Source organism: Lonchura striata, chromosome 3 (assembly GCF_050655825.1).
Source record: "Lonchura striata isolate lonStrDom1 chromosome 3, ASM5065582v1, whole genome shotgun sequence".
In the NCBI taxonomy this organism is placed as follows: Eukaryota; Metazoa; Chordata; class Aves; order Passeriformes; family Estrildidae; genus Lonchura; species Lonchura striata.
This window is the reverse complement of record NC_140705.1, coordinates 65,519,463-66,595,497: the sequence shown is the minus strand read 5'-3', so window position 1 is coordinate 66,595,497 and position 1,076,035 is coordinate 65,519,463. Positions and strand designations below refer to the sequence as shown.

General features: G+C 38.6%; 8 protein-coding genes and 1 long non-coding RNA gene across 32 annotated transcripts; 2 read left to right on the top strand and 7 right to left on the bottom strand.

Annotated features, from left to right (window-relative positions):
• Positions 1-12,499: 12,499 nt before the first annotated feature.
• On the bottom strand, positions 12,500-14,538 carry MAP1LC3C (microtubule associated protein 1 light chain 3 gamma). The gene is given in 5 exon segments (XM_021527182.4): positions 12,500-12,846; positions 12,849-13,038; positions 14,037-14,143; positions 14,263-14,318; positions 14,401-14,538. Coding segments are annotated over 5 exon segments (522 nt in total). The 5' UTR covers positions 14,459-14,538; the 3' UTR covers positions 12,500-12,735.
• Positions 14,539-27,154: 12,616 nt separating this feature from the next.
• On the bottom strand, positions 27,155-33,344 carry LOC146767927 (ligand-dependent nuclear receptor-interacting factor 1-like). Of its 3 annotated transcripts, none has more exons than XM_085575390.1 (3): positions 33,064-33,344; positions 29,475-30,854; positions 27,155-28,843 (listed from the first exon to the last, which is right to left on the bottom strand). In XM_085575390.1, exons 2-3 carry the CDS (start codon positions 30,597-30,599, stop codon positions 28,649-28,651), a joined length of 1,320 nt encoding a protein of 439 aa, XP_085431516.1. In that variant the 5' UTR covers positions 30,600-30,854; positions 33,064-33,344; the 3' UTR covers positions 27,155-28,648. The 3 variants fall into 3 exon arrangements, with proteins under 3 accessions (XP_085431516.1, XP_085431518.1, XP_085431517.1); XM_085575392.1 differs by having other exon boundaries at positions 29,475-30,689; positions 33,064-33,200; XM_085575391.1 differs by lacking the exon at positions 33,064-33,344 and adding an exon at positions 32,670-32,803.
• A 4,321-nt stretch (positions 33,345-37,665) lies between these two features.
• PPIL4 (peptidylprolyl isomerase like 4) lies at positions 37,666-59,441 on the top strand. The gene is made up of 13 exons (XM_021527037.4): positions 37,666-37,755; positions 38,255-38,322; positions 38,408-38,472; positions 39,946-40,063; positions 41,945-42,087; positions 42,420-42,516; positions 43,947-44,063; positions 44,969-45,093; positions 47,215-47,281; positions 48,124-48,235; positions 49,744-49,840; positions 50,460-50,598; positions 55,728-59,441. Exons 1-13 carry the CDS (start codon positions 37,686-37,688, stop codon positions 55,947-55,949), a joined length of 1,440 nt encoding a protein of 479 aa, XP_021382712.2. The 5' UTR covers positions 37,666-37,685; the 3' UTR covers positions 55,950-59,441.
• Positions 59,442-60,117: 676 nt separating this feature from the next.
• On the top strand, positions 60,118-75,849 carry ZC3H12D (zinc finger CCCH-type containing 12D). The gene is made up of 6 exons (XM_085575388.1): positions 60,118-62,637; positions 66,493-66,932; positions 69,519-69,658; positions 70,669-70,903; positions 71,544-71,650; positions 72,323-75,849. Exons 2-6 carry the CDS (start codon positions 66,562-66,564, stop codon positions 73,285-73,287), a joined length of 1,818 nt encoding a protein of 605 aa, XP_085431514.1. The 5' UTR covers positions 60,118-62,637; positions 66,493-66,561; the 3' UTR covers positions 73,288-75,849.
• A 12,203-nt stretch (positions 75,850-88,052) lies between these two features.
• Positions 88,053-148,355, bottom strand: TAB2 (TGF-beta activated kinase 1 (MAP3K7) binding protein 2). 4 transcript variants are annotated; one of them, XM_021527034.4, is made up of 8 exons: positions 148,106-148,355; positions 146,466-146,595; positions 107,937-108,126; positions 101,119-102,631; positions 94,370-94,530; positions 93,651-93,744; positions 92,308-92,388; positions 88,053-90,098 (listed from the first exon to the last, which is right to left on the bottom strand). In XM_021527034.4, exons 3-8 carry the CDS (start codon positions 108,036-108,038, stop codon positions 89,953-89,955), a joined length of 2,097 nt encoding a protein of 698 aa, XP_021382709.3. In that variant the 5' UTR covers positions 108,039-108,126; positions 146,466-146,595; positions 148,106-148,355; the 3' UTR covers positions 88,053-89,952. The 4 variants fall into 4 exon arrangements, with proteins under 4 accessions (XP_021382709.3, XP_021382711.3, XP_077638253.2 ...); XM_021527036.4 differs by lacking the exon at positions 146,466-146,595 and having other exon boundaries at positions 148,106-148,354; XM_077782127.2 differs by lacking the exon at positions 148,106-148,355 and having other exon boundaries at positions 146,466-147,872.
• Positions 148,356-212,437: 64,082 nt separating this feature from the next.
• On the bottom strand, positions 212,438-361,709 carry UST (uronyl 2-sulfotransferase). 2 transcript variants are annotated; one of them, XM_021527031.4, is made up of 9 exons: positions 361,068-361,709; positions 306,454-306,497; positions 289,839-289,994; positions 283,138-283,217; positions 271,070-271,150; positions 267,663-267,816; positions 244,687-244,784; positions 242,409-242,566; positions 212,438-216,551 (listed from the first exon to the last, which is right to left on the bottom strand). In XM_021527031.4, the coding sequence occupies exons 1-9, from the start codon at positions 361,321-361,323 to the stop codon at positions 216,268-216,270; spliced, it is 1,311 nt and encodes a 436-aa protein (XP_021382706.1). In that variant the 5' UTR covers positions 361,324-361,709; the 3' UTR covers positions 212,438-216,267. The 2 variants fall into 2 exon arrangements, with proteins under 2 accessions (XP_021382706.1, XP_021382708.1); XM_021527033.4 differs by lacking the exon at positions 271,070-271,150 and having other exon boundaries at positions 361,068-361,705.
• A 37,970-nt stretch (positions 361,710-399,679) lies between these two features.
• Positions 399,680-926,073, bottom strand: LOC110468846 (SAM and SH3 domain-containing protein 1). 7 transcript variants are annotated; one of them, XM_021527027.4, is made up of 20 exons: positions 925,393-926,073; positions 497,763-497,891; positions 461,280-461,330; positions 461,111-461,160; positions 449,587-449,627; positions 448,240-448,326; positions 446,877-446,989; positions 445,198-445,299; positions 431,125-431,257; positions 426,279-427,114; positions 422,687-422,758; positions 420,145-420,288; positions 417,869-418,004; positions 416,814-416,983; positions 415,525-415,734; positions 414,700-414,850; positions 412,158-412,271; positions 405,391-406,529; positions 404,708-404,839; positions 399,680-403,898 (listed from the first exon to the last, which is right to left on the bottom strand). In XM_021527027.4, the coding sequence occupies exons 1-20, from the start codon at positions 925,840-925,842 to the stop codon at positions 403,638-403,640; spliced, it is 4,521 nt and encodes a 1,506-aa protein (XP_021382702.2). In that variant the 5' UTR covers positions 925,843-926,073; the 3' UTR covers positions 399,680-403,637. The 7 variants fall into 7 exon arrangements, with proteins under 7 accessions (XP_021382702.2, XP_021382705.2, XP_085431508.1 ...); XM_021527030.4 differs by having other exon boundaries at positions 426,768-427,114; positions 925,393-925,982; XM_085575382.1 differs by having other exon boundaries at positions 426,768-427,114; positions 448,240-448,317; positions 925,393-925,982.
• On the bottom strand, positions 771,383-901,415 carry LOC146767926 (uncharacterized). Its single transcript, XR_014953811.1, has 2 exons — positions 810,406-901,415; positions 771,383-810,369 (listed from the first exon to the last, which is right to left on the bottom strand). It is a non-coding gene; the product is annotated as an uncharacterized LOC146767926 (long non-coding RNA).
• A 31,814-nt stretch (positions 926,074-957,887) lies between the features above and the next one.
• On the bottom strand, positions 957,888-1,065,076 carry STXBP5 (syntaxin binding protein 5). Of its 12 annotated transcripts, XM_085575381.1 has the most exons (29): positions 1,064,719-1,065,076; positions 1,062,834-1,062,931; positions 1,037,076-1,037,157; positions 1,036,191-1,036,291; positions 1,024,330-1,024,464; positions 1,023,180-1,023,243; positions 1,020,720-1,020,803; positions 1,011,745-1,011,868; positions 1,010,610-1,010,688; positions 1,004,602-1,004,756; positions 1,003,504-1,003,576; positions 1,001,251-1,001,398; positions 1,000,947-1,001,014; positions 999,882-999,922; positions 998,813-999,033; positions 997,106-997,284; positions 995,192-995,317; positions 994,559-994,710; positions 993,064-993,147; positions 987,295-987,360; positions 983,848-983,907; positions 983,704-983,751; positions 976,863-976,913; positions 972,482-972,721; positions 970,134-970,497; positions 967,581-967,746; positions 966,706-966,817; positions 964,374-964,594; positions 957,888-963,681 (listed from the first exon to the last, which is right to left on the bottom strand). In XM_085575381.1, the coding sequence occupies exons 1-29, from the start codon at positions 1,064,869-1,064,871 to the stop codon at positions 963,640-963,642; spliced, it is 3,537 nt and encodes a 1,178-aa protein (XP_085431507.1). In that variant the 5' UTR covers positions 1,064,872-1,065,076; the 3' UTR covers positions 957,888-963,639. The 12 variants fall into 12 exon arrangements, with proteins under 12 accessions (XP_085431507.1, XP_021382701.1, XP_085431500.1 ...); XM_021527026.3 differs by lacking the exon at positions 993,064-993,147 and having other exon boundaries at positions 1,064,719-1,065,074; XM_085575374.1 differs by lacking the exon at positions 993,064-993,147 and having other exon boundaries at positions 987,295-987,357; positions 1,064,719-1,065,073.
• Positions 1,065,077-1,076,035: the final 10,959 nt, after the last annotated feature.

The window sequence follows — 1,076,035 nt, the reverse complement described above, 5'->3', positions numbered from 1 at the left end:
AGGCCAATTCAGAAGCCTTGACAATAAACTTTCTAGGATGTCTGGAAGATTTTTATATTAAACAAGTGCCTGCAGTAAGTTGTGTCCACTTAACATGAGAGGATACTAGTTTTGCTGAATGCAACCAAGTTGAACATAATTAGTGCAAAGTTTATAAGTAGTAGGACTTTATTTTCATTTGGGTTTTTATTTCATTTTTCAGACCAGCAAGAAAATCTCCTGGGGTGGAAGGGGTTCCATCCCAATTTTTACTTGAATTATTTTCTTTTTGTGGGCCACTGAACAGAGGTATTAGTTTTGCTAACAGTTGTAGTAGTTAATTTTGTGTAAGATCTGACCCTCTTTCTATTCTGAGTCTATAATGTCTCCAGAATTGAAAAGGGCTTTAGAAACTTCTAAACCAGCTGTTTTGAATTTTTTTGTCCTTAATGAGGAAACTGGTTTTCCCTTTTTGTATCAATATTCTTTAATTCTGAATGTTTTGGACCTCAGTTTTCAGCCGTGTCTTCTTGCTTCATTCCTACTTCTTTCTAGGGGTCTAAACAATAAATATATATAAGTAAACCAGAACATTGCATTTAGATATACACATTGGAAAATCATAAATGTTAAAGGACATTTTGGGCTCATATCCTTCTGAATTGAAACATGGAACTTTATACTTTCTGTGCAAGGAGGAGTATTTATATCACTCATATTTACTTTATTTGTACTTCTAGAGACCTGATAACTTAGAAGAGACCATTTACTAGTCAGAAAAGAGGATCAACCTGGGCTCCCTTTCCCACAGGGCTACTAGAAATCATCAGATATGGCAGGTAGAAGTTACTCCATCACAACTGTATTTTACTTAATATATATTGTGCCATACCTTCTTAACTCCTTAAGGATGCAAGTTTTCTGGAGTACTTACCTGCTTGATAGAGTGCTATCACATACAAGTGTAGTGAGAGTAAATTCTGAGTTGCAGTCATTTAGCTTTTATAGGTCTCAATAACAGATCTCAGTGCAACAAGGATCAACGGTACAGTCCTCATCTTTTTTTAAATAGAAACTCTAATTGGTCTGGCTTGGAGGATTAGCCACTGTTTTCTAAACCAGTGAGAGAGTAAAAAATAGCACATAGATACTGTGAATCACAGTTCTGCACTGTAACAAGGAGACATCATTCCTGAAAGCACCTTGAAAATTACATCAACAATGAAACTTGATTATAGGACTACTAATGTGCCCTTCTGCGGTGGGTCACAGGTGCTCAGAAAGGAATAGTATAAACATACAAGCCCAGAAATGTCAATTCAATAAGGTTGACTGTAAACATAAAATCAGCTTTTAGGAGATCAAGGAACACCACTGCTTCTTGATTTATTTTAGATTCTGCACCAAAAAAGCTAAACAAGGGGAGTTGAATAATAGAGATGTGCAAAAAGAAAAGGAGCAATGTCCAGCCAATTAGAACTCGCCCTAATCCCAAGAAAAAAATATTCATCTCATTGCCCTTCCTAACTGGCCCAGCTTGCATATAAACAGGTGATAAAACAATATTCTTTGAGAACAGTTACATTTCAGCTGGAGGGCAAAGATGCACATTTGTTCTGTACAGTACTAAATGAATAGACGACACAAGAATGCATCAGTCCAGTGAGTTACATGTCTACACCTCCATTGTCTGGAGCATAACTTATAAAGCTGCTTCTGCACTTGAGACATGTGCCTAATATAGCTGTGGGTGAGAGCATCTGAACATTCCTCAGCTGTGCCTGCAGGAGGAATAGTGCAAAAATGTTCAATCTCCCACATTTATAGCTGTTGTGAAATGCTGGTATGCTCTAGCAATCAGCATTAATACTTGAGTTTGTTTTGTGGATTTTTTATTTAAATGACACTAATTTAAGTTTGAAGAACTTAAATCTATATGTGATGTGGATTTAGATATGAGTGTGCCTTGTGTCTATATGAATGTTGGAGATCAAGAGGTTGAAATAGGAGTTTTCTACCACTCTTAAATACATGTGGGTCAACTTTAAATATTGTATATGTGTAATTAACTTCTGTGGTGGTGCCTTCCTGGGCAGCTGCAGGCTGTAGAAATGTAGGTTATATGTAGGTACAAAAACAGGTGATATACAATGGTTTCTATGATGCCACTGAATTCATAAATTTTGGAGTTTAATCATGAAGATAAACACTGTAACTTAATAAAAATGAAAACAAAGATGACTTCTAAAGTGAGGCAATGCAGTGTATTTTCATATATGTGATAAACTATTTTGAAGAAATCACTAGCCAGTGAAATCACTCAACTGGCTCAATTTGTCCTTTTACAAAAATAGATTTGGTGTCGTGCAGTTGTGCTGCATGAGAATCCATTATTTATAATGGACTTTTAGGGGAAGTTTTTTTCAGGACAGATTAAATATTTGGACTTCAGGACTGTGGGAAGCCACACATTACTTAGAATGAATGTCTGTTGTTTAATTCAGGTATTGGCCTGTATTCTGGGGAGTTGTAGCACTTGAGGACTTTGAATGTCATTCAAACTTACCTTAGCTCCTACCCATCAGCGTTGCCTAGAACCTGACTTGACTGGACCAGAGATTCTGGCTCACAAAGTGTCTGTGCAGTGGAAGGCAAAATAATCCCTGAAAAGCATGGTAGAAAAGATAATTGGTGGAGTCTTATTTTTATCTATACATGTGGCCCACTGAAGGTGAATGCCATTTGCTGGAAAATGGTAACATCTGGTAGATTTATTTTCAGTTAGAAACGTATCTTATTTTACTTTGTGACTGCATTTTTGTCAAACAAAACCTTACTGTTTTCAATTGTTAAGTGTTTGAAATTCTGCTTTGAATCGGTCACGGTAAAGCTGGACATATCAGAAAATATTTAGGAAAGGTGATATATACTGGGTAACAAGGGAGGATAAATGCTCAAACTAATGCATTCTATCAATGTTATTTAGCACTGCTATGGAGGAGAACTCTAGAAAATGACCTTTTGCCTCAGTTTGACCAGATTGTAAATGCCTGGCCTCATTAATCCAGAATGCTAGGTTAGCCTTTGTTCTAAATTCCCTCTGATGCATTACAAGATATCCTAGGCCATTGTTATGTGGTTACTTTAATCTCCCAGATGCCTGCACTGCTGCCAGAAAAGATTGGCCTTGTTTTTTCTTCTCTCCAATAACCCATTGCCTTTTGCCTGCTGGTTTTCATGTCCTACCTCTAGTATGCAAGAAAACTAGTATCAATGAAACAAAAAAATCAGTGTGCTGACACACAAAGGTCATACGTTCATCTGCTAGACTGAAGAACCCACTATCAATTCTTCCTGCCTAAACTATTAAGGAAAGAAAACTATTTGAAAAGAGTAATTTAGCCATCTCTTATCCATAGGTAAAGTAGGTGGGTTTTTTTCCCAACACCTGAATCATTCTTTTGACAATTATTTGAACTCTCTCCAAGTTGTAGCATTAAGCTTGAATTGTACTCACTAGACTGTCAATAGGAACAGTCATTCCATTGCCAGGTGCAGAAGTAAAGTTAAAATTCTTCTCCCTGTACACTAATCAAAAGGATTGTATTAACCTTTTTTTTAATGACTGGCAACACGTGGTGGCCGCTGTATGATTATTCTCATATTCTTCTACAAGGCCCAGCAGCATCTCCTGTAGTTACAGCTATAGCTGGATTTTATACATGGCTGTTGTGTTTTAACTGTATGTGCTCACCTTCACAGCACCACTAGCAGTGATCTGACCTTCACTTTTTATCACTGTCTGTTGCCCTGTAAAATATTTATGGTGAGATACTCCTCAATCACTGTTACTCTAATTGCAATTGTGCCATTGTGTTTCTTTCTGAATACTACTAGAATCCAGATAGAGAGCTTCCATGTTTCAAATGGGAAGGTGGACAGGGTCTAAAAAGCTCCTCTCTAATATGTAAGTAATCCATGGCACATGGGCATTGACATTCTTCCCCTTCCTTTTCAAAGACCCTTTCATTTGTGAGGAATGTCATGTCCCTTTCTGAGCATTTTCTTCTTGAGGCTAAACCACCTCAGTTTGTGCAACTTTTGTCATACTAAATTTGTTCTTATCATTAATAATCTTTGAATTCTCAAGTGGTTCATATTCTTCTTGGTGTGCAGTACACTATACACAGTATTTCAGGCAAAGCCCTACAATTGTTGAGTACAGCACAGAACAGGAATATTTTACCCATCTTGCAGGCTCTACTCTTGGTTAGATATCTCAGTATTGTGTTTGCTTTTCTCAAAACAGCATGATAGTGTTGACTTCTGCTTAGCTTGTGGTTCAGTACATTCCATGGGCTCTTTTAAGAAGAAATGCCACCAGCCACTTGTTTTCCATCCTATATTTATGTAGCTGACTATTCTTGTCTTAATGTAGGGTGTTACATTTATCCCTCTTGAATAGTACCCAGGCAGTGATGACAGCCCTCTTCATCTCTTCATTCTTCCTGTAAGATCTTTGCCAATATTTTTGTGTTTCTTATTTCAAAACCCACAAGATACACAGGACTAGCTAGTCTATGGATTTTTATTTTTTTTTTGCCTTTGGATTCATATCTTTATTTGTTTTGAAGGCATAGTGAGTAAGGGTGTTAGATAAGCACCAGCTCTATTAGCAAGTACTTTGTATGTGGATAAGGGGACTAGAGAAGAAACTTCTCAATTTGTGGGGTAAACTCCATAAATTCTGATTTGTTTAACCAGAGATTAAATCCCAACGTGAAGCAAACAGCATTAACAAGAAAAAGGCAGGAGCTGACATTGGTTAAACCTTTGTAAAATTCCATGACGTCAAGCAGATGATTAGACTTTCAGTCAGGAGAAAGACCTCCAGCATACATAGACTTCCTTTGTGTTTCCTTGCAGTGCAATCATGACTTCTCGTGCAAAGTAATCAAGGAATTAGATATAAAGAAAGCATCTCTTCTCAGTATTTTATAGAAATAGATCTTCTCACAGTGTTTAGCTCACACTTCATAGGCAAAAATAAATCACTCTTCAGCAATTTATGCTGGAGCCAAAACTGGTTCTGAGCACACCTGAGAATATGGCAGAAATAAGAAAATTTGTTTAAATAAAGGTATCATTAGAGTGAGTCTAAGCACTGTTTTTATATCACAAAAACTTCTACTGGTAAATGGAAGTATTTGGGTTTAGTAGCTGATTAAATTTAGCATATTTGCTTCAAAATACAAAAAGCACCAGGATTTGTTTTGACCTCACTTCTACAGTTTTGGAATCACTGTTCAAACACTCTTTATTTAAATTTAGTAAAACCAAAACTGGGATAAAATGGAAAAGAGCACTGAAATCAGTCTGAGCCTTGAATTTTGGCCTGCTCTAGATGCTGGAGTTTTGTTAACCTCTGATTCAATACCTCTAGTAACCCAGAAGCAGGCCAAGAATAACTTTGAAGCACCTATTTTTTTATTGTTTGTTTAATATACCATTGCTCAAAAAAAATCACAGTTATTGATTAAGGTTATGTAGCAGACTGCAGTGTGGCATTGACTTTGATAATTACAGAAATATAAGAAACAGTATTCATGGGCCTAGTCACAGGGTCAGAAAATACAAATATAGAGAAAAATTCTGTCCTCTCCAAAGGATTTTATTTTCAAATTTCCTGATATTCACCCTGCAATCTGGACTCTCTATAGCATTAATCTCACAAAAAGTGAGGGTTTGTTAACAGATTTCCAAAAGTGTAGGCCTTACATCAAAGTGAGAAGATAATGTGCACACAGCCCTGAAGGATTCAGTTTGTAGTATGACTCTCTTCTTTAAATTCAATTTGACTATATCATCTTCCAAAGAGTTTGCCAGCAGTAATCTACTGGGCTTCACATTCCATGGATAAGCAGGGTGATGCTGTACTCTTGCTCTAGTATTTGCTAACATACTGAAGGCAGCCTTGATTTAGTGTTTTCTTACTTCAGAAAGATCAGAAAACATAGTCTAACCAGAAGTGTGTGTGCCTTGGTTATATGTAACCAAAACACATCCAAAAACCCCACAGAACACAAAAAATTCTGTGCTGAGAATAAGCAGAAAGTTCCACCTGATTTTAAAATGAGACATCAAAAATGGAATAACCTCTCTTTTGGCTTTTCAGTGTTACCTGAGTGCCTCTTGGCACACTTAGTGCAAATTTTTATTACAGTTATACAGGTTTTTCTCCCATATAATGTAAATTGAGATTTGGATTTTTCTTTTTTGACAAACCAGTTTAAGTAAAATTAACTTGATGAGGGGAAAAATAGTTTTGTTTGAATCAGGAAATAAGATACTTGGCAAAACTGTATTTTGAAGAAAAACTTCCCAAAAACTTAAACCTAAAATCCTTTGTGTCTGCTAGAGTGCTTGACCTTTCCTACTTTTCTCCACTTGCTATGGATAAGTGCTTCCTCCTATGAATTGTAACATGGTAGCTTTAGCTCTGCAGCCTTTATGGCTCCTGACACTAATTTCAGTGCCTGTCCCAGCTTCTACTGGAATTGCTTCATTTATTTTATAGAGTTTTGCCTAAATTTTCCACTAGTAAAACTATTGGATCTCACAGATCCTGCAGTTGCATAGTTTATTTTCAGAAGGAGAAGGTAGGCTGGTAGTTTAATTTGGGAGCTGGGTTCAAGCCCTGTAACCACATACCTGTCACTCCTGGCTTTACCTACAAAAGCCCTAACTTCTGGCAGCAGAAGTTAATTTGTTGTGCTGGGTCCAGGGAGACAGGAGCTATTGGGAATGCACTGTATGGAATTTGTGGCTCAATATCTTCAGGGAGAAAAAGGAATCATAGCAGGGTCTCCCCCGTTCTTTATCCATTGAGTTATAAGTATGCTTCTCTGTGAAGGACATGACAATAATCTTGCTCAACACTTGCCTAGTGGACCAACTGTCTTGGATGTCAGAAACAAAGGAAATCTTCCTTAAAGGAAGATTTATGTAAGAAGTCCTGACAAGGACTAGCCTGCAGACCCATATAATCAAGGTCTACCTATACCAACAGCAGTTCCACCCCTCAGTTTCTTGTGACAACCCTCCTCTGCACCAAACCTCTCCTGAAAGTTGTCACCTCTCACCAGCCTGCACTGCATGGCATCCTGCTTCTTTGCCAAAATCATCTGGATGAGCTGAGACATGAAATTAAGCTGTTCATTCACCTATCTTCTTGTACCGCTAGAAAAATGGTTCCCATTGGTGAGCAAGGCTAACCCACGCAGCTGTTCTTCAGCTAATTCAAGAAATTTTGTCTCAACAAAATTCACTGGAAGCAGGGGGGTTACTCAAATAGCAGTAATGTATACAGCCATCTCATTTAAACTGCTGCTCCAGCCCTGACAGAGGCGTAGAAAGTTGAGTGACTGAGGCACAGCCAAATTTTGTGGGTTCAACATAGACTGAATTACCATAGCAGAACAGTTATGAATTATTGTACAAGTTTGTCACATGGCAACTAAGGTCATATTATTTATAATTTTCAGCAGTCTTGGAACCTGTAGCCAGGCTCTGCAAACACAGAAGGCCTGGTCCCTTTCCAAAAAAGGAATGGGAACAAAGTCAGAGTGCAAGAGGATGGCTGAAAGAACTGAGGTTTAAACCAAAGCCAGCTGCCTCCTAGGAAAATGCAGTTTCTCCTGAGTCCTCTCTTGACAGTTTTGACAGGTTTATAGCAGAACCAATATAATTTCCAATAGCAAAATTACCTTCATAACCCCTGCAATTCTTGGATTACCCTGACAGTCTAGACAGCACAGATGTGTCTGCACTAAGCTGGTGATTCTTCTCTCACCTGCAGCACAGCAGCTGTTTTTTCTGTTGATGGCTCTTTCATTTTGTAGGTGACTAATGCATCAAGCTGCTGGAAAATGAGCCAGTCAGCATTCAAATATGCAGCTCAAATCTCTATCCGATTTTTAATTTTTGAGCACAGATGCAGCATTTCTGAGGAGAAAGGTCAGACAGAGACCATACTACTATCCATCACTTGACATGAAGTTTTTACGTTTTCTCAGTAAGGGCCAAATTGCCTTGTGAAGTAGTGCCAGCACCAAGAATAGAATTTCTTTATTTGCCATGTCTGCCTTTCAGCACCATTCTGTGTGGTTTTTTCCATTGACAGAGTTCACGTTTTGTTCAGGAAAAGTCTGTGTCTACCCTCTATCTGTGAGCATGTGTTTTCTTTTTCATAAGTTCTATTTGTAAGCTAATGGGTGTTATAGTTGCCTTAATGAGATCACACTGAGGCTCAGGCTTTCCAGGCAGTCACAGGCAGGCTTGTGAGGAGTACATGGTTGCAGCTGCTTTGGGTGGGAGCACTGATATGCATGCTTAACCCTCTGGCTCACTTCTTCTCCTTTCCTCACCCACTGATTAGCTGACCTAAAGATTTCCCTGGAAATCCATTTGTCAGGCTGTAAAGTCTTGGCTCTGTTTTTGAGAATAAGAAATAAATTGTAGGTCTACTTAGTAGGCGTGTCTTGCTCAACAGCATCAAGGACCATGCAATCAATTGCATTTCTGACATAAAACAGGTTTGAGCTGAAGGTTTGATTAAGATCCAGACCATGCTGTTATATATAGAAATAAAGTAAATGCAGGGTCCTGAAATATTTGCAAAAATAAACACCAGCAACCAAGCCCACCCTGCAACAAATCATAGGCAGCCTCATAAAGGCCCTTTACAGTCCCTGACAGACATGATGTAAGTGCTGAGTGGCCTGGGCAGCCCCTCCTCAGTCCCTGCCTGCTCTGGAAGCTCTATGTATATCCAGGCAGGCACACTCCCTCCCTCCTGAGGGTCTGCCACTGCACGGGAAAGGACAGAGCTGCTTTTTGAACTGGCCTTGAGACTTTCCCTGTGTTCTTCAAAACCCACCTGGACTCCACTGTTACAGTTGTAAGAGAGGCACCCACATGAAATACAGGAGGCAGGGAGTGGTATGACTTTCTGGGGAGAAGCTTTAAGGGCATTATTAATTTCATTCAAGTTATATTCATGTCCCACTAAACTAGGGCCAGACTGTGATTTATTGTAGGACCTAACTGCCCTTGCATGTTGTGGGCTGTACAGGAACAAGTAGTAGCGAACTTAAACTCCTAAGAAACAATCTAAAATCATAAGGGGAGAGAATTGGGTAGAGCTAACACTATAAAACAACAAAGCACCTTAGGAAAGCTAAAGAAACTAAGCACATATTTATAGGCAGAAGTCTGGTTTTGGGTTGGTTTGTTTGTGCGTTTTTTGTTTTGTTTTTGTTGCTCTTGGTTTTTTATTCTCTGTCTCTTATGGGTTGATTCAAAACTATGACAAAAAGGGGCTATTTTAAGATTCAGGAGATTTGTCTCAAAATATTTCTGGAACAGTTGTTCTTGAGGGAAGTATGTATGCCATTACTAGTTTTGCATATTGGAACTGTAACATAGGGAATCACATTTCTCAGTCACCTTCAGGGATCCCTTGGAGGTTTTCCATAGAAACCCTTCCACTCTTCCCACTTCCACTTCATAGTGCGTAAGTTAAAACGCTGGCTTTCAAAAAAAATGTTTCTCTCCTGTTTAGGTTCTATTTTCTCCCTATAATTTCTCTACAGGCTTTCTTGAAAGAAGAATATAGCAGGGTAATTTGATGCTGAAGATAAAATATTCTGTCCTATTATCTCATTTTACCTTCTTAATTACTGTATCTTACCTAAACAAAGCAACTTATTTGCAGCAGGGGACACCATCTGTCACTTACTGTGTGTTAAATATTGAAATATTTTTATCCTGAAACAACCACCATCTGGAAATAGTTAGCATAGGAAAACAATAAAAAGCCCATCTAAGTTCACAAGTGTTACTGCCTTGAACAAGAAGATTAGCATTCCCATTCATTTATTTATTCTACCAATATAAACACAACATTAAGTAATTTTTAAATCCAGTTTGGAAAGCTCCTGATGTTGCTTATGTGTGCTAAAGCCCAAGCTGAGGTTATCATGTTTGCCTTGCAGCAACAAATGTTCAATTTGCACTCCATAAAGCATTGTGCACAGGTTGTAGATGGCTGTAGGACATACTTCCCTTAAGGATCACTGTTCCAGAAAGGCCCTCATATCACTCTAATATTCCATATCCTTCAGATTGATTTGGTTTATATTTGAAGCCAGAGCACTGAGCATCTTCTGGCATTGAGCTGGTAGGCTATGGAAGAAACAGAAGTATCCTCAGAATGTTTTCTGTTCTCTGGTGGATATCTTTGATATTAATGAATACAACTCCATATCATGAAGATAAAACTTTTAAAAACAAATGGCACCTCTGCCATCTCTTTTTACATTAGTGGCACATTGAAAAGAAGTATAAAATCTGCTTAACACAACATTGTGTCCTCCATTGGAAAAAATATACCTCTTTCTAATCAGTAATTATTTGCTTGAGTAAATATTAGCTCTTCAAACAACAGCTACATTGGAAGTAGCTGCAGCTATCTCAGTTGCATATGTCAGTCTGAGCAGTTTTTCTGTTTGCTTCTTTTCTAATCCTTGTTCTTTGCACTTCAAGAGAGAATAAGCTAAATTCAAATCTTCTAATCATACCAAGGCAATTCCACAAGCAAGACAACATATTTATTTGGGCATGTAACTCCTAGTTTATTATTTTAAGATTTTGTGAAAACTGTCTTTGATAGTTAATATCCTAACTTCAACATCTGATAGAAAAGCAGGTCTATTACTATTACCCAATGATCCTTTCCCAGTTCACAGGACTTATTTCTAGGTTCATCAGGCCAGTTTAAACAAGTTTATAATGATGCTCTTTACCTGCAAGTGACCTTCTTCTTGTGCAACTTTTTGGGCTAGATCTGTGACTCCGCCTGTAGACACCATACCCTAATGTTAATAAATGCTGGAGGGATCAACACTTACACCTCAGCCACTGCATTACAAACCAAAGAAAGTTGGCTGTCAGACAAAATTGTTCCAGCCAAGAAACTGTAGTGCTTCTCTCTTCATATACCAAGTATTAGACAAGACAGGAAGACAGAGGAGCCATTGAAGCAAAATATTAGCCCAACTCTGGCTGGCAAGAGAGCTTCAACACAGGAAGTCTCCCCTTGCTCCTCCCACCCCAAGGTTCCCACAGCTGTTCAGCATTTCTTTGTGGTGCTCCTGCCAAGCAGGTGTCTCTGCTTCCCTGAAGGGCTGGTGACAAATGACTATTGGACTTCAATTTCTGCAGTGGAAACTGTTTCCATTACAAGGGTAAGTGAAATATATCCAAGGGACTGATTCTGGCATCCCAAAGCTCGCATGTTTTTATAACCTATACCAACACAGCCTTATCCTTTCCACAGGTCAGTTCAATGATTTCTTTGTTCCTCAGCTCATGAAACACGAGTTGGCAAACATCACCTCCACTACAGCAGGTACTCCTCTAAAACCCCTGGTTTAGAGGCTCAAACCCAGATCTGCTCAGAACTTCATATTCAAGAGATTATTAATGCAAGAGAACCACTGCAAAAAGCTTACACACACATTCCTTCCTTAAGCATAACTTAAATACTGTCAACACTTCTTTCTTTGCAGTCTAGTTATTCCTACATTAATAATTCTGCAGTTTAGTGCTGAACAGAAGAATTGCATCATATTGTAACAATTTGACCAACCCTAAACTGAGTCTGCCAGAGGTTGATTAACAAACTGCAAACTGTGACAGATATTTAAATTACTTGGTGTTTTTAGTTGATCATGCATGATCAGAGCATTTCCAGCTTTCTAATACATTCCTCACATACAAGGAAGGCAGCTTGAGCTATACTTCAGAATAAGGCTCATGTCAAGTGTTCCTTTAATACATGTTTATAGGAACCAAGCCTGTACATTAAGATGAATCAACATTTTACTACATGTTTTTTTTTATATTTTCAACATTTTCCAGAAACACTGGAATATCTCTTAATCACAAAGTACATGATTTGTCTCTGTTTTTGAGAGAAGGCTCACCAAAGTCCTTCAGGATATGCCTGTAGGGGAATGGATATGACAGTATCTAGAGTAACCATGCTAGCAAAATTCAGTAGCAAGAAAATAACTCTTGAAACTTTATTACCATTCAAATCCTGCTATCTGCATTTCAGTTATGCTAATTAGCAATCAGGTTGCTTATTTAAATAGTTATCTATACCACAGAGAGTGTTTTCTGTAACAGCTGACAGTTTATTCGGGTGTTAAACTCTACACTGCTCTGGCACTACTACTTAATCTCACAGCCCAGATACCTATCTTAATGAACTTTTCATGCTATGGCTTTGCTCATGGGTGACACAACTTAAAACTGATACTTTGTTCAAAAGTTCAGAGTAGCTGTGCAAGCAGTGTTTCATTTAAAAAGCATTGATTCCCAAAATTATTATAGGAGCTTCTCCTAGACAAATTTTTACAGTCTTTCCCCAGATTAAAAATAATATTCAACTCAATACTTAAAAGGTTCTTTATTTTTCTCTTAGGCTTTCAGGAAACCTTAAAAATCAGTTTGACAACAAAGACTGATATTGCAAAGCAGTGGAGGTGCAGTTCAAAAGAAAAAAACCTAACCCATAGTGTCTTCAAATATAAAAATATATATCCAAATTATTACCTAAGGAAAGTGTACCACCATTTCTGTCTTAAGCTGGTCCTGCCAGCTTTTGGATCATAACTCCCACTACAGAGCTCAAGAGCTCACACTGGAAGGAGTATCTCCGAGGTTCATGTCACAGGCATGATTCAGAGCAAACTGCTTTGCTGCAGCATATGAACCCAATCTTAGATTTTCTGAAAGCATTCCATGGTTTTCCCTTGGGCAGTGGGTAATAAGCATCCAAACATCTCCTGGGAAGCATAGGTCATATACACAAAGCCATCTTCATCTTTGTAGTCCCTGTACACTTCTGCCATTGTCAAGGACATACTGGCTAGGCTTTTGTTGTTCACCAGCAGGTAGAAAGCTTGTGTAGCTGTAAGAGCCATCCTACTTCTAATTGAAAAAGAGAGGAGAAAAAGAGGATTAAACATTAGCAAGCTGAATATGATTTCAACTTCAGTCTATGACATGCATTAAGCAGAGCAGTTGCATGAAGTAGGTACAAGAAATGCTGTGTAAAGTTATTGTTACATTCTTCCATCAGCAGGAACTTAACTGGAAGCTCAAAGGCCTGTGCTCTGAGGAAAGGCTTACATGGCTACACCAAAGGTGCTACCGAGCATGAGCTTGGAGATCCCAGTTACCAGGAAAAAGTGTGAGTAACCAAAGAAGAAACCAAAAGCTTCCATAGTGCAGATTTTGTAAAGGAGTCCAGCTCCAGTCTGTTACATTTCCTATAAAGTCTACCTTCAAAAAACAAGTCTTTTTCAGAGACATTACATGCAAGGATTACAATCTAAGTTGACCAAGAGCCAAAAGCATCTTTTACAGAAGTTACAATCTAGAAAGATCTTTTTCTATACTTCAAAAAGTATGCTGAAAAACATAGCTTTCACATTTTGTCAGAAAATACCACTGAGTATTTTGGGCGACTTTGTTTCACAAAGAATAATTTAGAACATTTCATTTTGCTCACATTCAAGAGCTGCTTTGAACTTGAGCTAATTCAGCTAGGTGCACTAAGAGAGCAAGGCAGTGGGAGTCATAAGCAGAACAAGATCACAGAGCCCCAGTATCAAGTCCATGAGGCAGGAAAAGAGCAGAACAAGAGTCTTACATAGTCTTTTTTCACTACAATTACAGAGAAGGGAGGGGACTATGAACCCAAAAAAGACCACATTTTTCACACAAATGCACCTATGAAAACATCTGTTTATTATCTTCAAACACTTGCAAGAGAAGGAAGCCATTACACTACTAACACCTTTAGTGTTATCCTCCCACCCACCAAAGGAAGCAAGATGCCCCCAGCAGCACACTAGGAAATACCTTCCCTGGGAACAGCAGCCAAGTCCAGGTGCAAATCCAAACAAGTAGTATGCACTACCCACCTGATGATGGTTATGAACTGTGCCATGGTCAGCTCCTCGGGAACCAGAAACTTGGTTTTGTCCAAGAGAGGAAGGTATTTCTCTTTATGGTATCTCTCAACAATTACCTGTTTTAATTAGAATCACACTTAGCAAAACCTAAAATATCCATATCCTTTTCCCTCCCCTCACACGCTTCTTTCCTTAAACAGCGGCAACAAGCTCCGATAACAAACCAGAGATTTACCGGGATTTTGGTCGGGAACTTGGCTCGGATCCCTGCTACTTCTTCCCGCCGGGTGGCTGCGGGGCAGAGAAGAGAAGCGTTACATGTGCGCACAGCCCCTGCGACCCGCGCAGCCCTCCGCGCCCCCGGCGCCCCTACCGAGACTCTTCCTGAGCTTGAAGGGCCGGTCCGGCTGCGCGCCGGGCGCCGCCCGCATCCTCCCGCCTCGGGGCCGCCGCTGCGCCCGCCGGCCCGCGCCTCGCACGGAGCGGCACCGCCCGGCCCGGGACCGCCCGGCCCCGCCCCGCCCGGCCCGGGACCGCCCGGCCCCGCCCCGCCCCGCCCGGGGGAGGCGCGGCCGCCGAGCCCGCCCCTCCCGGCCGCCCCGCAGCGCGCTGTTCTGGCTCCGGGACGCTGCCGTGCTTCGTGAGAGGGCTTGGTCTAGCCTGCCCAGTGGTTCAGGGGTGCAGCTCACGGCTGGAGTGGCCCCCAGCTGTCTTCCCTTTCCACGTGAGCAGCCTTCTTCATACCGACAAACAGCTTTCAAGCGATGTCTTTGGTTTGAAAAGAGAACGAGACAATCTACCCCACGTACACAAAAAACTCCAAAAACAAACAAAAAAAACTACCTCCACCCAAAAACCCAACCACCCGCCCCTGTCATTTTTCATCTCCTCAGGCTACCAGACTGCTTATTTTCTGAATGACTCGAGAGCTGAGTTTTAGCTCTGGTTTTGTCTCTGAGGCACAGTTGTGATTTTAAGGGGTTTCAAGAATACTTCAAGTCCATCTATTTGGTAAGTATGATTCCTTGCCTTTTGGATTGCTGGTTCACCTGAGTTTGCTTCAGCTGTCAAGACGGCTTTGCAGATGAAGATGGCTCAGCAAGGGCTAAAGTTGACTCCAGTCTGGTGGTTGTGTTTATAAATCATCTCAGTGGGGGTCTGGAACTGATCCCTATTACTTGTTTGCTTTACTTATCCCTTTAAAATATAGGAATTTTCATTTTATTTTATCTATCATTCTGATCATGATCTAGTTGATATGGTGCTTAGGGACGTGATTTAGTGATGGATTTGACAGTGCTAGTTAATGGATCAACTCAAGGATCTTACAGGTATTTTCCAGTCTAAACTCTATTATTTTACCAGGTTAAGGGCAACTAGAATTTGCAAATTTTTACAACTTACAGTTTACAAGCTATGGCAAAGTCAATTACTGTCACCCAAGATAATTTTGAAAAGGAACGTCTTTATTAAAGTGTCTGTGTACTATCTACACGTGTCAGGTTTTTCAAACAGCCTCTCCAGAACAGAGTTTGCAGCGGCTGCAGTCCTTAAGGCTGCCGAGCTGTCCTTTTCTCTTGATCTGGAAGCGATGAGCATCAGCCACAGCACAAGCTCCCCCACGTGGCAGCACAAATGTTATTTTGCAGAGTAGATACTTGGCTTTGAGGGACTCATAGGCAAGAGCTCTGAACTTTGAGAAAGGCCTTGAGCCTATGCTAGAATGGTTTGAGTCCAGCTCATCCCTATGATTTGATCTTTGCATGAGGGCAGGTAAGCCCAGGGATTGGCTTAGAGTAGCTGGGTCTAGCTTAAGGGCTTTTGAATAGAGGTGAGGTGAGAGACTGAGGAAGACTAAGTGAAGGAGGATGTGTGCCAGAGAATTGACATAGTGCCTTAACTCAGTATGGTGAGTTGTATCTAAGAAGATGAAGGAAAATAGGAATAATTTGAAGAGTAAAGAAACTGCATGGACAGCACAGGAACAAAGCCTGTAGGAGACAGGAGGATGTGTGGAGATCACAGAGTGTTTCTTTGGAACTGTGGTCAAGCATGGGGCTTTCCAAAGCTGTTCGGGAAGTGTATCGGTTTTCCCACACCCTCGTTCTGGTTCTACCTAGTAGAAAGAGCTGTGATCCACCTTGTGTAGAGAAGAGGGAACCTGCTATCTATACCCATGCTCTGCTTCCTGTGTCACCTCTCACTGCAGGTGAAGTACAAAAGTGTGGCTCCACACAGGTATCAGCTGCCTTGTTTGCAGGGAGAGGTGGTTTCTTTTCATGTTCATAAACTCCTATGGCAGCATCTGGAAAGGAAAGTGAAAACCTGGTAAGAAGGTGAGCCAAAAAGATGATTTCCCAGCAAGCCTGGTGATCAGTTATGGCTCTAATGTCTGTGAGAGTTAAGAGTGAGCATAAACCCAGGCTTTAATTAGCATGTGCTAATTAATAATTTTCTGGAGGTAGAGAGAATGGGATGTCTAATGTGCCTGCATAGCACCTATACTTGCTTCTGCAGTGAAATACTCAGTTTCAGACCTAAATGTGGAATCTATTCCTTCTTACATCCTTTCCTTTGGAAGTTTTTCTTACACGCACATAATTAATGAGCTGATAGAGCAATTTTGTGTAGAGAATGGAATACTCAGAGGATACTATTGATACAGAAATGGAAGGACAAAAGTTTCTACCTGCTCGAATGTCCAAAGCCAGCACTTACAGGCATCCTTAAGTCCCCAAACATTAAAGGACAAAGTCAGAGTTCTGTATCTTATCTAGTTGTTTCATTGCCACATCCATAGCCTCTTCCAAAGCCCAAGGTCTGCAGCTGTGTGATTGAGTTCTCATGTGTCCACTGTCTCCATATTGAAATGATCTGCTCTGCAAGTGCTCTCAAACACTCCAATGTGTCCCAGGGACTCAACAATTTAGCCAAAAGCAGCCATCTACTTTTTGCAAATGCTGTGAGACTTGCACTGCTTTCATCTGGATCTGTGAGATACTGTGGATGTAAGGCTCAAGTTATCTGTAGACTAATAATTTAAATATGAATGATACAGTGCTATAAAGACTGAGATTATTTAAGCAACCTAACTGAATAGCAAGAGAAACTGCAGCATGATGTTCTTAGGGGAAAAATGTGACTTGGAAAAATGAGGGCTTATTTGTCGCTCTGCAAAAGCCTGTGAAGTTCTACAGTATTATGCATAGTTATCTTAAATACATGTTTCCATGGGGGTTGTAAGTGAACCATGAGGATGAAAGTGAAAATAATCAGGAGGTTTTGAAGAGCCCTCAAGCAGTCAGGCTCAGCCAACCAATTTAATGGGTTTTCAAAGAGCCATCCTAAATATTTGCATGTTTCCTGAACACAGGTAGTTACAGATATGGAATCCTTTACTTATTTCTTTCTTCTGCAACTCTGAATCTGTCTGTACGTCCTCCTGTGACACAGAAGCAAGCCCACTCTTATGGATAAGCCTGAAGTTATTGTGTGCCAGTAACTAAATTTGTGAATTCATAAGTCTTTATACCAAAAAAGTTAGCTGGAGTTTTATTATGTTTAAGGCGATGCTTAGTACTGTAGTATGATTTTGGTCCAAGCTCACCCACTAATAAGACTCAGATTATAAACTTGTCTCAAAATGCTGAGATAAATTTCAAGGTCAGCAGTGGTATTTCTCACTTGATTGGCTAGGGTTTATATGTACTTTTGGCTCTTTTTCTTCATCTCTTGATTTTTTAACTCTTATATTGAACCTACATCATAACTGATGATCTCTTGGTGTAGCCACAAGGATTAGAAATTATTTATGATACTTTTAAACCAGAGATTACATTACTGTTTTGTACCAGATCTTGAGATTTTGATCTTAAAATGTCTCTTCCACAGAAGAAACTTCAGTTAGACTCAATAGTTCTCTCTTATCTTTACCTGTATGCCTGGTATTCAGCTCATTGTGATGGAATAGTTTCTTTAAACTAGTATTTGGATTAAAGTGCACCAGTTGTACTTTTCTCTTCATTGTGCTCTGTCATTTCAAGATTTTTAAAATTGCTCTCAATATTAATTAGCTGAATTTTCAACCATATTGAAAGAGCTGAGCTCTAGTGGTGTATCCTCAGTAGTGTTTTAAGTTCTTTCACACGTAAGTGCTCATAGTTTAGCATTTTAAATTTTACAAGAATTTGAGACCTAAATTTTCAGTATTTTTCAGCAAGGGTTACTCAAATTGGTGATTCTGACTAGACATAAAGCCAAAAATAAATCAGTTACTCTCTTTGAGAAAAGCTGGTGTGAGCTGGCAACCTGTTGGTCACAGCCCCTGCAAGTACATCTTTGACTTTCTGTTTCCTGCTGTAGCAGTGGTTCACTGGCTTTTTGCCCTACAGGTGTGGGAGGATGGATTGTGAGAGAATGGATTGTGAGAGAATAGAGACAGTGCTGAAGGCAATCTTGCCCCTGATGAGTTGCAGCTGTACTAATTACCAAAGAGTAGGAACAGCCTTGCCTTTAATAGGACACAGCTGTGTCCAGTAAGGATGGGTGTTATAAACGAGTGGGTCAGCTGGTTGAGAGAGAGTTGGAGTCAGTTAGCTGTGATGCTGCGAGGAGCAAGGGTCAGGCAGCTGTGTGGAAGGAAGAGAAAAGGAGTCAGTGTTGTGAGAACTGCCCATGAGAACTCACAGGGAGAAGGTATGAAAGTTTTACAGTAAGATAATAAACTAACAGTGGCAGTCAGTTACCATCTACCATTGGTTACTGCCAAGCACCAATGCTGACAATTGGTGGCCCGTACAGCGATGGATCCTGACATACAGGGGCTGAACTCAAGGTCTAGGCAAATGTTAAAGAGGAAAAAGCATTATTGGATCTTCCTTTCCTATCATCTGTTCTCTTATTACCACTAATAAAATGCAATGTGTTATGTTTTCTGTCTACAGAAAAAACAGAACTGATATTGTTGCTACTAGGCAATTTCCTTGAGAAACTAAAGCAGTGTTCTTCTTGTGGACTGGAATTATGGGCACAATTTCTTTCTTATCTTGCTGTGTCTGCTGTTTGACTTGGTAGAACATTTGCACTCTGGTTTGCTGGTTTTAGTAATGCTCCTACTATGAGTACAGCTCTTGATGCTGGTGCCTTGGTGAGAAGCAACAGCATCACTTGCTCTGCAAATATGGATATAAAACTTACTCTTTGTCCAAATATGATCATAATAATGTTTGAAGTGTTTTTTTCTTCCATGCAGGGCTTTAAAGTATTTTGTCCAATGTAGTTCAGTTCTTTTCAGATAGGATGTCTTTGGCTTTATTGCAGACTTTTCCTGTCCTCCCTGTTGAGGTTCCAAAGAATGCGTCAGACAATGCCAAAAGTATCCATTGGGTTTTGGTTTGTATATACTGGAAACTGGCTTCTACTTTAGCCTTCAAAAAGGCTGTTTGTTACTGTCTGTTTGACACATAGTAGAGGGTTTTAAAAATAGCTTCAACATGTCACTGTGAAGCTGGCAACTTTGTTGTTTGATCCTTCTGACAGAAGGGGCAAGAGAGTCAAGCTCTCTGTCAGGGTTGAGAGCCTCATCAGGAGAGCAGTGCCAGAGTTTCCAGGAGTGACTGGGACTCCTTGGATACCTCTTCTCTCAGGTGGATATGTAAGAGGCCTGATCCCTACTGGGAAATTGTTCTGTCCTTAATGAAAATCTGGACTCTTAAGGTACCCCCATTTAGGTACTTAGCAACTGTGGCTCTCAGGACTTGAAGTCCTTTTTAAATTATTTCAGCAGAAATGTCTAAGGCTTAGGTCCAAATCCAAAGAATAAAAATCTAAGTATAAAGGAAAAATTAGATTCCTTCTTTACACTGTCAAGACTGTTTACTTTGTTTCAAAAATCTGTTTTTAGGGAATTTTTTTAAGTTGTTAGGCAAAATGTCAAGATTCATGTATGCAAAAGAGTGGGATGTTGCTCAGCTATTTTCAGAGAGGGACCCCCAGATAACTATTCTTGGTGGCTCTACTGAGCCACCTATTCTACTTCTGTGATTTTAAACAAGTGCTGGGACCTGGCCAAGCCCCTGAACCATATCATGTACTTGGCTGCATAACAAATACATTGCAGAGCTCAGGTCATACTCATGTGCTATGAATGAGGCTCTGGAGAAATGCAAACAATTATTGGATATAAAAATGCTGACAAGTGCTATGGACTGATATGGGATTACTGCAAATTGTAACCCAAACATTAGCAGATACTCAAAATTGTCTACTTCAGGAGTCTAACTAGGGATGATGAGGTCCAGAGCCCTGTTTTCTTATAGCCAGCGGACAGAGGAAGAGAAACTCTTGTGTTTGGAAAGCAGGTGACTTTCACTACCTGTATGCTTTCAGGTTCCCTATGCTCTTTTGAACAGTGTCTTGAGAAGCAATGCAACGCCAGTTTCATAGTGCACCCAACAAGAGCTGAGGTCAGGAATAGATAGGCAATTGTTACTGTTGGTGACTCTAACCATACCGTGGCGACCAGCACCAGAAAATGGCCTTTTTCCTGACACCTCAGTGTCTGTAAGGGAGACTCTTAGAACAAGAAGAATCCTGCATGGAAAATATTGCTGAAGAGGATTTTTTTTTTTTCATGATTTAAATTAACGATTAGGTAAAGCAGGTCTGAGATCTGATGAAACTCTCACCCTATAAAAAGACAGATTAACAGGGTAGATGTGGTTGCTGGCAGTAAAAAGCTCCTGTTGGTAACTTCAGGGAGCCCATATGTAAGGACCAAATGACTCAGAGTGGTATCTGGGTCACTCAATGTTAGGCTTCTGATATGGATCCTTCATATTGTCAATACTTCGTATCAGTTTGTCTGTGATGAAGACCTTTGGAGCAAATGCATGGGATAGTGTCATTTTAGTTTCTACTGGGCCCAAGTAGCATCCTTTTAAATAGAGGACAAGTGTAAATTTTCCTCTAGTTTTAAAGAGGACCTCTCAAACACAAGGTTGAACCACACTTAGAAAATAATGGTCCAGAGGAAGCAACTGGAGTGTTAGATCCATGGACCCTTCTGACAAATAGAAATCTTCTCCCTGCACATGCACACTTGGCTGTTTGCACCAGCATGATGGATGTTGTATGCTGCTACTTAAGTCTCTTGGGCTCAGCAGTAAGATGTGTTCCTGTCTGAAACAGTCTCTGCTTGCAGGCTGGGGGTTTTCATTCAAACCAAACGACTCCAAGAAGGCTGCGATCAGACTGCAGAAGGACACATTAAGCTTTTAGACAGCAAATCAAGAGCTGTCCCCATTCAGTTTCAATACATCTTTAAATACTTAATCAGGTGCTTTTCTGAGTTTATAGTATTCTCTCCTTCAAACAACTTTTCCTTTTTCCATTAGTTCTTCATATGCTGCTTTTTTACATCTATCCATGTGAACTGTGTCTTCCTACACGGAATTATGTTGAATATTATGCTGAAATATAAATAGTGAAGTGTATTTCCATGTATCACTAAGAGTTTATTGGGAAATCAAGTTAGCTTCACAACAGCTGAGGCATTCATTTCCATCACTTTTTACTGTGGAAAGTCAAACCAAATTACTCAGACTCACTCTTGTCCCTGTCCCTTATGTAGCATTGACTCCATGTAACTGTTAAGTGCAAAACTGGAAAATAAATATTTTATTAACGTAAGAACTTTTCTTGCCCTTAAAATTTCAGTATTCCCCTATGACTTAATTCTGGTCTTGTATTTTCTTTATTGTAAGATGAGAAGCTCTAATCACATCAGGCATTGTGGATTTTTTTGTGTGCATACTTGTATATATAAATATGTACTATTATGTATAATTCTAAGAACATACTTATACATACAGATATATATATGTGTGTGTATATATATGTATGTATGTTATTTCTTCTTTTCGACTGATGATATGAAGTCAGATACACTCAGTGGATTAAATAAGTTGCTATTGAAGTAAATAATACTAAATGATTAAACAGCCCAGCTGTCTGTGGTCAAATGCAGCTTCTCACAAAACACTTCTCCAAAATAAAAATTCTTCCATGGAATGATTTATAATTTAGACCAGTAAAAAGGTTTCCTGGATAGCATTTTTTTTCCCATGCGTAATGTGGTTTTAAATCTACTTTCTGATCCAACTTTCTGCAGTTGTCTCCAAAATGGGCTTGGTGACAGATGGTGGCAAACTGCCTAAATACAAGTAGACATTTGACTCTCTAGCATACATCTCCATGGTGGTGAATTAGCATCTATCATGGTAATGTCACAAAGAGGAAGTGGGGTGAGAGAATTGCTAATCAAGAATGACTTGCATTGGACTCACAGAAGAAAAACTAGATAGCCAACTGCCTAGACTGATTCCTCTTATCCCATGAAGATTTAAATGTCTTTCTGGGAGAGATTTTATTCAAGCAGAACATCTTTTGTAGATTGTTTTTTACCTGAACAGGAGTAGAATCCATGTCCTATACACATTAAGTCCCACTTAAGTCCCACTGGTGAGGATACCGATACATGAAACTGCCTTCCCTTCTCTTGGGCCAACACAACCTCCAATGCAGTGCAGTTTGGCAACTGGTGAAGATATTCTTACCATCCATTAAACTCCATTGACCTGGCCATCTTGACACTTTTATATGGCTCTTTTTTTTCCTTCTTCTTTTTTTTTTTTTTTTTTTTTTTCCCCCCGTTTCCCATAACTGCAAGCACAGGAAACTAACCTGGGTCGGTTCCAGCCTACTGTCAGCTGGCTAATAGCATTCTGGCATCAGAATCCTTATAAAGTGATACTTTTGTCTACCAGTGAAGAATTACCACAAGAAGGGCTTGCCCTTATGTGAAAACTGAACTCTGAGATGCTGGATTCCTAGCTGTGTCGCAATCAACCTGGGTGCCTTTGGAGCCTCATTCACTTCTGATGGGATATTCAACAATATCTACAAAAAAGTGGTGCAAAATTTCTCATCTGTACTTAGTGCAGTGATTAGCACAGTTCTACTTTGTCCTCATTTGGAGTACACTTAATATCTTGAAATCCAAAGAGAAAGAAGTGGATGTTATTAGTTACTATGCTTAGAACTGGGGATATCCTATGAATATTCTTTCTAGAAGAATGATCTTGAGAAGATAATTTCTCCATTAAAAGATATAGTCGTATGTTACAATTTGTGCATGTACTTTTACATTATGGACTAGATGATTTTTGTCTGATTGCTTTGAATAATGAATAAATTCAAGGAGACTGAGATCTGTTCAGACACCTAGTAATGATACAAGAATAAAATTCATCAAGGCAAAGGTTTACCGTGTGTTATTTTTTGTGTTTCTGAGAACTGTGTAAATTGCACACACCAAGAAGTCTCCTGGTTGACCTACAGTCCCTTCAGTGCAGATGCCATGTTGGTGTCTCTCTCCCTCCTCTGCCTCAGGTCTCTTGCTGGTGCCAGCAGTGATCTTCATGCAGCATCACTGACATCTCAGTCCAGTTGCCTTCCAGTTTGTGGCTGTGGCAGTATCAGTGACTACCTGTAGCCAGAACTGCCTTTCAACTGTGCCTTTACTACCATCCTAAGATGAGAACACACTATGGAGCTAAATAGACCTTTGGTCTGACCCAAACTTTTTTGTCTTAACACTACTAAAATATCTAAGGGAGTGTATGAGAACATGAAATTATACTCGTCCATCCTCTGCCATTTGAAGTGCAATAATTTCCTGAGCCAGGGATAGCAGTTAATACCCTGGGATATCTTTTTATGGCTCTGTTAAATAGCATTTTTAATTATGCTATTATAATTAAAAATAGAATTTTTAATTATACTTCAGTATAAACTTAAGTATTTGCAAAAGCCTGCAAGCAGTGATTCCTACAACTTAGCTACACGTAGCATGAGGAACCACCTCCACTTATTTATTCTGAACCTTCCTATTAGTAGCTTAATCCAATGACCCTTCATTCTGGTACTTAAGAAAAGGACAGTCATCCATTGTTCACGCAGTCTGACATACTACTCATCTTTGTAAATGTTCCTACAGTATGAAAACAAAACATTGATTTTATTCTCAGTTGAAACCAAATATTTTTTCCATGGATGATCAAATTAAGCAACAAGAAGCCTTTATGCAGCTTGCACCTGCTCTCTTGCAGCTTCCAGATAAGACTGTTGATTTAGGTACATGTTGTTCCTGTTTTCTAAATTAAAGTGTCCAAGTTATAAGAGTTTTGCATACTGTTTGATTGGCCTTTCAGGGTTATTAAAAAAAAAAAGAAAATGGGAGGTTGTGGTTTCCACAATCAGCGCTGAGTCAGGCACATGAGAAGCAAGTCTGAAGAGAGAGAAGGTGGAGTTTTTCATAGAAGATGTTTTCTTGCTTTAACCACGCTGTGACAGATCATAATGAAAAATTAAAAAACTTCAGTCAGCCTCTGGGTCTGTGCAAACCTACAGGGGACGTTTGTTTTTGCCTGATAGGCAAAAAACAATTTAGAGGCTGGGAGCTTATTCCCCGGGGTCACTGAACTTATAGAAAGAGATGAAGAAAATGTGTGTTCCAGAATGATTTGGGCTTTAAGCATGCAGTGAGTGATATTTTTTCCTACCAGAGGGCAGTAGAAAGCAGGGCTGTAGGAGGTCTTCCTGTATTAAGGTCTTTAAGAGATACAGAACATTTTTTGCAAAATACAGAATATCAGATGCAAGTTCAAACAATCCAGGATATATGTGCAACCCAAGTTCAGTTATGGTTTATTTAGGACAACTGCCCTACTCTGCCCTGCAGGGTAGTTGCACCTTTCTGGAGTGCACTGGAAAATCTACAAGTACTAGTATATCATCTTGTACATAATTTCTTAGTACCTCTGTCAAGATTAGAAATACCTTAAATTTTCCCTAGCTTCATAGTATAGACCTCAATCTCATACCTATGAGTAATACTCTTACCCCAGAGGTGGACTGCTAATTAAACAAAAAAATCCCTTCTATCTCCAAACTAACATAACTGAGTGACAACCTGTTACAGAATTATTATACTGATAATGGTTTTAATTTGTGGGGGGAGGTATTACATGTATTTTCTTCTTGTTAGTGTCAGCTGAGTGCTAAAGAACCCTCCCGTGCTGGGTGCAAAACATACTCTGTACAAAAGGAACATCTTGCCATGGCTTCCACCCTGAGGAGTGGAGAAGTTTTTGTGTTCATAAGGGGCAAATAAATCAGTAAGATGTGCTTGGGCACTGTCTCATATGGGACAGTGGCTTTGGCGAACAGCCAGCTGAAGCTCAGCCACTCTCAAAACATCACACTTGAAGAGAGACCAGAAAAAATTCCTGACACTCAAGTATGTTGCGGGAGTTTCCACAAATTGAAACTTCAATTCCCATTGTTCTTGGTGATAACACAAATGGTTCTGCACCCACTGCCTTTCTCCTTTGTGTTGTGAAAATCAGTGCCTTACACACAGCTTCCAGATGAAAAGATTAGATTTAAAATTTCCTCATGGAACTAATTTTATTTGATAGAGTCCATGTTTTTGAGTCTAAAATTTCTTGCACTTAGTGAAGTTTTGCTGAATGTCCAGAACCCTGAAGTAACCCCACAGCTATTGCCTGGGAGGCTGGCCAGGGAGTCTGGGAAGCCCCAGCCTTCAGTGATGCTGATACCTGGCTTTGCTGTTAGTAATAGAGGGAGCTTAGCTGAGCCATTCCATGAGCAGCTTCCTGCTGCCTGGAAAACTGGGAAGAATAAGAAGATTTCATCTAATTCAGACTAAAACCAAATTCTGCAGAAATTAAGTTTTCATGTAGCAGGAAACTGCCTTTCCTGGCTGTCATCTGTTGTAACTTGGATGAGTTCATCCTCTTATCTAAACTCAGGACACTTGTGCTTCTTGACTTTGGAGTTTCTGTACACAAAGGAAATATATTAAGGTAGTGGATTATAATGATTGTTCTAATGAGAAGCACAGAAAGGAATTACCTACATTTAAATTCCTAATGTGTTTCCTAACACTGCTTCTCCCTAAATAACTGGATAAATCAGACTGAAAACAGATGGTGTTACATATAGCTCCAGAAACAATCTGACTACTGTAGTTGGAAGGGAATTTACTCTGTCAAAGTCTAGATAGGTTTTTTAATCAACAAATTCATAGTTAAAAATCAAAAAAATATGTAGGCCAGGAGCAAAGGTTAAGTCTATCCCTCACATGTAACACAGGCAATAGCTTTTTCCCACATTTATAGCAGCCATTCTTAGAGCAGGAGGCTCCTGCAAAGTGGTGAGGGAGCTCTTGTGGGAGAGGACAAGAGGCCTTCCACACAGCAAGGGAGGAGGAACTGTAGAAGGTGGAAGGAGCTTGGCCCCTGGCCAAAAGGCTGAACTCAGAAGCTGCAATGGTTGGCAAGTTCAGCAGCTTTATCATCATGTGATTGAGAGTGAAGGACTCTTCCCTCAGGATGCCTATTAGAGCTCCCAACAAAGGTACGTGCTCCTTAGTATTTTGGTAATGGGACTGAGCCAAAGTATTTTGATGAAGCACACTAACATCCACTAGAATTAATAATCATACAGAATACCAAAATCAGGTAAATAATTTAGGCATTGTTTGTGTTACATTGTAATACCCAATAATAATTTGTGCTTTTACAATACTTTGTAATTCTTACTTCCCTATCTCCAAGTTCCACAATTTTTTTGGTATCTGTAATTCTCTTGCTCTCTGGATGTAACCTTCTCTTACTCCATCAACCTCTTCCCTCTTTGCATACTAACTATTGTTTATGTATTGAATAGTAGATGTATTATGTATTTAATTATATCCTTACTAATTATTCTGCCATTTCATTCCATGTTGGAATATGATGCTTTTTTTCCTGGATATTCCAGTTTCTTTGATAATTGCTATTATTATTCTTGTAAATCATGTCTTGCACATAAAACAAAACATTTTTTACTGGTGTTGCCTTTAGCCACGGGTACTTGGATTTGAAAGGTTCTCCATCAAGACTCAACAGATGTAGGTTAATCCCACTGTCACAACCTCTACATGAGCTCAGTTTTCATGAGAGAAACAAGAGCAAGATAGAAATGAGGAGCAACTACTTGGAGAGGATGTAACATCTTTTTATTACTTGAATGACTACATGCAAAGTACACAGTCTGCGTGAAATGACAGAACGTAATAACATGAATGTAATCTGCAAAGGAAAAGACATGGCAGCAGAAAATATTGAAAAACAGTCACAATAACACTTCAGGTTAATGAGAATTACTAATAACACTGTAATTAGTAGTTCTCAGGTGTAACTGAAACTTCTCAAAACCAAGTGGGAGCATTTGTATAAAACAGCCAAAAATTAAACCTTTTGCTAGGTACTTGATCTTATTTGATCTCTGAATGCATGTTGAGAAATTATAATATGTATAAATGGAGAAACACCATAAAATTTTTATTATCCTAAGGGTCTGCCTTGGCATATTTACTGGAAAGGAAATTTTAGGAGAAATGACTGCCAATATTAATTTTATTATGTTCATTTGAGTACTAGCACAAAGGAAAAAATAAACCTTAATCCAGGAGTTGTACCTGTGGTTTAACACATTCTTTTGAGAGTTTTGCTCTACCTGACCTCGAAATATTTCACAAGAAGGCACAGTATATTTTCAAGAATGCTGACAGCACAACAATGATGCTTCCATTTAGAGACAACAAAACCAGACAATTCTCAAAGATCTTGGAAAGACTGGGTGATGATGGCTTAAAATCCAGTTGACAGAAATGGAAGGTAAGTGCTGGATATGAGATAATAAGCAGATTTAAGAGAAATGCTGATTTATTACTTATCACTTGAAAAAAAGTATATTGAAATTATAAAGGATTCTGGAAATTTATGCCCAGTCTACCTGCTGAAAAAATCTTAAGAGCTTTGTTGTAGAAAAATACAAAATGGACACAAAAGGTGAATATGAACTGGGAGTTTTAAAATGTCAGGGATTAGAGAAAGCAAACACCCAGAGGTTCTAATGATACCAGGCAAAACTGCCGAATAGTAGTTCTAAGCAAAGCCATAGGGCAAGACTTTCTCAAAAGCAGGTCAATGACTATAAACACGTGGCTTGGGCCTCTGGCACCTTCACTTGAAATGAAGAGCAATGCTCAAACCAGGAAGAGTCCAGCACAGGCATGAAGAGCTTCCTGTTTCTGCCCACAAGACACACATTGTCACGCAAACTGCAAACCATTACTATCAGTAAGAGATCAGCAGGCACTTTTTCTACTTTCCATTGCAGCTGTATGAATTCCAAAGAGAAGGCAGAGTCAGAAAAGACTTCAGCAGTAGCTGGCATTTTATCTGCAGTTTTTGGAGAAAGTCCTGGACGGGGGCGGGTGGGGGAGGGGAAGCACCAGATCCTGACATTTTAGAAGTAGCTGTAGTAAAGTTCTATAACAAAAAATGTTTTATGTTAGGGGTTAAATGCTCAAAAATTTTGAAATTTATACTAATGCTGTGTAATAAATACTTCAAGGTGAAGTATACTCCATATTAGTGTACAGAGAGGTATGTACATGTGGCACTTCCCTTAGTTCTCTGCCATAATGGTTACCATATTTTTTCAAGTGCAGATGGTTTGGCAGTCAACTTCCTAAGCTCTGAGACACTTAGCCTGTTGAGAACAACTCTTACACCTTTAAGACCAAATCTCTTTCTTATTATCTTGTCTTTATCCCAACGTGCTTTTTCATCATTTCTTTTCTGCAAGTCTTCTTTGGATGGGAATGCAGTCTTGTCGAGGAACTGAAATGGGAAAGAGTAGAACTTGACTATCAGGAAGTGAGTGTGGAGTGGGCATTTTCTTCTGACCCCAGTTTATTTTCACAGCTTTTTTCCTACAGTGTCACATACCTTGGGCATGTGGCTTTGCAAGAAGAATTTAATTCAGGAGGGATCTTGCATGCCAGCCCTTCTCTATTCTTCCACTGTTACTTTAAAAAATGATCATGATGGCACTCATCACCCGTTTTCAGAAACCCAACCTTCTCCCTTGGGAAATATCTTTCTATTATATTAAATTTTGCCCTACTGTTCTCTAAATAACAATGGACCGTGATGCTTCTGTTCAAATACTAGAAAAATCTTGGCATAACTCAAATTGTACTTTTTTCTCAGCATTATGTAATTATATTTTTTAAAAACAGTGAAGTCCTACAGGCCTGCAAACCTTAATTTGATTTCCTCTACAGTGATCGTATACACTGGACTTCTGTTAAGCTTCCCCAGAAGCTAAAACTGATATCTGAAAAAAAGAACACTGAAAAAAACTCGGGTCACTCATCTTGCACGGCCTGTTATCAATATTCTGAATACTGCACTTTGCATTCAGCTATGTATAACAAGAGAGCAATTTACTGTTCATACAGATGCTCACCTGAACATCATGGGTTACCACCTGCTGCCTTTTCCCAGCAAGAGGGGAGCAGTTCTCAGGCTGAGAGATTGCAGTCCTCTTGTGTGAAGAGAAATGTATTTCATTTGATGTTTTCTTTTGGGCTGTGTGGGTAGCACAGGCTGTAAGACATTTTATGTCGTGTTTCACAGCATCCTTTCTCAACAGCAGTGGATGTGCATCTTGGAATGTTAGTTTACGAACAGAGCGACATGTAACAAGCCAAACAACAGTCTTCATAAACAACATATGGTGGCCAGATACTTTCATTTCTGCTGCCAGTTCTTCATGCCTCATTACATATAGAATGTAGACTTGATGATTATAGATCATTAAAGCATTTCCCTCAAAGAGAGGGATTTCCAATTGCTCTCCAATAGGACTAATACATGAAAGTGTTGACATATTCTTATAATCCTTATTCGTGATATTGGTGAGTGACTGTAAAATTTCTGAAACAGCACTGTTACATGACTTTACAATAAGAGGATAGAATTTTGACGTCTTTCTATCTGGCTCCTCTTGTGCAAGCTCTTTCACTGGGGTTATTTGGAAACATTTCTCATCTTCAGTTACTTCAGGACTAGAACAGTGTCTTGTTAAGTCTGGGCTGCTTGGTATTAAAGACTTTGAAAAATTGTGCCAGAAGGATATGGAACTCTCTTGCACCTTTATTACTGGCCATATGTAAATTACAGACTGTGTTTCTGTAGCTTGCCTTGCTTCAGAGGCACTTCTTGATGCAGCTACAAGGAGTTGCTGTAGTTCAGATGGGAAAAAAGATAGTGGTATTGATGTGGCTTTGGCTTGATGTGGTATCTCTAGATCAGGTTTTAAGAACTGTGCCTGAGGTTCTTCAGTAACTTTAAGAGGATCAGAGATTTCAGAAGCAAGTACTTTGTCTTCTTGTTTAGTATGACTTAGCGAGGAAACTCTTTGCAGAGAGTGCTTCGCAGCTACATTTTCATCACTTTGAGCCTTAGAATTGGTTGAGAACTTTCCTCTGCCAGCAGAGGTCATGACACTATTTTCTAGTATGATGACACCTTTGTTGCTGTTCCTTTGCTGATCCTCTCCCAGCAGGGCAGATGCAGCCCTGGCATCCATCTCCTAATGAGTGCTGTGGTTTGACTCAATGGGTTCTGTGTAGACAGATAAGCTTTTGTGAAGGGGCAGTTGTACACCTTGGAAAGGCTTCTGGAGGAAAGAGAATGCAAAAGGAGTTTCATCAGGTCTCATCTATTTTCACCTCTTTCCTGAAGGGCTTCACTTGTGCAGCCTGACATGCTCACAATAAAAGTGGACAGAAGTTAACATGTGATTACATGCTTGCAAATGCACATGGAGATTTTTCTTCATTACCTCAAAAAAAAAAAAAAAAAAACAGAAACATATTTGTCATGTAAGTATTAACTACAGCTCATCTAGCCAGAATTTTTCTGCAATAGCAATTTGTTGTCAGATACTTCCAATCTTAAGTTGGCAGTGAGTTTCTGCTTGCTTCTGTAGGAATATACCCAATACTGCAAGCTGCTGGTGGACAGGATCTATTTTGTTTAGATGTAGCACTCCCTCGTGTCTGAAGATACAATCTTCTTAGACACAACACCATTGAAATCAATGCACATTTTTAATAAAAATGGTCTTAACAAAGGCCTTTACAATCAGTTTTGTACTTTGCTTGCAGAATGCTTTGACTTCAGCAGTCAGCCCCAGCCTACACTACTCTCTGCTGTAGCAGAATCAGACACAGTAGCTTTGTCATGGCTTTTAATAAAGATGTAAAAAATTTTTTTTAAAAGTTCAGATGTTTACCTGATACATACTACAATCTTCTAAGCACCAGTGAAATTGTAAAATGCTAAACAGTAATAAAAACACAGTCGAATGTACAAGAGAAGAAAACGTGAAATTTAAATTCCTTTGTAAATTTGAGATAAATTACTTTGAATTAACTGCTGCTTCTCCAGTGTTTATATTCTCCTAGGAATAACCTACTCATCACTACAGAGTTGATTTTTGTAGAAGGGAAACACATTATTTGCGTGTCAATCACACAACTCTAAGGTGTTTTTTAGCCTTCCTAAACATTAAAAACCACAGTGAGTTTCACCTCCATAACTGAAGAGGTTCCACTACTTAACTTACAAAAAGAAATGAAACAAAGACAAGGTCAGTGAGCTTCTGTTTAGGACCATAAAAATTAAATTTTCTGAGTCCTTTTATCTAGCAAAAATGAATAAACTGAAAAATAAAATGACTTTTCATCCTCATCTAGGCCATATCTCCTGCATTTATGATGCATACATCAAGATGTAACCACCCAGTTCCAGGACTTTAATAAAGAATAATTAGAAATAATTATATCTATTGTCAGCAAGGTATTTGAATAATCACTTGTACATAGAGGAGTGAGGCCTTCTGTAGAAGCAGACTCTAAATCAACTTTTTTTTCTTTTGCTTTATCTGATGAGCAGCGTAGTTTTTTTTTGTTCTGCTTTTTAACTTCTGATGTTAGGGGTTTTTTACTACATCTAGCACTGCAGTGTGATAAAGGTAGGGCCAATCTTCTGATCTAGAAAGCCTTTTAGCATCTTAAGAACTTGAAAGTCTCAGAAACCTAGAGACACAGCAATTAAACTAAATTTTTTTTTTAAAAGTATATTTTTGAGCTAGAGAAATCTGGTTAATCGTGAAGTCAGCTGAAAAAGAGGCAAATTATCACTGCAGAAGAGAAAGTCTCTGATTCTCAGAAGTCATAGCTCGACTGTGTAAGCTCTGTACTGATTGATGTCGTGATAGAACTCATCTAGTATAGACTCCAGCTTTGATGATTAATGTACTGTACCTTACAGTGCACAGTAGTGACCTTGGTTGTGTCATTTTGTCAGTCCTTGAGTTAAAGACATTAACCCTTGTATCATGGGTCTCAAGGTTCCAAATAAAACTGAAGAAAGAATGACTATATTTACATGCCTTAAAATGTCCTTATCTACACACAAAAAAATATCTGAACAAAGCCTTTCTTTCTTCTTCCACCTTAAAACTTGCACACTACCAAGAATATCACACTTAGCAGCTGAGCAGCACAGATTTCCCAATTACTTTGATTTTATGGCTATAACTATTTTCCATCTGAAGTGGTCTCACAATCTCATTTTTACGGCTGTGACTCACCATTGCCCTATCTTCACCAGAGATGATGACAGCCAAGAATCTTAAGAATAAATGAGTAAAATTCGTATTTCACGTTTCCCTGTTTTTGACAAAAACGTGCCACGCACACGCAAGGGCTCCTCCTAGCCCAGTCCGTGCCTCTGACGGTGGCGACAGCAGAAGCGCCGCACTACTGCGGGCAGCGGCCGCGCACACGGCGACAATCTCCTGGCTGTCCCCAGGCCCGGCGCGGGGGCACGGGGCCCTCCGAGCCTGCAGGGCTCCCCCGGGTTTCCTGCTGGCACCCGGCCCGCCGTGAACACCCCAGGGTTCCCCACACCACCCACCGCGGTGCCCGCGGGGCTGTTTGGGCCAAGCCCGGGTCCCAGCAGAACAAGGGGTGAGGTTTAGTTACCACCAGATCCAGCGCAGCCCCGGGGGGGCGGGGAGCCTTCCGGAACCTTCCCCAGGCCGCGCCCGCCTCGCCTCAGCGCCGGGGGAAGGGGCTCCGCACCAAGAACCCGCCTACCCACACCTCCACGTGCCGGCGGGCAGAGCGTCTCCCCCAGCCCTTCCCAATGAAGGCACCGGGGACGTGCACATGCTCCTCGGCCGGCTCCCCGCGCCCCCGCGCCCCGGCCGGTGCAGCGAGCGGCCGGGGCAGCTGAGACGGGGCGCGGGCGCTGCCGCCCAGCCCCGGGGCTGGCGGGGCACGCCGGGCTTGCGCTGCGCTGCGTGGCGATGTCTCGCTCTTCTGCCTTTGTAACATTTGTCATCCGCTCTGTCACCCCCCCGCAAGGACCCTTTGCTAAGGGGTGACGGGAGACAGCGTGTGTCTGATTTGCACTGGAGCTGCAGCACTCGCATCCAGGATCTGCCCGGCAAGAGCTCAGGGTAGCGCTGGTCACAGGCTTAATGTTATAGGTTGCAACTTATCTCCAAATCCAAGAAACTGCTTAACTTTCAAACCATTCATCCCGTAGAGAAAAACCCAACTACTAGAAAAAACAATCTGTAAACAGAAAAACAGTTTGTAAATAGGAAACATAATTTGTAAAGAAATCAAGTCCTTATATGAACTGACGGTTCAAGAGTCCTGGATTTTTCTATGGGATTGGTCCTTGTGATGTTTGTTGAGGGGACGTCAGGATAAGCAGACATATCCAGCATGTTCCAGTGTCCATTGGAACATATTTCTCATGTTTAGCCAGCTGAACATCATAGGATTATTGTGCTGTTATATGACTGGCTGGAAGACATGAGAACATGATATTACTTAAGACTTAAAAGGGGGGGGGGGAGGTGCACATTCACCCCAACCTTTTTCACCTTTTTTTTCTTTGCATTAATATCTAAAAATAGGAACAAAACATGGACTTTGAACAGTGTTAATAAGGTAGGGTGTTGCTGAGGGGATATATTTTTTTACTATGAGGACTTGAAGGAACCTCTTCAGGATGAGGCTTTCTTGTTTATCTCAAAGGAAAAAGGGTTTAACTTTTGTAAAGTTCGTATACTAATATACATTTCTTATAGGTTTCTGTATTTTATATTTTTTTTTAAAAAAAAGGCTTGTATTAATACCTTGTGCAAAACAAGTTTTTAACACAATTTAGGAATTATTAAAGAAATACAGATATTTAAATTTTCTAGTTAATATGGTAACAGTGCAAGCAATATTAACAGATTACTTTTATGTTTGGGGGTTTTTTTTAATGATGACAGGTGACAAATTCTCAGTTAAAAATAATTTTGCACCTGAAATTTGCTTATGATATTTCTAAATTAATGTTCTATGTATGCTTTAGAGGATCTAGAATGTGAGGATGATTGTATTCTTCAAATCTTCCAGGCTGATCTGGATATATCACAAGTAGAAACACAATGAGAAAACTTACTAAAATAAATTCTAGGGTCTCTTTAATGCACAGTTGCCCATGTCTGAGACAGAAGCGTAATATTTTCTTAGTAACTGTCACATACTGTTATCAGAGGCTTATTAATTTTTGTTTTAGCTAGCATAAACAACAATAAATATTGTACTGTGACTTCTAGGACATACTTCTGAGACTGTTACACAATTTTGTAATTCTTGTGTGACACTCCTACAATATTTTTACCCTTAGTACATTTTATTAGTTTATTAGAGTCTGTGGAATATGAGAACCTTTCAGAGGGCAGGGTGGCTGTGAAGTTTCGTTGAGGTTTGAGGGATAGAAACTTGGTCTTTGCTTTTTCACTGTCCATATGCAGGGAGGTGTGCTGGTTTCCTGCTGGACTTTGTGAGAGAGTGGCCCACTCTTAGCTGCTGTGGAACGGCTGTGCCATCTTTTTGGGATGGCTTGGTTGCTGTTATTCCCACGGCACCACACCCCTGCACTTTTCTTTCTACTGCTTTTTGCTGGGTGGGCCCCCGCAGGGGCTTTTCCCAGGCTCTGCTTCTGGGTTTGGTGTCTGCAGCTTTTCTCAGGGGCCAGGGATGGCAGCTCTCCCTGTGGCTCACCAAGCATGCCCCCACCTTTCCTGGGGGAGCCCTGGAGGCTCTGTCTGAGTCCTCCCTATTGCACAGCCTGACCACAGGTTCTTGCATGGTCCACAGGTCCTTCAGATGTCCTTGTTCTTGTCCTCCAGCCAGGGCCTTGGTGGCTCTGGAAGGGAAGGCATCAGCAGGCCCAAGCTTCCCTCCTGGCCTTTCCTGAGCACTGTTTCCCTTGCTTTGCCTGGCAGTGCTCAGGAATGGGGCAGAAACAAGCCCTGTGGCCAAGGTGAGCAAGGAGGACTCTGCCCCTGGCACACCTGTGCTGGCCCATCCCAGGGCATGCCACTATTCCCTGCTCAGCCCAGCCCTCCAGGAGCCTGGCTGACAGCCCACTGCTTGCTCTGCAGGCAAGGAGGTGCAAACGAGGTGTTCCTTACCTGCTCACAGCTTGGAGAGGGGAGAGAGGTTTCAATATGAACTCTCTACCTGGCTTTTTCACACTGATTTGGGAATGTGCACAGCATGTCAGACAATAAATAGATGTTAGACTTCATATTGATTTTTTTTTTTTTTTTTTTTTTTTTGCCTGAACAAGAGTTTTATTTAAATGCCTAGTGAAAAAATATCAAATTTATTTCAGTGGGTTCTGGACCAAGTCCTAGCATATCAAGCACTTGCACATAATACACTGTGTTTATTTATCTGTTTCAGATGTTGAGCTTGACATATAAATATGATATATACTGATTTTGAAAAGAGGTGGCTTCCTTCAGCTTGTGACAAATTCTGTTTGGAAACAATGCATAGCCTCCAAGGGGAAACTTGAAGAATAGAAGGCAAGCACCCCTGTACAGTCTGAGAGAGTAAGCTATGAGAGAGTAAGTCTGAGAGAGTATGCAGCACCAGAGCAAAGAGTACCAAATAGATATGCCTGTGGGCCTGCAAGGCACCAGCCAAAGTCTGCACATGCCTCAGAAAAATATGAGTTTTTAGTGTTATAAGTGAAAATTGATCCAGCCAAATTAAAAATAAAAATGAAAAAAATTATTTTGCAATCAAATTCTATCTAGCCAGCTACAAGGAAAGAACAGTGCTGAGGCTGGGATCAGCGCTGGGTGTGCAACAAAGAAGTCAGCCTCAGCAGAGGTTTTCCTCTATGCCTACACACCTCCATCCTGGCACGAGTGGTTTTTATAGGGAAAATTCCGCCTGAGGCCAGGATTTCGGCAATCAGTCCTTTCTTCTATTCAGAGTCCCATAGTTTGATGAGATTTCTTTTTTTGGCAATGTCCAGAGTTGGTGAATCCCTTAAGGAAACCCTGCATTCACATGTATCTGTCTGGAGGATTTCCATTATATCCCTCTCGGGTCATTCATGCGATGATCAGTGCCTGGGCGTCCATCCTCAGGCGAGCCACATCCCTTTACTTGTAAATCGGGTTTCAACATACACCAGGTTTCCCCTGTGAGGGTCAGGGGGGACTCCTAATACAAACATATATACTGCAACAAATATTCAATATCACATATATCATACTAGAAATTATATCTACTACACATAACAGTAGTGTTTCCTACAAGCAGCTGTGCCCTGCCAGCATGATTCTACAGCACAGTGAAGGCACTGGGATGCGTCAGCTGTGCCAGATGGGAGCTCTGTGGATGTGAGGTGCCCTGCACAGCTCATCAGTGTGCCAGCACATCCTCCTGTGCCTCTGTTGTCAGGGTTCTTCCACCACGCTGGGCACCCGAGCACCTGAGGTGCTCAGTTCAGCTACAAGCTGGCAGTGTCCTTGTTCTTGTAATGTGTGGCTCTTACTAGCACGTGGCACAAAAGACTGAGTGGACTGCCTGCACTCCTTGAGCAAGATCTTTGAGGCCTTACAGCAACCTTGAAGGGCACTAAGTAAAGCAGATGCTTTACGTACTTTAGAGGGAAGCTCTATCTAGTGAACAAGAATTAACCTAATATCATTATTTCTATGCACCTTCCATAATTGAACAGATGGATTACATTCAAATATCTTCCTTTTTAAATGATTCCACTTATTGCAGTCCTTAGCTGGTGCCTGCTCCTCATTGATTTTAGAGTCACTAACTAGATGCTTCATGGTCGCCAGCTGTGTGAGGAAGAGGGGGGAATTACGTCTCTCAGTGGTAAACGCTTGGGTCTGTCAGGTTTCCATAATTGTAAGTCCAGCTTCCTGTGCTTGGGCACAACATTTCAGAATGACTCAGTAGCTTACAAGAGCGTGGACTGGGCTAAGGGCTGCCAGGGGCACGGTGCATTCACCACCCCTGGCGGTGTTCAAGGTACGACTGTGTATGCCAGTTATCTCTCAGCGTGGGCTCGATCTCAGAGGAAGGTCTTTTCCAACCGAATTGTTCTGTCTGAAAGTATACAAGGAGCTTGCATATCAAAGAACATCCTGCCTTAATGTTGAGACATTCCACGTTTTCCACGGCGCGCGCCCGCAGCGCTGCGGGGCCGGCCCGCGGGGTCCTCCGCGCCGCCAGGGGGCGCGCCGCGCGCGGGGCGGGCTGCGGCGAGCGCGGCCATGGCGGTGCTGCTGGAGACCACGGTGGGCGACCTGGTCATCGACCTGTACACGGAGGAGCGGCCCCGCGGTACGAGCCGGGCCCGCCGGCACCGGGCTGGCCCCTGACCCCCCGGGCTGGCCCCTGGCCCCCCGGGCTGGCCCCTGATCCCCCGGGCTCGCCCCTGACCCCCCGGCACCGGCCCGCCCCGCACCGGCTTTCCCCTCGCTCGGGCCGGGGCCAGGGGATGCAGGCAGCGCTTGCGGCCACAGGTGTAATATCTGCTAAATCCAGGGGCCGCCGTGAACTTCTTTATCAAGTGTTTGCAAAGAAACGGAGAGGGGGGGGGTGTTTCTGTATAACGGGCCGTGTTTAGGGTTCTTCGAATCGCTAGAAAAGATTTGTAGGAAGGGATGAAATGTTACGTGTCCTCCGAGCATTTCTCTTAGCGCTTAGAGGCTGTACCCTGAGAGGTCTCGACGCAGTCTGCTCCAGAACCACTTTTCTGCGCGTTAGACTACGACTCTGTTATATCTGTTATTACTGTAACTGGAATTTCCTTTGTAAATGTTGGTATGATTTCTTGCAGCTTGTCTGAATTTCCTGAAGCTCTGCAAAGTCAAGTATTACAACTATTGTCTTATTTATAATGTACAGGTGAGTATTCTCAGTTCCTTTTTTTTCAGTTGGTTTAAAATCACAAACATGAAAGCAATACCGTATGTATTCTCTTTTGTGACAGAGGGATTTTATTATACAAACTGGTGACCCCATGGGAACTGGTCGTGGAGGAGAATCCATATTTTGGTAAGTGTTTATGTATAAAAATTATACATATCTATGTATATATCTATATATGTATCTCAACAGAGAATTTTTGTAAGGGAGTAGGAGTTCCAGTTAGATTGCCTTCAGCTTTCTTGGGGCAGAATTGCAGGTGAGAAATAAAAATGTTGATGAATAAGCTTCTTTGGTTTTCATACTTAGATACCTTTTTAATTTCTATGCTGCCTTTGGCCATTCACTATATTTTGCCTGGACATGATTCTGTCTCTGACCTTAGAAGTGAAGTTATAGGTAACAGCTTGTACATACATTTTTGTCTGTTTAAAAGCTGGTAAATAACTATATGTTTGGTAAGAAAAGTATAATGACTAAATGCTCTGTAGAAGACAGAATCTATTAGCATTGTGAATATATTTATTATTCAGTGCTATATATATCTAGGTTTATTTGAAGGCCTGATGTAAATGTGAAATGTAAAAAAATTGTGAGATTCGTTTAGAGTTTTACAATGTTTGGTTTCCTCACTTTTAAAAATTCCTTTTTCTTGTAACATATTTGTTATATGTGTGCTAAGAAGATGCAAGTCTGGGTAGGTAAACTCGCCAGACTTGCCTATCTCTGCACACAAGTAAATTAAGTTTATTTTGATACGGTCAAGTCTTCTAAGACTTTCTGATATGGCAAATTGTGAAGTACAGTGTGATGAGAGAGTGGCAGATCCTGTCTGGCAGTAGCATGGAGAAGGTCAGTTCATCTTTTGTACCTGTTTGTTTCTGCTGCAGTCCATGAAACTGGAGTTTCTGTTCTTCCAGGCAAAGTTTAATTTTAATCGTCTGTTCATAGAGGCTATCTCCTGCTTAGCAGAATGAGTTTAAACATAGTACTATCCTTACATTTGGGCAAATATGGTTATTGATCATGCATCCATCAGTTTATGGAGTGAGACAAAATAAGTGATAGCAGGGTTAGACATAAAAAAATTTAAAAGAATGCAACAATTTGCTATATCCTGCATATACTAAATTACTGTATGTAGTCCTGTCTGTATGATGAACTCATTTTGCACATAGATGTACTGCTTTTCTGTTTTTCTTGGGAGATAAATCTTTGATGTAAATAACTGCATTTTTACAGTGTGGAGTAACTTACTTTCGTAGAACCTACTTAAAATGTGTAGCTCCTTCATGCCTCAGAAAAATGTTTCATACTGTACTTAAAAATATATAAGTGTACCCTTCCCACCCCACAAAAGGCCTCTTGAAGTGAAATGTCCAGAGAAATATTTGTTGTTCCTTGTAATATAAACTGTGGAAGTGTACAGGTCTGTAAATATGTTCATGGGTGCAATGTAAAATCTAGGTTTATTTGAAGGCCCGATGTAAATGTGAAATGTAAAAATTTTTTGAGATTCATTTAGAGTTTTACAATGTGTGGTTAGCTCACTTTTAAAAATTCCATTTTCTTGTAATGTATTTGTTATATATGTTTTTTTAGTCAACTGTATGGTGATCAAGCCAGATTTTTTGAGGCAGAAAAAGTGCCAAGAATCAAGCACAAGAAGAAGGGAACTGTGTCAATGGTGAACAATGGCAGTGATCAGCATGGATCACAGGTCAGCACATGGTGTTGTTACATTTCTAAAAAACTAAAATAAAAGTTACAGGAGTTGACAAAAGCTGTAGAACATTGACACTGTCATGTCAATAGCATCTTCTTGTAGAACAGTCAAAAGGCATGTTACAAAACCCACCATAGCTAACTATTTTGCATAGTTTTCCAGGTGCATATGGGTATTTGGTTACAAATAGAGGAATTAAAATGCTCATATTCAAATCCTGTCTTAAATTAATTTTATTTGCTAGTACTCAGTCCTGTATTTTTCCCTTTATTTATTTCTCTCTGTTAATACTTTGATGTGATTTTGCTAATGTATAAAATGGTCAGGAAAAAAATTCTGTAGTTAAATGGAAGTGAAAATTAAGGAAACTGAGTTTTGAAATAATGTTGACATATTCTGGTTATGACTCTGTGTTAGTTTTGAAACTGAAATCATAGCACAGTTTCTCCTGTATAGTTGCTTGAAAGTTCATTCATAATGTAAGTTTGCACTTTTACCACAGTGCTGGTACAAAACAGTTTTTGAAAGTGGTCTTGTTCTCTTTGCTGTTCACACACACAGTTTTTGCTGTAGGTAGTTATTTTTACTTATTTTGTAAGGTTTTTTTAATATTTAAAGCTCATAGAACACTATTATTAATTAATTATTTTAGGTGCATTGCCACTTCTATGAATTAAAACACCTTACTTGTAATAGCCATGTATTTTAATAAGAGTGATTTTTAATAATCAAATAATATTTTTTTAAAAAGGTAGGGTTTTATTTGAGCTAGAGCTTGTAATATATACAAGTAATTATGCTGCTTCCCTGCATTGTATGCATAAAATGGCATGGTTGGGGTATTTAGGAAAAAGAGATTACATTTTTATTTATATTTGAGATCCAGCCTGTTAGTGTATATGTAGGCATGTGGGAATGATGCTGATCCCAAGAACATTATTGCAGCTTCTTCCTTGGGCAAGAAAAATTCCAGAAAGGAGCTACATGGAGTTGCCTTACAAGTATAGTGTAGCTTAGTGTAACCTATACCAAATACTAACCAGTCTTAAATGTGTTGTAGAGAGAATGAGGTGTGGGATGTTACCAGTCAGACTGTAAAGTGTGGGTGCAGCAGTTGTGTCCTGTTATTTGTGCATATCTGCCTCTTCCTCCCTCCTCCATTATGAAGTGCCCTCTACAATTCGTTACTAAATTCTCAGCTGGTATCAATTTTCGTAGTTTCAGATTTGTGATAGGATACTTTCCAGTGCCAGTTTGAGTTGATCTAAGTCAGTGTGTTAGTTCTTCTCTCAATGCTACTGAATCCTGTTTTTCATAAGAAAAGGGTTTGTGGGACAAAAGGAAAAACGTGGATATAATAGGCAAAGATAGTAGTTAAAGATAGTACTATGGGAGTTAGGTAAAGATAGTACTAGGGAGTTTTTGCCAAATTTATGAAAAAGTACCTGCTGAATGCTGCTTGGTGAACAGGTGATTTGAGCTGAGCTCACACAGGGTAGCCTTGCTCTTTCAGTCCTCTCCCTTTCATCAGCTATGATGCCAGTCACAACCCTTGCTGCTCTTGCTTGCCAAACCTCCCCAGCAGAGAGCTCTCTGCTCCTCCAATGCCCTTGTGCCTGATTACCAATTCAAACCAGTTCACAGAAGAGTCCTGTGAGCTGCTCCTGCAGAGAGAGATTTTCTCAGGTTGTGACTGTGAGCTGTACATTGGCTCACCATGTTCTCTGAGGTAAGAGAACACGGTAAGCCAACGTACATGGGAAAATGGCAAGAGGTTTTCCTCCCCCCACTGAATTCAGTGACAGTGTGTTAAGGTAGAAAAATTCAGGTTGTATTTTTTTTTATTTACTGTTCCTAGTTTTGTATCTTTTGTAGTTCCTCATTACCACAGGAGAAAACCTGGATTACCTTGATGGTGTACATACAGTATTTGGAGAAGTGACAGAAGGCATGGATGTATTGAAGACAATTAATGAAACCTTTGTAGATAAGGATTTTATCCCATATCAAGATATCAGGTGTGACTGCTTTTAACTTTACTTTTTGAGGAATACATTATTATTAAATGAATTTACTTCTTTTTGAAAACTAGATGAATATCATGTCAGGTGACCTGTATGTGCTATCTTAAATAGTGGTTAAGTAAACAAGTACTAAATAAACAAGTATGTACAGAAATCTTTAGCATGTTGCCCTTCCAAAAGAATCAGTTCTAGAATTTATAAGCACACAGGATATTTGGCTGTTTGTGATACAACTGAAATTTAGTGGGGCTGGCTTGCTGTTAGTTGGGTAAACCAAGTTTTACTTGCCTGTAACCAGTGCTGATCTTGATTTTGTTTTCTGTAAGGATAAATCATACAGTAATTTTAGATGATCCCTTTGATGATCCACCTGGCTTGTGCGTTCCTGACCGCTCACCAGAACCTACAAAGGAACAGCTCGACGTGAGTGTTCACAACAGGGGAAAGTTGGAAGAAATCATTAAATAAGTTTATCTCAATTAGTGTCCAGCACAGATTTGGCCAAAATAAGAAATCAGTCTTCAAAATTTTGTGTCTCAAATCTGTGTCCTAAAAGAGCTATGCAATTTTTCATGTAAAAGGTGTTCTTCTACTGTGCCAGCTTGAGTTCTGATATATCAAATGCTTGTCAGTTATTTGGAGCTGTTGCTGTGTTTAATCAAATACAGCTGCTTAACCTTTCAATAGAAGGATAAAAACGTGACTTGGGTGCTCTCCCCTATGGGTTTGGTGGAGTTGTGTTTGAAAGCTGTATTTCAGTTTTCTATTTACAGTGTAGATAAGCAGAACATTCGGAATATTTAGTGCTGGTATTACTGGTTTTCTGTATACTCTAGTAGAAGTCAAAATATAACTAACATTTATTAATATTGAAATAGTTACTGCTGCTTTCCTTTTAAATGTGAATAGGCTATGTTTCAGTGGAAGTAATCTTTGTCATTCTTAGAGTTATATGTGAAGGCACACATACTGCTGTAGGCTATTTGTTCAAACACAAGGAATTTCCTAAAAACTAACTGCAAGCATGCAGTTACATACTTGTATGTGAGAAATAGTATATGTGAGATTATTCCCTTGTATGGAAACAGTTGTTTCAAGTAATGAGTTAATTAACAAGAGAGAATATTGATAATTTTTAAGCTTTATAGATACTATTACAAGATTGAAATTAGGGTTTCATAATATGTGTGTACAGTGGTTAATCTCTGATGTGCCTTCAGATATGTTAAGAATAAGGTCTTTAGTAGCTCACTGCCAGCAGCATAGAGATGTGAAGACTTGTACTGAGTTTTTTCCCTTATAGCCTGTCTGAGGATACCCCTTTTAGCATAGAAATATCTATAAGAAAGGCATTCAGAGATGCTGGTGAGGAGAAAAAAAAACAACTCAAGTCCTGCATAGGTATAGATGTATAAAACCAAAATTATTATTGTACTATATGCTCTGTTTAATGTCTTGCTAGACACAACATGTATTTGCAGTCTTCCTTACCTTCATTGTGGCAGGAGTTACCTGGAGTAGAAAAGAGTTGACACTTGTGGTGAGATGTTGAGTAGGTGGGTATATATAAAAGGATTCAGAGTACCTCACTGAATATCGTTCACATTAGTCACAGAAGTTCAGAAACAGTTAACAGTGCCTGAAATGTGAGGATAACATCTTCTCTTTTTTTCTTTTCTTCTAATCTAAGTGGGAAGAACAGAATAAAAGCCCAGTTCTGCAGACATACAGTGCTTAAGCATTTTTTGTGTCTTGAGGGATGATGGGAAAGGTCATCCAAGTAATAGTTGGAAAGTGAGAAAGAATTTTTGGCCATGGCTTGGTAATAAATAGGCTTTTCCTTCACTTTTCAGAGTGGCAGAATAGGAGCAGATGAAGAAATTGATGACATGAAAGGACGGTCTGCAGAAGAAATAGAAGAAGTTCAGGCAGAAAAAGAAGCAAAAACTCGTGCTATTCTTCTGGAAATGGTGAACATCTTTCTGTATTATCTTTTAGATCTTATTCCAGTGTGTGTGCATGTTAAGTCTAGGAGGATTCGTACTATTTGTCTTGAAATTACATATCTGGTGATGATGTCATGTTTCAGAATCTGCTGTTAAATATCTGTTGTACAATGAAAGGATTGAGCATGACCGCTCATGTTGTGGTTTTCTGATAAAACCGGTGATACTTCATTGTCAGAGTGGGCTGGTGGAGGCTTTCTAAAAACTTACTAGAAATGCATCCAATTAAAAAATGTAACAGACATAGTATGCTGCTGGTATACCTCCAGTCCTGGAAAACTTTTAGCATGTGTGGGAGAGAGCTGAGTTAATTTGTGACAAACTCCTCCCACTATGTACAATGGTAAACTCCATAGTAACAAAAATTGTGAACAGAAGTCCTTTTTTTTTTCTTAAAGAAAAAAGAAAAGTAAATAAAGAATAAAGAATTGAAGGACGAGTGAATCCATCTCACTTGCTTACAACTACCAAATTCAAATTTATGGTGAATAGTTTGCAGCAGAGACTAATTCCAAGATCAAGCCAGATCTGGCCACAGTGTTGCAGAAGATTTGAAGATTTGTAGGGACAAAAAGGGTGCACTTCTACCTTTTAGAACTGTCTGTTTGTTATGCTAAGACTAGAAAAAGCAAAGTAGAACGTATTTGTGAACTTTCATGAATTCTAGCAGTGGAATTGCAAATAAAAAATACATTTTAGGTACTATAGAAAACACTTTCTTTTGTGACACTGAGTAGGAAAAATACTTTATTAAGTTTGATTTTGTGATAGGAATGTGAGAGCACACAGAAGATGTGTTCCCACTGTGCTATGTTGCCTGTAGAGAGCTTTAGGCAGAAGGTGATGAACGTCTTCTTTCTGTATCCCAGGTGGGAGACTTGCCAGATGCAGACATCAAGCCACCAGAAAATGTACTTTTTGTTTGTAAACTGAATCCTGTGACCACAGGTGAAGACCTGGAGATAATATTTTCACGATTTGGTCCCATTAAAAGGTAATTATGATAAAAGAGAAAACCTTCTTTCTTGAAATTGAACTTGTTTCCTCCCAGTCTGTTTGAGTTTGGCTGTAAAGGAGTAGTCTGGTGTCTCAGGAGATTTTTGCTCTGTCTGGATAGAGACCACACCAATGGGGATACGAAGGCAGATCTAGCTAGAGGAGTATTCTGTCCCCAGCAGTGGTTTTAAGGAAAGCCTAAGGAAGTGTAGGAATCAAGAAAGCATATGACACTCCTCACTGCCCCCCATCCTGTCACTCAGCAGTTTTTAAGTCAGATGCTCAAATGAGCTGGGTAGAGACTCTGGGTTTTCCTTTCCTGTGGGAGTATGTGTGGTTTGGGATAAAACACCAAACATCTGATACACTTCTTGTAAGGTGTTCCTCATTCCTGCTGCCCTTCTCAGTTTTGGCCTTGGCTTTTAGTAGTTTCAGCTGATTCCTCCTAGTACTGGTATCAAAAGATCAGATAGACAATGAAATCTGCTTTCCTACACTCCCCTATCCTACACTCTAAAGTTATTTTTTTTTCTTTGCTAAGAGTACTAACCTACATATACATGCTTCTTCATAGTAGAGCTATAATTTTGTTTCATTTTTCTTGTTCTTTTCCTGTTCTTTCGTTTTCATCTCAAGATGAGAGAACCAGAACTGCACACAGTTTTGAAGAAATTACAGATTTATAGTGGAACAGTTTTGTTCTCTCTTTTACTCTCAACTCCTTTTCTAGTGAATTCTAAAGCTGTTTTTAACATTGGGTTTGTTTTTTTGTTTTTTTTTTTGGGATTTTGGGTTTTTTTACAATATACAGTTATGGTTCAACCCATGCTTATCTTGTTGCGTGTTTATCAATTCAAAGATGTTCCTTACGCCCTTGCGCTTACTTTCCCCAAAAGCCTGTGGTGCAGGAGTTCATTAGAATTTGCAGAGGGATTTCAAAAGGCTTAATGGAACAGATCATCATCATCACCACACATGAGCCTATTGAGTCTGTTAGAGCATTTCACTTAAGTTTATTCAGATGGTCCAGAGTAGGTGCTGTATATTCAGCTGGATGCTAACTTTGTTCTGCTTGAAATTTCTAGCAATTTGTGCAGCACTGGCACACAGGCCTGCAGGCTCCCAGATCCTAAACTACACTGTCTCTGTCTGTGGGTGAAATTGGCGTTGTGTGCCACTCTTACAGCTCCAACATGATTTCTCTATGCCCTAAGGATTTCTAATTTTTCGTTCCTCTGTCAGAGCTGTCACTCTTCTGCAGTCTTTCCACTTTTAGATAGGTTCTCTGAATGATCCATGGGGGAGGGTTCTTGCACAAAACCATTCTGCCTTCTGCTGCAAGGAATTCCTATAGCTTGTCTGAATAGCCTTATGGTCTACTATTTTTTATTTCTCCCCAGCTTTTTTTTTTTCTTTCAGCCTTGATCATCTTTTGATTGTAGATCCTGATTTGTCACTTCCTCGCTACATGTGGGGGAGGTCTCACATTTATTCTTACCTTAATGCCACATATCCTGTCCTTGTTGCCTTTGTGCCCTCCTTCAGCATCCTGCAGTCAGAATTTACGTCGAGTGCAAGAGTTTTGTAATACTGATACAATAATATATTGTTCCCATTTTACACTCCTTACTCAATACTTTCAGGCTTTTTACTTTTGCCCAGTGGCCTGTGTGATAAAAAGCTGGGCTGCTGAAGAGGTGCGTGCTAAGAAGAGAAAGTTTGTCACAGGATGTTGTGTAAACTTTTGCTTAAAATGAGAGAGAAAACAGAATATGAAATTTCTGGTCTTGCATTAGTGAAATGCAAAAAATTAAAAACAAAGAGTAATGTTGGAAAATATATTTTGTTTCACTGATTAGAAATTAATCTCTAGTTTTGTGCTTCATGGTAACCACGTGTGAGTTCAGTGTAATTGTTCAAAGCAATGTCTCATGCATTTTTTCTTGCAGTAGGGGGTCTCAGAATCAGGTGTTTTAATACCTTCAAGGTGTTTAGGTTTTGTGGGTAGGGGTTTTTGGTTATTTTTTTAACTCTTACTCTCCCTTTTAAATAGTACTTCCTACCCTACAGTTTTTTGCTCTAACAGTGTTGACATTTTAATTTCGTATCATTTTTTCAGCTGTGAAGTGATCCGAGACTGGAAGACTGGTGAATCTCTTTGTTATGCTTTCATTGAGTTTGAAAAGGTATGGGTTTTAGGTATGAACTCTATGTAGATCCCCCTTGTAAAAGCCCCTTTTGGCATACTTCCATTTAGGAAAAACACTGACATCTTCAAGTGTGGAATAGCTAATATTTTCTCTTACTGAGAGAAACTATAACTTAGTTATAGAAGTTGTAGGTCCTAAATGAGGCAAGCATGTAAGTCTGTCTCTGTTTGAGCAGCCAGTACAAAAATATACTTAGACTGTGTTGAAACCAGTGTGGGGGGATCGGGCCCTTTTTTCCCCTGAGTGCATTAAATCTTCAAAGAGTTGAAGAAAGGAATGCTAGGAGCATGCAGCATGAAGAAAGGATGGTGTATGGAATAAGATGGATCCATGTATGCAGTAGTTTTTTCTTCTGGGCTTGTAAATGATGCCTGCTGTATCAACGCTGCTAGTCTTACTGTGAGATGGATGGCAATAGTTCTCTTGGTGGTGCATAACTTTATGTGTGCTGGTATCTTTCATCTGTGAGGATAACACTGGAAAGTCTTCTCACTTTTATTTAGCCTACTTACATAGTTAAAATGGAACTTTATCAGTTCTAGTTTTTTTTTTCTGAATGCGTTACATGTGCCAGACGTGTAGCTGGATTAGCAAATTTTTTAAATAGTGAAATGAACTGAAGAATTGGGAATTGAAATGCTGATATTCAGGCAAAGCATAACTATTTCTTTTGAAAAGGTGCAATTTAAGAACTGTGGTGCTTTAGGCAATTTCAGAAAGAATTGTATGCCACTAAGCAGTTGAATTTGTGTTTGAGCTTTTCTGTGAATATTCCTGTGAAATAATCATGACTCAAGATTTTTCCTGGTTAATATCAGGAGGAAGACTGTGAGAAAGCCTACTTCAAGATGGACAATGTGCTGATAGATGACAGACGGATACATGTGGATTTTAGCCAATCTGTTGCAAAGATTAAATGGAAGGGAAAAGGTAAGTATATTTGCAATTCTTCAATCCTCATAACTTAATAAACTGTGACTTCTAAACTAAGTATTATATAAAGAGTTAGGAGTTTAAATCATCTCATCTTCAGGCATATAGATGTTCCTGGTACTGGAATAAATAGAGCAAACACAGTTGTTAGTTCTTCCCTTCATTTGTTTCATAAGAAAAAGTAGAAGGGTTTCCTACTGTTAAATGAACATTGCATTGCCACTGATTAACATTTTAGTCAATGTAATTTTGCCACCAAAACATTTTTTTCATCTCAAACTTTGGAAATTATTTTTTCTTATATATTACTTACTAGCAAAATAATATGCCAATATATTGTTATTTTCTAGTTTCCTTATTCACTGTATGCCAGTCAGGTGTATACAAGAAAAGGTCAGTATTCAGGCCAGGGATTTCTGCTCTTCATCTCCTGTAGGTCAAACATACTGCATGGCAGACTGTATGTTACAAAAACCCGGTTTCAGATGTTTGAGGATGTTTTGGGAGGAAAAGGGTGGTGGAAGAGGTGGATGCAGTGGTTATTTGAATACTGTGGCATGAGCAAAACACTGGACTTGGAGAGGTGTCTGTGCATTGCATTGGTGACGTTCTTGTGTGTGGTCTTCTAAAGATGCAGTCAGCCCTCAGTTGTTGGCGTGCAGTTTCTCCGGTAGGGTTGTGGCCATGAACACTGAGATACTGGGACTTGTTCTGCACAGAGCTGAGATGACTCTGTATTCTATCTATACTAGGTGCTCTGGTGCATCCTGTATTGACTGCCTACTTGGGAAACTTTATCTGAGGTCTAAATTGTCCAAAATATTGGAAAGCTAACTATATTGTCGTTTTGTGCTTATATGGTACCCAAAAAATGACCTTTCCTCCTCGGTGATGTTTCCTGGCCCGTGAGTGTTGCAGTTCTAAGCGTGGCCGTGAGAGGGCAGCACGTTGCTGTAGTCCGTTGATCCCTGCATTGGTGCTTCAGGGAGTGGGACTGAAATCCATCGTGTCCCTCTTTAAATCCAGACTAGAACATTTTTTGTCATAGTCTTCCATTTGAATTCTTGAGCTGTAGCTGTCTCAGAGGTCTCCCTCAGTGCGTACGAGAGCAAAAAGTCATTTAATAATGAGAACAGTCTGTGGGCTTTCATGGTAACAGAATTTTAAGTAGTGTGATATAGGACCTCTAATAGAAATGAGACTAAGCTAGCTGCTGAATCCTACTTTGTGATCCTCTTTATGTGTTGTCTCCACTGGACATGAATGAGCAGAAAGCTGGGTATTGTTTAAAGGAATTTGCAAGCAAGAGAAGGACAGAACATCACAACTTGTACTGCTCTCTTCTACTCTGTTATGCAGATATCAGAACTTCTGGAACTGTATCCTGCTCTGGAGCTCTCTATGGTTATAAAGAGCCCCTAAATCATCACCAGAACTTAATGATGGTTGCGGGTCTTGGTTGTGTTTGTGGTTAGAGTGAAATTAACATCTTTTTTTGTGGACAGGTGGGCGGTATACCAAGGAAGATTTCAAGGACTATGAGAAGGAACGTGACAAACCTTCAAAATTTGCTCTGAAAGAAAAGGTCAAACCAAAGCAAGAGTATCCTTTTGTTTTCAAAGGTACTTTTTGAATTAAGTAGAATTTATGAAAACAACCTGGAAAAAAACTTATTTTTAAAGCCTGTCAATTGGATGTTTGCCTTCTAGCTCATGTAACCATTTGGTATTTGAGATGGAATTTAATATTTTGTGGTTTTCACTTTGATCAATTTAGTCAAATCAAAATGTGCTGTTTCACTTCCATGTTGTGTGCAGGTAAATAATGTCCCTGGAATGACATATGACATAACAGAGTTCGTAAGTAGTTTCAGAGGGGACCTTCTGCATCCAAAATGAGACCTCTCTAGTAATTAAATAATACTCTAAGATTATACTTTGCTTGTGGTAAGCATGAGAGAAAACACCATAGCTTGTTCAGATATCCACAGGTAGAAAGGAGAGGAGAATGCAGCCTGGCTGTATTGTTCGACAGGACAGACTTCAGTCATTTTAGCACAGCTGATTTTTTTTTTTCCAATGTGTACAACTGTGTTCTAACTGAAATAAGTTTTAAGTCCTGGTAAACTCTTGTCAGATAAACAGAGATTGGTTTGGTTCCTGGGCTGTTCTGCTCTTTATTGATATTGAGAAACAGATCTGTCCTTAACCAGCACCATCAGTGCCAAGTATGACCTTGTGCTGGATGAGGATGTAGAAGAGTCTCACACAAGTCAGTCGCACTTGGCTAAAAAACAGAAGAAGAAAAAGCACCACCACTCCGAAGATGAGGATGATGACAAGAGGACCAAAAAATCTAAGGTACTTGACTCTTCATGCATTAACTTTATATCTGTTCATTGTTTTCCTCACAGAAGAAGCCAGGAAAAAAGTGTGAAATTGAATAAGGACATGGCCGTGCAAAGTCCTGTGTAACATACAGCAGTTGTAAACCTACAGAAGGCTGATGTTAATATTTGATTATGAAAGAGGGCTTCCTCATGGACTTCTGAAGCTTGGCGTGTCTAGATGGTTTTTTGCCAAAACATCCTGAAGAGGCAATGTAGCCTCTCATAAAGTAGGGGATCTTCAGCACTTTGAACCTGCTGTTCACATATTCCTAGCCATAAAGTAGTAGGTAATCATATTTCATGACTGTAGACTAGGTCTCATTTTCTTGCCCAACCATCATACATTGGGTTTTTCCTACATGGAGTTGGGAACACAATCTCTCCACATTATCTTTTTGTATTTGTTCTTAACTGTTTTGGAAGTGTTTGTGTAAAATCTGCACGTGGGTTTGCTTGCATCTAGAATGTGTAAGCCTATGTGCTGTGAGGCTGGGGCTGTGGAGGACAGCACCAGGAGACAGTAATTCTGTCATTCATTAGTTCCACTGCAGCCTGTCAGGACAGCACTCCCACATTTCTGTGAACTTGGGATATTGAAGACACAGTGTTTTGTGGAAACAAAGTCTGCAGTGAGAAATGGAGGGTTAACCACCACTGAAGTGAGTGTTAGGAAGAATTGAGCTAAGCTGGAAAAGAAAAAAAAACAAACCCCAGTATTTTAACAGTACCAGTTTTATGAGTGAGAACAAAGCTGTCTTCTAGCAATTTTGCAGAAAGTGAAAAAGTTTCAGTCACAGCAAATAGGGCTATTGTCCCATCCTGAGTTTTCAGTACTGCTGAAAGTTTTGGGAACACAAAGCTTACATGATTCCATTCTTATAGATCACTTCTTGCTGTGATGCTTGAAAATTATTTATCTCATGAACACCAGCAATTAAAATCTTTCAGTGCCAGCAGTGAGCCCTATTGCTCATTCATGGACCCGGTTTTTTTTTTACTTTACCAATTCAGTCAGTGGAATTCAGTGAGTGGAGGGGAGGGGTTTGTTCAGGTAAGTAAAGCCCTGACTGCAGCGTGTGCATAGAAGAGGTGTGGGCTAATGTTGGTTTAGACTTTTTCCTGTCTGGCCGATAGAAACTGTTGCTTTAGACTCCTTGAAGAAGTATGGAAAGGTATTTTTGGTGACAGTCTTCGTTCCTGATGGTTCAGAAATTACACCCATGGAACTGGCTGGTCATGCATAGCAGAGAACATTTTAAAATCACTTAGAAGTCTTCACCCCTGCAGGTGGCACAAGTGCTGGCAGCAGAAGGTTTTTAACATCTGTTCTAATAATTGCAAATGGATTGTGGGATTTCATAGCACACAAGCATGAATGAGAACAGAGGGATTCCTGGTGCTGTTTTCAGGTTCTGGAATAGAACATATTCTAATATTTGTCTGTGTGATCTCCTCTGTGTTTATATGTATCTTTTTTGTGATTTAGTCACCTGCTCCTGATGTGGTTTGTTCTTATAGTCTGCTGCTGCTGTGTTCTGATATCTTCTTCCCCACAGCTTTCTTCTCTCTTAGTCACCTTTACTCATTTTGCTGTAAGTAGTTTAGCTTTCTTATGCCCAAAATTACAGATGGAGGCTTACTTCTATTCTCTGATGGCAAGCATCATAGTTCCCCCTTGGAGCTGTGCAAATTAATTTCTGGGAAGAATTTTTCTTTCTGGATTTGAATATCCTCATTAGTGTGTACTGTACAGTGGGCATATACTGAGCAGTATGTACTCAGTCTCACACAGACTCATTATTTTGGGCATCACCTCTCTAGTGAAATCTGCAGCTAGCTTAGGTGACAAATCCTGTTTAGCATATACAAAATTTTGCTTTATTTTTTTACTATTCATACTTTTGGCATACTATGTGAAACTAAGGGGAAGTAGGCATGTTCCTGAGGTGGAATATATTCAGTGGGAATATTGAGTCCAACACAAAGCATAACAGCATGAAAACTTTGTAGTGAATGGTAGCATTTTTAGTACAGGCAAACAAAGCATTCTGCCTTTACCCTATTTTGTAAATCTCTGAATGTATTTGAGGTAAGAACAAGAAAACAAAACAACAGCAGACCTTCTACAACTCATCAGCCAAAGACCACAGCAGCCATGCTTCATACAGAAACTTCCACCATGAGTCCATAGTGTGGCAGAGATTTTAATTAAGAGAGATATGGGGCTTATAATGGGAAGTTCTGGCAACTCGAGCTGCAGTTGGTGCTATCAACTCTAGCTATGACTTGAAGGAGTTTTATTTTCTCAATAGTTTCCATGATGTTGAGTTGTTTTTCTGTTCTCTTGCTGGTGTTACTTTTTTCTTCAGTATATTTTGAGTCATCCTTTTCTTAGTCTGACACCCACTTCCTGAATCTTCAGCTTCTGTGTTGATGTTTCAAGAATATATTTTTGAGTCTTGTGCTGTTTGACTTCATTCCAGTGGGTAGAAGAGGTAGGATGCTGTGACTCGCTTTTAGTAAGTAACAGGATGTGGGTCTGGGGCAGAAGGGTGGACTGCCATGTGGTCTTGTGAATAGGATTTGCTGAGTTTCTTTGAATACAGGACATGCTTCCACCTGAGATCTATATTATGACTTTGTTTGCCTTCCAGTTTTCTCTGTGTATTTTCACTTGGATTTTATTTTTTAAGAGAACTGAATCTGTGAAGTAGTACGGCTTGTCCAACAGACTTTTGTGAGACATAGGGACTTTCCAATTTCAGATTTCTGTAGTATGGTTTTGGGAGAGGTTCTGATTTTTCTGGTTTTGGTTTCCTGCTTTTACTGCTTATTGGACACTGTTCCCTTCATATTCAGGGCCACGTTTTATCAATTTCTCCCCATAGAAAAGTCTCTCTATATTTGTTTGCTCCTTTTAACCTTTAACTACTGTATTTAATGTATGTAAGAGGTGGCATGTGTATTTTACTTCTGTGGCCTTGATATTTCTAGCTATTTCACCTGTGACTGCTGTTTAGCAAGTTCCTACTTTTGGCAAAATCGGCCATGAACTTCCAGAGAAGCATCTTTCCTTATTTCCTTCCTTGTGTGTTCCAACACAATGCTGGATTAAGAATTGGGGTGATCATCATTTACTCATTGACCAATGAGAGGCTGTGATCGTAAATTTGAGAAATCCAGATTTCAGCAGTAAGAGAGACCCTGTTTTAAAGTATGAATTTTTTTCTTCTTCTTCCAAAACAGTGTGGTTTTTTTACTTTTGAGCATAAAAATTTGGTTTCAAAATACCATTATTTTTAGTAATTTAGTGTGTTTTTAAAATAGACCATTTTCCATGCCAAAGACTTTAAAATGAAAAATCTTATAAAAGGGGAAATGTAACTTATGCTGGCAAGAAATAAAGATGCAATTCATTATATTAATTTAAATTACAGTTTTCTTCCTTTACATTGTGATCATATTAGCAAATGTGGTGACTTAGTTGTGTCACTTTCAGATTTGTCCTGTACACCTGTACCTTAAATGCTTTTGTGAAGGTTACTGTTGTCATTTAACACAATGCTTGTATGAGTTCTAATCCTTTCAGCAAGTTGTCCTTTTTTGAGGTATTCAACATGGCCTATTTGTCTGTAGTTTGAAATGTTCACTAAGCTGTTCCCTGCCCCCACTTGACCAGTAGCCTTGTCTCCAGTGTTTACTTGGTAGATTGTTCAACTGAGTGTTGCCCTGCTTTTCTCCTGTTTCTTCATGGGAGGAAGCTCCAGCAGCAAACCAGTTAGAAGGCAGCCATACACCAAGCTCTCCATTTGGTTTTCTGGCCAATATTTTTTGTCTTGTTCCTGTCTACCTCTCCACTAACATGTCCATTATCTGATATTTACTTAGGCCTTGTCACATAGGGGCTTGAAACCTATTGGCTTTTTCAGACATACGGAGAGTGATGCTTTTGGGTACCAGACTAGTAATATGGCTGTGCATCATTTTGAGAATGGATGGACAAATCTCTTACAAGTAGCTGGAAGCATCACTGAGACTTTTTGGTGGATCCAGATTTTAAAATCTGTACTGAAATAAAGTCTGTCAGTAAAGATGTGGAATAGGCATTTGGCCACCAGTGAGATTACTGTAACCCAGCAGTAGCAGAATGTTTTTGTTATAGATCAAACCTGTGATTATTCATGTGTCTGTTTATCCAGAGGGTTTGTGTTGCTTATTGTAACCCTAATACTTTCAGCATTATCAATGTAATTCTAAAGGTGGTGTTTGCTCTGGGAACCACCCCAGTCACTGGCTTTCTGCATAAAATCTCTGTTCACTGTTTTTCACTGTTCTTCCAAATAAATGAAGTTTGCTTGTTAGTACATGGAGTATAGGTTTTGACCATACAGTTGTGAAGGCTGCTGTCATGGTACATCCTTAGAAAAATAATATCTGAAATGAGGAAAGAAATACTGTGTGATTCAATGCAGGCATACTTCTTAAGTCATATTGATCTATGCTTAACACTGTTGTTTCAAAAACCCCATAAAATTCTATCTCTCTGTTAGCACATACAGTGATATTAAACTGTTAGGTTGTACATTTTGTTGAAGCCTAGAATTTAGGCCATTAAGAATTATTACAGGTAGGCCTTAAAATACAGTATGCATCTGCATAGTACTGGAATGCCTTATAGGGCTTAAACCAAAAGTTATGGAAATATTTGCATTGCTGAGGTAAAAAAATGTGAAATCCAAATGTAGCTTACAGACCTGTTTGATGCTCGTGAAGAGTTTGATAATACCCACCTGAATGGAATCCCTGATAGAACCAATTTTTGCTACAGCTCCTTAGGCAGTACAAGAAACATGCCTGACAGCCATTCTTTTTTCCGTAAACACCAACAGAAACTTACTTGTAAACTTACCTTCTTCAGATAGTTTCAGTAGGGTATTTTTATGTTAACATTTCAAATCATTGTGGATGTGAATGTCTTTAAGGTCATACCAGCTGTAGCTAAGGAACCAGCCATGCTCAACTTGTCTCTAGTTCTCTTTGTGCCTCTGTGTGTTCTCCCCTCTTGTTTGTAACTGCATTTCTGTCCAATTCCTTTGCCAGGATTCTGACCGGAAGCACGAAGAGCGCTGCAGGGAGAGGAGCAAGAGTGAGAAGAAAGACAGGCATCGGAGCCGCAGCCGCTCTCAGGAGAGAGATTACACTTACAGCAGGCAAAAAGACAAATACAGAGAAGACAGCCGAGTAAGAGACTGGGATAAAAAAGCAGACAGAAGCAGAAGTCCTAAGAAATCAAAAGACAAAGAGAGATCCAAATACAGATGAAAGACAAGGAAAATACAGAGGGGCACTAAAATAATAAATTTAATTTTTTTCTTTTGTGATAGTGTTTTTTCTATAATACTTACTGTAGTGTCTGACTGCAGTATGCAGTAAGATATTACAGCTTGAGATACCCTTTATTGGAACATGGTCTGCTAATTCTGAAATTCAAGATGAATTGCTGCAAATTGCTCTGCCATGGAGTGCTTGTGCCTGGATAGAGTATTTCAATGGAATATGAAGAAAAATAACTTCTTACTGATTCTATGGGAAGGCAGACATTTAAGGAACATAATCACTGAAACTATCCCGTGGCAGAAAATTCTGACTAGGCAGGCCTAGCGATAGCTGTAATCTCCGGACCTAAGCTGAGCAGGGATACTGAAGGTATATAATACAGAAACGTACTTTTCAGCAGCGTCTGCCCTGTCTTTGTTTTGTTAAAAACAAAGCTGGAGTCTAACATCTTTGGCGCTTGTGGTAATTAGAAAACAGAACAAAAAAACCCCACCTTCCTGTAATGCTGAAAATAACATAGAAAATGCTGTTGCAGAAGCATTGGTTTCTACACTTTGACATAGCTGAGGCCTGTTTGAAGGGGAATGCCTCATGCTTTGAGTCTCTTTGTTCCTTCCTTAGTTAGAAACCAGCTTAGAAACCAGCTCCTCAGAATTTTCTGTTGGATTCCTATACTTGCAACAGCTTAAAAGTGTGATGTAGACTCTAAATTGTTTTATTCTATGGATTTGAGTAAGTTTGAGACCTATTTTGATGTCACACATTATAGTTCCTTTAGTTCTTTGTAGTCTTGAGCTTGAGTCCAAGATTTAAAGTGAGCTTGACCAAATACAGGAAATGTACTTGCCTAAGAAGCTGCCTTTTGATGGATCTCTTACTTTTGTGTCCTTCAAAGCATAGAACCAGAAATCTTTTGTGCCCTTCAACGCATGAAACTAGGGCTTTCACAGCTGTCTCCTGGCAAAAAATTTCTTGCTGCCTGAGACCCTACAGAGGCTGGGGCCATTCTTGCAGTCTGAGTGAGAGCCCTCTGTCCCAGAGGAGAGGTAAACAGGAAACCTGTTCCTGGAAGTCTCCTGGGGAATCTGGGGCTGAGGACTGCTCACTTTTCCTGTCAAGAAAATTTCTGCCTTCTGTCTGAGCATAAGAAGATTCCAAGGAACTGTATTAAGTCAGGTTATGGTGCCTTTGGAGTAGTGCTATAGAAGCAGTAGGTTGTCTCAAGCTCTTCCTGCTCTTGGCCTGCTCTGTTAAAGAAACAAGGATTGTGCTGTTGTCCTGTTCTCAGTCCTGCTGTCCTTCTCCACACAACATTTTTTAACTTGGAAGAAGCACTGGCCAGATTTGACAAGGGTGTGGAGATAGTGAGGCACTTGTATTCTTGCTTTCTTTAGGAAATGGCAGTCAGAGAAACAAACTAAAGCTTCCAGCTGAGGAGAATGCTGGATTCTTGCTGAACATCACAGGTCCTCTTGTTGGAGAATTGTGACTTAACATCTCAGAGTTTCAGCAGCCATTCCTAGGCTTCAGCTAGCCCTCAACCACCTGTGAGACATAAAAAACTTACCAATGTTTAGAAACAAACACCCTATTTCTGGTGAATGTGCTTGCTTTTCTGCAGCAGAAATGACTTTTCTTTGCAGCAGGTAAATGCTTAAGAGGTGAAAATTTAAATAAGTAGTATATGGGAGTAAATAGTCCATTTTCATTGTTGGGCAAAGAGTCTTCAGAATTAAGGGTTAAAAAGTCAGGACATCCAAAATGTTTCAAGTTTCTGATTTTCAATATGCCTTGGTGCTGTTAAAAATACACAGTATCTTCAGATTAGTGAAATTACCTGTTTATATTTTTTAAGAGGAAGCTTTGTAGGTGTTCAAAAATAAAGTGATATTAATAGGTGATTAAATGACAGTATAAAAGCTCCCAATTTGGGGGCAAGTACTTAATTTTAGGGCTGCATTTCTAGTCTGGTCTGCTGACACTGGAAGGATCGCAGTTCACCTGGCACATAGATGGCAGAGCACTTGGGTTAGATGGGATTTACTCCTCCTGTCATTGGAAATTATGGTTGTGTACATGTGGTTCTTCTGGAAATGACACAAACTGAAACCACAGATATTTCCTGCTGTTCCTGTCCAGCCAGAGGTATTGGAGTGGACAAGAGTTTTTTTTTGCGAGTTCAAGAGTTGACTTGCTTTAGCCTAATGAGAAGTCATACTTTCCTCTCATTTCCTTTTTGTCAATACTATCTCCAAACTCAGTTTCACTATTGTCCTTTGGTGCTTATGGTAGTTGAAAAACAGAACCAAAAAATACAGCTTCTTCTATAATGTTGAAAATATAATTTTCAAGAAATGATATTTTCAACATTATAGGAAGTGTAGCAGAATCATCAACTTCTTCACTTTGACTTAGCTGATGCTTGTTTGAAGGGGAATACCTCATGCTTTTGGGCTCTTTGTTCAGTGGTTAAAGTCTTAAAAACCAGCTCCTCAAAGTTTTCTACTGGATTCCTTTACCTACAACAGCAAAAATGTGATGTCAACTCTAAACTGTTTCATTCTATGGATTTGAGTAAGTTTGTGACTATCTGGCTGTCATGTGTTGTAGTTTCTTTAGTTCTCCGTAGATCTCTTGAGTTTGAGTCCAAGACTTTGAGTGGATTTGGCCAAAACCGTGTTATGAATAGGACCTGGTGGCAGAGTACTAAAGGCAAGTGGGAGGAGGGTAGGTTGCAACAGATCTCTCTCTAATCCCATGGACATCACACAAGTCAGTGGAAGTAGCATAAATGTTGTATCCAAGTAGTTGGCATTGCAGGATGGGAGTTAACCCAAACCCAGTCGTGGTAACCCTGTATTCTCTGGAGATAAAGCTCTACCTGCTTGCTTCCACTTGTCAAAACCACACCCAACCCTAACAACCACACAAACAAACCAAACCAAATTCCCCCCCACTCCCCTCATCATCTATTAGTTATTTGGACAAACATTTTAAAATTTCCAAGAAGTTTAGAATAATTTCTGATTCTGTTGCTGCTGTTATCGTTGTCCATCTCACCCTCCTGTAGCCTGATTTTTATCATGTAAAACTTGGATTTGTTAGTGACAGGATTGCAGGTTTTGCTTGTAAGCTTTCTGGAGCATGGGTAACGTCTCTTCTGTCAGTCACCTGCTGCACACAGAAGATGTACAAGCAATTTGAAAAATGTTAAATTACAGTCAGATTTATGTAAATACTTGCTACAGGGCAGTAATTTTTTGTAAAATGCTTGGTCTGACCACTGATGGAATGTGCTTTTTCTCTGAACAAGCCAGTGTCACCTTGGTTAAATGTGGTAGCTGTGTTAAAAGGTACAAGCAAACTCTATGTTGGTTTAGGTCTTACGTGTTTACAATGAATCATTGATGCTGAAAGACAGTTCCAAGAGCCTTCTGAAATCTTAACCTGAACGGCAGTAAACTTTTGAACTTGAAACTTGTTTGGGACTTTCTGACTCTGTAAAAGGTACTTTTTTATTTGAAGCCCAGTGGAAAACAACTTGAGTCATAGCAGTATCTTGTTATATAAAAGGGGGAAAAATAGATATTTTAGGCCAACCAAGTAGGGATTCTGCTACATCAGACATTATGGATGGGGTTGCAATTTTCCAAGAATTTCCATTGTTTGCATGATTGAAATTGATTTTCTTATTATTTGTTCTTTCTGTTCTGTGATCAGATGCAGTGCTTGCTACAGTGGCATAGTTTTGGGGAGGTAGGAAAGGTGGTCATTTTGGCAAGCATGTAGAAATACCTCTTCTAAAGATAGTGGCTTTCTGCCAGTCTGAATACTGGATTGCCTGTCCGTAACTGAGCTGGTACTCTAGTAGGACCTGCTAAGTTAGTGATGTATGCTTTTGGGGTGAACTTCTGTCTCCAAGTCAAAATTTTCAGTGTCTCCAACAGGGAAAGAATTTCACTGGCAGAAATTCATCCAAATTTTCCCTAATAGTAAAAAACTGTAATTAAAATCAGGAGCATAGCTTATACTGTTGGGAGAGCTTGGCCTGAGGGTCTGACCTGAGCCTTCCTGAAGGGAGTAGGGGAATACTCTCACTTGAGTTAGGATGGAGAATGTATTAGTTCCACAACTATTAAAAATATTCCTGGCAATAGACCTACATTTGATTTAGCACTTGCTTTATTCTCACTGTGTTCTGCTGGTTAGGGACTAAAGAATTTTCACTGTGTTGCTATGGCCATGTGCTTGTTTGGCACACAGCAGGTGAATTTTTCAGATGAGGAAGAGAGTGATGATGCTTTTCTCTTGTGCTGATGCAATAGTGACTGTTTCCCTTAGCAAAGCAAATACCTCATGAGGTGTGTAGACCAAAACACCTGAGGTGTTCCAAGTTTCAAGAGATTGGTTTTTCCATGCAGGATCTAACACCATCAGGAAAGTGCTTTTGTACAAGGGGCCTTCTTCAAAGTCGTGCTTGGTCATCTCTGTAGCCTCCAGGAGCTGCTGCAGCAAGGCTGCCTGACTTTGAGGTTGGCAGTGATTCTTTCTGGTGAGTGTCTAGTTGTTTCACAAACCAGTAAATCCTCAGTCCTCAGCACTGAAACATCCATTAGTGGGGTGATCTTCCCCTCTGAAAACTTCTCCTACTGCAGCTGTTTCCTTCTTGAACACAACAGTGGCCTTGAGCAGCAATAAATCTGTGCTGGGAAAAACTCAGCATGTTTGTCAGCACAATGGAGCACAGCAGAGAAAGGAAATGTCTATGAAACCACAGTCTTTGGTGCTCAAACATGAGTCTAGGCCCTCACAAAAGGGTGTGAAGCCATCGGAAAAGTTAAATATGCTCCTTTATTTCTCATGGTCTTCTCTGTGGTAGCTGGTGATCACCTAGGTAAACATTTCAGGAACTGGCTAAAGGTCTTCCTGGCTGCCTATGATTTGAGTGATGTTGAAGTCTTTTTTGCTCATGGCTTTTTACAGTAGATGGACATGGTCACTTCAATAGAAATGAGATTTATTTTATCTAATTGGCTTTTTATAGTCTCTGATTTGTTCCTATTTAGGTAGTAAAACCCCAATTTTACTGAGTAGGGGTTAACACCACACAATGTAGGTGCTTTCTTCTGTTGCTTGCTTGGGTTATAAATCATGCAGCAACTTTCTTTCCAGTAGTACTGCTACTTGGTGGTCTTGTGATGAGATGTGTGGCATTGTGAAAGCTTAAATGGAGCAGAGAAGATCCCTCCTCTCCAGGGATGTTTGGTTGGACTTGATCTCAAAGGTCTTTTCCATCCTGTGATTCTGAGTCCAAGGAGTGAGGAGTCAAAGGTTCTGCTCTCACAGCTGTTCTGGGCAGCAGGGAGCTGACACATTTCTTTAGTTGTGACCCTACAAACACCTCCCTGTTTCTGCAGCCTTAACCTGCCCAGCCCTTTGTGGCTTAGAGGAAGCATTGTGCCAGAGGTAGGATGGAGGAAGCTGTGTCCTGCCCCTTTATCCTGTCCCTGCCTGAGCACTGCTTTACACAGCAGCAAGGCATCCTGGTTCCCAAAGAGTTTCCAGGAGCCTTGGTGTGATGTAAAGGTGTAACCATGACTTGGAAAAAGTGAGGCTTGTAGCAACCAGCAAACACTCTGGGTTAAACAGGATACCACTACAAAGGGGTTGACCACCCTGCTTACTCCCACAAAGTATGCAGGTAGTATGATTTCTAACTGGAAAAGGTCAACCCTGCTCTGGTGTGTTGCCTTGTGACAAGTGGCAGAGGTTCTCTCCTTCCGCAGCACAGCACGCCAGTTGTCCCTCAGGGCAGAGGGCACTGCACATGCAAGAGATGTCTGAAGCATCCAAAAGGTCCCAGAGGTTGACTCCTCTTAGTCTCCAACCCTTCCTGCTGCCTAAAATTGGATTTGGGATGTATTTCTTTGCAGTGAGCTAAGGAAAAAGCAGAGGGAAACCTCAGGATTCCATGAAGTGCCTGTCAGACTTTGCTGTGGACAGGTTGAGCATCTCTGAAGCAGTCTTTCCAATTGAGGCACCAGCAGGCTAGAGGGGGTTGTTTGGATTTTGATGTTTCATTGTGGTGTAACATTTTGATGGTTCATTGTAGTGTCCCAGAGCAGGTTCCTTCAGACAGGGAAGTGTTTGAATGAGGCTTTGCAGTATCAGGTGCTAAGCAAAATGTTGATTTAAAAAGTACTTTTCCCACATTTCCCCGGAGGTCAGGAATTTGCTGGATGCATGGGAATGAGTCTGTGTTAACTTGGTACAGCAGCCCTGGTGGAAAACATTTCACTTGACCCAGAATTCATGTGCTATGTTCTCATTGCCCAGTGTTCTGCATCCCTGCTGGAGTGAGTTTGACTAATTTTTGCCTGTGATTCAGAACAGACGTGTGTCGGGAACCTCTTTTATTTTTTTTCCTTTTTAAATATGAAGTGAAAGTTTATCAGCCTATGGTTATACGAGACCATGGCCTGCCAAATGAGGAAGTAAAACCTTCCTATAAAATGAGTTCTGCCCACTGCACTTGCTTGCCTCAGTTGACATCAGCCCTACCTCTAAATACAAGCTGGTGACTTCCTTGTGAGCCTGGTACTGCTCTGAATCCAGCTTCTGGCTGGGGGATGGTGGGACAGCGCTGCTGGGCCACAGAGAGAACAGCTGCCAGGTAGGTACAGAGCAAGAGGGGCTACCTGTGGGCACAGCTCACTCCCTGGGGAGTTTGGCTTTATTATTTTTAGCAAATGGAGCAGGGAAGGTGGGGAAGAAAAAGGCAAATCTTTTCTTAGTCATCAAGACAACAAATGTCTGGTGTTGCTGTGAAGAGTTTATGAAGAGTTATGTGCATCTTCCATTTGTGAAAATAAGAATTCTTAGTTTTCTAAAGGTAGAGCAGCCCCACCACATGGCAGGGCTCAAATGGGCTGTCAGTCTTAGGTGGTTTGCAGTGTTATTGCCAGGGGTGAAGGAGGAAGAGGGGTGAAGTGATCCAGCCCTGAGGTGTGAGGAGCAACTCTGCGGTGGCAGGGAGCTGTAGCTGTGCTCCTTGTGCTGCTTGGCATGCACATGAACTTCAGAGAAGAACTTACCCTGCTCTGCCTTGACCAATGCCAGCCCTGGGGTTGTGTCCCCTCTGCCTCTGCTTGGGCAGAACAGGCCTCCGAGGGGGCTTTGAAGAGCCCTAATTCCCTGTGAGTCAAATTTCTCCTTGTGGTTCTGTGGCCTGGGGCTGCTGGAGGGGCTGCTCTGACTGGTCGGAAGAGAAGCAAACACCTGGTGGAAGGAAAAATTATTCTTTAAAGTCATTCAAGGTGTAGTAGTTGCCACCACTTCTCTGGAAAAGTGTTGTCAATTATAATTTTCTAATCTGAAAAATCTGTCGAAATATGCCAAAGGCAGAAAACCATAAGAGGTTTTTTGATATTTTTTTGTCAAAAGTTCTCATTGAAACATTAACCTTCTAAAATGTTAATATTGAAATAGAATTTTGGAAATCTGACTGAAGCCATTTCTTCTGTGTGTGTGTGTGTGTGTGTGTGTGTGTGTGTGTGTGTGTGTGTGTGTGTCTGTCTGTAAGAGGAGTCACAACAACACGGAGAGAGTGCTTTTTAAGATAGAACATAGGATGGGCACACTATTATCTGTGGATAAATTATTCTATAAAATCAGAAGACTTTGGCTTTCAGTGGAGAGAAAACAAAACCAGATTCCAGTGGGATCAGCTGAGATGAAGGGAAGGAAAGTGGCAGGAGGAAATCTAAGCAGTTTGCAAATGAAGGTCATAAAGTTTATAAACGGGATTTCATAGCCTGTTTGTGATAGCAGAAGCTGGACTCTGTGATACACAATTTCTCCTCTTGCCATGTTTTTTGTGCTGGTTATAAGCAGCCTGCTGACCTGCTGGACTTGGGCACACTCCTGAATGTTTATTAATGTGTAAGCCAGGGCTTTTATTGCATTTTAATTCCCCCTTGAGATGGGTGACCTCAGTGTTTTCTGTGACCAAGGCTTCCATCTCAGTTTTTCCAGATTATTCTCACTGTGGTGAAAACCCTGCAGTGACTGTATCACCCATTTATGGTGTTTGGCCACATGCAGCAGAAATCCAGTGGTTAACTTTGCAGAATTACCACATTGCTGGTGATGGCTGCTGCTGCATCACATCAACCCCAGGCAGCCATCCCATCCCATGCTCAGTTCAGTGCTTCCCATGCTTACCAGGCCAAAGGGATTCACTGCTTGCACGCAGGGACCAAGTCTTGCAAAAAGCAGCAGAATGTGCAGACATGGACCACGGGCTTGCTGCCTGGGATGGAGCTAGGAAAGTGTTGTGGTGAACAACTTTCATCCAGCACCTGCTCATGGGTGCTGGAGGCTGCAAGGTGGATGTGGCTTCTGTCCCCTCTGCAGCTGGTAAAATTCTAAAGAATTGAACTGAACCTAATTTCAGGTGAAATCCAGGACAAACATCCATGCAACAAAATGTGATGCTAACAGAGGAAATTGTTCTGATAGTAAAAGGAGGGGGGGAAAGAAAAATAAGAAAAAGCATCAAAGTAGACAGAAGTACAGGTTTGAAAACAAAAGTAATGGCAGTTAAAATATGTGGTAGATATTTTATTTTCAACCTGAAGACATACTAAGAAAAGTTTTGATTAACAGTAATTTATTTTTAAAAATCTCAGCATTTAAAAAAGGTCAAGTAGTACACTTCGGGTGCTTGGAGCCACTACTTGCATACATAGATGCAGGTTTTACTGTGGTGCTAGCCCAGAAGTGACTGCTTCTGCTTTATTTGGTTACATCAGTGTATTTCAGCTCAGACAGTAGCTGTTTCAAAGATGAGAAAACATTTCAATAACGAAAAAGCATTTTCATTTTCATCTTTTGTCAATGAATTAAAAACAAGGATTAGGTATAAAAATGGTTACAGAGTGCTCTGTGAGGAAAACAGTCACTGACTTAAATAAGCAATGCTTTAGTTTAGATGGAAAAATACACATGGTAACTGTTTTCCCCTTACAGTTATGACTTCAAGTATGTATTATTTTATTGATGCTGTTTGTAATTTTTATCTGAGTGCCAGATTTCTCCCAGAGAATACTTGAAATGTATAAAGCTACATAGAAAAGCAAAGATCAAAGTTTCAGGAGATGAGGTTATAATTATCATGTTTTCCTGCTGAACTAATCAGTTTTAAATTAACTGAACCCAGCGCGGAATTCTTCCCCAGAGCCTGAGAGGGCTCTTATGCCTTGGGGAGGAGCTTCACTCTGAATCCTCTCCCAGCTGCTTGTTTCCAGTACCTCCATGCCTTCTTCCATATGGTTTCAGCTTCTGGCTCCTGGAGTGGCCCACTGCTGGGCAGAGATTGTCTGGCGGGCTGGGAAGGGGAGCTGGTGGTGGAATATTCTGGCTCTGGGCACAGAGGGGTTTGTTTGGCCAGTTAGTTCTGCATCTGACCACAGTCAGCAAAGGGAAGACATCCCTTACATCCCTCGTGTGGGTAGAAGAGCCAGCCACAGCTTTCAACCAGGTAGCATCAATAACTGCAGTGATGTGGCAAGAGATGCTTCAGTGCAAGCAAGCTAACAGTGACTGAAGGTGTTTGGCTTGACAGATGAGTGCTCACCCACTGTGTGTGTTCTCCCATGTCACGCTTGTTGGGCTTGGGCAGCTCTGGGTATCCCTGACTGTGCTGCCCATCCCCTTCATTCACTGGGTAGACCAGAAATCTATGTGGTGCAGTTCTGGAGAATATGAAGTAGCTTTTTGCTACTTTTGCACACTCATTTCTGAATTACCTTGACAATAAACATAAGTGAAATTGAAACCGCTTTCTGGATCACCTGCTTCAAGGCACTGTCCTGACGGCTTTCAAAAAAAATAAGCTTCTTCTCTGAAAATAAAAAGTCCTCACTGAAATAGCAAGTAACGGGAAAAGAGTAGCCAGGCATCATTAGAACTGATGAGTGACATAATTTCAGAAATTATGTCTGTGTACACACAGACAGATACATAGTAGGAAAGAGAAAACTATAAAAAAAATCTGTTTCCAGATACTTTGCAAACAATATGTTTCCTTAAATCACTGGATGAAATTTGCTATACATCTTAAGTTGCTATGGCATCTGAGCCTGTCCAGTAAAGCTTGACATATTTATCTCAGGCTGAGAAACCACACAGCAAATTGAAAATCCCCTTTGTGTCATTTCCTGTGAGATAAGTCTGCAGAACCAACTCACGCATGCAGCCTGTCTGCGTACAGACACCCTGACACAGCTCACCAAGTAAAGTGACACCTGTCTGACATAATGTTTGGAGAGTGACGAACATTGCATGGGACACTCTGGTGCTTTTATAATTGAGAGCGGACCAGAATGCTGAGAGAAGACTGGACAGTGTCCTCAGAGAGAAGACAGCTAATCTGGTCCCTGCTGTGCACTAGGCAAAGAATTTAGATGATTGCATCTTCTTCCTTAATGCTTTTGTTTTGTTGTTGCTGATTTTTCCCTCCCTGAAGCTGATGCCTGTTCAACACAGCTGGGAAGACAGGATCATCAGGTTTAAAGGAACATAAAAGCCTGCTAAAATGGCACTGGCCAGTTCAATTTCTAGCAAAGAACCACCACCACACTCCAGAAAAGTTTCTGCAGCAGGGGTGGAAGTGCACCAGAGCAAGATGGATTTCTTCTGCAAGTTGGGCTATGGTAAGCAGGACATCTGCAAAGTGCTGGAGAACCTGGGCCAAGAGGCCCTGGAGGATGATGTGCTGAAAGAGCTGATTCGGTTGGGGAGCAAACCTCAGGCTCTGGAGAACCAGGCTCAGCCTTCCCAGCTAAAGCTGGTTGCCCGTGGATCGTGTAGCACCACCCCGGGGCTGAAGTGGCTGGGAGAAGAGGAAAGTGATTCTTCCGACTCCTTGAGGCCCATTGTGATCGATGGCAGCAACGTTGCAATGAGGTAAGCTCCGTTTCTTGAAGGCTTCTCTCTTCCTCTGAAGCTTTTGACTTTTAAAACTGATGGCTTGAAGTGAGTTTTTCCTTCAGGTGAGAGGGGCATTGATGCATTTGATGTATGAATAATTGCTTATTCCTGTTCTTTGGCTTTTGCTGTCGTGGTGCCCATGAATATGCACATCACATGCAATTATTGGCTCACTCTGCATTCTGCCCCTCTATAAGGCAACCTCTGTCCACTGTTTATGGCAGTGTCTCTCCCTTGGAGCTCACCAGTAAACTACCCCCCATTTCCAAATAGGCACCTAAGATTTCCAAACCTGAGATGTTTCCAGGGAAAATCTGGTGAACAGATAGACAGACCACCCAACCAATCTAAGGAGAGGGGAAATAGTCAGTCGGGTGACTGTGGTTTCTAACAATACCACCGTTTTACTGCTTTGTCGTGCAAGTAAACTCGAAAAGTAAATGAAAGTCAAAAATCAACAAAAATTATGCAAGCTAGGAACATTTCCTGGTTTATATAATTTTAGTTGGTTTTCTATTTGGCTTCCATTTTAGGTAAATATCAGGGAATTGATTGTTGACTTGTATTGAATAGATTCATTTCCTCCTTAGTCATTCTGTTTCTGGGAAATGTCGCATCAACCCGTGCTGGCCAATTACATTTCCTGAGCAATGCCCTGGCACTGTGAAAACGCTCTTACAGATGGGGAGCCTGGCCCATCCCTGTGGATGGGATGTCCAAGATGGCAGTGAGTTGGCCTCTGTTTATCCAAGCAGTACGGAGCCAAGAGTCCAGGATTCACTGGCTATCCATCTGTTTTCTCCAGTAACTTCCCTGTCCATTCAGCAGGGCCAAGCTCATCCCTGCAGGCTGAGGGGGGCAAAGGAAGGCTTCCTCCTTGTGTTAGCCATCCTTTGAGATGAGATGAGACCATATCCCCTCTGGCTGGAGAGAAAAGTGGCCAAGCACATCCAGAGCAACCGGAGACCAAGCAAATTATGCCATCTTGTGGGTGAAGGGAGAAATCCCAGAAAAAACCAAGTTGTTCCCTGCTCACGGCAGCTCACTAGGAGTGGGAAATACACAACAGGGCAAAATTATTTGGCCTTGTCTGGGCCATGAGCTTGGTAGCCAGGTGTTAGGATCTCCTGCCCTGCTTTGCCTCTTCACCCAAGCCCCTCCTCAGGGTGTCTTTCTTGTCTCTGCAAAAAAACTGAGCACCCACTCGGGCAGTGTGGCTGAGCTGATCGCCCACCCTGCATTGTGCCGGGGTCAGTGTTACCCATGGTGGGCCATGGGCTCTGTTCTCAGCTCTCCAGGCACAGCAGATTTAAGTTTCAGAAAGGCAAAGGTTTTACAGCTCTTTTCAGACATCTCGACCTCTGTCTTGGTAATGAGCCTGTGGATGGTGGAGGAGACCATTGATCTCGTCATTTCAGTAGGTACTGAAAGGGCACAGCTGCTTTCCTCTCCTGGATGCCTTTCTAAGTGGTGCTGAATGGCATTTGCTTTGGCTAATGGGGTAGGCCTGGTCAGTGCTTTCAGTATCCTTATTTAATTTTTCTTGTTTGTGACTGTCTGAGTGAGATTGGCTTTATTATGCAGAAAGGTCAAAGTACAAGGATGAGCATTCTGTAGATATTGTGAAGGCATTTATCCACTTAGGACTTTGGGTGCAGTTTATTTGGTTTCCCTGTGCAGGGGTAGTTAACAAACTACCTTCCTTGACACATACACTGCACTGTAGTCAAAGTTTAGATAAGTGAATGCCAAGCAGCAGGAACTTTGAGGGAAGGTGGAACATTTAGAAGGATTGTTTCCCTTGAGGTTATTTTCTGTCTTATGCTGCATATTGAATTCTTCAGAATCCCCCTTGCTGGCACTTCTAGAACACTTGTCTTGGGGCTTTGTACCTCTGTGCAATGAAGAAAATATCCATCAACTAGAGCAGGATAAAATTGGGCCTGAGGCACCTGTGGCCATCTCCATCATGTCTTGTCCCTTTTTTGGTTCTCTGTTATTTCCTATCCTGCCTCTTACAGTTTTTCTTCCCCTATACTTTGTCTCATGTTTCCAAAAAAGATCACCAGTGGAGTGCACTGTGATCACACCTGCAGCCACTTCAGCCATTAAAATCTCTAATGGCCCTGTTACCACAGAAGAAAATTCCCACATTTTGTTTCTCACAGGAGCCTCATGGGTTTCTGCTTGTGCAGAAAGAAACTCTCACCCCTCAAACGTTTTTCAGACAAGGCACATGAAGGGTTTGACAAGGCCTAACATCTTCTTGGTACTTTAGAACTTAAGTCCATCCAGATACAGATGGAAGGATTAGGCTTGGGTCACATAAATGGGGGACAGGATACCTTTGTTTTTAAGTATCCAAACTGTTTCAGATAAATCTTTGGCCTGCTGGAGGAGGTGTTTGGGTCTGTCCGATCAGGACACCCTGCTGGTTGTTTTCTTGGAAACTGGTGAATGACACAAAAGCTGTTTATTTTGCCTTTTGATTACTGGCTCAGTTAAAGAGAGCTCTGAGCTTCATGAAAGCTTTGCCTCATCATCCTCTCTCTTTCTTTATAGTCATGGAAACAAGGAGGTGTTCTCCTGCTGGGGGATCCAGCTGGCAGTGGATTGGTTTCGAGAGAGGGGGCACACTTACATCAAGGTTTTTGTCCCACTCTGGAGAAAGGAACCCCCTCGACAAGACAGCCCCATTGCAGGTAGGTCACCATCCTGGCTGTAATTTGGCAGCCATTAGGTGCAGTTTGGAGACATAGGGGGTGTGAAGAACCCAGTACAGGTTTTTTTCCTGTAAAGACAAGCACAGTGCAAGTTGTGTATCACGCTTCCCTCACTTAAATGAGTCATTAATTCATTGCCCCATTCAGTGCTCCTGGCTAGCAGCTAAAACTGCTTACAAGGCTTTGTTACACTGCTTTAAACCTTCTGCTCAACAAGCACAAGGTGCTGCCAAGCTGAGTTAAAGGATTTTGTCAGCTTGCAATGAGTCTGTGGAGCCTTTGAGGACTGCCAGGAGACAGTGATGTTCATTACTGCATGACTATTTTCTGTCAGCCTGCTGCCCAACACAGAGGGTGCATGGGTTCCCCTTCCAGGAGAAGAAAATGCATCAGCAGAAGTCTGTGGAGAGAAGTGAGACTCAGTTTGTCGGGAAATACTTTGTCTGGAAATCAGCCAGGTTTGTGCCAGAAGCTTGGTGTCTGCAGATGAGGTGGATCTGTCTACCTGCAGAGAAGGAATGGCAAGAGGTCAGAGTGTCCTCAACAGCAGCAAAAGAAGTTTATTTATGGATTTTATCACACACGTTTTATCTCCATGCAAAGCTTACATCAGGGCTGGTTGTGAGCCTTCTGGCATCTAGCAGGGCAAAAAGGGCACTGCAGGGATTTAGTATCAGACTCTGGTGTAGAATTCAAGGCATTCTTTTACAGATAAGACTTAAAAATCAAAAAAGGGTAATGGGTTTTTTTAGTAAAAAAAAAAAAAAATTACTGGTTAGGTAAAACCTCTTTGTAAAAGACCTAATTTTCAAGTTGCCAAATAACCACCAAATATCACTGCATCTGAAAATTGCACCATGCCTTTCCTAAAGTGCTGAAATACCTTTAGATTCCTCTAGGTTTCTAGCAGACATTTGTGACATGGTTATAATTAATTAATTTGTGTCTCTTTTATTTTTGCTTCCCTCATCTGCCAATTCCCCCGCCAGATCAGCACATCCTTGAGGAGCTGGAAAAGCAATCCATCCTGGTCTACACACCCTCCCGGAAGGTGAAAGGCAAGCGGGTGGTTTGCTACGACGATCGCTACATAGTGAAAGTTGCTTATGAGAAAGACGGAGTCATTGTGTCCAATGACCACTACCGGGATCTCCAAAATGAAAACCCCGAGTGGAAATGGTTCATTGAGCAGCGACTACTCATGTACTCTTTTGTCAGCAACAGGTAAGAGATGACAGTGTTACAGAGCCTAGAATTTAAATGTTATGGGCCAAGTCACCTCCAGCATCAGAGTACCTCCCATCAGTTGCAGAACACGTGAGCCTTTTTATGAAAGGAATTTACTGCAGCTTTTCTTGTCTCGTTTCTTGATTGTCCTACTCCCTCAGCTTTGGTCTTAAAACCTTCCGTGCCACTCTTCTATGAACTTTACTACTTGAATGGCAGCATTAGTGACCAGCTTTGCTTCTTTCCAATCCAAGCTGCGATGTTGAACCGAGGGCTGGTATCTTTTAATTTCTATTTCCTGTAAGAAGCAGAATTAAATCCATGAGAGGAGGCTGGCTGGCAGTATTTTTAATTTCTCTACATGAGAAAATAGGACTTTTCCCTGTGTTTCTGCAGTTGTAGCTTGCTAAAAGAGACAAGAATCTGGTCTCTCTGGCCCTTCACCATCCCTGCTGAGAGAAGGTTTTCATTCTGGCACTTGCACCAAGCCCGTGAGGCTGAGCTGAGTGCTCCTGTGTTCATACTCTTCTCTCCTGAGTTTCCTAATAGCTGAGCTGTCCAGGGGAAATGCACTTCCCTGAGACATCCAGTGTGCACAGACATGTGCTTACATCCATGGCTTCTTTTACTTTTCCAGGTTTATGCCTCCCGATGATCCATTAGGCCGGCATGGACCCACCTTGACTAACTTCCTCAGCAAAAAGCCAGTGTTTCCTGAAAAAAAATGGCAGCCTTGTCCTTATGGTGGGTTTCTCCCCATGCTGTGAACTGCCCCCTGCTTCCCAGCAGTGCTCTCCCTCGGCTAGGGGCCGCTGCCATGTGCTGTCCTGCTCCGTGTGGCAGGCACTTGGCTTGGGGTTGCTCAAAGGTGTGATGCTTTTCCCCTTCTGCTTGAGTGGCTTCAGCCTCAGCAAAGGCAGCAGATGTTTTTTGGGCCCCTCCACCCTTGCCTGCACACAGCACCCACGGGCGCTGTGGCTGTGCTGGCTGTCCTGCCCACACACACTTCTCACTTGGTGGAGTGGATTTAGCTGCAGCACTAGGGAATGGCCATCCAAACACCTTCCTTCTCTCCCCTCCCACCAGCCCCCCTAGCAATGTGCAGGTTTCTCAGAGGTCAATCATTATGCCATTTTTTAAAGCAACCTTTTGTAGCAGCAAGCCTCCCAGCCCACCGAGTGCAGGAACTGAAACATGAATATCAGACACTTCCAAAATAGCGAAGACTTCCTTTCGCTGCTGCTTCACCCTGCTATTTATATCAGCAATATTTAAATCTGGAGTCAACAGTACTGAGTTTGAAAACAGTACTTCCTCTTTTCTGTGTCCACCCAGTGCTCGGGAGAAGCGATGTGTGCATTAATTGATGTCGGTGCTAGCGACAACTTCCTGTCTGATTTGTTTTTATCCTTTCAGGTAAAAAATGCACCTATGGCAATAAATGCAAATTTTACCACCCAGAGAAACAACGTCACGCTCAGCTTTCAGTTGCTGATGAGCTCAGGGCCAAAACAAAGGTCCCGTTTGCGCTGGGGAAAGAGGAGGAGAGGCGCCAGTGCTCCCCGTGCGATGCCTGCACAGGAACTCTGCGGGAAGCCAGAGGCTGCTCTGGGCCTTGCTGCTGCCCAGGCAGGGCCCCGGGGAGCTGCCCTGAGCACTCCTTCCGTGCCTGGGCCAGCAGTCCCGGCTCCGACCTGCGGCTGGACCAGCGCTTGCCGCAGCCGGAGCCGCTCCTGGAGAAGATGTCAGCGGTGTCCATCAGCGAGGACACCTACGGCTGCAGCTGGTCCCTGTGCGCCTCTGGGGACAGGGGGGTCACGGCCGGCCCTCAGCGCTGCTCTGGCCTCAGGCACGAACTGCTCTCGCTCCATCAGCGCCGGGGCTTGGAGCGCAGCGGCTGTCCCGGCTGTCCCTTCCCGCGGACGGGGCTCCCGCGGGCGCACGGCGGGACGTGCCCGCGGCACGGCTGGGCTCGGCAGCGCCCGGCTGTGCCCGGAACAGGCCGGGGGAGCTCCTTCCCCGGCGGTGCTCAGCACGAACAGGCCCTGGAGACGCCGCAGCCCCTTCTGCTGCAGCCCACAGCCCCGTCCCCGGCCGGGCTCCCCCCGCACAGCGAGCCCCGGCTGCAGCGGCGGCAGCGCTGCTTCCCCGGCCCGGCCCCGGGGCAGCCCGCGCCCTCCGAGCCCAGCATCGGAACCGCCTTATTCCAGAAAGCCCACGCCTACCCCAGTGCCTCTTACAGGGACTACTGGCCCAGCCCTGCCCAGCAAATGAACATCCACAGGGAGCTGTGCTCCCCTTATCCTTACAGCGGGATGAGCCAGGTCATGACTTTGTACCCCAGGATCCAGGATAAGGGGACTGGAGCACCGCCCCTATGAAGACAGGCTCGGGAAGTTGGGGCTGTTCAGCCTGGAGACCTCATAGAAGTTGCATGGAGACCTCATAGAAACCTTCCAGTATCTGAAGAGAGCCTACAAGGAAGCCAGAGAGGGACACTTAATCAGGAACTATAATGATAGTACACAGGGGATTGGCTTCAAACTGAGACGGGGTAGATTTAGATTACATTTTAGGATGAAATTCTTAATTGTGTGGGTGGTGAGACACTAGAACAGGTTGCTCAGAGAAGTTGTGGATGCCCCATCCCTGGAAGTGTTTAAGGCCAGGTTGGGTGGGGCTCTGAGCAATCTGGTGTAGTAAAAGATGTCCCTGCCCATGCATGGCAGCAGGGGTTTTGGAACTGCATGATCTTTTGGGTTCCTCCTGACTCAAACCTGTGATTCTATGATATTGCCTGTTGGACTTTAATGATTCAAAGACACAGAAACCTGTGAAACCTCCAGAGCAAACCATTCCAAATAATCACAAGTCCCAGAGCCAAGAAGATGCTATTCTGAGGCTTAACTAAGTGTTTTTGCTATGGCGAGGATTACAGCTGCTCCAGGAATACAAGTACAAGCATCAAATCAAGGCAAAGGCTGTCATCCATGGCAGTGGGATTGCATTCCACCTCCCCTGAAAGAGAGCAGGAGGGCTCAGGGTTATTGGGCTGTTGGCATTTGAACCTCACTGGTGCCTGGACCAAGGATGGCACAATTTTCATTAACACCCTGAAACACTAGATGTGTTTTTAGAGTTCTAACCTATGGTTCAGCTTCTGTAAAACAACCGTGCTCCCCAGTCCCCAGTGAAGGGCTCTCCCATGGCCTGTCACTGTCATTTGGCCTCTTCCCCTAGCACAGGGCCTTGTTCTCTGCTAGAAGGCAGTTTTGGATTCCTGTCATTGCCTGATTCAAGCCCAATCCACTGTCAGTGAGCTTTCAGAGCTACATCTCCTGCTTCTAAAGCAATGCTGGGAGCACACAGAACCCCTAGCAGAGGGGCTGGAGGTGCACCAGAGCACCTGAAGGAGGACACAGGTACATTTCTCAGAAAAGAGATGCACACAGCATAAATAAAATCAGGGAAGTAATCTTCAGTGTAAGTCCTGGTGTGGACTGAGGGGTCAGGGCTGGTAATTAAAAAAAATCCAGAACTCCAGATTGAGAAGAGGAAAAAGAGGGGGGAAAAAAAGCTCAAAAGTGTCTCCTGTATGGAACAAGAAATCTATTGTTGACTTACCTCTTAATTACCAAATGTGGCCCCATAATGCAATTATACAGTAAACTATGTTCTGTTAGGACATGTTTGATTTTCGGTAAGCTGTAAAGCTGCTAATCTTTGCATTATTCCACCAAATGCTTCAGGTTATAATTCAAATAGTAACGTTGATCCTGAAGGGTTTTTTTGGCATTATACCAAAGTTTAAGTATGTCAGTATGACATGTTTTAAAAATGTTTTAACATATTATAAAATGTTTATCTATAACACTTTGTTCTCAATAATGTCTTCTTTATTTTCTGGATTTTACTTAGGTGGTGGGATTTTTGTTGTTATTTTGTACAGTTTTTGGTTTCGATTGTTTTTTTCCTGTAGTCCTCTTAGAACAGATGCTTCAACATTCAGGTGGGATTTTCAAGCTCTTTGACCCTGCAGTATCTCATTTCTCTGAAGTGCAATGTTGTTAGTTCCAGGAAGGAATTAAGCATGGTCCTCAATGAGAAATTGGAATTCTGTTGCTTGCACAAGGTGGCAGTAATTTACCCTTAGTGACATTATCGCATGATGAATTTTTTGAAAGTGGTGACAGTTGGACCTGTTTCCCTCTGGAAACCACCACCATTTTTTTTCCTTTTTTTGGTGATGGTGTTCGAAGAATCTGCAGAAACAAAGTATACTGTATCTGTTCAGTTTCTTATGCCCCTGTGGTTGGCTCCAAAAAACAGCAATTTGGATTTTGGAGATATGACTTACGCTCACAGAACACGACAGTTTTTTTCCATAAGTCCTATGGATTGCTGGAATGGCTTATAAATTTATCCACAACATATTACATAAGGATTAGAAGTTGTCTTACAACAAAACTATGGAAAAAAATTCTCTGTGATATGCCTCAAAAAATACTGGAGACGAAGTGTGATGCTGAGTGGAAAAATACCTTCCACTCACTCAAACAAAGTGAGTCCCAAATGGCAGCAGCCAGAAAACACACACACAGCAATGGAGCAGGATGTAACTGTACATGCCAACATTAATTTTCATGTCTGGCATGCAGGTTACATGTTTCAATACACAAAGCATTTAAAAATCCATAGGAAAATTGGCACACTGCCTTTATATGGTGTCCTCGGCTTGCTGGAGATGTGCATGAACTTTTCTCCCTTTCCTTTGAGGATGCACAGGAATTTGGTGGTTGTTCAAAACTCTCTCAATGTTTTTAACTTTTTTTTTCCCTTTTAATTTCTGTCATATTTACTGAGGAATCTTTTTGTAAAATACATAGAATGTGCACTCTGCTGAGAGTGTCTGAGAAAATAAATCAGACTTTGGTGCTAAACAGAACTTGATTTCTCTTGGCTCTTGTGCTCACCAGAGGGTTTTTTCTCATGGGGATTTTGTTGGAAGGGCAGCTCAGCAGCGCTGTGTCACTGCCTGAGAAGAACTCTGCTGCTGGCCAGGAGACCACAGAAAGCAGGGAGTGTTTCCCTGTTCCACACAGCCCAGGCACATGGGGCTCAGGGGCTCCTGCTGCAGGGCCTTTTGCCCTTCCAAAGCAGGGATTTCTATTTGCCTTAGTCAGCCCCTGGAGCAAGGGAAAGGGCTGTGAGCACAAAGGAGGCGGCAGCTTTTGGACAGAGGGGTAAGAGGCTGTTGCTATTTGGTATCTCTGCTGAGATGCATTTGAGGCCAGTTCTCGCTGCCAAGTTGCAAATGAACCCATAAATCTTAACAGGCTCAGAAAGCCCTTGATGTTCTTTGCTTTTTGGTTGTCAAGACTCTTTTAGAAGAAGCTGGAAGCACTGAGAGCAATCTTCCAGGAGATGGGCTGCTTTCCCAAGGGAGATTTACAGAGTTGCCAAGTTCATTAAAAAAAAAAAAAAAAAAAGGAAAAAAAGAGTCAGGAAAAAAAAAAATCCTCTTTCTTTCTCTATACTCTGCCCTTTCCAAAAAGGCAGAAAGCCAGAGACACCCTCCCTTGCAAGGGGCTAGGGAAACTAAACACAAATATTTCACTGAGAAGCTTTGGGTCAGCCCTGCAATAGCTCCTCAGTGTAAGAAGGGGGAAGGAGGGTGCTCTTTGCAGTCCTGGGCACCTCAACACACCTCCCACCACATCTTCTAAAACACAGCAATCTCTCCTTTGCAGAACATGGATGACAGACCTACTAATGTGGTGTGCTGAGGTACCATAAGAATTAATGCCATAAAACAGTCTATAGAGTAGATAATCTTGCTGCGTATATCAAACACTTGTATTTGCCAATTATTCTGAGAAGTTTTGATAATATTTTAACTCGGTTCCCACAGGAGCTGGCACAATTTATGAGCAAATATTTGAACTAATCACAAAAACTAAGTAGAACACGACTTCTCTCTGCCTTAAAAAATGTTGGGAAGAACAAGTCCTGTACTTCACCAAGTGTGACAGACCTTTGCACTCCCTCATGTATACACACGACTGCTGTAGGATCTATCTCCCATGCACTGGTGGGACTGGATGCTTTGAACTCTTGAGAAGAGTTTAATATTACAGCACCACTACCATTATTTAAAAAGTGCTATGACTTGCTATTGATAACAATGGGATTTTTATAGTATTTTAGCCACATCCCTTCTCCACCCCCAGCTGGGCTCACTGCCTTGAAGTGTTGCAGCAGGCTCAAAGGAACTCCTTAGTGAGATGTGCTGACTTTGCAAATGCAGCCCAAGCAGACGTGCATGTGGAGCAGAGCAGTGAGTGCACACAGCCATGCGTGGGGACAGCACATGGGAGGCAGTGAGCCAGAGAGCCAGGACAGCCGCTGCAGGGCTTTGAGTGCAGGAAATGGGATGATGTGCATCAGGGTGGCACCAGGATTGCTCACCCTAACCACACTGCCAGCTCCTCCCCTTTCCCTGAGTCAAACTGATTCCTCACCTTCCCTTTCTTCTTCCATCCTTGTTGGACTCAGGATTTCCATTGCACCTACAATTCCCTAGTTTTGGCATTGAAGGGAATTACTAACACTGCTGGTTCCACACAGAAGACAAATGGGCATCAGCAAACTTTTTGGCAGAATTAAACTAGGAGCAGGCAACAAAATATGGATGGCATAAAAAAAAAAGCCACATTGGACAACAAGTAGATTTTCTCAAGTAAACAACAAAAATAAATTAAATACAATTAATGAACAGTAGAGTTTGAAGGAGCAAGCAATGTCACACATGGTAGGATGAACCTTGGAAAGGAACTGCTGTGCAAAGTAAGACTGTAAAAGGTGTCTGCCACCCATCTGCACATTTGCAAGACTGAGCAAAGTAGGCCCAGCTCTCCTGTGGCTCTTGGCTTGCTGAATTTAGAATCTGTAATTTAATATCTGCAGAGACTCTAAACAACTGAGAAAACTGCTAAATAAGAAGCAGATCAGCTGTAGTAACCAAATGAGCTACAACACTGAACACAAAGTCAAGACAAAGATAACTTCACTGTCTGGTGATTCAGTTTCCAGATTAGACTTCATTTTACTACAGGAATTAAAGTCCTCCTGGCATGATCAGGAGAAGAGCTGTGCAGAGACCAGAACTGTCTACAAGGACTAAAGAACAACCAAGGCTTGCCAAGGGGGGCAGCAGGAGAAGCCCAGAGGAATGTGATGGCTTTTACCACTTGAACTGGTAAGCAACAAAATCCACTTCATTAAATAATACCCCATTCGCCAGGTCAGGGAAATCTAAATCCTAAGAACTGCCATGATGCCCTGGCAAAGGTTACAGTCCACCCCTTGCCACTCCAAAAGTGGTGCTAAGGAAAACTTAGCAGGGAAGATTTGTTATTGCCAAAATATACACAGCCACTGGCAGACAATTATAAGTGTTACTCAAAACCATCATCAGAATGAGAAATACTGAGTTCTCTCCACAGGAGGTCCTGTTAGGGAGAGGTTGAAGTGAATACAGAAGCTTGTAAAAATGTTATTTCCAGCAGGGAAACATTCTCGGAGAACTTCAGCATCTGCATATCCTTTTGTTCGTAACGTAATGTATGACATGTGGTGGATTTGGAGCCCTGGCTTCACTTAAGGAAGCAGATGGAAGATCTTTAAATTTTCAGAACATCTTCCCTAGGTCATATTTAAGCCTTTGCAGAAGGTGAAAAAAAGTGAACACCAGTTTAAATTGAAGCCAAATAAACAATATTATGGAAAACAGGGCAGAGAATCAGATTTTCTACATCAGTAGAAAAAAATAATCAACAGTTATTTCTGTTATTTCTGTTCATCTTGATATTCATGATATTGATAGGCTACTGGGGATGGTATTTGCGAGACACTGGTTTAGATCAGCCTCTGCACTTTGCTCCTTGATGCTCTAATGTTTGAATTTGCCCACAGCCAAATGGAAACCCCTAGGGAATGTCCCACAATTGACATCCCTAAGACACGCACCAATACCGCATTTCTAGAAAAGACGATGGCTAAGTCCACCACCAGGTGTCGACGTGGTAGCACTAGAAGCGGATTTGCTGCTCCGAGGGCGGCTCTGACCGCCGGGCCGGGCACCCGGGCAAATCCCGGCAGCAGACCGCGCTCGGGAGCGGCACAAGGGCCGGGACCGACGGGGCTGCGCGGCACAGGCTCAGCTCCGCTCGGCACGGACGCTGCTCCGCCGGGAGCCGCCCTGAGAGGCTGAAAGAAACCCCGAACCCGCGGGCGAGGCTCGGCCACACCGGCCGAACCGGCCCTGCTGCTTCTGCCGCCCGAGCGCGGCGCCTGCTGGCCATTCATCCCCCGCGTCCGGCTGCAGCCGCGGTCCGCGCTTCAGCGCCCTGCAAGGGCACCCAGCCGCTCAGACGGACTCGGAGCCTACAGCAGCGCCAGGCTGTGCAGCAGGGAGAGACAAATGCAGGATAACAGCATTTTACAAACTCTACCCTTTATTCCATCTCTTTATTCTCCCCTCACCTGCAGTTCAAGCTGCGGCTGCCCTGCCATGGGCGGCTCAGGATTTATCTTGGCTGGGGCCCAGGCGCTGCTGCCAGGCTTTCCTTTCGGGGCAGCAGCCCTGGGAAAGTCACTCGGGGTTAAGTTTAGAGTTCCAGGTTGGCACATTCTTAACGCAAGCCAAAAATAAGTGTGAATGGGGATCAATTTTATGAATTTGCTGAGCTGCCAATTATATTTTAAAGCTGAAATCTGAAACTGGGTTTGCCAGCGGATAAGTATCACAGCCAATCCCTAGGCAGAAATTAATTGAAAAAATACTCTGCAAGCCCAGATAGCCTTGCCTTACAAATGTTATCTCCCATGTCTTTCCAGATGGACTTTGGACATTGGCAGTCAATCAGAACACAGGGGATTTTAACTAATTAAGTTTATTGTCTTGTATGTGTCAATCAGCAGTTAGGTGGATATACAACAAATATTCCCGGCATGCGACTGTAAGGGGGGGCGGTGGGGACGACAGGGGGAACTTTCTCCCAAAACAAACCAGCACAAGCTCCTACTGCATTCCTTTTACACCTTCTTTCCTTGCATTTTTGGGGAGCAGGCTCACCACAGCTGTACAGCTGCCCAAAGCCAGGCAGTTGAGTTGTGCATCTACATCTCAACAGAACTGAAAATAAAAATCTCCACTTGCCAGGCAGAGGCTGGATGTGCAACTCAGCACTTACAGCTATCTCGAGCTCACAGCTATCTGAAACCTGCCTGCAGCCTTGTTTCTAAGCTTCTTGCCAGAGGCACAAATAACCCTGTGGATCCAGCTATCACATCACCAGCAGAGCAGCAAAACTGCCTTGAAGGCAGGATTTCCTGATGGAGCCTGTATTTGTCCACAAGCCAGCAGATGATTCCCAGTGCTGTGCCATACTTGATTTCATTTATTCAGGCCTGCTTAAAATGCTGCATTTGTGGTGCCCAGCTCTTGGTTTCAGGGCTTAATACAGTTCTGAATGCACTTCATCTCATTTCAAAGCAGATTTACATCAAAGCCATTAGCACTGATATTACAAAATTATACACGCTTTCTAAACTCTGCAATATGTAAAAGAATCTGTGAAAAACAGAAGACATCCCCATCCTTCTTGAACAACTGTTAAAGCAAATCTTCCAGAGGACACAGACAAATTTATGACATGCAAAATGTAACGTCTTCTTCATAAAAAATGTATTTCACATATTTTAATAATATAATTTTACTATGTATATATATATATATATATATATATATATATATATATATATATATATATATATATATATAACGTATAAACATTTTGTTACGTTGTATTGACACTGAGCTGCAATCCAAAAGGACTCACCTCAAGTGCTACGTGCAGTTTTGGTCACAGCAATATAAAATAGATATAGAGCTGTGAGAAATCATCCACAGAAGGGCCATGAGGATGGTGAAGAGTCTGAGAGGAAGCTGTATAAGAAGCAACTGAGGTCATTGGGTCTGTTCAGCCTGGAGGAGAGGAGACCTTGCTGTGATCTTCAACATCCTCAGAAGGCAAAGCAGAGGGGCAGACAGTGAAATCTTCACTCTTGAGACCAGTGACAGGACCTGAGAAGATGGCCTGAAGCTGTGTCAGGGGAGGCTCAGATTGGATATCAGGAAAAGGTTCATCACCCAGAGGGTGGCTGGGCACTGGAACAGGCTCCCCAGGGAAGTGGTCACAGCACCAAGCCTGACAGAGTTCAAGAAGTGTTTGGACAATGCTGTCAGGCACAAGGTATGTCCTGTGCAGGGCCAGGAGTTGACTAGATTCTGATGTATCCGTTCCAACTCAGCATATTTATGATTCTAAACACTGAAGCTTTTTCTGGAGCATTCCCAGGGTGCTGCCATGGCCCAGCCTGGAAACACTGCCCTACAGTACCTGGCCTCTGAAGTGCAGGGTAACCTGCCCTAAGAGCAAAGGCTCCCCCAGGCTGGCCTTGACACGATTCGGAAGGAAGCAAGAAGCACCAGCTTTGCTCCTGCCTGCCTAGGGACCAAACACTCAATATTGGGTTAAGAGTACAATAAAACCTTGCCAGCTCAGGGGTGATTCAGCAGCTCATGTGCATTACATCAAGCCCTGCATGATCAAACACACTAGCAAGGGAAGTCAAGAGAAAATAAGGAAACACTTGGTTTGGGAGCTACTCGTGGCAATAATGTGGTATAACTCCTCGCAGCACTGCAGCAGGCTTATCTCTTCCTGACTGGAAAGTGCTAAAAGGGCAGGGAAAGCAAACCCCATTGACCCAGGTACTGGAGGCTTGTGAAAAAACATCTGGAAAAGGTCAGCAAGCATGCTGGCTCACGTTACTGCTAAAGGACATGCAGAGAGAGCTAACTGTGCCTGTGTCCTGACAGCTGGCAGGCACCCTCTCAAAATACCACATGAAAACCAACCAGAGGCAGCCAACAAAGCCTGCAGGTATGAAGCATTTTGTAGTTAAACATACGACAGGAGGGCTTGGAGGGGGGGAGGGGGGGAATCCCACACAAAGCAGGCCCTGTCAAATATGAGTGACAGCTGATGCTTTAGAGGATCACACAGGAGTTGCTAACAGATGAATAATGACTGACAAAACAAGCCTCTGAGCAATCTGATTTATGCCACCTACCTCAAGCCCTCAGCCACAGCCTTTTCACTGGTGTGTTTTATTCATTGGCCTTTATAAGGTTGGGTTTAAATGCTTTTACTCTTAAAATGAAAATAAAAACAATTAGGTCATGGCAGTAACAGCAGGAGCCAATTGTGATGTGAAATGAGCTGTGTTACCTTCCTGAGACTCATCTGGAGTCATAAAACCAAAATTCAGAAAAAAGCATTAATCACCACTGCCAACATCTTCCTCTTGGCCACAGAAGTGAAAGCCCTTTCTACACTAGGCAGGAAACAGCAGCTGTGACCAAATTGATGGCAATGCCAAGATCAGCCATTCCCTGTCAGCCCTAGGAGTGTGCCATTCCAGTGCCAGAAGACAGGATTCATAGCCCATTAACAGATCCACAGAGAATGGGAGCATCCTGGAGTGTAGCCCTGTAAACCAGTAACAAGGACACCTCCAGCTGGGGGTGATGCAATCCCTGCTCTGAAGCATTACTAATGCATTTTGTCTCAGTCTCATGAGATGAATTTCACATATGAAATGAAAAGACACTGAGCTGAAATCACCACATGGCAGCCCACCACATTCTGGGCCAGTACTATGACTAATATAACCATTTAAAAATCTAAGAGAAAAGCATGGTTGCCATGGGGTGGCAGACTGATGAACAAGTGAGACCTAGATGCTGACTCAAGCCTTGAACTCAAGCACTGTGTGCAGTCAAGCTATCAAGAGGTTCAACCCTGCTACCAAATACAGGGATTGGTCCAGGAAAAGAACAAGATGAAAAGACAGGAAATTGAATGTAAAAGATGAAGATCAATATGAAGCAATAGATCAGGAGATGGATGACACTTTTCTATGCAGCTATGTAAGACATACATTTGCATGCTGCTTACCTCATGTCCACTTTGAACTTGGCTGGGCTCTCAAAGCTGGAATGCAAGTTTCCAAGCATGGCAGCACATGGTACAGCCATGCCTCACAGTTGTGTTGGGGGCAAATAGTAAATAATGTCAACAGTGAAGTATTTCTCTCCATCACTCAACACTGTTTTTTTTCAAGAAGCATTGAGAACTGGGAACAGGGAAGGTACAGAGTCATGAAAAAAACCAAAAGATAAATCATACTTCTAATCCAAACCTTCACTGTAGCTACTGGATAGTTGCAGTAAAACATAGGAAACTTGGCCTGAATGGTTGTTCAAGTCTCTAATTGGAGACAGAGAAAAGGAAAACTGAAAAGACAGAGGCAGAGATGAAGGCATAGGGAATAGCAAAATCCTGGGGTCGCATTCTGCACACTGCCATGGTACAGCAACAGAGAATCTTTTAGAAGCTGAGCAGGTGACAGAGCAATTGCCGAGATGGACAGACCAAGGGCCAGGCTGGATTGAGCTTTGAGCATCCTGGACTAGTGGAAGTTGTCCCCACCCATGGCAGAGGGAGCTGGAACTAGATGAACTTTAAGGTCCCTTCCAACCCAAACCATTCAAATATTCTCCAATTCCTTTGGCCATATGCCTTTAAGGCCTAAGAGGTATTTCACACTTTTTCGCTATTGTCCACAGGCTCACAGTCAGCACCAGCCCTAGAGCAGTGGGATGGGACACAATGCGCCCAAACATGTCCTTCTTCCAAACAGCAGCTCCCTAGATGGAACAACAGTAGCTCTTCATGACAACAAAATAAGTACACACAAGAGCAAAGCTGCAAAAGGATTCTGTAAAAAACCCATCCATCCATCCATCCATCCATCCATCCATCCATCCATCCATCCATCCATCCATCCAATTTTGTTCTACACAGGAAATACCTGTGAAATAGTAAATATTAAAAATAAATTAAAAAGCCAAAATAACAATCAAAAAAGGGCACCCAACTCACCATTTACAGCTAACTATGAAGTACAGAGCTACTACCATGAATAAGTAGATTGTAAATTAAATGCTTTTTTATATCACCTGATAAGAGACATTATGCATGTGCAAACATTGCTTTGCTTGTAATCTTTGATCAACAAAAAAATACTATAAAACAAATTCTTTAAATAAAGTTTTTGGGAAGATAATTTTTGTAATCAAGTTTTCATTACAAACACATATTCATTCTCTCATCTGAATCATGTTTCCTGTCACCTCAGAAGAGCTATCAATATTCGTTAGCCTCTTTAAAACTCACTTCTAGATTAACCACCTGAATTAGGGAACACCACTTTTATGGTTTTACTGTTGCAGTACCATGGTACAAAGCTAATCCAGAATTAATGATGCACAGGCTGTTCTTTCGAGAATACAAAGTATCTCTTTTAAGGAATCAGTGTCCAACCTCCAAAACCATGGAGGCAGGCACCTCTTCCCTGTTGTGGGCAAGCAGCTGTGTACCAGCCAGATGAGGAACTCCAGGAATTCACTTCCCACTGTCCTTTCCTCAGGAAAACCTTGTGAACTTTTTGTCAGCACGTAATGAAATGTGGCAAGTGCAAAACCTCAGCAGACAACAGAGATGTGGCTGTCCTGTCAGCAGATGCACAGTGGTGACACCAGCATTTCTCTCACACAATGTCCCAACTTCCTGACTCCAACACACCCTGTCCAGCCCTGAGGCCTTCTGCTTGCCACATTTTATTTTGCATGTTACAGCAGGGTACAAGGAAAGCAACACCCCCTGCTTCTGTATACAGAGAACAAAGGGCACAGCATTCCTTAAGCCTTGGACCTTCAATCACTTGCAAGGGGAACCTGAATTTAGGGGTATCAGTCACAGGCTAATAAGGTCTGCTGATATCTCCCAAGACAAAAAGCACATTAAAATGCTGAATTTGCAGCATCGCCATTTGTTACCATATCAGCTACACCAAAGCACCACATTCCTGTAAACGGTGTGAAAAAAATCACAGTCACAGAATTCAAAGTCCTAACAATCTGAACAATGTGCCCCCTTAAAAAGTGGAACTGGTTTATAAAGCGACTTTGAATGCTTTGAAGTACTGCATAGTACCTGAATTAAGATGCTACTTTTTGCTTTTAAAATCTGCACTAGTGTGATATGATAGAGTTTTATTATTTTAAATTAACTCTCACATCATAGGCAGTTTGAACCCCTGCAGATAATTTTGGCTCAAAGTCCTCTGTAAGTACACATGGATATCTGCTAATCAAATCAATGAAGAGAACGACATTGGGAAAAATAATCAGTGAAATTCATGCCTGCAGCAGCACTGCACTGGCTGAAGATTGTTATATTTTGATTAAATATTAAAAAGTATTTGAATTTATGATAGAAGCATAATTATATGCACTGCTGGAAATTAACAAGTGTGAAGTCTTGACTGAAGCAAAAATTTCTGTACTTAGTTACTCAGTGCTGCCTCTGAAGGTGGCACTGTTTGAGTTCTACTGTAGATGCCATTCATACAGAACTGCTCAAAGAGAAAAATTAAAACTAAAGAATCACATCAAAAAGTCAAATTGAATCTGATCATATAATTTTCAATGTTCAACACCACTCCCAATTGCTCCTACAGCACTTAAGCTTATTATAGAGCCTGGAGCCCCCAAACATTTCATACTAACTAACTAACATACTAACTCTCTCAGTATACTCTCTCAGTACTTTTAAAGTAGTTTTCATACTGTTCTCTCTCAGTACTTTTAAAGTAGTTTACACAAAATATGGACCTCACAAAGCATTCTGGACTACATAAAATCAAAGATTCTTCCTCAAAATTAGCAATAAAAGAGCTATTCAAGCAGTCAGGCTTGAAAAAGGAATGCACTGTAATTATTCCACTCTGTGGCAATGAAAGTAATCTAAAGTTTAATTTGTATTTGCTGTTCAACTTATCTGGGCATAACAAATATGAGATAAAATATCAAATTATTTTCTTGCTAAAGTTAGAATTAAACTTAAATAATAAGTCATTATTATTTATGCTGTGCATTCACAAGCTACACTACATATTCTGCTAACTGCACTGAAAAGTTTCTGCCACTGCTCTGTAGCATTACTCCCATTTTAGAATATCAAAGGAGTATTGAAAAGAGTAAACAGCAGATTTCAATAGATGGCTCTTTTCTAATATTCCTTCTACATCTTTAATCAAGTCTTCCTTTGTGTCCAGGCTCCAATATACATTCAAGTGAGAGGAATTTGATTGAAAAAATATAGTACTGATAAGGACACTTTTCCCCCAGGCATCTACAAAACAAGCTGGAGGTAGGTGTTTCAAGACCACAAAACCGATTATTTTCACATAAATAAAGGAAACACACAGACAGGCATGAATACTGACCACACAGTTTTAAAGCAAATTTATCATTAGCTTGAGACTAAAGATTCTGAATCTCATTATTAAACTGAATTTCATGGGTGCCACACCTGGCCACACAGAATATCTTGACTGCTTGGAGACTTGGAGACAAACGTTTTTCTAATACATCTAGGAAGTAGCAAGGTGAACTGAAGTCAGTTCCACTGAGCTGATGTCACACAGAAGCCCAGTTGGTACTAGCTCTGCTTTGTTTCTACATTTCTAAAGTTATCCCAATTCTGAAACTTGACCAAGTGATAATCTTAAGCATTCACAAAAAATAAAGAGGAGCATCTCTGAAAGCCAAGAAGGGTACTCCCTTCCTGCCCACAGTTTTTTTTTTTTACAGTGATCCCTGACAAAGACAGTACAGAAGAGTAAAAAGTCATAAATCAGCATCCAATATAAAGTACTGATGTTCACAACACAAAGTTTAACCTTCCTGCAAGTATTTTTTTAATGTTCTGAGGAAAAAAATCCAGCAGTGAAATGTAGCTCTAGTTCATCCTTCAAACTGAAGGCCATAGCAACACAGTACATTGATATGCCACTGTCTGATGATATATGTGACCTGAAGTATGCTAAGGACATAAAACTCTTGAAGGGGAAGGTAAAAGTCTGGAATAGACACTGGAGACTTCATGTCTCTTATCCCACTGTTTCAGGATCAGTTACTGAAAATGTTGTCCAATACACACTCATGTTGAACAGGTGGCTCTGCACAGCTAGCTGGAAGAAGGATGTATTTTTTTCCCCCTTCAGAAAATAAACAGTCAATTTCATGGAAAAAAATCAATTACACATTTCATAGAATGAGCAGGATTCCATCTCACCTATTTCTCCAAATATGCTCTTTCCACCCCTCAGCTGACTGGAGTTTCCTTTATAAATTCAGTTGCCCCCCTCACTCCAACCACTATTTCTCATATTGCAGATTACAGCACACTAGTTGAATGCTATGCATTAAGGATTTTTTTTCTGGATCGGTAGTTAATTTTTTTTTTTTTTTTTGCAAAATCAGTTTATAGATGTCTCCCAAAGGCCATTTATACAGCATCAATATGCCTCGGGAAAGCCCAACTCCACATAACAAATACCTGCTTCAACAGGGTCCATGTGGGAAAGACATGTCAAGGAACACTCCACGTCTCACAGCATTTATATCCATAGTACCAAGATACTGTTTAGCTATATTCATCCTTAAACTGTGCTTATATCAACATAAGTTTGTCATCTGTTACCACAAAACAGTAGCCCTAAAATCTTGATTGACTTTTAGAAAAACATTTAAAAAATTGATTTAAAAATTGAATAAATTGATTTAGAAAAACATTTTAAAAATCATGAACCCCAGAAGCAGGAAGTAAAAAGGGCCTGTGTCTAGCTTATTATTTTATGAATAAGTGAGCAGATCTTTGGTCAGAAAACTCTCATCAATCCAACTTTATGAAATACATTCCTTATGCTCACTGAACTGGAATTAAACAGAGTAATGCATGCCAGGAGAGACAAGGTTCAACAAACAAACAAATAAAAACTCTGGTCATAAGAAATCAGCCTACTTTTAATACTATTAATGCTTATTGTTCTGTTGAGTATTCTGTTGCTCCACAGCATGGAAAAAGCAAACAAATCACAAAAGAAAACATTAGAATATATTTTTTTTTAATTTTTATAAATAACTTATCTGTTACAAAGGCAGTTTACCCAGCTAAATCACAAAACCATCAACTCAAGATATCCAAATTAGGTTTTATTAATAAACAGGTAAAAACTGATTTGTCAATCTTCACATAGAATTGCAGATGAAGCTGAAAAACAAGGCCTCATTTTATAAACAAAATGCATTGAATGCAAGTGCTTTGGGTCTACTGCCTAATTACCTGGGATTGACATTTTCTTCCCACATAAAAAAAATGCAAAGCCTTCAAAACAAAGGCCTCTGTGCATTCACATAGATCACTTGTAAAACTTCTAATAAAAGTGTCCACTGGCAGATGTTTACAGTGGGTGACAGTCTACTTTGTCTCTTGCTACATGGTTAGCACTCCCTCCAGCCTCACGCTAAGTGCTGCTGCTACATAATTCTTCGCGTGCTGTCTTTCATGCATATTGTACTGGAATTCCATTTTCTTGATCTCGGTTACATACATCCCCGATCATGTGAGTATTTTCCTTAAAAAAATAGATCATCAAAATAAAAGAGATGCTTGAGGTTGCTTCAGTGTTCAAGTCTGTTTGATTTCTCTTTTCCAGCCTTTATTTCAGTTGTCCTAAATATTGCTATCCTTGTTTTCTATAAATATGAGACTTCACCACAAAGTCAGGTTTAGAAACTGGCTGCCAAAACAGGAAAGCATTTAAAGTCCTTGAACAAAGCTGTACGATGCTGCTGCTGTTGATTTTGGCACTTTATGTACTTCCCCAATGGACCTCTCTTCAGGAGTCTGCAAGACACCCAGCAGATGAAGCAAGCTGAACTCAGATGCTGATCTGTTGGCGGGTTGAAAGTTTCCTAGTATAAGGTTTCCTCACACCAGACAAAATGCTCCCTTTGTGTCACCCACCGTAAAACTCAGTGTACAGAGTGAACTATATGCATAACTCTTCCAACTTTTCCTGCACTTTTACCACGCTGCATCTGCAGGTCTTCACAGATCATCAGCATTTACAAGAGCAATGTACAGAATGAGCAGAGGAAAGCTATTTTGTGCATAGTTTCTTACTAATGCTCTTATTTTAAGGCATTGCTTCTCTCAGATAAAAGCTTAAAAAAAGGGACATGATCGTGCTTAATCACTTAAAGGGAAAAAAAGAAAGTTAACAAAAAGACTATTACACTATACATACAGAAGTACAAGAAAATAATAAAGGTGAGGAAAAGAAATCACTTAAAGCAGGCTCTAGAGCTATGTACAGTAGGAAAAGCTTTGGGGTATTTCACTGTGTGTATTGTACAGACAACGCATGCAGTTTTTCCTTTTCATCTTTAGATGTGATTGTACTGATTTCTGGCTTCACAGAGATGTTTTCAGGGAAGACAAGGCAAAGAGTACCACTGATTTGTGAAGTTCTTCCCTTTATCAAAGGCACTATGTGGCAGCAAACAGTTTAAATATTTAAACCTTGTTCCTTTTTAAGATCTCCTTTGTGCATGTAGTGTTCCGTTGAAAGCTCTGAAAACAAAAACACTAGCACTCTATTCCTTTCCCCTGTCAAAATTCAGTAGTGACATCGGGGGCAGAGAAGAGGATGGGCAACACCCGGGCACTGAACACGGTGTGTGTTACTGGTAATACTGTACATGGTTCAGGCAGCTGGCAAATCTCTCAGCAGACTGCCCTTCAGCCAACCAGCGTCAACTGCCTGTGACACAACTCTGAGGTATTGCTTGCTCTGTGGGCTGACATTTAACAATAGCAAAACACCATCTCGTCACACCTTCCATTTTACAAAATCCTATGCATAAATGCTTTTTTTTCCCCCAATGCCTGAACAATTCCTTGTATGTTTGCTATGGTTTTACGGAAGGTAACGGGCCCATTGGCTCAGAAATGCCTGGGCATTTCACACTGTTCACAGCGATTTAAGGCCGGATGGTTTAAAAAAGTACAGGCGGTACAACTCCACTGAGCTCCCTCATCTTCATCTGTGTCTGGAACAGTCTTTGGTGTTTTCACAATGGACCTCTGATCTGTGACATGGAAGAGATAAGATAAGCAGTTACTAACTGAAAGCATTGAAAGAATTTTGAGATTTTTTTTTTATGCAACTGAGAACTATCTTGTTCCTCTGAGAACAGCATAGTTATTAAAAGTGACAAAAGCAGCTTTTTACCACCCCCTTGACTACAGCTTGATTGTAGATCAGCCGAAAGGCTCAAGGTAAAACTACAAAAATCAAGTTTCCCATCCCTTAACTCTGCTTTCTTCCCTCAGTTGAAAGCTACTGCATAGAAAGAAGATAAAATGTTCAAATTAATCAGCACAGGAAACATGTACAAGATTTAGATCTGAGATCTACAGAGTAGTCTAAAATTCGTTACAACAAGAAGTATATGCTTTTGTAACCCTTTGATATATTAAACTTTTTGATTCTAGAAAGAAGGCAGCAGTTCTTCAAGCTAGCTCAGCAGGCAGATGTACTAAAGAAAAACCATTGCCGGGCTCTGTCATTCTAGAGTAATCATCCCAGCCATACCAACACATGATGTGTGTGTTAGACAGCATGTGTGTTTTTGCATGATGTGTTAGCCAGCAATCTTCAACTATTTTAAAAGAGAAAAGAAGAAGAGATAAAAGAAATGAAAAGAGAGATGAGTGACTTCTCAAGTTAAGGGTTCCCTGGTTTAGGCAACTGCAAAATCCTTTCAGCCCATTAATTCATTTGGAATACATCTCATCATCAACTAATCAATGGCAATTGCTGCAAAATGACAGCAAGTGCTCCAGAAGTACAATGGTACTGATCACAGTTGCAAGAAGAATTATTTTTGTTCTTTTGTGATCAGCAGTAATTCTGTTATATGTCAAAGCCTACATGATAGCTAAATTGAAGCTTCAAATTAAATTAAAATTAAAGTTAATGAAGAACTAAAATACAGCAGAGATACTTTTTTAAAAAGAAAGAAGAAAGATAATTGATAGAGGGACTTCAGAGCTTTATAAACCAGTCATGGTTAATTTTGCATTTTTAAGATGGATTGAATTAAACACTCAAATTTGTGAGCTCCTACAAGATAAGCCAACAGAAATGTTGACAACTAGTCAAAGAAAATTAATTTTTCTTCTCTGATAGATTAGTTTATATTTATTGTAAAAGAAAGTACATAATTGAAAGAACTTACAAGTTCTTCATGGTTCAGTTGTAAAATGTGTCTAATGGGAACGTGTATGGATTTAACTTTACTTGGAATTTTCACTATCAGCTCAGGTAATGAAGGATAAAAAGTGCTTTAAAGAGCATGAAAACCGGTATCAGTTTGGAAGTGTTACAAAAGATCTGCAGGACAAAAAGTTCAATTTATCTAAACCATTTTACAATTTAGAACTGTCAGAAATCTCTAGGATGAGATTCTGTAATAACAGTTACTTCACATTCTAAGGAGAATTTAACACACACATATCTGTATTATGTGAACTTCCAGGACAGAAAGACTGCACAGAAACACCTGTGGATTATCTCCATGTTTCATGAGGTGGTCTGTCTAAAGTCACAGTATTTGTTACTGATGTTCCAAACAAGTTGAATTCATTCTCTGCTTTATGTAGAACACAAGAGATAATTGTTCTGCTTTGTTTGACATCCTGAGTGGGAAAAAAGCAAGTAATGTGCACACTAATGACTAGTAAAATGTTTAAGGGTAGCTAATATTCAGCAATACTGACTGCCCTACTGCTCTGCATTACTTTCAAATACCTAGAACTATATTTACCAAAAGTCAGAAGAGGCTTTCATGTAACTTGTTAATACAAATTCTACAGTAGCCACAAATTCCAGTGAGGGTAACCAACCTGAGTTGTTAGTACATGTAAGTAAATCTACTCTTCTTTATGGATAATGGTGAAGTCATCTAAATGAGTTTCACTGATTCCTAAGCAATGTACCTCATGCTCATTTTTAGAGAAAGATGGCTGCTTCCATTACATAAACTGTCTTACAATATATTACCCATCTTTAACATAACCCATTTAATATACTTCTCTTTCCTGAATGTATGAATAAAGAGAAAACAAGAGAAAACAGAAACATACTTACTGCCAATACAAATAAAATGCAAGGTTTGTATGCTTTTGAAGTAATCTATTTCATAATCAACACTTAAACAAGATTTGTAAATTAGAATTTGATATTGGATACAAACCAGGTATTTGTATCAAAACCAAATTTTATTAATACAATACCTTTGGGTTTTGGTGGCACGGGACCAAGAAATCCAATATTATCGTAAAAATTATGAATAGCACTGGGATTAAAATGTGGTCCTAAAAATAAAAAAAAAAGTGCAGCAGTTTAAAAAAATAAACTTGAGTAGGGAGTCATATCAGTTTTTTCTGGTAGTAATTCTGTAACAATACTATTATTCACTTTTCACCTTTTATATCAAGGTGTCAATACCTAACTGAGATATTAGTGATTTCAACAATACACTTTAACAAACTTATAAAGTCAGAGACAAAATCTAGCAAATTAAACTCCTTTAGAGGTATCTTTTTCTGCTACACTTTAAGATCATTTTGTTAGTTCACCTTAGCTGACTTTTTCTAAATTGAAACTATACTCAGAGATAGCTTACCTACTATGCAGTGTATTATACATGCTTAGAATTAAAAGTCAAGAGGAAGTTCTAAATGCAATTTACCGTAACAAGAAAAAAAAACAACTCACTATTCACTCTATTTAAGGTCAGGTTTTTAGTGTAGCATTACACTCAGCACACCTGTCCTGAACTGCAGGTACACTGTCTGAAGCAGAATTTGGTGGCTCATGTCCCAGCTGATCTAACAGCTCACTGCTTCTGAAAGTGGGAAGTATCAATTCCTTCCCTCTCACTATCTCAGTTCTCCCTTCCTGTGCCTCTCCCTCACATCAGCTTTAGCAAGCTTTTCCAGTAATGCAAGTTTTAGCTTGGCTTGTGAACAGAATCAGCTCTGCAAAGTGTCTAAAAAACTGATACAGAGTCAGAGCTCAGTAAGTGGCAAGAGAGAGAAGCAGGAAGAGAGAGGCTTTCTTGTTGGCAGTTCCTGAACTGGCTCAGCTGTCTCATAATTTCACCCCCATCAGCAAAAGCTGCGTCCCTGCAGACAAGGAAAGCAGAGAGCACACTGGAAGTTACAACCACACTTTATTTGCTAACTTGAGAGGCTAAATACAGACAGAGGTGTAAGACAAAAAAGAGAGATGAACACATATGTATAGATGTATCATTCAAAAAACTTACTCTCTTTGATACTCAGATAATCAGATTTTTTCACCCTACTACTTAATAAATAAATGGCATCACAAACTTCTCTCTTCTGAGAGAAGTATGAAATAGGAATGACCATGAAATTAGGAAAATCATATGGCAAATATAAACAACAGGCTTTAAAGACAGTTACTACCATGATTTTACCCAAAGTAATGCAATGATTTTTCAAAAAGTGTGTATATCCATTATGTATGACACAGAATTTTTTGAAACATGTGGACAGTGAAAAAAAAAAATCAACATTTACAGTTACTGATGTACTAAGACATACTGTACCTCTTGCTTGAAAAAGATCAATCTCTTTGGTTAGGCAATCTATGTCTATCTGCAGTTGTCTGTTACAACTTCTTAACTGTTGCATTTCTTCCAGCTGAAAAAATAAATCTGCCTGTTAGACTAATTTTCCCAGTTTATGAACAGTTATCACTCAGGCACAGGTAGACATTTAATTATTTCAGAAGTGATGATAAAAGAATCTTCCCTAATGACCACCTTTCTTTTAATCTAAGCATAATCTTATAAAAAGCTTCCTGACCTACTAAATTGTTCTCTCTCATCAGACTTCAGAGCTAACGGAACAACTCCAATCTGCCGTCAGGGCACAGCCAGTGGTCTGGTCCACCAGATCAATGGATGATCATCCAGCACTGAAAGCTGGTGCATTAATCTGTTTCTTTGGGCTCAGTATATGCACCAAGACCAAAAAGTACTTGGTGTGATAGCAGTATGAGTATTAACTTGTAAGGACTATCACGTCAAACCTTTTGTGACTGCCTTTAAAAACAATACTTCACAAAGAAATTAGCAATCTTCAAGGCTGTGGTTAAATGACACATTTTTAGTCCTTACTCTAAACTCCATTGTTTATCAGCTTAATTCTAGCTATACTGCCTGTCCCCAGTATATTGTCAATATCTGAACAAGTCTTCCTTCAATTTATTGTGACAGACCACACTTGTGGTTTAGGTTCATACCCTATGGATGCTTCAACTTACTGATGGAATTTGGGAAACAGAATTCGATCTTTTCAGGCGCCTTCGTGTTAGATTATTCTCCATTTCATTGACCTCTGATTTTAGTTTATCCAACTTTTTCTTTTGAACCTCAAGTTCTCGTTGAAGTCGCTCCATCCTGGCCTTCTGGTGTACCAGTAAAGCTGCAATACATAAAGTCCCATTTTATCTACTTTATTATCCTTCACATGGCAACATCAGATTAAGATGCAAGTTAGTACTCTTTTGAGAAAAAAAGGAAAAAAACACTGCTACAGACTGCTTTTCCAATTTTCTCACAAGAAAATCTCTGCCATAAAACAGAAAGTGCTGTATTTTTGAAAACAGCATAAGCTAACTACAGACAAACAAATATGAGAAAGCCATACAACATAATAAATGGCCATGCAAAATTTAACTGTAATCTGTAAAAACCTACAAGACTAACTACCCAAAGGCAGAACAAACATTTCTTCATGTATTCATCTTAACACTGTAAAACAGGTAGCATGAAAAGGATTTCAGACAACTGAAATATGGAGCACTACATATCCTTATTACAATTAGGATTGGATCCAGTGTTCATCATAGTATGAACCATCAAACAAAACCAGACAAGAAATAAGCACACCACTAGCAACCTGTGATATTTGTCAAAAGCTGAACAGTATGTCACTTTACCCCTAAACTATGGTGCTGAATCATTAGCTCAGCTTCTAATTTCTAACACTGGTTACTATTTGTAAAACAAAAGGCACAAGGAGACCTAATCAAGAAACAATGAAGTTAGCAAAACTGCACAGTTTTAAACCACAGTTTTTTAAAGGTATAAAGAATCTAAGTAGCAGATGACACAAATTCATGCAATCTAATGAGTTTATTTCATTGAAAGCAGGCTTACTATTAAATATCATCACAAAAGCAGGTATCACAGATCAAAGTAATAATCACCTTCTATAAAAATGTATTTCATTAGATCAAACAAAGAATCATTTTAACTTCTGCACAGCCATTCATTCATCCATTAAACTAGTAATTCATATAAACTGTGATAATTTTCACAGACTATGAATACTTTTCTATCACCCTGGAAATTATAAACAAGTAGCAATAACAAGGTATTTTATAAAGATTGCATTTGCTTCACAAAATCTTTCAACCAAATTCTAGCTGGAACATGATGTTTAATTCCTTATAATTTCTTCCTTCAAGTACCAAAAAATTAGAAGCATTCAAATCTGGTTGCCTAGGTTTCCCAAATAGCAGCAGAGGAAAAAAAAAAACCCACATCAAAAAGAAGGAACACTTCACATCTCTGGCAAGCAGAACTGTCTTCTCTTGCAGATCCTGCCTACTCATTCATTCATTCACACATTGCATTTTGTCTTCCAGAGGTTCTTTAAAAGGAGGAACCATGCCAAACTATTTTTGAACAGCGTTACAGACTGTACTGAGATCCAGCCTAGGCTTTTAAGCCACAAATGTTCACAAGACACTGAAATGACACCTAGATTCTGCTATGCTTTGTTCAAATTGGTGAAATTTTCATAAACAGACACCTTTACTTTGGGTCACAGTAATTGCACTACAGTAAATATTGCAGCTGTGCTCATATGTGAAATAAAAATGTAATAACTGAAATCTCAGTATAAAGATTTTTGTTGAAGACTTGGAATTATCAGGTAAGTAATCTCAACAGCCTCTCCTCTTGAAAAGTCTTTTACAAACAGTAAATGAAGCTGCAAATCTAAAGAAAGGAAATTGAAGACTACTTTGCCTCTACTCCTGCAGAGAGTGTACAAGCCCATTATCTTTTTACAGTTTATTTCCAGTTCTAGACAGTCTCTTCTGTTTTCATTACCTTGGTAAGACTGCTGAAGCAACACAGCCATGCTCTACTGCCTAGACCTCTTCAGACCTGTCAAACTGTGGACGCAAGCAGCTGGTGAGTAGCCAGTGATGCTGGATGGGGTAGGCGAGGAGCACTGTTACCAGAATATCAGGTTGTAAGGCATGGCATGGCCTCAAGAGTTCAACTATGACCGAGACCTGACCTGCGCATCCCTCATTCCCTTTTTTAAGGTACTCTTGAAAAAAACACAATATCTCATTTTGATGTTCTCCTACTTGTGAGGTTTAGAAGTTCAGCTGTCAGTATGGAACTGTACAGGGAGGAGAAGGCACTGATGGAAGGTTACAGCACTACTACATGCTTTTCATTTTTATGTCATATCTGGAAAGTTATACAATTTATTCTCCTAGGAACTTTGTGACTTAACATCTGACAATTTCAAATCCCAATAGGTTTTAAAAGCACACATTAAAAATTACCATTGTGATTAAAGAAGAATCATTTGATACTACTGTGCTATCCTTCTACTATTAAAAGCAACTTTGATAAAGAACTTGAAAGAGATTGGTTTAAGTGGAGACTTTCATATACAATTTGGTAATTTTGCTTTAATAACAATTTGGTAGCTGCAGGAAAACAATGGTGGGAGGAAGACAAAACCCTTCCTGTATTTCAGTGTCATATTTATGAATGGAAACCAGCAATTTAAGTGTTCAGCTCCCTCTAGTGTTGCTCAGAGCAACTGAAAACGTTCAGAAAAACACTGCAGTTCAACTTCTTAATTAAGTGCAAACAGGGTATTTGGCACATTTAGTTTTTTACACTTCTGCGTGCTTCCATTCAGCAGAGTAAAGTATATTTCAATGCTCTGGCAGATGCCACTGTTTCCTCTGACATTCAAAGTGCACATTTTTCACATAAAAGCTGTGTATCATTATAATTACAGGAAGAAGCATAAAAGTCTGGGGGACAAAAGTTCACTCTTCCTCTCCCAGAAACCTTGTCAGTCAGGCACTAAATATACCTTTAAATTTGTAAATCTATGCATAATTGTTTTTCCAAAGACTCAGTGAATATTAATTTAGTGTTTTCTGCTATTTTAAGTGTTTCTAAAGATTTCACCCTATCCTATAGACTATGTATTTCTTGAATCTCTTAGTTTGTCAGATATGGAGGGGATTTCTGGCAATGCTGTTACACTGTGGCAGGAGGTTCATGAGAGTTTCAAAACACACTTATGCTTGTGCATGTTTTCAAAATTATTTGAATCTGCAAAGAAGTCAGTCATCTGATGTGCAACTTCAATAGTTCAACTGATTTTTTATTATCTCTTTACCTATTTTTTTAAAAAGAGCCTCACTGAAGAGTGGGGATAAGGATATACAGAGCCAAATATAAAGTGGTGTTTTTCTTAGACCACATGAGGCAACGGACTCAGAGCCTCTTGGCACATAGGCCACAGCTGTATCTTAAAGTCTTTTTTCTTAAACATCTACAAGGACTGGCTAAGAATTAAAAAAAATTGTTTCCTGCAGCTTTATTTTTTTAAGTTTTAAAGAGCTCCAAAGCAAGAGCTGTGTAAAATGTTAATTTACTAATCTAGTTTATCAATTCATTTATTTACATTAAAAACAAAGTGGCGAGAAGTACTAATCAAACATGCATCCACATATATAACTATATATTACTCACTCAACTTTGCACACCATCCTCTTTCAAGTTTAAGAAAATAGTATGAAAATATCACAGTCAAAGCCATGTAATATTTAAACAAGGGACTTAAGTTCCCTAGTAAGAAAACATCTACCTAGTGATGTTATTACACAATTATGTATTTTCTTGATGGGATGCCTTTCCATTACACAGATGGAAAGCTATACGCAGAATGAGCAACTATTAAAATAACTGTTCAGCCTCACTACTCATCACATGATAAGCATAAAGAGCATATATCACAAAAATGTACCTGAGTACAGAATTTTCAATTTCTAACAAGATTCCAATTTTTCATCCATATGACATTTTATACTAAACTAAATTATATATTGAAATCCCACTTAACTACATCATATTACTAAAAGTAATTATAAATTGTAATCTCTGCTAAATGATGGGAATACTCCTGCACACTGACAGAAATTATACTGAACACATAAAAATGCATCCTCTTTTGGCTGTCCTTCTGGGCATGCATCTAACATTACCCTTCTCAAAGCACCGTGAATTTTTACTGACTTCAACAGCAGACACATGCACTCAACACTTCCACAAGTGAGTCCTCAGTATCTCAAACTAGAATCCTAGAAAATGAGAAACATCCCTCAGCAACCACTTCTCAATAGTCTGGTGACTCTGAGTCTCCTAGGATCACAGAGTCAGTGCCAGAGATATAACCAAGCATTCCAGGGAAATGACACTGATCTTATCTGAGCAGTACCCACTCCTTTACACATTATGTAACCTCCAAGTTTGGCAGCAAATAAGACAGAGACCTGGGGCAGTCTTCTACTACCCGCTGTGACTTTCTTGGGAGGGAAACCAGAAATATCATGGAAGGAGACTGAGGTGCCTACACACACTGCAATTAAGTAAAGTTTTTTTGATGGCAAGCAGCAGTACCTACAAAGACATCCAATACATCTTCTGCTCTCCTGGGCTGGACCATGCATATAAAAGAAAAATAAATAAAAAGAGCAAAGGAAATTTCATTTGACATCAAAGCAACTCCCTCTTCCACCCCAAAGTTTCTTTCCCCCAAAGCCAGTTTCAATTCTTCCTGCCAAGATAAGAAGCATTCTGTCAGAAATGGAAAAGCTGATGAAAATACATTTTTCTCTAATCATGGCCAGAGAAAATACTCATCTTCTCTAGTTAAAATTAAAATGAAACAAGCACCTTGCATGGAAAGATTCTGGCAGTCTGGCTAAATCATTAGCAGTTTAGAACACAGAAAACATCAAGTAACTCAAATCCCTTTTTGTATGCAAGACTAAAAAAAACCACTGCTAAGTGTAAGAAACATGTTTAAAAGCAACAGTTAGGACTTCCAGATATCAATATGATACAAGTAAGTCTATCAGATTTCTCAACTTTCCAAATATTAATTAATAACAAAAATGTAAGAAACACTGCACTTATTGCAGCAGAAATGGAATACACATGCCAAAAATGCAAAACTTCTCTACATGTAAAGAACTTCAGAAGTATAAGCGCATTTTCTAGTGTAGGACACAGAAGGATGGTGATTTCCTGAGGTTCCTAAAGTTTTACCAGCCCACATCATCGATCTACACATCACCTAAGAGCTGCAACTTGGCTTCAGGAAGAGCTGGGCTCCACAGCAAGTATGAGGTCAACACTTCTGGAACTCTAGTATCAAACTTGCCTCATCTTGTTAAACTGCTGGTACCTGCAGCTTGTAGAGATTTTGCTGGAGGTTACTGTGGCCATCACTACCAAGGGTACAAGAGATAAAAAGGTAGACCTGGTAGAAGTGAGCACTCTGAGAAAGGAAAAACAGAAGAACGGGACAACTCCCCAAAATGTACCCAAAGTGCTATTTTGCAACCCCCTAAAAAGTACCCAACTTGCTTGGGAAGCAAGTTCATGACCTAAAAGACTTAAAGCCTAAGGACAAGATTTCAATTGCTTAATTTCTGGTATATGAAGTTTTCCAGGACTAAGACTAAAACATACAGCTAAGTCTCCCTCCAAAGTAAGAAAAGGAAATATGATCTTGGGGGCAATTGTTTTGCTTACCTACAGATGAATTTTCTGAAGTTCTTTATGCACTGAACATAAGAGAATGTAAGGATGATTAGCTTTTTTGTTTTGACACATAACCTTTAGAAACTTTTGAGTTAGGATTGACTATTCCTCACCAAAGATAATTATATCCAGAAGTAGTGCACAAGCTAGAATAACTTTTTGATTTACTTCATTAACACAGTACTCCAGATGCAGGCCTGTCTTTCAGTGTCCTGATCACTGTACTTACTTACACAAAATAAAATGTCTAAATTAATCTGAAGAATGTTTATATTGGCCGTGGAACAAGACAGTTTTTGAAATTCTGAATTGTTTGCTGAGTCCAGAGAGGACCAGTGAGGTCAAAGACAAATTATTTTGATAACCTATTGTGAATACTGCTTAAATATCCTAAGACTCATTCAACATTTTTAAATGCTTACAGGAGGGTTAATAAACCATGAGTTGGTAATAAAAGCATGCAGACCCATGAAAACACAAGAAAAAGATTAACAGGTTATCTCACTGTATCACATATTCTAAGTTTTACCCCTCCATTACCACTGATCCCTTAAAACAGATTCCTTTGGTTTGGCGTTCTTTTTCACATTTTAAAATGTAACAGAAGTAAGTATCAAGACTTTGAGCATTTTATTGTAGGAACATAGTAGGAAACATGGAGGCCAGGCCAACACTTTGTGCCATTAATTGCTTTTGAAGTCTGCTTTTCTTTCCTCTTAAATAACACTCAAAAAAAAAAAAAAAAAAAAAAAAGGAATATAATCCAATGTAAACAGTATCTCACTGATTTAAAAATCTGACAATGGAATTGTAGCTTTTAGTAGAACAAATGTAGATGTTTCTTCCAGAACAACATAAAAATGAAGATGGTATGACTCCACTTCATTAAACAGATAACATGTCTGCTTAAGACAAACAGAATAATATCTCCAAGTATTCAGCTATGTGTCTTTACCATAAAAAGAAATCTATGATTTGCTTATAAAATGCTTTTATTTATTCAGGAAACACAAATGCTAAAATTAAAGACACTTTAACATCATAGAGGTTACTAACTGTTTCCTGTTCTGCAGTCTACACACTGAATTGACAACCTGGTCAAAATCTCTACAATTTATATTAAGAATATTACCTTGCGTGTAGGCAGCATCATCAGATCCCATACTCAATTTCCGTGCATCACTGATCCTATCCACATGTGCTAAAACAGGGTCAGTAAGATGCTGGATACCCTCTGTTTCAACATAGTGATCAGGAAGGTTTAGAAGGTTTGTAGGTTCAAAAGTTGGGGATACTACCCCTGGGGAAACTGCAGGGGGCTTATTTGGAGAAACTGTAATTTTAAAAGTATATTTTGTGTTAGGCTGCGTAACAACCACTCGAGGAGAAGTTGCAGCGGTGCTGTTGCCCACTGCTCGGCTCTTGGGTGGATGGTGATGAATAAACGCAGGACCCATGCTTACTTGACCAGACATATTCCTAGCAGTAGTAGATACTCCAGGATTTGTCGATATGAAAAGCGTGGGCTGGTTCCGCACAAGTTGATCATCTCCTGTTGTGGCATTTGCTGAAATGTAGACCTTGGGCTGACCACGTGTGATCACTTCATCAGTATTTGGAGGACTGGCCGATATGTAAACAGTGGGTTGACTTCTACTTAATGTCTGGCTGTTGAGGGAAGAGGGAACAGTGGAGGTGCGAGGGCCAGTTGAACGTAACTTAGAAGAACTGTTTCTTTGTGGCGGTTCAAGTTTGATTTCAATTTGATTTTTGCGAGGTCCTGTGGATATATTCTGAATGTTGTATTGGCTATGAGCAGAAGATTGTGAGCTACCAGATGAATGAATCATAGGTGCTTGTGGAGTAGTAGGAGAACTGATAGGCATGTACACATGAGAAGTCTGGTGGCCTTGCTGGTTTGGCTGTGTTGAGTGTTGCGATGAGGTATGTGGCGTAGTACTGGATGTAGGAATAGTAGTCCAGGGACTTGGCTGTGACGGCTGGTAGACTTGCTGAGGGTGTATGGGATTAAACTGAGATGCCCAGCCTGGCTGCTGCTGTGTTTGCCGAGCGGTACCACTAGGAGCTGTGATGTAAGGCCTAATATAGATAGAATTTCCCTGGGGACTGTTAAGTACAGGAGGAGGTACACCATGTATGTGCAAAGACGTTGGGGTATTGCGACCAGGCTGAATGTTTGGGGCTAAAGTTACCATAATGGGGTTGAATCTGGGTGTTTGTTGAGACAAGTTAGATACTCCTTTGCTGCCTAGGTGAAATCCAAGATGCTGCCCTGGATTAGAAGCACTAACTGTATTAGCCATCCCAAAGACATTAAATCCTTGTGGAACCTGCGCAGGTGCTGTCTGTGGCTCCTGCTGAAACAGTTCATTGCTGGACTGACTGGTTTGAAGGTGTCCATCACTAACGCTGTGAGCTAGAGTCCTACTTCCATTCATTCTACTTCCTTCTCTTCCATGGTGATAGACGTTCTGTGACTGCAAATCCAAATTAAGAGATGTCATGTGATTTCGTAGTCCAGGAATCCCAGAATCATCCGAAAAACTCAGGTCTCCTTCACCGTAGAGATATTTTGTGCTCTCCTGAGAGAGAACTGCACAACAGGCATCCAAATTATTGTTATTCTAAAAAAGACAGATGAAAGTTTGACATTACTGATAAAATACTGTCACAGTTATGTATGAATACATCAAATCACAACTGAAAAATGAACAATATAGCATCAGATGAAAGCCTTAGCTGGGTGGCTAGCATAGCTGCTCTATACACACAAAGGGCTTGCCTGTGAAGCTCACTGCTCTGGGAACAGTGACTTAGCCAGTGGCATCCAGGGCAGTGGTCTGCATTGCCTCTGAAGCAGTGACAGGGAGATCCTGCACCTTGGAAAGCTAGCTTTATACAATATGATACACCTTGGATGAATACTCCCCCTATTCCTTCTCAGTTTCAGAACCATCTTCAGCAGAGACCAAAGCTCTGCCTTTAGGGAGGAAAATGACAGCAGGAATGGATTCACAGCATCTGCATAGTAATGATTAATAATGTAAAAACAAAAGTTCGTTATAAATGTTTTCCCAAACACTTCAATACCAGCTATGCATTACCTCCTGCTGAAAACAGAAAGTGAATCTTATGAAGAGAAGAAATACTCTGACTCAAGAAACTGTACATGACTTCAAAAGAAATGCAAAAATTCAGTTCATACAAATATATCAGGATTATTCTTTTGTAAGATTAAAACTATTAATTGAAAACCCAGAGGACATTTGTGTTTTAATTTTAAATAATTGCTTGTAAAGCTTTTAATAATTATATTTGTACCTTTAAAAACCTGTAATAGGATGACTTAGAACAGAAACCACAACCTAGCTAGCTCTTTTTTAAAAGAACATTTCAGAAGCAAACTGCTAATCTCTCTTCTCCTTATCCACATTGTTTAATAATATTGTACTCTAATCTTCCCAATTTAGTTTCCTACATAAGGATTTGTAGAAAGAGTGAACATACATCAGTGACCTAATTTCTTTATACTGTGCTCCATCTTTATCACTTTTCACACAGAACCTCCCACTCCCCAAGAAATTAAGGTTAATACTTTCAGCCAGAAGAGCACCTGTTCAGGCCCATGTTATGAATGCTAAATAGGTGGCAAATCCATCCTGCACATAGAAACAGTTACTTGAAAAAAATGCACGTGATCAAGGAAAAAAAATTGCATGTGCCAAATAGCAACATTATCAGTTAGTTAAAGAGTAATACAACCAGATAAACTGATCCATGCTACATGCTTTCTATTTTGTCATTTTTGTTAAACTAGCAGACATTTCTCATTCTTCAACCACGATGGTGACAGTGTTGTGCAGACATAGCAAGACTGTCTATACTTTACAGATTTACCAAATTAAAAAAACCTAAAAAAACCCCCAACAACAAAAACCCCAGAAGTGAGAGAGGGATGACAAAGCTAAACTTCACCCACAAAACCAAAAATATTTGTTCATACAGACCAGTTACAGTTCTGAATTCTTCCAAATTAAAGCAGAAAAAAAAAATTCCCCAAAAAATCCCAGCCACAAAACTTAAAATGACAGGATTCCCTAAAGGCTGTCTATCCAGCCAGCTCTAGATAAGGATTGCTGCAAAAAAATATTCACAGATATGAAAATGGATCAAATTGATGATAAGCATATTGCCTCTAGTTTGGAATAATCACCAGAAGATGAAGTAATCAAAGGAAGTTAGTAGTGAAGAAAGGAAACACGCAGACAGAACAGTGGGTAAGATAAGAACAACAGCCTGGTATTTGTTGCAAAGGAGAAAAGGGAACCAGAAAAGAAAAAAAGATAGGATGCTACATAAAAACAAGCTAGAAAGATCTCAAAGGCAGATTTTGCATGAAGTGAATTAAAATCATTAACAGAAAGGCCAAAAATACCAAGCCAAAAAGGAACAGGCCAAGCTCGCAAGGCCCTTACATTCAGCTTGAATGCATTTCTTTGGACAATTTTTTTTTCTTTTTTAAGACCGCATCCAATCAATTCCAAAATTTCAGTGACGTCAATGAGAAAATTGGAGAACTCAAAGGGGAAACGGGGGCATATGGAACCCCTGGCATCTTCTGTCTGGCAGAGGCAGAGTTTCAACCGCTTCTAGCTCTTTACAGATCAGAGAACCGGTTGATGGCAGAACTGAGCATATTCCAGCAAAACAATACCCCTCATCTTATCTCTGCCCATGTCCCATTTGAGTTTAAAATGTTGGCACCCTGAAAGAGAAAGAAAAAAAAAAGAAAGAATAAGAATGTTGGAGGGAAATGACGAAGTAAGGAGAGGACGTAGACTTGAGGAGCAGGTATAGAATGCTCCAGACACAAAAAATAGAATAACAGGGGACAAAGTCCACTGACTGTGGACACTGCAGTGATTGCTTTAAATCAGGAGAATGGGAGAGCTGAATGCAGAAGGCTTGTTGGGACGAACAGAGGGATACAAAACTTTTTAGGAATATTCAGTGCTGTCAGCCCAAGACTTTTTACTCCCTAGACTAAGCATGTCTAGGTTTTCTCCTATTAGCTCTTTAGCTCCATTGTTAGCATGCTATTTATTGTTTATGCATTTCAACAGTAGGCTATTTATCTTGAGGTCCTTGCATACTCTCTTTATCCTTAATTTTTTCATTATAAGCATATAATGCTATTTATAAACCTTCCTTTAGGAACAGCTGTAAGCATTTGGTTACAAAGAATTAATGGAAGATGACTGAAGTATCTACATTTTTTTCTGCTCAATTCACAGTGATTCAAAGAAATTTTCTTTGTTATGGTATTATTGATGAGGCTTTTATAAACTACTTAATTGCTTATATTCTTCTAGATTCTCACCTGGGGTATCTTATAACCTCTAGCTTAAAAATAACTTCACCTTGACAGATGATGGCTGAACATAAGGTACTGTGGGGACAAGGCATTTCTTATACCAAATGTCCTCAAGTACTTGTCTTTGACCTGAACTACACTTACTACCTTTACTGGAAATTCCTTCCACTGCGTCCAACTACAAGGCAGCAGAATTCAAGATTTCAGACACTGTTCCACAGCAGCATTGAAAACATGTGCACAAGTCCTCTCAAATTCTGCTTTTAAATCTTTCCCATCAGTCCAAGTACAAAATTTGTTGGTTTGAAGAGGTTAGGCAGCTTTTATAAAAATCAACCCCAAACAAACCAAAACACACACAAACAAACAAGACCCCAAGCCAGAGAGTAGCAAAGCTAGAAGGTGCATCAGAGAAACCAGAGCTCATGAAATTTCAAAAAACCACCAACATGACAGGATTTTCTTGGTAAGTCTTAGTTTACATAAAAGGTAGCTTTCCAGTGTGACAAATTAGTTTAGCAATACTGCACACACGGAACATTAACTGGAACATTAATTACTCTAGACTTTAAAGATCATCTTATGAAAGCTGACTTAGAACATTTCCTCAAAATATAAAACCTTCCCCATAAATCTGTCATAATATGGGATGTACAGTATCTTTTCTTCACAGTTCTAAGGCTCTTTTTATTTAAAGAAATCCACTGTATTCAATGTTACAAAGGCTGCTGACTCTATTAAAGACAAGCATTCGTTTTTAAATTTATTAAGAATTACATTCAGAAGATGATTATTGATGCATTCACTCCATCAAGTCCACAGACCTTGCTGAACAAGCAGCTGTCATGTTTGAAGAACAAAACTGTACTTGTAGTATAAAGCCTTACAGAGCACTAACAAAAATAGCAGTGTACAATCCTGAGAATAAGTACAGGGAATCTATACTCTGGTTCAGTTTCCTTTTCAGCTAAATAATGAGAAAGAAAGGACTGGAGAAAGCTTGAAATCTCATGCGCCCCAAGCAGAATTTTGCCATCTTGCAAAACAAAGCCAATTCTGTTGAAACACACTTTTCACAACTTCTTACTCTAGAAAGACTGGAGAGTCATGATAGTCTGGGCAGTATGAGTGTTAAATTGTTACAGATACTTTTCCCAACAGTACCAACACTTTATTTGGAGGTAGGTGTGTGTGAGTACATATGCATATGTAAGTCTAGAAATACATGTATTTCATACATAAAAATACATATAAATATCATGACAAAAAATTAGGATATAAAGAATGTTGAATCATAACCCCAGTTGCCCTAGCCACAGTCCAGAAACAGTTAGCTTCTGGGAAGCTGTAACCCATAATTTTTCCTGTCAGTGTATACTGATGATCAGTATGACTATTTGGATAATTCTCTTATTAACCAGAATAAATCAAATTATGAATATCCTAAAATGAAAAAGAAAATCAACCACTATGGATGCTTTGAATTGATGGAAAATGCAAAGTGAACATGTTTAAACAACATAGTTAAATAAGTCAAGTCTACCAGCATTTGTTAATGTGAGCCATTTAGGTGTCCCTGTTGATCTTTGGAGGGACATTAATTTATCCTCTGAAGTAGTTAACATGATATTACAGAACAAGAAGCTGATACAAAATATGGTATGTGTTCCGATAGTGGCAGCACTGAAAACAGACAGCTACATGTAGAAGTTGAGATATGCAGCATTAGCATTAACTACAAATACACTGGTCAAAAATTATTTTTTACTATCAAGTCCAACAGAAATCCATTAATTAACCACACAGACTCCAAAGGTACAGCAAAAAAATGAAGTCCATCTGGCAGCCAAAGCCTTGGGCAGATGCACACCAGTGCCTCACCCCCGACTCAGGTCTAACACTGGAGGGGGAAAGCTACAAGCACCTTGTCCTGCCTGAGACAGCCCGACTTGGAGCACCTAGCTGTGCCCACATCACGCTCCAGGCTTCCTGCTGGAGAGGGTACCTAAGGCAAACAGTGCTGGCTCTGCAGGCCAAGGGAGCTGGGAACGGAAAGCATTGGCACCAATCTGTATGCAGGCAAAGGCCCACCTTTAAAACTGATGGAGATCAGGTAGCAAAATTGCTTCTGGACCCACTTCAACACTCAAATAAAAATCAAAATAAAATTCTAAATGCCCCACATTGTAGAATTGCTTTAAATTGTCCCTGCTGGGCTCAAGTTGGCTTTGCATACCTCCTTTTGCCACAGTTAATTCTGGCTCTTGAGATGGCCAAAAGGCATGAGCATGCTGATTGGTGAGACAGCAGTCTCCATACACACACTGATTACTGATTTACAGGCTGATGTACTCTGAACCATCTCTGATTAGGCATGGAAAAAGAGAGGCCAATTTAACACTTTGCTATGCAATATCAAGAAATTGGCTGCATATATTTTCCTCTTTTATAGAGAAAAACAAAAATAAAAACATCTGCTTTCAAAGGGGACGCCCATACAGAAAGCTCGAATTAGCAATGCTGCTTACTCACACAGCCATGAACAGAGCACTGACCTGTAACATGCATCTGGATACAACACCTTCAGGTACCTCAGGAAACTTCTGTCGCAGGTCATGTAAAACCTGAATATCAATTTGCTGGCTTCCTTGGGCCATTCGTATGTTGCCTGGTCAGGATTTTTTTTCAACAGGCAGTTTTAGGCCTTAGTAAAGGGAGTATTCATCTCTTCTGTCCCAGCATTTTCTGGAAGAGAAAGGAAAGCCTTGAGACACCAAAAGCAGGCATTTCTGTTGTAACAAAAGAACACCCCACAAACTGAAACACACATACAAAATCCCTTTTCAATTACGCAGCCAAAATCTGTACTTCATGTTGATGTTTTCCCATGTGACATTTTTAAGTAATTGTCCTTTACACACTCATAACCTTGAAAATTGTAATTTATAGACACAACTGGTGGTCAGTTTCCTTCTGTCTTTGGTTTTATACTGACATGATAAAATACATTAAGAAAAAAAACCCAAAAAACCTTGATTTATCAAAGTATTACTATTATTTGGTTTAAGAACAGCACATTATTTTAAATAAGCACACTTATTTTAAACACAACTGAACACAAAGTAGTCCACATCAAATTAAATTAGCAAATCTTATTCAAGCATCTCCATGAATTTTACTCACTTTCTCTGTGGCAGCAGTAGAGCAATTAAAAAAGTTACTCTATGTCTCACTAGAAGGACATGCATGTTACTTCAACAGTTTACGGTGCTAGACAAATTTAAGCAGTGACAAGACTACTGAACTTGCACTTTCTTTAAAGAAATAAGGAAAAACACTCTTCAAATGAAAAAACTAAACAATTACATTGTTTATCAAAAAATTTACTGCAATACTTCTCTAATTAAACTTCAAATCCAACAAGACCACAGCAAATCCACAGAACCAGAAGATTCTATTAACAAAAAGAAAACTGGTTTACCCTAGTTCAGTATCAAATGCCATTTTTCCACCCCTCTTTTACTGAGCAGTCCATAAAACTTCCAGCTAAATAGTTAACTCTCCTCAATCCTCCTAAGATGGCTTAATTTTTTTTTCCAATTTCTCTAACCTACATTAAAGCAAACCACTTTGCAATATGCTCTATTTCAGAATAGCAAATTCTATTATATCCATCTCAAGTTCCCTGGACAGTACTAAAATTTTGTATTTACTCTTTATTTAAATTATACCAGCAAAAAAGCACCTTCACAGCTGTCACAGCAAAAACTCCATGGAAAGAGATCAATCTATGCAGTCTTTTTAAAAAACCACAGAGAATAAATTAAAAAACCAGTACTTAAAACAAATGTTCCACATTGTCACCCCAGTGCTTCATTTCAATAAAGTATTTTGTATTCTAACTCATTTTTCAATGTCTGAAGTCTTGATAAAACACACAACAACCACAATTTCCATTTATTACTCCAAAGCAGCAAAGCATTATAACAATTACCTTAAAATTCAAAAGTGCTACAGAAAAACTTGTCTGCATCTTCATGATGCATAAAATGATTTATGGGTCATCATTCAATGCTTGCAAAGTTCAATTATTTGTTGGTAGCATGCAGAACTCTGGAGATTGCTTATTTTTATTTTTTCTACTGTACTTTTAAGTTTTGGTGGCTTAGCACCAAGCAGATGCCTGCGAGCAGTATCACTTTACTAAATTTCCTGATAAATTTTTGCACATGTGCATCAAATGTGTCAACATAGCAAAATATTATTTTTACTGTAATATGGGAGGAAGTAAACCAAAGAGGCTCTGCCCCACTATCTTAATTCAGAGAAATATACTTCAACACAAAAAGAAAGACTTTTTTCCCCTTAGTTTCAATTATAATAGGTAACTGATAAGGCTTCACTGACAATTTAACATATGAAAAATGTATCATATGAATATGATGGTCTCATTCCAATCATCCATGAGGTCTTTTGAGGTCTCTCTAGGTAAAGACAGATGAAAAGATTTTTTTTCCCCAGTTCTTGATGTCACAAGAAACTACAAATAGTATTTGGGATGCATCTCCAGAGGCAAACTTAAAGACCTGAAAGTTACTTTGACAGATGGAAGCCTAAGGAACAGACACACAACACTGCTGTCAGCCATGGAACTCAGGATCATGCAGAATATTGTTAGAAATATTCTTAGACTATTGTCAGAAAGTTACATATGCAAATGGAAAATAAAAGGCATGAATGCAAGAGTGAATAGCCAAGACTGCCAGTGATTAAGACTGGAGAAGACAAGGGTATCAACAGGAGGCAAAGGAAACTGCTGACAGCAATATTTTTGTTTCATTCCAAGACTCTGGCATAAAAATCAAGGCAATACAGCATTACAGAAGTAATCAGAAAAAAACTATTCAAAAATTAATTATTGAAGAAGGAAAATTTAACACTGGTGACTCAGAAAAATAATTCTTCCTAAAATCATTAATATCAGAGTTCAATTACAAAGGAAAACTTCTAATACTGGAGTGCAGTACTACATAAAGTTATTCTTGTAGTAATGCCCATTTCCAAACTAATCGTTTTACATACTGCTTTTAGCTATTAAAGAAAAAAAACCAAACCAAACAAACCAAAAAAACCCACCAAAACAACGCTTTCAATGTGACTTTATAACGTTGAAGAGAGACAGAGATCCCAGTGCTCATTTATGCCAGAAATACTAAGTAACCGGAAGAATTAATTAGCTGTGTTCCTTTTCAAAGAGTATTGGCATGATCCCCAGACAACTTAAAAGGCCTGGCAATTGTATCATGATGGAGCTCCTGTTGAAGCTTTATTCTGTGAAAACTATTGAAACCAAAGTAAACAATGTGTCATCTCCCAAAGACTACTCAGAACCATGAGTATAAGACACAAAATACACTGCCTCTCTTGTTTATGAAAATATTCAAAGACAACTTAATGTGAAATTTAATTCAGATGCCAAATACTAGGCCGTTATAGTGCTGGACCAGTGCTAGATAAATACATAATTTTTCAAGTCTCCTTTCTTCTGACAGAGCACATGTTTAACATATCACGGACAATTCTTCAATACAAAACTTAACCTAGTATATCACATTGACTTTCCACAAAACACTTATAAAGCAAGTGCTCTTCAGAGTAGATTCTGCCAAAATGGATTTTATTAAATAATTAAACGTGACACAATCTAAACAAAGAAGCTGACAGACTAGAATGTTATCTGCACTTCTTGTTCATTACTAATTTTTTCCTACTGCAACTTCACATGCAGTCCATGTCACAATAAATATCAAAGGTAATTGTACAGATTTTAACATAACTTCTGTATTTAATAATTCCAGTTGGAGTTATGATACACTCAGTATGACTGAAGTCCCATTTATGGTCAGCTACCATTCGCGAAACAGCCTTTGTGTGCTCAAGAGAGCAGCTTTTGGAAATATGCAGAACACTGCCACAGTAACCAGCATGCCCTTCACCTTCTCCAAACGCAAATCAATGCAGCCTTTATAATCTCCCTTGTTAGTTCAGCTACATCCAGTAAGCAAATTGTTCACATTTTTCTGTGCTTTTAATCTGATCGCATCTGATCTGTGTTTTACTCAACTGGCTAAAATGCTGTAAAAGCAATATATCTAAAAGCTTATTTTAGAAATCAGGCTGTAAATACTTCTTAATAGAGTGAATGCAGAAACAAGAGAACATTTTCTTGTAGCATTAATGCTGCAGGGTACAGACACTGTGCATAAAAGACTGCTGTAATGACAGGAAATCAGATGCAGCAAGTTGCAATGCAAGCCTGGTAGAGGTTGCTAAACCAACAGCAGAAACACATAAGCAATTAAAAAGATTACTGAAAAAACCCAAAACCCAACAAAACCCCAAAAATTAAGCACCCAATCTCTCTATACTTATCTCAGGCTCCTACATAAGGACTAAGACATGTATCTGTGTCTACACTAAGACTATGTATCTGTGCATTTGGTAACTCCAAAAAGTAAAATTATCTTCACCCATTCTCACTCCATGCTTTCATGAGCAATACCTTCTACCTTTCCCCATATATTTAGCTAATTTTTTCTGTTACCTTAACCAAACACCTATTCAGGCATGAAGCCAATAAATATTAAGAAACTTCTATGGGTCTTTTTTCAGCCAGACCTCAATTCTGATGTCTCACTGCAATAATTCAACTAAAGACTAACCTTAGTTCACTTTCCATTGAGGGATTCTTTACACTGAATTGCTTGAACAACAAAGTATAGCAGATATTATTACTGCTACCATTTCTTTCAGCTTTCTTAAAAAAAATTTTCCTCTCCAGTCTACAAGTCTGGAAATCACATTATAAATGTATGAATTTCTATCCACAGAAGACCCCTTCTAAGCAGGATCTCCATTCCTCTGACTGTAACAAGCATTCCAAGTTTAATGTTAGTTTGTACTTCTGTGTTAACACTCCCCTTATGATTAGAAGTATGTTTTTGTATCCCTATTGCTTAGGAAAAAAAAAAAAAAAAAAAAAAGAACATCGGACAATAAATGCCATGTTGTTATCTTGCAACCTCCTTCTTCAACCTCTTACATGCCAACTTCCACACCTATTCTTCCTTTTCTTCCTCACTTATAACTGCACATTCTTGTTAAACATGAGACTAGAAACTTTCACTGTATGTGTGCCTAGCAAATGGAGGGGGGAGAAATTAAAGAGTTACCACTGCATGTAAGGTCAACTTTCCCTAAAGAAATTGGCTCCTAGCTACATGCAGGACAGCACACTTTTAACTCTTGTCAATGACACCTTGCAGGCAGGAAAAAAGAAAAACCCAAGAAAAACAAAACCAAAAGTTTATGGTTCTCTGAGAAATTACAATTAATAAAATTAGAAAATAAACAGCACGGAACAATGAAATTCTTTTCTCCCCATTTAGCACTAATAAACTTTTTCTGAAAGCCTAGATGAAGCCAAATATCAGGCAGCCTGAACACACACTAGTTTTCTTAAAATTGAAATTTAGAGTAATTTTGTAAGAGCAAAAATATAGAAACAAGAGCATTCTACCCCAGAGTCTCATATTCTTTCTGCAAAACAGATTAAGAAATGACAGGACAAAATCTAAAAGCTTACACTAAAATCACTAACCCTTTAAATGCATATTTAAAAAAAAAAAATCTGTGAGAACTGGATGATGGAAAGAGGTTTATTAAATATTCCTAGTATAATTTAATTGTCCTAATATATTATTCAGCTTTTCCATTGCCAATTTGAACCATTTCAGCAGTTCTTCACCAGTATCTCTGCTTAAGAATAGTATTATCAAATCCAGATGTTATACTTCAATCATTGCCATCCATCTCTTAAATAAATAGAGCATGAATAAATTTAGCCCATCACAGTTAGTTTCCCATTGCATCCTCAATCTACAATACAGTGATACTTGTAACTGCCAGATTTCTACTCTGCACTGCTCTGAATCCAAACACGAACATGAAGGATATAAACCTGATTTCATTGCATGACCTTAAAACTGAAAAAAAATCAGAATACCAAATAAGCATCACTATGAGGTTTTCCCAAGCACATTATTGAATTGGATCAAACCAAAAGACATCTATCAAATAATTAATGATGAGCAAGGTCAGAGGAAAATGGCAAACTCTGGAACAGTTCAAAGAAGTAATCTGTTCCTATGGAAAATTTATTTTAAGTGATCCTACCTGGAAGCAATTCCTACCTAGAAGCACAACCTGGTATTTTTTCTTCCTCCAAATTAATGACAAAGAGTAATTTCCAGAAATAAATTTTATTTAACACATTTCAAAATGCCTTTTAAACTCCTGGCAGGAATGACAATGTACTTTAATTAGTCCCACAGCAAAAGTGCACACATGAAACATTTAAAGAGGCATAATCTGTCAGGTATTCCTTGGAAACGATGAGCAGTTACACAATTTCTTTTTCAAGGGAAATTAGTTGGGGATTGTACTTTTTTATGTTGAGCAAACAAACAACAACAACAAAAAAGTTTGGTTTTGTTTGATTGTGAAATTTTAATTCTTGCTAGTTCAGTAATGCTAATGCACACATTAAAGGATTCTACTAATGGATTTTACCTAAGTTTGGTTTGGATTTTTCTTGCCTTTTCCTTAAGAAAATTAATTAAAAACAAAGCCACCTTCCTTTACTACCGGTCATTCTGTCAATTCCATCAAAGCATAGCTGACCTTTTCAGAGCTCAGCACTATCTCATACAAAAGCACATTAAAAACTAGGTTTCTCAGATCACTGTAAAAATTTCCCCAGGAATATGGTTTCGTTAGAGAAAAATCTATCACAACAGTTGAGCTCGCCCTAAGCTACTGTTAGGAGTTGGCAGCTTGAAATTTGGCCCCTATTCTTTGCACAGTATGGTAACAATAGAAATTCAGATCTGAAAGTTGTGAAATTTGTAAAAAGGGTTTAATTCATTCTTAGTGGAGATGAACTAATGGTGAGGAAAGCAAAACACCTTTAAGATAGCTGAAAAGGCATTTTCAATTCTTCCTCCACTTATTCACCTAGGCATACCCAACCGTTTAAGAGCAACACTTCTCATGTGTTCTCCTGTCCATACCGTTCTCACAAGACCCCTAAAAGCTCTACATCACTACCCATTAAGTTATACTGGAAATGTATGTGAAGATATAAAAATCAGATTTCTGAATTACATGTGTATCATAAATACAGTATTTGATGAAACTCAGAATTAAAAGTCCAGTGTTACAAATCTATCCTTATGAACCATTTTTTTCATCTTAGAAGTAACCGTACGTTTTGTATGTGTCTTGTAAAACTCGTTTCATGGCAATTGCAGGATGTCATATGGAAATGAAATACACAAAGCTAAAATCGCATTGCATAATCCAGTCAGGTTTTTTTTTTTAAATTATACTAATGAACTCCACAGTAACTCTAAATTCTGCCTGCATTGGGATTCCAGTCCTAACATTCTTCATGTCAATTTTATCTAGATAATCAAAACTCTCAACCTTTAAGTAGACTTATTCCCTTTTTTATTATGCAGTTATTATTGCTTCCTTTTGTCAGCTTCCCAATGAATGAAAAACCCATTATTAATTTACAGGAAGGTCAAGTAGCAAGTATTAATCTTCACATCCCCACCTGTGATTGTATCAGGTTTCTTTCACAGATTAACAATATGAGAAAGCTGTCAAGTATTTTTTTTTTCCTTCTGCATACCTAATTTCTATGTTGCTGCAGTGTAAAGCTTTCATAAAGATAATCCTCTATGAACACTCTGAAGTCAAAAGCAGGTGTGGCTATTTTGAAGCGTATGCACTATTTCCACTACAGCTGTTCTAAGAGTTGAAGGAAGAGGAAAAAAAACCTTAAAACAATAAAAATGCCAATCAAAGAAAGAGGCAGGAAAAACACACCTCTATGACTAGCCCTTATTAAAAAAATTTGAAAAAATAACGGAAAATAATGACAGTCTACATAGAAATATGATTAAACATTTTTTACTTTAATTCATTTGACTATATCTCCTTTAAAATCTGCTTTTGATTTATGACTAACAAAAAGATACAAGAGCTTCCTAAAATGAAGCTATGATTTTAAACAACCAGCTGAAATCTAAATAGATGCTATAATCTCTCACATATTCTCTGATCACAAAGTGCACTAATGTAAGAACATAAATATCCTACTGAGTCAAAAAAGGGTCATTTTAACTCAGTGTTGTTTGCAAGTGACAACAAAAAGCAATATTCAGGAAGAACATGTAAGTCTAAGCCTTTTTTGAGCACATTCCTTTCATTCTCTCTGTATGTATATGTACAACTGTGTGATTGAGGAAACTTGAGAGCAATGCCCTGCCTGTTCTCTTTACAGACTTGTTGACGATGTATTCATCAAATTCCTTTTCTTAACCTACTGAAATTATCTGCCTCTCCAATACACTGTGGGAAAGAATTCCAGAAGTTTACTACTCTGTGCATTTTAATCTTAGACTCTTTTCAGGCTTCTTGTCCTACAGGTCCTGAGTGGTACACAGTTCCAAGTTGCAGGATTCTGTAACAGTTCTGCATTCACCACCTGCATTCATTTTCAGGCTTTGCTCATAAACCCTCCTACAATCTTCACCTCTCAAAAATGGTAAGTCTGTTGTCCACATGCCTCCTGGAAGACAAGAGCTGTTGCCATAATTAAAAATAAAATAACATCCTCTCACTACCTTCTCTAACACCAACATATGCTCCCTGAAATACAGGGACTGTAGCCCTTGGTTCTCAAGGGGAGGGTTTACCAGGGCTTCACATAGCAATGACACCATTTCTCATGTCCTCAGTATCTTTCTGATGATGACCAATAGCTTTGCTGGCTTTTCCATCTGCTCCTGAACACTGGCACCAAAAGTTGTACACAACTCCTCAAAAATCCAAGACTGCTCTTCTCAGAAAAAATCAGTTATGAATGTAGTATCTATACTAGTCCAAACCAGATCGAAATCTTCCTTGAACAAACTGCCCCCAAAAAGCTGTGGATGTTCAAGGAATTTGCCAGTAACCCACTGCCAACAGCAGCAAGAAAATACGTATTAATTACAAGTTCTTTGAGTAGCTTCAGGAACCTCTACAACAGCTGACTCCAGACCAAAGGGGACTACCTTGCAGCCTATGTCCAGAGAAGCCCATCTCAAAACCTCTTGGCTCCAAACACCCTATAGTATGAAACCACATTCCAACTAGACCTGGATCTGCAGAGCTTGCAGGCTTCTGGCTCTACCTCTGAAAACCACAGTCCTGCACGACTGACTGCTTCAGAGCTGTCAATCTGAATTCTAGAATCATCAGCCCCATGACAGCTTCACTGAACCCAGGGAAGATTCAGCTTACACTTACTAAGCTCATATTTCATTTAAAAATCTGTACATAAATGAAGTAGACATCTCATGAAATGAGAATTACGACTCATAGCAGGCTACATATTTAGCAGTAGTTTTTGACAACGACTTCCCAATTAAAAATTAAAACAAGACAGCACACACACCAGGCAGCAAACCTTTCAGTAACAGATGTACAATTACTACTGAAGAGCCATCATGGGACATCAATGTATAGAACTGGGCACATAAGAAGGACGTGATGCTTTTTGTTCTTCAATGAACACATGATCAGGAATATCTCTGGCTTTCTCAATGTAAAGCTCTATTCAAAATTATACATGAACAATTTATTGTTTGAAAACAAGAATATGACATAGAGAAATAAATTTAGATCGAAACAACTTGAAATTTAATCAAGCACAAAGGGACTCAAATCTGTGTTGAAATAGCGAAGTACAAAAGCACTGGTGAGTTTCATACTGAAATTCCACACATCCCGGTTTTCATTTTAAAGAGAACAGCAAGAAGAGTCATTACCTCAATTCAGAACTAAGTACGAGTGCAGCTAACACTACACCCTTCCCTGTGACTCAGAAGACTGTATCAGAGAAACACTTCAAACCCAGATGGTCTCAGATTCATCCATAAAAAAAATCTTCAATTTCATTATTGTATTGCCAATCCAAAGATGATAGAACCCAAAAGGCTAAAGAAATGATAAGTTACCTGATATATGATTTTATAGTGACTTACACTTGTTGCATGTAAAATTATCCTGTTTGTCATGTTTCCACAGTGGAAAGTCTGAGAGTGAACTTTGTGCCCTTTTAGTATGTTCCCAAGGACAATATTACCGTATTTTGTTAGAATTCATATGAGAACATAAACATGTGCCATGTTTTAGCAGCTTGCCAGATAGTTGAATTTCTGATATGTATTTTGGTTATTCAGTCCACAGCAGGAAGCTCTGGAAAGCCTCTATATCCAGGCAAATAGCTGAATTTCAGCAGTTCAATGCAGAAGCCAACAACAGCATTACAAATCTCAGAGCTTGCATTATGCAACCAAATCTTCCAGTGGTTTTGCTGATGACTAGATTGGTATTTGAAGGACTTACTTCAGTGTTTCATACTTTACTAAAGCAAGTACCCCTAAAAATGCTGAAGTTTGATGAACCCCTAAATGAATCCCTAAAGTTCCATTATCCTACAACAGTAAGCCAGAAATGAAGCTAATCGGAGATCAAGGGATATGACCGCATTTTAGGGAAAACATTACAGAATCAAAGTATCTCAATAATTGCCCCTAGCCACAATCAAAAATTCCTGAAGATGAGATAGCAATTTTAAACTAGAAGAGCATATATTTAGATTGGATATAAAAAAGAAATTATGTGTGTTGAGGGTGGCAAGACACTGGAACAGGTTGCCCAGGGAAGTTGTGGGTTCACCCCTCATTGGTGGTGAACAGGTTAGGTGGAGCTTTGAGCAACGTGAGCATCTGAAAGGTCTTCCTGATGTTTCAAGCCCATTCAGACTTAAAACATTCTGTATCAGTGGTGTCCAAACCAAGGATAATTAACTGGATTTTGATGCAGTTAAGTAATGCCTTTAGAAATTTTTTTCCTACAATTATATGACGTTGCTGAAGTCAGGCTGTATAGCAAATTAAATGCACAGAATTACATTAAGAAAAACATACAGAAATCCCAGCAGTAACAAGGCATGACAATTGTCTTATTCACATTAAATGATGTGTCCCATTTTCTAGCATTTGCATTACATTTTTCCCTAGAGAAAAAAAAAAAAGGCTCATGTGTGTTGATAGCACACCTAGAGTATAAAGAGTGAGAAACAAAAAAAGCTTGTCCAAATAATTTCTAAATTATGGTGAATCTTTCTTATTGCTTTGACTGAAAACATTAATTTATGGGAAAAACTCCTAAGACATTTGTATCTCTCTTTCCTTCTTAGGTACACATAATGTACAGGCTGTTTCCTGATCTTACAAGGAAGATTTTCTAAGTATTGGCCTGATTTCATGGAACCATTCTCCATTCTTTACTTTTGAAATTCAATTTCTACATTCTTAGTTGTGCAAGCCCTCTCTATACAGTGTCTCATACTGGCACAACCTGGGCACTGCAGCACAGCCCAGCAAGAGTAGTGTCCACTGTCAGAAAGCAAAGATACAGGAAGCAAAGATCTGCAAGTCATACGTCAAGAAAATCTGGTTCTCAAATGTTTGCATGACTCTAAAAAGAAACAAAGCACACATTTCAAGTTCAGGTCCAGCTGCACCTTTGACACTCTCTCCAGTTGTTCGAAATTCAAATGAAAACATACATGTCCTTATTTGGAAGATGTTTACATTTGGCAAGTACGGTCTTTCTATTATTTTTTCCCCTGTTCCCTTTATGTCTCTTGAATGTGACTAAATGAGGTAAGTAGGTAACTGAACTTCCTTTAGACAAAGAGATGGAACAAATTCAAAAGGTGTCAATATAGAGCCACCTGAATGACCAATAAAGTGGCCAGAAGCTATCTAAAAGTTGACAGCCCAGTCCATCCTTTTACTGAGGTCACAAGTATAAGGTTAACTATAAGGATCTAATGGAACATAAAGGATTTAAGGCTAACTCTAGCCCTAAGCAGGAGCTGGGGAAAAATAATTCAGGTCTGGAAAAATGATTTGGAGGAAACTACCATCTCTGCACTAAGACTTAAATTAATCTTGTTTTCTTAGTAATTCCCAGAATAGAGCCAACCAGCCAAGAGATTTTTCCATCCTTAATTTATTCTATTGCTCTGAAAGGTTGTTACTACTGCAGCAAGAGCATCACTACTGGCAATGCTTCTGAATGCAGCTATGGCACTGAGCAGAAACCAAAGGCCATGGAGGGAAACAAATTTTACTAAGTTTCGAACTCAGCCAATGTGTTAGAAATGTTACAATAACATTTCACGCAGCAAGACAGGCCTCTAGCTTGAGGAATTCTCATTACGAAATTTTAAAATGGAGCTTCTGACAGTAGGTATATTAGACTAGCAACAATAATTTTTAAAAAAGTATTTAAAATTCTCATTTCCTGCTATAATAAGGCTACTATGGACAATAACATTCTTATGAATATTGCTGCTGGGTCCTTGCTCTTGTAGCCATGTTATATACTGTTCATCATATTCTACAAATGAAAAACCCAATGCAGTTACTGAATAAAAGGCCTCAAAAAGCATGACTGTACCAAAGGCAAATTAATAGCTGTGATACTCTGAGTTACACGTAATTGTAATGCCAGTGCAGTCACATAATGACAGCCAAACTCTAGTAGTAGTACCTTCTTTAAATATATCTTGTTTTCCATTAATTATTTTTCATTTGTATCTAAAACCAGTGTGTATTGTTCAACAGTTGATATACTGACTACAGAGCAGCCTATATTAATGGTGTCTGAGGAAGGGCTTTAAATACATATAAAATAGCATGACTTTTGCAGAAAAAAAAATATAAAGCACTGGGAAGTTAAGAGTAAAAATATTAGTAGCATCACAGCTAAGCCTGATGTGCTTTCACACAAACATTGCTCAAATCCTGCCTAAAATCCTGCAAGAACTACACAGGACTGCCAGGAAGAGAATTGCACACTCTGAATGTAACATACTGGAATGCAACCAAAGAGACAATTTCTCTCTTCTTATCATACTCCAGCTCATTCATCATCTTTCTCTTGTATTGCAGTAGGCAAAACACTCTATTTCTGAATTGTATCACCTCTTATCAATGCAGCCTCCTTGCTGATCTCATTTTAAAACATAGCAGGAATTCTAACTTGTTGAAACAGGAATTTTTCCAGATCAAAGTCTCTGATTCCCCATATGCTAAGCAGGCACTTTAAGAAAAATACTAACATTTTGCAAAAATTTACAGCAAGGGCTTTGTCAGCACTTGTATACAATATGCACCACAAATTCAGCTTGCTGAAGCCACATTCACACAGCATTTCACTGTGATTCACTGACTACTTTGAGAATGCCTGATTTATACAAAACATCACTCAAAAGAAAAGAGAAAAACTCCTGAGCAGTAAACTGGCTTTAGGGAGATTATCTGCTTAGAGAAAAGCAAGGATACCAAGGATAACTTGAGCAATAATATTTTGAGCAAGTCTGTAAGCTACTACAAGTTACAAACCATATGATTTAAGAGCAAAACAACTTCATTGCCTTCCATCTTCAGTGCTCTTTCCTGGACAGTACAAACAGTTACCTGTACATCAAAGTGTACCTTTGACACCACACATAAATGTAGCTGGACGCTTGGTGGTGGAATTTGCGATCCAATTTCCATGAAAGACATAGCACAAAGCATTTAATGGATCAGCAGCAACCCCTAGTGTGTGCACTGCATTAGAAGTGGAAGAAACAAGCTGGTTTACTTCTCCCTAGCTGTCATGTACAGCCATGAGACCACATAGCTTCCTCCTAGGAGGTATGTGTTAAAATACACCATTTACAGAAAAACTGGAAGTAGCTTTGAACTGTTCAAGAAAGCACCAAGAAACAGAACAAAAAAAAAAATCTATTTCATATATACCAGACTTAAGTATTTGAACAGTTGCTAAGCAGCAGCACATTGTGAGCATCACAAGACTTTAATGTTTCACTGATATGTTAGAGACAGTTTTGCAAAATCATCTATCAAAAGTTTTTAACTATTTAGCCATAGTTCATCAAAAGCGCAGTCTGAAACCTTATTAACCAAGCACTACAGCAACTAGCACAAACAGAGATGCCGTCATGTCACAAGTAATGCACATCTGTATTTTAGTCCTCTGGAGCAAAATAACAGACAAGCAAATAACAGAGAAAGTTCTTAGATTTTTGGCAGGGACCTTTTCCCCTATGGATAGAACAGGCTGTCCCCACAAAACTGGTATTTACCAAACGTGGCTCGATGATCAAATTACACTTTCTCTGGTATTCACCAAGAAGTGAATGCATGTGTCACAAAAAAGCCACAAGAAATCCACAAAGTTGAAGAGTAAACTTCAAATATTCCCTTTACTTTCCAGATATCCTTTCAGAAAGCAGTCTCAATTCCATGACTGATATGCAAAAGCCCCTTATTTTTTATATTCATATTTAAGGAATAAAATTTCACCCACATCAATTAAAATCACCTAAAAATATTCAAGTAACACAAATAATTGGTCCAGGATACTAATGATACTGATTCTAATGTCTCAAAAGCAGGACCTTTCTTATAATTGAGACTGCCAAACTAAGAGCACCATTTATGGCAAAATCTTATATGCATGCAAAAAACAAAAAAAGTAGTTGCTAAAGAGAGAATTGGGTTCATTCAGATTAAGGATTCCACAAGTAGCATTCATTTCACTTTTCTTCTCTGCTCTTTCTTAAATAAAGAACAAATAAATACTAACACAAAACAGTTAACGTTTTATCAAAACAAAATATTTATGGCCTTCCATTATGTGCCCTAAGCAAATGATACTTCTGAATATTTAGACAAAAATCTACTGGCTTGAATACAAATGAAAGCTGGCTATTCAGCCAACTAAATGTCTTCTGTCTTTCAACTCTTCAAAGTAATTCCAGAATTAACACTCTGGCCTAATTTCTTTTGGAAAAAAAAGTAGAAAAAAAATAATTTCAATATATATCTGAAATCTCTATAAGCCTTTTCAAATCAGGGTAAAGGCCACTAATATTTCCAGATGCAAACACTGAAGCTCCAAAACTCAGATTATCAGATCTATCAGCTGCCTCCTGTGGCACAAGGCCAGCAAAGAAGCCGCCTTAAAAAAGCACAGAACCAGCTCCTTTAGCTTCCCTGAAGTTCAAAAGTCCACAATCACTATTCTCACTCACTGTGAGGATAAGATTATCACATTAATCTTCATCTATGAGAAGACTACAATATGCAAGTTAACTGTGTGGCAGTAAGTCACCCTTGCATGCTCCTTTCCTAATGAAGCACTTACAGATTAAGGGTGAGAAAGCTGAACAGACCGAAATCTTCAGTATACCTTGCCTTTCTCGCCACTCTGCTCTTTGACCCTGCAATTCTGACCTCTTTCTTGCTCTGGCCACGATATTTTCCACCTCTTCTCCAACATAAATTCAAGAGATCAAGTTATTAGGAGATAATACCTTTCCTTTTTGTTGGATTTCTCTTTGCATTTCAGCAGCGATGAGCTGCCGTGTAAACTCAAACCATGTTAGAAACATTCAACTGTACCACATCCAGCAGACTGGAAGATCCCATCAAGTGGAAAGCCTGCAAATGCATTCTTCTGAAATCAAAGACTTTACTGTGAGCCTGAAAGAAATAAAGAACTAGGCTGATATAAATTACACCTGCTTCCCAAGAACTGTAATTAAGAATTTGAATTACAGACCCTGTAAGCATGGCTAGACCAAAAGCTGAATTGGGGCAGTGAGTTATGGGCCATGTGTTGTTATTTCAATAGCCAGCATTGGATCAGTGCTATGATTGGATAATTTTTATATCCCATTCCTATTATAATCCTATGGGACTACATATTAAACCAATTCTACACCTAGAACAGGTGCAGAAGAGCAGTGACTGCCTAAAAAAAACAAAACAAAAGCATTTCCAAAAAACATGCAAAAGCAGGTTTTAGGAAGCAGTAATCTCAATTCATGGAGCCTCAAAAAAGCTGTAACTATATAATCTAAGGCTGCTCTGTCTCAAAGCACTTCCAACAGCACTTCCACATAAAACAGTATTGATCTAGAATGTTTTCTAAATTTGGGCCTATAATTCTTGAATACTCTGTAATAAGAAACAACTCTATCTTCACAAAATTACTGATAAACTCAGGTTGAAAGGTACTGACAGAGGTCAACAGTTCCAAACACTATTGAAAACAGGACTCTACTTCAGGTTTAAACCAGGTGCATGAGGCCCTGGGCAATCAAATTCTCAAAATTCCCAAGGATGGAGATTTCACTAGGTTTCTGGAAAATCTCTTGCACTGATTAATCACACTCACTAAGAGCAACTAATTCTTTATATCCAACTGGGATTTCTGTTGTTGCAGTCTATTACTTGAAATTTTGTTTGCTACCTGAGAAAGACATTCCTGCCCCATCTTGCCTCTAATTCTGCACAATAGTCCATCTTTAGAACTCTGTTCCCCACATTAAACATGCTGAGGTTCCTCAGCCTCTCTGCTTATGTGGCTAACCATCTTATTTCCCTCAGCTGAAGTTGCTCCCATTTGTCAGCATTTCTTGCAATGCCTGGCTCAAGGCGGTCAGATGCACCCTCACAAGCGCTGAAGAGAAAGAATAATCACTTCCTACAGCATGCTGCCTATTCTATTTCTTATGTTCATTTTGAAAAGCCCTTTGGCTTATCCTTTGACAAGTTCATTTACTGAGAAGTACATACTGAGAAGCCCATTCACAGCTGCTGTTTGAAAGATGCTTTTTTAAAGACAATGTTAATTAGCTTGATTCTTTTCCAGTGCTTTTGCACCAGTAATTGTATTATAAATCAAATAAAGCTAGGTATCTAAGCAAATACAATAACTGGTATAGCAATACTTTTTCTCTACTTTTACATGTATAATACACACATCTCCCACATCTTCCTCTTCCACAGAAGATAGAGAAAACCATTCAGATTTGACACCTGCCTATGTAAGAATTGAAGTGGGGAAAAATACACAGAGAAATTAAACTTAAGGGTCTGAATAAGCTAGGAGGAAGAACAACTGGAAAAATTATAGACTTCAGTGCAATTTGTGACAGAGTCCAAATTAAATTCAAACATCTGCACCAAGGTATTTGTCTGTTACTGTTGGGCTCTATGCAAATCCATAATCAGTAGCTTCTGTGAGTCCTAACATTTTTTTTCCAGACCTTTAGATCCCTCTCCATTAACTAGATGCTTACATACCTCAGTGGAATTTGGTTCCATTTGAATAAGACATTTCTTTTTAGCCCAGACACATGTCCTCTCTAGACATCACAGAGAACACATTTAAATATTTGAAAGTGAAATTTTAAAATGCCAAACTTCTTAATGCCAAAAATCAAAGCCACTGCTAACGTTATTTGCACAGCAGGAAAGTTTTCATGCCAGTATAGACAGTGGAAAAGCTTTTTCAATATCATATACTGAAGTTCAGAAAAAAACTGTCAAGCTCCAAATCTTCCCATGTCATCACAGCTGGCAGATCTTGCTCTGTCTTTTTGAATAAATGCAGGATGCCCATCTATTGGTTACGAGAACAGTAAGCCTGGCAAATGGAAAAGCATATAGGTATCAAAACGAGCTACTATGAGTTGCTACTGGTATCAGTCATTATGAAACTAAGGAAAAAATAAAAATCCAAACCAAAACCAAATGCTTTCAGATGGACTTCTAAACTTCATTTTCCCCTTACTGCCCTGCTTCTCACCAACAAGGAATGGAAACTGACACACTTTCCATAAAACAGAAGTTACCACCATGTTGCAGATAAATGGTTAGTTATTTTAAATGAGATGGTATAGTTAATTCCTTATGTGGAAATAAAAAAGAATTAAAATAAAAAAGAATTAAAATATTTAAAATGCTCTGGCTTCCTCTTACCCTACAGATCTTCCAGAGGGTCTACTGATTAGTCTAAAGACTGATATAAAATCCCTTTTGGTAATTACACATGAAGTCCTCAGAAAAAAAAAGCCTGAATGTCCTTCTATTTTACCCTAAAAGCTATGTTCAAGCTGTCAAAAATGTCAGTGATCTGTCACTGGAAATGTTGTATCCTCATTTTGACACTGTCAGGGTACTCTTTTGCATGTCTTAAAAAAAGCAGTTCCCTCAGTGACTGAACCACTGAGGAGGCCTCACCCACAGGATTATTATGCAGTAGTTTTAATGACACTCGTCAAGTCATCTTAACCCTTTCACTGGGAGGCACAGAGGACAGATACAGCACTATAGGTGTGACAGTAACCAACTAAATCACACTGGGAATTTTCACATCACAGCAAGAATTTTGACCATACCATGTTCTTTTGTAGCAGTGAGAGTTAGATACATTTAGAATGCATGACTGATTTCATTCTTCCAAAGAATGCACTGAATTTGTCATAATACAACACAGCTTATAATAAACAAATTAATAATTCTAGAGCTATTTAATTTCAGGATACTAAAATATATTCTGAAATATTTTCACTTCCTTCATTGTTTCAGCTATAGTAAAATCAATCCCTTTCTATCAGCAGTGAGTCCTAACAGGATTGATAGCTCAGTCAAAAGAACCCTAAATGCCACCAATACCACCAACCTAAGAGGCCTTGTATCTTTCAGGAACAAAATAAAACAACATATTCTAGAACAATAAAACCTTCTGTGAACACAGTTCAGTCAAATGAATTTAGAATGAGGAATCATTAAATGCTCCTATGCATGGGTCACTAGTAAAATTAGTGTGTGCAATAGTAGAATAAAACACATTCTACCCACTATAACATTTCATAGCAAAAACTGATCTAACAATTAATTACTTAAACCTCTACAATATACGTAACTTGCCTTTTAAGAAAAGTATTCCTTGTATCCCAATTTATAAGAGACAAAAAATAGCTGTTCGTGTAACTTAAAATTCCATAAAGAAAATTCCATTACCAACAATACTGGACATTAGAAATGTATTTATTCTAGATTCAGCAAAGGAAACCACTATTAATTACAGTGAAATGCTTTGCCCATATTCATTTTTCCAATGTCAGAGGAAATTCTGCATGAGTTGTCTTTACAGCTTCCCAACTACTGCATAATTTTCTCAAATGTTAGTGACTGGAACAATTTCACTCTTGCATTGATCAGTAAGCTTACCCTTATATTAAAATTTCTCTTCAGTGCATAGGAAAGCTACAAATAGTCAGCAAAAAAAAAAAAAACTGTCTACAAAGAACAGATTTGTGCTTCCTTTCCAAGCCACAAAATATAAAAGTTTAGGAGCTGCTTTTCCCCCCCGCTCCACTTTGATGAAACCTTAAACTTTGCATAATTAGAAAAACCCCTTGCAGTTGTTGCCATAGGGATAGTGAACTCTTAAAGGAATACCCAAAGCACAAATTTCTATGGTAATATTACTTTTCATTTCTCAATTGATTTGTAATTTTTCCACTATAACATTACATTATAAGTAATGCTGAACAAAAGCATTCTGAATATTAGTTTGTTTCAAAACCTAAGAATTCTCATTGTGTATGTGTATTAGTCCACTCTAGATAGATACTTGTAAATGGAATTGGGTAGAAAGCATTCCAAAGACTCATTACCAAATGATATAAATGAAACTGTTTCATGGCCACACAAGAGCTTAGATTATTTGCCAACTTAGAGAGTAAAAACCATGAAATTTTTTTTTAAATCCTAGAAATATTCTGTTAGGCACACATGACTGAAGGAAGATCACCTTAGCAAAATGATACCTGTATACAAAGAAATGCAGTATCAGCTCTTTTATTCTACTTATTATTGTATACCAATATGCCAAAATACAAAATTTAAAAGTAAATCATCACAAAATTCTAACTAACTAATCCGAGTAAGGGAAAATACTTGCCTTCCCTCCACCCATTTATAACATGAGACTGAGAACTGAAGCTGACATCTAAAATGATTAAAAAATCCAATTAGAAAAGAAATTAAAGAATTGAATTGTCTGTGTACAGGACATTTGACAAGCAACAGGAGAGCCAAAGTTTCAGGACAAAGAATGAAAGCATTGTTATGCCTTCTTTCCCAAGAGGACCCATAGCTACAAAGATTCAGCAAAGACCCACAGCTACATAAGAAGGAATTCTTAACAAATTGCATATTATCTTTATGTTTATTATCATAGCTACTAAAAAACTGTGAATTTCATTTCTCCTAAGACTTTCTGTTGCTCTCATCTTCAAAAATAAAGGTTGAATGAACTTCAGGAACACTAGTGTTGTTGAACATGGAAACAACTATCTCAGCATTACATATATTCCAAGCCGACAGCATAAAAAGGGGAGGATGTCTTGATTCTACAGTTCTTTAATTTTCTAATGATTCATATTGTTTAAATCAGTTTATGTAAAGAATAGTAAATTTTACACAGAACTGTCAAGACTTGTTTTATAGACATATTTTGACAACATAAATATATCAGAGCAAAACCCACAATCATCCTTTTCTCCATTCCACAGTCAAACTGTGGTAATAAAAGCTGTACCTATGTGAAGAATATTTTGCCAGCACAGTACAACTGTACCTAGAATACACAGATTAAGCTATAGTTTCACAACACTTTTTCCACTACAGTACCAGCTTAAGCAGTCCTCATTCCTCAGCTGTGCTGGCACAACTGTTTGTGCAGCTGAGCAGTGAGGCCGGTCAGGGAATCGATCCAGGTTAAAAATAATATTTTTCTGATGGTAAATTCCACAATCTGCTTTGCTGCAAAGCCACCTGGCACATTAACTAGTTACACCAGCACAACTGAGGGGCAAGGCAGGAATAAGAAGCTAAGGTCAGGGCAGCCCATACCAGTGCTGACATGGAAAGAAATGCTCATGAAACTACACTCTTGGTCTTTAAATGGTTTGGCATTCCCTGATTAAGTGCATTATCCAACTACCACAGAATAAAAGGGAATACTAACTACTACCTCAAAAGCATGTTGAGCACTCAGCTGGCTATCGTATTTGTGTAAGGGCTACACCCAAGCTCCTTGGTAAGATTTTAAGCTTCAGTAGCAATAGAGCAAGACATTCCTTTTGTCAGTGATCTACTTTACACCAAGTTTATTCAAAAAGATGTCTACAAGGCCATGAAAAGGGATGAACCCTTGTTGGCTGTGTTCTATTGATATAAGCACTTTCAATCTTGGGCACAAGCTATTGGCATACAAATACTCAGGTTTATGACTACATGGATAATGCTTCCCAACAGAAGCTGGTTTAAATCATGTTAGCATGGCATGGAGCACACAGAGAACACACGTGTCAAAGAAGCATCCCCGGCACACAACCTCCAACTTCCTGCTGGTTACAGCACCATTTTTGAGAGTATTGCAGTTAATATTGAAAGAAAATATGCTTTTACTTTTTCTTAAAAGAAAAAAACCCCACTAATTCTGGGAACATTCTATTATTTCATTTTGTATCTGATTCATACATACATACTTCACATTTAGGCAAGGCTCTGAACATATTATCAGAAAAGTCAATAAATTGAATGTATCATTCCAAACATTAAAATTTAAAATATATCCAACAGCTATGTCCAACTTTTGTAGCTTCTTTCTATGAAATTGCTTCATGAGAAATTTTTAACACTAATAACTTAGAGAATAAACAATATTTTTTTTACCCACCACCTGTTAACTTCAGTTTATAATCAGATTTAATTCAAGGTACAGTTCAGAATTTTTGTTAAGAAATACTGTAATTGAAGAATAAGTCTTATAATACTGATTTGGAAGAATTTTTAACACCAAGTACACACTGTACTCTATCCAGCCATGGCTGGACAGGGTACTTCTTAAAGATGGGTCATGAGGAACAGGCCTTGTTTAGTATTTTGATTCTTTATTTACCTCCCAACAGATACTACAATATGGCAATACAGCAGTAGCAATAATACATGAAAACCTGCTGACTCTGGACTAATTTTCTGAAAAAAAAACCCAAAACCAAACCTGAAGCAGGAACAACTGTACTGTCAAACACTGACACAGGCTTAATTAAGTTTAAGATGGAATTCCCCTCTCACCTGAATACAACTTAGCACAGAAAGAGTCATATTGGAAGGGATCACAGGGGGTCATCTTGTCCAACCTCCCTGCTCAAGCAGGATCATCCTAGAGCACAAGGCACAGGATTACATCCAGATGGTTTTTGAATATCATCAGGAGGGAGACTCCACAGCCTCTCTGGGCAATCGATTCCAGTGCTCAGTCACCCTCACAGTGAAGTTCTTCCTCATGTTCAGGTGGAACTTCTACATCAGTTTCTGCCCTTTGCCTCTTGCTCTGTTACTTATCCCCTCCCAGGAGTTAAGGTTGTGCACTTCCAAATCTATTAAAATAAAAACTAGCCAGAAGCATGTACTTCTTCAGCAATTAAGAGACACAAAAGAATGATAAGCAGTGCATTTGTTAGACATCACCCAAATGACCCCAAACTACTTGTCATCCTATGGTATATAACTACAGTAGCCCATATCATGAGAGAAACACTACACCGAAGTTTTGAGACAGCAGTCTGGCTTCTCATCTGGTCTGAACACACCTCTTCAGGGGTCAAGTTTCACTGTATTACTGTTACAGTGTAAGTTCTGAAAAAATCATGGTCAAACTATAGCCTGTGGGAGCCCACAAACATACTTTATTTAGGTACTTGTTCTAGCACCTTACCTAGTCTTGTTTTACTTTGATAAAGAGTCATAAATTTTGATGTTACCAAATATGTGACTCAACACACATACTACCTGTTCACCTTGCACAAAAAGTTTATTTAAAAATGCACATTTCCTCTTACATATGTCTCACTGTACCATTACGGTAACAGAGATGGGCCTAAACCAATCTACCTTCTCAGAAGGTCCTACAATGAGTAGCTGAGCAACAGCAGCCAGCTGTCACTCAGAGGGGCTCCTTTCTGAACACCACTCCAGAGCCCTTTTGATAAATGTCCTGCAACAAATCTTGTTGTGCAAAGGTCTGAGAAAAGTTGTAGAATAGGACATTATCTATTAAAAGCTATCAAGCTACCTTCAGTGAAGTTTCTTCATCTATTTATAATTTACCAACCATTTTTCCATGCCCTCACACCTCCAAGTCAGCCCAGCTCAACAGGTTGCTGCTGCCCCTTGCCAAAAGAGCTTTAATCTCCTTTCTCCATCACAAAAACTTCCCTGGATCTTCTGCTCATTGGATACTTGAAAAGAGGAAGTCCCTTTGCTAGGTGATCAGAAAGGGATTATCTGGCAGCCTGAATTTGTCTGTAGCAAATGGAGCTGGTTAGAAAGAGGTACCTGAAAAGTGCCAGTTAAAGCCCACGTGCAGGGGAAGATACACTTGTTAACAGGAGAGAATTCTTTGACTGGCACTGTATTATTTCCAGTGACAGGAACAAGCAGCACCACTGCTGAACTTTCAAAGCCAACTAGCATGATGCTTGTTGTAAATAAAGCCACCTACTGTTATTATCAACAAAACTAACCATGTCAATATTGCTCACAGAAACTATAGAAGTTGGTTTCTGAAGTCCACCATTTTCACACAAACATTTAAAGACACTCGGGCCTTTGAAAATAAAATTCTTAGCTGACTTTAGAGACCTTTAGAATACTTAGTCTTGCATCCCTTTGCAATGAAAATATAGTCTGAAGTACTGAATTAATATCAAGATCACACATATTTGATTTCAAGCTTTCAATGAATCTCCAAGGAGTTGAAAGAAACTACTCCATTGGAGAGTAGTCAGCAACTGCACTAATACCCATCAGTCTGGTGAAAGAGCAGAAAACCAACTCATCTATCCATTAAATACCTTCAAATTTGAATTAAGTATCTTGAAGCTGCAAGTGAAGTAAGGCATGAAGCATGAAGAAAGCAACTGAGTTGCCAGTCTCTGATAATTCATAAAGATAACAGCTTCCACCAGGGTGCCATGGTGATGCATTACCTTAGATTGGTACTTCATCACTCAATTGTAAAAACCCTTCAGAACACCAAACATTCAGTTGGGTAGTTTTACATTATTAATTTCATGACAAATGCCATTTTAGATTAATTGTAGTCATCAGCAACATGAAGCTGACTGGAAGTCCTTGGAATTTCAGTTTTAAAAGTAAAAAGCAGTCATCAATATGATGACCATAAATAAATGGGCTCTGGTTTTCTGGAAGACTTCAGAAGAAAGTCTGAAAGAAGAAAGAAACAAATTGCTATCAGTACCATTTTTTTTTTCTCCTTTCTTTCACTTTGTTTCCTTAAAATAATCAGAAGTTATGTCAGCTATGTTTATCAGCCTTGAAAGACAGCAGGTTATGTTTTAAGAATACTGAAATTCTAACTTTAGTACTGGACAGCACCATGCAGCTCATTGCAAAACCACTGGAGTTGGCAGCACATTTCCTCTATTACTTATTCTTGTCATTTCTTCATGCACATTCTACCAGTGAACAATAACATATATGCAGAAACCAAAACTTTAATTACCCTATATCCCTTTTTGTCTAATCTCTCATCTGTTAAAGAGCAATCCTGCCACAGTCAGCAAGACCAAACCAGGTAAAGATGTAGTGTGAAACAGGTCAGGCATGGTAGGCTGGAAGAAAATGGTAAAAACAGGTATAGAAAGAGCACAGTGCAGATTCCCTTGTAGAACACTGAGGTAAATAAAGAAAGGACAAGAAAGGTCCTGAGAAACAACCCACTAAGGATAAAAAAAACCTTGCATAGCAGATACCCAGTTTAAACAACAGATCTTTGGAGAGGGATAGATGAGTCAATAATGCCTACTAGAAACAGGCTTTGACTATCCTCTGTTGAATTTCTTTAAATTATACTGCTACAAATCCTACCATATATCGTATAAAACTACAATATTCTCAATATAAAAGTCCATGTGCATGGACTACAATGACTTGCTAATCCAGTTCTTGACAATTTCATTCTGCTCTTGAAAGGTAAATTTTACTGGCTGCTCTGATAAAACTTTTATCTACCTCAAAACATAAGTCCCCAGCATAGTAAGACTCAAAATTCTGGCTCTCCCTCCTCTAATTCCAGTAATTTTCAACATCTTAAATTTCATTCTTTAAGTCCAAGCTACCAAGAGAAAACTGCTACCTACACGAAGCTGTATGATGCATTTTGCATGTCAGTGATAATAAAAACACGAAAATCCCTTTTTCTGTTAAGGAAATAAGTAATCAGATATGATCCTAACAAAGAAAAGAGGAGCAAAAAATTCAGAAAGGATTATCAGAGAACACTTCCCCATGAACACAAAGACTCATGTTCCTCACTCGCTATTTGCTAAAAAAAAAAAAAAAAGGCAAAAAGCAAATGCTTGCTTTTTATGCATGACATGAAAGGTAAAAACTTCTTCTTTATGAACATCTGTGCAAATCTGGCTTCTTAAAAAAAAAAAAGTTAAAATATTGGTGTCAAGAAACTATCAATTTCTTTGACTAGTTTAAAAAGTGAAGAAATTAAATGAATTATTTAAGCCTAATTGAAAACCAGTTTGTTCAGAATATCCAGGCAGAAAATTAGGTTCTCAAACTTTTCAAATAAAATAGTCTCTTGTTTGTCTTAACACAATTCACACAGACCATATTTCTTTTTGCTCAAAAGCATCTTCAATTAAAATGTTTCATTACAGATAATAACCATTTCAAAACACTTGTAACTACACTTTAATCCAGAAAACAAAGTCAGTATACTAAACTGTATACATGTCACAGTGTAAATTTTTATCAAACTGAAAGGCAGAAGTTAAAAAAAATCATGTTTTTTGCTAAGGCAAAAATTTTGATTGCAAAGAAAATGATTGGATAATACAATCAGTCATATGCTTCTCTCATTTTAATGAAATATAAAGCAGATTTGTTCCAACAGAGGCAAACAGTTTTGGTTATTTTAGGGATCTGGGGACATCTCCACCTAAGAGTTTATTCATACCGGTCATCTTTTGAGAACAGCAAGCTCAAAGATATAGTAATAAACAAACATTAAAAATATGCCTGATGATCGAATAGAACAGCTCTTCAGTTTTGCGCATATCTGCACTTCATTTCATCCATATTTTCCTGAGAAAATGACTACAATTATCAAAGAAAATTCCATGAATTTTTCTTGCTAGGCTTCTAATCCAAAATAAACTCTCCTTTTTTTAATTTTGGCATGCTTTAAAGTTTTTGCAATTACATGTGAAACTGGGACAGTAGGACAAGCCTCAAGGAACCACCAAATGCAACTCTTTCAGTCTCCTCTGGCATGACCACTAACACCTTGTCCTGCACACTCCAAAATGGTGAAATCTCTTATGGTTAATTCCCATTCAATAGAGGTGGGTAGGTGGAAAGAGGCTAATGGGCAAAGAAAAATATCCACCCACTCTTCGGAAGCACACAAATAATTTTGAAAACACTTGCACTTTTCATAGTATAATGACATCACCTATCACTACCAAACAATTGAAACAGTAAAATGTGTGCCCACTATCAGACACTTGGGTATTGCTTAGAAAGCCCCATGGTCCTAATGCCCACAGAAACTGATGCAAGCAGAATGAAAGGTCTGAAGCAGCTGGGCCAGGGAATATGTAGTTAGATAACTAAGCAGCCAAGTACCACAAGCTCCAACTTCCCTCCTGTTCCCTAAAGATAAACCAAGTAACTAAAGGGCAACTTCTACTTCCTTCTCATTTATGCTGCGTGACTCTCCTTGAGAAAAATCTCCATTTATTTAATGAACTTTGAGATTTGATTTAATTTCCCAGCAACCCTCATGGTACCCTCTCCTGATCAAAGAACACAGAGGATTGTGTCTCACACACGGTTTTACTTCTGGGCTGATTGAATAATTTCCTTTACTTCTGGGCTGGCTCAATATTTTCTTTTCCATTCTTTCACCCTTTACAAAATTCATACAATTTCTTTAATTGATGGGAGAGGTGCCACTGGTAAATCCAATGTTTGCACAAATACCTACTGGAAGCCAGACTGGCAAAAAAATAAATTCCTTTTTCATCTTAATCAAGGACTTCACTTGTTTACCAATACATCCTTTATTAATAATATTTTAATGACAGTAAAGCTGGGTATTTCAGCCACTCCTTAATATCCTGTTCCAAAACAATTCAATACTGCCACTGTCACGCCTCCTGTTCCCAGGCATGCATTCCCCCTCTCCCTCCCCTCCTGTGAGTGCCCAATTTTGGCACTGATCTGATTCTCCAGTAAGCCAGTTCATGGAGCAAAATCAGAACAGGGAATAATGTCATGTTAATTTTCTGCTAGTTTAGCTTCGAGTCAGATGAATGTCAGAGCGAACAGAGGGAAAGAAGCATAGCCAACTTACACTGATCTAAAAATCACACCCTTAGCATTTCCTAAGGACAACCTTGGAGGGGAGAGAAAAATCAAGGTTCTACTCAACACTACATCAGACTTTTCTGATTTTACATTACCTTAGCACTAGAATAAACATTGAAAAAATTAAAAACCTAGCCCAATCACACAAAGCTGCTTCTGGAAGCTGTTACAAACAAGCAACAATGTAGGCCTGTAGGACAAGAGGAAGGAGGAAACATACAAGTTCTAGAGAAGCTATACAAAGGGTAAATAACAGCAAACCACTTCCTTCAATTGACAGCAGCTATAATTGGAAACAACTCTGTCAAAACACAGCACCTGAACTGAAAGGCAGTGGAGAAGCTTCAGAAAGGTTGGTAGGAAAACACCAAGAGAGAACCTCCCACCAAGGGTTAGGAAAGAAAAGACTTTCAGCTATTTAACACAGTACTATAAGCAAAAAAATGGTCACAGAACTCCCTTTTTCCGACAATCCTCTCCTCTAGAAGGGCAATTGAGATCCTTAGATATAAAGAGTGTCCATATTAGGAAGAGACTCACAGCTGGGCTGCCATAGTTTTAGGCTAACAAAGCTTTACTTTGTATCTGCAATTATCTTCACCTGTGAAACCACACTGGCAGAAATCCCTGGGGTAATAGTGGAGGACTTTTGACAGCTGCCAGGAAAAAGGGGGAAAAGGAAGGGTGAAGTGTGATCATGGAAAACTAGTTGTTGCTTTCTCTTTCTTCTCCATTAGTTCCCAAACCAACACATATAAGGACAAACCCAAGAGCACCACTGCAAGATTTGGGAGGAAGCCTCTAGCTCCCACTTATTTTCTGCCAAATTCGTAGTAGTAAAAAATAAACAAAAATCCATCCAATAACCCACACCAATACTAAGATGAGATAACAGACACTGATAGGCATGAGTCAAATAGAGATACTCATGATGGTGCCCATACAACTTGGTTTTCCTGTTGCTTTTCTTCCAAGGCCCTATGTGATGCCCAAGTAGGGAAAAGCAACAGAGAGATCTCTAAGCAGCTATTCCTCTAGCTCCCAGTTAGCTTCCCTTATCTTCTTCTCGAATAAAATACAGATTTCCCATCAAGAAACTGATAATACATAATTTTAAAAATTGCTATTTTTGTAGGTTCCCCATGTTTCACTATGAACTGTCTTCAATGAAGACAAGAGTGCTAGTGTTAGCGTTCAGGAACACACATAATCATGGGATATGATTATATGCAGGTCTTTTATTGAAAGCTCTGGGAATCAGGAGTACAGACCCAAATCTGACTCTGACATGGCTTTCAAGCTGAATGTGTTTTATATTCTGTTGTTATATAACTTACATATTAATTATTAAACTTATATTATTCTATTGTATACATTGACTTTATTCTAGCACAAGTTTCTCGTGATCTTTCTTAGGCCCCTGACCACAGTTTCTCATGATTATTCTTATGATTAAACAGTAATTATATTTAATTACTAAACAATCATTACATCTAACAATTATATCATTTATCATGTACTAGCTACACAGGTGCAACTCTAGCAAGATACAAGGCCTTCATGTACCTAGAGTATTTATTTTTTTCAGGGCCTACTAAGCTTAATTTTCCTTTTAACCCTAAATCCCCATGATTTTAAAACCCTTTTACTATCACTAGTTGTCCTCCATCCTTTCAGTAAGGAAAGGAAAATGTGATCACTGCATTTGCTGTTATGTAAGGGACTAATACCACTGATCATTTTTTCTGCATTTTACTCCACACAAGATTCAGGGGAAGGGGATTAACAAGGAAAGGGGAGAGGAAAGCCAGGAAGAGCTGAAATGTCTCCAGCACTCACAGCTTCTCAGTACATATTGTTTCCTGCTGTAACAACCATTAAAAGACGATCACTAACCCTTTTACAAAAATAACTTATCATCTACTTTTTTCCTACTTTAAACTAAAATACCTTACGAGAACCCTGACAACAGATACATACTAACAAAAAAACTAGCTACTCAAAAGGAAAAAAATAACTAAGTAACCTGCTCTGAAAAAGGTGGACAAGGAAAAGTAATAGGAAAGCTGAGGAGGAATAGAAAAGATGCCTCATGGCACCAGCTGAGTAAAGAGCTTCTAGCCTTGTAAGGTCTTCCACTTTTTCACGTCACTTGGGAAGAAAAAAAGAGTCCCACAGCAGCAGTAAGTTTTACACAAGACTAAAATTCACATAAAAAATCCAGAGGACTTGCAACTAAGATTTTGTCCTTGCGTGATCCCTATTCCAAGCCGTCTTTGTAAAATGTGGGCAGAGAAGCAGAAAAGAAGTGCAGAAATAAACAATTTCTACTCAGATTTTGACTTCCCACTGTGTTTTCTGGATATCTTCTGAATATATTTTCTGGATATTGATATCAGCTGATAGCCTTTTACTAAGAAAAAAAGAGGAAAATATAAAAAGTACATACAATTAAGAAGAAGAATAGTTAAACCTTAATGTTTATCTTCGAACCAGAGATATAGCCAGAGATTGTGTATTTTCAGGAAACTAAAGAAAGCAGACAACCCATTTTATGAAAATAAATATTAAACAAGAGCACAGTGAAAAAGTAACTCTGCTAGTCTGGATATCTCTTCACAGCTTTGACATCCTAATACATTTCTTGCATTTGCAACAAAGATAAGAGGCCTGTTAATAGAAGTAGACCGACTTTTGAAAGATAAAATTAACAGTGTCACACAGATAAAGCACCAAAGGATTCATAACTATTTAGCTCTGTATTTCACAAGAATTCAATTTTTATTCATCCCAATCTTCTAATGCTTGTCCTGCAAAAATAATAAGCCATAGGTTACAGACAGGCATAATTAAAAAATGCAGATGGGGACTTAACAGAGGAACTGGCAAGATCCAAGATATATTAAAAAAACATACCTCATGCTTTAATTTTGTGATATCACCACTGTTCCCCGCATAAATAAATAGCCAATTAACTACTATTCCTTCCAATTACATTCTAACAAGAGATTCAGAAAGGATGGTAAAGGAATGACAACAAATTCTTAAGTTCACAAGGCAAAAAAATCTGCACTGCTAGGCTTCTCCTAAATCAATTTAAAATCCCAGTCTATCCGTATATACCAGAAAACAAAGCTACAACAGCCAGAGAAGGTAGCAATAGTCAAACATAAAATGAGAAAGGGCTTTTGAAACCAGTGAATTTTGACAGTCTGCAGTCACTGCAGGCATTCTGCAGCATTCATTGAGAGGACAGTGTAAGGTGATGATTTGCCCTTATCACAAACAGGCAGCAGCTTGAAGTCACACAGACAATGCTGAAATACTGTTTTGTCCAAGACTCTTAAAAACTTCAAACATAAAGACAAATTTCTTTTAACTAACAAGATCCCATGCTAGTATAACTCTAAATATTTTTCTAGATTAAGTATTCCTCTCAAACTATATTATGTTGAGGCAAGTTGCAGGTCTTAATCTCATTTGTGTTGGCAAGAATTTCCCCACTCATTGATGGGGAGTGGAAAAAACCTTCCAGAGGGTTGCCCCTGGCTCTGCCCTGAAGAAACATAAGCTTCAGTTTAGCCTGTTATTTTGGCTGGTTTCAACAGGAAGGAAGCCTGTAGCTTCATCAACTCTGTTAACTCCATTAAGTGGTACTTCAAGATACTCTCTTGTCACAGCAATACTACTGGCAACCAAAACCCCTAAGAAAAGAAACAAAATCAATATAATAAACACAACCAAGAAAACATGAAAGAAATCACAGCCTAAGCTTTTGCTTGAAGAAGTTATTGGTATCTACCAGCCCAGAATCTAAACATGCAGGCCAGATTAGCAACTACTGCTGAGTTCCAAAGTCCAGTCAACATCTGCAACTTGAAGAAAGTTGTTTCTTCCTGAAAGAAAGAGAACACCTACAGACTAGTTTTAACTTACTCATCTTTAAATGAAGCTTTGTCTTCATTAATATGTTTGAATAGCAGATTATAATTTAAGAGATTCACTAATTTTGTCTTTTAACTATTAAAGGTTATAAAAGGCTCCAACTCTAGGCCACAAATAATGCTCCCTTGTAGTACACAAGTCAAACATTAATATTATTACAAAACATCTGTTTTGCCATCCTAATTTAGCCACATTTTTCCTCAAGAGTCAACAAGTGCTGCACCTTTTTTCTCAATCTTTCTCTTGCCATAGTTTACATAACTCATTGCACTTACACTTACCTATTAGCCACACTTTGACTAGTCTCAGTGGGACCTGAATTTCCTACTGCATTGCAAAACTGCACTACAGCATTTAAAGATCAGAAAACCTTAGAAAAAACTCTTTCTTGATGACAAAGAGAAGACTGCTAGGGTTCTTGCAGGCACCATCACTTAAAGCTAATTAAAATACAGCTGTTGAAAGCATTTAAGAGCCTTTGATTATGTCCACGCAAGAGGAGAAAAATTACTGTTACCACCTTTCGTCCAGGTAGGTCACTAGTGAAGATTTTAGTGGTAGAATCCACATACATGGGTTCTGTGGTGAAATTAATTCAACTAATTAAATTAGTTCTCCTTTTTGAAGGGCTAGCTTTTAATTTACACCATTTCGGTATTTCAGTTGGGGACTCTGTGAACAGCTGCAGTGCCACAGTGCGTAGGGATGAATCCTTGAGCTGGTCTTGATGCTTCTCTGTCACAGGACTACTCTCAGGTCTATAGTTTCATGAGGGGTTTTCATCATCCACAATACCAGCTTAATTAACTCTTATTTCTTCTATCTATCTATTCTTCTGGTTTTTTGACCATAATTCAGTTTTGCAGAAAAATCTGTTTGTGGGCTTATACTAAAACCACACCAGTGAACTCAGAGGAAAGGATGACAAGTCCATGCCTTGTCGCTGAGGTAGCACAAAACAACCCCCTCAGTGTGAAGTTACAGGAGGCTTTCAGACTGATCCAGCAGCTCCTCAGCACCCAGGGCTGTCTCAGCCCACAAGATCACCTAAGTTTAATAGCAATCTGGTTAATTTTCTAAACACCCATACAGAAACTGCCCTGGCTCACAAATAGATAAGACCAGAACAAGGGACCACCTGCTTGTGTCAGTGAAAGCAATCTTCCCTGTTCAGTCACAGCAAAATATCAATGGTCCCTGATACTCACAAACACTTGTTTTCCTCCATTTTTTGCTCTGAACCTCCTATCTCAAAGCCATTTTTAATATTACTTCAAGAGTAATTAATGCATGCACAATACTGACAAAATAGCGAAAGCATTCCTTTAATGACAGCTAAGCCCTGTTTTTGTATCAACAAAGCAAAACTACTCACTCAACTTTGCAGCTCTTCCAGAAAAATAACACCATTCTGCACATGTAACTGCACTACACCAGCAATCTCTGTATACAATCTGTGTATGCATCCATCCTTATGGAAGGATGACACTCTTTCATCCATCCAAAACCGTGCAGCCATGCTGGTACCTTTCCCAGCTTTGACAAAACCAGTATCATCAGAGCAGTCAAGATACCGCATTGTCAAACTGGTATTTTTCCTCCACAGCATGTGTATGAAAGCACTACTGGCAGAAATTGTATTTTCCTTTTGATCTGGAAACCACAGGGGTTTTCAGCCCCATGCAGGGGAAAAGAAGAAACAAATAATGGGTATTTTCTCTGAACCTTGCTGCTTCACACCAGAGACTGGAAAGAACAGGAATTTCCACAATTCAAATGACAGCTTTCACCTGCTGCTTACAATTTATTTTATACTCCTTCACCAAGTATTATGGAAGAGGAACAAAAAAGATGAGTTGCACTTTATGCATGGAAAAGAAAGATCAACATGTGCTTCTTGTAGAGGCACAAAAAGTGATCCTTTAGCAACGTTTTTTTACACATACATTCATATTAAGTTTTAACTCAGACACAGAACAAAAACAAATATACATTTTTAAGAAATTGCTTGTGCTTAGATTTTCCTTGTATTCAACTCATTTTCTGAAGAAATAAGAAGTTCTCATTCAGAGTGAAGCCCCAAGTGTGTCACTCTGATAAACTTCAGCTCTCAGCTTTGATACACCGACCTCTACCCTAAGCAGCTACCAATGAACACAAGCTAGTGAGGGTCTAACTCAAGTAATTTCATACCTCTTCTATGAATTTTCCAGGCAAATATTAAAAGTAATGTCAAAACATCACTGAATGAATTACAGCTATCAAAGACAGTTCTAATTAATTTTTAAAGACTGGAACAATTTTAAAATTACTGGAGAACTAACAGGCCTAATAAAGAAAAATACTTTGCTAAATGTCTTTGCCTAATCCAACATAGGTACCTAGGTAAACAAACATATTATTCATGGGACTGCAAACTCTTTTAGGACTGGCTTATTTAATAAATATTTGTACACTGCCTTGCACAAAAGGGCCTAATACACATTAAACTCTAGTCAATACAATATAATAATCTCGTATTGGCAGTCATTACAGTAATGACAGTTTTAAATACACAACTTTTTGCATACAAAATAATCTTATCCCCATTTACCAAAGAGTAGTACTTAAAAAAAAAAGAGAGCAAGACACCAGAATTTTTACTGCTTTGTACTTCTCAATCTGAAATGCCTTTTTAAGCATATTTTTGCTGAGCTCCTGAAGATAGTCTGTTCCCAGGCTCAAGGCTGTTAAACTTAAGAAGGATCGTTAAGAAAGATAACCTACTATTCCCTTTGAAAAACAAATGCTTGTTCAACAAATGGAAAGTTACAGTTTGAACCAGTTGAATGAATAGAAAGAAATCCAAGTACAGAACTCAAGATCTTTTTTTTTTCTATCATTCTCTCAGGAAAGCCTAAATGAAGCAGTGGCAAACTTAGTAATGATACTCTGAAGAAGAGACAAAATGGGAATGAAGTGACAAGTGCTGAATCAGTCTCTTCAGAAAGGTTAGAACAAAAAGAATGGCATAGTCAAGTATAAACAAGAGGGCACTAATGCTTCAGCTATAAAGTACAGATCAGCATGCCCAGGCAAGGTAAATGGAGAGGATATGAATGACCAGATTTCCTCTTTTCTAGCCTGCCTACAAAAATAATAGGATGTTAGTGAAGTGGCTGGAGGAGATAAATTCTGCATGGCACAGATTTCTCAAAGAGTAAAGAAAAAAAAATAGAAAACCCAAAAAACTATTAATGCTGTAAAACACAGGAGAGTATTGCAAATAGATGTATAGCACAGCAGGGATGCAAGGAGGGGAGACTTCAGTTCTTAAGAGTTTATACACAATATAAATTGACAAAAGATACAATTACAGACCACAGTGTACAACTTAAATGTTCATTTAATTGTGTGCTTTTTTCCCCCCTGTATATAGATGAAACAGTTAATTTTTTTCTACCTGAGGAAATCAGGCTTAGGACTTACATGTGTAAAGACTTTTCTGCATTTCTAGCCTTCAGTACGAAATAGAAATCAATTTCCAGAACCCAAATAGCTTCAAGAAAAGACATAATTTATCTGAATGTACATGTCACTCACAGCTTCTGAGGCATCAGATCAGTAGCTAATGTGTGGCATAGTTAAATTTTGAAATTTACTGTATTTTTTTAGTTACTTTACTAAACTTGTCTCACTTACCCTGTTAAAAAAGACATTCTGAGAACACACTGATAAACTGATGGATCAGCAAGAGATTTTTACACACAGAGCAATTTCCTTTGAAAAACGCATTCTAAAGCCCCAGCTTTGAGTCTGTAAGAGTTACTCCCTAAACATTTATACTCAATCTTTCTACAAATCAACTATAAAAACACCTGATAACAGGAAAGCATATTATTGAAAAATAAAGACAGGCTGCAGCAAATAAAACTAAATGGTTGCTGTTAAAGAGCATTTCCCATCTGCCAGTGATTTCTTATCCACTTCTACTAGCACTGTGGACAAAACAGAGGTGCACCAGGCAAATAATTATTTCTAGGCTCAAGAAACTACATAAAAAATTTTAGTCTGTAACAAATCTATATTAAAAAGCAAATAATTTCAGGCTTACTAAAACAATTTGATAATACCATGGCTCAAAAAATCAGTTAGACGTGGGAGTACATCTCATGTACCATTGGCCACACAGACAATGACTGAATAATACTACCAGCATGCAACCAACATGTAAGTCACATTATGTAAAGAAGCTGTAACTATACATGATATAACAATAAAATAATGCTTTTGATGGTGTATTTTGAGACAAACATGTATGTCTTACACACTTACGTAGCTCCTCCCTTACTCATGCACATTCTTGCCGCACGTTGCTTCACACTCTGTGCCAGTCTGGGCACTCCTGTTGAATCAGACCCACACAAACACAAGCGCAGGACAGCTCAAGAGGCTCTGTAACGCGTGGAAGCAACTGTATCACCAAAACTTTTTTTTTTAATCTTCATCTTCTTAAGAACCTATTTTAATGTGATTTTTGTTCAGAGTGCTGTCCCAGAAACAGCAAAATATAATCCCATTTCCCACAGATTTTCTCTGTGTCTCAGCCATGCCCTTGTGCTCCAGTTAGTCACGTTCCACCTCTATCCCAGATGCCTATTATCTTACCACTCTCTTCCAAGCACTGGCCACAGTATACTTAACCTCTCACGTCCTCTAACTACTGACTGGAGAAAAGAGTACAGCACTTCATACCTGGTTCTTACCCCACAGACAACTGGCAGCTAAGTACAGGTAACTGCTAAATTAATGCCAAATTTTCCCCTAAAGAGATGATCTTAATGAAGCCATTAACTTTAACAAATTTAACTTTTGTTCAACATTATTATAACACCTTTCACACCTTGACTCTTGGCTAATTTCTCTGCTGAAATTTTGATGAGTTCAAATTTTACTGACACACAAGATTAAATGAAATATGACTACTCAAGATTTGTGACTTTAGAAAAGCAAATGAAAGACAGTTTATACACTACACAAATATATAAAACCAGCAAATATTTCTTTAAAAAACCCCACAGAACATAGGTGCATATCAACATTTTATCCACAAGAGAAGAGCTAAATCTGAACTCCCAAAGTGCAAAAATTTATTTCCTACCATGTCCAGTTAACAAAGGCAACTTAAAGAAATTGCACATACCTGTTTCGTCTGTCCTTTTAATAATTACTTGCATCGTCTGATAATTTTCAAGTGCATTTTAAAGGACATATAAAATCTCACAGATAAAAAGGGTTCTACAAATTTCATGAAAACTGGCAGCTCCACAGAAAAAAGTAACTTGAATTCGTGCTTTCAATGAGAGTAAAAGCAGGTTGAATTCTGCCTTCTCCATTGGCAGCCCCAGAAGACCAGCCAGCCAGCACCACATAGTACCAGATTTGATTAATTCTGGAACAAGTATAAGATCCTTTCCATTTAAGTGGTAATCTACCTTAAGTTAATCATCAAAGCAGTGAGCATATAAAGTGGCTTTGTCCCATTTTTGGCAAATTCTAGCAAACCTAACAATATCATGACTAATAGGTGTACAGCCCTAGTTGCTTGGGTGATTATTTTGTAAAAACTCATACATACAACCAACACTTTTCTCCTGCCACTGAGTATTCCGAAGTTAATGCTTTTTTAAACGCTAAAGGGAGCACAAGGTTTAAATCCATGCTGAAACACAGATTCTCAAATAATGGAAAAATTAAATTCTGTTCATAGTACAAGCAGGATCTGAATGAGTTTTAAACCACTCATTATTAAAGACAGCGAAATCTGATCTTCATCTGTGCTTAGAATAGAAAAGAGCTACACATTTTGCACATTGCTACAAAAATTGATTCCACATAGCATTTTTCTAAGAGTAGAATGCATATTTCAAACAAGAAAAAATGTATTTTTCTGGTAAAATTTTCTGACTAGGTATTAAATTACAATTTATTTAGCACATTATCAAATTACGCTTGACTTCTTGCAACCAACAAAAAAAATCTAATGCATTCTAAAAATATTAAGTATTTAACTATACCTTAAGTATAGTTGCCTATGGCAACAGGAATATACCAAGCGATGCCGTTCAGTCAGCAATGGTCATGGTCCAAGAATATTGGGATACTACACACAAACCCCACAGATCTTTTAACTTTACTTATGTCAAGCTATTTCACTTGGTTTCACTAGAATCCAATTGCTACCAATCAAGGAACACCACCTAAAGCAATGTAACAGAAACCAGAAAACTCAGTAAATGTCTGTATAGCATCTGCAGTAATTTCTTGATTGAGAGTTTTACTTGATGATCAGTTCAATAAAAACAAATCCCTAACTTTATTACAATTAGGATAAATGTCTACAAAAACTTCTGTCAGGGAAAGCATCAATATTATGTCAATGATTTTTTGGTAAGCATTCTCGAGAGAGGGTGAAACTGAAACAACTATTATACCAAAAAACTCCTGATGACATTGAAAAGTTGATAAAAAAATATTTTCCAATTGTACATCTGACAGCTTTCTTGCTTTCATAGTTGCATTTAAAAATGTGAAATCCAAACCAGACCAGGTTGCTAAGAAGGGTTCAAGATGTCTTAGGGCATCTAGCAGCATTTCTCCTCCTTGAAACAGAAAGCACACACTTGGCCCAATTGAGATAACCTACTACAGCAATGAAGTGAGAAAAACCCAACTTGAATCACTGTATACAGTCGTGGTAAAAAAGTTACCTTTCATGTCAAACATATAAATGTTCGAATTTTGAATATAGCTTTTAAAAAATCCAGTTCTGAATCACTGGAATTTCTGTTCTGTTTTCTGTAAAAGCACCAACAGTAACATTGTTCAGCATTCCGCTTGCAGCAGCTCAGAAAAGATCAGCCTGATCCCGCAGTCCTAAATTTACAGTCATTTTATAAACTTGAGGTCATATCTGACCAACTTATTTCTTCCAGTGTTTCCAACCATGGAGATCATGATAAGGAGGCAGCACTTGTAACAGGATGAACAGTAACAGTTTTATGTTTCAAAATACATTCTCACAAAGAAATAATTTGCTAATAGCCCTTTAAGCTACATAGCAAAAAAAAGTTGTGGGTTTGGTTGGTTTTTTTTTTTTTCCCTGAGAATAATCTCTTCAACAGATGACAGGTTTAATTCTACAAGACTCAAAAAACATACCAGCTACCTGTAAAACCAAAAACCACTACAAAATAACACAAGACCTTGGCCTTCAAAGCAATGCCATGGTGCAGAAAAACACTATTTCTGTACTGTCACTGTTGGGAAAGAGAAGTTTCTACCAGGACGCTATCATAGGAAGAGTGCCCATTTTCAAGAATTCTATGATTGTATTAACAGACATAAAGGAACAGAGTAGAATCATTTGACTTCTCTTATGTTGAGAAAGATAATGGTTTGCATTTCACAAAGTCTTGAAAAGCTGGCATAAGCAAAGGTAGCATAGCAAGATAGCACTGCCCTCACATGTAATGATAGGGATGATGCTTTATCAAGTATCTCTTAAACACAAAATTGAGACAACCCAAACTGAGTACCTCTCCCAACCACCTTCCTTACCTCTTCCCCTTTGGAGGCTCTCTCCCCTGTGAAGCAACATGAGAAAAACCACCCAGGTCTTCTCCGTTTTTACAAGAATTTGAGACTCAATTGAGGGTTCATTCTGGTGCAGCACAAATCAAGGTACTATCTGCAGTTAAGAATACCCAAGTTAAACATGTGGATCACAGTCACAACTGACTGAAATTTCAATTTAAAACAGAGAGCAGGACTCACTGAAGCTGATGACATGTCTCTCCTAACCTGTCAGTGGAACTTCCCTCTTGCCAAAAGCAGGTATCGGAATACAGTTACAACAGTATAGGCAAAGAATAAATAACTGAAATGTGTATGTGAAACACAAATGCCTAATTATCTGGCAAATCTACAGCTAAGCTGAAAATTATTCTTGATTTCAGTAAATTGTGGCCAACAGTGAATATAACGCTATTGCTGCAGCATCATTATCCCTCCTTATAAAGTAGTGCATGAACAGTACCATTTTGGTGGGTAGAATCATGACATGAATTAATGTGAACAGTCTAAGACTCTATCTGACTTATGCTGATGTTTAGAAGGCATATGTTAGAGTTGAAAATTATATGCAGCACCATTTTCAGAGTTCTACAGGTGAAGTCCAGAAACTGCTTTATCAAGTCTGTATCAGAGATCCTAAACTTACTACTGGAAAACCACACCTGAAACCCACTCCTTAAGAAGCATCCCTTTGGAATTCCTTTTTTATGTATGTGCTTACCATCATTAATACAGAAATACCCACAGGTGTTGGGAACAAATCAGGCCCTGCCAGCCACCAGGCACAGCACAAAGAACACCACCAGGTTTCTTCCCTGAAGGCCTTGCCTACATCAAACAGGACTGAGCATTCAGACTTTTCATACGAGCCTTCCAATGAATGAAACAGAGTACTACACACCTCCGCAGAGCGTTCCCACGTCTCTCAGAGGGACAAAACAGAAGAAGGGAAGAAAATGAGAAACGCTATGCATCTCCTCCCTGCAAAACAGCTCTTATCAGAGCCATTTCAAGAATTTCTACTCGACAACTAAATTGACTGGAATAATGGAAACCAACGTCCCAAATATACTATATATGGAATCGAGCCCAGCCAGCCCCCGCAAAGGCACGGGGCACCAAAACCTCACACCTCAGACACTCGGGTACTCATCCTCAAATGGCGGAGTCTCGCCCGCCGCACTCACACCTGTCACCTGCCAGGCGCCGGGCCAGCCCCTCCCTCTCTCTCCCCCTCCCTCCAGCAACCAGGCGAGCCCGCTGGCAGCTCCCGCCCCTCCCCGGGCAGCCGCAGCCCCCCGATCCCTCCCCGCGTCGGGAAGCTCCAGCGACTCGCGGAGGAAAATAAGTTTCCATCTCTGCCTGAACGCCCCGCTGCGCGGAGGCTTCCCGTGCCGTCCCTTCGCTCCCAGCACGCCGGCAGAGCGGGGTGCCGGGCTGCTCCCTCCCCGCGCACAGGCCTTCCCCGTCCCCCTCACCCTGGCGCAGCCCGGGGCGCGCTGAGCGCCCGCGGGAGCCCGGCCCCCGCCCTGCCAGCCCCCGCGCCTCTCCCTGCAGCACCCGGGATGGGACCGCGAGCCCGGCCCGGGGAGTCGCCAAGGCCCGCTCGGCGGGGTCAGCCTTACCCTGCTGCCGCTTCTCCTCCTCCTCCTCCTCCTCCTCCTCCGCCGCCCCCACAACCAGGGCAGCAGCCGCCGCCACTACCGCCGCCACTACCGCCACCAGCGCCGCCGCCGCCTCCGCCCGGCAGGGGGGACCCCGCCGACCCGACCCTCTCCGCAGCCTCCCGCCGCCGCCGTTCCGCTCCGCGGGGGGAGGAGGCGGAGGAAGGAGGAGCAGGAGGAAGGAGGGCAGGGGGGTCCGTGCTGCCGCGGCGGCGGGCGGGGCGGGGTGGGGGTGTGCGGGGTGTGCGTGCGGTGGCTGTGGCGGCGCCGCTCCCGCTCAGCCGGAGCCGCCGCTGGGGCCGCGCGCCGCTCCCGGCCCCCTCCCCCCGCGCTCTCTGCGCTCCGAATCAAAATAGAGCGACAATATGGCGGCGGCGGCCCCAGCATCGCGAGACCGCGCCGCGAGCGCTAACGGGGATGCGCCGCGCGCCAATGGGCGCCGGGGCGGGCGGGGGCGTGGGCGGGGGGGAGAGCGCGGGCGGCGCCTCCGCCGGCTCCGCCCTCAGGGCGGGGCGCGGGCGGGAGCGCGGCCGCCGCCTCAGCGCTGCCGCCGCACCGGGACGGCCGCGGCACCTCACCGCGGAACAGCGCCGAGCTCGCCGCGGCACCTCACCGCGGAACAGCGCCGAGCTCACCGCGGCTGCTCACCACGGGACAGCGCCGAGCTCGCCGCGGCTCCGTCCTGCCCTGCCGCCACCGCTCCGCCTGCCCCCCGACACAGGAGGGAGCGGGGCAGGCGGTGGCGCGTAGCCGGGCTGCCCGCCTGGAAAGCAAGCCGGGTCTGAATGGGCTGGGGAAGGAAGGGCAGCATCTGCACTGGAAAAAAAAAAAAAAAAAAAAAAAAAAAAATTAAGAAAATTAATTCAGCCCTCCCTCCCCCCGCCCTCCAGTTTATAACGAAAACGGTTATTTCGAGGGAATTGCCAGACGCTTTCTATCAGAAATAGGAGCGCTTGCTCCACATTACTCAGAGTTCGTGATTTCCATCATCCCTCTGAGGCAGAGCTCTGACTAATCATCTCCCAAAAATGTCGCCGGCTGACATGGCCCGGTATTCTGGTGAATCCCTCTTCCCCTGTCAGCTCCACCAACACCCTGGCCCAGTTCACGACAGACATCCTTAATTTTAGTGGGGAGTCCAAGTAGGTCTTTGTATTTCTGTAATTTGGGAAGTTTCAGCTTCAATGAAAAGACAACTTTCTCATGACATTGTAAAATCATCCAGTAAATCAGCTGAGTTTCAGGGTTGTGATACCTTACAATATCTACTCCTTATTCTTCCTATACTTGCTTTCTTCCTGCATCTCTTGAATCTTCCTCCTTCCTCCCTGCAATGAGCAGGTGCTGCCCATGTTGTCTAACAGTAGTCCATCTATCCATCCTTATGTCATCTTACTCTGAAAAGTACTGTCAGACACAAATAATTTTAATGCAATCTTTATCATCTACAGCAGAGGGAAATTGCCAGAAACCTTGCAACCTAGAATGGGACCTGCCAAGGAAAGGGATGTGCTGAAGCTTTCAGCTTTTCCCATACAGTGGGGCTGGAACCAATAGAGAGAAAGGTTTTCTCCACCACTTTAACTCTCAGAGGCACCAGTGATTTCCGGCATGTGCCAGTGTGTGTGAAAGGTGCTACAAAAGGGCCAGGCCATAATCATCTCAAACATTAAAACTATCCCTTGCACTATCCATTTCAGGGGTGTGACAAGAGAGAGCTGCACTTTCTTTGCAAGACCTCAGCTGTTAGACCGGCCAGTTAACAATTGCAACACTTAATGACAGAAATTAATAAAAAATCTAGCATGCTGTAGGCAGGAACTAAATTACTCATGACAATTTAGGCTAAGTGTTCTGTTACAAGAAATAAAGACAACCTTGCCATTGAAACAATGGGTATTTACAGAAATTATTGGAAATGCATTTTCCAAATGAAAGCATTAACACATGAAAAAATCCCTCTCAACTACATTTAGTTAAAGCTGTCAGAATCCTGAGGGAAGCAACTGCAAGGATTGACTGCTTGGAGTAGGCAGGGAGAGAGAAAATACCAAGGAGTCTAATAGTGAGTTGTTATGCTGTGATGGGGAAAAAATAGAAAAAAGGGGAAGAGGAAGACAGCTTTTTTCCCCTCATAAAATGTGGAAATATGGGGGGGGGGGGGGGGGGGGGAGGGTGTATGTATGTACATTCCGGTAAGAATCAGTTGCTTTCATAAGCTGCAACAGAGAAGTCTGCAGTTCTTTTGTACATCAGCAGCATGGAGCGGGAAATGCCCATGTCCAAACCTTTTTACTGAGCCTGTCTTGTGTCAAGCTTATACAGTGTTGAGAGTCACTGAGATTTGTTTGTTCATTGTAAACAAAATAGTATTTCCCTAAACAAACAGAAATTATTACAGTCCATTACAAAAATGGGGCACCTAGAAAGAAGGTGCAGTGGGAACATCTGGTTACAGCTGCACTGGATCTTGCCCCATTCCAAATGTTCAAGTACATTAATCAAACCTTTCTCTTTTTCTACCTGTGCTGTATACAATTCCTGGTCTGCCTGGTCATTGCTCAAGCACCCTGCTCTTCAGGTCTTCCAGCACAACTGTTTCACACTTTGTTAAGCCATTCCTGACCTTTCAGACAGATAGGACAATAAACTTACATGAATGTGTTTTGTGTGCAAGAAACTCAGTTTATTTTTCTAAATTTAATACCAAGTTAAATATTTGACCCTTCTGCCTACAGATGCTAAAACAGGGATTTACCACAGGAAAGTGAGACCATTTCTCACTGTGCTATCAGCAGAATTTACTGCAATGCTTAAGCACTGGGATCATGTGAGTGAGCCGCACAGTCCCTCCCCTCTTTTTCCAGGTTCCCCACACCACATCTATGTCTGAGTCCATTGCTAAGTAGCTCTTCTCCTACAGCAGCTAATTTTGAATCAGTTTTTAGCACCTTTCCAAAATCAAAGAACAATTATTTAGGAAATCAGGTTTTTGTAGTGCAATTCAGAAATTAACTGTTTTCCTGTGTATCTGAAACAAGAACTAGGCAGATCTATCTAATAATACATTCTGTGTGTAACTTACCATCAAAGCTCTGTCACCAGTGAGGCACAGGCCTTACTTCTTTCCCTTAAAATTTTAGAGATTACCCCCCCCTTTTGCCATATAAGGTATGAGTTCTTCTTTTTTAAATCTTCATCAGACTGTTTATATTTTTCCCTGCTAGAAAATGTAATTTTCAATAGGTTTGGGGAATTATTCTAAACATATTGTACAGAAAAGTTATTTCTACAAAGTACAATCCATTTCATCAGCTTGCTACTGACAATTCTGATGCTCAAATTTCTTGAGAATGCTCTTTAGAAAAGGGAAGAGGAGGAGTCCAGTTAAAATCCACAACTGGCATAATTATTTCCAAAATCGAGTTTAAAAGTCATCTTCCACAGCAAAAGAAGCACTGACAGCATTGGCAGCTTTAAAGACACTTTTCCATTGAACATTCAACTGGCAACTTATTTTTTGTTCTTCTAGATAGGAGGTCTGTCAGTCCTCCTATTGGAAGGGTGACAAAAACAGGAGTAGCATTCACTGGCCAAGGACAGTCCTTGCAAGCTCCTAGCCTGAGGTTGCAACCACAGCGTCTCCTACAAAAACAATTAGAATTTGAAGTAATAACACGACAAGGAAATACAGAAATTTACCTTATTTCACAAGAAACTTCAGGCACTGTACTTCTCCCATTCCATGTGGAAATTACCAGCTGTGTGCAGTTACAAAAAGCTGTTGTGCCCTGATGTTTTTCTTTGCGATCTGCAGAACACAAACAGCTCCTGTTATTAATGTTGAGACTCCCTTCTTTTCCAGGTTGCTGCCGGCCTTTCTTCAAGATAGCACCAGCCTTTTCACTTCCTAACAGCTCATCTGTTTGGGAGTGGAGCGCAAACATGACATTTGCGATAAGGATGTGATTAAGAGGTGCCTCAGTGGTTCATGAGTTCTAGCAGCTTCACAAGATTTGGATAAGGCCTTCACTGAAGGCAAATCCACTGAGATTTTGAGGGCTCATTTTAGTCCTCAAAAGCCTGAACCTACCCAGGCTTTTCAGTTGTAAAAGCATAGGGATCTGTGTTACAGCAGAGCATTATTGTAGTCTATGTATTAAAATGACATACAGCATGTTTTGAGACTTGGTAAGGCTTCTTTTAATGCATTAGAAAACCCACACTTGTTTATATTGATCACGAGCATCATAGGAAAATATTTACACTTGAAGAAAAATATATTTGTCTACCCAAAGCAATTCTGAATTTTTTTTCAATAATTGTTTTAAAAAGTGGGAAAGATGGTCATATTAAATCAATCTTTCAAGTAAGTAGGGAAATGTGCATCCTTGACATATCTTTCAGTGCTCTGAATAAGAGAATTAAAAATGTGTGAATAAAAGCTCAAATGACACACAGTTGGGTCAATAGCTACTAGGGAGACAAATATAGTATTACTTAATGCTACCATAAATCTTTTTTTAAAAGCATTTTTTGATAATTCAATGACAAAATATAAAAAGCCAACACCATTTGAGGCTTCAAAATACTTCAGGAGAAACAATGATTATGTTTCATCCCAAATCCAGTGTTTCCTATGCTTTGTGGGAAATGGAGTAGAAAGTAATGATAACAATTTATTCCCCTTTTCTTAAGATTTATGTAATACTGGTATAGAGTTCCTACATGTCTCTAGGGTCTTTATCAGCAAGACACCTTTAGTCTCTTGCTAAAGTCCATCTTTATTCAAATACCTTTCAATCACTTGCTTAAACTTTATGCTGTGTTGAAACCTGAGACAAAGAATGGGTTTAAGTCTTTCTGGACAGGTATAACTTGCTGAGTTGAGACAGGAAACCTACCTTGAAGTCCAAACAAATGACTTGCCTGTTCCAGATACAAATCAGGCATGAATGTTTTCATAGTAAAAACCCTTGCAGAATGTCTTACAGCCCTTTCTTTCTCTAGCTACTGATTTTAACCTCTTCTGTCTCAGTGACTTCAGCCAAATCCCTTCCCTTTACACATTTGTAAATGTGAGAAGTGAGAGTGAAAACTGCAAGATATTTAATCTTACTATATATGTTAACACACAAGGTGCAATAATTATATTATGTTTAAATTTCCCTAAATGTGAAGGAGGCTGTTTGTAGCTGGCTAGTATATTTTTAAAAATAACCCAAAGTACTCTCTAAGCCTAAATGTTTCATGGTATTAGATTTCTCTGTCTTCTTCTGGCCTTCTGCCCCACCGCTGTAATTACCTTAACTTATCACCCAATAATAAAACTCTCTGAACAAATCCTGTGCCTACTATTAAGGAAAATTAAAGCTTAGCACAAATTCTCTGCATTCTTTCTTCTCTTCATCTGCAGTACTTGACAGTTTGCATGGTACAAATGAAACACGCAAAGCCTTTAAGCCATCCCACATAAAAAAAAAAAGGCAACTCAGAGTTTTGTAATGCTGATAGGTATTAGACCAAGTCAGTTTTTAAGAAGAGGGTACTGGGTCTCCTTTTGAGCGGAAAACTCATTGGCGTAACAAAACAATCAATCATGTGAGCTTATATACGCACTGTACTGTTTTGTTTCCTTCTGGGTCTTATGCAAGCCCTTGTAAGGAGAAGGCAGATTATTCCAGGTCCACTGTGTCCCAAGTCTGTCCGAGATTGCCAGCAGAAGTGAAAATTGTGGGAATACATTTCTCTATGTAACCAGTTGTCCCCTAGCTACTGCATCAGAATCCTCAAGTTCCTGTTATACTTGTGTGACTTTTGAGTTCCAAACTGAGCTGCATTTCAGTCATAATCTCCTGTGCTTTCAACCTTTCTGTGGGAAAAGATCACTTGTGTGCATCCACAATTAAAAGTATTTCAGTATCACAGAACAAAATATTAAGAAATACTAAACTTCCAAATCATCAGCTTACCAGCATGAAGAAAGATCACCTCTTTTCCAAGGTAAAATTCTTAATACAACTAGGAAAACCAATACAGAAAATACAGTAATCATTTGTGAAAACAATCAGCTACCACTGTACCTGTTTTCAGCTACTACATTGTCATGTATTGGAGGAAGATGAAATTGTGGGAAGTTTGTTAGGAGATGCGTGACATACATATTTAAAGAAGTGCATTAATCTCCAAAAATTTTAATGTTCACTTGTTGGCGCTTTTTTCATCTCAAGATCTTCTGATAAATAAAAAAAAATCTTAAAACTACACAAAAATCTGCTCTTCCGTCACGAGGGCATCCATTCTGAAAAACGCACAAAGCCTTCTAGACCATAACCCAGAAACTACAACCCCAGCTAAGCCAAACACAAATTTGTACTTAGATTTAGGCATAGGAAAGTTTTGTTGGCTTTATTCAACTCGCTTAAAATTAAGCATATGTTTTAACACTTTACTGGATTAGAGCCTATGTCAGCAAAATAAATTTCTTGGGAAGAAGTAATAAAAATGTAGCTTGCAGTGAGGGACAGCAGAGCCATTCACAGTTACAGAAGCTTTAAAACACTAGCTGGTATTTATACATTTAGAAAAGAAATCAGGTGTGAAACAAAACATTTTAAATAGCAAACTAATTAGTCTGCTACACAATCACTTTTAAAAAAATTTCATTTGAAGAAAAACACTTTTTTCATCCTTGCGCCCCCAAAAACAAATTGATTTGCACATCAAGGAAAAACGTTTTTTGCAAGCACAAGTTTCAAAAGCAATTTCCCCACTGTTTAGTAACAGCTTGGTTGTTCCAGATATACCATTTCATTCCCTGGAGAAGAGGACTGACAGGAGGCCAAGCTTTTTAAACACAGTTTCATTACACACATGCACTTGAATTTGCTCATTCAACTTCACATAATTGTATATATACTATAAACATCAGCTAACTAATTCTCTTGTATGCATTGTGCACTGGTGTGTATTTATTCGTTATGCTAAGAACCTCTCTGAATATTTGATGTTGTAGGTCTATCCTTTAAAGAGAGCTTACATCATTCTCAAAACCAGAAGGAGTACAATTCTACCAGACTGTGTCCATGCTAATTTTAATTTTTCCAGCAAAACCTTTCTGTTGCTAACAACACAGTGGGGCAAAGTATGAATTCTAGTGTAGCCATTTGCTTCTTTGGCATTTAAGGCACAGGGCTATCTGTTGTTCTTCAGGGCTGCTCTATCTTGCGTGAAAGGACCACACACCCTTCAGGAAATCTAGACCTGGGAGGGGCAGAGCTGGAGTTGCCCTCTGTGTGACAAGGCAACACTTGGATTGAATTGAGCTCTGTCGTAGGTGGATGATGAGCAAGTCAGGGACTTATAGGCTGAATTTAAAGAGCAGACTGGTAAGGGTGGGACTGTGTGGTGTTTGCTGCAGGCCATCTGATCACAGGGAGGAAGTAGGTGAGGCCTTTAACAGACAGCTGGAAGCAGTCACAAAGGCATTGCTACTTGTGGGGGACTTCAACCACCCTGACATCTGCTGGAGGAACAACATGGCAAAGCACAAACAGGAGGTTTCTGGAAATTGTTGGCCACAACTTCCTGACACAGGTGGTGGAGGAAAAAACGAGTAATGGTAAGCTGTTCGACTGTGTATACTGACAGGGAAGGCTTTGTTGCAGATGTGAGGGCTGGGGGCAGCCTTGGCTACAGCCACCATGAGATTCAGTATCATGCATGGCAAAGGTAAGGGCAGCAAGTAAGAATGCAACCCTGAAGTTCAGAAGAGCTAACTTTCAGCAACCTTCTTGGAAGAATCCCACAGGAACTGGCCCTGCAGAGAACGTGGCTAGTCAATATTCAAGGACTACTTCCTCCAAGCTCAAGAACAGTTCATCCCTAAGAGCAAGGATTATAGAATCGTACAGGTTGGAAAAGACCTCTTTTGCAACCTGGATAACGGAGTCCAGTTGTTAACTATCACTTGCAAATCCAGCATTAAACTTTGTCCATAAGCAGCAGATCTACACATTTTTTTGAACTTCAAGGGGCAGTGATTCTGTCACTTCTATGAGCAGCCTGTTCAAATCCTTGACCACATTTTCACTGAAGAAATCTTTCCTAATATCCAATTTAAACCTCCACTGGTGCAATTGAAGCCATTTCCTCTTATGCTATCACTTGTTAGCAGGGAGAAGAGATCAATCCCCCACCTATCTACAGCCTCATTCAAGATAGTTGTAAAGTGTGGTAAACCTCCATTTCTCCAGACTAAATAAATGCTGCTCCTTATTGGACTTGTGCTCCAAATCCTTCACCAGTTTTATTTGCAGAAGTTGGTGTGTGAGAAGTTTCACCTGAACATGAGGAAGAACATCTATACTATGCGGGTGACTGACCACTGAAACAGCTTGCCCTGAGAGGTTGTGAAGTCTCCCTCCTGGTGGTATTCAAGAAGGGTCTAGACACAATCCTGTGCCATGTGCTCTAGGATGACTCTGCTTGAGCAGGGAGGTTTGACCGGATGAGCCTCCGTGGTCCCTTCCAACCTGACCCACAGAGTGATTTTGTGATTCTGTATATTGAGGCACCAGCGGTCACAGCAGGACTCTGCATTAACTCTTAGGCACTTCCCAGCAGCAGTTGAGCTCTACCAGCAGCTCTGTCACTAATATCCTTGCATAGAAAATGTATTAGGCTTCCACAATAAGTGTCATCTACTCCTTTAGCATTGCTTCACACTTGAATCACCAAGCAATGCTTGTGCATTGTATTTTCTGCCTTTTCAAAGGGATAAACCTTCATTCAGAAGATATCATAATTTGTTTTCAAATTAGGTCCTTTACTGATCTTTAGTAGCTCTGTCCTTATAGCCAGTCTTCCAAAGGTGCGAGATTGCTGAGTAGACAGCCTGCAGGTGTTTGTGCTCATTCTGCATTGCCAGCTACAGCCCCAGAGCCCATTGAACAGTTTCAGATAGACAGGTTTCTAGTTTGGAACTTTTTCAGAAAATAAGTATCTGGGTTGAAAGTAGTATCCTTACAAAAAGGGAAGAATGAAGATGGATCTCATCTCACCCTTACGACACATGAGGGAAGTCACTGGAAACACCAGCCTTGAGACACATGAAAAGCAGGTTTCACCACTCCACTGCTAATAAATTCCTGATCTGACTGGATTTTACCACTCAGGATCTGCAGTCCTCTTTTCATGTCTTATTCACAAGGCCCACTGCTCAGTGAAGAATTGGTCATGGTCCCAATGCCCTACAGAGCAAACAAACATTAAACAGTAATGAAATTGGACAGTAATGAAACTTATGAGATCACAGATGGTAAGAAAAATAGCTCCAAAGGAATGTTTTCTCCAGTAATCCTTACAGACAGTTATGGGACTCTAAATAGTAGAGTTTGTTTAAAACAAAAATCCATTCTTTCTACCACTTATGTCAGACATAGCTTTTTCTTCAAAATAAACCTCTTCACCAACTCTTCTGAGGTCCTGTGTTGATTTCTGCACTGTTTTATACAGATACCATTAATCAGGTTAAAACTTTTAATAGTTTTTAAAATTACACACTTCTAGCAAACCCCAGTGCCGCCTGTTCAGCTGGACGTAAGCACTGTGCAATCCATAATATCATGGGGAATAATGACACATATGAGTTACGTCTCAGTTCTGCTGTATGGCTGGCATCTGCTACTGATGGGCAGGAGACCAGAATGCAAATTGGAATTGTGCAGTTTTTGTGTTGAGACAGGACTGCAAAGGAGCCTTAGCACTCAGCTGCACATTGACTGAGAGTGTGGGAGAAAGGAAAGTTTCATTTAGTGGCAACAGCAGCAATGCTGGGGCTTAGTCAAGTTGAGCAGCCAAGCTAAGATGTGCTGACCTGCAAAAGAAACCAGCCGTAGGGAGCGGGCTAAGGTACAACATGGCTGGAATGACAGTTCAGGTTCACCAACAGTTAACTCAGCATTGTGTGTTTAAAAGAGCTGTAGTAATGGAACCATAAAAACTCCCACCAGTTTGGGAGCTTCCTAATGCATTACATATTTTAAAGTTTAATCATCAGCCCTTCTCCAAGCAAAACTCCTACTCATTACAGTTAATCTTTGTCAGAATTAGTCCCAGTAGTAGGCAACACTCCGCAGTAAAGCAAAAATAAGTTTCTAATCACAGAAATTAAGTTCTGAAATAGTCTTCCAACAGTAATGGTGAGTGAAAACTAATTTAAAAATGTAATAAACATGTGCAGAATCATAGAACTATGTGCAATGAACTATAGAGGTCTTATCTGGTTCAATTTCCTAACTACCAAAATCCAATACCTAGTAGTAATCTGAAATTTGTAAATGCATTGAACTGTTATTGATTAAAATATTTGTTACTAAATAATTATTTTAGTGAGACCATCATCCTGAGGAAATAAAAAAAAAAAAGAAAAAGAGAAGATTTAAATTACTGTTAGTAACTTTTAGAAGCAATTTTTCAGCTTGTTTATAAATACTTGATGCCCAACAGCATAAACAGACTATGTTTCTTATTTAGAAAGTATCAGTTTAATTTTTAGGAACAGCATTTCTATCCAGAAATCTTGCTACAGTACTCTGCAGAAATTTTTGTTCTGAATAAACAAGGTCTACAAAAGCAATGCTTGTATTAAATTGTCAAAAAACCTGTGCGTTTTTGAGGCAAGAAATATTCAAGTAATTAGTGTGTTTCAAGTAGGATTTGTACTCATAGAAACATAGGGATTTTAAAAATCAGTTTTATATCTAAACTGGCTTTTATGCATCAGCTTATATAGGAGAGAAGACTCTTCAAAATAAAATAAAATACTCAGAAAAGAAAGTAGGTTTTAGTTATTATTTTGATTATGATTATCCTAACCCTGAAAAAAAACCCAAAGGAAGATCACAACAAAATAAAAACAGGTGTGGAAAACAGTTAAGAGATGGTTTTACAATGCTGCAGCTGAGACTCATAAGGTACCTGTATAAAGTAACACATGTGCTGCACAAGAGGCAAGTTTTAAAATGTGTAAGTCAAGATGTCCTAAATAATTGGCTGCCTTTTGATTGTTCACCTGTGATAAAATATTAATTTAATTTATCCAACTTTTAGTTTAAGAATGTATAAGTCATTAATTTTGAGTTGTGATTTCATCTAATTTAATCTACAGCCTTTCTCATAACCGCAGTTTAGATAATGCAGCTTCAAAAAAAGAATTATATAGCCCACATGGCTGTGTAACTGGGCAATTTAATTACAAATGCTCTCTGTTTCTTTGAGGTATGATAAATTACCAAAGAAAATTATATATACGCAGTCACCCTGAAACAATGTAGTGATGAAAAAAAAAAACCTGGTATAATTTCAGAGTGGAATCCAATAGAAATTTTGTAAAAGGGAGGAGAAAAAATTGTAGCACAATACGTAATTTTTTTGTTGAAATGAAAGAACATGCAATTGTCAATGATGCAATAAAATAATAGTGTGCAGCATTAAAATGCCATGCATTGCAATAAAGGAGTTGGCTTGCAAATAGTACACCTACGTTTCCTGTAAGGTGTTTTGTATTGCAGCTGTTTCTCTCAGATCAAGAACAGTGAGAAACAGTGCCTTTTATTCATATAGTTTTGTAAGAATGCCTAGAGAAACATTAAAAAGTAGATAACTTTTAAATGGCAATAATTTGATAAAATCTTTAAGAAAAAATGTGTGCATCCCATTGGAAAGTACTTTTAGCAGTATTGTGGTGGCACGACTTCTAGGCACTTAAATTAGGCTGAAAATCACTATTGAAATAGAGTTGCAGTATCAGTTTACCTCTTATTCGGATAATCCAGTGCCCTGTCTCTAAATATGCAGATCAGATAATTACTGTGCTCAAATGCACTCTTAAAACATTTTGCTGAACAGAGCTCCAGTGTAATCACTGTAATGTAGCTAGGAGAGATGCCTTCTGTTCTGGTTACCTGGCTACGTATTAAGTTCATACAACTTTTAGGCTTGGTACTTAAAAGGAAGTATCAGTAGTTAAAAAACTCGCCTTATTTGAGAAACTAGTTATTCATATTAAGAGGCCTCATTACTGTGTGTTTTAAGTGAATAATAAACTTTACAAACTCCACAAAAGTCAGCAGTGCTGTAAGCACTAATTCCTGGTTTAGTGCCAGGTAGGAGAGCATTTCAAATGTAAATCTGAAGTGAGGTCTTGTGTTCATGGCTTTACTCCAGGCATTACTGGGCAAAACTGTTCAGAACATCATCCCAGCTGCAATACTATTCCACATCACCCTTTGCAAGCAGCAACTCTTCCATCTGCCTTATGACAACCTGTGCAGAAGATGATGGAGGAACAGAAAGCTGCAGGAAGTACCAAGCAGCAGTTTGTGGTGCACAGCTACAACCACAGCTGGCTCTGCAGCCCTTCTCAAAATAGAGCCCTCATTAATCAAGATAATTTTATGAGCAGAGTTCTTTCATGTCTATACTCAACACACAGTACCAGGACTAAGGTGGTAACAGGTGCCTTAAAGATACCTCTCTTAAGAGTGATCAACAGATACTGAAAGCTGTACCATGTGTCTTTTAATCACATTGCACAATGCACAGCAGTTACTTGCATGTGATCTAAAGCAAGTACTGTTTATAATTTCTTCCCTGGCAAGGTAAAGGCAGCATTGTTGTATCTTTATGATAAAAACAGATTAGAAATAATCAAGAGGTTTCTGTCAGGCATAGTGCCTGAAATACTGTTAATAAAGTAATTTATTGAGGACTGTAATTCCTATATTTTAACTCTGTAGAAAGATGCCTACAGAGTTAGGTAAGAAAAGTACGTGCCAAGTGTGCCTAACTTAGAGACATTGGAAATGCCTTAATTAAAAGGCAGGCACATAGGACAGAACAAACAGATTTGTTACAGGCAGATCTACATGTAGGAAAACCTCCCCAAAACCCCAAACAGCAGCAGAATTAACCTGGGCAAAGGCTGGGTCGTTCCCCCTGCTGCAAAATGGGTTCTTTGGAACGCATGAAGAAAACCTGGTCTGAATGTAAGCACAGGGAGCATGGCGCTATTGGCTTTGTCATGCATACAACACAAAACAAACTGAAAACACAGAACCCCCTAACTTCAACATAAGCAAAAGCTGGGAAGTAGGTCAAATGCACCACTGCATTATTTCAAATTACATAACAGTTCAATTACATGAACACTTTTTCTCTTCCATGATACTCTCAATGTAACATTTCTACCTTCTACTAGAAAAAATTACAACTATTACTAGAATTCCTTTAGTTTCCAATACATGGAACACAAAATAGATTAAATATTCTCCTAATGCTTATTGGCTTATTTCTACCAGGGTACTCTTCCTTGACTAAGTTCCAGAAATTGGAGATTGAAATTTATCAACCAACAACAGTCCTTGTCATTTGTGCTTCTGTGTTTCCCTTTAAAACTCAAAACCTCTGCCTCTTAATTGTGTGAAGTTTTCCTTCTTTTTAACAGATTCTTTAAAACATTTCTGCTAAGGACCAGTTCTTGCTCATCACTCACATTCGTTTGTTTCAGTTCTTTGTTTCGAAAATGCCTGGCTGATCCATGCTCTCATCTTCGTGAAATGATCCCTTTCTAAAACAGGAAGAACTGCAGAGTAAGCAGTCTCATATTAGGCTTTACAGAAAAAAGTCAGCAAAATACAGAAAAGTCAACAAAATACAGAAAGTAATCTTGCCCTGCTCAGCAGTGGCTTAAGTGAACCTTTCTAAAACAGTGAGTGCAACAAAAGCATTGCAAAAGCTGGAGTAGCTCACACAGATCTACCTTTGGAGATACCTACAAAAAACTTACAGTACAAACATGTTGGGAATGCTGTAGGGTATAGCTCATCCCTTAGGAAATAAATTAAATTGCTTCTCTAAGTCCCTCTCCAGGCCTATTTCTATTACATGTGATTCTGGTTATACAATAAAAATGTGTACTTAAAATGCAAATATTTGAATTAGTTTATCTCTGTAAAACACTACCATGTTAGATATATGCAAAAAACACTGTCCAATGTAAACAGGGAAAAAAAGTGCATTCTTATGGAGTCCTGTGGTTCACAAAAGGTTATACTGCTCTTCTCTACATCTTCCTTCAGAGTAACAGGTGATAAAGGAAAAAGTACCTTCATTTTGTAGTATTATTTGATATTAGAAATGATCATCTGAGGCATTATCAGTAAGAAGACTGGTCAAAAAGTATTCCAGTCCATTAAAAGAGGATTGTAAAGGATCCCCTGGGTCACCAAGACTGTGTCCCTATTATCAGAGTAAGCCTTTCAGTTTACAGTTTATCAGTCTTCAATATGTTTGCAAAGTTCTGTTTAAATGCTACTTCCATTATACTGACTGGGCAGCTGTTCTCCTTTCCTCTGATGTTTCAAAATTTCTGAACTTTTCAAAGTATATTTGTTTAGGACAGTTTGTGCTACTTCATTCTTGTGCCAGCATTGACTTTTATGTTAAATATCAACTTTCTGTCCACCAGAGAGGGAGATAGCAATTCTAACCTGTCTTTGGTTTAAGGTTAATTTTATTTTTGCCTCTTCTTTAGCTGGTCTGTTAGCCACATTTTGTTTTTTCCTGTTAATTTTCATCTTTAATAGATTAATTTCTTTTTCCTTTATGCATTTTTTCGACATCCAAAGCACTTCAGTCTAATGCTTTCCTTGTCAGCAAGAAATTCTCATGTAGCGCCTCCTGCATCCCAACTGGTAGCTGAGTTACTGCATAGTTCAGATAAAAAACCCCCTCCTTCTTGGCACCCAAAGTGGAAGGAGGAATAAAGAGTTTGTGTTTAAAGCCCAGTGACAGGGGTTTCAGCAGAGGTGATGCCTGAGCTGTAGTCTCCAGGCTGGCAGTGCATTTCACCCTGAGGCAGAGCAGTGCCACTGGAGCTGGCTGGCTGTATCAGCTCCTTGTGGATCAGATGCACAGAAGTGGATGTTCCAAAATGAGATTCACAGCAAACCCTGAATGAATGGTAAATCTCAATCCCATTCACAGTTCAGTGCCAACATATGGTGGGAGAGAGAGAAAGAAGCTTACAAAAATACTTATTTAGCAACAATTTGCTGATAAAACTTGACTCCAGCCAAACTTTAGGAGAAGCTTTATGGCTGTGGACAAACTGACTTTTCTAACCACTTCAAACTCCCTAACCTCTTCAGCTTGCTTGTCTGTAAAGGAGCAGTAAAACCCTAGCAGAGTTTATGTAACTGCTACTCAGTATTGCATTAAGCTTCCTCCATCTGACATGTAAAACTTCCACCTGCTCAGTCACCCAAGTCCTGACTTGAACTAATGACTTTTGATACTACTGGGCTATATTTGCTTCTAGCAGGCTGATAACAAAGTGTACAGAGGATTGCCTGATCCAACTTATGCTATAGGCTGAGATAGTCTGGCTGTGATCACCTGGCAGCAGAATCAGTTTAAGTTTGTTGCTCTCTAGAGAAGAAGGAAAATGCAAATGCAGTGAGAAGTCTATGTGCTGTGGTATTTTAAAATGTCAGAGAACCACTACTGTATCATTAGCTATAATTTTAAGCTTTGAAAATGCTGTCAATGAGCCTTGGTATTTTGTCATCACTGCACTATTTGAAAAAAATCTGTTTCTCTCCATTAGCTTTTTTTTTAATCTCTGTTTGTCAGTGTTGTCATTTGTTTTTCTCTCTAATGGAAATTCTAGAACTACTGTCAGTAAAAAGAGTATTGCTATGAAAAATACATGATTCTTCCTCCTTAAAGACATCTCTCTTTCTCTGTGTAAAAATTAAGACTATATGTAAATGAACACTGCTTCCCCCTCTCCCAATTTGTTCCAAAGGCAACAGGAGCTTTTAAAATCTGTTTCTTCCTAGACTTATCACTGATATAATTCTGAGTCACTGTGAAAAGTTTGTTTCTGTCCACTCCCTTCTTTTTTGCACAGAGATGTCTTCCCAAATCTCCTGTTATCAGGCAGTGCTGAGAGTAGAGCAACTATGGAGTCTAAAAATGCCAGCAAAGATGATCAAGTTTGCAGTGGTAAAGTACAGGAATAAACAAAACATTGTAGCATGCTTTAAAGATTCAATATGCATTTGTGCATTTTCTGTGCCTGATCCATACAAAATAAGTATAAAATAGGCCAACAAGTACAAAATAAGTCTGTGTATTCCACTAGAGCAGAATAAAGCAGCTCACAGGCTGTTTAAGCCACTGTAACACCCTGGTTACCAGGGTAGCTCCAAAGCTTCTGAATCTGGCATTTTTTGTTACTACTGTTATGCTTATTTAATCTTGCATTATTTTACTTAATCTTTAATCTACGATCTAATCTCCCTTGCCACTCCCTTAATGCATGTCCTGATTCTTCTACTGTAGGCAGAATCATCTTCCTGGATGCTCCCTCAAAACATACAACACAGCTCACCTTGCCATGTGTGGATAGTTTTATCTGCACCAAAACAACTTGTATCTAACGGGAAATGAAGAGGGAAGGAGGTCCATTCACCTTGCTAGAAGATGGTTACTGGAAATCCATACCAGCAGATCCACAGATGAGAAAATCCTTGAGAAAAGTGGATCTGGCACTGCTGTGCTGAATTCAGTGTATCCATGTGAAATCAAACCTCTCAAATGACCAGGGATACCCACATGGTGAATTCAGGTTGAGGTTAGGAGGAAGTGTCAGTGTAGAACCTCAGCTGGTAGCCATCCTGAGCAGGTGACTAGAAAATTAGCAGAACTAGAAAATCAGAAATTGCCAGGCCTCCTCATGTATGTTTTGTGGATGGCTCATTAAATTCCTCTTCAGTTAAGTTTTACACTTTTCCTTTTCAATGTGGCACTGTATCAAAGGAGCTGCATTTTTTACTCGGTGTAGGGACTGCAGAAGAGAGGTGGGGTAGAATGTGGCAGTATCACCTTGGATTCTCCTGTCCCCCAGGTCATTTACTGATGTGCACTCAGCAGGGATTTTAGCTACAGGTGGTGCCACAAAGTGCAGGGTCCAGTCCCCAGTGGACTCAGTTCTGCCAAGGAGCAAATAGATAGTTCAGGTCTGATCCACAGCTAAATGAATAACCAAAAGAATAAGCATAAATCTTGCAGGTGGCTTTAAGCCTATCCTTGGGATTTTGACTGGGATGTGAAAATTTCCAAGAAAATGCAGAAGACAGAAGTTCAGGAAAAATAAGAAGGCCTCATGCAGAAAATGACACAGAGTCACATACCTGAATGCTAGATTTCATCATCAGGCCTCCAATTTAGATCACAAGTTTGGTGCTACTTTAGGTAATCTCACAATCTACTATTCCCAAAGTTCTCCTACCCCAGTTTTCAGAAAGCATATGAGCAACAGGTAGATAGGATTAAAACAAGGAGTGTGTAATGAAATGACAACTTATTCTGTTGGTATTAATAAGGACTTCATAAGGAAATATTTTATCTTGTCAGAAGAAGAGTCCTGTGCCCCAGATTACTTCTAAACTGTAGCATATATCTATGCCCCATACAGAATGGTGTGTCTGTAAGCAAAGGTCAGAAAGAGTATCTAAGAGAGAAAAACAGAAATGTATCCATGTGAAAGAAAAGGACTATGGAAAAAGAAAGATAGTTTGCTTTCCATTTCTAAAGTGCTTTGCATTAATTACTCTGTCAATAGCTTAAAAAGATTAGGAGCAAGGCATTCTTTTTGTGCACACGACCTTTTCAGCAGCTTGGCAAATAAAATTAAGAGACTAGGCCAGCTCCAGAGGTGGGTTTATATTTAAACACAAAGTTTACATTCAAGTTTCTAGAAGAAGACTTGGAACAATGTGATGTAAGCTTGGATTCTCTAATTAAGATCAAATTGCATAGTATTTTTAGACTTTAAAACAACATGTTTTGACCCAAAATGCAGTTTTCTTTTCTCTTGGATCTATTGTGAATTATTAGCATTTGACATTCTGTAAACCAGGTCTGGCACAGACTTCAACAGACAAAAACCCAAAGTCAGAGGGGGGTTGCTGGGTTGGGTTTTCTCTCTTTTCAGTAAACACAAATTTATAATGTGCCAAAAATTCTACAGATCCCTTCAGTCCAAAGACAAGGGGGAGGCTTTCAAAACATTCTAGGCTTTTTAATTTGACCACCTCATAGCTTTTTGTGTAGGCATTCTTTCCCAGCAAATAGCACAAGAGCTAGCATGCTGAACAAATAAATACAAAAAGGTTACTGAGTGCATAACACTTTCCCTCAGAGCAGCCTCCCTTTACCTTGCATGTACACACTGCAGGTTTGAATTGCAAGTGTAATTTAATTCTCACAAAACCAAACAAGGATTCAGGAAAATAAAGAAAATAATATTGAGTCGGGGCAGCTTGTTTCATGTGTGAGATTACTGAAAATATAAAAGCTCCAGAAATAGCTTCTGCTTATTGGAACCTTCATTTAAACCTTGCCTTAACGTTCACAGGGTGTTCCTGTGCATCTTGACCCCTCCACACGGAAAGATTAAAAGGTTACTCATGGAAAGATTAAGTTCATCTTCCTGTGAGATGTTCTGACTTGCAGTAAGTTTCTAATAAATGTACCTAGCCCTAGTGGCATCTTGTTCAGTGCTCTGGTTTTAAACCTGAGGCAAATGTGACTTAATAAGGCAAATAGTCCTGTGCAGTAAGGTATTGTAAGGTTTTCCCCTAATCTTAAATATGTAAGGCAGACTTTGCAGATTTAAAAGTGAAAAAGTCAAACAGTTATCACAAAAAAAAAAAAAGCAAACTTGCTTTGCACGTGCTTTTTGTAAGTATACATCATCCTTCACTTACACAGTGTTTCAAAACCTCACCTCTCTGTCTCAGAAACCAACCTCACTTTCTCATAACTTGCCATTGCTTAAGCAGGTAACACATCCAAGGCGTTAAAGCTACTTGCCACTTACCCTAAGTGGACTGGTTCACTGTAGTAGAAATATGAACCCTTATGCCATAAAAGTGATATACTTTTGGGCTCCTAAGGACTACACCAGCAGTCTTCAGCTTAAAAAAAAAAAGAGAGAAATAGAAGCATCATTACTACAGTGTTTCACAGCACCATATCCATGCACAAGGTTCTCAGCCAGTCCATGTCAAATGATAAGTGATGATCCTGACCATGCTATGCATTGTCATGCAGCAAAAGCCAATTCCTTGTGTACATGTCCAGAACCCTGTCCCAGCTTGCACAGGAAAAGAGGTGAATGGGTTAAACCTCTATCTCCACTGCTCCTTGACACGGTTGTATGAAGGCTGAAGGTCTTAATGAAGCTTTTCTAAGACTTTATGTCAGATTTTGGCTATTTTTTTTTTTTTATCTTGTTCACAAATAGAATTCAATCTTTGGAAAATATATTTTTACAGAGCTTAAAACCTATATGGTTAGAAGAATCTGACCTAGATTTGAAGGTTTCATGTGGAACTGATAAAAGCAGACTCATATTGAATTTGTTCCCTCTATGAAAGTGGCATTAGGGATTCACTGGATGTGAAGACGTGTCAAAGATTCTTTATCTACTACTTAAAGCACATTCTCCATCTCCTCTTTCTCCATGAGACCGTTGTCTCCTCATGTCTACTTGTTTGGATGGGGGACATCATTGACAGGGCAGGCATGACTGGCAGAGGAAATTCCCTATTGCAGCAGTCACAATGTGATAGACCCAGTGACTGCCTGGGAGAGAGTGGCTAGATACACAGGAAATCCTTAGTGTTTAGGGTTTGTTGTTACATTTTCCCATGAAACCAGAACTGAAAGAAGACACAGTTTGAAAGAACCTTTTTAACTTGGCCTTTTGATCTTGAAATTCAGTATTACTCCGGTACTTGGAAAGAATTAGTAATATGTCAGATGATACAGGTATATAAAAATGTCATACTCCTTTAATTATCTCTGTATTCACTCCTATACTGTGGATTTTCAGAATAAAGAGTGGTAGGGTGTGGCAGGCACATTCTTCTCTCTCTCAGGATTTTTTCATAGAGGAGCACAGAGAGAAGAAAGAGAAAACAATTTCTATTTCTGCTCCTTGTTTTTCCCATGTGGAATGTGTTTAGAGAATTGTTTACCTGGAGTGATTGCTTGATTGGATTCTGGTGAGGATTGTTTGAGCCTGACAGCAAATTCAACCCACCTGTGTCTGGACTCTCGCAAGAGGGTCACGAGCTCTGAGTTAGATATGGTAGTTAAAAAAAGTAGGTATGTAGTTTTAGTATCTCTTTAAAATAGTATATTAATGTATTATCATACAGTCATAATAAAGAAATCATTCAGCCTTCTGATCTGGAGTCAAACATGATCATTTCTTTCCACCAGGTTCAGCTGCACTTACAATAGTAGGGACCTATCACAGTGCAGCACAGGCATTTAGAAAAAGTGGTACTATTGCTTAGGGGATAAGGATGTATGTTAATGATGTGAGATCGAACCCATTTTTTGCCTGTCATTAAATGCAAATACTGCCACTAGTGTCTTGGGATAGATTTCTCATCTCCTTTGCCAAGTTAGTGTTGTTCAGTGATATCTCACACTACTTTCTCTACACTGGTTTTCAGTTTCATTTATTATCTGACCTTGTGCATTTCCCAAGGCTCGAGCTGCTAGTCTTCCTTTAAACAACAAAAATACGAATTTTATTTTCATTTTCCACTCTCCATTTGTCTTCTATTCTCAAATTCATTTCTTCCGACTGTGTTTTCTACTTCCCATTTCTCTGTCTCAGTTCCTGGCCTTTGTTTCCATCTCATCCCAGTCTGTAATCTTGGTTTCTGTTCCTTCTCTCTTCCCTTGCTTTCGCAGCCTCTCTTCTTGATTTTAACTCAGTAGTGTGTCATTTCAGCTAGCTTGCTAAGCTTTCCGAGGATATGTATATATATATATATATGTATATATGCACACACATTTTGCTGCCTAAGTAATTGCCATGGGCTATCTTGGGTTTCCCCCCATTCTTCATGACAATTTCAACTCACCAGTAACTTTGGGACTCAGAAATGTGCTAAGGAGCTGGTTTTGAAAGTGCCCATAATAAATAAATTCTTCCAACTTTTCCCCTTTCCACAGACTGCTGCTGTTGCTTGTCAGAGCTGTCTTTCAACCCATGAATCTGCAGATAACCTGCTCCCTGATCTGCTGTACTGTGCTGGTAGAAGTCCCTCCTCATGTGGTACCTGTACATGATAACCACATTCAAAGAAATATGTGAGAAACACATACTTTCTCCCCAACTGAGATGTTCTGGACTTTCTGATCTGTACAAATTCAGCACTAGCTATGGGATAATTTGGTCCATAGTTCACATCAGTTCTTGTTGTCTCTCTAAAATGATCCAAGTAATCTATTTGGGTGTGTCCTCTTGCTGCCTCACTGTGTCTTCAAGCTCTGGACTCCCTGGAAAGGCTCTATCGTGCCTGGCTGTAGTGGGAATGTCCTTATTGCCTATTGCTATGACTACAAATGCCCATTGCTATCTTGTCCCCATGTTCATCTCGGCTATTCAGAAATGAAGGCCCCAAAAAGAATTAGTAGGCCTCAAATCAATTCTTTGAGCTCAGTGTAAATACAGCCTGATGGGAGAGAGAGCTGGATCTAGTCCTTAATCAGGCAGTGAGCACAGTAGTGTGGCTAAGTATAGAAGCCACTTAGTTTACAGTACAGTGACCCAATAATTATGCAAGATGTATGCACTTAGCTCGCCTGTACCATTCAGAGCACTTGCCAATAATACACAAGCATATTTCATTATCTCCTTCCCCAGCTCAGGGCTCTCTATAAACAGTTTGTTTTCTCCCAAGATTGCTGGAGCTATGGCACAGAGCACTGTCTAGGTATATTTAACCCCACGGCTCATTCCAACATGCTTCTTTAAAAGAAGATCATATTGTTTTTCCTGCTTTCCATTTTTGTAAGCCTAGGCTTTGGCCAGAGGGTACTCTACATATCTGGCTGTAAATAGACTGCTTGGAGCCAAGCAATGCGGTGCCTTGACTAATTTCAGCATTCACTTAAGCTAAATTATTTATGATACTCTCTGCACAGGCTTTTCTCTGTTGTTGTTGTTTTAATGTCGTAATCTCAGTCAGAATAAAGGGATAATTTGCATGCATTTTCAGCTACTGCAGTAGCTAACACATGGCTCTGAAAACTGAAGCCAACTACAATATATTCAAAGTCTGAACTGAGTGTCCAGAAAAAGGAAATCTTGACGTGCCACTAAATCATGTTCCTAATGGTGAGAAAGCTTAACGTTTTTACTTAAGCAGCTGAAACAACATCAGAAACATTTTCCAATGATACAGTTATTCACTTGTATCAAGAGCTCATCACCTTTGCTGCAAGAATGTAAATCAGGAGGATGTTAAGCTGTGAATGGTCTATTTTCACCTCTATGCTGATATTATGAGTCCAAGTTCATTGCCAGCAGAGCATGTCTCCATCGTCATGAGAATGTAAAACACCACACAGGCAGAGGGAAGAAATACAACTGTGCTTTTAAGGAGCCTCTGAGTTTCCAGCAGGCACAAGGCATAAGAGATAAGAAAGAGAATAAAAATTAGAAGGGAGTGCAGGGCAGAGAGGTACCTCCTCCACCACCTGATGGCTTGCCAAAGAAAACAACAGAATGGGGATTAGAGTTTGCAAGGTTGCACATTAGAGGAGGACTACCTATTCCCTGCCTTTTCTCCTTCTAAAAGCTGCCATATGAGGAGAAACATTCCTTTTATTATTTATGGGGACAGCCACTCTTGTTTATTATACTCATGTTACTATGCTACATGCCAAGTACAGGCACTCTTTTTCACAGAGAGGTTTTTCTTTGTACAGAGGGGGAAAAAAAAGGAAACATAACACACACCCCCCCCCCACACCCCCCCCTTCATTCCCTGTTTGTAGGATTGGTGAGGAAATTAAAGTCAGGGTAGTTAAAGAAGGCCTTTCTACAGAGTTGTGATTTTGCTTAGAAAGGTGGCAGCAGCAGAGCATTGCAGTGGCCTGACACCATCGTGCTCTAGGGGATTAGCAGATCTGCTTCGAGGGCATTTCTGTTCGCCCCAGCACTGCTCAGGCAATCACATCCCTTAACAGCCCAAGGAGTGGAGAACTCGCAGCAGAAGAAAGATTAAACAACCTATAATCTGAACATCAGTATTTGCACAGCTTGTAGGAGGTGGATATTTCCCCCACTCTGGGTTTGGAAAATTGTTGATAGGAAAGAAAGAAAAACAAGTTTATTCCTCACCCCCTTTACATTTTTTTTCAAGGCAGCTGAAGGGTAGCTGACCTATTTTCTGAGTTGAGCAACAGAGCAGGCTCCCCAGCACCTGATCACTTCTTTGTGCCTGTCCCCTGAAGCATGTTTAATACTGAAAGGCCTGGCCCTGGTCAGTGATTGCAAAGGAGGAAACCCTCGGCTGCGCTTGGATTGCAGCCTTCATGCTGAATGCAGGCAAGGATTTGAAACAATCCACTGAATGCAAAGTAAATCCCAAGGCAAAGGGAAGGGAAACTAGGCAACAGTATTTTCTGTGGTAGATGGCAGTGGATTTATTGCCTGGCAGTTCACAAACTGCCTACAGCTGGGGGAAATTGCTAGTTCAATTATCCTATGTTTAATGTGATTACTGGTACTGGTTCATAGGCTTAATTTCATTCCTTTGAATTCCTCTCCACTAACAAAAACAAAACGATCAAACAGAAAAAAGGTGCAATAAAATCTCTTCAAAAATACAGACTATAAAATGTATTTTTCAAACCAGGAAACTTCATTCTCTGTCTTCAGGGTTTTTCTTATTTTTAACCAAATTATACACAGAAGGATCTTATTCTGAAGAATAAATCTGCCATGTTGTAAGAAAGGAGGAGAGCTCTTTCTCCTTTCCCAAAGGGGTTTTTTAACAGGGCACTGACAGATGCTCCTTGAGTTTAGAATCTAGGAATTAAATATTTAGATATGGGAAACAGCAGCAAGATAACATATTTGCAGTGGCCATGTAAAAGCCTTAGTTGGATGGTGAAAGGGTACAACCCTCCCCAGATAGAAGACAGTGCTAAGAATGAAGCTCCAGACTTCAACATTGCAGCTCCCACACAGAAGCTTGTTTCTGCCAGGAAGGGATAACAGAGCAAACACAATAAAAGAACAAAGACTCCTCTCTCACACATATTTTTACATATTTTAGCGTTAAAATACAGGATATGGCCACTTAGTTCTGTTTCAGAAACTGTGTATTGCTTCACAATGGCCATAGAATAAGGTGCTGATCAAACATTGTCCTGTTTACCAGCAACATAAATACCAACAGCAATACTTCAGGTGGAGCCTTTTTCTTGATTGGGCATGATCTGATTCACAGGACATTTCCCAAGAGCCAAAAGAAACATAGCATAAAGAAATGCATTCCAAAAAATCACATTTTTAATGCTACAAGGCCACTATATAACCACTGTAAACAAACTGTAAGTTTAACATGCCAATTTACCCTTGTTTGCAATAGGCTGCTGAGCTTATTTGGATTTCGTCCTTAATATAGCATCAATAATTGCTGTAAACAATGTATTTTATGCCTTCTCAAGGCAGGTTATTGAATCAAAAAGCATGATAACTTTACATGCTATTTCAGACTTGATGTGGTGAATTTTGCAGATATGGTGTCTTTCAAAGAAAGAACATGGATGTTCTATTTTTTGATTTTCTCATGAAGTAGTAGAAATCATTGCATTTTTAGAAACGAAACAACTGATATATGACAATACAACACTGCTCTCCTAGTGCCTGTACTGACCTCCCAAGCCCACTGCAGAATGCTGTTTTCCCATGTTTTTATTACCTGATAAATATCTTTTTTGTCACTGAGACTGTCCATTTGACTTAATTTACATCTCACTCTGCAACTACTGCATTATTTAAACATTTATAATTTTTTTTGCCAATGACTGTCTCCATGTTTCTAACATGTTAATTAACATTTATAACATACCTGTCTATATTTTACTTATTGTTTACTTAATTTACATCAAATGAACCATAAACAGTTCTTACCAGTTATCAGTTTAGCCCATTACAAGAATCATGTTATGCCGTTTTTGACATAAACTACAGTTAATAACTCACTTCATTCCCTCCACTTCACCACCAGCAGGCATGGAACTATTCTGCTCCTGTTGGTATCCCTGACTGCACAGGCCTACCCAAGCCAGATATTATCCAACAGGTTTAAAGATGAATTATGTTCCAGAGATCTTTTTTGCATCATCAGCCTATTCTTTCATTCCCTCTCTGTCCTCACCTAATAAACATCACACCAAGTCCCTTAGCTTCCAGGGAATTATTTTTATTTACATTGGGAGATGTCTGGGCTCTGTGATCTCTACCCTTCTGCATCCCAACATCCTTGTCTCACTCCAGTGCCCCAGTAGCCTTAGTTCCTTTACTCCATCATTTTCTCTAACTTCAGACTTCTGGCTTTCTCCACTTGTACCAGCTGAGCCCTCACAGTCCTGCCCAGCACTTCTTTTACTGCAAAACCACCAATCCCTGTGTTACTTAGTCCTGACATTTATACCTGCATTCCTTCTACTCAGCCGCTTTATAACATTTGTAGTTACTGTATTCTAATAGAGGGTGTCTACAGCCTCTTAAAACCTTCCTCCCGATCTCTATGTATTTAAAAAAAATCACAGGTTTCATTTCTTATGTACTGAGATTATCTTCTCTCTGAGTAACTAGGCTGCCTCACAGAAGTGAGTAGGTGCGGAAATCTCTTCCCAGTCTCAGTGGACCTAGTATCTTTCTTCCTTCCATTAAATTTCATCACTCCTCTCTCAATCCCTCCACACTCCCAAAATAGTGCAAGTCTACACACTTCTCTCCTTCTCAAAGTCCTCCCAAACTTTATCCACTGGTATAACTGGTTATCTGACTTACCTTATTTTTGGCTTAAGCTTCAAATCTACACAAGTTCTTGCCTTTGCAAACTCTCTCCCTTATTGAGAGCCCATGTTGGCAACTCCTACTGAAGCCCTCATAAGGGAAGAGATATACCCAGGCTCCCAGAACAGTGGCTGGACCTTGCCTTTCCAGCCTAGGTCCTTCCTGTCCCTGTGGAGGAGGTGACACACTGTGGGGTGGCCATCAAACTCAGCACCTACTGATGCCAACCTCCAAATTTCACGCCCAGTTGGGCTGCTGGGGCACTGCTTACACCCCCCAGACCCACAGCCTAAAGATACGCAACACACCTTCTCCAGAACCACTGGCCACTTCTGCAGGATAACTACAAGCCTTTATTTTGTCTGAGAAATGCCCCTCTATATTCCTAGGAGAAGGGAAAAAATGGTGCCCCCACAGCATGCAGACCTGAGTCTTTGCCAGTAGTTTTTCCAAACCCTCCCTGGTTATGTTTGCTCATAAATGTACCCCAAAGCCTGGATGTGATTTTATTGTGTTGCACTTCCTGGCTCCAGGTCGGCTGACTGTGTGCTGGGAATCTTCATGGAAGAAATGGTATCAGCTCCTCTGTTTACGAGACTTGTACGTGCGCTTACGATCGTCATGGGGAAGATCTGGGCACCACTACAGTACTAATAAATGGTCACTAATAATAAAAATAAAGGAATAAACTATAAACAAATAGCAGCAGCAGGAGCTGGCAACAGTCAAGAGACTTGAATGTTTTCTTTGCTTTGACTTTTTATTAAAGTTAGTAAAAAAATTGTATATGAGGAATCTTTTCCAAGAGAAAATGCTTTTTTTTTTTTTTTTTTTTTCTTTTCCCAGAGTGAGGGAAAAGAGAGTTTCTCATTCCTCAGCAAAATGAAACATAAATGCTCCTACACCACCATATACAAACTTATTCAATTCACAGGTATTTTCATTTACTGAAGCAAACCATTCTAGGCAAATGCAAGCATTTAATGGGATTTTAAAGGTGGTCCTTTAAAAGTGTTTAAAAAAATTATAAAAATGAAGAAACCTTAAAACTTAATTTTATTTACTGTCATACAGACCCAGTTGCACAACCTCTGCTAAAAATTTGCAACCTCTTTTAATATATTGAATACATAAGCTTGTGTGCATGTGTACAAAAATATACATCTACTTAACTGTTTAATGCCTTAAAAAATGTCATTAACCTCTCAGATGCCAGCATTCACTGCACTTGTCCTGAAGCAAAGTCTCTGGAAAGACAGCACCTATCAAGCACTCACACTCTGGCTATCACGGAATATATAGAGCCCAAAAGGGTTGTTATCTGTCAAAAATTCATCTGTCTTGAAATGGAAATGACAAATGCTTTGCTACACTGAAACAAGAGCTGCAGGTTTTCACTCCATTTTGCAAAGTGCCTCAGTTTGCAGCTTCTCTTGCAGAACCTTGTGAGTGCCACCCATCAGGCAGGGTCTGTTCTGTGAGTGGTGCCTTTTCTCCAGAAGAACGGTAATCATTTATTCAATGACCAACTGAACTAGTCTATCTGACATGGACCTCACCCCATTTGAAAACTTCCCCACAGGCTATCATCAGCATATCTGTCTTAAAACAGCCTTCAGTGACTTCTTCATCTTATGTCTGAGTCTTGTTAGGAAGGGCTTTGCCAGCAAAATCCCACATAACCAATTTTCTGTTATCAGGCACACAATGTCAGAGACATTCTATGTTTTCTACTGAAGCACTCTTCCTAATTTTATTCTTTCCTTTCTTTCCTAAGTGTGTCCCTATGGGATAATTTAACTCTTTCTCAGAACTCTGGACATCAAAGAAAAAGTCACAGAAGTGAAGTATTTTACATTTGCAACATAAGGACATAGACCAAGTCAGTAAACTCAAAACCCAACCAAAATTAAGAGTAGAATTCAAGCAAACTGCTTCCTAGTTAGTCTTTTATTAGAACACAAACACAACAGTTCTTCACATGTGAGGCATCTCTGGGAAGTCCTGTGGCTGAAGGCCTTTACTGCCACAAATTTGTATCTCTGTGCTCGGTACCTTACCTCTCTGGCTCCTTCACCATATGCCCCCTAAAAGCTGGGCTTCTTCCCTGTTTGCAGCAATTGATTTCTGCACAGATACAGTGAAATGACATTTCACCCCTCACCTGCACCTCTTGGTTCACATCTACTTTTTGGTCCTTGTAGAGAGCAAGGCAGCTGTGATAAAAATATGATCATGGCAGCCACTACTTAAGAATCTGGGAGACAAATAATTATCTGAAAAATTAATTTCAAAACCCACCTCCTCTTGGTTACACATTATGAAATTGCTAATAAAATATTTAAAAACTTTATCCTAAACATAGTGGCTATGGATACCTGCAAGCTGAGATGAGCTGGGGCAACCCCCAAAGCCAGAGGTGTTTGAATAATCCATAGGACAAAGTGTCAGTGTCTGAGGGCTGGGATCCCCAGGTGCTGAGTTTTAGGGAAATCCCTCCTGTGAGTAGAGAACAGCTTCTCCTTAGCAGTCAGAAAGCAGCAGTCTTTTGCCTGGAGAAGCCAGGTTTCTACATATTCTAAACATATATTAAAAAGGGCTTTTGTAAGGCTATACCCTCATTTTTGAATAGTTAAAGCATAAGACTAAGGGATAAGATCTCATTATCATAATTATTATGTGAAGATACATGACTTAGTTTCTTGTAACTATTTCTTCAAAAAGGAGCCTCTGAGACTATTTTTGAAAGATCTTTTAAAAGTAAGTTGAGTAATTTAACAGGAGACCTGCTCATTTTGAAAGCTTTGAACCCAAAAACTACCCTGAAAGAAAAGCTAGTTTTCACAGCTGCAATTATGCTACATAGATCCTAGAGGAAACCAAGGCAAAAAGCAGCAGCACAGCATCAATGCAGCCACCCCATTCCAGGGCAGACAAACTCATCCAGTGTGAATTTGAGCTCATGTTTACCACTTGGCTCTGGAATAATAATTTCAAATTGAGGTTCTTATACTATTTGCACATAACAAGAAAATACTTCAGGAAAGACTCTTAAGGCAATTTGTGAATGCTGAGCTTCCAGGAAGCCCAGTGAAATTCCTGTTAAGAGTTTTGGAGATAATGAAGCAAGGTGCTGTAAGTTTAAATTACTCATTCATCATCACATAAGTTATTTAGCAGCAGAAGCCCAAAACCCAGAACCCTTTCTGATACTTGGTAAGCCTGTAATAAATGTTATGAGATGACAGAGGGCTCCTGAGGCAGGGGCCAGGAGCTGATAAGGCAAGAGTTGCATTCCAGCCCCCTATCTTGTGTTTACTTCAATCTGACCACTGGGCAGCATTCTTTCTAGTGGAAGGAACAAAGTACAAATCTCCTTTCCTTCATTATTGAGGGCCAGGCTCCATTTCTGAGCAGAACATGAAGGTTTACCTTATCAGGAGAAATTCCCGTGTGGCACAGCCAGACAAACAGCTCAGCCATGTGCAACACACAGTCATGTGCTGCAGTGAAAGGAAGAGCTGGTGGAAGGTGCACTACTCTGCAATATCTCAGGGACAGATAATACTGTAATGACAACAAAATCGACTCTGAATGGTCTGGGAGCATTAATGAATTGTAGCAGAGCTCTCCATTTGGGATAATGTGGTGACAGAGCTTGCATGCTCTTCATAGTTCAGAGCATTCCCCAGTGCCTCAGCCTGTGCCAGGCAAACAATGCAAGTCTTTAACTCTCTAGAAAGCACTTTCCATGCCAAAGTCACTGGCCAGGGTTTCCCACTTTTTTTTTAATGCAGGAAGGGATGGCATCTCCTACTGATAGCAGAAGTAAGTCTTGGCCTTATGAAGAATTGTTTTTCACAGAGCTGTCAGGAAATCTGAGCAAAAGCATTGGCACATTGGAAAGGTCTGAGGCAAAGGCCATGCTGCTGTTAATGTGTTGAGACAGGCAGTGCCAGCCCCTCGCAGAGCAGGAGGTGCCGAGTGTCTCAGGACATCAGTTAGAGGACATGAAGGCTCTCACCAGCCCAGAGGCCTGGGATACACTCTGTGCAGTGGATCCAGCTGGTCTGGTTGATCTCACTGTAGCCATAGTGTATAAAAGCTTTTGCTCAGCTGGGAGGAAATTCTCCTACCTAAAGTCCTGTTCTGGCTCCTTTTCAGGATCAGCACTGGAAGAGCCCCTGCCTGCATCACAGCATGCTGCAGAGTCACTTTACACCTGCCCATCCTCTACCTAGGTTAAGTCCCCAGATCAGCTACTGTGTCCCCGCCAGAGAGGAATGCTGCTTTGGTTTAATGAATGTGGTACTTGGGTTTTGCTACTCTTTGTGGATTTTTGTCAGTTTATGAGAGGAAAGAACTAACTTTTCATCTGTATTTGACTCTGTAGAGATGGGAATCAATTTCAGCAGGAGTCTGTGGGTTTGTGCAACACTGACACATAATCAGGCACATTGGAAAGTGTAAATAACAGCAACGTATCCTTTCAGATTGTACGGTGGTATCTGTCAGGCTTTTCCAAATGTGGAGTCAAGGTGCGATGATCTAAAAACAATGGCAACTGCATATTCCTAATACCCTTTGAAAAAGTCTACAACATCATCTGTTAAAAAGATCTGGAAAATCCACCTTAAAAAAGCCACACCAATGAAATGGCCTGCCAAGCTGCAGCTTCCCAATCCTTCCATTATAAAGAAATTTGCTTATGGTGCAATTCATGTAGGCTCCATTTTCCAGCAAAAATACATCAAGCGGTATCAGGTTACTAGAATCAATCCTAAAGCAACTGTTTTCTAGAAGGGGAGGATAAAAAAAATGAAGCAGCAGCTTGCAGTGAGTCGTTGTGACACAGGTCTACCAGGAAAGCAACAGGAACATGAGAAATGATGATGGGTTTTTGGTTGGGGTTTTTTTCTGTTTGTTGCCTTATGAAAGCCTAATGTGGTGGCTAAAAGCAGATTAAAAACATCCACTTTTCAAAACTGAACTGTTACCAGTTTTTCAGCAAGGATGATGTCTTAGGCCAGGAGTCTACCTGCCACAACAAAACAATGGAAATAATAATACCTTTCCTCTTCTTTGAGAAATTTATTGGAAAAAAAGCTTTGTTTTATCTTAATCTTCAAACCCCCTGGTTTGAGAGCTTTGATGACCCAAATGTTTTGACCCTCTGTTTGGAGTCAAAGAAGCTTCCTGAAAGAAGATCTAACACTTCAACTTCCCACTCACCATGGATAAAACTTTGTTTTTTATCTTTCAGCAGAAACTCATTCTTTCAAAGTCACGATCTGACATAAAAGTAAAGAAAAGGTTTATATCTTTTGCTAAACTGCTTAGGTTTTACTGTAAAGGAAGCAAATATTAGCAGAAGCCAATGCAGCTGCTACAGAGGGTTGGTAAGGTTTTTGCGGGTTTTTTTGTTGTTGTTGTTAAGAAGCTACATAGATGCACAAAATGAAACTGAACCACATGTTCAATTAGTGGGAGTTAAAATAGTTTCACTAGAATCCACAGTCATATATTCATCAGCTGAAAGCACCAATTTTTATTCAGGGAATTTTTCCTTACTTTTCCTACTTTTCTGGAGCAGAAACAGCAAGCTCAGATGAAAACTTGGGCCCAGACAGTTCCTTGTTTCAGAGATTAACTGGAATACCAGAAGAGCACTGTTACACAAAGTGGAAGTGACCTACTTAATGGCTGTGACTCATTTCCCTCTTTCTTTAGGCTGGTAGTTAGCTGCCATGCCCCCATTCCCCACACCCCCCAAGGAAGGGATCTGGTTTTGCTGAGCATATGTATATAGCTTTAAATATGAAGCATTGCAAAAAATGCTCTGGAGACAAGGGCGAGCCTGAGATACCTGGAGTTACATAAAACTTCAGCTTCACAGGAGTCTCATTTTGGCAGGCAGCAATTTTGCAGTTACACAGATGGGTATTACATTGTCTTCCAGAGTAAATCTAGGCAGGCATGTGCTTGTTCAGAACATTTTAAAACATTAGATCTGCAGAAGGTACTGGCTCATCTACTTTCTCAGCAGATGTGATCACCTGCTCCCATTACTTGACTTCTTGAGCAGTAGGAACAAGGTGATCCTGAAGAGGTGACACCCATGTGAGGTATTTCATTTACATACTGGTAACAGCAGTTGAATTTTTACGGCAGATGTTGCATTATGAGTTAGGATAAATGTGAGTAGGAGTGTGACACTGAGCAGAAAACATGAACAAGGCTGCAGCCTGCTTGCACTATTCAAACTTGCCTGTCACTTTCATTCCTGTAGCCGTGAAATCCTAAACATGCCTTTTAGTTTCAGGATACTTCACTGTAATCCTCTCATAAATAGTCACTATGCATGCAGAGGAAGAGATTAAAAACCAAATGGTTGACTCACATCAATTTAAGGCCTGGCACATTGCAAACTCATTAAAGAATAGCTCTGCAAGCTTCCCACACGAATACTTGCCATGTGTGACTCTGCCCTTTCTGAGACTCCTAACCTGCCACTGTGATTTGCAGTTGAGTACCCTGTTCTTCTCTCACACCCAAACTTTCCACTCCCCCATAGAGACTCTCAGGAACCCACCTCATCCTTGGCCTGACCTGTTCTCTGTTTTGCCACCACAACCACTGGTGGAACATCATCTATTCTGCTGAGCCACACAGCCACGGATCTGTCATTGCTGGCAGAGCCAGGGATGGGCCTGGGTTTCCCTTTGCACAGCTGCCTGTGGTTCACAGTGGAATGACCAAAACCTCTGCACTATTTGCTATGCACACAGTCCTTTCGAATCAAAAGGAAAAGAAAGGTGTTCGTATAGTTCTCTTTCTTTCCATCTGGAGACACTGCTTTAAGTAAGTCCCGAGAGATTCTTTAGTACTTTTCGGTACTAAACTCTTTCAGTACTTTTAGGTAAAAGCCACGATGGGGTGCCAGAGCAGCCTTACAACAACCAGTGGCAGGACATGGCACTAAATTGAATGAACTAAGAATTTGAAAAAAAACTGTATGTCTCTTGAAGGTTTTCAGTAAAAAAGTGCCTGTGAGCAAAGTTACCTTCTTTTGTTAATGTATATTTACCAGCTGATCTCCTACATGCAATTTACCTTTTTAGAAGTCAATGTACAAGATTGAAATATCTTGCAGTATGGTAAAATCATCTCTCCATTTCAGTTTATCTTTCTGCCAGTGCTTTGCGATTCTTCACCTTATCTCCAGCAACACTTTCTGAAGAACTTAATTACTCTGTCCTCCTCTGACAACCACAGCAATCTCCTCTATCCAATCATGCCATGTGCAAATTTTAAGGTATTAAACATTAAATCTAAATAAAAACAACATAAAAAGGAAACAAACCCTAAAAATACAGATACTTCTCTTTACATGGTACTCTTTCACCACATATGTTCAGCACCAAGCTGGTCTTAAAATATACTTCCCTTAATGGTTTTATCCTCCACCCCCTGCCAGATAGCTCCCCTCTAATCAGCCTCTTTCATTCTCCAGGTGAGTTTTTTAGATATCATGTAATATAGGAATCTAGTTAAAAAGTAATCAAATTAAAATACTTGAACACTGAATAAAATTGAAAGAGCCTATGCTGAGGGTGTGAGAACTCAGACTGGCAAAGTGCTAAGAAAAGCAGATACAGAACCAAGCCTCAGTGATGGGCTTAGTGATATTTTCAGAGTGATAGTTTCAAAGACCTTCTCAGAGGAGATTTTGTTGCAGTACAGAAAGTTCCTGAGTTGCTAAACTAAGAGAAAGCCTAAAAAAAAGACCTTTTCTGCCAGGACATAGAAGGCAAGAAGGAATTTGGTTTCCAAATGCTTTCATTTCTGTTTTGTCTCACTCTAAGTTTTATCTCTTTTTCAAGCTATGGGATCTAGTTTCTGTTAAAATAAAACTTTGGTTTGTATTTAAAAGCTCTTTTACTGTTTAGAGAACAGCCAGCTTAAGATTTACTCAGATCTGCCTGATATTCCAGCCAGCTTGAAGTCCCATCACACCATCTTAGATTGTGAAGAACACACCCATTTTCAGTGGAAAGTAACAAGAAATAAGCATTTCTAAATGCCACACTTTGTCAAAGTGCCTTGCAGCTCACGGGAGACATCTGTGTCCTGCCTTTAAAGGGCTGCAGTATTTTTGCTTGGGGAAGAGACACTTGCTTCCTCTGGTGAAACACAACACAGATTTTGACTCAAAACTTTCAGAATATGCAAGATACAACACTGTACAAAGCACACATCAACCTCTTTGTCTGCATTTACTTGCATGACTTTCACTGATCTTTGCTATCCCATGAAGTCTGTATCTTGTATTAGAGCGGGGAATCAGAATAAACAGCATAGGAAAAAGATCATTGGAAGAATGAACAAATTAATCAAACGGCTTATTCAGCCAGTTAAAGACAATGGGTCCAGGTCTTAAATTCCCATTTTTGCACAGAAAGGCAAAATGATGACTCCTGTTGCCTGATACATTACACAATTCCTCAATTTGCAAACATGAAGTCATTTGTACTGGACTCATCACCATTATATTTGACTATCAGAAACTTTTTTTTATTTGGCAGCAGCATATCCAGTTCAAAGGATGGCTGGGAGTCTCCCATTTGTTAAATGAAAAGAATATGCCTTTTTCAGATACACCCATTTATGGCACAACATAAACATAAAATTCCTTCAGGTTGGAAGGGACCTTTGTACCATCCCACCATTGCTGCACAAAGCAAGGATAACTTTTAAGGTTCTTAAAGCTTCATCCAGTCAAGTCTGGAAAACCTCAAAGGATGCTTTTCATTTCAGTCAGGATTTCCCCATTCCAAAGCCAGTCCCTTGCCAGGGCTAGTAATTTCCGAGTACTTCTACACCAAAGAGATTCTTGAAGATCAAATAAATGTAAAGCTTCTTCACAGTGCTCTATAACATGGTACCCTGAAGAAGATGAACTCCACTCTCCTAAAGAGCAATATTATCACCCTGACTTCTTTTCTTTCCTCATGGGCTTGCAATTTATCATCTCATGGTCACAGTAATGTCAAATTGCAATGTAAAGCAGGTTGCCAGGTAAACAGTAGAACAGTCACAATATCAGCTTATTTTATAGTTTCAAGACAATCCTTTATAATGCAAATATCAAGCTCATAAAAACATTACCATGATTATATATCTACATATTACTTGTCAGTCCAGTTCTACCCAGCAATGACATAGTTAACAACATTAAAATGTACAGTGCTGCATAATTTAAGTAATAACATGCCATTAAGATGAAAAGTAAAAGTTCAGATCTCTTCAGATCTTGCTCTGCCTGCCTGTGGACACCTTTGCATTGCGTATCCTTGGCTTGCACTTTCACAACCATCCTTGCAGCCATTTGAGGGCCAGCAGGATGTTTGTGAAACATTAAAGCCAGAGGGTAGAGCACAAAGTAGCATCCTCTGTGGGACAGATTTATCTGGGGCTGCCTGTGAGCCGGCTCAAACTGCCCACACAGGATGTGTCCACATGATTTATTCTCTTCTCTTGGGTCATACCCTTGTTCCTCCCTTCATCTCCTGTAGTTTCTCATAATTGCTTTAAGAGCCATTTGTACAGATAGAACAGCAGAAAAACTACACTTAAAATAGACATGGCATTATCTCACTTGTGGAAATAAACACATATGCTTCCATATGTATGCACATTCAAGTTTAATTTAGTGATTCTTGTTTTTCTGCCTTCCCACTCCTGCCTCATTGACATCCATAAAGATATTGCCATTAACAATAGTTTGGAAACTAGCGAGCATGACTGTATGAATAGAATTTCATTGCTGTGCTATTTTGTCAGTACTTCATTTTACATGCCATCCATAACATCTCCAAACCAGAATCTGATTGACTGAATGTTTCAGCTTTAGCTAATAATAACTTATTCAGTTTTAGAGACACAGAGCATTGCTGCTAAAGTGTGGTCCTGACAAGGAGTTTGAGGATATCAAAGTCTTGATTTGATCATACAGGCCGAAAAAATCTAGAATATCAAGTTACTTCCAGTGTATATACCATATGTAAACCAAAATACAAACATTATGAAATAGTAAATAAAACTGGGAGAAATTCCCAATAACATCCTGAAAAATACTGACACATCAGCCTTTCATGCTTCCTCTCAAACTGGAAGAAAAGCAGTCTGTTTAGAAGTAGCTTAGTAGACTGTCAGCTCTTTTTCTCTCTCTCCAGAGAGAGATCTCAAAAATTATTCAGGCACATGACTCTCATTGGAAAGGCCTGGGTTGTGGTTTCTTCTGTAAGGGTCATGCAGACCTCTTTTGAGTTCCTTTTACTTGGGCTCCCCTTTTCTATCTATCTTCATAATTTGCTATTTGAGTTAATTATTGTTATATTTATCACAGCAGCATTTGTATTAGCCAGTGCAGAGCTCTAATGAATATACAGACACAGGCTCTCTTTGCCTCATCCATCAGTGTGACTGAGTGGTGTCCCTGGAGCCTTCCCAAGTCCCTTGGTAGCCATGGATGGATTGAAAGCCCCAGCTTTAAAGAGGTGTTAGCTGACCCCACAAACCACCTCTGTCAATGCGATAATCATGATCGGTTTTGCTCCCAGAAGCCCACTAAATGCTTCATCTCCATCTTCAGCTCTCGTCCACTGCATCGTTCACAGCTTTCAAATCTATTATTGTAACATGATCCTCTGAGCAATTGCTATTGCTTTTAAAACCAATTTATTCCATGCTCAAAGGCCTCTAAACTCCCATAATATTCAGATTGGTGCCTGAACATTAAACTCTGGTTGCTAACAAAGATTTCAGAAAACTAGCTGGTTACACATTCAAGCTAGTGCACAAACAGTAAAAAGAGAAAAGGAGAGAGACACATTCAAACTACACTTACTAATCTCTCTTCCCAATTTGAAAAAATCCCACTGTTCTAATTTAAAGACAAGCAGCTCCCCATACAGATGTGAAGAATAAAGGCTGTTCAAAAGCTCTTTCTTATCATTATCTGGTGAAAAGTGGGTGATTCAGGAGGCAATGGGAACCCAGACCCATCGGGACCCACCTCCCCAAACAGGCCCCGAATGGGGCAAGCGGCACAAACCTGGAGATGATAGCTGGACCCAGCCAAAAGCCCAGCTCATGAGGCAGCATCATGGGCACGAAACAGGTCTGAGGCCAAGCTGGAAATTTAGTCCATAGGTCAGGGGCCATGTTTAATGATGGCCAGGAAGGTCCACAACAACCAGGCTGGATTAAGCCAGGACACCAATCTACTGGTGGCCCACAGCAAATAAAAGGTACAGCAGCAGACACAGGTAAGAGAGCAGCAGCCCTTGGTTACTGCTCAGCCAGGGCATCCCAACCCCGGGCTGGGCTGAAATGGGGCTTCTTGGCCGAGTGGGCGTGGCTGTGGCTGGAAGCTCCAGCTGAGGCTGGTCAAAGCTTATTACTGCACTCAGGGGCCCAGCATATGCAAACTTGATAAAGAAGATGGGACATGGATCAAAAGGGGCATGGGACATTTGAATCTATTCAGCAGTTACAAATAACCAGTGACAATACCCCACAAACAACAAATACAAACTTTGCTCTGGCCCAGAGGCTTGTGTGGCCAGGCTGAAAATGTGCATGGAGGATGCCTTGCTGCAGGAGGGGGGGTTGCATTCTTCTGCTCACACTGTTGTCTTTGCATTTCCCCTGTGAAAACACACTGGGAAAAGCAGGGCTAGTGTTTTGTTAGCTTTAAGACTTCCTCAGACCTATCTGAGTCTTACTTGAGAAAGGATTTTAAAGCCAAGAAGCCCACTTCAAAGTGCTGAAAACACACACATACAGCACACACATGCGCCAATGGGTTATTGAACTTGAGTCTACAAATGTAGATCCTATGTGAGGCAAAGGTGTCTTCTTGGGACTTTTTTTCTACTGCAATTAATATTGACGTCTACTGAAAGGATATCAATACATTAAAGATATCTACTGAAAGGATATCAATTATATCAATATTGTGAGAGGGATTATGTCAGCCAGTTTATTATATGAAAGCGACTATGTTATAAAGCTTTTGCTTTCCTTGTGCAAGCTGCAGAAATGTGAGAAAATTCAGGCTTGAGCTGAATTGCTGATTCTGTTATTAAAAGTCCCATGTCTCAGAGTCAGCCAACTCAGGGCTCAGCAGAGTGTTCACTATCTGCCCCCTATGCAATACTCATAAGTGTTGCAATCAATATAAAATGTGGGATGTGTGGGCAATGCTGGAAGGTAAAAATATTCTTTCTTTGCCAGATATATGTTAATTGGTTGTTTCGTTTTACACATATGAGACAGTAAAATGTATTTGTTTTCTTGCCAATAAAGGAACATTTTCCTAACTCCTTAGTCACAAGGTATCTACAAAAGGTGAAGGCTCTGATGTTTCCTGTTGGGTTTATGGCTTGCATTACAATTCATACACAAATGCTTTTTGGCATCTAAATCTTGAGCTAGAAGTATTTTTAAAATTATGTCCTGAAATAGGAACTTCAGAACACTGTGTCGGCATCTGGCAGATATCTCAAGAGTGTCATGAACTATTACTACTTGAGGAATTTGGCAGGCACTCCATGAGTCTTGTGTACCTTACAAGTGTGTAGGAGTCCAGCTTAATCACTGAGCATCTGTATAGCTGGGCTCTGTAATGGGCATATGTCCACCCACCAACCTCAAAAACACACAGTGGTGTGTCTGGATTTCACAGGATACATCTGAGCCCCTGAGCAATGAAGGCTGCTCAAACACGAGTGACAGCAGACCACTATTTTATAAAAGCAAGTATTTCCTCAGGACAAACCTTAAGCCACTGATCAGCTTCATTGCTCAAAGAATTTGGCACGTGTGTTTCCATCCCCATGTGTTTTACAAAGTGCTGATACATATGCTAAGGCTGAAAGCCCTTTATAAAGTGTTTGAGATCTCACATACAAGATTTTTTCCAGGTAGGAGAGCACAGGAAGCATTTAGGGCCCTTGGTGAGGCACTGGCGAAGCCAGTGGGCCCCTGGTGGTGGCCACCATTCTTGTTCCTGGATGGAAGAGGCACCCACTCCTGCTGAGGAAGTGGCGCTGTGGTGGGACTTTGCCCCAGTCTAATTGACATTGTAGTCATGCTTCATGACTGCTCAAGGGCAGTAGCAGCTGTGTTTGTAGAACAAAATTTGCCTGTAAAGCAGGTTTATATGTGTCTGCTTAGTGAGGCTTTCACAGAGGTATTTTGGTAGGAGTTTTATAAGCGATGTCCTTCGGAACATCTCCAGTCTGCAAACATGCTCTTTCTGGACAAATATTTGCTGCTTTCAGAAGGCACCCATGGACCATAAGCTTCTGTACAGTTCTGTCATTACAAGACAAAACTTTTGCCATTTTTGAGGGTCTTCATGGAAAAAGTTGCATAAGTCTACACAAAAATGTTAATATTTTTTCATGGTTTACTCATAATTCCAGCACAGAAACCACATAGCTCCAGCACAGAAAACAATGGCTTTGGCACTGCCTGAGCCAAGGAGCTAAGGGCTGGAAACCCAGGAGCCCCACTGGGGTAAGCAGTCGCACCAGAGACCCAGAAGGGTACTCGAGGCAGATCACCAGTTTCAGCCCAGGCATGCATGCCATGACAAAGCTTAAGACAGACAGCTTTTACCAAATGCCTCAGTGATATTTGATTCCTGTGCCTTCTGCTTTTTCAACAGAGCATAGAAATCGCCCAAACCAGAAAGACTTCTGAAGAGAAGTGCAAAGGACAAAGTATCAGTCCCAGAGCCCACCTCTCAGACAGAGCAGGAGTGCGGGACCACTCCTGAGTTTGGGAAAACCAGAGTTTGGGAAAGGCAGGGCCTGAGGTGAAAGCCGAGTGCTCCTCTCAGTGCCGTGTCACATGCACTTATTTAAGACACCATCTTTGCTGAAGCTGAGCGCCTTATCTGACCCAGCCTCTCCAACAGGCGCCTGTCTCTGTCCTGTGCCTGTCTAATTTTTGCAGAAGTTGAAATGAACCACAGTGTTCCTGGTGTCTGTCTCTGGGCCTGAGCTTCTGGGACCAGGCAGGAGGACTTGTTCCCCGCAAGCCCTTGGCTCTGGCATTTATTGCTTCTTGACACACAGTTTGAACAGTTGTAGAATGTGTTGCAAGACAAAACTTTTAACTCTGGCCTTTATTTAATTTGACACTGGGTGAGGCCTTTATTCTACATCTTTCTTTAGCAGATAGAAATGTGTTTGGTCTATATTAATTTTTTGTTCTGTACCAATGGTTGGCATTGATTGGTTTCATTTTATTCACTATAAATGTTAAAATAAACAAACCAAGGTCCCAAGTGGTGGTCAGGGATTTTGCCAGACCATGGGAAGTAGTGGGCCTCAAGAGGCTCTGAAAACCACCCAGAGAAAGATCTGCACCAAGCAGGGATATTAATCTGTTCCAGAAGCTAGAAAATATTTTCCAGGAGACTTGGCAATTGTGGCTTAAGATGGAGAAAAAGATGGATAGAGAGAAACTGCCCTTTTTCCAGGAAAAATGAAGAAGTCTGAGAAAATAAAAGCCCTGGCTATTGCAGGGTACTTAGCCACAAGGACAGATTGCCTTTGAATCTCTAGAGATGCAGAGACAGTTCTTTTCCCACCTGTGGAGTCCAAAAGCTGGAGAAAGTATTTGTTTATAAGACAGATGACACATAAAACTGGTAGAGAAGAAAGAACTTAAATTAACCTGTACCAGTCTCTAAGACACACAGAATGATGTGTGTCATCATTTTGACACACATCAGGTTTGTAAATCATCTGGTCTGAATTTCCTGAAGCCAGCTGAGTTTCAGTCCTTGGGATGGGCCATTAGGTTTGGACAGTCTTGCCCATTAGGAGCCAAATTACTTGTTTAGCAGAAATTCATCATTTAGTAATGCCTGGAGATTTGATGTGATGATAGCTTGATATGAAGAAGCAGCTACTTTCTTTGGCAAGTTCTTTTAATGCTTACTCTCATTGTTAAATATTTCTGATCATTTTCTCATTTGAAGGTGCCAGGCTTCCATTTCCAGCTATTGGCATTTGTTGCACATTTCTCTGCTAGATTAAGAGCTCCTTCATCCATGACATTTCCTGCCAGGAAACATTCTCCGTAATCAAATAATTTCTCATTTTTTTATAAGTCTTGATTAACTCAACAGACTGTGCTCTCCAAGTCTCTGCTATGGCCTTTTTCTCTAGATCCTGAACAGTGTTTTGGCTGTTTTCCACACCCATGCCAATATTTCAACAACCTCCTAAAACCGTGGGTGTTGAAAGAGTATCCCTAACACTGTACACAGATAAAAGCACATCCCGGCTCAGACTGGATTGGGGTAGTAAATGCTTCTGTTCTGTGAGTTTTTTGGTTGCTGACAGAAGCTGCCCTGGATTCCATTTACCAAGGAGGTCCCACTCTTTTAGGTGCTTTGATGGTGTCTCTTGTTCAGTATGCTTCAAGTCATACTGATCACCTGACTTGGTTTCTAAGGTCAAATCATCAAGGACATCTGTGAAGTTTTTATCTTTTTTTTACAGCAGAGATCAGTCGTGCGCCTCTCACCTAAAGAGTTTCTTACCAATGTGGCAAGATTGATTCTGCCTCGGTCTTGCCTGTGACCTACAGCTGATGATGGAGTCGCTCATGTCAAACCACAATTTAACTGCTTGTTGGTTCAGCCTGGTTACACCTCAGCAGCACGGAATAACCTGCTGCATACAGATGGCTGCCTGAAGGGAGCCAGCAAGCGAGATCTTTGGAGCAGCTTCAAGCCCTGTGCTAATCCCTTTGGAACAAAGCACACAGATATTGTGTATCATTAGTTTCTTGCAAGAATGCTATCTTGTAAACCAGCGTTGACTTCTAGTGACTGAGTTCCCATTTAATTTCATTAACAATTCATTCTTTTGCTGCCTAGGATCCCTTGTCAGGCAGACCAAGCTGCAGTGCTGTCAAGTATGCTGGTGACCTACTGTGATGTTGGCTGAACACTTTGCATTGTTCTAGTGTCCTTCTGGTGTTTTGGGATTCACTAAAAAATGAATATTTCTAGGTCAGAATCTGTTCTTTCGTCTCTGTAAGTCTCTTGACTGCAAGTTTTCTAGACCTGTTGATTTCCAGAAAAATTAATTCTGAGTCAGTGTGTTTTAATATAGTCCTGCTTTATGAGTGGAAGGAAGGCATCCATGCTCATTGGCTTTCTGACTTCCAAATACAGATAAGAATGAAATAAGTCTGTCTTTTCTACATGACCATTACTCATATTATAATTTTTATCTATCAAAGGGCCACTTACATCTTGCAGTATGCCTTGCATCCTTGCACAGTGATCATATTGTTGCTTATTATACAAATATTGCTTCCCCACTCTTGCCTGTCTTCAGCTGCTTTTTACATCTTCCATGTTACCAAACCTCCAAATCTTTCTCTTTCTCTTATTAATGCATAGTTAATTTCACTTGAGAATTGCTCCTGATGGTGGAACAAAATTTACTGACAGACACTAAAATATTCATACAGTCTGAAGTTTTGGCATCTGGGTCATGCTCTGAAGTATCAGTGTTTTTCAGTAGAGAATTCAGGCTCTGCTTTTTGTGATGTGCTCTGCTTTTCACCACATTCTGAAAACCTAAATAAGAGTGAGTGTTGCAACTGTATGGATTGCGGTAGATCAGCTTTTGGTCCTAGTTTATTTTCTTTCAACTCAAGATTTCTTTCTCTCTTTAGTTTTATATGAGCATGTATACATTTGTCTTTAAGTTAATAATCATTATTCTTCTGACTATTTTTTTCTCCCAATTCTTCTTAGTTCCAGGAAATGTTTTTTTATGAAAATATACCTGCAACTCATCAGCAGTGTCTTCCATTTGCCCCTACTGAGTATCATGCTTCTATAGGCAGGCTACTATCAAGTTTCATCCATCTAATTATCTTTCTCTAGTATAAAGAAACCAAATTATTTACCTCTTTGGACACAATACCCTTTTGTTAGAAATTCTTTTCAGACAAAGATTATCTTGTAAGGAAATCTTACCTCTTCAGAACATTTTTTAAAAATTAGCAGTGAATTTACCTTATGAACACTCTTCTCAACCCTAATCTATTACTTGTATTTACCCCAAGCCCTGTGTGCTTGACACTGTTATTAAAAACTCAAAGCAGTATTGCTTAGACTATTTTCAGTGTTGACAGTATCTTCTTCAGTGCACAAGTCTCTGACACTGTTGCAATTAATAGTATTCTGATCATAACTCCCCTCATTGCCTTATGTGTAGGATTTTTGGTTTTGTGGTTCCTGTAACAAAGTATTCTTATCAGAATGAGGAGTACTTAAACAAAAACCCAGTTGTTGTTTACTTGTGTCTGAGTTTTTAGCCCCCATACTGGAAAGCAGAAGAAATAGAAAATGTAATGTAGCTCATCCAAATTTTTGTGTAAATAGACATAGCTCTTCTGTGATGCCTCCAGCGAAATAGTTTCCTTAGTTGCTGTTGAAATTGAACATAAAATTGTCTCCTTTACCCTGCATATCAATATTTTTTCTACCATGGTGATGATAGTTAGGGAGTCATTAAATTCAAAAACAGGAACGTAACTGGATAAATAAACCCACGGGATCCCAGCCCATAGAGAATTGGTATCCAGGTATTCAGCCAACTCAAACTGCAAATGTTTGTGTAAGAAAAGGACTTGTATTTCTTGTTCTGTGCCAGGCCCCACAGTAATTATGTTCCAATACAGAACTCTTCATTCACCAATGCTGTGCACATGTCATGTGGAGCTCTTGCAAAACCCTTGAGCAGTCCTGAGCCCAGCAACAAGCATAAGCTTGAGTTTATGCAGGTTTAATGGAGCCAGAAGAAGCAGAAGTGGGTAGGTGCGAGGAAAGAGAAGGGAGACAGGACAAAAGGTACAATTCAGGTACGAGACAGCTTAGACTAAAGAACTTGTGGCAAAAACAAAGCAGAAAATAACCTTAAATCCCAGCACAGGGTCATCTCCAAAGGAGGGGACTGAATCCCACATAATTGCTGACTAATAATTCACACTGACACAGCCAGAGAACACTCAAACACTCACATCCGGAGAACTATCTGGTTGACAGGACTCCACAGAGGAATCAAAGCTAGGAATCCCACTGCCAGTTGCAGATGGATGATTGCAGTCTTCTTCCTGCCTCTTTTCTAGATCCTGAAGGCAGCAGGATGGGCAGGTGATACCAGAGAGTGCCATCTGATATGATTGTTTTATTGCTGAAAAACTAAACAATATTTTGAAGCAAAGATTTGGGTAGCCAAAATTGAAGGTACTGATACTTGTCAAAGCCAATTAAACCCTGTCACAATCCCCTACACCAAGTATTTTGCACTTCCAAAATAATCACAGAGCTGCATCTGTAAACACACATAGAGTGTCTGCAGGGACGTGTCGCGGGAATAAGGAAGGAAGGAAAGTCACTTACTGTGAGACCAACAGTCTTTGCTGTCTGGCAGATATGGTCTAAAACAAGCCTGGAATTGAGAAATTTATCTCTTGTGCCTGTTTTGTTTGTTTTAAGAAGCATTTGCCAAAGAAGATGCCATGTTACCAGGAAATGGCTGCTTGACACGAAACCGTATTTTCTGCTGAGTTGTTCTGGAAAAGTGGCTGGACTGAATGCCTAGCTCCATGAAAATGATCAAGATCAGGCCTCCTGATACAAGGGAGCTATTTTCCATAGACACAGGCTGCTTTAAAGAAATATTTAGGAAAGCACAGTAAGCATAAGTGACAGTAGAAAGACTGGTGCCACAAATGTTTCTAACAGCTCTTGTTAAGCTTTTCTCAACATAAGCCTCTTCATTGTACCCCAATGTAATGCCAATGTGGGAATAGCCACTTTCTCTCCTTGTTCCACATGAAGCTGCTCTCTGAGCTAGACCCCTGGCACAGGGTTGTCCTTGGAATATCCCAGTGAGAAGATCTCTCTGTGCTGCACTGGGGTCCCATTTATTTGTCCCATCCAATAGCAGGGTAGAAAGAGGAGCAGGCACACAGGCACATTTTTGCTTGGTGTTTTAATTTGGCTGGTTCCTCAATGAATGTAAACAGTTTCTGGTCAAGATAAGCATGGAGAGAAGAAGCCTGCTGATGGACATGTGGATGTACCTGGGCTGCCTATAAAGGGCATCAGCGTGGCTTGTTCACTTCCACCTTGTGTGGGTGAGCTGTTGAGTCCCGGCTGAGCTTGCAGAGACAGTCCTGCACTGGGCAGGTGGATGGGACCTACACTGTGCTCCTTGTGGAGTGACTGCCTTACAGGTTCCACATCAGCTTCCTCCCCTATCTGCTGAAGCTGAATCCCCAAGAGCCTACCAGAGCCAAAATGGGCCAAATCCAGCCATTCCTATGGGAACCACCAGCAAACTACTATCCACATCCACAAGGAAGAAAAGATCTTGTACTAGAAAGGAGTAGGAAAGACCTTTGTCTGCCCTTTAGGGATAAAATACAGACTCTTATTATCAAAGAATGGGTAGAAAGATTATATTTTCATTACAGCAAGGCTCACTGCTTTGCAAAACATGAACTAAGTTTCTCTTGCTAACAATTCTCATAGGATCCGTTTGGGACATATCTAACACATTTTCAGTAAGTTGCTAAAGATGTACCAATCCACCACAGAGGCCAGTTCTGACACAGTTTCCTTCTCACAGCTCAGTCATCCCTAAAAAATTAATAAACCTAAAAATCTATTTTCAAGATTACTGCACTCTTGATGTCCAAGGAGCGACAAGACTTAATTGGCATACACTAAGAATGAATATGGTGGTATATTTTATGTATCTTTAACATCTGGTTTGCAGTGAAAGAAGAATTATTTGTGTGCTTTCCTGTGTTTCACAATAACTTCAAGTAGAAGGAGATAGTTAGATTTGACCTGCTTCATCAGGAGTCAGCTATTTCTGAAACTGTTGTTTGGCTAGTTTGCTCCAGTGACTTATTTGGCTCGCTATAAAAAATGATCATTTACACATAAACTTGGCAAATGTCAATTGCTTCCATTCTAGTCTGGGAGGTTTTATTGCACTCTTGAGAAGAGTGACACTTGGGTGAATAAGGCCTTTTAAGTCCCACTGGCAGCACAGAAGGCCCTCTAACAAAGAGCAGCAATTTTCATGATTCTTAGAGGCTGACTTGTCACTCGGTCTTGCAGGCAAGTCCAAGAAGCCCTGCTGGTTTGTTATTTGCAGATTCTGAGAAAACAGCTTTGAGGGACAGCAAGTGTCTGCTGGTATGGAGCATCAGTCAGGGTCTTGTGGTGGGAGCAGCGTAGGTTGGGCAGGTAGAGCAGGCCATGTGAAATGCAGATTCCAGAGACGTGGAGGTGCAGGCTCTGGAGCATGAGTGACAGAAGGGTCACGCAGCACTACCCATGCTGAGAGAGACACACAGCTCCATTCGCTCAGCAGAGACATCAGCTGCATAAGACCATGGGCCCATCTCCCCTGCTAATTGGGTCTTTCTGAGCTAAACACAGCACTGGCAGGCAAGTGGAGTCCCTGGAACAACAGAGGGAAAAATTCCACTGGGCTTTAGAAGTTGGCTTTCAAGCATTATGCACAGTGAGATTTCTTCCTGATACTAATTTAACAACTCAGCAAACATAAAGCAAATGAGCAGATGAAATATGGATAATTTCCAAGATTAGCTAGAAATGAAATGTGAGCAGTGGTGTCTGTGGGGGAGGAAGCAGCCCTCTCTTGTAGCAGCTCCTGCAATTCAGTAGCATTTGGAGGGCTCCAGTCCAATCCCTGCTCTGTCACACCAGGGTTTACTGGTATGCCTGAGATGTCAGCGAAGAGCTCACAGGCCAGATCCCAGCCCTAGGACGGCTTCTAACTCCCAGCAGTTTCTTGTTATTGGTGGAAGTAAAGGGAATAGGAGCCAGAGCAGCAATATGAGACATTGTGACTCTGAGAAGGAGGAAACTGTTCACACAACAGTGGTAGAAAAATATTTTGATGCCAGCATCAACTATAAGAATAAAAGTTTTCTTGGGGCACAAATTTGTTAGTCCTCTAGGATGAGTATGCTACATTAAAATACAGTGATAAGAAATTCCTGACTGCATTGCTTGAGATGGCACATGGAAAAGGGGGAAGGCAAGAGAGGTAATGTTAATAAATCATTGTCCTGTCCAGTCCTCTCCATTATTCATAGAGAAGGGCAATTACGAAGGCATACCACTGTCCCGCTTCCAAAGTTTAACATTCCTGTTTGATATCTGATCTAGCAAACAGTGTTAGGAGGTATCCAAGCAGCATGCACAGCACTTTAAATGATTAAGGGAGCAAAGTGCTTGGGCACGTTGGCATTCTAGGCCATAGCTCCCTGGCAATTAAAGACATACATACATACATGTCTCCTTAGGTATTTATCGATACAACCCAAACTTCTTTTCACTGAGAAGGGAAAACCACATTCCAGACCCAGCATTATCAGTATGAAGTCTGTGGCTGCTGTATCCCTGAAAGAAGGTAGGTTTATGCTGCTGAAATCAGAAGCTGCCTCCACTTCTTTCATTTCTGAAGTGGTGATGGTGCTCCCACTGGACTCCAGCTCTCCACATCTAGGGAAAGGTCACTGAAGTATTGGCAAGATCGAGTGGACAGTTCAGACACAGTCACCTCCTCACCCTCCACAAATAACAGGCTGGTTGGCTCCAAGTCCAGGACTCTAATCCTACAGGACAGATTCCAGCCTAGAGATACTTTGTGCCCAATTCAATGAGTGTAATGCCTACCCCTGAAAATAAACCACAAAGCTACAAGCTTACTTCAGCACAAAATTTCAAGTACTTCAATTTCTGCATTAGGATGTGTCTCCTCCTGTTTCCCGCGACCATTGGAGAGCTGACCATGAATTAAGAAATAAAAATACTCTATGTGATTGCATGTTTGCCCATCATGACCTCACTGATGCTTTCTGCAATGGTTCCAGTAACCTCTGACAAGTTGAAGAATGCTGTGCTATGGGTCAGAGCATTAACACTTACCTGGGATGCTTCTCATGGATCTTGGGAATGAGCTTGGCTCTGAAGCCCAGCTACAAAATAGGGACATAAAGACTGATCTGACTCACTCAAGTGTGCCTTTCTCTGTGTGACAATGCAAAACACAGCACCAACACTGGAGATAACATCTTCTAGTGTTGTATGCTGGCAAGTGAGAAAGGAGTTAGACTTATTGAGACATATTTTTATAAACATGTACTGGAGCCCAACTGTCTGTAGAGCCCAGTAGGAACTGGGAGCTGAAACATCACATTGGCTTGCCTGACCTTTAGACTTGCATTTTTATTTATGGTTTGAATCACCTTTTCCTCCCTGCAGTGTGGTCAGGGTTTAATCACTTGAAAGAAGAGGACACTCAGAGTAGCTCTAACAGTGACTAGGTAAATATAAAAGACAGGCAAGATTTGCAGGGAGAGGTACTTATTGTCTGTAATTTCCTTCTGGTTTTGAATGTTTCAACTTTCCATGACACTTCTGGGTCACTTACCAAACCTCCTGTGGGTTCAAAACTAATTTCCAGAACAGAGTTTCCAGGAGCCAGCATCTCTGTAGTGCAGGTCAAATGCTCTGTTGTTCATTTGATCAGTAGCATGGCCCTTCCCTTTCTGCTGTGCTCTGCAAGGGAACTTGGAGTGGAAATACACAACATGGACACAGAGGGTTTCAGCCTGCTAACTCTGAGCTAGGAAAAGCTGATTAATGCCTTTCATAATACCTCACATCAGCTGAGCCTATGTTAAATGCATAGGCTAAGGTTGTCATTGATTCTCTCACCAAGACATCCATTTCATCCAGCTGCTACATCTTTCCTGTGGCTTTTGAGGAGAACCCATAGAAAAGCCTCCTTCCTGTGGAAAGACCCACTGATCTTCCTGCCCTGTGTTGATTCCCCTTAATCTATCTGTTGCAGATATCCTTTCTCACTATTTTTGCAAAAGAAAGCACAGGGCTGACTCTGCTCAGAGGGACAAGGTCTGGGCCATATCAGTGAAAACCAAAGGTGGAGATCAGTGGAAGCAGATGCCAATAGAGCCTTCATCTCCTTGGCATCCACAGCCACTGATGACTCGCCAGTGTGAGCTGGAACTTTTGGCTGAGCTCTCACAGAGAAATACTGACAGGCAGCACCTGAATGGAAAGCTTTCATGATTCTAGAGACAAAGCTGTGGGTGAAGCATCTGATATCCAAATAGGATATGCAGTCCAACACAAAGCAACCTCAAATATTGACTGTCCAGGTCAAGCCTTTATGTTCACTAGACACATTCATGCATGCAGATGTGCACTGCTAATAAAACAATTAGTTTTCATACAAAACACTAAATTGAAGAAGAACCCTTTCATTATTCTTATGCTCAAAAAAATCTCCCTGAAATTCTTAATTGTGGCTGACCAGCTGTTCAAGATCAAATTACCCTGTCATTGGCTATTTATTTCCCTGTTGTATAGTGGTACCACTGCTTCCACTTTGAGGTGTACAGTGCAATCAAAAGATGAAGACCTCTTCTATGCTGCTGTGAATTGTGGATATTCTGTGCTTGATAGCACAGGGCACACTGCTGAGCCTTGTCCACTGAAACCCCTACCCCTAACACAACTGCCTGTATTTTAATGCAAGGCAAACTATTTTGAGTTATCCTCACTCTTTCATGCCTGAGGAAGAGGTGCTGGTTTATACCTCATTTTCTCCAGTCAAACAGCTTGTTCTGCAAACTAGCCTCTGAGCACTTCTGTTTTAACTATTGCTGACCTCCAAACTCTGCTTTCACTCAACAGACATTGGGAATGCCTGGGTGAAATGTACCTAGGACAAATGCAGGTATGAGAACTTCATTCCAGGATGCAGTTTCTGGGATGGTTAAATGGTTTTACCTAGCTGACAGTGGCAATTTGGTTTTCATCACTCAACCTCTTTGCCTCAGAAGAACAAATGCATAAATTGAATTTTGGCAATGATGCACCAGAGCCCCATTCCAGAAGATGTTTATTAGCTGTCTTACCAGCCAAAGAGTAGAAAGAGGCTTTTCAGAGAGATTGTCCTCTTGAGCAATCCTTGAGTCATTATCTCAATATCTTATATTTAAAATACTGTAATAAATTAACTTATGCACCAGGAAATGGACAGTCAGTCCACTGTCACCTTCTGGTATCTGTGACAGTGTTCTTAGAGGGGCAGGCTCAGTCAGTCTCTGATTTGAATATAGGAACCTTTTCCTTTTTATACAGCTGAAATAGATCCATTGTGACAGTGAAAATCTCTCTGGACTGACTGTATTTTCTGTGAGGTATAGGCTCAATATTTTCCTCACAGCAGTGAAGAATTCTCTGATAAATATTTGGATGGTCATCTCTGTCCACCACCCTGGAGACTGGACTCCTTTAATGCACCTTTACCTCGGATAGGCTTTCCACAGTCTGGTGATGTGCCACCATCTGACCAGAATTTCCCAGGCAGGGATGAAAGTTCCACTACCAGGCACCAACTCCCCAGCTGGGCATTCATCAAATTACTCTTGATGTCTTTTGGAAGAAAACATGGCAAGATAAGGAAGATCAGCAGAAGCTGACATTCTGGCTCCTGGTTTACCTAGAGGGTGCAGCTTGGTGCAAGGAAGAACTTTGTGTCTTCTATGTCTCAAGGCAGGAAAGAGCCTTTTCTGAATGGAGGGTTATGGATTGCTTCAGTGAGGCCAGAATTTTACCCTTCTGCTTATGGAAGCACCCTGTGAAAGAAGCAGCAGCCTGAGAAGTGCTCAGGTAAGAGACAAAGCTGCTCCACTACTGCTCCTACACCAGGCATAGCAGTGGGCTGAAGGCACAATGGGAGCTGCCAGCCTTCCTGCTCATTGAGCTCCATGTTTCCAGACTGGTTCAGAAGTCTTCATATTTTCTTCAGCAGTAACTTCCATAAGGAAAGGACTTTATGGAAAAACCCCATGTAATTGACTTAAAGACTGATGCTAACAACACCTGACATTCCTATTTATGTCTTATTTTAATATCTCTATATACAATGCTTAAATAGTACAGTCTCTATTCTACAATATCTTTCCTGAAAGCTGAACTTTGACAAGAAATTTCATGCAACCACATGTAGAAATAACCAGATAAATCTCCAGTAGAAAGAGATTAGCTTTTCTTTGTACCTTTTGATGGCTTGAAAAGTTCTTTCTGACCTTAACATCCAGGGTGGTGACAGCATCTTATGAAGAGAGAGGGAAGTCCTCAACAAGCTTGCTGCCCTTGGGCACACTATAATACATGAAGTACAGCCAAGCCTCTGATCATTGCAGCTCCTCACATTAATTCCCATTAGGGAATGACAGCTCTACCTGCTTGGGAACGTGTTGAATTTCTCTGTACTGATCAATTACATCCCACCAGTTCTGAATGGCTGACCCCCTGAGCCAGTAGGTGCATAACAGCACTGTTTTCCTGCAAGGGTCAACACTATTTTTCTCAAACCAAATTCCAAATCTTGGCTCCTAGCTTACACTAATTTATAGTGACCAAAATAGCAGGACTCACAAGAGTGTTACTTTTAAATTTAAATGAAACAACGTGTACTTGAACTACAGTGATATCAACTAATAAATGCTACATGAATGAGAACAATGCAAGCAAGAAATTTGCCTCCTTCTTCCTGATAAAGCAGCTTTTACATGTTCTTCTGTTTAAGTGTTTGTTGAAGATGAGACTTAAAAAAACCTCAAGAGCTATTCAGATCATCTGCCTCAGTACATCTGAGCTATGTGATCCCCCTTTCCTTGTCCTGACAAAAAAATTTCTTTTGCTTGTTACCCTCACTTTGTAGCTGTTGGATATCAGCTACAGAAAATATGCCAGCTTTTCCAAAGTAGGTTTTGTTGGTAGCTTGTCACAATTCAGTGGTGACACGAAACTCAGTTTCAGTCCTGTATCTTGGTGCAAGTTAGTTGGTAGCTTGTCACAATTCAGTGGTGACACGAAACTCAGTTTCAGTCCTGTATCTTGGTGCAAGTTAAAGTGCTACGTGATATTTAAGGAGCCTTTGTCCTTTAACTGAAATCTGTTTGCCATTGTGTTTTGTCAGCTTTTTTAGATACCAGCACAAAAGGATGGTTTCTCTGGGAGTCCTGAAGTCCTGAATTCCTGCTGCTTGTTTCTGCTTTGCTGTGATGGAAGAAGCTGTGGAAGAAGGGCTCTTGTCTTGCCCTTGTGAGCCTGACATTTGCTGATAGCTTTGGCTTTCTAGCTGCTGCATGCATCTGTGCCTTCTTTCCACAGTTCTTTCCATTCTGTTTCCCCCTGTGCTTCGGGCCCATATTCAGACTCTGTCTTATATTGCCTGTGTCCAAGATCACTTCTTAAGCAGCATCCAGGTGACCCAGGTGCCCAGCTCCCTCTAAGGTCTGTAGAGAGGCTGTTGTGACAGCACTACACCTCTGGTAACAGTGGCTTCTCTATCCCACCTTCAAAATCCAAACAATCCTGCTTGCCTCTCTCTTTCTTGTGGTCCCCTATCTCTACCTCAGGCACGTGGTGCTATTTCCATGCTGCTCCCTAGCTCATGGCCTGGGAAGGACTGGCAGAGGAAGGAGGCAGCAGAAGGGCATTACAGGGTGTGCTCCTCCCCAGCAAACAGGAGACCTGATCCCAGGGGCACGCCTTCTACATGGAATAGATGACAAGAAAGGAAAAAAAAAAATCCCTTTAAGACCTGCACCCTACAGAAACAGGTCTTCCCTTCTGTCATCCCTGCAGGTCTGGAAACAGGCTCCAACACAGAGAAGCTGGAGATCGAGGCTAACGGACATCCAAGAAGAGAACCAAAGCCCTTTTACCCTGTTCTGTTTATCCCAGAGGCCATGAAATATGTGCCTTTCAAAGACAGATATTGCTAACACATACCTCCACTAATATAAATTAGTGTAGGCTCCACACTTGATCCTTCTGGTAAATTCAGTGTATTGTCTCAGCTTCTACTTCAGTAGGACTCTTTGAGGACTCTCTGAGGTTGCTTTCAGCACTCAGTGCCTTTGCTGCATGGTGGGTGAGAGGAGCAGCTGCTTTACTCAGATCCCACCTCACTACAGAATCCCCATTGTCATTTCAGAAAAACTACAAACAAACCAAAACACCTTTAAGCACAAATTCCTTTTGTTATCAGGCAACTGTATTTGCTGAAATGTCCGAGAGCTTGGGTGTTGCCTCTGGAATTTTGGAAGGATGAAATCACCACACATCCCACCACCCTGCTCTCTTTGAGACATTTCTGACTAGGCTCACATGATGTGGCTGCCTTCAATTAGGAGGGACTGGGATCAGTGATTCAGGAGGTCACTTCTAGTCCTGCAGCCCTTAAATAGTATGGAAAGAGTTAGTCTGAGCTTGCCAGTAGAAAGCAATGGTAATTGTTAAAAATGGCTCAGGGCCTGGAAGCGTGTGACTAGGGCAGGAGAGGGGAGAGTCTGGTCCCAGCTGCTGCTTAACTCAAATCATTATGTTTGGTGGATCTTTAATACTGCTGTCCTTTATGATCTGAGGAATTTTGTCCCCTGAGAGCAATGGCTCTTCCCAGCCTCTGCAAGGCCCTGTGATCTCTGTGTGTATTGACTCATGCTGGCTACTGGCAGTCAGTCTGGGTCAGCAGCAGCACACAGACTGACAGAGTGACTCAGTGCCATTACAAGTGGCCAGTTTCCAGAGTTGTATCAATTGCTCTCCTATGTCAAGATGGATGTACTTTTGGTGCACGTAATTTTCTCTTTCCTGCACTCCGATTCTGTCCTGGGAACATCTTATAGGATGCAATAGGCACCATGCATCTTTGGGAAGGCTGCTTTAGGAGCCGTTACTTCTTCAAAACAAACACAAAAGCCAAGCAGTCTAATTGACTACCACAAAAAAAGCCCATCCCTTCTTTCCCACATGCGTAGCCAATATTAAATTACATCCTCTTGTCCAAACTGGGACAGATCCCTGTTCACCTTGGGCACGTGGAGCTTTGAAGGAACTTTCTTACACAGGATATTAGACCAAAAGTACTTATGCAGAAACATGTTTATATGGATGTGTTTATATTCTCACGTAATTATGCAGCAGTGAGGCATTTTATGGTCTTGTCCTCTCTCTGTCTCCAACAAAGACTGCCTTTAATGTCTCAGTGATGTGCCAATTCAATGTTTACATCCCCCTTTATTGTGAAAGCAACTGTGTGATGTCTGACAGCAGTATTTCCTTTCTAAGCAGCACCAACTGATTTTCATTTCCTTATAGAAGAAACCCATATTTGTGCTCTCCAAAGGCAGAAAAAAGTTGTATAAAAAGTGTTTCCCGAGGAGTAATTTCTGGGCATGATATGATGCCAGCCTTGAGTCCTGATGCTGAAAATTGTTCTGTAAGTTATTTCTGCAAGTTCCTCCTTTAGCCTGCAGCTGAGAGTGCACGTACTAATAACTCAGCAGAATAATACATGTGGTAAGATATTCAGTAATATTCAGCTTTACCCATGCATTCCTTCTCCTCTGTTTTTGTACAGCATTCCCTTTCTTCTTACAGTTAAGCTTGGACATATTTTTTCTATTTTAAATTTTCCAATGATTTGTACAAGAGAGTATTAAATTGCTAAAGGGCATATTAAGTATTACTGGTCTGTTAAACTTGAATGAAGCAATGCAAGTCTGGAACACATTTAATAAATCTGCAGCCTGATAAGGAAACTCTCTTTGCCGAAGCTGACATTCCTTTGCACTAATCACCTTTGTGAACGAACTGCCTCTAATTCTTTTATTCTTTCAACTTTCTCACCTCAGAACTAAAACCAGCTGCAGGCTTTCCCTTCTCTTGGCACCATATAATTTAAAACCCTTTCCACAGCCTTCAGAGGAAGGTGTGCAGGAGTGGGGTGCTGTAGAAGCTGCAGATCTGTCTACATGGTCTCACTGGAGCACCCCTTGCTTACATTTTTCCAGGGTTTTTTAGTAGGAAAATGAGCACATAGCACAGTCAGCTCTGAGGAGGGCTCGTGGTGAGTATGTGGAAGCTGTACCAAGAAAAGACCTACAGCAGTGAATGCAGGGGGAGGAGACCAAACCAGGCCATCCAAAATTGCCTGGGAAAACTTGGAGATTTAATACTGAATATTTTTCTTTAACCCATTTTTTAAAAAATTGCTCTTTCACTTGAAAAGCTTACAGGTCATCTCCAGGGTGATTGACCTCCTTAATTTAACCCACAGGGGGAGTGGCCATTGAATTAGGCTCCATGAGGAAAGAGTTTGTGAAATGTGAAACCATTACAGTGGCGATATATGGTGACAAATCAGTTTTGATGGATGACAACTCTTCTAGATGGCTTTGCTTTGCATTTCAGTTTCTTTTGGTAGTGTATTCCTTCACTGCATCTGTCCTCACTCGCTTCACCTTCTCGCCTGACGGAGCTGTTCTGGCCTGCCTGCTGCATGCTGCACTTATATTTAGCATATTAAATTAATTAAGTCAGGAAGATTATGAAATCCACTTCAACAGAGATTTCAACTCTTTTGAGAAGCCTGTATAAACTCTCAGACCTGTTGATAAAAGAGCAAAGAGAAAACATCCAGGTCTCTACGATGAAAGCTTCAGCTTTCTCATATCATATGATAAATAACCTTGTTACAGTCAACACTTCTTGCCCATGATAGCCTCTTGCACAGTGCTGGACTCACTCTTGATCCTCACTTGGAGAGAAAGGCTGAAAATGGCAGGGCATGTACACAGCTACACTGTACCTGCTGCTGTGTTCCTAGAACTGCCCCTAACAACTGCTCATCTACTTGACAGCCTGCCCACCTATGTGCCACTGTACCCAGGTACCACCTGGGCACTCAGCCTCATGCCCAGGAGAAGCTGGGGAACAAGAGAGGAGGGTTAAGAGGCATAGGAGATGATGGGGTGTCTGCCAGGTAGGAGGAAGATAGGACACCACCTTTTATTCAGGAGAGAAGGACAGATGGTGAAGGCAAAATAGTAGCTACAGGATTGATGATTGAGTCCTGGAGCCGAGTGAGAGGAAATTGTGTGTCCTTCTCCTTTAAAGTGAATGTACAGTAAAGGGTACCCATGCTGTGTGCCAGACTGGCAGGACAGAAAAGGAAAGCCGGTCCGTGTGAAGAGGGCAAGTACTGTATTGACAGCGAGAGCACAAGGCTCCTCATACTTTTCTGATGACACGTTTCAACCCAGATCAAGCTCTTTAGGAGTGAGCTGCCTCATGTGTCACAACCCTCAAATCCTTGGCCTCTGCACTGAGACTACCAACGAGAATGCCAGCTATGATGGTGGGTTTATTTTCACTGGACTGAATGGACTTCCCTCTCATTCCACAGAGAGCACGAGACAGCTGTAAGTTAGCAACAGCTTTTCCTTGGAGAGGGGCCCGAGGCATAAGATTTAAACCACCTAATCTCTCTCTGTGCCCATATCCCAGAATCTATGTTCTGTCCGGACGAAAATAGCTAACAAGGAACCACAGGCAAGTTTACCTAACGAAAACTGCACATACCCCTTGAAGTGCTGCTGAAGGAGAGGTAATGGGAAACAGGGATGAAAGGGGAAGGCTTCTGCCTCAAGTGAAGGAAGAGATCCGGGTTCCCACTCCTGAAGTGAAGACTGGGTATGTCAAGTGCCCAGTAAAATCTGGATTATCATAGTGAATGATCTCTCAAGAGAGCAATAAGGTTTAGACTATTCATCTTTTTTTGGGCTTTGATGTCGCCAGAAGAAAGGTACCATCTGTGTGGAAGTTTAATTTGTTCTTCCCACAGCCAAGAGTCAATGGGAATATGTTTTTGCAGGTTTGATATTTGTTCACAAAAGGTTGTTACAGCCCCAGCTTGAAAACGACTTTTCACAGGCTCGGCTTTTTTGGTTGGCTGTAGAAAGCAAGCTGTGTATTATCATTTCACTACTCAGCAATACGCTTCCTCCCTCCAGCACTCCCTGGTTTTCATCTTCTGATATCCCGCCACATCTCACACCACCTCCCGCCCGGAATCTCTTGCATTCCTCGGTGCCCGAGCGCTCTGTGCCAGCCAGGAGCGCTCGCTCGGCCGCGGGGCTCCGTCCCGGCTCTCCCGGCAGCTCCGTTCCTGTGTCCGCAGGTGCCCGCGGGAGCGGGGCCGGCGCCGGCAGCGAGCCCCGGGCGCTTCCCGGGAGCCGGGGCCGCTCCCGGCGCCGCTCCCCCTGCCCGAGCCGGGCCGGGCGGGATGGCCGCGGCCGCGGCTCCCTCTAGTGCCCGGCTCCAGCGTGCCCCAGGCAGCATCGCCCCGCCGGCCGCGCCTCCCGGGGCAGCGCGCCTCTGCCCGGAGAGCCCGGCTGGGGACGCCGGCTCTTTCCTCCAAGGCAGGAATTCCGGGGAAAGAGCACGGTCCGCCCCAAAAGTGCCGGGGGAAAGGAAGACCTTCACTTCTCGGCGTGGAGAATCATTTGTTCTCTTCCCACTGCTTCTCATTATAAATGCTATTTTTCCCAAAACAGGATGTTGGGCCAGGGGAGGTAATATAAACAGATGCATTCTTTGAAAGCTTGCGGTGCATATTTGCGGAGCACGGGCTCTGCGCTGGAAACGCAGAGACCCACGAGGTATGGGAACAAGGGACCACAGCAGCAGCAGGAAATATGCTTCCACTAACAAAAGCGGGTCAGCCCAGAACCTCCCTTGACTTTGGTACTTTTTGTTGAGAAGCAGAGGGCACAAAGTTGAGACTGAGAGGCGAAGAAAACCTCCAAACAAAGCTGATATTGGCAGCTTACTGGAAGAAAGCTTGAAACTATTATACACAGCCTTTCTTCCTTTTAAAAAATGTGCAGCATTAGTTAATTTACACCAGCACTCACCTTTGATGACCAGAACAAAAAAGGACAAACAAATTCCATCTCTGCTCATTTCCCCTCAGACTGGCTCCAGCACCTGAAAGCCAGTGACTGCCAGGGTTATTGAGCAGTTTCACCTGGACACATCACTTTCATCTGCGCACAGATTGAATCTTTTACCCATTGCTCTGTGCTCCTGTTTTTTATCAGGTGTGGGCTTTTCACAAAGTGTGCCCTCACGATCGGGGGCAGGGAAAGTGGAGCCAGAGAGGCAGTGACTGGCCTTTTTGCCAGCTCCCTTATGGATATCAAGCTGCATGGAGAATGCCCAATACCTGTACCAGTAGCTTTCCTCAACCCCTCTTGTACAGGGTTCTGCTCCTTACAGCCCACCCTGTTCATCAACTCTATTTTGATTTCTCTGCTCTGGTCTCTAACATCTCTTTAATCTTCCAGAAGCGAAATTCTTCTCTCTTTTGTTCTACCCCCCCTGCAGAGTTCCAGAGGGCCACAGTGTTTTGAGCTATGCACATATACTTGCCTGTGTTCCCATACAGTGACCACACCAAACACACGCTGACTGTGTCACTGCAGCACTAGGGTGGGAACTTGTCATTGCTGCATGTGCCAGCCTGCTGCTGCTCCCCTTGGTTGTTTCAGACTGTGATCCCCTTTATGGTGGCACTTTCAGGCAGGCTCCACTGGCCCTGAACAAAATCACCATTTAGACAGTCTCCAAGCCCTACAGTTAATGCAGTGCTTCCCCAAGAATGAGCTACCAAGTACTGTGCAAGGTTCTGGGCTTGTCCACACCATTTCTCTGCCAGATCTCTCCTTGAGCAGTGCAAATGGGAATGATGAGTAAGGGAGTAATACCTTTTGACTCACTGGACTAAAGCAAACTACTTTTGGATGGACAGGCTAGGAAAAAAAATGGACACTTAGGTTTGGTTTGGCTCGGTTTTTTTCTCTTCCATCTAAACTGAAATGACTGGCATGCACTGGAGAGGAAGGAAGAAGGGGAAAGCTGGCTATTCCCAGGCACTGAGCACTGCAGTCTAGGCCTCCTCAGCAAGAGGCTCCCACAGTTTAAACTGCACTCATCCCTTTCCTGCATAAGGCTTCCTCTGCAGGCAAAGCATCTTTTTTTTCCAGAATCTACTGTTTCACTTGAACATCACTGTGAGGTAAACACAACATTATTATCATTCCTATTTGTAATTACTGTCACAATTTTATCTTAAATATTGCCAGTAAGAGGAGTCTTCAAGGATATGACATCTGACTGCTGGCTTCACAGTACATAAGGGCTGGCCAAAACCTGAAGGACTATTTTGAAGAAGGTAGATTACCTGTCCTGTTTAAAATTACTTTTTCTAGCTCACTATCTGGTAGGAAAGCAAGGAAGTTTTTCCCATGGAAAATTTCCCCAGGGAAGCTCTCAGGACCTCCTTATTATTTCTGGAGGAAGACAAACAAGTGCAAAGTCCCAAAGTAGTTTAGAGAGCTACATTCAGCTGTCTTCCAATGGTGCCCATGCTCTTTGCTGAGCCTGGGACTGAAAAAGGAGGGAGGTGGAGGGCAAAGCTCTGTAGGCACTGAGCAGTTGCACCTCAGCTGGATTGTAAGGGGTCTGGGGCACTTTTCACAGACACTGCTGGGAGGCAGAGGAGCACTACTCCTCCCTGCAGAGACTGTGTAAATAAGGCCAACAGTGCAAACATTTGGGTTTGCATAGTCTGGCTCCACTGCAGCTATTGTGATCCCTGTTATTCAGGAATTCTACTAAACCTTACCAATTCTCATAAAAGTTTTGCAGAGGAGATAAATACTACACCCCAGCGTTCGTGGTGAGGGGAGAAGGAAAGCTTTAAGCAATTAGCTGGGCCACACAGCGATTCGGCAGCAGGCGGGGCCGCCAGCTGCGCAGGGCTCCCACGGCATCCTCATCTGCCGCCTGTCACAGCACCGACACGGCCCCATGGCCTGGGCAGCTCTGCCGGGGGCCAGGGAGGGGACACTGTGGCACCACATCCATCCGTCAAGGGAAGAAGGGGTCTGTACTTATGTTAGCAGGAGCAGCAGCTTTTGGAAAAGATGCTGACCTGCAGCTAGATGCGTTTTCCCTGGATTGCCCCAGTGAGCTTTGTTATCTATTTTGCACTTCTGTGTTTTGTAGAGGAGTAAGAAGCTCTTAACTTTGGTCAGAACTGTTTTTGGCCAAGGTTTTTACGATGCCTCTGTTCCCTTTCCTGTGGTGAAAACAGAGAAATGGGCTGGGTCTCATCTTGCCTTCCTGCTGGAGCTGGCTGCCATAGTGCTCTGCCTACAAGAGAGGAAAACACTTTAGGCTCCTTTGGGTTGACCAGGCCATGTCCATAAGGATTTAGAGTAAGTTTGAGAAGAAGCCCCAGTCCCAGGGCAAAAAGAGGACATTGTATTTTCTTTTTGAGAAGCAAAAAGCTTTTTTAACTCAGAAGATATTGTTTTGGAAAATCAGAGCTGACTGTACTAATACCATCCCCTTTTCCCCATTTTGGAGTGATAATGCATGCATGATGCTACTTGACACTGATATTTGTAAGACAAAGTAGAGGTCAAATTTGCTGAATGTTTTCCAAATTCCAGTGAGGTTTATCACAAAGAGCCCCATGCACAGACCCAAGTGGCGTGACTGACAAGGGCTGGATTGTGGAGTCACTAGAAAACTCAGTTTCCAGCCAGTGCTGATGGGCCAAACCATGTTCTTTGGGGCAAAACCTGATAGAAAGCTACAACAGTGCAGAGAGGCTCCAAGGAGCTTTCATGGCTAAGTTTTGACACGAAACTCCATTGTGAGGAGCTGGGTTTTCATGCTTCAAGGAAAAAGTGTTTTCATGCAGAGTGTCCTCTACTGGCACCATCCTGCCTAGGTCTGATAAGAAAGAGCTTGGAACTCAGCCCCTGTGGGGCAGGCAGAAGGCTGCTGCTTTCCCTCCCCTGCACCCTGACATCTCCCCCGGATCTCTGCAGCCTCTGTGGAAGAGAAGCACTGCTGAGTTTTCTTTGCCAGCTTCCTCCCCAAATAAGTGCAGGAAAAAAGTTTCTTTTCCACAGCAAGTGCTGACAGGACTAGCAGAAACTTGTCCAAGGGAGATTGGCAGAAGTGCCCACCAGTACGCCCTGAGTGAGAAACAGCTTGGTTTCCCCCACCCCACTCAGACACCAATCCCCAGGGCTGCTGCTGGCACTCAGTGCCTCTTCTCACATCGGAGGATTGGCACTATGGAGGCTTCTTTGCAACCTGATGGGCTTACCTGCCAGTGCATTTCAGCCTCCTGGCCCAAAGCCAGAGGGGAAAGACTTGGTATTGCTAAGCCTAAGTTATTTCAACAGAGACAGGCCAGCACCTGTCCCAATGCTCAGAACAGAACTGATCTGGAGCAGGAATAAAGCTGACACCTGCAAGGTGGGCTTAAGATGCTCCTGAGAATATATAGGCAAAATCTTTACTCATGTGTGCTGTTCAGGTGAAGGACAGGGAAAAGATCAAAGCACCAGCTCTCTCAGGTGAGAGGCATATGGCATATGCCCCTGCCTGGTAAGTAGAAGTTATCAGAAATTCGGGTTTATCAGTACATCAGACAAAACTGATGACCTGGTGAGCTGTGTGAGAACTCTTTTAACTCTGTGGTGGTTGCTGAACAGTGTGGCATTGCTTCTTTTTCGTGGTTTTTAAGCACTGTGGAAAACCAAATGAAAACACAAATTAGACCACAGGTCTGATGACTTCTCAGGTAGGCTACAAGTGCCATATATTGCAGGAGAAAATGTGACCGTATTCTTGCAAATGGCTAAATTTACAAGATGTGACTTCAGCCACCTATCTGCTTATCTCCTCCTAACTGCTACAGGAGCACCATTCCCAAACACAGTGACATCTTACAACCGTACCATTTCTGCAGGTGTTTACTATGCAACTGAACAGATAAAACTTGGAACTAATCTTTGTCCCAAAAGGAAATAAATGGTCTGGAGAAAGGCTAAAACATCATTCATGTTTAGGTTTTCCCACTTCTAAGGAAAAACTCCAAGTAACTAAAATTTTCCATAGTAGCTGTTTTGCCTTCTAAGATCTAGGGCTGATCTTACAGCAGAAAACAAAGTTCAAGGATTGAGACACTTGGCTAAGTTATCATCAGTTCTTTTTCACAACCTTTCTGTGTGACATTTGGAATATCACTTAGACACTTGCTGTATCCATTCTCAATGTATGAAATGGGGATAACAGCACTCCTTTACCTCCACTGTGGATCAAAAGGATAAGCATATTAATAATTTTCCAAGATGCTTAGACAATGTGTTTAGTGAAGAAATAACCCTACACAGACTGACCCCAGAAAATACAGCAAATACAACCAAACAGAGAAAGTGAAAATGGAAAAGTCTCACAGCTCTTCTATGCAGCACAGGTGCCTCATTGCTACTTCTTTTAGCATGTTTATCCAGCATGATCCTGAGAATCTTGTCTCCTTTGAGGAGAGTCAGAGACTAATAACTGCAGCTGACTTCCTCTCCCTGAGCTTCCCACCACACCAACTAGACAGGAAGCTTCAAGAAGAGAAACTCCTGTGTACTGTGGGAAACCATAGCCTGGACTGCCACTCTTGTGTCTGGTATGAACTGTAACCACCTCTGTTTCTTTCCTGCACCTAACCTGGAGATGACCATGAGTTAAACGCTGTGACATGCAATTGGCTTTTGCTACCTGACAATGATCCCATGACCCTTGAGTTTATCCAAATTCTCCTGTAGTAAACTGGAGAACTGCAGGAATACTTTCCCTTGTGGCACAGTAACTAAATATTACTCTGCCTGTTAGCAGCAACACTGTGCCAAAGATTTGTTTCACTCTGCTCGTCACTTGCGCTTGGAGAGAGGTTTGCTGAAGGATCAAATCCGTGTCCTGCTCATCAGATACATCACATAAAGGAATAGGCAGTGTGCTTATGCTCTGCCAAGTTTGTGAGGTGAAGTGGCAATTTGAAAGGAAAAAGTAAAAAATCCAGTACTGTCCTTCTTAACAGTACAAATCACAAATTTGAAGCAGCATTTAATTTTGAAGCACGTTATCAAGTTTTCTAGATAAGACAAAGCCACAGAGTGAGCAGCTTGTGTGCCACTGCTGCTGGCTACTCTACATCATCCTTGCATTTAGGATAATCCTATCTCTGAACAGCATCACCTCCATGTATTCCTGTCAACCTCTACTTTTCACAGCACCAATTTCCCTGCAGTATAGCTGAATTCTTTAGCTTTTGTTTTTTTTCCCATTTGGTGCCCAAAGAAGGGAACAGAGAGGTGACAAAATTTTGCATAAAGCACACTCCAATGTGCCTGCCTGACAGCAGTTTTATTAACTTACCATTCCAGCCACAACCAGTTAAATACAAAACCAACTCACATTCCTCTTTTACACACTCAGAAAAGGAAATCCACATGTTTATATTCAAAATCTGCATTTAAATAAACCAGTGGTCAGATCTTGCCATCTTACAGTGTCTGCAAGGCCAAATTTGTATTTGCAGAAAACATTTCCCTTCCCCCATCCCACAGCCCCCACAACCTTACTGCAGGCTCTTCCAAGATGACAGGGTCAGCCATGGGTGCTGAGACACAACCTGGAAGTATCACAGTGTGCTGATACTTCCATTACACACACACTGATCTTCTGAAGCTTACAAATGAGATTAGACCTTCACTGCATACTGCAGCTTGGCATACAACACCATTTCCAGACAAACCAAAGAGCACTTAGTACTGTTTCTCAGCTGTGAGACATCAGGAGTTGATTTATGCTGGTTGCAATTTAACTTTTAACCTTCAAACTAAGATCCCTTCCCATACACATTAAATATTCTGCAGTGAAGATTTTTTACCCTCCAGTGGCCATTTCTCATGGAGTTGCCTTCAGGCACCTTCCTGCCATGCCTGTGGGTACTTAAGCAGAGCCTAACTTTGCAAACCCTCCCTTGGGACAGATCCTGCAAAGGTGGTTCTGGTGATTCCCTTGCCAGGAGGCAGGCACTTCCAAGGCTCGGTAACACCCTTGTTTTTCCCATGGAATCTGTGTGTGGAGGTCTATATGTAGCAACACTCAGTTCTTTACTCTGGTCTTGGCTCGTGCAAGCAGACTGATCAACAGTGTTTTATGCGTTAGTTGAACTCCTTGCAAAAAAGGCCGAGTCCTTAAAAATAAAACAGAAGGAATGTTGTGGTACTGTATTACGGTATTTTAGCTCTCAAAAATGTTGCTGAGTTGTTTTAGGCTAATGTTCTAACATCACAGATGTTCCCTTTCTTAAAATGGAGGGAAAGATCAGAGCACCATTACTGGGAACTGAGAATTTATTATCAGGTCTTTATTTTTTAAAAGAATGCAGAATTTCGTTCTTTGGCAGACAATGTTTTTTCATTTGATGAGGATAAAAGCCAGCATGCAGTGTGGTTTCATTTGCTAGTCAAAAAATGTACCTGTACATTCAATTTTACTGTATCACATACTGAAAGGAGGAAAAATTCCATGGCTTGAATTCACAGATGTGTTCTCCAATATTTAAAATTTGTGGCTTTGCTCGTGTGTTTATGTTACAATGTACCATTCTACATACTAACACTCAAATGATTCATCAAAGATCTGCGATAAAAGAATTGCAAAGAAACTGGAATGCTTTAAATACACCATCAGCTTCATGTACTTTCAGTTCTGCCAAGCTACTTCGTTACACACAAGTAGAAAACATTTGAGATACTTGGACTTAGCTCTGCATCACCAACAAAATTCATGTGGAGAAGAAGTAAATTGAATACAAACAAAAAATGGTACAATTTGTCATTGTCACTTGAAACTTAAGACTAAAATTTATTTTTTTTTCCAGAATGCTGCATTTCAATAACAGTTGATTCTCTCTTTAGTGTGAAAGCACTGATACTTCACCTATATTGCAACATCACTCTGACTATTGAAGCTTTTATGCCTGGCCATCAAACACTGTATCTAGTAAAAATGCAGTATATGGAGACTAAGTTGTTCCTCTCCTGGATAAAACTTCTACTTGGCAGCCACGGAACACTGGACAATGTACTTCAGTGTACTGATCTCACATCTCAGGTGAGTAAAACAATTGAGACCTCAGCTCACACCTCCAGATAGCTTGGGAGATGGAATAACCCAGGAGAAACCAGCTCCAGTCTTACTGCTCAGAGGATGCCCTATGCCGTGTCCAACCCTGCTCTGTTGGATGCAACTCCAATGTCCTTACCCACAGCCACTGCATCCAGGAGGGAAAACTAGTGTAAGCAAGAGGACTATGGCACCAGGAAGAAATGTGCAAGTTTTATTTTTAAACAACATTGGATTGAAAAATAAAGCATCATATGGCTTACTGATATTTCAGGAGATAGAAGTGAATAAGTTAGAGAAGATTTAATTCCAAAACATATGTTGCTTCATTTATAGATAAACTAATGTAGACATATATTTTCTTATTTTTGTAAGTGTTGAACAGCCACCTTTTTCCCCTCACAATGATCTCCAAGTTGGCACTTTCTACAAAGCTGTTGTGGACTAAAGGCTTACAAATAGTGATTTTTTTTTAAAAAGAATACTCATCAGACCCAAATATAATTATTTAAATCAGCTTCTTCCTGAGCAACTTAGAATTTGGAATGTGCTGAAAAGTTTCAATAAATAAGTCAAAGATTTACCAGTTTATAACGTACCTTTTAAAAGTTAAGCAAATATATATTTAATGACTGAGGAATAGGCCATAGGACCAGGAATATTAGATGCTATGTGCCAGATAAATTTAAGAACTACCATTTGAGGAGGAGAGGCCAGGTTGATTGTTACAAAAATACAACAGTATTAAAACCTAGCGAGCAAATCACAAAGCAGCTTCTGTATTTAGATTATAAGTAGTGATGGCTGAAGATACCATTAAATAAACAAACAGATAGAAACAGACTTTACTGTAAATGGCAGTGAACTCTCAGGAAGGTGAATGTGTTAAGTGACTATATTCTGTTAAAATTATGGCAGAAAAAGGATTCAAACAGAATTACAGAAACATGAGAATACTAGTTCTTTCCAAAATATAACAACTCCACAATGTGTAAACTAATCATTACTCTTTCAATGTAATTTCATAGAAACCACTTAAAATATACAATGCAGCAGATTCATATTGTAGCTAATATGTTAGTGACTATCTGTGCCATTTTCAGCTTTCTTTAATGTGCTCCTCCACAGTAGTGCATTGCTACCACCAACCTCGGATGTTAATAATGATAACAGAATCTTCTTCCTAGTATTTTCTGTAAGTTAGCATCTTGTCTTAACTCTCCTTTATTTTCATTCTCTGTGTATAGGTAACGACTAAGGGGTGAAGAAGATCGACCATAATTTCTATTGGCTCTCAGCAGGCTCATGGAAGAGGAAACCCTTGGAAAGCCCACCTGAGCTGATCCCGAGTTTATATGCTTCATCCATCACAAAATAACTTTTGCTTGATGTAGCAAACTGAAGTATGACCTTGCAGATGGCAGCTGTGGAATAGGAACCAAAATTTTTCTGGTACATGTTTGAGAAAGGATATAAGATAGACAGAGGTGGATTGTCCTTATCCTGGCAAGCAGCTGCAACATCTTGTACCTGCTTCTTTCCTGTCCTCTGGGGACAGGAATTTATTGCTCTTATTCTCTATTAGTCCAGCTTTCTCTAGCAATAATGGTGCATAAGAGGCCAAGGCCTCATCAAGACCCCAGACTCTCCCCTATTCTGCTGTGCAGCAGAAGGCCAAAGAGCTCTGCCCAGGGCTGCCTGTGGGTCTGTCACTACTGCACCTCCAGGGCTGGCAGGCTGGCCAGCAGCCAGCACACCAACACATCACAGGGAATCCCACTCCTGGGACACCCACCTGAACAACAGCAGCACCTCACATAATGGTGCTACTTCTCTTTCACCAGCTTCCACCGATCCCTTTTCTAGCAGTGGCAGATAATATTTGTAGTGATTAACAAGGGCAACTTTCACAGTGACTCTCTTAATAACCTATCACTGAATCAGCTTTGGTTTCAGAGAGCACATCTTCTTGTACTTGTTTGATGATTCTGAACTATTTCAACTAGAGAAGCTGTGTATGTTCATATTTTTTAATTTTCCTTCTAGCCACACTAAAAGCAGGAGTTTGGTGTTTGTGCTGGTGGGGAAGCTGTGCTCAGATTCAAATGTGAACAATTAAATTCTGCAGTTGCAGAAATACAGGTCGTACTTAATAGAAGCTCCAGATCACCTAAGCTTTTTAATGGGTAGCTTTTTCCACCTCTCTTTGGATTTGTGACCCAAAAGAATAATAAAAATCTAAAATACCATTCTTGAACATAAACCCCATATATTACACCTTTGCCTTTAGAGTCTAATAGAAACATGCTCAACTGCTGAAATAAAGCTCTGCCTAGCATTTTAAATTTGTTGCCATTCACTGACCTGGTAATTTTTCCCACTCTGTGAACTTGAAGGTTTTACCAAAAATATCTGGTTCCTGTAGCTTGCCTTACACTCACTAGTACTGATTTGGCAGAACAGCAGCCTTGCTCCTCCAGCACAGGTAATTCAAAGAGCTGTTACTTAGCCTCCTTCTGAGCTTGGTATCTTTGGACTGAAGACAAAGCAATGGCTCTGACCATACCACTGGGATATCAGTGTGCTTTGGACAGAAAGAGGCACTCCTCCCAAACGGCTCACTGTTTGTAGTTAATTTGCTGGTAGTTCATGCCACAGTGTTATGCCATGAAGACTTTTTTCTGGTCAAAGAGAGAGACAAGAATCGGTAAGATTTGCTTTTCAAGAATGCCTAATCTATTCTTTTGTATTTTGCAGTTCATGAAGGACTTCTGTGTATTCCAAAAGTTATTTTGTGACAGATGGTCGGTACTTCTCTCTATGCTATAGCAAGGATGCTATAGAGCCAACACTGTATAATGAATCAAACCTGCAAAATCAGGTATCTCCCAATGGCTCCAGCATGTGGGAATGGTCTCTTCTGTTCCATTTCAAATCCGCTGCGTATTAACTCAGTTCCTTAAGGAATTACTTTTAATAATAATTAAAAAAAAAATCTTAAGAAAGCTGGAGGGATCACCAGAGGAGAAAGGATAGCTCTTCCATCCATCACCTTTTATAGATATCCTCTAGCCACTTTTCATCATCTTCTTCCTCATCATTTATTGGTTCTTCTGTTTCCAGGGGAGAAGGAATGAAGAACTCAGGTCTGGGACTTGGTTTCCTGATATGAGACTTCAGTCCAAACTTGCGCTTTAGCAGGTGGAATTGTTCTTTGACATAGTAATAAAACTCATATTCATATCTCATGCGTTGATAGAGGATCTGTATTGCTTCTGGAGAGGGGACGGTCTTTTTCACGGTCACAGTCAGATTGCCAAGTTTCCTATGTTCTGTAAAGAAAGAACAACAAGCAATATGGTGGGTGCTGACTACTGAGACCAGATGTAAACTTTTTAATTTAAACATTAAGGCATGGCCCTACTACATTACCAATACAAATGAGTTCAAGTTGTCTCTAACAGTGGATTTACTTTTAACAAGATAAGAAAAAAGATAGATGTTTGAAGTCAGACTTGCATGTTAAGATATGGCTAGTTCATACATGTCTTGTCTGCAGTCACCAAAGACCCTAATTGTCAATGGTTATCTGAAAATGCAAATGATGTCACATGAACTAAGAGCCTGAGCTACACGTAGAGAAACCCACAATCTTGCCTAGCTTTGGAAATTTGACATCAGGCATGCCACCGAGCTTAAGTAATCAATTATTTCCTATGTGGCACATGGTGACCTGTCTCAGTTGTGCTTTATTATAGTTCATCTCTAAACAGATACTTGTCACCCTGAATCCATCTCAGGTTAGCACTGAAGGATTGTTGGCATCACCAAATGACACCTTAGGATCAACTGTGCCTGTTAACTTTCTCATCCTGTTATACCTGTTAATGGAACTAGACTCATCTTCCGGTCATGCCCTGGAAGATTTCACTACTTTTTTGCTCACCTGACAACTTTTGCTTTGGTAAACTGAAATACAAACCTTTTATTGTTGATAAAGAATTAGAGTTACTAACAAAAATACTGAATTGTCTCTTTGCCTTCTCTCGCAATCGATGACTCTATCACTGGAGATAAATGTATTTGAATGAGGTGTAAAGCAAACTCTGAAGGCAATAATTATGCTCTTTTCTAGATGGCAATTGGCTGCCAGAGCATCCTAAGTATATAGCATGGGAACCTAATTCTTATTGTAACAGCAATTCTTCAAGTCAGAAGTATTCAAAAGGGTCAGGCTATGAAGGACAGCAAACAAAAAGCTTACGTGGAGGAAGCAAACACCAAAGAACATTTCATGTTTCCAACTGGGTTCCAGTGGCAGCAATCACCCTCACTTCCAGAGGGAGTCCCTGAATCAAAATTTTACCATGGGCAGAGTTTTGCTCATGTGAGCAGAACAAATGGAGGTCTTCTGAAGCACCTGCCAGCAAAGCTTAACAAATGCTTAGCATCTCTACAGAGAAACAGATTTTTGCAATTGCCTACACAAAAAGCTAAGGGAGGCAATGCTGGTTCTAGCAGGAAAAGTAAGTTGTTCTTGGGATCCCACAAGCTATATATTTATCCAAGAGAAGTTGTCAAGAATAGGTTTTTAGGGAAGAGAGGAACTTTAAACAAAGACAAACCCTTTTATCCCAAGAGGTAATAACTTACTAAGAAGTCCATCTAGCAAGCACAACAGCAATGATTTTATAGGAAAAAGTTGGTACAAGATTTTAAATCTTGAAAAGTACAATAGATGGGCACAGTATTGAACGTGAACTGCTCTCTTTAAATTTTAAAATATTAATATTCATATAGCTTAAGGTATCCACACTTGTAAAAAAATTCTACTTTCAGTTGATGAACACACATTTTCTTCCTTTAGAGTAAAAGAATTAAGAGAAAAACAACTCAGAACATTTTAATAATACTACATGAGACAAGTGCTGCTGGGGTGGACATTCTTGTAATCACTGGACTTCACTGTGTCACACCCATCTGGTGCAGAAGAAAAAAGTTATATCTGAAATAGTTTTTCTTATCAACTGCAGCAGAGTAAGCTGAAATGTAGGAAGAATGATACAAAGAGAAGATATGTTGACTAGCCTACCCAATGCAACACTGTTCTAAATCACAAAAAAAATATTTAAAGCATTAATTCTATTTTGCATCTATACTTTTAATTCCTTCTCAAAAGGAAGAATAGTTTTTACTAGTTGGTAACTGTTAAAACATACTACTATGTAATTAAATTGAACTTTTACACCAAACTTAGTTCTACACTGAAATCTCTCTGTAAGTAATTAAGCAACTGAGTACACAGAGTTCTCTGTTCTTTAATTACAGTAATGTACAGTGAAATATGCTCTATATTTACTGACTGCTTATCAATTTGCTTAGTTTTATTTAGATAGTAATGAAATTATTAAAATATAAAAAAAAAAGCAGGAAGAGAGATGCAATATTTAACATGCTATTTAGCTAAGAAAATGTGTAGAGGAAGGATCAGGAAATGTTTGCATTTCAAACAGACATTGGCATAGGAAGCAAGACCTGTGGTTAGTAAATAGTGTGAAGTATTTTTGGTGAAAATATCTGGGTTCCCCAAGACCTTATTTTCTTCTGCACCACCTTCACACATAGACCGGGACAAACAAGTATCTCATCTTGTTAAATTTTTAGTCAAGTTTTTCAAGTTACCTTCAAATTGCCATTGATGGGTATGAGATGACTACATTCCAGAAAGGCCAATGTACTCAGTCTGTCCTTGGGTGAGAAAACTTTCTTATGATTATTGAGTGCTTCAAGACATTCCTCCTTATTGTGCTTAACTGGTCGCTGCTGCCAGCTTTGCAGTCTGGTTTTCTTTACAAATTCAGCAGCAAATATACCCTACTAAATATTGCATTTATTAGCTTAAGCCTTTATACTGCCTGCCAACTTTGTTTTTATTTTACGTAAGTTATTTCTGCTACAGAAAACTCCATTTAGCTCACTGGAAAAAGCTCTTTACTTATATGGTCCCTCCAGGACTGTAAGTGGGGAAAGCCACTTTCACAGCTCCAGCCCCCTTCGGTGGCTGCTCTCCCAGCAGAGAGAGGCACTTGTGCTAAGCCCAGGAGTGCTGCCAAAGATGACAAGGTGAAAAGTACGAGACTGTTTTCTTCAGGGGCAGTCTGTGGGGGCAGGAGCAGCCAAAGGCAATGTCCTGCTGGTGTTCCAGGTGCCACCCTCGCAGCACAATACACTCCTCTGAATCTGCTGTTGCAGCGGCACAGGGGTTTCAGTCTGTGCCCAATTCTCTGCTCTGTGCACTCACCCATGACTACAGAAGTACACATCCGAACAGACAGAAACAGCCACACTCTGGAAGGCTGCAGGGGCTGTGTAAATCTTCTGGCTCCTGTGTGTTTGCCTCGCAGCAAACAGCATCGGAACTGCAGAGCACGAAGAGCTGTGAGGTGTGGGTTGCTGGATGGAGTGGGTTGGGCCTGTGCCTGGCAGCAAGCTCAGCCTTTTGATAAAACAAGTGAACCCTGCTATTTTGTGCTTGAACTTTATTTAGACTTCGTTTTAATCTTAAATACTCTTAAAAGGCTCTCTAATACAAATATGGATCAAATCACAAAACTGCCCCTTGAAGTCAACTCAACCACCTCATCACAGAAGCAAAATGGAAAATTAGGTAGATCTGGCTTAAAGCCAAAATACCAATCTGAATATGCTCCATAAATGCAGCTGCCCCACCAAAGGACCTCCATTTTATGACCTTTGAGACAGCTAGCCAGATGCAGGGCAACAAACTATACCATTTACTTCTTAGGCTTATTTTTTAAAAATGTGTTTGCTTTGGCATTATTTTAAGAAAAGTACTACAGTAATGTACTACACAGAAATGCACCTCCCAGTGCAGCCTGCTCATACCTTAAATTAAGACTAAACTGGTATGCAGATAGGAATGAAGAAAATTAAATTCTTTTGGGTTACCAGTTGATGAGTGTTTACTGTTACTTTCCACACTCTCACTTTTTTTTTTTTTTAAACTAATAAATGGACATTACTCACTGCAGCAATCCAAACCATAGGGAAAAGTGAGTTTTATAACTTGCGGCTCCAAAAACCCTGAATTGCCATATTTAGACAAAATGATCCTAAAGGCATTCTCCACCTCTTAAGAAAATTTAAGAATGATGTGCTCTCCAGTGTCCTGCTGTTTTGGGGGGTGCCACGCAGAGGCCTCCTCAGCGCCACTCCTGGATGAAGCCACATACCTGCTTCTCTAGAGTTTTAAATGGAAATAAATATATGTCACTGTGGTTAGATGTGACATATGAAGGAGCGAGGGTCTCTGCTTGATCTGCCTCTCATTGCTGTGGTGCTAACCAGGGCTCTGATGGCTATGCTAGAAATGATCTCCCCTGCAATGTTCAACTGCATCTTAGCAAAAAATTTTCTGGCACAATTGATTTGTTTCACAATCTTGAAATTTTTAGCCTGGCTCTTGCAGGATATCTGGAAAAGGGCAGTTCGGGGAGAATGGATCAGGCACCCATTTGCTGGGCTTGCATATCTTTCCACTGGCCACTGGGCTATTGCTGCTCAGGAGTCTCAGCCCAGGGCAGGTCCCTGGATCTGAGCCAGAAGAAGGATGGTGTGCTGCAGCCACACTACACGATGGAGCACCTTGCTTAGGCTCACGTTTGTTAATGGAAAGCAGGGATGGTAGAGAAAATCTAACAGACACACTGACCAGGCAGAAATATATTAAAAATCAAAACTGATGGAAAAACAAAGTAGCAGTTTGTTCCACAGTATCTACCAATTTCATCTGAAATATCATGAATCCCGGTTATTAACCTCTTTACCACTAGTTTACTCAGTTTATTCACACCAACAAAATATGGTGCAAGTTTTAACAACATGTAGATAAAGACTAGACCCTCACATGTTTACTGGGGACAGTTATGCCAGGCTCACAGCAATGTTTGCTTGTTTTTAGCCCTTCTGTCCTGAATTATTGTGGTGCTTTGCTGACACAGAACAACTCCGAACTCAAGGGGATTAGGAGAACTCTTGCACACTGGCACACAGCCATTTCCTATCTCCTAAAGGTCACGTATGGATCTCTCTGAAAGAGCAGATCTCCGGAAGTCATGGAAACTCCCAGAACTTCAGGGATCTGCAATCCTAGGAAATGGAACATTCTATTATTTATCAAACAAGGATCTTGGGAACAAATACACTAGCCTGTAATTGCCCTGAATACTGTAAAATGATGGAAGTAGGCGAGACAGCAATGTCTTTTCTTCTTCCTTACAACTACCATGAATAAAGAAACCGGAGGAAAGAATAGTCTCCCTGTTAACTTTATAGAATTTCATTATTTACATTAAGATAGAAAAATGCAGAAAGCTCTGATAATGACAAGATGGCACAGAAAAATGGAGGGATGCCAAAACAGAGATTAGCCTGGAAGAGCTGAAAGAGATAATCTGAAAAACATGTAATCAAACAACTACTGATGTTCAAGGATGTAAACACCAAGGAAGCATGATATAAAATCACAGCAAGGAAGAAAGAGGAAGAAAAAAGAAAATAAAAGTCAGTGGTAAGTGATAAATATAAGGAATACCTTGGGATGATAAAGCCACAAATAGCAAACATCTTCCTATGCCATGCAAGTAACAAAGCAACATATATTTGAAAAATATTGCAGAGGCCAGCACTGCATTATTCTGACTGTCAACTGGTCAATGCAACAGCAATATGAATTCAACAGCGCTTTTACATACTACTTGAGCTGCTAAAGGCATTATATCATTATTATGAAACATTTGCCATACAACACACTCAGCAATGCAAATATAAAACTTTCTCCAGCTACTACACTCTGAAGTTTCTTCTCCAACCAGTAAGTATTATAACAAAATCTTGAAACCCTCCTCCTGGAAATGTCACAGTGCTATGCTTTTGCTCCTACCAGTTTAGAGCTGTGGATCCAACAACATGGATTTCCAGCTGCATGGGACACTTCAGCCAAACCTCCTGTACCACACACTATCTCCGATGCAGTCCTCAGCCTGGAAATGTGCTGTATCTCACATAAGATCAGATAAAAAAAAAATCTCAGCAGGATCTTCTAAGTGACTCCTTTATTTGGTGCATTTTAATGTTGCATTCCCAGTTCAGGTAGATTAACACAGAAGAAAAAGGAAAGTTGAAAAATAACCCACACTGGTAGAATGAACAGGCAGATTCTTATGAGAATGTGGTCAGGTACTTTTATGGCCATTAAACAACTTTTAAGTTGAACTAGACAGAGTTGGAGGTGCCAAAACCAAAGTCATCTGCAGAGGAAATGCCAGCATTGTCTAGTTTGAGTTGCCGAAAGAACTGCTACGGTTGCAGCTCATACGCTGCAATTTCTAATGTATCTTTTACAGCTGTTTAAGAATTATTGAATGAATCCAGTCAAATCTGGATCTGACAAAACCACAGTTTAAAAATAGGTTCTTACAGATGGCTTGTGAACAGTACTGCATAGTAAGTTAATCAGATACTAACATTATCACTTTTCTACAGACAGAAGAGAGAGTTGCAATGACTGAGACAAGTTTCAGCAGCTTACGAGCAGGAAAAGCTTCACCACAGCTATGCAATGCAGAAAGCCTGCAGAAATACAGCCCAGGACTTGAGAATCTAGAGCAGGCATCTTGCCTTTGTGTTTCAAGTCATGGTAGGCTGCTATCTGTGATTTTTGTCCACAAAACAGAAATCATGAAGAGGCTGTGCAAGCTGAGATGTCCAAAAGTGATGGAGAGAGGTGGAGATATCTTTATTTCCATATATAGTATTGGTAATAGAAAAACTGGCATATAGCATCCAGTTTGTAACCACATCCTAAATCAGAAAAAGTATGAAAACAGCCTCAGAATGAACACTGGGGTTGAAAGGGACACTTTGGAGAAAGGTAATAAATTTGTTCTGGTCAGCTTACCAAAAAAAGATGATTGAGAGGTGACTTGTTTACAGCATCTGCATACTTTCATGGTGAGAAAACCACAGGTACTGAAGGGTTGGAAGCAGGAACCAGACAAATATGGACTGGAAGTATGGCACTGCTTTCTTGAAGTGGTGAAGGTGCTGAATTGTTAGTACAAAATGAACACAATTGGTTGGCTATCACTTGATAGTCCTGCATCAATGATGGATAACTTAAAGAACTCCAGATACTGTCTCTATGCAGAAGAGAGACTGTGTGGCCTGTAGCACACAGGAAGCCAAGCTCAATGATCCAATGATCCATTTAAGTCTTTTGCAGATTCAAGTAGCAAACATCTTGCTTGTGTCAGCTTTCAAGTCAGAAGCACCACATACAAAAGCCTTCTTGTCACTGCATTTCAGATACCTTCGTGTGAATGTCTTTTTGGGAGATGTCTGAACACCCAGTTTACTATGTTTTCCACTTCCTGACTGTTCAAACCTAGTGGTCACCACCCTGTAGTATCAGGCCTTGCAGGAATGGGAAATAATCCTATATTTTTTCAAAAAAATGTTGAGACTATACACTTAAAAACTGTTGATTCTAAATGCTACCTCTTATACTCTTAGCATCTTAGACTTAAGCCTAAGTCTTCCAAGAGTATACATATGACTGCTTATTTCTTTATATAACTACTGAAAAGAAAAATTAATGCAAATATACTAACTAGGATACAAGTAATGTCCAGTAATAAAACTTATGCACTGCCAAGCTAAAATCACAACTTATAGGAGATGCAGGACTGGAAGATGGATGTTACAGTATGAAGGCTGCTCTTAAAGTGGGGGAAAAAAAGGTACTATTGGTTCTTTTCTCTCTTGTGAGAAAGTTGCCTGTTCCAAGAAGATTTTCTCCAACCATGTCTGCACACACACAACTGAAAGCCTCAAAATGGTTTAATTTCTTATTATTTCAAGTTACAGGCAGTCAAGAGAAAATTGTCTCTTTTGCCCTTAGGTTCTTCTGTGTATAATGAATGACTGTAGGCAGCCAGGGGCCGAGTCACTGCTGAAGAAGGAAGAATGCTACCAGAGCAGAAACAACACACTGTTCCTTTCAAGTTCACCCCCTCCTGGCCCACATCCCAACTGCCTTGGCCAGCTGCCAGGAGATCCGGACAAAGGCTTCCTCCTCTGGCCAAAACCGAGGAAAAGGGTCTGTTGTTTAACACAGGCAGACTTGTTTCAGCAAGAGAAAAAAAAATAAAAAGAAGGGAATTATATTAACTAGAATCCCTGGGAGAGGAGAGTAATCTCATAGTGTGGCTAATGCAATTCTCACCCTGTGCTTTTCCTGGAGAGGGAACATCTTGATTTTGTCCTGTTCAGTCTAGAAAGCAAAGTATAATGTCCCAACAGGACTAAGGCCTAAGGCTGCCAGGGTCTTCATGTCCCCTGAAGTCACTATGAACCAGAAACAAGAATCCATCTTGCCTCCTTCCAGGAGGCTCCAGGCAACCCACTCTGCCCTCCATGCCTGCACTAGTAGGCTCACATGAAGGGCAAGTGTCCTCACTCACAAAAAGACAGTAATTCCTATGCACCTAGGAGACATCCAAGAGTCTGACAGATAAGCCCAACATTTAGCTATCTCAGGACTTCACAGTGACCAAAGCTCCTGCTGGATTTCCACAAATACAACCCAAGTCAAGGTGAATTTATGCTTGTGTTATTCACTGCCTGTTACAGAGCCTGCAGCCATGTCTGCAATGAGAAACCTAGAACATTTGGGATTTGCTGTGATTTGAGAGTTTGAGTCTCTCCTGGAAATCTTGGAGGCAGATGCTGTTGCAGAAATTATAGTGATAAACTGGCTCTTCATGCCAACCTCAACACTTCTTTAGCAGTGCAGCCACAGGTGAGGGATGGGGGCTTGAGAAAAGCAGAAGAAATTCTCTAGGTCTGGTGTGACCTGTTTGGTCCCAGGTGCCAAAGCACTCCCTCAGAGGCTGTATCACAGGATGTAGTGTCTCAGCGACCTGCGACAGGATGCTTCCCCTGGCAATTTCTTATAGGTATGAGAGCTTTTGGAAGCAGGCCCCAGTTCAAGGATAAGTATGATCTTAATCTCTTTGGGCTACTATAAATTAATACAAAACATTTTTAGGTGCTTAGAAGCTGTTCAAACACCATCAAGATTTACACATGCATGTACTTGCTCTATATTCCAAGCAATATATTTTCTTACAGAAGGAGTGTGAAAACAGCATTTCTGACATACTTACGAGACTAAGATCTTGGAAGATAAAGGCTTCCCTGTTCATTCCATGCATCTGTACCAGCCAGTAGCAAAGATAGCTGACTCTGTAGTAACTCTCATCTGTCTTCTTGGACACAATCAGCTCCAGCACACCTTTACCATTCTTGCTTGTGTATCAGCACCAAGAACAATATATTAGGGGAACAGGGCTTGCTCAATGATCTTTTTTAATTCAACTCCCATTTAACATTAATGCACAGACAGGGAAGAGATACATGGGTGCATCATTTTGCCATCTATCACCTCGTTTACAGGAAGTATATTCACAGTAGCTTTAACTCTATTGCTTGTTAAAGGACTTAGATGAACACTCTGAAAGCACACATGAATCAGAATTAGAGACTTAGGGGGCATGAAAAGCCATTGCTTCTGCACTTAATCCTGTAAATTGTCTTATGTCTGCAGTATTTCAACCGGTAGTTTCATGCCAGTGTTAGAGAGACTGGCTAGTATCAAAGTTTCCAGGAGAGTCTGCACGTTAGCTTAAAGACAATATTAGACCTAACATAATGACTACTGTGCTTCAAAGTTATACTGCACAAACCTTTCCCTTGTGATTAACAAAACAGGAGATAAAATGATCTGCTGTCTTTTTCCATTTCAGTATTTACGAGAACTCGTAAACGTTAATACCTCTGAATAAGAATAAAATGAGATAGAAACCAGGCAATGTGACAGCAATTAGGAAAAACTCTACAAGGTAAATGAATTTTGGGAAGGAATGAAGTTACTAAAAGGAACACTATGCGTGCAACAGCCTAGGCTTTTGTTGAAGAACATTGCAATTTTCTACAATGCAATCTTCAGGAGTGGTGGAATAAAGACATTCAACATTACTCACAACATGTGCAATGTTAGAAGTTATATCAAGATAAAGAGAGGAACCTGCTGAGGAAGGCTGGACATAGTCAGCAGTCAAGCACCCATGCGGCCACCTGCTCTCTCCTGCTGCTCCCACAGTGGGAGGATGGAGAGAACAGGAGGAATACAAGCAAGAAAACTCATGGCTAGAGACAAGAACAGTTTAATCTGGAGGAGGCAGGGAAGGATGGAGTGATGCAAATGACATCCCTTCCCCACTCCCCAGTCAGTGCAAAAGCAATGGCCATCCCAGAAACCAAAGATCCCACTCCTTCCTCCACCTCTACTTTTGTTAATTACTGAACATGTTGTTGTGTGATATGAACTATCTCTTTGATCCATCTGGGTCAGTTGTCCCAGTTGTGTCCGCTCTCAACCTCTTGCTCATCCCCAGCCTCCTGACCAATGGGCAAAGTCACAAGAAGAGAAGGCAGTGATGCTGTGTGAATTCTGTAAGTTAATTTAACTTGATAACACAAAACAGAAAATACCATTAAGAACCCAAAGTCAATACTTCAGGACCATATTTTAATACCTATTCCTCTAAAAAATAAATCCGAGCCTGAATCTACAAAATCCTATTCAATTTGCTAAGCTTACTAGAAGAATATTTTTTTTCAATAGAGAATATTTTAATGAAGTTCTGTGGAAAACATAATGAAAAAGTTATCTGAGAGAACAGTACATTCAGTGTTTCCAAAGTAAGAAATACAATGAAAAAATAAACAATTAAGCCAACTTTAGAAAAAAAAAATCACCTCTGGCTCAGTATACATTTGTGTAGAAGGGACATTGACCATGCTGATGTGTGTGTGCACTAATGCTGTGTCTGAGACAGTCCAGGATGTCTTTGGCCTTCTTGCCTACCTGGGCACATGCTGGCTCATGTTAAGCTGGCTGTCAACAGCACTCAAAGGTCCTTCTCTGCTGGGCCACTTTCCAGCCAAAAAAAATCTATTGGGGAGGTTGCCCTCTACAGCTGGGTGTACAGCTTTGGGAGGGACAATACACATGGAGCCATTGAGGGAGGAAGGGTACATCCAGCCTAGGCAGTCAAAGCAGCAGAATCAACCCTGGCAGTTAATGGGGGGACAGATGCTGCAGCTAGATTGCCTTCACAGCCAGTCTTAGTGCTGAGCATGCAGGTCCTAGAACAAAACTCAATGCCTGGATGGGGCCAAGTTTGTCAGTAAATCCCTAGGTGCTGGGAGTACAAAACTGTGACTCTGAGCTCTTTAAAAATACATTCCTCACAGGCTACTCTAGTATGTCCAGTGACTGCGGTCATCAACTTCTAAATAAACAAAGTAACCTGGGCACATCATGTTCAGCTGAAACTTCATCCCTCTGCTTGCCATAGTGGCTGACAGCATTTCTGGCATATTCCCAGAGCATTTAATTTTATTAAGTACATTTACTGAAGAAATGAAAACACTTAAACTGAGTAAATATAGCGTCCTCATAAATATAACTAGGTTTTTTTCATTTTGTTTGAGTAACAGTGGGAAATGAAAAACAGCAAGGCTAAAGGAAGTGAAGGGACCATTTATGTAGCATGGGAAAAATTAAACTGAGATTCAACACTTCAAAGTGGGTGACATTTGTTTATCAAAATACTTTTGTTGTATCTTTTGCTTTTCGTCTTTTCCTGCTAAGACTCAGAAACAGGGATGTAGTGCTAGATTTGACCTTTGATTTTAGCAGCAATCTGGGAAAGTTCTGCCACTATTTCAAAAGCAAAATATTGGTCTGGCAGTGCCAATTGCTAATAAATATACTTATGTATCATGTGCTATTTCTTCACTAAATTACTCACACATGTACACAGTATGAAAAGATGTGTTGGACAAGCAGTTTTCCCCTTTTTTCACATGAGATACAAAGTGGCTATATGCTTTACTTTTCATTACTTCTGAAGAGTGGGATGCACACCAAGATGTGGTATGAAAGGGTAACAGAAGCAGTCTGTGAACTGAACAGATGAATTAAGCAGAAACTCAAACCACTGATTTCTACAAGTAGCTTGCAAAAACATTCACCAAGGAAAATAATTTTCAATGATTCAAAGTAGAACCTTTGGCTAAGTGGTAAGTCAGCCTTTAAACTAGGCTAAATAAGGTGTTTTGCAAATGCACAATGTACTGGGGCTTGCCAGGGACCCAATACCATATTCAGCAGCAGAAGGCAGTGCTGAGAAAATCCTGAAATTTAATATACAGACAGACATGCTTTGCAGTTTCACTGATTTTCTCTTAGTAAAAGCTCAAGATGAACTGGGCTGACACCTTTGGTAAGACAAAAGACTGAGTTTTCTCACTATCAACCACTTGCACTGGCATGTCTACACCAAAAGGCAAAGTTGTGCAAGATGCAATTTGTTATTGTTATTTTCAAGTAATAAGAGCTAAAAATGGCTGACTATAAAAAGGGCTTACTGTTCTCCAGGAGCTGTTTTTGGTACATCTGGATGAATACATATGTATATCAGGATATGTGTATATGTATGCCCATAATTATGTGTTTCTTTCAAGGGCTTAGACTAAGAGCATTCATCTCACCCTTTTCACTGTGTTGAATGGAAAGAACAATTTGCCATTTGCAAACAAAACAAAATCTTAACAGACGAAATCCATTTCATTGTGCTTAAAAAGAATACATCCTTAGCATCTCACCTAGTCATTACAGAAAATCAGTGAGTTGGCTTTGCACAGAAAGTCATGAACTAGACAAAGTTCCGAAATTCTAAAAAGAATATGAACTCGTCAAAATGCTATTTTGTATCCAGGATTCCCAGCTGACGTCCTGACTCTAATAGCTCTTAATTGCCATCACAGACACTCACAAATTACCACTGAGTTTACCACTTACTGAATTAAATCAAGAATGGAAATAGATAGGATAATAATCTAGAGTGGAAGAAAACCCTAGTCTCTATGAACGAGGATTCAGTGCAGAAAAATACATTGAGGACTTCTTGAACACTGAAACATTAGCTGTGGGCAGTGAGCAGCCAGAGACGTTGCTAATCCAAAAATCTTGGAGATAATATGGAGGAAGCAACTGGTGAAATTACCTCACTGCCAAATACCAGGTTGGTTTAACCACCATCCCTCACCCCAGCTGGTCCTTACATGCTTCACCCTTTTCAAGATCTCTTTAGAGTTTACTGGCCAAAATCCTTCCCCAGGTTCCCCATCCTCTGCAGTTCATTCACTCTCTAGCAGTTGCTTTGGTCACCATGCAGGGGTTTCTTGAGACTTTACTGGAATAGATCTTCCTCTTCATTCACCTCCTTTGCTCTTGGTAAGGGAGTCCTGGGCTTCTGCTGTGTTTTCGTGCCCCACAGGGGAACTAAGCCTAAACATAGACTTTGTTCCTGGAATCTCTGCAGAAAAATATAGTGGAGTGCTAAAAAAACCCCAAGTGAAGCCCACAAAAAAACCTCAAACAATTCCACCAAAACTTAAATCAAATAGCACTCGATGCATAGATCTGTCTATTGGATGGGCAAGGAAAGCACTAAGGAGGATGACATAAAATTTGGTTTTGTATGCATTCTTCATCTTTGCTCCTACAAGCACTGTTGCATGCCAAGTCCTAGCCAGCATCCCTGTCTACCCTACTATGTACCAGTGTACAGCATGAGCCAGGAGTATTCCTGCCAATGAACTCCAGACAGCCACTCAGGGCACCAAACAGCCCCCAGAGAGGGAAACAGCCATTTACCTCTCTTCACTGGCCATGCAGAGAGTTCAGTTTCCCCAATACATAATTTAAGCACTGACATTAAATAATGTCAATACCGAGTGAAGTAAGGTAGGTTTGTCAGCTGGCTGAAGACCCTTCAAGGATGAGTCATGGTTATTGTGAAATTGGCAGAGCACTCATGGAACAGTAGAGAGTGGAAGAAAACTTAAAAGATAAAAATAAGGCTTCAATGCCCAGAAAATATTTAGCAGTATTTAGGATAAAACAGAGTTTTTGGTGAATATTTTCATTCAGTGTTTTAAATAAATTTGCTTTGGCTATGCTGTCACATCTGTCATGTCCAATTTCCACTAGCTTTTGGAAGATGTATATTATATATCAGCCACCCATTAATTCCACACTCTCATTTTGTGTAACAGAAAAAGCATGTGTTCGTGCCCAAGCAGAAAACCACCAAACTTGGTAACATCCTAAAAGCCACAGGAGCACAGCTCTGCAAAGCACTGTGGGCTTTGGCCAACTGTGCACACCCATGGCTCCCTGCATGCACCAAACTCTGCTGCAGCAACACCCATGTGCTCCCTGTCCCTGTCTTCCCTCCACAAAGGCCCAGCACAACTGCTGGGCTCTCCCAGTAGCTTGTGCTGCACTTCCTTCTAGTAAGAAAGAAGCAAAACCTGAAAGTGCCCATCCCTTTTGTTACCTTTTCTTTGCTAAATCCAACAGCACTCTTTATCAGTCTCCTTTTCCCCCTCCCACTCCACAAATACCAAGAAATAAAATAATGTAGGTGATGGCTTGGAAATGAATCCAAGCAGTCAAGAAGCAGGAGAAGCAGAGACAAGACAAGCACACAGTTTTTGTTCTAAGCCCTACATTTCCATGCTCTGCTACACTGAAGACTTAAGAGGTACACATGTACCCCAAGAACAGCAATACATCACACAGCAACACAACTTCATAGGCCCTTCAAAATTCAATTTGAAAGAAACAAAATGGAAGAAGACAATCCTTATTCAAAACTTGCATTACACAAAAGGTATTAGATAGAATCATACTGCAAAAGGCACAACAATAAGCTATATTATTTTATCATTAATCTGTCGGAACATGAAAAATTAGTTTCTTTCCTATGCTGGATGGATAGAGCTGAAAAATTTCACAATTACATGGAAGTCAGCTCAGAAAAAACAATCACGAGGAAAGCAATCTGGTTGTGAGGAGAGTATTTCAGGGCCTGAGAACAGAGCAGGAGTGTTTGCGTGGGCAGACAACAGATGCTGCTCCAGCAAACAGCAGAGCAGGGAGGGATGGGTAAATGCTGGCATTTACTTGCTGTTTTAACTCTTAGCAATTGGAGGAAGATAACAATTTAAGACACTGCCTCCTGAATAGCTTTTGTATTTCTCCTGAGTCTCCAATTATTATATTTTTCTCTCTGTTCACTATCCTCATTTCCCCTGAGTATGCACTGACAAGCAACTTGCATTCTCTAGAAATCCTCCCACTAGCTATCTGGAAAGAAATTTATGCTAGAGGGCATAACCCTCTTCTAACATGTAGATGCCTTTAAAACCACAAGTCATCTTCAGAAAGCAAATTGCACAGAGATGCATAAAGAATTCCTCCAAGACCTATTTTGGAGGCAAGTGAATGCAGCCAACTCACAAACATCAGCAGTAATTTCAATTCAGTAAGCACGACTGGCATTCTCAAAACCTTTGCCCAAACCACACAACCTCCTTGCACGTGCACTTCTTCTAAAAATATTTTTTCTTGTTCTGTTTTTGTGCTCACATTTTGCCCTCAGCCTTTATGATAAAAATTTTCTGGGTGAGCCCTGGAGAACTGAGCAGACCAAACACTAATTCTCATATGGAATTTATTTAGAGGGGAAGAAAAAACCCCTTAAGTTGACTAGTTACGTTATTTTGAACTGGTTTTATATTTTATGTGTACATAGTGGAGCTGGAATTTCAGGGCTGGCTTTTGTTTGCATTCATCAAGAAACATTTGTTATATGAGCTGCTGCTACTGCTACCAAAACAGCTGCTGCTCACTGCTAGAAAACCAGAGGCCAACTCAACAGTTTCTTTCTTTCTCTGGTGAGTATAGCTGGAAAATGAGGCCTGGTATGTATGCAGAAAATTACCTTTCTTTGGCTTTGCTGTCATCCTTGCCACCTTTCGCTTACCCAGAATGCAAACTTGAAAGAGAATGGATAAATCAGAACAAGAGCAGGCACGTTCTGATGCTCCTGAATCACCTACCATTAAACACAAATCAGAGCTACAGCTGTGTGAACTCCCTGCTTTGCAGCTAGGGCAGCACCTCCAATGTGAATGCCTTTCCTTCAGCTGCTCTTGCAATTCAGCCGGGATTTAACCCTTCTGTCCTGCATCATCATTTTCTGCCATCTGGAAAAACTGAGTCACCACTTAATCTAGCTTCACATAAAGATTTCTTCTATAGGAGACTGCTTCACCGTGCAGAGAAAAATACCCACCCATCTGATAATCTCTGCACTTTCCTACCATGGATCAGGACTCAGAGCATCTGTGGACTGCAGCTCTGAGTGCCAAGGACAGACCTTCTCAACTGCACACAAGCTGAATTTTAATGTTTTGCTTTGTTATGATTAGTAAACCACTTCAGTCTTGTTTTTGTTGCTCCCTGGTAACATCATATCAGCATTGACCTCTCTTACCTCAGACATAACTTTTTAAGAGAACATTTATCCCAGGCTGGAGCACAGTCCCTGCAAGACTTCCCTGTTTTTTTAAAGTAAGAGGGCACTACCAAACAATGAATGCCTACCTCTTTCACCAGCTTTTTCCTGCAGGAGACCATTCTTTCTCCAATTCTGACAACTAGTTTGCTTAAAGAGCTTTTGGACAGAGATGTTGCTGAAAATCACACCTGTACCATCTTATATCCCTGTGCTTGCTGAGTCCTTAAAGATTTTACAAATGCCATACTGGCTTTTCCCAACTGTCTATTAATCACATCCTCTATTATAGTTCCTCCCAGTATATCAATTTGATTCTTTCATCTGTTGGTGTCTAAGTGATAATTGCAGCCTTCTAAAAGCTTGAGAGTGATCTTACCTATTCTTCCAAAATAGCTGCTGATTGAATCAGAAGACACACCACAGAGTTGGCAATTTCAGTTTCAAATAAATCCTTGATGAATACTAGCTCTCACAGCAGCATCCCTAACACTGCCAAGGAGTAAAGACAACTGTGGAGTAAAAACCACACGCTAACACTTACCTGCATTATACATGGCATCTGGAAGTAACCGAGAAGATATTCAGAGTGCAAATAGTACAACTCAAAAGATAAGATTTATGAAGGGCAGTAACAATGGTGCAAATGTTGGAGATAGACAAAGAAAACTGGAGAGAAGATAGTAATAAAAGAACACAATGGGAAGGCAGTTTGGAAGGAGAGGAAACTGCAAAGATGAGCCTAGACAAAAACGGAGGGGAAGGTGCTCTTTCATGCTACGTTTGAAAATTTGTGATTCAGCTCCAGGAACAGAGAAAAAGAAGAAAACCAGAATCTTCATAGCTATATTTAGTAAAACCCTCTTTTCTCACTATAGCTTCCAGGAGAGCAAGTTTTCAAGAGGGACAGATGAAAAAGGCTGGGAAATTCCAACAAGGAAAGGAAATAGGGAACATAACTCCAAGAACAACTTTTGGAAGAGCAAGCGGTCAGCTCTCCAGCACCATAAACTGCCTGCAGGGCAGGTAAAACAAAGGGGTTCACAGGAAGGAGCACAGGCACAGTGTGAAGCTGTGTTCAAGTGAGGAGTGATGGCTGGGGATATTCCAGCTGAGAGTACCAGCTGTGCAGCAGCTGAGAGCTACACTGCTAACATACTTACTTCATTTTAATTCTTACAATTTTGTCATCAAGGGCTGACCCTTGCACTTTGCTGAAATTCGTGTTACTAATTTTTTCCCTTCTTTTTTAATGGTAGCAACAGTGTCCTTAAGATGATTTTAGAGCACAATACACTGTGTACTCTGGGAGCAAGTGGTCCCTTTACAGATGTACCCTGTAGGTACACCCTTAGGAATGTCTCTTCCCTAAGCCTGTCTTCCTGCACTTCTACCATGCTATTTTTAAAGCAGAAAATGCTTTAAAAATGCTATTTTTAAAGCAGAAGCAGTAACGGAGGTTTAGCTGAAATGCTACTGATTAAAATAGCTATATGATTTTATTTACTAAGTTACTTAAGAAGGAAAGAACTGTCATTTCAGGCTTGACCTGCCTGTCATTAAAATGTCTGTGGTATATTGTCATCAGTAACCCTGGATTATTTATGAAATATCACTAATGCTATATCTGAATGCAGATTTCCTTCCATGCTGGAGCTTTAACAAAGCTGGATATCCATGGGTTTTCCATTTTGTGATACTAGGAACAGGAAGTAATCAAAAGATGCATCAGGGAATCAACCTCAGATGAACAGCAGGAACACACTTAAAACCATAACATCTTTAGTGACTGGTATGCTCATTAGATAAACACGACTGTTGCTTGGAAGATATCAGCACCAAGCCTTCAAAATGATCTCCTGACATACACAAAAAACCCCAAAACCACATGGATTCTTGATGTGTGAGATGTAACAGCTTGTTTGACTGGTCCCTTGGGATTTAGAACATAAATAATTTTTGGTTTTACTGCAACATAGTATGAAATTACATCTTTGAGTGTTTAATCCAAAATCAGACAGCCCATTGATAGATCTGATGAAAGGAAACTGAATGCAAGTGACAGAAATAGGTGGGATAAAGTGAAAAATCTGTAGGCTGAAATCTTGGAATTGCACTAAAAGATGAAGATAATGCATTAGGTGGTCTCAGTCCTCATAATCCTACAGACATACACAAACTTTAGAGAGGGGAATCTCTGTTAATGATAAAGAGGTTCAGATGAGCATGCAAAAAAAAAAATTGTTTGGCTTCAGGTAAAGACCTTGCCATTTTACAGGAAAGAGAAATACGAAAAAGATTGAGGAGAGGAATAGGAAAAAGGTAGCAGATTGCAGAACACAAGCTGGGTATAGCTCACAGAAAGAGAAGATTAAGTAATTCTACACAACACACTCAGCCTATCTCTACAATACATTGCTGTTTGTCAGAGCCAGTCTATGAGCTCATGTGTCCAGAAACTGTACTAGAAGAGAAATATTAAATCCAGGTTTTTCAAACAATGATTTAAGGGACCTTGGACTTCACTTTCCAATTCAACTGATTCTGAGCAGAGCCTTTACAAATTCAACGTCCATGAAAATTCAAGCCTAAAATAAGGATTTAAAAATCAGTACTGTAATTAGCAAGAAGAAAAACTATATCATTCTTTGCCATAATCAGTGGTAAGATCTGGATGGCAGCCAATATTCTTGGATGCCAGAAGTGCTGGGAAAGAGAACTATGGATCGACAGCAGCCTCATTCCTCATTTCACCAGTTCATGAATCATGCCCACAATCCTGACCTGCCAACAGGAAATATGTAAATTTCTCACCTGATCTAAGTGATTGTTGCTGGTGCTGCTGTACTTACCAAGTCAACCACTGCCCTTGACTCCAGGAGAAAGCAGAGTCATAGCAATGCGTTTGGCAAATGGACAAGTAAATCCCACTTCCCTGCACTGTAGGCCCAGGGAGCAGATTCACCCAGACTGAGCACAAACGTTGTGTCAGGCTGTCAGCTGCCTCACTTTTCATCTCAAAATGCCATTCATTTAGGGCCACAAGATAAATTTATAGGCAACTGCTCTGCTGTGTAACTATGCACATATGAGCTAACTCAATCTAACGAGTACACACTAGCAAGGAAGAGTAAATAGTTAGGACTTGAGCCTGGATGTACACAAGCTCCATGTGGGTTGGAAAGTGATAGAAACTTGCTTGCCACACTTTTACTCCTGATCACATTTTAGCATTGAGATTGATACTATCTTGAATAAATCTTTTGTTGCCACAGTTATGGTTTTCATGCCGCACACATATTGTCTGGTGTGGCTTCACCTTCCTCAGCAGAACAAGAACCTCAGCTGTTATATGCTGTTATAAGCTTCAGAACTCACCAAAGAAATTTTGCTTCTGAGACAAATTTTTCCAAGATCTAGTGGCTGTTTTGAAAAACACAGTCATGAGAAAGCCCAGAAGTGCTCATATCCTTCCAAGAGCTCCTATTCTTAAAACTGCTTAGCTTATTCATAAAAGGATTTCAAACCTCTGGAAGACAAAACAACATCTTTTTCTTTTATAGGACTGGAAAAGAAAGGATATTGTCACTGACTACCCTTATCACTCACTGGTGTATCCACTAACTTCAAGGCATCCTGGATCAGGCAGTCTGGTTTTGTCCCTGCTCTCCAAACCTTGTATCTTCATGGCTGAAAAGCTAGATAATGTATCTACAGCTTTTGATAGTACCTTCAGTTTTATAAAACAAACCAAGGAACAGATTAGTAGTGCAGAATGTCCTAGATGCTATCAACCTAATAAAAAAGAAATGTCCTCAGGGATATGCACTGTGACTCTTCCTCTTTCCCTGCCCATCTTGCACATAGAGAACAGGGAATTTGTTTTACTAGCAACAAAAGTACTATTAAACACTTTTCTTAGATCTTAAGCTGCATGCTTTAGCATTCATATTGTTTTACAGCACTCCTCTATGCAATACTGAAAGTTGAGACTTCAAAGCGGGAAGAAAAGAGCTTTCTATTTGCAGAGCAGGATGCCGGGCGATAAGGAAACGCCATCCAGGCGGAATGGGAATGCCGCACACGCGGGCAGACCGCTCCACCTGCTGGGCACAGCGGCCCCGCTCACACGCACAGCGCGCCACATCAGACGTGGGAACGTGCTACCCACGTGTTAATTCCCAAGTACAAACTCGTATTTTACCTCCATGTGAAATTTAGAATTTTCCTCCTCTGTAGAAAATTTTAATAGTCAGTGATTCCCGTTCAAAATCACAAAATCCTTCTAGAGTGCAAGGTGAAATAAAAGACAGTCTATTTGGAGTTTCCAAAGCTTTTAAACATTTGAACGTGTTTGAAATTTTAGAAGTGATGCAAAAAAAAACCCACAAAAAACCCCACCCAAAAAGCAAACTGAACAAAAAAACCTCACCACAAAACCCCCTTAGTATTTAAATTAAGACGAATCCACGCTGATTTTATTCTCTCATCAAGAGTGCAGGTGTAGGAGAGACAAGGGTTGGGAACTTCAGCACAGGAGATGAGCAAGTGTATTCCTTTCCCATTTACCATCACAACCCTCTCAGGAAAGTACAGCTCACAAGAAGCCAGCAGACTAAGAAGCCTCATGTAACTTGTTCTAATTTCTTCTTTCATTTTGGGCTAAACAAAAGTAGAATACAAGGTGATAATATGATCTCCATTTAAAGACACTGCACAAAAAGCACTGCCTCCTTCCACTAGAGTCCTATGATTATTGCTTGCTCAAAGTTTTTGCTCTTGGTGGTGGTGCCTGTAAACACATTCACTACAATTTCTCAGAGGGAAAACCTCCTTGTTTCTGAACTTTACCAAATGCATATCATCTGAACCATCTGGAGGCACATCCCACCTTTAGTGCTGGCCTGGCACAGGAGTGAACTTCAGCACAGCACAAAGACTGCTGAGCTTGATTTCACCCTTTTCCTGACTCCATCAAAAATGCTCTGCTTCTCAGGACCTCAGCTCTGCAATAAAGACAAATGGCAGCATCTCTCTCCTTAATGGGTTTAAAGAGAAGGGGAAACTCATTAATAGAAAATGTCAAGACTGTATCATTAATATTCATGAACATAGCAGATTAAAAAAAACAAGAGGGTTTATATTACGTGTGATAATATTACTACTACAGTTGAAAACATTCCCTGTAAATGCAATTCTTATGGGAATCACATTTTCATTGCATTAAAAAAAAAATCACAGTTTGCCTAAACAATATCTTTTCTTTCAGCTGACAGTGTGAGTTATTTCATTGCACTCAATAAAATTCACTGTCTGAAAAGCTTAAAGTCAGTCTTCTTGTTGTAGCATAAGACCTATACATTCTCCATTCTAAATGAACCTTTCAGGAAACAAAGGGTTTTTTCCTGGTATTGGGAAGAAGTGTTTTTATAGGGCTTCTGGTGCCAAAGAAAATTTATGAACTCCTGAGGTGTGAGGATATGGCTCATTTCTGAGGTGATAAAAAACCATTTCATTGCCTATTGTTTTACAGTGGATGCTGTTAACTTTTACCCCATGCCACAGAAATTGACAAGACAGAAGAAAACTCTGTTTTGCTGAGAATAGTATGTATTTTTTGTCTCTTAAAAACACCGAAGATATGAAACCGACATGTGCCCATTTCAAATGAAACTGTGTAAATATTCTCTGAATTCTGGCTACCAGCCAGGCTACAGAAGAGAGCTACAGCCAGCAAAAGTGAACAGGACTGACCAATTCTTTTTTTCTTTTAGCCCCTAAGACTGAGGAAAGATTTTACACATCAAGTTTTGCTATAACTATTTCAAGCCTTTCAAAGAGTAAAGAGTACTTTAAATTTTTCAATAAATCTAATCTACAATTGGATCTTACCTACTTCAATGCTGGTGAAAACAGGACAAAATTTTGAGCAGATTTTACTATGTTAGCAAAGAAATGTCTTTTAAAAATTTATTCTACCCATCTATTAATCTATCTATTGATTTCACAATCTGTCTGCTGCCCTCATTCCTGCCCTTTTAATCTCTTGTCAAAGCCAGTTTTGTCTACCAAGACAAGTTTGTAACTTTGGACAAGATAGGTATCAAAAAAAAGAGTCCTTTTGCAATTCTTGACTTGGTATTAACATTAAGATAATGCTTCATTTCAAGGAGAATGTGGAGGCACAGAAAAACAGGAAGCCCACAGCTTTAAAGTACTGTACAAGATAAAACCACATTGGTTCCAATGAAAACTTAGCATCACAAAGAGCTTTCACATTTTGTTACATGTAGTTATAAAACACACAAGTCAAAATATTTGGCATGTGGAATAGCTGAATGCAACGTTTTTGTTAATGCAATGAAGAAAGTTACCCTCCTAGTGTCCTCTGACATAAAAATTTTCTATCATGCTGAACTGCCAAGTTTTCTTAAAACTTTACCTTTCTTCACAGTTTCCTTCTGCCAGCTTATATCAGACAAGTCATTAGCATCAAAAGAAAAGCACTCAACTAATACTGCTTTAAGCAGTTACCTGTGTCATCAGATACACAGACAGTAGCTCTCTGATGAAAATGTCACACTATCTTATCAGAGAGCCACAGTTTTAATGATCTACTTCAGAACAACAGCAGAAAAATATTTTTGAATATTACTACAGGCTTTGTTTTCTCCTAAGACAACACTAAGAGTTTCTTGATAAATGTTATTATAGTACTTCAGATGAGAAATTTTGCTACAGAAACAAAAGAAACCGAAAGCTTTAAATATGGCCTGCACAGTTCAAAGGAACAGAGATGAAAAAAGGTTTCTAGATTTCCTGATTTCTGTATTATCAACCTATACTGAAGGTTTCCAATATTAAAAAGTTTGCTTAGATGGGACCTACGGTGATCTGGTGGCAAACCAAAGCACCTGTAATGAGTGAGGAAAGTCACAACTTCAGGAGGAAGAGGTTTAATTCCCAACTCCTGCAGATGTATCTCAAATGCACATGTGATTTTGTGCATTTGATACCATCAGGCATTTTGCTTCCTATGGCAGGAAGGCGCTTTTAATACGGTTTAGATTATGATGTCAGTGGGACAGCAATTGCTTGTTTCCTACTGTGATTTCTAATCTGTGTAATCCACTAAAGCAACACGGAATTGAAAATGTCTTCAGCTACTTTTTGATTCAAGGCAGCCCTACAAATCCTGTTTCTGAATTGCCTCTAATTCAGAACTGCTTGTTGCAGTGGACTCTGGAAGTGAATCACCTTTCTCTACACATCCTTCTCTGTGTTTTCCTCATCTTGTTATATTCAGCTGACAAAAGATAAGTTCCAAGAAAACTTTCCTTCTTTATGTGGAAAGAGAAAAGATTGCCATAAGAGAATCTCAAGTGGAGCAGCAGGCCAGCAGTTTACAGGACTGTAAACTCTATAGATTTAATCTGCAAGTGTTAGTTGCAACAAAAGGTCAGTTTTGCCCAGGTTATCTGCTGCTTTGTGGGACCACCACACAGCTGGCAGAACAAAATATCTTTTTCCAAGCACTTCATGATGCAACAGCAGAGGGTGTTGCAGATCAGGTCTAAGATGCCCTGAGGAGAACAATGTAGGATTTCTTACACACCACGTAATTATTTTTTATTTTTCTGGCTGATTCTGTTAAGGGTGTTTTTTTGTAAGCATTAGCATCAACTCAGAAATAACCACAAAATAATTATGATAGGAAAAAACTCCTCAAATATATGCATGTATGAAAAGAGGAGAGAGTTAACACAAGGAAACTGTTTTCTTACTATTATGCCCAGTCAATAAGTGAATGGGAAAGATAAAATAAAGATTTAATCTACCTAGGGAATACTGACAGAAAGTGGTGAATCTTTAGATTCAAGACCCATCTTTCAAATGAAATCCCAGAGGAAATTACTGTCCTGTAACAAGTGATCAAATTTCCTCCAGATACCGGAAAATATAAAGACATGAGAAAGATTACCCAGCACTTAATGATTCTGGTGGATTGCTTATTTCCCACCTGACAATTTCTAGGGCACCCTGATGAAAATCAAAACCCTGCATGCTGTTTATTCGCATCCCCCATTGTAAAAGAAATGAAAATTTGTGGTGCACAGAGCAACTGAAGAAGTCATATAAACTCAAGGAAAACTCTCATGGCAGAGACCACATATCCTTCTATTGATCCCCCTGCCTTCCTTTTGTCTAACATCCCTAAGGAGAATCCTTCGAGACCAAATTGTGCAACCCTTTAGGATGACTTCAACATAGTACAAACATAGTTATTTTTATTTTTTAATTTGTAAAAACAAGGGAAGTACCTGATCCCAAATTGGGCATTGCCCTTATGTCAGTACAATACTCTCTTTATGTCTATTATTAAGCAAAATCGCTCTATGGCTGGACGTGGCACCGCAAAGTTACACTCCCACCTTCCAAAGAGCTGCCTTAACTGCCTGCTTGCAAGCAGACAATGACCCACTGCAAACATGTTCAGAGAAGGAATGCCATACTTTCCCTAGTACCTGTATCACAGCTAAATACAGAATTTCCAAAGATGCATCCCAGAAGAAGGGTTTGACAGATAGCCATGCCTAAATTCTGGCTATGGACAGAAGCCCCTAATTTCTCCAGAGTGACTCTCTACTGCAATATTGTTCTCAGTCAGAAGCCAGCCATCAGCTGCATGCATTGCAAATGAAATTCAATCCTTGTTGCATGTGCTTTGAATATACAGCTTGGTACAAAACACACATAATAATGGCTGTAGAAATTTCACATTGACAAAAATGTAACAGAGTCACAAAGGAAGAAGGGAAGTTTTACCCCTGCTTAGTGCACACAGTGTTGATGGGCCAGTCAAATGTAAACAAGAAATCAATTCTGCTGGAATGACATGCACAGACCTCCCAAAGCATCATATTTATTTTTAGGCATAGGACACAATACCGCCTTTTAAAGAAGTCAGCAATAAATCAATATTGCAGGGATGGATTGATGCAGAGAACCCTTTCAGATTGACCATGGGGTGCAAATTAAGGGGTAGGCTGAGTGCTCTCCATTTTCATTTCTCTACTCCAGACTTCTAAGTCTTTTCACTTAGCATGCTTTTCATTCTAACTGCTGTAAATGCACATTCTTATTTGTGTTTTACCTAAACTCAGCTCAGCTGAAGGTTTATTTCATTTCCACTCATGGTCAAGGCTGAGGGAAAATAAATAACCTGGTCCAGGAGAATCTCAAAAATGTCCAGCTCCCCAAACCATTTCTTGAAGGTTTATTTAAGTACATATTGCTGACACCATTTTGACAATATTATTTGAGAACTGAGTATGACACAATTAAAAGAAAGAAAAGCCACTCCAGGGGAAAATGGGAAGACTTCTGGCATGTGGAAAGATCACTGAGCAACAAGTGCAGGCAAGGAAAGAAAACTGAACATCAACATTAAAGATAAAAGTGGAACATGTTACCTTCCCCAACATCAAATCTGCTTCCTAAAAGGGAGATGAACTTCACTGACTGAACAAGAAAGAAATGTACCCTTCAGCAGCTATGCATATTTAGCTGAAGTCTCTGTAAGAATAGCTTTCTAATGGTAAAAGTTACCTGGATTTTTGTAGATGCTAAGCACATCCTTAAAATAATGAGGTAAGAATCTTTCTAATAAAAGCAGCACATCCTCCAACTCCTCCAGAATGCCCACAAGCAGAAAATTTTCATTAACGTTCAGCTTTGCTCTTTCAAGGGCCCATTCACCAGGCTCCCTGTATGAAATTGTTGGGGGAAGACAAAGAAGGGAAAAGAAAAAAATAAATATGCATTTATTTCTCAAATTCCAGCCAAGAACACAAGTGAATAAAAAAATATTCAGTGCTATACTTAGAACAATGAAAGACCCCCCCACCAAACCCGAGTAGCTAACTGAGCTTTTCCATGCAACATCTAAAATTGAATTGGCATGTAAAAACAGGATCACATTAAAAGGAGGCTAATCACTGTGTGAAGGTACTCCATTCTGAAGATATCTTTTGCCAAGTTGTTTAGAAGCTCAAACTTTGAAATTTGGTATTCCAACTTGGAAGTACAACCTGTCTGATCAGAGGGATGACTGCCCTTGGTGCTGGAAGGTGCTAAGGGGTAGTGGTGTTCCTGAACTACATCAGGAGAATTGTTGGGACCAAGCATTGCCTGCTGTTACTTGGTGAATCCTACACAGGACACTACCATTTTCCACCTTGTCCTTCATTTTAACTTTTGCCAAAATCTCCAGGAGCTTCCCTTTCCCTGTCATTACCCCTTGTTGCCCTGCAGCTTTGCTACAGCACTTTTTTTTGCCGTGACTGATACTGATTTTGAAGTTTAGGGTTTTTCTATCTTTTCTCCCAGCGAGAAAAGCTGGCAGGACTTCACTACATCTTTATGCTTCTCTGCTTCCCAAAAGCACAATGTAATTAGACAACCACATGAATCCTAAATCCCTTATAATAACTCGATTTGCTATGTTCTGGGAGCAGCAGCCATCATTCATACTGACATGGGATATAATGTCAGTGTCCCAGGCTAAAGGAATCAGCTGCCCACACTGCCTGGGAGTGGCTGTAAATCACACCTCTTCTGTGACTTCATTAGGTTATTGTGGATTCTATGCAACAGTGAATTTAACATTTGTCTGAAGCTCTTTCTGTGTCATGTGGAAAAGTTGACTACTTTCCACTCCTACTAGAGCAGACTTGTAGCAGGTTTCTCATGCTCTTCTGGGCACTGATCTATTTTCTGGAAGAGCAAAGTGTCCTAATAAACTCTATGAGCCTCCTGTTTGTAGCTCCTTATCGGACTAAGAAGTAGCTGAAGTGAGTGCAAGGGCATGGCAGGAGCAAAACCTACAAGGTACCAAACAAGGTACAAAGCAGTACTTCAATATGCTGCTTGGGAGCCTCAGAGAGATATTTTGTGAAAGTATTCAGAAATGTGACTGTTGTTAATGGGATTGCTCGCACATGCAAGTTAAATGTGCAACCAGAAGCATTTGCAAATAAGGCCAAAATGTGTTTAAAAAATGTGCAATGAAAATGAAGTCATTAACCTGTTTTGTTTCTTACACATAACTTCAGTTAAGCAAAAAAAAAAAAAAAAAAAAGCAGGATTTTGCAACATACTTAGAAATTAATACAGAAGAAACAACACATTTTCACTTGTTATTACTGCTACAAGAAGTATGGCTTTTGAAAGAAATTCTGGAAAATGTTCTGTTGTTTCATTATGGAGAAGCCTGAATAATACAGAAACAGAATAATTTGAAGTTGAATACACCTAATAAAGAACATTTGTTACCAACAATACTAAAGTGTTTAAAGCCAAGAAAGAATTTAAAATAATTCATATATTATTGCATAAAAATTTACTATGGTATCAGTAATACAGCAATATTAGAATGGCATACACAGATGTTAAATATGAGGTAGCTCAATTAAAGCAGTAGAAGGCTGCATTTTACATAGTTTTAAGCATGAATAGGGTTTCTTACATGGGCACAGAAACCTGTATTCCACATATAGACCTCAAACAAGCATCTGAGCAAATCAGAAAAATATATTACAAAATTACTGTGCAGATAAAATTAGGAACCCAGAAAAAAATTTCACATAAATACATTCATATTTGATGAATTATTGAATTATAAATCAAGAAAGAAGAATGGTGCTACATTTGCAATGGCCCCTTACTTCAAAATATATGCATGCAGTTACTACATGCAGTGCTACACTCCTTGTACTTTCATTTTTCTCTTGTACTTCAAATAATGTCTCCTCTTTATTACCAATTTCTGACAAAATGTTGGCAATAGCTATTGCTGAACAAATTGAAATACCTTGCATACATTTACCTGCATCTTGGATGCTGTCCACAGAAATACGGTATGATGTAAAATAACCTGGGATTAGAACATTCAGGGTAGTTTTCAAGGATACATACATTAATGTCCTGTGGGAGAGGAAAGAAAAAAAATATTGTATTTTCCTTTCTCTATTAGCAACTGTTTTCTTTATCTCATACTTTTTATAGTCATATCAGGGTCAAAGAACTGTGCCAAGGCTATAGCAAATATCTTAAAAGTCATCTATTGGTTTGTTCATCTACTTCTAAATATCAGCAGGGGAAAAAAAAAGTTATTTTGTCCTAGAATGCACAAAGCAATTTTTTCTTCCTTGCTGCAAACCCCACAATTATTATACTGAGATTACTGTATGAGCCAAAGTGGGACACATTAATCAACTTTCATACTGAGTAACATTTAAAATATTGAGAAGATTATTTTCAGGCTCTTCTTTCTTCTAAATACACTCTGGAGAAAACCTGAAGTAGTCAAAATAAATAAAATCGAGACAACAATTATTACTTGTCCCACCCCCCTCCTTTTTTTTTTTTAATTCTGCTGCATGCAATGATTGGAATAAACAAATATAAGATGTATTTTGTACATCTCACTCATTATAACATACCTCACTTCTGGTTACAATTCTGTAAACTCAGATTTTCAGAACTGAACTGTGCAAAGCCTCCTGAGAAAAGGGGTTATTAGAAACTGTTTATCATTTTCATGAAATATCATTCATCTAATTAGAAGCTATTTATCATTTTTCAAAGACTAGGCATAGCCACTGAACCCTGAAGAACTGCATTCCATTTATAGCTTTACTTCAGCTCAATAATAAACATGTTGGACTAAATTCCATTATCCTTTTCTAATCTAATAGAACCTTACTCTGCAAGCAGACACACCCTCTCCAGAGACATACAGGGCAAAAAAATGGGTAAGACAACTAAAGGAAGGATGGAAGGATCTCACCTGTGTAGAATGAATTTTGATTGTTATTTAGATATGTGCTTTCACAATGCTATAGATGCTATACACATCAATATCGAACCAACAACTAAACAAATCCATATTTTATCACGTAAATAAAATGTGATCAAGAACATTCCACAAGGCAGATATGCTTGGCATCATGGAAGACATGGACAGCATCCCCTGCTCTCCCCAGAGGAGGGCAGGGCACAGGCCTCCAGCCACAGCATCTGCATCCGAAGCCTCATCAGAGAAAAGCTCTTCTCAGAACTTCAGTGCTCTCACCTAACTTCATTAGATCCCTGTTTCGGTCTGTAAGCCTTCAAAGCACATTTCTGATTCCTACTCTGTTTCACAGTCATGTGAATCCAACTTTATAAGGACACCAGTAGACCCCTGGGCTAGGAAGTAAATCACATTGTGAGGAACCATTAAAGGAAACAACATAGAAATTGCCAACTGGGATACAAACAATCCATTTTCCCTGTTCCCCACAGTATATTCAGGGCTTGCCTTAAATACAGGCCAGAAGATTTATGGTCAAGACCTGAATTTTGACATTAAAGGCTCTGAGCTGAAGTTAACCAGCCCCCCATTCTCCATGCTATGATTACTAAGAAATTTTACTGTGCATGTTTAGATTGCACAGGCAATGTGTCTCTCCTGTCATCCCAATAGGGTTTTTGAACATGAATTACAAATTCCACTTCTTCAAAGGCTTATTGTGCTTTTACTATGTACACCACCAGAGATGTTCTCAGTTACATACATTTTTTGCTTTCATGAGAACCTAAAGACCTGCAATGAATTAATAAATCACTTGAATTTAAAAAAATCTGAAATATTGCCCTGACAATACTTTAAATTTTGTCCAAGCTGGCTTGCGCTTGGTAGACAGATTAGATGGAAGGTGGGTAGAACACCTACATAAGACTTAAAAATCTCTAGCAACACCCAGCTAAGAAGATTTTCTCTTTTCCCACTCTCATACAAAGGCAAAAGGACATTAGCTCCCAACAAAGAAACTCACCATTTCTTTGCAAGAATAATGAATATTATGAGTCAGAAAATATTCCCCGAGATGAGTATCGATACCCAACACAAAAGTGTAACCGGGACCTTCTTGTAATTGTGAAAAGAGTATTTGATTCATATGGCCAGAGAAACATCTGTACAATAAAAGCAATGTAAATTCATGTGGAAAATCCTGCAGCTTTAGCAAGTAGACAGCTGATACTTACTCAAAAAGAGATTTCTAGTGTCCTTTTTAAGGTAAACTGACATAGAATTATTGAAATAACCAGGCTGACTCTAATCTAATCTTCCCCATTCCTTGTGGATAACTCAAGGTTTAAGATAAAGGCCAGGTGAGCTTCCATACAAGTCTCCAATCTTTTGCCACACAAGGACATGCCCTTCCCCTTCCTGACATCAGAAGCACCAGGCTTTCTCCGCAGTAGAAGCACTGCCTCTTCCCAGGCTTTGTTTACCACCACTGCTACGATCTGAATTCCAGCTTCTGGAGTGTTCTTGTGCACTTGCAGCCCCTGCTCACTCCATGAGATATGAAATCAGTTTTCAACCAAAAAAGTGGGTGAAAGAAAGGTCAGCCTGAGGTGTGCTAGTCATTACAAAACTTAAACACACCTACAGGAAGATGCTTTTTTTTGTGCCAGCGGCACTCAGGGATTTCTGATTTTTTTCCCAGCATGGAAAGCCAAGGTGAAACGACATTATTCTAGGCAGTATCACTCTGCTATACTAAGCAACATTAATTAAGCTATATCTCCCAGTAAGAACATGCTTTCTCAGCAGAACACAGATCTTTCAGGGCAGAAATGTTTCTATGTAAGACAAAAATTCACAAGGTGACAGCTGACAGCCTTGCTCATTTAAATCACTGGAGGAGCCTTGTAAAAAATATTTTAACAGTCAGGAAAGATACAGAAGGAAACACACAGAGCTACTTTGATCATAACCTTTCACAATAAACAAAGCAGTATTTTACTTTATTCCTCAGCTCCTGGCTACAATTCATATCACTGACATCCCATGGGGCTTGTCTCTTTAACGGGGTAGTGGCAGGCCTGGGAATCAGCCCTGTGGCTCCAAGTCACAACAGAAAGTGTCTTTCTTTTAAACAGTACTATATTTTCCTACTCATGTAACAATTTTCTCTGAAAAGTTCAACCGACAATTTCTGTTTCCTTCTTCTTTAAAATTGTCTTTGAAATGAAAATCACAACTTGCCTTAATCCTTTAATCTGTCAATGAGTCAGACTACCAATCAGAAATATATCAAAGGTGCATTATTAATATGTTTTTTGAGATCAGTAATAAACTATTTCATTTGCCATAGTGAGCTCATATGTGCTATAAGAGGAAGTCAGCACCCGATTGAAAATATTTCATAGAATCATTGAATCATCAGGTTTGGAAGAGACCTTCAAGATCATCTAGTTCAATGGCTAACCCAGTACCCACCATAATCACTCCTAAACCATATCCCCAAGTGCCACATCCAAATGCCTCTTGAACAATTTCAAAGATGGTGACTCTGTAATTTCCCTGGGCAACTTATTCCAATGTCTAACATCTCTTTCAGTTAAGTTTTTTTTCCTCAAATATCTAATTTGAACTTCCCTGATTTAAGGATATTTCCAATCATCCTTTCATTTCCTCCTCACTAAAACTCCTTTCAGGTAGTTGTAGAGAGTGAAGGGCTACAAAATTCCTTTGGGAATTTTAATTCCGTCAAAAAAAGAGCAAATTTTAAGGTGTTCTTTTGTAGAACAATAAGCAATTTACTGAAGTTAATGTCTTATGACAAATACTGTACCATATACAAAAAGATGTGAGAAGATATGAAAACTTTTTTTTCTCCTAATAAAAAATCCTAAGAATACTGACAGAAATAATAACTTGTTTTTTAACCAGGAGAAAAAAACATTCCCCCCCCCACCCCACAAAAAAAAAAAAAAAACAAAACCAAAACCAAATCATCTTGAGTTGTAAGGCATTCCCTTTTTTTGGATTATCAATGTCTCAGCCAAAAATTACAGAAACACCACATTCTGCCCTGGATGCATTACAATTATTAGTAGCCCTGACAATTTAAAATAAGGAATCATAACTCAAATACCTACATGCCTTGCAAATAATTTCCATTCCATTTCCATCTGTTCATCTATGGAAAAACACAAAAATATCCCTTCTCTCACAATCAAAATAAAAATTACACATCCTCTTTCTATGCCCTGCCCCTGTGAGATACCACAACTTCTGTGAAACCAGGAGACCTTGCTCACAGCCTAGGAGCCGTGCGTGCTCCTTCAGTCTGAAGCGTAAAGATGTGCAGGTGTGTCAGCAGCAACCTAAATTTCATAAAAGAAAATGAAATAAAAAGATGTGGAAAACCAGTGACTGAGCCCAGTCTACACTGACCTCTCCTGCTTACAAGGCTGTTCTTCACACACCACTAAAGTCAGCAGCGCAGCCTAGTCCTCACTGCTGCCAGCCAAGGAAAATTCTTCCACTCTCCCAAGAGCCACCAAGAATCCTCTCACAGATTGCGAAGTGTTTTCTCACATAGTTGGTGTTTGTAAAGAGGTCAAACCGACCATTACATCCTGAGGACAATGTCACATCATATGAACTAAACACAACCACACGAAAAAACCCCATCATAATTCCCCACCTCCTCTGGCCCCAGCTGGGGAGTTCTGGGTGGCTTTAGATTGGAAAGAAAATATAAACATGATGTCTCAGAAAAGGGCTTGTGAGTACAAATACGACATGAAAGAAGGAAAAGCACAACTTCCTACTTTGGAAGGCTGCAGAAAGACACTGAAAAGTCAAGATTTAGTTGGCATGAAGGTTTCCAAGTATAAAGGTAACATAATTTACTAAATCTTATTTAGGAGCACGAATTATTTACACATTTTAATGAAACATAAGATACAATGCAACACATTTTTAACCCTAATTAGAGAGAGTTTTACTTCACTAGCTGATGTTTAAAGTTTCTATTCAATCTCAATCAAGTATTTGGATAACTAGAGCCACACAGCAGCAAAATCACATCTTTCTTTCAAATATATTTGGTATCTGTTTGTGCATCTATGCCAACAGCACTGGCAGCAGATTACTGTGAGGTGGGCAGATGCTGGGCATTGCTTCCCAAATCAGCACTGCCAACATAGACAAAACAAATGTTTCCCATCCTGTACTGATGTGGCACTGAGGCCCTCCAAGGTGGGTTGCCAGGTGGAGTGGTGGGGTGGACTGTGCCAAACTGTGTGGGATGATTGTCTCTGGAGATGACAGCAAGTTGGACAAGTTTATTGGGACACCAGCGGCAGGCTGCAGAGTGACCAATGGGCATCCTGGGGAGAAGCTCCACAAGATGGCAGAGCAGATCCAGCTAACCCTAGAATGCAGTGTTTCTGTCCCCAAATGCCCCCCTGTACCAGCTGCGATTGCTCCTTCACTTCTGTGAGGCTCAGCAACTCAAAAAGCAACAGAAACCCTTTTCTGTTCCTCCTCCACTGCCTTCTGGTCTTCTACCAGAAGAGTGAACAACATGGGGCTTGCTCACATTAATGCCACCACAGCACTCCAGCTGCACAGGGCAACACAGGTCACCGTGGATGACTTCAGTCACTGCATTAATTTCTTTTATAGCCTCCCTTGGGCATCCACCCTCTATAGTCTGGGCTCCTCCATGGACTGCAGGTGGATCTCTGCTTCACCGTGGACCACCATGGGCTGCAGGGGGACATCTGTCTCAACGTGGCCCACACCATGGGCTGCAGGGGAATCTCAGTTCTGCTGCTGTAACACCTCCTCCCTCTCCTTCTGCATCGACCTTGGTGCCTGCAGAGCTGCTCCTCTCATATACTGTCACTCCTCTCTTCTCCAGCTGCAATTGCTCCTGTGCAGTAACTTCTTTCCCTATTAAATAGATTATCCCAGAGGTGCTACCACCATCACTGAAGGGCTCACCCTTGGCCAGCAGTGGACCCATCATGGAGCTGGCTGGCATTGGCTTCACTGGACATGGGGGAAGCTTCTGGCAGCTTCTCACAGAAGCCACCACTGTAGCCCCTCTGCCTCTCAATCCCCCACCACTGCCACCAAAAGTCTGCTGTGCAAGCTCAATACATTTTTGTAGAGGATAATTCTGGGGTTTCTTTGAATTGACTTTCCAATTTCTCCTGGCAAAATGCATGTTTTTACTTTCCTTCCCCCACCACCACATAAGTAAACAGGCTGCCAAGTTTAACTCCCACTGGGAATTAGCTGGGCTAATATGCCTGGACTCCTCTGCCTGGACTAATTTGCTTGACTTTTCAGCCAACAATGTATTAAGCTCTTCTTTCTGGCATCTTAACAAGTGAAGCAGCAACTAACAAAACAGGATCTTCTGCTAACCATCTACATTTTCATTAAGTGAAGACAAGTTATTCATTCATATACAAATTTTTGCTGGCATTGATATAGCAAAAGTGATGAACTATGCCCACAATGTTACTATTTAGAGGTGACAAACACAAAACACATTTGTACATCACTATTTTCTAACTTAAAATCATGTACAACATCAGGAAAATATATAGGTGGATATATTTCTCTCTATTCTGTTATCAGAATGTTAGCAATTTGTCAAAAGGAAGTTTTAACCATTAAAAATGGAATTGCTTCATAGTTGTAAGTAGGCACCTTATCTTTCTTTTCCATTGCGTTTGTATTTTTCACCTCAAACCATCTTAGTACGGGAAATATATAAAAAAAATAGAAAGAAATTGCCAAAAAAAGGATGAGTGGCTGCCAGCTGGAAGCAGTGTGTAAGCATTAAATAACCATCCTGTTACAGAGGGCACAGATCCAGGGAAGACCAAAAATGAAGATCATTATACTGTAATCAAGAATGAATCCCACTGGCAACTAACAGGAGGGAGACAATACATCTGCTAATTCTGTTTACTAACATTTCTTCATAAAAGAACCTGGAAAATTTGTCTGCTTGGATAACAAGCTTTAATAAAATCAATTAGGAATGGCATATATTCAATTCTGCAAATGCCAAGCCGGAAATACCCACCATCTCAAGGACTTTTCAGCCCTCCCTAATGAAGGGCACATGGACTCCAGCAAATTGATGCCTATGAGAAAAGCAGCAAGTCATACAATGGTTTGGGCTGGAAGGGAGCTTAAGATCACCTAGTTCCAAACCCCCTGGCAAGGCAGGGACACCTTCCACTAGGTCCAGTGTATCAAAGCCTTACCCAGCCTGGCCTCCTGAACACTTCCAGGGATGAGGCATCTACAACTTCTGTGGAAACCTGTTCCAACAACCATCACAGTAAAGAATTTCTTCCCAACCTCTAAACCTGCCATATTTCAGTTTAAAGCCATTGCTCCTTGTCCTGTCACTACATTCAGTTTTTTAAAAGCTCCTCTCCAGCTTTCTTGTAGGCCCCCTTCAGGTACTGGAAGGCTGCTCTAGGATCTCCCCTTCCCTTCCCCAGGCTGAACAACCCCAATGCTCTCAGCCTGTTTTCATAAGAGAGGTGCTCCAGCCCTCTGATCATCTTCACGGACATCCTCTGGACTCGCTTCAACAGATCCATGTCCTTCTATTGAGGGCCCCAGAGCTGGACTCAGCACTCCAGGTGGAGTCATAAATGATGGAGTCTCACTTCCCTTGGCCTGCTGGCCATGCTGCTTTTGTTGCAGTACAGGATACAATTAGCTTTCAGGGCTGTAGGTGCGTATTTCTGCTCATGTTTAGCCTCTGATCTACCACCACCCCCACATCCTGCTCCCATCTATTCACCCTCCAGACTGTACTGATACAGAGGGATTGTTTTGACTCAGGTGCAGGACCTTGTACTTGGCCTTGTTGAACTTCATGAAGTTCACAAGGGTCCACTTCTGGAGCCTGTCTAGGTGCCTCTGAATAGCGTCCCTTCCCTGCAGCATGTCAACCACACCACACAGCTCGGCATCATCAGCAAACTTGCTGAGGCTGTGCTCAATCCCACTGTCAGCGTCATCAACAAACGTGTCAAACAGTGACAGTCCCAATACTGACCCCAAGGAATGCCACTTGCCACTGGTCTCCACTTGGACTTTGAGCCACTGACCTCAATTCTTTGAGTGTGACCATCCAGCCAATTCCTTAATGACCAACGAATCCATCCATCAAATCTACACCTCTCCAGTTTAGAGACAAGAATGTTGTGCGGGAGTGTCAAATGCTTTGCACAAGTCAACAGATAAAGCCAGCAATTTATGCTCACAAATGATAGTTCCAAAGCACAAAGTTAATTTCTGACAGGCAACAGCCTCAGCCTGGAGCTGACTGTGAGGCTGAAGTCAGGGGGCCAAAAGTGGACAGAGATGTCACTGGTGGGTGAGGGTGATCTTCGTAGGGTGGTCTCACCACACCTGGCAGTGCAGTGCAGCCTTGGCTGCTCCTGTCCCAGCAAGAAAGGCTGCTACAGAAGACTCAGGTTTTTGAGAAGAATTTTAGCCCAACCTTTGCTGAAGGAGAAGCAAGTTTATCCATACCAGGTTACCATTTGTCCAATCTGTTAAAAAAAAAAAAAGTTCATATTCACTCCAATTCATAGCAATGCTTTACTGCTCTTACTGTCAGGAAACCTTTGCTAGTATGTGAAACAAAACCACCCTAATATAATTCAGAAAACTGCTTTGTCTTGATCTCAATAAACTCAAGGAAAACTGCAGGATATCGGCTTCACAGCACATTTTTATTCACCTGAAGATATATATTTCCCTACAGCAATTCATTTTTAAGACCATCTCCTGGACTCTCTTCAATTTTTCAGAAATCCTAAAACAGAACAATTATAAACTTAGGCTTTTTCAGTAAAACCAGAAAAGACCATACCAGTGCTCTCGTAAGTTCTCCCTGAAGAAGGTAGTTCATGAAGGGAATTAAGGAATCATTTCACATCTCTGGCTCCTGGAACCCAGCACCTTTTGTTTAGCTTGAAATGCTGTATCCCAGAAACCACTTGTGCTAAAACATTTTTAAAAAAATAGATTGGAGGAGATACAGATGAAATCGTGTAACACTGTGGATCATCACCTCGCTACCACCACTCTTTTACTGTTAAAAGCATCAATGTTCAGCCAAGTATATTGTAAAACTAAGACTCCGTGACTTGTATTAACAGCAAGTCCTGGCCACAACTGAGCAGTAATATGCATGACCAGATTACTCAGAATGAAAAATCATGTAATGACAAAAGCCACAGGAAGTCACAGAATAATAGAATAGATTGGATCGGAAGGGAAGTTAAAGAGCGCCTCGTTCCAACCACCCTGCTATGGGCAGGGACACCTTCCACTTTACCAAGTTGCTCACATACAGAAAAGGGCTCTCTAGAAAGAGCATAAATCACGAAAAACAGTCTGGAAATGAAGTGACAGTATAAGACACTTTAGAAAAAATGCATAAAATAAACAGAAGATTGTCAGAACCTAGATAGCATTAGACAGCACTGTAATGAAGAACAAAGTCAGCAAGGGGAAGAACCAGCAGCAGCAGAAAAGCCTCTCTATCTTGCAGCAGGTCTTTAATCCAGTCACTGAAGATGTGATAAACATCCTTTGTTCCCAGTACAAAAAAAAAAGGGAAACAAAAAAGAAAGGATAAGATGATTAAGAACAGGAAGGTAAAGACAGGAATAAAATAGCTGGTTTTCTTAGTGAAATGAGACACCGAGTAAGGTTGCACAGCACCTGTTCTGAGACAATTCTTGACAATAACAAAGAAGGGTTAATAGCTAAGTAGCAAATTTTTCAGGGAATATTAATGGGAGCAGATAAGAAATCTTAAGTATTTGTATCAAGGAGATACAAAAGGACTCTATAATGCTGAAAGACATTCAGCATTAAAAAACATAGATCCTTACAACAGGATACTCTGGATGACAAGGATGTAACTGGATTTAAAAAGAAAAACCCAAATCACCAAAAGAATAATAACAATAAAATAGAAATTATATATTTATAGAACAGAGGTCTGTCAAGGGCTATTAAACAATGTCTGTTGGTGAGCTGAAGGATGTCAGAACCTGGGAGGACACTCAAGGGGAAGCACTTTTTTACCCTGCCTCAGTTTGTTCTGGTTTCCCTCTGCTGGGCTGGATGGTGCTCATGTCTGAAGAAGGGCCTAATGCAGAAAGTTCATGCCTCTACACATGACACAATATCATTTGCACAGTTACCAAGGAATTAAAATGTTTCAAAATATCCCATTTCCTACAATATAGAAAAGCCCATTTAAATAATGAGATATTTCTGTAGTTCACATTTTTCTCCCATTTTCTTTCCCAGGTCAAACATTCCCATTCCTTTAAAAGCTGACTGGATACACAGAAATTATACTCAGCAGATTTTAGCCCAAACCTCAAAAATGCTTATATTAACAGAAACACATTTAAGTTCCATGAATGCCTCAGCATCTCGAAGCCAGCATTACACATTGTTTTTAGCAGAGGTCCACAAAAATAGTTTAAACAATATAAAAATTTAAAAGAGACTTATTAGAACAATTGTCAGAGTTCTGTATACTAAATATATCACTGGAGAAAATAAATCCATAAGCCAAAAAGAAAATCAGTTTAATTACCAATGAGCATTAGATATTATTGCTTTCATACATCTCAACAGGACAAAGGTAAAACAAACAAGAAATCATTCCATTTGCTTTTTTTTTTTCTTTAATAGAACTTCATGTGACAAGAGTTGGGGAGGAAAAAGCTTACTTTCTGCAATATAAATCTTCAAAATAAGAGTGAAGGAGAAGAAAATATATGCTCCACAAATTAAAAAAAAAATATTTCAGGCATCAGGAAAGAAAGAATGTTAAAAAATTATTAAGCTTCTCCTAATCTGCAGAGGTAGCAAAATTATCATTTGAGAAAATAACCACTTGCTAGCTAATGCATGTTTCATTTCAACACACTGCTCAGTTATAGCTTGGACTATCTGCTGTCACAAATTCCAGCGATACAACTCTCTTTTGCTGAAGTTGGAGAAGTTGTATCCAACAGCTCTTCATATGTCCCTGAAATAATCCAGTCACATCAAATACATTGTCTAGCAAAAAAAGGAGAAGAAACCTGCTGCTGATCTCAGAATTTAAAAAGAGAAAATATATGATTCATCATACAGTACATGTTATAATTTTCTTTGGGTTTGACTATTCTTTAAGTCAGATGGTAAATCTCAAAAACCACAGTACTAACTTTTAAGAAAAAAGTTCCTCATTGTACCAAGGTTTAAATGTCTTTTATGTCCCCTTGACCTACAACATTTGTGTTGGCACTTTAACACAAACCTGTTGAATGGTAAGAAAACAGCTAGAAGTTTGAGTTGTGGGCTAATTTTACCTTCTTATCAGACTTCTGCCTAGTGTTGACTGAGTTGGAATCTCTCCCTTCATCTCTCAGAGCTGAAATGCAAAAGAAGCTGCAGAACAGAGAAGAAAATCATACTACTTCTGCATGTGGCTTCCCTGCTGCTACAACTGGAGATGGTTTCTGCTCTGTTGCCCCTATATAATTTCCTTAGTTAAAATCTTCCCCTTGCTGAACAGTTCTAATGCTTTTCTGGAAAATTACTAATACCTTGCATTATTCATAGCACTGCCATCCTGAATACCAGGCACAAAATGGAACATATCGATTCCACTTTTCAGTTTGACAAGACTATCACCATACTGACAAGATCAATATTAAAAACCTCCTAAAATAACAAGCTTCAGAGGCACAAATAATGCTCCTATTTGCGTTTTTTTAAAAACTTTTAAACTCTTCAATCATTTGCGTAAGTTCTTTTCTACGACTATTAAAAAAACCCCCATACTTCCCTCCCTACACAGAAACTCAGAAATCTCCCAATGCCTTCATCTCAAGTACAATGGCTTCAAAAACCTCAGAAAGCAACAAGATCAAGTATAAAATCATGAAGGTTAAAAAATCTGGAAGAAAAAAAGTGTAAAATATACGTCCCCCCCACCCCCCTTTCTTTTTATCAAAGAAATAATCTCTTTGATAAATTCAGAATATTTTTTTTTCCCTTCAGCCATTGATGAACACTTTAGTTTTCTTTTTTCTTTTCAAAGAGAACAGAAAATTAATTTTGAAGAGAATAATCTTATTTAATAATCCATGTACACCATGGAAAGTTTCCTATTTGCCACTAGTTAGTGGATTTTTCCCAAAGAAAAAGGAAATTACTCTTGACAAGCTCAGTTATGAATAGTGGCTGGCTTTGCTTGGATCAGAGTTCATAGGAAAAAGTTGTGTTCAAGGTAGCCTGACTAGACTGTGTTTCAATAACTCACTGAGCAGTAGCCAGGTTTGCTGAAACAATGGCAGTCCGTTTTCCAGAGTCAGAACAACAGTCAGCTTGACACCCTTTGTTGGGAGCTTTGGACATTTTGATTTTATATAAAGCAACTACATTACAAGGGACAGAGGTATTTTGAAAATTCTAGCAAACAAGAAAAAAAAAAAAACAAAAACAACATAGTAATGCTTGGAATAATAGCCAGAAAAAATGAACACTTCTTGTACTTCAAAGGAGAATTTCACTACCTTGTTACACAGGGAATGTATTTCTCAGCTGACACAGCAGGTCTATTGCTTATCCTGAAAGATGGAGTTACTATTTCATTCAAGACATGTACCCACTGTGATAACTCACAACCATAGTATCATCAGCAAACTGGTCAGACACACGTATGTTTGAAAAAGGTAATTCAACCTTAAAACCACATTTGAAACCGATGATGCCTGTTTCTTGAGGTTTTTTTTTTGTCCTCCACATTTCTTTCTTTAAACACTGTGGAATTACAAGAAAGACAATAAAAAATTACTTCCTGGCATCAGTACCCTTCTTAACTTGACTGATTATTAATGAAAAATTGGCTGGAGTGGAGAGGGGAGAGAGGAGAGAGGAGATGGGGGAGGAGCAACTGTAGCAATACCTTTTATTCCAAGAAGGAAAATCTGATTTCTGGAATACTGAAGAGCACTCCTGAGGGAAAACATAGCAGCCCTTGCCAGGCAGGGCCAAGCAACCAGAGAGAACACTACAATCCATTTGCCAACACAAACCTATGGCATTTGCTTGTTTTTGGAAAAACACAAACACTCATCTCTTCCATCACAGAAGCATACTGAAGCAAACAAAGCAAGAATAGACAGACAGCACCAGAGTTTTAGGCAGACTATTACCCAGTTCAGATCTATTCATTCTGTAATGAGACAGAAACAAAACCTAAATTTGCACCTCTGTCCTTCATCTTCACTGTACTAAGGGTTCTTTCCCTGCTGGGAAGAACATGCCACCTCCCTAGGGGGGCAAGCGCCCAGGTGTATCCAATAGGATATTCAGGCACCCCACGTGTGCCCCATCTCCACAAACATGAGCCTTGGTGCCACTCAGAAAGGAGGAAGCACACAGTACTCCAGCAGGCCCTGGGGTCCCTGTGAGTTGGGACCAGGATAAGGCACAGGATTTTACTATGCAGGAATTAATAAACCTTAAAAACTTCAGAAAAACTAGAATAAACTAAGTCTTGAGTAAGTCTGAGCACCGATGTCCCTTTTTTCCACAAAATGTCACCTTTGCTTCCATATGGTTTCAACATAAACTACTTCAGTCTTAAAAATACACAATTGACAAGTGTGACCCAGCCATCCTGCAGTCAACAGAAGAGTCCACACCACCACCAAAAAATTACACTATAGGAAAATATTTTGTTGTCAACAAACACCTAAGGCTCAGGACAGCTTTGGATGCCCGTATAAAGACATGTCTATCCCTCACCACGTCAGCCACGCACCATGGGCGGGCAGCTCTCCTAATTCTACTGCCTGCACTCTCCTTGCCATCCACCACCTCAAAGCTTCAGCTTTGTTTTAGCTAAGAAGTTCTAGAGTTTAGGATCTCTGCTTATTTCACTTTGCTGGCAGCTCTGACAGCCAGAAGACTTAGGTATAAACCACAAAAAGGAAAGAGGAAGGGGAATGACAGACAAGGAATAAAACAGGCTAATAAATTCAGTTTTATTTTCATGGGTTGTCAGTTCCTGCAGGTTTTGACACCTACAGGGTGAAGTGAGTATCTGACTGCCTGAAATTACATTATCATGCCACAGCCTGAACACATTCAATATGCTGGCAGTATGAGGAGGGCTGTCTCTCTCTGTCCTTCCTCTGTCAGGAGGAGTAAAAGGCTCTGCAGTTTCCTTTCCCATCCTACTGCCAATAAAAGAGTTTTCTTTTAAGGTGGTTAAAGCATAATGCAACAAGGAAAAGAAAACAGGCAAGGCAAATTCCTAGCAAGGAGTTATTACAGTATGGAGTATAAAACCTTCCTACTTAGGAGGTTTTATAGTATGGTTTTCCAGGGACAGCTACCATGATTTCATTAGACAAGTCTTCAAAAAATTGTTAATTAAACATAATTTCAAAAAAAAGTCTTACTCCTAAGCACACACACGCACACATATATACATTCTTACATCATATTTTTAAAACACACTATTTGCTGGTCAATGTCCCATCTCCATTATTTATGCCATGTACAAAATGTAACCTTTAAAAATATTTTTTTTAAAATTTTCATTAACAGAAATTGGAAGCATTCTTTTTTTCCAGATGATAAAACATTCCAGTTTTAAAAACCATTGTATTCCAACTTAAGATAAAATATCAATCAATAATTAGTTTTACTTAAACACTGCTTTTGGGTTCATAATGCCCAAAACGCTAGACTATGCACTGAAGATAACATTCTTATTACACACAGATCCTCTTGTTTTCATTAACCTGAAATAGTTATTTGTCAGCTAATTATAATTGTTAAGTCATCCCTTTCTGGGAATCATGCAAGTGTTTTCTGCTTAGATGCGTGTTCCTGTTACTTTCACATTAACAAAGTACGTGAGAACTGAAAACGCAAATACTCAAGTCGAGGCTTACAAAAATTATCAAACACTTGAAATTCACCCGTACTGAAACATCAAACCAAGGAGACTTCACATTTCTGAACAGCATGCACTGAAACAAATGTTTTATCCCTCTCTTTAAAAGATTTTTATATCTTCTCTTCTGGTACCTTTATTATTTCAGTGCACAATCTAAAATTGTGGATGCAGTTAATACTTTAAATGTATTTGTATCTTAGCTTTTAACAATGAATTTTAGAATAGTCATGACAGTGTTAACAATTATTAGCTTCAGCATCAGTTTGGGATTTACAAAAATTAATTTGATTGGCAGAGATGTAAGACAACAGTCTTAGCCACTATGGCATGTACCCAAGAACACTCAACTATTTTAATGCAAAGAAACAACACATTCAACTGGAGATGTCTATAACTGCAACTACCTTATATAAATCACCTAGTAGTAAAATTCATTTGTAAGCATATAATTTTAAAGTTTGCTTTTGAGTTACCCAGAGCAGAACCAATTTCAAAAAATCACTACTGGTTATGAGGAACATTTACTATACACACAGGACCTTTTTCTGGGTACCCCTGAGGCTTTAGATTTTTACCAAGCAGATATTTTCTGCTGAAGAGGTGTTGCTTTGGTAATTAAAAGCCCTTGGGGACTACATAGCTGCACTTTTAAAAATAGAATAGAATATTTAAATTGGAAGGGACATACAAGGATCATCTAGTCCAACTGTCTAACCTATTTAGGGCTGACTGAAAGTTAAAGTGTGTCGTTAAGGGCATTGTACAAATCACTCTTAAACGTTGACATGCCCTGGGAATCGACCACCTCTCTAAGCAACTTGTTCCAGTGCCTGACCACTCCCCTCTGTAAAGCAATGTATTCTAAAATATTTCCTTTTTGAATACATCAGAACTTATTCACAACAATGACCAGAAAGGACTTCCACAGCTTCATTACATGCTGTCCAAACCACTGCATTTTCTATTTTTTACTGGATCCAGCAATTACCCATTCCAATTGTAAACTTATATTAGTTTTACACTGAAACAGCTCAAAAGCAATCATCCTTGAGGCCATTTTTTCTTGCCTCCCAAAAATCTGTCTTCTCATATCCTTTCCCTTGTTTACTTGTTCCTCTAGAGTCCTAATCTTTGCCATTCCTCATATGGAAATTATTTAATAATTTCTCCCACCCATTTATGAGTGTTTTCCGGTTCTTTGAATCCCATTTTGGGAACGGGAGGTGTCCTGGTTTAGGGCAAATTTAGGAGGAAATAGCCTAGGACAGAAGTCACAAATGTCAAATGAAAGTAGTTAAGTGCAGATACACTGGAGATTTATATACAGTGAATACTCTGTATTGCTCTCTATTGCTTTTGGTGTGCCGTTTTTGACTGCTACTGAGAAACAAGCAGATGCTATGGTAGAACCAACCTAGACATACAGAAGATCTCACTCCTAACCCTGCAAAAGGCTTGTCAGAGTCCATCAGTTTCTAAGTGAGATAAGGTTTAACCCCTCAAACTGAAGGCAAGGCTGGCTTTTGTCCCTGGGCTGCACAAGAATGCTCTTTTCTGTTCTTGTTTAATGATCAAAAATATATATCTCCTGAAAATATGACACAGACATATACAGTTTACATGGCCTTAAAAAGCTGGCATCAATATATTAGAATCTTTGTTCTGTGGTTGGGATTTTCCACTCTACAAACAGGATCTTCCTATAGGGAAGCTAAGGAAAACTATTTCCCCAAGCTACCACAACACATAAAACCTAAAAAGCAGCACAAGAGAGAACATCAAGAGTATTGAGTATTATACTGTATTCATGGTCAGAAGGCAAAAATAAAAAACTTGACAAAATCACCATAAAAATGAAGATTCATAATTTTAAACTTAATACAGCAAGGTCCTTTAATAAAAGATCATAAGTTCTCATGTATATAAATGTCTTAAAAGCACTGTTGAAACACAGTATATGGTAAGACCCTGTAATAACGTTACATTTAAATAAGATTGTTGGTACCGAGTTCTGGGACCTCTTCTGCTGCTTGGTTTTTGGTTTTATGTGCAGTTGCTTAAAATCTACAACAGCCAGAAATTTTCAGACCACTACAATACTGCGAGAAAAAAACCCTCATCTTTTTACTTTCTGAAGCAATATATTGTTGCTATCCTGTATCCTGTCTCCACAAAATGGAGAATAGCAATACAGAATGGTATCATTAAAATAAAAGCATGGTATTAATCTTAAATTTTCTATGAATATAAGTATGCATTGTGAATTACATGGAAATTTTTAGAGTTGCAATCTTAGCCAATGCTATATTGCATATTTACTATGTGCAAATGACTCAGACTACTGCATGAAAACAGATTAGGAAGGCGCATTTTCTTGCTTTTGTATAAATGCATAATGTTGCAATGTTTGGAATGCAAACTCCACAGGGGAACATTAAGAAAGTATTGGTTTGTAAATTAAAATCACTGAAAAGTAAATGTCAGCCATGAAAATATTTCCTTTAATATTATAAGTTGTTCAATTAGTCCCTCCTCCAGCTGAGGTCTGAATTACCATTAACTTTGCGTTTCAATAAATTATTAATACAAAATGGGAGAATCTAAGGGGGAAAATGGTGCTTTAGAGCACACACAATAGATGAAGAGCTGCAAAAATGGGCCAGAAATTTTGCTGTGAAGAGGTAATGCAGCAAAAGGGAACAGCTGGAGACTATTAAAAGCACTCATTAGAGGGAAGAAGCAGCAAACTGTTCTAATTGGGTCAGCTGACAGGTGGCTGTGCTTCTGCAGTGCCCTCCCGGCAGCCCTGTCCAGGGATGGGTGCTACTGTGTGATCCCCAAACCAGACCTGCAGCTGCAAAGCTGTGCTGCAGCACACCCAGTGACCAGTTCGAACCACCTCAGCACCAGTGCATAACAGAGGCAGTAAAATAACTACTGTGTGTATGGGGCTATGTCAGGGAAAACACTGAGAGTGCACAAAATGTTTGGTCTCTCAATGACAGCTCAGAACACAGTAAGTGAAAAATGTTCTTTTTAATTTATATATTTAATCCCCAATATCTAGTATGCACTGCACAGAGAAAGGCATATAATTTTAACCTCTGCATGCCTTGGATTTCCAGTCTGAACAATGTTAACCAAGTTATCAAAGCCTCCCCAGAATTTCCCAGGTTCAATCACCAGACACTGGTAGCCCCTTTTGTGAGGTCATCAACAGGAAAATCAGTGTCATGAACCCTCCACTCCCTCACTGCACCAAATCTGCAAGCAGGCAACTCTCTCTCAGCCTTTTTTTAATAGAGAAACACACTCATGAGAGTGACAGTCAGAAGATGAAGGTACGGGCTCCATACCCTGGTCTTGCCTCAAGGCCACGTGTCTGGCAACTGAAAAGCTTGAAGAAACTTATCTGAAGTCACAAAGGAGAAAGCTCAGTGATGACAGCTGATGACAATTCATAATATAATTACCCATGACATTATGCAGATAAACACAGGGAATAAGACAGCCAGCTGCTGTACGAAAACCGGTGTAATTGATAAATGAATATTTTTCATTCTAGATAGAAATTTGAGGATATAAATAATAAAACTAGTTAAATGTATTTAGTGAATATTCTTATATCAATGAAAACCATGAAAATCACAAAAGGAAATTCTCATGATTCAGGACTAAAAAAAAATGTTCTATGGAGTTTGCCCATTCACCTTTTCTTATTATTTTGCTTGAAATTTATCAATTAACCTAAAAAACATTAGTTTACGTATTTAGCCATAAAAGCTGGCATTACAAAAGGAATGGTTTTTTCCTTATTATAAGAAATTTTACGTGAAATTTCCCTGCCTTCACTTGAATTTTACTTCTCTCCTTTAAAGTAATCCTAATACATTTTTAACAATTATTTTAACATTTCATTTAGAGGACAAAAGGACAGATGCTCCTTTATGGGATCACTTGCACTAGTAATCTTTAACATAAATGAGGCTGAACATTGTTCGGGTATTTTTAATTTTTGCTGAGAGAAGCATATTTATTTTCAGAGATGAAGCTGAAAAACTATGCAGAGCCATACAGAGATGCCGTGCAAATGTAACTGCTAATTAAAATGAAAATTTGAAACATCCTATAGGAAGGTGACAAGTTCTTATCTTACAGAATGATTTTTTAAATACAAAACTTCTCACTTCTGATACATTAGCTCAGAAATCTTTTACTGGAGTGAGCTCATGGTATTCATGAGCCTAACAGATCAGAATCCCATGTAACCAGATTTCCTGCAATTCAGGCAACAATACACAGCCCATGCTGCTTCACACTCTCATTTAGCCTTAGTAGCCTCAGATCAAAGGTTTACCAAGTATTAAGAAAAGATGAAAAAAAAAAAAGATGCCTTTTTTTATATTTGATGTCTCAAACCGAAGCTGTAATAAATACTAGATAATTACAAACAAGCCTCCTGGAAGGAACAATTTTAATATAAAGCTTTAAAATATTAATAGTAGTTTCTCTTCATCAGGGGTGCTTCCTACCTTCTGCACTTCCAAACTCTGAACTATATCGCATCTCAGGCATATTTTTTTTTTTTTTGCTTGATACCTGCAGCACTCATAACTGCACTCATAATGGTTTGCTTGCCTTACTGAAGCAGATTTACTCTAAGAACTCTAGTTCGATCTGAAACATTCACTACAAAGAATTTAAATTAACTTTTGTGCATTTATCTCATTTTACAGGACCATAATGTAGGGCTGACAGTCACATCAGTGTGCTTGTGACTTGACTCAAGGTGCTCACCATTAATTACCTGTCATACTCCATACTACCACTATTTTTCTGGGGGAAGCTTGGAAGTGATTTCCTCAGGTGACTAACAATAATTCACTCCAGCAGTGAAAGTGCCAAGTCAGGGCAAAGAGCTGGCAGATCTGGGTAAAAAGTCTCACATCACAGCAGCTGCCTCTGTTGTATCTGACTCATGAATAAGAGGCTTGTTTCCTATCCTGACTTTCAATTAAATTTTGGTAAACACAGACATTTACCAAAATGCTTAGAACAATTTATCTGACTCCTGAATGAATGGTTGTGCATCCTGGAACAAAGTCAAAGCCTGAAGATCTATTCAGAGAAAATTTCCAATGATCAGTGAATGGCAGAAATTTCTGTCTCTGTTTCTGACCTTTGCAATATCAGCAGTTCAGATTTTCCATATTAACAAACCAGCATGCAAAGTACTACAAGACTTCAAGACAGTTTTGGTTTCTTCTCAACTCTTTCTTTCTTAAGGATCAGAATTGAGGGGAGGGAATGCTTCCATCAAGGGCATCACAACCTGGAGTTCATCAGACACAAAACCTGATCTTTAAATGCTTTTCCACCCTTAAGAGCCTGCTTTCTAGGGCAGCTGAGCTCCCACACCTTCACACTGCAGTTTGAGGGAACATGGATGCTGCCCTCAGCTTTTCAATGGAGATGGCCAGCGTTGGCGACTGTTGATGAAGATGCCAAGATGGCCTGGAAAGGTGCCCAGTTGCCCACACCACCTTCCAAGATATAGGAAGCCAAGAACATCTTAGCCTCTAAGTTTCCAGATATGTATCTTTTGACTGCAAAGACATCTCTTCTGGTCAAATAGAAAAATAATATTTAAAGCTTCTCCAGTCCATTCTGTAAGTCTGTAACTGCTGTCAACACAAAGCTTCCAGCAATTGTCATGGATCAATTAGCAATTATGTGTTTTCCTGACTGTTGATCTGAGGCATGATGGGAGAAGAAAATTAAAAGTTCATATCCTCCCCCTGCTTTCATGTATATGCTCATGGTCAGGCACACCTCATCCCAAACAACTTACGTTTAATATTGTGATCAATGTTGAAAATATTTAATATGCTAAATCTAATTTTATCCTTAAATAGTCCCCTATAAAAAAAGAATAATGTTTCATGGTGAGTTTTGCATTTTAAAGAATATTAGGGAAGAACTGCAAAAGTTATGAGACCTGCAATGAGGCCACCCATCAGTCCTGTGCTAAAGGCTCATGCTCAGAGATCAAACCAGCTGCTTACTTTCTTTACAGCTAGATCTGACAATTGATTTTGCAGATTTCTGAAGCTATGATTCCAAAATCCCCAATACCTGAATTTAAGAAATGTGCCAGCTGATTTTCTTGCACCACTGAGGAAAATATTAAAATGAAGGTATGCAATATACAATGTGGTTGGATAGATCAAGTGTTAAAAATGCATATACATATAAATAATTAACTTCTTAACGAACATACCAATGTCAATGACAATTTAAGGTAATTTCTATTAGCTTTTAAACCAAGACAATATTAATTCGATCTATTTGTTTCAGTTCTGCTTAAAGTAAAATTTCATTGGCTATTTATAACATGTCTTAAACTTCACAGTCAGTACTGAAATAACACCAGGTTTTACAGAGTCAGTTGTAAGAGATGCCAATCATTGCACTCCAAATGAGAAGAAGATCAAAGTAAAGTGCAGGCTCTACCACTCACTTTTAACATTTCCAAAACAGAAAATGTAGTAGTGTTATAAAGTCGTAGTAAAAACCCCCACCAATCAATAATTTCCTCAACCCTCTTGTCCCATTCAGAGATGATGAAGCAGAAGTTCATGCACACACAACATGAAAAACCTTCCAGCTTTGCACACCAGGAGGTCAAGATCCACTCAGCTGACAGAGGGACCTCTTTGGGATCTATAGGCACATAGCAAATAAGAAACCCTTCACAGTTTATGCCTGTATAGGACATGTCATTAAATTTAAGGCTATTAGACAGTTACACTGATACCTCCCCCTTCAATTACGCATAATGTACAAGCTTGTCTGTTCACAGGGCTCTGCAAAACCAGAAGACAAATGAAATTTAAACAGCTTTATAACATGGGAAAAAACCAGCCCTCCTGGCATTCATCTAACTTCAGCTAGGGCTGAAAGGTGTTGTGTGGCAGTTGTTCAGAGCTGTGTTTTCTATGGCTCATCACACATCTTGTACTCTACTGCCTCTTTGAAACCTCAGAAAAACATCCTCTCTTTCTTCTCCAAAAGCCACAGACATATCTTGTTTTGACATTATGTCTGGCCTGCAACATCTCATAGCAGACCATCAAGCTGTTCTGTCACTGCTGTTTCACTGAGCTCTCTGCAGTTCAAGTATGCCTGAAGGCTGAGTCCAATCCAACTGGATCTCCATTAGACAGAGAGCAAGAAGAAATTCCACCATTTTGCCTTTTTTGAGAGATGTCTGTGTACACGCAAAGTGATCAATATAAACCAAACTAGCCACCTCCCTAGCTTCTCAGTTTCTCATTTAACATTCATTCAACACCTACTGCTATGGGACCTTGGTATGCAACAAAAGCTGGCAGGTGTTACGACAGTTCAGCAGTTGTAAAAATTTAAAATTTGTTATGGATAGCTTAGTCAGCATTATTCCCATTATCTTAACCCAAAAAAAGACAAAAAACAACAAAACAAAATCAAGAACTTGAGATGAGTGAGATTAGAAGCCTGGTGTAAAGAACATTACAAGTAACTTAGCAGCAAGAACATTAGAGCTCCCTGAATTGCTCTGTTTCTCAATTTTCTTCTGAGGCTGAAGAGTTACAGACATAGTCTGAACCTAAAAATCTGTCTGAACATTCACAGTGATAAACATAGGCAGAATTATTACATTACTACGCAGTGCAAATCCAACTCAGTGTAAGGACCGTAATTCAGTGGTGGAAATCTGGAACTTGCAGTCAGCTTATTCAAGATTGAACTGAATTAATTGGCGACACTCTACACAGTAAAGCTGAGCAAACTAAGGACCAGGCAAGAAAAGACAGAGGAAAAACACAAGATGGAAGATGCCTCAGTCTCCCACCTTTCACACATCCAGTTTGAATAACAGCACTACATAGCAATGATGGGAAATTGGTAACCAAATCCTTTTATTTAAACATACCAGGTATCTTTCCTCCTGCCTCATGTTGGGGGTACGGATCATGTGATTCTGTTCTCCTCGCCAGTCTCCGAAACGTCGAAAAAAATAATTGGATAGGAATCGGTTGACAGGATCTCTAATAATATTGATGTACACGGGCTGGTCTCCTCCAAACCTGGTGGGAAGACAAACGGGTGAATCTCATCACAAGTTTCCACACAGACATGTATCTATTATCTCTCATCTGAATGCTTTTGAATTACTTCCTACAGAAATTCAGACCTTTAACAAGGTGAGGAATGAAACTGAGAATCTTACAACTAGTTTCTAAGCCTTTGTAAACGCATGTAAGATCTTTTTAGGATGAACAGTAAATATGGAATCACATTAAGCTATATGTGTACTACAAACATTTTAGTTGAAAACCATTTTTTACACTGTATCAACAGTTTTGCTTCTTGAGTCTTCTCCTTGCTGTTTTCAGATTAAGAACCTTCTGCAGACGAATCAGAGAATGAGCATTTCTTCTTCTCAACACACTTCTTATCTGGGCAGTCATGTTAGAACAGGCACCACCCAACAGTAGCTGCTCTAAGGCAGCCTTGGATCACCTTTGCCTGTACAGTAATGTAGTAATGTGCAAAGGATTCTCAGCTTACTTTGAAACCTTTTTTATAAAAGCTTTCTCTGGATGAACTGATAGATATGAATGGGATTTCCAAATTTTTATTTGCTGGAACTTGTGCAGAACCTCATCCCCTCATCCCCAGTCTGCACCACTGGCTGGTTTTGAGGTTATTTCATGGTTATGCAATACCTTATCCATGTATTGAACTTTTTTTTGAAAATCAATATGAAAATTCTTGCTTCAAAAAAGAAATTAAGTATCAATGTCAAATACATGCAAGTCCAAGGAAAAGGAAAGGGTAATACAAGCTGTGACCAGGCTTGCTCATAAGCAAACTGTGGTATAGATATCTGCAACTTAGAGATGAGAATATAAACCAGAGCAGCTTCACCACCTTGCATTTACCCTCTTGTACGCCTCTTCCTGGTGCCAAGTGACAAACATCTTGAGGTCAATAGTTGGGATACCAAAAGAGAAAAGGAAGAAAAAGAAGCTTGGGAATGTTTGAGACTATACTTTATTTTCAGAATGTTAAAATACTGATTGCATATTTTAGATCAACATACAGCATCAGGAGGGCAAGACTAACTGGAAAAAAAAGGGCAAGTTGCTTATACTATTCCATGGTCAAAATTTAAAAATGGACATTCATGGAACAGACTTATGGACTAGAAATTCTGTGAGACAAAGAATAAAATAAAACCCTCCTGGACTGAGAAGTTCACAGGATAAATTCAACTTGGAATTTTCCTCATCTAAGAACATCGATTATACTTCTTTCTCCTGTTTCCCCAGTTTAAGTGAACAATTCTCACTTAAGCACTAGCTTATACTTTATTTTTGGGAGCTTGAGAACATAGCCATATTGAAGCACTTAAAAACTATCCTGATGATTTTCTGAGTCACAATTTATACAATTTCTTCTAAAGTGTAAAATACTAGATTAAAGAGAGAAAACTGAAAAAATCCTTTAAATTAAAAAAAATTCTCAGTTTCTCCTCATCTTTTGAGGCAATGAATAATTGAATTTGTATAATAATTGAATTTGTATAATAAAAGATCAGGGCTTCTCATAAATATTGAAGAGGCAGCAAAATTGTTTAAAATTACGAATTCTAGTAAAACACAAGAAAAAAATCTCATAGAGTTTAAACCTGATTTTTCTCCTGCATAATTCCCCAGACTCCTAAATACAGCCTACAAAGGCTTATCTCATGAGTAACTATGCCTATCAGTAATCTCATTTACCTTAGTGTTGCAGGATTACTGCCATAATTTGAAACTGCAGACAGCATAAAATTTTAAAACAATCTCATTAAAAAGAAGGCATATGCTCCTTGCTTCCTGATTAGTGCACAACCCAGTTTGGACATGGATGTGCAAGTGAAATATTCTGAATTTAGTACCCTGGATTCTTCTCTAAGCTTATCTTTGCTGCTTTTTATCTCTATACCTTTATACAGAAATAAAACCTACATTTCAAAAAAAAAAAAAAAAAAAAAAAAAAAAAAAAAAAAAAAAAAAAGCATTCCTGCAAATACTACAGGACAATGTGGGCATAAAGCTTCAAGAATATTTACTCAAATAGAAAGCTTTGAGTGGATGCTTTGGCCTGGTAGTTTTGAAAACTAAACTCTTCAAGTGAAATTGCTGGAAAGAACGGATTGGATCTAAATTACTGAATACATTATCTTCCTGCTACTTGATGCAGATAACAATAATCAAAAGACAGAGGTGAGTGGAGGAGGGCAAAGAAAAGGGGAAGCAGTAGGGAGTAAGAAGTGATGACAGGAGCGAGTTGTCTTAAGATAAAGACAAAAAAGCACAAGATTTATAGAAGCAAGACTGCAGAGATGTCCTTCTCCAGGCTCCATAGAGGATGTTAAACCTAAATCACTCATCAGAAGACTGAAAAATGAAAGTCAGACAGCTAAGAGCTGTCTTGATAGAAATTTTCAATACTTATTGTCTTTTCTGAAGTAAAAGGAGGGGTGAGATTGCATAACCAACCCCAGACCATAACCCCCAACCATATTCCCAGAGCCCATCCTCTTGCTGGTAAGGTCATGTTTCTGAACATGAGAAAATTCAGGGCCAAAAGCCCTGAGAAAAGAGGCTCACACAAGCTCAATCATCCCAAGAGGACAGCTGAGACAGGAGGTCACTCTTTCACAAATGCTACAGAGGAACTTCCATTTCCAAAATGCAGATTGTGTGTGCTCCCCACCTCCCCAAACACAGGACAGCTCAAATTTCTGATTTTCTGCATAATGTAACCAGCTGCTATACATCCAGCTGCAGGTTGCTCCACCAGGCAACAAGCAAGGAATTATTAGGAAAAAAAAAAAAAAATCAAGTCTGTTCTGGTCCTTATTCAAATATGCATTTTTTTAAAAAAACACAGTTTATAATATTTCAAATTCCAACCATTTGTTTCTATGAACTCTACTCAGAGTCATTTATGGAAGTTAAGCAGCACTCATATAGCATAAAAAATCCTAATGGTTAAAAAAAAAATCAAGTACCTTAAGCTGTTTAAAGAAGAAAAGGGCAAATCAATGCTCCACTTGTTCAAGTATGTTCAGAACATATTTTTAGATACTTATCAATCACAACATATTAAATGCTCTCCCGAGTGAAACTTTTCAGATTAACAACACCCACATGAAAGTGCTCTTGGAAAAAAATAGATATATGCTCTCATTATACATGACATCACCTTATTTGCACTCAAACCCCTATTTTGAAAGATTCAAAATGGGACACGATCATATTTTCTAGGCCTGAGTAGCAGACTTACCTTCTCTGAGTGGGATCATGACTGGATCCTGCATGATGAAGTTGCACAAATATTCTCATCTCCAGCAGCACATCGGCACAACTGGGAAGAGTGGGCCAGGATACCATCACTCCACCAGAACATTGCACATGGATACAGAAACCCCCACAACATTCTTCCTGGAATTAATGTCTCCTGATTTATTTTATATGTACTAGTACATCCCATTAGTTTTAAGTGATCTGTTGTTGAAGGTATATTTTTGGAGTCCTCATAAAAAAAAAAACATTTGCAAGCTCCATCAATGATATTTATCTTCATCAATAATATATTCCCCTATGACTTTTTTAATAAAAACAAAATAAATTTTAAAAAAGCCTGAGAAGTATGTGAGCTTGCCCCTTCGCATTTCTGATGAATTCTAATTTTACTATTTACATGATGAGTTTCTTCATTTAAAACCATTTACAAACCTCTTGCAAGCTAGGGGGAAAAAAAAATCAGCCAAAGTGATTTTCTTGACTTTAAAATGGAGGCTCTCTTAGCTCCTATTATTTTTCATTTCACTTCAGGAGGCTGCTGCTTTGCATTTAGTATAAAACTTCACAAAAGCAGAAGATGGTTTCTTCATCCTTGCAGGCAAAGCACAACTCCTCAAGGAAAAGATGACTCCCAACCTGTTCTCTGTAAAAACTTTGTCTGCCTCTTACTCTTTTAGCATACACTGTTTCCCCTTAAACAAAAAGGGTGGTTGCTAGAAATTCAATATAATGGAAGAAAACAAGAATTAACAGCCATATTAATAGGAACAGGCATAATATTAATAGGAACAGGCATATTGTGTCCTTCTTATAAAGGCAGTACAATTTCCTTTTCCAGTGCCATACAACTGAGAATCACACACTGAGAGTACAACTGCCCAGCCATGTTTACTCATCAGTTATGTTAGAGCCCTATTACCTGCCCTGCAGCACAGCTTCACAGGGAGGTCACATAAAAGCACTAAGATAGAACTTTCACCTTTTTAGGATTTACATAAGATGCAGTTATCTCAACATTTATCTTCTGAAAAAGTTATTTTGAATTATTAGTTTTTATAACATCTTACATCAGCATGAACCTGTGGCAAAGCAATCCCCTGCACGCAAGGCACCAGGCACTTCTGGGATGCTCCAGTGATCCTCCTCAAGGATGAGATGCAAAAAGGAACAGGCTGAGGTACTGCCTGCCTGGGAGTACATGGTACTTCCAGCCTCCATAATCAAGAGTTTGTTTAAATTCCTGCTCTTGCCTGTAAGTGCTTCTCTTGCAGCCTTCACCCTCATGCTGTGGTCATGTTTTTAACCTTTTCTTTAGAATTGGGGGCGTTAATAAAGGGCATTCCACTACTGATGCACCTATGTCACCTACATGGTTATTTCAGTCTTAGTAGTACTGGCATAGCTGAACTGGTACAAGGACTATATAGAGCAGACTTCAGTTAAAAACTTTGGCTTCATGAGGTCTTTTTCCTTTCTTGCAGAGTACTAACTAGGCTGCCTCTCCCCAGCAAACTGAACTAAAAGTTATGCCAGTCTGCTTTTTTGTTATCTCTCTCTAGTTTATCCTAGACACAAAACAAGTATGGCAGAGAGGTGATATAATTATCATCCCTGGAAGCATTCAAAAAACATGTAGATGCAGCACTTAGAGACATGGTTTAGTGGTGGACTGGCAGTGTAGGCTAACAGTCAGACTTGATGACCTTAGCAGTCGTTTCCAACCTTAACAGACCTATGACGCTATGAAATAAGCATTTTCATTTCAAAACTTTATCTTTGATTGACGTGCCCTTCAATAAGAGGTATGTGCAGGGATACAAAATGCCCAGTGGTTCAAGGTTAACAGTAAAACAGTGCACACTCCTCATCAATCACCCTTTCTGGACCTGAGATTTCAATAGTAGAAATTTCAGTTTCTGAAATGATGTGTCTGGGTCACATCACAGTAAAATTACAACCAAGTCCTCTAGGAATTGTTTAGTAAGCTGCCCCAGACCACTGAATGGCTAAAAGCCTTATATTTCTCTATCCTGTAAATCTACCAGAATATTTTAGGCTGTATTTTGTCAGTCATTTATGTGTGCTAAACAATTAAGGTCTTTTTTCTACTCTATACTTTTCATTCTCCTGAGGATATCAAAGAAGTTTAATATATAAATTCACAATGAACAGCACCAACATGGATAAGTATTCTGCACAGGTCCCAAGTAAAGGAAATACTAATTATGTTTTCATTTATGTAATGCAAAGTTACAGCTAGAATCAAGTAAGAGAGTAAAAACTAACTCTCCATAAAAGACTAACAGCAGCTAAACTCTGCATTAATTAAAATCACCTAATTCCAGATACTCTGTATTTAAGACTTTCTTCCAAAGGTCTGGCTCAGGATCTCTCTGGACTCTGATTAATGTTTCACTGTAATTCAGAGATGCAAATGTTGTGCATTATGTAGAAGAATAGGAAAAGTAATTACAAAGTATTACAATAAATTTCCTGCAAGTAGTAGAATAGCTGATACAGCTCTTTGGAAAATATTAAATCAACAAACATGATAGATAGAAAAGATGTATTTTCAAAATTGAATGAGACCACAGATTTGGCTGAAGTAGTTACATTAGCATAAAATCTTAGGGCTCAACTTCTTAGGAAGGTTATTATGCAAAGGATGCTGCAATGTACTCAGCATTGCATATTCAACTTTCTGTATGAATACATTTATCAAAGAGAGTATGGGAGACTCCAGCCATCGTGTGGAAATGGCTGTTGCAGAGAGCAAGTCAATGTTAGGAATGTCCACACGGGAACTGAAATACAGTGAACTGTGTGTAACAAAAAAATAAACCATTGTAACTCAGCAGTATATATCATGTGTACAATCTACAAAATATAAAAATCAATGTAAGTGGAAATTATAACATGGCTGCCCTGTCGCAGATACGAAAATCTGTCGTCAGAGAGGGAATGTAGACATCACTTTGCTTGAGGCTATGAACCTACACAGTTTAATGTGATTATCTGTGATTAGAAGCTATGTGCAAAGTGGTAATATTTCCAGAAAACAAAGCTGCAAAAAGAGGGAATAATGAAGGGAGTGGTTTGTTGATAAAGAGCCGCTTGAGCTACCAGGCAAGAAAGACATAAGGAAGCATTTTGGATGTAGTATAGCAAATGAAACCCAAAGCATCTAGAACCTGAAGCAGAGCATTTTCACAGAGAAGGAGTAGTTCTGGCAAGGACATGCATACTTCCACATATTATCAGCAGTGTGGGAAACCTTACAGTTCAGAATAATAATCCTAGTTTCCCTTTTTCTGAGAAGCAGGAGGAAAGAGGAGCAAAGGCCTGACACAGCACTCATGTGACCATTCACAGAGTCCAATTTCAGAAAAACATGAACAAAGTACAGTGCAGCATCACAAAAATGATGAAAAAAAAATTAAAGCCTCCAGCTTGCAAAAAGAATGAGAAGGAAAAAACACAGAGAAGGCTGAGAGTTGACTGCATGACAGTGTGTAAGAAATTATACATGAAAGTACACCGGTGAAAAATTTGACGAGTCTTTACATAGTGGACAAATGCCCTCTTGAGATCTAAGGAAAAGGAGTCAATTGGATTTCTCTGAAAAATTAGGAATGAAAATAACTCATAATTTACTGTCTGGGAGAACAATTCTCTATTGAAAGAATTTATCAAGTGCAGCAGATTCTCTGGTACTGGTGATTTAGAATCAAGACTTACATTTCCTTCCTGAAAGATGCAAGTTTCAGGTTTAAACTTATTTATCAAGGATAAAAAAGCTTCAAAATTACTCAGAACTGTCACTGTCAATCTTTTTGTCTGAAGGCAAGATCAGCTATGCAACTGCCACTGCCACCTTCAAAATCCTGAAGTACAATCTAGTCTGTATTTGCTTTGCTGTCCTTGTTGTTCTAACCTTTTCCTAAATGTCTGATCTAGGACTCGATACAATTCCAGTCCACCACTTGTGTTATCATTATTCATTAAGAACTGCATAGTGTTATAACAGTCCCCCCTTTCCCTGTCTTCTCTAATTGCTTTTCTTTTCCTGTGATTTTAGGTAAATTTTTAAAATTTCTTATTCTTCTTATTCTCTTTTGGATCCCTCTGGACTAATAATCATCCTTCTTAAATCAAGTTACTCTCAAATTGGTAATCTGAAGTGATTGTGAGCATGGAAGCTGAACAACAGTAAAAACTGGATAATTATGGAGTTATGCCTGGCCTCACCATCAGTAACTAGATTTCAAGCAACAATCTCTATTCTGAGAATATCATGTTATTAGCTCAACAAAAGATAAAAATTCCATTATGCAAAGAGCACAGGAAAACTCAGGGAATAAAATCTAAACTAAATGATCTTAAAATGTGTGGAAAAACTCACCAGAAAGCAATGCCTTTTAAAAAAATAAACACCAAAAAAACTCTGCTTAGATCACATAAAGGTCAAACAGCACATTAGATTTGTGTTTAGCCTTCCATCAAGTCACAGTTAAAAAGCATCATTACACACTCACATAATTAAAAAAAGGTAGTATAAAAAAGGAAAAAAATATGTAGGAGGGATTACAGCACCATGTGGCCATTCATGAAATGTGTACTTTACAAGGCAGACCTCCCATGATGGTAGAAAGTATTTCATGATGTGTTAGCAAAAAGTACAGATTATAATGAACACACATAAAGACACAGTGTTAAGGCCATGCACATGAGTTTAGCTGACATTTCCCTACTTTTAACAGCTTACCCAGAGAGTAATTTTGTTTTTTGCTACCATATTATTAATGACATTTCCCTAAGTGCGTAATTTTTTTCAAAAGGAGAAGAAAATCCCACAACACAAAATTAGTTTAATAGATAATCTTGGGCTGCAATCATTGTTTCAAGGAGGCATTCAAAGAACCTAATCCCTCCCACAGCTGAACTGTATAGTCAGTGCAAGCTGACCCAACTACTTTGCTCTTTGTACGAAGTATACCTGAGTTTGCATTCAAAGGGTCCTGGACATTTAGCATCTTGCTATGCCAGCTCCATGCATTTGCCCAACACACTCTTTTCAAATGCTAGTGCAGCATGGTTAACAGACATAATAGACATGTTCCATAAAACATGAACACACTGTGTGGCATTACTTGTTCTACAGAAAAAAAGAAACAATAATCCTCAAATTACTAAAAAATCTGGGTGTTGTGACAAAAATTGCACGACTCTAAGACAATGAAAACAGCATCACAGAATCACTCTGGTTTTACTGACCTCCAGTCAGTCTATAAAAAAAGTGAAATTCTATTTCCAAATCAATGGACCAAAGATATACATACATAGGTTAAGTCATTGCAAAGCAATATGTTTATTTGCCAAGAAAAGATTGTAAATGTATCATCCAGCTCTTCCAAATTATCAACAAACTAACATGCAAGGCTTCCAAACACAAGCTGCCAGCACAGTGTGTTTCAGCTTTCAGACACGAAGCTTATTCACATGACAAAGTTAATTAATCCAGATTTACCTCCTTTTTGTTTGTTAGCTATAGATACATTTTGCAAGAATAAGGGAATGGTGTAACATCGAAGTGCTGTGTTAAACCACAATTTTTAGAGCTGCTTCTGCATGAGAAAAAACATAGAACCAACAGCTAACAAAAAAAGCTCAGCAGCATTCAGAAATCAAGTTTCCTTTTGGGCATATCCAGACCAATTTTCTCTGTTCATCCCTGCCTTCACATAGCATGTGATTTATTGCTATCCAGCAGGTCAGAGTTGAAGGAAAACTGCCAACCTGATCATCACTGCTGCATGTGACACTGTCTGCCACTAAAGCAGCTCAATTTATTCATTTTTATTAGTTGGTGTTGGCCATTTTATCTGTGAAAAAAAGTAACAAACAAAAAATCAGCAATGCTGATACAGACTGTCTACCAAAAAAAGGCTTGTTTCAAGAAAAACAAGAACTTTACACATGAACTCTGCTAATGAAAAGCAGAAAACTGGAAATATTTCTTATGTTGATTCTAGGGACTAAAGGCAAGCTCCTTCCCAAGCAGAAGACCCAACAGACCTTTCTCTCCTCTCCTAAACCTGTCTCCCCACACCTCTCACATTGAGCAAGGACACAACAGAGCAGGGGCTGGCATCCAAGCAGGGCACAGGAGGTGCCTGCTGGCTGTGGCCTAGCAGAAGTCCACCAGCTCTCTTTTGCATGGCTTTCACTTCAGCAGATGTATCTGCAGTGTGGCTGTCTCAGAAGTCTAGTGACCTACTCCATGTGGTTTCAAAGTGGCCAACATGTTCAGAAATTATTTAGCAATTCAGGAGAGAGAGGATAGAAGGAGAGGCAGAACACCTGAAACTGCTGCATGGCTCTCATTTCTTTAGAAACTCATGCCAAAAGTGAAGTATTGTCCCCTCCCTCAAGCAATGCACATATGTTAAATACACACTTAAGATATTAAAAACTGCAGCTGAAAGGAATAAGGGGGCACCAACCTGACAGCACAGAAAGGATGGCTCCTGACACAGCAGTGCTGGGTGATAATTCATCCTGACTAAACAAGTAAGATATACTGAACTGAATTATAAGGGCTAATTAAGTTGTAAAATTAAGTAGAATTAGTGCTTTATCTCTGCATCTTCTTAGCACATTATAGGAAATTTTAAAGGAATTAATTCCTCAGTGGCCTATAGCTACTGCAGAAAGTAAAGAATTCTCTGCTCCAGTGAGATGTAAAAAAGCGTGTTTCACTTTCTAGGTGGTTGTATTAATGCTTCACCCTTCTCTGACTTAACCCTGCCCTGATCAGCTAGTCTTCAAACAGGCAAAACTCACCAGTCACTGAGAGAGGCATGTCATTAGATTTTTACAGTGACCTGCACCACTCACCCCAAGACAGGAAGCTCCCTGCTCTGCCCGAACTGGGGTATGTAAGTGCATGCCTGGAAGATAACAGTTTGATGTTGGAGAGAGACATGCTTCTTTTCCTGTGGCCAAAACAGATATTGTGCAATTCTCCACATCTCTGACTCACCCTTACCCAAAACCATGGCCTTGCCACTCGCCTCTGCATTCCTGCAAACGTTCTTCCCACTTCTCTGAAATCTGTGACACTTGGAGCACTCACCCAAGTGTCTTGATTCACTGCCCAGTGACTGTTACAGTTAATTCGGCAGATTACTGAGAAATCAAGGGGGGCTTTTCCACAAATTTGAAGCTTCTTCCTGATTAATTTTTTCTTGGACTAAGTAGATGACAGCAGGCACTTATGGTAATGCACAGTGAACAAATTGCAGCTATTCTGAAATAGCTTTTTATCTCTCTTCAGGTTATTCTGCTTCTTCAAAGCTTCTGCACTCCAACACCGGACTGCCTGATCTACCAGCAATGCCTGGAATCTCAGCAAATACATCAACATATAAATCTTTACCTGCTTAGAGACATTATTGAATATTTGCTTCTGATTAACACTTCAGATGTTTTTCCCAGAAACATTAGTATATAAACTTCAAATTAGAAAAAGAGAATGAAAATCCAAAAAAAAAAAAAAAAAAAAAAAAGCCAGCACAAACTAGCACTTTCTACAACAGAAATAGTCTTGAAATGGACTGGAAGGAATAGCCACCCTCCAGAAGCATGGGGTTATCTCCTAAAGCTAACCATCACTGCATTGGATAGACTGGGAACAGAAGCTGCAAAACACTTTGAATAAAAGCTTTCTCTGTGACAAGGGCTATGTAGAAATTCACTAACATGAAAGAAGAACAAGACAGTTCAACAATTTTTTATCTTCTGTTTGAAGCTGGAACTACGTAGAGTTATGTCTGCAAAAATTCACATAAGATTTGCTTTCATGTCTCCTTTTAATATCTATCTTTCTGTCTGCCTTCTTTGTACTACTTTGGATTGAGAAAAGATAGTACTAAATCAAAAGATGAAGGTGCAGTAAAGGGGGATTAATTTACTAGGCTGAACCTACAGGCGCTCTTAAAAAACTGTTCAAGAATGAGGGGGAAATGGCCTTGGCAAGCATTCAGGCCAGGATGAGATTTTCAAGGTTTTAGAACTTTGTTCAGCAAAACTAATGGTGCTTCAGAAACATGCATGTACTCAAACTCACCACTGAAGGCTTAGCTCACTTCCACTGGAGATTTATTCTGGAAAGAAGATATAGCCTTTTTTTTGTTTTCACTTGGAAACAATCATAAGTAAATACTTTTCTGAATAATCAGAGAGCTTTAAGTGCTGACAGGTTTATAAGCAGGTACAGGGCACAAAGGCAGAAAATACGACTGATTTGTCACTGCTGTTATTCACATCAGCAATGTTAAAAAAACCCAACAAGTTTATTGTTTTGTACTACTGTTTGGGAAACTGAGAAGCTCCAAAAAGGATGAGGAAAAGGCTAAGGTGTTTAATGCCTTCTTTGCCTCAGGCTTTAATAAAAGATTAGTTGTTTTTGGGGTACCCTGCCCCAAGTTGGAAGACAGAGACAGGGAGCAGAAAGAAGTCCCCTTAATTCAAGAGGAAATGGTCAGTGAGCAGCTACACCAGTTAGCTACACACAGGTCTATTGGGCCAGAGGGGTTCCACCCATGGGTACAGAAGGAGATGGCAGAAATGCTCAGGGAGCCTCCTTCCATCACTTACCAACTGTAAGTACTGGCTAAGGGGGAGGTCCCTGTTATTGGAAGTTAGCAAACGTGAGGCCCGCCTACAAGAAGGGCTGGAAGGAGACTCCAGGGAAGCACAGGCCTGTCAGCCGGCTTGACACTGGGGCCAGGGAAGGCTGTAGAACACATGACCCCGTGTGCCATCACAGGGCACACACACAACAACCAGGGCACCAGCCCCAGCCACCTTGGGTTTGTGAAAGGCAGGTCCCACTCAGCCAACTCAACCTACTCCTTCGACAAGATGAGCTGCTCAGTGGATGAGGGCAAGGCTGTGGATGTTGTCTAAAGCCTGTGACAGTTTCCTCCAGCATTCTCCCAGACAAACTGGCTGCTCATGGCTTGGATGGGTGCAGAGTTTGATACCCAGGGCTCAGTATGGGGCCAGTTCTGTTTAACAGCTTTAATAATGATCTGGATGAGGGGATCAAGTGCACCCTCAGACAACACCAAGTTAGCAGGAGAGTTGATCTGCGGAAAGGTAGGAAGGCTCTGCAGAGGGCTCTGGGCAGGCTGGATTAATGGGCAAATGTATAAGGTTCAGCAAAGCCTGTTGCTGGGTCCTGCACTTGTGCCAGAACACCCCCAAGCAGCACTACAGGCTGGGGGCAGAGTGGCTGGAAAGCTGCTTGGTAGAAAAGGACCTGGGGCTGCTCGTCAACAGCTGCCAAACATGAGCCAGTGTGTGCCCAGGTGGCCAAGGCCAGTAACATCCTGGCCTGTATCAGCAATAGTGTGGCCAGCTAGACAGGCACTGTGACCCTCCTCTCTATTCGGCACAGGTGAGGCCACACCTCAGTTCAGTTTTGGGTCCCTCACTACAAGAAGGACACCGAGGTGCTGGAGTGCGTCCAGTGAAGGACAACAGAGCTGGTGAAGGGTCTAGGCAATAAGCCATGTGGCTGAGAGAGCTGGGGTTCTTTAGCCTGGAGAAAAGGAGGTTCATGGAAAATCTTACTGCTCTCTACAACCATCTGAAAGGAGGTTTGTAGCCAGGTGGGGGTTGGTTACTACTGCCAAGTAACAAATGACCAGGCAGAGGGAAACAGCCTCAAGTTGCACCAGGGAGGTTTAGATTGCATGTTCAGAAATTTTTTTTTTCATGGAAAAGGTTGTCAGGTATTGGAACAGGCTGTCTAGGAGAGTGATTGTGTCCACATCCCCAGAGGTGTTTAAAAGACGTGTAGCTGTGGCACTCAGGGACATGGTTTAGTGGCAGATGTGGCAGTGCTGTGTTAACAGCTGGACTTGATGATCTTAAGGATCTTTTCCACCCCAAATGACTTTACATCTCTATTTTAAGCCAAAGCAAATCAGATTCACATTTTTCATGGCTCTGCTTACATTTTCTCTCCTCCTCTGGTACCTTGGTGATATGCTCTAAATGGCTTAATGCAAACGCTACACATCTTGAAAACACTAAAGCACAGGCAATCTGTGTCCAGTCAACCACTGCAGATAAGAAGGTAAAAATAAATTGCTTAAAGAAATCAAGCAAAACTAGAACACTTTCATAATATTATAATGTTTATAATGTGTATTTTAATCACATCCTGAAATTTCTGTAAATGCAATATTTGACAATTTCCTAATGGAAATCCCAGAATTAAATTTAAAAAACCCTAGAATTAAATAATCAAGAAAATATAAAACATGCTACTTCACTGTTAAGTATAACACTGCTAATAAATTTTGAAACAAAAAATGTTTAATTTATCAAAAAGCACAAAGAAATGCTGAACACTACGATGCAATGTTGCTGCAATTCAATGCTGTCTGATCTAGAAGATTCATCAGCCTTTTCACTATTTGACACCTACTAGTTAAGCCAAGGATACTCTCACTAAAACAAAAGGTATGTTTTCAGGTTTGCAACGAAGAGCCAAAAGAGAAGACACAAATAATTCTATACCTCTTATGTAACTGTTCTGTATTTTCACAGATTTGTACAGTAAGGTAACTACATTGTATATACATAATGTATACACTACAGAAGAAACATGATACCTTAGTGGAAAGGATGTACCATAGGTACAGAAAATGGAATCCACAGGGAGGAGCAAGAGGTCAAGACTGTTGATCTTTTTCTCTCATACCTAATGTTGAGTGCCATCTCTGTAAAATCAGTTTAATTAGGAAACATCCCTTTGACCCTCACATGAGGCTACTCTTCTGATTTACCAGTTTGGAAGACAAAAAAAGATAATTTACCAAAAATGTTAAAGTCATAATGATTTTTATTTTTTAATGCTAATACAAATGGAACTCTCAAGGAATCAGAAGAGAGAACACAGAAGATCAAAATTTTAACTCCTCTTGTTTCCATATAAAAAATCATGGCCATAGTTAAGTTCTATATCAAGTGAATTTCCAATTGCTCAAAATATTTTCTTCTCCAAGAAAAAGAAATAAACACACCCTGCCCCCGTTTTATAATTTCTTACTACATTGTCTACAGAAGCCTGAAACCATGCACTCACATTACCATGCAAACAAAATGTACCATGCTGTGTATTTAGGCAAGTTTTGGCAAAGATCTGCAGCACGATCATAATTTTACAGAATTTTTTAAAATCTAAATGCAAAGAATCCAATCTGGTGGCACAGATAACATGATTCTTGAATATAATTTCCAGATTAAATTTACAGCCTGGGCAATAACCATTTGCAGTCAGCTTTAACCTCTGCATCCTGGCTAAATGCTAACTGGCATTACTCATTCAAGTCCTTCCAAAAATTCTTTAGAAGTTTCATCCAAATTCAATTTTCTTCACATTCTGTGCTATAAAAGTCCCTAGAGTCTTGCTGCATACTTTTAAAATATCTGCCAGAAAAAACAGCACTCCCATGATACAGAATGTAATCTGTTTGCATGGTTTAAAAATACTTCCATAGCCTGTGGAATGGGGACTATTTTGTCAGAACAAAATTAAATTGGTTATATTGGTGAAGAGTCATTCCAGGCACAAAATTAATGAACTCAGTGCAGTCTTGAATCTCCTTTTAGTGTCTGCCTATACACAGATGAAATGCTAACAGAAGTGTTCTGTCACTTTTAAAACACAAGTCCTCATTTTAAAGACCTACCATATCTTGCATGTTGACTGGAAACACTGTAAATCACAATCATTTCAAGAGGTAAAAGCATATAATAGTATCCTGGCTTTTCACAAACATGTGCATAATTATTCTACAGAAAAGTGAGTGTGGGGGGGAAAAAACCAACAACTTTGGAATGCGAATTCTAGTGCCAGAAGGAAGGGAAAAAAAGGGCATTGTATTGTTTATGAGTAAAAGAGAAAAAGTTTTATGTATTACAATAAATAGAAATAAATTCAAAATATTTTTGACCAAAAAAATGCCTTACCTTGAAAAGTTGAGGAAATGAACATGTCTAGTGAATAAATAGGGCTGCTCAGCAGTGCTTATGTTTTTAATCAATTCCATCTAAAAAGAATTAACAAATCAAATTTTCCACATTACACCAATGCACAATTTGAGACAAATATAAAACTTTAAATTGCAGATGATGATATAATTTTCAAGCCTGGAATTACTCAGGACCTCCTTCCCCACTATCCCTCCGAAACACTGTCATCAAGATAGCATGATGAATATTTTATGTCTAACCAAGAATGGTGTCTGCAGTTCAACCTTTTTGCTACCATGGAGCTTATGTACTTCCAAAATGCTTTCAGAAGTGGGTTTAAAGAAAGACATAAACTAAAGGAAAAATCTAAACTCTTTCTAAATCTGCAAGAGCCTTCCAAATGGCAGGTACCTTCTGAAGATACTAGATCTTTTCACCCCACTGCCAAAAATGCATAATGTCTAAAACTGTAACAGAAAGCGGGAGCTGAACCAATGGTCATTTTTGTGTAACAATAAACACTGTCAACACAGTCAAGACACCAACTGATTTGCTTGCTTAAATCTAGAAATCAGAACTTGCAATTCCTTTTCCTATTACCATAAATGAGGAGTATAAACTAAATGGGCACTTTTAGAAAGATGATGCTAAATTCTAGTTCAGGGCCATTCACATAATGTTAATTTTTTAAAAAAATAACTAAATAGTTTGAGTTTTCATACCATTAAGATAGAAAAATGTAAACAGCACAATAGATATGACCATATATTTTATGTAAGCTGAGCTCTAGCTATGATTTACAGGAAACTGGAAGTGTCTAATGAAGTATCATGCTAGAAATTCAATGTTTCAGTTAATTTTACTTCCTTTTTAATAATTTCCTAAGATTTATTTTCCAATTTTCTGTTCTATGCTCAAATGCAGGCTATGCTATGGAACCGAACACAAATACACTTGAAATGACAGGTTTCTTGATTTTACAAACTGGGTAGTAGAAAGCAATTCATACACTGGAAAAAAAAAAAAAGGTAAGTCTATGAACTACATGTTCTGATTTAAATCATATTAATCGATGTGACGACACAGTAATCAAATAAAATGTAATAAAAATGTATTTCCTAAAACTTGAATGCTATAGTTGACATAGATAAAATAAGCAAAACCTGTAGTCCAGCCTGTTTTGTGGTCAAAATAAAGTAACTGGCATGTGTGGAGTTACTAGCAACAAAAAGAGCATGGTAAAAAATTCTGCCCATACCATAGCAAATACCAAACCACATTTAAGAGACAGCGGTTGCCACATTTTTTCCCCTTCTAATGCCCAGTTTCAATAGACTGATATTTAGCCATGATTTTTATAATTTGTGTCACATCTTACTGCTTCTTATCCATCTTGCATCCTCCACTTTTTCCCAGTACACATACCCTGACTTCTTCCTTCAGCCAACATAAACTACAGCCAGAAAGTGCACACACTTACCAATTTTCTCTTCTTTCCCTCTGTCTTCAACAATTCTAGACACATACATGTATGATGGCTACTGAAGCAAACAGTTCAGCTTGTCCATCTGCTCAGGATGGACTTTTTTCTGTCTAACTAGTTTGAGTACACCAAGGTATATTAGGTACAGACCTTATACATAACAACATATTAGATTTGAGAAAGTATAGCAAGGTATTTTACATCTAAAAAAGGCTGAAAACCCAAAGAAATGGAATGTAAAACAAGATCACCAAAAGAAAGACAATATAAAGGGAAAAGGGAAACAAGAAAATATGGAGAGAACGTGTGCAATAAAAAAAAATAACACAAGGAATTTAAAGAAATAGTCAGGAAGGGAATAGCATCCCTTCCTTAGCTATTCATATATGGAGTCTGGACTGCTTGATTCAAGCATAAGCTGGACTTTGCACAGCTTCTTCAGTACATTATAAATGCATTGGGTAAGAAATTCATAAACCTGAAAAGCAAAGCTTGTCCGGATCAGAATTAGAAAGCCTAGGAAGCTTTGCAATATTTAGCACAAATGAACTGAGTATTGTTGCTTCGTGCTCTGAAGGCATTTCAGCCTCAGGAGCAAAGGGAAGCTGGAAAGATGCTCACAGTGCGGGACAGCGTCTGGCTCCTGGGGTTTTTTTTATGTCTTGCTACCAAATTCAGTCTCTTGAGCTACGACAACAGCTTGCTCCAAAGCAGAAACAGAATTTTGTTTTGACTTAGAGTACCTTCATATTTAGACACTTAATGATCAACTGGACTTGTAAGCAGATGTGGATGAAGCTACAATGTGCATAAGAACAAACAAGCAAAATCCATTCTTCTAAAAACCCTGCCAAAAGGGTAAGTAAGGCTTAACTGAAACAACACACAGATGTCAGGAGGGAAAAATAAGTAACTGTAATGGCTCATGGCCACATGGAAATTGTGGCCGTCTTTCCCATGGGCCTCTCCCTCTCTCATCATGCTGTCCTGAACTGTTTTCAGGCTAACAACTCAAATGTATTGCTCAGAAAAACATATTGATCTTGCCCATCTTCTAAGACTATGCTAATAAAAGAAAAAAAAAAAAACAACCAAAAAAAACCCCAAACAAACAAACAAAAAAACCAACAACAAAAAGAAAAATCTCCAGTGTCTCTCAGTAGAATAAGTTTGGTTGGTTGTTTCTAGTTGTTAGATTTTTTTTTTGTTTGTATGTTTGTTTATGTAAGATAAAACAAGAAAGAAAGAAAATAAGATGTAGTGGACCCACAGAGAGCTACAGTGAGAAGAGAATGAGGGCTGAAGAAAACAAGTGCTTTTGGATGAAATCAGTGATGAAGGAGAATGACACACAAGTACAGATGGTCATATCACCCTAAATTCGAAAAGAAATAAAAAGATACAAGCAGCAGAAGATAAGCAGCCCTGGCAAACCTGTTAGGGAAGAGGTAAGTCAGAACACATCTATGGTTGGAGGGAGACTCTGTAGAAATATTTGGAGAAATACAAAAGGCACATGTACCTCCTAGGATTACGGCCCATAAGGAACTATTCTCTCACTGCTGCCCAGAGCTCTCCTGAAGGAATTAGGCAGCTTCAGTGAAACATTACTGAAAAATATACTAATTTGAAATGTTTAAAAATAATAATTAAAAAAAATACTAATAAAAACTTAACTAATTTTAAAAACCCCAAATTTGCAAGTTAATTTCAATTAACTTGCAAAGTGCTGCTGCATTGCAAATGCTCCAGCAGATGGCACCGTGGAGTGACTCCAGGAGGGCTGGAGATGGATGGGGATGGATTTTCCCTAGCCACAGCCTTGTTCCTGCACAAAAACTCAACTCTGGCCTTTGAGACAGGACACCTTTCTCTCTGCTGGAGATGGCTAGTCCAGTCCCTGTGCTAACCACTCAGAGAATCCCCACTTTGAGGTTTGCACTAAGTAAATTCTACTGGGAACAAAAGGAAATAATCAGATAACAATCCCACAAAAACAACAGCCAAAATGTTACTATTTTCTTTTTTTAATGCTGTATTTCAGTGTGAGAATTTGGGATTTTCTAATGTGGTCTTCTGTATTACACTACAGTCTCCGCTAATATTGACAAAAAATGGACAAAAAATTATATCTTCCCTGTGAGCTCTTTATGTTCTTTCACTGCTTTCACTCTCTACTAAAGGCATGTAGGGCTCAGGAGGTACAAGTACCTACAAGAATTTTGGTATATCACTTTCATCTCAGTACTCATTTCCATAAACAACTCACAACACCCAGGAATGAGACTAGATCTTCATTTTCAGCTCTCAAAAGCTTGGAATGGTTTCAAGAATTTCTTTACCTCCCCAAGCTGGTATGACCAATTTTCTGTCTTTAAAAGCATTTAAGAAAAATTAGTGATGGAGTTTTAGTGCATTGAACTGGAGTTGCATATAAAGTTGGCTGCACAGCCATAATGAGTGGTAGAAGGAAACAATTTGAGGATAAACTACCAACTACTCTTTTATGTGACTGACATTTCTATACCTATAAGGATACTCATTCTTACTTCCCTGAATGCAATAAAATGGAAGTAAAGGACAAAGGGCAGGGGAAGACTTCATTTTGCAACAGTTTGAGTGACATAAAGCCACATCAATTATATTAATATTATGTGTTATTTCCTGGATTTAATTCACTTGAAAATATTATAGTAAATGGCAAGCCATATATTAATACATCTGTTTCCAGAACTCACTCCCTTATGCCCACAGATGTTCAAAGGCTGCACTTCTAATTGCTGGCAGACACACATAATTTGGGAAAATTTCTTAGTAGGAAGCAGACTGGAAAAGGCAATGAGAATATGGATTCCAATTATGTGCAATCCCCACAGTCATTAAAAACACCTACATGCTTAACTTTATTTAACAACAGCAGACTGCAGAAGCTAAATATTTACAGAAAAGTCTTGGCTGGATCAGGGCTTTAACCAAACACAGGACAGAGAACTGACAGAAGGAAGAGAGACATATCATCTCAAGTGAGAAGCCCATACTCATACTGGAAGCCTACAGCCCAGCCCAGCTCTCTTTTTTCTTGTTCCAATGCCTGGAGCCTGAGATCATTCACTGCCTTAACTTCCTCCTGTTACACCACATTAAAGGTGGAAAACATAATTTATTTTTTCATAATCTGCTCTTAAAAAATGAGAAGACAACTAAAAATGCCCTGAACAACAGAATAGTTACTGTCTCCAAGCATGTTCTCTGGTGATCAAAGGCACTTTTCAGGAAAAGTACTCATGAAATTATGAGCCTATTGTAACTATGGAAATAAACCATAAATAAAAATAAAGAGATTCAAATTATGGCAGGGCAATCTATAGAGTAAATAATCAGCTCTTTAGCAATACTTTGAGCACATTTGCTGTTTAGTAACTTAACCACTTAGAGAGTGCAAAAGGTAATGCAAAGACAATTTTCTGTCAGTGTATTGCATCAAAAGTAAGTCTTGGCCTCTCTGGAGCCTCCACATACTGGACTAAAGCACCAAAAAGTTTGAAGAAGTAATCTTGTATCATGTTTTAACAAAGGAAAATCCACATACCAGAGAAGGACAGAACAGAACTGAAAGGAAGAAGCTGATCATGATGAAAGCTGATGATTACTAGCACCTGAAAAATTTTGGGGATTTATGGTACGTCCCCCAATCAGCAATGAAAACTGATGAAAGATAGAAACGAAACCCAAACTGCCCAAAACACAAAAGCATTTCTACCCACAGAAATCCCATATCCCAGCAAAAAAACTGAGCAGACAGGCTCTGTAGCACGGGATAGTTTGACTCCTTTCTGATGGGACCATAGTGCAACCTTCGCAGGCTGCGCGGTGCTGCCGGTAGGAAACACACGAGGATGCTGCAGCAGATGCAGAGCAGGCGTTTCCTGTGCCACAAGCAGGGGCAGTGAGGGGACTCTGCCCCCCTCCGCAGCCTGTCACTGGTGTGCCACACCCAACCATGCATAGCAGCCACATTTGGGCTGGCATGGCAGCCCTGCCCAGCTGGAGCCCACCTCTGGCTGAACTTGAGTTATGGAGTGTTAGGTCAGCCAGCTGCGGTGGGATCCCAATGGACACCCTGAAGGGGAGGAAGGTGGGAACTGCAGGAGCAATATCTGCTCCTAAATTTCCATTTTGAATGAACTGCTGCATCTAAAATAACAAACCTGTGCTCATGAACAGGCTGCAAGTAAATGATCCCCAATCACATCACAATGTCACTGGCAGGCCCACATCTGTATCTTGATCACTGCACACATCCTTTTGTGCTTTGCAGGCTGCAGATTCTAGAAGTGACACGGGCAGCAATTGCAGCCTTTACCTGACCAGCAGCTCAAAACAGCAGCAGTGGGCACCGTGTGCAGCATCCGACCACAGACGTGGGCTTTGAGTCTGAGGTTTTCCTGCACTGCTTGTATCAATCTGCTAACAGAGGAGATACTTACAGTGGGTACATACGTACCCATAAAGAGAATAATATTGAAATAACTGGATCTGTCATAGAAACAAAGCTGCAAAAGTAGTCCTTCTACAACTCTAAGGGAATGTGCAAAAGAGTGTCTGCGTAAAGAGGTTTCATGTATTTCCACTTCCCTCAGTGAGGATTGTGCAATAAACATGAAAAAGATAGATAAGCAAGAAACTGAGATAGGATCAAGGACATGTCATAGTATAGAAACATGGGTTAACATGACCCTGGGAAACAACTTTTTGAAGCAACTGATTACTAGAAGTGAATTAAGAAAGTTATCAGAAAGGACCTTTTTGGCAATTACTTACTCCCACTCTGTTTAAGACCCAAGCTAGGTCTGAATAAGGTTATAGGATAAATGGCTGCAGATACATTAATACATGTCCCAGATCTGTTAGCACTTCACTGTACTATCCTTTCTTGCCTCACTGGTAGTCTAACTGCTATGCTGACTAAATTCAAGAGCTGTCTCACTGGAAGTTAGTTTTTCTGGTTAGCTGCCACATCATGTTGTTCTTGGCTCTGCCACCCATTTCTCTTATTAAATGAAGTCACTTAGAGAATGATGAATTCCGTATGATTGCTCAGGACAAAGTAGCAATACATCTTTTCAATAGGATCGTCTGCTAGTATATGCCTTTGTTTCTCAGTTTCATACATGTAATAATTAAACAGGACCTAAGACAAACAGGACTAACTTACCTGCTCATTTTTGGTCAGTCTTGTTTTGTTATGAATGTCAGATGTAACCAGGTTGAATCCATGTTTCTCTGATAAAATTCTTAAAAGCAAAACCACAGTTCGACTTCCACACTTTCCAACTCTGTTGTAGACCACTTGACTGGGGAAAGGAAGTACCTAATGAAAGATTGAAAAAAATTGGAGTCAGTACATTGATATTTTGTTTCTGTGTACCTCTCAATCACATGTTTTTATCTGAAGCCAACAGACACATAGAAGAGAATTTCTAGGTCCCAGGTCAGAAGCATTCACTTCCTCTAGCAAGGTAGAAGCTCTTCAGAAGAGAAACAGCAAGGCTCAGGGAGGTGGCAAGGTAAGATTTCCCCCTTGAGATGCAGTTATATGTAACAGATTGGCAACTACTCCAGAAACACTATGTTGGTAATTATTGTTACGTTGGTAATGATCTTGATCTTACTGATTGTAATCTCAATGCAAATACTCATCTTTATTGACTATCTCCCATAAAAAGAATTTAAAAGAGTGAATTTGCACTACAGTTTGGCAACTTGAAGTCAAGCTGACATAATGCAGGAGGAATGAATGCTTGGATTGCAAAACTTCAGCTTGAAAAGAAACAAAAGAAACCAAATAACAACCAGTTGCACAGATCTAAAATTAATCAACCCTTTTAATTTCAAATATAAACATGAATCTTTCAAATAGACTCAGAGAACAAATCATGCCACTAATCAAGAATCTATGTGCAGAATAATCAACATAGGGCCACAGGGGGCCTGAAGCCAACTGGCACAGTCTGATCACCTCTGTACAGGTAATGTTCATTAAATCTCAAAATAGATCAGCAACATCCAACCTGGCCACTGAGAATGGTGTCCCACCTACACTAACTCTTTCACCCTGCTCTCCTCCCCAGGAAACCAGAACAAGTAAAAAGTAACTCAGTGTCTCACAGTATGTCAGATGCAGCCTTATTTTCTTCCTGGATCACATCTATGGGCTATTGTTTCAGTAAAAGGCATTCTGGAGTCACACTATTGCACTACACAAATATTTGCTGCATAGCATATATATATATATATAATTTGCTGCTATAGCATATAGCAGCATGTGATAACATAGGCCCAGAGGAAACTGTTTCCAAGCCTTTAAGTTGGCTAACAGTTAGGAGCTCACAGTTTCACCCACAGTGTTGTATACACAGCACTCAAGGAAAGATGATTTTTCTATTACGACAATGGCACAAAACATTTCTTAACATAGAATCTGCACCTGTGTTCCAGGCAACCTGTGTTCAGCACAAGAAAAGGCAAAAGTGATGGTGTGTCTCAATGTATAGTTACTCCTGCTCTTTATGCAATCATGTTTTTCTAGCAGAAGGAATTCTAACATAAAAGCAGTCAGATGAGGCATATGGCAGTTTTCAGTGCAGAGTACTTCTTCACTGCATTTGAACTGCTAATACATCTTCATCAGGGAAGCAAAAAGATTTGTCAGGCAACTGTTCAGACTACTTTCAAAGAGAACTGCCAAATAGAAAGTAAAAAAAAGGAAAAAAATCTGTATTCCTTTATATTTAATGGGAACCTACTGGCACTTTGTACTCAGTGTTGTATTTCATGACCAAATGAACATTACTGCTGTTACTGGTTGCAATGTTTAGGATATCCTGCACTGCAACATAAATGCGGAGGCCATTACCCTGGGAAGGAGTAAGTATTGGGTGATCATGGCCTCGGTTAAACTTTCCAAGTTGCAGGACATCGCATCTGCTGATTCAGCAAGCAAAGGGGCTCTCAAGGCCTGTACAATCCACACACAATGCACTAAGTCTTACTATTTTGTAACATTTTTCTGGGAGAAACAGAGTCCCCATATTTCTTTATCATTCTTTCCTTCAGAAGTCTTGCTTCCTATGAAATGCAAAACCTCAGCCTCAATTATTAGAGAACTCCAGAGGTGATGAATTTAACATCTCTGAGCTAACCTTTCCCAAAACTACTGTTAATGGTGTCTGAAAGGTTAACATTGGAACACATTTTATTATGCTGATTATCACACCATAATGAAAGATAACATGAGCCCTATTCTGGATTGTCCCCTTTCTGGTTCACTTTTTGCATAACAAACACTAGCATCACTACTTGTCACAGTCCTGCAGCACCATCCGCACATCACTGCAACTTGTGGATTGGGAATTGCTCCTCTTCTTAGACATATGCTTTTGGAATACTCTGCCTGTGTAAGTAAGTGAAACCCTTCAAGAGAGATGATAAGTAGATGCTGACAAGTGTCAGTGAAGGAGCAAAAGTACATACACTATATGTTTGCCTAGCATCCCAGAAATTAGATGAATTAACAGAAATATTTTTAAATGCTTCCTAATTATTAACTGCTTTGATTTTCCTAGCAGTTTGGACTAGGCACAACAGTGAGCAATTTTTTTCTTTACTGGTGCTTCAGTCAAGTACAATTTTACTGCATACAATTATACTCAAGTTATTATTAAATCCTTGACAGGATTATCCAGTAACTTTGGGTGAATCTTATAAAAGTAATTCTTTAAAAACTAGATAAAATTAAAGGAGGCCTTTGTAAATTCTCTATTCTAAGTGCAAACTATTTTTTCAGCTTGGAAAAATGACATTGGTTACCAAATTTGGCCAATTATAACATTTGTTTCTCAAAGTCACCTTCCTAGGTAGCACAATTCTGTTCTGCACACAAGCAATAACCATGGTAACCCCCCAAAAGACACCACAGCAAATACTCACTGCAGATAAAGGAACCTGAAATAAAGGGCTATTATTTTCAGACACTTGTTTAGCTTAAAGGAGACCAATTTTGGTATTTTGGTATGACAATGCCTCGTTTCAGTACACAGTGAATGCACCTAGGTCTAACTGGACAAGATTCAAGATAAGTGCTGCAGCTCAAAGCTCACTTCCAAAGAACAATCACGAGTGGTAATCAAAACTTCCCTTGTAGCACTGCTGAGTGTGGTTGGCTTTTGGGATGTGCTCCTGAGACTCTGCTCATGTTTCATCCATTTACGTCACCATTGCACTCATCACACCCTAATGTCCCAAAGGTGTGTCCAGTGCTCAAAGCCATGCAGTACACAGGCTTTTGGTGTACAAGCAAGTATTTGTTTAACATGACCAGTTCCCTCAGGATGCTGCAAATCTGCTTTCTGTATTTATGTTGAAATGTTGAAGTTATTCCTGAGGAGCAAAAATACCACTTCCAAAGCCATGAGTTTGTATCAGGCAAAACTAAAAATGCAATAAATTGAAAACTTCTCCAGAGAGGAATTTTCTTTTCCCCCTCATGATACTCACAAGACACTCAGACAATATAGGAGATGGTGGCAGAGAAGGCATTTGGAAAGAAGACTCATAGTGTATTAGTAGAAACAAGGTGAAAAACAGCAGTTGGACATTTACAAAATGCTAATGGAATTACATTTTATTATTACTTACTACCTAAGAGTAGGTATCATGTAGACTGACTAACTGCTGAGATGATGCTCTGGCAACTTGATATTCATGTAACAATATAGACAAGTGCAAAATAATTGCAGAGTGACTCTACTGAGCACTGCAAGAAAGCCCAGAGGTAATATAAACAATTCAAACATATAATTCACTTTGGAGTTACACAAATTAGCACTTACAGCCATAAAAAAGTAAAACCCACAGTATAATTACAACAGCTCTCTCCAAAGGTTTGTAAAGTCATATGACAATTTACATGTCAGTTCAAACGTTTTTTTTTTCTTTTGTTTCATAGTTAAAGAAGATGCAAAGAACCGTTGTGAGATGAAATCAAGAAGAAAAAACAAGTTTAGTCCCAAACAAACTTGCACTGCAGAAAATGACTGTCAAGTACCTCTGCAGAGAAGTCTGCCAGTCTCAGAAAGGGAGCCATTCAACAGATAACCTGATAAAAGCCCAGCCTTTCACCTTCAGTGGGGGCCTTGTCTACAGATAAATCTTTGCACCATTAAAAAAAAAAAAATTAGGCTGAAAAATTACTTGTAGTGTCAATGATGTAGAGATTCATTCGTAGGCCTAAATCTCCACTTTTACTGAGAAAAATCCAGTACAATTTTGCCCATTTGCCAAAAATCTGCCAATCCAGGTACAAGCTGCACAGGCATCAGTGTCTGACTCACTTCAAGAAGCAGTGTAGTGGATGCTATATTCACACCTTCTGGAAGTAAGTGACCTGTGTCCTTCCACACAAATGGGGCCAGAAACGGATGCCAGAACTGACTTCTCCTTTCTGAGCTGACACTACCCTGTGGTCAGGCAGTGCTCCATGTTTATCAGGTGAATAAGGCCAACCAACGCCAGAAGTACTGATAAGATTGTGGAAACAAACATTTGCTGGCATATCTTTATACAGCATTACACCTTCCCAGTCCAGCCTCTTCATTTACTTTTCCTGTCTAACTAAAACAGAACTATAAAAATTTTAAAAGTGGCTTAATTGGTCAAAGGAATGACACTTTTGACTCATGAGAGGAGGTAACTACAATTACATAAGGTAACTACAAACCTGAGAGCAGTCAGCAGTCCGTTTCTCTCCAGTGCCTCTCTTTCTCCACTGTCCCCAAAAATTACATATGGCATTAGAAGGCACATCCTTCCATGCTGCCTGAAAAATTTCTCACACAACTTGTTCCAGAATTTTGTTACCCACCATGCATTAAATTTTTAGTTAATCTTCTATGATTTTCATAAATATCTGTTTTCACATTGTGGATTTCATGAAGACAGATCAGATAATTCAGTCATCAGCTTTAAGATCTTCTTAGATACACTGGATATTCTCTTTAACTGAAGATTTTCACAAGTCTGCCATGGTCTTTAAAGACAAACTCAAAGGCCACTAAGAGGCAGCCTTCCAAAATTAAGTTCAGGAATTGCTGCTCAGAAATCTCATTTCAAACAAGTATCAACTTGTTCACTTTTAAAGCACTCACAGTGAAAAGTTGCTAACACAAAGTTATGTCAGCAGAAAACATGACTGAAGAATGAACAAGGGAGTAAACAAAATATATTACTAGCTAGAATCTAGAATCCTGCATCCCTATCTAAACCACACAGTTCCAGTTACATAAGCATTCACCTGTGGAGTGTAGGAAAGCTAGACAGAGACAAGCTTTTTGAATTAATCAACTCTAAAGCAGACCAGACAGCATCGTCATCTTTATGGGTCACTGAAAATACACCAGAAACCACAAGAAAAGGCAAAAATTAAATTTGTTTGTTTTCAAAGTTTAAATGCCGTATAGCTGCAGCGGAGCATTGAAAATAAGGCAGAAGAAGAAACAGAATATTCATCTGTTGAATTCTCATTAAGAAACTAATTTAATTGAAAAAGGGTGACTTCCTCCCCCACCACCACAAACAATGCATTTCATCTGTTAGACAGATGACATATTTGGAAGACTAAGTTAAAATGTGTTCTCTAATGGCTCAACATCCCTAAGTACCAAGCTAAATTGAAAACATAAGCACGGAGCACCAGCAGCAAAAGGAAACTTGGTTGTAGACAGTCCTCAAATTTATTAAGACTAAAGAAAAGCATTACTATGAAGTGTCTGCCAAAGCCTATGGTCCCTGATGTGTCCCACAAGAGAGATTCCTGTAGCCAAGATCAAAACTTGCAGTAATTTTCCTGTGAAGAAGCACTGCACACTTACAAATCTAAAAAGACCCGAGTTCAAGGCATAGTAAAGTATCCCCATTAAGTCTCCAATCAGGTCCTATTACAAGATCCTGTGGCTACAGAAACAATAATAATATTAATAACAACCTGAGAAAGTTAAAAAAAAAGGTCAAAGATCCTGTTTCTAATGTTCAAAGTTTTGGATTCATCTTGTCACCACATTTGGCTTTTGCTCATCTTATACCTTACACCTGATTCAATTTGTCTACAACAACAGGTTTCAGAAGAGCAAAACCCCTGCACCTCCAATCTGCTGCACAAGACTCCCCACACCACAGGAGTGCAGAACCAGGTTCATTTCAGGCATGTGAAGCTACAGCAACATAGCAACATTCAAACCCGGCGCATGTGTATGAAGTCAAACAGGCTGGTAGAGAGCCCACGCTCTGGTCACTCAGCACTTGTAGGTACTCACTGATATTCGTCAGCCTCTGGAGGTGCGAGTGGCACTCCTGGCTTTCATCACTCAGCAGCACTCACTTAAGTGATAGCAGCTCAGTTCCAGCTCCTTTTAGGGATGAAGCAGGTGACAGGGACTCACCCTATGAAATGGATAATTGCTTTGGGATAGGGTACAACCATCACCTCTAGATTAATAAGAACTTTTCCTTTTGGTCCTTCTTAACATAGCATACCTTTCAACCTCCTTCTTTCCTCTGCAGTTTGCAACTTTTTGGGGCCAAAATCAGATACAGTGCTATATCTTGTCTCCCTGGGGCCAAGGAGAACTAAACAGTTTTTGTTCATGTCTTGGAGACATCTCTTTTTAATACATCTCAGGATAGAATTTAGAAGAATCAAAGAATATGGCATTGTCACTATTATAGATGCAGAGGGATGCAGAACAAAGCTATTGCTCTTTTTCTTTACCCTACATGAGTGAATGCAGATTACAAAAGAAGAACTGGAAGACCTTCATTAGCTTTCTTATGAAAAGTGGTATATTTATCTCTTTTTTAAGTTAATCACATTGTGGAAGTTATCTAATTTTAAGTTAATCACATTGTGGAAGTTATCTTTCTGGTAGGCACCTCCTCATAAAAAGATAAAGGAGACAAATTAGCTAAGAATATGATACTGGTATTTGTTGAGAGAACTAGCATGAGTTCAAGTAGGTTAAGAATTTTGGTGTCACTTTAATTACCCCATTTTCCACTGGAAGGTTTAACACATAAAAAATCCCTTAAGCTGCAAAATTTGTGCAAGACTGATTTTAACTTCAGAGCAGCATCACATATGTATCTTGGAATTGTAAAGCTTAAAACTGCTTTTTTTTCCCTCAGAGCCAAGGGTTTTGTACATTCTGTGATGTGCTCAGAACACACTAGCACAGTTACTCTCTGTTTAAGAAGTAAATCCTATCATATCCAACACACATGTTTATACTGGATATTTGCAAAATGAGAGATATTAAGTAACTAAACCTGGTTTTAAAACTTTTTGTAACACTTCACAGCATTGGGGCATTCCTTTAAGTAACCTCACTACCTTATGCTTGTTTCTATCCTTCCAATGCAATATTCATAAATTCACCCTGGGAGCCAATAATACTGGATTTGAATGTGGCAACTGGTAGATTGAATAATTTATTCCTCTGTATGCACTTGTCTTTCTTCACATTAAGGTTTAACTCTTTGGTACCTATTATGGTTGACTATTGATTGGGCTGCAGCTAGTGCAGCAACTCAGCTTCACCATTACAAGGATGTATCATGCTGCGTTTCAGTTTGCCCTTTACTTTAGGCTCCCTTTCAGTAACTCCACACTCAGTTTTATAGTCTCTAGCATGCTTGTCTTTTCCACTGTACTTTGCACAGATATTTCATCAACCAATCACAGTATGAAAGAAAGGCCGTTTATAGCCATAATTGGATTTTAATTTTGTAAAACAGGTCAGTTCTGCTGGACTGTAACCCACACGCTCATTACCAGTGAGCTGTCTCTGAGGTGCTCTTGCTCTGCATGCTTGCAGGAACTCAAGGAGAGTTCCTTCACAGCTCGTGCAGGTAACAGATTCAAATCTAGTTCATGGCATGATCTCTTTACCTGGAAGTAACACCAAGAAGCACCTACAGGAAGGACAACATGCTGCTAGCCAACTCTTCCAGCAGAAAACACTAAAATTACTCAAATGCCCAAATTACTTTCCCTTACAGACCACAAGCCATATCCTGCATCACAAATGGATCTTGTGGTGCTGAAAATGGAACAACAGAATCAGGACTAGAGGAGGCCCAGCATCCAGTGCTCCCATTTCACTTTTCTGCACTTTGAAATTATTAATCTGACTTGATCAGAGGAAAACCAAACCTCATTCCTGCTGACCTTTACATTTTAACAGATGGAGGCTGGCTCTCCTTGCAGATACTGAAAATCCCCAGTAGGGCCAGCCACAAAGGCCTTCACACTCCCCCAGGACATCAGGATGCTGTAGGTGCTGTCCTGAGAACTACCTGGCCCAAACTATTCCTTCACCTTTATCACCCTGATACTGCCACTCTCACAGTGACTTCTTCAGCCCACTCATGAAGCCCTGTCTTCTTTGCCTGATGTTTTGACTCTGCTTTTGACCACGTGTAGGCATGTTCACAATCTCATATCTGATTAAAGCTCATGGCCCTTATCAGAATGCTTCACTGCTATTCGCAGTTTCCTGAACTAAACTTTATCTTTTCTTAAAGCCTGAGTAGAAGACTCACAGGACCTACCAGCTCATCTTCAAAATCAAAAGGCTTTCAAAATTATACTAGAATTCTTAGTTGGTGGTTGTTTTTTCAGTTTTGTAAGACTCTCCAGTATCCCAAGTTTCAGAGTATTTTTTCCTTCAAACATCAGAGCTAGGAAAATAATTTTAGTTCAGGATTTAAGAATACCATTAACAAATATAAGACTGGTGGTAGAAACCTGAGTGATACTTAATGGAGTCTCAAGGCTCAGCAAGATTAACCAAATTAATTTGTCACTCAGAAGATCAAACTGTCACTGAAAAGATGCAGCATGGCAGATTTTTGTTTTTCCACTGAAGGTTTAGGTCATCCAAACCCAGCTGCAATTGGACTTTGGTATTATAATCCAGCACTTCGTAATAAAAAAGATAATGAATGTGGTTATGATTGAGTTGCCATGACCTTCTCATATGTTATGCTACTTTATGAATACCTTCCTATCATGGAAAGAAGGAAAAGAAGAGAGGAATGTACTAGACAGATGGAAATCTAAAACTGTAATCTCAGAGATATTCATGTGCTGTGTAACAATCTGCAGGTGAACAAAGATGATTTCAGAATGGATTATGTTCTAAATTTCAGTGAAAGCACAGAACTTTACTAGCTTCAGAAATGGTAATTATGCCTTGTGTACTTTTTTAGGTACAGTGTGTGACAAAGAACAAAACCTATAGGTTGCAAATTTGGTGATATTAGAATTTTTCTATTTTGGGTAACACTGGGTAGGCTGCTGCGTTAATACCAGAGATAAGCAAGATTCACCTTTAAACATACACACAGCATGACAATTAAAGTACCAACCAAAATGCAAACTATTTTCCAAGCATCTTTGAAATTAGATGAAAACTACAGACTACTGCAGTAGTCACAAAACCGACATACCTGCTGTCTAAGCCTTTCAAAATTTAAAGGCTGCAAATGTCAGGTTTAGTAAAAACCCAGATCACTACTGTTTAAATTTTTGCAGGACATCAGCATGCACAGTAACCCTCACAGATTTATCTTCTTGTGACAGGCAATCTGGTTTTAATTTCCCAAGTCTCTCTGTACTTCCATTTATGATCAGACAGCCTCCCCATATCAACAACTTTCTGATATGCTATAAACTGAAGATGTATTAGAAAGTAAGTAATCATCTCTATTTTGATAAATCATGTCATCAAGTAATTGTTTTATCCTTAAGATTCTTGAGCAATAAATTAAATTGAACAAAACAAACAAATTAGTGCTCCAGTATAATTCATGTATTTTTACGATCTAATTCATGCTTAATAGTAGAGATTCAATTCCAGCTTTTGAATATATCTCCATACTATTATAGTACTATATCATTCACCACCTGCTTCAGCAGGACTGCTGAAGAATTATGAATAATAGACAATGGGAAAAATACCAGATTTTTCTTCCCTTGAGATACTGTCATTTAGAAGGAATGAAAACAGTTTAAAAATAACATAAACCAATTATTCAACAAATATTTTATACTGTGTGCTAGTTTTAGCTAGGGTAGAGTTAATTTTCTTTACAGTGGCTATTTTTGGATTTGTGCTGAATACAGAACAAATATAGAGGTATTCTAATATAGAGACTTTTTGTTATTGCTGACCAGGCCTCACACAGAGCCAAGGTCTTTTGTGCTTTTCTTTGGGCAAGTATATTGGGGGTGCCTGGGAATTGGAAGGAGATACAGCTGGATAGCTGAGCCAAACTGGGATATCCAAAGGGATGTTCCAGACCATGTGACATCATGTTCAATATATAAAGTGGGGAAAAGAAGGAGGAAGAGGGTGAAGGGAAGAAGGTGTTTGGAGTGACAGGATTTGGCTTCCTAAGTTGCTGTTACATGTGATGGGGCCCCGCTCTCCTGTAGGTGGCTGAACACCTGCCTGCCCGTGGGAAGAAGTGAATTAATCCCTTGCTTTCCTTTGCTTGTGTGTGTGGCTTTTGATTTCCCTATTAAACTGTTTTTATCTCAGCTCATGAATTTTCTACCTTTTATCCTTCCCATTTTCTCCCCAGTCCCACTGGTGGGAGAGTGAGTGGCTGTGTTGGGCTTGGTTGCTGGCTGGGTTAAACCACAACACACTGCTTCTAGTAAACTGAGGGAAGTGGAGAAATGCTTTATGGGTTTTTAAAATCACAGTATTTTATTGACTGTACTAGGCTCAAAAGCTCAGTTTTACTGTAAAACTGCTTCAAACTATAAAGGGGATCTTTGTGGTTAAGGCACTTAGTGAATTCTCTCTTCGTATTTTATCAGCCAGGTACTAAGTCTGGTAACCACAGGAAATTACTTACTCTATTTTAGTGTTGCTAAGTTCTGATGATTTTTGCTAGCTGAAAATTTGTACATTGCACAATAATATCAACTCTTTATTTATAAGCAGGGTAGAATATTTTTTATCTAAAATCTTTCCCAACCTGCCCTGGAAGGATTACTTTAAATATTATCCATGCATTTTTCAATTCAAGCTAAACACAACAGTTTCAACTCTATCAGAAACAATACACTACTATTCAGGCTCTTAAAATCTCTAGTAAGCATATACATAAAAGAAAACAAATCTTGCTTGCTTCTAAGTGTTGTGGAGTTTGTTGTTTTATTGCTGGCTTTTTTTTTTTAATTATTGATTCTTTGTTTCTTTGGTTTGCTTTAAATCAAGCACTTTATCCCTAACAAATCAATCACTTAAGACTGTAGAGGGCTGAAGCGTTAAAGCCATGTTCTCATAAGGGATGGCTAGAACTAAAACACTAGTTCAAATAAAACACGAAGTATCCACTAAAAATACATAATCAAAACAAAACAAAAAAAATACACAGCTCTTGGCCATTATCTTAATGCTGCTATAAAAATACTAGGAAAAAAATAAAACTGGCATAAACCTGATGAACACTAAATTCAGTGTAAAGCAGCCAATGCTGAAATAATCTTTTGGTAAGATTTAAAGTCAAAAAAGAATAAATAATCTAGTTGACAATGGAGAGTAACTAGGACTGGGTATAGTATGACACACCAAAGACCAGGCACGGATTCTGCTACCTTTTCCCATAGTGGTGAACATGGTGTTGGCTAAGTTAACAATTGGACTTGAAGATCTTAAAGGCCTTTTCCAAATGATTCTATTATGCTATGGTATATGGTTTATTCTATCATGCTCTGATAGCCTTGCTACATAAGAAAAACAAGAACAATTAGCACATAATTACTAGCTAAGAACTGAAAGAATGGTGAAAAGAGTACTTATCCACTTTCCACCTTTAAACCAATAAAATCAGATACAATTTATTTTGAGTATGCCTCTTAGATTCATTTTGACCTGATCCTGATCCCCCATCCATTTTTGTATTCATTTAAAGCTTTGAAGCACTGTCACACATGCTAAGCATAGTGTCTTGCTGACATCTAAACAGATGCCAAAAGATACACTGGGTCTACGACAGGCATCCCAAGGGAAAACCATCAAGAAAAGGAGAATAGACTACTTCAGTTTATTTATCTGTAAGCTATGTGCACAGCTCCCCCACAAATATATGTCATCTCTACTGAAAGATGGACATATCTTGATGCTCTTGCCAAGTTCTCAGGGAAAAGTTTTCAATCAAGAACAACTGTAGGTTCGATAAAGTTCGTATCATTTGTCCTCCAAGGCAAGTTTCACCATCTTGGATGGAACAAAAAAAATCTTGAGAGGATTTGATAAGGAAATAGCTGGTCTAAATACGGGAAAAAAATACACCCACTTTACATGCAGAAATGCTCAGACATGAAATATATCCAGTGAACACCATCAGCCATTAATGAACATCTATGTTAAAAAAGCTAGCATCATCTTAAAGGCATCAATTAAACACCAATCTACAGAAAAAGGATAAACAAATTATCTCTTTGCAAACCTTTTAAAATTTACATTTTTCAGGCACTTACCTAAAAAAAAAAGCCAGGAGGAAGTGATATAGAGATTTGAAATAGGAAAGAGACAACTTTCACTGGCAATGTAGGACCACCAGCAGTGACTGTTTTGCTCAACTGCATTTCTTTTTTATCTGTCACATACTTACACCAGAAACACCAGAGGTGTGTTAGGGCTACTGGAGGTTGCATCTACCTGCAGAGAAGCACACATAAATCTGTCTCAGAACTCTTGAAAAGTCTAGGATTAGTCAATCTTCTGAAGTCTTTGGTGGCTAAGGACCAAAGAAGAGCAGCCTATGTTTGTGTACTAGGTGTACAACGCAAAGTTCTGCTACTGCTAAGGGGACTACGGGGATGGCTTCTGTGAGAAGCTGCCAGACATTTCCCCCATGTCCAATGAATCCAACACCAGCTGACTCCTAGACAGGCCCACTGCTGGCCAAGGCCAAGCCAACCAGGAATGGTAGTACTGTCTCTGATATAACATATTTTTAAGAAGGAAAAAATGTTATTGCACAGAAATAATTTGTGGCCAGAGAAAAGAGGCATGAGAATGTGTGAGAGGAACAGCCCTGCAGTCACCAAAGTGTGTGAAGAAAGAGGGGGAGGCAGTTCTCCAGGTGCCCAAGATGAGATTCCCCTGCAGCCCATTGTGAAGACCATGGTGAAGCAGCTGTGCTCCTGGAGCCCATAGAAGTCCACAGAGGAGCACAGGTCCACCTGTAGCCCATGGAGGTTCCTGGAAGGACACTTTTACTCATGGAGAGAAGAGCAGGACTTAGTGACTCAATGGGGGTCCCATGCTGACTGGATCAGTTTGCTCCTGAAGAACTGAAGCCTGTGGCAAAGACTCATGTTGGAGAAGTTCATGGAGAACTGTCTCCCATGGGAGGGATTGTGCACTGGAGAGGGGGAAGGCCTCCTCTCCCTGAGGAGGAAGCAGAGGCAGAAACAACATGTTTCTAATCCCCATTCCCTGCTTCCCTGTGCTGCTGGTGGGGAAGAAGTAGGGACCTGGGAATAAAGTTAAGCTTGGAAGGGAGGAGAGATGAGGGAAAGGTGTTTTAAAATTTGTTTTACTTCTCATTATCCTACTCTGATTTTGATTGGCAGTAAATTCAATTATTAATTTCTCCAATTTGAATCTGTTTTTCCCTGTGACTATAACTGGTGAGTGATCTCTGTTAGCTCATAAGCCTTCTGCTATATTTTCTCTCTCCTGTCTAGTTGAAGATGGGAGAGACAGAGAGGCTTTGGTAGGTGCCTGCCTCCAGCCAGGATCAAACCACGACACCTAGACACATTACCTTCCTATCACTGGCAAAGGTAACCACTGCTAATCTTCAACAGTCAAGTAAACCTTTACTGAGGGAATACCTTAAAAGCTGGCTCACCTGGTCTTCAAGGAAGAATCAGAACCACACCAGCAATGCTTAGGTACAGATGTGAGCCAGGCTTTCATTCTTTGCTTGCACTGAGAAAATTGCTGCTGCTACCTTTGAAAAAAACAGTACCCTGTTCTCCTGAAATGTGATGATGCTAATTCCTTATTCAGAGAATAAATGCTATTTTCAGTTCTTCCACTGAAAAAAAAAAAAAACCAACCCACACGGGTATTTAAAAAAATCCAAAGCTCTGGCACCTAGCCATGACAAAGAGCCAAAACTAATATGATTTCCTACAAACACTGGAATGTACTCTGCAAAACAGCTACGGTCCAGTGCGTATCAACTGCTGGTGGCCTTCCCCTACAGCTAACTACACACTGCCTGTATTAGCTACCAGTCCTTTCAACCTCAGGCAATGCATTGTTGTTCATTATCTCCACTTCTAGCTTTTACGCATTTCGTAAGAAATATTTTAAATTTTGAAGTCAGGATTGATTTTTGCTGATGCATTTTTGCATGTTAAATTAGAGCATGCATAGACCTTAACCATGTTAGTTTAAACAAAGGCAGCTATCAAGTCATGTGCATGGAGGCTACTTGAAAGATAATGACAATTACAGTGAATTTCGCTCACACCCGCAGAGTTCACAGTTCAGCTATGAAGCTGTAAGAGGGTAAATAACTGCACACAGCCAAAAATGCAATGCATGAGATTTACAAAGCAAGAGCATCTTAGCTCAAAACATGACCCCAAGCAAATACCAGGATTTATCTGGAGATCTATCAATCCCCACCCATATTTTGATCAGAGGAATAAAAAAACCAAAAAAAATCCAAACCAGTAAGGAATAAGCAGGTTTGTCCAAGGGATGATCAAAATGATCCATATTTTATCAATGTTTTTGAAACACAGGCAAATACTTCAAAAAACAAAATACTCTTAGCTTACACAAGCCTGTATTGCCTGTTACTCTGTTTGTTGAGCCTCTCACCAAGTTTCCAGGAGTGAGGATGATTACAGAGGAAGCCCACAAACTTTACAGACTGCAGGTAGCTAATCAAAGAGTATCTACCCAACCAATCAATTGTGTAGATACCTATTCAGCTGGCCTTTCTACAGACAACTGAGCTGCAGCTGGATGAGGCTATGTGAACAAAGCCCAGAATTACATGTTTAGACAAGCAAAAGATATTTTCAGAATGTAAACAGAAAAGTGCCTGGGTTGGATAAATCTGTCCAATTGCTGCTGCCCACTGGAGTATGGATCCCATCCACGGCACTATTAATTGGTAAAGCAAAATTCCTGAAGAAAAAGTACCAAAATCTGAATAAAGTTTTCAAGGTTAAAAACTCTCATACAGATGGAAGCCTTTCCTTACTAGAACAGCTTGGCATTTCTGAATGCTAATAAAAGCATGAGAAATATAGGTTTGGAATAAGCACTGCTTTATTCTTCAAAGCAGAGTGCCCACTGTGGAGACACAACAAACATAATTCTTTACTTCATGCAGCCTGCTGTACTCCTGGACAAGAGAAACAGCTGGTACTAAATTAAAAAAAAAAAAAAAAAAAAAGTATTTTAAAAGAACCAGAGAGTACTAAACAGATTTTAGTGTGAAATATTTGTTTAGCCTTAGAATACCTGTGTCCTATGTTTGCAATGATAAACATAACAGGTTGGTTTTGTCACTTCTGTCTACATCCATTTGCTTTTGCAATTGAGTAATTTGTCTTGACAGAAAGAAAATCAAATGTACATCATTCCTCCAAGTGAGCCATCTGAACTTTAACAATGTACAAATACTGACATATCAGCTGATAATTGCAGATTTTGGTGCCCAGAAAAAAGTGAAGAAACCCAGATTCCTGTCTGTTTTCACTAATAACTAAGCTAAGTGGAATTGCTTTCCACATTATCCTTCTCCTGCTGACCAGAAGCCAACTGTTCCACCACACAGGTGCACATCTGTGATTGATCACTTCAACTCAAGGCCTGCAGCTCAGGATGTGACTTCATGGTCAGCTGAACAGAGATGAGGGGGGGCTACCACCAGAGGCAGTGGCTATTCACACCTACCCCCTCTCTAACTACTCATTGTCACCTGCTGCACTAGCATCCATGGTGAGCCACGTTGGTGAAATAATCTGCCCTTTTAGGCACACATCTGCACATGTCTGCACTGTGCAAAAGGAACTAACAGGCTGGAAAGACAGGCACAATATAGTACAAAATTGTGTTTAGAGAACAAACCAACACAGGGTAAAACAAACAAAAACAAGAGACCCTAAATGCCTACTCCCACCTTTTTCCTCTTAAAGAAACTATCATGATGCCCTTCCTAACCCAAAGTGTCATGAGCTGCCATGATGACAGAAGTAAAACAAAGGAAAAGCTTATGCAGGACAGTCCCATATGATAGGAACAGTGAACTTTATTCCTAAACAAGGGGTTACAATACACATTCATTAAATTTATCCTACTGACCTGCTTCAGGTATTGTTTTTGCAGCAGAATACATGTTCCAGAAAATGCTGCCAGCCAAAGGCCATCTTCACTTGCTGGATTAGTTCCAACTGCAGTGTCTTGGTTTTTTACATGAAAGTGCTGACAAACAAAACCACTAAATCCCTGCCTCCCATTGACTCAATGAGAAAAATTCCATTAGCTTAATGCATTTTAACCCAAGTTACAAACTTCTGAAAGCAACTGCGGTGGAAAAAAGTCAGAAAGGCCACATGCTGTTGATGTAAACTCAGCAGAGGTGCTTGGCACACAAGTAAACACACAATGAGTTAAAAACAAAAGCCAAAGAAGTAAGGATAATACAAAATAACAGCAGCTTACCTTTTGAGGTGGTGGTCCGTGGTCATCCAGATAAGTGGAATTTCCTACAAAAATAAGAAGGATGGAGATAAACAAAAGCCATCCAATGCAACTTCCAAACTTTCCAATTCATGGAACCAGTGCATCTCTATCCCACTAGTTTTGTGGTGTCAAATAATTAAAGGAAAATAAATTCCCTCTGCTTTAATTTTTGATTAACAAATAATTTATTGTGACTACATTTGTACCACAAGATTAGATGCACATTGTCATTTTAACAAAAAAATCACATGGCCTAAGGCAGTTTTAATAAATCAATCAGTATTCAACCATTTGTATGACAAAAAATTGCCAGCTGCATCCTTCTACATTTTAAGCAAGTGACCATGGTTAACTTCAGAAAGATTTCTTAAATAATCAAGTATCAAAGGCCTTTATCAAATTTTGGTCTGATGGAACTGACAAGTATTCACTTCTCTCCCTTCCAACTGTATTTTCCCCAACCTCCAAGCTACTTCTTTGTTCCTAAACAGAACTGATTTAATGGGAGTTATATTCTGATGTAATTGCACCTGCCTTTTCAAGATGTTCATTAAATTCATACAAAAAGCTTCAGAAAAAATAAAAGCTTCTAAACAAGTTCACCCTTCTTAGCTACAATAAAAAAAGAACAATTGCAGACTTTTTACCTCTTCTTTACAAACACACACTGATACATAAAACACACACTCCCTACCACACATAGGCTGTCTTCCATAACTGCTCTTCCCAAATCCGTCTCCAAAAGTATTAATCGTTTGCTTTCCCAACACCTTCCAGCAGATGATAAAACCTTGCAGCAAGCCTAAAATTTCCCTTTGGGCCACACATGCCTCTTCTCTCAATCATCCTCCTACCAAAGACAAAAAAAAGTACCTCTGCTCTAACCTTACATCAGTAGGAGGTATGAGAATTATTTCTACAGGTATCTACTAGACATCCTAAAGGCACATGGAAGATGACTTTTAAAAGCTTGTCTTGCTCATGAGCTCCAAGCGTGTTGAATAGGCAACAGAAACACAGGCTGGTGGGATAAAGCATAATTCAGAACCAAAGGGCTTTTCTCTCTACAATCTGGCCAAACCTCTCATTATTCCAAGTGCCAAAACTTGCTTCCCAGAGGTTTCTGGATCCAGGAGGCAAGAAAAAGGTGTTTGTGTCTGAGTATTATGGCTACAGGACAAGGAGGTGAAGCTTTAGTGTGGAATATTCAGTAGCACCCACACCAATGCTGGGGGCTGGTTTCAGCAGGAAGAGCAGGGGGCTCTAAGTGGAAGGGCCACAATTCCCCTGCTGGACTCTTGGGAGAGGCAGCTGCCACCCGGACCACATCAGGGAGAGAGAGAGAGCTTTGCAGACCACCTCTGCTGCTGCAGCATGATGAATTTCTATGTACAACAAGAAGCTGGGATTGCTTCTCAGGAGTATTTTGCTTTCTGCTTTTCCTCTGTTTTTCCAGCACGTTACAAAGCCATGAAAATTTCAGTCAAAAGGCTTCCAACTCATCTAAAGGGAAGTCCCAATACCCATGCATATTTTTACAGATCTTGGAAGAATTTGTGCAACTAAAAAAGTCTGAAGAGTAACTTTTTTTATGGTCATCTGAAACTACAAATCATCTTCTGAAGCATATAAGAAACTCATCTCTCCATACATTTGACACAAATACCCACCCTTTGAACAATCCAGTGACTTAATTTAATGCCATAGATAATGTGGCTAATTGCCCTACATTGAGGATAATTTCTTTATCTATCCCTCTGATATTATTCTAATTGCCAGGGAAGAAATTCAGCTCCCAGACTGCTAGAAGAGTTGGCAGTCTGGGTTTCTGTTAGAGTAGCTACTCCACACACAGTGACACAGACTTGAAAAAAAGCATTTTCAAGCATTTCTCCTCCCACCTAATCTGGGGTGAGAGCAAGGAAAACTTCTCATTCAGAATTTACCTGTTACTAGTTCATAGCAGCTTTCTACTCTTTGCAATTTGGCAAGCAGAAAGATTGGCATTTATTGATAAAAACATTCCTTACAGTTTTCTCATTGTGTCAGGAAAATATTTTCATTTTGATACACCACTAAAAAGTGATGTTTGTTGTCTAGACAAGCTAACACACTAGAAAAGTCAAACACTAGATGAAAACTACTAATTTTTTTAAAAATTAGTAAAACTTAAGTTTCAAAATCAGTGTTAAGGTGGTTACAAGAGTAACAGGTGCTTTTTTTTTTGTCTCCTCAAAACAAATGCAATTCATGCTTAGCTAAATAAAGTGTATCAATTACGTATGTATTAACTATATTTACCAATCACCTATCACAGCCAATTTCACAGTAGAGAAGGACTTGAATTACTAGTCAAGAGTTTACACAGCATCTTATAGTGCAGCATCAAGAGTGTCACTGTTATATCACAGAAAAATTTTTGAGATATTCCTTAAAATTAAAGAACTTATAACTATGTTCAGCTCTCTGTATCAGTAATGGACACTCTCAGTATGGAGACTGCATTCTCCTTCCTTGGAAATTTTTAAATTATCAAAACAACATGGAAATATCTCTAGTTTTGAACATATGCCTTGTAGATTTGTCTTCAGTAATCAATTTTTTTTTTCACAGCACAGTCTAGTGTATCCACTTAAAAGACAATTGTAGAATTATGGGCCATTTTAGAAAAGTTTTCAATGCAGTAGCTTACTCAAATTCAGAAGCTACAAACTGACAGAAACTAATTGCCCAGGCAACACAAGTGAGGAAGGAAACAGAGTATCCAGATTTCAAACAGATTTGAAACCTGGTCAGAATTACAAAGAGCAGAGGATGGAAAGCTGCAGACAGCCCCCACACCCCTACACCGCCCCACACTCCATGGGCAGCGCTGGCTCCTGTCTCATGCCACAGCTCCTCCTTCTGCTCCTCAGGCACATGAGCCACAAACAATCTCAGTGTCCACAGGTTGCCACAACAACATTCTGAATAATTTTGGGTTCAAGTTTTAATTGAGAAATGTTTTTCAGTAATAAAAGCAAAACTCTCTGCTGCATGATTCAAACCATACACTAAGTAAAATACACTAAAATAACTCCACAAATCCAGCTGCAATGGAGTGCAGCAGCAGCCTGTGAGGTACACCAGCCAGCTCCTTAACCCCATGAAGCCCAGCAGTGCCCTCATTGTTCACTGCATTCTAGATCTCAGCTTGATTCCCCTCTGTCTGTAAAACAGGGGTCACACTACAGGAGCCTCAAGGAATGCAGAAATGTCAAGAAAAATGTGAACCCATGCAAAAGGTCTGAAGGAAAGAGGATGACTTTCTAACACAAGAGGCCATGAAAATCTTATTAATCGTATTAATATTAACTTGGGAGTAATCTTATTACTCCCAAGATGGGTACTTGCAAGTTTTAAAAACTTAAAACAGGGTGACAATTTTACACATAGGGCAACTTTTCAGACAATATATATCAAATTAGGTTAGTTTAAAAACAAAAGAAAAATTCAGCATTATAGAAATTGCAACCATTGGAAAGTACAAGGTAAAGCCAATCCATGAAGTACCAGCTGCTAACAGCTGACACAATAGGTGAGTTGCACAGTAAAAATCAGAGATTTAGGAATGGATACCAAAAGTACTGTAGTTAACCTCAATTGTTCATTGCAATTGCATTAACAAGCCTATCTAAACCAGAGAACATTATTTTACAGCTTTTATATGCTATGGCACAGACAACAAGAGCTTGACGTCACTAATGCCACAAGAAAAGAAGAAGCTTTCTGTGGTAGAAATGACAAAGTGGTAGAAGAGAAAGTAAATTTTCCTCATGAAGAACCTTGTCCATTGACCCAAAGCAACCTATGGCATTTAAGTACTAGTATGACTTCTCACAACTCCTTTAATAAAGCTTTAATAAAGATAGCATTGCTCTTGTCTGCTAATAACAATATTATTTTAGTTGGTTTGTTTCTTGGGTTTTTTTCTCCACTGGAGAATAATATTTACTCTTCAAAAAGGAAATCTTCTGCCTTCCTGTAATAGCGTGAAAAGTCTAAGGCATTAGAAACAAGTCAGACAAAATAATCAAGTCTCAAAACAAGTGATATTAAGCATTCCACAAACATGCTCAACAGCACACTTGGGCTGGCTGAACATGTCTCCTCCATACTCTGTCAGAGATGATTAAAAAAGGAGTCGGCTATATTATAGTAAATGGTGAATAGATGGAGGCAGTCCAATTTTTTCCATATTTCATTATCTTTGAGGTTGAGTTAATCAGTTGTATGCAAAATCTTTGGGGAAACTTTGTGGTTATGTTCCTTTTTTCTTGGAATCACTGAAGTATGGGGGTTTTGCTTGAAGTAAGCCAAGTTTAAACAGAGAAAGATGGTCAGTCAACCAGGATGAAGAACAAATACTGCTGTGTACAGTTCAGAACCACAGATAATGAAAGTAACTGCAATTCTGGAAAAAGAACCTTTTCAAAAAATACTGCAGAGTACAGGAATAGGAAGTAAATGGACTTGTGCATGAACTGAAGACTCTTTGATAGCAACTGAAACAGTGTGACTCTACTTGAACAACTCCAATATCCCACGGAAAGAGTTGTGTAAAGACAGGGAGAGAAAGCCAACACTGAAAACATGAAGCTTGGATGATTTTTCTGGACCAGGGTTTTCCTTTGTAGGGAATCACAAGCAGCAGCCTAAAAGAGCTGGGATCCAGCTAAGGCCAAATTTAATTTGTCATGTGAAAATCCTTTGTTCTTTTCACTCAGTCACCATCTCAAACTTCCAGGTGCCAATGCACCTCTACTGGCAAACAACCCCTTAGACCCTCTGACGTCTAAAGGAAAAGAAAATTTTAATAGCCTGAGGAGTCTTCTGGTCTGGAAATCAGACTTTGCAGAACAATTTTCCCACCAAGCCCCTCTAATCATTAAGAGCTGCACCTTCAAAATAAACTGAAGTGCCAGTGAGTTATCAGAAGACTATAAATTCTGCTGTGCTTCCTTCTTTATTCTTTTTCCCTCCCAATTAAGCAGCAGACACCCTTAGAAATTTCATAGATATTTCTACATCTGAAATAATATGATTTTCTTAGTCATCATGTCTTGGAGCCCTTTGTGGTCCAAAGGCAGGAAGGGGGTTAGGAATTACAACTTAAAAAACAGCAGATGAGCAGAGTGATGTTGCCCACAGCTCAAATCAAACCTAAGAGGAAAAACACTACTATTGCTGAGGTCAGCACAGCCACATCAGCTTTCACAGAGGAAAGTTTTCATAGAGGTGTAAAAAACCCTACTGACCAGTCTGCACTAGAATACAAAGTGTCTTATTGCCATTTCTTTCATCATATGTAAAAAGCTGCATACCTATAATTGGTTTCCTCTGTGCAAGACTAACATCCTATAAACATTTTTATTTTTAACCACAAAAAAAATAGACATTATTTTTCAAAGCATTCTACAACACATTTTTTTTCTTCGTCTCTTGCCTTTAAAAGAATTTTGTTTATTTCTAGTTTTTAAAATCATAAATGCAATAAAACAAACCACAACAACAAAAAACCAACCTACAGCCAAAAGCCCAAAACCAAACCAGCACCACACCCACATTCAATGCACTCTACATGACTGCCCACAATGAAGGAAAAAAGCTGGAACATGGCAAAAATACCTATTTTGCTTTATTACCCAATGACCTGACCCCTAGAAACTTCATCATTATATAATTCAGATTTGATTACACACAAGTTTCATACTTTAACACAATTAGAAGAGAAACTGGCACATTTAAGGAGAGTTTTTGAAAACTTACTGACAATTTTGCATACGTATTATATATGAAAGTACCACTGGAATACAACCATAGATATGAAGGGTTTGAATAACAGAAGGTTCTATACCAGTGTAGGATATAATATACATGGCCCTCCTCTTGCAAAGAGAGAAGAATGCAGAAGGCAAAGCTACTCCAAAATCACAGAGCCTCACTGAATTGTGAGCATACAAAAATGTACAGACAGGTGTTTCATTTCATTGTTTTGTCAATAAACTGCTTTATTAATAGCAAGGGGGAAGGGAGGGGGGAAAAATTAACATTTAATCAAGAAATAAAACAGCCCCACCATGTACTTTCCTACATGCAAAGGAAAAGCACATATTCAGCTCTACTGAGATACTGCAGAGAAAACCTAATGACAAAAAAAAAGTGCCATTAAGCCAAACTACTGAAATTTTATTTTAATTCATTTTGCTATGTAAACAAAGACTGTGATCTATTTTTGTGGCCTGGCCGCTCCTTACTAAATGCACTTCAAAGATCCATTAACCTCTTGTTAACTTCAGTCTGCTTTTCAGATGGTTCTTAAATTCAGCATTCTGGTATCACACAGCAAGTGGGCACAGATTAAACACAGTGTCCTTTTTTTTTCTCCTCAAAGATTTTTATTTTACCGTTTGTCAAAAAGTGTGCCAAATATTTTGTAATGACTTCTATTATTTTCTTAATTTCCTCAACAAGGCTTAACAAAATGCAGTCAGTTCTATAAATATACACAGGTGTTCCTGAGGAAAAAAAAAACCTCTCAAGATGTGTGGTCAAGTAATACCTACAGCTACGCAGCTACCAACAAACCTGTTCTAAATTGAAAGGCATAAGTTAGGAGAATCTCAACAGCTGAATTGGCATCCACTGAAACAACACAGACAAACAAACACTGGTCTTCACTTCTTAACTGAATAATGTGAGAATAATAATTGACACTGTATCAAATTGTTATGACTGAGTGCAAAAATAAGCAGAGTAGCACAGAAACCAGCAAGTTAGAGAGTAGTTAAAAATATCTGACAGTTGTAAATAAGCTTGACACTACGACATCCAGGTAGCATACTTGGGAATCTGCAGTACTTGGAAGGCTGCAGTAGAACTGTATCTGTGAATTAACAGGGATTGAATAAGTCAAAATATGGCTCAAAGAAAATTCTCTCCAACTAGCTATCAAAACCTAATACTTTTAAATGGGAAACAGAAAAGTGTTAAAACAATCAGGGGATGAAGACTGGACAGCACTGAAGATACCCAAGAGGAAATTAGTCAAGCATCTGCCAGGAATGACCCAGATGTTATCATGCTGCTTTAGAACCAACAGGCAAATTAAACCAGGTCCTATTCAAGCAATATTTCTTTTTAATGATTATCTCCTTATTTTAAGTCAGGCAAACATCCCTTGGGTGTTGTTCTGGATCCTATTACTCAATATTCTCATTCATTACTTGAAAGATGCATTAAAGAGCACCGGTATCAAATTTGATAACAATACCAAATGAAGGGACTTAAAATCTGCTGAAACTCTGAGGAGAACAGAAACATACTGATCTGTTACAGCAATGGTCTAAAAAGACAAGATATGATCCAGTAAAAACAAGCATAAGAATGTCAACTTGGAAAAGGGCAACATCTTCATAAAAGCAGAATGGAAACAAAGTGGAAACTACAGAAAAGATCCATGATGGGAGGTGAAAATCAGTTCCTTTCCTTTGGATCTCTTTGAGTACTCTTAGAAAGCTTTTCAAGATCATTCCACTCCAGCTGAATGTATAAAGATAGTTTCACTAGTTTGGTAAAATGTTCATTTTGACTGTCATATGAAGAAACTTTGTAAGACTTGGGATTACTCCATTTTCCCCTTTTCCTCCTAAATGGGAAATAACTGCAAGAATATTTGAATTCTTCAGAGAAAAATTTTTTCCCCTCTGCTGTGCAGAATGCATGACACAGAGGAAGAAACTCTATGGGAGTGATGGGGGCACAGCCGTAGTACTTCCCCTTTCAGTGCACACACTCTGCCACACAGGGAACAGCACAGCCAACACAGGAGACCTCCCTCTCTCTGCACAGCTGAGGTACAGGACTGCAACTCCACAGATGAACCTTGTCTTTACAAGGCTCCCCTTACCAAAGTGATGACATTGAGGCTGAGGGATGGACAAAGTACATAATGATGAAGCTTCAATGAAGACCTTGTCAAGTGCAAGGCCTCTTAGTCTCACTTCACTCTGCCATTCAGGCTACAAACTCCAGGGAATCTGTATCTGACCAGACACCTTCTCAGATGATACCAGTCTCAAGAGTTTCCTCTTACATCAGTGCCAGACATCAGCTCTGCTCTTTCACATGATGCTTTTCCAGAGACAAGAGTTTTATTATTTAAACTTACCCCAACTTGCAAGCTTTATTCCTGTCCGCTGCATTTATGCAGATATAGTTCTGTCCTTTCCCCCTGCACAGGCAATCCTGGCAAACAGCAAGTCAATGAATTTTGGAAAACACCCAGCTGGCAAGTCACCAGTTATTCAAGGAAGACTTTTATTACTATTATTAGTATTATTAAGTACTACACTGCAAATGCTATCCAGAAGGAGTGGTTTGTTGGGTGTTTGGTTTGAAGTTCCTGCCCCTGGAGGCACATTTCCGAGAAGCCGCCTAGGTCTGTGGTCTGACCCCAGTGGCACCTTCCTAGCAGAGAAAAAATGAACATGCTTCACAGAAAATTGGTCACATAGATCTCTAAAGAATTATATTTGTATTGTGCTGAAGCTAAATGAGTTTTCCTTGCATGTGCTTTTCACAACATCTGAGTCATATGGTTGCTATGATTTTGTCACACGTCTTTACAGAGACAGCTGCATTTAGGAAAATGGACCCCCTATGTGAGGTAGCCTGACAAGATCGAGCTCTATGTCTGTTTTTCACTTCCTCCATATTTCAGGTTCTTTTAGTATCTGATTTTAAAAAGTACAAATGAAAATTGTAAAAAAGAGCCTTTTTACAAGTCTGTCTCCTTTTCCTCCTAACCAGTTTTTTGTGCCACAGGAGAACCACTGTAGAACTCTTCCATATACTTATATACATATAGCCTCCTGAAAAGCAAGAGCACTCTATGTAAGAAGCAGCTATCTTTGTATTGCTTTCTTTCTGAATATAGAATTTAAAAAAAAATTACAAATTGTTTAACCATTATTAACTTCCCATCCTCCAAGGTCTTAACACACAAAAAATTAAAAGCAGCATTTCTTGCCAAGTCTGTTAGCCACTTCTAACTGCAAAATGGAGCATATAAATAGGTCAGATAAGGAACATAATGTACCTAAATGAGTTATTTCTTCTTTATGACATATTAGCATAAAATTTTATTAATCTCTACTATTAAAAATACTACAGTTTGGGATGACTTTCAAGACTTCAACATGATTTAATAGAAATGTTTTCCATTACTATAAATTCTTTGGCCAAGCTACTCATTTTTCACACTATCCAACTTCCATTCATGAAGACATTTTAACTCCTCTCTACCCCAGTCCCAAACAGATGCATTTGAGCGACATAAAGACTTCTCCATGCAGATTTTTGTATTTTAAGAATTTCTGTATACAAACTGCATGTTCAAAAACAAGGGATGAGATTTAGCAAACATAAAGCATTGCATTAGACTTAGACCTGGCTTTCTATTTCAGCACCCTTTCATCTCCTGCTATTGTAAAAGTACAGTATTAACCCTGTCCCTGTCATTCCAAACCCTTACAATACATAACTTCTACTTTGGAATTCAGTCTTTACTGAGAAGAATCATTTTGGTCAGTATTTCTGGAAGTATTTTCTTCCTCTACAAAGCATTTCAAGTATCCAGCACAAACCTTATGATTTCTAGAAGCATTACATTTTCAGCCTTTAGCCTCATTTCTCATGTTCTTAAATAAGATTTCTACCCATTTTTGTATGAGTGCATGATTTGTCAGATTGATTAGTAAACATTTGGTAGGATGCTCTATGAAAAGAAAAATAATGCATTGTTTTGCTCTTCATAATATAATGCTGTCATCATTACTGCAGCTGAGAACCCACTATGCATAAACCAGGCTTACCTGTGTCAAAGACACTACACAGCCCTCATGAGTTTCATCAACTCAGGCATATCCAGCAGTAAATACAAACATGTACCAATTTGAAACAGCAAAAATTTGTCTAATTTTTTTTGATAAGCATTTTGTATGCTTTTAATTTTCAAAACTTTGAGTGAAATCTTTAGAAGACAAGTTTTCAGATGTATTGATTAATTCTGGCTGCCTTAAGCTCTCCACTGACTAAAACAGCATTGTAAAAGTCTCAGCAATGGAAGGTTCTGCATTAACATTGTTATGTGGAAAAGGTAACTACGCTTGTAGCACTGCCATAAAACTAGAGAAGTAGACCAAGTATCATCAGCCTCAGCAGAAGCCTTTAAATCAGTATTATTTCTCTTGTGCTCTCTAGCTATCCTGGAAAGATTTGCACTTTATATATCTACTCCTAACCTAACTGGGAAGAGTTCAAACTTGAAGGCGACTAAGAGGTCTAAAATGCATTTGAACTCACTGGGATAAGTGTTTACTTAGGACTGCTCTTGGATGCTTTGACTGCACTCATCAACTCTGAGTTGCAAACATTCACTACTGGTAACAATTACCTAGGCGTGCTCTTTCTTTTTATATCATTTTCCTGTGTTTTATTTAGCCTGGAGAACCACATCAGGATGTCACCACTAAGATGTGGCACTTTAATAGATCTCTAACTGCCACTCACCAGGCCTCCTGCAGACAATGTTTCTTACATGAGACATCTTAAAATATATGAAAAACATCTGTGCCATGTAGACTATGATAACATAGTAGTCATTATCTAAATTCAACTTCTCAATGTACATAGGGATTAAAGTAATTTTTTTACTATATCTACATATAACTAGCTAAATATATAAATATATATATAAGCAACAACCTCTGCTTTGCTTCAGTGGTTCAGAAATTTATATACAACATGAAATTAGTTGTTTCAAAAGTTACAGCAAAGGTACTAGCAATGTCACATCCTACAGACCAGTATAAATTAGATGTACTATTATGTATGATGGTGTAACATTTTAAGGACATGCTTGCCAACCTTCTGTTTAAGAGCAAAAAGTATTTTCTAATGCCAGAACTTTATGACAATGCTTTTTAAATTTTGCTGAAAGGTGAGAATAGGCTTCTTGTTCTAATCATACAGCAGGCAGAGTGGTGTTATTCTACATTTCATAGGGTAATTTCAGCAAGAGTATTTAATTTCTACAATTTTCCATTGAGTTTGGCTGAACTAGAGAGTAAAGAAATTGCAGCACACTGAAATCAATGTTCAGATACATGAGAAATGCAAACCTTCATCCTTTATTCTACATTTCTCTGAAAGATGACATTATCAAAAAAGATAGGGAAATCTTCCTAGATAAATCTAATCTAAAGAGTTGTTTATATTGTTTTACATAAAAAAACCCCAACAACAACAAAACCCCCCCCCAAAAAAAAAAAAAAACCCAAAAAAAAAAAAAACAACCACTTCAAGACCCTCTACAGCTAAGCCAGGCCACTGTTTGATGCTATCCTACTGTCAACAGCAACTGGGTGCTAGGAAAAGGTTATTCTTAACTATTATTTGTATAGTATATATTTAAAATATTAATCACTAAACATGTCCTTCTGTTTTATCCCCAAGGATGCAAGAAGAATACAAAAAAATCATATGCAAATGTAACATAAGAAGCATCCTCTCCCCTATTACCAAGTTAGAGTTGTGATTTTCTGTGCATTACAAGCTTAAATACAAACTTACATACAATTACAGATCAGTTCACAATTGCAAGTTATGTATTTCCTTAAGTAAAAGCATTCTTACATGGCAAGAACATCCATTATCTTATTGATTAATTTTCTTATGGCTTTGTCTTTCTTCACATGGGATTTCTGTCCCTTTACAGATGAGGTTCTCTAAGTATTCCTCTAATTGGTAGCAAGTAACTCTGAAGTTAAATTATTGAGTTCCCCAGGCAACAACAGATTGCAAAACTGACTTCTAAGCAAGCCCCATCTAGGATGCAGTCATCAATCAGGAAATGTGTTCATACAAGCTCTGCAGAAACAAAGTCAAATCTCATTCCATGTATTCAAGCGTTCACTGCTCACAGGTTTTGTTTGGTGCGCTTTTTAAAATATTTTACTGGGTTCTTTGTTGGGCTGGGTTTTTTTAACTCTTATGGTTTAAAGCCAGGTGCTTGAAAATTAAGGAACCTGACATAGAAACTGCAGTGTAAAAATCATCAGGCACACAAGCAGCTATGGAGATAGTGCCTGCAGTTCTGATATTAGTTATTCATAGAGAATTTAACACTTCTTTAAATTATCCTGACCTCTGATTCAAAGATGGAACTCTGCCCTTGGAATGGACTCCTATGGGAAAGAGATCCTTTTAAAAAAAGACACTAAAAATCATTATAATGCCAGCACCAAATTTGTTTAAATCTGATCACAGCCTGTGCATTTGAAAAGGGCACATTCAATAGACTGCACTGCCATGGCAATTTACTACCCTGATATAAACGTGAAATAACCTCTGAGCAAAGTTGCAGCAGCTTCCTCTGGGCTTCTGTGTCTTTTGGCCTGACAACACTCCAGGCTTTGGGACACGTGTCAGGACTTTTGTGGCATTACTTTCCTCTTTAGACCTCAAAAATTCATCTCAGACTTCCTACCACAAGTTATTTTGTTCCAAGTCTTGACATCCTTATGGATCCGCTATCGGCAGCTCTCATGCTATGGTCAGCCAGTGTCAGCTCCTCAGCTCCCCTAACTCCAAAAAAAATACAGCTGTGAAAATACCTCCTCTCTGCTGCCACTGCAGCTTCACACAAGCTGTTTAAGAGGTCTCCACTGTTTTCTTCTCGTTTCCCACAGCATTTAACAATCAAGAGTCCTTCTGAATTTATTTTTGTCAAACTGTAAGAAACAATGTAATTCCCCTAGCTGTCTTGTCAAAAACAGTACATTATTTTTTAATAAAATTGGAACAAACAGATAAAGAAAACCCAGCCCTAGACATTTTTCTGATGTGGAAAATATACTAGTCTAAATTATTGAAAATTAGAAAGCTGAAAATGGGACCTTAAGAAGGTAAAAACTGAGGTAGAAGACTTGACAAAACGCCACAGCACTGGGATTACCAATACTTGTATTTCAGAAGACACCAGTGTATTTACTCAGGCTGAGATTTGAATTTGCAGCCAAGGCACAAGCAATAAAGTACTTCAAATGACTTGACTGGGCCCAGAGCTCCTACTCCCTTGCCAGGCAGCTTTCCTCCCTTCTTTGCAGTCCTCCATTAAATAAGACAAAACAGTGTCATCACTTCAAATATCTTTAATATCAATTTTGTCTTCAGCCAGCCTTAACTACAAATCATTGTTGACATATTTTGCAAGAGTAATAGAAGTGAACCATTATAAAAGCCCTGTGAGGGGTTACTTTAATACAATAGTTTCTGAAAAGACATGAGAGGAGTTGATATTTTAAAATAAGGTCTGCACCAGCAGTGCTTGCAGGACTGAGCCTTAAGATTAGCACCTCTTTGGAAAGAGGATACAGCCTTCTGACACACTCATGTAGGGCCCAATACTCAACTAATTCTTCACTATTAACTAAAACACATCAAGTTTCCAACAGCCCTAAAAGTTTACTATTCATTTATTTTAGCCCAAGACTTCATAAACTCATACACTTTTGACTCTTTCATTGGCACGTAAACAAGCAATGCATTTAGCTCCAAAGAAACCCTGCAATATACTGCCATTTTAGATCATGGAAACTTCAAGAAAAAAGCATAAATAGAGTGCCATCAGCTAGAACATGAATTGAGTGTGCACAAACAAGATTTTGATAGGCAGCTATATGAGGCATATATAAAATGACAGAATTTTACAGCAAGACAGAGAATCCTACACATCACCCCAAGTTGAAACCAGGGTGGTTGTGTCACTTTTGCTTTCTTTTTAAAACAAATGGCCTGGTACATGAATCACAGCATGAAACACACATACCATCATCTCACCCCTCTCAATAAAATCAAAAACTCTAGAGCTTGAAAGCGAAACTAGGAAGACCAGTTTTGTGCTCATATATCCTTTCAGGGTTTGGTTTGTTCATTGTTTCTCTCCTTCTAACTCACCTGCTATTTCAGAAGTGTGTCTTTATTATAATGTAATCATATTCTACATACAACCTTGACTGGAAGAAAAGCAACTTTGCATTGATTCATCATGTCATATTAAGCTACTACATTTCTGCTTGGCCTGGGAAGGATGCCAACAAGGTAAGCATACTCCTGCCACTTTCAGTTAAGGAAAAAAATTCAGAGCCTTATGCTTCTTTCTGCACTCAACAAACCACAGCTTTGATGATATTCTCCCTTTTTATAAAGCAGCTGAATGACAGGATCCATTTTCACCATGTATTCTCATGGCACTTTCTGAATGCTTTGTCAAATTTTAAGTACCATGTCTGAAAGCTTTAACTAACAGAGGTAATCTCTCATGAATTTGCCAAGAAAAGAAAAAAACAAAGAAGCAGAAACATGGATATCAGCACCTTGTCACTGACATTGTAAAGTCTCAGTCTTATGCCACATCCTCCTGGGCTACTGCAGGTACATAGATCCCAGGAAAAGCCCAGACTCCATGCAAAATGCCAGCCTTGTTCAAGGGATCAGGCCATATCCTCAACCTCTTCCACCATCATTGCTGAATCTGTGAGTGCTACCAGCAACAGCAGCACCATTTCCTTTAAGTTAAACTTCTACAGAGTCTGGAGACAGTGTTCACAGCTGCCAATGTTCACAGCTCCCAGGAGTTGCAAGCCTTGGTTTCGACTGCAGAATCATAGAATCATTTTGGTTGGAAAAGACCTCTCAGATCATTAAGTCTAGCCATTAACTCAGTACTGCCAAGTACATCACTAAACCATGTCCCTAGACACCACATCTACACATCTTCTAAATACTGCCAGGAATGGTGACTCAACCACTCCCCTGGGCAGTCTGTTCCAATACTACTGTTTCAGTGGAGAGATTTTTTTCTAACATGCAATCTAAACCTCCCCTGGCACAATTTAAGGCCACTTTCTCTTGTCCTATTGCTTGTTACTTAAAAGAGTTATAACACCCCCAGCTTGCTACAACCTTCTTTAGCTTCAGGTAAAAAGTGATAGAGTCACCAAGCTAAACATCCAGTTTCCTTAGATGCTCCTCATAGAACTTTTTCTCTAGGCCTTTCACCAGGTTTGTTCATCTTTTCTGGGTGTATAATTTGGATACATTTAAATGTAAATACATTCAAAGTTACTGTGGCAGCCAACAAAGGAAAAGGGCAGCGCACATCAGGGTAAAGAAACAGAGTAAAACATTCCAGCATCAGGTGGACCCCTTTCCTCTTTCAACACAAATTAACAAGAAAACAAATATTAAGATGAACAGTGTCTAAAAAGTTTTTGGACTTCCATAGCTGTTTCTCCAAGTTGTGTATTCAACAGAGCCAGCCCTATTTTTTGGCCAACACTGGTACGGGGCTAAGGCAGATGATGCACCAGAAGCAAACTGGATCATCACATTAGATAACGATGTTCTAACCACAGATCACAAAAAAACCCAAAAAACAACACCCACAGCCCAGAAAGAGAAAACTAATGAAAGCCACCATTTACCTAGGTACTTATTTCTGATGCTAGTTTCTCAGCTGTTCTGCAGAACAGATTCTCAAATTATCAGAACCCACATGAACATTCAGAATAATTTCTGCTGGAAGACAGTCCTGAAATCACTGGAAACTTTCAGCACCACAAGATTTGGTTATGCAGAATAGTTTCTCCTCTGAAAGAAAGAGGGATCTCCTGCAGAAACCTGAGCTGTTACAAAGTAGTCTTTTCTGACACTTTACTTTTCGTACAATATTCTGACAATATTAACACAAAAATACCAGGCAATCAAGGCACCCTTTCCAAAGCATGCATACACCTGTAAGTGTACAACACAAATAAAAGACAGCTCTGAAGTTTCAAGAACTTTAATGTGTTTGTATTACTTTATACTACATTGCTAGTCAGCACTTCACCCAGACAGGACAGCAATGTATGTTAGTAGTAGTTATGGAAGGCTGGGAAATGTGATTTCACAGTACAGCTAAAATCTAGGAACAATTTAGTCACTGCAAGATCATGAAGGGGAGAGCACATTTACTCCTCCCAGTTGCTGAGCAATATCCTGGATGAACTACGGTTTCTGTTAAAATGATCACAGAGAAAACGGCATTTTACAATCTCAAAAATTGTTTTCAGTACAGAAGTAAGTGAAGGCAGTTCACACTTTTCAGGAAACTCATAAAGGCAGTACAAGAGTATTAGAAACTGAGCTATGATGATAACTGAGCAGTGATTAGAAGACTTTTTGTTATGGAAGAGTATCTTCACATTTAACATAACACTGTTTTCACACAGTTAAAATTACAGTCTTTTTTACTTCCTTGCAATCTGGCATACAATCTGTTTTTTCAACTTGACTTCCGTTCTTAGTATACCATTTAGGACCCAGAACATTATGCAATGTCGGCATTTTAACTATTTTTCTGCAAGGATGACAGTCCCATATTTTTTTCCACAACTGACCTGTTATTTACTGTCAATGTATTATTTCTACATTATTCTGAAATGTGTCTTTGCCCTTTCTGGTATCCTTACAGTATCTTTGCTTCAGCATCATCTGCAAATATAATCAAACTGTTACATCTCCCCTTGCTAAGTACTAGAACAGATATTGCTCAAAACTAGAGTACTGATCCTTAATAGACATCTTCCCTAACATGCACATATGTCATAACAGCTGTAGCACCACAGTATATGAAAAATATTATACTCATTTCTAGTATTGTTGTCAATAAAGAATATCTCCTAATGGAGACTGTGGGTTAAACACAGTAACGAAAACTTACTTCTATAAAATACTACTAGGTTTCTGATTATAATGGCATTATTGCACTCTAGCACACCCTGAAAGAAATACTACCCAGCAACCAGATCCTATTTCAAACTATCATCACCCGCAGCATCCCAAGAGACCATCGCAACCAGAATGCGACCATCCCTCTGCCCTGAGCTGTGCCTGGGTGCAAACATGGCACCTGTATCACTGGGCTGCCAGTGCCACTCTGCAGCCCTGGTGACACCCTGGCAGCAGCCTCCAGCCACCTCGCCCAGGCACAGTGACCAGACCAGAGAGGCACCTCAGCAGTGCCACCTTCCACTCTTGAGCAGCTCCAGGAGTGCCACATCTCGCACTGCATGGGTGGCTTTCACCACGACCTCTTGAACACCAACGCATCATCTGAGTGCTGAACAGATACATCAAATCCACTATTCCCAGCAGGCAGCGTTCATCTTCTGGCTTCTCCACACTTTGTGTAAAGCACTTGAACAGCAATGTTTTTATGGCTGATAGCAAACTGTGGGATGCTAGAAACAACGGTGTTTTTAAACTTGAATTAATGATCAAATCAGCAAATGCATCTTTGGATAGTCCAAAACTGAAATGTATGAATATATGAAAAAATTTCACCGAGATACAGTTCCTGACTACATTTTCATTTCTAGCAGCTCTGAATTGAAACAACGCATTTTGAAAGTAAGAATCCTGAGAAGCTGCTTACTTCAGAAACTTCTGTTTAAATCTTGCAGTGTGAAGGAGGCACAGGGATTACAAGCTGCTTTGAGATTTTCTTTTTGCTTGCACTGAAACCCATTTGCTTTCTCTTCCTACTGCTGCTTTTAGAAAAGCTCAAATTCACATTTATTTAAACTCCTGCCCTCACTTTAGATGAAACCCCTACTCTGCAAAATACTTTAAAAAATAATACTTTTTGACTCATAAGAGCATCCTGTGCCATACAGTGGGAGACCTGTGCTAGTGCTGCTGATGTGCTTCTTCCCAAAGGCCTTTTGATTCAGTCATTCGTCTGACCAGCAACAAGAAAGGAAAGAACAGTACAGGGAGAGAGAACATTCAAATCCAAAGTTGGACAACCCACTACTAAATAGCATTTGATATTTCGCCAAATTAAACAGAAGGTCTGCTAACTTGATCTCTCAATATACTCCATCCTCCAGATTAGATTTCCAGTGAACACTTGAACTGTGACAATTTTGCACCTTTTTCAACTGATAGGAATGGTATTTTAATGAAATAACAACAAAGAAAAGCCCCAAACTACCAAAAACCATGCAATATCTAAGACTGAGAGCCTTCTGCTGCAATACAAACCAAACCTAAACCTCCAAACAGCCTCAGGCTGCTCATCATGGCAAGTGAACAACCTGTGGCACGTGGGCATCAATTCCTCCTTACAGCCCCATCAGCACCTTACCTGCCTTCCTATTTCACGCAAGAAGTGGAGTCCCCAGCTGAGTATCACACTCTCCTCCAAAGGGCCTGCATGAGCCAAACCCCACAGAGCCCTGGCTGACAGTCCCACAGCAGCATTTTGCAAGCCTGGCCACGAGGGACCCTTGTGCAAGGCCACCATGGAAAACAATGTTCCCCATGCTCACAGATGCCTGCAGGGATTTCCATGTCACACAGCGGCACCGTGGTCCTGCAGTAACTCTCAGACTTGTTGCTGCCCCGTAATTGCAGCAACCACATGGGCAGTTACAGTAGCAACTATTCTGAGGAAGATCCTTCAGGACAAGCCAAGGTAGAGATGCATCAGGAAGCAAGCAATCCATGCACACAGTGGCTGCTGGGGTTATGGAACAGTCAATAAAACAATCTTCCAACAATTCAAGGCAAATAAACACCCTGCCTGAACTACAGCTTGGTGCTAATTGTGCACCTAAAGCTTCCAGAAAACTGACAGAAACATCCTCCCTTCCAGGTCCAGAAGACAGGGAACATTCAGTCTGGAATCACCTACAAAAATGCTGACAAAAGCAAGCTGCCCAGAAGAGTACCCACTGCAAAGGCAAGAAGAATGCCAGCCTCCAGTGGGGCACTGGGGCTGCCAGTGGGAGGCCTTCCTCTCCCACCCTCCTGCTCTCTGCCTCTCCTGGGACTGGTCTCACACTGGCACCTGATGAAGCCGAGGGCAGCCTGGCTCCCTGCATCACTGATGCAACAGAGTCCTGCACCCATTCTCCAGCTTCTCTACTGATTTTACTTCCTTAGTCCTTGGCAGCAGTCCTGATGGCATATCAGACTGCCCAGTCACTGCCCAGGTGGTCACAGGAGACTCCCTGCTCTCAGTGATCTTCCCAGGCTGACAACAGAACAGCTAATTATGAAGAGTGACTACTTTTCACGAAAACAGTGAGGGAAACATCACCAATATTTCAACTACTGTGCATCTGCAGCTTCACATGGCACTATTACAAATAAACACTCACTTCTAATCACCTTCACCTAAACCATTATTTTTATAATGCCAATACTATTTCCAGCATCGAGTAATGTTAAAAACAAAGTGAATTTTTAGAGATGACATTATTTTCTGCAATCTAAAGACACAATTGAATGTTTTCCTTTTAAAATCTCAAATTTATGAAGACTTGTAAAAACAAAAGACCTATTTTGAAATTGACTCTGAAGCTAGACATGGAAATTAGAGCTGGAAACATAACCTAGCTTTTGACTAAGCAGAAAAAAAGTAAAGTAAGAAACTACAAACAAAATCTTGATACTGTGATACCAAGACAGTTTTCAGGACACATAAGAAACACAATTATACAACAAGAAATAAACAAATTAAAACTTAACAACTCATCTTTTCACTAAACTAAAATTTATCCTTCTTGTGCTTAATTGAATGTTCTCCAAACAAGACATCTGAATTCAATTAACAGAAGTTTTGGCTTGAGGATTGCATTTTTTTTTTTAGTGGCTTTGTTTTGTTATTTTAAGTACTGAAAATTTAACTATGTGAAGTCATCATTGTTGAATGTCAGAATCACGGGATGGTAAAAGTATAATCCAAGTTTTGAATAAGTCCTTAGGAAAATTTGTGTGCAAATTAAAAGTGGAATGTGATCACATGGATATACTGCAGTGAGATGCAAGAATCATGCTGTTACTATTTCATGTATTCTGAATTTAGGTAGTTGTTTATTCTCAAAGTCTTGAGCACACAGATGATATGCTAATTTGTTCCAAATTTAATGACTTTACTTCAGAAGATAGATAAATGTTCTAGTTGTCCTTAGTAATATAAAGACCACTCAAGTAAATCTATTAGCTTGAAAAATGCATGCAATTAAGAGCTCTTTTTTGCCTAATATTTCCAGATACTGTTTTGTACCTGACATGAGGATATTGATACACAAAGTTCTGGTGCAACAATACAGAGATAGTCTGAAGTTTCTTTCTGGTAACACTCATGACAACTTGGGTTTCTCTGTAAGCCCAGTTGTTGTGTCAACTTTCCAATATTTATTTGATATATGTCTTGGAGACAACTTACAGGCTGAAGTTGATCTACAGGAGGCTTCCTTTAAGAGGTGTGGATTTTAGCTGCTGGTGCAGTCAAGTCACTCAATACAGAAGAGACCTTCATGATCAATTGTTTCCATCACAAAGGCCTCATGACCTTCATGATCAACTAGTTCAATTGTGATAAAATATCCATTTCAGACATTTTCTACACTGATTATTTTATTAACAGATCATAACAGACTTTTTAGGTGTGCTACTCTGGATGACACTTGCTATGTAATAACCTACATCATTATATCCTTGCTCTTCCAGAGGTTGTACTCACAGAGATGTCTCAGGCTGTTCTGTGCACAAGGAGCATAGGAACCATGCCTATTTTTTCTTAGGAAAAAAAAAAAGATCATTCTCCTTTCTAATGTCTGACAAAAATATACTAAAAGATATTTACACCAGAGATGCATGCTTTCCCAGAAGTATTTGTTCACAAACAAAAGCTGAGACAGAGGTACAGATCTCATCAAGAAGAGGCTGCAAACAATAAGCCTTCCAGCACTGTCCATGTAAATACTTCCCTTGCACAGCCTGAGGCCATTAGCTTCTTTTGTTGTCTCTACACTGTCCAATAAAAGTAACTAAATCCAGCCTCATTTGTGATATTCCATTATTTAAATGAAGGCATTTATGCCTTTCTTTCCTCTAGCTTTTTTTGCAAATTTTCTTGGGCTAATAAACTGGTGATCCTATTAGATCTCCAGCTTTATGGAAATAAAAGGTTGGGTTGTGAGAGTGAGGATTTGCATTTTTTTGATCTGTGACTGCTCTGTAAATACCTCACAAAGCGCACAACAAAATATGCAGACACAACATCACAATATCTAACAGTTGTGATAAACCCAACCTCAATTTTAAGGGATTATTTCTTTTCCAAAGTTGCAAACATCAGTTTCAAAATAAACAGATTCAAAATTTGAAAAGCTGGTTCATGCTCACTGTAACTAGAGCACACATATTCAAATGAGATGAGCAAGCACTACAGAACATCATTAACTTCCATATAAAGCTGGAAAGAAACAGTGTATCATTTCTTTTGGGGTGTCTTTATGAAAAATAACTATTGCCTTTAAATTTGGGAAAATAATTTCCCTGCCTTGTTACACACAGTATCAAATGGCAAAATATTTCTTTCCAAATTTGTTACCTCTCACATCTGACTGAACAGTACTTTCACATGAACACATATGTTTGTTTTTCTAAAACCACTCTATATATAGAAAATTAGCTTGTTTGGTGACCCTAAGCTAAAGCAAAACAGCTATCTCCAGGCACATTACACTGGTAATGCTAGGCATACATGTTACTCCTAAAGCATGCAGCCCTAGAATTAACTGAAATACTGAGAAAAAGAAGCTGGGATCACTTAGTTGTGAAAGAAGGCTACTTCCCTACATCTCCCAATATCTTAGACTAAGGAATATAGAAGGAAAGAATCATTAATCAGTAATTTTAGTCCTGTTGTTCAAGGCACTAAGAACAGAAGTGTAAAAGACACAGCTACCATTATGAGAAAAGACTGAGTGCAGACCATCTGAAGAGAACTCCAGTAATGGAAGGCACTAACTAATGGAGGACACTAACTCTGACGTGTATTTTGTACTAGTTTAGATTTGGTTGGAAATATGTAGTGCTTTGGGGATTTATATTATATTTAACTGGACATCTGCTCTTAAACCACAAGAATTCACATGCTTTGCTTTTGGATTTTCAACTCTCCTTTTTCAGGAGGTCAAACTCCCAATTCAATGCAATGACAACTCTCTTGGTGTTCTCTATGAGAAGCTCAAGACAGATATCCAAGAAAAGCAGAAGCAAAACTTGGCCCTGGCATGTACAAGAATTTCCCAGGAGCAGCTGTGGTTGTTTCACTGTTCACTTGGCTCCACTTCTGGGACAGTCCTGCTCCACTGCTGCTGTCTGCTGCAAGACCTGGCTGGCTGGTGCAACCAAAGACAACCCTCATACGCTGGTTGTGCTCTGCAGCACCTCTGCCAGCCTCCCTGGCTCTTGCTGCCTCCTCCCCAGCCCTCTTCCCCTCTCTGCCCTTATCTGCAAAGTCCAACGCAGCTCCATCAGCTTCAGACTTGGAGAATCACCATTCCTTGCCCACATTTCTAACCAGACATGTTCTGCCTGCAATATTTCTTCCTCCCTTGTAGTCAAAAGGGATGAATATTTTTAAAGAAGGAACAGATAGGAAACCATTCTCATTAAAAAAAAAAACTTTCTCAGTGAATACTTGCACAGCTTTTTCAGAGCTCTCTTGAGGAACTCTTCTGTGACATCTCTGTAGATCTTATGGTAACAATGTTTGCCAGAGCCCATGAGCTCTTCTCTGACTCCCACACAAGCTACTTCTTTAAGGCTGTTTCATGAAAGCTATCATCCCCAATTGCTCATTATACCAAGCTCCACAGAACCCTTATTTTCGTAAAGGGATGAGCATACAGCTCAAGCACACAGAGTATAAATAGCCCTTGGGCAAAATACATAGAGTGAACAAACAAGGCCAAAAATATAACATAAAGTTCAGATTCTTTCCTGAAATCAGACTTCTCTCCCCTCCCAAAGGCCAGAAAGTTATTCTCATATCATAGTCATGTACAACAAGCTAGGAAATTTTACCTCCAAATTACTGCCTTGCTCTCCCACGTGTAGAGTCTTCCAAAGCATTTACAGAGTACTCCTCCTTTCATGAAAGTTGCCATTTTTGAAGGCAAAAGCAAAGCCATTGATCCTTCTCAAACAGCTTAAGACTATTTTGACAAAGATAATTAAGATTTATTTCAAAACTAAAGTGCCACAATGAGGTTGCATTAAAATGACTGATTTTTAGAGCACCGAGTATTAGAACTCTAGCATTTGCCAAAACATTTGCATGTTATTTTTTAGAGAAGATGTATCTTTGAGCCTTTGCCACAAGAAATGTTTTTGTCCTGCATTTTTGATAACCTCCCAGAACATTTTCTCCTCCCTTAATTAAAAAATGTAGGTTTTTTTCCATAGCTTCTACACAAACAGGATATGAAGGCTGAAATATTTCTTGTAACTTTTTATAAAGAACATGCTACTCATAATGACCTTGTTATGGGCAGATTCTCCACAACAGATTTTTCTTGTCACATATCTTATGATTGTCCCCAGTTCTCCACGTAATCTCATTATCATTGCTATTTCCAATTCAATTTTAACTGACTGCAGCTTCCAGCTATTGCTTCCTGTTATTACTTTCTCATACTGTAATTTCCTTGGAATTTTCATTCTGCAAAGGTACTTGAACACTGTAAGCCAGTTATGTCCCAGTCTTCTTTATGCAAAATCAATACCAAGTTTCACATTTCAAAGCATTTTTTCCAGCCTTCAAATAATTTTTATGCTTTTCCCCTCCCACTACTGTATCACTTTTTTTACCCTCCTAAAAACGTGGCTTTCAAAACTGTACCTCCTTTACACAGAGGTGTCATTTCACTATTGAGAGGTATCTCACATATATTAGAAGAAAAGCATTCCTCTATTACCACAGCATCAGTCTGAGGGGCATGGTGATATACAGGAAAAAGACAGTTACATATAACACAAGCTTTATCTTGAATATTGACCTACCCAATTGCATAATTTTATATATTTAAGTATTTGCAAGTATTCTAAATCTGAATGGCACAAACATACTAGTGAAATAGTGACTGCTGCTTAGGCCAAAATTGTTAAACAGGTATTTAAATATATAAAATATCAATTTATCTCTGCATGACTGAGATGATTCTTCAGGTTTAAACAACCAAATCAAGTTGTACTCCTTACATGGCTATACTTGATACCAGCAATGATTTACAAGTAGTAGCAAAGAAGAGCTTAACAGGACTATGCTGTATATTACTCTACAAGTCATACTTGAGTCCTTAAATGTTCTGCTTTGGACTAATTTCCATTTGGCTACTGACTCAACACTTAGTATCAAATATTTTAGTAAAATACATGGTAGGTACTGACTGATTCCAACTAGACACCTCTATGTAGCAAGTTAATAGCTGTAAGTTACAACTGCTATCTTGCCGATAGCCATATTGACATGTAAGGCACTGTAATTAAGCATTTTTGAAGTGAAACAGAACATCTACATTCAAAGAATGAAGTCTATAGTAGCAGAAGTCAAAGCATGATTTCAAATTAAATCTTATCTTTGATCATCATACAGGCATGACCCTTTGTATGGAAAAAAAAATGTTTTACAGAAGAACAGCATATGTCTTCCTCACACACAGATATATGTATTTTCACAGAACTTATCTTCATGATTTATGGAAAGTCTTCCTTTCTTATGGAGGAAATATTTGACCAGATATAGCCAAAAAGGATACATAGTCTTAAACACCAAATAACTTTATTTGTTGTATTTAGTTACTTTACTATTCTGCAGATTCATTTCCCCCTTCTTCCTTCCCAGATTTACATTTCACCCATCATCCTCATTAAAAAGAAACTGAAAATCCTTGACTTATTCTAAGCATTACTTACCACAATAAAACGTCAGTGTGTTTAGTATTCTTATACTAAATCAAAACACACAGCACTATTATCAACTACCAGGAAAAAACTAACTCTATCCCAGCCCAAACCAGGACACACAAATAGTAGTAGCCATGAGACAACCACCATCGCAGTTCTCAGGGTAAGTCTGTCAGAGTGAGTAAAATCACTTGTGTAAACAAAGACTGCACACAGAATGTGGGAAGGGACAGAAGGTATCACACCTCCTGAAAAGACCTGCCACAATGGCAAGTGTCACATTCTCTGCAGCTTGATCTCCTAACAACTCCTCTTGCATCTATGTGAGCTCTCTCCTGCAACAGCTAATTCAACCACCTCCTGAGTACAAGAGTGTGACAGCATTTTATTGAAATAAGTATTCCCTAAATAAAGGATTTAAATTTTTATTCTTGCTGGGAAACATTAACTGAAGTAGTAGCTTTCATTATTATACAGTCCCTATGTTGTAGGCAAATTATTTGTATCTACAGTAAGACCCTTAGGCACATGCATGAATGCCACAGCCTATGGACTCCAGCAAGCCGTCCAGTTTATTGTCTTTTGTTGCTATTGTTACTCTCTTACCTAATCCCTTAACTATGAAAAACCCAGCATGTGTGTCTCATTTTTTGTGTATCTTCAGGCCCCTTTGACCTACTACATAAGCAACTGCAATGAGCACACTAATAGCAGAAGAGTTTTCTGCTGGCTTCACACAGTAGTCATTTTCCAGAGAACCACCAGTACCGGTAACTGCACTCCAAAGTCCCCCCCATTTTCTGCCACACCATACTAGAAAAACTAATAACAAAGAAATATCAACTTGCAAAGAGTAAAAATCTTGTTTCAAGAGAGGAGACCTTCAACTGTTTGACAAAAGCATCACTGCTGATCCAGATTCACTGCTGTTTAAATCTTTCTCACCACATGCAAGTAAGCAAGAGAAGTGCATAACCATGCAAAAGCCAAAGCTGCATATGCTAAAACACTTTAAGGATTGTTACAACAAATCTTACTGTACCCTACCTACTGGAGCACAAAATTCTCTGCATCAGATAAGCTGCTCTAATTCCCTGTTCAGAATGAAAGCAAGAGTACCTGATGGGACAAACCTGCAGCTCAGTTTCAGAAGTACTGAGCAGACTGTTCACATCTTTCAGAAAATTTAGTGCACTTCCCACCATCTGACAGTGTTTTTATCATTTAGCAGATAGAAACAACTGCTGTAAGAAAGCAAACCAAATACACTTCAGGCATTTTAGAAAGTTTTCTAATAGCAGATGTTATTTTCCAGCAGCCAACTGCCATGTTATCATTGCTTACTTCAACAGGCGGAACAAGAGCTGATACAGCCATTCCAGGGCTATATCCTAATTAGGGTGATTTAGGCCAATCTTGCACAAAACATACTTGCAAGTTTCTTTAACATGGCTTTCTTGCCCCAGAATGAAACTCATCCTAGTTCTCCCTCTACCTTTAAATTCAGGGACAAACACTTCCTATTTTCAGCACAAGAAAACATCATAAAGCTTTCCTTTGCAATAAAACACTCAGGTACTTTGGCAACCTTGGAAAACTCCAGGAGGGAAACCAGACCACCCACATGTTAAAGTTCTACGCAAAGTTTCCCTGCACATGTGCAGTCCTTTTCCATAACAGATCAGATCTCATAGGTTTTATGAGGTAGAAACATTGATCCTCATCATGCAGAGTTCATTTGATTCCAAAGACATACAAAAATAGGAGGAGACAAAGTATCTTTCTTTTCATCATTAAAAAATGTGATATACTTCTAACCATTGACCTCTGATATCTCACATAAATGACTCCATATGTTCCTCAGAAAGTCTTTTGAAGGCAACCAATAATAACTAGAGTCAGATGCATTATATTTCGTACATGGAAAGGGAAAGATGAGCAGTTTACACCTAACACACTAATAATTTACTTGTGGTATTTATTCATAAATGAAATCAGCAGATTCAGAGAGATCTTATAGCAAGTGTTGAAATGGCTTCATACCACCAAGAAGACTTTTCAGAACACTAAGGCAAAAAACATTTCAATCCCTTCCCTAAATCCAAAGAACAGACAAAGAAACTGCCATGCCAGGTAAGTATTGCTCACATTTAGTTCAGGTATCCTACTCTTCATCACGATCTTCTAAAATGGTAGATTACAAAACTAATCTTCCTTTATGAGCTTTATAAAAAATATCACTGCAATATTTTAAAATTAATTAGAAAAAATATTAAATACCTCTAGTTCAGTGATGTACTAGCTTTAAAAAATAACAGTGATTCATGTTTTTGCTTGAGAAATAAATAACTAATGTTTTGACGAGTCTTTCAAGATCCAGTCAGAGCAATCAGCCATGCACAAATGTCATCCTTTGAACTTAAGTTTGGTCTTCTGTGAGCTCTGCCAGGGTTGTGGAAGGAACGCACTGGACACAAAAGCTGCAACAGAGCATCTTCAAGTATAGGGCGGAAAACACACATGAAACCAGGGGAAAAAATCAATGGCAGCACTTAACCTAGTTCAAATTAGTAATCTTAAGAGTGTTCCCTGCTGTCATTCATCTCAGACTTACACGATTTCCATTTGCGTGTTCATATATTACAAATACATTTGCAGTTATAAATAATTGGAATAGCATATTGAAAGGGAAGAACTCGTTTGATCTTAGTCTGACACTCAAAGGAATACAAAATTGTTACAGTTTCCTATATTTACTGTAAATCAATACCAAACCAAAACACAACAGAATTTGGCCCTCCACCCTCTCCTAGGAAAGAGAGAAAATAAGTTTGTAATTGTGTAAGAACCAAAAGTTGCATCACCTTAGTTTGGATATGTTGCACTCTATAATCAAAATGGCATCATTTTGGTAACTACTTTGGAACAAAGGTTAGGAGAGCCATAATGATGCTCCCTGGTAACACAAGTTGGAAGGAACTGTCATCAGAGGTGGATTACAACTTGATCTATGGAGAACTGTGACAATGCTGAGGATTAGACTACCAGAAATGAGAAGCAACTAACTACAAAACTTCATACTGAGAAATCCTCCCTAACAGGACAAGAGCTTTCCACCTGGGAACAGACAGATCAACAAGCCCATATCTAGATGAAAATGAATGTTAAAAAAGCAAATAGGAACATAGTGTGCTTCAGGAAAGTTAAGTCCAAGTGCAAAAAGGAAGGAGTAACACCACTTAACCTTTGTGTGAGGTTACAGATAAAGTACTGTGCAACACTACTGTCCATTTTTCCAGAAAGTAACTCATGCTGTAATGGGTGTGTGCAAGAGGTGTTACCAGCACCATCAGAGGAAAGGAGGAAGTCCTGCCAGAAACTAAAAGTGTTGTTTTGGGGGTTTTTATGAGAAAGGGCTACATTAGCTTTTACAGGCTCATAGAAACAAGAGTTATTTAAATTACAAAAAGACTGTGGCACAAAACCAAAGATAAAGAAGCCAGAGCAAAAAGTTTCAGTTGGGTATGAGAGGAATTTTCTAAACATAAGAGCAGTGTTGTTTGGTGATAAGTTTTCAGTAAGAATGCAGAAGTAAACAAATCTACCTCATTTTAAAGTAGTTATTGAATTGATTGTAGGAGACAATTGCTTTCAGTAGTAGAGAATTGGATTGTAGGGTCTTACCCTCCTGTATTCCTAGCTTTGATTTCTGTATTACATCCCTCACATCTCTAGCTCTAGTCAGGAGAAATATTAAAATAGCATTCTACAATTTTGTCCTTGCTGTTTGGCAGCTGGACAACCTACCTGATATTATTAGTTAATTTTTTCCCCAGTAAGCCGATCTCCATAAAAGCATCCTCAAACAGAGCATTTAGGAATAAGCCTATAAGGTTTATTTCACAGAATGTGCTGAGTTGGAAGGGACCCATCAGGATCATAGAGTCCAACTCTTGGCCCTACACAGCACCATCCCCAAGAGTCACACCCTGTGCCTGAGAGCATTGTCTGAATGATTCTTGAACTCAGACAGGCTGGTGCTGTGATCTCTTCCCTGGGTAGCCTCTTCCAGTGCCCAACCACCCTCTGGGTGGAGAACCTTTTCCTGATACCTCAAACTTTAGCCCCCCTGACTCAGCTTCAGGCTTCCCTCAGGGCACCACAAAAGAAAGGTCAGCGTCTGTCCCTTTCCTCCAAGGAAGTTGTAGACTTCAATGAGATCTCCCCACAGTCTCCTCCATGCTGAAGAGACCAAGTGACCACAGCCACTTCTACCATGTGACTTCCCCTCAAGGCCCTTGGCTTATCTGCATTGTCCTCTGGATGCTCTCTGACAGTGTAATATCTTCTTACAATGTAGTGATTTCTTTATGGATCATGAGTATTAGAAGAAAATACAAGGGCAGAGATTTCAGCTGCTGGGCTACACCCACCCCATCCAACTCCCTGCATAATCTCATGCTGTTGTTCAGGTAACACCAGGAGTTAAAAGACCTGCCCCAAAAGGTTTTACCACTATTACTGTTGCTACTAGTGTTCACAGCTTACTGCTCCACCTATACCTAAACAGATAGAGAGAGACTCAAAACATCACACACCCAAATTCAGTCCTTCACCTTACAGCTCAATCAACAGAGAGGCATCAATTGGTACAAAATGCACCAAAAGAGCCACAGCTGCCTCAGAGATACAGACATTAATCTCCATTTCAATAAAACCCACTTCAGATACTTCCAAAATATTTATCACAAGGTTTTTTTTAACTTTTGTTCTCTCCATTATATTCAATCTGTAAATAATGTATGGTGATCAGCAATTAAAAAAAAAAAGAAAAAAGTCATTCGTATCAAGAAAACATGACAAGCTTGCAGACTTCTGATGAACAGTGGATTCCATACGTGCTGATGGCCACTATCCCTATGAGAGGGGTGAAAAATCTCCTCAAACAAAAACCTTGTTTATGCCATTGAAAATACTAATCAAACTTGGTGTTGGTTCAGCACTGGATTTTTCTTTTACTTATTTCTAACTTTCTACTCTTGACAACACAAGAACTAACAAACAGAAAAAACTCAGAAAATTATGCCATATCATCTTGAAGCTCCAGCTGAATTTTAAAATTCAAGTGCAAGAAGACAAAGTCAACAACTTCTGAACAGGCAGGTTTGCTGATATGTGCTATTAAAAGCTGCTTATTTCAGTCCAATGCAGGCAATGCCAAAAGAGTAGGTTTGATTGTGTTCAGAGCCTTTCCAGTAATTACAGATCTAGAACCACCACTGTGTGGCTTACTACTCAGAAACAAACAGTTTAGCCCATATGCTTATCGAAAGGGAAAATAAAGGTAAGTTATTTTAAACAGCATACCAAATATATCCAGTAGTAGAGGTATATATAGGACGTGGGTTGTCTCCCCCATCCCAAGCCTCTAATCATATTTTCCTCCACTGAACTGTTGCCACAAAAATTCCTAAAATGTCAACAGCCCTAACACACAGGAAAAAAAATTGAAAGAAAATATCTTAACTACAGTATTGCAAAGGTTTTTGGTGTCTGGGCAGATGCACATGACAGAACACTGCTTTCACTCTTAGCTTTATGCTACAAATGCTTCCATAATACTACCATTTGATGCACATATTTTCAATGCTTCCATGTAATGCACCAAAAGAATCTGACATCTATAAAGTTCGAAAGACAAAGACAGCCTTCCAAGGGAACTTGGCAGTTCTCAAATCAAGAAGACTGCTGTAATCAGGTTTCACCAACCTAAAATGAATCTCCAAACTAAATTCAGTCTATCATCTCCAGTTTTTGCAAATGCCATTTTCAAGGTTTGCAAAATGGGCTCAGTCATTGAATGTAACAGATTTCTTGAATTTTAAATTCCCAGTTTTATTATCATCGCAAAAAGAAACCCCAAACCCTAGCAAACATTTAATTTTGCATTCAAGTATTAACACAATTTGAAGCAACACAATGAAACCAGCTAGGACACATGGGATCTGGTATCATAATCAAGGCCAATCTCTTGGCTTTTGACAAGGAAGAGATTTTTTGTTTAGAAAATTCATGAGTGCAGGCTCCCAACATCTGCATCTATCCAAAGTTAAATGTAAGTAAATACAGTTTACATATTCTATATTTAGCCAGCACATGGCTTATTCCACATCTCACAAAGTGACCCAGCGAGTCTGTTCAGTTGCTTGTTAGTCTGCCACTGGTAACTCCACGACTTCAGATAGGAAGGAAGAACATATGCCTGGTGTGTTTCAGGACTGGTGCAGGCATCCAAGTGTTGCATGACACAGCATCCTCCTCAGCCCCCAAACCCAAAGACCTTGTCAACAGCTTCAAAACTCACTGCAATATACAACAACTTATTGTCACACACCCTAAAAAAAGCTGATGTAGAGCTAGGGGTACTGGTGCAAATGCAGTCGGTGCCATTGTGAGAGGCACTGGCCGGCTGTCCAGACTCTCAGTCAGAGCCCAGAACAGACAGGGAACCTCGCACAAGAGGCATGAGCTGTTTTGGAGGAAAGCCAGAATTCTGCATGTAGCTTAGGTCTACTGTTGGCAAGGCTGAACAAACACCTTCTGCTCAATAACCCACAAAGTCCTTGTGTGTTTCCTCTCACAGCCCTCAAGACATTTCCAGTGTTCATGGTAGCATTCAACAGTGGAAGAACTGCACACAGCCTACTATGGCATCTTCTGTTACTCTGCAATAGCCAGCAAAAATTATTCAGCACCCAGACAATTAGTATTACTCAGCTAACATAACTCAATATTTTAACAGATAATACTGATTACACTATTCTTAAGCAAGTCATTGTCACCACCAGAAAAATCATAGCTCTGACAGGCAACCTCAGCCCAACACACACCACAGGTATACTCCAAGGGAAGTTGGCTTTCCTTAGCAACCATCATTCTTCTTCAGCTCTACAGGAGATGTTTACCAGCCACCATAACAAGGACATGACACAATTACAAGAAGACATGGCACAGCAGGTCCAAAACAATATTCTGCTCAATATTTTGCTCTGTATAAACAGTTTTAAAAGATTCGTAATTTTTTTCCAGCTGTTCAGTATTACTGAAAGCTTTACTACAAAAATCTGTATTATGTTATTAATATCATTTCACAAAACTTGAGTTTTTGAATTTGTCCAAGATGTACCTAGCCCAGGAGCCATCCAGCTTCCAGAATGCTAGAAGACAACAACTGAGTGCACGCTAAAACTCAAGAACAAATTTCCCAAGTCACTACAATTCCAGAACACCGAATTAACAAAAAACAAAGAATCTGAACTAAAATTTCTGAAAAACCTTCAAAGCTTTATCTTGCTACTGTCAACCTTCTCTTTTGCTTTTCTTCAACTTTGCTTTAGTGGAACTTCTATGATTACACCTGCCATTATAACATTTTAAAATACTTTTCACAGAAAACTAGACGTGGACAGTAATCAGGTTCTTTTCTTTCCCTATGAATAGAATTCAAAGAAAAATACTTATTTTCTTTCTTCAGAGAATACCATCTGTATTCATATAAGAAATACAGATTTTCTATGAGGCATAACACTAAAAACAAATTACTAGTTTTGAGTCTTTTGCCATTGCTTTTTCGCCCCTCTTCCTAAACTATCAAATGTTACAAGTCCAATGTTACTGCAAGTACAAACAATAGTGCTAATTAAAAGTAAGTTTATCTTAAGTATTCATTTTGTCCCAAACTACCATAATTGTGATCTCAGAAAATTTATTTAGGGCCACTGTCAATTGAAATACACTATCAGTTAAGTTTACAATGCATTGCAATGTTCACAGAAGCCATTACTAAACCCTGATGCCTATTTTTTACATATCCCTTGAAAGATTCACTACCAACAACCAAGTTAACACTGCTTGTTCATCTACAGAGGAACTTAAATGTCTTAGGTCAGACAAATTGTCCTTAAAACTACACTCCATGATGAGGTCCACTGTTCTGACCACAGGGTGCCCCACAACCAGGTGAGGTGAAGGACCCAATGCAGCAAGGCTGGGGACAGACTTTGACTGCCACCTTCCCAGCAAGGAAAGACTTCCCAGAAACAACATGTCAGGGAAGGAGCAGACAGATTCTGGCTCCATGTTACTGTCCCCATGAAAAACCAATGTACAACATTACTCTGTATGCTTAGCAACAACACCCAAGTTTCTAAAAACAGCAAACAAGTTGCAATTGTCTTGCCCTTGAAAATTACCCGGTTTTATGCAGAAAACACACCATATGCTCCCTAGGAAGAGTAAAGCCTACTCTCTCAGTAAACCAGAATTTTGTAAACACAAACCCAGAAACACGTTACCTCTTAAGAAATCAAAACAATACACTTTCTTTCCTAAGCAAAAAATTAGTCATACTACCTAGAAAATACAAGTGTTACACCCTTTCTAAAATACAGTCCACAGGCTAAACCACAACAAACAGGAAATAAAGGCTCTTTTGGCTTGAAGCAAACAAAGCATTAAAGCTTATTTTTATGGTGTTCAAAAATAAGATACTGTATAGTTTTCTCTGGAGCAAAACACACAAAAGCAATAGAGACAAAAGAGTAATAACTCAAGGACATTTTACTACACAAAAATCTAGAGCCACTTAAAGAGTCACTGGAGTTTGATTTTATGGCAATATTGAATTTACATTTACTAGAACAGTTTGTCAGAAATTTCTAGTGTCTAACAAATTTCCTTCTCTATAAAAAGCTCCATGTGTGTTTCAGTGAGATATAGAATGATATTTGGTACACCACAATGCACACAAAAAGCTGCATGAATGCACACCTTTATACTTGCCACTCTTCATACTCACCACTTTAATTTTTTTTCTCTTAGTGTACTTGACGTTATTTTAGCCACCACTTGCTCTCTTTATATCTGCCACATGCAGACTCAGCTCCAGTCCCACATGAAACATGATACACACTATTTCTTCTCTAATGAGGGGGTCCCACTTCCCACAGCATAGAAGCTCACCAAGCAGAAATATTTTATTAGGTACCTGCCACCTATTTCTAGATAGCATTCCTCAAGATCCAGGTGAACCAGGCATAGGACTCTTTTGGCCAACATGCACTCACCAAGTAGGTTCAGAGATGCTGTCTGCATAATACTCAACATACAAACCCTATTCAACAAACACTGACTGCTACAGAAATTTGTAAGGAATGTTAAAGTACAAAGGTAAGAAAAAAATGGGATTAAGCTACTTTTAAAATCAACATGCTGCTACTCTTTTTTTCTTCCCTTTTTGAGAAGCCCATAATCCTACAGATCCCTTAGAAAAGCTTACTTACATATATAAAGTACCCCAAAATATATAATTCTAGCCTGAAACCAAATACCAGAGGAGTTGAGGCGGGTGCTGCTGCCTTTGAGCTATGCTGTTTTTCAGAGCGCAGCTGTTCCCTCTCTCGGTTCTGTTTGTACATTAGCTGGCAGCTACAGTCAGCTGCATTTTTGAGAGAGAGAGAAGGATTTTGATGAGAGTCCAACAGTAAGCAGTAGTTATTTGTTCTCTTCAGATCATGGGGTTTTCTTAACTGTTAGTAGTCTCTGTCAACTACGTGATGACAATTTCAATATATTTAAAAATTAACAGACCATATTGATATTTACTTACAGAAATCCAGATTCAAGCAAAGATCCAAGATTCAAATTATTTCTTTAACAGAGTAGCAAAAGAGATATCCAAAAATTCCTACAATTTCAAACATTCTTCCTTGGAGCTTTAAACACCACTAACATTTTGGAATACCATTTGATTCATAGTTGTTTCTCTAGGTACTTGTTCATGTGGCACAGAGAACAGCATACTGTCAGAAATAAGCTTAAAACTCCAGTAGTTCCTCATTCTCCCCTATAGCTATAAAATGTACATTCTTTGTAAATTCTTTTCTATCTAAAACAAAAGTTTGCATTTAATGATCTTTTTATTTAATAAATATGAACACTATCTCGAGACGCTTTCCTCTTTCTGGTCTCAAACATTCTTTTTAGGATATTTGTGCTATGTTTTTAGCATTAGTTCTCATACACACTGCTTATCACAACATTGCTCTGATTATTTAGATTTTCAACTTCAACCTTCTCCCTTCAGTTTGTAAGGAAATTACAATCCAACTATGGCGCAACTAATTAGAAAAAAAAATTCTCCCATATGTAACAACAAGAAGTCTGATCAGTATTTTTTGAAATAGTAAAACTAAGTCACAGTGTAAGGTACTGTATGTGTATTAAGCAGACCAATATTTAATTTGCAGAGCAACTTCAGAAGAAATTCTTCTCCTTTTGTTTATACTTCTGCCTTCCCAAGAAGGGATAGAATAGAAAAGCAAACACAGCGGTTAAGGGAATGTTCATTGCAAGTGTATCAAAAGTTGCCATCTCAAAATGCTGAGAAACTACTTTTGTCAAAATGTTACTCGAGGAAAATTTTCTGTGACTTGCTAAAGTCTGTATAGTTCCACAGGGCAACAAAGCACAGCCCTGTAAAAACAGCATATAAGTCTACAATATAAAGCAGGATTTAATATTCACTTTACAGTATCAATGTTTATATTTATTCTCAAACTCTCTTTATTGCCACAGCTTACTTTTAGAGAAAAGAATAATCAGCTTCAAATGGCTGTTGGGCAGAGGTGCAGTACCACAGTTCCCCCCCTCCTTCTCAAGAAGACCCCCTTGGCCTGGTTTGTGCTTGCAGACTGGGTGCTATCACCCACTAATGTAACTGAGGTTTGCATTAAAGGGAGTGCAAAAACCAGAAAAACTTCTAATTCCATTTTTAAGTAGGACATTGCACCCCACTAAAGGAAATGCACATTTTTTATGGCCTGCAGCTAAGAGGTGGTCCCCACTCCCAGGTGTGGCAAAATGTTTTAAAGTAAAATTACACAGGCCCCTTATCTCAGAATCGCTACCCTCTTGTTTAATCTACTTGATTAAAATGTTACCAGACAGGTATCCTTCTACTAAAGTCACCAGACATCTTGTAAGTATTCAATCCTTTTTATTTTCCTTTGTTTCCTAGTTTTGGGCTGTTGATTATTTTTTCAGAATTCCTTCACCTCTCATCCAGTGCTGATTCAGACACCATGTTAAAGGGTGAGATGTGACACCGTTGGTTTGTCTTTTTCCTACTACTCAGTTTTTTCAGAGGTTTAGGCAATCAGTAGGCAACCCAGTGGGGAGAGGTGCAGAGAGTAGAAACCCTAGGTTTTTACCTTTTAAAAGTATTTGGTATCTGTTTACATGGAGACTATCACAAGTAAGACTTCTATAATCCATTTAGATACTTGAGGAAAAGAGAGTGGGCAAAATTAAGAAAAAAATCAATTAAATGCAATTACATACCTCAAATCTATGTCTTAAATTATTCAAATGAATTCTTTGTCAACTTGCAACATCACTGTATCCATTAAAGATCTACAAAGATATCAGAGCCTGCACTGATACTTTCAGTCTCGACCCTTGTAAAGGTGTCCTTTAAAACTTCTTCAGCATCTCTTTGCCAGTTGACAAGATCTAGTTAACACACACAGTTACAGGGGGATTGTAGGAAAAGGAATGCACAAGTATTCAAATTCCTCTTCCTTCACTCCAGCAAACAGAAGTGCTGCAAAAAACAAGAAAATTTCCTTTAGATAGGAATGCTTACCAGTGCCAAATATGAATGTCATTTGAGTGAAGGAAAATCTCAGAATATTGCTGGGCATCTTAGTAAATAAATTAACATAATAGCTCTCAATTCACATGTAATTTTAAGCTCAGTTTGCTCTATTTTTTAAGAAGTTAAGCTTTAATTTAAAAAATTCTTTGTTTTCCTTTGTCTCCCTAAGCTTCAGGACTTCCATCCTTGGCACAGCCATCTGAATTAGATCCAACTTGCCAGAGGTATCAATTTCATTGAAACAAATCTGCTTCAACATTTTTCACTTGAAAGAATTAGACCATGCCTTTGCAAGATAAAATCACATTGCAGTAAGAAGGGAAAAAACCCAACAAACAAGCAGGCTAGCTTATGTCTATCTTACACTAGGAGACTGAGACATCATATCTTTTGAAGTTAATACATCCTAGAGGCACAATAGATTTACTGTTCTACTTCCCTGTTCTAAGAAACTGCTCTCCTACTGACCCAAGATGGAAAACATACCACGAAGGGGCGAAAAGGAATTGTGCTAAAAGTAGTAAATGATAACCAGCATTGCTAAAGAACATTCTCTTCCCAGCACAACCATATGCATTCTCTCTTTGATTAGCTATCCATTCTTTCTCTCCCTCACATTCAGACAACATCCAAGACTCTTTTTGGAAAAACTTCTTTCTGTAGAATACATACAGAAGCTAATAACCATTTCTAAATGTTTTCAACTACCGTATGTTAGAAGCATACATTCTCCTGATTCCTAGGCTCAAATCCAACAGGATATTTAATTGTGCATAAAGCAAACTCGTGTTTTTACCAAAGTCGTTACTTATTTTTCTCTTTAGCCACTCACTGTATATCCTTCCTTGAGAATGACATGATGCAAGACAAGAGGCAGATTTCAAACTGCCACTAAAAGAAACCTATACAAAGGACACCATGATCAAGAAACGTTTGCAACAGCATATTCCGCCTTTTAGCTTACTACTTAGCAAGTAAAATTTGTAGTGTCTGAAGTTATACAGTTAGCAGCCAGGTAGTTTACCTTTCCTTTTGCAACACAAAAATTATGTTCTTGCATAATTAATCAGTTCCTAGAAAATAATTTTCCAGAGTCCTGGAAAATATTCAAGTCTTACAAGTGATTCATAAATGTGACGTGCAATTTTGACATATCAATCTCCTTCATACTGAGACTGACATTACGACCCAACCTCTGCTCCCAGAACTGGCACTAATCACCAACATATTTATCATGTTCCACACTTTACACTAGAGTTGACTTTTTACTCCTACACCTAATCAAGTTTCAAAAAGGACAGCATATGCCACGAAATCCCAGGCACACAATTCCACTGCAATGGGGCAGAAAGGCACCTCAGCAGAGGTCCACTCCAATCCCCTGTGCAGAGTGAGGCCAGCCAGACCAGGGTGATCAGGAATTGTTTTGCATATCCTGGGGAAAGTTGTGCTGGTGTTCAATTACCCCTATATGAAAAGGGTTTTCTGATGTTTCAGTGAATTTCCTGTATTTCAACCTGTCACTACTGTTTCCTGTCCTATCACTCTGGATAGTAATGGGAACAATCTGGCCCTAGCAATGGGTCTTCCTTGCCTGGGGTTTCTGAAGGCAAATCTCACCATTAAAGCTGAGTTGGAGGTGGCTTTAAGTAACTCAGAGTTTTCTGAGGCCATGTTCAGCAGCAGACTCTCATTCTCCTTGCTCTTGCTGCTGATACAGTTGTAGGAGCCCTTCCTGTTCTCCTTTGCATCCTTCGCTAGATTCAACTGCAGGTGACCTTTGCCTGTCCTAAGCCCATCCTTGCACACTCAAACAATGTCTCTATACTCCTCCCAGGGTGAATTCAATTGAGAGCTTATCAGAAAGCCATTAGTGAGTTCACTGGCAATAAATAATGAAAATACTTAAGCAGTTGGAAGCACAAAGCACATTCATTGCTGCCCGAGCTCCCAAATTCCAAGGGGAGGGCACCCAGAGAAATCAAAGTTACTTTCAACAGCACATCATATCAATTTCTTCATAGGTACATTGGTATCTACATTCAAGCTGGCCATTTCCACCTTGAGAAGAACTTGTATGAAATACATAGAAAGTATTTTGGCTCAATCTACTGGGTTATTTAACTCTTCTTATCTATAGAACTTATTAACTACTCCAATCCTTGCTCAATAATAGCTATCTATTACCACAGACACAGGAGAAACATCAGAACTGTCTCATCTGAACCTCACGAATAAAGGGGATCCATTGGTAAGTGTTTTAAGTCTTTATATCCATTCCTTATTCATTTTTACTTTACCAGGAGGATACAAATTCTTACAAGCAAGGTAAGGAAGAAAGCTGAAAAGTTTTAAACAATTTATTACATGTGCTTCAGCTTCATGTCAGTCACGCATGAAAACTGGCATCCTTACCATGTTGATAAAACTATGTGTAAGCTGGAATATTACTTTTATATTCTCACACATCTATTACTGATCTTGTTTTCTCCAGAAGGGGACTATATCTTATTTCTCAGACAGAACAAATCCTATAGTAACACAATATTTAAGGTCTGAACTACCTCTACACTAAAACACATGCAGGAAAAATATTACTATTAATGAAACAAATCTAACGTGCCCTCCTCCTATGAAAGAAAATATTGCACTACAGACTGATCTCCAAATAAAACAAACATTAGACAGAGTTACATAAATAAAATATTAAATAATGAAATGCAAATTCTAAGAAATTTCAAGATATGCCAGTATAATAACCCTACTTTGGTCACACACTATTATTTCTAGTAGAAGAAAATAAATATCAGGCTCTACTGAACCGTAATTCTTAGTAGGAGACTAACTTTCATGTCACTGAAGTTGGTAAGACTAACATAAGAACCATCAGTGCAAACTCTGACTTCCGTGACCAGCTACAAACTTTCCCAGTTCTATTTTTCTTTCCAGGATTAAGGCAGTAAAGCAATTCTTTTTATTTCTCAAAGAAATTACAATACACACGAGAGGACAGAAAAGAACATTCCATGAGTTTATACTTCCTCTAAATTGTTTTTTGTGGTTCGCTAATAAGTGCGGCTTCAGGAGTTTGAACACATTAGTGCTACCACCACTTTGTTCTAAGTGTCCATAAACACAGTGAAGGAAGGAAAGTGAAAGAATGCTTGCTATTCTCTTCTTCCTTGCTCTTGCCTCCCACCTCCTTTCCCAGCTGAGAAGGAGCATTTGCCAACCCACAGCTATGACTGGCACAGTATTGCAGGGCTCCGTGCAATAGGACCAAATGCAACATACAGGCTTGCACTTAGAAATCCCACTGCTCGTGTGGCATCAGGAACTAAAGGCTCCCCATTCTGCAATGCATGAACCATTCACTGGCCACTAAAGCTAGTAAAAGAGATTCACTGAAAATATGAGATGCCACACCAGACCCAGTGCAGTCAGAGATAAGGCATGCAAACACTCTACAACAGAAGTGAAAAATGGGGGTTTGGAGAAAGTATAAACCATACTTATTTATAGAGTATGACTAAGGAAATATTTATTTTTAGCCAGGGCCACATTACATATTATATTTAGCTGAATAGCTAAACCTGTCATTTTTATCTCAGACTTAACTATATATTTAATCAGTGTGGGTTTCTTATTTTCTTTGATGCTGACCATATTCACAAAGCAATTGCCTGAGACCAGCACATTTATTTCTCACAACAATTAGATTTCAAGCTTGGATGTGGATCCAGAGTAGTCTGTATGAAAATCTTCTGTTTTCAGGCTTTGCAAGCCAAAACAATCATGTTGCAAGAGCAGCAGCCATTCAACTAATCTGCCTTCATTTTCATAATTATTTTCTGCTTGTGGCATGGTAATGATTCTGTTAGAGTGCAAGAACAGGTTCTCTGGTCATTCTTCTCATACAATGCAACCATTACTTCCTAATGAAGTAAAAATGTAGATGTAAAATTTCAGTTAAAATAATCAGAGCTTAACAGATGAATAAAATTTACTTGAGCAAATCAACTCCCTTGCATTATGAGCTCCATTGTATTAAAAATATTTTTGTCTTGAGACTAAGTAAGTTAAGGAAACATTTCTGAAGCTGACTATACAGCTTTCAAGCTGTGCTGTCTGTATAGAGCAGCTGTTTTAACATCTACTCGTGTCACAAATACAATTTTTTCCACTCACAGTAGAGGCTTTGGTGAGCATATTCCACAAAGGTGTTGAAGACAGCTGCAGAAAGGAGCAAGAAATACTTTTCAATAGGTATAGGTTCTTTAATATGCCACTTATCACTTGTCTGCTCCCCCAGTACTATTCCTGTCTCTCACAAGCTCATTTTAGGCAGAATACATTAAAAGATATGCTATTCTAGCTTAAATCAGGAAAGTTTTGCCCAGCAACCTCTGCTTCTCTCACCCCACTTTTTCTTTTCCCAGCTATCACTCCCTCCCACATGCTTCCCTGTCATTTTGAGAGTCAAGCCCAACACACAGTTCTGCAGGAGCAGGCTTCCCTGCTGAGGGGAAACAGGGTGAAGAAAAACTAAAATGCTGCTCCTCAAAGACAGGAAAATATGAGTTTCTATGCCTGGGCTGGATGGAGGCTCTGCTGGGCAAAAGCTGCATACAGTTTGATAGACTTGTTTCCATACTTCCCTGAACTACTTTATGCCTCAGAAGTCCCCTCAGAAAAATAACTTCATTACTTTTCAGGGACACTGTAGAGATAAAAGCCCACAAACTGAACAAACTCAAACCTCTCCAACCAGGAGAGGCAGGCAAGTACTGAAGTAAGGGCAAGTAGAAGTATTTCTGTGTTGCCGAGTACGAGTGTTTTGTTGGACATGATGCACAGGTTTCTGGGAAAATCCCTGCCCTTCTAAGAGTGCAGAGAATCATAACCCTGTTCCTGATACCACTATTAATCAGGCAAATGACACCAAAGACTTATCACCTCTCTGTGCCCTCTAAATGATATAAAAAGTGTTAATAATTTTCTTCCTCTTTGACATGCTAGATGAAAACTGGGGCACGAGGATAAAAAAAAAAGAGTTGTACTCTCCAGTCAGTTGTGACTGAGTGAAGAGGAAGCAAGAAGGACACTCTTACAGATGATGGAAAAATTTCTTTGTTTAGGACACTTGAGAATAAAATTTCAGGCTTGCCTTTTTTTATAAATAATAAATTTATCATTGATACAATAGCTCCAAACAAACAGGCCTAACTATGCAGCAGAGTAGTACAAAGAAATTCAGCATACAGGCACAGCTCTTATCTTGAGGACAGTTGGGTCCATGCCTCCCCTCCCACCCCCAAGCCTTGTAACCCTCATTAAAATCTTTCTGAATCTCAAGTCCTCTTGCACGAAGCATGAGCAGCATATACACCATCACACAGCACATTTAGAAAGAGGGTGAAAACTGCATCAGCCCATTGGGATCCCTACCACATAAAAGCCATTGGATCCTCCACTGGCACACTCTCACACTGGCATGACATGCAGTATCCTTGAGCCAGCAGAGCCAAGAGGGGAGTGGCAGTGTCACAGCCACATCCATGAACCTACTGCACACAGCTAACTGAACACCTCAGACTGTAATAATAAGATCCAGTTACTGCCAGCCTCAGCTGTATTTGAGCCGGGGTCAGAAGGTGAAAGATACTATATTCTACTTAAAAGCCTTTCAGCTTCTAAAATTCATAACCAAAGAGTTGCAGAGGAAAAAGAACTGAAGCTGTCAGCTGTTTCCATATAGCACAGTGCAAAAAACAGACAAGTGCTGAGCTATAAAGAATCGCAGAGCTTTGCCAGAATTTGCTTCATTGATTAGATGAGGCAAGTATCAGATTCAAAACTAGACAGGGAAAATGCAACAGGCCTAATGAAGTAAGGCTGCTCATCAGAAAACTAAATAACTCATGGTGAATTTGACTGACTCCCCATAAAAATATCATTGAATGGATATTAAGCGATAGGTTTTGCTCATTAAGGCAAGGTAGAGAGCTCACAGTTAGACAATGAAGCATTTTCTATTTCAGCTTTCATTTAATCACACTTCTGAAAATAGCTACTTCATAAAAACAATCCTCCCCCTCAAAAAAAAAAAAGCCCCAAACCAAACCAACCCCCCCTTACACAAAAACGCTCAGATAAACGAAAAAAGCCTCAGATAAACAGGTGATAAGGTTTAGGCTCTGCTGTTTTGTTATTCACCCTAATTTTCTTATTGTGCTATCTCCCAACAGGCAACACAAAAGAAATCTGCACATTTGTATGGGGAGTTCTGCTAGGAAAAGAACAATCAGCTGCAGACATGAAAGGAACTGAGAAGTCAGCAATTTCACAGCCTTTGCTTTACAATATCTGCTGCAACATTTCAGATCATATCAAAGCTGTTGTCACACACCATTTCCATGGAACTGCAAGATTTAGGGAGAAACAAACATGGTACCAAATCCACCCATCAAGCAGGGACAGATACACCCACGGTGCTGTTTTTCCCGTGCCTTATGTAGTCATTATTTTATGTATCCTAAGCACTCAGCTTTCAATGACCCGCTGACATGAAGTGATGACCTTTCTATTTAAAAATCTTTCTAGTGTAACTTCCCAGCTCCTCTCTCCCCTCCCCATCCTTCTCCCCCTTCTCTTTGGAAGCCTACCACTGGTCATCAATGAGTCTTTCTCAGAATAAGTACCATGACAACTCACATCCTTCCCACCAAACTTCAAGCATTTCTTTGTGCTTAAGTTAGGGGTTCTGCCACCATAGACACATAAGAAGCCTGAGTTAGTCTTTGGAGATACCACTGTCTGTCCCTGCTGACTTCAGAGAGAACCTCTGAAACAAGGTGTAAAGGTCTTACAGACAAGCCATGCGCAGTTTAAATCTTATATAACATTTTCTAATCAAGACACTTGTCTGTCCCCTGCTCCCCCTATAGTTCTCTCCTATTTAACGATTTCTTCTTGACACTGTATTGTCCACTCTCAATGCAATTTCTACCTGTAATCTCATAAAATTTGTACAGAGGAGGTCTACCAACATCACTTCTCCAAGATGTTTCTGTGTATTTTACAGCACCCCAGTAGCCTTTTTCCTTACATTTTAAGAATGCAAAAGCATGGTCTGCATATGGGACACTTCTCAGACCCCATTTTTTTTCTGCTTTTCAATGCAGAGATTCAGGTGGTTCTTCTCTAGATGCAGGCCAGCAAAAAAGGCAAGAGTATTTGCTCTATGATGCAAGCCACTGAAGAAAGAACACCTAGTTGAAGGAAATATGATCACCAGCAATTCATTATTGGGGAATCATCATCTGCTAAACAAGGTTTGGTGTTATAAAGGAATAGTTTCCCATTCCTTTTGTTACACTATCTGTAAATACAAGGACAGCAGAAGGCAAAAGAGGTTCTTAAGAAGGTAATAGAGAACAAAAATAAGACTGAACAAAAAGACAGCATTAGGTATGGCAAATATTGATGTAATCTCCTCCTAACTGCCATGAGATAATCAGAGGCATAAATATTAATAATTTACTGTAAACATTCACAAAATTACTGTCTTCCAAAATTCAATCCAGAATTGTATATTGTGAGATAATTCTCAAACTCTTTCTGAAACAATGTCATAAGACTTCTCATGCCTCAACCTCTTCAGGACTCATGCCCATTTCAACACAAGACACTGCCATGAAGGAAAAGCGTAAAACTTTATAATCTAGATAGAATTTAAAAAAAAAACCCAAAAAACCAAAAAAAAAAACCCACAGAACATCCAGAGAAACAATTCAAGCTTTAATCTGAACAAGAATTCCCAAATCTTAGGGCATTTTAGAAGGTAAAAAGACATGCAACTGGAATTTGGATTTCAAAAGCAAGCTTTGAAATCTGGCCTAAAACACCATATAAAGATCTTTGAGAAAAATCAAAGTATCATCCAAAGAAATCTGCCATTACATTCAAAGGCCAAGCAATGACAGAACCCTCACAATAGTTTCCAGCAGTAATTAAGCCAATGCTAAGAAACATTCACTTATTCTAACAACTCTGTTCTATTTCAGAAACATCTATTAGTAAACTACAAGAAGAGTTATTAGGAGCAAGTCCTCTCCCAGAAATACTCTGGATATTCCACATTAGGAAAACAAAACAACAACAAAAACAAACAAACAATAATAACAAAAAAAAAAAAAAAGTCGAAATAATAAATCAAATCTCCTCAACTAGCAACTACTAATCCAGGCACCAGCACCTCATCTCTCAGAATTGTCACTTGCTAGCAGCTAGCAATCTTGTAAGATACAATGTTGTGCTGGCATCCTCTCTCTGAGGCAGCTACATTAAACTGAACCAACCATCCGCTTGATCAGCAGAGGTTTTTAAAATAAACACTCTCAGGGGTGCTGAAACATGCAATTTACTTATGGCAGAGACGTAATGCTTCCCCACTCAAACAGGCACAGGCACTATGATCTCCATCCAGTCTCCTGATGACTTCTACTCTGAAGCATTAAGTATGATAAGTAGCAAGCCTTGGCAAGCATCCAAATGTCTATTTCTAAAGCATTAGTACTCAGAAACCGTAACACAAACCTAATCACTGTGCTCCCATGCTTACAAACAAAGCCGAACACCCATTTTCAACACAAAGGGTCTGCTTCCCTCAGTGCAGCTCTAAAGAGCAAGAGAGTAAAATAAATTTCAGTCAAATAATTGCTCTCCACTTCCTATCCACCCCTCCAGTCTCCAAACATCCTCTAACCCAGATTCTAAAACAAGGAAAAACAAATGCCTCATTATATAAACACAAGTTATGTTTGAAAATCTACTTGTCTGCTCACCAACAATGATGAGGAAACATTTCTTGGTGGAAAAGAAAAAAAATCATGTCATCACTTTCCACAGCTTTCACTTGAAAATTATAAAAAAAGCCAAAAACATAAGCTAAAATCTTGAGGAGCCACTGCTATACCAGAAAGATCAGGTCCTGCTGCCCAGGGAAAGGCCGTGGCAGCCTATCCCAGCTTGGTGTTTCCTTCTAACTTAACATTAACAGGTTATAGACAACCGACATCTCCAAAAAGGGCTGGTGCTACTTGTATCATGTCTATAATAAACTGTAATGGCCTGGAAATGGTTCTCTCCCCTCACTGATGAGACAAGAAAAGCAGATAAATAGCTGAGAGGACCATGAATCTTACAGCAATATTCAAAGAGGAACTTAATTCTTGCCAACTTCAAAAGGATTCTGGCCTTCCCTGCCCCCATGGTATGAATGAGCAGCACCCAGACCCTTGCAAGCCCTAACTTCAAAACTTATTGGTCCAAAAAAAAAAAAAAAAAAAAAAAAACAAACCCAAACCCCCCCCCCCCAAAAAAACCAAAAAAAAAAAAACACAAACCAAACCAAAAAACCAAACCCCAGCAGCACAAGTACAGAAGGGGGATAGGAGGGCCTTCCCCCGCTCCCCAGTCCTTCAGGAAAGACAACTCAAATACAAATATTCTCAGAAGTTATCTGCCCCACATAACAATGCAGTAGCTGATTTTTACAGTGTGTTTCACTCACACTCATGTGAGCACAGAGTGGTTATTGACCCCCTTGGCTGTACCTGTAACAGCAAACACAAGGCTTCCTTTCACACCACTGCAATTTAAAACAGCTCACAGGGACTCAGCAGCAGGTGCAAAGTCGCAACTTAAAAAAAACCCCATATAACAGCCTTGTTTGCCCAGTCCAAGATGACAACAAACTCTAACATCTTACCTGAAAACCTGTCTTTGCAGAGAGGGACAGCTATGAAAACAAAACATCCAGTTCCTCTTGAACGGGTTACAGGAGCCAGAAGCTACAATGGGCAAATACTTGCACATGAAACTAAGAAAACAACCTTGAAAGAAGAGCTTCTTCATGTGCTCAAAATTTATGTGCAAAAAATGTAGTGATTATCATATAAAATACACTTGAGCAACTTTAGTAACCCCAGATTTTTCCTAGACACAACAGACAGCAGACACACTTTTTATTAACATATGAATTTAAATGATGGGAGAGAAAGGACCAATTACCATCTGGAAGCTGAGTGAAAAAAGGATACCTGCTCAACCATTTTACAGAATGTTCCCACCTAAAATCATATAAAATCCAATTCCTTCCATTATACCTTTATCATACGTTCTACAAACTTTGCTAAAAGAGCCCTGTGCTTAAATAATGAACTAAGAACTTCCACTTACTATCACAGGTGATTTTGACACCACTGATTTCAAGAGTTTTTATCAGGCATCAGCCATTAGAGCTAGCACAGAGGTTAATTAATCTCAAATCTCTTATTAGTGGCAAGAGGGGGGAAATAGCCTTTATTTTCCCCAGAGAGCATGAAGTGTTGTAGCTTCTGTAGGAGTTACTTTTGCTACAGTCTCTCATTCTAGCACCTTGAATGTTTATCAGTCTTTGTAAAACCCCAAGTAAGCAACCTTCCTTCTCCCTAATTTGGTATGAAAATATGAGAATCACTGCAACAACCATTTTTTTCCTCCTAATAGTCAATCCCTTTTGACTGACTACTCTCCAATAGAGAACTTGCCATTCACTTAGGATGAACAAGGCTTCAAGAAACTGCATTTTCACAAATCAAGTCTAAACAGCACCACGGGAAACAAGAAATAAATTATTTGGTAACTTCTGTGGATGTGAAGTCTTCTAGATAAGGACATCTAAAAATTTAAACCCTTTGATGAGGCTCTGGAAACCAAATATAATAACTCCTGAAGTAAAATTGAACAGAGACTGTGATAGCCAGCAGTGGTGACACCCTTGAAAGAAAAGCAGCTGGACCACTGACTTTGCCTGAGTCTGTGCAGGAGCTCCCTTCCAACACTATCTGCCTTATCTCTTTGACGCAGCCAAAGCCTGTACACAACAAAAGGGTTTATCAAAAGCATCTTTTTCCTCTCAGTATTTCTGTGGCTATGACCACCACATTATCTCAGACTATCCTACTCTGTCACACATTAATCTTCAAAATGTCAATTGGACAAAAGGGGGTTAGAGAGAATTTCTACACGATTTGTTCAATGGCACATGAAGTCTGTCAGGGCAGAGAACTGAAGCCTCTCTCATCTCCTCAGGCCCAAGTCAAACATCCCGTTTAATCAGCAGACTTTTCTCACACGTGTATATACCACACTGCCATATAACCTGAAAGTAAACCAAATAAACAAAGTTTTTGAAAAAGCTGTAGTACTATTCCCTCTCATCTGGGACTGAATGAATTATTTAAATCCCTTGTCAAATGACAAAGTGAACAATATGAAAAATAAACATGTACACAGACACCTAATATGCAATTCCTGATTGACAGACTGGAGTCTGACTTTGAAAGCAGAAAATACATTACTGAATAAATGCTATCCAATTTTCCAAACATATTTAGTATGTTATCACAACACATCTGCACAAGCACTTTTTGCTATGACTTTACTGTACAGAGTGTTTCAGCCAGCCAGCACAATGTAGACCAGAGACAGCTCAATCCTTTTGAAAGGAAAAGGCTTGTGTTTTATGACCTTTGTCGTAAAAGTAGATGCATTGTGGTTCTCCATAGAGTATTTCCTGACATCACCTTGTGTTAGGCAAAGCTTTGTTAATCTTACCATCAGACAAGCTGTGAGTGATGAGCAGTCTTTTAACAAAAGCTACTTGGAGATGAGGCTCCTCTTTTGTCTTCCAAAGAAGCTCATTTATAATTGGAGAGTTTACTACCCTAAATGGAAGTCCAGATACATTTTATCTAAAAGATAAAACAGGGTTTTCACAATAACAAAATGAGGAAGTTCAAAGAGGACAGAAAAGCTAATTAAGAAAGATACAGTTACATATAGTGATTTAGGTCAGACGATCTCTTTTCATGGCTTTTAGGAAGTAGCTTCCAAACTGACCTTTCAGTTCCCTACAATGTTAATAAATTTTGAAATGTAATTAATTCCACGTGTATGGCAATTAAATAATCCTCTGAGAAGTCAGACCAAAATCAAAATGCTTTAGAGTACAGAAGAGCTGTCTCTTTTGAGAACAATAAGAAAAACAAAATTGTGAATAAGTACATAACCCAGGCCTTTTTAAAAGCTTAGGCATCTCAGAAATTGATATTGTGACACCACAGTCAGTCTCACCTAGAGACCTGACTGTCTTCCCTTGAGTGTGTTTCCCCTACTCACACACCTGAAGGGCCCTCAAAAATGTAAAGGATTCCTGATCCATGCATGTGCAAAACAAAACTGCATGACACAACCCTTTTTGGCCATATAAACGCAGCATGCTGTCTACCTGCAAAAACAAAGCATAGTAGGTGCTTCTATTTTTCAGAAAACCTTGCCCTGAAGAGTTCTGCACTTTACATCATTCTATATATAAATGCATTATTACCAAAATAAAAAACCCAATCAATTCCTCTGAAAAAATCCCTACTCTTGTCTCTCTCTTCTACAGCTTATAAAAAAATTTGCATACAAAACACTGACACTTACTTTATCTGTTTTCTTTGGATAGTCGGGTTTTCTTTTTTCTCCCTCTCTTAATAGGTTAACAGGAAAAAAACCAGATAGGTCAGAAAAAAAAAAAAAAAGGAATTCAAACCAAACAAACAGGAAAATCCAACCACAACACCCTACCAAAATTAAGCCAATTCATACTAACTCAATTTCAATAAGAACTTTCACTTGGTGTTTCATTTTAAATATTTTGAAGATTTTTTTTGTGACCACCTCCCCAAATACTCAGATTTCTTTCTGCATCTTTTATGCTTACATTCCCTGATGTGCCCAAAATAAACACAACTTTAAAGCTACCAGGCCCATCTTGGCCAAAATACCTGAGAACTTCCAGTGTCATGACAAGGGAGAGAAACACAGAAATTGTTTGAGGTACACAAGTGGACACTTAAGACTTTTGCCTTGCAAAACCACAGGACAAGGCAACTGTCACATGCAACCAAACCAGTATACTTGTTGTACAGGCTCCTGGCAAGTTCAACAGGGGAAATATTTTAATTGACATGAACAAGTTTGCACAGCAAATACTGAAGATACAAAGGCTTTACGTTTTTATTAGCCATTAGAGGGTTGCTACCAGCCCTTAGAAATTCTCATTTCTGCAATCACAAGTTAAAGCAGAAGAGAACAAAGCAATGTAAAACCACTGCAGGGGAGTGGAGTCCCTAGCACATTCCCCAAAAGCCACTGGGCCATCCAAGATTTACGATTTGTGTCTTACTCATCTAAGGGAAGACTCTTCTCACTTCCTTCCACTGCTGGAGTTGGTTTTCAATTAGTGAGCCAGGATTACTTTGGCAGATTCAACAAGCAAGACCTCATTTATGCAAATCCCAATACTGCAGTTCATTACAGGAAAACCTGTCAGTATTTAAACCTTCCTGGTTTTTGAAGTTCATTTTTGGTCCAGGACTGGTATGCACCCCCATATAGCAAATTTAAGCCTACTGGCAACAGATCCATTTTTAAGTATCCTCCACAGGTTCTTCAGAAATAACTCACATATGTCTATGCCCTCTCCAATAATTTCATGCTGAAAAACAGGGCTCTAGATCCCCTCCTGATGTGATGACTGCAGTGTGAAACTTGGAACTCTCACTGTGAACCACATCCAGAACAGACAGCAGAAAACACCACCTTTCCACAGACCTTCTAAACTCTGAATTACTGTGAGCTTGAAGTCAGAATAGGATAAATAACAAAACACAGCCTCATATCTACTACTCTCCTCTCATTTGCTCAGGATGACTCTGCTACAAAATAGAAGAAATGACGATGTCAAGTGGAAATACTGACTACAGCTATTGTCTACCCTACAAACTGCCATAATGTTTTTCCAAGATTCTCTCCAATCAGTATGGCAACCAAACAAAAAGAGGTATATATGGACAAGACATGAGAGAAGCTGGTCTGGGAGAGAAAAAAAATTACTAATAGTCTGAATATTCTGAAAACACATTAATCTTCCCCACCTCCAAAGGAAAGTTAATAGAAATAGCAAACGTTCACACATCATTCCTTTGAAAATAAATGTATACCTCCTCCACAGCATATGATGCAGGCCTAATAAAAAAAAATGAAAAAAGTTTTTCAAACCAAGTGTTTTCACACTGTCATGATTTTCTTTTATGCACACACCTGTCTGATGCAGGTGTGATTTCTGTCCAGATCACTACTGAAGTTTTGTGTTGTTGCTCAAGAACTTCCTTTCAAGTTCTCAGGTAAAAAAAATCCAAGCATTCCCCTCACAATAACATAACTAAACATGAGCAATGCACTGAAACTTGCAAATGCAAACAAAAACTCTGAAGTCAGACAAGACACCTTCACACTATGGAGGGCACAAAATAGAGAAATCAATATTCTCTTTAGGCAAATCCTTGGTTTCTGTAGATTTAAATACAGTGAAGGAAACTTCAACATTCACATTGCAAACATGGTCTACAAACTAACTGCTCATTTTTGTTTGGAGAGGCGAATTTTAACACCATAAATTGTGGGTTGGAAGGAGTACAAGGAAAGAGTTGCTTATACATATATACTGAATCTGTGGCTTCAGGGGGGGAAAACAGTTTATTTTTTTTTAATGTCATGACACTTGCCGGTGCTGTAGAAGACACACGTTTACATGTACAGCTTTAGTAGTTCGCAAGACGGGATGCCCAATACCTATTCCTTGAAGCAGTTCTGTTAGCTCCCTGGAAGACAATAAGCCTTCTATTTACAAAAAATAATTGTTCTAAATTTGAAAGCCTTCTCAGCTGGATACCTCAAAGAGCACATACCACTCTAAAAAATTTTTAAAATAAAATGTTCAGCAATATCACCCATGTGGATCAACTCTGACAACTGAAATGAAACTGCCGACCAAGGAAGTATAAAGTAATTTCATAAAGTTGCATGCAAAAAGACACCTCAGTATCCAAAGTATATCCCACTTGTCTGCAGAGGCAGCAGCACCACTTGCTTAGTGGGTACTAGGACTCCAGCCAGCCATGAGGACTCTGCTTCTCTCTCAGCCTGGTGCAGGATGTTAGCCAAGTCTGCATCTCCTTAACATCCCTGATCACTCAGGCACAGAAAGGAAATTCCTACACTAATTCATGTAACAAGTGCAGAAGTTCATTAGCAGAGATTAATAGATCTATCTACTTTCTTTTGCAAGAATCCTACACTTCAAAAGAACCCCAAAACATTTTCAGTAAGATTGCACTCCATCCCCAGGGGCTCATCACATTCAGGCACACACAACAAAGGCTTTTCTGCACTTGCTGAGCACCTCACAAAAATTATTATGACTGCATCTCCAAGATGCAGTGGTTTTCAAGCCTTTCATCTGCAAGCCTCAGAAGATTTTCCAGCAGACATGCAACTACTGGCTAGAGCGATTAGGGTAGTAGATCCTAGTTTAATTTCCCCCATTCCACAAAAGCAGTCAAAAGGCCACAAAGTCAAAAACTGAGTAACCCTGTGTTTCTTTCAGTCTATTTTCACCCAAGTTAAGCAATATTTATTCCTGAAGATGAAAATTTTAAAAATTGACAAAAACTTTCCTCTGAAACCAGAGATTGTGTTTAATCCCACTAAAGTACCAATCAATTGCAAACAAAATATTCTACAAGTGTGAGCTGTGCCTCTTTAGTCCAGAAAAGAGAAGACTGAGAGGGGATCTCATTAACGCATACAAATATCTCAAAGGTGGGTGCCAAGAAGATGGTGCCAGACTCTTTTCCATGATGCCCAGGGACAGGATGAGGAGCAATGGCCATAAGCTACAACACAAGAAGTGGCAGAGCACTGGAACAGGTTGCCCATGGAGACTGTGGAGTCTCCTTGTCTGCAGACATTCAAAACCCACCTGGATGCGTTCCTGTGTTGACCTGCTCTACGTGACCCTGCCTTGGGATGGGAGGTAGACGAGATGATCTCCAGAGATGCCTTCCAACCCTAGCAATTCTGTGATTCTATGGCAGAAAATTTGTCAGTTTCCTCTTCAGTGGAGGAATTTCTTCCTAATTGTAATATTAAAGGGAAAAAAGTAATTAAAACTCAAGTCAAAATTGCTGTTGTGTTCATGAAGCAATATCCAAATCATTTTTCTTCTCCTGTTTTCACTTGAATTTTCACTGACTTCATACAGAAGAATCACAGAGTAACATTATCTGGAAGTAACTTCTGTTCTCTTGGTCCTATTTCCCCAACAAAACAAGAAAAATTGACTTGGGCTGCTCAGAGGCTTGTCCAGCTGAGTTCTGAATATCTGCAAGGACATCACAATCTCCCTGGGTAGCCTGTTCCAACACCTGACTCCTTACAAATTGAAATTTCTTTCCCAGATATCTCATTGGAATTTACCTTGTTGCAACTTGTGTTTGTTGTGTCTTGTCCTACTGCCTCTCCATACTTTGTCACTAGTTAACTGGAGACATGGAATAGTTTTCCCATAAGGAAAAGCAACATCTACACATAGGATTGTATTCTTAAAATGTTCACAAAATATGGACACATGGAACAGGATCTGCAGCTAATTTTTCTGAAATACATGAACTGCGTTTTTGTTTGTAACCTAACATTCTCTCCTATGGCTTGTACTTCTGCAGCATGAACCACCAAAGCCTCACCTTCACATGCAAGTAACGCAGTGCAGCCAATGTGGCAAAAACTGGCACCACAAATTATTCTGTAGTAATCCTCCTATACTGAGAAACACTCGGTTTTTGCTCCTTATTTCATATCACAGAATGGAACTATATGGTCTTTAAGGTCCCTTCCAATCGAAACCCATCCCCCTGCTATGGGCAGGGAACACCTTCTACTAGAACAGGTTGATCAAAGCCCCATCCAGCCTGGCCTTGAACAATACCAAGGATGGGGCACCCACAGCTTCTCTGGGCAACCTGTTCTGGTACCTCACCACTCTCATAGTGAACAATTTCTTTCTAACACCTAAACGAAATCTGCTCTCTTTCAGTTTAAAGTCATTCCCCCTTGTCCTACCACCACCTGAATTAGTCTTGCCAGCCTAAGGTACTTACTCAATCTTACAATAAACTCCTTTTCACACAACTTTTTTGCTGAGCAGGGAAGCAACGTTCAGCGATGTGGGCACTGGCTACAAAGAAAAACCACGTGAAAACCTGCGGTCAACATGAGGGTGAGAACTACAGGCCACAGCGAAGGCTTACACCCGCTCCACCGGGGCATCTCCTTCGGGGTTACGCGGGCAACCGGGGTGGCAAAGCACCAGAGCGAGCTCGAGTGTTTGAGCGCTGCTGCGCTGACCGTCCTAAGCACACCCTTCTCTCCAGCCTCCAACCTCCTGCACCAGGATGCATGCGTGGTTCACAAAGTGCATCTCGGATTATTTTTTTTTTTTTTTTAATCAGCATCTTCTACTGTGGGCCATCCGTAACCCTGCTTCGGCCCTCCGGGCACAGCACGGGGCGGGGAGGCGCTGACAGCTCAGGCCGGCTGCGCCCGAGCTCCCCCGGTGCGCGACCCGCGGGCAGCGAGCGCTGCCTCCGCTCCGCTCCGCCTCGGACCGACCCGGCGGCCAGAGGAGCCGGCACACCGCGCTCTGCCGCGGCCACCGGGCACGCAAAGAGCCGCCCGCGGGTGCGGAGCGGTCCCGGGGCTGAGAAAGTCTCGAGGGGACTCTGCTTTGGCCACATGAACTTGTGGCGGGGCGCGCCCCACGCTCGGCTCCCGGGGCGCCGCCGGCCGGTCCCACTCGGGGGTCGGCGCTCACGGCGCCGCGTCCCGCCTGGCACCCGCCCCGCAGCCCCGGCCTCCGGCCGCCCCAGCCCCGCCGCCGTGTCCCCGGTGCGGAGGGAGGCCCCAGCCCAGCAGCCACGGGGGTGAGGGAGAGCCGCAACAAGTCCCCGCCGCCGCCGGCTGCCCTTACCCAGACAGTGCCGCAGGGCCAGCAGAAAGTGCGGGGGGCCCCCGTTGAGCTGGTAGAAGAGGGAGCCCAAACAGAAGAGCAGCAGGGTGGCCATGCAGAAGACATAGTCGCGCAGCGAGAGGAAGGGCAGCAGCGAGAGGGGCCGCCGCCTCAGGAAGCCCCCGCCCTGGCCCGGGCCCCCTCCCGCCGCCGCCGCTGCCGCGGGGGGCCAGGGCGCTGGGCATTCCCCGCCGCCGTGCTGCTGCTTCTTCTTCATCCTCCCCTTCGCCGCCGCCGGCTCACGCAGCCCGCCGGGGGAAGCGCATCCTCCATCCGCCTGTCCGGCTCCAGCTGCCCGCGGCCGGGAAAGTTCCCGGGAGCTCAGGGGATCCGTCCCGTCCCCATCGCCGTCTGCCCCCGGCTCCGCGGCAGGCGAGAGTCCCCGGCGCTCCTGCGGCGGCGGCTGCTGCTGCTGCTACGGAGCGCCGCTAAGGGGAGGGGAAGGAGGTGGTCACCATCCCGCTCCCTGGGGCTCCTCTCCTCCTCCTCCGCCGCCACTCTCGCTCCCTCTCTCCGCTCGGCCTCTCGCCCCGGTGTCAAGTTACAGCCAGCGCTCCGCCACCGGCCGCCCGCAACTCGCGGCCGACTTATGCGCGCCGCCCGGCCCCGCCGCCCCCCGCCCGGCCCGGCCCGGCCCCGGGCCCTCCCACCCCGGCCGGCCCCGGCCCGCCCGCCTCCGGTCCCGCCATGCGCCCGCCGCCTCCGCGCCAGCGACCCCTGCGGGCGCCGGCCCCGCCGGCACAGCGCACCTGCCCGGCCGCCGGCGCGGACACTGCGCCGTGCCGAGCGAAGTCTAGAGCGGCTCTAAGGTCTGCTGCCTTTACAGTCGTGTAACGTCGTTCGGGAGGGACGAAGGGGAACACTCTTCTCCTTGCAGCCTTGCTGGGGTGATTAAAGCAGAGCTGCTGTCTGCTGGAGACAAGGCTTTAGACCAGTATACAGAAACGACAAAATTAAGATTGCACACGCAGCCTTAATTTGACCCCCTTGTATACATATGGTTTATGATACAGTCTCTAATTACTCGATCATGCTATTTTTCCTAGACAGCCACTTCCAGCCATGTGACTGGTGGGTGAATGGCATTTCGCTCAGCGCTGAGCTGTGTAATAGCTTCATCCTATTTATACAACATATGTCCCCAATGTGTCCTGATGGCTTATTCGGAGCTATTCTTGTTCTTGGGCATTGTCTGATGTAGAAATGTATTTCATTCCCCTTGTAGTTGTGTTGCCAGCTCAGCAGTGGAGGGAGGAGAGATCGGGGTGGTAAATTATGTTCACCATTTTTTTTATGGACCTGGCTGGAATCAGGGATTTCCCAAGATCCTGCTCATGGTGTCATATGAGACTCTTCATTTCTAAGAAAGAGAGAAATTCTATTTGCTGTAGTTTGTAAGAAAAATTGAAAATCAGAAGCCAAGTATAACTCGCCACGTTTCCTTTTAAGGCTTAAAAAATAAGTACTCCGGTTTAGGGCACCTGACTCTTAATCTTTTCACACTTACAGCTGGAAATTTTGCTCAGGAGACTGCATTCAGATGTTTTTGCCACTTGAAAGGCTTCGGTAAATGCTTCCATGCTACTGACTTTGATTTTTTGTTGGCAACAAGCAGCAAAGGTAAAATAGGGAAATTAATCTTGCTGATGTGGATAAGAGGATGACAAGAGAGTCTAACAATAAAGAACCATTCCCATTTGCATTCCTTGATAAAAAAATTATTTATGATAAATAAACTCTCATATTGCCTGAAAAAACAGGCCTTAATTTGGAGAGGAATCTCTTGGTTTTTGTTACACAATTTTACGACATCAATGCACAGATGCTCCACAGTCATATGAAACCTGTAGCAAAAGCAAAGTGAGGTATGACATATCATTTCTGAAAAAGAGAAAGTAACAGCTCTTACACTGAATGTTTGAGAAAAATGGATGCTTTGATGAGAAGACAGACAACACCTGTAAGGCGAATCAATAAATCTTTATTTTTCTGGTTGCAAAGAATGTCTTTGATCTCTAGGCAGAGATTAAAAAAAAAAAAAAAAGAATGGAAAAAGAGACCAATCAATTGAGCAAAATTTAAGTGGGAAGGCCATATTGTGGAGAGTTCTTGCCATATTTCTAAGCATCAACAGATGCTTAAGCATCAACCTATCTCTTGGGAGGAAGAAGAAATAAAAATCTTTGTTGTTGAAACATATGCTTAAACATGTAAATTAGCTGTAAAATTATTTACTTTCATATATGTGAACTATCACACCTATTATTACAATTCCTAGTTAGGGCAATGTTCAGGAAAATAAATACAATTTATTTTGTGCTACAGATTGATACAATGCAACTGTTTTCCTATTTTTGTTTTTCCCTTATAACTAATCCTTATAACTCATCCGCTTTAAAAAAGCCAGTATGAATTTGCATGCACAGTGTAAAGCAATTTATTTATATATATATATTTCCTTAAATTATTACATTCTATATATATTACATTCCCCTAAGAATTCAAAACACAAGCCACACATGAAAGGAATATTATGATTTAAAAGTCAAGTATTGACACTTAAGGGTAGGCCAAAGGTAAGAGTTTTCAGAACAAGCTTGTTTTGACTTGTAGAGGGTATGACTTAGAATTTAGCCTTTAATTGTGTGATGTCACTGTTTTGTTCAGAGGACCACTGCCTTGTAGAGTGCATGGAGCAGACACTGTGCAGCCTTTCAGTTTACATTTAATCTCTTTGTTCAGCATGTGTCCTCAGGCTTTGTTTAAAGCTGTTTAATCCTGTTTATAATGTGGAATTATTTACATTGTAGCAGGCTTTCCTACAGCATTTATTGTTACAGTACCTTGAGCATACAATGAATGCTTATGAATTATATTCATGATATGTAGGGAATATCAATATTTTACTTATTGGGAAATGAGACAGAGAGATTAAGGTTAAATATGCCTATTAATTTTGGTTGCCAGCCTTGAGTGACTGGGGTTTGCCTTGAGTTAGCATGACTCAGTGCTTTGTACATTTGAAGCATAGCTCCCTTTGACTTCAGATGCAGCTGTGAATGCTAAGTACTACATATCGGACCCCAGGCTCTCAAACCTAACACCAAGTGTAAAAAGAGCACTTGGTGGCCACCTGTAGTTCAAGAAATGCACCTGATATCATGTAGGAGTGCTCTGGTGCTAGCAGACACAGAATCAATCATTTTCAGAGTGGTATTCTCTGCAGCAGTCCCCATCCTCTGCTTGTCTTGACCTTGTGTTGCTGTTTTTCCTCCCCTTCTAGATCTGGTCTCAGCTCCGAGATCTTTGTCCAAATCTGTTTTTTCTTCCATGACCTCATCCAGACTAGGTCCAGCTTTTGCTCAGACTGAATCCCCCTCCTGGCTGCAATAGTTGCAGCAAGGAGGACATAGTGAGCACAGAGGCACTTTCCCCAGGGCTGGGAGAGGATGCTTCTCTCTACAAAGGAACAGAGAGCATAGCTGCCTAAAATTTCTAAGTGAGTCCACATTCAAACTGTGCTAGATATTCCTGTACTGAATCATAATTCCAAATGCATGGATTCAGAAACAAGTTCAAGGAGCGAGAATAAAGACTACAATAAGGTTGTGTGTCTGGCAATTCTTTGCAGAGAGACTCATTTGGACAGATCAGGATGGGTTATCTACTAGCTGGTGAGATCTGCTAGGCAAAACATATTTTTCTTATTCCTAGGAACATCTGAACACCTTTTTTTAAATTATTATTTTCTAAGTCAATTTTTGAAGTAAATTCTCATTAAGGAAAATTTCTCAGCTGTTATATTTCAGAGTTGACAGTTTGCAAAGGTATAAATAACTAGAAATGAATAAGATACAGACTGGGCCCTAGTTTTCACAAGACAGCGAAGATAGAAGAAATCTAGATATAAGGCTTCACTGTGTAAAGGTTCACTGGTATAACAGAATGACATAATGCAATGTCATCTGGAAAGCACCCATGAAAGACTTCAAATTTCAATTCCTCCAGGACTCTGTGATTCAGAAAGGGTTCAGAGTATAACAGAGTAATTGATGGCAACTGTGAAAGCTTTATTTTGCTTTATTCAGCAACAGTTGATAATTTGATGAAGATGAAATAAAGATACACCATGCTCTTTCATTTAATTCATATAGAATTCTTTCAAGTTTAATCTGCCTCGGCTGAACTGGAATTGAAGCTCTGTGCTGGTGGTATTAATTTCTGTCCTTTGTGGAAGGTTCAGGAATATATATGCCTATGAAAAATATGATAGCAAATATCTGAAGACAGGGAAATGAGCTTGTGTGCCAGATTGATACAATTTAGTGACACTCTGATGGAGCAGGTCACTGCAGAAGAAAAATTTATAATTTGTAATTGAAATGGTACTTGGAATTACCTTAGCATGTTCTATCAATATCGCTTGGAGTATGATGGATTTGACACAAGGAATTTATATTAATCCCTTGGCACGGCTGGCTATCTCCAGCAATGTGCTGCTTACAGGGCCATCTGAAGTCCTGATACCACTGTTTTTATTTGTTTGGTTAATTTTCTCAGAAAATGGGTAACAAGAGAATTCAGCCAGATTGATTTCCTTTTTAGTCAGCATGCATATCATTCAGAAGGGGCAATCAAAGCTAGATAGAAAAGAGGATGCTCTATAACATATAGTCTTGATGATCAATCCTTTCCCCTCATAAATATCCACTCAGAACACCCAGACTGTGTTCCCTTTGTCTTTGTGTCTTCTTTGTATTGATTTTCAAAGAGCAGTCTAATTCCTGCATTTGTCTGCAAAAACTACTAATAGAAAGGCAGCGGTTTCAGTGTGTAAACATGACTTTTCACACAACAGACCCATTAAAAGCTACATTTGTTTAGACAGTTAACAGAGTAACACCATACGATGGACTGGACAGATTTAGACATGCAAAAATGGAGTAGGTCACATGGGGAAAGCACAGTACTGGTGCTAATTAGGCACCAATTAAAGTAGATAGGCAGGAATATCTAAATCCAGGAAATGCAAAATATATTGGAAACACACAGCTACCTCCAAAATAGTTGGTGCATGTATGCAACCTCATGCAGTGTTACAGCACTGCAACACCAGAGAGCAGCAGTGACAGGTTAGCTAGGGGCTCTCAGCACTACTAGACAGAGTGGGCAGGGGGCCATCCTGGCACTGATTTACCTCAGCCAATTTGTAAGACATTTTACAGCTTCCTGTACAGCACCATATTCTGTAGCATAGGAAAAACTTCAGGGAGAATTAAGCTAATATACTGAGAGGTGTGTTGGTGTTGGAGCTGGGAACATGGTGGGAAGATGAAGAAGCTTACCTAGTCTGTAAGGAACCCCAATCCAGATGTCTAAAACTACTCCTAAAATTAATACTCTAACTTCTGATATTATACTAAGAGTAGTGCCACCACTGTGGTCTTATAAAATAAGGCAGACCTGAAGACACACTCTCTGTCACAGTGTGAGATGACTCTCCCACTTGTTCAGCTTTAAGGTTTTGGGGTAAGGGTCAGGGAGTGTAAGGAGAAGGAAAGTGAAAATCCAAAGTGCAGTTAAAAAAGAAGTGGGAAGCAAGTTCCTATGAGGGACTGGAATAGAGTGGTCCACCAAAGATCCTACACCTAGTGTGGTGTGCAAGGTGGAGGGGTGATTTGTATTTACAGCAAAGAAGGAAATTCATTCCTATTGGGATGGGAAAACAACAGCTGATATGGCTTTAGTGCTTAGCAGTCTCAGACTCCAGATAGGATTTTAAAGGCAGGTGTCCAAACAACAGGCATAAATCCCTCAGTAAATTTGGTCCTGTTTTTTTCAGCTCATCTCAGACCTTATGTATGAAAAATATTACAAGCTGAAAGTTATTTTACTGAATTATTCATAGACAGATTGGATGTAATCAAAGTATTTCAGAAAAATGTTCACATATCAAGAAGTCATCTAATGTCAAGTTCCGTAACATGGATCCCTCGCTTGGAAAACTGGTATTAACCAAAAATAGAATTATGCGTTGGCTGCTTTTGTATAATCTGCCACAGGGATCTTATTACATACATCACATCAAATTTTGGAAAAAAACAGTGTACAGAAAAGGACTCACACAGAAGATGGAGTTTATTGTGAAACCTGTGAACCAGGCTAATTCACCTCCTAACCTCCGACAAGAGTGGTGGCCATTCCGTGCACGTGTTGTGTGAAACTGCCTTTGCTCCTCCTTTGGCTGCCCAGGTCCTGTTGCTCCCAGCCCCAAACCAGAAGCACACCATTTTTCAGTGGATACAAGCTTCCCTCCTAAGCCACAGTGGAGGACGTGTTCCTCAGAACTGTTTGCATTTGCTGCATAGGTAACTTGGTTGGCTGGGCACTCTGTTCTATCAGCAAGCTTTTGACTGCAGAGTGGTGATGCACAGCTGAGAACTGAAATGGAAGGTCAAAATTTAAAAACAGCAAGCCAGCAATTAGATGACCATACCAACTGCATACCAATAGCTGATAATTTCCCCCTCCCTCACATGAGGTAAACAGTGCAGCTTTGAAGATGAAAACACTGTCCTGTATATAAGTATGCAGACACATATATGAGGTACCTATAGGTGCAAAATGCTGACTTAGACTGGTTCAAGCATCTTATTGCAACAGCTCAGAGATTTCTTTTTCTAACTTGGTTTTTTTGACTAATTTCCCAGATGCTTATATATAGAATCTTGGGCTCCCATCCCCTTCTTTCACATACACACATATAGACCTGAAGGTTTTGAAGTTGTATATAAAGTTTCATTTTGATTCTATACAGTCAGATTAAGAGTTTTATTTAGTATCAGCTTACAGAATAACTGTGGGAAATATGGAATTTATTATTTTTTTTAATTCAGTGAGAATAGCTCTCAAGTAATTAATTCTTGCTACTCTTGCAGTTTCATGTTGTTGTTAAAATGTGAAATATGCAAAGCAGAAAGTAGATCTGCATATCATAAAGTATTTCCAAGTTTAAATTAGATTCTTTGGCAACAGTACTTCTGGAATGTGGTATGCATTTCTTTTGAAACTATACAAAGTACATCTGGAAGATAATGCTTATGAAAATGCCTGTTGAAAAAGTATACTATATAAATCAAATATTTAGGATCTCTAAAGTAGAGCAATAAAATCTATAAAATGACTATAAAAAGATACGATGTAATTAACATAGTTAACAATGAATGTTTACACAAAAATAGCAGCCAAGCATTTGCAAGAGAAGAAAGAATGTAATTAATTTATAATGAATAAAGGCAAATAAATCAAAGTCTCCTTGCTCAATTTATTGAGTCCTATTCAACATTGGGACTTCCTCTGAACCAGTTTGATTTTTGTTCAGTCTTTGTCTAGAGCCACATGACTGGAGCAAAACTACGAATTGCTTTAAGCACTCCCAGATGCTGGAGTTGTCAGTCTTAGATCATACCACCTCCAATCCTTGTGGAAAAAGAAAGCATATATTCTCATTATACTGGGGTTTCAGCTGAATAATCTCCTGATTTAGAGACTTAAGTTTAAAAAAATAGTAACAATTATGATAAACTGGTCTGATTTCTGTTGTTTGATGAAATAAAATAATTCTGTTGTTGCTGCTGGTATTTTGTTGGCAATAGGTTTTACTTCCCTGTCTCTTGCTGCAGCACCCTTAGCAGCTTCAGTGGGACTGCACGTGTGCTGCTGATTGAGCTAAGCCAGACTTCAACATCACACCTTGTAAAGGCAGCTCCGACTGCCCTAATGGGAGGCTCTTTCAAAAGATGCCCCCTTTTTTTTCCCTTTCTTTTTATGTCCAATTAACACAAGCAGGCTCAACCATATGTCGTTTATATTATAAGAACAGTACATTGATCTTTTGAAGATTTGCTTAAATTGTGTTTTTCCATATTCACAGCATAAATCAAAAAGAGTATATATGTTTGTAACTTTAATGTTAATGTTAAAAATGTTAATTTACCACAAAAGAATGATCATTTTGCCTTCTCCTCAGCCTTGCCCTTTATTTCATGATATTTATCCGTGGAAAGCAGGGTGTTTCAAAGACTCTGTGTGACAGTCCCTGCTTACACCCTCAGAACTCTCACATTTGTAGTCTTATGCTGGTTTAAGGATGGGAGATGACAGATGTGCATCTGGTTGGTAAATCTCACCCTGAATTGCATAATGGAAATCCCCAAATACATATGGAGATTATATGGTATGTAAATTCCCCTTTCCTTCAGATCAGATAACCAGAAAAGGGTGGCAGGACAAGGCTATTGCTCCAAAATCTTCACATTGCACCATTTGCATCTCCACTTTTCTGGATTTCAGCCTGTGTTCCTTGTGCCAAGCACAATGTGATTAAGTATTATTCTTGCTGCAATCATCTGTGTCTGATCCCAGGTCAGGAAAAAACTACAACACTGAGCTGCATGTGTATGAAATGCAAGTGCTATGGAAGAAATTATGATACAGGATCAAAAGTGTGATTCTCCCATTGAATTAAAATACTTGATTGGCTTGCTTGTCTCTGTAAGAGTAAAAATCTTCCTCAAAATTACATTTGAATAGTTACATTAATTATTATTGGCTTGAGTGTTCCAGCATAAGCATCCATACACATGTGGATCCTATAGCAATTATCGGATAAACTGCACCTTTTATCTTCATTCGAGCTCCCCCTCCAAATGACAGCTTTGTGCCTCTAAATGTTCTCAAGATGGAAAGCTAAAATTGTCCTACTCTGCATAACTGCATGTACTGCTCACATAAGTGACCAAAATGTCTGTCTTTAACATATAAATGTGGTAAGTTTGTTCAAGCCAGGGGAGGTAGGTGCAAAGCCAAACACTGATGTCTTGAAAATCCTTCTCCTTTTAACCGAAACATAAATATTAGGTGGAAATATATAATGATTAGACCAAGCTCTCACACAAAATCAAAGAAGAATGTTTATTGTAGGGATGAGATGCAATTTTAGAAAAAAAGAGCAGTCAGAAGTTGGGTTGGGTTGTTTTGTTTCTAAATTCCTGATGTTCTAAGCTTCAGAACTGTAGAAATAGCTTTATTTTTAGCCTTTGGACTTACCCCAGACATGATCCCTCACAAGGACAAGTGACTGTGTATTGTATATGTACACAATGGACCAACTGTTAGACTAATGGGGGGCTGCAGGAGGCTTCTGTGGCCCCTTCATTAAACTAATGACAAACATTCATCTCTTATTACAGAGAATACATTCTCTTCCATTTTCCTTTTGCAACTAACTGTATTTTCTATTTTTTGCAAAGGTTTTTCAGATGTGTTCTCTGAATTCTTAAGGGAGTATATGATGAAGACTCTTAATACCTATTAATTACAAAGCACATTTTCTAATACTAATAAGCAGCTGAAGTTCATGTAACTGCACCTCATCCTGTACTATAGCTGAGACATTTCAACTTCTCTAAGCTTGTGGACATGGAAGTCTAAATCCATTTACATATGACAGGTGAGTTGGGGTAGAGACATACTCACCTAAAGACAGTCACATACCTTTATCTCAACTGGATGGATACAGCTTCCATTAGGATGCCTCTACTTCTCACCCTCTAGCTCTGTTTTAAAGGTCTCTTCCATTGAATAGATGGAATGTATGTAAAAAACCAAAGATAGAAGTGGGTGATGATAGTAATTTTACAGAAGTTTCACAGCTGGGAAAATTCTGAGAAGCAAAAAAAATCAATATAGTTTCAGAAGACTTGGGATAACATGGTGGAAGTTATTAAATGGAGAATGGTGAAGGCACATGAGTACCCCATGTGCTGTTTTTGTGCACAGCTCAAGACCTTTGTATATTAAAGCAGGGCTGGAAGATCACAAAAAAGTTTGGCAGGATGACTGTGAAACATTTTATAACATTTACATCATTGTTTTATGTTTTTCAAGGGAAATTACTCATAGTGTGATTTCTACAGTGGGTAGAAATATACTCTCTCCTGCAGCACTGCACGCTAACTTAGGGAAAGATCAGCTGATGAGAGCAAAGTGAGAATTCTCAAAGTTTGTCCAGTGTCTCCAAAGTCAAACTCTAACTGCCCTTTACTGAGTGAATATGCAAACGTGTTAATGCTTTGGGGATGTCTGTGGTGAGAAGTTGAGATGAGACACTGAACTTTAACTGTCTGTAACTCAGTTCTTTGCTTCAGAGAAGCTGACAGATGTTTGCACTCTGAGCAGGCTTTGTAGCAGCCTCCATCTTGAAAGGAGTAATCATGTACCCACTTTGGAATTTTTAAAGAAGTTGCTTCAGGGGCTGCAGTGCTTTAAAGAAAAGTTTTTGAGAAAGTATCAGAAGTCTTGAAGTATGCAGAAAACAGCCATAATAATAACCAAAAGGGATGAGCTGTATTCTTGCAAGCAGATAGAGTGCTAGTTGAATGAAAGCAAAAAGAAGGAGATACTAAATGGGAGAAGAATGTAAAAAAAGTTACAGTAGGAAAATTTCCAAATTCTGAGCCCCCAAAACTTTCCATTGCCACTATTTTCCAACAGTCTTCATTTTGATAAATATGAAATACACATAGTATCATTTCATCTTTTAAAGAAGACACTGACTATCAAATAAACTAAACTGTCACTGCAAAGTTCACTTTTGAGCTGTCAGCACTGGGTGATGCAATACATTCCTTGCACACTTGAAAATAGTAATACAAGACTTATCAGGAAGAAAGGACTGGATCTTATATTGAAAGCAAGTGGTACTTTAAGAGGTAAAGTAAACCCTGCAGGAATTCTGCAGTGGTTTATGTTATGCCATAGAAAGTGAGAAGAAACTGCTGTCATTGAAACTGTCAAGTCCTGTTGGGATTTGGCTGGATGGTAATTGAAAAATGCAAATAACTGAGGACTGAAGAGTATTTTAAGAAATTGCAAATGCACCATGTTCAGAAGGTGTGCAATTTTTGCAAAAGCTGGGCACAGAAAATCTGACACAGTCCCCAAACACAGGTTCTCTGTCTGGCAGAGTGGTGAACATGCTGCAATGGCAGCTGCAGAGTATGTACTGATTAAACAAGGGCCTCATGTGGAGACCACCTTCCTGGAACTTAGTGCTTCTTTTTTAAATTTTCAGTTTAAATCACTCTTTTAAATAACTTGAAATTTGTATTTGTTATTATGTGGAATTTCCAAGCATGTAATTGTTACAGTCTATTATTAGATTGGTAGAATCTGCAGCAGTCCCTCATGTTGACACTTTAATCACTAGTACTTACTGTTGTGAAACTTCTCACAGGCTGAGCTGATTTGTAAAATCAAATCTTACATCCTTTATGGGATTTGACATCTTACATAATTAACTAATCTACTGTACACCATAGTTCATTGATTTTGCCATGGAAAAAAACAGAAGTTAGACCAAAATTTGCATCTATTATCTTATTCCAATGGATCATTCTGCCCACTGTAAATGTTTCTCTGTTTTTTGTCATTTCCATGAAAGAAGTTTTATTACTGAGATAAATGTGTCATGGTCATTCTGTTTATTTCTTGATGTATTTTTCTTTTTAGAAGTGCAGTTCTTGTTTCTGAATGTGGTTGAAGTAGTTAGCTCCCAAAGCCTATCTGACAAAAGGATGCTTTATGTCTTCTCATTTCAGCCTTTTCATAAAAATCAATGTTGTCTTTCTATATGAATTATGACTAGCTTACTGAATAACTTACCTTGCTGTCGTGGTTTGACATAGCTTGGTTTTTAGTTTTTCTAACAGGTTTTTCTTACTTCTTACTGCTATTATTAATAGAAGCAAAAGAGAAAAGAAAGTAGTGTTTTCTGTCATCTATGTATCACATTAAAGTAGCTGAATGATTGGATGATTTTTTCTAACTCAAGATGCAAGGTTAATGTTTTCTTCCCAAAACTTCCAGTTTCTTCCAGTTTTATGCATTATGGAAATATAAATATTATGCATTGCATTTTAATGCCCTTTCCACCACAAAAACGTAGCTTGTTTATCACGTTTTAGTGATAAATTCTCTCTTTAAGATAATGCATATTTGGTGAATATAATCTATCTGATTAAAGAAGTAAGAGTTTACAGGACTACAGTTCCTTTGGTCTTTTGATATTACAGATAAATCTACAATGGAAGTGGTTTCCAAACATAGAAAGAATGAATAAATTAATAGGTGATAAGCAAAACTTATTTGTACATTAGTGGTGCAGATCAAACTGTAATATTCAGCTCTGACACAGGGGCCTTTCCTGTGGGAGTCAGAAGTGATTTAGAAACACAAAATGTTCCTTAAAAAGTTTAGAAAGGTTCCTGCTTACAGAACAGGCAGGTTGCTGTTGTCAGGTTTTCATATGCCCATCTCCTTAATCCAATGCTGGGTGCAGAACTTCTCAGTGCCCAGCCAGATGTTGTGGACACTGCTGACTCTGCCCGAAGCCAGGCACTCTCCAGCTTTCACAACAGGCTTTGCTGTGAAACAAAACCTCTCCCTCCTCTGTCCTCCTCAGCTTTCTGTGGACACTGTTTCCTGCCTCTGCTCCTCATTTCTGGGCAATGTGAGCTATGATCACAAATGCAGTTACTGGGGTCTTGCAGATTCACTTCAGATGAGTCTCCTGTCCAAGCTGCAGCCCATCTCCCTTGTACTTCATAGATCTTCAGCTGTTAATACAGTAGGAAAAGTATTCAGTCATCCTCTATTTTATATAACTTTTTTATATATCTATTTTATATATCTTTTCCTATTTTGATCTTCATGCATATTGCCACCCTGCCAGTCTCTCAGACCTAATATCTGGTGCTATTTCTGAGTTGCACCTCTTTCACATTCTACAGCGTAGGCTGTTCCTAAACATTCCCAATTCTGTAAGCTGCTCTGCCTAGCCATTCATTCTGTTAAAATAACTCCTGGCACTTATTTTCTATCTCAGTTTTGGTAATTTTTATTTCTCTGTCTTTCTCTGATCACAGCTTAAGCAGAACTTGAGAGGAGGCATTAACTGTGGAGTTAAATCCATTTTTGTCCCTTTGAAAAGATATGATAATGGAAGAAAAGGAAAAGAACTGTTGGAGAGAAGACCAGAAATTTATTCTGTTGAAACAAAACACTGATTTTTGAACACCAGAAATTTATTCTGTTGAAACAAAACACTGATTTTTGAACTTTTACATTTAATCAAAGGGCAAGCAGGACTCTGCCCCAAGTGGTTTTGTGTGGGCTGGGGCTCCATATGAAGACACAGGGTCCCATCAGCACTCAGCAGTCCTAATGAAGTGCTCAGGTGGAGTAGAGTGGCTTAATCACTTCATGGCCTAATTATTGTTTTTTACTCTGGTCAGAGCTCTTGTGCATAATGCTGTATAACTTACAGGCATAGCATTTGGGTGATATTTGTCTTGTGGTGGCCAAGATCTGAGTTGTAAGTGTCCTCCTGCCCCTGTTGTAGAGTTTCTGATCCTAATGAATCCTCAAATTTAAAACCCTAGGGTATATAACAGTATGATGAAGTGACTGAATCTATATTAATAACTTGAACAGCAAAAGGTAAAAGTGAAAACCAGCAATGATAAGAAAAGTAGAAAGGCTGTCTGTCTGTGCATGTAGTTGGGAATAGACATTTCAAGGGACAGAAGCAAGGTGTTGATGATGAGATAGATTAAGATAGAGAGGACACTGAAAAGCTTTGATCTTAATCTAAGGTGATCTGAAATGAGAAGGAATCATAGAACTAAAGAGAACTATGAAGGACACTGAAATTAAGATGGGGACAGTATGGCAGAAGCTGTGATGAATGGTGAACTGAAAGTCAACAGTGTTAAGACATCTTCCTAACATGAATGACTAAGGCATATAAGTAGACTGGAAGAAAATAAAGTTTCTGCTCTCTGTACCTAGCATTTTCATGGTATTTTCTACACTTAGGAGGCATTCAGGTTTTTCCAGGGAGCACTGTCCTTCCCAGCACCAAAACTATGAACCAGCGAAGGCCAACAGCATTGTAGTTGTGATCCAGCAAGGCTCCCACCTCAATATGTCCAGGTATCAAGAACTAAATTAATTCCAAAAGACATGTATACACATTTTGCTGAACACATAACCATCTCATTATCTAAAAAAAATCTACCTCCTATAGACTTTAACAGGAAAGGCCAAGAGGATTTAATTACAGAGTTAGGACAAGTTTTCACTGCTTTGAATAAAATTGAATGTGTATGGACTGACTCCAAGAACAAGCCCAACCAATTATGGAATCTGGAGGGCATAATAGAAAAAAGCTCTGCTATAGTTGTGATTTCTGCTGTTACCTTCAGTGAAAATCCCTATATTCAATTGGTACAGCTATATATCACTAACTCTTCTTCTGCAGTCAAGCCCATATGCATAAAAAACACTTTCGAAAAAGAAGGACATGTTTTTGACCATATAAAACATCTCTCCTTCCAAGTTACTGTGGTGAGGGTGGAGCATTCATGCAATTTTTTCTCTCCCCTCAAATGTCCTCAAATATAAAGCAATTTTCTATTACTCTGCAGAGGATGGAGAGGCACAGGAACAGACAACAATGATCAGAAACCTGAGAATCCATCCCTACCTTCCCTGTAATCGCCAGACACACAATTCCCAGTCCTTTGCTATCCTGACTTGAGTTGTCTCATCTACATCTCACTTAATACAGTTTGAGATCAATACTTTTTCCCCTATTCACATAGGTGACAGAAAAGCAGTTTAATCTTTTTTTGTTGTTATTGTTGTTTGGTCTTGTTTTTCTGGTGGTCTGTTGCATTCCCGGGGATTGTTATTACCGTATTTCTAAGTCACCTTTTCTCTGTGCTAAACTATGGATACTCTCTGTTCAGACAGAGAGAAAAGGAGAGAGATTTTGCTAGGCTAAGCCTGGCAAAAAGTCTGAGAGGAATGTAGACCATTTATTATCTCTCTTTCTGTTCATATTGTTTATAGATATGTTCTACTACCATGTGCTATTCATAGTGCACCAATGGTGTAAGATGTTTTCACTTTGAGACCAATCATATTTCACATTTTGCGATCCTGTTTATAAAAGAAGAACGCTGCTTGTTAATAAAGATTTTTCATTCTTTTCTTTCTGATCTTGGAGTCTCATTATTCCCATCCCTGCTTCAACAGTGACACTAAACAAACCAAATTCTGGTGACTTTTGTCACTAGTCCTGTATTTCTTCCAGCTCTACTCACTGCTTTGCTGCCCATGACTCTTCAGTTGTTTAAGATCCATTTTATATGAACCCTGTTTATATGGTTTAATGATCTTGAGCATTAAAGCCATAGTAAAGGTCCATATTTTAAAAAAATTGCAAGTCATGTCTGTTTTTCTTTTCCCAAGCCATTAGCACCTATGGCTCAAATAAGCAGCCATTAATGTAAGCTAGGGGGAAAAAAAATCCTTCTATTTTCCCTCATTGCAGCAATAGAAATACTGAGATTTCTCCCCAAAAGCTACCTGTTGCCTCCTGAGACCTGAGTGCAGCAGGCCCCAAGGAGATGCAGGGCAGAATCCTATGCAGAACATTCTGCTCAGAGGGAATCTGGGCAGCAGGAGGACTATGACAGGATGCATCTTGCATTGCTTTCTTCCACAATTATTAAGCAGTACAGACATAACCAGTGAGACTTGCCCAGAAGCAGCTCAGAAGAGTTATTAAAGTGTAAATACAATTCCTCATGCATAATCCTTTCAGTACTTCTTGGAAGAAGTAAGTAATGGTATGCACAGTTTGTGGGTGTAGCAGTTTGTATGCACCGTTTGGGTGTGTAACAAATCCCCAGTTTTTCGACACAAAAGTAGATTGACAATATCTTCCTCAGAGCTCTCCACTGGCAGACAGACAGATGTGCAAAGAGGTTTTGTTTCTACTGGTGATTCCTATCAGGCTGCCCAGTGCACACAGAAAACTGAACATGAGAGCTCAGATCCCTTCTCCCCCATGGTGACATTCCCACCCTGACCCTCTTTACAGGTGCTCCACTTTGCATAAAGACTCAAAGATCCCTGGGCCCAGGGGCAGGGACCAGCAGGCTCTGAATGAAGAAGCTTTGCAGAAAAATGGTAAATCCAAGTTTAAATTGTTTGAGGCAAGAGGAAGGCTCAACACTCATCTCCTACAACTTGCACAGGTGGGAAATGCTCCCCTGTAAATCAAGTACTGCAGTGTTACGATCACTATATACTTCTGTAATTTTAATATAAAGTGACAAATTATTGGACAGCAGCTTTAAGGACAGGCAAACAGATTTGAATCTGGCAAAGCTTCTACCAAATGACTAATCTGTATCTACACCTTGTTATAGGCAAGGGTACAGAATTGTAGATCATGTCAAAAGAAAAAATATGCTAAATACATTTATTACTGCAGGAAAATAAACTTCTCTTCTTAGTTAATAGTCCCAAAATGACACATTTTCTCTTTCTATGTATATAAAACTTTCTGTTTGACCAGAAAGACAGGCCTTTGCTTAAAAAATACCAGCAGCTGTAATTAACACCTGAGAAACCCAAGCAGGAGCATGCCTGTAAGGCTTGAGCAAACACATCCTACTACTTACTTCTGTTACGATGTAAACAAAAGCCATATGCCTCAGGATAAAAGAGTGTAAGAAACAGCAACAAATATTTCACAGAGATGGAAATAAACAGGCAGGAGGAGTTGCGAAATGATAGCTGGAGCTAGCTTACTGCATAAACAAATGCCAGTCTGAACTTAAGTATGACAGGGAGAAAACAAGGTGGAAGGAAGAAGGGCATGTTCAGTTGAATTCTTAAATTTCTTGTGCTGCATTCACACAGTATTTTATGTTGTTACTAAATTTGGTGTAAAGTCAGTGCTCTGAATTCTCACATCCCGCTTAAAATAAAATTATGTTTCTCAGGGTCATGGCTGTGAAGAAATCATTGAAGACATCAAACAGGATGGATGTAGACTTATGTTTGAGACACCAAAGGCAATCAAAAGAATAATTTTCAATCTATATGACCTGTTCATCCCGTTACAGTACTGACTGAAATCTGAAGATGACAGATAGAATGTGAACACTGTTAACTGTCCAACTGCTGATCATTTTAGTGAAGTTAGCTATTAAAGAAAATGTAACTAAAGACAATAATATGTATACGTTCCACTAAGAGCACTGAATCATCCTGATTATACAATCAAACTGATTTTACGTGGTATTTCTGAATATAAAAAATTTACCAAAAGTATGTTCATAAGTTATTATTTTCTGTATATTTGTGATGAGCTCAACAATTTTTCAAGGGCATCTAGAAAAATATTCTAGAGTTGGGGGATGTAAATGGCTTCACTTATCCCAAAATGAAAAGTGGTTTCTTTTTGAAGGTTTATTATTATTTAGTCAGTGCTCTCATGTGAATCAGCTGGTCATTGGATTCTAACAGAGTTAGTATGTATCAAAATAACTCCTAACCCACTGATGTCCTTCGGCTGGGCTGGGCATCTGCATCCCAGATTATTGAGGCATGAACAGAAGACAGGAAGTGACCTTTGCCCATGAAAACAGCAGCAAGACCCCACCAAACCAAACCCCACACGCAGAGTACTTCAGTCTTCACATCAACAGTCTAGGCAGATGACTGGAAGCATTACATCTTGTTGTCATTGTCTCAGAAATACAAATGTGGAATGCTAGGTAGATGTTTAGGGTTTATATGAAAAAAAACATTGGTAGAAGAGAGGACCAGATGGGAGATTCAGGAGAGAGTGCAGAAGGAAAAAGTTTCCACTTGGAATTTTAAGCCAGCACCCAGAGCTGGAGCTGATGAAACCAGTACCTAAAGACCTGGTAAGGCAGTCACAAGAGCTCTTCTCAGATCTTTACTTTACAAGGTAGGAATGCTTTACATATCTGGAACATTTGAGGCCAGCAATCCCTCCTTCTTGACTGCCAGAGGCTCCTAACAATCCCACAGCAGTCACAGAACCACATGTGGTTTTCCCCAGAGAGGGCATCGAGATCCTGAAGGAGTTGGAGCCAGGACTTCTGTAGTACCTCCATTTTCCTCTTCAACTCAAGAAATTTCAGTACCAACATTTACTATATTATTGTTTTTGAAACTTCTAAGGCATTCTGTCCTCCTGGAAAAGTAAGAGTTAAAAAAAAAAAAAGAAGAAGAAAAAGGCTGAATGGAAATCACTACTTTTAGTTATGCAAAACTGTCAGTAATCTCCCCTGAATGGATGTGGAGGTCAGCAGCTCAGTTTTACTGCTTCACTCTGAAAATAGCACCTTTCAGCACTGAGACAGTGGGAAATTAAATCTACTGAGTGACTGGGGAAAATGTGGTGCTTCCATGTTTTTCTGATGCCTCCTACCCAGTTCTGCAGTTCCTTGGCTGATGAGGGTTGACATTATCACTTCTAAAAGGCTGGCAATCTCCACCTGCTGAAGACAGTTTCTGAAGACAGTTTTTCACTGTGTGATTTTGACCATCTGGAGACAGCATTTTTTTTTTTTTTTGGAAATACCTACTTTCATGCAATCCCAGGAAATTGGGTTTTACTCTACTGCTTGATTCAAGCTGACAAAATCATCTGTTGTCTTCTTCCAATAAGCTTTTTCCTTCAAAGTCTTTTGGCTTTGGCACAGATCATTCATTCCAGATTTTACTGTGTTTCTCCTCAATCATCTATAACCTGCCTTTGAAATAAGTTTCCAAAGTTTCTCTGCAGGCTGCCTCCTTCCTGTATAGAAGGTTTGATAAAAATGAGTGGAAAAGTGTTTCTTCGTTACCTAATTTGTCACGTTCTTTCTGAAGAGAATGCACTGCCCTACATTTTACAATGCCAAAAGTAATTGTAAATGAATTTAGCACTAGTGCTTGAGCCTTAAAACCCCAATTCTATCACTAAAAACACCATGAGGAACATTGCTGCTCTTGGCAATGGATGTAGCTTGTAGTGTTCACTACAAGCTTCAGTGATGAAGAAAATCTAAAGATATACCAAGAAGCAGTGAGGCATACATGCAAGGTGGAGTTTAGACAAGATGATTAGGTCATTAATTGAAAATTATCCAAATTTAAATGCCAAACTACATGTAGGAATGTATGTGTACAGTATGCATATAGTATATATGTATTCTATATTGGACTATGCTACTTCCTTTCTAATGAAAAAAATTGCTAGTTACAAAAATGTGCTAGACTCCTACATCACCTTTTTATTTGCATGCTATTACTTATTAACTGTTTTTCAATCCTTTTCTTTTTTTGTGGGGTCTCTCTCATGTTTTAAATGGGGATAGGAGAAACATTCAGATGCAATAAAAGAGATTATTTTGAGAAAGAGATCTAAACATAAAAAAGCCCAAGAGGTAGTGCTCATAGAAACTCTATTTGTCATTGCCCCTCATAGATTTTCCTGCATTATTTGCCTAAAGTTAGCATGCTGCTAGATATCCTCAACCCTTATCTGCTTTTTCAATGGGAGAAAAATAAATCCAACAATCGAGCTTTTTCTTGGTTTCATTGAATGCCTCCTTAACCTGGCTTTACTCCTGTGCCATGTACAAAACACTGCAACCTCCATGGTATTCAGCATGATTTGATAGAAAAGGAACATACTTTGCAGTTTTCTCCAGAGCACATTTAATAAATAATATATCTGAGTAGGTTCATGCAGGACCTTCTCCCAGAAGCTTTTAAGGTGTTTTTGGAGTCCATCTCTGCACCTCTTCTTTCACATTTCCTAACTTAAGGGGAAGAGAAGAGTGCCCACTAGCTAATGCTCTATCATGTGGGAGCCCTCAGGGAATTCTTGTAGCATTTAAACGTAGAACAGGTAGTCAAGAAAGGTCAAGATGGACACTTGCAAACATCAATCTGAAAATATCATGGTTGGCATTTCACTCTTTCCATGTAGATTCAGGAGCTTGGGGACACCACATGACACAGGTCACGGATGAAATCTCCTGCTCAGTTTGCTGTACTATGTGGTCTCTTGGATTTGTCATTAATTTGTGAATAATGTTCCTCAAACTCTTATATCCAGCACACAACTAGAAGCATTACAGAAAATGGGTCAAGACAACATCATTTGGTCCATATGTATGTTGATCTACATATTCAAAAATTAATAAATTCCCAGAGGGCTTCAGTCTGGTATCAAGAAGAAAAGTCAGTATGATCATAACAAACAGTTCAATATCTCCAGAAGTGTAGCAGACAACACCCTTATGACCGAATTCCTGTGGTTTTGCATATTTAAATTATGGGGTGGGATCATTCCCTTCAACTGCCCCGCTAATACAGCACTGCCCAGCTTTGGGGAGGCTCTGGGCAGGAGTCCTGGGCTAAAAAGTTACCAGCACAGCAGAGACTTGGGAGCCCAGCAGCTCGGGTCAGAACCCACCCAGGAGCTCTTACACCCAGTGTGTGCTGTCACTGGACACCTTTGCTGTGCTCTGCTCAGCTGCCCAGCTCTGCAGAGGCTCCTGCTGTGGTGCAGAACATGGTGTGACTCTCTGGAGCCTGTCTCAGGGTAGGATGCTGAGTGCTGCAGCAGGAGAGCTCTCCGGGGATGCCACAGCTGTGAAGCACAGAGCAACCTGAGCAGCTGTGTGCTTTAGCCATGGAGCCAGGGTAAGCACCAGTGTGCCCACTTGTATGGTGGGCCCACTCACACTTCAGCACCAGCCATATCACAAATGGGACTCCTGCATTTCTGCCTGCACAAAATGTTAATCAGTGTTTTGCATCACAGAAGTCTTTCTTGGGGTAGGGTAGAGGCAGCTGTGTTCTGAAATCACAGACATAGCATACGTAGCATGATGGTGCACAAGCACAGCCTCTTAACTTTTCTGTCAGGCCCTAGTAGAAGTGGAGGGCCATGAATTTCACTAGCAAAGATGTAGCTATTCACATGGATACCCGCTAGCTCCTAGACATTACCATAGTCTGTCCTCCCTGATGTTAGGCCCTTTTTTACTAATGTGTCCACTTAAAAAAATAAGAACAGAAAAACCTCAACCCCAACCTCGAAACACTGCCAATGAGTTCTGTGGTAAGATTCAACAAACTCCAAGCCAAGATATACATGTTTCATATCTTAATACTAGAAGAATGTTGCATGCCTTCTGTATTCCAATGAAAGCAGGTTTTCCCCACAATACAGAAGATAAATAAAATACTCTTCTATAGAATTAACTAAACAAAAGCTGTTGTTTGTTGGCTTACTGTGGGTGTGTCTCAAATCTTCAGTGAGTTATACAGAAAACTCACTATGTCAAGAGAGGTGCTTGAAATGTGCTTAAGTCCATGAACTAATATGACAAGCAACAGACGCATGATCTTGTTGTCATCTGAAGACTGCAATTTTGTGAGGTGGGAAAGAAACCTTTGCTACTTCTGGCTTTTTTTGACCAGTCTGGAATCAAAAGATGTCTGTTAGAGTTGAAAGCAAGGGGAGAAGACAGCATAATTTTTACAGTTCTTTACTCAACATGCTTATTTGAGACACTTGGGGGGGAAAAAATAAAAGTAAAGACACCTGTTCTCTATTTTTAAAGAACTCTCTTCTTAAACCATGTTAAGTATGTTCGCAACACTCAAGCTGTTGAGCATATCCCAAAGAAGGCTGGCAGGCAGGATGGGGGTGTGTGGTGCTACATGAGGGGGTGTCAGTGGAGCAGCTGAGGTGTTGTCTAGCCAGGTGGTTGGCAGCACAAGCAAGGATTGCCTGTTGGTGGGGAGAGCATCTGTGAGTGCTGGCAGAAGTTGAAACTGGATGCAGTTCCATCCCTGAAAACCTGTATTCATCTCCAGAGAGAGATGGATACAGGTTCTGGCTCTACCAGCCTGATCCTTTGAAATTCTAGACTGGGTCTTGACACGCAGTATGAGTGAGTGTGCAGTGCTGATACCTCTGCGTGGGAGAAAGCTACAGTTGTCTCCCTTGTCTTCTTACATCCCAGCCTCTTGTTCCAGGAGATGTGGTGTTTAAGCATTATCACTGTATGGGCAATTCAAACAGCATGTTTTCTCTACTAGTCCCACAGCTATCCACCAAAAGTGAAGCTGTTGCAGGGCATGAAGAGTGGAATTTTAGTCCCTCTGCTCTCACTGGATTTCTGCAGCTGCCAGCTACCTGGCAGTTATTACCTTCCAACAGCACTACATACAGGAGAAGTAATTCCCACAAGTAATCCATCATCATCTGCTTACAAGAGTTGTCATTTCAAGAAATGATGCTCTGGTAAATTTCCCTAAAGTAAGGGATGGTATAAATTACAGCCACCAATAGCTCGGGTCAGGCTGAAGTCAATAGTATGTGCTCCCTGGAGCTATGACAATAATAAAACAAAACCAACAAGGACTGTAGTCTTCATCCATCTTGTGACATGCATTTCCCCCCCTCTTTTGAAAAAACCTTTCTCTAATTTCCACAGCACATAGTGCAGCAGCAGCTGGTGGGAACTCAACTTCTTCTTTGTGCCATTGGTGAGGCTAAATGGGAGGCTGGTCCCATGCACCTCACAGTCACACACTTTATCCTAATTAGAAGGCATTATCCTTTCCTTTGTGCTGTGAACTATCCTACTTAGTCTCTCTTGCCTTCTACTACAGCTGCCAAAATTATTTTTGTTGTTTTAAGCATAAAGTTTACTGAGATTTAAGTGAATTAGAAACAATATACATGTATGTGTATTCCTAGGACCCATGATAAAGGTTCAGGTGCCTCTTAACCTCAAAATAAAACAGAAATAACTCCTTCCTAGTTCAGCGTTGTGCAAAATGTGTGCTTACAGTGCCAGAGACCATCTTAAACTTTTGTATGTTGAAAATGTGGTGGTTTATAAATTATATCTTCCTTCCAAAGAGGTAGGAGATGGTTTAGTTCTTATAGCTTAAAGATGACAATATATTTAGTAGTCGCATAGCAATTCTTTACCATGGTTTTGGCACTTAAAAATGATTTGTGATGACTTTTATGGCCTAAAACTAGGCAGATATTGTTCCCTCCAACAAAAGACTTCACTCATTTAAAAGCATAATTGCACTGACATTGATTTAATAAAATAAGAAGTTACCAAATTTTTTCCTCTCCAAAGTGGACTGCTTGAAAATATATGGGCAGTTATTCAGCAAAAGAGTTTATTTTCAGCCTGCTGAGTGAGAGCACAGATGAAAACAGTTCAGAATACCTAATTTATGAACATTTTTAATGCAAGGAAAATTACTTTGTGTGGCAAAGCACTGAACCCTATTATTAATTGTAGGCAAAGTCACACATACATAGATGAGAGAGAAAAATTGCCATGTTCCTGAAGGGGCAAAGCAGATATGAAAGGTAAAACCTTGTAGGAGAGTGCATAAACAAGAAAAATAATTCAAAAAATAACAAAAAATAAATACAACACATTGAAAAGGAAAACAGGCTAAGAGACTTCCCCAATGCTTGGGCAACCAGAAAGAGTTAAACTGCAATGAAAGCTTACAACTAAAGCTAAAAGACCTTACAACCTGCTCACCTTCCCCAGAGCAGAGACCCCACTGCAGAGTACCTTAACATCAGCACAGAGCTTACCTCAACAAAACCAGCTCAGAGCTGGCTGTCTGCCTCTGACCAAGCCCCCAAACTTGCTGCAAACAAGAGCCAATTAGCAATAATCACACAAGCCATCCCTGCCCTTTTTCCCCCACCTTGTTTTTTTCTTTTTTTAATTCAGCCCAGCCCACCTACAGGTGCTGCTGTGCCTGTGTTCTCAGCTTGGCTCCTGGAACCTGCTTCAGTTTTTGTTGTTCTGCTCTATGCTCCCCTCTGCACCCAGCATGGGCTTGGCATTCCCCATATATATTTTAGTGTCTCCCAGCCTCTCCAGCAGCAGGGCCCAAGCATTTCCTGCAGATAGACCTAGTGGTTGGTAGCATTAGGGTCAGGCTGATGGTACCCTGGATGGCACATCCTCCTTATGGCTGTGGCCACAGGCTCAGCTCCTTCCCTGGGAGTGTCCTTGCCTTTCCCTGGTGTGCTAGAAAGCTGTGAGAGATCTGTCTTCTGAGATGACTGCCCATTATAAGTTCATGAAACCACATTTAAAAAAAGTAAATAGTGTCACTTAAGTTACCTACCATGGAGAGGTTTCTTCCCTCTAGCAGGACTTTGTGGTTCATGTAACATAAGTGCACTGTCTCTGCTGAGAGGCATGTTGGAGAGAAAGCCAGAGGTGTTGTGAGGGAGGTGGCCCAGCTTATTAAAGGGAGAATAGTGACCTTTTCCATTAACTACCTGATGAACACGTGCCACCACTCACCTCTGCTCTTGGGGTATTTGGCACAACCTCATGTGAATTCCAGAATGTTTCAGCTGACCAGCAGATTGAATGCATTCAGCTCATGACTAAAAAAAGCTGTTTTATAGGCTTGCTAGCCCTGCAGACTCTCTCAGGGCTGTGAAAGACAGGCTGTGTTCCTCCTGGCACTGATGCCTCATCCATAATCCCGTCCCACTGAGCTGCCTCACAGGCACAGTGAAGGTACAGCTGAAGCCTGTGAGAGATGATTTGTGAGTCAGGTGCAGTTTAAGCACCACCATCTAGAAAAAACTTTTTTTTTTCTTTTAAAGTGAGCAGATCTGAGGTTTGAGTGACTTAGAACCAATAAATATGGATGTATTTTTTTTTTACAGAGTAACATTTCAGAGTAGAGCTGGAGTTTGAGCTCTTAACCTCAGAAGCTGGGACACAGCCATGCCATATATTTTTATGTGGCAGTACAGGAAGAAAGGTTATCATGTTTTAGTTAGCTAAAAGAAGTCTGAAAAGTTACCTTTCTGCTAAAATCTAACCTCAGCACCTTCCCCTCCCCTAAGACTGTGAAGCAATTTCACACTATAAAAATGTGAACTTTGAAAACACAGCTGCTTGCCCTGACTCCCTGGTTAGAGTAAAACTGAGCAAAAACAAATCTAGACGAATTTAAATGTTATCTTTCTTCCTATTACAGATTTCACTGGATAGTCTGCCAGAGTAACTGACCTCCAGAACCAGGGTCTGCATGTGACAGTCTGTTTGTCCCTCTGGCTCCCATCATTTTCACAGCCATCTCCTTTGGTTCACAGGGATCACTTAGTGATGCTGCTCTGGGAACTGCACATCTCCGAGAGCAAATCCACAAATGTCTTTTATCTGAGCACAGATGTTTTCCTCCCCAGCTATTTACAGAATCCCTAGAAGCGTTAATCAGGAAGTTTCAAACAGTAAAGTATTTCCAGCTAAAAGCAGCCTTAACCCAAGGGGTAACTGGTCCTACTTCAGAAGCATCAACCTACGAGCTTGTTGAAGTAAGAACAAATATCCCACTAGTACATTTAGATCATCATTGTTATCCTCAAAACTCAGTGGTGCGGGATCTTTTAAAAATAATAAATTGTCAGAATTTACCAAGATATTGTGAGAAAAAGATTATGTAAACAGAGATCTGATTCTTGTAGTAGCCTGTTTTGGGCTATCAGATTTATGGATTTTCTGGTGGTCTTTCAAACGCCATAGGGTATGGAGTTGCATAATATCAGGTATAATTTAATACATTTTATCTATTTTATACTTATTTCTATATGACTTATGTGTTAGTATCACAGTTTTATAGATCATTTGGTGTGAATTTCTTCTAGTTTTGCCTTAATTTTGAACCTGCCATGTGGCAGTAACCCACTGGATGAGAGAAGTAAATCTTCCCAAATTAAAGCAAGTTGTGTTATGGCTCCTTCATGTACAAATTCTTGTGTCAGCTCAGCTCTGACAAGTGCTCTCTTGGAAGTTGAGCACAGGACTCCAGGACGAGTGTACTGTTCAGACAGCAATGAATGAGAAATCACTGCTATGCATCTAAGTTTGTCTGGCATCTGTCTTGACATTGGCAGTTTGAGCAATAATTTCCTCCCCAGATGCTCTGCAGAATGAGAGAGTTTGGCTTAAGAGGTTAAAAAAATAATGGTCTGGCAGTAAACAGCTTTTTAGAAGTACTTTTTGGAGACTAACTTAAAATTGTGCAATGCTTTGTCTACAGTGTTAGGAATCACAGCAAGTAAAATATTAGATATACAATATGTACAATATGTATCTTTGAAGGATCTACCTGAAAGAGACTGATACCTGCTGGACTTCCAAACCTTTCTTCCAGGATACAACTTTTTCAGCTTCTTTCTTTATATCGTGCTTAAATTAGTTGATAACATGAATTGAAAACTCACAGACTTTGGGAAAACTTGAATCTGGCTCTAAATGTCAGGTTTTGGTTCTGTTCTGCAGATCTGTGAATTTATTTGCCTATAAAGAAATCTCACAGCTAATAAACAAAATAAAGAAATGTTTAATGATCCTCAGAACAATAAACATTAGCTAGCTCCATTTCCTTCTTTCCTATCAAATTCAATCACTATGCTAAAACTAGTTTCTTTAAAGTCAGTCAGGAAGAGGCAAATTTTCCCCTTGTGAAGATGAACCATTACTCAGCCTGTGCATTTTGATATTTAGCCTAACACTTGGCCCTGGCTGCGCTGCGTTTCAGAGGCAGCAGCAGGGAACGAAGCATTCTTTAGCTCCTCGAGGGGTCTGGACCACTTGAAAGGTCAAGCAAACAAAGTTAAAATAACCATGAGGCTTGCTGGCCAGCCAGCACTCTGGGTCCAAGATCAGCGGTGCTGCTGGTGGTGACTAATGCAATGAAATCAGCTCTGGGTCCTGTGCTGCGGGAGCGATCTTATAGCAGTGCGTGCTGCTGCCAGATGGATTGCTCAAGCTTGGAAACCTCCCTCGTGCGCACATACTTAATCACAACAGGCGCTTTCCGTGGAAAAACGTGGCACCGAAGGAGGGAATGTTAGCCACTTCCCTGTAGGAAACAACAGCAGGGTGTGCAGGAGTCTATGGGTGGTGAACGTGGGCTTTTTGGGCTGCAAAGAGCCATTTATTTGTTGGGAAGTGTGGCAAAGCAGAGCCTGGAGCAACATGTACCAGGAGAAGTTGCTGGAGAAGAGGTCAGTGAGCACCGTGGGCTGGCTGCCAGTGCTGAGGATACTCCATCAGGCTTCCTCCTCCAAGCTGTGGCAACCCCCAGCCTCTCCCAGAGAGGAGTTAGATGTCTGGCCATGTCTGCTGTGGTTGTTTCTCAATTGTTTCTACCCTGAAAAATTAGTAATTGGAATAAGAGTGAGAAAGTAGATATCTGAAATTTGTCTGGACTAAGTGGCACGGATAGTTTCTCTGTTTCCCACTTTGTGAGGCATTAGTGGAAAGCTGCAAGGAAAGGGTGGAAGGTCAAAGACAACATCTGAGCCCCATTTATGTCACCCACTGTGCAGGTGCTTAATTCACCAAAGTCTCCCTGTGGTGTGGTGACCCTTACAATGAAAACACTTCTGCTTCCTTTCCTTCTCATCAGGTACTCCTGGTTTTGTCACAAGCTTCATTATCACATGCAAGGAGAAAAGCAGAATCTGTTTATGGCCATATATTAACACTAAGCACCATAAATTGTGTATGGAGTGTCAGCCAGGAGAGATCATTCTTCAGCTGCTGCTGTTGGCAACTGTTGAAGTTTGAGATGTCCTGTAGGGTAACACAGTAATGAACTGCTCAATTTTAATGGAAAGGCCCTTTCCTGTTCAATTTCAATTCTTACAGGGCTCTAGACAGTTTAACTGGGATTTGAGGTACTACAGATTGCTCTTAGGTAAAAGAAAAGTGAGCTCATATTTGACCACTGTGGCTAGATCCGTGTCATTACCATTGGTCCTAACTATGAAAGAAATGAGATACAAGGAAGGAAGCACAAGCTGCACCTTCCAGTCTTCCAGTAAGTCTCCTAAATTCATTAACATCAGAACAGTTGTGTTAGGTCAGACTAAGGGTTTATTTTTCGCAGTATCTTTCCTTCAGATGCATCTTAGCTATGTTTGTGGAATGGGTATGAAACCTTTTCCCCTGTACATTCTTCCAGATCTCTGTAGTTTGAGTATATCCTGATGTAAAGCCTGTACTCACACCGCAATCTTTTTAGCAGCCATAAACAAAGCTTAATTCCACAATCTCCTCAATTTATTAATTCTTGTGGCCTCTGAAGAAACCACCACAATATAAATACACAGTCATGAACCAGTATTTCCTTTTGCTGATTTGATATCAGTTTTTCACGGCATTGTGAAGACCCTGAGCAAACTATTCTCCCTTCTTATTTTCCCTTGCCATTATCACTTCACTGCTCTTCATCCCATTCTGCATCAGTCTCTCCATTCAGACATCAGGGCTGTTTAGGCTCTCTTTATAGGAAAGATGTGCTGCACTGACCATCCTTGCCCTCATCCTGTATTGTATCCAATTAAAACACAAGGTTTTCTGGGATAGCAGTGACCTTACTGACATGCAGTAGGTAAGATAAACAAGCAAACTCCACAAACTTTTAAGTTAGGAAGGAAGTTACTCAATTAAATATTAACTCAGACAACTGAAAGAACAATGTCCTCACTGCTTTTCTGGGACTCACATTTGCCTTACAGCAAGCTCAGAAATGTCCTTTTGGGCTCTTCCAGTTGTGCCAAGTCCTACATTTGCCCTAGCACAGAGCAAGGTTTGCCCAAAGCACATTTCCTCTGTGAAAGGCAGCCCTCCAAAGGCACAAGGAAGGCAGATATGCCTGCATGGTAGTGCTATGAGTGGGGAAGAAAAGGGGTAGATGTAACTTCATGGGGTTAATTTTTAAGACAGTTGAGGCTAAAATAAGATTAATACTTTGGAGGGAAAGTACTGAGTGAAGGGTTAATGACAGTAGCCATAATAGCCAAAAAGAAAGTGGGTAGGGTCATTGGAGCCCCTGGAAGATTTAGAGAAGGATAGCTACAGAGAAGCACTATTTGTGCATAAAGAAGGCTGAATATTTTAGGTGGAAAAAGTCTGTCTTCATGTCCTCAAGAAGGCAAAGTATGCACAGAATAAACAAACAAGCAAATCCACAAACCCATAATTAGGTAATTTTATCAAGATATATGCTAGGTCTCATTATGACACTGGTGCCAGCAATAGGTTAGTTAATAATTTTTATGGATCAGGACAGGAGAAATAAGTGCCTTAGTTTCAAAATAGTGCCTTAGGGCATCCCATGGAAGTATGTAGATTATCAGAATATTTTGTTGCTGCAAAGAGAAAGTAACAAAACTTAAAGGAATGACATGTAGGCTGGGCTGCAGTCTCTGAATAAAGCAATTAAAAGGTTTTGCAAAAATTAGTTCACAGCCTTATGTGTGCTTCTGTAAGATACTTCAGCTTCTGCAAGGCACAGCTGGCTATCCAGGTGAATTGCTCTGCCACCACAGAGGGATGTATGAGCTGACTCAGGATGAGGCAAGGCCAACATAAACACTCCTTTTCAGACAAATATAAAGTAACCCAGCAGCAAGACACAAAGTCAAGACAGTGATAATTTGCTGTTAAGCCCAGATTCTAGACCTGAGGACAGGGAAGTGCTCTAGCAGACATGGGACATGGGACTTTCCTCAGTTTTGCACCTTCCTATCAAACCTGGTGGTTAATGGAGCTCTGACTGAGCTGCCAGCTGTGCCAGCCCTGGCCTGCACATCTGGGCTGGAGGCAGACACTCAGGCGGGCACAGGTGGTGGCACAGTGGGCATACATGGCTGGCTAACATGTTCCTGGTTCTTGTAGGAGCCACAAGAAGCAAATAAAAGGGCTTGGGACAGACCTATATGAAATGTTATTGAATGACATAGCAATGAATTACAGATCTTTTTTTGTTTTGTTGTTTTGATGCCACTCAGAAATTTTATTGGAAAAAGGAAATACACTATTATTTACAGAATTTCTGTGTCTTCCATGCTGTCTCTCAGAGCTGCTTGGAAACCTCCCCAGCTCCCCACCCTGTTTGGCTTTTTGTCTCTGTTTTCAAGAAATACAGTCTCATCAAAATGGAAAAATATCCAAACTGCTGCACAGAAAATTGAGCCAATAGACTGGTCACCTGACTTGGAGATTGGAGGATAGCTGCACTAATAGCAAACTGATTTGGCTTTTTTTTTCCCTTTCAGTCATACATTGCTCAACACTGAGATTTACGCCTGTCTTAAGGGTTGCTGCAAAAGTCAGATGGTGTTGCAGATTTTCCTCAGAGAGGCTCAGCACACCAGTATGAGATGCAGAGACTAAAACATGCTTTGTTTTCAAGGGAAGGAGGAGAGATGTACTTACTTTTTAAAGAGAAATCTCCAAACTAATGGGATAAACACCATTCTAATATGTATTAGTGTCCAGTCCTGGGAGGCTGGTCTTCCCTGGTTAATCTGCAGACTGATCTGTTTCTTCCCGAAAGAAAATTCGTTCAACCATTTCAAGAAAAAAAAAAATAGGGAAAATTATACAATAGCAACAATAACAATAATCCCCCAACTGTACTTACTCCTGCCACTGAGAACTTGCTGCCTCATTTCTTTAGGATCACAGCTATTGGCAAAACCTGGGTCTCATCCTTTCTGTTTGCTTACTCACTAAAATGTAACAGCTAAATGATGAAAAGATTTAATTTATTTTGCACTGAAAATGGTCCAGCTCAAAGCGAGTCTTAATGGTGGCTGCAGCCACTGTGCACCATATGAATCTGTTCAACAGATTTGCCATTATGCTGCAGGATCTGGATGGGATGTTCTCCAAAATGGGTTTCCCCTGCTGCACCAGCTGAGCCTCAGCAGCAATGAGTGAGTGACAACACTCAGGGCTGTGGTGTTCACCAGAGAGGAGCAGACTGGAACAAGCACCTCAACAGATGATCCAAGGACAAGGTAAGCAAGGAGAGGCCATGAGGAGAAAAGGGGGAGTGAAAACACAGGATCATCAAAGAACAAGCATAGGAAAGATGGGCAGGAGGCAGGCATGTGGGCGTGCAGGACTCACAAGAGCTGTGGTAGCTGGAGCTTGTTCTTCTTGAAATACAGCCCACTTTTCAATAATCTTCATCTGTGTTTTTAAACAAAGTATCTGGGTTTTTTCCTATTTTCTGTTACAAGCATGACTCAGACTAGCCTCAACTGACACAGCCGTGAAACCATTCTTTTCTCTTACTGTACTTACATGTCTCATTTAATATCTGCCCCAAGCATCCTCAGTGATGTAGTCCACAGTCCTACATATTCATTTTCCCACCTTCTTTTAAATCTGCCACCTGGTCAGCATCAAGATCTGCAATGAATGAGAGAAACATCCTCTAGGAAGAAGATTCAGATCATCAAGGCAGTTGTAGTGCACTAGGTAGGGTGAATCAAGGCTGCACCACAAACTGTAATTGTTCTTCTCTCTACCTTCTAAGAGCACTGGGCTTCATAGTCTTTAAAAAAAATAAATGGAAGACAGCAAGAGATTACTGTATATTAATAGGTTTAAACACACAGATTCATTTCACAGACAAAAGGAGATAGAGGGAGAAAGCTTTAAATGTTTCACTTTGATTTGCCTTTGGCATAAATTCTGCCAGCAGTGGTTTTATCTCCCAGTAGTAATACTATTTAGCTGTCCAATAACCATTCTTACAACTGTAAGAACAAAAAGGCCACACAAATACAGTAGATCAGAACTAAGAAAACTTTAATCTTTAGCAACATTTTTACTTGCTACTTATCCAGTAATTACAGCTTTAAATGGACCATATATGCTCATTTTGAAGAAACCTTTTTAAAAACTTTTAAAGTGCCTCATTCTAAAAGTAATATTTATGCAGTCTAACTTTGGAGATAGTGAAGACCAGAAGCTGCTTACCATAACAGAGAAACAACTTTATAGGCCATCACAGACTTGTATTAATTGTACAGAAGCAGGGAAAGTTAAAGCAAAAAATGCAGACAACATAGTTCCCTCACTATGAAATAGCTGTTTATTGTATTTCATTTCTTTACTCTCCAGTAGATGGCAATCCAGCACTTGGCCAATAAAACAGTCATGTGGAGACCCTTCTCTGTGTACAAGTCTGTGGGGGCTTCAGTTATATATTCTAAGTCCAGCTTGGACTGAAAACTTTATCAAAGTGAATAATTCAAGTAGTGTTTCATTATATTTCTGGCCAATGTGAGAAAACACATGTGAGACAGAACAAATAAGACTTGAGAAGTGAATGTGGAAATGGCCTTTCAGATCAGGGCAAGATTTTATTGACTTTAATGGCTGCTTGTTTCTGGGGTTGTCACTGGAAGATCAAAGCCACAGAATATGTTAGATTTGGCACAGACCCTGCCTCAGCTGCCAGCCTGCCTACTCACCTGTCCCACATGCCCAGGTCACCAGAGCCTTCTCTAGGGGTTGGGGTGGGTGCAAGTGGTGGTGTTTCCCTTCAGAGCAGGGAGCTAGGGAAGGTATGGATTTAGGAACACCAGAAGGGAGATCAAAGGGGTTGGCACCAGCTCTGCATTGCATTACACAGGAATGGCTGAAGTGCTCCTCATCATCCAATGGCTGTGTCCCAGCTCAGGGCTGCACAAGCAGGGAGACTCATATTCCAGTGAGGTTACCTGAGAGAGGTAGGACACACCCTTCTGTGAAAAAGAGTGACAAGTCAGTAAGCACCTTTGTCAAATATTTGACCCTTGTGTTGCAGACATGAAAGCAGCAGCCCTGCAGAACAGTTTACATTTTCAGAACCTTGTACCAGCCATCAATTACTATTTGCACTCCATCTTGAATCAAGCCGGAGCTTGAAGGAAATCGCAGGTTTCCATGGGATGGAGATAATGGCTGCAAGTGGCAGAGTTCCTGTACAAATGGGGCTCAGAGAGGCTTACACTGTTTTTTTGCTAGTTGGCTCACTAGCAACAAGTGTGGGGTTGCTTATTTGGTCTGCTGTCATTTGGCTTTTGCTTGGTTGGTTTTTAGAAAGGCCTTGAGTTTCAGACATAATTGATGCAAAGGTGGTGCCAAACCTTGTAGTGGCTGCTTCCTTTATAGATTAAGCCAGTGAGCAGAAACTGAATATCTGGGAAAACTAACAATCTGTTTTGTGTTCCCACTGCTATGTGTGAGGGAGGATGAATTGGACGTTGAGATTCAGAGTTAGCCATAGCCTGCTCAGAACAGCACAGAAACATAAAATAATGGCCCATGGTGAGAGCCGGATGTCTCACCTTGTCCAGTGGTAATTGTTCTGAGCTAAGAGATGCCTCTTCTGTGGGAGAACAGCATGTGGCTCTCACAAGTGTAAGTAAAGGAGAATTTTCATCTTGTCCTTAAATTCTTCATATATTTTTAAGGAGTTTCTCCTTTAAAAAAAAATATATGCTCAAACTACCTTATTAAATGCATAATAAGGCAAGACACAACCTCACCTAATTCACACCAAATAAATGCCTGAGAATGTCAGATCTCTGTATTTCTAGAAGGTAAGAAATGCTGCTCTTGTTTTTAAGACATTCATTGGCTTTCCCCTAATTTCTTCATGCAGCCTTTCCTTCTTTCCCTCTTGTCTCTCCCAGTAAGCCTCACTACTACCTCAGCTGTTCCATGAGCTGGCTGATCCCTTTTCCTTTCTCCTATGCCCTTAATGCAGCTAGAGCAAACACGTGCCAGGAATGCTAGAGAGACGGATTTTCCCTTTGGCTGCTTGGAGGCACTGCAATGCTCGGGCTGTTCAGGCACACCTTGAGAGGGAATGAAGGAAGAAGACAGGCACAGCCTGTAAATGTTATTCCCACAGCACACACAGGATTAAACAGAGGTAAGGAACCCTTTGGGGCTGATACTGGAAATAACTGAAAACAAGTAAGAGAAATCAAATATTTCCTATTCTGGCACTGTGAAAACCTTGCACAAGCTTCAGGGTGCAACCTGACAGATCTTTGCAGTTTTCTCTAAATAGGATTTATATAGATTTACTTCACTTACATCAAGAAGACAACATCTGTAGGATTTCACTATTGCCACTAAAGCTTCCTGCTTTCCTGGGCCTTTCACTGCTTGTGCTTCAGGACTCAGTGCTCCCAGTAAAAGCAGTATTTTTCAGAATTAAAGAGTGCATCTGCTATGGATGCTTTCTCAATTACCTGATTGAATTGAGTTTCTCTTCTCCAAATAACATCTTGAATTCACAGAACTTTACTAAAGTAGATATGCCTGGAAAAAGGAGCAGAAATAGTCACCAGCAGGGAGGGTCTCCACTCACTAGTTTGTTTTCCTGCCTCCCTTTCCATGATGAACCTGGGATCTTTGTGAGGCCCTGAGGAGGTATTCACCAGATCAGTGTCTTGTTAACTGTGTTTTCCCCAGGCCACTTATACCTCTTGGGCTGCTTGCACAAGGCATCACGAGTCACTTTTGCTTGTGCACACTCCTAAGTGAGCACCAGACAATGACCAGAACTTGACGAAACCTTGGCTTTGGTCTTCTCAGAGGCCAAACATGTAAAAGGACAGAGAAGGCAGTAGGATGCAGCCCACAAGGATGCAAGGAGTGAGGCTGAATCTTGGTCTACTGTATATGCAAATAAGCATAGAGAAATTTGTGTATTTGTTCCTTGGTATGAAACAACTCTGAAGCTTTGCCTGCAAAGTTAAACACTGTGTTGCAGACACCTGTCAGCTTCAGGGGAGACATATCTACACACAGACAGGCACTGTGTGGAACCTTGGGCTATTGCTTGTGATGTGAATTTCCATGAATATTCACAGACTCAGGTGGAAGCCTCCAATATTCCTGAATCAAAATACAACTGATGAAACTGCTAAAATAGACACAAAAGAAAAAAGAAAACAAACAAGTCTTCAAATGCCTTCCAGAGTCTTCCTATGGGCCAAAAAGCAAATTTTTGACTCAGGATCACATGTGTATTAGAAAGCAGCCTGAAACCTTTCCTTACTTTGTCATCAGGATGAGGAGAAAAAATCTGAGAAGGCAGCAGTTGGTCCCAAGGCATGCTCTAAATACAAAAAAAGTTTCTTTCAAAAGGAAATGGTTTAATGAATTGAGAGAGCCTCTCATCTCTCATTTCATTAGATGTCTTTATGAAGCACATGAGCACTTTCTTCTGTAATTGAATTGATCTGAGCCATTCTTCTGCTCTCCAGAAATTGCACTGCTCCAAATCCAAAACACATTCTATGCTTCTATGATGCTCATGCTTCGATGTTCATAAGGAAGTGCAGCCTGTGCTGCTCTGTAACAGCAGCAGATCTGATCACCGTGGAGGCACAAGGTGGGCAATCCTGCTTCTCACTATCAGCAAATGTGAGCAGCTCAGCAGCTCCTCTGGATGGCAGACAATTCAGTGCTGCTAAAAACCAAAAAGGTATGTAGTATGTAGTGCTGTAGTCTCAGAGTCCTCAGTAGTGTCACTAATCCTGCTTTCAGATAGCTAATGCCAGCTATAAAATTGCTCCCACCTCAGGGTATAGTAGGTGGTCGGCAGGATTGCAATACTTTTTTTTTTTTCTTTGGCTTTTTAGGACTGCTAGGACCTGAACACACCTTAGCTCTCACTACCAAGCTCGTTCCAGTGGGGACTCAAGACAACAGAATGAAAGGCAAGCTACTGTCACACTGCTAGTGATGTAAGGAACAACTCACCACAAGGTTGAGGTGGCACTGCATGGGGTTTTTACTCAACACTGAATTTGCCAGAGAGACAATCCAGTTCCATCCTTTGAGGCAGAGAAATGGTGGTGTTTTTTTGGGTTTTTTTGTTTTTTTTTTTTTTTGGTTTGGCTAAGTGCAAATGGAACCACTCAAATCAGAATTTTAAAAGTGAGTGCCAGTATTAGGTAACAGCTTAATCATGCTTCAGAAACATAAAAAAAAAAGTAAAAAATTGTAACTTCCATTTTTAGTACCCAGTGAGTATACATTCATTACTATAGGAGTCAGTGGAGCCTAAGAGACAAAAAAAAACCAACAAAAACCCAGTAGATTGATAGTCTAATTCACAAGGGTGTCCCCTTAAGACAGGATTTGTGGACATAAACACCAGCCTTGTTGTCACAAACTTGCAAATCTCTGTATGTAATTTGTGGCAAAATTAAAAAACGCAACTTGTGGGAATTTCAGAAAAGCATATGCATAGTAGCATAAGGAATGTAGAACTTATCAGGGGTGCAAAGGGAATGGATCCACCTTGGGAGAGTCAAGTCCAGAACCTCCAAAGCTATGCAGGATTTATCTCAGAGATGGTGAACTTAACCAAATTCAATAACAACAAGGTTGTTTGGAGTATGAAACTGTAATTCCAATTTACCTTTATCTCCCACTCAAATTTGTCTAGTCTTGGAAGAAGCTAATCCCACCAGGTATCTTTCTGTTTGACCATAGGCACCTATATTTTCCATGGACTTCAACTGCAGCAGGCCAAGAAACAGTATTTCTTTGAAATAAGACCTATGGCTTTGCTCTCATCTGACTATTTTTGTAAGAATACTAATTCAATAAATGTCCTGAAAAGTTTTTAAAGAGGGCTTGGGGTCTTTTTGGTATAGAATATTAATAAATCCATTTACATGTGCAAAAATTCTGCTTGGAGAGAGGCCCAAGCCCACTGGAAATGACAGAATCTCAGTAATGTCAGAGCTTTGAGGTCAGGACTTGAACAGTACCAGTATACCTGCAGTCACAAGCTCAGCACAGACTTCAGAATTGAAGGAAACAAATAATCATGTCCATTCATGCTGTGAAAGACCGCAGTGCCTGAAAAAGAGCAAGGCTAAGAACTAGTAAGAATCATAGAATCACAGGCCATGCTGAGTTGGAAGGGATGCACAAGGATTATTGAGTCAAACTCCTGTCCCTGCACAGTGCCATCCCCAAGAGTCACACCATTTGTTTTCTACTCTTCCTGAATGTTAAAGGATCATCCTTTAGTGGACTCCTGAGGCAGCTCTGGTGGTACATGGCACATTACGTTGATGGCTTTTAAGTCTCTCTGGGCTTACACATGAAACCTCTGCTCAGGCATAAAGTTTCTAAGTATTAGCAGCAAGAATTTTTAGCATGTTTCTCCCACATCTCGTTTTCTGGTGCAAACCCATGCGGAAAGAGAACTTTTAGAATAAGGATAGGTATGTATGTGTTGGGGGGTGGTGCTGTTTGGCTTTGGCAGCAGCTACTGTGGTTAGCACACGTTTGGATCACACACAGCAGCAAAACGCTGAGAGCAATAGATGGGGGCTTTGTGCTTCAGCTGCTCCCAACGCGATCCTGGACCACAGCAATCTTGGAAGGGAAGCAATACTCCTTCCAGCTGCAGAAATGGCAAGCGCCCTGGCTTTTCATGTTGTGCGGCGTTTGTTTTGTTTTTATTTCTGTTTTGTTACTTGAGAGACCCCTGGAAACGGCGGCTCCCGGCGGCGCGGCGCCCTCTGCCGCCCGCGCAGAGCCCCCGGGGAGCGCAGAGCCCCCGGGGAGCGCAGAGCCCCCGGGGAGCGCAGAGCCCCCGGGGAGCGCAGAGCCCCCGGGGAGCGCAGAGCCCTCGGGGAGGGCAGAGCCCTCGGGGAGGGCAGAGCCCCCGGGCAGCGCAGAGCCCGCGGGGAGGGCAGAGCCCCCGGGCAGCGCAGAGCCCCCAGGGCTCTCAGCCCCTCATGGCTGCCGGGTGCCCGCCGACGTCCCGCAGCTCCGCGGGAAGCGCTGCCCAGGGAGGACGAGGATTCATTCAGCTGTCTGCATCCAGCCCAAAAGATTCTTTTGTTTTCCTCTGTGTGTCGTTTCCCGAGTTCAGCTTCTAGTTAAGGACAACCCGTGCAGACACAGGCCCCCCTCGTTCCTTGGGGCTAAATCCACACAGGATTAAGTTCAAGCTGTTGCTATGAGGACCTGCCAGCGCGCTGTTGGGCAGCTAAGCACATCCATTAATTACACAGCAAATTTACCCAGATCAACAAATGCAAAATAGTCAGCAAGAAGTTACTCAAGTGAGCTGGAAGGAAACGCCAAGAGTCACATCCTCTGCCCCAAACCCTGGGCATTGGCATCTTATTCCAGACTGGAGTCTTTACCTGATTGCTCAGGAGTCACAGCACCTCACCAAACGAAGCAGAGCTGCATTTGCAAAGCAGGCTTGAAATCCCTTCTTGCAGGCAAGAACTGTAACTACAGCTCCACAGCATTGTACTCATGGGCCCTTCCCTTCCTCTGGGTTCACCAATTATGAATTATTCCACTGTAATGTGGTAAAGCTCCCAAGGGGAGACCTGGGAGGCTCCTCACACATATCTCACTGGGCCCGGCAGCTGGACATTCACAGGATAAAACAGACAAAGTTTGGACAGTGCTGATTCACATAATATAATTTAACAGCTGCTTCTAATCCTGAATTATCAGGGCTTTTAATATTTTAAAATTTTTAAAACTTTTTCCTCCTGCTGTAGATGTGTTGAGAGTGCTTACAAGGAGAGGAACTAGAAGCTTGATAAGCTACAGGGTGAGGGCCAAAGGAATAAGCAAAAAAAAATACATCACTGGACACCACTACCCAAGCACTAAAAGAGAGAAAAATTAAAAACAACAACCAAAAAAAAAAAAAAAAGAAAAAAAAAAGAAAAAAGAGAGAGACCATGGAAATTTATTTACTTTTTATCTATGAACAATATGACATAATTATAGACAAGTTTTGATACACAGGAAAACCCTTTTGTCAACCATTTTTTTTTGCTAAATGAAACAGCACAATAATCTTTACACATTCATATTTTTTGTTGTTTTGTTTTGTTTTTCTTTACAATACACAGCTTTCTTGGGTTGAAGCAAACTGCAGGACATATTGAGTACTGGTATATTACAGCTACTTACATCATTTAAGAACAGCAAATGGAGAAAAATAAGTTATTTAAATATTGATTTCATATACAGAAAGTGCAACTTTGTTAGTTGTTACATAACTTGCTTGACAGTTTTGATTCCCCAAAGGGTGTCAATTAATGCTAAAAGTATCTTGGACTGAAAGTATTATTTATTCTAAAAATAATACAGTACAACTGCACAGCTATGACTTGGTGAATCGACCACTACTGCTGCTCTTAGACATGATGACCTGTTTGAATAATGCAATGTTTAATGCTTCTGATCATGCTCCCAGTCTGCATCCACAGCCAGGCTCATAGAAGAGCACAGGGAATTGCCACCTGGGCAGCAATAGCAGGTTATTGATCAAAGTATATGATTATGATGGTATTTGGTAATATTTTGGGCTTGCTGCTTCTACTGTTAAATAGCTGTTTGAGTTACTAAGATACAATGGATAGATACTTAACAAGGTGAACCTGAGCAGAGCAGATGAGGATTCCAGCAGCAGGTTTCTTCTGTGCTTTCCAAGAGTTAATGAGTGAACTTTTGCTTAGAGCACTGAAGGTTGCAAAAAGATGCAGGAGGTTATGGCTCTTGCAATGCGCCACCTCACCTGCTTGGGGAATGCCACAGGTCACTGAAACCACAGCAGGGAAGCTCAAACACTGAGAAGCTTAAGGCTTTTTTTTTTTATTAGAACATAAACTAGAATTGTAATTCAAGTAAGATTACAAAGCACTGTCTATAAAAGGAAACAAAACAAATATTAAAACTCATAAATCTCAAACTGCTCACTCCAGTCCTGATGGGTGTGATTTGGTTTCCCTGGGTCAATCACTTAAAAAGAATGGATTTACAAAGAGAGTTTGGCAAACAGGTTCAGCTTATTCCCATAATTCTCCTTCTGTTATTAAGAGAGGGGGAAGTGATTAATATGAGAGAGCTTTATTATATGACTTCTCTTCCCTGCAACACAAGGAAATTTGTTTCCTTTTTTATTGCTATAGTCAGCTTGGATTTTTCCCTCGCTCCAATATAACTGCTGTCCACTTAACTTCTACTCTGTTCTGGTCCCTGTTAGGAATCCCAGAAGTCTCAATATTCTTTCCATCTCCTGCTTACTGATAGTCACCATGTAGGCCTCAGAGAGGAACAAGAAAAAAATAATAATTATTAAAAAAACACTTAATTTTAATTTTTTTTCTTTTTTTTTACAATCATAGAATCTACTGAGCTACAAAACAGGACCCATCGAGTTCAACTCCTGGTCCTGCACAGCACCATCCCCAAGAGTCACACCATGTACCTGACAGCATTGTCCAAACATCTTTTGAACAGGCTTGGAGCAGTGACCACTTCCCTGGGGAGCCTGTTCCAGTGCCCAACCACCCTCTGGGTGATGAACCTTTTCCTGATATCCAACCTAAACCTCCCCTGAGACTCAGCTTCAGGCTGTTCCCTTGGGTCATGTCCCTGGTCACCAGAGTGAAGAGATCCATACCCCTCTGCTTCCTGTTGTGAGGATGTGCAATGAGGTCTCCCCTCAGTTTCCTCGAGGCTGAACAGACTCAGCTGCTCCTCACAAAGCTTCCTCTCCAGACCCTTCACCATCCTCCTGGCCCTCCTTTGGATGCTCCCCAATAGCTTAATGTAATTTTTATATTCTGGTGCCCAAAACTGCACACAGGACTTGAGGCGAGGCTGCACAGATTTTCACCAGCTGTACACAGCATGTCTGCTGTATCTCTCCTGTTTCTGTCATATCAGAATATGCTGTTTATCAGACAACAAAGAGAATATTAAAGAGCTTTGCTTGAGAACAATTTCAAGTTGCATCAGTGACTTAGCTGCCTTCATATGATGGTGTGTGGGAGACACTGGTGAAATACAAACTGTGGGAAATAATCCTAACAGCTATCAATTCTACCATAAGGCAAATTAGCTATCATCTGTAGTAAAATGCATATTCATCCACATAAGACATGACCGTGAAAGAGCCAGATATAGTAAGGAGTCATGGAGTAACCACAATCTTTCATTCATCAGTCTGACAGCATTTTATCAGAAGTCATTAGCTCAGTATGAGACGGGGATAATTGGGGCACCAAACAGTGAAGTGCCTTGTCTGGTTTTATACAGTAAATTGACGTCAGAACTGGAAACAGCCACACATCCTGGCCTGTGCCCAGGTTTCTATTCTATCTCCCTTTACCTGCCTGACTAAGCTTGATCTGTCTTCCACACAGCATTTGCCCTACACAAAGCTGAAGGACACACCACATTTAGACTCCAAAGAAAAAGCTGGTTATATGCTATTCATGATAATTTGAATTTGGTATGTAAAACATGTACCCAATATAGAAAAATAAAATCTGTCATTAGTCACATATGCAACTGGAATGTTTCACATGGAGTTAGGCAGAAAAATATCATTGCATCATGAATAATGGCTCATCACATTTGCCAGAACAATGCTGTTTTCCTGTGAGAGGTAATATTAACGCAGTGGTGAGGGATATTAACTGTTCTAAAAATCACAGTGTTATTCACAAGACTATCCAGGAATTTTCTTGGCCCTGCAATGGAATTACTGGATCTAATGATTTCTATGGGACACAATTTGCTTTTTCAATGCAAGTGAATTTTCATTTGCAGAAACCCACTGTTTGGAACCAATATGGTCAGGATACCAAGTCAAAGCTGCAGTATAATGATTGACAATATAACACAGTACACAGAATATGATTAAAATGAAAAGCAGTTACATATATACAAGGCAGTATATCTTGGAAAGTTTAGTAACAACAGTAAATGCAAACTGTAGTGAACAAGGAGTTAACCTGACAACCAAAACCTAGCATAACCCTGCATTTGTAAAAGCACCTCTGCAACACAGGAGATTTTATGATGAGGCATTTTATAGAAGCTACTTCAGCTGGAAGTCACTCTAAATGCAACTTAAATGTGACAGGTTGAAACAAGGCTTGGGAATGTGAAAACAGGTAAAGTGAACACTAGGTAACTGCTTAAAAGCTTATTTTAAGGCAAATAAAAAGCTGATTGCTAGAAAGCAGTTATAAAAATGACCGCAGCTCTGTACAAATAAAAAGAAGCTTTCTGACTCTCTGTGGGTTAGTTGCATTGAAGTGACAGAGATGGACCACACTGAAAACTAATTCCAGGCATCAACTTCAGCCTAGCTAAAGGCTTTGTGGCAACTGGGACCTACACCAAGCAACAGCAAAGATGACTAGGGAGGACTCTGTGTTTAGCTAGAGACTGCCAAAATAAACAAAAGACATTTGCCAAACGGCTTCTACTGGAATTTGCACCTTGATTTGTACCTGGTCTTTAGGACTGATTTCAGGTATCTGGAACCTAGAGGTACAAAAGACCTGTTACTAGTATCACTATCATAAACTCGTGGAAAATGTGCAAGGGTCTGTGAAGCTGTCTGATTCTCAGGCCAACCCTGTGCAGTTTATGAAATAGGAATACTTCAGATGGGAGTGAGGGGGGAGGGAAGTACCACATCTATGTTACATGGTGGTTTCCTCTCTTCTTCAGTGGCCAAAGACTTTCATATCCTTTGAAGAAGATATTTGCCTGTCCTGGGGAGCCACTTCCTTGATCCCTTTAGCTACGTGAAGTAATTAGAGTGATACTGGTGCAGGAAGAAGCAGTAGATTCTCAACCAGGCAATGTCACACTATGGAGCATGTTAAATTGCCTCTGGATCAAGAGGTTTGAAGAGTCTTGCTGCTGCCAGGAGCTTGCTTATGTGCCTTTCCTCTGTGATGCCAGCTTTTTGAAGGAAAGTTTGTGACAGAGAAGGCACTTTGCTCAGTGTGTTGAATCCTGCTTCTGTGAGCAGGCTGGAATACATAGGCAGACCAATGGAAATCAGCCAGTCAGATACAGAGGTGATGAGTCCTGGGGATACAGGTTTACGGCAAATTTCTGTGAGTCCTCCACTTGGAATCTGGGGAGTTAAAAAAGAAAGAACAGAGAACCCTTAATGTTAAACACATCTGCTTGTTTTACAAGTCTTTTTTTGTTTGTTTGTTTGTTTTCTCTTCCAAAATGGTAGAATTTCATAGCAGATGTTCTAATTTATCTCATGTCACATTCATCAGTATGAGAGTGGTGTGGGCTGAAAGGCTCAGATCCCTTGGCCAGAAGCACTGACAACAATTTTGGCAGTATAGACACAGTGGGCAGCATTCAACTGCTTGGCTGACTTTCATGTACCATTCTGAATTATTTTGAGATCAGCAAAGAATACCCAGTAATAAGACTTTCCAGAGTGATCCATTTAATTTATCAGTAAGGCAAGAGAATACCAATTTTGCCTATTACCTCCTCAGATAGACCAGGCTCTCTCAGAAAAAAACATTAAAGTTTTTGGTGGTTTCTCCCTTCTGCTTTTGCTAAGGAGAAGTGGACACTAGTATAGTTTAAGAAAGGAAAAAGGAAATTTTAATAGAGAAGCATTTAAAACATGCCACCCTTAGTGAGGAAGTCTCTGTTACCATTGCTTGCAGTCTGCTTTTAAGATCATTATTTGGTCAAGAGAGAACTATCTGCTCTCCTTTCAACTACTGACTGTCCTCCTTTTGGACTGGGGAGGTACCTTCTGCCCCTGCAGTACCTCTACCTATCTTGTATCTGCTGGATCAATGTAAGGAGTATTTCTGTAGCAGGACTTCTCAAGTATCTCCCGTTACTACTAGCCAGTCCTTTTAAAAGTCTGCTCACAAGGAAGAAAATCTGCTTTATAGAAATACTCACTGCCATGCGATGCTGCTTCCTCAGCTGCTTTACCCGGATTTGGTCCATGTTTGTAGCCACCTCCTTTTCAGGCTGCTCTAAGTCTTCAGAGTACCTCTGTACCAAAGCCTCAGGAATGCCACAGCGACCATGCTGAATGTCCCCAGCCAGACACAAAGGAGAGAGGACAGATTAAAGAAATGTAGCCATACAGACCAATCAATGCAACAGAAAGAGAAGTGCAGGATGGGCCCAAGTAGGAGCTTCCCTCAAGGTTCCAGGAAAACTAAAAAGGCAATCCCTGAAAGACTCCTTTCTTCCCCCCACCCACAAAAAGCTGTACTAATTGATGCTACCAATTCAGAGTTTCTTGGAAATCTAATCATTACTTCCTTTTTCAGCTCTATTCCCCCACATTAGCAGAGAAAGACACATTCCCATGCCCAGTGCCACCAAGGCACCAGCTGTCTGAAAAGATGAAGGTTCAGAATAAGTCTGGGATTTCTGAGTCCCCCGCAACACAAGAATTACTTCAGTTGTAAAGTTTGATAGCAAAGACAAACAAGAGCTGTAGAATGTCTATTTCCCAATGATTGTTGGTTTATCTTGGTCAGTTACCCACAAAAAAATGACAGATACAAAGAATTACAGACTGTCCCTTGGAATGCTAGTGGAATAAAACCACTGCAGTGATTACCACTTACCTTGTCGGAATACGGTTCTTCAGTAAGATCAATGTCTTCAGCTTGCAGCTTGCTCTCTATCACCATTTCCAGGTCCATTCCTCTGCTGCAAGAGACTTTCCTTGCTGATGCAGGACCAAGCTTTACCACATGCTGCTGAACACTAGCAGTCTCTGGGAGCTCTGATAGCCAGGGTGGTAGTGGGCTAGGAGGGCTACTGGGCTCCAGTTCAGAAGATGTCCTATGGACAGGTACTCCATGACAATCAATGGGAATGGATGAACTGGTCTTTTTTACTGGCAAACATGGTGCTTCTAAACTTGAGTGGTTTCCACTTGTGGTCGTGGGAGGATGATATAATCCATTAGAAAGGCGTTCTCGGCATTTTTTGGCAGGGACAGGTGGTGGCTGAGAAGGATTTTTTGGTTGCATTCTTGCCTCATTTGTGCTTTTTTGCTCAGCTTCTAGACCTCCCTTGAGGACTGGAGCATAATCAGCCCGTGCAAGGTCATGAAAACCTTTACTCTGCATTTCCAGAGGTGTCCTTGTTGCATGATGCATCACTAAGGCAGGCTGAGCTTCACAGTTTTTCAGGGGGAATGGAGCAGGCTTTCCACCTGCAGTCTCCATTACGGAGCAGTTCAATTCCTTAGCTTTTCCCTTCTGAGAATTAGCAGCTCCTTTGCCCTGCTTAGCCATGACATCATCTACCTTACAGCTGCCTCCATGACACTGAGGCGGTAAGGCAGAGCCAATTGCCTTTTTAGCAACATCCAGTGAATCCTGAGGAAAAGAATCTACTTTCTTGTTAGCGCCCTGTAAGTTAGTATTGGGTTCTCCCTGGAGATCATCCAGTGACTGGGATCTTGGCCATGTATCTACACCCTGGGGGCCATCCAGAGTTTCATAGCTTCGACACACAGCAACTGGTAAACTTCTGCGGTTCTTCTTCAGAGCCATGACAGCCAGAGGCTTGACAGAGCTCTTCAGAGCATGGTGTCCACAACCCAGCCGGCTTTCTTTTTCCCCTGGCTGCAGAGTTTCTATTGACTTGGTCAGTGGAAGGGTGGGATAATTTGATAGCTGGTTTCTGCTGAAATCCCTAAAGCTATGCTCAATTGCTGATTTTGAGGGCGGAAGACAGGTCCTTCGAGTTTTACCTAGGAACAAATAAATCCACCATTAAAAATAAAATCTGCAGCATAAATAACAGGTCCCTTTCAAATGCTTCTGAAACACAATGATATATTCCCTTTTTGTTAATTTTAAGCGTAGAAGAATTCAATGCCTTTTCAAGCATAAACATTTGATTTGAACTTCAGCTTTATTATTAACTGTTATCTGTTATGTAAAATACATCCAAAATACTTAATATCCTTTGTACTCTCCAATTGGCACAGATTTGAGGTTTAGCTCATATAAACTTTGTTCAGTGTAGAAGTACTGTATCCTACAGTTAGAACTGATACCCTATACTCATTGTATGAAGTAGTTTGACAGGTTTTCCTGAAACACCTCAAAAGACATACATTTTTTAATTTTGTCTCTAATCTTATTATATAAATAATAATGTTCATATTTTTAAAAAGTTTACTAGTTCACATAGGATTTTTTAAAAACATCCTGTTTATGATTTTTTTAAATTATATGCCAGTAGTGTAATTTATTCTTTTAAATGAGCAGCAAACTATCTGTGATGGCAATACAGAGAGGAAGAAAGTGCATGAAGACTGGTTTCGCATCAGCCCCTTTGGAAAACTACTTGCAGGACAGCAGCATTTTACAGATAAAGATCTTATGAGATGGAAAAGTGTTTCAAAAAGGAGATTCAAGTGTGACTAATGTTAGTATTAGTCACAAGTCATAGTGGTAACTTTTAAGCAATGGATGCTTTCTTCTTGTATTGTTTGCCTTCAGAGCTTTATCCTGATAGAAATTCAGTGCTTGGCTTTTGAATAATAAACACTGTTCACCTTGCATATGAATGAAAGGACACATTTAACCTAAAACAATAAATACCTTGCTTTCTCTTGCCTCTTACTCTGCTTAAGGAGTTTAAAAACCAAGTATCCGGGAAACTAGCAAAGAAAATGGTCACACTCAAGGAGATAAAAGGAAAACAGTCCCATCCAAAACAGTTTAAATCAAGGTGAGCCCATAAGGACGAATGCAGGCACACAGCAACTCCTTTCTCAGAAGCTCACACTTCAACTGCAGCTGAATATCACCATTTCCACAAAATGCTAACAGAGACACATCCCACACTGAAGTTGTTGCTGTTGGTGCTACCTTGAGTTCAGGTAACTCAGAAAAGCAGCAGAAAGAACCTCTCTGTCTGCACTCTTCCTGGAGATAGGCCATCGCCTTCTGAAAATAACTTGAAATCACATTAGAAAGATGTGTAAGAAAAGTTACATTCATTTTTTAGTGCCTCCAGGCACTAATGACAATATTTAATGAGCATGGAAAGGAGTGTTTTCTTTCCATGATTCATAATTGCTAGCACATGCCTGACCTGTGCAGTAATTTACCCTGTTGTCTGAGACTTTCTGTCACAGCTCATTATACAAAATCCATATACCTTCTTTTCAATCTGATATATTGATCAGGGGTTACACTGATTTTAGTAAAGCCCATTCAGGAACCTCAGCACTAGAAGAAAAGTTGTGGAAAACCCTACTGCTGTGCAATATAAACTCTTACTGAAACCAGAAGAGTATCTAGTAAGCAGCATTTAATTTCTTTAAAAATGGGGTATGTCTGTGTAAAGCCAGTAGCCTGAGAACAGAAAAAAAAAAAAAAAGAAAAAAAAAGAGAAACAGAAAATGAAGAACAAAAGAAAGGAAAGAGAAATTTTGTGAAAGTAAAATCAAATCTTTAGTTCATTCCAACCCTGTTAGGCATACATACAAAAATGAGGCGAGAATGGGAGGAAGTTCAAAATATATAGGCCTGTAACATATATAACAAAACATGCAATCTTTAAACTCTCAGCTCCAACATGGTTTAATAGATAGTTCTGGGGGTTCAATGCTACTGCTTTGAACAAAGGACAGTAGCTGAGAATGTAATTTCTTTTAATGTTATTTAAGTGAAGAGCAGTATCGGGAGGGGAGCTATGATTTATTTCTCTTTTTGCATCTATTCCTTCCCTCATCCTGACTGTCAGGTGTAATTTCATTATGCTTCTGAGACACTAAAACAGGAAGGTAATCTTTCCTGAAACTAGATTTTGAAATATATTTTAAAGTTGTTTTCACAGAATGGAGAGTTACAGAAATAATGTCCACAAATGCAACATTCCCTACCTTAAGAAAAAAAAATAAGAAAACAACCTGAAAGGGTTAAAGTGCATAGCTAGTAAAGTTTAAATGACATTTTAAATGTTATGTTTTTTTAATAATAACTCTAGTGATTTTTGATAATTTGGTATTTTGGGAATAAGTCTTTTGAGCCCTGGTACAGTTATGCAGACTATTGCCTTTCATAGGGCTGTAAACCATAGAGGTATCTCTGATTCAAATGTGTGCAGAATGACACAGATGTGTGGGTAAAAAGTAAGACTACAAAAGTGGTCCTTGCACAAAATGAATGCAAAGCTTATATTATTTCCAGGTTCAGTTCAAGCTACAGGCAATACTTCAACTCTTCTGTTGGATGTTATAGTGCAATTCTTGCTAAACAAAGCACTGTCCACCTCTTATGATACTTGCTATTACCATACAGGGAAGGAACTTTTCCTTTCCTTGTCATCATCTGCCTCAGAACAGAGGGGACTATCTTGGGGAATCTTTCTGGAGGTACCATAGCATTTCTCACAGTATTTTTTTTTCCTCACAGTCCTCAGAAATTTAAGTATGCAAAACCAGACACAGAATGCAGTGTCCAAGTCCCAGATTTTACTAACTTCATTTTGGTATTGCTTTCTGTGGGTATATTTTGGGTGCATTTCAAACTGCTCTGTTGACACAACAAAGATGATGGTATCTTAGATATACTGGCCTCATTGCTTTTGCTATTGATTACAAACTAGTAGAAATACACATGACATTAAGCAATGTAGGCAACATGTTCTTTTGCTTCCTTTTTTGATTAATCAGGACTGAATGCTGAACTGCTTAGGTTGTTGAACTGCCTGGTACTACGGGAATCTGGGCATCTGTTTCTGAACAAATCAGAGAACACCCTTATCTCACTCAGCCTGATAAAGGCCTGGTTTGTCTGCTCATTCAAGACTGCACATTGCAGGTGCAATTCTTATCTCTTCACATCCCCCTGAAAAAGCTACACAACATAAAAAATGAAGGTTCAAAAAAGCCAGTCATGAACAGTGATGGGAATGACCTACAGGGAATAATTAACAGGCCTTCTCAGAATAGCAAAGAGATGACTTGGGAGGGAATATGACAGAGGTCTATATAAGATACTGTTAGGTATGGAGGTTCTGCGGAAGACCAGAGACATTCATAAAAAGTTTCAAGAAAATTGATGAATGCCAGGAAACAGCTTCCATATTTTTAAGTCCTTAAATGAGTCATTCCCCAAGACTGTCCTGGGAAGCATCAGATATACATGCTCTGTACTTATACTATTCTGTACTATCTGCTTTTGGCCAGTCCTGTGAGAACCAGATTTCTGATATGACTTCCAAATGCACCTCAGTCTGTTGACACCTGCATGCAAAACAAGCCCAGAAACTGCACCATTGTCACAAGTCTAAGGGACAGCTTGCTCTCTTTGCCCTGGTGCTATGTGGACTAATTGCCTAATCAAGGATGGTTACTTCCTCCTCTGAGGTTTTTTCTAACACTGGATAGATCACAGACTACACACCTTGCTCTCTGTGAATTGAAATAAAATGACAATGCTGCTGCAAGTACACTGTAGATACCTAAAAGAATATCCCAGTATTTCTGCAGTGGGACCCAGAAAAGTACTTAACAAAGATACTCTGCTATAGTACACTGCAAACCATTTTCTAGCCAGAATATAAGAGCAGCTCTAAAATCTTGAACTGATGCCAAAGGATCTAATATCAACCCCAAACTGGACACTGTAGTAGTAATAAAAATATTATGTATAACAATTCCCCAGAAAATCTGAAGATTGGCATCTTCTCAGAATGCACTTGCTCTTCATGAAGTACAGATCTGCACGTTATATTTATACCAGACAAGTGACTATCCTAAATGAGACCATACTGTGCTTTGAAAAAAATATGCATATAAACAACTATGGACCATGAACTTTGCAAAGAAGGTGGAGTACTTTTCAGATTAAATAGCCTTGACAAAATCTCAGAGTGAATAAAATGTTCTTTTTGTAGTAGTTTTCAAAACAAGCAGTAAATGCATTTGTGAGCAAAAATGATGCAGAAATGCAGCAAGTCATACATAAAAAACAATATAAAAATCATCAGCATTTCACATTCTGAAAAACTCATACAGAAATATTAGTTTAAACATAAGTATCTAACCAGACAGGCAATGCCAATTACTTTCTAAAGGTTTTATTATATTGTTAAAATAAGGAAAATGTACAGGCAGCACTTTAACTTCAGAGTTACAGATATCACTATGATTGTACTTAAAGATAAAAAGAGAAGAAAATTGTCACACATGCCATATATTTAGCTATGATTCTATTCCAGAATGCTTAGTGAATGTGGATTCCTATTCAAGGAAAAAGCCTCCCCTCCACACTTTCAAGAATTATATACTGTATACTGTCAAATTCAGTCATTCAGCTTCAAAGCAAATTGCCATTTTCCTCAATGAATGGTTATTTTTCAGTGGCAGACTAACATGCACATACTAAGAGTAGGATTCTTAGCTCTTATTTTCAATAGGAAAAATGGCCACTCTAAGGGGTGTACAGAATACATCTATATTGTTCTTGATTTCCTATTTATGGTGAATCTTAGCAATGAATCCAGGCAGTCTGAGGCCAAGATAGCTCAAATTTTTGGAGTGAAAATGCCCAACTCAAACCCATTTCAACTCTTTTAATAGATCATCCCTAATGACAAGTTTAGACCATCCCTAAAGTAAAACATGCTCAATCAGCACAATAACTTGTTTCTTCAGATCAGAGACAGTAATCTCTATTAACAGCATCTGTCTTGGTAATTTTTCAGTGCATCACTTTTCACTGATGCAGGATAAGGCAATGGGAACTCATATCATCAGCATTTTTTTTATCGTTTATTTTCCTTCTCAGTAATTTAACTTTCTAGTGTTCATACACTAAAAAGTCCTACATCTCTTCAGCTGCATTCTGAGGAGATGGCAACGCAACATGCAAACCAAAGCAAACAGAAAAATATGGCCTAAAATAAAGAACATTTTTTCTTAACAGCTTTTGTATGGGCTCAAAAGAAATCCTTCTAATCTCAGTAAAGTTCAAAGACTTCTCCACTGGTGGTCTCTTAGACTTGGGCCATCACTGTGTAACCCGTGCAAGCCTCATGCGCCACTGTGGCATGAAAATATGACTGGGAGCGAAGAAGGCAGGGGAATGGCAGAGAGAAAGACTTGCTTTAGGGACATGAAACAATGACTCTTTGTGAAAGGGGATTTGTTTCCTACTAATGCAAATAAATTAGTAACAGTAGCAGTGAAAACCAATGGCTCAAGCCAAGAGGGAAAGAGGAAATCAGAGCAAAGGACAAAGTCAAGTAAGAAGCAGTTTGTGTTAACTAGGAACAGGAGCAAAAGTATATGAAGATATCCACTGAAAAAAAAAAAAATGCCTGCAGGAACTATTAGGTTCATTGCTGTCACCATTACCATTCTCCAGGTTTTCACTGCTTTCGTAGCAGCCAGAATCCCGAGGAGAGCATCCGCTTAGGCCTTGGCCTTCAATGAGAAGTTTCTCCTGAGATCCTGACTGGTCGCTGTTACCTAGAGGATGTGAGAATACAGTGAAAAACAGGCAACAGAAAATGCAGCTGAACTTCTCAACCTTCCATTTCAAACACCCTTATCTTGTGTGTCCAGAGAAGGGCAACACAACTGATGAAGGGAATGGAGCACAAGCCTTATGAAGAGTGGTCAAGGGAGCTGAGGGTGTTGAACCTGGAGAAAAGGAGGCTCAGGGGAGACCTAAATGCCCTCTAGAATTGCACTGTTGTAGCCAGGTGGGGGTCGGCCTATTCTGCCAAGCACCAAACAACGAGACTAAAGGAAACAGCCTCAAGTTGTGCCAGGGGAGGCTTAGTTTGTGAATTAAGAAAAATTTCTTCACTGAAAAGGTGGTCAGGTGCTGGAACAAGTTGCCCAAGGCAGTGATTTAGTCACCATCACTGGAGGTATTTCAAAGATATGTAGATGTGGCCCTTAGGCACAGGTTTAGTGGTGGACTCTGTTGGACTTGCTGTTGTGGCCCTTAGGGACAGGTTTAGTGGTGGACTCTGTGGGAAACATTCATCCTGTTTGGTAAATGATTAACAACAGCCTCAGCGGGAGTGTGAGGGAGCAGTGTGGTACACAATGAAAGCAGAATGGAATTCCTGTGCTCCTCAGCTGTTTTGGGACCAAGTTCTGCAACTTACCACCACAGAAATTTATTTAAATTGATTGTATCAAAGTTCTTTCTAAGATTTAAAAAAATCCTCCAACACCCAAACCAGAAGAAAAGAGCTGAAATGAATGTAGTGGAAAAAAAAAAAAATCCTAATTTTGAATTACCTTCCAGAAGACCCAAAGGAAGGATTGGGACTGAGTCTGGCACATTAGATGCTGTCCCCTAACAAAGGATGAAGGGACATGAAGGAGACTAATGGTGCCAGTTCCCTCCTTCCCTGGTCTGTGTAAAAAGCCAACACTCAAGTGTGGTCCATTCAGCTTGCGTACACTGGATTCCAGGAATTTACCCAGAATTTTTGTCAGGAATCGTATTTTGTAAAGAAGCTAAATCTGGAGCTGAAGATACAGAAAATCAGTGTCATGATCCAAGAATACAATTTATGCTGTGATATTTTTCCCCTTGCAATAAAATGTCAGAAATGGCTACTCCAATTCCTACTCTCAGCACATGACAGGTAATTATGGTGTGGAACTATGTGCTGCCCATCCCAGATTCCATCTGGTCTGGTCCCCATTTCTCTTTCTCCTCATCATCCTGACTTGGAGCTGGAATTTGTACTTTCCAACCACCAAATCTTCAAGTTTGCAAACCAAAATTGAAGGGTCCTGAAAAAAATATTACTTCAGGGAAGTTTAGCATCCAAAATAGGTCTCCAAATAATGAAGAGAAGCTCATCTTAGGTGACAAAAAGCTACTCTAAGTGAAAAGAAAGTCATTATGTAACTGCAACTTTATTAGTAGCTAAAGAAGGGCAAGGAAAGAGTGGATGCCTCTTTGGGAAATGAACAAGAAAACTACACAGGCCACACAGCACTGTCAAAAGATATTCACCACACATATTGCTGTAATTGAATTAAGCTTTTCCCACTTAATAACAGCTGTTTAAATTGCTGCTATGGAAGTTTAAGCTAAAACATAGGAATTTGCACAGAAGCAGCTGAGAATGCCCTCACACAATCCATTACACTGACTCTGCTTGGTGGATACCAACCTTCTACTGACACTTGGGCATGTAGGGTAAATTCAGTACTGTCTTAGGTTGCTGCAGCTAGGCTCTGCTTATGCCTGTGCAGCAAAGACACCCTTACCTGCCATAGCTTATTCCACTTTTCCTTGTCTTTGCAACCACCCACCCAAGACCATGTGGTTCAGTGAACAAAACTGCACTGTTGTACATAGGTAGGTTGGTTGCTGTTTTTCATTCTTTGCACTTGACTAATATATTTGCTCCCTTTGAAAATTTCTGTGTTGTCATGTACACAACCTGAAGCTACCTTTACAATCCTGCAATTAAGAGTCCAAGAACCAAAAGCATGTGCAGATGAAATTAATTCATATTACATTTTCTCCACAACCTTCTAGGCTTTGATTTTTTTAACCCTTGATAATCTCTCCCTTCTAATCTGGAAATGTCTTCTTTCCTTATCCTCTATGTGTCAACCTCCTATTTTAGAGCAGGTTATCTCAGGATTTCTTCTTGAACAGTATTCTAAATTGTTATGTGTTGTTGATATTAATTAAATAAGTTGGGTGGTAAAACTTACACAAACAGAGTAATTCCAGCAGAACAAAAGAAGTCTTATGTCACCCCTCAAAAATCTAATGTTACACAGGATTACCCTGGAAATAACTATATTAGGAAAAAAGAGATCAAAATCTTGGAACAAGTTTCCTGGTTTAAGGGGTTCACAAGGTTCTTGGCAGAGCTCTAGTAAAACAGAAAACCTCAAACATCCCACGTACTATCATATTCCTGAAGAAGTTCCACTGCTGTGAGGAGAACAGCTCTGTGCTCAGGATCTCGGATGTTCAGTTCATCCAAATCTTCTTCTTCTAAAAGCTTAAAGGTATCCAGATCTTCATAACCATTGAACAGAAAAGTGGGCATGTGCTCCTGCACAAAGGGAAAACAATGAGTGGTAAGACAACATATTTCTTCAACTTTTTTTGTCAATAAAGATACTAAGATTTTTGCAATAAGCAAGAAAATTAAGAAGTTAAATAAGTGCAAACCATTGCACAAAAACAAAACGATAGCATTGTAGTTTGCCTAAACACTGGTCTGATTTCAGGGAGGTAGCTGGGCCAGAACTAGAATGCTGCACGTACTGTTGTGTTTGGAATGCAGGGTATTTGATGGCCTGGGTATCCTGCTACCTGAAGGCACAACGAGGCATGGCTGAGGGGAAAGTATGAGGGGTGAATGACACCCCACCAATTAATCCCAAGCACTTCTGAATAGAAACATGGGGAAAAAATATTCCACTTTAAAGACAGGATAGCTGTTGTTATTTTATACTTTTTGCTTGCCTCTGGAGTATGCTAGCCTGTGGTCATACTGTGCAACGATTTACGGTGTCTGAGTGCACTCGACTCACAGCCTGTGGCACTTCATCAAGCCTGACAGGCAGTTCTGCACTTCATTTATTTTCACTCTGCAGCTAAGACCTGATTCTGCTAAGCGGTGTGACAATCTGGTGTGCAGGTTCCAAAACTAACAACTTCAGAGGTCCCTTTCCCTGCAAGAAGAAGTGAAAGGGTAAGCAGAGAGAGAGAGAGAATTTGGACCTTCAAATTGATGCGATCCAAAAGATCCTCAACAGACTTGGGCTGGGGTGGTCTACTTTTTCTACGTCTCCTGGTGGGCCGCTTCGGCTTCTCTTCTTCTTCATTTAACACATCCACATAGATAAATTTGAAGGTGCCAACTTTGTTGTTCAACAGACCCATCCAAGTGCCCATGGGGGGTTTGCTGATTATATCAATGATGTCACCTTTCTGCAGACCAAAGAAGCAAGAAAGCCATTTAGTTTTCTGCTGGATATTTAAGCAAACACACCCACTTAGATTTCCAGATACATGGGATGGACAACACACTTCAGTTTTCAAAGGTTAACCATAGCTTTTGCAAAGATGTCTGATTATATATGTTTTACAAATGGAAGAAAAAGGAATTAATTAGGTGACATGTCTCTGAACAAGTCAACAACAGACTCCAACTGTCCAGATTCATGAATCTGCTGACATCTCTGTAGGAGCATCAGTGCCATTTGGTACAAAAGTCTCTTTGCTTGCAACTACCTGAAATTTGTGCAAACAAGAACAGGCTCAGTGTATATGAGCAGAATTTCAAATTAGATCTCCTGACCAAAGGAAGCCAATGCAGAGGGAACCAATAATATTGCTTTTCCTAATGTGCTCCTGACCATAATAAAGAAATGGAGACACGACTGCTTTTGCATGCCTCAAGAGCTTACCTTACATACATCTGGTTTAATAGGAATTAGCTGCCCTTGCAATTTTAAGTAATGAATGTAAGGAGTCAGATAGTTTGAGTTGAATATAGCATAACTAAAAACAATCAGAAAAATTAAAGGGGGATGATCACTCAGTTATCAAAATATTTCAATATTAATTCAAACCAAGTTATATTAACTGAAATACTTTTAAGAGACACTGTGTGCAGGTGCATGCACATTTCTTCCAAGAGTTCTGAAAATTTTTCCATTGAGGATTATTTCATTGTGGCAGACAAAGTATTTTTCCAATCTTTCAAGCAAAACCCTTGCAAAATGGAAATGAGTTCATGGCACATCTTTAGTTTTCCAGAAACTAAAGACAGAAGTGTCTTTCCATGGATGCAGAGAAACACTAGTAGTTACTTATGTTCTATAACATTTTGTTATCCTATAATTGCCATAGAAGGAAATCTTAAATGTCAAAGACAGGTTAAAGGGCTTCAAAAACATACAAATTCATTAAAAGATTAAGAATTCTACAGTTATTGTAAAAAGGTCTTAGTTTTGAATTTTAGCAAAATAAATGTTTGACTCCTTAAAAACAGATATAGCTGGTACCTTGAGCTTCAGAGAATCTGTATCATAAGGACTCGGAGTAAAATCAGTGTGAACCCTGGCTCTTCCACAAAAAGGTCCTCTGTAAGGAGGCTCTTCATCATCACCATCTTCCGATTTCACACTCTCCCTGTTGCTGGTTGAGGAATCTGTTGTACTCACTGTCTGACCACCTGTGTGAGAGACATAGTATCAGTTCACAAAAAAGTTTCTTTCTGAAGAAGTTCAGAAACAGAGGCAAGACAGAAAATGAGTCTTCTTTCCACAAAACATGGTAATTAAAGTCAAAAGCCCTCGAATGCTGCTATTTCTTATACACATGTGGATGGGAGAGTTATCTACTCTACATTCGTGCTTTCCTGAATTCACCCTCTCAATATTTAACCAAGAAGCTGTTTAACAAGTGTCTCATCTATGGCACGTCACAAGAGATTGACAACATCTTTCTGGGAAGTTTTGCTCACAAAATGTTTGTGAGGAAAACAAGCTCTGAAACGTGCAAGGGGGGTTCCAGAATCCCTCTCAAGCCCAGAAATTTGGTGAATAGTGTAGCAAGTTCACATTATGTGTGTTTCATTTTGGCTGTTTCTTGTAGAGACAGTCAAAACCAGAGAGGTTTTAAATACTACTCTTCCTTTAGCCAGATAATGAGAGAAACTCAAGGTTTCTCTCGAGGGAGGGTAGAAAGCCCATCTCAGGATGACCCAGTGCTCAGGAGAAATCCAGAGTAAAGATGAGTCTGTTTACTACTTGAACAGTAGTAAACAGGTTCATTATTACATAACATTTATATTAGAATATTTATATTGTAATAGGCAGAACCCACTAGAAAGAAAGCAGACTTTCACTTTTCCAGGGTACTGTATAAACAAAGCAAAAAACCCCATCTTTGCACCAAAGAGCTTAAAATTCTTTGTAAACACCTAATGACTAACCCCTAAGCATTTCCATGTTTTAACCACTGCTTCTGCTTTGACTTTCTCTGATTCTGCTTATGGTGGAGATCTCTGCTCCCTGAAGCCACAAAAATGGAGCAACACAATTACAACTGAACTTACTCATTGAGCTCTGACCGCTTAAGGAACTCCTCAGGCTCTCCACTGAGCCACCAGCTTTCAGCTTGGGTTTGTCCAGGGAGTCAGTGTCTGGTGGTGGCGACTGTGGGGAACCTGGCACGATCCCAGGGCTGCACTCCTGAAAGGGATTGGACCATTAAGGTTTGATAAATGAACACAGGCACTGATGGGAGTTGCTTGTCCACCTCCAAGGAAAAAGATTCTGTTTTCCTGCTCTTTACCAGACAGCCTGCAAACTTCTGTCTACTTACTGAGCAGTACCCAGCTGTGGTAGAAACTCCACTTTATTATGCATGATAATGGTGATGGGAGCACACAGACCAGTCTAAAAAAGCTAGCATTGTAAGTATACAAAACTCTCAATTCAAGGATTTTCACAACACATTATATTTTGGCCAGCAGCACTTGCAAAATAGCTAGTGCCAAATTTAGGTCTCTGAATCAGAATTTTGTACAAAGATGAACACAAACTAATCAAACAATACAAGTGAGACACAAAGCAATGTTTTTGGGGTTTTTTTTCTGTTAATTTTTTATATCATTGCTCATTTAACTATAAGAACCAAAAAAGACTTAGCTAGAAAATGCAGCCTGTGCATAGTACAAATACTTATAAATGCATAAATATAAAAAGATTTTGCTACGTGTATGTTCTAGTTGCTACAGTGTGCAATAGTTGAGACAATTTCTCTTTTCATTCAGTCAAGCATTACAGAAAATCAAAAGGGTTTTCCTAAACTGAAATTCTGTCAGACTTTGTGAAGCACAGTTAAAACAAAGCAGAACATGTGGCCAGCATAGCTTTTGCTTGTTTAATGCATGCAGAAAGAGATGATGGAACATATTTTGAATCATGATGCCTGAAAATTATAAATATTCTAAAACAACTGTGCCAAAAACTTTGAAAACAAAAGAACTGTAGCTCACATACAAGAGTGTTTTGTGGAGATGTATGTCCACAAAACTTTCAGATGAACGCTATTATTTGCATGCTGCAGAATCATTAGGAAAATCTCATCCCAGCATTATGACTTCAGAGGAAAAGCGAATCTTAAGAGAGACAGAGAGCAGAAGTATTGCTAAACCACTGTAAAGCAATTTCTCAAAAGATCCCTTTTCTTTGGCAGACTTTGCAGAGACACACTGGAAAGCCAATCAGACACCAAACTATCTTCTTATAAATATTAAATCATGTTACACCTTAAAATATTTTAATTTTAAGTTTAAATTAAATAACCATAAGTGTAGCACTGCTCTGGTTATAAATAAGTATGACTAATGAACAGTTCTGCAGGAGGAGATATTGCAATCACAAAGCATGGCATAACACTGGCCATATTTTGGCCTCTCTTAGTGCATTTTGATTCTTCAGTTTGGGGTTGTTACTATGAATGTTATGAACTGCTCCTTTTACAGGCACTAAGGCTTTGCATTAAGAGCAAAACTTCCACTCCCCATTTCTCATAACTGCGAGCATCCCTCGCGACCGGACCGAGCCCACTGGGGGGCGGTGTTAACCAGGAAGAGCTTTGCTTTTCCAGCGGCTTCCGACCTATTCCTTACACAATCCAAGTGGCAAGCCCAGTTTTAAACAAATGCCGAAGATTTTTGACACTCCACTAAAGGAAAAGGGAAAAAAACAGCGATTGTTTCTAGGCCACTGAAATTCAAAGTCTAATTTAGAACTAATGTACTTCAGGTTTGAAGTACAAAAAAGTTCTTGCCTTTAAGAATAGACTATAAAAATCTGTAATGAAAGAATTATAGGAAAATCTTCTGTCAGATGCCCCTTTCTGACTAGACTGGGCTTTGTTTTAATGGGCTGCTGCACAGGGCAAGCTATGATGGAGAAAAGACCTGAAATAGCAGAGAAGAGCTGCATATATGTGAAGTTATGCTGGGAATTTAAACTAGGGTGTAAATTGCAGATTAAATATATTACTATGACCCTGTGTCACAGACTTGGTTCCCCTAATAAATTATTATAGAAAAGAAATGGAAATAGAGAGTGAAGTGTGTAATGCCATCTATGACAGACTTTTGATGAGCTACTTAAATGAAAATCTGAAAATGCATTTTCCATGGGACTGGCATCTATAGGAAGCCATTTCACAGTGAGGGATTTTATAAGAACATAGGAGTAAGTCACACCATATAATCTTGTTAGAAATTTCATCAGAGATGCCTTGATGCATAGGAATCAATATTGATTATCACCTCTACATTATTAAGTGGATTCCACTGCAGACCTTACATACCTGCTCAGACAAAGAGCTGCTGTATTTTTTTGACATCCTTTTCTTCATGGTTTCTTTTACAGACTTCACCTTTTTGCCCAGAGATATACGCGAGGCAGAGGGTGATTTGATCACTTCTTTATAAACAAAGTCTCCTTCTTTGCCCTGCAAAATAAAACAGGGCTTAAGCCTTTAAAACAGAAGAGCCATTTTCTCCCTCAGCCAGCAGTTATTGCAGAGATGTCCAGGCAGACGCAGGACAGCACAGTGTCCTGTTGCCTGCTCCAAATTCACTGTTGAGACTTTGGGCAAACCACTGTAGCAGTTCACTGTTGCTTACTCTTAAGGCCTGATCTGTCAAAGTATTGTGTGTAGATATGCTGGGGACTGTTAGGATGTCTTTATCCTTTGAATTTCAATAAGTATTTGATCTGATAGAAAGCCCTATGTTTCAGGCTAAGCCTTTCTAACAGGACACACGACAGAAGTTGTGGCTCCTGTTGTTCAATACTACAAAGACTTTAGCAGGAATAAAGGTATCTCTGAGATACTAGCCAAATATATATCTCTATGTGTGTGTATATATATATATATATGTGGATATCTACATTTGGCCACCTAAATTTACTTTTTATTTTCAGACAGGATTCTGCTAACCTCTGTGGTTTTACTATTCACCCTAAAAAAAAAAATACAACAAAAACCAAACACCACAAAAAATGTACTAAATCCATCAACCATGGTAGGTTAAATTAGCACTGTTTTTTTTAAGGCACACAGCAGGGTACTGATGAACTAAATTAGCTAGTCCCTATATAGTGGATGACAGAGACCAGCTGCTTTGAATTCATTTAACCATTTCTAAACCTGCTTAAGGTACTGAGCTGTGTACTTATATCACAAGTACACAGTTAATATGGATCAGCTGACATTTCACCAAACTTGTATGATTCAGCCCTTATACAGATTGTCCAGGCAGGACATTAAACTTGGCCTTATGTTCTACTCTGTTTCAGGAACCACTGAGCAATGCAGCTCTACTAGATGTACTCCAGCACCCTCCATTGGCAAGGGTGCACCACAAATCCCAGGACAAAAAAGGACCAAAATCCATCTGGCCCAACAGACTGACTACTGAGTTTGGTCTCTGATCTGGTTAAATTTAGCTACAAGAAGACAGCAAACCCTAAAATAAATGCACTATATTGTACATGAACTAATGTACTATATTGTGCATTAAAGATTTATCTTTTTTTTCTACATTTATGTATGTTTTCTACTTCATCTTTGTTCTTACAAAAAGTTTCTCTGAAATTGAACTGATACTTCATTTCTGACAATCCATTGGTTTTCCCCTTAAAAGTTGTTAATAATCACAACTTCATTGGTAATTTTGGTCTTCAAACAGAAATTAAGGACAGCATTTTTTTTTTTTTGTGCCTAATCTTTTTTGAAAAAAATGGACTTTAATGGACTTACATGTTTTCAAGAAAAAAACCTGCTTTGATACACACGTGTTGATCTAGTGCACTGCATCTCTCCCACTACTAATGCTCCCAGGGACGAATATAAAATCTAGACTTCACACTTCCTTATATTAAAACCAATCTGATCAAAACAAGTACCAATGTTTAAAGATAAACACTATAGGTTCAGAAGTTAATTTGTTTGCTGAGTTGAAAATTGATGACGAAAATAACCACCCACAGATTTAGCAAATTTAGGGGTAATTTATGATGACTTAAAAAAAAAAGCAACCAAAAAACATGCCCAAAAACCCCAACTGACATAAAAAATAATATAATGCTGACATATAAAATGGTTGACCATTTAGACTTAAGTGGACAGGAAGGTTATCAAATGCAATGTGAAACAGAAAAGAAAAGCATATATGGGCAAAAGGAAAAAATATGTTTGCAATTTCATTTGATATAATGTTCTGGCTCATTTCTGTTCTGTTATTTTTGGCCACAGACCAACCAACAGTAACAGTGGGATCAACATGACTAACATAAAATGGAATTAATTCTCAGGGGAAATGTGGTTTTTCTTAAACACAAGAATGCTCTAAGATCAGTTGTGCAGCACCCAGCACAATGGGATCTTGGTCTACTCCAGAACTCTGAGATACAATTAAAAAACTAATAATGAACTTCTTACATAATGACTTCCATGCAAATAATTTGCAGATCTTCAGTGAAGTTAGCCTCATCATTCCAAATAGTAAATATTTTTACCAAGAAGTATAGCAAGCACATGTTTTACATTGGGTGATGCTCTGAGGAAGTCAGATACCAGAATAGCCCACAGATGTGCCCCCATATCTGTGCTTTGATCACTTGTTGCTACCTCTTTACACATACTGTATATAAATACCTATACACACATGGATCTGGGTGGGTATGTTATTCTCAAAGCTAAGGAAGTTTGAGGTTAACAAAGATGCTCTGTTTTCTTGGATCCCCAAACTATTCTTACAGACCTAAATTACACTTCAGTCTATTATAACTCTACTGTGCATTTCATTTTATGCTATTTCCAGTCTGCACCTTCTCAAACTCACCATTTGGTCAGAACTGTTTCCAATATGAAGGGAACGATTTGTCAAATCAAAGCCTCCAAAGCTACAGGTTCTCTGCAAAAAACAAAGGATAGATAGTTTTATCACCATGATTAGCTCACTTAGAACATCTGCAGTTTGGAGAACACCAATTAAAATACAAATGTCTGCAAAAATGGAAAGAAACAAACAAACAAAGGGATGAGAGATTATAAATCAGGAAATCTGTTGCACGGCAGTATGAGTCTCTCTTTTCCAGAGGCAACTCCTTGGCCTAAGGTCTGCTGCTGTTGAGTCATCTACTGCCTACTCCTCTTTTTAAAAAGAAAAAAAGACTTTTTGGTCTGAGGAAACTGCTGATCTTATGCATCAAGTTTTCCAAGGTGCTGGCAACTCCATCTCTTCACTCCCCTAACTAAGTCCATAGCAGCACTGAAACAGAGAACCACCAATCTTCTAAATCTTTCAAAGCATTGAATAACCTACCTTCTGAATAGCTGCATAGGCTGCATTTCCACTGAAATACAGGGAATCACTGGAAGCCTAGTAGGGCAAGCCCTTGGCAAGAGCAGGGAAAACCCAGCCCAGCTATCCATAAGCATTGTGTTCCCAGATACTCAGCAGGCCCTGATTCCAGATTAGTCACTGCCAGCTTTTTCTAACCAATGAACAACCAGCTGCACTCAAGTAACTGGACTTGGCAGAAGTCTCCATGGGGCAATGCTGGGAAATGAAGGTATGGCCATTACAATTAACTTGCACAACTTCAACTCGGGGCTCTGAGTATGGTTTTTGGAAGACAGGCAGATGCCTACTGTAAGTATTCTTTTCAGAGTCAGAGCTGAGGTAAACAGCAGGAAGAAGATCAACGCTTGTGAACTAAAAGTTCTTAAGGTCTGAACTACCCAACAGAGTAACTTGAAAGATACTTTAAGAATAAATTAGGTATTGGCTCAGACCTACAAAGGATTGTGAGTCAGTGAAAACCCACCAGCTGAAAACTACCAGCCCGCTTTGTCTATTAGGAAGAAGCAAGCTGTATAAACTGTGACACTTAATAAACAATTATAAGAGTTCATTCTTTTAAAATAATCCACTTATAAGCATACATATTAATAGCTTTTAAAAGGTTTTATTTATAGCTTCTTGCTGCTTACACCCAAAAAACTTGGATGACAGTTTTTGTACCCACTACAACTCTAGTGGAACTCAAAGCCAGTTTTGTCTAGGCCCCACACACATTAAAGAGAATGCTGCGATGTAGAATTTTTCTAAGTGATTTTTTTTTCCAGAAGGCAATGTGACTATGGCAGAGGTTTTAAAAATTGTTTTTATAAAACATTTGAGACCAACCACAAGTAATAAGATCAGTTTCTAAAGCACAGCATGTTTAGCTAGAAGTAATTTGGTCTTTCTGTGAACAACCATTATAATTTATCCTACAGCATATGATAATCCCAGATGATGAAGAGAGGACAACTGGAACTGCTCTGAGCAAACTTGTCTGTCAAACCAGCCAGAGCTCCTCCGAAGGAAGTTTTCTTGGAGAGCAAGACAACTGTTGGTTAAAAGCTTCTGAGTAAATGCACCTTATTAAGGATGCTTGTTGTTTCACTATGGACCTCCCCATATATTTAAAATTTAACCTCCAGATTCCAGTAGGGACCCTGGCAATCCTGCAGCAAACAAAAGGTCTGTGGATGAGGAGAGGGATATTCAATGGAATGGCCAAGCAATCAACAGTATTATTCTTCTGGGAGAAAAGAAAAACTGATGCCATTGGAAAATTTCATGCATGTCCAGGCCACTGAAACAAATATAAATGACAAAAATGAATGGCAAGGCAAGACAGAGTGACCAATTCCACTGAATACAGAGGCATTGCAATTTCCCTGAGGTTGCAGCAAACAAACATTAAGCGTTTCTAGGAAGGAGCAGCATTAGTTGAAGCTTGTCAGCTATTTGTGGTTTCAGGAAGTGCATTGAAAAAGTTAGTAAGGGCAGCAGGTCTCCAACATTTATCCCATTCACACAAGGCTGGAGAAGCAGCTGACTGAGAAGCTCCTCAACAACAACAAAACACTGTCCATTTCTTTAACTGTATTTCTGTGATTAAGCAAAGGTCAGTGCAGATAGTTTTCATAATGAAATTATTATGGCAAGACAAGACTAACTTATCTTAGAACTGAAGAGTTTGTTTCTGTCATCTGTATTTACCAAGACAGTTTCAGAGGGTATTTTTAATTATGGAGCACCTCTAGAAAATCTGAAGTATGCTTTTTGGTTCCAGATAACCTTATTATTCAACCCACAGAAGTATGGGTAAGGTTTCTCCTATCAGTGCAATATCCTTACAGGAAAATAACATCTTCTGAGTACAATGTCTGTAGCAATAAACAGTATGCTGTGAGGGGCAGGGTAAGCAGTCAATGCAGAAGAAACAGTAAAGTTGCCAAGAGGAAATATTCATGGTATTGGGTAGAAAAGAACCCCAGTATTTTGTGGCCAAAGAGCAAAAAGTGAATCATGAAGACTTGGTCATCTCCAACAGGCTATTCAAGGAGACCACAGCTGTCACTATTGTACCTTATATCAGAAGAAATTAAGCAGAGACCTCTCCAAAAAAAACCCAAAAAACCTGTTATTTAAGAGGAAAAGCTGTTTCTACTGTATTGTTCACTGGAATATCTTGCTTAATGTTACGGGTGCGCTGCTGTTTCCATCCATTAAAGTAGGGAACATTGTCAACTAGGCAACAGACTAGCTGGCTTAGCTTTGGAGATCTGGCACCAAAGGCAAGTTCCTAGGAAACTCAGAATCATGGTTAACGGAACCGTTCAAAACTGGGTCATATAATCAGAAAACAGTTTTGGATCCCTATGGAGTGTTCAAATCGCTTAAATTTCTCACTGTAAGCACAATTTCCTCTTTTGGCCACTTCTTGTTCCTTTTCTGTAACACTCTGAGGGAAGGTGCCACCTTCATTCCCTCCTAGAAAGAAGGAGCAGTAGTGACAATAGTGGTGGTGAGCACCCAGCAGGAGAGCAGTGATACCTAATGCAAATCTCTCTTTCTGCAGCTATGTATGTAAGGGAGAATACTGATTGGGTGAGTGAACTGGTGAGATGCAATCTGAGAAGCGAAGGGCCAATTTAAGGCAATGACAGCTGAAAAGAAATAGAGCACAGCTGAGTAACAATACTCTATTACTCTGAAAATCTTGTTCATCTCTTGGTACCCCTTGAAGAGAATAGTGACTCCCAAAGCATCACCAAGAACATATTTGTAGCATCTCAAACCTTCTTTGTTCACTGGTGATCTCTGCTTCTGCACTAGGTGAATTAAAAAAGCAGAATTTTATATTTGCTCTCTCTCACTGAGTCATTCTGTACACACAGAAACGTCAGACTCAAAAAAACTTCTCTGACAAGATTTTATCAAGCTCTTCCCTTATACCTGCATTACAGTGCTTAAGAGTTTCTAATGGCAAAGAAAGGAGAAGCACTGCATTTTAGTTAAAAGTACAAAGCAGAAAGTGTTCACTGCAACCTCACAGAAACTGGAAGACCACCTTCATGGCAACTCTTTGACTCACAGACTTTTGGTGGATTCTCAAGAGAACCCTTTTAGTACAGCGATCCACTGTGGCAGCCCACTTCCTCTTGGCCTCCTCATCCTCCTCCAGCAGGCATCTCCTCAGGTCCTGCTTGTCGGCCTTGCTCAGGGTCCTGTCAGTAACGGGACGCACCAGCTGTGAGAGGTTGAGGTGACTGTACAGGCTTCTCTCCACCACATAGGTGATATTGAACTCGCTGACAGAGGTGCGCCCTCGTAGCCTTCTGTTTGGGAAGCCACAACCTCCACCCCCTTTTGTTTTGTGCCGCAGTAATTGTAGGTCGCAAGCTGTGGGGGATGCTCCTTTCCTAGCAGGGCGCTGGCAAAGAAAAGCTCTGGAACAGGAATAGTTAGTATCCATTTTCTTCAATCGGATCTGCTTCCTTACACTCTGAATCTCCTCCAGGGACACCAGAAGATGGTGCTTGTGCCTGTTGCTGTCATATAAGCAAATGCTTTCTGTACTTACCCCATGGCTCAGTGAGCCGAGGCTCTTCTTCATTTCCCCATCTGTCAAGGAGCGGCAAACTTTCTGGGACTTCTCCTCTTCTGGGTAAGAGAAAAATGTCCCAAGTTTCTTGGGAGGCTTGATTAGGCCACGGCTATCAGTTTTGCTGAAGGTCTTTACCAGCTTCCGGTTAGCTCCCCACATATCAAGACTGTTGGATGAAGGAGAAGTAGTAAGTGAGTCCGAGTCGTCCTCTGGCTGCTTTTCACAGGAGCTGTCAAAGTAGAATTGCTTCTTGTGAACTCCAGAGTAAAGTGCTGATCTGTCATCCAGTATAGGAGAGTTGTCAAGTGAGTGCTCTTCCACACCTACAGGGGACAAAAGCAGCACAACACTTGTCAGTGTTCGTAATTCTCTAAGATGTTTCCCTGTAGACTCTTGCTGTATTTATTCAAGATATCAGCCATTTAAATTGGAAGAAAACTATTTTTGATGTAAATTGCTCAGAAGCTACTTTTGAGTGGATAAACCTGAAGCAGTTCCTTCCATTTGTGAAGTGAGAATGCTGGGATTAGTTAACAGAAGACAACATCCTGAAAGTAAACTCATCATTATTTTAAGTTTCTCTCTTTCATCTGCAGCTAAGACCACAGATGTTCCCACTAAAAATCCCTTAAAAGCTGGAGCTGGGATCTATTTCTCATGTTTTTCTTCTGATACCTGCATATGATGCTCAGCTCTAGTGAGCTTACAATAGATCAGAAGTACACCCAGGTATTAAAACCCAAACAAGTACCTCTCAGGTCCAGTTTTCCAACACCTGCCACTCCTGTGGCTGCAGAAAGTTATGGAGCTGAACTCCAGGATGAAATTTAAAGTTCTGGGGTTTTGATGGGGGAAGAGACACCAGTTTTAATCACACAGAACTTATTTAGCAGATGCAAAAACAAAGAAGTAGGTCAAACTGCAGATGTGCCAATTTCAACAGTGTCCTGGTAATGAAATAAACACTTAGTTTTAACCAAATTTTTCCAGAAAATATTTCACAGGAATATTTTGCAACATAAGTACTGGACATGGGCAGATAGCCAGGTTTCCTTTTTGGAGTGGAGAGAAGGGAATAAAGAACTTGAAACTGCAATCCCTTTTAGCATTTATCATATAAGAAACTTTTCTCTGGTGCTTTCTTTTGAGCAAAGTATAGGCACAGGTTTTAGATGCAGGAACAAGGTTAGAGTAAAAAAAAAAGTACACATCCTCCTCGGTCTCCCTAACAAATTTCACAGCATTCCCAGCTATGTATCAGACAAACGCACACACACACACAAATACGACTCTAATTATTTCTTGCCAAAATAAATGTCTTTATGACCTAACTTTGCCTTCATCTTTGATTGCTTCCACAGTCTTACAGCAGAGTAAAATTTGAACTGTTACCAAAATACCGACCATGTACTGAACTGGCTCATTCAATAACAAGGGACTCCTTTCACAATGACAGATTAGCAGCCCTGTAGGATTCCTGCCTCACCTTCAGTTCACTCTGTTGGCAAAACATATTTGACATACATTTGTTGAAGCCTAAGATGCTATTTTACTATGATAAAGCTCATCATGACATTGATGGGATCACATCTAACATACAACTTTCACTCTTTATAAATTTATTGGGGTAGGTCTGTAGACTGGGGTCTTGTTTTGACACCACTTTCTCTGGACTGTCCAGCTTGTGCTTCTCCCCCTTTGCATCTTAATTTGAACAGAAAATAGACATTCTCCTGGGACTGAGTATGTACTGATAAACAATTTTAGTCCACTAAGTAAATATGTTTTTAAACAGCTTGTAAAATATGCATTGTGTGTCAATGCTGTAACAGATGTTATTTGGAGCGAGTCCATGACACAAAGCCATAATGACACAGATGTAGATGTGATGCATTTTTAAGTGCTATGTAAGAATGGTGCCCAGGAATTAGGAAGTTTCAGTTATTTGGCTCACTTAGGAGCAGATTAAGACAAAATACATATGGATTCAGATATTGGCAAATTCTAGTGAGTATCAGCTCGGCCAAATGTACATTCATTGTGATAACAGAGTCAGTAATAGAAATATGGGAGAAGAATCTGAGACTAGTGTGCTTTTCTTTAAAACCTACAGGAACACGTAAGGGAAATTCATCAAAGCTGTTCTTTGTGAAGAAATTTTTGAGTAGGATTATGCAGGATCTTTCTTCTAGGAAACTGTCAGTTTTCAAATAAGTCTACTCTTATACTATACTAAAGGCTGTTGAACATTAATGAATTTATTTAAATGTTACTGATGTTACTCAATCAAATATTATAGCCAACTCCCCAAAATCTAGTCACCTATGATTCCACATTACTTCATATTCATAACACAGATTCAAGGAACCATAGCAAACAGCTCAAAAACCAATCCAGTCAATTGCAGGTAACTTGGAAGGTCAGACAGGAATCCCAAGTCTGAACACCCTATTCTTTGTGATCTTGCACAGCCCTCTGACATATCCAATTGGGAATACAGACCTGCATTATAAGAGATTGAGATGGACAACATTTATGAAGCACTTTTAATTTGCCATATGAAAATCTGGGTATCGGATTTCCTGAAAGAAAAGTCATAGATATCTACTGCTAAGGTAGACCTGGCTACTTAGGGGGCTTTCCAGTTATACAGAAGTTATGCAGAATTAATCCATGTCATTATTTAGCAATAATTTGTTTCCAAGAGTCAATCTACAAAGAAACTCCAGAGTGACAGATAAAGTACAAACTCAGAGTTGTAGATAATTAAATCAGAGAAGCCTATAGCTAGAGAAGACAGACAGCAGAGGGGAAAAGAAGGAAGGTGAACAAACTCTTCTTTTAATACAGTTCTTAGTTCAGTGCTTTTTCTGCAGGGGGCAGGGGTGGAAAAACTCTAAGGAAATAAAAACCCTGGAAGGAGTGGCACACTTAAGTGAAAGACTGAGGTAGAAAGGAAATAAGGAGGTAAAATCCTGTAAGAAAGGATACAGAGGGCAAGACAGATACGTAGCATGCTGAAGAGAAAGTCTGGTTCAACTGCAGCAAGGCATCTGCATTCCCAGCAGCCCCTGAGCTGCCATCTCCTCTGCTCCCATCCCTGGAGCCTCCCCCTGATTACTCCTTGCAGCTTTTCCTAGACCCCTGGGGAGAGAAGGAGGAGGGTAGGACAGACTTCTCTGAGGGCCAACTTTCCCCAGAGCAGTGGAAAAATAGTCCTATTTTGTTTGTCCCATCTCAAAATCCACATCTTTGTTTCCAAGGTATCCAAGCTTTATGCTCACCATATGAGGTGATAAAACCTTTCCAGACTGAGACAGCTGCCCGTTCCAGAGCTCTAGACAGGCTGTGCCTTTCACTCCAGCCAGTTATACCAACCATAATGTAGAAGAGACAGGCTAGATCGCAGATCTGCCAGCAGCTTCCTGCCACATACGCAAGACGCACGTGTTCTCCTTAAATGCACTGGGAAAAATCATCACACCGCTCAGCTCACTGCAGAGCTGAGGGGAATTGACATATGATGCCGGGAAGGCCACCAACATAGAGTGGTGCCCACGATTCCAGTGAGGACTCAAGCATAGCTGTGCAGAGAGGCTCCTGAGAATCAGGCTCCATTAATCTGAGTGCTCACACATGCATACAGGTCATCCAGAGTTAATTCTGCAGCATCGTGTTCCCAGGGCCTGAACTGTACTTCCCTTTCCCCACCCTTCTCCTCCTCCTCCCTTCTCTCCCCCTTTCTGTAGGGAACAGGGCTCATTCAGAAGCCAAACTGCAGACAGGAACCCCTGGAAGTAGAAGCCACGATGCAGCCTCTATCCCACAAAAATGTCTGATAGAGGCTCTGTATTTTTGTCACAGGGTGATGCCATATGGTTCAACTGCACCACCAGCCAGCTGCTACCCTCCCAAAATGAGCAGGAGCTTCACCTGTGTGCCACCCAGGGCCTAGGAGGAGGGAGCAGTTGGTAATAGCTCCACTTACCTCCTTGGTGAGCTTGTGGGGCAGCTGGCTGGGATTGCTCCCAGGCTTGTTCCCTCCCCAGCATGGGTCATAAAACATAAGCCAACTTCTAATCTCTTAATGAGGGGCTCTCCAGCACTGCTCTGAGAATACCAGATCAGCAGTAACCACATTCTAGGCTGTCACTTTCCTCATTCTAGAGCCTAAAAATTCAATAACTTAAGGCATGCACAATTAGACAAGGCAGTTGTTCCTACCATCCCTTATGAATACTCCACCCCTCCCTCCCCCAACCCTCCACTTTCTGTCCCCTGTCAACAGAAACATGCATTCACACAAACAGTTTTAACCATGTTGCTTTTTTACCTTCTGTGCTGGGTTTTTTCATTTCTTCAACTCTTACGAGTTTCTTCCTGACTCTGCGAGTAGAATTCACCAGCTTGTGCAACCTCTTAAACTTCACTGACTCCTCTGTTTCATCATCAGATTGTTCTCTTGACTGGCAAAGAAACAAAAGGAATATTAATAAAGCAGCAATTCCATGGCTTGCTCCTTCAAGTCAAGTTAACCCAGCTCATCTGCTGCGTTGTGTCAATGCAGCTCTGTAATTGGTGTTATATTTTCAGCTCGGGTCAGACAGAAACATTTAAATTACTGAGGGTTTTCTTGTTTTCTTTTTTTTTTCTTTTTCTTTTCCTGAAAGCATGACATACCATTTTGATTTCTAAATCTGTGCAACGTAAGATCCTAGGCACCGAAATGCATTCCTGCCCGTGTCTTTCTTCATATGCATTGTGTAATAACTACTTCCACGTCCTCTTCCAGTATGTTTCAGGCAGGGCTCTTTTCCAGGGTTCTTCTTACCATACCAGTTATGCCTCCGTGGTTTAGTCAGTCCCTGGTCTGTCTGGCATCTCAGAACTTGCTATTTAAACCTGGTTATAAACAGCTTTTCCAAACTGAATCTGTCACTGACGACTTCTCTTTTTCCCCCCGCCAGTCTTCCCAGAAAATCAAAAACAGCAGCACAAGAAAGGGATGGGAAGGAAAGGAAGGAGGAGACCTCATCTGCCTCACTCACAGCCTGCCACAGCTACAGAATCTTCCCTTCCTCCTCCCTGATCCTTTCACTCCTCCTTAAGGCTCTTGAGGCTCGAATTAAGATGGACAGAGCATTCCTCCAGCACTGACCAAGGGAAAACTCTGACCTTTTCAGATATACAGTGCAGTCCATATTCCCCAGCATCCCGTTTCGTTTTGCATCTGATCCAGTATGCTCAGTTCCAGCTGTTTTCCCTCAAGTATCAAACATTACAGAGACAAAAAAACATTCCCTTCTCTCCAGCAGCAGTGACACAACAAGCTGAAACAATCCATTCCTTGTGAACGAGAAGACAACTTCGATTTTCGAGCCAGATCCAATGTTCAACGTGCTACTTCCTCTGTTTTAATCAGTTCAGAATGTGGAAGGCGGCGGGGGGAAGGGCAGGGAAGGGGAGAGGAGAGGAGGCCAGCAGGGCTCTCCGCCTTGGCCAGGACAGCCCTGGCATCCTGCGCCGCTGCACATTCCTGCGCACAGCACAGGCTCCAGCTGGAGTGCGGTATGGATCGTATACCTTACTGTGCACTCATAGTCCCGGCCAATTCACAGCATTCCTAATGGTCAGCTCTAAAAACCCTCATGCAACTTCCTGTCAGTGCAGCTATCTGGGTTTCTACAATGTGCTCATCCTTTTTTCTCCTTCTCCTTAATTAAACTTTTAAAAATAAAGATCCCCAAGAGATGCAAGCTGAGTAAAAACAAACAAACCAAAAAAAGCCATCCCCTTCTCTTCCCAGTAAAAATGCTGTCTGCTTATCTGGAGGATGAATAAGAGAGGCCAAATATACAAATGCTTTCTACTTTTGTAGTGCACTTAAGTACCAGGATGAGGTATCCAACGCAGATGCCATGGAGCAGGACACCAATTAGCAGCTGCACTGGAATGATTCCAAAGGCACACACAGTGCCTGACAGAGCCAGGGCAGCTCCGAAAGCCTACCTCCCAGGCATGCACCTCACAAGGGCCCCAGAACCACACCAGAGCACACTTCAACAAATTTCTGCAAGGGCACTGTCCAATACCAGTTTCCCAAAAACTTTGCATTACTCCAAAATAAAGAAGAATACCAAACTGACCACACATGGCAGTAGGAATTGTCAATCTATCATCCAAGAATTGCACAAATGCCTTTACTGTGGTTAAAGACAGGCTAGGTAATTAATAAACTTCCTTTGGGAAAAACAGGACTGAAAAGAGTACCAGGGTTGTTTACATGAAGTAAATTAAACAACAACATGAGCATTAATTCAGAGATTATGCCTAGGACAACTTAGTGATATGTCAAACAAGAGAGACACATTTAGATAACATGATGAATGGATTATTGACTGTAATCAAGAAGTGCAGTCAAGACTTCTTGGGCCATTAAGTGCATCCTGGCAAGCAACCATCATGTATATTCTGCACTCAATATATTTTTATTTTAAATGCAATGAGGGGATTGCTTTCCATCATTACTTTTTGTACACCCTCAGTTTGCAAGACTACTGTTTTTGAAACCGTGAGCTATGTAAAGGAACTGTACCCCCTCAGGGTTATGAAGACTCAACAACGACAAATAAAGAGCTTTTACATCTGACATTTGCATTCACAAGTACCATAGCAAGAGCAAGTGTCAAAACAGCCTCAGCACAAGGTGCTGAGGTCGGTACAGAAGGTGCTCAGCATACTTAAAAATAAATAAAGCCCAATCACAATTAAGTGCCAGCTGCTTTTCCCCAATTCTTCAGGACTCCTGGTACCCTTCTGAACCGGGGTCCTCCACTAGCAGCAAAAGATCCTTTCTATCACCCGAGCTTCGCAGGTACGCGAGAACAGGTCATGCTTTATGGGTAGATGAAAGACAGAATCCCTCCCTCCCTCCAGAATCCTACTTCCTATCATACCAGGTAGCATATGACAGAGAAATCTACAGTTAAAAAGGAAGGACAGTAAGTTTATGCAAAAAGGCCTAAAAATTGTGACTACACCAGTGGTGCTGCTCAGGAAACTTTATTGTCAAATAATACTAATTCCTTGAAAATGAATGCATTTTCAGAAAGGGTTACCATTCACTTACTTCCTGCTTTTGAATCAACTTTTTAATAAAAGTCTTAGAATTATCAAAAGTTTCCACTCTGGCACATGGGAAACAAAACTTAATTTTACAGCTCAAGCAACACTTTCTTTTACAGCTAATATTAAAGAGAAAACAGAAATGTAAAGCATTCAGGCCATTACCAAGATATCTGGAAATCACTGAACTTGCATGCTTTGACTTCTCCAACCCAATCTACCCTCCCCTTCTTTCATGGTGACCAAATTGCTTTTTTTGGTAGCTGTCCCTGACTTCAGATGGGAATATTACCCCCACGTCCCCAGAGTACGGCAGGTTGGGCAAATGGCTTCCTAGACAGCTCTAGCAGTGAGGCCTTGGCACAGGGCTTGGAAGTAGCCAGCTGCCAGCTCCCTCTTGCTCTCTTCCCCCTTTACAGGCACTGCAGTGTGCTGCAGCCCTGCAGAAGGGTAAACATGGTCTGTTATGGAGTGGCTGAGTCTGCAAGATGCTCAGCCACAGGCTCTCTGGCACTGGAGGAATCCATGCTGCACCCTGTCCACCAATGCCTCCTGGCCCCTGGCACATGGCTCTTCCACCAGGCCAAACCTCGGTGTCCTTCATGTGCTGATAAAACAGCCAGAGCCCCTCCAGATCCCTGTCCCCCTGAGCACAGCCAAGGCAGGCCTCTCCCTGTGCCCTCAAGGGGACAACAAACAGATTTGCAGTACTGCAAATAGGAACAGCTTCACTTCCATCTCCTCTGCTCCAAATTTTTCCATCCGAAAGCCCATATGGCTCAACTTTTAATTACTTTGGCTAATGCTGTATGTAGTAATTCTGTGGTGAATGCTTCAGTGTTTCATTTCTGGTTACCAGGGCAACATTACATCAGATTGCAGACAGCTGGCTCCACAGCCCCAAACCATAGCAAATTGGCCAAAGCCGAGGCACAAAACTCGCGCTGGTCGAAAACGAGCGCAGGGCTCGGCCGGGCTGCCGCGGATCCGGCGCAGCCCGCGGGCCCCTTGGCGGGGCCGGCTGGCGGAGCCGCCCTTCCCCGCGCCTTGGAGCAAGTGCATCCCGCATCTGCGATGCTCTCACGGGGAGGAAACCCGCCAGCTCCGAGAGCTTGGCTGCACAGCCGCTCGAAGGACTGCAGGGAAACAGGGAATATATTAACAGCATCTGGAAATACCAAGAACTGCATGCAGAGGACTGCAGCCACGTACCACACGGCTGGAAAACTACAGAGAGGCAAGGCCCATACCCACTGCCCAGCTTTTCGCTGCAAACAAATGTGGTCACAAACAATGAAGATGCTCTCAAATCCAGAAGAAATAAATCCCCTCTGCCACCTCTTGCCTCCCTTTACCTTGGAAAACTCCTACTTCTGCACCTCCAAAGGCCACGCTTTGCATCACCTCATATGTAAGATCAAAGTAAAGAGCTTTATGTTCTGGAACAAATAGGAAATTAGCACATGTACTCTGACATTCTAGGAGCTCTTTGCAGTCCTGCTTCTGGCACCCTTCTTGCTTTCTCTCTTGCTTTTCTCACGCAGGCTTTTTGCTACTACTTGCTCGGGAGGGAGGGAGGGCACACGCCTTGCTTTGCTGCTCTTTATCATCCAACCCATTTCACACGCCACAGAAATAACAATCTTAACCTTCCTCCTTGAATTAGTGCTTCACAGAGAGAAAGGGAGAGTGAGAGAGAACTAACATTTATTAGTGTTCTTGGAATTAATTGGTAAAATGTAAACCAGAAGTGGGTGGCTTTCGACAGAACTATGTTTGGAAACACTTCATGGTTATATCAGCAGCCCTTAAAAACAGGCAAAGCTGGGTAGCCATGTCCCAATAAAAATGTGTAAGAAACACTAGGACAACATCCAGTTAAAGCTATCATAACGGATTAATTTGCTTCAGCTCCAGAAAAAAACCCAAACATATATGACTTTTACATGAGCTGTGTGAAGCCATTTCAAGATATGTTAAAATTTTACAGTTTGCTTTATGCCCAGTAATAGTTCAGCCCAAACTGAAATCTCTAGGAAACCTTCTGTCTAAGAAAAAAGGAAATATTTTAATACCTTATTAAAGTTAAGCTGCTATTCTTTTTTGCTATCAGACAATTCTTGTTCAGCAAAGTGGGGCAAAAAACCACGTTTACATTCATAGACACATCACATCACATCCCCCACCCCTGGCTAGCTCACCTCAGAACTACAAGCTCTATAGTAAATGTGGTTTTAAAAGAGACTTTGCTGTTCCCTTTAGGAGATGTGGCTACACGTGTCCTTTCTTCTTTCTAACAGGGTTTCCATCTGCCAAAAATCCCAACCATTCTAACTTTAAAAAGTTTTTTATTAAAGATGCCTGGATAAAGTCAGAGACAGGAAAATAGAACAGAAAAGAACTTAAAAGCCCAAGGAAAGGAAAAGGAAAGCTGAGAAAAGCTATACATGCTGTGCTGTGCCTAAGAATAACTACAAAAGCCTTTTCTCTTTCTCCCTCTCTGAAACAGGAGGCACATCCTCTCCCCATCATGCTACATGCACAGTGACTTACCAGCTTCGGCATTTATAGGCCTAAAGCTCAGTTTCAAATATTTTCCACCGAGTCCTCAACCGCTGTCAGCTGTGTAACCCTAAAATTTAGGAGCAGACACTTCTTCTTAAGTATTCAATTTGCTCTGAATCCTGCACAAAATGCCTCTTCTCTCGAGTTACATTATCAGACACCAAACTGGCCCCGATTCCAGTGCTGAATATGTAAAGAAGAAAAAAGCGTGATGCTGGACTCAATTAGCTGTTTTCTGCTCACTGATTGATTCCCCCAGTTACTTGCTAGCTGCATAACTTGCAAGAAAGGCATAAGTCATCAGCTCTAAGCAAATCTTCTATTCACCACAAGGAAAAAAGGGAGTGTTGTACATGGCAAACAATCCCTGTTTTCACTGACGAAGACTTTCTGACCTCTTGCTGGCCTCCAGTTCCTTAATTACTGTCTATGGAATTTCAGTGAAAGAAAAAAATACAGAGAATCTCTGCAAAGCCAGGACGAAGAGTGACCCTCAAACACCACCACTAGAGTGGAGGCTGTGTCTATAGGAAATGTAACTTAAACCCACTACCAGGCTTTTTTTTTTTTTTTTTTTTTTAATTTTCTCATTTTTAATTCTTTTAACAAAAATCCCTGGATAATTTCCCTTTATAAAGGGCTAATTTGAAGGGAAAATAAATTTGTTAAAATGTTTTTTGGTGAACTTAGATACTTTTTTTGATCTTGCCCCTCAGTTTCAGTACTAGAAAAAAACATAAATAAAAAATGGAAAGAGAAATGCTGGCCCAGAAGTGGTGGCTTTATGAAGTTTACAAGTTCTCTGCTTAGGCTGGGCTCTGATCTCCCTTCCTAAGAAACAGATTCTGAGATGCTCAAGTAAATTGGCATTCCTTTTACCAGCCACACCTTATCCCAAGCCTCATAAAATATCCAGAATTTGGACATTTCTTCTCAGAGCACATGAAAACAAGAACCAAGGTTGCTGCTTATTTGCAACACTGCTATCCAGGGGTGGAAAGCAGTAGCATATGCATCCTATTTAAACCATGGAAGACTCTCCTTTATCAGGACCACACTATAAGTGGCCTGTTAATCTGGATTCACTGCAAATCAATCACATTGTGAAATTACAGCTGGACAAAACATCTATTTCCTTTGATGGCTGGCTAACTTTAATGAGCCTCCCAGTCAAAAAGCCTTTTTCAACTTCTGAAATCTCATTTTTAGTAGTGACTGCACACAGCTTTTCTACTCCCAAGTGGTCATGTAAACTAGATTGACTAGTGTGCTGTAGCTGGGTCCTTACCCTTGAGTTACTTCAGCCCCAAAACTCTGATGTAAAGCCCTACAGAAAATTCTAAGCTTCAGATAAAACCAGCTAGTGTTCTCCAATTTCAATAACATACAAGCCCACATCAAGTGAAACATGACAGCAACTTCCTTGAAATGCATCCCAGATTCCCTTAAAAGTTCATGGCCATGAGTGAAACTGATCTAAGTTTGGGGCTTTGCAACTTGAGTTTTAAAGGTTTTAGGTTTCATTAGGAAAGCTTCACAGACCTCTAATTCTTGCACAGGCTGTTTAAGAAAACTGCATGAAACTAAGATGTGATAATCTACATCATACCCTGAACTTACAAACAATGGCCTCCAAAATTTTAAAGAAAATTAACAGGGGTCATCAATATAGTTGTTTCCAAGAACGTGAATTGCACGGGTTGTGCAAGTCTAAAATGTGCAGTGTCAGACCCTGTAGGTAACCACAGGGTCTGACACTGGATTTGTTTGGTCTGTGATTACTTATAAGAAAATCAAAGGAGCATCCAACGGCTACTTTAGTGAGAGATATATTATACACTAACTGGTGACGACACTGCTTGCTGAAATTAGTGGGAAATATTTGTCATAAGTAACGAAGCATAAAAGTTTAATTCTCCCAGGAGGTCTGTCTTGATACAAGAATAGCTGCTTAGGCAAATTCCTAGCTGTTAACTGTTTCCAGGTTTTAGTTTAATTTTGAGAAGCACATTGCTGACATTTGTATCTGCAAGCCAGACACACTTCCTCATGGCAAAGTGCTTCTCTCACTGATTAGCATAATTAATTTTATTGACATTACAACTGTATTCATGTACCACTTGTGATAGGTATAGGTAGCAGAATGAAGCTGTGTTACATTATGTTGTATGTGCTACAATGCAACATTCTTTTCCAATTCTCCCACAGACTCCTCTATACATGAAATCAAAAGTCTTTAACAAGTCTCTCTCAACTGAATCTTATGTTTTGGCAAAGCTAAGAAATTCTAGGGAGAATTCCTATACTTTGGCATAGGCTGTACTGTTAACTAATGGAATACTCTACTGGTGTAAATCCAACTCTTGACTTCTTGAAAAACCAAGGGTGAAACAGCAATATGTGAAGCACAGCAAAATTCTTATCAGAGAAACAAAGGAAGAATGAGAACTATTCAGTGAAGGCTGTAGTAACTTAGATTACATTCTTATAGTACCTTCAAGCAACCAGGCTGTTAATGTTACCATCCAAAGCGTAAGGAAGGAAACACCAGCATCGGGGAAGGGGCACAAGTGGCAACCAATGAGAGGGCAATTAAAATTTTCTGTTGTACCACAAGGAAAGTTTATTCAGCCTATGTCTGCCAAATAGGGCAGTGAAACACATGGCTTTTGAAATTCCTAATTCTTGAACTGAGCAAAGCTTTGTTCTAATTTAATAGGCTTGGGGGCAGGGAAACCACATTATGGATTATAGCATCTCCTGCTGGCTGATACATGGAGAACAGGAAAAAGCTGGTACTATCCCCCCACCCTCAAGGTAATAAACAGAAAAAATAGGCACCTGCTAAAAGGCAAGAAGGGTATAAAAAAGTTAACTGCTATCTTAGAATAAATATTAATTTGCCTTCCAACCTCCCATCCTCTTCAAACATATGGCCAAACATTTTGCAATAAAGCAATAGGGCTTGTCTGAATGCAGGCAAACAGAAGCAGTTATGAACACGCCTAACTGCAGCCACTGCTTGGGTGTTACTGTAAGCTCTGAGTCATGACAGAAGAAAGATTTTTCTCAGAGACTTTACAACAGACTAACTACAGGAGAAACTCCTGCTGGCAGCAAGCAGGAGATTTACTTGGGCTACATGACTTCCAGCTGCTCAGTACAATCCTGTGGTGACAATGTTTAATCCTGCTAGGGACACATACCTAGCCAGGCTGTATCTGATAACAACATGGGTGGCTCTTGCATGGTAAATAAAACTTAAAGATGTGACACACTTTTATTCTGAATAATTTGCAGCAGTTTTTCCTGCAAATTCTGATGTGTTCTGGAAAATTTCAGGAAAAAAAAAATAGGTAAGAAGCTCCATAAGAGTGTTCTACAAAACCAAATACAAACACATTAATGGTCTCATGCTTTGCTATCATCACTCCCCAGCACTGACCTTACTTTGGGTTGTGTCATGGGAACTGTATTAACAATTTGCACTTCTCTTATGAATGTTTTTGTATTCTTGTACCCATAGGAATTCCTGCTCTTATGCATAGATAGAGGGGAAAGATCATAACAAAATATACTGCAATTCTTCTGCTACCAGCTTTCCACCCAGAGGTGCTGGACACCATCCCTGTGATCAGTGGAAAAGGAAGGCAGCCAATGCCTCCCAGGACAGGTCTCTGTGACAGGCACATAGTGTGGGAATTCACCACTACCATTTTGAAGCATGTCTTCTTATAGATTCTTTTTCCTCATAACTGTTACTAAGCACTAACAGTACTACAGGAACTTGAGTAGTAATAATAAATATGCCACCCAATACAACAAGGCACATCAGTGCCTTCCAGGAAATCTTAAGAGAAATTGGGTCACAAGATTCTTTGGAGCAAAGATGAAAGCTCTGCATTCATTCACAGCCATACTCAGCAGCAGCTCCCCTCTGCTACTTGAAAGAGCATGCAGGGCCTGTAGGCAGCAACAAGTTCTCCAAGGAGAACTAAAACACAGAAAAATCTTCTTCTACCCTTTAGCCTTTCATGGAAACCTTACCAAAAATGGTAAGTCCTGGGATAACAGCAAAACCAGGGATAAGATTTCAAAATATTCACATTGATTCAAATAAAATGCTATGGTTTGAAGTAAAACAAACCTCATCATACGCACTCGCTATGGATGCTCAATGCTGCTTCCCAATATACATTGACTCTGAGCTGATTTCAAACAAATTAAACTGAATATACCAAAAGAAAGACTTTTTTCTGTTTATGCTAACAGTTCTGTTTTATGAGCAATAATAATGTCAACCAATGGTTAAAACTTTTAAGAATCCATCAGTAGTATGAATAAAAATCAATTTAAAAATAGCTGCATTTAGAAGGCATCCACATACTGAAATACAGTATAACCCTGAATAATGTGGATTTTCTGTAATTATGCTTAGATTTACTCTTGAGGTAATTGTTGCTACAGAAGTTACACTTTCATTATTTCTTTTCTTACTATTCTTCATACTTACCAAACACAGTAATGACTGTCATGAGTCAGAGATAATTATATCAGCCTTATTTTTCAGAGTCAGGTTTGTACCATGTGTAACATAATCCTGATTCAACAGCTTCAGCATATCTGGGACTGAAATGAATACAGCTCAAAGTTCATTCTCACCTGTTACTCTGCCTTTGATGCCTGCAGCAGATACAAACCCAATTCAGCACAGCATTTCAACTTTTATCCCTATTTAACCACTTGTTAAAAAAAAAAAGAAATAATAGTAAGTACAGGAGCAACAAATTATTATCTCAGTCCAGCTAGAGCTATTGGTGTGTGGATTCAATGGACTGCCATCTGTTAAAAAAGGGATCTATAGAAGACAGAAAACAGGTGGGAATTGTACCCAGCATCAGCCTCACAGCAGATGCAGACGTACACAGCACACTTACAGGTCTACACCACTTCTGCCACTCTCCTCAGAGAAAACAAATGGGGTGCCAGTTTCCTACTGGTAATGTAATGATCCTGGGAAAACAAGTGCTGGGAGGGCAGGATGTAAAACAGCACTGCAGGCCCCCCCCACTGCCCGTGTGTGGGCCATATTGTTGGAGGGAAATAATGCTTTTGTTCTCTCCACTCAAATATTATGGCCTTTCTCCTGAGGCTCCTAAGGCACATCTGGTAGGGGGGGTGATGTCAGACAAGCATGGTACAGCTCACTGTGGCACCTTTCAAATGAAGGCCAGCTACACTACCTTGAAGTTTCCTGGATGGGTGAGCATTACCTGCTGATGAAAACCAAAATACAGAAGATGAGACCAACAAACCAGTTTAGTCTAGAGATAATTACAACTTCATTTAACTTGCATCTACAGCAACTGTCAGTGAAATTAATTACTGGTTTTTGTCAGTGTCAGCACACATATGATACACACTTCTGTCAAGCTCTCTGTGCTTCCTCTTCCATTTCCCCGCTCTGGCATGAAACATGGCAAGTGGTACAATTATCGCTCTTTAGCAGAGGGCAAAGGAAAGAAACTGATTGACACACTGAACATACTGACTTCTCCTTGTGCTGGTTCTCCAGGCTGGGCTGGTGCCATACCAGCAAGGGCTCTGAGGATGAAGCAGCTCTATTTTAGATGAACTGAGAATGTCAGCCCCCAAAAGTTATCAAATGCTCTTCTATCTTTAGGAAGCATAAAAGGCACCTCAGTGTAAAGAAAGAATGTGATACAATTTTGAAGTCCTCTCTTTCCCTGGACTTTCTGACTCCTGAGGACAAACAAGGCCTTATCTACAACCCAGAAAGGGATCCATTTGTAATCTGCACCTGCTTTACACCCCAATGCCTGGCACAAGGCAATGAAAGCTTGTCTAGTGTTAATGTGAACTGCCTTCATTGCAACAGAGATGAAACGTAAATATTCAGAAATAAATTTGTAAGAAAATCATGAGGTATTTTAGAGCTTTAATACATCTGACTGAAAAGAAAAACAGTTTCAACTGCATACCCACATTAGCAAATAAAGAACACACATATTTTGTTGTGAAACAGGGGGACCACAGCAGTGAGACTGAATGCTACTAATTACTCCATAATGGAAAAAAACCAGGTCACCTACTGGCTTGGCAAGGCTTTTGTTTGTTTATTTGTTTCTTAAGAACAAACAAACAGGACATACAATTAAGAGCACAGCAATGACCTTTCTACTCCTCATTCCTTTGTGATTCATCTTTAGGGTTTAGTTTTGTTAAGGGTATGAAATGCAAGTTTCCATTTCCTGGTAGAGTAATTTAAAAGAGGAGAACCTGGAAAACAGAATCCTCAAATCAATCTTTAAAATAAGAATCTTTAAATCAACACCAGTTATGTTAGTCATAAACATGACAACTATTAAAGCTTTTTTTAAAAAAGTAGTCTTTTTCTAAAAAGGAAAACAATAACTTATGATATATGCATTTTAGATATTATTTGTATGCTGTGGGCACAGCTGACTTGAAAGGAAAGGATTACTTAAAACCTTAGAACACTCCAGACATTCTGCCTTCATTTTTAGATTCTCTCATTGCTTAGATTCTAACTTGTTTCTGTTTTGTTTACAAAATGATCACATTGTTTCATTAAAAACTGCTTAGTAACAACTTGTCTGTGAAACTGAAAAATAAATAAGTTTAAAAAGCAAACAGAAGCAAAAGAACCATTGCCCAAGGACTTAAAATTCAAAGCAGAAATGTTTAGTTCAGGGACTTGTATTTTCAATTACTTTCTGAGTTTAAGCATAAGACATATATTTTTAATATATGGAAAACCATCTGTGCTTCATGGCCTATATAAAATGAGTAGGGTAATTTTAAGTCAAGGTTCCAAATAATCAGAGTACAAATCACACAAACAGCACTGAAACTCAAACCATTTAGGAAAGAAAGGGCTTGAAAACAGAATCATCTTTGCATGCCTCAAAAGCTGGTCATTTCAGATTAGTAGAGAAGTCCTTTGGCAAAAAAGTCAGAGTGAACACAAATCCTATCTCTAGACATATCTGATACTTTTCTTTGTTTGTTTTTCCTTTTTGTCAATTACAGACTGAAGTCTTTCACCCCAGTTAACCTCAGTTTCATTTTTGTCCACAAAAAATAAAGCCAAGCTGAGTTTTGAACTTTCATTTCTATAGATGATCCTCTTCCCTTGAAGGCAAGCAGTTTCACAACTTCTGTTAAACGCAACCGGGACAAAAATCAGGAGTGAGGGCAAAAATATTGAGAATTATCTACAGTGATTGAATAGGGATCCCCCACCGAAGTTAGCAGAAATTTGGTTCAAATCCTACCAGAACAGCAGAGAGAGGCAACCGAACTGTTGGCTCAAAGAGCAAAGATGGCTTTGGAAAACAACTTTAGAGAAAAGGTGCCAGGTCATTCCATTAGGGCAGAAATACTGAATCATATTCAGTCCTCAAGAGATACACACAGCTTTCAGTAATTCAACACAAGTGTAAAACACTAGCAATGGATTTAAGAGATAAATTCATTATCCTTCTGAGATTTGACCATGGTAATGTGAGTTTTGAGGGGCTTATGCTATAGGTACCCTGGACAAAAGCCTTAAAAGAAGGGAAAGTTCAAGCTATAAATACTAATGAGGAAAGATCCAACATCTTTCAGCTGGCTAAACAATGAGTTCAGGAGAGTCAGGATCCTTCCTTCTCTATTCTTTGCATATTTTTGATATATCACAACAGAGTATAAGGCAACATCAGTTCCCCTCTGCTCCAGTGTAACTAAAGATGGGCATATTTTTTTTGAACACAACAAAATCTTTCTCTGCCACCAAATATGTTAAACATCTCATAAAACGACATTGCATTCCTTTTTTCATTTAGGAAGGAGGAGCTAACTGGCTGCTGCAGTTAGCAGGAAATTCCATTGACAATAAAATAAATAAATCAACCAATCGTCTCAAAAGCCTATGATTCAATTATATGGGTTACAAAGAGCTTGAATTTGACAGTCAAATGTGTTCTTCTCTAAGATTTATCTGTGAACTTCCAATGTGAGAACTGAAGTGGAATAAACTACTCAGTAAAAATGAAGATATCTGGAAGGAAAAATTAATTAATTCAGTATGGCATAACACAAAGACTGTCTGGTGCCCATAAAAGCAACAGAAGTTAAACAGCTCAGAAGCAAAAAAAAAAAAAATGGAGGAAAGCTGCCTTACTGTTTATGGATCTGACAAAAGCCACAAACTCTGGGCTGTGAGTTTGCAAATGCAGAGACAGAAGTGTTTGAAGGCAGCAGACAGCTAAGACTTAGCCAGATCCTCATCTAGAATGTATCAACAAGGGTTAGAAAAGCCTGAGAAACTCTACTGGTGAATCAACAACTTCCCTCTAAATGACCTAAAAGCCCTTTCCTGTGCATTTTGAAACAAGGGGATTTTTGCCTGGGCCAACTTGTGCTTCAAAAGCTCAGGGACAAATGGGTGAGATTAAAAAAAAGAGAGAGAGAAATTATACAGGAAGACTGTTGAAGTCTATGACAACAGCTTTTGAAGATTTAAAATGCAAGTTAAAGATTCTCTGCAGACAGAACAGAGCAGCACAAGGTCAGTGATGTATTTGCCATTAAGGAAATTGCCAGGTAAATCAGGATATTTCAGTACTTCAATGAAAGAATTTAAATATTAAATGACACTGGGGAGCTATATCACAATGACAGTACTTACATTACAATTGGAAGACCCATCAAGTGTCGAGTAAGAACCATCAGGCCATTCTGTAGCATCTACAGTGCTTGATTGCCTGTGCTGGGCTTCATATTCTTTCAACTGAAATTTGAAAAGACAGAACATTTTTCAGTGACAAGGAGAGATCAAGCTTCATTAATATCGTAAGAGTTAATGTGATTTCATTTTTTTTCCCCATGTATCATTGTGGATCTGGGGAAATCTGAATTTTTCCACTGCATGACTCACTTATTCAAAATAAACTGTCCAACAACCAGAAGTATTAAAAATTAATTGCTGGGGTTTTTTTTCTTAGAAGGAAATTATCTGTAAATACTGGCATTTGATTACCTATTGTTGGTAAAACATAAATTACATGTCCCCATCTCAGAGGCAGAGTTTACAGTGGACAGACTAAATCACAATGACTTGCCAATTTCCTTCATAAAGAAAATTATCTGCAGTAAAGACTAGGAACCATCCTCTGTAATTAAAAAAAAATAATCTCTCCCATTGTTCAATAAAAGGCTTCAGATAAAACCAATATTACAGGAGTCAAAGCGCTGTAAGGATCAAGAACTGGCATTTTAAAAAAACAAGGCTGTTGCTAGTAGCTCAGACCACTAGAGGGAAAATCTACCAGTCCACATATGAAATATCAGATTAGGTACTACCCTTTCACCCCACAAAACTAACAGCAGAGAAGAAAAAGAATTCTCAATATTCCAACACAGTAATTTTAAAATCTTGCATTTTTTTCATTGTATGATTTCCAGAAAAGCAATATTTTCTTTAGACTATAACATAAATTTATATTCTACAATAATCTATTTCATGATGTAGTATATCAGTAAAGATATTTATCTGACTGCTAACTAATCTAAATGATGTTTTCTCTAATGGAGGACGTACAAAAAAATCCTGTGTTCCATCAGAGAATTCTACACAAAGGTTGTGGCAATTAAAACCCTGGCCCTATTGCTGCACAAATGCAATACTTTATTAAGAACTAAAAGACGTTCTTTTTCTTGTGGCTTATTAACACTTAAGAGTTTGTAAAGAAACACTTGTGACAGCCACCTTAAGTATAAAAAAAACCAAAAAACCCTGTGTTGTACATTTGACATAATGATATATGCTAAAAATGGCTGAATATGGTTTTTTGAATGTTATTAAAGTAAAACATCACCTTTTTGGCTAAGAAATAAGCATGAAAAATTTTAGCTTAAAGGAAAATAGTAAGACATATATGTGTTTTGAATTGAGTAAGGCAAGCTCAGCAAAACCTGAAGCATTTCTATTGGTACTTAAACCTATGAACATAATAAATAAGAGCTAGTACAAGTCAGAGAGATTCTTCTCCCTCAATTTAGACAGCTGCAATGAAAAAGTCTGCACTTAATCTTTTCTCTGATTAGCACCTTGTATTGTTACTGGAGAGAAGCAATGCTTTTAAGACTCAATTTACTATATCCATCCATTTCTCATTGAGCTAAATCTCACTTTTCCCAATAAACAAAGGAATTACTGTCTAATTTATGCTACCATTGCAATGGGGCAAACAGGCAGACTTTCTCCACCTTCTCCTATGTTTTGTGAATGAAGCAAAACTCCAGACTGATACATCCTACATTCTAAAATATGTTTGTCAAGAAGATTGAAGTATGCACATATCATACCCTAGCAAGTGCTTCCTCAATGGTGATCATCTTCTCTTTCACCATCATCATCAGCTGGATCCGTTCCTCATCACTCATTGTGATCTCACTGGCCACATAACCGACATCCTCTCCTGCACAAAAAAAAGCACAAATATTTTAAGCACATGCACAGGGCTGGGTACATTGAAACTGCATTTTACCCAGTGCTCTCAAATCTGGCTGGTCAGAAACAGACCCTCCCCAGAGCAGGCTCGTGGTATGATTTCAAAGAGCAGAATGATTTTGAAGTAACTGAGCAATAAAAGGAAGTAATTTAGAACTAAAAAATGAATTCTACTTTGATACTGAAAGCAAGCAAGCACGAAAAGGAGAAATAAAAACTGACCATCATCACATGGCTATTGACCCTGAAAGACAAGAATTAAAAGAGGAGGTGCTAATGCGGGAAAAGTCAAGCACTCTCAGCCCTGAGGAATACCGGAATCAGCTGTCAGAACTTGCCTGTTTAGGAATGGTGTGTTTGGCCCCTGCAGCTCTCTGCTGTGAACTGGCCACTGCTTGTGATCTTTCCAAACTAATCACCCACACAGTGCCAGATGTATTGCACTCTCAACTACTTCTCCTTCTGGTATGTGCTTGGCACATCAGCACAGACAGGACTTGCCTCAAGAACCAGCAAGGACCCACATTTAAGTGCAAGTGTGTCCCTTTTGGACCTACTAAATGGGCTTTTGTCATCTTGCACAATCTACCTGAACACAGAGAGAAACATCTGTTTGCAACATAAGAAGCTAACAGATACACATGGGGAAAGAGAAATTTTCTGTGTGAAAAGAAATACTTAATGCAATCCACAGCTGCATCTTTTGCAGAAGAACTAGAGAAAGACACCTTGGTTTAAGTGGGATCAATCCTACATTTGCACTGATCACCAGAGACACTTTTACTGCTTCTTCTTGTAGTATCTTCTACAATGACAGGCGGGATTCAAGCCTAAAGCAAACAGGTCAAAATAACAAAATGCCAAAGAAAGGAGAAATATCCTTCTAATTCAAGCAGGACAGTATTTCTCTTATCAAGTTGGGACTAGGGAAAAAAATCAAGCATTTTGTTTAGGTACACGTATTATTTTATATATTAGCTGCATCACTTCACATGTGTGCCATCACTGACAGTCAGGACCAAAGGCAGCCCAGCCTCATCTCTGCAGCCTCAAGAATTTGACTTGGCATTCTGAGCACTGTCATGATGAACCAAACTTGTAACACTTCCAGAGCCACAGACCCCAGCTGCCACACTATTACAAATGCTTTTTATTCCTTTGTGATGCTGGCTCCTTACATTTTATAGGATAGGATGTGCACTATTGAAAAAGCTTTACCTTTTGAAGTCTGCCTCATTAGTCCTTTCTGGTTTTTTCGGAAATTCTGCCAAAAAAACTTATTTTTCTTTTTCCAGTCTGCTTTCCCTAAAAGGAAAGTGGAGTGGGAGGATGAGGGGAAAGGGAAAAAAAATTAGAAAGAAACACTAGTTAGTAAATTCTAGAGAAGCTTTTAAACATTACATTGCATTTTAAAATCAGAAACAAGAATAAAAAACCCTCAAATTTTCTGGTTATTCACACTAGAACTATGTTGATGTAGCTATTTCAGGGCAATGCACATTCTTTTATAACTGCCAATGCTATAGAGGAATGAAATAAGCCAGTAACTTAAATATTTTTAATCATAAATAGAAAATATTTTACATTGATTTTGATGTCTGCTGAGTTGTTAATGTCAAGTTGGGAAGTGTTTTTTAAGTATTTTGTTGGTTTAATCTCTTTAACTGAATCAAAATTATGCAGCCTAAGCCACAGCCCAGAAAAGTGATTTTCTAGTATATCTGTGCATACCTATCAAGAAATGAAATAATTAAGATATACACACACATGTTCTGCTACTTAGCATGAGATCATCAGCTACACCTGACTCTTGCTCTCTGTATGTGGACTGTACAAGGCTGGGTCTCCATGCCCACAAGGAACAGATTTCCATATGGATTGATGACCTCAAAGATTTGCTATAGAAAGAAAAATGGGACCTAGCTCAAGGTAGGGCATATATATCTGTGTTCTGTTGAATTAACCAGGGTGCATACTATAAAGTTTATGTCACCTACAAATGAACACACTGTGCCTGATCTGGCAGAAATGCTACTGACAAAGAGCTATTAGTATTTAAGATCTTGCCCTGGATGACCTAGAGCTGAGCTTCCTGACTATCTGAAATACTGCTTAAGTTTAGACTGTGTGGATTTGGCCCTAGAACAGCAATAAAAGCAAACAAAGAAGAAAAATCTCCCAAATTCATCTTTCTTTTCCAATAAGCAATTTCAGAAACAACGAGAGATGTTGGCATGACACAAACAAAAATAACAAAGAACTCCCATTATTTACTGGTGGTAATTTTTGGAATACAAAAGGACAGGCTAGCAGTGATCTAACATGCAAACATTTTCAATTCAATATAACAAGTCCAAAGATGCATATTTATCACATGAAAATGCTGGCTGGGCAGTTTTAGTGATCACTGAGACACTCAGCATCAAACTGAAAGCTGCTGAGACTAGCCCTTCACCCACACAAATGTTGCTGACTTCTGCCAGCTCTTCACATCCCAGCACAAGCAAAACTCAAAAGCTGCTTAAGAATTCCATTGGAGTATCAAATAAAATGAAATATACTGACCTACAGAGCCTTCTTCTGAACTTGATTTATGAATGGAGAGCCTAGGACACAAAAGAGAAATGGACTTATTGATGCAGGCTTTTCACATTTCAGGGGAGTTGTCTGGTTACAGTAAATTATAGTTTCCAAACAATATATCATGAGCTGTTTTCTCTTCCCTTTTCTCCCGAACACAGCAAGTTGGAAACGAAAACTGAACCTACTGGTCTGACCACAGTAACTGAGTTTCCTTCTGAAATGTACCTTTTGTGACCAGCATAGAAAAATATATACTGACAGAAACCAACAGTTCAGGCAAAGGAGTCCAAGGATTCCTCAGTCCAAGGATTCCTCAGAAAAACATTTATTCACATAGTTTGCCCACTTTCATTTGCAAAACAGTAATTTTGTTGCCTTAAAAACTGTAGAATTGGGATGCTGCACTTGTTTAGCTGTACATCAGTTTTCAACCTATTTGGTTTTAATCTGACAATCTGTATAAGTATGTGCTCATTACATCACCAGAAACCACCATATGGAAGACAGTAGTAGAGATTTAAAGACAAAGCGGAAAAAGTTTGTCCAGACCCTGTATAGTACAACCATAACTGACTGGAGACTACAGCTTCTTTCTCCCAAATCCCTTCTGTGTGCTTCCTCAAAAGCTAGCTGGAGACACTTAGCCAAGTCTAGAATATGGGCTTTACAAACAACCCACTGAAATATCAAGTATATCTTTTGTTCTTGGTCTTTATGTTCACTGAACCAGCTTTTCAGAATGGATTGTAAGTCAGTGCCAACTCATTGTGGGATCTCTGATGAGACGACATCACCCCGCTTCACTGCCTTTTGTACTCTGTGTGCATAAATGGAGCTAATAGAAATTACCAAACCTTGCATTATTCTTTGAAGCCTTCCTGTGGGAATTGCCATTTAACCACACCGCAGCAAGGCAGTGAAACGACTTCTGCAAGCATCAAGGGCTTTGCAGGAGGCTCCATGTGCAAAGCACCACTGCAGTGTCTTTGCTGCAGGCTCGGCCCCGTGACACGCCAATGTCCCGATGTGCTGGCTGTGCCCAGTACCAAGGAGCCCGAAAGCCAAATCGTTCCCTGAATGAGGCCATGTAACAACACACACACGACACACTCTTGCTGTCCACGCACAATGTCTGCCGGGCTCCTTTAGCTCTCTCAGACCCCCAGCAGAGGGCAATAAAGAGTTTCTGATCAATTCACTAAACCACTTGAAGGGAAATTACAGTTCAAGCCAGGTCGGCGTTCAGAAGACACAAGCAATTACTGGCCAACATCTTATAAGCAGGAAACACATGCGCATCAATTTACAAAGGTATCATTAAAGGGGAAACGAGACAGTACGAAGTTTCAGTGTGATTCAGTAATTAATCTAGACAAGGAGGGTGTGGCAAAAGTGAAGCTCTGAAATACGACCTCTTTTAAAACTCAAGACTGCTCAGAAATTTAATCCAGCACAAACTGCAAACTAATTGATGCAAACAAACTCCAAATTTTTAGTGTACCAGGAGGAGGGAGACATTTAGTGTCTTCCTGGCTGTTTACTCTTGAAGGGGAAAAGTCAGTAATATGCCACCAGATGCTTAATTTTTAAGAAGCCCGGTGAAAAGGTGAAAAATACAAATCCCATACTTTCTGGATAAAAATTTCCATAAAAAGCCTTTCAAGAGGGCCAGAAATCAATCCAGACACTTCAAAGTAAAGTTGTCCGTAAGTATTTTTCTAAATAAAGATAAATCAGATTTAAAAAGTACGTGGAGTTGTAATGGAGATTTTTCTTTTTATGAAAACCAAACTCTGTTGGAACTGACAGAATTAATCCGCTACATGTTTTGCAGATGAGCATGGACTCCACCCATCAAGCAGTTATTCAATTTATTTTAAATGAATTTAGTATCCATGAAATACCAAATCACCATCCTTAGAAAATAAAATCTGCTCATTATCAGAACTCTGCCTCACTAGTGAAATCACCCTTAAAGTGGAGAGGCAGTCTCTTGTACTCTGTGGCCTCCAAATCCATTTTAATCCTTTTCTTCTCTTGCACAGTTGCCAAAAACGATGCAAGGAAGCAGCAGGTGTAGCAGCAACATTTGTGATGTGGACATCTGTTCAGTATGAGTGAGCCTGAGGCCACCAACTCACCATAAACTGGCCTCCAAAGAAAGGGAAGGGCAGTAGGAGCAAACATCTGACACCAGAGAGGTTGAGGAGAAAAGCAGGATCCACAGCAAGCAGACCATCTTCTCATTTATAACTGATTTAAGAACTATGCTGAGTTTCATCAGAGAATGCAAATTCCAATTATCATTTCACGCATTCCTTCAAGAGGAAATCTTCCATGACTGGGCTGACCTTGAAAATGCTAACAGCTGCTCTGAAGAGATGGAAATGCCAACAAAACTTACCACATAGTGCCTGATAAGGCACTTGTTTTTTAGTTCTACCCGACAATTCTGATGCTTAAAAATCCTCACTGAAATCAATCAAGCATTTTACTTCCTAGATGTCTGGTGAAAAATTCCAGACCACCTTGGTGTCGCTGTATGTTTGATTTGCAAATTACACTCCCTTATTCTGTTAAATCTGCAGCGCTTCTGTGAACGTGCACTGAAACTGATTTGTGCTCTTCCATTCATAGACTGATAACTTGTACTGAAAGTTAATGATGCAGTGACACTTGGCAGAAGTTTCAGCACTGTGTGTCTGAAAGAGAGCCAAATGCCATTACTCCACCATGGAGGCCTTCATTTTTGTTGTGGTCTGATGTACAACTTCATTAGCAAGCTTTCACATGAAATGTACTGCCACTGCATAAAACACAAGAAATGTATGGGTATATGTTCACACAACAAGGAACAAAACAAGATTTACAGCCAGAGGGAAGGAGTACTTTCTTATCAACCCATAATCTCTGGAAGTGGGCAGGAGATGGGGTCAAAACTATAATTCTTTAGTCTCACAAATCCAAAGCCATCTCTAAGCCAGTACATTGTGCCTCTTCGAGCCAAAGCCTGAAATAAACAAATGAGGAAAAAACCTCACAAAACCCAAAACAGAAATGGAGCTGCTTTTGAGAGGACTCAAATATTACTGCCTTAGAAAGTTGACGGGTTTGAAGAGAATTTAGTAAACTACATCAGGCCACTCAGTGATCAGTGACAAAAAAATTAGTAGCAACAGCTGGAGCAGAGAACCTGGACCAGGCACTCGCTGATTAGAAAGACTGGATTAACAGAAATGAGTTTACTTTCAACATTAAAGTGTTCAAGTATACAAATAAGATGGACACAAAAGTCAGTCTTTCAAATGCTGGTGGTTTGCAAATGACAGAGTACCTGGGGATACCAGGTGGAAAAGGATGGCTGAGAAAAAAATCTACATATTAATCCTAAAAAGCATAAGGATGGAAATTCCAACGGCAGTACAAAGAATATAAAGAACAAATATATATGGGAATGGCTGTACAACCATTATTCATGCTCAAGAAAGATAAATTCAAACTAGATGTGGTATAGAGAAAGTTTTTTGAATAGACAGGGAACTGGACAGCTGATCTTAAAAAAGAAAGCTAGAGAAGTTTTGTCTGTCAAATTGGAGAGCTGCAAGAAGATTAACTTACTGTCTATAAATAAATCAGGCACAGGAACAGACACATGCTGGAAAAAAAGTAGAAAAGAGAAGGTAGCTTTTCCTATTTGGACAAACTGCCAACAGTAGGTAGAGAAAAGGAAAACAAAAAAAACCTCAAAAAACTTATATAACTGCTTTTACAGGAGGCTGCTTGAAAGATAAAGAGACCAGACCAGACATCTTAAACAGACCAGACCAGACACTGTCATAAGGATTGCCTCTGGAGGGCACTTTTGGTTCTTGTTTTGCAGTCTGGGGGCTTTGTAAGAGCAATGTCAAAACCTGACATCTAAAATGGTCTCTGAATCTATCTTTCCATAAAAGTGGTGCAGTGGGGATAACACTGTTACACTTAAGCAATACCTTTGAAACCTAGAGGTGGTCTCCAAAACTTGGTGTGCAAGGAAGACCCAATACACACATTTGGGTCATAAGCCAACTAAGCCTGTCTGATTATTAAGATTGGTTTTAACTAGGCTACAGCTTTCCAGTTAACTCTCAACTATTCTAATCTCAGACAGAAAAACACTGAGGCTAATCTTTCACAGAGAGTGGCTGACACTACAAGAGACACGTGCCCCGGGAATGTGCTGGTACTCCACAGAACTGGGAAAATAAACAAATGACACCACGCACTTTCATGAATGTGCCTGTTGATTTTTGAAATCTCATCATTCTCAGAAAAAATATGGGAACTGAGAATGATGGGCATTTATATTTTAAATGCACATGTGCTTCAACAAATGTCTGTGTCTCATTTATGGGCCATAAAATCCACAGGTGCATAGCAGCATATGATGATGAAACCACTACTGTTACCATCTTCGATAAACTGATAGCGCCCCTCTCATTCCTTACCAATGATTATTTATAGTACTCTTTGGAAAATGCTTTAGATGGGATTTTTAGTATACGAAATTTACGCATATTCAGAGCAGTGATAAACCAATGCAAAACCCATGCTGGCTCTGCTGAAAAGCCATTTGGTTATCTGTGTGCATTAGAAATGGCCCACTTACATAATTAGTATGAAAAACTGACAGACTTGTAACTGCTCCTGACTGAATACAAGGTAATTTATCTAACTGGCGCTGGCACAGGGAAGAAAATGGGCCTTTAGTATTTTTATCAAATTTGCATGAACCTGAAGAGAAAGGAGGCCTGCAAGGTTCTGACCTTGCTGGCACCAGTGTGAGAAAGGGATGGAAAGCAAAAAGGTTTCATTCAATTATCTTCTCATTAGGTTTCCATAGCAATGGCTCTTTAAGCAGGTCAAAACTTTCTCAGTGGAAACAAACACTGAGCTGCTTGTGGGCCGTGCGTTTGTATGTGTACTCTGTAGCATCACCAGCATGGAAGCCACCGCACTGGTCCCGTGGGCTCGGTCCATGGTCTGGCAGCAGGCAGATGGGGGTAGGCCATGGATTTAATAACAGAATACTTGCTCCCAGCCAGGGGGCAGATAATTGCCAGCTAAAAACTCCTTGAGAGCAAAGAGCCGGGCCCAGCGCTGCAGGCAATGCTTCCCTCCTCTGTCTATTGCTCACTCCGTGCCATCTCAACTCGCTGTGACAAGTCAGACTTTCTTGTGAAATGTGCCCTTCATACTTCCTTGTACGAAATTACCAGGCTTGAAATCTTCCAGCTGCTCAAAGGAGCACTGGTTTCCCTCCTCACGTGTCCCAGGCAGCGTTTGGCTGGCCTCTCACTCCCATTGTGTGGGTTATTGTGGGAGTTTCCTGCCCTACTTCTCTTGAGGAGGCTGTTTAAAGGCAGCATGAATAATTTGCCTTTGACTAAATCAAGCCTCAAACAAGTGAAAACAGGGCCATACACATTCACTGATTTTTTTCAATTCCTGCAAGGACAGGGTATAAAAAAATGAATCTTAAGTTAAAACATCTCAAGTAAAAAAAGCTCTTACTTCTTCTTCCAATATTCTTTTCCATTTTTAAACTATGCAAAAGGAAGAATTTATTCTCTTAGCAATTAAGTGCAGCCTTTAGCTACCTCAGTTTGGGGGATTTGTTTGTTTTTTGCTTTGTTCTTCTCAGTTTCTGCCCTGTCTCTGCCTTACATCCTCTTTCAGACGTGCACTCCTCTTTGAAGATGAGCTTACAAATACCTGCCAGAATTAATCTGGGCACTCTAAGAAGTTGCCAGAATCTAAACTGATAGAATTAAAACCCCCCTATCCATGACCTGGAGTGATGATATAATAACCTCCTGCATTCAAATCTTGACCTACAGTTTGGATGCTGCAGGAAAAGAAGACTGGGGAATCAATTGTTAAAAACCACTGGCAAAGGCCAGTAGATGAGTGTACCAAAGGGGGCAGAATTGAGGCTTGGATGAACCTTTCTGCAGCTTACACTGAAAACCACTGTGGAAAACAGGAACACTGAAATGCAGGTTCTCTCCCAGCCTTAGGCTGATACAGAGTTCCAGTTTATACCACGGGACACTGGAATGGCTGTACTGTGGCAAATTCATTGCAAAAAATTCTTAAAAACAGATTCAGTCAATCATGTCTCCTGCAGTGACAACAGATTCAATGCAGACAGCAGCCACTTGTGCTGTGGCCTCACTGCTTGCCTGCTAACAACCTCGGAGAAAGCCATTCATGCCCGAGGAGCCTACAGCCCCTGCCGTGACATTCCCAACAAGCCACCAGAAGAGACCTGGCCCAACTGTATGAATGGAAGGCATAGTGGCTCGGTACATCCTGCACACACGCAGGGTGACAGCCATTCACCCTCAGGAGCAGCTGAAGTAGGGAGCTGAGGTGCAGCTGCCAGAGGCACAGCAGCTCCCCCACGCCGGGGGAATGCAAAGCCCCTGAGCAATGCTGCCCTGTGTCACCTGCACCCCACACATGCCTGCTTTTATCCTTCTGTCTGTGTCTGGCCAGTTCCCTCCTCTGGCAGAGTCTCAGATTTAGGTCTTGAGTATCACAGGGTCAAGAATGTTTAAACTGTACTGAGCCACAGTGTGAGGAGTACAGCCGGATGAGTCGTGGCACTTGATACGAAGGGTGACCATTTACTGGTCAGAAGTGCACCTGAGTGGTACAGTTCAAGAAAGCACAGGTGATCCACACAGGAGGTGACAATTCATAACTGCCACACAAAAGTAGTGGGAATGACTGAAACATCAGATACATGGCACAACTCTTAGCATATACATTGTTTTCATCCTTCCCTTCTCTAGCAACTCTTAAGAAAAATATTCGCCTTATAGGAATGTCTGTACCTCATCCTATTTGTATGCAGTGCTCCTGAGTCTCTCACCCACTTCCTTTTCTTTCCCAGCAGATCTCAGATACACCACATCTGAAACACAGGCTGATGGAGCAAACAGTGACAGCAAACAGATCTATTTCCAAAGAGGGAAAACACACAACTTCCTTTCTGCAACATCCCCCCAGTTTTTCTAAAAACAGGATGAGAGTCAGGATGCAGAAGCCTGAGTTCAGGGGACTGGGTTTAACCTGGATTTCCTGGCAAACATGCAGAGCTCATCAGTCTGTCATGTAGACTTGAATGCTCAAAAATGGGAACAGGCTAAAAGCTGGTAACATTGTTTAAGTGCTCTGTTTACAATTATGAGAAAACCCTGCTCAGTCCTTTATCTGAGTAAACATCCTTGGGGTGTTGCCATCTCTTCGAAATAATAGGAATTGTATATACAATACATCCCCAGATGAACATGGTATGGGGTCAGAGATGTAACAGTAATTGCTGAAGAACACATTTACTGCGTGTTTTCTACACTAATGATTCTTCCAGCAAAAGCAGATGTCAATGTGTCTGTATAGAAGCACCTGTGGCTCTAGGGAGATTTTTGTTTAAAATTAATAATATCACTGTTAAAGATGCTGTTGCCACTTTACTGAAGGCACACTGAGAAACAGCAAAGTTACACTAGCACCATAACTGTCAGCAAGACTGCAGATTAAAAGATGGAAATCTTGGAAAGGGTAGAGGGAAGTGAAATTTATTATTCAGAGAAGAAAGGTACAAACACCTCATTCCATGTTCTGCATTAGTTGCTGAATATGACATAACTTAGAAACCTGGCAAACTGTTTCAAATTACAGAAGGAACTCCATACAGTAAGGCTAAAAACCAGAGCAGTTGTGAAGCAAAGCTTGAACAAACACGACTTTGTTTTCTGTTGTTTATGGCTAGCTTTTCAGGCCACATCAGTACCCTTGCTGTTACTCACATAAATCTCAGAGGCTTTTGCCTCTGAGTGAAGATTTTTCTTTCTTTGTCAGAACCAATCAAACAAAGGCATATTTGGTAGGGCACATAAAATGCACTGAGCAGGTTCACATATGCAGTCTTTTGTAGCTTCAGCTAATTAACAGGAACAGTGTTGCTAGCAACAGGGGAAGGTAGTATTGCCCCAAATGCCTTGGGGGTGGGGAGTGGGGGGGTGACGACAATGACTCGAAGTGACAAACATTTCTGCCTCCAGGCTCATTTAATCCCTTCTGCCTGCCTACAAACTCTGCTTCTGCTCATCTATGTTAGAGCACATCACTCACTAGACAGATACTTGTTGAGCAACTTGATGGACTGAGGGCACTGACTAATTCTGCACTGACTTTACAGCAGACTGGGCAGCAGGGTTAGTAAGATTCAAGGCAAGACTGAACATACACTTCTTGTCCACACAAACAGAATTTTTTCCTACCACAGACCACCAAGGTTAATCTATTTTCAGTGTGGCATACAGTGGAGCCTGTTGGGCTCTCTCTTCCAGCTGAGCAGCACAGAAAAGGAAAACCAAACCAGGTTAAAGCAAACATTGCTCTTCCCAACTTCCCTCAAAGCTTCTTTCTGTCTGGAATGTCTAAACTCTAGCAAATTAAACAACCATCCAGATGTGTTATTTTAAAACTTTAGACTTGGGTAGCATTAAGCTGTAGGGTGTGCAGGCAGCAGTGCCGGGTGAGGGTGCTACTGAGGGTGACCATATTCCAGCCAGACATTTGCTGCCTCCTTATTTTCGTAGAGATTTTTTTTCTTGGCACTGCACTTATTTTCTAAAGCAACCTGCTCAGAACACCAGACCAGAAGCAACTTCACCCTAGGAAAACATTTGTATTTTCAATATGTAGAATTATAACTGTTCTTGGATAAGCTCTTACTTGTGGAAGAGTACTCAAAAAACCACTTTTTCCAGCTCATGAAAGTCTGCATGTCGAGTTTTGAACAAATCTTTCCTTTTGCCCCACAAATCCTTTGTGAATATGAGAAACCAATGTACATCTGCATCAAGTTTCGTATTTGGCAAACTAGTCTTCTTACAACAAAAGAAGTTTTGTAGAAGGTTTACCACCCATCTTTCATGCAGCATGAGAGTGACATAAAAACTGTGTCCCCAAAGACACAAGCTTCCATGTCTAATAGCATGCCCACGCAGAAAATTCAGATTAAAGACATATACTAAACACCACAAAAATCCCTGGGGCCAACACAACATCCTTCCCTGAAAAATATCAAATTCAGCATATAAGTAGCAAATACAGGTGTATTGGATAGGCTTAAACTGGACATTTTTCCTGCAGATCAATTTTATGAACCCCGCCTCCCTGGAAGGGGTGATTTCTGTGACAGTTCAGTCTTCCAGGTAGAGAGGTGAAGCCAACACTGATATGGCCGGCTGTCACAAATAGGCACAGACTTGTATAATTTCAGGTTTCAATAATTTGTACAGTATTGAGTAGATACAATTTATTGTTTTCAAAATCTTGTCCAATTATCATGTGTCACATGGCCGTACTTATTGTGCAAGTATCTGGCACAACCTGTCCTGCACCAATTTCAAATATATGATCAGGTTAATCACATACACCATTCCACAAATCCTCAAATGGTACACTTCCATTCTTCAAAGGTCCGTAAAAATCACATGTCCCTTTCATCTGAACCAAGATAATATAATTTCCTTTAAGTGAGATAAATGGCCTGTCTCAGAGGAGTCACTCAGGAGATTTTTACTGATACTGTCTTCTCACTCAGTTATTTGTGGTAGAATTGAGGAACCTGGCTAGAACTCGTAAGTGGAGTTTTTTCCAAGTTCTGTGCTGTCCTCCTACGAGAGCTTCATCTCATTATTACCTGAGGTGGGATGATGATATTTACCTATGGGTAAAGTGCTTCGAGGCTGAGAGAGAAGTTGTATGATTATAGGATAACCTTGCAAGTTTACTTCCCAGATTACAGTTCCCATCTACCTGGCACTTCTGGTTTCATTATAATTTTGGACAGCCACGTATCCTTCAAAGATTCTTTTCCATATATGAGTATTGGAAGCACAAAGTATTAAACCTTTCTCTTTTAGCAGCATCTAATATGAGGACAGTGATGGCACCCAAGGTAATTCACCTTATCTATCTCAGGTTAGTGAGAATTAAGGTAATTCACTCAGGGTAATTCACCTTATCCATCTTAGGCTGTTTTGAAAATGAGCATCTACCTCAAGCAAACCATCTCTGCTTTTCTCTCTGAGTGATGAAGCAAGAGAAGGCACCTCTAAAAGACAATATATCACGTTCTTAAACCTTTAGCACAAATCAGCTTCCAGACAAGCTCAAAGGAAGACCTTAAATGTTACCCTGTTCTTTTGAGAGTTTTAAAATTCTTCTAAAAATTTTTTATACCTTCTAATGTTTATATATTTCTACTAGAACTTTCTCACACTGTTCATATAAACAATAATTATTTTACATTCTTCTTTGTACTGTTAGTTTAACCAGTATAGTTAGAGAAGTAACAATTTCATCCTCCAATCCACTGTCACTTTTAATATTCTATATATAGTGGAGTCAGAAAATAAAGTCTCTCTTTTAGTTTTCTTCCCTCTTTTACATAACATACATCTATAAGTTATTTTGTAACATAGTGCAACAATTAAGCAGTTGTTCACTGCCATACAATTGACTTCTATATGGTCAGTGCCCAGCAAAGTCCCATTCACTGCATCCACCAAAGACTGCTCCAGGACTGACAGTCCTTCTACTGAACTAGCAGAAGCAAGAAACCTTCCTATTACTGCCCAGTGGTGAGTCACTGGAAGATATTCAAATGTGGGACTATAAAAGCCTTACAAAAGCATGTCCCGTCACAAATGAATTCCATGTAGTCCCTCTGTACTCATCCAGCTGGCACTACCCCATGGAAGTGCAGGCAGTTGGACATAGAGTGTCAGTTGTCTTCATGCACCGCTGCACGTTACCCTCAGCAGCAGGGATCCAAGATCTTGGGATCAAAGGAAGGAGGCACAGAAAACAAGCACACACATTGCAGCAGGAGGTGACAGTAAACAGAAACCCTCTCAGTCCTCACAGAGAGGTTTTCATTAAGGATGCTAAAATTAAAGCTCCTTTTAGCTTGGTTTTAAGGACTTCATGCCCTTGGCACCTTCTTCAAAAGCACAGTCAGAAACTCAGGAGTGCACAGGAAAAGGAACATGATGGAAGTCTGTAACTCTCTCTTCCTGTCACCTGTCTTTTTTTGGTTGCATTTAGGTGTGGTCAAAGAAAGTGATTTTTAAAGCAGGCATAATTTGCAGAGAATGTGCAATCACTGATGTTCCTCAGAAATGACTACCAGTCATCTTGGTGTATGAACATCCCAAGTGCTCACAGAAAAGAGAAACAATAATCCTCCCCTGACACAAAAACCCAAAATAATAGGTCAAAAGTGAGGAAGAGAAGGAGCAGGTTTCAAAACAGGTTTCATTTATGGTGTCTGGATCTGAAATCTAGGTACATCAGTACAATCTAAAATTAATTTACTCCAAGGAAAAATAAAACATACCAAATTCCCCCTCCCTCCTTTCTCACTTCCTGTGCCTTCACTTACTTTCTTTCAGTGTCAGGTGTTGATGCGGTGCTGCTGAGACCAAGTGACTCCTGCAAGAGAAAACATGCAGCACTGAGAGCAGACACTAGAGAAGCTTTTACCAATTGATGCAGATATCAAATCAAAGAACAAACAAATAAAAGTTGATGATCAAATTCTAAGTGCTTACCTCAATCTGGGATCGCAGCTGTAGAGATGTGGGGCTGGTATCAGGTTTCTCCTAAAATACAACAAACTCAAGTTAATGAAATATCAAAATACCAGAAAGAAGAAATATGAAGGGGAGAAAAAGGGAAAAGAGAGTAACAGAACCAAGAACTATTTCAAAACAGTTCATACAGGAAACATTAACTACTCTAGAAAGAACTGCTTTCAGAATAAATTCTGAAATAATCCAGTAAAACAGCTAATTTCATACTTATCACTGCAGAAGACAGAAAGTAAAGCTGCCAAAATAGTTTTGTTTTCAAAACAAAATAGAAAGTGGGGTGTTTTACTTTCACTAGATCATCACACAATTTGTTAGATAAGTTCAAGTGCAATTTCCAAGAAATCACCTTCAGGAAAAATCTGGCATTAAAAGAAAATTCTCTGAGGAAAAAAATACTGAGAAGATGCAGATACCTTTCATCAAGACCAGCTTCTCACACAGAAGCATGTCAACATATGGAGTTCAAACCACTTTTCTACAAACATCTAGGATATAACCATCTACTTTATTATCCAGGTTCCCTTTGCCATTGATGGGGAGACACAGAAACTCCCACAGGACAACTTGCCTGACAGGTTTCAGCTACCTCAAGTTAGATGAGGGAGTCCCACTGGTGGTATCTAATTGAAGAGTGCAAGCCAACTGCTTAAAAGTTGGCTACTATTAACATGTCTAGCTGAAATTAGTGGGAAAACTCCAGTTAGAATGGAGAAGGATAATACAGTCATCAGTACTGAGAACTACACTTTGTTGGTGGATCTACATATGAAATCTTGGGGTAAACTACTTATTCCTACTTTATTCTCAGCCAGCCCTAGCCCTTGTGAAGTTATTGCAAAGTGAATTCTGTAACTTACTCATCATAGCTGGGTAAGCAGTGGTGTACACACTTCAAGAAAATAAAAAAAAAGGACATGGATTTGTTTCTCAGTACTGAAGGACTTCTTGTTCACGCATTCCTCAGCCTACATGTAAAACTCTTATCTCTGTGAAATTATACTTCCTATTCTTGTTGTTTACACAGAGGGTGACAAAACATTCTTGGGATTTAATAAAAAAAAAAAAAAGAAAATCAGACACAATTTTCTGGAAATGCACCCTTTTAATACTAAACCGGAACTTACTACTGACTGCCATGAGGTGGTGTTGGACTAACCCACTCAGGAATCTGCAAGATCTGGAGTAGAAAGGATCCTGCTCTACCATCACACAACTGAGTCAGCTTGCACTGCTGGCCACAGGAGCCAGGGAGGGCACAGGATGGCTCACGGCCATGCCCCTAATGTCATGTGTGAGGCTGACACCAGGTCAGTGCCCTGCTGGGGATTTTTGTCTGACCATGCATTGTCTCCGTATCTGTTTTTGCTGATTTTGTAGCACAAAAAGGGAAATGAAGTCCTTGAGTGAAAGTGGACATGAAAAGGCGATCATGTTCACTTACTGAGAGATCCAATGGGATTCCTCTAGTCAAACAGAAGCTGGACCAAGGCCAGGGAAATTCCAGAGATGTCCACAGATAAGAGAAATTAAACTAGCTACTTGGGAAAAGGCATCCCTCTCTTTCTCCATTACTTCTGCCAAAATGGAATCTAAGTTTTACACCTGGAAAAGGCTGCAGGCACACTGCTGAGAATCTTCCTCAAACACTCTCCAAGCCCTGCCTAGCTCTTTGCCAGGAGGGAAAGATGAGCTCCATGATCCAAACACTTGCCATTCATGAGCACCTCATTTGTCCATACTCTGCTGCACTGATAAGAAAATGAACATTTAATCAGTTTTATGTTACAGTTTCAGTATGCCAGTAGGGACAACCCACCATGTCCCCAACAGGCCTTCTGATCCCAAGTTCCTGATATTTATCTGCTGTCATAAAAAGCTGCTTTGCTTCAAGTGTTTTGGTTTTTTATTTTTTAAATGTAGTTGTTTTGTGTAAATTTGTGTAACTTCTTGAGCAGTTGCTCATGAAGCCTGAGACAACTATTACATGAAAAGTTCCTATTTTCAGCATAAAACTACTCAGCTGAACAGTCAGCTGCATCCCATGTAACTAAATCCTAAAAAACCTGACTGTATTTACTTTCTTTTTTCTCATTTGATGTCAAGGTCACCCTGTTAGAGCAGGACCTGTTTCATAAGAACAAGATGACTGTGGAGGGCAGAAGCAAGGACAACTTTCCTCTCTCTCCTCCAGTGCACTACTTTGCAATGCTGGAATGCAAAACACCTGATAGTCCTACACTGTTATGATTAATATTCCTACCTGCCTTTCCAGCAGAATGGTATTTTTTCTATTGCTATTTACACAAGAAACAAAAGGAAAATACTTGGGGAAACAGTATTTTCAACTAAACTTCTGGCTTAGATCTGTATCATAGATCACAGAACTTTCATCAGCCTCGAGCAATTCTATTTATTTTGGTTAAAATCCATTAAACCTCACATTAAACCTCACTTTAAAATCCACAGGCTATGTTGACTTTAATCCATCAGGATCAGGGCCCTTTCTTACCAAAGGCTAATTCTATAAGGTTGAGCAAATGTTGTACTGTTGGCATGTTCTCTAGCACGCTACACGATCTTTTCTTAAAATATTTTTAAAGGTTAGTTTCATTAAAGTTCATCTTTCATCCTTTTGAGCCAAAACTTAAAGATGAAACCAAGGATAGGCTGGGCTTACAGAAACAGTGGCTGCAGTAAGAGACATCCATAGCCTGCCTTTCCAGAGCTGTTGTCTAGACAAAGCAGGCATCAGAGCAATAGGTATCTTCTGTGCAAGCAGCCTTGCTGCCCCAGATAAGTGCCCTCCACTTATGCATATGCCTTATGTGCCCATAAGGCTTGTCTGAGATGTCCCAGAAAATTCCTATCATTCAGATGCTACAGTGCTCTGAAGAAACCCAATGATCTGCGAAAGGAACTGAACAAGTGCAGACTCCTTAAGCTACAATCCACTCTTTCCCAAAGGTGACTGATTAACTTGCATGGTTTCTGGATAGGCAGGGCACCTATCCTGTACCCAGAAACTGTTGGTGCATATTGAACTTGTCCAATACACTATTAAAACCAGCAACTAAGATCTGAAGATTCTGAAGAAACCGAGATGTCCATAAATTGTATCCAATCCCCAGGGAACATTAGACGGAAAGAAAACAGTGTCTTAGCATTATCTTGTCCAGCTCCCCTTGAGGTCCAAGGTCAGCACAGCACATAATCTGAAATACTGATAATAAACCCAGGAGGAAGTTTTAAAAAGTAAACCCAGTGAATTTAAAGTAGGTATTCTTCCACCAAGTCACCTACACCTGATCTAAAACAATCTCAGCTTGCAGAGGGATTTTGTTCTCCCACCTTTTGCTCTCCCATTTCTTTGCAGTCCTACTTCCTTCCTGTTTACTTCTTCATCCAAAGCCAATACCATTAAGAGGATGGGCGCAGGACAAGGCCCTGATGTCCTGGCAGAAGCTCTGATCCAGCAGCTGGAGGAAGGGACGGATGCCAGGTGTTGCGCTGCCCAGGAATTGCCTGGGATCACCAGCCCTTCCACAGCATGAATGCCACAGAGAGCAGCCACAGAGCCACAGTGGCAACCTCGGGAGCTCTGGTGCAGAAGTGCAAGTTGGGGAAGTGCTTTCTACAATTCCCTTGTTTCGGAAGAAAACGTAGTAAGCTTAACAAGCAGGATTTGTAGCTTACGCTTCAAACATTTAGTTGTTTGCCTTAGGGACCAAGAAAGAAGCTTCCTTCGCAGGTAGCTTTTTCTGCCTACTTTGTGAATGAATTTATGTGATCATTTGCATACATTTTCTTTTCAAATTATTGCAGGTTTCTAAATATTGTGATTTTGGTTTTAAATACTACTTTCCTCGTAAAAATCTTCAAAACGGTTTTGCAAACATTTATGAGCCAAGTCTGAAAAATTCAACTGGGAAGAAAGTACAAAGCACAAAATATGTGGGAAAGAAGCTGAAAAACCCTTTCCTGACTGGAATGGCAGGTTTTGAATTCATGAGGGACTTTTTCTTCCATGACAACTTCAGTTCACCAGTTCTGTATGTAATGTAACAGGTAAAAGGTGTATCACAGCCTGTCTGAAGGCATTTCTTTTCTGCTCCTGAAATACACAAGCACAGCAGACAAGAGCATCTGAAAGGAAACTTGGTTATCCAGGGTTTGGCTCACACATTCTAGGGGGAATGTGCATATTTTAAATACTTAACCATTAAGCCACATCTATGATCCACACCACAACTTAGTTTAGGAAATTGTATTAATTGAATTAATCCCTTCTAATGAAAAATTCATGAACCTCTTGACAATTTCTGCCACAGGAGCTATATACATTTGAATCATAAATTTAAGCACTCCTCTGCAGATCCCAAGACAGGATTAATCTCACTGTGCAGACAGAAAGTGTGCAAAGTGAGACTCAGATGACTGCTGGGAAAGTAAAAAGGGGATGACTAAAAAGCTTATAGATGTATAAATAATTTTATGAAGCCATTTCAGCAGGTGTAAATAAGGTATATACAGCAGACAACTTCTGTTAGATAATTCTGCTAATCTTTCCCCAAATGTGCTGCATCTCTCCAAACACAATTCAACACAAATGTTTTCTCTCTTTGCTCTGAACGTGCATTGCATGTTCTAGTCTAGCTTCTAAAATGATTAAACAAAGATGTATCTGAAAGACAGCAGAGCACTGAAGGCTTGTAAGACTTTGATTTACTTTGAAAACAGTAATTCTGCCTGAAGTCCTCCACCACACTGTATTTCAGCCTCTGCAAAGATGCTGGGGAAGAAGCAGGGAAGACCCTGTAAAGTGACAGCACAGGTATGTAATGGAAATTGCCTCTGAGTCACTAGATATGAGCCACAGGTCAGAATAAAGAAATAAAGGTCTATTCCTGTGTCAACCACCTCAGTAAGTGCTTGAGGAAACTAACAATTCAGTGAGTTTCCAGTGGTACAGATTAGTTAAAGTCTCATTCTGAGTTTCAAACCACAACCTCTGGACCATCCCTTTAGCTGTTTCAGTGAAGAAAGATTTTTCTGCACCATTGCTCTTGCACATTAGAGCCTGAGCTGACACATGCTAAATGATAGCATCCTGCTGCAGCAGCAAAACTCTGGATCGAGGAAATGAGTTAAGCAGAAGAGATGGTTAAAAAAAAAAAAAAAGAAAAAAGAAAAAAGAAAAAGGCATTTCAAATAATAAATACTTCTAAGCATGAAACTAAAGTCCAAGTGTCTCAATACCTCATAAAGAAGTGCAGACATAGGTAAACACTTGGCTTAACTACTGATGAAATGTCACTTCAGAGAGAACACAGTGTTGGAGCACTCACTGCTTTTAGTATTGGAGAGGGAAGAAATATCCTGCCTCTCAGCTTGATGCAAACACCAGAATCTATTGAACCTAACACATCTCAGGGCAAACACTGGACCCTCTCTCTCCCATTTGCCAACAATCAAAGCAGAAGGATTTTTTTTTTTAATCCATCTCAAACATTCTGCATTCAACACTAAGGCTGGGAGCCACAGGGCTGAAAAAAATTTCACAATGATTTTGAAAAACATAATTCATTAGCAATTATAGAGAAACTGCAGCCTTTGTAAAGCCCTTTAACAATAAAAAGTGAGGTAGTGCTAAGACATAAATTCACTTGTAACAAACAGAAACAGAGTCCAGAAAAATTATGGCATAAACACAAAAAAAAAAAAAAAAACAAACAAAAAACCAAAAAAAACCCAACTAAATAGAAACAGGCTTCAGAGAAAGGAAAGTCGATACAGGAGGAATGCAGCATTCTGCAGCAGAGAAATCAAATACCTTCTGATCAATTTTCTACACAAGATGAAGCAAGCCCAGAACTATGGCAGCTATCTTTGTGCTAAAACCATATTAATATAAAGGCCAATATGTGATTGAGACACAGCAGGCCTTTGATTGATGCATTTTACACTTGTTACTCAAACGGTACAATACTGAAGTGTTCTTGTTGCTGGCAGGAACTGCCTCTGTCCTAGAGCTCTTGCTGGTGTAAAAAAGATGAGTAAGACCTGCCACTTTTGTCTAAAAATCCTTACATTAGTCAGCACTCATTTTTATTGTACAGGTAAGGCCAAAAAGAACTTCTGTGAAATAATGCTGTAAAACAGTGAAAGACAGAGGTTTCCCGGGAGGACTTTTAGATAGAGAGAGTGGTTTTGGCATCAGGAAGAGCTGTAATGTTTCAGCGGAATAAAAAACTCTAAACAAACCACATCAAGAATGGTTAAATGTGAAGCCAGAGGACTCAGGATGTGACACAGACAAGGGAGTCATGAGGTAAAGCCCAACTGGATACTGCCCAAATGGGGCCCTTCTTGTTCAAGAGCTGACAATGGGCCTGGGGAAGAGCCACCACTTCCCCCAGTGAGAGCATTTTGTCCTGTGGGAAAAGCACAACAAAAGGAAGAGAGAAAATAAATGAATAAACCAACATGCAAATAACAGTTTGCTACAGGGTACTTTGGGGTAGGAACAGTCTGGTCAGATTCCTTGCCCAGGTGCTGGCCCTCTGGCAAGGATAGCTAATGGCAGTGTGCTGTACCTTGGCCTCAATCAGCTCCTGAATAAATACCCACAATTAATGAGGAAAGCAGCACCTCTGTGAGCCACACGTCCCTATCACCACCACCCTGCAGCCTGCTTTCTGTAACTATGGGGCTAGGAATTTCAAGTGGTTCTGAAGTGAAGCACTCACTGATAAGATGAGAAAACAAGGATGAGGAGCTCCTTGCCATGAAAGCCATGGCTGACTATGGCAAACCTTTCTGAATTCCAATGGTCTTGATTTGTTTGTATGTGCTCTTCAAGTTCAGGCTGCCTATTCCTAAGGGTGAATGATGTTCTCCAATTCTCTAAATAACACTTTTCCGATCTTACTAAGTCTTCGTTTTCATGTACACAAAGCTGGATAGTATTTCTATTAAAACTATTTACCATTTTCTCAATTTCTCTTCAGTGTTTCCAAGAACAGCAAAAATAGTATTTTCTTTTTGAAAAGTGGCAAGGAAGGAGAATGGGAAGCTCAGACTTAGACCAATGCCTCTTGGAAAATTTCTATAGCCATGCTATAAATCCCTTCAGATGCACCATGGAAACAGAGGCTAACACAGGTCCACTATCATATTTGTATTGATACTATACTTGTGTGCCTACATGCCAATATCCATGTGAGATGATCTATACTGCAAATGAATGGAAGCTTTTGTGCTGGATGAACCAATACGCTCAAGCCTCAGGGATTCTTGTAAAATGGGTTTTTACCATAATACTGATGACCTTTTGCAAGTATACCCCCATTCACATCATTACTATGACATTTAACATTTAAAAACTATATGTTGCTTTCACTTTATGTTGTGTCAAACAATAATTTACGAAGAAAATCAGAAATGAAGTCAACTTTTGAGATACTTAAAAACCCTGGTAAAACTGAGGAGGAAGTAAATCAAGAGAAAGCACTGATCATTAAGAGACCTACAAACATTTTTTTACCACAGATGTATGGAGTATCAGCAATGAAGCCTCCATTAAGGAGAGAAAAATGCCCACATTTTGCATTAATTTCATTCTGTGAAAGCAGTTATTTGCTTTACTTTGTTAAAAAGGAGACAGATTTTTAAAAAATCATAAATGTTATGTTGTGGAAAACAAAGGATATTTCAGTTTTAAACTTCCCCACACTTTCTTATTTTCTTCTCTAATTTATGAAAAATTGAAAAGCTGAAAGGCATTTCTTGTCAAGAAGTTCTATCATACAGTCACTGCAATGTCCAGTATAATAAGACAGTTCTCTCCCTTTTTTTTTTTTACTTAAGACCTCACATGCAGAGACTTGAACCCAAACCCAAGTATACATGAAAAAGATCCAAATCTTTCTGTTAGGTTCTCTAGCTGTAGAAAGCAAACCCAAAATTCAGAACTCAACAGCACTGTGGGCAATGGAAGAAATCAGACACAACTCCTTTCTTCCGTAACTGCTGCTCTTTGGGCTGCCTCTGGCTGCCATCAGGTCTTGCTCTCCAGAACTCTTGACTTCCTCTTCCTTCATAAGCCTCTAGAAAAACCTGCACCTACATCCAGATTTCCATTTTTAAGAAGTCTGTATATATGGATCTGCATATACCTGGTCTGTGTTTTTTACCATTAAATTGATAATTTCAGAGCATGACTAAAGTCCTTATTTAATTCAAGAAAACCAATTGAAGAATTTCCCACACCCAGCACAGAATTTCTGAAAGTTTTAGTGTTACTGTAAATGAAATGGATTTAACTTTGAACTTTTTAGAGAAGTAAAAGAATCCAGTAAAAAAAAAAAACAAAATCCCCAAAACTGCAAACAACACAAAAACTAACTAAGAACAGAGAAAAAAATTCCAAACCAACCCCACCAAAAAAGACACAACAGAATCATGTAACAGAGAGTTGTGCTGAGTCAGGATCTCAGCCACATTATCCCTGCAAGTAGTCTTATCACGAGGCTATGCCCACACGCACATTTACTGGTTTTCTCATCTTTCCATGACAAAATTCAAACAGCCTACTGTTGCATCTTTTTGTGCAAAAAAGAATTACATCAAAATTATAAACATTTGGGCAAAATAGATTCCTGCTTTCCAGCTGACAGTAACACTGTACCTACCTCTATTTTCCTCTTTCAAAGGTTGAAAGCATCAACAGCTGCTAGCTCAAAAAAGCAGACATCCTGAACTCAGGTCTTTGTTGGCAGTAAGCCTTGCAGCCCAAGCTCTCGAGCCATCCATTCTTTAAGGTTGAGACTGGGTAAGCCCTTTCTGCTAGTTTGCACTATTACTTTAATTTGTTTAGTTCAGTTCAGTTCCCCCTTAATGGTTTCGATGTTCATTATTTCATGAGAAGACCATAGCTGAAAAGCTGTATCAACATGACATATGCTGCATATTTCAGGACTTAAAAACATGCAGGGCTGATGGAGTCTGACCCCCATATCAGCCACTTTGACAATGGAAACAGCAGGAATACAAATGAGAAAAGGTTTTGAAAAAAAAATTCTATCAGACAAACCTGTGTGAGCATATTGGGAACTAACTCTGATGACATTCTTTATGACAATAAACTAATTTTGGAGAAACAGTTTATTTCAGGATCCTTTTTAAGAAGGCACTCGAAGCAGGAAAGAAACTGGTCGTACTGGGAAAAGTTTTATAATAAATACACATTTTTAAAATATGAGTTTTACAACCATTTAAAAAAGCAGAATAAATGTATAACTTGAAATCAAACTGGTTCTGTTTAGCAGGTTGATATGTGAAACTGAACACCTGTAAATTAAGACTGACAATATTAATTAATTCCCTAGAGCTGGGCATTGCACTTCTTGCTCTCAACCTGCATAAACACACTCCAGGAATGTGAGTGGGTGAGGGGAGAGAGACAAAGGTTGATAGTTGGATGCTAACTTCAAAGTCTCCTACAAAGTGAGAAGAGAAATTAATTCTTTGAACAAAAGAACGAAAAACAAATTAATCATATTAATGCAAAAAAAGGACTAGACCACAAATTGCTAGTCTGTACTTACTCATTCTTCCTGCTATAAAAACTACCTTTGATAAAAGAACTTTTAAATTAGCTGTTTTCTCTTTATCTTTGAAATTGAAGCCTATATTTGATGGATGCTTTGGGCCAGAACCTTACTTAAATCTTCATCACTGGTCATCACATGATCATTATTACAAAACTAAATTTCAAATCAACTCTGATCTCTAAGTCATCATGGAAGATTGCTCTCATCTGAGGGAAAAATTATTATCGAATACCATTAGACTATCTGGCACAATTGGGTTATTTACACAGAAGATTTGCAACATCCCTATTTGAGAAAATTAAGAAGTAATTATTGTCTTCTACACATTCATGATAAAAATCTTTATCTACACAACTATTGATAGAAATATTCTCCATTTTCTATTTACATTTAAAGTAAGACTGGGATAGAGATTCATATGCCACAGATGTAGTAGTTAACAGAAAGAGCCCCAACTGGAGGTGCAGCAAACAGGAGCCTTGCTCTACGGGATTACTGCTGCATGCTTTCCTTTGAAGGGTAATGGTGCGACAGTGACATCTGACAGCTCCACCACTAGTCAGCACAACTGCTGGAAAGGGGTTAAATTAAAGGCTTCAATCAGCTATTAACAGCTCCTGCTGCTGGGCCAGGCTCCAGCCCAGCTGCAGAGCTCCAGCCAGTTTTTGAAAAGCTCAGCTGTTCTGCTGAAAATGCACAAGTGGGCTCCTGCCACATGACCAACAGTTGGGGTAGAAGCTGAGGTTTGCCCAGGCACACAGGCAAACAGAAGTTCTTAACACAAATTTCAGTGATTTTTAAATTTAAAGGGTAATAAACCTGAATTCTGAGGCCCTATCCAGCAGCTGTAAAATCCTCCTTTCTTTGTTCAAAGAAGGAGGAGTAGACATTTTCCCCAGAAGAGGACAGTGGAGGCCAGAACCGTCCCCCCAGGGCCAAAGCAGCCTCTGGTAAGAGCAGCTTGTGCAGTCCCTGGGCCTGAGTGCTGCTCCCTCCAGCCCAGGGGCATTGCCCCCTTTCAGGCTAGCACAGGGCAGCAATGCATAATTTTGCTTTGCCTTGTTGGGTTTTTATGCAACATGTGGTTATCCCATCAGAGACTATGTGAGGGTCCTTTCCCACCCTTCCCAACAAAAGCCCAATAGCTGAATGATGAGCAACTTAGTACCAAGAATGTCTGCAGAGGAAAAAAATGACACTTGCTGCTTACAGACAAAGCATTTGAACCTCTGCAAACATCCATCCTTCAGTCAGTACAGATAACTCAGGCCAGAGGAATCTGCAAAGAAAGCTGCCACTACTGTTCCAAGCAAATCATCTGCAATCATTATCTACAACATTTCACTGGAGAATTAAGAGTACTGCAGCAAAGCCTTACAAATTATTCTCTGGCGTAACATTTTCTCCTTGCTTTCTCCTGAAATTGCTCCTGAAGCAGCAACTACAACAGACTTCTTCCAGAGTTCCACTTGAAACTTCAGTCTTTTTCTCCGCCACACTGTGGGTCACACTTGACTTCAAGAGGGATGCACAGAACTAGCCTTGCAGAAACAAATGAAGCACAAGTGCAGGGCAGTCTTGCACTCCAAGAGCCACCCATAGTTTTTCAGTGACACAGTGTGTACAAGTAGCACTTGCACTTCATTCCAGCAAAGCCTCCCTCATGCACCTTCTTTTTCCACAAATGGCCATGTTTTACTGTTAGAGGAGTACTGCAGTCACAGGTTATGGCATTAAAAAGGCCAGCATGCTTTGAATTTGTATAGCTCGTCTTTCAAACACATATGAAGCAAAACAGAGGCCTCCGCAATGAATAACTGCTTTTGTTCAGAGGTCCATTCAAAACCCTGCCCCTTTGCTATTAGCACTAAACAGTGAACTTATGCAGGCAATCTAGCAGGACAAGAGTTGGCCAAAAGTTACAACAATGGGCTGATGAAGTAGACAAAACTAGGACATTAAGGAAGTAATGCCTCACCTGTACTGCTTTATATTCTTTTCACCATCCCACTGTAGGGGAGTGAATAAGTGGCTGTGTGGAGCCTAATTGCCAGCTCAGGTTAAACCACAACAGTCTTTCCTGGTGCCCAACATGGGTCTTGCAGGGTTCAAGATAACAACAGATTTGACTGGAATGTGCTAGATTGAATTTATAGCTGTACTTGCTGATTAGCCATTAATTGGCAGGTGCTTGTCAGGAGCCTTGCTTGCCTGACTGTCCATTAGAGTCCAGTGCTCATTAGTGGCTGGTTTTCGCTCTGGCTGCTGCTGTGCTGCTTTATCACCTGGCTGTGCTGTGCCTGGGAACGCTGTGATAACAGCAGCGGGATGTGCCGGGCTGGCTGTGGCCAGGGACTCGCTGTGTGCCTGTGCTGCTGTGAACTTCAGTCAAAGGGACCTGACCCAGGCATGCATCCACGTGGGAGCAGGGGGATCTGTGTCAGTCAGGACAGTCTGGAAGTGGCTGTGGCTGTGTCAGTGCAGCAGCAGGAATACCTCTGAAGGGATGGAGGCCCGGGAATAAGTCTGTGCTGCAGCAGGCAGATACTGACACATTGGTGCCTGTGGTTAAATCCATGCTGGAGCACCTGAAAGCGTGTGGCCATGGATAATCCCACATGAGAGCAGATATTCCCCTGGAAGGACTGCAGCCATGGTCAGGCTATGGATGGAGCAGGCTTATCCCTGAAGGGGCTGTGGCCGTGGGTAAGGCGACACTGGAGCAGAAACTGTGACTGTGGATAGGCCCATGCCACAGCAGCTATACCCCCAAAGTGACTGCGGCTCAGAGATAAAGGCTCCGCTTGGAGCAAGCATAGCCATACAGAACTGCAGCCTGTGGATAAACCCCAGGCAGGCTAGGAGCAAGAGAAGCAATGTTCAATGTTATGGTCTGGCTCAAAGGGACAAGCAGCAGAGATTTTAATGGGTATAGGTTTAAATCACTGTAACCCATGATTTGGGTTGCATGTCAGAGGAATGGCTATAGCAGGAACCTCAGAACACTGGAGGACAAGTCTTACAAAAAGCAGTTCCAAGGGTAGCAGCAAACCAATTTGAACTGGCTTTGGTGCCCAAAAATTCCACACACCACACCACCTCTCCTGTCCTCAATAAACTCAGTGGACATTTATGGATATTTTACAGGCATACTCCATAGGCTAGGGGAAATAATATCTGTGTATTGTATTAAGGGATGAGAAGGGGGTGGCAAATAATGAACATGTGTTGGATAGTGTGGTACCTGAGAATGACGTAAATGATAATGAATGAAGAGTGGAGAATGTGCTGGTTTTGCCTGGGATAGAGTTAATTTTCCTCACAGTGGCTATTATAAGGCTCTGTTTTGGATTTGTGCTGGAGACAGCGTTGATAATTCAGGGACAGTTTTGCTATTGCTGAGCTGTGCTTACACAGAGTCAAGGCCTTTTCTGCCTCTCACCAGCAAACAGACTGGAAGTGCACAAGAAAGTGGAATGGGACACAGCTAAGACAACTAACCTCAACTGATTCAAGGGATATAACATATGGCATCATGCTCAACATACACAGCTGAGGGAAGAAGGAGGAAGAGGGTGGGGACACAAGGAGTGATGGCATTTGTCTTCCCCAGTCACTGTTACACCTGATGGAACCCTGCTTTCCTGGCTGAACACCTGCCTGCCCATGGGAAGGATTGAAAGAATTCCTTGTTTGGCTTTGCTTGTGTGTACAGATTATGCTTCACCTATTAAATTGTCTTTATCTCATCCCATGAAAATGTTTCACTTTTACTCCTCTGATTGGCTCCCTCATCTCACCAGGGCAAGGGAGTGAGTAAGTAGCTGTGCTGGGCTTAGTTGCCAGCTGGGGTTAAAACACAACACATTGCAGGGCAGCAAGAGCAAGCAAGCTCCACATTAAGCCCAGTTAATTTAAGGTCATTATAAAGGCTATCTGTTACTGTCATGGTATATGACGGGGGCTTCATCATGACTCCTACTTCATGTAACTAAGTCTTTGCAATAATTTAAGTGTGTGCATTGAACAGAAACAGACAAAAACCAACCCACTAAAAACCAGAAGGAAAAATTAAATATTATGGGCAATGACATAACAAAGCACAAGACCAGAAGTGACAAAAAAAAAAAAAAAGTGCTGACAGCTGGGGAATTTGTAGTAAGAGAAAGACCAAAGCACACTGTACACTGTAATCCTCAAGGTAAGCAGTGTTGAGCCAGACTTCATCCTGGAGATGAATACCTGGAATAAAATACTGTCAAAAAAACCATAACAAACCCCAATCAGCTGCACAAAACCCACAGAGTCAGTGAGAAAGGTACAAAAGAAAAATAAAACTCACAAACAGCTAGTAAATGAGACCCACTAGTCCAGAAACCCTGGTGCCTCTCAACATTGCAGTACCACTGTGAGCAACAACTATTCTCGATTTCAATCCAAACCAAATGGCAGTCAAAGACTTAGACCGGGAAACAGCTACTGAAGTCAAATCATTTCAGTTAATGATTTGCTGCCAAGCACTTTCAGCTCTGCTTTGTCACTGCTGCAATGCCAGGGAGCAAGCGCACTGCGGCTGCCTGCCTGCAACAAGCCCAGGGTTTGCTGTGGGAAGGGAGCGTGCTCAGCCTTGTCTCCTCTTCCCTCCAGCAAATGTAAATTACGAAGGCAAAGCTCCACGGACAAATCACCAAACACCCTGTTTTTGCAAATGTCTTTGTGCAAGCAGTATGACTCAGTTTGCTGGTAGGCATCCAACTAAATTAATTTACCATGGTATGGAAAACCTGAGAGAAGTAAAACTTAAGCTGTACAAACACCTGCAAGAGTTTCTAAATGCCTGGGGTTCTGCAGCCAAGACCTGCTTGTTTGGGCAGGTGCTGCCACAGTTACCTGAGTGTCCATGGTACAAATTCCTCTGCTCAACTGTTTTCAGCAGGGAAAGCAGCCCAGACTTCTTGGAAACAAATCTGCTCTAAGCAGGACAGCAACAAAATGTCTTGACCTAAAAAGCATTTTTTTTTTTTTTTTTTTTTTTCCCCTGCTCACACTCCTATTCATACCTTAGGGGGATTTCTTCCAGGTTATGGTTTCATTACAACATCTTGAGGCTCTATTAGTGCGTACATTTATTTTTAAGTATTTATTATTTCAGATGCAGTTCTAACACAAACTGCTCCTCAACAATACTGTCTCTTATTCAAGGTTATGTGTAGTCTGTGAATAAATGCATGCCAATGGATATAGAATTGAGTTGTCAATTACACAAGGTTTTGTTAAAAAACAAGTGAAACAAAAATAGTACATTAGTAAATGCAGCTGAAACTACAGTACAAGATCCCATATGCTACACTAGACTTTCAGATACACCAACAGGTCCCTCTAATCTGCTAGGAATTAGATTAAGTATATTGCAACGTGCTCAGCATACTACTCACCTCTATAAAGAAACTATGGGCTTATGCACTTCCACTGACTTTCAAAACAGAGACACACTGAAGCCCACCAGCATCAATTTTTATTCCCTGTCTCATCTAAGCTTCATTTCACTTACTCTATGATAATTGTTACATATATATATTTATTAAATATTTCAGAGAAATTGAGGCTTAGGACGACAAAGTATTTAAGCACATGCCTGGCAACAGTACTAGTGTGTTTAAGCTTCAGCATGTTTTTGCATGCTTTACTGTATTAAGTCCTGATCACACAGGACAGTACTAGCAGTAAGACGAGTTAGTAGATAATACAGGATACCTTCATTTTTCATTGCACAGGATTGCAGCTCCTGTAGAAACTGCAGCTTTTATTTCACAGTGCATAAGCTGCAGTTTCTATACAACAATCTAAGCCTCTAGAGGACAGATATATCTTTTAAATTTGGAAAAAGAGTAAATCACTTGCTGTCTCTCCCAGCATATCTAGAGGCCCCTCATCAGTGCATCACATCACAAAAGGAAAGAAGACAAAGGGTGGAAACTGGTCAGTGCTAAGAAAGAGTGGGGGCTGCAGCAATGATAGAGAGATTACCCGAAGCCTGTTTCATAATTCAACATTCCTTATAAATTAATGGAAATCCTAACACCCAGGTATACCCCTTATGCATTGAAATTCTACAAGGGCTCCTATTGACTGCAAAACTGGATTTAAGAGAATTTCTTAGATGTCAAAAATCTACTGGTACCCTGCATTTTTAAAACACAAACTCCAAGCCTTAATGAAATTGTAATGCCAAAATCTGATTAATTTCTGATTTGAAGCAATGCTTCTTTCTTGTTTTTCCCTATCCCCCAAAAGTACTCAATTCTAGCTTCTTGAAAATAATCCATGGTGAAAATATACTGTAACAGAGCTGTTTTCATCATATATATGATATCAAATATAGCTTACTATGACTTTCAAAAAGGCCAAAACTCAAGGTTAAATAAGGTGATAGAATTGATTTACCATGATCTTTATCTTTAAACTTTTCAAACAGTAACTAATCTGCCTCCCAGCTCTCAGCTTGAATCAGGCACTATTAATTATATAAACTCAATTATTAGCTTTTCATATTAACACTTCTATTTCCTCACTCCTTTGGTATCCTTCAGATCTAATTAAGCACCAACACTTTACAGCAAAAGGCTTCCCACTGAATGGATTCTCACAACTCCTCTGCATCTGCCCTCCCTTGACAAGGCCTTGAAATGCCTACAGGGATTCAAAATGCTGCTGCTGTTGTTTAGGTACTAAAATGTGAGGTTGTCTCAGTAGATCACACTTGCTTCAGTCCTTTTGCTGGCTATGCAAGATATCTCCTGTAAAAAGTGTTCTTCATGGTCTCTGCCTGTTTGCCACTAAATTAATCTGTTTTCTTTGCACGTCCTTGGCTTCTCTAACACTGCAAGCACTTGTCTTTTACACCATTCCTTTCTATCACTTCAAGTCTCAATGTTAGAGGACAAAAAGACATTTTGAAGTTTACTGCAAAAAAAAAAAAAAATGTACTAGGTGATCAGAATGAAAGAATGAATGAACTATTTGCTTTACAATCTTGGAAGTTTCTTGGTAGCTCTAAATATGATTGTAATAATTATTTTCAACAAACTTTAAAATAATGAAGGTTTTGCCTAGCACTCCATGTAAAATAGGATGAGCTACAGAAAGACCACTGCAGTCTTAAGGGCTGGCATGCAAGGTTAATTTGAGCCCATTTATCTTTTCTCCCATCTCTCCAATTCCAGGTATACTACAAAGCAATAAATTTTGATGTCCTCCACACTATGAAAAGGGAAAGCAAAAGCTTTCAGAGAGAAAAAAAAATTCCCCTGAAGTCTTCTTCTGCATATTTTGCTCTTTGTATTGCCTCAAGTGAAATATTTGCCTTTTAGAGCTGTTTTACTATGCACTGTCCTAATCTCTGTAGGACCTGCTCCCAAAGGGTTTTTTCCACAGCTCCACATGTGAGAGTCATGATTTCTGTGGTGACTGTGAAACACACATTGCACTGCTATTGTGTGCAGTGCACTATTCTCTTCCCAGGAAGAGATAAACTAATCCCAAATCTACTCAATTTCAAGACTATACCTCCCACCAGGACAGCCACTGGGCTCACATTTGTCATACTGCTTTGAATTCTCTCATTGGTACCGCTGAGGAGCAGATCAGCACCTAAGCAGTAAAAACTGGGAAAACTATGGTGTGACGGCCAGAAGAGAACAAGGCACAAAGCCCAAACAGAGAGGAGATTGCTTCAGAAAACGCTGTTCCTTGAGAGGAAACACCTGGAGACAGAATCAGCAGCAGTGCAGGGCTGATGCATTCAAATTAGACTTGACATTACTCACACTGGTGTGGTCTTCCAATGGACAGCAAGGCTTTTCCTAATTCTTACCATAAACTAGCTCAGCACAGTGCTGAGTGACTCAGAGTTCATCCAGCAAACCTATAAAGACAAAGAGTCTTCTCTGCTATTTTTGTATGGTCTGGCTGCAAACAATCTGAATAAGCCCCTCCAGGATTTAGGAGCCTGAATGACCCAGACTATGACATCACAGAAAGTAAAATGCAGCTCTTACTTGTGCCTATTCTACCTTGAATTGCCAAAAAAACATTTGTAACATACCTCATACAGTGCCCAAAGAAAAGAACAAGAATAATCTGTTAAAAGACAAAAAGGAGTCCTCTTGGGCTATGAACCCAAGGGAAAAACCCAAATGCACCATAAACACAGCACAGAAACTACAGTGTTTTACCTCTTACTTTCTGTGAATGGCACTCCCAAAACAGCAAGCAGTCCCTCTTCTAGTTCTACTACTGGCTTTCTGTATTATTTCAGGAAGTTACTTAAATCCTTTGTGTCTCAATGTATTTGCCTGAAAACAAGAATTCCTACTTACTGTATTTCACAGCTTTGAATACTTACTGTATTTCAAGCTGCCAACGCACCTCAAAAAAGACAGATGGAGGTGTAAGTAACTGGAATCACAGTGCACATCTCCTTTCCTTGGTGTCCTGCATTTGCAGGAAAGGAGAGGACTCTGCTACAGCAACTTGCCAAAACCAGCCTTGAAAGCCTGAGATGATCACTGAGGAAGTAACCACAAAACACTCTGATTGTCTCCCACTCAGAACCACACAAACCTCTCTCCATATTCTTAGAGAGATGCATACCTCCTGGTGTTTCTGCCCGTGTATTTTCATTAGACTAGATTTTAATTAGACCTGGTGATTAAATGCAGGGGTGGCTATCTCTAGTGGTCTGAGAAAGCAGAAAGAGACAACACAGACAGAAAGGAACTATTTTGCAACTAGTCTTTATGAAAGCAAATTTACAAACACCCCAGCAAACAGATAAAGTCATGTTGAGTAGGTTAAATAGTTCACGCTGCCTTGCGTATTTGTATGGCTACTCTCTGGTCCTTGATTTTTACAGTAACTAGCCATTTTGAAAAAATAAATGGAGGAAAACAAAAAAAGTACAATTGTTTTTTTTAATAACATTCAAAGTCCCTGAAAAATAATTTTTCTCAATTTCTTTATTAAAAGTGTGTTTGCCAAATTGAGATAACATCTCTTACTGTTATAATTTTTAATCTATGCAGCAATTCGTTATTTGCCCTTTCTCAGCTCTGGCTGTGAATCTGGATACACACCCATGAGCAGCCCTGTAAACTTTATGGACTGTGACAGTACTTCAAATACACAAAAACGTCAGCTGAATTATCAAACTTAATTTTCATCCTCAAGCTTCCTATGTTTAGAAAAAAAAAACATTTAGTAATTGTGCTCTGAAAGCAGAATTTGAGGAGAATGTGTCAACAATTAGCACTGTGCCCCCAATTAAACCAGTATATTTATGGTTTACATAAATTTCCTCTGCAGCTATAATATAATGCTTCTATATGTCAATTTCCTGGTACACACAAATGTTTTCAAATTATCAGCACTGCCTTGCTGACTGCTTAAGATAAGGCCCTCATCCAGCAGTGCAAAGGAGACTTAGGCTCTGTCACACATTAATGAGAAAAGGAAACCATTCACAGGCAGCTTTCTGCTCCTCCAGAAAAATATCTCCTGACTTCATAAAGATGTTACCTTTTGTATATTAATTAAAGGGACAGCATCATGAATATACATCTCTTTCCCTTCTTATGACTTAGCATCTCTTAAACAGCATATCCTTAATTTTTGCTGCAACTCCTTCAAATGCTAATTAAGGTTCCTTTGGTTAAGTGCAGCTTTCTGCACTTGAGAGTGCAGAAAGCACATATAATGAATGTCCTGAAATTTTCATCAAGTTTGGAGAATGAACATTGCTACAATTCAACACTTGCAAGCTTAATTTATTTTCTTGCAATTTTGAGAAAATTCATCTTGGCAAATAAAAATCCAGGAGTGGTCAACAGCAAACTGTCAAGAAAATGGGGAAACCAAAAACAGCAGAACATCCTGTATGCCAAACACCAGGAACACCTGCTTGCTGTGTAATTCCTCAGTGTCATTGAAGAAACATCATTTGTCAAATCCAGTCAATTCCATTGTTTCATCACAGGCTTGTTCCATACCGAATCAAGAAAATGATCTTTGTCAGTAGATGCTACATCAAAGCCTAATACTTCCAGTAAATTACTTAACATTTTAATACCTCTGTTAAACTCTCTCTAAAATGGGTATTTTAGCATTCAATATACAGAAGCAAATCATATGTAACAATAATCTGTCTGCCTATACAGCAACACCCCACCAAGACAAAACTCCTATAAAGTCTGTCCTCTTCGTAACAGGCATAAACCACTACCTCAAAATGTGTTTTCAGAAAGAGATTTCATGATGACAAAGGCTTGAAAGTATGTTACATGACATGTCCTTACACTTCTAAAATGATTTTTACAGACAAATCAAATGAGCACAGCAGAAATCTGCCTTCCTGCATGGTTTTAAACTTTTGATGGAGAATAGTATTTTCCAGAGGAAAGGAACGGAGGCGTTGGTGGGGAAATATGAAACTAATTTCAGCAGGAGTTTGTGAATATGGTATTCTTTCATATTAATGAAAACCAGATTATAAAATCATCTGTGAGCTAAGAAACTGGCAGACAATATATTAAAAATATATTAAATATACAAAACCACACATAACAGGAATTTATATGTATTTATGGATATAAATAATTACATAAAAACTGTATTAAAAACAATAGCATTTTCCCCATCATATGTTCAGGATATTGATTTTTTAACAATAAAAAATAAGTCAGGATTCTAAAATGCAGTTCCACAGAACAACAGAATGTCTGACAAGGGAAAACAAGTTACACAAATAATTTTTTCTCACAAAGCTATTACATAATGTAAATCTGTGCAATATAGTTTGCAATTTGATTTCAAAGTCATCAGGCACAGAAAGAATGCAACTGCATTTATTTTACAAACATCTCAGGAAAATTTTAAAGCATATACAAAACACAAGGTATTATTACTACATAATATTGAGAAAAAACAAACCCACTTAAATTTTCAGGTCAATTCTTTTGAAAGGAAGGTTGGATAACAGTTGTCTTACAGCCTGAGTTGATTTCTTAATTTTCAAGCAATAAATATGGCCTTCAGGGTTCAAGATCAAGTAATTAATTCCTAAATTTATGGGAGGTTCTACTAAAAAAATCAATAAATACTGACTAAAGAAGGCATTATGAATAAAACAACTTCATAATACTGATGACTCCACTTGAGAGGATGACAAAATTTTCTACATAGCAAGTACATGCCAAATCAATCATGTAATATAACTTGCATTGAACAAACTATTTAGCATTTTGCACATGACCTCTGTGTGGAGACAGGCCATCTTCCATTTTTGTGCAAGGCCACATGTAAATACAGGGTGTTCTCTGGACCCTTCACTGTCCGTCTTAGAGACTGACCCTTTCCTGCAAATATCCACAGTGGGATATGCTTTTCAGAAGGAACTGAAACAACCACCTCCATCAGTGAAGATGTAATGGGATTGGGCAATTAAAAATTAATTCTTGTCAAAGCTAATGAAATCTAAATGAATATATACATATTGGTTCACACATACATATTAGATCAATAAATATATGCTTGATCTCTGGTGAAAGATTAAATGAGAAAGGTGCAAGGAAGAGACTGATGCCTGCTTCTGTTACTGAGGAGCACAGGGCTGGAAGGTACTGACATTACCCATTAGAGAGGCAAAGATTGTTTCCATTTAAGGCTCCATTCTAAAGAAACAAACATGTCAATCCACCACCACTTCTAGGGAAATAACTGAAAAAGCAGGTTATTCTGGAATAATGTTTGGGACTCAGATGCTGTGTAATATTGAAAACTGAAAGGTACTGCATTTAAACAGAATTACCCAAAGACATTCAGGGTGGGGAACATTAAGGAGCTAACAGGTTTGCTAAAAATGATGCAGGGATTACAGTGAATCATAGGGCAAGCACAAGCCTTCGTCCCATGTTGTTGTGTAAAGGACCATCACTGTATTACAGATATGAATGCTAAAATAGTTTGCCTAGAGATACAGTAGAATTAACATGCTGGAACAGTTTAAAACAGGTCTGATCATCATCTGTTAAGCAAGATAAGGACAGCTGAATCTATCTTGGGGCAAAGGAGGCACTAGGTGATTTCTCAAAATTATAAAACAAAGCCAAGGTAAAAACCATGAAATACAACTTATAAAAAATAGGTTTGGTAACATGCTTTCAACCACAACAACAACAACAACAAAAAATCTGATATTGTTGTATTTGTGTTTCACTTCTGGTTTATGCATTTCACACATAATTACAGAAAGAATTTCCATGCCTCCTTTTGCAATAACTGGAATTTTTTTCCCAGAGCAGGTGCTGCAAACTTAATCTGCTAGAGCTGAGATGCAGACTCCTTATAGTTATGTCTAATCCAAAGCTGTAAGCAGAGAAGTTAAATAAACAGCTTCACTTTTCATTTATTCTGTGTTTTAAGGGACATTTTACATGTGCACTACCCTCAACTCCCTAGTCTTCAAGGGATTGAATTTGCATAGATTTATGATCTTTTCTATTCCTTCTATTGCTATTCTGCAGAAGTAGCATAACTGGTAGCACAAAAACACTGCTCCTCAAGAGGTAACAACATCCAAACGAGGGAGACAAACACAGGAAAGAATAAGCACTATAAGAAGATGGGAAAAAAAGTAGGGTATAGGAGGTGCACAAGGAAACTAAAATTATGTATGTGGAACAAAGTGAGTGGAGATGAGGTGCTGTAAGGAGTTTTACTTGAGTGTTGAAGAGAAAATTTTGTGAAGCTTTGAAAAGATGCATGGGTAGAGTAAATTGAGGAAGGCAGGAGGGCATAGGCTGAGCTACGAAGGAGTGGGATGCAAGGGAAAGATGATAGCAACAAGTAATAAGAACAGCCTAGAGAAAAAACATGCTGTCATGGAAGGAGAGTCAGTAGAGAAGAAACACAGAGGATCCTCCATAACTTCATGTCTCCTGTAACAAGGCAGTACAGAGACAATACCTGAGCTCTCACTGAGGGCTAGATGTGATTAACCTAGAACAATGCTGCTTCCTCTGGTATTTTACCCACTATCTGCTCTGGAAAAGAGGCTGACAAATCCAGCACTGATGATCAAAGCCTTTCATCTGCCACTTAGCTGCTCTGACACAGTGGTGGAAACTGAAGTCTTATGCTCAAACCCAGAGATAAAGAATCTGTAACATTCCCCATTTGGAAAATATCTTGCCATTCAACAAAACGGCATCTCTGTTGATCTGAAGCTGCTGGTAGAAAGGGTACAAAGAGAAAGGGTACAAAGACTGATATGCTTGTGTTTCAAGAACTATCTTTCTTTTGTGTAATCCCTTTCTGCACGCTTATAAATTCTTGCTGAAAAGAATTTACCATGTTCTGAAGATAATGAACAAGGATAAGGAACAGGTCTGACTTTTGTAAGCCTTGCTCACCTGTCCAGTCCTGACGAAAGCAACAACAGGTAAGACAAGGATAAGCAGTGTGATTCATGCCCAAGTCAATTTTCTTAGTATGATGCATAAGATGATTTTTTGCATACTCTTACTATAGATAACTGAACTCTACCAAAGCCAGTGACATAGACAATAAATAGATTCCTTAAAAAATTCTAATAGGCTATTCTTAATAAAAGGAGCTATTAAAATTATGTGAAATACTCTTGACTAGTGCTTGCTCACAAGAAGTCTTCATTTTGTTTTCATTCCACTGTTCAGAAAGCTTAAAGAGCAAATTAGGTAAGACACCCTTTTAGAGTACCAAATCTTTTGTGTTTCTGTTGGGTGTGAAGTGAAAAAAAGTGCCATTTCCCTCCAGTTAAAAAGGTGAGACAAAACACAGCTCATTTTGTATCATTCCATTCTGGGTGGGTTTGGGCTATGAATAATTTATGTACTATGGGGTCAGCATTTTTGTGTTATAAATGTTGCATTTTGTAATGTATTACCATGATAGGAAAAGGAAACTGATTTATATGGAAAAGGAAACAGATAAACATTGCCACCAAATTTTAGGATTTACTCATTGACAAAATATCTCTCCCAGCAAGTAAATGAAAGTTGCTAACTTTCAAGGTGTTCCTGAGGTAAGAGATCAATTACAATGAATTGCATTAGCAGTAGGAACTATAATAGCACTGTCTAATGCATAAGATTAAATTCAGATTTTTTTTTTTAAGATTGAAATTGATAGGCCTCAGCTCATGGCAAATGACCTCATACAGAAAATATTTTTATTTTCAAGACTGATAGAGGGTGGCAAGGACTGTGGTCATAAAATGGTTAAGGGAAATAGGTGTAACACAGAAAACATGTCCCAGAGATCATGAAAAAGATGCAAGAACACTAGCTTTTTAAGAGAGTCCTGAAGTTTATAGGAAGAGATTTGAAAAGTGCTGTGATAATCTCTAAAGAAAGCTTTCATACTTGGAGAGCTGCTACTGTGCAAGAAATAGCCTTTCAAAGGAATTAATCATCTCACAGTAGGTCAATGATAATTAATTATAAAACATTCTTCAGTGCTAGGAGGACCTCAAGATTCAACAGAGAAAAATTAAAAAAGCCATTTATGTGAAAAGCTGAAAGGAAACAATAGGTAATCTGCTATAAACCCAATGGTTACATAATGCCACTATAAAATGCTTGTTTTAGAGATCTAAATAGTTTCAATCAGAAGAATCTCAATGGATCACTAAGAAGAGAAAATCAACTGTGTTCACACTATTTATGGAAAACAATAGTATTTCCTGTTGCATGTAGCATGGATATGGAGTGTTTCCCACCATACTTTGCTATGCTTCCCATGAAAGTGACTTTTGGCAAAATGCCCATCTCCTTTAACTTCATAGCAGATCTCAGATGTTCAGTATCACTCAGATAAAATATATTCCTGCTTTCTTCTCCATTTGCTGACTGAACTATGGTCAGGAAGGTATTTCTGTTTTTGTAATTTTAAAGAGCAGAAGAAATACATTTAAGATGCATAGGGATACTCATGCCCTTCCACTGCTCCAAATAAAACTACAGTATCTACTGTATTCTTAGTTTTTTTCACAGAACTTCTGCAGTTTACTCTTAAACGTTAACAGTTTTAATTCCTTCTGTCATTTTGTGAAGCTGGACTAAGACAGGGCTAACTTCAATTTTATTCTTTTGCCCCTAGGTGTTTTCAGGTGTATAAAACGCTCAAAGAAAAAACTCTTCAACCATGACATGACTTTCTTTTCCAATTCTTTCATTTCTCTTTTCTCATTAGTTTAATCTTAGAGCTTGCAAAGTTCCAGAGCAAGCTATTGTAGTGGCAGTCAGAACCTTGACTGTGGCTCACCACTTCTGCAGTAGCTATAATGAAAAGGTCAAAACTGCTGTTCAAAATCTCCTCCTTTGACCTTGTGCCTTATCAAAGCAAGCCTGCATTATGGCCAGTGACCATGACAGATTCACAGAAAAAGAGTACACTGGTGTATGAAGATGTTTCTGGCAAGAACTGGCAACAATTCTAGCTCTAATTTCTTAATAGATTATAACTTTTTTTTTTTTTTGTGCCTTAAAATTACAAGTTGTGCTATGTTACAGTGGGTTTTTTTTAGTTGCAATTTATTATCATAAATTATGTTGCATTACAATATTCTGGTCCATGCAGACAGTTCAGGGCTCACATAAGCACAGATATCTTGCTGCCTTGTGAGACATTTTGCCTTTTGCAGCCACAAGAGTGCATCACCTGTTCTTCTTTACTCCAGCTTAGTTTTCTAATGACCTATTCACCCAGTGAGTAGGTAATTTCTAACATTTTACTCCTTACCCTTGTAAGCAAGCAATGACCAAACCTCCCTCTTTCCTCTTCTTCCACCTGACAAATGCAGTCAGAGATCCCAGCTCCTGGGACACCTGCTACAGGTGTTCTCGGACTCCTTACCTCACACTTTTTTGCCCCAAATTTGAGGCTTCTTCCTTGAGCACGTATCTCCTGTGTCTCAAAAAACCCCAAATCCAAAGAAAACCTACAAGGATGAAAAACCTGAGCAGGAAGCTCTGAAAAATGTAAGTCCAGCTGCTAAAATTTGCATTCACCTTTGTTTCCTCCTGTCTTTTTCTACCTTCAGATCAAAATTTCAGTTGCAAAACTTTATGTCTACTTAGCTACTGTAGAAACTTTTTATCTCAGCCAAAATGTAAAACACAGAAAAGAATGCATTTAATTTATCTATATGTTTTTAACAACATTTTTTCCATAAATATGCCCTGTCATTCAGTCATGGAAAGCTTTATGAGATAGTTCATATTTCCATGTTACCAAATACAAGTGTAGAGTTGATGCAATTTTTGGTGTTAGTCCATTTCCACTCTTTAAAGAAAATTTGAAGGACATTGCCATTCCTTAGCAAATTAAAGTGACTGTTACAAAACATCTGTATGTATTTCAAGAACAAAGGTGTGAGTTTACAGGTACCACGTGCAATTCAATAGCCACAAGAAAACTAAACCACTAAGGCTAAATAAAACTTACTTCAGAGGAGGAAAACCAAAGAAAGTTACCAGCCTAGCATTAAGGTAGTCTTGCTGTTAACTTGAGAGGCTACTCAAAGTGAAAGAGATCAAGGGAGATAATTTTTCTGCTACTGTCTGTCCTACAAACAAAACATTAGCCAAACTAATTATGGAGTAAAAAAATAGCAATCAAGAAAAAAGAAATTTGAATTTGGCTAGAGGGTCCGCATCTTAGTTCCTTTTAATAGTATCATTCTGATGTGAAGTAACCAAAATATATAAAATAATTTTAAAAATATAAATGTAATTATATTATTATTTATTTTATATAATAATATATATAATATAAAAATAAAAAAGGTGTTAGAAAACATTGGGCTAAGATTCACATTGCTACTCCATTCCTGTTGAACCATGTTTAAAATATTTGAATTTTTTAACCTGCAAGTGAAAAAGAAAAGATTCACTAACTTTGTGAAGATGCCTTCCTGGAAGATGAGATGCTGCTATTCCCACTGCTACACCAGGAACTGTTCACATATGTGCACAGGGTTGATCAACAGATAAGGTTAAGACAGAATATTAAATTGCAGAGTACTGTGCTTCAAGATAAGAGATAAGAGCTCAGATTTCTTCAGGCAGAGGGAAGAACCAAACTTTGGTTTTCTATAGCAGTGGATCAAACTACCACCTCCTACTACTTTGCACACCATGCCCTTCATTTCTCATGCTTTCCCACAGGTGTTCAAAGTGAAATATCCCATTTAGGGTTTAACAAGAGCATTTCTTTCAGTCATCAGCAACTGACATTATGCCAGTGAAATTAACATGCTGAAGAAATCAAGAGTCTCTTCCACAGCACCTCTGCATTTCTGTTACCCCTGCCAGACAATTATGTCAGACAATTATTTCAAGCAAAGGCAGGATGGTAGGAACGAGAGATGTGGCAGCCAGCTACTGACCAAGAGAGCTCCACATTCCAGCTGCAAAGGGAAGTGCCAGACCAGGTCAGAGTCGGGCACAATTTTGAAGTACATCTGAATTTTGTTTTTTTGAAGTGTGGTCTAATGGACTGCATTTGAGGCTTGAGCTGCAGGTCAGCCATAGTGTCTGTCACCCACTGGCCTCACTGGCCAGGATTTGTTTACAGCTACACCCCTGTGTGTTATTAAGTTCTTCTGAATTTACTATAAATTTCAGGTTACTCTGTTGTGAATTTAGTTACAGAGCAGGAATTAGGGAATTACATAGGTAAATCTTCATCAGTGGCTGAATCTCAGGGAGGTGAGGCCTAAATAGGGATAAAGATACTAAAATGACCAGCTTCAAAGGAAACAACAAAGACTAATTAATTGTTTTTTCAAGGGTTTTGAGGGTGGAAAGTGATACACAAAGGAGAAATAAAACTATTTGGTGAGCTTCTGTGTAGGCTAGCAACTGAAGCTCCAATTATGCAGCTTTCAACAGTTAACCACATGAACAAAATAAACTCCTCTGATGACTGACTTCATTTTACTTCTCATTTGTGTGAATTTCAGCACCTGGCACATACTTCAAAACTTTAAAATCTCTCTCTTTTGTCAAAATGGACTTCAACTACAGCTTAATCTTTGCTGGGCTACCATGACCCTGAGATTAATTTAGTTGGTTAAAGCCTGGTGCCAAAAATAAAACTTGCCAAGGTTGTAGCATCAATCCCTGTATGGACTGTTCACTTATGAGCTGGACTTGATGATCCTTGTGGATCTCTTCCAACTCAGAAGATTCTGATTCTGTGATGTGTGGACACACCAAGACAGAAAGCTGTAAGAAGCCTGACTTGTGTGCCTCTGGCGAGGGAAGGGGACATGGACTTCTTTCAAATACTATGTATCATCTTATTTTGTCTTAGAGAAAGCTTACAAATTCTCATTTTTCTTTTGCTACTTTTTTATAGTCTAATTTATCCAGATGTCTCATGAATAAAGCCTTATATGATGAAAAGCTTGTCTATTATTCCACATCTATAACCATGGATCCATTATGATTCCTATCATCTTTACAGCCTTAAATGCATCAGGGTACACAATTCTACTGCCACTAGTTTCACATGAATTGTAAACCAAACAATCGAAACTGTGGTCTTATCAGGAACTTCAACAGCAACAGGCAAACAGTGACATAAACAAAAAACTACCAGTCTGTGTTTCATAATGAGCTTATGAATTCCAAATTTTGCTAATCATTTCAAGTCTTTCTTCTTTCATTAGTTTCTAATCCATAACTGATTTTATTCATCATGCCCACAAGCAATGCAAGAAATTAATCCTTCTGATAAGGAACTGAAATAGAATTCTTTTGAACATATTACCCGTTCATTTTCATATGTATTTTTTACAGGATTATTGCCTTTCCCAACTCTATTTGCTTGAACAACCAAAGAAGCCTTAGAATCAGGGGAAAACTGAATGTAGTAATCCCAGATTACTTTGTTCTCTTATGTAAAATAAAGCTGCAATCTATACCATTGGGGAAAACCTAAGCACATAAATCAAAAGGGATATGACATATGGGAGTCAGGAAGAGGGATTTCCAGCTGATAGCCATTTCTTTTCATTATTTTGTGGAAAACAGATTGATCATTCACCAAAGAAATCATGTCTCTTCAAACTGCTTGAGTTCTCCTTCAAACACAACATTCACAGAGCATCTTGTTTGAAATGGAGCATTTCTCTGTGTGCTTCAGGCAACACTGCTGAAACAGGAAACCTACACAACACTCAGAGAAGACAAAGCATGGAAACATCAAAGGAGAGTAGCTGTGGAGCATCAGAACCTATATCATGAAGAGCAGGGGCCAGGCCAGCAGAAGATGAAAAAAAAAGGAATCAGTCCCTTTGAATTCACAGATGGAGGCCTGCCTTCCTCTGGGCATCTTTGTTGGAAGAGTGTCCTTCTGCTGCAGAGAAACAGACATTCCAAAGCACATCCAGATGTGCACCAATACTCATGATGTGTTTCTCATTCTCCTCACAACATGCTCTTGATTTATTATTGATTAAGACCTGTTTGTTTTGCCTAATGACCTGCAGGGCTGTTATGGCTCTTACAAGTGAGATTTTTCAGCTAACCTCACAACATCCATTTTGAGCAGTATCTTTACTATTCCTTGGGGACACATGGTGGTATTTCCCTACCTGGGGATTTAGAAGAAGCACAAGCAAGTGCTACCATTAGTTGACATTTGAAGTTGCTGTCAGCTGTCTGCAACACACATAGATGGACTGGTGAGCAGTGGCTGGGGAGCCACAGAAGGAAAGCACAGAAAGGCTGCCCAGGGAGTCAAGCTGACACTATGCAAAGACAAAGAGGAGTAATCTTAATAGAAAACATTGCATCTTTTAGGTTCATTCCTCTGTTGGTTTAGCTGTTGTCACATTACACAAGTCTGACGCTCTTCTGACACAGCCAATACACGTTGCTGTCCCCCCAGAGTAATGCCACTCAGCTGGGTATCTTGGAAATCTAGTAATATGGGAATGGCAAGTTGGGCTGCACATCACATAAACTGTTCACTACAGAGGTTGGGTGGGTTTGAGTTGGTTTTGTTTGTTAGTTTTGGTTTTTCTGCTTGTTTTGTTGCTTTTTTTCCCCTCAGAGATGCACCTTTTTAAATGACAATTTAATTAGCTCTCCTTTTAAACAATTGTATCCACTGCAATGCAATTTACCAGCATGCTGCTGTACATTTCCAGTTTTGCTGTCACTTTTAAATTCTAAGGGGAGAAAGGAAAAAAAAAAATACATAAAGGGAGCTAAAGTTAGTCAATCAATTACTCCTTCCCTCTAGTCCTCAGGCTCCAATGAGATTAAATCACAGAGTTAATACAAATCTAGTCTGTCAGTTCCACCAGATCTGTGCTGTTTCTGGGATAAAAGAAGAGCACAGTAAGAATATATTCAACTGAAAAATTCCTGCTGCATGTAAAGGGCAAGAAAATGATTACAAATGATGTTAGAAGATTAAGAATACCTAGGAAAACCCTTATAAAGCTAAAGAGAATTTCTCCCCTCCACAATTACCAGACTGCCAGAAGTGAGTTATATTTTCTATTTATAACATAACTATTATTTTGTTTATAACAGTATTACCAGCTTAGAAAAAAAAACAAAAAACAAAAAAAAAAAATTACCTTTGACAACCTATTTTTCCTGTAACATTGACATTATCAAATATGCTTCAGAAGACCAGAAGTGTTAAACAAAAGATCCTACTCCAAAAAATAAGGGTCCTCCAAAGGTATGAAAGGAAGATAAGGTCACCCAAAACATCACAGATGCAAAGTCCACTGAGCCTCCAGCCTGTAAATGAACAGATATTGCCTAAGGGATTATTCAAAAATGGCCTTCCAACAAAAACAGTGGTGAGAGTGCAGGAGGTCATTAGCGTCTAGAAAAGGGAGAAATTTTTACTTAGTCTGCTAGTATTAAATGAACTAAGAATGGTATTCACTTTGCTGCATATGGAACAAGCCTTGCTTTGTTTTCATGTTTAATGCTAGCTCTATATTTAAATGCCTTTGCTGCCTTGGTCTATGATGTGAGACACTAAAAATAGCCTGTCTGTTCCAGAATTTCAATTTTGTCTACCTTTGAAAAGCTAAATTAATGATGAAATGTCATTATGAATTTAATTTATAAAAAAGATAAGCCTAAAATACTGAGAGACTGAGACTGCATACACAGTAAATCTCAAAAATCTCCATTAATTATTTTCTATGTGAATCTACTTTATGTAACTCATATTCAGGCTAAAGTCCCTCCTAGTTCAATCTATACTGAGGAAAAAAATTACCACAATGATGCTTCAAAGTCCACACTTTCTACTGCTACTTTTTCCTCTGCATGTCTGCCCCGTGAGGCCTGGAGACTTAGAAAAAAATAGGAAATCTTATCTCTGTGTTCTCCAGCTCTTTTTTTTTTTTTTTCTTTTTATGCTGCAGATACCTTTTAATTAAACTCAGATGTTGTTTATACTTTGGAGAGCCTCTTACAGCCAGCAAGACAAAACAGAACAGCAAGATCCTATTCCAGTGAGATACAGAGGTGTCCTCTCAGGACCAATGGTATCAGCAGCCAGTACTGAATTTGCAAAGCAGAGGTGATCACTTCATAGCAGGAATAAGCAGTCTATTCTAGGGTCCTGAAATATTAATGTAAATATTAATGTATGATGTGAAGAATGGTGGACATGACTACTGTCAGCTTTTGAGTAGACACAGGTACACTCCACAAACAAGTTCAGCATCCCAACTCCAGCTTTCATGGCTAACTCTCTTGAAATTTTTTTAAATATACATCAATCACTGACTGCAACTACTCTGGGTGTTTTAGTGTGCTTCAGCAAAGGCTGGCTAGTTCTGCAAACAGCCTGATGAAATTGACAACCAGTAGTACTATACTAGACAAATGCACCTCTAAAGAGGAAAAATCATTATTACTCTATCACTCATATTACTAATTACTCTTGCTGCTTTTCCTCCCCTTTTTCTTGCTGGACATACCATTTATATGTGATGACATTACCTAGATGGTCAACTCCATCTGTGATCAAACAACTGTGTGTTGAGCATCTTTTAAAATCATGCACAGACAAGACTTAGGAAGACTACATTGATATTGAAAGTAGGACAAGAAACTTATGATTTCTATTTTCTGGCTTTGCCTGTGTACGTGTGCAGGTACTGTAAAAACATCCGGGATTAGGCAAAGTAATTTTTCCAAATACATTCATTGTACTTTACAACGGTGTACAGAGAGAGATTCTGAACACTTCCCCTTCTATACAATGAAATGAATTACACAAATGTGGGGGGAAAAGTATACTACTACGCCTTTAGCTTTTCAGTGGCATTAATTTTATATAATTTGCAAGACAAAAAATGGACACAACTTCTCAGTGCCCCATCTGTAGCTGTTAGAGTCCATCAGAAAACCTCAAACCGTTCTTTGACTTCAAGATCATCAGCTACAATACAGACCTTGGCAGCAGCAGTTAGCTGGCCGCTGTCAGTGATAGATGAGACAACAGAATGCAATTTGCTCTCTCATGGCTAAGTCAATGCTGTCCTGCCCTGCTGACAGGCAAGGCAAAGCTGCTTTTGTCAGTAAGCCAGGCAGATAAGACCTCAGAGACACAAAGGAAGCAGGTCATAGAATGGTTTGTGTTGAAACACATCTTGAAGATCATCTAGTTCCAGCCTCACTGCAGTGGGGTTGCTCAAAGCCCATCTGGCCTGTCTTTGAACACTTCCAGGGGTGGGGCACCCACAACTTCTCTGTTCCAGTGTCTCACCCCTATCACCACATGCCCTTGTAAAAAGTGGTTCTCCAGCTCTCTTCTAGACCCCTTTAGCTATGGAAGGCTGCAGTGAGGTCCCCCTGGAACCTTTTCTTCTCCAGGCTGAATGAACCCAGTTCTCTCACATCTTTCCTGTGCTGGGGACCCCAGAACTGGATGCAGAGCAGAGTAGAAGGGAAGAATCACCTCCTTTGACTTGCTGGCCACACTCCTTTTGATGCAGCCCAGGATCTGGTTGGCTTTCTGGGCTGTGAGCACATTCTGCAAGTCATGTCAAGTTCTTTATCCACCAACACCATTAAAACCTTATTCCCAGGGCTGCTCTTCATTCATTCTCCTCCCAGCCTGTACCTGTGCACAGGATTGCCCCAATAAATTTGTTGGACCTTGTTTTTTTTAAATTTGATGAGGCTTCACAGGTCTATGTCTCAAGCCTGTTCAGGTTGCTCTGGATGGTATCCAGAGTGTGTTGACCACACCACTCAGCTTGGAGTCATCAAAAAACTTGCTGAGGGTGCACTTGATCCTACACTCCCTGTCACCAGCAAAGATGTTAAACAGCACCAATCCAAATACTGATCCCTAAGGAACACCACTCATCACTGATCTCCATATGGATATTGAGCCGCTGGAGCCTGGCCATCCAGCCAATTCTTTATACACCTGAGGGATTCATCCACCTAATTCATGTCTCTCCAATTTAAAGGTAAGGATGTCATGTAAACAGTTAGAAAATACCATCTTCACAGAGTCACTTCTCTGGCCATAACTATATTTTAGCAGATGTCCAACTCAATATTGTCAGTGATGCATTATTATGGGCCTGAAAATACACTCTATCTACTAAACCTGCAGTTTTTCTTCAGCTAAAAGCACACATGGTGTACAGGAATAGGCCAAATGCTAGGAAATGTGGGCAACTCCCATGCTGTTCACAAACATTAGTGTCCAAACCCAAGCACAGTCTCCATTACAAAATCATAGGCAAAACTCCAAACTCAGAAACTGGTTATCGTGTTTAGGGACAACAAACAATCCTTGACAACATTACCATTTGGAAAAATATTCTGGATTGAGCCCCATCTGCATTCACTATTTTGTTACAAGATATGTTGCTTTCCCAAACAATTTTACCAAGTGTTTTTTTTTTAAATTCAACTTCAGAGCAGGATATCTAGACTGAAATGGCCATGGTCTGATAAGAAAGGCTGGAGAGCTGATTAGAAAGTACAATATACAATCAAGATATCAACACTTGCACCCAAACAGCTTAAAATCATTTCAAAGGGTACAGAAGCAGCAATAAACAGTTCATATTTCTGTCCTTCCAGTAGACATGCTACAAAGGGCAATCTGGGCAAGCCAGAGCTAAATACATGTTCCTGCCAAAGCTCTGCCAACTCAGGCTTGTCTTTGTTATTACACTGCTCCTCCTGACAGGGCCTCTGTGTGCAGGATCCTTTAGAGGATCCTCTGACTCCTGGAGTGACCTGCTCTTTCTCTTTGTTCAGAGCACACAGTAAAGGAACCTAACCTTGGCCTTTTATGTTTCTGCTAAGTATTATTATACACCCAATACTGCATTTTCATATGGATTCAGTAACCATCACTCCAGCAAACCCCTGAAAATCTGCACTAATACTCCATGCATGTCTACTCTGCTATGTTCACTTCACTAAAGAGAGGGAGAAGACCTTTGGGGAGGGGAGCTGCCCACCTCCAGCTCTGTCACACAAACCCACTGTTGGGAAGAGAGGGTGTAGAGACAGCACTGTCTTCATCCCTGCTAGAAGAGCAATGCAAGGTCAGCCTAGACTAGCAGACCAACAATACTGGTGCATAATAATTTTGGACCTGCATATATTTGCTATCTGGTACATTTTTTTTCCTTTGCTGTCATAGCACATCTGGGATGTGCACTGGGCATTTACCCCAGCATTACCTCCCATTCACTATCCCCAAATGTCTGCCAGTACACTACCTTTCCTCAAGGTGTATAGAGACAAAAAATACCACAACATATAACTCACTCTTCTGTTGATCACACTAAAATCACATTCTGGTCTACATGGCCATTTCCCCCTCCCTGAGTAACTAAGTCAAGTCTGTTCACTAATGAGAGCAAGTTTCAGCTTTAGTCAGCACTGTTTGGATGTGGCTGTTGGGCAAGAGAGCTAAGATCTACAGGCTCATGTTATCAGCAGAATGGTTATGTCTAGAAACTGCATTATAAGAGTGACAGATGTAGCAAAAATGGAGCACTAATTTAATTTTCAATTGCATTGTCTTCTCTCTGACCTGGCAGTACAAGAAGTCATCACTGGACCTCTAGAGTAACCAAACTCTCTATCAGAGAAGCTGAAGAGGAATCTCAAGGCTGTTTTTCACACAGCCACTTTCTCTGACTACAGCTTCTCTGGAATAGAATGATTCACTCGATGGTCTGCCTTTGGTTAGCTCACATCTATTTAAACCAGCGTGAAGATCTGCACCTTTGATGTGAGTTAATTAAGCTCACATGGCTTTCTCCAGCCTGGCTTCTGCAGCTTCAGAAGTAAGGGGAGCCAAATTAGGCCCATCTGTCTAAATGGAAGGGGTGCTCTCCTGCCATAAGGCACACTCCATTACCCAGCACAGGAGCTGCCTTCCAAGAGCACCAGGAAAGGGGGCTTCATTGCTGCCAACAGCTACCGAGAATACCAGGCCTGCCAGGCGTGGAGGTTTTCATGAGAATCACAGCTCTGTGCCATCAGCTTCTCTGCACAGAAGCCTTAAGGATCTGTCTACAAAAGAATTGCCTGTAATAGCTTTTTGTTTAACCCTTGGAACTTTGCAGCAACAGATCTGCAAAAACATTTACTTTTTTCTCTATTTAAAAATAAAGAAGGAGCTAACAAACTTCAGTGGGGCAGAAGATGATTCCCTGCCTTGATTCTGCTGCCATTAATTGCGTAACTGAAGTTTGTAGTCTCTACAAACCCTGGAAGCCTCTCAGTTAGTATCCTGAAATACCAAATAGAAAGTAACCTTAAATAATCCACATCATCAGGTACAGCTGATGGAACTCTCAAGGCACTCTCAAGGACTTGTCCCTGTGCCCAGCAAGAAGACTTGGGAGATTCAGCTGTCAAAAACCACAATTTCAAGATCTACTGGTATCTGTGGGGAGATAATCAAAAAGGTGTGTGGCATGAGAACCACAGACAACAGGTATAAATTGCTATGGGGAGGATCTCACAGAACACTATTTAAAACTAGAAGTTCGCTATGAAGATAACAAAGCAGTATTAACAGTTCTCTCAGAGATCGTGCAATGCCTGTGTCCCTGGAGGTCTTCAAACTCAATCAGATAAAGCCCTGAGCAACCTGGTTTGAATTCAGTCTTGACACTGCTTAGAGCTGAATGCTGGATTAGGGGCCTCCTGAGGTCCCTTCCATCCTGAAGGCTCCATGACCCCATATCACCTGCTACAGCTTCTACAATGCATAAAATAATGGAAAGGGGTTTGCAGAACTGCTTACATTTGGGAGCCTGGAACCAGTATTTGCACCCTGGACTTTTGAGAAGCACCTCTTTACAGTTTCTACAATGCAACTGAAAACCTGCACAGTTTCATTGTGCTCACACTGGGAGAATCTTGGAGCAAGGAAACAATGCTTTAATCACACAGTATTTTCCCTCCGAGAGTTGAGGATTGCAACCAAATGTATGCAAGCAAGAAGTACTCTAATTAAAGAAGAAATAAGAAATGCAGATTCCAAGGCTTAATGAATCATTAAAAATACCTAGAAAAAAACTAATCTGGCTAATTCCAAGCATTTAATTGAGTTGGCTGAAACGTTTGCATGCGTGAACACAACCATGTACAGTTATTTCCCTGGGTAGAATTCTTCAAGCTGTAATATTGATTCTTCATCTGGAGCATGAATGGCAATTATTTGTTAATAAAGTTGTAACTGTTCTACATACCAAATCAAGGTCTTGAGAAACCCTTCGCTTGCGCAGCTCTTCCATCCTCTCACACACATCTGTGAAGCAGGTATTATAGTAGTCTGCATACTGCTGTGCCAGATCATCAATATTTCCCAGTGACCCATCCTACAGGGAAGACAAAGAAAACAGGTTAATCAAATTTAAAATTCTAATTTAAAGGTAGCACCACAACTATGAAGGAAACCCCCACCCCTGCAGCACATCATGCTCAGGTCATCCTCTCCACCCCTATCCCAGAGCACGGTATAACAGCAAGAACAACTGGGAACTGGACTACCAGAACAGGTCCTCACAATCAGGTGAGACTTTCTTAAGTCCCACAGAGAGAAAGAAGGCAGGGGCAACAGTGCAGTGGAACAACACATCCCCAGGCACTATCTGCCCCAACCCCCTTCCAGCAGCATATGCTCCTATTGCACCTGGTTCTCCCAAGCAGCAGCTCGCTCTTCCAAGAGCCAGTCATCATTGGGCTACCAAGAGTAGCCCTGCGTTTTGACAATGACTAATGCAACTAAAACATTTCTTGCCAATACACCAAATCAGCCAAACTGCAAACAATGACCCCCCACAAAGACACTCTGCCAGCTGGCCTTTTAAGATGTACTGGAGGTGGCAACATGGTTTGCTGAGTCCCGAATGTCTGCTTTGTAGGGCAGGATTGCTACACTTCTAATAAAACTGCTATAGCCAGAAACCTAATTGTAATAATCTGTTAATTACAGTCCAAATTAATACTTTAAAAATAATGAATGAAGAAAATAAGACCAGAACAATAAAAAGGCTGAATTTTAAGTGTCATGAGAAACCTTTCTAAACATCAGATATGTATGCTGCATCTATCTGTGAAGCGAGGGGGTGGGCAGGTACAATATGCACACACACTTAAGATAGGTCCAAAAGATGGGATGGAATAATCTTGTATCCCTATTTGTCTAACTTATGAAAGAGCATGTACGTCACTGTGTGCATTCCTTAGAAGGTAACATACATAAAGAAGATAGGCTCTCTATGCCTATCTTGAGAGAAGGACAAGAATACATTGCAGACTATTATTTCATTGCTGCTGTTAATATATGCACACATATGAACATAAAATTATGACTTGATTATTAAGAAAAAGCTAAGCAATAGAGAAATAATGTAAAAATAATTATGCTAATAATATACATAAATTGCAAGGTTGAGTTATAGCATACAATCTAGGAGGAACTTTTAATTAGTAACCACACCTTAATGAAGCTGTTGTTACTTGGAAATAAGCACGTGATCCCACTCTCAGGGTTCTGAAGAGGTAGGTTTGCTCTAATGAAGTATCACTTCCAGAGAACTGGAAAAAACTTTCCAGCTTAAATCAAAGTGAAAGCCTACTAAATTTCAGAGCTGTCTGTGAAAACTACTTTCTAATCTTTTAAAGTGTAATTCCACAGGTGGAACAGTTATCTCCTGAAACTTTTTTAGGTTTCCCCAGAAACTTTTGCAGAGCTCACATTGCCAAAATTTAAATCAGCATGCATTTTCTCAACACTACTGTGTTCAGTACCGGTGGAAAACAACTTGCATGTCATTTGCTGGAGCAGCAGAAGCAAAATAGCTACACTAAATCTATATCTACACTAAGCAAATGTATAGTTTACATGGGGAAAAAAACAGCACCTTTGAGAACCCAACCCTCCCTTTCTACAGGAGCCACAATGCTACCTGCTCACAGTAGAAGCCTATGTCTTCCTCCAAACACCTCCTTGACATTCATCACTTGCCAACAAGCTGGGGAAAAACTTGGACTCTTTGCCTGTACCACAAGTTCCACAAATTTCCCTGTGACACCGGACACTCCTCTAGTAGCTGAGGGTGTGTTTTCTGGTCCCACATGGACTACGTGCTGCTTTCAGTATTTAAACATTCAGCAGGAATAACCACTGCTGGGGTAAAAAAAAAGAACACCAAACTGAAAAAGCAATCCCAAAACTTAACCTTCATTTGCTCACTTTTGTGGGCATTAGAAGAACCTGCATGACTTCCAGAGAGATGACATGACATCTGAATCCCAGCCACTCAATCATAACAAACATCTGTCTCTAAGCGTTACCAAAAATTCCCACTTTGGAGTATCTTCCCCAGCCAGAGTCTGCTTATTCCTTGAATAGCTTTGCCCATTAAGAATATTAAAGTTGGAAACAGTAATGATGTAAGAGCAACACAGGGAAGCATCATCTTACTAAACAACATAAAAATTGCCTATTGTCCATCTCTCACAGTTCTAGAAACCATACATTCCATAAAGTTAACTGCTCCAAAATACTCATCATTTTCAAAGATAATTAATGACTTTGAAATTACCTTAAAAGACTCTAAATCCAAACATATAATGTGAACTTTAGCTTAGCTGAGAGCTGAGGATCTCAGCACACTCTAGTGCTCCTCCCCACACTCCTCAGACACGTGGTCATGGACCATTTGCAGGATAGCAATGGCACTGCCAGCGGATCATACACAGCCAAACAAGTGCTCATTTTTCACTTGTGCCGGCGTGCAGTTCACTGAGCTATTTTTAAAGGTAGCCTCTGAAAGGCTGAAGGCTTCTGACTGTCCCTGGAATAGAATCAGCTGGGTTGCAGCACCCCAATTAAAGTCCACAGAAGGTGGGTGGCTCTACTGCCAGCAAGCACGTGGCTGCAAAGAAAGGCCTATTCACAAGTGACCCAGTCCACCAGAGCTGCAGGCATCAGCCTGCCTGACTGACAGCTCCAGGCTCGCATGAGGGGGCTATGCTGCAAATGAAAACAAGCTTGATGTCCAGAAAAAGAGGAAGGAACAGAAAAAACCCACAATACGTTAGAACATACAGCTGACACACAGAGAACAGACAGCTGACATACTCGTTGCAGCCCTGCCACATGCTTTTGCTGGGGGTCCAGACCGAGGGCAGCTACAGCTTTATGCAGTTGCCATTCCACAAAGGCCACGTGCACCCTCCTTACTAGATGTGGACAGCTTTGGGGTTTGAAGCCCCATATCTTCAAAATTAGAACAAAATCACAAGCATTTGCATTTGCACCTCAACTTGCCAGAAAAGTGCAGTGGAAAATGCCAATTGAAGGATTTGTGGTGGTGGCCAAGAATTGCTTTTATGCGTTTATACATACAGGCAATGCAGAAAGCATTGGTTTCATCAAAAGAAATACAGATACATAAATAAACCCAAGCCAAAGACAGCAAGCATCTCATGACCCGCAGCATCCACTCATGATTTCATGTAAGTAAATAACATAACAAAGGATTGTATATTTCATTTACATGACCTCAAATTTGATCCCTACATAGAGTTATCTCCATCATCGTCCTTTATTCTTCAAGCACTACTAAAAATATGGCAAAACTTAGAAAAGAGAAGATGCTTCATTCTTCTACTGCACAAATAATGGCCAAGACCTGCTTTAGATATCATCAAACCACAAGTATCACTCACGTGAAGAACCATGACATTTTGTCTGTTCTTTAAATTGACCCCCCAATGCCTCCAAATAATTCTAAACTGTCTCACACAAAATGACCAGCAGTGTACTTTGCAATGCTATTTCAGTTTTGAGTCTTTAAAAAATATTCATATGCAAAACATTAGCTCCATCTCGATAAGTTATGCATTCCCTTACAAATGGAGTCAAAGGAAAAATCTGAGATGTTTCTAAAAATCTCTAGAATTATTAACAAAATAGAACACTAAAAGCATAACTCACAATATTTTAAAAATATTTCACTCTAATGCACAAAGAGTAAGACCCAGTGGCAATTTTCATAAGTTAAGACAAATGTGCAATACCCTTTTAGTTTCACAAGTAGGAAAAAAGCATACAATTATTTGATACAAAAAATAATAAGCCAATTTATAATAAGCCTTCAATCATGTACCACTATGTCCCATTTTGATATAGATGGGCTGCATATTTGAGACAGCTTATGCAAGCAATGAAAAAATACATAGCTTTCAAATTTATCCTTACTGATATATTCATAATTTAAAAGCCTCTGAAATTCTCCGAATTGTTAGCAACATTTTTAAAACCAAAACCTCATAATAAACTCTGTCATTTTGTTACAAATTTAACAGTTAAAGCACTAACATGAATATTATTTTACACCATACAGTTTGCATGGTAATTGTGTTTATTACCATGCAAACTGCAATGTTCCTGCTATATAATACCACAGATCTTCTCTGATGGAAAAAAAATTGTGAGCAATACAAATATCAAGCAGGGAAACCATTCCCCAAACACTTCATTGGTAAGAAGTTACAACATGTTTCCCCTAAGACTTTGCTACAGCACAGACTCTTCCACAAAGTAGTTTGATAGCCAGGAAAGTACACAACTGGTTATGTACAAAGGGTTAAATGTAAAATGAAGATTTAATAGTATAATGAAAACAGAAGTTATCTCAGATTTCTATTTTCAGTTGTGAAGTGTGTTCCTAGATTTCCATTTTATAATGTATGCATGTAACACTTTTTGGCATCATAAAACATAGAGCAAAATGATTAATTGCCCTGAAATTCCCAGAGAATTAGTTCTGATATGCATGTGAATACCAAAGGAATCCATTGGGATTCCTGTTAATGGAGAGACTACAAAGAAAAGTTTGAACGATTTGGCACTTATTACACAGTTAGAATTTATCGGTCATTGCACATCAGTTAATTTAATGCCTTGGCAGAATCCTCTGTATTTGACATCTGAAAGAGTAAAAGAGAAAAATTATTTGCTAGAGAGCTCTGCTGGCTGTAAAATTAAGTACAAATACATTCATATTTTAATAGTATAATTAAATAAAACCACAAATAGTTAAGGAGGAATAACAGACTTTGCTAAGTAACAAATACATTTGATGAACCTGCATGTGTACCTAAATAATAGGCACTAGCAGAGCATGCATACTTTCTGCATACATTTCTTTGCAAAATAAGAGTTTTAGAAAAATCTTCCAAAACTAGAACTTTTTCACTCTGCACTTTTCTGTCTCAGAATCTGAAAAATGAAAAAGCTGCATATTCCAGCATATCCTCCTCCAATGCTGGCAGATGTTAGGAATGTCAAGAAAAAGGTCTTGATATATGCTCACTCTCCCAGCCCCTGGGTGAAATTCATGTAACTGAATGAATCTCAGAAATGTAAAAAGATGTGGATGCTACAAGCCTGTTTGTTCATCAAGACAGATGGGTCTCCATCTGCACATGGAAATGCAGGTTACAGCACACAATGCAACCACACAAGTTCAAAACTTAAAAGCCACTGCAGCTATGGCCACAGCACATGCATAATCTGGGATCTTAGGAACTGGTCAGAAACTGGAAGACAGTCTGACATTTTTTTCCTAATAAGGCATAAATGAATGTGGAAATGGCACTGGCAAAGGGAAGGTGCTCTTTCACAACATGCAGCAGTCTTACCCTGCCAAAGGCACATTTTTTGACCTTTACAAGCTAAGATGAGAAAAATCCATTTCCATGCCTGAAACACAGGACTACTGTGTGGAGAGTCACTGTAAACATTAGCAGTTTATTTCTGGCAGTTAGATTTTAACAGGGACGCCTGCTAAAAATTTGTGGAACATGACCTTGCATTTCAATAATACCTTTGGTTTGGATGGCTCTAAGAAGTACATAAATGAAAGCCAAAATGTGGGCCAGAGCAAACAGGCTTGTTTGGGGAGGGGAGACGGGTAAGAGGGAGGAGGGACAAAAAAGCAGTGAAATGAAAATATCTACTGCAGGAAAACATATTTGTGCCTAATAAATGCAAGGAATGATCAGATTTTCATGGGACAACTTTGATTAAGATGCCACCCCTTTTTAGATATTTTTACTAATCACAAAAGCTTGAGAAACTCTGCATCCTTTCCTAAGCGACCTTGGACTCGTGGCACAACTCCCTGCATTCCAAAATAATTCCAACTAATACCTGAATTCAGGCTACAGTTGATAAATCTGAGACCGAGTTTTCCAGGTTCCTTCACAGCTCTTTCTAAGGAGGCAGACTGAAATCAGATCCAAACCTTTTCCAAATATAGGAGTTAAACCTGCATCCACCTCTCTGGCTACAGCTTGTGTCTCAGTTTACTACAGTGAGGACAGGCATCTGTAGGAAAACCTGCAGAGCTCTATTACACATTTCTGACCCTCTTGCTACCAATGTATTTCTGCAAGGAATAGGGCTGATGTTTTGCCTTCTGGCACAGCTTCAAAATGCTTGCATTAAAAATTAACCCAACAAACTGCTAGAGAAATATTCCCTTCTATTCCTAGGACTCAGCAAGGACAGTCTTCCATTCAGCAGAGTTAACAATTCCACTATCCATGCAATGACAGGTTCAAAGCCTGTCTTGACAGTCAGCAGGGTCAGAAATGTGAGACAGTAGTGCAAGGCCAAGCAGCCAGACCTTCCCTTGATATTCAGAAGAAGGCATAAAATACTCAGTGTACAAGTCATGACATTTTTATATTGAGAACAGCTATTTTTGAGGTTGCTGAAAAGTTGTCATGGTTCCCTTGACCTCCCTATAGCCAGACACTAGGAGAACAAAAAGAACATACAGACCAGACTGATCCAATAGACTTTCCATTAGTTTTTATGGCATCTGAGGGTTGAGTCATTAAACTATGTGGCTTTACAGACAGACTTACAAAAATAGATGTGATACTACTGTGTCAAGCTCTCTGCAGCATGGTTATAGATTTATAGGTTCTGCACAATAAGCAGAAAGTACAATGGTATATTTTGATATCAAAGATTTTGCAGCAGTTATCTGAAATAACTGATACAACCCGAGCACAGAGCACAGTCACTCTAGACCCACAAAATTCATATTAAACCACAGTTCTGTAAGTTTTTTCAGCTATATATATATTTATATATCTAAACTTTGCCCTGTCTTTACATTAAAAACCCCTCTTACTCTTTTCAAAATTCTGCAAATGAAGTGTTTCCTTCACCTGTAGCACCACAGTTTTTTCCCCCCTTCTTTTTATTGTAAAGCCCCAGAGTCTTTGGCAAGGCATCATAACAAAGCATTCCAGAAAAATCATTCTGAATGTGATTTCCACTTTTCCCTCTGTAAATTAAAATAAATTTAAAATCACACTGCTGGGATCCCTCTCTGCGGCTTGCAACCAAGGAAGTCCTCTATGGAAAAAAAATAAAAATATATGCATGCTAACAAAAAAGTTGCATCTATGCAAATGTACATTTCAACATACTTTAAAAGTTTGTATTTATCACAAGTAGAACCAGGTCTTGACAGACAAGAATATATGCAAAATTTATTCATGACAGTTAGTTCAGAGCACCCTTAATGTCCAGCTTTCCTAATAACAGTCAGTATATTATCTTCTATGCTCCTTTCCCTGAGGTCTCTGCACTAAGTTCATCAAAATGTAACTTAAAACCCTTGCCTGCTCTGATACCTAAAAGCCACCACCATCCACGAGACTGGTCAGCAGCCAGCTACAAGCTGCCATTGTCAGCTTGTAAAGTAGAACAAGTTTAAGTCATGTAATAGCTGCACCTGACATCACCTCTCATTAGTTTTGTCTCCCTTGCTCTCACTGCCTCCTCCTTTTCCACAATCTGCTGAGGCTTTTTCTCACATTGAGTGAAAATTTGTCACTCCATGTGCACCAGCTGCAGTGCATTCTAGCCTGAGACTTGGAGCAGAAACAAATGGTAAACAAAAGAATGGCAAGGGTTAAGGAATGTACATATATCTGATAAAAGCACCATTAAGGAGATGGAGGTGAATTTCTTGTTTCAGATTTGGCAATTTACCATATATTACGGGGGTGGTTTCATATCTGAGATAAGTTAGGGTCTAATGAAATAGATATGGAAGAGGCAAATATCTCAAGTAGATGATGAAATAAATATTTCAGGGAGTTAGCCATATCAGCTGCAATATGAAGGAGGTCTCATTAAAGCTCTTTTCCTTATATTTAGCATGATAAAACCACAGTATGATAAAACCAAATATTCAGTGATATATGGACTACATAACTGAGGTATGAGTAATAATTAAAAGAGTAGTCTAAAAAAAAATCTAAGCAGAAAACATAAAATAAAATATTTGGATATTTGAAGGCAAAACAAACTGAGTAGTCATCAGTATCTCAGGACAAGTGTGTAAGCTCAGCAAGTCTTGTTTACAGTATTTCCCCAAGGTGTTAAAGTTGTTCAGAGAAAGCAAACTTTAGTAATGGTTATGTGCTAGTTTTACTAACAAAATTATTTTTCAAGTGTCAAGGCAGGAGAGAATGACTGTCTTTAAATTGACATGTGCTACGCTTTTCCCCTGGACAGTTTGGCAGAAGGAAGACATACCTTGTCCAGAAAAAGTAAAGTTCATTCAAAAAAGCTTCTCATCCTTCTTTCTCTGTTCCTCCTGCCCACCCCCCATGCCCCTTCAGTGTACTGTTGTGTGCTCCTTGCTTCTTTGAGGTCCAAGCGCAGGATCCTGGGCAGGTCCCTATGGACAGCAGTTTGCCCCAGGCCACCGAAACCCAGCAGTACTGGCTTTGGAGATGCACCAATAAAGGAGAACACTCCATGCCTTCCCTCATTTCTTACCATCCCACCAGCTAAATCCTGCATGGGACCTTTCCCCCAACTACAACTACTGAAAGGTAGAGAAGAGAGCACAGTCCTCTCCCACTCTGCAGCACCAGGAAAGCCCAGCAGGGATGCAGTTGCCTGCCCCACATTTCTCATGCCTGGATGAGCCTGTTACCTCATGTGCACTTATAGGGCAAGAGCTGTGGGGCAGCACTGCACCTTGCATCATCACTCAGCTTGGCAGGGAGCATCCCAGCCTTTAAAAATGTTGCTCTTAGGAAGCTGGGTGTGACACCAAGCACAATTACTCACTCCCATTTTAGATACTGACTTCCAAGGGCAAGGTGCTCTCCTGCTATCCATGTTCAGATTTCAGAACGGGCAAAGGAAATCTCAAGTATCTGCCCTCACTTCCAAATGTTTTTACAAAGCATGAAAAAACACTGCTCTGCACACCAAGGCATGAGAGGATCACTCCTCTTTTTTGGGAGTAGGTATGGAAATCAGCAATCGTGGTTGAGGCGCCCAGCAGCACAGGGCCCCGTGTGTCCCAGAGATGCAGCCCTTGATTTACTATTTCAAGCGCAGAGGGCAGCCTAGCTGCCAGCCATGGAAAGCCAGAATGCTGATGTGTGAACTGCTTTCTCAAACTCTGGTATTTTTCTGGTTTTTCCTGCTAGAAATTCAGCAGCTTGCAGCCTAGAGGATACACCCAACACTTCTACGTAAAGCAGGGACTAACCTCGTCTTCACTCCTACTGCTTCCTGACAGGCCAGATTTTACCAGGAAAGGAAACAACTGTAATTGAGCATGGCAGCAATCCATGTTTCCCCCTGTAATCTTAGCACCAGAAGAAATTATTTCCTGTAGCTCCCGTAAACCAGCTGTGCCCAGGCTCCCCTTCACCAATGCCACCCATCCTGCCTGCCTGTGCAACCCCTACAAACCCTCACTCCTGCAGGGACCTTGTGCTCTGTGCTGGCACAGAGGGGTAGTATTAATAAACTAGCTTAAACAGTTTATTAAATAGACACCCACAATTCAGATTCATACAAATCTGAAACCAGAAAGGCTGACTGCCTTAAAGCACTCCAGTGAAGCCTCAGCTTTTGACTCTTAACAGAGGTATAGCACTGTTAATACAGTCTCAACCACTGTAGGTAGCATACAGATGAACTAAATATAATACTCTCATGCAAAACTTCATGGTGCTGGGCTCAGGTTTTTTATCACCTTAACTAAGCTTCCTCAAGTCTCTTTGGAGAGTGTTTTATTTAGAAACAGTACAGCACGGTTATCAAGGGGTTTCAGTTCATTTAATTAAGTTGAATACAATTATACTCCAGTGGGTCTTAAAAATGAAGAATCTATTTAAATATTATTTAGATGCGTGTCTTTTAAGTACCACAGATTGCACAGGGCTTCATGTTTATATCAATTAGGGATATCAACTTAGCAATAAGAACTCTATCGCTTGCCAGCTTATAATCCTTTCCACTCTGGGATTCCGTATTTTATTTACTCATTTCCCTTTATCTGTGTACAGTGAAGAAGCGCTTTTTTGTGTTCCTGTGTGCTCACACTGCTTCATCATTGCCAAAGCACTTCCTAATTAGGCTAAATAGACCTCTTACACAAATAAAAGAGGAACATTTCTGCCTATCAACAGAGCACATCCTACAGTCTGGGCTTCAATAACTGTGTGGTTGCCGTATCTCCCAGGTATTTCAAGCCCATTTTTCTGAAGGAGGGACATGAAGGATGCCATGTGCTTGTTTCAAGGAAGTGCTTAATCCTGTGGCTGCTGTCAGTCCAGTGGCCCTGCCCACTGACAAGAGGACACAGAATGAAGCTGCATCAGAGGAAGCTGAGATGGGGCATTAGAAAAAGATTCTAGATTGTGGTCTACCACTGAAACAGGCTCTCTACAGAATTGGTCACAACACAAAGCCCATCAGAGTTCAAGGAGCACTGACAATGCTTGTACTCTTATGGTTCAGTTTTAGGTACCCTGTGAGGAGAAGAAAGTTGGACTAAATGATCCTTACCGGCCCCTTCCAACCTAGATAGTCTGTGATTCTATGTTGCTTTTACTGGAGACCGAATTAGTTACTTAAATGTTGCACATCATAGAGATGCACCTTGAACTGAGGCACAAAACAATTTGAAAAACCTCATATGGCTAAAGAGGTCATAAAAAGCAGAAGCTGGCAGAACCCCAGTGATAATGAAGCTCACAAAAAAAATTGTGTCTCTACAAAACCTGGTAGTTGATTCTCACTGACTCAAGGCCCTCAACCACAGGTTGAAAGTACCATAGATAAAGACACTTGGACTTGGATGGCAAGCAAAGTCCTTGAGCAACTTCTTTATGCACAGTGACATGAACATCAAAAGGAGAATGTCCTGCTAACTAACCATTTGTCAGGACATCTGTCATGCCAAAGAAAAACATCTCACCTAGTTGTAAAAGTGACAGTAACATGAAAAGAAAGTCTCAGATGGATGGAGTTTCCTCACAGACTCTGCTTCTCAGATGAAAAAAGTGACTGCAGTCTCAGGGAACATCACCCAATAAACCCACTAAGAGTGGCAGGACAGCCTCTGTACCAGGCAGCATCTGAAGCAAGACAAAACCAGCAGGAAGCTCTCTCTGAGCAGCATGTCACACCACTTTTCACAGTCTGCACCATTATCAGTTTCAAAACTAAGAATGCATAGTAAATAATCTCCTTCATTCACAGAGAATTAGGATTTGAAAGAAAACAAAGATTTTGCTGTATGACTCTTTCAAATGGAAAAGAAAATAATGATATTTTCAGATACAGCAATCTCTTCAAAGCTTGAGAAGTGCAGCGGCTGGTTAGAAGGAGTTAACATGTGAACAGGAAAACAGGGCACCAAACTCTGAAAAAAAAATAAATTGCATTTGCATCCCCAGCTTGTTGCAGCTAACTAGCCCTCTGCTACCAATTACCCATTCAAAGCATCTGCTGGCAATATCTTGATGGTTTAGTTTTACATGACTCATATACACATCAATAGTTACCCATCTATAGCCTGCATTTGTCTCTAAGCAAAAACAAAATAAGGTGTGATGAATTAGACGTGAAGGATTACTTTGCACTATGATATCTCTACTCGGCGCCTGAAATAAGTATTTTCATTTCTGAACTAAGCTTAAATCTCCATTACTGATTTCCCACGTGCTCCCTGACGTCCACACCATTCAGCCACCTCCTCTGGGTCTCCAGGAAGTCAGCCTGCACATTGACCTTCCCCAGCCAAGATCCCAGTGCGTGCTCCAGCCATTTCCTGCCATGAAGGCGGCAATTCTTCCTTTCACATGATCCTTCTAAATCCCTCTTCCTAGCAGTTGCAAGTTACCCTTCTCAGCTGGGACTCTCCTCGCTTTTCTGGTAACAGAAATACAACTCTGGATACTGACTCACTGCACCTCCAATCCCTGCCATCCTGTTTCCACTTTATATGAGAGGTACTTTCCTAAGAGAGGCATGAGTCAAGAGAAAAATCCCTGCTTCACTCTTTTTTAATTTTTTGGTTTTGTAAACTTCTCAAGGCCCCCCCAGCCACAGAGCTGCCTAAGAGAGGCAGAAGGGTCAGCAGGAGTTAACATTCCATTTTATCCCCCTTTCCTCTCTCTTTCTTGGCAGTTTATAAATTAATTAACTATCTGTAAGCGTTCTGAAGTAGTTGTTATTAGGTTTGGCAGATGAAAAATTAAGATTTGTACAATCTTTTGTATTCTATGTACACTTGAGAGAAGGAATAAAACCCACAGTAACTTGGCAGACATTACTTGAAGAAAGTACCACTCCATCAGAGAGTAAAAGCAACACTGAGAACATCCACCTCTTTTTTTTTCCTCCTACTTTTGGTATTTAGGAACTCAAACTCTACACTAACCAAACCCAGTGAGACTAATTGTGACTAGGATAACAAGGATATGCAGAAGAATCCCTTTCCCTTCTCACTTATGTGTGACCACACACCACATGTGGTATGAAGCTATTCTTTATCATCACCATCATGCCAGTATTTTGGTGAGGTCCTTGACCTTAAGTTCCCTGTTAACTTCCTGAGTTTAGATAGCTATCATGCAAAGCTTATGTTTTACAAAGTTTAGGTTTTAGAAAGTTTATCCATCTGCACATATAAACTCACTCCCTGACACAAAATCTAAACAATACATTGCTGGGTTTGGGCTGAGCAGGGAACAATACACCTCGCTGAACAGAAACATCCCAGTATCACATCAATTCAGTACACTGCACCACAGTGGAGCAGGATTAGACTCCATTTCTTGTCTCATTGTAAACCACTCAGAATAAAGGTAGGTGTCATTAGAGAGGAAAACAAAATTTTTAAGGAGGGGCAGTCCTTTTGCATTACCTACAACAGAGCAGTCTCCACTGATTAAACAAGAAACAAACAGACCTTTCCCCCAAACCTCAGATGAAAGAAATTTCCTCTCCTTACCAGTTTTTTTGGTTTTGAAGTATGGTATTGTTTTCAGTCCTCTGATGAAATGTTTTACAGGGAAATCCTTCTCTCAAACCATTGTATAAAATGATATATCCCAAAAAATACTCTGAAGCATCATGTTTTTAAAGCATAAACATACAATTGTGTTGAAGATGGAAACTTGAAGACAGGAACCACAACTGACATACAACGTGCCCACACCTCTTCCTGTTTTACCCATGGTTATTTATTAATTCTAAGGTGGGAAAGAAACCTAATAATGGAGTGGAAATCACAACCTCTAAGTGTTGGTGGATATTACGTATGAATACAAACACATTTATTTATAAACCAGGATTTTTCTTATTTTCATCCTCAGAGATTATAAACTGCAGTTTAAATGCAAAGGATTTATAATCAGTTTTCAGAGCTACTCCCCTAAAATGGCCAACCTCTAGAGCTTCAAGACTCACAAGTATTAAATATTATTCTGTACAACTGAAGGCTGCGTTAAGTCTATGCAGCGATATTGATAACAATATGAAGCATGTCTGACATGGATGGTAAAAGGAGATGACTCTTAATTTAGCAATAGAAAATAAGTATTTTCAATTTGCACTCCACCCCTAGGATTGCACTAGAAATGTCGGGTGTAAAACCCCCTTTCGGCTGAGTTGCAATATGCAGCAGGTGTCTGCAAAACAGACAAGTTTCTGCTGGAAAACAGCAAGCACAGAATCAAAAGAGAAGGAAAATGTTTCAGAATTGTAACAGATATGGATAAACAAAGATAACAAATAGGCAGAACACAAACATCCAAACATCCCTGCAAGTGTAAAATGCGTAAAACCCACAGATTCTTCAGCAGGGACATAATTTCTAAAGGTATATACTAAGACTCACAATATATTACTCTGACAAGCAGAATTCTTTAAAAGCCTAAAATGCCTTTTTTTTTTTTTCTGAAGTGCAACATATTGCTATGCAATCAGCTCTAGCATGTGTTTTCATCCAAGCTCCAGCTGTGGATGTGCACTCACTAACAGACCAGTGCCACCATGGTGCAATGAGCTCTCCTGTTTCCTCCATCGGTTGTGCTGGGGTTGCAGTGAAGCAAAGAGCAAGCTTTGCAGAGCAGGGTCAGCCTGATGCTGGCATTGAAAGGGCAGGAGGCTCAGCTCATCTGAACTTCTGAAAGAGCAACAAAAGATGCGTTTTCCTTTTTTTAAAAAAGCCTACAGGCCACATACTCCTCCACTATAAATAAACTTGTGCCTTAGGCTCCTGAAGTTTTTATGTAAACAGTGCAGAAAGTAGACCCTTTATCTTTTGTTTATCTTTTGTTTTCATCGTACCTATCAGCACTGCACAAAGCATCTGCATCTGCACAAAGTTGCAGGTGAGAGGGTTTGGGGCATCTCACAATCAAGGGATTGCTCAGGTACTCTCAATTTAATATTGTAATAAGCATGGTACTGTTTCCACTATCCTCTATCAGCTCTTGTCATGCTTGCTGCAAAGCTTTCAAAGCATTGCTTTTATTATTATATTAAACAGTTACCTAATCTCCTTTACACACACTCCCACGCACAAGGACTATAGTCCAGGTGGAGAACACTATGAGATTAAATATTAGTAGGCTGTTACCTACAAAGAGCAAAAAGCACTGTATATCATCATAAAGACAGTGACAATAATGAAACATAAAAGGATGCATTCATACTCTAGATAACTGTATTACCATGCTTGTAACCTTTACAGTGTATGTTCACCAACACATGAAAAGATTTATCTTCATCTGGAGGCCTGATGATGCAAACTGATGTCAAAAGCATATCCCCATGTCCATGCAGGGCCATGGGGAAGTCAAATCACCAAAGTCTAATGGGCTTGAAGGAGAACAGGTCTGCAACAGCATTCCAACCAGATCACACTCAGATTGTGACATGGATATTAGAAACCAGTTCTCCAATTTATTGTATGACTTTCCATTAAAAAGCCTGAAAGTGTTATTTATAAGTTACTGTTTTATTATACTCTTAAGCTTGTCCATCCAATTTTCCAGCTACACCCTAATTAAAACTGTTTTCCAAATAGGTTATACAATCCCCATTCTCCAGCTCTTCATAGAAAACATGCCCTCTAAAACGACTATATAGCTCAAAAATGCTTATACAGGAGTCATTAGAACTTATATCAAGTATTTTATTATACTAATCTTAGTTCAAATAAACCCAGTCTATTATAAGTCTGTGCTTCAAAACACAGCAGTAGACAAGAAAGTTGTGCTATTACCATAAGCCAGGAAAAACATTCCCCTTGCCTCGAGAAGATGAAAGCAGAGCCAGCATGCTCACACCTGACCCACACCACAGCAAGTGGACTGTGGAAGGAGAGGGCACAGGTAGCTTCTTTTGTTTTTAATGTTGTTATTTTCAATAACAGAAATCTGTGTTGTAAACCCTTGTGCCCAAAATGTGTTGTAATTTTACCCTGCCAATGAGTTGTCTCTTGTCGCCAGGCAGAAATAAAACCCCTTCATATCTCCTTATCACACATGTCTATGTATATTTGAATGGAGAACATGTTTTTTATAGTAGAAACCTGATTTTCAGACTTGCGCATATGAAACCCAGTTTCTTCCTACTGTCCATTTTCTGAATGAGAAACATGGAATCCCGATCCTTGCAAAGCCACCTCAGCATCCCTGCAGTCACAAGCACCTTCCTCATCCTCCCACCACTAATAATGCCAGGCGGCTCATTAGTCATCAGCTGTGTCAAGCAATCACCAAGAGAAAAATTGTTAGCAGCATCCAGTGTTAAAACAGGTATTGTGACAAATCACTTTGCCGGGTCATTACAAAGTAATTCCCATTCCTCCTGTGTTTCTGAACCTCCTGAAGTCCGAACACAGTGTGTACTCTATGGCCACTAACACTGTCACAACAGGCTAAGCGTAAAAAAAGAAGGCCTGGGCTGCTGCCCAAAGGAAAACCCACAACCACAGGTTCCAAATGACAAGAGGGTGACCCAGAAAGGTGCAGGAAGCAGGGCTGGGTGCAACAGCACTGAGCATCCTCTCCTCCACAATGCCACCTCTGAAGGGAAAAAAATTCTCAAGGAACATAGCCCAGGGCCAAAACTGGAACAGTTCAACCCAGGTCTGGGAGGAGACAATCTGACTCAAACTCCTTTGCCGTGGGCACTGACTGTACCCTCTGTCCCTTGGCCCTGTGCCACATCCAGCAGTGACCCTGTGCTCCATTTCTGTGTCCTGATCCCTCCATTCTCCTCCTGTTTGCACAGCACTTTATACAATCAGCACTAATTTACCCAGATTTCTACACAGCATCAGACTAAGTTAAACTAACCATTACCTACTTCTGTAAAATGTAATTTGGTCCAAGATACACTAAAAATAAGAGGTTTTCACCTGACTGTAGATAATGGTAGCCAACATGTGTAGCATAGTATATTGCATTCCATGTAATAAAAATCCTTTAAGTGCTCATGTGCAACACCTTCTCTTTTTCCACATCAAATTTCACGTTTTCTTTCTGCTTAGAGACTGTCATTCTTTTCATATCCACAAAAGGAAGAAGGCAACATTACAGGCAAATTCTAGCAACCTTGTATTCCACTGCTCTTGAAAAACAGAGAGTTTGGGTGACTGACTTTCAAAAGATGAAAAAAGTATGAAGAAAAAGAGTATTTCCAAATTGGTATTCACAGCAAATCCGCAAGAGGAAGAATGTAAGAATGTGCTTTCAAGAAAGAATGAAGAAGGAACCAGAACCAAAAGCTCTTATCAGTCCTCATGGTGTAGGGTCTTATGGGGACTAAACTCTCTGATCGAGACATCTGTTTTATGTGCCCTGACATGCAAGAAAAAGCCTAGACCAAAGGTTATCTCTGTGAGCTGTCTTTCCTCACAAAGGGATTAGCATTGCCAGGCACAACATTTCATGGAAAGAGCAAAGGAGGTGCAACAGGTTAAGTTTAAGTTATAAAATTGAATCCAACACTTAAACTGACAGTCAGTCACTCCCTCTTTTGACTTCTTTATTTGAAAGCAAAATACCCTCCATGGTTTTGTAAAATAGAAAAAATAGTATCTGCCAGTTTGAAAGCAAAGACCAGGCCTTCCAGGTGTATCCTTCTTGTTGCAAGTGGGAAATGCTTTAGAAAACATGCTCCAAATAGAAGTCGGAACAAAAATGTTTTGAATCAGAATGTCCCACAAAGCACGTTGAGTTAATTACACAGTGCCACAGGCACTTTGATGACGTATCATCAATACAAATCATAAAAAGCAAATACATTGCACTTTCAAAAGCATATCTACCTGAAGCAGCTATTCATTTGCCTGCATATTTTCACAGAGCTGTGCTGAGCATCCATGGTCTCAACTGGAGTGGCTTTTTGGTGCCAATCTGACACCAAAAAAAGAGAGTTACCCAATGAGAAACTGAGAGCAACAGAGCAGAGATTTCCATAGGAGGTTACAGTGATTTAATGAGGGTTTAAGGAAGAGCAGTTCTGAAGAAATCGTTGGCTGGTCTTAGCTGCCACAACTCCTCCTGGCAGTTCTACAAGTGCTTTATCAGTTGGGGATCTACTTCCCTGATCCTTCCAGATACCCAGACTCCCTGGCTTAATATCAAATTCCTCTTCCCAAAGTATGTTAGCCAGTGTCCAATTACATGTTATCACAGTAGCATTATCAGCTGACATCTTTTCTCTTTTGGTTTTTTCTTTATTACGTTGATAAGAAATTCAAATAGTCACTTAAACACGGAGACCAAGATAGATTATATATGTGAATAATAGGGCTCCTGGTAGCCAAGCAAGCTTTATTGTCCTCAAAATACTCTGTTCTGTTCGAAGAACAGTAGATGGTAGGAAAGGACTGGTTTTCTCTCAGCATAAATGCAAAATACTACAGAATTTTTTTGTTTGTTTGTTTCAGCTGTTACAATTGATACAGTAGTTTGAAACAAGAAACTAGGTACTGCTTTGAAATAAAAAGCTGGAAAGACTTCTAATTCATGGCATCTCTTTCAAGTTCTGTTGTATCTTTTTCATCTTGGCCATTTAAGACAAAATCTCCTCACGCAAATAAGACACTTTCTTCAGTGAAACTCCTATTACAATTGATCAGAGTTTTGACAGTGATTTCATTATTGCCAGGATTTGATCCAGATATCTCTCCTATGTATATACAAAGGAAGAACTTTGCATAAACAAAAGGGGCACTGGAATGACTTCCTTGTACTAAGGTCAATAGACCCTGTCTTGAGAGCACAGAAGTTCATTATTTTAATTTCGTATTAAAATTTGTTCTCAGATCTCATAACAGAGAAACTTTTAGACCTCCATATAGTAAATAAAGAGTTTGCTATCACCACATCAATATGTGAGTCTATGCCAAAAATATCACTTTTTATAGCACTGAGTTTTGGCGACACAATTTCTTTACTACTAATCGCAGTCCACCTCTCTCTAAAACCTTAATACACTTCCCATATCCATTATTGCTCTGAAACACTGAAAATTATAATTATCCAATACATTCCAGCATGTTCTTGCTACAGACTAAGCAAAAGCTTTTGGGTATAATTTTGTTATCTATCTTGGGTCATCTTTTGTTATCCAGTAACAGAACAAATAGCTTGAGGTGCTTATACCACAGCTGTATGTATAGAATATTTCTTTAGAAAAGTGCAAAAGGGAAAACTCACATTTACTTCAGCAAGACCTAGTACAGCTGCAAGTATACGCTCAGTATTTATCAAGTATAGGGCTATTATGTGACTTCAAAGTCCATAAAATATGCTCCTTACAAGCAGCACTTGACAACTATTTGTTTCCCCTCCAGACCTGGGATCTGCCATCACAGGTTCCTCCTAATGAGGTCATATTTTAAAGAATGTAACTAAAAATATACAAACAATGAAATATATTTATCAAATATAAATATGGAGAGGGGCTCAATTTGTATTTCAAGTAACTTCAGTACTGAATACCAGCTGGGCTGACACTATGGCCTCTCCTCCTAATTCAGCACCTAGAGCAGACACCACCACACTCCACAAGGCTTCCAGCAGGGCCAGTGGGAGGAAGGCAACACCTTCCTTCCTCTTCCCCACTGCTCTAACTTCCCAGTATGAGGAGGGAAGAATCAGGCATTTTATCATTTCTATTAAAATAATCTTTTTTATCATAAGGACATTTACCATAAGGACATTCCAGCAAATTGCTGGAACAGGCTGCACAGAGACATGTGCAGTTTCTGTCCCTGGAGGTTTTCAAGACACCACTGAGTAAAGCCCCAGGCAACTTCACCTGATCTCAGATCTTTCCCTGTTTCAGCTTGAGGATAGGTTAGATGCTGCCTGAGGTTCTTTCCACCCTGCATCATCCTACAATCATGGCTTAAGAATGCATTTTTTCTCTTTCATTCCATCAACAAACTTTTGATGATTGCCTTCTTTCTGAATTTCATTCTAATTTTCTCCTTCCAAGATCACAGAATCATAGAATAGTCTCTGCTGGAAGTGACCTTAAAGATCATCTAGTTCCAACACCCCTGCCATGGGCAGGGATACCTTTCACTAGACCAATTTGCTCAGAGCTCTCCATCCAAGCTGGCCTTGAACACTCAGGGGACTGGGGTACCCACAACTTCAGGCAATTTGTGCCAGCACCTAAGCACCCTCACAGTAAAGAGTTTCTTCCTAATATCTATCTAAATCTGCACTCTACTAGTTTAAAACTACTCCCCCATGTCTTGTCACTACATGCCCCAGTAAAGTCTTCATGTTTGTTGTATGCTCCCTGCAGGTTCTGAAAGTCTGGAACTAGGTCACCCTGAACCCTTCTCTTCTCCAGGCAGAACAAATCCAATCTCTTAGCCTTTTCTTCACTGGAGAGATGTTCCATCCCTCTGACCATTTCAGCAGCCTTCTTCTGGACTTGCTCTAACAGGTCCATGTCCTTTCCTGTATTGGGGATCCCAGAGATGGATGGAGGCATGCAAGTGGGAGTCATACAAGAGCGATCTTGGCTCTTCTCTCCTGCCTCTCTCCCTGTGCTAGTGGATTCCTTTCACAGATTCCAGACTGTTGCAGGGTCAACCTGGCCAGCATATCACTGCACCAACTTTTTCATTTATAGAGCCATCCCCAGAGAATCCCTCTGGTGTTTACATCCGTACTTCCCAGGTAGTTTGAGTCATGAACTGCTACAAATCCCAGGAAATTAAGACCTATGCTCTCACATAATTGACAATGCAAAAGAAGTAAGACAGCAAACACAGGCCACTGATGTGGCATCATGGACTACATCCAACCAGCTACTGACTCCTATTTGGAAGTCACAACTCCAGTTCACTGTTTGCCTTTTGCAGGACAGGTTTGAAAGAGACAAAGCTCAATGCACCACAAAGACAAGCAGTGGAAATGGCACTGGAGCTACATCATCCTTGCCTTCTAACAAGGACAGAGCACTAAGTAAATTTATACTTAGTTCATATTAGGACCTTATTTTGCAGCCCAAAAGAACAGAAACTCTTTAAAAGTCTACATCTGAAGAAAACTAACAGTACGCAGCGAGAACTTCTGTCTTCCCAATTATAAGACACCAAACAGAAGGTAGCTTTTAGTATTTGCAACTGTGTAGCAACACAAAACACTGAAGTAAGAAATACTAATAATGCTGGCTGATGCTTGCAACGATATAAACCAGCAACTTCATATTCACAAGATGATTCCTTTCTGTAAAGCTGACCAACTCTACGACAAATTATTTTAGCATAGTTCTATTAGAAGACAAATAATAATTAAATATCTGTTTTCTCAGGAAGAAAACTAGCTTGTATTATCAAAAGAAACCTATTCAAATTACTAGTTGTGTGACAATCAGATCTTTTTTCTGCACTGAGCTTCAGTATGCTAGGCTGCTGGTCTGGCCTCCTCAAAAACTCCTTCCCAGGCATCCAATAGCACTTTGCTCTTACTAAATGCAGTACTGAAACCTGCCAGAAAAAGACAGAAAGAGATTGTTTATAAAGTACCAACTGTGTGCTCCTTGCAAACTGGCAGAACTGACTCCACTTGCATTCTTAGATTAAAATCATTAACAGTGAAAAAAATGTATGCAGTTGGGCGTTATTAAACTGAATGTCAAGTCAATGGAGAATTTCTATGAAGAAAAGGAATAAGACAAGTTTTTGAATCTGACTTTGAATAGCAACAATAAAGTCCATGGTGTAAAAAAATGCAGCATAACATGCTAATTAAATTCTCTGTTTAATTCTATAACATTTCTTCTGAATTAGATCCTATGGGCCTACTATTCATTACATTCCATGGCAGTTTTCTGAAAAGTATTTCTCATAATATTCTTGAATGTCTGCTAGTTAAATGTTAAGAACGAAAACTAACACGCATCAAGCCTATTTATTTGCTTTTAAAATGAATAAACAGGCACTCCACTATTGATTACCACATTCCTGTATCGCTGGAAGGCTGCCAGCTCCAGTACGTATATAACGTTAGTATTTGCTTTTTTGCTGAGTGGCAATCCTCTGTGGTAATTATCATCTTGCAACTAAAGTAAATATTATTCTCTCGCTGCAAGTAGAAATAAAGGGTTGACTCTTCCTGTATTTTTACTGTTTGCCATCCAGTCCGTCCTGTCGGCACGCTACGTGCCCATTAAACGTAATTCCTTGAGCCCTCGTTACTGGGGCCATCTCTTTTGTCTGTAACCAGTGAATTACGAGGATTAGTCCCTCCTCAGAAGATCACCGGCGCAGAAACTCCACGGGCCGTAGCCGAGCAACTCGTCTCCAAAAAACTACCGAGAGCAAGAGCTGCAAAGCCGGCGCCTGGGAGTGCCGCGGCGCCCCGGGAGCGCTGCGGGCCGGGCGGCCGTGCCGGGGACCCCGGAGCAACGCGCCCCACGCGCGGGGCTTCACCCCGAAACGCGTGCGGGGCATGGCAAGGCTGCACGACACCGCCTGCAGCCCAAACTGCCCTGCATCGGCGGCACGCCGGGGCAGCGGGGGACAATGAGCCCATTGATCCGGCTGAACGGCGCTCCCGGGTGCGTCCCCGCCAGCGGGCAGCCCCTGCGCGGACCCGCTCCGTGGCGGTGCTCGGCGCGGCCCTTCCGCCCCTTCCACCGCGACAGCCCAGCGACCTCCACTCCAGAACCGCGATCAAGGCGGTCGCCGACACAACCCGTGGCTTTGCCCGTGAAGTTAGTTGTTTTGGGACGTAATTGCCCGCACAGGGTGGGCACGCTCCAGCCCGGGCAAACTCAGCAGCAGGTGCCAGTAAAACCCGGCGAACGCTCCGCAGCATCTCCATCCCTCACCCCAACCCCGTCCTGCAGCAGGCTGTCCCCACGGCCGCCCCGGTCTCAGACCCCGTCCTCACCGCACTCACCAGGATGCCCATCACGTCCGCCCACAGCTGGGCGAACACCTCCGACGTGCCGCTCTCCGCCGGGGCGGCGGGGCCGTCCGCCCGGTCCCCCTCCATGCCCCGGCCCGGCCGTCGGATCAACGCCGGCTCCCCGCCGCCGCGGCCGGCCCGCCCCGCCCCGCCATCCGCCCCCGCCCCGGCCCGCCCCGGGACGGCCCCGCCGCCCCTCCAACTTTCGACTCGGCAGAGCGGCCGGCGGTGCCGCTGCGGCCCAAAACCCCTCCTTCCCCTCCCGCCCGGGGGCTCGCCCGGCGCATGTGGCCGCCCCAGGGCGGCAACGAAGGGCCCAGCGCCGCCCCGGCGGCTGCCCGCACCCTGAAAGTCAAGAGCGGCGTCGGGACACGCGCGGTCGGTGGCGCAGCTCCTGCTGTTGCCATCCTCGTTACCCCCGTGCCGGTGTCTCGCCTGACGGCCGGGAGCTCCAGTGCCCAAGTCAACAGCGCTTTCTTAACACCGGGAAAGACTCTCTAGGAAGAGGTGTCAGCCGCACGCGTTACACGGCGGCAGGGCAAGGGACACCCTATTAGTTCAGGTTTAGAGTTTGGGTACCGGGACCGCATCACTCCCCTAGGAGCGGTGGTCTGTCACCTATCGCCCTTGGGGTGGGGCTGTGAGAACGTTGCCACCCCTACGTCTGTGCCTCATGCTCCCTGATACCACCGCCAATCCCCATTATAGTCAAATTAAATAATTACTAACTACAGACAGCAGCAGCAATGCTCCTGCATTCTACTTGGGAAACTGCTAAGCACCCACGCACACGTACTTCTTGTGGAAGGCACATTAAACAACAGTGGCCAAAGCCTGCCTGTGGAAGGAGTGGCAGAGGTCAGCAGGAGAGTGACCTGAAGGCCTATCCACCACCTCACACCTTACTTCCAGCTTCTGCTGTGACCAGGAGTAAGGAAATCCTTTACTCTTAGAGCTCATTCCTAAGCTTTGAAATGTTTAGATATTTCTTGAAAAGCTCTTGTTTCAAGCTGCCATTTATTGGAAGCACCTGTCTGCACGGGGTGGCAGGGAAAGTGATGTATTTAATGGATATGCAGCTGTCACACACTAGCCAAGCATTTTGAGACCTCACAAAACTGAGCAGCCAGTGAATCCTCCAACATCCCTCCTACCCTGCTTACTGCCAGGCTGTATGTTACATGCCCTGCACCACCCAAACACAACTCAGAGCCTGCTCTATAACCTGTGCTCCCCTCCAGGTTCTCTGTTCAGCCCTGGGGTCCCCTGGCACCAGGTTCCCCTCAGCCCACTCACCAGCCCTACAGCTGACAAGGCTCCCACTGAGGGCACAGCACTGGTTGCCTGGGGGGGCTGGAGCAACAAATGATACCATTTGCTGTCAGGGGTAAAAATAGTATCTGGAGAATGAATAAAGGAAAAGTGTGGTTATTGCACTAATCTTCTCTCAATGTCTCAGCAATGCGCTTTTTCTGTCCTCAAAGCTAAAAATTAGTTTGTGGGCTAGCACTGGAGAGACAGGCTGGCCAAAACACTTGTTTTCTCATCAACTGCCACACAAAGACTGGGACAAGACTTTTCTAAGCACTTTGCTATTGCAGCTTTTGCTGAAGTGGTCAACAGTACATATTGACCAGAGAAAAGAAGGTGGGGAGCAGAGGCAGAAAAACTAAAAGAGAATTATGCTGAGAGAAAGTGGTAAAGAGAAAGTGGTAAAGAAACCACTGATGACTGACCCTCCTTTAGGATGCACATGTAGGATACACCTGTGTAATGCATCTTATTGACTAGTAATGAGAAATAATGAAAGGCCCAAACCAGTTATAAAATCTCTTCTAAGTGACCTTTAAATTGTACACAACTATACGCCTATAAAGTACGAGACTAAAGGCGTGTCAGTGAAGTCTCTTGGTACTCTGAGATGGCTTGCATAACTCAAAACTGGTTTAATTAGTCAGGGTAATTTACTGACTGACCCTCTGAAATTCATGTTGAACTACTTGGAGTAGTAATGTCAATCTACTTTAAAATACCTGAACAAGGCTCACTTGATCTTGGGATTTAATTATTCTGGCTCGTCATATACACTATCTTCTGTACTTTATCTTTTTTATAGATGGAAGCATATTAAGAAAAACAAACAAACAAAACAACAACTCTACAGCACACAGCCTAAACCCCCTCAATGTTGTGTCTTGGATGGCAACAGATTAAGATCAAATAGGTGCAAGGGGCGGTACTCCCACTTGCCTGGCCCCTCCCTGCCGACTGAGGTCATTGTTTCTGTGCAATGATGACTACATCACTTACAGAAACGGGTCCTGGATAGCCACACTTTTCAGCCTTGCAGTACAGGTAACAAACTAGATTGTAAATTGTGGTGGTCCCAGAGTTGCTTCCTGAACTATTATGTCATCCCTTTTGTGAAGGCAGCTGCTTTCATCAGAGGAGCATGATCCCTGGCTGTGGCAGTCTTCCCCTCAACTTTTAATTGGAGATACAGAGCATTTGATTTCTAGAAAGTTAGATAAGGAGAGAAAGATCTTGCAAAATCACGAGTCCAGGAGCAGTTGCTTTAAAACCAAGTCGACGTGAGAGAATCAAAACAAATCCATGGCAGTTTACAATAGCTACCATCTTCTATGGTCTTGCAACTGTAGTATTTACACATTCTCAGACATTCGCAACATGCCATGTTCACAAGGCATTCAATGAATATGTCATGCTAAAATTATTCCATGCTCTTCTCTCACCTCTTCCTTCTAGATAGGACAAGGGTCCTCTATTTTAATGAAGCTAATGTCCCACAGAACTAAATCCCAGGAGTATTATACAAAAGTCAGCTGCAACAAGTGTATGGGAGTTTTAGAAAAAGCAGGAACTCAGATCTTAAAAGAGTTTTGAAGCCCAGCTATGAGTGCAGTATTTTCTGTTACAACTGCTACTACAAAATAACAAATTATTTTAATTTTGACATATTAGAATACAGTTTTTGTTTTCAGTTTTATCTGTATTTGCCTAGATGATAACTCCAACATCTACAAAAGACTGCTCTCTAAAAGCATCTTGTGCTGGACCTCTCTATGGCTATTAGAAGAAATAAATCTGTACAATTTTGAGATGTTTATGACATTTCACAAGAGTTCTGACCAGGTGTGTTTCAGAAATCTTGCAAAAAATGATCATTGTTCACCTTCAGGGCAGCACTAGGTAGCAGTCCTGGTAAGATTCCCCTGTGTGTTGCAGTTGCAAAGTGGCTATGAAGCTCCCTGTGGCTGTTCTGCAAATCTCTGAAGAGGAGATGGAAACAATTGACACATATGTGGTCAATCTAGTCTTGCCGAGTGGTGGCAGATGCCCTGAGCATATGAGCCTGTCTTCCTATCAGTCCATCAGCTACACATGGGTGTAAAGTTAATACGAGTTCCCCACATATACAAAGCAGGCAGGATCAACCAACTTGGAGAGCAGTTGTCTGTATTCAAGAGAGATGGATTTTCTTCTAGAAGAATACTCAGAGCAGGATCCTTGCTCCACATTAAGGTGGCCATAAAGAAGCTCATCTTTCTCCTTTCTTTGCTGAGTGTTTAGGGAGATGCCCTTCAGGACAAATTCTTTCTCTGTGAAAAGCACAAACCTCAAACATAAACCTCTAAGTCATGAAGGCAATAGATGATAAACTTTCTGTTCCAAAGCAGTGTGTGCCATCTCACCACAATGTCATATAAGTGTTTCAACAAAACATTTAATAGGGAAAAAATTTAAATTAAACTGGAAAAGCCCAAATGTGCTATCTTAACCAGACTATCACAACTGTGGTCACCCATGTCAAATGCATTTAATCCAGGAAATATACAACCTTGAGCACTTTGATGTCAATTTTAAACCAGATGCAAGAGGGTGGTATTAGGTTGCCTTGGAAAGGGGATCATGCTCCACAGAGTAAACAGACACCAAACTTCATGGGGTCCTGATAAATGACCCGAGGGAAGCAGCTTCCTGCTCAGAGACCTGGCCATTAACTCTGCATCCATGAACAAAACACATGAGGTTTCTCAACATCACTAACAAAACCCTGCCCAATAGATCAAGTCCAAATAGGAACATCAAAGCTTCAGAGGAATAAATAAGCAAGCCATTGTATGCAGAGAGGCTTCAGGGAAAGGGAAAAATAAAAATTCCAGCTAGCTCCTGCAGGTGACCTGCCAAAGCCCTAAAATTCAAGCACATTACAATGGAACACCTATTACCAGTGATTGCATCTTCTTTCAGCTCTCTCCCTCTTCCTGCTTGGTGGAAGTCATCAAATTGAAACACCCAAAGCTTCACATCACACTCTTTGACTGGAAATGCAGCTCTTAGTAGTTGTAGGCTCCAATCCCATCAATTTAATCAAGATCCATGTTAAAACAATTTATCTCATTGTCCTTGCTGCATTTTTTTTTCAAAGTCCTTCTAAAATATAATTTCTTTTACCTCTCCCCTGAACTTCATTTCTGAATTATTTTCCTTCAGAACTGTTTAAGTAGTATTATTATTTCTGGTAGCATGGTTCTTTGGAGTAGGGATCACCTGTATCAGCCAAAGGGGCCAGCAGCTGCTCTCCAACAGAAAGCAGACATGCCAACAGCTGCTTCAGAAACCGCTCTCTGCTGTGGGATAGAATGGGAACCCACACACCTGACCCATCAGTCGATCTGACAATCAGGCTATCACTGTCAGAGCCCCCTAGAATGTACATGCATAAGCTGTGAGAGAGTACAAGATTCACCCTGCATCCGTGATCCATCCATTTGCACATCAGACTTCAATATATTCCAAAAGGATCATGTTTCAGCATCTGCCAGTTAGACAGCTATAGAAAATAAAATGTTCCTGATTTTAGAAATGATACAGACAGTACTTATCCAATGGCTTTAAAATGGATGGTATTTAGACCACATACGATATGCTGCATGGTCAGAAATCATTATTTATTCTTTTGGAGGTTTAGCTGTCAGCTCCCAGTCTTGCTGCCAGCCTTCATGACCAGAGTAGCACATTCCAGTGAGAGTGGCACACTAATATGCCCAGTACAAACCAGATGGAGTTAAATCTGTTTAATTCTACCAGTAGAAAGCAGTTTATTGCTTTATTCTGATAGAAGCCTGAACTCTGCACATTACACTCTCCTAGATATCAGTACGCTACTAGATTAAAAAATTAGAAGGTGGGAGAGATATACACCCAGCAGAATTATTCCTGTAGCCAAACTCAGTAGACACAGAAGTACTGTGAAGCATGTCAGGATTCTGCATTTAAAATACAGTAGCTGAGATGTTACATGACAAATCATATAAGGGAAAAAAAAAAACTAAACACAGCAAGCATCACAGCCCTCCTGGAAGGATATCTTTTGACTCATAAGGAGAAAGGAAAGGTTCACATCCTTCCCTTCCTGCCCACAGATATGCTCCCTCAGAGGCCTCTCATATCCTGCCCAGCTCCCCTGTCTGTCATGGGGCACAGCATCACATTTCTTGACTGTGAGGCAGTAGCACTAGCTCAGCCAATGGAGGTGTTCTGGGAGCCGGAGCATGCCTGGTGAGGAACACATCCTGAGGGAAACCACAGCCATGATCCTGCTTAGGTGCACATCAAGCCACTCCAGAAGTGCCTGCCGACCAGAACTCCAACTGCTTCCCACAATGTCAGGCACTGTCTGGAGATTTTCCAGAAGCTACTAATACTGTTCTTCTTTGTGTTACTTCTGCCATCTCCATCTAAACTCAGCATCTCCTCTACCTGCACAGCAAAGTCAGTTTTGATGTATTGTTTTTTCTTGTCAACATTGAAATAGCTAACATTGACTGCAGTACTTTTTACAAAATTTTTTCTAAATCCTAATTAATTTTTTAGGAAGGAGTTCAGCATCCTTTGAGATACCTAGGAGTAGTCTTTGTACTTTCATTCACAGGAAGTTGCTCAACAGATTGAATTAGTAAATGGCTGCTAGAAGGGATGCATAGAAGTCTTTTTTGCAAGAGACTTACAAAGGCCATAGCAACATAAGTATTTAGCTCAGTGTCCTTTGGCTGTTCTTTTCCCAAATAATTTTAGAACCATGGAAGTAAAAAATGTGAAAAGCTAGCCTCAAAACTGGGAGTAGAACTTCAGTCTGTCCTTTTTCCAAGTGTGGTGTCCTTTGATTCATTTGTTGAAACTCTTAGTAAATTACTAATGAAAAGGAGTCTGATGTTATCACCCCAAAATGCATCATAAAATTAGCATAAGGTACAACTCAGTAGTGTGTGGCAACTGTGTTTCAGAGATGCCCAGTGATGCAAGTATCAAGTACCAAGTTAGCTTTGATAAAATGAGAACAGCATCAACACAGATGACCAATCTTACAGAGTGACACCTATGTTATTATTCACTTTGTGACCAGCACAAGTTTTTAAGATAAAAATGTATGCACCTCAGAGATGACGCTTATTGCATCTCCCTTTGAAAAGTAATAAGGGATACTTAAAAAGTATCCCTTATTAAATACTCCCTGGAAAAAGAAACCCAAGAGCTTTCCATAATTTCAGTTTCATTAATTGTATCTTTGCAAAAGCAACCAAACATGAAATGCAAATGTAGATCTTTAAAAAAATGTTATTTGCCTGTTATGGAGATAAAACTTTACAGAGTTGCCCTTAACAAAATATTATTGCAGCAAAATATGTGTGACCCAAACATGTCAACTGTAGACAGTTAGAGGAAAACAAAGGTGGAAGAATTGCTTAGCTTCTCATTCAGAACAGATTGTTTCCATGCAAAAGTCACCCCCCCTCCATACTTCACCTAACACCCATTCCCCAATTTAACAATTAAATACTGTCATAAAACATAGCAGAACAAAAATTTTTCCTGAAATGTTTCTCTGAAATGTTTCTCCATCTAAACCAGCAGAAAACAGACCCTACCAAAGCCTGACTTTGGTCAAACCCACAAGGATTCAGAACTGAGTTTAGGCTTTGCACTTTTTAAGCCTATGTTGTAAGTCTCATAAATATATTAGCAGTGAAGGAGTAGGTGGGCCTAGTTAATGCAGAAGCTGACCAAAGAAACCTGCCTTATGCTGTCAGCTAGGCACAGGCGACCAGATGTGATAATCTGATGTTTGCTTGCATATCATGTCAGCCTGAGGTCAATTCTCCCTACTGCAGCCACTAGGTAACAATGTACTGGCTTCAACCTCTTCTTTCAGATCAGTTTATGTTGGAATAATTTCTGCTCCATCACCAGAGCTTCTTCTCTTGCTTCCATCCCTAGAAACAGCTCTCATCAGCTCTCTTCCCTCACTTTCCAAATAGCTGCCCTATCTTTCCTTTTAAATGCTTTCTGCCCATTCTCCAAAGCACCACATCTGACTAAAACAAGGGTGTCTGCCCCATGTCAGAGCTGTGCCCCTGGCAAACCTGCGTGCCATGCAGCAAGCCCAGATATGTACATAAAGAGAGAGTTTATGGAAAAACAAATGGTAGCTGTCCAGCAAGCAGAAAAGCAGTTGTGTTGCAATTTTTGTTGTAATGATTAATGTTCAAAAATCACAGATGTCAGGGACCTGAATATCACACTTGCATATAAATATAATGAAATTTTAAAAGTAAGACTTTTGGAGTGCTTCAGCTTCAATTGTCTAAGTCATTAGGGTGCACTTTGGTCACATCATCCTTTTATTGAAAAATAAAACCTGGAATTTACATTTCCATTATTTCAAAACAGCAGTGAATTGAATTTTTTACATCACTGGCTGCAGGTGCTAAGATGTTAAATAAATCATCAAGCCAGTGATGAAATCTGGAGCATTCACAAGACTGAAAACGTAGTCAAGATAAGTATTCATTTCAGCTATGACTGTAAACACAGGCATGAGCTTGATTCAGAGGGTCTGTCCTCCTCTAGAGAAACACTCTTATTCTTCACTGCCCAGCAAGCTGTACCACCAATCACTCTGGACTCTCTCAAATCAGAGTTTCAAATTGCCATGGAAAAATATAATAAAATCTTCTTTGCACTCTCTAATGAGAGTTATGAAAGAAATGGAGAATCATATCCAATCTCTAAATTTCATTTTTCTTATATTGTTAATGGCATGTTTCACTTCATAAAACTTCATTAAATCCTAGAGAAAAGAGAAGTATCTCTATACAAGCAGGCCCACACTGCACTTCATGTCCATAAATTCATTGAAGGGTCACGAGACACTAATTACTTCTGCAACACAGCAAGGAGGGGGAGTAATTCCAAAGAGCAGCTGCTTCCAGTTAGGGTAACTCAGCTGGAAAGGAGAGGTGCTTGTCAAAGTAATTAAAATGAGAAGAACCGATCTATCTGAGATTCCAGCTTCTAAGCAATGGGCAGCCCCCTCCCAAAATGTAATTAAAAAAAAAAAAAAAGACAAGTAAAAACAGGCTTAAGTATTGCTGAAAACATACCTCCAAGCTAGTCTCTCAATAAATATTTTGGGAAGTTCATGAACAGAAGGATTATTGTGACTGTGGTGGTGTGAGTGGGAGGAATTTACCCTCCACAACTCAACCAACTGCATCAATGATGATAAAACAGCCCTTGAGGGCAGTGAGCTTACTGCACTGGCTTCATGTTGATGAAGTTTTACAGGGAAGGTTTTTTGTTTAAGTATATGTAGAGCAGGCTGGTAGCTCTAGTTCTCAGAAAAAAAAAAAATTCCTTTGCAAGGATTTAATAATTAGGCAATTCTGTTTTACAAGGCCAAATATGCTGCTTCAGTACAATGTGTATCCTGTAGCAACATATTACTGAGAAAATGTAATTGACACTTGGGTTTTTGAAAATTACTAATATACTTGATCCCAGAAGTGCATCACATGTTCCTTTTAACTTCTGTGGGAAGATGTTATTTGTGAGAATACATTTAAACAAACAACTGTTGCTTGGCTAGATGAAGGTTAAAGGGACTGGAAAGGATGCAGCAATTATCTGAAAGCATGAAGGGTGTGTAAACACCAAGGGGAAAGCCAGATTGCAGAGGAAAGCTCAAGAGGGTGTAACTCAGGGCAATGAGATAAATGTATGCATTTTTAAGCTCTGAAGTACTGGCTCATAAAACAATTACATTATTTGTGTATACAAACTGGTCATTTTGGTCATTGTTATGTGTCACTGAGGACAGAATATGTGAAAGGGAATTAAAATGAATGAAAAATATTAGCTATATTAGTGATAGGAATATAAGAGAAAGCAGTAGGAGCCCTGTGTCTTAGGGATAAGCCAAGTGACCTTATGAATTCACTCTATATTTGCTGAGGATGCAGCAGCAGCAGGGAGTGGCAGTGAGCCCATGAGGCTTTGGGCTAGATACAATCCATGACTTAATTTCACATGACTTGCAGCTCCATAAATTATTTTGGGTGGTTTTAATGGATGATTCTAAGGGGTATGCTATCTGAGATATTGCTTAGAAGTCTGAAAAGCCTATGTGGTCCTTAGGTTTCCCATGGTAACACATAAGGCATTTAGGGAATACATAAGCACACAGTAAGAAGACAATTCTCATTACTCACCAAATTTCAGGTGTTTATATAGAAATCTAAAACACCTAGAGATAAAAACTATTATATTATTATATATTATTATATTTATATATGTAAACTACATGTGCAGACAGATCTAAGAAAATATTGTCTTTTGATTTGTCAAAAAGACAAATTCCTTACCTCCTAAAAGCATTCTCCAAGTGCTGTGATACCTTTTTAACTCCTAGCATTTTCCAAATACATACTAATAGATAGGGACTTCTTATGAATAGAACGGAAATATAATCATCCTCTTGGATAGTTACTTAAATCAGTTTTCAGTGTACAAAACATGATTTAAACATATGCTTTCTATTGCCTGTACTTGCCTAGCTTGTGTTTATATTTGTCTGCAAACAGAAAATTATTCAAATGACCCCCCAAGCATGCACAATATTATCCTGATCTGTAAATAAATTCCAGCAAGGGAGAAACAGGTTTTAAATATTTTAGCACCCATTTCTCAAAGTGTGTATGTACACAGGTAACAGAGGTTAAATAGCTGGATCATTTTAGACAGATGCATGAGAAAGGATTGTAAAAGTCTTCAGGTTTGACAGAAAATTCAGGGCAGTGTCAAAGGGCTAAACAGTATTAGAATACATAGTGAGCTCAGTGGTTTCAAATAAACTTAATCTGCTCATTTTCATCCAAGAATGACCAGGTTGGCTTCAAGATACAAAGATTTTGGCAGTAATAATGACTGCTGTCTCCATGCCTTGTTCTCACTCCTGTGCCATGGTAATTATAAATGAGGGCTCATGGAGAAGAGAGTTCAAGAAGGTGAAGGGAAGGCAAGCAGGGGGCTGGAAAGATACACAAGTTAGTTATTTAATGTTTCTTTTTTACCCTATTATCCTGTAAAAGTTTTAAACAGCCAAGTGGATTTGACAAAAATTATTTTGTCAAATCAATCCAATTTCCTACTTTGGAGGATAATTGGTAGTGGATAAGAAGTAGCAGCAGCTGGATTATATATTGAATTTCATAAGGTTTCTACCTTATTCAACACAGCTGATGCCATTATAAGGTGGTACACAACTGATTGAAAGAAACACTTTGAAAGATTAGCTTTCAGTGGTTGATACCAAAGGAAAAAAATATATTGAGTGAAGTTTTGCAGGAATCTGTTTTTCAATATTTTAATTAACAGGCTGGCCAGTTGAATAGAGACTATGCTTATTAAATTTACAGATAACAGCTCAGAGTGCTTGAAAATGGCTCCTGAATGTGCATGAAAAAAAGTCATCTTGCTACAGAAGAGCAAGAGAATACCCAGTACAGTCAGTAGGATACAGAACTACCTGCAAGACATAGCAAGCTTTGCACTACTCACCAAGCCCAAGCAATTAGCTGGAGTTCTGAGTTGTGTTTTGACCCAGTGTGCCCTAGATGTCAGGACTGACACAGAATAATGAGAGAATGTAAAGATAACCACATAAATGAGATATTTACAAGCAGAGATTGAAAGAATGAGGATGCTCTATCCAAGACAAAAGAAGATTGCCAGAGAATAGGATAATAGTTTTCAAATATGTAAAACTTTTGCTTCACTAAGAAAAAACAAACTTCTCTATTGGGGATAGGGCAAGAATGAACAGGTTTAATTGCAGCTGCGGCAGTGTTCAATTAAACACTAGAAAAAGCTTTCCAACTGCAAGGTTCATAAAAGTAATGGAAGTGATTGCCTAGGGTCAGTGTGGTGCTTTCATCACTGTCTAACGTGTTCTTGAGAGCCTCCCAACAACCCATTATTTTGGTACAACAGATTCTGCTCTGGGGCTTGGAGCTGGCTACATAACCTCTTAAGATTCTCCAGGCTTTTTTTTTTTTTTTTAATAAATACTTTTTGTATTTTAATTCTTTAAAACCAGACTGTGGAAGTCCTTTGCACAGCAGCCAGCACTTACTCCAAAGGAGACTGAATGATGCTCATGCCAAAAGGCCAATATACAATGCTGCAATTTAGAATTAGAGTTTACAGGCATCAAGGACACCACAAAGGGCATTTAAATGCTTCGCATGATAGTGCCACAGAAACAACCATTGTCACCTGAAGAACTGAAGAATTTTTATACAGGCTATTTGTAAATCCTGTAATTTTGTTACTGAAGATCTGTTCCAGAGTTTGCAACCACCTGGCCTGCTTTTAATATTAACATTTGCACAAGATGTTTGAGTGGCTGTGGCAGCATGTAACTGATATGACTGAGGATGGCAGTTGCCAGAGGGACAGGCTGCTGCACAAGGAAGCCAAGAATCTCAAACTCAATATGCTTCATAAGAGTAATTCTAAAAATTACAGCTGCTCATGGGCAAGGGGTTTGTTTGTTCCTTTATACTCCAACTGAAATGCATTAAATAGTTGTTTGGGTATTCCTACCCCTCTTGGTCATATCTGGTGACAATCACTATTAATTACAGCTACCTTTCTGGAAGTGAAGTCATCACCTGCTTTCTCCAAGGAGGCAATTTCTGAGGAAACATACGTATCTTTCAGGATTTAAAAGCTGGAAGCACATTGCAAATGGGTTTTCTTGTGTAAACCAGACCTGCCAGGGAGTGTACAACCTTCAGCAGAAGTTACATTTGAGACAGTTATTATGTGCTTTTTGTATGAGACATAGGTACGTGCAAGAGCTGAGCATGATGGTGGCATGCCAAGATTAGCAAAAATAATTGGGACATATTTTCTTCTGAGACCTTCTCACCCACCAGGCTTTTAAGACCCCCACCATTTCTGGAATCCCCAAACTGGACATTTGCAAAATCCCCTCTTTGGGAGTCTGAAATAGGAAGGAGTCATGGAGGGATGTGTGCATTTACACATCTCCAGAGATAGCATTTCACAGACATATTTGTGTTTTTTACACATACCCAATTCTGTCTGTCATTACGGGATTCCACAGACACTGCTACTATTTATATTAATATACACACACAGAGTAGCTTCTGTGGCTATACCTAATACAAAGCATGGAAGCCAAAGTGACCAATCAGCCAAAATGGCAAATTCAGCACCAAGAAGATACAAATTCCCAAGAGGTTTCACAGGCCAGTTAGTGAGTTATCACCCTCACTCTTCATCCAGCAGTGAGTTAAACAAGCTGTTGCTGAGGAAAAAAATGCTAAAACTCCAAGACCCACACTTTCCAAGGCAGGATGCATGGAGAATGTATGTAAGGTTCTGTCAATTAGATGCAACAGTAAAATAGCATTCCATCTGCACTACAAATGTCATAGAGCTCCATGGCACCTGTCTGGGGAAGAAAAAAAACAACCAACCACAAAAGAGCAGGAGATTACCACACATTTAAATAATCATGTGAAACAAAGGCCTCTTTGTGATAGAGCTTTCTGCAGCAAAATTACTTCAGAAAAATTTGGATTTTTTTTTTTTTGCAGTAGTATTTTATATCAGAAGGTGAAAAAAGAGAAACTCCACACTTTTGCCATACCACAAAAGTCAGAGTCAGTTTTGTTATAACTTTGAAGGTGCAAAAACTATAGCTAAAGACTCCACTGATAGGAAAACACTCCTTCCTCTCAAGAACAAATTTTGAAAGAAGAATTAAGTTGACAATTTACACTTCATGTATCTCATTTCCCTTCCAGAAGGGTCTAAACACACTTGTGGTAAGTTCTAAGTTTGCATATTGCAAAAGGTACAATGTTAATCATAATTCACCCACTCATTTCCCTGGAAACAAGAGCAGTGCAAAGGAGCAGCAAGAAGTTTCCTTTCTCCTTTACTATCCAGGCAGGGCTCTCCCTGTTGCACTGAACAGACAGAAATCCCAGCACTCCCTTCCTGCAGCCTCTCAGCATTAGCCATGTATGCTTACTTTAAAATGTCCAAAAACTAATGAAATTTGCACAAAACAGAAAATTAATGTTGACATGGATACAAAGTCATGATGAAGGCTTCTGAAAAGAGCTTTTCCCCCCCTTGATACGACTATTTTCTCTTAAAAACTGAACTCAATATAAAATCATCAGTGGTTGGACTTTATCATAGCTGAAAATTACCTTGGCAGCTGCAAAAAGGGAGTTCCCTCTTTTCAAAGCAACTTGCCCAACCTGCTATGATGCCAGACACCCAGAAGTCAAGATATTATACTTGCAGTAATAATGAGTGACAGTGTTACCAAAATTAGAGTTACCAAAGTCAGAGGAACATATGAAGCAAAATGGGAGCTTTTGTGTACACATAGGGGTCTGAAAAGTCTAGAAATAAATAGTGCAGGAATAAATACAGAAGTAGGAAATTAGGAATAGTGGGACCATGTGTTGGAGCTGCAGTTACTGAGAATTTTAGATTTCTGTGTGGACAGGCACTGACCCCCAAGAGAACACTGCAAATTTTTTGTGATAAATGTTTGCCCAAATGCATCTCCTATGTTGTTTCACTTTATAAGATGTTTTGGTACCTCTTCTAATATTACTTAACATGCACTGAGTGCTTATTACAGAAGCATCACCTAAAGAACAAGAGCTGTCATACTAAGCATTGCTTATAGATTAAAAGAATTTTCATTCTACATCTGAGTCAGAAATAGAGGGTGAAGATGCATGAAGTTAAAGTTATCTGCTATGAGAAACACAGCAAAAAAGTAACTGAGACAAAAAGGAAATCAGAGTCTTCCAAAGTTGTGGTCCAGGACACTGCCAACTGGACCACACTGTCTGTACTCCTTGTGCTGTAAATAATCATGCACCAGTACAGGTTGCACATCACATGCTCCATGACTCTAGGAAAGCAAATATATTTTAGGAAATTATCTATTTTGCTGTGCAACATTTATACAATGAAGCATAACAGAAATAAACCTGCTAAAAAAATTACAGCAACAACAGGAGAAAATAAGCAACTGAAAGGAGACACTTATAAATGGGAAAGGGAAATACTCTGTAATGAAGTCCCAAATTATGCAAACACATGGAAGCACTTGCTGGAAAGTAGTAATTCTGTACTACATAGTGCATGCAAAATGCAGAGTTCCAGAAGAAACTGAAATATCAAATATTTTTGAAGTCTTTTTGCAAGGAAAGTTGATTTGTTAGAACTAAAAGTATTATATTTGGGAGAATTTTATCAGCACCATAATCATTGTGGAAGGTAGCATAAGAGTTATATTTCAATTGTATTTTCCATATAAAATTACACTAATGATAATTATAGAAGTAGAGGATACTGCATCATAGGGACCCATAGTCATAATTTACTAACACTGTACGGAAGATGAAGAATCATAGAGAATTTAACTACAACTACACTAACCTAGGTTTATATTATTGACAGCGATATCTCTTCATTTCAGGCACTCGCATCTTTCTGGATTTCACGCTCCTCCATAATGAAAACTATACGGCAGTATGGTGAAAGGAAGAAATGAGAAACGAGATATTTAGCATAATCTAGATCCTGAAAGCCTTTCCAGATCAACATCAGTGGAATCCATCAGCAGTGGAAAGTGACTGCTTTTGAAACTTCTGCTGCTAATCTTTGTTGCTTAAATATATAGCAGATGCTTCCTTCCTCTTGTTTACTAGCAGCAATGCAGGTAACAAACACTGAATTCACCACTAATTCCTAACAGATTGTATCTGAAGCTGTGGTTTTCCACTTGTGGTTCATGGACTTCTGAGACCTTACTAAGTATTTTAATGAACTCCTTATAAAGTCATAGGAAAATTTCTTAAGTTTTTAATAGACTTATATTCGCCACACTGATTTGCATCTGTGTCTTAACATCTTCAGGAATACAGAAAAGTTGCAAATCACTTTTGCTGTTGAGAGTTTGAAACTAACTAGAAAAGCCACGATGTCGGATCAATGGTTAAACAGGGAATGATGTTTAACAGTATGTACTAATGGCAGACACAGCTAATCCATAGAAAGTGGTGCAATCAAAAGTATGTGGGATAATTGCTTATTCTGGGTGAGTTTAATAATCAGTTCTCATGGCAAAGTCCAAGGAGTGAGGTGACTAAGTAGCACAGAGGCCCTCAAATACAAGTACACTGCACTGAACTGCACCATCTTTAACGTAAGGAGGAAGGAACAATCAAGTGGTCACAATATTGCATGGAAGCGGCCACAATATTTTCAAGGAAATGACAAACACATCTAAGATGTCACAAGATTTTTCTCCCAAGTTTTTTTTAAAAACTATTTAGAAGTTTGTTTCCCTTGGTTAGGATCTTGATTTTCTTCCATTGCTGTTCTTTGCTCTTCAATTTATCAGCAGCCCAGGCATGCCCTGTCTGTGTGGGAGGTGCTTCTGCTCCTCTCCAGGTGCTCAGGCACTTCAGTGACCTCCTGCCATGCAGACTTCTGGTCTCTGTCAGGAAGGATGGAAAGCTTCTCTTTAAAAAATGAAACAGAAAATGCATAAAAACAAACCCATGCTTTCCTAGGGAAAGTGGGACAAATTTGGACAATAACTGGGCTAAGCAAGAAGGTGCAGGGGCTGCCTCAGCATCACCTTAGACCCTACCAACTCGAGTAAAACACCAGGCAGAGAGAGGGGCACACATGGACCTGTGGGCACACATGCACATGGATGTGATGGGGCTGCACGCACAGGCTGTGCAGAGGACACTGCCAAGAATGCTTTGACTTCTTTGATCATGGAATAATGGCTCCAGGACAGATTCCCTGCTATTCTGCTGTTATCCATCTAGTGAAGGAAGACAGAAGACAAAGTGAACTAAATTCTCCCCTCTCAACTAAAACAAAGCAGACTAGCAGTCAAAACCCAAGCAAATGATGGAAAAAGGAAACAAAAAAGAGCACAAACTATGAAGAGGGGAAAAGAGATACTGGAGTTCACTGTAAGGTCACAAAAGAGACAAGAACAAATAGCAAACTCTGGCCATCATATTAAAAGCCTGTGTGCCACTAAAATTGCCATGAAGAATAAACCAGGACAAACTAGATGTCTTTTTGCTAAAAAAAGTAAGAAATTTAACTGGCAAAAGAGAAACTTTCTTGGAATTCACACAACTGAAGTACTAATACAGAAAATGTACAGCTTGTTTGGGAATGACAGACAGGAGTGAAGCTTGTTGTATTTCAGAGGTAACCTAAACTCATCCCAAACTCAGAAAGACAGAGCAGAAAGCCCAGTTAGTTTGGGGACATTAAAAAGGGAGGAAAATAACAAAGGTTCTGATACTGTTTAACACCTACTTCAGATGACTACATCAGGTATAAAGCAGGTTGAATAAAGATTTTTCCTGAATAGTATCACACACAGCAGAACCTGCTGGTAAGCAGAAAGACCTAGCTATCCAAGTGCTGCTGAAACACAAACACCACAGTCCACTAAGCATATATCAAATAGCACATATCTTTGCTATGTGAGAGGAAGTGGTCATGGCAGATGTGGTTTGGGCATGATCAGGTAGAGAAACTGAGTCCTGGCACTCCCAGAGAGGTCACCAGAGCGGTGTGGGTTGGCACAGGCTCACCAGCCCCTTGCAGGGCTGCCACACACCGGCGCCCTGGTCCACGCTGCCTCTGCCCTCCGGCTGTCATAACCACGGCCAGCAAAATCCTCCTCCACTCAAGCCTGGAGAGGTCAATAGCACAGATCCAGGCACAACATGCAGAGGACAGAGAAAAGGCAAGTAAATGTTTATCTCTATGGGCCAAAAGTAGGTTTCACAGGGGCCCCACTGACCTTTCAGTCCGAAAAGAATCACATATACTATTTTATAAACACAAAGATTTTGAAGTCACTTGCCTTTGTGAGAAACTTCGTAAAGTACTGTCAAATAAAGTTAACCTCTGTTCATTAATACACCTTACAAATAAGAAGGCGACAAATAAGATATATCTCCATTTTTATATGGTTCCCAATGCTGCTTCACATGACATATTCATGAAGAGAATGATCTACATGAAACTGTGCAGGTCAGGGAAGCCACATCAAAAAGTAATTGCCAGAAGTTTCTCATCAAACTGGAAAGATCTCTCAAGATATTTTGACACTATTCAATATTCTTATAGCGTACTTGTTTAGGAACTGTTCACATTTGGAGTCCTGTGACCAAGACATCCATTTTGAGGCTCTTCTGGAGCCTCAGTGACCATCCTCTCCAGATGATGGTGCTTAGCAGAAATTTGCAAGAAGTGCATGAGCCTGCAGAGGACAGCAAAAAGCACTAAAAAACATGAGTAAGAGAGGACCATATCTGTTGATGACAATGATGGAACCTGATTTCTGAGTTTTCAGACTGCAGAAAGCTAGAAGGAGCTGCAGAAATAACAGAGCAGATAAGATAAACAGATGGATATGGAAATTGGAGAAATGGGCTAAGACAAAGGGGAAGCAGTATGCAAAAAAGGACATATTGTTGCAAAATACTTCACTTGGGAAGAAATAAGTTAGGAGAATGAGCAGGGATGGGAGACAGCTGGCCCTGTGGCAGTTCTCAACACAAGGATCTGCAGGCTTCAGGCTGAGCATAAGTCAACTTCTTTCCTGCTGTCCTAGAAAAGCAACCATTAAATAAAGATTTATAAACAGATGGCACATAAAATAAATCTTTTGCTCTCCTCAGCATTGCAAGACCTCCATCATCTGGGCTATGAGACTTCTGCCTGACCCTGCACTTCAAAAAAAAATCTCAACCAGTTATGAATAGTCCAGAGAAGAACACCTTAAATAACCTAGAGGCCTAGTTATTAGGTCTACAAAACATGTCCTTCTAAAAAACGCAATTGCCTGGGAGTTACCACTAGCTCAGTTGGAAGATCTGTAACTGAAGAATTTATGGCAGTTGACATCTCCTTGCCCCTCTATATGAAGTTACATAGACCTTTTTTTTTTGTTTTTTAATGGAAATGGAGAGGAAAGCAGGGATTTTTAGTCCTCTTGATTTTACAGCGCATGAAAATACAATTTTGGCATATTTAAAATACTGAAAAAATCCACTGAACATATAAAGAAACGAAAAAATGTATTGGGGGAGAATAGCTTACAGGAGAATTCTCATTATTTGGGAGACCTAACCTAAACCTGAGCAGTTGAGATTAAGAATACAGCCTATTTACAACAGTCTATAAGAGGAAGCAATTGAAAGCATTAAAGATGCTGTTCATATTTTATGAAGAACCATAAAATAAGATCCAGTTTCTTTATATTTTTATTATTTTATCTTAAAATAGATAATCTGCACTAAAGAGATCCTCCCTCCATAGTGATACCTTCATGCACGATATTTGAAGTGGTGTACTTCAAATTCATTTAAACCAAATGTATAGCACCACTACAACGTATTTCACTTTATTGACTTTGTCTACGTTCGCCTTTCAGAGGAATACACATTTAGCTTGTATTTTTTCTTTTTCTTTAAAATTTTTATGTAACAGAATGTGTGAAATTATCAGCTTGTGGATTTATTTGGAGCTTTAAAAATAATTTAGTTCAGGTCTACACATAATTTGAAGAATTAAGAATCTTAAGATCAATTTTATACCATCTATTATAAAGTGTATATACTGTAAAGTACTATAAAGTACACATCATATTTTCAAAATTTTTAGAATTCATTTTGCTGAAATATAGCCTGAATTTTTTTGAACTTTCCAAGTTAAAAGTTACAAAACTGGCTCATGCAAAAGGCAGTGCCATTAAAATAGTGACAAGTCCTCAGTTCAATGTCAGCAGAGAACCATATTACCATAAGCTTTCACACACAGAAAGTTTGTAAGACACGTAAAAGTTCCATCTGAAACCCAAACGTTTGCTGATTTTTGTTCCCTAAAGGCCTTTGGTTTGACACCTAATTCAATTCCCAGAGACTGAGAAGGGAATAGTCTGTCGTATTGTGCTCTGGGATCTTAAAGCTCAGCGTGTTGCTAACATCCGTGCATCATTGGAAACACTGGATGCCCCCAGGCACGTTTTTTCACATCTTGACTGCATTTTCTCAACTGAATTACCCCCACCCATTTGGCAGACAAAAGGCTCAGAGGTATGCTCTGATTCAAAGGGTTTACTTTGTAAGGGAAAGTCACTCTTAATTGAGATTTCATTCCTTGTGCCATCCCTGGGGAGCACTAACAGCTTCAGCCACCCAATGAATCATTGAAGTTTTTTTTATGATCTTCCATATGGGTGCCCTGAATAGAAAATTAGATCTAAACTAAGTGAACACATAGAAGCAACATTCAGTTTTTCTCTTGTCTCTAAAACAATGTCAATAAGTGATTAATTAGAAGATGTAGCAAACAGAAAACAACCTGAATTCAAGCTAACTTCAAGAAGGAAGTTTTCACTAATATTTAAAGCAGAGAGAGAAAACAATATCCTGTGTAACTAACTTTTTATCCACATCCTACTTCTCAAAATTTTTATTTATCATTCCCTTTCCTTTCAATTTAAACATTCCTCATGTTCAAATTTATCTGCAGATTTCATTCTAAGGGAAAAATTAAATGTTTAAACCAACATCTAAATCTTACCTGCAATGATAATTAACTGTCTAATTTAATTTCTTACCTTTTGTGATGACAGGAAGAAGCAGAATTGTAATGCTTCTATTTCTCAGGTGAAACCAGTTTGAAAGCAATATTCAATGCCAGGAACTACTAAATTCAGCTAATTAACTATATGATAGATTCATTTCTATGACAGCTAATTAACTATATGATAGATTCCTAAAAAGCATCAATGTAATCTATAATTTGAAGATACAATATAGAAATATATGAAGATGGAGTGATCTCAGTGACTTACCATCTGACACTGATGAACAATAACTGCCTTGACAAGGATTAAGTTTAATCTTCTTTACAGCCTAGACTTATTCTCCAAAGCATCTGTGCCACTCACTTCTCCATCAACTTCCAGACCCAGAAAAGGCAAAAAACCCCATCAGCCATCAAAGCAGTACTTCATACTCCAGATGAAAAGCATCAACAAGCCAAACAGTCCCATTCCTGAGGAAGAGCCATGTGTCCTAAAAATGCTGGGTAACCACTCCTTAAAATATGAAAAAGTCTATTGACAGGCACATACAAAGGCTCACGGGAGCTGAGCCAAAGGCCTTGCTGACTCCCCAGCAATACATTTCAAACAAAGGCAGAGCCACCCAGCTGCAGTTGTCTGGCTGCAGCCCCCCCTTTGCAAACACCTTCTTGCTTTCCTGCTAGACATGTGTCACTTCCACCACCATGAGCCGGCTGCTGCTGACACTGACTGCTGGGGCTGCAGATCTGCACCTGGAATACACAGGTGCTCCAGCTTGAGCAGGGAGCAGCTAGCCCTGCTCCCCTGCAGCATCACCCTGAGGGTACCCTTCACCCAGAGACTGCAGCCTTGGCCCAGCCCAGGCAGTGCCTTCACAGCTTCCCCTCCAGACTGGACCAACCCGAGTTCTGCCGGTTATGAAAACGGCTGATAAGGATTGTACCGCCAATTTGTTGTGGCCCTCTGAATCTTATCTAGGACTAAAAACAGTAGAAGCTCTGTAGTTGCACAAATGAAAGTGAGCTTGGAATGCAGAAAGCAAGTAAATGTGTTGAAAACTGTGTGACTTATTCCTATGTACACATACACAGAAAAATTTCTCTTTGGCATATGCCCACACACACTCATGAGAGATTTTAAGTGTTAGGCCTTTAGCAAGATCCTGCATATAACTTTCTAAAATACCTTTTTAGCTCTATTTGGAAGCAAATTAAAAAACCAACACAATGTATCAAAGACCTATCACTACAAACTTAAAAGGGGAAAAATGATTCCGAGATGGAGTGTCATATGTAAAGTCCCACTACACTGTTGCAAGTCAGTGATGCTTTCAGACTTCATCCTTTCATGTCAAAAATGTCTTGATGTCCATCCTGGAAGAGCAAAAATGGCATTGCTGTTTTGAAGTACCAGAAGTGGCAGAAAAGCACTTTCTACAGATGATGGTGACTAACGATTTTAAATAATTGCCCCACACCCCATTACTTGCATAGGCTCACCTTTGCAACTCAGCAACTCTTGCATTTACAAACCAAAGCTGTGCTCTAGCAGCAGCTCTTTCCAGCTGCTATAGGTGACTTTTTCATCTGCAGCTATTAAATTGGGCAACTCCTGGAGAGTCAGGTTCTGCTGCACTCCTACGAGGACAAAGAGGGCCTCACCTCAGTATTACAGGGACAAACAGCACAGGCTACAACTCCACAACATCCCAACACCACCAACCTTCCCTGCTGCTGTGGGAAGAGGAGCAACGGCTGAGATTAGGTGAGATGCATACTCCAAACAGCTGCCATCCTCACAGTCCAGACCAGGGATTTACATCCACATTTACATTCAGTGGCCATCATGGCCTTGTGGCCAAAGTGAATTGGAGCAGCCTAAGAACATCCAAGCACAATGCCAACTGTCCATGAGAGACCAGAGGCAGAAGCACCAAGGAAAGGGACAGCATGTGGGATGAGGGTGCAGGAGGGTTGGGGGCCAAGCCCTACAGCTGAGGGTCCCTGGCAGAAACAAAACAGGAAGGAAGCAGGAAACAAGCTGTTGCCTCTTCTCAAGGCTTCATTTCAAGTCTTGAGAATCTCCCGTTTTCATTAAAAGGAAAGAAAACCCCCTTGTTTACTCCTTCTGATAGCAGGGAAACAGATTAAAATCTTCCATATGCCTCCGCAGGGTTTAAAATTTAGAAAGTAAATCTGAAGCCTTCACCAATCTATTTTTAACCTCATGATTCAGTCTGATTCAAGTACTCAAGTGTTTGTATAGAGTCACAAAGCAACTAAATCCTTCTTAACAAGACTCCCATATGCTTTGTATGTTTTTGAACTTTATAAATGTTTAATAACAAATATCCAAATAAAAATGAGTATGCATTCACGAACTTGGTACAACTACCCCACACTAGGACATCTACAGCATAAAAGGGACAAAAAGAACAGTATGCACTGCACTCTGTCTTATTTGTATGGTAGTGTCAGACAGAACCAATTTTCAGTTTTCAAGATGATCAATTTCCTCATTGAAAGCAAAGCTTTACAACCTCTGCTGAACAGCCACAACATCAAAAAGAAAAGGCTTAGGCTTCAAAATTTAAAATATGAGTAGGAAGTAAGCCAGTGAACTACCTTTAGCTGACTCTCCCATCTTATATTTATTGAAAATAACAAATGCATAATGAGAAATTCCTGAGAAAATTGTATTGCCATCAGTCTTGTATAGTGCATTGCTGAGGACAGTCTCACTGCATATGCTGACTCTACTATGCACCAGACAACAAAGATATGGGGAGAACGGGACTGGACTTCCCCAAGTGCCACACAAGAAGTTCCTGCAGCTTACCATGATGTCCCCATGCCACCAATCCTATGTGCACCCTGTGTCCTCCCAGCGTAAACTTCTCTAACACCTCCAGCTGTCACAGCATAAACACATGTTGCAGTTGAGATGGCCACAATACTCAGAGTATCATCACACAACTTCAGAAAGCTTCAACCCATGCACAGTAACACCATACCACTTCAGAAGACTTCAAGCATTGGCCCACACACAGCAACACCACTTCAGAAGGCTGCAAGCATTACCCCTTCTTGTTCTTAAGCCCAGCCTTTCATACCCCTCATGTTCCTGCACTGCACCTGTGTGCCCTCTGCTCCCTTTGGTGATGGTCAGTGCACCTGGACACTCCAGGTCTCATTTCCTTCAGTGCCGCTCACCTGCTCCTCACAGCTGCAGCCCATGGGGGATGAGGCTCGGCCACAGCCCCACTCCCAATTTCCACAAACTGTGTGCCTGCATCCAGGTACCTGGGTCTGTGAGCATGAGGCATTAACTCATGTGTGACTCTTTTGTGCATCCATCCCTTGACCTTGCTGGTTGCCACAGTCTGCACTAGATAAATTATTTGTGTGTTTCCTTATGTTTCCCGTCCATGTCTCCTGACCAGATTTTAATGCCCTCCTATAGCGGAATGTGTGTCTGCTCCCATTTGCCCCTCTTGCTGGATGCCTTTGTGAGCTTGCTTCCTCATTTTTTCATGTCTCTCAGTCAAAGACTTTTCCATTACATCTGACTTGCCTACTAGAGTCCCTCATACTCCTCCTCCTTCTCTCAAGCACCCTTACTGCTTCTCCACTCTATTTTCCTACCTCCTGTTGCAAGAGGGAGACAGGAGGCATTCCTGGGCATCCAGGCACTGACTTGATAAACTGTATCAAGAGACTAAGTGGGCAAGAAGTTTGCTGGTTGCCATGAATGGATATGACTCTCAATCATTTATTCATTTATCTGCCAATAAAATTATTCTGTTATCTATTACCTGTCAATAATGGAGAGGTATTTTGTGCTTCCCCTTAATTCCTCCACTGTCAGTTTGTTTGCTTCAGGTCAAATCCCCCAATTATTTACGACCGTGAACTGAGTTTCTCATGCAATGTTTATGCCTTTAAACAAAATCTATGTATTGTTTATGTATTTAAACCTAAACATAAATGCATTAAATGCTAAATGCATTTAAACAATCCTGCAATGTTTAAATGCTACAGATATGTAAACAGAAATGGTCTAGTGGAATGAAAGACCTTCCAGTTGAGGTTTACACAGTCTTGAAAAGTGGAATAAGGATTTATGCCATGTGCCCCCTTGTCCAGGGCTTCCCTGCAGCCATGACCCCCACTCCAGCCAAGGGAATGCTCCAGAGACTTCCTTGGCCAGGTGAGTAGGTTACCATGCAGGTAAGACAGAATTCTTAACCCTTGGCTGGGAGTTTGTGTGCTTTCAGGTGTGTGTAACTCCATATTCTTTTGATGTATCTTTGTGAAACATCCCCATCCTTGATACTTCAGCAAGCCCAAGGACTGCTTTTCAGGCATAGCCAGCCTCTGCTGGAGTAAGGCAGAAAAGGCTGTTTCCCAAAATCCATCTTGACTTTTCTGTGTCCAGCATACACTATAGACTTCCAGTCCAAATGACCAGAAAGGGCTCCAAATTCATCTAATGCAAATTTTTGAAGCTTTACTGAGTTAGGGTTGCAACAAACTGCTGTCTGAAATTCCTGACAGCTTCGTGCACCTTTCCAGCAGCCTTCTGGCCATGGTCTCCTGCCAGAAGCCATTGCCTGGCAGGGACAGTCAGGGCAGAATCCAACCTGGCAGCCTACCACAGACAAGGCTCCCTGCTCAGAGTGCCCAGGAGCAGCGGTGCGCATCCCTGCCACAGCCCACCCAACATCCTCCTGCCTGAGCCTCACCTAGGGCTGAAACGGAGAGGGCATTAATATACAGATGCTACTCTGTATGACTGTGAGCTGCATCAACCAGCTAAGGAAAACTGTCCATTGAGTAGTCAATGAATTAGTCTTAGCAAGTGATTGGTTGTGGATTCCTGGTTATTAGTCTGCATAACAGTCCTGGTTGAATAAATCACACCAGCACATCAGACTTTAAGGCCTGACTGCTTTAAGAATACAGCTGGGTTCAGGGACCTGGTTACAAAATTGTTCCAATTTGTAGTGCCAACAGAACCTTAAGAATACCCTATAGGCAAGCACAAGCCCCAGGCTGTCTCATTTGTATTATTCCTTGTTCTGCTTTCTCTTTCTTTTTAAATAAGGAACAATACAAAGAATGACAACTCAAATTCCGAGTCATGCTGTCAGGAAGAATAATAGACCTATTCTGTACAAAAATGCCTGTATTGTTGGTTTGTTTACTTCATCCCTTGCATGGCCATGCTGCTGTCAGAGCTCTGGGGACAAAGCCCCAGCTCTGAGCCTGTTTCTGGGTGTTGGGCAGGGAGATCTTATCCCTCTGCTGCTTTTACCAGGGTGGCAACAGCAGTGCACCCCACCCATCCCCATAAGCAACACTGAGGGCAGGGGCTGTGAGATAAATCAGAGACATCCAGGCTTCCCATTAAATCCAGCCCTACAACTAGGATCCAGTATCTCAATGGCACATGGGGATTTATAGGCAAAAAGCCTATTAAGCATGCAAGGGAATTAGGCATGGCTAGTGCAGCTCTGCACATCTGCGAAGAGGGTTTAAAGCTCAGTGTCTTTCACTGGAAGGGTGTATCCAGAACTACACTGATTCGTGTCACCCCAGTAATGACTAATGCACTATCGGAACATCTCTGTTAGATTGATGACAAGGAGGGGGTTTTAGAGAGTCCCAATTCAAATAAATAACTCGACCAAAATAGTCTGTTCCCATACAGCTATATCAACCACAACCTGCTAGAAACTTTCTCAGGAAAAAAGTAGAGAATAACAGTACTGCATGAAATCTGAACAAGGAACAAAGTAAGGAAGAAAAAAGGCAATGGGTAAAGGAAGGAGTAGATTGCACAACCTACAAAGAAAGACTCAGCATGGTAGGGTGACATGCATATTAATGGCTGTCTGTTTTTGTGGGATCTGATCTCTTTTTAGATCTATTTTTAAGCAGTTTTCTCAATTTCTGGAATGATAGTTAAATAAAGAAAAAATTCCAGTCGTGGATTACCAAACTACAATAAAATAATTATATCTGACTGTCAAGTTAAAGCCCAGAATGGAAAAAAGTTTCTCAATCTCGGAACAGCCTATAGAAGAAACAATCCTGCTACTTTATTCCAGCAATGTTTAAAGAAGACATTCCCATTCTAGTTAAGCAATCTAAGTTTCTTAAAGAAATAGCAGGCCATTTTGACTAAACCTAGAATACGTGCATTTTCATAATCAGTTTCTTAAATTGCCAAGAGAAAGTCTAAATCTCACCCTCCACCCCCCATGCACACCCCCCACCCAGCGGAGATGCATCAGCTGGGCTGCTGCCACATTTGTGATACAACGTGTCAATGGAGTGGCTGGAGATGATCTCTCTGCATCACAGAGCAGCTGTAAACAAGGCAGGGACTGAAAACAAAAACACCAAACATTTTGATGGTAAATTCGATTTCGTTGAGCCAGCTTCATGCAATGTTAATTTAATTCAGTGTTACAAAAATATGCCCTCATGTGAAGTATTTTCAAATGCCTGCAACAATGTTAGTGTGAAAAATTCTTTAACTCATCCAGTTCATTCCAGACGATGTTTCCTGCCAGCTACATTCACCACAAATGCTGTCTGGTAAATAGCAGCTGCAAAGGAAGGATAAGGATGCCAGGGTACACTTCAGTAAACACTCCTTCTCAGTGGCTCACTATATCCTGGGCCAAGCAAGCTAATATACATTCACAGCCATGTGCAAAAATCCTCGAACTTTGCTTTCGCAGCTTCCCGAGGGTGAGGACAGTAGGTGAAGCGCTGCCTTTGCGGGAAGCAGCTTTGCGGGAGGCGGGCGCAGCCCCGGGCCGGGCAGGCGCTTGCGGCGGGGGCTGCGGAGCGCGCCGCCGGCTGGGCGCGCCTCCCTGACCCCGTCCCGGGCTCCCCGGGCCGCGCCTGCCGCCCGCCTCGCAGCGCTGAAGTGCTCGGGGATTACACCTGGCTTTTCTCGTGCCTCTTCTTGTTTGCTCACCCAGCCCGTCTTGTTTTCTGAAGCCAACACCTTTCCCAACAGGCTGCCAGCAGCAGGGAGGAAACGGGTGCGGGCCGTGCTGTGGCACAGCCAGGCTGGCTCAGCACAGAGCCCTTGGCAGCGCCATAGAGCCACCTGTGAAAGACGAGGCTGCTGTTGAGCAACACTTCCCTAGATCCTGCCCAGAAGAGGCTCCCCAGGGAGAATGGCTGGAGCCGGACAAGCCGTGATGACCGATCTGGGAGACTCCTGCAGGCGCCAAAAACCAGAGGGAGAGCCAGGGTTTCCAGGAGCCACACCTGCGGGGATAAACACACATGCAGGGCAGGCAGCTCTCTCTGGAGACCAGATTGCAGCCTGCTGGCGTCACTGCCGCTCCGCCAGGGGTTATCAGTCTCGCAGAGGCACTAAGGAAACTGCCGGTGTGAATGGCCCTAATCGGCTTCTTCTGCAGCCCCTGATAACCCGGGGAGCGGCCGGGCAAACAGGACGCTTGTCCAGCGCCTCAAGGAGTTGAGGAAAAACTGCTTTTCATCGGTACAGAGAAAGGTACCGATGAAAGAGAAGGATCTATCCATACGCCGATGCCAAGTTATTCTAGAGCTACCGTGACCAAAGACCCTATAGAGCACTCTCTTAAGAGTGCAAGTACAAGCCCCCTCCCCAGTGGTTTCAGCTGACCCCGATTCATACAGGAGCCAGCTGAGGGGATGCAAACAGGCCTGCAGGATCCAGGAGCTCATTCATCCCACATTGCTACTGACTGTGTGCTGTTGAAACCTCCCCTGCCTTCTCCCCGGTCTCTCCAGTTAAACAATTGTTTCTCAAGGTGGCAGTGTATCAATTTGTTTGATTAACCAGGCAATGAGCATGTTAGGAGAACTTGCCTGCAAAGAGAAGAGACAGAAAAGGTAAAAATAAATATCATCATCAGAAAGTTATATGGCAGCTTCTGTCACACAGAAGGAGACAGGTTGGAGTGGCTGTAAGGCCTGGTCTGTAACAGTAACAGAATAATATTTTTTTTTTTAAGATGAAAAAATTAAAAATTATAAAAATTGTGTTGCTGCTTTCTTCCTCTTCTCCCATCTCTTCCCTCTTCCCCCCCCCCAAAAAAAAAAAAAAAAAAAAAGGGGAGAAGAAGCAGACAGATCAGCAACACTTCTAGAAAGTCACAGGGAGAAGAGTACACCTAATCTCGTTATTACATGACTATTAACCAAGTGAACTAAACAGAGGAAGAACAAATGGCAAAAATAGACTATTCCAACTTGACAGACTTTTGCTTCAGAAACCCTGGTACATCAAACCTAATGCTGAGTAAACCTTAGCTCCACCCTCCCAGCAACAATCTTGGAAAATAAATGGGAACTGTCAAAATGAGACCCTGTCATTGCTGGTGCAGCACCAGTGCCTGTTTGGGCTGAGGTACCCTGGTCATCAGTATTGCACTCCATTAATTAAGCCACCTAAATTCGCTAAAGAAATCACTTGAGCAGTGATAGCCATAGTAATTCCTCGCTCTGCTTGAATAGTACCTTATAACAGATACTTTAAAAGCAATTGACAGCAGCCCTGGAAATAAGAGCAAACTTTCCCACATACAGCAAAACAAGGTTCTCATTGATAGGTACCAGGGGAAAGGAGAGAGGAAAATGTGGTGATATCATAACATAAAATCAAATTACATCTATGCTGCAAAACTTTCAATTTTTTTTTCTCTCTTTTTAGCCACCTCTCATATTTTAGGTTGAGGTGGTTTAACCTAGTAAGGATCTCATTTCTAGCCTGTCACCTTTTCCATAGTTTACTAACATTTATTACCTAAAATATAAAAGTTCAAACAGATCAAAACAAAGAAAACACAGGTCAGAGAGCTGAACAAAACTGAGAATGTGGGAGGAAAACAGTCCTGTGAGAAGCTGCTTAGGCACTAGACAAATAAAATCCCCTCTCCCTGGATAGAAAGACATAACTCTTATTTATGGGAATGGGAAACATGCTCATGCACTGAGGGGGGAATAACTTCCATAGATCAGCAGAATGACTGCACTGGAGATAGCTAAAACCAGACTACATGTGCAATGAATGTGAAAATAATTTCAGCCATCTGGGCTATGTAATTTTTCACAGATGCTTTTGGAGCTGGATGGACCATGTTACCTCTCTTTTCCCTGACATTTCCTCAATGTTTGCAAATTGCTTTCTGTGACCTGTAGGATGGGACTCCATAAAAATTTGGTTTGTTCCTTTCTGCCATCATCCCAAGTGTTCAAACAGACCTCTGTGACCAGTTTTCCTTCCAGAAGGATACTGCAAAACACCCTGCTCAGTCAGATGCAGACAGTTGGCAGGTATTCAGCAATGTGTCCACACAGACTACGGTACAACCACCTCCAGAGACATCTTCAAAACCCTCAAATCACAGAGAGCTTAACTCATCGTGTAAAAAGTCTTTTCCTAAAAACTACACACCCACTGACTCAGTAATATATAGAGATGCTGGCCTCCATTGCTGTAGCCACCAACATTAACAGTCTCCCTCTCCATAGAAAGCCACCATGAAAACAAAACAAGAAGCTCTTAGTACTTTTCATTCATCTGTCTCAGGGCATTTTGTAAGTCTGAGGCATTAAAAATAGAGAAATCATGCTAGACTTCATGAGCTACTGGTGTTTTAGAGTTTGTTAGCTGGATTTTAACCAACTGAATCTAGCTGGGCTTTTTTTAGCTGATTTTTTTTCATTCCTATTGTAATTCTTGTGTAGAATATCAGGATGTTGTCACACAATGTGCTAACTCTGGTTCTAGGGCACATAGTACTAAATAAAATAAAACATTTGGCACAAACCACCAAATCTGTCCAAACTTACATTTCTGGTTATTTGTTTTGAAGTATTTCTGAAGGATAGCATTTTTTGTTCTGGCAGGCATTACTCCTGACTAAGAATGGTCTATCCTCTGAATCCAGCGTAAACAGAAGTGTGAAATACATGCTGGTTTGCAGGTGATTTTGCAGGCTAATTGAGTAACCATGCACCCATGTCTGATACAGGACACATCTATGTAGCCAGTTGATCTGGATCTGGTGTTCTACAGACCTGATCTTAATGGCATGGTAAGCAGGATGGATGTCTGTGGAACCTCACTGCTTGCACCACTCATTCCTAAGGTCACTTTAATTTACCTCTAGAAGCTTCTTTTTTAGAGGCACAAAGCTACTTCTGGATGCTATCCAACAATATAATGTTAAACAACCAGCATGGTCCATAGCACTGACAGCAGCCCCCACAAGAGAAACAGTTCAGAGCTAGTCTCACATTTGTATGCAGGGGCCTCCCAGTTTTTGTACAGGTCCTTCTTGCACACTGAAAGCAGCTGGCAATCTAGACCTGTGCTTTTGGACTTCATGCAGCTGGACCTGTGATTCTTGGAGCATTTCTCTGATGGCAAGGTTAGTTTAAACAGCCCTGGCTCTCCATCTTTAGATGTTGGTGTCCACCCCATTTCCCTTCCTGTGCTCTGCCAAAGCCAACTATTTATGCAGCTGTGTGGTAAAATGTTTCAAGGAGCTGATCTGGGTGGGGAAAAAAAGGAACCTGAAAAAAAAAAAATCCATCCTGATCACTTCTGTGGTACATCAGGAAGCCACATTAACAGTTTTGTTGGCATAGCTTGGGGTGGGTAAGAACAAAGGAAGAAGGCTGCTCTATGGGAGGTGTTATTTCAACAGTGCTGCTCCTTGATGTGGAGCTACAGGCAAAGTCCTCTCCTGTGTCCCTGAGAAGTAGCATTTATGGGTGCAATTCAGGTATTCATTAGTGATAGCTTGGCCCTCGTTTTTAAACAGGCTCATGCAGTTCTGCTAGAATGAAGATAGAGCTAAATAAAGCTGGGCACGATTTTTATAAGCTTGGTAATAGTGCCCTGTGGAAACAGGCCATGATTATGACTATGGCAGTCTCTAACTGCATCTTTAAGTGGCGTCCCAGGTCTGCCACACAGATATTTTTGAAGGTCTTTGAAGTGAGAGTGATCACTGTTGTTAAGACTAAGCAGTTTTATATCTTCTGGACTGCAGCCATCTATGAGACAAAACTAGGTAAGCTTTTTATAGAAATCTGCAGATAGCCGAAGAAGTTAAGTCTTATCTGTGACCTGTCACAGTTTCTATTGATCTGAGTACACAAAATCAGCTACATATAACAGGCAAGCCTGATTCATTGTATCTATTTGTGTACAGAAAAACTAGAGGCTGCATACAAAAGAAAAAAATCTTTCTCTGAACTCCAAAACTTCAACTTCCAAATCACTGCTTTTTGAAATTACTAAAGCTTATTTGGAATAAGTCTGTGACTCCTGAGGTTAACCAAGCTCTGAGAAGTGTCATTTCAAATCTCTTCTGCCACAGGGAATACTGCTGGTTAAAACTTCCCAGTATATCCCTGAAGAAGGGCTTCCGTCTCAATGACAGGAACTGTTAAAGGGGCAGGTTGCTTTTCTTGTACAGTGTCAGAGGCCACATGACCAAGTACAGCTGAAACCCAAGCAGCAAAAAGAAAAGGTGGAAGTCTGAATTTCCGTTTAGGGATATAGAAACACACTTTTATTTAAAGGTGCTGGACAGTCCAAACATTTTACAGCTAACTGAATCAGCTGCTCTCACCCTTTGCAATGTGCATCAGTTTTGCAGGTAGGACCTGAAAGACTATGGGAAGAGGAGGGCAGCAGACATACAGACCCCAGTGTGATAAAGATCAGGAATCCTTCAAGAGGTTCACTTACATTTGTTTTAAATGTGTGAGGCAGCAAGGCCATATAAAACCAATAACTAAAAACCTCTTTTCCTTCTACCTCAGTTCAAAACAGAAAACAAATAACAAGCACTGCAAGCCCCTGGTGGACCACTTTTAACTTTTGTGTTTTTTTTTAATCTGGAAACAATCACAACCATGCAAGCACAACACACAGAATTCATTGCTCTTCATGTTGGCTGTCTTCTTATTTGAAAATAAAATACTTCTCTCTGAATATACCATCACTCCTACAACAACCTGTAAAAACCAAGCAGTGACTCTTGGAAGTGTGCAGGACCCAGGCAGAAGAGGCTGCCCGTGAGATACTTTATTTATGTGGGATTTCAGAGAGACGTTTCACAGCCCTCGCAGCAGCACAGCCGCTTGGCTTGCAGATGGTGAGGGAAGGGAGCATCACTTTTGGCTGTGCAGGGCCCCCTGGAGCACGGGCTCAGAACTGGGACAGCCGAATAGCGCTGCCCGGGGACACCGGCTCCCTGCTGCCGGCCGTAATTCCTGCACCGGTCCACATCAACAGAGTTTCTTGAAGTATTCAGCTGGATTTTAGAAATTGCTTTGCTCACCCACACCACTCACTGCATTGAACCTGCATTTAAAGATTTGTTTTTTTGTCTTATTTTAGTGCTGGTGAACAGATATGAACTATGTCATCTCAATTAAATCATACTGGTTTAGTACTTAAAGTATGATATTTTTTTTTCATTCTTGCAAACACCACCACCTTCTGCTTTTGTAAGCTATTTTAAAAGAGCAGGAGAATGCTGCATATCACTTTTAACATGCATTTGGTGTTATCTGCAAGTTCCTGCTCCCCCAGCAACTTCATCTGTTCCCATCTCACTTGGAAAAAGAGGTTTTTGCATAGATGTGGTGAATTGGCAGTGACTGGTTTATGTGCCACTTTCTGGAGCTTGCAAGGAATGGATGGTCTGCAATGAATTTGCCCTAAATTGTGGACATCCCACTCTCAAATATTGCAGCTTGCACTCCCCACTGTCCTACAGTAGCTTAAATTACTGCATAAATGGCAGATTTCAGGGTTCTTTTTCCATTTGGAGTTTTCCACCTCCAGAGTATGTTTTCAAATGTTTCTTTGCAACAGGAATGGCTGAATTTTACCACTGATTTTTACCAACTTCTCCTTTCTTTTATTGAAATGAAAGTTCTTTCCCATATGATCACTGTATTCAGCAACTAGGGATCAGTAGAAATACCAAATATAATGAGAAATGCAATAAACCAAAAAGAGACGACCATATTCACCACTTGTTCGACACTCCCACTATTGCTCTTGCTAGTGGATCTGGGCCAACATTTTAGATAATGGAAAACATTTGCAAAGAGGTCTTCATGCTTGAAGAACAGTTAACTTTTCATATAATGCAATTTAGTAGTGTTTTCCCAACAGTGTGGGGCACTGCTTCTCCAGTGAGGTTTGCTCTGAGTGCTTGCAAAACCTTACGTGACTGACCGAAGAGCTGCTGGCTTAGGCAACTATTGCAGTAGCCAGGTTAGTCCACTGTATTTTTGCACCACAGAAAGGAACAACTGTTCCAAGGGGACTTTTTTTTTCCTCTTAGGGATGTAATTTCCAGACCCCAAAAATAAACAGAGGTATCAGACATTTCAAAAAAGAAAACATGATTTCCCCCCCACCCCTGTATTCTTTGCAGAATACCTTTATAAAATTATCTTCGCAGATGAACTTTGACATGCAAAGAATAGTAGTAAATAATGATGCATAATAGGCAAAAGGGAAAAGCTATATTTTTTTTTTTCAGCGACACACCAGTTAAAATGTAAATTACTCTGTGGAATAATTACTGGCTTAAGAGTGGGCAAATATCTTCCCTGTACTTACACACCTTATATACTTGAATCAAAGTGCAGCCTGAGCTGTAAACTTCCTGTGTTTGGAAGCCTAATAAGAAAGCACAGTAGATAAACTGTAGGGACCAGGAAATGCTTTGATCCACACATCAAGAGAAACCTAAAGCAAACGTGCACTGCAGAGACCGCTAATGCCTGTAAAGATTTTGCTGTTTCTCATTTGCTAATGATGTTAACTGTTATCAGGTGTCTAATATGATTAAGGTGAGTGACAAAGGGGTGAGAATTCAGGTCAGATTAGGAAAAAGAAGAGATTACAGACTACTTAGGTAAACTGCACTTTTTCAAACAGTCTAGTTCAGGTTGAAATTTACCCTAAGGAAGCCAGAGAATTACCTGAAGCAATCTTGATGTTATTAACACTGCAGTGGGTCCTCCTGAGAGGAGGCTGACATTGAACAGCCTGTGAAAAGGCAAACATGGTTCTTCATTTGGTGCTTTTGCTTTAGACAGAACTTTATTATCTGTCTTTCAGTCATAAACTTTAAAATGTCACCAGGAATTCCTTTGAAAGCTCTCAAATTTAATTTCTCGTTAGGTCTGACAGCCTGAAAAAGTTTACATCCCTTGCAGACCAGAGAAATTTGGGGTTTCTCAAAGCAATAATTGCAATGATGCTCACAATAGTGGTAATAGAGAGAATAAATGCAACAGCTTCTACATACACGCCCAAATGTACATATATACTGAATTTTAAAAACTCTGTATATTGCCAAGCAAACAGAGATCAAAATCACAAGGCTCTTGAAACATTCCAGAATGTAACAGAGTGTATAATTCTCACCTGAGTTCTTGACACTTATTTGTTCTTTATGTCATGTGCTCTATAACTGAATAAATGAAGAAAACCTTTCTGATAGCTGCCTCTAAGGTACTAACCTGCTTTCCAATCATTTGGCATTGCTGCTAACTTATAAAAACATATAGAGTATTAATCAATACACATCACCTCTTTCCCTTTAGAATACTCAGATGACAGGAATCGTTCAAAAATTATAAAATAAATGCCTATTCCTGAAGTTCATATATTAAAAAATAAGCACACAATAAAACTCTGGGAATAATATAAATTTTACTCATTGAAAATGAGGATTTTATTTTTTCTTCTGAAAAAAGCATTGATGACAAAAGCAGTATACTAGATAGGGATATGCACTGGTATACAGGAAAGTTTTGGTGATATGGTCAACAGAGAGTCATGATCAGGTTTGTTATTCTTGCTCTTCTCTGCTACATTTGCCAGTCAAAACTAGAAAGCTACTCTTTATTGAGTATCAGCTTTCTGAAATGTTGAAAGAATGCATGTTGTTAGTAATGGCAATGTGGAAAGATCCTCATCTCTGGGGATGGTTACAAAGAGAATTAAACGTCATTCTTCAGCCACTCTAATGGTGGTTCAACACACATGAAATAAAAATTCTTTCAACCAGCCAACCAAGTAAATAAGAAATATAAGGCCCATAATGGTCTTATAGCTGGATGTCCTGAAATGATTCCAAGTGTAGTGTAAACACTTGTACATGGTTTATGTTACTTTGTTTTGCTGAATAATAAACCTTGTCTTGTTCTGACAAGATGCTGGAAAATGCTGTGGTGTCAGTCCAACAGGACAATTAATTATTCATCTATGTAAGAATAAAAATGTGGGTCATCTCAATTCAACTCTTTATCTTATTACAATTAAATGCATTCTTAAATACCATATCCTGCAAGACTGGGCTCCAGTTTTATTAGATGACAAAATAAGAGTCACTTAAGTATATGGTGTAACCTTTTGAGTCAATTAGCTGGTGGATTTTATCATGGCAGAATTATCAGAGCTTGCATCATGCCACTTACCACTGCACCCTGGGCAGGGCTGCTGCAGCCAAATCACTGCCACTAAATTTATGTGCAGTTGATGTGTTTTTCCACAAAACAGCTTCATTATCTAATCTAACAGATGACAAATGCAGATCTCTCAGGGAGAAGGTAAGGATCTTCCCTGATCTAACAAATACCAAGTAACAGTTTTGGTGTGATGGCACAACAGCCACATCCTTTCATTGTTCTGTGTTTCTCCCCTAATCTATGTGGTACCTTCCTTTGGTCTAGTAAGGAAAACATATTTTATGTTAATAACTTGTACTTTAAACATTTATTAAGACAATACTGCCACTTTTGGTTATTTTTCTGCTATTTTTCCTTCTCTCTGATTATGGAATAGAGGGGACTAATGCCTGATAACACTCTGCAAAGCAAGGTCAGGAATAACTTGTGAAATTTTTGGGATTTTGCTAACATTTGTATAACTCAAATTCTGTGAATACTAGGTAATCTTACAAACACACACAAACAAGATAACTGTACAGAGAAAACAAAATAAATGCAGAGAGTTTTTTTTTTCTCACAAATGTTGTCGTGTTTCTTCTGTAACAGCATACACATAAGCCTAAATTAATGATAACAGTGCAGTATATCTTCCTAAAAACCCCAGCTTTTGCACTAGTTAAACATTTAAGTAAGAGCTTTCTTCCTTTTGCATAAGTAATGCAGAAAGATGTTTCTGAGCACAAAGAGCACATCCCAATCTCACTCTCAGGACAGCGCTTCTCTGGCCTTTGTGCTCTTCTGCCACCACAAGACTGGCACCAGCATGGCCAGTAAGTCAAAAACAAGGAATGTTTCTTTAACTTTGATGAAAAATGAATTGAAGGATCTGGATTTTCAGAGAAAATTCCTTCCTTCACTGACTGTTGACTACCCATTGCTCAAAGGTTTGAGATACTGGTAATCTTTTAATTCCATCAGTTGACAGTTTTGATATTTCAGTGTTAAGTGAAGCCAAATAAGCCACCAAAGAAACCCAAATAAAAAATCTGGCTGATTCTAAGGCAAAGACAGTCCCGTGGTACTCTGCAGTAATGTCTGGCACACACAAAAATCTGACATCATTTAACAGATGCTGGCAGGTTCTCAAAACAAAACAAAATTTTGGATGATCCAAAGAACATATCACCTCCTGGCCAATGCATCATTACTTCAGTAATGAGAATCTCGTGTAACATAAATTTTCGTAACACCATCACAATATTTATGATGAATAGACTTTGGAAAAATAAAGTGGTAGCTGAGTAGATCAGATTTTTCTCTCACTTTTCCAACAGCTGTAAAAGAAAGGAAGAAAATCTCCCAGTGGCTATTGTTCCAGCTTTCCAAAATCTTTTTAGCTTTCATTATTTCTCTTATAATGAATCAACAAAAATCCTTTTTTTCCACTTTTGTCAGCTATTTGGCTCCCTAGCCTTCACATGGTTTAGTCACTGGATGTAACTCATACCTCCTGCAGAGAGTCAATCTTTGATTCACAGCCTAATTTCCTTAAAAATTAGGCTTATTGCCTCCCACAATTGCTTGTCCTGTCCCAAACAGGCGATCCAAAAGCAATCAACAGGGTGGTTGCTCTATCTGTGCTAACCACTTTTTGAACTCAACATATATCTAGATGATTCAGTTATAATTTCTGTCACTGTTGTCCCAGACGCCAAGAAGAGACTTCATTTCACATGAAAATGCCAAAACAATGGACTAAAATAGCAAAGCAGTGTAACTTTACTCTTTGGCTTTTTTTAAGGGAGGTGAAACAGTCAAGGGCAGATTCAAAGTGAATGATTTGCTACAGCAGAATTCTCTGAACTTTGCTCCATCACCTCTCGCACAAGCTGATCCTTGAATACATCCTAATTGGATAATGATTATAGTATATCTTAAATAGATTTAAAATGTTGAGATACTGACATACTGCATTTTAATTTGCTAAAATGATGCTTCCTTTCACAAAAAAAAGTTAGGTCAATCACACATGTTTAAAATGAGAAAGGGCTATGGAAAACCTATCTTTCTAGAGGATTTTAAAATACATTTTGGTGGTTATCAAGAAGACCTAACTATTGTGGTTCTCCTTGTTTCTCAAGAGAACCAAAAATGCTTATGATGTAAGTAATTTTTTGGTTTGTATCCAAATAAACTCAATCCTAAGAATTGTATTATATGAACTAAAAAAAAAGTTTGCCCTACAGAGTTGTAGTCTCTTGCAGTGAGAGCAAATCTAAAATACATTTTAGACTCTGATATGATGCTATCAAGGCACCAGCATGACTAGATCTGTCAGGCCATGTTTTCAGCTGGAGGAGGAAGCAGTGATGACCACTTAACTGGCTGAACATCCACGGCTTTCATGGGTGAGGCTGAAGCAGTCCCTGACACTGCAGCACGTATTTCCTTGTTACCTGCATAGCCCATTCTTTAAGCCCATTATTCCTGTTTTTTACTCTCCAACAGCATGAGGTATTTTTAAAGAACAAAACATGTATTTCGTATATCTCTGTTACTCAAAGGAAGAAGTTAATTGCTTGTAATTTCATCGTATTTTATTTGAAAATGTACTTCCCAGCTGACTCTAGTGTATCAGTGATGCTGAGGTAATGCTCTTTAAAGTGGATCTGTTTTCAATTCAGGACAGATGCAGATTTTTTTTTTGCAGCCATAGGGAAAATCAAATTACTCTTAGCACAGTGCATAAAACAGAGGAATTGATTCCCATGCAAGGTTTACTTAAAATTCTGTCAAACTGTCAGTAAGTATGTGGAAAAATTAAAGCTTATATAACAAACCAATATTAAGGAAAAAAGATGGGGTTTGCAATGCATCCTTTAAAAAAAACAAACAAATGTTATACACTGTCATTAGGTGCCAGACACATTGTACATTTTAAACATTTTCTAACCAGGTCCTGTGATTCTGGTGCAGTGTAGTTGAAAGGCAAGCCATTCCAGAGGCACCATTGATCTTGCAACCTATTTTCAAAAGGGATTTAAATGCTTTCAGTTTTGAAAATCAGGAATGGACCTCCAAAGGCTCTGGAATACTGTTCAGTTAGGTTTCTCTCTATCTTGAATAAAAGCCAGAATTCCCAAATGGGACTCCAAAATCCCCATTTGTGAAAGATGTTATATTTAAAAATGCCCTTGCAGTAATGGATGTAGAAATACTGTCATATTTCCAAAGGAACACCCTTGTGGGCTTTCTGCATTCCTCTTCTATAGGATGAGTCAGCCTCATGGTACAATATGTGCAAGAAAAAAGGGTTTTGTGGAAAATGATCAGAATTTCTGAAATTTTGCATGATATTTTCTGATTTTTTAAAAGTAAAATAGACAAATCATTATTTGTATACACTCTAAAAGGTTATACAAAATGGAACATAAAATTGAAGATGGGTCCATGTCTCTTCCTCTAATATGTAAAACCCCTGCACTTTAAAACCAGCCATTTGACTTTCCATACTTAAAAACGAAACAATGAATATATTTATTATAGCAAGGTTTCATGATCAGCTGAAAAAAAATTACCTATTTTCTTTAAAATTACAGGCTATGTGCTGGATTTTTCTAAAAAAAATCCCCAAACCCACTCCAAACCCCACAAATTCCCCAAGTTAAACAGAAATTATGAACTCTTTACTTAAGACTATGATTTTTGAAGGCCATTCCTGTGTGAGCACAGGCTCTAGTCCCACAGCCTGAGTCACGTCTCCTGGGTGGAGCCCTGTTCTGGCCAGCACAGCCTTGCTTGCTCCCCCATGGCACAGGCAGCAGGCTCCTCACATGCTCTCCGTATGGCTTCGACACACGCTCGCCTTTCCAAGGCTCGGAAGGGATGGAGAGCTCACAGAGAGGGGCTTGCTCCTGTATCCTACTCCCTGATGCGCGTGATGGAGTTTGTTTATCTCCCTCTTGAGATAATCTCCTCTGCAACAGAGATGGCCTTAATTTGCTGTTTGTGAAGCCCTTCATTAGCTAAACCAAGATTTCTCTGGATAAATGAAGTATACATAAAAAAAAAAAATCTTCCTTTATTATTATTTGCTTATACAAACCCATGCCAGCATTTCTTCTGTAGGCCTGTATCATGGCCTTGAGGAACCTTGTCCCTGAACACTCATGGCCTACATCAAAAGAAACATGGACTTTGTGAAGTGCAAGTTTTAATGGGGTCCAGCCACAAAAACCTCAGTGTTTATGCACTGGAATAAAAGAGAGCCATGCCTGGACAAAGTCTGGAAGGAAAAGCCGGTCCCACAACCTCATTTCTACAGTGCAGATTACAGTTATCCTATCGTTCACCTATCTGAAAACACCAACAACTTCCAGGTCTTGATGACTCAGCATCCAATTTTTCTACTCTGATGCATTTTTACCTGCACTGGAATTTGCAGCTGGGAGGACCAGACCATGAACTAAGTCCACATGGCAAACTTTGGAGTAAGGCAAAGGCAGGAACATCTGCTGCCATCATGAACAGCTTGTTGGCTATGTTCAGCTTCAGAGGAATGCCAAGCAACTGATCTGTTTTCCCATCTCTCTGGTTTGGCTAGGAGATTCCATGTCAATTAATCTAAACCACCCAATACACTGAGCACCATCTATTTCCTCTAGGAAGGAATGATCACAAAGGCATTATTTAGATTGATTTCTCCAGAAAGTGAAGATTTAAAGATCTGTCTTGGCATTCTGAGAAGCACATTCCTCAAATCACAGCTTTTTTGTCTCAGTCTTTCAACTTTAGATTTACTGCCCATTTTACTGCTGTTAAGATTATTTTAAATAAAATTTGGAGGAGTTTTTTTCCTGTAAATTGTAGTTATTAAGTCATGAATCCTACTTTCATTTGTGAATATGAAAAAGATTTTTTTTAATTCTCTGTTGATTTGTAGTTTATTTATCCTCTCCTAAGTGTTTGCTTTTTTAAAACAAAAATAGAAACCACTTGGTTAACTCATAAATATGCAGATCACTCACACATTCCTCAAACCATCCTCAAATGATTTTTACTAAAACCTTAAAGATACTAGATTTAAAATACACATAATCTGTAGCTTAGGTGACAGATTGCTACAATGCTTAGGAGGATTGTTTTACTTAATGATTACTGCATGGACCTTTGGTAAAAATGGAACATCATGTCTTAGTTTTCCCATCCCCTCTACAGTGATCATAATGTTTATTCCCCTATCTTGCTGAATCATTTGGAGGAATGCTAAATTAGCAAACCCTTGTGCTGTGCTTTAGGTAACATATGTGGAAAGGATGCCTAGCTGGTTTTACCCACCTGTATACAAACCAAATTTTCTGGATGATGAAACTTTATAAATGTGTGTTAAGCAGTTCTAGAATGAACATGACTTACTGGTGAAGTAACCTTCTTTCATTGATAGCCTTAATTACATAGAATAATGAAAATAATTTCCCTCTGTCCTTTCATCTCCAATGCTTTTTAAAGAAAATTACATGGAAACCTCAGAGTGGTATTGTTGTGTTTTTAAACAAACAAACAAACAAACACCTCAACATCCCCTACAATATCATCCATCAGTATACTGAGAGACCACAGGTGGCACTGGTACACCTGACCTGCCCAAGCAGCAGCCTTGCAGAAAAGCACTGTGGTCTCCTGTTGAACAAGTGTAAGTGGGCCAGCAGTGCACCTTTGCAGTGGTGCAAGGATTAGCTTTTTACCAGCTTGCATGAGCAAGATAATACCCAGCAGGTCTAGGGAGAAGTTTTTTTCCTTTTCTCTAGAACCTGAAACCACATCCAAACTACCGTGGCCAGTTTGGCCACACATCAGAAGAGAAATACTCACAAAGTAGTGAGAGGCTACTGCAGCAGAGGCTGGGCCCAAGCCAAATGCTGCCACGTCTGCTTACCCTGGACAAAGGAAGGCAGAAGGGCAACCTAACCAGTCTTCATCTACCTAAAGCAGGAATGTAGAGAAGACAGAGCCAAACTTTACTCAAAGATGAATGACAATGGAACAAGAGCCAGCAGTCAAAAATTGCAACAAGAGAAATTCTGATTAGACAGAAAGACAAAATTCTTCACAGCAAGGGTGGCTCAGCACTGAGAGGGGAACCCAGAGAATGAGCAGAATTGCCACCCTGAAGACAGTAAAAGTGGACAGGGCTTGATCCATCTTTGAAATTAGCCCTGGTTCAAGTATGCAGTTGGGACTAAATTGTTTCCATAAACCCCTTTCAATTTAAATTATTATATGATTATATAATATATGACTAATAAGAGGCATCATTAATGTTCCCATTATTTGTTCTCTTCTCTTTTTCTCCCACCCCCTCCTTTCCCTAAGGGGGACATTGGCTCACCAAGATGCACATAATTGTGTAAGAATATTCTCAGAAGCACATACTATGGTGTCAAGCATGAAACACTGGTGCTGGCAAAGAGCCAGGTGCCAAAATATAAACTTCTAGAGCTCAGCTGGATTTTTGACTTGTTAGATCTGTTTCATAATTGCTGTTTATCCACATTCTTTTTTGCTGACATGTATTTGCTGTCTTGCAGTCCCCGCTGATTTAGCGGGTCATTCTGTGTCTGTAAGGAATTGTATAATTAAATGTTGTGATTTAATCCCTTGAAACACATTAATGTTATTCGCCAGTGAAGTTAAGCATGGGAAAGATGACATTTTCAGGAGTTGTATTTATGCATTAGCTTTACATGTTTAAATAAATATAAGTGTCTTTTTGGGCCTGTCCCCAGAGGCAAGTATATTTAAAATGAACATCATTCAGGAATAGCTTAGTAGAAAAATTTACGTTCCAAAATCAGAAAGACTAAGTTTTGGAAATTACTTAAATATACTATACTAAGTATGAAAACTTGGTATTAAGATGATACTCTTTATTTTGAATAAGCATGTCTACCTACAGAAATTAAACCAGGAATATTTATCTGAAATAATTATTCCTTCATTATTGCTGCATTATTACCCAGACATGTAATACTACTCTAGAGTCCATACATTTAAATCCAGTTAAAAAAACCCCAAAACCTGAAGTTCAAATACAAGTAAGCTAATCACATTGCTATATTTTAGCACAATGTCTAATGTTAAAGGTTAGGTAATAGACTGCTTCAGTCCCTCCCAGGGCCAACAGAGGATGCCTCTTCCAAAAGACTTCCAAGACTTTTCAGGCATTTTCAGCTCTCCCATTTCAGCCTAGGAAGACAGATGACTTTGTTTGGCATCTTACAATTGCACTATTAACAAAGCACAAGCAGACTCATGAAAAAAAAGTGAAAATCAGACTGGTAACAGTTGTGGTTTTTTTTTTTTTTTTTTTTTTTTTTTTTTTTTTTTTAAGAAAACCTAGTTTGATAATATGCATTCAAGTTCCAGCTCAGACTGGAACTTTTATGGCTAAATTATTAACTCCTGAAAACAGAGCTCTGTAATAGAAATGCTCACAGACGTTTTAGTATAGCAGTGCTATTGGGCACTGCTATAGTCATCAGTTTTAATGAGAGCTGTTAATATCACCTCGATCAAAATGGTTGCCCTGGGCTGACATCTTGGGCTGTGCACAGGTGCTCTCAGCCAAAAATGTAATGAAGGCTATTACATATCAATGAGGCACAGATGCACATCCTGTCTGAACTCAAGGAGATGTTAGTGCCAAGCAGCATCTCTTTCGGCAGGTCCCAGCTCTGTTTATATCAATATGCTGTTCCAGCTCAGTGAACCCAAGCACAGCCTTCTGCTTCTCTGTGGCAGCGCTAGGGAGAGAAAGAGCAACTTTTATGAATGCAAGAATGATGATCTCCTGATGTTCAGGTGGGTCACAAAAATTAAAACCAAACAATAATATAATCTTTGAACATGGACTTAGGCATTTGGGTCTGGGCTGCTTCAGTATTTCAAAACAGTTCCTCCTTTTCCCCAAGCTCATTTACAATATTGTCTTGAAGAAAAGCTCTCACATCTTTGTTCCCTCTTTCTCACATGAAATCTGATGTACTATGTTTTGATTTGCATGTATTCCTTACCATGCTTTACACTTTGCTCATCAGCGCTCGTGCTCACTTACTTCATGATGCAGATGCAAGCCACATGTCTATTTTTTTAAAAGAATCTCTTGGTTTTATAGTAAATATACATAAAATTTTAAGGCACCTCCTGAGTAATGGGATCTATAGTGGCAGACATTGACACTATGATGGGTTACATTTCTATTAGATAACACCTGGACATTCAGAAGCCAACTTGAGATGAGCCAATCCCTCTGCTGAAGCCATCCTTCTTCCTTTGCCCTCCTAGGAGTCCAGCCTGAAGGATGCAGTAGTGCAAGAGGGATGATGTAAATGAAACATGGCACCTCATCAGGACAAAGAGCACGTTTGTTTAGCAGAGACCGACGACTGCTCACAGATCTCCGCTGGCACAGTGATGTTACCGTGCTCCCAGAACCATATGTTATACCTGGAATCACACCAGGTAAAGAAGCCGAGCAAATTCTATTTATATGAAAAACTGAGGGTGTGTGTGTGTTTGTGTATGCGTGTGCAAATACATATGTGCACGTGTGTGCATGCATGCAGGAAAGAGACAGAGCTGGACAAAGCAGCCACTACTGCTCAGCCATTCTATAGGTAATTCCTGATAAACTGTGCCTGGAAAATGATGAATGTCCTGCCTCTGCCATAGCTTTCCTCTTCATCTTTGTCCTCTTCAGTCTTTACCAACAAATGAAATCACAGTGCTGAATTCAAACTATTTGTGGTTTCACAGCTGTCCCTCTGTAACTCAAGGACAGACAAAGATGAACTCTCTCCACCAGACTGCATCTGGGACCCCTAGCACTGATCCAGTATAAATCATAGACTTAATGGGCACTATGCCAAAATCCCTGGCACAGTATTATGCAGTTGTACCAGTGATTCTCTGCCATTAACATCTGTGCACTAGAACCATGCTGGAAGCTGAGTCATTACAACCAGAGAACAACATGAACCATGAATAGTGGAGGCAACTAAAGCAGAGCACAGGCTGCAGAGTGACAGCAAAAGGGAGAAATCAGTACCATACATTTAGAGGTAGAGGTTAAGACATGACTGCATCCTTCAACTCTAGTCCTGGACACTGCAAGTACATACTAAACTCTGATATTCCACCAAAAAAATGTTTGGAAGTGATCTTATAAGGTAACCTGAAAATGCAGCAAAGCAAGAAATCAATGAGTTTGATGGTTTTAGCTTTGAAATAGAACGTCTTTAGGTGATTCTTTTCCTTAAAAAATATCAGCCTTTTTTTTTTTTTTTTTTTTTTTTTAAAGGATTCAATGACTGTGATAAGCAAAGCTATATATAGGTAAGCAATACTAAAATTGGAAGGATACAAGACAGGAGCTACTGCTTCAGCCAAGCAGAAGCCACAGAGCACTGTTATTGAGTCAGGAGACAAGGGCTGCTTTATTTCTAACAAGCATAAAGCTGCACTGCCTCATGCCTCCTTAGTTGAATGCCTGAGTGAAAAAAAAACGTTATATGAATGGGGATGCTCTTTGCATTTTTTATATAGGGTAATCTAGTTTCAATTTTTTCTGGCTATCCTAGCATGTTCCTTTATTCTTGTCACTGTCCAAGAGGAAAGAAGTCAATCTTCTTAGCATGCACAGACCTCCCATCTGCCAGCATGTAGTCCATGTACACAAGAGTACATGCCTTATGTCTGGTCTCTGTAAACATACACACATAGATCCTGGTCTAATCCTGAGAAAAGTTCCCCATAAGATTTTAATGTTCTTGACCCATTCCTACATTTCATGCAAGGCTTCATAGCAGGCAGGTAGCAAAACCCACTGCAAGTGACCCAATTATGTCCAAGAGGAAACTTATGTTCAGAGTAATTGCTACAAAAGAAATAAATGTTCAGCTGTCATGGACTGAATAACTTTCAACCTGCAGCTGAAGGGGTAAGGGCAGACCTTTGTTGCTGGTGCTTCTTCACAGCTGCCACTTTATTTGCTCTCTGCACTTCTGACTGCCATAAATCCTGTCCAGAGTCCCAGAAGGGGTGGAACAGTACAGTCTGGTTCACGAGGAAATCCATCAGAACCTTCTAAAATACCTTCTCTCTAATCATTATATACATATGAAATAGGCAAGCCCAAACTTTACCTACAGAAAATGCAGACCAGTACTTTAAAACAGCAGTAGCAGCAGCAGTTAAAGCTTCCTCCCCACGCCAATATCATAGATTGCTTAGCAGGAAATTGCACTGTGATTTCCTTAAATGAAATATAATACCTGATTATCAAGCGATGTTTTGTTTAAAAATGGGGAGTTTCCAGCTCAGTTTTTTTCAATAATAATAATGAATACTGTAAGTTGATGATAGCATACAGTAATGCCAAGGAAAGCAAAATTCTTGATCACAGAATCATAGATTTATTCAGGTAGACAACAGTCACAGCCTTTCCCTCATCCATGAAGTGGGTCACCTTATCATGGAAGGAGACAGAGTTATCCAAGCAGGACCTGCCTTTCACACATGCAAGCTGGCTGAACCTGATCCCTTGGTTGTCCTGCATGTGCCATATGATGGCACTCAGGATGATCTGCTCCATGACCTTCCTTGGCACCCAGGTCAGACTGACAGGCCTATAGTTGTACAAATTCTTCTTCCAACATTTCTTTTAGACAGCATGACATGTGCTGATCTCCTGTTTACCAGGAACTCCCCGGTTAGCCAGCAGTGCTGATAAATTACTGAAGTGGCCTTGATGTTGTGCAAGGAAATATTTGCTTAGGGGAGGGGCAGGAGGTGGACTGACTTTCCTAAAACTTTTACTTTTTTTATTTCCTTCCACCTCTCATGTGCATGTCCTTCCTCTAATAGTTTAGAAATAAAGGATGCAATCTGTATTCCAGACATTTCACATGAATAATTTTCTCTTATCGCAGACCAGCCACTACTGCCCTTGAGTAAAAGGAATTGCTCCAGCTCCCGGCTGGAGGAAGCATTAGATTTATAAATACATTTTAACATTTTAAACTCAACCACACTACAGACTCTTTTGCACCAAGAAAAAGAGGTAGTACAGTCATCTGTATGTTAATAAAAGGGATCACACTCCTCAAGAATTTCCATCTGTACTGTCACACAGTAGACCAGTGACTGTGAGTATCCCACTGGCACAGGAATCTCTTTGCTGCACTATCTTGTCTGCTTCTAAAATTACATGCTGGCATCCCAGGTGTGTTCCTGCAGAACTTTACTCTGCATGGGGCCGGACAGAAGGAATGGAAGGAAAGTGTGGCTGCCTTCACACCTTCCTCAGGAGCGGGGGCTGCCCTTCCTCCCTAGAGGGAATAGCCAGGTTGGCATCAGCAGCACCATCCCACTTGGAGATGATGACAGCAAAGGAAGAGGGGCAGAAATGCACAATACAGTATGCTTTAGTAGTGTGAATACCATGATACTATGAAACTGATTGTTTCAATGCTGTCTATCAGCTGAGTCAGGATGGTGCCACTTTTGATGCATATCTGTCAAACTGCTGCCAGACTCTTCACTTGGGTAGTCCACAATGGTTCATTAGGAGGTTTTTTCTCATGGATACCCTAGACCTGACAGCTAGCAGAAAACAAACCTTTCTGTCAATCCTGAAAGAAAGAACCATGGCTTTCAGCTATATAGACTAAAATTGGTAATTTTGTGTTACTGTAAAAATATTTGGAATAAACAGCTCTATGTAGCTGTATCAACAGTGGCCAAGAGACAGCTTTTTTCTGAACTGTGGTCCAGGAAGGCATCATGTGCAATACTAGCCATGATATTTGGATGACTAAAGAACTCCTGTTACTACTTAAGCATGAGGAGAAAATACACAGGATATAGAAGCATGGTCAGGCTGCTTGAAATGAATATAAAAAGGTTATCTCTGTAAGTAGAAATGAAACAAGGAAGGCCAAACCCCATCTGGAATGCACAAAAAAAAAAAAAAAAAAAAGCAGTACTGATCTCTAACTAGTCAAAGGACCAGAGAATAGGTAAGGTTGGAAGAGACAACAGTGGGGACATCTGGTCTAATGTCCCTGTTTGAGCACTTTGCACACATACAGCTTACCTAGTTAAGGTACTAACCTTTTGCCTTAAATTTTCTTAGCTACTTCCAATCTTTTAATTACATTCTTCCTTTTCTCCTACGCCACTTGTATCTGAAAAACTCATAAAATCCCCAAACTTCTAACCATTTCAACAGAGCTATGAAATGTGAGGCCTTTTACAAATCTGTGTAAAGTTGTTTTAAATAAGCTGGCAAATGTTTCAGTTGCTGGAAGCTTATGCTGTTAATTCCATGAAAAAAAAATCATTGTTTAAGTATGAATAAGCTATCCAAGAAAGTCCATAATTCTTTGTCCATAATTTTTGATAGGTTATGGCCAAAACAAATTTACCTCTCCTCACAAAACTTTCCTAGTTCTGTGGACAGTACCACTTCTCTTTTGATTACTCCAGCCCACATTTGGGGGTTGTGTTTGATTTCTTTTCCCTTTGCTACATCCAAACCATCTCCAAGTCTTTAAACTAATCTCTTCAGCAACTTTAAAATTCACCTCTTCATCTCCACCCATAGAGTGCAATCCTTTGCTTCCGCTCTAGTACATATTCCCATTTTCTGCAACCTACATTCTTCCTTTCTAACTTCCTGTGTGCACAAAAATCATACAAATCAAAGTGCTGCCAACTAAACACGAATTTCTTGCCTGAAAATTTAATCACCCTTTGCTTTCCTTCTCCCACCCCTCCATTTTTTCTTCACCATTAGCTTTCCTTCAGAATCAAAACACACCAGCCTCCTTCAAGCTCAGTATAATTCTGGATCCTTTTAATTTATCTTGTTTATATATATATTATATAAACTTATCTTCAATTCATGTTAATTTATTACTTCCCTCCACACCTTCCCCTTTCCTCCCAGACCTCCTGCCTACCTAGATTTTTGGAGATTCCTTGTCTTTCGCCCTATCTCATCTCTGCTGTCCAAATTTCCCCAAAACTCTGCTTTACCTGAACGTGGCAGATCCATTTCTGACACACTGCTTTAAAATCACACTGATTGTTCAACTGCCTTCACAGTTTTCCAACCTGTCATCCTCATGTTCTCAGGAAATGCCAGGCATACAGCTGGTACTCGAGCAAACACTTAACAGCAGCGACCTGGGCCCAATACTAAAAACTGATTAAATAGTTTTAATGGTTGCTAGGGGTTGCAGCAAACACAGCCATCCTCAAAAAGCTGTCAAACGTGTGAAGCAAGCAAGTTGGAAGAAATATATAGAAGGAAAAATACTTAATATGCATTTAGTTACAGAAGATTTCTATCTTTAAGTCTTTTATCTTTAAGAACAATTCCTTTTTATTTTTCTAAAGAATATCAATGTCATCTCTACCTTGTCTCGCAAAATTAGAGTATACCACAGCAATTAATTTCCCTTCCATATCTTAACCACCCTTCTTTAGGTACCTGTTCCCCTTCATACCCTGGCAAATTTTATGCTCTAGGAAGCTACTCTGGGTTTACAGCTTCGCAAGTGTTAACACAAGATGACCCACACTCTTATGAGAAAGGGACCATACGTCTATGACTCAGAGCATCTACCCAAAATTTTACTTGCAATTAACATTAATCTGCTGCAAGTCCAACTCAGAAGTTGCCTGTTTACAACAATACAAGTATGAACATATCCATGTGCATAGATGTTCAGGCTTCAGCCTCTCTGCCAGACTCTTGTCAGGCTCCTATTTCTGTCTGTGAGCAATCCCAAAGAGTCAGTCCTATATCAGATCAAAATTTGCTTCTACCTTCCAATGGCATTGGAGTAAAACTTCAACCATTGTAGAACAGAAAGACATAACATTTTTTTTCCATATTTCTTTTTTTTTCAGATATTTTTAAGATATCAAAGGGTCAAAAAATTGTATATTTGCGAAATTATCTATCAATAGTGGATACTTAAAAAAACCCATCGAAATGCCACTTTTAGATGATTAATCCTAAAGTACTTACAGATCTTGAAAATTGGCAATATCACATCACTGTGATCCTTTTCTCAATATGGTTCTCAAATCTTGTTAAGCTATATGATTAATATCAAAGAGCTACCCACTTTTAAGACCACTGAGAACCTGCAGAAGGTACCACCTTTTATTCAAATAAACATGTTTTATGTTAGTCTTTCAGCCTCTGACTGTAGCAAGAGATGAGTTAAAAACTATGTTGTCAAAATGGAGAAATTAATCAATCCTCCAAGATTTAATACTTCAGGGGCTTTTGAATATTTCCTCTTTTAAGAGTGAGGCAGCTGTTTCTCCTGGGAAGGTTTCTGGAAGACATCTGAGATGAATGCAGAAGGCTGGAATGTAGGATGGATGAAGGAATGCCAGCACAGGACTTCCACTCTCATGCAATATCCCCAGCTCTCCCTTTAACTGCTTTCAGAGCCCTGCCAGCTGCTCGGCTTCAGCCTTTCTGCACTCCCACCCACCTCAGCAAATTGCAAAAACAATCCTACTGTCAAGGGGCAGAGCTCTCCAGTGTGCACCTTCCTCCAGAGGCTGAGGAGCAGCCAGAGAGGGTGGAAGGAGGCCAGCCTTGGCAAGGCTCCCACTCTGACACATCCTCACATGGTCACCACTATAACTGCCCAGGGTTTCTATCAGGAACTGCACAGAGGAACTTTTTAAATGAACTCCATATAGCTGGTTCAGAAGGTTCAGGCACAGAGCTTATATGCAGGGACACATAAACTGTACTCAAAACAGAACTATGCTGGTAAAAAGCCATTGTATGCACTCTTGAGGGCATTAGATTTGGGATTCTTTTAAAAGATATCTAGAAAAATTAAAGACACAACTAGTGAACTGGGATTAAAATACAGTTTTCTACTATAGTAGCATGCCTCATTCTGACTGCTGGCAAAGAGAACTGCAAAAGGGAAGTGTGTGCTTTACAACAGTAATATGGACCTGTAGGTTATTTAAGTTTGGGGAGAGAAAAAGAAAAACTATGCAAAGATATGAATACTTGTCTGGAAAATGCAGTATTTAAAATGACAGGAACAATTTCTTCTAAAATTGTGTCCTGAAAGGCAACTCAAACATTTGCTGTTCCATGGAAGGAGCTTGCTGTGCTCTGCAGCAGCTTCTGCGGGAAAGCAGCAGCTCCTCCTCTGATCCACCACTAGGGAGAACGGCATGGAGAGAGAGGAAGAAAAGGAATCCCTCCTAGCTTTTTATCATCTCTTTGCTTGGTTATTTTTAAGCATCACACGGTGATAACAATAGGGGTCATTTATGTGGCACACTCAAAGTCAAGCGTGATCCAAGGAACAGGTCTCCTCCCTTATCCCCTTTCCACATCAAGGAGAAAAAGCTTTCATCAGAGGGATTGATGTTAACCGCTGCCAGACACATATCCTAGAGTTGAATGTTTAGAGCTGGTTTGGGTTGGCAAAACTCTGTCACTATAGCCAGTTTCACTCTTGTCCTCTCCCTAAAGCAAAAAAAGCTTCTTCCAGATCTGAACTGGTGCCAGCAGAGGGTTAGGGTTAAGATCCAAAGAGCCCACTGGAGGCATGAAAATGGGAATGTGTATTCAAAAATGACTTAATAAGAAATTGCCTCATTGTCTCATATAACACATATAAGAAATTCCTCCTGCAGCTTTAATGATGGAGTGGGAAGCTAAAACCCATAGGAGTTCCTCCCTCTGTTTACCAGAAAGGCAAGATATGGGCTCCAGTGATGAAGTGTTCCATTAATATTAAAGCTAGAGGAAATAAAGTGACTTAATTGTAAACTAACGACCTCATCCTAATAACCAAATTCTAAACAGAAAAGGCAAGAAAAAATTCCCTACTTTTAGCCATGCTGCCAACTCATAAATTAAGCAAATGACATTGGCATATAATTACACTAATTAGTACTGATGCCAAGCAAAGAATATTTATGGATATGCATTCACCCCATTTCTAACCCCAGAGCCTAAATCTGAAGTAGTAGCTCAATCAGCACACTTTGAAAACTCAGTGTTATTGTTTATACCATTGTAGATCTAATTTAATCAATACCATATTCTCATTAAATGCAAGGTCTGTTAAAGATGTTTTTTTCACAGGCCCTACAAATGAACTCTATTTGATTCATCTCATTACATTACTGCTCTAGGCTTAACTATGCATCATTAACAGAAACAATGCACAAGTGTAAAGCTCTATAGATCACCTTAAAATGACACAGTCACACAAGATTATGGTCATAAGTAATTGGAATGATAAAAGCTGGTGTCTGCAGTGATTGTCATATGGTCATTGGCTCTTTCACAACCAAAAAGGATACCTCAGAGCCTGGTGCCCTTCATTGTGCCAAAAGGGAAAATAATGGAAATGGGTTCTATTATGCCATTAGTATAGATCCTGTACTACACTATAGGTTGTGTTCTTTTCATTTCCTGCTGCCACTAGAAAACTCTCATTTCTTTCTCTGAATTTACAGCCTTCCAGGTTTCAGTCACAAAGAAAGGACTGTGTCACTTCAGTGGAGTGGGTTTTAAGTGATCAGTATGTGGTAGCTCTACAATGATATCTGGAAGAGATCAGCAAGATCTGTATCTTGAACTATGACAAGTAAGCATAGATGAATTTCTTCTCTTACTTCTTTCTAATTAATACCAATTAATACTAATATTATACACATGAAGAGTGTAGCAGCCTTATTTAGCTTTGTGGGCTGCCTCTCTATTTCTCCTTGCTTTTAGAAATATTGTACTTACTACTGCTCTCTGTTAGTCTGCGTGCTGTTCAGTGGCAGACACAAAGGCCTCACTGGTTTACATCTGAAACAACCACATGTAGAAAATTTTTCATTTATTTTATTATGGTGTTAAGAGACACTACAAAAACTTGCACTGCCTTGCTAGCATTCATTCACTTAACTACACACTTAGTTGCAAACCTTCAGCAACTTCATTGATTTAATCAGGTTTGGGTTTTCTTTTAGGTTTTGTTGTTTTAGCTTTTTATATTCTTTTTTCTTTCCTAAAACTGGCCAACTAGGTCTGTGATTGTCATCTAATTATTTACTGGAAGCATATATATGGATATAGAGAGAGTGCATGTAGAAAACAGCAGAAGATGTTTCCTGGTCTAAATCCTTTTCTTGATATTTCTGCTGACCATTTCCATGTAGAGTTCTTCACTGATTATAATTGCTAGAAAATTGCATGGTTTTGCTTGTCCCTTTGGACAAATGGGCTGAAATTAGTGGTTGCACAGATCTGCAGCTGACTCATTACAACATAAAGCAGCCGACTTTGGTACTTGGGGTTTTTTTTGGATCTGTTATTTTAGGATGGAAATTGCTGAGTTGGCAGCCAGTCTGACCATATAAATCAACAGCAACTGCATACTTTTAAAATGACATGGTGCATAATCAATTTAATATGTGAGGTTTGAGGAAAAATAGCTTTATTGGGGAAGTACTGATAATAAAAATTCAACCTATGGTTCCTCTCAGGTCACTTAGCTAAGCCATAAGCCAGTATTTATAACACCGAACAACTGGGTCTTTCTTAATCAGCCAGCCTTTTTTGGATTGCTTCTGAATGGACAATAGCAGCTAAAAGATTTATATAAGTGACAGAAAAAGGCCACTGGTATATAAGAGAGTTATTGCTATTATCATCCCTTGAGGAGACAATAATATGAGAGTGCAAAACTAGCACAGGTGGTCCTGCTGTGACTCTTGAAGATCTTTCTTCCACCTTGCAACAGAAAGTCATGAACACCTCCAAAGCATCATCCCCTAAGTCTTCTGGATCCAAGGCTGCTTTTTGATTAATGCTTTAAGAGAAGCAGAAAGCCTGGAGGGATCATACATAGTTCCACTCTCCCTGTGGTGCAGTGGCATGCACTGCAACTTCTCTTACTGAAGTAATCCCAAGAGGAGCATGGAGTCACGATGTCATGTCACACTATGGAGTAGCAATTGTCAAATCAAGTCTTGGGACAAGTTCATGACATTTTATGTGTGGGGAAAAGCTCAAGCCTCACATTTACACAAGATATTCTGGGGTAGAAGTGACATAAATCTTCTTGGGAGGGTCCCTTCTGGAGGGTGGGGTAGAGGAAGGTTGGAACCAAAGCACTGAAAGATAGTGCACAATCTTGTCAGTTTTGGATATTGAGATACTATTTGAATATAGGAATTTTCAGATGGAAAGGTATAAAAATAAGAGAACAAGGCTGGGGGCCTGAAGAATGTGCAAAGCCACAGCCCTTTCACTGTGATTAACTGCAATGGCTCATAATGATAAGGGCTCATCAAGCTCTCACTGTCTGTCTTGCCATCAGGTCCTGTATTCAACATCTGATTAATGGAATTGCTTATCCTCATGCTGCAAGTAGAAAAGCAAGAATCTGCTCATGTGTAAATGGAGCATATGTTTTCTATTGTTATTTTATAGGTCTTTACAAATATGGCTGGAAAACTAAAACCAAAAATTTTCAAGGATTTTTCAAGTATTTTTTCAAGTATTATTTTTCAAGTATGATTGAAATTGGCAAGGTTATCTAAAATTTGCCAAAGGAAAAGAGCAGAGAACTAGCACAAAGTAAATTTTTTTCAGTTAATTTTTTTTTTCAAAAACTGATTAATTTAAAAGCACAAGGGATTTAAAAGCACAACCTTTTCTATTAACTGAGCATTATGAAAAACATAGGAGCAGATATAAGACAATACAAAACGGGCTTCTCATCTTGAAGAGACCAAGGTGGCATCCATTCTTATGTTCCTTGGGTTTTGACATCAGAGGCATCAAAACTGAACAGATTAGATACAACCTATTTCTTGAATTCAAATACTGGAGTGTAGAAACAAGGCAAAAATCCTGCAGTCATCAACGTATTTCTTTGAAATTCTCCAGAGATTTAGGGGAGATGAACAGGGAAGAAAAATCAAGGGAACAGAAAAAGTGTGTCTGAATTAGAGAGGACAAGATGAAATTGACAGGTTTTTAATTTCAAAGTATCTCCTGGAGTAATTTATTTATTTCTAACACTGATTTAACAGTACCAAATAAATATTTAAATACATGGAAGTGGTTTTTTTGAAAATTCTTTTGGAAAAGCAAAAGGTGCTGGGAAAAACAAAGGAAAAGGAATTCAACAACCCATATTGCTTGAATAACTTCTTTTAAACTACCATATTCTGTAAAAAAGCAAAATGAAAAATCCTCACTTTTAAGCAAATGAAGGTCCTCCTGAGGACAGCTATTTGCTTTAATTCTCCAGAGAGCCTAAAAATGCCTAAAGTATATTTTAATGAGGAAAAAAGGTTTATTTCTAAAACATAATTCCCAATTTCCATTCATTTTTAGTGTAGGTAATGGACATAAAACAAATGAAATGTTTAGAAAATGGTTTCTAAAAATAAACTGCTTATGCAACCATTTTTTTTTATTAACAGCATTATTCTCTGTTAACCAGAGGCAAAATAATTTTAATAGAAGAGGCTTCCTTCATAACCTAAACAAAAGGGAAGATTTAAGGGCAGATTTGTCAAATGCTGTAAATGCTGTGGGAATACAGCTCTGGCTGATTAATGAAAATTTATAGCTTTTAGCCTTTAGACTGTTTGATGACATATCCCTGAATAGGATGTGATTATTGACAACCACTTATATCCAGGAAATCAACTGTCACCACACACAATATTTAAGTCTGCACAAAAGCTACTAACTTCTCTTTTTTTTTTTTTTTCTAGCACTCAAAACTTTGTGTTTTAAAACCATATTATCTTTTCATAGCAATTACTTTGCAACTTCTGTTGCTACTAAGAATATGTACCATGAAAAACAATGAATTGATAAAATGAATGAATGAACTTTAAGAATCCAGTGCAGGCATATCTTGTTTTTAGAACTGGTTTGATCTCAGTTATTTTAAATCAAAACTTCAAAAAAACAAAATAAGCAGTACCTGTTGGTCAACATTTGCTGGCCCTATATGGTGCAGTGGAAATTATGACACATTTGTCACAAACTTGACACTCCAGTTCAGCGAGTATAATTAAACCTGTTATTTAAATTACACTTGCTCAGTGCATCAGCTCAGTTTCTGCCCGCTCTACAGGACCAGACATGCATGTGTATAAGCAAGAAGGCAGCTGGCTCTTGCTCACCTAGGTGGAGACCATTTTTCTCTAAGTTCAAAGAAGAAACTCAGGCAAATCATACTTGTTGTACCTGCTTTTAGATGAGATTTCCTCCCCTCTAAACTACGGCACAGACAATAGATGCAGAAATCTTATTTGGCACAAATGTAACTCAAATATTCACATATTTTTTTCCAAACTTTTCAATTGAATTCTCAGGATTATTGGATTCCGTAAGACAAGTTTTACAGCAACTGAGTGTATGTATACATCCAAACCCTGATGTTCAGCCACTGGTATCTGTTACAGAGGGAAGAACAGCAATCATCACATTGCACAAATACTTCTAGTGGAGTTTCTTGGTTTTCATACCTTTACAACTTCAATTACTTTTACACTCACATCATCTATACTTCTTGTTTTTGGAGGATGAATTTTTCATAGTTCAAGCATTTTGGAGAACTATGAAAACCTAAATGCTTATTTTTATAATTATTAACATATTTTTAAAAGGAGATTTTTATCCCCAAATACTTGGTAGGAGAAGAAAAGTATTTGGTACAAAAAAAACCTATTTATAGAGGAATAAGATAAAACTTTCAGTTTTCTGGTGAAAATATAGTTTGTCTTGTCTGAGATTTCAAACATACTTAGTGGAGTAACTTACAAGCCAGCGACATGGCAAAATGTTTAGGAAAGCTGCACTGCAGGCTCAAGTAACATGGCTCAGAAGGTGCTCAGGGGAAGCAGTGTCTGACATAAACTTAGCATGGTCTGTTTGGATATCTCTTCTCAAGGCTTTTCCCTCCCACACTAAAGACTGGGAATTTTACTTGGAAATCAGTTTTACTTGAAAAATGACTTTCAAAAATCAGGCATGTATGCATGCCATTTAAAAGATGTGTTTGGCTGAGATGAGAATGTCTGGACCAGTGATTTGAAGAGAAAGTGGCAGAGGGAGAAGGGAAATAAAAAGTTCTGAGGGTTATAGACTCATAGAATCTTTAAGGAAGGAGACAACTTTAAGATCATTGAGTCTAAGTATCAGCCTAGAACCATGTGCATCATTAAACCATGTCCACACACTCTTTGAACACTTCCAGGGATGGTGGCTCAACCACTTTCCTGGTCAGTTTGTTCCAATGCTTTACAATCCTTTCCATTAATATTTTTTCCCTAATGATCATTCTAAACCTGCCCTAGTGCAACTTGAGGCCATTCCTTCTTGTCCTGACACTTGTCACCTGGGAGAAGAGACCAATCCCCACCTGCCTACACCTTCCCTTCAGGTAGTTGCAGAGAGTGATAAAATTCTCCTCGAACTTCCTTTTCTCCAGGATAAAAACCCCCAGCTCCCTCAGCTGCTCCTGCTAAGATTTGAGCACCAGCCCCTTCACCAGCTTTGCTGCCCTTCCTCTTTTGTCTCTAAGAACCTTAGTTGTAAGAGGAAGGCATTTCCTGACTTCAGTCTATAAACTGAGAGAATAAAAACATCCCCATAAACTGAAATGTGTAACCCAACTGGTTATGTACCCCAATTTCTTAAGCCTTGAAGTAAATGGTAGGAGGTAACTCCTCTTATTTTGTCACTGTTAGTATAAATATAGGTGAAGAAAAAAAGTGAGGTGGAGGGGGAGGTAAGGGACAGGAAACCAAAATCAAAGTTATTCTTCCACGCACTAAGGAGCAGATAAATTCTCTGTATGCCACAAATTACAGAGTCATGACAAGCATCCCACTTTCAGAAAGGGGAGATATAGCATTAGGGGAAAAAAAAAAAATCTTAAAAAAATTGATTACAACTGATGTGTGTGAAAACCATCAGGCTTAACTATTTCATCTTCGTAAAGAACTGGTTTCTTTCTTGTGCTTTTATGTTAGGTGAAACAAAACAGGTTCAAATCATTACATTGATTTAAACAGAATGAGGATGTTGCATGGGGTGTTTTTTAAGTATTATTAACTAATAAGTTTCTGATATACGTTGCCACGCATAAGGCAGCACCTGAGGCAGTCTTTTTGCTCTCAAAAGAAGGGACCACATCCAAAAATGTACAAATTAAACAACAACAAAGTGATTAAGAAATTTAAAAGCACTGGCATGGGGGAGAAAAGAAAACAAACAAAAAAGATTTTCAGCTATGCTTTGAAATTAGATGGTGAACAGATGCTTTAGAAAGATAAAGAAGGGCTTCTTTCAGGCAGCACAAGTTTTAGGCAGCCTTTGGTAGGACCAAAAGGCCTCTGATGCTAGATGAGAGAGGTGAGATCAGACAAAAGCTGTGTGAAAGCAAGGTGACTTTGCAAATGAGGGTCTTGTAGGAGAAAAATAAACCTTTTGAGAGAGTTGCCACACATCTGTCCTGTTTATGCAGCACCAACTGCATTCTACTACCTTCCTAGCAAAGGATTGGATGGAGGGTCTTTGACTTTCTCTGGCTCAGCTGTCCTGTGTTTCCACCAACTCCACCCCTACAGCTCTTTGTACTTCACAGTTTCATAGGAACGATATCAGAATGGATTTTTTTGTCAGTTGTACCTGAAAAAGCCTTTTCAATAAGCCAAAGTGATTCACCCTGGAACAGAGGCAGGGATCATCACACATCAGCTTCCTGAGCGTATGTGCAGAGCTTGTCTTCTCTTGACTGGTGCTTGCTTAGGCTAAAAACATCTGCTTGAAATTTTTGTACATTGCATCCAAGATCTAAATACATTTTCTGCATGCTTGAAAGGTAAATTAAACTGCCAGAAAGCCCATCAAGATTAAAAACACTGAAATCCTCTTGAACTGATGACAATTCCTTCTCTTGCTTTTCATTATACTACTACACTGCACATAATGAACTTTCCTGCTAAAAGATAACCAACGGCAAAGAAATTCTAGGAAGAATCAACTTGAGCCTATTCAGTCATTTGCAGGAGGTGGATTTTATAATTAGTTCAGAGCAAAACCTGCCCTTTATTAGCATAGCAATCTTTTTGAACAGTATTCATCTTTTTCATATACTTTTATAGTGTGTTATTCCTTTATCAATCATTCAATTATAACACAGTGGCTTACTGATATTTCATCTAGGCACTAACACAAGGTTTCTTTGCTCTTCCTTTGCCCTGGATAGGAAATTTTGGAACATTTTGGGCCACATGCTACAAAAATCAGTGCCATTGATCAAGCTAGATTATACTGTGATCTAGTCTACATAATCATTTTCATCTTGTGTTCTGAGCCCACGGGACCCAGACTCCTTAACCATAGTCCAGGGAAAGAGATGACCAAGGGCCATTTACCTGCACTCTGAATGAATTTAAAGGGACTATTTTCAAGAGTAAAGTTGAGTCAACTGCAAATTTTTTTCAATAAACAAATCCTATGTTTATAAAATATTTCCATTTACTAAGAACAGCACTTATTGCATAAATCTGTATTTCCCATGGCAATATTTTTTAAGGATTAGCAATTTAAAATGAAAAAAAATGGCAAAACAAGATACAAAATGGAAGGGAAATGGGCAGAAAACACAAGGAGATGATATGATTAATTTTTTATTTAATTACTTTTAATTTGTGAATTTATAATGATTCTCAGGAGTTAGGCTCTTCCTCTTACTTGGAGAATGAAAAATGTTGCAATACCATAAATTCTCACTGCATTAAAAATTACTTCTCTACCATGAATAGAGAAGTATTCCTTTAATAAAAAAAAAAATCAGAAAAAAATCCTTTTATGAGTTCAAAAAGCTCTCAGGATTTGTCTGTGTTGCAGCAACCCATTAACATAAACCTTGCCTTGTTCTGACATACTGGTGGGAGGATCATCCCTTCTTCTCCTTCCTCTTCCTTTACTGAATACTCCTCTCCCAGCAGTTTTCAGAAGCAGCCCTGCTGCCAGCCTCTCTTTCCACTTCCCAAAGCAGCCTTAAATCTTGGCTTTGCTTCGTTTGTTTTTTTAGTTTGGCAAACATTTTAGGTAAGCATTCCATCACACTTTTTGAATAAAGATGCCGACCACGCCTAAGGGTGGCCAGATGTGACATGTTAAATGTGGTTGAGGAGTTATAAAGGGTTGGGCAGGATTTAACACAAGCTGTAACTTCATTCTTTAAGTGCAAGGAGTGACCAGTACACATGGTGAGAGAGAGGTTCTGTCACCCTGGGCTTTGATTTTTTAACAGATCAATTTGGAGAGAAATATGAATTGAAGTGCAAAGGTAGGGTATGTCTAAGAAGGCAGGGATCCTGTTTTGATTTACAGATAAGAAGGACAGTTTGGCACCCTGTTCTCTGCCTGAGTTTCCACTGCAGCAGATAACTGTGGGGGGAGGTGGTTAGATGGAGTTTCACTTCTGTGTCCATATAAACCTGGAAATAGCTAAGAAGACAGTTTTTTTGTTGTTTGTTTGTTTTGTTTTGTTTTTGTTTTTGTTGGTTTTGTTTGTTTGGTTGGTTTGTCTTGTTGGTCTTTTTTTTGCTTTGTGTAAGAATACTAAAAAAATACCCTAGAGCTCCTGAACAAATTTACATCAGGGATGGGATACATCCACCAAAGATGGGCAAAAAAAATCAGCATCTCTGAGGGATCACAGCTCTGATTTGTACAGGGATTGCTGTTCCACAGTTAAAAAAAAGCACACAGGAGAAGTAGTGTGTCTCCTCACAGAGAAATATCTGCTACAGCTAAGAGAAATTAACAGACTTATCCTAGCACTTTCTTGCATGTCAGTGTCTAACTTTTTAATCACAACCACCCTGCATAATATGGAAATTAAGAGCATCATCATTTCCAGTAATTACCAGAAACATACACATTTTCCAACAGGGTGACATTATGTCATGAATCCCCTTGTCAAGAAGAAAAAAAAAGACAAAACATATCATACTTGTTTGAGAAGGCAAAGTGATAGATTTGTCATGAGGGTAATCATCTAGATAAAAAAAAATCCACTATTATCAACTTCCTGAATTTCTGAAAAGGGATTCATTTTCTGCCTGAGCTAATAATGAACATTTTTCTTCTATTCATCATCTTCAGCTTTTTTCTCTCTTGAGATTCATTTATCATTTAGCTACTGAACCTGAGAAGTAAAAATAGGCAACATCCCTTTTTGAAGTAATGGCTTAGAAGACTATTAAATCAAGAGGAAAAAGATGGATTTTGAAGATGTACAGACAAAATTCTTGTAACAGCTGCAGGTTTTTAACATAGGATCTGCACCACTGGTTTAGTAGAGGTATTGGAGAAAGTAAGTTTATCCAGTGACAGTACAAAGTGGGGAACAGTAATTTTTTTTTCCAGATAAAATGCACAGTAAAAGGAATAAAATTGAAGAAATAATAAGTTCAATGGCACTATAAAGTGCAATTCATGCTACAGGAATTAATCTAGGATGATTGTTCAAGTGCATTTTAAATCTAAAATTGCCTGCATTAAAACAGATCATGCAGATGCTTGAAGTCTTCCCAACCCATCTGCCTGTGCACAGCTCTCAGCCTGTCAGACCCTCACTTGGGCCACTGATTGACTGTTTTGTGCTACTAAGATATGGAGTAACAGTCACACTAGGGGAAATGACCCAAAATTCTTCTCCTGTGGTACAGGGGGGGCTGAGGATCCCAGAGTCTCAGCCCTGATGAGCTTTCCTGACTGCTGGTATTCCTGCTCTTTGGCAGAGCTAAGATGGACATTTCTGCAGGGGAAATGAGGAATACACAGCATTTGCACTTCAACTCTTCTCTTGTGAGATTCTGCTGTTGCCTTGTCTTACTATCCCTACCTTGTATTTTCCAATAAAATGAGACCTCATATCATCAGCCTGTGGAAGCACAGGAAAGAAGAACCCTTACACATATGAGATGGAAGGAACAGGACTTTCTTTGCTTAGAGTAGGATACAGATAGAAGACCTCCCCAAATGCCCTTTTACCTCATCCCTTTACTTCAAGGTTTTCTGACATGGCAGAAAAAAACATACAAACAATCCCTGTTGGAGTTGCTTGCCTGATGCTACAGGGTGTGCTTTCACAAGGTTATTGCATAAGTGCATTCAGGGTCCTGGCAGAGGTCTCTGGGCAAATCAATGAGTGACTCCCAGAAGCAGGTTTCTGAGAGGTGTGCTTCAGCAGCACTAGGATTCACATCAAGGTACAGGTTTCTGACATTAACCGGTTCCATACTTTCCATGGTGTCTCACTGGGATGCTGTCCAAATACAGCTTCTTGCTCTAACTTGCTATGCTAAGCAAGTGTATGGGATTTGAGAGATTACTGTCTGTGATTCTAGCTTGTTGGTCAGAAGCCAAAATACAGACAACACCTATGAAGTCCCAAAGCCAAACAATTTTAGTATGCAAGGCTGACTGTGTGCAGGACAGGCAAATTTCACAGGCTTATAAGGCTAGTAGTAAAGCACAGACCCTCTGCAATTTATTTCTGCAGTGTTTCCAAAGCCAAGGGGTAGCAGAAAGAAATGAGTGTAAATTCAGTTCAGGTAAACCCACTCATGGGTTCCCTGCTAGGAAGCAGAGATAGCTTTCAACAGCAAATTTTCATTTCAGTGTTGTTAACTAAGAGCAGGACTGGAGGAAGAGCAGAGATTTTAATATCTGGTATTGAAGGTACAAATCATGTCAGAGGTTAGCAAAAAGAAAATTTTTCTCCAGGTAATTTCTAGACAGAGTGATCTAACACAGTTGCCAAGAAATTCAGCTATCCCTAGGCAGCACCTTAGAAGTAAATACTTAAAGCTGTTTCTTGAATTTTGCATAGTGAGTATTGAAATAGATTCTCTACTTAGCACAGCAGACAGCTAGCCAGAACAAAGCATGAAATCAAATTCCATCAATCCCTTAAATTTGTTTATGCAACCTATTGTTACTGCTCACAGAACAGCTCTGGCAAGCAAAGGCCATGACAAAACATAGCTGTAGTTCATAAAGATAAATTCTTCCCATCTGCCATTTTTGTTGTCAGTTGTTTTATATTGATTTCTCTCCATGAAGTTCCAAGTTTAATCCGGGCAGAGCTGCATTGTACCAAGGAAGCTGAAGTAATGTTTCTCTTCTAGTGAAACAGAAATGGGGGATAAAATGGCACCTATCACATATTTTTTTCTGGTAGGAATATGTTAGACCTTCTTCGCTGTAACACTGATGTAGATAAAGCTTGCACTTATGACTTTTGATAAAAATATTTCTGATAATTTCATTTTTATCTGTGACAAGCAAGATGAAATTCACACCAAGGAGCATGTTCTTAAGTAACTTCTTTCTTCACATGGGAATGAGCTGACTCAGCACATGAATTATGGAGTCACAACTACATGGTGCCATATTATAGTGCTTAGATTTATAAAGATTTTGCCTTAACTATAAGCAGCATTGCTAGGGCAATAAAGGGATTTGATCTATATCCACCTGGACTTCCACTTTACTTATATGCTGAAATGGTACATGGGATTGTGCCCTACAGGTCATTATCAGTGGTCACAAGGGTGTATTCATTCCTGTGGGGTCTCTATTTCAAAACCCTTCTGGTTACTGCACAGCCATGACAGAGAAGTTGTAAGCAAGCAGTGCCATCATGGCAGCAGAGCATCTATTGTACATGAGGAGAGGTGAGGAGAGGCTGTTGACCTTGGTAAGTGGAGTCTGAGCTAGACTCTCACTCACATACCAAGCACAGGGGAAAAAAAAAACTATTAAAGTTAAAAATATGTCTCTGTAAGATGACCACAAGGGCATCTAAATTAAAGGATTGCTGAAGCAGTGAGACTTGGGGCTGCCAGCCTAACGACCTGTAAAGCTCAGAAAGTTCCTTTTAGTTATTTTGTTTCTATGGTAGCTGTATCCTTGACATGAAAAAAAATCCCAGCGGCATAGGACTACTGCAGATACATTAAGAAAGCTGAAATGCAAATGTTATATATCATTGTATGCTGTGAGGGAATTAATCTGGTTTAATTTTAAGACTTTTCAATCAGAAGGGTTCAGTGTAACAGAAAATGCTGCTAGAAGGTGTGCTCACTTCTATTCATAGCTGCTTTCAACACACTCTGAAGCTGGACGAAATCCGCTGGGTTTTATTTACCAGCAAACCTTCATGGCAGATAAAGCAATCACTGCAAGAAACCTGCAATTCTTCTTTCCTAATGAGCATTGCTAGATTATTGTGTGACAGGAAGAATATGTCCAGGGAATACCCTGCTGAACATTTAATCCTCCCTGGAATATGCTTTTGTGAGATAAGTCATAATAAATATAATGTGCCAATTGTCTAACCTATTGGGAAAGAGCAGGTACATGAACAACTTAGTGCAAATCTGGGAGAACCTGCTGACAGGTGTGGACGTGTTTTAAATGCCATTTGCAATGAAAGCACTATAGGTAAAGGCCAGGCAGGTAGATCACTTGTGTAATAGCTGGAAAGTGCCGTCCTGCCACTGGCAGGAAGAACTGACAAGAGAAAGTATTTTCTTACAATGCCTGATACAAAAAGTCAGGAGTTACCAAAATGGCCAGCAGAAAAATGCAGGAAAGAAAAAGAGGTTCAAACAGGTTATTGATAGGAATTCAAAATTACTCATGCCATCTTAGGAATGCAAAATACATCTTTGTAATATGAAGTTCCAAGCTTTAAGCATGCCATCAATGAAGGGCATGAAGTGACACATATTTTAAAATTCTAGAGACTACTTATTTTAATCTTCCAACTAGAAACTTCTAATTTATTGATTAGGAGAGTCAACTATTTAGAGAGTCAATTGGTTTTTCTTTGAAAGGTGTTAAGAGCATGATTCATCTTTTCATTTTGCTGAGCACCCAACCAGAATGTCCTTGACTTCTCACATTTGGATAGTCACTATTGAACACTGCTTCCCTATCTGTTCCCAAACTCCTAAACAAAGCTGTCAAAGCTCTCCCCAGCAGCTATGAATATAAGAAAAAAGCTCCATTGGTTTCCAAGAGGAGAAAGATAGACAGGATGTTGAGTGGTAAATGAGGATATTTGGAATACATCTGTGGACACATACTTTGTCATTCCCTATTCAGCGCATCTCCAGCTCAGAGGAATGGATTCTCTTACACAGCAGCAGCTGTTACTGTTTGGATTGTAAATAGTCATAAGCCATATGGCGTGGTAGGAGAAAAAAACTTCACACTTTCTCACATGGACAAATATTATTATTGCAAAGCACAAGCACATCAATATATATGTTTTTCTTTTTTTCCTCTGGGGAAGAATATAGTCTTCAACTGATGCTAAAAAAATTATTGACTTCCAGATGAACAGAATACCTGTTAACATTTGGTTTCGATTTTTAGAATTTGGATACCTCAACAGAAAATATACATAGGTGTGCAGCAGATATAGCATTTTCAGATTGATAGATGGGGGGAAAGAGACACAAAATATAAACTGAGGTAGTGAAATGGGAGAGATGATTAGGAGGGAAAAAAGTCTATATGCAATTATGGAATAATATATTGCTATCACTAATTAACTACACAAAACCAGCATGATTGTGGCTTATCATGCAAATAGATCTGCAGTTTCTTCATGCATGTAAACTTGAACTTTCCACCTGGTCAGTGGTGCATAAAGCATTTCAGATGTTGGTGGATTATATTCAGACAAGAACAGGCCTCTAAAAAAGGATGGGACTTCTGCTTGGTAAGGGAAGTTCATACAGTCAATGTGCCCAGAACTAGAAACAAGGAGAAGATGCAGTCCACTCCCTTGCTGCGCCCCAGCTAAGGGTTGCTTTCATTTTAAACCATGATTTCTTCAGCGTTCATGTTTAAAACCTGCTAGTGCTTCTATTTTGTTACTTCTAAAGAACTGTTTATCTTATCTTTTTGCTTCAAGCACTTTAATTAAAGGAAAGTGTGATCACTTTTCCCATTGTGTGGTGAAGCTGACAACACACACAGTTAACTTACAGTTCTGCAGAGCCATGTTTTTGAACTACACCCCAAAAATCATAGCAGAGGGACACTGCACTTGCCAGGAGCAAACACTGGCACATTCTGTTCATATGGTTAGAGAGACCCCATAATAGAACCCATGACTTGGCAATTAACACTCCTGTTCTGTGCCCATCTCAACCTGTATCAAACCATACATTGACACCAAATGGCATAACAGAGTGGTTCTGAACTTACATGAAGAAAATCCCCATCAGCAAGAGATTTTGTTTGTGACTACTGCACCCCAAATGAAATGAGACAATGATAAGGAAGGCAGTGCACTTCTGAGAGCACAGGAGTGACTTCTGACCTCAGGACACCAGCAGCTATGAAGGAAGTCAAGAGACCTTCCACATTCATCATCCTTTGAGAATCACAGTCTAGACCCAACCCATGGATATAAATAGAAGCAGAAAATCAGCATCTAATATGAAACAAAGGAAAAAAAACCCAATTTTTCCACAGGATTTGGTGTCCCTGCATCAAACAGATGTTTTGCTCTAGTGATGTTCCTACCATTCTCAGTTTTCAATGAAAATGACTTTGTGGCTAAATGCTTTTCTACCACCGTTACCATTTCTATCCTGACATCATAAGCCACATTCTGTTACTATGTATGTTGTTACTAAAACTCAAAAGAGGGAGCAAAATGCCTGTGGATCAGGAGAATGGGTCCACTACTGACTTTGAAACATCCAGCATGCCTCAAATTGTATTTCTATCTTTGACAGGGAATATGGCTCAGACCAATGAGCCAGTAAAGACCAGATATCCTGACTCACTCTCACCAAGCTGGCTGGATAACCCCATAGTCAAGACACATGGGGAACCAGTTCACCAAGTTCCAGTGCTGAGATACTCTGCCAGGCAACTTGAGAATCCCCTCCAGATCTTGGCTCATGCTGTGTTACTGCAAACCTTTCTACCCGTGTGAACACCAGCATATCTTCTTCATGACAATCAGCTAGCTTCCTCCACAGGAACGCAAAGCATCTGCTGTTCTCTTTTGAAATTACAACCAATATTTCCAGGCACCTTTCTTTTTAAATACTTCTTTAAAATCACAATGTTCACACAAACACAGTCCCATTTTTAATTTCAAGAAATGGGAAATCCCAGAGACAGAAGATTTCATTGCAACTTTTTCATGTGATGTTTCTAAAGTTCAGTCTTGAGAGCAGGGCTCTGCTCTTGGCAGAGAGAGCTTATCTGAGATGATGATGGAAGTGCTACAGTTCTGGGAAAATGGTTGTAAAAACCCCCAGTCACTGCAAAAAAAAAGAACAAAATGAGATTTTCTCCTAGTTTTACTTTCTAAAGAGATATTTAATCCACTAAGCAAATAAAGCATGCAGGAGACATTTCCAAAGTGGTCGCTGGACTTGAAGTTGATATAACTAAGTTGCAAAGGTAACTCCCATGCATGGGAACCTGTTCAATATATATGCTCAGACAACCACAGAGGTTGTCTTTACCCATAAAACTCTTGGTTTACAATTAATTACATTATTGTAGCCTAAAGGTTCAACAGGACAATAATTTCCACTTGAAAACCTGCTGTTGTGAGCTAATGATGTTAGCACAAATCACATATACAAGACAGAAAAATTAAGAACTTCATAGCTTGCAGACTTTAGCTAAATTACATGGAAAAAGATTACCTTAACTCATACATCCCTAATATGCAGGTTGTTTGTGTACTCCTGTATTTTCAGCAGTGGGACAGCCAAATGGTTACGTTAGTCACCTATTTTAAAACAAGGAACTACAAATAAGCCATCACAAATAACAAGTTTTATATTAATCATGCTCTCCCAACTGCAGTGCTGCCCATGTAGAAAAGACCTAGAGACAGCTGAAACAGTGCCATCAGATTAAATACACCAGTAGAGTAAAAAAAAAAAAAAAAACCTGACATTTTAAGAATATGGGAACAAAAAGATTTTGTGGGAATAGTGTACCACATGAACAAAGAACAATTCCCCTTGTAAGCAAGTAAAATGGGTTGTACTGTGGCTTCCTCAAACTGATCTAAGGCTGCCTGTGGCAATACCTGAGACAATAAGCCAGACATGCTGATTATAAGCTTTACCAGATAGATCAGGCTCCCTTTCTCCCTCAGAGAAGAAAGTGTTATTTAAGTTACTTTAGCAAGCCTTCAGTTGATTTTTCCTTTTCGTCAGGCTAATATGCAAGTTCTGATTACCATCAGCAACAAGAGAAGGCACAATAAACTTCACTTGTCCTAACCTGCAGCTATGCATATAAGTAAACCCCCTTTACATAAGCAGCATTATTCTGTCTGGCCTTTCTGCTCTTATAGCCAAAACTAGGACTTAAAAAACCCACAGTGTCTCTTTGGATAAAATCAGTAATTCAACAACTGAAATATTAGTTACATTTTGATAGTAAAAAAAAAAAAAAAGAAAGAAGAAAAAAAAAACCCAGCTACTTACAGAACATGCAAAATACTGTATTGATAAAGAGAATAATCATAATTAGTAACATTTAAAAATTTTTCCCCCATCAGAAATAAAATTAGGTTATGATTTTATTTTTTTCCTTCTTTTTCCTTTTTTTTCAAGTAAAATACCCACCTCTTTAAATGTCAAGACCAGAAATGATTTTGAAAATCTGGGTTATACTTTATCTTAAAAGCAGCTGCTTAGACAAAATACATCTGTTTAATGACCTGATGTGTTTCCCTTTCAGATTCTTCTGAAAGCCATATGAACTAACTGTGAATCAGATTTGTATCTTGATACTAAAAAAGAAATCACATTCCACTTCCCAACAGAACACAACAGCAAACATGTCTGTTACTGCCTATAATGGCTACATTATGTTTTCCGCTTAATAAGATATATAACCCTGCAGAGAGAATAGCAAAATCACTTCCATCTTACTTTTCAGAAACTGCTGAATAAAACTCAGAACAATAAAGATCCCTTTCCCCATTCACATGGTTTACTCACCATCACTTTATTCCAAAACTCAGTTTCACTTGAAAAATGATCCATAACAATGAAATTATTTCTTCCTTGTGAAAAGTATCACTCCAATCATTTAAATTACTGAACGCAGAAAAGGAAACATAGTGCTCCACAGAGCACTCTAAACACGCACTGTTGTTTTTGCTGATGCAATGAGGCTTCTAAGCAAACGAGCGAGTTTGCAAGCAAGCTGGGTAGTGGCATTTTCCTTATGATTCAAAAGTGAAGTATGCCTCAGCTAACTGAATGCTCACACAACATATAATAAAGGAACTCAGGGATTCATACACGTCTCTAACACAATCATTTGTAAAACTTCTACTTGTATTACCATCTCTAAGTCTGCCACACCTCAAAAACGACAAGCCAGATACAAACTTCTACTGGGTGCTGTGTGCAGCCAAAAGAAAGACAGCTCCAAGCCAGAGGCTTGTATTTAAAACTTTCTGAAGTTTAAGTCCCTAAGGTGTACGAAATTACATTCTGTATATGGAATGTAACTGTGGATTCCTGCTTGCTGCATATATAAATATGATAAAGTTCATCATAAGCCACACATTAAAAACATAGAGTCTGCCACAATGCATTACCAAATTAATGCACACAACTACTGTGATAGGAAGAACTTACAAAAAGGTATTTAAATAGGTTTATAACTGCAACTTTTAACAATTTACACCCTCCTCCCTCAAGTGCCAAGAAAAGCTCAGAAGAATTTGCAGGGTAAATTTCTAAAAAAAGGGGATAACAAGATGCTGAGAAAATCTAAAAGCTGTATCTTCCTTTCCACAGAAGCGTAAACCCGCCTGAGCAGGCAGAGTTTAGAAACAAACCTCTGCCTTAAGAGGAAGACGGGTGAAATCCATAACAACTTAATGACCGCCTGATAGGTAGGGGCCTCCAGTGCAAGATGTGTCATTTATTTCATCAATCTTTAAAGCTTATGTCAGCTGCCTTGACAGGTAAACCTTGTGAAGGTTCAAAATCTTTCAAGTTACAGACATCAGCAAATAAATGCTGCAGCAGACCTTTACAAGACCATCAACCCTCACCGGATTCATTGAATAACCTTTTTTCCTTGGCCAGCTTTTACTTTTTCTGACACACTGAGGTCTGAGGTAGTATTCCCTCTACACCACTTGACGTTTCCTAATGAGCTGGGAGCACTGCATGTGCTGCAGCACTTACTGCCTTGGAAAATGCATCAAGATGAACTCCACAGCTACAAGTTTTAACATTTAAAAGCTCATGTTTTCTTCCAAGCTTCTATCTTTAACATCTTCCTCTGATGCCTTTGCTGTGCTTGCAGGTTCTTCTCACAACTCAGAGGAACAGGCAGGAAAAACTAGGTAAGGACAGGGATTAAAGCTAGGAGTGGCTCTTAAGGGAGCCTCACCACCCTCTGCTGGGGCTGGAGTGGTGGGAGGTGGCTGGGCCAGCCTGTGGCACTTCAGCCTCATGGTTGGGGCGACCCTTCAACAGCTGGGGCATGAAACTCCTATGCGGTGGTTTTTGGTTTTCACTGGTGAGAGAGCAGTAATGCTACCAGCCTGATTAATTGAGAACATAAGAAAAACCTTCTGCTTTCTTGCAGCCTAGGAAATTCTACACAACATCTAATATATATATATATATATATATATATATATATATATATATATATATATATATAAGCATAAATCTATGCTACCATAACCTGAACTAATAACACTCTCAGACAGTATTTAATTAGATCAGTGGTCCTAAATGAAAAGGAGAAGAGAAATGCCATGTTTACACACAATAAAGTTTCCCACGCTACTAAAATATCCATACTGGACTCTGACTGCACACTTTGGCCTGGGATATACTTGGGCTGTTTAACACAATTATCAAATTTACAATCCAGCTACCTGATTTCAGTATCCTGATCTCTGCCATCCCCAAACAATGTGGAATAAATTTAGATGGACCTTTAATCAGCACTTTTTTGCCCAGTTAATAGTTCCCATGTTCTATTTATCAAACAAAATTAAACAGGATACTGATCATCCTGCATCTGTCCAGATATAAATAACTTCAAAGGATGTCATTCAGCAAAAAATCTATTTTAAGTGCTTTTCAAGGTTTTTGATTTGCAAAAACTAGCAAACTGTTATCAGTATGTACATTTTTCTTGCTTTATTCTCTGGATCCTGCAACTCAGCAAATTAATATAATTCTGGCATTTTGTGGAACATAGGCATCTTTGTCTTTCTGCAAAGGATCCTTAATCCTCTGGGCTTTCCAGTTATGAACAGAATATCTCCAATACCTTATCTGTTGCTTTGAACCATGTTCATTGTACCCAGTGGGTTGGGAATATGTCTCCACTGAAAGTGCTAAGAAATTTTTGTAGATGCATTACATTACCATGATAATGTTACTTTATTTTATTTTGTCATTTTATTTTGAGATGCATTTAAGATTGTGCTATGAAACTTAATTTACATTGAGAATTAATTCATATTGGATTAGTTATTTAAAAAATGAGAAAACAATTTCTACAGCTAGAAATATTGTGGTGAGAAGCTGTGATGTAAATGCTAAGTGACTGAGTTCTTAGTTTTGAAGTAATGTTTGGAGGGAGGATGGAAGAGTGATCACCAAAGGGTGAGTGATGGCAGCTTGTGCACTGCAGGATCCTGTAAGCTGGCACTCAGCATAGATATAGCAAGGAAAACCACAGAGGTGAAATGGTCATGGTAGAAACCATCTTTAAAAGTCTATTTCTTTGCTTCTTCTTCTTCTTTTTTTTTTTTTTAATCTCTTGGTTTTCATGCTAAACAACATAAAATCTTTCATCAGGATCATAAAAAACATCTATCAGATATCAGAGATTTTTCTCTGCTGCCTTAACAGAAGGCCAAATAATTCAGAGACCAGTTGAAGTTCAATTACATTTTTCTGCAGTAAGCCAGAGAAAGGTGCAATGTAAATCAACTTTATGTACCCTTCCTGAAGTTCTTTTATATTGATCCCCTTCAGAAAACGTGGTTTGAACGTTTTCACATGTTCATCATCTAGCTCTGAAGTTTGGTTCCTGTAGTAAGTACAAGTATGTTCTGTTTTTTCATGCCTTATTTCTGAAGCAGAGCTTGTTCCTGCAGCCACATACTCCTTTCTGAGCTGTGGAAGTGGAGCAGTTTACCCCAGTGAGGGGCCTTCTTTACCCACTGTGTTCACACTTCAAAATTTCCTTATCCTGTGGGTGATTAAGACAGTCCACTGTAATAGTATTGTTCTCAATACAACATGCACACATTTCTCTATCCCAAAATTTAAATCACATTATTCTCCAGAATCATCACTCCAATCTAACAAACTGAGGAAGATTTCATATCTGATTTACTTGGGGAGGTATGGGGTTTGCAACATGAAATAAGGTTGCAGATGGACTTTTATTGACTGAAGAAGCATTGCACAAAAGCTCATCAGTCTGAAAGTTAGAATCTAATGTGAAATTCTAGCTGCTGAAACAAGTCTATGCATTGATTAACATGACAGATAATAATTTTGGACTTCACTAACACCAAATTACGTGCTCCTTTAAGGCAAACAGCTGACTTGCAGCTAACTTGCAGAAGAGTCCTATGTCCCCTGCAGCTCTTTGAAGGAAAACTGATCACCAACAAAACTACTTTTAAGTGCCCCATATAGAGTAACAAAACTGAGATTATCACTGTAGAAAGTATCTGGTCTCCACAGCACTGTGGCTCCGAACTTGCTCCCTCAAAATGCGCTATAATTGTGACTTGAATACTGAATGTTGATATAAAAATCTTAAACCCATTCATCCAGGGCACAGGCAGATCCTCTCATGACAGGGCAACATCTAACACCATCAGGATAAATAGTTGGGCCACAGCACTGCCACATGTGTGTGACTGCCAGTGTCCTGCTTCCTAATTACAACTGCCTGTTTTGTGACTGCTGATTACATCCCCTGAATACAGCTTGGGGAAGATATTCCAGGATGTGCCATCAGCACTCTGATATTCTTTCTTAATGCTTTATGCCCAAATCAGTGTTGACAGGTACCTGGTATTGCTGCCTTACAGCAGGATGCATCTCGCTATGGGACGTGGAGAGGTATGCGAGGCACATTTTGGCCTCAGTTTGCTCTGGTTTCTAAGAAATGCCACTTCACAGAAGAGATTACAGATTCTGAAATTACATAAAATGGCTAAATTATTCAATGTACACTTTAGGAGAACTATAATACAAATACAGACTATTCCACAATAAGAAGTTAAAGCACAACTGCAAGATTTATAACCCACAACAATAATTTAATAATCAAGTCCTTATAAAATAACATCTAACATGTGACAAAGGGAACTGACAGTACCTTCCCAATCAGAGCTAAATAATGCATCCATAACAATTGCCTCTCACTTGATTATGGTAATGTAGTTGATACTAGACACAATTCAAAGATTATTGAAGTCAATGAGTGTTCTTCATTAATGCCAATGGAATTTGAATCAGACTCATCAAACTAAAATATAAGAGAGGAGCTAAATGTGTAGTATGGGCGTAAGATGCAACAGTGGTTCTAACCTTGGATATTAAAAGTTATTGTGTTCTCACTATGTACCACTGTAGAGATCCTTGAAAAGAATTATTTTTGAATCTTTGTGACAAATGTAAATGATTAAACACCTGGTATAGGTCCCCGCTGTTATCTGTGCTCATGATATCCTTTGACACCCCAAAATACCACTTGGTCACAAAATAGCAAGTTTTGATCATAAAATGGCACAGTTCTAAACTCTAAGTAAACTCTCTAATACTGGATTCAATTTTACAGTTGAGAATTATTACATGAAATGACAACAGTTCTAACTAAAAAGTTTGAGGGGTGAGAGAAATTATTTTTGGTATTTATTGCAGAAGAATATATGAGAATACAACAGAAAGGACTCTGGTTATTAATAAAGACAAAATGGGATAAAAGGGTCTTCAACATCTCTGATGGTGACTCCAAATGCAAACTGTATAGTAAATCTGAACACAGCTGTGCTAAGGGAACCTTAAATTTTGCCTTTTTTTTTTCTTGCTTGTTATGCTACAGAGACTTATAAGGATCAGAAGAAAATTTGCTTAGGAAAAACTTTATAACCCCTTTACTCAATTTTTTTCAGTGCTTGTTTTCATTCATTTACAACAGTATAAGAACATGGAGTCTTCAGTGGGGTTGGGACACTAATGAGGATGGTAATGTTCATAGCAGGTTTGGGAATTCAAAGCAGAGGTCAGCATGTTCACCCTGTAGGAACCCTACAGACGACTTCAGCATTGACATGTACTAAAATTTGTTAAGTTCCCAGATACTTCTGCCAAAATAGAAGAATAGGAAAATGCCGCTTTTAGTTTTCTAGCTATTTATGTTTGTTTTTTTCTCTCTTCCCTTCCAGGAACAATGATACTTTTTGAAATCAGGATGCTGACAGGAAGAGCCCCCATTGCTCTTTTCTTTATAGATTCTGTAACAGAAAACTCTGATATGAAAAAGAATTTGGAGTAGCAGGTAACCTTTCCCTGCTGAAACGCAGATGGGGCCTCAAGGTCAACTCCTGTGTGAGATGTAAGAAACATTAAATACTGCAAGCAGAGGAGCACAAAATCATTTCCTTGGATCAGATCTATGGTTTTTGGAGCTGTGAGTTAAAGGTAGCAGATGACACTGCTCTCCATCTGCAGCCACAGTAAAGCAAGAATTGTATCTGTGCGCAAATGTCCAATGCACAGACCGTGACACTTGGGCACCAAAACAAGCAAAGAAAGGGTTTGTCTTGAACAAAGGAGTGCACATGAAACACTTACTGTTTTTTAAAGATGTGTTTTTAGCTGTCTTCCATGGAAGTGGCTCAGTATTTCTTCCTTAGCAGAGTTCACCATCTTGGATAGACTGATAACAGCAATTTTAAGCTTAGGTAAAGACCAAAACAAACCAAATCAAAAGGAAAAAAAACTTACTTTGAAAATACTTGATGTCTGCTAACTACCTTATTTATATCTGACCTAGGTTTTTACTTAGGTTGTTCACAATATATAGTGTGATCTGTGTTGCAGACAATGTACACAGAGCACTGCCATTTCAGAGTGGGAAGACAAAATAATTATACAGCTCTGTTACTTCTGCAGGAGCGATGCCAGCAATCTCTGGGAAAAGTGGGTTTGTGCTTACCTGGATTTCTTATACAGCACAGTACTCTGTAATTTGCCCATGCTAGAAGACAGAACAGAAAACCACTGACACTCTGCTCAGTCAGGCCTACCCACACATGGACATTTTGTGGGTTTTTTTGAAAAAAAATTAGTAAAGGTTGATACTGATTTTTTTAAAAAAGCTATCAGTTTAACAACAACAACAACAACAACAAGACAGAAAAAAAAGAGGCAAAAGTAATTTTATTCTGAACTTTCCAATGGCTCTCTAAATCATGTTCATGTTGCTGGCTTCCTACACAACTTTCTTACCCATTGTTAAAAGGCTGCTGCCAATTACTGGGTTTACAACCCTAAATCTTTGATGGTAAAATATACTTCAGTCAAGAAATTTTGACTGGAAACAAAAAAGAAATTGATTTGTTCTTCTGTAAAGTCCCTAGTAAACAGCAGTAAACAATCTTGTTCCTCTCCCTTGCTCAGACTTGCAAACACAGAATTTTAAACACCATTTTCTCATGCAGCATTACTTTCTCTCCATCACAAGGGTGCCAGGCAGTCCTTGTGTTCAACTTAACATTGGGCAGCACGAGAAAAAACATTTATAGCCTAAGCTAGATTGCAGCAAAGACTGATTACTTGTCAAAAAGAAGGCAGAATTATACATAGTATATAAATAATCAGCAAGATATTTATCAAAATCCTTGACAGTACTATTTCAAAGCTAACTCAGGGTTTGATAGTTGATAGGGGGAAAAGGGTCTAAGGCTAGATGTCAATATAGTTCCAACCTGGCTCTTGGCAAAAGCAATGGCTGTGCCCCCACCCCTCCCCCAGCATCTGGCTTTAAAAGAACAAGTTTTAGAAGTATTTTTTGTAAGTCTCATTCCTGTTTATCTGTATATAATATCCATAGATGCTCAGATAACTAAAAATGACACATACGCCCCACGAAGAATAATATTATTTAATTAATATAGGTTTCATAACTTTGTACTTTCTCATATGTATATAAGCAGAGTTTTATTCTTTAAGCTTTCAGCTCATGCAATCACACTATTTATGAGAAGTTTAGTTTTCATGAGGAAAATCAGGTTATTTTAAATACTCAGGATCTCAGAGAAGGGCCATAAACTCTAATAATCTAAAAGGTAAAAAAATGTAGTAAGGTAAATAAAATTGAGGTTTTTCCATATCTGGCATTAGTAATGGAGAAATAAAAATCTCTTAGCACCAACAGAACCCCTTAGCATTTTGTTTATATCTACAATTCTCTATCATAAACCACAATGGATGCCTCACCTAGATCTTGTTCGCATCTGTGCAGAATATCATAATAGCTCACGATGGCTTCTGTCTTCCTGTGTGCTGAGTTCCATAGATTTCAGAAAGGTAGTGTGGTGTGGCGGGAAGCACACAAGGAAACAACATTCCTGTGCAACAAGCAGCCCAGCGATCTTGCAGTGCTTCATACTAAAAGACAGTGCAAATGCTGGCAACCTTACAGTAGGGATGTTTTTATGTGAAGTGACTGTAAATGGCTAATAAATCTGTAGTTTCAAATCTAGGCTTTGAAAAAAGCCAATGGCATAACTTCATTTCAATTATTAAATGCTAGATAATTGGAAGGAACAGCTTGAATAGATAGATAAATTATTTAAGCTGCATCACCTGATGCACCATCATCCTGAGTTGGACATATTTAATTTTTTGAAAAAAAAAAACAAACAAACCAGATTTCAAGTAGAATTATGATTATTACATCAGGACAAAATATCAGTTCTTTATCTTGTGTTTGCGTTGTGATCTTGTACATTGCACATAAGCAAAACGTGGTTTCTTTTCTTCTTCTACCTAAGTTTTTCTACGGTTTTCATCTTTTTTATTTCACTCCGAGTTCGGCACGGAAGAAACTATTTGGCATGGCCTTTTTCCGGTGGGCTTGGAGTATTCCTTCAGCAAGCGCTTACTTCATTTGCAAACACAAAAGCAAGCGCCAAAGCCGATCGCCCACCTGATCATGTGGGAGCCGCCAGAATACCCACCAGAGGACGGGCAGCCCGGGGAGCACCTCAGGAGAGAGGCAGAGTGCCGGGGGAGCGGGGCGTGCTGGGCAGCCGGGCTGGGGTTTGCTGCCCTTTGGATCTCGCTGGTTCCCGTTCCTGCGGCCCTGTACGCCTCAGGCGCTGCCCGGGTCTGCCCGGGTCTGCCCGCCGCTCTGCCCGGGTCTGCCCGGCACTGCCCGGCTCTGCCCGGCTCTGCCCGGCGCTCTGCCCGGCTCTGCCCGGCGCTCTGCCCGGCGCTCTGCCCGGCGCTCTGCCCGGGTCTGCCCGGCACTGCCCGGCTCTGCCCGGCGCTCTGCCCGGCTCTCTGCCCGGCTCTGCCCGGCGCTCTGCCCGGCTCTGCCCGGCTCTGCCCGGCTCTCTGCCCGGCTCTCTGCCCGGCTCTCTGCCCGGCTCTGCCCGGCTCTCTGCCCGGCGCTCTGCCCGGCTCTGCCCGGCTCTGCCCGGCGCTCTGCCCGGCTCTGCCCGGCTCTCTGCCCGGCTCTGCCCGGGGCTCTGCCCGGCTCTGCCCGGGGCTCTGCCCGCCGCTCTGCCCAGCTCTGCCCGGCGCTCTGCCCGGCTCTGCCCGGCGCTCTGCCCGCCGCTCTGCCCGGCTCTCTGCCCGGCTCTGCCCGGGGCTCTGCCCGGCTCTGCCCGGGGCTCTGCCCGGCTCTGCCCGGCTCTCTGCCCGGCGCTCTGCCCGGCTCTGCCCGGCTCTGCCCGGCTCTGCCCGGCTCTCTGCCCGGCTCTGCCCGGCTCTCTGCCCAGCGCTCTGCCCGCCGCTCTGCCCGCCGCTCTGCCCGGCTCTGCCCGGCTCTGCCCGCCTCTGCCCGGCGCTCTGCCCGGCGCTCTGCCCGGCTCTGCCCGCCGCTCTGCCCGGCGCTCTGCCCGGCTCTGCCCGGCGCTCTGCCCGGCTCTGCCCGCCGCTCTGCCCGGCTCTTCCCGGCTCTGCCCGGCGCTCTGCCCGGCTCTGCCCGCCGCTCTGCCCGGCGCTCTGCCCGGCTCTCTGCCCGGCTCTCTGCCCGCCGCTCTGCCCGGCTCTGCCCGGCGCTGGCCGCTAGGTGGCAGCGCGCGCTCGCGGAGCCGCCGCTGGCTCGGGCCCTGCCCGGCGGCGCGGGCAGCGCAGGCAGCGCGCCCGCAGAAAACTTACCGCAAACTCAGCAGCGGGCTGGAGACAATGATTCACACCTCTGCAGGAATACCGGGTGGGTTTTTTTTGTTTTTTTTTTTTGTGTTTTTTTTTTGTTGTTTGTTTTTTGTTTTTTTCCCAGCAAAAGCAAATTTTGAGCAGAACGTCCTCACCATCGCTGCTTAAGCCAACACAGAGACCAAGCAAGCACACTCATGAAATCCTACAAAACTCTGTGTTGTGGGTTTTGCTAAACCACTTCCACTGCAAAAGCAGCTCTAGTTTTATGCACATGTCAATTACAGAATCAAATAGATCAAATAGAAAAGACCTCAGATCATCAAGTCCAATGTATGACCAAACACCACCTTGTCAGCTATATACCATAGCAGTAAGTACCACGTCCAGTCTTTTCTTGAACACCTCCAGCGACGGTGATGCCACCACATCCCTGGGCAGCCTATTCCAGTGTCTCATCACCCTATGATGAAATTCTTCCCAATGTCCAACTTAAATGTCAATCCTAAATGTCCCCTGGCACAGCTTGAGGCCATATCCTTTCATCCTGTCACTGGTTGCCAGGGAGAAGAGACCAACTCCCACCCTCATTTCAAGGAGTTGTACAGAGTAATAAGATCACCTCCCGAGCCTCCTCTTCTTCCAGACCAAATGCCCCCAGCTCCCCTCAGCCTTTCCTCATAGGACTTGTGCTCCAGAGCCTTCACCAGCTTTGTTCCCCTTCTCTGGACAATAATGCCCGTTGGATTGGGGTCTGATTGTGTCCCCCTGGGCTGCCTCCTCACAAAAAGCAACAAAGATCTGTCACTGGCCTGAAAGCACAGAGTGCTGCTTTCCATCTTGAAAGAAATGAGAAAAACAGTTTCTGGAGAAAATAAAAGAAAAATAAAAGGGACAATTAACCAGAGGCAGCCTTAAAGAGAAAACAGAGATGCGTGTCCCCACCCCCACTGGACTACTCACTAATCTGTGGAGGGAGAGAAACCCCACCAAAGTCTGGATAAGGAAAAGGACTGGACCCAGCAGTTCCCCCTGCTAAGTATTCTCCATCCCTCCATCACCCCATCCATTACTCTGTTCAAGGACCAGACTGGAGAGCCAGCACAATCGATGTACTGTTAAGAAGTTATGGCTTGTCTGTCCCATCACCAGATGTCCAACCCTGAAAAAGTGGCACAGCTGTGGAGGGAACACAGGTGGTTATAGATAAAGCATTTGACTATCCCTTCTTTTTGTGTCAAGGATATTGTGCACCTACAGTGACACCAGCAAGCAGTAATTCTGAAACACAGAAGGTACATTTGACATCAGCATGTGTGTACGTTCATGAGGATCTCTTTCTTTCTAGGGTGGTTCTACAAACCACAGCAGAGCACTTCCAAGCCATTTGTAGGCCAGGGAAATGACTGCCAGGTTACGCTGTAGACATAAAATGCCATCTAACTTCCAGTGTTGTGTTTGGATGCCTTTTTTGCTGTTCTTTATAGCACAAATTTGAGGCCATATAAAGACATTTGATTACCCTCGTATATCCTTGTGCTAGACTCGCAATCTGAATTGTCCCATTTAAAATGAAGGAAAGACTGGATAGTAGGATTCAAACAGGTGCCTTTATCAGCTGTATAATAAAGTTCCCACATAAGATACGCCTTTTTTTTTTCTCCTCAGACAGAGATTACGGTCTGTAGGTAAAAGGAAATTATGCAGGATGATAATCAGCAGTTCAGGAATACCCTGCAAAACCCCACTAAGCATAAAAGTAACTACAGGCCAGACAAGACAAAGAAGGGATGCTACACATGGATGAGGAAGAAATGAAGACCAGCCTAGTGTGTCCCCCCCCACTCCCTACTTTTTCCTTCTCTCTTTTTCAGTCTGTTTCTCTGAATGAGTCTTTCTCCAGCCAAATCTCACTGCAAGACAAATGACCTGAGAAGTTTCATGAACCTTCCTTCTTTAAAATCAATTATTTCTCCAGGTTGTAATAATCAGAGGTCACAAGGGGCTCCAAGGGGCATTATCTCTGTTAGGAAAGATACTTTTGAGTGCATTAGGGCAAACAGAAACATGCTTTGGGCAGTTAAGGCTCTGGACGACTGCTCAGTAGAAGAGGAGGAGGGACTAGCTCTGGATTTGCTCCAGAAAAGCAGTCTGGCTGGGGAATGAACAACTTTGCTGTCTCTATCTCCTGTGAAATGCAACACAGCTGAGATACTGACATAATCTCTCATCTTGCACAACCTGTATAACTTCCCATCTCTGACTTAGTTACCACAACCTGCAGCTCTCCACAGAGCTGTGGACATGCTGCTCCTCACCCTTGCTGGACAGAAATCAAACTGCAGAAAGTCTGGTGAGACCCAAGACAAAACAGAAATTCTGCAGCAAATCAAGGACTTGGAGCCAGGTAGCCCATACTTCCACCTAGTCACCTCATGTCTTTCCTAACCTGTTCTTCAGTCAGGAAGAAGTCAGGAATCATTCTGCAGCCAAGGGCAAGGTGGAGAAAAAGAAGGGCAGTAGCAAAGAGGGGTGGTGAGAAATTGAGTGAAGGATCAAACTTCAGAAGCCTTGTCGAATGTTAACAGTTACATTCATATTTTTCTCAGATTGAACTGCAAAAGAAAGCTATGACTGGAGGTTTTCAATGGCAGCTGGAGCTTCTACATTTAGGGAAGTAATTTGACTTGTGATTTAAAATGTTTATTTTCAGGGCATTGATGGGAATGTGTGTCCTGCCTAAGGCCCTGGCACAACTCAGTAACTTTTTTCACCATGAGCAGTGCTGTCCTGAGCATCTCAGATGGCAACACCTGGCATGCAGCAGCTGGCAAATGGCCCTGCTGCACTCGTAGGGCAGCGTGCTGCTGTGGTTACTCTGGTGTGAACTCCCTGCCTGGGCACTCCCGAGACAAAAGTGACTGAGCAAGGAGTTATACCTGTGTAACTAGAGCAGTTTAATTACACTAGCAAATTTTCCCTGCAGATAAGCACCAAGACAGCTCATTCTGACTCTTTTCCAGGAGAAAATCACTTTGTGAAGTCTGAGTGTTTACAGTGCCTTCACCCATAGCAACCCTGGACTTTACAGTGCCTTTGGATCACACCTGAGTTTCTCATGTTCCCACTTATGCAATAAATATTGAAAAATAGAAATGCTAAAAAAAATAAAAAATATCCTCCCCCAACATCACATAGTTGGAGAAATGAATGTAATTTTTCACTATTGTTGTAAAAGACTAATTTATTACCTATTAAAGCTTTTCTGTTCTCTTCAGAGAATTACAGGAAGCCAATAGAGAAACTAAGGAAACTGATAAAAAAATCCCCAGTCCCCCTAATACCAGCCCCACAGGACCACTGAGGAGGATGTATGCAGCTTCTTAACAGCACCCCTGACTTCTCTTCTAGCCTGGCAGCGATCCAGAGCAGACTCAACTGCAACAGCATGTGCCAAGCAGTGTCACAAGCTCCTAACAGGTCTCAGGTGATCCCCTGACACTTCCCCTTGTTCCTGCTGCTTTAAAGGCAAGTGACCAAATACATACCCCCAGATCTTGTGCCTGAGCCTGTTCAGCATCTTCTTTCACAATTTTAGAAGCAGACCAAGGTAGGTTTGAAGAAACTTTATGCTGGATGTTGCACTGACACTGGCATTTAAGTTATGACAGAGGATTGGACACCTCTGTCAGCAGCTTTCAAGCAGTGCTGGTCCTATCCAAAATATTGATCTCTGAAACCAGGCACACCAAATGTATCAAAGATAAAATTTTCTTTAATTTCATCAGACTACATCCAATTTAATCCTGTAAAAACATGTGAAAAATATCCCATACTTGCATAGTTGCACATTGTTATTAACCAACTTGGAATACATAGTAGAGACTAAGTGAAGGAAAGGCTTTACATAAAATAACCCTTTCAACTGGAATTCAAAGTGTGAACCCTTGCTCACCAATATGTGCAACACAGGGACTACTTCTTTCAAGTGACAGAGGTATTGGTGGGGGAGAAGAGTGCCGATTCCCATATGGCCTGGCAGTTTGAGCAAGTAAACTGCTTATTCTATAGTGCCAGAGTTTGCTGGCACTATTCCAGGTTTGAGATGATAGCTTCTGTGCTAGGAAAACATAAGAGAATATTTGCTTTCTCTGGAAACTAGGCAGAGTTTGTCAACAATCCACTTTAAGGAAGCATTTTGGGACTCTTTTCCCTGTTTTTGTGTTTCTTTACAGGTGAAGAAAAAGCCTGCCACCATTCACCCTAAAAGCGCATTTAGAAAATAACAGAAATAAGCATGACTAGGGCTAGCCTGAAGGAAATGGCAATGCTGACTGCATGCACTCTACACTGACAAAATTACAAGGGCCTGCAGAAATACTCAGACTTTGGGCCAAGCCATGATTCATTCCATAGTAATTCTACTCATTCCATTGGAACATTTCAGTTCCAAAAGAAGTTTCTTTTAAGGTTTTTACATTTCTCCCTATCATTATTGCACTCATGTATCTTCCATATAATGGCAACAAATTCAGACAATAGTCTTCAAGTTTTCAACTATCTGACATTTTCTTTTCAAAATAAAAACTATATTTTGGCAAGAGTAGAAGGAGCTGAGATTTATGAATATAGGGCAATACTAAGTAAATATCTTCTTTTGACAGAAAGTAGTTTTTCATGGTGAACAAAGGTCAGATTAGACATTCACATAATACTTAGCTTTCCATGACCAGATGTTCTAGACTTTCTCACAGAAGCTCATTGATTAATACGATCTTTAAGATGATGACATTATAGAAAAATGCAAAGTAATTACTGCTTTTGAACACCCTTCCTCACATTTTGGCATTGAACTGGAAGATTAAAAGATTCACCTAGTTAAAGCAAGGTAAACAGACAATGCACGTGCCTGCACTGGAGAAGGGAAGCAGAAGGGCTGCAACTATGACCCCTCAGGTGTGCCTTTGAACTGGGAAGGGAGTTGCCAAAAAGCAGCAAACAAACCTAAAACTAACAAGCTGTTGCTGCTGTCACTACACCCTTCACACAAAAATGGGCACCAGATCCTTGTTAGCAGGATTAGCAAGGGGTGACTAAAGCTGCTGGAAGGAGTCCAGCCTGAGTGCAGTCCAAGGGGCTGTCCCAGAAGGCAGCTGGACAGCCTGCCAGCTGGGAGCTGCACACATTTTCACATGCAGCTACAAAGCCTATAAATTAGGGTTGCTGAGCCTGGAGTTAGCGTGTGCATGACTCTCAAATATTTATTAGGGAGGAAGGATTGACATCTCCAAGAGAGCCTGAAGAGAAAAAAACCAAAACAAAATCAAGTTTTGCGGAGAATCAAAAAAGAGCTTGCGCTTCTCACTGCTCAGTTGAATAAGGACTGAAGGACCAAAGTAAAATATTGGTTTAGTTCTTCAGTATTTCACCTTCCATCTAGTCATTTTTAGGTTTGCTCCTTTTCACCCAAATCCTGACTTTGTGTGTATATTTTAACATGCTAGAAGTGGGGAAGATTGCTGTCATTTGGAAATGTGCCATTAAATTCTATGTGGGTCTGTTTTAGTAATTTGTGATACTTTTATGAGTAATCCACTGGCAGTTGAGAACAATTTTTTTTTCACTAGTTCTCCCAGTATACATGTAGAGAAATTAAAAAAGGAATTATTTGAATTTACATACTTTGCCTTTATTTCAGAGTTACCATTCACCCTCTTTAATCAGGCTACAGACTTAGTTGTTTGAGCATGCACTTGTTTGTCTGATAAATTATTTTAGATCAGAACAGCTTATACATGTATAATATTATTTATTTAAGGTGTTTCCAAGAAAAGTTGAAGAAGAATATCTTTCCCTTTTCAATAATGTTAGACATCTCTTCATTAGCTAAACATGGGGAATAAGATCCTGGCTGTTCTCTTTCCCCATCAAAGTCAGTTGGAGTTTTACTGTCAGCCAGCTTCAGTAACACTTTGTTACTCTTGGATAACAATTTTATTCACAAGACCAATTGCACTGCGGAGCTACAGCACAACTGTCTTGTGGACTCTTCATTAGCTGATCTCAGTTAATGAGTAGTAGAAATTATCCAGGCATTTAATTACAAAGCATTTGAAAGGGAAGAATTATTTGCAGTTCTTTAATTTTCCTTTTTGATTGTTCTGCCATTCTATGTCATACTTCAATGACTCTTCAATAATAGTAAAATGGTGTCTATTTTAATGAGGGTCTAGTGTTTTTAAATAGCCAGTCCTGAGTATTGCTGTCACTATGCCTAGGTCTAGACTGTTCTAAAGTAATGCTTTGTTTTTCCAAATACATTTAACCAGTCCTCCAGCAGTTTAACACTCCCACCAATTTAAGACCCTTTCTAAAAATATTAAAAAAAAAAAAAAAAAATTTATCAGGGTTGCAGCTACTCTACAAATACAGTAGGAATAACAGTAACAACTTCAGTTCCAGATTAGGTAATCAACTAAAAATTGCTTATAATATATACAATATATACATTCTCTCACTGAAAGAGAATGTTTTTCTTGCTGCAGTGGAGCAGAGAGGCAATGGACAAGAAAGATTTGGAACATGAGAAATCAACAGCTCCAGGCTGTGGCCATCTGAACCATGCTATAGGGCTGTTCTTTTCCTTCTGCAGATATGCCAATTAATCTTTATATCTCTCATAGTCATCCTATACCTTTATGAGTGCATTAACACTTGTACACCTCCCCCTCCATACCCCAGTTGCTTTTTTTTTTTCATCACAGGTACAAACTGGTTGGCAGATTCACCATCTATAATAATAGAATATCCAGAGTCGGAAGACACCCACAAGGCTCATCAAAGTCTAGCTCCTGGCCCTGCACAGGTCAGCCCGAGGAATCACCATGTCCCTGATGTTGTCCAGATGATTCTTGAACAAGAAGAAAGACAGTAAGCAGCAAATTACGGCTTGTGACTACAATTCTCCTTGCTAAAACAACCCAAACTAATACAATACATATTCTCTAGATAGGCTATAACTCTGCTCTCTCCACCAATGCTTTTAACCTTGTCTGTCCTACCTAAAACTGCCATTAGGTTAAGTTCCATTCAGGTGCTAAAAGAACAAATACATCAACTTTGGAAACTCTGACCTAATTCACTGTAATAAAAAGAAAAAAAAAAAGGGAAAGAAAAGAAAAAATAAAAAAGAATCCATTCTACTGAGATAAAACTAAAGGCTCAGGAATAAAGATGCCGCATTTCTTTGCCTTGATCACTGTAACTGCACAGTCTTTGCCAATGTTCTGTGACAATTTTCCTTTCAAAAGATTTATTCCTACCCACCCTTACAGTATACTTTGCGTCCTCTAGCAGAAGTACTTCAAGGCACCTTCATATGTGTGAAATACATCTGTAGATCTGTAGTATGTAAAATAAAGTTGCTGCTGTAATGCAATGAACCAAGGTGCCCACATTTAAAGTAACCTCTGTGAGTGCATGATATGTCTGCAGCTCCAATGCTGTCAGTCTGGCATGAGCTCTCCCACTCTCCACAATGCATCTCATTCTGCAAGTTATCCCTCTGCTCCAGGAAGACAATCCTCAAATACAGAGTAACAAGCAAGTAACGGTCTGAGTTCACTTAATTAGTTGTAAGAAGGATATAAAACATATATCTATTCTTCATATCAGCTTAAATGCTGTCCAGTCTGGGAATTAAAGAAAACCAATTTACTATATCTGATATCTGACATATCATTGATAACAGTATAAAAAAAAAAAAAAGAAAAAAGAAAACCCTGACAAAAAGCTTTAAGCCAAACTTTCTCAGTTTCATTGCTCTGAAAGTTCAAATAAAATCAAAATAAAAAACTTTGGTTCATTTGGAGTTTTTGCAAAACCAAACCCTGACTGACAATGTTTTACAAACATGAAAGCTACCTTGAGGTGTCCTTAAATGGTCTGATTTGTTACAGCTTTGTAGCTAATAATTACTTCCAGAGGGGAAAAGAAAGGTAGTTCCAGTTAGTAAATTGTTGCTTTGTGATGTAGAAGAATAACAATAGCCAATATGCTGTTAATTAAAAAATTACTATGTTATTTATTTAATTAAAGCTGGTCCTGTAAAGGATGGCTTTACTCCAAACAAATCCCTCAGAGCCAATAGTGCTGCTGGACAAAGAGCAACACTGCCTACCTCACTGGAGATGAATGCTTGTGGGTAGGGTGACAACAAGCCATAAAATGGATAACAAAAATTACAGGTGCTATAGGAATCCATTTGATTGATTTACCTGTGATAGTTCCTGAAAACACAGTGCACATTAAAGACATGTAAAAGTGGCATCCAGATAATTTTCTCAAATAAGGTCTTAAGAAACATGATTTGCTAATCAGGATCTGTGCACTAAACATACCAAAGACACAGGTGGGGAATGTGCAGTGTTGTCAAGTAAGTCTGACCTTCCTACTCACATCAAAACAAATCATGTTCACAAATAACAGCTATGGAGTTAGAAAGGTTTTGGACTTTGTCATCAAATGCATCACGAAAGAAAATGTCATACAATGAGCTCTTTGCACACACTGCTTTGCTTTGGGCAATCATTCATCCTCCTGTGTTATGAGGGTGGCTATTACACAATCAGAACCATTAACAATATTGTATTTATGGGAGCTTGATTCCAGCCCTACCACTGGTACAGAGCAGATGATAAACACAGTGTTTGGGTTTTATCTAGTATACATAAACTGCTGATTTTAGAATAACTGACTGTAATGGTTTATAAAATCCAGTAGAGAGGCTGTTGCAGAGTGGTGCCTGACTAATGGATTTATGGGAAAGCAAATGCAAGAATACAGACACGACTGGGAAAAGCAGCAGCCTCTTTGGTGCTTGTACATCTAAACACTTTTAAATTGCATGAACTAATAAAAGTCCATCTACTGTCTTGGTGTTTTTTCAGGTTGTAAGGACCCATAGTTTTGATTTACTGTTTTTGAAAACATAGGGGTTTATTTCTGTATGCATATGATTCAAGGGGTTCATAGCTTTGTATTTTGTGTAATGGCTTTTGTCTGCTATCCATTGGAACACAATTACAGAAATTATTCCCAAATCATAGGGCAGCCTGCCTTATAGAATTCAGCACAGAGCTTTCCAATAACTAGAATAAGAAAGTGAAATAATACTTATTACTACTACAGCAAGTAGTACTACTAAACCAAGTACTACTTCCCACCACAAAATGTCAAGCAATCATCTCATCATTCTAGGAAGGACAATAACTGCTCTGAAAGAATGTTTATTCCCTTATTGCTTGCTAAGAAATAGCTTATGTTGTACGAGAAAGAACAACACTTTTCAGATAGAATCTGCAAGAACTGCCTTTCTCAAAATGCTTGTGGGCAATATCAATTTATCTATAAATCAAATTATAAGCATCTGATAAATATCAACATTCCCTTGCACAGAAAAATGGCAAATCCAACCAGACCAAGTAAATGAAAACGTGGTAAGCAAAGCATATATATATATAGGTTCCGTGGGAAGAATACCAGCAGTTTGCTTCCTTCAAAGACTGGAGCTACATAAATGTTAAAATTTTCCATACAGAAAGCAACTGTTCCTAGGACATACCATGAACCACTACAAATAATGTTCTAACTCTTTGCTATGGGCCAACTGTAGAGGGTATTCCTAAAATAATTATACCACTACAATCAGTAGGTATCTTTATGTGATAGACAGTACTACCTAATAAAGCCTGCAGGCTGGATAGTAAATATTTTTAAATCACCAATTGAATGCAATCCAAAGAGTTAAAAATAAAACAAACAAAAAACCCACACAAAACAGTGCAGCAATTCTAAAGAACAACCAATTTTTTCAGAAATCATAATATATTTGAGGCTATCTGGTGAGCAGACACAGAGGCTAAATTCATCAAGAAAATTATTCACTCAGCATTAGCATTACAGCTGTGTTTTGCCTCCCAAGACTTTTGCCTTTATTTGCAATTGTGTTGATTATGCATATGCAAAATATTTTATCTATTCTATCTATTCCCTTTCCCTCTAAATGGTGCACTAATCTGTAATGACAAGCATGGTGCTGCACATGGAAAACTCATCTTCAGGGCAGGCAAAAGCACTTGGTTTATATCTAGCAACTTTAAAGATCTGAATGTAGGATGAAATGGGGATAAATTTTCTCTAAGAATATAAATGTGGAATTTTACACAAAAATAACGCTCTGGTTTAAGGAAACAGTCGTGGTATGTAGCTGCATTCTTTACTGATTATTCCAAAAGCATGACTGCAGCAGCAAATCAGTACTTCAGTTTTAATTTGTGAGCCTTGTATGGGGTGACAGACATTTGCATAAGAGTGACAGTAACTTTAATCCCCCTTATACCCTTGACTTGCGCCTTGGTTTCTTTGAACACATTTCTAAATCGGTGAAGCTTCAGCCAATTAGGAATTATAATACTTCTTGGAAAAGAAAAAACGTTTTCAATCCCAATACAATTTCCATGAAATAAATTATTTGCATAGTGCACAACCAGTGCAAGTAACTGTATTAAAATGCCATTGCTAATTAAATTGTATCCTTTAAAACTTGGCAGTTTGGAGCAGAAAAGGAGGGGAAAGTGTTAAATATATGTGCAATTTTAAGCAATATTCTAAACACACTTTACTTGACAAATATTTGCTGAGCGTTTCCTGACTAAGATGCATAGTGATAGCTATTTTCCTATTCCCTCATACAAAATGGCAGGACAACAAAAGCAGCTGTCTGATTAGGGGCACTGTTGTCCTGAATCAATTACATCCCCGCAGCAGATAGCTCCACTTATGCACCTGTTTTTAAATAAAAAGCATCTGTAGCTCCCAAGCCTTGTACAAGGGAGATGGGGGTGGGGCTGGGGGGAGAAACTATGAGTGAAAGAAACAATAATTCCTCTGAAGGTCAGCCAGGGCATCCTTCATCCGTCGCTCTCCACATTCACTGATTGCCTCCGAATAGGAAATCCTCCCAAATCTTCTGTTACAATCAAGAATGGGGGAGGAGATCTGTGTTGAACATGTGCCACTTTCACTGGCTTTTGAAGGAATATAATTATTGTATTTAACCGGCTGACTTATCTCTTTCCCAGAGCTTTTCAAGTTGAAGGGTGACAGAGCTGAGGAGCCTGAGAACTGGCTGCTCATCCTGATTGCAGTGTGCCTCGAGGTACCCATTAGTGCCTCCCCACCTCGCTCCTCTCCTCTCCTACCCCCCAGCCAGGGCTCCTGCTTCAAGCTCTGCTCACAGTGGCAGTACTGGGTCATCACTGCCTCCTTGCAGTGCCTGCTGACACAGGTGGGACCTATTTACCTTCCAGCCCTAGGTGCTGTTCTCTGAAAAATGGCTGTGGACTCAGAGCCCACAATCTGGTTGTTTTGAGCTCAAATACCAAACAAGAATCTTTCTGCAATTTATCCTGTCATAGCTTCTGCTAGACACCTTTCTATAAGAAATTCATTACCGTTTACCACACAGAATAAAAAAGAGCCTGTTTATGCAGCCTTTTACTGCATGCATAAAGCTTTCCTTATAATGCAAAATATTTCTCTGGAGAATTTGCATTTAGTACATCTGACCTGTCTAAGCACACTTTTTTACTTTAATATTAATAAAATCTTAGTCTCGGATGCGTATATACTTATTTTTTAACAGGATGAAGAAATTAGAATACATTGTTTTCTTACTATATCAAAGCATGAAGAAAAATGAAATTTAACTAGCAAAATAGAGTGGATTTTGGACAAAGCAGATATTTTGTAGTTGGTGCATATGTTCTGTTTTCAATTCCAGCTCTGAAGTGAAAAGTGTCCAAGCTCCTGTTTTCTTGCATACATAACAGAAGACAACTAGATAGCTACCTTCATGAAAACTGCCACACAAACACTATAAAAGGAAGATCCCCTCCAATATACATACAAGTATGTTTTAAAACAATTTATGAATGCTTTTTTATTCTTTCCATTTTGCTTTTGCGTGCAAAAAGAAGTCTACAAGGTCTTTAAGAATTATAGGTCTTTTGCAATAGATATGGGCAATAAAAATCAGGGCTGAAGAAGTTCCTAAACATGATCTTATAACTGCTTACAAGCATTGGATTTTTCAGGCCTTAAATACCAAATTACTAAGCAGATACAATAATTTTATTTGGGAAAAAATACAATATTATATTTAATAGCAGCAGGACCATGTAATCTAAAACTGTATAGAGCACAAGCCATCTAAGAGGTATCTGAATTGCATTGAAGAATTCACTTTTTGATGGATCTGTTGCTCTCTGGATGGCTGGGGAAATCTAGGATACTCTATTTGACTACATGCTCAAGATGATTGAAGTTGAGAGAAATAAAATATGATGGAGGTAGATAAACAGATGCTTTTAACAATCTCAGTGCTTTCATAAATCCATTGGTACCCAGGCAGCTTTAGAAGCCTGACCTGCAGTGTCTGCCATACTGTGAAATGAAATTCAGGTTCTTCAGTAGTTTGGTCTCAAAGATCAAAGTTTTGGTACATGCACATATAGATGTAGAATTTCTTACCTCCAAAGATTATATTCAAACCTATGTAATTTAGGGACTGCAATTACATAGAAATTTTGTATTCTAATGGGACTTAGCTGGATGGGATATTTGTGAGAACAGATGTAAAACTCAGCCTAAACACAGTCTGCCTGAAACTGAATAATGATGTTTTTAAAAGGTAGTTCTATGAAAATAAAGACTTCCAGTAGTTTGTGTCATAATTTTTCTTTATAATTAATAAAAGTAACTTCCATCACAGGCATTTCTTAAAAGCCTAAAAGAGAGTCTGGCAGTGTAAGTCATTATTTATTGAAGAAACTATGAAATTTTAGTACTCCTTTTCAGAACAATCTCCATTTACTTCTTTTATTAAATGATAATTATCATTCATTCTGATTTTCAATCAATAAAATTAAAGTGAAAAGTCATTCATTAGAAGACATTCTGATCCTGTCAGTCAAAAGAGCTGTTTCAAAATTTTCCAAAGAACAGGGACACAGTGTCAGCAAACAGCACTTAAAACACGAAACAATACAGATATTTCTGAAGTAAAAGGCCAAACAAGGAAATAAGTGACTTCAGTAAGGCTTGCAACATATCTCCCACAATACTCCTGAATTCATGATAGGATGTTACAGCCTGTGCAGGTAGAAAATTTACTGGCTGGGCTCAGAGGGTTGGGTCAATGGGCTGTGCTGGGTGTCTGTCCTGAGACCTGTTGTGGTTAACAGTGACCCAGTTCATCAGTTACCAAGAGGAGGTAGCAGAGCTCACTGCCATAAGGTTTGCAGCTCATTCCAGAGCAGTGGGAGCCATCAGTATACTTGGGAGCAGAGCTGCCATTCCAGGAAACCTAGGCAGGCTGAAGGAGAGTTGACAGAAGCATTATGAAACTCAAAAAGGACAAATGAAAACCCCTGCTACCTGGGGAGGAATAACTCCTGGGGAGTGCAGGGATGAGCTGACCAGAAGCCAGCAGTGTCCTGGCAACAGACAGCCAGTGGCACCCAGGGCTGCAGGTACAGAACCCCATAACCATAGCACTTCCTCTGATACACAAAAGACACTGATTAACAACCAGTTTCAGAAGAGGACTACCAACATGGTCAGGCCTCGAACACTTGCCTCATGAGGACAAACTGAGTTAGACTTGTTCTATCTGGAGAAGAGACAGCTTTGGTGACACCCGACAGCAGCTTCTGGAACCTACAAAGAAGTTATTGAAAAGAGGAAGCCAGCTCTTCACAGTAGTTTATAGCAGGAGAATGGGAGAAAACATAAACTGAAATGAGAAGTCCAGATTGTTTATCATACAAAAGTTTTTTTACTGCTTGGACAATGAAGCAGTGGAACAGACTGCCAAGAGAGGTTGAACAGTCTCCATGCTTGGGGGATTTCAAGATCAACTGGAAAAAAAACCTCAGCAACTTCATCTGAACTCATAGTTCACCCTACTTTGAGCAGGAGATTGGAGTACATGCTTCCTGATCTTCAAACTTGCATTATGCTGTGATAGTTCACACTTCAAAGAAGGAAAACTAGACCCATCTATTCTTGAATATTAACCAATTAAAATTTTCTAAACTAATGATAGTATACAAATATTGTGTCAATAATACTTGCCAAGAAATAAAGCACCTTGCTAGCATCTCACCAACTGCCATGCAAAATCTCACATTTTATTGAGAATTTAGGCCAGAGGCAAGACAAATACACTACCTGGAAGGAAGAATGCATTTTGACTTTTCTTAAGACTCATGGTGAGATTTTGTTCATCCTTCTTTACCTAGCAAATCAGTAAGACTGAGACCTTTAGTGTGATTTAAGTACCACATATTCTAAATTTGTGCAGCATATACAAACTACATGACAAACCAAACTACAAAGGGTTCCTCAAAGCTCCTATTATAGTAACTGTAAATTGAAAGAGGGGAAAGTCTGCTTGACTAGACAACAAGAAATGAAGTATAAATGCCTATGCTTTTAAGCAGACAGAAATTTAAATCTGTAAGTTTTTTGTCCTACAACAAAACTATTTAAATATTCTTTGCATTGTGTTTCTATGCAAGATTTTTTTCCTTTTGGGGTGGGTGTTGCATTTATTTTGTCATTTGGTACATCAGTATCAAATGTTGAAAGTTTTGGGCTTGGGAGTACGAGGCAACACACAGTCAAAACCAATATGCACAGACCAGAGATAGTTCCAACAGTGCTCACTCTCTCACAGACAAGTCTAAGAGGCAATTGGGTCTGCACCTTTTAACACGCATGATATCACAATGTTGCCATATTTAGAAATAATAATTTAGGCAAAATGTCCTACTGCAAGATAAGTCCTCAAATTACTTAAAATATAGAACTATACTTCAAGAATAATACATATTTGTATCATTCATTCACTGGAAAATAAGCAGTTTTGTAGCTCTCTTTGTAAAGGGAGACTTCTAGTTGCCTATTTAGGCAATTTGAGCATCAATCTTCCTAGCAGATGATAACCAACATTCAGCACTAACTGCAGCAGTCTAAATTAGAAAAGAGATGTTGTATTTCCTAGATTATTTTTTCTGCTCATCTATAAACACTGGTTACAATCCATGCACACACTCAAGAGCAGATCAAGTGACTGAAAAATTAGTAAAAAGACTTCTAGTTCTAAAATCTATTCACACCAATCCTTGGAGGAAAAGAATCCCCATGATGCAATAACCCAAGTATTATCACAGTTCTCTAACTGGGACACATAGCTCATATTTCTTTATACTATCTGCCAAGTGAGCAGCTGACAAAAGCACAAAGTGCATCTTAAACAGTAAGTGGCATTTGAGACTGTCAATGACTCTTCATTAACATAGTGAAAGGAAATGAGTAGAATAATATTTTCTACTTTAATAATCTGTATATAGCAACTATTATAGCAACCGTGTTGCTATTTACTTTTGCTGTAACAATGATGAAATACATCACAATGAAATGAAAATAAATTTAGCTAAAATAAGACAGAGAAGATGAAATAACCCTTGAAATTACAGCTCAAAAGCAATACCTAAAAAGTCATTCTCTCAGTCGGGGGCTCTGAAGCTGGGCACACACCAATGAGTGTATGTACATCACATACGCTATCTGTGTTCTTAAGGCTTGTTTGACCTGAGGTTGCAACAATATATGTATTTGACCTGGAAGAAAACTGTGCAGGTGCATCCAGCACTCCTTTACTCCCACAGAGTGTGACAGCCTTGTGTTTTTTGTTTTTTTTTTTAATTTCAAGTGTCCCTTTGTGGGAAATTATACCTGAATCACAAAATAAATTGGAGAGACTGGCAGCAGGTATTTGCCAAGGGGCAAATTAATGTGAATAGAGAGTTAATAAGATTCAATATTGCCCTTCTATTAAGCATGTACCACAAGCCTTGGGACTTTCACTTGAATATCAGGTATGTCCTCATAGTTGCAGTTCAAGTAGGTGCAGTCAAGCAAGCATTCAATTAATCAGGAAATGAATACTGTTAGCTAGCCAGTGCTATTTGGTCACAGCAGCAAATGCTGATCATGATCTAAACAGGATGTGTTCCAGGGCATGTTTCTTAGGCAGTGCCTGGCCCTGTCTGGGCACCTGCCCCCAGGGCTTGCAGCCCAGCAGGTCTGTGATCCCCTGGACACTACAGTGGAGGGGTGAAGCTGCAGTTCAGACACTGGAGAGGTCAGGTCAGGCCCACCATCAGAGCAGGAGCTATAGCTTGAAAAAGGTGTGCCCAGCAAGGGTTTATAACCCAAAATTCAACTACAGAAACAAACCCCAAAAGCTGACAGGTTGGGATTAATCACTGAAGACAAGATCCTCTGCAGACTCAAGACCCATTCCCTGGCTGAACATATTTTCTCTGCTCTGGTGGATTAATAGCACCATGCAGGGATCATCTAGACCTGTTTTTCACAACTTTTACTTCTCTCAGTCAGCAAATCTCTTCTTTCAGTGATATATGAGGATGGAAAACATCAGCAATAAAAGATGATAAGTACAATGTCTCAGTCCTGACAAGATTATGTATTTTCAGCAATTTACACTATTCCTGAGGGATCTCAAAGCAAATCATGTCATCATATATCCTTTCCTTCTAGAATCATAGAATAGTTTGGGTTGGAAGGGACATTTAAGGATCATGTGTCATCTTCTGTGAGATCAGGTTATTTGGAGTCCCATCCAACCTGACCATGTTTCCAGAATGGGGCATCTACCACCTCTCTGGGCAACCTGCTTCAGAAAGAAACTTCTGTAAGAAACCTTACTGTAAGGAACTTCTTTGAACTGTAAGAATTGTTGAACTGGTCTAAATCTACTCCCTTTTAGATTAAAACAATTACCATTTGTCCTATCACAATAAGCCCTGCTAAAAAGTTTGTCCCCATCTTTTTTATAAGCCCCCTTTGAGTACTGAATGGCCAACTCTCTCAGCCTGTCTTCTTAAGAGAGATGCTCCAGCCCTCCAACAATCTTCGTGGCCCACCTCTGGTCTTACTCCAACATATCCATGTCTTTCCTGTACTGAAGACCCCAGAGCTGGATGAAGTACTCCAAATGGAGTCTAATGAGAGTGGAGTAGAAGAACAGAATCATCTCCCTCACCCTGCTGGTCATGCTGCTTTTCATGCAGCCCAAGATCCAATTGGCTGTCTAGGCTGCAATTGCACATTTCCAGCTTATGTCCCACCTCTCATTCACCAGCACCTCCAAGTCCTTCTTGGCAGGGCTGCTCTTGATCTGTTCATCCCCAACCTACATTGATATGGGGGGTTTCCCTGACTCAGGTGCAGCACCTTGCACTTGGTCTTGTTAAACTGCATGAGCCCACTTCTCGGGCTTGTTCAGGTGCCTCTGGTTGGCCTCCCATCCTCCAGGTGTGCCAGCTGCACCACATAGCTTGGTGTCATCTGTAAACTTGCTGAGGGTGCACTCGATCCCACTGTTTGTGTCATTGATGAAGACCTTAAATAGCACTCATCTGAATATGGATCCCTGAGGGACACCACATGTCACTGACGTCCATCTGGACTCTGAGCTGTTTACCATTACTCTCTGGATGTGACCATCCAACCAATTTCTCATTCACCAAACACCCACTCCTCAAATTCATATCTCTCCAACACAGAGAAACAGATGTTGCGAGGGACTCTGTCAAAGGCCTTAGAGATTCCAGAGAGACGACATACATGGCTTTTGCCTTTTCCACTGAAATAGTCATTCCATCATGCAAGGACACTGAGTTGTTTAGGCAGGACTTGCCCTTGGTGAAACTATGCTGGCTGTCTTGAATCATGTCCCTGTTCTCCATTTGCTGTAGCATATCCTCTGGGAGGATTTGGTCCATGATCTTCCCAGGCACAGAGGTGAGTCTGACAGGTTGGTAGTCCCAGGGTCTTCCTTTCTACCTTTTTAAAAAATGCATGCAATGCTTCTCTTTTTCCAGTCACCAGTGACTCTGCCTAGAAGCAGTGAACAAGTTTGATGCCTGCCTTTAAAGTCCAAGTTTCATTTCAAATCTCTTCTCCATGTAAACGTGTTACGCCTTCTAATTCTCTGTACTCTTTTCAACTCTGCTGGTTGCAGCTCCATTATCTCTGGAAGTTGCTTTAACACCTGCCTCCTGCACCAGCCAAAACAACACCATCTGTTGCACAGCCTGAAAGGTCTACGAACCACAGTGTTTTCTGGTTTGCCTAAAGTATAATGAATCCTTTCTCCCCAAATAAGGCAGTCCAAGCGGCCTTCCAGGGAGTCTGACAGGTACTTGTTTTGCTCCCCTAGTTCCCTTTGTTCCCACTTGGGCATGGGGGACAGCCCCACACCAGCTGACAGCACTCATTGTTTAAGAGGTCAGAACAAAGGCTTCCTGAAAACATCCTGCAAGCACATGCCAAATCCACAGCCAAGGCTACATGAGGTTTCTAACTGTGCTCTCTGGGTCATTACTCTCCAATCATGCTTTTCAACAGATGTCAGGGGTAGGTTAGTGACGGGCCAGCTCTCACTGTTAGCAGAAAGCACGCGAGGGATGCAGGACCAGGGCTCACCTGCACTGCTCTGCATTTGCATTCAGCCCACACTCTGCCCCCTGGTCACTGCCTTCCTTTCCAGTGCTGCCCTTCTCACCTGCAGTATCTCAGGCCTCTATCCTTTTCTCCTTAACTGGCACTTGAGTAATCAATTCACCTATCAAGACGATACAAAAAGGAAATTGGTGGGATGAGGGAGTCAATACTTTCAAGTACTGTACTAGAGACCATCAGGAAGATCCTGATCCTGTGTCTCAGGATTGTCCTTGAATTGTCTGAAGATTTCTCCTTTGTCTTACTGTATCATTTGTACTTACCTCACTTTCAGAATTGGGAAGTTTAAGATCAGATTACTCAGCATTTGAGAAATAGTAGCATTCCAGAGAAAATAAAGGTTCAAACAAACCAACTGGATGTTAAACAAGAATGAGAAGACCAATCCATTCTCATTAGTGTGTCTCTGTGGATATTTTTATTTGCTGTCTTTTCTTCCTATTCATCTTGAAATAAGAAGGACAACTGGAAGCCAACCAGACAAACAGCCAGCCCAACTTTTTTCCCTTAGTGGAACGGGGGTAAAGAAGTGGCTTAAACTAAAGGTCTGAAAGGAAACTATAATTTTGAACATCCTAATCTTTATTTGAATTCAGTGATTTATCAAATACATAAAGTAATAGGGACAAAATTAACATTCTGGGATTCAGTTTGTCTGAAGAGGCAACATTCTGGTTGGGATTAAAAATGTAAGAATGAGACTTTTCAGAAATTAGCAGTACTTTCAAGGGAAGTGGAAGTCAGAGTTCTGGGATGAAAATAAATTGTCCCAAACAATTCTTTCAATAAACAGACTTTTCTGCTTCACCCCTGGCTACCATGTATTTCTTGCCTGAAAATGCAGGATTGTGAAACTTTCCATCTTTGCCATGATGAAGGAAGCTCCAAGCTACAAGTAAGAGAGTATTCCCTGAACAGCCACAGTTATTGGGTAGGTAATGCTGTCATGTTACCATCATTTCGCTCCTACCTGTACTCTTCAGACTTTACATTAAACACAAAAGGAGACCACCAAAAGCTGCAGGACTGCTCACAAAGATCATGCAATTTTGTGTGCATTGGTACTCATGGATGAGGAGTCTGTGGGGAGACACGTGTCACGTATGGAGGCTGTTGACATGTTCAGCTGGCACAGCACAGCTGGGAGGCAATGGGGAAGTCTGAGCTTCAGCCTCAAACAAATTACTCTTCTATAACACTAAGGCCCCAGTTTCTGTACATCTGGCCCAGATTCTCTACTGCTACCCACATAGGTGGAATTTAAACCTGTTTCTTGCTGCAGATTTGTGTCTACATAATCTGTGATTAGTAAACAGCAGTCATTTTTAATGTTCTTCAGAAAATGTTTTGGCTGCATTTCAAGGGTTTTTATGTATTCTCATCATGATCTTTTTCTGTAATTAAATTTAAGATAATTAACATTTTCTTTACAGGCTGTATCAGCACATCTTTTTACCCATGTCCTAGACCATTAAATTACATTTACTAAACCCTTCATTGTGTTCTAGAAAACAACTGAATCACTGAAGGTCAAAGTCTTATTTTTATTCAGTGTAAATAATAAACGATAGTGCATAAAATAATGCAATATTTACTCCAAAGACTCAAATGACATTTGACTGGAAATTGGTTTTATATATCTATTTACTTCCCTTAACATCTAAGATTTACCAAATGTTCTTTGTAAATACTGAAGGTGAGGTGAGTCACTAGTTCAACAGAACAACCCACTGAGGATTTGACAATAATGCAACTAACCCTGATATTGCTACATTTTTTTTTGGTGTTAAAAGATCAGAAGAGGAAAATTTGATGCCATCAAAAAATCAATAGACACATCAGGAAAAACAAAAAATGCAATTACAGGCTCCAAAATTTGCATATTTCAGTATTAATATTTATCTAATACATATTTAATATGTGTATTTTAATGTCATTTCAGCTTTAACAGATTGCAGCATTTCCAAAGGAACTAACATCAATTGTCTTTGTTGAAGCAAAGCTTAATTCCTATATCCCTATTTAAATTCACAGACTTCACCCCCATATCTACAAGTCTTGTCAACTCATTGTCAGCATAATGGTCCATCTCCATCCTAGAAAGCACTACAGCAAACAGTAAAATTTCTACTAGTAATTTTAAGAGTAAATAGTTTATGAATGTGATCTATTTAAAAAAATAACAATTTCAGAATGCTGCTACTAAAATTATGGAAGGAAATAGTTTGTAGAAACATCACTAATAATTCACTACTGGAGGTCATCTAGTTAAACCTCCCTGCTGATATCACACAACAAACTCTGCCATTATGACTCTCATAAAAGGTAAACTGCTGCCCTAAAAAATCCAGATGGCACCTCGTGCTTAGTTGACCAAAGATATTTTTTTCCTACACACTTTTTGCTATGGAAACAAATAAATCAGTAGCAGCAGCAGGTTGCCATCTGCTGACACATTTTAATCTGACACCATCCTTTGCACCATGTTTTATCCTTGCATTTGCATAGGAATACCTAACCACCCTCCTCCTAGACCCAGTGTCACAAATTTGCCTGTACAGACTATGAAGTAAGGCAGTTAGTACTCCTTTAGCAACACCTTGGTGCACAGGAAGGTCATCACATACACTTAATTTCCTGGCTGAAGAAAGTGAAAGATCATTGAAGATGGAGAGCCATCACTTGAGGTGAGGTACTCTACTGTAAGATCAGAATGCTTTTGAGCTACAGCCAAAGTGAAGAGAAGGGAAGAGGGAGACTGATGTTTGGAGTAATGGAATGTATTCAGGATAATACAAAGCAGTAGGTCTTAGTAGCAGATTTTTAAAAATGAGATCCAAGAGTTGCTGGGATGACTCATATACATGTTCCTTTCAATGAAGGAAAACCAGAGTGACATTTTCACAGCAGAAAAATGAAGCAAACTGAATGTACACAGGAAAGAAAGAAATTAAAGACACACTCTATGGCTTGGATGAAAAGATAGTTGAACAAGTCTTATCTAAATGGTTTATACCTGGCTCTTTTTGAGCTGATGAGCTCTGCACACACATGTCTCACAAGGAACGAGTCTTCCCTTGGCATATAAACTGGAGAAATACTGATTTGTTTCTGCTATGGCATGAATACAACCTCTGAGACTGAAAAAATCCCCTTAGGAACACATTGTAGTGGGATCTTAACATGATAACTGAATAACTGTTCACCTGGGGGAATTTTAACAAGACTGTAATAAAGCTCTTACTATTGTTCAGTCTGATCTATTAGAGAATCTTTTCTCCATCTAGCTTTATTTAAGCTTTTTTCCTCCCTGCTCCTCTGCCCCTCTGTCCCTAAGTAAATCCAATCAGCTAAGCAGCCATTTAGTTAAAATCCTCTGAGGGTCAGAGTCCTCAATTCCTTCAGGACTCTTACAGTCCTATCATCATTTTTTCAACTCTGTTTTTCTAGATCATTGCTTATTTTTTTCCCCCTTAGGGCTTTTTGAAACTGCTCCTCTGGTACTATTTTTGCAATAGCCTGTTGTGCAGTGAGCATTGCCCAGGTCTGACACACACAGCTCTGTGACTGACAGGCCATTAGAGCTGGCCTCTGCTGTGGGGAGAACTGCATCAATTTTGATTGTTTTATTTAATTTTTTCCATCTTTGACACTGAGATTAATGCTGTAGTTCTCTGAAGTCTGTTGGATAGCCTGGAGAACGTGTATGGGTCTAGATGCTATCTTACAGCTGACAGTTGACTCTCACAGTAATCGAGTGTGAAAGTGGAGGGGCCACTTAGCAGGAATTCACACAGATGTTTCCTGCACTTCAATATATCCTGGATCTGCACAAATATCTGATCTAAAACATGGGTTGAGGAGAAATTCTCTCAATAGCTATCACATTTTGCTCAACCCAAAACTCCAAAGAGAGGGCATGCACTCTTGGAAACTCACATCAGATGCAGCCAGGACCTGCAGCAGCTAAGGAGAGAGAAGGAAAAAGCAAAACTACATGGCTCCTGGAGGCTGTCATGAAAACAAAAGCCTACAACAGGGAATGATGACTACAGATAGCAGGACATCACAAGAAGTTGGTGGCAGGGCATGAATTTCTCAATCAATATAGGCTTTTTAAATACAGAATTAGGTGGTGGTATCTTCCCCACATCCCAGGAGAACAGAATGCTGTTTTGTTCAAGGAAGTCTGGGGTGAGAACCCTGCCAGGTGAAACTGCTAAGTTTGAGGCACAAGAAGAATTGCCACAGTAAGACTGCTCACACTCTGGTTTTACTTCAAGGTAGCCCCGTCAGTCATCACAAACAATGCAGGACTCCTCAGTAACTGATAATGTGTTGTCATTTAGTAAGAACTGATGGATTGATTGCAATTGTCTTGTGTTTTCCAGGGGTACTACTGTTGTGTTTTCTGGGAGATAAAAATGGGAGAAAGTGCTGTTAATAGGTCCTGGCATGAGCTAATTGGAACAATGTGTTACACAAAACTGCTTATTACACTGCACTGCTCTGCCTGTTTTTCTGGTATGGCACAAAGTACATCTGCCAAGAACAATGGTTCCAAGTAATTACCCCCTAGCATGAGAACATGAGTAGCCACAGCAGAATTTGATAGGCTTTAGCACATTTGTAACTCCAAATAACCCTCTCTCCTTCAGCTATGCTTCTGAAGCAGCACTGAATGATGAGCTACTGGTTGAACTTTTGTCCTCTCTCAGAAAGAGTGCAGTAGATTTAAACCCAGGTGTGTTAACAGAAATAGTGTCTTACCACCACAGTTTAATGTTCCAGTCTTGCTGGCATTGCAATGGCAAACTTGGTAAAGTATGAAGGTCAACCCTTAAAAACTGAAGTGCTTTAATGCCATACTTAATTTAGGATGATAATAAATTTGATTAATTTTCACAAACTCACATGAGAAGAGTAGATGAAATTACTGTTTTAAAAGCAGGGATACAATCATTCTGGCTGCATGGCATGTACTCAGAAGCATTAGGGTGCTGGAATTTACTGCCCATTACTTCTTTCCTGTCTTGAGTATACTACATTCAAACGCAACAATGAGGAACATCTGTATATTCTACAAAGAATAAGGCTGATAAATATTAATGAAATTTGCTCCTCATGTATCTTATGAATTTTTATGTATTCTTTCATCTAGGGGCATCATCGTACAACTTTCACATAAATGACTGCAGAGATTCCATTTCAACCCTGAATTTCCACTTTGCACACAGGCCCCTGCAGAGGGAAAGCAAACAGAGCACTCACTTGGCTGACAACTCTGACTACCGAAAAGCCTCTAACCCTTCACAGAAGTGGCCTTTTCCTGCCTGTTTAGAGAACAGTGCTAAGACAAATTCTCTCCCCAAACAGATTAATTTTAACTCAGGAGCACTGGAATGAGTCCTTAATAGATTGTCTTCAGCTAGGCACACTGGCCCCTGCTCCTCTCCATGCAGCCAAGCACCATAAACACCAGGCAATAGATCAGCAGTATTAAGCAACATTTCATGGTGTGTAAGAGGAAAGGAATTAGAAAATCTCTACTGGTAAATAAGGCCATCCTTGAATAGACCAATATTTCTCAAGTGCAAAATGCTTACTCACTTCTGTATTTTTCTCCATTCCAAATTCATGAGCTCTGTGCTTGTGAGCCTTTATACAAGAAAATAGCAAAAACCTCTTTAGATAAATGCAGCCTACTTCAGAATACTGCGGCCATCTGATCCCTGCAGAGAGAAGCTTAAACAAAAATCTGAAGTTAAATGTGACCAAATGCAATGTTTAGCTTGTGGGTTTCATTTCTAGGATACAAGGTTCACTCCCCATAAAACAACCAAAATCCAGATGAAAGTATGAGGGTTTTTTTTAAACTTCAAAGTTCTTAAAATATACAAGCAGAAAAGAAGAAAATAGATACTCTATAAAATACAGTAACTATCATGGTAATTTCTGCAGTGTCTTCTGAAGTTACAAACCAATCTTAGCATTTTGTGCATTAAAATATACAATTTAAAAATTACTGTATACAAACTTATATACAACCCTTAAGATTTATTCCACTAAGTATTGATTGCTATTTCCAATCTTTCCTTGATGCTGGTTAATAATGGCAGTTGAATTCTTTAACCCTAGAGATAAGAACTGGGTTTGGGTGATACTAAGCATAAAATGTTCTCATTCTGTTATTGTACCATGGTGTTTTCAAAGGCACAACGAGCCTAAAAAAAGCATAGTAGAAGTCAAACAATTAAAAAAAAATCCCATGCCAATAGCTATAGAACAGAAAGGTTTGTTACGCAGTCATGGCCTTTCAGCTGGTTAAATAACTTCTAGCCAGGTTCAATACTTAGGCTGTTGGGTGATTTTTATTTTGATACAGAAATCTGTCTCCTCTAAAAATGCAACTTGATGCAATTGTTTAAAATTGCATTGATCCCCGCCCTTGGAACATATTCCTTCTTTTAATGGAAATGGATGAGAAAAAGAATTATTATCTTACTGCATTGTCCAGCCCACCACTTCAAAAAATTTACTGAAAATTATAAACTCATAAGCAAAACATACTGAAGATCTTTCAGGAAATTCTAAGAGGCTTTGATCTTTAATTCTTCCAAACTGAAGATGCTATCACAGTCCTTGTGCAGATATCTTAGTAATAAAAAATATTACACTAATTTTCATTATCATAAATGCTGAAGTCTGCCATATGAAGGACATGACCTTTTTTTTAACAAAATACTGGCTGCACAACTGTCATTGTCACCTATTCCAAGGAAAACAAAAAGACAAAAAAGTAATGCATTTATATATGTCTGCATGACTTCCAGTAATGGCTGGATAGTATGTTGGAAAAGGAAAATGCCTAAGAAGTCACTGATACTTCACGAGATGTTGGCAAGCCCAGGAGCACTCTGAGCTGTAGCAGAAATGGGGCATTTCTTCTACCATTAGCTTGTTCTCCAGGGTGACCGAGAACAGAGATGTTACTGTCAGACAGCCATTGTCTTCTTGATATCACTGATGTGCGCCACAGAATGGAACATCTAAATATTCCTCAGTTGCCAGGGAAGCTGTGGGAAGAGGAATATTACCACAGAACACACTAAAGGGATCTGATAACCAAAGGTCCTTATAGTGGGATTCCTATCTTCTTTGAATAATTGAGATTATTCAATCTCACAAGTCAGACTGAGGGAAAATACCAAACTGCTCAAAAATTCTTATCTGCTGACATTTCCCAATACAGATTCTCTAGCTAAAACTGTATCTAAATTTTCATTTAAAAAAAAAAGTTGCTTGAAGGGCACTAAAATGTTTCCATTCTTTTTACTGATTGGGATTTTTTTAGTGTTGTTTGTTTGGTTTTTGTTTTTTATTTTTTTTAAGCTTTAGATTCACAATGACTTCAGTACTGTTCTAACCTAGAAAATTTTTAGTAAGCTGATTATTGAGTTGGAAAAGGTATTTTAGAGATGAGTTTGACTTTGAAACCCAAACTCATTTCAAAGTTGAAAGGCCACATCTTTATACAACTTTCAAAAAGGCTGAGAAATCATCACGACAGACTCAACCATAATAGCAATGGAGCTGTCAGAGAGCACATAGTGTGCACAACAGAGAGCATGTTCAGAACCTGAATAGACAAGAATTGTATTTTTGCCTAAAACCCGTGTGTAACAGCTGATTTAAACATACTTAACAGTATGATAGTTCTGTTAGGAACACATTTGTGTTTTATAATGATGAGAAAATAGATTTCTTAATATAGAACACATACTGTCCAGCTCTTTATGCTGTTACATATTCATGAGAAAGCAGCATCAGCACTACACTATCAGAGAAAAATTTCTGTTAGAAAAATCGAATCTACAGCATCTAAACTATTCAGTGTAACCTTAAAATATGCCATCTTAGATAAAAATAGATGATGGTATTTTTCACCACCTTATGGTACAACATAGTTCTTCCTTGTAAGATCATTAGAAGGTTTAACACCACCTCCCCACCAGTCCTGGAAAACTGAAGCTAATGTAATTTTCTTTTAAAAGACTGCTTGTGTTTGACACCATTATACATGTTAAACAGTCTTTAAGGCATGTTGAAATACAACATAGGATTTAGACTTGGCAGCTGTGGCCAGTTCCTGCCAGCTCAGAATCTATGGGAAGTCAGAAAAAAAAATTAATATTCCCACAGTGTACCCATAGATTCTCTAATCCAAGATGGTTACTAACCTAAAGTCCTAGTAAATGAAATAATGTCAGCATTATAAAACTTATAATTTATATCCATTTGAACTTACAATACCCTTTTGATTAATCATTCCTGATCTATTGCACATCAATAATTAAATGTCTTCTGAAATGTCAATGCTTACCAGAAAATTACTTAGTTGGGAACACATTAGCCTCATAATTTACCTAATATTTATCTTTAATGCCTGAATTTATGACCCTATTTCTTATAAAGATTAGTAGTGAATTAGATGTTTAAAACTTAGATCATGAACCCAAAGAAAAGAAAAAAGGTGCATCATGCTCTGAAGAGAGAATCTGAGGTGTGTTTCAAAGGATTAGGGAATGAGTCTTACACAAAGAATTACAGGAATAGATGGAACAGGCAAATAAAAATAGCAACATTAAAAAGAAGTCTCAAGAATATTCTCTCTAATAGCAACAAAATTTATTCAGTTTCCTACAACCAGCATGAATTATCATGCTTGTCTTTCAACTGGAATATATCAGTCATGAAGAAAAATGCATTTTAAAATTATCAGTTAGACCTTGTCCTGCTTTGAAAACAGAAAGATGTTTTTTTTAGTTGAATTTCTACTTTTCTGAACAGCCACTGTGCAGAACTGACTTTTAAAAGATCTAACGTTGCAGAAGGATTAGTAAAGGGATTTGGCATTTATAGGACTAATATGAAGATCTCCAATTATATTAAACAGAACAGAAATACTTCAAGGCATCCTGCGGTTAGGAAAGAACTTTTCCTTAGAGCAGCTTATTCCATAATTGTCCACTGTGGGAGCTTTAGCACTTTTCTCCAAGATCTAATACTCTCCACTGCTGGAGATAGAAACACTGGGACAGATATATAATTGTATGGATCAAATTTAGAAATACTTAAAAAAAAAAAAAGGCAAAGGCTGGAATAGCCACTAAATTTTTTGCAGGAATTGCTCATACGTATTTTGAGGGCTCAGACCAAATAGCAACTCAGCACTGCTAAGAAAGTTGTAGGCATAGCTGCCCTCCTGGCCCTGCCATTAGTTAGAGCCACTTGTCAGCCAATTCTCCATAAAATGAGGGTGTTTGAAACAAATGGCACCACTTGTAGCTGGTTTATACCATTTACACACAGATCAGATGAACATTTAAAATTACAGTGGCTCTCATACTCAGGAGTTTCATATTTTTGAAAACTGGGAGAGAGGATATACAAACTGTATGTCTGAGAACATAAATAGTTTCCTACGCATTTCTCAAGTGTATTTTTGGTTATATTAATCTGAAGCAGACCCAAATTCCGGCACAGTAAATATACTTTTAGAATATTCCTTTTTTTCTCCTTCCCTGTTTCTCAACCTGCTAAGATACTCAAGGTGGTAGTTTTTGCTGTTCCTGCTGCTGCTGAAATTCTATTCATCAGAATATGTCAGGATAGGCAGAGATGCAGCTAATGAAAACTGAAGTTGTTATTGTCTTACTTGTATTCTCCTCATCATAAAAAAAAAAAACAAAAATCTAGTGCAAACATCCCTGTTTTTTAAAAAGAACCCAAGACATTAAAACCTCCTGAGAAATGGGTATAGACATACACACCATACCTCCTAGCCCTTGGGATTAAATATTCTGATGCTTGCTGGGAGCACATCGCCTTTTTCTCAATTCTGAACATGAAGTACTGCAGGAACTCAACCATATTTATTTAAAAAAAAAAAAATCACAGGCATAGCTGCCATCCTTAGGCCTGCGGAAGGCTCAGGAGACTGCAAAGGATTGTTTTCAAGAGATCCATGCAATGGGTGTAAGTGAATTGTAGAGTTAAGGAATGGGGTTCAGGAACCATTATTTTAAAACTCCATGTTTAATTAAGGTAGGAAGCTGGACAGAAGGCTTTATATAACTTTATGTTACCAGCAGGGCAGTCAAATGATAAGACTTCAAACCTCACACAGGCACAGACTTATTTGTCAAGTAGGGTCTGTGACAGGTCTGAAAAAATAAAAAAAAAATGCCCTCATGTTCTTCTATTCTCCTTTGTCCTCTAAGACAGCAGCTTCAAAGCCCAGAAAAAAAAAAAAATCAAATAATTACTCTCCCATTTTATATTGCTATTTCTGCACTCAGATCAAACCCAGTCAGGATCTGACTGCCCCAGATATCCAACACAGACTCTGTGCCTAGAAGAAAGAGAAGCTGCTGGGGAGTCTGGAAATACAGCATTATCCTATAGTAAGAAGAATGGAAGAATTAAAGAGCAAGGTGGAAGGCATATTATGGATGATTTTTTAGAAGATTTTCATATGTGAGGTTAGAAGGAACCTCTGATATTCCTGCAACTAATGCATGTTTGAATTTGAAAATACTGAGTCAAGTTCTACCACTGATGTAATTTAGAAAATCTATCCTTGATTGTGGCATATTTTGCCAATGTTAATCACTGTGTTTATCTCAATTTTTTCTAGCTTGTTAGATATATCTGTCAGCTGGACTGCAAAGCCCTCTAACATCACATTTCTGTTCTTTATACAATACTAATCTAAAATAATCTGGTTCTTTCTTAATCATTTCCTTGACCAACTGAGCCAATGGAGATCTTCTAGAAAGAGTCACAGCAAGACTCTCACCTGACACCTCAAATTGCTGATTTCCTCTTTGTACCTAGGACATCAGGACCATACACAGTTCTACCAAATTCAATATCTAAAGGTGGCAATTATCCACTTTTTAGCCTCTCTGCTGCCTTAGGAGATTATGTTCAGCTGATAGCTGCTGTGACTGAGAGATGCATCATTGCTGTGTGCCCTGATAACATAACCCAACAAGAGGAACGCTGCATACATTCCTTCTCCACCATTTGAACTCCCTCCTGCAAGGAGAGGGAAGATTTTGTTCTACTTACTGCAGTTACGTATTCATCTGTTTGTTCACCTGTCACAAGTTTCTTTTGGCAAAGAAAAAACTGACCAGCCTGAGACTCGAAAATATGAGGCTTGTTGAAATTACTTGTCTAATCCCATCAAAACAGGGAAATCCTACTGCTTTATATTAAACAGCAAGGCACTTGCTCAGCACTGATAAGGAAAAGATACCCATACGAAAGAGGGACTCTTATGACAAGGGCTGACAAGGCAGATGAATGAACAGATAAGTGAGATTAAAAGGAGTTTGTCATTCATACAGAGCTTTTCAATAAATTGCTGAACTAATGTTTTAATAGCTAAAATAAAAGTTTTTCTAGAGGCGAGAAAAAACTTCAGCAAATTAAATTGCTTTTGCAATTAAATGCTGGATAAGTTGAAAAACTGCAGGCAATTGCCAGAATATTCTACAAATGGAGAAAAGATGAAGGCATATGGTATGGAGAAAAAAATCATTGTTATGTGACCAAGACAACTCCATAAAATACAATGTTCTCATTTTCCATAAGGCAGGTAACAGACTTACAACCTAAAAATGATGGGCTGCTGACACATTTATGCCCACTGGTTTGGTACAGCCAGGCAAGAGACCAGGTGCAACACACAAATCTGCATGAGGGTGAAAATAAAGTATGTGCTTACAAGAGGGAAGCTGAATCCAAACCCCTGCGCCATGACACCACCAGGAAATGCCCACGCAAGTGTTCGCAACCTTTTAAAAAGCTGAATTTTGAATTCTGAATTTTGAAAAGCTGGAGGATTGTTGTAGGTGTAACTAATATTACTTGGTATTCAGACTCTAAAATAAATACCAGTCTGAGGTTGGTCAGAATCTTCATCAACCCATCAAGATCATGTGGATCAACACAAGCAGTGCTGAAAGCAGTAAACCTCATTGCTGATTTGGAGTGCTCAAAATTGATGAGAAGCACTTTAAACCTAAGAAAGGAAATACTAAGCAAGTACTTCACACTGAATAGCAACATTTTAACAGTTCAGGAAGGCAATGTTCTGTAGTCACTTGCTCAGAATGGGATGTTTCAAGAGTCTGCAGTCCTAACTTCAGGTACACAACAAAGTACAGTCCCAGTGCAGCTCTCTTCCACTCTTTCTTTCCAAAAAAAGAAAGTCACTAACACTTTGGGTAAAATCCAACATTTAAAAGTTTGGCATTTCTCCTTGAAGTTTCAAAGGTAAAGAAAAAGCTAGGAGTTTTGTTTTAAGTTATGCTATTTACCTCTTTTCTTTTACATTATAAGGGATCTAAACTGTGGGGGCTATACTGTACTTATTGGTATAATTTTTAATGTGACTGAAGCATAATATTTTTCAAAACAGAAGTTATTTGATATTTATCAGCAACATTAGCATGCCTACCCCTGCAGAGCAAAAACCTCTATAGTCAATACTGCCCATTCACTCTTCTATTCCTTTTTAACCAACTGTCATTCATTGTCCTCAGGGTACTCATTAATTCTGAAGTTTAAAAGATATCCATCAGCAGAATCATAAATTCACAGATAGCTACAACAGGAATATCTCTCTCTCTAAGCATGACTTTTTCTTTTATGATTTAACCTCTGTGATTAACTCCTGTTTTTGTGTCTTGTGGCATCTTTTATGCTAATGACAGGATTTCTCATAGAAAGTCCTTTCCTTAATATTTAACACATCTTTCATTGCCACTGGTCTCTGGAACACATAGAAATCACATAGTCTAACTGGCAGCACAGTAACTGTGCATGTGAATACCTAGTAAAAAGTGCTTATATACTGGTGAATTTTCACTGTTATGTCTGGATGAAATATGCCAGAAGAAAATCAAAGCTTTTCAAAACCAGTCTGCAAAATTTTAATTAACCCATGTTTTCAAGCCATCAGTTTGTGACTTATGTGATTACTATTTGGACCATTAAAACATTTTTTTTCCCAAGCTGAAGAAAAAATGGTTCACATAGGAGAGTATAAAGACTATTAGAATGGCTCAATGAGCAATTTAATGAAAAAAGAAAGAAAGAAAAAAAGAACCATCCAGTAGTTTTGTACATAGCTGTTAAGTTTCACAAAGTAAAAAGTTTTCTGCTCCTCTACCCCAAAGTCACAGCTGAATCATGCTGCTTTCTCAGCACTTGGTGCTTATCATCAAACTCTCTGTAGGTGAACCCAAACTGCAACTCAGAACTGTGCATCTCCAGCTCCCAAGATCTACCAAATTCTAGTAGGGTGTGTCAAACAGTGGCATTCAATATAAGCAATATTCAAACTGCATGGTCACTCATCCACTTACAGACTGATATTGTAAAATAAGCTTGCTTTTTTCTGCCAGTTGAGCTATAATTTCAAATGCTTATTACCAGAGATTTCAGATGGTGGCACTGTAATAGTAAAGTGTTATTGTCAACTAAAGGTGTAGAAACATAATTATAAAAGCTACAATCATCTATATTTTAGTAGAACTAATGCAATAAAAATAAAACTTCCATTTCAAGCAGGGTAACTATTAAATGGCCATTCAACAGCATCTGAGGGGATGGGAGAAACAATTCCACAAGGCTCATCTGTGTTTCAAAATTACCAGCATGTAATTTTCCACCTCTCAGTACTATAATGCTTTACTACATACCACTGATGAAAATTTTTAAACAACATGAAGGACTAGCTCACGTTCAGCGAGGAACTACTGAAGGCAGTGGTGCAGCTGTACAGCCAGAGCTGCACAGATTTTCTCCTACTTTTGCGTTTGCTTGCAACTTAATTCTGGAATGTTAAATTATTTTGAAATACCCACACATGACAAACACAGCTTTCCCAGCTTGAGACCTCAGGCTGAACAGCTTGCTTCAGTTCAATTATTATTCAAGCACTGATACCCAGCATTATCTTAGATGAAATGCAAACCAAGTGAGAAACAGATTCCACATAAAAAACCTTGAGAGCTGAAAGAAAATGAAACCAATCCCCAGCCTTTCAACTCCTTAAAGTGATAGGCAATAACAGGGATGTCAAACCAGGGTAAACCTGAAAAGAAACATTTTGCAGCCCATGATTGAAAGAGAACATAAATGGATGTCAGGTAGATGGATGCTTTATTGCTATTTTATATTTGAAGCCAGAAAACAAGGCCAGGTTGTAGCTGAAGACGTGAAACTGCAACTCTTCCATCTATTTTAGGAGACCTGATTGATACTGTTAACCTTGTTGTCTGATCATGATCACACCCCTTCATCTTCCCTATACATTGATCAGCTGTTTCCTCTGAGAGCAACTTGTCATTAACACTTCCACACATTTATATTTATATGCATGTCCTTTTCTCCCCTTTATATTTTTATTGCAAGCAGCCAACAAATACGGCAAATATGTTAGTAGTAAATATAGCTGCTTAGCAGGGAGGAGCTGACACCAAGTTCTTATCTCCAACAGGAGAGACTTGACCTTTTACATTTTTAGTAAGTTAGGTAGTTATGGACTGTGGTGGGCTGGGGCTGCTTGGAAGTTGTGCTCCCACCCAGTCCACTTCATCACTGCCCCACAGTGGGACAAGGCAGAGAATCAGAAAAGTAAAAACAAGAAAAGCTTGCTCCCAGTCTTGGTGGTCAAGATAAAGACTGACTGCTACATGAAGAAAAAACTGAAACAGTGCCCCCCTCCCCCGCCCCCCCCCCGCAAAAAATAAAACCAACCCAACAAAAACCAAAACCCTAAACAAGTCCAAAAAACAAGTGCCAAGATTATCAGAAGTGATGCTTTCAATTTTAAGATTTTATTTTTCCCCTCTCTAGATGACTCTCAGCTCAGTACCTATAGAAGAGCTTCACTTACAAAGCTTAACATTTCTGTCAGGTGAAAAGTGTTATCCATTTTTGCTACTGAAATAAACCCCTCTTCACTTTCTCTTTGACATATTGCCCAAGTAGTAATGTAAAAAACAAAAACAAATAAAAACCTCCACAGAAAAAAATGGGAAGGAGTAAAATACCTAAGGAAGGAGAAAAAAAATGGGAAAATTGGAAATTGACATTTTAATTTGGAAATTTTGCAAGACTTTTTAATGAAAAGTCCTTTTCGGAAAGAGGTAAACCTTTTTTCAAATAAGAGCTGTGAACAATTAAGAAATCATCAGAGTCTTTCCTGATAGTTTAGGAAGTCCTAGATCAAGCTTTCAGGTAATAGGCTAGGAAGGAAAAAGCAAAACATGGTTGGATATCACATATTTTATTCTACTCATTTAAAGAAAGCAAGCAACAGTCAGTGAGTCTCCACAATTGGACTGAGACTTTGACTGGATTTCTAATGCTAAATTGATAGGTGCTCTGATACCAGTGTCATAAATAGGCTATAAATACACATAGGCTGACAGCTTAAATAGCTTGCTCAAAGAGACAGCTCTAAGAGCTATTCTGGATAACTCTTTATCTATCCATCCATTCATCTATCCAAGCTCACTCTTCTCAGCTGTTGGGCTGAGTTTTCAGACAGGATATTCTAGTGGGATAGCTTGTTGAAATGTAGCTATAATAAAGAGATAGCTAAAACAGATATGAAAGCTGAATTAGACACTTGTCAACACAGAGAGAGCTCCAGGAATTGTGGAAGAAAAAAAAAAAAAAGAAGATAAAAGGGATGAGTATGGAGAACTGAAGAAAGTTTGCACCCTACAAAAGAAATCGAAATAAAAATCCACCTGGTAGCAACAACATTTCCTCATAGCTTTCTGCTTTGGACAGAATGTGCCTTGAAAATCCATCTTCAAAATCACCCCAATCCAATTCTCTCAGCACTGACTCGGGTGCAGATATACCATTCCTACACACAGTGTAGAGTGAGAATGACACGGACTGTACATCTGTGCTGCTGCTCCAACTGAGTGACAGAAAAAATATATCAAAATTTAATTTATTCCCCTGCTTTAAATGTCCAACATCTCCTTCAACCCCCAGTTTTATTTTCTTTTTCAGGTATATTTTTCTGCAGCTTGCTGTATTTTATCCTTCTGTAATATTTCCCACGTGGTTTCCTGCTCGCTAATGACAGTGCAAATATGTCCAGTGAAACATTCTTATCACAGTTTGGAAACAGAATTACCAGAACACAGTCCATCCCTTCCTCCTATCCCCTTTCAGTCCTTCACAGATTCATAATCCCCAGAGACACCTTAAAACAATTAAAGCCATTGCAGGATTTTACCAGGTAAATGTAGTTCTGGGTTTTGAATAAGTAAGTGCATTCAATAGCTAGGTTTTAAAGCAAGTTGCAATACATCACAGCTAGATAGAAGAAGACATTTAAAAGTCTTTTTTATAACAAGTTTATAGTTGCCAGCTGTTTTTCTGATCTTTATGGTAAATCCTGCACTGAAAAATAGCTGCCTAGAAGGCAGGAGCTGATAACAATTTGAGTTTACTAGCAATTTCTCTAGATCAGATGCCATGACCACCAGTGGAATCAGTATGCCAGTCACATGCTTATATTTTTCCCTCTTGGAAAACACTTTGCAAGAAATTACATGGAAATATATATATATATATAGATATAGATAGATAGATTATGGTTATGAATGCTGTGTTAATCCATTTACATACTTCAGCACAGCTTTCTACTGGACTATATGTAGTATGCATACACACTCTGCATCCTACCATAAGCTTTTTAATATACCCATATTTTATATAAATGATACAATAAAGGTGTTCATTTAGTGGATAAATACCTGTATAGTCACTGAAATTTTTCTCCTCCTTTAGAAGTTCTTTATCATTTTAAATATAAAAGAACATTAGAAATATAAGATACATATCAAGCAAGAAATGAAACGTTTGTGGATTTGCCCTCCAAAAAACCAAACTAGTGAGAAACAAATTATGACTGCTTAATATGGAGAGCAGAAAAGACATAAAATTTCCTTAAGATGCTATTGTTAGTTTGAGATTACACATCAAGCAAAATAAAGGTTTTGAACTAGAAAAAGACCGATAAAGATTTTGTCTTCTGGCAGACCAAGTTGCTTCTCAGTGCATTGTCTTCAAAATCTTGACCACTTACATCAGTGAAACGCATGTGCTGATCAAATGAATATCTCAGAGGTCAAAATTTCAGAATCAACCATCATAGCTAATAAAACGAAACATATAAATAAACTCCTCACACATAAAAAAGCCCCTTTTATTTATATATCTATAAAACACAGCACAAGATAAAAAAGATTTAATGAGATATGTACATAGTTCAAAGATGGTTAATAAGTTTTTTTCAGTTCTCAGATAAGTTTTTTAGCTAGAGAATCTTGAGATAGCAATGCATGTGTGCTTAGATATGAATGGCACAAATGAAACATATCAGTGTTAAAAAATATGGCACAGAAAGAAGGTAGAAAAATATGGAGCAATCAAGGCAATATTCAGATTTGGTTTGTTAAAAATTAATTTTGCAACATTAAAAAAAATACAAGTCACAGTTAAGAAGAAACCAACCTTTTGAAGACAGCAAATTATTACAGGGTGCTAAAGATTTCTGGGTATATTAGCTCACCCTTAGGGCCTATTGAAAATAATCTATTTAAATTTTCTTCTCAATTTTCTAGCATAAATAACACTGCAGATTAGATCAAGCCATTTCTTATGCTAGTAGTATTTTCTATCAATACCCACTAAGGGGTAGAAGCCTGAGGGGAGGAGTGAGTCATAAATGAATTGCACAGTCTGCTTGTGAATTCTGCAGTCTGCGGTTTAATGTAAGCTTACGCCATGAACACAACAGTTAAAGAAGGACAGGAAGGCTACAGGTTAGATGCAGTTTTTAATTCAGTGCATCATAAGATCAATATTGCCCAATGGAGGCAGTGGAATCTCCAAAATCAGAAGTATTTCATGAGTTTCTTTGCCCTCCTCACTGACCCTTGCTCAGCACATTTCATTTTACCTCCAAGTTATAATAACTTGGGTCTTATAGAGCACCCTGGGTCTACTGCTCTAGGGCACTGCATCACACACATCACTATCCTTCTGCATCAGATGTTCATGCTCAAGCAGACTTACAGACTCTGTTGCTCCCACCCTTTTGCACCACACCATCCCCTATCTTTTCCTCTTTTAATAATTCTGAACTTTGCTGTGCTTCTCACAGCTACTGTCTTTGTGTTCCCTCTTTTATTGCCCCTCATGCATGATGTGCTTTTCCCTCCCCTGACTTTCAGTGTAGGACCATGAACTCCTCTTGCTGCAAAGCCCACTCCATCATGCCAGTGTACAGTTGTAAGGTGAAGGAGATGATTAGCACAGAGATGAAACCTTACTTCTGCATTTTAAGTTAATTATAGAAACCTTTAAACATGGTAAAAGAAGAGCCTGAAACTAATTTAACTAACACTGTTAAATGTATTTAGGTACAGGGTGTGATGAACCACAAGGCTACAAGGAGGAAAAACGGCATGTCTGAAAAGGAAGCTGTCCCCTGAGCTGGAGTTCACTCAACTGCAAAAGCCTGAAACTTGTCACATGAAGTGGAAACATCTACAGAAAGGGTTATGGAGCAACATTACAAAACAAGCAGTAGTTCATTTAAGAGACACCTGAAGCTATTTATCTTTCTTTGAAAATGGGACTTTCCAAAACATATTTAGCCAGAAACTAAGCTAGAAAGTTGCTGTGAGACTGTATGTATTCCAAAAAGCAGAGATGGAAGGACATTCTACATCAGTCTTTCATTCTGTGGTAGCTGGTAGATCATTCCCAATTACATACTCCTGAGCTTTTTGTCTACTGTAGTTTTAAATGACTCAAGTGCTTGAACTTCTATCACTTCCCTTAGGCGACTTACCTATTCTACAGCCTAATAGATCTCACTGTCAGGAAAAAGCCTCCATTTGCCTTTGCTCAACCTTATCCCATCACTCCTAGTTATGGCAGTTTTTTTCCTGTTGTGCTCTGAAACACCCTTATAATGGCTCTTACCCCAGAATGACAGTGAAATAACAGCCATAAATGGAAACCTCTTGCCTTCCCTTGTCCCCTCTCTCCCACAGCCTGGCACAACCCACCAGGAGGGACAGGAGCAGTTGCTGCAAGCAGGACCTGGACTAATGCCACCTGGGACAGGCCACTGTATAAGGCTCAGCCATAATTATGGCACACTGGGACAGAGGGAACAGTGTGGCATGAAAGCGGTGTCAGCAGGCAGGGACACCTCCTTTTAACCCAGGCAGTCTTTAAGTTGCATGCTCAATTTTGCAAATAGCCCAATTTTGTAAATGGGTATTAATCAGCCGAGTGAAACGTCTCATCAGCACCAGCGCTCCCGTGTGCTCTGCGTGTCTGCCTCGCTCCTCCCTTCTCAGCTTCCTACTGAACTGTAGCCAAACACCATGCTGGCACATACGTGACCAAACTTTCAGTACTATTCCTGCCAGACTGAATCCAAAATCCAGAACCACTCACTTTCCAGTGAGGCAATGGTGGAGGGGTGTGTTAATATAACTTCCCAGTTTTACACTGCACAGACGTGTGTTTGTGTTAGTTAAGGGTGATACCTGGGTTTGAAGATATTTGCTGTCATCTTTCCTTGGTCTTGAACAGTATTGACAGTGAGAGTAATGCAAAGACAGTGGATGGCACAGGAAGTCCCAGAACAGCAAAGAAAATCTCAAAAATATTGTCAGATGAAGAAAAGACTGCTCTGCTCAAACAGGTTTAAGCCTTTCATCTTCATGTGAAATGAAGACAGTATGTCACCCATGTAACAAAGATGGCCAATCCAAAATTTAACTATCAGTTCATGTTTTCTGCCAGACTGATTTTAGGCAACAAACTAGATGCAAGTAATTTTATTTACATTACCAAAAAAACCCAAAACCAAACAACAAACAACAAATCAAACCAACAAAAAAAACCCCAAAAAAATAAAACTGTCAGAGAAAAGAGAAACCTTACACAGATTTCTCAAGAATTCAGACACAAAAATATCCATTTCACTTGTGTTTTTCTAATTGAAAAGAGCTTCAGTCACTTCTGCTGTTCATTTCTTTCTTTCATTATGTTACTTTTAAGTATTTTGCCGAGATTTTCTTATTCTGAAGCTTGATTATTTATAAGGCTATTTTTTGGACAGTTTTTGTTTATGTCCTACCAAAATCCATTTTAATTTCTGTGCACGTTTCCCTGTGGTGTCCTTGGAAATACTCAATCTGTATATTATAATCTGGGGACTGTCAGAGTAAAAGAAAACATAAATATCATTGCTGAGTTGTCTGCAACACATTATACTGTGTTTTTACAGACCTGCATTTTTATTAACTCCTGCACTGCTTTCCTCTTTCATGTATGGAAAACCATGTAACCAACGGACAGCTACTGAAAATTATGTGCTTGAGCTTTATTTTAGGCCCTGAATAAAAGCTATCAAAGCAAACAGTATATGCAAGGCCTCTCTCTTTCATATAGAAAAAAACCACAGATATTTGCCAACTAACTTATTTCCCACCCACTGGAAAGCATACAAACTCTTTGTGTAATAGTACAGATGCCAAGTTATTGTCAAAGGTAATTATTTTGAATTGCAGAAGTCAAACTATCTAAAGAAAAAAGATGACCAAAAAAGCAACTAAAATGGGAACAATCCAGGCAAAGATATCTTGCACTTGAAATGCTGCACAGGCAAAGGAAAACAATATACCCAACACTCTGAATTCTTGATATGTATTTTCCTAGGTACATTGAGAAACAACAAAAATAAAAGTAAAATGTTTTCTGCTCTTTCTCAGTCTATTTCATCAAAAATTAACCATGACTGCAGATAAAAGTAGTCAACAAAAATTTAAAGGCATTACTAACACAGAGTCAGAGAAACCCCATCATAATAACCTCTCCTAATACGCAGAACAACTGGAAATACAAGTAATTTAGTTTTTTATTAGGATAAGCTTTTTTATGGCTACATATTTCACATCATGGAAATGTTCATTGATGATCTGAAGGCCTGAAATATCAACATTCTTTTCTCATCCATCTGTCAGAAACCCCCTCATTTTCCTGCAGAGAAAGGTGACTCCTATTCCCATCAAATCCAACCACTAAACTTTTATTATTTACACTTGGCATAAGGTCAAGTCTATAAGATTCAACAAGCAAATTCTGATGTTGTATTAGAAAAAAGATGCAGCATGACTGCTTTATGTTTTGGCTCCTTAGCTTAGCATGTCTGGAGGGCACAATTTCACAACTGCTCTCCCCTCATTTTCATTCATTTACTGCCTTGCAGGTCAGAAATGCGACAACGCTGTTGTTTCAGCACCCTGTTCTGCTTCTCTGGCACACCTAATAAGGAATAAATACAGTCCTGGTTATCCATGTATTTCTAACTTCTGTAAGCACTTGACATGTACAAACTGTACTTCAGGTACCATTGCCTTGTTTCTCTTTGCTTGTCAGAAATTTGGGGTTACCTGAGATCCAGGTCTGCCTTCCTTCCCAGAATGATGATGTAGGGTGGGATGTGCACTTAAATGGGGCTATTCCACTGCAGAGAGTGAAGCCATTAAATTAGCGCACAGCTACCCTTTGAGGATTTGATGACTTAATGTGCAAATTGTCTGTCATATCAGTTCACCTTGGATTTGCAAACTGACTCTGATTTTGATAAGAAAAATGGGGAGTGTAGCCCAAACCAACAGAAGTGCATTTTTCTTCTTTTTTTAAACATATTTTTTTACATTTAGTTAATATGTATAAATAAACATGAGAACATTGCAGTGGACTTCCTTATTAGTCTAGTAGAAAATACCATATTGGAAATGTAAGCTTCTTTGCAGAGATTGTTCCTGACTGGCCAGCAAATCCAATAAAAATATGACTTTTGATTCAGCTTAACCATATAATACATTTTATCTCCCAGTGTCTTGTGTAATAAATGTTACTGAAAAGACTAATTTAGGATCTGAATTTATTTTAATTAGTCTTCGTAATACTGCAGCAGATGTTAGCTTGTATAAAAGCAAACCTGCACTTGTGTAAGGAATCTCAATGAGAAGGTCCTCAACATTTGATATTCTCAAACATACTGCCTAGGATTGCAACAGCAGACAGGAGGGGAGAAAGGAGACGAAAGAACAAACAAGATGCAGGAGGATGAGGAAAAAAGGCAGCAGAGATTCATTTTGTTATAAACATGTCCTGCTATCAGTCACAGCACTGTAAAGGTGAGGCTGCAGAGCACCATTAATACCTGACAGTTGTTGTTAACTACCAGGGAACACCAGATAACCTTCCCGAGAATATCTATACCCCCATCTTGGGCAACAAAGTAATGAGTCCCAGTGGAAAGAAAGCACTGGCTCTCTTTGTTGTAGCTATTGATCTCCCGATGTGATTTAGATAAGGGAGGAAGAGATAATGGCATTGATTATTCTATTTAGGAGCCAGACTGCGACTAAACTAAAGTATAATACATAAAGAGGAAAAATCCACACTCGATCACTTTTGTTCTTTGCAATTCAAGCCAACATCAGGTGGTCACAGTAACAGGGAGACACATCTTAATAAACATGCGGGGTTTGGTTTCTGGGACAATTTGATATCAACTAACATATGACAGAGTGTTTTTTTTGTTTCTTCTTCCCTACTTTAAAGGACAAGCATGGGAAGAATAGATTGTTTTCCTGCCAAGAAGGCTGACAGAAGTCAATGATGGAGATCTCAGGCTGACAGCAGGACATGCATAGCTAATTTTGCTTTATGCTCCTTGCCCCCCTTGTGAAGAGTAGTCAGCTCAGGCCAGGTATTTTACAGAGAAGAATCTTTAAAAAAGAGAAGGAGTGCTTATTCCTATCCACAGCAAGATGTAATTATTCTGACAAGCCTTTACTGCAGGTCACCTGCAGACATGGATTAGAGCCTCAGGCCTTGCCTCAGAGTAAAAAAGAATCCCTGTTGCATATGACAGCAGACACTAGTGAGATTTAGATGTACTCTAAAAATGGACAAAATAAAAAGAAAACCATTTCCAATCTTTTTAAAGCTGTTGAGTTTAAACTGCCCCTAAATTTGTTGACAGGTTACAGAAGTCACTGTTCTACCAAAGGAACACAGTGAGGGGTATGACAGATTGACAACCATATCCTGTTTTATATTCTCTATTATGCTCTCCCATATTTGGAATACCATCCTAGACCTGAAAACCAACATAAACTTTTACTTCTCTCCTCAGTGAGGAGTTTTAGACATTAAACTGAGGTTCTTTCAAAAACATGTGCATTTAGATTAAATATTATTCATATTTTATTGGTTTGATTAATAGATATGCTTTGCAAATTATAAAAGGAAAACAACATATATAAAAGATGTAGGAGCTAAAATCAAAATAAATGTGTCCAGTTCTTGGATGTCAACGTGTAGTATGACAATACATCACCTGTTTGTGACCCTACCCTTCCCAGTGTCAGAGAGCAGCAATTGGCATCAGGCAGAATTGGCCTAAAAATTTTTCAGGGAAGCACAAATGATCTTTTAAAAATTAAACTGCAAAAATCCATCTTTATAAACTTTGGTTTGGGGTGGGATTCTGGTTTAGTTTCTTGGGTTTTTAAAATGTTTTGTGTTTCTTGAACACAAAGATGTTTAAAGAAAACAAACCTGGCTTCCTGACAGGATTCCCTGGGCTGAGCTTCCTGCACCTGCTATAGTAAATTAAAGTTTTTACAGTGTAGCTAAATGGTAGTTTTGAAGCATTCAAGCCCAATTTGATCTAATCCAAATTTTAGGCCCAAACTGTAGTTTCCCACAAAGTAGAAACTTTGTATTTCTGTCAGTTTTAGAGCAAACTTCTAAGATCTCATGTCTTAACTAGAAGGAAAAGATAATTATACAAAATCACAAAAGCACTCCCAACATCTCTGTGCACTGCACTACTGCTCTGCGTGGATCTCAGCATCTATGAATGATGCATAGCTCGGACACAGAGGTTACTGGCAGCTCTGTGGAGAGCACTCAAAACCTGCTCTTCACTGTATGCACAGAGTCACTAGAACACAACACACTGAGCACCACTGCTTGCACAGAGCCCTGCACTACCAGCACCAATCTATATTGCAGAATCAGTGTGAGAGAAGAGAGCAGAAGTAGTGAGAACAACCTTGTGCAGGCAGAAGCCAAACTGCAATGCTAAAACCAGTCCTTGAAGGATTAATTGTAGCTACAAACTTCACACTTCAAACATGAACTTCAGAGAAAAACAGGCAGCGTGGGTCTAGATGGTTTATGGGGGAAAAGAAATCCCTCTAAATCTATTGTCTATGTAATGGTAGATATACTGACATATTGTCTGAAGGTAAAAGAAGCATAGGTTTTCCCTTTCAAAAGGAAATTGATTGAGCCATGAAGAAAGGGTGGATTTACCCATTTCCTTAACAGAGAAAGTTGGATCACTAGTGTCAGTGTTTGAAATAAAAAGCATTACTGTGTGTTTCCCCAGACTCTGGCACTTGTGCTGAAGAACAAAGAAAAACTTAATGGTGGAAAAGAAAATGCCTGGTATGAAAAAAATACAACTTGAGATTTCATTACTGCAAATCAAAATAAGCATATACATAAAATCATCGGCATAAATACTTTTATCCCCCTATGTATAGCTGTAAAATACATGACTGAAAAATAGTTTATGAATAATACATCCAGAATTTAGGTACAGGTTGAGGTGCCACCATAATCAAAAGTCACAGTATAGATTTCCTGTGAGAAGACCACTAAGATAAGCCAAAATCTTAGCACAGAACACACCAACAATTGATAGGACCTTAAATATCTGCAACTAAGTAGTTTTAGCTGAGCATAAGATATGCTAATAAAATAAAATGCTAATTTTAGAGCATTTTTAGAGTAAAATTACATCACCTGTATTGGCCCAAGCAATGCAAACCTGAAGCCTCTGATACACAAATTTTTCAAGTGAAAGTTGCCTTTAAATGTATTTTGTGCTTCTAGGGATTTGGAAGATGATTTTGTGAAGTGTTAAAATGAAGCTGTGGCAGTTGACCTGCCTGTCAGCAGACATAAACCAAGCCAACTCATTAGATTAAACCCAAATCCCCCTCAGTGGTATCTTTAATTCCATACAATATTTTCATGCTCTAAGGCTATCTGTGAATGTTTTGACTGTATTGGCACTTCTTTTTATTTTATTGTTTGGCAAAGCTTCCAGAACTAGGGGGGAAGTACTAAAGAGATGAAAAAAGTATTTTAGAGTAATTAAAGAAAAAGTGGAATTACTCTACAATTGTTTTAGGAACACATTTAGGAATACATTGCAGCTATACATACCAGAAATTCTAATACAGGAATACCCATTTACACCATATTTCTCAGCCACTCCTAAATCAAGATGACATTTTCAATATGAACTGTCAAAATAAGACAGACAAATCCTCATAGAAGTGATTACATTTCTAGCAATATCTTTTGGGAATTATCTTATAATATTTATTTCAATCCACAAAGAAAATAGTTTTCCCCTTCTTCTAAATTCTGCAAATCGTTAGCAAGAACTCTAAGGTAAATGGTTAAACACAAACTGGATATCAGCTAAGCTTCATTTAGCAAAATTAACTCATGCTCCATCTTCTGATTAATTGCCAGTAAGGTATGGTGTCAGTTCCTCCACCTTCTGCTTCGTGCTACTGTCCTGACTGATGATAACTGACCAGTCTGTTCAAGTATTTAGGGAGATAATTAATAACTAGAAAATACTTTGTTGCCAGGTAAATGACAAATTTTTATGTAAGCTTTCTAATCCAGTTTGGTTGTAGTTTGCGAGCAAGCAGTGGAAATGCTGTTACCAGGCGCCTTTACCAGCTGCTGGGTTTAACTGGCAAATGTTCTTTAGATAATTCCTGCTGTTTGTTGTTCCAGCCCTTTCTGGTTTCTAGGTAAGCTGAAAAAATGTTGAATCCAGCAGTTGAAATGTACTTTCATGCAATTCCCTTGGGCCTGCCCTCAAGACAGCTACAGTCAGTTGAAACCACTGTTCCATGTTTACTGGAGAAAAGGCTCTGATAAAGATGGTATTAAAAAATGGCATTCCTGTTTAAGTTCATGTTGTTCTGTTATTTTTTTTTCTTTTTTTTTTTTTTTTTTCAGAAAGCACATCAATTGTCCTAGAACGATTCCTATAGGATGTATGGAAAGTCATATATCTATATAAAATATACTCAATATACTCAATATACTCAAATATACTCAAACTTTGAGACACAAGTGTTAAGGCTGAAGAGAAACAAAAGTACACTTTAAGGATTTTTGAGAGGCGGGGAAATTGTGCTAGAAATATGTATATTCTTTCTGCTTCTTAATAATTTGTGGTGGATACTTGCTTGTGTAGCAGGAGGATGAAAATAACCAGAAGACAAACATTTAATTTCCAAAGGAACCATATTTTCTAAACAACTGAATAATTACAAAGCTAACATTTCTTGAAACTCAAAGGCCATACAAATGACTAACTCTACTGAGAATACATTATATATGCATGTGGTAAGGGCAATTGTAAGAGATCAAAAGACGCCATGTCTTAAGTTTAATAACCCATTTAATATTGCCTTTCAATTCCATTTCATGCTCAGTAAAGCAAGAATAACTGAACCTTTCACTGATGCTGGCCTCAGATGAACAGCTTTTGTTTTGAGGGCTCTGGTTGCAATGCCTTATCATGGTTGACAATTATGGCCTTGTAGCAGATGCACAGGGAGAGTGTCAGAAGAACTGCTTCTGTACCTAAACAAGGATATGTTTTCAATGGGCTGCTTTCTTAACTAGGGTCATGCTATCTGCTTGTATGCATAGGAAAAAGGCCTGGCATGTGCTGCCTTTGTCCTTTCCCCACCACATTCTCCCATCTTTCTTGTAATGAAATACACTGCCTGCAAATGGGCAAGAGGTAAAAATGGGCATGACATGCTGAAGTAAGCAAAACACAGCACAAGCACACTGTCCCATCAGAAAGGTTAATGGCAAAAAGAAGCAAGACATAAACTCATGACATGCTAAAAAGCCACTTTAAAAAGGTTAATGGCTATTGCTCCCAGTGCTTGCTTAAAAAACAAACTGTGTCGGAACTCAGCCAGCCGAGAGCAAAGAATATAAAAAGAATGAGCAATAGCTTGAAATCAAAGATTACAAATTAAGCCCCTACCAGAGCAGACAGCAAAGGTTTATAGTCTAGTTATGTGCACAGTACAACATACCATTATTTTATATTGTTCAAAAACAAAATGATTTGATCAGTAGATCAGGGATACTGTATTAAGAGGATTCTGTATTTTGAGTCTCTCCATACAGCATAAGCAAAAAGAGAAATCACTAATTAATCAGGAAACTCATTGCAGTAGTTTGGTATTTGCAATGTAAACTGGCTGTAGCCAGGCTACTCTAAAGTATTTAAAAAAGAGCAGGTGCCATCTTCGTTTTCATCTTTTCATAAACTACTCAGAAAACTTGTGTTTCACCTTGAAAAAGACAATATATGTTAGCAAAATTAGGATAATGTAATATTATAATAGTATCTCAGCCATCCAATGCAATCTTCATTATAATCAAAGAAGTGAAATTAAAATTAAAAAGACAGTGAAGTTTGCTATGAAGAGCTACTAGAAATATGAAAAATTCTTTTGTTGTAGACATGCAGCTGAATTACAGACTTCAGTAGTTTAGAGGCTTTGTATTAGAATCGTACTAGGACCTCGTAGAGAGCTGACCCACATGCTTTGTAAAAGAATGAAATTCTTACGTGTCATATGTACCTCAGCAGATCACAGTTCTGCCTTGGTTACATGAGAGATACGTACAGATGCCAGAGCATATCCCCTAGCTGGATAAAGATTTATCTTTCATTTTCATGGAACCCTCTTGTTGTACAGGTAACAGATAGGTTATTTTTTTTAACAGGTAGGTTATTTTTTTTACTCCTCACTACCTTCACAAAAAGGGGTTAACTGTCTGTATCTGTATACAGTATAATGCTTTTCCCTTTTTCTGGTACAGCTTTTCCATAAATTTTGCTTCATCCCCATCTCCTACACATTCCTTTGCACTCCTAGGACCTTCTGAGAAGACAACAGTTAATTTGACTCTGCATTCACATTTTTCAAAATGTGATGTTCCACTAAACCACAACAGGATAGTGCGATACCACCACAAATCCCTCCAAATTAGCATGTAGACTAGTAGCTGTGATCTATACCAAAGGACTGTAGAGGCTTGAATCACTAGTTAAAATCACAACAGAAAATTACAAAGTTACACTTTACTATACACTCAATTACCTCTTTTTGATGCAATCACGTGTGTTATGTTCTATACTGTGACAAATACAACACATTAAAGGGGAAACAGTATTCCCAAACTGTCTTTGAAATATGAAGTACAATATTTGGAGTATGTAAAAAGGTGTAATCTAACTTAGTTTGGAGAACATGTACTAATTCATATTAAAAAACCTGTGATGTTTGAGTCTACAGATAAAGTGGCAACAGTTTTCTTCCTGCAGCGCTAATACTGTCTCTATTAGCTCAAAAACCACCAGTTCTAGGAGGGGGTGCCACCTTGAAACCCTCTGAGTAGCACAGGACAGACAGGGTTAAAAAAGCTGTTGCAATTCTGTGAGTGTTTAGATGCAGATTTTAAAATTTATCTTCATGCTCTTATACTGAAGCCCCAATCTCTAAATTGCTTCAAATTATGTAAAACCAACTGTCTCAACTTTTGAATAACAAATAAGCACATAATGGGGCTAAATATTAAAATACTGACTGATATGATTCTGTAACATGTTAAACTTCCCTGATGTAATCCATGCTTTTGAGAAGTATTTGACAGTTCTGACTTGCTCTGAAGTAAAGCAATCCTCCAGCTAATTACTGGGAGAAACAGGAAGATTATGGGAAGGGATTTTGCTGCCTGATTTTACAGAATCACAGAATGACTGGGATGGAAGAGGCCTTTAAGATAATCATACCCTAACACCTCAACTAAACCATGGCACAAAGTGCCACATCCAGTCTTTTTTTGTACACATCCAGGGATGGTGACTCCACCACCTCCCCAGGCAGACCATTCCAGTACTTCATCACTCTTTCTGTAAAAAACTTTTTCCTAATATCCAACCAATATTTCCCTTGGTGCAGCGTAAGACTGTGTCCTCTCATTCTGTCAGTTACTGCCTGAAGAAACGGACCAACCCCCACTGGGTTGGTCACCTTTCAGGAAGTTGTAGACAGTGATAAGGTCACCTCTGAGTCTCCTTTGCTGAAGTCTAAATAACCTCAGCTCCCTCAGTTGATCCTCACAGGGATTGTGTTCTCAAACTGTCTTTAAAATATGAAGTACAATATTTGGAGTACATAAAAAAGGGTAATCTAACAAAATTTAGTTTGGAGAACATGTACTAATTCATATGAAAAAACCCGTGATGTCTGAGTCTGCAGATAAAGTGGCAGCCTTGTTGCCCTCCTCTGGACCTGCTCAAGCATCTCAACGTCCTTCCCAAACTGAGGGGACCAGAGTTGGACACAGCACTCAAGGTGTGCCCTCACCAGTGCCGAGTACAGGGGAAGAATGACCTCCCTGCTCCTGCTGGCCACATCATTCCTGATACAGGCCAGGAGCCATTGGCCTTCCTGGCCACCAGGGCACACTGCTGGCTCATGTTCAGCCGGCTGTCACCAGCACCCCCAGGTCCCTTTCTGCCTGGGCTCTGTCCAACCACACCATCCCCAGCCTGTAACACTGCAGGGGGTTATTGTGGCCAAAATGCAGGGCTCGGCATGTGGACTTATTAAACTCCATCTTATTGGATTCCACCCATCCATCCAACTGTTCTAGGTCTCTCTGCAGAGCCCTCCTACCTTCCAACAGTTCAACACATGCTCCCAGCTTAGTGTCATCTGCAAATTTACTAATGAAAGACTCAATACGCTCATCCATGTCATCAATAAAGACATTGAACAGAACTGGCCCCAGAACAGACACCTGAGGGCCAAATGCAGCACCATTCACCACTCCTCTCTGGGCCCAGCCACCCAGCCAGTTCCTAACCCAGCGAAGAATGCTCCTGTCCAAGCCATGGGCTGCAGCTTTTCCAGGAGTGTGCTGTGGGAGACAGTGTCAAAGGCCTTGCTGAAATCCAAATAGGCAACATCCAGAGCCCTTCCTACATCCACCAGGCAGGTTACCTGGTCATAAAAGGCAACCAGGTTGGTGAAACATGACCTACCCCTCCTAAACCCATGCTGGCTGGGTCTGATACCCTGGCCATCCTGTAAGTGCTGCATAATGACCCTCAATACAAACTGCTCCGTTACCTTACTGGGTACTGAGGTCAAGCTAACTAGTCTATAGTTACCAGAATCCTCCTTCCCACCTTTTTTTGTGAATGGGCCTCACATTGGCCAGCTTCTGGTCATCTGGAACCTCACCAGTGAGCCAGGATGTTGGTAAATGATGGAGAGCGGCTTCGCAAGCTCATCTGCCACCTCATCATCCTGGGATGGATCCCATCTGTTCCCATAGATTTATGAACATCCAAGCAGCTCAGCAGTTCTCTGATTGCCTCCTCCTGGATAACAGGGGGACCATTCTGCTCCCGGACACCATCTACCAACCCAGGAGGACAGTTGTCCTAAGGACAAGTCGTCTTCCCACTGAAGACTGAGGCAAAGAAGGCGTTAGGCACTTCCACCTTCTCCTCATCTGCAGTTACTGAGTTTCCTCCCTCATCCAATAAAGAACAAAGGTTGGTCTTACTCTTCCTTTTGCCGTTAATGCATTTGTAAAAACATCTTTTATTATCCTTTACACAAGTTGCCAAATTAAGTTCAAACTGAACATTTTAGGGAACCATTAATATTTTACAACCCCTCACATTATATGGAAACTGTTTTGTGACCTCAACTATATCAGATCTGACAGAGCACCTGCTCTTAACACTTTTCCTTCTTAAAATAGATGTCCTGAACTTACCTTCTTCCTCAACCCCAGCAATATCTTCAATTTCATTCAAATGCATTTTCAATAACTGTTTTTCTTTTTGCAAAACTGAATTAAACGCCTGTGTAGAAGTGTTACCATCACTGCTGTGTGATTTTAAGTTGTCACATCAGGGTTTCTTTTAATATCCTCTTTTTAAAAATACAAACATGCAATTTAATGCATTGTTACATATTCTGAACCATCCTTTTTTTCCTCAGAAATTTATGCATTTGCTTCCATACAGCTCCTACATTTGATGTAATATATTTTTGCAAATCAAGAGATTAAACCAAAGCTTCCACGATAAGATGATTTTCACTTACTTTGTTGATCAGAAAGAAAAGCTGCTATGTCAAGATGTTAAGAAAATACCATGCTACAAAAAAGAAAATGAAGAAGAGATGAGCAAGAGGATAATTAAAAAGACATAACTGGAATATGTAATAGTTTGAGAAATAGAGAAGTATTTATGTATTTTCATATAGCATTTTCTTCAGAATTTTAAAAACCAGTTATAAATTAAGAAATAAGTCAAAAGTAGTCCAGGCAAAGAAATTTTCATAACAGTTCCTAGAGAATCAAATGAATGTACAACCACAAACGCAGTCCCAGAGGGATGCCGTTCCCATGGAAAAATACTAGCTGCAAAAATTTTGAATCTTGAGCAGCTAGCTTGTTCATGTCTCCCAACAAGGAGCATCCATTTTTCAGATCCCAGTTGGGTACCATGCCACCCCCAGGAAGGGTGGTGAGGGAGGGCTCCCTCCCACCACAGGCCAGCTGAGCAGCCCTCCTGGGCTTCCCCCACCTTCCTTCTGCTGCAAAGAACACAATCCAAGACAAGAGCCTAACAAATATAAACCTTTGGTATAATCAACGGCAGACGGTTTTTTAAAATAAAAACTACTTTTGTTTTCATAAAACAATAAATTGACTCAAAATAGATCAGGTTAGTGAGGAGCATGTTTCTGATTTTCTATCTAAATTGCACGCTGAGGCACTGTTTTCCTTTGTGAATTATAAAACATGGTCTCTTCAGCAGACCACAGCCCTGTGTAGGCCCAACAGGCCTACGTATTTTACAATATAGTTTGGAAACAAGACTATCTGTGAATTTAGAAATTCCTGTGGACACATGTATGCGTCATCTGGTTATTTTTCAATAATAACAATTAAATCCTATTCCTGAAAAGGAATCCAACTTTTGAAGAGAAAAGAATCTGTTTCAAAAAGCATATGAAATGACACAGAAACAGGCAATTAACTTTTGTGAATACCCAGAGACTAACGTTCATGTGAACATGGCTATTTATACTGACTTCTCCTTTTCTTCTTCCTTGATCTTTTGATATTTCTTGGAAGTATAACATGACACTGAGCTCTTTAGGGAAAACATGCATCATCAAGCATAATTATATTGACTTAGGTTTTTGGCTGGTAACAAGATTTATTAGTCTTTGAGATATAATAATGTCATGGATTTGCTGAAGTCAATATGTCTCATGCCAATAAATCTTGATATTGGCAAGACAAGTCAGTGCCTACTTAGGATTTTTCCAACCAGCAAAGCATCTTGTTAATATCAGATCTGCTCTCATGCAATAAGCAGTTCCTCTGATTCATTATTCTGGCAATGTAGTCTGTTTTACTCAAAAAGCAAATTTCTTTCCAAGTCCCATCACTTGCTTAGTTGATGACTGGCTTTCAAGCATAAAGTCAGGCACAAAAAAAGAGGGGCACAAAAAAAGCTTTGCTTCTCCACTTGGAAAGGGGGTAAACAGTACATTCTTGCACTTATTTCAGTGTGATGTTTTAATGTGAAATCTTTTTGTAAAGACTTGGAAAATAAAATTTCTCTGGGTATGGCCAAAAACTGGAAGAGCAAAGGAAAGCTCTTTTTACTTGAAGGTAGCTAAGTTTGAAACTCCCAAAGATATTTGTGTTGAAGTTGTATGATTTTCTTACAATAAAATTTGCTTCAACATTGTCTTTCCCCAATGCCAAGAGTGCTATCTTTGATGTGAAATCAAATAATGACGACAACAATAATAATCTGAAAATCTTTATATCTAATGCAACTTCTCTAGCCAATTTTTTCACACACTCTAATTCACTCCTATGTTATTCCTTCATATAACTGAACATACCTTAAACCTAAGATTTTCTCCTATCATCCAATCTGATGTACCTTTTCCAAAATAACCTTTTCATAAGAGGTCATAATATTATATATTACACATTTTAAAAATATAACCCTAACTTTGTTAGGGAAAAAATCAAACTTGTCAAAATACTTCTAATATTTTAACACTGGTTTGCAATTTAATTCTGCACTTACTAATCTGTGCAACAAAATACAGTGAAATTCAATGTCTTGATGGATCACCCATGGAAAACTGAAGTAATTACCCTCATTCTAATATTCCTATTTAAATGCATGGAAAAATGATTAGCTGAAAGTTCTTTATGTAGTAGAAATGGCATCTGCTTAATATTTATGCTAATGTGAAATACCTCTTACCCTAAAGGTTAAGGGTGATGCATGAATGAAAAATTAAAGCAAATAAAAACATTACAAATAGAAATTCCTGCTACATAATGCTATTTTAATTACATTTTTTTCTTGTAGCATGAGTGTGACATTATTTCTTGGGCATAACTTTTTCTGATATAGGCATAATCCTTTGAAGGTTTCTTTTTTGTTTTTCCTTCCTCCTCCTCTCCCTCCTGTTTCTGGCAATGCATGTGAGATCTAAGTTGGGTTTAATCCAATACATTAAATTTATCTGATAGTCTCTTAAGGGCATATTCAAAGCCATTCCTCATATGAGCCTGAGGTAAAAAATGAGTAACATTATCTGAGTATTAGATAACTGTCTATTCCCCACCATACAAGCTCAGCAAAAGAACCAAGAATTATGCCAGCATTTTCTCTCTCCCATGTCTATCTCAGCTCATCCAAAAACTTGCACTTCAATGAACAGTCTTGGTCATACTTGGGCAACTTTTCCCCCAGTATGTCCAACCAAATGTTTACTGCTACTTGTTATTTCTCTGTGCACACCTCCAAGAGTAATCCAGTTTCTTTTTCTTGAACACTCCTCCCCCATGTTTAATTGAAAATTGCAATTATATCCCTGATTATCTTTCTCTTCTTTAGGCTTCATCTTCTTAAGATGAGTTGGTACATAAGTTATATTGAGTAGAGAGAAGAATATTGCATGGAATTTGGGTGAGGAGAACAAGAGTTTTATGAAGATGGAAAAGGAAACCATGACAATTTGTTTTGATTAATGAATTAAGAGTGCAGTTTTCATGACAAGATCAGATAATGACTAGAAAAAAAGATGTTAAAAGAAGCTACTGAAAGGAAAATAAAGAACTGGAAAAAAGATATGAAGATGTGTACTGTCTTCAAAAGGAAACAAAAAGGCATGAAATATCTGTGCAGATTGTACCTGTATATCTGATAACTAGATACTGGATTTTCATTATATACCTATACCTAATATTTATATTACTAGCAATAGCAAATTCATGAACCAAAAAACCTAGAAAAAAGTTCAGTAAAACAGAAGGTGATTAGTGGGGAACTGACAACTTTTGAATTTCTGCATGACCAGGAGCTGAAAATTAAAAGGAACCAGTAGAATATTTCTTACTTATTCAGCATCATACAGAGTTTTTAAAATATCAACACAAACATATAACTTAAGCAATTCACGGAGTATCTCACAGAAATTACAGAGGAAGCAACGCTGGCACATAAGCTAATGTTGCAGATATCATCTGAACTAGACATTATTATTTACACACATTTACTATTACATTATTACTTAAACTTCTAGAGATTGCACTAAAGGGAAACCTCTCATAAAAAGATATTACAACATGCAGTAGAACTAAATATGAGCAATGTGCTACAAACAGCACTACCTGATAAAGGTTTTCAGCTCAATGACCAGGATGCGGAGCAGTTTGTAGTTTTAACCATCACCACCAAGCTTCAGAGAACTTAATTCAAAAGGTTGGAGGCATAATGAAGCTTAAACTAGTTTTGGAATTGCTAATAAATAAATGAAAGAATTTGAAATCCAATGAAAGAACCAAATTTGGCTGTATTTGACACACACTAGCATCTTTAAAATAGACTGCCAACAGCCAAAATTTCCCTTTAGTCTTATTTAAAAATCCATGTCCCCATCGTCATCTGGGATCTAACAGAAACTTGACATTAACTGAGTAAGCTAGGGGAGCCTATTGAAGCTCATTAATGACAATGGGAAAGAGCACTGGAACATTCATGAGGTATCTAATATTGAAAAAGAAAACCAAACAAACCATAACATCCCCCCAATCACCAAAAAAAGCATAAAAACCCCCACTATCATCCCTGCCACACCTCTCAATTATTGACTAGCTTTTTTACAGATTTCTAGGCTCTGCTTCTGCACTAAGTCCTTTATCAGAGCTAGTACAGTGGTCTTAAAAAACAAAACAATAAAAAAGGGGAAAATTCTTCAAATCTTTTTTCTTGTATTTCTTCTTTAAAACTTCTTTCTCTTTCATTTTCTTGAATTAGGTATAAAACACTAGCAGCATGTGCCAAGTTTAACCATTTACAGCTATCTATCACTAATTTGTAATGTGATCAATTTTTAAAAAATTTCTTCTGTGTTGAAATGAAGATTTTAGATGGATCTTCTTTTAGATGGGTGCACTACTAAATCTTACTACTGGAAATCAAACCCTATCAGTTTTAGAAATAATGTTTAACACATTAGAATATAAATTACTGAAACCACAATCCCTCTAAAATGAAACAGTGACAGCTGCTAGCTGGCAGCTGTAATAGAATTGAAAAATATAGCTCTGTAGGATATAAGCAAAATGGATTAATATTTTATTTGCTCAAGGAGGAAAGAATTCACACTGTAATGTGCAACCCTAGAATGGATTGCATTCAATGGGGAACACCACCTCAGCTCACATGGGAGGTTCATTATTCTTGAGTCTTGAGAATTTATCTCACTTCTAAATCCTGGGTATGCCCTTTAGGTAACCTCTTTCTAATCCTTCCCATTTGATGTTAGCAGGTGATAATCTCATAGATTTCAAACCAATACTACAGTGGTAGGTCATGTCAATCATTATACCTGTTACACCAAAGAAGTCTAAAAATCCACATCTTTTAATTCAAGTCTGAAATCTGCTAAAATAATTATATTTAGCAAAGTGTTTCTGTCAGCTGCTGAATTATGACTGTCCTTTATGACACACATTTTACTACAGGCAGGGTTTGGAAGGGTTAAAAAGGCTTCATACAGGTGAGGATGTTGCTCTATGAACTGTAAAATCAGTATTGAGAACAACTTGGCAAAGGATCTTAGGCCCTGGCTTAATTAAAGTTGAGCTTGTTGTGCAAGTAAACGACACACAGTCGGGATTTGCTCTCCGCATAATTTACACATCCCTTGCTGGCTTGCTCTCAAAGCATCAGAGACTATTTCTAAGGCAAGCTTTGCATGATTTGATTCAGAGGTCATGTCATTGGAATAAAAGAAAGAAAGTTCAGTCACTGATATGTTTAGAAAAGCTTAGCTTAGAGTTTCAAAGGCCTGCACACTGTTAATTGTAGTATGCAGAAGAAAGCACATTTAACTTGATAGTGTGCAGTAGGAGATTCTGCACATAAATGAAAGATTTATGTCTTAGTTGAACAATAGAGTACTCTATATCAGAGATTTTTAGAGCAAAGAGTATAACTACTTATTTTTACTTTTTATGGGTATAGCTCTTTGAATGTATTGATGTGAATGTAAATAGCTTAGAGCAAATTGCATTTTTTAATTGAAAACTGTATATGTCCAAGTGTGCCTTTCATATTTTGTGGGTCAAATGAGATCTTAGATTCAAATTTCTCCAGTGAAAAAACATGTATCATTCGATGTGCTCTTGAGCATGTGTGTCAAACAGTTTGATGCTTTTTGGCTTTTTACCCAGATAGTAAAGTTATTATGCTCTCCATCTGTTGTTCCTTACACTGTTGAAGTTTGGTAACTGGCAACACTCTTAAATACACAGGGTATTTAAATACAGAGGGTCTGTAAGCTATCTGCACTTGCTGGCAGAGAAAAATATTTTCAAGTACTTCAAGCACAGAAGAATAAAAAAAAAGTTGAGGTGTAAGTTGATCTCATGTCATGTAAAGGAAAGTTACAAATCTGTGTTGTCATCACGTTTTAGACCAGAACTATACTTTTAAATTATTTGAGAATCAGTGAAAATGAAGGTTTCATAAAGACTGAAAACACCTATGCTCTTGGCTTGCATAAAAGAGACTAAATTCTACCTTTGATACAAACCCCAAGGGAGAAACTCTGAGTTGCAATTGTATCAGGCAGTAACTCAAAGGAAAGGGGCATAGTGACAGTTTTATGGTGTTTCAAATCATTCCCACCTCTGTTACAGCTCAGGTACACTGTAGCAGAAAAGGAGCAGTGAGAAAGGATTTCTACCTCAGCTCATTCATTGTTTGACAGCACGGGTTTGCTGCCCTCTGGGTTACAACTTATAGACCGGGACAGTGGTGCAGATGATTTAGAGAATCTCCTGCCAATAGCCATTGTCCACAATTTGGGTCAAAAATGAGCAGGGTGATGCTTCAGTAAAACATGCTTAGTCTTGTGTTTGAAACATTAATGCATGAGTGCAAATGAAAGGCTTTAAAAAGCACAAAAGAAAGAAAAAAAAACCACTTTATTTTTCTTTTAAAGGTTTCAGTGCTATAAAATAGATCCTGTGAACACATGCAAGCAAAGATTTAAGAACTATTTAAACTCAGATGAAGAACAAAGTAATAAACCAATTTAACTGTATAAAAAGAAGGCCATAAAAGAATACAACACTAAGATTATTTTTTTCTACTACATACTGATCACAAATCATGATTTATAAAACAGTTTTTTGCAAATAGGCTTTGCACACTGGATTATTCAAACAGGTCATGTTTTATATGTGACTTCAGAAACCTTTCATAATGACAAGATGTAATGTACAGACTTTCAGATTACTGCATGCTCATAAAATAAAGTGATTCCTCTTGCTTAAAATGAATTAATCTTAGAAAGTCATTCTCCTCAAGATACAAGACATACTACTGGCACAGATCCTACTGCTCATTCTTTAGCCCTCTCTCCATAGCTCATTGCTCAGATGGAATTTCTGTTTTCATACGAAGTGACTGATGTGAACATATTCACAAGTAACTTCTACAATCTATTTTTTACACAACAACAAGGGACTCACTGGCAACTGCCTGTAGACCAAGTAGCATCTTAAAGGAAAGTGTCACAGAAAATGCCTTGTAATGGTAACTCTCACTGTAGAAAATCTGCCTCATTGGCCAATAACAACATCATATATATTGCCATCAAGTTGCAGAGTATTTTTCACAAACAATACGCTACACCTTAATGATGAGAATATTTTGTATTTTTCTAAGTGCCTCACAGGCAAGGCCTGTCTGACCAACTTAGCAGCTTACTTTGATGGAGGGACTACATTGGTGGACAAGGGAAGAGCTACAGGTGTCATTTATCTGGATGTAAGGCCTTTGACATGAACCCCCACAACATCCTTCTCTCTGAATTGGAGATATATGAATTTGATATTTGAATTTGTGGACCGCCTTGTGGATGAGGCGTAGGTTGCACAGTTGCATGCAGAGGGTAGTGGTCCACGCCTCAGAGTCCCAATGGGCATCCAAAGCAGTGTGGCCAGCAGGGTGATTCTTCGCCTCTGCTCTGCCCTTGTGAGAGCCCACGTGGAGCGCAGCATCCAGCTCTGGGGCCCCCAACATAAGGAGGACGTGGACCTGTTGAAGCAGGACCAGAGAAGGGCCATGAAGATGATGAGAGGGCTGGAGCTATCTGGAGGAAAGGCTGAGAGAGTTGGGATTGTTCAGCCTGGAGAAGAGGAAGCTCTGGGGAGACCTTATTGCAGTCTGTCAGTACATGAAGTGTGCCTTGAAAGATGGGGACAAATGTTTAACATGGCCTACACAAACAATGATATATCCATGCACATATGTCACCAAACAACACATATTTCTAATGGGTGACATCCCACTGCCTATCTGTGCTTCTTTCTTTGAAGAAAGTATTCACTCAGACACTACTGAGGTGATGTTGTGGGGACTTCAGCTTTCCTTCTGGGGGGCAGTATGAATGAGGCAGCACACTAAATGTCACCTTCTGCCAGGACCAGCTCCCCTGTTAGAGAAGCTGACTACTACTCTCTGTCATGACCTTGCCATTGCTCCAAAAACCACCACTCTGTTGGGCTGTGACTTCATCTTTGTTTAAACTTACAAACTTCTCCCTTCTGCCCACACCTGATACTCACATAAGTATGTCTGGGAGTGGCATAGGGGCCCTATATAGCCCAGGGGAGAGCAATGTGTACATGGCAGGAGCACCATCAAGGTGTTTAATGTAAATGCTCTGAACTTGAGGCACCCTAGACCTCTTTATTCTACAAGTCAGAGATCAATCTCTAACCAATGAGAGATTGGTTAGGTTATTGTAGGTTCAACTTGTGATTTTTTATTTCAGCATGTAACTTTCTAACACCACGCTGCACTGCTTTGATGTTGTTGCACACTTTGATGTTGATGCTGATAGCACTAAACTATATACTTACTACAAAAAAGGATACCCTTACCAAAATATTTTTTTTAAAAAGGTAAATTGTCAATTGTTTTTCTTACCTACGTTGCATAACAAATTTAAATCTGCTATTGCCTCTCAATTTTAATAGTTGCTTTGCAATCCATTATTTATTTCCTCTTCCAGTTTAGTGTGATTGACATGTTTTATAAATGGGGCATTTATTTCACATGAAATAACTACTGAAACCATTTGCTCAGCACAGGCAGTGGTGCCAACAACTGGAGCTGCCCTCAATAGATCCTGCTTCCTGTCATTGATCATTCAGTAGTTTTTGATTACTGGCTTTCAGTATTTTATCCATAAAAGGGTATTTAAGTCAAATAGAATTACATTTTCAAGTGATATTTCATATGATCTCATAACAAATGAAAAATTTTTAAACCTAGGTAATTTTCCTTCTTAGCCACAATAATGTGATCCAATGAAAGAGTACCATGAAACAGAGGCCATTGCTTTTCCTCTGGGTGGCTCCCCTAGCTTGTTGGTGACTGAACAAATGAATTAATTTCAATCTTATGAATTCACCATACTAAGGAATGACCTTAAATTTTTAGAAAGAATATTATACAAAATATAGCATTTGGTAACTTTTGCCTTCTCAGACTTCTCAGCTTTCAGTTACTTTTTACATTATCCAAACACAAGACTCCCACATTAATTTTACTGAAATGTTCAACTTCTTTTTAAACTAAACAGGAGTCAAAGAAAAATGTAACCATAAGTCCACCAGTTCAACCTAAATTTATTTGCAGTGATCTGATAATATAATTATAGGTCTGTGTAAACACCTGTAGACCTTGCTCTATGCAAACAATTCATACCTGCCCTAAAACAGAGATCAAGCACGGAAAACTTCAAACCAGAAATTTAAGTCTGGTAAAACTATAAGCTACAGAAAGCAGACTTTAATGATGGAAAGCATTAGCCAACCTTATTTCCCTGCTAGCTTGCCTAAAATTATTCCATCAGAAACAATTTGCCTATTCTCCTTCAAGATGTATGCTTTAGGGAAGAAGGAACAATTATTTTATAAAATATGCAATAATACCAGACCATATTTTGTGAGAGGCTGTGATTACACTGCTTGAGAAGCATTGTAATACAGACACAATTGCCTAACATCAAATTTGGTGTGATTGTCAGTAGTTGTTACTTCTGAAAGAACCTTATGCAAGGTGAAATAGAATGTAAAAACTCAAGCGATCAAACCTGAGGTTTATAATTTTTCCAAGAGGAAAAAACCTTATGCAATCTTCTATTAATGCAATCATTCACACCCCTTAGCCTTCTCCAACCAGTTCTATGAATTATATAAAGCTTCGGATAGATCTACCAATCAAGGACTGACCAGGCTTCCTTGTGCCATTTATCATGCTGAAAGAAGACAACAAAACACTATGGCTATAAGATATTTTTCTCTGATAACACTAAACAGAATATTCAAAGAGCAGTCATCTGACCAGTAACTGAACAGAACAATACATCTGCCTGATGTGCTAGGTGGGCACACAAACATCTCCCAAAAGGAAGTGACCTGTAATGCCATGTTCTACTATCAGTATTTAAGAGGAAGTGTCATAGCAAACGTTTGGCAATGCCCATCTAACACCTCTTGACTTGCCCAGTTCCTCCGTCCTTTTGGATTCCTCCAAGTTATACTTCTGGACACGAAGAAAAGCCTTTGCTCTTATTTTGTATCCCTTCTTGCCCTTGCGCGTATTTCTTCAAAACTGTTCCCGTTGTCCTAGTCTGTTCTTTCTCTGAAAGTGCTCCTTGAGTAGAAAATTTTGGCAAGGAGATAGGTATGCATTTGCTCTTCCCCTGCACTTACCCCTATTTATAACCCAGGTGTTAGCAGCTGTGTTCTTGGAGTCATCAGCCACAGCTACCTTAAGTAATCTGCAGGCCTAAAAAAATATTGCTTCAGTGAATTGGCTGAAAAGAGGAGGCTGATGGGAGGGTGGACAGCACACTCCCATCAGGGTGCTGAAATTCAGCACAAGTGCTGTATTTCAGACTTGCTCTGTTTTACCTACTAATTCTTCTTTCTTGTAAACTGTCTCCAGGGAGGAATTAAATGCAAATATTTTTTTCTACAGACTGCAGATGACACTGCAACAGGAAAGACAACTTCGTGAAAATCATGACTATAATTGAAATTATCTCTGAATATTTATTCATTTATGCAACATAAACTAATAACTTATCTTGTAATTTTAGAAGTTTAAATACAATCCACCTAAATGAAAAAAAAAAGCCAACAAAAGAATAACTTGCTTCAGGTGAACTAAATCTACAACTTCCTTTTATATAAGCAAGTTCTATGTATAGTAGAATTTTAATTAAAATCTAATATGTTTTTAATATAAGTTAATGATATACAAGTATATACAACACATAGAAAATCTGATAGATTTATAGCTTGCTGTTAAATTATCACTTTGTGATCCATCTCCAGGTATATAAGTTCTCTTAAAATCCTGGATGTTAGATATAAGGGCTATAAAGGAAATGCTTAAATACTAGTATAAAAATGTCTATAATAAAATCAGAAGCTCTGAATTTCATAGTACTTTAATGATGCCTCCAAAGTAATGGAAAAGCCATTTTCTAGCACTTGCTTCAAGGACTCCACTAATAACATTTTTCACAAAGGACCTGTCTTTTTTTAAATAATATATTATGAAATTATTCTAAAGTATTTAAAATCATGCAACTGAATTTGGACAGAACTTCTCAACCTTTAAATTCTCCTTAATGGAAGTTTTTTTTAAAAAAACGATTCCTAAACATTTTTTAGTCACAATTTTTTATTGCAACTTCATATGCAGTTCAATAATGAGACTAGAATGTTAAGTTATTACTTTAATATCAGCTATGACTCTTCTGTACTAATTACTCTGCCATTCTATCACCATAATCTGGCTTAAAAATCCGTTTCTGGCCAATGCTAAAGACTCGATGGCTTCCAACAAATCACTGCCATCTAACCTTCACTGCAGAAAAATATTTTGCCCTTTGACGCTTGGATATTGCAAAGAAATAAAGGAGAAATAGGGACAAAAGATTCTTACAGAGCTGTGCATGAAGACATATACAAATACTCACAGCCAGTCTGGAATATAGACAGAAGGAAAGCAAGTATTAAACCAAAGCGCAGCAGCTCTTGTCAGCAGCAAAATGCATGTCCTGAGAGCTCTTCAAAGGGGAAACAGCCCACTCCCCATCTTATCAATGAAAGAGTCAGGCAGCAGCTATGTAAGAGCCTGTTCACTTTCAGCAGCCAATTAACTAAACTAAGTTTTATTTTGGAGACAGCAATGAAGATTTTGCTGAATGAATTGAAAAGAAAAAAATGTAGACTAGAAATATAATTAAAGGGACTTCAGCAAAGGCTGAGTCTCATTTTTCAAGAGAGCGATTTCTTTTAACTTGCACTGAATACATAAATTTATTTCAAGACCAACCCATGAGGCCTGAATCTAATCAAGATTTAAAATCTTTGGGCCTGAGGACTGTGCTTTCTCAAAAAAGCAAAATTATTCACAAGCTACCCTTACTGCTTTCAGAGACAAGACATCCAGACTGTGTTCTCTCTTCCAGGAATTTTAATTGCAGTTTAAGGGCCTTTGGATCTTCCTCATTCAATCTAGCCAATGCATAGTAAAGGTACCTTCAAATGCTCTCCCTAAAGGATAAAACTGCAGAGGCCTACAAATGCCTGCCTTCTGCCAAAGGAACTCTCCCCACTTGAGCTTCCTTTCCTTCAACCCACAGAAGTTTGTTCCCATGACAAAAGAAAGAGGTGCAGCCTTTCTAATTCTCTGGGGTACGTGCACATCCACACCCTGCATATTCTTAGCTCCTTTAGTCTGAGGGTTAATGAGAAGAATTATCCTGATGTCTCCGGCAGGCTGAACTCCAAATATTTGCCATATAAACTGGCTAAAAGGAACCCAAAACATCAAAATACATCTCAAGAAGAAAACAAATGAGAAAGTATTACAGAATTACCTTGTGATTATTTCCTAATTCTGAGTAATTGCAGATGCATTTAGTTTTATTTTTTCCTTCAAATATTTCAGTAGCAAAAGTATTAAGTTGTATGTGCAAGTGTTCTGACTTCCTGCATGCACATTTCTCCTAGTTTTTGGTAAAGTTCAGAGATACTCAAGCATGATATAATTTCTACAGATGTAGTCAGTCATATTAATAGTATTTTCAAAAATTACCTCTACATTTAAATGAATTGAATATGTGATAAGATATACATGCAATGTCTAGATCTATCTATCTACTAATACATATTGTTAGTCACACTTTCAATAAAGAGGTGAACCAGAGGTCATGTTGTCAGTACTAGAATTATATGGAAAATATGAGAACAGAACCTCCCCAAACTTTTTACGGACTATAAATACACATGAACTGATTTTAAAAAGTCATAGGATTTACTAATTTTGCTCACAAATAAAAAAAAATATTGGCGTTTTATTTCTTCATGAAAAAACAAACTGATGTAATACAAAGCATACTGATTATAAATTGTTATTTACCTGCACAGCCATAGGCAATATTAGCTTCAAGTATACAAGAGCTTTTAGTTTTAAGGATAACATGGATATTCCACATGATACGGGTCTGAACTATGTAGGCACAGTATCTAAACTTGGAGCCCTTGAGGGCTGTGTAGAACACAGATTTATCCTCCGCTAAATTAACTAAATTCAGATGGCAATCCTGCAAAATTCCTTACTCTCTTGATTAAAACCCTAAACCTATACATCCAACATTATCACAGAGAAAAGTAACAAGTTTCTATGCTTGCAGGCAAATGAAATATTAACTATGGATAGAAAACAGATTTAAGTATAGATGTCAGAGGGGTTCAGCAAGCCAATACACCCAGACCTTCAACATAATTATATTTTGTAGAAGATAAACCTGAGGACAAGCAGTTCTCTGCTTGCAGCCGCAGCACCGTTAGAATATCCTTCCTGCCTGGCTACATTTTCTAAATATTTAAACTGCTCTGGCAGATCCATTATTTTCTCTCTAATTCAGAAATGGGCAGCACTTGGTGGAAACATTGGTGGCAACATGAAGAGTCAGGGAAAGGTCTGAGATGAATAGTCACTCATATCTGTGGTGTTATTATGCTAAACTGATCTTGCAGTAATCAAAAAGTTTCTTTATCAGAATCCTACCAAAGAGTACATGAACTTAAACATGAACTTTTGATATGTAATGTAAGGAAAAAAACCCAAACAACCCACACAGAGAACATTTTGTTTTATTAAGGTTGACATTACTAGCATTTTCTATTTAACGTATTACCCTAAGACAAGAGGAAACTTCCCTGCCATTTAAGCGGTCACACTAATGGTGATGTATTGTCTGACAACAATGACATTTTTGAATTGGGCTGAGCAACCCTAGAATTTCCTGCAAACAGTGGGTGGTCACATGGCTCCATAGGCAGGCAGGGTTGGTAGTAATTACAAATACAATCAGTGATGTTCTGCCCTGATCTGCTTTGAGGAAACTCTAAAAGCAAGTACTATATTAAAGAATCCATGAATATTGACTGTAAAAATGTTTTGACACACCACGCTAGTGCTACAATTAGTTCTTTAGGCCTGAACAGACAGCCTGGAGCTCCAGTCACAGAAAGGCACAAGCTTGTCAAAGCTTGCCCTTGACCTAAGTGGCACTCACAGATTGAACCACATAAATGAGTGACATGAGAGAAGAAACACACGGGGAGCTCGCTTTGTGCTGTCCCCCACGCCCACTGCCAAAGCACACTTTTCCAGGCAGAGTTTGCCTGGAGATCACACTAATAATTTCTTCCTAAGGAAGCAAGACTTGAGACCTTCCCAAGCCACTGAAATAAGAGTGACACATCTACCCAAACTGAAGGTGCTATTAATATCGCTAAATATGACACTTATTGCTAGAGCATGGGAAATGACTCATTTGATTAATAATGTTCCAGTGTGGATCAGCTAACCAACAGTATTAGCAGTACTTAAAAGATGATTAAAATAGCCTGAATACTTTTGTATTTTTACAGCACACAGCAAGAAAGAAGAAACATTCAAATGCAACATAATCTAATGCAAGGAGAGAAAATATGTGGAAGTAGCAATAAAAATGAGACTTTATTTTTAATGAATGTCACTGATTTTCAGACAGCTCATTGAGATAGTTTCTCTACACTCACTGGTCTCTGGCACTATCATAATACATTTAGAGCTGCCTTAGGATGTGAGGGAGAAGTGAAACTTTCCAGATTGTCAAATCAACAAATAACAGGGCTCATAAGGAAAAGTATATCATATCATAAGGAAAGCAATTATGATTAGGTTTCTTAATTAAAGATATTCCACACAAAGTTCACATTATAATAATTGCCATTTTGAGAGAAAATTTCTGAGCAGAAAATCAGCATCATACAATAAGAGCTAATCCATGGAAAATACCAACAGATTTGATAGCATTTTCAAATATTTGCTGGAAGGTGTTTATTGACTGAAGATGCATAATTAATATAAACAAGCACTGCAACTGCAATTCATCGTTAACAATACAGATAGAATTAATCAATCCATCTAGAAACTTAGGCTTCATGCAACTATTATCTAAGAACACTAGAAATGAAACATATTTTTAATACAGTGTTTGAAATACTCTCTAGATGTATTCTCATGCGTCCAGCTAATTCTATGCTATGTACTGAGAAAAAGAATCTATTTTAATGTAGATATCTATTTTTTTCCCAAATCTGGTTACCAAGTTTAGCCCAGCTTATGATTTCTTATACTACTCAAGAGTGGTCAGGGTGTCTTAAAAAAACCCCTATGGTATAAAAAAAAGATACACTCAGATTTAATATAACTTTTTTAAAAAAAACTGGTTTTGTTATATTTTATTTCAGAGAAAAAGCTTTAAACCTTTTTTGTATACACTACCAAAATTTGATTTCTTTTTAAAATGGAAGATAATATGCTCAAGTACAGGCTATTCTGTTGTGAACAACTGTCTTCTGTACTGTGTCTCAAGAAGAAAAGAAACTTCAACCAACTAAACCCAAAGTATCACAAAAACCTCACCAAAACCAAAAAATACAAACCACTCTCCAACCCAAACCCAAGACCCAACCACCCCTACCAGTCCTTCAATATCTTCTGTTTGACTTAAAGAAAAATAACTTTCCATTACTGTTGAGTGTTCTGTTAACTCAGTCATTATTTGTGGGTAGCCCTACAGTTTCCATCCCTGACAATGACATAAGGCAGATAATAAAACAATCTGTCACACTGACTGCTAGCTGCATCATGTATCTTTAAAATTGACCAGACACTGTTTTACCAGACTCTGCATGAAAAATGTGGTTGGATATCATGTACCTCCCCTTGGGGATCCATAAAGATTACTAACACCCACAAAATCCTTGTGATATTTGTTTCATGCTTGGATGTCCCTATGAAAGCTGGAGAGATATTGCAGGAAAAAAAAGAGTCATGACTTAAGGATGTTGCCATGGTGAATTTAATTCTCCATTTACATATTCACTGAGCGAGAAGACAGGATACTGGACAAAATCAGAATGCTAACTTTCATAGATGGTTAAATGTTTGCATTTTCCATTGCTGAGGTTTTTAGCTGAAGAGTCCAGTTCTTATCTGTAGAAGGGATATATATCCAAACTTCTTAGCTGTGGATCCAAGCAGGAGCTGTATTTTGAACCAAACAGTACCCAGAGAAGCATGATCCCAGAGAGATCAGGAAAATAAATTGCTATTTTGAGCTTAATCTATTTGCCTCAGTTCTCGATTTCCTACTACTCAAACGTCCTCTTTATGATAAAACTCCAGAAAAAATAATCTATAAATGAGGATAATAATACCAATTTTTAATATTATATGTGTAATGACAAAACAACTTGGAATACTCACAAGGATATAAATTGTTCTATTTGAACTGAGTGAGGTGAGATAAAGTAGGTACAGGGACAAAGAACGAACAGGACAGGGGGAAGAAAAGATTAAACAGAGACCAGGAAGAAAACCTTCACAATATTTCCACATTCCTAAAAGCTAAATTTGCTGACTTTAATTAAGCTACTTTAACACTGCTTTTGTGCATGATATTATATAATTTTGGTTTACTTATGACTTACACAATGTCTGTATGCACACATACATTCCCCAACAAACATACCCTCACACTATTATTTCAAAATGCATATTTTATAATTTGTTTCACTTGCACCTGGAATATTTTGTTGTATGCATCTGCCAGGTGCACGACAAACAGCAGATAACAATGTGCTGCACTCTCACAGCATTTAAAGCAAGCACATATGTGTTTATATTACAGTGCATTAGCAGTATGTCGTGCAGAAGCAGTGCAAATTGGTGTGGCACCAGCGCTCTTGGAGGAAGCCTTTATTCCTTTATTGTCACCATTTTCTCCTCCTTCAACTCACCTTGAGCTGATACTGCCATTGCTGCATTCAGTTCCACAAAGCAATATACTGGGGCACTTAACACCAGTTTTACTTATAGTCATTGCCTAGCCTATTTTTGAATTTTTGGAGGACATATGCTCACTGACACATATAAGAACAAATTTGATAAAACTTATTTTGAAAGGGGCCTCAAGGTGCAAATATAATACAAAATAGAAATCATTTTCCTCCATTCTTCATGAAGATAGGTCAGAGCTGTTGATAAATCCTCTGGGGCTTTGCATACAAAGTAATATGAATATCAAATAAAATCAATTCCCCTCCTTTACTACTATTGCTAAAAAAAAAAGTGGATTTTTATTTCTTTCCCTTTAAGAACAACAACATCAAAGAACTAAGGAAAACGAATTTTGCATTAGGAAGGCATTGTTGAAAAACATTTCACTTCAAACAAGGCACCACACAGAGCTGACAAGATGAGAGATTTAAACACTAATTAGCATCAATTTCTTTATTGAATTATAATTTCAAGAAAATGTTGTGTGACCCTCCGATTTAAATACTGTTTTCCCTTCAAACACGGTTGTCATTGCCAAAATGGGTTCTCAGATTTATAGACATGGATTGTACATTTTGAAAGTTTGATTCTTACAGGTGAGAGCCCGTTTCCACATTTATAACCAAAGGCTGCAAGGACTGTATAAACTAAAATATGCATATTAAAGACAAAACTGTTACGGAGTATGCCAGGCACTATATCACACTACTACCCAAGAAACAACTTTATACATGCTGAATGGGCAATAGAAAATGTGTAGTCATTATTCTCTTTTAACTACAGGTCTCACCTTGACTGGCAGACAAACACATTCTGGACTCGAAACTTCTCCAAGAAGGCTTTACAGCAATAATAAAACTGCACATAAGTGGCTTCTCTCATACAGACACTACAACCACCCATTTGCCCAAGCACACACAGATTTGTAAAAGCATTACAGGTTAATTCACACCTACGTCATGTAAATCTTCTCCTTTAATATTCATGTGTGAAACATATGAAATGCAAATTTCATAGATGAATGAACTTAAGAACTGGGAGCTATGCATGTTTCCTTCTGTACAGCTTCCCACATGTAACGAGAAAGGAGATTTACATGGGGTACATAAAAACAGATCTAAAAAACTTCATGATAGGGGGCCACTGACTGAGTGAAAGCTGAAATCTCAATTAATATGGATTATAAGGTGTGTTGTGACTGAGATGCCAGAACATCAGATAGGCACCCAGGGGACTAGCTCACCTCCGTCCTAATGAGGTTTCCTTGACAAAGAAGAAATATGATGATACAGGCAGTCTATATATAATTTATGAATTCTTGGCACCAATATGATGTTGACATGTATTTGCTTTAAGGAGGAGAGTGTGTCCGTGGGAAAGGGGGCTGCAACACCTCCCTGTGAGAAGCAGGCTCAGGTGAAGTGATTATCTCTCAACATTGCTGTGCTGACCCCAGGGTGGGAGGCTAAGCAGGCTGCCTTGGTGGGCACAGTTTGTCTAAGGCTTTGTGCAAAGGAGTGCTGGAGTGGTTGATGAAGTCAGCGTAACAATAAATCAGCCAAGCCCCCAGAGAGCTTGGCACAACCCAGAAAGGGAAGAGCCTACTTTCCTGGCAGGTGGAGTCCTGCCTAAGTACACAGTCAGACAAAGGGGGAAAAAAAGAGGGTTTAAAATAGAGGGGTTCTGAAGGACTTCGAGGCAACTGAGAAAACACACTAAATGGATCCCTACTTTTTGAAAAAGTTACATTCTAATCATATGCAACATAAACATATCTAGAAGCTATACCCTGCCATGCAACTGTAAACAGGTAAGTTGTAGGTACAGAGCATTCAGGGGGAAGAGCACAATAGCATCTAAGATTTCCAGGTTAGTCAGAATGCACAATTCTGGTGAAGGGAAAGCAAGACCATGTACTCAACAAATATGCAACTATAAGCCAAACAAATACAAAAAAGAGGGAAGGAATGGTTTTGGTCCCTTCATATGCCAAGAGAAAATTCAGAGCACAGCAGTTAAGGTGAAGTCTCAAACTTTGTGGAGTTACTACAGAACTGAGAGAACTTCTAAACTTAAAAGGCATAAAACAGTGCCTCTGCCAGGAAATACTGACAACTGGAATAAAAAATTGAAGACACATAAACTTTCAAAACATAAACAACCTGTCTTCCTGCAAGAACACTGGGACAAATTTTTTATCTTTAAGAAAAAGAAAGCTAACAAATACAGCATAAACCAGAAATAAGAATATAAGATCCTCATTGATCTCCCTGTGTGCTAAAGTCAGCATTTAAAGTTTATAGGAAGAAGTAAATAAGGGATTTACTAGATAAATATAAATATCCATTCCAAAAAGAAAAACTTTCAACATAAAACACATCATAGATTTAATATATACTAAGCAGCAAATTCTGAGCTGAATTATACCAGAACACCATAGTTTGCTTATTCAGAGGCATGAGACTATCTTCCTATATGAATATTCAGGATAAGATGCATTGAGAGATTTGGGGATTGCTGTTTCATTCCTAATCCTCTTCCCTTACCAGCTGGTATTATGTATTTGATGTTCAATGTCTTTTAATCACAGAATGGTTGTTTTCTACCCTGTGTAGGTGTACCTGGCTTTTTAAACTAGTGATCTGCAAAAACAATTAGAACACTGTTTACCAGATCAAACAAAATGCTCAAATGATACAGCAAAGCACAGGCCTCAGAGATAAAAGGATTATTTCAAATTAAACAATCATGATTCCTTCTCTGCAATTTACACCACTGTGTTATGTGTAGAATATTGAAAGCCTATCTCGGTACTTTGGTTATATTGAGCTTTAGGACTTCTCAAGTGATGTCTCTGTGACTTGTTTCAAAATATACAAGTTCTCTTTTCCCGAATGATACCATAGGTTTTTTCCTCTCTTTCTTTAGAAGGCAATGAAAAAAAAAAAAAAGCCAAAGAAAAATATTTTGAATAATTTCAAATGCAAAAGAAGAGATAAAGAACAAGTCATTTGGCATCGTGCCACGCTTGTGGCAGAGGACCTGTTCTTCTGAAATTATCATGGATGCATAGACTTGCAAGGAGACCTCCATATTTAGATGTGATGGTTTAGGCTGGGGGAGAGTTAATTTTCTTCAAGCAGTATAGGGCTGTATTCTGTATTTGTGCTGGGAAGAGTTGAAAAAATCAGGGATGTTTTCATTATTGCTGAACTGTGCTTACATGGAGTCAAGACCTTTTGTGCTTGTAAGCCAACCCTACCAACAAGTAGGCTAGGGGGGCACAAAGTCGTTTTTTTAGGGCTGAAGGGGAAGGTTGAAGAATGAGGAAGGGGGAACATCTGAAGTTATGGCATTTGTCTTCCCAAGGAGAACTTCCTTCACTTCCTTCCTTCCTATTCATGAGTGAACACCTGCTTGCTGATGGGAATTAGTGAATGAAATCCTTGTTTTGCATTGCTTATGTGTGAATGTTATTTGCTTTACCTGTTAAACTGTCTTCACTTTAACCCACAAGTTCTCATTTTTACTCTTTTAATTCTCTTCCCCCAACCCACCTGGGGAGGAGTGAGTTTGTGAGTGAGTGTCTTTCCGGAGCTTATTTGCCAGCTGGGATTGAACAACAGCATGGGAGTGTGAATGACCTCGATGCATTTAAACTATTTTTCAACTGACAAATGTATGCTGAAAAGTCAAAGCTGTTGTAGTAAAATCAACTTGACTTTGAAAACACATTCAAAGCCCCTCCCTGTTCTTGTTTTTGAGGGAAGGAAAAATATTAATCCCAAACATATCTGTGTGTGCTTTATGGAGGGTGATTTTAGTGCTGGAGATTGCTGAGACAAACAAACAGATAAATGTAGGCATTTATCCCATATGAAGTTAAACCCATACTATTTATGCTCGGCTTTCACTGAACCTCTAATGAACTGGATTGCTAAACTTGCATGATTTATCCCAGAAATCCCACAAAACAGCACAAGCCTTTAGTGAGCAACAACTCATAAACCTAGAAAATGCTCCTACCATGTCTTCATGGAGTGGTAACTCAATTTGAGGAAATTAATGCTTTTTCGGTATTTGGTTGAGTTTCTCTTTTGGTTTTGTTTGTATGTTTCTTCCTTTTTCGTTTGGTTCTTTGTTTTGTTTTTGTTTTTAATTTAAGAAAAACCAGTCAGCCATACAAAACTCACTGACTTAACCCAAAGGATAGTAAGCATGAAGAAGGTATCAAGATCTGCTTTCAGAACTGGCAATAGAAATCAATGAACTTCGTGTGGTATTTTGCTTTCATATGTTAATTTCAGATTCACAGTCAATACCATATATTTGAAACTTAAATAAGACATAAAAAGATTAAAAAACACAGACTCCACTGAATAAAAGCCAACATATCTTTCTGGTTAAACTACACAAGATAATAAAAAAAATGACATCAAAGAAAGCACCTCATTCAGGCCTTTCAAAATACTTGTCATTAAAAGATGGTTTGTTGAAACTTCAGACAGGCTAAATGTATGCCAGATTTTGAGTGAAAGAATTACCTTTCCAGGGTTGCAATTACAACTGTACTTAGTTGTCATGGCAACCTGGTAACATATAGATGTTGTCAAATGAAGACATCAAGGGAGAGACAGTGATCTTCAAATCACTGCATGCCAAGTGTCATTTTTCATGGGTATATCTGTGCTCAGTTAGGAAAAAAAGATTAAAAATAGAAAATTAACATTTAAAAAATGTTTAAATAGCATTCAAATTGCAATATCAATATCCCATTTTGCAGTGCTATTTTAATATCCTTAGATTAGTGTCTGCCTTCTCTTCCTTTTTTTTTTCTTCAGTTAACATGTTCCCAAAATATGACATTGGAAGTTGAAAGGAAAAGAGGCAAAGAGGTCAAGATCAGCAACGAAGGTTACCATGCTTTGGTGACTGCTGAGTCCTGCTATTATCCTCCACCTTCTGTTCTGTTCTAATTGTCCAGCTATCTCAACACAAGTGTTTTCAGTCACATGTTCTTTTTGACCTGTACTTCAATTACTTTAAAGCCAGCAAAAGGAAAAACGGATCTATACTAAATGCCATTGTTGAGCATGCCCCAAAGATCTGAGGCTCTGCAAATACTCCAGCTGTGATCTATTTGTACAGGTTGAGACAGAACCCAGAAAGCATCCACTACAAACACGGCTTTCAGTTCTCCTCAATAGACAGATCATACTGTGGTGCTGTCATCTATACTGCTATTTTTACTTCTACTGACCGCAGTGGCTTTACTTTGTTTTATATTAAGGGGTACAACAAAGGTTTTCTGAGTGGGCATTCAGTTTCTTCACACAGGCTGCTCACACCATGCTGCTGCGTTCACTAATGCCAGACCATGTAGTAGCAGTTAAAGTGGGCCAAGCATGAAGAAACTTGTGCATCCTTCCATCTAACCCAAGTCCATGCAAGTGTTTGTGCTGTAACAAGACAGGCATTGTTCCAGTTTAAAATTTGCCTGAATACCAAATAGTGTAAGAAAGCAGAAAGGCCACAATCCAATTGGAATTGTGTCAGGACAAAGTTATTCTTTCAGAACTTTTAAACAACTTGGAACAGGGATTGATTGTTCACCATGGTTGAGATATTTTTGATCTAGCAATCCCAACTTTACTATAAATATGCCTTGTACTCACAATACAAAACTAGACACTAAAAATGCAAAGTGGAAATGAAATTGTTTTAACTCATTAGTGAAGCATAGTTTCAAATTTCTACAGTTAATGCATACAGATTCGTCAAGACAAATGTCAACTTGAATGAGTTTGCTTTGGTTTGTTTGCTGTATTCATTTTGAACTCAAAAGGACTTTACTCTGTGTTACAGCTTAAGAATGCTGTTAGTGTTCCCACAAAAATGAAAGACAGAGAGCCTATCTGCTCCACTTCTCACCCTTTTTGATCAGAGAGAGATAGAAGGCAGAGATCCAGAGTTGATAGAAGAACAAGTTTTGGAAACAGCAATGAGGCTTAAAAAACCAAACAGCAACAATAGTAATAAAAAATTATACAGAAAAGATGGTAATTTATGTACAAAACTGGTCACTGACCAACTGACCCAGCACTATGCAGCCCTTGAGACAAAGAACAAAATGGCTCCCAGACCCTTTGTTTTTTTCCCCCAAGCCTGAGACAATGAAAATCAAGGGTGGACAAACATTCCATTAGGAACCAGCACAACCATAGTTACATTTACCACTTTCTCCCCCAGAAAAGAAACACCCCAGTCATTCTGGGAAGTGAGAATCCCTGTCCCTCACCCTGGCTATGACATAAGAGGGTATCAAATAATAAAACATCTTGGCCATGCCCACACAGCTCCAGGCTCCTCTCCCTCAAGGCCATTGTGAAAAATCAACCCTGTCCTTGGCTCAAACTCTTATTTCTAAATACTTTCAGTAACCTAAACCTTAACATAAAACATTCTTTCCTCTGCACAGGAAGAAACAGTGCCCACATTAAAGAGTTAAAAACCAAAAGGATAATAAAAAATTAAGTCAAATGCAACAAGTACTCGCCAGAAAACAATTTATTTTAATGGGAAATAGAATGTGTAAAAAAAAAATAGATTGTTCAGATTATTTAGAAATTTCTAAAATTATATATTGTATTACAGTGAGATGACTGCTTTCAGATTTTTCCCTGTTAGAGTGCTGAAGAAGGATCAAGAAAGGTAAACAGTGCTCCACCATATATCTTCAAAATTATAACTCCATGTTTTTATTGTCTTCATTCCATTAACAAATGCCTCAGAAAAAGACACCATTCTTGTTAAATTTTATCACCTCTCAAGCTTGTAGAAATGACAACATTGATAAAACATAATAGTGAACATTTTTTTCTTCTCTTGTGCAAAGAAAGACAATCTTCTTAGTTCAACTTCATGCAAGAGAAGGAAAATAAAAAGTAAACTAGACTTCAAGCCCATGTATCTTATTATGAGTTAAGAATCATTAGAAAGTGCCCATTCCTTAGCAAGCACTGTATAAGAGAAAACAGTAAGCATATTGCAAGTATATGTGCACATGCATATCATGAAAGAAAGACGTTGAGCTCTTTTATTAGCACTAGTCCTACTTTTGGTCTACAGTGACACTTGAAAATTCGCTTTAAAACTAAATTGCATTAGAGATTTTCCTGACACAGAAAATTAAATACATGACCTCATCAATAACTAGAAATTCCAATATGAAAGACCTATCTTTTAATAATGACTGCTGTTTAAGTTAGATGTCGATTTCTATTTATTAAATATTTTTCTTTAACTCATATCTGTATCAGTTCTTTTGCACTTCTGATTTTAAACAAAATAAAAAAAAAACACCCATGATTTTGTTTGGCCAGCGAATAAAATATGTCCTTATTTTATGATCTTATCACAAAGACAATTTACATCAATCCTGGCCAAGCTGTGCATCTGCCAATAAGAGAAGATAGAGAGTTATGGGTATATTGTACTATAGCCAACTCCAGTCTAGTCTGAAAGAGCCACCTCACTTTGTACAAGCCTCCAAACATCAATCAGACTGTAACAGCCCTCACTTTCTACAGTGGGCTACAAGTTGTGTCTGTAAGGGGTCAGTTATTAAGACTTTATGTGCTGACATAGTCAGTCAAATGTTATTGGCAACCTGCAGGTCTCTCAGGGACTGCATTTATCATTTACATCATCAACTGAAGCACTGCAATTTTCCCAGTAGATAAAATAACATTTCTAAAAATTGAACAAGCTTTCTTAATTTCATTCCATCAGGAATTTTAAGAGCTGACACCAACTTTTTTAAAAGCAAGGAACTGTTGCATACTAGCATATTTTAGCCACAGACTAAGTTTTAAGGTACAAAACAAACAGGAGAAATGGTAAACCAAATAGAAAACTCTTTCCCAAGTTGGATAACACAGGAAAATACAGCTGATTAGCAAATTGTCCTCTTGTACCAACAGGGAAGAGTAAGAGGAGGTAAAATATTGCTCAACCCATCTAATTTTTCTGAAATTACTAGGTGCTAAAATGTTACAGATGTAAAAAGGAAATTACTAAGGTCCAGCCAGAGTGCAGGCTAGGAGTTCCAGGAAGGAATCAGAAAGTATCCCTGCCACTTCACTAATTTCTGTAAATAAGAAAAAAAATCATATCAAAATGTTCTCAATTATAAAATGAGCAAAGATTTTAGAATACCTTCTTCTGTGCTCCTTTAGAAATAATCTGTCTTCTCATTTTGACTTCAGAAACATTTCAGAATATGTTTAATGAAATCAGGACACCAAGTACCTCAACAATTTGCAAAAAATATCTAAAACTTGAAAATTCTTCTTTGTAAACCCTTTTTTCTGCTAGGGACAAGGAAAAAAAAATCAGTATCTTTATCTTTCTAACAGTACTAATTTTGAATATAATTAATTATATCAATCTTAAAATGTGAAGATCAGCTTTGACAGTAATCAATTCAGAAGAAATTATAAGGTAAGAATATCTACAAAGAAACTGACATCAAAAATTATAGCAATGCTATTCCCACCCTTAAGACACTGATATATACACACATATACATATGCAGTTCACATAGAGAAGGAAACATTTCCAGAATTGATTAAATCAAAGGATTCTTTAGATAGGAAAATACTTCTGACAGCACTGTCAAGTCCACCACTAAATGATATCCCTAAGTGCCACATCTACACACCTTTTAACTATCTCCAGCCCTGAATTTTGACCTGCAGGATCTCACAGAAAACCAAAAACATGTTTTCAAACAAGGAAGGAATTGAAATGAGGGACTCCAGAATTTTCAGCTCCTGAAATTGAGCCTTGGAATTTCCAACTCCTTGAACTTAGCACTGAAGTTCATGCTATGTTCCCCACTTCTTCCCTCTATAAAAATATTATTTGTCTATCTCAGACCTGTATACAAGATAACTTAGGTGTTTTCAAAGCATATCCAGGGTGAAATGAAACTGAGTATTGTATAAGTAATGGTTTATTTAGTTTTTCTAAATATTATGTTCCCCAATTTGTTAATGCATCAGAAACACCCACAGCTATCATCTCTTCTCCAACTACTGGGAGAGATCAAGTACATTATCATGTCAACAGAATTTGTGAATTATTTAAGTACCTGTGTCAAGTTTGAACTTATTTTTCAAGGCAGAGGTAGCATTGGGATGATCCAAACTCAAGTGTCTGATGCATCACTTCTGTGATCAGCAGTAGTTCAGGGAGAATTCACAACAGAAATGAGACTTTTGAGGAGGAGATTCATACTAGGACCTTGGCACTTGGCAGAAGAGATAACCGGTCTTACAACTTCATGAGCAAAACAGCACGTATTGGCATGAGTGGGAGAAACTAGCAAGGGTAAAAGACATCTCTCCTCAATATACATTTAGAATTTCAACACCTTAATTTTCTATTAACACTTTTTTTTGTCAGTATTTTTCTTCAGCTTTCATTCATTTCCTCATCCAAGTCACACTTTGGCTTTTGGAAGGTGCAGGGGTCTCTGGTGTGATTTACAGTTCACTTTGGCATAGGAAGTTACAAATCATCTACATAAGGCACAGAAGTATTTACAAGAAGCCGAGGAATTTACTAGGCAATCTCTCAATCCATTTGTCAAAGCACCTGCAGGACTCATTTGAAGGCAGGTGAACTAATAAACCTCAGAAAAGCAGCCACCAGGAGAGCATTCTGTTTCACTAAAAGCATTTGTAGCCTTTGCTCACATCCCCCACCAAAACACACACACTTTTTAACTTACTGGCTCTTATCTCACTCTCTGCTATAATAAATCAGATGCTGGAAAAGCTGGTGGAGAGCACAACAATAGGGTTGAAAATCATGACCTTTGTGTGCAGTAATTGAAAAGCACAGAGAGTTTAGAGTGCAGAATGGACTTTTGGACACATCTGTGCTGGGAGCTTTGAAGCCTGAAATTATCCTCTCTTGTAACTCTAGGCTTACATAGCAGTGTTGTCAAATTGTAAACTGGAGGTGGGTTAAATAATTATTGTTCACAGCCTTAATATGTAATTACAGAATCAAAGGTACTATACAGATATACTATTATCTTATTTAGCAGAACATTTCTTTTTCTTCTCCTGGGACAGCAAATATTTGTATCACCTGTTAGCATGTATCAGTTTTAGAAGTGCACAGAGCAGCTACTGAGACTGCAGTATTTGTAAACAGCTTCAGAGGGCAGCTGTGTCATTCCACACCAATGCTACCACCATTATTCTGTGCAGACAGAAATAACTTTGGAAAGACGTTAAAAAAATAAAAGCGTAGTTAAGGACCAGCAGAAAAGAGCATTTAAACCACAATCCTCTGTGACCATTTCACCCTGTCTGACTTTATTCCCCAGTATCATACTACTGCCTGAGCACAATTACATCACTCAGCAGAGAAACTCCTGACACTGGATCTTCTGTCTTTGCCACCACACATGAAACAACAGCATCAGTAGCTTCTGAGTCTGGCATAACTCACTGATGTATTCCCTAAGATCACAGAATCCCAGAATTTAGTACTTTAGAAAAGACCTCTGAAATCATCGAGTCCAACCTATGACCTAACACAACTGTGTCAACCAGACCATAGCACTCAGGACCACGTCCAGCCATTTTAGGGAGCACGTCCAGGCATTTTAGGGAGGCTATAGCTTAAATTTTACAAGGTCAATTAGAAGGGAAAGGGAAATGTGTGTGATTTTTCCAATGCCATTTCTATGCAGGAGGGGAGCCCAGCTGTACATTGCCATTTTTTTCAGCAGTTGATTTATTGTTGTTCAAATTTTAATGCAGTTTCATGAGGAAAAGAAGTAGAAACTCTTATTTACTTTAACACGTCCCAGGATTGTGACTCTGTGACCTCCCTGGGCAGCCCATTCCAATGCCATTTGTGAATAAATTCTTTCTAATATCCAACCTAAACTTCTCTTGGCACAGTTTAGGACTGTGTCCTCTCATCCTGTCATTGATTTCCATGGAGAAGAGACTCACCCCACCTGGCTACACTCTCTTTTCAGGGAGTTGCACAGAGTGGTAGGGACACTCTGAACTTCCTCAAGTTAAACCACACCCCCCACCCCTGCCAAAACTGGCTTGGCAACCACACAATTAGAAGTTCACATTCCCTTTTGTCTTTTACACCTTTCAGTTTAAATAGTTTCCCTTGTCTTTGGAAGAAGGGTTTTCTGACTGCAACAAGCCAATTTATCACCAAAAAGGTTGAATGTCTTTTGATTTTTCATAATAATAAATTCCCTTCAATTGAAAAGACAGTCTTCTTAGGCAAATTAAATGCTCCCGAGGAAGTCTTTTCTCTTCCCTGCTGTTCACCAGGAGGGTGCTAAATTTGTTACCTGGACATTTCTATAGGAAGCACTGCTAACCTCCCCTTTCTACAAACTTTTTTATTTTTTTAAAGAAAACCTATTCAATTACAGACAAACTTACTGCAAAAGAATGAGAAATACAATAAATAAACATAAACAAAGAGAAAAGCCCATTTAATAATTAGATTACAAAATGCAAATAATATGATGTTGTATCTCTTCACACAAAACCAAAATATGTTTGATTTTAAAAACCGCATTATTACCATCTAAGTGGTAATGAACTTCCTACCTGCAACCCCCCTACTCTTTTTTCAAACACATAATTTCAGATGAACATGTCACATCATACAATATTGTCCTAGTGCACCATGACATAATTAGGAGCTTCATTAACACATCAATATAACATCATGTTAGCCTGTTTTAAAAACACATTTAAGATATCTGAAATTATTGCAAATCAATTGTTGCAAATCACCATTAAAGTAAGTACTACATTTTGAATTCTTTTAGTTAAATTCAGAGACTGTGGTGGAGAAATATAATGAATAACACTTATTATAGATGCCTGTAGAAGTAAAAATCATATGTAACCTATTCAACCACAGAGTGCAAGAATATTTCTCTTCATCATTCTGCACCACAAACCCCAATCACACTTATCCCCATTAGCTTTCATAACCTTGGCATTTTTAACAGGAATTATTTTCTTCTTACAAGGGAAAATACTATTCCCTCCATCTTAGCCTTTCCAAGTAACAGCCAGCAATCCCATTGTTTCAGAACAAGGAAATCATCAGGAACAGAGTATTACAAATACGTTGCCCATACTCTTGAGATGCATCTGTGAATTTACTTTTGACAGACCCCTGATTTTATTTCTCTCTGTGCTCTCCTCATGTGTAGCAGTTTTTGTTACATGTGAAGACCACAGCACTAGCCTAATTTAGGCTTCTGCAATGCCAGGCTCAGATAACTAACAGTTGTCTCCACATTACCATCTTAGCACCAGGAGATTTATGCCTTGAGATGTAGGAGCAGGCTCTAAATCAGCTCTGCTTCCATACTAGCTGTACTCAGCAATTGCATCCAGTGTTGCTTGTTAAAGCATCTGAGGCCATTTTGATTACAAATTATTACAGAGTATAATGTTAGACCAGACCATGCAGTCTGTAAAGTGCAGCATGACTGTGAACACCTCGTGAACAACAGGAAAGCTGGAAAACTACAGAAACAAAAAAAAACCTCTGTACTGAGCCTGAGTAGACTTGTTTTGATTAGTACAAAAAAAACAGAGTAACCGAAAATCAGCATGAAAACACAAAACCATTTGAGAGTTAAAAAAAAAAGATAAAAAATGACAAAAGAAAAATAATATAGCTTTAAAGATAGAATATGGCATATTAGCTGGGCTTCTAAATGCAGCATGTAGGCACACAATTAAAGGGCAATTGTCAAACCCTGACATCAAAGATGGGAAAGGAAACCAGAAATGCCATTGATACAATCTCCATATCATATTTTACATACAGTTTAATGCATGCCACACACACAAGTTTAAAAAGAAAAAAACAGCTATATGCAATGGGACATGCAGGAATGAATCAAGTTTCCTGTAGCCTACAACTTAAGAAAACTTAATTATTATAGAATTAGTCCTAGAATTAGAGTATTGTATTTCCTCAGACTTATGAATCCAGTTCTGTCACACTTTTTACCATACCATCATCCTCTCCTACAATTAAAAAAAGCTTTGAAAGAGCAATAATATATTCCTCTCTCTAGGAAGTACATAGACTATGTGTCAGGAGAGACAACCATGATTATGGGGTGATCTGATCACGTACTTGAAGCACAGGATAACAGCAAATTTGAAGGAGCAGGTCTGTGCAAACTGAAATAGAGCTAAAGTAATAATGGTTTGAAATGCAGATATTAAGGGTTCAGCTAGGAAGTTTTAGTATTGCACCTGGCTCAGCTGCATACCACTTAAAAAAAAGAGTTGCTTTTGGCCTTTTTATTTCCATTGATAAGCAAACAGATTGCCACATGTCATGATAACAGTATTAATTGTAGTGAAATATGAAGAAGCCAGAGTTCAAACAGAAGAGTATAGACAAATATGGTGGTGGTGTGGCTGAACTGGCAACTCGTTTTATCAACAGACTATATGGACTGATAGCTGAAGAACACAGTAGAGGTAAAACAAACAAGCAGGTAACACCAAACTTATTTTCCAGCTACCATACGAGCCTTAATAACAGTTCAGAGAAAAGCTGTGAAGCATCAACTGAAGAAGCCACGCACTACATTCTTGTTAGTACTTGCTCAAGTCTCCTCTTCAGATTCAGGAAAGTGTACAAGTGTTTGCAGGGTTTAAGACAGGCCAGAGAACAGCAGGAGCTGAGGCTCTGTCATGACGCCTACGCTTTGAGGAAGGCTTATGCAAAGGCCAGGACAAATGGCAGGGTCACTGAAGGGCAGCTCTGCTGGTGCTTTTGGAATATGTGCGGGAATATCTCCTCTGCCCTTCTGCAAGGAATCCCCCTCCCTTACCTGAGCCAACAAATCAGGAGTCTACTGTTTAAAATGCTAACTGGAACAGAAATACATCCTAAATATATCCTTGACTTTACTATTATTTCTTTTAAACTCAAAAATATTTATTTCCCCCAGGAGACAACAAACTCGAATGTTGAAAGATTATTGTATTATTCACTAATGATTAAGTGAGGGCATTTCTAAACTACTCAGCATGCACAGCAACTGATTCAAACAAAAGGGGACTTGATTCCTTTTTTTTGGGGGGTTGTTTTTTTTTTTTTGTTTGTTAAATTTTACCTCGTACTTGTAAAGCTACCGAGTCTTTATACACATGCACATATACTTAACGAAATTCTTCTTGAGTGTGGGCCACTGATCTGCTATGTGCAGAGTAGCCAGTTATCCAGCCACAGGGAGGACTGCCTGTGACACTGTTTAACATTCCAAACAATATCAAAGTGAAATGTGAACTAACCCTTAAGATCAGGTTCTAATTTATGTGATAACTTGACTATTACTGAAAACTCAGTGAATGTTTTTACAAGTACAGACTTGGCCATCTTTTAAAGTATTCCAGTGGCTGTTCTGGTAACACAGAGAGATTCTCCCATTGATGGCATGCCTGACTGTGCAGTCACTTGACTGTTACATAGAACAAAATTCTGATAAACTGAAAACCCCCAGAGTTGAAGTTACAGGTGTCAGAGGAATTTTAGAAGAAAAGGCACAGACATTAGGTGAACGACAAAATCTACCCTGCATATGAGCTTGTTTGATCTTCCAAAAATATTCTGTTCTTTTCCCATGATCAAACAAAACACCCACGTGCACTGAAAACATGTCCTTGCTTTCAAACAACAAATTACTTTTACATACTTGCAACAATTTTCTACATTTCCAAATCATGTCACAATTTGGCACCATTATCAGCACCACATCAGATGATTCTGTTATAGATCTTACCTCATTCCTTGTAGCTTCACTTTATTAAAAATTACATTATGTGATTATTCTAATTATGAAGGCAGGTAAGTTAATCAGAGAGAGTGCTTCAAAAATGGAGGCTTGCACTTTAGGGATAGTTGGTGCACTATTGCTTTAACAAGCAAAGTAACACATTAAATGCACTTTAACATACAAATCATATTTTATAAATAAATACACACAAAAATGTCATCTTTTAAGAGCCTATTGCAAGAAATTAGAAAACAAATTAAAACTCTAGAAATAATCTGCCTACTTTTTTTTTTTATTTCTGAGCAAGCTAATTGAGAGATAACCAATAAACCGAACTGCAAACAGAGTTTAATGTGGAAAACAATCTGATATGTCAATTCAATTTTTCTTTGGTATCACAAATTCTGCTATTTCAAGATCTACACCTCTTAACTTTCCTTGCTCTAAAGGAAGTGTGAGAACAACCTGGCCTGCTGTTGTGTGATCTACTCCTTTTCTTTTGAGGACAATGAATAGCTGATAGCAAAGCTCATGTTACACAGTTAAACAAATGACTCCATGAGGCAAAGATATCAGACATTTAATACTGGAGCTGCCACCATGGCCACACAAAAGGCAAAATAATTCCAAATGCATTGCACTTCATCAATGTAAAGAATCCTTTGCTGTGTTGGAGGCACACCAACACAAAAAAGTGTAGGAGAATTGAGATCCTCCTGCTGTGGCCACTAGCCCAACCTAAGAAATCATCCAGGTGGTTGTAAGGACCTACTGCTGCTTCTAGGGACAATTATGCACTGTGGAACACACTCTTAGGTTCTCTTGGGGCTCACTAGAGCATCAAGTACCTGTGACTTCCTAAGCACCATACTTTGGTAAAAATATTTATCTGCAAATAAAATGGTTCTTAGAAGAGAGCACTACAGTAATTGTCAAGATGTATGCAATAGAAACAGGATGCCCCACTTCTCACAGAAATATGCATTCATCACACAAACAAAATATCATCTATGTGGATGATAGATTAATCCTTTTCTTAAACAATAATTAGCAACACATACCAGAGGCTTTCTAGATTTGCAATGCATTTCCATGTGTTAAATATAAAAAAAATGCCCATCAGAGTTTAATTCAGCTATCACTTCAGTTTTCAGGACTGCAGTATATCAAAGATAACTTCCTTAGATTTCTGAGTGAAGTATGAATTTAACTTCATTTTCAGATATACACATGAATTTAACTTCATTTTCAGAGCTACACATCTGGTGAACAAACACATTTAACAGAGGTGAGTATAGTTATCAGTTTTCTAATAATGTCTATTTTCAGCAATCACGTAGTCAGCTAAAGACCAGCATCTTTGAATCAGAAAAGAAACCATGGTTTTGAGTATATTATGTAACACACATTTAATTACCAAAATGCTGTGCTGTTTGCAGTGTTTCGCCTTCTTTTGAAAAAGTTTAGTAGAAAAGAATAATAAAAGTCTGAGGTGTTTATAATGCTAAACATAGAATAGGAAAGATATTGGCAAACAGGCATCTTTTTTCCTTGGCTTGTTAGGTACAAGACAGGCTGAAAGGATTCTATACGGCTCCTACAAAATTAAAAATATAAATTCTACCTGCTGATGCATTTTTGTTGGTCAGAGCATTTTCTTCAGTTTATAAAACTGCCAAACAGTTTCTAGAACTCCAATGAAACCAAATGGAGTAATATTCAAATCACTATCATTATATGCTTTCTAGCCTCTTCACTTTATTTATTACTGTTTACCAATATAATTCATTTCTTCATGTTTAGAGTCAAAAGGGCTCTGCTATATTTCATGGACAGCAACCTTATACAAGCTGCTAAAATAGAATTAGGACTTTCATCTCTTTTATCCCTTCTTCAATCAAATTTGCTATATAATTACAGAGGACATACATCTCACTCACACAACATTATCTCAACATTCTTCAGATTACTTTAAGAACACATTGCTCCTTAACATTCAAAGACCCATTCAACTTCCCTAACTCTACATGGTTTCACTCTGTTAAAAACACAACATTATTAGAAACCAAGCATTTGAATCCTACAAATATGCAAGTTTTCCCACCTCTTTTTGAGTACAGTTCTGTGCCATAAAAAATTTAGTTCAGTAGTCAGGCTTCAGCCTCATCCAGCAAATACATTCACAAAAAGCATTTTCATGCTAAGTCTTCACTGAAATCAAAAGGGGCACTATAGCTTCAAGCAAGAAATATTCCAAGTCATATGACCAAAAAAACCAGATATCTAACAGATTAAATTTCTGCCTGACGGTGCATACAGGCTGTACCAGCACTATCTGTAACTCAGTCAGAATAAGGTTAGTTAGATATCTTATATCTTTTCAGCATTCTTTTCAAATGATTGCCTTGCCAAGTTACACAAAATTTCTGCCTATTCTTACAAAAAATTCTTATAAATTTGAAGTTTTAATTCTTTCAGGAGAAAGGAGTATATTTAATTTACATAGATTTCTTTGAATAATACCAATTAAATTACATACCTGATGAAATATAGAAATTCGAAACCACTGCAGAATTTCATTTGGATTGGTCCAAAGACTACTAACAAGTACTAATGGCTTTATATGGCTCTTGAAACTAGTGTCATTAAAGAGTACTAACCATTGCTAATATCTATCCTTTGTACACTTTGAACAAAAGTCTTTGCAGATAAGAAGGGATATTGAAATAATTTACTACTTCTTATATACAAAATAATCATATATTGGTAAAAATAAACTCAGAACTAAGCACACAAACCCCTCTGATGATGAAGAAAAATGAAATCATACAAACCAGTAAAAGTTGTAAGTAAAAAAATACACGTATCTTTCATTTGCACAGCTTCAGGTGATTCACACCAAATGCTTGGGGAAAAAAAGAAACCAAAAAGAAATCTCTTAGGCACTGTATTCTTGATGGAAACAACAAAGAAGAAACTAATCTGCAAATACACTAAGTTTTTCTGTCCACTTCTTATAGGCAAGAGTGTGCAGCAGCAGAGCAGATGGCTATCAGGGAAATGAAGCTGAGTGCAAACTGGGTGTAGATATTTGAGAAGTCACATTTTCACAAAATTTTTGAGAGTTTTCCATATTGAAATCTGAAGAAGGTGGTCATACAAACAAATTCAAGCATCTGGGCTTTCATAAGTATCTGAGATGTTATTTTTAGATAATGCTAATTGTTAAGAGGGTCAGCAATAGGGCAGGGAATATCTGAACTTCTGAAAAAAATTTCTTATTCCCCACTGTCTTCACTGTGTGCAGGTAGAGAAGCCCACCTTGCCATCCTGGGTATGCTCAGAGCTCAGAACTTGCAGGCAGTGGAAAGGTCCTCAAACATCCTCCCAAGCCTTGAGCAGAGAGATTCTTTTAGAGGGAAATCTGGGGAAGGAGAAGGCTAGCAACAGCTACAAATGATTACCAAAGTGGTAAACAGTTTAAGCAAACACTTGTATCTTTAAAGACCTTCTAAGTCCATGTCATATGGTTTAAAAAATAAAATTCTCATCAGTAAAGTCAGCTGCAGAAGGGAAAGAAAATCCTGGATTGTTTCCTAGAACAATCTGTGATACACGAAAAGAATAAACATCATCATAAAAGCAGTGCTTTCTGAGCTTTGGACAGTTTTCAGCTAAGGAAGTTATGTTAGATTTTAAAAAATCCTCTTGTATGTATGAGTTTAGTCTTTACCCTGTTATCATGATTACAAAAGTCCAAAAATTACACATGATTGTCCGTGACCAGCAAAACCAATAGGAAATCATGTATGCCCATATGAGGTGCTAGAGGCAGGCAGATTAGGTAGATGCAGTTTAACTAAGACAAATTTGGTAACTGAGGACAGATGAAAACAAGGTGAGGAGGAAAAGGGATCTAGATGAAACCATTATTCCTGAGAGTGAGCTTTGACAGAGGTTCCCCTCATTCCTCATGCCCACAAACACGTTTCCCTCACAACTGGCTTGTCTTAACGTTGGTGAGTTTGCAGAAGTATTTCTAGATCACCCTCAAGAAATTCAGCCAGGAAAATGGAAAAAGCCTAGGACAGATGAGCTAGGACTCTACCTACTGTATTTTAGCTCCATGTAGAAGTGACAGGAGCTGAGGCATTAGCCGCTCGTTATCTCCATTTGATCCAATTAATATTGGATCAAGTCAAACAGCACTTCAAGAGAGACAAAAAATGCCGACAAAATTTCAAGCCCAAGACCCCATGCTCCAGGAAAAAAAACAACAGACAAACCAAGAAAAAAAACCTTCCTTTATACTTCTGAACTATTATTCTGCTACAGAAATTAAAGAACACAGAAGTAGAGAGGCAAACTGAAAAGTTTTAATTCTTGCTTTTCAGTAAACTGCAAGTTGAATAAAAGATGCAGAACTCTCTCTAAGTAAACAAGTTGACAGAGGAAAGGTCAGACCACTAAAGAATAAATCTGCTGAGATTCTTTCCTGTCACTGAGATTCAGCAGAGAGCTTTATATCTTGGGAATGAAGAAATACACTATCACAGACAGGAAATCAGTTGAGAACAAAGTCAAGATAGAGAAAGAGAGGAGATAGTTACCAATTATGTTTGTTACTTTTATTTATTGTTTTATTTTAAAACACATTGAATAATTAATTCTGCTACAACACAACATCAATATATATGGGGAAATTAGTCAAAATTAATTTGCATTACTTTGGCTAATGTTAATTTTTTCTATGTGCCATTCTTGTTTAGATTTTGGTTTTGACTTAAAAATAATTGTTAAATAACCTATCCTGAGCATAAAAGTAAGTGTCCAGAGTGATGAAATTCTTAGTTTTCAAACCAACAAAATATAAGCAGATTTGTCCAAAAGGCCTACTTATTCTTCCAATGTATTTTATGTCCTGATAATTTACATAAAAAGGGATAAAGTTACCTGATGTAAACGACATTTACTAGACAAAAAGATGCACACACCCCATCATCTTGTTCATGTTAGGGTTGTGTGAAAAGCACAAAATTATACACAGAAGCTTATGCACTTACAAATTGTGTTTTAAGATGAAAGCCAGGAATTGTCCTCCTCTGTGTCTATCTGAAAGATCTATCTGAAGCCCAGCTGCTGAGAAGGGGGAAAGAAGAAGCATGAGGAGCCCAGGGCAGCCTTGTTTTGCCCTTCCCCACTCAAGAAGGGGCATCCCTTTAATTCCTCTCCTTCCTATAGCAATACTTCTAGAGGTAAAGCAGAGAAGGAAGAATGGATGTGGAAGGAATCAACCTGTTTAGGGCTGGATTAAATTGCATAGATGGAAGATGGGGAAAAGAGGTGATGGTCTTCTACCTACTATTTCCCATCACTCCATGTGCTTAAGGATCTGCAACTAATGGTGACTCTTGTCATCAGGAGGGACACTCACAGGGAAGGCACTGACAACAGAGCTATTGCTCCATTTAGTTTCAATAAGGCAGGCGGGAAACAATCTCGCCAGTTATTCACAAAGGTGATTAATAAGAGTCATGTAGTCTTCTGGTGAATGTGCTACAGATTAAAGATGATAATTTCTTTGAAGAAAGATAGCAGAGAGGTTGTGCTGTTTCTTTTACTAAAGGTATTTGGATAATTGGTCTTTTCCAGCAATTAACCCAGAACTGTCCTATTTTTCAATTAGACAGGAATCTCATTTGCATGTTCTCAAAGACAACAGGATATTCTGCTTCCTGTGGCTTTTAAATGGTGCAAAGGTAACCTTAGTTGTACCTGCAAAAATATTTCACTTGCATTTTCAAACAAGTTGTCAGAACTTCCCTGCAACAGAACAAGGTAAAAAATGTGTCAGATACAGGAGAAAAGATGATTGCAATCTTGAGTCCTGCACTGAATTTAATTTCCTGTCACAGTTCCATAAGGGTATTGGGATGAAGGTGGAGGTGAAAAGGTTTAAAGTTAAGTGAAAGAATATCTGTCCACATCCAAGTTTTGCTTATATATAAGTGCATCCGAATCCTTATATTTTATACCTAAAATTTAGGATTTCAAATGCCATAGTTTCCTCTGACAAAAATAAATTCTGTATATGTTACTCATATAATATTTTCAGATCACAGAACATATAAATTATGCTCAGTCCTCCCAAAACCTAGGGCAGTTCTAGCTCCATAGTGTTTTTTCTTGTGATTGCAGTGAACTAAATCATGTTCCTTAAAATTTTCCTCCTCTAAACAGCACATTTGAAGTACACTTCACAGAAGGATGAAACAACAGAAAATTCTCCTGCCTACCTTTTGCTAAGACTGAAAAATATCACTTTCCTGGGGAGATCCAGAAGCCACTTGAACTTACCTTACTGCAGCAGCTGCATTCAAGATATTCTTGTATTCTATTCTAAATATCATGTGAATAAGAGACCTGGAGCTATACAAGAATTTCTCCTTTTTTCCTTTTTCAATCTCATTAGCATTGCCTTCACAATCTCTCAGAGGGGCTACCCTAGTTCTCTCAGGTCAGCTTCAACTCTCCTCCTACTTACAATGCTTCACTTTGAGCAAGAAAATTAACAATACTAGTTATTCTCCACATTATAAAATAGCTGGTCATGTCACATTTAAACATGTTGTTTGATTTTTCCATTATGCAAAATTACTGAATAATGGGTAAATGAGAGGGAAAAAGGGAGGCACCACTGCTGAATTGTCATGCATGTGTTAAAAAACCCTCATGATTGTAAGACCCAACAGGTTTTCTTTCTGCTGAACTGGGACCTATTTAAAGCAAAATGATACATTTAAAATGATTTCCTAGTGGATTCGATTAGAGAAATAAATTAATGACTGCTATTAAATAAAACATTTTGGCACTGAATATTATGGCAACTTGATTTGCATAATTTAACAGTTACAGGGACTTAGGGAAATAACAATGTAAATTAGTGCTGAAAGTGTGCAGTAATGAAAAAGCAGATTTTGCCATGCATAAGACTCTCCCCCATAATTTTATTTTAAGGTAATCTTCTCATTTCTTAATTACATTTTTAAATAAAGGTTAAAACAATTTGTTGTCAACACCTCTGCTGTCACTTCATTCTGGTGTTGTTACAGATATGTAACAACAATTGGAAGCTTCTCTTCCCATTCCTTTTCCGTAGAAGAAAAGTTAAGTTCTGAATATGGAAGACAGTGAGAAATCCTCAAAGATGATAAAAATAAAATCGAAACAAAAGCAACCCCCCCACACACCAATTACTTAAAGGATATAAAATATCATCTTACTGTTCCCTGTCAGGCAAAACTTGAGGAAAACATATTTCATATAATTGGGAAAGCGCTCATTCAAATACTAATAATAGCAAAATAAAATATTTTAATTCAATATTTCAGAAATAATTAAGAGTTGGATTTCAGTTTCAGTTAATAAATTTCATTTTGTTTAAAAAAAAAATCACAGTAATAAAATGCATAGATCAATATTTATCTGGCAATCCACACTGTGATTTTTAATTTTATCATGTTCACAGCAATTAAACATTCTGGAGTTACTCTGCTTCATAAATAACACTATGGTTCTTTTATAACACCCAAAACTCATGCACAACACCAGATTATTTCCCTTTCAGTTTTTCCTCACTAGCTGATAGGAAAAAAAACCCCAAACCAAAACCACAAAGAGATCAAGGCTTCATAAGCTGTGCAAGGGCAGCCAAATACTCCATTAGCATGTAAACCAGCAGATGCTGCGTTTCCATATCCTGCTTTGAGTGGCATAAATAAGGGCAGGTAACAAACACCTAAGTGCTCTCTATAGGGTCTCAGTCACATCTGAGAGGGCCAATTTAACAAGATAGTTTGTCACTGCTAACTCACCACAGTGGGCTTGTACAAGGGACACTGCACAAGCCAAGTAAAGCTAGCAATCTGAAACTCTGTCACACATAAACTCACTGTTATTGCTGCCATGGTGGTTCTGCTCACTCCAGCATAAAGAAACAAAACCTCTATGGAGGATTGTGTGCATCTTCTGAGATTATACTGATTATCTCTATACAAATTCACTCCTCACTTTCAAAATAAGGAAACCAAAGATTAAAAACCAAAAACCCCAGCCTGGTTATTGTTAAGCCTTTTGAATGAAATTTAATAGACTAAAAAGTACAATGATAAGCTTATGACTACAATCCTTTTGGGCTGGACTTCTGAATTAATGTAAATTATGCACTTTTTGCTTTATGGAACGCAATCCTAACTAATTCCACAAAAAATGACATAGTAAAGATGAAGTCATGGACTACAAGAGATAAGAATGCAATACAAAATGTATGTGTAAATAATCAGAAAGGTAATGCAGTTATGCATGTCAAAACAACAAATTGAAACAAATTATCTAGTCAGATTGGTATTATAAGCCTGCTCTGTTACATACATGTTTACACATCTATGCACACAAACTCAAAAATGTTTCAAAACATTTAGATTATTATTTTCATGGTTCGGTTTAGTCAAAGACACTGGATGTTCCTCAGTGGAAGTTTCTTTGAGAGATAACCTTAACTAACCTGCTGTAGAAATAAGGCAGGTTAGAAAAATCTTGATAGTATAATAATGAAAAGCAAAGTTCAATGTTAGTAAACGGATTAATGAAGTGGAAGTAAATTTATTAGAAGCAATTTGTCATTGCAAATTCCTCATTTGTTCCAAAATACAAGATGAACTGGTTTGATTTTGCACCTTGTACTGTTAGAAAATTGAGATCTTATTTGCTTCATTCTTGTTCACGAAACATATTGAGAAACACTGATTCATCCTACGAGATAAAAGCTTATGGAGCACTTTTTGGAACCAAACACTTTTGAAAACCTATTTTTTTAAGTAATTATACAAACAGTCTAGCACTTTTGTTTTTTTAAGTAGTTTAAGAAATGTAGTAACTGAAGTAACCAGAACAACAGATTATCACAAGAAACCCTTTAACACTCCCCACCCTTAGAAGTTCATCAATGCAGGATTATTTCTGAAAGCTGCCAGATGGATAAACTTTATAATAGCCTTTATCCACCTAGGACTACATGCACTTCAGGCATGCCTCAAAGTCACATTCACCTGAAGTAACCCATGGAGCAGGTCAGAAATGCTTTCTCTTCCCATACACACAGCAGCCTTCACAAGTCTGAAGCAATTTGCATGAGCACCAAACCCAACATTTTTTAGTGGAATAGTTATTTTTAATAGCTATTTTGGAACATGATATTTTTTGCGTTTACAAGTTTTTGATAATGTAACTTTTCAATTGGCCTCTCCTTTAGACAGCTGCAAAAGGCATGGCAGCTTCTTTCTGTATTTTAATGCCCTGGCTGCAGCCCTTGATGTGGCTACTAATAAAGGAGAGCAAACAACATGGTAATAGAAGCTGTAAGCTAAAGGTTTATAAAAAGTTACTTGATTTCTGAAAGCAAAAGTAAACTTGAAAAAGAATCATGTAACAGGTGGTTGAATAAGGAAAAGTAAAGCTAGAAGCATTTGCATCCTAAAATGATCATTACCAAGGAAGCCAGAAAATCCATGCTAATTAGAATTTTTGCTGTGTGTAACGGATTCAAGTCTCAATTCCCAGTTTCTATATCACTATTTTGTTTTACTAAGGCTCCTCCACAGAAATTTGAAAACAACCTGAGGTGAAAAAATAATTGAAAATATTTGACTATTTACATTAATCCAAAATTCACATTCTAATATTTAGTTTGACCTTTGAAACACAGTGCAAATTAAGAATATTACTGCTACTAAAAAAACCGAGTTTTATGTACAATGCTGTGTAATATAAATGAGGATCACTCTGTGCGAGCAGTGTTAAAAAAATCAAACCCAAATCTATGACAGATTTTTAATGGCAGCTAGGTCTGCCAATAAATTCAGGTGTCAAGAACCAGCACCCCAAAATGAAACATAGAGCAAGACAGACATATCAGTACAGCATTAACACTTGAAATGGGATACAGCTGTCAAGCTGTTGGATAGCAAGCTGTATAAGGTCATGAAAAACCACAATCACAGGTTTGCCCTGACACTGTGTCATTTCCTCTGACCAACCTCCTTTGAGGTAGCTCTTCAAACAGCATCTGGATTTGCGTGCCTCTGTCCTTCTCACAAGGGTTCAAAGCACAAACATAAAGAGCCTATGCAAGCAGAAAAACTGGCCTTCACCTTTGCATTTTTCTATTTTCTGATCTTTTTTGTCCTTTTTCTTCAATAGAAAATAAAACCATAACAAGGTTGGTGAACAGCATGGGGCACAGACTTCAATGTGGCATTTAAAGGAAAATCTGCTGTCTTTATTATGTTTCAAGAAAAAAATTATCTGTCTGCCAGGAATTCATTTTTAAGCCTCCTACACAACAAGATGTAATTTAAAAGCTGAAAAGGAATATGTAACTAGTTTTGACACTGATATAACTGCATTTTCAAGCACAGTTTCCTTTATGCATAGGCCATTGGCAACTCTTCAGCAGATAGTTTGTATATAATGTTACACACACATATGGCTTCCTTCCCCATGCTCAACTAATGCAACAAGGCATGACAATTCCCACGAGGTTTTTGTTCAACTTTGACACCAAATATTCTCCCCTTTGGACATTTTCTACTTAGAGTTGACATTTTTCTACTCTACATCACCAAGCAATAAATTATTATTTGTATTGGTAAGGGGTGATTCAATTGTTTTATTTACTTTGATTTTTTTTCTGTGTTTTTTTGGACAAAAATTTAGTTGTTTTTTTTTTTTTTTAAATAGCCTCATCAAATACTTTAGCAATGATTGAGTGAAAAAAGGAGGAGGGTAAAGGACATTGGAAGCAAGGAAGTACTATTCCATTATAAATTCAATTTTTCTGTAAAAAGTAGACCACATTTTTTACCAGGTCACAGAATCCAATAAAAATTATTTGAATACAACATTTGCTATTAACTTGTTATTAACTTCTATGCTACTGAAAGGTTTCTGTATGGTTTAAGTTATTTTAAGCACTGAAAGAATTTTGATTAATTGGACAACATTTTTAAATAAACAGTTCATATATTTATGTATGCACATAATCACACATTGGTTGTGATTTTGTCTGTTGTGCTAGTTTCTCTTTAACCCCACTATTCATAACCTATACCTTTTTAAAAATATATCCAATTTTGAACTATGTATGGTATTGAAAAAATGTTTCCCTTAAACAAGCAAAAAAAAAAAAAAAGAAAAAAATCCCAAAACAACCCAGGAAAAACAAAAAAAAAAGTGCACCTGGGTATCCTCCAGCTAATTCACAAATGCCTTGCATAAAACATGAATTTTATAAGTACAGACTATACTATACAAACTATACAATTAATTTTTTCCATATTAAATAGCCATGCCAGTGTAGAGGGACTGTGCTAAGCCTTTGATGATCATTCTGAATCAGGACATATTACAGCTCCATCACTTTCATAATTTAATAATGAATTAACAAAAAAAAATAAGAGAAGTATCACCATTGTTATATTTTTGATAATGCAACAACACAAATAAATGGACTTCATTTGGTTGAAAAGGTGATATGCTAAAAACAAAAAAGCCATTTTATTGAGGAACTGTTCTTCACTAGCACAGACTTCTTGCTCTACATCCAAAAATACCATCAATATAAATAATGCTGTTGGCATAGGCTAAACATGATGGATATGTTTAAAATACTATTGCTGTAAGCAGTGCATTATTTAATGCAGTGTATAAACAAAATCCACACAAGATAAAGATTTAAAATCACAAAACTTCTAAATCCTCTAAAAGAAACCAAAAACTCAAACAGAATAATAAAACTTAATTTCAACTGAATGGATGTGCTACAAGACATGTTCACAGTCCTTTCAACAAGAGGAGGACACACATACTGCTATTCCCAGGACAATGCCAGAAATGCAAAAGGAAGTTTTTCACTCCTGCAGTCCACTGCCTCATACACCTGCTTATCAAAGATAAAACCTCTGTGGAATTTGCACAGCCTCAACAGAAAAATTCCCCCTTATCATCTAAAATCCAAGTTCCTAAAAATAATCCATCCTTTCCTTTCACCCAGCTATGATACATCAGGGATAGTAAGTGCACACAAGTAATTTCAAACATTATTTTTTCTCTTAAACAAGTCATGGCTAGGTGTTCAAATTTTCTTTCACACCTGCATGTAATTTATAAAGTAATATAATGTAAATTTAAAAAATGCATACCACAATAAACCCAAACCAGTAACAATCCAAACTGTGCTGTTATAAAACAGTGTAAAATAAACATTATTTCTATAGTTAACACAAGAAATTTGGAGGATAAGTTGTCAAAACAGAAACATAAATAAGCCACTTCAGCTAACAAGCTTTTGTATTGTAAGACCAAACACAACAAGCTAATGCTAAACCATAGTTACATCAGGAAAAATGAGACAGAATACTTGCAAGCTGTACAACTGAGCAGGTCTGAAGAGGAAACATCATCTTCTGTGCCCAAAAACAGCACTAACTTGTGCAGGAGAAGTAGTATGTAGATATACATGTAGCCTCCTAGAATCCCCTGCCACATGTGAGGCTAATTTAAAGTGTTAATTTACACAGAGCTGATCCTTACATTCTTATGATGAACACTTACCACAGCAATTAAGTGTGGCCCCAAGTCATGAAGAGAAAGCTCCCACTTACCTAAAATGAAAAAAAAAGAAAAAGGAAATAAATAAGATAAAGCTAACTTATCAGCAACTTAGTGTTACAGATACAATATTTAGGAGAGAATAATTAGTTTAACTACTTTTGGTTTTAATTTTTCCTTTTGTCCCAACCCTCTCACCATTAAAAAAGAAAAAAATTTTACAGGGGATGAAAAACTATAATAGTCTGCATGTACTACAACCAGCATATATATTTAATCAACACACATCTTTGTCAATGTGCCAGACAAATCCTGTTCAGCAGGGATGGGCAGAGCAGCTGCTCTGGGTAATTCCCTGGCTGGGGGGCCAGACCCACATCTCACTCCCCACTCCCTCAGGGGGCTGTGTCAGGACAAACCCCCCTGCCAGAGGCAACAGCCAAAGGTCACTCAGTCACTGCACACCTGATGCACAATCCCTTCTGAATGGGTGCCTTGATTTCAGTGGCCTTACTCAAAAGCAAAATGAAACCAAATTCATGCATCGTTATAAACCCAGCAACTATTAAATTGGCACAGTATTTAATCCCTTCTGCTTAAATAGTTCCTAATAACTGAAGTGCTGTTAGATCAGAAGTCCTCCATAATTCATTAACTTTGTAAGCAAAAACTGTGATAAAAAATTAATTCCATGAAATATGAAATATGAAATGAGGTAGTATCTGAGAGTTCCTGGGATATGAAATTTAAAAAACAGAACATATTGTCTCCACTGTAAATGTGTATACAGACATTTAAATCCTTTCTAAATACTGGCATGTACTATCAAAGAAGGGGTTATTCGAGGGTACACCACTCTTCAACATTTCAACATGAAATACTTAATGTGTAAGGACACTTAAAAGAGAGGTTAGGAGGAGAGAAAAAGAAAAAGAACAAAATCTCTCATTTACAATTGATACCACATTTGAACTGCACTACTTTTCTAAATTTACCATCGTACAAAGAGTTTGAATAATTTAAAACATGATGTACATTTAAATAAGAAACTTTGAAAGCCTGTTAAAGAGAAGGATTTCCTACAGAGTATAGCTGACTATTTAATAAACCTCTAATTGTCAGAAGATTTAAAATAGTTTGCATGCAGTTGTACCCCTCCAATATATATTTTAAATGCATCCTTTTGGGTTTTTTTTTCCCCCTTAACACAGCAGAAATATTCCTGTTACTTTGGAGACAGAGATGCCATCTAATTAGCATAAGGCTGTGTCATGCAGTACAGTTGCAGAGCCCTTTTCACCTGTTACCCAGCTCCTCTCTCCCGAGAGAGAAAGGGGCACAGGGGTCAGGGGCCAAAAAAAGCACAATGGGGATGACAGAACACCAAAAATCCCTCTTTGTCAATCCCTGTAAAGCTCTTAATTAACTCTCATTTTTTTTCCTAAATTGTATCATTGGTAAGTAAGCTAAGACCTTGTAAGAAATACATTTCCCTTCAGCCTTTTGCTTAATATTTTCATATTACTCATAGCTAAGACATTGCTTTCCTGCATCCCTTCATCCAAAGAGACACTCTGCAGGAGAGGACTCAGATGCTAAGGCCCTAAACAAACACTCAAATTGGACAAAAACAAACACATTCACGATGCATTTGGCAAACTAGGTTTGGGAATATAGAGCACAGGTCTGATACACTTTCTAAGGTACCTCTTCTTTCTACCACTATCATACTGTTAGAAGATACTTGGAAACCCAGAACAACTGTTGGCTTTTAACAAACATATGTAAGTATTAAGAGTAACTTAGCTGTAAGCAGCAATCCTGGAAAGAGTTATCAAAATGTGCAAGTTGGGTGGCTGTCAGAATGACTGTGTGGCATCTGGTATTGTTAGGAATTATCTCACAAATCTGCTGCTGTTTTTCCTCCTGGGCAGGTCTGCACAGAGAGTGTCCTTCCTCCCTCCATGTCACCCTGCTGTTACATCACCTAACATGCTGTTAGAAAAATCCCGTATTTTGCTTTTAAAATCAACAAAAGCACTTTAGTTCTAGTATTTAATTGCAAAACTTATTAAGGCTCTGTTCTCCCTCCAAAATACGGCATTGTAAATGTTTTATTACTACATATATTTAACATACAGACTTCTCTTCGTTATATTACCTTGTGCCACCATCCTATTCACTATTTTATTATTTTAAAAAACCTCACAAGCCAAACCCAAAGTGCATAGGTAATCAAGGTGCTGATGTAAAATTCACTAATATGAACAGTTATAGCTTTATCCAGGAGAAGCTGCGCTGCAAGATAAGCCCTTGGCATGAATGGCTTTCTGCCAAGCTTCCAGGCTTCAGCCTCAGAGGAAGATAAAGACACCTTGAAATCCCAGATCAGAAAAACTTGTATGCAAAAGTTAACTTTGCCTCAGAGTCACTACAGCTTCAAGTCTACATTGCAAAACCGGGATTGTAGAAAAACAAAACCTGATTATGCTATGCAGTTAAGGCTATTCTTTTGTCTTTTAAAATTTTATCTCAAAGTAAAGTTAAATCACAGAAAAATTTGGCTGTTTCACATATGAAAACACAGTCTCTTACAGTCCAGAACCAAAGTACTACAAGCAATAAACAGAATACTTCTGGTTTTAAGATTGCTTCTGTCCTGATACCTGTACTAAAGCTAAACCTGTCAACATCTACATATACTTTATTTTAAATAAAATCTGAAGTATCCTGAAATCAGACTATTTCTCTTCTGCCCCATCAAGGCTGAGCAGTCTAGGCACTGACACAGGACACTGCCTTGCTGCTAAGTACTGCACATAAGGGAAGCAACACAACCTTTTTCCTTCTAGCAAGCTCACTCAAGAATATCTATAAGCCCTTAATCTGTATTGCAGCCAACCATTTTTATTCTCCTTCATTAGACTCAGTTTAAAGGGATTTGTTTCTGCACCAGCTGTGGTGAACTCACAAAAAATGTCTGTAAGATGGAGATAAGCTATGACCACAGTTGCTGCTCTATTAGTTTGCTTGCATGGTGGATGTTTTTGTGATTATAGTTACTCCACGATTTAACGGTGGGAGGCTAATGGAAATGTTACTTGCTACAGTAGCAAGCTAAATCAGCTTGGGGAAGGAAAAGAAATGTGTTTACACTTGAAGATGTCGCATAAAACAGTGGGAAGTTCCCACCCCTGACATCAGAACTGGCATGCTCATTCGAAGACTCATCTACACTATTACATGCTCCTTCACACTTCAAAATCTATTAATTTATAATTAATTGCATTGATTTTATAGGAGATTGTAAGTTCTGCAGTAATTTACAGACTACTGAAGAAATTAACTGTGCTTCTTCCAAAGATAAGAATTATTGATAACAAGGCCTTGGCATGAGTTACTGAACACATCACTGAGCGTCTGTATTTTTTGCTGTAAATTCTACATTAATTCCAGCAAAACTGATAGGTAGATTCTATCTGTCTCACCAAGAATTTCTTCACTGATTCCTGACAGTAATCCACCAGCAGGAAATGCAAACAGTCAGATAATGTCAGCTCAGTCTCTGAGGTCTTGTTAAATTAAACAGATTTAAAATAATGTAGTTATTGCATATATCATCTCACTGGGAAGGGCACTGTGTTCTCGAAAACTTACCCTAAATCAAGTGAAAGTCAAAAAAGAAAATCTGAAAAGAAATTGATAAAATACAATTTCATCATATTTTGAGAGCTGTATTGACTGTGGCACTGAAAAAATTGACAGATGCCCAGTGATTGAGAATGAACTTCTTGAACACACTGTATAAACTATGAGAACATGTTTTCAAGACTAATCCTTCCACTTATTATTAAAAAAACCAAACCAAAATTTGTAAATTTGACAGCAGGACATGTCTATATTATTTTAATAAAGTATGAGCTGTTTGATAAAACAGGATGTTACTTCTGGCATATTTCTTCAATTCTTCCATACAAATATGAAAAGAAAATTACTTAAAAAAATTCCAATATTTCCTCTTTGCTCAGCATTTTGCTCAGTGACAGTGTGAACAGACTTAATGCCAATGTTGGGTGAATCCACTTCAGTATAAAAGATGTCACTACATAAAATACCCAATTCCTGATTCTGTAGCATACAGCCATGCTACAGAAATGCATATAAGTCAGTGCTAATCACAAAATCCCTGCCAAACCATGTCCTTCTTTGAGGAATCTTTGTTTCTATGTATAACTTCTTTATAACCAAAATTTTTCCTTTTCACTAACAGGCCTTCAGTACTGCATATGCCATCCTGGCAACTGAATGACCCATTAATGCATATAAATATAAACCCAAAAATAAATACCAAGCACCAAGCAGATAAAACTTGCTTACGTGGATACATCCCATGACAGTAAAAGTATGGATTGTGAAATTTTGGTGCCGAAAGATTTATCTCTGTGCAGCACCTGCTCAGTGGATGCTCAGAGTTTATCTTTGTGAAATTCTGTGTTGGCCTGAATTATATTTGTGGCACTCTAGCAAAATCCCAGCAGAATTGTTAAATTGTTTGTGGTTAATTATGCATTGTTCAATCAGAGAAGAATCTGAGTGGTGTAAAAACTCTGATGAACTCTGAAGAGTTCCATTGAAGAGGATACACACACACATACCCAAGGTAGTTGTGCAATTGCAGGTACTGAAGTTATTTACATGCAGTCAAGACCAAACAAGGCAGATGATCTACAGCCATTAGTTCTCCATACCACACCCAGCAAGATCCTGAGTACTAAATGAGGCAGTGGCTTTTGGGGAGCAGCAAACATAGGGAACGGCATGCGTGATTCTCACAGAAAGGAGCTGGCTGTAAGCAGCCTAGGCAACTGGGCAGTGTAATGCCTGAACCTTTAACTTTCCAATGCTCTTTTAGAGAGACTTTGTAACCCTTCAGAGGCAGGGATGAACATTTGTTAAAATGTAGTAATGTATAAACTCACTGGGGCCTTAGAAATAATCCACAGTGCAAATAGTGAACAAACCAGTATCTCTTCCAATTAGCTTAATATTCCTTAAAGTCAATTGTCACAAGAAGTCATTTGTGTAAAACTGAGAGCTGCTTGAAGATGAGTGTGGCAGCAGTGCTTCTTTACCCTGGACTTTACTTGTAGCAGTTCAGGCTGCTACAGATGAGTAAATAAAGGCCCTGAGAGAGAAAATATCCTCCTGGATCATGACTATCACCTCTTTCAAATGCAGTTCCACCTGTCTCCATGTGCCTCCTTTTAGCAAATCTTTATCCTAAGCATGTAAACAAAGTAAGAAAATGAACATGACAGAATGGTGCAGAAAAGAGATCTCTTGCTTTGACAGACCATGTCAATGTTCAAGATTGGAATTTGTATAATCCCAAGTTGATGTCACTGAGACTGGGAAGAGAAGTCAAAGAATATGTTACAGACAAGCAAAATCATCATCTAACTGGACATGATATGATTTCCATTTGATGAAGCAGTCAATTTAAACACAGATGTTCTTCTGACATATACTAACAGCTGTAAACTGAGTGCACCTATAGGTCATTTGTAAATGCCTTTCAAAAAACATTTTCTATTTTCTCTAATTTTTTATTAGAGGCATTGCCTAAAAGATTTATCTGAACAGTATGGGCACAGTGTTACCCAGAATTAACATTCCTACTGCTACCAGATAATGTGCAATATACTAACCTTGTAAACCCTCATACTATATTTTGTGTCTGAAAATTTGTGAAGTGTAACATTATTCGACTGTCTCATTTTTTAACAGCATGTAGCCCTGCTTTCCTCCATCACTGCCTGTTGCCATGCTCCCACCTATCTCCATAACAAATGAGCCTTGGTGTTTACTCTGATCAAAATTCATAGCTACAGCTGACTGCTGTGGCTCTGCATTCATCTACAGGAGTAAAACAGGCTGTGGGGCTGATTAGTGATCAGCTGGGCTATACACTGCTACTGAAAAATGGTGCTACTGACAGTCGCAGTTCATTTATGCCTCATTGTGATAAATGCACAGAAAATCATGAAGAGAAGGTCAGGAGCCATTCAGACATACTTAGACCATTAAAATGGGCAGTGTGAACCTCTCTAGGTAAGTTACAGTGAAACACAGTAGACAAGCAATATCACAAAATGCTGGTTTAACTGTGTGGTAGAACATTAGCATATGTCAAGGCCATCACACTGAAGACAGTCACTCACCAGCTCACCAGGCTCCCTAGAGCAGGACAGAGAGAAACACTGAGCCAAGGTGCTTGATCTCTGCAGGGCAGCTAGAAGTGACTAACCGCTGTAATCTACCCAAGAGCCAAGACAGATGTTTATTTGGCAGGGGAGCCCAGAGAGATGTTCTCTGCTGCTGCAGTTTCTCCTGACCACTACTTAAAATTTGGGCCATCCTAAGTAATTTCATCCACTGCTATTAAAAGACACATCCCCTCACTGTTCATGTGGTACAGGTCATAGAGTTTATTTAAATACATGCACTAGTTTTCACTGGGGTAGAGTTAATTTTCTTCAGAATGGCTCCTAGGGGCTGTGTTTTGAATTTGTGCTGGGACAGAGTTGATAACGCAGGGATGTTTCTGCTATTGTTAAGCATCAAGGCCTTTTCTGCCTCTCAGCCCACCCCACCAGTGAAGAGGCTTGGGGTGTACAAAAATCCGAGAAGGAATGCAGCGAGAACACTGCCCCCATCTGACCCAAGGTATATCCTATACCATATGCTCAATGTATAAAGCTGGGGGAAGAAGAAGGAAGGCGAGGACGCGTGGAGTGATGGCATTTGTCTTGCCAAGTCACCATTACGTGGGACGGAGCCCTGCTTTCCTGGGGAGGGCTGAACATCTGCCTGCTCATGGGAGGTGGTGAATGAATTGCTTTGCTTGTACACACAGCTTTTGCTTTAACAATTAAACTGTCCTTATCTCAACCCATGAGTTTTCTTTCAATTCTCTCCCCCATCCTGCTGCAGGGAGTAAGGAAGCAGCAGAGATTACAGCTGGTGTTAAATCACAGCACTGTCCAGATTAAAAACTCAGTCAGGGTAGTCTTCTAAGGCAAAAAAGAGCTACCCTGTGATCATCCAGGTATTATAAAGGGTTTTGCACAAACAGACAAGGAGGGGGATGAGAAGATTGCATTTCAGAAATATGAGACATTTCCAGGATACGTTTAGTTTGGAGGAAGGAGCAAAACACAGAGCTTTAGGAAGGAAGGAACACCTTCCATATACTTAGTATATTTAGTGATCTTTCAATATATTTAGTATTCCTTGCATGCACATGAGCACGGAAAAGCCAAGAATGTAAGCAGTTACAAAATCAAGAAAGTTAAACTTCTAGGAGAAAAACCAAGGTATTTAGGATCAGGAAAGAGATGGAAGATTGGGTCAGTAGAATATTGTTTTCAGAGCAAGGAGGTATTTAGAAGCATCACATCAAGCAGTGATGTTATCTGTGAAGTGGCTGAGCGCCATGGCAGCAGTGACCACGGAGCATGTTCAGTTCTGTGTGAACCCAGATGTAAGAGCACTGCCCAGAGGAAACAGACCAGTTCATAGAACCAATGCTTATGTGTATCTAAGGAGAGCAGTATATTGACCTTCACTGTAAATATCACAAACATCAAATCAATCATTTCTTGAGATGAGCCTGTAATGAAGATCATGAAAAAGGAAGAAGAGCTGATTTTAACACCAATGACACTTAAGATTATCAAGTGCTGAGCATTGTGAAATAAAAACAAACCCCAAAAGACCCCCAAACTCTACACAAACTCTAAGCAGCTATCACAAATTTATTTTTCCTACAGTTCAAGCCTGTCACCTCTGCTACCTTCCCAATATAAAACTAGAGATCAGCTCATTAATTCCCTTAGCTCTACTCTCAGAACAATAAATGAAAAGCACCCAAAAGAAATAATAAATTGCAGCAACCCGTAGTGATATTGCAGATCCTTTCATTTGTCTTTTTGTAGTATTAATATGCTCCAGACATTCTTATTTTGTGGAACGGCAAAGGCAGATGCCCACAGAAGAAAACCTGCACAACTTTAAAGTTTTATTGTCATGTAGCTCCACTGAAATAATAATCTGTAAATATGAAAAGCATTATAGATACTGAAATTTGCTATTTAATAAATGAGAGTGTGCACATACTTGTATATACACAGATACAAAACCACAAAACATTTCATTTCCTCATCTAGATTTTTAAAAAATATTTATCCTAAATTTCTACCATTTTTACCTACATGTTTACTTTATTCATGAAAGAGTCAGAGTATTGAAAAATCAAGACCATAAAGTATAGAAGATGTCCCATTCTTATATGATTGCTCTATGTTTCTGAATATCCACAGTTGCAATTGGTGTTTCTTTCACAAGCATTCTAGATTAAATAAATGAAACCACATGAGTCCTGTATGTCAAAATGCACAGAGCTGAGACAAACAGCTTTTCACTGAAGATTTCTGAAGTCATAAATTTGGAATAAAGGAAAGGGATATATAGGGATTTATTATATTCTTTACCCCATAAACTTCAATTTAGAGAAAACTAAACATATAAAACAAGATTACAATTTTATAACTTTATCATATACTATAAATTAAATCCTGGAACTCCTTCTGCTTTTCCTTATTCTGTCAGCTTAAGCCTGCAGACTGCAATACCCAACAATAGGGGTGTACAAATTCTCTGTCAGTATAGTAGCAATGTATTTTGTAAATGCTATTTTCCTAAAGCAGATACTTTGAGGTCACCCTATGGCAGTAAATACTTCACAGTAAACCTCCTGCTTAAACTATTCTTCTACAGCTGACAAAGGTTTTAACCACCAGCTACCATCTATGCACCTGAAATATCACCTTGGAAATGGTACCAAGTAGCTTGGTAGCAGGAGGGATAGAAAAAAGTGTACTAAGTAACCTGCATATGTACAGAGAACGTGGGCTACATACAAGAAAATAGGTAAACAAAAAAACTGGGGCTGGAAAAATGCTGGGTAAGAGAATAACAAAAAAAACCCTAAGCCCTTATTACACCTCCACCTCTCCCCATAATCAAGACTCAAACGTGTTGAAAGCTACTATTCAGCAGTATATTCAATGATCAGCAATCTTTGGGGATTTAGTGTTCATTCAGCATGATTTTGCAAAATCCTGAACCAAAGGCTATATCAAGGAGTTATGATTTCAAGGCTGTGCACATACTGGGAAACAGAACTCTTACGGTGGGTGTTTTGATGGGTGATACAGAATAAGGTATCAGTTTATATCAAAAGGTATAATTTCCCACATAAATAGGCTTATAAAAGCTGCTATTTGAATACATGAATATAGAAGGAATTTTGTAGGGCACATCAGCAACAAGAATTAAATCTTTAGAGGATGGCAACTACAGGAGCATTTTCCAATTACGATGCCCACTTGATCCAAATATGAACTTTTCAACTTGCATTTAGAGTTTTCTCAATGTTATACCTTTAAGTAAAATCTGCCAAATAAATCATCTCATTGTCAGAACAAAAAGCCACATCTCCCTAAACTGTTTATCTGAGAACTGACAGTCATCATTTAATTATCATAGAGCCCTATAAATCATGAGAACATGAGATCTGAAATTGCAAAAAAGCCTCCAAGATTTGAAATGACAAGCCAAGTCATATTAAAGTGTAAGTGGCAATATTCCTGAGGCATGATAGAAAAATTGATAAACACTGCTGACTCATACAGAAGAAGCCAGTATCTTCAACAAAACCCACTGAAGCAGCAAGTACAAGAATTTGTACTAGATGGTTAGACCCTATCTAGTCAAGGGCATATTGGCTGCTGAAGCAAAATAAAGCAACTGTAAAGCTGACTTCATGCTTTTCATCTAAATTCTCCTAGAGTGCCTTGCCCTGGTGGCTCAGATTTGTTACTTTTGAACAATTTACTTTAATAATCTTCCAGAAATCATCTCAGCAACATTAACATGCAAGAGATTATAATGAAAAAATAAAAGTATGCTTTATATATCTGCTCATTAAAACACAATGTTTAGGTGCTGGGGAAGTATCCCTAGAGCACTTTAGAATGATGAAGCATTTTGGAACAGAGGACAGCAGTAATAAAAAATTCTACAGTAATGAAAAAAAAAAAAAATCCCCGAAGTAGGGTATAAAGAGGGCACAAACACTTCAAACAACAGCATTTCAGTTCACATCTGTTTTACAGCCAACAGCACTCATAATTAGTATTTGCTATGCTCATGTCCACTATTTCCTGTCTCAAATCATGTCCTCAGTGCTTTTTAAGTTATCCAGTAACTAAATAAATTAATATACAAGGAGAGAAAATACTCAAAGGTGAAGAGTAGATGACTTTCTCCAACCCCACTCAGTTTGAGCTGAGTACAGTTGAGTTTTTATCTATCTGTATCCCTTCAGAGAAAGGAAACTGGATAAACTTTTCCTTCATTTTTATTTTTGTTTGGTTTTTTAAAATATTTCATTATATATACTCACAATGTATATAAAATATGCAAAAAATATTGCTGTACTGTTGTATTGTTTCAGTTTGATATTTACATAATGGGAAAAGAAATGGGATGCATTTCAGAAATCTCATGTCAGACCTTCCACAAGGGGAAAACAGCCTAAAAAGCTAATAATTAAAATAATTCACCTAAAAGAGATACTAGGATGGAGAGGGGGAAATAGAGAACCACTTGACACCAATATCAGATTTAAAGATTGATATTTATCATGAGAAGTCTCTTGGCCAAATCTGCAATGTGCCACTCGAGTCCACTAAAATGTACTGTTTTGGTACACTGTTCTTAGATCTCTTTCAGAACCTCTAATTTAGAGCTTAAATTGCTTTGTGTCATTGACATTAAAATGCTATCCCCAAGTATATGTCATTCAGGGCCTTATATGAATTTTTTTCCTGGCATTTTCCTATTTATATATTTTTCTCACCTTTCTGAAACACTGTCACTTCTAGAGGGTATTTTACAGAGCTTGACTAGGTTAAAAAATTATAGAGGTTAACACTTCTATCAGCTGTAGAAAATATTGTTTGCATCAATTTCTAACAAGCCTGTTGCAAATTGAGGCATTTCAACAATATTTCCCTTTCCTTATACGATCTGCAGTTACTTAAGGAGCAATTCATCGTGTTCCCTGGTTTGATTCAATAATTTGTGATATGTGATATGTCACAGCAGTATGCCCTCCTGAATTTTAGTAGCCAGTACATTGATATATTTGCATTCAAAAACCTATGCTTCCAAGTTATCAAAGGTTGTACTTACAACATCTGGTGTACAGAGCCGATGTAAAGAGGAAAGGGACAAAGATGAAAATTAATTTTTTATAAACTTTTCAAAAGCAGACAGAAATTTTATTGGCTTATTTACTTTTGTCAAACCTCTTGTCCTTGCAGTAGAAGCATGGCAACTAAACTAGTACTAAGTTTATTTAACATTTTCAGAGTGCTCTGACCTATTAAATACAAATTATCTAGTTCTTTCAAATGTGCCTTTAGTCAATTGGTTTCTATCTACATGGGTAACCAGCAGAGAAAATAATCTTTGAATGGTCATGCATTCAGCTTGATTTCCTAATATATTCAGGGTCAAATCAGTCATAACTTTTTCTCCAGTTCTTCAGCCATCAGATCAGATTTGTTCTTCCTCCTACATCAGTCATTGCAGTCAAGCCTAGGGGTATTATTTCCATTTGTGCAGCTTTATAACCTCAGTACATGTTTGGAGGATATACAAAAAATCCTGTTGTGATCTTCCCTCTTATTTTCTTTCTTATTTTTAAGGATGTCTCTTTCAGTGCTTTTAGCAAATGAGCTGGCCTCAAATTCTGTTTTAATTTCTGTAGTTTACTCTGTGGTGCCAATACATCTCATGAGCACTGATGAGGACATACTGATAAGGATCTAAAAAAGACTCCAGCAACCTACAGGCCTGAATAGGATGACAACATCCTAGTTAGAATTCCTAAGAGATGACCAAAAAAAAAAAAAAAACCACCAAAAAAACTGGCATAAAATCAGCTGTAGCAATTGCATTTTAATATCTCTTACTGCTGGATCCAAGCTACAAAAGCATACATTCTCAAAAATGTCTTTTTTCCCCTGACTGCACAATAAATATATGTGATTGATGTGTATGGGAAAAAACCGCTGGTTATTATTTTGACCTTGCTGCCTCTTTGCTGCTAATTATGATTAACTATTCTGAATGGTGATTCTCTTTGAGAAAAAATGCACACACACAATGCAGCATGACACAGCCCTTTCACAGGATCAGTAGTTGCCATATAATAAAGGAAACTGCTACAGTTTAGACTGTGCTTCCATAGCTCACATCGCACAGGAGGAAACTACAAACTCAGGACTAGGAGTGATGCAATGGCAATAACACTTCTCAAAGGTGTCACAAGCCAAAGATCTAAACAATTCCATGATGAAAGGAAAGAGTAATTTTATTATCAGTTCAAATGTATTTTGGTCTTTTCTTTCCCAAATGGATTTTTAATGTAACCCTCTATCTTTCCTCACATTTTATTCTTTCCTGCTGGTTTTATGGACATAAAGGGGTTTCAAAGAAGTTAGAAACATTTCCACATCACTTCAAAACAGGGACATCACTGGAAAGGTGTTTTTAACCAGGGCTTTTATAGGTGCTTTAGTGTAATACTTGCAAGCAAATTACCAGTATCTTACTATGGAAGGTGATTTAATGAACATTACTTCAGGACATTTTTGTACACGTCTGCATATGGTTTCTTTGAACACAGTGAACTGAATTAAATCCTGTAGGATGCATCCCTGGATAGCCCTGATCAAAGACTGAGTCAGACCATCAGAAACTACTAGATGTGCCAGTTTCTATGCTATGCCTTCTCCAGTTTTAGCCTGAATATATTCAGTATTCAGCAATGAAAAGAGAGGCTTTCAAGGCAAGAAGAGCTAGAACTAAAAAGAGTATATACAACTTACACACTGATGCTGCTGACTTGCTGCAAACTAGCTGACTATATACTCAAGAGTATCCACAAAAGTAACAAGAAACTTTCTTATGCCAGATTAAGGAACAAGAAATAATTACTTCAGTGGTTGTAAAAGTGAACTAATAATGCAGAAGACTACTAAATCCTATGAGATTAAGGGGGTTGATGTGTTGAATAAATTAATAATGTTAACTTTCTTTCCCCTCTCCCCAAGTATGTTTTTGTGATGGAATTTTGCATAGGGAATAATAGAATCATATAATGACTTGGGTTGGAAGGGACCTTAAAGCTCATCTAATTCCAAATTCCCTGCCATGTCCAGGAACACCTTCTACTAGGCCAGGTTGCTCAGAGCCCCATCCAACCTGTCCTTGACCATTTCCAAGGACAGGAAATCCATCACTTCTCTGGGCAACCTCTTCCAGTGCTTCCACACACTCACGGTAATGCATTTATTCTGAATAGCTAATCTAAAGCTACACTCTTTCACTCCTAAATTGTTCCTCTTGTCTTATCACTACATGCCCTTGTGAAAAGGGGATGCTCTTTTAATCTCCCTTAGGTATGAGAAGCCACTATAAGGACCAGAAAATTTAAGAAGAGAAAAATTTTTCTTTAGCTCTTCACAAAGAAAAAAGTGACAAGAAAACAGTGTTCAGCAAGGATATATCCATATATTGCATTGAATGTAGCATTCAACAGCAAGAAATCACCTTACTGAGTAAATCCTAACAGCTGCTATTGTGGCTGCTTATTTTGCATCAGAATTCTGCACTCAGATTTATAAGGTCCTTAAAGAAAATTTACAAAGATACCACTTACTGCAGTATCTCTTTCCTTTTCCCAGGGGGGAGAGTTCTGTCCTTAGAGTATTTGTATCACTCTTTTTTTCCTGATTTTCCTCTCTGCTATTATCTGCCATTAAATCTTACATAAAGGTACAAATCAATATTCAATGTGTAAGACAATGAGAAAATTTTCCAAGTTACAGAGTGAGATGAAAAGTTGCAATTTCCTATCACTTTGAGTGCCTACAGCCACATATAGTATAATCGAACTCTTATGTAGCTGCAACTTCATGTAGACTCTTGCCTCCACACTGAGTTTCAGGAGCTGCCTTGCCAATTGGTAGCATTCAGATGCATGTGACTCCAAAATTCTGCCGGGCATTCACTGCACCTTTAGGCATCCCACACATTAGAATTTTTTCTTAACTGCAAAAACTAGCTTTTAAAAGGAGCATGGATGTGCTAAGTATCAAAGGATCGCCCTGAAAATGCACACTCCTTCTGGATGTAAGTTTCATCACGTTGACTTAAGTTTCATCCAATGTAATCAACGTGCAGTTTTTGGAAGTTTTCTAAAATTCAGCAGTTTATTCTACAAATCACTTAAAAACATTGTCAGTTCTCATATACAACAAATAACTTCAATTATAGTATAGCAGCACCTCTAAATCTACCAAACATGAAACCCATGGAAGTTTAAAGGGTTTGGAGACAAGTTTTTAGCTACCCTTAGTTCTGTTGATTATGTTTCCATTTTTTTCACTAAACTCCAACCTCCTGAACAACATGTAAAAAGATGTAAATAAGTTAAGAATACTTTGCTTCTCAGGATGAATCTCTTTTTTGTAAGTAATATCCATTGCTTTTTACATGACATTGATGCTGGCATCACCTGCTTTGAAGGTACTCAAATTAGAGGACAAATAGATATTTGCATTTCAATATTGATACACATTTTTCTAAAAACAGATTTATACACTTGATACAGTGTAAGCAAATTAATTCAGGGATGTCATGATACTTTGAACCACCTTGAAAGAGGTGTGATTCCCAGCTGCTTAATCTGTGTAAGGGAACACAGTTTTTATTGGCATGTTAGAATCTCTTTGAAATTCTAAATAACTGTGTGAAAAACTGGCTACAATAAATGCAATTAGAAAAGCTACTTTACATTTGCTGGCCCACCAACTGTCCACAAATTTTATTCCATGAGAGACTAAAGAAACCTTACATCCACCTCTACATCCCTCCTTCAAATTTTCTTTGCAAGGGGAAAAGATGGAATTACAATGGAATTTAACAAAAGTAATTTACATTAAACAGCAAAACTAACAAACAAAATTTGAGGTACTCTTGTTGAATAGACATAAAAATTGCACAAAAATTAAAGTACAAAAATATTTCTCCCAGCAGCAGGTCCTTTCTGCTTCATGTTTACTACTGCAAATCTCAGTAACAAAATGATGCCTATCTTCACAGGATAGGAAAAATGACAGAGATAAAAAGAACCCTGCTTTTTATTTTTCTGACTTCTATGGATTTGCATTTTTTTTTCATATCCTAATGTTTTCCATAAAAATTAATGCAGCTTTTAAAAAATAAGTCAGAAAGAGAGAGGGAAAGATATGAGGAGCAATTCAATCAGAATAGAAAAAAAATAATCCTGCCTTAATTCATGTTATCACATTTTTTTGCACCAGTTAATATGAGTAGATTTTGGAATACTGAAAAAAATGTATTTATTGTACACATTTTAAGACAAGAAACTGTACTGCATCCATTTTTATGGCATGAATATTCAGGCAACCAATTTAGATAATTTAGGATTTGTCAATTCCCCAATTGTTAGCACTTATCTGACATAAAAGGTCTCCTTACATAACCTCAGCTCAAGCATTAGAAAATGCAATTCCCCAAAGCATTAGTCACTTTCAAAAATTTAGGTCAGAGAAGATTTCTACCCTTCAACATCAAAACACTATTTCCCTGAGAACTCACAGGGATTATATTCCATTTAATCAAAAAATTCTATGGAACACAACAGAAAGCAAAGTGCAATCATCAAACTTTTGCCAAGGCCTTGTGCCTACACACCAGAGAAAAAGCTCAAAGAGTGAACTCTGGAAGGATGAGACCTCTCAGATGATGTGTGTGAAGTAAGGGAAAGCATTGCTCTGTTTTTTGTCAGGTAGATTCCGCGAGTCCTTTTTTAAATTACAATGCACCTCCTCTCCACTCACCACCTTAGAAAAGCTACAGCAGATTTGACAGTGGTCTGAAGTATGGTTTCTAAAATAATGTTAGAAATGCATATGAATAAAAGCAAAAATACCCTTCCCAGCCTTTATCCATCACTCTATGGGTTACACATATTGCCCTCATTTACACATATGTGACCCTTCTCTATTAAACCTCCCTTCTAAATTTAGTAAAAGGGGTGAAAAAGATAAAATTTAATTATTACTTTTTAAATATGTAAGTAAGAGGCAAAAATTCATAGAACTCAATAATAGGTGATATTAATGCTAATTCCTTCTAGTAATGTACAATTGGCAAATCACATCACGGAAGGAAAAAACCAAAATCCACCACACAAAAAAACCCAAACCTGATACTCTCATTTTGTCAGGAAAGCAAATGTCTGTAACAAAGAGTACAAATCAGAGGCACTATTAAAGTAAGAACAAACCCACTTTTTTCTTTTGTTTAAACCAGTTCCAACTGTATATTGGAACTTGTAACAAAAATCTCTTATTTTTTTTTTAGCTGAACTCCGTACTGTCATAATATCAAGTGTCATTTTTTTAAATACAGAAACCTTAATTCAGCATTATCTACAAATCAGACTTGAAACAAACCAACAAAGAAAACCCCATTGTTTTGAATTCTGTAAGCCTTCAGCTTTATTTACCTCCACAGTGTATAAAGTGTTAATTTAAACAGGTGAGGAGAAGTGTGGAAACGTCATGATTGCCTCCTTGAAAAAATCGGTTCCCTCACTAGCAGTTTTATGCTTCCCTACTAAGAAATAAGATCCAGAAAAGGGTTTTGAGTATCTAGCTTTAGTGCAGATTTCAAAATCCTTTGTTAGGATTCAGCTGAGAATTTTGCCACCAGACAGAAATTTCACCCTCTCTCTATGAATTTGTTTCTAGCTTGAGAAAGATCAGCAGAGACTAGACGAAGGCTAGTCTGTCTAGTTATATAATTACTTCAGGGAAATTATATTATAAAGACAATTGAGAAAAAGGAAGTGTATGAAAAACGTGACTGAAAAGCCTGAATAACATTAATTTTAAAGCCCTTCTCTGGAGATGCACTTGCATAATCATAAAATGTATAAATTTAAAAAATAGTGTCAGTACGTCAAAACTGAGTTTTTAGAACCATTTGCACACCAGACATATTTAACTATGAATTCAGGACTCCTGCTGCAATAACCATCCAAGAAAGATGTGCTTCCTAACATGGTTAGTCATACACACAGAAATCAACTGTGGAGCTTACAATTCTCCTTTTAAATCTTAGAGGAGCCAGAAATGTAATATTAAGAACCTTTTATTTTTAAAAACTACCGAGGGATTAAAATAAAGACTGCAGATTAATATGCCACCAGAAAATGAATGTGCTTTTAAAGAAAAGTTTTGTGTAAAATGGACATTACAGTATACATAATATAAATGCATATATGTCTGTGTTTGTATATATATGTAAGTATAATAGATTTGTGAGTCTGTGAGAAACTCCTGATGAAGATCACACAATTTGAAAATTGACCTTTCTTTGTCTAGTACTAGCACCCTTGCATATTATTTCCTGAACCTGATGAATTTTTCTTCTACTTTTGTGCCACTTGAATTGAGGCATCTTATCAGTGGGTCACTAAATTCCAGGCTAGCTTTTAATTTCCACTTGTTCCAATCAGTTAACTGTGAGTAAAAAGAACAGCTTCTATTTACTGTGGAATTCTCATTTTCTGCCTCATTGAATTTTTATTTGCATAAAGTCAAAATTCACCTAAATAACCAAATTATCCTACCCAGTCACAGAATCACACATCTGAATAAATTAAGAGCAAATTGAGGTGTTTGTCTACTCTTATTTTCCTTTGGTCTTTAATTTTTAAGGAAGAAAACAATTATCTTCTGAGCACTGTATTTTTTTTCCTCAGTCTTAAAATATACTAGCATCAGCTGTTCTTCATGCACCCAATTCACTGGCACTATATAGAGGTTATATGTCTGTATTGTAATGCTGAAGTTGAAAGCCAGCCCAGAATTTATTTATGTATGTAACCCTAGGAGGTTACATAAATCATTGATAAGTACTGCTCTTTGTAGCTCTCATGCAGTTTATGACACAACATTGCATCCAAACATTAATAGCTTCTGTTTGTACATGGAATTATTTTGCACAAAACTTTCTTTGCTGTTTTCCTGTTTTTTTAAGGCATAATTAAAAGGCCCAATAGGTTTTACTGTAGACATCACACAACCAATAGTTGATTTTAGAATTAAGACGTGCCTGAAGGAAAGAAATGCTTTGAACTTTAGTCATGTTTCTGTCAAAACCTGCCTAAATTTAGTCTTTGGGATGGTAGCATCTGAAATAATAACATCACATAAATTCAATGTCTATGTCAGAATAATCTGGTAACGTTTCATATAAAAAAAAAAGTCAAACACAGAGCACTTTATCCTCTCTGACAAAAAGTTCTCCTCTAATTTTGAGATACTGTGGCTAATTATACTGCATTGAGAACAATTTCCTTATGCAAACACATTGAGACATACAGCCTGAATTTCAGTCTACCCCTCATATTATGTACTTATATATGAGTGAATAACTTTACATGGTAGAAATGTATAGTTCATGGTTTGTGCTCCATTTGTCCCTTGAATGATTTTAGAAGACTTAGCTGCCTCAGTATCTTGTCAATTCGTCCAATGTATACATAACAGAATTCTTTCTTTATTAAAAAGATTTTTCTCTGTCTTCTATGAGATTTTTATCTGATTTAAAAGAGATTTTAAGCCTTTCTTTTATAATAAAAAGCACCAAAAAAACCAAACCAAACCAAAAAACCTCCAACCCAAATTGCAGTTTATTTCATTTAATACCTTATCACATTAAACAAAAAAAGCTTGTGTTTTATAATTCCAAGGAGCTTGTACATCAGTAGCAGAGAGATTGCATTCTTCTGTCAGGTCATCAAGCAGTCAGGCATAAAAGATCTATCATAATTCTTTGAAATTGCAGACAGAGGTATTCCACAAAATCTTAGGTAAAGCATGTTACCATCAAGATCCTCTACAAAGCCTCATGAGAACATGTGCGATAAATTAGGAGCTTCTGCCATTCTCCTGCACAGGGACAGAAGTCACTGTCTGCCTAGTCTCCTTCACAGGGACAGAAGCATCGCTTATGATGAATCACAGGGAAAAAAAAGTTACGTGGTAACTACCTACAGAATAAATTGAATTCTTTGTGCAGTAAAACCACTTGATAAATAGCTTTTACTTGGTACTTCTGACTATCTTCACCTGCCCTCTGCCCACAAATCCCTCTCTCCCTCTCTCACTGTGCTATTTCTGACATCCCTAGGTATCAAGCCATAAGGCATGGCTACTGTTTAAAAATTATCACCCATCTAAAAGCCCTCTTGTCCCCGAACCCACAATGTTTTCTTTCAAAAGTGCTTAAAAACCACACAGCAATTAACTTGAACACACAGAGGCATTATGGACCATCAGTAAGAAATGCTCTCAACTCTGTTTCTCTGCACTTTCCACAGCCGAGCGAATGGTTGATAGAAATGTCACTTTAAATGTCTAGAAAATGACAACTTCTAGATTATTTTTATTGTCAGTGGAAAGAAACAAACAGTTCTGTTGTATTTTTGGCACTAAATTTAGGATGATCTTGACCACATCCTAGAAAGGCCTTTTTCTCTGCACTGACTATAATAAAGGGGGGATCATCTGGTTCACATGTGGATGCCTGTGTTGGAATGCATTAGGATAGACCCTACTCTCAGTGCAAAACAATGAGGCATCTCTATCCTCTATAGCACTGCTGTAAATGACATAGTATAGAATATCACAGGTATAAAATATAGTGAAAACTTTGCTTAGCAACACGTAGAGGAGTGCAATTCATGTACCATAGCTGTGGTATGCAATGACTGACTATGGAAAAACTACAGCTTGAGATAATACACAGCTAAAATCTTCAGTAAGATCTCTATTTTCACTTTCACACAAAAAGGAGAAACTGATCTACAGAAAACCAGATGCTTAAGCACTTTCAAATACTGCAGGAAAATACGAAATACTGAAAGGTTTATAACAAACCCCAGTATTCTAACTCCCTACCAGGATAATTAACAATAAAAAACATATAAAGAAATTCTAGACAAACATAAAAAAATCTGCTCTGAAAAAAATCTCTGAGCAAAAAAGAAGAAGCATAAAAGATAGCAGGTGAAAATATTTCTCGAATAACGCCATATTCCTCTAATTTCTTTCTCCTTCTTTCTAATGTAAGCATAATTTGATCCTTGTTTGTACTTCCCATGTTGTTTAGCAGGATGAGAAGGGCTCAGAAAGGAGTCACAAGTTTATTCATTATAAAATGCCATTACTAGAAAACTAGTAGTAGAACTATAATGGAGATGAGAATCAAATTTGAAAATAGGAAGTTTACTCTAAAATAACTTATTTAAAACAAAATCATGTTATTCAACATCTAAAAATAACATTGATGCAGTACCCCATGTAATAAGACTGCTGCATAATCTTCAGCAGACAATCTTTTACCTAAAACCCCTTCTTATTCATCCTTATTTATGCACAGAATTTAAGCAGAGCAAAAGCTTTGTAAAGCTGACTTAATAACATGCAGCAGAGATTGAAAGACCAGGAAGACAGAGCCAAAATATGAGAAAACCCCTTCTCTCCCCAAAAGCTTATCAAGCAGCCAGCTGCCTGTAATAAGGGCTGTAGAGAGCAAACAAACTGAAGATCATCTTTGTGGACAGCAGCTTTACAGCACCAGCATAAAAGCTTTACTTTAAAGTGTCTTAAAGCTGGTTTCCTAATAAATGTGAGAAAAGGTCATTTTTGATTGAAAACAGCATTTCAATAATATGAATTACCTAATCAACTTGTGAACATATTCTTCTTTTATTATTAAAATGTAATAAGCAAAGGATAATTTGTGTAGTGGAGGTTTCCATTTAAAAATTTTTTTCCCAAGTTGTATTCAAAGAAATGATCCAGCATGGTTTTTCCTGCCTCCTGTTATGGAGAATATGGCAGAACTTTAATTGACAAGTAGTGAAACCTAAGGAAACATTTTCATTTTACATGCATTTACTATCTGCAAGCCCTGAAAGTGATTTATTATGTAATGCATCTCACCACGTCTCTTCTCATTCTCACACATTTATCACCTTTTACTCATAGTTAAAATAGCACACTGCAGTATATAATACAATTATTCCCATTCACACAGAAAAGCCTGGAATACATAAAAGGGACAATTAAAAGAGAAAAGCTGCTACACCAAATTAGCATATTTTTTAGGTTTTGACAGCTGGTTCCAGCACATATCACTAGCAGTTTTTCAAGTCACCTGTTAAAGATTCTCTTTTATAAACCCAGCTACTTGCTTACGCTTTTTTACCCCCAAAATATTTCATGGCTCTTGCAGAGTTTTTAGCAGAAGTCTCTGCCTTACTCAGATGTGAGGGATCCCAGGCCATACTGGACATTTGCCATTTGGGTCTGTCCACACAAATACCTGACGTATCTCCAATAGCATTGAATTAATACCACAAAGGCATAAAAATAAATACATCAGTATAAGAGACCCCTACATATGTAGTCTTGTAGTCTAAACGATAACTGGAGATCTTCTTACTCTGTACAAGAGTCTGAAAGGAGGTTGTAGCCAGGTAGTGGATCAGTCTCTTTTCAAGCAACAAGAACCAGAGCAAGATGAAAAGGCCTCAAGTTGTGCCAAGAGAGATAGCCAGGGTATTGGAAAAAAACTATTCACCAAAAGGTTGGTCAGGCATTGGAACAGGTTTCCCAGGAAAGTGGTTAGGTCCCCATCCTTGGAGGTATTTAAAAGACCTTTAGATGCGGCACTTAGACATTTGGTTAAGTGGTGAATTTGGCCATGTTAGTTGTAATGGTTGGACTTGATGATCTTAAAGGTCCCTTCCAAACTAAACAGTTCCATGAATCCAAGTTGGTTTAGAGAGACTGATTAGTTGCCATTACAATATAATGTACCATTAAAGAAGTATTAGAAGTTACAAAACTATCAATTTCTCTTATTATTATGTTGTTATAGGACAAAGCCAATCTACATTTCATGCAGTTACAGTTATACCAAGGGACAGGGAGAGCTCTCTGTACCAAGTAGGTCCAGGCACACACCATTACAGGCAGGAAGCCCAAACAATGCTGACCTAAAGACTGCTGCATAACATATTTAAAACCAAAGACTGCTGGATGTTTCATATACTCCTGTTTGTGGACATTTCAAAGTATTTTTTTAAATTGCATTTTTAATAAATGTTAGTTTTACAAGCCAGTCAAAGGAAGTTGCTCTGTAGACTGAAGCAAAGTTCACCTCCCTCTTCCTTCATTCCCAATTAATATTTTCAAGAAGCTTCCTTCACCAATACTTCCCACTCTAATAACAGGTTAAGGAGGGCAAAAAGGCCTCCATGCAAATTTATAAACAAATACTGCAGAGAGAAACATTAATGACTGCAGAATTACAGTGTCATAATAGCTAGGGTCAGGTCATATCAAACAAACGGGAGTGAGATGGCTTTCCTGTGGTCAGAGGATTGCTCAGAAGACATCCCAGAAAGACTTTACTACACATTTTGTCAGTACTCCTTGCTCATGGGAGTTCTTATGAGGGTCTGTGTGGATGACACTATCTCAGATACAACTTTAACACACTGAAAGGCACTGAAGAAGAACTGCCAGGATGTAGAAGTAGCTCTAAGATAGTGGCTCTTGGTTAATGGGGAGACTGGCATTTGTTTTTTACATGTGGATTTGAAGAAAGCAAATTTCAGGAAGCTTTGTAAAGGTTAAAGTCACTACTGGATGGCTGCCATCATGTAGCAGAGACCAGGCATGGGACTGTGCCTAATTACAGACCAACTTTAATCCACCAGATGATCTGGCTGTGCAGAAGTCTGGCAGGAGCTATCAAGAAACATCACCTTGAGGGGCTCAGTACAGGCAGGCTTCAAAAGCTTTATTTCACTTTTGAAACATTTCTGCAAGGGTACCAGAAGGTAGTATAAAAATTAGCTCTGTTTTCCAGCCTAATTAAGCTTTTAAAACACTGAATATTGGTGAGTAAATTTAGCACATACACAGAACCATGAAGCTACAATATGCTACCTAATGTTCTGAACACAGAGCATTCTGAATGTGTCTTCTGAATATAACCGCTGGTTTTACAGATTACTTTATTATGCAGGTATTTTATACAGTATCTTGTTTTTGACAACCAGCAGTAAATGAAAGCAGAGTCAAGAGTTTCTGAACAGAGTGAATTATTTTCCTAACTGCCAGTAATCATGGATACCATATTTCCACAAAAGCAGCATTAGCACTTGATTTATTTCTACCCAAAAGTTAATGCAGTGTTATAGCAAGGAAGCTTAAGATACATCCTTGCAAACTTCTCTCCACACTACAACCAGGGTGAAGAGAAATTCAGGTAATACCAACAGCTGTCTATTTGCTAGTTCAGTGTTTTTCAGCCTTTCCTGATTCATAGACACAGAAGAGTTTTCTGTGGAAGACAAGAGCTCTTTAAAAGTTTAATATGTATCTATTAATATCTATATCTAACCTATATTTATATCATCTATATAATCTATATCTATCTTTATCTATATGATGCATTGTGTTCAATTTGACTTTTATATTCCCATCTGTGCCTCTGAAGCAGCACAGGACTCCCAGGAGGCTGTGTGGCTGCTCCTGCAAGGCTCAGCCTTTTATTCTTTTTTTTTTTTTCCTTTTTTCCCCCCTTTCATTGTAAGGTTTTGTATTTATTGAAATTCCAAATATTGAATAAGTGTTTCTGCAGACAGCAAAATATGCAAACCCTGCTTGAGTTATACAAGATCTCCTTGTTTTAAGATCCATCTCACAACTGCAGTGGTACACTTAGGATGGTTGTATGCATCTAAGTAATGGTTTGAAAAATAAGAGAAATGCAAAATATACTTAAGTATAGAGAAATGATCAGTATTCTTTTTTTGTAACATTCTTAATAAGGACTACTAAGAAATATGTGACAACACAGTCTAATATTTTGAAGATGCATCTTGGATTTTTGGTTTGCATGCTAGGGGCTTTTTTTCCAAACAAAGTAGAAAGAACCAAATAGTATTTATATTATCCAGTTGTAAGAACCTTTCTGAATAACCATAAATCCTACAAATGCTTAACTTACATTCAAACAGTTTCACAGGCTGATTTCACCTATGACATAACTAGCAATTAACCTCTGAGTGGCATCAGTGCAGGACTTCCCTATTAGTTGTCTTGGTAGCTTCTCCAACCAGGCAAACCAAGCACGTGTTCTGCCTCAAAAAACCTACACAGCAAACTGAGATGCACCAGTATCAGAGAACACACAACAAGGTTTACAATAAAAAAACACTTCAGAGAATGAGAGAAGAAATCTAGCCCTGGAAGAACACCCGTCTCAGGTTTTATGGGTTCTATTGTAGGGAAGGAATCTTGGGCTGTATCTGCCACTGCCTGAAGTTGTCTCTCAGCAGCCAGGCTACAGCGAGACAGATCATGTTGAATTCTACTGGCATGGCTGCTCTTCCTGGCATCCTTCACATTTTCATCTTGGCAGAGGATGCTTTTCTACTTGACCCCTCCACTGCCAATTTGCCTTAAGAGTCCCACTTAATGTTTTTCTTCTTGATTTTGGTTTTAAGATGTTGGTACACACTGCTTTGGTGCTATCTTGTCATGTGTTCTTCAATGCCACAGACAATGGTGCTGCTCCTACTACCAGAGGCACATGAGCAGCCATCACTTCTATCAATTAATTTCTTCAGAACAAACTCAAAACAGCTTAGTAGACCTGCAGCAGGGTCTGAACCTTCACACAGAAAGCAGGAGCAGGCCTTGCAAGACCAACAGCTCATGTGTTTTTTTCAGGTGAACTGAGAGGAACAATACTGGTGGAATCAGCTAATTTGAAATCCAGGTTCAGTTTCAAGAAGGCACTGGGACTGTGAATGCTGGAGGGACAGAGTATGCTCCTGTGATTCCTACCAGAGTGCTGCTGGAGCTGCTCAGAGCACTGACCTCTCATGTTAACGAAGGCAGCAGCCAAATAAATAAGGCCTGTCTGCAGGGTTTTGCCTCAGCAACATATCACAGCTACTGACAGCTAAGCTGTTTGAGACATCTTCCTCTCTCAGCTGCACTTTTCTAACTTCTCCTTTATGGAGGCTGTTCTTTTGTTTTTCTCTAAGGCTGAATATTTTAGCTGAGCTCCTTAAATAAACTTCCATCATATGGATGCAAAGAAGGAGAACTGAACAAAACTTAAAAGAAACATAAGATTTTGCAAGTAGCTTTGATGTTCTCTAGCTTTTTATTTATAGAATACAGATTAACTTCCTTTTGTTACCATCTATTGTGGTTTTATAATGGGCCTTGCTTTGATAAGTGAATTGAAAGAGTTTACTGCATTTCCTTCTAAGTGCCCTGTCTTGCTAAAAAGTAGCTTCTGTAAAAATGTGTTTCTGACTGAAAAATAGAACAAGAAAACTTAATCTGATTTTGGATGATTATGAAGTGAAGCAATTGCTTTGAAGTTGTGAAATGTGACACGTAACCCATGAAATTCAGCTTCAACCTAACTCACATATGGGCATTGGACAAACATAATCAGTACATACTCTTTGACTGTTTGTCCCTTTTGCTATATTATTTCACTGAGATGCTACAGGTTCCTTTTCTTCAACCTCTTGCATCTCTACAATCAGTACCTTTCTGTAATACATAGAGAGGTTTTGCTTCTGAGGGGGATGCCGGATACTTTTTTTATCAAATATGTTTGAAATTTTCTATAAATGTCTAAAATAGTCCCAGAAATGGCAGATAGTCTGAGAATTCCTAGGATCGCTTTAAAGATTTACCAGTGAAATTTATTATGAATAGGTATGGCTACTATTTCGCTTCTTATTTCCATTCAGACACCTCCTGTTGTTGTCACACCTGTTGCTGTTCTCAGTGGCACTGCTCCTTATACCAGTATTTCAGGCAGAGGAGGTTTTCAGTTCAGTACTTCCACAAACTGACAGAGAACCTGAAATCCAAGTGATGAAGGTCGAAATCAGCACAAGTGTTAAGGCAACTAACATGCGATTTAAATGGAAGGTAGTGGCTGTGACTCAGACAGGACGTTTCACAAACTTCAATCCCCACAAACCATATCCATACCAGTAAATTAAACAGGTATAACCTCAAGATCTGCTGGTAGGTGCACAGCAGTTATCTCCAGCAAGATGTCAGAAAGCAGTCCCAGATAATACACACTTTTCAGTCTGTATCATGTTCAAACTGCTCTTTCCCATCACGTACTCTGCAAATGACTTATCTTTTCCATTTTCTCTTTTGATTGCTCATTTCCTGGTCTCTCACAGGTGCATTCAGCACAATGGTGCAGCTCCTTTTACTGAACCCATATGTCCTCTAGAGAGGTATCAATGAGCATTTGAGTCTTCTCAGGCCATAAAGGAAACTAAAGGCAGACTTGGGAGCACTGGATGAGTGCTCCAGCTGTGAGGCTACATGTAAAGGTCAGTAACTTATCTGCAAAGAAAAAAAATTAGTATTTGTCCATACTCGAAAGGACCATTCTCAGCGGTTAATTCCAGGCTTGGGTCATGAATTTCCATCCTCTCAAGTTCACAATTCAAGTGTTCAATGTAGTATCTAACTTGTAGGAAAAATACCTTCAGCATAAATTGGTAAATATTCTTACCAAAAGGGTTTTTTTCTCAGCTATATATGGTGATATGATTATGATTCCTTGCTATTTGCTCTTCCCACTAGCTGTGGGTGCAATAGCAGCATGATCCACCAATTCATCATCCTAAAATATCACTTAATGACAAATAATGATCCTTGGGTTACTACAAAATCCAGCTAATTTTGCTTGAGTTTGGATTTTTTTTTAAGGAGTATCTCCTTTAAGTCTAATAAATTATTTTAATTTAGTTGATTTCATCTGCCATGTGATTTCAGAATAGAAAACTATCTCACCTTTCCTTCTTTTTTTTTTTAACTTGTTGTGTGCTCTTTAAACTATTCAGGGCTCCTTTCTCAGCCACCTTTTCCATCTAATGGACCAGATATGCAAAGGCACATTCCTTTTACTCAAATGTAAAACCATGTTATTTCCCATATTTAATGATTTCCAGCTCAGTTTTTCAAAAATAATATTTGCGGAATTGGACATGCAAGTTAGCTGCCATTCCTCTGTTCTTTCAGCTTTTTGCTGCTCTTTTTCTGCAAGCCCCCTTTTCATCTCAGCTTTTTAACTCCAATGACTTGAACTCTATTTTTAGCCTTTGTATGAATTTCCAATCTAATGCATTTACAGAACCTATCACAGATGTCTAAAACCTTGGAAGCAATTAATTAAGTCCTGCTATTTCCAGACTACACCAAAACAATTTGTCACTGCATGTAAAATGGTATAATCATGTAGTATAAATGTTTTCAGGCCAAGTCTTGCTATGAATTATTTAGTTCTCTCTCCTAATTAAAGACCTATTGGAGGATTAATGTCTCATAACCTGGCAAACTACTTTACTAAGTAGCAAATTATCCATAAAATGACCTCAAACTAAATTCATGTAACCTGAGTAGTAATTTGCATAAGTATACAAAATCCATTGAAATAGAGAAATCTGCATTCAAAAAAGGAATCTGTACCAAAAGTAAATCTATACTAGAAAAAATAGTTTACTATCTGGGTACTTTCAGTACTTACATCCATATACATTTACAAGGACTGCTTCTGTGAACAGAGCAAGATAACACAGTTATGCTGTGGAATGAAAACACAGATTTTCCATTTTCCTCATGGAAATGGAACTTATTTTCCTCTGTAATGCATGCAATAGATAAATTTCCTGGTGTTAGACTTTGTATCATAAGCCTACAGAATATGCTATGCACCTCAAATTGGTTGCGAAGAGAAAACAATGTAAATGGTTGAAAAATGTACAGAAAGACGAAATAGGTCAATATATAGCTCGATGTGGAAATATGAAATATTGGTCAATACAGAGAAACTGCCTATATTGGTATAAGGAGAAAAGCAGGATGTAAGGCTATGCTTGCACAAACAAAGTGCTCAGAATTGTTAATGATTAGTTGTCAAAAAACTGATAAAACTAAATATTAACACTAGAAAAAAAAAAGGCTATAGCAAAATTCAACAACAACACTTTCAAAGCTTCTGACTCCCAAGGCCCTGCCTGGTATTTCCAGAACTCGAGGCCCAGCTCTGATCCAACCCAACTATGTTGCTGTGCCTCTGGCTTTTGAGAAAATGACTAAGTTAGGATAAAGAGCTGTTTCAAAGAGTAGAAAAGTGAGAAAATAAAGATTAAAAACAGGGACAGTTGCTGAGCTGGGGCTTGCTACCAGTGCAAGAATTTGAGAGGAAAAGTAAGCTTACTTTCAACAGGGAAAGTTGGACCAACACAGCGACGTCAGAAATCCTGAAGGAAAAAGCCAGGGATGCCAGTCAAGGGAGCTGGGAATCATCAGGTCACAGCCCTGAGCCGGCAGTGACAGCAGTGGTGACAGGGCTGGTGGCAGATGGCAGCTCAGCCGGTGCTGGGGCCGCAGGGCTGACCCTGCCCGCCGGCCGTGCTGCCGCAGGTGCCGCACGCTCGGCCCAAGGGCTGATGCTGATGCTTACGGACTGGGGCTTAGCCTAAGGGCTCGTTGAATCCTACCTGTCTTCTGTGTGCTACCCAGTTATTGCTTTATACTCCTTGTAATATATACATATATCTTGTATCTGACATTTTTTTAATGACAGCTAATGACAACTGAGCAAACCTATCCAAAAATGCTTGCTGCTCTAATATTTCTTCTGCTGATTACATGACCTATTTTTGCTAAGCACAGTGGATCAGGCTATGACTGGACAACTTCCGAGTCCCAGATTTTCAGACCTTATTTCTGCTCTCTTTTATGTCCTGCTTTTACCAGGTCACAGTTTTAGTAAAATGAAAACCAAGTATCAACTATTCTTATCCCCCTTTACTATCTGCAGAAGAAATTACAATCAACATACATATTCCAATCTGAATCAAGACAAAAAAAAGAAAAAGCTTAAAGGACATAAAGAGTTTATTAGGTCTTTCTGGCCTTGATTCTGTAAACTCTAATACACATATTATCAAAGACAAAGCTGAGCAAAACCATCTGCACTCATATACACCAAATGCCCCCAAGAAAGATGAAAAATAGCCAGTCAGAGCATCTTACTTGGCTTGCAAATAGAAAAGAACTGATGAATTTGGATATGACTTCTGTAGTCTATGGGAAGAAATATATTTTACTGAAGAAGCCAATCTGTAACATACATGATTTTAATACTCATCTAAATACAACAGTAAAACAGAAAAAAATTTCAAATTCAAGAAACAGTCCTCCCTGACCAAGCCTTTAATAAGCCTCTAAAATACCTAACCTAACAAAACTGCTTCTTATGGAAGAAACAGCTCTTCAAAATAATACAACAGAAGACTGAAAATCATGCAATAGTTAAAAGCATAAATGTTAGCAAACTTAACTGAATGGGCTTGAGGGTTTTGATCTGTTGTACTCTAAGAATATAGTATGGCATAAGTTCCAGTACCTAATAAGGGATTTTGAAAATAAAACACCTGTACCATACCCTTGATATATGACAAAATATAAAGGGCTGTTAAAATTACTGGAGAATTCTATTTTTAAAAGTCAGAATAATCAAAATGCAAAATATGCTGCAATTTCTTTTTGAGTAAATGCTCAATAAAATGTAGAGAATAACATAGGAATTATAGTACCTTCAAATCAATTATACCTGTCTTTTTATTATTCATTCCCTATTCAGGAATGTTCTATAAAAATATCCCTCCATCTCTAGGATCCAGGGAGCATCAGCTTCACTGTAGGTCTCTGTTCTGTGTTTATTATGAAATACATATGTGCACAAGCCCCTCTGCAGACAGGAAGGGAAAAAAAAGTCCTGAGTAACTTTGGATCCATTTTTCTCAGCGTTCAAGTCTTTACAGGTGATATGTGAAGACCTGGACACTAAGAAAACTTCTAGCTTGTCCTCTACTCCAAGTTGTTGTTACAAGACCCAGTTACTAACTGGCAATGAAACCCAGTTATGGTACACCTGCTCTAGCTATAATGTGTCTGTTCTATCCCAATAATCCCCACTCCCCAAGTCCAGCCTGGCTCATGGCACACCATCTTCCTAGACAGCATTTTATGGAGGCTTGAGGTGAGCCAGTAGTGCAAATGAGGACTGTAAAATTCATTCTGATGAGCCCCTGTATGATTTTAACTGCTTCCAGAAGAAGAATGTAGAGTTGTGCAACCTTTAATATAGAGATTGTATTTGTAGTATGTCCATGTTGTGCTTTGGATATATTTTTGAAGGTTTGATCCTACAGTTCTGGAGAGCACAAAAACTTCTTGAAAACAGCAGGGGAAAAATGGGACAAGACAAACTTTTGTGTTTTCTACGGCGAGCTGCAAGGTCAATGCTGATTTAATTGAGATGTGGGGATCAGATCTTTACCCAGAGGTATAAAAGAGAAAGATGAGACAAGATTTCTTCTAATGAAAATTTCAATTCAATCAATATGAAAGCTAAACATTTGGATCAAAAATGGCAGTGAATCCTCAAGAACTCTTCTTACAAAGGGTTCAAATAATCTTAAAAGAGCTTTTGATAGCCTGAGAGACATCATTTGGTGGCTTTGAAAATATTGAAATACCTGAAAATAATCAGTATTTTGGGATCTTCACTATAAAATTAATGTCTGGCAGTGACATTTCTTACTGTTTTGAGTGTTTCCATGCTAATTTTTTCTTTACCAATAAGGCTTATCCCAGGAATGCTAAGAATTCTCTACATCCTGATGTGGGTACTTGAGGAAGTACAAGGCAAAGGTGGACGCTAACCTTAGGAAAAGTTAATATATTATCATGAAGAGAAGTTTGTTCTAGGAAACTGATTAACCTCCCAGTATGTTTCTCTGGGCCTGTCCATCACCCCCTTTTTTTAATCTGTAGTATTTTGAAGAAAGTCCTGATTTTTGTTCTTCAGAGACTAAATGAAACAAAACCCCAAAAAATAAAGAAAACACCCGCAAAAAAATAAGCAAACATTACTTAGGTATCCTATTATAGTTGCTGAATTGAAATATTTCCATCTATAGCTTTATCTCAGTTGGATGTCTGTTCAAATTAACTTAAACTAGCACCATATCTGTTTCCACCTTCCCCCATTTTAGACCAAGTTATACAGATATGGATCAAAATAAGTCTCGTGTTAGTAAGTGAGTGGGTCTCAATGCTGGAATATTTAAATTTGACTTGCAGATTTTTTGAATCAGCTAACAGTAAGTGAAAATATGTATATAGTGTATACAATATTTTAATATATTTTTATTAAATACATTGTATATGTATTTACATTTATAATTTAAACTCTGCTTTACTACCTTTTTAATATGAAAAAGTGAAGAAAACAGCTAGAAATTAAAGGAATGGTGTTTTAAATTATCTGGGATTTTTGAACTACAACATAAAGTCCCTTTAAAGGATTTTTACTTTACTTATATCAAAGTTTATTTTAGAATGCAGAAGGACTGATAATCTCTTTGAAGAGATATGTGCTCAAAATTTATGATTCAAAACCCAAAACATTTAAAATTAAGTAACTATCAAGGGGCATGTGCAATAAAATGAACATTAAAAAAAAAAAAATCTAAGCTGATTCTAAGTTTATTTATGGAATTTTCTTCCCTTGTGTGGAATTAATGGATACGCAGTTTGCTTTGGCTTTGTGTTTAGAATTAATTTGCATCTGAAAAAAAGGTTGTTCAATGGATTTCTGGGATAACTAGGAAATCAGATTAAATTAAATAACTCGCTCTTATCAGATGTATGTACTCTTATACATTATATACACACACACAGACACACCTCTATATATACCCTCTAAGTCCTCATTCACTATGCTCTCTTCCCTCACAATAATACTGTCATCTCTGGTCCCACAAAATGAACTTATTGAATCTTCCCTATTGGACTGTAATGAAGAAATATGAAAAAGCTGGATTGCCATTGGCCAAGTCACCCACCATTTCCAAAATTTTTTGGTGTTTTTTTTTTTAAGGAATGCATCTTGCCAGAAAAAACATCTCCTAAGAGGCAAATAAGACAGGCAGCATAACAGTACTTCCAAATACTGCATGTGTTTGAGTTTGGATTCAAAAGACTGAGAAATACTGGAGCTCCACTGTTTGGTAGTAGTGTCACCAATTACCACTTTTTAAAATCACATAATTTACCACATGGAAGGCTGCATGTACTCATAGCTGATTCAAAATAAGGCCAGGCAAGAATAAAATAGGAGATACATATAAGAGCTGTGAAGGTGTTACTTTAAAAATGAAATATTTGTGACTTCCTTATTTTTCCAATCCCTACCATTTCTGATTCCTGTTTTTCAGAGGTGACTTCTAGGTCTGAAACTTGCATGTGAGGCTTGAATCTGAGGGTATACACAGCACCAAAACTTCTGAAACTGAATGAATAAAGAAGGTACTGTGATAGGTCACAGACCTAGTATTCTTAATTAAATAATAAAGAAGAAAACACCCAAGTAATCCAGGGACTTTGGTCAAGGTTTAATAGTCACTGAGTATTAGTGATCAAAAGTACTATTGAGAGATAGAATAAGATGGATAAACAATATAAATGGTGTGAGATATTAATTTGACTGATTGCTTAAATGAAATCATTAACATTTTGTAACTGTGACAAGAGACATAAAAATTCAAGACTTGACTATCAGAGAAAATACAGCTACAGCCTGAAATGCCAATTGAAAGGGGCAATAGAGCCTGTGCGTGTAATGGCATGGAAGGTAGTTCCCCAAATGTGTCACCAGATTTAAGATATGACTAGCACTGAGTGACTCACCTTTTATTTTAACTATCAACTCTACCTTTTTACAGCTTCAGAGGCTAAGCGTGAACTTTCATGTGACCACAACCTAGTGCAGCTCACACAGTTCTTAAAAGGCAACAATTTTAAAAGTAATAACCACAGTTAGAACCACCACAGAAAATCTTACTCTCCATAAGCAAAAAACCACAACCAACCAAAAAAAAAAAAAAAAAAAAACAACCCACAAAAAAAAACCCAAACAAAAAACCCACTCCACAAACCCCACAGAAATCCAACCCTCCAAACCAAACAAAAGAACCTTGTCTGCACTGTAGTTTTTACATGAAAGCAATTTTTGCTACCAGTCAGCTCCAGCCTTTTCCATGTTTTCTTCTAGATTTATCAGTTTAGTAATCTGAAAGGTTTATTAATAAAGTGAATGAGTTCGATCACTTCCAGACTCCAGTCCTTCTTATAGAAGCTGAGACCAGGAACTGTCACTTGAAGAAATGGTAGGTGTTCTATAGAAGTAAGATAAATAACTGAGCTTTGGAAAATGTGATCTCTTCCCTTGACTTCTCTGTAGGCATGAAGTCACATGCAATTTCTCAGACAGAAAACCACATCACTTGGATCAATTTGGTGTCTCAACTTCTTATTTTGGGGAATATTTGCTTTAACATGAATGTGGTAAAATGGGATGGTGGAGGATTAATAAGCAGGGAACAGTGAGGTCAATCAGCAGGGATAAAGTTGTGTATATAATTTCAACTGCCATATAAAGAGTGACCTGTTTCTTGTCTGCTACAGAACTGGTTAAGATTTAAACTTTGGTAACTTAAATCTAGTAAAGGAGGTGAAACATCTGCAGAACTCATATTTTTGATGCTGGATAAGACAAAAAACAAAAGTTTAGAGAACCATTCTCCTTCCCACTAATGTATTTCCAAATTTCTTGTATTGGACAAAGGCCCTTGGACCCCCATCATGTTTCATTGCCCTGGGTGGTTCTGCCAGCCCACACTTCCTAATTTGCTCTTAGAACTGTGCCCATCCAAGTTGGTGCTGCAGGAGGAAGAAAGGTAAATTCCTACAGTCATTCAAGTGTATCTTCCTTCCCAGTCCGGTATTAGCAGAATAAACTAAAGCATGAAAGAATTGAAAATTGGTGATTGGTGCTGTCTGCTCTCAAACATCCATCCTTTTTGTGCCCCAGTTCTCTCTGCTAAATGAAATGTAGAAATGGCCCTTCCTGACCGGTCACATATCTTCTCTGTGTGCAAAGATTCAAGATTTTCTATTTGCATTTAATAGTATGTGAAATTACAGAAGAGCTATAGTAGGAGAGCATTAGACACTGAGAAAAACTAGAAGTGAAACACGCAGAATAGATGGAGCAGGTCATTGTCTTGATCTGTAAGCTCTTACTGAACCTTACCACTATCCCTAAAAATAACGTTAAGTCATGTAGAATATTACAGAAATGTCAGCTAATAAAAAATATAATCCCTTTAAGAATTTAAATGGCAAGAGCCTTGAGCAGTTGACGATAGGTTTCTCCCAGAGAAACAACTCATGTAGACAGAGGAGTCAGGATTACTGGAGCTAGCTGTCATGCAGCTCTGTGAACTTTCCACATTTCTGTTAGCTGAGGGTATTGGCCCGTGCTGACCTTCTGTACTCTGCTTGAGGCAATCACATCAAATTCCCTTTCTGATGAGCCAATGTGAATGGCACTCTGCTAATGACTCTTCCTGACACATTTCAAGATTCATGGCAGTTACATCCAAAGGAATTATGGGCTCCCTATCTTTTGCCTTCAATTAATGAAATCTTTTCAGTTCAAAGACCCTCAACTTCAATGCTAATTCAAAGGATATCAAAGTAATTGATAGTCTGCATTAATAAATCTATGTGCTTTAGAATGCTTAGCCTTCAAAAAACCCACCAATTTATAATCATGGTGCCTTAAAATGGTGAAATCAGAAATCAGAAGAAATTCCTGCGCATCACATATACAGTTGGTTAACCTATATTAGGAAAAGAACTTAATTTCCTTACCAACTAATTTCACAGAGTAAATTCAGACAGCAAATAACTACATCCCACTTCTATATGTGAGTTTTTACTTGACCTTTGCCTGGAGAATTTCTGCACAATGACAGTTTCATAGCTCGTACTTCCAGTATTACTCCTGATTAAAAAAAAAAATCCCAACTAATTAGCATGTAACAACCAACATTAACAACATATGCTGGGACTGTAATGAAGTCCTAATTTGTAAAATGTTCTCAAGGATGCTGTATTATTGATTAAAAATTAACATTTTCTCTTGCTCTAGAGCAATTAGTGAAAATGTAAGATAATGAATATTTATAAAGCTAAGGTAAAAATTTGATCATATCCTAAGACACCATTTTTTGCGCTTAATAGCAACTAGCAAACTGCTGGCAAGCAAATCTTATGCATTAGGTTTCCAAGGCAGAAGTTTGTTCATGGCAGTCTGCTTTACAGCTAGAGCTGAGAATGCAAGAAAAGGGCAATTTCCCTCACAAAAGCCAAAAGGCAGCAGCAACAGCACCAAAGAACAAGAAGTCAAGTCAAGCTAACTTCTCATGCATTTTCCCATGTGTTTCTCAAGAGGTCAAACTGTCAAGTTAGTGAACACCTTTGATGAATTCAACAGCAATGCCAGTTACAGCTTTGCAGTTTGACTTCAGAAAAATAGTGTGTGCATGCTGCATTGCACTCATTCACAGGAGCTCCCCTGATGGAATGTAAGGTGGTAGCTAGACATCTTTATGTCACTGGTAAATGTAAGATTTGGCCCATTCTTTACTCTCAGGAACAACTTATTTTTATGAGCTGTTCTGCTAGCTGTCTGCACTCATCTAACAATTATACCTATTAGCACTTTGTCTTACTATCAACTATTTAATAGTTCCTTAGCCTGGAACGACCTATTAACAAAACCTTCCTATTTTGTATTTTCTGGCTTTGCTTGTCTTCCCCACATATTTCACAAGCACAATAAACTTCTTCTATACTTATTAAAGAGATTGGCCCTGGACTTGCCATTTGCAAGGTGATAAAGCAAATGTGTCAAACCTTAAAGGTAGAGATATATTTCAGATATATTAAATTCTCAGAAATTAATTACACTGGAAGGAACACTTCAAAGTAGTTGTTAATGCTAACTTCTGGAAAATGTAACAGTAAAAAAAAAAACAAAAAACAAATAGCTGTCACTGGGGCTTTTTCCTCCAAATCAAGAAAAACATTACTGTTGTGTAGCCCATGGTCTTCAGAAACAAAGAGAAATATTAGACAATGACTAGGCAGAGAAGGATCTGCTTGCAAAGGATGCCATATCCTGTCAAAATATAAACATAGCCATTGCAACCCTATGTCTCCAGCCTGAGTGGAAACCTTGGCATACAGGCAGACAGGTGAGTATGAAATTTCTGCTTATTTCTTTTTCTGGACCAGATGGGAATTCAAGCCCTTCTTCTGAGAGCTGCCATCTCAATCTTTCCATTAGGTAACTGGGACTTTATGTGTCATGCTGAGAGCTCAAGGTATTAAGTTCTTAATCAAAAAAGATATTTTTCTCTTTGAGGAAGAGTCTTACTAATAGCCATGGCAGCAGAACCTGCTGATCTCAGCTGCAGCTACAATACACATTTACCTGCAGCCTTCACAGAAATACTTCTGACACTAAGGTTGATAAAACCTGTAGATGTCACAAGTGGAAGTATCATAGAAAGAGGAATGTTTTTCTACAGATGAAACCTTTCTGGAGATATTAGAGGTGTTTTGGTTTGAGGGGTAGGTGTTGTTGCAGTGGGGCTTTTTGGTAGTTCTGTTGTTTTTGGGGTTTTTTTGTTTTATTTTTTTTTTCTGTAATGAATAGGTTATATCAATAAAAAAGAAAATTGAAAAGAATCTTAAAATTAGCCTGCAGTGTTACTTATTTGCTAGCACTGTAGAGCCATGGTTTTTCTTCTTTCAGGTAAAGCCAGTTTGTGGTAATTAAAATATTGACATCCATTTTCAAGCAAAAATGAAAATTTCAGTGCTTTTATAAGATAACTCAAAAAAATACCTTTTGTCAGCATTTTTTCCCAGTTAACTTTTTGTAGTATTAATAATGTGAGTTTATGTGAAGATTTTAAATTTAGTTCTCTACTACAGAAGGGCTGACTATGGCATTACCAATCAGAAATAAATGCTGAATGACAGCTCAATACATCCATATGCATTTCCTTCTCTTGTTAACTCCAGTAGATTGTGACCTATCAAAGGATATTGCTTTGTATTTCATTAACCCAGAAATATGGGGAAACACATAACAGACAAGCATTTCTAAGCAGAGGATTTTTGCTATAAAAATGTTTTCTGTATCTTTGGTAACTTTTGTGGCAAAAGACATTTCTTACACTTATGCTTAATTTCAAACATTCAAACCACACTGCTAATTTTAAGAATAAATTTTAAAGCAACATCTTTTGTCAATGTTAAATAATGCTAGAAAAATAAAGTTTAACTCCCATTAAGCATTTTAAGCTCTAGTGTTTTTTATCTCTGAGAGTACTAACACACAGTCATTGCCATCATGCCTAATTAGAAGCCATGTTCTTTGAGCTCTTTTCAGTTTAAAAATATGAGGATTTATGGTGTTTGTTCCTTTAAAATCTTGGTGATTTTATCAGAAAAAAAAAAAAAAGAGCCAGAGAAAGGATGGTGTCTATCACAAACAAAAGAACACATTTAAGCAACAGGTGAATGCTCAAATAATCAAGTGGTTCAAGAGACGAATTACCACTGTGATAATTAACATGATTACAACCAAGTGAGGAATAAAGCTGTGGCCACTCTGTAAATATTCTAAGATAGACAAAACTGAACGGTAATTGTACCAACCACTGGTCTTCAATACTGCTTCTCAATTACTGGAAACACAGCCACAGTTTCTGTGGGTTTGTTTTTGAAAGGATCTGAGTATACATAGAAGGTACTAAAATCCATTACTCCAGTCCTATGAATTTTGATGAAATTTGGAACACTTTACACCTTGGAAAAGCATAATGTAGTGGTCAAGTAAAGCCTCTGATTTTTAGAAGTGTTCTTTACAGAGACAGAGTAAATTTGGTAAATTTGCAGGTCTCTTTTTTCAGTTATGAAGTACTAACCTAGAGAAACTCAGTACTGTACTTCAATTTCCATAAGCTATAAGGTTTTGTGACACAAGTTTCCCAGCAATACCACTTAGACCGTTGCTTCTTAGCTTATCTGTGCAAGTTTTCAGGAGAGCTGACTTGTTATCTTTTAACTATATATTCTACATCAGCAATGCCCGAGCCAGCTCAGCCCATGGGTTTTGCTGTCTGACTCTGACTAGAATTACTACTTTCTTTACTAATTCATGCCAAGAAAACTTCTGAATTAATTACTCTCAGGTCAGTGTCAAAGGTGCCATATAATATAAACACTTGTTTAAAGTTATCACTATTATACTTAATTTATTGAGATAAATAAGGAATCCCTTGGCACAAATAGTATTTTTCACTATAGAGAGAAGGCAACAGTCAGCATTATGGGTTCAGAAGTAATTACTGACATAAATCAATAGATGCTGGAAATATTGATTATACATTCACTGTTAATTCTCTGGCAATGCATCTCCAGGATATGACCATCACATCTTTCACTTAAGTATTTTTAAAAAGCCTAGAAATAAATACAGAATTTCAGGCTCTGGCAAAGATATTTAGTTAATGAATCATAAGAGAAAATCTTTGTATGCCACTGCATCATCAGACTTTGAATGTTCCATGGAGTAATTTTTTGCTTCCTTCTCAATTAGTGTAAGATGCTAATATGGGTTAAAGGGAACTTTACAAGAAAATGAGAGAAATATGATAACTGTCATAGAGTTTCCTAGTTGCATTTTTCCCTGTTCTGGTGAATGAAAGTTAAATGTCATCTCTACATTTAATTCTTTGACTGAATTGGGCGGGAGGAATATGTTCAAAGATTAGCATTTTATATTGCTTTATGAGAGGAGAAGTTTTCAGCCTCAGTTCCTAGCACTGGGCAGTATATTTGCAGAAAGGTTAAGTGGAGCTACAGGGAGAAAGGACTTAATTTTAACACATAACAGCACAGTAGTTAATAAGCAATTAAATTTTGGGATTTTTTTTTTTTTGTGAGTGAGGGTATGTACACATATGTTTATGTCAAGGAAAATTTTTCCAGTTGAGAAAGTTAGAAATTAAACTGGACAAACAATAATACAAAGAACCAGACAGACACACAGACATTAGGGAAGAGCAAAAGAAATCAAAGCTAACTGGTCATGCTGGCATGAGAAAAACTGAGTATATAAGTAAATTTAGTTTAAGAATTAAAATAAAATTACCAGTTTGCATAAGCTGGGGAGGCAACCAGTCTAGTTAGTTTTCAAATGGAACTTGATGAATTTATAGCCAATAATCCATCAGGTTGTAGCTGTAATCACTGGAAAGAGAAATCAGTTCTTCCCTGCTAAAGTACATCCCCTGGGAGCTTGGTCTCCAAGAGCTTCATCATGAAACTAGTTAGGTCTTCTGTTTAGGATCTGTGTAAGTGTGCTGTTGCGGGAATACCCCAGTATGCTTCCCCTCTGATTTTCACAAGGCTTTAAACAGTGTTCACCCCAGAAAGAGAGAAGTCAGTATCTTCACCATTAAAAGAAAAGCTATGATGATCACAGCCATAGTAAGATGATGAACAGTAAAAGTCACCTCGCTGACATAAAAGTCACTCAGATCTGTGTGCAGCACAACAAAAATTAAACTTCCTTTTAAAACTGAAAATGGGATCTCATAGTATTTGTCTGAATTGATATCATGAATGTGCCATGTAATGCATAGTGTGGCAAGCCTTGGTTGAAAATAGATTTTCAGACAGCCTATTATATTTATTTCAACAGATGTATTTTATTCATTTTAAACACCTGGATATTCATCTCTGCCCCAAAGTGTATCTATTCTTTGGCTCTATTGTATCTGCATTAAAAGTAACAAAATTAAACTGTAGATTATCTCTTTTTATTCTAATGATTCTTTCTTATATCTGGGAAAATATGACTTTAAATACCTTTTTGTTTGTGCATTGAAATAAATTGCATTTTAAGAATAGACCAAGACCGACTGATGCAACCAGTTATTTTAAAATGCAGCTCATTTTTAAATCCAGTTAATTTGAGTTAATTTTAAAATGAAGTTCATTTTTAAATCCCGTTCATTTGAGTTAATTTTAAAATGCAGTTCATTTTTAAATCCAGTTCATTGAGCTGGCAGCCTAATCTGCTGTCTCTCTTGTATCACATATTTGCTCTTCACACTGAATATGGCAGGCCATCCTTTCTAACTAGATGATTTAAATAAATGGCATCTGTACTGTGTAGAATTTACCTCTGGCCAAATGCCCTTACACATGCTTTTGGCAATGTCATCAACTACAGTGACAGTCAGGTTTGTCCTGAAAGGGATGGCAGGAATCTCACTGTGTTGAGAAAACTGTGGTCCTTCCAAGCCCAGCTGTGATCTTTCTAAGGCATCTAGACCTGGATGGAATGAGGACAACTTGAGACATGAATTGTTTTGTACACATGCACCAACCCTCCAAACACCAGCTTTCCCACTGGTTGCTGACCAGAATTAACCAGAACAGCAGTTAGGCAGCTATTTATAACAAGTTACTACTGTATGAGGCAGCCTGTTACAGGTGCCAAATACATGAACAGGACTTATGGCCTGTCAGGTAGTATCTCTCCACAAAACACTACACAGTGCTTTGAATGCAGGCTTTGCAACTTATTTTAACCAAAGCTGAAGCAATCCTCTAAACCAAGGTAAAAGATGTCCCACATGCAAACACACCCATGTTTTACTTCATGACAGAACCCCTGTAAAAGAGGCAGCATGTGCATAATCAGCAGGCAGGTTCCCAAAGTCCAAAGTCTTTGCTCTTGCAACAGATGGGACTGTGAATGACAGGGAAACAGAACCCTACTGAGGAATCCCTCCTCCCAAAATCCTTATTTAAACAGGCACTTTTGAAACTTTTCAAATGAAAAAGCACAACACAGATGTTATTTTCAAGTCTTATTTTCCAGATAAAATTTGGTATTCCTACATACAGGCTCCCAAACAGTACTTTCTTTTGCCTTTGTCTTCTAAAATGCATAATTTGTTTAGTATTTATACTGCATTATTAAATTCCAGTTGGTCATTAAATTATACCTTTGGAAATAGTAAAAATATCAATATGGATTGTTTGAAAGAAAAAAAGGTGAAGCCTTTTTTTTTTCTCACAAATTTGAATGTAAAATAAGAATGTCTATCACACTGTAACAATTGTTATAAGATGCCTACACAACCACAGCAGTGTTATGTTTGGTTCCACAGAATCTCTTCTATTTTCACACTGCTGCTCACTTCTGAATTGCTCCAACAGAAAACTATTTCAGAGAAAGAATGGATTCCTAGGCAGCAGATTCAATGAGGCTCCAGAACGTTTTGAATTCTTGTGATCGTAAATACAGTTGATGCTGGGAACCGAAAAATCGTTGACATACTATTTGTCTCCGAGATGCACTGTGAACCGACTCAGCTGTTGTAGTCACAAAACAATAAAGCATTCTGATGTAATCTACCCTGCTTTCAGAATCACATTTCTTTACCTCCCTCTAGAAAATCTCACCTAAATCTGTTTGTGGATTTTCTTCCTTCTTGACACGGGAGAAACATCTTTTTCTCACTAGTCCCAATCTCACTTCATTTTGCTTGGAACAGGACCCAGAGACTTTGCTTTAATGAGGAAGTCTAGCCCAATTTCTATTTAGACATAATTCATGGACTATACCCCGACCTTGTTAACCACCCTATTCATCTACATGCATCAATCTCAATGGATGAAACAAGTACTGACACTAATAACTTTGCTTCCAGTTTCCAAATGGGACTGAAGGGAAGTAGAGTAGTGCAGCTGAAGTTTCCTATGGACTGTGAGCTTTTTCTTGTTCTCATCTCCTGAAAGTATTGTACAGTGCTTCTGACAGATTCTGAATGTGCTACACTGATGTTATTTAACATCTGGTGCTTGTTTCTGTAGAACTTGACATTGCAGAGGCTTCTTGAAAGCAGCAAAGATGCTGCTCTGACATACAAGGTAACACCTTCTAGAACATTATCTAAAAATCCAACCTAGAAAGATTCATATTGTTTCTTACACACTTCGCGTTAAGGCAAATTTCTATATTAATAAACTATGAAGAGGTGGAAGACTGAGTTCCCACCTGCTGTATCCTCAGTGCTACCATTAACAGTTATTTATTTGTTTTAACCCTGGCAATATGAACCTATTTCTAGCTTCAAATTATAGAATATATACAATGTAATATGTACATTATATGTGTAATATTGTATCCTATCTAGACTTGCATATATCCTACAAATACTGGGCAATTCCTATCCTTGGTTGTCTTCCATATATTATGCCTACTATTACAGCCCTACAAAGTTCAAATGCTGCTTATAACAGTAATTGCTATTTTTTTTGTAGTTACAGATCAACCACTATCAAAGTCTAACTGCTTTCCTAACCATCTGAGTGAAACCTTATTAAACAAGGAACATAAATTTTGGGGGAAAAATTGCTTTTGCTAATAAAAACACGGGTATTAGACTGTCTCATTTAGCAGAATTTGGCCATTATCTGCTTCTCTCTGCAAATTGCATTTGATCTTTGCCAAAAAAGCAGAAGTACACAGTTTAATGTGATAATATAGGACCTGTTGTGAGGTAACACAGTAAAAAAAAAAATCATAACCAGGTCATAAATGTTAAAATGCAAAAGGAAGGAAATGCCTGTTATTCATCTTGCAGGCAGTATTCAGACATTCATGAAATTGAAAGTTAATGTACCAGGGACTTTCATTATCTGACCCATTCTATATTATCCATTAGAATCCCATAGTACTGGAGACAGAGGACCAATATGTCACTAATACAAGACTGAAAAGGTCACAAAAACTAAGCATCAATAAGACATTACTTCTCTATTAAATTTCACAACACTCAGCAGAAAACACATTTGCTGAAACCAGAATGTTTTATTATGTAATGTAGCTAAATTGAGAAAAATATATGTTTACCAAGGCAAGGGCATAATGATTAGTTGTCGAGTGAAAGTAATGACTTTTTTCCCCTCCATTTCCTCATTAAAGAAATTTTGTTTTTTTAAAGGAAAAGAAAGATATTGCATGGGTTTATTTTTGCTTTTTAAGGCTATTTCTTACAATAGAAATATATTGCTCCTTTGGCTTTAGTGAAGGTTTCCTTTCACACCACTGAAAATATAATATTTATTAGTATGTAGTAAAGCCAAAACAAATTTGCTTTCCATTTCCTCTAGTGAAATATTCCATTTATTTAGAATAGCTTTCAGTAAAAACAATATCACTACTACTGCAACATCATTTTCCTGTAGAAAGATGATGTACTGATTCTCTTGAGCTTTCTCCATCCCATTTCTCCCCTAACGTTGTTGCCCAAGCCACTCCATATACATTGCTCTTACTACACAGCTGAGAAAAATGCATAGCATGAACTGTTATGTGGAAATAAATTACTATGAAGCAACTTATGGAAAGACTCAACTTTACCATTTGCCATTACAGAAAATATGTGAGAATTCATGATATTTATTTTAAGTGTTGGAACTAGTTTTTTCATGAGGAAAAGTATGCTGTCAATGATCTTGGGACTCAGATGACAACCTCATTCCTCATGCTCCTCTATCCAATTATGGGTAAAACAGACTTGTCACAGTAGACTTATCCAAGTAAATGAAAAACAGGATAGGTGATTATGTGCTGATGGACATTGGACCAGAGAATTTCATTCACCAGTCTTTGACTTGTGGGAAATGCCACAGGAAAAATGGTTAAAGCTGTCCAAGTTTTACCTTGATACATTGATTAAGTGGTTCTAGGTATTTTCAGTATCACCAATAAACATCTGGAGACTAGGGTAAAATTTTAACTATTTAAATGCAAACAAGCGCATCCAGGTATTTCAGCAAAACAGTATTTTAAAATTGTTTTAAACGGTACAAAACCAACCTGTAGACCAGATAGAATATACTAAAGGTGCTTGTAAAGAAGAGGCAAAAATGAAAGTATGATGAAATTTAGGTGATCACAGGAAGGAAATTGTGTGCGAATATTGTGTCTCTATTCCAGCACCTACAGTGCCTGGAATAGAGACACAATAGATCAGTACCATCTCACTGCCTGCCCCTGCTACCCTTTTCAGTTAGGAAGGTTAGAATGTCAAGTTAACTATGCAAACCAAGAGAGTGACTGAAGAAAAGCCTGACACAATTTCAAGCCAGTTGGAGTCCTAGGATACAAATGTCTCTCTCCTTTTCCCAGCATCTATAAAGACACCAAGTATTTGCAGTCTTTAATTGAAGATTTGCTGGTTTGAGTTTGTTTTCTTTTTAATAAGAGCAATTACTAGGAAAAGATAACTGCAGTTAAAGAAATTCAAAATTGCAGAATGACAAAAATTAAACAAAATGGCTGGAAGACAAATTATTGCCTGGCCTTCAACTCAGCAGGTATAATGGTTTAAATTCCTTGCCATTGCATTAGAGGGAAAGCTTCTCATATTTTTCATCAGCTCTGGACCTGGGCTTCCCAATGCCCACCAGCTTCCACCTTTACCCAAATCACCTTGGCTGGGACACAGGTGAATGTCCCTACTGGCTGACGAGCTGTACTCGTGTTAAACAAGTGACAAAAGTGAAAGCTTGGTTGTTCCTGGGAAAAAGCAACCTTCTCCCGAGTCTCCTCCAAAAGGCTAAACTGAAGGAATGGTGACCAGGTCTAAAGGACATCTATCGTTCTTCTCTCCTGTCTTTCCCTAATGATTTAAGATTTGATATTTACCCAGTAAATAGGAAGAAACATCCTCTACTGCTCATCAAAGAAAACCATATCCAATTACAATATTTATCATAAGGCACATGGAAAGCATCTGCGTTTACTTTAATCCTACTGTTTAAGGAAGAGACACAAGGGAACATTTTAGGCATTTTTTACTCTTGCTTTGATAAACATGTTGCAATGGACTGTGACACAATTTTTATTTAGAAAGTGGTCTTTTTAATGGTGCAGAATCAATAGTAATGCAGACAAGGTTAGCAGTTAATGGCTAACCTCTGTCCAAAATAGCAGGCCCCTGAGGCACATGGAATTTATGCAGAATCAAAGTTAATAGTGTAAAAAAAGAAAAAAAGGCAATTCCCTGAATCCTTGCTACTTGATGTTGCCTCCTACCCAGTGTGCTCACTGCGTTTGAGATAACAAAGACAACTCAACAGTCCTTTTCCATCTTAATCTCCTGATCTTATTTTTCTTTTTTTTTTTTTTTTTTTTTTAATATCAGCATAGTATTATATAACTGAAAGCCAAAACCAGAAAGAAACTAGGATGGGATTTTCTTAAAATTATCTTGCAGAAGTCAAGAAACATTTAATTTTAATTTTTTTTTACATTATTGAAATTTGTTGACTTTAAATATCTGGATAAAATGGTAGCTCCCTCTCTGTACTTACTAACTTTTAATAAGGGCTGGATTGAACTGGAGCATTGGATGCCATGACAGCTCCTACTAAAAAAAACAGTCTGAAGTTTTCAACTCTCCTTTGAAATAAGCATGTTTTTTCAAGAAGACATCTTCTGCCTACAGGCGTTCTAATATGAAGTAAGCCCAACACATACAGACAGAAAACACTCAACTGCAATTAAAAGATTTTTAAATTTAGCAATATGGTCACATGTAGTCAGTCTGCACTCCAGATATACTCAGAAAACCAAGAGAATATTTCCAAGCACTGCATTTCTAAAATAATTACTTCTATTTTAGCAGATTACAATGCACCCACCCCATATGTCTTTACATAAAGAGATCAGTATCATGGTACCAAGGTTTAGAACACGAAATCTATATTTTCCAAAAGAAAATGACAGTTAAGAAAACTTAGCCAGCTACATTTCAATAATAGGGCAGGCCATATTGTTGTTTTACTGGGAAACAAAACACATGACAAGTAGAGCTTTGGTTTAGACTTAATGTGACTGTACAAAAATAGCTAACTTTCACAAAAACCTAAAAAATTCTCAAACCAAAAATACCTCTTAAAATAAAGTGTCACTACACAACATACAAAATACAGCACTATACAATACTTCAGCTTGAACAGGCCACGACACACATTCAGCAAAGTCCTCAAGATACCTGTTTCTTTATTTGACATGCTTCCATGTATTACTGTTACAATTTACTACTATTTACTCTAATTAGATCCAACTGCCAAAATTCATTAGAGAAGAATCTGGTACAATCAAGAATAATAAATTCTGTTCATTCATATGTTTTTAAATTATTCTACTCCTATAGAGCAAAAATGGTTTTCTACCTTGGCTTCTAGCTAAGAGACTGCAAAACCAGTCACAACAACTCTTTCAAAATCTTGTGTCAGTCATAGCTGAGTTCACAGAGTGTACTGCTAGAGCTTCATGTTACCGAGCTGCACAGGACACCCACAGCATGACTGAGTGCTGTATTACTGGAGTCTACACATCTTACTGCAAGAGACACTGTAATTGTTGGCCAGGCGGGTGACTGACACCCCCCAGCCAAACCCTGTCCCAGACATCAGCACAAGAAATATGGAAAACTCCAAAGTTTGAGCTGTGCTTAATTACCTGGTTTAAGGTTTTGGAAGGAGAAGGGTAGAATGAAGTCTCAGTCTAGTGGCTAGATAATGTGCCCAGGAAGTTAAGAGTACTGGATTTAATTCTCTCTCCATCTAGAGTGATTTCAAGGTGATTGAATTAACAGCAGGTTTAGGGGAAACTTTCTACCTAACTTGTCAAAGGAATGCTACCATGAGAGTACTGAAAAGTTTATGATTAAGTTTGCCAAGGTACTAGGTGTATATATATCCATATTCATCCCAACCAGCAATTAACTTTTGAAAACACACACACACACACACACACACGTCATCACTCCCTCATTTTGCATAAATGAGGACTAGAAACAAAAATCAGCATAGTCACCATAAAGTGCATTGATGGAAAAATCTTCCATCAAATTGTAATGTAACTCTAAAGAATTACTGTATTAAAATCTTTATTACATCACATTCTTATAAATTACTATTATGAAACTGAAGTACTTAACAAGCATTTATCAATGAAAATCCTTATTCTCCCATGTCAATCTGAAATCCCACTTTTTTATTTTATTCTTTCTTGTTTAAATACAAAAGAATACACATCTTCCTCTTTTTAATGAATATCATCTTCAGGTAAATATTATATCATTCCTGTCCTTTTTGAAAGGACAAAATGAAAAGAAAATTCTCAGTCCTGTAGGAAATCTAACCCATTTTGAAGCTGATGAGAATTGTTAGATTTCACTGAAAGATACAAATTCCAACTTATAATGGAAACTTCTACTTTAATTATGGACCAAACACTGATGCCACAAGAGAAGGTTCATTACAAGATTATTACTTAGGTTACCATGGGTCTCAATGATATCCAAAGTGATACTACTTGAACCTTCTCACCAAAATTCCACATGGATTAAATGGAAATATTACAAAAAATTTTCAAGGACATTATAGGAGACAATGAGCAAAGTCAGGAAATTCATTTTCTGCTTTAAATTGGACCCTTCAAATTGGATTCTGAAGGAAATGTTAAACTCCCTAGTGGAGGCTGCAGCCCAGAGCACTTGTACCCTCTCTACATGCTCCCTTTTCCTTAGGTACAGGGTTTCCCTGTGCCAGTTCCCCACCTATGACAGGACAAAAATAACACCCAGTACTTCAAGGGATAAGGAACCCTGTGTTGGCCAAGGGGAAAAAAGCACAGGAATTTGGCTTACCACCAGGTCCTCTCTGCCTCCACTGCTGTAACACTTCACAGCTCATAGGGCACAGATGGAGCTATGAAAACTCAACGGAGAATTCCCTGCATGCCAAACTGAAGAGTTGGTATCACCTCCTTATTCAACTTTATCATTGTCTTCTAATGCCATGAAAAGAACCACTAAACAAAACATCAAAATATCCTTTTCCTGAAAGCCATGAAAAAAAGAAAAAAAAAGCCTTGCTATCACATGACCTGTCTTCTGTCAGTGAGCTATACTCCAAAAGCAACAAATGTGGGTAGGAGGACAGAATAAATATTTAAAAAAACAAAAAACAAAACAAAAACCCAAAAATTCCCCTCAAACCAGCAATACATGTGCTGCTAGAGATAGTAGTTAAAGGAAGAGTAGAAAGAAGCAAGGTAGCAGTTATAGTCTTACAGTCTACAAGATCAGAACAAGGTTTATACTAACCTTTGTGCCTCATCCTTCTTTATGGGCACAAAAACGCCATATTAAATAGTTTCTGAACTACTGAGAAGAGGGGGCAGCAGGCTTAAGAGATACAAATGGTGCCCTGAAGGCCTGCTACATATCCAGGGTGCAGTTTTGTGTAAAAGCAGAGAAAACCTGAGGAAGGAGTGGAGGCCAGCAGTAATTAATTTGATTTGGTGAAGATACTAGAATTAAGTGACTTCATTTGGCTGGGCACAATTCAATTAGAAAAGGGCTCAACTGATGATTTCAAAGACAGAAATTATTTATTTCAGAGAAGTAAAGATACACAGATGGAAATAAACCAAAGAGAAGATGGATAGGTACACAGAGCATTTCTCATCCCTTTTAATATAAATTGACTTCATGCTTTAAATTTTGGGTTCTGGCAGATTCTCCCCTAGGAAGAATCCTTAGCAAATAGCAGCTGTAAATATTTGGCTTGCTTAAACTCTTGGAAAAACACATTTCTAAGAAACCCAGCTAAGTAAACAGACGTTCCAATTTGGATTCAGTCTGAAACTGAGCACCAAATGGTACAATAATGATCAGATTGTGCACAGTCACCTAACCTATGTGTGGCAATGAATGCATGTTAAGAAGTATCTGAATAATTTAAAATGCCTCTTTGAGCCCCTACTGAAAATATGGCTTCCTATTTTATTGAATTGTTAATTACTCCAAGTAGAAGATTTAATGCCAAATAAAGTCATGTGTGCATGAATTTTTCACATCTAAAGCATTTAATTGTGTGACACCTATGTTACAAATCAGAATAAAGTAATGCTGTCTGAATTAAATACTCCAAATGCCAATAGGTTGGATGGAAATAATTTCCTCTTCCCTCTTTTTGCTTCTACATGACAAAGATAAAAATTAGCATTGATCATACACTGGCAAACAGCTCAGCATATTTAGTTTGAGCAAACTCATCTCAAGTCGATGTAAATCCAAGTGCACTGGGAACAAGAAAGACACTGCAGTCTTCTGGGCAAGTGAGCATTAGGGTTGCTGGCACCTTCCCCTGTCATGGCACAGCATTTAAGGTGGCAGGCATTTAAGGTATTAACTCCCTAGGGTGTGACTCAGTTTCTTTCTCACTTTCATAATCTGTGTTTTCTCCAGCTTCTGTATGAGAATAGCTGCTCCTTACCTGAGAAGACTTTTTATGGAAGAAACTTCCACACTGCTAACTTCAGACAGAATTTTCAGTTTAGGGTTAGTGCCAGAAGAAAAGCTAACATTGGTTCTAAATATACCTTCCTTCACCTTAAACTTGAAGAGTCAGATCCTTACATTCCTGAATACTAATTCATTTCACCCAAACAAGTCAATCTCTATTTGCAGTCTGAGCTAATTTGTCAGAAACGCATCCACAAAATGCTTTTATTTGTCTTAATTCTGTTAGCTCATCTCATTTTCTCCACCGTCCCCTGGCCGAGGAAAAAGATCTAATTTAAAGCCCTTTTAAAGTAGCACGTTGGAATTGGCTGAAACCTTCGTTTGTACCCTTGCCAGCAGAGAATGATCGACATTAACAATAAACCCAGACTGTAGCTGCTCCCAATAGTTAAAGCAAAGCAATGGCTGATGCAAAGCCAGGACCAGTGTTTTAAACCAGGCAGGGTAACAAAATGGGCCCACATAACTGGCAGCAATAAGAATCCTTTCACTGATGGATAGGAATGAATATAGAGGCTGATAGCACAGTAATAAAACAATGATGATAACCTAAAATTATTTATTACAAGGCAAGAATGCTGCTGCTTGCTCAGGCTCTGCTGTAAATGGGAGCTGACATCAATGGATGACTCTCAGTGAGAAAACATGGACCATTTTAATTTGGGAAGTGTCATCTCATTTTTTAAGGTGAAAGCCATTATCAGAGGTGACAATGATCTATAGTGAATGAAAAGAAACAATAAACCCCCATACTTAACCCTTGAGTCTTGTACATTTACTACAGATAGCAACTTCTTCACAAACACCAAAACATCTTAGGAAGTTGAAAAACATCAACAACATCCTCTTGGAAATCAAAAGTCTTATTTGGATTATTAAAGAGGAGGTAGAAGTCACACCGATACAGAATGTTCTTTGAAAACAATGCATTCAGCCCATATTATTTAGACAATGACTACCACTGAATAACAGGACACTCAATTGGAAAAAAAATGAAAAAGCACAGCATAAAAACATGGAATAAAGTAAAATTCTGATGGATGGTGTTCAATAACTCCAGTCAGCAAGGGAAACATTTCTTCTTACTGTTTCCTACCTTAACATAGCTAAACCTGTATTGACAAATTTAAGAGAGATAATGTGCAAAAGAAGCCTTATAGCACATCCCATGTAAGTTCTATGGCCTCCAGTAAAATGTTACCATAGAAACACCTTTGCCACGAGGAAGGTGCACTTTTGTAAAGGGCCTGGGGGTAAACTTTCAGATTCCCATGGCAACTAAAGTCTGTAGTATAAGGTGTCAGTGTCTTTTGGAGCAACATGCAAGAGAAAGAAGGAAAAAAAAACCCACCCAGTATTTTCTTCAGTGGAACTAGCATTCATAGCTGGTAATTATTGAACATAATAATCTACCTGATGGTGCAATAGCCACAAGAGAGTAATTTTGAGTTTAAAACTGTGTGAGTGAGGTACTAAAGCCACAAAAACCAAAGGAGAAAAGTAGCTTTAATTAAAATGGCACTGATACATTCTCAGTGAGTAAAGTCTATAGGGTTTTTAAACTTAGGAGAGGGACTCAAAATTACCAGATATACTTAATAAAAAGAGAACTGCAGAAAAAAAGAAAAAAAAAAATCAGTTCATTTTGCTCATCAGATTTTATACCACCTAAGTCAATGAATTCCTTTACTTCTGTCACACATTCAATCACCACCACTTGCTCGGAACAGCTCTTACCAAGAGAAGACATTCTGTAGCAAAGGTCAAGAGGGCAAGTATGCTTAAGAAGGGCCACACATTTCTCATACTTCAGCAACTTTCCTATCAGCTAATACAGAGCAGCCTGTGAAAATCCTGACAAACAGCAAACTTTTATTCTAAGCAGATTATTATACAGTACCAGTGTACAAAGGTATACCTCAGCTGTGTTTGGACAGCTTGTCCTTTCTGAAGAACAATAAGGGTTAGTAAAAAATGTGTACATTTTCTAATGCTGACTGAGAAATATAATGATACTGGTTGTCTCTAAAATAAATCCCTCAGTTTCTTGTCCTGAAACCTAGGTATGAATATTTAGGAGAGTGATAGAAAAGTGCTTGTTGATACTGAATTGGTATCTACTAAAACTCTCACAGTAACTGAATTATTACCTCTCTATGAACTATCTTGGGACTCTTATTCTCGTTCTTGTGAATCCTATTGGATCCAGTAAAATCACTAACCTTTTTTGTTCAGATGGAGGCACTTGTAATAATTAGATGCCTATTTTCTGAGGTCTTTGAAATGGTCTTTAATGAGAACGTAGAAAATTACCAGCATTATATCTGGTAACTGTCAAAGTAATTAGAGTTCCTTGAGGTCAAATACTTGGAAATTCTCAGAAAAAGAGCAGTGGGAATTTTTTATTTATCTAAAGTAAAACTAGGAATAATTCTTTTAGAACAGCCAAACCTGGGCTGAGAATTAAAAATTACAAAAATTTTGAAAGGTGTCTTTATGACTGTCACTGAATGATTCTGTCACTGTCACATCATTATCAACATGCGTATGCATTTTCTGTCACAATCCAAACACTCATTGGAGCTAGGGAAAAAAAAAAAAACCAAGTGGACAGAAAGGAATTGCCTTGAATCAGTCAGTACTATGGCAAAATTCAACTCAGAGAAATGAACACAGAAAGGCAGGTTTCCTTTAAGGATGATATGAAACTCTAGGACATAAATATTGTTTTTTTCAAACCAGGGTGACTCATATTCTCTGAAGAAAAGGTTTTTCTCACCAACTGAGAAGAGGCAATAATATGCAAATTCTCCTTTCATTACAAAGAAACTTAAACACAATATTTAACTGGCTGACACCTGTTTGTTCTTAACAAACAATTTCCTTGATAACTTGCAATCTTAGCCCTTATTTATAGTGATTTCAATATAATTTTTATCCTTCTTGAAGATACACACATTCATGGCATTTCAGAAGGAATTCCATCAACATTTTAAATAGTTGATACTACTCAGTACAAGAACTAGAAACACCTTATGATATGTCTTTTGCTATTGCGTGTTTTGCACAATAAAATCTCATCAGTTTTTCATAAACATCCTATGAATGCTTAATGCACTTAAGTCTATTTTATTCTAAATGCTGAGGGCTCAGAATATAGCAGACATTATTATTTGCTCCTGATACACGTCTTTGTCTCTTGTACTATTAAAATCCATCTCTTTTTATTCATTTCAGCTCTTCATATTACCCAGTTCACCCTACTTGCTATTCAACTCCTACTCTGCATTGAGATTGACCCCATCTCTGTTTTATCAGCAAATTTCATTCGTGAGTCAAGGTCATTAAGGAGAATATTAAATAAGATTGTTCACTTGATGAACTCCTCTAATATCCTCTTCCCCTGAAATACTTCCACTTTCAAGATAACTCATCATTCTGGGAAGATAAGGAGGATACATGTACTAGACAATGGGTCAGGAATTAACTCGGTTGCTTGAAGCCTCTTCCTGGAGCAGCAATACCCTGAAACCTGTTACTGTTATGAAGAGCATTACATATTAATGTCACTGTGGTACTGGTGGTACCTGACCTGTGTCTCATTCTGTAGTCCCAGATGTGGCCTGGCCCTTTGCTGAGCCACTACATTTTGTTATGCCAATCCCATCCCAAGCTGGGCCTAGCATGGGGACTGTGCTGGGAGCATAGCTTGTGCACACCAGCAAAACGGTCTTGTACCAGCAAAATGCTAGGTGTGGGATCAGGGGCTGCTGGATAGACCTGGAGAGAAGCTCAGGGGTCACTGATGAGAGAGAGAGTGCACAAAAGCTGCAGAAAAAGAGCTGGCAACAAAAATCTCCCAGGGGAATGTCCTCATGTCCACAATAAAACCAAGACTCTCTAGAAGACAATGTTAGAGAGGAAAGAGACCCCCAGATTTTTAAAACATAATCTAAATATTTTCAGGGCATCACAGAATTTGCAGTATCATGATTCTTACTTTTTAGTACCAATACTATGAAATTTTCACATGATACTGTGTATGCGAGTACAATAAAATTCTGCAATTCTTAAAGATTTGATGGAGTAGTTTTATAGCTGTTCAACAAACTATTACCCTCTTGTCCTTTGGTGCTGAAGGTCCACAACTATTTAGCCCATCCATTGGAGCTGGCAGACCAATGGGGAGAGAAATTAACACTCAGCTATGTTGCTTAGATAACAGCCATTGCTAGGCTTAGTAAGATTGCAGGTGAAGCCAATCTGGCACAGAAAAAGAGAAACTGGGAAGAAGGAAAGCAATTTTTAAAAAGCTAATTGAACTTTTTCAAGCATATTCCAGTCACTTTTGTGCCTGTTGGTCTATGCAGATTGGCAGTGCAGGAAAAGCAGGTGTTGAGAGGAGAGGTCCCTGGGCAGCTGTGCAGGCTCACAGAGTGTTCTTGAGCTTTCTGGTCTGTAGCTGAACCGTGATGTAGAAAATGAAGGAGGGAAAAGAGGTGAAAGCAAAGGTAAAATGGGGAACTGAAATAGATTGATGGCATCTCAGTGACCTTGGTTCAAGCACACTGCCTCATGATATATGGAACTGCAAACTGACTTTTGAAACATATTGGTCTATTTTACAAGGGTTTATTGTCAAAAATTGTGGTTTGGTTGCAAATAGGCTTACAAGTGTTCACAAAGAAATTTGATATGGTAAAGCAAATTCTTGCATTTCTGCTGCATCTCTGCTGTAGCACAGAAGCCCTGCTCTGGCTTAAAGTGACTGTACAGATGCATCCCAAACACAGCCAGGTTGGCAGCTTATCTACAGGAAACTGACTTATAGAACAGCCTGATGGGAAGCTTTTCCTCTGACTCGCATTTTTGGTCAGACTGAGGAATTTACAATTTTCAGTTAGAGTTAAGCTTTAAGAATTGTTGTAAATTGGGTTTTAAAAGCCCTTACAAGTACCTCTAAGAAAGATAACTATAAAATCCAGTTAAACACAATTTAATTTATTTGAACTCAGAGCCCAACAGTATAATGGAAAAGGAACTGTGCAGTCAATAGCCAAATGAATCAAGAATTTATCTGGGATTTGAACAGAACCTAGAAGAATTAAAAAGCCTCTGAAAATCCTTTTCTTAGAAAAAGAGGTAAGACCTAGGGCTTTAAAGAAAAGTCAGTTATCAACCAGTTTCCAAGAGTAGATGCTGCATGCAAAAGTAGGATATCAGAATTCAAGGTCAGGATTTTGACTAGGTAAAATCTCTTTCACTAGCTATTTTCCTTGGATATTAATCAATGTGAGAAAGCAGTAACAAAAGCATAGAAGTTATCCAAGTGTGACCCAAAGGAAGTTTCTAATGACAGTATCAAGCACTGGATCAAAACAGACAGGGTACTTGAATATAAAATAATTATGCAAGTTAGGGACACAGTAGTTAAAGATTATATCAAAAGCCTGTTAGAAAAATATGCAACATTTCTTAGTAATTTCATTGTTTTAAAAATATCACACTTCTATACTGATGCCCCTTTCTTTGGCCCTTCCTGGATTGCATTACAGTACTAAAAAATAGATGAAACTGAAAAAAAGTTTTTTGCTTAATTTCCAATGCAGTCTTGCACAAGTTTCTTAGAACTCTGAAGTTGAAAAATATCATGTGTATAAAAAGAAAAACCCTCACCCATCAAAAAACCAGCGTATTTATTTTGCAGGAAGAAGGATGTAATAGGTGCTTTTTAATGAAGGATATGGATTATTGACTGTTTTGAAGGAGGCTGCATCAGTTTATAAACCAGCACACAGTTGCAGGAACCCTTTGCACTTGCCTCACCCTGCACTGAGAACCTGTAACAGTTCAAGAAAGCAAAGTCACAAAAGGCAAATCATATTTTGATCTCATAAAATAGAGGCAGAGAAAGAAAGATTGGAAACTACCTCCTTAATCAGCTTCTAAGACAGGGAAATTAAAAGGTTCTACTATAAAAATTATTATCAGTTCTGCCACATAGCATTGATGAAAAAAGACATAATATTCTCTCCGCATTACTCTTAAGTTCTTTCTGCAAGAGAATTAAGCATGATTTTATTAAGCAACATTTAAATTTCACATATGAGACTTATTTTAGAGCAAAGTATTTGTCCACAATTCTTCAGGTGTTAAAAAGGAAATCATCTTGTCTGCTATTTTTGACATCTTCATAAGTAAAGTAACAAGTGCATGATTGACCTCTTTATGAGAAAAATCTAATGTGTAAATTAGTAAGACATCCTAAGGTTCAGTAACTAAAAGTGACATGAAATTCCCTTTTGCTTTTTAAGCTAATTATCTAATTGATGCATTTGCTTCATTAAGCTTTAGGCTTTATTTCTTTTTTCAAGTAGTAAAATGCTAGCTGACATGCATTTTAAAGAGAGATCACTTTCAATGGCTTAAGACAAATTTTAAAGTAGTGTTTCTTAGAAACTTTCAGCAGATAAGGTTTCAATCACACTTTAGAACAATGGCACACTGAACATTTTATAGGTTGCACAAATACTACTCAGAAGAACACCAGCTGCATTATCCACCTTGAGTATCGTGACACTCATTGTGCAAAAAATAAGTTCTTTTCCTATTGCAAGATGTACAGACTTTTAAAGTACAGTTTTACAGAACTGAGAAATTAGGCCATTCAACTTAATACATATACACAAAAATTACCACACATGTTGCTACAAAGGAGAAACATTAGTACCCTAATAAATATAATTACTAAAGCCAGTAGAAGAAACTGAACCATGTGTGAAAAGCCTATTGTCTTGTAACAGGTGAAAAGTCTTTTCAAACAGAATTAATGTTAATCATATCAAGATACAATGCATATTTCAATAGAATAAGGGTCACTTACTTTGAGCTGTCATGAGGGATATTATTTCTTTTTCACAATACTGTTCTTTTTGTTGAACTATATTAATAATATTATTGAATGCAATCATTAAATATAAAATTAAATTACATAGTAGCACCACAGAGATTATTGAATCTGATAGTTAAAAATGGATTTAAAGCAAAGAACAAAGCAGCACTACTGTTTTACATAAGTTTGGGGAAGTATGTTGTCTGTTCTACATGCAACTCATTATCTACTCTACCTCTATCACTAGAAAACATTATGGCTACTTTTCATTGAAGTTTCTGTTTCAGAAGCAACAGAATAGACTATAAAATATCCTAGATTTGTGAAGACTTGTATGTAATTAATGGAATTTCAGCCAGCCTTCAGTAACTACTAATAAGGTCTATCTACATCAAGACAGACAGGGTTCCAGCTACCACTGCCTTTTCCAATTTCCATAAACAACAACATCATCATACAGTATGGAACCAGGTGTCACACATTTGTTAATGTGGCTGGAGAGGGAGCAGAAGTGTTAAAAGAAGGCAAAGAAATACTATTTTGTAAATGTGACAGAAAGTCCGGCTTTTGAATGCTGCACTGACTGCTGAGCAAAACCTACAAGCAAGTGGACAGAAACCTGTTTTAAATCTGACTCTTGTGTCACATCCTTTTTTAAACTATGTACATAAGTATCTGAAGTGTCAGGGTGAAAGGCAAAGCCATTACTTTGCTGTTCAGATCAGAGCCCATTCAGGAAGGTGAGTGTTCAGTACACAACCTTACAGCAGCAACATGGTTGGTTGCTAACCCATTGCCTGGTTAGAGATCCATGTGCAGCCTTCTTCAAGGGATCTATCTTAATAGTAGAAATCAGGCTTCCATTATGAAGTGTTCTTAGACTGTGTGGTGGTTTGATCATGGCTGGGTGCCAGATTCTCAGCTTTATTCCTGATTCTCTACCTCCTCCTCCTCAGCAATGTAGGAAGATAAGAAATGGGGCCATGCTGGTTTTGACTGGGGTAGAGTTAATTTTCTTCACTAGTGGCTAGTATGGAACTGTGTTCTGGATTTCTGCAGAGCACAGTGTTGATAATGAGGAGAAGCTTTGCTATTGCTGAGCAGGGCTTGCACAGAGCTAAGGCCTTTTTTTATTTTTTGTACTGCCACTCTGGCAAGCAAACTGAGGGCTACAATCAGTTCACCACATATTATTAGTGCTGCTGCTTTCTTCTCAGAAAGAGGAGTCCATACCTTTGCCCATGGAGTCCCTCCCACAGGAGACAGTCCTGCATGGACTCCTCCAATGCGATTCCTTCCCACAGGTTGCAGTTCTTCACAAACATTAGATTTTTCTCATAAAGAGGTAAATTTTGTACTTGTTATTTATTTAGGGGGAGTAAATAAATAAATCTATCTGGATTGCCTTCTATGCTTTGTGGCTATTACTAGGATAACAGGTTCCAGGATGAACAGATCCACTTCTGAACAGAAATTAGTCTATGAGACTCCATACCTAAGCCTTTAATCTATATTGACATCTATTACTTAGGGTTTTGGCTTTCCTGAATCAGATGGATTTGTGCACTTGATGACGCCTTTATCTCCCTGCTCAGCCAGCGACCCGTTTCCACCTCTTTACTGCTACCTTCTTTTACTGTATTTGGATTCTGTCACAACTTCCTTGTTCATCCACACAGGTTTCTTGCTAACATTGCCTCACTTCCTGCACGTTACACAGGGCCACTACCAAGCTTGAAAGTGGAGAATTTGGAAAATCAGCCAAATCTCCTGGACCTTTTCTATCCAGGGCAATATCCTGTGGTGTTATTCCAAGAAGATCCACCAACATGCAAGAGCCTGTTCCCCTAAGCACAGTGTTATGATTCTGCTTTTTGCCTTGTTAAAGCCTTGCAACTTCTCTATTTCATGATCACTCGAGAAAAGGCTGCCTACCCCAGGCTTCAAATTCCCAAGCAATTCTTCCTTGTTTGTAAGTATGTAGTTCTGCAGAAGGGTATTTCTGTTGACTGATCACTTTTGTCATAAGTGAATCTTTTCCCCCTACAATTCACTTTTTTCCTCTGTGATGTTGTCTCTGCACAGGAAAGATTTCAAAGTAAAACCAGCAGAATGGTAAAGAATGAGAGCCAAGGGACAAGAGGAATTATCAAGCAACTGTCAGTGGTAAGTTTTCCTATTTGAGCATTCATGCAGCACTTGAAAAACCAGCATACATTAAAATGCAGTCAGGTATTTTCTTACACAAATTCATCTCCAGCTGCTCAGCAGGCTTAAAAGAAATTTTCTAGCATCTCCTGTGGCAGATACTTTGGTGGTATTCCTAAATTCAGAAATAGTGCAATGGGTGATCTGCTTATTCTGGTAATTTAACATGGCATTGCGTGATGAAAGTGTTTGTCTCATTGTTCCATATGACAGCAGAATCCTTTCTTTGCCCTGTCTTAGGAAATTGGCTGTGAAACTAACTGGCACTCAGTCAAATTCTGCAGTAGACCAGACAGCAAACCATAGTTCAAAATTCAGTAAGGTTTGCAGTGTGCAGGTTTACACAGTGACAGCTGCCATGCTGTGTCACTGTGTTCAGGCAGTTGTTTACAGGAGCCCACTCAGACTGCCACTACATTTCTCATTTTGAATCTGCACTTAAAACGCCTTCATTTGTAGTCCAAATTATGCAGTGCAATAAAACATCTTGAAAGTGGGAAACAAACAAGCACAAAAAATTAGTTTCAGTAACCCTTGCTGTGCGGAAATTGAATAATAACACTCCCCACAGGGATGTAGAGATTTACAGCTAATCATATCTGTTCATATCAATAATTTACCATACAGGTCCTGGACAGTATGTAAATACCAGGCTCCCTATAGGGTCTCTAAAATTTGTCTATGCTCACTTTTAGCTTTTCCACCTCGAAACCATTTTATAAGATGTAAAAGTTTGGTTCTAATCAGACTTTAAGTTTTGTGGATAAAAAGACAAAGGATCATGAATTTAGCACTAAGCACAATATAACTTTTGATGAGCACTTCATTAAAGCCATTACAAAAGATAAAAAAACCCCTGTATTACACAGCAGAGAAACCTTTAAATATTCATTAATCAATCATTTAACATCACTATATGTGATTCCCTTGTACCAATGTGAATGAGAAAACGAGAAGAATTTAGAGCTTTAAAGGAATTTAGCTACATTGTGCAATGCCTCTCATACATAGCATGATGGAAAGCTGTGGGTGCTAAGATCAGACAGCAGTTTGTAACTCAAAAGTTGTGTGTGTACAAGAAGTGTATGTATTTTCTTGGTGTGGTAGGGAGTAAATAGACTGTTAATCACTCTCTTATCCCTTTACAACTTTTATTCTTTTAGACTGATACATAAGGATAGAAATTGCAACAGATTTTTTTCACAAAATTAAAAATTTTTCCCCCTTTATTTTCCCCCCAGCATCTCAGCTATTGATAATTTCCATGGCTTTTTGTTCACTTTAGATAAAAGAGAATTTTACCAACTTGGCCATAGAAATAAACCAATCTCATAATCAAAAGTATGTTACTTAAAGATGCACACACACAGAGCTCTTAGCAAGATGCACACCGCATCTCATCTACACATTAGCAACCTTGTCATGACCAGCGTGCTCACATGCAGCTTCTCCTAGTTTCTTAACGACTCCACTTCCAGGGCAGACATGTCAGGATATGATTTCACATAGGCAAAATATTAATACATATTTCAGGTTTTCTTTGAAACATTCACCATCTTTCACTGACCGAGTCAACACAAAGTTTTCCCGGAAAATATTACAGCCTTTACCCCTGCTGGTCCCATCTCACTTCTGTCTACTCACTCCTACACACAGCCACTTCCAGGTAAGTTTGAGAGAGTGGAAATAAAGTAAACCCACATTTGTGTGCTGTATATCACTTTTACTGTGCAAATGATTGTTTAGAGAAGAATAAAAGGCTGTAAATATTTTGAGAAGTGGGCCCCCAGTGCCTCTTCAGTCTGCCAAACAGCAGCGTGTGCTTTGTAATTATGTAATATAGAGAATACCAGCTGGTTTGAATTGTTCTCTGGGGCTTTGGATGATATCGAAATGCTCGGCTCCCCCAGTGAGAGCCATAATCAAGAAAGTAATACCGTAAAGTCAGACCAAATTGACATTGAGTTGTTGGCTCTTAACACACTTGAAAGCAGATGTTAATTCTGTACACTGTGATTTTAAAGTTTTTTTGTCTTTCCTTTTCCTAGATAAAGCATTATTTCTCTGGCAAAAGAGTGCTCTTGCGAGTGTGTAGGCACTCTCATTCTACATTTTCTGAAGAAACAGACAGACATTTATTTTCCACTGCTAGGGCATAGAATGGAAGGGGTACTTGTTTTGCTGACAAAGGAGTTTTGGGAGGCAACCAGCCCCGACATTTTTATATATTCAGCATGACAGTGGCTTAACTGGGACTCTTAGGAGCAAACTTCTCAATTCTTACAGTTATACTTACTAAGAAGTGGTAGCTTTTTGTTAATATGTAAAAATAAGAAAGTATCTTCATAAAAAAATTTTGCAACGGATTCTCCACTGCTTTACAAAGAAATAGACACCTAGAATTTCTCCAGACCTAGTAGCCTTTAGATATTCACAAAAATGTACTGTGAAACCATAATCTTACATCCATTTTGAGCAACCTAACACAGAAGCTGAGAAAAATCTCAAGCTGTTAGTACAACTCCCCTCCTGAAGCATCACAATTAAACCACTTATCATAGAGATTATGTCTTCATATTTTTTTAATAATTTCTTTACTGCCATGCTGAGACAGCTTTCAGTTTTTATCAGAAGGCCAAGAGCTGCTTCCTTTTCCATACAACACGGTCCCAGGTCAAACACTCTGTAAGCCAAAGAATGAATGGTGAGCCACTCACCATGTTTCCTGTAGACTATTGGTGGAGCTGAACTTAACTGCATTGGCTGCTCTTCTTGCTGCTAATAGTAGCAAGTTTAAAAACCACATCTCATCTCCTGCAGGTGTCCAATGCAATAATGGGGTTGTCCAAACAGCAACCTGCACTTTGCAGAATGAACTGGAGGCTCAGCAATAGCTGGGTGACCCAGCTCACTGCCTGTGTGCTCCACAGCCAATCCTCTCACACAACCAGAGAAAATTTCATACAATGCCCATGCAAATCCTATTCACAATTTATAATGCTCTCACAGTATTAGCCAGAAATATGCCAAGTCTGAAGGACCCAAGAATGGCTGCCATTAATTACATGTATCATGAGACCAGTTCAAGTCCCTCTTCATCTTCACTCCCCTCCTCCTAGCCTTACCAGTTTGCCACTCTGATCCCTTGACAGGCATTCTACTGGTTTTAAGCTGCTTTGCATGCTGCTGTCTGATCTGAGATGTGGGAAACAGAGTGCTGTGTGATTACATGTGCTGTTAGACAAAGCCACTGCATAAGGGATAGAGGTCAACAATTGCTTGGTTGAAAAAAAAATGAAAGAAATGCAAAAATGTCCTAACCCCCTGCTGTATAGTATAATATCCCAAGGTGAATCACAGTGACATTTCCTCCCTGAAATACAAGTATAGCATAGTTTTTGTAGAAATGTGTAGCAATCCTTCACCAAAAATCAGTATAATACACTTTTATCCTCTTCAATAAGCACTAAAAACTGTTTTATATATTATCAATACCCTCTTTCTAGACAGCCATGTTAAAACAGCAAATAGACAAGCCCCTAGGTAATAGGAATAAACACAACCAATTATGTTATCAATTATTCAGATGGATAACTACTTTAAAGACGACAACACAGCTACTTTAATAATTAATAATATTTAAGACACTAACAAACTACAATGTCATTTAAGATTTTTATGGTCTACTGGGCAAGTTTTTTTTGAAAGAGCACATAAAAATAAAGGAGCATTTGAGAGACTTCATTTTGGATTATGAAAAGATTTTATCAGCATTTCAGGTTAGATTTTCTACTTTTCACAATAATATTCTATCCCAAAGACCTGTTCTAAAAACAAAATGGTAGCCTTGTATTTCAGTAATTAACATTTTGTTTTGTGTTGCACCTATGTTTATTCTTTTGTCCTTATAAGTTACCTTATTCCATTATATAAAAAAAAATGGACTTTCAATCCTTTTCCCAATGGAAGTCCATGTCAAAATGGAAACTTGTTGGGAACGGGTGCTGAGATAAACTAAAATAAAAATAAAATAAAATAAAACAAGAACAAGAAGATATCCAATCAGTTCTTGTATGCACAAAAAAACCTGCTCCCTTTGAGGAATGCAATAAAAATATATGTGATTGCATTTTTGTGCTTAGGATACCTAATATACTGTTATTCTCTGTTGTATCAGCTATTGTTAGTTCCATTTATCCAACAGAGAGATACAGAGATTTTTACCCTGATGAGAATTAGAAATGTCCTAAAATGCCCTATTTTAGGAGTGCCTAAAATCAGACTAAATCTATATACTTTGATATCCAAGAAGTTCAGCTTTTTGGCATGAGTAGCTAACAACAAGGCATTCATCCCCTGCTAAAATAACTGAAAGTAGGTTTTTATTCCATGCCTATCAAAGAATTAAAGCATCTCTAATTTAGCAGGACAACTCTAGTATCATTTAAGATTAATATCATTGCAACTGATGTGTGCCTTTTAAAGCCCAAGATCCTTTGGCAGGTTCAATAGACATAATTTCCACAATTAACCTGGAGCTGAGTGTGGTATTTGAGCTATAGTTTTATTCCTTATGTATTTTTCCTCTAAAAAGTAGTTATCCCCCAGGTTTCTCTCCCAGAACCTTCTCTAGCAACCATGGTTCACTGATTGCTTGTGATTCAAGGACATGACTGTGCGGGAAATTCGTCACAGCAGGATGGAGGGGTGTTCCATTTATGTTCAAAAACCCCCAGACTCCACAGTAATATGTCTTCAGGCTGGCTCCAGCACAGCAACTACACAGCAAACAGCTCCTCAGAAAATATCAACACCTGTCTTCAGAGGGAGCAAAAAGCAACATGATTTTTGATTCTCAATGTGATGCCTGGCTTACTGATACAGGCATATTTAGAAAAGGGTTTGAAAATGGAAGCAATTTAACTACACTCAAGTTTAAGGCAATAAAAGCTTGTTCCACGAGATACAATTTTTGACACAATTTTTATGTCAGAACTTAATGATCTCCAAGAAGACTATGTCATATCTTTGATTAAAATGACATGGTTGCTTTGCTGAAATTTATTTTATTTTATATGTATTGTTCATTCTGAAAAAAATCCTTGCATTTGTGAGTTTGTTTTTCTCATGGCTTTTAGGAAGTCATTTAATATTCTGTGCAAACAACAAAATTTTAAATATGTCACTGCTTTGGTAAACCTAAAAATGAGCTATGTTCTTTATTCCAGCACAACTACACAGTGACTGAACTGGAACAAATAATAGGTTTGAACTACATGACATTTCTCCTTTTTTATCACCACTTCCCCAAGGGCTGTTTGCCAAATTGGAGAATGATAAAGCAAGGGGAAATTATTTAGTAGGATGGATGTTAACAGAAACATGGGAATACAATCTAAGATCAACCAGAATAAAATCACAGATGGCAGGTATACAGCCACTATGAAAAAGGCTTTTAAGTATAGTAACATGAGAATACTTAGAAATAGTAAAAACTTCAATTACAAATGGAAATGATAAAATTTCATGACATGCCAATGAGAGTAAAATACTCAAGTAATACTTGAACTTACAAATAGCAAAATGTGGTTCTCATCACATGAGACTGCAGAAAGATTTTTTTTCACTGTGTGAGTAAATTAAAGGTATAAATACACAATATGGACTAGGGAAAAAATTACTTAGATTGTTTTTTATAATGACCTCTCAAAACTCTATATAGAGATGAGTGGAGACATATTTTAACCACTACTACCAGTTTTTATAAAAACCCCTTAATATTCAGGATACTTAAGAAATTTGAAGGCAGTCTAGTATTTCATTATCCAACAAAGGCAAACAAAGAAGTATGATGAATACTGTGCATAATGAAAGAAAAGATTGCCAAAGATTTGATATCTAGAGGATGGGAATACAATTAAACACTACATTTGTGGTTGTAAAATGAAGGTCTTGGCAGCCATACCTAATTCTACTATTCTAAGAGGTTATAAATTGGTAACTACAATCCTAGGATATTCTTAGAATTTTGTATTGATTCAGCTAGAATCACATTAACTACAAACTAGAAAATAGTGCAACACTAGACAGATACCAGTAAAGAATTCACAAGGCATAAAATTATCTAATAATACCTAATGATTGTCAAAATGCTGAAAGTGCAGTTCTGTACTAGAGTAGTACAAAAGTGCAGTACTAGACACAACCCTCTAAAATTTTTTTAAAAGCATGAAGGAGTAAATAAAACAAACCCCAACAAATGAGATTGCTGATTTTTCAAATTACACAAAGGATGCTTGTAGATTCAGATCTACAGAAGGAAGTAGTGCATAGAAACAAGTTACTGGGCAGGTAGCACATCTAGGAACCACAAATACAACTCATATTAACGGAACAGGAAGTTTGAACTCTGGAAAATTATGAGGCTGGTAAAGGTTCAGAGAGAACAAAAACTTGCAGGTTGATGTTATGATGTAAAGTACTAATGAAATTGTTGGGTAGGAGGAAAACATATTAAGCAAAAATAATTCACCACAGTGCTAAACTGACATAAGAACATTTCACATGTACTTGGCATGCATAAGCCAAAAATGATTTTCAGAAACTGAAGAAACTCTAGAGAGAATTAAAAAAAATTAATATGGTCTTGATATTGCTGCATAAAATATTCAGAACCAACCCATATGTACTACACATCAAGAAACTTATTTAAAGATGATCAGATAAGCAGCTTTTTAATTCTTGCTTATCCTGCCCCAGTGCTTCTATCCCATCCCATGCCTGAAAGGTGCTACAGCCTCACACAGCAGTTCTGCAGGTAGGAATCATCCCAGAAATGGTGGGATGATTCCTACCTGCCACATATTTTCTGACCCCTGTATGAAAAGGCAGAACCTAGACTGGACTCCTCAGCTGGAAACAACCCTGGCTCAGGCTGCCATGGCCAGAGCTAACCCCTGAAAAAAGAAAGAAATAGCTGGAGCCAGACAGGTCAGATGGCAAACTGGCATGACATTTTAACTATAGGAATGCACACGTATCAAGACCACTGAGCTCATGTATTTGGCACTTCAGTCTCCCTGTTTGTGCCCACTGAATGGCATCTCAGTCTGGAAGCAGTAGTGAGGGGAGCCTGGGAGAAAGTCATGCTGTGTTTGCAGGACATATCTTCACCTGCTTTTCATGATGAGTAAATTCAGTATTAACTGCTCTGCAAAAACACTGATGTTTGTCTGACCCTGTTCAGGTAAAAATCTTAACAAAGGAAAAATCTACTCAAAATTTAGCCATGTTTTACAGGTTATCTTTTCAAATTTTATTTCTGATATGGAAAGACATAGATTATTATGAAAGCTTTTAAAAGATCAAGAGAAAAACATATTTAGGTTTTTCTGTAATTACTGTAAGATATTGAGCATTTGCCTTACAGATTCTCTGGAAACACAACAGTAACTTTCCATCACTTACATGACAAGTGAAGTCAAGAACACCTCCCATGTGACTGCAGACTGTGTGAACTATGAATGATTATGGTCACAAAAGCCAAGGAAATTCCCCCTTAGAAACAGAATACTTACATACCTATTCCTAAGTCATATACAGAATATGGGAGACACTTGCTAAATTTGAGCTGTAATAGGAACTTTTTCTTCTCTACACTTGTCAATCCATTAATAAGCACCTTTTGATTCACTCAACTACAAATACCACAGAAGATTAAAGACTTATACATTAGAAAAGTTGCTTTCAGTTAGATGCATTAGCATTGGAAAATATTAGCCTATCAAATAAGGCATTTAGATACATTTTCAGAAAAAAGGATGCAAATATTTAAAAGCTATTAAATGAATAGACAGTCTTCTGTTATTTGCAGTCCTATTGAAAGTTGAAAAACAGTGTGTTTTTATGAAAAAAACCCAAATGGACTGGTGGGGAATGGACTGTAACCAGTTATAAATCAAATTAAATTCTAAGGTAGCATGCATTTTAAAGTCTTTATTCCACTTTAATTTGTTTCTTCTTTTGCACACAGAAAGCTTGGCCAAAGTGGAATTACCTAAACTGGTATAATACACATTCATCTCAGAGTCCTACATGTGACAACTTTTCCTTTCACCCTAGCTCTGCTTCATGCTGCTTCAAGAAGCAGAATTTTAAGGACTTTGAGAGCTGATATTTTAGATGTTATGCAGCTAATATCTTTTGAGTACCTGACAGAAAAGTTTAATCTCTTGACCAATCATTTTTATGTGTACCTGTCCTACAGATTCAGCATTCAGGTTGTGCACTGTTGGAAGTAATATTAGAATGCTTCTGTGGCTGCGAAGGCTTTATTTGTTAATGCTCACACAGATTGTTTCACTCCAAGTTAAAAATGAGGTTAGCCAGTATCCAAAGAACTCATCTTACAGTAAGAAATGGTTCAAATTAATCTTCTGGTCCACAAACTGATCTTGTGGCTGGGCACTAACTACAGCACATACAGCCTCAGATTTTGAGAAGTGCAATTCTACTCATACCAAGACCCTAAAAAGGCAGCTACACTTTCATGAGAGAACAGGAGCATCCTTTTATGCCAGAAATACACAACATGAAAGCCACAACGGAGAATGAGAAATATAGGTCTCACTTTTTTTAGGACTGCTCTTAAAAAAACTCATTTCCCATAGCTTACATTCTATGCGACTGAGAAGGAAATACAAAAAGAGAATGAGATGACCAAAACCAAAAAAAAACCAAAAAAAAAAAAAAAAAAAAAAAACAAAAAAAAAAAAAAAGAAGCTAGCAAAGGGATTGTTCAAGGACAGAAGGTCTTTCACAGGATGAGAAAATATAAGTGCCCTCTCAGATATGGAGAAGAACACAAGGACAAAACATAAGAAAACCCAGTGAGATGAGGCAGAAGGCTAGAAAGGCAATACATGAAAGCAAACCAAACAGGTCATTTTTAAAGCAGATCTTGACCAGAAAAATACAGCAATATACATATGAGAGGCAAAAAATGTGTAAATATATTGGGTAGCCATGAGATATGGAAAGAAGAAAGATGTCAGAGCTTGCAAGGAGAGAATAAATAAAGGGAATAAACAAAACTCCTGGAAGGCAGATGGGAAGGTATATTTTGAAGTGGAAACTATCTAGGAATGGTATAAAGAATGATTCACAGGAAAAATATTAGGAGGCTTCAGGCAAAAGGAAAATAGAATTTTGGCTTGAAGGGGAATGAAGTAAATGCTTTGCAGATTTTTTTTTTTTTAGAAAAAGTATCTTCAAAATGGAATGGTTAATAAAGGACAATTGACAGAAAAATTGTATAGAAAATATGGGTTGTATAAGGTAGACAGTTCAAGGAATTGGTATTGGATGGGATTTTCCACTTGGAAAGGCAGACTATCTACTCAAGAGAGATGCCCAAAGTACACAAGATTGGGATGAAACATTTGAATGGGCCTACAGAAACATCAAAAGCTAAACCAGGAATGCAGAAAGTGGAAAGAACTAAATGAATGTTGTCAGCCAGAGATACAAATACTACCTTCATCCATGACAAATGGTAGAACCAATACTAACCAATCTAAGCCTCCTAACTAAGCAATTAATCAATAAAGGCAACATATAAAAAAATTGTATTTAACAGTAGTTAGTGCCATATTTTCTCAGGATGAAGAGACACAACTTTCATCAACTTCCAGAGGTCTAGCATTTCCACCTGTAACATTCTATTATTTTCATATGCTGTACACCTGCAGGATAAAAAGTATACTAAGAGCCCTTAGGTGTGTACATCTCTTTCCAAACAGTTACCTCAAATTGATTATTGAAGTATATATTCACTGCCTGTCTAAGCTGCAACTTAAATTACTGAAGGGCTCAAAACAATCTTAGAAGATGATAATAAGCAATGTTACCCAGCAAGCACTTAGTAGTGTTTTAGGACCTGCCAGAGAGTAGACATGCACTGGGATATTGATATGAAAAATGTTATTACTTCCACTCAGTTAACAGGAAATTAGTTGACACAATAAAAGGAAGAAAAAACAGTGGTTTTTTCCTTCTCTGAGTTTGCACTTGTAAAGCTGTCACATCTTGTGACAAAGGAAAAAAAAAACTCACAATCTCCCTGGAAGAATTTCTTTCCAACATACTCAAATACACATAAACTGTGTTTATGTGTTAAGTACTCATTTTGGCAGAGATCTGAAAAGTTACTCACATCTCGCTCAAGCCTATGAATCAGAAACTGACATTCTCCTACTCCTGCTAAACTTCAGGGATTCTCTGTCTGGGACCTATTATTGCACTTTGCTCACGTGTATCCATCAACCTCAATCACCTTGGGCTGGTCCATTTCCCATATTTTCAACTCTTCGATTTCATTTTATTCTGTCTCAGCTTTTAGGTCCAGGAGTTCAGAAAAGCAATTTCTCCCTTTCACCACTTCAGAAGCATCCTGTTCGTTCAGATGACCTCATCAACCCATGAGGGATTCAGCTTCAGAGTTTAGGCCTCTTTCTCATGCAGGGCAGCACAGCACCTGAGAGATTTGTCTTTTTTATCTTTGCAAGACTGAAAACAGTATCTGTGAAGCAACACATCACAGTATGTCAGTATTATTGTATGGCTGCTTGTGAAAGGTGCTGACAGCAGCATAGTTCAGAAGCTCTCTGTGCCAGCCACAGAAGGTGGTTATGTTTTCACCTGCTAGTACAAATAGAGGCCATGTTTTGGCACCATCAGAGAGAGAAATATCCTTAAAATTATTTTTAGGGCAATTTTAGCTCCTTAGGTTTAACACATAAGAACTTTTGTTCTGCCTCAAGAGGTAATATGGCTGTTGAAAACCTGTCTCCTTTTAATGATCCAAATATTCTTTTTGCTGGCTTCAATTCAGCCCCCTCTTACTTATAGAGGAAGATGCTCTCAGCTTGGCTAGGACAGTCTTGGCCCTCCTGAGTACTAATAGTGAGATTAAGGTCTTCACTTTCTGTGAGAAGTTCTACCTGTATCAGAATTTTTACCTGCTTTAGATTTTGACTAAATCTGAATTTCTTCCTGTATCATTTTGTATCTGTTTACATTGCATTTCATCTGCCATTTCACTGCTCAGTCACTCATTCTGTAAGTTCATCTTGTAGTTGGTTATTGATGAACATTATGGTTACTATGCTGAGTTAACATTAATATCAAGAACAGACTTGGTCGTATCTATAGCCAGTCTCATTATTTCAATTTTTTTGTTTTTTCTTTTATCCATTACCTGACTACTAAAGGAACAGTATAGGCAGCAATCCTTTAGTCACTCAATTTCCTTAAAACTTTTGGGAAGTCACCTTTTTGAAAGCCACCTGGAAATTCTGACAATATCCTTTACCACATACTTGCTAATAACTTAGAACAACTCCAGTGGCTTTATGAGTTCATTCTATTTAAATAACCATCATAAGAGTTCATGATAATTATTCATGTGTCCATTAATTCTATCAGCTAATGATATGTCTAAAGGATTTTGAACTGTTGTTCTACTTTCAGCTACATCTGACTGGTTATCCACTTTATCCACCTAAAATTGAAAGTAATAACCCTCACAATTATACAAAGATAGAAATTTTCTGATTAAGCATTTAAGACAGAAACTGTCTTGTATGCAGTACCTGCTGGAATGTCTCTTTCACTACTGGCAAAAGAATTACAAGAACAGAAACCTTAACCAAAATGCTGCCCAAGAATTCCTACTTAAACTTAATTGGATATGACTTCCCATTGTTTCCAGATTTTGGCGTAATTAGTTTGATATTTATTTTAATTTAAAATAACTAAATTTCCATTAGAGAACTGTTTAGTTGTGAACTTTAAAGGTCTCATATGGAAGACTGCAACAGATTTCACAGAACTGAACATCTGTGATGTAGATACCTGTCATCTCTGCCAGTGCTCCTTGATAAACATCGAAACAATTTTCTTCTCCCTTCTCATCAGCAACTGAATAGGTCAGGCATCTGGACTAGATGATCATTTAGGTTCCTTCCAACTAAAATATCCTATTGCATCCATCCACTGCTAATCTGGCTTACTTCTAAGAAATAAAAATTTAAATTATGTACAGAAAGTATTAGGCACTATCTACAAGTGTTCCTACCAGGTTATGTTACTTTGAAAAACATCACTGTTGATAATATATCCACATTCATTATCAAATGCTATTTAGTATATTGAAAATAGTCAGTACAATGTAATTTTATTCCAGTTACAAAAGTTTTCTCTAATAAAGATACAATAAACAGCCTCTGAGTGAAACATAAACATATTTTCTCCCAGACTTGATTTGAGGCAGGTTCTCTATGCTTCACCAGGCAGAGAAAGATGGTTTTCTTCCTTGCATCAGACACAAGCAAGGAGAAGATTTTGTATATGTCTCTTGACAACATTTCATCTTAATACAATCTGGTCACAGCAGCTACTGCAGAAAATTGCTTGTGGTTTGCTGGCACCATGGGAGACCATCATTACTGACAAGATTGAGAAACCCATCAAAGGCAATTCAGGACTCAATCTAACTGTGGCATCCAAGTGCTGCGCTTTTTTATTGGGGCTATTTTCTTGCATCTCTAATTCTTATTCATATCTGTTGGTCCTTGACTCTCATTTCAATTCAATGCAATAAAGACTTCAGCTCAACTGAATTCAATCTCAGAAATCATCAGAAACTAAGATTTATCTTATAGTTTTTTGAAAACCTTATGACAGCTACCAATTCAGGTGAGGAGATGTAATCTCTTCTTCAATAGCATTACAAAGATATTCACCCGACTCCTTCACAAAGGAAAGGCACGAGGAAGCCTAATCTGTATCATGTTGTGATGACAGAAGTCACTTTCTCTGTGGATGTTTGGCAGAAACCATTTGCCACCCATGTCAGCAACTTTGTTTTATAGGTTTGTTTGACTGAAAGTCATCTATGGTATGGTAGTTTTTTACCGAAAGAAAAAGAAAACTCTATTTTAAGTCTCATGGTCACTCACTCCAAATCAGACTGAAGCCTTAACTACTTTTAAAATATCGTACAAAAATATTCTTTTGAAAACATATAAATTGCTGAGCTTGCAAATGTCACATAATAACCAGCAGAAAACAAGAAGCAAAAATCATAGGTCTGTCTCCATCTTGTTATTGCAGACAAGATACCACTATCTGCAAAGGGGACAGAGAGACACTACAATTCTGGAAAAGTTACAAAAATACATCCTTTTCATGATCATGGCAACAGACACAAAGATTCACACTGTCTTCAGCTGAAGTTGATGCACCTGTCATTATAGTGCACCAGTTCTATGGTCTTCATCTGTAATACAACTCTCGTTTCATATCAGTCTATGATTCCTTACAGTGGCAAAAATTATAGCTAGCCTTTCCCAAAAAAAGAGTTAATCAAATGGATAATCTGGATTTACTTTGTGAAAGGAAAACAAAAAAAGAAAAAGATTCTGTGATTCTTCTTTTTTTTCTTTTTGTACTTCCAGTCCTTAATTGAAAGTTCTCTCAAAAAACTACATTCCTAGTCTCTCATTAGTAAGTAGTAGGATATTCTAGCTTTTGATTTTCATTGGTTATTGAAAAATTATCTCTTTATACACTCAAAATACCTTGTTTCCAAATTTAGTACAGATTCTCGATTTGTAAATATCCAGTTTTGAGAATTAACCTGGGGCAAGGAAGAGTGGTGTGTGAGTGTGAAATTTTTTGCTTTTTAATGTTATATAGTCAGACATGGAAAAGAGGCGAGGAAGAAAAGTCCTTCACTGCAGCTGGGTGCTGAAGATACCATCAAAAATTCTGTGATCTCTTAAAAAACCCCAAAATATCTAGCTGGCCTTCTTTTGTAGCCCAAGGCTGGCTCCGTCTAACATGAAGTCATTTCCAACTAGCTTCAATATGAACATCACATTACTCTGTCATGTCATTAAACAAGCAGAGTTCATTAGGCCAAGACTAAGAATTCCTCTCTTTCATCATTACATTACACAGATCCAAAGTGAGATACCAGATCGTGGTCCAAAGCCAGGATTGGCCAAAATACTAGCAATCCAGCAAGATACTGGCAAACATTTCTCTGGGAAAGGCATAGTGTGTAAATGGCAAAATATATCTGGGCAGTGCTGAACTGCCCATACCTGAAGGGATTAACCAAAAGGAAAATCATTTGGTTATGGAAGCTATCCTACATTTTCGGTAAATTAGCATCTTAAGGTCATTCAATTTTCAGGTGTTTATTCCCTAGCTGATTCTCGTCTACTACACATGAGATCAGAATCACACCAGTATCACACCTCTATTAATTGAAGCTAATTTTGGTTGTCTCTTTTACAGCTTGGAAAAAAATAGTAAATGATCACAGACACAGAATAGAGGGAGAGTGTCATTAAAATTTTTCAACACATCTAGTTGCTCAACTAGGACAAAGGTAGATTCTTTTAACCACAAATCTAATTAAAACAGCTTACATGGAGCATCTCCAGGGTATAGAGAAACAATATGGAAAACATGCATATTTAAAATCCCTGGATTAAAATCTAGCAGAGCAAATAATGCAAAAGAATGTGGAAATATTTCCAATTAAATCTAGAATCCTAATTATTTTTATATATTTTTTCAGGTAGGGTCTTAGGTTATTTGAGCACATTTAACCATTTTATCTTTGGTCTAAAAGACAGGTTTCCTAGTTGGGCCACAGAATCTGTAGATAACATTCAGAATGAGTAATCTGGTTGATATCATCACAAATATTACTTGATAGAAGAACTGAAGCTTTACATAATTTTGCTCCTTCTCTGGAAGATACAGGAAGATCTCACAATGAAGCACCTGCTGCATTTAAGCAGAAGTGACTGAAAATGCACCCCTAAATAAGGATCTTCCTCTCAAGCACTATTGTCCAAAGTGATACCTGAACAGTATCTAGCACTAGAGAGAGAATGAAATTACAGAAAACAATCTCAGCAGCAAAGATGGAAACTCAGGATAGAATAAAGACAACTGAAAGATATCTAAATCATGTTATGTGCTTAAAAAATAGCTCCTGGTGAAAAGAACCAGCAGAGAATAGTCTGATAGTAGCTGGTTCCTGTGTTCTTGATGTATTTTGGTTGGCAATCACATAGAGGAAGCTGACTGTGCAGATGCATTGTATATGACTGAGAAGACTCATAGCTCAGGTAAGATCAACTTTTGTTTTAAAACACGTATGTCTTGCACTTGACAACAGAAGAAAACCTAAACCTTGAAAAATGTTTGTAGCTTACCCAGGACTGAAAAGCTATTTGCAACTCTGAGAGGATTAGCTGAGATAGAAGACCAACTCTTGGTCAGTCTAAAGGACAGAAATCTCAAAGTGAAATTCAAGGACATTTAGAATTAGTTCTTTACAGGGAGAGTGTCATTTGCCCAGGAACAGCCCTCCTGCTGATCAGGCTGTAATTTCTGACCGCACAGGTGAGATTAAAAATGCAAAGGTATCACAGGAAGGGCTGGAGGCAAAAAGCAAGTGGAGCTAGTTCAATGTCTTTTTAATAATACCCGGAGCTTGCCTGAAGTGCCAAAACTAAGAAAATGTAATGAGGCAAAAAAAAAAAAAAAAAAAAACCAAAAACCAAAACAACAAATATAAGGGATTAAATTTATTTTTGAGAAAGGATACCAATAGCAGATTCAGCTGAATCACAGAAGGAATGGTGGCAGCACTGTGTCTGTATGGCAGCGTACACCAACTGCCTACAGTATGCTAGGGACTCAGAATAGGTGTATTTGCTCATTTCCAGAAATACATAGTTGAGAAACAACTTCATTCTCTAACCACAGAATGGAGATGGAGAAGCACCTTAGTTTGTAGAGAGGTGTCTACCACCTAAACTTGCATGCACCTACCTCCACCTAAATTCTCCAAGCAAATAAAGTCAGTTGATGTGTTTAGAACAAATCTAAAAATTACTAAGGCAACCTTCACTGACAGAAAAGGGAAGCTCACACTGGGCAGACAAAGCCAAGCCTACGTTAGTGGGACATCCAGTAGCTAGCACAATTGCCAACAGAGGCAGGACCCAGGCCTTCCCAGCCTGAGAATACTTGAAACCCACTGCTCCAGAGCGCCCTGCTTATCTGACAAGAGGCACGACTGAGACGGAGCTGCCTCTGTTCAGAGCGGGAAAACCAAGAATGATAGAGGCAAAGTGCTGAAGAGAGAATGAGCATGAAAAATGTTGATATGGTAGCTTTGTTCTTATTAATGGACCATTGCATACAGCTTTAAAATGGTTTTCAGAACTGGGACCAGCTTCCTGAATTCCCAAAGGAATTTGTTCCTCACTGGGCTATAAGTTGCATATTGGACATTTAACTTTAAATATAATAGTCTACTATTATAGTAGGCTGTAGTTTGCAATTTGCTACTATAATTTCCTAGGAAACCATCACAGTAACTTATGAAAGTCTAAGCATCAGGCCAAAATGCTCAGTCTGGTCTGCCTAAGCATCTGACTGTATCAACAAAAAAACCAGTAGTTTATAAATGCTTAAATTACATAGGTGGGAGAGGACAGGTCAAGGTCATACTTCTGTACTTTACATTTCTGATTTTTTACAGAAACAAAATGTGCAGGGCAGCTCTCCAAAGTTTTACATGTCATTCAGTTCTGGTGCTGACCTGCTTAAAAACTTGAACTTTATCCTCATGGAATGACTGAGAAAACTGTGAAGCTGCATTTTCCTTGATAGCTCAGTCCTCATCAAGAAACAACCAATTGCTGAGTCAGTAAGATTTTTAAAAAGCTTCTCTATAATGCAGCTCTAATACTGGATTACTTCCAGTCTACTTTTTTGACCCTTTGCTGAATTACATAGCATGGATTTTTCAAACAAAGCCTTCATTGCCTGCCATTAATCCTTTTGGGTAAGCAAATCAGCAAGCCTTTTAATCACTGCGATTGATGCAACCACTCCTAGAAAAGCACCACAAGCCATCTGCCAATTTCACAACTATCAGATCCATGAGTGAATGAAAGTACAAAATAAACAGCATGATACAGAATGCCACGGCTGAATAAAAAATTAGAACCACCATGGGAGAGACGAATTTCTACTTTATTGTACTACAATTCACAGAGCAGTTAAATCTCAACATATAATTTCTATTATAGTAGTCTTTGCTCTGAATCGCAAATCTGAGCTCAAACCCTTTTCTGTGTATTAAAAGAACAGAAGAATGCAGTCACATATGCAACAAATACGAGGTTTTCATAGGCTACCTTGCTCCTACTTCCTACTGCTTTATCTGAAACAGCACTTCAAAATAAAGAAAAATCTTTGTTGACTTTACACTTTTATGTTGCAATTTGTGTCCTATACAGTTAAATAAACTCAAAACTGCTTAACAGGCTATCAGATACCCCCTTCAAAATGATAGGCCAATCCTGTAGCAAAGTACTTGGTAAAGCTAGGCGCAAAACAAAACCTAGGGCAGGTCTCTTTTGAAATAGTTGAAGATGGAGAGTTGCAGTAGAGACAAGAAATCACAAAATCACAGACTCATAGAATGACTAGGTTGGAAGACACCTTCAAGATCATCAAGTCCATCCCATGCCCTAAACACCTTAACTAAACCTTAACTAACATAACTGAATATGGTGCTTGGTCTTTTTGAACACATCCAGGGATGGTGACTCCACCACCTCCCCAGGCAGGCCATTCCAACATTTTAAAACTCTTTCTGTGAAAAACTTCTTCCTAATATCCAACCTGTATTTCCCCAGATGCAGCTTGAGACTGTGTCCTCTCACTCTGACATTTGTTGTCTGGAGAAAGAGACTGATCCCTACCTGACTACAACCAGATTTCAGGAAGTTGTAGACAGTGATAAGGTCACCTCTGAGTCTCCTTTTCTGCAGTCTAAACAACCCTAGCTCCCTCAGTCGTTCCTCACAGGGCTTGTGCTCCAAGCCCCTCACCAGCCTTGTCACTCTTCTCTGGACCTGCTCAAGCATCTCAGCGTCCTTCCCAAACTGAGGGGACAAGAGGTGGACACAGCACTCAAGGTGTGCCCTCACCAGTGCGAGGACAGGGGAAGAATGACCTCCCTGCTCCTGCTGGCCACATCATTCCTGATGCAGGCCAGGAGCCATTGGCCTTCCTGGCCACCAGGGCACACTGCTGGCTCATGTTCAGCCGGCTGTCACCAGCACCCACAGGTCCCTTTCTGCCTGGGCTCTGTCCAGCCACACCATTCCCAGCCTGTAACACTGCAGGGGGTTATTGTGGCCAAAATGCAGGACTTGGCACGTGGACTTATTAAACTCCATCCTATTGGACTCTGCCCATCCATCCACCCGCTCTAGGTTGGTTGGTCACCATCCTCCCTCTGCATATATGGATAAGAATAATGTATCTATTTGCTTTTTTTAACGTACTTAGTTTTTCTTGAGAACATAATGGAGCAAACCCCTTAAAATATATTGGAATCTGAAATAATTGGAAAAAAATGTCTAACCACCACCACAACCCATACAAGCAGAACAAAAGACACAGTTTGATGTTCTTCTTGAAAGCACTGGCAACAGCACAAGCAGCAGGGGCCTCTATTGAGTCTCCCTGAAATTTGCAAAGATCAAGCCTTTTCAGTGTAAGTTCAAAATTCAGAGAGCCAGCTATTTAACAGTAGCAATCAGAAAAAATGGCCAGCAGTAAACAAAAAGTGTAAAATTATAATTGCTCCCTTCCTCTTCTCCCAGGGCAGAGATTTCCAGCTCCAGGAACAGTAATTGCCTCCAAAGTTTAGAAACAGAAGTTGATTAGGTATTAACAGGTTACAAATGACAGAAATAAACTTGCAGTAGGAAGACAAGATAGTGAGAAGCCAGAGACTTTCCTGCACTGGTTTGGCTAATTCCCACCAAGCCCCCAATTTTGGAAAAAAGGAGCTGCTCATCCCTCATCTGGGTAGGCTCACACCCAGTACTGTTCCTCAGGCTGAGGGAAAAGCCACCCCTGGCAGGGTAGAAGTAGGCAAGAGTCTCTTAATCTGATGCTTGACCAGTGGCAGCTTGAGAAAATGAGAATCAATGAGGAAGTTGCTAATTAAAAACTTTGCCTGAATACTGAGAAAGGAGTCAACCTGACCCTGGCAGCTTCTAGATGGATTCCTAAGGCAAAAGCAATCAGTAAAATGGCAGGGGATGAGACAGACCTGCAGTCCAGCTTTTGACAGTAGCATGTGGCAGCATCATGGAGAGCTCCACTGGCCTTTGGACTCTTCTGAGGTCCTCAGTGGTTCATGCTTCTCTGAGTAGTCAGGGAGAGGGCAGCCTCCTTTCTGGATCCTCACTTAGAACAGGGATCAGATGAATTGCGAATACAAGGTTTCCTGCACAAGGGTGAATGGCCAGAAGCTGCTCTATTTATGCTCCCATTGCTCAGGAACCTTCTGCTCAGCTGTGTCCGAGGTAGAAAAAACTGGAGAGGACAAAACAATGGGGGTTTTTTGGGGCTGTTTGTAGAAGGAGTGTGGAGTCTTTAGCTAAAATAATGTCCCAGGACTCTTTATTATCTGTATCAATGTACTGATAGAGAGCGCAGGCACGTTCTTACTAAAGAAAAAAAAAAATCCCAAAAGCATTAAAGGATTTTTTTTGTTTACATTTTTTCCCAAAAAGCATCAAGCCATTGTTGGTATTGTGAAAAAATTTGATCAGTGTTTTCAAATTTGGATGGCCAAGTTCTATAAAAATGAAAGCTGCCCTGATGACAGAAATATAATTAAGTTTCTGAAATCTGGATCCTTTGGCAATCAATTTAAGTGTGTGTTTCTGATGTGCAAGTGTGGACTTAGATGTCTTGTTTAAGTATCTCAGTAAGAAAATGCCAGCATGATTATTCAATGTCCAAAGCGAAGATCTTAATTAAAATTATTTTATCTAATTTCATGTCTTGAAGGACATTATTTGCAGAATACATACAAAACTTAAACCCACTAAAAACTGGTGCTATTCACTTAAAAGTACCTATAATTTCAATAGCAGAAGTGATTCAGCAGGCCAAGTAGCAACATTAATTGAGGAGAAAGCAATCCAGAAATGGATTTCTTTATTGGCAACAGTTTTGGATTTGTGCTGAACACAGGGTTGATAATGAAGAGCCGTTTTTGTTACTGCTGAGCAGGGCTTGCACAGAGCCAAGGCCTTTTCTGCTTTTCACACATCCACATTGCTGAGGAAGTTGGGGGTGCATGGGAGGCTGGCAAAAGACACAGCCGGGACAGGTGATCCAAAGTGACCAAAGGCTTATTCCAGACCATAGGACATGATATTCCTTATATCCAGTGGGTGGAAGAAGGAGGAAGAGGGAGTGTTTGGAGTGATAGCATTTGTCTTCCCAGATAGCTGACTAATACTGCTGACCCTATTTATTGCACAACTATAGTTTTTAATACCAGTTTGCTATATTTTAAGTTTAACGCTTATGAGGTTTACATTATTTATTTATTATCTTACTGGTTGCTCCAGGCCATTCCTGGAAATTACTGACCAATGAAATAAACAAGGACCACTGCAAGGTGTTAACCTTTCCAGATGTCAGCAGTACCTCTATGAAGTAATTTACAGAAGTTTTATTCTCATAAGAAATGAACAAAAAAATACCTTTCTGCTTTCTAATATAACTGTTTTAGAGAAGAGCTACAGTTTTGTTTGCTGGAACCCTTTCCTAAAGCCTTTGAAAGATGCTCCCAATGTGCTGGGTCTTTCTGAAGGCTTTAAGGTCTGAAATTTGGTGCATTCAGTCTCGATTACAATGGCTAAGGTCCTGCCAACAGAACCTGCTCTTTTAAGCATCAGGGGGGAAATATGCTTTGCTAAAGTGGGTCAGCTAGCCTGCTCCTACTGGGGCAAAAGCTTTGGTATATTCACAGAAGGACCAAACTATAACCTGGCTTTATGTTTGCTATTATCTCTTGAATCAAAGAAATCATCATTACTTTTAAATTCTGTGAAATATTTATATAAGGAAATCCAGAACGCTACTGTCTCCTACAGGCAGAGCCTCCCAGACTACCTCAATGGTCCTTCTACTTGCTGTATTTTCTCCCTATTTTACATTTTCTCAGTGCATTTTATCTTCAAATCCCCCATTCAACCACCATCTCTTATTCTTTCTTCAAAACAATAAGGGGCCAATTTTCACATTTTTGAATTTGAATTTTCAGTTTTAAATATATACCTTATTTAAGACTCCCTTGAAAGGTGAGAAAAAAATGAATTTGTGTTGCAAAGTTCAAGAACTGAAGTGCCAAGAGGTTGAAGGCCAAATCAACTAATACTCAAAAAAAAAAATATATATATATATTACCCTTGTAGACATGGACCAAAAATGTCTTGCTGTCACATTAAATTGAGGCATTGCTCTAACAGTGGAATCTAGTCTGGAGAATAGGGTGGTTTGCTCTATAGTGATTGCAACACTTATAAATATTGCAGAAGCATGAACCTTGTTCTACTCTCTTAACCCACACATCAACCAAGTCTTGTCCTCAACTCTGATAAGAGGAAGGGGAGACAGACAGACAGATACCCAGTGTAGATCCATGACTTTTGCCAAGTTAAACCTGCTCTAACACCCAGACAAGCACTCCTGTCCTGTCCACGAAGCAGCATTCCTCTTCCCCCTCCTACGTTTGACTCAGCATATAACTTTTGCAAAGGTTCTAAAAAATCTTGAAAAAAAATTAGCAATAACAGTAATCCTGATCAAACATGAGAAACAAACAAAAAAAAAAAAAAGTAGAGGAAGAATATCAGTTAAAGAGAGCATATTTGCTGGCTGGTTTGAGAAAAAATTTCCACACACTTCAAGCAGCAAAACCAGAGTAAGAATATGCAGGAAGCTGCCAAAGACAGCCCACGCCTACAAAACAGCATCCTGGTCTGTGTCACTTGTGGTCATGGCACTTTCATATACTGATCTAAAACCATGCTGAACATGGAAAAAGGAAGTTTGTCTTATGTCTGTACTCTCTGTTTAGTCTTTCTACCCTCCACCCCCACCATTAGTCACATAAAAAAAATAATTTAAGCACTTAAATAAAAATACTATATTTTGATATCCCTAGCTCCTGTAATGAACCACTACAAAACTATGATTAACAATCACTGTCTCCACATCTCAAGAGACTGCAATGCCTTTTATTCATGATTACTACTGAATAAAGTTACTTGGATGCTAATGGATGCATAAAACCCAATACAGTTGCTTTGTGAAATCTGAGGCACTGTTGTAAAACCATGAAATCCACTTCCCTATAGCTACTCTAAATGTACTTGAAAACACAGTGTATTTTTATGATAGAGTATACCATGCCAGAAATAGGGAAGATGAAAATTGCTATCAGATTAGAATTCCTATAATCAAGCAGTCTAGAAAGTCAAAGATAACCTATATAGACACAGAGATGCATATTTTTTACATTTTATATATTAAAGACTACTGAGAGGATGAATTTTGTGTATCAACTCTGAATCCTTTAAAAACTTTCAAACATACCCTTATAGTAACTGTATGACCTCGTAGGTTTGTTCCATTTTACATTACAATCATTTTCAATTGAAAATTAGACTGAATGAAAGAACCATCAGTCAGTGCAATTTTAAAACATTTTAAAGCATTATATAAGCATGAGTAAACCTGGTCTTTTCACTATGTGAACATGAATAAGATGTGACACTGTGGCAGCTACAGCAGATTTCCTTTACCTTCTTTGTAAAGGCTTTCCTCTATCACACCTGGGCTTCCATAGCCTTTTAACCAAGCTGCTGTAAAAACATGGAAATTACCTAGTCAGTCCTCTCTCGGATAGGCATTCCTCCCACATGATCTACTGAGTGCCACTGAGCCTATCTAGTGACTTACAAAGTCCCACAGTTCAAGTGCTGTCAACTGCGCTGATCACTCCTGGTATCCCAGAAAAAAAGAAGGCTCACTCATCTCTGTGAGTCAAGAGTATTTCCTACTTTGTCACTTGAGATATTATCTGTATTCCCCCAATATGTGTGGATAATAGGGCTGGGGATAGGCTCTAGCACTGCTCCATGATCATTTACTGTCAAAGCTGTAATTAATATCTTGTCTGGTGCTTTTGCCTACAAAAGGTAGCACGGGTGTGATTGAGGAATAGTCTGGTTGTAGCAAAATGCAAGGGTTGTTCTTAATAGCCTGTGTAAATGAGGACAAGATATTTTTTTGCAGGAAAAAGTATACTATGTAAGTACAAACTCTTTTATGCTACTTGAGCTTAATGCCAAGGAGTGCGGCTTTGCCCATAGATGCTTTCCCTACATAATTTAGTTCCCTGTAAATGTGCTGAACTCCTGGTGAAACATGGCAAGAAGGCAATAATTGAGTTTCAGCAATCAAGTTTAACTTCTGGCTGCTCTAACTGTGATTACTTCTCGCAATGGACAATTCTTTCTTCTGGACAATTTTAGGGCTTTGCCTTCCCCATACTACCTCCCCACAAACATACACATTCTCCTCTATTTCCTGTAAGGATTATTAACGAACGAGAAAATGTCATTGTAATAAAGCAATGTCTCTCAGCTGAAGGCCTTTGAATGCACAGTGACCACTTGGAGCCTGTCACTGCAGCAGCTGCCAAGCACCTATGACATAATTGTTGTTGTAAGCCACCCCAACAGCCAGTGAAGGTGACACTGCTGAAGGAACGTTGCAGTGCAGAGCTAAGCCCTCGAAATAAAGCGGCAGTTTACCAACCTGACACATTTTATTATTTTTCATAATCCCAAATGAGTTTGTTCAGTATGTGTTTCTTAACTTAAGATTCAAACAAATTTGTTTTTTTCATTAACCTTTCTTGATACTACGCCCTACTCATGCACATAGTTTTAATTGGTTTATTGACCGACCACCTTGCAGGTATGTGGCCCACACTATTCTCTTTAGCTATACTTTTTTCTTTCTAGAAAATATTAAGATGTTCTGTGGAAAAACCAGTAATCAAGAACAACCCATTCCAGTTTCATGAGTATGGCAGAAGCCAGCAACTGTACATTGGTATGGTCAGAAAGAGCCTTTGGGGATTGATTTTAATTTTAAATACTCCTCTCCATTTCTAGTCTATCTTCCTAATCTTCTATTATACTTCTAAATACACCCTTTTAATGAACATATCACTTCACTCTTGCATATGTACATATGCAAAACTATATATCAGCTGTCAAGCAAAACACTGTCAATGTCTTAAAATCCTCCTTGCAGAGCAGCTAGATCTCTGAAAGTAGGGATGTACATTAACCTTTTAGCATGGACAGAGAAAAAGAGGATGAAACTTTAAAAACTACACCTTTTAAAAAAGTAAATTAAAATTTTGGCTCAAAGATCCAATGTACAACTATGTACTGTAACTGAGGCAAAAGTTGCCATGAGTCATTGTCTTTAGCAAATTAATATAGATTTTAAGGATTACATGTATATCTTGCCTAGCAAGCACCTGCAGTAATTGAAGATGCTGCTGTTCCACAGCAATATGTTACAGCCTTGGTGCTGGAGGTCACTGCATTGACCTGAATTCTTCAGCCACTTTGTTTGAAATCCAGCAGCTTAGCCCAACCCACATTTTCATGACAATATAAAATAAAATCACTTAATTTTGCACTGTTGATAAACATTTTCATAACTAGTTGGCACACCTAAGAGGTTGCTTTTAAACTTTTGCAGCTGATTACCATGTGACATACACTTAAGATTTTAATTGTAAAAAGCTGAAAATTAAATACAAGATTAAAATTTGGAGCCAAATTTGCTTCTTCAGAAGCCAGGCTGATCTCTGAAGCATGTTTGGTCTAGTGTGCAGCTAGGATTGCTCACAAGTCTAGCCCTGGTGCTTCAGACTTTCTGACAACTAGCCCAAAATTAGTACACAAGTTAAAATCTCCCAATGAGGAAAAAATCCTTTTTTAACAGCTAGGATCTCATTACTCAGTCTCTTCCAGCAATACATTTCATTACTCAGTCTCTTCCAGCAATACATTCTAAACAAACTAATTTAAACAAAGAAACATGACGGTTATGGTTTGCCCTGAGGCAAGATATGGGTTGCAGAACTAAAGCTGTGACAATCTGTACAACATACATAAGTCTAAAACAAAGTGATGGAGTGAAATAATCAAGCATCTGAAAAACAAAAAATAAAACTCCATTCTCTACATCAGAAGTTATCAGGAGAGTACAACCAGCATACAAAGTTTGCATGATTGAATTCAACACATATCACATTCAGACTGATGGAAATGAAGATGCTTGTAACCATGTTCTGAATTGCCTGAACAGTTACTCTAGACACTAGTTTTCCAATAGTCAGAGTGGAGAAATGTGCTCGTGGCAGAGGACCTGAGGGAAAGAAACACTATTTTCAATTAATTACTTGATGACAACCTACACTCCACAGCATAATCACTTCTGTAAATTACAAAAGCCTTACTCCTGTTGTAATGACTTGGTAATAAGTCCAAATGCATTGGAGCATGATGCAACATCTAAACTATTACATAAAGTGTAAAAGATCATTACCTGGCTCAGAAATTATTATTGTAAATAGCATCTTGTGCAATTAACAATACCCAATGAATTTGAAAAGTGACAAGCATTTTTCATTCCACCTATACATTGCTTCTCTAACATTTACATATTACTGTGAAACAAAGACATCTTTATAGTTAGACCCCCCAAATCTTGTGAATTTGGAATGTATGCGTTTGAGCAAAAGAGAGCAGGAATATCTTCCCTGGATGTCTTTTGCCTGTTTGCTGTATGTTTTGAATTCCAGCATGTGATAACCTCAGACACTGTCTGAACTGGACAAACATTTGATAATTTCCTGCTTAGCAGAAAATAGTTCAGATGTAGGTTCCAACTGTCATACGCTATCCTTATTCTTCTTATCTATAATCAAAACATAATAAACTTGTTTCATCATAAAATAAATTTAGCGGAATAAGGCTTTTAGATTAGTGCATAATGAAAGCTGTGTTCTGTGTCTCTTCCTACAGGGCACAGGACAATTTCAGTTTTGAACATCACACAGTTGGTTTTTATAGGATTTCTGAGAATGAAAAATACATTTTTGTTTTGATACTTTATGGGTTTGGATCTTAAATCATCAATGTAATTGTCCTTAGTGAAAAGATAATATGATTACAATGACTGTGTCCAACTGTTAACAATAGGGTTCTCTATTTTCAAGAGACTGCCCTATTTTTAATGATAATTTATGAAAAGATAAAAAGATACCTAGCATTTTTCAATCCTTTTATGCTGAGCCCTTTAATGTCATAAAGTAATCAAAGTGACAGTTTCAGCTTCCTGTGCTTCACCAAAGCACCTCATCAATAAAATAACAAGAAAAGATTTTCTCCAATAGGAGAAAAATCTACAGCAAGTTCTCCTGCTCTTTTCCTAAGTCCAGGGATGCATTACTCAGGGGATAGTGGATAGGTGCTCATTAGAGTATTATTGCATTTAGAGAAGTTTCAGTAGCCTCTTGATTTTCATTACTTTCTTGTCCACCTCCTCCTTCTTAATGTCCCTTCATTTTTCCTCTCAGTGCATAGAAAAAACACTAAAAGCAATTACAGCCAATGTCGAGGCCTTTTGTTCTGTATTTCAATATTTCCACATATATGTGTTTCTGAAACAGAATGTTGGTACTCTAATTATAATACAATCACGGAATATTAACTTATTCCTTTAAATAATTTGTATTTAAATATTTTATTTCAGACACAAAATGCAGATCTGGGTCCTTAAAGAAATGTGAGGTGTTTATAGAGCTATATATGTTGCTTACAAATATAATGTAATGATATTTTGATCTTCATAACGCAGAAGGCCCAGAAGTAACATGAAATCAGATGTGCAAAAAACCCAGTCTTGACAATAGAGAAGTATTTTCTTTTCATTGTCGCTTTATCCAAAACCCAAATCACAGTCAAACGGAACATTTTCTGAGCTTTGAAAAAACTTGGCTAGATTTTTCCCATCAGCATTTTCTTCTCCTATGATCTCCAGATCACAGAAATATCAGACAAGTTATTGTGGCCAGACTGATGAAAAGCATAGGTTTCTTTTCAGTTATGCTTGATTGGTTTGTGGAGTTGGAGTCAATATCTGCACTGACTGAATGTTCCCCTAGATTTCTGCAAATATATTCAAATTGCTTGATATTCTTCCAGAAGTAACATTTGCACTCTAGCAAATGTCACTTTTATTAGCTAACACTGTCATTCAAAAATGAAGAAAAACAATACCTACTTTATACAAATTTATGGTCTAACCCACTACCCAATTTTCTTATAATGAAGAGCCACTCCAGAGACTTTAACAACCCTTTTAATATGTGACATGACTATTACCAAGACTGGGTCAAAGCCCTCTTAATTTCTTTAAGGTATTTCTGACTTGCCACTTCCTACCCCTACAGAGTAAATACCACAGAATAGCTGAAGTGCATCTGCAAAATAACTCATTTATGACTGCATTCTTAAAATCCCTCTGACAGGGCCACACAAGGTGTGTGAGACACAGACACAGTCAGTATACTTTTGGCAGTGACATTTCATGAGAAAATCTGACTGGACTACATCCCAAAATGGAGATTTGATAAAGCAAAGTTATGAAGCTCTGACAAACAGTTGATACAATCAAGTCAGTAACCTTCCCGGAGTCTCCCTTCAGAGTGGGTGCTAAAACCTTGTGAGTGCTTCTTCACTGAAAAATACGCCAAGATCACGGCATGATCCTGTGTACAGAAAAGCTGGGCACTGCACCACCTAAAATATAATCATTATTCTTCTACTCTTTGAATCTACAATTGTAGTTGTCATCTGAATCACATACCACACTATAATTTAAATGACCAACTGTCCACACCATATAGCTCATTAGGAACTGTGCAAAGCTGAACTCTTCTTCCTCTATTTCCTTAATTAGCTCAAAATCTGCTCCCTCTCACTGTTTTAATGTATATTAATGAAATATATTTTATTCATCTATTAATTTATTATGAAACTTTTATTTCAAAAACTGAATTCTGAAAAAAAGACCCACAGTTACTGTTGTTTTCAGTGTTCCGGTTTTTGATCATCTAAGAGTCAGAAAACTCAGTAGGAGATGCTTTGTACCAGGGAGCTAACAAGGGACTTTCGGAATCAGAGGATTTATCTGTAGTTAGTTGTGCTATCAATAAAACAACAGAGCTCCTGCTAAGGATGCATTTTGTTGGGGGCATGTAGCACAGTAGGAACACCATGTCTGTCTTTAAAGGTGACCTGAAAAAAAATATGTTATACTGCTGAGCTATTTATTATGGGGCCTGTTCCTTTCACAGCACAAAGCCTGTCACACTTAAAAATTACTCCAAAATGTTACTCCAAACATCCTTGTTTGAGAAAACCTGCAGGAAGAGCATAACATTACACAAAGAAAGATGGTCAGAAGACGTGCACCATACATGTTCACACACTGATAGATTACAAACCTTCATCAGGAAATGGTGGCACAGATCTTTTGCTATGCCCTTCATTGCTTCAATAGTGACACATTTTTGTAAGGCCTGTTGTGATTGAGCATAATGTCTACAAACTCAAAGATGGTAGATTTCGGCTAGATAAAAGGAAGAAATTTTTTACAATTAATTTGGTGAGACATTGGAAAAGATTGGCCAAAGAGGTGGTATTTATCTCCCACTGATGCTACATTAGGTAAGATGACAGGACCTTTTGTAAACAAATAATAAAGTATGTAAATAACTATTCATCTATCTTAATTGGCTACCTGGTTCTTCATTAGTTTAAATTCATACTAATCTCTTCTTTGGCTGAAGATAAATATCTTCACCATTCAGCTTTTAATTTGCTCAGTATTCTACTATCTTCTCCCCTTCAATAGGGATGAAATTATGAAATTATTATTAGAGATTAAATAGCTTTCATATGCACACATATGTAAAAATAATTCTTCTCTCAATGATATAGGCAGGTAGGCTGAATAGCAGCTAAGGTGTGTTTCATCCCAGGTGGAGGATGGCACAGCCTAAGTTCCATTTTAATTTTTTTCTTTTAAAGAGAGATAATCTTAACAAAGGGGAAAAATATTTAGGTGACAGAAAATGTAAGGATAAATACAACGTGATCTTACCAGGAGCTACAATGCATGTCTTTTATTCTGCGTTTTGGTAAATGCATCGTCTGTCTTTGAAATGGAAAAATATCTGATGAGAGCATATCCCTCCCAGAATGTGGCCCTCTCCACCAAGGTCATACAGTTATGAAGATGTTTTTCCTCCATTACAGCACATTTTCATTATGATTTATGACTGCAAAAACCTTTTCACATTAAGATTTGTTTGATTGTCTGTTTCTATTAAGGATATCATAATCATATTTTTCCATTTTCCAAATAAATGTTCCACACTGCCTAGCATCCTCCAGACTTGCACAGGAATGTGACAGTGATTAATTTCTGTTGCTGAACTCTTTATTTCCAATAACTAATTTAGGAAACTCAGTGCTTTTTAATAACTAAATGTATAAATTCTGCAGGGTATTTTTCTTTATATAATTGATAAAACATCTTCCTATAATACCTATAAATTATGACTGTATTATATAAATCTATCTCCTCTGAAATGTCCTGCAGGACATGGCAGTATAGGCAGCTACTGTGCACTGAGGTATAAAATTTATACTATGAAGAATAACACATCACCACAATACCAGAATTTCTCTGAAAAATAAATATAGAAATACTTTTTCTGCTATAAATTTATCTGGATGATAAAATTCTGATTAAATAATATATAATAGAAATAAATTATATATAAGGTTTTTTTGAGACTGCTCAATATCATCTTCCCATAGGAAATAGCAAAAGCACAATTTGCCTTGGGTTTTAAAAAGCAAATTAGACAAACCACTGGAAAATTGCTTGTGGAGAATAATGGCACAGTGGCACACAGAAGGACAGGTAACTTAATGGAACATTGCTAATATCTTCGAATTTCTCACTCACTGGTCCTTCCTTAGCTAAAACTATAATCACGCGTAGACAAACTGGAAGCAATTGCAAAAATAAATGGTAAACTAACACTCCATTTTTAAAGCAAGGTCATGAAGTTATCCTTCTTCCACATAATCCTTTCTGATTGCTGAGCCCCACATTAGAAAATTAGGACATTTTCTTGTGTGGTAATATATATTATATGTGCTTAAAACCACTTTAATGTTTAGAAAATAATTTGGTCTTGTTATGCCCTACTATTTTTGAAGAAGATATAGGAAGTTTTTTTTCAGGCAGTGATGAATCCAAGTCATAGTACAGATAGATAATCAGACTTTTGATCAAAGTAGCTAACAGTTTGGTTTCACCATTTCATTCATCTGTAAACCACTAAAGCCTCCAAAAATTATTTGTCAGCAGCCAAGATACACTAATATTTCATCAGGTTTTAATATCCATATATTTATGTTCAATTTTATTGCACCTTACAGGAAAGTACAGTCCAAATACTTGGGTTAATAAAAGTTAAGATGAATTCCCATGCAAACGTAAGGCTGAAAGTCATGATGAACAGAAACCCACTCTGAAATATTCTCTGCTAAGAACAATGTCTCTGGGCACTTGACCAGATTACAGAGGCGAGTAAAAAAAACATTCTTGAGATACTCAGCAGCTGTTCCTTATTGTATATTTTACTGAGATTAAAAGAAGACATTATTTCAGTAATGCATATAATCACAAGTATGGTATCTATACAGTGTGCAGGCAGGGTCATCACTTATTCATACTGCACTATCTTTGGTTCTGACTCAGCTATCCTTTATAGTTGCACAGAAACAGCAGGAGATAAGGAGGATACAAGGACACTGACACAGACCCTTCACTATATGATACTGGAAAACCTCTCCAGATTTTCTATCCACATAACCTTATATCATTTCTGTGCATGCTACAACCTACCATTTTATGTGTGTACAAAATTTTATTATTTATCAAAAAAACCCCACTAAGACGTTCCCGCCCAACAGCTCCTTTTGGACAAGACACAGGATAGCAGAGAAACTGTCTGTGAATATGCAACTAAATTTTAACAGCCCTGGAACAGAAAGAAAGGGTTGAACACTCCTAATCTATTGGCCATTACACAAAAATATTATCTACCAAAGGCCTAAGTACTTCTCAGACATACTTTTAATAGTATTACTGTGTTAGTCAAATTTCACAAGAAACTGAATTCAGCTGATGCTGTGAGGAGAATCAAGTTATTTTTTAGCATTCTGTCCTCTTGGAAATTATCATGGGATATATTAAGTGCCAGTCAATCACATCTTTCAGGGACTGAAAGTCTTCTTGGATATGACAAAGGTAATGTGTTGCATTATTTCTGTATCATAAAGCAATTTACCAGGCATGGGGTAGTGTAGTAAAAGAAAATTACAGTAATTCTCAAATTGACCAGGATGAATGTGCTCCTACCTTAAATACACACTGAGCATCACTGAAAAGAGAGGTCTGAATTCCAAACAAACCTCAACATGCCTCAGCCTGCAGCTGAACACACCCTCCTTCCTCTTCACTCTTTCTCAAAGGCGCTATGCTGGAGTTATCACAGGCTAGATGCTTTGTTGGGGTCAATTTTGCCTTATTACACACAGGCTATTATGTAGGAAAATTATAGTTTTCAAATTGCTGCAAGTACAAACACTACCTCGCTTTTGCAAACAATAATATAATTAGAGGCTATTATAAAATAATCAACTCTGAACCTTAATTCTGCATGTTTTCACTAAAAATGCACAGACTGTAATTTTTAAGTACTGTAATTATTTCAACATTCAAATAACATTTCAAGAAAATGTTTTATCCAATGCTGATTCAGAAAGACCCAACAACCTGAACAGTTGGAAAATCATAAAATAACTCAGTTCCTGCATGTGCCTTAAGATTTTACAAAGGAAATGAGCTAAAAGCTTTGAAAAAGACACAGATGGCACTTCATATCAGAATGTTACTAAAAGTAGCAATTAAAAAAAAAAGAGAGAGAGAAAGGAAAAAAAAAGATAATACTCCAAAGGGTAAGGAGTGATTTAAGGGGAATAGCAATGCTGGTAACAGAGATCTTTGAACAGTTTTCCAATGGCAAAATCTTTGGCTAAACAGTATTCTACAAAGGATGCAAATAATTGAAAATTTGCCAATCTTAACAATATTTAATATTTAGTTTTGCCTATAGGAATTTATTTGAGAAAGGACACTGTACCTCCACACCTTGTTTTCTTCTTTAATCCAGTACTGAAAAACAATGGAAGATATGTACCTATTCCCAATCCAAGGAATTAACTGGAATGATACTTCATATGCCTGATAGGTATCTACAGCTGAGGAATAAAGTAGCTACACAGAATACCAAATGTAAGGAAATACTATAAAAAACATATGTCATACAATTATTAGAAATTAGCAAATTCTGAAGCCTTCGCTTTCTAGGAAAGCCTAATAAAGACACTGAAGCATCCTATAATTTACATCAATAACTTAATATAAATTCCAAAATAATGTGTTTCCCTTTTAAGATCATATTATTTATTTTAACTTCAAAATAGAAAAGCAGTTCAGAAAAGTGCTTCTTCACAGTTAAATCCTGTCTTCTTCTTTTAAATGAGAACAGAAGAGACAAGAACCACAGTCTCAGAGTGCTACAGCCTGAGGCAGATCTCCCGAAAAAATCATTGCCAGAGCTCTTTGCTGACAAGCAGATGAAAGAATAGAGAAAAGAGTCACTGTGAATAACTGGAAATAGATTTAAGATTTAAAGGGTAGAGAAATTAAATATATTTGTAATTCTTTTTACTTACAGAACTACAGCATGCATTGAAAATAATTTAAAAACACATAAGCAAAACTACAGAAGGTGGATTTGAGAAATACGACACTGAAAATTATTAATATTGCCAGTAACTGCAGTAGAACTAAAAATATTCTTGAATTAAATTTATAAATATTCCTCTAAAGTATTAAGACCAGAAGTACCTCACAGCATAAGTTTTCCTTCTCTTTTTAGCAGCATTACCTGGCAGCAGCATGAACAGGATGTTTTGCTACAGCACTAGACTTTATTTCGTAATTAATAAATTAATTTATCCATAAGCATCTTGTGTTGTGACTAAAAAAATCCCAATCCCTTGCCTATTTCTGACAATGAAATTCCTGCAAAACTGAGAAAAAACAGAAGATGTGAAATTTTCCATGAGAGTGCACTAGGCTGCTAGAGCAGTGAGCTTGCTGTTTGCCACCCATGCCATGGCTACCTACCTATAGCATGGGACAACCTTGAAGCTGACAAGACAGCTGAGTGCTTAATCCTGGTAGAGCAAGATGAGTTCTCAGAATATTTTGGTCTCTATGACTGATGGCAGCACATGTGGAGGAGCTACCAGAGGAGAAATATAAAATGCCCTGTACTATAAAGCCTACTATAGGGCACTGATGTTCCACATGGCAGTAAAAGCTGGTTTAAAAGCCTTCCTGTGCTTTTCTGGGGAACATTTCATAACCAGTAATTTGATTTTAAAATATTAACACTTTCTGCATTTATGATGTACATATATTAATTAATATTCTTTATTTAATTAAAATCTGGCCAAAAGTTAAGTTTTCCACAAAACTAGACCGATGGTTGTCAACAATATCTATGGCAACAAGGAAAGAACTAAGCATGGAATAAATAACAAACCCTCACTTGTTTTCTCCTGAAAAGGCCACCACAGCAGTACATGGTGCATGCACACAAGGACAAATGACATCTGCTACTATCCTGTTCCTTTTGCATGCTATGACCTTTCTCTGACTTGACTGTTTTGGTCAAGAGTGCAAGCTCTGAATGGACCTTCCACCAAAGTGTGCATAATAAAGCTTTGGATAAGACCACTGCACTGTTTCCACAAGTGGTTTGACCTTAAACACAATTTTATCCAAAAGAAACTTGATCACCAGGAAGATAGAAGAATTTTAGAATATATAAAGAATTTAGAAATAAAACTGGACATTGCAGAACAGCTGCTCCACAAACCTTCCACAAATAATGCTGCTGTTCGGATTTATGTGCATCCACACATTCCAATCCAAGTTTTCCAAATATTTTTCTCTTTTTTTCTTCAGAATCATTACAGTTGAGCTGCTCAGTATTTTAACAGAAAATGTGGAAAAAAAATTGGTTTCATTTCCTGCACATTCCCTTTTTCTTTATGTCTTATTTGAAATTTTCCTCCATTCTAACTGTATTAATTACAGTTAGTTCCTCTTATTTCCCTTTGTTATACAATTTTTTATTGCTCCCAACTACCATTATTTTGTCATGTTGCAATTCCTGGCCCTATGATTAGACCTATTTCTACCTCCCTCTGTATTTCTCCAGAACAACCCCCATTGTTATCCAGCATGGTCCAAATCTTTCCTTTCTTCCATTTGTACTTCTTCCTAACACTGAAAATATTATCCCACTTTCACATTGTTATGTATCACTTCTACATTCTGGTTTTCTGAAATCTAAATTAGACATTTCTAGCCGTCTTCAAAATGATCCCTGAATGCCATGCTGGTACTTATACCTGCCCTTATTATGGGCTTGAGTTTAACTCCTTTCCTGATATTACTCTCAAGGTGACTGGACAACCAAAGAAAAAAACTACCCCAGAAATCCATCAGGAAAAGTGCAAGGGAGAAAGGCTGAATGAGCCCTTCTCTCACCATGTCAGGCTGAGCTCATTCTGTGATACCCCATGGGGGACACAGATAATAAATCAATAGACAATTCAGTAGGACAAAACAGGAAGACCAAAAAGTAGCATGAATATTATTCAGCAGGCTGAGTAAGCCACAGACAAAGTATTTTGGGCTACAGAAAGAAAACAAAAAGATGACTTTTTCTGGTGGACACAGAGAAGTTATCAGAATATAAATGTATCTCCTAGTTGTGAAACATAAAATTACATAACTGAATAAGAGCACAGCCTGTCCTCGTCAGATTTCCAAACTAAAGGAAGGAAGAGAGCTTGCACTTCTGTTTCTGCTTTCACTGCATTGACCATCACTGACAATCTGGAAAAGGACAATGAGGGCAGTGTCCTGATGTATTTTAACTGCTGTTTTCATGCAGCGGATGAGAATATTTTCCCAGAGACATAAATGAAGATATTTTCAGAATTATTTAAGTAAGATGCTCCTGTGCACACAATTCTTATTCCTGATTTAGAGCATAAAAAGTGCACCTTGGGATCAGCTCAGAGAAAACACAACATTCCCAGAGTTCACCTTGTGGCCTAACAGAGAGTTAAAACCTTCTATGTTTACTGTAAGGAGTTTACAACTGTCATTTAATAGCTCCCATATTTCAGTTTTTACAATGGAAAATAAAAACATCACAATGAAGGATAAATTTATGTTTTCTACAGGTTTCTCATTTCAAGAATTGTTTCCAACATTGCTAGAAATGCGTGCTTATCTGTGGCACATGCTAACCTTTCATCTTCCTTCTTATATATAATTGAAGAATAATACATGTTTCTGCTGCTAAATTTTTTAAGCACATATGAAAAAAACACCCCTCAAATACTATACTACAGTACAGGACTAGAAGACATAGTAGCCTTAGAAGAATAACAAGCGAAGCAGAAGGAAAGTTGGGATTAGACTTTGCTTGGTTTACTCAAAGGACAAGCATAGTAATATTTACAAGCTGTGACATCTGACTTAATTTTATTTCTTGTTGGCTAGAAAGAAGAAATTGCTTCATTTCATTTTCAGCAACCTAGAATTTGATTCACAAGATTATAGGACAGCTGCAGCACATTCAAAGATAAGCCTTCATCTTCTAAAGAGAAGTTTAAAAATGTAATGGGCCCTTCCTTGTAATGAATTTATATTTTCATTTTTGAGTAAATAGTACCACCACAAGAGACTACAGAATGCATTGTTGCATCAGAAAAGCATAAATATTATTTCATTCCAGAACTTAGTTCAGGGAAATAGTAATGAAAACATGTAAAATAAAAAGTTTAGGAGTCTGGCTCAAAACAAAGCTGACCCATAATACAGCTCATGTGTGATTAGGAGAAAACAAGCATTAAAAAATTAAAGAGATGGGTATCCAAAAAAAGTGTCCTAGAGAGCACCAGCAATAAACATATATTGTATTGAAAAATATTTAAATGTTCATTATATTAAAATGTCAAGTTAATAGATAGTTTTATGATTTGTGTTACATTATTTGCATAAGATATTAATAGCATCTATATTTTTTATACAAAATCAACTTCTTTTTTTTAAGGGGCCCCAGGAGAAAGATTTAAAGATTGAGGCCTTGAGCAAGGGCTACCTCACTTTTAGAGATTAGGTTTTGAATCGATTTTACAGCCAAAAGAATTCAGGTTTTTTTCTGCATTTTTTGTCAAAGATTCTTGTTCTCTTTCTTGTGTCAGATAAAGGGAATGATACAACTACATGGTGAGTTAGTTCAGTTGGCTCATCCTTTGGAAAACTAACTCTGCCAGTACAGAAAAAGCAGAAGGCAAGTTTTCTGATGATTGATAAAATCTCTTGAGCGAATGCAAAGTAGAGAAGTGGGAATATGGTTTTGGGAAGGAAAGCACACAGACTGTGCCTTTAAGCAGTCTCTTGCCACGGGATCAGCTTTGCATTCTTCATGTACATATCCCAACATACATTCCAGTGTATGGGCCATTCCTTAAATGTTACCATCCAAGATCTCTCCTCTGTCTTGGCTGTGACTTTGGAGTCCTTTCAAACTCCACTCTGGCAATAGATAACCTATAGCATTAGAAAAACTTATCAAAAAAGTTGTGGTACCTCTCCCCAGTTATCCATGTCTACATATCTTTGCAATTTATCCTTTCATAAGTGATTTAACTGTATTTTCAGTAGCAGACTAAGCATGGAAAGCACCTGATAAGTGCCACATAAATTAGAAGAGGCACTGTCATTAAAAGAAGAAGTACCATTATTAAATTTCTGAAGTAGTTCTTGCTTTCTAGTGATTTTCTGAAGTAGTTCTTGGTTTCTAGTGACTGACACTGGAAAAACAGAGGTCCAAAAGGCAGACATGTAGTTCAGTTCCTCTGACAGAGACCTTGGAACAATAGGATCATTCAACTTTTTTTAAAAGAATTTCATGGTGCATAGTCTTAGAAATCCAAGGCCTATACAGCTCCTAAAGAACACCGGACACTGTGAATAGATGAACTGAAAATATGACGAAAATGCCTCCTTTATTATCTTTTGCAAATGGCTCAGTGCATTCCCTATTTCTATGAGATCTGTGACAGAGAAGTGCCTGGAGAAAGCACTGTGGTTTCTTTTCAAAGAAACAGCTGGAAGAGGAACAAAATCACCAGCTAAGGGCCTGAATCTGCAGAGTTCCAATTTTACCTCATGCTGTTTCAAGAGCAACTGAGCTGCCCTCTCTCTCAATTTCATATATTTCATGAAGTTTAGTAGTGCAAACACAGAACTAACTCATAAGCTTGGCCAATATTGTGAGCAGTTTCAGCCACAATATGTGATTTTTGAGGCTGTCCTGTGCAGGGTCAGGGGGATAGTCTGATCCTTGTGGGGCCCTTCCACCTCAAGATATTCTGTGATGCTCAGTGCTGAGCTATGTGGCTGGGTAAGAGATGACATGTGTTAACACCAAGCCTGTGGAAATCACAGGTGTCTGGGTGTGAGATGCTGCAGAGGAGAAAATACCATTGTGCAATCCATTGTGAAAAGAAAATATTCAGGCCTTGGAATAACGAGCCTAGGATCAAGAACAGCCCTTGACAACAGCAAACTGAAGTGTTTCCAGGCTTCTCATCTTCTCTAGCAGTAATATATTAATTATTCAACTGTGTCCAAAGCTGAGGAAGCCAAAGAGTGTTACAAGCTGGAGAACTATGCAGGCAGCCCTAAGAGCCAGGGATCTACTGATCTGCCACAGCTGTCTCTTGAAAAGCACAATCAGTAGGGAGAAGGTAAGTCTACAAAGAAGTATAAAGTCACTTTTTTCCCTCTGAAATACCAAATTTATAGAATTTAAAGAAGAGGAGAAATAAAATCCAGTCACAAAATGAGACTGCAACTGTCCTTCACATAAGTAAGCTCTGACATAGAAGAGACAGAGCACATGGCCAGTATTTGGATTCACACTAAGCTTGACTTGGTCTTTTGTTGTGGTCAACAGCAATTTCTTCACTTGATGTACAATTACATTCTATGAGAGAACAGAACTCTACATTCATGTGAGAACAGACAAATATTTGAGGAACAAACACATTTACAAGTCTACTAAATTAATAAGCCAAACTGAAAGGTAATGACTAATTCTCTTTGAAGGTTTTCTCCTCTCCTGAATACATCACCTATAAACACTACAGTCATCTTATAATTGATTTGTTTTCTCAGACCCAAGCCTCTGGTTACTATATCCTGACACTAATTTACCTGGGTTAATTCAAAGGACCATTTTAGGATGTCCTAAAAATATTTTGTAGTCTACCCTGCAGATCTACTTTTGGTTATGCTGTCCTTGCATAACTTCCTCTGCTGAGCTGGTCAAACACCTCAGCTCCTCTTTTGTTGTTTAGGTAACTGGCAGCAAAAGTCCCATTTGGGAATCTTAGAGTGCTGCCTTCTGTATGTACCCAGCCCAATGCAAATGAAACCCTAGATCATGTGCAGTACTGAAGAACATCTTGGAGGACTGCAGGTGAGAAAGCCCTCTGGATTTGACTTTGTGATTGTACCAGCACCTACAGTCACTGAGGCAGCAGATGAGGTAACAGGATTGTGCAGATGAGAACACACCAGTTATTTTGAGGCTCTTTTCAAGACACTGCATCTTCTGTCACAGTTTCTAGCTAGAACTAGCTTATCAGAGATTCTGCAGCCTGTACACAACAGCATTTTCTCAAAGTACTCTGTCAACAGTTTTCACATAAGCAAGGACAATCTTATGCCAAAAATTTTCAAATAATATCATCCAAAGCCACAGCCTCTCCAGCAGAACCCATAATAAATCTTGTCTCATGTACATCAGTCACACATTAAACAAATATAGACTCTTTTAGACATTTCTTCAAAGAGAAAACAAGACAAGAATTGAGCTGTCCATACAGACTACCATAAACATTCATTGGTTCTCAGTGCTTTAATAATTAATTCATGCTTTCTTAAAACCAAACATTGTAATTGTGCTACATATTAGTGTGAACCTACACAGAAAAAAACACTTCATAATTTTACATTATATTAAAGAAAGCATCTGTTCTCCATACAATGATTATTTTTATTGAGAAGTCTCTCCTAAAAAAATTCCCAACTTTTTAACAAGTCATACCCACTTCCCACAGGAAATCAGAGTTTGAATTTGAGCTGCTCTGGAACCATAACAGATACTACTTGTGTGTCCAACAGTTTGACAGAGCACCATTGTAATTTCCCTCATGCCTCAAATCAGAGCCATTGGCTGGTGCTGCAGGTAACACTGCTAAATGAAACATGGTTTTCCTATTGCAATGAAAGTACTACAGCATTAATGTTCTGCTTTTCAGACAACAGTATCAAACCATGAATGTTGTAAGGGAACAATATGACTAAATAATGTATATACTGTGGGATTTTTTACTTATTTTGAAAGCCCACAATATTCAACAGATGAACAACATATTTATGGACAGAAAATTCTGTTCATAAGAAATGTCAATACATCTTATTAAGTGACAGTGCAGTAGCATGCCTTGATATTATTAAATTCACAGCTTTGATAAACAGCTTACAAATTACCTCTTGAAGGAAGATGCATAATAATACCTGAAGCATAAAGAGAGGAAATGGAGTTTAATTAAGTGTTGCCTAGCTAAATCACACAGATAAAAGCTTAGGGAAGTGGTAAAAATTCTGAGAACTTCCATCTCTGCATGGAGTTAGTAAGACAGAGTCGCCAGGCAAAAGACTGTATTTGAAAATATACTGATCATACAGCACCATCCCTTCTTGATGAGCAAAAGCTCCCATTCTCATTCCTCCCTCTTCACATGCAACATTGATTTTCTGGAGAAAAGCAGTAAAACCAGTAAGGATGAACTGCACGTATCCAAATTAATATTTAATACTTAAAAAATATACAAAGCATGGCACATTTAGTAGCCTAGCAGGAAAGTCTTTAGGAAATAAAAAAGAAGACATGAACACAGATGGAATCACCATGGAAAAAAAGGTACCAGGTTTATACTGGGTTTGGAAAGGGATGGTAGTCAAATATCTTTTTCAGAATTCATAGATTTTTAAAACAAATGGGTGATTCTTTTTTTTGCCATAATGCTAAATGCTAACATCACACACAGTTTTCCCTAGGTATCATAATTAAGATATCTTTGTTAATAATAAGGAATACAATAATTAATAATATAATAAATTATTTAAAATATAAAACCTATTGTATAATTATATCATATATATCTATTTTTATATTTAATGTATTATTATATAGAATATTATTTATTAATAATTAATAAATAATAGATTATTAAGTACCACCTATCTTCTAGGACTATACAGCTTCCCACTAAGAAAAAAAGTGAAGTACCCTAATGCTTTTGGAAAGTATACAAAATTTCTAATGTATCAAGAGTCCAACATCTGTAGGAGCAGGGAGATTCTCAAGAAGTGTGTTGCTGCAGAGCTCCAGTACTTACATCCCACACGTTACAATGAGCCTGTATTTGACTTCACCTCATTATGAATAAGCCTTAACTGAGACCATTTCATAGAATCCTAAAATATCTCAAATTGGAAGGCAGCCATAAGAATCACCAAGACAAATCCCTGCTCCTTCCAAACTACCTAGAACTAATCTGTATAACTAGAAGTTTCTGGATGATGCTCCTAAATATATGGTTTATTTCTATTGCCCTAATTAAACAAAAAAAACTTTCAAAAGCAGAAACACATTAATAGTTTCCTAAATTTAGCAACATTTTTTAAAATTACTTGTGTAAACATTAATTCAGTCATTTGATAGGATGTACATTTCTAGACTTTTTCGACTGTAAGAAATAATTCCAATTCTTGCTTTTCTCCACCCTGATTCTTAAATTAAAATGTGCCTTCAGTAAACACAAAAGTACGTACAATACCTAATAGTTTGAAAACAAAGTCCAGACATGAATTTAATAGGGAGTCATCTTCATAGAAAGACCATCCCAACTACATCGCACACAAACAATCCAAGCAAATTTACACTGATGTCAAGGACTCCAAAGCAATGCACCTGCCCCTCAGAAACAAGCTCAGACAGATAAGGTAACAACTCCTGCAGTTTTGTCTTTGCCTAATGAATGAAAAAAGGCTCTTTAAAGTGTTTCATGTGACATAATCCCACAGAAATATTTTTTCTGAGAAATTTTATGTTTCTTGAGAGTGTTGGCTAGTCAAATGCTAACCTAAAGCTCCAAGAAGACAAGTGCTGGTACTCCCTTAACTAGAGACTCGGCAGTCAAAACAGAGAACTTCAGCACCAATTGCCTGTACTAATAAGAGACAAGGTGTCATCTCCTAATTAACACACCAACAACTGAATATTGATTAGAGTTTGTCACTTTCAAAATAATTGAATCCATTTGGCCTCTAACAGCCAAGAGTGTTAAAGACTTGTAATAAAGAAAGGATCTTCAGTTGAGGAATGCTTTGTCAGCTTTCCTAGTTTGTTCTGTACACTGAAAGACATGTTCAAAATATTTCCTCCTGTTCAATAATTTTCCCTATTTTTTGGTTCCCAAAGACAAAACACCTGGTATATCCTAGGTACATAAAATTAATGCATATCTTCTTGTTGCCACATACAAAAGTAGATCAAAGTGCAAAAGATTTAAGAGAATAAAAACCAAAAACTAATACTGCTAAATGTTACATCATTTACTGGAAATTGGGATAAAATTATAAGGGTTGCATAGCAACCCTATGAAAGCCCAGTAACATGAAATAGAAGAGGGGTTTTTCTGCTGGATTTTCCCCCCCCACCATTTATATTGTTTTTGAGACAATCAAATCCTGAGAAATAGCAATACTTGAGATAAACTGGAAAAAGAATCTATGGGAAGGTATCTGCCTGGTTAACAGTAGAAACAAGTTAAGGGTATAATCCTGCTGCTTGACTGGGAAAAAAAATATGCCACTGACCTTAAAATGGTTTTTTGTTGCCTTTTTTTTTTTTATTGGGAGTGACAAGAGTATAAGGAGATGAGACCAAAATCCAAGTCCTGAAAAGACAACTGAAATTAAACTGAATACTATTCAGAAACATCCCCTTTGAGTGATTTTAGTTCTTCTTTAGTTACCTCAGTTTTACATGTATGCCTCCCAAAACATAGGATTGATTACAAAACTGTAGATTTAAAAATAATAATTAAACTTTCCAAGTTCCACCTGGTTTCCACAATTTCATGTTTACAAGAGAGGTTACTTTACAAGTTAAAAGTTCACATGTGATAAAATATATGTCATATATATATATACATATATGCACACGTGACTTCCCAAGATTATTTTTTAAATAATCGGTATTATTTTAGTATAGTTTAAATTTATAAAAAGGGTTTTTTAATACAGGGATTCAAAAAATGCTTTTAATAAAAAAAACCCAAAGTCATCCTGATTCCATGATCTTATACTTTACAAAACAATTTTGTGATATCTGCCTCCCAGAGGTTCAAGAAAACCTCTGGCTATTCACACAAGTGAATTCTCAGCTCTACCTTGTTGACCCTGAAAGAAATGCAAGAATTTAAAACCATAAAACGAGAGCAGCAATTTCTGTGGTTAAAAGGCAATTTAGGCATAAAAAAATCTGGCGTTGCTGGTCAAATAAAGAAAGATATTTGTTTTACCTTATTTAACTAACAGGGAAATCCACAGATATTCTTTTGTTACTCTAACTTTCTTTCAATATGGAGGTTGCCTCTGCAACTTACACAGTGGCTGGAGAGAAACAGTGACACATATCTACCAAATACACCTTTCTCTTTCACAGAAGGTGCCTTCTGTGCTTGTATTTTGAGGGAGACTATTCTGGATGGAAAAGTCAATTTTTCATTAAAAGTCACTGAAGCTTATCTTTAAATTGGTGCCAAAAATGGTTCTTGCATTGCAACCTTTTGCATCCGGATTCATCATGTAGGGAATTTTTACAGCAAATTCCACACCTCCTGCAAAGCATGGTTTAAAATGGAAGCTCCAATACAACATTAGCAGTGGCCATGCCATGATAAGAGAGAAGAGAATACAATAATTGTTATAGTTTGCCAAGCTCCACCTGGAGGATCTGGTGGCTAAATGGATTACTTGCTGACTTTTCACCTCTGGGATTCCAGCCCTGACTGGAGTGACTGAAAATCATTCTGATCAGTCAAGTGAAAAAAGACCAAAGTGAAATTAGACTGGTGGTTTCAGATCAGTTCCCTCAGTGCTGTACTTCCAAATCACAAAACCACAGCACGTTGAATGCTGCTAGCAGGGGAGAAACTGAGAGGCTTTGAGGCTTAATGAGCATGAATCCAGCTGCCTATCCAGCTCACAAACACCTTAACATAGACTATAACGACCCCATACAAACAGGCACAAAGTAGAATAAATGACTGTGGATTACCATACAAATTAAGCAGGAGGAATCCCTTGCGAACTTGTATTGAAATGCCTGCACTGCAATCACAATAATAAAATTGTTAATCATATTAGATTAATTCTGACAGCCAGATGATACTTTGATAAATGTTTAAACCAAATCTCTGACAGTATTTGAATATTTCTATTTTATTCTATTTTCATTGCACTCACAAAAACTGACCAGTCCTAGTATATCCCATAATCCATGTGTTGAGAATGATTTCAATTTAAAAATGGAAAAACTGGGGAACAAAGTGTTTGGAGTGTTTTTATCCACAGATTGTTTGATCTGATATTAGATTTTCCACCATCTCTATACAAAGCTGGACAGTGAAAAATCAATCAAGAAAACTGCTGTTGCCATGCAAGAATGCAAGATTTCAAACTCCAAGCTCAATTTCCTGTTAATTTATGGAACTAGGCATAGAAAATTTGCCTTGAAGACAATGTTTTACTGCAGATAAAACAGTCTTGCCCTGTGCTGCTGTCTTTGGTTGTAGCTCAGCCAGCAAAGACAGAAAAAAAAACCCATTTTCTACAGTAAGACAATTAAAATGGGAAAGAGAGCTGGCATACATTACATGTGTATGGGAAATACTTCATTAAATAACTGCTTGGAACCCATCAGAAGAAAGACCTCTGTCATAGTTTGAATATTTGAGGGCTAGGTTTTTTCCCTTTGGAAATTTCTTCTTTCCCTTGTCTAAAATCATATAAGATTGCTTCTTTATGGCAGAACCTCCAAAAAATACTCATTTGCCTAATGAATACATGTGACAGCTTGGGCTAGAAGAAACTGATTTTTAGACTGGAGCTGAGGTGTCTAAGAAAAAGTCTCATCAAGAATGTTGCCAGTAAAAATGAACAATTTTTATTCATAAGATTTTTATTTGGGTGTATCTAGCACACTGTCATGATTTTCATTAAATGAAAAATCAACTGAGGTAAAAACAGAGCCTGTGAATTTCTCTAGGGGATCAGGCATTGTTCTTCACTCAGAAATGATGTTGGTTTTGCACTGCAGAGCATTCTCAATTCTCACATCAGAGGAACAAACACAAGTTTTTATAAAGCAGCCACAGCAGCCCAGCTTCAGTTTACAGAAGTCTGACATTATTCTTCTCCCCAACCATCTTCCATGCTCTGTTTAACGAGATTAGGGAATATTAGCAAATATTCAACATTTGACTGCTGTGAAAATGTGTGAAAAAAAATTAGAAGTCAATTGAAACATCCTGTGTATGCGGAAGATTTTCAAATACGGTTCACTGCAGAAGGCTTGATTAGCTATACATGATTGCAATCACTAATTCTCTTCTTTAGGGTCATATGTCTGCTCAGATGCCCAGGAAATTTTCCCTACAAAGAAAATGGGCTCTGTGTGCTCCACAACTCTTTCACTAACCTAACACTGAAAAGCCTTCTTAAACACTGTTTTTAACTGTAGCTCATGCAAGGAGTTTCCTGTTTGGAATTACTTGTTGTTATTTAATATTTATTGCTTTAGAGGATTTTTCTTAATCTATTTTGAAATGATTTACAGTATGAAAGTGCTTGTAGAACTTTTGTAAAACTTGTATTTAATGAAAGAGTATGCCAAAATACCTTCTAGAAATCTGAAAACAATTTAAACTCCTGTTAGCTATTTAGCTTTTGGCACAAAAATACATGGCTCCAAATTAATTTATTTCATATATTGTAGGTACCTTATACTGCAAGATCTCTCTATCTCTACTCTTTAGCTTCCTGTCTTTAACACTGTTGAAAGGAGACTGTATCCATATCCCAGACTATTTTTTTGGCTCAGTATCTGACAACTGCATTACTGGGACTTGGATTATTTACTATAGTCTTTTGAAAACCATGTGACATTATTTTTCTCTGGCAAGTCATATGCATTATAATAAAAACTTTCTCAGTGAGAACCTTGGTAAAAACTCATCTGAAATTAATTGGTCTCCATACAGATGCCAAAATAAGACAAAGGAGCTGATATATTTTATCATAAAGGAAAGATCAGAATTGCTAATGGCATTTACTGCTATGCAAAAATAAGGGGTTAGATGCAAGTTAATTGCATCTGATGTTTCATTTATTTCATTATAGAAACTCATGTATTCTGTCTTATAAGAGTACCACTACAGAAGATGGTGTTATCTTTCTTTTGATGCATCACCAGAAATTGAAAATGTCTTTTTAGTGTCTGTTGGGGAACCAACATTTTCCATGATTTTTTCATCCTTTATTTCCCCAAAATGGATTTTTTTATTGATTTTGGAGCTATCATACATTTTTGTTCACAGTTGCCTAGCACACTGAAACATTGCTGGGCACACCTATCTCTTTTGCTCTCTGCTATTTAGATTTTGGATTATACAATCATTCATCTCCCAGTGTGAAAGCCTGCAAAATTTTCCATCTGTGCAACCTATTAATAATATTTAGCTATACTTTAACATCAGCTCTTTTTCTTACCAGTGAATCACAATTAAAAATAAAAACCTAAAAATCTACTTATGATTGTTTTAAATAAGCCTTTCATGTTTGTTTTATGTAAAGAAGAGCATATTAATTTGATTCCTATTTTACTATTTTGCATATGCAGCAGTATCCAAAATAGCTGCTGGTCCAACAAAATACAGCTAATAATAATAAAAAAAAGTTCTTACAACATTTTTTTGTCCCAATACATTTTCTCTTCAGAATGGCTATCATTAAGTCTAGTTCTAGTTTTATTTAAGAACTATTCATGAGAGAGGTACATTTTTCATATTTAAATGCACCCTTGTATTAAGAATCTGTGTCTATTTGTACAGAAAATTTAGTTCTTGGAGCATGAATGATGTGACCTGAGAGCTACTGCCTGTGAATCAAATGGAAGGATTTACCTTAGCATGAACTAATGATAATGCAGGGTATTTCTAAAATGCTAAGACCAAGTTACACATTTTTCTCTCTGTCTGGACATGAGATTGTCACCACATCCAGGTTTGCATTTCTAGAAGTTGGGCACTGCATTCAGTCATACTTCTTATTCTGTTTGTCTTCTGTGGAAAAGCAATTGGGGGAAGAGAAGGCAACAGCATCCTTGGCACCCTAGCTGTATCTGGACATGTAACAAACCCAGCATCTTCAAATTAGGACTCTATACTCAGTGAAAAAAGCCTAGGAGCAAGAGTCTGTATTAAGAGTGAATCCAAGCTTTGATGTCATGCAATTGTCCTAATCATGTGTAAGAAGATGTAGTAGAGAGAAAAATATTTAAAATTAGTTAACCAAAAGAATAGGATGGTATGATCTTGATTTTCATGTATTTTGCAATCTCAAATTCTAATGTGTGTTAGTGATAAGTATTAAGGCCTAAATATTAACATCTAAATTTATACAAACATTCATGTCTAAGGATGGAGTTTTTTATTCATTCTTCAATACCTGCAGCTATGGTTAGATGGGAAATCAACATATCCAACACCAAGGTAAAAGAATCACAAGGAGGAGGAGGGGCAGGAGTGCTCAAAACCAGCCTCACCCAGAGACCTCAGCAACCAGGGAGAGAGGGAGAATGCTTAAGTTCTTGTCTCTGTGAAAAAATAACATTTTTCTAAACAGAGCCTTTTACCTTATTTAGCAATTCTTAGCTTTTGTTATATTGATCTTAGCTTTTGTCCAGCTTTTTCGCACAGTGGGAGCTGTATGCAAGCAATGGTTAGAAGCTCCCACTTCCTGAATCTCCCACTACTGTGATGAGGTTCTTCAAGAGGAGGCATTAAAGTTAAACCCTCATTATGCAGCAGTGTCATTTCCCTGAGTGCATGAGAGGTGTAATTCTTCTCTCTCACAAAAAAAAAAAAAACAAAAACCAAGAAACAAAACAAAAAAAAAAAAAAACAAAACAACAAAACAAACAAAACAAAACCAATAAAACTCATTTCATATGCTAGGGGAGACTATCTCCCTACCAGCTATCTTTACTAGAAGGGCCCTTGAACACCCTTGACTTCATTTATGCAGCTGATATTGGCAAGACTTGTTTTTTCCTCTTACTGGTGATTGTTGCTATTTTAGGGCAAATGTTGTTTGAAACAAAAGCACCTGTAATCACCAACACTTCATAAAGCGTCCTCAGGCACAAAAGCAGCCAAAAACTGGATGCCTCTCATACATTTGCATATATTTGGGTTCTTTATTCAAAGGAAGCCATTAGACATAAAGAATGGTTGAGGATGCTGATATATAAAGACAATGCATCGATATATTTAAATTAGCCTTTCCCCCCACCCCAGCAATACTGCTTAGAATGGTATTTTTAACATAGCACAAAAAGAAATTTCCACACAACTACACTGTCATAAACTGAGATTATAGCAGCATATCCTACAAATAACAGCTCAGGTTGGTAGATGTCCAGACATGGTCCCTAATGAATTAATATTTCCACCAACAGTAATGATGGTTGTACAACCCCAGACCCCAGGTTATACCCTGAAAACTTAAACTTCTCTCAGGAATTTAATTTTTTTTTTCCTTTTAAAATTATGTGTTTGTGATATTTTTTGCTTTCCTGAGGAACAATACATTTTACCCTCTTAGTGACCTCCTGCCTCTGGAATTAGTCCAGTTAGCATCATATCACTGTACAGGAAAGGAAACCATAACTGGTCACAAGTTTTCTAAAAATAAGTGTTCCTAAATTCTTCTCTTCCCTAAATACCTCAAACACCTGCAAAAGGTAGCAACACACAAAATAAGACTACCAAATTGTAGAGTTGAATATTATCTTATTATTAAAATTTGGGGGAAAAGCTTTATTTAGTAAACTTTGATTTTAGAAGTACATCTTGGTATTAAAGTAATAATATTAGATTAGCCAATCACCAGAACTACTGTAAAATTAAATAAAATAGTGAAGGGGAAGATAGAGCATTAAATAATCTTGCTTAAAAGAAGACAAACAGGCTTCCTTAAAAGAAGACTCTAATTGCAAATATGTAAAATATTAATCAACTTCTAAAGAAATAAATCAGAAAATTGTTGCAAGCTAATAGCTCTCATGTAGCCTATAAAAGCATTACCATTTTGTAGTTGTAATTAATTCTCCCAAACCAAATATATTCAGGAACAGTTACATTCATTTTGTCCTCCTGCTACTACCACCCTTAATCTGAAACAATTACTTCACTTTCTTTTCTGGTGCCTGCTTCCAAAGCAATAATCACACTCCTCGGCATTAATTGTACTGCATTTAACAAGCCAAACTCTCTGTACCCTGTACATTGTAGACTTTCCATTTTTTAATTACCCTAGCTCCACTTGTCCCAGTTCAAAAGCATTTTCCATGAGCATGGCTAAACAAAACTGTCAGGTGACTCCTTGCACCATGCTGTACGTGATGAATGCTCACCTATCTCTACGCAAATGCAGTTTTTGAGTGGCTAACAACATCGCCTTTTTTTATGGACTCAGCATACAGATACCTCTGGGGTTCTAGTAGGTTTGGGTTTTTTCTTACTTGCTTATTTGTCATTGAAGGGACCAACTCAGTGCAGAAACTGGTGTCCTATAAGGCTAAAAAAACTCCAAGTCTCAGAACTTCTCTATATCTAGAGACATGTACACAGCACACAGCATTAGAGTGTAAGGCTGGGCCCATATTGGAAGTCCTTGATCCAAGGACACATGTTGATGAAAGTGATGGCAATTGGTATCATTTTTACTATTAATATTATTACTGCTAGCGTGTGGGTTTTGGTATGAGTATGTTGAACTTTTTTCAGTTCAACATACTCATATCAAACCAAAAAATGAACCCCATGTTTTAGCCCACCACTGTAGCACTTTTATGCTACAAAATGAAGCTTATCTGCAATGTGCAGCACACAGATGCCATATGAAAGCATATGGGACTGTTTGAAAGTGCAAAGCCTGTGGGAATTAATTGATTGCCACCACTGTTCAAACTGGTGGCCAGGAAGATATTTGGAGCTCTATGTTTCCTAAGCCATACTTTACCATTGTCTTGAAGAGAGCATAAAGCTCATCAGGAAGCATGCTATAAATTAGAGACCATGCTAAAAATCAAGGAGAACAATTTACACAAGTATTTAGCAGTCTACAAGTAATCCAAAGGAATGATCCTACACTTCCTAAAACTGAGTTTCATTACATTTCTGTTATTATAATCCTCAAATTAAACTGATTTTCCCCATCCTACTATCTCAATCTTCTCACTTTGTTGACAGTTAAGACACCTCCTAAATTTGTGTCAACTGCAAAAATAGAGAACTAAAATTTACTAGAATTTAATGAAAAATATTAATTACTCCATTAACTTCTTAATCTTTAGGAAATCTCACTTTTTTTTCACCCTCAAACCAATTTTCTTTTAATAACATCTACTATTACATCTTGTTAGCCAGTTCCTATGTTTCCCATATACTAATCTTCATCTTCCCTGGTTATAATAAGTAATTTTTGTTATTCCTCTCTACCTATTACACTTCAATAATATTCCTGTCATTACAGATTCCCTCAAAATTATTAATTCCAAAACAACAAACCTACTTGCAAATATCCTCTGAAATCTGGAATATAAGTTTTGTAGTTCTCCAGAACTGAACATATCGAGCTCTAGAAATTCAGATGCAGTAATTCCCATCCTCATACAATCTATAACCCATGTGCTTTTGATCAGTGCAGCCTTATAGAACAGAAAATCCACTTCTTCATTACTCCTTTATTCACACAGTTGAAAAACTAAAAGCTAAAGTTTTATAAGGATTTAAAAGAAGCCTAAAGTGTAAATCAGTCTTTTACAGTACTACAACTTTTATTACACTATCATGGCAGTCTCTTTTGTGCTGTCTTAATACTCTTCAATTCGTTATTTAAACATATGCTTTGCGTCAGAACCTCACAACAATGGTAATGTAGGCTGACAACAAACTCATGAAACTTTTTGAGCTTTTAAGATTCTGACCCTAGGGATGCGCTTCTGCTGAGTCCAAATTGTATTGTTAAGTCCATCACTTGGATGACTACAGATTATTTTTTCTAAAATAAACACTCTACTTCAAAACTAACTTCTCAGCTAGTCTCCCTAGCCAATTCCACGAGCTCCTGAACTTGACATATCTCTAAGAGAAGTAATTGAGAAATGGAAGGTGAAATACAGCCTCTATCAGGGGAGGAGCAGATAAGGTCATACACTGATAAGGGATTTTACCCTTTTGCATTTACAAGCTTGCAAAGGGACCATGGGTTGAAATGAAGTGGTGAGCTTCTGATTCATTCCAGGATGTACTCCACTTCCTGGCAGTCTGGGTAGATTATTTTTTTTTTTTTTTTTGCTTTTCAAAAATTTGCTTAGTGGAAAAAAGCAAACATATTTGGTCCCTTTTCCCTGTGAAGGGAATAGGTTGAACTGTGGCACATCTCCAAGAAGCACTCCTTTCCTCCAGCAAATCTCAAACTGGGACACCAGATTCAGAGAAACTTTTTACTATCCTAAACTTGTTTGTGCCAGACACATTTGGTAACTATTCAAATGTGAATTTAAAGAGTTTTGTGCCTCTAGTTCCATGATAGTGTTTTGGGTTGTTTTGGTTTTGATTTTTTTTTCCTAAAAGGAGAGGATTTGCTTTTTCTTCATTCATTGAAATTAAGAAATACCTTTAAGAATGTTTTCTCTTTTTTACCTCTTGTTCTATTAAAAAACACAGTATAACTAAAAGCATATCCCAATAATTATTACACAAAATAACAAAAACCTCTGAGCTTATTCACCTCTGAACAACTGAAAGAAAATAATAGAAGCTAGAGACTTTTTATGATTAAAAAGCTTTCTGTCTGTACAGTCTATGAGGCAGTTTATTCATTATTTATCCACTCTTCCATCCATTCTACCATTCCCTTTGACTGTAATAATTACCTCTGCAAGACTAAAGGAAAAGATTACTTTTTAAAGTTGGTTTTGATCCTTTTTCTTTGCCAAAACTTCTTGACCAAGCTCCTCTGTCTCTGGAATTAAATGAAAGCCATATGCTGAAAATAAGTAACTTGAAAACTCCTTCAGTATTAGCAACATTATGACTCGCACTGAGAGAACAACACTTAGAAGAAAAAAACCCCAAAAAGCTACTTTTTAGAAGCACTGCACAACTCCTGACCTACCACTACTGTGTAGAAGCACAGAAGAATTGGTTTGGGAGCCAAATCTACCAAGTAATCAGATGGATGTTCCTTCCTCTCTTCCAAAGACAGCTAATTGAAGAATTCTTGTGAAAAAAAAAATAAATCCCATGTTTACATTTAGAGAGGCAAAAACACAGTCTATTTATGGTCTCCCTGAAAATATCCATGTACGCAGAAACATGCACTGCACCTTGCCAGATTTAGTTTCTGACATCAGATGCAAAGCAATATGTGTGAGCATGCATCTTGCACTGGAGGAATGCTTTCATACAAAAAAAGAACCAGCAAATCCTTCAATATGCTCCATCTCAGCAATGCTGTCCAAAAGCACAATAATTTCTGAGAAGTAGCCCTACATTCCCTCAGAAAAATAACTCATCCTTTTATACCAGCTCTGGCCAGACTGAAATCCCTTGGCCTCAGGATGGATTAAATCATAAACTCCGAAAGGAAAGTCATACGAGAGAGATTCCAGGGGGAAAAAAATTCTACTTCAGAAAAACAGCTATTTAAGTCTTCTCTGTATACCACAAAATTAAATTCCACTACAGAAAAGCCATATTATTCTACAGAATAGGAGAAATAATCTCCTATCAGGTGTACTAACACTTATTCTTTCAAAGTACTGTTTCCTAAATATTGAAAATTCACTCCACTTTTACTAGAACTTGGTAATGCTGGTGAAAATCTCAGAAATTTCATCATCTGCACCTATTTTTAAAGAGTATTAACGACTCCCCTATTATGGTAATTCCAACAAACAAAGTATTTTTAAAAAGCAAACTGGTTTTGTTGCAGATTGGTTTTCTATTTTTTTTCCCAAAAAAATGTGACTAGAGAAAATTCTAGAAAATATAGCTTTTTTATATAGGTTATGTGTTAATGAATTATTCATATAAGTAACTGGTCATTACCATCTGTAATTCTTCTTCTGTGGGTCTCTGCATCTTAGCTACACTTCCCAAGCTACTGAGGATGGATTCAGGTTCACTTCCCCAGTAGGAGACCAAAACATCTCATTTTCTTTCAGTGGGTTTTATCACAAATTATTTTTGCCTGAATGCTCTTTTCTAAAATCTCACTAAAGCTTTTCACAGGCAAAATTATTTTACCATTTATAGTTTCTCTTCTTTTAATTAATAACCTAGGATATAATTGCAATATGACATTTCAGAGAGTGCAATTACAGTTTAATAAACCATGCGGGGCATTTAAAGGCAAAGTGCCCTAGGTTTTCAAGTACTCTGCATTATTTGCAAACTCTTTGACATGCTTTGTGGTTTAGTCTGATGTGGCTTTTCTAATTAGAAATAAACATAAGTTGATAATTCAACAGGCAAATGGAAAGGCATAGTCATAAAAAAACACCAATCGATTTTGCAGTTATATATTTATTCCATGCAATAATTTAGACACAGATTATCCTTTTTTTTTTTTTTTCCAAATGGAGTGAAAAAATAGAGTGACATTGACAAGGGGAGAAAACAACCCAACAAATAATATATAAACTTTAAGACAGAAAAATGTTCTGTCTTAAACGTTCTGTCTGCTGTTAATATTTCTTCAGGAGTCTATAGATCACCTCTGTCCACATTAGGTTTTTTGAGCAGTACCTTGTAGAGTTCTTCCATAGAGAACAATAAACACAGTTAGTTAACCAGGTGATTCAGAAAGGAAGAATTTGATAAGGATATCACCCAAGTTGTAAATGGACTCTGCATGACTCATTCGTCACTTAATATCTATGGTATCATTCAGTGGAATGGTACCTTTACCCATTCTTTAATATTTTGGGACCATCTCCAATGGGGATAATTACTTGGTAAAACAGTACAATCAAATTATCTAGGAACAAGGTCAGATGTCCATACAACTGAAAACTTTTATTAAATAAAGTGTTTAGCTACTATCTTGCAGGAAGCTCAGAGAAGATAAGGAAGCTATGAGCATGGGAAGTTGTTGACAGATTTCACTGTACTAAGCAAAAAACAAATAACGTAGTCATAATTCTGAATAAATACTGGCTTAAAGTACGTAATAAAGCCTCCACATCCAAACTGCTATTTTTCAAAGTAAGTCACAACCAGAACTGTCAAGATCTTTGAGTGCTCTCTGCTACAGATAGGCATCTCAGGGCCCTCTTAAAATGACTACCTTTGACAATAATTTTCCCTGAAAATATGATCTTTTCCTACTTTAGGCTATTTAAGTCAACTATTTTTACAATAAATATTTATTGTGATGAAACATGCTCTGAATTATTGGAAAATGAAGCAATTGGACCAACTCCCTAAGGAACAATCACTAGGTATTTTTTCAAAGAGAGAAAAAAAGTTATTTTTATTCTTGCAGTAATGACAGGATAGGAAATGATGTATCAACTATTTTTTGCAGTTTTCTAATTCCCTTTGTAAAATATTGCCTCAAAATATTGATTTTCCACTATTATCCCAATATGCTAATTATTCTAACTAAATGTGTGTAAATTATCAAGCTAAGGGTTTTGAGAAATATGCAGTGTGTCTTCCTTCTTGCTGTGTGTATATTCCAGGTACCTTAATTATTATTTGACTACTTCATTCTATTTCTTTTTTTGGGTCTTTTATATTGTGTCATTTAAGTGTTTGCTATAATGGGCCCTCAAGGAATACCAATTGTTCACTCAGACCCTCAACATTCTCACCACTAATTTAGTGACCTTGAAAGAGAGAGCTAAGGTATAATTAGTTATGTTCAGAACTACACTTATTATTCAACATTAAGAACTTTCACAGTAATATCCCAGTCTGGAAAGAGTTTCTTTCCCTTTTTTTTTTCCCCCTCTTCAATTTGTTACACTCATCTAATAAAGAACTTTTCAAATGCAATGACTTGAAATCCTGCTCAGAGAACTGTAGAAAAGCCAATGACCAACCACCAGGTGCTTACCTTGTACTGGGGGATTTTCTTTTGCTAATTTCCCATTAAACTTTTAATGAAGTATTTTGGTTCAGAAGGTGGTCAAAAGTAGTTAGAACTTTTATGAAGAGCAAACACACACATGCTCTGGCCAGTTCTAGTAAATGGAAACCAGTTGCTGTATGTGCTTGTGTCCCCAGCACCTGTAGGAGCTGCTACCAAGGCAGATGGCCAAGAGGAGAAGGAAAAGAAGATGGATTAAGGAAAGAAGGAAACAGACGAACAATCCAAGATGGTATTAATCTAATTCTTCACGGTTCTATTTTCCTGTTTCTTTCCTTCTGTCTCTCTCTGTCTGTTCCAGACTGAAAAGCAGTTGCCCTTTTTCAAGACATTTTATAATTTCACAAGCAAACTAAATAAAAAACATTAATTCTGCTTTTATGGAGTTCAAAATGGTGAATAAAGTAAGTGTGCACTGATAATAGAGAAAATGCTAAACAAAACACCTATTCCTGAAAAAAAGGGCTTTCTGGTTATGTAACTCTCCTATCATATAGGCAAATTTTTTTTTCACAACAGTCCAAAAATATTTGGAATTTATCTTCCTCAGTTCCTGATCATCCCAGCCTTTTATCTCTGTTTTTCAACCTCCTTACTCCATTCTTGAAACCTGTTTAATACATATGCAAACCATTACTAAAAAGCATATAATTAGACTTAAATCAATAGCTGGATATCTGGATTGTGAAATGGCAAAAGTCAGGCAATTCACAGAAACAGCCCCTGAGGGACATCCTCTGCTGCTCTACAAGGTTTTAGGTTTTACTTTTTGCATTTTGAGTGATTAATACAAAATGTACCATGGCATTTTTGCTGCTTATAATGAAAAAGGTTTGCAACATTCAGCAGATAGACTTACATTTGCCCAATATTTCTAATAAAAACACTACCTTAAAATTTCTGAATTACCACAGCAGATTTTTATTATTTCACACACACATTCTCTGTTGGTAAAAGCAGTAGCTGTTTAATGTTTTTTAATGAGAATTAAGAATCTGTTTATTTGATTTAATCAGCTCATTGAGCATTCTCTTTGTTCCTCTAATCCCTTGAATGGGGATGTCAAGGCATGTGATAGCACACAGCCATGACAATCATCTCAGGAGGTTATCTATTGCTGCCATTTATAATAACTAATGCATTTTAGTACTAAAGAGACAGCCATACTCATTACAGGGGAAATCTACTCCTCCCCATGCATAAGAGCAAGAGCAGCAGCTGGCTTTGGACAAGGAATTATGGAGGTCTTTTGGGAATAGAAGCCATTTACAAAAGGGGAGCTGGCTCTGGAGTCCTCCAGAAAGGCCCAGTCACTCCATCACCTCTTTTTGTTCAGCATCTAGACTGAGGAGCAAATGAAAATTCTCTCTTAGTTTACCTTCAGAACTTCCTCCTGTTATACCACACTCCGAAACTGCCATGGACTCACTGCTCTACTCTGCCACCGAGTGTGTGCGCGCGGGGTCTCACCAGAAAAAAGAACCTTCTGTACCCAGTCATGGATAGCTTTGAGGATATACCTGAACATGGCAAATATAACATTAGACTCTGAATTAATGGGTGTATGAAGTATAAAACATGTCCATTTATACTTCAGAGATTAGAACCTTCAATTTCCCCACCCTGCAAAAGAAACTCTTTTCAAATTTGTTTAGCACCAGCAAAGACCACCAGATTTTTAATCAGGGCACATCTCTTTTAGTTGTTTCAATCTAATTTTAGTTTCTTGCACACAAAACTGAATGTTTTTGTTCACAATCAATTGATACATCTATGTAAAAGTTACATTAGGGTGAAAGATACTGCAACAGCAATTTATTTTCCCCCGGATGAAAATGTAGGCTGTCCCACTTATTAAGTACACCTACTATATTTTTCTTAAGTTTCCTCCTATTCCAGTTTCCAATTCACTACTATAATCTTCCCTAATACTCACTCTGCTTCTCTTTACAAATTCATCAAGTCTTTTTGAAAGTTTGTACTTCATGATGAACAAGAAAAATCTGCAATATGCTTCAAAGGATTGTGCAATGCTGATTAGGATTCATTTGAATAATGTGTACACTCAACAAGGCAGGTAAAATAAGTCAATATGGTTATCATGAGTGTTCAGTCAATCGGCTTCCAGAGAACTACACAATTGTTTCAAGTAAGGCAATTTTTGCCTCTTTTCTTAAGCTATTAAGATTGAAAAAAGTTGAGCCTTCATCCTTGAAGAGAGATGATAACTTGGTTTTCTCACTAAATTGCAGCTCCAAACTTTCAAAGAACAAGATAAAACTAGACTGCAAGGGCTATCATAGAAGGTCCATAAAGTCTTTCAGGGTTTATCACTGTCAGGTTTGAATTGTGTGTGTTTTTTTATTTTTTTTTTTTTTCCAAATCCAACTTACTTGCATAAGTAAAATTTTATTTTCTTTTGACTTTCTCTTATATGGAGCGTATGGTTGCCTTTATCTACACAACTAAAAACACTTTTGGGATTTCAACTGAAGCTTAAGTCTGCTGCTATTATTTAAGCAAACATGAATATTCAATTTATGCTCCATGGCCACAGAAACGTTGTGAATAACAATCACTAAAGTCCCATCTCAAAAAAGCAGCACAATATAACCTCTGTGAAGTGACTAGGGTCCTTGCTAATTGTAGCTTAAGGTAGCAGGACAAGTTCTGTTCAGCAATATGTAGAGAAATAATAAATTCCTTAAATTCATCAGTGTTACCCGAGAGCCATACTCAGTGACACTGAGATCACAACATGACCATAAATAGCAGCAGATGAGAAAGCACATGCAGGGATGCTTATCTGTTTTTCCTGGAGGAGACATCTAAAAGAGCTATTATTACAGATCTGAAGAAATATGATATCCAAATTTCCCTTAATTTCTCCTAGAGATGAACCTCAGAGGCTGCAGAATCAGACTCATGTTTTTTGATGTGATAAATGGATGTTTTTAAGCTTTTATTTGCTAGCCACATGATCATACAGCCCAAAGCAGCAACCACAGATACCACAAATTATTTTAAAGGAAAGGAAAATTTCCATGCCATATTTTTTTAATGGCACATTAATGCCATCTGCTCAATCTGATGACTTGGATATCATGTCCCATCTTTGAAGAGTGCATCATTGTGCACAGGTAATTGCACTGACTAGGAACTGCACCTCCCCATCAGAACTCATTGAGGAATTCATTCACTCCGTTTGGTGGTAAGTTTGGAATCAGCTTGGGTCCCTGACTCACTCCATTAATCAAAGCCAACTCTCTTCCTGGTAAAATATTCACGGCTTCTTGAGCAAGAGAGATAAATTATGTAAGCAATTAAAGTTAGCATAAGTGTCAATTTAATCACAATGTGGTCTAGTAAGAATGGAGTTATTTCATAGATACCTGTTGTAAAAGAACAGGTATCTATGAAAAAGATACTCACATGCAAGAGAAACTGCTAGGTAACAAATCCGGGTGGGTAGAAGCGACAGACACCAGATTTGCCTTGTGCAGTCAAGTGTGAAGAGAGGGGGAGCTTTTCCAGCTGTAATGAATTTGGTGCAAGCACATTAACAAGCCACTTACTTCTATTCTGATTTATCTTTACCATCAATTAGACATCTTTTATTTATGCCTTAGGGCTGTGCTGTGTTGGCACTTGCTGTGCACTCTTACCCCAGTGAATTTATTAGCCAAAGATGTAATTTAATCAGTGATTTCAATTTACCACCAGCAAATCACATTTACTGTCATTATTTCCAATAATGTTTTTCAACTATGTGGTGCTTTGTTGTGTTCCATTTTTTAAGTGGTGTCTTCAGTATTGTCAGTCTGGTCACATTAGGCCTCAATCTGTGCCAAAAAATAAGCTAGCTTCCTGAGGTCCAACTCTCTACTACTCCACAACATATCACACATGTTAAAAACATAATCAAATTTTAAAGTAATGCCTCAGGACAGTGACTTTTCTACCTCAGTTATAGTTCTGTTACTTTCTGGATACTGGTCCAAATGGTCTCAACAAAATGACATCAACTCTCCCAATGATATCAGCTGAACGTGTGTGAGCTGGGTAAGGATGACAAAAGATAACAGAGCCACTGCTTTGAGCTTCCCCTCAGGCACCTTTTATCATTACTTTGCAATATTGACATACCCAGTGATTGACTGGCATGTCTAGGACAGGAGCTGAAATAGCCAAGGAGCAGTTACCACAATAAAAATGCCATCTGATTTTCAAGGTTATTCAAGTTGATTATGGCAAAGAGCCACTCATGTGACTTCCACTTTGAAGTACCAGCAGCAGGAAAGACTTCATGGAGCTCCCACCCACCAATGCTGCTAACAGCCTTGCTTGGGGGATGAACTGAAAGAGGTGAAAAGGACCCTAAGTCACAACAAAAGAGACCCCTACAAGGGATCCTACAGTCTCTGCAAATATTCCTAAGATATTCCTATTTCTAGGCCTCTGTTTGCAACTTAAGGGTACTTTCCTCAAACGCTTAATTCCTTTGTCACCTGCTTTTCTGTGACATAGGGAAACAAGGATCATTAGGATTTTTTAATACATAAAATAACAAAACCAAAGGAAGACTGAAGCATCTCTTCATTATAAACATGATATTTATAATTTGTAAAATTATTTGGTTTGACATGAATATCTGACTGTTTTGCATATAAGCTCAAGGCACTGAACAAAAGGGTGCTGGAACAATGGTCTTCAATAGAAAAGAAAGGAAAAACATGAGATGACTGGTGAAAGATGAATAAATAATGAATCAATTGGGACTTAAAAGGTGTATTCACTTAAAACTAGGTTCTCTCATCCCAACATTTCATGATCCTCTTTGGTATTAAAATTAAAATATTGATTACAGATTATTATTTCTAGATAATTTGCTATGTGTATAAACTGTACAGATGTTAAACATCAAGCTATTACTGAACAGTATTTTGTGTTTTATTGGCTGTGTTGGGTAAACAATTTTTTACTGTGGTTTTATTTACTCTACTAAGGGTTAAAAGCTCATATGGTTAATGCATCCCAAAATATAAGAGAAATAGACCTTTGAATAACAGTATTTTATACCTTTTTTAATGAGTAAAGACTGCTAATAACAGCAGTGAGTGAAAGCACTTGTAAGTATTAATTTTTTAATTATATATTTTTTCTACAGTTTAGTTCTTCGCATGTAAATTTATAGTTAGGAAGAGTTATGGAAAGCAAAGCAAAACTAATCCATTAGGTAATATTGAATTGGAATATTCTTTTCCTGAGGTTCAAAAGACTTCTTAACATGGTGCAAATAAATGACAACGAAAATAACCATTCTTCAAAGGAAAGAGATGTTTAAATTCATTTGGGGAACTGGCACTCTTTCTGTAAATGAGATTTAAAATGTAAAAGCTATCACACCTACAGCCTGTCCTGTAGGGTTCACAAGGCTCAGCCTTATTACTTTAAATAAGCTGTGTCAAATCCTCAGATGCATCAACCTGCCTTTTGGGCAGGTCAATAGGGACAGATTAGGCAGACTGTCTTGCCTGGCACTCCCAAAACTTCACTTTTCTATCACCCAATACAACTAGTATATTAAAGGAAATAATATGGTCAGAGGCCTGTTTTACTAAGTATTGTAATTAATTCAGACACAGAACAGACTCCAAAAGGACGATCAGAACAAACTTCATCAGAATCAGGAGCTGCAGTCAAGCAATTTTTAACAGAAATCTAGGCCACTGTCTTCACCTGTTTTTGTCAATGACTTTGGTTATCTGCCTGCTATGATCACTAAACTTCAGCAAATTCCCAAAATCAAGGTCCCAGATTAACATTCTTTACAATAATAGAGTAAGATGAGTTTTCAATTTCATGGAAGAGTCTTTAAGGTGAACTAAAGCCAATGGAGTACGAATGAAAAGCCTTAAAAGCCCTCAGAGGACAAAACATGATTCTCTCTAAAGCTTGCTTCTTAGTTCACAGCACACAGAATAGTTTAAGGGAATTGTGTCAGATTTGCTACAAATTTAATTCCTTACTACTTTGATCTTTTATCTGTAACACACCATAAATAAAGTTCCATACAATACATTTAATTTGTGCTAGCATTCATGTTCCTATTGAAAAACAAAACAATCTTTTTCTAAGTGTTTCTAAGGTTGAATCTTTCTATATTTAAAAAAGGAACAATGAATTTAAAAAAAAGACACAAACAAAATGCCAAAACAGAGTGACAAACCCCCCACCAAAATCAGTTTCAGATCTTTCCAGATATCCAGATGGCACTATCAGCTGGGAAGTGAAATTTTCCTGCATTATGTGCCTTCAAAACTTAGAAGACCTAGGTGTACCACGTCACACAGTATAGCCAAAATAATCTCATTTTAAAGCAATAATAAATTGAATATTACAGATTGCAGAGGTATTACTACAAAAATAACCCTTTGTACTTCATCAGTGCAATCAAAGTAACATTCAAAGAAATAATTCAAGTTATGGATGTCTCAGAGGACTGAAAACAAATTCTATTCCATTCTCAGAAAAATTTTGCCAAGAGAATCCATTGTTGATCAAAGGCCTTATGTATTTAGGGCTTGCATGCATATTATGTGTTACCTAAGGGAGCTACTAATGCTAGTAAGATACATAAAGCACAGACTAGTAAAAGGTTATCTCCTTCAATACTTAAAGAAAAAAAATGGTTTAATCAGAAGTCATCAAAATGCAAAGATAACACAGCAACTCGGCAACTAAATGGTACCTGACTTCCACCTGCATTCTGCTTTTTAAATGACACACATTTAAATTACACATTTCTAACACAATGACTCAAATAACAATATACTTCATGGCAGCACAAACTTTTTGAGGGCATGAAGAACTCTTATCTCTCACAGAGGACAATGGGAAGTGGCAGCACCTGGAAGGATCACACCTAAAAGTTTCACTTAAAACCAGTGGGATCTGGCCTGTCCCAACACTGTGATCCTTGGATGGTTAAAACACACATGGACAGGGACACAATGAAAAAGCTAAGATGGTTTTTTGATGAGAGAAATGAAATGGCATGAAGGCAAGCATCTGTTCAGAGGAGGACCATGCACACACTCAGCCAGAAATAGAGAATATGTAAAGACAGCTTGCTTCTAGATTACTTTTTTTTTTTTTAATTAAATATGGCACTGCAAAACTAAAAGCTTCACAAATTAGTTTCCTTGAAGGGTCTCCAAAAACTTGGACTTCCAAAGGGTGATGTCTACAAAACAATAAATGTTCATCTTACAAGGTGTTTGTAAAGATGTATGAAAAGGAAGCTCAGTCTAATTCACCACTTAGGCAGTTAAGGAGTGCTTCTTTCAGCATTCCTCTGTGGCTTGTGTCAACCCCATTATTCTTAATAAGATAAGGATGCCTTGACACATGTTTCATTTTCTGTAATAGTCAAAATTGGTGATGCTGGAGAAGCTTTTAGGCACATGACCTCCATCTATCTAACTGCAAGTCAGCTCTTGTTTACAAGTGCTGGTATTGTGCTATGCTGCTATCATTATCCATATTATCTGCAGCATAGGTTGCGTTATAGATTTATTTTTAATGACTTTTTTCCTTTGAATGAAAATTCTGTTTGCTTGTTATCTCAAAATAAGTCTCCATACAAAATAATACTGGCATTTTTTGATTTTCTAACCTGTTATTACTAGTAGTACTTCACATTTCTGCCACAAGTCATTCACTGGTACCCAAGTGCTACATAAATACTAATTAATTATGTTTCTCAACATTCTGGTGAGCTATGGCTACCATGGCTATTATTTTCATCCTAACAAGAGATTAAATAACTTGTTCAAGGATGCAGAAACAAATCAGTGATTCAGATGCAAGGTTTGAATTCGCAGTTCCTGCTTCTATTGATGACCAACACTTCCTCTCCTTTTGCTGGAAAGAAACAATCATAAAAATTTTAATGGGTTATCTGTAAAATATCTAATTGTGCATTACACAGACTACCAGTATCAGTGTGCATAAATACATCGCCACCCAAGCATTTCGTCTTCACTTCAAGACAAGTAAATTCAGCAATAATGAAAAAGGAGATGTATCAGAAAGAGATCAAAGGTTAATTGTTATCACATTAGACTCTAAAAATATGCTCCCCTTTAACACCTCACGACAGATGCCAGAAAAACAGACAGAATCTGCCATAAAGGAAGAAAAGATGCTAATTTGCAGATAAGCCAACTATAGTCTACAGTAATAAAGTCAGTTCTTGTTTGTTAATAACGAGCTGTCAGATGGTGGGATTACAGTGTGGTTTGACACCAAGCTACTCACAGAGAGCCACAGTGTTGTGACGACACTCATCTCCTTCACTCCTCTGGGATATTTCAATTCCATTACATTTAAAACGGAACCCAATTTCCTTGGTAGAACAAACCAACTTTGAAACTTAATGTAATTCTGTGGGGTGAGTGAGCATGAGGGAAACAAATTCATAAGGAAACAAAATCACATTACTACATCATCATTTCTCGCAAATACACTGCCTACTCTGCCTGGTACCCTCCCTTCTTCCTCCCCTTGCCCCAGGGCACAACACAGTACAGTGCAGTACATTGCCTTATGAATCTTCTTCAAGTACCCAATTATCCTGGTGCACCAGACTTGTCATTACCATGACAGCTGTGTGCAGCATGCAGTACATGCTGTCAGAGGTGAAAGATTGTACACAGGCATCCTGCATTTCCATTACAACATTGAAAGGGAAGCGGAAGGAAGACAGACACAGACATGAACACATCCTAACAAGCAACTTTGCTGAAGATGTTGTTTAAAAGTGGAATTTAAGATCCATTTTTTTAAGTGGCAATATAATTGCCAGGCATTCTGGTGCTGTCTAAGCCTCCAGCAATAGTCCTCCTGTGTATTTTTTGTCATGATAATCAATGAGGTGACATAAGTACATTTTGAGCACTTTTAAACAGAGTTGAATAAAACATTCCATCAGCCTGAAGTTCCTACAGAAGAATTAAGCTTCATATTTTCTTTCCTCTGACCAATTTTTTTATTTTCAAAAAGTAAATAGCTCATTACTTTTCACAAACAGAGACTCAACCACAAAATCTCACAGGATATCTCCACAGTGAATTAGTTGTGCTGGTTTAAATAACCTCCTATGCATAGAAAGGTACACAGAAGTGATATGGGACACTCACCCTCTAGGTGAACTGGCTAAGCACAGACATCTGACCCAGGACACATCTGGCAAACTGAATTGTGATGGATCAAACCTGGCACTCACATGGAGGGAAGTAATCCCTCTAAGCATATTTTCATGCGAGGTGACATATGCTCTCTGTTCCTACTAATGCCAATGAAAACCATACCCTGGAAATATCACAGTCAATATCTCACTGGATCAGGCCTTTTAAGGACAAACCTTCAGGACAGATGAGTGGTTGAAGTTCTTAAGAATATGCTGCAGATTTTCTAATTACACAGTGTTTGGCACTTAGGTTCTGCATCTCACTTCCTCCTTCTTGAATTATCCCCAGCAAAACCTTGCCAACTCTTCATGTGATCATGCAGTTCATTACAGCTGTAAATACAAACATCCTTTTCCCACAACCCATCATTATTAAGAAACCAGATGGTACAAAAAAAAAAACAACTATAATAAAAGTGGGATAGGGAGATTTCTTCTTCCCTGAGTAATGGATTTTCTATTTTAAACCAATGTATAATAAGCTTGTAGAAAACAATAATTACAGAGAGTTGAGGAGTTTTTCTAAAGACAAGCAGGCTGAAAAGGCTGTGTAGTAACTCTTAATTCAAAATTAATTTAATCTAAATTAATAGACACAAATGGAAGCAACCTGAAACCCCTGGTCAAGTATTATAATACCAGCACTTGAGAAGATGCATCTTCCCAGTCTGAAATGGAAGAGAAGGGGAGCAGCTGCAGAGAGAGAAGGCAAGTAAACAGAGAACTCCCACCTCTCTCCTTTGCAAAGTGGGAACGAGGTATTTATTACTCAGCATCAGCTGCTTACTTCTCCCAGGATGATATAACATACAAAGCTTCTGAACACGATCTAGAGGTAATACCCTGTGCAGACACAGCACATTGATGTTTATAGAGGACATGGGAGGCTGAGGTTATGGAGAGTCAGTGCAGAAGCCTTTCATTCCATGCTGCACATAACTGAAGGACAAACATCAGTTCCTTGGAAGAGCTGTACAAAATTTGTGCTCCAAAATCAGTGTCCTGTAGTGAAATATGATAGCGCTGTTCTGGTGTTTGGATAACACCACTCCTTACTAAACAAGCAGCCTCCCTCTCAGAGTCAATTACACAGAAGACAAAAAAAATGTGTAGACACAGAATAAGCATTGAAAGGTAAGGATTCAGAAAAATGTTAAAAAAATAAGAACTGAAACACTTTTCAATATCAAACATTTAATCCTTCATAACTTCTCTACTGCAAAGGCCCAGGAGCATCACTCCATCACCTTCTTAACAGCACAGTCCCACCAATGTCAACAACAGTCTTAAGCCTGTGTGAAAAAATATCTTTGGAGATTGTGTAGGAATTATGACAGTGAGATAAGGGAGTGGAGAAGGGTGTAAAAACAAATAACAGCAGCAATGAGAAAGTGAGTTCTAAAAAACGGAACTGGTTATATGTGTAGTATCTTGCAGAAGAAGCTCTGACAAAAACCAAACCCAGCAGTTAATCTGACAAATACAAAATATGCATAATTTTTACTAGTTATGAAAACTGCAGCTGTTTTATAGCAGAAGGTTATGAATTTCCATATGGCTTAGATTATTATAATTTCTTTTAAAACCTACATCAAACTAACAACCAATTATAATTCTCATCTCTCTAATAATGACATTTTTCTATGTAATGCGAATTGCTTTCATTTTAAATTATGCATTACCATTTTTTTCACAAAAAAACCTAATACTTACAAAATTTTGCAAATGTGTGGCTTATCATATATTCCTAAAGAAAAAAAGATCCTCTTGTGAAGCTGCAAGGTCAGAGGAGTAGAATGCACACATGATCATGTTAGTGGTAAGAAGGAGCTATAAATAGCTTAATTAATTTTAGTACTAATCTTACTCCCAAGATTCTTTCAAGTTAGAAAATCATCTTCACCTTGCTGAAGCTTTGTGAGTGGGAGTACTACACAGCTGGAGGATGTGACAACTTTTCTGTCACAAGGATATGCTTCATAATACCTGGACAGCAACTCTGGAAAGCTGGAGCTGGTAGGAAGGCAGAGCACACTTGTCCCCAGCTTTTTAAGGACATTTAGGGCGACTAAGTTCTGGCTCATCTTAGCTCTGTAAAATTACTCTTATGCTTAAGACTTTTTTAATTTGGCATCACTAGCCTTATGAATATTAAATAATTCTGGCTTTAAAAAATAATTTGGATAGCCTGGGATTAATAGTCTTGAACAATGTTGTGCATTTTGGTAAATATATACAAATCTCTTCCTAATGTGTTGCATAGGAAGCCAGAGGTGCTAAATGCAACTTCCATTCTGAAAAGCGACACTTTAAAATTAGGGCTTATGTCTGAATTTTTCTGAAAAGCAAAAAAATAATGTACTATATCTTAATACAAAAAAAGAGATTCAGAAATCACTTGGTGATAAAAAGATCTATTTCCTTGAAAGGGAGAGGAAATTATTCACTGAATATTCATTCCTTTGCATCTCTGCACATGCTCATATACCCAACAACGGAAATTAAAAACACCACACTGGGAGATGAAGACTTCAAATTACCAGAACCCATGAGACCGCTCACAGTCTGTGACCCACTGATATTAGCAGACTTTCCACATGTGCACCAATACAGATCTATCACAGCTCACCTTCAGAAAATTGTCTTACTTTAATGCTGATTACAATTGAGCCTCTGATTTTTGAAGACAAGCATATTATCCGAAGCCTGTTCTTCCAGTACTATTACCATTATTCAAATTAGTAATGGTATTTTCAAGACTCAAAAAAATTCCTAAAGTATACTCTAAATTATTTAATATGACAAAAGCAGTTTACCAATGGAAATTACTGTCTCTTTGATATGAAGATAAAAATCCCCACATTTGATTACATTTTTAATATATCTAAAATACTATTTCCCCATTAGATACATTTTCTTGCCTTAAATTAGGAGTAATTATTATTGCTGCCAATGTTAAAAAAACCCAAAAAACCAAAAAACAACAAAAGTCCCCAAATTAACAAAGGTTAATTGAAATAAGGAGAAAAAATGTTGTAACCAAGATGTTCTACTTCATTAAAACTGATAGTGAACACCCTGTTTTTATAGAGAATTATTTCAAGTTATTTAAAATTCTTCTGTATAACATGCAATACTGGCAGACCGTGGTGCTGCTGGGTGCACAATGTCAGCTATTGCCCTGATACTCTACTTCAACAAACAGCTCCCTTTTGCCATCTTCCAATTTCCTTCAATCTATTATTATGTTTTATTTCAATATTAAAACTCCACTTCATAAATCCACCCAACTGATACCTGTTGGTCATATTCAGGAGACTGGGAAGTCGTCTGAGGAGTGTTTGTAGAACCAAATATTCTTATAAACTTTATATGCACAAGTGTATTCATAATTTTGGCTAATTTATCCATCTGTTAGAGAAAGACTCACCATATCTGGAATGTATCAGCTATGGCCTAAATAGTAATATTCTACTCCCATAAGAAAGGTTAAATTCTGCAGATGGTGCTTGCACAACTGGAACATCTTTGAGGAACCAGAAATATTTTGGGGTTGTAACACAGCCAAATTGCTAAAGTACCTGCTGTCTCAGAGGACTAACAAGCAAAGAGCCTTCACCACCATATGCCACTGAGCCCAAAGAAAGCAGTAACACTGTAAACTACCAGTATTATAGGACCATAAGGAAAAGTTCAAAACAAGGATTTGGGTCAGTAGATAGGGACTTGGAGAAAGTTTCTAAGTGTTCAGCAGAAGAAGCTATATACTCTGACAGCATGTGCCTTCAAATTGATGCAGCCATCTTCTGCTTCCGAAATAGGAAGGTTTTGTTCATTAACCCATGATAAAACCATGGTGGGTAAAGCCTTAAAAGAAACAATTTAACTATAGAGGAAACACTGTTACTACCTACTGCTTGGATAATTTACAGCACTGAAAAAGTCTTCATTATTTTATCATATCATTGTAATAATTTGAATTGGCAGAAGTTTCAAAAAATAAAATTCAGCATCATATTAGAAAGATTTAAATGTATTAGCAATGTAACTCTTCTGGAAAATTGCCTTCACGCACAGACAGTCTTGTAATTTCCAGATCCTCTGTTCTTCTCTTATGTGCCTTTTAATAATGCAGCATATTTATACTGTCATGGCACAAAAACATTTATTAGCAGAAACATTTGATAGTAATAAAGCAAGAGTAAAGCTACCTTCCTTCCTTAACTGTGTTGCAGAGCAGCAGCTCCTTGGTTTTTCCCATGCCTAAAGTCTGTCTGGGATCTGTGTGGGAACAGACCTACCAATTTTCTTGATCTCCTTCTGCTCATCCTGGTCTCCACCTCAAATCTTGCTCCATGGGATTGCAAAGCCATGTGAAAAGATGTGCCTTGCAGGGACACTATGCATAAGCTCCCCAAACTAGTTTAATCTCACTAATACAGGATTATAACTAATTTTTATCAACACAATCAAATCAGGGGTGGGGAAAAATGAAGAAATTGCTCTGTCTGCAGGAGAACTTCACTCTCAAGACCACAACTGTGTTATCAGCATTTCATTTTGGAGTTTTTTAATACAACCTTCTAAGAAAATATATTTTACATTTGTTTCCATCAGTCTGACGTTCAAGAACACCCACAGGGCAAAAAATATGCAATTCCACTTGGTGCAACTGATAGGCAATAGAAGTAAATATAACATAAGAATTTTGAATCTAATCACAGCAGATTGCTAAGATGACTGACATAAAATGGGGCATGGCATTTTGAGACATTTTTCTACCCCATTTAAAGTAAACAGCAGAAATGCATTTAGAATTTAGGGAATGCTAAGCCTGTCCAGAAACCATTCTCAATTTAAATTCTATTGCCATTTAAAAAGCTAAGGTGGGAACAGAAGATAAAATGTTTGTATCAGAGGAATTACATCCAAAAAATAGCAAAACAAATTATGACATGTAGCATAGGTTGCCCAACTGCTTCTCAGTCATGGCTTGGGGCCAAGCATTGCTTGTCTGTTTCACACTAACAGCTGGACACTCTTATGGATGGTAAACGACCTTTCTAATGAATTATGCTTAACACTATAACCTACAGATCTCCAAAACCAAAGTGGAAACCCCACAAAAAGTTGAGACATGTTACAGGCTGAGACTAATCGCCTCTTTTTCAAGGGCCCACACAATAGAGGTGTGCACAGCAACTATTTCTGGCCACCTAAGAGGAGATGGGCAGTGCAAGTCCTCTCCAAACATGGTGGGGTGAAAACAAGAAACCTCCTAGCAGGGGTGGCTTCAACACAGGGCTGCACAAGGAAGCACACAGGGCTGCAGCAGAGTGCAGCAATCTCCGGGGTCAGAGGGAGATGTGTGAGCTTCTCACACTGGTGTGAGGGGTCACAGACTGAAAAAAAGGCCAGTGCCACCCTTCCAGCCTGCAGGATGTCATCCTAGTTTGAGAGAAGCTGGACCCAGGAGCCTGTCTCATGCGCTAGGCTGGGCAGGACTGAGACAAAGGTGTGCTTTAAATCCATTTACGGATGATGTAGGAATGGTGCGCTGGAAGTCCTGTCTCGATGCCCTTGCAGAAACTGTTTTTTCTTAGCTACAACTCTGATATTGTTTCTGGTATCTAATCCACCTTGAGGGTTTAATATCCTTTTCTCTTCCCCCTTGTCCTGTCCCTTCATTCTCCTACTTCACAGTGGTCTGTAATTTGAAGATATATTTTAAGATATTATGTCTGTCTTAAAGAATATGGCAACTCTTCAGCTTTCTTAAATGTATTTTCCACATATCAGAACATAAACTCAGCTACACATCAGGAGCTCTGACTCCCTTTTGCAAGAAATAAACTATTATTATGCAACAACAATTGTTATGGGGCTTTTTAAATTAATAATTTTAAGGACATAATAAAAAGCATAAAAATGGAGACTTATTTTCAAAAGAACCTGAACTTTTCTACTCATCTTTATTGATTGTTGCTGAGTAATCTGAGTCCTTCAAAAAATTTCAGCACAATCCATTAGCTATCTGATAAAAAACAATGTTGGAAAGCTCTCATAGTTCAAAACCTCCATTGAGGTTAACAGTGTGCACAGTGATACATGAGTATCACATGTCTATGTACATGCTCTGAAAAGAGGCAACTCTCAATGAGGAGGTATCTTTATCCAAACATATTAAGATAATAGATAAGTATTATCTATTATCTGAGCAACAGTCTCTAAAAATAACTCAGAATAGAGAGACAGCAGTAGCCTAGAAACAACTTGGTAGAAGTACTCCTTGGTTACACCTACAGTAGTACATTTTATCCTGTGCCATAGAATATTCCTGGGTACTAGGCCTTAGTGTTCTCTATGACTAAATCACTAGAATATGCTTTTGGGCTGTGATGACCATTGTGTTCCCTAACAATTTCCTGCCACAGGTCAGGAGTCAGCACACACTGAAGACTGTTTCTAACAGGCTGTCTGCCTACAGCCATGTTGGCCCTGCTTATGAGAACATGAAAAGAGTGTGAACATGTATTATGGGTGTAGGGATATTCCATAACAGTTCTGGCATGTTGAATTTAGTAATGACAGTGTGTGTCAGTTATAGCAGATCCCAGAGGTTGATCTAAATACATTTAGAGCAAGCTATTAATAGGCACTCTGTTCAGCAAAAGATGTTGCAATTTTTTTAAGTACATGTTTAACTTAAAACAGCTGGTATATCTAAATAGCTGCCATAAATGAAGACAAAAGATATGAACCATACTAAAGAAGCAAAATTTACCAAAGATTTGCTTAAAATTTCAAGTGCATTAGACTCTCTTTCTGGACTCTGTCAGTGAACGGTCTATTTCCAAATATAATTAACACAGTGGGAAAACATCAGTTCAGGGTAAAGATCTTTGTTAACAGAAAGGAGGTTCCCACAGCAACGATTTTTTTTTTATATGGTTGATGCCCAACCTAAGAAAAAAAGTTCATTGCATTTGTGTGGAATAAACCAACTACTCTAACATTTTAATTGGTATGAACCCAAGGTCACTACTTTCTGAGCACTGAGCGAAAATAACTGGTATAAAAACAGATTCAAGTAGCGTGCTGCTACCAGATGTATACTGTCTGTGTTATTTTTACTTGTTTAGGATATAAAGGGAGTTTTGTTCTTCAGAAGAAAAGAGAATTGGCAACATTCCACCAAATGTGCTTATGTGCTGCACCTCGGGGGGCCAGTCAGTAACTTTATTTTGCTTTTGTTTTGTCTTTACATAAGGGTCTCCATATGTTTTACCAACATATCCATATGCCTTTTTTTTGTGCCTCCAAATAAAAAATTGGGGGTTTCTTTTTTTAACTAATAAAGATTTTGTTAACATTTATCTGATGTGAAATCAAAATTTAAAAAAAAATGATCAGTTTTATTTAAATCTCTGGAAGCTCACAAATAGATAATCTTTTGCTACTCTGAGTTCTCAAAAGTCAGTTCTATTACTTAGAGGGTAGCACATGATGTGTCTTAGAGAATTTGGGACAAAGCCCTCTAAATAATATCTCCTCAACATATACGGCTAAACTCCTCTTCCAAGAATATATAAACCTTTTTGAAAACCATGTTCATCAGAAAAAAAAAACAAGGTATACAAGTTTGCTTGAATGTCTGTCTTTATTAATAATTTTTTTCTAAAAATTTTAAAGTTTTTTTCTGAAAATTTTACATTTAAATGGACTTATTAATAACTACTATATTAGTAGTTTATTACATTCAAGTGTACATTTTCCAAATGATGCATCTGCTATACATTTTTTTGGCTTCAATTTTACTACTAAATAAGAATATGGAACTGACAAATCACAAGTAAATTCTTTTCTTGCAAAGTCTCTCTTTACTACAGTGTCTTGAGTACATCCAAATAATACTAGTTTGGACACAGAGGAGAAGGTGCCAAGTGTTTATCAAAACATATAAATAATTTTAGAATTTGTTATGGAAAACAAAGATGTGATACTTGGGAGACAGACTTTCTTGTATGGAATAATTGGGGTATCTGTTTTACACATATCCAAAGTCTGTTTTAATATACATACACTTTACAGCACTAACTCTTGGAGACAGAGAAGTTAAAATACAAAGGGCTTTCCTCTTGCACGATAATAATATCTTTCCTATTGCAGAAAAGCCTTTATGCTACATAGCTCTGTTACAGTCTGTGTTTTGAATGTTTTCTTTTCCATGGTTAAAACCTCTGCAAATTACAATTACTTTGCAAAAAGAAGTTCAAAATATATAAATAAACAGAATATGACTTACTGTGACAGATAAATATTTATTTTATTCTGAACATTCAGGCATCCCCTTATGCATTTTCCCTTCCCATGTTGTCTTTTCCAAGACATATGCATGGAAAAGGATCCCACAAAGGCACTGCCACTGGGTAAAAAGACCTTGTAAACTGAAAGCTGGATTATGCAATCAGGCAGCAACATGGAGATAACAAAAGAACAAGGGAGTTAATACTTAAAAATTTCACTCTGCAAGTTTTGAAGTAAAGAAATGACCAACACAGGGGAGCATCTACAAAACTACATTATTCTTGCAATGAAAACACAATGTATCTGCACAAATGTTTTAAGCTCTATTTCCCCTTAAAACCTAGTTGATGGATGGTGGCAAAGTATCTATAACCACATCAAAATAAAAATACAACAAAACATGTTCATATTCATAAGTCAATACAGCTCCTGCCCACCAATAATTTTTGCAGTAATTGCCACTGACTCCCAGGAAGGCCGTGATTTCCATCACATTGATGAAACAATCTCTCTTTCCTCCCTGTCTTAAAGAACATTTTCTGTTAGTCCTGTCCCATGTCCACTTGCTCCTGTAAAGAAAACTAGGATGTTCTGGCCACCGTGAACAAGTGCAATGGGAAATCAACACTTGTGTCATTACAGCATTAGCAGGGCTATCTTGCTTCTTACATTACCTTAGGGCTTGTGTTTGTAGAATAATGCAAACTTTTCTACTTCCTAGAGCAGCATTCCATAAATATCCAACACAGCCAGAGAGAACTGCAGCACATTTCACTACAAGAGCTAAGAAACAAGCAGTACTCTGCAGTAACAGGAGGAATTAAAAGCCTGTGTGAAAACCCATAGCAGAAGAGAGCATATTTTACTCAAGTCTAACATTCGGCAACCATGTTATTCAGATGGTAACATAAAATGAAGCTAAAATAAACATGCTTTGTAAAGCTCAAGGCTAGGAGAAGAATCACAAAAAATACAGGGTGGCAGACCATAATTATTTCTTATGCAGTGACCCTGGTTAAAAGAATTTGGGCTTGGCTTTCCATCTATTCCTTTATGGGAAACAAAATTATAGTATCTGTAAGTGCCATCTGACTGTTAATTGATTTTAGAAAGATTTTTAGAACTATTTTTAAAGTAACCTGCATAATTAGCCTGCAACAGAATAATTTTTGTCACAGACTTCATATCTTGCAAGCAAGCAAAAATTTATTTTTTTAAATCTAGAGAGCACAAACACTTCATAATTTTAAATACTCCTCTGACATTATGAAGAAGAAACAGTCCCTCAAACTTCAGAGAAGCTAAGAACTGAGAAACATAGTCGTGAAAAGGACATCTTTTCCATAGGTGCTGCCACATAATTAGATGTTTGCCCAAAGACCGCCCTTCCGAAGTAATTTGGTTAGAAAACTCTCCTGATAAGAGCAAGCTGTGGCTCTAAATCCCAGTAATCTATTAGGATGCTGCCAAGAAATTCTCCCTAAGCCTTGATTACCCACATTGAAACAAAAAAACAAAATCCCCTAAAAAGTTCATCTACTACCAACAAGGAAAAATAATGTTTCAAATTACTATGCTGCTGTGATTTGTATCAGTTCTCTGTACTTGGTTAGATCTTTGCTGCTCAAACAAGGGTGGTTCTGGCTGCATGTGAAAGACAACTGAAATATTTTGAACTTGACATGAGGTACTAAAATTATTTTGCTTGACTTTGAGTCAGATTTTCAGCCAAGGAGGCTATGTTTCAGATGAACACAGCTTCTCTGCATCTCACTGTCTTCAGAGACCTGAAATGAACTTTTTCCTGTCAGTAAAATTATTGTGACTTTGCTTCGAGCAGTTTTTAACCCAGTTCATGGTGAATTGAATTTTCTTTGTCTAAACTACTCCTGTATTTTTTGCAGTAGCTCTGCTCTGCACTGTTGACAGACTTCACACAGTGGAAAATTTGTCTTGTGCCTTTGTCCTATTGCATGGAAAACTGAAGGGAATGACATTGAATTTCCAGTTAGATTTTTCAATGTCCACTAACAAAGTGCATGGATATTGTACAATACTGCAGCAACAATAGCCACATCTTTCCCCTATAACACCTTGTTATGCTTTTCCACTTTGTGCAAGATGACAAATGAACTGATTCTCACCATCATGGATACTTACAACCTCAGAGCTAATTATCACTTCACTCTTTCCTCTACAACACAGCTGAGGTGCTCCAATTCTACAGCTACCTCATTCTTAGCATCCCCAAGACCCTGTTTGTGCTTCCTACGGACAAGTCTATTACTCAGACCCTTATTAACCCTTAAGAATATATAAGTCCTCTTCCTTGACTTGTCAAAAGATTCCCCTCATTCATGCAAAACACAGCTGCAATAGCCATCTTCCTCACCTGTCAAATTGATCATGTCAAGTAACTCCCTCTTTGAAGCTTTCCATTTCTATCACATCAAATTTAAGCTTCTTGTCATCACAGTCAAAGCTTTAAATTGCCTGTCCCTGTCCCCTTGCTCCCTTGCCCAGTTTTCCTTATGTTCTGTGTTCCCTAGAGCAAAGAGCGTCCTCCTTGAACACTTGTAAAATCATTAGTTATATGACAGAGGTTATTACCACAAATAAATCACCAACAATAAAAAAACCACCAAACCTCATTTTTTATTTCACTGTTAACCTTGCAAGCTAATTCCTACAGCTCAGACACTACTGAGATAAATTTCACTTTCCATTTGGCATCCAAAAAATCTCTAAGTTATTGGCCTCAAAACCTCTCCTCCCAGAGTACCAGAAACAACTGCAGCATAGAGAAGCTGAGTAATGTGCAGAATGCACAAAAATGTTTTAAATAACAAAGCTGAGGACTAAAGAACCAACATAAATTCTCTCCAAGGAAGGGAGGCTTGCACAACAACAAACAATACTTTTGCTTCTAAACAAAATTCTATGAATATTTTTATGATTATGCACAATATATCACAACATAAACAAATTGCTTTGCCATGTCATTCTGCAGAGTATCCCTCTTTCTCAGGTGTCTCAGATTTGGAAGAAAATTTCACAACTGCTTTCACTACTTCATAAGATTATTCTGCATAGTAACCTTATGTGCTTTTACATTTACTTTTATATAAAACTCATATGTAAGTAATCCATTTGTGTGGTGCTTGACTGACTGCAAGGAAAGACTTCAAAACCAGAAAAGCTCTGAACCTTGTTGCTGTATCTTCCCCATTTTTCATTTCCAGTTTCTGAATGACTTACTACAGATAAGACACAAAGAACCTCTTTTATGCATAGGCTTTCTGTGGAAAACCAGATTCTTTTGCATTACATGGTGAAAAAAAAAGAGACAATTGTGCATCATCATCCAACTCTTCTCCAAGGGAATGTCATTCTGAATTTGACACAAGGGCTAACTAGCCTCTCTAGGCTGTGGCTCCACAGCAGGCTAAGCAGAACAGCTACTGCTTACTTGGATCTGTGCTTCCCTGGCTCAGTGTGGTGAAATGCAGGAGAAAAAACAACTGTCAAATATGAGTACGAAATGTGTGGCAATGAAAGGAGCAGATTGTGACAATGGAGATAACAGTGAGACCAACCTAAATTGCTGTTACATTCTTGCAAGAGCTTCAGTTATTTTTCTGAGACAGGAACTTTTCTCATCTGTATTCATATGATACAACTTTAAACTCAATAAGGCCATTAAGTGCAATCACACTGGAAAAATAATAAAACAGATAAAATAAGATGTCAAATTGAACATGTCACTTTATGATGTTTGCTGAACTAGCCACATTCCTAGTAAGCGATAGCATCAGATGCATCACAGATTTGGCTTAGAAAATATGTCAGTATATTTAACAGATCTCATACAGATATTCAAAATGACAGAGTCCAGCATAAAATGCTTTCATTTTGGAAGATCTATGAGCATCAGGAAGACAGCTACAAATCCTTTATATTTTGCTTCCAGTCTATTTTTCTTAAGACAGATAGAAGAGATGCATCGATTTAAATACCCTACATTAATGTAGCAATGCGTGGGACCTTGTTTGGAAAACTGATGCTCTTTCTGCGACAATTTATAACCCTTTTTAAAGGCTCTTCAAAGCTTAAATAAAATCTGACAGTTTTTCTTCCTACCATATGTAGAAGTAATGAATCTATCAAGTCTCTTGAGGCAGCCAGCAATTATCTCTGACATTAGATACAACACACTTGCATTTAGCCACACAAACATAATTATAATTATGGGCCAGAATAATTAAAACTTTTGAAGATACTATGAAGTAAGGATAGAACAGCTGGCAAAATGAAAACACACTGCAAATAGATTTCAAAACTGCAATGTGCTGATTTTCTCCTGATTGCAGTTGTAGCACTTAAGGCTATCCGTCAAAAGATGTTCAGTGAGACAGTTTGGCCCATTCCACCACTGAACAGTTTGTGCACCTGCAGGCTCACTCGCTAGCTCTTAACAGATTCAATTCTGTTTAGGTCTGGGTCACACCTTCTCTGAATATTTTGGTGCTGCTTTGAACTCACTCTTCTTCAGTCCTTACTTCGAGTGCAGGTTACCCTTGTTGCTAGTTTTACCAATTCTGGCTAAAGAAGGGAATGATTTGATCCCCTCTGTACTCTACAGGATTTGGAAATTCTAACTCAAACCATAATAATTAAGGTACTGGGATTGCCTACTCTTGTCTAAACTCAGTTTCCAGAATATGCAAATTTCCAGTATTCTAGGACAGGCAGAACGTCTTGTTTTCTTGTTCTCCAGTCATCTTTGCATCTTTGGTTAACAAGCTCTTGAATGCACTGTCTTTCTGCCATGCAGAAAGGCTGAGAAGTGTCAGATATTATTAGTTATTCAGTGATGTTTTCTCAGAAAATTCACTGTCCCTGCCAACCGGGCCAACTTCAAGACACATCCCAAATTCAGGATCACCTTGCAATGGCTCTCGGGGACAAGTTGTCAAATGTTCCTCTCAGCAGGTAATACAACTTCAATATAGTCCTGGCCAAAGGATAGATTTGTTCCTGCAGTAATACAAGATGGAGATCCTAAAGTAAGACAGTGACAGTTTGACAGAGATGTATCTTACTGTCATCCTTGAAAATTGGTAGTTTCAGGCCTGTACGAGTTACATCTACACAGTGATTTCTGCTATGCAACCCAGTGAGAAGCTTCCTGTCTTTTCCTTTTCATCTTCACCTATCAAGTCCTCAAGTCTACATCACAGGAGAGACTCGGTCTGCTTTGTCCTCTTTCCTCTTAGAGCAGATATTTACTACAGATAAGCAGCTATTTGTTTCCAAATGACTGCATACACTAGCCAGACCTGCTTTGTGAGTAGCTTAAGTGCTGCGTGTATAGGTCAGCAACTTTTGTGAGCAAACCAAAAGCTACACAAAACCTGCAGCTGCTGATGGGCCCAATCACGCTCTCATCACCTCCAGTGTGCTTCAGCACAGGTACAAGCTGAGCACTACACCTCTTCCTCAGCAGAGTCCTTCCTGCAGTGAGGGACTACGCAAACAAGACAGTAAATTCCATTTTTACTGTAGTGCTCTCATCTCCATACGGAAACAATGTGCAAAGGAATATACAGGGTCTGCTGTATAGGACTGATATAGATCAGAAATTCTGTACTGAGACTGGAAGGGGTGGGGGTAGACAAAAAAACAAAAGAGAAAAAAACCCCAAAAACTAGATTCCACAGTGACTACTTGCATGAGACAGCATGTCTACACTACAGCAGAGAAACACAGCTATATTTTAAATTATTTTAATTTCCTTCACCCACTGCCTATAAGTCATGAGCAGGAGACCCCTGAAGTCAAAGTTTCCTGGCACTGAAGATCAAGCCTGCTTGGGCTTGGCTCACTTCAGTAATTCCTTATTGTCAGCACCATTGAAATTTTTCAGTCTTGTTTGAAAAAAGTTGCTTTTAGTCTCAGCTCTACAAGACAGAAGCCTCCCACACCTTCTACATTTACAATCATAAACCCACTGCATGTTTGAAATAGACCCATATTACCTTACTAAGCTTTCAGAATGGCTATGGTTAAAATTTATTTTGGTCACCACTACAGCTTTCTATTTTTAGAGCATGATGAAAATTAACAGATTTGATGTATACTGTGAAGGTGCATGTTAACTTTTGAGCCTGACACAGCAACTAGAGGGAGAAGCAGAACAGTAATTAACTATCTGGATGTTGTGGCACTGTTAATTAGATACTGCAAAAGCTGATTTAGCTCCACAACAATTTTCACTGAGGTAGTCACTTCAAGCACTTCTTAAAGGGATCTTTCTGTCAATCTTACAAAAAGATTAATGTTTTGCTTCTTTATTTTTTTCTCCTAACTGTCATAACATACTTAAAAATCTGGCACACAAAAGAGTGAAGATCAAACTATGCCTCCTCTCATTTTCTTTGCAATCAAAACAAATACAATACTTGAAACACCAGGCCTATATGACTTGTGCACAATATGTCCCAGCACAGCCATATTTAGCTAGTGAATAATTTCACATGCTAGGACAAAGCAAAAGTTCAGTTACTGCTTCCACTCTTCCTCAAAGGTGATCCAGGTAAACCCCAAAAGTTTTAAAGAAATCTACATGTTTTCCACCAATAGAGAAAAGGAAACAGATCTAAGAAAGCAAGACAGCTTTCGCCAGGAGAATAAAATTGTCAGACTTCTAGCTCTTACATACCAAGCATACAGGATATGTCATGTCCACAAATTGTTGCACATGTAGCTGCTATTTTAGAATGAATTAGATGGGTGGATGGTTAAATGACAATAAGTACTTTATATCTTTAACCCTCAAGGAAGAGGGTACTTTAGATCTCCTTAAAATGTCTTTTTTTCCTCCTTCTTTTAGGTAATAAATTTTACCAGGAAAAGGTCAGGCCAAAGTGACAGAAAGGCTTTTAGGAGTCATGAAAGTAACATATCCTGCTATATTCAGCCAGGCTGGATTTGTGCAGAAACATACACTATGCAAAAACACAGGAGGATGTGTGATGGAGGGAAAATAAAAGATCCCAAACACCAAAAAAAACCAATTAAAAAAAAAAAAGGGGGGGGGGGGGCGGGAAAGCAAGAAACAAAGTCTCCACAAAGTAAGTTCTCCAAAAACACATCCAACGAGGGAAGAAGGTAATGATACTTGGTTTTGGATACAAAGCCTCCCATATCTACTCTAGCACAACTTTCTACCATTTCTCTATATAAAAATAGTTACTTTAGATTATTTAAGAACAAGTTGGGGTAAATGTGTGTTTGAATGGCTGAAAGGTTCACTACCTTTCAAAAATCATGCGAGCTCAACTGTGAGATGACTTGCATTTCTTTCCTTAAAATATGTTGACCAGAAGATGAGTACTAGCAGGTTTAAAGCTCATGATAATGCAGTGATCTAGCTCCAAGACACATACAATAAGGCTTCTTCAAAGACTTATTTCATTGCATTCTTTACCAAACAAGGAAATCTCCTCTAATCTGCTAGTAAAGGAAATGACAAGTGTGAACAAAAAAATGAACGGGTTACAGGCTATTCAACCTTAGATTATATTATTCTGAACTGTTAATTAAACTCTTTTTATAGCTCTCTCCTGAGTCTGCCTGGGGCTATACCTTTAAATTACCTTTTAATGGGAAATTGATGTGAACAGCATGCAGCCACAAGACCTGGGAAATGTGTCCCCATTCTTAGGATGTCTGCTGTGCACATCAATGGACATGAGGGGCTCATGTAGAACTGCTACCTCTATTCTTGGCTGAGTGAGGAGACAGCCAATTAATTGGCTGTCAGGAAATGCATACAGCACTGTAACAGTTGGATGGAAAAAGAGAAAGAGCATACAAATCAGAGAAAAGAACACAAGATAAGCAGGTCAACTATCATAAAAAAGTGTGGAAAGAGAAAATAGCTATTGGAAATAGACAAACAACAGTGGCTCAAAATTTCAATTCACTGTGTTTATACTGATGTAAGCTTGACCAGCATGTTTATACAATGACATAAACCACACTTTGACATATTCTGGACTATTTCCAAAAGCCAGATTTACACTTAGAAGATAACCCCTGGTAGCACATATCAGAGGAATGGTGTAAATGAGATTAGTGATATGATAAACTGTTACAAAAGAAAACAGAGAAATAGCAATGGCTTTATGCTATGGTTTAAGTTAGGAATGCAGGGTAACACTAAAGGGGTTATTGGGTTGTTTCATTATTATGTCTGTTTTGTTTTGCCGAAAATACAGGTCTGATACAGCCTGTAACTTTAGCATCTTAAAGCTCTTGTCAAACACAGCATTTCCTGCCGAGTCTAGCTTGAGATAATCCAGGCAAAATCAATGATATAAAATGCAAGGAATTAATTTATGCCGATAAAAAGACAAACTGTGTCAAATAAATCATAAATAGAATGAAATAAAATCAACATAAATACTGCCCTCGTGTTCCATCATAGAAAAATCAGCTTTCACAAATGTATTCAGGGGAAGTCTAACTTGGAAGAAGAGGACTGGCAGAAAACATTTAGAATTCCACTATTTAAAGAAAGACAACTGTCAACATTTTCAAGGACTTAAAAACTACACGGAAAAAAATCACTAAATGACATATAAATGGTCAAAGTGTTAACTGAACTTCAGCAGTGGTATAAATCAGAATAGCTGTGATGGGACCTGAATTCATAATAGAACAACAGGTCAGGTCAGTGCCCCACTGCTCAGGCATACCTGGGACTGAGGAAGTGAAAATATAATAGCTCCAAGGAACAATTAATAAACCAGTATTTTTTAAAATATGTATTTAGCTACATTAAGTTATTCTATCGTTATCTGATAAACTACTATATAGCATTTAAACCAAAAGCTAGTGCATTGTTACAGGACATACTTAGTGTTTTAATAATAAAACCAAATACATAGACATAAAAATCTTGTTAAAGTTTGAATCACATAGAAGTTGATGTTTAGAAAGAAGTACCAAGAGTAACTACATCAGTGCAGCACCCTGCTGTGCACTTCCATTCTTAGATATTTCTAAACAATAATCACAATTTTAACTAAGAAGTAAGAAGCTAATCACATTCAGCATAGCAGAAACAGGCCTAAGATCACTAGGCTGAGCATTTTGGTTCTACAACAGCAATCCTTATAAAACAACATTAAGGATATATTACAATGTCTACTTCATTAAATATTTCTTAAACAGCACCCACATCTTTGGTTTGAATACACAAGGGCTAATCATGAGATTAGAAAACCAGGTAATTCAGCATTTCACAACCAAAATCTTATCCTCATTTTTCCCTCAAGCAGAGCCAGCAGGAGACAAAGTAATGATTTGCTATTCCAACAGGTTATCAGCTAATTGATAGTCTTGTTAGGCAGAAGGGGCAAGGATGGAATTGTGGGAATGGGTCACATCCTGCTGACTCAGAGCTCAAAAAAAGCCCTATATTTGAAGCAGGAAGGCAAATACTCCTGATGGATAAATTCCTTCCCATTTCCTCAAAGAAGAGGAATGTGATATTTGCATGCAAATAGCATCCTCATGAATGATAATTTCCATATATTTCCACTGTATTTCAGGATGTTGACATGTTACCTGACCTTTAAAATTCCTGAATATGACTGTTGAACCGTATTTGTCTCTCCTAACATTATACTGCAATGGCCAAGAAACTCCATTTCTTGAGAGAACCTCAGCAAAGATAATCAAGTAGCACATAGTAAAAAGGTAGGGGCTGATTTCCCCTCCTAAGAAAGATGTGTTCTTCTTGAGAAGGTCATGGACCACCCAAAAGATCACAAGAAACTATGGACAACTGGCTAAGGTTTTAGCCTACCTAGTAATTTTGAAGCAGGTAGATGGTACATTTTACCACGCAAAATCTACAATGCACAGCTGGAAACAAAAGAGTAGACAGCATTTAGGCTGCCAAGTGTTTAAAGGCATACAGAGGCATCCAACAGGATGTAAACACACCTTGTTACAACTTAAATAATTTAAAATGGATCCTTTTTATGGAGGGGTTATTCAGAGTGGAGTCTAACTCTTAAACAACATGATTTTGCTGTTTAACAGCCATGCTCACTACTACTGATAAAATGCCACCCACAAGGGGAAAAGAAATCTTTACAGCAGACAAAAAGCTTTGCCAGTGGCAACACTGAGAAAGTAACTTCAAATAGTCAGTTGTTACAATTGAAACAAATTGCTGAATTATATATTTTATTTAAACTCAGCTCTAGTATCAGACTACTTTAAAATGCAATCAAGCACAGTTAATTACTGTAAGTTACTTGTTCTTACATTGTGTATAGGTGGCATATGTTGAAAAAAAAGATTGCTAAAACACATTCTCACTCCCTCTCCCTGGGAAAGACAAAAAACACTCAAGGATCCAGAAGGAAAAGAGGCTGCTGCTGGCTACTGATTCAAATTGTACTGCATCACTCTTCCATTCAGCTGTATAAATGCAAAATACAGAATGAAAAATATTACTGATATTCCCAGTGCACCAAAGTAGAACACACAATTTACTTGTATACACTTTTCCTGGGTTTGAATGCTGATGTCCACAGAGCCTTGACAATAAATTTTTCATTTGTTTTCCTTATGGAGAGAAAGACTGAAAGAAGGAAAATAAGGGAGAAGGGATGCACAGGCTACCTACAAAAATAATAGAAAACCCATCAAACTAAGAGCCCACCACTTCAGACAACTTTTAGTTAGGAAAAAATACAAAGTACTATATTTATTCATCATCACACTCATAAAATATTTCTAAAAAAAAAACACCTATTCTATTCCCTCAAATCCCCTTCAAATCTTCTTCTGTCATATCTACAAGAGCTTGATAATAGTGTAGGCAATGCATTTTTGCAGAACTATTCATAACCTTGGATTTTACAGTTTAGTATCAAATGTTGTTAGGAAAATACCTCGATTCATAAATATTTTTCGAGACATGCTGTATCATACTAATTATTACTCTACACATACTATTTCTAAGAGAATTGATTTTTAAGCATGATTTACAGATAGACACACAACTGTAGAATGCATATCTTTAAAGACAGCATTTGAAAACTTTAGAACCCCCACAATGCTGAAAGGCTGCCCTCAGAATGGATGAAGGCAGCCACAGCCTAAGAAGCAAGGAGTGCATGCATCCTTGGGCACCTCACACGGCCCACAGATACATTCATCCCTCTCCTCCTCCCAGATGCCAGCACAGATGCTCAGAGTTGTACTTTCCTACTAAACAAAGTTTTTGCATGTCTCAACAGTTCAGGCGTTTCTTCTTTCACACAGTGATGTCATAGACTGGTTCACAACACAACTTTAGTCGGGTATATTCAATAGCCATATGAAAAACACCAGCTAACATAAGTATCAAGAAAAGAACAATGACCTGAATTTGCAATTAGTGTCCAGGTAATTTTTGAATCCCTCATGGTCCAGTCAACCCTCATTTGGTTCAAAAAATACTCACAAGTGACAAAGTTTCCCAGGTGGTATTCAATTTCAGTAAGTTTACTGACTTGATAGGCTATAAAAATCTTTAATTAGAAGAAAATATTTAGAATTACTTTCTTTATCCACTTGTATTATCTGACTCTGCTACACACAAGAGGAAAGATAAAGGAAGCATGCAATACTAAAGGGTTTCTCCTCCTTTCGTATTACCCATTTTAATATCAATACCTGAGGGACTTAAGCAACTGCATAATAAAACATGGCAGAAAGCCCAACAAAGCTATTGCCATTACAAGAAAATAGTCTTAGGCACTAGAGGGAGCATCTGCCTTTACAGTCACTGAACAAATGTTTCCATGTCCCTACAATATATTCTGTATTATGCACAAAAATATTTTTGCATGTTGTGTATAAGGTACAAGTCTTACCTTTTCCATGAAAGGTAAACAAATAAATATCAATATTATAAAACCATCACTTTAAATAAATATGCCTTCTTGTCTATTTAACTTACTCAACACTAATTTTAATTTTTTTTCCTAAATTTCAGACTCTGAAAGCAAACCTTTTCTGCAGAATTATCTAAACAGGCTAACAGCATTAGAATGCCATGGCTGCATTGTTCAGGAAATGAAAGCAATGACATTTTACTTTAAGGACACAGCTTCAGACTTCTGCAGACATTCACATCTTGGCTAACTGCCTAGACTCCCCATGAGAGAAGGGCATTTCTGGGCTGTGGTTCACCTGACCAAGGCTAGGCAACTGTCAGAGGATTGATGTGTGAATCATACTCCCCAAGCAGCACTTCTGTGAACAGCAAAAGTAGCTGAACTCACTTGTGGATGTGTACACCCTAGATATTTATCTCACAAAGTCTGCACCCAAAAACAGAGGGAACACACTAACAAAAACATGTGTGGCAACATCAGTGATTGTAAACTTGGGTGGTGGGGGAATTGTACACTGGATCACAGTGGCTGGTTACCTGGACTGTACTGGCAGCATGAACTTACTGTCCATTTCCTAGTACTATAAAACTCTTCATTCTTGCTACATGTAACAGATTCAATTAGGAGAGCAAAGATACAAAGAGCAAAAATCACTTCATAAAGCCAGTAAAAAATTAAGACAACTTAAACACCTACCAAACTTGCATACAGAACCATTTGAAACACTATTACACTTTCATCCCCTTAGAGTGATGGGAAACATAATATATCTGCCACCCAGGGTTCTCCTTAATGCCTCAGCCTTGCTGTGAATTCCCTTGTATACTGGAAGGTTTACATACTCACTTCAAGATAGCCCTTAGCTCTCTGTCTGGATGCTGCTAACTGAAACACTGCTGCTAAGAATCACAGCTTAGTTTACCATGGAGTTTAGTAGCCATGGTTTTAATATCAGGCATTATGTTCCCAGACTTTGTGCCAAGCCCTGAAGCAGGAAATTCTATTTTCAAATGCATCAAATTGGTACTGCTGCAGTCAAGGTTACGAAATTATATAATTTTATCTTGTTGTTTGGTTTCTTACTGTTGTCTACAATGATTAGCCACGCAAAACAGGGTTTAAATTTTGGGAAGAAATATTAACTCTGCTTATGTTATCTAAACAAAACACAGTGACCAAGGTTCTCCAGAATTTTTATTAGAAAGCTACTTTCTTCTTCCCCTTGGCACAAAGGTCCTTGCTCATTGTGAAGGACAATGCATCATAAAGGCAAAATTGCCATAGTTTCTTCAGTTGTTCTTCAGAATTTATAAAGCAAAGTGATCTCCAAATAGGACTTTTACTGAAAGAAGGTAAGAGACCAACTGCCTCCAAAGTTCAAAGCTGGGTTCACAAACCCACTAGTTTTTGACTCTAATAAAGCTGAATATAAATTACTGTACCAAAAGGATCTGAGCTTCTGTAAATTTCAGATCTCTTTGAAAACATTTCTCTTTGCACTTCAAACGTTTCTGTAGTACTGTAGCAAAGCCTCCAGAAAACTAACATAAGCATTTATCTTTAAAGCAATAATAAAAAGAATATAGAAAAATCACAAAAATAGAACTTAAAACATAAATTATTGAAGATTCAGCCACTATAAAGGGTTTCAGAATATAAATATATATATATATATTTTCTACTGCAGTAATAAGGCAGCTGGAAATTCTGATTGGCATTGAGGTTTGTTAGTCAATGATTGTGCCTGAACTGCAGGGTATCTGACCTAAGCATGTATGGGTGCAAGGAAAAAAAAAAAATAAAAAAGGGACAACACAATTAGAAGGAATCACTATATGGTCTAGACTTGTCCTAACATGAAGCTGGGACATTACAAGACTAATAATTTAAAGATGAGCAGAGGTGATGAAATAGGCTTTCATCTTTTTCACTTTCTCCATTCACTCAGTGTGAGCTTTCGCACAAACAAAATGCGCAGGTTAGGTACAAAATATATTCCTCCCCGTGCAAGAGAAAAATCTCTTTTCAAATCATTATGTGGACTCAGATTCACTTGCCAGGAGATGTGTATTTTGAGCAACTAAGAGGCACAGAAATTAAAATATTTGATTCCTGGGTATGTGGGAGACATACTGTTGGCCCCTGTGAGCCTTAAGGCAGAGGTGATAACACTACAATGATGAAATAACTGTGCAATCAGATAACCCCATCCTTTTTTTCCCCCTTGTGAAACGCTACTGTGATCAGTAATACCATACTATGGAGGCAGAACATTTCAAGTCTAGGAAATTACTCCTTCCCAATTGCTATCCAGTTTTAAAAAGCAGGCACAACACCTTCAGTAACAACTTTTTAAGGACTTGAATATTTTTTTCTCTAAAATATCTGAATTTTTAAAAAGTGGCTAAAAAGACATGCATGAAAACTGATTGGTTCTGACCCACAAGCTTCATCCTGTTTAATGGGGACCGCAGACATGAACAGCTGCGTGAACTAAAAAAATACAGCAGACCTCACTCAGTCTAGGACAATGAAGAAGCAAAAGCCCTGTTTTTGGATGTATTAAACAGTTTAAAGGATGATTGATAACTCACATCAGCTCGTTCAGTTTCATCCCCCCAAAAGCACCACAGCAGTCTCTTTGGTCCACAGGCTTCCTCCCAAGCACAATGAATTGTTCATCATGTTGTGCACATGCATCACTTCCCTCCTCCTCCATTCCTTGTGTTTTGTGGAGGTAAGGGGGCAAAAAAAAAACCACTTGGAGAAATTTAATTCCTTCTATGTTTCAAAAACAAAACTTCAGCTATAAAGGAAAGCTCCAATTGTTGCCGTTTTTGGTGGATGTTTTTAACTTAAGAGTGAAATCTGCTAAGGCTGTGTCTCTTTAGAAGAAGGCTACAGAAAGTTATGTGTTTGTAAGCTCTGAAAATACATAGTAGAGCCCCCTAACCATTTTCTTTATAAACTGTGGAACACTTGCTGTATCAGAAACAAGCCATAAATATGTATTACTACTTTATAAATATGTATTGTGTTACAGATGAAGAAAACAACTGAGTAGAAGACCTCATAATTGCTATGGTCCTTTTTAAAAAATGAAAAAATCCCCACGTAATTCCACAGGGAACTACTTTACATGTAAGCATAGAAAGATAGTATAGCAAAATAGTTTCTAGTTCTTTGTACTTGAACATAGCATTGGTGGGTTTTGGGCATTATTGTTAGGTTGGGCTTTTATTTATTTTTTTATTTATTTTCATTTGTGTTTTGGCTTGGTTTTGGGTTTTTTTAAAAAATCTTTTTAGTTTAAACTGAGGGGCAAAAAGAGTACAGAATGAGCTGCTTAGTTTACTGGGAGAAGGACAGTAGATAGAGCAATTTTGTATTTATCCACATGGCAACTGTGCTCATGCAAATCCACAGCACCTCAATTCTTGTATTATTTTTCTTTCTAAGACTGGTAAATGCAGCAGTACTCAGTTGTGATCACTTCCTGAAGCTATTGCTTTGAGTATTCCACCCACATATTCAATCTAATATTTTCTATTAGACTGAAAGAAGAGTAGACACATGACTGTAATTTTATGCAAGTTCATCTTATCAAACAAGCTAATCAGCTATTTGAAGCCTGTCTGTATGTTTTGAAATTCATAAAGACAAGAAAAAAATTAATTGGTTGAACTTTCCTTAAAAAAAATTACACGTTTTCAAATTTATTCTTCCCATCTGAAACATTCATAACTTAAGAAGATACCTACAGATCAGCCAGGAGCTGCACATGCCTCAAACACTGGGCAGAGGCACTGCTGAAAGACTCTCCAGCTGTTCAGAACTGAGCTGATGTGAGCTATTGGAAGTCACACACAGGTCCATTGGTTTGGGCTATGGAATCCTGGATGTTAAGTGTCAACACCAGCAACGTGAATCAACGGAGAGGAAGAAAAAATTTGAAGCCCAAGACTTGCCATCTAGAAAAATTAATTTACTAACACTTTGCTTTAGTGCAGAATTGGAAGGCAGAACAGAAGATTTGTGTAAATCTTTTAAAGTAAAAGTCAACAGCACTAATATCTGTAAATTGTATTATTGCTTATTTTAAAAATAGAAGAATAAAAAAAATTATAATGAAAGAAGGATGCTCATTATTAGGAATATCACCTGTACCTCACTTCATCAACTAGACATCCAACTGTATATTTTTCTTTGCAAAATAGTGCCTTATAGACATTGAAGATCTCTAAGCAATTATTACCATGTGTTGCAGGCTGCCTTACCAAAGGTAAGTGTAAGGAAGACTAAAAATCATAATATAAGCCCAGCATAAAGATGGGGATTTGAAACACCTTCATGCTCAAGAACACGGCCTTCAGACTCTTTACTGAGTGTCTTTGATGTAATTTGTAAAGGTCATTATATCTCTATTCCTCCCAGGGTTAAGCCTGAAGAATTTCCAACCCACAAGGCAATTTTTATGCAAATGGAGTGCTGCAACTTGGAGAATCCAGCTCAAAGTGAGCTAGTCTGCTCCAGAAAGACAACTTTAAAAAAGGCAGTAACTTCATCTGCAGGTGAAACTTGAGTTGTTCTAACATCGTTGTGCATATTCAGTCCACATAACTTTACAAATGAACAGTGAAAGAGGTCTCCAGTAACTCATAACATCTAGCATTCTTTCATTACTTTTTTCCACACAAAATTACTCCAGACTAGGGAGCTCTTTAGAAAAGCATGAAAAACACCAGGTAGGCTACAGAGAAGGGTCACCACTAAGAACATCACAAAAAGTGACATGGGCACATGTGACTATGTCTTCCATGTAAAGCATCACCAGACTGATGCTTTACAGCAGACAGTGATGGTTAGAACCCTGTCTTTCTGTGGAACCACCTACTCTTATGTCAGAGGAAGGTTTTGGCTGTACATTTTCAATTTTCAGGAGAAAAACAGCACTGCCATCTGAATACAACATAACGCTACTGTTTAATATTCAGCAATTTGAATGAAAACAACAGCAGACTTTGCAATTCAGTAACCTGAGGTTCTAAATTAATGAACATGGGATGATGAGAGCAGAATATAAATGAAAAGGCTCAGCACTAGAACTCCCACAAATACAGAATCAAGGATTTGAGAAAAAATTTACAAAAAACACCTGATTTTTTCACTGCTATTTTTCAGTAAGGACTGGATAATAGCACTGTTAGTACTTTTTTCTGGTAATCCACTGATGTAGATCTTTATTGAAACTAAGTGTCTTATTACAAAATTAAAAGATAATTTACTGGGAGTTTATGAGTAAGAAATTATTTTACACTTTCTAATCTCCCTCCCATCCAAACACCATAAATGTTTCATTGTTCTCCAGAGAGCATGTCTCTGGTGGAATATAAAGATTGTGCTTACAGCAGCATTTTGAGACAGTTAGTAGTTAATCATACGTAAAACTGTTAAAAACTAAGGGACCAAATAATTTTTAAACCTCCCTCATGAATCCTGTAATTGTGCCATGGGAGTCTGACAGCCTAATGAATACTGGGTCAAAGTTTTGCAGAACACATAGTGTTTAGGTGACTGAGTAGGTAACACAGTAATGACAGCATGATAATTACAAGGAAAATAAGCTTATGGAAAAGCCTTAGAGGAAATGCAGACATGTAAACACGTCCCTCAGCCAGGGAACATAACCAAGGTTTCTAAAACTCAGGTGTCAGGGCAGACTCACAGAACACAAGAAGGGCAAACATTGTATGTTGTATTTAACATACCTTCTTAGTATCATATTTAAATGGGATGCAAGACTTGTCTACAGCATCTCATGAGATCCTTTTCATCTATCAGAACTGACTGCCACTTCATTTCTTAATTCTTTGGGCTCTCACTTGATTCCTCTTTTGGGCTGATGCCATTGCCACGCAAACAGATGTAACATAGCCTGTAGCTCTTATATATTCGAACCCAAATGAGAAAATCAGAGTTGAAGGCAAGACATTCTCTCACAGCAGCACATATACTACGGTGACCAGAGAACCCCTGTTAATCACCATTAAAGGATGAACTCCATGTTCTGAAGAAAGGCTCTGGTTTTTGTTCCATGTCGAGTTCATTATGAAGGGGTTTTATCTTACCAGTCTTTTAAGCAATGGATTTAGGGACTTGACCATTCTTGGACTCAAGCCCTATCATCATATCAAAGTTTCTGCTCATCATATAATTTGCAATAAGATTGATGATCTTGCATTTCATTAAAAAACCAAAACAACTCAAACAAACACCCAACAAAAACTGGAGCACAAAAACAACAAAAAAAAAAAAACAAAAAACAAACAAACAAAAAAACCTAAACCAAAACCCAAATAAAGCAAAAAAAAAAAACCAACAAAAAAACCCCAAACAACCAAAAAGAAAAAAAAAAAAATCAAAATTATATCCAAACTCATTTTTGTACAAAATGGGTAACAACTCCTAATAATTTTATACTCTATGCTTATTTTTGCTGAGAAATCCTAAGAGGCTGAGTTTTGTTGGTTGTTTTAAGCACATCACTTAGCAGTGCAGCTCCATTGGCTCAGTGTGAGCAACCTCTGACTCCTTGGCTGCCTGCTTGTCTCAAACATGAAAAGAATTGTATGACTTCAGCAATCAAAAGAGCCTTTGAAAGCCACACTGATTCTCCTACTACATGAGACAATAAAGCACAATTTTAGTCTCCTCCTGAAATCACTTATATTTTGAGCACAATTTATTCCTAAGTTGTTTTTCTATAACTAACTTGTTGAAATGAAAATTCCAATGTTTCAGTATAAATTACCTATAAAGACTGTGAACTGCATTCACTGACTTGTCCAAGAAGGAACAAGGGACAAAGAGTAGCCTAAAATCAAAACTAATTCACTTGGGGTGTTGGAAGTCCTGTCAACATTACAATGTGAGGTTTTTGCAGTTTATTTAGTAACATGGCTATATACATTAAGCCATACAAATATATTTTTCCTTCTTTCCATGTTTATGATATTTTTAATATGTTACAAATAAACCTAAAATTATTCTTCCTGGACATCAGTATGCCTGATAATCTGCTTTTAAATATGGAAACTCACTTTTCAACTTTCACAGCCTTGAAAAAAACAGTTTATGCATTTATTCTTTATTTTTCACATTTTGGGAACAAAAGGAAAGAAATTTTGTAATTAAAATATTCAGAATATCACATTCAGAACTTTGGAAATGCAGAAGATAACAGGTCTAAAATCTGACTGGATCACACAGAAGTGAAAAACATGTCTCTACTTACTGCTCAGCTGGCAAAGCCACTGTTTGTGTGAATGCCAAAGAAAATTAAATAATATTCATTTGGAAGCCATTCAGGGTTTCATTTCACATGATTATAATGAATTAAATGCAGACAAGATTCACAGCATCAAAGTACTCAATCAAAACAAAGCAATGAGAAAACAGGCAAGAAAGCTTGATGATTTAAATATGAACAATTCTATCACAAAGCAAATAATTTTCAGATACACAGCCAGGGGAAAATAGGTAAACATTACACACTTGGCCTTTTCGTTTGCTTGCACCTACTGTAGAATGAACACCATTTATTTGAAAATATATAATAGATTAAAAAGTGAAACGGACTTGATTGACAGAGAGGGACAGGGATTAAAAGCCCCAAGGTTTACTAGCCTAAAGGCAGCCATGACAAACTGCTGCCAGTTGCCCAAAGCCTGCACAGCTACTCAAGCACACAATCCTCAAAATAGTAATATGTGGCTGAGGACAATCCCTGCTGTGCAGAGCTGAATTTCAAACTGGGCTCAAGAGAAGGGAAAACATCAACACAATCACACACCAGTCACTCACATCTTACATTCATTATCAGGTTTTTCAAAGGAATCCCCAAGACAGCTATATTTCACAGAATTGAAGGTTTAAAATAAAAGAAAAAGAAAAGAAAACCAAAGCAACCCCCTCTACTCAAAACTGTATTTATTCTATTTTCTAAATGGGCAATAAAACATATGAAATAAAATTGCTCAAGTAGACTTCAAGACAAAAATGTTTTTTGGAAAGTGAAAAATAAATATTAAAAAAAACACATAAGAAGAATAACACTGCTACCAGGCAATTGAATGCCATCCCATATAAATTCTTAGCCAAATACTATATAATTATAGCTTACTTTCCAGGACAGCCTGCAAAGAAATTTTCATTTGCTGTACAGAAAACATAGCTATCCCTCTTGTCCTTTCCTCTGTGAAAATTCTATCCCTGCAAGTAAGCACCAAGTATCAGCAGTAGGATGTGATATGTTAATGTGTTCTAATTTTGATTACTTCAGCAGAACTGATGTGTGAAGAAATTAAAGTCTGCGCATTAGACGGATTAATATTCTAGGATGAATAAAATACGCAATTAGAAGACTGTTTAAATTAAGAAGAGAATTTGCAGAGAGGAGGGCACATTACATTCATATGAATGGCAATCTACTGCATTTTTGTGTTTTCTGGTGTCAGACTGAAATTTTCTTTATAAGGGTACTCTGAAAAGAGTTAGGAAGAAATTAATAAAGATTTCAGAAGCATTTATGTATATTTTACTGAACTAATGTGCTTCAAGAAAGCCAGCAGTTTAAAGTAAGGCAACGTTTAGTAGTTGAGGCAGAGAGTAAACAATCAAAACACACACGTCTTACTGATATGTTACACATGTAGATGAGAATGTTAAGTACAGCCTGGGAGTTGCTGTCTGTATTTATGTTTGCTTTACTGCAAGACCTCCACAGTCCTCATCTAGCACTGCCCTAGTGGGAACCCTTCTTCCACATTGCCCTTTTATTCTGGCAGGAAGTATTTAATAAAAAACCCTGAGATTAAACAGATCAGAACAGTTAGTGAGACTGACTGCAGCCAGCAATGTCATTGTCATTACCCCATTCAATGCATTACCCATCATTCTCACAAAGGAAATGTGGCAACCAGCAAACCCTGTTTGTGTAGGACACAGATGGGAAAGCTCTCTCCCTCTGCTAATTGTCTGGGAAGGAAACTCATTAAGTAGTGTTTTTCACCTGTCACAGTCCAAGAGCAAACTCAGCAGCCCTCTCAGCTGCCCACTTGTAGGGGAAGGCATAGCTGATGCTACACCAGGTTCTCCTCTGCTACTAAACAAATGTCCTGTTTCTCAACACAAAAGAGCAAAGGAAGATCCCTCTAACAATTAAGCTCCAGTAGACTCCAATCTCATATGCACCATTAAGTTCTATCACCACTCCAAATAAATGTTACAATTCCTGATTTTCATAGACAGTAAACCATGAATAATCTAGAGGATGAGTTCTACATTTTGTTAGGACATTTTTTCCTTCTCATTTAAAGCACTGTTAGTACAATAAAGCTTTATAAAAAGACATCTTTATTTAAAAAATAAAAACTACCTTGTTTTCAAATTACTTTTTCATAAAACAGGCTCATTATTATTTGCACTTACTGGAAAAAAATTAAAATATAATACTGAGAGGTTTTTGTCTGCTTTGTGCTGTTTTATTATACTGCTTAATTTAAAGCAGCATAATTTTATAAAGCCAAATATATATACAACATTAGTGTAAATCCATGACAGACCAGAAAATCTTTTACTTCTGCATTACACTGGTATAAGACAGAACATTATTTGGTTTTTGCCATTTAGTAGAATTGTTAAAATAGTTCCTACACACTTGTGCTACTTCATTGTGTTATGAATTTTTTCAGTTGACTCAGAGAAAAATTAATTACTGCACCTAAAAATCTTACACAATTGCAATGTTACATTCAAAAAGAGTAGATATTGAAACTCTCTAACAGAGGAATATACCACTGTAATTATGTCTACTCATATAGAGACAACAGAGGGGAAAAAAGAAAGAAATCCCAGAGTTATACATCTCAAAAAATATATGCAGCTACTTCAGAATACAACAGCACTCAGCAAGAATGCACAGTTCTTACAAAGACATGGGCAGAGAAAGAATAGCAAAGAGTTTTAGAGAAGGGGTTTGTGCAAGCTCAGAAGCAGACAGCGTGCCCCTTCCCAAAATACAGTCTTAAAGGGAGTTCCACCAGTTCCCTATCAAACAGCTCAGCAAAGTGGGAGAGTGGACATAAATCAAATCTATAATCAAAATTTCTCCCACTGCTCCTTTTCCCAGACCTCTCCCACCCCAAAGAAAATCTCACAAATGCTTATCTGTACTTGTATATATCATGGCTGGGCTTTCCTGCACACAAACCTGTCCTTTGTATTTTAAATGGTTTGCAGGAAGAACAGATTTTACTTCAAAGTAATGCTGCTTTCAAAGAGCTGCTCAGCTACCAGTCTATTTTAATTTATGATTTGCATGCCAACTCTAAACCACAGAAGAATTTTCTCTCACAATGACTGGTGATAAATAATGCAGAGCATAGACACTGAAACTGAAAGAATTAAGGATAATAGTCCCAAAATTAATCCTATTGATAGAAAAAGAGCCATGTGGCAAGTTTTTTAAAAGGAAGAAAAGAAAAAAGATCCTAATACCTCAACCACTTTTCTAATTCAGCATATTTTTCAAGTGTTGCTCTCATTATCCTTTCACTGAGTCCTTACGTAATACAACAAACTAATAATTTGAGTAAGATTACTCACCTTCTGCCTTAGCCATAGATCAAGATCTAACTGTTGTAAAAATATAATGAAGAAGAAATGTATACTTCTTCCTTTTAGTAAAATATTTTCCATAGGGAAGGAGGGGCAATGGCTTTGTAAAACCAGAAAAATAAAAAGCAAGAGCAGTGCAGGTCAGCCCAATGGCCCTCTCTAAATTCTGTTTTCCATCAGCCTCATTGCAGTTTAAAGAAGAAACATGATGGAGAGCAGTGGAGTACCTCTGTAGATCCCCATGCTGAACTCTAGACAAGTATGGGAAGCTGCATGTGAGACTTACTGGTCAGTCTGATGCAAGGGAAAGATGTCCACAAGAGCAGGTTCACACTAGAACTACGCAGTGCAAAAGCAGGATGGTAACAAATGATGAAGGATCACAAATAACAAGCAAAGACAAGTTCCTGTATAGCAAAGAAGGAGCAAATGCACCAACATGAAAAGCAGCACAGTCCATGCAATAGGTCATGAAGAGGACATACTATGCCACAACACAAAAGGAGGTAAGGCAAGCAAGCTTCCTCTGCAAAGCAAAAAGAAGGATCAGTGCCTGCAGAAGAGCCAGGATGAAATTAAGTCTGTCTTCATTTTTTTCTGCCAGCTCCAAGAGCTGCTGCTAAAGTAACAATTGAAAAACAATTGAAATATTAAAAGATTCCCAAAAATGTAATATTCAGACTCACAATTCACACTTTGTTTGCCTACATGGTAGAATTCAAGACCATGCTGCTTTTATTTTTCTTTAATTTCTTTCCATAAAAAAAACACGATCGTAACAATCATCAGGTTAGACAAATTTGTTGCATCGACTAAATTTTCCTATTTTTCCACTCTGTGTCCTACTTTCATTGACAATTCTCCAAATAAAACTATTGTGTAAGCTCTTTGGTTTCACTGGGCTCTGTAAAAAAATTGCCACAATGGTATAAAACATCCAAAAGAACACACACAAACCCCCATATTGTGAAAAGTTACTTAGTCACTGCCATCCCATTTGAAATGTTTTGTTTGTTTCTTGCTTCAGATGGAATATCCCCATTATGTTCTCAGATATCAGACATGTCTTGTGATCACAATGCTGTCAAACTATAATGGACAATGTATTTTTTTTTTCCATAATGTGTTTTGCTTGTATGAAGAGCTGAGCCAAGTATCTACTAAGTTATATCATTTCCTTCAGTGAAACTAATTTACAAGGAAAATGAATCATGGGAAAGACAAAGACCATATCAGCTATTCTAAATCCACCCTGTTCCTTCCTGTATCTGTGCCTGGAAAAACCAAGCAACATAATAACAATAGAGTAAACTCTGACCTGCTACAATGCCATTGAAGAATGATGTTACAGCATGAATGAAGCTGGCGCAAAATCAAAATTTAATTTTTACCAATGCCAAAGTCTACCCCAGCATGTAAATGTTTTCCAATTACTTGACAACACGAAGATTTCCTTTCTGTTAAAAGCACAGTATGCCACATCCATTTTAACTGGAATTGTGCAGGTAGGCAGGAGGCACAACAGACTTAAAACTAAGTTAATGCTTCAGGAGAGTAACAGAATAAGTGCTGTAACAAGCTGCATCAATGATTAGTAGGAACAGCAGCAATGTATTGCCACAACAAAACAAAATCCCATCTAGTTTGCTTCACTGAGAACACAGACTCTAAGATAGGAGGGACAATGTCATAGCTGTGAATAAGTAATTTTTTATCATAAGTCCTCATGTCAGGTATATTCATGCATTCTCTTAGAAAGATCATCCTTTGGGACAAATTTCTATGCTTGATTTGTTCCCATGATTTCTGAGGGTAATCTGTCATTCTTGTAAAATTGTATATGTTAAAAAAAATAAATTAAAAAAACTCCAAAGAACCTCAAACCCCCAAAACAATATCAAAAAATCCCTCAAACAAAATAAAAAAACCCACAACAAACACTGAAGCATAAAAGTACTCTATCAGCAATATAAGGATTAAAGGATTATACAGTTGCTTTTTCTCTCCAATTAATTATCACAAAAGTAAAATTATTTTAGATTTAAAATTTACCACCTACACCACATAAAAAGTCTACATTAATGGCTCTGCAGGCTTTTTTCCCTGCACCCTGTCTCACTAACTACACTCTGCCTCCAAAGTCCATGATTCTCCAAAATTCATGGGAATGCATAGACAGAGAAGGTACAAAAACTGTTGCCAAAAAGAAAAATAAAAAGATAATTATGCAGACTTGAATCATAAGTTGTGGTGATAGAAAAATGGTGAGAGATGAAATCTTTAAATTTATTTTAGAATTACTTAAATATCTTTTGAAGGGTGTTTTTGTGATGAGCACCAATCAGACTACTTTTGGGCTTGTTTGCTTCTTCTTACCTCAGTAAAGAGCACATGATTTCCAAGTGCCCCCTCCACTGCTAACACATTCTCTAGTGCAGCATATGGAAATAAAATCTGTTCCCATGTAGATTGAAACTCACCCTTCAATTTGGTTTCAGTAAAATTGCATGCCACTTGACCTCAATACTATATAAAACTAAGTGTCCATTTGAAATATCTCTGAAAATCTTTTTCAAGTACTACCATGTTTAGTATATGCTGAAAAGGCTGTAGCAGGGTGTGCAGTATTACATCGCTGGATTGCCTTTCCTGAGCAGTGCCATGTGACAAATACCTTTCTCTTGGTTGAGCTGCAGAACCTGTGCCTACCACTGCTATCCACAGCTTAAAATCACAGAATACATAGAAACTTCTACTCCATCTTTTAAAATCAGGCTTTTATATCCTTATTGTTGAAAACTGATTTTAGATTAAGATTGTCTAAGGATAAAGACTACTATGGAAGTCTACCAACCTTTCCCAACTTGGAAAAAAGTTTTAAACTAGCAAATTAAAAAAAAAAAAAAACCAAAAAAAACCCAGATGGATTAGCTACAATATAAAAACAAAAGATGAAGTTGAAGACAATTACTGATTTCCAAAACATGGATGTATATTTCACAGCTTTAAAGAGAAAAATCTTTTGTAACATTATAGGGGTAAACAGACCATTCGCACAGTGCTCTTATTTATCCAAAGAGCACTTGAATCAATCATGCTGTCCTTGGCAGCAGATGAAGCAAACAGAAGGTGATGGTTTGCTACACTGTGCACTGATGTCCTCACAATGCCTCACTGACTAGACATGTCACCTTGTGCCTTGATTTCCCAGCCTTCAAAACGAAGGCCATTGCCAGTAACCTTACTGACATACTTATGATTTACTCAGGACAAGCACTGCAAATGCTGGGTGCCTGGTGGTGTAGCAAGTAGTGCTATGTCACATGCTTTCAATTACACAAGCTTAACTACTTAGGATTAAAATACAGCCTTGTGCAGGGCAGTCCTGCAAATAAACTGCTCTCTGGACCTTCTTTGTTTTGTGCTAAAATGGCATTTTTTTCTAAGTTTACAGTCAATTCAGGTCACAAGCAAATAGGATGCCGTTTCACAGCCTCAGAAACAGGCTAAGGGACACGGACTCGAATTCTGTTCCCTGTGCTCCAGTATAAAGTGTACTGTGTTTGTGTTGTTGGAATATACATCCTCTGATGTATTGCACTGAATGACACAGAGAACAAACTCATCTGAAAATGTGTTCTGTTATCCAGTTCCTTAGGTGGTGGACTTTCTTTTGTAGATCCAGTTTCTATTCCTGTTTTTCTACCAGCAACCTGTGTGTCAGCCAGCTGTAAAAGGACTTCTCCATCCCCACGAGGCAACTCTCCTTTTCTCCAGGTTGGCTGCACTGGCTTAGAAAATAAAGCTGAGCCACGCACTGAGTTTATAACAAGGACTGTAGTGCATCTCTTTGCTTAATATGATACCATAAAATTTGGTTATCGTATTCCAAGCAAGGCACTGAATCTAAAGATTTTACATAAAAAGAGCAAGCAAACCTTGTATAAGGCAAATAGAAGAAATGCAAGAAATAAATACAAAAGTAGTAGTTATGGTTTCAGATCATTATCAGGGACTAAAAGTTTTTTTAAAAGTAGGGGAAAATCTGTTTTTAAATTGATTTAATAAATATGTGGCAAAGTATACATTACATTGCCAATTAAAAAAGGCAACAGCTCAGACAAAATAACAGTAGAGTTGCTCCCTTTAAGTCTCTAATAAAATAATGTTTGATCTACAACAGCTCGATTCCAAAGGACAGCTCTATGTGTCCAGAAATTTCATTGGCTAAGACAAAGACATGAAGGGAGGCATCCAACATCCACTGAAGGGAAATAAATAATAGTATCTAAAATGACTCCAAATCTAAATCACAATATAGCCATAATTTTAGGGGAAAAAAAGTAACTAAGAAATGCTTATAAACATTTTCAGCTAGAAATCTTACTCTTTACTTTTTATCCATATATTATTTGCATGCGTGCACATGCAAAATAATGAATAGTACTGAAAATTCTTTGTTTGCTTTAAACTGTTCAGTAACATGCACTACAATCTTAATCATACCCTAGGTATGTTGGCAGCAGTGCAACAAGTGGGAGTCATAACTGAATTTTTTTTCTGTAAAGACCAAATCAGCCTTTAAAGACTTAGAAAGGAAAAGTTCTGAAGCAGCTTGTTATGTATGAAATTATGTGTTCTTCAACAGAAAACAAGTTCCCTTTTATTTAGGAGCCACTAAGGAACAAAACCTATTAATTTGTTTAGAGGCTTAAATTTAATCTAAGAACTTTCTTAAATACTATTTAATGGTGATTTTTTCTGCATCGTGAGCAGTAAGTTCACTTTACCGCAATGAAACATATACATATACTGAGGTGGTAACAAGAGTACATATATTTTATTGTCCCACACACATTGAAGCAGTTATGTATTCTTCACTAGATTTTTTTCCCCCAGAAGAACACACACAGAGTGTGTGTGTGAGTTCAGTACCTCTCTGAACTCCCTTCCATACCCTCGAAAAACATTTCAGACTACCAGAATGATGCATCTTTTATATATATTATACTTACATTTGTTAAGTTTAGGGAGCCAGCATTATTTAACACTACACAAAACATTACACGTAGTGTATTAGGCAAAAAAGACAGTGTCTACATCCTCGCAGGTGACTGAAAATCGCTAGCAAAGTTATATTAATTTTAGTCTAAAATAATAATCAAGAGAAATAATTTTGATCCACATGAGTCTTTAATCCTAATCAGCCTTATTGCTGAATTCTTTCTTATTGGACCAAACCACAACATTAAGAAGTATTTTCTACAGTATAATGCCCTACTATGTAGAATTACTGCAATTAGCTCTAAACCCACAAAAGTTCTCATTGACTTCAGTTCAGGCATAAGAATCTGTACTGCTCTGTATTGTTAAATACTCCACACCAACAGATGCAGAGCGTTACTGTATGTTGCCAGTGATCCAGGAGATACTCCCTCCAGTGTATTTCAGTATCACTGTTATGCAAAAAAAAAAAATCATGCAAAACCCCCAAATCCAATAAAAAATTCCAACAAAGTTCTCATTTTGTTTTCCAACGTGGGAAAAAAAAGTGACAGATTTTGAAAAGGTACCCTTTACAGACTTGCTTGGCTATTGAAGATAGATCAAATTATGTCATTTATCCTTCTTCTCCCTGCCCCCCCCAGCCCCTAAAAAGGCAAGGAGGTGGTCTCTTGAAATACAGCTACTTATATCAGGCTATTGTTTCCTTTCCCTCCAAGACCACCCAGCTTTTCTAAACTGAATCTCTCTACATGACACAGATTGGAGCACTGCTCTCTATGTAAAGACCTGCTATGCTGCACTGTTTACCATCCCTGCATAAACAGAGCATACTGTACTGGCTGAATACAAACACATAAGAGACTGTAAAGGTTGGGGGGAAACAGTGAAATCTTAGGCATTTGAGGAGGGGACAGCCATGACTAAAGTCCTCTTCAAAGATCAGGAGATTACCTAAAACATGCTTCTTTTTTTTTTTTTGAGAATGTATACAAAGCAATGAATACATAGGTACACATATGTATACAATGCACACAGTGTTTACTTTCTTCATACATTTGGAGTTTTGAGGCTATATCTTTAAGGCAGGAGGGCAATTAAAATTTTAAAAGAAACTGGAAATTATCACATAATAACTGATTTCCAAGTTCCAGCATTTCTGCAGGAAAAAAAGAGAAACCAATGAGGACTTAAGTTCAAGTTTCCCCTGGAGTTGGGGTAGTACAATGGGCAATATAAAACAGAGATTCTAATTACAGTTTTCTTGCTATCTGCCTCCATTTTCAGATTATGACACTTCAGTTTCCCACCCAGATATTTGTGTACTGCTAGTGGTCTTCACTGTGCTTTGGACTCTACAAATGAGAAGCAGAAAATATATGAAAGGAACTATGCTATTATGAAAATGAAGTTGGGATACCACACAAGGGATAGACACTGCTTAGGGACATGGTTTGTCTAGCTGGCTTTGGCCAGCTTGAAAAAAATTAAAATGAAAGGGACAAGGTATAAACTTCTTTGAAGACAGAAAAAAAATCACAGCAGGGAGTTGTTCAGCACTAGTGCCTGCCCAGACAGCTAGATTTAGGTGACCTGAAACGCATCCTAGGCAACAAAATAAAGCTAAATTATATACACAAAAACATGTCGGGCATTTTGTCCTTGGCTCATCGAAGCACAACACCAGTGTTGTTCCATATTTCATCAGATTTAAAATAATCAATTTTTACAGTGATCAGCTGTACATATTCTTGACCAGTCATGAATTTGCCACCTGACACTATGTAACTGGCACAAAAGGTATCCTATAAATCAGCAGCTGCACAGTGAAGTGGGGCAGGCAAAGAACCTGCTAAGACCATGATCAAGACAGGGCACTTCTGCTATGAAATGTATCAAGGAGCATCTAAAGACAAAGTTATGTTTGAACTAAGACACGTCATTATTAAATCTAATTAACTATTATCAACACAGAATTAGACTGCAAATCATAGAAAAAAGTGTTCACTACACTACTGTCAGTAATAATATTTTGACCCTGTCTTGATGTAGGTTATATTTTAAGATATGCACTTTTTAAAACATGAAAAAAACAGATGCAGCATTATTGCTCTGTTGCTACTGGTGTTTAATATTGCACTTTAACAAAATGCTTCAATTTAGATGTTGGGCTTGTATTCTTTATTTTCCTTCTGGTTCCCTTAAATTTGATAAGAGTTGGAAAGTGCAGTTCATCTTGGAAACAAGGTTGCTGGTTCTTTGTTTCCATTACACACAGCATAAATATGATAATACAGAAAATAAGGTAGCTAGATTGGGGGTGGGGCTGTCAACATGTGGAGTTTTCTCAGAAGCACAGAGGGACAGGATGAGTGACACCAACACAGGCTGTAATACAGGAAATTCCAATGAGGTATTAGGAAATAACTTTTCAAAATGAAATAGTTAAGCACGGAAACAAGGGGCCGGTCCAGTTGTTGAATGATTATATTTGAAGAAATTTAAAACTTGGTTGGACGAGGCTCTGTGCAACCTGCTGTACTTTCTCTAGATGCAACTGGACTTAATTCTCCAGAGATTCCTCCTGCTTAAATTACTCTGAGTGTAAAGCACCTTGAAATTCCTTGCCTTCCAAATGACCACTATTTGTAAGACATTTTAAATTACTACAGTTAACAACATGGTAGGTAGTACTGTCAGCATCTCCCTGGTAGGTGAATTTCTGCTTCTCAGGTAGGTAAATAACCCATGCATCAGTGACCTGGGAGGCTGCCTTGAACATCTTAAGCTTTGTTGACAAAAATTAATTTCTTCTTTGCAGTCTTGGCATGCTTCCTTCTCTCTCCATCCCTATCCACAGCTGTGACCTATAACTAGTTTTGTGCCTGTAAAATAATTAGTGGCATTAATTCTTCGTGATAACTACATCACACTTTCCCCAAGCTGCCATTTTTATGAGGTTTGATGTTGCCTTCTTCTACGCTGGGCTTTAAAACTCTCCATGTGCAGACAATAAAAACAAAAATTAATTGTGCTCCCATAATTGAAGTTTAGCTACCCAGAAGTCAGCCAATTGGAATAGGATGTTTACAAAAATAGATGCTTCCAAATATACTAGTAAAAAGCTAAAAAGGAAAGCTGTAGATAGACTTTCTACCATTCTGATACCTACAGTGGATTATAGTAATACTCCAATAAAACCACATCCAACATCTATACAAAATTTCAAAACAACAGTATAGTTTCTAGGACAGAGAATTCTTTGCTTTAAAACCAACATACCTTCACAGAAATCACACCAAGAGTAAAAGACTGAATTTTATAAACATTGAAATTGATTTTTGAGTGCAAATGTTCCTGCCATTTTTTGACAACCCTCCATTTTTTCCTAACTTGTTAAGAAGGAAAGAAGAGCAATCTCACAGGCATCTGACACTGACAACTACATTGAATTAGGCTTTGGACAGAGTAATAAATTATCAAGATTGGTATTATGCTGTATATTCATCAGCAACTGAGCTTTTAATAATTCAGGAACACAAGTATAACTACAATACCACAAATACCAAAATCCATTTCCATAAGGAAACACAAAAGGAATAAAACAGAAAACAGGGAGATTTTTAAACTGTGAGAAAATGCCCAAGTGGAATAGCAGCTGTTGCATTTAAAATATTTTAAGGCTTGAGTATATACAAATATATCCATATATTTATGACACTGACTTTGTCAATTGAAAGTTAGAAGATTTCATGTCATTCATAATGATTAATTCTAATGTCTAATAAATAGTCTTACTGTATTTTCCAAACATGGCCTAAAGCCAAAAGGAACCCAAAATCAATCAAAATGTTTAATTTAGATGGCTGCCATCTTTTCCATTTTAATGTTAATTATTATAGCTGTTGAAATAAACACTAAAGAGAATGATTTAATTTAAATAGTGTTAAATTAGGACATCCCAACAACTTCAAAACTCTATCAGAAACATTTCAAAACAGGAAATTCCCAATCACTTCCAATTAAGATTGAAGCCAGGAAAATTCTGGTGTAGCTTGCTGCTTGGGCTGTTTGTGTGCATGACATGAAGTATTTCTAATGTGGAACTGCAGTGAAGAGATAGCATTCCAAAGCCAACCATTTTAGAAATGGTAATGAACTGTGAGTATATTTTTTAAACTATATTTACATAAATAAATTATCACTGAATCAGAAGACCCTAAATAAGGAATAAAAGAAAAACCAAAAACTGTCTGCAAGTAACTATGTAAAGTAACATTACAGCAACTTATGCTTTGATTTTTAATTCATTGCTTTTATTGGAACAAAAAGTATTTGAAAACGAGTGAAAAGCTAATGAGCTTCTGTTTTATGTTCTGGGTAGTGAGTCAATCTCACACTCTAAATCATCCACGGGGATAATGAAATACAAAAAGGGATGCTGTAGATCTGTGTCTCAGCATTGAATTAATTATTTTGTCCCTGGATCAAGCACATTTAATATTCAGATGTGTTACAGCTGTTTTCCAAATTTACAAAAAATTCTTTACAAGTGCAGGTCTTGAGTGTTTCTATGTTTTAGAGAAGACTCTCTAGAAAAAGCAAAATCTTTTCCTTTTCGCCTATGTTATATGTGAACATGCTTAACACGCGTCCTGGTACAAACGTTCCACAGATTTCAGATGTGGAAATGTCCTGAGTTAACATTAACCTTGAAATTCAAGTGTTTAGGTAGGCTGAAAATACTAATTTTCAGGAATTTTATGGAATATTTTCCCTTGGACACAGCATACAACTTGATCTATATGCTATCTGGTATTTATCAGCCCCTGCACAGCTGAACTACCTGCTGCCTAGATATCATTGCCAAATTTTCAGGCACTGTCCTTACAGACCTGAGTACCTCTAGACTGCACTCTAAGATCACAGGAAAAGGAGATGCCTCCGTTTCAGAGACTAGCTCCATGACAGATGTCCCATGTAGCCAACAGGAACCAAAAATGCTCGCAGGAGAGCCTACTGGTGCATCTTCAACTCCCCATCCCCTGTCAGGGGAGCACAAACAGCAATATACCTGTTAAGGCTACCTGGCATGTAATCAAATTTAGATACATAAACTTTATAAATCTAAAATGTTTCTTAATGTTTTTAGGTAAGTCTCATGTTTCTTGTGTGAAAAAAACGCAGTTTCACACTGTCCCTCAGCCCAGATGAATGTCATCTGCAAAGCAGGACCATTTCCTGAGTCTGGACTAACATACTCCCAGATGCAAGAGAAATAATCTTCAGTCATTCACATCTTCACTGAGGATTTGAAACCAGAGATGGGAAGGCTTCCCCTTCCTCATGTTTTGGGGTGTTTTTTCCCTCCTATCTTTCACTCCCATTGTAATTCTTCAGTGTGGCAAGTGGATAGAAATAATAATGTGGATACAGCAGACACTTTAATGCCTAAAACCAGATCTCTCAGCTCTCAGAAAATTTTACTCATCAAAATCTGAGTATTAATTGACTGGAAACATGTTAGACATACCTCAATAGCATGTTTAGGCTTCTAAATGTGTTTCTCTACCAAGTTTTGGGCCCACTAGGGTAAGGGTTTACTATGTCACTGAAACACATGAAAATGGAAACAGGAGTGAGGCAGCAGAAAGAAGTTTGTCAGTGAACACTCAGCAAGTGTATATAGAGTGAAAGGTGCTCTGCAATGCCCAAGGATAATGGGCATCTTCTGTCACACCATGTCCCAGAGCAGAATCTTTTACATATTTCAAATGATCATAGTTATGTGTGCTTCAGTGGTTCCCCAAACAGAAGTGCTTTCACTTGCAACCTGACACAGTCCTCAAAGACTGGGAAAAGGAGGTCCAGGAATGCAAAACTTTCAGAAGTACTGCAGCAGAGCTGGGAGACCATTCACAGCCTAAACCTTTCTTAAAAGCCTCAGGTGATCATTAATATATTGGATGCTCTTACAGAATTCATAATGTCTCAGCTGTTAATTAACTAACTAACAGATTTACTCCAGCCTGATTAAGCACAAGTAAGTTTTTAAGGAAAATTCATGTTCTGGAAAAAACAGAGATCTTCATACTTGATTTCATACTGTATTTCATCTCCATTTCGTTAATGAAGTTGCTATTTTGTAAGCATAAATTGGAGTAGTCGAGAAATTAACTTTTGTTGTCTCAAGCTACAAGTAAAGAATTTCAGTCCCATTTAGTTTTTCAAGAGAACAGGAACAGCATTGAAGGCTACAGAAATTTATTGCAATAGAAAAACAATTGCTGGGCTGCTCACAGAAATTAACAAGTCATGGTCCTACTATTTTCTGAAAAAGTTACTCCCTTATTAGAAAAAAGCCACCTATTTAATATTTCTGGAAACGGCAGTTGTTTTTTTGGGGGGTCATTTATTTGTTTTCTTCTCCTCGGCCATGTTTTGGGGAGATATTTCCCCTCCTTTAACTACAGCAAGGATGAAACAGGTAGTTTAAATTGCTGAATAGCAATTTCAACAGAATTGCTGTTCATGTAAATTACCTACCCCCTGTGGCATGTTTACTAACCAATCAAAATATTTTCTTCAGACAAAGCACTGCAATAAATTTAAATGAAAATAAGGACAACCACAACACAAGACATAATAAGAGATTTGTGCACAGCATGGAAAGTATCTACTAAGTAAGAAAATTATGTTCATGCTTTACAGTGCAAAATTTTCAGAATAATATAGTGTATTTATCATTTTCTGCAGTACAGTTGCTTCCAACAACTTAATGAAAAAACTCCAGTAATAAGTTGCTATTGGAATTGCTGGGAATAAAAAAAAAATAATCTGCTTTTCAAAGCATTTGAAAAACCATGTATATTTTGGAGAGCAGATCTTTTATCACAGTATTACTATAAGAAACACTTACTGAAATGTACATTGCAACCCAGCCAAAAAATTCCATCTAACAATTTCTGGGGAGGAGGTCCTGGGGAGGTATTCTCCAGGAATACCATAAGAAACCACAGTGGTATAAGGAAAAGTATTGCCCCTGGTTTCCTGTCTTCCCCATGTAAATGAAGATATGCCCATCATATGTTGTATCCTCCCCAGTTTATGCTCATCACTGTTTGTACCATCCTTTAGTTCTAGATAGTTCTGTGTTCTCCATTCCCCATTAGTTCTGTCGAGTTAACCACTCCTTTCCCTTGTTCTTGTTAGTCCCGTTTATGCCACTCCATCTCTGCTCCCCCCTTAAACCCCCTTCCCATTGAACTGTTTGTACCCCATCCACCCCCTTGCCTTTCCCAGTTATATCCTCTGGCCCCTCCTCCCTGCTCACTCCTGCAGCCTCCTTCCCCTGTGTCCCAGTGTCTCCCTGCTCCCACTCCCATCTCCTTCATCCTCGTTCTCCTCAATAAACCCACGTGGATTACATTGCCTCAAGAGTCCTCCTGTCCTTTGGTGGAGACTTTATTAGGCTATCCAGGCACCTGTGGTCTAGCCAGCAGCAGGCTGCCCTGCCGCACAGGGCTCAGGTCACCCACACTGGGGTCCATTACAAGTGCAAATGGAGTATAACACTGCTCTCAAAAATTATGGGGCAAAGCACACACACCAAAGCTGAACAGAAAGGAAGTGTAAATACCCAGTAGAATAACCTTACATCTCCTCAACAGACAGATGTTAAAGACCCTAGTTGCTAGCAAGCTCAGAAAGTATCTCTCTTGGTTTTTTTCTGTTTACTAAAGACCATACCCAGAAGTGCACAATAAACTACAACTTTGGGAAATGATGTCTATCCCAAGCCAGGGTAGAGTCCCTCAGTTTGCTTTGTTCTGTGACCTGATAATCCCAGCAATTTTCCCCTTTGGATTTGTGACGTTCTCCCTCCTCGCACAGCCCCCTGAATATCAGGCTAGCTCAGAGGTCCGAGGCTGTGAGGGTAGGAATATCAGGAGATGGCAAAGATTTCCAAAAGAGGCTCTTACTCCAGATATGTTGGTTCAGCTCTCTTTATACTGTAGTGTCCTAGGGGAGAGTGGGGCAAAACAGAACGAACAGGAAATGTCCACGGTCTATGTAGACTTTGGACAGGGAGAGCTTCTCTGGCTCTCCACCAGCACCGTTGGGACAGGATGGGGAGGTCCAGGGGTATCTTGATCAGAGTCACAGGGTCCTGGGGACAGGGGAAATAGAGTGCCCATGAGCCCATTGTAACAGATTTGTTAATATTTTGCATATGTATGTATATATGTGTGTACACATACACCTATATATTTATTTGGATATAAAAATGTAAAAAACCAGTACTGACATCTTGAGTCAAGATACAATAAAATTTCAACCCTCCTCAAATCCAGTTTGCTTATATGCTGGCATTTGGCAGCTCACTGGCTGCCACAGTGTTAGCCAGTCTCTGTTCAGACTCTTCCCAACAAGAGATCCTGGAGCCAGGAAAACAGTCGTGTCCCCGTTCCCCACTCCCCCATTCCAGCTTTCAAAAGAGTGAGATGGCTGATGGTGATGCTGACTAAGAGGAGTGACTCCTCTGCACAGCAGTGACTCCTGTCTGGGCCAGAAAAAAGCCAGACCCACCCTCCCTAGTAGCCAGTCTGTCGCAGCTCCCTTGTCTGTCCCTGCCCCTCTCAGAGAGGAGAAGCATTGTTTTGCTTAGCAGGATGGGTCCAGTCAGGCCTGGAGACCTGCAGCCTTTGCAGTCCCTAAGGCAGAGCCCATCACATCACAGACCCCACTGCACCCCCAGGCTTCAGCACTGCAAAGTCTCAGGCTGTGCCCTCAGCTGCTTGTGACCAGATTGAGACACATAGCATTCCCAGAGCTTCTGAAAAAAAGGGCATTCTCCTGTGAAATGGCCAGAAGTTTTTTGACATCTGATAGTCCTTTTCATTACTACTTATTTTATCTCCCTTCTAAACTGAGGCTGCATATTCAGACAGCAAACCCATCAATACACCAACATACTGAGCTACCCAAACCAGGCTCAGATTAAATCCATCCCTCCTGTATCACATCTGTGCTATGGAAACAAGTACACCATGGAAGAGTGCATTGCCACAAGTGCTTGACAGTCAAGAGGCAGAAGCCAGTTGGTCCAGCAGTTCTCAGCCACCTCCATTACTCATCCAGCCTGAATGCATGTTCATCCATCCAGAGAAGGCCGAATGTTTGAGATACATTAAGATAAAGAGGATGTCATGGAACTAGTGGGGACAATACAGAGGCAAAATACAGGAACGTGCCACTGGGAATATTGTGAATAGAAAGAAGGAAAGACCTTATATACAGGGAAATGTGCCATGATCTGTCATAGTCCATCCAGCAACCTGATTGGTACATTCTGATTAAGGAAAATGGGAGAAAATTGGAAGTATTAAATTGAAGAGACTACAATTTTAACTCTTTTTGCTTTTTTTTAAACAAAAAAAACTCAGAACATAAAAATCAGTAATTGCATAGAGAAGTTAGAATGAGTGTGACTTATCTTACAACGTGTGCAATGAAACTGAAGGCATAGAAATGCAGGGGGCAAAAACTGATTAGCATTGTTTTGCAGAATTAAAAAAAAAAAATCAAAGTAAGAGCAAAAATATACCTAAAGTTTTGACAGCCGTAACTTGAACAGCTGTCAAGGATACTCAGATTTTGTAGAACCAACATAACATCTTGAAAGGTTATTAAAATCTTCTGTTTTATGGGTTTAAACCTGTCTTTAAATATCTGTAATTAGAGTGAAAACAGTTGGAAGAAGAACTTATATGCCTACTGTGCCATTTTTACAGCTTCAGTTATCAGATGCTGTCAAGTACACTGTCAGAGCCAGAACACCAGCCAAGGCAGCACTGGAAACTGATATTCCCATAAACAAAGGGCTCATTCCTCATCACTGAGGCTTCCCATAGCCATTGTTCTGCAAAGTCAGTGATTCCTAAATCAGGGTTAACAGACCAAAAGAAAAACCAGAAAAAAATACTGTGCTGCTAGAACTGGATTCACACACAACAGAAAGTTGTTATGCTGTACTTCATTAAGTACACTGAATTTCGGTTAAAAGTTTAAATGTGAAATTATGGTATACAAAACATGCAAGGACTTACTTTGGAAAAAAAAAAGTCCTTCTGTTTTAAATTTATCCTCATTTTTTTTTCTTTTTCCTCCAAACCAGGGAACATTTTAAAAAAATTGCATATAGCACCTTTGTCTTAAATATCTATTATAGCATTAGGTCAGGTTAACTATTCAGTTAAAAAACGAGCTGTATGATCCAGTGTGAAAAATCAAGCCCAGATCTGAACTGAAAAATTCTCCCTTGGAATGGTAAGAATAAAAAACTCAAAAGTTACTGATTCCGGACAGATCTTGAGGTTATTTTATCTTTATTACTATTTTGCATAGAAACTAACAGCTACCTCAAGCTTTTTTAAAACATTGCAATCTGTGTTTTATCTACAATTACAGATGAAAGAAAAAAAATCAGTATAGAAAATCAATGAAAAATAAGACTTGTCTTTTTGTGCCATAAATAGTTTAAAATTTTTACTGAATCTTGGCTGAAACCCCCCCTACTTCCACAGAGATAGGTTAATTTGAGTCTGAATATCTTGAATCCTGACTAGCCAGTACAGATGGCAGCATGGCTTAGAGCCCAGGTTCTAGTTTATACTCGGTTAGCACTTGCCCATTTTGTAGCAAGAACACAAATAGAAACACTCAGAATCCTCCACTACCCCTCTTGCAACCCGTAAGAAATGCTAGCTTTAGAAAGGCTTCCCCATAAGGAAGTCTAGTTTTACACATCTGGCTGGGATAACCTTAAGATATCTCAGGCCTTGGGAACATAGTTGCAGACACGAGGTTAGACCACACTGTCCATCAACAAGCACAATAGCTACATTTAAAGAAAAAGATAAAATGAACATTAAGATTACAAGCATGAACTTACAGTACCTGAAAATCCATTTCCTTGTCTCTATCACTTTGGATGGTAGGGTCAGGATATGGAGCCAATCAGATAGAACTATTACACCCTAAATTAACACTCTGCCCTAGTAAGAAACATTGGGAAGGCCACCTAAGAATCAACTTCCAGACATATTGAGGCCTTGGGTGAGATCAGCCATAGGAGCCCCACATCTCTGAAAACTGTGGTAGGTGGCAAGGTTTACCTGCAGCCACAGAAATGGGCTGGCTGCTCATTCTGTAAGTGGGGATCACACACAGCTTTTTCCATCCCACATGGGCAAGATGGGAGTAGTTGAAGCAGTGCTGTGAAAGCAGCAACACATGTCCATTTCCAGAAAACCCATGCCCGCCTAAAGGCTTCAAAAATTGGTAGCTATATTTCCATAAATATCCAGTCTTTATCTGTGGAGCTCTGTGAAGTGTCTCTAGTGTTCAGCTCTATTTAAAAAAATAGAAGGTGTGTATTCAGTCAGTATCTTTTCACTATTTAGTTTCTTTTTACTGACACTGCTTGGGATTGTACATTTCTATTTCAAGTCTTCCAGTGGCTCTCAGAGTAAATCCAGAAAAACCTGACCATTTGCAGCACTATGCTGATTTTAAGAAAGGAATGACAACATACCAAGTGGAAACAGAAAAAGTAAAATCTAAAAAACAAAATCTCAACCATTTGTATTGTTTAATATGCTTATTAAAAATAAATTACATACAGTAGCTTCTAGTTCTCATAGGACTATTTACAAATTACTTTTAACCTTCCATTCCTTTTCTATGTTTTCATCTCCAGTTAAGTACACCTTAGAGCCTTCAATCAATGTGTCCTTCCACATATCTGCTAGTCAGAGAAGTGCTATTCTCCCATGCTTCATAAATATGGTGCCTGGAAAATCATTATTAAAACCATTCTTGTGAATGTTCAGGTTCTAATTCATGATTTCTCTGGAAGGATTTAATCAAACCAAGATGTTAGATAATGAAGAAAGCTCTTCCAATAGGCAAGAGCAACAGATCTTTCACAACCCGTTAGAAGATGTGCCAAGACAAGTTCCTTCCCTGTGTAATAGAAGCCACAGAGATCAGAGTTTCTGATCAAAGTCCAACACCTCGGCACTGCCAAAAGCTGACAAGCCTTTTTTCTCCTCTTTCCTGAAAGGAGCTCTGTAATCACACAGGATTTTAATAGGATAACTATCTCTTGGACTCAGACTGAACTCAGTTGTATTAAGCTATGATTAAACTATATGACAGTTGCTACATATAGCATTACTTCATATATTTATTTTTAAAGCATGCTGAGATTCTTACACAATCTACACTACAGTCCAGGTCAATGTCCAGGGATTTTCTTATTACATAGAAATTTCCCTTTTGTCAGGGACATTGTATGAAGCATGGAACAGAATACTCCAAAAAGAGCAAGTGACAATTCTGCTCTATTTGCCAGTCCAGATTATAGAAACTGAATTTGATTAAGTTATTCTGTTCTGACCAGCATAACGATGAAGAGGTTTTAACTGCTGGAAACATTCTCCTATACATTCCTTCTATGGGGCACTGCTTTGAACTTTTTCATAGCCAGAGCACTTAGGAAACTCATGGCTATGAGTTCCTTCATCAAGATTTAGGGACTGAAATAACAAACTGACCATGCAAAAAACTAGAGCAGGTCTGGCAAAGTTTACCTGCTCGTGTTTTGCATTGCAGCTTACAGAGTGTTTTCAGCTCACTAGGGAGACACACTCCCATCAGTGGGAATGCAACTTGAGGCCATGTGAAATCTTCTTTAAAATTTGAAAGCACCATAAAACTGTTCTTGACTACCAAAGAACCAGCATTAACAGGGTCTCTTGCAAGCAAAAGAAAGGAGATTTATAGATGATACTCTATGTAACAATTCACACTCAAAGCAGTGCAGAGGTTGAGAAGGAGGAACATTGAGATCTATGCATGTGACTTTCCACAGCTGTGCTGATGCTCTGCTTCCTGCAGAGTGGAGGGACAACCACACACACAGACCAAGCAAATCACACCTTAACTGAGGGGCTCGTGTGGACAAGGGCCACTCCAGCCAGCCAACATCCTGCATCAGTCATGTATTTTGTTAAATAATTTCACACCACTGAGACCCTTCAAAAAGCTAAAGTTCTTATAGAAACTTTTAAAATTCCTTAGCAGTTTTGGATCTTCAGTTGACTTTTAGATGTTATTCAGTTAGAAGCTCAGGAGTAATATATAATTTAACAGTCTGGACTTCTGACCTTCTTACCTCTTGTATTACTGATTTAGTGTACAGCCACAGCAATACCCCAGAGCTGATTTTTGCTTCATTTACCAGGAGAAAAGGCTAAACACTGACCAAAAAGATCTAATTGTCCTCAAGAGGAAAGACAGTTGCTATAATGTGTAGCCTTAAGAAGAAAAGTCAGAAGAACCTCAGGACACAGAAAACTGCTCTTTCCCGAGTTCCAGTTCTTCTGTTTGAGCTAAATCAATTAAACATGCATGCCAATGACCTAATTCTGTTTCCTAGAGATGTGTTACTTATGCAAGAGAGACTATAACAACCTTTTCAAAACTATTCCCAGTCATTTGCAGAGTTACATATTTAAAATAAGTACAGTGCATAGTGAAACGTAATAGTGAGAAAACATGCAGAACCCAGTTTAGCAGATGGATTATAATCCAAGTTATACTGTCAATTACATCTCAATTCAGTAGAAACAAATGTATCAGATTTCATACTACACATTTGTGGAAATTTTAGCACCTACAGAGAAATGAGTTAGCTTCCTGAGGCGCCAATATTTTCAAATTTAAGGTGTTATGGAGGCATAAAAATATCATCAATAAATGATAACATAAACCTCTCATTTAGCATAATTTCTCTTTTAAATCTACCAGATGGGGAAAGAATCTATTTTCTCTTGCAGTTCTCATCACTCAATAGTCACTTATTTTCCCAAAATATTCTTCAACCAAATAGGATTTAACTACTTATAATAGTGGAATAATCACAGTTAATATTCTGAGAGAATTTTTATAGGAAACAATTTTCACTGTATGCTTGGACTTGTATTAAGAACAGTTCTTGTGAGTCTAGCGTTTTGTGATTATTAAAGTGCAAACTGCTAACATGAGGTCTTAGAACTTGTTATATTAGCTTAAATCTCAGCAAGGACTAAACCACTCAGATGTATGTGTATAACAGAGATGTATTAAAAGAGGTTTTGGTATAAAATGCCATTATTTTAAATTTTAATGTTGTGGCAGACCTGCTAAAACTATCATTACAAGCTAAACTAAAGAGAACCAGGCTTTTTATGCCTGCCTATGCATGAATTACTTCTTAAGAGCAGGAACAATGGGAACATGGAACAGATTCCTCTGTATCTGGTGATATTTAGGTCTATTTGAAGCAGTTCCAGTCAGCCTAAGGCTACCAGTGTGGTGCTGACCACACACAACCTCTTAGCAACTGTTGTATGAGAAAATGCTGTGGGCTTGTGCACAAGTGGAACCAGCTTTTTCCTACCCATTACTGGCCTGATACTCTTCCCAACCAAGCTTTTGATTTTTGCTGACTGAGTTCAGTCAGAGAAGAATTTTAATCCCCAAATACTCTCATTATTTTAAAAATCCGTAAGATAAAACACACAATGATCCAAAACCAGAAAAATTAGTCTCCCTCTCTAAACAGGGAAATCTTATATTAACAGAAAACTTTGGAAAAAGAAAAATCAAGTCTCTGTAAATTACCATTTCATAGTGAAAAAGCTAACGTATATTGCAAAACTGAACGGATTTTACTTTACACATTATATTTAAAATGTATCTGTTCATATCCTGGCACAATCCAGACAGGAAACCATTTACTGTCCTGCCAACAGTTACTTTATAGTTTGAGCAGGTTGTTTCCCTTTGCTTTGAGAACTAATTTAGCTGAAAAAGACAGCAGACCAAACTCTTCTCCTGGTGAAGTGGTCTTTATTCACCCCCACCACCACCCACACACTCACTTCAAATGTTACTGCTTGGCCAGGGAACAGGAAACAAATTAGTTCCCTTTGCACTGCTTAAATGGAAGCAGATTATCCCATATTATTGCCAAATGGGTGAAACTGAAGTCACAAGATGCAATCACGTGCTTGATAATGTTTGTACACATTATGATCACACTTTCTAGTAAGCTAATTAGGGTATTTTGGCACACAACACCCATAAATATCTTAGAACACATCTACGGTTAGATATTTCTAAGAGAAATTACGTGCTATGAAAAAACTATTCAGCTAGAATAAAGAGAGGAGATAGGAGGCATTTTTTCAAGCTATTGCCTTTATGAAACAAAAAAAAGTTAAAAAGAACAGCTAAAGTTTAGATTCTCCTTACAACATACTTTCCTTGCAGCCAGTCAAGAATCGTTTACCAACCTAGTGGATGATGTAATCCTGTAATCCCTGTGCTGCAACCCAAAAACCCACGTGCCAACCTAAGTATGTGGCTACCTCAGAATGGAGGACTGCTTGCCATTCCACAAGTCCAGACAATATTAATGTCAGTGCTGGATCTTCCTAACTACTACTTTGTTGTAGTTTACTATAATAATGAAAAAGAAATGTGAAAATAAAGGCTTTTTAAAATTCTCATATCAAGTGTTAAAACCCCAGAAACATTCATCATGTCTCAGAATTAAAGCTAACTTTTTTTATGGGGCTTCAAACAGGAAAACACACTGAGTACAGCAATGAACAATAAAATATTGTTGGATATTTCAGAGAGATAGAGACTGCTGATTTTATGCAAACAAGAAAAATTAAAATATGTACTGCAGAATTAAATTAAATAAATGGAATTAAGACTGTTTTGCTGCATTTTTCTGCAACTGCATGTAAGAAATCCTTTTTTCTCCAATTTAAGAGATCAACATACCCTAAAAGTATCTCCACATATTTAGGCAAAATCCTGCAAATGCCAAACCCTAATACTTTGCTGTTTATTTCCTGCTGGAAGACATACAAATTGTGGTGAGCAGGAAATATTTACTCCATCTCACATCGCATACTTCTGAGATTAGATATGTGCTTGTGTGTCTGTGTAGAAATAAATGTTCATGCTTACAATTTTCTTGAAATCTTACTAAAGCAGCAGGAACACTGCACTCCATCTTTCCTAACACATCCATATTAAAAATTTCCAGAGACAGAGGCAGGAACTCATTAGCAAACTGAAGACAAGTAAGATGAAGCATCCTAAATTATTATTTTCCCATTAATTGTTTTGACATTACAAGATAAAAATCTGTCACAGCAAAGCAGTGTCTATAATGCATTATGTAAAGATAATAAGCCTTTACAGATCAGATTTTAGTCTGGTTCCCCAGGATGCCACCTATTACAATTTGTCAAATACAAATAGCTAAATAAAGAAATTAAATCAGCATTAGTGTATGCTTAAATTTTTAAGCTCTGAGAATTGTTATAGATGTATTGTCAACCATGTGTTTGGTATCTAACTGAATTATCATCAGTTTATCAGATGGTAATTAAGAACTCATGTACATGTTGAAGAAATCAATTTGCATGTTACATAAGCCATAGTGCCTTATGGCTTAATAAATATAAAATCCACATATACCCATTTTTTTCTTCCTAGACTGAATTATGCTTTAAAAAGAAAATACTTTGTATCACATACAGCTTTCTATCTTACATTAACAACGTCATAAAACGTCCTGATTAAAATATCAAGGAGTGATTATATTTTGCTTCCTAGACATTCCAATTTCTTATTTCCTATATCAAGCACAATCAATAATTCATTGCAAAAATATGTGCTTCACATTTGTTTTCAGTAGTCATTCCATTGACCTTTCACCAACATGAAGATGACTATAATCCAGTCTTGACAAGTACCCATCTCATTAATGCCTTTTTAATCAACAAGGATGGAAACCCTGTCAAGTTCTAAATAAATGATGTCAAAGCACATTCAATACACAAAAGCATCATTCTCTCAATATATTTCAGTGTAAATGGGTTTAGTATGGAAATCTAAGATTAAAAAGCAGTGGGCAACAATATAGGAAAAAGTAAAAAGAGAATATATAAGAGCAGGGGTTTCAGTGATATGTTGAAATATCAACATGATATGTTGAAATACTAGGGGTTTTTTTTGCTTTGGGTTAGTGGGGTCTTTTTCAGTTTGCTGGGCTTTGATTTTTATTCCAATCCCTGTCCTCCCCAGTATCACAAAAAGATATGAACTCTCAGGAGTTCTTTTTCCTCCCAGCACTGTTCCACTGCCACCAAAATGCTTCAGCCCCACTCTTTCCATCTTGCTTTGCACACTCCTGTCTGACAGCTTCTGACACAGCATTGCCTCAGGGGCAGCAGAGGGTTCACCAGGAGCACAGCAGAACAGGGGCTATGATTTCAGTTTCAACGCTAGTTCTTCACCCAGGAGCAGCAATCGCAGCAAAATGAATCCAGCTTTAATAACGCAGCTCCAGGCTAATGCATGTTAAGTATCTCGGGGCAGGGGGGATATGTGCACAGACTGGTCAGCACTAGCAGAACTAAAACATGCAGAAAAATACTCACACACAAATTCAGAGAATTCAGAAAATCCTGAAATAAGAATTCACCACTACTAACTTCAGTCAAGTAAGTTTTTTCTCCCTTGACTTCCCCCAGAAGTAATGAATGAAGAGAGTAACTCGGCAGGAACTCAACTTTGATCTTTTGAATCAGTCCAGGAAAAAACTTGTCTCCCATTAATTACAGAGAAGATTAACTTTTTTCAAAATCTCCCTTTTGTCTCTATTCAGCCCATGCAAGCAAACTTTAAAAGTTTGTAATTTGGCAAATAAATTATAGAAGAGATATCCCTGTCAAAAAGGCCACCGGCTTCTGAATTTGAAGGCAGTGCTCCAGTTATTGATCTCAGTAGAAAAAGCTAATTATTATTATTAGCTGCTGGAATTATTTTCAATGTAAAACATTTCTTTCTCTTCATCTTATTTCCATAAACTGTGCAATAGTTTAGTCCAAAAATTTAAAAATTAAATTTTATTTAAATTCAATTTAAATTTATTTAAATTCAATTTTAACAAAGTTTAATATACACACATGTATAAACATAGTGATCAGGCCCTATCCAAAAATATTACACCTTGACTGCTGTAAGTCATTCCAGTGAGGTAAAAAATGGCCACACAACAGGGAAGAATCATACAGAGCAATCCATTCTCAGGGATCACTGTGCAGTGCTATTAAATGTTATCAGCATTAAATGTAAGCACACAGAATTTATTATTTGCTTACTAAATGTAAGCACAATGAATTGTTCTTAACCCATACCCTTATCTTCAAAACTAAAACTAAAATAATGTGAAGGCTTAAAGCTCTGCTAAATACCCATTCTCAAAACTTCCAAAAAAACCACATCTCTCCCCATCAAGACAGTACCACTACAATGTTCTCAGATCTACCCCCTCCTCCCTTCTCTCCTTGCCCCAGGAAAAGTAAACAGCTGCATTTCACCAGATGTTCTTAGGTATAGATTTGTATCTTTGCTATTAGTACAAAATGAGACAATAAACAAATTCAGACCATATAAAATTGTAATTCAATCCTTCATTTTAGCAGTTTCTGTATTCAAACATTTAACCAATGCATCTAAGTGTATTAAATGATATTATAAAATTTTTATTAAAAAGTCTCTTAATATCTTAGGATCTTAAAAATACATTTTTAAAAAGCTGCCCTGACTAGTCAAGGCAAAGCAAGACTACTACACAACTGAAGGAAATTTAAAAAAATTTCTGAATCCCTTCCTATATGCCATTCATTTCAATACAGAGAAAGACATTATACTTTTCTAATAATATGTGATGAAAAACTTCTTACTATTATCTGTGGCTGGGTTTTGGAAAAGTTCATGGGGAGCTGATAGTCATGTGGTAGCCAAAATGTTTTCAGGGTTTTTTTAAGCAATTAAAAGACTAACTATGTTAATACATATATATTTACTGAAGGCTTCTAGGCATGTCCTTGAAATAAGCTTTTGAAAATCTGCCAGACAAATGAAATGGCATATCTTTGCATTGTCTCGTCTGACTCATGTTGGCTAAGTATCTCCTCACTAAAACTGGACTTCTCCCATTCAGGCTTTCTGATTACCATCCATAATTACCCCTTCCTTCCAAAAATACTATAATTCTTTCTTACAAACAAGAAATAGAATATGCTATATTTTGATATTTCACAGAGATCAGGAAAAACCCCTCTAGATTGTTCCTGTTTTCCCACATATTGCTCCTTTTTGTGTTTATTAGGTTCAATCTACCAGACTTAATGGCGTTGGATGAACATATCTGAGAATTCAGCAAAAAGTTGTTACGAAGTATGGCAGTGGGTCAATATTTAGATTTCTCTGCCAATGGAAATAGAGTGTTGAATACATAAACATAATGCTGGGCTTCAGGGTTGGTGTATGCCAAGTTATTCTCTTCCCACATATGGACCATAAACTTACTGAAAGCAGAGGCAGCGATCCTAGGTTTTAAAGCAGCTTATGAAAGTTAGCCACTGCATGCCCCATTGACTGGGCATTTCATTCCTCAGCTTTCCTTCACAGCCTCCTAGCATAATGGATGCCATACATATAAATTCATGTTCCCATACATCAGATTTCTACAGTTATTCAGCTGTCTCAGTGCCTAATTGGATTTTTAAAAGCACTGAGTAATTTAACATTTATTGATTTCAATGGAAGCATGCATTCATGTGATTACCTGAGTCTGTAAGTACACTAACATCTATAATTTAACTGGACTTACAATGAGATCACCTAATTGGATAGTCCAATTTTGTCATTGCTAGTGGTGTGACTTCCAAAGATGCTGAATCTTTGCAAATCCAAGGGACTCAGAGCTTTGTAGATGATCAGCACTTCTCAAAAAGCAGACACTGAGCTTATCTGCCCTAATAAGAAGAAGGAGGCTACCTTTGATCAAGTATGCCTGACACAGCATGTTTATTTGAAGTGCTGAAGTGTCATGCACTGTATACTGAGAGAGTCTGCCTGAACAGGAGACTAAGGGGTCCTTCTACATTCATTCAGCACAGACCTGACATCCTAGCAGCTGTGTTTAGGTAGTCTGGAAGAACAAAAACTGATTAATGTTTCAAAGATCCTTAGCACATACATCAAAAAATAAAAGGTTCAGACTGAAATGTCTTCAAAAACCTGTTTTTGCCAAATGGTGTAGCCTCCATGTTGTCCTACACTTCGAAGAAATGGGACCAAAGACACACATCCATTTTTGTGAGACCCATTTTGGAATTTATTTATTTATGCCTGCTTAGAAATTTAGCTGGCATATCCCTGTTGCCCAGCCCGTTATCTGTACAGCTAGAATCTACGGTACTGGAGACATCCTGATGGAGTAAAACTAAACACTACAAACAGCTAATGTCAAAGGAATGAACCAAAGTAAGGAAGTCAAAAATTCAAGACCATACAAGAGTTTGTCAGGGAGATAAAGACTACTATTTCTTGAAATAATCTCACCTTTAAAACATGCTTTTAACCTATGCCCCTCAGGGAGCTCTCAACCCTAGCCAAAAATAGAGTTCAGTTCAACAAAATTATCTACTTTGTCTCTCCTAGAAGGAAGTTTCTCATTAAGTTGTGGTGATAACAAAACTGTATTTTCTCAGCACTTAATGTGAAAATCTATAATGTGTTTTCTAATACACAAGATAGGGAAAAAGTTCTGTCTCATTCAAGTAGTCTTATTAGTGCTAGTGTAAGGTGCAGACTAACACAGCAGTGATAGTTAAGTTGTGCTTTTTTTTGAACAAGATGAAAGAGATAGAAGTAGCTTTGATTAGGACACAAAAAGGGAGAAAATCAAGATATTAATAGAGGCAAGACCACTGCTTCCACTGCTGGAAAACAATTTCAAAAGCACAAAATACAAATAGTCTTGTAGATCTGCAGATCTTAATTCTGCCTTTAAAAACATCTAGAAGCAGGTTTTACGCTGCACTGGTCCATGGATTTGAATCCATGAACACACTGAGATCTAGGTTGGAGAGAAGGATTCTCCAAATGCTTTTTATACTACAGACTGTGCCTTAGCATAATCTTACATGCATCTTTCCTTTCATAGGAGCTGACAACTTTTCACAGGTCTTACAGCATCTTGTCAATGACTAGGTAAGTTACTTACAAGAATAACATTAACAAAGTGGTTTTGTCTTCATTTTGACACAATTTTAAAATTGAAAATGAAGATAACACATACAATTAGTTAGCTCTCTAAGGATCAAATACTTGACATACGCTTACTACACCATCAGTAACTTGTGAACCACAGAGTGAAAATCTTTATGACATAGTGGAATGTCAACAAAAGTAAGCAGGTGAATAGTGAGTTTTGCTCATTTCACTGAACTACTCAAAAAAATCTTAGCTGTGTTGCTTGCCTTAAATCTACAGTATATACAAGGGCTAATCCAATAGCAAAGGATATTTAGTAGCATTTTGTAAGTAGGTAATGAATAGAGCTTGGAAGGTAGGGTGGTCCATTTAGAGGAACAAGAGGAAATCAAGGAGGGGTGTGGGGACATGTGAGAAAGAAAAATGTTTTTTGAGTTTCTGATTAGCCAGATTCTAAAGATTCTTTAGTCAAAGAAAATATGCAAGATGCAACTACACAAAATTCTCCACTCCTAAATCAAATGATAATATTATTGGTTACTCTTTTCTAGTAAATGCTTACATAAGATTTTTCCTTGTTTGATTTGTTTGATTGTTAAAATTTTTCCTTGTTTGTTTGAGTTTTGGTTTGTTTTTTTTTTGGGGGGGGGGGAGGTGAAAGGGGAAGCAGTTATTTGTTGGTGTTTTTAAAGTACTTCTTTTCAGTTATAGGTATAGAAACATATTGTAGAAGTTAGAAGAAAAAAAAATGCTGAACACCAAAATACTACTACTTCAGCTGCCACTGACGCTTTTCCATTAACAATTGGTCAAATTTGTCTTTTAAATTCCAGCACAAAAATTTACAGGCACACTGAGGATTCTTAAAGATGAGCTACATAAAGCTTTTGCCCTTGGAGAAGACTGAGGGTCTTGTTAATTCAAAAGAGTTTTATAGAGTTAGGTTTTCTATTTTCTTCCTTTAATAGAGTCAGGATTTATTTCCTTGCTTGGCCAGCATTATTTCTATTTTCCAGATAGTCCTGTTTGCTTGGTTAATCACATGCAGACAGCTATTGATACAATGCAACTGTAGGTTTCTGCACAACATAGTCCAGACAATGAACACTTAACAGTTATCTTTAGCTCAGTCTGTAGCTAGAAACAGAATTATACCCCAGCTCAGTCTTCAGTTCCCAGAACTCATCTGGAAACCAAGCCAATGTAATCTCAAAGCTCCCTAAAATATCTGTGCTAACACTAAATAAAATGAGCAGAAGCTGAAGGATCAAGAACAAGGTGTTTCCTCCATAAAGCCAGTTTTGCTCAGGTCTGAACTCCTATAATGTTTAATTCAAAGCACTTGTTTCTTGTTGCCAGTAGTTTGTGTTGAGTTTGATGCCAGCTGGCAAAACTCAGCCTGTCACCTCAGTAAAACTACCTTCCCAAACAGCCCAAGCCCACAGCAAAATGTCAGTACGGACAAATGCCAATTGAGAACATATGCCTTTGGCTCCTCTGACAATGTCCTTTCACAGTATAGCACCTTCCTCAGCATGGATGCCTGGCACTGGGAAAAGCAGCCAACTCTGCATATGTTCCAATAATACAGCAACACTAGCAGCTGTGGGCTGGCAAGTTTTTGGAGTGTTGCGCACACCAACACAGGAATAGAGGGGGTGTGGTTTGCATTCTAGGATTTCATTAAAATTAATATCATTTGCTTGAGGCTTAAATCCTTCTCTTTACCTTCTTTTGTTCATGATAAATTAAAAGGGAGGAAATTCTAAGAGGAAGGAGGGATGAGAAAAATAAAATAGATCCTTGTCAGTGAGAAAGACAATGTGCTAGCAAAAATGCAGCCATAGTAGCTTAGCAATTACATCCCAGCCTGTTGTACGATTATTAGAGCTGACTAGTTCACATATACCTTGGCTTCTATGGAACAGAGAGGGAAGCAAGAGAATTAGTTTCAGTACCTTTGGCTGACCACAATTTCATTACTGAATAAACTGATAATTGCTTTAGTTGTGCAAGAGAAAATGCCAAATAACAGGTTTTAACACTTGTCTTTGAAAAAAATCCACTTTTCCAAAAGAAGTTACAAACCAAGCAGACTAGCACAGCAGACACAATGAATCCTACCTATTGTAGTATGCAGAAAAACGTTGTTTTTTGGTTTTTTTTTTGTTTTTTTTTGTTGCTCAAACCTGTGCACATAGCGTGTGCTCAAAACAGTTCTCATTCCTGTCTGAGAAATGGAGAAATGGTCAGATTGAATCACATAGGCTGACTTTGCCAGACTTGACCCAAATGACAGCATGTTTTCAAGCTGCACTGCAAAGTAGCATGCCACAGATAAGAACATTGTGGTAAGATCATGACTTATTGTCACAAGGTAAGTAGGTTTTGAAATTGAAAGCAATTGAGACATTTGCATGTTAGCATGGTAACATTCATTTCTGCATGAGCTTTTTCTGGTTCATTGGAAAGGAAGCATTTGAATACCATTCCCATAGATTTTAACAACACTTATCTAGACACATGTACGTCAGGTAAAAAAAAACAATAAAAATAGCTTTTTACTTAGAGGAAAAGATACAACTTAAATAAATCAGGCTCTTGCTTCATATACAACTAAACAAACAAAAGATTCTAGTTCTTGGTTTGCAAAAGATCAACAGCTAATATTGCTGCTCAAGGGACAGTATCTCAGTAGACATCTGGAAAACGTACTGATTAATTAATAGATTCATTAATTAGACAGCTGTAGTGTTAGAAGAGAATTTAATTGTTTGGATTAATAACCCCACTAATTAGTCCTAAAGAAAATCATCATCTACCCATAGAGATGAGAAAACACTGACTTCCTAAATGCCCATCTGCATGATTAACTTCACATTTCCAGAACGTGTTAACTAAGTACTGACAGACTTACAAGACTGTATATGCCTCAGGAACACCCAGAGCCAATCTAAAGGCTATGTTTTTTCTGGTATATAGCATATATACATAATAATTTACCTATTTCTTGAGTCTGAAATATGGCCCTGACATGGGAATCTGAGAAAAACAATTATAAACAGTAAGCCTGTGTGGGCTACATAAAAACTGAGGCAGTCTATGAATATTACTAAATTTTAAATTATCAAGGTATGCAAGTGACACAACAGCAAAGAGGAGCCTATGCAAAATCATGACAGGACTGTAGGTTTGTGAATAATCTTATTTGTCTTATCTCATCAAGATAGACATAGCCCCTTCTAAAAAGGAATGCTGAAATTATATGAGGTATTTAATATGAGCCATAATCATCTAAAATATGTGACAGCCAGCTTAGAGTTCTGTTTAATAATGAGCTAAAGACCTCATTGCAGAATGTTCCTGTCAACAGAGTTGAATCTGATAGTATGTCTGTTTGATGTTAAATATGCTAAAAATTCACATGCTCGTTTTCCTCCTTTGTGTCTTAGTTGCCAAATGTATAATGCGCAGGTAGTATATCAAGGAGTTTAGTTAAAATAAATTAAAGAATTTTGTGAAGCACAAAGGTGCTTTACTGTCATTCATCTCAAAACCCCACAGATAAATGGGTCATTTTGCATGGAATTTCATTTAATTAGCATAAAAACTATATCCCTATATAGTAGGAATATAGAGAGGAAAAAACAGTTTGCACATCAAACTTCCCACATGACAAAAAAAGTTTATAACCAGTTGGAAAATACTTAACTCTGAAATAATTAGAGAGGAAAGGAGATAGGGTAAAGTAGTTAAAATTGCAAAGGAAGCCACAATTTGATGTTTTTTTCTCGTTCTGAGTACTTGCTTCTGTAGACATAAAATTCTCTTCCTGCATTCATGAATTCTTTAGCTTTTTAGGTCTTTGCATGCTGTGGAGTTTTGGAAAATGAAGTTTATTGGCTAAGTCAAAGACTGAAAGAAACCACACCACATCAAATTATAAAAGCTACTTAGTTACATAAAAATTCATGTAGTTCCTTATAGAATCTTAATGGGGAAGAGATACCAAGTACGTTTTTAAAATTCTACAGCATCCCTCTATGCACAGCTTCCTCTGAGTAAAATAAATTTTTTAATGAATGTGTGCCAAATTATCATAATAAACTGCATGACATTAGGAAAGAAGCCGATAGCTCAAGTGAAACTATGACTTAAATACATAAAAATCTTGCTGTTATCTCTGGCCAGTGCTTATTTTGCCTGCAATGTAAAGCTTGAATATTAAAACCAAAATCAATATTTCTTCTCACAAACACTTGGAAATTCTGCAGTTGTATCAGAACTTTCAGTTCCATATCAGTTAAATCAGAAGTTTCTTAACAGAATATTGATCAAGTAACTTTAGCCATTAACTTCCATCCTACCAAGTACCTGCACACTTGTGTGTACCATATGCCCAGCGCTTCCAAAACACATTGCAACTCACCCAAAATGCAATCTGCAGAGCAAGAACTGAGTAGGGAGTGGGAGAAGCACTTAGAGAAACCTTCAGAGACTGCTTGGGTAAGAATGGGGTAGAAAGATAATGTGGTTGACCACATCTGGGCACTAGATACCCAAAGCTGTTCATGAGTCAAGGTAAGGACAGGGAGAGGTCACTCATCAGTTACTGCCATGGGCAAAACAGATCTGCCTTGGGGAAATTAGTTTCGTTTATTATCAATTAAATCAGAGGATGACAATGAGAAATAAAACCCAATCTTGAAAACCCCTTCCCCCACACATCTCTTTTCTTCACAGGGTTAGTGTCACTCCTGATTTCTCCAGCTCCTTTCCACAAGAAGTGACTAGGACAGTGGTCAGTTCATCACACTCTGTTACTCCTTCCTCCTCACAGGGAGGATTCCTCACACTGTCCCTGCCCCAGTGTGAGGTCACTCCCTCAGAAGACAGTCCTCCATGAACTTCCCTGTGAGTCCTTCCCACAGGCTGCAGCTCTTCACAAACTGCTCCTGTATGGGTCCTTTCCATGGGGTGCAGTCCTTCAGGAATAGAAAGCTCCAGTGCAGGACACCACAGGGTTACAAATTCTGCCAGCAAACCAGCTGAAGTCTGGGCTCCACTCTCCACACACATTCATAGCTCCTGCCAGGAGCCTGCTCTAGTGCAGACTTGCCACATTGTCACAGCCTCCTTCACGCATCCCCTTGCTCTCCACCATCACATCTCCCCAGAGCACATACTAATAAACAAATTATAGGGCAGAACACATTAGAACATTTCTTGTCCCTTGTTGAATTGTAGCTGCAAAGTTTGTCTCTACAATGACACAATCAGGGCTAAAAATAGAGAAGGAAGAGGGGAAAAAAAGTAAATAACTCCACAGTCTTAAGACAAAGACATCCATCCACTGTTCTACCAACAATACATTTTCTCAAAAGAATTATTTGTTTTATGCAATTGTTATTTCTATTTTATACAGAATAAAGACACAGGTAGCAGAAAAAATATCCACAATACTGAGAGCTTCCCCTTTGAAACTGTCTATTTCATTTAGAAACTTTCACAATTCAAAGCACAACTACAATTAAGTGAAGAAGTCCTCTGAATAACCTGGAAAGAAGATAAATGATCAAAAAATGAGATGAATCATGCACTGGGATGAAGGGAAAACACATGTTACTCTAGTCTCCTTTTATGCCATGTTTATAAAAAGAGCAAATGATTTCTTTTTAACTGACAGAAAAAACAAATGTGAATTTTAAGAAACAAGTAGAAAACACAGCAAAATATGTTCAGTGGAATGTTGTGTGTGGGAAACCACCTTCCTGCCTTCCCTAAGTATACCAAAAGTTAACAAAACCACTCTAGGGAAAAAACAAACATTAAAGCCTATGGTAGAAAAATTTTTCAAGTAGATTTATTTCAGGGATAAAATCCACAAATTCTTATTACACAGTGTTAGGGAAAGACAGATATCTATTTAGATTGTGGTGACTGCAGTCAATAGGTGTATTTCATCACTGCTGCTGCCAAAAAAGACAGCATAGAAATGTGTCTGACAAGTATAAAGAGAAACTGAATGATTTATTATTTGCATTACATCAATAACTGAAGTGTCTAAAGGAAGATGAACCAAGTGGGATCATCTGGTTAAAAATAAATCATTGGCATTGCATTTCTAGAAATAACCTTTTTCCATAACTCATCAAGTGACTTTTTTATATTACTTTTTCTTCTGCATTGGACACCCTTTTCTCTTGATGCCTATTTAAGAAAGTATCACATATAGCCAATGATTCTGCTCACTTCAGAAACATAAAAATCACCCTAATATAAGAGTTACCAAATCTTACATTTAATTGCAAACATCAACTAAAAGTAGATTTGATTTTCTGAACATGGAAGAGACTTACTGAACAGAAAAGTAGCTTAAAATATATATATAGTGAACCAAACTATTAAAACTAAACAAAGAGCACAGAGACTGCTCTTGATGGCTTAAGTAGAATCTCTAAGGTCCTTTACCTTTCCCTTTGCCCTTCTGTCTTTTTTGGCATTTTGTAATTTTAAAAAATAAATTACCCAAACTATGTAATTACTTAGGGTGGTATAGATTAAGACAACTAAGAGTCTTTTTTCACCTCCTTCAATTGAGTTCTTAGAAGAGAAGACAACTTCTAGCTATGTTGAAGCATAACTACATTCAGCCTTCAGTAACTGGTCACCACCACAGATGACAGGTGATATGTCAGTAGATTAAAGGCAATGCCAGGGGCCCTTGCTGCTATTGCAAAAAAGTTCAGTAAAGATCTTAAAAATACACAGAAAATATTGTTACTGCTACAGTTCCAGTAAAGCTCTTGCACCTGAACTAATTATTATTAAAACACCGTCTCCTTAAATTGTTTGCATCATTATGCTGTATTGAAAGCAGCAAAGTGCAATAAAACCCAATCCACCAATCCAACAAATGTGTATTTGTTTTGAGAGGTTAATTTTTATGGTAGATGATGCAGAAAAAGGAAAGGTAGTTAACACTGGGGGAAAAAAATGGTCATATAAAATTAAAACATTAAGACACAAACCCATATGGAAACACAAAATTGAAGACTGGAAGGGGAAGAGAGAAAACTGGGACAATGGGATTTTATACCTATGCTTGACCATAACAAAAGTCTCATGACACCAGTATATTTGAATGCGAGTCTCAATTCTTTGTTTAGATAGTAGCAGTGAAAAGAATAGAATTTGGGGGGTTTTTGGTTGTTGTTTGGGTTTTTTCTTGTTTTGTTTCTAATATGCATGTCAGCCAAATAATTTAGAGTGTCAAAATTGAAATGCATTTCTGTCAAGAACACACAGAATACGAGCATGTTGCCAACTTCTACAACACTGTCAAAAGTATTAACAGCACTTTTTCCCTCAAGGCATATAAGTTCATCAACAACCCAACAAGCTTCCATTTTTTAATAATGTGTTATTTGTGCTTAAAAAGCACAAAAGCAAAAATAACAGACAAAAGTTAACTGATGATAATACAGTGACAACACAGCTGTGGTGGTCTAGAAGAGCTAATAATGGGCTATTGCACTCAGTAAAATCTGTGGACGGCAGTGCCCTAAAACTAATTAGGAAGGAGCTGGAGTAATAAAGAAGCATCATCAAGAGGACGAGTATCACCAACATGGACACAGCCTCAAAATCTGTGCTCCTCATGTGACCAAAAAATCATGGCAGCTCATCATCACGTCCAGCACAAGTGAGATTTACTGCAGAATGAGGCTGGTGAGTGCAGACAGTTTTGTGCAGGCCTCTGCAGCAAATACCCTCCATTACCCAGAACCGGGTTAAATTATGCCCACTTCTGGACCAGCACTCCTATTCCTCAGAATGCAATTGAGATTTTTCTGGAATGAACTTATAAGGATTTTGCAATATAAATTTTCACAACTATTATGAGCCATCTTAATGGCTTAAGACACACCAACAGATGTGATACTTTTCCCCCCTTTCTTTTTATTGAAAGGGACATGTTTGTACTCATGGGCTTGAAAAAGTCCCTGGCTCCCAAAGAGAGCGGAGAGAATGGAACTGGAACACCATCAAGAAGTCCTAAGGACAGCATCCTTTCTACCTCATTCACCTCAGCCTCTTCATGGCATGAATTCGCCAACTGTGCTCTGGGCAACAAGTGTGGCCCTGCTAAAAAGTAATACAAATTTCCCTCTTTTCACTACTTTATGGACATTCTATCCTAGGTATTCAACATCTACAGCCTGATTTTTGATAGATACAGTTTTGGAAAGAATGCCACTGCTCTGCAGCAGATTCTTATCTCAAAAATCCCATATCTTTACATAGGATTTTCTGTCACGGTACGTCAATGCAAAACTTCACCATAAGCAAAACTGCATTATAGCAAATACATTTATACCTCCACAATACGCAGGGTTTATTCAATGTGCATATCAAGTATAATCACACTTTCACCACATGCTTTACATTCATAACACAAATGCATGAAAATGTTAAACCCTATGATAAAAAGGAAAAATTATGATTCTTTAATGCTTTAATTTCTAATTTTCAAGGTGCATTGGCACTTAAGTGTAAAAACAGCTTTTTTCATGGCTCTGCAGTGTGGAATGGCGTATCTTATACTGGAGCTTATAAATCAAATCACAAAAACATATATACATATATGTATCGTGTAATATAGATACAATTTGTTTTGGATAAATCTCCACCACATAAGAGACTATCTTTGTATATTTTCACTGAATTATTTAAAAAATGCAAGCAAGCTAAAAACCCCAAAAGACCAAAAAAAACCAAACCTGCCACCACAACAAGCTGACTTTCAGGAATTAAGCAGATATTCAAGTAAGAGTCCCAAATATAAAACATTTAATTCTTGATTCTTTTTAATTGTCTCAAGTTACATAACTCTTGCTAAATAAATGTCAATTAAAAAAAATTGAAAGAAACCCAATTTAAAAAGATTGAAGAAACTACTGCCTTTAAATTTGATTGCTCTGGATTTATTTCTATTTAGCTGTAGACATTATTAAAGCCACTGGAGTCCTGTACTTCTTATGTAAGTTTCAGTCTACATATCACATGCACATGAGCTTGCTTACTGTTGAAAATGCAACTAATAGGATTTATGGTACACGTGGAAAACAGCGACAAACATCTCCAAAACCCTTGAATCAGCTAAGCTATTTTTTTTTCAGGAGCTACTAAATGGTCAAAAAGTAACAGAAGGTATCTTTCCGAGTGTTTGGCAGAACATGTCTTTTTATTCAGGTACCAGATAACACAAGTAGTTTTTTCACAATACTTGCACCAAAACATTGTATTATTCCAATGCTGTGACACAGTATATTCATATCATAATAGATTAGTGTGTGTTGCTACCCTAGGGTACTTTCTCAGCAAATTGCTGGTTTCCATTTGATGTCATCTCTCTATTGGACATCACACTGTTTTGGGAATGGTAGCCCAGGTTGGTCCCAGGTTCTGCTCCTCTTCTCTCAGAGCTCTTTACTGTTTTATAAACTTTCTTGTGGTGCTGCTCATGTAGCTCTCTACTGCCCAAAGATGCTTCTCAAATCCCACATGAAAATAAACCTATACCAAAAGAACCCAAATACAGCTCCATGTTTCTGGGCTTTTTTTCCTTTTTGCTCTGATTTTTTTCTCTCCCCTTCTTTTTGTGCTTCTCAAACTTTTGAAAAGCATGAGGCAAAAACAATTTTGTCAGGAATTCTTAAATCTTCTTAAAATCTTAATCTCTTTCCTTCTCTTGACCTGGCATTTCTTTTTTAGGATGATGGCTGTATTTCATATTGGAGCATGCAGCAGGAAAAAGAATGGATTTACAGGAAACCATTCTATTTCAGTACTACAGATTGCCATTATATAATTTATTCTTAGGAGCAGTAACTCACAGATGAAAATAGTAGATACACATTTAATCTCAGGTAGAAGTCAAGATGTAAATTTTAGTTCTGAAATACTGAAAAGCTGAGGGTATTCTTTATCCCTCTGAGCCAATTTATGAGGACACGGCAAAGTAGGTCCAAACCAGGAAGGATGACTGAAATCAAAGCTATGTGCCACTGTGTTAAGTGCTGCCAACAGTGGCTGTGAAAGTGTTCCTCTGCCAGTCTCAGGATTTCTGTGTAAATAGCCAAAGCCCTCTCTCAACTGAGCTGGCTCAAGCATCTGATTGACAGCTTGCTGCCTTTAATGAACTGGAAAAATGTGTCTTCTGCCTCTGCAGATTTGAGCAAGTTCTGCTGTTGAGAAATCATGAGCTGCTCTTTGCTCTCTCCTTTTAACAGTCCACTTTGAATAATTAAAAAGACAAAGACTTGTTTTATATTTTGAAACGTTTTCTTGCCTCTTAAGACATACCACTTCATCTTCCCTGTAGCTTTGTGTCATTCAGACAGAAGATTCAAATACTTGGAAGCTACTAGGGCCTCATGACAAAAGCTTTTATTCCCAAATTAAATGGGGTCTTGCTTTTTCTTCTTAGTATGTGTTTGTATTAATTAACAAGATGACATTTTTTCACAAAACTGCATCTACAGAATGTAGTAGACCACAGTACTTTACACCTAACAAAGAATTGTGCTGACTCAAGACTGCTGGAGCAGATATCCACATACTGTGTAAAAGACATTATGAGTTGTCCATCACCTAATTTTAACTCCAAGATGTTAGGGTTTTTTTTCCTTGCTGTAGTTATTTCTACCAGGAAAGACATCTTGATTTGAAAAAGAAAGACAGGAGGGTGATAGGAAAGCTGTTTCCTGAGCAAAGCACTACTAAACAGGATGTGGAGGTTGCTACAGTTCTTCCTTGCTGTGAAATTAAATTAGTCTCAATTTAGAGCTGATTAACCACTGCAAGTGTGCAGCAAGAGTCTTAAGTTCATATCCCATTCTACCTTTTTTAAAGTTGGCTTTAATTTTTCTTCTTCATCCTTCTACTTCAGCAGTTTTCTTGAGTCCAGAAAACATTTCCAGATTAGTCTGCCTCATTTCCTCCTGGCAACTTCTCCAAGAAGCACATCTCTGCAGTAGCCTGAGTAAGGTTTTTCCTCCCAGGGCAAAAGAATCTCCTTTTGACACTCCACTTGAAGACTGAGCACTTTACACAGCCCCTGAAATTCTTACAGATTATTTCATAGCTGCTAAATGAGAAGAAACTGTTTGTGATGAAGGTTTCTGAATCTTTGTCCTGACACTTGAATAATAAGCAAAAACTTTCCACTCTTAACAGCTGCAACCTCAAAAATCTATGAATGGCTGAGCTCAGTGGACCTCACTAGATTTCCCCCTTCCAGGAGTTTTCTTTCCTCTGGCACATGAAACATCCATTCCCTCCAGAGGCACCCTGTGACATCTGTTGAAACATCTGCTTCATTTTCTATTCTCTATAATATCCATAAGAAAACACTCAAAAAAACCCACAACCCACAAAGAAATGACTTGCATTTTTTACACTGAAAACATAATAAAAACACACATCATTTGGAGAATTTTAACAACTTGTTCTCATCTTGAGTAACATAGTAACAAGCTTTTCAGGGAGAGAAGAGTACACTTAAACACCAGTATTCCTAGTGTATCCTATGACATTTACTTTTCTCTACCAGTTCCAAAGAAAACATGTCCATATACACTGCGCAACAGAAAGTGGAAAAAAACATATCTCACCATGAATCCACATTTGCTACTCTGCCAAAGTAAACATAATCAAGGGTAACCTAACACTCCTTCTTTCATCATAACCCAGCTTTCTTCCCTCACGTGTCCTTATTCCTTTAGCATACAAGGATAAGAATCTAAGGCCTTTTCAGCCAAGGTCTTTAACTTTTTGTGGTCTGCTTCATCCCTAAAAATACAGTCAAACCAATCAGTATACTTATTACACACTTATAAATCACTTCAGAAGTAATTTGTCTTCACAATATTTTAGAAGTAATGCACTATTAAGAAATCATATATATTTTTTTAATCCATGAATCATCAGCAAATTTTCACAAAGCTCATTGTTCTTGTTATTTTAAAAAGCGTTTTGTAAGAATTAATTTAGCACTTAGCAAAGATACTGTGTTTGCAGTTCTAAAATAACTATGACACCACCTACAAATTCTGGCAGAGGAAAAAAATTGACCTTGCAACCCAAAGGTTAAAAGACTTTGTCGTATTCCTGAAAATCCCTTGCTTTACCTGTGCATGTGAAGGGAAAAGGGGGAACAATACAGCACAGCATAAGAAAATTAAATGCAGAAACAGCTTCTCAGCAAAACAAAGAAATGTTTTAAACATGGAAATATTAGGAACTACTCTTAAAAAAAAATCAAATTAAGTTTAGCACTGAAGAAAATAATGTCACCTACACATATTCTTCAGAGAGAACAAGAGTATAATTCTCCAAATTTCACTCTTACCTTTCTAGATCTGACAAACAACTACCAAAGTAAGCACAATCCATTGAAACTGCGCATACACTGCACTTGCATCACCTGAACACAGCTTCTTTAGGACCATCACACCAGGAGGCATGCTCCAAAGACTCTAACTATCTGAGGAGTTGACATTCAAACCAATAAGGATGTCTAGGCACTGAACAGTACAACTTTGGTATAGATGTCCTGCCAAACTTCCAAGAGCACAGCCTGCAGCACAAGCCATAGCCTGATGCTCCTTGAACGTGAGTCCACACAGACCCAGAAAGTCTACACCTTTGCACTACCTCATCTAGGTCACATTACTTCTCTAGACAGCATTTCAAACCCTGCCGTAACATTACTGCAAGGAACATGTGAATCGAAGCAAGTGGTGCAAGGGAGATTCAATGCTAATCAGTATTATTTACATAAAACAGTACCTAACAAGAAAAGATTGTCTGCTGGGAAAACTCTGCCCTTTAAAAACAGCCCAAAGTGCTTATAGAATTTAAAAACTTAAGACACTCTTCTCTTGACATCCTTTCTCCTGATTTTGAAAATAGGATATTTTGAGTCAGGCTCAGGAAAAGTGTTACAGTCATCATAAGAAAATTAGTCATAAGCACATAACTTGGCCTTGTAAGTGTACACACATGCTTTTTTCTCCCCATCACAATTCCCAATGAGACTAATTTACAAGTGCCAGCTTTCTCCTCCAAAACAATATTTCCTACTATAACATATAGATTTTCAACTGAGAAGAAAAAAAAGCAAGAATCCATTTTGGTATTTTTCAAGTTCTGCTAGACAACTTTTGAAGAATAAAACCTGATGAGCCTTAACTTGTTTCTACTGTATCTACCCTTATATACAATTTCTACTGTATATACCCTTAAATAAATGCAGATATTAACCCTAAGAATATAATGGCATTATCATACTAAAACATTTAACATAGCTTTTCATTTTCTAAATCAACACTCTACTAACGTCACTTAACCTGGGGATTTTTTTTCTTCAAGAAAAATTCACAACTATTACACAACACAATGTGCAAAGCATAATAATATCATATATTACAAATAGGTTTTTCACCCCAAGGATGGTTGGGCACTGGAACAGGCTCCCAAAGTAAGTGGCCACAGCACCAGCCTGACAGAGTTCAAGAAGCATTTGGAAAATGCTCTCAGGCACAGGGTGTGATTCTTAGGGATGGTGCCATGCAGGGCCAAGATTTAGACTTGATGAGCCTTGTGGGTCCCATCCAACTCCGGATGTGCCATGATAATACACAGATTAATTATACTGCAAGCCTCCCTAGTAATCAGTGTAAATAAATCTTTAAACCAACTTTGCAAGATGTCTGCAATCTTTTACAAAGGCAGATGCCAACTAATTCATTTTGCCAAGTGGTAGATCAAAGATGGGCATTTTGAAATACTTTGAGAAATAAAAGAACACAGGCTTGTATAAAGAACTGTATTTCAGAATGCTTTATACAGTAAAGGGCTGTCAAATGCACAGTTTCTCTCTTTAAATATCATCTATTTAATAGTTCTATTTGTTTGATGTATCTGATTTTTTTGCAGTCATTTACTTAATATTCCTGTACAGATCTCAAGGGTCTCAGTTTTTGGCTATTTGTACACAACCCAAAAGAATTTTAAATTAAACTTTGTTTTAAGCATATTGTTTTGATGTAAATGCATCTACATATGTTATATTTGTTTAGTGCTGCAGAGTGACATGACATTCCATTTGCTTTCCTTTTTTATTGTATAAAAGGCCCTTTTTGCCAAAGTTATTGCCTCAATTTTAATGAAGTGTGCAGTTCAAAAAGCAGTAAAATAGAAGGTTTGCAAAGAGTCCAAGTCACTGTACAACTAGATTTTTTCACTTGACATATTTTGTATGTGCACGCAAGGGAGAAGTTTGAAGTAGAAAAGACTTTCACATTCTTATCAGTTTAAGCAGACAACATTCAGCCACTGCATTTAATATTATTCAGAATGACATTGTAGGCAACCACAGTTGTCATGTTCATATTCTGCTTTTTGAAAGGGAATTAAATTCAACCACAGAATTGTGTATATTATTTTCTATTAAATCTACTCTTATTTTTAACCTTCAAGAACTGCAATGAGTTTATTCAGAAGGTTACAGTGTTACGAGACACCCACAAGAGTGTTTTTGAATATATTTGAACTATTACAGCCCAGTGGAAACATTGAGCAAAATGGCTGTACCCACTGAAGCAGACGCAACGTGGTATCAAAATTTATGAACCTAAATAAAATCTCCAGATAGCAAATAAGAAATGACTTCTGGATTAAATGAGAGAAAAGATACAATTAACAACATAATAAGCAGAGGAGCTAAAAAGGTAAGGTGAAATAATGGAAGAGAAAAGGATACAGTAGCCATAGAAATTGATCAATGAGACACAGGTACAATCTACAGTAACATAAAATAATCCAATTTAACTCTTCTTTATATACACCAGGAGCCTGAGAAAATATCTATGTCAATTCTGCTACACAATTGGCTTAGAAGAGCCACTGTCTTTCATGATAAACATCAGATGTTAGGATGGCTGAACCTCTAATACACAGAAGTTTCCTTTCACAGCAAAAGCACAAATAACTTCAGGAAGGAGAAACTACAGATTTGATTTTTTTTTTTGTTTCCAACTGTGTTTTCAAGCATCATGCACTTTATTTTTTCCTACACGTTTAGGTTACTCAGATTTTCTACCACGCTTCATAAGGAGACTACAAAACAGAGGATGGTGCAAGTGGCAAAGCAAAGCAGCATCTGCAGCTCCTGTGCAGAGCTGCCCCCAAGGACAGCCTGGGGTGACCGAGCCCCCCCAGCCTACTGCCCACAGGTCTGTCTGCTCTGTGGTCAGGTTAATCTCAAAACTGGGTAATCTGCCCTGGGTTAATCAAAAACAGACCTTAGCAAATAAAGACCTACAAATACAATTTTATTTTATACAAAACTCAGGTACAATGATGCAAGGATTTGGTGGGGGGGCGGGGGGTGAAGGGGAGGAGAAGGAATAGGGACAAGAAGATTTAGAGAGAGTCAATATTCAGTGATGGAATTTTTCTTTCAGCAAACTAACATCTGAATAAAAGTAGTATTTTCTTCTCTAGAAAACCAAGATCCAGATTCTTAACTCCCCTTGAGATTGTTGTTTAATGAGTGTCATCTTTTACCCAAGACTGACAGACAGCATTACACTGCAAAACCAAAATGTTTTCACCACCATGGAAGTTCACTTGGTTTTTATTCTTTTTTTTCATTAAAACCACTGAAAATAATACAGTTATTTGATTTGAATATAACAGCTTCATATAGCCCAGTTCAGAAACAAAATGAGCACAGCTTCACAAAGTCAGTATTAAGACATTGATACCTTTTTCCCTAATGTTTGTGCCAGTTAAACACACACCTTTAATTACAGAAATGCACATTTCTCCCAAGAAAGGCTGCAAAATTATTGATATTCATGTTTACAATTTGCTCAAGGCTTATCCTTTATAACTAACCTTCTCATAGCAAGCAGATCACATATTAAACATATAACAACATGCTATTTAACTTCTTTTTGAGTTGTATGAGGCTAGATCTTGAATTATCCCAGTGACATAAGATTGTGTAAACTAGTGCATTCTGAAAAACGGTCGTCTTCTTTGAAATATTAAAAAATTCTATAAAGTAACATGACTTGTAAACCTCTTAAAAATTAAAAATAACTAATAGTTTCAGGAAACGTAAACATTTTAAGAACTCTTTATTGTATGCTTACAGTTAATAAAAGAAATTCTGCTCAACTAATATGATCAAGTGATTAGAAACTGGCATTTATAGAAGTAAGCAGTTTTAGAAACCGAGTTTATAAATTTAATTGAAAAACTTGAATTCCATCTAGGCAGTAAAGGACAAATGGTATCATTAATACAGAACAAGCAAGATTGAGATTATTTAAAATAAGAGCATCCAGTAGAGTAAAAGGATTCTCAGGATGGAAGCTGAAGGGTGTGGAGATGTAAACTCAAGGTTTCTAACTTAAAAAATCAATCACATCCTTACCACATGCATTACAATAATACTAACTAGATAAACACAGGCACTGAGTATCACTCATTGTGCTCAGTTTCAGATCATTTGATTTAAGTCTCATCTCAGTAAGTAACATACACTCTCTACAATTTGTCAGGAAATGCTGCAACCTGTTTCTGCAGATAGATTTTTTAATCTCCTTTGTTCTGTATGCTAATGGGAAAGAACATGGCATGTGAAACAGGTATTTGAATGAGAAATTATTTCTAAATTATTTTAATATTCTACTTCAACAGCAAGAAGTTTGACTAGATAGCAAAATAAGATCATATGTTCTCCAGCACATGTTAAAGTTCATTGAACATAGAGCTGTTTTCTGCCCTTATTTAATATACTCCCTGTGGAGAATGCTTCATTATTTTGCTTATTGCCTTCCAAAATTCTTATTTTCAGAACTTTCAGATGCAGCTCTGCAAGCTTTTCTCCCTCAATCTGTACCCCTTTCATTTGGATGGCTGAAAAGTAAGTTTACCTTCCATCTTCCAGGAACACAGATTCTTCTGATTACTTAAAGTATATATACTTTTTTAGTTTTGTAAGTTTTTTTTTTTTTTTGTCTTAGATTTTGGTATTTTCTGGTTTTTGATCTACTGAGTCTTCTGGAACCACATAGAGTGAAGGAACCACAGATGCATATATGTTTTGCTAGAATATCGCACAGAGTTATGGAAATAAAAGCCTGGAAATTGATCATTTCACAATGGCTTTTTGAACAAATCTGGAACTACATAGGACCCTGTCAAAGTAGGTAAAACTGCACCACGTTGAATAAAATAAACGGAATAAACCACTACCAAGGCAGGGGCTTGCAAAGCAGGATATCTGGCTTATCTCCTTCTTCCTAATTATAAGCATTAAGGATGCCCATAACATTCAAGTGTTATTGAGACTGCCTGCAGCTATAGCTCAAGTGAGAGAGTTTTATTCATCCTTTATTGAAAATTATCATTTTGGTTGAAAATACTTTGGTTTACTGTCAATTAGAAGAATACTTAATTTTTGATAGGCTCAGCCAAACTTATGGGAAATTGTTTTAGTTGGAAGACTTGGAATTAATTTTTTACCCTCTTCATATGTCCCAGATTATCCCCTCACTGAACATGCAATCAGTCAATAAGGACCAGATGTTAAAATATTCTTTCAGTTCACAATGGACTTAGAGGCCAAAATCATCTGTTTCTGCCTCTCGAACAACAGGCCTCGACTGTATGTCTCTGGTTTACCTTTTCCAGTCAATCAGGTAACTTCCAGTCAAGCAGTAATTTTAACATCTGATAAACTGTATCTTTTTATTAATAAATGCAAGGCCTCCCACATCCTTGATGGCACAAGGCTGCAGACCACTGCCACCAGCCTACACCTGCTTTGCCCACAAGCACATTTTACTTTCAGTGGTGGTGCAATAAAAATTTCAAAATACTTCCAAGATAACATGCTGTTCAACAGAGGTAATGGCATCAAGTATTGCTCTACTGCCACAATGGCTTTTAGTAAAAAGAAAGAAAGGAGAAAGTAACATTTATGCTGTCTGAAAAGACTAAACAAAAACCTTCAGAGATACATGTCCCTCAAAAACCCAGATCAACAGGGAAATATTTTTAGAACATTATTTAAATAAATAAAAGACCTCACACACTCTTATATAAGCACTCACATTGTTAAGCAAGCCCCACAATGATTTTTCAGGGACTGGGCAGATTTCCTATTCTTGGAGGATTTCACTGAGTTATGCCATTAGCACCACTTCTGACAGAATGTTAATTTTCAATCATTAAAATGAATGCAGAAATCAGTTACATCCATGACATTCAGGCCCAGGGATGGTTCCTTATTTTACCCTGTACATATTTGAAAGACTGTTTCACTGTTGAAATAATAGATGTTGTCATTTTTATAAAAGTCATGATACAAAATACAACCATAATAGATTTTTCCGGTCTTAAATTCTGTTTAAAAAATTATTTCCTTCCTAATGTTCCAGTGGAATGACTTTTTGGCAGAACTAGCTGGAAAGTAGAAAGCAGATTTAAATGCAGAGCTTAACCCATTTATTTCTGATCTGAAATGAGCATTAATATTTGTAAAATTTTGAAGTATTTTTCAAGCTTTAATTTACTAAAATAATCTCCTTTAAAATAATCACTTGACCTTATTTGCCTTTTGACATTTTTTCTCCTGAGAAATTATAGGAAGATTATTTGGGAAACTAACTGAAAAGTCCAACTTACCCTTTTCTTTTCAGCTGCTTAATTTATTTCTTCATAACTCTCAACAACCCTTTCCGTTGGGAGAAATTCCTCCCAGACTAACTCAGTAGTGAGCTATTCACTTCAGCCATTTAGTGTTTTGTCTTACTATTACAGAAACAAGGATTAGAATTAAACACATACATTTATTAAAGATCCATGTAAAACACTCTCCATTCCATAACAAGCTGAACACTAAGGCCTGTAGTTTTTGGTCCAAGACCAAAGTGGTATAAAAAATTAACTAATTATATTCCACAGCAAAAGGGAAGATGCCCAACCCTTGAATAAAAGTAAGAAATATCAGTAAAGCACATGCAGCACATTAAACCAAGAAATACTCAAGTAAAGAAAAAGCCAAAAATTAACAACAACAAAAAAAAACAAAACAAAAAAAATTCCCAAAATCATGGTCAAAACTTCTGTTTTCTCCAAATAAGCATTGTCTGTCTTGTGGAATATGCAAAAACTACATAGCTAATACGAATAGCTGTTTTATTCCAGTTAATTGCTCAGTGTATCAGTTTTATTAATGCACTGCAGCTTTATCTATATCCTCCACTAGCTGGAGGCATTCCCAGTGCTGTATTTCACTGTTAGTTGCTTATTAATTTCCAGAAGTCAATGCAGTTCTTCTCCTAACCAACTGTTCTGTCTACATTACAAAAGAGTAAATAGTATAAATTGCAAAAAAACCCTCATTTTGTAGGCAATAATAGCTGAAATGAAGGCAAGCTTATGCCATTTTACATGGAAGTTCTGCAGCTTTTCTTGGGATCATTCAACACTGGGATCTCCAAATGTAAGCATATATTTCGGTATTAATTAAAAATTAAGCAAGACCTCTACTGTACAGCCTCATCATACAAAGCTGTCACTTGTTGAATCTGATGCTTGGAGTTTGTACGAGTAGAAACAGTATTGAAGAGAAAATAGAAGTAGTTATGATGAGCTTCCACAGAGAGGCTATAAGAAAATATCAGTCAGGTCATTGTATGGCATGTAACTACCCAAGATAAAACAATTATTGCCTTCTTTGCCTCAAAAGAACCCGGAGAGAAAGAAGTTAAATTCATTTCCCCCTATGTAGATTTAATTTGGAGAAGCTTGCTATTTCAGGAAAAGTCCTTTCTGAATTGCACCTTCAAGGAAGTACATGAAATGGGTTATTGCCTTCATAGCCAGTGTAAATTCTCCACAGCTTCATTTGTTCTTTTTCAGATGTTCCCACAACAACATGACTTACCAAGAGCATGCAAGCTCAGCAAGTGCATTCATCACACTTGCTGCTGCTGTGCACTCCAATGTCAAACTTGGATCTATTGTTTTGACTAATAATATATGTAAGTACTCTACTGCTTGAGGATGGACAATAAACACACCTCTGAAACCAAGGAAAAATTTTGAAGGTAAAACAGATGTAATTTATTATGGTAAAATTAATTCTTGTCAGAATCTTACATGTCTATAAATGTAATGCGTGTGTGGATAAGTGTTTGGACCAGTTTTAGTAATAATTACTGAACACTTCTAGAGCAGCATATGATTTGTAAAATAAGAGCATTCTCACTATAAATCACGCCAATCATGTAGGGTCACATAGCTAAAAATCTTGAATCACTTAAATTGAAATAGTCAAATGAAAAACAATAGTTCATGGCTAATGGCATCTGCATCTTCAAACTTTTTTTTCTAGTTAAAGCCACACAAACCAAAAGAAAAAACCTCCAGTACTCATTAATCTCAGAAATGACTTCACACATTTCATGAATGCTTCCTTAATGTATACTTCATGCTACACTACCCATATCCTTTTTCATTTCTAAGGATTTTGAAAGCCAGGCCTCTTCTACAATTTGATTTCCTGCATTTAGTCTTTCTGGAACTTCTTTGCCTTTCCAAGTGATCATTCCTTCTACTTTCCTCCGTCAAAGAAGAAAAACTACTTTGATACAAGGCCTCTTTTTCTAGAAGAATAAACAAATATCACAAATACCTCTAAGGGTAATGATATTTACTTCTATGTTGCACTCAACTAAAAGCAACTAAATTAGTGAAGAATACAAAAAACCTCTGCCATATCATACTTTTTACTAAAATCCATCAGAAAAATACTTAGCAAGTGCTGGAAAATGTATGCAAGTTACATAAAATTATGTGCTGCATAATCATGGCATAGTTATCTATGGCACTGTAATTAATAATCAGCTGTCAACATCCTGAAATGGCTTTCCAAACATGTTAAACATAAAATGCTTAAATATTTTTAACTTCTTTTGTTAACATGCATCTTTGAACAAGCAGAATTATTTTTCCAAAGCACTGCGTTATTATGAACGCCTGAATAGGATTAATAGGCTGTCTTGAAATACAAGAGACCAAGTGGATTTCATCTGCTGAGTGGGAAGCCAGTGCTGTTCACGGGCTTCTCAGGTTTACATTACATTCATTATCCACAAGCACTGTTAGGTGTTGACAGTTCTAACTGCCTTTACTGGAACAACAAGCCCTGCAAAACTGAACACGCGCAGAATTTACGATTCACCACCCATCTGCCAAGGCTGAGAGTCAGCCCTTCTGAAGCACATGTCACAGCAGGCGCATCTCCCCCAACCTTTCTGGGGGAGGTGAGAAGGGGGAGTCAGGGCCAGAACCAGGAGGGGGGCTGGGGAGAAGGCCCTCAGCAGTCCCTGTAAGCTTCAATTTCACCTAACATCCAGTCACCAAGAAAAATCTTACTAAGAGCCGTACGCATAGTTTAAATGGCACATAAGTCTCTGCTTCAACCTGCTATGCCAGAGAACTCGGCCTAAGTTTGTAATATGATAAAGATTTCCAGGTCCAGAGGAGGACCTCAAAGATGAAATAGAGGGCTGAAGCACATCTCCTGAGAGGAAAAACAGAGTTGAGGCTGTTCAGCCAGAGAAAAGAAAGCTCCAGGGAAACCTTTTTGCAGCCATTTAATTCCTAAAGCGGGCCTACAAAAGAGCTGAAGAGAGACTTTATATAAGGGCATAGAGTGACAAGGCAAGGGGGAATGGCTCCAAAGAGTAGGTTTAGATTGGATGTTAGGAAGAAATTGTTTACTATGAAGCTGGCAAGGCTCTGGAACAGGCTGCGCAGAGAAGCTGTGGATGCCTCATCCTCGAGATGCTCACGGCCAGGCTATACAGGGTACTGAGGAATCTGGTCCAGCGGAAAGTGGCCATACCCATGGCAGGGTGGGAGGCAGGGGGGCACAACTGGATGATCTTTAAGGTTTCTTCCAACCCAAACTATTCTAGGATTCCACAAAGAGTACAGAGACATAGATGAAATTAGGAGACACTCTTTTGCCAGTGATACAAAGACATTTTGACAATTACCTTTTATGTTCCAAAACCCAGGATCACCTCTTGGTCTTACTATTAAAAGCAATCAACATTCTGAAGTATTCCTATTCTAGACTTTAATTTTTGCCTTTCCATAAGGAACGTAAGTTCTGTCTATAGACCACATCATTTTATTTCAAAGCCTACTCGGATACATTAGAAGCATATTTTTATCCAATATTATTTTCATTATGCTAAAAAAAGAAGTCACACTTCACATAACTGTCTGATGGTGCCAGTATGTTAACCATGAGGCTGTTATTAATTGATTTTGTGTCCAACTAAATTGTGTAGTGAAACCACAAAATGCTAGACAGATTACACAGAGAATTTTACTCATGCATCTTTTCAAACTACTGCTTAAGCAATTTTTAGAAAAGAAAAATAGGTATTAAAACATTTAACTAAGAAAAATAAAGTGGAATAAATAGAAAAAATAGATCAGTGTTTTAAATACAAATTCTAAAAAGACACTGTAGTTTTCCATGCCAAACTAAAAACCACTGGGCAACCTTTAGTAGAAAAATTATTTGACAAAGAATAAACATTAAAGTATATACCAAACACCAGTATTCTATATAAAGCTGAAATTGAGAGACAAAAGTCAAATTATGACAAGTAATACTTTTCAACAAATACCTGTTATTTACAGCACATATTGCATTTTTTGACTTTAAAACATGCAAGTGAAATATCAAAAAAAAAAAAAAAGTCCTGATGTTCTCCCTTGAAGATAATCTTATATAGTAGATTACTAAAAAATGTTTTGGGAGGGATGGAGCAAGACCTACTTTGACTCAGTTTTCTACAGCAGAGAATAAAGAACACAAAGGCAGGAGATATGAACAAGAGAGGCCTGAGCTCTTGAACTCATCAAGGCAGAGGCTTATGCTTGGATTTGGAGAACTCGATGAACAGTACTCCACAAACATGAGCAGGAATAATAGTCATTAGGTCAGTGAGAGGATTTTTGCACAAAGCAAACAGATCATTTGTTGCAGAGGAAATATGTTTCAGTGGTTTAGACCACTCAGTTATCTAATCTGTTCCTAGCAGCAGCAGCTGCAATGGGAAAGGGGTTTTAGAACAGGCATGTGAACAGACAATTTCTGCTGTTTTAAAAGTTCCTGATTTGCTATGTCAGGAACAGTTGCTTTATCCATTTTACACACATGACCTACAAGTTTTGAGCCCACTGTCGTTTTCACATCACAAGATTTGGTGAATAGAAAATCCACTCTGTCAAGTTGTGATGTTTCCAAGTTGTATCTGTCACTTCCAAGGTCAGAAACAGGGAGGTCTGGTTTGGATTATTCTTCCACTTAATGTACTACTTAGCTCTAGTGCAGAACAATATATATCTGATGCCTTTTGCCGACATGGTATTTTGAAGCTCCTCTCAACATCACCACAGAATCTGTGCACTCAAAAAAACCCCAAAAAGACCTCCATCAACAAACTCACCCCCACCCCTCCCAAAAAAAAAAAGCACTCGGCATCGATTTCATTAGGGATTTAATATGAAAAATATAAGCATGTTTCTGAATGTTACAAAGCATAGAAGGTTCCCCAACACACATGAGGGTCAGTCTCACACAAAATAATTAACTCAAGGATTATTGTATGGAAAACAGACAAGTACAACACCCAAGAGTGAAAGGTCTGTTTATATCAAAACACTAGAGATCTGTATTTACATCAAATTGTAATTAACAATGAGTATCAGCAGGACAATCTCACTCACAGGAAAAGCAGATGCAATACAACGATGGATCAGCAAAGTATATACCATGGAAACATTCTATTCCAGCTGTAATAAATCCAATATATGTATATGGGGCATTTATGATAAAGATAGAAAAAGTTTTAATCCCACTTTGTAATTTCATCCTTTGAGCTATGCTGGAAACCAAAAACAACCAAACTTTAAAAAAAAGCCCAAAACAGCAAAACTTTATGGAAGAAAGCAAACTCACTTTATGCAATAAACTAAATCTCCCTTTTTTACCCCTCAATCTTTTAAACTATACAGATTGATTCTGTCTTTGGAATAAAGACAGCTTTGCCAAATTAAATTCAAAAATTATATTAGGATTGTAGATAATTAGGACTATTAATGATCCTTACAATATATAATAAAATATAACTTCACAGAGTGTTAGAATATTTGGTGTTTGCAAGGAGCCATGTATAGGCATGCTCTATATATAGCACTACCTACACACATGTATGATACTTGTTACTATTATCAGTGACTGCCATCTATTATTTCCAAGGAAAAATAACCTGTCTGCACAAGAAAGTATTTTCTTACTGAAAAGAAAATAGAGCAGCACAGGAATATTGTGGTTTATTTCAAGATCTTCAACTAATAATGAGCACATTCAGGTGATTTAATTTGCTATTACACATAAGTTTCATCACCTGTAAAATGGTACTTATTTCCATTGTAAAACACTTGAAATGTACTGATGAAGATCTCTACATAATCAAGTACTTTTATTTTTCAGTTCACTAAGTAGGCATCTAGGTCAAGAGATTACAGAAACTAAGATTTAAGGAACAAAAAAATTTATCACATGCAGTATTAAAAAGTATTCCGACAGCCTTGAGAGTATCACTGCTGAGATAATACAGATAAAACCCAAAACCCTACTAAAATAATTGTTCCCCATTATCAAAAAACCATTTTGACAGAAAGTGATTAATTTATTCTAAAAATCAGCTATAGCTTTCTTAAATAAAAAAATCTCATACTTCAGTTTAAGCACATACTAATTTAAATCTGTACATATTCTTCTTCTAGGGAAATACAACTGCACTAGCTAGAAAACAAAAAAACTTATTACTATGAACTGCCCCTTTCTCAACTCCTATTAAAATCAAATTGGTGGAATATTAAACACTAACTTGAAAAAATTGACATTGAGCAACAACATTACTTAAAATAACAAACAGAAAAAGCCAACTAGCACAGAAGAAAGTGGTTGGTAATTATGATTTGCAGAATTACTGTGTTCTTATCTTTGGGGAGATATTACCAAGCCTTTGCTAAATATAAATATAACAAAAGCATATTTTTAAAATTATTATTTCATTTATGCTCAGGTTATTCTATCACTGAAAATAATTTATATAACACTCCAAATTTTACATTTCCTTTGTCACTGAGAGTTTATATTGGGAGGCTGCCAGCCAGCTCATCCAGCTGTCACTTCTACTCCTTCCTACACAAAAAGGGGAAAACAGGAAAATTCTTGTATTGCTTCAGCAAGATACTCCAAGCAAAACACAAAATTCCATCACTTGGTACAATGACAGCACCAGAAGACTAAGTGCAGACTATATTCCCCCAGTGTATGAAGCCATTAGGCTTCATACATTTGCAATCTGCCAAAAAGAAGATTCTCCCAACAAGACTACAAGGCTGCTGAACCAAGGTCAGGAGTTGCTAAGACAAAGTTCCCCATTTCCCTTTTTCAGCAGAGCTTTAAAGACCGGCAATCAACCTGGAAAATCCAGTCCCAGTTAAGCTCCACCTTTCACAAATTTTTCTCTTTCAAACTTCATCTTGCCCATTCAGATGACTAGCCCAAGGGCTCCTCAAGACAGCAGCACAAGATAACCTGGCATAAGGATAATTCTCACTAACAAATATCAACACTCAGTACCAAACTAAATACTGTTAGTATTTAGCCTGACACCTCAGGTCATAAATCCTGTAGGCTAAGTGGGTGATACAGAGGTATTAAATAATAAATTCAGATCTCCATTAGGTTGCAAATAAGTTTTTTGCCAGTAGTCTCCCAAAACACTCACTGTCAGCTGTACTTGGCATACCTAAATTAGAAGACATTATCTAATACATACTGCAATAAAACATTTGCCCACAATAATTATGCATTGACTAATCTTGGAGTTTCAGAATTTTTTTAATTTATTTGGATTTTTTTTTTTTAATTACACTTGCCTCTTTATATTGATCACTTGGTTCAAGGTCAGAACAGCATGCATTTCTCCCCCCCTCCATCCCCACATTATTTCATGAACAGCATAGCTTGGTCCACTTTAACCTCCAATTTCTCATTCTACCATCCTCCAAAATTTCTTATCATTTAAATCATTTAAAACCCCCTGCTTCTAGTTGGAAAACCAATACATGACGTAAAGAATAGTCTTGTGCTATCTGTGAAGTCCTGGAACCGAAGTAGTGTAAAGCTGATTAAAAATACATAAAACCCCACAACTACCCAAACAAAAACATATGAAGCATCCCATTCAATTGCAGCTGTGTATCTGTTTTGACTCCAGCTCCAGGAATTCAAACGTAGTCCATCAACTGTTTAAAGGTGGAACACCTCAGTGTCTTTTAAATTAAAGATAAATTAAAATTTCAAACAAACAACCAAATATGTCCACTTCAGTAAACCTTCCTATTATCAGTTTTTAACACTCATTAAAGAATTTTCACTTTCAAATGTTTTGCTTTTTCACTTACATGGCAACAAAGGGTTCAACCAAGTCTGCTATTGTCAAGCTTTTTTGGTGTTTTTACTATCAAATTAAACTGCATCTATTTATCTCTGTTACAGTCCTTCACCATCTGTGACAGATCATATTTCTTGAATTCATCATCAGAAAATTACTTGTTTCATATGTTACCCTCTCTACACTGCTGTACATGCATTCCAATCATTGATATTTTACCTCTACGAAAGAAAGCCTTGGATTTCAAGAAGAAGAGGAAGACTAATGACAGAGCCCGCAGCAGGACTGCAGCTCCTCAACACCAATCAGGGATTACATTTCCTCACTTCCACTGCAGCAGGAAAGCACCAGCTGAGCAGTTCAGAGGAGATCTAAGTAGTTTAGAAAAACCCTCAGAGCCAATCACAACTGCCTACTGGACACAGCAGTTGCAGAGAACTAGATTAGTATGCAAAGCAGGAGGAAGATGCACGTTATTTATTAATTCAGTCATCTGGATGCCTTAATAGGCTATTAGAGAAGAGGCAAAAGAGACTGAAAATGACTATTATGTTAAGAAAAAAATCTCCCCCTTCTACAACAACAAATTTGCTAAACAGAGTTATTCCAGTATCAGGGCTCTTCAACAATTGATGCAATTCTCTGCTGTCTTATCTCCACACAGATTTCTTTGAAGGCCAAAGAGACCCAGAACATAGTTTCTCTCCCAAGCACACCAACCTACACAGAAAGAGCAAGGGCTGGAAACAAGAGGGCCCAAGAACCCAGGCCAAACATTCTCCTGAAGAAGGAAAGGTTGTCATCTTGTCTGGACAAATGGAAATCTTGAGAGGCACCATTCCTAGGCTGGGCTGAAACCCTTCCTAGCATGTCAAGAAGCATCTGCAATGAAGTTTCAAAACTGGTATTACGAAACTAGACATTCTCACTCTTGAAATGATCAAGATAAACACAAGCAACATGTAGATATTTTCTGCACATCACATACTGAAGACTGATGGTACCAAAAAAAAAAACACAGTTAGCACTATCACCTGTAATGCTGCTAAAATCTGCAGTATGCAATCTCAACATTTTAGTTCCCATGCAGCAGTCAAGGTCTGCTCTGAGTTGTAAGAATGTAACAAGAACAGTTCTATGCAAACTGTGTGATGCATTGTGCACACTGCTGCAGTCGAGTCCTAGCTTTGAGCACGTGAAGGAAGATGATGGGGATAAAGGTTGCTCTTACTCATCACAGAATAAAAAGAGCTCTGAAAGCAATCAACTGCAACAAATTCTGATCATTAGGAAATTAGGTTTTCAGCAGAGGGACAACCTCACATGTATAGGCTGTCAGCAGACAGGCAACCTGTCATGGAATGCCAAGACCCAAGTTTATTTTGGGTCTTGGCATTCCATGATATAGGATTCCATGATATTCCATGAATACTGATATACAAAACATAAGGGTATAAACAGGGAAAATGTAGATGGGCTTTGGAAGATCCCAGTTACCTAAAGCAAGTAACTTTCTTATCTACCAGCATTTAGCTACTATTCAAACATTCAACAATAACTATCAGTGTATATGACAGACTATATTTATTATTAAACAATAATATTTATTTATTCCCTATAATATGAAACCAACTTTCCCCAAAAGCCACCATACTCACACACACAAGGTTTTGTACTTGAGCATAGGATGGCTATCCTAACCTATACTTCCAGCACAGTCATCTTTCTATGTGTTGTCTTTACTCTGCTACATTGCCTTCCTAGTTTCCAAAAGACAAAGAACAAACTTGTAATGACTCTTCTGCATGGCCTCCACCCCATAATATCCCTTACTTCCATCTCCCACATTCCTCATCTTGCAAGTCTTACATCAACTTACTTTTTTTTCTCCCCCAAAGTCAAACTATCACTTCAACTTTCCAAAAAAGAGTATCACTATATCCCTAGGGGGTAGAGACAAAACAAGCCCTAAAACACCACACAATTTAAACAAGTCTGTACTTCAAATTAAAGTACTCTATTCTACGCGACCACTTAAGTTCTTGTTTAAGCACTATGACTGCTGTTTTTTTGTGATAAACCAAAACACTTTAAAAATAATACCTCACATACTTAATAAAAATACTGCTTCCCTAAAATATTGTCATAAAAAAATGGAACCGGCATTACCATCCAAGTAAGTATAACGGGTTCTAAAACAGAAAGGGAAGCCAGATGATTCTGAAGCTCTGGGATTATAGTCAGAAGCAAAAAAGCCCTGCAAAAAGAATGCAAGATGCAAACTCAAAAGAGCTCATTTACCTATCAGTGACAAGTAGCAAAACAAATAACACATAGCCATTCACAGCAATATACATTTGCCACAACAACAAACCCCAAAACATTTTCTCTAGTCCTTGTAAGGCACAGTGTCCTGTTTGTACCATTCTGCTCCTTTATACTTGGAACGAGAGAATAAAGTTCTGGCCTGCCTTTTCCTCAGTTAATGTATTGCTTCTATTCACACTCATGAGATGTCCTTGGCAACTAATGATTTACCTCACCTGTTCCAGACACAAGCTGATTATAATAAATTAATCTGGCTTTCAACACTACTTCTCCCATCCATATGGCCCCTACTACACACTCATCATTAATCCACAGTGTTTTCTGAAACAAGAGGTGCTGGTGAAGGAAATGCTTGCACAGTAAAACAATATTCCCATTTATTTAAAATGGTCACAATTTAGAAAGAATATATTCAGTACTGAAGCTTAGCTTAGTTCTAGGACTGATCAGTCACAAGTGTTTGGATCCGAGTCCCCAAATGTGCACCTTTCACAATTATGTTTAGGCTAATCACTGAAATAAAGTGTCTGATATATGCTGCTTCACAGACAAGTGATAGCACTATTGCTGTAGGAACCAACACACAAGGCATTAATAACGCAATTATCGTGATCCCAATCACACTTGGAATTATGCAAGTCCATGCCAGCTGCTGCCATTTCACGTGTTCTCTTTATTGTTCGATTTCCCTCATTTAATAATATTTTAGAACTTCTAAGTAATCAAAATGCCTTATCTCCCTTTCACATCTCCACCATACAAGCCTTGATATTTTGGTTGCTGTTGTAGGGCATTGCACACTTTGGTACCGCATGCTATGAAACATACAATAAAGCCTCAAAAATGTTCAGATCATTTGCAATGTATCAAGAGGGAAAACAGTAAGGAAAAAAATGACATGAGCTATCCTGTCTCTTACTTAATCACATCATTACAAAACATTAATATAAAGGTCTATTACAAAAGTCATTCAAGGACAAAGAAATTAAAATTCTGATTCAATAAGAAACAGAAGGTATGGCTGTAATGCAGTTCATTATTATACCCAAAATAATTATCCCAAAGCAAATAACGAAGTGGCTTATTTTTCTTAGACTCTATAAATCTATTTTGTGAAACTGATTTACTGTACATCATACCCTAAAATTTACAGTATCTACAACATAAATCGCTATTTGTTTTACTTGATATTGTTCATCTGCTACTATTTTTTTAAGCATTAAAAAAAGCCACACAAGACAAACATTCCAAATTCAACTCTGCACTGACTCTGCTAAAGTTCTGTGACATGGGCAGGAAACCCCGCCCCTCAAGCAAAAATCCCAACCCTATACACTGTTGCCATGCAAATACATAGACAGAATACAGCTACATCCCTACAGAAGCAACCTGACCTAGAAGTAAGCACCAGTCACTTCGACAGCCTGAGAAAATCAGCACACGCTTCTTGATGGCAGCACATTGTTTGCCTGTATTGCACGTGGATTTGATGTGAAAGGACCTGGAAGCCCAACACAGCCTCAGGCTGCAGGTGCAAGCACACCAACAGTGCAGGTGTGCTGCTCTCAGACAGAGACAAGATGCTGCTCTACCACCAGCCAACTGACACTGCCCAGATGTCCAAAACAGAGATGAATGTGGCAGCTTTCACTGCTGGCAATCTCCAGTGTCCTGAAAGTCATTTGCAGGCCTAACCTAAAAGTTTCCCATATGGAATTGTTAATGTAAAAAGAAGATAAAAGTGACTTGACCTTTTTTGATAAATTTCATTAAACAATCCCAACAATCTTATATACAGTCACTGCAACACAGTTCAAACTCATGTTCTGTATTTGCCCCAAGGAAAACTGTTCATATAAGGTTCATTTAAGTATTTATATTAGAGATCTCTACATCCTAGCAGACTCAAGGATCTCCTTTATACATACAGACTAAACCCACCTGTACCTTCAGTAGTTTCCATATCATCTTTTACTACTTCCAAGATTAATCTTAAAAGCAGTCAGTTCATCCCTGTCTACCCTAGTTTAGTCCAAGTACTTTAAATACTATTTTTGAGCCCAAAGGCTTACCCAGCAGTCTACCTCTACAGAACAATGAAGACTTAGCTAATTATGCTAATTAAGCAAGCTAATTAGGCAGCTTCAGCTAATGTATGTAAATGCAGCTGGTATTAGAATATTTCATTTTAAAAGGCTAACATAAAACATGACTTAAGGCACACAGACACTTTTATAGTAAGTATTAGGAAACAGCTGTAGTGGGTTGTTTTGCACAGGAAACTATTGCTGTCATACTCCCACAGAGAGAAATGCTCAGGGGACTCAACATTATTTAACAAATCGAAAAGACTAAGCTCAGCTCCAGGACAGTGGAAGTGTAACTTGTCCATCTACCTATGTGGCTTGATGTCCAGAACACTCCTAGCAGAATTTCAGAATTAACACCCAAGTCTGAATTGTACTAATACTGCTAATAATCTAGTTAGCTTTAACCTGAAACAATGTCACTTTCCCTTTGAACAGGCAGAGATCATGACTGTAGAAAAAGTCATGAGTCTGTCTTGGTTTTTTAGACCACAAATTCCTTATTCAAGCTTCACAAGCTAAAAAATCAAAATAGAATTAACAGGATATAATACACTTTTTACATTATATTCTACTCCAAAAGGGATTGAATATGTAAAAGTATTTCAGGGTTAAATATGCATTAACATCATCTTTGATTTTGCTAACATAAATATTAACTACAGATTACTACTGTCACATGAAGGTCCAAAGGCCTCAAATGTAATTTCTATTGCTAGGCTGAGCTTCAAGTGATAGATTAATCTGAAATCTGGCTTACCAGAATGTAAAATGGACACTCACATTTACAAAGTATACCTCCTTCTCATCTTGCTCCATAAAAACACTAAGAACCTTCTAAAAAATATTAATATTTGGTGGATAAGTATAAGGCTAGAGAAAATAAGCATCAAAAGAAACAGCCAAATTTAAACTCTGACCTACATTCACTTAGGGTTACTAGCAGGGTAAAAGGCCAACAGCCTGTAAAACTAAAACTAGAGACTCTATATTTTGGTAGAGAAAAAAGGTACTGAGATCTTTGCAAGAAAGAATTTAACATGACAATTGAAAATTATGATTAAACAAAACTAAGAGCTGCAGTATGCATACTACCGGCCTATTTCATTTTTTGCTTGCTATTTATCTTATTTTCTTTTCATTAAGGAAATGCTTCTTTTCCCTACATGGAACTATAGTGACATTTGACAAAGTAATTAAGAGAAGGATGATCATGATCAGCTGCCTTTGCCCTGTTACCAAACACAGTCAATACACAGTTCATGACTCCAGCAGATGTTTGTGCTTTACAGACTTCGTGGAAACTTAAGGTCTTAGTTTTTTTGTCCTTCCTGTATTACATGGAAAAGAGAATCTAAACAGAGAAACCACTGAATTACTAGCATCAAGTATTAACCCATCCAACACAATCTACTGTAATAATCATCAAAAAATAAACTACCCAACAGTTTTATTTTCACAAATACAGAGCTATTATTAAACAGGCAAGTCTGAATTCCCTTGACAAATGGCAGAAAAGCTTGTTTGAGCAAAGGACTCTGTTAGGGTCTTTGGCTACTCAAACATCACTCACTACCCCTCCCAGTTAATACTTAGCTAAAATAACCCTGCTCACAAAACATGAATCTCCAGTGCAGAGGACAGAGGGTCACACAGAACAGTGAGGCAGAGTCAAACTCTGACTGTAAAGAGGCATGTGTCAATTCCCCATCACTTATGTCCTCATCTCCATATGCCACCCAGCTTCACATGACCATGGACTTGCTCACATCACAGGATTTATCCAAATCAAAACTAACCCTTCTCAAAGGACACAAAGAGGAGTTTTGTGTGTGTGTCTGTGCTTAGATAAGATGAAGGCAGTAGACATTTAAATTAACAGCCTAATAAAAAGGTTGGGTTTGGGGCTTTGTTTAAATTTCTTATAAAATGAGGGCCTTATTCTAATACAGACTACTTCAACTAATGCAGTGAAAGTACAGTAGTTAAAATCTAATTTGGCAAAAAGCATCTCTAGTCATGCAAGAATGCAATCTCACTGAGCAGCTATAAGGTTACACAATAAATGGCTCCTAGGCAAACTCCAACTCATCCTGACAATTTCTGGGCTTCAAACACTGGAGTTTTGGCTACACCCTAGACACCCATCTGGGCTTCACAAATATATCAGACATCAGCTGCAGAAACTGGGGATGGATACCAGCTAGGGATTCACAGATCCTCCAGTTAAGGAACTGAGGAGGAGAAATGAACAGATGAGGCTTTACAGATCAGAGAGATTCTGCAGGGAGCATGGAAATCAAAAGTTCACTCAAAATGGCATAATATAAATGGAACACTTCATTAATCAAAAAAATCTCTAAATACAAATAGACTGGTGAAAAAAAATTTTTCAGGTTCAATTTTGCTTGGCATCTCTCCTGCTTGATTTTACAAATACTTAAGTGCTTAAGAAAAGCATAAAGATAAAATCTTGCTATTTTTAATTCCCAATGCACTGTCTCACACTATCCTAACCACTAAACAAGGTGCCATGATGGAGAGTATCTGCCAGAGTGTGCATAACCCAAAGAAACCAAAGCAACAGAGTTGATATCTGTTGCACTTCAAAACCCACTTTTTGATGAAGAAGCTTAATATGGAAAATTTCTAAAGACCATTCTTAAGAACATTTTACATCAGTGATATTAATACAAATGTTAATTCAACGGTTGTATTCAGTAGAATTGCACATAATACACAAGATAAAATACTACATTTATTCTTGCAATACTATTGGTCAAAGATAATAAAGGCCCTGCATGAGAGCATGTAGAAACAAACCACTGTCATTCAAAATTTCAGAAACCTCTCTAGTTTTGAGTTTTTCATTCACTATTCCTAACTAACAGGTATATAATCAGTAACTATAGCAGCATGTTTTACATTGTGAATTGACTGCTAATGTACCTGATCTCTATCTTATTAGTTAAAATTCAAGTTTAACAACAGAAAAGTGCTCTCTATGCTAACACTCAAGAATTATTTCAAGAAACATGTTATTATTATAACAGCTTTAACTCAGAGTTCCCAAAGCCTAACTCAGAATCTTAGAGTGGTTTAGGTCAGAAAGGATCTTAAAGACCATCTTGTTCCAACTCCACTGACAGGGACACCTTTCCAGGTTTCTCCTAAACCAGGTTGCTCAGAGGTTTCCATCTAACCTGCCTGAAACACTTCCTGGGGTTAGGGATACGCCTCTCTGGGCAATGGTTTACAGTGCCTCACCACCCTCACAGTAAAGAATTAAAGAAGTAATTAAGATTCTTCCTAAAGAAGAATTAAAGACAAAGAATAATATCTCATCTTAACCTACTCACTTTCAGTTTGAAGCCATTTGCCCTCAACCTGTCACTACATGCTCCTGTAAACAGTCATTATTTTACTTGTAGGGTCCATTCAACTAATACTACTTAAGGGTAGTTGCCTTTTCTTGAGTTTTGATGTATGAAAGTACGAAAAAGTATACAGAAAAGCGAGAAAATAGACAGAAAGAAGCGTGAGCAAAACTCTAAGTACTTGTTCTATTCACAAGGCATTCTAAAATAATTTGCAAATAAAATAGCTCTTCCTTCTTTCTGTATGATTTTAAGTGCTCAGAACTTCAGTATATTAGCTACCTTTCCAATAACTCATATATACCTAGATAGGCATTTAGGGTATTATGGGAAGGGGCTAGAAAACTACTTGCTTTACATGCCAAAGAAAGGCAGCTGGTAGCTAACCTTAAATTCTTAGGCCACAATAGAAAGAGCGGAAAAAATCCATATGCATATGTATGTGACTGGCTACTGCAGTCCATCTAAGTCATTTTAGCTGTAGTTAATTTCCAGCAACAAAAGGAGATACAAAGGACTACATGTATATTCTTTAATATACAAGATTAATATAACTAATAACTCATATAAAGTCTTTTTGAAATTTACTGTTATTATCTATTAAAAATAACTAATTTTTACAGCTTTCTAATGTGTAGCTCTTAAGCTCTAAATCACTGACCATAACTAATAAGCAGTGTAATAGCATGAGTATCTGAAGTAAAACCACAGACTGCAATTTTGTTGATTGTAAATCATAATCATTTTAATGCAAAAGCAACAGCAAATCTCTGTAATTACTGGGTGCATTTTGAATCACTTTTATGATTACTGCTCTATGCCCATTAAAAATCCAAAACACTGAACTGCACAGGGTATAAAACTAGAATTATGATATACTACAAACTTTAATTTAAATCCATAAATTCCCTTACCAGTATTCAAAATTATTTTGTTGCCAAAAATTGCAGCCCTGCAAAATTGACTTTACAAACATTTATTTTATCTAAGAAACCAGTAGGGGCAGGGATTGTAGTAGTTGCCTTGCGATATATAAATAAAATTTAAGAACATCAAGAACCAGATTTGGCACCCCTGCTTGTTTATGTAATATATGTGGCTACCAAACTCACTAATTAAAAAAAAACCCTCTGTTCTAAGTGTTAGAAGCAAAAACTGAAAATGTCAGCAGTGGTATACACACAGTTTGGATCTGCAATTAAAACTTCAAGACACAATTTGTAACACCTGGGATAACTTACCCCCTACAGCACCGTCCAAGAATATTCCACAAAGTAGTAAAACACTGTATATCATTTTAAAAAGAAAACAAGACAAAAGCCAGGAAACAAAAGAAAATGCTTAAACATTACTTGAGCAATCTCCTGCTTTTCCTCAGTAGTAAAAAGAAAATTGGCTTCTAGAAATGTATGCTTTTTAAGGAGAGGTGGAAAGGAAATCAGAAAAATTAAATACCTCATAACAGAAAAAGACTTGAATGTTTCTAGAGATATGAAAGTGTATGCTAGCTAGACATTTCATAAAATACCAGATTAAAAATTCTGAAACAAAACCACATTCAAACTTAAATGGGGTTAGCAGGAAAGGAATATCGGAGTATTTGTGGTTGTGGGCTATTTGAACAAGGAGAGAGCAGGAGAGCTTGCCTTTTTTCAGCCAGCAGAATAAAGGCATTGAAAAGATACACCTGCTCTTACTGTGCTGCAAGTCTGGGCTATCCCTCAAATGGGGACTATTGTTGCAATTAATCTCTTTATGCAAGGAGATACACCCATGTTGGAGAATATGCACAGGGCACTGTGTCTGGGTCATTCTATTGTTACACAATAACCTACTTAAACTTAAAAAGGTCATTCATATTTTTTAAAACATAAAAACCAAATTCTCAATAAATGCAGGCTGAAAATTAGAAGACAGCTTCTATTTTAAAAAACTGAAAAAGCACTTTTGAGGAGCTTGCAGAGCTTCTTTTAGGGTGACTGATAGGAATAAACCAGTTCCTAAGACAGAAAGATTCCTCCACACCTACATACTGATGTCATAGTCTGCTTCAACTGAAGTGTATTTCAGTGCACAATAAAAATTGCCTTTTATTCTGGTGAGGGTTTTCCTCAATGACACCACAAAAAAAACAAACAAAAAAAAAAAAACCAAAAACAACAAAAAAAAACAGTAAGAGACAACTTGCAGATCCTCCCTGCAGAACCTCCAGGGATAGAATTTTAGGAAAACAAGGTAAAAACTACACTTTGCCTTTTCTTTTCCTTCTTTTCCTTTCCTCTCATCAACCTTTCTTTCCCTTCCCTCCCTACTCACCCCTACATCCCCCAACTTCAACACAGTAATTTCTACACAATCAGATTATACATTCTATTCTACAGCATCCTACTATAAGCCACAGTCATGGTTGAAAAAGTATTCTTTAATCTAAAAGCCCCTTTACACAGATTTATAACTTCCTCTAAGTGATTTCCTAATTTCCTCAAAGCTCCAGGCTAGGAGCAACTGCAAAATGTTTCCCCTAAAAGCAATATGTTGAACTGCTTGTTTTCAGCAATTTTGTGATGAAAGTGGGTAACATCAGTATTATTTAAGAATGTTTGCTATTTAAAAATAAACTGTTGAAAACACCAAAGTTCACAAAAGTAGATGAATGTGTGGTTCAGCAATTAGCACAAAAAAATCTCCACTATGCTGCCTCTTGTCCCCTTCTTATTAAGATCAGCATTTGTGAATCAAAACATATTCAGTCCATTAGGATAATAATGCAGACAACATTCAAAGACACTACATGGACTCCCACTGCATTAAACAGAAGATCTGCTGATTATACAAGTAGGGACTAAGATATACAGCACTACAGAGATGTGTGCATGGGGATTTTTTTCATTTATCCCTTCGATTACTAAGGCTTGAGGAAACAAGAATGACATTTTTGGCTTTCTTTTCTCTTGCCTGTGCATTTGAACTGTCCAGGGCTTTCCAATGAACTTGATTTCTTTCAGCAGCGTATCCCTTCCCCTGGCTAAATTACTGTGCAACATTTCACGATACTATGGACAAATCCTTTGCAGACTCTGCTTTTGCACACACATATTCCTGTAGCACCTACCGGCTAATCCCGCTCAGGAATAAAGTGTATAAAGTGGAGAACAAAGTTACCCTCAGTTCCCTCTACCCACCAGAAAACCAGCAGGAGATGAAACACAGAGGACACACAGGTGTCTCTGACAGACACTCTCATCCATGTAGGGGTTAACAACCGTGCAGAGGCGCTCACCTACAAGGCTGGGTTTATGATCACAGCATGGGGGGAAATGGAGACTGCATACAAGGAGATGGTCTGCTGCTCAGCAAGAAAACATGCTACCCTTGCCCAAAACTGGTGGTGTAAGTGACCAAGAGCTGTAACTTTCTGGGGAAACAAAGATAACAGAAGGTTGAAACAAATGCGTATTGTTGGAACAAGATTTTTATGCTGTACAGAGAACACTTATTAATCCTCCCACATAAAAATGCTTCTGTTTCATTAATCAAAAAGTGGCAAGATGTTAAACAGTTAACTTAGACTTGTCTAGAATTGATTATGTCAACTCAAACTATTTTTGTATACTAGACAAAAAATTACCACAAAAAAGGAAATAAGCAAATGCCAGAAATTAACTTCATTATATCTTTTGATTTTGTTTCACTAGACATTTGGAGTAGAGAAGCACAGTATAAATTAAAATAACAAATGAGTATAAAATATGTGGAAAATGTATTTTTACAAACATAAAAAGAGATCAAGAAAAGTTTTGTGGGGGGCTATCCTCATTACAGGAATAATCACTGGTTTTAGTGCTGATTTGGGTAGAGAAAGAGAATTACTTTTTATATCAGTAGGCCACATTCAACTGGATAGAGCATTAGTGTACAGAACAACAGGCTTAGACTCCCAAATGGCTTACACTGGAGGGAGAGCCTGGTAACTACAGGAGTGTTATTCATCAGGGACAACACCAAGAAAATACAACTAACGACAAAGCATTGCATACACCAGTGATGTAAAATAAACCTCTGGCTCTGCAACCCAAGGTATCAGGGTCATTGTGGATGCAAGGTATGAATCCACAGAATTACAACATTAGAAAAGGGTAACAGCCATATGGGGGTAAACAGACCAAATTGTCAACTGCAAAGAGTTATGCCCAACACCAGCAAGGCCCCAGTGGGATCCAACAGCCAGAGCCCTTCAGTCCAGCAAGGGAGGGGACCAACTTCAAAGAACTAGGATTGACCTAGCAAGTAAAACCTAAACAAAGAATTAATGAACCATCTTTATTAGTTAAGCAGACACTTTTAGGTAGAACTCAGTAACACCCTTGGGCAGCTAAAGCTTGTCACCAGAAGACAAGACAAAAACCTTTATTCTCCATGAACAGGGCAGACATGGCATGAACTAACAAGCTAAAACTGTTGCATGAAAGAGTCAGGAAAAAAATATAACAGCAAAGACAGCTTAGCTGTCAAACAATTAATAGCCAAGATTATTATCACCAGTAATGTGACCTTTGGAAAGTTATACTACTGCTTGTCAATCACCAGTTTCAAAATACAGCTTACAATTGAGGAAAAAAATACTTAGCAGTATGTCACCTCTACTCAGAGGTATTGGACAAGTATTTCAGTCACACAAACTTCCAAGGGTTAGTGCTACCAATTAGCTGAACAGCAGAAGGACATTTAGCTTCCTGTGTAGATCTGACGTCACATAAACAGAATTATTTTTACAACTCAGGCAACATCCACTTGGTCAAATCTTAGATACATTGAAAGGGAACACATGGAAAACAGCAACTTTTTCAGGTACTTAGAAATACACATTTCCATGCAGCATTACCACTTATTTGTACAGGGGAAAAAAAGAAGCTTATAAAAAACTGCAAGAAACATTCTTCAGCTGCAAGCTGTCTAAACAACATCCAGAGCTGTGATTTAAACATGAACCTCTGAAAAAAAATGCTTTTCTTTTCCAATTTTTTCTTGTATTTAAAAGATGCTGACAGTATTTGGAAAGCCAGGGTTTAAATATTCTTTATACATAGTTTTGGGGATATAGAAAGAAAACGTCCTTCGGGTATTACTAGCATACCCTTTCAGGCCTTTTTTTTCCCAGGCTGATGGTCTACATGAGCACAAGCAATGGGCTAACAGGTCTGAAAAATGTGTGTATTTATGAGAAGAGAGAGCAGAAACCATAGATTCTGAAGATCAAGCAAGGGAAGGGAGCACATGGGCAGACAGCCAACAACTCCTCTGCACACAACTTTAAATTAAAAAAAGAACAGGAAACTAATTACAATGTCGGCAAAATTTCCACCTTTAGGAAATTTTCCACCAGACACAAAAGCAAACCAATCTACCCATATCCAAACAAATTCCACCCCTTCACCAAAGTTGGAATGATCTCGTGGTTGGGGCATAAAGTTCCAGAACAGCATGATACAAACTCACAATGCAAAAACCCTTCTTTCCTCAGCCTAGCTTTCTTGCAGTTTCTTTACTATAGCTCATACCGTTTTTCCAAGTTTTGCTCCTCCCAAGCAGTTTAAGTCTAGTAAGGCACCAATAATTAAAATTATTCTTCTCCTTAAATAGGTTAAAAATGCTTTTGAAAGAGATATATGGCATCAGTAGATAATTATAATGCAATTATCAATTTATTCCACTTCTTGACTTCTCAATATTTTTAATGTACCAAAAAAAAAAAAATCTCATTCTTATTGACAACACTTTCTATTCCTGAACTTAAAGCTGAAAAAATGGAAAACCATCCAGAAATTCACCAGACTGCTTGACAGGCCACAACTTAAGGGCCTCTAAACTGGAAAAAGAAAAGGGGTGAGTGGGCACTGGGGGGAGGGGGTGGTTTGGTGAGAGTGAAAAAGAAGCAAATAAGCAGAAAAAAAGGAGTACAGATTTATTTAACAGCATTTGACTGACAGCATTAGGTGTGGGGAGGAGGGGCACCCACAATCTCAGCAGCTGATTCCAAGGAGAAAGGACTTTTCCAGCTTGTGAAAATAGCAGCTAATAAAAATATGTTTTAAAAACCATTTAAATCTAGGCAAGATTTCAACCAGAAACCATAATGGTTACATTTTTTTATTTAGTACAATTGAAAGCACAGTTGTAGCTCCTTGGAAAAACCCTCAGTTCATTCTCAACAAAATCAATAGCAAAATTTCCCATCACATGATAAGAGTAATGGCCACAGCCTACAAACCTGACAGAATCTACTGCAAATATGTTTTTAATTTGAAAACCCTACTATAGAAAAGATAACTGATAACACTTATACTGTAGATATTTCTTCTTCTATCAAAGAGCGATTTACCCAGCAACATATAATTACATATTTTACTGGTCTCACCTTCAAGCAGCTAATGAGCAGACCACAAGAAAGTACAGCAAGACAAAAATTCAATTCTGTAGTTTGTTCAGGTATTAGTTTTAAGGGTTTTTGTAATTCTTTTAAAATATTCATAAATGCCCCTAAACCCATGAAATATTAAAGCCATAAATATTTCTCTGTTAGCATATTATTTTCCAGGAGATAAACATAACCACTAATAGATATTTACTAATCAAGTAGCTATCTGAAAGAGCCTAGAGAAAATTAGAGCTTTTTGTTTTTTTTGGTAAATGGAACACTTGGCAAGACAAATACATACTAAAATAAAGGAAGAGAGGTCAAAAAGAGAAGGAACAGAAAAAAAAGGGCAGCAGAAAGAAAAAAAAAACAACTACCAAAGAACACATAAGTTCTGGGAGGGGCTGTATAAAGTAGTAAGGTGCTAGTGAGAACATCCGAGTCACTCTAAAAGTCATTTTTCGGATGCCAATTCTAAAAGTTCAGAGCAGAATTTAGGTACCGTTATTGATTTGAACACAAACCAAAGCTAGCACTTCCCTAGAAATAACACATGCACACTTTCAATTAAATATCTATGACATTAAAAACTACCAAGTACATGAAGCATATGGTCATACTGCACAAACTATCAAAAAAAAAAAAAAAAAACAAAAAAAGGAATATTTTAAAGTCAGAATGTGCTAAGTAAAAGTGCCAAATTGTTCTTGTCTAGTTGTATAGCAAAATCAAATTAGAGAAAGACACTTTTCCATTGCAAACATGACAAGTGATACAAGGAGAAGAAAAGAACAATAAGTTCTAGAAATTCCTTTACTACCTTCACCTTGAATTTAATTCATATTCACTGTAAGTACAAAGCTGCTATTTATTATTGAGAAGATGATACTAATTTCTTTGTCCCTGTAGGAAGAAACACACTCAGCACAAAGGAATTTCTGCCTTATTTTCCAAAATAGGATCAATAATATTAGCTATTACATCAATTTCAGGCACTGAGAGGTCTATAAAACAAGTTCTATAAAAACCTAAACAAAACCATGCTTTTTCCAAACACATCACACACATAAAGAGGAAGGATATACAGCAACAGCTTATTTCCCGACAGACACCATAGGATTTGACTTAATGAACCCAGTGGTTGCATAAGCAGTTATTTTTAACATACATAAGTAAAGAATAAAAATTCTCTTTTAAGTGTGTTTCCAGCTGTATGATGAAATAGTTCCTTAGGGAAATGCATCAGTTCTTTACAACTTCTCATAGAGATGAAATTACACCTGCTACCGAAGACTCAAAGGAAAACAACCCAATTTCATAAGCAATACAAAGTTTTATAAAAAGCACAACACCCAAACCAGTACATACTTGCAAGAGTATCAGCATAAAACAACCTCCACAAGAGATTCAGACCGCCTCTTATTATGATAATCCCTGCTTTCAATAGCATGCATAAAACTTACCTATAACCAGAGTCACTGCAGGCAGAACTCCCTTAAAAAAATACCTCCACATGGCTCAAGGTTGTGCAGTGCTACTCATATTTATAGAGGTAAATGAGCACTGAGGCCACCAGCCTGGAAGCATTTAGGAGCAAGCCTGGCTCAGCTGATTCCCATTGTTGCCTGATAGCAAATAAGCTCCCATCCCTTCCCTTGATGGCACATGCATGCCTTTCTATCAAAGAGAACAAAAAAATTTCCTGAGGAACTATTGCATCAGGACCTGAAAAGAGAATTTTTCAATATTGTTTCAAACTAGGAGTTTTTAGACCACAAGCCTGAGAAATATTGAAGAATTTTGCCTTAACCTTTGCTAGGGATACAAATGTTGCTTCTTGAAGAGGTATAAAATGAGTGACCAGGGAGTATGTTTGGTTTCAACATTACTGGCAATGACATATACACATTTTATCACTCCTAATCATTGGCTCTATGAAGTATGTCCCTACTGTGTGTAATTTTTAGAGCTGGACAAAAAACAGCTAGTGGTATTCTTGTCAAACTTCCTCTTGCTCCATCCTACTCTACAAACTACAGAGCATTATTTTTAACACTGTGCAAATACTAAGTGCATGTGAAAATGCTCTCTCTGAAACACCCTCTTGGCAAAATTTTATTTAGAATTATCACATGTAAGTTCAATAAATTTTCTTCACATGAAAATATGAGGTTAAATCAAAATTACTCTTCTTTGAGTTCCTTTCCCTTGTTTTGTGTTTTCTCCTCTTTTAAGTGTTAATACCTTAAAAGGAACAAATCTTTTGGGTTAGCAATTTCAATTTCCACCATTAGTTTCCACAGGTTAGTGTGTTAAAATGAGATTCCCTTCTGACGTTTGATATGAGAAAGAATGCAGACTCAGAGGCTGAAATAGACATTTACCCTTATATTTTCGTTGAAATCTTTACCTTAGGCACTAGCGTATGAAAACCTGTGATTGTCTTGATGATTCTTTATTCTGGTACTTTTAAATCCCTAACTGCAGAAAAACCTCTGCTAAACTAATAGCTGAATATTTAGAGGAAAGCTTAACTAGAAGGTAAAAAAGAAGTCACAGATGCATTTGTACAAAAATTTTTTAATGCAGTACAATACAAGCAGTTATAAGTAGAAAAGGTTTAAATAAAAGCTCAGGAAAAACATTTTTGCAAACAAAAAACAACGGGACAAGAACTCAGAGGTGCTGCAATTAGAAGCAATTATTATGATCATAGTATTAGAACTAGAAAATTATGCAAAAAGAAAAGCCTTTCAAAATTTTTGCATTGAAGGCATTTTGTATTGAGGTTACAACTTATTTCTTTAAAAATACATTGAGTCCTGCTTCAAAAAGACCAAATCATACAGCAGTTCAAAAGCTATTATACATCCTCCTTTTCCTAGATCAGTCCCTTCTTTCTGCCACAAAACTGGGGCTGGAGGGACTTTGGATGACTGCTGCTTGTGGCAGTTTCAAGATTGACTTTTTTAACATCAAAGTTTAGACTTCCATTTTATGAGAACAATCTGGTTTCAGCCACCTGTGTAAGTCAGGGGGGAATCAGCTAGGGACACTGAGCGCAATGGGCAGAGAAGTGATTGCTCCACTCTCCTGAGTGGAAGAGAAAGTTTCTCTTCTCAATAGAACAAAAGGGAAGAGAGAGATGGATCCAAATAGCAGCCTGAGACACTGGGCAGCAAGAGAAGGCAATGGACTGAAACTCATACAGAATATAGGTTAGGAGAAAAAAATTTTAGGAAGACCAAAGAGATTGTTTTTAGGAAAGAAGATAGTGTATCTTGAGGCAGACTTTGGGGAGATAATTTAGTAGAAGTTAGGGAATGTGTAGCTCCAGGGTACACAGAAGGCTGTGGGACAGCAGGGCTGGTAAATGTGGAGTCCCAAGGACAGGAGCTTGCTAGTGCAGAGGTTCCACTTCCAGCATCTTGACCCAAAAACTAAGGGCACTGATGCAAAAATGGCACACACTCCTAGTTTTTTCTGGAGGTTGTTTTGTTTTTTCCTCTGTGGAATATACTTACTAAGTTTTTGGTTTATACTGGCTTTTGGCCTTCTTCACAGCATGAATAGCCTATTTCCAGATCTCAGCCACTGAAGTTCTCAATGCCTTTTTCTCATAATAAAAATATTTCCTTCTGTGCATGTGAAAGCATGGCCAAGTGGCCACTTAACTAACTCTGGGAAAAAAAAAACAGTACAAGCTTTCCTTAGCCCCTGATTGAAAGGCAAGTGTTCTTTCCCCAGCCTTTTAGCCCTTTTCTTAACCAGGCCTAGTTTACTGTGTATTTATGAGGCACAGACTTCAGAACCAGACTTAATTTCCCCAAAAGATTGACACCATATGCAGTGATAACACCACATGCCTGCATCAGGGTGTGTTTCCTCAAAACCAATGCAATTATTCTGTGAAAAAACCCAAATGTGTAGAAGACATACATTTGTACCTGCCTATAAGGTTTATTTGCCATATATTATTGCTATTTCTCTCTGATTTTAAGTTACTGAGGGGACAGCTGTAAACAACTATCTTATCTCCAACCAATGCACATTAGTGGAGATTTCAGCGGATATTTACCACATATTTATTCTAGCACAGACCCATAAGATCTATGTTCAAAAGTCTGCCTCGCTACTATTTGAGCTGCTTATGATGATACTTAAAGCTCTGAAAAGTTCTGATTTTTATTTTCATGTTACTGTTGTATTTACCATTCTAAACTCATGTAATCCTGTTCTTATCCGCCACCACAATTAGAGCCTGTAAAGGTATGCTTGTTGGCTGATATCAATTTGAATATCTCACTCAAAAAGCAGCAACAAATGAAATCCCTGGCAAAACCCCCACTGACTTTGCTGGGAATGAGACCAACTGGAAGAACAAGGCTCCCATGAGAGACATGAATCACTGTCATTCCCATGTTGCTGAGTTTGTGAGAATTAAGATGAGATACTGTTTGAAGACTCTTCTACTTGTGTTTCACATGACACGCCACTTCTCTTTGTTTTGTAAAATCATAAGAAAAGTTTTTTTACTATATCTGCAAGTAACAAACTGGAGAGGCTGGATGAGTCACTGGAGACAGCTTTGGGCCGGCTGGGCTCACAGACTGCCAGTGTCATGGAAGGTTCACCCGATTCTCCCCTTCCTGCTGCACAGCCATTCCCAAAATAACGTGGCAGTGCTAAACATAGCCGTGTTGTGCTCTTTTAATAAAAGACAATTCCTGCAGAGTACACAAGCCACCACATTTGTCAAGATAAGCACATCAATACGAGATGTCATATTAGCCTAGACAAAGAGATTGAACAGATAGCTTTGTCAAACACCAAGCAGAGGGGCTCATTCAAACTGACAAAGCAAGAAATTCAAATGTTGAACCTACATTCTAGTATTAACACATTCCTTTCTCTTCTGCTGGAGAAGAGTCTCAAACCAGTAAGCAAGTTCCTGTAAGTAATATAATAAATTTATTCCTAATCTAAAATAATAGTATTCCTGTCAATTCAAACCTCTCTGCTGCACTTTTCAAAAACTCTGTAATGGTTTTCAGTATGTTTCAGGCTATGTATGGATCTATACACCTTAGTGGATAGGGACCCTCCAGAATGACATATGCACACAGGGTATAACTAACACAGAGAATTAACAGGCATAACTAATCGTCATGCAGCCAGGTGATCACTTGATCACTTTTCTGTTACTTACATGTAAGGAACTTGACTCTTAATCCTAAGGCAATAGACAAGTGGTCCCAGTGCCTCATCTGTCTAAAATCTGTCATGACTTTAAACCAACTATTCAATTCCATTTCAGAAATCAGGGACACAGCTGCCCATTTTATGGGATATGTGAGACATTGAATATTGGTAATACGGAAACTAGAAACATGGCTCACAAGATTACTTCTTTGGTGAGAAATTATCTTGGGGTTTTTTTTGTATTCCACGTGTGTAGTTGTATATATCTACATCATACATATAGCAGAGGCAGAAGCTATGGGGGTAGGGTTATCAAGATAAATATTTTTCTTAAAATGCATTTATGTTTCAAAAAGACATGATCACCAAGCTTACTTAAAACAAGACAGGTTATCAGTGTGTGGAAGTGAAATTGGTAGACAGATTTTTGTCACATCACTGGTAGTGTCTCTCTTGAGGTGCAGTATTTACATAAAACCTCACAGTAGGTGGGGAAAAATCAGCTCTGCACTACAGAACTCTGACTGAATAAAGTCCTTTGTGGGGAGGAAAAAGCCCTCAAGGAACTACTAGAGGCTAGGCATTTCTCTTTTGCCAGGAACCTTTAAGTTTAGCCTTTCCTTCAAACTTAGAGCCTTGTGGAGGATGTAGGAAGGATTCCCCTTGCAGGGCAGCTGTTCAGTCCCACACAGGTCCTCTGCCAGCCCACACCACGATCAGAGCTCAGAATTACTCTTAACACAATTGTTGAAAGAGGGCAAGAAAGCTGTGGACTTGATACTGTCTTCTATCAGGATGCCACCTGTAATGTACCTGAATGAGATCTGCCTTCCCTCTTAACTGAAAAATAATTAAATCCATGAAGATTGGCATTCAACATTTCCAGGGGAGATTGAATACACTTTAAAATATTCATGAACAATTCAAATGCAAATACAATATAGTACTGTATTGTTCACATTCTGCAGCATTTTGCTTTAATGGGCTTATTGGAAGATCTTTCCCAGTTGTTTTTATGAGTTTGATAAACTGGGACTTTGAAACAGCTGCCAAATATATGAGGTGCTACATTTTCTTTAAAAGAAAACAGAATTGTGAAGTAAAAGGTAAATTCTGTGGTATCTATATAAAATACCTTTTCACTTCCTGAACATTGCCTGTAGCTTTGCTAATTTATTGCCATGAAAATATTGTTACTACTTAATGCACTAGTACTTCTGTCAATAGGCAGCTTTCCCCAAGGCATATTTGAGAACGCTCTGCTAATCAGAGTTGATGCAGTTATTCTAAAACAGCCAGGTCTTTAGAAAAAGGTTCATGTTTAATTGCAGTACAGGTGAGTGTACATTTCTTCAAAGCACAATATTTTAAGAACAGTTTTTAATTTGCTGAATTCACTTCTGTCTATATCTAAAGTACATTATCCAGCTCCAGCTTGAACCAGTGTATTTCAAAGCAGTATTGCTGGCTTTACCTCTGACAATTTAATTTACGTGAAATATTCCTCATTTTGTAGTGGCAAGGATTAAACAAAGACTTAATCAGAACCACAAATCTGTGCTATATTATCAGCACATAACTTAAAAAGAATGTGTTTGGGTGTTTAAGCAGATACTCACTTGGATCTGACATTTTACTTTTCTACATCTGCTTGAACTCTTGAGATTATGATCTCATGCATCTGAATTTTTAGTGTTTGTTTTCCAAGCATGCTGATAATCATGAAAAGCACAGTGAGTGACAATGAGGTCACGTACATGTGCATATGTCACACTACAGTTTTATTCTCTCTAATAAATATTGAAATCTCCATGACTATGACTTTACTGAGGCTAAGCAAATAATCTTAATTGGTGTGGGAGATTTAACATGTATGTTTTTAATGTACTTGCAATTCTATGCAGATGAAAAATGGAATAAAGTTCTTCAAGAAATAGGTCAGGCCATTAATTTAAATTAGAAATAATAATTAAATTACAGTAAACTATTAAATGTCACTTAATCTATATTCAAGATAAATAGAGTACTAAATTTCTCTTGGCATGTTCCACAACAAGGTACCCTACTTGTCTTTTTATTGACAAAATTTAATGCTCCTCTGCTCTCTCTTCCACAGTGACTTTACTCCTTCTCAAACCCAGCATGGACATTATCCATTTTGGAATAAGCCCGCCAAAGAAAGAAGTGGTTTTGTGTGGAGTTAATGGCTATACATCTCAGATCCTGTTGGCTCAGATCAGTTCTGTGTTTTCCTGCATTTATCTTCACTGTAATGCAGGGCGTCTGCTCATTTTGGTTTCCTTCTGCCATCAATTCATTTCCCAAAACTTCCAGGGGCAAAAGACTGTGAAATGTCTTTCTACACTGCACATAATTCACGTGCTAATTAACGACAGAATTATAACCATCAAAGATAATTTCTTTGAGCAGCTAATTGTTTCAAGGTGACAAGATGTTTCACTTGGCCATGGGCTCTTGTTTGATGGGCCTTAAATCCCATCACCTCCACAAGAAGTTTCTTAGACATGTGGGATTCCTAGCAATAGCAAGCTTGGTGAAAACAGTAAAACATAAAGCTTTGAGTACTATGGAGCATTATCAACATGGAACAAAATCTGACTCCTTTGGAGTTCTCCTCAGTTACAGTTATGTTCCTTGGCTTACCTGAAATACACATAGGATACAATATAAGGAGGTGAGGCCACATTAAAATTCTCCATGGAAATAATCAAGATGGCTTATGATAATTCTCTATGTCTGAAATCACCCACACACATGGCTTCAATTCCAAGTCTGCACATCTTTTAAGGGATTTATATTAAGCTCTGCTAAGTAGCTGTTAGCCATTTCTGCTGACTGCAAACTAAGTTAAACTAAAATTTACCATAGCAATAGATGTCTATTCTGCCCGCTCTGTTGTTCCACCTTTCATTTGAAACTACAACAAAAAGGAAAGACAGCAAAAGGATGCTTTTAACATCTCCACAGCCACATACAATATTAATTTTTGATCTTCTGACATGTTTACAGCTCAGCCAGCTAGCAAAAGACTCTGAAGAAGCCAGAGGAGCAACACTTCCAGTCCTCAGGGATGTTTTAAAATAAAACACCAAATCTTGCTTGAGAACTTCTTAATTGAGTCCAAGAAGTACTCCTCAGGAAGCAAGTGAAATGCATATACATATGTACACATAAACACACATACACATCAGAAGGCTCCTCCTTTTATAGATACTAATTTCTATGTGTAGATATTAAGAAGAAAAGATGGCATCCTCCATGTAAACCATGGGAGTGGAAGACTAGTATGCAGCTCAGCACAACCAGAAATGCAAATAGATATCAAATAGGTCAGTGGTCTAGTGCCTCACTCCAGAATGTCCACATGACAAGGATGAGTGGTAAATGTGTACAAAAAAACATGACATAAACTTCAAGTTGTTTCTTCAATCCTGTGTGCTGCAGAAAATACATTCAATTTCTTTTGACATGAAGAAGCCTGTATATTCTACATATGCTGTATATTCTATATAAAATTCTAATGTTTAAATTATACCCACAAAAAAAAATTTCTAAAGTTTGGCTTTGTTAGCTTTTTTAGGTCTTGTTGGCTTTTTTTTTTTAGAGACACTGCTATAATATGGCTCTTTCCCAGATGCAAAAACACAGTATTTCATCTTTCTTGCTTTAAACAACATCCAATGAATAATGCACAGTGACGTGATCTTTTGCTATTCACTTTAAGCCATTTTGGAAATATATTACTATAGTGGGTGGCATTCAGAATAATGCATGTTGAGCAACAGATACTCAAATCTTGCCAGCTTTATGTTTTCTTACAACATGCTACAATGTGAAGTGAGAAAAGTTTTTTCTCTTACTGTAAAACATGATGTTATATGCATTCATTATCCAAAATAAATACATTGACACTACAGCCTGAAATAAAACTAGGAAAGTAAACTTTGTTTCTCTTTGTCTTTCAAAATATTACATGTAGATTTAAAAAAAATTAAAGCTGAGTGATGCTTTCTGTTTAAGTCAAGCTTGTCCTGACAGTTAATCTGCATTATCAGGCCCATCAAATTAAAATAAAGTGAGCTAAAGAAGAAATCAATGCCAGGGATTTGAATTGCCTTGATGTCATATGCTGACATCTTATAAATTTTACAATTCCCGTGGAAGAGTATCATACAATCATTTAAGTTGGAAAAGACCTTTAAGACCACTGAGTCCATCCATTACCCAGCACTGCCAATTCTGCCACCAAACCATGTCCCAAAGTGCCACTTCTACACAACTTTAAAATACCACAGAGATAAGGCAGATGATCCACTTGGAAAGACTGAATTGGTAACTAAGAACACACACAAAGTCAAATGGAAAAAATGAAACATAACTATGGAGGTGGTAATGTGGTGCAGCTACATTGACAAGCCACAACTTCCATGGAATTTCTTTTATATCAGACATGTAATGGTAATTTCAATATAATCGTGTGTTACTCCAAACCATGGAGGGAAAAGAATCTCCACAAATTGATACAGTAACTTTTGGGAGGTGCTGTACTTAGACTATATGTTCACAAATCTTAAATTTGACATAATATCTCTTACCATGTCCTCAGCCAGAAGTTCAGGAAAAGGGAACAAATAAATATCCCAGACCAGATAATTGTGCTGTACTTGAGAAGTGACTATGGGCCTCTGTCACCGAGATGTTAAAAAATTGGAATACTGAAATTTGCAGTTTTATTGCACCTTCACAATGTTATCCAAGTTGAATTTTACCCATTATCCTCACAGCCATGTCTGTGACAGTAGATATGTTCTCAATTTTAATTCCTCAAATTTCTCTAAACCCAGACTTGCAGCCCTCCCCATCACCATACTTCCTTACATTTATAAGCATTTCAGAGAGAAAAAGCAGTCACAAGTTGAAGGACAACATGAACTGCTCAGTCTTTCTGAAAAATGAGACTTCAAATCATTGAAGAAAATATAGGCAACTTGGGTCATCAAACTACTCTGAAGAACTTAATCTTGAACTCTTAACCCCCCATGCATTATAATACCTTAGTTTCTCTCACAAATAATTTTCTTCTCCATGGTATTATTCATTTTATTCTATTGTTTTACTTATTCTGCATATTACATTTTCAGCAGGAAACCTACCAAAAATTTCAGACAAAACAAATTCAAATTTCCAAAACAGATGAATCTTACATTATAACCTTTTCAAAAGGTAAGAATTACATAAACATTGAGGCTGGAATGGACTCTACTAAGATGTATCCTTCAGATGGTCCTTCAGCAGGCTGTGCATCCTGGAGACTGATTGACCTGTGCTGGAGCCTGATGAATAGTTTTGACATTCACCAGTCACTACCATATTCCAGCAAATAAATCCAGGCAACAGTTAGATTCAGCTGCTGGAGTTCTTCCTCCAGCCAGATGACCACTTATTTCAGGAGCCATTTCACCAACAGAAACTGACTAAAACAGGACCACTAGCAAAAGATGAGCGAAGCCATCCCTCTTGGACACAATGGAAAAGTTTCACAGAAAAGACAAAGAAATGTGCAAACCATTAAGACCAACCTGTCAATTTCCACTTTCCCACCTCAAACTAAACGACATTAAAAGAAACAGTTAATGAAAAAAAAAAAAAAAAGGAGGAAAAAACAAAACACAGCATCATGCCATACCAGCAGTGTCAAAAAGCGCTGGTGGATCTCACCTTTGTTGACCCCACTACTCTTCACACCTTGCCTATCATATTCCCCTCCAAAACGCCACTGCACAACTGGAGAAACTCAGCACCGGTACATGGCAGAGGGCAGGACCAGGCCGTGCTGGACCCCCAGTCTCCAGCCCAGCCGCCCCACTACTCCTCCACACCCGACAGCCACGACTCCTCCTGGGGTGGCGGCCGGCGGGGACCCTCTTACCTTGTTGGAGTAGGGCGGTTTACTCAGGTTGATGCCGTCGCGGATGAGCTTGTCCCGGATCATGATCTTCAGCTTGAGCCTGGGGTACGCGACCAGCCCCCCGGCGCCGGCCGCCCCCCGCCGCCCGCCGGGCCGGGTCCTGGGGGCCGCCCCCCGCCGCGGCTCCTCCGGCCCCCCCGCCCGGCGGGGGCAGCGCCCGGCGGGGGCGGGCGGCGGCGGCTCCAGGGTGAAGTAGAGCCCCGCCGCCCTCTCGTCCGCCTCCTTCAGCCGCCGCACGGCTTCGTGGATTCGGCGCCGGTGGTGGGGCACGGCCACGCCGATGGCATCCAGGTCCGGGTCGCCGATCTGCTTGCAGACCTCCAGGTCGTCGTAGCCATTATCGACGAAGGACTCCGCGTACTGGGGTAGCTGCAGGGTCTTCAGCCACTCGTAGACTATGTTGGTGCTCATACCGGCTCCAAAATAATAACGATTGCAACTTTCAGCACTGAAGCCAGCCTCCCCCTTTCCACTTCTCCCCAGAGGACATAAAGCCACAAAAACTGCGATGCAAGCAAGAGGTCTCAAAATCAAGGTCAAGAAAACATCCACTAGGAAAAGAAAAAAAAAAAATATCCTTAAAACAGATCAGTAGGGCACCGCAAGCACTGCTGATCGAACCCCTCCTGCTTATTCCTCCTCTTGTACCGAGTACAGCCGCTTTCTGCCACCGGAGAAGGGAAGCTCGGACTGGAGAGATGCAAATTATAAGGGTGCATCCCCTAAAATCCCAGGTCGCTGCTGCACAACATCCACCCACTTTCTCTGGAAGTAATTCGCAGTCGCTGTCTTTTTGGGGTTTCTTGGTTTTTTGGGTTTTTTTTTTTTTGCTTTCTTCCTTTCAGTGTTAGTTTCTGTTTCTGCTTCTGTCTCACCTTCCTGCGCTCTGTTGTATGATGAATCTGTTTACTACAAGTAGCTGCTTTGGTACACGATGGTGCCGGGGAAGAGTCGAGCGCAGGAACCCGCACCCTCGCCCAGCGTGGGCAGGGGTGCCGGTGTGGAGTGCCCTCCTCTCCCGTGCCTCTCCCAGCAGCGGGCGCACACGGAAGCTTTTGCTTTCCTTTTAAGCGGCTCTTTTCGGATTAGGAGCAAAATAGAGGGAGGGGGGAAAAAAAAAATCCCACTCACTTTTCTGAGTTACTTTCCCAGTTTCCCTTCATCCCCGTAATGCTGGTTAAATGCGCTTCGCTGGCAGTGCGACCAGAAACTGCTTTCCAGCCCCACTTTCTCCGCGCTGATGCCGGCGGTGCCCTCCTGCCCCAGCGGGGCACGCAGTCCTCCGCCCGGCCCGCACAACTTTCCCCGCGTCCCCCTATCTCTGCTGGCGCTCCCGCCGCTGCCCGCTGCCGCCCTGGGAAGGAGGCGGCGGCGGCGGGGCCGTGCGGGCGGCCGGCGCTTCGTGCATCCTCCGGGGGCGGCGGATGAGCCGATCTGCGGCAGGTCAGCGACGCTGCCCCCGCCTTCCCCGTATGCCGGCGGAGCTCTCCCTTCTCGGCCACCGGTACCCGGAGCGGCGCTCCCTGCCCGCGTCCTCCCTCTCCTCTACCCCGGAGGCGCCTGATGCGCCGCCCGCAGATCTCCCCCGGCTCCTCCCGGTGCGGCTTCTCCCCGCTCCTCCTCCGCGCCCGTCACCCCGCTGCCAGCCCCCTGCCCCGGCTCTCCCCCAGGCCTTTCCAACTTTCCCTGCCGGCAGCCGCGGTCTCTGCCGCCGGCCTCTCGCCTGCCCAGCCCGACCCGCCGGGGGCGCGGGGAGGCGGCGTGCAGCCGGCCCGGGGGGCAGGGCAGCCTGGCAGGGCAGCGGCCCGGGACTGCCACCGCTCCGCGGGCTCTCCGCTGGGCTTGCCCTCCCCGTTTTCCCCGCGGCAAGGGAACGCCGAGGGGGCACGGCCCGGGGAGCTGCCCCCAGCGCCCTTGGGATAGCCGGACCGACGGCGGCGTTGGCTGCCCCGCGGGCCCTTCGCGGTGGAAGGGGGACCCTTCGTGGTCGGAGGGACGCAGAGCGGCGCTGCCCCGGGAAGCGGCGCTGCCCCGGGAAGCGGCGCTGCCCCGGGAAGCGGCGCTGCCCCGGGAAGCGGCGCTGCCCCGGGAAGCGGCGCTGCCCCGGGAAGCGGCGCTGCCCCGGGAAGCGGCGCTGCCCCGGGAAGCGGCGCTGCCCCGGGAAGCGGCGGCGCGGGCGGGAGGCGCCGGCCCCGCTCCCCCCGCGCCGCCGGGGCCGCCCGGGGCCGCTGAGCGCGAACGCCGGGCTCGCAGCGCCCCCGCCAGGCCGCCGCGGGGAGCGCCGCCGGCCCGGCCCGGCCCGGCTGCCCTCGCCGACCCCCGGGGCTGAGGCGGCACACCCTGCCATTCTCGTTTTAAATGCTTGAAGCTTGCTTTCCTGCGAAGATCGCTCCTCATGCCGGCTGGGGGGAGCTGGGGACCGGCGGTAGGGCACTCACCAGCCTCCCGCAGCACAGGCGTGTCAGAGGAGGGGCACCCTCCTCCACTTCTGTAATTTGGCAGGGGGCGTTATTCGTACCGGCTCTCCTGGAGGATTTTTTTGAGCAGAGTTAGGTGCACATTTATCCTCAGGCTTCGTGTAGCACGGCACAGGATTGCGCAGCACAGCGGCGTTCTCACAGAAAGCACTGCACTGAAAGGTGTTTTGGAAAGGTCAGCTACCTACCAGCAGTTAAAATGTAACCTCTGTGTATAAAACCTAGGAACCACTGGTTCATCTGCTAAAGAAGGAGGAAAGGAGGAAAAGCATTTTAATGCTTTTAAAATCTCCTTCCATCCTTCTTTTTTTTTTTTTTTTTCTTTCTCCTGAATCTTATTTTCCTTCCAGACCACATAATATGTCAAACTCTCTTCTCAGCCCAGAGACAGATTGATGCAGCAATTATCTTCTCTTCACAGACCTGGTGAAAGACTGACAGCACCAGCAAAACTATCAAGGAGGTTCTCTGATCTGGGGCTGCAGCTGATGGTATGAGAGGCAGGAAAAACTGACTGATGCAGGCGCCCTGTGCATGGGTCTTTTTGACAATACATACTGAATTATATCATTTTTATGTTTGCATTTTGGAAGGGTCTTGAAAGGCTTTTAAGATATTGCATATGTTACAATTTGGATGTGCTTGGTGAAAGGGCAAGACCCTTCTGATGGGGCGGCAGGAGAAGTGGTGCATTCCCATGGGACTGTGGAGGCTGGCAAGGTTGCAACATTGTGAAACCCTGGTTGTTTCACACTGATTTTGGTTTCACAAAATTAAGTCACCTGTCAGCAAATATAGTAAAGTTTTATCAGACTTTGAAACACAAAAATAAACAACAATTTAAAAAAGAAAAACAATCAGAAGTCCAGGAAACAAAAGACTGGTCTACCTCAGCTCAACCCCACAGAGAAATCTGTGACAAGTCTTTGTGAGGACTTATATGAGATTTGGGTGGGTAGTTAGAAGGAATATTCCTCAGGGTTCATCATTGTCACTGACGCTCCCATTGCCAAGGTGGAATACATACTCAAGGAGTTCCCAGAAAACACCAAATAAGGGGCAGGGTAGTCAACATGTTGGGAAGGTAATTCAAGAGTAAAGAAAGAAGCAGGTCAAGAAGTGGCAGAGCAGAAAATAGAGGAATGTTTTGATTGGTAACAACAAACTCAGTTTGAAAAACTCCTTTATGTGCTTTTTATTAACTGCAGTGATATTATTCAGGAACACGAACACTTACGGTTGTTTATTTTTTCTACATTCAAGATTTATTTTATTTTTGACACATTAAGGAAGAATTACAACATTTGCTCTGGATAGCTAACTACTGATCAGTGTTTTAAGTCATGCACTCATATTTGATGATTGAAAATAACCTAGACAAGAACACAAACATTTACATCTGACTACTCACATTCATAGGATCAATGAATATCATTCATCTGATATTCACTTGTCTGTCTGAACACCTTCACAAATATCCATCAAGATATTTGTGAAGGTATTCAGGTAGAGCAGGTAACTCAGATTCACACACAGAACGAGTATCCCATGATTATGTCGCAAAGAATAACGTGCAATGAACAAGTGGAAGCTAATATTTCTATGCTTTTTAAAAAAGAATAGAACCAGACTCTACAATATTTCTTTAGGGTTTCCACTAGAGCACAAGGTGAATAATTCACTAGAACTCCTCATACACAATGGCAAATGTTTACAGAAACAGGCTAAGGTAAATAAGGTGACCAGGTTCAGGTAAATAGATCTATTTATACTTGTGTGTAAAATGTTGCCATTATTTGACTGTATGTGGTATACATTGCCAGAGTCCAGAAGAAAATAACAATGACTGTGAGAGAAAGTTTGAATGTATCCAATGTGTTACTCGAACTGTTAATCCTAAAACACAGATAGCAACATAACTCAGTGTCTAAAGGAATATTTGGCCATGTAAACTCTGCAGAGAAATAAACTTAGAACTTCAAAAACTGGCATGCATCATGTCAATTCCCACAGCTGTACTAACTCTAATGGAAAGTACTATCTATTAAGTGTTCTGGAGATTGACAATTGACTTTTCCTCATTAAAAAATCAGATGGCCATTATTTAAAGTGCTCTTTCATAGAAGATTTAGAAAAATTAGTTTGGAAGGACCCCTGGGAATCACCTAGTCCTATACCCCACTCAGAGCAGACGTAATTGCAAACTCTGATCAGGTTGCAGACGGGTTTGCCCCATTGACTTCTGAAAATCCACAGGCATGGAGGTTCCCAAGTCTTTCTGGGTGGTCTCTTCCAGTACTGACCTACTCTCACCATGAAGAATTTCTTCCTCTTGTCTGGTCAAAGCAATTGTGACCTTTGTCTCATGTCCTTTTGCTGAGCACTTCTAATAATGGTTTGGCTCTGTCTTCTCCATGGCTTTCCCCACAAGCAGTGAAAGATTGCAGTCTGATTCCCTTTGCCTTTTCATCTCTAAGATAAACAAACCAAATTCTTCTAGCCTCTTCTCATATTTTGTCAGCAGGCAAAAACTTGAAAACATGTTTGTGAGTTATGTAAGTAAAAGTTTTATCACAGAAAAGACAAACAAAAAAAGAAGACTAATGAGACCATTACAATCAGGAAATTATGTGAAATTTAAATGTAGAAATAGAACTGTTTACAAAACAGATCCATCACTTAGAATTTTATATAAACAAAGCAATGTTTTAATTATAAAGGAAGCTTTAAAATATACCAAAAAATGACCCCTCTCTAAATTTACTCACTATGTTTGTAATAATACTCACTGAGACTATACAACAGGGAATGTGAAAGGATCTAGCTGATGAAATATCCATTTTTCTTTGTTATGAATATAAAATTAATTTGGATTTGAGAGTGCATTTGAAACAGAACAGTTATTTTATTTACTGTGACTCTCCTTTCCCATAAAAATTTACAGGCATTAATTTCAGTTCTCTTTTTAATGAAATGGATTTCATCAGAACAAGTTCTGTAACAATTCAGTCTAAAAGTAATCCTATTTTTCTTAGCAACAGAAATAAAATGTATAACAGCCCAGCTTCTTCAACAAACAAGCAAATTCTCCATTCACCAGTCAGCTTCAAACACTTTATATTTGATGTCACAGTCCATGAGAAGATAAATGGGCTTGAACAAATTTTACTTTCTTTGCCTTTTTGTAACAAATATTCTATCCTGAAAGAAAACAAAATTATCCTAAATGAAAACAAAGATTTTGTGACTATTTTACCAGCTGCTGACAGACACCTATTTTCATAAAGCAATGGTTCCCTATAATAATTCAAGGTGGGTTTGTCTTTACAAACATAAAACACTGACCAGCTCTCACTGCTACTAGCTTTGAGCCAGAAGGTAGTGCTGATATGGTTGAATTTTACCTGAACTCAAAACATTTTGCTTCACACTAAATGCTCTTTAAGTGAACTCTTTATTGTTGATAAATATAAGAAATCCTAAATTATTACTAATAGTTGCATTTTACTACTCCATAAGTTGTGGAAATCCCTACAAATACGAGCTGAATATCAGCATGGTGGATAGAAAACTAATAAATATTTACACCCTCACAATTTAAAATCTAGAGCTTCCATGTGATACTGTCTGGAAATCATAATGAAGAAAAAGCTTAAAGCTTTGCTCTCTTGGTAATTTATTTCTGTTTCTTTTTTTCTATTAAGTTCTACTTACTCTTCTTTATCAAGAAGAGATTCTTTGTAAGACACAATTTTAATTTAAAGCATTGGCTGATGCCTAACAAGATTGAACTCACAGTCAGTACAGCCACATGCTTAAACAAATATGTTGTGAAAATTCACAAACATCAAACACCTGGTTTCCAGGAAACCAAAGGGAAGAAAAGGATTTAATAAAATAGGCAGAAATGAATCAATCATTTCTAACTAGCCTGTGCAACTTGTCCTAATTCTTGTGGCACTAGCTGTGATTACCAGCTGTAATTCCTGTGGAAGAGGGACCATATGCCAGGGAAGAGTAGAACCCTTCAACCCTCAAGAAATTATCCTCTCCCTTCCAAAAGGGTCCTCTGGTGTCCTAAGATCTCAAGGTAGTATCCTGGCCCTGGTGGATACCAGAGAAAGACCCCTGCCATTCAGGTCAGACCTGCTGAGCCTTCTGTGTGTGCTCCCAGAGCAGTGTCACCCATTCACCCTACAGAGTTTCATCAAAGCTGCCCTGTGACAGACAGGTCCTAGTTTGTCCCATGTTTGTTTTTACTCTGGCCCTCTTCAGCAACATACACACAAAGGCCCAGATTTAGAAAGCATTTAGGGGAAGATAGAAAATAATGAGATTTTCAAAATTACTCAAAACTCACTCTCTAAAGGAAATATGCTATACAACTGTGCCCTTAAACTTCTTTCTGTTAGGTACATTGCTGATAGTAGAGACTGGCTGTTTCTATTACCCACTGATATGTGCTCAGGTTCCCTTATTCTATGGGCTCTTTCTCCAGCTGCTCCATTCTTCCATCCTTCCTCCATATCTATTATCCACAGCAATTTTCTGCAGTTCTCTCTGCCTCATGGACTGTGTTATTTCACCATCTCCTATTTCTGCAATTCCTCCCCTTTTCCTTTACAACATCCCTTCTGAATAGCTATTTTGTTCACACTTCTCACTTTCAGTTATTTTCTCCTCCTCTTGCTGTTTCCAGATCTAATTCTTTCCCCCTACACTTCCAATAAAAACAGTTAAGTGGGAAAATTTCCTTGTAACATTTCCCTTGTCCATGTACTTATGTTTTACTTAGGCACCTGCTACCTAGACAAAATATTGAGCTAGAGAGGCTTCACATCTGATTCACCATGGCTATTACTATGTATGGTTTTTGTGAAGGGTGAAAACACTATCCTAGCTTTGCCTTTCTCTCTTAAGTTCAGCTACTGTAGATGTTACAAACACCAGAACTTCCTGAATGGTCCTTCAAACACAAGGTCTTAAAGCAGGAGTGGTGCAAGGTAGAAATCAGCAAGAGCAAAGAAGCAAATACTTATTCTATGTCTTGAAGGTCATTGAACTTAAAATGCTTCCTCAGAGGAAGAAGGTAACATTATTACCCAGGTGGCTATCAGGTAAAAATTACTGGAGTGAAGCAGTACTGCAGGTTAGCAGTCAGGATTTGTTGTCTTATGGACCCAAATCCATCACATCAGCAGTACCATAAGTTCTGGAGGAAGAGAAAGAGCCAGCTGGCATGAAAACATGAGCTTTGTATGTTAGATCATTTGAAATAGCTAAGGATTTGGCTCCTGGCTTTGAAATAAAGAGTTCTGATACTGCAAAGACTGTGAAGAACTCCACCAAAAAATCAGAAAGCTTCCTCTGTGCCATTTCAAAACAAAGATAGAATAAAATGTTTGGATTTGTGCAAAAGCTTTTCTCCAACTAATCAATCTTTGAAAGAATCAAATATTTCCCTAATTCCCCTCAGACATCCCCATTCTGGATGAGTAATGAGAAATTAATCATCCTGTCAAAATAGATGCTCTGAGACCTTTTAGTCATGCTCACCCCTCTATACACAATAGATTTTTGTCAGTCATTCAACTAGGTGTCCCAAAAGACAGCACTGCATCTCATCTCCTGCCTTTCAATGATCTTTTTTTTTTTTTTTTTTTTTTCTGTCTGGGACTAATTCCGATATTCCTTGATATGTCAGGAGTCAATCACACATCACAGGAGCCCAACCCATCACACCCTCCTTGCCTCCACTGCACCACACGCCACCAGCTCTTCATTATGTCAGTGTTGATTCCAGCCTTCCTGCAGCTGATACCCTGGATCTTCCTGACACAAGCAGACACATCTGGTGCATCTGTGGGGTTTTAACTTCTTAGATGGATAAACACAAGGCTAGCAGAATATAATAAGGTCAGGGAATTACCAAACAAGAGTTCTCACAGTCATATAAGTTCATTTACACCACACATATTTCTGCAAAAGTTGATACCACAGTATAATTAGAAATATGAGTAAGAAAAAGGAAGAAGTAATTTGGGTTTAGTCTTCCTCTGAGTCATGACAACTAAAAGAACCTGGAGTTTTTCTGTAAATACAAAATGGATATGATGGGTTTTGTCTCCAGAGAACACATCCATTTTATATTTTTGACGTCACAGAATTTAATTCTTTATTCAACAGCCAGTAACTCAACAGAAGTTTTTAAACTTTGTATTCCTGGGCCTTCATTTCTCAATAGCATGCATGCAGTTTCCATTAACATACAAACACTTTCAACAGCGTGAACCATCATCATCTTTAATTATCAGTTTATATTTCAAGTGAATCCAGGAAGAGGAATAGAGGGGTTGAGACCTTGCCTGCAGAAAGAAAGACAGATCTGAGAGTTAACCTCTGCACCTCTGGTGGGATAAGACAAGAGGAAAATTAATTATAAAGCAAATAACTTTCAAATTCAAAAAATACCATATATACAAATCACTGATGCTTTTTAACTCTAGAAGTGTTGGTGGGGGGGATGAGGGATGTTTTCTTTCCTTCCGAGCATCTGTAGACTTTCACATGTCACCCATTTCAGTTGAGTATGCAATATAGAAGTGTTGTGGAAGTGGAAAGGGGCTGCACATGAGATAATCCAAGCTGTGACACCAACTCTATCTAGACATGGGTCAAACCTAGCCCAGAAATGGCGTCATTGACAACACCTTGGCATTTGTCAACATTCTGATTCTTCTTGTCATTTCAGGTTGTGACATTCAGAAGACACAATTTTAAGCTTATAGCTCTGGTTTTAAAATATCCTAGAAAGGCTGTAACTCAGCTTGGAGGACCAGGGACATTTCTGTGCTCCCAGATTCTGTGCAGTTAAATTCTCTTACCAGAGTAGAATTTGGGAGGACCAGTTAGTTATCTTTGTGGTAACTCTTATGGTAAGAACAGCAGTCATACAGCCTGGAAGACAGTTGTTGCTGATGTCAACCAAAACCTCAATTCAGATGTTTCAGAGAACAGGAGTCCAAAGTACGTCATGAAACACACCCACCTTTCCATCTAACAAGCCTCTGCAATCCTGCTAGTGATTTGAGACAGATCAATCTGTGTCCTCTAAGTTCAAGACTCTGATTTGGAATTGAGAGTCAAGGTTTAATCTAAAGCTAACAAAATCATGAATTATCTTACACTGAATTAATCAAATATTAGGGCAATTCCTCTTTCATTCAAGCCGAGTTGAAGATCAAGTAGGAGATAATGCATCTTTGACTCTGACCAGTCTTAGCCTTAAAAAACTATAATTGGTTCAGGCTGGTTAGCTGAAGTGTCAGAAGTATCCTGAGGAGATGTGCTGTAATGAAGAACTTTTTCCTTTTTCCAGAAGATGTAGAAAAGCCAACTCTTTCTAATGATGCCAGTCAATAGGTGTATGAGGCAATCTGTAGTCTACCTTTCTGGTTGTGGAAATTCCCTGTCTTTTCACAATTAAAAAATCACTTCTCTTACAGCCACAAAAATCAAACCAAAGGAAACTTCATCAGCTCCAGCTCAGGCAAAATGCCCTACCTTCAGTAAAGGGTTCATGGGTTTTGTGTTACAAGCTTTTAACAAAATCCCATTTCACACAAATGAGCTCTTTTACTTTCAGGAAAGGATAGTTGGCATCTATGGATATTTTCAATCAGAGCTTTTAAACTCTAAAGTCCTTATTTCATGGATATTTTCTCCCTTAGTCACTGCTGTGTTGAGCTACCCACCACCTGTCTACTGTAACTGTAGGAGGATCATTGGAATTGGCACATTTTTGAAGTAAGAGCAAGAGAGATGCCAAAGTTTCTTGGGAATTAGATAAGGAATACAAAATGGGAGATCCTATCAATGAGATCAAAGAAAACTGTAGAAGTGGGACATGCATGTCTCTGTGTTCTGCCTAGTAATTCAACCTTAACCCTCATTAATATAAATTTTAATACATAATTAATTTAATAAAAAAATGTTAGGTAAAATTTTAAGAGCATTTTGCACAAAGCATGTAGATAAACCTTTGCTATGCTAGAAGTCATCACTGAATTTCCAGAGTAAACTAAATCTGAACACTGTCTCACTCCTAAATGAGGTGTATAACATTTAACAGTGTTTATGGATGCCAGACCAATGGTGCTGGGGGTTTTCAGAGCTAAAGGTAGAACACCATATTATCTTCATTTTGCCCCTGCCTGAAGTACAAATAGAAAAATGTGTCTTCTTACACTGCAAACTGAAAATATTCAATACTGCTCTTTTAGTATTTTCTAATCTAGCCAGTGTTCCAACAGTCTCCACAGTGCCCCTGAGATGTAACACCCCTAAAACATTGCTGCAGTTGTCAGTCAAAGATGTGGCCTCTAAAGTGCTAATTCTGATAGCTGTTTAAAGACATATCTGTTAACATGTCACAACTGCCTGTCACACATGCTGGTTTATATGCTAAAATATATAAAAACAAGGACATTTTGCTTTATTTACTTACCTTCCCCTCGAAGTGGCAGACATCTTATACTCATGGCATTGTACATCCACTGGAAATTGTTATGCAGAGAAAGCAGCAGTATATGCGGTCCCTCCCTATTTGCATTTCATGTAATTGTATAAAAAGTTTGCTGTAGCAAGATCTTATTACAGGAAAACAAACAAACAAACAAACAAAGGAACACACTGAGCACAACTATATACTATTTTTTTCAGTGTACAGCTCAGCTTAATTTTGAAGATTTTAATTTCATAAGGAAGAAAGTTAAAGCTTCCTTATTTTCCTTATTTCATCAGGTTTTTACTGCTAGAATAAACAAGAGAGAGGTCTTGCAGCAATCATTCTTGACAGCAGAGCACTGTAAAGATGATAATAATGTTTAGAAACTGGTAATGCCAATATAATTTTTGCAGGGGCACTACAAATGCATCTGCCGCTGTTAATAGCAATGCTAGTGAACCAAAGCAAGTGACTGAAGTATAGCATTCTGAAGCTCACTAAAATGAGTTGGGCATTATAAATCCAATTCTGTTTTGCTTCTGTTATTTTCTCTATCAAAAAAATTTTCTCAAGTTTTTGAAGGGGTAACCTGATAGTTTAGTTAATTTTATTTTCCTTTTTAGTTGCAGAACTAGCTCTTGTAGATTGCACTGCCTAACCAATACCATCAGCAAATTATCTCAAGTACATCTTGAGCAGTTCTGCATATTTCAGCACAAGTTTTCTTAGAAAAGATGACTTACGTAAATCCATCTGCGAGAAGAAGCTAATTTGGTGAGTTTGACTTCAACAGACACTTAAATATCTTGCAAAATAGAGGCCGACTCTGAACCTCAAGTAATTTCCTTTTTGAATGCTGCTAGATGATTGTTATTGAAGAAAGAAGGAAGGAGGGGAAAAGCATACCTGGAAAACATTGCTGGTCACTAGCCTGTACTGCTTTGAGAACAATTCTTCACTCTCTTCAGCAGATATTTTTCTCCTAGCTTTACAGAAATCATACAGATTTAAAGCACTTTCAGATTAAGTTTTTGGCTCTGTTCAGCCATCTCCATTTTTTCAATGTAACACTCAGACCACAGATAATTATTCATAGTTTTGAGCAGTTGAATAGTAATTACTTGAGATTTAATTCCTTCAGTAAAATGCTCACTATCCTTTACCTCTGTAGCCACCATTTTGTTTTCAATCCAGAATATTCAGAAATCATGAACTATGTCTGACATTTGATGTCATTCATATGATTTTGTGTGACAGCTGTTTTTTGCAGGGGCAGCTTAGAGTGAGGAGGAGTTCCTTTTCTTTTCTTTCCTTTTTTTTTTTGTTTGTTTGTTTGGGTTTTTTTGGTTTTTTTTTTCAAGAAAGAAAGATAAGATTTTCACAAAACCACTTGCTTTGGTGATCTGGAATTTTAGTAAACGTTAGTAAATTTTGCACTGCCAGCAGTGCAGGTAGCATCACAGCAAAGCAGAATAGAGAGGCAGAATCACCTCCCTCAACCTCTTGAAGCATCCCAGGACACAGTTTGCATTCCATTATTGTAGTCATTGCAAACAGTAAGATATGACTATATTAGCCATTGCTTCTGACTTCATTGCTCCCCATTTGAATGCCAGAATAAATACCCAGAGGATCCTGCCCATGGTCATGGCAGGCTTTGCTAAGCCAAAGCCACCATGTGGCTTCACCCCATGGGTGCTCAGCACAGAGAAGGGGCTCTATCTGTGTAGCTGCTCCTGGGAAAGGATAGAAATAAATATTACTGCTTCCCTGCCTTCCCTCCACCACAAACAGCCTGACAGTCATCTGAGTAACAGGGACTTGTCATGCCTGCCTTCATCAATAACGAAATTAAAATCTTGATTGCCATTATAAGAAGCTTTTTTTTCCATTTTTGCTAGGCTGTAACAAGCATTTCAACTGTTCATTTGTGTTAATGTTGCAAGATAGGGTGTAACCTGTAGACTAACTAATTAAATGCTCTTTGATTTTGAGTGAAGTGTTTGGTACAGTCTAGACAACAGAGTCTAATTAGCACTGGATGTTTAACGGAACTAAAGACCCATGAAAAGCAAAAGGTGCTGAAATAAAAAGTCAGTGAGAGAGATGTGAAGATAAATGAGAGTGAAATAAGGAAAACAAAATAAGCCTTTGCTATGCTAGAAATACCATTCCCTCAGAAAAACTCCACTATATTAATTATGAAAATTTGAAAAAATCCAATCAACTCCAATGTCCAGCTGTTTAGGGTAATATAATGGAAAGCTATCCAAAACACATTATGTCAGCAAGGAACAAATTAAAGCATTTTGCACTATCTCACTGCATCTAATTTCTTCCAGGCAACAAATTCACCCCAGTATTTCTGCAACAGAATAAAAACTCTGTGTGTATTGCTTTGTGAGCTATGATTCGCAGCCTCTCGGCAGCAAATTGAATGTTTGCCTTAACAGCACCTTCCTCTGTCTGTAAATGTAGCCACTTGTGTTTTTCCTCAGCTGAGAAAAATGTGGATGGAACTTTCTATTAGTCTGTAGTTAAGTCCATAAAAAACCCACAAACCCAGAATACAACAAAAAACCAAAAAGAAACCCCGAAAACCCCTCAATAAATTGGTCAGCTTTAAACCAAAAAAACTTTTATTCAATGCATTTCTTCTCTTTAAGAAGGGATTAAACTGGATGGGTTAGGAATAACAAAGCTAAATTACCTCCCCAGCTCTGCACTAATTCCCTGGTACTATAATCTGCTGAAGCCCTGGGAGCAAACTGTAGCAAATCAATGCCAAAAGCTATGGCCCATTTAGTTCTTCAGTACCTCTCATTTCCAGGAACCACCGTGTTTGCAAAGGGAAGTTAGTTTTTGTTTTAGGTTTGGTGGCACACTTGGTTTTTCCATTTTCTTTTAGGGTTTTTCAGTGTATTTTCAGTTTATTTATTCTGAAGGAAAGAAAGTGAACAAAGGAGTTGGGAAGCCTGTGATACACTCTACATATACCACTAACACTTATTCCTGAATAGGATGGTTTAGAAAAAAAAAAAAACAAAGAACCCCCACCAAAACACAAACAAACAAACTAAAAGAAAACAAACACCCACAGTAAGTGCAGTACAAAACCAGATCCCTTAATCCTACAGCAGCACATCAGTAGATTCATAATCCAGCCCTTGCTTTCTAAGAAAATCCATTTGCCTAATGATGTACAGCATCCCTGCCTGGGGGATGCAGCAGGGCAAGGATCCCTCCAAGGGCAAAGCTTCCTGAGGAGGGATGTGTGCCCTGTGCTCCGTGGCAGACTGCTGGGGAGCAGAGCTGTGCTATGGATCACTGCAGTGCAGAAGTGGCACCTGGCCCCTGTCAGTCATGAAGGAGCTTGAGCAGCTCAGACTTTGTTCACCTGTCATGGGGCAGGAATAAAAATGGCTCAGTGGTTCTGGAAGCCCCTCCTGCCTCTGAGCTGTGTGGCTCTTCTGCTCACACCTCACTGCCCACATACAGTGTCGGATAATATTTGCCTTCTACATAAAGCCACTGTACCCTCTTCCATCTCTTCAAAACATAGAAACCAGGATAATGTATTCCTGAGCTGGGCTCCTGTGCAGCACTGAGACATGCTTTGTGGGAGAAGACCCAGTAATTCATAGCCAGGATAAATTTTGATAAACTTGGTAGGGATTAGCAACCGCTTGGTGGGCATTGCAGTGCAGCCTTGGAGCACATGAGTTGTTTTCCTTCTGGTCAAAAAAAATAAGATTAAATAAAATTTTTAAAAAAGAAAAGTGTTACAGAAATACATCAATGTACTTCATCTGCATGTTGGAGTTCTTCCCGGGGACCAAATCAATCTATTTCAAAGCAGCCTTTCCGACTTGGGTGTAGCCTGAAAAGCAGGTATTTAACACTGAGTGTTTCTCACTACCAGTATCTATTACTATTTTGCAGCTATTACTATTATGCAGCTGCAGCCACATTGCTCAGGCGATGGGTTAAATGCTTTCACCTTCTCTACTTGTCAGTCCTGAAGCTATTGCCTTTGCTGAGAAAAGGAAAGAACTGACTCAGCAGTCACAGCAGCAGGGTTTCATATAGATCAGCACAGCACACAAGGTGGCACCATATGTTCCTGCCCTTCAGCATCTAACAAATATCAATTAATTCCAGCAGGCACCAACACAGAAGCAAATACTAATTAGAGATTTGGAGAAAGTGGTGGTATTAGCAGTCTAAATATTGGGGGAAATTCATGCTATGCTTAGAGGCATTTGAAGAAGGACAAAGTGAAGGTCATTTGCATATTTGCATTTAAAAAGCTGTGATAGCAGTCAGCCACTCCCCACTCCTCACAACGTGCTAACCCAGAGTTAGCTTGGTCAGAAGAGATTTGGAAAACAGGCTTAAAAATTCATATTGGGTACAAGGAAGAACAGGGTCTTGTGTGAGTGGCTAAGAGGAAGAGCTAAAAGAAAAATAACCTTACTCAGGAGTTTTCAGAGTATCACAGAGCACTTTGGTGCTGCTGATGCATAACTAAGAAACAGAATAAGAGACAATCATTTCTTCAAAAGTACAAATTTATGTAATTAAAATTATTTTTAAGGATTTACCCTGCTTAAATACAATGCATTTTACTCAAACTTATTGCAGTCTTTATAAGGCATTTATTCTCTGGGAAGCTTGCATGGTGACAAGGAAGAGGGGACTTATGAGCTCTCATTCCATAGACAGTGACAAAACAGATAGATCTTACTTTCTTTTTTTAATGGGATATTTATTATATTTACTAACAAAGTCTGCTGTTTACTTCAAATTCTTTTAAGTACTGTGACTGGATGACAAGAGTCTACTGCCAACAAGGGAGTGGAAGTTGCAGGTAGGGGCTCTGTTTAAGTGAGCCATAGAAGTGGTTTGAAATACTGTAAGGTAAAAATTGTGCACCCAAGCTCTTTCGAAGATTCCAGTCCAGAGGATTAGAATATCAGCAGCAGTGACATAATCTTCAATCTGCACAGCTGATAAAAAAAAACCAAAACAACAAAACAAAAAAAACCCAAAAAACAAACAAACAAAAAAAAGAAAAGAAAACAAAACAAAACAAACCAACAAAACCCTAACTAAAACAACAACAAAAACCCCGCAAAACAAACAAACAAAAAACTCCATCCAAACAAAAAAACCCACCAAAACCAACAAAAAGAATCAAACCCAACACAGATTTACATGCAGGTCTGTATTTTGAAAGGCAGCAAGAGGAAGCAGGGTCAGAGTACCATGGAAAAGTAGCTTTCATAATACTGACTACATCTTGACAGAGCCATTGACTCTTGTGAAACCCCCCCATTGCCTACAACCTGTCAAGATGATTTCTACTGCAATGTATGCTGTCAACCAGAACTATTTTCACAGAAACAAATAAAGTAAGGAATAATGATTGAGTTTCCAGGTGTATTTTCATAGAATTTAGAGATTTTCTTTTCCTCCAGTGTCAGGGCAAACTAAGTCTCAGGAGATCAATATCCCAAGTACTTCTTTTGGAGCAGAGGAGAATCATACCACTGTTGGCTTGTCCTTGTCCAACTATTCTTTGTTTTCCAAGGTAGGTTAGTGCAGTCCTTTGTTTTTCCGCTTTGTTTTGATTTCAGTTTCTTTCTCTGTAGAAACTTTGTTAATACTGGAGGTAAAATGACAAAGAGCTAGTTCAAGCTTAGAAGGTGAGAAATGTGGAAAATTTTACCCCAAGGCTGATTTTCATGACTGATTAAGTAGAAACAACTGGAGCAACAAGACTACTGCAAGGTCTCTGTGTCATCTGCCATTCACATGGATTAGTGCTGAGAATGAAGAAATTAAATGGATGGAGCTCACAAAGGTAGAGACTATCCTGGAACACTGCTCATGGAATTATTTGAAATTAAACTCCTGAAATGTGAATTAATATCTGGTGTTGGCTGTTTTCTGAAGTCACAGCTGTTTCTCTATGATGAGGAAGGCCAGGGGAAGGAGGCTTCAGCATTGCTGCTTGTGCTTAACTCACGGCAGCAATACCAGATCTCCAAAATGAAGTCATGGCCCAAAGTATGGCCTTTTCACTGTCATCAGTTCACATTCCTTTGAAGACTGTGAGTGGCACAAGGTCACTCAACTTCAAAAAGCATACAAAAAGCCCATTAAATACTTACAAGAGAGAAAGCACTGAGATTCGTGAGAGAAACTTTTGCACCAAGGACATTGACAAGAACAAGCCACATTCTAATCCTGAAAAATTGAACAGCATGTGAGACACAACTTCAGGACAGTTTAGTGGTTAAACAAAAATGCAGAAAAAATGTCAAAACAAATTTTCATTTTATCCATAATTGACTATAATTTCCAGTGCATTTTTTTCCCCTCTCTCCTTGCCTTTCTCAGCCAAGTGAAGAATTTACATATCAAATCATCTACCTTAAAGGCAGCTATGGCCTGACTTTTGCCATTGTCACCATCAGTATTTTCCTATTCACCTTAACAGCCCCATCCTATTTTCTTCTAGCTCAGGTTTTTTCTTTAATCCAAGGACTCTAACACTCCCTGCACTAAGATTTGCTGGACTTTTGAAAGAGCAAGCAATAGCCAGGTAATTTACTGACCAGAGCCTTAAAGTCTGAAAGAAAAGACAATACTCAGAGGATGGCCAGAGCCTGCTCTACATTCCTAAGACTATTTTATTCATGACCCAGACCAAAGGAAAATCTGAATTCCTATTGGAAGGTTAAGTGTATAGACAGAGAGATCTGAGAGGCTCTGTATGTCATGAAAAAACCCGAACCCCAAAACAAGAAAACAGTAATGGATGCTACCTTGCAGTACAAACCAGTAATTATCTTTGTGGTCACACATTTTGGTATTCTAAACACCAAAAAAAAAAACAAACCCTCACTGGGTTTTTAAAAAGATCCTAGCCTCTGAGCCTGGCCTTCAGGTATGTTTCATCCCTGGTGGAAAACAATGGAGAAGCATGAACAGTCAAGGGACTTTTAAACAATGAATGAAAAAAAATCCTTTTCTGTGATTATCCTGCTCTCAGGAATGTGAAATTCAATAGTAGACTGTAAACAGTTTTTGCTTTTTTTTCTGAAAAAACTCATAATTTGTGATAGAAACAAAAAATGCTTAACCCTTATAAAATATGACTCTATGATATTTGGTAAATATATGATATGGAAAGAAATTACATTAGTGCTTTACTTGTCCATCAAAATTCTAAAGATATTCTTCAGGCTTTGAAAGAGTCTCATGGGAGAGTTTGATAGAAAGGAGGATGACACTTTTGTGATCCAACTGACAGCTGGAAAGGCAGCAGCAATTTTCCTCTTGAATTCAGGCTGCTGAGTGATAAATGCTGTTTTAAATTGAAACTTTGATGTATGAATGTAAATTGTTTGCAACAAGAAAAGCATTGCTGACCAAAGGACACGTGCTAAGCAGCACAGGTTATCAAAGCACTATCATCCCAGTTCTGTCTTTAGCAATTCTATATGTAACTACAAATCAAAGGAAAGGTTTGATTCATGTTATTTTGTGAACAAGTTCTAATTTGTGTCTCTAGAGTCCAAATTTGGGTTTTGGTATTGGGCTCTGTAGCTGGATCAGAACAGTGGGCACTCAGCTCTGTGCAGTAGCACTGAGGGACCACCTATGCTTTGTTTCCTCTCAGCTGGTCCAGGGGTTTGAGGTTTGTAGCTCACTACAAAATGACACTGAGATGACTAAAACATTTGCCATATTCAGAAATAAATACACAGGCCAATTTTTTGACCTCTTGTCTGAAGAAAGAATAAAATGAAACTTTTCCACGCTCTGCATAGTTCTGGGAGGTGCTGGGATTTTAGTCACCTGTGTAAGGACCTCAATCAATAAATTGCAAGTCAAAGGCAAAACCGGAGGAAAAAACAAACAACCATCTAGTACAGAAAGCCCTGCTGAGGCTGCACTCAAAGTGCTTTTACAACATAAATAACAAAAGCAATTTTACAGCTTGGTGACTGAAGTGACACAGCCGCACGGAGCAATTATTAAAGCAGATAAAAATCAGATTTTCATGGGGCTCAGCCTACACCCATCACTGGGGCTGTGCAAAGTTGTGGGGTGGAGGAGGGAGAAGAGCACTTTATACCTGGCAACAGGTTCTGGTAAAAGGCAGGCTCCTGATTTCAGAGTGAGCCTTCGTGGTATACCCCTCTTCATGGTATTTTAAGTTAGAGAACACTGAGGGAATTAGTGAAAATCAAATTTCGAAACCTTTTCTATTCAGTTCTGCAAATGGTTATCAAGGATTGTTTATTTTCAGGCAGAAAAGTATTGATTCAGGAGGATTAGCTGGGGCTGGGAAGTCAATGCCAGACTTTAGAATGAGAGACAAAACCTGAATATAGCAGGATCTGAAGAAAGTTGGATTGGCAGAAACAATAAAAGAGTGACAGGGCAGGAGAGCAGAGAGAGAGCAGATTGTCCAAGAGGGCAATGCCTGGCAAGGATACAGATGCTGGGAAACTGGGGACAATCAGCAAAGCAGGGTTAATAGGAACCTGTCTGGACCTTCTAGGCTTCTCCTAGCACAGAGAGACGAGTGCATGTCTGAGAGGTGCTGTAGGGCAAAAGGAGCAACAGGACAGGAGTGATGGGGACAGACTGCTCTGCCCGGGGTCTGCAGTGCCCAGAGGCCAGCCAGGACACTGGGGTGGGCTGGGGAGCAGTGATGGGGATGCATTGTCTGAAAACCTGCTGTGTGGGAACAGGGGCAAGGAGAAAAGGTCTGCCTTGCAACCAGAGTTGCTTTTACAACACTCATATAAAGCAAATCTATTTTGCCTTAAGTGGCTTACATTTTCACTTTTCAAGCTAGGAATCCAATCTATTCTGATCTGTTTGCCATGTTTCAGGTTAGCATAAAATACACAAATCTTATATGCATAAAAGATAAAGGGCTAGCATAATTTAACACCTAAAATACAGCTTCCTAACATAGCTCTCTGCATTTCTGTTCAACATTTGAAAGGAAAAAAAACTCACTTATTTGTTTTAAGCTGGTATTTTTACCCTCTAAGGATTTCCTTCAGAATAAGCCATGCTGACCCATCTGCCCGCAGATCTCTGTAGCCTAAAGTGGATTTTCCATGTGTCTCTATGCCATCATTTACTTAATTTTCTAGAAATTTCTAAAAAATTCTAAAAGCAAAGAAAATGGAAATGGTAAATATAAAACCTGCAAGCTCTTTTTCTGGATTAACAGATAGTGGGTAAAGTTTGATAGAAAATGGAGAGCAGACACTGTTGCTCTATCAAAATGGCTTTCCCTTCCATGCAAACTCTCTTAAATTTGTTCTATTTAGAACAAGTGAAGGTCCAAGCTACAGATGTATACTCCTAAAAGCTGAATGGGTAATTATAAGCTAAATAAATAGTATGCAAGGTTGGGAATGGCACACAGGTCACAGGAACAGAAATTGATCAGGACTGCAAACCCTTCAGCCTGGCACAAAAGAGACTTCTCTGGTGAATGTGACAAGAAGGGTCATGGATGAAGTAAAGTGGATCCAGTCTGCCAGTCTCTGTTTTGCAGAAATCTGAAGTAGTTTCACAGATGGAAAGCAAGAGGAAACAGTATGACCACCATACCACTTTGAAGACAAAAAAAGGAAAAAACCCTCCTCATGCAACCACCACATTCAGCTTTTGGCTTGTGAATATGAAGTGCAAAGCAGCTGTATGAGACCCCACATAACACTATGGGTTTACAAATTTTACTTACACTGGGGGGAAACTACATTTTTCAGGGTTGCTCCTACCAGGGGTGTAAACTCCAGCAGAGTACAGCATTTATAGCACCACATCACGGAGATCTTGCTCTGAAATGCAGGGAAAGCATTTATTAAAATATCAAGTGCCAGTACAGTCATTTTCACAGCGGTCACAAACAATTGCTTTGCTTGACATGAAGACTTAATATAATGACTCAAATCCAGAGAAACAAAAGGACTGGAAGCTACAAAGCATCAGTGCTGGAATTTGTTTATGAAAAAAAGTTCTGACTTTGCTTTTGCTTAATTTATTGCAGTTTAAAATTTTTTTCTTTGTTTATAATGACAATAATTTATCACAACAGGGAGTAAATCCAGACAAGAGTGGCATGGGCTGTATTGTCCTTGACTGGTGGGGGAGGAGCTGGGCTGAGCTGATAGTGGCCCTGCCATTGCCACCTAACTGGGGTCCAGCCCTTCTTCCCTGCTCCCCTCCTCCATGCCTGCCTTCTCGCCTCAGCATCACCAAACCATCTTCAGCTACGATTTCAAAGAGCAACTTAGGCTTGCAATTAAATTGCAGGCTGAGATATTTAATGAAAAATGCCATGGGATTATGAATGATCCCAAGCAATGAAAACGGGACATCTCTAGCACAAGAGGGCTGCTGCTGCTTGTTGGTGCATCAGGGAGATTGTTCAAGTAGTTATCAGCTGTGATGCCTGTTGTGATTCAATGAGGTCATACCTCCACAGGCAGGAATCTTGGTGATACCAAGATGTAAATACCCAAGCATATGGATAGGTACCCGAAAGCAATGCTCAACCCCACAGGTTCACAGCTTTCTCAGGAAAAAAATGGTGCTTAAGTGCTTCTGGAAAGGTGCAAAGAAGCAAAATTTTAAAGGTAAGCATGACATGATTTCCACTTATTTCAGAGCTTATTGAGGATCTGCTTCTAACTGCTTTATAACTCCAGATTCCAGCATAAGATGGAGCCAGACCCTAAGTATGTACTGCTCTGGGTTTTCTTTAGCATTCACTGGTTCTTTTGCTGGTGTACAGAGGAGTGCTAGCAGGCAAACTCCAGAATGATTCTTATACACCCAAATATTTCAAAGACCACACTAAAATTGACTAGCACACATTTTCCTCATTGTCTTCACAATTTGCTGTCGTACAACTTGAAGAGTTTGAAATAATCACACTCTGTTGCATCTGTTCTCGAAGGGAAACTTCTAAAACTTTTCTAATGTTCTAATTGAATTGAAACTAACAAGTTGCTATTTCACAGATGGCATTAATAAATCTACACCCTGTACATCTTCTACTGGCCAAGGAGCTCTACCATAACGCACAAAACATAGAAATGAACCTGGGGTTACATAGGGTCACTGGAATAAAAGCACAAGCAGCTTTGTGAGAACATGGTCTGTTACTGTGTTAGTAAATGGGATCTGCAACCCAAATAAAATATCTGAGTAGACAGAAGCAAGAATGAAACATGATACAAACTCCACTTTTGTCCCAGGGGACAAAATGTGATTTGTTAACACCCACAGTAGCTGCTCGTGGCAGAAATGCATCAATGAGTATTGCTCGTATGGAAAGGCAGCAGAACTCCTGTTTCAGCAAAATCTTTTGAGAACAGGGCTTGTCATAAACTGCTGATGTTATACAGTATCATATCCAAGGTGCTGAAAGACATCAATTTTTTTTTTGTTTGGAGCAACTGCCAGAGAAATACCTGATGGGTCAATGGCCTCGCTAAGTGGGGAGAAAAATTCAAGGGCATCTTCTGACAGGAATGCATAAGTAATTATTTACACTTGTTCATTCTGCAAGAGTGAAATTGTTTGCATGTGAGCAATAATAAATTAGGCACTTTAAATAGTTGATCCTCTGCTGTCAGAAAAATGTCAATACAAAGGTAGTTTCCAGTAGCTAAGATTTGTAATACAAATTCAAGGCTTTTATGCAAAGGGCATTGGATTTAAGGACCTCATCTTTTTCTATAGGGGAAAAATAAGTAAGAACCTTGTCCATTTAGATGAATCTATATGCTTGATAAAAACTTTATAGGATTTTCAACTGGCTGTTAGATTTAGAATGAACCCATTTACACATTGTTATTCTCACATTTATTCTTAGCTGAAATGCTGGATTTTGCTAATGCATGTGGCTGGTTAATGGGGTCACTGCAGTATTGACAGAATAATTGTAAGAAACAGAGTAAATTGTTTTCTATGTAGTTTATTGTTACCATTACTATTTTGAGATGCATGTCAAACAAAGTTACCTAAATTGCCTCAGAGAACCTCACTGCAAAGTGATAGATTCCAATAATTTATCTGAAAGGACAAGTTGCCTCATGGTCTTAACTCACTGCTCTGTGAGCTGCCCCCTTCCCAGTTCAAGAGGCATTATGGTTTAGTCTCTGAAAAAAGAGTTACAGTTGTGCTACTTCACCTTCATTACATCACTGTAACTATCACTACTTCAACCAGACTTCCTATATATTTTTTAAAATTTCCCAGGGCAAGAATAATTATGCAGATTATAATCATGGTTTCCACAAAATGCATTATAGCAACCTTTATGAAGAAGGCTCCATGTAAAATGGAATGAAAAGACATACACAAGACTTGATTGAGTCCTGCAGTCAAAACTTAGAGGATATTTTTTCTAGAATGCAGCTATGTAAAAATTACTTCTGATTTCTGACTGAGTGACTTCTTACAATATCCAGTCATATCTGCTTAGCTGTTTGACAGAAAGTACTTTTATTGCCTCTTCCCCTTGAGATACAGTACATACCAATGTCCTTTTTAAAGTCTTCTTTCAGTACAGAACCACCTCTTGAAGCTAGAAAGAGACAAAGACTCCAGCAAGGCCTTTCAGCTCTCCTCTCCTGCTGCCTGGGCTCACACACTGTAAGAATGGCATTTCTCTAACATTTTTTTTTGTTGTTGCCATACAATTTGTAATTTATTGCAAATATCCAGGGAAGTAAATTGACAGGCAGCTGCATGTTAGGGTGATATTTCTCTCCTGACAACACTAGATGGACCCAGACATAGGAAACAATGAGGTATCATGAGATATTTTTGCTGAATATGACACTTTCAATTGAGCATCTTCAAGACAGCTTCAGCTTTAAATCTGAGTTTGCCTGATATAACAAGGATTTGACATTGACCCTTCACCTGACAGTAATACATTTTTTATCTTTTAATAACATACAGTAATGCTGCTTTGTGATTTCAGGGACTCTTTGGGTAAACAAATCATATTCATCGCCTGGAGACTAACATGCCTTTCCAGAGTCTATAAAGATGAGAGATAAGCTGAAAGGCAGGCTTGAAAAGTTTTCAGCCATCTAACAGAATATTTTTAGGAGCACACTGCTGAACCAGTTAGAAATTACTACTTACTTTTATTTTTTTTAAGGTACCGTTGTTTATATGATTTCTCAAATCGATTTCTCAATACTGTTTAATTCACATGTACTGAGGGTTTCAAACTGGGTCTTTATGCCAGTTTCTCAGAAAAAACAAATGTTATGTGTATATACTGTCTAGCTGCCTATGCTGAGCAAATTATTTTTGAACTCAAACTTCAATTTAAAATTTCTCTTAAATTTCACATCACACTAGAAGCAATCTCCTCCAAATTCTGATTCATTCTCTGGTCATCAGCCGCTAGAATGAGAAAAGCATCCCACTTGTACCATCACGCCCACACCCCATGGCAGAAATGCTGAGTCCTGAAGAGTGTTTGGTCTGGCAGAAACCAGTCAGCATGGGGAAGATCAGTATTACAGTGAAATAAAGGTTTTAGACAGTGATGCTTTAAAACAGAAAATGAAGACCCTACCAATAGAATTGAGGACTTTTGTTTAAAAGGCATTCTTGCAATGTCCAGGGGACATCAGCATTGCAGTGTGAAACCAACACAGCATCACGTGCTGCTCGCACCCCTGGGTCCTCCCAGCAGAGCACAGCACAGACTTTCCTCCAGACCCAATTTTGCGTGACAGCTGCCACTTACAGGGAACTTCATTTGGCAGCTGCTGGTAGGAATGAAATGTGTCCAGAACAGTAGGATGACAAAAAATTAATTAACTGTTGTTTAGCTTGGAAAATTAGCTGGATGAGGGGAAGCAGCAAGATTTGTTTGAATTTTGAGGAATAGCCTCAGCAAAGTATTTCAGAATGTAGAGGGGACATATGAAATACTTGCGAACCAAGAATTTCCAATTATTTGTTTGGAAGGTGAAGGCAGAAAGACACAAACACACATGGAGAGGATGGAACATCACCCACATATATGTTTCAAAGTTCCTAATAAGGCTTTTGAAACTGTGTTCAAACTGGAAGGGAATATTTTTGTGTAGCATAGTGGAGAATAATTACTGACAGATTGAAGTGAATAGCACATGCATTGTACCATTTATCAAATGAATTCTATGATTTTTTCCTTATCCTACAGTCTTGTAATGGCATTAAGTGATAATTCTGTGCTACCATGGGTAATCAGAATGAAAATTATCCTTTTCCAATTGAATTAATTGTCTCTATTTATTCTGCTTCCAATTCAGTTTTTAGCCATTATTTGTGGTCTATTTTAAAAGATTGCATCTTTTCTGCAAAACCACTGTCTTCAGCAAAACCACTGTCAGAAATAAGAGCAGTTTTACAAAAACTGAAATAATGCAGTGTTTCTCTTTTCAGTTGGCTGTGCCTTCCATAGTTAGCTTTTGGCTTGAAAAGAAAGCTATTATATTCAGATAATAGTTTTCCCAGCCAAAAGCATGCACTCATATGGAAAAAATTGACTGTTAGACTATAGCAAAATCTGTAATATACACACAATGACATTTTATAATAGCAGACTAAGTTAAGGCATTTTGTTTTTATTTTAAAAAAACTCCTGAGAAAACTGATGTCTCTGAATCCAGACCAGCAAGCATCCTAGTACCCCACTGTGTTTTTGACAGCTGAAAGCCGATTTTTTTAGTTCCAGAAAAAACTGGGATGGTTGTATCAGAGTTTTTGCAATATGGCAAAGGTTGCTATCTGATACAGCTTTGTCTTGCACAGGAACTTGGTCCCATAATTTTTCAAGTGCTATTGATCAACCATAATAATTGCTAAATGACCCAAGGTTCACTTAATTGCCATCAGACCTATGTAAAAAAAACAAACACTGTTGCTTTCATTATGTATTTAGGGGTAATTTTTTCCTCTTGCTTTGCCTCTTGGTCCCCTCCAGGTAGGCAGGAATCACAAGTCTGTGTAAAGCATCCTCTGAGAAACAAGATTTTCCTGGCAAGCACAAGTTAGGGGTGAGTAGGATTATACAGGGTGCAGCATACCCAAGTGTTTGATTCAGTCAAATTTTGGGTGACCCACAGACTGGTACTACTCTTCTTGTCCTGGAGAGATTTTCTCAGAACTTAAGAGAGGTGAAAGGCTGTGTGCATAGCTGGTCCCTCTTGTACTCTGCTGTTAGAGAACAAATTTAAATGGAAGGGTAATAGCATGAGGTGGGGGAGTCAGAGAAGCCAGACCACATCTCACAGTATCCAGGGATGCCCAGTGTTTGGTAAACACGACACTGGATCCCAGCAAGCCATTGGAGCAAAGACTCTCCCTACACAAACCTTTTTCTTCCTGCCATCCTTGGCCCATCCTCTCCACCTTTGAATTAATCAGCTGCACACAGCACTCCTGTGGTGGCAATCCATAAGCTTTTCTTCTTCCCATCCCTCACTTGTCCAAAATATAGCTGCACCCTGCCTGGGCTCCAGCAGATCTGGCTAGAACCCTGCCCAGCCCCTACGGCAATATAAATTCTGTTCCTGAGCCCAGGTCTCTCCAAATACTCCCTTCCTGTGTAACCCAGTCCCTTGTCCCCATATGTGCATCCTGCCCAGCCCCAGGGGTCACCTCACATGGGAGGGGGTAAAGCACAGGGACAACAGTCCTGCAAAACCCCAAACTCTACACATCCCATCCTGCTGCCTCTCATTTCTCCACCTCATGGTATAGCAGCATCTTCTTCATGCACCTGATGGGAAAATGATGGCTGCTAGTGAAAAGGCAGTCTTGGAGAAATCTTCCTCTCCTACAACCTCCACTCCTGTAGCTCAGTGGCATTTGTTTCTCTGGCACAGAATGCAAGGAAAACCCTCCCCAGTGAGCTGCCATGCTGATACATCAAAAAAAAAAAAAAAAAAAAAAAAAAAAAAAAAGGGAACACAAGTTTTTGCTTTGCTGTACCTTACACAGTGGTAGGAAGAGTTAATATAAAAAGTAACTGAGTGCGTGAATCTTTCAAGTGTTCAAGTGACTCGATCAAAGTGGAAGTTTCTAGAGACTCATATTTTAGTGACACAGGAACTTTTAATGGGAAGTTCTACTACAGCATATACGAGTTACTGCATTACTCCCGTGTGCAGAGGAGCAAAGGATAATGCTGTTTGGAAGATATACAACTTCCTATTTCCTATGCAGTAAATCATCCCATGTAGGAGGAGAGGAGTGTGCAATTTCAGTCATTCTTGATGCCTTATAACGTACCAGCACAGCTTTTAATTAAAACTATGGAGCAGGAAGGGCTTTTATTTCACTCCAGAGCAGGATGGGTGGTAATGATGGGAAGGGGATGACTCTTTGCTTGTTAACTTGCAATATTACCACTACTCATCCCATGAATAGCCATCTGGTGCCTGAGAACAACGGGACTTATTATTACAGGGCACATTCACTGCTGAGTCTGTAAGGCTGTTGCAGATCCCATTCACAGAGACGTGGCAGTGAAGCTCAGAAACCTGGCATGCCCACGAAAGCCCTGTCTCACAAGTCTTTAGCCAAAATGTGACACTTGACTGAAAACTCTGGGAAGGAATCAATGAAAAAATCTGCTCCTGTGTCATGTTCAAGGCATGGCACACATGCAGAACAGCAACTGTGAGGCCAAAAGAAAGTGTGCTCTGCAAATCAATTTCTTTGCACCAGAGGGTGTTTGCATCTGCAGTGCTCTTTGGACAGATGTGGCCACATATCAGTTCACTAAAGTAAGCTGCAAATCTTCTTATATTAAGAAACACTTCCAGTTAATTTGGCCTTGAGCAGTAGGGGTAGGGGTCTTTTCTTAAAGAAAAAGAACTGTAAAAATCAAAGGCTGTATATTCATATTCAGTTCACAGCCACCTCAGAAGATCTCAGGGGTCAGAACCCCAGTGTCAGAGTCAGAGAAGCCAGCAGGACAACACAAGGGGTACCTGAGTCACCTCCCTGTGAGGTGATTAATTCTGATTACCCCTGTAATTAATTCTGATTACCTGTTGTAATCATCTACAAAGGACAAGAACCCACTGGCATCACTTTGAGGGGGACAGAGATTCTGGTCTCTAGCCAGGCGACAAGGCTGCAATGTCAGACTCTGGCTCTCAGTTTCTCACCACCAACAGAAGAGGTTTGGGTCAGTGTTCTCCTCATCCTGGCTGCCAGACAAATTTGAGGCCAGTCACTCCTGGGCTGTCACACAGGTTGGCTCCAGATGTGATTAGAAACACATGGCCCATGTCTGATAGTGTCCATATGTGAAGTAATGCCTGGGATAACATGGGTCCTCTGGTCAAGCAGGTGTCTCCTCAGGCATTGTTTCCAGCTGCTCACAATGAGGCTACCTGCTGCCTTGTGGGACCTTTATTGTAACCCTCTTCTAAAGCAAATCCTGTTGCATACATCCCCAGGACAAAGCTCCATGCCAACACTCACTTAGGTGCTTTCTTTCAGATCTGACAAACACCATCCTACAAAACACAGCCACACAGGTAAGTTCAGAGCTGGCTGTCAGACCTGTAGTCTCCCCCTGTGCTGCCTTCCCTCAAATGCAGCAAATGCAAGCAGCTTGTCTCCATATCCATTGCCCTCTCAGGACCCTGTCCCCTCCAGAGCTATCATTGCTCCTTCAGTGTGATGCCAGGTCTCCCATGATCAGTAAATTATGCCAAACACTACCACTTCTGGTTGGATTTTTCAAACAGCCCAACTTCTCTTTTTCTATGTTGTTTATGTTAGGGAGCAACCCCTTGTAAATGCACAAACCATCATTTTTTCTCATTTAAAACACATTCTTAAAGACTTTCTTTGGAACAATAGCTGCAAAAACGTGCCAAGAAGAGAATTGGTGCTGTGCAACCAGCTCAAGCCTCTTACTTTTTTCTGCCTCCTTGCCTCTCTGAGCTATGCTACAAATTCTTTTACCAAGCTGAAGCCTATGGGACCACAGGCTCAGATTCATGTATTTCCCATGGTTTTACATTGCCTGGAACAATCAGGTAGTAGACCAACAATAGTAGCTCCGTGATAAAGCAAGACATGCAACTCACACGCTCTGACAGAACAAATGACACCCTCATTGCTTATAGTGCAAATATTAAGCAATTCCTTTAACGCCTACAGGAAAAAAATTAGGCAATTGCTTCCCATCAGTCCAGTGAGGGATTAGAGCAAACCACCATTATTCACACAAGCTTTGCCTTTTCCCCAGGTGAAATCAAAAGGAGTGAGGTTTTCAGGCTTGAAATTTTGTCTCTAGGATGTGGGACATGGCCAGTTTCTGTCACTTTATACTTTGAAAGACATCTTGATGGTCTGAGTTACAATGCTCACTAAACTCTGCATCCACTTCAGCCATCCCTACTCCTACTGTTGAAATATACTGAAATAGCCAAAGGCCTCAGATGCAATAGTCCCCAGCTCCAACATGATACAAAATCCCAAGAACTCCTCTGTTCCCTGCGGAGGGCACATGAAGAGATTTTTCTATTGTCCCTTATGCCACAATCTGCTGAATACTTTGAAGTAGTTGTGATACTGGTGCCAGAGCCTCATAAGCCCAGCCATATTTAGGCATTCTTCAGTTTTTTTTACCTGGAGGAAGTTTGCATTGGTGACTCCAATCCCCAGGCTACTTACCAAAACTGGTTCATGCAGCAAAACTAGTCTACTGGAGAGAAAGAAGCTGCTTACAGAAGAATCCTAAAAAGAGCAAGGAATTGCATGTCAGACATAGAGCCAAACCAACTACTAGCCTTTTAAAAATGAGGGAAAGCTCTAGAAGTCAATGCAACTTCCATGGATCCTACTCTGACTACAAATTATATTTTAAAATGTGTAAAAAAAAGTTTTCTAAGGAGGTTTAACTATAACAGTAGGAGCTAATTTCTAGAATGTTTTTGAAAAAAAAAAAAAAAATCTGTGAAGTGGTTGGGAACTCTCAAACCCAACCAGTAACTGCTCTGCTAAAGATAAAATAGGAGGCAAAGGGCCTCTAAATTCACAGCTAGAATTGACTTTTGAGCATATTAAAAAGAAACCATGATGTAATGACCTTGATTAGTCCTTTTTCTAACCCTTTCATATTTAAAAAAGAAAAACACAACAGTTCTTCCTTCTACAAATTAATATTAGGTTCTGATGTATATTTTGAACAACAGACATGCATACTCAGTCTGAAGACAGCAACTCTCAGGAAGAGAAGTCTCATGAGACCTCAGACCACTCTGCTGTGTCCTTGGAGATCCTGGAAGAAAATGCACCACAGTCAGTAGGTGACACTAACACTCAGGAAAAAAGTACTTAACTCAAGTGGTGGTAAGAGAGCTGCAGCTGCACAGGGGATACCAGCTTGAAATTGTTTTCTATTCACTCTGTCACGGGAGACTGCATTCCACATTATTTTTTCCAGGAGTGTCTTGCACCACAGAAACAAGAATTATATCAAATTTCTCATTATGCCTGCTTAATTAGGCAAAAGAGTTCATAAACTTATCAAAACATAAGCACAGTCTGACATTTTGATTACAAACCCCTTCAAACACTCAACTCTCTAACAAGTCCTGCTCACACTGAGACTGCAGCAAGATACAAAAATGCTGTTACCTGCTCCAAAACACCTCAACCTTTCCATTTTTATCTTGACCGTGGCTTTGTTAGAGTCCTCTATCAGCCCTTCTGAGCAGTGCTGGAACCAAACAGCTCTAAAGGAGTGTTTGAGGTTAAAGGAACGTTCCCCAGGTCTCAGCAGGGGCAGTGGGGATGGGTTCAGCTTACTCCTGAGCAGCCTGTGCATAAGCCTGTGGCTGGCAAATGCAGAAAGCTGTTTGCTACAGCAAGTGAGCAGAGCTCTGCTACTATAATGAGACGCATATGCAAGCCCCCAAGCCCTCACTGAGAAAATATTAATTACACATTGAGAAAAATTAACCAGCAAACTAGGAGGTGAGAAAGTGGCCATCCTGCTCTTGTGGATTTACCTCAGTGCAGGACTATGGGGGAAAACATCCCAGTTCCTCAGCCCAGGCAGGGATGCTTCCTGCAAGAGGACGCAGACAGCGCCTCTCGCTCGGCTGACCCGAGCCCAAGGGAGCAGTGCAGGTGTGCAAGGCAGCAGGAGAGAGCAGGCAAGTCCCAAGCACCCCCAGCCCAGTGGGCAACAAGGAGGGGCTGGTTCAGTGACCCTGCCTGCATGAAAATTCCCAATTAAAAAAATCAGGTAAGAAAAGTGCTGATGGGCATATAATCATGTCTGTAGGTCTTAAATGCATTTAATTTACAGTACATTGGCACCAAAATTGTTGAAACACATGATGTGCGAAGGAACCATGTTTTTTATATGGGTGTCATCAAATCCTGAGTTTCACTAGATGAAAATGCTTCACTTTGCAACCTCACTCTGGCCATCCTCTCTTGTCAGTCCATTAGTCTGTACAGTCCTACAGCACCCATAGGAGGGAGCTACTTCTGTAGCTTTTTTACTTTTATTGGAGATTACCAGACCTAGTGAGTAGCTGAAGGCAGTCTGGCAGCTCCAAATATATTGAATCCAATTAAACTGAAGATAAAACCATTTTTTCATTCCAATGCATTACTCTTTTTATAACTCCATGCACTGCAGAGCTTCCAGTTCATTATGTGTAACCATCAATTTTAAAGAAAAAACAACCAAGAAGTCTGGAACTAGCAGACTTACAGATGAATCTGTATTCTCACATACTAAAACAACCAACAGTGAAATATTTTGCTATTTGACATCAAGAGATTCCAAAAATTTCTCCAAGGTACAGCAATTTCACTTCTCAGATTTACTGTCCAAGCCTCTCTTTGGGTTCATTATTTACCCACAATTGAGAGCATGTTTACAAAGCTCTCCCCAACAGCAAAAGACAGCATATTTAATAAGACTGCAAGCTAGAAACTGCTCTGTGGCAAAGCTGCACCTCAATCCAAGAAAATAATCCATCTGCTGTACTGTAAACATAGCAAAGAAAAAAATACCAGTTTCATTTCTTCTCCCCTTACACACTGGATTCTTCATTTAAGTGACAAAATGCAGCTACAGAAAATACTTTGCTTTACTGAGTCTGTACAATGAACGCCCTTAACTCTTCTGGTAACTTAAAAAGATAACAGGACTTCACATTGTCACCATCAGTATACACATTTCAGAACATTTTTAGACATGCTTGGGGACATCACTGCAGATGAACCATTTCACACCTCTCGGGGCTACTCCTCATCAGCCAGACTGGCTGCTCTGCTTGCTATAAAGCACAATTCACACCCTCCTGCTGCTCCAGTCGGCAGAAAAACAACTGCTCAGGAAGAAAAGGAGTAAGCTACACTCATTTCAGGAGAGAGTTGAATAGTTTATTTTGCCCGATCAAGAGCCCTTCAGCATAATGACACATTCATATACACATATATGAACATTTTTTTCTGAAACATTAATGTATAATACATTTTAAGTTTAAAATACCAGCTGCACAGGTATTTTTATTTACAAAAATATTCCATACTTAATTTTTTAACCTCATTATGATGACATAGTCCAAGTACATGTAAGTAAAATAACTCTATGCAATCTAACATAGTTGAGTTTGTAACAGTACAATTTGCAGTTCATATGAAACTATATTTGTAGACAGATGGATTTGCAACCCTACCTAAAAATGCATATTCCAGTAATCATCCTCGGAAGAGCTAGTGGGGCTCAGCAAGACTTAACTGAAGAATAAGTTGCAATGAACATAAGGGAAAAAGAAAACACACACGTACACACTAACATATACAGAAACGAGAACTGCTACACATCAAGCATGCTTACCCAGGTGTGGGCAATGTTAGAAAAATTTACGGATGTATTTTTTTTCCCCCATGGTGTTGGTACAATGAAACAGCAGCATAACTAGAAAGCAGCATGTTTTCCTAGTTCTAACCACTACAGATAGCAGAGCTCAGGTCTAAAATAACACAGTACTGCTTATTTACAATTCTGTTTTAAAAGGGAATATTTAAAACATGTTCCCACCCCTCTCCCTTTCCATCACCTATGACTGAATGGTAGTGGTAATCCACATACAACTTCTTACATGTTTTCAATTGAAACAGTTTAACTTCTAGTTATTTGCCTGGTAATATGGAATTTAGGTACTAACAGAAAGAAATAAAAGCGTCAAACTAACCTGCAGCTGTAAGTTAGCTTAAACATTTCTAGGCGCACATGGAACTACTGAAAGAAATACTGATTGACATCTTTCATTTGATTGTTTGGTGCTTCTGCCTCATTTATATTTTTCCTTTTTCTCCACTTTTTAAAAATTCATGCCTACATCTTTAAGTGTAAACTTTACAAGGTGTAGAAGAACCCAGAAACAGTACACTCATTGAACTTAAAACAGTAATAAGGTAGATATACAGCACATCTTTATAATGGGCTTAAGAAGAAGAAACTGGCCTAGGTCAGCTTTTCAATGAAAACTGAGGTAAAACTGGTTTAACTGATTCACCTACACGACACCCTTTTTCCCCGTTTCTGTTCACTTCCACCCCTCATGCATCGTTAATTTCTGTCTACAGATTATTTGAAGATTTTGTGGTAGTAGCAAAGTTATCAACATCCACCCAAAAAGACTCAAATCAATTACCCAGGAAATTGGTTGGCATGAGAGAAGATTCAAGTGACAAGTTGCCCTTCTACCTAGAGAGGGAGGCAAGGCACCGCAGTCCTTCCCTCCCACACCAGATTCTGCAGTCAGTGCCTGCCCAGACATGTTAAACCACAAGCAGAAAGTAAAGGGCACTTCAGCCACAGACTCTTAAGTTTTCCAACACATGTTTCAGACACAAAGAACCCCAACAGAACAAACCCACATAAAAACCAACCCTGATTTATGTGTGAAGAGTTGATGTATAATCAAACTACACAGATTACTCAAAGAAAATGTTTATTGGACAAACCTCACTTCAGTTTTGGAGAATTTTAAAAGTCTAAGAAATAGAGCTGAAAAAAGTCTCTTGTGTGTACCAGAAAAAAACCCAAACCATAGAAAACCAGTCAGCCATGGACTGCAGCTATTGAGAAAATGTTAATATTAGGCTAGTTCCCTATCTTCTTGCTTCATACTTGGAGAATTGTTCAAGGATGTTCATAATGGGAGGTAAAAATAACTCATTATTTTCTGCAAAGCAAAATGGGCTATTTGTTTTAATTGCTTAGTAATTGTATCATCTCGATATGAGATATGAATGTATTCATAAGCTTAAAACAACTTCTATGGATAATATACATACTTTAAGTACTTTGACTTAAAAATTGAACATAAGTCTTCTTAAAATTAAAGGTAGAAGTGTACATATAAAAATTATTTAAAACTAAAAGTATATTCTTAAGCAGTATGTATAAATATAACAGATTTCTTTTGTATTATCTAGTAACAAATGTGAAAGTGTTGCAGTAATTTATAAACTGAACGCTGACACAGAATACGTGCCTTTCGTTAGATTCTATATTGTATATACATATTTTGCTAAGAAAACACACATTCTAAATAAATCACATAATTAGCAAAGGTGCCTGAAAGTAATCTGTTCTAAAGTCTTTATTGAACTTGTGTTTATATACAAATAATGAACCTGAACTGCACAAATGCAGAAACAAAATTAAGGAATAAAATATCATGATTGAATTAAAGTGCAGGAAAAATTCAAGTTTAAAAGTCCAGGTAAGATCAGTGCCATTAATTAAGCAAAAAAGAAAAAAAAAAAAGAAAAAAAACCAACACCACCACCAAACAAAAATTCCCACCCCTCCAAAAAAAAACCCAAACTAAAACACCACTGAAACCAAACAAAATTAAAAAAAAAAAAACAACCCAAGAAAACAAAAAAAAACAATACACCAAAAGCAAAACACAGAAAGGAAAAATATAGGAAAACTTAAAGGAAAAAAAAAGAAAATGAACTTGCTTCCAAAAATCCTCCTTTGGATGTAGCTTTCCAATCACCTGCCATGCAAGTACCACCTCAGGCACAAAAACTTTGCATAAAGACAGACAAGGAACACAGCTATATAATACTCTACTTTATAACTGACTGTTTGCTGAAGAACAAATCACTGGAGATGCCTGTGGTATAACACTTTCAGACTGATCTGGAATACACACATATTTACACATACCAGGATTCAAAAGTTACAATTTGGCAGGACTAAGGTGAAGAAAAGCTTCTTCAGTTTACAGTTCCTAATGAGACACACTACATATAAACAGATAGGTAGCAGCAGGTAGTTTCTTACTTTCATTAAAAAAAAGCTCAATTGTATTTTATAGTTTTCCAGACACTCTAAAAAATGTCACATAACTAAATTGCTAGTGAAAAAACCAGGGGTGCTTCCCTGCAAGGATTTCAATACACTTTGCTGTACAAAATGTGCACCACCAATAGCACAATAAGATGCAATGATGTGTGTGTGATAGCCTTCCTTCCACTGGGAAGGAAAAAGTAACATTTTAGACTAAAATTTTACATAGCCCCTTTTATTGAACAAGAACCATTTGTGCATTTATCTCATAAGCAACCATGTCATTAGTCTTCCTATCTAGTAGCATGCCCTGAACATAAGCACCAGGAGAGATTCAACTATGATAGATTCTGTAACACCAAATAAGCCACTATTCTTCTGGTACGGCCAGATGGTCTCTCATTGCCTCTTATTATTTTGCTTGCTGGTGGTTATCAAATGCATCTTGATGACAAAAATATGCTTTCCTTTCAAGTCAAGGTCATCTTCCATTGAATGATACCATAATTTGTTGAAGAATACCTTTGCAATCCTCTCCCCCAGAGCCTGCCCAGATTAATTCCCCAGGATTCTGTTGCCCTGAAATGTACTTTATCTTCAGCAGGTCAAATAAAATGAATCAATTCAATTTAGAAATGTGAGACAAGGAAGGGGACAAGTGTCAGCTAGGGTGGGCTTTTTTGCATGTGGTATGGGTAGTGGTTTATCTTGTTTTCTTCTACCTGGATGTCTCACAAAATGGTGTTAAATAGGCATTAATTAGACACTAAAAATAAATTAACATGCAGAGGCAAACATTAACATTGCATGACAAACTAAGTTAGGTAACTCAAGTAAACATTGCCTCAGTAGCTATGGGACAGAGCTATCAAGAAACCATAATACTGCTTGTTTGAATTGTCATATTCTTATTTTTAAGTCCTTTGAGCAGTGGGCATAGTAGGGCATGCCCTCTAACTGGCAACACAATTCAATTGTCTTTTTAAAATGTTGCTGTACCTAAAGTAAGAAAATTTATCAGTTTGTGCTTCAAAGTCCAGACATATTTGCCTCTCATTTGAAAAGTGATTCAAGAATCATAAGTAATTTAAATACTTTGCATATTTGAGGTTTTTTGTAAGGTTGCCTTATATGCAACATCACTTCACAATACAAATATAATCAAGGTTTTGCTCTGGGAACATTTAGAAAGTTTGTGAAAAAAGTACACAAAATGCAATGCTTGGAGAAGCAAATCTAAGTGATTAATTTCAGACAATGTAGACATATCAGCTTCTAAGTACTCCCTTTTATAAAACAAGACCAGTCAATAGTTATTCTTATTTTGAGGAAAAAGGTCTAAAGGAATTTTAGAAATGCAAGCATTTATTTTAAGGAATCTTCTCTTTCAAAAAAGAGCCCTGGTCATTCACTCTGATATAGCTTTCGTGCAGTAGCCATTAACAAGTTAGCTCAGCTGTATTATTTACCTCACCCAAAAAAAAAAAAACATTATTTCAGCAATTCCTGAAGTTTTTATGCACACTTTACCACTGCTTACAATGAAAGCACTGCTTTAGAGACTAAATCCAAACTTTAGGACAAGTGCCTTTACGGTTGCGTGGGGCTGAGACAAGTACTTGTAAAATAGCACTACTGGCAGAACTTAGAGATTTGCTAAATAACATACTGACAATTATTAAGTATTAGATGCTTGCTTGCCATTATTCATGCATCAGCATCTCCATGGTGTGTAAAAGTTTGAAAACCTGAGTCCAAGGTTAGCTGATTTCCTAGTAAAGGACTAAAGGGGCATCTAGAACTTAAGTCTTGAGCAAAACTATCCCAGCTATTTTAATTAATGGCTGTAAAGATACATTCTGTTAAACATTTATAAAAAGTCACAGCATGAATGGAACCCACAGCCAATTCTCAATGTTACACAACCTGAACCAATAACTATTTTTGGCAAAAATAATATTTAACCGAACAGAAGTTGAAGAATTTTTTACCACAAGGAAGATGTTACCACATTTCACATTGCACGGCCAGAACACAAACGAAAACTCCCAGCATGACACATTCCAGTCATATTATTCACTTGACTTTTTAATGCAAAAATTACGTATTCTTTTGTTTTGCACGTCACAGAATATGATGTGAATACAAGAATACTAGATCAGGGGTCCAAGAAAAGACTATGCACAGGTCAACTATGTATACAATTTTCAATAAGAAATCTTCCAAGCTTCCCGCTTTTTAAATGAAAGAAATGACAGGAAATTTCAACTCTTCTTCAACAATAATGGCAAATATAGCAAGTCCTACAGAGGGTAATTTTAAGTCAGCTACTGTCCAGCAAGACAAACAGCTTGATTCCAGCTCTTGGACCCCTGATTTATTACCTCTCCTTACAGGAGGGTATAACACTGGCAGCAATTACAATAGCACAAAAACTTTTGGCATATGAAATACTAACACAGGATTGACCCTGCATTGCCCCTGCCCATCTCACCACAATTTCCTTTTATTCTCTTTTTTCTCTTTTTCACATGTTCCAGTTTCCTTCTCTGTTCCAACTTTATGCTAACCAACAGCTAAGAAACACTCAAGTTTCTTTTTTTGTATGTGTGTTTCTTAGATATAAAGCTCCTCAGTTAAAGCCAGGACTGAGGTAAAACAGTGTGTCATTTGTGCTAGGAAACAACAGTATCTGATGGTGAATACTCCTTTAAATTCCAGTGGTCCTGCCAAAATTAATGAAAAAACAAGATTTTTTCATCAGGACAAAATTAAACAGATGTGATTGATGAGAATCATCAGAATTGGTACCACTTCTTGTCTTTGTACTTCAACATCATCTAAAAAAACAAAAAAAAAAATCTAATTACTGTTTCTGTAATGTACCAAAATGTACAATGACACAAACAAATAATATGCTTACAAAGAAGCATGAGAAAGAAGGATTTTAGCAAGGCTTCTCAAAGTCACAAACATCACTGACACTGTGTGTTTAGCATAATGAATTTTCTAATGGTAGCATCATTGCTGGTGATCTAGCCTCAGAAAAAGACATTATTGAGAGAATGGAGAGGTTGCACAGGAGTTTAGGGTGTGGAAAGAAGTCAGAATGAAAACAGATGAGAACAGCCATTCTGTGGTAGTCACTGACGGAAAAAAACGAAGCCACACTCAGAGGGTTTGCATACAACTGGATGTTTCTTAAGGACAGCAGGAATCTGACATAAAGCATTACTCTTCTTATTAATTCAGTGACAATAAGTAATTTTTTTCAGTAATGGGGATTGAGTTGCACATTTAGAAGCTTACGTGTCATTCCAGCAGACTGCATGCTCTAGAGCAATGTGCCATGAGACAAGGCTGCTTACGATGAGTACTTAATTGTTAGGAGTGACAAGTGATGGATGAAAGGGGAGTATCCTTTATCAATGATACTGCATGCCCTTTAGATACCTCTAACATGCCTTTGCAGAACTCAATCACTTGTACAATTGGCATTTATTTGACAAACAGGTCAGTTTAACATACTCACCTCATGAGCGTGTTTTGAGAAAGAATCAGCACTATAAAGCATAGCTGCAGTTTTTTCTTCCAGTTCTCCCAGTTTTTGTCCTCTTTCATCCAGTGCCAACCGGGCTCGTGCCAGTTCACCAACTACACCAGACGCTGCTCCTTTGACACCTTCAATACCCCCAGGTCCCGGAATATGCTGGGCAAGACTCCTTGATGCCTTCCCAGATGCTGATTCTCCAACTGGAAACATTTGTAAAAGCAGCAAATACAGAATAGTAAGTTTTTCTAACATTGTGACATAAATATCACTGAAACTAGTTTATATAGAGGTGCAATTTCTTTGCATGGAGACCAAACAGCTTATTCTTGGTATGACTATGAGCAACACTCACTACTCTATATTAGCAGTTGTTTCTTCATTAGAAGTGAGACATTCAAACATATTTTCAAGTTTCCAAGTAGCTTATAAAACTGTAAGCTCTTCAAGCTCAAGTGTGAAATTAAAATTCTGATGTTCATTAAAAGAATTGTTAAAAAAACACTTCACCAGCACAATATAGCTTATTTCATGAGGAATATGTTTTGATTTCAACAGACAAAGCAAGGTAATGAAATATTGAAAAGTTGTGGTTAGTTCTGGAAGTGCTTTGCTGATATGTAAGGCAGCCAGCAGAAGTTTCTTTTGATGGAAGTTCAATTTTACATGCAGACACCTGAAGATTAGGTGTCAATGCTGCCACTATGGTAAAAACCTTACAAAAAAACCCACAAAAAGTATGGCTGTAAGAATAAATCAGCACAAATGGTGGTCAGGTGAACAGGTCCAGACTCCAGTGATGGCACTGACTACATTAACTTTGCTCTTAATAAGACATCAGTCACCCAGTTCAATCTTGACAATCTCAAGCAGAATTGTACAGACTACAGAAATCTGAGTATTTGTTTTAAACAGTGAAATATTGTTTGAATATCTTCCTTTTTTTACCTCTAGGAAAAATAATATTAGTTGGTTAAGTACATTTTGATGCAGTATTTCAAGACTCTCTGATAGGATTTTATGCTTCTATTAAGAATAATATACATTTAAATTAGTAGCATAAATATCTTTCTGTGAATTCCCAAAATAAGAGAAATTATTTCACTTATTACAGATTCTGCTGTGACCCTCATGGTAAATATAGCTACTTTAAAAATAGTCTCAAATGTCTTTTGAATTTTCATTGAAGTCTCTGTTAAGCTAGGATTTTTTTCTTCCATTCAATACTATTTTCCTTCTAAAGATTCAAGCCAAAACTTAATGGTGGAAACTTGACGTGATATAAAGAGATAGAGAAAAATTACCGTGCAACTTTAGAAACTTTCTCATTCATATTAAATTATAATTTGTGTACATAAATTTCTCTACTGGAATACTTAACCAACCTTCCATAGTATTGCATATACATATATATATATATATATATATAAACATCCAAAAAGGAACCTTTGGCACAAAAAGTGACCTCTAAATATCTAAATATCTGATATTTGCTCAAAATGTACAGGCACAAGTAATGAAGTCTGAGCTCTATTCTGTAGAAATCAAAAGAACCACCATAAAAGCAAGGATTGGCAAGGCACCTTGTCCATTTTGACAGATACATTTCACATTAATAAGAAAAACGTTCTTAAAAAGAAGCTTGCATAATATGATGTTAGATCTAGCAAATACCTAAATAAATAAATGGAAGCTATTTTCCTTAAATATATTAAAGTGCTTAAAGCCACCACAGTAAAAAAAAAAATGTAGTCAAGAAAACAACAAGAAAATTAAAGTACAATGAAATTTTTTGCCAAATCTGAATTTTACTGTCCTATAAACAGAAGAGTGAATTGAAATATCATACAGTTCTGCCCTTGCTGTCATTTCTAAGGCATCTCTGCACACACAAAATAAGGAAAATCTGGCATATAACTGAAGTAGAGAGCAATTTTAATTTTCTCACTGTCCAGAATAGAATTGTCCAAAAGCAGTGCCTTTCAGTTCACCAGTATAAATAGAATCATGGTCAGTGTTACATGCTTCATAAAGATGAATAAAAATAAGATTATAAAACAAGAAATGGGACAATTCATCTACTGCTGAATAAATGAGCTAAAAGAACCTGTGAAAAAAGAAAACATACCAAGATTTCCTGATCTTGTTGGTAAGGTGTGCAACACAAAAAATCTAAGAAAAAAATATTTGTCGCTCCCTATTTTACTCCTCTTCACTAAGGCAATGTTCCATGAACACAGGTAATACATTTACCAAGGATCACTAGCTTCCTTGGGAAGAAATACCAGAAAAATAACAATTAATAGTAACTTACAGAGTTCTTCTCTGTCAAGTGACTGTGCCCCACCTCCAAACAGGCCTTTGAAGAACCCCCTGTTTGGTGCTTCTGGTGTTTCTACAAGAGTGAAGAGTTCACCCAACATTTCCTTTGCAATGAAAAAGAGACATAACAAGGCATAAATTATTAATAAGAATGGAGTATTCTTTTACTTTCAGGATTTATTTAATGGATTTGAATTTCAAAATAAATATGCTTTAATGGGCATCTGTCTTTGCAAGGTGATGTAGGAAATAAAAAAGTAAAAACATATCAATAAATTTGTCCAAACCATCTGCTTTTGATGGTTGCAAGCTTAGAGCTCATGGAATTCAGAAGCAAAGAAATACATTCAAGTAAAGCTTATTTGCCTCTCAACAGCTAGGGCAAGACTCCTGAATTTGTTCTATTGAAACTGCATCTACAAATATTTATATCCACATAGTAGTATGAAAGTAGAGCCTGCAACTCTGCTATTTTCTTATTCTATACAACTACCAACCCAAAGCATAACTGAGACTTTTTCAAGCTGTTTATACCCCTGAAACATAATAGCTTTCTTCAAATATCCTAAGTTGGCATTCCCCATTTGTATCAGCACACACCTCCCCCAGTGTCAACTGATCAAGGGAATTTTAACTCCATGTTAAAGGAGGAAATTTCTTGTTGATCAAAAAGAAATTAAGCAAGAAACAGATTCAGCTATGACAGAATGGATAAACCAAAAATTTTAGGTAGAAGTGATTCATTCAGAATCAGACTCTAGAGTGAAGGAGAACAAAAGGGAAAAAAATATCAAAGCACGAAAGCCTAAATGCTCAGCTCAGAATGTATCTAAGAAAAAAAGTGATATTTTTAAAAGAGTTCATTACCTGAAGATTTTCACACGTTTCTTGGCTGTAGGTGAGCCTCTGTATTTCAGTTGGTGAGACAAGATAGAGTGCTTGTCCATTATCAGTGAAGCAGAATGTTCTGGCTATCCGCATATTGGTGAGTGGCAGGTAATATACATCCAACAATGGCCTTAAACTTGGCAAACTTAAGGAAAGGAATTTAAAAGCCCATTAAATATAGCAGAAATGTCTCCTATTGATCAAATGACTAATTTTTAAACTGCAATACATATTTTTTTTCTCTTCACCATCTGCATGAGTACCACATAAAAAGGTGCCATTTAATGACATTACAGAAACTCAAAACATCATATTTTTCAAGGCAGCACCTCAAAAGTGAAATTTAAACATCAGCATCACAGATGCATTTAAAAGCATCTTTTAAAATGATAGTCTGAGCATATAAACCACAAATTCAGTATTTAATGAATTAGGCATTGTTTAATAATTACCAAGGTACTCTGATAAGTATCTACCAATAGTTTATAATTAAACATCCTGTCTCTTCTCTCAGGTTAATAATTTCTCCTTGACTAAAAATACAACTCTAAAAGATCTCTCCTTGAGAAAATCTAGAAATATGAGTGTTCTGTCAAAGGAAAGCAGAATACAGTAGCCTCAAACAATCTTATGAATTAAGTCCCACTTTCTTCTCTGACTAGATGTTGGAGAGAAAGTCCTCTTACAGCAAAGTCTGCTTACCTTATATTGTCTGATTCTGCACATGTAACTGCAGAACTTACTGTATCAATCTACTGAAGAACAGACAGAACACTTAGGCTAGAACAGTATTCTCCTACCAAACGTTGTATTCCCTTAACGGGACAAAACACCTAATTTCTTGACAAGTAGAGCCCAAAATAAACCACTGTTCTCAAACACCCCCTGTGAAGTTCTTCTAAAAAAAACTACAAAAGTTGTTAGCTTCTGCTGCAGATACCATCCACATAAGGTTATTAATACTAGACACTAAAAAAGCAGCAAAGGGGCAACTTGAAATTAAAACCAAAGAAAGATGCAGTAACCACAACAGTATTAGGCTGCCTTACATTGTTTTTCTTTTTCTTTTTTTGCTTGATACTGAGATTGCCTTTGGAGGCAAGTTTTAAAAGAAATAAAAAGCAATATTCTCTTGCAAACATATCACCCAGATATGACACCTCTGCCATGCATGTATCTAATTTAAAAACACTCGTAAGAGTCAGTAACAGGGAAGTGTTTTTCTTCAGATCAATGGGACCACAAAACTTCTTACAGCTTTAAAATACAAAAACATTTGATTAGATAGGACAAGCATGACCTCAACGAGAGCATTTTCATTGTTTCTGTTACAGATTTGTTTATTACTAAGTCCTATCTGAATCTATATCAATAGTTATAGGGCATCTTGGGTATGATACAGTGCTCTGACAACTTTACATTAACTGCACATAAGGTCCATCCCCAGCAGCAATTCATGCTTACAATGGAGTCCAACTTCCCCACACAAGGTAAAAACTTAGCATTTATAATTTAGCACATATGTAGAGTTATTAGAGAACAAGGTGAATCCTGAAGAAGACAGGATTTGTTTCAACATATGGTATCTAAACATTACTAAGTTTAGTTTTAATTAGGAAAAACAATACTGTTTGCCCTGCAAGGTGAGCAGCATTGTGGAGAGATGTTTAGAATGCATAAAACATGGGATATGGAGTTACAGACTTACATACTACAACTAAAAAACAAGTTTCAATTATATTAGTTTTAGTTTTACTCCTAACAACTTCCTAAAGAAATATTTTCTACAGAATCTTCTAGGCTGAAAGCTTCTTTTGGCAAGATTAAAATTATCTTTCAGGAACTTTACTGGCATTATGTTATAGGGCCATGTTCCACATTTGTCTTATCATCAGGCCACAACTAAACTGCAGGGGCAAGTATATATACAGACTGCTGGTTCAGAATAAAACAGCACTTGGAAATATTTAACATAAAGGACATGGAAATGACATAGGTGACCTGTAAGTAAATTTAAACACTACTACTACTACACATGTTTAAACTCATAACTTAAATCCCTTACTTTAGATGACTTATTACTATACAACCGCTAGTAGTTGATCTTCCTAGCCTGAGTTTAAGGCATTTAAGACACAAGCAAGCTACACAAGAAAATACTGAGGCATAAGTGTGATGCAAATAGCTGCAGCAAACCAGCCAGAGTTCTGGTCAGGTACAAACTAAAGGTCTGATTCAATGCAGTTTTCTCCATCAGGAAGTAAATTCAACTTTTAGACAAACTTAAGGTCATGGACCTATATCACCTTTGTTGAAGCAGCGTAGCTTGAGCAAAAGTGGTAAACTCATTTGTTAAAGACATAACTAATAGGAATGTGAAATCAAAATTATTCAGGCTCAAGTGTTAGAGAATCATCAACCCTTAGTGAACGTAATATTTTAAAAAATTCATCATCCTGTGGAAAAGAAACCTTTCTGTATAGCAGAAGCCTATTTCTCTCTATATTTAAGTTACTATCAAGCAGGTCTTACCTAAAAGTCATAATATGTCCATTGGCACAAAAACATGCAAGGCAGATACTGTTACTCAACGACACTATGTCTCCACGAAGAACAAAAGAAGTCTCTGTTATATTTTGCTTATAAATACAGTTCTGGGATGGCAGTGAGATAACTTTTGCTTGCTTTTCTGAACATATCACTGCATATTGGTTTTCACTGATTTCCTGAGAGGAAGAAGGGGACACTGAAACAGGTCGTCGCTTTTTTGTTTTTTCTTTTTCATCTTTATCTTCATAGTGTTCTCTCCAGGTTTCATGTGCTGGTGGGACCAAAGATCCTGTGGTGTCCAAAAAAGCCATTCTCAAGATTGCCCCTTTTAGCCTCAGGATGGTTCCTAGGAAAGAGTAGTTGAGCACATTTCTAAAACAGCTCTCCTAAATTGCTTTTCAAGCTACAAAATATTCCTTTAAGAAGCTAGGAGAGTGGAAAGAACACAAGAACTTCAGTTTGCCGCCCTAGCAAAACAGATGTACAGCAACCTTCGTCATTTATCTAAAAACCAATGAAGCACAAATGTAATCAGGAAAATGTTAAACCAGTTTTCAAGGGTAAAGTGGGTGCATACTCTTTCATTAACTTCAAGGGAAATATATATTTGTATTTAAGTTCAGTGTCTCACATACAACTCATTCTCTCCTGATGAGTACACAGTATGTTTAATATCAACAATAAATGTTACTAGTCAAAAGCAAGCACCACTTTTTCCTTCAACTGGTTTAGAAACAAACATGCATTTTTTTTATTACTCCCCTGCAGCTCACACTTGAATCCACTTCTCTAGCTTGAAATGAAAGTTTTCCCTCCTTACTGTTCAAATCACTGTCTCTGTAAGCCAGACCTTAAGCAAATAAATTTTATTTTACTTTAATTCACTCACACAACATGAACATTTGCTAAGTACAAAATATAAAGCAGTATATTTTTAAGATTATGCTGCAGATCCAAAGGGGAAACACAACTGCCTAGCCTGCAGCATTGTCTTTATGACCAAATGTTACCAAATCTGACCACTGCTGCCAATACCTCATCCAGTGGGCACAAATCTCATATATGGTCTAGATTCTTGCGGTCAGAGTGTCAAGGTGACCCCAAGAATGTAGAAGTCCTTGTTTCCCAGCCCACACGGCCAAAGAAGTCTGAATGCGTAGGGTTGGCTTCTCAAGGTTATTTTTCCTCATCTATAACATGCTTTCTCTGACCTGCTGAGCTCCTTCTAGCAAGTTCTTCACAGCATTCTGCCTGCCCCCTAGGGCAGTGTTTACATTTTATATCAAAAACTACATGTACTATGTTTACAATAATGTGCCAATATCTATCATTTATGTTAGTTTGTCTCTACCTTAAAACAATAGAAAAGTGTCACCATCACAGCAAGACATGGAGGACAAGAAGAAAGAGAAGAAAGTCAGGACACGCCCAAATCCCTCCATCTTGTCCCCTTCTACTCCATTCTAAGAACGCCAAAATTCTACTTTTTCACCCTGTGTTAATTTAACTACCACACTACTCAAACCCTTGTGGCTTGTAATTCCTCATACTAAGTTGGCAGTTTTTTCCATGGGCTAAAATCGAAGCCACAGATGTTTCTGACAACATGCCAGGGTCTCCGAGCCCCCTGCCAGGGTATTGAGATATCCAGGGCAGCCAGAAGGATGTCCTGGATTCCCACATAGATGTCCACTCCTCATCATTCCTCCAATCAAATAGCATTGCAATTTCTATGTTTAATAACATCTGTTTAGCAAAATAGACTAGAGCAGCATGTTCTGCATGAGACAGGGGTAGAAGGAAAGCTCAATCTATGACTAACAGTCTATCCAATAAACCATTAATACATAATTACAACAAAATCAGTTGCTGCATCAGAAAAACAAGATACAAGGCCTTACACAGCAATCCAAATGAACGTATTTATCATTACTATTTCAAGCCAGTTGTTCAATTTACAGACTTAGTTTACATTCCCTTTTCTAGCTGCAGGAAATCTGATTGATTCTTACCTCATGACTGAAAAACAGTAACAAACTGTGCATGTGATACTATTCATTTCTTCTGCTATCTCTGTTTAACAACTGCAAACATTGTAAACACTGAAGCTATATTTTATGAAATTGTACTCTCCACTTTTCCACGTTGAGAAATTCTGGTAACAAAGTAACCAATCTAGCTTGTTAAACTTACTAGCTAAATAAACATAATATATATTTTTAATTAATTAATAATTGAAAAGAAAACCCCAAACAGTTTCTTAAAAAAATATTAAGAACAACAACAATACTTTATCAAAGTCTACTTTAGCCTGTCTGTTTTGTACATACCACTAGGAGAAACAATTACTGGCTGAAGAAGTCTTTGCTCTCCTCCTGGGGGTAAGTTCAGTACAATGACAAGCACTGTACCCAGCGTGGTCCCAACCCACAGGCATGGGGAAGGCGATGTGTCGGCCTTTCTTGTGAAAGTCTCACAAAAGTGAAGAGCTGATATTGCCTCGCGGGACTCTTTATCAATGCTAGTTACACTAGAACTCCGGGATCGACTGAAAGAGTTGTCTTTGACATCTGAAAATAAATCAGTATTAATTAAAAAGAATGGCAAATTGGAGGGATTAAGAGATTTTTTTTTCTTGTTCTTTAGCATCAACTGTATACTAACTATAATGCTATTGATTTTTTTTATTTTTGTAGCCCTATTCTTCCTATTATTCCTTATTCCCCAATTTCCAGCTGTTTCTTAAGCAAAGCACCCAATATTTGTTGCAGAGGTTGCCATTAGGTAGTTATCACAAACAATTTTAAGGCATATTTCTGTTTTCTAGAGCCAGACAATAATAGTCATCAAGTGGTACTCCTTTAAAAGGTTGAATTACAAACCTCCCTGCCAATGAGCTGATTGAGCAGATGAAAAAATATTGGCTCCCATGGAACACAGTTAACTAATCTCAGGAAGATATAACTGTTCTACTAATGCAGTGACATCTGCACAGCATGATATCATGGAACCTGTAGTGACTCACAGTATTGTTCCACTTTATGAAACTGTGTGCAGGAGATCTAACAGGCTATTTACACACCCCCAATCTTTTAGTAAGAGGAAAACAAATGCTACCAAATGCCACTTGGTATGCTATGCAAAGCTGAAGATTTCCACTGGGAACGCTGTAGCATAGTGCCAGTAATAGCACTAAAGCTCTTCTGAATGTCTTGCTCACTTGTTTATCAACAAGTGAATTCTAATGTTAGCAAAAGTAAATGTACTGCTCCACTCTTGCTGTATGCTATCTGTAGGTGTGGCAGTACCTGATACATCAGCAGACACTGAATTTATCTATGCATTCACAAATTAATGCTGTACTTTCTTATTTTGTAACTGCAAAATTTAGCACAAGACAGCCCTCACCAGCAAAAGTTGTATGCAATTTATATTATTTTTTTAAAAAAATAACTCAAAAAATCTTTTGAGTAGGGTATAGATGAAATTGACATTTTAAAGCAGGATTAAGAGCTAAAGAACAACATTCAACCATGTACTATTTGGAACTACTACTATGTTAGTTTCATTAAATTATTATTGTCTTTCTACAAAGAATGTCTAACATGCATTTGGAAAGCATACATACTAGATTTCAACTGACTAAATACACACATCCACTTAACACAAACAGTGAATCTTCTCAGGAGTTGCCTTATTCCAACAAGGATAGAAAAAAAAAATTGTCCTGTTGAATTTTAGCTGTCAAATATGAAACAAGAATTATAGGAAGTAAATCAATCAGATGTTGACATACTAAGTTTTCACATTAAAAAAAATAAATCCAGTGTAAAACAATGAAAACAATAATTTGTTTTTATAAGTATTCTAATGACCACCACCTCTTATGATACTTATTTTTTTTCAGGCTTGAATGGTTTAATAGTTTTTTCCAACGGTTTCAATTGTTTTTTTAATTTAATGATTTTTTTCAACTTCAACATGGATTAATCAGTCTGAATATAATCAATCATACAGTAACTCCAATAAGCATAGCTTTACATGTGCATTTGTGTGTTCTACCTATTTGATTTGAAGAGCATGTGTACAAATTCCAAAGCATTGGAATGGACAGGAGAAAACCAATTAAAACTAACCTGTCAGACATATGGACATTTTTGAGAGTGGACAATCCATTCAGAAAAGAGAACAGAGGGTTAAAGGTTTAATTGCTTTAGTGCATACTATATATCCTCAAGTCAAGAAAGAAGTTTGTAAATGGATTTGATTTAGATGAAGAGGAAGAAACAGCAGATGAGTCACTACACACCACCAGAAGGATGGAAAGATGAGGCTCTTTTGAGGAAGTAAAGCAAGAAACAGAACCTAGTGGCAGTAGCATCTTAATCACTGGATTAGAACATTGAAAAGCAATGGTATAATGCAAGCAAGGGTATGATCAAGATAACTTCTGTTTTAGAAAGTGGAGAATAAATACAGAAACACATAGTTTGGATTTTATCTAGTCAGAGAGGAAAAGGAGCTGGTTAAAGATCTAAAGACAGAAAATTAATTTGAAAGAACAAGATCATGGAAGAGTAGGTTTCAAGAAGCCATGGAAAGAAACAAGAGACAATGATAAGGGTAATGAATTTAGGAGAAAAGCATTTCAGTAGTCTCCTACAGCCAGTAGATATGGCCACATAAGTGACAAAAACACAAGCAAGCCAACACTGAAGAACACTATGCAAAAGGTATATCACTATGAGAAAAGATAGGAGGAAAATTAAATGTAACTGCTTAAGGAAGTGATTTACAGACCTGAAGATCTAGAATAATTTTACACAGAACAAAATGAGATTTCTAAGCACATATATTCACATACATGCAAAGTCAAAACCAGTCAAAGGCTATTAAAATTCAGAAGGTACAAACTATTTTATGTGTTTATCAGAAATGATGTGACAAAAAATCCCTTCCATTTTTTCAGTAGAAGAAACAGCAAATATTAAGTGATGTAGAAAACACTGCAACACTTTCAAGATTGGAAAATGCTGAAAAAAACTTTCACCATTCACTTTTCACCACCCTTCATTAGGAAAGAGTAACACTTCCAAGTACTTATTGCCATCAAAGAACTGTGAGTAAAACAGTAGAATTATAATTGGTTGATACTTAAGTATAAATGTGTTCCAGTTTGCCAAGTATGAAATTCACCCTACACCAAAATTATCCCTAAACCATTAGTAAACATAGCATGGAACCACAGAAATATATTGAAGAGAGTCATCAAATTCTTCAGCTCTTCTGTGCTAACACGGCCATGGTCAAATTACTCTAGTTCCAGACAGTGAGCTTAGAAAGATGAGGAAAAATTCCAATTCCATGTGAGATTAACAGAAGCTACATCAGGTTTAGGTAACATAACCTAAAGAAGAAACTGAATTCTGTAATGAAAAAAAAAAAATCTGTAAAAATGAAATTAGAGATATGATGACAGATTTCAACAGCATAAAAAAATGACTAAAAAAGATAGGGAGTACATGTTATCCCTGTTTATCATGGAAAAGACAAGAAAAAGTTAACATGGAAGCAAGGAAGTTGGATTAAATAACAGGAAATCTGTTTAATTAGACTATACAGCATTGAAACTTTGTCTGGTATATTTCTAAAAAGCTTTTTTATTGGAGGCTCATGAATAGATCAGAGGTTAAATTGTCAAAATATCTGTATCCCTGCCAAAGGATCCTTGCCAATCCTTGGATAAAGAACATCTGAGAATTGCTTCCAACTTAACATTTCTCCGAGAGGGGCAAGCTGTAATTGTAAATCAGGGTGGTCCAGCTCAGTTTCAGAATATCCCAGTGCCACGGACTTGTCCCCTTGTCGACAGCAGCAGCACCTGGCAAACACACAGTGCTACAGCTGCTATCTGATCCTGGCTGTCTTCTGCTGGGCTGATGGTAGCAACTCTGCTGCAGAGAGAGGAACAAGCTGTGGCAGGCAGAAGCCACCTGCATTTATTACTGTAGGTCTGCAGTTGTCCCCCATCATCTTCAGAGAAGAAGTCAGAGGAGCTGGATCTGATCTAACAGCTGGCAGTCAAAGTATTTAAAAAACCCCAAGCGACTCATTTGTACATTGTTTTAGTTAGGCAACACAATGATCTTTAGTACTACAGACCTCACAACTGAACTGATCCTTATTTTAAAAGTTACTGTGTGTTTTCAAGAAAAATAAATTCTCAGACTGGTCATCCATCCAAACAGCTGTATATTGCTTTACTTTAGAGAGTGTGGTCACAAGACAATTAACATTTATTAAACTATACCAAACTATTTGCTGGCAGCACCTCAACATATCCTGTTAAGATATTTCATTTTTCAATTTAAAGTGTATCAGATGGTCCTAAACCGGCAGCAGTTTTCCTAATAAGCTGTCTGCTTATTCATGCTTTTGCTATCACAGCATGACTGATAAAATGAGTGACAGATACCTAAAAATTATTATCAAAGTGTGATAAGCCATATACAGGAATTGCAGGCTTACCTTATGATGACAGCAATGACATTTTGTGCCTGAGAGTCCCCAAAAAGAGTGGAATTAAAATTTTATTTCTACACTTCAGATAAATGCAACATAAAGTAATGATAGCTTACATAATTTAGACCTCTTACTGTAACATACTCACATTCAGTTTTAGTAAAAATAAAATCAACTATATAAACTTACCTAAATCAGGCTTTAACTCAGTTGGCAAACTTAGCTTCCTGGACATCTTTGCTGAAAAGTGAAGTATATCTTTTTTTTAAAAAGAATAAGCATAATTTTGCTGGTCCTTATTTGCTTCTTTTCCAATATTTAATATATAATTTATTACATTCATTGAGGTACTTTAAAGGATTTCCACTAAAGCAGAGACACGCTTCCTCAAGTGAGGGGTGCAAACTAGGTCATGGAAGACAGCAAAACCCCTAAATACAGCATCTTATGACTTTTCCTGAGCTTGATTTCTCTTCAGGCAGGACTTAATGGATTGGATGAACTTGGCTTTGGCTCAACCTCAAGTTTTAACTCCTCAGGTGAGAAGTCAGAATTGCAAGGATGTGCACTGATTCTTACAGTTACAAAAACTTAAGATCCCACCCCCTTTCTTATACCCTACTTTCTAATCAAACCTGGGACATTTAAAATCGAAAAAAAAAGAATTTGAAATAACTCTAAAATTAATACACATGTGTAAAAAGCTAATCACCTGAGAGAAAATCCACAACCTGGGAAGAATGAAGACATTACAGAGAATAATGATAAAATCAGCAGCATACAAATGCTTGCAACACATTCAAAAAAACAGAAAGATTTTTATAATACTGCTCAAGTGAAAAAAAGCACTTCAACTAACTCTTGACTTAGAAATTCTTTTTATAGGAATGGAAATCTTGCAGTCTGTTTAAACTGCAGTACAATACAAACAAATGCTACTACAAAAACCACCACAAACTAGTAGGCATACATACCACTTCCATCTTGCTTTCTATAATTACTGGAGAAAAAAATTTTGATACAGATCATCTGCTAGATCAGGACTACACTCTAAATTTATTTCCCAGCCACATGGTTCAGCTTTGATGTATCATTAAATTCTTTATGATCCTGCATGGGTAATACTTCTTTTCATAAAGTAGGTACTGAGCTTAGCCTCATAATTCTATGAGTACCTTGTAATGTATCCCACTCAAAGCAGCCTGAATCCTGCTTTTCTCTGTTAAAATTGGAGTTACCTCATTCTAATTATCACTTTAATGGAAATCATTCCAATTTCTACATATCCTGAAGAATGTGACTTAAAGTTAGTTCCACTCCTTCCAAAAGTGAAATACTTCACTGTATCATCAATTATGCTCATCAATATTGCAAATTCTAGTTATCTGAATAGTTGAACAGTTTTATTCCTGTCATACATCATAAAAATTTGAATACAAGACTCCTGAAATAATCTTCTAATTTCCTTTATGTGTCAATGTTAAAAGTATGCTTGAATTAAACTGAAATTACTTACTCTCAGGCAGAAATGCTAATCACCTATTTTAGTGCAGGCTGAAACTGAAAAAGGCAGCCTGACTACATGTTTTCTACCCTCATCCTTGCTTTAGCACTGGCAAATACCTAACTTAATGGTGAGGTCAAAACTCATCTAAATGAGGTTTCTGCCAAGGGTTGCTTCCAAACAAGATCAACTCCTATTTCAGATCAGAGCTCAGAGACAGGAAGAACAGAACACCAGGGTACACAACAGCACTAATGACAAGGAGGCCCTCTTTTTACTATCAGCTTGAACTTAAATCAGCTTCCAGAGTGATCATGAAATCTCATCTGGAATGGTGAATTACAAGATGGGCATTCCTCAAAACATTTGTTTTTTTTTTTCTGTTAGACATTTAAATAGTAAGAGCTGAGATACTGAACAAAGCCTCAAGTATATACTCAGAAAATAACTGGAGCTATTTTTGGCTTCTAACAGCTTTCACCATGTGTAAATAACCTATTTAACTAATTGAAGACCAGTATAGTCACTCTTGGCTTTTCAAATAGAAACATTTGGCACAATCTTAACAACTGGGAGAAAACTGACAAAAAAAATTTGAAAGTCACAGATAATATAACATGTAATAGCAAGTATAGGCAAATGTGTTGGATTCTGAGAGCCAATCCAGTTTTAGCTTTTTGTTCCTTAGTGAAAGGCCAGCTGTGTGAACTAGGCTGGTAAGATAAAACAAATTTGTCAGACAATTTTCAACATACACTGAACTATGCCTCATTAATAGGACAAGAGGATACAAGAATTGTTAAAAAGGATATAATTACTGGAAATTGTGAATTACTGTGCTATGCAAAAAAACCCCAACGTTTCAAAACATATGTTAATGTGTCAGAAACCTCAATAATTCAAATGTAAATGAGAAATAAGAACCTATTCCAACAGCAATAGTGCCATCTTGTGTTTAAACAAAAAACCGCCTAAATATGCAGTAAGAAAATAGGAATATTTCACCAACTAAGCCCTTTTTAACTAACATTAATTACTCAGTATAAAAAAAACTAAACCCTGCTTGCATTCACATTGGCTTAAATTTTAAATTTTTTTATAAATTCAGGGTTTTTTATGCCTCAGATAAAAACCAGCAACATGCTAGATACCCTGTACAAAGCAAAAGATATAAATCAGAAAAATGGAAGATACAGGATGGAGCTCTACAGAGAGAGATCTCAGTGTCAGGCTTTTCACTCCAGCTGTGCAACAGGGCAGAGGTGATGCTGACTGCTCCTGCTGCACGTGGCTGACTTCAAGTAGTAGCTGTCATACCAGAGTTCAGTATCTCCCTTGGGGGTGGTGGATGCTGCAGCATTTACAGCCCAGAGAGAGGGATCTGGGAGCTGTTGTGCTCCTCCTGGCAAAGGCTGCTCAAGGCAACAGTGACTGTTTTGCCTGGGTTTAGCCCTGCATTTAATATTTACCTATATTAGAAAACCTAGAGTAATACATAGGTGCACACACGTTCTGTCAATATATATAATTAGGTATCATATTAGAGAACTGTCCAAACTCAGGAATTCTTGGAGATTTCTCTCAGGTCAGGCTTGGGAAGGTAGGTGTTAAAATATGAAAGACTTTCTTTCCATAGCATGTTAAGTGTCAGTACAGAAGGAACAACCTTCAATTTGATGAAGAAAACCTGAAGCCTGAGAAGGCTTCTCAATAGGAAGCTTTAGCTTAGAAGCAACAGTTACATGTCATTTGCAGTGAGTTATCCTGAGTTGATACTTTAAAATGTATAGCACATCAGTTTGAAAGCTATACAGTGACTTCTCCTTCATTCCTTTTATTTTAAAATAAAATTCTAAAGATTATAAAAGACATGTATCTTGGAGCTTTGACAACCAAGAGAACAACTCATGAAGCCTATTTCATATAACATCACATGAGAAATAACTAAGCAGCTTAGAATTTTTTAGAGACACCAAAGCTCCCTAATTATTCTATATCTGACAGCTACACAAAGTGAAATATTTACATTACCAATTAACTAATGTTGAATTCTCTAAAATTCACATGAGAATAATAAAACTATTTCACAAGAAACTGTAAGAAAACATGTACTTGGATACATCGAAAATTAGATCAAAGTATTAAAAACACATTAAAATAAATTGTCTTTGACACTGGGGCAAATAAGAACTTATTATAAACATCTTAAAATTTGATTCAATGAAAACAGGTGTAGCATTCAATTATTATAGCAATGTTTGAAAAATTTAGATACACACTTAGAATATAAGAAATGTGAGAAACCTCTGTCAGTACTAACAGCAGGGATCACAAAAGTTTGGAACTAAATCTGCTCTGCTTAGGTCTGTTTACTAATAGTCTTTGCAATTATTTTTAAATTTGTAAAGTGCAGGAAATAAATAAGACAAATTTTCCTGAGAATTATTTGACACATGCTACTAGAATAGTTAAAAAGGTTTTAAAATCTACCATATTTTGCAGGCACATTTACTAAAGACTTTTCCAGAAATGGTTGCTTCATCTTCACTTCCAACACAATTTGCAGCTATAATATGTAACCATCTGTATCTCTTCATGCCAAATACTTAATTAACCAAATTATGAGTAAAAAAGCTGAAGATTTTGCTTCCACTGGAGCTGAATCCCAGTGTCTTTCTATAAAAATGACACAGCCTTTGAAAATAAGTACTTCCTACCAATTCTTCTTTCTGTAAATTCATTTACATTTAGTATATTCCTTCATATTACTTCACAGCATATTGTTAATACCTTCAAGTATGTGACATTTATGAGAGAATGGGCTGGATTCAATAATGGCCACAGTACTTCCTAAAATTTCTAGAAATGCTTAGTTAAATCAACTATCTGAACATCTCCAAGGAAACAATTAACTATGATTTTTTCGAGGTTTATCTTTGATGCAAACAAAAGGGAAACATGACCCAAAAGCAACACATTCACAACAGGTCTTTAACTTGATTTACTATCCATTCCTTAACACAGAGCATTCACAGTTGTGTATTTAGAAGACAACAAACCAGACCAACTGATCTAAATGTTGGTGCATGAAGCATTTGCATATCGTTTTGCAGAAATCTGCAGAAATGACAATGAAATAAAGTGATACATTGAAAATGGCTTCATGTTTATAATTGTGTGTGTGACGTTACCACCTTGCAGCCCTACCACTGAAATGAAATTACATCACACTTTGCTAGCAGCATTCCCTTGCTTCTTGCTCCCATGTGGCAAACACAGGAGTGATATTAACAGCAACTGAAGTTGCCAATGGAAATGAATGTAATTCTGTTTTGCACCACATTTAGCAGGTTGTATTTTACACATTGACAAGCAATGGAAAGAACTTGAGCTGACTGCTCTGTGTACCAGTGCAGAGAGCTATAACCATGCCAAATACATCAAATACATCAAATTCGTCCCTGAGAACACAGTTGATGGCAAATAATTTGTTTCATACAACAGGATGTTGTTGATGACAGTGACATATTTCACAAAACTCATCATCCATGCACCTTTGGTTATCAATTCAGTTTAAAACAATGAAAAGCAAAAACATGCAACTATTAACACAGGAAAGGTGTTTTATTTACATGAAAGAGCTTAAAAGTAGGTTCAGAAAGAGCTAGAATGAGCATGTCAGATAAGCTATATTAAACATGGTAGCAAAACAACCACATTCAGTGCGCAGCAAACCACTCAAATTCAGGAAAATGCAAAATAAATAATCATCTTTAAGCTTCCAATAAACTGTGCAAATTACACAAATCACAGTCTAACTTACACCCTGAAGAATGCATTGCTTATAAGTAAATGTTTTGCTTTTTTTAGCAGTGGAAAACATTCCTAATACTTTCAGTTGAAAGGCTTCCAGCTGAAACAGCTGTGAATGGCTCTACAGAATCCTCATTGGCATACTTTATTAATGCTCTAACATAACTCTTTGAAAAGAAGTGAAAAAAAAAAAAAAAGGAAGAGGTCACAGTCAAATTTTCCATGAGTTTTGCACAAGACAATGTGTTTTATGTTCAAAAGAGACAAAAGGGAAACATTACCTCAAAAGACATTAATATAACATGCACAAGATTAGGTGTTGTTTTTCTCAACCTGAACATTAGGTTCCAGTTACCCTGAAATTCCTTTAGGGGAATTAATGCTCATGTAAAAGACACTAATTTCTTTTTTAATTACAGATGAATTCATGTAATGTATTATTGACAGCCATTTGCTTTCTTGACATATTCAGATTTTCGCTGCCCCAAAATTAATTTTCCCTGCCATTTCTGATGCCACTGAAAGAAGGTCTCAACATTGAGCAAAAATATATACAGTACTTTCTCATTCTGTACTTCAAATTTCAAAGATTACTTGAAATCCTTGAGGAGTACTTTCTCATTCTGTACCTCAGTATCAAGGATTTCAAGGATTAAATTGTCATACTCCTGTTTGTCTCCCTCAATTTTGAATTATTCTTTGCCTCAAATACTGAATTATGATGAAAGGGACTAATATTTTAGGATAAAATTTAAATTGCCAAACAGAAAAACCAAGAGGAGACTTCAGGAAAAGAAATATCTTTCTCCCTTGTCTCAAGCTAGGCTTCCACACAACCTGTGATATAGTAGCTTAGCAACCAGTTTTACTATATAATTTCAACCTAAACTGACTGAAGAGATAAAATGAAATTATCCTACAATGATATACTAATTTGCTGAATGAAAACAAAACAAACATTAGCAAAATGATTCTGCAATCAAAGTAACCATATCCCAGTTAAGGAAGAGGAGTCCCTTTCCCAAAGCTAAATCATACAGCCTCTTGCTTTCATGTATTTAATGAGCCAGTTGTCAGAAGCAGAGTTATTTTCATTTCAGCCATGAAAGTGTTCAATCTACCTGCATACAACATATCCCAAGGCAATTTTGTTGCCAAATTAAGACACAAGTCTAGAGCTGGTAGGGTATTGCGTCATTGTTGGACGCAGAAAGTAAAGAGAGTCCTGGAACAGAAGTAGGGAATACTTTATATATACAAGCCAGTCTTCTTCCAAATAAATAAATGTAACTTTGATAGCACCTCATTCCTGACCATAGCCATGTGAAAATCTGACCATTTGGCTATGAATACAACATATAAAAAAGAAATGGCATCAGCCATACGTTCCCAAAACCAGCGCACGTTCGCAAAAGCAGTGGAATCATGTTGTGACTTGCATAGACTGAACTCTTACTATGTAACAGAATTTCACCCATCCAGAAAAACAGAGAAGTGCAACTGCAAAATCAGAGAATTTGAATCACCAAAATCCTTGATTCTTTTTTTTTTAAGCAGACCATAGAATTACCAATTAGCATAAAGAATGAAAGAATTAATAATGGAATGCATTGAAATTGGACTGTTATTTTGCCTGTTTTTTTGCTGCTGGGTTAGTGCTGCATAGATTAAGCCACTGAATTAGAAAGAGTAGATTTTTTTTCTAGTTCCTACCTATGTCATTGGTTACCATCTTGGAAAACTTTCTGCTTTTGGTCTTCACTGTAAATAGTATTATAATAAAAAAAAAATCAACCTAAGTGTATCAAAAGGTGAACTAAAGAAAAAATAAGACTAAAGAAAAGAAAAATACTGTACCCTTTTCTATAAAATTATTCAATTTTTGTTCATCATCAGAATTGTTTGGTGAACCAGAACCTACAAGTGAACAAGTGAAGACATAATGAAATGGATATACATTTGACATGAATGAAGGCGATATATCTTTGACACAAAAATCAATGTATACACTTAAAGTATACATATATTACACAATATATGTATACATATATTATACAATATTATATACAGGATCTGAGTTTAACAAAGATATAAATAAAATATCAAAAATATCAAATACTGATATTGATATCTGTAGCTGTATTAGATATTATAAAGTACAAATTACTTTATACACAATTCCGGCATATTGGAATTAGCCACAGAAATTATAATGCAAGGTACAACACTCCACATTGCAGTGAGTTTATTGCTAGAAATAATGACCACATTGAGCAAATGTTTACGCTGAATAACTAAATGGCTCTACTAATCATTGCTCCAGACACAGAAATTAGCCTAAGTTATGATTCACAAAACACAGCTGTAACAATAAACACAAGTCCTATAAATCTGTTTGGTTTTTTGTTTTTCCAGTGCAGTAAATTATTATTGGACCACAATTCTTCAACTACTCTGCAGACAACTCTGAGCCAATTGTGCCACCTGGATTTTTTTGTATCCCAACCCTGAAAATCTGATCTTAGCAAGAGACCACAACTTCAGGCTTACTACTGTCATGAAATTAAAACATTGCCAGGAAATTAAAACAATTAATCTAAAAAAATTTAAAATTTAATTGGATTTTATATTGTGGAAGTGTAAAACCAGACTAGAACACAAGCATTTTGGCGTTTCTGAAGACAAAAACTTGACAGTTTAAATGCTGTACAATCTTTTTGGTCAGATAAACGCTCCCAGAGTCTAAGCCTATTTACTGCTTGACATCTATAGAAAAAGCAGGAGGTAAGACTATTCCTCCTGCATTTTCACAGTATTTCTACAGTTCTGTGTAAGTGAAACTGTAGGACACTCTCCTAACTTGCATAGGCAGGCAGTCCCTTTCACAATCCTCTCAGCTATATAGCCACCCACCGGAGGAAGCCTAATGGAAGTTACCTTCCACTTCGCTTTACGTGGACATGGAAAGGTGGATTTCAGCAATTGCAGACTTCAGTCCAAACACTGACTGGTGTCTTTCACAGATTACATTGTAGCAATGAATGCCAATGAGGCATTCAATTGCCAATCCCATCCTCTAATCTTAGAGCTAGTAACACACTAACATTTTGTGTTTGTGTATTTTCTACTTAACTAGAAAGCCCCTAGACTGCAAAAAGTTTCCTTAAATTTTGTCTACATCCTTCTTCTCAAGCTTGCCAATATTCTGCAGCAAATTTCTCAAAAAGGCCCTCTCTTACCTCTGAAAGATAAATGCCACTTTCAAGCTTGTTTCCAGTCTTGTGCTTTTGCCCAGAAAAGATACAAAACTCAAACCAAACCTAAAGAATTACAGTTCTTCTCTCTTCACAAACATTAACAAATTATTTCCATACCAGGGTGGTGCATCCAAGATTTTTTTCAAAAGAAAAGTTGAGAAGTCTACCACAAGCTTAATCTCATTCACTGAGAGCAGAGGACAGAATCACAGGAAGCAAGGCACAGTCCAGTCTTGCTACTAAAAGTTTCTAATGCACTGGTTACATTCCCCCTCCAGCTTTTGTCCATTCACTATTTTTAATACTTTAGGCATTATTTTTTAACCTTCTTCAGCTCACACTCAAGCAGGCAGGAGGAAGGTAGGGGAAGCCAATTGTTAAATTTAGGAGTTTTCCGTAAACCTTAATTTTTATCTTTGGAGTTGCCTTAATTGCACTGTTGCAGAAGTGGTGAATTGAGTATTACTCCACTTCAACACCCCGTTATGAAAGAATGCTCTTATTTAAATGACACAGTGCTTTAAGTGGCATAAGTTAGGAGTTGTTTGGGCTAACATTTGCGTGATTCTGGAGCAGGGGGAAAAAATGATACACATTAAAGGTTATGATTCATTAGCTGTTAATTGCAGACATTTTATAGCAGTGTTCCAGAACCTAGATTTAGCCCAGACTTTTTAAGTGGGGTCAAAATTAAATACCATAGTGAATTGATAACTCTGCTCAACCTTGACAGACAAAGGATTTACTGCACCTGCAGCAATGCACAGCAAATTGTTTACAGGCATTGGTCTCAATATGTAGAAATGAAATAGGAAACATGCACCTTATTCTCAACAACATAAAAAAAAGCTTTCATTATAAATAAAGCTTTCATTATAAACTATACTGAAGTTGATGACTTCAGCATGCCAATACTTAGCAACACAGATTTGTCATGAAATCACATCTTTGGGTATGTCTTTTAATTAAAACTCACAGCTAGGTTTTGTTTTAATTTTAAATAAATCAAATTTACTCTAAGAAGAACAAGCAAAAATGAAAATAACATTGATCTAGAGGAGTGTTTTGCACAATTTAAAAGGAACATCAAAAGACAATTGTCAAATTAGAAATTAAAATTTATGTTAAAATTTCCACTAGTGCTAAAAAACAATGTTTTGGTTTGTTACACTTTCAATTTGACTTTGAAAGATCCAGGCTACAATAGAAAAGGAACCTATCTTTAGACTCCCATCTTAATTAACATTTTACACTACATACTACTTTATGTTCTTCATTTAAATCTGCAGTTGAGTCCTTTAACCTTGAGTAGTTTTGAATGAAACAAAATGACATCTTTAAAAGTTCTCAGATCAATAAATAAACATAAGTGACAATTTTTAGCTACTACAAAAACTATTCACTCTATACATTGACATGCATTATTAAATTTTTACATGGTTATAGCCTCAACTAGCCTACATGAAAATAATAAATCTTGAAGGTTTCATTTAAAATATTCACATACAGCAGTAGCAATTGGAAAATGAAAAAAAAAAATAAAAAAGGAAAAAGGAAAAAGGAAAAAGGGTGCAAGAGGAGGCATATTAAGTAAGGAACTCCTACTTTCTTAGGATGGTGGTGTCTGAAGACCTCTGATCCACAGAAAAAATAGTAATTTGCCACTTATGAGGAAGCAGAAGTAAATTTGCTCAGAAATAATCTCTACCACTTTTGAGGAATACAAAACACAATCACATGAACAATTACAGGAATTTGTGCATCTCTTGTCAATGCTTCAAAATTCCATTGTGCAGTATATTCCCTGAAGCATAAATATTTCAGTCTATTCTCTCTTCAACAATCTTTATGACATATTCCTATTGCATCTCTTAAGTCAGCTTGTTTTAAAAATGTAGTTGTGCAAGATAGCAAAATTTATGACAGTTCCACAAGTTTGTGAGAGGACAACAGGTCTTATATAATTACTTAACTAGTAAGTGTTAACTTCATGCATGCCATCTTCTGGGAAAAGAAGAAGCTGAATATCAGGGAAAGTTATGATTACCTGACGTGGGTGACTTGCAGCGGTCTTCTGGCACCACTGTACCTTCATTTATATCACAAAGACCTGCTGAAACACAACAACAGTGTATTATAAATACAGTTCCCACTTTATTTTTACTTCCACTGCAGTCAGGAACTTCATTTCTTATTAGAGACAAACAAGCCAGTTGTGACAGAATTTCTGTTACATACTACATTTTTTGACATTATCCACAGTAACTGTAGAGTCACTTCATACTACTAAAGTTTTCTTTGCAAAATATAATCAATAAATTTCAGTGAAAACTTCTATACTTTCAGCTAGACAAACTTATCAAAACAGTTAATTATTTACATGCTACAGGTACATATTAAGCCTAGACACAATTTCTTTTTAAAAAAATCAGAGTTAAATTAAAAATGTAATTGTGAAAGAAAATAATATAAAAGAGGGTCTTGAAGATTACAAGCACATGATATGTGAAACTACAGTGCCTTTTTTCAAACTACTTTTCCACTGCTGCAGTGATATGCCTTGTATTTGCCAATTTGTATTGCCAAGTTAATTTTCCATAAAAACTCCTTATTGGTGTCACTTAGAGAATTCAGGTCTTGGGGTGTTTAGATAGGTGCTCTCCCTTGCATGGAGGAATTTAACTAAATTTCTTACATCATCAAATCTGATCAGTTTGAAAAAACTGCAGTATGTTAACATCTGAAAGCTAATTCCTTTCATTCCAGTGAAGGAACTAAAACCTAGTTATACACAATCAGATGCAAAAGATGGAAGCTGCCTCAAAATGGTCCTAAATATTATTCCATTAAATAATCTAAAAGTATACAAGAAATTTTTTTTTTTTTTTTTTTTTTTTTTTTTTTTTTTTGACAAGAAATTGCTGTCAGGACTGCCCACAATTAAGAGAAGCACATTTTGTTGATATTTTAAGGTTAGTAATACATTTCAGGTTTATATCATGAAGCTTTCCTACAGAAATTTCATTATGTGATACCAAGGCAAACAAGCATGTAACAGTAATAGCTAAGAAATATTTGCTAAAATTACAGAGTTTTGCGTGCACACAAATATTTCCAATATTCAAAAAGTTTGCGGGGCAATGGTAATGGCTAAAGCAAGAAAGGTATCACATGAAAAGCCTGTCTATACAATTGCACACTACACATTCACAAGTGCCACCTGTACATATCTGTCAAAAAAAAAAAATACAACAGCTCTACTCCATCTACACCAAAGCTTTAAAATTTCCAAACATTAAACCAGAAGTTAATAGTTTACAGGGAAAAAAGGTTCTCCTGAAATAACATAGCAATGTGGAACACATTGAAAGTATGTTAGATTAACAATTCCATTTATCCAAAATAGTCTCTTTTAAAATTACTAAGAGCATGAATAACTTAAACCCCAAAACTCAATGACTAGAATTGGCAAATGACCCAATTTAAATTCTAAAATGTCAAATGAAATTCCAGGTGGAAGCTATATCTTTCCACTACACAGAAGAAAGAAAAGAGCAATTTATTTAATCATCTGTCAGTAAATCAATTAACACTACGGGATAATCAGAGCTTTACATCAGAATTTTAAACAGGCATGGGAGACTAAATGTTTTGACCTAGACAGGATTATTTAAAAAGATTTCTGAAAAATTCTAAAGTTGCTTTCATAACAAGCAATACAAGTTTCAGATGATAGTTGTGCTGGGAGGATAAACCCATATTGTGCTCTTAGAAGTAGTTGCCCTCTCAGGAGCCAAACTAAACAAATTCACACATGCAGTTCGGGAACACAATTTCCTCTTTTCCAATAAAGATTAATTCTTTACCTCCAAAGGATGAGTTTAACTTCTTGTACTAGTTCTCCTATGAAAATTCATTAATTGACAGCAATGATCTTTAGCCAAGCATGAAGACACCTGCACACTTGAATTCATTGTAGGAACTCTCAATGCTATACTTTGATTAATATACATCTTAATTAATATGAATAAGTGTGCATTATGGTAATCATTATAGAATATAAAGCTTGGCTATCTGTTCATAGCCATTACTGCCATTACTTCAGAGAGAAAAAGAACAGGAATAGATGAAAAGTAATTTTAGCTATTATTGTATTGGTAATTAAACCAAGCAGAGTATAACAAGAATGATCTAATTTTGTGAACTAGGAGGCTCTGCTCATGACCAAGCTGAAGAAACTTGCTATTCATCTTAAAACCCCAGATATCCTGATGGAAGCACTGGCAGCAAGACAGCTCTCCTGGAAAAATTCAGTAGAAAATTGATCTAAGACTTTCTGTTTCAGAAATACAAAAACTGTATCCTTCTATAACACTAATATATGTACAACTGACCTTTTAATAAGCTTTTAGTTTACCTCTGCAAACTCTAGAAGCAAGAAAATGAAAAACTCTCCAAACTGCCAAAAATCAAAGAATGTCATTAAAGACATCATTACCAGGCTGCATTAAAAGCTCCACAGAACTACACCTGAAATTAACTGATATATAAATTTTCATGAGAGTTAGTTTTTTGCACAAGCTTTAAACAGACATCTGAGAAGTACCTACAACTTTACAAGAAAATGGAAAAAAAAAATTAAAAATTATAACTAAAAGTAACTTGATATGATATAAAACTTAGAATTAAAAACAAGCTGAAAAACAGGATCAAAAAAAGATCCCCAAGCCCAACAACCAAACTTTCTGATACAGTTTCAGCCTTGGCTGATGTCAGTCACAGCTGATGTTGGTATCATGACATTTAAGATAAAAATTCAAATAGTGCATGAAGGAGGAAGGGGAAAAAAAATGACCAAGCAACTCCAGAAGAGTTGTGGGCATATATTTTTTTCCAGTTTGTCTCAACCCCACTTCTTGAATAACTCATAGATTACTGTCAAAAAGCTTTTTGATGTAAAGTAAAAACTTTAAATAAAGTCACATGCATGTAAGTACTGCTTCAGTTTTGTCAGAAACCTAAACTGTCTCTGGTAGAACTAAGAAATCCTAACTTTTAAAGAGTTGTTCTAAATTGCACTAATCAAAAAGTCACATGAAATCTTGTAACTCTCACCAAATGTAATTTGCAAAAAAAGAGTTATGATTCATGTTCTCTGTGAACTTATGGAACTAAGTAGGAAGAAATAACAGCTATATAAGTCTTGGTGTTTCATTATCAAATTATGACCTGTCTCTTTCTTTTTATCAGTACTGATTTAATGACTCCTGCCTTATTTAGCAAAGAGTATATCAAGGAAATGTCGCCTAACAGTGTAAGCCTCCATCATGTCATCGCACCATAACCTTTCACTTACGCATTTCATGTCTTTGGGCACATGGCCAAAGTTGATTTTCTAGACCCTCCCCCCTCACTATTAGACTCTAAAGGCAAACGTTGATTTTTCTTTTAACCTTGACAAACACCTGATGACACTGTCTGGCAGGCCTTAACAAAACACATATACTGCATGCTTCACAAACTATAAATTGCCACCCAAAACATGTGAGTAGTATACCTGGTATGAATCACTGATAAATTCCAAAACACGATCCCAACTGGGAGCTTGTATCTGTAGAGCTAGCCTGAAATGACATTTTACAGTCTAGCTAGTGTAGAGAGCCTTGTTTCTAAATAGATGCTGCTTTAAGACGGGAATCTGAATTTCTTTTCTGAGTAGAAAAAATAAGATGACAGAGAAATACATCATATTCTTGCAACACAAGAGAAGGGAAAAAAAGCTCACGTTTCCATTCATATTTTAGAAGATACGTAACTCTTACTCTATGAAATTTTTTAAAAGATGCCTTCGTAAACTTTTAATTGTTTGATTAAGGACATACCATTTACTAAATCTTAAGTACGTTGACAGTTACTGATACTCTATTGAATTGATACTTTATGCTGAAACATACAGAATATCCAGGTTTTTAATGAGGAAGGACCAATCCTTCCTGCCTTTTCTGGACGTGGTTGAATGCACAATAGCAATATGCTGCTCTGTTGCAGGCTGCCTGAATGCATATGTAAGCTAATAAGATTTTTTTTTTCCTTAAATACACTGTTGTTGTCTCAAAGAATAGGAATTTTCTAAACCAATTGCATTAGATAGAAAACTACTTTTTCTAGGAAGATTTAAATATTAAGTACTATTACTCCCTGAAGATTATTAGTAATACAGCCATTGAAAATATCTTATTCATAAATAAAAATAATTTTGAAGTATTAAAATAGAAATGTTTTCAAGATAGAGATTCAATGAAGGCATGTCTTTCAAAGCAAAAACAAGGAAGCATAAGCTCCTTGCATTTTTGTAAACACTAAATGCAGAAAGTGAATGTCCAAGAAAGGGAGAATGCAAAATCCAAGTGTTCTTACTATCTTATATAGTTCCAATCCCATAAATAAATCGAAGGGTAGTACTTAAATGTAACAGACTCATTATTTGTGGAAAATTATTGAAGCAATTATTGAAGTTTGGGCAACACATACACTGAAAGAACTAAAAATAATGAGAAATGTTAAATGATAACTAAAGATATTATTTTCAGTTTTTAAAATGACTGTAGCTCCATTTAACCCAGATACTGTCAGGATGGTAAACAGAGAATTACATGGTTATGAAATTAACTCTTGGGTACAAAACTTGTTTAAACTTATTCCTAAATAAAATAGTCCAAATAAATTCACCTTTACAATATTCACTAGCTTGAGGATTTCTACCCATCTTTTTCTTTTTTTCAAAACAATAATCAATCAGCACCAGATCCTGGTTTTCAGTTCTGTATCATCTTAAGGTGGAGGCATTTATTTTATGCCTAGCTCCCTTTCTGCCATGACAGTAGAGGAGGAAAGGCTATAGACAAAGCAGTATTTGGCAACTGAGACTATCCTCTGAGATGTATTTTTTTTTTCATGTTGGGGGAAAAGAAATAGCAGAACTAAGACATGGACCACAATTTCAAGTTTGTTTTGCAGTTATGTTCATTTGTTGTTTTTCTTTTTAAATTCCATTTATACAGTAGCTTAACCTGCTCTACTTCATTTAAAAAAAGGCTGAGATTACCTACCTCTGCCTGATGGCTGGAGAAAACTGGTATCCTAAGAAAAGGAACGATACTCTGCTTTTAAAAAATAAGCTTTACATTCTCCAGATTCTTGGATGCTGTGAATGATGTAATAAGTCAGACTCTCTCAGGCAATTCATGGTTCTGATGGCTTATCTTTTTCACACAGATACCTGAACTTCAAAACTGCTTGGGAACTGAACAGGGCTGTTCACAAATACCTCTTAATCCCTATAAACAACATTTTTGTAAAAGTAACTTTTCACTTTTAGAAGAATAATCTCTCTGCAATCACAATGTCTATTCTTATCATTGCTACTAATACTCTAACTCTGGACTTCTGAAGCTTTTTCTGCCAGAAAGGGAACCAAACAAGGAAAGTTTCTAGTAAAATAACTGTATTTGTGAGTAAGATCTTAGCTGTATAAACATCAGCAAATTCTGAGATAGGATCTCTTTTTGATTTTGAGATTTATTTATTTAAAACCACAAAATACAGAGACTATTATGGTTGCTTTTTTCCTTTAAATTTTTTTTAAAGATATCATGAATGAGAAATACAATGGATGCAGGACGGATTGAAATCAGGCTCTATAAGTAAAACAACTACTTAAATAGAACTAAAGAAAATTAATTATGGTGAGTGAAGAAAACAAAAAAAATCAACTTCAGATGCTCAAACAATATTTGAATGCTATGAGATGACTTACTTATATAAGAGGTGCGAAGCTTTTTCACAGACTCTGAATATAAGTTAGAAAGGCCGCACATGCAAGAAGCCACAGTCAGCATACCTTCATGAAGCAATGAGAAAAGGAAAGACGGAGACACTAACAGTACATTTGAGACAGAAAAGCCAGCCAAGTAACTTCTACAACCAGATTATTAAAATGCCATTGCCATGCAGATTGTTAGTACCAGAAGTTAAGATGAAAAAATATGACTTCATAAAACAGTTGTGTTAATGAGCAAAAAGGACTTTCATCATGAACAACTTATAGACATAGCTGGACCACAGAGGTATGTGAATCCAATTTACTGGATTAAAATAACAACAGTTAAGAAAACAAAGGCAAGTGAAGTTTAAAGCTCCAAAAGGCAGTTTATAATCTATATGCATGAGGCAGAATTTAAGACCTTTACTCCCAGGACAAATTAACACAGTCAAACATTAAAGTTATTTCTTTCTCTAACAGCTTATATCATAAAAGAAAATATTTTATCTGACAGGATACTGACTGTCTATGCTCTGCTCTACGTGAATGATTTTTAGATCCAATTCCTCAGTTGAAATAAGCTGACTGATGTTAACTGGATATTTTTCAAACCATTCATTTAACTAAAACACCTCCCAGAACATCCATTTCAATTTTAATAAAATATCACCTGAAGAACTTACAAGGACTTTACTATGGATCTCTTAAAGAAATTAACACTCAATCATGAGGAAGGGTTTTTTTCAACAGTTTATTATTATGTCTTCTGCTGTTTTCTGAAATAACTTAGGAGTATCCATGACACATAAGGGAGAAGAAAATTTTAAAACACTATATTTTCTTTTGGTTACAAAAAGCTTCGCATTTTGATCAAAAAGTTATTTTCATTTTAGCTGAAAAAGAACACTCTTCAGCATATTTTAAAATCAAAGTCCTTTTTTTCTATTTCAAAGAGATTTATTTTACTGGTGTGTATGTAGAAGTTTATTTTGTTCATTTCAATCAAAGGTTTCCTCTCAAGCATAACATAACAGTATTAACAACATAACATGATTTAGCTCATGAGGGACATTTCTAATCAAATTTTAAAACAGGAAGCCACAAGATCTCAGCAAACACTCAGGCTATCTGCAAACATTAATGGATTTATACAAACATGTGGGTACTAGGTTTATCAGAAATATCAGGATATTTCGTCATGCCGTGCAAATTCTTGTAAACTGCATAAATCCATTGTAAAGTTATATTTTTTTCTTAAAATACACATTACACTGAAAAATAAGTAATAGTATAAAGCAATCAGTACATTCCACTACGCAACAATTTTTAAGGAAAGATGAATTAACAAAGCTGCAGTAGTGACACTAGTAACAGATCAAGAAGAATGAAAACCACAGTGAAGAATGTTTGTATTCAAAGAGCACACACAAAGACAAGATGACCAATCATGCTTTTCTTCTGAGCTTAAAATATGTTTTAGGTTACTCACCTCCAGATGGTTGCCGAGCTTTTCGGGGAGACCGTGGCTCCCTGCGGTAGGGATCATTGGAGCCATACAGTTCAATAGTGCCTAGATTTAAGAGCACTGTCTTCTGGAGGTAATCAACCATGGCAATACCATTACAGTTTCCAAAAACTACTCTGGAAAAAGAGAAGTTAAAGGAAAGACAATGCTAATTAAATGTTGGTAATGTTTCACACAACTATTTTTTGCAGTTCAGCACTTAATACTTCCTAATTTTTAGGAATTATCCTAGATTGTATTTATTTATATATTTGTATTTTAGAATCCAGTATTGATTAATTGTCCTCTTGTAAAAATATGGTGTCAAGTAGAACAGACCACTGTCAGTGACCTTGCCAACCTGACACAGAGTCTTAAGTGACACTCTTGGCTGTACAGTGCCAGGTGAAAAAGAATGATGCTGATTTGCCTCTGCTGTTAGCACCATCAGTATCTGCCATGACCCAAAAGGAATTCTTCTCAGAAGCACAAACAACTGATTACCTCTATGTTGCTGTGCAGTTCATGTGAACACACACAGAAGACTTAATTTTAATGGATTGTTTTAGACCACTTTGATGGAATAATGAAAGAAAGAACTGTGTAGGATATACTTACAGGCCATATGCTGAGTTGATGGCTAAGCTGGTTATCTGTTGAGGAGGTTCTCCACTCACCCACACCAGCTGTATAACAAGCTCGATTTGGTAGCCTGGAGACTGCTTGAGAGGAGAATTTTTAACTCTGCAAAGTAAACAAAACATGGTGTCTCCATTGTCTCCATTTTTCTTTATGGGATCAGAGTTCATTAAATTCTATACCATACTGGATTTTAAAATGTTGGAAAATGATAAAAACTATGATCAAAAGCAAATAAGAGCAACCAGAAGAAAAAGCCACATTAAAAATGGGAATTCACTTATTTTGATTCACTACCTAATTGAAAACTAATTGAACAATGACCACATATGTTTCATTTTTTTCCAACCTCAGAACAAGCCATAACAACACTATTATGCTGCATTTCCTTGAAAAGATACAGGTGTTCAGTCAATGTCTAAAAAAAGTGCTACCTCTTTTTTTTTTCAGAGTTTCCAAAACAACTCTGATTTAGAGAAGGGAAGGGGGTAAGAGGTTTACATGGAATAAGCACAATGAAAAGGGAAACAGAAGCATAATATATTGAGGTAAATGCAAATAAAAAGCTGATGATATGGCAAAACCAAAATGAAAACAAGTCAATTACTGCAATGGTAGACCAATTGTATGCAATGAAGCTAGGACTGGGGAAATTGAAATTCCTGTAAAGACTTTTTTTGCATGCTGACAAATACACTTATACATTTTTTTTTTACACGAAAAAATGTTATGTAGAACAAGCTCCTGTTTCCTGAACTCCACTTATTTTACCCATTTATTCTCATTAATGGATATTTTGGTCTAACAATATTTTACATAGGTCTAGAATTTCTGTTTTATATATTAATATTCTATTTTCTATTCTATTATTCTATTTTCAGTTTTTCTACTTAGATGAGTTTCCATCAGAAATACACCTCTCCAACTCAGTATAATCAATACAATTTGAAAACTCTTACCCAAATAAAGCATCCCTATCAGAATTGTTTTCTGGATGGATGCACTCAAAGAATAAAAACCCAAGTTGGGAATCTTAAACTTCAGGAAACAAAGTATATACTTAGCTTTATATCTCTAGATATATATTACATATTCCTTACATTCTGTTAGAAAAAGTCACATCTCATAAGTCACATAATGCACTCTTGTAGGAGAGTAAAAAAAGACAGACTTTCTTAACTAATTTCTCTAAATGGTTAAAAACTCACACAAAGAAGCTGGCAGAAAAAATTCACAATTTAAAAAGATCAAAAAACTTGTCAAAGACCTGCACTATTAGGCATCATGCAAAGTGAAAATCCATGAAAAAGGGACATTTAATTAATTCTCTTTCCAATATGCAGTCCTTCCCCTGGAGGATTTTCAAAAAATATATATATTTATAAACCTAAAGAATTAGCATTCAGCTAGCTATCTGTAAGAATTTTCACTTCTGATTTACTTCTAAAACTTAAGGTGCTGCAAAACTAATAAATGAAACATATTCAGACATACTTGGTCTAAAGTTAAAGAGAGCCACAAAACATTAATTTTCCTATTCATTTCAAGGACAGTAAAATAGCAAAGTGACTGAACTGCTGCTATTAAAAACTGTTTGCTCTAAGGCACAATCATCTACAGCTATACTAACATCTATGCCATATTTTCCTAAAATAAGGTAAATCAGAAGGCAAGGATTTTTTAAGTCAGCTTTAGAAATTTAAAAAAAATAGTATTACAATAATTATTTCTTAAAACAGAGCTCAAATTTCCGATATTTGGAAAACTTTGCTCTACAAGATAACACATTTTCACCAGCAATGACATATTTGTAACAATATCAAAGTACATATACTCTAAATCACATATTCTTGCAATGTTTCAGACACTGAAAGTGTAACAGAATATACTTACTTTAAACATGGGACATTATCACGAAGTCCATCAGATGAACTGCTACTAGTAGATGGATGAGACTGAGGAACAATGGACTGGGGATTGGAACCTGTGCCTGGAGTTGGTACAGGTGGCACCTGCTCACCGTCTGGAGTTTCAATATCATTTATTTCATATAGGAGACGTATTTCCAGCATCTGTTTATGAAAGGAAAGAAAAATACCTGTCAAGTCTGTCTTTCAAAACATTGAATATGAAATCAATGAAATGCAACTGAGGGTATTAGTAATAAAAGTGACATCCAAAATTTTTCCATCTTTTGAAAGATAACAGTTTAATAAGCAGTGTACCAAAAACAAATGTAGTTTTCAGAAATACAGTCATACTATTAAAGACTGAGTATCTGAAGACTGTTAGAACTTGAATGACTAATGTATTTCCCAATTTTTAAAAGTTTGCTTCTTAATAGCAAAAGAAATTAAATACTGGACCCATTTAATTATCATTCTGCTGAAATACATTCTCAGTTATGAATATGACTTGGTTTATGTACTTCAGGAATCATAAAACAGAGCTAAAGCCACACAGACAGCTAAACTTTTGCTGATGCAATTCTGTACACATGGTGACTTAGTTCAATGTTTGATGTTGTGTTGAACTGGATCATACATTTTAAAGAACTGTGCTTTCATAATGACTTTAGATTTCCTTCTCCAGGATCTGTAATAACATCACAAGTAACTGCAGTGCAGTATAAAGGAAGTTTTCAAGTGTGTTATTATCATCTGCAAAACAGAATTTAACTCATAGACTATAGAACATAGAACTATATAGTATTTTTAAAACATTGAAGAGTACTGAAGACTACCTTAATTGGGGTTGATTAACAAAAATTGGTTAGAAAGAAACCTATTCCGTAAGAAGGGAATGTATTTGTACATTCAAAAAACCACACACAAAAAAAAGCCCCACACCTCAGGTCTTTAAACTACAACTTACAAGTGAGCAGAATAGGGAGGGGATGGTGTGTATGTGTGTATTGGAGGAAGGAGGTGAGAGGAAAAAAACCAACTACACTACAATTAACACTTAGAACAGGCAATACTTTATAATTAAATGTTAGGTTTTAGTTAACACATTCAATTAAATAAATTCACAAGTGTGTTTCTGATTTAACAAGAAACGTCTCAACTTACTCTTCTTGCAATAGAATCATTGTATCTTATACAGAATAAAACAGTGACACAGCAAAGTTAACAGATTTCAGGGCATGTTTGGCACATTTTTTCCTCTTCTAGCTCTGCATAGTGCAGAAGTTTTGACAGGACAGATGGTAATTATGAGGACTCAAGGGACCAACTCCCCAAAAGTTTTGCAATTCTTCAACTCTATAGCTCATTCACTTCTGTTATTATTTTACCTTTGATACAGCCAAGTTTTGATCCACTATTTGTTTTGATACACCAAAGAAGGATTATCGGCCCCAAAACCTCGAAAAGTCGCCGAAAACCAATATTTTGGTGTGCAATGTTTACTTTTGTTGAATTTCATAATTAATTACTTTCTCTCCAAAAACCTACATCTCTGTTTTGAGTCAATTATTTTTGTCCATTTCATTTTATAATTAAAGACAAAAAAAAAAAAAAAAAAAAAAAAAAGAAATTGCTAGAACAGTCTTATTATAGCTAAATCCTACAAAGTTGCAAAATGGTCATAACTCTTTACCGGAATGACTTCCGTCGTCACTTCCTGCTTGCTGAACCTATAAATAATGACATGTGCAGAAACTCCAGCTATGCACAGCATTCTACTTTCTGGACACCATGAGATGATCTGAATAGCATATGGATCTTCATCTACTATATCTGTGTTTGGCCTGTCATCTTTATTCCGTGATTTTTCAAATACTTTGGCTGTTTTTAGCTTATAGAGTACTTGCAGCGTTACTAGAACAAAGCAAAAGAGAAAGATTAGTTTTGACCTAAACACATAGCTAATTCTTGAAGTGTATCCTTCTCAACTGGAATTTTAATTCTGTGTTAGATTTTCTTTCAATTATCTTCATGCTGATTTCAAACTTCACAGGCATCCTATCAATGGCCCAAATTACTGCAATAAATACTAATCACAACATTAGTAAAACCTAAATTACAGCATCCCTTCTTCTCTTCCATATTTCATCAATTTTATCTGGATCACATTTCCCTAGTTCATCAGTAAGACGGTCATATTAGAAAGACTCACAAGATTTTTAATCAAAATGAGGATACTTGCAATTTCTCCCTTAACATGTTTATTTACCTGTTTTAGAAAGAAACTAAGTAACAGAATCTCCTTTTGACAGATCTATGCTGAACAGAATTTTTAAGCATACAATCAAGCAGGTTTGACTTACCCACCCCCCTCTCCCAGGTTCCACTCCCACTCCAAACCGAAATTAAAGATCTGTAACACTTCAAACAGTCCTCCTCCCAGCTTTTAAACATATACATTGCATCTGTTTCCTCCCACAACCACACATGCCTTAGCCTTTTGGAATCTCACCAGTTTTCCACAAGTTTTGAAAGACAACTGATGACGATTCCAAGACTGCTTTAAACAGCTTTTAAGTACCAAGAGTAAGGTTAGTTCCAACTAGAGCAATTCAAATATCTAACTTTGTGCAATCGTTTCCACTTTGAATTCTTGCTGCATTTTTCACTGTGACTTGTGTCTAATATCAGATGTAATTGACCCTTTCACTGAAGAGGAAAAATTTAAAACTGCACGGGAAAAATCTCTACTGAAAACTTACTTGCTGATGCATCCCAAAACTTGATTGATCCATCAGCATGCCTATGAAATATTAAAAAATATAAGATGATGAAATCATTAGTTGGAATGCTTGACCTCTATGGGAAAGTACACAGTTAACATTCTATTTTTATTAGTCTTTTTAGTGACACTTTATTTTCACAATTTATTAAAAGCCGATATTTTACCAACATGTGCTCCAATCACTTTGGACAAAAAGGGACTAGAAAACCATTTAGAAGCTAACTTCCTGATGATCCCACAGTAACATATTCACTTACCATTTTAAATAATGAGGCATACCTTACCATGCACTGTTTTTTGAAAGATGCCCTATATTAGGAGCAGCACTTATAAAGATGATGCCTAAATATATAGAATCCCACTGTTAATGAGTCACCTAACTTATTTATTTAGCCTTGAGTTTGAGAATCAGATGACTATATTTTTTCACGACTGTCTCAAAGTCTCCGCAATGTGTAGTACAAGGTAACAGTAATCCTGATTAGGGCTAATGGACTGTTCTAAAACCACTTTAGTGGTCCTCTCACTTTCAGTGATACACTGAACAGTTATAAATTAAATTTCACTTATGTTCCTTACAGTACTATTAAAAAGATCAGTCTCAAAATGATCAGATTTAAGTATTTGCTTGTCCTTTTTGAGATAAAAAATTGGCTTCTCTTTGAGAACTGAACTACTTAACGGAGTACCATGCTTTAAAACAATACTCAAGTATTTAGCAAAAATAAAAGAAAAAAAGATTATTTTGATCCAAGATACTTTGATAGTAAGTACATGTAATCACAATACCACATTATCATCATCATAATAAAATGCCTTTTGAAACACCTGCTATCATTTTGTTGCTACCTTCCCTTCCACTTTCTGCTTCACTTTCTCAGTCACACATCAAGGAGATTATGCCAAGAACAAGTCTTGTGATCACAATTTTATGAATCACTCAAACCACTCATACAAAACAATGTTTTAAAAGAGAAACAAAAAATTTACATTTCTACTTAATGAGCTAAGGAAGTTATTAGTAAACTATGGTATCACTTACCCTGTAATAATTATCTCTGAATAGCTCTGAGTGATCACACCCCAGTTGCCTCCACTGATAGGCCATTCCTGAAAGATTAACAAATACACTGAGGAAGAACATATCATACAGTGCAAAGTTAAGGGAAATTACTGCAGATCCTCCCCAGACATTAGCCACCTAGATCCATCCTCCCCTGCTCTTAGCCACTGTCAAAGGCAGGCTGAGTCAGGTGAAGTTTTGGTCTTATTATGGCCACTCTTGTTATTTAGAGCTTGTGATTCCCAGCATGTTAAAATGCAAACGGGTATAGTAGATATTGTACCTTCTTACTGTAACCTTGACGTTTCTGTCGAGCACCAACTGAATAGAGTGCAGGTATGAGATCCACTGGACAATCAGCAAAATATTCACAACAGGTAACTGGAGACTCATGTATAGTCAAAGGATAGGGATTCTCAAATATAGGGTACCTTTAAAAGAAGAAAAAGGTTAACTGTTAATCTAGGGAAAACCTTTTTTTTAAGTGCAGAATACAAGTAAAACACTAAGGACTAAGCTGGCATTCTTTTTGTACAGAGAAAAATATCAAATTAGACTATGAACAAATACACTAGACAACTTTACTGCTCATCCAGTACATTATAAAGATAGTGTAGTACACTACATGGACTCTAAAGTTTGTACAGTTTTTAGAGTTTTTCTAGAACACTAGCATTCCCTGCTGCTTTATATTTTCAAGCTTACAAATTTAGTGGCCTGTGGAAAAAATTAAGCTGCCAAGTCTCAGCTGTAGCAACATGGAGATATGAATTTATTTCTAACTCTTCAGTCTATTCTTCTAGGGATAAAGACAGGAAGACTCCCATCTCACTTTGTATTAACACACTGTACTAAAACAGAAAGTTATCCAGCATTTTGCATGGACAAATTTTGCTTAATCTACTTGTAACTCCAGGATCACTTTCTGAAAATTACAGATAGCAACACTCAGTTACCAATTAGAAGAACAAATACAAACATGCTTCCCACCACTACCTCCGTCTGAAAAGTGACAGAGGCTTAATGAGGAAAAAAGTCAATAATATTAACAGAGGTAAATGTATCTGTGTTCAAAGAATATTTATCTCCAGAGAAATGCATGCTATACATTTTATATTTTTTTGCTATATGTTTTATCTCCCCTTTCTTGGTGGAGGTGAAAAGACACAGCTTCTCAACCCATCTAAAGGAAAAATTAAAAACAGATGAAAACATTCATCTGGAACTTTATACAGGGCTATATGGAAAGCTACAAATATATTTTAAAAATTACATGCAGAAGAGGCTTAACAAAATATGTCAAATCATTGAGAACACAAGGTAAAAAGAAGTCTGTAGATTTTTTTGCATTAATTTTATTTCTTTTTCAGGTGTCAAACAGCTAATAGTTTGCAAGTCAATCACAACAAAGACCATTGTAAAAACATAAACTGCTGACGATCTTTTAGTATGAAATAGAATAAGCTTTAATATAACTTCAAATTTCAGGCACTTCAAACTAAATATAAATGCTGACACTTCATGCTATTGATATATCAGAAACAAGTTTTGGATAACAGCATATAGCCAGGTAACATTTGGAAAACATAAATGAAATTGTTCAATAGCTGCAGAGATATTAGGACAAAACTTGACCTTCTTCCAAATTCCATATAGTCTTCATTATCTAAGGGGTCACCATTGACTTTGAGGACAAATATTAACAGGTGTTTGTTTTGCCTTAGAAGAATGTTCTCCACAAGGATTTTTCTCCATTGACCATTGGAGATTTTTAATCAGGAACAGTACTAAGGTCTTACCTAGTTCCTTTGCTCCTGATCCCTTAACAGCTAGTTTTTACTGCCTATACAAATTGCAATACCCTTCATTAAAAAAAAAAAACTATAGTGTCTAGAATTTTTAATCACCACTGGTAACAGTGTATGGACTACTCCACGGACAGAGCAACAAGGCGACTCAAGGTTTTAGGCAGATATTATTTGTGAATACTGCAATAGCACACTCCTTTTAAGCAATTTCTTACCACAGATGTAAATCAGAGAGTAGATGTTATCATTCAAATTTTATATATATTATTGCATCCGTATGGAGTTACTTTAAACAATACAGGTAGTAATTTATTTGGCAATAAGATCAGCAAATATTTAAATGATGACAACAGCCAATATTACTTGGGTCATCTGATCAGTTCTTTTCTGTGCTTTCTTCCTCAAAACTGGAGGCTCCCCAAAACTTCAAACTCCCCTCACAACACTAAGGAATCAATTTGAAAATAAACTGTGATACTTAAAAAGCAGAAGTGATCTATAAATAATTTTGGTCAGTCAGTCAAGCCTGGAAAAAGTCACATGATACTCTACTCCATTAACTTGAAAAAGGTTGATATAACAGGATTTTCAGTTCATTTGCACAAATTTTATATTTAATATTCAAAATGTTATTTTCTGAGGTATTAGGTTAGACTAAAAAGCTTTAAAGCAGAACAGTAAGCTGATTACTGCAGCCAGTGATTGAAAAGGCTACAGAAAATTCTTACCCATTTTGTGCAAGGTCAATCAGTACTAAGTCCTTTTCTAGGAGAACAACTACAGCATACGGTTCCTGAAAGTCTGAAAACAACAACAAAATGTTACCTAGTGGTAAATGGAGCCCATGCATGTACAGCCTCAAGAATGGAATCAGTGCTTGCACTCTGGCAGCTCAGATTAGAAAGCCACTTAAATTACTATAGTTTTTGAAGATATTTTATACACACAGACTCCTGAATCATCCAAGTTAAGTTTGTAAAAATCATGTTCTTTTATTCAATATTCTCAACAGCTCAAATAACAGAAAAAGGAGCATGCAGAGTAAATTCTGTAAGTAGGTGATATGAGTGAAAGAGCCAATTTCTGAGTAACATCCTCCCACCCCTAAACTGCATTTTCTCATATTCAGTGGGGTTTAAGTTTTACTTGCTTACAAAATGGCTCAAAAGACAGCTGACTTAACAGTAAAATAAGAAACCTGGAAAAGTTTCCAAAGTTTAAATTGCCTTCTTTCAGCCAGATCTCAAATTCCAAGCTAAGCAGTTTAATATACTCTGATGGAAGCTGATAGCTAAAACCATTGGAATCATCAGCAATAGAATACTATAAGTCTGAGATAACTACCTAAACTATGGTAAGAAATTCCTTGCTGCAGAAGAGAGATTACAGGCTAGTGATGAAATCTAAGTATTGGAATGAATAAAGCCACTAAAAGCTTAAAATAATACAAGAATGCTGCTCATGGTTTAGCACTGACTGGAAAAGCTTTACGTGCCCAAATATCCAGAGATGCACACATCTGCTCCAGTAACTACAGCTTAAAGTTGTAATGCTTTTATTCTGCACATGCTTTTGAGATTAAAAAGAAAGAAACATGCTATGAGTAATTGGCTTTTTTTCTAGATGCAAAATTGGCTTTATAATGAACTATTCTATTCATGTTTTGGCAAGTAAACCATACTTCAGACAATAGGGATAACAGATGTTGCTGCTGCAGTCTGATCCCCAGAGATAAAACAGAAAGACAATAGTAAAGAATATTCTGCTGGGATAAAACTCCAAAGATAAGAAGTCAAGGTACAGAGAAAAATCTTTACAGAGCCTACCATTAGGATAAGGTGTTTCACACAGGGTTAGAAAATCAACAATAGAATAATCCATTTCTAGCACAGCAGTACTTTTCCCATGCATGACTGTTAAACAGGGTCTTCTTCCTACAGTGTCATATGACAAGCCTCCTGAGAGAATGATGAAAGGCTCCCTGGAATAAAGCAGAAGCATTTAGGATCAAGGCAGGATAACATGCTAAAAGAGACTGGTCAGGTTTTGCAACCTTATGATAAAGTTCAATGAAATATCATTAAGCAGAGATAGAATGAAAATAATGCAAACCAGCTCTCATGAAATATACAGCTTGGGTATGTATTTCAAATCTTATTCTAACTCATGTTTAAGTCAGACATCTCCTCCAAGCATTTTGTTGACTTAATCAGCCTTTAAAACTTCCTGGCAAGATGAGATATTCTTAGAAAAATTTGTATTACTTTAGAGTTGTTTCTTTTCTACTGAATTGCAGATTCAGATTTGCCAACAGTCCTATTTGTCCATACATAAAGCACCCCAGCAAAATCAGGAAGAAACAGTCCCATGTACTTGCTGCACAGTAATATGACTGTTGGAGACGCAACCAACTGCTTGCTAAGCTTTTAAGACATAACATCTTTTAAGTAACATCACACATTTAGTCTAGATGTTTTATCTATTTTTCCCCCTACCACCATGCGCAAAATTCAAGAAACTACTTTGTCATACACTATTCTTACTGTAAAATCAAACAGCCAAGTAGAGCAAAGCAGAGATATTTCTTCTGGTCTTGAGAAGAAATTAAAAGATTCCCTTGAAACTTTTTAAAAAGCCTTTGCAGCAACATACTTTTAAATATATCCATATATTTCCAATATGCACATAATGTACAGTTTACTATTTAATTTATTGAAAAACAAGATTAAGTATATATGTTCATTTTACCAGGTATTTTCTTATTTCCTGATTGTCAAGAATCATTCATTTTAATTTCAAATAGGACATAATCCTTTTATAAGAGTAGACTGACTGTAAGTATGCAACTCAAAAAATAAATGTTACTCATTACTGACTATTGCCTGAAATTTCACATTATATCTCTGAAGGAAAAATAGGCACTTTGCATATCTATCAGTTCCCTCTGATCTACTTTTATGCTCACTTTCAGTAGAAATTCTACCCTTAATTTGCATCTTCCTTGGAAGTAGCTAGTATATCAGTATTTGGGGAAAATTTCTACAGACAAAAACCCCATCCTTATATATTGTAAAAAGAGAGGAAACCTTTTTTTTTAATCCTTTCCTATAATACCATCTTCTCCATACTGTCTAAATGGCTTTTCATAGCTGGTATTTGAAACACAAAGTGAGACTAGATACGTCTGAATTCTTGAAAGCTCTATATTAGGGGTTTGGTTTATGAACACGCTGCAGTTCATGAGTCTAAGACTTGGCTGAAATGTACTTTGTGTTTGTAGCACTTGAAGGCAAAGCAGACTGAGATAAGCCTCCAGCTTCTACAAGTGTTTCACAATCTGCTTGATCATCCAGAAAGATTGATGACCAAAGATTTGATAGGACCAAGGAGCACTGCTGACTGAGGAAGAGACCTCAAAGGAACGGCCATAAATCAGACTATGGGTCCATCAAGTTCAATATCTTGCCTCCAACAGTACCCCAGAATGCATCTCTAGAAGAGAATTAAGTTTTCTCTGAGTCTTAATTTAATCTCAGCTCTTCATATTGAAACTTCACACAATCTTTTATGGTCAGGTCCATGAAGAAATTTCAAGGAAGTTATACACTTGAACTTAGTCTGGTATTTTTCAGGATGTCAGTGAAGAGAAAAGTACTGGTGAGGTCTCATTGTATTGGAATGATTTACTGCAGTATTTTTTTGTCCAAAGAAATCATCAGGTTTTTTAAACAATAATGCTGCCAGGACAATTTGTAGTAGCTATCAGATTTGCACATTCACTGGGATCAACTGACAGTAACAAAGTAACAAATAACAATTTTTAATTTTCATACATCACAGTGACAATTGTATGTCAGCTTCTCCAGGTTTTATTTCTCAAGGTAATCAAACTGCTTTGGGCAGGCCTGCCAGATGCAAGGAATTGAAGAGCTACAAATAGAGAACACTGATCTGTCACACAGATTTTCCACAAATTAATCAAAGATTAAACCTGACTTGAGTCTGCCAGAAAGGCCACTAAAAGTTTGTGTATGAATTTTTCATATTTTCATGAAACCACAGATTTACCATGAATGCAAACTGTGCATTTTCTAATTAAAGTGTTGCACTTCAACTGTGATATATATTAAAAGGTTAGTGCACATCAATTAGAAATACATAATTTAAAATAAAAAATTTAGAAGATTTGTACTTTATATAATAGATGAGACTGATTCAACTTTGCTAATTACAGTTTACCTACCTGAAAGAATGGAAGATATTTAAAAAACACAGGAGTTAGGTCTTAGAGAATTGCTTTATAGCATTTTTAGCAGCTTCTCATACAGAGATTCTTTGAAACAGTTCAGCTTCAGCAGGTCTGCAAGTAATCCCCTTATATGAATTTTCTCATCAATGAAATATGTACAATCACCTGGAGAATACTATATGAAATCGACTATAAAAAGGGGGCAGGAGGTCATTGAAAAAAATTTAAGAAAACACAGGATTAGGTCTTGCAATGTATGAAAACATAATGCAATTAAGAGTTGAGTGGCTCACAACCCAGGAGGATATTTCTGTTCAATTTTAGAAGTAAACTGTCAAGTGTGAGCTAGCTTCTGACAATTCAGATGTGTGAGAGATAGGTATACAGAAAAATCAGGTCATTGGTACCATCTGGCTTACTTTTCAAACCATGAATAAATCTGTGGAGAAATTAATCCTAGTATGAAGATGGGGAAGACTTCAAGAGTTAGTTTATCTTAATACTTGAAGTCCTGAATTAGTAGTGAAGATAAAACTATGAATTTATTTTGGAAGTGTGGTTTTAAACCAATAAGCTGTCACAAGAAAATAGCACTATTCAAACTAAACGAACAGATTAACAACTTTTCCTTAGTGGGAGGCATCATCACTAATGTAACCTCGGGATCCCCATCACACACCACCATCTCACTAAGATGACTCAGACAGTCAATGACAGCTGCATCAACTACCAAGACAAAACCCTTCTGAATTAAGTTTTACATGGAGACTTTGGAGCTTTAATTTCTATTAGATACAGGCAATTTTACCATAATTCTAATACCAACCAGGGTAAATACTGTAGGGCACTGAACCTGCCTGCATGGAAAGTGGCATCAAGAAGGACTGAATCTGGAGGGGTAGGGAGTGGCACAAGGAAGCTTGATAGTGCCTCTAGATTCACTTTAGACAGAAAAAGTATTCATAAATAGCAATATATGAACCAGTTCAGAAAGCTCAAAATGTAAGCTACCTTTGAAATTCAGTGCTTCTGAAAAGGATGAAGCATTTTAGATGAAGAGTGGCTGCAGTACAGTGACATTATACTCTGAGATTGCAAAATGATGCCACTTTGTACTAGAAATATACAAAGAATGTACCTTTTTCACCCCTTATTCATCGATAGTTACTTTTCTCCCAGAAATAAAGCTACAGACATACTCTTGTTGTAGGATAAATTACTTTGGCTCGGGACACTTCACCTTTTGCAATATTTGCAGTAAATTTAAAAACCAAACCAACCAAAAAGTAAGAGAAAACCCCTCAAAGTTAGCAAATAAATAGCCAGCCCATAAAACCCAGGAACAGCCTCATGTCCTCCTTTTGTCCTGACCCCAGTTTTACAATATGGAAAACAAAATGCAGGGAAAAAAAGCAAGAAGGAATTAATAACAGCTGCAACAGTAAAAAGAATAGTGTCTGTAGCCCTGAATATAAGTTGCCATTGGTTATGGTCCTTCCTTCTGCATGGTTCTGGACCCCTTTTCCCCAAAACCAATTTTACTGCTTACTAGAAGCAGTAAAAAAAACCAACCAGTTCAGATCATATCAATGAAACTTTTCAGTGGAAACTTTTCCACTGGAGGAGATACTGAAGCAGACATAGATACTTGAGCACTCTAGATAGATAAGGGAGACACAAAAAAGGAGTGACAGAAAGATGTTCAAAATAGAGCATGGAAATAGTGAACATTTATTCCTAATAAAGATCTGAAATATAACTTAAGCATTAAATAGTATCTCTTAAATGTAAGCTTTTTTGCTTTGTTTTGTTTTCTTCTGATTTTTATAATTTGTTTTTAAAGTACAGCTATAGTGAACTGCTATAGAAAATTCATTTGATATGCTTTTTACATTGTTTCAGTAACCTGAAAAATTTTGTCCTGTCCAGAAATGATTCTCCTCTGTGCTACAGACATTAAACCATGAATAAAAAAATGACAGCACTTTAGATAAAAGTTAAAATCTTATCTTGCATATACTTAAACAAATAAATAGAAAATTTAACAAAAATTTAGGTATTGAAGGATAGTTCTGTCTTGCCTTAAAATTCTTGTAAGATTACAAGTGAAACTGAAAATTGAAGTGCAACCTGAAGTATACATAGTACTAAATGAAAGAAGATTTCCAGTGCTCTGCTTCTCTACCATAGTGCAGCCTGGTGATGTTTTGATTGTTGCAGGTTTTTTTTTTCCATCTCTCACTTAAAGTTCAGGAAGGGTTATCAATAATTGTAGATTAATAGTACAACGATGACAGAAAACATTAGAGAGAAGAATAAATCAAAATGTATCAAAACATTCAGTTTGGATAAACACTAGAAAGTGAGAGGTGCAACAGAAAAAAAAAAAAAAAGCCAAATCAGGAAAATGTAGCTTCCCCAAACCACCAGGAATAATTACAGATTATACTAGAATAAACTCCTCCTTAAACTATGTGAAGAGTCAAGTTATTTTCACATTGTAATACTATGTCACAGAACAAGCTCCAAACTGTCTCCTTCAGAGTAACTGTTCATAATAAAAGAAAGCTTTTGATTGCAGAAATTGTAACTTGCTGAAGCTGAGATTTTTTGATTACTTCTCTTTAGATCAGCTTTTGATATTTCAGTTGAGAAAGGATTATGCAGATAGATGTAGACTTTTGCAAGTAAAATATAGCTTTGCAGATGATGATATTTTTATAAAACTGGGAGCTAGCAGCAGTTTTAAGCTTCTATTTACCTCATTTTTAGCAGAAAATAAAAACACCTAAAGCCAGTGATGAGTATATAAACACAATACTGTACTGTATAATTTAATTAACCATCTTCTACAGATTTGAATGCCTGAAAAGCAAATAAAAATGGTACACAAACCCTCCCAAATATAAAAGAAAACAAACAAACAAAAAAATCAGCTTTTGCGAATAGCCAAACAGATTTCCATGAATATTTTATCTTTATGTTGCACTTTTAACTCAAACACTTTAGAACCATAAAGGAAAGAAATTCCACACAGTTCAGGAAATCCATCCATCCTAATCACAGTCTTGGTAACAAAGCATGCTGCTCTATAAATCTTGTAATTCCATCTGAGCCTCTTGTTGCAATAACTGCTTTGTTACATTGTCAATGTGCATATTTAGGAATATTTCACTGCAGAAATTACTGCACACTACTAGAAAAACTTCTGTTAATAACATTTTGTGGGGGAGAAAGATGTATTCAAAATTAAGACTATTCAATTTGGGATACCGTTTGTCAAAGATCAATTTATCATGTCTGTGTCTTCTGTGGTTTATCAGCCACAAGTCTCAAAAAATTGAGCAAAAACACATACAAGTTTTAGTAGCATGAAAGAAGATTGTAGATAATGCATTAGCAGCATCATTGTTTTGTATACAGTAATTCATTCACCCAAATTTTTGTATTTTATTCATCAGTATTTGATTTATCAAAGCTAAAATAGAGCTGTACCATTAGAATATGCACCCCAACAACTGGGAAACAAAGTCCATTCCCAGAGTGTTGCACTCATGTTCATTTTGTATACAAAACAAGTCTTACCCAGCTCTAGTTGTTTTATATTCCACCTTAAGGATAGGTTTGCAGGGTTCTGGCTTCTTTCCATCCTTCAGCTGCTTTCCTAAAGTAAATGATGTTCCTGTGTTAATCTTGCAGTTCCGTAACATTATGGCAAGTAATGAAGTTCACTGTGCAGCTTGAGAAGTGTAAAATTCACACAACATATATTCAACAACTTTGACAGTTATAGAGTATGCCTTGGAATAATATAATTAAAATTTTGTTAAAGCTCTCAACACACCAACTTAGAAGGTTTAGGAAAAGGAACAACTCTAAACCTGACTACTGTAGAAAATTTGTTTTCAAATGTATAATCCTCCCCTAAAGTGCTGTTTCAAGTAGCACTAAGAGATTTAAAATTTATGTTGTGTCTACCCGTTTGCAATTAAAATTGGTCAGCTTAAACGTAAAGTGAGCTTTATCCTGAGTCTTATTCTTAAGGCTAAGTCTTCAATTGAGCATGAAAAGCCTGCCCTGTCTCAACTGTTCAATTACCTCACTGATACAGACACATTTAAAAATCTTAAGTAAATAAGTTGCTAAGACATTAAATAGAGACAAGCACAGCATGTAAGCCTGGCATTTGTGTACAATTTACTTGAAGAGCAGCAGTATAATTCGCAGAAGAACAAAACAAGTAATGTTAATTTCCTAGATGAACATTAATGCAAGACCTCTCAGAAGTGGGGACATCTTACTAGATGTTATTCTTGTTCTGTTACAAACCCTTTCTAAAATCTATGTGGTAATCTACACATTTATACATAAAATAGGTACTTGCTCATATGTATTTTAAACAATATATGGGACTGTAATATGAGCAAAAACCAAGTCTTGAAAAATATGCATTAGTTAATTCTGAGATCAGTGGCATTGTGTGAACGACAAGCTCAAAATTTAGAGAATTAGAGAAAGCTGATTTGGATTCTTATCCATTGATTTGGATTCTTATTTCATAAAGATTTTTCAAGTGATATCTATGAGAAACTGGCATGACTGAGAAAGATTTTTACTGCATTGCAAGTGCATTTTAATACATGCTTTTGGCATGTATTAAAAACAAGTTCTCTATGATTTAAGAGCTGTCAAGTGCAGTGGGTAACCATTTTCATCTTACCATGTGGAGTGATTGTCTGGAATGGTTTGGTAGGAGATTTTACATTCCATATGGTCAAGGTACCATCTGAGTGACTACAAATGAATTGTTTTCCTTCATGATGCCAAGCCACAGAGTGGATAGCCTATGCAAGAAAAAGCAGAACAACATAAGTCATGTATCTAATTATCATTTTATTATTACACCTTCCTCAATGACATTAAACAGAAAATGGCAATTAGAAAAATTACTAATTAAATAATACCTATCCCTATTATGTCCTAATTTACCCATGTCAACTTTTCCTTACATAACTAGCACTTTCAGACACTTGACCCATCAAAAATACTGGCTTCACTGTAGTGACCTGTTTAGGGGAAAGCAAGGTGGGAACTCATCCTCTTCAGCATAGTATTGAAGTATTCTTCCATGAAGGCTAGCATGAACAGAATAACTGCAAGCACTTATTTAAAGCTTGCTAACCAAAATTTTTCAGTATTGGGAAAAATATACTGTCCAGACAAAAAACATGGGATGAGATTATTAAGTTTAAGTATTACATATTGTTTTGAGATGTTTATGTGGATGTGCATAAGAGGCAAGCATTGGGTCAAAACTTCCATAAAGCAAGAATTGAAGTAACAAAACTTTTTTGAAATTATGATGATGAAAGCAAAGTATTAGCCTGGATGTTCTAATATTGCAATGACAGCTTCGAGGTGCAGGAAAGCAAAGGAATCTACTCATAAATATTTCCATAAATACAAAATCATCTCTAGATTGCTAAAATTAGGAATTGAACAATAGAACATGCCTCATAAAAGCTGCAGAAAATAGCTAAGTAAATAAAATCTAGTTGCTGCCTTCAGGCAAGAGGAAAGTAAAGAATGATGCAAAGAATATAAATAAGACAAAAATATTACGTAGCAAGAGAAGACTGGTGTCATTTCTGCTCCCAGCAACTCTGTTAGTACATGTAGATATTCTGAAAGCATTAGGTGATATTCAAGGAAATTCTAGTTATAGCATGACAGCATGAGTAAATAATGAAACCTGAAAGTATTTCTCTACCTCCCAGAAGGTGCAAAAGGCACTATTAATGGCAAGAAACACAGAGCTTTGGTATTACTGAAAAGGTAAATTTTATGATGAAGACATTACTCTAGGTGAAATAGAAAAGCAGGTGCTGAATAAGTAAAAACTGATACCCTCAGTGGATACCTTCAATGGTGATTCTGTCTGTAAGAAGGGCTTACACTCACTCCAGCTCTGCAGGGATTTTGGGATTTCCTCTGTGAGGAAACCTGGCTGTATGAGCAGTAGCAAACTGTAACCAGCAATGACAGCTAAAGCAGTAATTACTGGGTGAAGAGCACATCTCAAGACAGATGCAAGTGAGCATTGCTCAAACTGATTATACACACATGAGGTCTTCATATTTCATGAAGTTATACAGAGAGACAAGACAGTTTACAGCAAACTGAATGGGAGAATCCAGAGCTTAAATGACAGAAGAAAATGGCTATGCTGCATGAGTCTATAGTCTCCAGTAAAAATTTCCCCAATATAAATTAATATAACATCTGGATATATGTAAACTACAGATTAAGTTTAGCATTTCTTTGTGAAATTTAATATTGTTCCCTATGTATTGTGGAATCATTATAGATTTTTAAAAGACAGATTCTGTGTACCAGTATCACATCTACACATGTAGCTCCGAAACAAATCTACATGCTTCACATGGTGTCTCCTACTAACAAAGTGAAACACTCTTGCTCATTCTGCCTGTCAAATAAATTTTTAGATAGAAAAAACTGGTATTATAAAAGAAATCTTGCAAAAATATTGGATTTTTATTTACCAATATTATACCAAATAAAGCAAGGGATCAACAATTTTGAGACTCAGTAAAGAGAAGGTTGCATTTAAAAAAGCTCATCACTGACAAAATAAACGTCTACAGCAGGCATAGCAATACAATATAATCAGTACATTTTACATAATCTCCCATATGAAATCTAACCCTGACTACAGTAGGCAGCCCATAGTGTAAATGAAACTGATCCACATTTATGTAGAAATAGGTCTTAAGAACTAGTAAGAAAGCAAGCTTCATAAAAGGAACGAAAAATAAATCTAAGAAATGATCACTTCTTCTTTTTCTTGAAAAAGACTGTTGATTGAAGGGAAATGCAACAACTTGCAACTATTAAAACAGCATTAATGCTTAAGAAGATAAAAATATCTGAGCACAAAGGAGAAGGATGACTGCTCTCTCTGCAAGGAACATGGAGGTTATAAAAACCACTCTGAAAGAGAACAATGAGCCTTTTGGCTTTATGGCTATTTACTACCTAGTTTCAGTCTCTTTAGTCACTTGTTATATCTAGTGATGCAGCTAAATATTCTTCAAGATGTAACTGAAATATATACTTTATGTTTTTTAAAATAATCCAGCTAACAACTCTGTGGGCTGGGTATGATAAAATTTTGTATAGAGTAATATCCTTTGCTATTACACAATTCACAAATTCTTGTAAGCCTAAAAAAATAAAAGCTAATTCCACAAGTAACTGCAGCACTATCTCAAGGTACACAACAAGCTAGTCTAGTGTCAAGACAGTTATAATGAAGAGTACAATAACCTTAAGTAGTAGTAGTTAGCTGATAGCACTAGTTGTTGACTAGCAAGAGTCTCAATCTCCCAAATGAAACCAGTATCTGAAAAAAACATCTCTATACACAAGAGCAAAAAAGTTTTGACATTTTTTCCAGAGTTAATATTAGTGCTGGAATTTGGAGGAATGCATAAAATAGAAAAATGAAGCAGAATCCACTGAGTCTGCAAAACTACACAAATCTTATAAGACAGTAAAGAGCCACTAGGAGTAGTATATTTATATTCTAATATTTTACATAAAACTTACTGATGCAGAATAAAACTCTGTTTTAATCTTAATTCTCATCATGATTAAAACTACCTGTTTTCTTTTTTATACCATAATGCAGCAGTATGTTTGTATCAGCTGGTACATATCTGTGTCTCAAATATTTTTTGGTCATATGGGACCAGAAAGTAACCCCTTATAACAAGATCATACCCAAGTATCACAGAGGATTGTTGTTACATTTAAGGCATTTATATCCATAATTGGAGTTGTCTGCACAGGTAAACAGAGTCCTAACCTTATTCTGAGTCCCTCTGTTTATGAACATGACCCAAATACAGGGAATCTTTACAGGAACTCAAACAGAAAGAACTCTAATAAAAATGCAACCAACTTTACCTAGATAAAACTTTATATTTAATAAATTACCACTGAAGGTTTCTTATTATAAGTATTCCTACTATCCTCTTAACTTGAATTCAAATTTCAGGTACCCGTTCTGGACTCTATGGAAGTTTGTTTCAAAACTTCTGATACATTTTCTGGGGGAGTGGGGAATTGAATCTTACTTTTTTGACTAACAACACAATTGACCATGCTTTCCTACATATGCATAAACTTTATTAGAAATCGTAGAAACCATCCCCCAGTTTTATGTAGAGACAATATGTACACAAACACAAAATCAATTCCCTATCTGTTCCAGAAAGATGATCCCATGTGGAAAAATTACTGCAATGCTGCCTGCACAGAAGGTGAGTATACCCAATTTTAAGACAGAAACACTTTTGCAGCAAATGCAGCAGTTAACTGAGGAAGACTTTGCAATCACAAATAATCCAAAAATGTCTGAGGAACAAATTTAAAAGCATTTATATGCGAGACTCCCACAGAAATATCTTAAGTAGATCACTAGCTTTTCAAGAGATTATTGCATACTTAAAAACATTTAATGAAATTTATTTTTACTTCTGCAATAGCTTGCAAATATCCCTAGAAATAACTTAGTTCTTGGTACTTTTAAGAGGTACAAAAATTAATTTAAATGCAGACTTGCAATTTAAGACACAAGTTCATCAATAAAGACTGAAGCTTTTATGGTGTTTTTCCACAAGGGGAATTTAGCTGTTTTAATTCATTAAATACTGGTATAAACAATTCCATTCCTTTAAATTCATACAGACCTATTTTAGCCCTACAGCTGATTACATGCATATGATTTTGGAACATTTTGAGATCACTCTTCTCATCTGTCATGGTTTAACCCCAGCCAGCAGCACCACACAGCTGCTCACTCACCAGAGGGATGCGGGGTAGAATCAGAAAAAATGGTACAACTCATGAGTTGAAGTAAGAACAGTATAATAATTACAATTTTAAAAAGTACTCAGCACAACTAAAACATCAGTGTGTTATCAAAGTTTTTCATAGTGAATCTAAACACACAGCTCTTTGGCAGGTACTAGAAAGAAAATTAAAGCTGTTCCAGCGAAAACCAGAGCAGTGCATGGAGGATTTCAATGATGTAGACACAAAAATTATTAATGTAAGCAGTTTACTCTGTTTTCAAGACAAATTTTTTAACCCAGCTTTTTAACACTGAATTTAGACTACTGAAAATATGGAATGCACTGGAGACCTTGATAAGTCATTTCATTATTCTTTGGATTTCTCAATGATCCTTTGTTCTCTTGTGACATTAATTGAGCTTGAAATACACTGTTGTGACTGGCAAAGTCCATGATTAGGTATTCTGCAAACTAGACTGGTTATTTAGCATATCTTATCCAGATTTCACAGCCTTATTATGACAGTTCTTTAATAATGGATAGGGGTAGCATTTTTGCTTAAACATGAATGGATGATGATACTGACTCCTTTTTTACCAGTTCACCAAAATATACAAAGAAAGTATTTTAAAGTTTGGGAGTACTTATGTTAACTCTCTTGTAAACAACCTAAGGAAATGAAAAAAATTCTGTGAAAAGAAGAAAATAAGCAAAAAAATGTAACTAATGAGATTTAAATGAAGATTGTTTCGATGAAATGAAATACATTGACACACTTTGGTTTCTTGCAAGTCGCATAACAGAGTTGTTTCTCTTTGCCCTGTCCTCTTAATTCCACAAGCTACTTTGACATGTTTTTAATGCTCTAAAATAATCTGTTACACTCAACCATGTACCAGAACACTGAGTCTAAAAATAGCCATCTATAATGCATTCTAGTTAATGCTGTCAAAGCTTACTTGACATCAGAACAAACAAAATATTACTTGAAGAAGGGACTTGATTATAAAACCAGCTTTAGTTTTCAGAAGTTACAGTTGAGGGAACAGGGGTCTGTTTTTTAGGAAAAAGCAATACTTGAGAAATTTGTTTAATTTCTTTCATGAACATAAAGGTTAGGAAATGACTGCAATATAAACTGCATTTCACATAACAAACGCACAGCTTATTTTCCTTAAATCCCCAATGTCTGCATAAAAAAGGCTTAAGAATGGTGGAAAAGGAATTGAGTTTTACTGTTTAATTGAGCCTGCCCAAGACAAAAGGGATGTTTAGAGTACAGGGTTTCAAAGAAATTTTCTAAATAAAAGTCGATTCAGAGCTGCAGTTCCACTATGTACAAATCATTTCCTCCAAATTCTCTGAAAAAGAATGTTACATTTGTGCATTATTTTAACTAATTCCAAATATTCAAAATATTACTGTTATAGTAAAAAATATACACTTCTTTAAATTAAGGATTTAATTAATAATATAGAAAGGTAAAGTATAAATTATAGCTGAATTATCTGAATTTTTGTGTAAAGAGAATGTTCTGGAGGGAAGAATATGCCAGCAATCAGCTGGCATATTCTAATCATGACCTAGAGCTGCATCTCCCAGCCATGGTTAATGTTACCTACCTGCTCCTGTCCTTGGGGTGAGTGTCCTAGTGTTCTTGTGCTGCAGCTACTAGCCCAGGTGCTGGGAAGGCACACGTGTTCAGACAGGAAGAAAGTGTGCACAGTATTCCATTAACCTGGCTTTCAGGCAACAAATGAGACTGCCCTACCACAACATAGGAACTTACTTCAGGAAAGCCTCCTAAAGGTCAGGCCATTTGAAATGAAATCAAGCAGGAAGCTACAAACCCATATAATTGGATTGAACATCTTCCCTCAGGAAATAACAGGTATCTTTCCACAGACCTCTGGACACACAGGGATTTTGACCCTCATTATGATGTTCCTCAGCTAAGGAAGAAAGGATGACATTTGGATCCCGCACACATTTGAAGTTTTGAGTTAAGAAAGTTGCATCAAAAGACTACACAGACCTTCAAGTTGCACGCTTTAAGAATAATATCAGCTACAAAGTGATGAGAGAGGAGGAAACCAAACCAATGGCAAAGTTTCTAGCAAATGTTCTTTATGGTATCAATGTCCTGGCCACCCTGCTCATGATGCCTGCAGAAGCCTAGCCACCCACTAAGATGGCAGGACTGACAAGATTGGACTAAGTAGCTCTCTTCTTACTGGTTGTCAACTCCACACTCAGAAGAGCTCTCATCAAGAACAAGCAGAGAACCAAGCATATAAATCCTGAGGCTTAAAATCCTGCTCCTGCTACCAGGCAGAATGTCACATGCATTACACTCGGTGAGAGAAGAGGTGAAGCATGTTGTGACATTAGATGCTCCCTGTCCCTTGAGGGTAGGTTGGCACACATGTTCATGATGGAACACAGCCCCTACCGTCAGTGCGTGAAAAAAGTTCTCTAACAACACCATGAAACTAGGAATCAACAAGAAACTAGCTAGAAAGATTTTCTGCACAGAAATGTCCAAATTCACATGGTTTGTTAGCGGGAAACAAAATAGCAAAGAACTTTCTTTGCTCTGCGTCACAGTACCCAGAGACAGAGATCTCTTGAGACAAGGCAATGCTCCAGTGTTCCACTCTGAGTGTTCTGGGTGAGCACTCCCTGAGCAAGGAAACCACTACACTACCAGATCGTAATTTTTTTTTTCTCTTCCCTTCCTAACCATTCCCAAGTTATGATAAACACATTTCTTTACCAAGGGTCTGACCTGAGATATTTCATTACCTCTTCTGCAATCAAAAAAACTCATATTGGACACCTAGAAGCATTCAATTCTAAATCCTAAAGAAAATCAAAAGATGCAACACCTGAATTACTTACTGATCTCTGCAGCCTCTCAAGTCAGAATTTGTTCCAAAATTACTGAGACAGATATTAAAAGTCAATTTTTAAATAGATGGACCACAAAATAATAAAAAAAAACCAAAAAACAGAATAAGCAGCATGGTGTCTACTTTAGGTAAGTTTCTAGAAACTGCAACAAAATTTTAATAAAGACAGTTAATTGACGTATGGATGAGTATAACACATCAGATAAAAGTAGTCAACATTATTTTTGTGAGAGGTAATTATAGTCAAATCTCCAAGAATGGTAACAGGCATTAAGTTCATGGAAACACCATTTAGACTGTCTAAAATATTTTCAAAGTCCTTGAACAATGCATCTCAAAGGAAGCTAAAACTAAACAGATTAGATATCTTTGAACAAAAAAATAACTGTTTAAGGAAGTAAAGGAATCTAGAATAAAGACAGGCTGGCACTAATTGATTAGTTCATGGATGAAGCTAAATGGTAGATGAGATCCGCAGGGATATCATCTGCTCAGTTTATTCATAAGCAACTTGGAAAATTAGAACAAAAATATTAAGATGGTAAAGTCTGCTGACAGTACCAAACCACACTCAAAGCAGAAACCAGGATTTCAGTGAAAAACTGCAGAAAGACTTTAATTTTTCCTGTCCAGCTATGTCAATGAAAAACAATGCCTAAATGTCAGGACTTCGACCTGACAAGTAACACCTGAAGTACAAGTCTCTGGTTTTATAGTTGGTTGTTTCAAGGAAGCATCTGCTTTATGCTTGCAGCATCAAAAGGCTAATCCAAGATCAAGAGAAAAAGAAAACAAGGCCAAAGACAAGTATTCCACATGATAAATCCAGCATGCCCACATCTTCATAAATACTATACTGCTGTATTTCTGTTTTACAAAACAAAATCAAAACAAAATGGATAAAAAGATTAGAGAAGAACACAACAAGTAAGAGGTCTAGGAAGAAAAAGATGATAAAGACATGAGTAAATTCATGAAAATAAAATATAAAGGGTTCATGCAATGAAAACGGAAGGGAGAAAAATTGTTCTTTGCATACCACACTCTGCAGCTTATATGGACATTTCTGATGATCTAAGTGTTAGACTACTTCAGAGCCTCCTCCTCCAAGCAAGGATTGGTAGAATACACACAAGTACAAGTACTGAGCCAGAGCTGCCAGCAAAAAAACCCAACAACTCCGCCCCCCTCCCCCCACAAAAAACTAAAGCTGATACTGAACAATGACAAAGCCATTTTACAGTCAACAAAATGTAATCAAGACCAATTTTGTATTATTTTATATTAAATACATCTACTTGCATATTATGTTGACTCATTTTTGTTAATCTCAGTTGATCAAAAAGTCTATTCTCTCAAGAAACAAGTTTTAAAGAAATGAATGTCACTTAATGCCATTGTTTTTCTTAAACCTCATGAAGTTTTATTTCAAAGATAATTATCTTTATCTTGATCTTATTCTACAGAGAAAAGGTGGTTAGAGAAATGTTGTAATGAGACTATTTAGTAGTTTTTCCCCCTGCACTTTCATCTCCCAGTTCCCAGAATATGTGAGAGATTCCAAATTACACAAATTGCTAAACCATCTTGTTTCAATTTAAACCCTTAAGAGAGGTGAAAGTCACACGATTAACAGAAAAAAGATCTAAAAGCTTAGTGAAGAAATCCAATCCATGCCACCATTCATTACTTCACAAACTTAAACTCAGTGAAGTTATTTGGTCTGAAGTTTATTATCCAAGCCCTACTGTTCTTTTAGAGAAAATTTCCAGTATTTGCAATTTCCAAGTGACCTACTTATTGATCCACTGATAACAGAAGCAGGAGATTAAAAAATAATAAAAGTCACTATTTGAGTAGTGAATTATATCCTCAGAGTAAGTACTGCAGATGAAAAAGGTTACCTCATCATGTGTATATCTGTAATCTGCCTTCTTTGACTTCAGGTCCCATAATACCACCGTCCCAGATTCAAAGCCAATCAGAAGCTGCATTAAGAAGATACATTAATTCTTTATAAGGAAAATCAAAATGATATCATTCGCAATGCCTGAGGTTCTTGTCCCAAAAGATATGCAGCATAATAGTACATATAGTAACTGCAAGTAGTTACAAAAACAAAAATTAAAGCAGCAAAGGCCTCAGTGTTAGAAAGGTTTACTTTGCACTTGTTGTCCTCAAGTTCCAGAAAACATAATGGACATTCACGCAAAATCAGAAATAAATGAAAGCATCCTTCTGAAGTTTCCTTGGAAATCACTTTGAGGAAAAATCATAGCTATTTCCTTGGAAATCACTGTATTAACCCTTGCTATGTGCATTCCATCTTGAGTGAAAATAAGGGGTGTTGAAAAGGAGAACTTCATTGTGCATTCTCCTCACTGGAATTCATTCTGCTTAAATTTGCTGGAAGAATACAATATTCCCCCTGAAGTTCTCACTAAGAATTCATTGTCTGTAAAGAAACCATGTACTATGAGGTTTCTCCAGAAGTTAATCACAATTGAGATAACAGACTGAAGGAACTCCAGAAACATTATTTGTTCATAGGAGGAAAACTAGATAAATTAAACCAGACAATTTTCCAAATAATCTTTTTGCAAGAAGTGAGTTTAAACCTTTACTGCAGGGACTGAAGACTCAAATTGCTCATAATAGTTGGTCTAACACATTGTTGAGTATCTAAATGTTTTGGTCTCCTATCTTAAGTGCTACCACTCTTAATGGAAAAAAAAACAAACAACCATGTCCAACACAAGGCAGTAGTAATAATTGAGTGCCCGACCTAGAGGTTTTGCCTGGACAGTCTTTTCAGCATGTTAAGATTTTCAAGGTGCACAGTTCTCTCCAGTACAAAAATAACAGATCTCCTACAAGCTTACAAATAAAATATTTAATCTCTTTCAGTGCTAAACAGCACTAAAATATCATAAATATTAGACATGTTTAATCTAGTAAAAGTGAATATTCAATTTTTCCTATGAACATTGTGTATACTATTATTTTCAATTATCTTGCCTATTATATGTCATATATTATAATGTTTCTATTTTAACTTAAAACAGTAGAAAAACCACCATGATTAGAAAGCTAAAAGCATGAACAAATTTTAAGAGTGCATACATGGGTGACTTTTGCAACTACACAGGATTTTTTTAGTAATGTTTTTCTTACGAGAAATAAGAAAAGCATAAGGTCAAGATTTCAAAACAGTGATTGACAGCCTGATGACTAAAACCAGTCATTTTTAAACTTTAATTGACAATAATTAGATGAGGGGTGGAATACATCAAAATAAATTGATCACTTGTATTTCCTGAAATTACAACAGCTTCATTGCATTCATATACTAGAGTCCATAAGTCTGGAATGTGATTCAAACCTAATTCTACAGAGAAACCCATTAGTTACGCACTTACTGCAGTGAGCACCATACTAATGAAAAAACCTCTACTCATTAAATTCTCTGCTGGACTGAAACCTCAAGTGTTTAGGATACAAGCTGATAACTAGCTAAAGCTTTCAAACCACTGCTAAGACAATAGATCATTTCCTCTCTCCAATTTAATCTACTACTGTTGAAAAACAGAGTAGACAAAAAATATTTCTCCAGCATATGCAGAGCACTAGTAAGCAAAATGGTATGTCACAGGACAAGGACTCTTGTCTTGCAAGGGCTTCAACAACACGCACTGTAAAAACTTCTTGTTAAGATGAACAGATGATTATGTTAACACTATCTCATAAGAATGAAAAAATAGTCTAATACATAGATCCTTCTCACATATTTTGGTTTACTTTTCTGAAATATCTTGTTTTTCTGTAGGCCAGTTTCATCAGCAAACAACACCTAGTGATTATACTAAATTGCCTAATATGGGAGTATGAGTTAGATGTCAAATTGCACAAAACCCTCAGATTAGTTAATCTAAAGACTAAGTATACATGGTATTCTATATAACTATGCTATATAAATAAGCATTTTAAAGTTGTGAAATAGCACACAAGAGCATGATAAAGTGAAATTAATCTGCATCACACTTTAAGCACTCTAGTTATGATTGATGGGCTTTTTGCTAACATTTTAATTTTTATCATAATAAGTAAAAATCTTTGCTTTTATTTCCAAAAGTTTTGCTGCTAATCATTTTTATCTGTGTTCTCAAATGCTTCTAATAACAAGATGATTAATTCCATTAATGTATCCTACATTCACAGCTGTACTTTGCTTTGTGATACTTTCAGGGCTTAAAGCCTTTGTTGTCCTTATATACTTAATCCTTCCTTAAATAGCAGTGCTATCTATTCTTTAGAAAAGTCTTGCTGTGAAAATAACGTATTGAAGAGTCTTTAAAATATCCTACCTTTCCTTCATCCATTGGATTGTCACTAATGTGGACAACAGGTCCTGGGTGAGACTTGGATGACCTAAAAAAGAAATATTCCCATTTAAAAAAAATTGTCCCCTGCCCTAAATGGTATCTCAAAATGATTTGAAGTAACACACATTCTGCAGATACAGACGCCATAGAAGCAAGCTGTGACATTTCAAAATGGAGTTACTTTTACTTTTATCTTCAAGCCCGTAAATACTATGTCTGTTTGTAGACACTTAGTTTCTGTCTTAAGGAAAGACTAATTTACTGCCTATCGACAACATAAAAATACCATTTGCTTCAAACATGAATTGACACTGTAGGATAAAATGTTCACTTTTACACTGGCATAAGGGTTTTGACATTATTAATAAACTGCCCAAGATTGCCATTGTTGCAATAATACAGAATTAACACTTTATGTGGACTTCTTGCTATTGAAGAAAGACTAATAAAGAACTGTGTTTGCTTTAACACCCTTTGGCAAGTGATGGACTTCATGCATTTTTAAAAGAAGATGTACTGGGAAAAAAAACACCAGCACAAGAAAAAGCAGCACACAACTACATCTTTCCCCCACAAATCACAATATTTGTACATACAATTTTAACATTGAAAAAAGGAGATGCAGTGACAATAGCTATAAAATGTATCTTGGTCTTGGAATAGACTTATTTAAATCTGCATTTCAGAAAGTCACTTCCAACTCAGAATATATCAGCCCTCTTAAAAATTGCATTATCTTTACACTTTGGTCTTTAATCCTCAACTGTAGAAGTGACATGTCTGTCCAAGTACCAGCCACACCATATTTTAATGCTTATTATTTTTTCTTCTGTTTTATCCCCACACATAGTGATTTTTACATCTATTTCTATACTATTTTGTCTATTTCCATGTCTATCCCAGGAACTATGATAAAATACTGCTATAAAAGGCAGAAACATATATTAACATTAGCACTTGAAATGCTTGAAAATAAAAATATCTACATGAATATGCAGTTTGATAATGTATGTAGTGCAGTAAGATGAATATGGAGGCCTCTCTAGATAACAATGATATACCTGCAACAGATGTTAACATCTGGCACATTGCTGTTCCCTCCCCTCCAGTGACAAAAATTGGTTAAACTCACAGTTCAATGGCTTTATTCCACATGATGACATAGCCTGAGAGAGTAAATGATTCCACATTGACAATGTGAATGTTTCCTCTTTCAGTGCCCACATATAGCCATTTGCTTTGGAAAGGCAGGTGACAAAATGTTATCCTGGAAGAGAAAGCCATCAAAAAGGTATTAAAAAACTGTATTTTTGTTATCATACACTGCAGGGTTTATGCTACCAAAAGGCAGAAATAAGGCAATAGGAAAATAGGAATATATAAGACAAGTTTGAGGTAATGTAGAAAAGTCAATACGTGACCAAAGTAAGAGATAAACAAAGTAGAAACTTAGGCTGAATAAAGAAATAGAAAGCAAGTTATTCTAAAACTCATAAATCATTAAAAAAAATTACAGTCAACTTTAAAAATTATTGAATGCATTTTATTGCTATCATGTCAAACTTAAAATACAATACTCTTAGAGTCTATAAATCTCCCTTTGGAATCTATCTACTTTCAAGTTTTAAAGAACAAAGGATTTTAGAATTTTCATGTGCAGATAAGGATGATTTCAAGTAAGGAGACAGACAAAAGATATAACTCAAGAAAAGTAAGGTTGTCGCTGTCGAGGCAGGACGGGAATGAGAAGACTGATTCAGAAGGTTGTGAGAGTAAAACTCCAATTTATTCAAAATACACCACTCTTTTATATAGAGCTTCACAAGGATCAAATCCATTGGTTCTGAAGCGAAAACAACCCACCACCATTGGTACAGAGTGCTTAACGCATATTGATAGAACTTGACTATAAACAATGCGAAAAACAAGAAAGATAAAGAATTATTTACATTCTTTCCTAGCTCTTTCCCAGGCTTTTGCCTGGCTCGAAACTCTCAGTTTCTTTCTTTGACTGAATCTGAGACCCACATAAGTTCACATGTAATTCAAATTAATGCCTAAAGAGCAAACCTTAGAATAATCCTAAACAATTATAAAACTAATTTTAAAAGTAGTTTAAATTTCAGGCTGTAGCTTTACTTCAATCATGTTTTAATTTTCTGTCTTTTAGTTTTTTCTTCTGCTAGAAGGGTGTACCTGCACAAGACTCAACAGCTAACAACTGGTATGTAGCAGCAGAGGACTCCTCTTTGACTGTATCTCCAGCCCAAATACTAGCATTTGAAAACCCGATTATTTCTGCACCCTTGGGTCCTGATTACTGTTGACTATTTCTTCAAGATAAGGAAATAATATCTGTACAAACTGACAGAATGCTAACTCGAAATTGGAGTCTAGAAACTTTCTGGAAACTAAACCATTTTAATCTGACAGGGCCTGACATTGAAAGAAATTGCCAAATTACTCCGCTATCAAACATGGGCTTTCATAAATGCTTTACTGATAAGGTAAAACAATTATTCAACAAGAATTTGTTCTGTCAGCTCTAATCCTTAGCTTCACAATTTTTTATGTTCTTGTTTTCTCCCAAGTGGGTTGCTTATTGCCAAATCCATTGCATCACTTCACAAGCCTGTTAAGTGTTTATGCAAAGAACAGCTTTAGATCCTTTGCATTAGATGCTGCATATGCACACCAACTTGAGCTGAAAGGAAAAGCTAACAGCAGCAAAGAGAGAAACTGCTGTGGCTGAAGAGATGTTACTTTTCAGGTTTCAAAAGTTAAAACTTCTGTAGTGATGCTACCTAGATGCAGAAGTGTACCGTCTTGGGGTTTTTTCACTTCTATCTTCCTATTTAGGAAGTGGACTTCGCTCAAGCAAATACCTCATCTATCTGCTTTCCAACTCAATTTCTTTTACTTGAATATTTATACCAAAAGGCTGCACTAACTTTTTCATTGATTTTTGACAGAAACAAAATACTACATACATGATTTAAAATGCCCTTCCAACTCAACTTGCAGAGGTTGTAGCACATTTAACAAAGCACACTAATCTGCAATCACAGGTTGAAACCTTGTGTTTTCCCAACATCCTTTAAAAAAAAGGATTTTGGTGGAAGCTAAATCACATACATGATAAACATTCTTCCTAGGCAGGCAGCTACTGTATGCAAAGATAAACATAAACCTTCAGCACTCTGCAATAGCACAGCAGCTTTTTGTGCCAGCACTCCACATGCCAGAAGCAGCTGGCAACGAAATCAGTTGGATCCAAAATCATGGCCTAGCAGCCAGAAAAAATAATCAGTAGCAGGGTTATAGGCTTGTCTTGATTAGCAAGTTAATATTGTTAATTACAGTTGTCCAACACTTCGTTTTGAAAACCAATCTATTTCACATCATTTAAAGTGGGTAAAATAAGTTTGGCCTTTACGTCCGACTGTTATAGCCCAAGGGTAACATTTAAATAATCTCCTCAATATTCTTGATACTTTTCTTGAATATGCAGGGATATTCAATTTACTGTCTCCTTTGTGCAACCGAGATCAATTTTTTCAAGAGTTAGCTAACAGTAACTGATTCCATGATAAAAGTAAACAAAGAGAGCAAATAGCTTAATAAAATATTTACAAACTCTCAACCACAGGAGGTTGAAGATTTCAAAATTGAAAGAATAGGCACATAACAGAATTCATAACTTTATTCTTCAAAGTATTTTACCATTCTTCTACAAACAGACTTGTGTGATTTTTCTATAAACTAAAAAACTATTCCTAGATGTTTTATTTCTCAGAAAAACTAGTTAAATCCAAAAGGAATGGCATGCTGATCTTGCTATAAGACATTTCACCCTGAATGTAGTAAAGGTTACTCCATTTGCAAATTAAAAAAAAGTACTAATTTATTTTTTAATAGAAATTTGTATGTCTTCCAACTTTCAGAAACTCCACTATATTTTGACTTAATGACTTACTTCCGATAACTGCATTTTTTAAAGAAAATTTACAGAATAATATTTCCAACATCAAAGTTCATGCACTGAGCTTCCCTCCACCTAATTAAGGCTTCACCTTAAGCTACATATACTTTAAACAGCTTGGGAAGTGTTACAGCCCTCTTAAAAACTAAAACTCAGTGAAGCTACGACCATCTGAATGGCCTGAGGAGGCTTGTTAGTTCTGGTGAGAATTGGATTGATGATTGAAGGGATTCAAACTCCTTTCAGAGGATGGAAACAAAAGGTTAGAGTCTTCTTGGTAGTGATGCAATACCTGCTTATTTGACACTTGGCCATAGACAGTATATTTTTGTTCTGAAAAATGAAGATTTTTCTTTCAGAAATCTATCTTTTTGCCACAAGATTAGAATATGCTTCATCCATAATGTATTTTAAGATCAACAGAAGCAGAACTGGCCATATAATCCTCTAGCCATTTCTACAACTCAAGCAGTCTTCCCCCTCTCTCCGTACCATTTGTGAATGGATATGTATATAGAAGTGGAAAATGTAATCAATTGTTGAGAACACATCAAAAAGAAGACAAATGAAAAAATTTTGTACTTGTCTTTCTTGCACACAAACCCCAGCTGCCCAAAAACAATGTAGCAGTCAAAAGCAGACTGTCATACTTTTCTCCTGTAGCAAGCCATTCTGCCCAAAAATACTAAAATAGAAGCATCTATGATTTAAAATCGTTCAGTTTTGTACATCTAAAGGGACGGCCTGGGATTGTCGGCGGCAGCAGCCACAGAAAGGCTTTTTCAGGCAGCTCTTTCATGGCACAACACATTCCTCATGTTGTCTCCAAGGCAATTTCAGCTCCCTCAGTAAGCGTAGTACGTTTTGTGAAACAGACCAAAGTTTTAGCATAAACCAGTACAGGGCACAGCATGTCATTTCAAATATTTCACTTTCTCATATCTTCAAAAAGAGAAAGATCCCTTTATAGAAAAAAAATGCTTTAAGGAGATTTATTTTTTCAACATGAAATCCACAGCAAGATTTTAGTAAAAACTAACATCATCACTAAAATGAGGCACTGTTATACAACCCCAAAGCAGTCAGGGTAGTTTTAAATTCTCCTGTAGCTGTAATTTACTGTAAGCACAAAATCTTCATCCTTACCACACATATTTGCAAAGCTGTTCCCTCTCCACCCCTCAAAAAAAAAAAAAAAAAAAAAATACAAACCCAAGATTTTTCTTTCTTACAAAGTCAGGTTGTAAAAGTTGAACCAATATTTCAAGAATACAAAATTATATACAGAAAAACAAGTGACACACCCACACGGAAAAACAATGATAAAATATTTACTGTTCTTACATTAATTAAAATTAATTTACGATATTTCTTATCCTAAAGTCTTAGAAATTACAGGATATTCTTCATTAAGTTGTTTGTTAACCTGCTGAAAGCATTCCCTTTCTTAACTGCAGACCATGTGTCTTTTCTGATAATCTGTCAAATATATTTAAATAAATCTTAATTGCTGCTGTTTCACAACATATATTAAAACAATTAATTCAGCAAGTGATGATACTCCCTACAGGAATTTAATTACAGAAATATTAGAGAAAACAACATTATTCAAAGAATTAGTTTTTAAGAGGAAATACTAAGGAAAAATGGCAGACTGTTAACTTACCTATATTACTATGACAGCAGAAATCCTCTAAATTAATCTTTACCTTTTCCTAGTCTACTGCATTATGAAGCATTAAGCATTCTTCAGAATTTTTCACTGCTTTAACAAAGCACACTGACAAATACTTTGAAGTATGACAAACACTGATAACAGGTTTTATTGTTAAGTCACTAAAATATTTCTAGTGCCTCAGGCATTCATTATAGATCTGCAGTAACTGTAAGTATACAGCTGCTCAGATCATTATTGTATAGGCAAAATAAAAGCAAAAGATTAAGCTATCAAAGCTGTATTCTACACACCTTTATCCTCAAACTTCCATGTGTGAGATAGCACCATGTAAAATTCAGAAGCTGAGAAGTTTAATTCTGATATTGGTGTAGACTCCAAATCCACAGACTCTTGTCAAAGTCCTCCATGGACTTTAAAAGTCAAAAGCCAGTGTCAAAATGACATTCTGATGGAAGCAATGAGTAGCTTTTATACTTCCTGACTGCTGCAAAAGTGTCTTTTTCCACATCTGATAACATCAATAAGCTTAGAACATCTACCTGTACAAAAGACCTCAAAGACCAGAAGGTATAAGCAGAGGAAGAAATCCTCTTCAATGTATCCCAAAAATGTTCCACCAAAAGAACATGTGGGTAAATGCAGAATATCATAGGAAGTGAACCAGGTACTTCATTTCCATTTACATCCCTCAAAAGTACTCCAAATGGTGCTTCCCCAAATCCATTGACTGGAATTGCTGCCTCTTCAGGCAGCTCAGAAACACCTGTGTTCAGTATCTGAGTTGTGGTGGACACCAGGGGTGTCAAGATGGAGTAAAGCCTAGTGTCAGAGCAAGATACTCAACTATCTTGGGACAACACAAAAAGTAACCATTGGCATGTCAGACACACCAAAAGTTCAGAGTTCTATATTGCAGGGTATTGCATCAGCTATTATCGCATCAGCAATAAGAAGGTTTCAGATTTTTTGAGTGTTTAGTGTAAATTCTTTCAATACTGAAAAATTATCTTAGTTTTCGAATCAGTTGCCTCAAAAGGCATGCAGGGAGTCACAAACTCAAACTGCAGAAAAAAAATGGCTATATCAGAAATGTACCACATGAGGCAGAAAAATTATTCCTATCACTGATGGAGAAGCCTGTCATTTAGGCAGAACTTAAAGGCTAGAGATCAAATTCTGCCCGAGAACGTGGCAGTTGGCCATTATATGCCTCATATCACTGTGGAAGTTGGTGTAAAAAGTATAGCTAACAGGGCAACTGAGGCAATTTAAAAACCATTTCTCCTAAATTTTAAATTTCTGAGTGACAGGACATGGCATTTTGGTTCTGCCTCAGTGCTAAAGGCAGAAGAAGGCAGCTGACGCAACTACAGTTCCATCAGCCACACTGACACGTGGCACTATGCATGCATGCATGGCCTCAAGGAAATATTTTTCAAAGCAGTTTGCTGCTTGTGAAAGAAACACTCACATATATAACAAATCCAGACAGCCAATATGTTAATTTTCTTCTGCGAGTTTCTTGAAACAAGATCAAATTCCTTCTAATTACATGCCCTAGTGAATCACCACTGAGTTAAAATTTTAAGCTCACTAGGTAAAAGTCTTTACACAACACAATCAAGGCAAGGAGACCTGGTGATCATTGCCTCTCACTCTGAAGAAAGTCAGGTGGTGTCTGTCACCACCTGCTCTCACAGGCAAGACAACCTGTATATCCTTATGTTATCCACAAAGTGGCAGAATTGGCCAGTTCATAAATTCAAGGTGAAAGAAAACTCCCAAGTCTGCTAAGGCACAGGCTGAGTACAAAGTTACATTCTCTAACAAGATAACATATGTGCCAACAGAAGTTTAAAACCTTATTATTAATAAGTAAATAGAAGCGGGATTTTCCACTCTCCATAGACAAACACAATGCTAAAGCTGATGTTTACAACAGGATACAAAGCTAAAGATATTTTAAGTATAATTTTGTAACGCTGAATTATGCAGTTTCATGTTGAGGAAAACTATTTAAATCCCACAGTACAGAAGTTGACATATTAAAAATTAAACTGCTATCAAGCATTCAGAGATTGATATGCAGAGCACTTGCACAAAACACTCAGGTCTATTATTATGCCATTCTTGCTTTGTGACTTACCATAAAGACAAACTTTCTTTTGGCATTAGAACAGGGAATGTCAACTCAGGAAGGATGCAAGTCTTGGCTAATGAAACAAATTTTTCATACGTGTATACAAAGCTGGTTTCCTTTGGCTGGCAAATGGGCCTCAAATTTGTCATTCCATGCTACTTTTTTCTTTTTTCAGTCAAGTTAGTCTGTCACTCCACCCTCTCAAACAGGATCTGTCAAAGTCCCTGTCTTGTCCCTGGCATGACTGACATTTCACACCTTAGATCAGCATCAAGTTTAACAGTTTCTGCATTGCAGGAAACTAAAGCCAGATTAGTTATGTATGTATCTATCTTACAACATGCTTTCAATATTTACTCTAATAAAATGTTTTAACTACACTTATTTCAGACTTACCCTAGTGAAGCATTTATATTTATTACTGAGTTAAAGCAAGTTTGACATCAATTCTGCATTATTTGTTAACACATAATCTTGTATTTAAGATACTTAGATATGTAGGTGGCAAAGGAAATAGATAGTGATTGACTGAAGTCATCTTAGAGAAGTACAAAACCTGAAATATTAAGTTCACACACTGAATTATGCATTCTGAAAAGAGGTAGTATTTAAACACTTTTGCATGACAAGTCAACAAACAACTGTTCCACATCACTATGCATTTTTGTCCTGGCCTCTACACACCGCTTCCCACAGTCAAGGAACAGTGGCCAAGCATGACATTGGTCTACCATCTGCTAACTCTTGCTTGATAACTAGAACATAAGGCAGCTGCAAAACTTCCACAAGTGCAGCAAACAGAAGGCTAAAAAACTTAAACTAGCTTGTTTTGCACTGAGCTTTTGACATCTGTCAGTAACTTCAGCTAGCCGATTTGTTAGACATCTAAAACCTCACCAATTCCTGCTTCAAATTACTAACCATCACTGCTACAATAGGCAGTCAGGAGCTATGAATCCATTAATGGCCAGTTTGTTATCTACAGTTTCTTTACTAATTTAATGATTCAAAAGAAAGCAGCATCTTTCAGAACTCTTGGCTACTGCTTTTAAAGAAATGCTTTGCTCAAATCTAAGATTGATATAAGTTATCCAAAGACATTTTCCATGTATGAGAACAAAGCCTGTAATGGCATAGAGTTATATTAAAAACAATCAGCTCTTTCTCACTACTCCCTGTTTTTAAAAGTAGTGAGTAGAAAAGCAAGACTTCACATCACTCTCCTGTCATATACTAGAGACTGCATTCTGAAACAATTTACAGATTTAAAATTCAAATTTTCAGATAATTTTACAAAATATTTAAACACACAACAGAAGCATTTACAAACAAGCTAGCTCTGGGGTTTGTATCTTAAGATGTTTAAAACACCTGAAAGTAAGGTAACAAAATTAAATTATCAACAGGATAAAAAAATAAGAAATCTAGAAATTATGTTTTAGACATTGGGCAGTGGTTCTTCCACATGACTAAAAGAAGGGATTTAGGCAGAGCTGTTAAAAGGCTGTGCCAGAAGGCTACATAATTAATTAATGAAGTCATAGCCTTATCACTTTATTTTTTTAATTCATTTTTTTTAAACACAGTTAAAGAATAGTTTTCAAAACTAAGAAAATCCTTTCATCTGGGTAACGAGTAACTGGGTAACTGCCACAGTTAGCTTTCTATACTCAAGATAACTTTTTAGATCAAATGTAAACCTTACATATAAAATTGTTATTTAGAAACAAAATCTGAATTAAAATTTGCCTGTGACAGTAAAGTTCAATTCCTGTTACATAAGACACAAATACTGTTTTTCTGCAATTTCAACACACTTCAGGGAAACTCAGTCAGTTAAATAATTTTAAACCTTCCCCTCAACAGAGTCCTATAGCAAATACTGATGCCACTACAATCATTGCTTCAGTCATATAATGAGTTCCAAGATATTTAATCTCCCTTCACAAACTGGCAAATTAACATTAGAGAAGACAGTTATAAGTCTGTATATATAAGGAAGTATTCTGTAGTGTACAAAATACTTCAAATAAGTCCTGTTTGAGAAGTTAGTTTACCTTATGAACAGATCTTAATCCCCAGGTTTATAACAGTTTCATGACTTGAAAACGTAGAGGCTGAGAGGAGCTGACTTTAGTTGTGGTATGGGTTTTGGTGCTGCATGCCTCTGCCACCCAGGAAACCCAGGACCCCAGCCTTGATGAACTCCACTTGGACTAAACTCCCCTTGAGCTTATCAGAAACACTGTCTGTTCCCAGGAACTAACAGGTGTCTAATGAGCATCTGCTTTTAACACACAGCCTTGGATTTTTTTTTTTTTTTAATAACAATGCAAGTGGAATAATAATGCAAGTGGAATAATATTTTTGTTGTTGAACAGTCAAAGAAAATTGCCAACACAAATTGGCCAGGATGGAAAATTATTACAACTACAGCCCACTCTCTTGCTACCCGATAAACAGTGGTCCAAAGTGAGATCCTTTTGAGCTCCTGACTATAAGGGACTAATGTGTATTAAAACCCATTGTCTAACCAGCCTATAAACAGCAGTCCACAGTGAGATCCCTTTGAGCTCTTGATTCCCACAACATAAGGGGCTAATGTGTATGTCTCAAACACAGATAACTGGATGGTTGTGGAGCCAGCCAAGGACTGTTATTACCAACAGACAAGAATTGATGGTAATCCAAGGACTATTGGTATTAACACACCATGAGAAAGAATAAGGTTTGGCTGGAGAAGGGGGGTCAAGTGGAGATAGAGAGGCACTTTTCCTTTAGGAAGAACACAATATAGTACAATGCAGGAATGAGTGGCAGGAAGTGGGCATGGATTATAGGGTGGGATTAAAACCACCAAAGACCTCCAAAGCCCTCTGACACATTTCCAGAAAGGCCTGACAGAATGGATTTTGCATAACTAACTTACATCATGAACACTCTCCTCAATAAACTTAGTTGTTAATATACATAAAACTGACCTAAGGAAAGCCCATTTACTTAGGATTCGTACAGCATATTGAAACTACTAGGTATAATGAATTACAAATAATTGAGTGCTATAAAGGCCTCTATTTAGAATTATTCAACAGTGATTTTTTTGCAGTTCAAGTTCAAATCAAAATAGTCGCCTGATAATGAAATTACATGTTATTTTATAAAGTTGTATTTTATTCAAAAGAAAACAGAGTATTTGATAACACTTAACAATCATCCAGCATGACCTAAGTTGTATGACAAGGCACAGATTTGGGAATCTTAACTGTTCTGGCTGCTTTTATATGTCATTAAAATAGATATTTTAAAATTAAAATTGCTGGAAGAATAAGCCATTGCCTCAAGCTATCCTTACACCACTCATGGTGTTCTCATTACCTACCTTGGCAAGACAGGATTAGTAACTAAGTGAGCCACTGAAGAAACATCAGTGACCGAGACTCCTTTCTACCCCTACTCAACTCTCTGTGATGGATTTTGCTACTGACATAATGATATTTACAGAAAAAGGATAGTCAAAAACTTTCACTTTGTTTATCCAAAGATACCCACGCATCTGAAACTTTAAGCCAGCCTACAAGCGATTCACCCACAATCAGAATCACCTCCTCAGATATCTGTTTTAATGCACTAGTAAGAAGCTCATTTTCAAGTGTGGTTTCAGGATACAAACCCTAAGTTTACACTGGCACTTAAGTAGACACTGCAAGTAAGAGAAGAGTCACTGAAAAAAAAGAAGTAGGAAATTAAGTTTGGACACACTATTGTATCTCTTACACTTGGACAATCCTCATTAAATTAGTGGTTATATATTGCATTTACCTGCATTTGATTTCTATGTTGCATAAAGGAACACTGCCACTTTTTTGGGGCAGAGAATTTGCCTCTGTCAACAAAGCTTTCTGTTTTCTGTATAACAGCTCAGAATCACAGAATTGTCTGGGCCTGAAGGGGTCATTAAAGGTCACCTAGTCCAACTCACCTGCTGTGGGCAGGGACATCTTTCAGTAAATAGTTGAGCAAAGCCCCATCCAACCTGTTCTAGAGCACTTCCAGGGATGAGGCACCCACTACTTTTCTGGGCAATCAGTTACAGTGTCTCACCACACTCACAGTGAATGATTTCTTTCAATATCCAATCTAAATCTACCCTCTTTTACTTTAAAGTCATTAACCTTTGTCCTATTCCTACAGGCCCACGTCAGATTTTATGCACAGTGATCATCGAAATAATTTCAAAAGGGACTTAGAATCACTTAATCCTCTATACAAAGAAACCCCACTAATCTGCATTTATATTGTTCCTGATGAATTTGTTCATAACCTGCTCTTTAAAACTAAAAAGTTAGCAGTTCACCCACCCAACAGTTTATTTAGCACTTTGTATGACACTACATTAGAACGTATTACATAGGTATTTAACTTTTTCTATTGCTATCACTTAAAATGTATTACCTCCTGCACTATTCAAAAGAAATACAAGTGACAGATTATTCTGTGTTTTTGCTAACATCCTCTGAGCTCCCCAAGCAGTCCATCTCTAATTCATACTGTTCAAAGGCAAACACAGCATTCCAGCTGAGACTTTACATATAATGGAAAAGAAGGAATACCTCCTAAAAGGAAAGGAATGCTTGCTTTTAAAACAAAGGACATGTTTTTCAGAAATTTAGTCAACTGAGTTTTAGAAATGTAATTTTAAATCTCTCTCTCTAGCTTGCTTACAATTCTATTACTTGAGTATAAAAATTTTTAGTCAAAATACAAGTGGTTTTCAGCTACTCTGATACAAACAAGAGCTCTAACACTGCAGAATTCTGCTTTGCCATCGAGGGAGAAAAGATCACAGGTAAAAAATTGAACCAGATTTCCTGGTTGTCTCATTGGTATATACAATTTCTCTTGTTCCAGAATTCCTCTGAAGACATCCATTCAAAATATTCTGTCCCTCCACATTTTAAAGATATGAAAATTGATGTTCAGCAATGCAACACAACGTGATAGAAAAGGCATCTCAGTTAAGGCCACCAGTGTGTCTTATTCACAACTACTTTGGAGCCACACAGGTTGAAACTCAAATACAGTGTAAACCCAGTTTCAATTGTAAACCAAGTTATGACTTGGACCGCACCAATAAGATCTGATCTTAGAGTAGCATGCAGTATAAGGGGCACTGCAATAATGACCAATCCCTACCGTTCCCGGTTAAATTTGAGTGAATGAAGAATAGCCGGCCTCTTCTGGCGCAAGTTCCACAGGTGTAAGGTGTCATCAGCCAAGGCACTCACAAGAGCTCCCTAGGAGAACAAAAACGTTTTAGTCAACTTGTTTTCATAGCCCTAGGAACAGTGTAGCATCACAGTGGAAATACATTATATATTTATTACCAGGATTAAAAAAATGTGTAAGCATGTGCATCAGCACCACAGCACAGATAAGTTCTAAGTAGTAGGAATGAGATAAGTGATGTGATCACTTGTTCACCTCACTCAAGTTTGGTTCAGTGTTATACTGAGAGGTGATGGGGAAGTAGCTTCTTTCAGTGTGTGCTCATTAGTTTCCTTATGTCCATCTCTGCAGAGAAATCAGGGAATGAACTGCTGACATCTGGGTGCTGATAAAGCTAGCAAGATCCATCTAAAAACCTGTCCCTAGCTCAAGAACAGCACTGCTGTCAGATCTCAGCTCCTACATCGCTAGAAACACACATCTGAAACTGAGGCAACATTATTCAGTTCATGTCTAAGTAACTCTATCAAAATAAAATTAACTACCTACTGAAATTGGTAGTACTTTTGAAAAAGTACTTCACCACTTACAGGCATAACTTGCAATGTTCAAGGACACAAAAAGATATTCCTAGTCCTTGCTTACAGCAAAACAGTACTCTAGTGATAAAGATATTTTTCAAGAGTTAGTCAAGCATTTTCCAAAACTAGAAAAAAAAATTATAATTGTTATTACAGTTTGCTATTTGTGTTACATCACTTTTATCAGCTAATTTTAATGCTTGCTTAATGAAAAATTAAAGAAAATGTGCTCCATATTTTCCCTGAATTACACATAAATCATTTTACTAACCTCATTAATCAGGAACTGAAGTTGGATTACTGCAGCTCCACTGTCATGTTGACAGTAGCATTCAACTCCTGGCCGACCAAAGCTGGAATTAGTACCATTAAGGAATAATTGTTGCATGTAACAAACAAAACACACAGCATAACCAACATTTTCACTTTCACATAGGCTAACATCCTGTTTCTAGCTAGTGTGCTCAACATATCTTACCACACAGAGCTGAATAGTTACCAAAACAGCAATTTATAAATGCCACAAAGTAACACAAAGAAATTAAAAGGCCTACCTTGAAATACAACAAATATGTGTAAGTGCTTAACTTACAGAGATTTAAGGGATTCGTCACCATTAAGAACTTGAAGAATGACAAAGCAGTTACTTTAACAATGTTAAATATCAGGACTAGAGTTAAAGGAAGTTAATCTAAATAAGCATCATAAACAAATTATTACATTTTCCAAATGCCAAAGGATCTTTCTCTCCATTTAAACATAACTTAAGCATGAAAAGAGCTGAAAAATGCAAGGCATGTTAAAAAAAAAAAAATTTCCTGTGACAGAGAACATCAGTAGTCAAAATATGGAGGAGTCAATAGGAAATTATGTACAATGTAAATTTTCAGGATCTCTGTATCAAGACTTTCTGGATTCACACCAGCTATGAGATAGCAAAAGCTTGCTCCTTTTCACTCTCACACATGTATCAGTCCTGCCCTTCCACAACAAATACTGATGGAAGTTGCAGCAAAACAGATTATTTCACTTTTCCATACTTAACTCACTTTTTAGTTGCAAACATTCTGTATTTTAAATGTGGTTCTGCACCTGCTTCTGATACAAAATTAAGTTCTCCAAAATCTAGGAGATCAAGAAGAAATAAGAGGAATTAAGCAAGCTGGTCAGTATTTCACCATCATTGTGCGCCCAGGGTTTCTGGACTATAATTTGTCAGTGCTGAACACTTCTTGTTTTAAAGAAGCACCTTAGCTTTAGGAAGAAAATAAATTATTCCAAAGCTTTATGCAAAACAGGAATATATGTACATTTTTTTTCTCTCAGTATATACTAAAAATTAATAAAACAGTACAATTCTTACCCATTCTGCAATTTCCATTTACTGATAAATTGCTGAACAAAACCAAAGCAGATAATATGTGCACCCTTAAAAAACATGTGCATTCATGGAACAGACAGTTGAAAGGCTGAAAAGACTATTAGGCTGCATGCAAATCAAAACTCAAACACATCTCCTGCTCAGCCTCTAAGTTGGTAAAATAAAGTACAACCACAGCAGGGAGAAGTCTGCCCCAACACACTGCTATATTTAACTTTTAAACTTGAATCACATTCTTCTAGACTAATGAACCTGCATAACATCCAGCTAAGTGGTGAGATATACACTAGACAGATGTTGAATAATCCACCAAACTTAATACCAGCTTTTTTCCCGAACAGAATTAGTAATTTAATTTTACTCTGCCATGGAAAGACTTAAAGAGTCAGTGAGCCTCAGCTGGTTTTTTGCTTTTATTTTAAATTCTTACAAATAAGTTTTTTTACAAAGTTGTCTGTATTCCAGTCACAATTTATAGCTTAGAAAACAAAGAGTGGAGGGGGTGTTGTCCCCATGAACGATACCTTCCTACACAAACTCAGAATATTTTAAATGTGAAGTCGTTGCTTTTACATTAACTATGGATGACTACAGAAATTGCCAGACTGAAAAACTCCACAAGAAATAACATAAGTTTCAGAGATGATTGCCTTTGGCCCTGCTCACACATCTGCATTTACTTGAATTAATCATTATTTGCACAAGTACACAAAAATTATTTTCAAATGTGAAATTCAAATGCTTTCAGGAATTGAATTTTAAAACTTGTTTATCTTCACTGACACAGGTAGTTTTCTAATAAAAGCTTTTCCCAGCCCCTCCCTGGAACATTTTCCAACATAATTAAATGCAAACCTTGTTTTTAAACCCAGAGTTTATTTCAAATTAAGACTCTAAAGCTACCTTGCTTCAAAATAAGAGGAATATGACCCAGAAAAACAAGTCCATAGACTGCTCAAGTTACTTCTTACTTCAAATTCTATTCCTCAGATGCTTTCTGCAAGCACTTCTGATGCTATTATTTCTGGAAGCACTGTAATAAGTAGTCAATAAAAATTTCATTATTAGGAATGTTTCTATGTTTCCTTAAACAAAAAATTCTTCCCCCTTTTCCAGGACACCTGAACCATTTTCAAGAAATCAGTAAATATGCAGCACTAGGAGTAAGATTACCCAAGTTTTAAATACTCAGAGAAAATCTCTCTTTGACAAATTAGTGGAAACCTCACATCCAGATGTGAAAATAGCTTGGCCTCTTCTGTAGTGCTTGCTGTCATTAAAAATTAAAAAAAAAAATAGTCCTTGCAGCTAGTCTTATTTAGTTCCTTTACTCAAGGATTATGTCATCTTCACTTTTTCACCTAGTAGCTAAAATTATTCTTCTCATCTCAAATTAATGTCATCCTTCTAACCAGCATTAATCTTCTTTTCTAAAGCAATGCAAAGCCTCCCAGTTTTGCGGGGTATGCTGAATTGAAAAAGCACGTCACAAAGACTGACTGTAGAAGGATAATACATGCCTGCTACATGTGAAGCATTTCTCAACCACACAAAACAGGCAGCAGCCCAGGGAATGCAGTTTGCCCAAATCCACTGCACTTGTGTATGTGTGCTTTAGGCAAGAGAGCTCACTGTACTAAGCAGTGATCATCTACTACATCATCGTTCCCAAAACAGGCAAAAATTATAATGAATAATGACAAGACGAGCAAAGCATTTTAATTTTGTAGACAGGAAAAACTCACTACCAAAGACTTTGGGTAGCTCTAGAGGAAATACTCTGCTCTGAGCAATTTTCTAATCAAAGACCCATCCCTGCTTCTTCAATTCCAAGCAGCTTATTCTATTCCTGCTTCATCCCCAACTCAAAATATTAACAAATTGGATAAATTAATAGCTTCTAAACTGTACCTTTGAATATTGCTCCCATGTTCCCCACTGCCATTTGGAAATTAACCCTGGAAAACACTAGTATTTGTCTTCATTCCATATTTCTTGAGAAAACAAGAGACAACAGCTGTGCCTGAGAGAAGAAAAAGTTAACATTCTCATGTCCTAGCATTAGTGCTCATTTTCATGACTGCTAGAAGTACAGGTAATACACAAGGAAACCACAATATGACCTTAATATCACATAAGACTAAATTCACTTCAATTTATGAGAAAAAGCAACATTTCCTAAAGGTATTTTTTCAAACAATCTTCAGACCTAAGCTTCCACTTCAAGAATTTCTTTTAGCAATATGCAAGTTGTCTCCTTAAAAATACTCTTTATTAAAGTTATTACCATTATTATAGCTTAGCTACATAGTAGCAACTCAGTGACAATCCACCCTTAGAAATCACTTTTGACAGAGAACATTAATTCCATAATGTTAATGAAAGTCAGAGAAGACCAATCTTTTTTTTTTTTTAACTCTTTAGTTACTCTAAGTAGACCTAGGGACTCCCAGGGACAACTTCTTCACATCTGACATAAAAGACATTCCAAACTCTGTAGATATCAATTCAACCCTTAACATAAGGCAGTCATCAAAAAAATCACAGAATCATTTAGATTTAAAAAGACCTCTAAGTTAATCAAGTCCAACCTTTGACCAACCACCACCTTATCAACTAGAATATGGCTCTAAATCCAGTCTTTTCCTGAACACCTCCAGAGATAGTGATGCCACTGCCTCCCTGGGAACCTCATTCCAATAGTTTAACAATTCCAAAGGTTTAACAACCTTTTCCATGATAGATTTTTTTTCTGATATCGAAACTAAGCCTCCTCTGGCACAGCTTGAGGCTATGCTCTCTTGTCCTTTCATGAATTGCCTGGAAGAAGAGGCTGACCCTCACCTGGCTATAGCCTCCTTCCAGGCAGTTATGGAAAATGGTAGGGTCTCCTAGGTCCCTGAGCCTCCTTTTCCCCAGGGTAAACACTCAGCTCCCTGAGCTGCTCATCGCAGCACTTGTGCTACAGACCCTTCACCAGCTCCGCTGCCCTGCTCTCGACATGCTCCTAACACCTCAATGCCCCTGTAATGAGGGTCCCAAAAATGTTCAGTTTTGGGTCCCTGAACAGCATTTGAGGTGTGGTCTCACCAGCGCTGAGTACAGGGGGACGGTCACTGCCCTGGCCCTGATGGCTGCACTGTTGCTGATACAGGTCAGGATGCCATTTGCATTCCTGGCCACACACCGGCTGATGTTCAGTTGACTGTCACAAAACACCCCCACGTCCTTTCCCACTGGACAGCTTTCCAGCCACTATTCCCAAGCCTTTGGCACTGCACGGGGCTGTTGTGACTGAAGTGCGAGCCCTGGCACTCGGCCTTGTTGAACCTCATAGCATTGGCCTCGGTACATTGATTCAGCCTGTCCAGATTCCTCTGCAGAGACTTCCCACCCTCCACCAGATCAACATTCCCATCCAACTTAAGTGTCAACTCACTGAGGGTGCACTCGATCCCCTCACTCAAATCATGAGTAAAGATATAAAACAGAACTGGCCACAACACTGAGCCCTGAGCACGTGTGGCTGAACATCAACTGGACACGACACCATTCACCACCACCCTCTAGTCTGGCCATCCAGGCAGTTTTTAACCCAGCAAAGAATCCACCTGTCCAACCCACAGGCAGCCAGCTTCTCCAGAAGAATGCTATGGGAAACAGAGGCTTTACTAAAGTCCAGCCAGACACCATCCACAGTCTTGCCCCTCATGCATGTCACCAGATTTCCTAAACTCACACTGGCTGGGCTTGACCTCTTGGCTTTCCTGTGAGTGCCATGTGATCACACTCCACCTGTTCCAGAACCTTCCTGGACAGCATGGTCAGACTAACAGGCCTGTAGTTTCCCAGATCCTTCTTCTGGCCCTTCTTGTGGATGGACGCCACATTGGCCAAGCTCTAGTCGACCTTCCTGGGTAGCCAGGACTGATGATAAATGATGGAGGGCAGCTGTGTGAGCTCCTCTGCCAGCTCCCTCAGTACACTTGGCTGAATCCCATCCAGTCCCATAGACTTACGAGTGCCTAAACAGCTCGGGAGGTCACTACTTCATCCTGGATTACAGGATTCTGCTTCCTGTCCCTGTCTTTCAGCTCAGGGGGCTGGTTACCCTGAGGTATACACACACATTTATAATTTATTTTCCAAACTATCACCACACAGATATTTGCATCTTTTCTTTTTTACACTGTGATAAAAAGTCTTGATAATACAGCAAAGACAGACCAGGTATCAGATTTGCCATTGTTACAATAGCTCACAAGTATTAAGACAAATCTGAAACTGCAGCAGATTTTAATATTCATTCCTAGATTTTTCTCAAAACTATAGCAGTAACACCTAGAAGTCCTTAAATAGTTGACAATTTTGACAAAAAAGATCATTGACTAGAGAAAGACGCAAACCACTGATTTGAATTGCATACAAAACACTAAAACCAATAGATTACTCAATGTATTCTTATATATACCGCTCCACAGCATACAGCTCTCCAAGACTGCATAATATACTTGCATATTTTACTACAGTTATGTATGTGTAGTACTTTCCCCCTTAATGAGACCCTGAATAATTAAAAATTCTAAAAATGCAACACTATCTCACAAAATCTAATGAATACTATTACTTTCACATACATAATCTACAGCAACCATCTCAAAGAACAATCTGTCAAGACACAGTTATTTAGCAAGAAAGAGTTATTCAAAGAGTCAGAAAGTACTACAGTCAAATGCTTTTGAGAATATACACTTTGACCACTACCAAATAAGATAATATATAATTTGTTCTTTTTGTGGCAGGGGGAGGATAAGGAGCAAGCGAGGGCAATAACAGGTACAACATTTAAAAAATTGATATTAGATCCTATTACAAATATCATAGTAGCTTAACAGCATACCGCAAACTACTACTGCTGTTTGCTATTGTTTTAGAACTTCAAGTGAAGTGGTGACTAAACAACTGGCTGCAAGTTGAATTTCTCACTTCCAAATCAGCTACCAATAATGTTCATCCCTGCATAAGTACAGATCAGCTTCCTGAAGTATTCACTTTGTGTATAGAACAATGCTCAGCTCCTTTAAACACTAGAAGCCAAATGATTCCATGTTAGCTTGCAAAGAAAACCATCTCGGACTAATAAAAAGGAGCTGTTTTCAAAAGTACCAAAGTCTACAGATCTCAGCAAAAGTTGGTTACATGGGTTTTATATAAAGTAGTTGTAAAATTTTAAAGTACAAACCCACCCTTTTTTTTCTCAATTTGCATGAGTTTTGTATTTTAAAACTAAACAATGCCTGAACTAGTTTGCATGTAAACTGATAGGGAACAGGTAGGGAGCAGTAACTTAAGTAGAATTCACTTTTTAACAACAGACAGGGGCCAAAGCACTTTCTTAAACTTCAAAATTGCTTACATAAATATGCACAAATACAGCATTTCCCAAGCAAATATGAAAAGTGCCAGCAAATTTTCTTTAAAGGCTGTATTTCACAGAATTTTCTCAGAGCTGCCAGGGAGAGGCAATTGTTTATTGGAACAAGATGTAATCGAGCAGTACAAATGGAAACAGGATTAAAAAGACAAAAAACCAAAAAACCCCACATAACTGAAAATTAAACAAGGAAAGAGATTGGTTTTATTGCTAAGTTTCTATATGCACAACTCACAGATGGCAAAGCATGCTATTAAATGAAGAGGTAAAACCAAATTTAGACCAAACAAGAAAAAAACTAAAAAGGCTACAAGCTTTCCTTGATTTTACTTACTTTGCATTCTGATACAGGTTGTACTCCTTTAGTCTAAGACCTCTACTTCAGCACTAATAATGCAAAAGAAGCTGACTAATCCTGTACTTTTTCTGGGTGGGATGGAAGAGAACACAAAGGTAGGAAATCAGAAATACTGATTTCTATGACTATACAAGACACAGTGAAATTGGTGGTAACTGCTAATTCAGTAAAGTTTTTCCAAAGGCTGCATATGTAAGAGTAAATCCAGGAAATAATTATTTTTTAAGAACTTCATCAATATTAACATGTAAAACCTTTGTATTCTATTGCATGCTTCCAAGACCTTCTCATGTGTCACCCATTTAATCCAGTTTAGTTTCAAGTCAAATTTCAATGTTATTACATACTATATCAGAATATTAATAATTCATCAGGCTTTTCCTCTTTACATGCATAGCTTCTTGGCCAAGAATAAAGACAGAGGCATTCCATGTGCCTAGAACTGAGGTATACTTGATTAAGAATGGTGTCTCCTCTCAGAGTCCAGATATTTTGTACAAACATTGCCAAGAGCAGCATTAACAGGTGTAATGTTCTAGAACTAGATGCTAACTGAATTATATACTATTTAATTTAGCTTATGAAACCATAAATAACCTTGGATATTATCTAATAAAAGGACAATTTAACGTTTTCAAAGAACATAGCCAACCCTTGCCCAATCAATTATTGTCTGTCATCACCTATTTCTGACTGTAAATCATTTTGCTAGGTCCAAAAATCTCTCTTCATTCACACAGCATGACCTAAAATAGTTCCCTTAACTCTTGTCTGGCAAGCAAACTCTCTTCAGTTATTTCCACATCACCAGCCATTGGATAGAAGTTACAGAAGACCAACTGTAATCACCAGTCATTCTATCTCAACTTTGTTCACACATATGCCCATTCTCTAATCCTCTCCCCACAAACTTCATAGCAGTGAGTGTAGTCTCCTGAGCAATTTTACTTGTACCTCATCAACCCTTTACACCATTAGGGGTTATTTAAAATAAGACCACAGGTATTGCAACCACTCTTCATGCAGCCACTTGTACTCACTTGCTTTGATTAAGGCAGCAGAAAAAGCAGGTGACCTAGGCATAGGAAGAGGTTTTCTAGAAGATCTCAAATTAAAATGAAAGTTGGTCACATCTATGAATTTCTCCCCCAGACATTGCTGTAGTTTCTCTCTCAGTACTGATATCAGCTCCTTCTTTTGGACACAGTTAACACTTGACTTTTGGAAGAGGTATCTACCCTTCTACTTCCCACACCATTTTGCATTGTAGTAATGATGGAAATAACTTCCTCTTCTGCTTCTGAAGTTTAATCACTGGAAGTTTAATCAAAACAGTGACACAGATATACTATGTTTCTGCTTACACAGCTTTTTGAAGTAGTTACCAGCAAAGTCACTTGTTGAAACACTAAGCAAGTCAAGGATTACAAATACCAACACTTCCATGGCCTAGGCAAGATGGAGAAACTTAGATCCCAAATCCAGGTGGCAGGTGCAAGTTTACCTCTTCTGTCTGTACCAAATTGATAGAACAATCTGTCCCCAGATTCATAGCAGTCTTTCAGCTATGAGCCTAGGGACAGACAAGCTGAAACACCTTCCAAATATCCCATGTAATGTTCACAGGCACAGCATCACAAAAAACCTGCTATTGCTTTTTAAGTATTGCAGCTAGCAGTCTCTAAACCTTAATAGTTCAAACATAATGGAATAAATGGGTCTTGGGACAAAATTTCCCTCATCTGCTCAAAGCAGAAGTAGAGACTTCTTAAATAGTGTCATTCAAAATGACACTAAAAAATTGCTAAAATTAGCCTCAAGTGTGAGCAATCACAGCTATCCTTTAATTGCTACTTTAAGTATTTTGTAACTCTAAGACTGTTTTTCACTTTATCTTACCTTAAACCTCCTCAGGTTCCACTTCAGAATAACTTTTAGTTTTGTGTATCACCAAAAGACTGAGAAACTTATTATTTCACTGTTATCAAAATAGTAGTGACCATTTTATAGGTTTGCTCAAAATTACCACCAAAAATGAAAACCAAGGTACAATTCCAAAAATTCAGTAGATGGCACTATTCCACAAAAGTTGAGAGGAAACTATGTCCTCACATAAACAAGAGGTACCATGGAGCTAGAACTCTTATTTTAAATATTCAAAAACCAATGCTTGTTCATTAGAGTGCCTTGATTTTTTCATGTTTTTCATAGAACATGGGAAAATACATGCTAAAACATTAAAATAAATCACTGTTTTGTGGAAATAGCTGCAATTTTACTTAGCTATTTTGATGAGGCATTTCTGCTATTATACAGAGCTCCGCTTCACACCACAAAAATAGCTGCATACCAGTGTTGCAAAAAGTAGTATTTTTACGGTTTGTATTTACCAGCAATCCAATTTGACACATAATATTAAAAAGTTGACATTGTCCCTAGAAGTTGCTTATGCAACCTTAATTCACATTTCCTCAAATCCATGATGGTAATTTATTTTTAAAATTTAATGCACTAGCTCAACATCAATTGTAAATGCTTTGTATTATTCAGCCTAATTTTTTTAAGTGTCAAAAAGGATAAGTGGTCACTATCAGGAAGATAGTGAAATTGCCAGATTTTAAAAACTTGCATTAAAACATGCATCTTCAATATTATTAAGTATAATAATAACCATAGCCCTAAAAATAACTCCACCCATTCCATTTTAACTCTTCTCGTAAAATCTGTTGCAAGTGCTAAATTAAATCCTGTAGTTGGCTTCTTTCTCAGTGAACTTGAGGACTTCAGATGGGTCCTTTCCTAAGCCCCAAGAAATTCACCACTGGACAGTGCCCAGGAGTTCCCACAGGAGTACAAATACAGAGCTACTGTTTTTGCACAAGCTGTGAGTTTTAGAAACCCAATGGTTTTTCTTAGTGCTGAAAAGGGAAAATTCAGAGTTATGGGATTTCCAAGAACCCAAAGCCCAGTTTAAGACAACAACAAGATGGAATACAAATCATCAACAGAAAAGGCACAGTCCAAGACACTTCTCCTGTACATCTTTCCTGCAGTTTTTCCTAGTAGGTGCTTTAACTACAAGATGGAGGGAAGGTATTACCTTGTGACTGTAGCCTTAGTGATTTTTTTTTTTTTTCTGATACTTTAGAGAATCTCCCCATTATTCGCTTTACTTCCAGGGCTTGTCAGATTCCAAGAGATGTCTGATACTTCAGGCAGTGTTTATCTGCCCTGCTATTACAAGAATGTTTGGTTTACTAGCAGATGAAACAAATAATCTAAGTCTCGAAGAATTATTTCAATCAACTTTTACTGAAGTGAAAGAAATCTTCAGCTAATACTTTTCAATAAATTTCATGAAAACATGAAGCTGAAAAGTGGAGAAAGGAAGATGGAAAGAAGGGGAAAAAGCCAGATTAGGCCAATATCCTGTCCAAAGCATTACCTCAGTGTCCTAAAATACAAGCTCTGTATAGCCACAGGAAGCGCTTCAAGAGTTACGACACACATGTAATAGCACTACAAGATTGAGTCATACGGTAGCAAGTTTGACAGTGAAGATGTCTGTGTTTCCTCTAGATAAAAGTATCCAAAATTATAGATGTCCATATATTACAACTCACTTCATATAACTGAAACCATTCCAGTTCCAAAGGAACTTAAAGAAGTGCCATATACAGCAAATTATTGCTTTGAGCCTCTCAATGACACAGAGGGCCTACTGATGCTGCTCAGAACTTTCTAGTTTCTTCCACAATCCTGCAACTTAACAGAAATATCTACCAATATTTCTTCATCATAAAACAGTCTTAATAAGAAATACAATCACTGAAAGTTTATAGTAAGATCTCTGACTGATTAGGATCAAGGAAAGGTTCAGGGCTTTGGGTTTGTAAAGAAACTTGAGCATTTACGCGCACTTTCTGCATAGTAAAGGAAAAGCTGCAGAAACAGTAGAGGCTTTCCTTTCCAAAAAGCACTTCCATCTCCTTCACTACCACCCTGCTGCCCAAATACCAAGAGAACACATTCACATTTCCAAAGTTCCTCTCACTTTTTTTATCATGGTAAAGAGAAGGCAATGTCATGAGCAAGATAGCACAAAATATGCTAGAAGAAAAATACAGCCAGATTCCTCAAAATTATTACCTACAAAGTGACTGTTGTTAAAGTACAAAGCTAAGGAAGTTTTAACTCTTTTTCAGGCAATTTGGTTCTCACTGGAACCTTCAGCAACATAGTTACACAAGAACCACTTAGTAGAAAGTGAAATGGCTGCTGTTCAGCTAAAAGATAAAACCAATTATGGACATTCCAAAAAAGTAACCTCTATCATGACCACAAGTCACAGTACTACCCTATACAGAAAATTTAAAAAAGGAGGAAAAAAAAAAATCACTTGCTGTTTGAGGCAAATGATAACCACAGTCCAGAGCTTTATTGAGGTTTTAATGTTAAAGCCTGTAGTTACAGATAGCCCTGTCAAATAGACAGGGCTTCCTACCTTCTCAATAGAAGTTTCCAGCTGTGAAAAAGAGCACTTCAGAAATGCCATAACATGAAAATATTCAAGGGCTCACACAAAAGAAAAGCATTTTCTGGAGCAGGACATTTCACCCAACCTTAAGAGAGTTTCTAAGCACCAAACCCAGATAAATTCAGACCTGCTTTGAGTCAGAACCTTCATTTATGCAGTGTAGTTCAGTGTTTACTGTTTTTTTGACCAAATACTTGGTTTAATGTTTTGAGTGTCAGAAGCATTTTCTACTAAGCAATAGGGAAAATGAAATTAATTAATTTTAGAAACTTACTTCTATAATATACCTTCCATCAAAAATCTGAGAGGAAAACAGATTTCATTGTCAGCCAGCTACAACTCACTAGAAATTGCAAACTGTGGAAGTTTTATGCATGCTCTGCATGGTGAGGAAGAAAAAACACATGAGGCTCAAATATAAGCTGGAACATCTGAGCTGATATGTGTCAGACAAGTCACCTAAGGTGCCCCTCAAACATTTACTAGAGAAAAAGAAAAAAACATGGGGGAAAACTGCTGTTTCCAAGATTTCACTAGAAAAGTTTGATGAATATACTATTTTTACAAGATACTGTTTAAAGTTTATTTCTTCTTTCAAATGTCAGCATAGCAGAATGGCAATGAAAGAGGAACAAATAATCCCATTGTATATTTACAGTGTCCAATAGTTCTGTGTGAATTAAAAACAAACAAACAAACAAACAAACAAAAAAAAAACAACCAAGAAGAGCATTAAACTTCTTGATGGTAAAGTACTCTACCAGAACAAAATTCAAGTCACATACGTATTAAGAGAAAAAGCTAAGAAACCTTTTCCAGTAAACTGCATGGAGATTCATTTTAGTTCCTTGAAATGCTGCAAATCTGAGTGTTTCACCTGCAAAGCATCCCTACTTCTTTTGCAACAAAGGACTATAAAAGTTCCCAACTCATACATGAAGCACTGCAACCTAAAGTTCTAACACAACTCATTTTTCCCTCACACTCAGTCTGCTCAACTCCCTAAACTTCATGAGTCTGCAGAGAACTAGTGGTCTTCAAATTCACTGTCAGGACAAAAACATTTCAACACAGTTAAGCCTTACCCCGCCACATAAACCACATCCATGCACAAACTGGATCCTCCTGAAGCACAGAAAAAAGAGTTAAATCATTCACCCCAGATCACCAGAGATGTAGAATAGTTACATTCCTGGAAACTATTAATGGTCAAAGGCTATAATTAATTCTACTAGGAAAAGCACTATACTATAAAGCACACCTGAAAAACTAATATAAGTGGTTTTTTAAGAATTGTTTTCTGAAAAAAAGAAACCAGTTACACAAAGGTGCTGAAAAATCTAAAGATGAGATTTTGAAGGAAAAGTAGAAATTATTTCTATTATCCAACAATTTCTAATAAGAAAAAACAGCAACTTTAAAACAAGCAAAATAATCTCCTTGAATAGAAATGATGGAAGAAATATTAATTAGTGGCCCGTTGCAAAGATCCAGGATGAAACCTATTTTTCTAAAAACCACCATGATAGACATGTATTCCAGTCAAACATCAAGAAAATTAGTTCACTGAAAGCATTTATTAGTAGTCATTTAAAAAAAAAAAGACAGCCAGAGATATAATATACCAAATGATAGCTGTGAGCTACTGAGCTACTAAGATACTTCAGACTGCTAAATATGTTTAAAAGTTGTTGTTAGGAGCTAAAAATTATATATTTATAGCACTTCAGTATCATTCATACAGAATGTACTTACACTGATCATCTTTACATATTATCCATTAAAACACTAAGACAATGCTAACAAGTATGCACATCATAATTTCATCATAAGTGAACTTCCCCCAAATTAACTACAGTTGTATAATTTACAATTATTGTCTGTACTATAGCAAATAAAGACAGGTAGAGAATCCTCTGGTATTTTGAAACTTTTAGGGTGGTATTTTTGTAGAATGAACTATGAGGAAAAAGCTTTCAAACTATGCTTTTTAATATTTTACCTGTATTGTAATCAAAGCCAGCATAATTCAAGTTTGACATGAAATACAATTTCAGAAATATTTTGCAAGGATTATTTCTTTGTATGAGTCCTTCTAGAACAAGTGAGATTACACTCCTAGACACGCCAGTCCATTACTCAGTATATGAAAACAGCAAGCATCTTCTTTGTCAAATTGGTTACAGTTACTCTGGTAGCACACACCACTGGGTAATGGCATAGAGTAGCATTTCTCCTTCAAAACTTCCTCAAGGGCATTTTTTTTCTGAATTTGCCCACCACTGTGTTCTCATTGCAACAGTAACTTCTGCTGCAAACAAAAAACTGAAGGCAGAGAACATCCTCAGATCACAGCGTGATCATCACACTCCCATCTGCACAACAGCTTCCTTGATAAACTCACCACTACACCACTTCAGCAGTCTCGGCATTTTACTTTTTGCCATTCCATTAATACATTTCCATCAACTGTTCAGGCATCACAATTTTCAGCTTTAGTAGCAAAGATGTTTCCTTACTAACAAGGAAAGAGGAAAAGCTAAGAAAATTATAAGTTGTGTACAAAAAATGGTAACAATATGAAGTACTGAGTTGAAATGAAGATGTGCTTCTGGTCATATGCTATGATATAAAATTGCAGTTGCTAAATATTTTGAAACCAAACTTCACTGTCAGCATTATCTGATGTGCTGCTTCTCTGACTGGGAATTGCCAACAGAAAGAACAGATCATCAAAAGTCAATAAAGTTAATTTGGAAAATGCCACTTCCTCCCTACTTTTTTTTCCCCCTTAAATCCAGAACACCATTTATTTGATCTGGAAATTACTGGCAGAGCATTCATAGGGGAAATAAAAAGAAAAAAAAAATTCTTTTAAACTGGCAGAATTCAAATGTAGTTTTCGTCCTTTGCTACTCAGGTAAGGAACAGGATTGTACAAGTTAACTCCTGCTGCCTCTCCTCTAAAATATGTATAAATAATTTTTTTTTCTTTTTTTTTTCTATTAACTCTTTGATTATTAACATAACTAAGACTATATTCACAATACTTTCATGGAGCAGGTCTGTAAGAAAACAGGTATAACAGTCACATCCTAAGCAGATGTATATACTGAGGGTAATTGGAAAAAAAATAATGTGGACCTATACCATTGTTTAGTTCTGGGGTTTTTTTTAACTAAAGATAGAGAAGTTTAAGAAAATGATAATATTCTTTGTCATTGGCTGCTACTTGAGCTGTATTTCCTTTGACCAGCAGCCCTTATGAAAACAGGGGCACCTGACTAACAAGCAATTACTAACATTGCTTTCGACATGTAGGTTACCTGATCTCTCTCTCCTTCCTGGTGTTAATAACTCACCAGGATTTTCTAAAAGGCTGTATTTTCCATTGAAAAGAATGAGGGGATATTCACCATGCCAGCTTTATTTATTTTACTTTTTTTTTTTTTGGTGACTTTCCTTTGCATCTGACTTTCAGGGGTGGCTGTAGAAGAAATCTTACAGCAGATTTGGAACACATATAAAAGGGAACACCAGGCAAGTTATTGTTTCGCAGTCCGTTCTCCATATTAATAAGCATCACTAAAGCTTAGTAACTGTACCTCTAACATCAACATTACAAAGTCCAGTTAAGAATGCTTTTCAACTGTGAGGATGAACATCTGCTCTGTTTAACAAGGTAGTATGACTGGATAGAACATATGCTAAAAAACTAAGACAGGCACGCTAATACTATCAATTTAACATTAAGTGATCACAAAAAAAATTAGTATTCCATCTTTTTCCCTAATGAGCAAGTTGCAAAATGCAAATAGGTCCATCTGCTGCTACTGACAAGGAATCATTGTTACTAGTTGGGAAAGAGGGAGGGCCTGTAGCAGAAACTTATCAAAAACATTGGACACCAGCTGGATTACCTCTTTAGTTGGCTACTCCTGAAATGTTACATTTATCATTATTATGTGAACCAAAAGTCTAATAAGGTTACTTGTACACATACAGAATATAAACCAGACAGCCGCTTCAAGAGGCTAAAAAATACAAACCCCTGCTTAAATAATATGAATCACACAAAATAAAATAATAGCTCACTAAGCAGAAGTACAAACATATTGCTTCGTTTGGATCCGCACCCTCTCTTTAGTTCCCTGGCTTACAAAGTTCCAAAGTTAGATTCCTGTGGAGTGTACACAACAATATACAACAAGAAATGACAATTAATTCTTGGAGATTCTGTGAGACATACCTCAGAAAAGGGCAAGTTTAACCTACAGCCTTCTTGGTGGAGAACCTAGCCTCCATTCTCCAGCAGCACTGCTTGAGAGAGCACTGTGTGGCTTGAGGGGGACAGGCTAAAGACATACTGTGAACTATTATATCAATCCTAGAAGAAAATTAAACTTCAGGTTTTCTAAACATAAATCAGGTTTTGCTACTACCTTTTTTAAGGTGTTCATGAAACTAAATTAATTTAGTAAAACCAGCAAATAAAGCAGCCTTGACTTATTTCTAACAAGCTGTAAACTCCTTTTTGTACAAAAGCAATCAAATAATTGATTTGGCAAACTGCAACATTTTGGAGTGCCCTTTTCCTAGTATTACAAAAATCTGCATCATTATTATTATAAAAACTTCTGGTTTTATGTTTTGAAGAAGCCATCTGGACACAATCCTGAGTCATGTGCTTTAACAGGGTCTGTTTGAGTTGGGGGGGACGTGTTAGATGACCTTCTGTGCTAACATCCAACTTTACCCATTCTGTGATTCTGTGAACCTAGCATTCCTGAAAAGCACTTTGTTTTCTACACTTGCAGACACACATTTCTAGTTTCACCTACTTGCACTATTCTTGGTACTTGAAATAGAATTAATTTAGAATATAATATTCATTGTTTATAATACTTAGAATACCTGTAAGTAACTGAAAAAAAAAAAATCTCAAAACTTTCAAGTAAAAATTCTGTAAGTTTAGAACTATTAAATCTTAGCATTAAGAATGCTAAGACTACAGATAGAAGACTATGCAGGTCCTACTCCTGATATTGAAAAAAAAAATTACTAATACAATATTAAAATCAAACTTAATTCAGCAATTGATATAGTTGCCTCAATATGAGCATTATCAATGACCAGATTTTTTGTTTAAGCAAAGCTTAGGGATTCAAAATACACTGAATCATTGCACAAAGTGAAGAAGGTAAAATAAGTAGTACACAGACCAAAGGTATCATCCAGTTGTGCAGATCTTGACACAAAGCTAGTTTTAGAATTTCTTAAAATGAGAGATTTTTAAGGGGACGACAAAATGGTTCTCATTTGTGTCAGTCTTAAACTGAACATCATTGTTCCAGAACTAAACAACAGCCACAGAAAAAGTAATTTCATGAACACATTGTAAAAATCACAAGGAATCAGTATGAGTCCCCAGAGGCTAACAGAACTGCTACATATTTTAGAAATTTACTAAATAAGGCATTATACCACTCTATCAGTCCTCTTCCAAAATATTTCTATTTCAGCTGTTTCCAAGACCTTCATTATTTTAATGTGTCTAAATTTAGTGATACAAATACCACTGACAGAGATACAGATTATGTCATTAGACAATCACCTGTATTTGCACTGAAAGTCAACAGTGGTAGTAATGTAGTGCTTCCTTTGATAAACACGTAAACTGTACAACTACCCAGTGCTTACGATAGAAGCGTTGACATGAATGGGGTCACTGAGTTATCAGGAATTCTACGAGGCTGCACTTGACTGGCATTCAAGTACCAATTACAACTGAAACTTATGTGTCAGCAAAACAAGGGAACTCCAAAAGTTGCTGGCAGACAGCACACAGGCAGTGGGTAAGCAGTGCAGTTTTGCCTTAAAAGTAACACAAACCTATTCTTCAGGCTGGCAAAGAAATTACTACAAAGAACTACATCTCTGGGAAAACAGTCTTGTCTACTTAACAAGATGAACTTAGCAGGATCAAGAACCACAATTTTTCAAAAAAACTATGATCAGTTTGATGGTACATTTTAAGATAGGCACATTGAGAGCAGGAAGAGGAAGAAGGAAGATCCAACAGATTAAAGACCTACCACAGTATTAACTCTCTCAAAACCATTAGGTGCTCCAATATTTTTCAAAATGTAAAACCACTACCAGATAGCTAAGATCAAGGGTAAAGTGAACTGTTCCCAAAATCCACATCCTGCAGTTCTTTTTATCTTCATATTGAATGTAACACTTTGCAAGTTTTATTCTGTTTCTCACTGAGGTTCTATATGGATAGGCCAACTTCTAGTCACCTTAAATTTATAGTGTAAGAATACTTACTTTTGCCTTTTGAATCCTTTGTACAACAATGGGACCTAGACACTTAGAAGTCTAATGCAGTTACAAAATTTCTGCCAAACAAAGTTTTGTAAGGAAGGGTTTGCAACCTTGATTTGTGCCTTCATGCTTCCTTTATCACATCTCAAATCTTAAGCTGCTTCTACTCTTCCAAATGTGACTTGACTAAAACTGCTTATGTCATCTCCTGCAGAAATAATGCTACTTCAGTTCTAAAAGCCATTCCACAATGATCAAGAAAGAACAAATCTAGTAAAATGCCAAATTAAGATCTTAGTGAATTGAGCAGCGTACCACAAGTCTGAAAGCCTAAACTGGGCTCCAGCCATCCAATGTCCTCTTACAGTTTAGCCTAACCTCATCAGGTCACAAGATACATGTATCACCTCCGTGCTTCACAAATAGCAAAGTGGTACAAGGAAACAAATATGCTAGTGCTACAGTAACCCAGTAACCTGCAGCCTTACAAACTTTGCTCTCTTTTCAAATATCTCCTTGCCTGGGTTCACCATGACCCAGCAAGTTTGAAGCTGTAAGGCTGTATCCATTAAGTTTCTGCTCTGTCAGTAAAATACCTAGAGGGAAGTTTTCATCGTAAATTTTTGTAGATTATAGTATGAGTTTCAATACAGTTATACTTCAGGTATTCTATAACAAAAGGAATTACTAAGAGAAGTTGCATTAGTAAAATCAAAGTATATGCAATAATGCTCCCAAATGAAAGACATGCTGCTTCCTCACAGCCACATTTGCTACAGCATGGCCCTACCCACAGTCCTTTCAGAGATAAGCCTGCTCTAACATGGCTTTACCCATGGCTGCAGTCCTTCCAGGGGAATATCTGCTCTCATGTGGGATTATCCATGGCCACACGCTTTCAGGTGCTCCAGCATGGACTTAACCACAGGCACCAATGTGTCAGTATCTGCCTGCTGCAGCACAGACTTATTCCCGGGCCTCCATCCCTTCAGAGGTATTCCTGCTGCTGCACTGACACAGCCACAGCCACTTCCAGACTGTCCTGACTGACACAGATCCCCCTGCTCCCACGTGGATGCATGCCTGGGTCAGGTCCCTTTGACTGAAGTTCACAGCAGCACAGGCACACAGCGAGTCCCTGGCCACAGCCAGCCCGGCACATCCCGCTGCTGTTATCACAGCGTTCCCAGGCACAGCACAGCCAGGTGATAAAGCAGCACAGCAGCAGCCAGAGCGAAAACCAGCCACTAATGAGCACTGGACTCTAATGGACAGTCAGGCAAGCAAGGCTCCTGACAAGCACCTGCCAATTAATGGCTAATCAGCAAGTACAGCTATAAATTCAATCTAGCATATTCCAGTCAAACCTGCCAATATCTCAAATCCTTTGAGCTGCACATGAGGGTGTAAAAAAGGATTGTTGCTGTTTAACCTCATCTGGCAACTAGGCTCCACATAGACACTTGCTCACTGCCTCCAGTGAGATGGGGAAATAAAATTGGAAAATAGAGAAAATTCACAGTTTGAGATAAAAAATGTTTAACGGACAAAGCAAAAACCACCTAGCATACGAGCAAGGCAAAACAAGGAATTCATTCACTGTTTCCTGTGGGTGGGCTGGAGCCACCTCCAGGAAAGAAGGGCTCCATCATGTGTAACAGTGACTTGCGAAGGCTAATGCCATCACTTCAAACACCCTTTCCTCCTTTTTCTTCCAGCTTTATATCCTGAAAATGACACCATATGGCATAGAATATCCTTTGGGTCAGCTGTCCTGGGTTATGTGCCCTCCCAACTACTTGTGCTCACCCAGGCTGCTCCATTGGTAGAGTGGGGTGAGAGGCAGAAAAGGCCTTGGCTCTGTATAAACCCTGCTCAGCAATAAGGAAAACATCCCCACATTATCACAACTGTTTCCAGCACAAATCCAAAACACAGCCTCATACCAGCTACTGTGAAGAAAACTAACTTTACTCCAGCCAAAACCAGCACACTAAGTTTCCCAACAAGTAAAACCACAGATTTAAAAATAACACCATCCTATTTATTATATAGAATTCAGTCAAAGCTTTCTCTGTGTAGGACTCAGTTGTTTTAATTCCATGCACTTTTAGGAGATACATGCCTCACGATGCCATTTTGACCCTATTTCATTTCAGAACATCCAAAAGTAGCTGATTTTCTTCATTTAGAGGATGTGAATTTTTCACTAAGATAACAACAGCCATGTGAACAAAATGCTGGATGATATGACAAGAAATGCAGTAGTGCTACAAGAAACGGAAAGGTGACAAGATTAACATATGCTTTAAGCAAAGTAGTTTTCCTGTTTGAACTACTCTGTGTGAACTGAGTGGCAAGATAGACAATAAACATTTTAGGAATAATAAATAATCAGTGTGTCTCTGACATGACACTACTGAAATATTTTTAATAGCGTTACAAAGTACTCTTCCCAAAACAGGCATATTTGTTCAAAGTCCAGAACACCAGTGACAAGGGTTGAGACCATTTTCTTTAGTGTACAAATGTCAAAAGACCCTGACCATCCATGAAAGAATTTGGTTCAAATTTGGTGTGTTCACAGAATTAACAGAATTACAGAGTAATTTAGGTTAGAAAGGATCACCCAGCTTCATCTGGTTCAGCATCCCACTTGAAGATGTGCCAACATCAGTTGCATGCTCAGTTGTTTAAAAAACTGATATCTTTGCATATTCTAAACAACTCCAGTCACTGTTCTGCTGCCAGTGTAGAGCTACTATAGAGAAGAAAGAACAAGTATAGGACTACTTCAATAAAAAAATACCCAAAAGCAAAAACCCCAAGGCACAAATATCTCAAGGTGATATTTTCATAAGGAGCAAAATCAGCCTTGCAAAGTCTGAATGATAAAAAGGATAAATAATTTTAATGGCTATAATCACATCACAACTTGGAAGTACTATTTTGTTAGAGCTTCAGAGAATTTACCAAATTGCTTGAATTTTGTAGTATACATCTACAGCAAAGCTATCCAGATACTGCAACAAGAACTTCATGAGAAACTGACTGCATGGAACCACTTATGCAGGCTTTATAGCTATTTAAAAAAAGTGAATTCTCAAAAAGGCTGGATGATGGAAATCCAGAAAACAAGCCTTATACACTCCAAACACATAAAAACTTCATCCATTTGCTTGCATAAGCTATATTTTAGTGCAGAAAAGACTGTGGGGAAATTAACAGATACTGACATTCAAGTTGATTGGAATATTCAGATTTTTAATGATGGAATGATGAATTTTTCTCCTTCCTGTGAACTTGGTTTGCAAGAGGGAAAAAAAAAAAAAAAAAAAAAAAAGCCAAACTTTAATTAAATAACCTATTCTGCTTGGGAATAAAGTGTGGGAGGCACAATTTGGTCTGTGTGAAAGGTGCAGCACTTACTCTTATTCCCTACATTCTCAATTATTTCTAGGGAAAATGGTCTTCCTTTCTAGAACTCCCTCTAGCAAGAGAGAGGCTGAACTTCATGCTGCAAATGCATATTTTTAAGGCACAAAGCACCAGTAGATATTGTATTTATGTTGGGAGACTATCACAAAACATCTAATTTGATATATTGTCCTAGTTTTGCTATAGAAAAATTAAAGTGCAGAAAAATAAAGAAACTTATTTAAGATGGAACAGTTAAACAGCAGGGACCAGGAGAATTAATGTTACAGTATTATATTTCTGCTTTAGCTTCAAAGATTTATGCTTTACCTTAAAAGATTATCCTACCTTGTAAAAGCAAATTAAAAAACCCACCTATTATTATTAATTGTACAGAGCCCTGAACTTAAAACTTCTGAGGAAACACCATTCTAAAGGCAAAAAAATCCTGAAAAAGCTCAATATATCTTTCTCTAGCCCTTTCAGAGTTTACACATGCCCCTGTTCAGATCACATTAGGCTTCCAGAGACCCTTCTAAGTAGAAGAGCAAAAGCAATGAAGAGCACAGAAGCAGGGCTATTACTTATGACACTGAGCACTGTCAGGACATCATGGGGTAAAGTCTAACCAATTACATAGAGTTAAACTATGAGTAGATAAACTGAACTCATTAGAAGGTTTTGATATCTGCTGGGAAAACAAAGCACAGCCAATTATGCACAAAGCTTTCTTAAGACTAAGGACTATATCTCCTACTGCAATAATTCAGATATGCACAGAAAAGAAGCAAAGCATAGATGAATTTTTAGCTACTTGATATCTCACATGTTGGAACAGTAGATCAAGAGGTGAAAGCCACCCTGGTAACAGCAGCTAAATCCCTTCAAGTATGGAGAAAACCAAAGATACTGACCTGCAGTGACAGAAAAGGCCACCAGCAGCTTACACTGACCATAGCAGTTTGAAATCAATAGTGAGCACAATTGCTCCCTGTGGGGATCACATCCACAAAAATCCAGGACAGAGGAGAGGGAGCCTGAGGCAGAATTGCCACAAAAGAGCCAAGCAGGCCACCAGCCAAGACACACACACACCCCTCAATCAGCTGCAATAAACCACACCACACCACAAACTCAGAGGAACAACTGGACCAGCATGTCCAGGTAAGTGCCACTACTTGTGAGAAATCATTTGAGATTTTATGTCACTCAGCACAGTGCTTCTGCCCTTGTGTCTCCCTCATCCCTCAATTTCCCCTGCAACAGAGAAAACAGAATTCAGCAGCTTAACTGCTCTTAACATCTTAGTGTCAGGAAGAGGGTCACTTCAAGTGGCTCAAGGTTTCTAAGCTACACACTTTTTAACTTTTCCTTATACACCATAAAGTAACCAAGCTGTTGTTCATAGCTGAGAACAGAACTTTTGTTATTAATTGCTAAAAATGTTCTTTTTGGGGTCGGGAAATGCTTCTCTAATTAAGGATCTGTCTGCCTCCAAAAATCTTGGTTTTAAATCTCCTAGATAAATAAGAGTTAGAAATGTTTCTCAGTAACTAATCAAGCTGTTTAAAATTAATAAAAAGGAGGGATATACTGCTCAAGTTAAACCAGTGAATAACCCCAAACTAACTTTCAGGACTCATAAGGTTAAAATTTAACACTAAAAGCAGTCTCTTCCTAGTATTTTTACAGACATCTTTCCCTCTTAAAACTGCTGCTTGTGGGCATAGAATGGCAAAGCTGCCCCTCTGGCATACTATGTTACCAACTATACCTATCAAACCTAGAGGCAAAAAATATTAAGAGAGTAGTAATTCTACTTCTAATCCCATCAGTTCAAGATGACGCCTATAATTTAGGTACTTCCATTTTTACAATTACTTTGTGGATTTAGGGAATTCAATACAGTGTTGATGTTTAAGTATATTTATCCATTAAGATAAAGAAAGACAACATCATTGAACTGGCAATATATTTGTAACAAGATTTTGGTTCTTCAGAAAAATCTTCAGTTCCACTTTTACAAATCATTTTAATAGTACTGCAAACATTTAGTACTTGTCTATAAGAAGCCACTCTGTTCTTCTAGTAGTGGTTAAGAGGCCTCATAAAGAAGACTAAGATATGAGTGTGATTTAGAAAACTCCTCACATTTACCTGTTCTGAACAATACTGGTTCGGAATTTCAAATACCAAATTTGAAGACTGATCAAATATAGAGAATCTCTGTAAAGAGTCTGATAAATAGTCCAAAGCCAAATCAGGACTGTAACATTCTTGATTTAAGAACATTTTACTTTTAATACCCTTTCCAAGAAACCCTCAAACTTGTTTCCCCGTCCCTCAGATTACTTTCAACAGAAAGCACAAAAACATGTACCCATACTTGAAGACACAAGGAAAACACTAATATCCACCTCCCATTTGCTGGTAGGCAATGAAAGAAACACTATCATTCCTTTACTTCTACTCTCACAACATGAACACAGAAAAAAATTAGGACTGACTTCCATTGCACTTTTATAATTTTTCAATGAATAACACTTTACTGACACTCAGTCTTTCAAGTCCATAGCTCATTTCAATTGAAAACATTTTTGCAGCTTTAAAGAGTAAGTGGATCCCACTTTAATGAATCCTTGCACGTAATTTATTATTCATAAAAACCTTAGCAGGCAAAGCATCCTGAGGGTTGGCTCTATCTTTGAGCAACAGAATGAAATAAGCACTTCTTGCAAGCCTCACTCTTACCCACTCTCTCAAACCAGCAGAAAGTAAGAGGCTGCTTTTACATTGGGAATATGTCTGAGTCTATTCCTTCTGCCTGCATTCCTCCATCACAATGAGGAGATAATCACAGGGGATGCAAATTCTGCAGTGTTGTCTGGTTACAGGGCTACTCTATCAGCTAAGGGCTTTTAACCCATTCTTCCAAGAAGCAAGAGCTGTATCAAAGTACCAAGCATATTGATCTTCATCAAGTTAGAGGAGCACTAACATTTCAGGCTCTGTATGAAACTTCTTCCCTTCCTCTAGAAAACACATTTTCTGTCATTTTGTCACAGTAATGCTTTCTTCCCAAACAAGTTTGTAATACCTCTCTCAATTATTTAGAAAGCAATTCACACTCCATGAATTCACAGGTGTGTGTAGCCATGGATGAGTGCCCAGAAATAGGTTTTGTTGAGTCATCATTATCCAAACTGCAACATCATGTTCCCCAAAATTACAGATGAGTAAGGTCTAAACAATACATTTTGATCTCTTCTGTTCCTCCAAACCAAGTTCTTATTTCTATGTCTCTTTTTGCTTTCTCGTCTATTCTACCAATATGAGAGTAATTAACACCACCCACACACAGTTCACTCTTAATTTAAGTCAATTCTATAACCACTTAAAAAAGAAAATGTATTAAATTAAGTGTGATTTTAAATATGACATTAAGAATATTGCATTATTACCCCTATTCCTCATGCTCCGAGTTAAAAAATCTGGAGAGTTCATAACAGAAAACTCGTTTTCTAATTGTAGTTTTTCAACTTTTAAAAGTCAATCCTCTTATGGCAATTAACCTTATAGAAAGAGTAGTGATATACCAGAAAGAAACAAAAAAGGTCTACTTGGAGACTAATATAAACACCAAAGAAAATTGTTAGATTTACCTATGTTCAAAGAGGATTAAGTCAATTTCTCTAGCAAGATGGCCCTAAACCTTCCCCATAATGTTTAGAATTCAGTCAATTTCAGGACAACAAAGAAGTCAATTCATTCTCTTATGCTGACAAGTCAAGGTTCTGACAACAGCAGTGTGGATTAAAGAATCTACAGGACACCTCCTTTTAAAAATAAAAGTTTAAACACATATGTTGTTACATGGCTTGGATAGTAGCATATGGCTGTGGTACCATATGGCAATAAACATATGGGTAGTTCACTTTTTAGTGAACAAGAAGGAGCAGGGTAGTTACTAGTGCTTTACTTCACAAATTCATTCTGCTTCTCTCTGTCACTTGGAAGCTTTTAGCAAGATACAATCCCTGTACCTTTTACTGTGCCACTTGAAACCCTCATTTGGCAACACGGAAGTAGGAGCAGGTCACTAGAGCATTACAAAGTTTATCTTAAGAACAAGCCCACCAGCCAACAAAAGCCCAACCAAAAACCCCACAAAAAAACCAAACAAACACCACCTCACCAAGCAGCATAGATAGAATGTTTAAACACCCAGAGGACAGAGCAGCACAACAAAACAGAGCTCAGCCCCTGTCTCTCTTTAGATTTGCAGTCAGCTGCTGTAAATTGTCAGCACACTAGTAACCCTCTACAAAACTTATCTATTACCTTGAGATAATGGCAACTGAGCAGCCATACCTCACATCATATACACAACTTAAACTGACACAAAGAACAACTAGAACAGCCAAGCCACCCACCAACAGCAAAGAGAGTTTGCTGGTTTTCTCCCCCCCTGCATACCTGGTTCCCACCAGACTTCTGAATGGTTCAATAAGCTGAATCAAGACATCACCTGTGTGAGGTGCACTAAATCCACTTCAGAATACAAAAGGATACAGCCTTAGTGCTCCAGTCTGAGTCCCAATGGCCAGTATTTTCTGAACCGGATCAAATGCCAAGGCTGAAGGTTGATAGGGGAAACCGTGACGTACCGTCTAACAAGTCACAGCAGTGCAGTAACAATGGGTCAAGCAGGATAGCAAAAATAAACAGAATCAAGACTGTATGTTAGAGAACAGGATTCAGTGTTAATTACAATTTTAAAATGAACTATAAAGTAATTTAATCACAGACTGAGAAAATCACCTGCTTTATACAAACCAGTTACAAAAGTAAGTCATAATTACTCATTCATCTTCGAGCATCAAGTGACAGTCAGACTTTCTGAAACTTAATTTGAATCTTAAATTTCTTCTGTGTAAAGACTGTTATCAACTCAGCATTTCATTTTTTCATCTACCTCATTCCCTGAGTAATCTTATATTCTGCTCTAAGAAAGACACTAAACTATTAAAATCTGAGATGCTCCTAGCAAATTTGGCAATAAAGCCAGACTAATCATCAGAACTATTATAAACTTGCTTTTCTGAGAATCACTCAAATTTCAATCCAACAGACCCAACATGACAGTGCAACCTCTCTCAGCTCAGTAAAGAAAAAAATATGAACTTGAGCTTGACAGAACCAATCTCTCAGCCTCTACTTCCCTCAAAGAGAACAGGCAGCCCCAAAATTGACCAAACCAAAAAACACCTCATTGAACAACAGCAAACGCCCCCCCAGCCATGGGATTCTTTCTTAATATGGAACTATTGGCACATTTAGCTTTCTTGGTTAGCCAAGACTAATCTGGTAATTGACCAAGCAATGACTCCATTAAACTTCTCAGGCTGCAATTAATCAGAGAGAACATAATACAAGTGTCACCTGTTCTTACTTCCATTCTAAATGCATGCATCCTAAGCCATATAAATGCCAGCTTTTCCATGTCTAAGGCTTTAGTTTAAAGCAGAGGTATTTCAGGACCTCATAAACACAGAGCAAACTTCTGATATACTCCTTGTACTTCACTGAAGTTGCAGGCATACCCCACAACTCCCTGTATTCCACAACTGAATAAAGTCTAACTGGCAACAGCTCTGCTCTTCTCCATATCCTTCATGACCAATTCCTGAAAGCAGCAGAGATGCCTGCAATACACAAAAAAACCGAGGACAGTCCATAAACAAGCTCATCCATGTCAAGCTAGGCCATGAGTGAACCACAAAGATAAAAATGAGTATTGATATTCCAATCAGTTTATATTCCTCTTGATACAGCTGCTGGTTAATTCGCTGCATCATTTTCTGAAGTGTGCAGACACAAACAGCAGTTATTGTATCACACACAAGCAAATAAATAAACGGGAACTTCGTATCTAGATACGTAGCATCACCAACTTGGCAACACACTGCAATGAAACCACCACAAACATCGAAAGCCTTTTTCAGGCGTAAAGGAGCAGGATAAGTGATTTCCAAATAATGCAGAGGGCCAGCTTCCCTGTCCTTCGGGCCCATTAGCAGAGGTTTCTACTCAAACGCCGCGATAATCAGATATGCACTACAGCTAAGCATCACTCCTTCCCCCATCCATCAACTCCTTCCTTCCACGAAGCCTTAGTGAACACTGTCAGGATTACTCGCATGCAAGAGCCTAGACGAAGATAAACCCCGAAACTCTCCAAGAAAGACGACTAAAGAAATCCAGCAAGACCTGTACAGCTACACCCACCGCTTTCTTCCCGTCTTCGCCCCCGAAATCATCAATCCAAACAAGTAAACAGGAGCGGCGGGCAGGCTCGGCGGGGTCGGTACGGAGGAGCAAAGCCCGCAGCGCCCATCGCGGCGGCGCGCCCCCTTCCCCGGCCGCCCGCCGGCTCGGGGCTGCAGCATTCATTCACCTTGCAGAGCTGGAAGTGCTCGGACTGGAGCGTCTCCTGGATTTCGGTCTCCCGGTTCCCCGCCTGCTGCTGCTGCGCGGCGGACGACGCCGAAGCGACGGCAGAGACCGCCGTCAGGCCGTCCAGCACCTTCCTGATGTTAAATTTCCTCATGGTCCTCGGCGGCGGCGCTCCCGCTGCCCCGGCCTCGCCGCCGCCGCGCTGTCACCGCCGCGCCGCCCGCCCCGCAGGCGGCAGACGAGCCCCCGCCGGGGAGGGCGGTGCAGGGGCGGCCCGCGGTCGGGGGCGCCGCGCTCCTCCTCGTCCGCGGGGAGGGCGGCGAGGCGTCAGTCCGGCAGCGCAGGGGCGCTTGTCATCGAGGCCCGCGGGCTCGGAGACGGAGACTGGAGCCAAGCAAACAGGAGTCGGTCAGCCCACCGAGCGCCGCCACCGCCGGTCCCACGCTCGCCGCCCGCGGCCGCCCCGCGCCCTGCCCGCCGGGGAACGCGGCTCGCCCCGGGCCCAGCTGGCCCCGCCCCTCCCGCCGCCGGGGCTGTGCGGGCTGCCCCGCCTCGCCTCTGCTCCCCGCGGAGCCCCCGCGCCCCCCGCTCATCCCCTCACATCGTGGCGGCCGCCGCTGTCACCCGTCCGCGTGCGTGTGCCGGTCCCCTCCCGCCGCCGCAGCCTCTCCCCCCGCGGCAGCGGCAGCCGCCCGCCCGCGGCTCGGCTGGGCTCAGCACCGTCCGCCTCCTCCTCACGGCTGCGTGTGCCGCCAGCCAGCCACCAGCGGGGCTTCTCCCGGCTGCTGCCAGCGCCTACCGCTGCCCGCCCCCACAACCATCCTCCTCCTCCTGCCGCGCAGGGAGCCTCCCCCGCCTCTCGGTCGCTCCCCCTTGCCTGACACCGCGGAGCGCAGCGCCCCGGGGAGGAGGAGCGGCGTCGGCGATACCGCGGCGCCCGGCCCGGTAGCGGCGGGGCGGCCGCTCATGCGCGCTGAGGGCGGCGGCGCCCGGATGTGGCGGAGCCGCTGCCCCCCCGCCGCGCCGTGCGGGGGCCGGGGCGGCGTGCGGGGCGCGGCGGGGCGGCCGGGCCCGAGCGCTGCGCTCCGGCAGGGCGGCGGCTGCGGCAGGTAACAGGTGGCGGCGGCCAGAGGCTGCCGCGGGCAGCGCCGTCCCTGCCGCCGGCGCGGCGCCGGAGGCGCTCGACAGCTGCGGCGGAGCCGGGCGCCGCGCGTGGCTCCCCGCGGAAGATCCCCGCGGCTGCGGCTCGTCCCGGGCGGCGGAGCTGGTGCGGACCGCGGCCGGAGCAGCGCTGGCGGTCCGGCGGCGGGGCCGGGACAGCGCGGAGCGGCGGCGGGGCTGCGGGCGAAGGCAGAGGAAGTGTGCGATCCCCCCGTATCGCTCAGCCCGAGCGCCCTGCTGGTTCTGCGGCCCCGGCCCGGGAGCGCTCGCTGTGCGGCTGGACAGAGGGCTGCGGCCGAGCTGCCCAACACCGCCCGGCAGAGTCACGACCAGCCCTGGCGTCGCGCCGCGAGCGCCGGGGTTACGAAGGTGCTTCCATTCATTTTTACGGCTGCAAAACCAATTTAAACATGTGGCACAGAGCCAAACGTTTCCTTCTGATAGCCCCTGTTCTACAGTATTCTGTATTTGCTTTTATTTTTCTTTTACTGCTAGGTTGTAGTTTGGTATTATCTAGTCCCTGGTCAGGCAGTAGATATTATTCGTCTCTGTCATGTTACTTTGTTCAGGAAGGTCATAATTATTTGTGACTCATTATTGAATTTCTTTTCAGCTAAAATAAACTGATTAATCTCTTTTGGAGGGAAAACTTGTAGAGATGTGAATCAAGATGATGGCTTACATTTCCTAGCCTCAGCACGAATGCCTTAGCAGTAAAAGGCTCTGCACACTGGAAAATGCTCCTTTCAGGTGGTGTTTCCAGCCTGGTGGCCAGGCACGCTGTGTTAGCCCAGTGTCCGTTGTAGTGCACTGAGGGATGAATGTAATCGGAATGCAGCAGAATCGCTATAATGCAGCCAGAAGTAAAAAACCTCAGAAGTAAAAATCCCACAAATTCTTCTTAGACCTGTAAGTTCTTGTTAATTTATAGTTTAATTTAGCTGTATAGCTAGCAGGTATATGATCTACAAGCCTTTGAAAGAAACCAAGACAGTCCACATATTCTTGCAAAGTGAACTTAGAGCGTTGTTCCTTCTGTTACTAGGACAGAAATGTTTGACATTTCCTGAAATCATCTTGGTAAAATGTGAAAGAATGCTTCCAAAGATAACAAAAGTCCTAGGAAAAAGAAAGAAGTATACTTAAATAAGGTTCAGTAAATACCTTAGGTGAAAATCAACTTAATTTTAAGAGATAAATATGTGCAGTTTCAGCATGTCTAATTATCTGTAACATATTTTAGCTGTGTATAAGTTACAGAAGTAATGTCTATTTTCCCATCTATTCCCACATTCTTATTGTAACACACTGAACTGGGAAGAAAACTGGTAGATCTTGGCCATGTTTGAATGGTAAATATAAGCTGTTACAGGGAAAAGAAGGGTACACATACAACTTTAAGAATGTAAGTTATAGTCCCTTTGAGTCTTTCAGTTCAATATGTTTTGGGCCAAGCTCTGCAAACACTCCTAGATACAACTTTGATAGTGCAACTAACCTGATTTTTTATAGGAATATTAATCACAGCAACAGCCCCCTCAAAACTGGGTGATGAATTTAAGGACATTAAAAGCTATCTTTTTGCATACTACAGTCTCTTTCTTTTTCTTACCTTCTATATACTTTGTCTATGAATGCATTCTTTATTTGGACTGTATATTTTTAGAGGAAAGCTTGGATTTGATTTTCAGTTTATATTATTAGCACCTAAGAGGGGCACCTCATTCATTATTGCAACCTTGTATTGATACATTGAGGCAAGTGATACAATGTGCACTAGGTTGGACCAACCCTAGTTCCTCTCCCTCATGCTTTCAGGTTGATGCCATTCAAGGAATCAATGCTGTCTGGGACTTCAACTTTTCCTGTAAATTTTTTTTTTTTTAATTTTCTCCAGCAAATTAGTGAAAAAAATTGTTGATTTCACTGGGACATGAGTTGGACAATAAAAGGCCTTTTAATATTATAGTTCAGTAAATATCCTCTTCATCCCTCAGGGTTTAGGTGCTGTAATTGAGAGCTTCTTTGGACCCTCTAGCACTTACACAATAACCACATCCTGTTTTACAAACAAGACCATTCTGCTTAACTTCCTTCATGCTGCCCACTCAGATGTTCTGACCTCCAATGTCAGAAATAACTTGCCAGTTTTGTACCCCAGTACAAAGTCCAGAATCTTGCAGAGCTGGGCAAGAAGTAGTCAGACCCAACTAGTGTGCAACACTGTTGTACTCAATTATGACAGAGTCCAGCTGGGACAGAGCCAGTGTAAAATGTTCACAAGTTTATTAGGCCCCCAGCAGTGCTGTGGAAATCCCTGCTATCAAATGAATCCACATGGTTCCCTTTTCTGTCATTTCTTACTGATCTCATTATCTAAGGCTGCTAGAAAATGAGAGGAGGGATCACTTCCTCATTTCTTGATTGATATTCTACAGATACCACATAAACAGCCACTGGTCCTAATAGGTGTCTGAGACAATGGGGCATTAAGTGTTTTATGTATCAGTGCCCACAGAACATTAGTTAGTGTAGGTCAGACTTGTTGGGTCTTTTGCCTCAAGATATTCACAATAACTTCACAGATGACTCTAGGGTGCAGTTATTGCTGTGCTTATGAGCCTTCCTGGTTGGTTTTTGGGGAGCTTGGTTGTTTGTATTTGTGGACTGATGTATCACCAGTGTTATCTTGAAGAAGAAAGGAATGATTGTAGTCCCACATGAGCCAGAATGAGTAAAAGCCCACCCAATTATAGTGTATTCTACAATGTGTTGGAATAATCAAGAGCAGTGGGTAGGTAATGAAGTGAAAGGTCCACATACGGTGTTTGTCATCAGTTTGTACGTGAACCTCAAAAGCATTACTGGTTGTGTCCAGAGAAGGCTGCAGGGGATTTGCACACCCTGCAAATGTTTTGGTAATTATTGCAATACTCGGCGCATATGAGAAATGGATCATCAGAAGTGACCTCAAGATCCCTGCTTGGCCTCTAACAGCACTAAAGCTTTTGAAAGTCAGTCAATCCAGACTTTGAAGTCTAAGAAGCACGCTTAGCTTTCCTGAGAACTTCTTAAGGTGCTTAGTCACTGCAGTCAGGATCGACTGAGCCCTAGCCAAACATTTTCTTGCCTTAAATAGAAAGAAACTTGGAAACATTTCTGGACTAATCTTACTCAGATTGTTCTACTCAAATGTATTGGACAGGGCAGTGTAACCACAGCTCCAAGTAAGTTTTGGAATCTTTCCTGCCTGCTGGGAAACTGCTCAAGCTTTCTAGACTTAGAGCTGTTGCCAAACAAACCTCTGTGATTTTTTTCCCCACAATAATCTTCACTGGTGATGAATCCTAAGGAGGATTCCAGCTGCAAATGAGTTTTTTGCATTTTATGCAGCTTGGTTTGAATAAGCCATAAACAAGACAGAAACTAAGAGCATGTGTCCGTTGGCTGGTCAGCTCCAGGAAGAAAAAGCTATGCTAGTGCTCGCCAGAACCACAGCTGGAGGTGAACTGTCTACTGTTTGTAAATTCACCAATTTCAGAAATATCCTGATGGACCATGCCTACACTGATATGATAAATTTCTACATCTGGAAGCCTATGTGGTCCTTGGCAGGCACACAGATCATGGGGCATCCATAATAAAAGAGCCATGGAACAGCATGACTAGCACGTATATAAGGATGCCATCAGGCTGTATGGATATACATGACAGAGAGACACCTGCTGCTGCAGAGTCTGCACCAACATTCCTGCATGTTCAGCTTGGCTCAGCAAATAGAATGACAGGTGCATTCATGGGTTGTTGAAATCTGAATTAGCAGGGCTCTGTAGCACGGATCTATGCAACCAGCACAGCAAATAATATACAAGTGCCCATGTAGCTGTTGTGCAGAGCTATAGCATGGCAGAAGAAAGGCATGGATGTCTTGGAAGAGTTGGAAGAATTGTTGCCAGTTGTGCACTGTGGGTGTCTGACTGCTGGCCATTAGCAGTGGCAAGAGGGGAGCAGCTGCGATGTACGAGCAAGGGAGAGTACATAAGGCAAACAGGAGGAATGACAGCAGCACTGCACAATGGAAACATTAGAAGGAGGTTGTGCAGTGTTCTTAGTATTTCATGTGCTTCTTTGCACCTTTGTCCCACCACTGTCATGCTGCACCAGACTAAGGCAGTGTCAGCTATTAAACTGTGCACTAAAATTTACTGCATCTAATGAAAATACCCGTGTTACTTATTATTGAAGTGTTGTACTTAGGCCCATAGAATTCACATCTGTTATACTTTGAATCTGACCCTTTGTCAGTTTATTCCATTCCTTACTAATTATAGCTTTTATGGATTTTTTTTGTGTGTGTATGAGTTGATTTCATAATATTTATCTCAAACTGAAGGGGTTTCAGTCTCTATGTTTTTAGGAAAATCATTACTCAGGTAGTGTTAGTGGATGGTCAAGATTTACAGGAGGAGCAGGTAATACACATATTCAACATTTAGGTTTGCTTAACGTGTTGTAGGCCTTTAGATGCCAAAGCAAAATTACAAATAATTATACTAAGGAACTTCTAATTTTATCATGATCTATGCAAAATTACAAAAAATTATACAGAGGAATTTATAATTTTTACATGATTTATGCAATCGCTTCAACAAGTAATTAACCTGATGTTTCCTTCAATTCAATCTGGGCACCTTCTTAACAGTACGTATAAGATTAAGCTACATCATGAGAAGACATGGTTTACTCCACTGACAGGATGACATGCTCATTACCAGTATCATTACTTGCCTTCTATCATATTGCTTCTGTAATTCCATCTATTCTCATGGATATTTGAGACATATTAATGCAGAGTCATATTAGCACAGAATAACTGAGGCAAGAAGGGATCTCTGGGGATCATCCGGTCCACTGGTCTACTCAAGTCATAAATTCAATGCAACTTCAAAGTCAGAGCATGTTGCTTACAGTCATGTCTAATTTTTGCATGCCTCCTAGGATGGAGATTCTTTAACCTCTGGGGGATTTTTTTTGTTCTGTTTTGTTTTGTTTTGTTTTTTTGGGTTTTGTTTTTTTTTTTTTTTTTTTTTTTGCTTTATTACAAAATAAAATTACAATTTCACATTCCATGTGCTGCATTTCGATTTTCTAGGTTTTACATTAATAGCAGGCCTAAGTCAGTATTAAAACCTCAGATATACAATAGTAGTCAGAACAGGTTTTTAAAAACTTAAGGCTATTACCCATCAGGAAAAATATGGGCCAATACTTTACTGAATAATGAATATTGTTTCATATGGATTTATCATACACATTTTATAGTTTTCAGTCAAGTATATTACAAATGCTTCTTATTACAGTGCTATTTTATGTCCTGTATGAAGTAAATATAAATTACAATCTGTCTCCATTAAAAGACAGCAAAGTATTAGAAGTGAAATCAACAAAAGCTTTATAAAGTAGCCAAATTAAGATGAAGTATGAGTGTCTGCCAAGTAAGGAAGGTTTATTTTGTACTAAATGAATTAAAGCTAAAATATGATGGACAAAACAAATTTATCCATTCTGAAAACAGAATTATAGTGGTGCAATATCTTTCAAATGCAGTGATCTGTTTATATGCAGTACTTTGTGTGAAGTATAGCATTTCAGGCGAGATCTTTCATCAGCAAATAATTTTAAAGTGATTGTCAAACAAGAAAAAAAATCTTTTTTTTTTTTTACTGTCATTCTAATTGCAATGCATTAGTTGGAAGGTCTGTTGTACAGTAGTTTAACAAATTAGACAAGTACTAAGACTACAGAAACATTAGGCCATTGTTAAAAATGGCTACTATTTCACTGGTACTTTCTCTTTTGGCTTTAAATTAAAAGTGGTGAATTACAAAAACCGCAAAGCCAAGCATGCAAGCAAGTGGACAATCCCTTTAACAATGCTGAAGCTAGAAGATTCAAAATGCATCAATGCTTCATTTAATTTTAGGCTTTCATTTTTTTAAAAACAGTTATTTTTATCCATGTGACCATTTTTCTGTGATTGTAAACCCTTCTTCAGTATAATAACATCAGATGCATAACTAAATTTTATTATTAGCTCCATCTTGTGAGAAAATTTTAGATTTCAAGACAATTAAAACATTCACCATAAAAGTATGAGCATTCTAACATGCATTATAGTATGCTCTGAACTTCATATGCCTCTTCCTGCATCTTCCCGCATCTTCCCCCCTCCTTCCCAACTGGTGAGATAGGAGGTGAGATGCAAGATCAGCTGAGACATTTCAAAGAAAATGCTAGTGTGCTCCAATTTAAGAACAACATAATAATCTGAAATTAACAAGGTAAATAGTTGTTTCAGAGAAAGTAAACAGGTAACAAGGTAAATGGGTAGGAGAAGCCTAGAGTATGCAGAACAGATTCCAATTTATTAAAGTCAGTGATCCTGACAATTCTCATTTCTCCCATCCTTTAAACATTTTAGGGTCTGTCCCAGGACATTACTAATCAGTGATCTTCTTGAGTTGATTTTAGATCCAGCTGGTCACTTAGTCTAAGACTTTTTGAAGTCCTAATTGAGTCAATTGAACTTTGACCACCTTTGAAGTAGGGGACTGAGTTGAAGTCTAAAGTAAATTGTGAACTTTAACTAGATCAGCTCAGCAAGCTCCATAGTGCATGACATTGCCATGACTAAAATTCAGAGCTATTGCTGAGATTGGGTTCAGCAACTTAATGTATTATCAAAGTTTTCAGCTTTACTTCAGGCAAGGTGTGTAAGAAGTCATTAATATCTGCTCCTTCAAATCTCCCTGTGAGTCAGCATCCTTTCTGCTGTAGCACTCCAGTCAGACTGGTTCCAGCGTCAGTTAGGAATAGCCAACATTTATGAATTATACCTCTTTTATATAGTTCATTACCATGTAGATGCTCAGTTTGAGAAGATGTTTCCTGAGTAACACTGGGAGAAAAACTTGGCACAGCCCTGCCCCCCTTCCTTAGGCACAACTGATAGGTTAATGGGAAAAAAGGTTGCCTTAATTTTAGCAACTGGAAATTGAGATACGCACACAAGGCGAGTGGTGCTGGTTTAGCTGTGCAAGTCTGTGGTACAGCCTGTACTGCTGCGTGCAGCTGTGCCTAAATTACAATCTGCAGTAGGAGACCTTTAATTTGCATTAGATTTGCATCTCTCTCCTTACATGTTACTTCCCTGGGACAATGTTGAGGTGTGTCTAGAGGAATCAGAGGCTGCTGGCACAGCCTGAGGCTACCCACAGCTCTGTCTCCCAGCTAGGAAATGGAGATCTGTTTTCCCTCTCCATGGCCAGCCCCACTCCCTCAGTCCTTCTCCTCAGGACGCTTTCTCCTGGTGGAGCCTGAGTGCTCCTTACTTACATTCTGAAGGTTTTAAGGCAAAAATGGCAGCTGAGCTTTTGAAAAACACTCCAGCCTAACTAATATCCCTCTATTTCCCATCCCTAAAAGTATTCCAGACCAAGATGGTCAGGGCTTTGAGCAGCCTGGTCTAGTGGAAGGTGTCTGTCCATGACAGAGTGGTTAGAACTACATGATCTTTGAATTCCCTTCCAACCCAATGTTTTTCTGTGATAATAAATACTGAACTGCACTAACTCTGGAACATGAAGGTTTCATTGTAAAGATTGTTTAACATGTAGTCAGGGCTGGTGTGAGGGCTGGTGGCTCTGTGGGTCGTTGGTGGCTGCTTATGGGAGGGAGTCCACTGGCACAGCCTGGAAACCAGGGTGTGAGACATCCACCAGCCAGGAGAAGGCAGTCATGAGGCCCTGGGACAGCCCAAAACCTGGACACCATAGGGAACCTCCATGGGGATGTGTCAAGGCTGGGCTGGGACATGGCGAGCTGCAGAATGGCCTCGCTGCAACATTTCTGGGGCAGGAGTCAATGACTCCAGGTGCTGACATGGGTCCTGTGTCATGGGAAGCCCTGGAGGCTGGCAGGGACAGTCAGGGCTGGGAGTGCTCCCACAGCTCTGGCAGTTTTATGCCTACATCTAGAGTAGCAATTCATATCTGAAGAGAAGTCTTATGTCTTATCTTTATAGGTCATTAATATTTTTGTCTAGAAGTCCAGCAAAAGCAATTTTTTTTGAAGATAAAGGTGTATCCCATAAATAATCATTATATCAAGTGTCAGTGAGTTATTTTCTTACTCTGTATCTACATTTTGCTGATATATTCTCCATATATCAGCATATATATATTTGTGTCTTCCATCTTGCTCCTGGATATGCCATTCAGGTTTGGAGACACTCCTGGACAAACTGAATTTCAGGAATTCCTTAGAGCTACCACATGGAAGATCCATGAGGCTGCTCTATCTTTCAGTAAGTACTTTGAAATACTTTTGTCTGTCTTGCTGATCCCACAGTAAACACAGTTTTTTAGAATCAAGATCTGAGGCTACTGAATAGTATTTTCAAAGAATTATTCCTGTTTAAGCATAAATTTAGTGAAGTATATATCTAAGAAACGGATTCTTAATGCCTGTGACTTTGGAGCCTTAAGGTGTTGACAGATGTATTGAAAAGGTGTCCTCCCAGAAAAAAAAAACAAGCATATTAGGCTTTTATCATAAAGTAACTTCAGCTCTGCTGAAATGGAACATATAAGCATTAACAAACATTGCCTTAAACCCCCCTGTATATGAAACTGTTCACTTAATGCTGAGGAATCATGCTTTGTTCCTCATACCTTTTGAAAGCATGGTGTCTTTGAACTAAGTAAATGATTAAGTGGAATAAGAAGTTTATCTCCCTATTATGATCTGCGTAGGTCCGTATTACTGCTATTGAGTTCTGCATTCAGCACTGTAACTCTCATATGTCATATGCAGATTGTTTTCTCTCAGACTCTACAGAGAATTATGTGAGCAGTAAAAATCTTCCCTTTGGTAGTTTTCTTTGAGGTGGAGAGTCGGTTGCACATATCCGCTGCTGTATTTCTGTACAAGAGGAGGTATGATCAAAGAAATATGCCTTTCACTTCAGCAGAAAATGATAATATTTGTGACAATACCTATTTTGTGAAAATTGTAAATTTAATTTAGTGAAGAAATAGGACTTTGTGTAAAAAAATAAAAGAAAAGCTTTCATTAAGCTGAAAGCAGAGAGAAATATTTCTTCTGTGAATGTACATAGAGTAAGTAAATACATAAATAGCAGTGTTGTTTAAACAGATTTCCCCCATAGAACTCTTGCTGCCCAAAACCCATAGGAGAGTTCAAGCAGTGAAATTTATGTCCAGTAGAAGTAAAACATTCTAAAATTTAATAGTAACAAATTATGTTAATGTATTTTCATGCTTAAATATTAAAAGAAGAGGATAAATAGATGAAAGCAAGATTTTTCTTTGCTTTGCATACATTTTTAAAATTATATTAATCTACCACAACCTAATATTTAGTTTCTGAAGTAATTTTTGAGCATCCTGTAATGCCTGTGCAATAAATATGCAACTTTAAACAGGGTTTAGATACCCCACTCTCTCCAGTCAGAACAAGATGGATATTTCTCTTGCATAACACAAAGTATGCAAGTGGGTAAAAAATAGTGTGATCTGGAGGTCAATGACTTCCAGTTCCAGTGGATTAAGAAACACATCCCAAAACTGAAGATCCTTTGGTGGAGGTCTTCTTCCTGTTTGAATGTGGAACTGTGAGTACTTCAGCTGACCTCTACTGCTCAGTATTCCATGAGTGAGAACTATGCAAAGGACTATATAACCCTCCACAGCCCTATATTTTAATGGTTTTTTTCAGTTAGTCTTATTCAACACAAACCCCTCAACTCTTCACTTTATTACTCTAGTTTAGAAGTCCTTGACCTAAGCTAGGCTTTAAAATAGAGAAAAAATGGGGGCGTTGTGTGTTGTATTACATATAATTATCACTTTTTTCATAGTGTATCAATTTCTTTTCCTTCCCAACACAGAGCACAGGCTGTAGCAAAAAAAACCAAAAACAACCACAACAAAAACCAAAAACCCACAACAACTACAAAACCCAAGAAAACCAACCAAAATCCAAAAAAACCTAACAGAAATTAAAATAATCGATCTGAATTTATATACTTTATACATGGAAAACTTAAACATCACAGGTGATTGTTTTGAGAGAAA

Excerpts from the sequence above, each read along its gene's own strand:
- PPIL4 (XM_021527037.4), top strand. The coding sequence starts at position 37,686 with ATGGCGGTGCTGCTGGAGACCACGGTGGGCGACCTGGTCATCGACCTG. Across the intron at positions 38,473-39,945 it reads GGAGGAGAATCCATATTTTG|TCAACTGTATGGTGATCAAG; the intron begins GTAAGTGTTTAT and ends ATGTTTTTTTAG. Across the intron at positions 44,064-44,968 it reads GTGCTATTCTTCTGGAAATG|GTGGGAGACTTGCCAGATGC; the intron begins GTGAACATCTTT and ends TCTGTATCCCAG.
- LOC110468846 (XM_021527027.4), bottom strand. The coding sequence starts at position 925,842 with ATGAGCACCAACATAGTCTACGAGTGGCTGAAGACCCTGCAGCTACCC. Across the intron at positions 461,161-461,279 it reads AGCTGCGATCCCAGATTGAG|GAGTCACTTGGTCTCAGCAG; the intron begins GTAAGCACTTAG and ends TTTCTCTTGCAG. Across the intron at positions 414,851-415,524 it reads TGGATCGCATCAATTTGAAG|GAGCACATGCCCACTTTTCT; the intron begins GTCCAAATTCTC and ends CCCTTTGTGCAG.
- STXBP5 (XM_085575381.1), bottom strand. The coding sequence starts at position 1,064,871 with ATGAGGAAATTTAACATCAGGAAGGTGCTGGACGGCCTGACGGCGGTC. Across the intron at positions 970,498-972,481 it reads AGTAATTGTTTCTCCTAGTG|GAACCATCCTGAGGCTAAAA; the intron begins GTATGTACAAAA and ends ACTCTTTCCTAG. Across the intron at positions 963,682-964,373 it reads TCTCAAAACACGCTCATGAG|ATGATGTTGAAGTACAAAGA; the intron begins GTGAGTATGTTA and ends TTGTTTTTTTAG.
- TAB2 (XM_021527034.4), bottom strand. The coding sequence starts at position 108,038 with ATGGCCCAAGGAAGCCAGCAAATTGATATTCAGGTTTTACATGACCTG. Across the intron at positions 102,632-107,936 it reads TATCCAGATGCATGTTACAG|AATAACAATAATTTGGATGC; the intron begins GTCAGTGCTCTG and ends TGTCTTTTTTAG. Across the intron at positions 90,099-92,307 it reads CGTGCCACCAAAACCCAAAG|ATCAGAGGTCCATTGTGAAA; the intron begins GTATTGTATTAA and ends TCCATGTCACAG.
- UST (XM_021527031.4), bottom strand. The coding sequence starts at position 361,323 with ATGAAGAAGAAGCAGCAGCACGGCGGCGGGGAATGCCCAGCGCCCTGG. Across the intron at positions 289,995-306,453 it reads ACGGACCACCACCTCAAAAG|GTACTTCCTTTCCCCAGTCA; the intron begins GTAAGCTGCTGT and ends ATCTTTCATTAG. Across the intron at positions 283,218-289,838 it reads GACTGACCAAAAATGAGCAG|ATGGAATTGATTAAAAACAT; the intron begins GTAAGTTAGTCC and ends AATTCTTTTTAG.
- ZC3H12D (XM_085575388.1), top strand. The coding sequence starts at position 66,562 with ATGGCACTGGCCAGTTCAATTTCTAGCAAAGAACCACCACCACACTCC. Across the intron at positions 66,933-69,518 it reads GGCAGCAACGTTGCAATGAG|TCATGGAAACAAGGAGGTGT; the intron begins GTAAGCTCCGTT and ends CTTTCTTTATAG. Across the intron at positions 69,659-70,668 it reads ACAAGACAGCCCCATTGCAG|ATCAGCACATCCTTGAGGAG; the intron begins GTAGGTCACCAT and ends TTCCCCCGCCAG.
- LOC146767927 (XM_085575390.1), bottom strand. The coding sequence starts at position 30,599 with ATGGATGCCAGGGCTGCATCTGCCCTGCTGGGAGAGGATCAGCAAAGG. Across the intron at positions 28,844-29,474 it reads TGGTAACCCATGATGTTCAG|TTCCTCGACAAGACTGCATT; the intron begins GTGAGCATCTGT and ends TTCCCATTTCAG.